Source organism: Dermochelys coriacea, chromosome 9, assembly GCF_009764565.3.
Source record: "Dermochelys coriacea isolate rDerCor1 chromosome 9, rDerCor1.pri.v4, whole genome shotgun sequence".
In the NCBI taxonomy this organism is placed as follows: Eukaryota; Metazoa; Chordata; order Testudines; family Dermochelyidae; genus Dermochelys; species Dermochelys coriacea.
Window position 1 is genome coordinate 88,363,222 of NC_050076.1, and position 1,047,894 is coordinate 89,411,115.

General features: G+C 40.0%; 2 protein-coding genes and 1 long non-coding RNA gene across 12 annotated transcripts; 2 read left to right on the plus strand and 1 right to left on the minus strand.

Annotated features, from left to right (window-relative positions):
• Positions 1-20,618: 20,618 nt before the first annotated feature.
• Positions 20,619-163,973, plus strand: LOC122455958. Its single transcript, XR_006274501.1, has 4 exons — positions 20,619-20,800; positions 156,461-156,565; positions 157,980-158,085; positions 163,720-163,973. It is a non-coding gene; the product is annotated as an uncharacterized LOC122455958 (long non-coding RNA).
• Positions 163,974-451,227: 287,254 nt separating this feature from the next.
• TENM1 (teneurin transmembrane protein 1) lies at positions 451,228-941,418 on the plus strand. 10 transcript variants are annotated; one of them, XM_043493115.1, is made up of 34 exons: positions 451,228-451,589; positions 452,111-452,384; positions 589,721-589,999; positions 620,366-620,626; positions 713,057-713,297; positions 728,315-728,407; positions 730,565-730,803; positions 746,352-746,504; positions 752,670-752,869; positions 754,336-754,546; positions 760,554-760,655; positions 761,945-762,139; positions 767,103-767,303; positions 792,946-793,131; positions 794,362-794,385; positions 798,823-798,969; positions 812,592-812,808; positions 820,273-820,392; positions 823,364-823,625; positions 827,102-827,369; positions 831,018-831,161; positions 838,852-839,101; positions 840,676-840,696; positions 847,352-847,584; positions 876,339-876,493; positions 900,744-901,110; positions 903,100-903,610; positions 911,101-911,273; positions 914,063-914,298; positions 924,236-924,532; positions 930,716-931,103; positions 931,766-932,986; positions 933,604-933,746; positions 936,170-941,418. In XM_043493115.1, the coding sequence occupies exons 3-34, from the start codon at positions 589,783-589,785 to the stop codon at positions 936,926-936,928; spliced, it is 8,235 nt and encodes a 2,744-aa protein (XP_043349050.1). In that variant the 5' UTR covers positions 451,228-451,589; positions 452,111-452,384; positions 589,721-589,782; the 3' UTR covers positions 936,929-941,418. The 10 variants fall into 10 exon arrangements, with proteins under 10 accessions (XP_043349050.1, XP_043349055.1, XP_043349048.1 ...); XM_043493113.1 differs by having other exon boundaries at positions 451,234-451,589; positions 760,551-760,655; XM_043493117.1 differs by having other exon boundaries at positions 451,250-451,589; positions 746,355-746,504; positions 760,551-760,655.
• A 5,521-nt stretch (positions 941,419-946,939) lies between these two features.
• On the minus strand, positions 946,940-1,032,065 carry SH2D1A (SH2 domain containing 1A). The gene is made up of 5 exons (XM_043493121.1): positions 1,032,045-1,032,065; positions 1,023,479-1,023,582; positions 952,244-952,307; positions 948,539-948,674; positions 946,940-947,863 (listed from the first exon to the last, which is right to left on the minus strand). Exons 1-5 carry the CDS (start codon positions 1,032,048-1,032,050, stop codon positions 947,823-947,825), a joined length of 351 nt encoding a protein of 116 aa, XP_043349056.1. The 5' UTR covers positions 1,032,051-1,032,065; the 3' UTR covers positions 946,940-947,822.
• Between the last annotated feature and the right edge of the window lie 15,829 nt (positions 1,032,066-1,047,894).

The window sequence follows — 1,047,894 nt, forward strand, 5'->3', positions numbered from 1 at the left end:
TACTTGTCAAGGGTTTACATACAATAACCCTGACATTTCACTCGCTGTAAATGCTTTCTGAAAAGTCCTGAAAAGACAGCTCTTCGGTGTGTGCTTCAGCCAAGAGTTGAGCTGAGGTGCAGGAAGAAGGTGTGACGGGTTGGACCCAGACATGCCAAACCCACGAAAAAAATGCAGAAATTGTTTTTGTCTTAATGGCTTGTGGGTTGCTTGTTGGCTAGTTATTGACTTGTAGCTTGTTGCAGCTTGTTCTTCTTTTTTTATCAGCTCCTGGCAAGCAGGGGGAATGGGGGACAAGGAGGGGCAAGCAGCAAGAAGGAGCAAGGTGAGGGAGAGAGTCAGAGTGCACAGTGGGCCCACCACAGTCCCAGACTGCAAGCTGGGAGAATCTAGTCACATAGAGTGTTGGGGTTCTGAGGGATTGGCTTGTTTTTACCTTGTTTTGAAATGGGATTAGCTTGATTTTGGGGCTTATTGTGAAAGTTGGGGTGCATGAAAGTTGGCAACTAGAGTGTACCCCTTGGGAAGCCACCTGATGTGCTGAGATACCATTGAGTCTACCTGTTCTGCCAGCATGGGCCCCCTTTAACCTGTCTTGCTGAGCCAGGCTATTAAAGCCTCCTATAACACACATGCGCACAGGCAGGGCCACACCCAGCTGTAGATCAGCCCTGGGAAGACTCACCTTGTTCCAGCACTCAGATAGCCACCTCCCTTGGAGTGCAGACCCAAAGATATATTATGAAATTTGCCCCCACCCTCAATGTGGAAAGAGGTGTGCACACTCCTTGTTCCTCCCACACCCAAGTTAGAAATTACAGAAATTGGATTATACTATAAACAAAAGAAATTTTCTTAACTAAAAGAGGCAGATTTTAAGTGGCAAAAGGGTTAGCAAACAGAACAAAGCTGATCGCTAAGCAAATGAAATCAAACACACAAACTAAGCTAGTTTCACTAAAGAAATTGGTTACAAATAGTATTTCTCATCCTAGATATTGTTGCAGGCAGGTTGCAAAGTTCCTGTGGTTCAGTGTTCCAGTTATATTCCTTTTCAGATTGGACCCCGTCTCAGTCTGGACTCTTCCCCTGCCCTCCCTTCTAGTGGCTTTTGCAGTCTTTCTTCTTGGGAAGACAGGTCACGGACAGGAAGAGTCCCCTTTGCCTTCATCCCCACCCTTAAATAGGATTTACATAAGGCAGGAATCCTCTGTTTCCCAAATTTGACATCCCCCTTCCCTTCAGTGGAAACAAGAAGTTGCAGGAAACGTTTAGTATCAGGTCACAAAGACCACCTGACCTAGTAGTGTCACAGATACATCCCCAGATGCCTCCCAGGAGAGAGAGAGGTTAGTATTTTCATGTTTTGCTGTTCCTTCCTGATGGCTCATCAAATGTGATGGCCTGTCCTCTAGTGGGTGTCTTCCCAATACACACCCAGTTGTAATTGTTATAGTCCATATTTCTAACTTCAGATACAGAGAGGATAAAGGCATACAAATTGGATAATTGCATTCAGTAAATCATAACCTTTCCAATGATATCTCACATGAGCCATCTTGCATAAAGTATATCAAAGTTATGTCATATTCATATAGTAAGCATATTTTCATAAAGAATATGGAATGACATGTCATAGAAGGGAAGTGTAACAGAGTTATGCATAAATGAGACAGCCTACCACTACCCATTACACATGCACATCCTGTTGGATAAGATGTCTTTTTCCCTCATGAGATTTTGAAAGTATTTCCATCTACTAATATTCATCTTTCACCACAACTTTACTCTATTATACTCCAAGCTTTCTGAATGAATCTTTTTTATAAGATCAAGCAGTCTCAACGCTAAAAAGACTAAGGGTCAGATCCTGCTCCCAGCGACTTCAGTAGGAACAGTCAGGCCTGGGAAATGTCTTTTGGCAAGCTAACTTTTCCTTTTGTGTAGTGTAGTGGCATGTTGGAGATTTAGAGTGCCCTACATCTACAATGTGTATGTAGTACATGCTCCTGGGAATGTAATGAAGAAGCTGAACAAGTGCTTCTACCTCAGCTTCATTCCCATTGTGTACTCTGTCTTGCCCTAGGCACTGTTGCATTCTAAACATGTGATACTCTTTTTATAATTATGCTGAGAAAATTTTCCTCCCAATACCCAAAGTGTCAATGTGTTTAAAGCCAAAGCATTTAAGCAATCAAAATAAACAGATATACAAAAACTCAGATAGACATAGTAGGTAGGGTAATATGTTTTATTGGACCAACTTATGTTGATGAGAGAGAAAAGTTTATACAGAGCTTGAATACTTTTCTCTCTCACCAACAGAAGTTGGTCCAGTAAAAGATATTACCTCCGCTACATTGTCTTTCTACTATCCTGGCACCGACACAGACGCAACAACACTGCTTGTACTGTATCTCAGTTATTCATCTGAAATGTACAAGGAATTGCCAGATATAAACATCCAAGACAATTCTTTTTATACACAACTATGTTTAACTGCTCTTGTGCCTTACAGATAAATGAGCTACATGCAGTAAAATTATGTAAGTGATATATTCAGTCATTTGGCTATATAGCTAGAGTGTACACAATTACCAACTTTCATTAATCCTCTCTATCTTGCATATAATGCACACAGCAATATACTGTTATGCATGTTCAAAAGTTTTTTTTTTTTTTCCAAAATTCAATGTAGGGTTAAATGTTTGTCAGTTTCCTTCAAACATACTGAAATGCCACAACAGGAAATTAGGCATTTTGCTGAACTTCTGCCAGAGTGAAATTTTGCCATTTTCCTGATATTTCATTATTATTGAATATCAGCAGCTTTTTTCATGGACAAAATGTTTTTACAGCCATGGTATTGCCTATTGTTTTTGTAAACCCAGACAAGATGCGTGAGCAATACACATGCATGCACGCGCACACACACACACACACACAATATTACACAGTACATTGTGAAACACTCAGATGCGTGGAATGTGTTCTCTTGGTGTGACATGGCAGTTCTATTAATATTGATTATCCAAAACAAAATGTGTCCCGAACTCTCTGCATTTTAAAGACAAATGAAATAAATACAACTCGTGACAATTCATGACATTGTGCTTCCAAGTTCAACCTGAGAGTTTTAGTGTATCTGGTAAACATTTCCATTTTACTATTGACCTTATAACAGGAAACAGTTGCCTTGGCTATGTTATGATTCACCACACATAAACTTACAGGGCTGCTGTAAAATCTTTAAATCACAATTCTTCATGGATAAAAATGAATAGTAGAGCAAAAATGCATGGAAATAAAAAATACTATCCCAAGTAAAAGTCATAAAAATATAAATTATTCTTTACTAAGCAGGGCATGAACTTAAACATGTAATAAATAACTTGTTGTGATAAATTCTTTATAATAAAAGAATTCCTTGAAAACTTGTGATAAAATGTTTAGTAAAAATGTTCATAAATATTCTTTTCAGCACTATTTAAAAGTGCCTTTTTTATTTGATAATAATAATGCTGTAAATCAGTCACCTCCAGTGATCTATATTCTGAAGAACAGTGGCTGATAGATGGATATTTTTCACACTTTCTCACTTCTTATTTAGAGGATTGAGAGGCATATTAAAGTACCTTACAGAAATTTTGATTTCAAAACAAATCGTGCAAAGTTTTAAAATGGACATATATTTAAAGAAATTTATTCACTAACTATTCTTTCTTGAACTTTTGTAGCACATTTTTCAGGATTTTGTTGATAAAGGACTTCAGAATTGCTCTGGGTCCCATCCTGAATTTCATACATAGGCAAAAACTACCTTTAGTATTTTTTCTTGAATAAAAAGTTCAGCAATTGATCTCTGAGAGCTGAAAATTTATTTAAATAAATGTTCAAGAGAGAAAAATATTCTGCTATTGATGTTATTGGCCAAAACCCTTTTCAAGTGGGTATGTTAAAGGTATGTTGAATATGAGCTTTTATTACTGAATCTGGAAATTAATACCACTGGCCTGATTGTGCATGCCATATATAGTTAAATGCCATATACTTTTCTTAACTTCATTTGGGGTTCTGGGTGCAGCAGTTTTGTGCATCTACTACCCATTGATTGTCTGGAAGGTTTGAACCCCATGACTCTCTCTATAATCAGCGAGCATCTCTGAATGATCTACTTTACAATGAATGGAGCTATGGACTGTGGGGACATATTGGATTAGCTTCTGGTACATATATTTTAGGTCAGGAGAAGATACATTTGATTCTCTTTAGTCCAGACTTGAACCTTTTGTTGCATAGAATGATGGGGAAGGGCACAAGGAAGTGCACTATCTTTGTGCACCTCTTCAGCAAGGGAGCCCAACTGCACACATTCAAGCCTACGGACTGCTCCTTCCTTACTATGCAAGTTATCCTAAAGGGGGTGAGAAGGAGGTAGGGCCATGAAATGTTATGATGTTCTAGCAGTGCTCTCATGTATCCCCCAAAGGGATGAAGTAGAAGGTGCTGATGCAGAACTCCTTTCATAACTCCCTCTGGCAATGTGCTTCCACACCACCCATAATGTCGGAATGAGTTTAAAGCCACAATTGAACCCTCACCTCAATCCTAACTGATGTTCTTCTTTAGCACTAATTATTAGCTCCTTCACAGAAAATGATAGCTCCTCACAATAGCCTGACAATTATGAATACATTGGGACACTTTTGTTCACCTACTTGTTTGCTTTATGTTCTTGAGTTAACAGCTAGACTAATAAAAAATTTTAATCAGAATGTCCCACAATTACAGCTGACAAATAAATGATTTTTTTCCCTTTGCTTTTCAAAAAAATTGAAAAAAATTGCTTTGGGCTGACTTAAAACAATTTTTTTTCAAAAATTTGAAAAACTGAAAAGAATATAAATTGGTTTTGGTTAAACTAAATGGCTTGTTTCTGAGCTTGTTATAACAGTTTTTAGTGAAACTTGAATGAAAAGTTATTATAAATAGAAACTTTTTTTAGAAACAAACAAAATATTTAGTCTATTGTGCTTCTTTTTTTTTAATTGAAACAATTTGACAAATTCTACACAAATTTGTTAAATGTTTGGGACAACCCAGATCTGCATTTTTCAATTAAAAAAGTTTTAGCCAATTTTTTTTGCCCAGCTCTATTCACAATAAAACTGTTGTGTGTATTACACACACAACTTGATATTAATAATTTCAAATATGGAGGCATCCAGAGGCCAAAGAGATATTTTCAACAATGGCAATAGATTTATGTCATGTTTAAGTCTATCTCTACTGACCCTATTTTTCCTTGCCAATATTATTTAGCCCTAGACTTTTTCAGAGAAATTTTTCCATTTCTAGGCTATTTAACCTATTTCTTAGGCACAGAAAATTACTACAAAATATCTAGTCCAAAGCTCTTTATTAAACTATTTTAAAGCGGAAAAAAGGGGATACTAATGAAAGTTTCCTGAACGTAATATGCTACTACATGCTTTGTACCATAGATGACACACTAAAATTAAATTAGTGCAAGAGAGGGATTTGGTTTCAAGAGATCTTCATTTTTACTTGAATATAAAATGTTTCTTCCTTATGCTCAGAGCATAAAGGGAAAATATGGAGAAAATAAAAGCAAAGCAGACCCACATTTAGAGTGCATTAGAAAATCATAAAGAGGTATTGTTATAACCTTATTGGAGTCTGTGGTTCTACAGTAATATTCAATCATATGTCATCTACAGTAACTACACCAGTTTTAGACATCTTTAATCTTCTATATCACCAACTAAATCACTGCAAATTACTGGTTGCATCAGTTCTTTAATTAGGAACCTGACAATAGTAAATGTTCTACTCTTCCAATAGAATTACACTTCTCAGAACATGGTAGGGAGAAGTTCTTGAGTGTGGTTTTTCTCTGAAAATTGAGTGTAAAAATTACACCTTACTGAACATATTTGCTCCCTTTTTGTGTTTTCAGTGTCATAGCTGTTCATTTTTGTGACAAAAAAGTAGTCCTTATTTGTTTTTAATCCTAAAGCAGCACTCCAGAGACAACAGAACAAGAGGAGATTGATCTGACTTCTATTGTGGAATCCACACTAATAAAAGTTTCAAATTTCAGGGCCAAATTCTGCCTTGCGTTCAACAGAGGTGAAAGGCAGAATCCTGGAATTTATAGACAAGCTAGAAAGAACCCATATGAACTTTCAGATCCCCAGCTGAGATTGCAGGTCTGGCATTTTTAGAATAAAAAGAACACCACCACTTTACTTGTAAACTGAACAAAGGTGATCTAGAAATCATTGAGCAATGACAGATGGAACCCACAGTGACACCTTTACAGTCACTTCTACAGACACTTAACTGTGCCAAGCATTGCACAGAGAAAGTAACTGTAGGGTCATCATTTAATTTGAATTAAATTCTCCCCATGAAATCTAGCCTATTAAAATGTATTTCCAGTGGGCCCCTCTAACTCTTTTGAGAAGCCTACAGTAACGTTCAGATTGTCTGGTTTATTTGTTTTTTATGCATCTGCTTGTTGCTCTTCTGTGCCAAAATTCAATCTGCTGGTATTAAGATATACTGTTGAAGTTTTGACAACTTTACATATTGAAAGCTACTGATTCTTTCTCTTAAATCATTATTCTGAATGGAATCGACCTCTTCATTGTAAAAGAGATGATAAATCTTGCTGTTGTCAAGCAGGATTATTAAGTAATTTTCAAATAGAGGGATCCCATTTCGGCCCTGATCCTGCACTATTAAAGTGAATGAGAGCTTTGACATTGACTTCAATGACCCTACGATCAAGCCCTTAGTAATTTGCCCAGTGACCTTAATTAAATTAAATTTCTGTAATTTAAGCAGAAATTAACAATGAGGGGGAATATACAGTTAGGCCATGATCCAGCACATTTCTATCTACAGGTAGACTCATACACTTGCACAAAGCCCTATTCACTTCAGCAGGGCTTAGTGCAGATGGAGGGATCCACCTACACAGAGCCCATTTCAGGATCAGGGTATTGTTTTGGTGAATGAGGGTTATTTGAAAGGTTTACCACTGTGAGTTATACGAATGAATATAATTTTACCCCCTAAATTCAAAATGATCAACAAGATCAATACTACAGTCACAAAAATAAATATAAAAATGAAAAATCAACACAACAAAATAAAACCAAAACATATTTTCAGGTATTTTTCACAGCTTATGTTGTAATTAATACAAATTGTTTATTTTCAGCTAATTAAGGTTTTTACTGTCCACTTCTTTAAAATGTTGAAATAACCGGGACAGGGTAGGGGGGACTGCTGGAAGCAGAACAAAGTCAATGCAGGGATTGTGGGCTGGAAGGATTGCTCTGGTGGTTTGGCTGCATCCGCAACTGATTGTCTTATCAGTTTGTCTTGCAATTGGTTCACTAGCATGGGCAAACTATGCTATGCAAAAATATCAGAGTCTCTCAAACTGATTTTCCTAATGTTATTTAGTTTCTACAGTACATGTAAGGTATGTAGTTTTCATAGAATCCTTTTCTGCAATTATGCACACTTGCATCTAATTTAGGACACTAAGGTTCTTCCCTGTTCAGCAAGGTGCTTCAGTATGTGCCTCTCTTTAGTCATGTGCTTCACAATCTTACTGAACCATGGTCTATTTGCAAATACATAGCATGTGGATATTCCTCTTGAAGTCAATGAGATTTAGGGTTTCCAGCCTTCCAAGATTGTCTTGGAGTCTCTATGTTATGTTATGATGAAACCTCCAGGAATATGTCCAACCAAAACTGGCAACCCTAGTGAGACTACTCATGATTAAATTTGTGCACATTTAAGGATTTACAGGACCATGTCTTTAGACTTTTAGTTTCTTGGTACTCCTTGCATGTTGTTGTTAAGCAAATTCACTGATAAATGCAATGGTCTTGTTTCCTTTATCTGTTTGGTGAAACAGATGAAACAGATGAAAACATGTTTGGTCAATATGCAAGTTGCCCACAGCTTACATGAGATTTTTTATATGCAGTTGTCTACCATTAGCTATTATACTGAAAATACACTGTTCACAGGATACCAGCACTGTTATGTACAACAAATGTGTCCTATCATTTACATTTCTGGAATTTTATGGATTTAGGTAATTAATCCCCATGGATATTGGTTATCTTCAGATGAGATGACTTGGAATAGATAATTACACTAAATAATGTTAAAAATGATATGTTCCAGCACTGATGTACCTCCAGGACAACAGTTTTAGCTTACAGTTTATCCAGCCTTCCACTCTTAAACTCACATACACCTTTTTGATTTGATGGATATATAAGACTAACTGAGCTTGATAGCCTTAAGAGGTGCTAATTGAAGACATATGGTAGTGATTCTGTAAAACTACCTATACTATTAATTTTTGCCAGCTACCATTCCACATACACATATATAGGTTCTACTATATTTTCTATTATAGAAAAGCTTCTTCAATATAAATGCAATTCAGTTGTTTAAAATGTTTTTGGAAATACAGCATAGTTAAACCAAGATGGTTCTGTTTAGAAAATTAGAACAGAAGAGTGTAATATAACTCTTCTGCCCATCAGAGTTGGCAGCAACAAGGGCCGGGTTCAGTATCTAGGGGTTCCATTCCAATAACACCATACAAAACCAGCTCGAGCCCCCACCCAGTGACCTGGGACAAATGTATACCACCCCCACTGGGTGCCTCTAAGAGGCAATACTTCCCCTCTCGCAAGCACAGAGTCTGAGTGTAGCAAAAGCCTTTTAATAACAGAGAGAAACAATGTGGCATTATGTTGGGGGAAACAACACCAACAGGATTAATAACACAACCCATGAGCAAAATCCCACCCCAACCAAATTGGACCATGTCCTTTCCCTTTGATTCTTGAGTCCAGCAACCCAAAAGTCACCCAAAGTCCCAAAAGTCCAACAACCCAAAAATCTCTGGTCAGTCCCTGGTCAGTGAAAGTTTATCTGCAGAGTATTACCTCCCAACCTGGGTGGAGATGGGGCGCTAAGGGGCACCTTATGTGGTCTGAAGCCGATTGCCCCACCTCTCTGGGGGGCTCCGCTACACTCCACTCTACCAGCCATCCCACAAATCGCTCTGCTCTGCCAAACGTCCCACAAACTGCTCTGCAATATATCTTCAGCCCCCCCACAACTACTTAACACAACACTCAGTGATTTCAGCTCTTAATAATTTTAGCTCTTTTGTGATTTCAGCTTGTAGTAGGGGAGCCTCAGTGCTGGTGCACCATTGGCCCAAAGTGAATTCAGGTCAGCAGCCTGTAACTAAATTCCTAATGGAATCAAAATTAGGTCTGATATTCTAAGGTGGAGAGAGGAGGAGGTGCAACTAGCATGTAGGACCCTCAGCAGGGGCCATACCACCAGGTATAATTTAGATAATTTTTTCATTTCAAGGTCTAAGAGACACAGACAAGGTTTTCATTTCAAGGCCAAAAGACCAAAAACATCAAGACACTTGATCACAGCCTTAGATAAGCCAAAAGCCTACTTACACTTGATCTTAGCCAACACATATGTCCCTATGACAGGTTTCAGAGTAGCAGCCGTGTTAGTCTGAATTCGCAAAAAGAAAAGGAGTACTTGTGGCACCTTAGAGACTAACAAATTTATTAGAGCATAAGCTTTCGTGAGCTACAGCTCACTTCATCGGATGCATCCAATGAAGTGAGCTGTAGCTCACAAAAGCTTATGCTCTAATAAATTTGTTAGTCTCTAAGGTGCCACAAGTACTCCTTTTCTTTTTACATATGTCCCTAGCCTCTCTAAATACACAGAGTTTTGAACCCATGTCCCTTGCCTAGCAAGTGCTACTTAGATGATGGCGAGTCCCTCCATCGTAACAAAAGGCCAAGTACAGTTCCACTGGCCTTGATTCACATAATCAGGATAAAAACAATGTATTCTTCCTGCCCCAATAACAGAGAAACTGGGGATCCCACATCAGCCAAAGTGACCATTTGGGTAGCTATGGACTCATGCTAGATGGGGTGGGTGTGCCTGTGCAAATGAGATCAGCCCCTAAGTTCTTTTCCACAACTTGCCACAATTCACCACCAGATCTCAGGGTGGAGCTCATCCTGACTCTGCTTACATCATATGAACTGTATTTAACTATAAGTGGTCTAGCGTAATAAAATAGTACTGCTGGGAGTACTGTGGAGAAAACATAAGTAAACCTTCTCTATTTTTTCCCAAGTACTGATCTTGCACTGGGATTTGCTAAAGTGGACTCCTGCACTTGTATGTATTCTCACTTAAATGAGTCTTTGCAGGAGTCTGCACCAGCATATCTTAATTGAATAACAGGGTCATAGGTTATAAACTTCTTGGAGCAAAATCCATATTTTTTTGTCTATAACATGCCATGCATATCTATAGCAACGTTCACTCTGGGTCTACAAATGTTACCAGTTTTAGTGATATAGAAAATCCCTACAACCAAAAATTTGGGGTGATTTTTTTAGTGCATAGAATCCTAGTATATCATGGTTGCAAGGGACCTCAGGAGATCATCTAGTCCAACCCCCTGCTAAAAGCAGGAACAATCCCCAACTAAATCATCCCAGCCAGGGCTTTGTCAAGCCTAACCTTAAAAACCTCTAAGGAAGGAGATTCCACCACCTCCCTAGGTAACCCATTCCAGTGCTTCACCACCCTCCTAGTGAAAAAGATTTCCTAATATCCAAGCTAAACCTCCTCCACCGCAACTTGAGACAATTACTCCTTGTTCTGTCATCTGCTACCACTGAGAACAGTCTAGATCAATCCTCTTTGGAACCCCCTTTCAGGTAGTTCAAAGCAGCTATCAAATTCCCCCTCATTATTCTCTTCTGCAGACTAAATAATCCCAGGTCCCTCAGCCTCTCCTCATAAGTCATGTGCTCCAGCCCTCTAATCATTGTTGTTGCCCTCCGCTGGACTTTTTCCAATTTTTCCACATCCTTCTTGTAGTGTGGGGTCCGAAACTGGACACAGTACTTCAGATGTGGCCTCACCAATGCCGAATAGAGGGGAATGATCAGTGGTTCCCAAACTACGGGCGCCGCTTGTTCAGGGAAAACCCCTGGCGGGCCGAGCCAGTTCGCTGTTCTCGGCCAATGGGGGCTGTGGGAAACGGCGCGGGCTGAGGGACATACCGGTCACCATTGGCCTGCAGCAGCGAACCGCGGCCAATGAGAGCCGCAATCGGCCAAACCTGCAGATGCAGTAGGTAAACAAACTGGCCCAGCCCGCCAGGGGCTTTCCCTGAACAAGCAGCATCCCAAGTTGGGGAAGCATAATGATAGATCTAATGAAACATAATGAATGATCTAATGAAACATAATGATAGATCAGATCTATATTACATATCTTTAATTACATGTAGGGTTGCCAGGTGTCCGGTTTTTGACTGGAATGCCCAGTTGAAATGGGACCCTGGCACCTCCGATCAGCTTCGCTGACTGGGCTGTTAAAAGTCTGGTCGGCAGAACACTACAGTTAAAGCAGACTCCCTGCCTGCCTTGGCTTTGCGCGGCTCCTGGAAGCAGCGGTATGTCCCCGCTCTGGCTCCTAGGTGAAGGGGCAGCCAAAGGACTCTCTGCGCTGCCCCCGCCCCAAGCACTGGTTCTGCAGCTCCCATTGGCCAGGAACTGTGACTAATGAGAGCTGTAGGGGTGGTATTTGTAAACAGGGCAGCAGGCAGAGCTGCCTGGCTGTGCCTCCATGTAGGAGCCGGAGAAGGGACACGATGCTGCTTCTGGGAGCTGTCTGAGGTAAGCACTGCTTGGAGCCTTCACCCCTCACCCTTCACGCCCCACCAACCTCCTGCCCCAGCCCTGATCCCCTTCTGCCCTCCAAACCCCTTGATCTCAGCCTGGAGCACCTCCTGCACACCAAACCACACATTCCCAGCTCCACCCCAGAGTCTGCACCCCAACCAGAAGCCTCACATCCCCCTGCATCCACCCCTCTGCTGCAGCCCTGATCCCCCTCCCACCCTCTGAACCCCTCGGTCCCAGCCTGGAGCACCCTCCTACACCCCAAGCCCCCCCAGAGTCTGCATCCCCAGTTGGAGCCTCACACCCCCCTATACCCCAACCATCTGCCCCTGCCCTGATCCCCCCTCTGGCTTTCTGAACCCCTCTGTCCCAGCCCAGAACACCATCCTGGCCCCCACCCCAGAGCCCACATCCCCAGCCAAAACCCTCACCCCCTCCTGAATCCCAACCTACTGCCACAGTCCGGAGTCTCCTCCCACACCCTGAACTCCTCATTTATGGCCCCACCCCAGAACCTGCAGCCCCTGCTGGAGCCTGCACCCCAACCCCGAGCCAACCTGGTGAAAATGAGTGAGTGAGGGTTGGGAGAGCAAGCAACGTGGATGGTGAGGGGGAATGGAGTAAGCGGGGGGGGGCTTTGGGGGGGGCTGGGAAAGGGTGTTCGTTTTGTGCAAGTAGAAAGTTGGCAACTCTAATTACATGTTTAACAAAGGTTGAAATATTTTGGAGCTGTTAGAAGCCATTTTATTTGGACATCACCAGGTGAAGATGATTACCTGCTTGAGCTTTTGAGCTAATTTTGCTTACTGAATGCTTGAGTCAGTACTTTGATGTTTTATTGTAACAGCCTTAGCAATGCTAACAATTCCATAATTACAAGACAACATCTAGCATCTGTTCCAAAGCCTATTGAAGTCAATTGGGAATCTATTTCCATTTACTTCAGTGAGCTTTGGATCAACCCTTTACTTCAGTACTTCCTGTTTCCACTGAAATCAATGACAGAAATTCCACTGAGTTCAATGGATATAGCATCAAGCCCTGAAGTAGACATATTTTATACAAGAGATAAAAATGTCCATTTAACAATTCTGTAAAAAATTGCTTACATTATATTTTTACTTTTCAAGTATGCTACTTATATTAAGCAGATCAGTTTTAAAAAATGGATGAAGGGTGTAAGACGGGGTAGGCAACCTATGGTACGCGTGCCAAAGGCGGCATGTGAGCTGATTTTCAATGGCACTCACACTGCCTGGTCCTGGCCACTGGTCCTGGGGGCTCTGTTGCTGGCCTGAAGTACTGGCTGATGGCCCCCTGCCAGCCGGGGTTCCATCCACCAGCCCCGCTCAGCCCGCTGCCCGCCCTGGGTCCCGGCCACCAGTCCGGGGAGGCCCTGCTGCCAGCTCCGTCCCAGGGCTCTGCAGCTGCCCCCGCTCTGGCCCACTGGCCCCAGCCTGGGGCAGTGAGGGGTTCAGACAAGGACAAGAGGGGGCACAGTTCAGCACCCCCACCTTAAAATTGTTCTAGCGTCACTTTGCTGCGATATTTTTAAGTCCTGATTTGCTCCTTACATCACTATCACACCACGTGGAACAGCGCACTGTGTTTGATGTTGAGATTAGAATGTACATGCAAGAACTGGAATCAGAATTTTCTGACAGATTTCAAGATTTCCAGCGATTTGTCCCAATGCTTTCTTTTCTAATTAAACCTGAAAAGTTCAACCAAAGCGACTTGGATTTGTCTGTATTTCAGTGGATGGGTGTTGAAGATGTCGAAATGCAGCTGCCAGTCCCTGGCAGTGAAATTTAACTGTTTGAAGAAAATTGTTTTTGCAATGCTTTCAGCATTTGGATCCACATACCTGTGTGTAGTATTTTCACACATTAAATCTGTCCCTCTTGGAACAGGTTAACAACTGATCACTCAGAAACCTGTGTGCAGCTTAGAAGCCTGTGTGCAGCTTACAGTATCCAAAAATGTGCAGACATTGGAAGATTCAGAAGGAAAAGCAAGGGCAAGGATCACACTAAACTGATAAGATCTGCTTTTTAATTTAATTTTAAATGAAGCTTCTTAAACATTTTAAAAACCTTATATACTTTACATACAACAATAGTTTAGTTATATATTATAGACTTACATAAAGAGACCTTCTAAAAACATTAAAATTTATTACTGGCACACAAAACCTTAAATTAGAGTGAATAAATGAAGACTCGGCACATCATTTCTGAAAGGTTGCCGACCCCGATGCAAGGTCATACTCCAGAGTGCTACCTACATGGACCTGGGATATAAAATTATTTTGAGCTCTTGGAAAACAGATATTTTCCATTGCAGATGATAAATGTAAAAGTTCATAGCAGTGTGTAAAATCCCTTGTCCTGCTCCTATAATTTAACACTTCAGCTTCCATAGCACGGAGATTCTAACTTTATTAAACTATTTAATTATCTGAGGGTGAAATTCACACCAGTGCAGAGGCCCTAGGTGCCATCTTTATTACCTAGAATTTCACCTAAACTGTGATAAGAGAAAACAGTAACAGAACAATGGAAACAAATGAAAATAATGTTGTTGCTGTGAGAAAAATGAGGTTGACAAATTGGAAAGTTTTAAGTTATAAGGTTTGGAAAGTACATTTGTTACAATTGTACTAAGCTATCATAATCACTTTAGAACAAAAATATACCACATTGTATTGTATTGTTCTGATCACTTTCAGTAAGCTTATAAACATTTAAGAAATATTTCCTGGAGACCTGATACTACTTAAAATGTTGTTACCACTTCTGTTTCTCATTCCAGGTCCATTATATTCCCATTAATTCTTTATAGCTTACATCCTACATTGTATTTTTTACAAAAATAGTAACATAAAAACAAAACAAAACTTTAATATATTTCTGATACAAAGCTCTATTGTCATCTCTCTGAATGTATCTCCTTTTGCCATATGCATTTAAATTCTTAATTTTGTTTCTTTTTTTAAAATTTAATGACGATGTTCTTTAGAGGTGATATTTCCACAGTTAAATTAAATTATTTCTGTAGCTTAGGATGGTGTGAAATGAATAATAACTTTGATGATTAACCCAGTGTTTGGCAGATTATATTAAGTGTGTTGGTTAAAGAGCTGATCCTTATTACAGGAAAACCATGTAGTTAATAATTCAGTTGCTTTTTATTATATTCTTCATTTGTGACCTTCCATCCATTAGGAATTTTTGTAATTAGAGGTCTTTAAGACTTAATTCTTCACAATTGATCATCAACGATACTACAGTATATTTATGTTTTGGAAATAGTTATAAGAGCGCATGGTGATAATATAAAATAAAAATTCAGCACCAGCAACAGATGGGAGCACATTAAAATATCAAGTCTGCCCACCTAGATGATGTAGATACCACCCAAGTTATTTTATACAATATATAAAAGTAGTAAAAATAAATGATGAGTATTAGATGGCTACCAGAGTCCTTTCCTCAAATCTAGCTGGGGAAGTAGGGAGATGAATTATCTGAGGCAGTCCACGTTGTTATAAACTAAGTTGTTAACAGGACTGGCTGGAAAATAACAATTCATTTTTGTGAAAACTAGACCATTCCAATTTTTTTAATGAAAAACAAAAAAGAGAACAAAATTGACAAGAACTTGTGTTTAGGGCATTCACTCCCTTGGGATATGGGAGCCCCATGTTCAAGTACTTTTCTGCCTGATATTGTCATGACCCATGGATCTCAGAACCCAAGTCTGCAGGGTTCGTGGGAGCAGCCACCCTTCACCTGGCAGCCTGCTGACAACTGCTTACCTGGGATCCACAAAACTCAGCCCCGGTGTGAGACTCTGCCCCTGAGATTTAATTGGTGGAGTCCCAGAGCAGCTGATTGGCCTGCTGGACCTACTTAAACCAGCAGCAGGAATAGGAAGTTATCTGAACAATTGGTCTCCCCCTTGCTCTGGACTGTGTGCTTCCTGCTCCCCCAGCTTGATTTCCTGGCATCTGACTCATGATTTTGATCTCCAGTTTGTCTCCTTCTGATTTCCTGGTATCCTGACCTAGTCAACTCTTGTCTCATGCCTGTGGACTCTGGCTCTGACTACTAGATCTGGCCACCTATTACAGATACTGAGCAGGGACTTGGATTGTAAATCCCTTGGGACAAAGGCTGTCTTTTTCGTACACCACCTAGCATAATGGGGCCCTGGGCTATGACTAGGGCTCCTCACTGCTATGATAATATTAATAATAATCTGGTTATCCCACATCCTAGATCATAACCCCCAAATCCTAATCCCCAGGCTAGAGAGTCAGTCTCACTCTCCCTTTCTCCTTCAGTCTCTCCTGTTGAAGCTGTTCTCTTTGTGTAAATAAATAATCATTTGGCCAAAGAGAGAGAGAGAGCCAGAGAGAGAGACTGACTCTATAGCTGGTGGCTAAAGTCCCTAGAATGTTGGAGATCGAAGTTCAAAAGTCCCTCTTCCAAATCAGGCAGAATCAGTTATGATGAAATGGCATTTTTCAACACAAGAGTTTAAGTACATTTTTTAACATGCTCTATTGTTAACTAGCCTTACCCAGATTAAATTGAGCAAAGTTAAATTTCAGCTAAATATTAGGATGAATGTTTTGTAACAGTGTGTTCTATTGGGTCATGGAAATTAGGGAAATTTTGAAGCCTTCGTCTTATGAATAGGGAGCAATCCACATCAATTGGGGGAATAGAAAAGGTGATTTAATACTTCCTTTTCATCTATCAATCTGTGGCAGTCTTAAGGGACAAGGTCAGTGCTTTGTTGCTCAAATTTTCAAACTCTGAATGTTGACCAGTCACTGAAACACTAGTTGCCAATGTCGCTTTTGATGGAGCCAAGAAAACTCACAGATGAGTGTCTGGGTTTAATGGCCTCTGGCTGTAACTTAATTGAATCCATGCAAAATCAATGAACCTGGCACCTCCTAAATAGTCCTTTAATCACAATATAAACCAACTGTAGATGCCCTGGAGGCCCCAAACCCATGCCCAACTAATGAGGTTATAGCCCACTTCAAGCCAAATTTCCTTTCAAGGAAATAAGTTCCACTAAGGAGGTGTCTCATAAATGTATCCAAAGAAGCCCATTTTCTTGTTTTCCCTTCAAACCCATTTGTGCCTTATCGCTGTCTGTTCCCAAAGATTTGGGAACAACACTGCTCCCTTCTTCAAAGTTACAACAATAAAACCCTGATTCATTGACATAAACAAGCCAAAGTTAAGTAACACCCATCAATAACAGGGATGGACAACAAAAGTAACTTATGGCCCATTCTAAAGAACCATTTTAACATTTATTTAACATTTTACATTTATTTTTCTTGGCATTAAGTTAGACACTATTTTTCCTGATATTTGGTTGTCCAACTAAGAGCTGATATATATCAAATATAGATTAGCTGTCCTATCCAATGAAATCAGCATTTGTTTTTTATTTTAATTATTTATTTGTGTAATATGGGAGAGAATTAGAAAGACACAGATGGCTTAGCTGACTTGTGCCATAGTGAATTCAAATTCCTTTAGCATTTACATTTCAATGTGTTTGAGAAGGAGAGATCTAAAGTTTTTCATTCTGCTGACTTGCTTATGACATATGCACTTAGAGATATTGCATATGGTGTCCATCTGCCCCAACACAGGAGCTGGGAACATTTTCACTAGCGATGTCCAGCAGAGGTAGTACATGCTACCTATTCCATGGTACCCACAATACTGCACCACTGCTGTAAGCTAGCACAGAAACCTTCCTCCTCTTCCGCATCTAAAAGATCTCAAGGAAAGAAGAGCTCACAGAGAGCATCTGTTTTCCTCCTCTTCGGCACTGGCTTCAACGGCACTGGCTTCAACAGCACTGTCCCTCTCAGCATCACAATGCTCAGGCAGTCGTCAGCCCTTCCCCCATCAGCACTGGCAGCTTTGATCAAAGCCTGCTCTGAACCAACAGTTTCAGCTTTGGAGGAAACTTCAAAGCAGAGACAGGCATCTACAGTATCCTCACTGCAGAGACCTTTTACAATTCATTTTACAGCACCTAACGCTTCTTTCATGTCTTCAGACTTCAGGTTCACCCCAGATCCTGAATCACCAATCCCAGAGGTTTCCCCAATCTCAGTACCAGACAGATCCTCCTCCTCAAAAAGAAGTGAGTGAATCCTTCAATTTCCTATCATGGCTTCTGTATTAGTGGTTTCTTTATCCAAAGACTCTGACTTCTCTGCAGACTCTGATGGGACTCCTCTACCAAAAACTGTCTAGAGAGGCAATTAGAAAAGAGCCTCCCAATAGACCTGAAGATGCTAATCTCACTACGATCCTTGGTTCCCTCAAAACTGGCCAGATATTCCTTCCCATATGGTCCACAACTTTGATTGTATAGGCCCTCATGGCCTTGATATTTCAGGGAGAAGTTCTTCCGCAGTATATGGGTTCTATTTGATGGAGGTGGATGCTAGAGGAAAATGTACGTGAAGGAACTCTGTTTGCCCTTCTGATTGCATCCAAAATTTTGATAACAGATAGATCCAAGATGGGCTGTGTAGCACATATAGATCATATTCAGACTCATGGCCTCTAGTCTTATCTAGAATCCATGATCCAGATAAGTGAACTAGTACTAGGCAGTGAGATTAGCTTTGAAAAGCATTTCTATCTGCCATAAAGCGTTCTTCAATCTAAATTCTAAGAGATAGATGGCTATGGAATTATTACATAGACAGGAAGGCAAGAGATCAGTCCCTCTTTCCTAAGAAGCCATAAAGCTTTGAATCACATCAACCGAACAGCTCTTCGCCTCCCAAGAGAGAAAAGTGGTCTAGCAGATTTACTAATCAGGAAAATGTACTCGTCCCATGAATGGGAATTAAAAAATTCAGCACTAAAGCAAATTTTCCAGGAGTGAGTATTTCCCCAGTTCAACTTATTTGTATCGGTTCAACACAGGAAATGTCAGATACTTTTGCTCACAAGTAGGAAAGAGTCCAGGATCTCTAACAAATGCATTCATGATTTCTTGGTCACACGATTTGATGTACGCTTTCCTTCCATTTCCACTGATAGCAAGAGTGTTGTGGAAAATAAGGTAAGCAAAGGTTCAAGTTATGCTGGTGGCTTCCCCTTGGCTTCACCAATTTTGGTTCTCAGATCTAATGCTACTGTCAAATCATTAATTTATCAAGCTCCCAGTGCAGAAAGGCATTTTATCACAGAGTCAGGGTCTGATTCTCCATTCAAACCCAGACTGTCTATATCTCTTGGTTTGGATCAGTGGTTCCTAAAGTAGGGGCGCTGCTTGTTTAGAGAAAGCCCCTGGTGGGCTGGGCCGGTTTGTTTACCTACTGCGTCTGCAGATTCGACCAATCACAGCCCCTACTGGCTTGCAGTTCGCCGCTCCAGACCAATGTGGGCTACGGGAAGCGGTGGCCAGCACGTCCCTCGGCCCGCGCCGCTTCCCGCAGCCCCCATTGGCTGAAAAAAGCGAACCGCGGCCAGTGGGACCTGCAATCAGCCAAACCTGCGAACACGGCAGGTAAACAAACTGGCCTGGCCCGCCAGGGGCTTTCCCTGAACAAGTGGCGCCTGTAGTTTGGGAACCACTGGTCTGTGTGATATCTGGATGTTCCTAGTAGATAGAATGTTCTACAGAGGTGCAGAGTATTCTTCAGAGTAGAAAATATTCCCCTAGGACTATGTACACTGCCAAATTGAAACATTTTTCTTTATGGGACAAGTCTAAAGATTAACTCCATGTCAGTGTTCTAGCCTAATAATATAATTATCTCTTATCTTTAAAGCACTTGGGACTGTCTATTTCTTCAATCAAAGTCAATTTGGTTGTGATATCTGCAATCCATCCTCCAGTATAGGTAGGCACAATTTTTCTATTATCAATCAGTTAATGCATTTATGAAAGGGTTTGTCCATGTTTCTTCTCCTGTGAGAGTGGTTCTTCCAACATGGGACTTAAAGTCAGAGCTTTCTTCACTTAGGATGCCCTTCCCCCCAACTTTTGAACCTTTATCAAATTATTCAGTTCATCTGCCATCATTGAAGGTAGCATTCCTGATAGCAATTACATAAGCTGATTGAATAAGTGAATTATAAACCCTCCATATGCACTTTGTCACCTGGCTAGAGTACCTGATACACATGCATTTTTTTTTTATTTCTAAAGCACTGTGAAAATTTTTTATCAATCAATTAATCCATTTATGAGTTTTTTCAAAAACCTCATTCTTCAGCTGCTGAATCTAAATTACTTACTTTAGATGAGAGAAAGTCACTGATAGATAGAGCTATTTCATCACAAAGATTTTCTAAATGGACATCGGATCATATTAGAACTGTGTATGATATTAATAAGCAAGTCCTCTGTCAACATCCATACTCACTCCACCAGACAGTAAGATGCATTGATAGCTTGCTTAAGCCAGGTTGTAATACTGGAAATATAGAGAGCATACGTGCATGGTCTTCAGCGCATACATTTTTGAAACATTATTCGTTAGCTACTGTTTCAAGATCTGACACTTTTTCAGATAACTCCTAGCTTCCATCCCTTTAAAGATGACTGCTAGCTAATCACTGTAAGTGGGATCCACATGTTCAGTAATTCGAAGAAGAAAGAATGGTAATTTACCTGATACTAGCTGTAATTCTTCAAGATGTTCTGCACATCTGAGTCCCATCCACCACCCTCCATCCCCACAGCTTGGTAGCTTATAAATGAGAGTTCTGGATGCAAAGGAACTGAGTGGCATTTGGGGCTGCTGTGCACTTCGTGTCTTTGGGGTGGGATAGAGGCATGCAGGGCATATGCACCAACCCCTGTTGGACTCTGCTAGTGAAAATGTTCTGAACTTCTGTGCTGAGGCACATGGACACTGTTAGTGGGATCCACATGTGCAGAACTTCTCGAAGAACCATAGTTACTATCAGGTAAGTATCCGTTTTCTAATAGTCAAAGAAAAATCTTTCTTTATCATTATGGCTATTAATATCTTATTTTAAATATTCATTTTCAACTCATATAAATGTTTGAAAATGCCAAATTTCTAGCATAAAAAGACCACTTTCTATATTTCATTGACCTCTGAACCTTCATAAAGTTCTTTCAGTAAAACATTTAGAATATTCTTTATCTTTCTTATGGAATTAACAAGATATCAAGCCAATTCTGAATGAGGCACTTGTGAGCAGAAAGCATTTAGGTATTTACTGTGGTTTAGCATTAGATAACTCCAGTTTTTGTTCAGATGAACGGACATGCTCCTATTTTATTATAGAATGAGTATTGTCACTCAGCTGAAAATTATAGAACAGTCATTCATAGATAACACATCCTCTTCAGTGATAGAAAACCAATCATAATTAAGAAGTATCTTATAAGCATACAGAGGGTCAGGATGATAACTTTGTTTGTGTTTGTCAAGTGGTATGCTGCCATATTAGTTTTTGGCTGTCAAGTCATTTCTTATCTGCATTACTCCAGAATAATAGGGGTTTTTTAAATATAAATTGCAGGGGTGGGGGTTTGTTCTGTTTTCCCCCCACTTTCTATAAGGATTAACAACATGAGGAAAATTGGTAAATTGACTTTCTCAAGTTTTGGCCAGTTTATAGGGTTTAATAAAACAAGATTCCCCTCATTGGTACATTTAATAATAAGTAATATGTCTATGTAATTATATGGAAAATTTTTCAAAAGGACCTAAGACTTAGGGGACTAAGTCCCATTCACTTTCAATAAGACAGCCTTCTATGAGCCTAAGTCATGTTTGAAAATGGAAGAAAGCCATATAAATCACTGAGCTTACAACTCTGGATGGAGCAACACCTAAATACCTTTTTAAAATCTGTCCCTTAAACACATTTGAAAATTCTGCTTGTCATTTTATTAAATGTATCTTTAAATATAGAGGAGTTTTTCCTGTCGGTTAAAGAAGTAGCTGAATGTTACAGTGTGTTACCATCCTCCTTGCCACAGAATCTATATTTGCTCTTTCTTTCTTTTTATTCAATCTGAAATAAGTCATCAGTATGTGGAGGTGGTGGAGGCAGAAATAAATTTGGCTCTGAGGATGGAATTCTAAGAATTTGGGGAAAGTTAAGAGATTTCTTACTTAAAATAAAAAAGAACCCCCCCCAAAAAAATAAGCAGAAATAAGGATAAATTTAAAGTATATAATCAGAGATTTGAACAGTCTTTTTATGCAAATATTTTTGTGCAAAGAAAGTGGCATTTGCTGCTCACAAACAATAACAATATCGCCATCTGCTTAGCCACATAAATTGCATTCCCCTATTATCCTTAATCTGAAATAAAGCAGCAATACATTTTGCTCTGTTTATAGGGAAACCACAATAAATAATAATCACAGGAACTTGCATTTCTGTAGCCTTTTCATTCAAGAATGTCAAAACACTTTACAATCATTAGACCTGTTTCTGCCAGGCACATAGTCATATGCCCATCTTCAAGCACATGAGTAACTTTATAGAAGGCTCATGCTTAAGAACTCCCTGAATAAGGACCTTAATGAATTAGGCCTCACAACATCCTTGTGAGACAGATGTTGTGTTATCCTAATTTTATAACTGGGGAAACTAAAGAACGGAGAGATTAAGTAACTTGCCTCAAAACAATATACAGCAAATAAGTGGCATAGCCATTAAAGTCAATGGGAGCTTTGCCATTAATTGATTGGAGTCAGGATTTCACACCAGGAGTCCTGAATCCTGGTTCCTTCTATGTCCATTGGGCCAGGAAGCTGTTTGGGAGACAAATTGCCCTTGTGACTTATGAGAAAAGTGTGATTTCATTGTTATTCAGGTAGTGTTTGTCAAAGGAACTTGCATTTGCCTTTGTCAAAATGAAGGCAATTACCCCAGCTCTGTAATGGAATGGGCAAGGGATAGTTGAAATCTGCCAGTTACAGGCAATATATTAGTGCTAGCTAAAAACTCCCTTTTTTAAAACTTGATTCTTTCTTCTACATAAACCCATAACCTATGCAGATTCAAACTTTCGTGCAATTCAAGTAAGTTCTACAAAGGAAGAATAAGCCTCTTAACAAGATTGAATTTGCTATTGTGCATGTTACAAGCTGAACAAACAGAGATTGGGCAAGTTTCTGTTCATTCATGTGCCTCCTTTAAAAACAAATACCAGTTTAATATAAATGGAAATGAGGGCAACATTAGTGTGAACATAAATCTTGATCTATTGTACCCTAATAATGAAAGCAATACTTTTTAGAGTCTGGATAAATGGATAAAGCTATACATTTTAGAGTTAGGATCATCACTATTTTAGCTAAGATTTTCTTTTCTTTGCTTGCTGGGATTTCAGTAAATGCCAGCATTTATGGAAAAGCACTTACTTGTCTCAAAATCATTGAAAACCAGATTGCCCTATTGTATGATGCACAACTATTTATGTATAGTTCAAGGGGCATTTAGAAATATAATGCTGCAAAGTATTTATAAGGAAAAAAGATCTTTCATGGTTGACTTCATGAAATTTCATATTTTTATAACCTTTAAATAGTCAAGAGACTAAGGTTAATGATAGTCCTCTAACCACTTGACCTTTACTGAATGGAGAACTGGTAGAGCACTTACAGAAGTTTCAACAGTGACCTCAAATTTCATTGAGCTATTAATGTCTAAATAAGTGTTGATTAGAAACAAAAGTGTGAGAACATATGGTTTGGAAAGCTATCATCTTGGGATTTGTGAATGCTTATTTAAAAACTGACTTGTATCCAAACAACTCCAGAAACATGTCAGCTTTTTTTTTTAAATGGGATGGGGGTGTAAATCATTTTCATCTGCAAAAGCTATTCATTTTCAGTGTGTATGAAAAGCTCAGGTGCCATGCCACCCTGACTGCCTTTTAGAGACAAACAAATTGTGGCTTTATGTCAACTTGGAAATATTTATTTTAAAAAATCAAATTAAGATAATAGAGGGTTGTAAGTGGATCTTTGGAAGTAAAAAGTGCTTAAACTAAATATATTGGTGGATCTGTGAAGCACACAGAAGGACAATAGCATTTCTATCACACTCTGCCCTTTCATAAATTCAGATACCACTGTTCCTATTTGGCTGTAGGCAGGGTAAAACAGATTCATTATGAATCAAATCACTATTTCCAAGTATAGGGCCAGATTTAAGCAGTTTTTGTGAGTTCAAGTTGACTCATTCTGTGTAAAAGAAGACAATATGCTCTCTAGAAATGTACTTACCTGATCAGAGAGTGAAGAGACCAGTACTGGAGGGATGAGGAGAAAGATATAGACATGCTTTCCGTTTATTTTTAGAAAATATAAGTGTCTCCATAACCATTGTGATTAGTATGATTTAAGTGCCTGGATGGTAGATTACATAAACAGTTCTGGTTTAATTCTGGGATGGGAGTGTTGTTATTGATTGAATGGGTCCAGGATTTCACCCTTTCTCTTTATAAAATAATATAATATTATCTGAAACACAATATTCTTGGGGTTGGAAGGCCAGAGCGTTAGCTAATAATTTGAAGGATTGTTCCATGATAGATTACATCCAAGAGTATTTAGGAAAAATAGCATGCATCGTATCACAGGGTATGTAATTGGAGGATTATCTGTAGCACTGTACTGTAATATTGGGAGCAGAACTGTGCTGGGTGCCTAAGGCTGTAATGTTCACCATCAGATAACTAGGTTGCATCCACACACTGAACTAGATATCCCAGCAACAAAATACACATGGCTGTCATATATGTTTTATTTGGACATATTATTATACCCCAAAGAAATATTCCTCAAAAGACTTAAATAATTCATGTAAATACTTAAACTTTAGAAAAAAATGTTTAGTTAATTAAGGAGGAGGGGAAACACAGTATTTAATTGAGACCCAAAAAGATTTCCCCCGCTGCATTCTTTCCCCCCACAAAAAAAAAATCAAAACAATTAAATGGCAAAATATTGTTTACTCTGGGAGCCATTTTGCTCTTTGGAGGAAGCATATAACTTGGCAGAGCTATGATGGTTATGTAGATACAATTCATGTAATATTCATTAAAAAAACATGCTCTATAAGCAAACAATTTTTAAGCAAGAGTAGGCCACCTAACATGAAAACTTCTGGACAGCCACAAACTTCAGAAATAATCTTAACTTAAAGTTAAATAGAAATACCCCAAATCCAACTCTGTCCTGTTGTACTTCACAGAAGTTGTCTGTCTATCACATTATACTCATTTAGTATATCTACCTGTAGTTATTGAACATTATAGCTCATTAAGCTCAGAGATGAAAGCCAATGCAAGTGCATCATGTAACTTGGCTGTTTATGTATCTGGGGTCCCAGAAGACCCCTTGACTTCCTCAGGATTTCCTACATCTGATTGTCATTGAATTATTTAAAACATGTCACCTGCACTCCTGGTGACTTGGGTCTCCTTCTTGTATTCTTACGCTTCTCCCCTTGTACATGCCTGCTGTAAATTAAGCTCTGGTAATATCCTGGGTAACTCAATGCCACAGAATAAGGGTCCTGAATCACTTCATCTTCCATAACTCCAGGATTCCCAGTTAAAGGAGGAAGCCGTTTACATGAGCTCAGAACTCCTAGAGATTCCATGTGATACCAGTTTCTTTTGTAAGGTTTACCCACAGCTCCCAGAGGCAGACAGAATTATTGGCTCTGACAGTACTAGATCTGGAAGAGCCAAGTAAGCTGCTTAAATATTCCATTTGGAGTTCACAATACTACAGTGTCTGCCTGACTTCCTTGAGCCACTGTTCTTGTTTTTAAAGAAAAAGGGAACAAGACAATGGAACTGGGAAGATTACCTAGGTGGCTGTAGGTTGGAACATGGGATGACTTGATCTTAGTATATATTCTGCTTCCCCAGAATGCATTTAATCTCTGTCCAGATCCTCACTATACTTTCCAGGGGGCAGTTTGAACAACCCCTAAGGAAGAAAACACTCACAGTTCCAGAAATGGGTCACATTCGATTTCCATGTCTTCTAGAATGAAAGTCAATAGCATTGCCTATAACAACCAGCATCTGTTCTTCTCTGTCCTCTTATTTTAAAATGTGAAATAAAAGTAAATTGGAAGCCCAAAAGAAAATATTACACATTGATCTTTCAACTGAACTTTCACAGCCATATGGCCTGCACCTGCGATCCTCCTCTGTATAGACAAGGGGAGTAGTTGTGACAATAAGGACTACTTTTAAAAGTAAGTGGCAGGTAAGTGGGATCAGGTGCAAAGCCCTTGTACTCCTATAATCCCTTCCTTACTATTTGTTTATGATACCTTAATGTGTTATATTTAATTTTGGTTGTGATCCTCCATTTAGATTTCTCCATGCTAATCCTGTGCAGACCTTCACTACCCTCAGTGGAACTATGGAAGGGTATAGGAGTCCACTTGCATGGATCATACTGCAAAAGCAGGGCCAAATTTTTAAGGTATTCATGTGCCCAAAAAATGCAGATAGGTGTCTAGTGGGATTTTCAAAAGCACCTAGGCACCTACCTCCCACTGATTTCAATGCTTTTGAAAATTCTACCTGGCACCTATCAGCATCTTTAGGCCTAAATACTTTTAAAATCCTGGCCCTTAGATTACAAACTCCTTAGAACAGGAAGCTATCAATTGTATGTGTTTGTAAAGTGCCACACACACTCATCCTGATGCACAAACAACAATAACAGGAGAAAATAAATGATGAATGTACTGGTCAACTAGAATTCTTCAAAGCTGACTTCACTTTAACACACACACACACAGTTGAAAAACACAAGACTTCTGTTCATGCCAAATAGACCACAGATCACTATAAGAACCAAAGAACGTTAATGTCTATTGTTTTTCATTTTTTTTTCCACTTGAAAACTCTTGTGCACAGTTAGTGGCTGTTCTGCTGGAAACCGAATCTATCCTAACAGTTCTCATCAAAAATTATGTGCTGGCTTTTTGTCCATTAGTACAAGCAAGGTGTGATTTCATTTACAGTTTGTATAATAAATGTGATTATTAATACTTACAGTATTTTCTTATTGTACATTAAGGGAATTTTACCCACTGATGCAACTGAAGTCAGAGGAAATGGGGATGTTCTCTTCTGGAAAAAGACAACTGGGGCTCTTCAAACTCATTTCACTGCCTTTACATGTCCAGAGGAAAATCAATCACACCTTTGTACCACAATTTTTTCATGTTTATGGCTCCTGCCACATCTATTGCCAGTAATGGTCTTAATTGCAATGGGGAAATCTGACTTCCAGTATCCAGGAGTTAGCTTTAAATTCTGCTTTGCTATACTTATTAAAATGAACTAGAGGTTAGGTCTGAAGAAAGATTATTAAGGAGCTGATTAAGTCAATTAGGCTGTTTGGGGATTCCTTTCTGCTCTGTTGTTGTTAGCTGGAAACCCTAATAGGACAATTAGGATTAATTAAAATCACTCTGATTGATTAGGATATATAAATCTGCATATGAGTCATGCTAGTGAGGCTGGATATTGGTGTTGTGCAAAGGTTATGTCTTCTCACAGAGAAGTGAGGGGATGTGGAACACTGATACTCATCTCATGCAGCTGCAAATTGGCGACAGCTCCACTGAAGTCACTGGAGTTATTCTGACATAAAACCAAAGCAGGGGACATTAGTATCTGGCTTACTCTTACTTCAAACCTCAAACAAAGATTTAATCAGAGTTCTCTATGGAAATGTTCTAGAGATAGGTCTGGTTTCCTAAAATTCTTTTCTAAACTACATGTTAGGAGCGTTTGGCTTTTGTTAGTGATACTGAAGCTGGGTTTGGGTGAGTTCCCCTCGGTTAGCTAAGGGGGAAAATGACTACATTGCTAGAAAGATTTTTCCGAGGAAGCTATTGGAGTTGGCAGGACACAATGAGTACAACTCAACCTAATATAAAACTGGTGACTGAAGCTAAGCTCCTAAAATTAAATCCACCTCTTACATTGCAAAAAGTGCTGAGCTTCTAGAAGCTCGGCCATAGAAGACAGAGGTGCTTGAAAGTCGCTACTTGAGCATGGATGAAGGAGATTCTAGGTCTCCTCATGTGTCTCCTAAAGCCTCACTTTCCAGAAGTGGCTTTACATAGCAGCAGGTCCTTCCCAGTCTTCCTGCTCACCCGTATCTGCATATATACCTGCCCGTTGTTGTGCAGAGACATTTCATAGAGCTGCGCTTTCTGCACAGCCTGCATGTTCTCTCCCTTGCAGCGGTTTTGCTGTTGGTGTATATTAGCACACCTTATATACATTGTCTAACCAAAATAACTTACGCAAGGCCACTTTTCAAAATGTAGCTTCCTAGCTATGTAGGATTGCCCGTCTCTGTAAGTGAATAACAGAGTCCCTGTGGAAAAAAATAAAAATAAAACCCCAATCCGTTCTTGCAGAATGAGAGAATTTTAAAGGGCCAGGGCTGTATCTGTATTATAACTATAAATAGAGACACCAAATATTAAAAGAATAGAAACCATAGAGAACTTTTCATTTTTGAAGAACTTTTGGTGTTTCTTTTGGAGTGCAGTTTCATGAACAATGTGCTAATTAATGTTCAATATTCTTCTGTGTTCAAAGTAGAGATTGTGTTCTCTAGATGCAGAAGTGAAGGTAGAATTAGCCCCAAGTGGTGAAAAGAAAGATTCCCTTTTCATTCTGGGTTCCCAGTTTTGATTAATAAACTAGATTTACCGAAAATAGTCATTATCCTTAGTAAAATGCCCTAGGGCTCAAATTTACAATGAGCTCTGTGCTGGTGGAATCCATTGACTTCAGTTCAGAACTAATTGTGGGTTTATGGGCTCGGTCTTTTCACAACTCTAAGGTCTTTGGAACCTGAAAACGATAAGAGAAGGCATCTGAAGCAGAATATTGCTACACAACACAGTTTTAATCAATAAAACACCTGAATATTCACTCAGGTGATTCCATGTACTTCACCCACCTGTCAGACTGCAAATTGTGTTATTTGTTAAAGCTTCATTAGATACATGCCAGGTGGAAAGCTGAGGGTTTACCTCACATTGCATCTGTTTTTTAAAGTAAAATTAACTAGATGTCAACTTTATAAAGTAATAAAAACTTAAGAAAATACCAATTTAGTTTATTTGTTAACCATCTGCTTTTTGTAGTATGTATGAACTCTGTATTGAAAATAGCCAAATACAACATGTCTTATTTCTGAAAGAGCTAGGGGTTTTTTACTAAAGGAAAAATGTCACGTATGTGGAAAACACATTGTTGTCAAGACTTTTCTGAGCTCGGTTTATCTATAGTAGGTAGCTACATATTCCCCATGACCATGCTATCTTTATCCCAAGTTTTTATAGGTTTATTCAGTAAACTCCTGGTAACGTAGGGAATTACTATTATATGAACTTTAAAACTGGGGAACAAAGACACAGATAAGAGTGGCTTTTCATGAACACCTGGGAAGTCTGCAGAAATGCTGGTAATTGAACCCACATGTCACAGTTCCTAATCTAGTACCATAACAAGAAGACCATTCTCCCACCCAGTTGTCAGAAAAGGACCTGAAACCAAAACTTTGATTGGAACAACCAGGATTTTGAAGTTCCAAATCAGGATGCAAATATTGCAGCTTGGGCTCATCCTTAATTCCATATGATTAAACCACACCCATAGCACTGTCTCATAGACATGTCAAAAAAATTAGTCTTACATTTAATTGCGGAACAAAATCTGCCTTTCAAAGCATTGTGGATTTAATTCCCTTCTCCCTCACTCCTGTGGTCATTGACTGCATTCACTCCTGTGACACTGCTGGTTATTTAGTTTTTTTAAATCATCCTTACAAATGCTTTAAGGTTTGTGGTTTTTGCAGAACCATGAAACTATGTAGAGTTTGAGTATATTGATACATAGCTCCCAATTTCCCCATCATGTCTGACTCTCTCAACTGGTTTTAACACTTCCATTCCCCTTGGTAAGCAAGTAATGCAAATGGTACTGGTTCTCAAAACTATACAGGTTCTCTATTCTGTGCCAATCAAGGGGAAAACTACTATCCTTCATGTATAGCCCAATGCTAAGAAACAACTATTAAAAGAGCACCATGAGGTTCCATGGGTTTGCCTCATGATTTCCATTTAAAATGTGCTTATTTACAAGATGAAGGATCCTGTTTGTTTTTAATTATCTTTCAATCCTGCAAACTCAGCCTGCAATCTGAAAATCAAGCTGGGTTCTTTCTGGCATGCACATCACCAGTGATAAACCCCTGAGCAATCAATTTAGTTAAGAATTAGTTAGAAGATAATCCATCGCTTTCTTTCTGAATTGTGCCGACCCCATAGGGCTAAAGAGATTAAAAAGAAAGGAAAAGCATATTTTGCTCAGTAGTGTAAATAAAAATGACTCAACATAGGCATGGGGAGAAGATCTGCTAAGCAATAAGACACAGTTTTACCTAGCCACCTGTCTGAACATAACTTTACTTTGAAAAAGGCTTTACTGAACAATCTAAATGTCTTTTAGATATTACTGCAGAGGAATGCCCATCCCTAGGAGGCTTTTGGTGTAAAGGTTTGCCTGTTCACTAGGGGCGCAATCATCTCCCCCTTTTGTGTATTGAAGGGAGCTAGATAGCATGCAAGGTAGAAGGGAGTGCAGGCCCCACAGTATGTCTTCTCTCTTCCACTTGCACCCCCCCACACACACACATACACGCACACACATATACCTTGCCTTGCACCTTGCAGAAAGCCTTGTGATAAAACTCTGTAGTGTTGTGACTATGTGCTGATTTGGAGGTGAGCCAATGAATGAAGGTAGGTAATGTGTAGCGCAACTTCACTCTACAGCATGCTTCTCTCTAGAGATAGGTGCAGACATCTGCTAAGTTAAACAAAAATAAATAAATAGACTTTTAATGTCAGAGGGCTGGGGCTATTTTTCTGCAAAATATTTATAATTTTCTTTTTTGTCATTTTCGCACAGTATTTCAAGTTTTGGTTAAAAAGCAAACAAACTCTTCAACTCTGAATACTGATTTTTTTCCAGGTGGTTATTTTTAATAAAACCCCTAAAATCCCACAATCTTCATTAAAAAAAAAACCCTTCTCTTTAAAAAAACAAATAAGCAAACAAGAAAGCTTTTTGACCAGAGTAAGTATTTGAGTAGTGGTAGCATGGTTCCTGCTGGAGCTATTCACAGTGGTGGAAAACGGTCTCGGTAGTGACGTAGAGTGACACAGCATGCTTTGGTGTTCCCTCCTCCTTGCAGATTTCAGGCTGTATGATAGCTTAGAGGGCCACGCACTCCTTCCCTTTCACAGGATGGCAAACCTCGCTCCTAACAGAACAATTAGGAAGAAACACCCCAGAATCTGTGTTTTGCTCTCCCACACCTCCAATGTAAGAAAAAAGACCTTAGTTGAGTCCCCTCGCGCATACACACACACTAAAAATATGTTGTCCCTGCTTTGTACATGCTTTGATTTGTACATGCTTCATGTGGACTTCCTTTAAATATTTGCTTGAAAGTGTTGTGCATACTTGTTCCTTTTTTGCTTAGGGATATTACGCATCTTTGGGGGCTTCAAATTATTTTGTCTGCTCTTAGAAATAGAATCTTTCTTCTCAGTCTCTCCTGTGTCCTTTCAAACTTTTCCCCTTCAAAGAAAAATTTTCTGCTACACACACAGTTATTCCTAGAACATGCTTCAAACTTTCCTTTATCCCATTGACAGAGATAAAAATTAGGGGTTCCAATGTTTCATTTCTTAGTGGAATGGGTCTAGATTTTTTTTAAAAACACTGTCCAGGTGAGAATATACACTTGTTCATATGAAAGAAACCAGAAGCTTGTTCGAGAACCAAGTCATCTCAGCTGTCAGCAACTGGGTCACAGATGAATGTCACCATTCGGTATTTCTTTTCAGATGTATTTAAAAAGTAAGAATCAGTTTGCTAATAGGGAAGTAAATTAAGAAGTCTCTTAAAGTATTTACACAGAAATCTCTTAATTTACCACTCAGCTGGGGTAGTGCATGTTTAGTAAATCAAGGGGTATCACATGTCTAAAGGGACCTATCACTAGCTTCTGGTCGCACTTTAATAAGGGACATTCACAAATGCAGCACTTCTCAGGTCCCCGCCCTTATTATTTCCAACAGTCACCCAGTACTTCCAGTAATCACCGATCTTCCTCTGAATTCCAGTGCACATTTACTGCACAAAAGTGTTTAGATTCCCTATTCATAACTCATGCTGTTAAGGATTCCTCCAGGATGGCTCATTTTCAGTAGGTGTTTAACTGAATAGCATTTTATCCTCTGGAGTATATTCTCAAAGAACAGCTAAATCTCTGGGGTATCTGCCTGGAGAACGCTTGAAGAGCAGGAACTCCCCAAAATTAAGATTTACATTATGTATAGATGAGAGGAAATAAAGCAGGGGATTATAGTGTCACTGACAGCATCTCATTCTCAATCTCAAAAAGAGTTTGTATGCCAGTGGCTAATATTGTGCCACATGCCAGGTTTAAGACTCCTTAGATTGAGATAAGACAGTTGTATGAATTACAAAGTAATCAGACACAGGATTTTTTTTAAAAAAAATTATAATATTTATGGGGGCGGTGATCTTAGTAGAATCCTTACAATTGCAAGATGTTAAATAAATACTATGAATTCTTTTGCTTTGTTTATTTGACCTCTTTATCTTGACAAATTCCTATAAACTGTCATAAAATAGCTAAAAAGTCAAATCCTTTTCATGGAATGGTAATAGTAATCTCAGGAAATAACAAAACGTTTCAAAGTCTTTTTTAAAATTCAAGCAAATGAAGAAAAAAATCTAGCCTCAGAAAAACACATACAGTCTTATGCTCCCCACTTTTTTCAGTATTGCCCAAAAGGATTAAATATGTAGTTTTAGCACGTATCTATTTCCTCTTAAAGCTTAACTTAATTTTTATTACATTCTATTCCTGTCTCTTTCCAGGACATTGTGTGTAATGCTGACCAATTTTGAAGTGAACACATTTATCCAAAGTACAGAATAAAATAAAAGTCCAACATAAAAGCTTCCTAATTTATGACTTGAAACAATAAAAAGCATGTAAAACATCATAATATGCTTTAAGTTGTATAATATCAAATAGCAATTATCATTTGGAGTTCCCCACTTTCACCAATAGATGGTGGTGCGAGCTATTTCCATTATTGTTTAAAATACATTTCTTCAGGTTTGATTGGAACTCACCATGAGGGTATCCAGGAGTTCACAGCATGGAAATGTTCAAGCAGCTTAGGGTCACATGGTGCCTGGCCCTTTCAGGGATGCATGTCGTTAGGAGAAGCCACAAAGAGCCTGCCCTATTCTGTGTACTTCTTCATGTGGGTACTGTCCAAAGCAACCACAACTATCGAAGTTCCAGCCAATAGCAGCACGATTTCTGCTAGAACAGCCTAGAAAGATGTGTAAGTTGGGATAAGGTAGGAGAGGTCCATTCTGATTTTCAGGGGGGGAAAGCGGGGGCAATGCAGTACCCTTCCTGCTCAGAATGCACAGGAGTTGGTGGCTTGGTTCCTTTCCCTTGAGGAGATAATTTTCAGGAACCCTGCCAGGTTTTCTGGCCCTTATGATGTCTCTTCCCAGCATTTGTCTGTATACAAAATTGTCCTAAACTTGTGAAGGACCAAAAACAGACTAATTCACTTGGGAAGTGGACTTCGTGGTGTTTTCTGTTACTGAGAGAAGCTGATTTGGTGGTCAGGACATTGCAATATAAATTTACTGTTCAGAACCATAGGATCACTTAACAGAGGAGGGAGGGGCCTTTGACCACCTTGGTTTCCCATCCCAACAGTCCCTTGCTCTCCATGGTTTGACTTAAGGAATGGATAGATTTTTTTATTTGGTTTGAACTAGTTCTTATATTCCTAAAATCACAGCAAGTAGACTGACAACTGGCATTTTGGCCTAGCTGTGGGGCTAAAGCTAAAAAAAATTGTTTGTCAGACATCTCACTAAGTGAACAATTAAAAGTTGAAACACTTCAAATGAACTGAAGAACAAATTAAACATGCCCATGGCAAGGAACATGTTTTTAATTTTGTCTAACCTCCATTTCTCTGGTGTGTGTGATGATATGACACTGGAGCTCTGAATGCTAAATGAAGCAGTAAGAGCCCAAGTGCCACTGCATTCAGTCTGATGTTGTCATTTCTTCCCCTTATCTATGGCTTCCTTACTTTCCTGCTCTTCTGTGTTTCTCCCTCACCGCAAGGAATAAGATAATACGTGACTGGCAGCCAGCAGCTTGGAGTGAGAATTCCCATTTGTCACATTCTGCTCTTGGCTGCCAAACAAAATATATGAGACCCAGTGTCAGATAGTTCCAAAAACTGTAAGATTCTTTTGGCTTCTAAAGTCTTTAATACTAAAATTTTAGAGACAAATATCTTAGGTCAGATATTTCAGCTAGATTATTTTTTATTATCATCTGTTGTCTAATTTAAAAAATAGCTGCTGAAAAACAAGGGTAAAAAGGAGGAAAATGATACTGCATTTCAGATTTCTTGAATTGATAAATTATAGAGATTATAGTAATCGAGGCTCAAACCTTGCATTTTCAGCATCAAAGTCTCTATAATTTGAGCTGAAGGGGGTCCCTCTTTAACTAAGCCATAGTAGCAGAATGTATAGTTACTGGGACCAACCACTAGAGGGAGACATGCTCAAATTCTATGGCCCAGTATATTGCATATAGTTTAGTTATTCCAGCAAGCTGGTCACTAAGCTCTTATGTTTTTCATGTTATATTGACATGGTTTTATTTTGAAATTAATTCATTGTACAAATGTAAATAAATTTCATTTAAAATGCTTAAGTATAATTGCACTTTAAAACAACTTGTTTTTTGGAAGAAATTTCTTTTTTATAAAAATAAGTTTAATAAAATGTTATGCTGATAAAATAGAGTCTGATCCCACAAATTGCTCAGCTTTCTCATTTCCAGTTATGGTCACAGCATTAGTTCATGTTTCTAACAAAACAAAACCCTCCATTAAAAAAGGGAGGCTCTCCAGGGACGATGCGGGGACGGGGGAACTGTACAAAAAACGCAGTTTCCACCGTGCATCCACTGAAGGTATAAAAGAGATAGGAGAGTTTCAGCAAATGTTTGCAGAGTTTTGTATATTTCTTTACAGTGGATGACTATCTATCTGTTACTGTATGCCTGCCCTTGAACTCCTTCATGTTATTTATAATACACAAATGCCATCCCTCTTTCCATGCTTGCCTATTGGAGAGAACACTGCACATGACTCCTGTAATGCCCTTTTGAAGGGCTTGATTCAATGCCTTATGCAGTCTGTGAAAGACTCTGATTTCAGATCAGTCTTTGGATCAGGTCCTTGTAGATCAAAATTTTGTTAATGAAGGCTATCTGCTTCAGAAAACACAGCAACAAATAGAGAGGGCTATCCTGAAAGTGAGATCTCATCTCTTAAATCAAAAATAGCATTCCCTTTAGGCTGATTTTCATGCAGTTGAACTCAACATTAAAAGCTGTCAAAGATTTCCATTAGTTGTTAAATCAGAATGACCTCTGAGCGCAATCTGACTAAACCTCTATAAAATAACTTTCTGACGGACCACTAATCTCCAAAATTGTTAAAACAACTACATTGAACTAATCTGTTACCAGCCCTGTCTCTCACCCTTGTAATACAATGTGATGCATTATTTACAAGTACTGGGGGCTGGTAGTGGCAGAATGAATTTGACAAATTTGAAAGGTAGACTTAAGCAATGATTGAGAACACAGGACATTTCCTGGGTTTTAATGACTGCCGGGGAGGAGATGATGGCCTGATGCACATGAATCCTTAGGATGTGTCCTGCTAATGTTGTTGCTAATATAAACTGAAGTGAAACAGAACACTGGGTATGATTTTATATAGTTTTCATAAATATATGCATATAAAGAATGAATGTACTGTATATTATCCAAATAGATTGCTTCAATAGAATCCAAACTCTATGCTGATATAAAATATACTACAGGTCAACATATCATGAGTTAATCTGTTATATGGGGCTGAGAAGGGAAAGGCAATTGTTTCAAAATTAATTTTTTTAAAAAAGTAGAGAGATAAGTAGGAGTCTGTGTCTAAATTAAAAATGTACATACCTGGACACGCGTACCAGCTAGGAGTACCAAGAAGCTGGACTAAGATGTGGCCGTGCACTCAGATTTAGGAAAATAATCAATCTCACCTCCCAATTCCCCACACCCAAAAAGGGGAGAAGGGGTTGTTTAGTTGTTGGAGTGCTGAAAGGAAAGAAAACAGAAAGTATCCTTTTGTATTATATGGGGGTTTTGTTGTGTTTTTTTTTTGGCAGAGGTCTGGTTACAGTATTTCAGTTAGGGGACACCCCCCGCCCCCAGATTGGGAGTTCTTCTTTTCAATTTCAGGAGTTAACTACAGAAGATTTTTGAGCTAGATTCTGCCAAAAATACATGTTTAGTACCTTATTTCTAAAGTACTCACATTGAAATACTAAAACTGAAACATGAAATTCATGGGTTTAGCTGTGGCATATGGTACTTCATGACATAAGTATGGAGTGACTAATTTGGTCCAGTATGTATTGTATACTTTTTTCAATAGTACTAAACAATGGAAGAAGTTGATATCCTTCTGTTTTATGAGGAATTCTCTATTAATTCTTTTAAGCATATGTAAGTTTTTGTAGCATTCTCATAGAGTGAAATGAAAGTCAAGTAATTTCTCCTTATGACTTTAATAACCAATGACCATTGAAACTTTCACATTGAAATTATGTCAACCTAATATAAGAGGATCTATTGTATACTGAAAATAAAATATAAAATGCATAGTGGCAAGATGCATTCTTCCTGCATGTAAGGAAAAGTGTAAGTCACATAGCCTTTGAAGGGGAGAAATACATATTGAAAATACATTGCTTAAATCCTAGGCTAAGTTTGTTTGAGGGTATGCTATACTGAATTAAACATAGTGGTGAATCACTGAGGATTGGAAAAAAAGAAGAGGAGTACTTGTGGCACCTTAGAGACTAACAAATTTATTTGAGCATAAGCTTTCGTGAGCTACAGCTCACTTCATCGGATGCCTCGGATCAGAGTGATATCTGTTTACTAACTACATAGATGTACTATTCCCTCTGCTTCATTCAAAGTTATCTGTTTCATATTGTCTCAGATTTAATATCCAAGGTCATTAAACTGTATTTATCTATTATACAAGTAATAGATAGTCGTCTTGACAGAATCCAGAATGACATTTGGAAGAAGGTAGTGTTTGCAATTGTATATTTAAAGAGTGAAGTTAGTGTGCACAAAAGAGAATATTAATATTGACTTGAGTCAATGTAGCTAGAATATGTAAGCTTCCCTACACCTCAATCCTGACCGGGAATGGCCTTGCTATTCCAGTACTTGGAATCTCCTGCGTAAAGACTGCCTACCAATTATAAAGAATTGTCCCTGGGCACTGGATTTGCTGCAGATGTGTATATGTCACCCATCCCCTGCTTTCTCTTGCATGTTCCATTCCTGAGGAGTCAATAGGGGATTTAAACTGAGAAGTATCTTACTGTGTGAATGCCTCAAAGAGCAAGTTACTTTTCAGTAACAAATATTGGTTGGTCACCAGTCTTATTTTTAAGTGATACAGCTCTTCAACTGGAGTGGAGGGATAATAATCATTTCAATCCTGAGTGAATCTGATTTTTTTTTAAATGCCAACAAACAGGTAGCCTTATATGATCACTTCAGCATACCACTCTTTCAGCCTTATGGAAGGAATTATACCTTTCATGTGCAGTTACTGCTAATCTGTATCAAAACAATCTGTTGGTGTATCCCTTTAAATATGAGTTATTTCTACATAAAGCATTGACTGAGAGCAGACATCCAAATTCATGGAATAATATTCACTTTTCTTATGGTCCCAATGGGGGTATAGAATCTATTGGGTGTGGCATATTTCTTGGTCAGATCACTTCTAAATCTTAAGTCTGTAACATCCATTCAAATTAACACATTTTTCCTCACATATCCTGACTTTCCCATTTTATAGGTTAACTTGCTGAGTAATATAACCTCCAGACTGACTCTGAAATCAGTATTCAAGAGGATGTGTAAGGTTAAATCACCTCATGAAGACACCTTCCACAAGGCCACTGCATCACTCAAGTCCCACTATAGGTCTTTTAAAAAAAAGGCTTAACTTGTACTTCAATACCTCAAAGGCTTTGTATGCACTGATTGCACCTGAGTGAATTTTGCCTACAGGGATCACCTTTAAGCATATTTCTGTTGCCTTTGCATTCAAATAATGTGAAGTAGTAACAAAACTCCTTGAATGACAACCCTTGAGAAATCTACTTGCTTATACATCTGTGGCAAGTAAGATTCCTCCCCCATACACACACCTTTTGGAGGTTTAAGGAGGGTCAAAAGTGGCAGAGACATTCCACTGCTTCGTCACAGAGGGAGAGCTGCTGTCACATTCTAGGGTGCAATTCAGACCAGTGAGATGTAGTGTCACCACTTGCATTTTGGGGGCACTCAGGGTTATAATACTGCTACATGTGGCTCCCTGCCTGCAACATACACATAGCCAGCATGCACTTCATGTTCTCCATGCAGTAGAGCTCTGATTCAACCATTTTGAATCCAGCTGCCTGCCAGGAGTTATCACAAACACTCTGGTCTTACCAGACTTTGGTTAACGTTAGCAGGTGATCCTATGACACCCTAGTCCTGAATTTTCCCAAACCCATGTGCTCTGCAAAGTCCAGCCCTCTTCTACAATATTCAGAGGAATAATAACATCTTTTTGCTTTTTTAAACAGAAAATCCATCAGCTTGCCAAATTAACTGGTGTTATCACTTTAATTCAAATGCAGCACTAGTGGTTTAGGTTAATAATAAAAACAAATGTATTAACCAACGAAGATTGAATTTCAGGTGAGCTCAAGTATAAGAGAGACTTACAAATGGTTAAAAGCAAATAGAGGCACATTTTCAACAGTCTAAAACTTAATCTAGCAGGGTACAGTTTAGAAGATGGCCTTTCTCACCTAGCAAGTTGATGGCTGACCCCTTAGACAGGATCTCTTCTAGAATTCCAAAGTACTGATTACTTTGTCATCTTAGGTGAAAGAGAGAACTTGGAGTTCTCTGCCTCTTTCTTTTACAGTCCAATGAATATTTGAAATAGATTCTTCTGAAGGTTACCCCTGAAAGTAAAGGTCATTCAAGCTGTGAGTAAGGTCACATGGAGTCTGATGAAGGGAGCCCATACTCTTTCTTCCTCCGCTGGTCTTTGCTAAAAGGCAAATTGTTCTGTTTCCTGCAATTTCCGCCCTTGTTAGTTTGATGGCCCTGTATACTGTTTATGTAAATTGAGGTACCCACATTGTTTAGGATAGACCTGTTTAACAACTCACCCAGCATGCCTTATTTAAACATACTTTAGTCATAGTTCCATCATATTTCCATGATTCTTAATATGCGCCATCTATATACATCACACAAAAATATTAATGATCAGTGAGTTATTAGTTTTCAAATGATACCTCACAAGGCATATTTTTGTATGAAGATTATTACTTTGTGTAGGGTGTAAATATATTGGTGCTTGCGGTCACAGCTGACCAATCAATTTTATGAGGAGTTTTCAGGTCCCTGAAAGCCCTGCTTACTGCAGTCATGTGACCATCAAAATCTTTCACTTTTAAATACATTTGTATCCTTGTGGACAAAGTCTTGAAAATATGAACTATAAAGTCTCAAGTCAGATGGGAAATAAATGGAACTCAAATCCTTTTGTGACCCGATTTCATGAGTTTTGAATGATTGGGATTGGCAATACTGCAGTAGCCTGGAAGGTGGAGGATGAGTAGAATAGGGGACCCTCTCTCCTCTTTGCAGCTGCCAGGAGGCTCTGGAGTAGGAGAAAGGAACAGGGAAATGCACTTTCTCTTTTCCATCAGCCAAACAGATTTTGGTTGAGCAGCTTCAGATTTTTTAGACACCTACTACTCAAAGGCTCATACAAAAAAGACCCCCAGAGCCCCATCTTGGAGCTGCACTCTAGTAGAAATGCCAGCACCCATCATCCCTTTCCCAGCAGTTTGTGGAGTAAGGCACTGGGATGTTGCCTCTTGGACAGTCCCTGTCCATCCTTTTAGATTGCTCTCTGATTATTAGATTTAGTCTTCCAGTTAGTCTGTGTCTAGGACAATTGTCATGCTCTGTCTCATAGTAGAGGACAAGCAAAACCATAGAAATCAAGTTGGAAAGTCAGAATGTGTATAAGGGCAGCCACAATATGCACTTGCAGTATCTTTGAATGCCAAAGGAATGAAAATTATCCTGTCTTTAAAAAGTTGTCCCCATTATCCCTATCTATTGGGATGAACAAGGAATGGTTTTAAACTATCTGCTGAGGTACAGTTGGGGAGCCCCTTAATGTCTGTGAGGTTAATAGGCTCAGCTCTGCTGTTCAATAATCCTGCATTTTAAAAGTTGACCCTCTGCAGGGCATGAGTTGTTAAGCACTTTTGTACCCTTAAATGTCAAAGATCTGTGTTCACTCTTCAGTTTTTGTTCAGTTTCCTTATGAAACCTATCTAGGTCTGACTGTTCTGCTGGATGACTTATAGAGCTGTAATGTCATTCCATACAGCTGGTGTTCTGCTTAATTGTTATAAAGCTATGGATCCAACAAGACCCTTGCAGGGCTGTTCTTGGTAGTGGCTTGAAAAATATGTAGCCTTGAAATCTGAAAGGGAGTGTTGCTAAAAAATATGCATTACAATGAAAATTACTTCTATGTTTTCAGTGGCATAGGAAAAAAGTTAAGGATTTAACTGCCCAGCATCATCACAAGAGATAAAAATTGCTTTACTGGCAAAAATCATATTGGACTATGGGCATGATTCTTCTTTCTGTTATCATGGAAATCAAGAATAACTCCATTAAGGTCAATGGAGTTAAACTAGTGTAAAGTGGTATAAGTGAGAAGTGAATCAGGCCCTATTTCTTCTAGTTTTCTTTCCAACACTTCTCAGGAGCAGGTGGGGCATAGCTAATTACTAGAGACTCAAGAAGGATTGTTATAAATGTTTCCTTTCTGTTGATGGACTGAACGCAAAGAGGAAGAAGCATGGAGGAGATGGTCTCTATGGAGCTCCATTACCGTTTACTTCATTCTTGAAAAGAATCACACTTCTCCAGTAACCCAAGAGCTCTTCAGAGGAATGAGACCAGAGTGATGTGTTTAATTTACCCAGTTAAGTCTCCTTCCTTTCTGAGAAGGGATCTAATTTTCCCTTAGCAGGATAGAAATTACTCCTTTTGAAGTCAAAGAGGAGAAAACTGAAATGCAAGCAGTCTAGATACTTGGGAAAGGGGAAGATTGCTGCTATCTGTCTTTTGGTCCTGTGCCTTGTAGACCCGATTCCTTACTGCTTTGCACCTTGTGCAGTAATTTACATGTGTGTAAAATGGGTGAGTCTTGAATTCTGATGTGGGATCTTTGTACATCTATTCTGCAAAGGTCTAAATACTAGGCAAGGTGCAAGACGCTGGAAAATCAGACCTATATTCTAAAAATTGGTTCTAAAAGGAGGTGGTCATTCTAAGCTAACCTAATACAGTTAATGGCCAGTCTTCCTGAATATGCTCTATCTGGGGGAAGTATTTCCCAGAATATTTTTTAAGAAAAAGGCAGCTGCCTCTTCAGAATTAAGTGATTATGGGTGGACCGCATTTCTCAGAGGTACAAAAATCTGATGTGGCTTTCATAAACTTGTTCACATATGCCTGCAACAGAATTAATTCTGTAGACAGACATTTTCATAATGGGGTAATTGCAGTATTATGGTCACTCATTAACTTGTGTTCCATGGTCGTGAGTAGTTGTTTTGGGGGTTTTTTTTAAACTTTCTTATGCCTGTTACTCAAATGTATTCAGTAATGATATTTCTGCTGAAATTAAACTTCACTTTACTATATCACCTCTGTAGAATTTAAATTCTAATTTTCAACAGCTTTCAAATTGATAATTCAAGACCCCAATTTTTAAGAATAAGGCACAGATTCTAAATTATAAATCATATTTGCTGATAGAAGATGTGGCTAAGTATAAAATATGAATGCCTTACATGTTACGTAGACATGCAATCATCATTTGAAATGCCTTTGCAGGTCTTTACATTTCTATTCATTTAACTTGCTCAGAATGGACATGCTTTATATATTATTAAAGGTATAAAAATTGGAATTCATGTAGTAAATGTTGATGTGTTTTATGGTTCAACAGAAACTGGTGTAGTAGTTAACTTGAGGTATTTGCCAGTTCACAAGTAAAATGCTCATACTATTTCTCTTTGCATATGTGGAAGATGATACGATTGATTGGATATAGTTTTGATGCAGCAGAAGGCTTCTAATAATTTTTAAAGGGGAAGATTCAAAGTAGGCAGTAATAATCATTCAGGTAACACATGCACATCCTAAATTCTTGTTAGCAATTAATAGCATAGGTCAAGTGTCAAGAGTTTAGATAGAAATCTATAATAACATTATCTGAGAACTTATACTATTTTTATTTAAAAGCAGGAACATCAGTGGTTCTAATGAATGGGTTCAAGTGATGCCAAAGCTGCACTTTTCTTTCTTAACTAAGGGCTTGTCTATATTGGTAAGTTTCTGCACAATAAAACAACTTTTTGTGCTCAAACTGCAGCTATATACACATTGCCAAGCCACTTTGTGCACAGAAACTCCTCAGTTGCAAAAAACCCACTTCGACGAGAGTCGTAAGACTATTTGCACAGAGGCTCCAGTGCCAGTGTAGACACTTGATTGCTTTCTGCGCTATAATTGGCCTCCGGAACTGTCCCATAATGCCTCAAGTGACCGCTCTGCTTAGAACTCAGCTGCCTTGGAGACATGCGCCCCTCTCCTTGCAAAGCACCATTTCTGACAGTCATTGAGTGCTGTGCTGATCTGCTCCTGGACACAAAGCAAACCATTAATGTGGAATGCTTCTGCTGTTGAACACAGAGGCAGGGGTGCATGCATGAGAGAGAGAGAGAGAGAGCGCGTGCGCCCAGGGAGGGAGACGGGGTGGGCTGATGTCGGGGTTTCCCCGGCCTCAGGATTGGTTACTTCCTGCTGCTGTCTGAATTTACAAGACAGCATGCTGACACACTCTCCGTCCCCCAAAACGCACACTCTCTACACACACACACACACACACACACACTCCTTGTCTCACACACTTCCCCCCACCCCACTTGAGTTGAAAAGCAGCTGGCAATGTAGTAGGATGCCCATGGAACAATGGATTTGGAAACCTGCATCACCTGACACTGTGCCTGCCCCATGAAGCATTGCAAACCCTTCCCCAAGCACCCTGCAGCCAGTTGCACAGTGGGATAGCTACCACAATGCACTGCTGTCTTTGCCTTGCAAAAGCTGCTAATGCGCTCCAGCGTCACAAGGAGCACAGTGTAGATACACAACAGTAGTTTAATTCTAGCATTTTAATAAAAGTAGTATAACTTGTGGCACAGGAACTTGCCAGTGGAGACATACCCTCAGTTTGATCCTATGGAGTTGTCTGACTTGTCAGTTACTCTTCTCCTTTTAAACTCTTTAATTGAGTGGGTTTACTACTTGTCCAAATGAGTGACTAATCACTTTGGCTTGGGGAAAGACTGGTATGTGCAGAGTTTATGTAACTACCCTGACACAGCTTTGCCTACATTTGGTCCTGACCTGACCATCTAATATTTTAGTCCAAAATCCCTCAGGCAGAGATCGCAGTCCTGCTATATTGCATGGAGGTGGTGGGATAATTCAAGTTTTAACATATTGCTGTTTCAGTGTAAATATAAAACCATGTGATCAAAGAGGTGACCATAAGTTAATCTCTGAAGAAATTTTAAAATGTAACCAGAAAAAAGAAATGTAACTGAAAAGTCTTTTGATTAGCCATGTTTTTTTCAATAAACATGTAGTTCTGAAGTCCCATTATTGCTATATAGGTAGCAGGGGTATCATTATAACTTCTTCCAAAAACAAAACAAAAATGACACATCCTGAAGTCATAACAAGATAATTGCATGTAGACAAACCTTGGAAACAGCTTTGCAAAATTATACCAAGCCAAGGAAAGGCCTCTCTGTTTAATATATAACTAATACCTTTTTATACCTAATAACATAATGACTAGCTTCATAATAGATTTGCCCTCCTGCCCACAAATGTGGCGGCATAATCTCCTCTGGTACAATGTGCAACTACTCCTGCAGGAGTAAAAGGATAAGTTATTGTAGTATTGCCGAGTCTCTAAAATACAAAAGTGAAATCCTGACCCTATTAAGTCAATCAGAACTTTGCCATTGACTTCCGTAGGGCTAGGGTTTTACACAAACATCTTCTCATTGGCTATGGACTTCTGTGATTTCTTGGATGAACATATATAATATATATTCTAGTGCTCTTACTAAGGGAAGAATTTCCTTTTTCCAACCAAAGGAGCGTCATACTCTATAACAACCTGGGTCAATTTATTACTGGTCTGCAAATATATATTTTTGTCTATGCCAACATAATTTTAGTTTAAAAAAGATGTAAAAGGGGAGAACCCAGTTTATGGTGATTCATGCTCAAAACAGACTGAGGACTGAAGGTCACTGAGCTAAAATTCCATCTCTGCTACATGTATCTGACTAAGTATGAGCTCTGCCTTTATCCAACAAAGCAGTTAAGTGCTTAACATTTAAGCATGTGAGGAGTCCTGTTGACCTCAAGTTAAGCATATGCTTAGTGCTCTGCTGGGTCAGGGCCAGGGTGCTCAGCAACTTGTATGACCAATCCCTACAGCTGGTTTTTAGATCTTTAATGTTCAAACAACTGTCCAGTATCTCACCAATAATTAGCCCAGTATCTCAAGATATATTCAAGCATGAACTGTTAAACCGAGGTCCTTTGTTCTGGATGAGAAATACAAAATAGATTCCTCAGTTATTGTTTATATAGCCTAGACATACACAAAATATTCTTACTGGAATTGTATTGAGTATATGCTGGAAGGCCATTATAAGAAATGGATATACAATAACATGCAATCAGATTATTCCAAAATCTGAGAAGGTTGTTCAATATTTATTGTCTAAAGGCTGGAATAGCTTTGCATCTCAATTTTAAGTTCCGATCAAGATGGACAACTCTCACTTGGTGATGCATTGCACTTAAAAATGTCCTCTTTTACATGTGGTCCATTAGCACCAACAGGAATGAGGTGCAGCTGACATTAATATTATTATAGTATTGGAGAATCCTGTGGCTCATAAGGTGGTACTTTCAGCCAAAAATATATTTTAGTAAAGCAGTTTTATCTGTGTCAGGGACAGGCTGGTAACATTTGGCCCTATATGTGTATATATACTGTTATCATAGTGTAATCTATGCAGAGAAAAATTTTCAAAAGGCTGTATCTGTGTTAATAGATAGATAGTTTGGACTTGTTCAAAGCAAACAACATTTGATATGGATGATTTGTAATCTCTAAGTGACATTCCCCAAATCTCCAGTCACTGTAGAATTTATTTTCTGAATGTTTCTCCATACACAGAGAAGGGAAATCAATACTGAGCTGCTGTCTGCCGTCGTTGGCTAAGATTGTTTTCAGTGTGGACAATGGGAATAGCAATGAGCCACCTCACTTACTCTCTAATTCATGTCTTATTTTTTTCACTATGTACAAATAAGTAGAGCAAATGATTAGAAGTCAAGTGAAAATGCCCCAAAGAACTCAGGGGACCAATTTTGCTGCAATTGAACTAATTTTTCAACTCTCTGAAACTGCCTCAAGTCTCAGATTTGAGTCTGACAATACCCAAAGTGGGTTACAAATAGATCAGAGACATAGGACTTGACCTTTTATTAAATTGAGGGTCTGATGTGAGATGCAGTGACCAAAATAATGAAACACACAATAAAATTAAATTCAGATCAATGGTGCTATGATACCCACAGACAGAAAGCTCTTGTAGTTTCTAGTAAGTGTGCATAAAGTTTGTCATTTTCTGGGACTGAACAAAAATACTTTAACTCAAATTTATTAAGATTGAAGGGTTACTGTTAAATTTGTCTCTGAATGTAGTTTGAGTCTTTTTACGCTTTTACAATCTCTAATTAAAAATTTCCATGATTTAAAAAAAATCCACAAGAAACAGTTTAGGTAAATATTTCACTGCAGTTTTTGCACGCCAAACTTTTTTCAAAGATGAGAATCTGAAAGTTAAATCAACTTCACTGTAAATCACTATATTGTTTTTTTAGACAATGAACAATATAAATAGTGAAAAATAAATTGGATTGATTAGAAAACCTTTCCTTTTATAGTTTCTAAGGTGTTAGTGGTAACATAACTTAAAATGCATACAATGTAAAGAACTGGCTCCCTTTACTTATGTTCCTTCAAAATCGTTATATACAAATATTCTGTTGGTGTGTGTGTGTGTATAACATCTTAAAGAGACAGTATCCTTTTCACTCCCTCATATTTTTAAGCCCCACTACATCTCTGTACTTTAAAAAGATAAATAAATAAAAAAATCAATAGCCAGGTGATCCAAAAATCTGTCAGAGTCTACAAGCTCTAGAGAGAGTAAGGGAAGATTATGCAGACAAGGCAATGCCAATTTTTTTCCTCTTAGCTGACTCCAAACATTTGCAGGCTCCTACCCGAGGGGGAAACTACCATTTTCTCCTTCTCCAGCTCCTTCCTTTATCATTGTCCCACCTCCCTCTCCTTCCACATTTTTCCACAGAGTCTCATGTCTCCTCATATTTGCCAACCCTTTCTTCTCTGAGTCCTTGCCCCTCAGATTCTCTTCCTGTCCCTTCAGTTTCCCGCCTGTATCCCTCCCCTACTTCATTTCCTTCTTGCACTTCCACATCTAGTTTCCCTGCTGCTCTTCACTGTATATACTCAATATCAAATCAGCTACCTTCTACTGAGGACTGGGTGTGTAATTTTCAATGAATTCCCATCTTTTTGTCTTGATGGATTATCTGTTGTGATTCATCTGAACATATCATGATCATATTTCTTGATTAGGCAAAACTATTTGCATAGATAACTTCTGCAAATAAATCTCTGCCCGGATCTTGTTCATAAGCAATGCATTACGAAGTAAGCGATGATCAAAATTTGGTCTGTTTCCACTGCATGGAAAGATGATAGATATGTTTCTTTCCCAGGACTGGATAAGCTTGACAGTTGGAATAGGTTTCCTGGTGCAAATAATTTTGTAAGTGGACTCCCACAAACATTCTGGTCCTGCTGATAAATTCATTTGCCAGAGTATTTGTAAGGTAAAAATAAAACAGGAGTATGAACATAATAGAAGCATATTATTTAAAAATCAAGGGCCACTTCCTTGGCTGGTGTGAATCAGTGTCGCGCCAATGAAGTCAATGGACCTACACTTATTTACACCAGCTATGGAACTTGCCCTGAATGAATATGCTCTGAAATCTTTTTGGTAGCTGCCAAGCTTTAATCATCTCTACAATTAACCTTCCTTTGAGAAGTGACATAAATGGTTACTGTACAGAGCAATTTCCTGTATGGCGTAATTAAAAATAAACAGGGAATGGAAGATTTCTCTTGCTCAGTTACTGGCTAGTATTGTAGCCCTTAATGATGCATTTTCATACAGAGAAGACTTTGTCACTTTACCCTGAGATTCTATTAAGTGCTTTTTTTTTTGCCAGATTGTTTCTAAATGGAAGAAGAAATGATATGTAGTCTATTGTTCACTGATCACTAATGTCAGGTCACCAGGCTATCTCATTTGTGACCTGAAATTTCTGAAAAGGTCATTCCAGTTGAAAGGAAAAGCCTTACTTTAAAAGAAGGTGTTTTTCATTTCAATGGTGACAGATTAGAGTGATTAAAAACTGGAATCCTCCATGTACCAAAATGAAGATACAGAACATATTTTTCCCCAAAGTTGCTGCATAAGTAGCATTGTATAATGGGCTCTTGTGATTGCAACAGTGCTAATAAATCTAAGGAATGGGTCTGTGTTTGAATGCAGGGTAAGCTAGAGTTTGCCACTAAACTGGCCTCCTTTAAAACTGATTATGAGCCATTTGTATTGAAAAGCAATTATTAGAACTTAATTTTTCAGCCACAACTAGATTAATCACCTACTGAAAATTATATTACTATGATTAAATTACTTATTATTACTGATTATTACTATGATTAAATTACTATGAGAGTGCTGAAAAATATATGGCTTTTCTTCTCATACATTCCATATCCTGATTTATTATTTTACTCAAGAGTCCCACTGGTAGTTGTGCTTAGAGTCTTTAAACAAAATTCATTATTATATGTAATCCAATTAATTAAGGGGATATTTTGTAGAGAACTGAAGTAAAATACTTTCCTTTTTTCCAAACCAGTCAAAATTTCATCAAACATACTTGAAAATAGAATGCCTACTGAAAATATTTTTTGTTATTAGAGGCTAATACTGTATCTCTCTGGCATCTGCTTTTATGACCTAATTAGAATATGAAAGAACTGAAGATGCTGAGAACATTGACCATCTGAGGATGGAATTGTAAGAGGACCCACACATAAAAAATAGTAGAGTGCACTTTTTTTCTTTTTGCTGCTGTCTCTTCTCAGTGATGTGTACCAACAGTCATAATAAGTAGCTTCAAAAAAAAACCCAACAACAACAAACCCACACACCCGAGAGGCTCTTGCATTACTTTTATACCGAGAAAAAAAAATTGTTATTAAGCAGTGGTTTGAAGTGCAGTAGAGCAGCACATTGCTGTGACTGTCAGTTGTCTTGCAGAATGACTAGTCACTGAAGAAGATGATCTTCATGCAGTGCATACTTCATGATTATTAAAGATAAATAAAGTAGAACCTTACTTCTCTCTAAGTAAAGCCTTCCAAATTACCATAACAGCTTTTTCAACTCACAAGTGAATCTTGTCCTATGCTTGAAATGTGCTTTATTTCTATGAGAGAGAAGCTGGAGGTGGGAGAACATATATGCAGAAAAGAAGAATCATCCTAGCTATAGATCAGCTCAAGTTGTAAGTTTGTCTCTTACTAAGGGTTAGGCAGTGATACTCTTACTTATGTTCACTAGTCACTTACACAAGATCTGCACTGAAACTAAAGGGACTTCTAATGGGAGTTAAGGTATCTTTGCTCAAGAGGCAAGGAATCGGCCTCTGAACTAATTTTGCATTATTTGCAAATAGATTTCCATGCTCTTGATATAATTTTAAGGGTTTCTGAGTCTTGGAAGGAATAGCCTTTAGAAAGCATTTGAAACAAATAAAGAATTTTTGTTTGTTTCAGTAGAAACCTTTGACATTGAGAATTTGTTGCACTGCCTTTTGAGAAGTAGTCAGATAGAATCACTTGCAATAAGTCAGTATTAAATGTACCAAGTATTCAGGGGTGCCTGAACAATTTATATAAAGTTTGTATATTGTTTGTATAGTGAGGGTGCTGAGAGTCATTTAACCAAACTGTAAACCCTGCATTAGATACACTTCGAGCAGCATTCCCAGCACCCCTAGTTCTAGCACCTATGCAAGTACTTAAAAGCTTCATGTCATCTTAATGTCCTTTTTAAAAGCTTTTCAATGTCAATTGAAAAGCTTCAACTTTTACAGAAGAAGCAGAACAGTTTGTGAAATCCTTCATGAGCAGCAATACTATTCAGACTCATATGTTAAGGCTAAAACTTGAAAATTTCAATGCCTAAAGTCATAACTCCATAGATAGGGTTAAATTCCATTTTTGCGCTTAAAGCAGAGACATAATAGAAGTTGAAGATATGTTTACTATTTGAGAGTACTGAATGCATTTTCTGAGAATTTACAAGTTAATCTCTTAACTCCTGAAAAGGCTTAGAGTTATACCTAAAAGAAATCCATACGTGTTAAGGTATGGAAATGCACAGTGAATGCACCCAATCAACCTTAACTCTTCTATGTAGTGACACCATGTTGCGGGGGAGGGAGGGGAGAAGGAAATCTGGAAACACTAAAATATCATAATCTTAACTGCCTGATTATTGCATGGCATCACTGCATGGCAGAGTGAAGTTTGTTTGGGAGCCTTAATTATGGACTTGTCTACAGGGCTGTATACTGAGCAGCAAGGCAGGGTATGGTTGGATGGTTGTATTGCACACTAAGCTTGCAGCACACTAATCGGCTATGTGGACTCTGCTAACTGCTACTAAAAGTACCAGAGTGCACTTTGACATAGCAACAAGCTAGTGTGCTGTAGATTCACACATTGTCGCTTTCCTATGAAATATCTTTCACACTGGGGCAACCTTCTTTTTTAAAGAGTCCCAAGAAGTCAGATCAAGTGATGATTAAGCTAACTGTTTGAGATCTAGTCTACAGCACTAAGGATTCTGAATGTGTGTACAGATGACCCTGTACCTTTGATGGATTCTACCAAGATCTGTGAGATAGGCCTGGAATCCAGTTTTTCCATGGGCAGGAAACGGGGCAAATCACACCTTCCTGAAAGAAGAATTTTGAAGGGACACTGTGTCGCCATTCTGAAGTAGAACATTGTGGGTAGGAAAGTATAACTGGGTCCTATACTTTCAGTTTCAAGATTCATCATGTGTGGGGTTGATAAGTTACAGTAACAAACAATGCAGATTTGCATTAAGCTGGTGGAAAATTTGAGTGTAAAACTGCTGATTTAGCTAATAATTGGATATAGTTCACTGTTGGCTTAGTTAATCAGTTGTTTTTCTTATAGCATTTTAAAGGCAATGCCACAAAATACCTGGGGGAATAGATCATTACAGTGCCTAGTTCCCTGTACTCCACACTGCATCAGGTCTGAATTTATTTTACATAACAAAACCAGAGTGATTATAGCAATGTCCTTGTACTCCAGCTTGTTTTTTAATTGGATTCTATCTTTTTTCTAACAGTATTGTAGAACACCAATTTAAATCCTTTTGGATTAAATGTATGTGACAGTCTGCCATTCTCACTAAAGCAGTGTATCATTGTCCAGCTATACCGAAAGAAGGACGGGAAACATTTGATGTGGTTTTAATCAGGCCGCAACTTTATTATTAGATGTCTGAGACTCCCTGTCAGATAAGTGTATAGTGCAGGTAACCCCATGTTAATTTCATAATTACCCAGGGGCCTTCTGCCAGCTCCCCATCTTTTTCCATCCAGGTGCCCCAGCCAATCCATTGAGGGGACCTTACCATCCACCCTCCTCCTCTTGTAGGAGGGTTAAGGATGGCTATAAGAAAGGGGGGGGGGTTGGCTCCTGCTGTACCTATCATAGGAGCTACAACACACACACCCCATTCTGATGCTCTAACTAACACCTTTTTATGTCCTTTTCCAAGCCATTTATCCTGTCACTGTATGCTTTCCCTATGGAGAATCTGCACTGAACATCTGCCCCACACTTATGTAATGAGATGTGATCTATCGCTTACTGCCCTTCATGCTGTTACCTGGGGTTCTTTCAACCCAAAGCTCTTGGTAACTTTTACTCTGTGTGAGGTGGTGTCAGGAAATAAATCAAGGGAGACATGCCTGCCTCAGCCTGCTTCATGTAAAAGGGGGTTTCATGCATAGGGCTGCCCCTTCTAAACCATGCTGCCCATTGGGTTCCCAGGGGATGAGTTAGTGTCTCCATGCTGGCTCCTTGTCCCCTTTTTCAGCAGTTTGCCTCTGTGCTCCAGCCCCCAAGCCACAAAGCACTGTTCCCTTAATTCGGTCACCCAGACAAATCCCTCTCCCCACATACACACTTAAAGGTGCAGTGTGGTCATTTTAATTTATTTTGATATTTCCTGACAAGTAATAAAGAAGCAGGTCCTTCCTTCTGAAGGTCTTGTTGCCATTTTCTTCCACAGACTCCTTACATCTCAGTAACCCTTTTGCTGACAGTCAACAAAGTGCAACTATATTCCTTTTAAACAAAGAGGTCAAACGTTCTCAAGCTCAGCAAAAATTCTAGTGTGATACAATTTAAGATAAGCTTTGTTTATGTGATAAAAATCACCTGATAAATGAAGGTCCTAATGCATTATGTCTTGTAGACTTAGATCTTCAATTAGACCCATAATTATACTGAATATCTTGCGTGCAAAAATAAACTGATCTTCAACTAGATACTCCTTCCAATATACCTACAGATGAAAAACTCCAAAAACTGTGAATTAGAAAATTGGATGCTGATTGCTTAACTATAACAAACAAACAATGTTATGGAGCTGCAGATAAAAGTATAATTTGAGAAGCGTGATAAGAAATTAAAATCCTAGAAAATGAGTGTGACCAGACTTTGAAAATAAACTCATATTTTTCTTGACCGTATTTTGTACTGCCTGTACCAATCACCATCATTGACATGGGCAATGAAAGGATAAAGATGAAAGTAATTCATCCCTAAGTTAATGAGCATGTTATTAAAAATGATGGACACCTTCAGAGATATAAGAAACTGTATATTAAATTTAAAAATCTCATTAGCTGGGGAGAATTAGCTTTTTAAAATGTTATGTTTGAGCCCTTCTGTTTCAGGCAGTGAGCCTTCTTTTAATATCCAGCATGCAAGGCTCCTTCCCAAAGGAATGCATTAACTATTATGATTGTTTAAATTGATTTTACTGTTGATCAGCTACTATTGAGCAAATGGCAAGGATGCTGATAAAGTACTGTACTGTAGACAAGTCCACACAGATTCTATCAGCTCTCTCATTCAGTGCAGCTCTCCAAGATATCCCAGTGTTAAGGACTTAATACAGCACTGAAGAAAACTTAGAAATGGTCTTGTGTATTTATAGACCCTAGAAAGAAATGAATAAAAACAAGTAATTGCTGGCAAATGCTGACTTTTAAATGATTGTTTCCATACATAGAGCCTGATATTGCCCACAAGAATAGCCCTATAGTTAGGTGCTAACTTGCTATGTGATACACCTAGGTTCAGTTCCCTGCTCTGACACAGACTTTGTGACCTTGGTCATTCAGCCTTTTTGCACTTCAGTTTCCCATCTGTAAAATAAGATAGTAGAGATAAGTCCTACCTGAGAAGGGGTATTGTGAGAATAATACACTGAACATTGTGAAGCACTCAGGGGGGATCATATGAGTACTCTAGATAGTTTTTTCTGTTTACTTAGAATAGGAAATAACTAGTTGCCAAATGCTGACTTTTTAAGGTGGTGAACAGTGGGATGCAAATCATCTAATTTTAGAAATTTAAAAATGTAGAGGTGGACTTGCCAGTAGAGGTGGTAATTGAGACAATATGATGTGAGAAAAATAATCACAGTAAGTGAAATCCTGACCCTACTAAGTCAAAGGGAGTTTTTCCATTGATTTTCAATAGGGGCAGGATTTCATCCATTTAAAACAAAATTTTGAAAGCATGGTCCAATATCTTAAATATGTTTAACTTAGCTGTGACAGTGTGATTCCAATATAACTCCATTAACTTGAGAATAACTGGCCAAATGCACTTATGGCCAGGTTCAGCAAATATTTTCTAGTGTCCTTAGCATGGCAAGAAATGAGCTAGGTGCAAAGCCAAAGAAAGTGAGACGAGACCTAAGTTGGAAGGGAAAATTCTGTTTGCTGAACTTGGTCTAAACCTACAAAAACACTTGATATGAACTTCCCACTAAGATTGTAGGTATCTTAGGTGTGTGGTTGCCCCATTACAGAGCGAGAGGCCAGCCAGAAAGTTCATATCCAAACTTTCCCAGAGTGGGAGGCAGGTAAAACTCATATGCCCAAGTCACACTGACTAGACAAACTATGTTACAATTGTGTTCAGATGAACCAGTTTAGTACATAGGGACTTCATAGTGCTGATCTGGAGGTGGAATTCTTATTCAAAGAGTTGTCTTCCTCCCAAGGCCCAAAATGCAAATTTCCGTAGCCACTTAAAAATCCTGATTTAATTGTACATGTTCCAAATTGACTTGAGCTATTGGCCTAAAGTATCTATTTAAGGAACATATGCAGGGAGGCCAGCTTAGTGACCATTTTCTAAAGTTCTTGTATGAGGACATCTTTCACTGCCCAGTGGTCTGTTTCTCCTGCAACTCCCCCCCACCCCCAACTTTCCCAAACATTCTGTGATGCATGGACATTGAATTGATCTGTACCTTCTCTTTCAAATCTTGCATCATTTCTATTGAGACTGCTACAAGAAAGCAAATGATAGCTGATATTTATACAGAACTTTGTGAAGAACATATGATATATGAAATAGGCGAGAGCAAATCAATTAGAGCTAACTTTCAGATATCACTTAGCCTAGTTGTCAGCCCTTTTAATTGGGGTTCATATATCTTGTCTACAGGGCTGTATACTGAGCAGCAAGGCAGGGTATGGTTGGATGGTTGTATTGCACACTAAGCTTGCAGCACACTAATCGGCTATGTGGACTCTGCTACCTGCTACTAAAAGTACCAGAGTGCACTTTGACATAGCAACAAGCTAGTGTGCTGTATATTCATACATTGTCGCTTTCCTATGAAATATCTTTCACACTGGGCAACCTTCTTTTTTAAAGAGTCCCAAGAAGTCAGATCAAGTGATGATTAAGCTAACTGTTTGGGATCTAGTCTACAGCACTAGGGATTCTGAATGTGCTGTACAGCCACACAACATAATTGAGCCCATTCCAGTTTTTGTTGTTGGATGGAAGGGGGGTTGGGTGCTACTGAAAAACATAAATATTAATGAGTTGATCACTTGTAAATTATACAATTCACCAAGGTTTGTAGAGGAGGTATGGAAAAAGAGGAAAAAATATGCAGAGAGCTTCAAATCCTCGGTTGTATAAAGTCCTAAAGGCAGAATATTAGGTAGGATTAAAGAGCTCTACTGAGAATTTCAAAGTCGTGCAGGAGATTTAGTCACCTATCTTCCATCAGTTTTGCAGAAAAATACATGGCTAAATCCTTTGTACTGCTTTGAACATCTCAGCCCTTATGTGTTTATTAATAATATTTATCTTGATGATCATGTATGGATAATTATGGGGGGAATACTACCTGTAGACATTTAACAAGAGATACTTGTATATCTTTTCATTTAATTCATTCCCAAGATTTCTTACTTCCAATTTCTTTGCCTTTTTAAAAATATAATATGGGAACCTATCTTTAAAGCTGTTAATGGAAATCATGACATTTTGGTTTACAAATCATTATTTTAAATATTAGATTAGCTTAAAACATTCAGCTGTTTGTAAAGACCAGATTCAATTCTGACTTCTGACCTGTGTTACCACAGATGCATAATTTTAAATGTCTCATTACATAGTATTGTCATTTAAGCTATGTGAAGTCAGTATAAATCAAGACTCTGAAGCCCAGCATTATAATCAGATTCATATTTTAATTGAGTTCCTATTTATAAAGTCTCTGATTTTTTCTCTCTCCATATTAGTCTGTGTGATGGGATATCTGCATTAGCCTTGGAGGGGTTAATGTAGGCAATAGAAGCCAATTAGCCTTAGGCTGCACCTGTAGGGAAGGTAGGATGCAATGATTCTTAATTGGGGATGAAGCTCACCTGGGAAGAAACTGGAGGGGCTTCTGTAAAACCAGGGAGCTGGTAACAGGGAAGGGGTAGGGCCTGTGGGTGAGGAAGCTTGCAGGATCCCTTCCTGCTACAGGGGAGAAGAGTAGGAAGCAGTCTAGGGAAGGAGTAGTAAGGACTGGAAGAGTAAAGACCTGAGCTGCTGGGTCAAGGGTCCCTGGATTGGAACCTGGTATAGAGAGTGGGGCCACATTCCTCTACAAGCCACTGTGGTAGTGGTAAGTAGGGACAGCCTATTAAGGAACAGGTGGGGATGGTTTGGAAGGAGACTTTGATAATACTGTGGAAGTGGGGGAACTTCAATGTGAGTTGGCCAGAGGGCTAAGCCACAAAGAGGAAAGCCCTGCAGCTTCAGGAGCATGAGAGTAGAATGATGGGCTAAACAACTGCAGGAAGGGGTATCAGGCTATGTGTGAGCTAATCCCTGGGGGGGGGGGTCTATAGGAGGTGCTGGAGTAATAAGAGAGTATGCCCCTGTTAAACACTAGTTGTTGCCTTATGTTTAAAAGGGAATCTCCAGGAAGGGCTTTGCAACTTTATTTTACAGGCAGTTAGATGATATTTATAGGATGGCTTTGCATGGGTAATGAAATGAGTGCTATCAGCTGGACTGCTGTATACTCTGTACGTTGTATGACCTTTACTGATGCTTAAGAGTTCTTCCTGAAGATCCCTTTATTTGAGTCTCACTGTACAAGAAATGTGAAGAAATGCTGTTGAGGAGCAAGTTTATTTTTAAAAGGCTTGCTAGCCAAAGAAGAGCTCAGTCTTTGAAATATTCCCATTTCAGCCAGTCACTGAAGTGGGAGAGAGAGCATGTTTTAAAACAGTAGGGCAAACATAGCTTTGTGAGGTCTGGCAATGCAATATAGGGATCTAAGTTCAAGTCTAATGGCTTCTCTCTCACTCCTTAGCTATCTGGGCCTAATGAGCCCTTTGGAGGCAGCTTATTCATTTCCTGCACTCCAATGAATCTCAGCTGGAAGGGCTATTGAGGGCTGTAGAGAGAACTGTATTTTCACCCTAAAAAGGAGGGCTGGAAAATCAGGGCCTGTGGTGCCTCTTAATGAGAAGTAATATGGTAGAAGAAATAGGGACTATTTCAGGATCAAGTATGAATGCACATATTACACCATTGTTCATTTTCCTTCTCACTTAAAACTGCAAAATACTCTTCCCCTACAATCCTCCTTTCTCCCCAGTTTCCTTAGACAGCTCATTTAAAGAGTAGCTTCTTCATACCAATTTCCACTGAGTCCTTTGTGGAAGTCCTAGTCCAAGTCATTCTATGATGGCTAGGTCAGCTGCAATTTGTGCTTTAAACATGGACCTATCAGGAAGATGGCAGTGAGATGAAGCCCAAAAGTTTGGAGGAACTTGGCATATTCACCAGAGCTCAAAACACTGTTGAATGGCTCACAGCATTGTTAATCATCACTTGGTTGGGCCTTCCACTGTATCAAGTCTCTTCCTTCCTGAGAAAATAGGCCATTACTTTGATTCATAATGGAAATAGCTGTTCATACAACACCAAAGAATCAATACAGCACCACAATACACAGGACTTCTGATTCAATGGACCTTTGATTTTTGACCGGTACAAATGATTTCTTTACAACTGTGTTGAAATTTCAACATCTTTTTCTGCAGATTGTTGATAATTAGGGTCTAACTACTTCCACTTTACTCTCCACTAGCCAAATTCACACTTGGTCTCTGCGGTGAAATTATTAAACCATACAATAAAGCCACTTGCTGTGCTTCGAAATCTGATAGCACAATCTGTATCCGTTGTGAATGCTGTGGCTGTTGCCTTTTGTGGTCGGTCTGTCCAAAATTGATTTGTGTCTAGATTAAAAATATAGCCATTGAAGTGAGTGTAATATCTGACATTAGAAAACAGACTTTTCACTTTCCTAAAACTTTGGATAGCTATAAATAACTGTATTTTTGAGGTCTAAAACAAGGTGGAGGTGAAGTTTCCAAAAATAAATAGCTGGCATTATTTTACAAATATGCAGCATATTAATAAAAGAACATGTAGGTATCTCTTTGTACACACAACCAAAATGAAACTTGTTAAACTGTTATCACTCTCTGAACTGGCTTCTCAACAGATCACACAGACTTTAAACCACCTTTTGAGTCCTTCTGATCCTGGGCTGCCCCATGATCTGGAGACTCCTGCAGCATAATTTAGAGAGATCTGGGGAGCTGTTGAAGTTGTAGAAATGTCAGGGCTTCTATAGAGACTACTGTACTATTCAAAATCTTCACAGTGCTGCGATCCCTGGCCCTGGTACCCCCATCAGCTCTGGCATGCTCCCATACCAGGGCTTGAAAGAGGATTCTTGGAAGATAGCCTTATGGCTTTTCTACATGTCTGCATGGAGGAATTCTGCCTCTCCAGCACTAGAATTTTTAGGTTTTTAGAATTTTTAAACCAGATAAAAGGGCCAGAGTGATAAATCTGCTTTGAATGGACAATAAAAAAGGAGCTTCCAGTCTCCTAAACCACCTAGTCTCCCCAGTTGCTTAACGTGCTGGTGATCCCATCCTCTAACTTTAAACCTAACTAAACATACCTTTTGGTTAGAAATCAGTGGCCTAAACTTCAAGGATTACTTTGCCCAAAACAATTTTGGAACCTCAAGGAGCTCTTTCCTTTCATTCTTGAATTGAGTACTATATGCTACAAGGACTTCTTGAAGAACCTTTAAAAAGAAAACCAACTGTCCAGGTCTCTTGTAAATAACTCTAGTGTAGAATGGACTAACTGAAACAATGATTTTCGTAAGTTGTCTGACACAGCCTGAGGATATGGTTTGATCATTCATGCAGCTGAAGATTGATCCTAGTCCTTGTGAACAGTCCCTCAATTTGTACTTGTTTGTTGCATTTATTGCATTCCTGCTAAACACTGATGAACTTGGTAAAGGTCTCAAATATCTGACAAAGATGAGTTCAGAATAAGTGTACTGAAAGAATACTCTTAACCATGTCAATCAAAGCTATTTTTCAAAAATTGCATTACAAAACAAAGGTTTTTCTTTTTTACTCTGAGAGGTTGTAACCTGTATTTGAAAGTGGGAACAGCAGAGTGGAATTTAAAAAGAATGAGCCATATAAGCTGAAGGCTATATTTGTATGACTCCCCTTTGTATAACATGTTTGTTTGTATTTGGAGCTACTGGACACATTTCATTTTTACCATTTAAAAAAAAGTATAGAGAGTTTATAGGAAGAGTGAGCCATTTTAGCTAAAATGACAATCATATTTCCCCCTTCCCCCCAACACAGACTGAAACTTGCATTTTCCATTTGGGTATCTGCTTCTTTTAGAACTGATCCCTCTATGAATTTCCTGCATGCCTCTCTCTGGCTCTGTGACTGCATGGATAGTGCCTTCTGAGCCGCCAATACCTGGACAGGGAGTCTCCATTTCCTCTGAGAATTATTCCTGGATAAACAGTCACATTATCTAGTCATGCACTGCTCATGCCTCTTCGTTGCTGAGACAACGGAAACCTTGTTAATGTCATTTTAAAAAAAAAAAAAAAGTTTAGGAACTATTCTTACTTCTCAGCTGTACCAATGTGTCTGGGTTCTGAGAATGGAAAGCAAAAGTGCAAACATACCATGTAGGTGATTGTTGCTGGTAGAAAAGAAAGCTGAAGCAAAGCTGAAAATGACAGTTTAAGCCACCCCTTGCTATTTTGAAGTCGGAGGAAGGAAATATTTGGATCCACTCCCTCTAATCCATCTATGCAGTGAAATTAGAGGGTGGAATGTCTGTCACCTTCATGATAAGAACTCCCCCGCTACTTGAGTTCCAAAGTGGTGGATCCTTGAGTTTCTCCCCTGATACTGTAGATCTTCATAGGAGGCAGTATTTTTTTTTCCCCTCTGGGGAATCTTTATTTAAGGAACCCCCAAGAACATCTCCGATCAGGTTGGCACTTGGGACTTAGTGCCAGCACAGAGGTATATGGCCTTCATGTGGATGGTGCTGGATACATTTATAGGGATTCTGCAGGGACTAACAAGGTTTGAGGGTTTGTGGCCTATACTAGTATAAATGAGAGTAGATCGAATCAATAATAGAGAATTGCAAGATTTATGTAACTCCCATACATACACACCTTGTGATGTTTATTAATAGGTTTGGCAGGACTTGACTTTAAACTGATGTTGGTAAAATCTATTTTGGCTGACACACCGAAATTGCCAGTGCAGCCAATGGACTAAGTCATTCAACAGTGAGCTGGCCTCCTCCATAGCTGGGGGCTCATCCTCCTCCTTGCAGCCTCTGCTACACCAGTGCAGGACTGCAGTCTGCCCCAACCACGCAGGGAGTCTGCCCCAACCACTTGAAGCTGATGTCAGAGATTGGTGTAAAGATGATGTTTATCTAACAGATGTTAGATTGGTGTAAAGTGGGGGGGAGGTTGCTGGGTGAATTATTAAATGTCTTAAATGGTTTTGATTATACATTAATCTGAATCAACAACCAATACACAGAAACAAAAATTTCTATATTTCCTCAATAGCCTTTGTGTGAATCAGAACATCTCAAGGGAACATTTTATAAACATTCTTTGTCATTCCTTCATAAAAATAAAATTTCTTTTTAAGAATGTAACCACAGTAATTGCATGCAATCTCAGTAGTACGCAATGTTTTACTAACATGAATCAGAATAGGCTGATGATTTTATGGGGTAAAATACTATTCCTTTAAAATACCATTAAAGGAATTGAACTGAACTGACCATTTGAGGGGGAAAAATGGATTTTAAGCTATTTTTGGAATCATTTTGCACACGTATTACTTAATTTTCACAAACAAGTAGTTATCAGTAAATAGTAACTGCACTGAAGAGACAATAGGAACATTACACTACAAATTTGGATTTAAAGACTGTCTTGATGCCTCCGGGCTCCAGTTAGGAAGAAACTGTGGGAGCATGATGTATTTTTGGCTGTGCTCAGACAATGGCTCGTAATTCTTTTCAGTGTTGCAAAACCATGTTGAGAAATGAGGTGTGCATTTCATATCATGTGGCAAATTAACTAAAAAGAAAGTGACCGTGTACTTCTAGTTCCCAACTCGTAATATACTGCTGGTAGGTAGTATGACCTGTGCAGGTGGTGGTAATTTCTCAATAGGTGCAGTTATAGTTCTTATGCTTAGAAAAGGCAAAATAGCCTATTTGTATGCTCAGGTAATGCAAAGAGGCCAAATCCTTCTATTTATACTGGCATTACTATTCCATGAAAGCAAATGGAATTAGATTGTATTTGCAGTGATGTGACCGAGCAGAATTTGACCCTAAATTGCTTTTACCTGTAAGTAAACAATCATCTACAAAGGTCAAGTATTTTGATATGAAGGTTTCTTGAGTTTATTTTTTAGCAAACTCTTCAGACTGAACTTGTCTCCATGGTTGCAAAGTCAAAAGCTATAAAAGCCTCCCAGTGCATTTGTAGATGCTCCTCCCAGTCATTAGATGATTCTTCTTCATAGGTGGCTGTGTAATGCTGACTTTAATGACTGTCCAAGCACATTTTATCCAATGACCTTGTATCTGATAGTCCAGCATAGGAATGACACGTGGGAGGTGCTTCCTATGATGTTTTAGTATTGGATGGTTTCTTCTTTGTAAGTCTTGCTGCCAGCCACCTAAGAAAAATTCTTAAAGGAGCTGAAAAACCTCCTTTGCCTGAATTATGAGACTGTAAGCATTCTGCTGTATTAGTAGGACCCTTTCATTATTTAAAGGAATGTACTTTGTTCTTTTGATTCAGTGAAATATTTCATGGCCAAATACAACATTAAGTGATGGGTTTCAGAGTAGCAGACATGTTAGTCTGTATTCGCAAAAAGAAAAGGAGGACTTGTGGCACCTTAGACTAACAAATTTATTTGAGCATAAGCTTTTGTGAGCTACAGCTCACTTCATCGGATGCATTCGATGAAGTGAGCTGTAGCTCACGAAAGCTTATGCTTAAATTTGTTAGTCTCTAAGGTGCCACAAGTACTCCTTTTCATTAAGTGATGTAACTAAGGGAAGAACTGGGCCTAATTTATATGGGTTAAACTGGCATGACTGAGCAGTGTTGTGCACTTTTTGTTAGACGTCTGCATAATCAATGAATGGCAGATCAGTGGGATGGACTGGAAGTTCACATGAACAATAGTGAATCCAAAGCATTTAGGTTCCCACCCCCTTTTGTTAAATCATCATGGTACAAAATTTAACAACTCTTGGTATATTTTCTGGTGACATCAATGGACATTATTGATGAAAGAAGAAACACTTCATTCCTTTAAAACAAATGACATGATACACCAGCCTTGAATTGTGGAAACTTCAAAAATAAACAGCTGTTAAGGTTTCACACATAACACCCAGCTGCTGTTGGGCTTTTATAAATCTATTTATTCTAATTGTAAAGCTAGGAAGGTGTAGAAGTTAAAATGACTTAAGGCGGGAGGGGTTACAACTGCTTTAGAGGACAGGATTAAAATTCAAAATGATCTGGATAAACTGGAGAAATGGTCTGAAGTATATAGGATGAAATTCAATAATTACAAATGCAAAGTAGTCCACTTTAGAAGGAACAATCAGCTGTGCACATACAAAATGGAAAATGACTGCTGAGGCAGGAGTACTGCAGAAAGGTACAAGCTAAATAAGTCAACCGTGTAACACTATTGCAAAAAAAGCAAACATCATTCTGGGATGTATTAGCAGGAGTGTTGTAAATAAGACAAGAGAAGTAATTTTTCCACTCTACTGTGTTGATTACACCTCAACTGGAGGATTGTGTCCGGTTCTGGATGTCACATTTTAGGAAAGACATGGACAAATGGGAGAAAGTCCAGAGAAGAGCAACAAAACTGATTAAAGATCTAGAAAACATGACCTATGAGGGAAGATTGAAGGGAAAAAAATAGGTTGTTTTTTTCTTTTCCAGACTAGATTATTGGATGTGGGGGAACATAAAAAGTTGTTACAAGGAGGAGGGAGAAATATTGTCTTTAACCTCTGGGAATAGGACAAGAAGCAATGGGCTTAAATTGCAGCAAGGGTGGTTAAAGTTGGACATTAGGGAAAAAACTTCCTGTCAGGGTGGATAAACACTGGAATAAATTGCTTAGAGAATTTGTGGAATCTCCATCACTAGAGATTTTTTAAGAGCAGGTTACACAAACACCTGTGAGAGATGGTCTAGAATAGGTAATGCTTAGTCCTGCCTTGAGTGCAGGGGACTGTACTAGATGACCTTGAGGTCCCTTTCAGTCTTCTGATTCTATGTTAACAATGTTTACAGTGCTGCTTTGTGCATGGTATTTCAGAGAATATGGCTTCATTTAAAAAATGTATATTCATGTTTTACACTGGGCACTCAGCTCTGTGAAATGTCTATGAGCTATTTTGGTGGGGCCAGGCGATCAGGACTGATTACATTAAAGTATTTTTCTACTTGCCTTAATTTTTTAATTCTCTGCTTACATCATAAACTAGTATGTAAAGGTTGTTTGGATAAACTCATCTGAAAATACTGCCATACCTGTGCATATTCTTTGGTACCTGCAGGCTCTTGGGCATTTCCTAGAAAAACTATTTATTCTAAGTATTAAAACAAACTTCTTTTTTGTTTTGTTTTGTTTTTTGTTTTTGCCCCACTGGCCGGCAAAGAGAGTGTACACGAAGCCCTTTTTTGCAAGCAAACAAAGCAAATATATATAATTTTTCTTAGTTTTATAGCCAGGTGGAGTTAATGGGCTTCTGTCAAACTAGGGTGCAGTGTCCTTAGATTTAAGTAGTTTCTTCATGAGGAAGCACTGTTTGTTTTATTTTATTCAGAGTTGAAGAAGTTTGAAAGAAACACACAACGTCTTATTGGCTGGCTCTAGTAATTATCCAGCTATCAAAGCTGGATAGTTAACTAGATACATTCTGTTTTTTCCTTTTTTAGGGAAAATAGTATCTTCACTTTGATGGAATTATTTAATATTGGCAACAAAATACAGAACAGTAAACATGCTTCACAATGAAATTAATGTGTTGTAACTTGTGACATACAGAGTAACTCTGCATGAACCCATTGTCTGCCTTTATACTGGCATTAACAAAAAACTACTTCACAGATGCTCTATTGCTGCTCCTAGTCTCATGGGTTTATTGTTTTTACACTTTTTAAGACTTTAGAATACTCCAGGCTGAATCTCTTTTAAAATTAAAGCTATTTCTGAAATGAACAGCTATTAATCTAGTAGTTAACACCTCTTGGACATGTACATATGTTTGACTGAACTGTCAATTTGTATTTTGAAATTAGCAAAATAACTTGCATGTGATTGGAAGATACACATGCTGAGATCAATAATGGTTCTCCTTATGTAGTTTGTGTATCAGTGCTGCAAGAAGATTTTTATTAGATTAAAAACTGATTATTCATACTGAATAGGCATTCTATTAGAAATGCTCTGTATAATTAGGATTTTTAAAAAAATCCTTAAATAAGGGATTGTAGGGTTTTTTGGTTTTGATTACAAATGTCAACTGTGCCATTGTTTCATTAAAACAATAATTCCTATGTTATCTGTTAAAAGTGAAATATTTTATACACTATATTTGATCCTTAATCTCCCTCCTTCAGGATAGTAGATTTTTTAGCTCTATCATAAATGAGGCGATAATGTACAATCAAAATAGTACTCTGCATATAGAAAACTTTGAATTTTTTTCTCTGTAAAAAGTGATCTTGAATAGCTTTGTATATAGAGATACTGTCAAGATTTGAGGCCCAAACTTTGCACTGCTTCTCTCACTTGTTGGCAAATTTATGTCAATTGCTTTCTTCAAAACTTGCTTTCACCTGTGTTTTTGGTTATCAATGATAAAGATACTTAATAGTATTGTGGGAATTCTGGATGAAAATCCTATGAATCCAAGTAAGATTAAACACCTAGAACTCGAGAGATGGGATGCTGTTTTGTTTTTGTCTTCTCACCTCACAAAGTCTCTCATTTTTTCTAACAAATCATAAATCCATTGTCCTGAATCAGCACTCCCCCAAAGCAAATTAAAATAGTTTTCAACTGTTAAGTATTTGAATCCATGCCACTTTAAGATTTGACCAACATCTGGCAATCTGGTATACTAAGTATATGAATTCTTTAGTGGATATACTTCAGACTATAGGCTTTGATGCAAGGACACTATCTTCTGAATTTTCCTGTACAGAATAAATGGATATTTACAAATCACTGCTATAGTCATTGCAAAGTGATCTTATAGGTGCGGCCAGTTAACAGGCAAGCACAGGGCTATTCAACCAAACCCCAATCCTAATTGTGTTTACACTTGGGGAACACCCACCAGACAGCATTCAATCAGCCTGAATGGGCCATTATGTAGAAAAATAGGTCTCTGAGGATGCTAATCTCCCACCTTCCTGGGAAGCTTCCTCAGATGCTGCTTTGATTCTGTAGGGTAATGTGATCATGTCACCTGGTCCTGGACTCCATCTTGGACTGCTAGTATTTTTCCACTAGTAGGGGGTGGGGATCAAACTGGGAAACAAAGAATTCCCACTGTATGTAAATCCTATTTAAGGGAGTGAGCTGATCTAGGTTCATTCTTCAGTGAATCACCACCCTGGATGACTGCTGGAAACATCTAAGAAACAAAGGCAAAAGGGCTGGGGGGAGGATTGAGCCCAGGATGGAAATGGTGTCTGGCCTGTGAAGGAATACCTGGAGTTTTAAGCTTCAGGCAGGAGCAGTTTGTCTTCAAGGAACTCTGCAACCTACTTAAAACACATAGGGTGAGAAATCACTACTTGTAGCCAAAAAGAAAAGGAGTACTTGTGGCACCTTAGAGACTGACAAATTTATTAGAGCATAAGCTTTCGTGAGCTACAGCTCAGCTCACGAAAGCTTATGCTCTAATAAATTTATTAGTCTCTAAGGTGCCACAAGTACTCCTTTTCTTTTTGCGAATACAGACTAACACGGCTGCTACTCTGATACTTGTAGCCAGTTTCTTCATGTATTAAGCTTAGTTTGCGTGTTTTATTTGCTCAGTAATCTGCTTTGATCTGTTTGCTATCCTTTAAAATCTATCTTTTGTAGCCTTCCCATGAAGTACTGATTTCAGTGTCTGTCTTTATGCAGCTGGGTGAGTCCCTATCTATGTGTTTGCTAGAGAAGGCTTGAGGGCCTGGCTCAGCAGGACCTACGCTGGTGGAATAGGCAGGCTCAGTGGTATCCTAGTATATCAGGTGGTACCCCAAAAGGGGAGGAGGGGGCAACCCATCACAGTTAGTTTTATAACATTGTTAAGAAAGAGTGAATTTATATTCCTCTTTGCTAGACACTGATGTATGTGATACAGGATATTTAGTGTGAAGATGCATAATGCCTGACTCACAACATGGGTGATTTACATGAGCAGAATGAAGAACCTCAATGACAGACAGTATAACTTGCCTGCTTATATCCAGATCCTGCAACATTTATGCTTGTAATATTATTCACATGTATAAGTAGTTAAGTCACATGTTAAGTTTAATTGGACTACTGACATGAGTAAAGTTAAGCACATGGACAGATGTTTGTAGCATCAGGTCCTTATTCTGTATATTCCTTAACGGGCAGCTCTTTCAGTAGTCTAAATGGCATATGAATACAAGATAGGTACTATCCCAATGAAGTTAATGTTAACCTATGTATATTAAACTTAAAGCTGGAGAAAAATGTTGTTGTGAGTGGTTATGAAATAATAAAATGAAAATTAGTGCATTGTAAAGACTGAGATTTTAAATTTCCATCCTAAAAAGGATAGGCACTTAGAGATGGGCCTGAGCTGCAAAAACCAATCCTGGACCCAAATTTTAGACATGCTAAAGCTACTAGGTAATCACATCTCAAGTTTGGGTCCATGGTTATAATCTAGCAGGTTGTTTGTCGCCCTCCCCCCCACCTGTATTTGTAACTCTGACTGCAAATAAACACATTTTACATAGTGGAGGTGGCATGTATTCTATCCAATCCCATTCACCTATGTTTTAAATGAAACTGAAATAGACATGGCTATTTCAAGAGCTGTATAGTGAAAGAATCTTCTCCCACTATTCAGAAGATATTTTCATGCTGGCACATCCCACTGGCATTTTGGCACATTCTTCGAATGACTGTCCAGGTCCATTCCACTTCAGATGTGTGCATGCCCAATGCATCAGAGACAGGAGTGAAGGGACTTAAGAGCCTGCCTCAGACTCTGAGGAAAACCCTGAGTCAGCCAACCATAGTGGCACTATACCAGGTGATGCAGGGATCCATCTGCACTGCTCCAGAGGTACCAGTACCAGGGATATCAAAGTAGGTTTGCCCCTAGACTGCACTGGTTGAGGAAAACCCTGGTCAGTCCAATACTTTATTTCCCATGTGCTGAGCCTGTGGTGAATCTGTAGTGTGGCCGAAGGATGCTTTGGACTGGGTGAGCCATCTCCTGCAGCATCAGGGACTCTAGAATCAAAAGGCAGAATAAGTATTGCACTGCAACATATGCCTCCAGCATCAGTTGGTAGCAAGATAATGTCCTGCTGCTGTGGCGTGGAACCAATTGGTATTGGGTCAGTCGCAACAGCCTGGGTACCGGTGCTGGAATAGACAACCTTGAATGAAGAGGTCAGTACTGGGGAGTTGCTTTTGCCAAAGGATGCCTTCCTCTGTCCTCCTGAATGCTTGCTGGGTATGTGGAATAGGGGACCTAGATCCTCTAGCAGAGCTACATGTTGGCTCCTCAGACAAATTCAACCTTTTTATGCTTCTTCCTTGGTATCAGGAAAGGGGATAGGTGCCGTCATTCAGAGGTAGTGTTTGAAAGACAGTTGGCACCAATGCCAAAGTACTTGGTGCACATCCTTTATTGAGGCTTCAAGTCCCTGAATATTTGGCAGCAGTCCCAACATGATTCTTGCTGTGAGATACTTTAGAGTGGAATGAGGGTCACTCCCTGGCCAAGACCTTTTGCATCTGGACAGGTTTAAGCCCTTCAGAGTGAGGCAGACCCTGGTTCCAGAGATCAGCACCCTGTAACAAAAGGAAACCAACTCTCCAGTAAAACAAAAATAATAAATGAAACTCGCACTCCTCTAACAATGACATAACTAACGAATACCAACTATTTACAGCTGAAGACCAGGTAAAGTCTCCGTAGTGGGAGTGGGGAGGGAAACTTGCAGAAGAAAGCCAACACGCTCTTCAGCGGTGGTAAGAAGTAACCAAGGGTGGATCTGAGGTGGATCTGTCCTTTGTACATTTGTGCAGTAGCAAGAGGCAGCAGGGGGCACCTCAAAGAGAACCTTTAAGAGAGAAGTCCGTGACTGCGCACACACTTGGAATGGATATGTGCGAAACATCTCTGTATTTTCCACCAAATGCATCCGATGAAGTGAGCTATAGCTCACGAAAGCTTATGCTCTAATAAATTTGTTAGTCTCTAAGGTGCCACAAGTACTCCTTTTCTTTTTGCGAATACAGACTAACACGGCTGCTACTCTGAAACCTGTCAATAACAGGATAGTAACTGTTTATTTTGTAGCTTCATGAGTGTGTTTATAGTAGTGATGGAAAGGTTGCATGCTTTCCATGTCTTTGAGCTTCTTTTCAGTACTTCATCGGTGAAGCAAGTCAGTGAATGATTAATTAGTGGCTGAATTCACACACCTCTACGGTGTCCCTATCATCAACTAAAGTCCTTCCCCATTAGGTACTGCATTTCTGATCTGCCCTTGCCTAGAATGTAAGTTTTTGGTTGGTTTTTTTTTTTTCCCCCTGAAGTGCTGTTAGCCCTTTCTGTATCATAGAATACCAGGGTTGGAAGGGACCTCCCTGGTAGTCTATGACCTTTATGTTGACATACAGAATACCAGAATCTGCCCTGTAGTAATAGTGGGGGAGACTTCCAAATTCACAAATGGCAGTTAAGCTCCTGTCTCCCATTGAGGTTAGAGTAAACTATACACACTTGAATAAGTGACCTAATTATCAGAGGTCAAACATCCATATCATCATTCACTTAAACATGTGTAAGGGTGGCAGAATTGGGGCCTAAGTCTGTAAAGTAACTAAAAAGTTAACATGGTGCCTTTTTTATTAAGTGTGACTGATATTTTACCTTTTTGCTTATTGTCAAGATGATACCTAAGCTGTAGCACTCTGAAAGTTTAGCTAAAAATATATCTGATGCACAAATGCATCTTAACATTAGAGTAGAACTGTCACTAATGCCTTTTTCAGTTATAAACTCATCAGCTCAAAAACTTAGATCTGAGGGTTCTGCTATGTGAGAAAAAGGCTAGGGTAATACATCCAGCTATTGATATTCATGCATGCTCATTTTCCTCTAGTGAAAAATGACATGTGACTGGTTGGCTTGACAAATGTTACGCATCTTCTCAAAGAGCTGACGTTCTTTAAGTAGGCCTTCTACTAATTAAAAATGCACTTTTGATTATTCCATGCTAAGATAGTGTATTTCAGGTAGTTTTGATTTATTATGCTCACTCTGTTCACTGGATTCACTGCTTTTCTTTGCTGTTTATGTGTGACAAATAAAACATTAATAAATGAATTCCTTTGATTTATCCTACAGTGTATATAGATGGTATCATAAAATCATCCAAATTCAATTTTATCCACTGTGCCTCTGTGCTGAGAAGCTCATTAGTACTATAATTCATGCAGAAAAGGTTAGAATATACTGAAAAGCAACAATTCCTGAACCAGCAGCCATAAGGTGTTTGATTCAGTTTGAACTACAGTAAATACTGAGGTTTGGAAAGTGGGGGTGGAAATGTGTACTGTATAAAGCTAGGTAAAGAGGCAGGTTTGTTTAACAGAAAAGGAACTTTTTCATGAAAAAAAATGTTTATTTACCAAATGGGAAAATAATTTTCAGAACAGCAACTTCTTATGTGAAGTCTCATTAGACATATCCTTGGTTCCAGTGCATGTTAAGCTCACAGCAGAAAATCTGCATAAAAATTCATTGTATTCCTGCATTGCCTGCAAATACTGTACTATAGCAACAGATCACTTCCAATAGTCCCTTTTTGTACTGCAGCTGAGGTCATTTATAATTCACCCTAGCATTCCACAGGCAATACTGTTTGCCTCTCCCCCACACAAACCTGAACTCTAAGGCAAAGCTCTTTGACAGATTATGCTACAGAAGTGCACAGATGTTCATCTTAAAATACGACGTTGATTCACGCAACACATATTGCTACGTTAGGGACATGCCCCATAAAGTAAATGTTGTGATCTCTTAAGTATTTAGTAATTTGCTGATTTAAGCAGTCCCTCATATTGCTGATTTTGTTTGACAAGCTTTAAAATTATTTTGCTTTTAAAAATAGGTATACATCTTTGAGGTCATTTATGGCCACAGGTTATGAAGATAGCTTTTTCAAATGGTTAGATCAAGCTTCAATTTGTAACTATAGCTACTGACTTATTGTATGGCCCTGGAATAGTTACTTAGGCCTACATTTTCAATTGCTTCTCTTTGTGCCCAACTTGAGGTACCTGGTACCAGACTTCTAAAAGTGCTGAGCACCTGCTGCTCCTTTCAAGACAACTGGTGGTATGGGTGGTCAGGGCCCCTGGATTTCAAGTTGGCCACCCAAAATTTAAACACCACTTCTGATCATTTAGGCCTTAACCTCTTATCCACCACTTTTTCAGTCTATCTAAAATATTAGTGTACTGATGGTAACTAGATGTCTTCATTACCCAACTCAACTCTCAGTGGTCTTGTATGGCCTCTTTTGTCAAGAGCTCTGAGATTAATGATTTGGAAATGCCAAGTATAATTTTTGTGTCTGCACCTAAAAACTGCTTCATTAATATCTGTGATCATAGAAATACATGCAAGTTCTCTACTGAAAGCTTTGCTGCTTTTAAAAATATACATCTGAAATACCTTTAAATATAGCATTGAATTCCATGGGATTGGGAATGACAGAAAATCCAGTTTCTGTGGCCTTCCTTAATAAGGAACTATCTTTATAAATGAACAAATTAACACCCCAGTCTTTAATACATATCTTTAACTGGGATAGAAGTAATTAGCTTTTGAAAACGTGGTCTTTGCAGACCTATGAAACTCCTATATTTGATTTGTAGTAACTGAGATAAATGCATTGAAATTGTTGGAAACTTCATCCCATTTTTATTGAATTTTATTCATTTGCCCAAATGATTGTATGAACATTTTGCTTTTATGTGGAGAATAGTCTAGGACTTAAGTTAAATGATACTTCATATTTTGTTTTTACTTTAACTGCCCTTTGCCGATATTAAATACTGTATTTTGCTTTGCTTTCTTTTTAACTCCAGTCTTGCTTTTGGTATTTAATCTTTTTTTCATGCTGTACCATAGCTTCAAAATCTGTGAATAGAAAATTTGACAAAATGGGTTCTGTACCAATAATGTCTTCAGAACTAGATGTGCATTTCCTTAATAGTGCAACATTGCACAACCTTGTTATGAATGTTTGTCATCAAGAAGAAACATTGATTTTCTTAGGTTTTTCAAGTCTTTATTTTGCAGAGCATAAAAATGCTGGCAGACGAGGAGTAAAGTGCATACTGAATAGTTAAATTGCAGTATTATTCACTGTACAAAATTGTATTCAGAAATGCTTTGGGGTTTGTGTCAATATCTACAATTTTGCTAAGGTCTAGACTACAAGCGAATCCACACTTTAAGCACAAGCCTGAAGAAAATGGTTTTAATCTTGGACATCCTGTTCCTTTTTCTAATTCCATTCACTTGGGGAGGGGGTGGTTGTTTGTAACGTTTAACATTCATGAACATATGCAACCATACCTGCATGTCATTAAACCAGGTTATATATTGGAAATAGAACCACAGTACAGGAATGATCAATTTCTTGATGTGCACCTCAGCAGACATTTACAATAAATAACATGCAGGATGCCCTTTATATAAAGTTTAATTATCTGTAAAAATCTTGTTGAATCAGCTTTCCTGAGAGATACACTAGAGTTTTAATAATGGTCAAATAATACTTCACATTTGTATAGTTCCTCACATACTTCAATATCCTTGTATTTTCCAAATGGTAATTGATTACGCCTCCTAGCACCCCTGTGTTAGAGATTCCCACCCCATCTGGATTACCATCTCTCTATTCACAGTGCCCAAGACTTTGGCAGTGCTATGGTAAGACATTAGCATGCCACAGTGTACTTCCTCCTTCTACACTGCCTGGCCAGGTTTCACAGCTTTGGACTCTTCTCTGTTGGCAAAAATTGGAAGGGAACAAGGAATAATTAATACAGGAGAGTTATGAATTGACCAGTAAACCACAAACCCCACTCCCTTTGGAACCAGATGTATGTATCAGGCAGCAGCAGCAGCAGAGAGAGAAACACGTATACAGAGCAAATACAGTAAAATACTGTGTTAAACATAAACTACTAAAAAAGGTAAAGCAGCATTTTCTTGTGCATACTAAAGTTTCAAAGCTGTATTAAGTCAATGGTGGTTCTTTCAAAAGTTTACAACTGAACATGTATTGTTCAGAGTTATAAACAACCTTCATTCCTGAGGTGTGTGTAACTCTCAGGTTCTACTGTACCACTAAAATTGTCAACCCTAGACATTCAAAGATCATGAGTTAGGCTGAAAATTTTCCCCTCATTCTTTATATTTTTTTTAAAGTAAATACATTTATTTGCCCTTCAGGGTTTTGAGCCTTTAGGATTCACATATTTAACCTCTTATCTGTAACTGAGGGCTAGAAATATACAGTTTTGAGTGAAATGTGATTCTCAAATCTCTTGAATCAAGGATAGGGGCTTCAAAACTACCCCTAAACATTGTGACCCTTGTCACAAAATCATGAAAGTTGGCATCACTATGTCCACGTTGTCTTCTCTAGCCCTAGGCAAGAGAAACAGTGCGAATCATTCCATTGGGAGCATGGCATTTCCCCTGGGAATAAGTGGGGGGTCTAGCCCCCAAATACTATGGATATGGAAGAGGAAAAATGATTCCTGCCAGCTACAGCTCTTCTATGAGGCCACACTTCCAGCTACTACTCTTATCCCTCCGCAACAATGAGGAGAGGTTCTACAATGCTAGAATTTCTGCACAAAAAAGTAAGAACCTGGGTTTCCATTACCCAGCCTGGTCAGTATTGGCTTACAGCCTTTGTGCAAATACCCCAAAAAAGCTGTTGGGAGAAACCAACCCATTGTTTCTATGCACATGGCTATTGAGTCAGTGCACAGGATGCAACTGAAACCCTGTTCCTTTCTCACGTGGGATGATGTGTTCAATGTGGCCTGTGAGAGTCTGAACTTAATTTACCATCTTGTATGTATCCTTGTCTCACATCAGTCAAAGGCTTCATATCATAATTGCCCTGGAGTTTTTTGAAAGTAAAAGAGAAAAGGGGTTTAGCTGTGCACATTGTAATTTTTGGAATGTAAAGCTTATGAAATCCACACAAGTAGGTCTCATAACTTACCAAGATGAAGAAAAGCAAAATTGCAACATGAATCTCTCATTTAAATGCTTCCAGTTTTCAGCTTCTACTTTTGCTCATTTTGAATGTTTATCTTTGGCTGCTTGTTACTGCCTGGAGCGTGGGTTGGGGATAGGGTTACTAGACAGCAAGTGTGAAAAATCAGGATGGGGGAGTGGGGAGGAGGTTATAGGCACCTATATAAGCAAAGCCCCAAATGTCAGGACTGTCCCTAAATTGGGACATCTGGACACCCTAATTAAGGAAGAACAGCGGCTGAGGCTTGTGAGCTGATAATTTTCACATCAACCAACCCATTTCTTCTCAATTTAAGAAAACAGAAGTTTTTACGTATCTCATTTTAGCACTTGCATTTTTACAGTCTGCCCCAAACATGAAAGGTTGGTTATCACAATGCTGCTATGCATGATCAAGAAGTGGAGTTGAAAAGAGGAAGAGGAAGTTATACTGTACATCATGAGCAGGCCACAAATTCTATTCAATGTGCCTTTTTAAAAAAGGAATCTGCCTTTTTTTTTTTAAAAAAAAAAAAAACCTACAAACACAACTTGCAAGATTAATAAATCTGCTACTTTCATTAGTTGTTTCTAGAATACTTGTTTGGAATTGCTGTTCAGCTCACAAAACCTAAAATTTCGTGGGAGAGACTGTTACTGGAATATTTCTAAATTGAAAAAATGATCTTAAGTGCTTAAAACACTTCATGCCCTGTTGCCAACACAGGAATCTATGGAGCCCACAAGCACTGAAGTTCTCTAATGCCATAACATTTTCTACTTAGAAAGCTTTATGCCCTAGATTTGTTAAGGCTGCATTGAAATCTGTGCAGAAAGTCATCCCCGATTATATTAGTTATGATGCTGTGTTAGTCCAGAGGTAGAACTTCTCTTTGGTAGCATAGCTCTGAATGTGTGACAGATAATAGGAAGTTATGGAAGAAGGACAATGGTAGTAATTGGGTTTCCACAGGTTGATAATTGCCCATATCTAGCAGAACACTTAAGCACATATGCATATCTTCCTATATGTGAATAATCCCATTGAAGTCAACTTAACTTTAATAATATTTTAAATGCACTGCTGGATTGGGGTCTCTTTGCACAATATAATGGTACTGAACAACGTTAAAGGTGGGCTGGGGAGGGCTAATACATGACAGCAATCCCCACTGGCCTTTTCCCTCACCATTATCCTTGAGTAATTCCTATCTGCACATTGTAAAGTTTGAACTATAGTTATAAGGCTGATATACACAAACACCTTTAAAATTGAGTATAAAAGGTGTAAATTTTAGCCTTGCATTATCCAAAAAAGGTTGAATGGATTTTTTCCTAAAACTTTGAGGTGGGGGAGATGTACCTGAACTCAAGCATGGAAGTTCTAGTTAAAGAGAATCCTTATTCAGAAAGTCTATGATCATTTTGGAAATAGATCATAAACTAGAAGCTCCAACATAACCTTAACTATTTTAATTTTTTAAGGCAGTTACTCGTACAGGACCCACCTCTTGTTCAGAGAACTCTACAAGAGAATTATCACTGTTTATTAATGACTCTTCAGCAATAGCCATCTAAAATATTACCCCGAGACCTAGAAAAGCTTCCGAGTTTGTTGTATCACAATTAGCGTAAATTCTAATTTGCTTGGGAACGATTTAATCACTTTTGCATTAAACTCCTTCTCTAAGTCAAACCTAACAAATATGGTAAAATTATAGTACATTGGTCATTACCTTTACCAGATTTCTGCTCAGTTAATGAGTCAAAGTACAATTAATTGCAAATGCTGCATCTACTACCAGTGGGGTACTTGTCATTAAAATGTCATCTGCATATGCATAACATTATCTGTGCTGCTCACTGTCTTAAAAATACAATCAAAACCAACTTAAATGGACTTGCTGTAGGGTTCATTCTTGTTCCTTCTGCCCAAGTAGACACATCTCTAATTACTTTCTGTTTAGTAATTTACTCTTTGTGAAATTCCTATTGGAGAGAGAGAGACTACCAAATCCCCATCAGAGTTGGCAACAACAGCAGAGTCCAAGAAGTTGATTGGCATAAAAACTGAATTATTCCTAGAGGTGTTGTCTCAATAGGTGAGGGTAACACTTTACCAGGATAATACAGAGAGAACCTTCCTCTTCCACTTCTTATTTTGCACGTTTGCTGTGCTTAGAACACTTAAATCTTCACTTATCTCTGTGCACACAAATATTTTTATTACTAGAGTACCCAAATGACTCAACAAGGGTTGAGATTTATTGTGCTGAGTGTCATGTGAACACACGAGGTAATGATGCCTGACCCAAAGAATTTACTTGAAAAATAATTCACAACAAGCAGGCATAATAGGAGGGAAAGAGAGAGTAGGGAAACGACTACATCAGGCCTGAATTTGTTAAAATTAAAAATAGGCTTTCAAAATGAAAGGCCTGCTGTTGTAGAATTAAGAAACACGTAATTTGCAAGTTTACAGATGAGAGCACCAAGTACAATAATTAGGATCATCCAATTTTTGGGAAATAGATATTTTTCATCTTGTTTTGGAAAAGCCAGGGGATGTGATAGTTGCTCCGCATTAGGGGAAAGTAAGCATCGGAGTTAAATCTAATGACACAGTATTAGGAGCTGACCATAGGTACTTCTATAAAAGCACTACTGGCTAGATAAAAGGTGTTTACAAAGGACAAGAAAAAGTCTAGAGAAATAGAATCTGACTTTAATATTAAACTCCATAAACTGTCAGTCTCATTTATTTTCATGCAGTAACACTTAGCTTGACACAGTTGTGTTTATCAGTCTTTTCAACCACAATGCTCCCCAAGTAGTCAGCAGTTTAGCTTTTTCCCCCTTTACATGTATCAGTTTCTTATTTATCAAGCAAGTGTTCTTTCTTGAAGAAATCCTTGCTTTCTCCCCCACTCTCCCAACACACACACGCGCGAAATAGAAGAACCTTAATGGGAAGAGAGAACAGGTACAGTTTGGGTCAGGTTTGAGAGCTGGGGAATCATCCATATTTTCTCCTTGACCACGAGTCATTCTTCATATTCTTGGAGAACTCTTGAAAAAGGAAAATGTTGTTGAAGAAACATCATGACCAGATTCTTGAGTAGCACTGTTGACTGGTCAAAGTGACTTTGCATGAAACAGTACCTAACCCTAGAGCAATTCAATGAGAATATTGCCAGTTCATTGGGGTACACAAGCCTACTCTGCATTATGTTTGTTCTTAAATATGTTCTCAAAGTTGTTTTTTCAGGATCTACACAAACCATATCCCTTCCCACTTTGAAAAATTTCCACTGATAGCTATTCTTTCTACTGCTTATTTTCAGCCAGTTGGTGTCTCACTCCATTAATTTTAGATATAAGAACTTGTTGTTGACCTTGGTTCTGTTCCTGCAGTGAGATCTACATGGGCAAAACCCTCTGGAGTTGCAAGGGTTTGCCCACACTGATCTTGCAGTTTCAGGGGGTTTTATCTATAGCAGTATTTCTACTGTATTCTCCTATTTAAAACTCTTTTAAAATTTTGTTTATCCAGCTTCCCCTCTCCCCTACCCAGTATTTTGAACGATGGTTTTACATGGATTTCTTCAACCAATCTTACAGGTTTCTAGGTTTGTCTCTTGATCCTGCTACCCAGTAGCTTCTCAGTCTCATGTACTACTTCTCAATAAGATTTCTGGTTTTTAAGGCCACAAGACCACCCTGATCATCTAGTGTAGTTTTCTGTATAACACAGACCATCTAGTAACTCCTGCATCAAGCCCATAGCCTCTAGTTGAACTAGAGCATATATTTTCAAAAGGTCTCCAGTCCTGATGAAAGATGTCAAGTGACAAAGAATCCATTTCCTTGTGTTCCAATGGTTAATTACCCTCATGTTAAAATCCTGTGCCTTATTTGTAGTCTGAATTTGTCTAGCTTCTGCTTGCATCCACTAGTTTGTATTTTGCCTGTTAAATAGAATTTTGGTAATTACTTACAACTTTGTATGGGGGGGGTGGGGTTCCAAGATAAAAGGTCTACAGATATCAGGAAGGGGTTTTACAGTACTTGGAAAGGAGACCTAATCTGTGATGAGAGATGTTGCTATTTTCTTTGGGTGATATTCACTCCATCTACCTAAAACCTAAATATCTGGGCACTTAATGGAATGTAGGGAGGTGAAATGAACCTTTCCAGTGTAAAGCCAGGATGTGGGACTGCCATATAATTCAAGGATGTTGCATGGTACTGGGGATACTGAATCCATATAATGTGTGTCTTTCTCCAACCCATCCCCAAGGTGGCCAGCTGTTGGGTCAGCATGGAGACCAGTTCTTCTGCATGCAGAGATTGCATAAAGACCCCTATGTGGATGCTCAGTGGGTAGATCCCCATGCAGCTTTAATAGGTTTGTAGGGGCTTGCAATGGAGATAAATCTGACCTTTTGTGAATTGCTCGCTGCCCAGCGTGTACTCCAGACTACTTTTGAAATATCCCTAAGGCTTTACTGCAGAAAGAAGGGACCCTAGTGAGTACAGACAGGCTTAAGCATCTCTTATTTGTAAAGACTAATGTAGGCATGTTTGATCTAGCAACAAACTGTGTCTCATGTGAGTCGCTTAACTAATGGAGAACCCATAAGGGAGGAATCTTATCCTTCTCATACCATGCAAGTGCTGTTATGATAATATTTGGTGCAGCATGCATTCTCGCATTCACTGGCTATTGTGTATTTCATTTGTACTGAAAACTGCTGCTGCTGGGGGAAAAAAAGAAAACTAAGCTGTTGCTATGGGTCATACTTTGCAGAATCCAATTTTATCAACAGAAGGCTGTAATTCACAAACTCTAATCTGATATTTTTAAAGTGCTGAAGGTCAGCAGTGAAACAATTCAATAAGAGGTGTTTAAAAACCTTAAATCCATATAGAATTTGCCTCTAAAAATTGCAAAAAAAATACAATATACCATTAGTTTACCCAATTAAAGGTTTCACTAATTGTTATGGTGGGGGAGTGGGACTTGTACAGTTTTCTATAAAAGCTTAAAAGTATTTAAATAAAAGGCAAATAATATAAATTAGGCATTTTATTGAAACAAACATAAATGGAGGCAGCTTAAGCACAGTGTTTTCTGCAGATTGATTTATCTGTCATGCATTTTATTTTGTGGTTAGCCATAATTAATTATATAGTATTATGGCCAGTTAAAAAAAAATCTTCATGCTGATAAAGAAGTTTGTCAATAATGTGATAGCATAATCACATTTTACATCACAGGTTTGATATTAAAAGCCATGGATTTTTTTTAAATGAACATTCTTACATCTTGAGAGATGTTTGTAAGCCCTGAAATATGTAGATTATTATAATCTCTTCCATTCTTTATAGTTTTCAGAGTAGCAGCCGTGTTAGTCTGTATTCGCAAAAAGAAAAGGAGTACTTGTGGCACCTTAGAGACTAACAAATTTATTAGAGCATAAGCTTTCGTGAGCTACAGCTCACTTCATCGGATGCACCTTTATAGTCCGATTTATATTTCTTCCACTTATGTGTATTTCTGGCATTAGTAGGCAAAATATTATACTGAGAATAGCTTCAGAACAAGAAGTTATTTTTACAATCAATATCCTTCTGAAAAGACCCTAATTATGATTTCAGATGCTACTTTAAATTAACCTTTGTTTAAATTATGCATAATTTACACACTATTTTTCAAGTTAGGATTCTGAAGACTAATTAGAAATGGGTATAAAATACAATCGAGCAAAATTAATATGTTGCCCTTTCCATAGTACCTTTTTCTCTGAGGAGCTCCATGCGTTTAACAAATATTAATAAAGTCATAACATCTGTACATCATTTTAAATAATTGATAAACTGATACACTCAAGTTCTGATCCAACAAGGTGCCTGAACTTGTACACCTGTAAGCAGGAGAGTAGATCCAGTGTCTTCAGTGGATTTACTCATCCACTTAAGGTTATACACATCCCAAAACAGTGTCTAATGGGCTCAGTTGTGCCTGTTCGACACAGCCCTGCATTGGCAGTGGTGCAGATTATTCTGTATTCGTATCTTACTACCCCTAAACTTTGGCGTCTCAGTTGCACCACTTGTGGATTAAGGTAGACCAATCAACGTCAGAATGGCAGATTAGATGCTAAGTGACTCGCTCTGTATATGACATGAATGATACTAAAATGAGTCTTCAATTTAGATAAAGTAGAAGAACCAACATCTTCCTGTTTTGACTGAAATCATTTAACAAACAAATGTATGGGGTTTTTTTTATTCAAAATAACTTAAATCGGTAGTTTGCAACATTCATCAGCTTTATGGTCAGACTGTTCCTGGCATTTTGACATGGGTACAGTAGGCAAGGATGATGAAAGGAGGCTTATTCCCTCCCCTTTTGCAGTCCCTCACCAATTCTGTAGAGCAAGACCATTATGAAGAACGCAGTGTGCTGCACCCCATAGAAGTCCCAAAGAATGCCTCCTGGTGCTCCCTGTGGGGCAGTTTGTCCCTTCACCTCTTTTGTTATGACCTTGGCCTAAAGGCATAACATAGTCATAAGTCACTGTATAGATAAAGCATGTAGCAAAATCATGTTTCAAGGAAATTTTGGATTACGGTCTCGTACCATGACACACATACCCTTTTCTCTTTATAAAAATATAAAGTATGTAGTTGCCTACATTAAAATAATGTTGGGCAACTAGCCAAGCTCAGAATAGTAGAACACCAAATCAGGTGTTTAACAATTAACTGATTATCATCCTTAAAGGGTTTGGAAAATATGCTTTTATCGATAATATTCACCAAGACTTATCAAATCAATGCAAGCAATCATGAACCAAATTTTGTATTTATATATTGTGCAGCATATTATTTCTTTCTTTAAAAGGTAAGCTTTGCATTAAGCTTTCATCTTTGTGTAAAGAATTGAAATAGGATGGAAATTTATACAGGCAATAATTTTTAGGAATAATTTCTTAGGCATTAACCTGGACAAAAATGCTAAATCCCGCCAATGTAATCCATTCTAGCATTATGATTTGATACAATTTTGCACAAAAGGCTATACCCCATTCAAATAAATGTCTTGATCACTCATAACAGCAATCCGGTTTTTAAACTAATGAACACGTTAATCATAAAACAGCTCTCACCCTAGATACACTAGTGCTGTCACCAAGTTCACAAAGAAACAGTGGGTGGTTATAACAGAGGCCTTTCAAATTAAAAGGACCTCTGTTGCTGGGGGCAGAGGGGAAGGAGGTTAGTTTAGCCATAAAACTTAACAAGGCTTGTCCATAAATTATTAGCTTACTGATCAATCATGAAGTTAAAGAAATGTGACTCTGGTGTTTCACGTACATCGATATTACATTTTCAATACAACTTTCTTTTTATGTACAATAGACTTTTTTTCTTCGCAGGATTCCCCATTCTGCTTTTTGCTAGGTCCTAGTTACTATGGACTCTGTTCTCATATCCAGGCACAAGGATTTAGATGTACGTGCATGACTACCACTGATCCTTATAGGAGCCATGCATATCATTCCCAACATACACAGTGTACTTTAATCTTTGTAGTTTTTCCACAGCAAGCTTTAATTTTATTCCTATGTTATGTTTAATCTGTTTTGCAAATAAAACACAAATCTGTACTATCTCCACCACAATAAGTTAACCTCTGAAAAGAGATGCTATGTCACACCTTTTAACTGAAGTTGTTAAATTTTATTGCAGCGGTGCTTTAAGTGATGGCACGTTTTATGAAAGTTGTGTGGAGGAGAGAGCTTTTGTTCACCTCTTCACATCTTTCATTTTCCCTCTCTCCCTCCTAGCTCTAGTTCACTGAGTTCATTTAAAATGAAAGATAAAAATCCCCAGCATTACTTGTAATTGTGTGCTGGGATGCTGATGTAATTGACTTAAAGTTGTTAAAATTCACAGGATCATCAACATGCACCTCACTTAATCAATTTTTTAGAAACATGGAATTGACAGTTTAATGAGAAGCTTTTGCTGGATCACAATCCCCTCCTCCTCATTAGGCGATTCAGTCTTACATTAAAGAAATGGTAAATCCTATTTGATTTTCCTTTCATGAAAGATTGAACTGTCCCCATGTGTAATCTTTCTTTATGGGGAGTACAGACACTAGAACACTGAGGTAACTGATCAGTATTGTGTATATGGTTTATAGTTTTTCATACATACACACACTAGGATATATTTTTCTTGGTTCAGGATCATCTGCTAGCATAGCCTATGGCTGGCAGAACTTGAATACAACTGAAACCTATTCAAGGCTAGACAATTCCTTGGTTTCAGACTTCGCTTTGACCATTCTCCCATTGTCTTTTGAATTAACTCATCAACATAGCTTTAAAAATTGCTACTAACATCATGGTTTAATGAACTGGGAAATGACTCTGACCTTACCGTTCTAAAGGGATCTCTAGTATGGCTTCATTGCTGAACTTATTGGTCTTATTCAGGTGTAAGAACAACTTTCAGGAGAGGTACATTTCCACAGTCCCACTCTCAGAACTAAAAACTTTCTCTTTTGAGAGATCAAATCTCTTATTTATAGTAGGCTCCCTGACTACAGTCATTTATTGGAAATATTTTCTCATTTCATTGAATAGTCAAGTTATACAATTTTCAGTATATTATAAACTCAAGACAAACTAAAATAATTTTGTACACATATATTGCCTATATCTGAGGATTTCACATCTCCTTTACTAATAGATCTTTGAGTAATCACACCTCTGATACAGATAAGGATAATTGTTTTTACAGATGGCTTCATTGCTGAACTTATTGGTCTTATTCAGGTGTAAGAACAACTTTCAGGAGAGGTACATTTCCACAGTCCCACTCTCAGAACTAAAAACTTTCTCTTTTGAGAGATCAAATCTCTTATTTATAGTAGGCTCCCTGACTACAGTCATTTATTGGAAATATTTTCTCATTTCATTGAATAGTCAAGTTATACAATTTTCAGTATATTATAAACTCAAGACAAACTAAAATAATTTTGTACACATATATTGCCTATATCTGAGGATTTCACATCTCCTTTACTAATAGATCTTTGAGTAATCACACCTCTGATACAGATAAGGATAATTGTTTTTACAGATGGGAAAAACAAACCTCAGAAAAGGTAAACAAGGTCACAGAGCAAGCCAGTGAAGTTGTCACAAGTAAAACCCAGAAATCTTATCTCCCAGCTCTTGCAGTAACTATTAGACACGCATTCTTTCCTTTGAATTCATTTAACATGAAACCTTTTGTTAAAGGGTCATTAGAGCTGGGATGCCCTAACTCTGTCCTTAACTGACCTTGTTTCATGTAGTCATTTTGCTCAAATTGTTTTTCCTTAGAATCCTCAAACTATCGCTTGTCTTTTCAAAATTTTATGGGAGGGAATTACAATGGTAGAATTAGGTCAATGTACTACTATATCATGTACACTTTCCATCCTATGTCTATAATCTGTTATAACTGAAAACAATAAATGCTTTGTTTAAAAAGTAAGGATAAAAATATGGCTAAGTTTCTTCAGCCATTTTGGTTTAAATTTTAAGGGGTAAATTTCAATGGAATCTATGCATGCCCTCTATCTGCACCATGTGCAGACTGCACACTTATACCCCAAACACAGGCAAGCAAATCAAGCTTACTGTGTTTCAATTGTAGAAGAGGAAATGGTTTTCAATAGCATGTGCTCACTTTGGAATGATGTTCAGAGGCATTGTTTGTTTGACTGATGTGCAAACCTTTATTTTTCCCTCCCCCTGCCCATTCATGGTGTGATTTACATAATTAATTTCTAGGCTGTAAATATCTCTAACATGATTACCTAATTTATAGTTTTGTGAATTACAATAGACAAGTAACAATAGTCTCAGTTTAATATCACTTTTCATTCTCTGCTCTGTGATCATAATAAACAGATTAAAAATGTGGCTTTCAAAAGGAGGGATTATTCAAGTAGGGAAAAGATAAAGCATCATGAAATTCAGAGTTTATATTCCAGCATTCTTCTCAGCACCTTCCTTTACCACCTACCTACAATACTTTGGTTATTATAGCTCATATGGCATATAAGATCAAGCACTGTACAGCCTCCTAATCAGAGACTAGATTGTATTTGGGCACCATAGGGTGAGTTAAGTACTAATGTAATCCTAGCTTCTCTGAGCTAAAACCAGACTTTTGCAGGACTTCACTCCCTGCAGAGACCCCTGGTATTCAGAACATGTAATCCATGCTGGGGCTTGGGGAGAGAATCTGTACCTATATTAATGAAAGTAATTTTTAATTAAAGATGTAAGGTTGTATCTTAAACACATAAGCACATGAGTTACTATATTGATGTGAGCAGTCCCAGAGAATCCAAGGAGACTGCTGATGTGAGTGAAGTTATTCATGTGATTACACGATTGGGCCGCTACAAGGATAAGGTTTCAGAGTAGCAGCCGTGTTAGTCTGTATTCGCAAAAAGAAAAGGAGTACTTGTGGCACCTTAGAGACTAACAAATTTATTTGAGCATAAGCTTTCGTGAGCTACAGCTCACTTCATCGGATGCATTTGGTGGAAAATACAGAGGGGAGATTGATATATACACAAATAGAGAACATGAAACAATGGGTTTATCATACACACTGTAAGGAGAGTGATCACTTAAGATAAGCCATCACCAGCAGCAGGAGGGGGAAAGGAGGAAAACCTTTCATGGTGACAAGCAAGGTAGGCTATTTCCAGCAGTTAACAAGAATATCTGAGGAACAGTGGGGGGTGGGGTGGGGGGGAGAAATAACATGGGGAAATAGTTTTACTTCGTGTAATGACTCATCCATTCCCAGTCTCTATTCAAGCCTAAGTTAACTGTATCCAGTTTGCAAATTAATTCCAATTCAGCAGTGTCTCGTTGGAGTCTGTTTTTGAAGCTTTTTTGTTGAAGGATAGCCACTCTCAGGTCTGTAATCGAGTGACCAGAGAGATTGAAGTGTTCTCCAACTGGTTTTTGAATGTTATAATTCTTGACGTCTGATTTGTGTCCATTCATTCTTTTATGTTGAGACTGTCCAGTTTGACCAATGTACGTGGCAGAGGGGCATTGCTGGCACATGATGGCATATATCACATTGGTAGGTGTGCAGGTGAACGACCCTCTGATAGTGTGGCTGATGTGATTAGGCCCTATGATGGTGTCCCCTGAATAGATATGTGGACAGAGTTGGCAACGGGCTTTGTTGCAAGGATAGGTTCCTGGGTTAGTGGTTCTGTTGTGTGGTGTGTGGTTGCTGGTGAGTATTTGCTTCAGATTGGGGGGCTGTCTGTAAGCAAGGACTGGCCTGTCTCCCAAGATCTATATGAGTGAGGGGTCATCCTTCAGGATAGGTTGTAGCTCCTTGATGCGTTGGAGAGGTTTTAGTTGGGGGCTGAAGGTGATGGCTAGTGGCGTTCTGTTATTTTCTTTGTTGGGCCTGTCCTGTAGTAGGTGACTTCTGGGTACTCTTCTGGCTCTGTCAATCTGTTTCTTCACTTCAGCAGGTGGGTATTGTAGTTGTAGGAATGCATGATAGAGATCTTGTAGGTGTTTGTCTCTGTCTGAGGGGTTGGAGCAAATGCGGTTATATCGTAGAGCTTGGCTGTAGACAATGGATCGTGTGGTATGATCTGGATGAAAGCTAGAAGCATGTATGTAGGAATAGCAGTCAGTAGGTTTCCGATATAGGGTGGTGTTTATGTGACCATCGCTTATTAGCACCGTAGTGTCCAGGAAGTGGATCTCTTGTGTGGACGGGTCCAGGCTGAGGTTGATGGTGGGATGGAAATTGTTGAAATCATGGTGGATTTCCTCAAGGGCTTCTTTTCCATGGGTCTAGATGAAGATGTTCTCAATGTAGCGCAAGTAGAGTAGGGGCATTAGGGGACGAGAGCTGAGGAAGCGTTGTTCTAAGTCAGCCATAAAAATGTTGGCATACTGTGGGGCCATGCGGGTACCCATCGCAGTGCCGCTGATTTGAAGGTATACATTGTCCCCAAATGTGAAATAGTTATGGGTGAGGACAAAGTCACAAAGTTCAGCCACCAGGTTAGCCGTGACATTATCGGGGATACTGTTCCTGACGGCTTGTAGTCCATCTTTGTGTGGAATGTTGGTGTAGAGGGCTTCTACATCCATAGTGGCTAGGATGGTGTTTTTAGGAAGATCACCAATGGATTGTAGTTTCCTCAGGAAGTCAGTGGTGTCTCAAAGATAGTTGGGAGTGCTGGTAACATAGGGCCTGAGGAGGGAGTCTACATAGCCAGACAATCCTGCTGTCAGGGTGCCAATGCCTGACATTCAAAACATTCAAAAACCAGTTGGAGAACACTTCAATCTCTCTGGTCACTCGATTACAGACCTGAGAGTGGCTATCCTTCAACAAAAAAGCTTCAAAAACAGACTGCTGAATTGGAATTAATTTGCAAAGTGGATACAATTAATTTAGACTTGAATAGAGACTGGGAATGGATGAGTCATTACACAAAGTAAAACTATTTCCCCATGTTATTTCTCCCTACCCCTCACTGTTCCTCAGCTATTCTTGTTAACTGCTGGAAATAGCCTACCTTGCTTGTCACCATGAAAGGTTTTCCTCCTTCCCCCCTTCCCCCCCCCCCGCTGCTGGTGATGGCTTATCTTAAGTTATCACTCTCCTTACAGTGTGTATGATAAACCCATTGTTTCATGTTCTCTGTGTGTGTATACCAATCTCCCCTCTGTATTTTCCACCAAATGCATCCGATGAAGTGAGCTGTAGCTCACGAAAGCTTATGCTCAAATAAATTTTAGTCTCTAAGGTGCCACAAGTACTCCTTTTCTTTTTACAAGGATAAGAACTCCTTTAGAGAAATCAGGATCTGTTGTAATTAGGGACTTCTATAAAATGTCATTCACCCCATTATTATTTTCAATGTATTAAAGTTGGTCATACTAATGTTTAACCAGTAAACCAAAGAATATAGTTTACAATAAAAAACTTTATTTTGACTTCTGTAAAAACTGAGTCCCAAAATGTTCTATAGATTTAAATTATTATTGCATAAATCTGTATCAAGGACTTTACAAGGCCTTAAAAACCTTAGTCTGTCAAATTCCAGTGAATACTTAAGCCTAAATAGGCAACCTTTTCAGCATTTGTATGTGGTTTGATAACCATATCAAATAGGAAAAAGATACCTTTTTCCTTAGGGTCACTCATATAAGTGACTGCAAGTGGGAGTTATTATTCTATACCCTTTCCACCAGAAGCTTTCAAAGTTCTGTACTAACCACATCCAGAGGCCCCAGATTTTACCACTATAAAGTGGTCCAGAATATTATCATTATAGTAGCAAGTAGTTGTAAGGTGCTCATCACCATGGTGTCTGGAAAGATCATGCAGTCACCATATTTTGTTAACATTGTTGGTTTATTTATGCTATTTAATTCTAAGTGAAGTGACCAGAAACACTTAAAAGGGGTGAGGTGTAGGAGGCAAGGGGAGGGAGAAGAGAACTTTCTGCAGTTTTGTTTCTTGCCAAACTTCTGCTTGTGTCAATTAAAAGTAACTTATCAAATGAACAAAAATATGTTCAGAAAGCAAACCAAGCTGAGACATGTTCTTAGTAATGGTCTTCTGCATGTAGCTATTCAATCTGTATGTGAAAGAAAAGGCAGGGATTCATGGCTGCCTGTTTCTGCCTTCTATGATCGGAACAGGAAGCGGGTATTTCAGATGGAACCAAGTCTCATAGCAACAAGTGCTTAGTCTGTTGCAATGAAGAGTTATAACCAGAAATATTTGATCTATATAACGAATGTCACATAGGAAGTTGCCACAGGAAAAGAGACCTGATTAATAATAGCTATCTTGTTGTATTGCTGGAACTTAAAGGTTAAACAGATTTTGCTCCAAATAGTGCTTCAAACCACACTTTTCTAAGCTTATGTTTCTCACATACTTTGCTGCAAAGCACGTTCAAACATTTGTCATAAACACCTTTAAAATGGGTTTATAAAAACAAAAATGACACACTCCTAACTGTACAGGAAATACTAGAATTTACTTTGTCTAATTGCTAATGGAACTTGTGTATATCAAATCTATAGCACCCTTGAGGCTTATTCATTTCTGAGAGGGTCCACGTAACTCAGTGTAGTCTGTTGAGTATCCTCTAAGTACATGTCACATGCTTGTTCCCCTTCTCTGTAGCTGGAGAGAGTCTTTAGAAGGAGAAAAAAAACACCCTTGTTTGACAGTGTCTTAGATGGTAATAAGTGTTGTTTGGGAGCGGGTGGGGGAGAAAAAGAAGCTGGTTGAGGTGGGCGGGAGCTGCTGTTAAAGCCTGATCCTGTTTCCTAGAAGACAAAAGACGATCATAAGAAAATAAGAACTGCCATATTGGGTCAGACCAAAGATCCATGTAGCCCAGTGTCCTGTCTTCTGACTGTAGCCAGTGCCAGAGGGAATGAATAGAACAGGTAATCATCAAGTGATCCATGCCCTGTTTCCCATTCCAAGCTTCTGGCAGAGGTTACGGACACCATCCCTGCCCATTATGGCTAATAGCCATTGATGGACCTATCCTCCATTAATTTATCTAGATCTTTTTTGAACCTGTTATAGTCTTGGCTTTCACAGCATCCTTTGGCAAAGGCTGATTGTGTTGTGTTTGAAGAAATACTTCCTTTGGTTTGTTTTAAACCTGCTGCCTATTAATTTCATTTGGTGACCCCTAGTTCTTATGTTATGAGAAGGAGTAAATAACACTTCCTTATTAATTTTCTCCACACCAGTCATGATTTTATAGACCTCTATCATATCCCCCTTTAGTCATCTCTTTTTCCAAGATGAAAAGTCCCAGTCTTATTAATCTCTCCTCATATGAAAGCTGTTCCATACCCCTAATTATTTTTGTTGCCCTTTTCTGAATCTTTTCCAATTCCAACACATCTTTTTTGAAGTAGGTTGACCACATCTGCACACAGTATTCAAGATGTGGGCGTATCATAGATTTATATGCTATGCCCATATCTGATATTTTCTGTCTTATTATCTATCCCTTTCTTCATGATTCCCAACATTCTGTTTGCTTGACTACCACTCCACATTGAGTGGATGGAGTCGTTGTGGATAGTTCTCTGAAAATGAGATCTCTTAAGTGGTAACAGCTAATTTTAGACCCTATCATTTTATATGTATAATTGGGATTGTGTTTTCCAATGTACATTACTTTGCATTTATCAACATTGAATTTCATCTGCTATTTTGTTCCCAGTTTTGAGATCCTTTTGTAGCTCTTTGCAGTTTGCCTGGGACTTAACTATCTTGAGTATTTTTGTATCATTTGCAAATTTTGCCACCTCACTGTTTAGCCTTTTTTCCAGATTTATGAATATGTTGAATAGGACTGGTCCCAGTACAGCCCCTTGGGGAACACCACTATTTACCTCTCCCCATTCTGAAAACTGACCATTTATTCCTACCTTTTGTTTCCTATCTTTTAACCAGTTACCAGTCCATAAGAGAACCTTCCCTCTTATCCCATGACAGCTTACTTTGCTTAAGAGCCTTTGGTTAGGGACCTTGTCAAAGGCTTTCTGAAAATCTAAGTACAGTATATCGACTGGTTTTCTCCCTTGTCCACATGCTTGTTGACCCCTTCAAAGAGTTCTAGTAGATTGGTGAGGTATGATTTCCCTTTACAAAAAACATGTTGACTCTTCCCCAACAAATTATGTTCATCTAGGTGTCTGACAATTCACATTAAAATATATTTTGGGAAAAATAAGCAGCACCTCTGCTGGAGATATTTATATTAGTCAGTCTGGGCAGACTTCTCCATGGTCATTTCCAGATTATAAGTGGTAACTTAGTATCGTGCTTCTAGTCTCTGAAGGAAAGGCACTTAACCCCACTCTTGCTTACCAAACTAGACCAACCTCAGCAAACATAAACCCTCAATTATGGGAGGGAAAATCAGGTGCAGACTCTAAACTATCCTGGATGCATACATTTAATAGAAAATGCACATAATCAGGAAAACCTTCCTTACTCTAGTACTCTTTGAATGAAAAATTCTCCAAAAAATGGGCTTCAATGAGTACATTGTAACAATTCCAGTCTGACTATAAGGGAGACCTGAATAAAACTTTCTATAATCTCTGGTTTTTGTTTTGCGATTTGGTTTTTTTTTTCCAGTAATGATTTGGAGATTAGGCTTTTCCAGAGGATTTTTAATTAGGCATTTATCTAAGACAAGATGTGCATAACTTTACAAACCTATTAGCTAATATGCATTTGAATGTGATCAACTTGAAATGCTGCCAGTTCTTTGGGCTCCAATTAAATGGTCATAAATATATGCACAATAATAATTCATAATATTTTTAATAACTCTTCCTTGAAGTTAAATTGTTCCTACTCACCAATGCTATAAATAGACCAGCATTATCCATTCTTCCTGTCATTTCAGATGACAATTATTCCCTTGCTTCTCTCTACAGGCCAAAAGAAGCTAAATAATGGAGCCCACAGAAATCACTTTATAGCTTTTGTCAGAGTTCCTGGGTGAACTGCACCTGCTAAGTCTCAGGCCTCTAGTCATCACCTGTCTCTCGTGATGGAATCACGCAATTATCTCATTCTCAGATCAGGCCCTGAGTTGCTTTCCCCTGGTACTCATTGTGATTACCTCAGTAAATCTGATGTAAGCTCAGACCCTGCTCCCCCTGGGGCAATGACCCTGGCAATCAGTGTCCAAACAGCTAAGGCTAGTTGGAGAATATTTCCCTTTCATGAAAAAAATCAAGTTTTAAATGAGACCTTTCAAAATATGTTGTGGAATAAACAAGAGGAGAGAGAGAGAGACCAATTAACTAGTCACTTAGCCAGGGGTCTAGAGCATGGTTTCTCAACCTATGGGTCACAACCCAAAACTGGGACACCAGAATGTTTCAGAGGATCACTGGGAGGTTTCCACAAGGTTAGTTAATCTCAGCTCCCCATTCTGGACACTGAAACTTCCAGGGTCAAAGGCCTACTCAGGTTTGGCCCATCCGCCCCTCTGTCACAATCATGTGAGGGCTGGCTGGGCCAAACTTGACTGGATGGCACTATGACCCCATGAACCAGGTCACAGTGCCACTCTCACATATTTAGCCCAGCTAGCCCTCCACCAGGGACAGGACCAAACCTGAGCAGCACGGTGTGTTGCAAACCTGCAGGTCACAATGCCCAGAGCATGGGGCCAATCCCAGCCAGTTGCAGGACCTGACGACATGGAGTTAGTGGGGAGAAAGCTCTCAACATCTCCCCCACCCCAAGGTCTTCCACATACATCCCCAGTGTCCCAGGCGGGGGGAGAAGGGGGCAGGACCTAACATGTGGTCTATTTACTGCGTCACAACAGGCTATCAATATTTACAAAGGGGTCCTGAGCCCAAGAAAGGTTGAGAACTGCTGGCTATGGTGCTCACCTGGGACATGGTAGACCTAAAATTCAAAGCCCTTTTCTCTGATTCAAAGGGTTTGATCTGTATCCCCCACCCCACCATGCTATTGAGTCAGTCTCTCTCCTTGGCTCACTGAGTATTTAATTATTTAATCAAGTGGAACAGCTCCACCAGGAAAGATTTTGAGAGAGAGACAGAGACTGTGGTTGAGGAACTTACCTGGGATGGGATGCGGGGGGAAATTGGGGCCAAGCCTCCTCTCTGAATCAGAGAGAAAGAGACTTGAATTTGGATCTCTCGCATCCCTTGAAAGTGCCCAACCACCAAGCTGTTGGCTATTCTGGGACAGATCTCCTTTCTCACCAACTTTAACCTGAGGAAAGTTTCAACAGAAAGTTTTTCTTGAAATTTTTTTGACCAACTCTACATACAGCTTTTTCAAAGCAAAGTGTCCTTGATTGAGACCAAAGGAATTTCCAAGCAAACATATCTTAAAAACAATAACCCAGACTGCATGCATATATAGCTTTTCCCTGAGGCTGACTATTCCCTGGGTCTGGGAAGGCCCAATTCCTTTAGACTCCCTCCACAGATTATCTCTCTGTGTGTCACCTTGTTTCTTAGAGAAGGCTTTTTTAACACCAGAGTATTCTTTTCAGGCTTCCAGCATGGGAAAACAAGGGTATTGCTTCCACCTGAAGTGCATCAGGGTGTTGTAATTGCACTCTAATTTTTTGCTGGGAAGTTTTATTGATCCATTGGGTTGCCTTCCTGAACAGTCCTCATTTAACTTGCGTATTAGACACCCTATAATAAATGGATCCAAGTATTTGTACAGGAAATTGTAATAACCTACCACATTGATATGTTTCAGAGTAGCAGCCATGTTAGTCTGTATTCGCAAAAAGAAAAAGAGTACTTCTGGCACCTTAGAGACTAACAAATTTATTTGAGCATAAGCATCCGATGAAGTGAGCTGTAGCTCACGAAAGCTTATGCTCAAATAAATTTGTTAGTCTCTAAGGTGCCACAAGTACTCCTTCACATTGATATGGTGACTTTACTAACCTGCTTACTTACCCTGTTCATACCATTATTAAAGTTCAGTATTCATATATTAATACACATCAACTCCACATTTGTCACACCTTTTTCCTTAACGTAAAACTAAGGTTTTCAATATCTCATTTCATAAGATTGCTACTGTCATAAAATAACTGTAAATCACACATAATGGTGAAATGCCAAAGCTTTTTTAAATCTGCCAAAAAACACTAATAAAATATACATTTGTTTTATTTATATCTTATAAAAGGAGTAGGGAAAATGGGGCTTCATGTCTATCTCTAAACTGTGTATAAGACTTGCTCAGTTCAAACTGATGTGGTTTGGCTATGTTTGTCTTTAACTCCCTCCTTTACAAAACCAGATTTTGATTTTCAAGTCAAAATATGGTCAGTCTGGTTCACTTTTCTCCAGTAATGATTGTACAACTAGAACTTGGTGAAATCTATTAATGATGCACAAACCAGATTAGAATCCAGTTAACTTTCATAAGTTTGTTTGTCTCTGCGGGTCTACTGGGAGTAAATGGTGAAAACATATTTGCCTTTGGGAGCAGATCTATTCAGCAAGAATGTGACTTTTTATTGTCACTTTTGGGCCATAAGGTGTTTTTGTTTTTGTTTTTTAAATGGTTTGTTGGTTTTTTAAAGTGTTGCCAAACATATTCTGTCATTTAGATTCTAGGTTCTATTGGGAATAGGCTGTCCTTTCTTGAATGTCTGGAATATATTTAGCACAATATTGATGCTTACCATAACAAAACAAGAAATAAAAAATAATTAACCTATAATAACCTCAAAATTCCCACAAATCTGCAAAAAGGTAAATGTTAGGATTGCTCAGGACACTCGTGAATGAAAGGAAGATACGGGAATGGATTTTAAGCAGCAGGCTGCAACTTGATTAAGTTAATACTGGCTAGGAGCAGTACATGCCCAGCTATCTTGCATAACAGCCATTGGGTTCCAGGATGGGATTTTAGGGCTTCTTCCATATAGCCTGGAAGTCAGCCAACCCTAGGTGTCGACTCATTCTGCATCCTTTAACCCTCCCCCAACCCATGAGGGGAACTGAGTCTACAAAGATTCAGGCTTTCCCTTCTCCTTAGAGACACAGGGTCCACCAGCAAAGTACTCCTGCATCTCTCTTGCTTCTGAGAGCTAGCCCTGTTAGCTTTTACCCATTCTGGACAACAGTTGCAATGAGTTCCGCATTTCTGTGTTCTCTTAATATTAGGCTTCTAATTCCTATTTCTTCCCCCCCCCCCCCCCCCGCCCCATCCCCTCAACTATGCCTCCACAATACTGCAAGGAGAGTGAGATAAACAATGGACGTCTGTCAATTTGGCCAAAAAAGAGAAAAATTCTTTCAGATCTCCTGACACAAGAACAGTCTGATCCATAGTCCCCTAGCTACACAATGGGGAGGGAAGGGCAGCTGGAGACGTGAGACACTCCTGTAGTCCAGGAAAACGCTTAAATCATTTGGCTTCACCACCACCTCTTCCAGCCAGCCAATTGGATGCAGCAAAACCAAAACAGGATGGGGTGGGGTCATGAGGCAGCTCCAGTGTGTGGTTTCATCCTTCACCCTACTTTCCATGAGCAGCAAATTCTTTTTTTTTTTTTTTTTTTTGGTTTGGTCTGATCAGCAACATTCCTCCGCAATCTGTTGAGACTGTAGGCAGTGGGAGTCTTTTTTGTTTTTCCCTTTTAGTTTAGGCTCTTACCTCCTCCACTTCCATTCTCGGGACAGTGCATTCTCACCACCATCTGACCAAACATCCTCTTCTCCTCCCAACTCAGATGGGAGATATTGATGACTTGGAATCAGTGAGTCAGTTTCCAGTGATGCATTGTTTCTGGAATCATAATTTAGATGGGAGCTAATTCAGGCCTGAGAAACAATAGCATAACCACAAGGTACGGTAGGCAGCAGCATAAAACCCTTGGGCCTGAATAACCCCTTTCCTACATATTCAAGACAGCTGACCCCCTTCTTTCTTTTCCAACTAGAATAATCCATTTTACTTCACTGTAGTCCTCTATTTACAGTGTTCTGTTTTGAAGGTGGTTTGAATTATTTCACCATTGTGTTTGAGTCCCTGAACTTCTGAGCCAACACTTGGTGTCTATTCACATAATTTTTTGAGTAACATTATTAGTTATGTTTTGCTGATGATAAAAAAGCTCAATTTTTAATATCACTCCACTGTCTTCAGCCCTAGAATTAATTTGTATTAAGCACGAATAAGCAACCTAAACAATAACTCATCACATAATCAGAGCATTCAAAATGCTACAAGCTGCAAGCCTTTTTTCTTTTTCTAATAAAAATATCAAGGTTCCATACCTAGACAAGATTTTACTTTAAATGTTTATTACTAAAAAAATTGCTTGATTTTTACCAATGCCACTTTGATACTGAGAGTCTTTTTCAATTGCTGCTGAAATGTAGCAGTAAAGTCAAGCAGTAATAAAAGTTTTTTTGAAAGCTGCTCCTCTCTATTTGCACCTTTTTCTCAGAGGTGGCATGCCCATATTTGGCCAAGGATAAATAAATAGCTTCAAAATAACAATCCTCTTTTCCTTTTGCCCACGTGTAAATTCCTGCCTCTGAGCCCCATTTTGAGTCTTGATTAGAGGTTCACTGTGCACATCAAATTTGCTTTTTGCCTTCCCTCTCCAAGGTAGAGGCTAACCACCTCTCCCCCTCATTCTCAGTCAAAATTATGTTTGTATCTATAAATTCTTCCACTGCCACTCTTTCATTTAGATACTAATTCCCACATCATCCGTTTTAGAAGTTCCACAATTTACAAATATTTTAAACATCTCCAAGTGTAACTGCCACTTCTGATATTTAATAATTTAACCCATAGGCTGACCCAAACCAGAGCCCTACAGTTTAACACCTGTAACGATGGATGGTAGTTTTATCAAAATTTAAATTCTGTATCTTGAACAATCTCCAGTTTCTTTTGGTTGGTTGGCTTTTTGGGGAGATCAGAGTGGAGGGGGAATGAGGCCAGGCTGCAACTCTTACTTGTGTGAAATAAGCAAACTCTGGGTTCGTTTCAGCTGTTGCAGCATCCATAGAAAAAGAGATAGTGGCAAACAGATAAATGAAGGGTTATGCCTTCACTTTATGGTATGGCTACAAGGCATTGTTCATGAGATTTTTTTTTTAATCTCTAGGATCAGCTAAAGTGACTACAGCTGTACATAAAAACTCTGGTAAGCAAGATACTCCACATCTATGAAATTGTAACACCTCTTCACAACTTCATGCAATCCGTTAGACTTTTACCAGGTAGAGGGTTACTGCTAATCAGCAAACGTTTTTTGGTGAAGCCGATATGGAGTGGCAGTGATCCTGGACAAAGCACTAGGAGATGTTTAAACATTTTGCCATGAATTATTTCTGGGATCAAGACAGCAAATTGAGATAGGGGTCCAATTGTGTCATTGAGGGGTGGAAGAAAGAGGAAGATTAACAAATGGTTGCATTTAAACTCAAAATGGTAATCAGGTATTTTTCAGATGGGTGGAGAAAGACAGGGGAAGAGAAATTTCTACTTTTTATTTTAAACACCTGATTGGCACATAGGGCTCACAGCTGGTAGGAAAAGGGCAAAGGTTAAACCACTATTTTTTATTTTATGTGATGAATATATTTGTTCGGGATTAGCAGGGAAGGTATTTGGAATCGCGGGGATATGGCAGAGAGGAGTATTTTTGTAAATCTAAATCATGTGGAGATCTTTATATTTTTAAGTATTAGCAAATAGTTTTAACCTGTGTTCAGGAATTTAGTGAGGACTATTTTGTTTGGTTTAAATGGAAGATTTTATTTTGTAATACTAGCATAGTTGTTTTTTATTGCAGCAGGATTGTTGCCTGGACATCTGACATATGAACTTCAGCACTGGGAATGTAAACTCAACAAGGGTGCCTCCTTCAGCATGGCATCTGAGGTGGGATCAAAAAAATTGGTCTAAAAAATGCCAGAAGAGGAACCAAGCTTGTAGCATTTTCCTTCTTTATTTATTTCTGCCACTAGTGTGAATACACATTGATTTGTCTGTACTCTGAGAAATGGGGGAGGGATAGCTCAGTGATTTGTGTATTGGCCTGCTAAACCCAGGATGAGTTCAATCCCTGAGGGGGCCATTTAGGGATCTGGGCCAAAAATTGGGGATTGGTCCTGCTTTGAGTAGGGTGTTGGACTAGATGATCTCCTGAGGTCCCTTCCAATCCTGATATTCTATGATTCATGCTGTCATTTTCTGCATTTGTTCTTCCTTATAAGAACAACACAGCAGAATTCTGATGGCCAACAGGGCCTGTGAATGAAGTAATATACTGCACTACAGTTTACTAGTTTTAACCTATAAGCATTCTATAATTAACTAGCTATAATCTTTAAATAATGGATCAAAATGTTAAGTTCGCACAGTAGATCTCTCTCATGCCCTCATGTAAGAGAGTCCGCTGATAAAGATTGCAACAATAACAAAAGCAAGCCCCTTTTGTTGCGGGGTCTCCAGGGAGAGGAAGGGGTTGAAACACAGAGTTGGCTACCTTAACCACCATGCCATCAGGAAAACCACTGTCTGAGGGGCATTCTCAAGTGAGACAATAATTCCCTTTAGAGAGCAGCCTAAAGTAGGCTATATAAAAGTAGGCTTTCTCTTGAGCTTTTAACATGAGTTCTGGCAGTATTTTAGAAGGTGTGCCAAAGTTAGCCTACAAAAAGAAGAGGTTGAATTGCCACTTGTGCCTCACTTGCTAGGTCATGAGGAAGGTGTTTAGATGCCAAAACAAGTTGACCTGGTTGCTACTTGTTTGCCAGTAAAAAGTAATGAGACTGTGTAACTGATTTGAGATGCATAAACTTTCCCATTTTTGCTGAGATTGCAAGACTGTTTCTTCTTTGCTATTATCTCTCCACTGGGAGCAGCTGCACCAGCAGTATCTAGAAGTGTGAGATTTTCCATATGTATTTATTCATGAAGTGAGTCGTGTGTTTTAATACCTTCGCCTTGTAATCATCACTGTTTTTTGTCCCTTCTATTTAACCTCATCTGTCTTAGAGGAATTTATAGATTAGATTTATTTAGTGATTTACTTAGTGACAGACACCAAGAGAAAGTACCTTACCATTTTAGCTTTTGATAGTGTTGTGTATATATTATCTAATAAATCTACCTGTTATCTGTAACATAAAGCTGTCATGGTTCAAATCTTCTCTTTCCAGTTGCAAACCAAATCTGAGATAGCAATTTTTTTCTGCTTACTAAAGATGGTCTTTTCCTGGATTTTGTTTTGTCAATTTTATTACATCTACAGTACTCAAAGAACATGACTGAATAAAATCAAGGATTTATTGAAGAGTCAACTCTTGTCTGTGTGTGTAGTAGGAACAGCACTGAAGTAAACACAGTCTTACCATGGCGATAATAAAGGAGATCCTCACAAGGCTTTACAAATGGCTTATGGCAAACCTTGCACCTCTCTGACAGCAAAAGAACCCTTATTTGCTGAAACTAGAATTTAAATCTGAGTGAGTGGATACTGGAGATTTTGATAGCGTTGGTTTTCTAGATCTCCAGTTAGTAGTGGGTGATTCTCCAAATCCACATACATTTGATTTAGTTCAGACAAGTATCCAGCAGTCTGAATATTTCTCAATATCTCTTTGATCAGCCTGGAAATCTTGTGTAGATTCTTGCAAGATATCTGATTGTGGCAGGAAGACATAAGGGATGAAAAATAATGGGTTTATTTATCTTTTCTTTTTTCCTGCACATTGACTTTGAGTGTGCAGAGTGTATAGGCATGAATCTTTGAACCTTTTGCAAAGGTTCATGTGTGAAGAAGCCTTCTCTTACCCTCTTAGCAAATCCCTGTGTAACTCTTGAAAGAATTACTGTATCCAGGTGATCCCTAATCTGGGATTTCTTTGACCTTATTCAGGTGCCTAACACAAAGTCTGGGGAGGGTCTATTAGAGACTGATGGTCATTTTTGTGGTGGGCCTGACAGACTTGACTGAATCAGGAGGACCTGAGGACACTGACCAAAGGGTTGACAAGGTTGCTGAGGGCTGCATGTCCAGAAGGAAACTGTAATATAGAATGAATTTGTTACTGTGTCTGTGTATTATGTGAATATAAATGTTAATGAAAAATATTTTCAGTCTGGCCAATTGATATCGTGTCTTACCTCATTTATTGGTCTAAGTTAATGTAAGGCTGAAGACTGTCTGTTCAGAGAGAGTGACTTATCTCCTCCAAATCCAGGAGTTAGAGACACGACCCTGTGTCAAGGAAAGCAGATAGGTCAGGGACTTAGTAGCTTGATCAGCTCTAAAAGTGTGGTGGCACATGCTGCAGAGATAACTGTACTCACAGTACTGCATTGCTTCCAGTCACCGCTAAAATAAATAAAGAAAGCTTACTCATGCTGTTTTGATGATCACAAAAAGTTGGGTAGAGTTTTGTTCTCATTATTACCAAATCTGTCTGCTCAGTCTTAACTTGAGTTCTCTCTATATCTGCCACGTTACCTTGATCTGAAGCCGCTCAGAGTCTTTCTGTTAATCTCAGTAGGTATGGAACAGGCCATATGAGAGAACATTATCAGATACAGTAGCAGATTTGGTACCAAAATATGTCTGTGTGTTTAGTCTGGCAGATTTGGAATAGATTTTTAGATTTTCCAAGCACACTGTATTTTAGTGGGTTAGAGAAGTGCTATTTCTGCTTGACCTTGTGATCTGATCCATGTGAGCTACTCCTGAACCCTAATAGACCCCAAAAGAAGGGAGCAGCCTGCATGGATCAGATTGCAGGGTTGTGACCTTGTACTATAATTAGAAAACGTCACGATGAACTGAAAAATAAAATGCTCTACACCTACTATAAGATCAAAGTAGACTTCATAAACACACTGGAGTAATAGAGGCTCTACCTTCATAGCTAAATAAATGTTAGTGTGAAAATGCTTATTCTGCAGTTCTTGACACCTCCTGTGTTCCAAAAGTTAAATCAATATGAGTATTCCTTTTGTTGTCAGGTTTCCGTTAGGCTAATTTAATTATTTCAATCTCATCCTGCTGAAATCCAATTGCAATAACAATAATACCAATCAATATTTCCTTCAAAAAGGGGGGCCAAATATTACTCTCATTTATACCCTCCTAAATTCATGACAGCGAAGATCCATGGGATTTACACTGGTATAACTGAGAGCAGAATCCAACCTAATTCTCATGGGTTTAGCTATTCATTATTTAAATATGAGTCTTCTGCCTGTACTTGTAGTATTTTCTTTTCTTGATAAATCATGCATTGTATGATTTATCTGATACATTTATATGATTGTAGTTAAAATATTTCTGTAACTCAGTGCATGCTGTCTAAATTGAATTTATGCTCGAATTAGAGATGGACTTTAAATGACTGATAGGTCATTAGGCTTTAGGCCACATGTTTGTGGACAAACAACCAAATATTAGTATTTTTATGCAATATGATCTTTAAAATGCGTGGGGTATGTGTGCATTTTACTGTGTGTACATTCTGCTCAGTAGGTTAAGCAATCAAGCTTGTAATTAGATTGAGACTGATCCTGTTTCCTTCTATGCTGCTGATTATTAAAGGACCACTAGATCTAATGTAATTACTAGATGTAATGATGTACTTCAAATGATTTGGATATTCAAATAAGTATTCAACACTTCAGATGCTTATTTGAACCTTCTGGCTGGAAAGCTCTTAAGATCAGGGTTTGGACATTTCTGGCACCTCTGGAAATGTCCTTGGATCCCCTCAGAATCCAGAAATGTGGAGAAATGGAAAATAATTGGGGTAAACTGTTAAAGAAATGTGTTGAGACAAAAGTGAAGCTGGAATTTAATCAAACTCTCTGATATTTGAAGACATTTATGAATGGGTTGGCATAATAATGCAGCCCCATTTGCCCATTGTATGGTGCTTTCTTAACCTGGAATCACTCCACAGCAATCAATTACTGAGCAGTAATGCAAGGAACCTACAGGCCTGCATCCTGTAAGACACTGGCGTGAGCAAGTTAGCATAAGTGAAGCATAGACTTATGACCTTTAGCATGGATAAAGTGGCCCAACATTTTCCCTAGATTTGTGGGACTGGGAATCACTTGCTTAAGAGAAAAGTGGATATAAAATGAGACTAGGCAACTGCAGGAATACTGAACTAAGTTTGAATATCTTAGGATAGGATCATTGGTAGATGTCTAACCACAAACTTGCTTTAGCAATATGGTAATGAGTCAATAGGAATTAATATGCTAGTCTATCGGGGGGAAAGCACCTGAATATTATGAGGGTGAGTCAGTTGGATATGGACAGAGGAGGCTGGGTGTTTGTATGAATATTCATGGTGATTCCCAGGCTGCATATAAGCAAGAACCCACAATAAAAGTGTAGTTAGCACTCCATCCGTCAATATTTCAGTGCTATAATCTGTCGTCTGTCTTATAGCATTGGGGATCTGGACCCCAATCAGGACCCATTTTGTATGCAGGAGACAGGCTGGTCCTTTGTCTCTTTGTCTCTTACCACAAGATCTCCAAGGAAAGAGTGTGAGGTATGTAAGTCTGTCAACATATGCTATGCAAGGAATAACCATTAAGATTTGCCTAATATTCTATTATTGCTATTGGATTATGTGGTTTAGAGTTTTTCTGTTTCTATTAATTGTATTAATAAAGGTGGTTAAGGTTCTGTTTTGCTTTCTGTGTGAGTGTCCTTGCCTTACATCCCAGGAGTCCCTACGAGATATTGAACTTATCAATTTTGATTCTGTTGTGTCTGCTTCTGGGACAAGACCCTTAGTACACCCCTCTCATTAGTTGAGTACCAACTGGCATTCATGATTGGATCTGGCTACACCATAGTATTCTCAATGATTTTTGAATCTGTATAACAAGGTACAAATTAAAAGTGTTTTACTTTACCAGTTGGATGCTGTGACATAGTACAGAAAAAAATCATTTTGACTCTCTGGTTTCATATTTTCCTGTATTGTATTTCAAAGCCTAATCTAGGGTTAGGTATAACCAGGTGTAAATTTAGGAATTCAGGTTGACAGGCAAATATAGTACATTTTAATTGTGCAGATGTATACTAGGTATTTCCAGTGATTACAGAGTGAAAGTACAAAAAAGAGTGACATACCAGTTTGTACACAAGATGGAAGCATTTTAGGTGCGTCTATGCTGTGTCCTGGATTTAAAATGCAGTATTATGTATTGATTGATATTCAGTAGCTGGGCCTTTGTGTTCAACCAGATTATATATATTTGTGATTTAGGATACATAACCATAATTGCCTACGAGGACTTGAGTAATAAATTTTGTGTTTACTAGGAAAATGATAGGTTCACCAGAGCATGAAATGTAAATATCATATATGAAGCAAATGTGTCCTAGTGAGATTGTGGTGGAATTGTGTGAGTGTTTTAGTTTAGTGTTCTCACAAGCAGTAAATAATAGGTCTTCAAGGACCTATTTGTTCTTGAAATAATCCTGAGATTTTCTGATCCAACCTATGATTTGTTCTATACCTTGTATTTCTTACAACATATTAGCTGTATCTTAAATGTATTTTTTTATATGAGCCATACTGTGTGGCTCATTTTCCCCCTTAGTAGCTGTTAATAATTTGGATAAATATCACCTGGGAAAGATAACAGTAAAGACAGGTGCAGTTGCATAAGTTAGTAGCAACGGTGATCTCGGTAGTTTAGGAGGAGATGGTTAGTTTTAAAAATGCTGTAGGCTGTTGTCATATAGGGATCTTATTTCTGGGTGTATTACCATTACCTGTCATCAGAAAACATCTCTATTGCATTTATATGACCCAAGGTGCTGGATTTCTAAGGATGGATTTGCTCTTACTGCCATGACCTCAGACTTTAATTTGTTACTGGAAATAAAGCTAAACCCTCGTAATATGCTACAGTCTAACAATACCCAGGTGTTTTTGTTGTGTGATGCAGTATAGCAGAATGTCATCTGTGCGTATAGGGACATTTTGTTCCCCTGTATATCTGTGGTGTTGTGCATTCTGGTGCCATTGCTAAGGCAGAGTAACAGTGGTAAATGGGGCTTGTTTTTTTAAATTCAGTTTAAGCCTAAAGAGTTCTGAATTTAGGCCTTTCACCTGGGCAGTATAGGGGAGATAGCTTAGTACAAGACTTTGATTCATAAAACAAGTTAATCTTTGAATCCCATGTCTAATAATATCACAAATGGATGTGCTTTTTTATCTATTACCTCATAAAAAAGGAGGAACAAAAACAGGATAAAGCCCATAGCAACACAATTATTTTTACCATCTGTTTGATTTATGTCTACCTTAAACTGTTTGTATTTTAGAAAGAAATCTGTTTTCTATCTTCAAAAGGATGAGATCCAATATCCCTCAGTTGCTAATTTTTAGCACTTAGAGGCTCCCTTGGGCTGCTGTCAGACACAACTTATTGTATAGGTACTTTTCACTAAACTCATTATAAAGTGATTAGCCTCAAGGAAGAGGCCCTCCAATGCTTCAGCCTGCTCACATTATATGCAGCTTTGCAGCTGAATTCTGCACTGTCAAAACTTATCAGATGGTGAGCATAGAAAGGTTGTTAATAGTGATGCTGTCACTTCTAAGATATAACTGTTTATAAATTTCAGAGACAAGGTGGGTGAGGTAATATCTTTTACTGGACCAACTTCCGTTGGTGAAAAAAACAAGCTTACACAGAGCTCTTCAGATGAAGAGGAAGAGCTATATGTAAGCTTGAAAGCTTGTCCCTCTCACCAACAGAAGTTTGTCCAATAAAAGATATTTCCTTACCCACCTTGTCTCTCTTGGATAATAAAATGTACCTTAGTGGTGGCTAAGAATAAACATCTGAATTCTATCATACAGAATAGGGAGGAAGAGTTCAAGCAAGGTTAGTTCTTAGCTATCAGGACAAGGGGTAGTCTTTTTTTATTGTTTGTTTTAATCTAACCACTTAGGCAAGGGGGCAAGTTAAACTTGGCAGGGTGAACCTTTTTTTCTTTTTTTGCATTCAGGGCTTGTAAGCGACAAAACAGCACTTATAAGCTTCTGAAGAGTGTTGTACCTCTTTGCGATACAGAACTTCCCATACTCTAAGATTTTTTTAAAAAAAATATCCTTTGGAGAAAAGATCTTCCTGTTTCTATGTGGTCATGTACTCAAAGGTAAATACCTGCATGACAGTAAATCAATGAGGGTCAGACTTAGTTATTTGCCTGAAGAATAAGGGTGCAGAGGGTAAGCTAGTGTGGCTTGGTGAAAGACAAGAGCTTCCCTAGTTCATTTCCTCACTTGTCATTGCTTTATTTGCTTTCACATTGTACATCTCAACTTCCTTCCCCTATATTTGTTTCAAAAAGTCACTAATGCCATTGGGTTAGCTAGTCTTTAAATATTTGTAGGAGTTTAGATCAAGCTGTGATGTTGCACTTGACTCAGTGTCAGTGTTCCTTAGCACTATTAAATGTCTCAGTGCAGGAAATGCCACCCACCCATATTAACAGTGAGGGAACTTGATCGGACCAGTGGTGAAAGGGGGACAGTCCCCGTAACAAGTGAAGAAGACACTCGCCAAAGGACAATAGGTAGCTCTTCCCCCTGGGAGTCTCTGCCACACATTGGCCAGTTGTGGGAGAGGGGTGCAGATTGGACAGCATTCCCAAACTCCCAGGAGTTAGCCCAATGTAGGGTTCATGTGGAGCCTCTTTGGGCTCCATTCCAGCAGCTCACCCTACCCACCTGAGCTAAGTGTGGGAACCTGGCCTCACAGATGCCGCAGGTCCTGTTGCTTGCCTGTTTAGGGGGTCAGGAAGGAATTTTTTCCTCCGTGGGCTAATTGGTGTGTTTCCCTTCCTCGCAGCAGCTGCAAGCCACAATGGGTTGAGTAGGAACATGGTTAGTATCTAACTGAGTTACTGGAGTGGAGTTTTTGTCACAGGTTGCGGGCAGTTTCCATGACCAGTTACCAGAGTAAAAGACATGGGATTTTGGTGTTGGGGCTTTGTCTCATGTGATGGGGTCAGACTTTGTGACCTTCATGGGCCAAGGTCAGACCTTGTGGCCCTTGCAAGCTGAAGCTCCCATGCTGTTGCACCCTCTGTCCCCCTCGTCAAGGTGGTGGGTACTAGGGGTCAGGGAGAGTTGAGTCCTGGGGGGTAGGCTGAGGAGAGTCTACCCTGCATTATGGGTTATGCCCCTCCCCGTGTTAAAATTTAATAAAAGTTGCAGCCTGCCATTTAATTCCATGCATGTGTCTGTTCTCATTTTGCTGCTGTGTTCACATCAAAAGTTCCTGCACCCAGACAGACTCTTCACGGTTCCTAATAAGATGCTCATTTTGCAGAGCAGAAGAGAAACTGAAATGTCAGGGCTGGCAGCTGAAAGGATACAGTTAGTCTGGGATTTTCTGATAATGAGACTTTATACGGGGGCAGCTGTTTCAATAAAAAAGCTAAAAGTAAAACATCCCTTTGTGCCTCAAAATCCCTAATTAATTACAATGGAGTTATTGGAGCTTGGTGGTACTTTTAGGCTTGCCACCCAACAACCTTGGAGCTGAATAAACTGTAATTGACTGCTGTGGAGCGATTCCAGGTAGAGAAAGCACCATACCTAAGAGCTTTGTAAGGAGCAAGAAGATGTGTAAAGCAGAGGAACAGAAAGTCACCACATACATTTCATGCTTTATCATATAGTATTGATATGGACACCTTAACCTGTACAAATAACAAAGGTCACTATTTGAAGCTACATCATATGTCTTAGGAGGCAAAGCTAAATATAAAATGAAGAATGTGAATCATGAGATTTCATTTTCTTATTCAGATATATGACCAGTGACCACTGATTTGTTCTCTATTAGAAAGAAAAGGTGGGGGAGGGGTAGCAGGTGAAGATGTGGGTATAAGGAGAGGAGGGATATGGATCTTTTTAAGTGACTCAAGCTGATTTATCTGGAAACACTCTTGATGTAAATCAGATCACCTTTCCTGGCTTGACATCTTGTAGAGTATGAGTATTAACTTGTTTGAATTTCAATGGTCATTTGCTATTCCTTCACTATTTCGTATGTACAAAACACTGTACTTCTGTCTATTTCAAACATCCTTAAAAAGAGCTGAAGTATATATTGACTAGATCAGGTTAGAACCAGACTTGCTCTCGTGTGTCCTTTGGAAGGAAGAGGATGTGGCTTGTTTGGAGACTTTTGTTGCTTCAGCGGTGGCCTAGTATAATGCAGCTGGAAACAAGTGGATATGCTTGATTGTGCTGATTTGGTCAATATTTGTCTTGACAACCAAAGAAATTGTACCTGAGATTTACTTTAAGGGTGCTTTAAGTGGTATCAGAGGGGTAAAGTAGCAAAGCACCAGACAGAGAAGTTTAAGGAGCTAGTCTGTAAAACAAATCACTGCAGGTTTTTCAAACTTTACCTGGATATGAGAATTGACCTGCAAGGTCTGTTCTCCACTTTTATGCTAACTATATAGCAGGAGAAAATAGCCAGTGTTCATGTCCATCACCCGGGGTCTCCTAAATCACCTTTTTTCTTAGTATAATACTTGCTCACATTTATCTCTGAAATGATGAAAATTAAAGCTTCGTGGGGATTTTATTTACTGCAATTTTCTTGAGATAAAAATGTTTTTTTTTAATTTAATGCAGCTGTAATATATCAGTCAAAAATGTTTAAGAATAAATCTCATGTTCTGAATGTATTTGTAAGCAGAGTCAGGTTGAGCTCTACCCTGACATCTGGTGGTGAGTTGGGGAAAAGGACTTCAAGGGCTGATCTCATTTGCATGAGCACACCCACCCTACCTAGCATGATGGGACTGCTTGCCAAAATGGTCACTTTGGCTGCTGTGGGATCCCCAGTCTCTTTATCGGGACAGGAGTAATAAAGTGTTGTTATCCTGGTTATATGAATCAAGGACAGTAGAACTGTACCTGGCATTTTATGATGGAGGGACTTGCCCTCAACTAAGTAGCACTCATTAGGCAAGGGACATGGGTTCTAGAACTCAGGGAGTTGACAGAGGCTGGGGACAGGGATGTGTACCTGCTGGTGTGGGCACCTTCTGAGGGCCCTAAACACCAATTTCATCCCCTTCTCCCTCAACTGTGTAATATCAGAGCTAATTTTGATTCCATTAGGAGTCTGGTTACAGGTAGCTGAGCTGTATTCACTTTAGGCCATTGTTGCACCAGTACTGATGTTCCCCCTACTACAAGCTGAAATCACTAAAGAGCTAAAATTACTAAGAGCTGAAATCACTGAGTGCTGTTAAGTAGTGGTGGGGGGCTGAAGATATATTGGTGAGTGGTTAGCGGGACGTCTGCTGGAGATGAGTGGCTCTCAGGATGACTGGCAGAGCGGCTGATGGTGAAGGCTGCAGCAGACCCCTGCGGAAAGGCAGGGCTGTTGGCCATCGACACAAGCAGCGAAGCACATAAAGTGCCCCCCATACCTCCCTGATTTTCCACCCAGGCTGGGAGGTAAACTCTGTAGATGAACTTTCGAACTCTGGGGCTGCGCTGGACTTTTGGGACTTTGGGTGACTTTTGGGTTGCTGGACTCAAGAACCAAAAGGAAAGGACATAGCCCAATCTGCTTGGGGGTGGGTCTTCTGGTTCGTGCTTTGTGTTTATGAGCCCTAGTTGTGGTGTTTCCCCAACATAATGCCACATTGTTTCCCTCCTTTATTAAAAGGTTGGGGTTTTTTGCTATACTCATACTCTGTACTTGCGAGAGGGGAAGTATTGCCTCTTAGAGGCACCCAGGGGGGTGGTATGTAATTGTTCCAGGTCACTGGGTGGGGGCTCGAGCCAGTTTTGCATTGTGTTATTGAAACAGAATCCCCAGATACTAAACCCGGCCCTTGTTGCTGCCAACTCTGACGGGCAGAAGAGTTACAGATTTAATAATTTTATTAAGATGTTAAAATAAAAAGAAAATGGTACAGAGTTTAAGCATAGAAGTTTCTGGTTATCAGGGAATAATGTACAGATTATCAAGGGGTGCAAAATTTGGTTTAGGATCGGGTGGTGTAAGGAATACATAATCTGCAATATCCCTGATTGGGGGTAAAAGGTTAACAGGTCAAAGTACAGACATTGAGATATGGGGGTATGTTGTTCATATAATGGCTATGTTCAGGTGTGGAGTATAATGAGTGGATACGATGATGAGGATGGATTTACCCTCATTTGGTGCGATTTAATGTTCAGTGAGTTTATGGTTCCAGTTCATATGGCCCAATGGAAAAAGTCTCTCAGTCCCTTTATCATAGTTGATGCACGATGGTCCCAAACAAATACTTTTAATCTTGCATTGAAATCTTATTCTTTGTATTTTTGACTAAAACTAACATGGCACCATTTCTGTGACTCAGTGGCACTAGCCCTGCAGAAAAATAAAAGCATTAAAATGCTAAGTAATGTATGACACATACTAGTGCAAGAACCAGGTCTAGTATTCAAAAATGAATAATAGTGTTGTAATAACTTATTCAGTTCGCGAGGGGAGGGGTTCTGGTTTTACACTTTCTACGAAAATACATTCTTGATTCATTTCCAAGGGCAGCAGTGACAGCTTCTCCATAGAGTCGGACGTTCATTACCTATATAACCTTACATTGGTAACACTCTCTGAGATGGTTTTTTATAAATACTAACTACTTGGACAAATAGACCAGGTGACAGATTTTCATATGACAACGTTTCCTAATGTTCAAGAGAAACTTTCCATTTAACAGCCAAAATGAGTCAATACATCACCTTACTTTTTCTACCCATCAGTGTCAAGTGATCTTTTGCAATCTCCTGATTGGATACATTATTCTGTATTGCTTGTACAATGACTTACTACCCTGACAGGGCCCACTTTGTAGAGCTTTGTTTCTTTTACCGCATGTCGTTATATTTGATTGTGGAAGCAAATTTCCACATGCAACCTGTGGTTGTTTACACACTATTAACCATACTTTTGTCACACATGGATATTGCCATCTATTTCATATGTGCCAGAATCAAGGGAAAATGGATTTAAAAATCAAACTTAAAAAATCAAAATTAAAGTAGTTCTTACTAAACATTTTTTTGAGAACATAATGTAGTCCCATAGTTAGAAAAATACAATAAATGTGATATCTCAAATACCATGGATACATTTTAACTTTTTATTGATAAATACCATGTGTCATCTTCAGTTTTAACTGTTCCAACTTCAACACACTTGTAGGTCATGACATGATTAGAGTTCGCGGCAAATTTTTAACAAATAGGAAATTCTCAGAATACAACATTTTGAGAGTCGTTAAAACTCTAGGTCAAATTCAGCAAATAATTTCAGCTCCAAAAAAACCTGAAACTTTTTCAGAAATGTCAAAACAGTTCACTTCAACATTTTCGGAATAAAAATATTGATTCAAAACAACATTTTTGTTTCAAAATATGGACTCATCAGTTTTTTTCATTTTGAAATGTTTTTGAATCAACATTTTAAATTTTAAAATGTTTTAATTTTTTTTTCATTTTGGGGAATCAATTTAGGTTTAAAATGAATGAATTGCCTTCTGGCATTTTTTGATTTGGCCTCTGACCAAAAAAGCCACAATTATTTGTTCATCTTTATACACGCTACCATTTTCAAAATTGGGGATTGGTTTCACTTTCCATTAACCTGTTTGCATGTAATGTATTAATAGACTTTGCTAACATTTAATATTGGTGAAGATTTTGAAGAGTACAAAGTTCGGAACTAGCTTTTTGTTTCACTTTTATATATAGTTTTACTAATATTTAAAAAATAAAAACACAAGATAAAGGCCCTTCCTGGTTAAGATCAAATGATGTGATCTTTATTTGGGATTGTTTTCAGTCAGATGATAGTCAGATAATTTAGATATCTTCATAAAATTTGACTAGGTTTGCAGTTACTCATGTAAAACTCATATCACCTTGTGAGAGGATATAATGGTGCACTCATAGCAGAAAAGCACGATTTTTCTAGTGAATTTTGAATTTAGTGGTCTTTGTGGGAGGAAAGTCTTCATCCTTGAACAGCTTTTTAAGGAAGGAACTTGAATACAGTGTCATTGAAAATTAGCCCTGTGTTGTGTTTGAATCCCCCATCTGGGAGGCCACCTGATGTGCTAGGGTTCCACTGGTTCTGCCCATTCCACCAACTTGGGTTTCCTCACTCTATCCTAGCTGTGCCAGGCCCTCAAGCCATCTCTAGCATACACACAGGTAAGTCCATACCTAACTGCAGACCCAGACTGAAATCAGCTCTGTGTGGGAAGATTCAGCTCGTTGATGGACTTAACTCTCATCTGCACACCTCCTTTGCAGTGTAAACCCAAAATAATATTGTCTTGTGCTGTATAGAGAGCTGCACAGCGCAAATTCATAAAAATCACCCCCTCCCTCAATGTGGAAAGAGATGTGCACAGCTTCCCCTGCCGCCCCCCCCCACAGATATGAATTGTACAAACTGGTATTTGTAATAAACAAAAAATAAATTTTAAGTGATTAAAGGGATAGCAACCAGAACAAAGCAGATTACTGAGCAAATAATTCAAAACACGCAAACTAAGCTTAATAAACTCAAGGATCAGATTACAAAATGTGATTTCTCACCCTAAATGTTGTTTTAGGCAGGTTTCAGAGTTTCTGTAGCTTAGAGTTCCAGTTATTTCTCTTTGCAGACTAGACCCCTGTCTCAGCCTGGACTCAGCCCTTTGGTATCCCTCATCTTAGTTCTTTTTCCTTCAGGTTTTTTTTAGCAATGGAGAAGAGTCTTGATTGACTTACTTCCCAGCCTTAAATAGAATTTACATAAGGTGGGAATCTTTTGTTTCCCAGTCTGACCTCTCAGCCCCTCTTAATGGAAAAACAATGAAAACCCAAGATGGGAGTCTATTACCAGGTTACACAATCACCCGACTCTGTAGTGTCAAAGCAGCAACCCTAGGAGTTTCTCAAGAAGGCAGGAGATTAGTATCTTCCAAGTCTTATTTTTCTTCCTAATGGCCCATTGAGGCTGACTTCATGCTGTCTGGTGTGCGTTTCCCCAAATACACACACAGTTGTAATTGTTACATAGTCAATATTCCTAACATCAGATACAGAAATGATACATGTATACAGATTGGATAATCACTTTAAGCAAATCATAACCTTTCCAATGATACCTAACATGACCCATCTTGCGTAAAACATATCTTAGTTATGCCATATTCATATCACAACAATATTTCTATGAAGAATATGGTGTGTAACATCACAAGCCCACAGCCTAAATTTAAACCTTAAGTTCATTTTTTTTTCCATTTAATCATTTGTAGTCTGTTGGCTTGCTGATTCCAATATTTAAGGCTCAATCCTTCAGTCTTCACTCATTGGAGTAGTGGTTCAAGGGTTATACCCTTGGATATACCATAGCCTCAGAGTTTTAGTATTTTCTGGCATCTCCCCATTTTATTGGTCTTGAATAAAAGTGTTAAAATGACAGAAATTAATCTAAGAATGTGCGAGAGATTTATAAAGAAAATATTGCCAAAACACTTTAAACAAATGCAAATAGCTTACCAAATGCACCATTCTACCAGTCCAGCAGTTAAAAGAGCTGCTGGTTTTCATCCTACTTTTCAAACTAGCATGTGAAGTGTGGCCATCTGTCTTCTCAACTCTGTATCATGAGTCACTTATTTATATTCTATGATATCGAGCAGCTCTTTTTTTTTTCAACCCCCCCCCCCAGCTTTGTTAGCATAGGTTGTAATTTTTTTTAAAACATGTGTAGCTACCAAGCAAAATTCAATATAATTTTAAGTCTGAATAGTCTAAACAGTCTAATAGTCTAAACAGTTTATATTTTCATTGAATCCCCTGCATGTTCCAGTTACTATGAACACAGTTGTAAATATCTGTAGGGCTTCAGAATGCAATTGTTTACTTCCCAGTGGTTTTCACCTTATATCAGTGTAGAGGATGATGTCAGCATTGTTTGTGATTTTTGCTAAGAGAAATATTGCAAAAGGGAAGTGTAGCGGGGTGGTTACCCGCTCCGGCCCTGTCAGGGCTAAGGCCAGCCCTGGGAGAGGGCTGGGGCTGTGGAGAAGTCCAGGCTGATGAAGGGATCAGGCCCAGCTGGCCCCTATGAGGCTGTGAGCCAGGAGCCCAGTCAGTCTACCTCTGCCTGGAGAGGGAGAAGGGCCCAGCTGCAAGGTGCTGAGCCGGACACCAAGATTAGAGCAGGGCTGGGGAAGGGCCAGAGGAGCTGGGAGCTCTGGCCTGGAAAGCCTCAGGCTGCAGGCCTGACTACAGGCCGAATAGGTGCAGGGTTGCAGGGGGGCAGCCCATGGGTAGGCAGAGGCAGCAGGTCCAAAACCCCCTTGCCTGTGATGAGTGGTGTAGACACTGCAGTCTGTCCCCAATATAAGGGGCTAAGGGGGACTGGCAGTAGCCCAGACTGAGCAGAATGGGATTAGAGGGTGGGGGTTCCCCTGGGTGGGGAGACTCAGAATCTGAGAGTGTGGGGGTAGTGCCGGGGGGCAGCACTCCAGAGAAAGGGGCACCGGCTCCTGGGAGGGACATGGGGGCCAGTGGTAAGGCGGATCACCGGCCTTCAGCGGGTGGTCCGGTGGCTGGACGAGCTAATTCCTGACTACTACCAGCAGGAGGCGCCACAGGGGTGAGTCTGAACCTTTACAGGAAGATATTCTGTTTGAAGATTAGGATAATCTTTCCTCCCTCCCCTCCTTTGGAAAGCTTCAATGAAGGGGAGAAGGGAAAACCAATTTTTTTTTAAAAGAAAAATGGAAAACCAAATCCTTTGGTTGAAAAGTGGAAAAGTAGCAACACAAAGCTTTCAGCTGAAAATTTTGATTCAGAAATGGGACCATGATGCCTCATACTCGCATTCTGCTTTGTGTATAGACTATATCTCCCATGATGCATCATGGTCACTCCTCTGAACCAAAACACTATATTATGGGAGGCCCTAGCCACATTACTTCCTGGGAGAGAAATAATCCAGTGGAGGAACTCTGCCCATTGAGGAGAATAGCAGTAGAAGGCACTGGGGCAGCATTTTTCAAACAACACTTTTTGGCTTTCTGCGCCAAAACCTGAAAACATTTTAGTTTGGGAGTGTTCAGTTTTTCAGCAAAAAGCTGAAAATTTCTATGAAACTAGAAACTTTTTTTAGAAAAAAAAAATTTAAGAAGTTTAATCAAAAAAACAAATTTTCTTTTGAAAAACAGATTATATAAAAGTTGTCCACCAGTCCTGCTAAATAGACACACAAAAAAGGGCTGTAGCTAACCAAAGTGTACAAACCTTCACAGGGTGTTTTTGCAATTTTTTTCCTTAGTTTTGATTCATGTTAAGAATTCAGAAAGACAGACTTGTTGAAAGCCAAAATGAAACTCAATTTGAAACAATCCTCCTTTCAAATACAATCCAGACTCATCCCCTTCCTGGTGTTCAGGTTATTAACACAGAAACTAACAATCCACTCAGTCCTTTCTTTAGGCTGTTCAGCCCACATCCTAGATCTGATTTCTAGAAAGCCATGCCTATCTCTCTTATATCCTGCTGAGTTAATGAACAACCTGCCTCAATAAGTCATTTAACCCTTTCCCAGAAGGATCAACATTTGTTATCACGGTGGGATGTTTCAGGCAAATATTGACAGCTTATTGTACCGAGTTTTTCTGCTTTTGATTAGAAACTAAATGAAACTGCACCTTTCACATGGGTTTGCACCTTAGGAAACCTTTCAATGAAGTTGATTTAGTATTGCAGTTAAACCTGAGCCTCACATAGTACGGGCTGTCTTTTGTCCATGTTTCACACTGCTCCAATGACAGATTTTCCTGCCACTTTCCACAGTGCTAAGACTATGTCTACACACTGGGTGCCTCAGCAATATAGCTACAGCACTGCAGCAATGCCACTGTAGCAGCGTAGTGTAGATGCTTCCTGCAGCGATGGAAGGGGTTTTGCTGCTGTTATAGATAATCAGTGGTGGCTAAGTCATCTAAACTATTCTTCCATCATGAGTTAGCTCAGCATAGCTATGATGCTCAGGAATGTAATTTTTTCACATCCCTAAGTGCCAAAATAATGTTGACCTAACTTGTAACTGTAGGCCAGGTGAATATTAAATGCTATTCATTAATTTCCTACAGTCATTGGGTAACATACTTGCTTAAATTATAGATTCTATTGAAAGTATAATTCAAGTGTTTGAACCAAATATTTCCCAAAACCCCAAGCTTCCTTTGGGATACACTAGTATGGATGTCTGCCCCACTATTAAAGTCTATAATGTGGCTTGACTAGCAAATGAGATCCTAAAACATGGTATAATCTCCCATCTCTCTCGAACTGTAGGATGAGAAATTCACCTAACAAACAATTTCTGTTCTTCCACAAAGGAAATTAAAGTACATGCAAAGATTGTGGTTATGTGCTTTTATTTAATTCTATTTTTTCCAGTGTACATTTATAGGTACATTAGCTGTAGCCCTCAGGCAGCTGGCAAATTTTGAGTATCCTGACCTAAATGGGTCAGATATTACTCAACTAGTGTTATGAAGCACACTTAGGGATGTTTTCTCTCCTAGAGGGAATGCTTTACTATTTCTGTTCATAATTTACTCCACAGATTTGTTTATTAAGTATTCTTGACATTTCTTTTTCTTACCATGAGATTCTGCTTGGGAGCAGGGATGTACATCTTTATTCTTAGGAAAGAAAAGTTGCTCTGATTTTTACTTTGAAGCACCCAGTGATAAAACTGAAATGTCACGAATAATTTAACCAAACATTGATGCAAAAACCCCTAGAAATAATCCAGTAATTTCAGATTTTCTAAATAAAAACAATTTAGAAGAGTACATTTATGCATTTTCAAATATAAATTTTGTATATTCACTAAAGTAGGCTGGAATGTTGTTCTGGTGCATATGGGACACTCCATATAGGACTGGAATGAAGAGCATATACCCTAATACAGGTTCCTCATTTGGGAGTAAGAGTATGAAAACTGATATCCCACAGTAGCTGGTCCTTGGCAGCAACAGGAGCATTGGATGCAAAAAGCCCAAGCCTTTCAGCTCATAGAGAGATTTTGAAGTGTCTATATGACTTTGACTTTCAGTGGTTTTCACAATCTCCCTCTTACTTCAATCAATTTAGATAGGGACACAGTAGTAGTAGTATATAGATCCCTTTCTCTGTTTGCAAACAGTTAATAGATTAATGAAAATCAAATTATTTGTAATTATTAAATGAACAATATGAGAGAAAATTTAAGCATAAAAGGTTTTGTGAACTGTTCACTCAGCTGTTGCTGTTGTTTTTGATGTGCAATTGGTCACATGTTGCTGTTCCCCAGTTGGTAAATGAAACTTTAATCTGGAGACTAGCAAATATAAATACTTTTGTTCATGCATGAATGCACTTTTTGTTTTTGAATATAGGTATTCATATGAAGAATATTCACTCCCTAAAGTTCATGTTGACAAAAACCCATTTGTGAATAACCGATGATAAGGTGCACAGACATTTGCTAATAATCGGCTATTTTGAATTCATATTTGAATCCTTCCTGTGCCATCAAACATTGCTTAGGGGACCAGAAAGGCTCCACCATCCCTGTCTATTCTGGGCTGTTCTTTGCATGTCTTCCTTGTTAAGTCCCATAAGTTTTCCTTTTTCACTTTTGTTCAACAAAGGGATTTATTCAGCAACCTTTTACCTGTTCTTGCAGCTGCCCAGTGGCACACCTGCCATGGCAGACTCTCTGGCTTCTTTCTTAACACACAGCTCCGATATTTCCATCTTCTGTTCTGTACAATTTAGAAAGAAGGGGTTATTGAACTATGACAAATTTCTGCATTAGTTGTAAATTTCATTCCATGTAATATTTAGTATTTTCCTGCAGCATTTGCTTTCAAAAGCATTTAAACATCTGTTTGTACATTTTGTAGATTCCAGCCTTGGCATCCATACGGTAAGATGGAAATAACATTTGAGTTGAAAATTTAGTTTGGTCTTTAAATTTGTAGATTTTTCTATGATCAAATTTTTTTAAGTTGGTGAATGCAGCTTTCATCTTGCCATTATGAAATAATGTCACTAATGTGTACTTTTTTAATGGTGAGAGTAATTAACCATTGGAACAGTCCACCAAGAGTTGTGGTGGATTCTTCAGCACTGACCATTTTTAAATCAAGATTGTATTTTCTAAAAGATGTGCTCTAGGAATTATTTTTATGAAGTTCGATGGTTTATACAGAAGGTCAGGCTAGATGATTACAATGGTCCCTACTTCCCTTGGAATCTATGGACATCCCTACTGGCTTGCACGTTATTGCTAGATTTGTGAATTAACTCATCTTTTGTATTTCTGTGCTTTCTAATGAAATGCTTGAGTTCGGTTTTGCTGTGGTTTTCCTTAGATTTGATTTTTCATGACTAATTATTAACCCCATTAGTTCTGTGATGCTGGACTTTTGGTCTTTGCTTGCATATTAGTTGAGTGGTTACTGAGGAGCAATATCAGAAAAATCTGAACCTTCTAATGTACTATTATTATTCCATATGATGCCTGTGTTGCATCTGTCTAGGCTTTTTCTTGTAACAAAGAGGCAATGCCTAACGAGAAGTGAGAGAGAGCATTCTTGTTTGGTTTAACACAGACATTGGTATCATTTACTCATGTCTGCACTTACTTTGACTGTGCAAGCTGAACTGTTATATCAAGCCCTGGTGGTGATTTTCATTGATATGCTATCAAATGCTTTCTGAAAACCTATGAAGTTTACAATGTATGGTATTTGCCTTTGATGCTCTCTGCAATGATTATTCTTAGGGTGAAAATTTGGTCGAAGAATGATCTTATGAGTCAAAATCCAGCTGGCTCTTTTCTTAGCTTTGCCTCTGACTTTCTTTATTCTGCCTAAGATGACATTGCAGAAGACTTTGTCTATCACTGAAATGAGTGTAAAACCTCATGAGTTTTTATAGTTCCTTAGGTCACCTTTCTTTAGTATTTTAACCCCAATGCCATTTTTACACTTTTTAAGGCTTTTTCCTGGTCCCATGCTTTGTAGAAAAATTTGGTATTTTTTTATCAGTGGTTTCCTCGCTGCAAGCTTTCAACAGTTGCCTAGTGACTCAGTCTTCACCGGCAGCTTTCCTAGGATTTAACATTTTTATTGCATCTTTCACTTCTTTGTATGTGAGATGTTAAAATGTCTACTTCTGGACACTTTGACAAATAAATAAAGTCCACAGTTTCTTGTGGGCTTGGTCTGTTCGCACCTTTTGAATGTGATTTTTCCCATTGCTCTTTGTTCTTCTTCTGTTGTAAAGGTCTTTCCTTATTTACCCATTGCAGGCTTTCCAGTTGACGTAAACTTGATAGTTAAAACCTTGTTGAGCTGATAATGTTTTAACTCTCATCTCTTTCAACAGCTGCTTCAGCTTCTTTGATGATGATGATCATGTATTTTTTTCTTCTCTCTTTCTTGCACAATTTTTTATTGCTTTGTCCTCTGTTGTATATAGATTCTTTTCTGCTTCTTTTTTCCAGAGGGGATTGCTTTGGCTTGGTTTTTCTTTTTTCTTCATACAGTTCCAAATATCCACAGATCTTTAGGTTTGCTTGTCTGGATACCAACTATGGTTATTGCGGCATCTATGATACTGTCATACAAGAGGGATCATGAAATTTCAATGTTGACTATTTGTGGTGGATCTAAGTTTTGTAGCACTTAAAATTATTTCAATTTGAAGTTGCTGCTGTTAGCCTTTTAATGTTAACATTCTTGGTGCTTTTCTTAATTTTGTTCTTCAGTCTTGCCACACAGAAATTGTTTACTTCCTCTGTGTGCTCTGATGGCCTGAAGAGCTGATCTTATTTTCCTTCCAATATATAGATGATCAGTCTGCTTCCTGATGACTCCATCTGGGGGATTTAAATTTAATTTGTGTGGGAATAGTATTCCACGAATTATGAGCCTTGATACCAGTCATGGTTCTACTAGTCTTTCACCATTCTATTTTTGGGAACCAAGTTTGTGCTTGCCCTGTGATTCCTCCACTCTGTTTGCCCCAGCCTTGGCACTGAAGTTCCTTTTACTAAGCATATGTCATGCCTGGGAATATTATCAGTGTTTGTAGGCAATTGTAGAACTGATCTATGGTTCTATCATAGTTGTCTATGGGTGTATAATATTGTCATTTTCATACATCTTGTTTGAAACCTAGTACGGAGCAATCTGTTAAATGACTCACAGTCTGGTAAGCGATTTTTCTGCTTTGGAAGTAATAATTAATGCTAATTTCTCTGAGAACTAACTATCTTGCCTTCCCAAATACATTATCACTTTATTTTCATTTTTGAATTGCTTTTTATCAACTCCTGACCATCAACATTTTTGAATTCCAAGGATTTTGAGATTATATTATTCCATTTCTTTAATTACCTGCATGGTTTTTATTGCTGCAGCCAGTTCTAGTATTCCTGAAACCTACTTTCAGAGTTGTCTTTACCTTTAGTAAAGAGCTTCTTAAGTCTTGACAACTTAATGACTTTCATCAAGACTCATAATTTCTACTGAGACAGTCCATTACTTTGTCAGGAATGGCTGGAATGGCTACCTTGTTGTGTTTCTATAACTCTTTTATGATGATAGATCATTGATCTATCACTAATCCTGGATGACTGCTTTTCATCTGATCCCTATCCTTCGACCTGTCCCTCTCCAGGTGACTGTATGAGAAGTTAAAACTCCCACCATCATAGCTCTTAGGGTCGTTGAAGCACACAAGCCTTCCCACCATGCCAAGGTGCAGTCCCGAGGAAAGGATTTTGAATTCATATTAATGCTTGCCATTTTGCAGTATTTGTCCATTTTTAAGTCACAATGAGGAAATCTCAAACTGAAGACATTTTTTCCATTATATTCCACTTAAGTGTAAATGCATTTGTGCTCCTTTGAGTCTGATGTCTAAGAGATCTTTGTTACAGTGAAATTGGGTGGACATAGCAGACCTCTTAAAATTGCCAAGGAATAACTGGCAGAAGACAGTGACAGAGGATATTTAAGTGCTCCTGAAAGGAAAGTAATGAAATACCCTGCTCCACCAAACATACATTCTCAGCTGCACCTCTTATGCTCTCTCCTTAGCTTATTGACTGCCAAGGGGCCATTGTGCAAACAAGGTATCCTCCAGTTTAGCTCTGTCAGTGTACCTATACTGGGGGATATGAGGGATGACGCAGTCCCAACTTTTGTCAACCACGATCATCGGCTAAGTCTCTGTTTTGTACAGTAACATACTCAAGACGATTTCATGGTGTAGCCTGACTTTCAGTTTGGGATGAAGGTCCTGTGCCACCATAGAGTCTCCTAAGCCAGGGCAATCAACAGACAAGTCATTCTGCAACTAAACTGAGGGGGAGGGGGGTCTAGTCCTGTAATGTTGTGACTATTATGAACTATAAATGCATTCATTCTAGTGTTTGAATGCCATCTCTGATGGCCCGTGAGAGTGCAGAGAGCAGTGTGTACCAAGCAAAGAAGCAATCTTTTGTCTACCACCACCACCACCACCACCCTGGATCCTTAACAAAAAATGTTTAAAACAAAATAAACCCCACCACCATCCCAAGATTATCACAGTAGTAAACTGGATAGCAGATGCAAAGGTGCATGTGGATGGAAAATAAATCATACAGGTAGAAGTTCTGCTATCTGAGGAGTATGGTGATATTTTAAGATGGCTGCAATAAAGCTATTAATCTAAAATTTGGAAAAGCAAACACCACTTTTCAAAGGATGAACTGGTCAAATGACCATTTGCATCCCAAACTGAAGGTCAGGCTATACCATGAAATCGTCTTGTGAATGCCACTATATAAAACAGAGACTTAGCTGATGACAGTGGCTGACAAAAAGAGATTGGAAGCTGCCCATCACAGATGGCTGAGGAGGATATTGCACATTTCATGGGAAGGAAGCTGACTAAGCAGAAACCTTAGAAAATATCAAAGAAGGAAGGATCAGGTAGTTGGGTCCCATATACTGTATGGAAGATAGGAGACATGCTAGGCAAGCATCAAATTGGGTACCCAAGCAAGGTCAAGGAATAAGTGGTAGAAGACAGTGATGGAGGATATTGAATTACCTAGAAAGAAGTTCCACAACTAATTAGCAGCTATAATCAATAGAGGAACTGGACTGCCCAATATGTCAGTGGCAAGGAGGAATTAAAGTCTAGTGTAAGTTAAACACTTCTGTTATCTTTAGGTCACAAGATAGAGACATCACAATATGAGGCTAAAATAGATGTCTTAAAGAATCAAAAGGGCATATAATCTATTGAAGAAGAAAAATTAGAACATATGTAAAGTGTTCTAAAATTGAAGGATTAAACAGAATATAGTGTAACTATAGTTTTATTTTAACAAAAACTGTTTACCATTTTTCATAATTATGAAAAACATTATGCTATAAATCAGAGCATACTCAATGATGAATGTTTGAAAAACACATCAGTTATTGATTCAGAAATCTTAAGCAGTAAAACAAGTATTGAGATTAAAATTAATTGTGTGGTCACAAAAAGCAAATTAGAAAATGAGTATAAACCTTTGGAGTACTGAGGACTGTTTTTTGTTCTCATAAAATGTCAGTTAGTGAAGAATAATGTGCTTACGTGGGTTTTCCCCATGATCCTGAGAAGCACTACTGGATTAAGACCGCTTCCACGGGAAGGGTTAGTGTTTGCAGGAGGCCTACCTAGTCACAAGCTACACGAGCACCTTCAGCTGAGGCCTGCTTCCAGATGCAAACTTCTAGTATGCATGAGGCGCAAGAATTCCTACCACCTTGGCTAAAAGACAGTGTTTAGGAGGGCCAGCAAGCAGGAAGACCTGGCCACTTCCTTCTCCCTGGCTCATATTTACTGCTTCTGTCTTTGGATCTGTAGCCTGCCTTGAAATAAGGAGGCCACTTCTTACCACAACCCAATCCTACCAGCCCTTGTAGAGGGCATCTGAAAGGAGACTTCTCCTCCCACACCAGCTGAAGACTGTTTGTTTGTATAGCACTTTCCACCTGGGTAGAGGGCCAGAGTGAGGGCATGTAAGCATGGAAATTTTGTGGTTAATACAGCCCTGCCCAGAATTGCCCAGTCTAACACCCCATCTACCTCAGATCGAATAAATGGAATGCAGGTACAGATCAGACCATGTCACAGATCATAGGTCCTATTTAAAAAAAAAACAACTCCATTTTTTGATCAAATGAACACACAACTGATTATTTGATTTTTAAAATGAATTAGCCTTGCAGCTTTAGCTTTGTTTGCATTACCGGAGTATTATTTTTAGCAGTCTGTATCTATGGCAAAGGATGCATTGTTGTTGATGTGGAAACGGACAGAGTCCTTACAGTGACATGACACTGGTATTCATCCATCTCTGAAAAAGAGGAAAATAGTCCTCCTAAGTGTGTTGAGTATTCAGTAGGTAACATAGGGATCACAGTTCACACTGAACAGTATTCCTGGAATATATTAGAAAGCGTATTATCAGCAGATGGTTGAGAAAAATGTAAATAAGCTATGGAGAGAAAGCAGACAACCTTTCAGTCTGTTCAGCTTTGTGCTAATCATTCCCATTTCAAGACTAGTAAAAACAAAAATAAATGAAGAGAAAAGAAGGTTCATCTGTATCCAGATAATTTTAATAAATAAAAAGTAAATGGTAAATCCATGCAAAGCTATTGGCTCTCTTTGTATCAGTAACCTTGCTCTTTTATCAGTACATCAGATTCAGGTATAATTGTATTTGTCATTTACTCCTGAATACAAGAGATTGTAAAAAAGAAAAAATACTTAAATTATAATTAAAATCTATTCTTTCACATTTAATACTGCCTAATGCTTTTAATTAATCTGACTGTTCTTAATTACTTCTGTAATTTTTACCATGCGTAAATGGCTAATTAAAGTATTAAAACATCCTCGGATGCAGTCTGGAATTAAATATATAAATGTTTTGTGGCTGATTAAAAGGATTACATGAAAAGATAGTAGAGGTTCAGGTATGAATAGTTTCTGAATGTAAATTCAGACATACATCTATCCACACTAGATTGGCCACAGCAGGAAGGGGTTAGTGTGAGAGAGAGGGTTACGGTACTTAGATGGTCAGGGCAGTTTTTATGACTGCCAGAGCCCCAACAGAGTTTAGAGCAGAGATGCTAAACCCACGAAAAAAAAAATGCAGAAATTGGGCTTGTTTTTGGCTTAATTGGCTTGTGAGTTACTTGTTTGGCTTGTAGCTTGTTGCTTCTATTTTTTGATCGGCTCCCGGAAAGCGGGGGCAAGGGCGGAAGAGAGTCAGGGGTGCACAGCAGGCCCATCACAGACTGCATGTTGGGGGGAATCTAGTAACGTAGAGTGTTGGGTTTCTTGGGGATTGGCTTGTTTTGGCCTTGTTTTGAAATGGGATTAGCTTGATTTTTTGGCTTATTGTGAAAGTCGGGGTGCTTACTGACCGCATGAAAATTGGCAACTGTGGTTTAGAGCAGCTAGTCGGATTGTCATGAATTGCTAGACTGCTATGTGTTCTGGACACTTCTCCAGCCTAAACACGAGAGGGACAAGATGGAAAAGGAGCCAGTCAGAATCTACAGCCACTGAAGGAATCCCTTAGTGGGGAAATACAGACAGTTTCCGTTTCCATCTGCAGTGAGTACTTTGAAGAGAGCAGCAGGGGACAGAGAATCTGGCCCAGTGGTGCAAGTACATTTTAATTTTTACCAGTACACATAGGTGACTCATGGGAGGGACACGTAGGGAGGCACCAGCTGAAGGGGAGGCACATGATCTCTCTACATGACTCCTCCTCTCCCCCGCCCGCCCCGCTCCCCCCCGCACTCTCCCTGTCCCTTCCCCATCCCATGTTGCCTGGAGAGGCAGGGCTCTGTCCGGCTCTGCCGGATAACGATTTCTAAACGGCAGGGCTCTCCCGGGAACCACAGGGGCAAAAGGAGCAGAATGTGGCGCCATGCCAGCAGCTTCTTCAGCAGGCAGGGTTGTACAGACCCAAGACAGGAGATGGAGCTGTGTGGAAGGGCTGGGGATGGGACAGCCACGCTGGAGGAGCTGCCAGGGTGGGCCTACCTGACATCCCCATGTTCTGCTCCTTTCGCTGCTGTGGTTCCTGAGAGAGCCCTGCCATTCTGAAAATGAGTATTGGCAATAAATACCTTAATCATACGGTGTGCCCAACTGTACCTGCTTACTTGCACCGCTGATCTGGCCCCATGTTTGGTAGGAAAGGAGAAGGCTGACATTTCTATTAGTCCCAGAATACCATGGTGGTGAGCATAGTATAAATATAAAAATAGAATAACTTGATGTCCTTCCCAAGGACACCATCGGTCCAGGAAAAGCCTCAATTCAAATTATCCACAGTATCATAGAAAAGAACACTGAGTTTCTTGAGCAGGTTTTCATTCAGGTTTTTAACTGTGATAGCCACAGCTGTTGATTGAGAGATTCAAGAAATATGTAGTGAAGAAATCCAAAACATCAACTTTATCCCAGTTTTCAACTGGCCAGGAAATAACTTCATTTGAAAGACCCCAGAACCTATGAACCAGGGGCTATCAACTGATGTATTTTGGTGCACAGAACCATCATTGTTATTACTTAGATAGTGCCAAATGTGTGCTAGGTCCTTTAAAAGTAGGTTAAAATAATTAGATTTCTGTCCTGAAGAGTTTACAGCCAGACATTGCTCCAGGCTGGCATTCCAGAACAGAATCTTGCAGACAAGGAGCAGCAACTCTTCTGAGTTGGCAGAGCCATTAGCCATTCATGAAAGGCTTAAATTCTTTTCTCTTCCTGGACTATCTCCATTTCAGATAAATGGGGCTTAATTCACTAAATATATAGAAACCCTCATCACTTTTTTTGTCCTTCTTTCTCAGCATGCATCAAAAGACAAGACATCTCATCAGTAATTTAACAATCTTCTAGACAGTTATTGTGCGTCCTGCAAGCATATTCTAAGGGCTTTATCCCAGGTTCTTTGTTGATAATGAAAGGACTCAGACACAGACCTTCCATTGCTAACTCTGTTAGTATGTAAAACTAGAGTGAGCATAGAAAACATGCCACTTCTCATTTAAGCAATCGCCCCTTGATATTGTCTCTGTGCCACTAACCAGGAAACAGTTATCTCCATTTCCTACCAGCAATGTTCCCTAAGAATGGTGGCTCCTGGAAACCACTCTGTAGGCATGCTCTGTGGCCAGTGGCTAGTATCAGCTAAGAGTGGATTATTTAGCTCCAAGTGGTAGAGATCAGTGTTTGTTTTTTGTTTGTTGGGGGGGGGGGGGAAGGGTTGGATCTGGAAGACCAGTTGCTAGTGCCAGGGGTGTGCACAATTCTGCAAGTGTTTGTCTTCTGTCTGCAGTATATGGATTTATTATAGCTTGTACCAGCTGCCTTTAGTCACAAAACTGTTCCAACAGCCTATAATTGCTGTAACCCAGAGGGTTCCCAGCCATACCCTCTCTTTCCTGTCACTCCACCTGTACCAGGAGATCAGGAGGAGGGTGGTGAATACCAGCTCCTTGCCCCCAGGGTTTTCCTCCTACTTTGGAGAATGCCCATTTGACTAGGTAAGCTAACTTTACAGCTCCTTTCTGCCAGTGGAGTGGTGCAATGGGTCGATATTGTTAGTGAGAATCAAGGCCTTGTTTTTATGGTTTTTTCATAATGTAAATCATGAGCAGTGGCATTAGAAGGTACCACTGGGCTCATTACATGGTTTTTATTGCTGCTTAACTATTAGACATATTTTACGGCTTTGTACTTTAATTGATTTTTACCTGAAGTTAGGTTACAAACAGAAAATGTGCATCTTTAATATTTTTCATAAACCAGCTTCTTACAAAAAATTATCTACTTTGAGTATTAGCAGTTCTGTCCTTCACACCATACTGTACATTTTACTGATATTGCATTTCAGTTTTTGAGAAGTATCCCCAGAGATCCTGAAAATCTTACAGACAAAGTTCAATTTTCTTTGTCTTCATTGACATTTTGACTTAATTAGCTAAAATGATAATATCTCCCTAAAGTATGGGTAATTATCATTGGCACCATTTTTGCTGAGATAGGTGGCATATTCAGAATCTTCTTACAGCTTTATTATGAACTTATTTTAAACTGATAGTATGTCTTACAGAATCTTCATATTCACTTACTCTAAGTTATAAAATTGTTCCTTCAGAATTATCTGACATCCTTCAGACTATCCCTATCCCATGCCAACTAGATGGACCAGTGGCAACAATCCAGTATGCAGTCTCTCTCTTCACCTTAGCCCCAGAGCATGTGCGTGGGGACATTATAGGTGGGACTGGTACAGCCATCTATTAAGGTTGATTGAATGAATCTGCTCTGGGGATGAATTAGAGTTATGTAATGAAGTAAGTTGTTAACTGTAGGACCCCTGCTTCCGCAGTTTGATGCGGAAGTTGGAATGTGTATAGTGGATGAGGCAGGGGATTGCAGGGATAGAAAAGGGAGTGGGGGCATGTCTCGGGGTAATGCAGTTGAATTCTTCCCTGGAAAATTGGAATCTATATTTGTACCTCTGCAACAGAGATCCTGTGTGAAGTTAGGCAAGTCACTTAAACCAGACTTTTCGCAGCTGGTCACTACTGGTGTGTTTGGCATTATTTGCATGCCTAACTTCATACCCTGGGGTCTGATTTGAAGAACTGCTAAGCACTCACATTGAAAGGTGAAATCAGTGAAAGCTGTGCTTGAATAGATAAGGTGCTAAGTACTCTGAAAAATCAGGTCTCGGGTGTCTCAGATGGGGCACCCAAAATAACTGGATACATCTCTCTGTATTTCAGTTCCCTCATCTGTAAAATGGGGATAATACTACTTCATGTCACAGGAGTGCTGTGAAAATAGTCATTTATGTCTGTGAAACACTCAGATACTATAGCGATAAGCACCATAGAAAAGCCCATGAGCAAATTCATAATTCTGTCTTCAGAGCAGGGTTTGAATTATATGTGGAAACTGAGGCCTGGGGCCTCACACTAAATAGTGAGAAGAAAACAAAATATTGAATAGCTGCTTAAGTGTTCATTTCTATTCACTGAATGAGACGGGGATCCTGTGTGTGATCATGTAATTAAAGAGTGTGTCATAATGGGGATGAATTAAGGAAGCATAAGGAACTTTAATTCTGGCATTTCCTAACTTCTGAGTGCTTGACTTTTCAACCTTGTAACATAGCTTTTTGAGTTGATAGTGCATGCACAGTCTGGTCAGCATTAGTAGTCATGAGAGGCTCAAGCATGCTTATTGAGGATGGACTCCTCAGAGATTTTGGCATCTAAAATCTGAGCAGTCTCTACTGAGCATGTGTGAACTGCAAGTTTGCAAAAGCTTATAACTTGGACAAAGCTGGACAGACTTTCGGGGCATGGCAAAAGGCACAATCCTGATAGAACAGTCACCCTTGCCAAAATTCAAATTTTAACATTTTTTCCCTACCCTCATTCTTGGAAATGGCTCAATAGTGGTAGCTGAAATTTTCCAGTAAAAGTCTGCCTGATGCAGACAGTCAGCATATAAAATGGCAGCCCAAATGGTTAAAATTTGGCAAATTTATAAGGAACTGAAAACAGGGTTTTACAATGGACATATCAGACAACCTTAACCTTGGGGTGCATACAAGCCCCACTTATAGTATGTATGTTATAGCAACTCATGTCGAGCATAACTGCTATCATTCAGGTTGGAATTTGGTTACATTCTATAGCTTGTTCTCAGATTCATTGTTTCCTAAAACATGCTCTTGGGGCCAAAATTTTCTATTCTCAAGTTTATTTCCAATTTTTTTTTTCTGGAGTTTCAGCAAAATTTGTTTTGTAGCTTTGGTAGAGGGTAGAAAAAATACATTTTTCCTATCGTCTTTTTTAAAAAAGTCAGGATTCTTTTTCTCTTCAAAAGGATCAAAAATGGCTGAATGTTGCAATTTGAATCTGTCTCTAATTATGTCTTAATGAGCGATTATATGCTCTCTAAGTTTTTTGAAAAATAAATTTGCTTTTAAATAAAGTTTTATAAATGTTTGCATGTTCAGTAATTTCAAAGTGCAAAATTTAATTAAACTCTTAGCTGCATGTTGAAAGCTTGATCCTTTGAGATGCAGAGCACTTTTGAGGTGCTCCATACATCCAACTCTCAGGGAAGTTGCTAGTTGTTCAGGGTATCAAACTCCTTTCCCAGGAAGCACTCCACATCTTGTGGGATCACTCTTTTAAAGATGGGTGCATTTCTCACCTTTATATGTGAACTGAGTAGCTATTTGATTACAGGATTCCCTAACCCCAGTTGATGAATCTGGATATTTTAAAAGGCCAAATTATTTTCCAGAGAGATGAATTTACAAGCTGTACTAATGAAGCCCAGAGATCTTGTAAACTGCAAAAGCTTGAGGAGCTCTTGATTTCCCCCCCCCCCGTTTTTTTTATTGGCAGGAAGTGAGGGATTAAATGCAAAAATCTCATGTTAAAGGATTTTTAACTGTGAGAACACGCATTCTGTATTGCTCAAGAATACTTATAATTTAGGAATTATATAACAGAAAATTTGATTTAACACCCTTAATATTATATTAATGCTAATTCATAGTTTAAATCACTTGTGATGCTGATACCCATGTGAAAAATTGTATTTATTATGTACTTTTCACTGCCTCACATGCACTCTGCCCACCTATCTATTCCCCTAGGACATATTCTAGGATTACAAGCCCAATACAGCTTCAAACTGCTGTCATTTTTCTTTACGTCCCATTTGAGTATGCCATTCTGAAATCTGCTTGCAAAGCCACAATAATTTGTGTGTGCAAATTAGATGTGCAATTGCATCAGGTCACTTAGAAAATTAGGCCCTGTGTTTTTATGTTTGCATGCTTATCTACATCAACACATTATTAAAGGAGCATATTTAAAATTGAAATAAGGAGATTCAGCAGTTCTCTTAGCAATATTAACTTACCTGCATTGTCAGGAAAACATTGCAGAGTGATGATATATCCTTAAAAGTGACCGAGAGCTCCAACTTTTCTCATCAACTTTTTTTTTCACCATCTGGTTATCATGTAAAGTGCTAGTTTGGTATACCTGTCTGTAAATAACCCCAATAATTCAGGTCCTATAGGCTAACAGGTAATCCAAAATACAAATTATGTATTATAGAACCTTAGCTTTTCTTGTTGTTGTTTTATTCAACTCTATAAACTGTAGCATTCTGCTAGGTACTCACAAAGCTTACCTCCAGAACTTTGGAGACGAGTGATTTTTCTGCATCGTTACAATTCTAAACCATATACCTCTGTAGAGATGAACCTATGAAATTCTGCAGAACCACAGTATATAGCATATATAGCCTATAATACAGCAACACGCTACTCAAAAGCAATTGTATCGCTTCTACCTACATTATTTTGATGAAAATATAATCAAGCTCACTAAGTGACTGTTCCTCATTGAGCTGGTAACCACTATGGAGTTTAAAGGTCAGACATTTGAGTTATTTGTAGGTAAAACAATCTTATGGATTTTATTGTAAAATGGGAAAAGCTACTCATCTCATTCAAAAAGGGCTGAATAGATTCAGCTCAAACTTTCACACACACAAATCTGCTTTGTAAAACCAAATACATCAATTTTTAGGAGAAAAATTGAATGATTTAGAAAGTGAACAGGAGAACATAAGGATTATAAGAAAAGGTGAGCTGCAGTATTATTTTTAATAAGTAGGTACAAATGTCCAGATTACAACACATTCTCCACAGCATATCGGAATTTATCAGGGAAATTCTGCTTGCATATTATTAGTTGAAGAGGCAATGGTCAATAAACAGGTACTTGCTGTGTTCAGCTTTCCCACTGAGTTATGACAGATTGTATGTATGCAATGTTGGAGATAAAATAATTGAAACTAGATTAAAAACACAGCCACTTGCCCTGTGTGTGTGTGTGAGTATATACATTTTTATCTGTAAATTTATATTCAGTGGGTGGTATGACAGTTGCTTTTGGAGAAAGCAGCTTGGCGGGTTCTGAACTTGAGGTGACATTGAATATGGTTGCATCACATGCTCCACTGCAGTGCCAGAAAATGCCATCAGAAAATGATGAACATCTGCCCAGAAGCACTCTTTTGGAAGATTCTAGCAAAATTTGGAAAACAGCTCAAGCACTGGAAGAAATTTATGCTTATTTTAGCTATCAACACCACAGAGTGTGGTGTTTGCGCAAAATGAACAATTGGGAACAAATAAGAGAGACAAATTCCTCCTGCTAGAGCACAGCAAGGCTTGCAGCTGCAACCTCCTAGTGATTTAGATAATGAGAAACAAGCACCGCCATCTTCTGTTATGCATCCGACAAAGTGAGCTGTAGCTCACGAAAGCTTATGCTCAAATAAAGTTGTTAGTCTCTAAGGTGCCACAAGTACTCCTTTTCTTTTTGCGAATACAGACTAACATGGCTGCGACTCTGAAATCTTCTGTTGAGTATCCATTTATGCTATTTTGCAAATATCTGGTGTGTTCTCTGATGCAGCAGATACGCTTGTGGCTCCAATTATAAATTTCAAAAGTTGTTCTTCTGTGCTGCCCATCAAGAACTTTTTCTATCAGTCAGTGGCAGTGCAGCATTCACTCAAACTGGAAATAAGAGAGAGAAAAGTTCTGCCTTTCATGATTCTTCTGTACCTCCAAAGTTAAAGGTAGCTGCAGTGGATTAAACAACATTATTATCAAAGAAACCACAATTTGAACACTGAGTTCTGGTGTCACAAAGAATGCAATATTAATATTAAACTACTGTAACATGAATTCTTAGTTTTAAATTTTTAGTATATTTACAGCACTGGAATGTCTGAAATCCTAAAACATAGCCTACTTGTTTGTTTTTCTTTTAATTACCTACAAGGTCATAAATAAAAAGAAGTTGCTAGTTACATTAAAAGGAATTTAAACCTTGATCCTGCAATGAGATCTATGTAGACAGACCCCTGAGTCCACATGGACTGACGTTGCCTTCAGTCAGGCTCATTGCAGGTGCAGGAGTGCACCTGGCACCTGCGTGTATCTTATTGCAGGACCCGTGCCAAAAGATACATAGCTCAAGAAACTAAATATGCAGAGAGAATATTGTTCTCCTGATGGGCCCAATCCACAATGCTTTTCGAAATACCCTTTACCCTAGGAAATTTTGGATTCCAACCACAGAATTACATTTTATAGTTTGGGCCAATCTTCTATATTCTCCTGTTTAAAATACTGCTGCTGTCCTCTTCAAAATGAAAGCCGTTGTTGCAAAAGTCTAACTGGAATTTTAAAAATTCATAGGGAAAATGGCTGCTAAATCGGTGGAAATTTATAGCACATTGTTCTCCTCCTTTCCTATATTCTGAAATAGGTATGATCATGTTAAAGGTACAATATGCACATTTTTTTTTGAAAAGAGTAATAACATCAGTAGTCATTTTCATGATGTTCTAATACTGCGAATATATAAAGGAGGCTCTGACAGGTACACGTGGGTTTGCAACAAGGTGTTCTACTGCATTATATGTATTGCTTGTGCTAAGACAAGAAACAGGAACTTGAAAACAATCATGAATAGAGGTTTCCTTGACTTCACCATAATTAATATTTTGATGGTGAAACATGAGCTGCTTGATGAGAGATTTACATTAGATAAAATATGCCAGAATAACTCATCCTAGATATACTAAGTCGTCCAGTATTTCTGTACAAATAGTTTGTTTTATGTGAATGACAATAGCACAGGTGAGATTTGCTGGAAGCCTCCTCTAACTTGCATGTCTGACTTTTCCGTTACATATGGTTTTTCATTATAGAAATAATACTTATTTTTAGTGTATCTCAGTTCTAGTCATTAAACCCTGTTTTACCCTCATATTCTTTTTTGCCCTCTTCCCAGCATGGTATATGGTAAAACTATACAGCTGTATCACATAAGCAGTTACAAAATTTGGTGTCAAGTAACACAAATGCAAATTGAGGAAGCAGACCACCTGAGCAGAGAGAAACTTTGAATCTTGTAACCACTTCAGGCATCTCTTCTTTTATATATATATATATGATTTCTCCACAGGTTAACTGATTACTCTTACAATAATTTAAAATGCTGTATATTATCAAATTTAGGACAGATACAGTTGGAAAAGATAGGTTTATATTCTTAAATGCTTCAGGTGACCCAGAGGGAAACATTGTTTCATTTACACCCAAGCCACGCTGTTGAAATCAAGCCACCCCTTTGGTGAAGTCATTGGGATAGCATAGATTAAGGTAAGGCAGAATCTGCTAAACACTGCACTATGACAAAGCACACTATTAATTTATGAAATGTGTGCGTACACAGTGCTATTTACAAATATTCGTATGTTGTTGTTACCACAGCTATTTGTGCATTATGATCAAAATTCGAATCTGATTCCTCCAATCTTTATAAACTGTTTTTTTCAGACCTGTTAAGTATGCTGCTTAAAATGGAAAAATTTGGAGTCTCTGTGCTCAGTTCATTTGAAGTTTCACATCTAAAACCCAGCAAACCCAGCCCCACTTTAAATACTGATACATTTTGAATTTTAATAGACTTTATTACAGGCCTTCAAATTAAAAACTGTCAGGAGAGATAAAAGGTTGGGGATTTGGATTCAAAGGAACTTTTGATTAAACATAAAGGTCAACAATGGTGGCAAAAAGTCAATGCATCTAAATTGAGCATAAACCTCTGTAAGAATATGCTAATCTTTCGTGTAAAGTACTTGTCAGGCTGATCTTGGCTTATATCCATAACAGTTAAACTATTTTCTGTGATGAAATTTTTACAAATGGTAATCCATGCGTAATTTGCCTGTCAAGGGTCTGCAATTTTTTTTACAAATATTGGATTTTAACTGGTAAAGGAGCATGCTATGCTGTGTAATGTGTTCCTGATGTCTAAACTTTTGTGTTTAGAATCTTTAGTTCAGTTTTCAGCTGCAGCATTTTTCTTTAAATAAAATGTTGTTAAAAACATTCCAAATATCATTGGTATTTGTAAAACCTAGGCATAAATGTATAAATTACACTTTAATAAGGCTGCTACTTGATACGCTTGGAGTTATAATATCTGTTAATATTTCCAAAAGTAAAATTAAGGTTCTGCGCTGTTTGTGAGCAAACTCATTAAAGACATAAAAGGATGACAGGATGAAAAAGGATTTACATTTGTAGAATCTCCTGTAAAATTATGAGAAGTGACAGGCTCCATTTTTTTGGATGCTGGAATCAAGGTTGCATGTCTAAATCATAGTGACAGTATGGCTGGATTCTGCATAGCTGAGAACTAATGGGAAATTAATAGAGTGTAATACAGGCCTATTGAATTCAGTCTAACTTTGCAGGTTTGATATGTAAGAACAGAAGACATAATTTCAATCTTTGTTTAGTGTCCTGGACAGCCAACTTCACTAGCATCTCAGTATGGTCAGGATTAAAAATGTGATGAATAGCACCACAGTACCTTCTTGACAGCTTTTCTGTTCAAATACACATTTCTGTCACTGCTCCAGAATGTTTGAAGAAGCATTCAGAGATGAAATATCATAGCTGCAACAACCCCAGTGTGAAGCTATTATGTTTGGAAAGGAAAAATAATTACAAACTGTACATCTCATAGGCACATACCTGTATTAATAATGCATAGTAATAAATACACTGGAGTATACTAATGAAATGTTATTGAACATTAAAGTTTGGGAACCAGAGGGTTATGAATCTGTCAAGAAAAATGTCAATGCATCTGTCTAATTTTAGATGCATCTACCTGTTTTAGGCAAATAAATATTTGGGAGCATTATGATATATTATGATTTATACTAGCTTTCATATTCTCTCTCTAGGATATTTTTTCAAAGTTGAGATTTTTGAAACATCCATCCATCTCTGTATTTTCACCTCACCCCCAAAAGAATATTTTCTTTCACCTAAAAAGAATCTCATTATTAACTCAAAAAACCCTTTAAATTGTTTCTGGTAAAAATGCATGGTTTTTTGTTTTTTATAGGAATGCCATACAGAAGGAATACTGTGGTTCTCAGTACAACAAAGTAGGTCAGAACTTCAGAGTCTGGCAGATGTGATTTCAAAAAACCCCTACCCTGAGCTACTCATGAATAAAAATGAAGGGGGAAGGCCGATTAGTATAATGAAATGCTTGAAGCTGAAGACCTAATACCTGTAGTAATATTCCCCTTTGTACCTGATCGTTAATGGGAAAGAGGGATATCCCTTATTTCATTTTAATGCATTTCCACCCCATTGCAAAGAATCCGGCAGACAAACTGCAAGATAGTACCTTAAGCCATTCCTTTATGGAGTCCTACTTACTGTGTCCCCTTGCATTACAGTGACAATGGAGCAAATGATGGCTGAATCTCAGTCATGGTTGACATTTAATCTCATGTTCGTTGGTTTTCCTTCAGATTTGGTCTATTATCACTAGTAAAAATCTTTAATTACCCACTAGCAATTACCTCAGTTATCTCATACCACTATATATCAATAGGCATCTCCTATTCTAAGTAAAAACAAACACTGGTATTTCAAATACCTTTTTTGTGGGTGTTGAGTTTTTCATAATGGAAATCATGTTGATATAAGGGTGCAAACAACTTACCTGCTCAATAGAAATGTCTACAACTTTTGCGTGAAAGTGTTTCATGTTGCAATCTACCATACCTTTTAGTGAGAATGCTAACAAACATTAGATTGTTATAATACAATTTGCTGGACAAGTAAAATTGTATCAAAGACAAAACACACACACACACACACACACACACACACACACACACACACACACAAACCCCCAAGAAAATAAGAATGAGAAAATTCAACTGTAGCAAAGCCTCAGTCTTATTGGGATTTATTTATGTATTTCTAAAATTTGGTGTTAACTGGGCCATGACCATGCTGCAAAGAATCTCTGCATGTTTCCCCATCTTCTGAACCAATTCAGAGTAAAGAGACCACCTCATTTCACAGAACATTGATTGCATCCCTGCTGAAATAATGTACTAGTTTTATTTGTTCTTGGCTTAATCTGTCAACCTTATGAAGCTCACCATTTCAACATTTGGGATCCTTCCCATAAAATTGATAAATTTACTTAGGAAGTCTGAACAGCTAAACTATTTGAAGAGTTTATGCTAGTGAAAGCTTACAGATATTTATGTAAAGAAGGGAAAATAGCCCCCCTTCTGTGAGCAACGGCCATTCTCAAAGCCAGACTGATTTGTGTGACAGGAAAATTTTGTTTTAATGACTTCATTTCAATAAAATGAGTGGCATCATTGGAACCTAAAAGTTCCTCAGATGTTCTCCTCACAGCTGGATGGATGTTTGGAATACAGAAGGCGAGGAACAAGAGAAGGGAGAATGAATGGGTTACTTATCCCAGAGCAGCAGCTAAGCAGAGGAAAAATTACCTTCACTGCCCAGATAATTTTGGAATTTTTCTGTCTTGCCTACATATTTTGCTGGATTTATATACAGATGTGCCTTTCCAAAGCTGTAGGTAGTTACAAATTAAAATTTAAAATATCTCATTCAAGCATTTAAAAAGACAAATTCAACCTCAAATAAACTACTAATCAAGTAATATCCTTACCCACTCTCCTCGACAAATCCAGCCAATTCCCAACTCTCATAATTTCCCAAATTCCTAGAAAATATAGGTGGGAATTATCGTGTGGCCTAAACATCCACAAACTTGGGTTGTTTTGGAATGAAGGTGGGGCAGGGATTGAATTCCAGTATGAAAGTATATCTTGGGTAAGTCTTGCCAGCAGCCTCTTCCTTTTTAAACTGAGACGGCTTCCAGGTTGGTGCTGCATCTCGTTGCAATTTTACTGTAACCATTTAGGGAGAAAGGTGATCTCCCAGATAGGCAGGACCTTAGGCATTAGGATTTTAAGTTCTACATGAAAGAAGGCAGAGAGATAAGATTAGGAGATGAATATAAGAGGGACAATGAGCTGCAGCATGTGGTACTGTAGGCCAGTAAAATTAGAGCCAGTCAGTTAAGAAATATGGGTGAAACCCTCACCAGTGAGTTTTTCCATTGACTTCAGCAGAGCCAGGATTTTGCCCTGAATGTTCATACCTGATTTCAGTCTGCCCTGAGGTGTTTCTAGCTACGCATATTGCATTCTGGCTTGCTTTTTCTATATCATCAACCCCATAAGACAAGGTCTTAGTATCTCTAATCAATTGTGAAAGCAGCATATTATAAGCCAGTCCTGGAGGTCTTACAGTCATTCACACTTTTTTCTTCAGTCCTTGAACTCTCCGTAAAAGGTACATGGTACTTTTTTAACTGTTGTTTTTTAGTGTCAGGTAAAGTATCCGAACATTTATGGAGTAATTCTGGAGCTAGATGATTGTAATAATAAATTTCTGTGTATCAGCTTCTGAAACCGAGCTGTACAATGATGCCCTTTGTGAAGCAAAGGCCCCAAATTAAAGATGGGAGGCCTTCAGGGTTCAGAATAGTTGTCTTTATTGGATTTTAAATTCCTGTCCTGTAAATCCTATTCTCCTGTCCAAGACCTGGTGCCAAGGCAATATTGTGCAAAAGAATATGCATTTAATTTTTGCTGAAATGGAATGTTTAATCTTTCTACCAAAGAGAAGTTATTTTTTCCATAGTTGAAGCATAACAGACCAAATTTTAAAGGGTGGCCTCTCTCTTTCAGGGAAATCATATGGAGGCTCAAAAGGTGTAACTTATGGCCCTGATATTTAGCTAGGTGTTAACTTGACCTCTCATAGGTAAATGACACCCATTTCAGTTAGTGATTTAGTGCAGTAGGATAGATTGTCTTCTATAGGGGAGAAGGGAGGGTTAAGCAATATTGGACATTTTCCCCTAGAAGGAGATTTTTGTGGTTTGGAGAGGAGAGTTATCAGTATATTATGGAACATACCTTGCAAAGACACTTGCATGAAACTAATTTGACATGTAATCCTATTTGCAACTCTTGTCTGCTCATCCTCTTTCCTCCTCCACTCATTTGCTTGGCTCTCCCTTGTGTTATGTCTGGGACAGATTTTCTCTTCTGATGTATTCAGAACTACCTAAAAACAAAAGGAGTACTTGTGGCACCTTAGAGACTAACAAATTTATTAGATTAGTAATTGATTAGATTTATTAAATTTATAAGCTTTCGTGAGCTACAGCTCACTTCATCGGATGCATTTGGTGGAAAATACAGAGGGGAGATTGATATACGCACACAGAGAACATGAAACAATGGGTTTTATCATACACACTGTAAGGAGAGTGATCACTTAAGATAAGCCATCACCAGCAGCGGCGGGGGGGGAGGGGGAGGAGGAAAACCTTTCATGGTGACAAGCAAGGTAGGCTATTTCCAGCAGTTAACAAGAACATCTGAGGAACAGTGGGGGGTGGGGTGGGGGGAGAAATAACATGGGGAAATAGTTTTACTTTGTGTAATGACTCATCCATTCCCAGTCTCTATTCAAGCCTAAGGTAATTGTATCCAGTTTGCAAACTAATTCCAATTCAGCAGTCTCTCATTGGAGTCAGTTTTTGAAGGTTTTTTATCGAAGAATAGCCACTCTCAGGTCTGTAATCGAGTGACCAGAGAGATTGAAGTGTTCTCCAACTGGTTTTTGAATGTTATAATTCTTGACGTCTGATTTGTGTCCATTCATTCTTTTACGTAGAGACTGTCCAGTTTGACCAATGTACATGGCAGAGAGCCATTGCTGGCACGTGATGGCATATATCACATTGGTAGATGCGCAGGTGAACGAGCCTCTGATAGTGTGGCTGATGTGATTAGGCCCTATGATGGTGTCCCCTGAAAAGAGATGTGGACAGAGTTGGCAATGGGCTTTGTTGCAAGGATAGGTTCCTGGGTTAGTGGTTCTGTTGTGTGGTGTGTGGTTGCTGGTGAGTATTTGCTTCAGATTGGGGGGCTGTCTGTAAGCAAGGACTGGCCTGTCTCCCAAGATCTGTGAGAGTGATGGGTCGTCCTTCAGGATAGATTGTAGATCCTTGATGATGCGTTGGAGAGGTTTTATTTGGGGGCTGAAGGTGATGGCCAGTGGCATTTTGTTGGGCCTGTCCTGTAGTAGGTGACTTCTGGGTACTCTTCTGGCTCTGTCAATCTGTTTCTTCACTTCAGCAGGTGGGTATTGTAGTTGTAGGAATGCATGATAGAGATCTTGTAGGTGTTTGTCTCTGTCTGAGGGGTTGGAGCAAATGCGGTTATATCGTAGAGCTTGGCTGTAGACAATGGATCGTGTGGTATGATCTGGATGAAAGCTAGAGGCAGGTAGGTAGGAATAGCGGTCAGTAAGTTTCCGATATAGGGTGGTGTTTATGTGACCGTCGCTTATTAGCACCGTAGTGTCCAGGAAGTGGATCTCTTGTGTGGACTGGTCCAGGCTGAGGTTGATGGTGGGATGGAAATTGTTGAAATCATGGTGGAATTCCTCAAGGGCTTCTTTTCCATGGGTCCAAATGATGAAGATGTCATCAATGTAGCGCAAGTAGAGTAGGGGCATTAGGAGATGAGAGCTGAGGAAGCGTTGTTCTAAGTCAGCCATAAAAATGTTGCCATACTGTGGGGCCATGCGGGTACCCATCGCAGTGCTGCTGATTTGAAGGTATACATTGTCCCCAAATGTGAAATAGTTATGGGTGAGGACAAAGTCACAAAGTTCAGCCACCAGGTTAGCTGTGACATTATCGGGGATACTGTTCCTGACGGCTTGTAGCCCATCTTTGTGTGGAATGTTGGTGTAGAGGGCTTCTACATCCATAGTGGCTAGGATGGTGTTTTTAGGAAGATCACCAATGGATTGTAGTTTCCTCAGGAAGTCAGTGGTGTCTCGAAGATAGCTGCGAGTGCTGGTAACGAAGGGCCTGAGGAGGGAGTCTACATAGCCAGACTATCCTGCTGTCAGGGTGCCAATGCCTGAGATGATGGGGCGTCCAGGATTTTCAGGTTTATGGATCTTGGGTAGCAGATAGAATACCCCAGGTCGGGGCTCCAGGGGTGTGTCTGTGCGGATTTGTTCTCGTGCTTTTTCAGGGAGTTTCTTGAGCAAATGCTGTAGTTTCTTTTGATAACTCTCAGTGGGATCAGAGGGTAATGGCTTGTAGAAAGTGGTGTTGGAGAGCTGCCTAGTAGCCTCTTGTTCATACTCCGACCTATTTGTGATGACGACAGCACCTCCTTTGTCAGCCTTTCTGATTATGATGTCAGAGTTGTTTCTGAGGCTGTGGATGGCATTGTGTTCTGCATGGCTGAGGTTATGGGGCAAGCGATTCTGCTTTTCCACAATTTCAGCTCGTGCACATCGGCGGAAGCACTCTATGTAGAAGTCCAGGCTGCTGTTTCGACCTTCAGGAGGAGTCCACCCAGAATCCTTCTTTTTGTAGTGTTGGTAGGAAGGTCTCTGTGGGTTAATATGTTGGTCAGAGGTGTGTTGGAAATATTCCTTGAGTCGGAGACGTCGAAAATAGGATTCCAGGTCACCACAGAACTGTATCATGTTCGTGGGGGTGGAGGGGCAAAAGGAGAGGCCCCGAGATAGGACAGTTTCTTCTGCTGGGCTAAGAGTATAATTGGATAGATTAACAATATTGCTGGGTGGGTTATGGGAATCACTGTTGTGGCCCCTGTGGCATGTAGTAGTTTAGATAGCTTAGTGTCCTTTTTCTTTTGTAGAGAAGCAAAGTGTGTGTTTTAAATGGCTTGTCTAGTTTTTGTAAAGTCCAGCCACAAGAAAGTTTGTGTGGAAGGTTCTTTATGAGTATCCAGTTTTGAGAGCTCATTCTTAATCTTTCCCTGTTTGCTGTAGAGGATGTTGATCAGGTGGTTCCGCAGTTTCTTTGAGAGTGTGTGGCACAAGCTGTCAGCATAGTCTGTGTGGTATGTAGATTGTGATGGATTTTTTACCTTCAGTCCTTTTGGTATGATGTCCATCTGTTTGCATTTGGAGAGGAAGATGTCTGTCTGTATCTGTACTATTTCACATTAGGGGACAATGTATACCTTCAAATCAGCGGCACTGTGATGGGTACCCACATGGCCCCACAGTATGCCAACATTTTTATGGCTGACTTAGAACAACGCTTCCTCAGCTCTCGTCTCCTAATGCCCCTACTCTACTTGCGCTACATTGATGACATCATCATCTGAACCCATGGAAAAGAAGCCCTTGAGGAATTCCACCATGATTTCAAAAATTTCCATCCCACCATCAACCTCAGCCTGGACCAGTCCACAAAAGAGATCCACTTCCTGGACACTACGGTGCTAATAAGCGACGGTCACATAAACACCACCCTATATTGGAAACCTACTGACCGCTATTCCTACCTAAACCTATTCCTACCTATCTGTCTCTAGCTTTCATCCAGATCATACCACACGATCCATTGTCTACAGCCAAGCTCTATGATATAACCGCATTTGCTCCAACCCCTCAGACAGAGACAAACACCTACAAGATCTCTATCATGCATTCCTACAACTACAATACCCACCTGCTGAAGTGAAGAAACAGACTGACAGAGCCAGAAGGGTACCCAGAAGTCACCTACTACAGGACAGGCCCAACAAAGAAAATAACAGAACGCCACTAGCCATCACCTTCAGCCCCCAACTAAAACCTCTCCAATGCATCATCAAGGATCTACAACCTATCCTAAAGGACGACCCCTCACTCTCACAGATCTTGGGAGACAGGCCAGTCCTTGCTTACAGACAGCCCCCCAATCTGAAGCAAATACTCACCAGCAACCACACACCACACAACAGAACCACTAACCCAGGAACCTATCCTTGCAACAAAGCCCGTTGCCAACTCTGCCCACATATCTATTCAGGGGACACCATCATAGGGCCTAATCACATCAGCCACACTATCAGAGGCTCGTTCACCTGCGCATCTACCAATGTGATATATGCCATCATGTGCCAGCAATGCCCCTCTGCCATGTACATTGGTCAAACTGGACAGTCTCTACGTAAAAGAATGAATGGACACAAATCAGATGTCAAGAATTATAACATTCAAAAACCAGTTGGAGAACTCTTCAATCTCTCTGGTCACTTGATTCAAACCTGAGAGTGGCTATTCTTCGACAAAAAACCTTCAAAAACAGACTCCAACGAGAGAGTGCTGAATTGGAATTAATTTGCCAACTGGATACAATTAACTTAGGCTTGAATAGAGACTGGGAATGGATGAGTCATTACACAAAGTAAAACTATTTCCCCATGTTATTTCTCCCCCCACCCCACCCCCCACTGTTCCTCAGATGTTCTTGTTAACTGCTGGAAATAGCCTACCTTGCTTGTCACCATGAAAGGTTTTCCTCCTCCCCCTCCCCCCCCGCCGCTGCTGGTGATGGCTTATCTTAAGTGATCACTCTCCTTACAGCGTGTATGATAAAACCCATTGTTTCATGTTCTCTGTGTGTGCATATCAATCTCCCCTCTGTATTTTCCACCAAATGCATCCGATGAAGTGAGCTGTAGCTCACGAAACCTTATGCTCAAATAAATTTGTTAGTCTCTAAGGTGCCACAAGAACTCCTTTTCTTTTTGCGAATACAGACTAACATGGCTGCTACTCTGAAACTTGTCAAAACTACCTAGTGCACTATGTTCACTACTGCAATATACATACTAATAAATTGGTATTATTGCAGGCAGAATATTATGGTGGCAAAACTGTGCCTGCCATATTATTGGCTATTTTTAATAATGCAGGCTTGTACTTCTAACTCCCTTGTTGTGCCCCAAAAACAAGCAATTGGATGACTGAATCTTAGCAGTTGTGCTAGAAGGGACCAGAGCATAGGCAGTCTTGCCTAGTGGTTGCAGTTCGGCTGAGGTCTTCCCACCAGGGATGGGAGTTGCCGCATCAGAGTTAAAGTAATCGTGAGACCAGATTCCATAAATGAGTCAGTATCAGTCAGTCCAGGGTCACAGATTGGAGATCAAAGACAGTATTGGGTTAGTATCATGAGGCAGGAGTCAGGGTCAAAGTCAGGCATCAAAGTCAGGAGTCGAGAAAGACTAGAAATCTGGAGATGAGGCAAAGTCTGGCAAATAGCAGGCCAAGGTCTGTATGGTTGCCCAGATAACTTCCTGGGGCAACTTTTGGGATTAAGTAGGGGCACTTGTCCAGCCAGAAGGCTGCAGGGTACAGTCGCTCTGGATGTCATTGGTGGTACTTCCTGCGGCAACAGCTCTCCACAGTTCTCCTTTGCAGTGGCTCTGCAGGGCCTTCCAGGGCACTGTGGGAAAATCAGTTTCCCCAGAGTCTGCAAACCCCAGGTTCTAGTCCCCAGATCCTTTATTGTACCAGCAAAAATGGTAGCAAAGCCAAGAGCCCATTGCAGTCATGAACACCTGAATTTAATGTCTTGAAAACCTCAGTTACTCTGATGTGCTTTCTTGTACATTTATTTCCTCAGAAAAGAACATGCAGCCCTTCTTTGATAGCATGTACAAATGGAACAATATCCTTCCATTCACATGATATACGCATTGGGAATTTTCAAGGGTTAAGAGTTTACAAAAAACCTTGAGGTTTTTGATAGAAAGCAGCCTTTTTGAGTGACCTAAACATGTCAGGTTAATGCTGGAATTTTTTTTAAACTAGTCAGTTTCTGAAATACTGGGTTGAATTAGGCCAGACCTACATGAAAAAGTTAAGCCTGCACAGCTGTGTTACTCAAGGGGGTGAAAAATCTACGCCCTGGAACGACGTTGATAAACCAAGCTAAACCCCAGTGTAGACGGTGCTAGGCCAATGGAACAATTTTTCCATTGCTGTAACTACTGCCTCTCAGGAGGGGGATTAACTACACCAATGGGTAGGGTTCTCCCATTGCTGTAGAGTGGCTACAAGCTGTGCTGCTGTAGCGGTTTAAGTGTAGACAACATTGGATTGCCCATTAAGGGGTAATTTGTATATTTAAGTAGGACACCATTGGTGCATATATTAAAATATCCAAATCCTACTACCACTGCCTTCTCTTTGGAGTGGAGTGAGTGGACTATAGCAAGCTCTTTTCCAAGCACGGTTTTCTTAGCTATATATAAAAAATTCAAATTTACAGGATAAATTTGTGGCTTAAGCTTAGGTAACCCATAGCATCTCCCAAAAAGGTTTCAAAACTATACATGGATGATTGACATGTAGAATGAATTTGCTCAATTATTGATGTTTTTAAAAACCGCCCTAACACCATTTTCAGCCATTAAAAAGGCCTAAGTTTGGGGAAAAGAGTATTCTATTGCTCTCAAAGGTACCTGTGTAATGTAAATGAACTTCCTCTGATAGAAAAAGGGTCTTTAGAATCTCAAAGCAGCTTATTGGTATAGAATTTGGGCTATTGGACTGTGCTGTCATGGTACCTCTTCCCTAGACAGGCTGAAGAGCATATTTGATCTCCAGCAGCTTAATGTTTTGATACCAAGCTGCTGTCAACTTACCATTTCATATTTCTCTCACATTTTGGGATTCACTTATGTCACTTCCCCCCTCCCCCCAGTAATTCACCTGTCATCTCAGGATCAGCTTCAAAAGGGTAAGCAAAAAGCTAGTCTCCAAAACTGAAAATGACATAAAGCAAATGGCAAACTTATTACAGAGAATTCTGAGCAATGATAGTGAAAATTTCATTTAATCTAGATTGTTTTACTTTCATTTCTTCCTGGGTGGGTGGGTGAAAGGGAAACCAAAGATCTTTTTGACTGTATAAAATTAAGTCTTTAGCTAGGCTACTGAAAGGGTTTTAAGTGAGAGATTCACTTCAAGTGAGCGCTATTAACCTTGTAAGATCTGGGAGTAGCTTTTTTTTTTTTTTTTTTAAAAAACCTCACTAAATCTCGCTTTAGATAGTTCAACCAAGATGCACAAACCTGCTGGGGAAAAAAAATTGAACTAATCAAGAATACAAAGCATAGAATGTCACAGGGCCCTCCTGTGTGTCCCCCCGACCCTAAACTGTGTAAGATTAAGTTTGAGGAGTCTAGTAGAGAAATAGTGAGATGAAAGCACAATATTAGAAAATGATGTACTGTGTAAATGGATTTTTAATTCAGCGTTTCAAATTTTTTAGATATAGTAATGATTTAGTAAAATGTTAGTAGCCTTTTCAGTCTTATCCCTGTAATGACAAACTTCTTTTCTAATGTTTAGTGCCTGCTGGGCAAGTGGTACTTTTAACAAAATACATTTGCTGCAGGCTTTTTGACATGGCATCACACTGAGATAAACACAATTAATGAGCCATTTACATTTTTTTCTTTTGCACTTATTTATTAATGGATTTTGAGATTTATTTTTTTTAAAATACATATGTACCAATTTTGGTGGCAACACTGATGCAGTTTTTAGTTGAAGTGTTCCATTATTGAGAAATACCTGTGATCATACGTACAGTGCTTGAGATGGCCATATCGGTGCTTGTACAAAGCTCACCTTTCAAAAGGAAGCATAATAGTGTTGGAACAAACTGAGGACAAAACAACTGATAGAAGGCATGACTGAGTAGCTAACTTTGTATAAACATTTCAATACAAATTAAAAGTATACAGTGAATCCCGTTTTACAAAAAGCGCTTAATCTCCCCTCGATTTGACATCAAAATCATGTTTTTGTTTTTTAAACAAAAAACAGTTTGGGGGCTGACCATCTAGCTGTCATTAAAGTCAAATGAAAGGCCTTAATGGAAGTCAGACCATGTCCTTAAGGCATGCTTTTGAATGGGGAGCAATGTGGAAACAGGAAGCGTGTGCCCCAGAAAGACACAATACTTGCTGGAGCCACAATATAATACCCTAATGAAAGGATGATTTTAGTACCAGTATTTGTATACTACAAGCGTAAGCCTAAATTTGCAGAATTGACCTGTAATTTTGGGTGCCCAACATGAGACACCAGGTATTTGGTTACTAGAAGTGCTAAGCACTTTCAGCTGTGGATAAGGATGAACTAAACTAATTGGGGTCCCAAGCATGCTCCACATGGGCACTTCGTTCCCCCCTTCCCCACAATAGTTTCACCCTCATGCTGCAGTCCCACGCTGCCAGAGTGTCAGAGTTAAGGCATTTGACTCTACTTTTTTCAGGCTTCCTATAGACACAAGCATTCTTTATACTTGATTAATGTTTTCAAGCTTTTGTAAGTATCCATGACTACTAGAATTTTTTTATTTTTAAAAATGAAAGCTGATATTCTGATATCTTGTAACTCCAGGAACTTGGACACTAGTCATGAGCCTAGAGCGTCTATGCCTTAAACCTACCGTGGCTGCAGAGACTTAATGCCTCTGAAAATCAGGCTCCGTATGTCTACACTGCAATTAGACACTGGCCTGTGCCAGTAGACTCAGGCTTGCAGGGCTAGTGCTAAGGGGCTGTTTAATAGACATTCCCTCCCAAAGTGGGAGGATCCCAGACTTTGAGCTGAAGCCCAAGTCCAAACATCTACACCACAATTAAACAGGCCTTTAGCCCAAGCTCCGTGAGCCCAAGTCAGCGGGCATGTGCCAGCTGCTGGTTTTTATTTGCAGTGTAGACATACCCGCAGTCTCTGAAGCTAGGCACCCAAAACTGAGGCCACTGGAAATTAGTAGATGCGTCTGAAACTTTTGGCCTTAACTCATTGATGTAATGAGTATACTAGCAGTGAATTTGTAATGCCTATTCATTTTCCATGTAGAATGTATATGCTCTGACATTTTTCTGAAATAGAGAATTTGTAAAATAAAACAAAAAATTTTAGAAGAATATTAATGAGGTAGATCCTCCTGTAAATAGCTCAATTGACGCAACTTCAATGGTTCACACCAGCTGAGGATTTGCCCCAATAATTTTAAACTATGTATCGTGTGCTTCCATCTCCGATAATGGTACAAGAATTCTAATAAAACTATGGCATTTATCCAAAGGCTATGCCCTCCTAAGTTAGGAAGAACATCGGTATTTAACCAGAAAAGCCTTATTAAAGTATGGTTGAAAATGGGTTACATCACTATACCATAATCGTTGTTTTGGACTCGCATGTGATCATTGAGTCTTGGGTTTCATTTAAGACATCTGGATTTGCTATTGTCAGATTACTGACATCCTTTCTTTCTTTTTCTTTTTTTTTAATTTATGCCTCCGATGTCTGTAATATTTAAATATTTATAACTTAGGTTCACCAAGTTCATAAGCACAAGGGAAAATAAATCCATTATGCAAAAGGTGATTAGCTTTATCACAGTCTTCTACAGGGAAGCTGTTTATTTTCAGTGTTCATTTTCTTGGATCAGTCAGGCAGACAGCTGTTCTTTTAGGGCATTTCTGTTAATTTAGGTAACTTCTTTGAATTGTAAATCTACCACCACATTTCAAAAAAATTCAGCCTGGAGCTCATAATTCTATCCTCAAAAATATCTTTATGATCACAAATTCAAAAAATGTCTACATATCATAGGCATTTCAAACAAATGTAAAGTATATACACTATAAATCACCTAATACATAAATGCCTATACAAAACTTGAATGTAAAATGTCCAGGTCTGTGAGGTTTCTCAAATAAAAAAAATAATGTAGTATACACTGTGTACTTTCCCACAGGACCATGTTCCAGTTGAAATACCAAATTACTATTTGTTTGACTCTATAAACTCCTATTTTTATCAATATGGCACTGCAAAAGTAGAAATGTGATGAGTAGACTACCCATAATTTTTCAAATTTTCTAAAATTGCATTGGATTTGTGGCCAAGTCCAAGGATCTAAGCAGTCACAGAAGAGGTAAAGGAAGACAAACGTGCTACTGGAGAGTGATTTGGGAGCATGTGTGTGCAGGCTTATAAACAACAAATCATGGGAACCATGTCTTACTCTCAAAAGTATCAAGAATGTTATGTAAGGGCCCAGTCCCTTCATTTTAGCCATACAACTAGGCCTTAGTCATGCATGTAGTCCCTATTTGGGTGACAAGGACTATTGGCTTGAAGCTACAGAATTGTTCCATAAATGTTTAATTATAATAGAATTGCAGCTTAAAGTGCTGGTGGAAAAACTACTTATTCTCAGCTCCCATAGTATGTGGTGATATCCAAACCTGTCCCTGAAATGTTGTTTTTTTTCCCCAATTGTAAATGTGCTTATCTACATGATGTTACATAGTTGCTCTATTAGATAGAAATATGAATCTTGCTCCGTGAATGTCAGTATTCATATTGAAATTGTCAAATGTTTAATGGCTGTCAGCAACATCTTGGAGATTGTGGGCCTAATTCTACTCTGTTACTCTGATTCAAATGCAGAGTAACTCCAGTGACTTCAGAGGGAGTTCTGTGAGGGCAGAATTTGGATGCTCAAATGAAGTTACTCCAAGTATACACTGTGAGCAGAACTTGGTCCCATGTATTACCTTGTTAATGGGCCAAATTATATGTGCAGTGCTCATTGACTTGTGTACATTCAGAGGATAGCATTGGGTGCTCTTGCCAGAGAGAGGGTACAGAGGTGTAGAAGGCCTCTGATCCCCACTAGAGAGCATGAATAAGGGCCTATGCTGTCAAAGTGGGAGTTATGACCTTAGGGATCTCAGGATATAGGAACTTGCTGTTAATATAACTTGTCTTTAGCAAATAAATAAAATAAAACATTTGTGCATGCAGGCCTGTTAGTCAGGGTTTGACTTAGTACTGAAAGCTATTTTTTTTACAAAATCAAAGCTAAAATGTGGTTAGTAACTGTGGTTTTATTCTCATTTTTAAATACCTTGCAGTAGACTATAATCCCCTTGGGACAGGAACTGAGCTCTTCGAAAGAGCACTGAGCATACTGTTGTCACTCAGCAAATAATAATGGATAAACCATGGATAACACCTGTTTGTTCCCTTTGGAATGATTACTTTTCAGGTGCAGGTGTGAGTACAGCTAAATTTATATTACAATTAATATTTAAAATATAGAATGTTAGTGCTGAGATTGTAGGGAAAAATCTTTATAGAATAAAGACAGTAGAATGTTTAGAGGGAAGCAGGCACTGTGTGTGTGTGTGTGTGTGTGTGTGTGTGTGTGTGTGTGTGTGTGTATAAAAATAATAATAAAAAAGGCTAAGGGATAGAACAGAGGTACAGCAAAAATAAGAGCCCTGATAAAGCACCAAAGCAGACAGAAAACAAAATGCTTTGCAGTAACAGCAAAGCACCGTGTATTCATAAGTGAAAATTGGCAAATCATTTAGGGTCTCATTTTCCTACCTCTGCCTCCAATGAAGTCAAGGGGAGTTTTCAGTGGGTGCAGTGTTAGGCCAATGTTGACCACTGCTGAACATTGCACCTTCAGTGTTTTATCAAATAGTGTGGCATAGACCAGGCTTCTGTGGCTGCTAGTGTCAACTGGAAGAATATTTTGAAGAATTTAAAAAACACTCTGAGTCAATTTTCATGTGACCTGTAAGCATGAAAGAAGGTCAATTTATGAATTTGCCAGGGTTGCAGTTCTATTTTTAAAGCTGAACTCTAACAAACTTGATTTGCCAATACATACTAGAGTCCCATACAATAACCCCTCTTTCTTGAGTCCAGCGATTGTTAACATACTAGTTTAATGCTGGGTTCTTTTCAGGTCAACTTGAAGAGTATTTCTGAAATCAGGACTTTGCTTATTCTTTACCAACCAACAGTGTATTAATTCACCACATTAATATATTACCAATAGTTTTCCACTCAAGTGCAGACACAACCAGTTTTGTGTACTACACACACTATATAGATTTGCCAGCAATTGTCACAGACTAGAGTTGAAGCTCAGTATCTATATCAAAGAAAAATGCAAATTGCCAAGATTTTTTTATCACATTTACTTATGATCAACAATTCTGAATTCTTTAGTACCCAACACATTTGCCACACTTCCAAGGGTGCACTTTTCTTTAAGAAATGAGGCTTAAGAAAGAGTATGATTAGTCCAAAAGGAAGAAGTTTAGAATATTAAAAGCAATTGCTTAAAATTCTTTTCAATCTCTCTTAGGCTTGGACTTATAAAGGCAATAAAATCTAAAATGTAGTTACTTGAGATCCTAATAGGAGTGTAGATTCAACAAGATAACCTACAGTTATTTATATTAAAGATGAGTTTGAGGAAATGCAATATTGTAAATGAATTCTCACCACGCTTAACCCTGGGATGGGGGAAGAGTCCTTTTCACACAGCTGGTCTAAGTGTCAGTCACACTTAGGATTCTGCAGCTGCTTGTGTTGGGTTCAGTCAACTCTCCTCAGCACTGGGTGACGTGACTTTTTTTTATATACTCCCATTTCAATTTCTTTGCCTGCTTCCATTGGTATCTAGTCGATGGTGATGGTGTGTAACAAATTACTTCAATCCTTTTATTATCAGAGGCTTTTTGAGTGTGATTCATTTCAAGAATGGTATTTCTATATTAGCCCCAATTATCAACTGGGATTCTCCCTCTCTTTTAAGCAATATCTTAAAGTTATACCTTGGTTTATATTTTCTAACATTTCTCATTGCTGTTGCCAGAAAATTCCTATTATTTCTAGAGTGCAACAATTTAGTTACAATGAAAGCCAACAAAATCCTTATCTTCTAGATCTGGAGGACATATATAATACATTCTTTGGTTATATAGAAACATTTCACATTATTTAGGACTTTCAAGCTTATACAGAGTTCTTTTATAAGCTTGTCTCTGTCACCAACAGAATGTTTTCCAATAAAAGATATTACCTCACCCATCTTGTCTCTCTAATAGAACAGCCATATTTTCCACATATAGAAAGATGTAGATCTGACTCACAGGCAAATATACAGATTCTGATTTGACGTGACCAAGACAATTAATGATATATTTGATTTACAAGGAATACAATATATAGTTCATAATTTGGGGTGAAAACATTTGACTTAGATTTTGGGGGGTAACAGTTTGCCCAATTTGATCTTCCAGCCACATTTCAAGTTTGTTTAACTTGCAGCTTCCCCACCCATCTCTTTTCTAGATACTACTTGTGCAATGGGCAATTTACGTAGCAAAGCAGGGTGTGACACCTGATTGGTAACTTGAAGTCCTTTTTTAGCTAGGTTGGAATTGAGAAAAAGGATTTATCCATATGCATATTACAAGAGATCCTTGCTTAAGTGATTAGCAGTACCAGTACTCGCCCATTTTAGTTTCTATTCTTAGGGATGGGAAGGTCCAATCTTGGCTGATTGTGGGTCCTTAGGCAAAATTTCTCATGTGATGTGAAGCATTTTCTTACTGTCTTTATAGGTAGATCCTATTTTGGAAAAAAACAGAGGGGGATAGATTTTCACTTTTTTTTTTTTTTTTTGGGAAAGCCAGAAGGAATCATTAGTTATTAATAATGCAAGGCATACCCCTGGCAGACCTCATAAATTCCAATTAATATCAGATTTATGTGACTAGTGCACTGCTAGAGGGGAAGGTGAAAAAACTGTTCACAATCCCAGACAGTAGTATGGCTGTTGGAAAAAGTGGACCTGTAAAAAATCCATTTAGTGTGAAACAGATGGAGAAGAGTGAGAAATCCTAGAGCAGAAAGAGCTGAGGCCTGGAATCTGAGAGAGGTGATCTCGGCTGGAGTGAAAGAGAGTGCCTGAGTATTGGATAATCAGACCAGGTGTACAGAAGTACATTGAAGAGAACACATTACTAGAGCTGAGGAAGCCGGAGAGGAGAGGAAACCTACAGAGAACAGCGAGACTCTTAAGGCAGAAAAATGCTTTTAGAGGGGATAATTGCTTTGTTAGTATTTACTTTTTCTGTCTCTGAAGAGCTTTTCTTTGTTGAGGGGAAAAAAGCATGATTCAAAGCTTTCATTTCTGTCAGGAAGAGATGCATATTTAAGCTTTTCAAAATGATACTTTCAACACTACAGAATGTAATCTGAACCATTCTAAATAGTCTCACTTGACAGTCATGCTTGATAAAGACAAAGAGACCATCTCTAATTGCTTTAGTCTTTTACTAATTATCTTATTATTAATATAAAAGCACCGTTATAGTTAATTTCAAAGATAAGCATAAAAAAGAGAGTCCAACAAGTCTTTTTTTTTCTTTATTTTTCCTGAGTTTTTTTTTAAACAAATCTATTTTTTTTTAATCCAGCAATTGCTAAATGGAAATTAGAACTTGGCTGATAGGAACTGTAAACATCAGCCAGAGAATGAGTAGTAAAAAAATATTCTGTTGTAATATTTCTTATCCAGTGAGATTATTTTTTTAGTGATAAAGTAAAACAGCTGGGACCTTTTAATCCAAATCAAAACCTTATCACATTATTACTACTGAGAAGCCTCAGGGAATCATCCATTCTCACTATCTTGATATTGGGGATCCAGAGCTCTTGATACCAACTGTATTTGCATTAACACTTAGCACTGGAATAATCCAGACTCCATAGACCAAGGATTTAAAGATTCATGCCTGCTGCGCATGAAGTCAATTGCAAAACTTATAGTGACTTCAGTGAGAACAAGTTTGGATCCTAAAGGCTGGGATTTTCAAGAATCTAAATGACTTAGAGCACAATTTCCACTGACACTTAGAAGGACATTGTATTCTATAATCATAGGACTGTAGAGCTGGAAGGGACCTCAAGAGGTCCTGTAGTCCATCCCCCTGCACTGAGGCACATCACCCCTGGCAGGTGTTTGTTTAACCTGTTCTTAACAGCTTCCTGTGATGGGCATTCCACAACCTCCCATGATAACCAAGTTTTGGGCTTAACTATCCTTTATAGTTAAAAAGTTTCTCCTAATATGTAACCTAAATCTCCTTTGTTGCAAACTAAGTCAATTTCTTCTTGTCCAGCATGGAGCGGGCATGGGGAAGAATTGATCACTGTCCTTTTTATAGCAGCCTTTTACACATTTGAAGACTGTTATCAAGTCCTCCCCTTAGTCTTTCCTTCACTAAATATGCCCAGTTCTTCCAACCTTTTCCTAGGTCAAGTTTTCTAAACGTTTTTTGTTGCTCTCCTCTAGAGTCTTTCCAATTTGTCTACATTTTTTCTGAAAGTGTGGTGCCCAGAACTAGACACAATACTCCAGCTGAGGGTTTACCAGTGCCAGATAGAGTGAAACAACTACCTCCTATGTTTTGCATACAATACTTCGGTTAATGCCTCCCAAAATATTTGCCTTTTTTCCAGCAGCATCACATTGTTGACTCGTATTCAATTTGTGATCAACTTTATCCCGCAGGTGCTGTTCTGCAGTACTTCTGCCTAGCCAGTTGTTCCCCATTTTATATGGATTTTTTTCATTCCTGAGTGCAATACTTTGCACTTATCTTTTAGTTTCATGTTGTTGATTTCACACCAATTCTGCAATTTATCAAGATCATTTTTAACTCTAGTCCTGTCCTCCGAAGTGCTAGCAACCCCTCCCAGCTTGGAGTTATCAGCAAATTTTATATGTCTTATTTAGGAGGTTTTGAAAATACTACCATAAGTATATTCAGTTAAGAAAACTATGAAATCCTGACTCCAATGATCTCTTGGTATTAGAAGAACACTTTGTTTGATTAAATTGGTTTTAAATAATCACTTACCATAAAGTCTAGTGTTTGGGTGGTGAAACCAGGGCTGGGATGCCTAAGGAGACTGCCGTTAGGACTTCTTGTTAACCAGTGGGGTAAGACAGAAGTTTACTTTTGTTACTGGCTTGGTATATTTTATGGAAGAATAACCAGCAGTCTTGGGTGTGTCTGCCTTATTTCTCAGCAATTCATCCTGAATTTGAGCATCCTCATTGGTGACCCACTGAGGCATGGTGACAAAGATGAAGAAACCTAAACTATTCCCTTTTCTCAAGGAGACCTTGATGTGCAGCACTCTTCCCTGGATCCTGGCTCCAGCCAGCCTTCTTTCCTACACAGATCTGAAGGTCTGCACGCCCTCCCAGCCAGTCCGCAGCTGAGCTGGGCTCTCCCTTTTCAGCCCTCCCTCAAAGCTTGACACCTCCTTCTGCTGTTGCAGGGTGCAACTGATTGGATTCTCAGCAGCCCATTCCCACTCATGTGGGGTTTGTACACTCCATCAAACACACCCCACCCAACCAAATTAACTGACACTGTACAACACCAAGTAGTGTTCCAGTTTGATGGCACATTTATTTCATTCTGAAAATTGTTCCACATTTATTTAGATATATGTTGGTTGCCTGCTTTGGGCCAAACTCTGCTGTCATATACCTGTGTGGAGCAACTATTGAAGACCTCTCTGGATGAGATGAGAGCTTGTGTTGGTTGTTACATTTAGATATATTTTTCATACTATGGGACACAGTCTCCCTTGATGCATCTGAATAACTGTTATAAATAGTTATGCCGGAGTATCAAAGGGACACTGGAATCCTTACATTTGGCCTACTGTAATGTAGCTGAAAGCTTTTAATTAACAGTATATACTGGACCAAATTTGATTAACAGCTAGTATAACTTATTTTTAAAACCCCGACAGGATTGTGCGTTCTGATGCAAATGCCCTAGAATGGTAGGATCATGATGATGGTTATAACAACCATAAGAACGGGCTGAATGGTGTGGTATTTGTTTAAACTGAAAAGTTCTGCACATACATTACTCTACAAAAAGGTTGTAAGACACAGCAATACTATGTTGTTGGGTTTTTTTTCAGAGATCTTTTTAAAATATTTTTAATTCATATTTGAAGTGATCTCTGAGCAGATGGAGAGTCTGTAAATGAGTTTATGACAAGACTCGGGTTTCATCTAATTAAAAATGAAAGGTGAATATTATATGTAGCTGACTTTTTTTTTTTTATTTTTTGGTGAGCTGTTTTAATTTACTGTCTGAACATATCAGGGAAAGGAATGAGACTATCTGAATGTTTGGTACCTGCCTCCATAAAAGTAGAGTGATTATTTCAGGATAATCTTGATATAGCTGCCCAACTGACTTAACTAATGAAGTCAGTTAGTTAACATTATAACCCTGTGGGAGCAGCACAGTGCCTCATGAGACCACACATTCCCTTCAAATATGTTGTGAAATCACACAGTTCTTGAGTTTAAAGGAATTGGAAGCTGTATGATGTCAACTGTGAATTTTTGGCTGAGAAATAGTTAGGCAAAGTCAATGTTATACCACTGACCATGGCTGCCATTGCCTAGTTGACCTCTTGGTAAAACTACAATGCCTTGTTTCCACTAGGATAGTGCACTTGTGTTACTTAGATCATGGTAGAAACGCACCTTTTTTTGGCTTTGAAGACAAAGCCATGGGGTGATTGTTTTGTTTTGTTTTTTTTTCCCTGAGCCAGCCTGTCCTCTCCCAGAAGGACTTCTGCTCAAAGTCCCTCCTCTGCCCCCACAGTCCTATAAAGCTCAGTATTCTGTGGAGAGGATTTTCACCCTTTGGATGATGCATGATTGTTCCCTCACTTCCCAGTGTGACCAGTAGTCTGTTCATTTCATGTGTGATAAGAAACATTTCTTGTTGTTCATTCTGTTTGTGTTATAAGCCACCACCAGCACACACTGTGTATGTGTAGTCTATTTAGATTGTAATCTTTTCAGGGCAGGGACTAGTAATCTGTGTATGTATAGGGCCTCACAAAATAGGCCCCATTTTTGGGTGGTCCTTAGGCACTACAGTAATTAACAACTTATTCTGGCATAGGTGAAAAGAACCCATAAATCTAAACAGACAACCTTTTAAAACAACAACATCGTATGAAAAGTGATGCCATTTCTGCTATTCTAATGAAATTCCAAATTTACATCCTAGTAGGGGAAATTTTATGAGAAATGTAATCTGGTAGTAACTCATAGTTGGGTGAGGTATGACTGTATAGATCAAACACTGTTAGCAAGAAAGATTGATTACTGTATAATTAGTGCCAATCGATTATGTGATATTAAAAAAACAACTATGGAAGAACCCAAGTAAGCATGCTGGCTGCAGCTGTAACATAATGTCAGAAAATAAAATTCTTCCCTAAATAGATATTAAGATTATCCCTATGTCACATGGAATATGGACTTTGGCGTTCCCATTCCCATGTCTGAAACCACAACCATAGTGATATGATAGCTATCTTATATGACCATTGTCTTTCAAACCAATGGATGCCATTTCCTTACATCATACATCTTACCCTTATGGTTTTCAGTCATGACCTTACCATCATGGATTCCTCAATTTCAGTATCCTGCTCAGTAAAATGGTAGACATCCCAGACCCAGAGGTAAATCTTCTCCACCAGTAACTTCAAAGGGTGATGCATTCATCTCAGATGGAAGAGGTTGAATCAGAAGATCAAAAGTTGCAGAGTGATAGGCATGATATTTTGTTCAGCAGGAGAATCCTTTGGCCTTTTGTTCATCTTCACCAGATGAAAAAGTCATCCCATCAATTTCATATATGGTGGATGATTTCAAGGCATTTCAGAACCTCAACAGAATGGCTGAAACCCTAGGAATACCAGTAGGAAAAGTTGTGTAAACTGTTTGACATTTTATACCCTGTCACGCAGGAGCATTTAATAATGCTGATTAATAAAGATATGTTAGACCCAGACACAAATCTTCAGCAGACCCCTGCTTCCATTGCAATGTCCAAATGAACAGATCAGATACCAAGTCCCATCAGAGTAATTTTATACTCACCCTAACTTGGGGTCAGTGGTTGTGATGGATACAAATGAAAAATCAAGGCAATCTGGTCCCAGGCAAAGTATGCCCCAAGGAATAAAAAAAATAGATATTTCTATGGCGAGGAAAAATATTATTTAGCTAGTTTACAAGTCAGAATAGCTAACTATTGGGCTTTGCTAGCTAAGTATGACTATCTTACAATGGGATAGTTTCCTAGTTCTTGGATAAACTTATGGGGAACTTAAGTAACAGATCAAATCTGCGTGTGCTGAGGGGAAATTAATTGCTAAAGTAACTTTTTCAGGCAGCTCTATATCCTGCTGATACAGCTACAAGATCAAGGGCTACTTGTGTCACAATGAGGAGAGATTCTTCATTGGCTTTGTCTGGTATCCCAAAAGAAGTACAGATGACAATAAAGGGCTTACCTTTTAAAGGACATAATTTGTAGCTCCAAGACTACTGAGGCATTATAGGCACTGAAGGAATCAAGATCAATCCTTCAGTGTTTATGGTAGTATAAAATATCATATAGGAGGAAACAATTACAACTTCAAACAGTTAAGACAAAGATTATCCTCTTATTTTTACCATCAAAAATCTAACTCGTTCAAGAAGAAATCACATATTGAAAAGTGTACTTCTTTAACCATGATATTGCAGTCTGGACCTAGCCAGAGACAGTAAATTTGATCCCCTGTATGAGGGTTCTGGACTAATCAGCAAGGATTACTCTACTTTGCCTTCCCCTCCTTTTGGTGGGTACCGTCTTGCTTTTCAAGCCTGCTTGGGCTCAAACAGTGGCTGGCCAGTGAGTCCTAGAAGTCATTCAAGAAGGTTGTCACCCAATTTCAGGGTTTGCCTCCTCCCTACATTTAACCCTTTCCCTCTTCTGTGATGATTCTCTGCTTCATCTGGCTCTATTAGAGATGGTGCTGGTTGCTTTCAGGGGAAAGGGTTCTATTTGCTATACTTCCTAATACCAAAGAAGGGAGGTTGGGGGTGCTTAGAACTAGGCTATCTCTTGCTTTTCTCTTATTTTTTTTTTGTCTGCTATGCTAAGTCCCAAAGGCATGACAGCAATTCTCTCTGCTTTCAGCCAGTACAAAGTGTGTCTTGCCAATAAAGAGATGGATGTGTCACAATTAGAGGTTTGAATAGCATATTGCCAAGTAGGAAGCATTTTCTAGAAAAATATGTGGGAGGATAGTGAGGACATCGCATATAAGGTTAAGAAAAGTGTAGTACCTATCTGAGGGTGGACAAAGCATCTTATCTTTATCACCATCTGTCACTTACTTTTTGATTTATTTAAATTAAATAAAATAGACCTATCCAAAAAACTCTGCAATCAATTACAATCATGTAGATTACCTTGGGAGGATCAGGTTAGCCTGCATCCCTTCACATCAGCTGGCAGTCCTCAAATGACAGACAATAAAAAATAAAAGCATTACCCACTATAACTATTAAAAGAGAGCTTTTATAAATGTATTGTCTTCTAGCAATTTAAATGCCACCTTTGATATGAGCCTTTGTATACATACAATTCACTGAAGGGCACCACACACACAATGATAACCAGAATGGTTTTTTTGGATACCAATGGCCTAACATGTCTCAGGCTAGCAGTACAAAAAATGGGTTTTTAATCCCAAACCAGCTGCTTTTGTAATGTGTATATTTACTGTGCAATAATAGCAAACATACTAGGGGGAAAAAACATTTCCCCCCTCAATATCTTGAGCTCCAAGGAAAGGAAAACTTCTGTTCTACAGGCCCGATCCTTTGAAGTCAGTGGAACTGAGCCAATGTACACTGTATGCTGAGAAGGGTTTACAATCTCTTAAAAATGAAGTACAGTGTTCAGAGAGGGTTTATAGACACACTGTTCTATTAGATATCTGGTCATTACTGTAGAGAATATGTCAGAATAAAATCATAATTCCAAGAATATCTGTTGTTGGACAGTTTAGAAACAAGCAAAAATGTGATACATCATATTGGGTCTGGGTTATTTTGTTGGTTGTGGTGTTGCCATCTGCCCAACACTACAACTTATAACCTCTGACTCACTGAAAGATAGTTTTTATAGCTTTCCTTCATGGAGGTGTTTGTGTTTAGAGTCTTCACTGGCCTCCCGAAAAATGAAATTTCTTTCCTGTGTTCTGTCCTGCAGAAACTGAGTTGTTTAGCATTTTATCTTGGTTTAATTTGGGTCATATTGCAACACAATGGCTGGACTCTATGAAGAATTCATTAGTCCAGGAATGTATTGTAACAACAACAAAAAAGAATTAATATTAGATAATAGTGCTAAGATATTTAGTTTTTTTTACTAAAGAAAAGATACTAAAGGGTCTTAAGGCACAATCAGGTAGACTCTTACACAAAACTAGTTCTTCTGATATCAAGACTGCACACATGAGTAAGGGCATGTAAGACCAGGCTCATGGTTTGCTTCAGTGAAATCTCACAATATGAAGTCCAGAATTTTATTTATTGTGATTTGGCTAATGGGATTTACAACACACCATCCTACCTGCAAGAATTTGATATAAAGAAATATAGTAAGAGCTGTCTGAGACATATGAAACGACCTGTGGCTGCTGGTAAAATCATATTATTAATGGTTTAATTTCTTATATTTTGCACAGGATTCAAGGTTCCAATTAAAACCCTGTTTGGGCCATTGCTTTGCCTTCCAGTTCTTAATCTTTCCCGAAAGCCTCATCACTTATCTAAAACAAAAGAAGAATGAGGTAAGGCGAGAAAGTAATGAAATGCAGCATAACACATCTGTCAAAGGAGCAGAGAGTAGCTTTAAAAAAAATCCAGGATCAGTGACATTCAGAAATTATTTGTTGAGCACTAAATGCTTTCATGTGAGGCATCTTAATTCCAAGGGGTCCATGTCTAAATTATGAGTCTAACATACACTGGGGGTTTGGTTGCTTGTGTTAGAGAGTTTTACAGTTGAAGTAGCCACGGGGTATAAATAACTGATGCCAGTACTGTGAGTGATGATCTGTATTGCTAAACAATCTCCTACTTGGTAGAATGCAACTCTTTAAGAGATTCTTTGACATTTTGGTGCTGAAATTATGAATACAATTAACATATTTAAAAGTTCTTTAACATACATTTTTTAAAATGTTAGATTTATATTCTCCAGATACAGGCAATCCTCGGACTTATGACACAATTGGTTCCTGAAAATTGCGTTGTAAGTTGCAACATCGTAACACGGAACCACAGTACGCTCCATTTTGGGACCGATAGTCGTAAAGTCTAAACCAATTGTCATAAGTCGAATCAGGGTGTCAATTCAGAAACCTTGTAAGTGCCGTTCATCATAAGCTGAACATCGTAAAGTCGATGTACCCCGAAGACAACAGTGGGCAATGTATTAAAAGACCTAACCTAATTCATCATGCAGAGGTCTGATGCTCTTTAATTCTTTATTGTTGATAATACATCTTTTTGAAATTCTTGTGCTTGACACTTCATTGCTATGTTGTGTCACTGTATTGCATTACTACATTTGATGGCAGATGGAACTAGGGGTGACATAGACAGAGGAAACACCAGTCCATGAATTTAAGGCATATGCGGAAAATTCGTCTGGACAGTCAATTGAAATGATCCTAATTTGTTTTCACTCCGTAATATCTGGAGAGTTTAGGGAGGGAAGGTTCAGGGAGGGTTGAGGAAAAAGTTAAATTTCTTCCTTTGCTCCTACAAGACTTTTATTGTATATGAGTATATTTAAAGGCTTATGCGCTTCTTTTAATGATAAGAAAAAGGAGAGGTATAGCCACGGGTACTTAGTTCACGTCTTATAGGCATCAGTTATTCCATTTCTGACCTTTCAGCCATCGCATCTTCACTTTATATAAGGGCCAAATTCTTCTGTTACTGCAATGTAAATCAAGACTATCTTCAAACTTCCATTGAATTCAATAGAGATGTTCTGGAACTAAACTGGTACAAATAACAAAGTTTGGCTCTAAATGGGAGAGTTGCTTCCATTTCAATATCAGATATTACAAAATTCTGCTCCCAGTTATACTCCTGGAACCCCAGTGGTGTCACTAAGGGCAGTATTTGGCTCATACTACTTACAGTTTCCCTTTTTGATATTCCTCTTTATTTCCCTGCCTATACATCATCCAGCATTAACGTTATTCATATTAATACATGGGACATCAGAGGAAGTTTTCAGGGCCATTTGCTAGGAGCAGCTTTGAGCCATCTCCTCTGATGGTTATGTGCTGCAGTGGTAAGTATTGTTTGTTTGCCTTGGTATTCACTTAATTGTCGTGATGTTGACTTGTCTGTCTGATGATATTTACAATAGATTATGATTATCCTTTGATGATGGCGATAATGCATTATGTTTACTTAACAACTAAAGTCTAATATTTATCTGTAGAATAGGAGCTGCATAGATAACCACAATTTTTTTCAAATATCGGTTTGATAATTACCATGCAGATGCAAAATATGGCTGTTTGTGTAAATTTTTGAAACAATAACTTGATATTTGTGATGCTGCTGTAATGGTCCTAATAATTTCATTAAGTGTCAACAATGCTTTTCGTAAACCTCCATTTTTTTAGTGTTTTCCTAATTCATCCCCAAAAGAACAAGGCCTCGCTCTGGGCTGAAATTTGACATACAATACATCATCCGTGACTAAGTTAACTTTTCCTTTTCAGGAAAAGTGTAAAATATCTTCAGCTCTAGGAGAAAAAATACTAACTATCTTCTCATGCGGTATAAAGGAGGAATAATTGCGATGAAGTCAGTGGAGTTATACCTCTGATAAATCAGTGGAAGTGAGATGAGAAAAAGGCCTAGTAAGCAGAAGTTTGTTTTCAGAAGCAACCATTGCTGTAACTAGGGTGACCATATATCCTGTTTTAGCCAGGACAGTCCCTTTTTTAAGCCCTGTGCTGGCCATCCTTAATTTATTTTATTTATTTTTTTTTTCAAAACTGGGCTTTTGTCTCATTTGCTCTTGCCAAACAAGAGCCAGCAAGATCAAACGGGACAAATGCACTGTTTTGCCAAGAAAACTGCGGTGCAACCCCTCAAGTTGGATGGACAGCGATGGGGGTTGGGCCAGGCCTATGAATGAGGGGAACTGAGGGACCTTGGGCTGGCCCCACACAGGCGGGGAAGAGAGGAGGGCCTTGGCCTGGCCCTGCACAGTGGGGGGAGGGGGCTTGGGCCAGCCCTGTGCGGTGTCCAGTTTTCCCTTGGGGAAAATATGATCACCCTAGCTATAACTCTCCTGTGATGGGTTGAACCCCTCTTTTTCAGGGTGCCACTGGATGCTCTGGGATCCCACTGAGCCAATGAACTGAGCTGTAGCTCACGAAAGCTTATGCTCAAATAAATTTGTTAGTCTCTAAGGTGCCACAAGTCCTCCTTTTCTTTCTACCAGGGTGGGTTTCCTTTATTCTGTTCCGCTGTGACAAGCTCTCAAGCCCCTTTCCAGTATACACAGAGGCAGGGACACGCCCAGCTGTAGAATCACAGAAGGTCTGCAATTAGCTTTTTGTGGGAGGGTCCAGGTAGGGGAATGCCCAGCTCTCCCGTGCACATACCCTCTGGAGTGTAAACCCAAAATAATAATGTTTTGCACTATATAGAGATCTATATTGCATAAGCTCATAAAAACTGCCCCCTCCCTCAATCTGGAGTGAGATATGCACAGCTCTTTGCTCCCCTCCCCCCCAGTTATGAATGGCACAAACTGGGTTTTGGTATAAACAAGAAATAAGTTTAACTACAAAAGATAAATGTTAAGTGATAATAAGGGATAGCAAACAGAACAAAGCAGATTACTGAGCAAATAAAACAAAACACACAACCTAAGCTTAATTCTAAATGTAGGCAAGTTACAAAGTTTCTGCAGCTTATAGTTCGTTATTGCTCTTTACAAACTTGTCTCAGCCTGGACTCAGCCCTTGCCTTTCCCCAATGTAGTTCCTTTGTCTCTTCAGGTGCTTTCAGCAGTCTTCCTCCTTGGGCGGGGAGGCAATGGAGAATAGTACTCATTGACTCTCTTCCCCAGCCTTAAGTAGGATTCACATAAGGCAGGAATCCTTTGTTTCCAGTGGAAAAATACCAGCAGTATCCAAGGTGGTACTCTGTACCAGTGAAATCAGGAGATGTCCTTGCAGTGTCAAAGCAACATCCCAGGAAGCTTCTCAGGATGGTGGGAGATTAGTATCTAAGTTCTAGTGTCCTTCTTAAATGGCTCATTCATGCTAATTGCCTACAGTCTGATGGGCGTTCCCCCAAGTCAAGTGGAGTGCCCCAGGGGTCGGTCCTGGGGCCCGTTTTGTTCAATATCTTCATAAATGATCTGGAGGATGGTGTGGATTGCACTCTCAGCAAATTTGCGGATGATACTAAACTGGGAGGAGTGGTAGATACGCTGGAGGGGAGGGATAGGATACAGAAGGACCTAGACAAATTGGAGGATTGGGCCAAAAGAAATCTAATGAGGTTCAATAAGGATAAATGCAGGGTCCTGCACTTAGGATGGAAGAATCCAATGCACCGCTACAGACTAGGGACCGAATGGCTCGGCAGCAGTTCTGCGGAAAAGGACCTAGGGGTGACAGTGGACGAGAAGCTGGATATGAGTCAGCAGTGTGCCCTTGTTGCCAAGAAGGCCAATGGCATTTTGGGTTGTATAAGTAGGGGCATAGCGAGCAGATCGAGGGACGTGATCGTTCCCCTCTATTCGACACTGGTGAGGCCTCATCTGGAGTACTGTGTCCAGTTTTGGGCCCCACACTACAGGAAGGATGTGGATAAATTGGAAAGAGTACAACGAAGGGCAACAAAAATGATTAGGGGTCTAGAGCACATGACTTATGAGGAGAGGCTGAGGGAGCTGGGATTGTTTAGTCTGCAGAAGAGAAGAATGAGGGGGGATTTGATAGCTGCTTTCAACTACCTGAAAGGGGGTTTCAAAGAGGATGGCTCTAGACTGTTCTCAATGGTAGCAGATGACGGAACGAGGAGTAATGGTCTCAAGTTGCAATGGGGGAGGTTTAGATTGGATATTAGGAAAAACTTTTTCACTAAGAGGGTGGTGAAACACTGGAATGCGTTACCTAGGGAGGTGGTAGAATCTCCTTCCTTAGAGGTTTTTAAGGTCAGGCTTGACAAAGCCCTGGCTGGGATGATTTAACTGGGACTTGGTCCTGCTTTGAGCAGGGGGTTGGACTAGATGACCTTCTGGGGTCCCTTCCAACCCTGATATTCTATGATTCTATGATTCTAAGTATACACAGTTGTACATAGTCAAACTTCCAAACTTCAGATACAGAAATGATACATGTATACAGTGGTGAGCTGGAGCCGGTTCACTGGAACCAATTGTTAAATTTAGAAGCCCTTTTAGAACTGCGCGGACAGTTGGTTCTAAAAGGGCTTCTAAATTTAACAACCGGCCAAAAGTGGCGCCTTAGGCGCCACCTCCGTGGGTGCTCTGGGGCAAATTTGGTGGGTGCACCCACCGGCAGTTCCTCGCCCGGCCCCAGCTCACCTAGCCTCCGCCTCCTCCCCTGAACGCGCTGCCATGCTCTGCTTCTCCGCCCCCCTGGCTTCCCGTGAAACAGCTGTTATGGTTCTTAGGGGCGGGGTGCAGTGGGCACCCACTACGGTGGCCCATGAGACCCTCCTTCCCGGTTCTGGGGGCAGTCAGAGGACAGGGGAGGGGGGTGGATGGGGCAGGGGTCCCAGCGGGGGGGCATCAAGGAACATGGGAGGTTGGATGGGACAGGAGTCCCGGGGGTCAGGGGCGGTATATGACCCCCTCATGGGATGAGGAGGGAACTGGTGGTTAAGATTTTGGCAGCTCATCACTGTATATAAATTGGATAATCATGTTCAGCAAATCATAACCTTTCCAATGATACCTTACATGACCCATCTTGCGTAAAATAGATCTTAGTTATGCCATATTTATATCATAATATTTTTATGAAGAATACGGGGTGTCACAACCCCCAAATCATTGTTTCTTGTAATGAATGCTTGCACGTGAATACTACATGATGGTGGTGGTGTTTATTTGTATTACCGTTATAACTTGGAGCCCTACTCATGGACGACAGATCAGTAACACATAATATATGTACCCTTATACACTCCAGACAGATTTTTAATGATGACCACGGGGTATCTACACACGTGGTCTCCCTTAAAAATTTGCGTTGTATAACAGATTTACCTGAATATTAGAAGTACTCTAGGACTATCCTATGATTGGTATAGAAAATTTGAGTAATGTATGAAAATGCTATTTTGGGTGTATTTGAAGGTTGCTAAAATATAAGCATTATCATCTAGCACATCCTCTGTGACCTACACAGAGGCCTCATGGTACCTGATTCTAGTCCCACCTCTTAAATTAAGAGTGACTCAGTATAGGTCTAAGAAGTTATGCTGGTAGCATTTCAGAGCCTTTCCCTTAATTGATGACAGCCATAAAAATTTGAGATAAACTAATTCTTTTGGTTTTTTATCATTACAAATTTTAATATCAAAACCTGCCAGTTACTGTAATGTCTTCACTTCAAAATTGTTTTTCTGAGGTATTCCAATAATTTAACAAATATAATTCTAGAAATTAACTGTTTGGGAGCATAACTTCCTTCTCATGAATAGTGTGGATCACTTATTGATACTCAGTAAAACCACTTTTTGTTTCAGTGCAAACATTTCTATTGTGCTTCTGTAAGTAAATATATCCATGTTTTTGTAAAGTTTCTTTCTGTGAAGGATGAGAAGATATTTTCTCCCATCTGTCTGATTTTTTGTAAGTTGATATCAAAATCAGAGACAAAGACCTTAGAACAATAGGAAAGATTGTTTTCTTTAACAGGCTAAAAGATTCATGTTTAAAATCTTTTGGGCATTGACGGGTCATTTATTTGATGGGCAGATATGTTTCATGGTTTGTTATAATTGCAGTAGTGTGTTTAAGATATAGATAGATAAATATTCATTTTACTTATGAGATAGCTTATTGTCCTTAGTGTACAGCAACAAGCTATTATGTCATGGATGAGAGATCTTGATTCGAGTGTTCAGTGTACAATTTCTGCAGGGCTGAAGGCTTTCAGTGATTCTCGTCTTTTCAATGTACAAATCCTTTGTTTGAATATAAACTTTGATTATGCTAGATTAATCTTTATCTATTAATTGTTAGGTGTACTAATTGCATGATTATACAACACCATTATGAGTAATGTTTTCTGCTGCTTTTTTATTTCCTCCCTTTATTTGGTGCAATCAGAAAAAATGTTCTGTCGTCCAAGTCCTTTAGAAGATACATGCATTCACTGGACGTGGCCAATACCTAATGCAAAAGAGCTTTAATGGGGTTACAGCCCTTCAAAATGAAGTGTGGTTTGTTTGATAATCATTTTAAGATATTTATTTTTTCAAAAGATTCATGCAGGTTTGCCAACAAAAAAATCTAGTGTGTGGTGAACTTTTCCCATTTTAGATACAGTACTATTTTAAAATGCTTGAGGGTTCTCAATACAGTCAGAGGTTCGCTCTAAGGATTTTATACATTCATTTCTGGCTGGGGCTCACATCAGATTTTCTATTAATATTTCCATGATGAAGTAGGAGTCAGGCTGCTGGAAATGGCTATGCAATCAATGAAAAATACTTTGTAACAATAGTGTTCTTTGTGCTTTTATTTGAGGATTTAAAAGCAATTTACAAATATTAATAAAGTCGTATAAAAATCTTGTGAAACTAGATCAGTATTAATATTCCATTTTAAAGGCTAGTAAAATAAGGAACAATTTAGTTACCAATACGGTCTGAAAACTACCTACTAATTTTGCATGCTTCCATTTCTGTGTGCCAGCACACCTGGAGAGATCTACAGTTTTATCTTCAAACGTGCTGAACTGCAGTTCCTGCTGAAGTCCATAATTACAGTCCAGTTTTTGAGTATTTGGAGAAGCTTGACTCCTGAATCTAAACTTAAGGGCTGTGGTCTCTGTCTAATTTTTGATTAAACTCAACCTAAAAATCAAACTCCAAGGAATAAGAATATTATGCGGACAGTAATTGTAAAGAAGAAATAGGGTTCACTGGCTCTCGTGTGGCCCAAATCAACTTTCCAACAGCTATATCCACCTTACTTCACAGGTATACATGAAATATATTCATTAAAACATACTATGTTCAATATAAAGTCTGTTTTTGTGCTAGAGAAAAGCCAGATCACCAACTATGTATTTAAGGGCAAAGAAAGAACAGCCATCTAATCAAAATCCAGGAGGCAAAGCATTTGGTAGAGGTTTTCAGCAAGCTCTTTTTTATTCAGAATCAAATACAATGTACTAAGTGTATCTCATTAAAACTTCATAAAGTAATTGTTCAAATTTTACAATCAGTTCTGTACCTTATTATAAAACTTCCTTGCTGTGTTTACAGTACATTTAAACACTTTCAGCTATGAATGGTGTTTGAGACATGGAAAGAGGTTACAGTATTAAGTTATCTACAAATTATTTTTCTCATGTCTCAACTAATTTGTCACAGTGTAATTTGGTACCAACTTTTAGAAGCAATAGTTTCACAAATGCTAACAATGGATTTGGTTTCAATTCCAAAATATGAGATTGCCAGGACCTTAAAGTAGATAACTATGAGCTTGATACTGTACTCTTTACTCAGACAAAACTCCAGTTATGAATAGGAGTGCCATGCTATAGAGAGATCTTTTAAAAAAATGTTCAGTAATATGAACATCAAGCTAATACGGCTTAACTCTTGAATCTGCTCTCAGATATTTTTGATTTAATTTCTTAAACAAAATGCTCTGTTTTTAAAGGGGAGTAAAGAGCATTTCTTGGCAATAACTTGTACCATCAATCAGTGAAGTGTCATTTCTTTAATTATGTACACAAAATATAAAACTGGGAGTTACTGTATAATTCCAACTGTGTGTGTTTTTTCAGTCAGTCACCATGGAGACAGCTTCTTGCAATTTTCCAAAGTTCTGTCCCTTCAGATAAATGCACCTTTAAACAATTCAAATGATTTCATGATATTTAAAGTCTCTTTTAGAAATCGGATGTCTTAGCTTAATTTAATAATCTATTTGTGTTTAGTGTAGCAAAATCATATACTTAGTAGCGCTGTTGCTTCCCTCTTCCAATATGTTTTGTAAATCAGCGACTCAGTAACACACAGGAGACAAAACTAATCCACCAGAAAAGCTCAAAGTTAAAAATACCAATAGATGTTTCCTATATATCTTTTTATTGTGTTGACCTTAACTTATTATATAATGATGATAAAGTCTTAGCAATCTTCTGAGACTAGATCAGTATTAACAACCCACCTCAAAGACTAGTAAAATGAGGAACAAATTAGTTACAGCCACATTGTGAAAACTACCCACTAATCTTGTTACATAATACTGATTGTTATATACCATGGCTAATGCATGCTTTTACTAGCATTAGATGCTTAGGACACCATAAGTAACCAGCATCACATTGTGTCTTCTCTTTGCCATTGCTGGCACCAGGAAGTCAATACCTTATGAAATGTGTAACTCCTTTCTGAACACTTATAAAATGACACAGATCTCAGTTAAGTGTTTGAATTTTTTTTTTGCAAGCAAGCTTGCAGAGCTTTCAACACCAGCATTCAAATCTCTGGTGAACAGCTGGTTGCTGCCCTAGTCACTATTCATCTCCTGCATATGTAAAATATTGATGCTCAGAGAGGAAAATATATTTTTTAAAGTGTAAGTAAAACGTATGTATGATATTAGAACCATGTTGGTTGCAGAATATTAGAAAGACAAGGTGGGTGAGGTAATATCTATTATTTGACCAACTTTTGCTGGCAAGAGTGTCAAGCTTTTAAATTCAATACCTTATGAAATGTGTAACTCCCTTCTGAATCTAGAACACTTATAAAATGACACAGAGCTCTTCTTCAGGGCTGTGTAAATTTAAAAGCTTGTCTCTCTCGCCAGCAGAAGTTGGTCCAATAATAGATATTACCTCACCTTGTATCTCTAATATCCTGCAACCAACATGGCTCTAATATCATGCATACATTTTACTTACACTTTTAAAAATATACATTTTCCTCTCTGAACATCAATATTTTCATATGCAGGAGATGAATAGTGACTAGGGCAGCAACCAACTGTTCACCAGAGATTTGAACGCTGGGGTTGAAAGCTCTGCAAGCTTGCTTGGAAAAAAAATTCAACACTTAACTACAGGTTTCAGAGTAGCAGCCGTGTTAGTCTGTATTCGCAAAAAGAAAAGGAGTACTTGTGGCACCTTAGAGACTAACAAATTTATTAGAGCATAAGCTTTCGTGAGCTACAGCTCACTTCATCTGTAGCTCACGAAAGCTTATGCTCTAATAAATTTGTTAGTCTCTAAGGTGCCACAAGTACTCCTTTTCTTCTTTCAACACTTAACTGTCATCCTTTTGGGCTCACAATGAAGAAGAAGGCTGGAAATATCAAGTCACTAGAGGAATTCAAGTCTCTGTAAGCACGAGGTCTGAACAAGACACTAGTGTCAAGAAATTGCTCAAAAATCATGGAGGTGGGGTGCATGCACCAATTGCATGCCAGAGTGAGGGGTGTGAAATGGTATCATGGAATAAGAATAGATGCTAACTATATATCAGTATTACATGCTCTTATCAAAAGACTTTAGCAAGTTTCATTTTACTTAAGACTGTCTACAAGTAATATTTTAATACCTTTTTATTGCCTGGTTATTTGATTTTTTGCTAGCAGCCATGGAGGAAGGTAATTGGAAACCTAATGGTAAATAGAAGATCTGAGAGTAGAACTGGGGAAAGGTTAACTAAAAGCTGATTTCTTTTTTTCGGTCTCTCTCTTTGACATCTACTTGGACACATTTCTTCAGTTTTAGCAATCTCTACTCCCCCCCACCCCAGTATATAAATAAATCTGGAGATTGTTTGATAATAGTCATTGACTTTGGTTTCAGGATTAACTTTCTACCTCTGGAGAGCTAGGATAAAATCCCATATAAGTATGCTGTTCTCATCATAATCCCTAGTAGACATTTGTCCACATCTTAAAATCACCAACAAAGAAATCTCAGTATAATAATCTTTTTCTACTCAAGAGAAGCTCCGGACTGAAATAGTAACGGGTACGGCAGATCAGGATTGAGCTGCTCGGGAAAGTGTGAACGGTGGGAAAGTAGTAGTATCCTTCATGATATACTCGTCTCGTGTACATTAGGGCTAAATTCACATACAAATATACAAATACAAAGGCATGACATATGCAAAACAAATCTTTGTAAACACAGATAAAAACAGCATGTTTAAGCTCTTAATTTAATTACTGGACATTTGATTTGTATCTGAAACACAGCAGGAAGAGGAGAGAGAGATTGCATGCACTGGAATAAAAATAGCTCATTTAAATGCACAATATTTTCCATTAAACTGTCCCTTAGACTTACAAGCCTAGAGGATTGTTTTCCCTCCCCCTCACTGACTTTTTTTTTTTTACTTAATTTCAGTATGAAACAATAGGAACTTGGATCAAGATCATAACACACGATATTTCCAACTATTTAAATACATTGCATTTATAGGTATTATTGCATCTTATTACATCATCACTAGCAAAATAAAGTGCTATGTTAACTAGGCATGACACAGACACAGTATCAAACCCCAGGGACCTTCCCCCCACCTTGTCATTTAACTGGGGTGTATGAGTCCACCCACATCCCCCCCCACCTAGTTGCCTGGGCCAGTTTTAATCTCCTGTTTGAACTCCTACAACTGGAGAGTTCTGCTGATTTTCATTTCTGAATGATCAGTGATTTGGAAACTGAATATACACTCAGCAAAAAAAGAGATTGTAAAACAAATGTGCCAGCATTGTGTGTTGTGTTTGAGAGGTCATCAAGGTTTTCTACAATGAAAATTCTTTGATGATTATGCAGTTAGGAATCATGTTTTGTTTAATTTGTTTTTCCTTGAAATAATTTTATTGATTGCTATTTTCATAGCATGTGGATCAAATTGCCATTTTTTTCTTTCTCCAGGTTTAGTATTTTGTTGTTTTGCACACATTTCTATATTTCTACATTTCATGCAGGAGAGAGTCCAAAAGGTTACATAAATGTATTGAATAAATTTCAGTTTTAAGTCTGTGAGTGATTTATTATACCACTGCACACTTTGTTGCATCTCTTTTCATTAATGTGAAAGGGGAATGTTATCTATTTATATATTATCCAGTATCTTCAACACTTTACAATGGGATGTATTAGTTCTTAATAATTCATGAAGAATTCAGTCTGGGTAATTTATTAATAATATGGCATCAGTTATTTCTCCATTAAACTTATCATTCTGTTTTATGGTTGTATTTGAAAGTAGTGGTGAAATCTTGTTGTACCCCTTGGCATTTGAAGTACTATATAGAGATGTATATGCAGTATAAAAACTTCAGTTTGAGATTCAGAGTAGAGCTGTTTTTCACTGGAAAATGCTGGTTTTTCAAAACTTTGCAGGGATGCATCGGATTCAACAAAACTTTTGTCAATAAAGGTATTTCATGTCATGGATGTGTGGGTGAGACAAACTCGCCCTAGAAATAGCCTGGTGATCAAGTCACTCCACTGAGGTGTGAGAGACGTAGGTTCAAATCTCTGCTCTACCTGATCCATATCGGGGATCCACATCCCAGATGAGTGCCATAATCAGTGGGTTTATAGAGTCAGTCTCTAGCCCAATGAATATATAACAATTTGTACAAAGTGGGACACCTCTAACAGGAGAGACTAAGCCTTTCTCCCCACCCCCCTCACAGAATGTTGAATAGCCTGTTCGTTAGGGCAGTCATGTGGGAGTCCCAGCTTCAAGTCCCTGGTCTGAATCAGGCAGAATAGGAATTTGAATTTGCATCTCCCACATCCCAGGTGAGAGTCCTGACCACAGGCTATTGGGATGGGGGTTTCTCTTCTTACTTTTTGTTGAAAAACTTAAAGGTTTCAGGTTTGTCCAAGTGTGAAATGGGAAACTGTTAGAAATCACAAAACTTCTCATGGAACAGGAAAACCACTTCCTGCCCAGCTCTAATGTGAAGTAACTCCCTATGGGTTTAGGGTTGCCAACTCTCCAGGATTGTCCTGGAGTCTTCAGAATTAAAGATTAATCTTTAATTACAAATGTCATGTAACAAAACCTACAAGAATTCATCCAATCAAAGTTGATAACCCTATATGAGCTTGTCTACTCAGGAAGTTAGTGGAAAGTAAATTAGGGTGCAAATTTAAAGTGCAATAGCTATTCCTCACGAATTCTCTATGTGGACACTCCTACTGAACATTAAAAGTGCTTTTTATAGTCAAATGTCAGCTTACTCTGTGTTAACTATGGGCTTGTCTATACAGGAAATTATGATCTGTCTACAAATTTTTCATATCCCATCACTGATCTTTAGTTCTGTTTCCTAATCCCTGTGTATCTATTTCATATTTTCTGTGCATCTATCCCAATAACTTGTATATCGATTCTGAGTTCAACTCAGTAATAGAGTCACCTTATGCTGAATATCTGGTACCTGGAATAAGTTTATACAGTATCCAAATCTAAATGTATCAGGATATAGAACACTAAAGGTAGTTCCATCCTAAACTATCTAGCATTTTGGCCTTTAGTGTAGTGTTGCTATAATCTGGTCACTTGACCATTTTTGTATTGATAAAATCAATAAAAAGTTTGATTTGCTTTTAATCCTTCATGATTTTGATGTAAATCTTTAAAATGACAGCATTAAAATGGTCATCATTAAAAATGACAGCATTTGCTAACAGGATATCTGTTTTACCACTTTTTACCCCAGACTTGCACAGGACATAACTATGATAAAGCTGTGGTATCAGTTCCTGAATGCTGACATTTTAATGGTGACCTCTGTTGTATCTCTGGTGAAATGGGTCTAATAGCATCCTAGTATTTTACAGTTAATTTCAAGTGATTTTTATTGGGGTTTATTTGTTTTTGTTCCTTCTTGCAGTAGGTTTTGTGGGCTGTCATAGTCTGATAGTGACCTTTGAAGCCACTTGCTATGGAACAACAAATCTTGATGTTCCCAGCAAAAAGTCAATATCTGCTTATTGTTGTTGCTAAGGGGGGTTAGAATTGCTGTTCATACGAAACTTGAACTTTATTTCTCAAAATCCATAGTATAGTGACACTTTACCAATTTTGTCATTTCGTTTAAACGTGCTGTAGTTAGTGAATTTAAAAAGCATATAAAAATAGAAGTGCTATAAAGCCACAACCCCACACTGTGCCACTACGGTTTGGATTTCATTAACCATGTGCTGCCTAATGTCACCTACAGATCCAGGGAGTGAAGTGGAGTATGACCAGAACAGGATCTGCTCTTTTATTGCCCTTCCTTGCATTCTTAGGAGAAGCTAGTACAAGGACTTCCATTGCATTCCCTTACTCAAAGCCTAAAGCACAATGAGGCCACTGAATAAACCAACCAAACTCTTTTTCTGGTGAGGTTTTCCTCCTGTCTGTCTGTGTATTTGTCGTTGGCAAAAATGCACCATTTTTGCAAGCTTCTAGGTGGGTTAAGAACTAGGAAACTAACCTGATCCAACACTTGCTCTGGAGCTTCTTAAGGACTCAGTCCCGTAATCTGATAAATGAGTGTGTGTTGCCAGGAGTCCTTTTAAAATTAGATATGTGCTTTAATGTAAAAGTTTAATGCTGTCAATTTGAAATTGTCTTGAACTCCTAGGTTACAAAAGACCTCACATTGCATGCCCGTGGTCTGATCCTTCTCACATTCAAATCAATTGGACTTTAACATTGACTTGAATAAGGAGCAAGACCAGATGTGAACTTAGAGTCTGTGGTCTTCTACACTCTGTTACCATCTTGATCTCATTCACTTAAGTGATCTCTTGTTGCTGCATTTGAAGCTTTCAAAGTTTTGTTTCTGATTTAACATTTTCTGACATGCTAATAATTCTCAGTCATATGACCCCTAAGGGATTTCAATATAAAGCCACAATGAAGACGGAAAATTCTTAAGGCCTTTATCTTGCAAAAATTTAATCCATGAAAAGTCCCACCAAGGCAATGGAACTACTCACATGCATATGTGATAATGGTGGTAATGCATAAGTGTTTTCAGGATGGGGGCCTTAGTTTGTTGTCTGAGATCTATCACACCTAATAAAGTGATGGCACTATAACTTATTTTGTAAGATGTGTGATGCCTGCATGCTACCACTGGTACAATTATTGTTAATCAAGTTTGGAAACTCTCTCATACTCCTACTCCAATAGCCAGAGATGCTTTTTAAGGTATGAAAAAATCATTTTCTGTGTCCTTGAGTCATCCAACTTAGCACTGACGCACAGTGTGCTCTTACTTAAAGGTTTCTGAATGAAATCTTGTGCTTCAGGCATGAAGATTAGTCTTTCCTGGGTAATTGTACCTGGAGAAATATTATAAACACATTCTGTGATGTTTTGTTCTTACAAAACAAAAACCATTATGAACAAGGTATGCGAAAACAATGCTGCAGCATTTCATTCTGATGAAATTTATTCCAGTGAAGGGCACTAATATTACATCCAGATTGTATTTCATTGTGTTACTTTTTGCAAACAGAATATTCTTAAGGGAGTTTATTATTTATAGTTTTATTTTAAAAGAAAAATAGAGGAAAATAACATTTTTATAAATAGTAACTGAAAGGGAACAGAGCATTTGGATTGTTGACTTTTCTTAATATCCTTGTGAGAACATAATCTTTTGCTCTTTTCAGTGCTTCCCTTTTAGGGGGGATAGTTATTTTTTCAGAGTGTTACAGTAGCTAGGATATCACACAAAACACTGGTTATATTTGTACCATTTTTTTCCTGTGTTCTCTGGGGAGAATAAGAGGCAGTGAGAGTAAGGCTTCTCTGTCGAAGACAAAGTATGAAAATAAATGTTATACAAGCCTTTTCTTAAACTATAAGTTTATGTGATGGAGTGAAATTGATTGTGACAGATTTTCACTCTGTTACTCAACAGTGTGTCAATTTTCTGGTTTAGACCTGATCCTGTGAGGTGCCAAAGAGTCTCTCTTTTGAAGGGGCTAAGCGTCTTTAGCTACTGTTGACTTCAGCAGTAGTTGAAGACAAACACTACTCAGCATAGGACTTGCAGCCAGATATTGCCTAGAAAATAAAGTAGGAAGCTAAGTTTTGACTCTTTGCTTGCTTGGGCTGGGGATTTCACTCTCAGATCGAATGTATTCAGATAAGTGAATATCAGTGCTGACAAGATAGGGAAGGAGGTTACTGTTGAGGGGACAACAAGGTGGATGACTCAACTGATAAAATCGTCATCAAGGTTCCCCTGAAAAGTTATTCTATTTTTGTCTTAAATATTATATTTATAGTCCAAAATGTCTGTCAAGGAAGGCATTGTTAAAGAAAAATGTCAACTATCCCTGAAAGAGAAGCTGGAGTCAAAATGTCCACATTGCATGCAGTATGGAGCTTTACAATGTTAGAGTATGCCATGGTGGTGGCCTTTTGGATCAAGTCTTTGGCTTACTGAGTAAGGACCCTGTATCTTTGAACAGGAAAAGCCTGAACTGGAATGACGACAATGCCTCTTCCTGATGTTCTTGCACAGCTGAAGTGTTTGGAAATGTTTATGTTCAAAATGCAATTGCTGACTTTTCACACAGTTTTTGCTTGGATGCAAAATGTCTGATATCAGACCAAAAAGTCTTTTTTCTCTCTTACCCATCAAATTTATGTAATTAAAAAAAATGCTTTCTCCAACCATGAAACCTTTTTTTTTTTTTTGCCCTGTGAATAAACTAAGCAAGGACACTGAACAAGACTGTCCAAGGAAATTGCATGTGCATGCATGCTATATTAAGCACACATAACATATATGTAAATTTATTTAATTTATAGAAATATTAAATAGGTCACCCATCCATATAGTCAGTGCACTGTGGACATAACTTATAAATATATATTAAATGCAGCACTGTAAGGTAAACTATCACAAATCCCCTGGATACTTATATACACATAAAATAGGGGTTATTCATAACAATATTTATAGTTAAGGATGCAGAAAAATTTCCATTCTAATGGGCGATTTTAAGACTATATTGTAATGCATATGCACACTGAGACTAGAAGGGGATAGAAAAAAGTAAATATTTTAAATTCTTGATAGCAAAGCAGCTATAGAGCTGCTGGCATTTTATATTCTCATTCTGTCTTAACAACACTTAGCCAATGGGCAAAGACATATTGTATTGCTACCTTCTGTGTGATTCATTCCTCCCATAAAGCAATCTGTTCTTTTAGTGGCAGTTGTTATTAATCAAGCTTTCTACCTCTATTAGAGTAGTTGTTGGCTCAGTCACTTTGGTGTACATAATCACTAACTTTCTCAATTACACTAGTGAGTAGGTGTTACTTATATGCCTGTCAAGGGGATGCTAGTGCATTTACTGTGGTGCTTTGCAGTTTTAGTGAGAACACGAATTTCTGAAGGGTGATTGCCTCTTCTTAACATCATATATTCCTCTCAGAAACCATAGAGAAAAAGAATTGGATGTTCCAATCTCGATTTATTTTTGGAACATTAAAATGTTCCAAAGTGCAAAGGAATGTTTCTCTAGAAGCAATCATTTCCTAATGTATCCGCAGAAACACTAGACCTGCACTATCCAAAAAAGAGTGCTGAAAAAGCTACAGTAGAAATTTTGTACAATACTGTGTATATTTGGAGACTGAGCACAAAAATTATCTCTTGCAAAATTTAATGTGAGAGAGGAGGAGGCATTTTCAAGTGAGAACTTTATTTTTTTATATGGTAACTATTTTCCCTGACAAAGTGGCACATTTCTGTCAGGGACAAATACAAAGACAGACAGGAGGAGGAAAATATTTATAATTAATGGGATATAAAGTCACTCTTATTTTAATGCAGAAAGCTGATTGCTGACATAATAGGAAAATTTTGCCCCAGAAGTACCAAGAAAACAAAAATAGTTTCATGTAGGCAGTGTGGTCTCTCTCTCTGTCTTTTATGTTCCTAAAATCTCATGTTTCATGGCTCCAGCTGGTCACTTGCAGAAGTCAGGAAGTGATTCCTCTCTCCCCCATGTGTTCTTGGGGATTTTTTGGTCTCCTTCCTCCGAAGCATCAGAGAGATGGTGGCGACACTAGATGGGGTAGGCCAGTGCTCTGAGGTGACACCATGCATTCTCTCTCACACATTCTTTGCTGACTAGTTCTTGCTCACATGCTCAGGATCTAACTGATTGCCATATGTGGAGTTAGGAAGGATTTTCCTCCAGGTCAGATTGGCAGTGACCTTTTTTCCCCCTTACTCTGCAGCATGCGGTGAGAGTCACTTGCCGGGATCATCTGGTTATATCTTTCTTAATTCATTGGAGGGGCCTTGGGCATTGGTGCACCTCGGTCCCTCCTGTTCTCTGCCTGTGGCACATAATAGTTCATTCTGCTGTGGGCTTCCACACTTCCATCTAATTATTGTGGTTGAGTTCAGTGTGTGGGTTCTGGATGGTGAGGTCAAACCAGATCAGCTGATGGTCCCTGCTGGCCTTAAACTCTTGACTCATTTCTATGACTTTCTGTGCAGCATTTGGAGAGCATTCTGATTGGCTGATTTCAAATAAAGACAAAAAGTGTTTGCCAACAAACATAGAGGCCACAGGGGTATACATGTCTGTGCATCTCTGTTTCCAAAATGGGGTTTCTTATCTTTTCTCCAAATCCATCTTCACCTCCTTTCTTCTATATCACCACTGACTTCTGCACTTCCCCCCCCCCCAATCACAGGCTTCAATTAATCTTTCCCTTCTAAGTACGTTCTTTGCTTCTTGACCCCAACACATAGTTTTCTTTCTAATATCAAAATCTAGCCTTTGCTCACTCTTCCTGGTTTTTTTCATTAAAAAAACAAACTTGTCACCATCCTGGAAATCCTTTTTATCTTGATTACAGTAGTCTTCTCCTTTCTTGTTTGTCCCTTGTCAAATCTTTACAAAACATTGTTGCTAAATTAATCTTCCTCTTCTGCCACTCTGCAAACATTCTTTTCTATTTAAACCTCTCCACAGCGTTCCTGACTTCTACTGCATTAAAATCCAGCTCTTAGCTCATCATCCCTTCAAGCCCCTACATAGTCCTGCCTATATTTCACATCTTATTCCCAACTCTTCTTTTTCTGTCTTATATTTCCCCCATCCCAGTAGTCTTTCTGCATCTTTCAACTTTGTCCCTTTTTTCATACTATCCTGTGCTCTTATATCAGCCTCCTACTTCCTGTCTACCAAAGGCTGTCCCCTTATCCCTCAAGTGCTTCCCTCATATCCCCCTCTAATACATCATACATTTCCACACACTCCTTTTCCTCAGCCATTGTTCTGCTTTTTTAGACGAACACCACTTTGGGATGGGACAATGCCTTAATCTCTGGTCTGAAAATCTCATGCACATTTACCATGTTATATAAGGAATAAAACCTGGAGCTCCAGCTGGTGCCGCTTCTATTTGATTTTGAATTCTGCATTTTAAAATAAAGCATTTTTGCAAATGATTTCGTAATAAGAAATATGTCAGATGATAGTGCGCATCCCAGGGTCCCAAACCTGATTTAAGAAGACTTTTTATTCATTTATCCTTGATACTGCCCAACACATTCAAAACTCTGAGGTTTCTTCCTCTTGGTATGAACCTCTCTAAATAGGAAGCAATTTGGTGTCTGATTCTGCTCTCATTTTCCATCACCTAAAGCGGGGCAGCGTCATTGAATTATGTGGAGTTACTGATGTAAAACCAGAATGACTGAGAGGAGCATCAATCCCAGGTGTTCTTTAACACTGACTCCATGTACTTAACGTATATTAATATACCAGTGTAGAGAGGTGCTCCTTATTAAAACTTGAATTTTCGTATGTTTCTCTTTAGGTGAATCACCCTATCTCCAAAATAAAAAACACTAGTCAACCTAGTGGCAAAGCACTGTAGACATTGCAGAATCCATTCCTGTAGCTCTTTATTTGCCTTTGCCGGCTTGTGTTCTGGATGTCGTGATTATTTTGTGTTTTTCTATTTGAAAAGAACATTAAACTGTTCCCCCACCCGCCCCCGCATCAGACCTGCATAACAACAGTTGGACAGCAGTTGCTTCATTTGCACATATATATTTTTGAGTTATTGCTCTGAGGGTAGCAATTAGCTGTGCAGTTACAAGTGTATTTAACTGTCAAGATATACATTGGTTATTGTAACTGTGGATTTTTTTAATGTCATAATGTCATATGTTCCCAGGGGGAACATAGTGATTTCCTTGCAAGGACACTCATATTAAACAGATCTTAGTTTTCATGTGTTGTTTTCCTGTTAAATATACAAGAAATCACATGGAGTATTTGAGTATACGTTGAACTCTGAGACACTGAAGATCAGTATAATATATGACAATGAGCAAGTGAATGAGTAGAACTATATAAAATGAAACAGATTTTTGCCTTGGAAGGACTTAAGAAAGCATTTTCTTCCTTTTTGATACTTGTTTTGCTTTCAGAATTGTATTTGAAACCTTAGGCCATAAAAGGAGTTCTCTGCACTGCCCCTAGTAGGCCAGTTTGTAAATGTTTGATTAGTGTTGATTAGCAGGGTCATATAATACATTATTAGATTCAAAGACCCAGTGTCTCAAAAACCCTACGTATGGGTTGTAGAGCTGGACTAATGGAACATCATTGATATGGGTTACGTTAATACTTCACCTCATGGGTTTGAATTGCAGTAATTTAGTGTTGTAGCTCTTCAGCTCAAAGAGTTGGGGGTTAAATAACACCATTGCCACCACTCCCAGGTGTCATGGAGATCCTTACCCAAAACTTGATATTTAGAGTTTGTGCAGGTGTTGCACAGATCAGCTTTACTTTAAAGCTGAAGAGCCAAGAAATAGGGACCCATGTATTGTGTTAGCTCTACTACAAACGATGTGTCGTTTCACACATTGAGGTTTTTATTGTGCAGGGTCCTAGTTGAGACTACTATGAAGGTATAGCATGGCACATGAGGATCAATGCTGTGCTACTACTTAGCAAAGATGTAGCTCTCAGAACATGCCATTCAGTTCAATGGAAGGGTTGTTGGAAAAAGCAAAGCAGGGCAAAAAGCCAAATGCTGAGGGGCAGAAAGGGGAGTGTGTGCAACCTATAGCTCAGACTTCCACTGTCTTTCCTAAAGGAATAAGTTTTCATACTAGCAATTCATAATTGCATCTATACTTGCCCTATGTTTGACTTTAGCCAATTCTAATTTCCTCTTCTTTCATATTAAATTTTATAGTATCTTCAGTGTTATCACAATTGGCCATCTATCTGCTTATTTCGTAAATTAAACTATAGCTAAAAATATGTGATATTACACTAATAACTAGAGAAACACTTCTGGAAAAATAACAGATGCTACAAATGAATGGTATTTTTCTCTGTGATCACACAATAGACAATTACAGCATGTACAGACATTGGAATATGTACAGTAGTTGCTATTAAAATCTTTACAATTGTAAAGATTGTAATGGCTACCACTGTGCCCTGGGCGTATGTCTGCAGCACAGTGCATCTGGAAGAACTTGTACATTTCTCTGAGCCAGATTTAGGTGCATTAGTGCCTTAGGTGCAATTGGTCAACTTGCCAAAATAGCTCTGTGTCCTTCACACATAGCTCAGCAACCCATTCAGTCCTTTGTTTGCCACATCCCCTCCTCCATACAGCTGGTCCTGCTTCTGCTCTGCTGTGTGAGGTAATGGCTAGGCATTGGATAGATGAAAAGCCCACAGATGGAGAATAGTGACCCAGGACTGACCTATTGCTGAATGGCACTGATAGTTTCTACATTTGCAACATTCCTCTAACATGTGAATCCCAAGACTCGGAACTGGGGCAGGCAATGTTGCCAAACCTGCAGTCTTGAGGAGCCTGATTATTGCCACATACAGGTCAAAATATCTTTTTTTTTTCCCTTGCACTTGTGCCATGTCGCTCTCTGTTCCTATATTCTGGTCACATTTTCTGTCTTCCTTGTAAAACTGATCCCCTGATTCTCTGGCAGGTGTGCCAGGAGGGTTTGGTGTGCTTGAGTGGAAGAAGGTGGCAAACGGATGCTGAGGTTTGGTGCCACTAGAAGATTCAAATGAAGAGTCCTTGCAGAGAACTCCAGATTTCCTTGCTCCAGCTGTGCCTAGACTGCCACTTAACTTTTTTTGCCTACAACTGCCCCTGACTTCCATTACAGAATAAATCTACACACGTTGAATCTGTGATTTGCAATCTTTCCACATCTTTCCAGTATTTATAAAAATACTGAGCTGAATTTAGCATTCAGTTTAAAAATGCTATTTCAGTCATTGTTTAAAGACCAAATGGAGATGCACTCAACACAAGCTAACATGTCTGTAAAACAAAAAGCATTAGCTGCAGCAGTTTCTTGCTACTTTGTGGAGGAAAGAAGCATTTTGATGGCTGGTCTGTGATTCATTCCCAGCATTCAATGTTACCTAAACGTGAATATTATTGTTAAATAATGATATATCCTTCTGTGTCTTAGAGTTTTCAGAGTACTAAAAAGTCATTATTTACTTTCTTCCAGTCTATTAGTGAAGAACAATTGTTAAGCAAACTCTGCAGTGTCAAGGTTGATAGCTTCTCAGTGAACTAGTCTTGTAATAGGGAGCAAAGAGGCTCTTGCTGGTATTTCCGCTCCCGTATGGAAAAAGGCTCTTCGAACAGCTAATTGTATTGCATTTGAACTGCCTCCCTCGCGCAACAAAGGCTGTATCCCTAGACCTTTGCATTGACATATGTGAGGAACATGCATTTAATGGTAGCTTCAGTATTCTGGCAAACAGCAAGTTTATTTATTAAGATTTGTCATCTTCCTATATCTCAAGAAAACACCAACATCATAAAGCAAGGATACCTCTGATCTAGACAAAGGCACATGCTTTTGAAAAGATCTAGAGGAAACTGGTGGCTTTTCCTATATACATTTCTTGCATATTCTATCAGAGTTGCTAAATAGTTATACCAGTGGGACAGGACCACTTCATTTTCTAAACCAATAAATACTTTTGAGTAGTCTTTTTGGGCTTATACATTAAACTCCATCAACCTTTTTTATTCAGGGCCGCTCCATTGGCCTTCACAGGACAGTTACATTCTCCAGTACATTTGGAGAACCGTTTTAAATCTGAAAACCTTGCTGAAGTAGCCATAGCTATGTATGGGTATCTAGGAATGAGTTGGCATCAAGTGGATTGGTGAAGCTGTCCTGTTTACATCCAGCTCCTGGTGGCCAGATTCTTGCCCTTAGATGCACATACAACTCCTTCCTGAAGTTGGTACTTCCTCAAATGGCAACTCAGCATTAATCGACCTATGGACAACAGAGCCTTTCTTAGTTTAGAGCATAAAACATGCTTCCAAAACTGTTAAACTATGGCCTCTCCTAGGATAACCAAAATCAAAACATCTACAAAAGAGAAATTTTTTGCTAACCTACATCCATATATCAAAAAGGTTAGGTGTTTTAAGTTACTACATACCTGAGGTAGAGAGATCTATTGTGCTGCCCTTTTTTGAGAAGGCTCAAAAAAAATGATAGATGGACCACCAATCAATTGCAGAGCATCCCCGACTCATTAGTTGACAAGTGTAACTGGGAAGGAAATTAATCAGATTCCAGCACTACCCTTTTATAAGTCTCTTGTTCTTGATATCAAGTGTCTTAAAACAAAACCACTCTTGAATTTGGAGGTGCATATAAGCTGCCCCTGAAATCCGACTTTGCATGTTTAAAAGGGCTTTTCACATACTCCTGTTCATTAAACTTGTAGGATGAAACCATTCTGTCCTTCAGGAGAGGGGCAGGAAATGTTTGTATGTTTTTTTTTGTTTGGGCTTTTTTTTTAAACAGGAACATGGCAGAATACATCTTGGAGGGGAAAGAAATGCCCTCAGTGCAGGTGGAATTTTAAGGCTACTGGAAGGTACTGACCCAAAGCACCAAAGTGCATAAAGACTGAAATTGTGCTGTGCTTCTACAGATATATATCATCACTTTTTGAATCTGGTAGTAGAATAAATAACTTGCTTGTGTAAAAATATAGAAGAAACAGTGTATTTCAAACACCTGAGTAACTTTTAAATGAACAGAACCCAAAGGTAGCAGTACAATGTTGGGTTTAACTATGTAAAACAAGCATTTGAGCCTAAGCTGCTCTGCAAGATTTGAAATCTGGATGAAAAATGGAGCATTGTTTAGTCCAATTTCTCATAGTCTGAGCTAGAGTTATATGGTTAAAATTATTTCAACGTACAATGTAAATTTTCGTGGTGGCCATTTCATAATATGAACTGCTAACAATTGAATAATATCTAGTTTCTTTTCTCGAGGGTACAGTATCTCAGTTTATGAATGTACTTGTACTTCATAAATCATTCTCAAGAGCATAAGGGAGAAAAATGGAAAATCCATTTTCCTTCAACCCCTGGGGGCTTTATTTAATTTTTAATGAAATATAGAGGATATTTGGTCAATGGCAACAATACAATAGTTCCAACGCTCATCCTTGCGCACACAAAAAAGCTTTACTGGGAACACAAAATAGTTTTCAAGTGTAATGTTTTTGTTTGTTTTTAAAGTAGGAAATGCTTTGACAGTTTAAGTGAGAGACATGGTACATCTAACAAAACAATTCAGGGAAGTATGAGTGTGAATACAGCAAGTTAGCCCATCATGTAGAGACGAGGATATCAAGTGCTTTGCAAGTGAGGGGTGTTAGGTAACAAAGTACTTACCCAGGGCACAAATCTGTCAACCCACACTGTTCTGTTTACATGATGATATTGTCAAGGATCACAACCTAACTGCACCTTGCACTTGGTGTATGGTTTTTGGATGAATCCCTTCATGAATCATTGTGTTAAGTGTTGAAGATAGCTGTGTCCATGTTACTCGAGAGCATCATTAAAACATTCTTCATTTGTGTGTGTGTGTGTGTGTGTGTGTGTGTGTGTGTGTGTGTGTGTGTGTGATCTTATGTCCCTTATTAAACTTTTTTGTGACTGAAGGTAGAAGTTCCCTAAAAGTTACAATCTTCACAGGTTGTAATTGGAACTGTCACATTCTCAATTTTATCATGTTAGAGTCTCACTTTATTAGGCTTGTAAAGTTCTTTTAATACTTTAGCTGGACTAACAGTATTTTAACTGGAAGTAGTCTAGGCTGTAGGCATAAAAAATTGATCTGCTTTGAAAGTACTGGTTTCAGAGTAGCAGCCGTGTTAGTCTGTATTTGCAAAAAGAAAAGGAGTATTTGTGGCACCTGACAGACTAACAAATTTATTTGAGCATAAGCTTTCGTGAGCTACAGCTCACTTCATCGATGCAGCTGATGAAGTGAACAGTAGCTCACAAAAGCTTATGCTCAAATAAATTTGTTAGTTTCTAAGGTGCCACAAGTACTCCTTTTCTTTTTGAAAGTACTGTTGCCTCACTTGCCAGATTCCAGCAAAGTGTTGTCACCTGGTGGTAGTAGTTAGTGTTGCCTGATTTTTTTTTTTTAATTATTCTTATAGAGTCCCCCTTAGGTAAGAAATGAGTGTTTCCTTTCAGATTTTGCTGTGGAACAAAGTTTCCATACTTTTGCATTCTGACATACAGTGGACCTGCTGCTTGCATGTGTCCATAAGAATGCAAGGAGACTACACCCTCTGTACCCCAGCATAGGGGCTGGGCCAATTCTGCTTCTGTGCAAGCTGCTTATGGAAGAGAGATACCTCTAGTTCACTCCTCCATATAGGCTAGGGCATAGAGCTGGGCAAACACAGTGTGGGGAGCAAACACATAAGGAGTGGCACAGTAGGTATATGCCCTCTGTGCACCAGGGAGTTCAGAGAGCCATTCTGTGCCTCTGACCCTGAAATGTCACAGTTTTAGACCGTGCTATATACCATGTATAAATGTCTCACTCATAAACTTGTTTTGTTAACATAGTTCAATTAAGTCTCCTTGATCCAATTTTTGCACTGGTCTTACGAGTGATCTTTGCTCAGAGGGGATTGGAAAAGTAAGAGTGGCTTTCCTGGCAGAAAACATCTGTTTAAATTTTTAACAGAAAAACTGCATGTGCCATTTAGTCATCACATCATTATTTTGTTTTACAGTGATGTTGGCCTGCTGCCAAAAATATGTCATCTCTCATTTTAACGAGCAAAGTTCTGTCTATATGGTGATATGGAATGTCTTCTGTAAAAAGCCAGCAAGAAAAACACACTAATTCTGAGATTGTCTAAGGGAATTTATTTTGTGACTAAATATTGCAGCCAGAGTAGTCATTAACATGATTTTTGGAGTCATCCTGCTTACACGTATCTGCTACATTTCAAAAATCCAAACTGAGTAGAACACAGATAAAGAAAGTGATGGAGGAAAAACACCCAAAGGGAAATGGGTCAAGAACCTAGACTCTTTGTACATGAATCTTACTTATAATTTTATCCTATTAGATTTTAAACACCATTTTAAAAATAAATGCCCGGGTTTATCTTAAATTAATGAACATCAGGAAATTCAATCAAGGCTAAAATTCACTGTCATACTTAGGTATTTTGGTGGATAATTTGGCATACCATGTGCACTGTAATACCTACACACTGCTGTGGAGTTTAGAACATTGTCATGGTCATAAATGATAATACTGCTGCTGGTTCCTTGCCAGAGGCACAGGTTTTAGATTTACTACTGCTTACCCCAATGACATGAGTCTTGCTCCTTGCTTTCTTTCCCTGTTGTTGTTGTAACATATTATAAACGATTTTAATTCCCTTTCCCTCCATGCTCACTGTGACAGATGTGGCAATTTCCTGCAATATATTTGAGAGATCTTACTGTATTAAATTTATGTATCATTATAGGTCAGGGATTGTATGTATTTTCATGGGGGAAGGTGACCACAGCCCTCCAGGAACTAAGGTCAGTGGGGCATCATTAGGTAACTTCACTCAGGTTATAACACCTCCAAGGAGGTACCACCACTTGGAGAAGCTCATATGTAATGGATTAAATTGGATTCTCTAGAGACCAGCAGACAAAGAAAGGACTTTTAAATTCAGGCTACTTATCTAAAGTAACTCAGTCTTCTTTCTGATCCAACAAACAGAATCTTCTGGCCAAGGGAGGCCCCAATCCTTCCCGGGAGTGGCTGGAAGGATTGTGACCTACTGAGGCCCCAGTAGACTGATAGGCAACCTCTGGTAAACTTTTAGCATGCAGATAGGAACTTTCATTGCTTTAATTTGCAAACACCTAAAAGATAATAAAGCGATAAGTAACGGTCGACATTGATTTGTCAAGAACAAGTCATGTAAAACCAGCCTAAGCTTTATTTGACAGGGTAACAAGCCTCCTGGCTGGGGAAAGCAGTAGATGTGGTACATCTTTATGTGAGTAAGGCTTTTGATACTGTCTCGCATGACCTCCTCATAAATAAACTAGGGAAATGCATAGAATGGAGCTACTATCAAGTGGGTGCATAACTGGTTGGAAAACTGTTCCAAGAGAATAGTTATCAGTGGTTCGCAGTAAAGCTGGAAGGGCATATTGAGTGGTCAGTTCCGCAGTGATCAGTTCTAGGTTCAGTTCTGTTCAATATCTTCTTCAATGGTTTGGATAATGGCATAGAGAGTACACTTACAAAGTTTGCAGATGTTATCAAACTGGGAGGGGTTGCAAGTGGTTTGTAGGAGAGGATTAAAATTCAGAATGATCTGGACAAATGGTCTGGTATGGTAAATAGAATGATAAATAGAATTAAATTCAATAAGGACAAATGCAGAGTACTCCACTTAGGAAGGAACAATCAGTTGCACGCATACAAAATGGGAAATGACTGCCTAGGAAGGAGTACTGCAGGAAGGGATTGGTGGGTCATAGTGGATTACAAGCTAAATATGAGTCAGCAGTGTAACACTGTTGCACCAAAAAAAAGCAATCATTCTGGGATGTATTAGCAGGAATGTTGTACGCTAGACACAAGAAGTAATTCTTCCACTCTACTCCATGCTGATTAGGCTGCAGCTGGAGTATTGTGTCTAGTTCTGGATGCCCCATTTCAGGAAAGATGTGGGAAAACTGGAGAAAGTTTAGAGAAGAGCAACAAAACTGATTAAAGATCTAGAAAACATGACCTATGAGGGAAGATTGACAAAATTAGGGTTGTTCAGTCTGGAGAAGAGAAGACTGAGAAGGGACTGATAGCAGTTTTCAAGTACATTCAATTTTGTTCCAAGGCCGAGGGAGAAAAATTATTCTCCTTAACTTCTAAGGATGGGATAAGAAGCAATGGGCTTAAATTGCAGCAAGGACGGTTTAGGTTGGACATTAGGAAAAACTTCCTAACTGTCAGGGTGGTTAAGCATTGGAAAAAATTGCCCAGGGAGGTTGTGGAATCTCCATCATTGGAGATTTTTAAGAGCAGGTTAGACAAACACCTGTCAGGGATGGTCTAGATAATACTTAGCCCTGCCATGGGTGCAGGGGACTGGACTAGACGACCTCTCGAGGTCCCTTCCAATCCTATGTTTCTATGATTCTTATATGTTTTATCTCTAATGCTTTCACCTTCAGACTGTAAGTGTGTGTGCTTAGAAGGAGCTGTGTGGGGACTTGTAACTGTGGGCACTTATAGCCTCTGATGAGAAAACAAAGCACAGACGCAGGCCTGTTTAGGCAGTTTGGCTTTCTGGGGAATTCATAGACCGAGAACTGCACAGCTTGGAAATATCTCAATAAGGAGGAAAGGGAGAGGCATGGTCTTCTGTCTGAGAGGTGACAGCTGAGGAGCTGGAGACTAGCGTGTGGTCCCTTGATGGACCACAGAGAGGAATACAGGTGCAGTGCCTGAATTGTGAAACTTGCCATACAGCTAGGTTTAGCATTTTATTTTGCTTAGCAGTAACACAGACCTCCGGTTTCGATGGTTTCCACGTCCGCAGGAGGAAGTTTTTATTATGCGTTATGCAGGTTCCGGGGTGGCTGAGCAGCCTCCTCAACCGCCCCAGAATCTGCATGGTGCATATGAAGCTGAGAGGCAGCTTCAACTTGCCCACCAGTGCCTGGCTGCCCCATCTCCTCCCCTGTGGCCTTGCCAGTGACGGTCCCCCTTCCTCAGGATCTGGACACCTTTCTATCCCCAAAAGGGTAAATTGGCCTCTATGCACTATGCGGGCTTAATGTGAGGAAATGAAGCTGCCCTTGCCCAGAGGATGTGGAGCCCCTGAGGGGCAGGTTCCAGGGCAGGGGGGCTGCAGTGCAATGGGATTAGCATCTCTCTAGGAACCGGGAGAAGCTGGCTGGGAAGAATGGCTGGACTTCCTGCCTCCGGGCGGCGGCAGCAGCAGCAGAAAGGGATTGTGAATCGCATTCCCCACTGTGTGCAGTGACTCGGGATCACACACTCCTTGCAAGGTCCCGGAGTCCTGGGGCTCTGCTGCTGGGGGACAACTTTCACGTGGGTACATAAGCACCCCGACTTTCACAATAAGCCAAAAATCAAGCCAATTCCATTTCAAAACAAGGCCAAAACAAGCCAATCCCTAAGAACCCCAAACCTCTGTCAGAGGTGGGCAAACTATGGCCCGCAGGACCGTCCTGCCCAGCCCGGGAGGCTAGCCTCTGGCCCCTCCTCTGCTGTCCCCTGTCCCCCACAGCCTGAGCGTGCTGCACCGCCAGTGCTCTGGCCCGCCGCTCTTGCCTGGTGCCGTGGCTGGCTCCAGCATGGTAAAGGGGTGGGGAGTAGGGGATCCTGGGGTGGCAGTCAGGGGACAGAGATTGGTTGCATGGGTCGGGGCTTTTGGGGGGGCAGTCAGGGAGCAGGGGCTTGGATGGGTCAGGGGTTCTGGGGGGGCAGTCAGGGGACAGGGAACGGGGTGGTTGGATAGGCATGGGAGTCTCGGGGGGGCCTGTCAGGGGTTGGGGATGTGGATAGGGGTTGGGGCAGTCAGGGGATGGGGTGGGATATCATAGAATCATAGAATCATAGAATATCAGGGTTGGAAGGGACCCCAGAAGGTCATCTAGTCCAACCCCCTGCTCAAAGCAGGACCAAGTCCCAGTTAAATCATCCCAGCCAGGGCTTTGTCGAGCCTGACCTTAAAAACCTCTAAGGAAGGAGATTCTACCACCTCCCTAGGTAACGCATTCCAGTGTTTCACCACCCTCTTAGTGAAAAAGTTTTTCCTAATATCCAATCTAAACCTCCCCCATTGCAACTTGAGACCATTACTCCTCGTTCTGTCATCTGCTACCATTGAGAACAGTCTAGAGCCATCCTCTTTGAAACCCCCTTTCAGGTAGATATGGGGTGGGGCCCTGGGGAGCAGTTAGGGGCAGGGGTCCAGGGAGGAGGTGATCAGGGGACAAGGAGTGGGGGAGTTGGATGAGTCAGGGATTCTGAGGGGGAGCAGTGAGGGGGTGGGGCCAGGCTGTTTCGGGAGGCACAGCCTTCCCTACCCAGCCTTCCCTACCCGGCCTTCGATATAGTTTTGCAACCCCGATGTGGCCCTCGGGCCAAAACGTTTGCCCACCCCTGCTCTATGTGACGTGATTCCCCCCCAGTGTGCAGTCTGGGACTGTGGCGGACCCCCTGTGAACCCCTAATTCTCTGTCCCCTGCTTGCCGGGAGCTGATCAAAAAAATAGAAGCAACAAGCTACAAGCCAAAAACTAAGCTACAAGCCACTTAATGTCTGCATTGTTTTTTTGTGCATTTGGCATGTCTGCCCCTGAGCCCTGGCTGCAGCTGGGGGAGGTGAAGCTTGAGCAGTAACATTCCTGCTACCCACAAGCCTCTCCCAGTGCACAGACCTCAGCCTAGCTAAGGCACCCTTTCGTTGGACCCAGCTCCAGCCCCTGCTCCCAGGGAAGGCACCGCTTGGACGGAAGGTAAAAGAGACCTTCCCGTCTCTCTCTCTCTCGCGCACACACACACCCCCCGTAGTGCCTCCCTGTTCTAACCTGGCTGCAGGGAGAGGGTTTGGCCCCAGGCTGCTCCCAGCTGGGCAGGCTGCGATTCCCTCCCCTGTGGCCAGGAAAGCTGCCGCCCGCTCCCATTCTTTGCAGGGTGCGTGAAGCCAGCCTGCGGTGTGCTAAGGGCTGGGACAGTGACATGCGTGGGGACAGAGAAGGGAGAGCTGTGCTCCTTGCTCCTGTGCACACATGCCCCTCGCCTTGCAGCCTCAGCTATACTTGCTGACATGCATGCTGCTCCTCTGTACAGTCAGTGCATTCTTCTACATGCCTGCCCACCTCCCTGAGCGTTACTCATTACTTCTTATGAGATCAGTGCACTAATGGCTTGGACAGTGAAGTATAGCATTTGTGCACAATTACCCTTCCTGTGCCGTTTAAAACAAGAAACCGATAATGTTCCTTTCTCACAGTTTTACTGTCCCGCCCAACACCCCCCATGTCTATTAGGAGAATGGCTTTATTGGGTTAGGGGAAGGAGGAGACTCTAATTAAAGAGATTACTCCTAGGTATCAGAGTTTTCCTGGGGAGCCTTTAATTTCCTCCCCCAAACCCTCTTGTTCTGAATCTAAATGAGAAGTTGCTGCTGCTTTTCAAAGTGGTATTCCTGAGCCTTCTCCTTTTATGGGGCTTATATTTCACTCTGGCCTTGGCTACACTTGCGTGTTACTGTGCAATAAAGCAGCCCCGGATGCCCTAGCTCGCTCCCCGTCCACACTGGTAAGGCACGTAGAGCACTTTGACTCCACACCTACAGTGCTGCTGGTAGTCCACCTCGGCAAGTGGAATAACTTGCTGCACCCCCACTGGAGCACTGCGGCACCAGTATGGATGAGGTGTTGCTTTACTGCGCTCTGATTGACGTCCGGAAACATCCCATAATCCTCTTAAGTCAAGTGGCCACTCTTGTCATTGTTGTGAAATCGGCTACAGGAATGTGGAAATGCCCGAGAAGCCGGCTGCTTATCAGCTCCAAGAAATAGTAAACATTTAGTGTTTCCTTTGAGTGAGTGAGAGAGAGAGGTGGGGGGCGGGGGTCTGAACTTGCAAGACAGCATGCTGACACACTCTCAGCACCCCAAAACCCCACTCTCTCTCCCCCCACATACACAACACACTCCCTGTCACACTCCACCCCCCCATGTGAAAAGCACGTTGCGGTCCCTTGCATACTGGGAGAGCTGCCCATAATGCACCGCTCCCAATGCCACTACAAGTGCTGCAAATGTGGCCACACCAGTGTGCTGTCAGCTGTCAGTGTGGACAGACTGTAGCACTTTCCCTACTGCATGCTACGAAGGCAGGTTTAACTCACAGCACTGTACATCTGCAAGTATAGTCATGCCCTCTGTGTGCTCTGAAGCAGGGCACCCCAGTGTATCTCTTGCAAGGACTATCCGCAGAGCAGCTGTTCTGGGGTGTGGGCAAGAGGGGATTGAAGGGGAAACAGGGATGTGTGAAGGGGCAGGAGGCAGGTGAAGGGAGATGCAGGGGGCAGGATGGAATGGGGGGTGGGGGCAATGGGTGTTCTGCATGGAGGATGGGGTAATACAGGGGAATCGGGGCAGGAGGAGAATTGTGAAGCTCTGGGGGGGCGAGCAGAGAGAGGAGAAAGAGAGGAGGGATGGCGAGTGGGGAGGGGGTGGGGCCTGGGGCAGAGCAAGGGTGGAGTGTGGGTGGGACCCTGGGTGGAAGAGGCGGGAGGGGGAGCTAGCCTCCCCAAGGGAAAGCATCACCTGCCACCCATGCTTTCAAGTATGTTGTTCATTTTTCTCCCTTAGGATAGATGATTTCCAAGGTTTTCAGGCTCCAAGGAATTCCATGCCCAAAGCAGATGCTCTTTGCAAAAGTCTAGAGCGGTGGTTCTCAAACTTTTTTTTTCTGCAGATCATTGGAAATTGCTGAGAGTCTTGGCGGACCACTTAATCTTTCCAAATGTTGTTTGTACCATTAGCTAACTATTGTAAAGCACTTTGGATAAAAGCGCTATATAAAAAAATACTTTGTTATTAATACAGTACTTTGTTAAAAAATCAGGTTTATTTACATGCATCAAATAGGGCACCCAAAATGGAGACATCCAAAATAACTCTTAAAAATGAGGCTGTGAAGATTAAAAAAATGATGCATCATCTTCTCAACTCCCCTTTGCTAGTGACTCAACAGCCATCTTAACCTCTAGAAAACAAATCTGGATATCTCCTGAGCCAATTGGCTTCGTAAGACCCTACTAATATTTAGACTTATGCACTGTGGTTGGTTATATTGTTCCCCCCAGATGGTAATTTTAAACTTTTATTGCTTCCTGTGCTCATGACTTATTCATTGTTTTATTTTCTTCTCTGATTGTTTGTTGAATAGATTTATTACCTCTCCATGAGATAGTTCTGTTAAAATTACTATTTACTCCCACAATAGCTTCTTAAAATTTAGATGATTACTTAGCTTTGGATTACATTTTCTAGTGTGAGGGGGACAAACTCTATCAATCTTAATAATCACTTTCGAAAATTTCTTTGAAGTATCCTGTTTTCCAGTGAGAATACATCCAATTTATTTATCAATTCTTGTTTGTTTCTTCAGACTTAGCATAATCTTTGTCCTAAAATGAAACCTGTCCAAAGCAGTGATTTTTGAGGTACAGTTTGCAAAACTGCACACATTTAATCTTCAGAGCCAAAATTGGCTCAGGATCCACAACTGGCTCTAGATTTTTCAAGGGTTCAGCTCCCACTTAAGACACCTAAATAAATGGACAGATTTTCAAAAGGGCTGAGCACCCTCCATTATTGACAATGGAGAAAAATCTGGCTCATCAACTCAACTTTTTTCTTTGTATTCTGTCTTTTCTAGCTGCGCGGTATTGTTGTTTGTTGTTACTGGTGCATCAATCTTTCAAAGACTTTCAAACACCCATGTTGATTTAAAAACAAATTTCTAAAAAGGAGAAGCTCCCAAGATGAGACTTTGGATGCTAAATGAAACTCTGGAGTGGAGGAAAATGATTTATTATGAAAACATTCACAGTACAACCAGGCATTACCATGATTACCAACAAGTGGGTTTACATGTTTACATTAGGGAGAGAGGGAGATGAGAAAGAAAGACATCATTTTCCTTGGAGTGTTCTGAAATTCAGACCAAACTAATATGTTTAAATTATTGTAATTTTAACTTGAGTTGACACAAGCCTTTCTATGAGATGAATATAAATGCTAAAGCAAAGAATAAACTTACTTTTAAAAAAATGGAAGTACACAACGGCCCAGCTATCCAAATTAATCCTGACCTTGGCCTGGTGGAAAACAGGTCATGTATTTGTTGAGTATGTTCTCTAGTGAACATGCTGATGTTGAGTTAGAAAAGCAATCAGATACCAGCCTAGTCATTGATATTACATTTCTCTATTTCACTGAGCCTCAGCTAATTTAAAAAAAAGTGTATTTAGCCAAAGGAAGCATTTTTATGAATACTCAGATAGATGTGCTTCAAGCAAACAAGAAGAAAAAGTAATAAAGACTAATTTAGTTATGAGCACTTACTCCATCTGCTACATACACATCATATATCAGCATCAATATTATCCAGTATTATTATAGTATATATTATTCTTTTATCAAGTAAGTAGACTCATTAAAATACAGCATTAAATCATTATCTTCCTGGAAATGTGACTATGAGAAACCTATTTGAATGGTGATTAAAATAATCATTTTGTTTCATTCTGAAATTAAAGTACTCCATTGGACAGTGCCTGGCCCACGCATGGGTGGAGCAAAGGGAGTCTCCTTCATCTTCCACTACCACACAAAATGGCATCCCTGAGCACAAGCTTTGCTCGAGATGATGCGTGCACTAGCTTCCCCAGAGGAGGCAGCATGAGACAGGGCCATGCCCATTTCTCTCCCTTGCGTTTGCTAGCAAATCTAAGCTCATGAGGGACCTTAAATGCTTACTACATCCTCTGTAATGGCACAGCTGCCACACCGCCCTACATTCCTGGAGGCATTCTACCTGCTTGAGACACAATGTCCCCAGGAGGACCTGCTGGGGCACTTTGCCTCTGTGGCACTACCTACAACTGTCTCTAGCTCTAATATGGATACTCAGTCAGTATGTACACCTGAACCCTTTCAGGCTGATGCAAAATGACAGGGCGAGCTGATTGTATAGACAGATTCCTGCTGAGTGTTGTTTCTCAACAGGAAGCCTACTGAATCATTTTATTCTATTTTATCTCAGCTTCAGTGTGTGATATTCAAAAAACACAGAAGAGTTGCTACTTGTATTCCGATTAATGGATATATTTTGTCCAGTTGTCTTTACATTTGTGAAACTACTGTATGCTAGTCTAATTAGCGATCTACCTTTCCCAGTTAGTAATGGATTAAAAATTAAGGGTGTTTAAATTGCAAAACACTACAAAACCTGTTATAATAAATCTGTGCACTATTCTACCAGTGCCATACATAATTCATTAGTGGATATAAGGGAGAAACCATTTGCTAAGGAAATAATCTATTCCCTGCATAAATGGAAATAATCTTTCATGTGGGATGAACTACCCAATCAAAATGGATATTTGTTTAATGTGATCAATATTGTTAGAACTCTTCTCTGACGTTGGCAAGTAGAGAGTTTAAACCCTCTCTTTGAGCAGGTTGTCTATAACATGCACTTGCCTCCAATTGTCAGGGAATGCAGCTATGATTGCATTATGACTGAGTTCACTGTTAGGTGATGGAAGAGAGTTCTAGTGTCTCTGAGATTGCATAGTTGCTGGTGGTGATCAGCCACCCTTGACTTAAGATGCAGAGAAAAAGCTAACTTTGTTTATTCTGCTCGTTTGGCTTCAGGAAACCCATCAGCTTTTTCTTATATGAGAAAATCCTCTGAACTCCAAATATGGGAGTGGTTTCTTCTTCACATATGCTTGATTTCCTTGACCACCACAATACTGTAGTTGTAGTGTAAATCTGGGGGCAGGTCCTCAGCAGGTGTTCATTGTCACAGCTTCATTCAAGTTGAGGTATGACAATATATACCAGTTGTGGATCTTCCCCTTGATGCTTATGGTGCTTCATTTTATATCATGGATTGTGTTAGCCAATACAAGGATAAATTAGAGATGATTAATTGTACTTATTTATGTCACTGTTATAACCTTATACACACCTCTTCAGCTGCTCTTTCACTTTTTTTTAACTCCATACAACAATTCAAATGCCATTTTCCCATGCCATGCCGGATATGACTTCAGCCCTTAATTTTTATCTAATATTGACAGTTGTTCCCCTTACTGTTGCTGTATTGCTGCAATGTGATTAGAAGAGCATAAACCTTCTATGTGCATTTACCACTAAAATCAGCCTCTCCTTCTTTATTGGTCTGCATTTTTGTATAAGTAGCTATTTTCTTAGTTGGTAAAGGTAACAATTTTTGGCAGATTATGTCCACTAACCACAGACAGAACAAAGTGAATTACCAAGTAAAATAAAATAAAATAAAACCCGCAAGTCTATGCCTAATACAGTAAGAAAACTGAATACAGATAAAACGTCACCCTCAGAGGAGTTCCAGTAAGCTTCCTTTCACAGACTAGTCTTCCTCTAGTCTGGGGCCAGCAATCACTCACACCCCTGTAGTTAGTGTTCTTTGTTCCAGTTTCTTTCAGGTATCCTTGGGGGTGGAAAGGCTACCTCTTGAGCTAGCTGAAGACAAAATCAAGGGATCTCCCGGAGGGTAAATAGACTTTCTCTTGTGGGTGGATACCCCTCCTTCCCCCTGTGTAGAATTCCAGCTACAAGATGGAGTTTTGGAGTCACATGGGAAAGTCACATGTCTATGCATGACTATATGCTACCTTGAACGTCTTCATGTAGACTTCTTATGTGGATTGGAGCCTTCCAAGATCCATTGTCCATTAAGTGCTTCTTGACTGGGCACTTAACTTGCAAATTCCTTTCTAAAGAAGCTGACCAATGCCTTACTAAGGCTATTTAAAATCAAACAAGTATACAGCCAATAGTCATAACTTAGAATACAACAAGGACACATGCATACAAATAGGATGAATAGATTCAGTAGATCATAACCTTTACAGAGATATGTTACATGACATATGTAGCATAAAACATATTCCAGTTATGTCATATACCTTTATAAGCATATTTTCATAAAGCCTTATGGGGTGCAACGTCACATACAGTATTCCCTTTTTATTAATATTAGCCAGATTCACTTGAATTGTGGTGTTTTGTGAGCATTCTTGCCAGTAAACTGAGTCAGCACAGGGTATTCAGAGATCAAAACCAAAAAGGAATTCAAATGCAATCAAACTGAGTTTGTTTTAAAATTTTCAATGAATATTCACACAGTATTTTGTGGTATTTGCCCAACTGTAGAGATTAATAATTACCATGAAGTTAAAACAAGAGGCCACCCTTCTTTTGCAATTTATTGTTTTAAAATACCATCCCAAATTACCATCCCAAATGTACAAAGTACAGTTTCTTTATTTTTATGAGAAAACTACTTGTGTTAAGGAGTTAATTGTTTCTGGTCCCTTGAATAGTTACTTAAGATAAATTTCCTATTTAAAATTTTATATTCCACTTGGAGAATTTATTTAAGAAACAGTCTAAGTCTATATTCAAGTATTTACCCTTTCTATTTTTGACTATTTGATGAGTCAAAAAATTGGAATGTTTCATGCAAGAACCAAGGCAACACTGAGCTATCTCCAACTACAATGGAATTTATATTTTTGAAAATATCAATTTTGAGTCACTCTTTATTTTTTTAAAGAAGGTGAGACAGCGGGCAGCATTTTGAAACCCCAGAGACTGCTAATATGGCATCCAGATGAGGACGAATGATAGGTCAATGTCTAACAGATGGCATTGTGAGTTGGAGAGGCTGCTGGCAGATGAATTTGACAATTTCGGCAAGGCTCAGCTTTTGACTAGTGCTCAACAACATTGGAAAGATACTGAAGAACTCATCTTCTTTCTAGTGGTGCTGCCAGTTTGGACACTGCAGATGTTTTGCTCAGTGAGACATATGGTAGAGAAGCAATTATTCTCCCTTCATAGAGGGCAAGGCAAGGGAAAGGATGCCTTAAGGGGTTGGGTTGGGTTCTCTGCAGCCAGGGTTTTTTATATTAAGGTGCAGTATTAAACTATGAACTCTAAATGACTGTAAACAATTCTGGTATAATAGTCTTACTCTGCTTCTAATAGCCTACTCATATTATCTTCTGTATAGACTAGACCATTCTTGATCAGGGAAAAATGAATCTTCCTCTCCCTTGCTCCGTGTCAAGAAGGGTTGTTGCATCCAAGCGATTGCATCATCTTTTTTCACCTGTTGCCTTCTCTTTTCCCCCTTTCTTCCACAATATCTTTTTCATCTCCAACAATGTTGGGGTCTTTCTTAGAATCATTGTGGACACCAATAGTAACAGAGAAAAGTTACAACTGAAATTGCCAAGATTCATTTTGAAGAATGCTGCTTACACAGCAGTGAAAGGGCTAAGTAGAATTTTGAAAGCATAGGTCCCCAAATGCTCAGTATATTCAGAGTAAAATTTTACAGTATCATCTGCAATTTTATGAAGAGGCAAAACCCGTAAAGTACTTATACATCCCTTGGGAGCTTAACAGATTTCATAGTTAGGAAACATTTTTATGATATTCAGCATAATTTTTCCTTTCTCAGCTTATCCCATTTCTCCTGGTGCTACCTTCAATAATTTTTCTCCTTCCTTTGTGTTTACACCCTCAAGTATTTATAGATTCCATTACCACAGAAGCAATATTGTTGCAGTAGTCATGTTTTATCTTAATGTTACTAAAAAGCCTTTATGTGTTTTCCCTGAAGTGGGGGACAACAACATCGTGGGAGAATAGCCAAACAGGTTCTTACTTTTTGGTACTGGTAAACTGGGACAGAAAAAGGGGAAATTGAACTTTTGAACATACAGTGCTATAGATGGAAAAAAACTACTTGTATTATTGCTGCATAGTGAAAAACATGTCAGGAACATGCTATTGGAATTGAAAAGCTTCTGTAGCATTTGTTGCTACACTTTATAAGAAGCAGAGGTGGAAACGAGTTTATTCAATAATACTGGTTACCAACTGTCTTGGGTTGGAACTTTTGTGAAGAAGGACTTCACTAGTACAAGAACTACTCTCATGAGTCACCGGAGGGGCAGGCTGAAATCTGAAAGAGTTGCTTATTTTTACCAGATTATTGTGTTAGTCCCATTATTCACACTAATACCAGCAGATTCTTATGTCATTGTCTGCAGTGTCATCACTTTAAAAGTATGCTGAGAGCTTCACATAATAAAAAGCAGTCGGAGTGGGAATGATAAAGCAGATTAATTTAAACATAGGGTAGGTACATATTTTAAGCATGATTAGTGTAGAATAACAGTACCAGACTGATACAGTTTGAAGTCTTCTGTTTAATTATACAATATGACATTATGGGAAGCTAAAGAGTAAGATTCCCCCACTCATGTGGCTTAACTTTGGCCTGCAGGGAGAACTTCAAGGGAACATGTGATAATTCAGTAGGAATGTCTCAAAGGATTGCTTCTTCCTTATGATGTGCTTTGTTAGGCAAATAGTTATTTCCAGGAAGGGTATGAGAGTGCATTTGAATTAGTCAGAGTTTTTTGCCTAGACACTGAAAATCCCAGTAGTTATCTGTCTACATCTGTAGGTGCCTACATACCTTTTAAAAATCTGGCCCTAACTGACTTGTTGAAGACCACAGAAGGAAATCTGACAGAAAACTCCTGGCTCCCAATGTACTGCTCAGACCACTAAACCATTTTTCAGTCCAACAGGTACATTTCTAATTGCTGGGATGAAGGCTTGAAGAAGAAAGAGGTATAATAGCGAGCACAGCAAAAGTAAATATGGTAGAACAAAGACTTCTGTGAAACGGATAATTTTAAGATACCAAATCATAATAAACCTGTGTTATACCTGCAGTTAGGATATCATTATTTTCTTCTACCTTTCATTTCTGTTACATATGTCTTCAGTCGCTTATTTATAACCAGCAGGTTTCTTCCTCTACCGCTGAAGTTTTCAACAGTATCATAGTTCAGAGTGTCCCTTGTTAACTAAGGTTAGCAGCAATGGAATAATTTGCTGCAAATCTGTCTTGTAATGTATTACCTGTTCCCCAGAACTATTGCTTGAACCACTGAAATTCAACTGAACTCAACTTTTTCTTTTCACCCAGCCGAAACTTCATGTTTAGTCAGCTTCCCAAGAAAGGAATCAGGAAATCATAATTGACCTTATACACTGTCATCAAGTAATGGGGATATTCAAATGGGGAGGCAGCTGCCTCTGTCCTTCATTCACACATTGGCCTTTAGCTCTCTTCACTAATAGCTTTGGACATTTTAATAATCTATTTTACAGCAAGGTCAGGTTAACAGGGGTTTTTATAGGCCAATATTTTACAGAGAATCGGTGAACCAAAAATTGTAATTATGCATGTGAAATAATCCCTTGAATAATTAGTGATGATTAACTGACTATTATCATTTAGACAGGTTTCAGGAATTTGATATAAGAGGAGGCAGAAAGGAGATAGGCGCCAATTTAATGATAAGTAAATGTTTATATTTGTCATAAACCCAGATATTTTTTTAAACTGAACAGTAGGATCAGCTGTAGCACTGATTACCATTTTATCAGTTGATGTCTATCACTTTTTTTGAACTTCATGAAAATGTATGTCTACACACGGAGTATTCCTGGTAGCCCACTAATGAGTTTCAAACAGCTTGTTATCATACCAGTAAACCTATTGACAGTATGCTAGCATAGATAATGAATGTTATCAGTGTTAAACAAAGAGGTTATTATCTCACAGCTAAACATTCCACATAACATATACAAACATTTTTCTTCTTTCAAGGTAATTTAGTACTTTAGAAGATAACACAGTACTGCAATTTATAATTCCCCCAACATCTCCATGTAGCTTCCATAAACATTATTCAGACCCATGTGCAAACATAGGGGCAAATTCTAGCATCACAAAGTCAATGGCAACATTCCCACTGACTTCTTAAGGAACTAGATGCAGCCAAACGGAGAGGGACATACCCTATAATCTTTATAAGGAGAGGAAATAAGAACTCTATCATGTCCACACAATGTGGCTACTCTTTACTGATTGTGCCAAAGATACATGCTCCAGATCTCCCCTCTTCTCCCTATATTCATGCAGGGAAGGGCCCTTCCACATATTGGTCTTCCCCATCCTGCATGGACCCAGCCTCCCTTCTCCCGCCCCAAATCCTCTCTTCCTTTTTTCAGAAACTGCAGGACCCCTCCTTGTATCCTTGTGTCCAGGTTTCCATATGAGAGAGGTGGTGGAAACTGGGCAGGCAATGGGGAGGAGCCCACGGCCTGGGGGATACATATTGTCATCTCTCTGGCCCACATTGATGTTAGGTTAAAAAAAATAATATAGCCCAATGCTTCCTGCCCACCCATCTGGCTAAGGATAGGATAGGATCTGGGTAGTTCACCACTTCTAAAAGTTTATAAGCAGCAACTGCCACTTCATTCGCTAATTGTCAGATCTACATAATTTGAGAAGCATATTGTGTGAGAGTAGTAAGATATAGAGAAATGAACAAGCTATTTATTACTAAAAAATCAATTGCCATCAGAATCCAAATGCATCTGGTACAAATTCTTTAAGAAAAAATAAAATTAATAAATGTTGCACCTTTAATTAGAATAAAAGTCAAAATTGTTCTGTTCCATTTATTCCAGATATATCCATTACTTTTTGCAGTGCAGAAGAATAACTATTTTGTATAGCTGGAGCTGATTAAAAGGAATTCACCTCATTCAGTTTAATAAAACTAGCCAATTTACAGAGAGTCAGGGTATTAAAATTTAGTGTACATGACAACTGTTCTCATTTTCAGAATGCAGCCTACCTCCTCCATTTGATTGGATTTCTTATTATAAGCTCTGAAAAGGTTAATGAATACCTTAACAAAGCAGCTCAGGTTCTATAATTGGGACTAGTAAGCAGATATGGTGATGGGCTTCTTTTTTAATGTGATTGTAATACAGTTTTGCAATGTGTTATAAAAACAGCATAGTAAGAAGTGTAAAGAAAAATAGGGTCTCATAAATTCATAGTTTGCAAATATGCTATACAATTTGTTTCATTTATATGATGCAAACAACCAATAAATAAACGTGTGTTGTTACTTACACAACTGCAAAGATATACTTCAGAAGCAATTGTTTCTTTCCTATAAACAACGGTAGAAAATTTCTGTAAACAGAAGACAAACCATATAAAATATAAAAAGATGTTCACTAAAATCCTGTTATATGAAGCCCAATTTTGTTTCATGTTTGTTCTGTGGAATTTCAAACTGCCTTCAAAGTCACTATTGAGCCTCAGATAGAGATAGATATTGGGGTTGGGTTTTTTTTGAGAACAAAATGTATTAGATAATTGCCAAGAATATTCTAAATAATACCCAGAGACTGCAATTCTGAGTCTGATTTTGCAAGCATATAGACAGGTTTGAGATGCACATTTTATAAATCTGAAAAATAGGTAAATCAGTGAACTGGTAGTATGACCTCCCCCGCCCCCAGAGCATAGTACCATTGCATAAATGGAATGAAATGAGGGGCAATATTCTGACCTACTGAAAGAGGATGCAATATCCCTGCCATCAGTGAAATTTCAGTTGGGTATACCAGATCTGAATCTGGCCACCTGAACATCTAAGGCCCCAATGCCTGCAAAGAGAACCATTCAGGAGCATCTCTCCCTCCTCCCCCCATCCACACAAGCAGAGAGGCTGACCCATGTGGAATGTGTTGCAGGATTGCGGCCTAACTGTCATGGTATGAATGTGTAATTCCAAACCAAAAATTATTTTCATAGAAGTCAGACAGGAAATGTGCATTACTCCTCTTTATTCCACGTGACTCATATGAAATCAGTTTTTTGACATATAATAGAATACTTGTCCAATATGTGGCAACCAGAAATGGGGGTCATGGAGGGAGAGGGGTAATGATGAAAGAAAATATGCAGTGCAGGCAGGTACAGATGGAGCATGGGCTTTTGATTGAACAAAATGGCAACAATGAAGACAAAGTGAAAGCTGAGCCTATTTTCTCAAACTTGGACACCTATGTTGGGTACTCAGTTGTACATTTGTGTGCTCAGGTTGGCATTAAGGTGACTAAATGTGTGTGTCGGACAAAAATGTGAAATCAGTTTCCCCCTAACGTAGACGTCCCAATTTGACGACTGGGCCTAGGAGCCTTAGTATCAGAACAGTCATATAGGGGCTAAAAATGGCTGTAGTAATGGACAGTATTCCTCAGTGATGATCTGCTGTTGAAGTTCTTTCCCATCTGACTCTCATGTTCTTATTTATTTCTTGAACAAATAAGGACAAACCTGCCCCCTTTTTATGTTGCTGATCCTCTCACTGTTCCTCAATGTTAGAATTTAAATGGCATGTCAAATGTTTTCTGTGTAGGCCTTGTTATGTTAGTGATACCCGCATAATTGGCAATAAGTAAAGTCAGTGGCTTCTAAAAGGTTGTTAGGTAGAGCTGGTTGCTAATAAGAATTTCTGTTCAGCAGGAAATTCCAACATAAAAAAATATCTTTTCTGTTTTGGAACAAAAAGCCAAAATTTCCCACAAAATAAAAATTTCAAAAAATCAATTTTGTACCATCAAAATGTTTTGGTTTTGATGGTGGTGATTCAATTAATTCAATGTAAACGTGTGTGTGTATAAAATTACATAAGTACAAATAATCAATAGAATATGTATTTTAATATGCAAGTCTACACGATATGAATCAAAATACTATCAAAACAAAATATTTTGACACTATTGAAATTAAACATTTTGACTTTCTCATGTTGAAAAATGTTGTTCAAATTAACATGTAAAATGTTTGTTTTGATGTAACTGCATTTTTCCATGGCAAATTGTTCCTTTTAATTGTTTTTGACCAGCACTATTGTTAGGTAACTGTGCCCGATGGTATGATTAGCCATAAAAGTGTGAGATTGTGTGTGTGTGTTTGGTAAGGTAATGTTTGTCTTTTGTTTCATTGGCTAAGTGTGCCACACACTCGTCTATAGAGCCATGTGTAGAATTCTGGAATAAAGCAGAAATTTTCTGTCTTTCCTGCTTAGATTCAGTTCAGATCTTAATAAAGTTAGTTGTCTCTTTTTTTATCCAAAGTCTTTTAAAAATAGTTACTTTAGAGTAAACAGCAACACTTCAAGCATTCAGTTCTTACAATGAGCTGATAGTGTTAATGGCATTTACACTTGTAGGTTTAACTGTTGACCATTACCCTTTATTGTCTTTTCCACAGCATTTGGAAATGCAATGTTTTACTGCAATTTCCCAGATATGAACAAGGCAGCAATAGCAGAGAATAAAGAAGGAGAAAGTACTCACATATCAGAAATGAATATACCAAAAGTATCAAATTGCCTTTTTAAAGCAGCTGTCTCATCCTGCATTAAGAAACCAACCACACACGTTGATGATCTGTTTCTTTCTCACTGAATACAATAGTTTGAAGTATCTAGGTTGCATTAAAACTTTTCCAATTATCTTGTGTGGCCAAAAGAATTTATAAATCTCCCTCAGCCTGTGAATTTTTCCCTAAAGGATCTGTTCAACTGAACCCTGCACATATAAAAAACATGTTTTCCAGCAATATAGTTGGATCCAAATGTATGATGAGTTAGTGATGGACAAACTTCAAAGATTTTAATATTTGTGTTGAATTTAAAAAAGAATTCAGAACTCTAGTAATTGCTCTACAGTGTATGCAAACCAATATGACCAAATTTTCAGTGGATCTCTTTAATTGTATGTGTCAGTTGCAGACGCATCTATTTGTGTACATGCAAACAGATACTTGTGCAAGCTAATCAGGTAATTTTGTGCCTAAGTACCTGATTTATGCACAAACACATGTTCTTATACCCATAAATATTGTGAGCATGTAAAAAAGAGCAAAAACAATTGGCCTCTTAAGTCTTCAAAATTGGGCTTGAAAGCAGGCATTCTCTTAAGACTTTTAAGAACTTTTGCTCCTGTTCATGGCTAACAGGCTGCTTTGGCAGTATTTTTCCAACATTAATTTGGCATTTATGTCTGTGTTGCAGATGGGGAAAATTAAAACTTACCTGAATGTTCCAGGAGAAAAAAATTAGTTCCACTCATTTGTAAATAGGGGAATATATACAGCAGGCCCTTGTTTCTCCCATACATGCTTGCCCACAGCAATTCAGTAACTATAAAGGGAATTTTTCAAAGTCAAAAGGACATTTAGGTGCCATATTCCCTTTTGTACCTTAAGCAACTTCCCATGATGTATATTATTCTTACTAACCCGTTCAATTTTAACTTCTCTCAATGGAAATTTTATATCCTTCGTTATTTGTTTCCACTGGTGCCCACAAAGTGCCAAGGCTGTGCAAAGAGGAAGGAAGGCATGGTCTCTGCCTGAAGGAACTTACAATCTTAGAAACAAAAGCAGAAGATACCACCTGAGAACTATGTTTTTCAAAGAGCTCTGTAGTGCACAGTAAATTTGAATGCTAACCAAATCATATGATTTCAAATATAAGAGAACTCAATCTTTTACGGTGAGGTAGATTGGACCCAATAAAAGTGACACAGGTCCTTCAGCTCATTCATATCTTGTATTTGCTCACTCTCCCCCATTCCCCAAACAATTTCTAGACAGTTCAGTACAGTACATAGATGTGTGTGTGTGTATCTATATGTGTGTATATATATATATATATATATATATATATATATATATATATATATATATTTATTTCCAAAGGCAGATCTTGTGCTGGTGTTATAGCTCTATTATAGTCAATGGAGTTATAACAATTTACATCAGCTGAGGACTTCATTCCCTATGTCTTTGCTTAGTCTAGCCACATAGAGAAACTGCAAAAAGCAAGATGAGCAAAGTGTAAGTCAAACATTCTTGAATGGATCCCTTAGGTTACAAAATATAAATCTGCTTGAATCCAAATAATTTTGCATTCCTGTTCTACAGTCTTTTTTTTTATCATTCCAAACAACAATGCAAGCACTTCATATTAACAAGATATATGGCAGGAATATGCAGAATGAAGAAACAACAAGCTGTTTCAATTGCCTTGCACCAGTTTTAGGATTATAATGGGAACTACCAGTTTATGATGATGAAAACACATCACAGAAGGAGCTAAATTTCTTGTATTCCCTCTTAAAAAGCAGTGCTCTATTTTTTTCCTGACAGTATAATCTCACAGTCAACACAATGAACCCTGCCATTTGGTAGAATAATTGTTCATCTCAAAATTATGTTTAGCCTTCTCTTTTTTTTATTCAGCATTGTGTTATTGTAAAAATATAAATATTCTTTGCAGTAAACAGATTCTCAAATAAACAACCATCTATTCCTCAAAACTTTTAAGTTACAAGCCACAAATTTGAATATGAATTTTATATATATGCTGCACTTCTGAACTGCACTCATTAAATCACCAGCAGTAAGAATGCCTTGTTTTTGTCAAGGTGGGTGTAAGTCAAGTAACGTGTAGAATGATTGACTTTATTAGCCCATCTATTGATGTGCAGATTCACTTAAGATAATAATGGAGATGTCTTCCTATAATAATGAAAGCACCCAGTAGAAGGATGTATTTTATTAATTACTTTACATTTCTTGGTCTCTATTTCCCAAAAGAAAACTCACTGTAGATTGAGCATCTGTTTTTGAGGAGACCTTTTGCTTAGTTATTTGTTAAGTTCGTTGATTAAAATGCAAAAAGTCAGTCAAGTGACTGACTTGCATGAGGTTTCGCACATCATATCAGGGTCTTCTTCCTAATTAGACAAGCCCAAGACCCTAGTGATCCCATTAAACCATCCTGGCCCAAAACATCTCTGCTAACATAAGATAACAGCACCCCACCCTGCCACACACACAAATATTTCTGTTCATAAGGAGAATTTAACAATACTGCATACAATAGGTGTCCCTTTTTTTTATTAGACATTTAGCTAACCTTTTACCATATAATCCAGTTTTTATTTTTTGCACCCATGCCTACTAGAGGTAATATAGCACAGCAGTAGCAAAAAAAGATAATTAAATGTAATGGAAAGTTAATGGTAAGAGACTCTTGGTAGTACTACGCAGGTTTATGTCAGAGTGATTACAATAACCAATATTTCTATTAGAGTTCTGTTAGGACCTCTTTCTGAGCACAACTGTGCTCTAAAAGTGGGGATGGGGCGCAATATTGAAAAATTACTACAATAGAGAAGCAGTGTAATTTTGAATTATTACAGTAATGTTTCTATACTTCTTAAAATAATGGTCCTGCAACTTTCAAGGTGCCTCTGCTTTGTATTTAGAGTAGAAGAGTATATATCAATTGTTTTCTAAAATAGCAGATAAACAAAATCTGATGTTTGCTGTTATTTACAGCTGCCCTAAAAGTTGGGGGGCAATTGAAAAGTAGCATTAAAATGGTGGCATTTGGGAATAAGATAACATAGTATACATATTCCACCAATGTCTGTACACATGCTGTCTGTAGACAAAATGTGGTGGTTTGATCTCCTACAACCAGTTTCTGGTCTGTTCATTTACTGGTACCTCATTCACTTTTACCTGTACCTCAATCTCCCATCTGAGTAATAAATAAATAAGTACACGTCTTAACTTTCAGTGCATTCTTCTTCAGGAACATTAAGTAACCTCTGATTTAAACCTTTCATGCTAGATTGGCCTTGTCTATGAAATAAGGATTAACAATCTAGGAGCGCTTCCCTAACTGACCAGGGTAGAGAACTGAAAGCCATGGCACTTTCAATCTATTGCATTTAGGGATGAATGAAGTCATTTTGTTTAGTATCAGAGCCACTTGAACACTGTGGGTTGGAACATGCATCCCAAACATTATCAGGTTTGTATTCTGGTTTAGAGAGGCTGTGGATGGGAAAACCACAGTGGTACCAGAGAAGGGAAAAAATCTTTTAGAATATAGGGTTAAAAGAGAAAGAGGCAGAATGGTAAACAAATATAAAGAGATTTCTATGCAGCAAGAGGAAAATTCTTGTGAAAAAATAGACTCTTTGTATACAGACTTTCTTTTGTGCTAACCTTTTTAGTGAATTCTTCTTTTGCTTAGGTCACTGACACAATGCAAGCCAAGTCTAGCTTTAATGACATTCTTCCATTCCTAATGTATTACAAAAGTCAATCTACTAGTTTTGTGGGGGAGAAGAATTACTAGCCCTAATACATAGCACAAGCTTCCCTCCAGATAGAATGATGTTTAAACTGCACAAGTATCGGGGTAGCCGTGTTAATCTGTATCCACAGAAACAACAAGGAGTCCAGTGGTACCTTAAAGACTAACAGATTTATTTGGGCATAAGCTTTCGTGGGTAAAGGTACCACCAGACTCCTGGTTAAACTGCACAGTTGCTCTTGAGGGGCAAAATATGTCTAAATGGCAGGGGCCAAAAGTTTGTGAACTCAAACCCAAAGGTTCATAACCCCTTTCCACTCCTCCCAAAAAAGTGAAAGCCACCAAGTTTGGGGTGGGGAAGGGAGGACCTAGCAGTGAGCAAACCTTTGAAGGTTTGGTTCAGGTAAACACAAGTCTAGATGCTTGTCTAAAGATGCTGTAACTCTTTGACTGCAAAATTGAACTAGAAGCTGTGTGGGGTCCTGGAGCAGAGGCACCTGAAGACAAAAATTTTGGTGCTAGTGACATGCCTGAAAGAAAATATTTATAGTTTAACATGCTTTAACTCAAGAAATTTAAGTGACCTACAGACCTGTATGGACGCAACTGCATGAGAAGCAATTTGTAGAGAAGGTTGTGATGAAGTAACTCCAGGCATCTAGAAACTGACTTCTGGATTCATCTCAACTTATGTTTTAGTCCTGGATGTGATGGAAACTCTGTCTGTTAGTATCTTTGGTCTGTGATCATTGGGAAATTGAGATTTTATTAGCTGTCTCAGCAGCCTGTGATGCTAGTGACCACAAGATGTTGCTTATCGGCCAGTTCTCAAACATCCTTGGAATTTCTAATCATTATAGATGACATTTTTTTCTAATTCAAAAAGTGCTGCAGCCAACATGGGGGGATTCTTTATTAGACTTTGCTGTAACAGATAAAGAGGAACTGATAACAGAACTAAAAATGAATTGTAGTTTAGGTACAAGTGATCATGATTTGATCACATTTTATAACGTGCAAGCACAATAATGTCCAGACCAGTATTATATATACTTAGTGCTATAATAGGGCCAATTTCACAAACTGAAGACAATTAGCTGGGAAAAAGAACTTAATCAGAAAAAATGTGAATGATGAATGGTAATAATTTAAGAACACTTTATTAGATGCCCAAAAAGCCACAATCAAGAAAGAAAGCTGTGCTAGTTAAAAAACTGACCTGGTTTAGAAGGGAAGTGAAGGTAGTTGTAAAAAATTATGTGTAACAAATGGAAGAAAGGGGAAGTTGATAATGAATAGAAATTGGAATCTAGAAATTGTATAAAATTAATGAGAATCAAATGGACACAAGGAGAATCTATTGCCAGCAATGTTAAGGACAATAAGGAATTATTTAAATAGATTAGGAACAAAAAGAATCCTGACAATGGTATAGGTCATTACTAGATGAAAATGGTAGAATTATCAATGATAATGCAGAAAAGGCAGAAGTGTTCAATAAATATTTCTGTTCTGTATTTGAGGAAAAGCAGATTCCACTTGTATCTCTGGCAAATGTTAAATGGAAGCTACTAAAATTAGATATTTTTAAATCAGCAGGTCCAGATAACTTGCATCTAGGAGCTTTAAAAGAGATGCCTGAGGAAGTCACTGGATCATTAATGTTGATTTTCAATAAGTCTTGGAATACAGGGGAAGTTCCAGAAGACTGAAATAAAGCTAATGTTTATAATAAAGCTTATACGGTACTTGATTAATAAAAGAAACAGGAGAATAATGTAATTACTGCAAATCAACATGGGTTTATGGAAGATAGATCCTGTCAAACTAACTAACTTTTTTATGAGATGATAAGTTTGGTTGATAAAGATAATAGTATTGACATAATATACTTCGACTTCTGTAAGGTGTTTGACTTGCTGCTGCATGAAATTTTGATTAAAAAAACTACAACAATATAAAATTAATGTGGTGCACATTAAATGGATTAAAAACTCGCTAACTGATAAGTCTCAAAATATAATTGTAAATGGGGATTCATCATTGAACGAGTGTGTTCTCAGTGCAGCCCATAGGAATAGATTCTTGGCCCTATGGTATTTATTTATTTATTTTATTAAAGACCTGGAAGAAAACACAAAATCATCACTGGTAAAGTCTGTAGATTACACAAAAATTGGAGTAATAAGTAATGAAGAGGATAGGTCACTGATTCAGAGTGATCTGGATCGCTTGGTAAACTGGGCACAAATAAACAACATGTATTTTACTATGGATAAATGTAAATGTATACCTCTGGGAACAAAGAATGTAGGCCATAATTACAGGGTGGGGCATTCTATCCTGGGAAACAATGACTCTGAAAAAGATTTTGGGGGGGAGGGGTAGACAAATAGCTGAACATAAGCAGTCAATATGATGCTGTGGTTAAAAGAGCTAATGCGATCCTGGAATGCATAAACGGGATTCTCAGGTAGGAGTAGAGTGGTTATTTTACTTCTGTATTTGGCACTGGTTCAGCAAAGAGCTACGAGAACAGTTAAGGGTTTAGAAAACATGCCTTATAGTGATAGTCAAGGAGCCCACTTTGTTTATCTTAACGATGAAAATTTTAAAGGGTGACCAGACTACATCCTATAAGTACTTACATGGGGAAGAAATATTTTATAAGAGAGGGCTCAAATCTAGCAGACAAAGATATAACAAGAGCTAGTGCCTAGAAGCTGATGCTTTATAAACTTAGACTAGTGCTGGGTGAAATTTTTTTTCCTGAAATTATTTTTGGTGAAAAATGCAGTTTTGACAAAACTGACATGTTTTATAAATTCATGTCATTTTCACTGAATTGTTTTCATTTGGAAAACAAGAAACCTGAAAAAAAAATTGAAACATTTTGTTCCAACTCTTTCTAAATGAAACACTTCATTTTTTAGGTTCAAAATGAATTTTTTGTTTCAAAAATTCATTAAATTTTATTTAGAAAAAAACAATAAACCATTTTAAATGTTCAAAATTGAAACAAACCATTTTGATGCCAAAATGAAATGGGTTTTTTTGGACTGAAATCAATTATTTCTTTACTTACCTTTTCAATTTTCTGCAAATTTGGAGGTAAAATCATTTTCTGTTTGACTGAAACAATTTTTTTTTGCTTTTTATTAAATTGCCAGTGAACTGAAAAATTAGTTATTAATACAGGTGTACTTTTAACAGTAAGAGTAATTAATCTTTTGGGCAGCTTACTGAGTATTGTATTAGATTCTCCACTACTGGAAGCCTTAAATTAAGATTGGATTGGGGGGTGGTAGGTTATGTTTATTTATACTGTGATTCAAATAGGTATTAATTCATGCAGGAAGTAAGACTCTGTTAGCACAACACAGTCCTTTTTGGTTTATAATCTATTAATCTATGAGGTGTCCTTTTCATCAGACTTTTGCTCTCTAGTTGCCTTGCATTACCAGTGCTTAAATATGAGATATAGACTTTTAGAGTTAGATGGCTGAGGGCTCACTGGATAAAACAGAAGTGATACTGGTTGGAAGAGTGAAGGAATTAGAAAGAGATAAAACAGTCACAATCCATGTATCTATTGCTGGAGTTCTCAAGCTCCTTGAAAAGAATATTCATAGTCTTGGGCTTTATTTTGGAGCAATGTCTGTTCTTGGATTTCCAGGTAGCAAGTGTTGTTTATGCTTCTGTTTGCGGTATTCTGAGAGGTTGCACTTTTCCTTGCTATTGCAAATCACACTAGTCATCCATGCCTTTGTCACCTCCAGCTTGAGCTGCTGTAATGTATTTCACTGTTTAGCCACTCGAAAGCTTTAGATATGGTAGAATGCAGAAGACCTTGCTTAGTGGATGGTTCACAGGAAGACATTATACCAGACATCAGTGAACTCTACTGGCTTTTCATCTGATTTGGGGTACAATTCAAATGGTTTACACTCTGAAGTTCTGGAACAGGTCCTGGCTTATGGATTGTCTACGTATCCCATGTACCAATGTTTTTTTGTTTTTGATTTGCTGAGATCCTTTAGATACAGCCTCCAATGGACAATAAATCAGTGAAGGGTTCTCAGCTGTGAAAAGTGTCCCCTTTGTCAGTTCATTTGAGCATGAATGTACAGGCTGCCAGAAGATCATACAATATCATACAGCATTTTAGTCAAGCATCTGTTTGACAGCTGATTATCTCTGGATATGTTTTTCTTATTCTGGTTTGGGGCCAAACAGGAAGTGAGCATGTTTGTGCTGTCAGTTGTGGGAATTCATCTTTGCACACACACACACTTATTTTCAAGGAAAGAAATAGGGTGTATATGTGAGTGAGATTTAACTGCCTTTTCCAAATTTCAAAAACATTACTTTTACCATAACACTTGTCAGCATTACTGGAAGACATTGATTCTCAAATCAGAATTAAAATATTCTATTATGCATTGTTCTACCAGGTTTGATGGTCATATTTCTTCCACAGGTACAGATTAGTGTCTGTCAGGACCCATATGGTGAAATGTGTTCTCTAGAGACGATCAGAATAGAATTGAGTTCCCTAAAACCATTGTTTAGATAACTATATTCCATTCTGATTGTTTTTCTTAAGGTGTAATAATATGATTGATGTTTCATACTATTTACACTGGCATCAAAAAAAAGGAGTCAGGTCACTATATTATTTATTGATTGTATTTATATTTTGCTAGCACCCAAAATCTATGACAGATATTCACACCATCTTGTGTTAGATGCTGTACAAATATAGAGGCAGACATGGTCCCTGCCATGAAGAACATATTGTAAGGGATCACAGGTCCCCAGGCAGCAATCAAGCCACAACTGCCACCAGCAGCTCACCTGAATAACTAGGGAAGGGTGAAGGGAACTAGCTAGCAGAGGGCCTTGCCCCCAAAGCTCCTGATGGTGAGGGGGAGGGGGGGTAACATCCCCCCCCCACACACACACACACACCCAATTGGCTAAGGAATACTGTATAAACCAGGAAGTAACAACAGCAAGTTGTCTGAACGAGTAGAGGAATCTTTGATTAGCTACAACTATGGATCCCTCCTGGTTTACCTAACTCCTGAGCCCTGCATTCCTGCCTGCTCCTCATTCCTGTCCTCACATTCCAGACCCCCATCTACTCCCAGTTCCTGCTGTCCTGCCCTACTCCAGGCCCCTGCTCCTTCACCTTACCTCTGGTGCTGGCTCTGGCTCTGGTATCTGACTTTGTCTCCAGCTCTGATCTTTGGCTTGGTATCTGGCATCTCCGGCTCAGACCCCGGCTTGGCACCTGATTCTGTCTCTGTCTCTGACCTTCAGCATGGTACCTGATCCTGTCTTTGGTTTTGACCCTGTGCTCCAGCCATTAGGCCTGACCGCCCACACACTGGTCATTGCGCATTGTCTATAGACAACACACACCACTTTTTAGTATAGCAATCATTAATCATTAGGCAGGGACCAGAGAGGGAGGACAAGCATAACTAAAGATAACAATTACAGCCTTCTGAAAAGTCCAATTTAATTTCTGCCATAAGAATCCCTGAATGATACAATTTTGTGGATACTATGGATGTTTGGTAAGAAGATGAGCAGTTGGAAGTTGGGTGAAAAAAGATAGATCAGTATAAGGACAAGTTATTTCAGTAGAGTGATCTGCATTACTTAGTAAGATGGGCTCATTTGAACAACATTTTGCATTTTAACAAAGTCAAAAGCAGAATTATACATCAAGGAATAAAGAAGGTAGGTCACACTTACAGGATGGGGGACAACATTCACTGACTCTGAAAAGGACTTAAGGATCATGATGGAAAACACCTGAACATGATCTCTCAGCATGGCATGGTGGCTAAAAGAGCTCACTCAATCTTTGGACATGTAAGTGAGGAACTACTGAGTAGAAGTAAGGAGGTGGTATCACTTCTGTCTATGATATCAGTAACATAATTACTGTGTGCAGTTGTGGTGTCCAGATTTTCAAAAGGATGCAGAAGAATTGGAAGAAGTTCATAAAAGTTGAATGACCAGAGGTCTAGAGTGCCTTATGACCTGCCTTATGGTGAAAGACTGGGGAAGCTCAATCTCTTCAGTTTATCCAAGGGAAGGTTGAGAGGTAACTTGATCATGGTCTATAACTACCTACATGGGGAGAAGATCTGTTACTAGAAGAACAAACTACCAAACAAAAGCATAGCAAGATCCAGTGGCTGGAAGGTGTAGCTAGACAAATTCAGACTAGAAAACTGATGTAAGCAGAGTCGGAATGAGCTCTACCCTGACATCTGGTGGTGAGTTGTGGAAAAGGTCTTCAGGGGCTGATCTCGTTTGCATGGGCACACCCACCCTGCCTAGCATGATGGACTGCTTGCCCAAATGGTCACTTTGGCTGCTGTAGGGTCCCCAGTATCTCTGTTATTGGGGCAGGAGTAAAAAAGGGTTGTTAGCCTGGTTATGTGAATCAAGGACAGTAGAACTGTAGTTGGCATTTTATGACAGAGGGACTCACCCTCAACTAAGTAGCACTCGCTAGGCAAGGGACATGGGTTCCAAAACCCAGGGAAGGGAGAGAGGCTGGGGACAGGTATGTGTACCTGAAGTGTGGGCTCCCTCTGAGGGCCCTAAACACTATTTTTACCCCTTCTTTCTCCATGATATAATAACAGAGCTAATTTTGGCTCCATTAGGAGTCTTGTGATATGTTGCAGAGCTGAAATCACTGACACCTAGGTCTAAGCATTAGACCTACTTTGGGCTAGTCATGCACCAGCACTGAGGCTCCCCCTACTACCAGCTAAAAATCACTGAGAGCTGAAATCACTAAAGAGCTGAAGTTGCTGAGAGCTGTGTTAAATAGGGGGGGCCTGAAGACAAGAAATAAGTTGCAAATTTTAACAGAGAGGGTAATTAATCATTAGAACAATTTACCTAGGTATGCGGTAGATTCTGTGTCACTTGATGTCTTTAAATCAAGTATAAATGTCTTTCTAAAAGATTCTGTGGCTCACCGAAAGTTATAGTATGGATGCATGAATTACTGGCACATGTTGTTAAGTAGCAGGTCAGATTAGATGGGCATAATGGACCCTTCTCCTCCTAAAATTTTGTACCTATGAAGTAAATGGTTAATATAGTGAGCTGTATAAGATCCCAAAGAAAAAGATTGTAGAACACATTAAAAATACAGTGTTGCCATAATCCAGGATATTCTTAAGGAAACCAGAATGATATAAGAGACAGCAAACAGTGCATCTCTTCCAGAAGGATACACATGATAGCACAGTAATGATAGACTGATATGGCATCTTGAGCAGAGCAGAAGAATTTCTCTGACAGGTCCATAAGAATGCACAACCAGTACTGAACACCTTTGTAACATCAAAATCAAAACAGAAAATGTTTCTCCATGTAAATTATTCCCAAGGCATTCTGAAATATTTCAAGAGTTCTAAATATCAGTAGCTCGAGTACCTTGTCATTCTCATTATATCTTCTTCTAAACAGTGTCTGAAAAGTGGTATAATCACAATTATTTTGACTACTTACGTCGCAATTATGTTTGCAATATTGACAAATCATGCTACTTTGTCATAAGTACTTTAAATAATTATAGTGCTTGTTGGATATCTCTAAATCAGATTATTCCATGCAAAAAAAAACTTTTTATCTATATCTGAATCACATTATATGCTGTCCTTGAAGTGACATCACATCACTTTTGTTGACAGATGATAACATTACAAATAAAGAAGCCTATTTTACCAGAGGATTACAGCTGCCATGGTATGGGAGATTTAGTGTCATTCAGCAACTGATCACAATATTCTTTGTGTAAGTTTGGGGAGCTAGGGATAAGGTTGGATGACAGGGCTATCACAAAGAGTTTACATCTTGTAGCCGTTTAATACAAATGGACACACAGGTTTTTCTCATTTTAAAATTCTGTATTTGAGATTCTGAGCTACCACTTAAATCATGAGACTCATGTCTGTGATAGACACATTGCATTTTGTCCCCTTCTGGTTCTTAAACAAGCTTATAAGATGGAGCAAACATTTGTCACTTCTTGTCAGCTCCATGATAGTAATGTGATGCTTCTTCTCAAACTTGAAATATGTCTTTCTTGCTGATAAGTGCACTGCTTTCCTGTCTAAATCAAGGTTATTCAAAGTTTATAACCCCCCACTGCCATTTTGATGGATAGAATATTTAAAACTTTTTTTTAAATGGAATCTCAAGACAGAAGAAAATATTTGTTTTGAGACCTTTTTGAAACTTTGTGAGGCAATGTATGTACTCTTATGTAGTTAAGGTAATCAAACCATGGTCTTTGGGGACATTAGGACCAATGAGTAAAATCTATAAAAATCTGTTTGCACTTTCTAATGCAGAAATACTTGGATATTTTACATTCACACTTTATTTCAGTGGGAAAAAGAGACATAATTTATTGAGGAAATTTTGTCTGCAGCTCTCGATTGCTCCTGTTTATAGTTATCACACTACAAACCAAGTGTGTCATGGCATTATTAAAATGAAGCCTAGAAATAATTTAAGGGAAATTATTTACAAAATATGCAGCATAATAAGCAAAATGTGCAAATCTTGTCAGAAAATATGGCTGCAGTGTCAGCCTGAGGAAAAGGTTTTCCATTCATTCTACTAAAGCTCATTTAAAGAAATCAGAATTCTCCAAATAGTGTAGCTGTTATTCTTGATAATAGTTTAAGAAGATATAAAAAATCATAGAAAACACAATATACATAAAAATAATTGTTTAATGCCTTACTTGTATGCTGTATTTTTCTTCCCTTGGTAATTATCATTAAATATACTTCCATGAGAAGATAAGCATTGTTCCTTAAGAGTATATATACATTTCTGCCACGTATTCCCAACCTTAAATCATAATCCCTTGGTGATATCATAGCTGGTTACTATAGATAATTATGAGATCAGATGGTAAATAAGCAGCTGGTGAACTTCTAATTCAATCTTAAAGTAAATTTCCCTGGTAAAAGAGAAAAAAACAGATTACATGAGCATAATTATTTAAAAACAGGACATTACAATGACAGCTACCAACCCGTGCAGTTGATCCTTGTTAAAAAATACTTGATTTAGAGCCAGATTTTACCACTCTTACTATTAGTATTACACTATTAATACACTCTTAGTATTTTACTGTGGAAGTAATCCCATAGATATCAAAGGGACTACTCAGCATGGGTAAGGAAACAGAATCGGATCATTAGTGACATATAATTTACAGTTTCAACTGTATATTAACAAATAAAAAATTATACTGTGATATAAAGTCCTGGCATTTTGGGTAGCATATCATGAAAGGATGTCATAAACGTCTGTGGGCTAGATTGTACTTTAGCCAATAGCTTTGTATAAGGGGGACCGTGTAGTTGTACTGCCCTAGAAGGAGCCTGGGAAATCATTTATAACCTTCACTGCTCTCTCTTGCTTCCAGGGAAAAGCAGTCTGCTACTGACCTTTTTTATCAATAGCAGATGACTGCCTCTCAAGACATCTCAACTCTTCTCTGATGGAAGTGGATATACCTTGAAATACTACTACAGCTATCATGTTGAAGTCACACAGAAGAGTCCTCACATAGCCATGGAGTCTGGCCTCTATTGATTACAGCAACATCAACAAAGGGGAGGTGGGGGTGTTACCTCCATTGTGTTGCATGTTTACAAAAGGGAACAAAGCACATGTAATCATCAAAAATATCAACTAGGGTGTGTTTTTTCCTGTTTTAGGTAAGGTAAATGGGTTTGGTTTTGTTTGGGGTTTTTTGTTTGTTTGTTTTTTGTCTTGTATTGTTTTTGTTTTGTTTGATGATCATCTCAAACAGTACCAAAGTCATCAACGAGCAGGAATAGTAGTATTCTGGGCAAGGATTATTTCTGAAGTATTAAAAAAAAATTACAAACATATCTCCTTTAACCCAAGAATTGATTTTATAAAGAAAAGCTATGTGAAGCAAAATTTCTGCTTTTTTCCTTAATAAATCCCACTGAATTCTTATGGAATTCTGCTGGATTACCATCATGGAAAATGATGGTAATAGTAATCATCAGAGATATAATATATTACCTATAACTCACTCCAGGAGTGGCCGACTGTGGCCAATTGCTTGGCATGTTGCTACAAATCTTTATTTTCTTCTCTTTTACCTCAAAGAGTTTTGTGCAACATTTGTTAGACTGTCAAATCACTCTCAATGGTTTCAAATAGTATGTGGTGCAGGTTCATATTGTATGTCTGCGTGGGGGTGATGTGGATGATAATTGATGTTAAAAACAATGACGATATTAGTGGAGACTAAGCAATATATCATAGCTAGTACAGTGAGGAATACGGAACCTTTTTAAATAAATCTCTTAAAAATGTGCATCAATATTACTAGAGATCTACTGTTTCAGGTTAAATATTAGATATAATTTAGGGTTCTTTAGTGAATGAAAGGATAATATTAAATATGTTATCTTTTTGTCCACAATTAAGGTGTAATTGATAGATGAACAATGGCTGCTTTATATAACACTGCATTATCAAATTATAGTGTCTTTTTAGGTAATTAATGAACTCAGAATAAATATTTGTATTGCATTGATTAATGTTCTAAAGGATGGGTTTTGATAATGACTGATAATTTTTGTTTATGTTAAAACAAGAAAATCTTCTAAACTAGCTTGCTGAAACCTTCTGTGAGTAATGAGTTTATATCACAAGCTTCATTTTCTCCAAAAAGGACTATTAACATTGTCCCAAAGTGCTGTCTCCTCTGAAATTTGGAAGAATGGTCTTTCCCGGCAGTATAAAAGCATGTGATGGATGTAATTTATTACTGTGCGTTCATGGGCTACATCTACAATACTATGCTTTCCACCACATGTAGTGTACCTGTAGCTACACGCTGCCTCCACCCTGCTGGATGTGTCAGTGAAAGGCTCTGGAAGAGGGGAGGCCACAGCAAAAGGCTGAGTCATTTTCCTGTTGCCGCCCCACCTTCCCAAAGCCTTACCCTACTGCCAGCATCTCTTCCCAGTGGAGAAGGGCTCCAGCAGCAGAGAACTGTGATCATCTTTCCCTGCTTTCCCTGTGGTGAGGAGCTGGTGGCCTTTCTCTGCAGAAGAGAACGGCTCCCTCAGCGGGATACCACATTATTAAAAGTAGAGCGGCACAGCTTGGGCCAGTAGAGAACATGTAGGGTATGTACTCTGGGTACATACAATGTGACAGGGTTGGGCCAGATGGCTACAGGAGAGTGATAGAAAACAGATACATTAGCCCTAGGTTAAGTAGGTCCCTTTCCCCTGGGTAAGGTAACAGGGAAGGTTCCAGAACAATCAGGAACTTTCTAGAAACAATTAAGGCAGACAGGATGATTAGAACACCTGCAGCCAATCAAGAAGCTGCTAGAATCAATTAAGGCAGGCTGATCAGGGCACCTGGGTTTAAAAAGGAGCTCACTTCAGTTCGTGGTGCACATGTGAGGAGCTGGGAGCAAGAGGAGCTGAGTGAGAAGGTGTACTGCTGGAGAACTGAGGAGTACAAGAATTATCAGACACCAGGAGGAAGGTCCTAGGGTGAGGATAAAGAAGGTGTTGGGAGGAGGCCATGGGGGAAGTAGCCCAGGGAGTTGTAGCTGTTGCATAGCTGTTCCAGAAGGCACTCTAGATAGCTGCATTCCACAGGGCCCTGGGCTGGAACCCAGAATAGAGGGTGGGCCCAGGTTCCCCCCAAACCTCCCAACTCCTGATCAGACACAGGAGGAGTTGACCTGGACTGTGGGTTCACAAAAATGGCCAAACTGAGGGCTGCCATGAATCTCCAAGGCGAGCAAATCCTCCAATAAGTGCAAGACCCACCAAGGTAGAGGAGGAACTTTGTCACAATCCACATCCTTTAGGTGCATCTTCACTTTACTGGCTTAATCCGAGCCCCATCCTCTACACTGATATTCATAGCTGTGCTATGTGTGTATGTACACTGCATGCCACAGAAAGAATCTTGCAGGGTAGGCACACTCATAGGGTTACCTTATAATGAGTTACAAGTTTGTTAAACTACTTTGTTTATCTATAAAACTATATATGTATTGCACATATACTGAATGAGATGATTCCGTTCCTACTAGGAATAGCTACTAACTGTGTACTAGTTCATTATTTCAGCAGTCTTGTGCTGAATAGTCTATCTTTTTTTGAAGGTGCATTGGTCCTCATTTAGCAAGGGTGAAATTCCCTTCAGTCACAACCAGAGTCATCAAACTTACAGAGATGAAGTGGGAATGGGTGGGGTAAAATCAAATACCCAAAATGGTGCAGGGCTGCAACCCACACACTCCCATGACCCCTGTTGTTATAACAACATACACAGCTATGCCCCTGTGGCTGAGGTTCCATCCAATGGAATATAACAGACACAGCTGCCAATAATTCTGAACCCTCTCCTTGGCCTTGCGTTTGGTGAAAGGTCAGCTGTGTGTGTGAGATGCCCACAGACACTCTAACTGTGGACTAAAGTGCTCAAGAGAAACTAATGTAGGCCTTCTGCACAGGATGAATTTCACCCCATTTGGCACAAGTAATAGATATTTTAACTTGATGTTAATGTCATTGTTCTTTGTTGTTGCCCTACTTGACAGCGTTTATCTATAGAATTTAAGAATAGCCATATAGATAAAACAAATGTCTATACCATTAGGAAATTAGCAAGCGTGTGACAATCAAGGATGTGCATGCTATAAAAAATCTAAATTAACTAGAATAAAACATCCATTGATTTATAGTAGTTTATTATCTGCTTTTGTGTGTACATCATTGTCTGATTTGTGAATGGGTATCTGAAATGTTTAGCTTTCTTTTGTAAGCCACACATTGATAATAACACTAAGATGCAGCTCAATAATGTGCAATAATTTAGGGAAATGATGCATTTTTCAAGTGCTTCAGATTAACATTTTAAACAAATTTTTAAAAAGTTAAGAGGAAAGAATGTTGTCCAAAATGTCATAACTACCTTTATATACAATGTAGAGGAAATAAATGTGTTGATAAACGCCATCAGTTTTCTAAGCTGGTTTTCCTAAAACAATATGAAAAAGATTATGGGAAAGTTTATAAGCTGCTCTTACCTTTAAAATACCTTCTTTAGACAACACTTCCATCACCATATTGAGCAACACATAAATAAAGTGACCTCAGAAGTTTTCACTCTTGGATTAGGGTCACCTGGCCACTAGAGAGATTAGAATTGTTCTTAACCTGATCCGTTTAGCCTGTAGTGTTGTTTTAATTGTAACAAAGTCCTTTTGGTGTTCTCTTGCAAAATCTATTTAAGAGCTACAAGTAGTTCTTTTTTTAACAGTAAGATAACAATGTGTAAGGGAAGTTCAGGAGCACTGAGGATTTTATTTCTGCCAAATACCTCACCTTCTAAAGAAGTGGTAGCATAAACTCTGAGCTGGCCTGAGAATAAATGGAAGATTATTATTTTTCCAAAATGTCAGGTAACATGTTTAGAGAGAACTAAAACCTTTGAGAAAGAGTTAGATTGCTTACTTTCTAAAAGTTTGGTTCAAGTCTGAAAGATATTTGGTTTCATTAATCCACAGTCTGTATTAAATAGGGTTTATGGGGAGTTGGAACACTTAATTTAATTGTAAATTTACAGTGCTTGCAGATGTCCTCTCAAGGTCACTTTCAGTCCTATGATTCTATGATGTGTGAACTCACTGTAACTGAACTTGATAAATGAGCATTAATGGCAAAGGTATCTTTTATTCATTAGAAGATGCCACTGAATTCTTGGATCTGAGTTGCCTAGATGAAATGAGAAGGTTGTGGTCATTTAACAGCAGTAGTGTTAGCACAGGTACTGGTTAGCACAGTTCTGATAACTATCCTTCAGCTCAGTCACGATGTTTCGCACATGGGTGTTCAAGTTTTAAATTTGCTTTCTGAGAGCATTCATGAGAATAAAACATGATATAGTGAATGTTTTCAGAAAGCAAGTGTAAAATGGGTGTGAGAATGCCAAGGCAAATTCATCTTGAAATTGGAACAGATCCTTATGGGATAGTTTTCTGTTTTATTTTTCTTTTCGTTTTGGTGGTATTCATAGGTGCAGGAGCTAGGGGTGTGAGGGGTGCTGCAGGTTTTGTGCGGGATCCCGGCCACCAACCCTATGCCCAGGGTCCTGGGGCTGCCGCTCCGCACCTAGGGCTTAGTTCCCACCTCCGCACCCAGGGTCCTGGATGTCGCTGGCCATGCACCTGGGACTCTGCTCCTGTCCCCACTCCTGGGGTCCTGGCTGCAGGAGCTGCTCCCAAGGCTCTGCTCCCAGGCCCACACACGGGGTCCTGGCTGCAGGACCTGCACCTGGGGCTCTGCTCCTGGCCCCAGCTGTGGTCTCAACCTCAGCCCCCTTACCCCTGTCCATCCCCCTACCCTCCAGGAGCCACGGCCCGGTCCTGGCTACAGCTTTGGGGAGTGGGGACATGGACAGAAGTAAGGGGGGGTGCAAAGTAAAAAGTCTGGGGACCATTGGCTTTCAGCCCCCGCTCCCTCCCCCCGTAAAAAGTGTTACAGTGCCACTGGAGGGTGTTCAGCACCTCACAGATGTGCACGGCATGATAGATCTCTTGCCTTTGCTACCACATTTGCTGTTTCTTATGAAATCAGGCCTTCCTTCACTGAATACAACTGGTTACCAAAGGGATGTCTAAATGAGGGATGTGGTAATCGGCTGCAAAAAATGGTATCAAGCATATTTGCTGAGTACTTTATGTAGAGGAGAGATACCTTGGGGCACCACAATCTTACTTGTCAATTAAATGCCTGTTTATAGTTCCAAGCATGAAAACATTTTGTTACCTTAGCAACATGTTTATGTTATCTTTGAGTATCTGAGCCACACTGTCAAGAAGACACACTCTTTGTTTAGTGAACTTTGATTATTGCATGAACTTGATTTGTTCTGTTGCTGGCTGTTATGATGATAATCTATTTAATCTACCTAAAGTCTTACTACACTGATGGCTTCAGTTTATCTCCAATTTTGTGGCTGCTCTTCCAAAAATGAGTTGATGTGAATAGTGATTGTAAATTAATTTTAAAATAATTATTATAAATTGTAAGTGTTTGGAGTTAGTTAATTAAAAAATAGTATCTTAAAACCTTTGTATGGATGTCATATTATAGGGGGGGCAAACTCGTTCTGGAAAGGAAAAGCGTGCCTTCCTTATCTATTATCATTCTTTGCGTGTATCAACAAAACATGGGATTATGGGGAGTAGAAGCATAATTTCCAAAAGCCTTTGGAAAAAGTTTCTTACAAGATGCTATTAAATAGTCCTGGGTGAAAAGTAAAGTTCTATGCTGGAGTAGAAACTGGCTAAAAACGGGGAGGGGGAGAGTAGAAATAAATTTTTTTTTCAACATGGCAAAAGAATAATTGTAGATGGCCCTAATCATCCATACAGGAACCAGTTTTTAATATATGTATTAATTAACAGGAAAAGGTGAGGTGTCACAGTCTTCAGGCAACAATTTGTTGAGGTTGAATAACATTAGAGAAGACTGTGAAAAACTGAAGAGGGACTTGCCAAAGGGGAATAGGTACTATGGCAGCTGGTGATATTTAGTTTGGGAAAATATTTTCAACTACTTGTATGCATTACTGAGCTCTAAATTAATTCTAATTTCTTACGGAAAAGATCTGAGCATCAAAGAGGACAGTTCAGTGAAAACTTCTGTTCAATGTGCAGCAGGTGTCAAAAAATGTTAGGTTGTGTACAGTATGGGAGAGAAAGTAACATTGAAAATATGATGATGTTATACAAATCCATGTCCTCTTCTGGAATACTCTGTTCAGTTCTGGTCACACTATCTTAAAAAAGATACTGAAGAAGTAGATGGGAGTGAGAGACAAGAAAAGAAAATGATTAGAGGCACAGGCAAACTTCCAAGAGAGGTTGAAAAGTCTGGGACTGTTTAGTTTAGAGATGAGATTAATTACTTGGGCATATAAGAGAGGCATAAAGATTAACAAATCATGTGATGAAGTGAGCTGTAGCTCACGAAAGCTTATGCTCTAATAAATTTGTTAGTCTCTAAGGTGCCACAAGTACTCCTTTTCTTTTTGCGAATACAGACTAACACAGCTGCTACTCTGAAAGATGATTTATGCATTTCTATTTACCCTTTCTCATAATACAACAAAAGGGGACACTGGATGAAACTGAAAAACAATATATTTAAAACTGATAAGAGGAAATACTTTTTTGACACAACATACAGTTAAGATGTGGAACTCGTGACAAGTGAATGAGCCCTAGAGCTACTAGAATTTTAAAAAGGATTAGAGTTATATCTGGATAAAGAGAACACAATTATATTAGATAGAGATATAACTCCTCAAGCTTTGGAGCATAACCCAACCACCAACTGACAGGGATTAGGAAGAAACTTCTCCTATGTGCAGGTTGTTCTATCCAATCAGGAGGTTTTTCACCTTTGGGTGTATCTACACAGAGACTGGGAGGTGTGATCCCCAGCTCACGTAGACACATACCATTAAAAAGAGCAGTGTGGCCATCATGGCACAGGAGGTGGCTTAGACCAGCCACCCAAGTACATACCTAGGACCTCAGATGGGATTGAACTTGGCTGGCTCAAGCAGAGCTTGTGTGTGTGCCTGTGTTTCTATATAAGCTGAGAGTGACACTTCCCAGCTACGCTGTAGAGATAATCTTTGCCAAAAACAACAGTTACAGGCCACTATAAGAACAGGATATTGGACTGGATTGACCTCTGGTCTGACCTGTATGACCTTAGAATCATAGAAGATTAAAGTTGGAAGAGATCTCAGGAGGTCATCTAGTCCAACCCCCTGCTCAAAGCAGGACCAACCCCAGCTAAATCATCCCAGCCTGGGCTCCATCACCTCCCAAGGTAACCCATTCCAGTGCTTCACCACCCTCCTAGTGAAAAAGTTTTTCCTAATATCCAACCTAGACCTCCCCCACTGCAACTTAAGAGCATTTTTTCTTGTTTTGTCATCTGCCACCACTTAGAACAGCCTAGCTCCATCCTCTTTGGACCCCCCCCCTTTTCAGGTAGTTGAAGGCTGCTATCAAATCCCCCCTCACTCTTCTCTTCTGCAGACTAAATAAGCCCAGTTCCCTCAGCTTCTCCTTGTAAGTTATGTGCCCCAACCCCCTAATCACTTTTGTTGCACTCTGCTGGACTCTCTCCAATTTGTCCACATCCATTCTGTAGTAGGGGGCCCAAAACTGGATGCAGTACTCCAGATGTGGCCTCATCAGCGCTGAATAGAGGGGAATAGTCACTTCCCTTGATCTACTGGCAATGCTCCTACTAATGCAGCCCAATATGCCATTAGCCTTCTTGGCAGCAAGGGCACACTGACTCATATCCAGCTTCTCGTCCACTGTAATCCCCAAGTCCTTTTCTGTAGAACTGCTGCTTAACCAGTCAGTCCCCAGCCTGTAGCAGTGCATGGGATTCTTCCATCCTAAGTGCAGGACTCTGCACTTGTCCTTGTTGAACCTCATCAGATTTCTTTTCGCCCAATCCTCCAATTTGTCTAGGTCACTTTGGACCCTATCCCTACCCTCCAGCGTATCTACCTCCCGTCCCCCTCGCTTAGTGTCATCCGTGAACTTGCTGAGGGTGCAATCCATCCCATCATCACGATCATTAATGAAGATGTGGAATAAAACCGTCCCCAGGACCAACCCCTGGGGCACCAACTGGACATTGAGTTGTTGATCACTACCCATTGAGCCTGATGATCTAGCCAGCTTTCTATCCACCTTATAGTCCATTAATCCAATCCATACTTCTTTAACTTGCTGGCAAGAATACTGTGGGAGACCATATCGAAAGCTTTGCTAAAATCAAGGTATATCATGTCCACCACTTTCCCCATATTCACAGAGCCAGTTATCACATCATAGAAGGCAATCAGGTTGGTCAGGCATGTCTTGCCCTTTGTGAAGCCTTGTTGACTGTTCCTGATCACCTTCCTCTCCTCCACATGCTTCAAAATGGATTCCTTGAGGACCTGGTCCATGATTTTTCCAGGGACTGAAGTGAGGCTGACCAGTCTGTAGTTCCCAGGATTCTCCTTCTTCCCTTTTTTAAAGATGGGCACTATATTTGCCTTTTTCCAGTCATCGGGGACCTCCCCCGATCACCATGAGTTTTCAAAGATAATGGCCAATGGCTCCGCAATCACATCAGCCAACTCCCTCAGCACCCTCAGATGCATTAGATCTGGACCCAGGGACTTGTGCATGTCCAGCTTTTCTAAATAGTCCTTAACCTGTTCTTTCACCACTGAGGGCTGCTCACTTCCTCCCCATACTGTGCTGACCAGTGCAGCAGCCTGGGAACTAACCTTGTCTGTGAAGACCGAAGCAAAAAAAGCATTGAGTACTTCAGCTTTTTCTACATCTTCTATCACTAGGTTCCACACTTTCCCTGACCACCTTCTTGTTGCTAACATACGTGTAGAAACCTTCTTGTTACCCTTCACATCCCTTGTTAGCTGCAACTCCAATTGTGCCTTGGCTTTCCTGATTATACCTCTGCATGCTTGAGCAATATTTTTATGCTTCTCCCTAGTCATCTGTCCAAGGTTCCACTTCTTGTAAGCTTCCTTTTTGTGTTTAAGCCTACCAAAGATTTCTCTGTTAAGCCAAGCTGATTGCCTGCCTTATTTGCTATCCTTTCTGCACATCAGGATAGTTTGTTTCTGCACCCTCAATAAGGCTTCTTTTAAAATACAGCAAGCTCTCCAGGACTCCTTTTCCCCTCATATTAGCCTCCCGGGGATCCTGCCCATCAGTTCCCTGAGGAAGTCAAAGTCTGCTCCTCTGAAGTACAGGGTCTGTATTCTGGCTGCTCTCATTTCTTCCCTTTGTCAGGATCCTGAACTCGACCATCTAATGGTTGCTGCTGCCCAGGTTGCCACCCACTTCTACTTTCCCTACCAATTCTTTCCTGTTTGTGAGCAGCAGGTCAAGAGGAGCACAGCCCCTAGTTGGTTCCTCCAGCACTTGCACCAGGAAGTTGTCCCCAACACTCTCCAAAAACTTCCTGGATTGTCTGTGCACAGCTATATTGCTCTCCAGCAGATGTCAGGGTGACTGAAGTCTCCCATGAGAACCAGGGCCTGTGATCTGGAAACTTCTGTTAGTTATCCAAAGAAAGCCTCGTCTATCTCATCCTCCTGGTCTGGTGGTCTATAGCAGACACCCGCCATGAAATCACTCTTGTTGCTCTCGCCTCTAAACTTAACCCAAAGACTCTCAACAGGCTTTTCTCCAGTTTCATACTGGAGCTCTGAACAATCATACTGCTCTCTTACATGCAGTGCAACCCCTCCACCTTTTCTCCCTCACCAGTCCTTCCTCAACAGTTTGTACCCATCCATGACAGAGCTCCAGTCATGTGAGTTACTCCACCAAGTCTCTGTTATTCTAATCGCATCATAGTTCCTTGACTGTGCCAGGACTTCCAATTCTTCCTGCTTGTTTCCCAGGCTTCTTGCGTAATGACCATTGCTATATATCCGTGGAGAAGATAGTAAACAATCTACTAATTGAGTTGATTGTGATGTTGGGGCAATTATCTTCTAATGATATCTCTGGGAGAACAAAGAAGGGATCACTACAAAAATGTTGTAAACAATATTTCATTAAAATTTCATAAGTTTATCTTGGGAGCATTAATAATATGGACAAGGGGGGGGAGGATTCCGTTGCTCATTTCTCTTTTCAGAGTAGCAGCCGTGTTAGTCTGTATTTGCAAAAAAGAAAAGGAGTACTTGTGGCACCTTAGAGACTAACACATTTATTTATATAAATAAATTATTTATATAATAAATAATAAATTACACATTATTTTTATAGCTACAGCTAGCTCACGAAAGCTTATGCTCAAATAAATGTGTTAGTCTCTAAGGTGCCACAAGTACTCCTTTTCATTTCTCTTTGTTCCACTGAGGATGGTCTTAAATAGCAAACACAAATATTAGGCGCCTAACTTTTATGTAACTCTTATTGACTATTACCTTAAGTGCTGTCTGATGGCAGCATGTCTACATGGTAAATATGATACTGTAACTACAAAGTAACTATATGGCTTTTTCTGCCTTCTGAAACCAAGTACAATTTCCATTAATTTTGCACATATATATAACTAGCAAAGAGTCTGTGAAATATGTGTAGTTTGTGACATTTTACTAAAGAACTCATATAGTTACCATAGACCCAATTGTACAAGGTGCTGACGCTTTCCAATTCCCATTACCTGAAATAGGTGTTGGGCAGCAAACACTTCACCTTGCAGGATCAGGCCCCATATCTAAAGGGAGTGAATAGGAATTGTTTATGCAAACAATTTTGCAGAAGATGCATTCAAATGTTATTGAAAATTTTATCTAAACTAAATATATTTGTGATTAGAAACCACAATGCAATTTGCATACAAAACTAATACCAACCAAGTGTTTCCATGACTAGGGCTTAAGCCAAGCCCCTCAATACTTTTTTCTTCATATATGTTTGCAGTATTTTGGGATGGATAATATACTTGAAGAGGACTGGCTTATTCATTTCCAAATGTTTTCGTGGTTGTCTATTAGGTTTTAGTTTTTCATCAGCAAAAGGTAAATGTTTTGGGTATTAAAGCCCCGTTAAATGTCCTTTATTTATTTCACATGTATGGGGGATAAATGAAGCGATTTAATAATCAAACATTATTTTTCTTTTACTGTGCTCCCTATAGTTCTGAAATGTTATAGTGAACATACAGTTTTATTCAGTAGCAATGACAAAAAAAAGTTGTGTGATTGCTTTTGCCCTTCACAAATCACAAATATGTATTTCATAGCACTCCATGCCATCAAAATGCAGCTATGCGGTACTGAACATAAACCAATTTAACTTGGTTTGGGGCAGGATGCCTACAATCTCACATTAAAGAGCTCATCTTCTCTCTTTACATCACCTGAATCAGTTGGCCAAAAATAGGGGACTTTCAAAAACAAGTGAGTTTGGAAGGCTATGAAGGTTTCTGGATATGTTTTATATTCATTCTGGTTGTAAAACATAATAGGGACTGGTGCCATTTTCTGTCATTTCTAGAGACACGTCACTCCTACAGGCAGGAGGTTGTCCCAGCACCCACCCTGTACTTTAGAGTGTAGTACCATAGTAAGACGATGCCACTTATTGGATGACAATGTGAGAGTTTTAGGAGAGAGCCTATGGTATAGGTGGTAATTTTGAGAATGACATTGCAGTGTATATAGGATTAGCAATCAGAAATGTCTCTAATACATCAGATATTTTGTGAGTTTCATTAGTAATAGAATTTATTTGTGATTGTCTTCTATGATTCAGAGTGATATAAGATCCACCTTTTCTATGATGGCTTGCATTTCATTTTGAATATACAATATCTGGGTGCTAAAGTCAGGAAATGAAAATTCTGTTCTTCCCTCCATCTGCCTTCATAAAAATAAAGCTGTATAAAACTTTGATGTGCTAAATGTGTTATGTTGTGTCACATAATGTGTCCCTGGCCTGATGTTATTCAGTGATTTACAAATTGGGAATTAATTACCCATTCTGCACAAAATTATTGTTAAATTAATACATTTTAATATTTCCATATATGGGATAGCTACAGCCAATCTCCTGTGTTCTGTATTTTATATCATTTAAGAGTTATATTTCCACAATTGTATGTGGTCATCAATTCCAAGGCCAGACCACTGTGATCATCTAGTCTGACCTCCTGTATAACACAGGCTATAGACGGGGCCGGCTCTAGGCACCAGCAAAACAAGCAGGTGCTTGGGGCAGCACATTTCTAGGGGCAGCATTCAGGCACCAGCCATGCCACACCTAGAAACATGCCCCTGCTGCCCCAGCTCGCCTCCGCTCCACCTCTGCCTGCTCCCCTGAGAGCGCCACTGTCGCTGCTCCGCTTCTCCCCCCCACCCAGGCTTGCTGATGTGAAACAGCTGTTTTGTGCAGCAAGCCTGGGAGGGAGGGAGGAGAAGCTGAGTGGCGGTGTGCTCGGGGGAGGCGGCGGTAGTGGTGAAGCAGAAGCGAGCTGGGTCGGGGAGCGGTTCCTCTACCCCCTCCTTGTTACTTCCTGTGCTCCCCTCCCACCCTCGCTCACCTCCGCTCCGCCTGCTGTCCTGAACGTGCTGCCTCTCCCTCACCTGAGAGGGAAGGGGGAGAAGCAGAGCGGTGGCATGTTCAGAGGAGCAGGTGGAGTGGAGGTGAGCTAGAGCGGAGGGGTTGCGGGAGGGGAGCCGCAGGAAGCAATGGGGGGGGGATGTGGCATGCTGGGGGAGGAGGCAGGGCTGAGGATTTGGGGAATTTGTGGAGTTGGGACGGGGCGGGGGAGGGCATGGGAAAAAAAGCAGGGGTGGCCAAAAAATTTTTTGCTTGGGGCGGCTAAAATCCTAAAGCCGGCCCTGGCCATTTAACTTCCCCACAATAATTCTTAGAGAAGATCTTTTAGAGAAACATCCAATCTTGATTTAAAAATTGTCAGGGGTGAAGACTCTACCCCAACCAATTGTTGGTAAATTGTTCCAGTGGTTAATTACCCTCGCTATTAAAAAGTTATGCCTTATTTCTAGTCTGAATTAGTCTAGCTTCAACTTGCAGCCATTGGAGTGTGTTTATACTTTTCTCTTTTAGGCTGAAGAGCCCATTACCAAATATCTGTTCCCCGTGTACAGACTGTAAACAAGTCACCCTTAGCTATCGCTTTTTGTTAAGATAGACCCAAGGAGTTCAATCTATTTATCACTATAAGGCATATTTTCTAATGCTTTATTCAGTCTCATGCCTCATCTCTGAATACCCTCTTCAATTTCTACAAGCTTTAGTTCCTATTACATTGAGAAGTCTGACTGCAGCGAGCCGTTTGTGTGTTTGGACAAAAAGTTTCAGCATAAGTCACTTTATGTAGATGCATTGCTTTATTTATAATATCCTATATATTTTTAAACAATAGTCCATGTAAAATGACCAAAATGAATCTTTGTCACTTTGTAGAACTCTTATCACAATGATATCTAAATATTAAATGCAAGAATTAGAATTTAAGGGTAGGGTTTTAAAAGCTCTTGGCATTGGCCTAACTCTGCTCCCACTGAAATCAATGGTAAAAGTCCCAGTGGAAAGAGATTTAGGTCAGTATGAGTACAGCTGGATGAATAATTGATTTTTTTCAGTTTGGCCAGGAACCAGAAAAATCAGAAGAAATATTGGGTTTGTGTGATTGGGTGTTCACCCCACTCCAACCCTGAAAGGGTTAAGGAAGCTGAGAAAGGCATGAGAGGCTTAGGCTGGAAAAGCAACCCTGACTGGAATATGAAGCTCAGATGAGCAGGTGTGGACTGGGCTAATATAAGGCCAAGAAGCTGATAACAGAAATGTTTGCTGTGAGGAAGTTTGCAGCCACCCACTGTGAAATAAAGAGGGAAGGAGGGCACCCAGAGAAAGAGTAGGACTCTGGAAGCCTGGCTCTGGTGGAAGGGCATACTCAGAAGAGAGAAGGGTAGAGAAAAGAGCCTGTGGGAAGCGGAGTAGCAAGCAACCCAGGGTGAGAGCAGGGGACTAAGCAGGCCTTGGCTTGTCGGCCCCTGGGCTGGAATCTGGAGTAGTGGGTGGGCCTAAGTTTCCCTACTAGCCACTGTGGCATTGCCCCAACTATAGGTCCAGTAAGACCAGGTTTGAATCCCCACTCTTGAGCAGGGACGCTTGAACTCAGATCTCCTCTCTCCCAAGTGAGTGCCCTAATCACCAGGCTATGGGCTATTCTGAGGTGAGTTATTCTTAGTCTCTCCTGGTGAAGCTGTTCTAAGGTTATTTGTGGGGTGGAGTGCTGGGGATAGACACATTTCTGAAGATGATGCTACAATTTTTTTCCCAGACAAAACTATTTTTTGCCAAATGAAAAAAATTGTGCACATTTAAATGGGGGTCATAGTGGATCACAAGCTAAATACAAGTCAACAGTGTAACACTGTTGCAAAAAAGGCAAACGTAATGTTGGGATGTATTAGCAGTAGTATTGTAAACAAGACACGAGAAATAATTCTTCTGCTCTATTCTGTGCTGATTAGGCCTCAACTGGAGTATTGTGTTCAGTTCTGGGCGCCACATTTCAGGAAAGATGTGGACAAATTGGAGAAAGTCAGAGAAAAGCAACAAAAATAATTAAAGATCTAGAAAACATGACCTATGAGGGAAGATTGAAAAAACTGTTTGTTTTTTTTTAGTCTGGAGAAGCGAAGACTGAGAGGGACATAACAGTTTTCAAGTACATAAAAGATTGTTACAAGGAGGAGGGATAAAAATTATTGTTCTTAACCTCTGAGGATAGGACAAGAAGCAATGGTCTTAACTTGCAGCAAGGGCGGTTGGACATTAGGAAAAACTTCCTAACTGTCAGAGTGGCTAAGCACTGGAATAAATTGCCTAGGGAGGTGGTGGAATCTCCATCACTGGAGATTTTTAAAAGCAGGTTGGACAAACACCTGTTGGGGTGGTCTAGATAATACTTAGTCCTGCCTTGAATGCAGGGGACTGGACTAGATGAACTCTTGAGATCCCTTCCAGTTCTATGATTCTATGTGAGCACTTTTGAAAATCTCATCTTAAAAGTCTCACTGTTGTCCGTTTTCTGTGCCCTTTCCTTGTTGATATCTCGTGTAATTGGTCATACTAAGACAGAAATCTAGGGTTAGGAATAATCTCACTAGTCTTTTCATTGCTACATTTGCTAAGGGAATGCAGAGGTATTTTGTTCATTATGCTCTCAAAAACCAGCAAGGTAGTAATATTGTGCACAGTTCTTGGTGAATTCTGAAAAGAGAAGTCTCCTTAAAGTAACAAGGTCCTGTGTCACTCAGACCTTTAAAGATGTGAAGTTCAAGTTCTTGAAGTGAATCTAGTATTACCTTCAAAGCCATTGAAGAACAATAAGTACTGGTGTGATGTGCAGTCACTTCCCTGTTCCACTCAGGAGACAGGTGGCTATGATTTGGATCAGCTGAAGTCCATGTGACTTTTGTAGTCATGTTCTGGCTACAGTAGGTGGTAGTGGTCAACCATAGATGTGACAAAGGTTATAGTCACACTGCAGAGGAGTGGGTTTGGAATGAGACATTCCTGGGCACCGCTGAAATTTGAATGCAGATGAAGAGATGCATGGAGTGTGTCTCAGCCACTGGATGTACTCAATAGAAGGCATGCATATTTCATACACCTTAGGTGTTACTAATAGAAAAATATAACAATATTGTATATATTTTTCTGTTATACTGAATGCCTCATTTTTTACAAAAGGCTGTAAGTTTGAAAATGTTCCATTCCTTATTTTAAAACCCTGATAGAAACTGTAGATAAAAGCTTTATTGCATGAGTTAAATATTCTGTGGGATTAAAGACATTTTTTTTGTTTATAGCACTTTTTCCATTTAGTACTATGGCAATGTGAAAAATGCATTTAAGGCAAAATAAATAGCATATCTTGGCACTGTGGCTTAAGTAGATTTCCTATTCATTGAACAGATAAATGAAGCCAGTACAATGTGTTACAGAAAGTGTTGTTTTGACTGCTACTCTATTACCTTATGATATCCTCCACATGAAATAGTCTGTCACTGGTACTCTCTGTCAAATCCACTTTCCAGCTGGGAAGCTGTACCCCTACATATATTTAAATGCAGCCATTTTTTTCAGTTTTCTCTTTTATATGTAAAAATGTAATGGAAATATACAACTCCCGGAAACAGTCATTTCTTTCACAGCTAGTGACTAATAATGCCCATAACACAGCAAAGATAACACCACAATAATATGCAAACATTTTAAAATGTGACGGAAAATATCCCTAAGCAAAAAGAACAGGATAGCTTTAATTTCATTGTGTGTGAAGATTGTACATCTTATCTATTGGCCAATAGTCCCTGTTCAATGTGCAAGTCAGCTCAAAGCAATGGAACATACTCGGATTGCCTGAATTTTAGTCTTTCAAGAATGTTTTATTCCATTAGAGAAGCATGAATCAAAATAAGGTTCTGGCCTACCTCTCAAGAAGTTAAGCATATGATATATATTTAGTATATTATTGTACTGAATAACAGGTCAACAGAAAATTGCTTGATTCCTGTAGAAACAAAAATAAAAAGATGTCCATATTTCCTCCTCTCATCTAAATTGTAGGTTGGCCAGTTTTAGCAGTATGGATTCCAAAGGGTAAAGGAACAAGGATGGTTTGCCAGTTTGAAATTAATTTCCATTTTGTTTCAGGAGAATGGGCTGTGAGGTTACAATCTAGGGACTTCTTTATTATTTGCAATATGAATTGGTTGTCTTGGTCCACAGTGGAGTATTTGGATGGAGTTTGTTTGTTTGGCTTTCATTTTATTTAAATCTTAAGGATCTGCTACACTCTTATGGATTTCAGAATAGCAGCCGTGTTAGTCTGTATTCGCAAAAAGAAAAGGAGTACTTGTGGCACTTTAGAGACTAACAAATTTATTAGAGCATAAGCTTTCGTGATCTACAGCTCACTTCATCGGATGCATTTGGTGGAAAAAACAGAGGGGAGATTGATATACACATACAGAGAACATGAAACAATGGGGTTTATCATACATACTGTAAGGAGAGTGATCCAAAGCTCACTGCAATCTGTGAAAAGACTCCTATTGAGTTGAGCAGGACTTGGATTCGGCCCTTGGAAAAGAGTGAATAGTTATGCAGGTTCCTCTCCCCCCTCCAACGATTTCTACAGTTTCTCTTATTAACTTTTAGAACCACTTTTGGTCTAGAATGTTTCATGTGGTCCCTAAGTTTTGAATCATACAGGTTCAAATCATTTATCTTTTTAAAAAGAAATGTTTGACTGTTCCTACTACAATTGGAGCTGATTTGAAAATCTGGGGCTACATTACATTAAACTAAAATTGGATACCTGTAGACAACAAAATGTAATAATGCTATAGACACTAGTTGGGTTTGTTATGAAAAAATGCTGAAGATTAGTAAATAAAACAGGATGATTTTCTAGTGTTTGAATTTTTACCAGATAACTCAGGTATGATTTCGAATATCCTTTTTTCCCAGTGGATGTCTATCATTTGTATTAAATTTTGTTATAACAATATATGTGACTATTTTTTAAATCTATCTCTTTTAATATTGCTCATGTTCAGAATTCTTATTACTCTTATTCCAAAATTGTCATTTCTGTTTTCTCTTCCCTTGTATTCTGGGCTTGAGTACAGCTGCCAGAAGTGGGATCTTCTAGACTTATACCAGCATACCGGATTTCATTTGCAGAGGTTAGGATATTATGTTGCCATCATTTAGGTCATTGGTATTCTACTGGTAACCATCTTTATCCCTAGTCTTTCTCTCTTGTTTTGGCTACTAACCAGAAGGCAAAAGGCAGTAATAGCCAATTGCTAAATTGGGACCATTCCTGCAAACCTTACTCTTGTAAAGCATGCCTATTAACTTGAGTAAAGATGATTCAAGTGCATAAAATTGTGGAGTAGTGCTTTTGTTGAACATAATAGTGTAAAACAAACCAAGCCCTCCTTCAAAAAGTAACAAGAAGTATTAACTTAGGGAAAGTCAAAAATATATCCTACCATATACCATATGGGAGCAAAAGTCTCTGACACTTTGCTGTCCAAGTTGATTATTTACTTATATAATATAAAGGTGCTCTGACCATATTAACTGGGGAAATATAATGACTTATCTGTTAAGGGCTTCTAATTTATAGAATAAAATATTTAATCTGTTTCATTGCAATCCAGCTTTCCTGTTAATTTTCCAAAGTAGGAATGACCATTAGTGGCAACTGACAAAACAAACAAACAAAACAAAAAACAACCCACCTAACAGGCAAATCCCTAGAGACATTCTTTACAGGCCATGAAATGGGCTTTAAGGGGCTAGTTACAGAATTACTGTAATATTGCTGCAAGCTTACATACTTGTAATATTCTTGGTTACACCAACTGAATAATGCATTTTGGGCCGGTTTCTGCTCCATTCTTGTTAATAGCAGGACTCCCATTGACTTCAGTGAAAACACGATTGAGTCCTTAATGAACATTTCCCCGCCCCCCCAGGTGTACATTAATCTTTCCAGTTTGTTTTTTAACTACAGGGAGCTGTAAGAGGAATATTTTGAACTTTCAACTTGAGAATAGGTGTTTTTTAAGATTTGACTGAGTTCTTTAAAACCTGAATACAGGACTTTTTGTTACAGCTCATTGTCTGTTCATTTCGTCCTTTAAAGGAAGAATATTTCATCAACTGGTGTGTCTTTATATGTTTTGAAATAAATCAACCTTATACATATTTCTAATGTTCTGGCTCATGGAGGGATCTATTCAACTTCAGAGAGAGTAAGGAATTTGAAATAAGTCCAAGAAGGTAGGGCTTTTTATTATGTAATACTGAAGGCCTCTTTCTCATTTACTTTATCATAAGTGCAAAAAAGATATCTCAGAGAGTATCCAAAATAATGTACAACTTTACCATGGAAAAACATTAAACAGTACTTGTCTTACATCACTTTTACTAATGCTTAGTTCTTCTGGTACAGTTCATCCACAGAGTTCAAATTACATTACAAAATAAATATTAATTTTATTCCCATTTTACAGATTGAGAAACAAAGGCTCAGGGACTTGTCCACAGTCACATATCAAGTTAGTGGGAGAGCCAGGAGTAGAACTGATGTCTAATGATTCCTTGTCCTGTGACCTGGACAGCTGTCTTCTGGTTAAAATGCCATCATAATGGGTGCAGAAGCATTTTATGTTTTTCACCAGTTGGATATGCCTTTGAAAATGTGGGCCCTTTTCACAGTATTCTTATTATAAATGTACCCAAATGGCAAAATCCAGATCTGGCTCTGGAGCTAGTTTCCAAATGCCACAAAGCTTACTGGTGTTTGGATCCATAGTTCTGGTACAGCTTGTAAAAAAGAGAGCAGCTATTTGTGAAATTTGGTTCCAGCTGTGCTTAAACACCCCCAAAGTTCAGGGTGTTCAGATCCAGAATTTTGATTTGGTCCAATCTCCAGTTTCTGTGGTGATTTGGTTTCCACCAAATGCATCCGATGAAGTGAGCTGTAGCTCATGAAAGCTTATGCTCTAATAAATTTCTTAGTCTCTAAGGTGCCACAAGTACTCCTTTTCTTTTTGCGAATACAGACGAACACGGCTGCTACTGTGAAACCTGTGGTGATCTGTAGTTTGCTTAAATGTAAAACATAAAAATATGACTTTTTATTGAGTCTGAATATAAATTTGTAAACAAAGATGAGCAGTAATCCAGATTCTGATATGAAAATCAGTACCCAGATTTAAGATAGCATATTGGATCCAGTTTACAGAGCTTGTAAAATGGTGGTTTTGTGACAAGCCAGTCTATCCTGAGGAAAGTCAATGCAGTGCTGAAGGGGTGAAGGAGGAGACTTGTATGTTATCCCAAGGCAAGAGCTGGGGAGAGAGGAAATTTGCTTAAATCTTCACTCCTCATTCTGAAACATGGAGGATATGAAAACTCTTAACACTAGAGCTGCAGTAACCCTCGTGCAGATGTAGCAGAGGGGAGAAGGCAGAACTGTGAACTTGTTCAAGTCTTTTTTTGAGAGAGATTATGTAATAATGTACCTGAAGTGGAATAGGCATGGAGGTAGAGAGGCTTCCCTAGCCTCCTCTCCTTTTAAATAACCAAGGGATGGTAGTAGTCACATGCAGTCCAGTCAGTCCCTCTGATATCTTGCTGATCTCCATTTCACAACTGCCAGCAAGAAGTGCAGTTATAGGTCGTATGACCCAATTATGTCTGTCGGGGGGAATCCCATGTCCCCTCATCTGTTGGGACATCAAGAAGGGACTGCATGTTTAATGCTTTTCCAGAAGTAATTCCTTAGCCCTTGATGACCATAAATGAGACAGGCTAAGCAGAGTCTGTGACCCAGTCCCTGGGAAGGATGAAGAGTGAAGCAGCCATATAAATATTAAGCTTTCTCTATCAAGGAATGTTTGTTCAGTGTAAGCTAAGGTTATGCTGGAGGGGTTTTCCCTGGGATCTGAATGCAAATACAGGGAACTAGGTATTGTTGAATGGAGCTCTGTGTGAGAGAGTGACAAGCAGGAGGAAACATCACAGAAGCAGCCTGAGAATCTGAGAGAATGCTTTTGGGCAGAATGGTAGCTGGAAAAAGGCTTGGAACTGTGAGCAAAGAACCTGTCTCCTGCTGTTTGATTCTTCCTGTGTCAGGGAAACAAGACTTTGTACATTCTTTGTAAGTAAACAGGACTACATCAGAGAAATACCTGACTCCATCGTCAATTTCTCCTCCTAGTAGAAACGGTCTGCAAGACCTCAAATATTGGCTAACTGCACAGGTCAAAAGGATCAACATTTATGCTGGTATAACTCCTCTGTGTGGACACTTATTCTGGTGGTGAGGGCCATTTTCTATTAACTTGTGTCTCTTGGGAGTGTGTTTTAAGCTAAACTGAAAAAGCCACTCATTCTGGAGTGGTTGTCGAAATGTGTGGTTGACCAGTATAACCAAGTTGATATAACTGGTCAACATTTTCCTATGCAGACAAGCCCTTACTCAGCCACCTCAGGCAAGAGCTTTCATCTCTCAGGGTGCATGACTTACCTTTTGTGGAATCTGTGGTACTTGCAGGCTTTAAGGCACAGGCACTATTGGGCCCAGGGCTGGATCCATACACTTCAGACAAGTTTTAAAATTCTAGCAAGATTTTTTTTTATTTTTTAACAAGTAAGACAACAGAAGAGCTAACTGTGTTGCTTAATAAATGAACAAGTGTGTCTATCAAGTAAGTAATCGGTTTATGAAAAGAGGTCATAGGTGTAAATACAATTTCTATCTTGTCCAGTCATGCTCAGTCAGTGGAATTAGAAGTTTAGTTTCAGTATACTGTACTTACTAACAGAACAACTGTCTGAAAATTCTCTGAATCTATTTTGCACTTGGACAAGAGAGCTCTCTTTTATTAATTGACATGTGTGCCTATTTTAATGAGGAATATGGTAGCTTTTAATAGTGCCTGTGGGCATGGAAAATATCACCCTGCACATGGTCTCAGTCTTTGTCCTTCCATGGACTGTAAATTTGACTTATGCTGGAGGGAATGTGGATAATATTTTAAAAAGTTACCTTGGCTTGAGCTAGTGATGTTGCTTTTGTAACTGCATTGGCAGATTATTTGCCTGAAAGTGCTAAACCTGCTTCCAATTTGCCCCTGCAGTGTAATGTATTGCTGAGCATGGATGCCTATTTATTTAATGAAGTGTGTAAGTCTTTACTGGTGCATGTACACAGAGAAATCATTACCAGGGGTATAAGGAATATGGAAATAAAACAATGTCCAGTATTTTTCCCTAAATAAACTGCCGCAGATGTGTTTCTTTATATTTATTTTAGGTTGCATGTGGGATATGTTGCACTGCAAAATCTGAGAACAAGCTCCAATTTTTCTGTCCAGTGGAAATCTCTACATTTCTCTCTCTCTCTCTCCGGAAAGAGAGACCCAGCATGTAGAAATGTATAAACAGAGAGAAACATATGATTAATCATATTGGACCAGAACGCATGTGCATCTACTCTGGCATCCCGCCTCATGCTTCTGATAAAAGGTGGAAAAGTCACATAATGCATCTAACCAACTAATGCTGCACAGAAGGGGGAAATGTTCTTCTGGAAGCTTCAATTGTCATTTACCTTATAGTTTTATCTTGTGTAGCTGCACAGGTTGTTAGATCAAGAAACTATTTAGTCCTCTAAAAACTTAACCAGATGGTCTCTTGTGACATAGAATTGCATAGGTTCACAATATGAATTTCCTTTCATTTGTTCTGAATTTGTTTATACTGATTGCCCATGTATACTTGTATTATGTTATAGGGTAAAAAGTAAAGACTAAACAGTTTTCCCTAAGCCTTTTATAATTCAGGATATAGTACAATCATGATTATATGAATGTCCTGTGTGATGCTGACTAAATATGGATAGTTGAGAGAATCTTTCAATTATTAATAGATATTAGTGATCATATTCCAGTTTTGGAGAATTAAGGTTTGGGTAAGCAAGGTTGTACTATATCTCAGTCAATTCACTTTTCCCCTTTAAGGGCTTTACAATCCTAGTGTTTCTTTATATAACAATATAAATGTATTTATGTGTGTATAGGTATCTACCAAATCCACAGCCATGAAAATCACATCAGACCATGAAATCCAGTCTCCCCCATGAACTCTGGTCTCCAGCCACCCAGCTCTGAAGGCAGAGAGGAAAGTCGTGGCTTCTGGCCAGGTGTCCAGCTCTAAATGCAGCCCTGCCACCAGCAGCAGTGCAGAAACTAAGGGTGGCATAGTATGGTGTTACCATACTTTCTTCTTCACTGCTGCTGGCAGTGGCACTACCTTCAAAGCTGGTACCTAGCCAGTAGCCGCTACTTTCCGGCCTCCAAGCATTGAAGGCAGCACAGAGTAAGGGTGGATATACCATGTCCCCCCCACAATAGGCTTGCAACCCCATTTTGGGTTAGGACCCCCTGTTTGAGAAATGCTGCAGAGAAATCACACATTTTTCATGGGTTGGTCATCTGCAAAATTTGCTACTTATGCCATAACCAACCTCTGAAAAATGTGTGATTTCCCCATGATTTAAGTAGATCCCTTATGTATATATGTATCTCCATGCCACTCAGCCCTAAATCTCATTGGTTTATCTTAATTGTCCATTAATATGTGCATTTATACATTCATGTGAAGCATCTGGTCCTAGCCATTGTCAGGAACAAGCTTTTGGGCTAGATGAACCATGGTTCTAATCTGATATGGTAATCACTGTGTTCTTAATGTTTGTTTTTCCATCAGTTTCTTAAAATGAATGATTATCTTAAACTACAAAGATGATAAATTAAAGGCTGAATCCCAGTACAGTTCGGTTATAAGAATCCAAACTTATCTTTATTTATGATAATTTTAATAGTATATTACAGGTTTATATAAAACTAAATTCCGCCTGCTAAGCAAATTCAGATATGAAACTGCTTATTCCTAACATTTATATTTCGACTGTCAATGTTAGACTATGTAGCAGTAATTTAAGACAGCTCTTAGTAGAAGTGGACTTGAACTTTTAGTATTCTAGTGGATAACTCACAATATTTGTCTGCGTATTACAAAGTGAGCACATAACTCAAATACCAGCAATATTGTATTTCAAATGTCAGATTAACATTCAGCATGCAGAACATTTGCATAGGATATTTTGATTTTTAATCAACCTAAATAATTGCCTATCATTGGAAGATTTGGAATTTAAAAAATGAATGAGTCTTCTTAAGGCAAACAGGATGTCAGTTTCTTCATTCACATCTTTTAGTTATAGATGGGCCAGCACTTTAAATATCTAACCTGCCTAGGGACCACTGAGATACCCAAGGGAAGATGGTTTACTCAAATCATTTGCTATCCGAAAAAGCAGGTGTTTTTTAATATCTGAATATATTATCTGAAAATAACGGCCTGTGTTTGGGCCAAGCTATTGTCTCCTTAATCCTGTAGGATACATATTTCAAGTGTTTCAATATGTCTGATAGGTAGCCACTAAGGGCTAGTTTCACCAAGAAACTTAGGCGTGGTAATGCTGAGCATTGCCACACATAATGTTTAAGGGCACAGAATCACTGGGATACACAAAACCTGAGTTAGAGACCTAGACTCCCTATACACCGAATGAGGAAATGGGATTCACGTTGGGCCCTCTGCTTAAGCTAGCCAATGGGAGATGCCAAGCTGACGGATGTGTGCTAAGCCCCACTCCTCTCTGAGCTAGGCACCTATGTCAGGGTTGCAGGGGGGCTTCTTCCCCTAAGTGGAGTTTTCAGCTGGAAACCCTCTTGTGGGGTGGTGAGGAGGAGGAGAGGAAGCAGCTCTCTCGTAACTTTTAGTCCAGTGGCTAGTGTACTCACTTGAGAAGTGGCAGGCCCCTGGTTCATGTTCCCGCTTCATCTGAAGGGGGAGAAGGGATCTGTACATTCCACTTCTCAGGGGAGTGCTGTAACCACTGGGCCATGGTGTAGTCTGATGTGGGACTTCCTGAGTCTCATCTGTTGAAGCTGTTCCACTGTGACTGGGGAGGGGAGGAAAGAGTCAGTAGCTTGGTGGTTAGAGCACTCGCCTGGGAAGTAGGAGACCAACCCAGGATCCTGTTCCAATGATTTTTTAAAATTATTTTTATATAGTGGAACAGCTTCAACAGGAGACACTGAGAGAGCCTCTCATCAGAGTGTTCTATAGGGCAGTGGTTACAGCACTCACCTGAGAAGTGACAGAGCTCAAATCTGTTCTGCCCCTCGCGGGGAGGGCACTTGAACCTGGCATGTCCCAGGTGAGTGCCCTATGACTGAGCTAAAAGTTATGAGGGAGATAGTCGTTATCTCCACCTCCTATCCCCTGGTTTGTGCAAGCTTGCCTCTGGGGGTCCGATCTGGTAGGGGAGTTCTGAGTATGCCTACTGGATCAGGTCCTGCAGGTGAGTTAGGTGGAAGAACTCCCATGTTCCTCCAGTTCATGCAGCACTCTGGGGCTTAGGTGTCCAGACGCATGGCATGGGGCTGCAGTGTGCATGCTCAGAGGCAGAAACATAGACACATTTACTGCAGAAATGTCAGTGATGAGGCGTTTAGGCTCCTATGAGGTTCAGGGGCAACTGAGCAAGGATCTTGTTAATCCCAGTGATGTCTGATTCCAGGATTTAGGTGCTTAAAAGTCTTTTTGTAACTCTAGCATTAAGAAGCTAAGTTTAAGCACTGTAGTCAAAAATACAACATCTGAAAGCCAGAAAATTCTAAATATTCAAAGATTTTGCTTGTTTTTGTGTGTTGTTTTTAAAGTGTGACATTCTTGAAATTTGTAGTTAAGGTTCACAGACGACCTTAACTCTGATCACAATCTCCTATTACCATATCACAATTTTTTTTACCCATTCACTGACCCTAATCTCTTGTACTATAAATTCAGATGTTGAGACTTCCTCCCACCCATTTACCTCGTACACAAATATTCCTCTACTTCAACTGCCCACTGGCAGCAAGAAATACAGAGCAAGTTTTCTTCTCTTGTCCTTCATACGCATTTTAGAAACAACACTATCTCAGGATCCATAATTACAATATAAGATAGACTGTCCAGTCTTCCTGAAACACCTTTCAAAATACAGTATGTGGTCATAATGTTTTCCATATTCACCTCTTGGTATGGCTAATATACTGCACCAAGGAACTTCAGCTCCTCTTGAAAATATGCAGAAAACATATCAGAAGATACTTCATGTGTACCTCTAAATCAGAAGTAGATGACTTCACCTGTGGGATATGAGATCGAAAACTTTCAGAATACTTAGAGCTCAGTCTTGTGCTTTTATCTCAGGAAATGTACCAATTGGTTTTTGACACTGACTTTCGTGGGGACGTGACCCAAATAAGAGGGTTAGGATCCAGCCACTTTTTTGTATTTAATAATACAAGTTCAAATGTTTTATGTAGCTTTAATGGCACTTATTTTCCCCAGCCAAACCTATGACTATGAAGTTGCCTTTCAGAGACATGGGAAATGGCTGTTGGAAAGGCATAAAAAGATCATATTGCAGGGGAAATATGTTTAAGAAGCCTGAGAAAAATCCATACTTTAGGGAAACTCCTCTGTAGATTGTTGTGTTGAAGAGTCTTAGCTATTTGAGTCATCTGTAGTGAATATGTAATATACGCCTAAATGGATTATCCAAGGTTCAGATTCAGAGATACCCAAACTTCTTTTCAGTGGTTCAACCCATCTCTACTTGTAATTAGTTTTATGATGGAAAAACAGATATTAAAATGGTTGCTGCAGGAGAAAATCCACCGTTATACTTGAATGGCTAGCTCTAATGATTGTGCAAACAAAATATACATACACTTCCTTTTTATTGCTCTGAATGCAGCACGTACATACAATATGTACATCCACCTACCAAGTACACTTTTCTTTCATTCTCCATTAATTTGTGAAAAGGGAAGTGCGGTATTGTACTGTTAGAAATTGGTTCATTTTCCTCTTCATTGTTCTAGTTGGTTGATTGTATTTTGTCATTCCATAAGATTTCCTAAATTCTTTTTATTTTAATTTTTTCATACCATATCTGCTGCAGATATTCATTAGATAAAGAGAGGAAATGTATACCTAGACCTGAAGGCTTTTGCTGTCCTCTAGGTTATTTATAAAAGTAAGTGTTTAGGTTGCTTGCACGAGAAGCAGTTACATGTTAAATGAGGGTGGAAACTGATAATCGTGCCCTCATTACAGATCTGATGGGTGGTTAACTATGCTAGGCAATCCATTCTAGGAGCATGCAAGCTAATCTTGGAAAAATCTTGGTCTTAAGACCCTCATCCCCATCCAGTAGAACTCCCATTCAAGTAAAACAACACATTTAATGTAGAAAGAAATTGAGAACCTTTGTGGTTCAGGTCTGATTACTACAGCTGCATACTGCAAACTGACTCTCTGAAACCTCTTAGAATGAAAATGAGTGAGCGACAGAATGAAACTGAGCATGAGGATAAAAGCACTAGGGTGTAGCCAAAGTATGGCACGAAAATTAACAAATTAGTTGGGAACACTGGCTGAGCTCAGTTGCTGTCATTTTCATTTTTGCTGAATCTTTGTGGTAAACTGACTGATCACAGACTGGATTCCAGCAAGATGGGCGGTCAGAAAAATAACACTTCTTAAACTATTCGGGGAGTGTGGGTGGGGGAGTCAGTCCATAACTGAAATTAAAGTGGGCTCAAGTTACCAATTTCAGAGTTAAATTCAGGATTAGATTTTAAGCCCCACAAAATGCAGGGGTGGTTATTTGGATTAAGGTTTCAGACTAATCTTTGCTAGAGTGAAACTGACAATAAAATTATTTAGTGCTTGATCAATAAATAAAGGGGAGAGGGGAAGCAATAAACAGACTGCCTCCCTGTGTCACTAGAGTTGGGATCAAGCTCTAAGCATTATTATTTTTATTTGTATTACAATGTGCTAGTCATTGTCCATAGGTGAATCCAGTCTCTGCCCCAAAGAGCTTGCTATAGAAATGAGTTACATCCTGGCAGACTGACAGCATCTGTGTCTCCTTGATTGTGTGCTACAAAACTTGCACATCTTGGATGTGGCCTGTTTTTGGTTTGTGAGTTTATAACAAGAAAATACTTCCTGAAGTTGGATTGAGACCCACTAACTTTTGATGCTTTCAGCTGGATAGTGATTTGGTCTTATTGTATTTGCTTCTCTTCTTATAAGCTCTGGTACTTCTGGAAGTAGGCACAGGTGTCACCATATGGATCTTTCCATATCTCTTTGATTATATGGCGATTTCCAATGTCATGTCTGTCTTCACTTTGTAAAGTAGTTTTGTTGCTTCAGTCAACACAGTCCTTTTAAACAATATTGAAATTGAATGAGACACACACTTCTTAGGATTAGAAGATAAGCTGGTTTGAATTTTTCAGCAGTAATTTGTGGAAAATTGTAATGGAGGGGAAAAATATTTTCAAAAGAGACATATAGAACTGCAAAGTTATTAATTATCCTAGATTTTCAAGAATTAAGGGTACCATCAGATGCCACAGTACAATTAGGTGTTTCAAATGATATGTTACATGGATAACAAAGGAGCTATTTTTATGACTTGCACTTTTTTTGTTTATTTCTGAAGCTGTCAGTCAATGGAATTGAATTCTTTTCAAACTATTAAGCTGATACATACAAATATCTGACTGTGACGTTCTCATTCTTCTTATCTGTATTTTCCCTGATATGTCCCAATAAATTAAATACAAGTCTAGTTAATTAGGTTAAACTTCTTCTGCAGGTCTTTTTTTTTTTCAGTGATGATAATTTAGAATCTAATCAGTAATAAATATGTCTGGTTTCTACACCCTGAGACAAGAAAAGTCCATTGCTGGTGGGCCTTTGTAATGCTGAAACTGGGGCTATTGTCTTCTAGCTGAATAGATCCATCAAGTCTCATTTTCAAGGGTAACATTTTTCTAGTTATTCCTGCATAAATTACATTAATACTTGTTGGGTGAGAATCTTATATTATTATATCAGCTTTGCATATGGATGAACAGTTGCAAAAGTGGGTTAACCAGCTTGTGTAAAATCACCTAGCAAGGACCTGATCCTGAACACTTACCAATAATTGGAGTCCTATGAATATGACTTCTGCAAGTTCACACTGCCCAACATGCCCTTCTCATCTATTCACACCTTTTTGGGAGGTTGGATTTGTTGGCTGCTGCACCATTCTTCTCCAGTGGTTAACATACTTTAGAATGGTTCCATGTTTGTGAGGCACAGCACTCAGACATTGGACAAAATCAGTATTCTCGATTTTTATTTTGATTTTTTTCATCATATAAGGCTGGAAAGAAAAATATAATTTGTTGGGATTCTGGACTTCTGAGTTTTGCAGGAAGCCTAGGTATGTGGTGAAAGGCTCTATTAAAAAACATCAATATTTTCTCTTGCAAAGGCATCATCTCCATTTTATTGGGACAACAACAAAATAATAAATACATAACCATTAGACTGGCATTTTCCTACAGCAGGAAGCTGTAATTCAAAGGTGTTGGTCATTAGCAAGTATTCTACTGTCCTCGATTTCAAAGCATAGGTTTGATGGCATTATTAGGCAAACCACACTTGTCCTAATGGGGCAAAAGAGCTTATCATATTTGAAAGGGAAAATAAATATTGACTGAGCCAAAAGGAATTAGATGCCCAACTTCCACTGAAATTCAGTGGATGTTGGGTAACCAGTTCCTGTGGGCTCCTTAGGCAACCTTTGGCTAAGATCATATTTTCAGTTATCTCTTTATACTAACTTCTAATTATTCACCCTATTTACTACACACCCATCTCTTGACTTTCCCATATAAAAATAGTTATTGTAACAATTCCTTAGGAGTTCTGCTGCATGAAGAGGCCTCTAAATGTTCTCTGCTTGGTTGTAAATTGTAGTATGTGCCACTGGATTTTCCACAAGTCAAAGTTTTCATTTCTATGCTAAGTAGTATCCCTTGCAACTGCATTGATAGTCATATAGCGGGCGGTAGCCTCTCACTGTTAGACATTTAGGATAACACCAGAAAAATGAATGTCGTTATCACATGTAATCAAAGTACAAAGTGGAGGCCTCTGTGAGAAGTTTGCTCAGAAGTGCTAGATAAACTCACAGAAGAATTAGACAATTCGATCCTAAATATGTTTGGCATCTGGTGTGTGAGTACACTGTGGAGTTGGTTTTTGTTGTTGCTTTTATAAAAATAATTGAGAAAACAGATTGGTAATTTAAATGCATTCATTATTAGAACTCCCTCTCTCTCTTTGGCGAAGAAAAGCAACAACATGGCAGAAGTGCAGGGTATTTAGCTCTAAGTATAATACATAGAGATCAGTGTTCAAAGAAACCAGTCCAGAACTCTTTTTTCCCTGCTAGTTCTTTAGGAATTCACCCATGTTTAGGTAGGAGGTTGGGACATATTGCTTGGATAGAGTTGTGCCATCACCTGGCCATTGCTTGTCATTTTGCAAGTAAATTTAAATCAGACATGCTTAAAGATAAAACTGTTCTGTCATTTTTAGTGTATAAAACCCTCTAGGCAGCATTACGAAACAGCCTCCAGCAACATCTTGAACACAAACATGGCAGCAGGTTTTTTTTATGTGACGACAGTAGACCACTTTTGTGAAAAGGGGGAAAGAAAGTAGAGGTGTAATAGGAGAAAATGAGAGGGAGGAAGATGTATGTGGAATGATAAGGGAGAGAGAATAGTGAAGACAAAAAATATTGGGTTAGCCCACTTAAACATATAAAGGAATAGATTAAATGATAATAACAAGGCTATTATGCCATTAAAGGGTTTCTGATATGTGTGATTCATGCTGCAGGCATTGATTACCCCTTATCTTACAAGCAGCCAAAGCTCCAAATAATCAGTCACATTTATAATGGTTACTAGTAAATTAAAAAATCAAGCAAAACCTCACTATGCTTCTGCTTAGTGCTCCAAGTTACTGCAACATCATGGAATCGGTATCAGATTGGGCTCTGCAGCATGAAATTTCCCTAACTTGTGCTGTTGTGATAAATCTGACCCACTCATTCAAACAGAAATGGAGCACTTCTCTGGAAACTTCTGAGTTTTCCTGGAACTGAGCTTTGATTTTTATCTGTTTATTCGGACCCTCCCACGATGGAGGTAAGGATTCTTCTGAGAGCCTACTACCCATGGTCCAACATAAGTTTTTCACTGATAACAATACACTACTGAAGACTAGAATTTGAATTGATAGTATTCAAAATGTGGTTATACCAGTACTTCAGGCAGTTGACATTCAAATAACGGAGCAAAAATGCTGCCCCTCTACTGACCTCTTTGCAATAGAATCATAGACTTACTGTCAGTATCGAGTCTGCAAGTCTGTGAAAATGAGAGAGTGAATGGCATGGCAAGGACTGAGTATAACATGATGAGAAGCAACAAAACTTGAAGAATGCATAATTTCACTTAGAATTATATTCTAAACCAAAGATCAAACGATAATCCTTTTAATGAGACCCTGTTGGGCTGTTATATTAGAAAGGTAAGGGCAGTTTCTCTAGACATAGTTTTCCCCGTCTTGCTCTCCCATCTATTTAAGTCACTTCTTGCTACTAGATACCAGTTACAGCTTTCCTCTGGTTGTTGACACCAATGTGTTGCTTCTGGAAGGGATCAGGGCTAAATGAGGGAAACGGGGCAGAAACACCACTCCTCCTCCTCTGCTAAACACTGGAATAATTCTCTCTCCTGTGCCTCTCCAGCTTCCCCAGAGCTGCTCCTCCAGAGATAAGGCAAGGAAATGTGAAGTGGGAGCAGCCAGAGAAGCTGGTGTCTTGTTAAGATTTTCTGGTGCTCCCAGACTTCCTATGAATTACTAGAGCCTGACAGGAGAAATGCTTCAGCTAAGAGTCTCCTAATAACCTTGACTAAAGGAAGATTTATCCTCCTGCTGGCTCCTTCTGGGGAAAGACAGATAAATACTATGTAATACTTATTCTTTTATATAATCTCTTTTTTTGTAGTATCTTAACATTTTCTAAAATGCAAGAGATTGCCATTTCAACATTTTCTAAGGAAGTACCCCCCCGGTCTGCTCATTTTGATTTGGTTTTGCAACAATACAGATTCTCCATCTTGGTAAAGTCTAAATGGTGGCATTTATGGGAATAGAAATAATACTTTGCACATGTGCACATACTCCCTTCTATTTGGCTGGCTATAGGCTAGCTGATTCAATTTAACCCTCTGTAGGCCCTCAACATACATGGATATAATCTCTTATTCATGTATTTGGCAGACTGGAAAATGTAAGTGTCTTAAGGGTTGGCGTGCAAACCTTTTTATTTAGAGGTTGGCAGACATTTAACAGAAATTAACTGAATTCAAACTGAGCAACAACGTTCCAAAAGACTGCCAGTTGCACACCATGTAACATGAGGTCCTTCAAGTTCAAAGCCACAGACGTTTTTTGAACTGCAGTGCTCATAGGAATATACTATCCAGTATAACATAACCCAGGGCCTGATTCAAAGTCCATTGAAGTTAGTGAGGTCTGTTCACAGATCTTAGTGCCCTTTCCATCAGGCCTCAAGGAAATTGATCAAGAACTTATTTCTCTGAATAAGTCCAAAGACCAAACAGTTATAGGAAGAAAATGATCAAGTGAAATTTCATGACAAGGAATCCTCAATGTTTTGATAAGGTTTAGCCTTCAGCAGAGAAATGGAACAGCTGAGTTGAAGACTTAACTTGGGAGTTCCTTGGAAAGAGCAATAATGAACCAAAGGAGTAGGTTTGTGATTAGCTGTGTGACCGTAAATTTGCACGTGTAATCTTATTTGTGTGCATATTAGACTTTGCTGGTTAGTTGTTGTTTTTGTACTAAGCAGGAGAGTGTGTTGCAGGGGATGCTGATATTTTGTCTTGACACCAACACGAGCTGTGGAACGGTCACTGCTTTTGTTCCAGTTTAGGAATTGCAAGAGTCCTTTCTGCTTGCAATACCTTTGGCCTTGTGACCTATCCCAAAGCTGAACACACGACTCAGAGCTGATTGTGACCATGGGATATGGTCAGTGTTGGGATATAGGAAGGGCTTGAGGGTACACCTCACCTAGTATCCAGTTCTGCTCATTCAGGGAGGGCTCAATGAGGGTTTCACTTTGTGGATTTTTAAGATGGTTTTATTTTGTATGTGGTCAGAGGACCATTGAGCAGTGATTCCTCTGCACTGTTTTTCCCCCCGGTAATGGGTGAACCATATTCCTCTCTTTAGTTTTCTAATCTTTTTAATAAAATTGCAGCCAGCATTTAAACCAAAGTTACCCATGCTGAGTTGCTATTCAGCCACATCAATGCACCTTTTATACTGCTTAAAAAGAAATCAGAAAAAAAAAGACACTGAGCTAGATTCAGGACTCAGTTTAGACCAGGGTAAATTGAAGATACTGCTGATTTATATCAGTCTAACACATCAGAATCTGACCTACTGTTAATTTTTTAAAAAAAATCAATATGGCACTCTAAAAATATACTTCTAGTATCTGTTAAACCAGTTAGTCTTTTCCACTTTAAATTGAGTTTTCTTCATTTTACTGTAGAAACCAGATTTTCTTTGTATGATATTTTTTAAAGAGGCTAGCAAAACAATTTAATCTCTTTTATTAAGAATTTAGTGGTAATTTACCATCCTCCATATATTAATTGGGCTTGCTTAACTTCAAAGTTGATTCCTGCAACATCTCCTGATAAACAATTTTTAGAGATTTATTACTTCACATATGTTCAGAAGTCCAAGCAAATATGGGTTGCAAAGAAATATGAAGGATACTGGAGTTCATGCAATTTGCATTTTTATGGATGTCATTTTCTTAGATCAATTAATCAGAGTAATAAGAATATGACAAGATGTAGAGTTGATTGAATAGTGATGAGCTGAAAAGTTAGGAAAGTTGCAAGCCCACTGAGACTTGTTTGATAAAATCAATCATTTTGGAGAACATTATTTTTGAATTATATTAATTTCCATGGCACAGTAAAGTTAAACATTTTTAGAGAATTCTGAGATTATTCACACTTTTTGATTCTGCTGTACTGAAATTGTCAAGTTTCACTACACAATAATGAGTTTGGGTATAAGCAGAACAATAAAATCAGTAGCCGCAGAAGAAGAAGAAAGGGAATTTTCTTATGTGGTTAAAAAATGCTGAAGTCTTTAATACCCCTCTCTAGGAGTGTTGTTGAGACTACGTATGTCATGAGAGCTCCTTGATAAATGTCCATATCTTTCAGGCAACTGTTCTGCAGCTGTTTTGGTTTTCCAGCTAATGCAGAATGATGCATCTTCAACTAGAATCTTCTTAATGGACAGGAAATATTCTAGTACAGAACTAAAACACTTTCAGTTTACTTGGAAAATAAATTGTCATTGCACTACAGCCTTTTATTTTTGATTGAAAACACAGAGTAAACGTTTATGGTTTAAGTTTATATTGATCATAAAGTTCTTTTTTCAGTCAAGCAAATTGTGGTAAAGTTAGTGACCCAGCATTTCATTGATGCCTCTAATAGCAATCTGAAGATTAGGGTTTTCACCTCATTTAAGGGTCTTACATTTTAAAATGCCCATGGACTAATTCACAATCCGCAGAGGTAGTTTTGAATGTTGTGGTCCATTTCTCAGATGGCTTTGTATATTGTACAAAAACATTTTATAATTCTGCATGGAACTGAAGAAAATGTGAATGCTAATAAAACACATGGTGCCACATTCTGCCAATTATGAGGTCATTGGTTGCCATTGGTTACAGAGGTGCTGGTTGGATGGATGTAAATGAGCAGAGCCAGCTTTAGGGACCAGTGAAGGTCCTGGCTGTGAGCCTTCTGACATAGAGAACCTAGAAAAGGAAACGTAAGTGCTGGAGGTTAAAGCTTGTGACTTATTTCTCCACAGATTATTCATAGTCCCCATCCTTACAGTTTACTCGAGACCTCTAGAAACTGTAAAAATCATTTGTGGAGGAACTTCTGTTTTATGGAGGGCTCCAGATCAACTCATGCTTTGTGGGGTTGGCAGTACTACCCAGGCAGTCAACGATTACACTACTGCTCCTGTAAACTGGTTCTCAGCTGGCTGCCTGCACCTGAATTTTCTTGTCTTCTGAGCAGTCGGTGTGACTTCTGACAACATCTGCAGCATACCTAGGGACAAGAAGAGGCATAAAGATTCCCAACTTTCCCTCCCAACACATTTCAGTTTTTGTGTGAAATGAGCCAGCTGAGTTTTGGGGTGTATCCCAAAGAAAGATCTCGCTAAGATTTTCAATCCTCAGCTCATGTTAGTACTTAGTGATGCAATCAGTGTGGACAGGTTGTGGTTATGTGTGGGGGACATGAAAAGCAGTTATATAGGCCTACCAAAAAGCATCAAAGTCAGTTATGTAAAGCCTGACGCAGCCAAGCATTGAAACATGTGCATAACTTCAAGCATCTAGTAATGCCATATTCAGAGGCACTTTTGCCCTGTTCTCATTTACATTGTATCTGATACCTTAGCTCTACTTCTATGTTTTTCTTTAAAAATATTCCTTTCCATATTGTCTGTTTTCAAAAACAGTCATAATTGGAGTCTCATAGCTTAATAAGGTGGCTAGTTTTTAAAGTGGAAATGTGAGTGATTTCACACTTTCTTTATGGTAAATGATTATTTTCATTTCTTTTAAAACCAAAACCCCAAGTCAGAAAAGTACATTTGCCATCATGTCTACTTTACCAGATATTTTCAGGATTATCCTTAAACTTGAAGGAGAACTATATACTCATGTACAAGAGGTTCATAGAAACAGCAATAGTAAATGAGAAGAGTCAAAAAGATACTACAATTTTACATCACAAAGTCTATTGAAATAAATTGTACTGTATCAACTTTAGTATTTTTTCTTCCCAACTATTTTATGCCAAAGGCCATCTCTAAACAGGATTACTTTTAACTCAATTGGTTTCTGTTTTTTGTGCTTAACTGCACAATAATTTTGACTAGAAGTGATTAAGCCTAGCGGAGATGTAAACCGTGATATTTTTTTCTACCTCTGTTATGTACTAGGCTTTTGGCTCATGCAAAATATTTATTGTCATTTTATGCTACTAAAAATCAAATAGTAAGATAGAGTTTACCATGTAATTAAGTTTGGTCTAATTCTGCAACTCTTGTTCACATTCAATAGCACTTACTCATGTAAGTTTTAAGCAGTACTTTGTTGGGACTACTCTCATGAGTTAAGGCAACTGACCCTGAGTGAGGGCTGCAGAATCAGGCCCAGTGTTGCATGTTGGAAATTTTAAGTTCAATCTGTATCTGTTCATCTTCAGTTAGCTAAAGTTTCACAGTTAGAAAGTTATTGCAAGTTGCAAACGGAAAGATAAGTTTTATGTTGCAGAAACAATTTGACAGTATTGGTTAATGATAAACAGCATACATTTAAAGTTGCTTAGACACTATGCTGATATTTTTCTCGGTTAAAAGGGAAACATTAGTTACATTTGCATCTGGTTATTAAATGGGATAGGATAAGTTCTATAAATTTATTTTCATGACATCATCATAGAGTTACAGTTCTCCAAATAGCAAGACTTCTTATTAGACACATACAATTTTTAAATTAATTATATACATTGTAATGAAGGGGGGGATACTATTGTTGCACTGCCGTTCTGTCCCTGGATGTGTCTATATAATCCGTTTCCTAATATCTTCTTTCTGAACCAAATAATCTTTTGTGATTGTAGAATACATGTTGTTGTAGTAACTCGAACCTTCATCTTTATTAAATGAAGAATAAAATGACCATCATTACCAACTAAATGGAACACTGGCAAAATGTAATACAAAATGTTATTGATATTTAAATAAAATGCCTAATTTGTGAAACTTGTCTTCAAGTTGATTGTTGGCCAAATGGTATATCTGTTGTTTATTCCGAATCACTTTCTAGCAATGTTTCTTTTACAGAGCTTAAATCCTTGAAAAAGGAACTAAAATCAAAAGGTAACATTTTATTATAATTTTCTCTTTTGCTGGGGAAATTTCTGCAGATGTCCCACTGTCTCCGTGAGGGGCAGGTTTGGCTGTTCTGGTCATCTTTTCCACATTGCTCCAATCCAGAACACATATGGAGATTTGTGTCTGTGTGATGGAAGGAAGGGATTGGTTTCTCTGTCTCTCCCTGATGCCTTTGGCTGGGAGAGAGGAGGCGAAAGGAGGGTTGATTCTCTTGTACTTTTTCCCTCCCTGGACATAGAACCCTCAGGGCATGCAGTTGCCATTCTGCTGCTGTTACCCTGCATTCCCTGCCTATAGGAGGTACAGTTTGAACTACATTTCCAAGATGCTGTGGAGCTGACCCAATCATCAGTGTTTGGGATCAGAGAGGAATTTTTCCTTCAGGGAAAGGTGTTTGGTGGGATTTATTTTCCTTCCTCACAGTATATTGGAGGCCCCGTTTCAGGTTAATAAGACCTAAGGGCAGAACTTTGAAGTTGTAAGTTTAATAAACTAAGTTTGTAATTTTGTCACAACTTGTGGCGGGTGTCCAATGTGGATGAGAGGCTCACAGAGGTAAACATGAGACCCGTGATTAGCCCATGCCAACGTCCATAGCTGGAAACCAGTCTGGCTCGTTTGTGTGTTAGTACAGTTCAAATAGTATAAGATTTATAGAGAAGCGTTTGGACTTTATGAAATGCTTGGGAGTTGCTGCATGCATTAATCTCGGTTGTAATATCTGTGCCCCATGTTATAAGGTAATATTAATATGTTTGCTACGTAACTATAAAAGTGTTCGCTATGAAACTGGACCTCCCCTCCCCCAGGAGAGAAGCATTACCAAATGTGAAATACTAGTTTAGCACAAGAGATGTCATCCCCTGCCCAACAAAAGGCCTATTGACTCAAGACAAAACATTGTGGAACATCAGTGGACAAAAGACTTTGTTGTTTGTTTTTCCCACACCCTCAAAAAGGCGATGTGCACAAACACTTCTCCTATCACAGCTTGTGTATATATTTACCTGCGTTAGCCTTTTAAAAAAACTCTCATTTCCTTTTTTAAGTTAGTTTATCTTTAGTTTATTATAGGATTGTCTTTGGTGGGAGATCTGAGGTCCAACTGACCTGGGGCAAGTGACCAGTCCTTTGGGACTGGAAGTAACCTGAATATTGCTGTGTTCTTTGGTGGAAGGGATCATCTGTCACAAAGGCAGCCTTCCCTGTGTAGCAAGATAGACCTGAGTGCCCAAGATGACTGTCTGTGACTCCATGTTAAGACTGTTACAGTGCTTGAGGAGTTCACACTTGGTACTTGGTTGGTGAAATCTAATTATAGAAAATGCAATCAATTTGGGGTTTGTGCCCTGGGGTTGGCACCCACGTTCATGAGCCACTCCAGACAGCGTGACACCTGGATAAAGAAAACACTGTATGTTTCCACAGCCTAAGTTACATCTGAACTGTCATTCTCCCTCACTGAGGAGAGCAGGGGTATTCAGAAGTGGACTGAATCATAGGGGTTAGGTTGAAGGGTGACCAACGGGGAATTTGTCATGAAGGCTGTTTAATACTGCACTGGACCCAAATAAATGCTTGCTATTTCAGGAGTGGGAGAGTGTGTATGTTTGGGTCCCCTCCCTCAGTTAAAGTTGTAGGTTAATAAAGGTGCAGTCTTGCACTTTAAAATCCATCTCTGTGTCTGTTATCACACGTGTCCTGATCAAACAGGAAAATATCATAGAATTATACCAATAACACATTTTCCTTAGAAGCTTGGCTCTTGTGGATCTTTTAGGGCCAAAACTATAAGATCGTCCTTCTCCGTCTTCATTGCTTCCTTTTTCAAATGATCAAATCATTCTAATATATGGCTGGACTCTTTCACTTCACTGATGACAGCATTCTAACATTTCTAATGGACACAAATACCTTGACACAGTGGTTCCCAAACTGGGGTTCATAGAACGTTACAGGGGGTTCACCAGAAAAATTTCACTAATGGCGGCAGAGGACCCCGGGCATTGGAAGCAGCAGGTGGGACCTGGTTGCAGGGCAGATAGCCCAAGCTCCAGGGAGAGCAGGGCTGGGCAGTTTGGGCTGGCAGCCCGAGCCCTGTCCCCATCAGCGGGGAAGCTGGCCACCCGAACCCCAGCGCTCTGTGCGGGGCCGGCAGCCTGAGCCCCGGCGGTCAGCGGGACCTGCAGCCTGAGCTCAGTTGACCGAGGTGGTCAACGGGGTCCAGCAGCAGGAGCCCCCACCGAGAGTGGAGCTGGCAGCCCCGACCCCAGTGTAGGACCAGCAGTCTGAGCCCCGTGGTGGGCAGGGAGGCAGCTGAGACCCGGGCGCGAAGGTGGCAGCTCAGACCCCATCCTTGTCAAACAGGAATTTAGGGTAGAGTGAGCAGGGGCCATGGTGTATGTGGGGGGTGAGGGTGGTCCAAACTAATTTGTCCGTCACAGGGCACCCTCCTAGGGACTGATCTCATGGTGGAAGTGAAGCTGTTTGCGAGCCAAACCAGCCGGAAGCGTGTTGTAGCCACTATAGCAGTGTTAAGGTGCCTCAGTAATTGTCATTTTCTCCGGAGTGCTGTTTTGCTTTAGTGAGACTTGAGTGAATCTTCTCATTTTCTAGTTTATTGGTTGTTAGCAGTCTCTCTGTGTTGTTTTTGTTAGAACTTTGTACACAAGTTCAATGGATAAGTGGCTGAAAAAGAAAAGTGTAAAGGTGCAAGAATCAGCTCATGTTTCCTCAAGTCCACACTTTGGAAAATCTAAGTCTAATGATCATGATGGTCCTGGAAAGTCACTGACAAAGGAAAAAAAATATGACTATGATTATATAAAATATGGCTTTACATGCATTGGTGATCAAGAATGTCCAAAACCACTGTGTGAGATTTGTGGTGGTGATCTAGCAAACAGCAGCCTCAAACCGTCTCTACTTTGGCGCCATTTAGAAACCAGGCATTCTGCACAACTCGACAAGCCTGTTGATTTTTTTTTTTTTTGAAGCGAAAATTAGCTGAGCAGAAAAGCCATTACCAGTTTTATATCCAAAGCAAGTACTGATAATGAAAATGCACTTGAAGTGTCATACTGTATGAGCTACTGAGTAGCAAAAGCATCAGAAGCCCATATCATAGCAGAGAGCTTGATTGGTCCATGTATAAAAGACATAGTTCATTGCATGCTCAGAGAAAAGACTGCAAAAAGGATTGACATGGTACCTTTGTCCAATAATATGTTGTCGCGAAGAATTAATGACATGTCAAATAATAGAGTGAAAAATAGTCCATATTATGCTATTGGATGAATCAACTGATATCGCTAATCTAGCTATTTTGCTACTGTTCGTACATTATATGAATGAAGGTATGGTTGAAGAAGCCTTGTTGTTTTACAGACCATTGGAAGAATGTACAACTGGAGTCTTCAATCTGACTAATGCATATTTTCAAGTAAAGGGAATAGATAGGTCTCATTGCCTAGGCATTTGCACTGATGGGGCCACGTCAATGACAGGGAAGTATACTGGATTTGTAGCTCGAACAAAAATGGTTGTATCAAAAGTCTCTTGGACTTATTGCAGCATCAATAGGCAAGCCCTCGCAACAAAACACATGCCTGAGGGACTGAAGGAAGTGCTGGACAATGCAGTGAAAATGGTGAATTTCATAAAATCATGGCCAACAAAGAATATTTCACGTACTTCGTGAAGAAATGGGTAGTGTACATAATTGTCTGTTGACCCATACTGAAGTTAGATGGCTCTCACGGGGCAAAATCCTTGTGCGCTTGTTTGAGCTTAGAACAGAAATCCTAGTTTTTTTTTCAACAGCCACCCTTTCCACCTTGCCAACTGTATGGAAAATAATGTCTGGCTCCAGAGACTAGCATATTTAGCAGATATTTTCTCAAGAATTAATGATCTAAATTTATCTCTTCAAGGCCTCAGTATAACAGTTTTCAGTGTGCAAGAGTGAGTTGAATCCATGATAAAGAAGTTGCAGTTCTGGGACAGTTGTTTGGAATACAATCAAACGGAGTGTTTCAGTAATCTTCATGACTTCCTGGCAGAACATAAACTTCAGTTGGATCAGTGCACTAAAACCAATATAATTGCAAACCTAAAAGGACTTTGCACAACTTTCAGGGAATACTTTCCAGCTATGTCAGGTGATAATGACTGGATTCTCAAACCCTTTGATAGTACCACTTTATCAACACAGATATAGAACACTGAGGAAAAAGAGAAATTGATTGAGATCTCCTGTGATTACGAACTGAAAAGGAGTTTCAGAAATCTGTCATTGGTCAACTTTTGGCTGAGTTTAAGAAACAAGTACCCCCTTCTGGTAGAAAAAGCTGCTGCAGTTTTGTTACCTTTTTCAACAACATACTTATGCGAGAAAGCGTTTTCCTCGTATGCACATCAGAAACCAAATACAGAAACAGACTTGATGCTGAACCAGACCTGAGACTGTCTTTCTCCAGTGGTTCCGGACTTCCAAGAGCTATGCAGAGCAAAGCACGCTCACCCATCACACTGAGGAATTTTAAACTTAAATCCCTGGAAATATTCATTTTTAGGAGGGGGTTCATGAGATTTCACAATTTAGTGAAAGGGGTTCGTAGGCTGTTTAAAGTTTGGGAACCACTGCCTGGACACAATATTCTTACTACTTATGTATCTGTCCAGGATACAGGCCACCAGAATATCTGAAAACAAGGTCAAGATATTCTTAATACCTTTTGCATGCACTATTTCCAATATAACAGGTTTCAGAGTAGCAGCCGTGTTAGTCTGTATTCGCAAAAAGAAAAGGAGTACCCGTGGCACCTTAGAGACTAACAAATTTATTAGAGCATAAGCTTTCGTGAGCTACAGCTCACTTCATCGGATGCATTTGGTGGAAAAAGCAGAGGAGAGATTTATACACACACACACACACACACACACACACACACACACACACACACACACACACACACACACACACACACACACACACACAGAGAACATGAAACAATGCTTGTAAATGGCTTGTCTAGTTTTTGTAAAGTCCAGCCACGAGGAAGTTTGTGTGGAAGGTTGGTTCTTTATGAGAGTATCCAGTTTTGAGAGCTCATTCTTAATCTTTCCCTGTTTGCTGTAGAGGATGTTGATCAGGTGGTTCCGCAGTTTCTTTGAGAGTGTGTGGCACAAGCTGTCAGCATAGTCTGTGTGGTATGTGTGTGTGTGTGTGTGTATATATAAATCTCTCCTCTGCTTTTTCCACCAAATGCATCCGATGAAGTGAGCTGTAGCTCACGAAAGCTTATGCTCTAATAAATTTGTTAGTCTCTAAGGTGCCACGGGTACTCCTTTTCTATTTCCAATATAGTGCTCTGTGTTCAGCTTCAATAGAAAACAATACTCATTAAAATAAATAAATGTAATGTTTAAGGAATGCTTCACTGATCTTGGTTCACTTTTAGAGTGTACCTTCTTTTCTGTGTTTGGGAAACCTGACACACTAGCACACTACTGCAATGTAAATAACAAATAATAATTTGCTTGACCTACAAAATAAAGTAGTCTAGTTGACTACAAAGTTCAGATAGGAAACCAATTTCCTTATAGATCACAAATCTGCTGTCCTAGGCCTCAATTCAGGAAAACATCCCTAATAAGAACAGCACTTAGGCAATTCCATAGCTTTAAGCATCAGAATAGTCCCACTGAATTCAGTGGAACTTAAGCGCATGTGTTTAAGTATCTGAGTTCCATGAATAGGGATGGACTTAAGTACATGCTCAATTGCTTTGCTGTAGCAAGGTACATACCCTAACTTCTGCAATGCTAATCAAACTTCTGTCTGATATTCCCTAATGTATGATCACTTGAGTTGTTCTGACAAGGGTTTCCATAAAGGATGTTTAAATTTAGAACAAATTTAATTAAGAGTTTGACTAGATTAGCCCCATAAGACTTTGATTAGCCCCATAAGCTTGACTAGAAGCCTATCTAAAAGCAGAGTCTTTGTTGGTAATATTGATACCAAGGTTAAATCTTTTAGGAGCTACAATTTTCCATGCCACTAGAAAAATGCTGAGCAAGCTACTACAGGCACAAGGAGAAGTGGCTTGACTAATTCCTGTAATATTAAGGCCTAGATTTTCTAAAGTATCCACTAACTTTGAGTGCCCCAATTTTTCGGTTCTCAGCTTGAGACATACAGGGTCTAATTTTCAAAGGTTCTAATTTAATTAGATTTGTAAATCATACTGTAGCTATTTCAAGAGGGTGTACTATACTAGGCCTTTGTCTGTTTAAATTGTGGTCAAACACCAAACACATGTTGATACACTCTATTCTGATACAAAGAGCCAAACGGAGCTGCCTGGGGAGAGGGAGGAGGCTCCTTGCTGGAGTAACTGTACTTGAGTGCTTGCCCTTCCTCTCTCCCCCTCCTGTGTTGTGCCCCCCTCCCCCGCCACCCCTATGACATCCAGGCTACATGGGCCATAACTTTCATGAGAACTCTTTACATTGTTTTAGCGTATAAAAGCCTTGTCAAAATGTAGTTGTTATTACTCATCAAAAGCAAACTTTTAAAAACATGTAACCACCAAATTTCCCTAGTTATTCTGTTAACCTGAGGGGTATGTATCTGTCGTAGGAAGAACAGATTAAACTTTGTGGATATTTTTGTCAGCTTCCCCTACCACCACCAAAGAAACAAAGCAGTGAATTCCACGCGTGCATTATTCCTGTAGAATCAGGAGTGGTTCTTCCAGTATACCCTTTACAGCTCTTTGACCTTGCTGCTTTTTACACATAAAAGCCTCTATTCTCTATTGAACTGCTAGCTGTATGAGAAACAATCAGTCAATTTTACAGATGCTACAAACACTTCAATTCACTACAAAGTTAATAGTATCACAGTAAATCTCGCATTATAGGTTCAATTTTCAAATAATTGACTTGGGAACAGGCATTATTTTGACCCACATCTTGTACACAGTAGTAACTTGGCTATACACAGCTCATCAAAGGGAACATCCGAGTGATATCATAATAAATGTCATGGTTGGCACTCTGGAATTACAGGTTTCAGAATAGCAGCCGTGTTAGACTGTATTCGCAAAAAAGAAAAGGAGTACTTGTGGCACCTTAGAGACTAACAAATTTATCTAAAATAAATAATTTTTATTTAAAATAAATTTGTTAGTCTCTAAGGTGCCACAAGTACTCTGGAATTAGGGGTCCTTAGGAGTCTTCGTTTGTGAGACTGTGGCTCTCAGTCAAATCAAGGGACGGCGTGCTAGGGCTGATGCTGACTGCCATCTGTTCTACTAGTGCCCCCAGCAGCCAGTTCTCAGAGCAGCATTCATGTCTGAGAAATAAACTTCTCACATGTCCTCTCAGGGCATGCTGGTTATGCATTCCTCAGCAAGTTGGATTGCTGTGCTACAGGAGCTATACGACGCAAACATCATATGGGAATATTCTCAGACTCGTAGACTGAGTTTTTTCTCCTTCAGATTTCTAATTTTGCTTTATATTTTGCATATAGAACTGGACTTACTTCCCCCTCTTTTTTAAGTCTCCTGCAGTGTGCATGGGGGAACCTGGCAGGTGTAGAATCAATTCTTTGGTCCAGAGCAGATAAGTACATTAAAAGACTGAGGCACTCCAATACTAGGTAATGGGAGAAAATAAGTTGCCAGATGTGCCAAAGGATCATCCAGACTGGGACAGCTATGATCCCTTTGCCTTACAAAAATGAGAATCCAGTGAGTGCCAATGTCCGGGTGGGGAGCCTGTGGGAGAAGTCCCTTAGTGGGGAAGCTCTGAGAACTGAGCAATCCTAGAAGCAGAAAACAGCAATTAAGGCAGGGGACACCTCAATGTGAAGCAAGACAATCTCAGGGTGGGTACAGACAGCAGGCAACTAGTTAGGTGTTAGGTACGAAACTAAAAGCTCAGTCACTCAGGCAGCAGCAAGATATCTTCTTTCTCCATATCCCAACTGTTGCTTTTCCTGCTCTGGTTGCTGCTCTGGGTGCAATGTTGTCTTCTCCTGCCCAGCTGCCATTGTGGCTTCCAGCCACCAGGAAGCTGAAGAGAGAAACAGCAGCCATAGGCACCGGCTCTGTAGGTACTCTAGGGCTCAATCCCCCACCAAAAAAAATAGGAGTGCTCAGCACCCACAGGGCCAGATTACTCTTTTGTGGGCCTGGCGCCCAGACTGTGGACCTGCCCCTGCTCAGCCTCTTCATCCTGAGGCCCCGCCCACCACTCTGCGCTGAAGCTGGGCCCCCACTTGGCCTGCCCACCACTTGCACAGGGGGAGGGAGCAGAGAGGAGTACCCACTGGCAAAAACAAAAGTGAGCACCTGTGGCCGCAACAGTAGGTATTGCTGCCGTAGACTGGGTCAACAGGGAACCCTGTGTGGTAGCTGTACCCTTGGATTCCCTGTCTTCTGCCTGGGGCAGTAGGAGGTAGAATCACAGAAATGTAGGGCTGTAAGTGACCTCAAGAGGTCATCTAGCCCAGCGCACAATGCTGGGACAGGACCAAGCAAACTAGACTGTCCCTGGCTGGTAGTGGTCTGAGAATTGCTCTCCACTGTCTCTGCTCCCTGAACGCGACAGTGAAGGAAGAAGAGCTGCAGCTCTAGGAGCTATGCGCAGACCATGATATCAGTGGAGGCAGGTCAGGAGAATGGGGAGAAATCCAGGGGCTGGAGTGGCAGGGAGGGAATTTCTGGCAGGAGTAAAGAGAGAGATTTTTGGACCACTAGGGGAGGGAGAGATGTAGGGAGTTTGGTGGGTGTGGGAAGGAAGGAGGCAGTAATATTGGAGGAGACAATTCCTAGCAGCAAAGAAGGGAGGGAGGGTGTTGTGTAAGAGGCAGAGCTATGGGGGTGGGAAATCTGATTCTATGACATTACGACTGAAATAGGGGGTGAGAGAGGGTGGAAGCTGACTTCTAGACATAAGCAGAGATGGAATGGATCCCTGGGGATTTTGTGGACGGAAAGAGAACTGGGAGCATTTCTGAGGCTCTGGGGACGGTATCAGAGATGGTCTCTTGAAGGATTGGTACGAAGTGGTCAGAGAAGTTCGGAGGAATTCATAGGGTAGGATCAGGGGAAAAAGGGCTGGGTTAGGGCACCAACACCAGGACTTTAAAAAGAAGCTGCCACTTCCCCCTGCCAGTGCTGCTACCATGCTAATAAAGCAATTGTGTAGCTTTAAGCCTCCAGGCTACTTTAGTAGTTCAAATTTGTCACTAGTTTTAGGCTCCCAGTTGAGTTTAAGAAGGATGGAGAGGGCCAACAGAGTGGGGATGAGAGGAGAAGGAAGGGAAATAGAAAGTGAGAACTGAATGTTGTTGTTGAGTCACAAACTATTTTTGACATGGGCAGCTGGGCTAATGGGAACCTGATGTTGGGAGGGGAAATTATATTTGTGTGTGAGTATACACACAAAATAAGAGGGAAAGTATATATACCTTTTTTCTCTGTCCTTATACTTCTAGTGGGAGCCACTCTGCATAGTGGAAAGATGTAAAGCATAATCTCCTACCAAACTTGTTTCTAAAAAGTTCCTTGTAAATAAAAATATAAATGAATGAGACATACTCGCATATCAGAGCTTGTTGCTATGGATTAGTCAGTTATCGGTACACTTATAGGTTATCTAAAACACAAGATCAAGCTATGCATCTGAGGCGAGCCAATGTCCGAGTAATGTTCAACATGGGGTAGTTTATTGCTATTTTTTGTGTGTCTGACAGGAAATATATAAGCATGCTTAGGACTATGTGTTCAGTGGGTACATTTGTGTTTTCTCTAGTTGACGTTAACATGCCACTGTCAAGATATTTTCATAGAAAATTCAATATAAAAAGTCTGACTCGTAGGGCACAAAATATTTATCTTGAAACACCTTAAAATATTCTAAAGCTAAGAAAATTGCCATCTTCCATTTTAAACATTTCTTCTAAGAGATGATTCCCAGTTAATTTGTTCCTCATGGTCACACCACCCTTCTCCCTGCATTTTTTTAACATGTAGCTGCAACCCTTTGCATTCCCACTCCCTTCATCCTGAATGAAAAATATAACTAAAGAGGCTTTGAGAATGAAATTCCAAGGTTAAATAATCTGGAGCAGAAACAGACACTCAGGAGCTGTTGGTTGCTCTGTCTGTGTATCTCCGAGGTCCACATCACGATTGTATTTGAGGTTTTATTTATCTGCTTCATCTGTTTCCATACAGTAATATTCTGCAAGAGGGTCAAGGGAACTTCAAATACAGATGGAAGGATTTTTCTTTGTGAATATCTTTATATTTTCAAAAGTAAGTGAGACAAGAAGACATGCATGGTTGATGGTGAAGAAAAGCATGTTGGATCCTATTACAGTACATTAAATAAATTGTTCTTCGGCAATTTATTTTTTATTTAAAGATTAACCCTCAAATGCTGACAGTGTCAGGATCTGCAAGAGTAACCTGCCAAGGGCTGACTTGACTTGTTCATTTGTTTTTTCTGAAAAATGTTTAAGGTTAACCTTCTTGTTGAAGTACTCATTGCTCAGTGAGATGAGTGATGCATCTTTTGCTTTGTTCTCAATCTTCTTTCAGTTTTATACAAATCTAAAGTAGTTCACCACACTCACATTGAGGTCCTGATCTGACAGGTGTTAAAATCTCATAATTCCCACAGACTTCAATGGGAGTCACAAGCATTTAGAACCTCTCAGGATCAAACCATAATTTGCTGATTAAAACTGTTCTGTATAAATTAAATAGGAGATTTGTGTCCTGACTATTTACTTAGACCTTTCAGACAACAGTCTAAGAGTTTGTCTATGCAGGGTAATATTCTGACAGAACTATAATTGTATAATTATAGTGCTATAGTTATTCTGGGATAATTCCCCATGTGGACACTCTTATGATGGTAAAGATTCTGTCCTTACATACATGCAATTTATTAAGTTTAACACTCAGACCCCAATCCTGCAAAGATATAAATTGATACTTATCTATATGGACATGAATAGCCTCATTGACTTCAATGGGACTACTTGTGCGTAAAGTTCTGCAGTTTCACTAGGGGTTGATGGGGGGGAATACTGTTCACTATTAATATTTCACCCATTTCTAGTGATTGCACACTTGGTGCCAGTAGGCAAATCACCACTGTGTTCAATTTCCCTTTACAGACCTGTCTTTATTAGGATGCCCCTATGGAAGTTAAAATATACTCGTTTCAGGATGTGTCTTATATCAAAACCTCATGGTAGAAATAGATTTATAATCCTTGTATGTACTCTAATTTGCTATATTTATAGCTAAATGTTGAGAATTTAATTGCCTCAAATTACATAATCCCAGAGAACTCTGATATTAACAAACTATCGTTATAAGCAGGGAAAAAGAAAAATTTTATCTGGCTGCTTTGACATTCATCAGTTATTCTCAATGTTTTGACATCAAAAAGTAAACCATTTTTGCAGCATTGACTTTACCAATTAGATAATGTAAGAAATTCAGTATGTCATATTATACCATGTACTTACAAATATAATGTTATCTAATGCTCTAGTGTTCAGGAAAAAAATTGCAGTGAATAATTTATTCAGTGATATTTTCATGTGTGCTGTAAGCAACTCATAATTTTCTTAAAAGTAATTTATTTGAGATTGTTCACTGAAGTATTTTGATATTACTTTGCCTGTTGATTTAAGTCCAAGCAGTCGGTTGGTTTTCACTAAGGATATTTCTCATGTTAGGTGTCAGTTCCTGTGGCTGCATAAACAAGGCCTAGAACTAGGCTTCTGATGTGAATCATGTTTTACAAAAAATAGTGTCCATTGTTCACTGAAAATTCAGTTTTCATTAATATCATTGCCAGTAAAACTGTTTGCTAGAATATTAGTGGAAAGCAAACACAAAAAATGATGCAACCACAGTGAAATTATTTTATTTAAAAATTGCAATGAATGTTTCTTGAAAATGTTTTGCTGTAATATCCAAGCTGTAAAGTACACTGATATTTGCTGATCTGGACAGAATAACATGAATGAATAAGGTGTTCTAAAAGGCAAATGTTGGTTTAGGCCAAGCATTGTATGCATGGGTAACGTGCTTTTTTTCCCCCCACATAGCTCTCCCAATACAATGAAAAATTGATCAATAATAAATTTAAAAATTCATTCCATTGCATCTCATGAGCAGACACTAAAAAATTAGTTATGCAGGTTTTTATAATGTGAGCATAACTAATGACTAGGAAAACACCACACTTACCTTTCCTTGTACCATAAACCAGAATTTGAACTCGGGTCTGCAGTGGCAAAAGTCACTGCATTAACTCACTTTACTACCTAGCCATACATATGAAGGTTAATGCTGAAACACACACTCCACTACCCACATCTGTTGTGTTATTTTTCATAATGGCATAAATTAAAGCTGAACACTTCAACTTTACTTTTAAATACCTTGGCTTTCATAGGTTAAAGCTCCCTTTACCCCTCCCCCTATTTTACTTTGTTTTAAATATACTGGATTTATCCAAATATAAAAAACTTAAGTTAAATCAATGTTTAGTCTTTTATATATCATTATTTAAATTAACCAACTGTTGAGTCTGCAAGGCTAGCTTTCACAATTAACCTTTGCCTGTGATGATGTTCTGTGTGTGTGTATTTTGTATAAGCAGCTTCTCTGCATCATATTTTCTGCACATTCTGATACATTTTTGGAATGATTTAAATAGCTAGAGAACCTTATCTCCAAGCAATTGTACGGCCACCAAAACAAATCTCTCACCTTGAGGTTGGTGGTAAATTGTCATATCACCTGGTTTAAGTATAGGCAGCTATTGAAATAGTTTACTTAAGATGCAGCCAATTTTCAGGGTCTTTTAATAGTGTCTTAGCTAAATATGTCTTCCCAGATAAGAAAGGAAAATATTACAAATTACCATCCTAAACCATCCAGAGACAATTCCTGGACACTTAGATGGGTTGAGCCTGTACATCACATTGCTGATAAGCTTGCTGAACTTTGTATAGAAAAATGACATTTCCTGTGGATTTAGTAATAGCTGATTTCTATAGCTTCCAAATGCAATTTAAAATATCCTGAAGTGCTTTGGCAAGTGCAGAAACCACCTGGCACTGGTGATGTCGATACTACATGGATCTTTTATACGTGGACTATGATACAATTCTGAAAGTATTTAGGATTCACAAGTCAAGTATTTCTAATTAGCTTCATTCTGACCCAAGACATTAGAGTTTCCAATCCTAAATCTTTCAGTGATGCATCTGTCATGCTTCAGAGGGCAATTCAGACAAGTGAAGGATTGTTACCTCTTACCTTTTAACCCTGAGTGCCTCATAATGCCCTGCTACTGTAGCTTATAGCCTGGGATGCTCACAGCCAGCAGTAGGCATGCAGGTCACGCTCTGAGTATCTGTGTATAACTGCAGCCCTGGTATAGCAACTCTGACCCCCAGCAGCCTGCAAGCAACACCAGTCACAACCTGCAAGGTGACCCCAACACACTCCCAGTCCTGAATTTTCCCCAAATGACATGCTCTGCAGTGTCCAGTTCTCTTCTGGACAGCTCAGAGAAATAATAATGTTTGTTTGTTCCTTTAAAGAGACAAAAGCGCATCACAGCTTATTAACTTAACTGGGATAAATACACCCTTCCCTTTAAAGACAGCACTGAGTTGTTTCATAATAAAAAATAAAACAAGTTTATTGACAAAATATACATAGGATTAAGTGAGTTCAGGGAATGAAGGTCAATGTGCTTCTAAAAGCCTAAAACTTAATCAAACAAGGTATAGGCTTTGTTCATGATAGTTTTTCTCACCAAGCTTCCTTTTTCATAGACATGGTTGACTTCTCCTCAGGCAGTTCCTTCCTCAGAAATACAAGACGCTGGCTTCCCTTGTCTTTGTATGTGACAGATCTTTGCCTAAGCAGGTTTCTCACCTATATTCAATTTCCAGGGATTCCAAGCTCCTTTTGGTTTCTCAGATTGCAATAGTTCTGTTCCCTTTTGTCAGTCTAGTGGTGGATTCCAAACATGGCTTCTGTCTTTACTTATATCTTCTGAAGTTCAATCACTTTGTCTGAAGAGGCAGGATGACCTTATTGTGTTCTTCTAGTCCTATGGACTTCCCATCACCTTGCTGATTTCTGTGTAACAGGGCTTCCATTTGCTTTTGTTCACATCTTGCTTAATCTCATTAGAGACAGGTAGATACCTGCATTCTCTTTATTCTGGGAGGGATTAGCCACAGAATAAATTTAGCCACAGACTAAAAGGCATAATATTATGAGAATATCAATAATTCCTTATGTAGTGTTAGTAGGTACAATTCACAGTATTAATCACTAGGGTGTCATAGGCTTTCAAAAATTACCTCACTCAAACTTTTATAATACAGTATTATTGCATGCAATCAGTTAATTCAATTGCTTATCACTTTAGGTTCAGACACCCATATTTATTGCTCAGATAAAGTCTTTCTTTCCTACTTTTGTTTATCTAATATGTAAATAGACCTTCATTATCTCTGGATGATGAATGGGCTGGTCAGAGAAGCAAACACTTTCCTTTGTCTAGGGCAGATCTGCTTACCAACTCTCCTGAAGTGCCTGGTTTAAACACACTTCAGTCATAATTTCAGCTTATATCCATAACTCTCAATATACTCCATGTACATGCATCATGCAAGAATATCATTACTATGATCAGTGTTATTAGTTTTCAAGTGAAACCTCACAAGGCATATTATATATGAAAGATTATTACAATAGTACGTAGAGAAGTAATAAAGGGGAATTGAAGGCTTGCCTACACTGGCAATTTACAGCCCTGCAACTTTCTCGCTCAAGGGTGTGAAAAAACACCCCCCTGAGTGCAGCAAGTTTCAGCGCTGTAAAGCACCAGTGTAGACAGTGCACTGGCACTGGAAGCCGCGCTCCCAGCACTGGTAGCTACGCCCCTCAGGAAGGTGGTTTTTTAAGAGCCAAGCGCTCTGCTACGACTACACAAGCCACGTTAAAGCACTGCCACAGCAGCGCTTTAGCATTACCAGTGTAGACTAGCCCTAAGTGTCACAGCATCCCACCACCCTTCTTGGTTTATCAGCCAGGCTAAACATCATCTAATAACACCATATTTCACATGTGGCCAGTGCTTTCATTTTAAAGAACAATGTACACTCAATTACTTTGATCTAGATTTTGCTTCCTGCTTTTCACCTAAAATTAAGCTTTCTCTTGTATTTTGGGAAAGTTTTTAGTCATGCATGGCACAGAAGATTATTGTGAAACATATTTTAGTTTCCACTATATTACACTTTGTATGGTAGCTTCTGAAATGAACTAAGAATACTCTAGGTTGCAGTCGTTTCTGCCATTACTGTAGGCGATGCATTAAAGGGAAACAGATTTCTTCACATCTCAACCTAATGCAGGTCTTTTCACAAAGTGTCCTGGATATGACCTTATATTTGAGTTCTTTTTTCCATCATGGGACCGAAATATGGTGCTGAACACTCTGATAGACTCTTCATGTCAGCCACTGGTTCCATTCCTCTTAGTCTTTTGACCTTTAATTCTACCTTCCAGCTTGCTATATGTTTGGCTTGATGGGTTAGTGAGCTTCATGCTCTCCTGCTCCTATCCTCTTACACGTTTTTTCCAACAAAGCAATAATAAGAGTAGTTCTGGGATCTCTGCCAAAAGTGGCTTCCAACTCTGATAAATCATGAAGTATTTCTACCTTTGTTATACCCTAAGCCTCCAAGCTTCTCTGAGTACAAATTGCATTTCTGAATATCCACAGGGCACTTCAAACTTCAAAACTTTCCTTCACAGTACTAAGGAGGTTTTCAAATGAGGCTTCTTGTTCACTCAGAATAAATATGGTAGCTATACTTCCTAGATTACTAGAACAAGTGGCTTACCTGCATCTGATGTCTTCAAAAGAAAAAAAATCTCTTCCATATTTCACGATTGTATGTTCAACAAGGGCAGTAGACACTATTTCTTTGGGAAAAGTGGAAAGATCTCCTTTAGAAATATGTGAAACTTCTTCTTTGTCTTCTCTACCTATTTTTTTAAGATATGATAGGCTGTACAATTGGGCAACATTTGAAGATCATGCCAGTAGCTGAATTTATCAGACTATTGATTTACAAAAAAAACCCTAAAATCCATACTTACATAAGCTTCACAGAGAATTTTTTCCTTAACTTCTAACTTTTCTTTCAGTTGCTTTTCACCAAGTTTATGCATGCTCTGCAATTTCTCAACTTGAACTTTCATGTAAAATGTAATATTTTTCAGCACCTGATTCTAAAAGTGTCCCATAACTGTACCATATAAAATGTAAGCTACAAATTTTTTGAAGTAGTAAGCATCAACTCTCCACTTCTACCCTTAAATCAGCATTTGTTAAATCACATTTACTAAAAAAAAATTTCTCTTTGGAAGCACGAAATAGCAGGCAAGCTTTGTCAGTTTCCTTACATAAAATTCTTGCATTGTTTCCACATGTTAATGGATGTTAGCTTCCAAAAATTTGTGGAGATATTTTTGTGAAATTTCAGGGAAACTTTTCAGAATTCTCAGAGGAACAGATGATATTTTTTAGAGCTTTCCACCATTAAGATGGCAGAAGTCTAACAAGATTTCCACCATTTAGATTCTGTCAAATCTAAGGTCAAGGCCTAACCGAAACCTAGTCCATTTCTTAATAACAATTAAGAAATGTTGTTTCTGACCCATCTGTTGTAATAATGAAGAAAACTATGAACAACATTGATATGAACTATTTATAACTTCCTTTCTTCCAAATATTTTTACAGAACAGAGATAACAGAGATTTTTATACAGATAAACTTACTACAGTGAGCAATGTAAATTAGTATAGTAAATTCCTCTAGAAATAACTAAAATAAAATGCCTTTAAAAGTTGTAACTTGATCGCTTTTACTCCTGTTTTGGTATATCTTTATGTGGATGGATAATGGTAAGTTAGTTATTTATGCACTGGAGTAAAGGGAATAGCAGCAGAGATATGGAGTTTACTTATTTATGAAAAAAGAAAAGGAGTACTTGTGGCACCTTAGAGACTAACAAATTTACTAGAGCATAAGCTTTCGTGAGCTACAGCTCACTTCATTGGATGCATTTGGTGGAAAAAACAGAGGAGAGATTTATATACACACACACACAGAACATGAAACAATGGGTTTATCATACACACTGTAAGGAGAGTGATCACTTAAGATAAGCCATCACCAGCAGCGGGGGGGGGGGGAGAAGGAGGAACACCTTTCATGGTGACAAGCAAGGTAGGCTAATTCTAGCAGTTAACAAGAATATCTGAGGAACAGTGGGGGGTGGGGTGGGGGGGAGAAATAACATGGGGAAATAGTTTTACTTTGTGTAATGACTCATCCATTCCCAGTCTCTATTCAAGCCTAAATTAATTGTATCCACTTTGCAAATTAATTCCAATTCAGCAGTCTCTCCTTGGAGTCTGTTTTTGAAGCTTTTTTGTTGCATGATAGCCACTCTTAGGTCTGTAATCGAGTGACCAGAGAGATTGAAGTGTTCTCCAACTGGTTTTTGAATGTTATAATTCTTGACGTCTGATTTGTGTCCATTCATTCTTTTATGTAGAGACTGTCCAGTTTGGCCAATGTACATGGCAGAGGGGCATTGCTGGCACATGATGGCATATATCACATTGGTAGATACGCAGGTGAACGAGCCTGGATTTCTACATAGAGTGCTTCCGCCGACATGCACGAGCTGAAATTGTGGAAAAGCAGCATCGCTTACCCCATGACCTCAGCCATGCAGAACACAGTGCCATCCACAGCCTCAGAAACAACTCTGACATCATAATCAAAAAGGCTGACAAAGGAGGTGCTGTCGTCATCATGAATAGGTCGGAGTATGAACAAGAGGCTACTAGGCAGCTCTCCAACACCGCTTTCTACAAGCCATTACCCTCTGATCCCACTGAGAGTTACCAAAAGAAACTACAGCATTTGCTCAAGAAACTCCCTGAAAAAGCACAAGAACAAATCTGCACAGACACACCCCTAGAACCCCGACCTGGGGTATTCTATCTGCTACCCAAGATCCATAAACCTGGAAATCCTGGACACCCCATCATCTCAGGCATTGGCACCTTGACAGCAGGATTGTCTGGCTATGTAGACTCTCTCCTCAGGCCCTTTGTTACCAGCACTCCCAGCTATCTTCGAGACACCACTGACTTCCTGAGGAAACTACAGTCCATTGGTGATCTTCCTAAAAACACCATCCTAGCCACTATGGATGTAGAAGCCCTCTACACCAACATTCCACACAAAGATGGGCTACAAGCCGTCAGGAACAGTATCCCCGATACTGTCACGGCTAACCTGGTGGCTGAACTTTGTGACTTTGTCCTCACCCATAACTATTTCACATTTGGGGACAATGTATACCTTCAAATCAGCGGCACTGTGATGGGTACCCGCCTGGCCCCACAGTATGCCAACATTTTTATGGCTGACTTAGAACAACGCTTCCTCAGCTCTCGTCTCCTAATGCCCCTACTCTACTTGCGCTACATTGATGACATCTTCATCATTTGGACCCATGGAAAAGAAGCCCTTGAGGAATTCCACCATGATTTCAACAATTTCCATCCCACCATCAACATCAGCCTGGACCAGTCCACACAAGAGATCCACTTCCTGGACACTACGGTGCTAATAAGCGATGGTCACATAAACACCACCCTATATCGGAAACCTACTGACCGCTATTCCTACCTACATGCCTCTAGCTTTCATCCAGATCATACCACTCGATCCATTATCTACAGCCAAGCTCTACGATATAACCGCATTTGCTCCAACCCCTCAGACAGAGACAAACACCTACAAGATCTCTATCATGCATTCCTACAACTACAATACCCACCTGCTGAAGTGAAGAAACAGATTGACAGAGCCAGAAGAGTACCCAGAAGTCACCTACTACAGGACAGGCCCAACAAAGAAAATAACTGAACGCCACTAGCCATCACCTTCAGCTCCCAACTAAAACCTCTCCAACGCATCATCAAGGATCTACAACCTATCCTGAAGGACGACCCATCACTCTCACAGATCTTGGGAGACAGACCAGTCCTTGCTTACAGACAGCCTCCCAATCTGAAGCAAATACTCACCAGCAACCACACACCACACAACAGAACCACTAACCCAGGAACCTATCCTTGCAACAAAGCCCGTTGCCAACTCTGTCCACATATCTATTCAGGGGATACCATCATAGGGCCTAATCACATCAGCCACACTATCAGAGGCTCATTCACCTGCACATCTACCAATGTGATATATTCCATCATGTACCAGCAATGCCCCTCTGCCATGTACATTGGCCAAACTGGACAGTCTCTACGTAAAAGAATGAATGGACGCAAATCAGATGTCAAGAATTATAACATTCAAAAACCAGTTGGAGAACACTTCAATCTCTCTGGTCACTCGATCACAGACCTAAGAGTGGCTATACTTCAACAAAAAAGCTTCAAAAACAGACTCCAACGAGAGACTGCTGAATTGGAATTCATTTGCAAACTGGATACAATTAACTTAGGCTTTAATAGAGACTGGGAATGGATGAGTCATTACACAAAGTAAAACTATTTCCCCATGTTATTTCTTCCCCCACTCCACCCCACCCCCCACAGTTCCTCAGATATTCTTGTTAACTGCTAGAATTAGCCTACCTTGCTTGTCACCATGAAAGGTTTTCCTCCTTCCCCCACCCCCGCACCCCCCTCCGCTGCTGGTGATGGCTTATCTTTAGTGATCACTCTCCTTACAGTATGTATGATAAACCCATTGTTTCATGTTCTCTGTGTGTGTATATAAATCTCCCCTCTGTTTTTTCCACCAAATGCATCCGATGAAGTGAGCTGTAGCTCACGAAAGCTTATGCTCTAATAAATTTGTTAGTCTCTAAGGTGCCACAAGTAATCCTTTTCTTTTTGCGAATACAAACTAACAAGGCTGCTACTCTGAAACCTGATACTTATTTATGGTCAGTTCTGCATTCTTTACCATTATTGAGACTTTCATTGAAAACCTCTGTTACTGGTGCATAATTCAATGACTCAGTGAGTTTCCATCTTTAGTTTATTTTCTGTTTACAAGAGGCACTGAATTTTAGCTCTGTTTTTAATAATACCTTTTGCAAATTTAATAATAACTAATACAGTAGTTTGCCACAATATAGATGGTATCATATTGCTATACTGAAGAAATAGACTGTATAAAAATCCATTTAATGGTCTCTTTTGTCATCTGAAATAATAGTTTGTTTACCAATATAATAATGCCTTTTTATGTAGAAATGAATGTCAGCACAGTTTTAATGTGTCCTCAAATTTATTGTAATTAATCTTTCTAAGTGTTTCATAATAAATATGAGAGCATATTCACAATGAATATTATATTGATGCAGTTTAGGCAAGTTTGGATTTAAACTGGGTTTTGACAAGAGTAGTATCATTTATTTCAACGTTCAGTGCTGTCACATATGTGAAAAGAATCTGTTATCTGTAAATCTTGTTGAAAAAGCTAAAGCAAACTCTCTCTCTCCACCCTCACCCCCACACAGTGTTATAGATTAAGATATTGGGCTGACATGCAGCATTTTAAGACAATATTCATTTGGGCAGCTAATATACTGGAAGCTGAAATTAAACAATGAATAGGGTTGCAAGTTTATCGTACAGTGCAGTGAGTGCTCTTACGACAGAAGGCCAGCAAAACAAGAAAATGGACGCTTGCCACTTGCATCCTGCATCATTTCCTTTGACCTTTAGTTAATGGCAAGCTACATTAAATAATAATTCTGCCTTGAAATTCATAGGTATGTATACCAGTTTTATGAAATGATAGGCTGTTCATGGTGCTGTTGCCGTCTTCATCTTTTCCTAAGACTTACTGATGATGGTGTGAAACTTAAATTCTATTTAATTCTTGTTGAAATCTGTCTTGTAGATCTCAGGGAGGTGGAGAAGGAGGAGGTAGTAATCAGCAGGTCCTGGTCCTTTGCGGGGAGCCCTGAGAAGAGAATTTGTTTTTTAGGGAATGTTTTAGTCTTGGGTTACTTGTTTAGTTTTCTCACTTGGGGTTTAGGTCTTTAGTTTGCTCAGTTCTGCAACTGTTTTAGAGGCAGAACTCCCGTGGAAGTGAATGAACACTTCTTGGTATACTTTGCAAATGTATTTCAATCTAGACCACTTTTTCTGAAAATGCATTAGGAAATGTTTGATTTTTACAACCTATTTTGACATGTCCCAGCTACTGTATTCAAAGTGTTTCAGTTAATCGGAAGCGCACCTAGCCAGTGCACTGTACCTTCATCCAATTTATTATATAGTTTTTAATACTATACTTTGTACAATATCCAAATTAAAACCATTCAGTATTGTCTTCAAAACCACGTCTCCTATTGTTCCTTCTGTCTTACATGCAATCCTCCCCACCAAAAAGAGGCCAGGATAAGAGAGAGCCTGTGTTGTGTGACTTGAAAATAAGGAAATTCAGGTAGACCTGCAGAGAGAGCAAATTTCAAAGTCAGGATCCCTCAACTGAAAATACACGGCTTCCAGTTCTCTCAAATTGAAATCAAGGGGTTGTTTTATTGAGTGCAATGTCTGCTTTCACCTGGTGTGGTAACACCAGGACAGAGGTGGTCACTGAGCTGCAGAAGATCCAAAAAATTTGTCTTTAGGAGTTAAAAACAACAACTTATATTGCTCTTGGAAACAGACTGGAAGTTAGTGCAGAGCACAGAACAGAGGTGTAGTATGTTTCCAGTTAAAAACAACATTTACTAAGCAGGCTGCCATATTCTGCAATACATTCAGTTTTCATATTCTCTTAAGATGTACCCATTACCAGAATCAAGTCTCAAGGTAAATGTAGCGATTTGGGATACTGTAAACAGTCTAAGAACCATGTTATCCAGTGCACAAGAGAACTGTGCTCTTTTTTTTAAGTTTCTGTTATTCTACAGAAACAAACAAGTGCATTTCTATTGTACTTATTTGTAAGACCCAGAAGGGGAGCATGACTAGTTTGCCAAATGTCTGATTGGGATCAGTGTTTGGATGAAAGTAAGATAGCTGAGGTTTAATCCTGGATGAACAAAGATGAAGTGAGCTGTAGCTCACGAAAGCTTATGCTCTAATAAATGTGTTAGTCTCTAAGGTGCCACAAGTACTCCTTTTCTTTTTGCGAATACAGACTAACACGGCTGCTACTCTGAGACCAAAGATAATAGTAAAATTCTACTTCTTCTAATGAGTCAGCTTACTTATTTTTTTCTTATTCATGTTTGTCACTGGAGGATATTATTAGATTCTAGTTTTCTTTTGTATGGGCAGCCTAAAATGTCTTTTACCATCTTCCCTTGATCAAGAGGTAGTGACCCTTTCTTTCAGATGTGGACTTGCCTCTCATTGTCATTGTGTCAGTGTACTCGCTTGCGCAAGAAAAGAGCCCAAAGAAAAACTTTGTTCCTTCAGCAGTGAAAATTCTTGGTCCACCAGTGGACTTCAGTTATAAAAGCCTCAGTTTCCATCTGGACTTTAATTTTTATTCAATCTCTCTTACACTGGGGTACTATATTCTCTATTCATGCACGGCATATGGTATCTTTACATGAAAATACATTGTAGAGGTAAAGAATTTGAATTAATGTTGTCTTCTCTATGTTCTGTCTGCCTTACAAATTTGTACAACCACCCCTCACTGCAGTGTGTGCATGTTTTCACATAACTATTGGAGTATACACGTTATTGCTTCTGTAATCTACATGCATTGCACACATCTGTGGCTCCTACTTAGGGTGACCAGATAGCAAGTGTGACAAATCATGACGGGGGGTGGGGGGGTAGGTCCCTATATAAAACAAAGCCCTGAATATCAGGACTGTTCATATAAAATCGGGACATCTGGTCACCATAGGCTTATTGCATTCTTCCATTCTCCTCCACGAGCTCCCATTCCCACCTATTTCAAAGACTCGTTGCCTCCCACCCCAAATGCCAAGGACTCTAGCTGACCCCCAGACAGGGGTTCCCATTCTCCACCTCCATGCTATGTGTTCTTTGTGCTCCCCTATCCCCACCTCCACCATATGCCATGGGGTCTGTATGTCCCCATGTCCGCCTCCCTCATACCATTGTCCCCCATTCTTCCCCTGTGCCAGGAGCTTTTTATATCCCCAGTTCACCTCATACCAGGGTTCCCCATTCTTCTCCCCAGCCCCCACCGGTGAGTCTGTGTATACCCTCATTCTCCCCTCCCTGCCGGGGACTCTGTGCGCATTCCCTCTCCCTCCTCCCCCCCCCCGCCCCAGGCCTTTCATCCTACCATTCTTATATTTTGTTTCTGGGAGAGAAGTCATTCAGAATGTCATCATTTTTAAAGTGCATGGGGATGATTGGCAGAGCTAAGGTGAGGGGTGGTGTTGTGCCAGCATGCATTAATGGCTGCCTTCAATGAGTTCTTGGATCTGTAAACAATTTACTGAGGTGGTTAAAGCTGTTGGATCTGCTAATCAGATGCCTGGAGTTTCTTCTTTTCTGTTTTTTATTTAAACCAGAATCAATAGGGTTCTGGAGACTGATGCCTAAAACACTCTGGATTTTTGGAATTGAGCAGACATAGTGTTACCATCAAACAGAGAAATCAAGCTAAGTGTAAGGCCTTGCTTTGCTCAACCAAAACAATTGTCAACGGTGAAGTCCCTGGCTCTTATCAAGTAATAAAAAGCTCTGCTTGGGTAGGAGTTTGTTTGGGTTGTTTTTGTTTCTTTTGGGGGAGGTGTTTCAGAGTGGAGGGGGAGATGAACAGTGGCTAATGTGAATGTTTTTGTGCTAGAAAAGCTTTGCTAAATAAGGTTTCGCAATGGTTCATAAAAGTAGGCAGATTCTGGGTTTGTCTAATCTCCTCTAGAAGTTAATTCCGCAGCCAGACTGCATGATCTGGTTTCTCACAGAGGAGTGCAACTGTCATGGAATGGGGCACCCAAATACCCTGCTTCAGAAACTTTGATTGTTTCCTAGTGTGTTGTGCAGTAATTGATAGGGTGTCTTATTTACGACAACCAGTTGAAAGGAAAGAAAATGAATTCATCTTATAAGAAATATTAGAAAACCTTATTTTAAATAGCTTGTCCAAAAAAACATACCCATTATGTCATAGCTGTATGCATTTAATTCTGTATGTTGAGCGTGTCTCCAGGATAACGTACAGATTTCCCCTTAGCGATTTAATTCAATGTGGCCCTGAGGTAAAACCCAGTGAAGTTAATGAAAAGATTCCCAATGTCCTTGATGGGCTTTGGATAAGGCCTTCTAAGAACTAAGCAGTAGCATTGATCTGTTTCCAGTATTGCCCATAACATGCTAGCTGCTGTTCAAACCTACAGATACACTCCTATCAGCCTTTGAATTACTTTGCAGTCATTGTTTTGTGTCAAAGCATAATGTCTTTTAACATGTCATTTTCAGTGTTAATTACCATGCAAACAACCAACTGGCTGCTAAATTACACCTTTGTAGAATGAAAAATTCTCAGCCATGCACTATTTAGAATGCATCCGTAATTCATTCATCAAGGCCTGGTAGTGCAGTACTAGTGAGCAGTTCTGAACAAAATTCCACTGTTTCGCTTCTAACTTTACATTATTTTTTTAAAAAGAAAGTAAATACAGTATCAATTAGGTCTGATCCACACAGCAACTGTTCCCAGCCTTTAAAATCAAAACTTTAAATAGTGGAATACAAAAAAACAATAGCAGCTTAGAGACTCCAACTACTTCTTCCAATTTCCCTTTTTATTATCCTCTAAAGAAATGCATGGTAATAAAAAAGTCTAACTTAAGCACTTTATTTAGTGCATTTTATGTGTCTAGTCACTTGAGTCTGTACTAGGGGAACATAATGACTATACAGTATTTGAACAAAAAAAGAAACATTGCACCCCTCTCATCCCAGTTGTTGTTGTGATTATGAATAAGAGGGAGAGTCTGAATATGTTGTAGAATTTAGGGGAGTTTTGTTTTAGGATTTTGTTGTGTATTACAGTCTACCACTTTTAGATCTATTGGTAATGCCAGAGGACTCTAGAAGAAGAAGGTAAAACTTTTATATGAAGGAGGAAGGAACAAGCAAGAAGATTATATGGGAACAAATGTGCTTTTTCTAATTGGTCCAGTGCCAACAACTTATAACAAAGACTTTGTCTTTTAAATAAGTTTAATTTATGATACCTGGAAGAATAAGCAACATGCTATTTTAAAGTGCATTCAATAAGACTTGAGGGTCATAAGTGGAAATTAATGTTGAACACCCATGAGAAAGCATTTGTTCATGGTGAAAATAACTGTTTGAAACAGCCCATTGAGAGAGGTTACTGAGAAACATTAGGGTTAATCAAGAAAAACAAGTTGCTATTAAAAAAAATACAGTCCTAATGGAATCAGATATCTTTTTAATTTTTACTTTACTCTCAGCTGTTTGTTTACTTTTTAGAAGTCTAAATAACCAGCTTTTACTGTTGTGGTTCTAATATACTGTCCATATATATATGTCCATATAATATACAGGGCATCTTAATGTTGATCTCCTGGGACCCATGATCCTCTGACAATGGGCTTTAGTATCCCAAGGAAGGTGAATTCAACTGTCTGTGTAACACTGTTCCCATTCCCCCTAGCCCTTGTGAAGATCTCTCCATAGCTCTAGGATTCTTGTGGAAGAGGGGGCAAATTCTATATTCTCCATCATTACTTTGAAGAATGGCACTAAAAGCCATTTCTCTCTAAAAGAAATAAGGCAAGAGGGAAACATGTTGTCAAAGTCACGTATGTAACAGAGAACCCTGTTACAAAGTACTTTGGATAATTTTTATATTGCATTTAGGTGCAGGAACTTTTTATTTGATCTTGTACAACAGTGGGCACAATTTCTTACCAAATAATAGTTTAACATGTATGCTCAAGTTTTGCAAAGCAATATAGCTAATGCATGGTAGCAAAGATAAACATTGTTCAGCAGTAACAACCAATTTTTCAAAAAAAGGGAGCAATGGAAACAAAATGTGAATTTTCAACTGTCTTCTTAATGGCTAAGAGCCTGATCCAGCAAACTCTCATGCCTGTAAGTAACATTACTCATGTGACTAGTCCCATTAATTTCTTCCTGCTTTGAGCCAGTTATACTGACACATCTTGTCATCCTTAGATGTACATTAGTTTGCACGGTTTTACATTTTTAATCTGTTCAGCGTTCATGCATGTCTGATAGTATTTTCAAGAAATTCTTCTTAAAATGACTAACAAACTGGATTAAGAACAATGGGGCAGAACTGAGGAAAATTGACAAACTGTGTTCATCTGAATTAAAAAATGCCATCAGAAAATTATCTCTGTCCTTTGATAAAGACACCTGTCATAGTATTGAAAAGACATTAACTTCATACTCCTTTTCATATACATAGTTACAAATTGTGTAGCCTTAATGTCAGCAGTATTACTAGCACATTTGAAATGAATTTAAATAATCAATGGGAGCCGTCAAAATGCAGCCTATTTTTAATGTATAGAAAACATAAAACTAATTACTCAGACCTTTAAATCACTTCCACAAAATTAAAAAAAACCCCCACAATTTATTTGCTTTCTTTGTCTTAGTGCCAATAATATCTTGCAAATATTAAGTAATTTTTAAAATCCTAGCTATAGCAATCTGGTTATTCAAGTGAAAAATTAGCACTTTAAGGGACTTCTAAGCTTACAGTGAAATGTTTCTTGTAACAATCTCCTTACCGTTAAATTGGATTCACTTTCAAGTCGGTCTTCTTCCACACAAAATTACCACATGTAATTAGCTTACACAGAGGCTTGCTTTAGCCAAATTAGGCTGTCAATTTATACACTTATTATATTGCAATGTGAAGGGTCAGAGACCCTCATCGTTACAACTCTAACAGATTTCTATAATGATAATACCACCTTTGATTTTAAAAGTACAGAAGTTCACTTCCAGATAATCTCTAACAAACTTGCCAAAAAAAAACCATAGATTTTTTTAAACAGCCCTTCAATCTCTAAGTTAAAGGCTTTTATCTTAAATTAGATGCTTCCACAGAAAATATCAAATGAAAAGAACATTTCTGAAGGACATTTGATAACCCTTTCCTTGTGTGAGGAATAAGGGTCCAAATCAGGGACGCCATGTCTTGTGAAAGGTATTGAAGCATTGCCTCACCCTGTGAAGCACATCACATTTTAACCAGAAGCTGCCTTGCTAAATGCAACCATGCCAAATTTCCTCTGTGCTGAAAGGATGTTGAGAGAACCTGTGTGCTCACCAATCTGCAGTGTGGGAAAAGTCTCATGGCACTATATAAAGGGCAAGGATGAGAGGGTCAGTAAAAGATACTACAATGGTGATAACTTCTCCAGAAGGAGAATAAAATGCCCCAAGACCCCTGAAGTGGCCAGTTTGTTTAATTTGAAGGGAATAAATATACTTAATTTTTTTGAAATTAAAATCATCCCATACGTTTTGAGGTGAAAGAGCCCCCATCAGATGCCACCTTACAAGATATCCCAGCACGCTGCAGGGCAGGGAGCTCCACTAGAGCAGGGTTTCACCCTGTGGGCTGGGGGTGGGGAGGATGTGTATGCCATGCCGAACCTCACTATTCAGCCCCGTTTCCAGTAGACCAGTACCAGAAGTAAGAGATGGTGTCATGACAAAACTCAGAGAATTCAGGAAGCCCATCCTGCAGACTACAGGGAGAAAGACTTGAATGTCTTAGTTGATTGTCACTGATACTTTCACAGCACAATCTTTGTATGAAATAAACTGGGGACATAAAACATATGTAAAAAATATTCTAGCATTGAGTAAAGCTAGGCCATAATGAGACTGGTGTGCCCAGGTTTGGGTGCAACTTGTGGAGAAGTCCAAAAACAAAGCACTGAGAATGACATTAGCAAATAGGAGAGATAAATTACTAAACCACAACAGCAGAAAAACACACACTAGTAAAGCTTATTGAGAATGGATCAAATTGAAATTTTCTGGCAGTATAAGGAGATGCTGAAGAAAGAGGTAGATTAAAATATAAACCCGAGGACTTGGGGAAAGTGTGTTACATAGTGTGCTGAATAAAAAGCTTACTGGAGAAATAATTTTTAAGCTAGCCTGCAGTGTCTCAACGAAAATGAGCAGCATGCAAAAATTGTGCACGTTGATGACATGTATCCCCCATAAAAAATTTAGGTATTTTCAAAATGCCCCATACTTGGCCTGTCGTAATGCCCATTCCCACTGAGTGAGGTATATGGAGAAAAATGCTAGTTTAAATTTTATCTTCATTTGTATTCCTTGACATATGATCCCCAAATCCAAAGCCGCTTGAGGAAATTCAAACAATTTTAAACAATCTACAAAAGAAACACGTAGTTGTGCTGGATACAATAAAGAAAATCTAATATTCTGTTGAATCAACCCCTTGCATATTAGATTAAAGGCACATCTCTTCTGAGCAGTCCTACTGAGAATCTTGGAAAATAAGAATGATTTTTCCATCTATCATGCAATTTTCCCGTGCATAGAAAGCAACCACGACCTGCATTCTGTGCAGGGAAAATTAAAATAAATAGGCCAAAGTGCAGAATCACAGAGTGATTACCTCTAGAATTATGGGCACATTCTAATTTATTTTTCTCTGTTTACTCTGCTATCACAAATTTAGCAAGAAACCAAATCTTCACAAACAAATAAAATGTAATCTGTCTTCCATTGTCTTAAGATATTTTCAAAATATGTTTGCCTCACATTTTTCTTTTGTTTCGCATTTTTTTTCTTTTTAAGGTGGAATATACACTGGGGCAGAATCTTGAGGTCTTTGCACAAATTTTAAGGAAATCTTATTTAGGCAAATCTCCCAATTAAAGCAATGGGCATTTGTCTGTGTAAAGCTGATTTAGAAGTTGGTCCAGTATTGTTTTGGGGATTTAATATTATTTATATTATCTGCTGTCAGAGTATCTGGATGAATGTTTCAGTCTTCCATTCTTCGTGCAGCTGTTCAAACCTATACTGATGCAAGTTTTACTGAGTAGGAAACTAGATGTCAGGATTCCTACTTTCAGCGCAGTCATTTACAGTGTGACCTTGAACAACTCTGTCTCTGTCTGAGTTTAGCTTGTTGAGGGTGGTTCAATTAATTCGTGTTTGGAAAACCCTTTGAAATCCTCAGATGAAAAATACTGTACAAATCCAGCTATGTTTTTGTAAGCATATCCATTATGGATGGGACTTGTTACTTGATTTCCAATAGGGGAATACCCTCAAATATTCATCTTACTATCAAATCATTATAGGCAAGACAAGTATTTCAAACTTTTCAGACAGAAGATTTCTATGTAATTTCCTTAAGATTTATTCATTCACTGGATTTCTAATAAACATCTAGATATATTATGTTTGTTATATTTGCCCATTTTCTTTGGTCCATTGTTTTTTCTTTTTTTTCTTTGTTTGGGCTTCATTGAGTGGCAGTCACCTGTTCCAGATTTCCTCAGCATAACACATCCTAAACAAGAATTGTAAAATCTCATTCAGTTGGCAAATGAACAAAATGGGGGTAGGAGGGAAGAGGAAGCCAGATGAGAACACAAGGAACCATGCCCTGCTGCATGCACATCCTTATGAGATGTCCTCCTCTCATGGAAGCCAGTATACGAACTGGGTAGCTGAATTTGACCGAGGTCCTCTTTTCTTTTCCAGTCTTATTTTTCATATATTCTATTTCTAATATTTAAAATGTACATAATTTAGATTGCCTAGGAGGCTTGTTGTCTGAAAGTAAGTAACGTAAGCATCCTGCCTATAGGGAGTGGAGATTTACCGTTCATTGACTCTTATTATGGTCCATACACTCTGAAAGAACATTTTAATTATTAGTAAAACAGCAATAAAATTAATCACAATTAGACCTTGATGCTGCTGAAGCAAATAAAATAAAAGCAAAATTATGTTCCAATATCCTTGAATCCTTTGTTTAGTAGTAAAACTGGATTGTTTCTTTAGCTTTGTTTTAAAGAGCAGATGTATATTTGCATAATGTCAAGATTTAGTTAGAGTTGTGAAAGGAAAATTACATCTCTGCTTTACAATGGGGCAAATATATGCATGAAGGATTAGATAAAGCAATCCAGAAACAAGCATCTGATTTATACGTTAGTTCTAAACCATCCTTTGTATTTCAAGAGGTACAAGATGTATCATGAAGATATAACACTATGGCTAATTTTGAATGAAGTACATAAAGGTGTACCTCATCTGTAGCAAAATATTTCCATAGCGTTCTTGGGAAATAAGATGAAATTTTATGGATTTTATTCTGACTAGCCAATCTGTATGCGGTTGAGCTCCCTTCCAAATGTTAACTCAGAATCTGAGATAATAACAATAACCAATCAAGCTAGCATACAACTACAACTTCAGTATGAAACCAAATTTCAAATGAGTGATCCTATTTCTAAATCCTGTTACAAAAACTATCACTACTACATTTCTTTGATCACAGATTCTTCAGACATCTATCTGCTCTAAACCCTTATGGCAAATTACCCTAAGAGCTGATTTTTGTTTATAATTTTCCTTTTTTTATATGTATAGCACAGAGTATGTTCAGCACCATACAAAACAAAATAGAAACAGGAACTGTTTCTAAGAACAAGTCAATAGGAGCTGCAGATGCTCTGTTTTCTGAAAATTGGGCCACTTCATTAGCTGCCTAAAATGGATTGTGGCCCATAATCTTTGATACAGAAATCTGAAAATTTTGGCCATATAATATATTATTGTAAACTCATTTTATGGACATTACGGAAAGAAGGGATGTTCAGGAGGACACTGAATGGAGAAATGTTGACTTTGTGAACTGGGGGAGGGACACTGTGACATTACCCCGGGTACATTCTGGACTGATGAACAGCTTTCCCCTCAGTTCTCCAACCTGGGGTGCCTTTTACACTGTTTCACTGTAAGAATCATGACTCCTGGTCTGCTCACACGCAGCCACTAACAGGTAAACTTTACTCCCTGTTATACCGCAAAAGTGCTATGGCCAGCTACCCTTGAATTACACTTCAGAGCAACATTAGCAAATTCTCAGTCTCAGACTTTCCCCAGGAAATGTATATCTTGTACTGTCCAGCACTCTCCTGGTCAATACAAGCTCATATAAAATCCATCATTTTATTAATAGAAATAATGTGCACAAATCCTATTATCCCAAATGGAGCTTTTCAAACACTTCAATCCAAACACACTGGTCTAGATAAAATAATTAAAATAGGTTTATTAACTACTCAGCAATGAGGCATAACAGTCAGAATTGGTTACAAGAAAACTAAATCGCAACTAATGCCTAATTAACAAGCCAGAGTGAATTCAAAGCAAAGGTCTCTCTCACCACATGTTTTAGCAGTGTTACTGGCTGAATTTTTCAGTCAGGACCCCTGCCCCTGTCCAGAGATCTTTTCTTTGTTCTTCAGGTGTTGTGGATGCTGTGGGTAGAGAGAATGGAGTAATAATTTGGGGCATCTTCCCTTTTATAGTCATTTCTCTTCTTTGAGCATCATCTCCAGTTGAGGGTCAGGGAATATAAATCTGTGTGGATGGAAAACCTCAGCTGTTTCTTTGTCAAGATGTAGATTTTCCTCTTTCGTGCCAAAGAATGGCCACTTAACCAGATGATAGTCCATTTGATTTTGTTGACAGCTGGCTGAGGCGTCTGCTAACCTTTTGTCTCTGGGGAACTGGTTTGTGACTCTTCCCCAAACTTAGAACATGTCTTTAGTAATACCATACAGTAGAATCCTATAATTTTACATACAATGTTGCCATACATATTTTACCAGGACAATAATGATCAGTAAATTGAGTTTTCAAATGATAGCTCACAAGGTATACTATGTACAACATTTATTGTAGTCTTGAAAACAGGGTGAACATAGGGATACAAGCTGTCACAGAGGCCATTATATTAGCATCATATTAATATTGCATCTTATTAATGAAGATGGTCATGCCAGGCCATGTTTGTGTTAAAGTGTATGTGCTATGAAAAAAATGTTTCTTCATTTTCCTGGACATGGAAACAAATATCAAAGGGCCTTATTTGCCTTTCACTACCATTGCTGTAATCAGGAGTAACACCATTGACTGTAGCTGAAGTTACAACAATATAAAACAAGCCAGAGATGTGAATTGGAGCCAAAATCTCTTGTAACAGGGTGAGACTGAAGTACAGCTTATAGATGTGTGGGGGCATAGGCAGTGGGTATAATAGGTCAAGGCAGGTTAAGCCTCCCCGGCGCAGCTGGGGATGCTGGTTGCGGGGTTTACATCGGGAAGTTTTTGCTTATTATTGTGCTCCATGCAGGTTCTGGGGTGGCTGAGGAGGCGGTATGTGTTACTCAGCTTCCTGGGTTCATCAGTAATCTTCCTGGAGTTCAGGGAAATTACTGATGAACCCAGGAAGCTGAGTAGCACATACCGCCTCCTCAGCTGTCCCGGAACCTGCATGGTGCATAATAAAAGCTCAGGTTTTTCGGAAAGAGAGGAGCTTTTTCTGTGGGGTGCTGGGGGCTCCAGATGGCCCAGGGCTCCTCTGGCTGAAGGGGATGGGGGCTCGGGGCTTCTCTAGGAGGGGAGCCTCAGGTGGAAAGGGTCGGGTCATGGGGGCTAGCCTCCCCAAAGGGGGGCTTTACCTGCCGCCCATGTGTGGATGTAAAAACAATAACAGTAGATATAGCTGAAAACAGTTTGAGTGTATTGATTTGATCTCAGGTTCATCACACTAGATAAGGAGTCTATGGAGGCTGACATGCACAGAAGGCAGCAATATATTCCTCCTTTGTCTGGTGAACAGTTCATTGTAAGATGACTCTTAGTACCTAGTAATGTCTGACCTTCAGCACAGACACACACACACTCCAACATTGTTTTAACTGATCCAGCATAATAGAAAAGCGAAGCAAAAAGAAGAATACAGTGAACCATGTCAGGAAAGCAACACAAAAATAAACACGCTCAACCATGTCACCATTTTGACCTGCTCTAAATGCAACATTGTAACAACTTTCTTATTTGCAGTTTTAGCTCTCCGTGGGTCAGAAACACTGACTCACTTCATATTATTCTTTGATTTATCATAAAGAACCACATGGAAGATGGGGGTGGAGGAGAAGAGATTTTGTTAAAGAAGAAATGAGGTCATATAGTAAGAGTAAGCTAGCTTCAGGCTTTTAAATGCCATATAGAAATAAGTTTCAGAGTAGCAGCCATGTTAGTCTGTATCCACAAAAAGAACAGGAGGGCTTGTGGCACCTTAGAGACTAACAAATTTATTTGAGCATAAGCTTTCATGAGCTACAGCTCACTTCATCGGAGTGAAGTCTCTAAGGTGCCACAAGCCCTTCTTTCTTTTTTCATATATAAATAGAACATCTTCAAAAAAATAAAAAGCCTTCTCCACTCTTTTCATTTTATTGTTCAATACCACTTAAGAAATGTCAAATGTTTATAATTTGACAAGCATACCAAAACAGTTTCTAAGTTATCCCACTGGTTTAGATGAAGAAAAAAACATTTTTGGTTTTGACCTTCCTGTGTTGTAACACAAGGTTGGTATTGAGCAGATTTCTGTTCTCAGGGGATCTCCTGGTCCTTTAGGAACCTGACTCTTCTCTCTTGGCAGGTGCAGAGAGAGTTTGTCTGCTTGTATCATTAGCTGTTCAGTTGATGCCTTCATACGCTTTGTGCGCACGTGCCCGCGCACACACATAAACACACACACACACACTACAGGCTCTACCACCAGCTCTGGAATGACCGCCAGTACAGATGTAACTTCCAGTACCCTTACAACTAGCCTCCCCACTAGAAACAGGGTGGGGATTATATTTCCTAAGAATCTGAAGTCTCTGTGGCCCAAGAACCCCTTAATGCCAACTGGCAAGGGCTTACAAAATGGCCTGGTTCTGGTATATACATTCTGGTTCACCAAAGAATGTCTTAAATAAAAGCCAGGGTCACGCAGGTCATTACTATTATTGTGAAATGCGAGGACAGGCTAAGTAAGGAGTTGTGTATATATAATGAAAATATGTTCCTAGATTGCATCAAGGTAAGAGTCACGAGCACAGGTGAAAAAACAGAATTTTTTTTATCATACAAGAGATGTTTATTCATCTGTCTCTGTCACGATAGTAAACATTGTAAGCTAACGCAGTGGATGTCCATTTACATAGGCAGACAGCGAAGACATGTGAAGTCAAAACGGAAGCAGCATACAGGAAAAACAAGCCACAGAACAGTTATTGTCTACTCAGACAGGATGAACTTTGGCATAAAGGGGTATAAGTAGAATGCAAAGAAGATGCCTTCTTACGCACACCTAGGAAGTAAACGGGCAGTGTGTTTGCATTCATAAAAACATGATTTCAGCAAACTTTAATTGAAAATGCTATAGAGGATTTTGAGGAGTGATAGAAACTCCTTTAGACAGGAGGTTAAGCTGTTAGGTAACGTTAGACTCTAAGAGTATGTTTATGATTTTAATATGCAACCTTTTGTTTCCAATATCCTTATTCACTGTCACTTGAATCTTTGATAATAAACTGATTCTTGTCTTCACTATAAATATATGGAAGTGCTGTGATATTAAGCAAAGTGCTGTATCAGAGCTGAATCTTACAAGCTGCTGTGTATACTGTTCCTTTGGGGACAGCAGGCCTGGTGTTTCCGTGAGTAGCCAGGGGTTGGATATCGCAGGGGAACACTTCAAAGGGACTCAGGAACTGGGCAAAGCAAGGTAAAGTAAGGGCCAACATGGCCCACAGAAGAAAGCTTGAGTGGCTAGAAAACTGGTGGTGTTAGGATGCTGATTCCCATCTAAGCGTAGGCAAGGCGGTTACTCAGTCCCTGATACCCCAAGAACACAGTCTCTACTCCAGGTTCTTCCCCCACTTCCCATTGAGGCTTCCCTCCCCTGAAATCTACTCCAAATACCTCCCAGGAACAGTCAGTGATGAACTTGCCAAACACCGTGGCAGAAGCACCCTTGGAGTCCACAACCATACTCCAGGCTCCACCACAGTGGGCCTTTTGGAACTTTTGGGCCCCATACAGAGACCAGTATTCTAGGTCATCTTCCAGTAAGAAAACTTGCTTGGATGGGTATCCTCCAAAACACCTTGAACCTGACCCCTTCACCTCTCTTTGTGACAGCCTTCCTGAAGAACACAATCTGGGAGTTGAGGAAGAGATGGCAATCAAGTTGTCATCCTCCTCCCCAGAAAAGGCAATCATGCCCCCCTCCCTCATCCTGTGCAGCTGACTTCAAGATCTTTCAGGCCCTTATGAAGAGGATAATTGAGTCCTCACAAATCCCTTTGAATGGAGTACAAGAACCACAACAGAGTTTAGTGCATATCCTCCACACTTTTCCTCAAAGCAGGGCTGCCTTTCAGATAAATTGTCCCATTGATGGCCAAGACAATAGGGTAAGCCCCAGGCATTATCCCTTGCATATGCAAAAAGGCTGACAAAATTACTCTCTCTCTTTGAAGGACTCAGAAGACTACTTCTCCCATCCCACTCCAAACTCTTAGTGATGGATGCAACAAATGAGAGAACCAGACTCCATTGCTTCAGGTCCATGCCACATGAAAAGGAGCTCAAATGTCTAGACGTCCTTTGTTGCAAAAGTGACTCTTCAGTTGCACGTCAGTTTAGCATAGCTAACTGTCATATTGTAACGGCTAACTAGGACTATATGAACTACATCAAATTCACTCATCTTATTGATTATTTGCCACAAGATCAGAAGGACCAGTTCTAGGCCCTCATCACAGAAGGCCAGATTTTTGGCAAGCATCCTTGAAAACCTTGTTAGATGCAGCTGATGCAGCCTCTCACTCAATGTAATGTGCCATACTTTATGTCTGTAATTCTCTGGGCTTCCTAGATAGTCCAGAACATGGTTGAAGATCTCCCTTTTTGAAGTAATGACACAGATGAACAAAATGGCATCCTCCATGCTGCCTGGAGTCCCAAGAGGAACTAGTTCATTAAGATAGGGGCATGCTGGCATAGTGGACACACTGAGGAGACATTTTTGTCAGGATCGCAAATAGAACTGGGTTGCTCAGGAATTTTCCTGAGCTGGGGCTTCCTCCGGAGATGGACAGGGTTGCAAAAAAAAAAAAAAAAAGCTTAACACAAAATGCTGCAAATTTTGCCCCTGAGGAGATCAGGGCTGTGATTCACTGGAGGATGCTCTCACCGCCCTTTGGCTATGAGTGCTGCTTGATGCTTTTTCAACTGATAGCTACTTCTTAAACTCCTGAACACAGTAAAATGAGAATGTGTCAAAATTGTCATCTTATTGCCAGCTTGGTCAAGGCAGATATGGTTCTCAGGCCCACTTCACCTATCCCGGCAGCCATATCTTCATCCGCCTCTGACTCGGATCTTCTGATGCAGTACTCAAGGAAACTGAAGCATTCTGACCTCTTCCAGCTACACCTCAATGCTGGGCTCTTGGATGGCTCTCGGGCTTCAAGATGGACTACTTCTCCAAAGTACGCAACATAGGGCTGAATAGTAGGAAACAACCCACAAGAAAGACTTACCTGCAAAAAAAAATGGTGGTCATTCTACTCCTGGTGCACCCAAAGAGGATTGTTCCCTCTGGATTCCTGTCTCATTCGCATATTTATCTATCTGAGCTTAAAAACATCTGGTATTTTGCTGGGTTTCATCAAGTTCCACCTTGCAGCTATTACAGATTTTCACTCACCTGTAGACGGGGTTTCTGTATTTGCACATCCTACTATTCAACTGAACATTCAGCTTCATCTAGGGGTTGACCAATCTCTTCTCCCATGTCAGAGAGACTACACTACCTTGGGAACTCAGTCTTGTTCTTAAATACCTTACAGAAATGACCCTTTGAGTACCTAGTGAGCTGCTGTCTCTTCCATTTATCTTTCAAGACCTTCTTACCAGACATCACTTCAGGTGGAGAGTAGGGGAATTGGGCACCCTTGTGCCAGACCCATCCTACATAGTATTCTACTGGGACAAAGTGACTCTTTGCCCATATCCTCATTTCCTACCCAACATCTCCTCTGACTTCCACATTAACCAGGGCATTCAACTGCCAGACTTCTACTCTAAACCTCATAACTCCAGAGAGATAGTCTTCAGACCCTGGATGTTAGAAGAGCTCTAGCTTTCTACTTTAAAAGAACCAGGCCCTTCAGAGCTTCCCCTAGACTATTTGGGTATGTCTACACTGCCAAAAAAGAACACCACAACCCTGGCAGCTAATCTCAGAGCCGGGATCAACTCACTCGGACTCACACTAGAGGGCTAATAGTAGTGTAGATGTTCCTACTTGGACTGGATGCTGGGATCTGAAACCTGGCAAAGGGATTGGGTCTTAGTGCTCAGACTCGCTGGCGTGGTGTTCTGGGTTTTCTTTCCCTTTGCAGTGTAGATGCACCCTTTTCAGAGTAGCAGCCGTGTTAGTCTGTATTCACAAAAAGAAAAGGAGTACTTGTGGCACCTTAGAGACTAACAAACTTATTAGAGCGTAAGCTTTCGTGAGCTACAGCTCACTTCATCAGATGCATTTGGTGGAAAATACAGTGGGGAGATTTATATACACACAGAGAACATGAAACAATGGGTTTTATCATACACATTGTAAGGAGAGTGATCACTTAAGATGAACCATCACCAGCAGCAGGGGGGGGGAAAGGAGGAAAACCTTTCATGGTGACAAGCAAGGTAGGCCATTTCCAGCAGTTAACAAGAACATCTGAGGAACAGTGGGGGGTGGGGTGGGGGGAAGAAATAACATGGGGAAATAGTTTTACTTTGTGTAATGACTCATCCATTCCCAGTCTCTATTCAAGCCTAAGTTAGTTGTATCCAGTTTGTAAATTAATTCCAATTCAGCAGTCTCTCGTTGGAATCCGTTTTTGAAGTTTTTTTGTTGAAGGATAGCCACCCTCAGGTCTGTAATCGAGTGACCGGAGAGATTGAAGTGTTCTCCGACTGGTTTTTGAATGTTATAATTCTTGACGTCTGATTTGTTTCCATTTATTCTTTTACGTAGAGACTGTCCAGTTTGACCAATGTACATGGCAGAGGGGCATTGCTGGCATATGATGGCATATATCACATTGGTAGATGCGCAGGGGAACGAGCCTCTGATAGTGTGGCTGATGTGATTAGGCTCTATGGTGGTGTCCCCTAAATAGATATGTGGACAGAGTTGGCAACGGGCTTTGTTGCAAGGATAGGTTCCTGGGTTAGTGGTTCTGTTGTGTGGTGTGTGGATGCTGGTGAGTATTTGCTTCAGATTGGGGGGCTGTCTGTAAGCAAGGACTGGCCTGTCTCCCAAGATCTGTGAGAGTGATGGGTCGTCCTTCAGGATAGGTTGTAGATCCTTGATGATGCGTTGGAGAGGTTTTAGTTGGGGGCTGATGGCTAGTGGCGTTCTGTTATTTTCTTTGTTGGGCCTGTCCTGTAGTAGGTGACTTCTGGGTACTCTTCTGGCTCTGTCAATCTGTTTCTTCACTTCAGAAGGTGGGTATTGTAGTTGTAAGACCACTTGATAGAGATCTTGTAGGTGTTTGTCTCTGTCTGAGGGGTTGGAGCAAATGTGGTTATATTGTAAAGCTTGGCTGTAGACAATGGATCATGTGGTATGATCTGGATGAAAGCTAGAGGCATGTATGTAGGAATAACAGTCAGTAGGTTTCCGGTATAGGGTGGTGTTTATGTGACCATCGCTTATTAGCACCGTAGTATCCAGGAAGTGGATCTCTTGTGTGGACTGGTCTAGGCTGAGGTTGATGGTGGGATGGAAATTGTTGAAATCATGGTGGAATTCCTCAAGGGCTTCTTTTCCATGGGTCCAGACGATGATGTCCTCTATGTAGCGCAAGTAGAGTAGGGGCATTAGGGGACGAGAGCTGAGGAAGCATTGTTCTAAGTCAGCCATAAAAATGTTGGTATACTGTGGGACATTTGCAAACTGGATACAATTAACTTAGGTTTGAATAGAGACTGGGAATGGATAAGTCATTACACAAAGTAAAACTATTTCCCCATGTTATTTCTCCCCACCACCTCACCCCCCACTGTTCCTCAGATGTTCTTGTTAACTGCTGGAAATGGCCTACCTTGCTTGTCACCATGAAAGGTTTTCCTCCTTTCCCCCCCTGCTGCTGGTGATGGCTCATCTTAAGTGATCACTCTCCTTACAGTGTGTATGATAAAACCCATTGTTTCATGTTCTCTCTGTATGTATATAAATCTCCCCACTGTATTTTCCACCAAACGCATCCGATGAAGTGAGCTGTAGCTCACGAAAGCTTATGCTCAAATAAATTTATTAGTCTCTAAGGTCCCACAAGTACTCCTTTTCTTTATGCACCTTTTTGTCTTTTTTGTGAACGGAATATAAGGAGACCCTATTTCCACCCACAGACTGTTAAATGGGTCTCAGGCTGCATTCTGTCATGCTATGAAGCTTCTGGATCCCCGTAAACTGACTTGCTTATTTCACTGGGGCACAGTTCACATCTGTGACTTTTCCTATGATTATTCCCATTACAGACATTTGTAGAACCACCGCCTGGTGGTCTGTTCACATCTTCTCCCAGGAGTACGCTAATTTACACACTCTAAGAGCAGCTGCAGCTTTTGGAACAGCTGCCCTTCAATTCCTGCTAGATCCTGAGACTCCTGTGTACTTGTTCGGTAGCTGGAGTTCTTTTAGGTATTTTGTCGTAATGGGTGCTCCAGTGATAGCCCTCCTTCCTCTCTGCTTTAGAATCATGGTCTCTGGCCAGATTTTTCAGGGGAGAAAGAACTGGAGCAGCAGCAGGCCCACCCTTCACTGTATGCCTTTAGATCAGAGCACGAGGATATGCAGGGCTCAGGCGCAGACCCACAGACACAGCTATCAAAAATCTCTATTCGAAGGCATAGTGGCACACATGCACCTGAAGTGGAGCATCAATAGAAACAAAGCATCTCCAAGAACTCCAGCTACTATACAAGTGAGTAACCTGTAAATCCTAACCTGACTAAATCTGTTATTTCACTTTTATATTATTCAATGTCACTGTTTTCCATGATAACAGATCATCTGGAAAAATAATACTCCAATTGATTTGTTTAATATAACTGATTTTAACTGTTTAACAAATCTGATCCTCATCACTGTACCTTTGAAAGTCCACATACATGAACTGAAGTCAGTGCTGTTCCTTGTGGATGCAAGGCTCTGCTGATGTGAATCCAATTGTGGATTCACAGTTGTTATAGATTATTCCAGTAATAACCAATTAAATTCTATAATTAAAAGTTATAGGCAATATTTCCATTTTGTATTACATCATGCTAATTGTAGTTATTATTCGAGCTGGTAAAATGGTGGGGGGGAGGACAGATGCTCAAAAATTGATGCCCAAATATTTTTGGTTTTAAAAAAACCTGAGGGTGGTTTGCTATGATTCATGGGGTCATATTTTTCATTGTTTCAGAGTACTTGAACAACATTCAAGCTCTAATGAAAATGTCTAGGGATCCCCCAAAAAAATCATAATTTAACATGCAGTATTTATTGTTCATCTTTGCTATTAACTATTGGTGAAATTCAGTACTGTGCAGAGAGACCGTATGTACCACCTAAATTTAGTGTGAGTCCTTAAAACAGTGCAAATGTGAACTTTAGTGTGTGAATGGAAGACAGTACCATAATTGTTCCTGAACTCATATCCAACACTGGAAATCCTCAAAAAATGCCTTACAATTAGAGACTTAAAGTGCTCAATCTGTTTTGCTTATCAAAAAGAAAGTGACTTGATTATGGTGTTCAGGTACCTCCACACGGAGAAAGTACTGGGATCTAAAAGTCTCTTTAATCTAATAAAGAGAGGCTAAACAAGAACTAATAGCTGAAAGTTAAAGCCAGACAAATTTATATTAGAAATAAGGCATGATTATTTTTAATTGGTAGGGTGATACTACCTATGGAAGTCTTCAAGTCTACCTCTTGATGTCTTCAAATCATATTACCTATACCTATATGGAAGGTGGGCTTTACTCAAACATAAATTATTGGACTCCATAGATCACTGGGTGAAATTGGGGCCTGTGTTATACAGGAGGACAGACTAGATGATCTGATGGTCTCTCCTGGCCTTAAAAAATAAAAATAAAAAAATCTATGAATCTGTGCATTTCTTCCTTTAAAAATACTGCAAATAAACCTTTCAGTGGGCATGATGGTTCTTTTGTAACAAACAGAATCCATTTGAATTCCACAATCTGATCACTTTTATGCATATTCATAGAATATACTTCAGTTAGGCTTATTTGTGATATATTTTTCTAAGAATTGATCCCCTTTTGAGGGGAGCCATTAGTGAAGGGAAGAGTGAGAGCATACTCATGTTCTCTGTGCTGATATAATTGTGAACCACCCAGATCACCAGTGTCTAAAAGCAATTCTGTTGGCTTTGTGGAGTTTTCTTAACGTTATTGTGTGGATTGCATTGTTGGAAGTGTAGTAGTAAGCAATATGATCCCACAAGGGAATGTACTAATGTATTTGTCAATACGTTAGCATCCTTTAATTCTTCTGAGTAGCAGCCGTGTTAGTCTGTATTCGCAAAAAGAAAAGGAGTACTTGTGGCACCTTAGAGACTAACAAATTTATTAGAGCATAAGCTTTCGTGAGCTACAGCTCACTTCATCGGATGCATTTGGTGAAAAAAAATTTGTTGGTCTCTAAGGTGCCACAAGTACTCCTTTTCTTTTTAATTCTTCTGTGACAGATAATGAAGAAAAAAGGTGGTACCGTGCATGATAACATATCAGGATTGGTCATATCCATTTCCACCTGATGATAGTATTTCCATCTGGTTCTTTATAACCGGTTATGTCTTTTTTCTATATCAGATATAGAATTCTACTCACATAATAGACAGCGGCATTAATACAGTATTCTCAAATGTGTATTACATAGGTTCAGTCCATTGCCATTTGCTTGAACTTCCTGACTAAGAATGGTTTTTACATCTGTGTGTTCTGTTGTCATTACCATATATTAAATTTCTTTCTCTGTCTCAGCTAGTATTACTGGCAAGTGTTCCCTTTGGTCGAAATATTCTGAATGCTCTACTGCCACTTGCATATATTAACATTGTGCTAGTCATCTTCTAAATCTTTTGCTTTTGTCTCCTAAATCACATTCCTGAAAATCAGGTAGCTTCAGTCTCTGATTACCTGAGCAGTTTACATTTTGATGCCTATTCTGCACAAAATATATTTTGCATACAAATGTCTGGCATTGCCACCCTTAGTTCTCTGCTGCTGCTGATGGCGGTACTGCCTTTAGAGCTGGGTGGCTGGAGAGTGGCAGCTGTTGGCCAGATAGCACAGCCCCCCAATTTTCTGTCTAGACCTCCTCAGTGCCACACACACACACACACACACACACACACACACACACACACACACACACACACACCAGGAAGAAGCTGGCACCGCCCCTGCCAAGGGGAAAAACAGAGTTGTTGGGGCTGAAAGATTGTCATCTAGCAGAGCCCCATGTTGAAGTTGGTGGTGATTTTGGGGAAGCTTGTAGCATGCATGTAGGTTCTTTTTATTGTTTTCATGTGTTATCTGTAAAGCTTTTGACCCAAGAATGAATGCAATTTGCTTTGTGAAGGCTGGTTGGTAACTGGTGTACACTGTCCCTGGAGAAAGATATTGGAACAAATGATTAAACAACCATGAGCACCTACAAGATAATTGGGTGATTAGGGTGGTGAGAAATAGCCAGAATCGGTTTGTCAAGAACAGATCATGCCAAATGAACTTTTGACAGGGTTATTAGGCTAATGGATCGGGGGAATCAATAGATGTCATATATTTTGATTTTACTAAAGCTTTTAACATAGTCCCACACAACATTCTCATAAGCAAGCTAAGGAAATGTGGTTTAGATGAAATTATTGTAAGGTGGAAGCACAACTGGGTGAAAAACCATACTCAAAGAGTAGTTATTAATGGTTTGCTGACAGGCTGGAAGGGCATTTTTAATGGGGTCCCATAGGAATCAGTCCTAAGTCTGGTGCCGTTAAATATTTTCATTAGTAACTTAGAAAATGGAGTGGAGAGCATGCTGATAAAATTTGTGGATGACACCATGCTGGGAAGGGTTGCAAACACTTTGCAGGACAGTATTAGAATTCAAAACAAGCTTGACAAATTAAAGAAAAAATTTGAAATTGACAAGATGAATTCAAGAAAGTAAAGTGCAAAGTACTTCATTTAGGAAGGAAAAAATCAAATGCACAGCTATAAAATAGGGAATAATTGTCTAAGCGATAGTACTGCAAAAAAGATCGGGGGTTTAGTGGATCACAAATTGAAAATGAGCCAACAGTGTGCTGCAGTTGCAGAAAAGATGATCATTCTCGGATACAGTTACAGGTATATCTTATGTAAGACACAGGAGGTAACTGTTCTGCTCTACTGGGTATTGATGAGGCCTCAGCTGGAGTACTGTGTCCAGTTTGGGACCTGCACATTAGGCAAGATTAGATAAATTGGAGAGAGTCCGGAAGAGAGCACAAAAATGATAAAAGGTTTAGAAAACCTGACCTCTGAGCAAAGGTTAAAAAAACTGGGTATGTTTAGTAATGAGAAAAGAAGACTGAGGGGGGACCTGGTAGTCTTCAAATATATTAGGGGTTGTTGTAAACAGAATAGAGATGAATTGTTCTTGATTGGTGTCCATTGAAGGTAGGACAAGAAGTAATGGGCCTTATCTGCAGCAAGGGAGATTTAGATTAAATATTAGGAAAAGCTTTCCAACTATGAATAGTTAAGTTCTGGAATAGGCTTCCAAGGGAGGTTGTGGAATCCCCATCATTAAATGTTTTTAAAAACAGGTGAGGGAAAAATCTCTCAGGGATGGTCCATGTTCACTCAGTCCTGCCTCAGTGCAGGGGGCTGGACTTGTTGACCTCTAAAAAGCCCCTTCAGCCCTATGTTTCTATGATACAATTATTCTAAAAGTACACTGTCTTGTAGAGAACATCCTCAAATAAACACGGTGCATAATTTAATTACAAGTGGTAGGTAGGCTGCACTTTTGTTGAAATGATCACAGTAGTAGCTATTGTACTATTTGAAACAAGCACACCCAGTTAGGAATTGGTTGATAATCTTGTAATTTTCAGTTGCTATGTGATGCTGCCCCTCATTCATTATGCATGACCTATACCACACTTGACACTCTGAAGTAAAACCGCAGATCTGAACATCCCAATCATTAGGGAAGATCACATCTGGACACAAAGTTTGAAGCTTGGACTTAGCTCTCATTTGGTCCTTAAAAATAACTTGACAGTGAAGACATCCATGGTTGATACTGGGTTAGTGAGAGAACTAGGTTGTACATCAAGTAAGGCCCCATCTACACTGGCAAGTTTGTGCTAAAGCAGCTTTGAGCACTGTAACTCCCGAGTGCACACACTGCCAAGACACTTAGTGCACAGAAACCTCACAGTTGCAGAGCTCTTAAAAAACCATCCCAACGAGAGGCGTACAGCTTTCTGCACCGAGGCTACAGTACTGCGGAGCCAATGTAGACACTGTGGCAATTACAGCGCTGCTATTGACTTCCGGGAGGTGTCCCACAATGCCTGTTCTCACCTCTCTGGTCATTGGTTTGAATTGTACTATCCTGCCCTTAGGTGACCAACCGTCAGCCCGACCCCATACGTTCCTTGGCAAATTTGAAAGGCCCCTTCCTGTTTGCTCGTTGATGTGTGCAGTAGTCTCCGTGCATCTTTCCAGATGGTCCATGCCTGCTCCACGCACCAGGCGATCCCCTGCTTGGAGCAATGCCGAGCTGCTGGAACTCATCAGCATTTGGGGAGAGGAAGCTATGCAGTCCCAGCTATGCTCCAGCATAGGAATTATGATTCCTAGGACAGATTTCACAATGCATGATAGAAAGGGGCCATGACCAGAACATATTGCAGTTTAGGGTAAAAGTGAAGGAGCTGCAGAACCCCTACCATGAGGCGCAGGAGGTAAACCGCTGCTTCGGTGCTGCGCCCACGAGCTGACGGCTCTACAAAGAGCTGGCCGCAATACTCGGTGGAGACCCCACCATCACTGCGAAGCACCTGTGGATATTTCATTGTCTCACATGCCAGTTGAGAGCAGACTGAGTCAGGAGAAGGAAATCTTGGACAAAGAGGGTGAGGGGACCCCGAGGCAGAGGATGACTCAGAGGCCAGAGATGCATGGAGTCAGGAGCTCTTTTCTACCCCGAGGAGCCTAGCCAGTCACAGCACTTGGAGCTTGGCATTCCTGCAGCCTGAAAGAGTCAGGGCACACAGTACACAAACCATTGAAAAATGGTGCCAAATGCGGACGGAAGCACAGGTATTGATGGGATGCAAAGCAATGCATTACGGAGCTTTGGGACTGACCCCAGGAGGCCCCATGGCCCCCTCTGCCTTCCCACAAGTCTTAGTAGCAAAAGAGAAAGAGGTGCTCTGTGGGATAGCTACCCAGAGTGCACCACTCTGAATAGCGCTGCAACTTCCGCAAGTGTGAGCTATTGTGCAGGCAGCTGTCAGTGTGAACATACAACAGTGGTTTTCCTTCTGTGCCCTCTGAGAGGCACTGTAACTGCCAGCGCTGTAACTTTGCAAGTGTAGACGTGCCCTAAATGTACTTGCATTCCAACTCTGAGGACCTGTCCTCAAATGACACAATCCAAACATTAACTAGTAGCTTTCATTTCAGCTATCTCTTCAAAAACCACTTACAAAAAAATTCATTAGTGTAGAGCTAAGGTAGTCCAGTGGTATCTCATGCCCTTCCAGAACATCAAATTCAGCAAAACACAGACATCTAAAAACCAGGAAATTAAAAGTTAAGCGACACATCTACCCTACCTTTAACTCTGCCCTCTCAGCGATGTTCCAATATGTCCATAACACACACACTCTGTACTGAACTGAAACTACCTATACCTGCTGTATAACTAAACACTTATCCTACTCCTCTGAAAGGACACCAGATGTGCTAAATTTTACAATCCTTTCAACTCTTTTTATCTCTCCCTCATCCTTAGGCACAAAATGCCATCTAACACTCTACTTTTACTTACGCTTCTTTAAACCCTGTGCCCTGCTAGTGACACAACCTACACAATGCTCAAATGAGGCATGTTGGATTTCTCAAGGTACACATGCAAGTCTTACCTTTGATCATAGAGGTGTCAGGAAAAGGGACTCTCAGACATCCCCCAGATGACCTTATATTGCAATCACAGCTCTGCTAAGGTGGTCCAACTAATCCATCCACCATTCGATAGAGCTACATCTTACACAGTGAATGCAGCTGAAATGCATGTCAATAATTCCCAGTGGCTATTGCCAGCTCCAGAGGGGCAGAGTTAAGGTTTTGTGTGTGCCTGGACTCTGTATTTCTTGTTTTGCTAAACTTGATCTTCTGGAAGAGCATGATATACCACGAAGCAACCTTAATTCTTTGGTATGAAGATTTTCATCAACACATTGACTTCAAAGTGAGCTTTAATCAATGGAAGTTTTCTTTGAATAAGGATAGAATGCATACGGCAGTAATGAACTCTTAGGATAGAAATGGAAACAAGCAATCCCATCATTGCTGGTATAATAAAACAGCACAAAGTTTTTAGCCTAATTGAGAACAATTACGAGTCTCTGTTCCAGGCAGTCCCTGCTACAGAATAGCCAGGGTGTTGCAGGTCAGGGATCAGGTGCATTGACAGATGTGTTATGGAAGTGGCCACTCTTTCACTGTCTTAAGAATCAAACTGATCCACATAATTGTAGGAAAAAATAGACATGGGATGAAGTTTTCCAAAGCCCTTAAGTGAATTAGCCTAAGTCCCATTTTTCAGTCAATCAAAAGCCGAAGTCTCCTTGAAAGGCAGGGAACTTAGGCTCCTAAGTGCCTAAGTAATTTCTGAAAATCGGTCTTAGGAGTGAAAGTCACTTGTGTGGGGGAAGAGGTGGTTAAAATATTACCTCTGATGTTCAAAGGAAGTCTTTATGTCCATACTGTAGTGAAGAAATTAATTCTTCAAGCACAATTTATTCTTGAATTTATTATTATTCTTGAATTTATTCTTGAAACTATTGCCTTTTCCCCTCTACTCCACAAGTGTGCACACTCTCACACTGCCCAGATTATGACTGTGATGGATTGTGTCACAGAGACCCCCTTGGGACTGCCACCTGGTGTGCTGAGACTACCTCTGAGCCTTTTTTTCCTGCCAGTTTGGGACTTCAGTACCCTGTGTTGTTGAGCCAGACACGCTAACCTGTTGCAAACAGAGACCCAGGTCTGAACCATGTCCTCCAGAAGCTGCAGACTTAACTGAAAACCTCTTAAGAAGTGTTCCTGTCTCTAGCATCCAGACACCCAGCTCCCAATGGTATCCAAACCCCAAATAAATCTGTATAAAGTTATATGGGGTAAACTCAGAAATTGTCCGCCCTCTATAACACTGATAGAGAAATATGCACAGCTGTTTGCTCCCCTAGGAATTAATTACTAACTCTGGGTTCAATAATAAGCAAAAATGATTTTATTAAGTATCAAAAGAAGGATTTAAGTGGTTCCAAGTAATAACAGACAGAACAGAACTGCACCGCTACAGACTAGGGACCGAATGGCTCGGCAGCAGTTCTGCGGAAAAGGACCTAGGGGTGACAGTGGACGAGAAGCTGGATATGAGTCAGCAGTGTGCCCTTGTTGCCAAGAAGGCCAATGGCATTTTGGGATGTATAAGTAGGGGCATAGCGAGCAGATCGAGGGACGTGATCGTTCCCCTCTATTCGACACTGGTGAGGCCTCATCTGGAGTACTGTGTCCAGTTTTGGGCCCCACACTACAGGAAGGATGTGGATAAATTGGAAAGAGTACAGCGAAGGGCAACAAAAATGATTAGGGGTCTAGAGCACATGACTTATGAGGAGAGGCTGAGGGAGCTGGGATTGTTTAGTCTGCAGAAGAGAAGAATGAGGGGGGATTTGATAGCTGCTTTCAACTACCTGAAAGGGGGTTTCAAAGAGGATGGCTCTAGACTGTTCTCAATGGTAGCAGATGACAGAACGAGGAGTAATGGTCTCAAGTTGCAATGGGGGAGGTTTAGATTGGATATTAGGAAAAACTTTTTCACTAAGAGGGTGGTGAAACACTGGAATGCGTTACCTAGGGAGGTGGTAGAATCTCCTTCCTTAGAGGTTTTTAAGGTCAGGCTTGACAAAGCCCTGGCTGGGATGATTTAACTGGGACTTGGTCCTGCTTTGAGCAGGGGGTTGGACTAGATGACCTTCTGGGGTCCCTTCCAACCCTGATATTCTATGATTCTATGAAAGTATCCCTTTGTTCTGTTCCACCCCCTTATATAGCTTTGGCACAAGGCGGGAATCTTTTGTCTCTCTGGGTCCCCATCCCTCCTTCTAAATGGAAAGCACCAGGTTTCAGATGGTCACATGTCCTGGGAGAACCCAAGCCTTCATTCTTCCTGGCCTCACTCACAGGAAGGATTGCAAGTAAACAGAGCCATTTACAACCAATTGTCCCAGTTGATGGGAGCCATTAAGATTCCAAACCACCATTAATGGCCCACACTTTGCATAATTATAATAAGACCTCAGAGTTATATTTCATATTTCTAGTTTCAGTTACAAGAATGATATATTTATACAAACTGGATGACCACACTCAGTAGATTATAAGCTTGGTAATGATACTTTACAAGAGACCATGTGCATGAAGCATATTCCAGTTACACTATATTCACACTCATTAGCATATTTTCATAAAAGCATATGGAGTGCAACATCACAAGGATACCGGCTGCCTACCATCAGTTGCCCAAGTTAAAGATGCACCATTTGTATTAGCTATGTCACCTGGAAGGATGTGTCATTGTGTGACAAGTTATCCATCTTTATAAACACTATTCATTTATAAACACTATTCCATGCATTATGATGGACAATCAAGTTGTATGAATTTACTATGTAAAATACATAAAAATAGCTTTATGTATACACCATAAATCAATTCTGAAAACAGCCTGTCAAGGATATCTGCATCACATAGTGAAACGGTTTCTCAAAAGAGAGCTGTCATAAAAATAAAGGGAAGGGTTTAAAGAAGCTTTAAAATCCCTCCTGGCCAGAGGAAAAACCCTTTCACCTCTAAAGGGTTAAGAAGGTAGGTAACCTCGCTGGCACCTGACAAAAATGACCAATGAGGAGACAAGATACTTTCAAAGCTGGAGGGAGGGAGAAACAAAGGGTCTGTCTGTCTGTGTGATGCTTTTGCCGGGGACAGAACAGAAATGGAGTCTTAGAGCTTAGTATGTAATCTAGCAACATATGCGTGGAGTCAAATGCTACCCAACTTGAGTAAAAGTATCAGCCTTGTATTTGAGACAGTTTCCTACCAAGTAGCCAGGGATCCCCCAACCCCACATTTTACAATAAAAGGTCGTCTTTTTTCAAATCTATAAAAAAGAATTTTCACAGACGCAATAGAGATGTAATTATACTGCGATAAGATATATTTATTGCATACTCAAATGAAGTATGATTTGGTTAATGGTGACAATACAGTAAATAATAAAAAAAAAATAGTGTTACCTATGTGTGGGAGTGAAGAGGATACATTTACAAATTAGGCAGTTTCAATTTGAGCTCCTTACCACAGAGTGAAAGATTAACCGAGGACGCTACTAAAAAGGATGGCAGAAATACAATAGTACTTGAAGTTTATTTACAAGTAGGCCCTGGTTCTGCAAACATATATACATGTGAAAAGAAAAGGAGTACTTGTGGCACCTTAGAGACTAATAAATTTATTAGAGCATAAGCTTTCGTGAGCTACAGCTCACTTCATCGGATGCATCCGATGAAGTGAGCTGTAGCTCACGAAAGCTTATGCTCTAATAAATTTGTTAGTCTCTAAGGTGCCACAAGTACTCCTTTTCTTTTTGCAAATACAGACTAACACGGCTGCTACTCTGAAACCTGTCATATATACATGTGCTTAACTTTAAATGTGTGAATAGTCTCTCAGATTTCATTGGTGTTACTCTTGTGTTTTAAGATAAGTGTAAGTGTTTGCAAGGTCATGGTCTTGGAGTTAGTATAATTCTTTTCATTTTGAAACCCAACATATGTCTCAAGCTTTGATCTTACAGGTGGCATTTCTTAACAAGGAGAAGGCCAGTGTCACTGGAATTAAATTGCCATCATTTATATGATATTGCAGATGACCTGGCAAAGTGAGTAATAATTATGAGCATCTCCTGCTTTCAAGTGTAAGCGGACCAAAATGTAGTTTAGAAACATCCCAAATCTCATAAAGAAATATTACTTTTCAGCAGACTAATAATAAGTTTAAAATCTAGACATTTCAAAGTGAAGAGTAATGAATGGCTCTAAGATAGCTATCCAGTCAACACGCCCAATACCAAAGATAATCACCAGAATGCTAAAAAAGAAAACATTGCCTGAGTTCTGACTGGATGTGGAGATGGCACAAAGAGCAACTCCAGCATAATTTTAATATGAGGTGATAAATATCTGAGCATTTTGTTCCCAGGTTTAGGATTGTAAACTAAATTGTAATTTATAACTCAGTCTGCACTTTAGATATTGGGATTTCTTCATGAATACTGAGCAGCAACTTAGCCGATAGAGTTTCTTAAATGTCTGATTTACTGAAAGTTAGGGTGAAAATTATTAGGCACATTGAGTTTTCTCATGTGTACAGCCTTCCAATACACTTTGTGCATTATTCAAATTATTTTACTATTTATAATCAGATTACTAAGAATATGGTTGAAGGAGGAAAATTGAAATTTTGGATCCAGTTTTGTGCACATGAAATCATCAGCATATAGAGTAGGGGAATATTAATTGGCAACTCAAGACCTTTCAATCTTTTCAAATTGGGTTAGAGAACAAAGGAGAAAAGTTTAAATCCCTCTTTTGCTGAGTCTCTGTGTAAATAGTTTAGATATACTGTATTTGCAAAAAATAATAGCATCCAATCTTATTTTCCTCTAAACAAAAGTAACAGAATTATTGAAGTAAATAAAAAAGAAAATTAGCTGAGGAACAGTTTTAAAATCTGTAATTGTGATAATAGCTGGCTAGTTATTATATAGTTGATTTTCAAAGTGCTTTGTGGAGAAAGTACGCATCATTATCCTATTTTACAGATGGTGAAACTGAGGCACAGAGGGGTAAAGAGACATGCCCAATGTCACTCATCAAGATAGTGGCTAAGTCAGAAATAGAGCCCTGATCTCCTGAGTCCCAGTCTAGTGTTCTATTCACTAGGCCATACTAATAATGCTGAATAATATTGAGATAATTTAAGAGGGGCATGCTCCCCTTTGTAGTTTAATTCCCTTCCCCGGAAGTAGAAACTCCACAATATTCAAATAGTAGTTTCTTCTGTATTCTGGGGTCAGATTTACCCCCACTCCATCTCCCCAAAAAAGTTCTGAGTATCAACAGTTTAAAATGCCACTAAATCTGCCACAGGCAAGGAACATCTGTGTGTAGGCCACCTCACCTCTGCACTGCCAGCTGCCTTCCAGTCCTCACTACTTCCCTTTACACGAATGTGACTCCCAGAGTCTCCCTCGAGAAAAGGAATGGGGAATCCAACAGTGTGGAGGGGAAATCCATGCTAGTTACTGGAGGCTCTGAGCTCGGTCCCCCGCCGTACCTAAATCTCCAAAGGCGCAAAATGGATTTAAAATTGTCTGTCTGACACCTGAGAAATCCTTGGCTGGAGTAAAGCCTTCATAGGCAGTTTACACCATCTGCTTCCCTCTTCCTCTGACACAGATGTTATTGCATGGGAAGGGTGGGGTGAGTTGCCCTCTGGTGAGAGAAGAATACAGGAGAGTGCTCTCTGTGCTTCCAGGCTATATTCTAGCTAAAAGTTAGTAGATTCCAGTTACAGACTTTGCGGCTATGTATCTACTATGTACTTCAATCAATACTGAAATACAGGTACCTGTGGCAGACATTTTGAGGGAGTGACACTGCCCAACACATTTGGGAAGAGCAGTGTAGGAGCAGGCTGAAAGTGTACATTGAAGACAGCACTGATATATTCAGATTTATAAAGAGAATCATGTTTCTCATGTTCATCATGTTTCTTATCAGACATATCTCTCTGTAGAAGCTATTCAACAGTATTGTGACACTATGAATACACTTGCAATGAATGACCTATCTATAGTACAAGGACAATGGGTTCACATCCTGACTAGGGTATGAACAGATAATTATATGGTATGTTCTGAGAGAGTCAATTATATAAATAAAAATAAATACTGTGCAATTTTACCATTAGATCTTTCAACCAAGACAGAGTATAACAACACAGTCAGCTCTTTAATGGTTTGAAAAAACATCATACTCTAATTAATATGCTACAGTAACATCAACCAAGTATAATAAAATAAGTAGACCCAAGTATCGTATCCGGAAGTTATTTAGACAGACAATAGTTTCAACATACTGCCATATGAACTAAGAAAGCAATTGACTGTATGTCTGATATCCTTAGCATAGTATTTAAATTTACTTATGAGTGAATTACTATAAAGTTATGAGGATATTTTGGGTTTGCTGTTGTGAATCGAGACCCAGACACTTTATTATTAACATCTTTTTTTTAAATGTGTATCTGCATTTATATTACTTTGGCAAGTGTAATGAGTGCACAATATATAACATTTCTATTCTTCCAGTCTTGGGCCATTTCTGAGTATAGAGTATAAACAAATGATACCATAATGAGTGATTGTTTTTGTAATGTGGCCAAACATCATTTAAGGGAATGTTTCATAAATTCAGAGGTAAGCCCTTTCATTTTCAGTTTAAACCAATTTTTACCAAAAAAATCCTGGGTTTTACACAAAGTATTATTCATTTTTTCCCGATTTTCACCATACTTTTGTATCATTTAAATATATAAAAAATAACTTATTTTATTAGGCAAATACAGTACATTGCATGAGACGTAAGTATTACAATAATACATTAGTCTGTGTGTATATGCAAAGCTGCCTGATAAAGTAAGGCTATGTATTAGTCTAGAAAATACACAAAATAAACAAACAAGCATACATGCAAGCTCTGAAGTGCATGCACATCTGAACATATTGATGAATCTCCTGCCCACAAAATACACATTACAAACTGTTAGCAGATAATGGTTTAAAGATCTGACACAATAAAATGGGAAGAAGATGAAAATCTGTTTCAGAATATGTTTCAGAACACAAGGAAGTGTTCATCCTTTTCTCCTGTTTTTTTTTATTTTGAAGTTGATTGTATGTGCTGCAGTTGGTGTGACCCAATTATTAAATATAAATATTTATAGGCTAATAGTTCTAAGTCTACAACAGTAAACTGTTTATTCAAATGAAAAGTTTTTGGGGGGATTAGAGATATATTGTGGCATTGTGTTTTGACTTCCATTTTAGTTCTTCAGCAAACTACATTGAATTCTATTTCTGAGAGCATTAATCTACTGAATACTTTTCCCCCTGTCCCGCCCACCAAAATAAGCCCTGATATTTACCCAGAAAAATTATTAATAGTTTTTTCCACTGATTTTCCTTGTTGCAGTAATAAACACCGATAAATTCCCAGGAAAATTTAAATATAATAAAACCTGAAAATGAAGGGCCTTAAAGGCATAGGGGCCATTGTGATCATCTAGTCTGACCTGTATAAGAGCTTGTCTATATGAGATGTTACTGTGTGGTAAGCCAGGGCATGAATCTACGGAGCACTAGCTTGCTAACATGAACTAAAAGTCCCAGAGTGCACTTTGGGTATTACTACCTGTAAAGTATTTTAGAGCACCATGGAAGTGTCCACATGGGTTGTCACTGTGTGACCAGCCAGCATGCTGTAGATTCACACACTAGCTTGCCATACAAAATTGTTCCATGTAGACAAGCCCTAACACAAGCCATAATTCCTGTTCGAAATAAAGTATATATTTTAGAAAAACATCCAGTCTTGATTTTAAAATTTCCAGAATTTAATTCCTGTTTGAACTAGAGTGTATTTTTTTAGATTCGAGCCATTGGATCATGTTTATACTGTTTTTACTATATTGAAAAGCCCCCAATTAGCCAATATTTGTTCCTCAGAAATGAATTATTTTGATTTTCCATTCCAAAATGATGGTTCATTGAGAAATGCCCTTCAGTTGTATTGCAATAAAAAAAAAGTAAAATCCTAAAAGTGAAACAAAATCTTTTAGTTCAGCCCAAAACATTTTTTTTTATTTATTCACACTACTCTGGTCATGTTTACTTGTATTTAATTATTAATTCAGTGATCAATTCCCTTCTGTCTCTCAAGATGAGTTGTAATAGAGAATTCCCATGTGTTTGAGTTAGGAAATTTTCATCTTTGATTGTTAGCAATTCCAAACATGTTAGTTAGTAATAGCAGCATGAGACCTCCAGCATATGTCATTGAGATTGAAGTCCCCATAATGCAGGGTTTTTTCCCTACACATTATAGGAAGGTGCTCATTGAATCAGTCAGGTGATTTGGTGGTCTGCAGCAGACACCAACTAGTATCCCATCTCTTGCTTTATCTATTAGAATAGTGATCCACAAGCATTCAAGATCATTTGCTAATGAGATGTCAAAAGTGGGAAGGCCAAAATCTGAAAAAGTCTGTACTAGTGCAAGTGTCCTGTCGAATGTCCTGAAAGGGTCTCATTGTTTGTTTGGTCACTTGGGAGAGTCTCAGGACAGGTATTTAGTTATGCTGCATTCCCCTGAGCTCTCTGGGTACTAATCACTCCAAGAGGGCAGTTCCAGGGCTGAATACTCCATCAGCAATTTTCAATTGTGCTAAGAGACCCTAGAGAGAGATTTCGCTTCTCAAAATAAAGTTCAAATGTTTGCACCAGACTGGTGGCATATGCCCCTAGGAAGATTAACAGGATATTCCTTGCATGTTGCACAATAAAAACAATACATGGTTAAAATTTAGAAAGACTTGGACAAATGTAAAATAAAGGCAGGTTTTAAAAATGCCATTATAAAAAGTGGAAGGGGGTTTTAAGCTTTTAAAAAAATCTTATCTGCACCCTGAAATCTGTACTGATAGGGACATCTAATATTTCAGTCTGGCAGCATTTCCAAGGTGATGTGAAATGTTGAGAAGATGAAGCATGAGGGAGTTGTTAATTACAGGTAGGTGTGTGATCAGAGTTAGTGTGACTTAAAATAATGGAGTTCATAAAGCAGTAATGAGCACAATAGTAATAGTAATGAGTTTGTGATCCATGTCCAATGGACTTTAGATATGGTTAATAACAGATCCTAAATTAGTTTTTTAATTAATTGTTCGGAAACAAAATATTTTAGTTTTCCCTTTCTCCTCCTTTTGCTTCACTGCCATTTTTTCATCTCATCAGTATATTCCCACTTTCCTGCAGTATTTCTGCTTTGCAATAATTGCTTCTGCTTCTTTTCCTTTAGCTTCCTTTCTATAATCTTTACATCATTACACTGTGGCATCTGGTCGCTAGCCGGCAATACATCCCATGTATCCACTGCCATAAAACATGCCACAAGTCCCTTGCATTGTCAATCATTAGGCAGCGGCATCTGTTTATTAGCTGGTTTGTGTCTCAAAGATCTATTACTAGTGTTTTCATTAACATTCCTTATCGTTGACGTTTTGGCTTTCTCCAATTATACTTCAAATTGGCTTAGGAGATGTATTGTATGAGCAGCTGGGCTATGCTCTACTTTTAGCAGGAGACAGAGAGTGAGCTAAATATTTTCCCTACCTCTTATTTTAGTATTTTAAATAGTCCAATACGTTTGTGAATTCTCCTCCTCCCCTAAATGATTTTGTTGTTCCTCCCTACAATCCTTGGGCTGGCATAGCACACTGAATAGCAGTGTCATCAAAGGGCACAGATACAGGTGCTTTCGGTGGGAGGGCACAACACAACATTTTTTGCAGGCTCACTCAAAAATGCTATATCTAGTCCATCTGTCTGTCTGCCTATTTTATATACTTTCTGCATCTCTCTCCAAGTATTACCATACACAAAAAATAAGATGTATGTGTTCTCTCTCATGGCAGCGATGGTGTTCCTCAGATGGAGAACCTAATAGCGGCTCCCTCACTCCCCCCATACCCCAATCTAATACATCTAATATATCCATCTAGATAGCTTTATATACTATTCTTGCTACCATGGTCTCAGACCACCTGTAGAAGTTCTGGGAGATGGTAGTCTTTTATCCATAATGATGCAAACTCTTTAATTCTTGGCTACCGATTGCATCTGAACATGGCACAGAAATGAGCCTGGAGGTGTCACAGAGCTGTGGGAACCTTATGATTTTAAACAATAAGGTCTCCACTAGCATAAACATACTATGGGAAATGGTCTATTGGCTTCCAGTAAATAGAGAGAGTAATTTTGCCAAGTTGAAGAATAAGAGAATTATGCTTGATAGCTGAATTTTACAATATCTTCAATTATTTCTGTCCTTGTAATTTGTCCTCACTGGCTGTTAAGAAGTCTGTCCTCTGTCAGCCATGAAAATGGTGGCATAATAAGATATATTTATAGCCGCACTGTGCTTTAGTAGTAGAATCCCTTGAGAATTTCAGTCTCTACCCTGTGGAACACAAAAATAACTTCCTCTCTTCCTCCTCAGAAGCATAGTTCACTCGGGTGGTATAATGTCATCAGTCTCCTTGACAGGTCTGAGTCCTACACACCCTACAACCCATGCTGTATCTCCACCAAGCAGTGTTACAAACCAGAGAAGAAGTTAATGCTTCTCTGGCAGTCATTCTGCTGGCATGAGGTCATTTCCAAGGTGTTTGCTTAAAAAAAGTCATGGACTCCTGGGGAAGGAGAGTACACTACGCAACTCCTCAAACCAGACACTTGACCCAAACCCATAAAGCTCCCATCAGCCAGTGCTTGTATTGAAGGGCTTTGATGGGCTTGTGGGGACTGTATAAGACTCCAGTCTACTCTTCAGCCATTATTTAGGCATTCCTACTCCTTTTTGTGCTTCCCTGCTCCCCTCCATTCTGCACAAGGCAAAAGGAAAAATAATAGTCAACAATGCAGACTATCTACTGAAAGGCAATAATGTTCTTTTAATTGCTCCAGACTAAACATCTGAATTATACATATCAGAAATAAATCTGGTATTCTGCATATGACTATAAAAAGAAAAGGAGTACTTGTGGCACCTTAGAGACTAACAAATTTAGTTGAGCATAAGTTTTCGTGAGCTACAGCTCACTTCATGCATCTGAAGAAGTGAGCTGTAGCTCACGAAAGCTTATGCTCAACTAAATTTGTTAGTCTCTAAGGTGCGACAAGTACTCCTTTTCTTTTTGCGAATATAGACTAACACGGCTGCTACTCTGAAATCTGCATATGACTGTGTAGTCAAAAATATTTAACTCATATGAGACACTATTCCGCAAATTTAAATGTGATAAACAATTATAAATCAAACTGAGTTTTGAACACTTGTGATGATGTAAACTGCCTGAGTGGAGCATGATTGGATTGCTTATAATTAAAATTCATAATGCAGTTAAAATAATTAAAATTTTAATGTTTCATGCAACTGTGTCAATTTCAATTGAATTTCATTTTGAAAAAAATCAAATCAAAACATTTTCATAACCAAGAAAAGGAATTATTCTATTTTGTGTTTGCAAATGACTTTTTAAAAATTATAAATATAATATAAATTTTAAAATGTACTTAAAATGTTATGCATTTAATTCTAAGTTCAATAAAAGATAAAAATTAAATTAAAGAAATAAAATTTAAATCAAACTCAAAACAAAAAACATTTTAATATTATCAAAACAAAACTTCAATAGATCTGAAATGACATTTTGAAAAAAGTATGTTTCTCAGGAAATATAGAGGGCTTTTCCAGTTTTCTTTTCCAATTTGTAACAGAAATTCTAGTTCCTGACCAGCTAGAGTGGTAGACATTTAGTAACTTTCCCATTTAAAAAAAAAAAAAAAAAGTTTGTTCCTAACCCAAGACAGTTAATGGTCAGCTAATTCTAAAGAGAAAGCCTATTGTATATCTGCCTATAAATTCAGGTAATTTTTTTAAAGTAACTTATAAAACATTATTTCCCCCTCACAAGATTGAAAAATCTTAAAAGCAATTAAGGCAAGCTCTGTGTTCACTTTTCACCTAGTAAAACTGATACAGCTGCATTTGATATATCATAATAAATGGCTTATAAGCACGTGCTTGTATAATGTCACGATAAATGGTTCAATTAGATGGTTTTGAATCTCTGACCTTCCTGTCGCTTTCCTTTATTTTGTAAAAGAACAATCAATTGAATGAAGACATGATGTTCTTTTTGAGTAATGCCTGGAAATAACAACCATGCTAGTGCAGTATAGAAACAGAAAATTGTTCTAAAATGGGCAATTATGTCTCATTTGTTTTCTATTACACAACAGAGTGAAACATCCTCAAATTATCTGAAGGTGTGTGTCTGTATATCTACACACAGACACACACTTTTCTTTGTTTTTAATGCTAGGAGTTGGGCAAAACATCACTGAAGATGATGGTGTAACAGCTACCCTTCATTTAGGATAAATATAAAAAGCAACCAAGTTCCTCTTTGAAATACATAGCAGAAACAATGGGAGCCTCTGCCCAAAACACAGGCCACATACGAAGTTGGAGTAGGAGTTGAGCCATGTGGCTCAAGGGATTTCCTAGAAGTCTGATAACAAAGACGAGGTGGGGATTGATTGGATTGCAACTGGATGTCTGTATGCACATGAGGGAGAAATACCAAAGAAAGACATACAGAAAGCCAAGGGGAAAGCCAGAGAAAGACTTGTAGCATGACCCTGAGAAATAACAAATGGTTTTGGGAAAAGAAGCTAGAACTGTGAGCAAAGTAACTATCTCCTACGGTGTTCAGGGAAACAGAACTTCATGTACATTCTTTAGAAACAAAGAGGATTGCATCAGTGGAATACCTGACTCCATCATCAATTTCTCCTCCTAATAGAAACAAGCCACATGACCAAAATTTTGGTTAACCACACAGGACAAAAGGGGTGTATGTGTGTATATATATATAAACAAAAATTAAAACTAACATAAACTATACGTATAAACTAAGTAAGCTTCAGTAATAACCACAGCAATATTCCATGGACTACATCCTCAGAAACACAACTGAGGGTAGGGCTGATGTGATCTTATGCCATGTTTCAGTCTCCCTTCCAATCTGGAGCCAGCCTGGCACTTAGTATGGGTTACAGCAGCCAGTTGTCCACCTCCCACAGATTTCCCTTTGGTAGCAGATTAAGGTTGTGTGGCTGCACACTGCCACCAGAGAATTTCTCCTCTGTAGACCACAAAGTGCTGCCTCCTGCCCCAGAAATAGATCTGGTTAGGAAATGTAACTGTAGATTTTTCTCGGATTTTGAGGCCCAATATGATGAAGAGCTTTAACGTTACTTGAATTGAGTTGGTCTGGATGCTGGCTGACGAGTAGATTTTACATCCAAATAGGTCCAACTTTTTAAGGTCTTTTTCCATAGGTGTTGATTTAGGAGAGGCTTAATAAGTGGACTCCAGCAGGGGTCAGTTCTGGGTCCAGTTCTGTTCAATATCTACATCAATTATGTAGATAATGGCATACAGAGTACACTTATAAAGTTTGTGGACGATATCAAGCTGGGAGGGGTTGCAAGTGTTTTGGAGGATAGGATTAAAATTCAAAATGATCTGAACAAACTGGAGAAATGGTCTGAAGTAAATAGGATGAAATTCAATAAGGACAAATGCAAAGTACTACAGTTAGGAAGGAGCAATCAATTGCACACATACAAAATGGGAAATGACTGCCTAGAAAGGAGTACTGCAGAAAGGGATCTGGGGGTCACAGTGGATCACAAGAAAAATATAAATCAACAGTGTAACACTGTTGCAAAAACAGCAAACACCATTCTGGGATCTATTAGCAGGAGTGTTGTAAGCAAGACACGAGAAATAATTCTTCCGGTCTACTCCATTCTGATTAGGCCTCAACTGGAGTATTGTGTCCAGTTCTGTGTGCCACATTTCACAAAAGATTTGGACAAATTGGAGACAGTCCAGAGAAGAGCAACAAAAATGATTAAAGTTCTAGAAAACATGACATATGAGGGAAGATTGAAAAAATTGGGTTTCTTTTGTCTGGAAAAGAGAAGACTGAGAGGGGACATAACAGTTTTCAAGTATGTCAAAGGTTGTTAGAAGAAGGATGAAGAAAAATTGTTTTTCTTAACCTCTGAGGATAGGAATAAGCATTCCTAAGCATTGGAATAAATTGCCCGGGGAGGTTGTAGAATCTCCATCATTGGAGATTTTTAAGAGCAGGTTAGACAAACACCTGTCAGGAATGGTCTAGATAATTAGTCCTGCTCAGAGTGCAGGGGACTGGACTAGGTGACCTCTCAAGGTCTCTCCCAGTTCTATGATTCGCACCTCTGTTACTAGCCAGCATTATTTATTAACCATTTAACTATTCAAACCTCATATGAATCCTGAGGACCTGGTTGTTTTGTTTAATCTGAACGGAATGAGAAATAATGGTATAGAGCTGTAATAGGACCACGTGGCTGGATAGAGTCATAGGTCACTGAAGGGGTTAATTGCACGAATTTAACTTTTTATTTCAAAGATATGTTTAGAATAAACCATTTTACACCATTTAATCCTTCACAATAATGTTACATGTTTTAGTTTCCAAATATACTAGGGTCATCAAATTTCATAGTCTAATAAAATTAAGGTGTCATGCCTAGTATTAGTGGTGGATAAGTCTTATTCTACTTCTCAAATCCATAAATGTATAAAATCAATGTAAACTGCAAAATGTTTCCAAATTAAGTACATTTTTTCTCTTTACATGGCCCTGCAATATGGACGATAGAGGTGTGAGTTGCAATGCGCACTAAACTGTTGCACTGTAACTTCCCTGAATAGATCCTGCTAGCACGAACTAAAACACTAGTTCACGTTAACTTAGTACTGTTTCAAACAGGACTACGTTAATACGAGTTGGTATCTTTTCATTTGTGCTTATCAGGGTGCACACAGGGCAGTTACAGTGCAACACTCTAGTGTCTGCTGCAATTCAGACCTCCTGTAGTCTGCACTGTGAAGCTGCGTAGGCATTCCCCTAGCGATATTTCAAACACAGCCAAGTCAAAATCAAAATGGAGTTAGGGATGGTCTCAAATGGTAATTTTTTCCAACATTAAGCTATCTTATTACCTTTATTACTTCAGTATTTCACTCTTGAGACACCTATAATGCCCTAACCTTGAACTAAACATGAATCTAGCTACTAGCTAAAATCTAAATAAATTCTATTTATAAAAGGTGTTTTGAAGCACAAGTGTGTAAGTGAATATCTTTTACAAAGGGTAGAATGCATACAACTATCCTGGGATTTAGAAAAAGACAAGAATAATCCAAATTAAGAGAATCATAATTTGGAAACAGTCTTCAGTCCATTTTGTCAATCTTTTTAATGAACTAAACTCTAGTAAAAAATCTCCTTTTCTTTCCATTTATTGATTGTATCTCCTGCAAAGTAGTTTGCTTAAACATTACTCACTCAGCTATAGCCATGCTAACTCATCTGACAAAGTACTGAAAAGTAGCATACTTGGAATTAAATATGTTAAATGCAACCTCTACAGAGTCTTCTAATAAACTACATATTACATTTTCTTTGTTTTAAAGGCCATTCTTTAAAACCTAAGATGTTTTGTTCTTTTTAGAAGCGTAACAGGCTTGTCAGTCACAGAGCATCACAAGTTAGGTATATAAAGATAGCGGTAAATGGTTTCCTGACTGTAACAAGTAGAAACCCTCCATGACTTAAATTAACATTCTTAACAGCCAACATTCTGTTATTTAAATAGCTTTCTTAGAATATGTCTATACAGCAAAGAGAAACCTGCTGCTGGCCCATGCCAGTTAACTTGGGCTCACAGGGCTCGGGCTGTGGGCTGTTCCATTGCTGTGTAGACATCTGGACTCGGGCTGGAGCCGGACTCTGGGATCTTCCCACCCCACGATATTCTATGATTCTATGATCCTAGAGCCCGAGCTCCAGCCTGAGCCCACATGTCTACATGGCAATGCAACAGCCCCACAGCCCAAGCCCCAGGAGCCTGAGTTGTCTGGCATGGACCAGCCACAAGTTTCTCTTTGCAGTGTAGACATACCCTTAAAAACAAAAGGGGTTTCAGGGGCTACTCTCCAGTTTTGATCCTGTAGGAGGTAGCATAACCATAACTTTTAAGCTATTACAGTATTATAAGTGCCTATAATTGGCAATATGCAGCCATATTGTTCCAAATTATTCAGAAGACACTAAGTGGTACCTGAGAATTTTGAAAGACCTTTTGGTTTTCTTTGTTGTAAATTTGCAAAAGTAATACAACTATGGGATTGGAAATGAAACTGATATGCTAATATATTATTTACCCTTGTGCTGCTTTATAAAACTTATTATTTGTATCTTTCTCTTTGGCATTGTTTTACTCATTACAGCTCTATTCAGGAAAAAAAAGGTCCCTACATTTTATACATAAAAGCTCTAGGATTTACATGGATGAAAAAAAGTGAGACACACTCCAAAATTAGGTTTTTCATGATTTTATTATTCATTGAATGTAATTATTCTTTCATTCAGTCAATAGACTGTATTGAAACCTCTTGTCCTTTCTCCTTCCCCCAGGAAGGTTATCATTAATTATTATTTATTATTTGAGTGCTTACAGTTTGCTCAGCACTGTATAGACATAGTGTCTGCCTAAGGAACACAGCTAAATTAAGTGGTGAGAGACAGATGCATAAATCGAATTCCAGCCTATGAGTAGTTCTGGATTTAGGGGGGGAAATATATATATGACCAGGTCCTGTGTTGTTCCTGGAAGGAGGCAAGCCAAGAAAGGTACAGTCCAGGAGAAGTAGGGGTAACAGTGGCTTTAAACCATCCTTGTGCCTCCTTATTACTGTCTGTTCCAGGGCCTGATATGGTCCTCAGCTCTAAATCATGACACTTGTGTGTGGCTATCTCTGGGTTCCTTACTCTTTCCCCCTCCCCTTCCCCCCTGCATCCCTGGCCACATTCTAACTCAATAGTTTGTAATTGGAGGCAGCTCTACCCTTCTGTTGCACTCAAGGAATACCCCAGGTGGCTGTTACATTCCCTTTAAGCTACAGGTACCATAGTAAAGGCCAGAAACTCACAACATACTCTTTAAGATAAAAGAAACCTTGGACTATGTGAAATTTGTTCTTTCAGTTTACATATCTCTTAGTCTGCCCTACATTGCCTCTATATAACTTAGGAGGGCTCCTAGAGGCAGGCACTTGTCATTGTCATCTTCATCGATGTGTGATATTATATATCTGTAAAAGCTGCATGTATTTGCATCTTTCTCTTTCCCCCTCCAATGTTATATATATTTCCATCTGTATTGAAATGGATTTTCTCTCCTCCATTAGTTCAGTTGCAAATGGTGGGGTTAGAGAAAAAGTGGGGAAATGGAAAGTGAAAGAGAAATTCTTGGATGTGATTATTTCATGTAGCCATCTCCAAGGGAACGAGGTACTTTGTGTGAGGGGAATGTCTATATTAGATTATTAAACTATTAGATTTAAAGACACTGGTCTCACCATTCAATTATCCCTTATGTTACTGTATATAAAATGGACATTACTTGGCAGGTTAACATTGATAGGCCTCATGAATCATATGTATGAAAGTAGGAGCCCTTTGTGCTGGGTGTTTTATCAAACCATATAGAGACATTCTATGCCCTGAAGTGATTACAATCCAAATAGACAAGGAAGACAAAGAGCATGAAGGGAAACAGGTGCAAAGGGATTAAAGTCCAAGATCACTGGGATACAGCAGGTCAGTGGCAAAGCCAGTGCCGTATCCACAAGATCAAGCTGCATCTTTTGAGTTGAGTGAAATGAACAGATACAGACAAGATTTTTAGTGGTGAGGGGATGGGTGACTCAGATTGAAAGCTATAGAAATTGAAAAAAAGTAGATTAGAATAAGATTTTTTCCCAACCCATAATGCGTTGGCCAAAAAGGTCAGTTGATGCCTTATTTTCATTAACAAATAATATGGTACATTTTTCTAATAGCTGTATTTATGCATTCCTGATTATTTTCAAAGATTTATATCACCAGTATTGTTCATCTTTTAAATCTGTTTTCCCATGAAAAGCAGATATTGCCTTCCATGTTGTATACCATTAATACTTGATGAAAGAAACCCATTGGTACTATATGGTAGGTTTTCAATAAATAGTTAATTCTTCATTCTCCTCTGAAAAAGAGGGGGAAAGTAACAACACCTAGTAAGAGAATAGTCTGGATGTTCCTTTTCCCACCTGATCCCCACTGATTAATAAGAAGGTCTTATTGTAAGTGTGAGCTAAAGATTTCTGGGTATGCAACCATAGTTGCTTGTTTCAATGGTAAATGGGTCAATGTATAAACTGTAAGAAAACAGTTTACACTATCCCATCAGCAGTCCAGGATGGACTTCCTTTTTCCTGGTAGCTACTGAGCAGTTTGAAGAGAAAATCCCTAACCCACAAAACTAGTTAGAATATGTTATTTTCTCGGATGATCTTTTACAGAGTGATCAAGAGGCTTTCATTTAGTGAATACGTTTGCTCGCTCAGTTTTGGAGAGTCGCCCTTCATTTATTCTTTCACTTTAGAAGTACTTTCGAGTGCAAATTACTGCTATCAGAAGCCTTGAACTGAGAGGCTATTATTCTCCATGCTCAGATTAAATTAATTTTGAACAGTTTAATGCAGCATGTCCGAGCTGCAAGTCCAAGTGGTGTCAAATCTATTTCTCTGCTTTTTTAAGCTGCACCTTCAAGGACAGTATGATTCATGGTGAATGTGTTCTTCTAATGTCTTGTGCTAAGCATTATTATTTTCTTTCATTTGCAAGTCATGAGGCTACAAATGTTAACCATTTTCCTCCTAAAATTATATAAAGACTGCATGATTTTAAACCATTCTGATTCTCCAAAGGAAGGTTATTACATTTACTTGATATACAAATGGAATAAAGAAAAAAGTAGTCTCGATCAAAGCAAGAAGTTTTTAAAAAGCTAATGGAGGGGGAAAATAGAGCCACTACAAAAAGTACTGCAACATCATTGTGTTAGAAAGGAATTATTGTGATTGAGGTCTGTGTAATAAAAGAAAGTTTTGTTTTTTTTATAATGATTGGCTATATAATTCTATTTGTGTTTTTGCCGAGTTGCAAAAAAACAAACACACACATAAATCTACTTAACTTTTCTCTTTAAGCTGAAGCAATCTACTGTCTCTCCAGTGTTCTCTCTAGCTAAAGTGTCATTGAAATGCAGTAATGAAGCTTTCTACATGTTTTTGCAGTGCAAATGGTCAGAATAATGCAATCAATTCATGACAGGGTAGAAGATGTGTTTTAAACAGTAAGACGCTTAAGGCTAAAATGCAGTTTCTGTGGAGTGTTTAATGCCAAACATAAACCTTTATAAGGCCAGATTTTCAAACACTGGTCTTTGATTTTATACTTGCAATTTGCGGTTCCAATTTTGCACTTTTTAAATTAAGGTCAGTTAGATATCTCAGTACTTTATTAGATGCCAGAGTGCTCTTACAATAACACTCTGATTCCCTGTTGTCCCAAATTATTCTTATTTTTTGTTCTTAAATTCCTATTGTTGTTTTCATTATCACATGCCTTAAGAAATCCTATTGGTATATATTAACAAATGTCTCTCTGCAGTGTCTTAGTAAATGCTGGTATCACCTGTTCATTTTGGGTTGTTGTGCAGCATCCTCACAAAAGGGAGAGTGTTCTTGGGATTTTCTAAAAAATCAAGCATAGCCTGGGTCAGGAAGGATTGAAAGTGCTATAGTCAGAGTTCATTCAGCATCTGTGGCCAGGGACTGTCGGGTAGAAAAGCAACTCCTCCAGCCAGGGCACGTAAACCTTCTTTGGCTAGATGGATGGTGACTTTCAAATTGAGCAGTGAGACTGGATGATTGAAGCTGAGAGAGATGGAAGAATATGCAGAACTTGAAAGCATGTAGATACTTCCCCTCTCTAATCTAAATCAAGTGTAGGAAGTGTAACATGAATCTGCCCCCATCTCAAGTAGCCATCAAAATAAAGGTGTTTCTTATAACAGATTCCCCTTTCTTCCCCCTGAAGAAATTATTCTCTTCAGTGGTTCAGGTAAAGAGCTGGAGTCCTTGGGTGTGTCTTCAAAGCTGAGTGGCTAGAACTATCTCTCTCTCCAAATACATGCATGTTAAAATTGCACATTGTACATTGGAAAAAAAATTAAAGAAATCTTTTGTGTAATTTGTATGTTATGAATTGCCAGGGCCTCCTCCTGCAGCTCTTACCTGACCTGAGCAATATTTACTCTCACAAATAGTCCCATTGAAGTCAGAATGACATCATTTATTTTAATAAATAACATCAGTGGGATTATTTGTGTGATGAAAGATTATTCACAGAAGTGAACTGGTCCCAAGATTGAGTCTTTTGGGCTAGATCCTGCTCTTATTGTAGGTCAGTAGTTTGTTTATTGAGAATTTTGCCTGGCCTAAGGCCATGTGTGCACTAGGAGTGCTTTGCAGATATAACTGTACAGGTCTACTGTGCCAACAAAGTGTGGATGCAGCTATCCTGCCAAAAACTGCACTTGGAGTTCCTGGATTCCACAGTCAGCTTCCGTAGTGGAACCCTACAGACAATTTATATACAAGAAATCTATGGATCAACACACTTACCTTCTCCAATCCAGTAACCATCCCAAACACACCAAAAAATCTGTTATCTTCAGCCAGGCACTCAGATATCTCAGAATATGCTCCCTGAACACACTTAAAACTGCCTTCACCAAACAAGGACACACCACCACAGAAGTAGATTGCATCATGGAATGGGCCTTCCCTGAGACAACCTGCTTCAATACAGAAACCCACCCACCTCCGGTAGCATGCCTCAAGTTTTTGACAAAACAAGGAGTAATGGTCTCAAGTTGCAGTGGGAGAGATTTAGGTTGGATATTAGGAAACACTATTTCACTAGGAGGGTGCTGAAGCACTGAATGGGTTACCTAAGGAGGTGGTGGAATCTCCATCCTTAGAGGTTTTTAAGGTCAGGCTTGACAAAGCCCTGGCTGGGATGATTTAGTTGGGGATTGGTCCTGCTTTGAGCAGGGGGTTGGACTATATAACCTCCTGAGGTCCCTTCCAACCCTGATATTCTATTATTCTATTTGTCACCTTCCACCCCACACTCATTCCTGAAAGAAACCCATACTCGAAAGAAAGAAAGAAAGAAAGAAAGAAAGAAAGAAAGAAAGAAAGAAAGAAAGAAAGAAAGAAAAATCTTTCCCAAACCCCCTGTTCTGGCCTTCAAACAACCCCCCATCCTCAAGAAACTCATCATCAGAAACAAGCTCCTTATAGACCAGGACTCATCAACTGAAAGCAGTACCAGACTCTGCCAGCATATCCCCACAGCAGTGAGGAATAATGCCCCCCTACACACATACAGCTCACTTTTCAAGTTCCATGGGTCCTACACATGCTTATCATAGCATGGGATGTACCTTATCCAGTGCATAAAATGTCCCAATAACAACTATTGAAACCAGACAATCACTATGCTCACAAATGAACTCTCACAGAAAAAATGATAAAAGACATAACCATGTCACCCATGGCGAACGCTTTTCACAAAACAGTCACTCCATATCTGACCTATCAGTCCTCATCCACAAAGGAAACCTGCACAACACCTTAAAGAGATGAAGACCTTACATTCATAACTTTGCTAGACACCAAAAATCATGGTCCTAATAAAGACACTGGAGTTATGGCTTATTACTACAATCTGTAACCCACTAACTTCCCCCTCCTTTTATTCCCTGTGACTGCAGAGGTTTTAACAGGCCACTTCCCCTTGAATGACCTCTTACCATGTATGTTAATTACTTATGCTTGTCTCTCTCACAAACAGAAGTTGGTCCAATAATAAATATTACTTCACCCACCTTGTCTCTCTAATATCTTGGGACCAACATGACTATAACAACACAGCAAACAGCTTTTAGCAGTGTACCATATTCCAGCCTTCCCTGAGTGAAATAAGCTATATAGGCGAAAGTGCAGTTTGCCAGTGTATCTGCATCCACCATAGGAGCTTTTGCTGGCACAGCTATGATGATCCAGGATCACACCTCTTTACATACCTAATCAGCATAGCTATGTCAGCATGTTAGACCTGGGCTAACTTGGAACTATTGCATGGTGTTCTACATAATTAAATATTTCTGCCAGTGCAATGGTACATGAAGTAATCTCTATCTATAATTTATATTTAAGATTGTGAAATTTGTAAATTGCTTTAGAATCCTCCAGCTGCAAAGCATAATATAAATGTAACATTGTTATGACATCCTGTTGTCTTACCAACCAAATGGTATTTTACAATGAATAATAGCTTCCAGAAGACCACGATCATCGGTGACCTCAGGACATTATTGACATCACTCTTTTAGTCTTTCATTTCTACCCTTACTATGATTTCATTTTTCCGAGACAGCAATTTAGTCACAGCAGCATGACACTTTTATAAATGCTGAACTTACCCAATAACAGGCAAGTGACTCATTATTTTGTTTGCTACTTTTAGATGTAAAGTTAAATTCTTAGATAATTTGGCAGTATCATGGGACATTAATTGTTCAGACAAGGAAAGCTGTAAGGGCACCTTTTCAGTTTCAAGTGGCAGGGAAGAATGATGTTCACAGTCCTTGTATCAAGAAGTTGCTGATTGTGACAGAGTCTATCAATGAGAGATCTGTTGGAGTAAGGTTAACATATAGTACAGAAAGGAGAGTCTGTGGATTGATAGCATCTTTTTAAAGAAATGAAAAGCAGGAAAGGAGTCTACAACAGAAAAAATCAAAGCAGTGCTAATCACAGTGAAAGATAAAGGAGAAGCAACACAAACTATAATGCTGATATAGTAATAAAGGATAATGCAGACATGGACATATCAGGATATTTATTATCCTTATATTTATTACTGTTAAAATGGTGTATGACAACAAAGATTTTTAACAAATACACATGCATTTGTAGAGTGGTTTGAAATACACATAAAATTCACTTTGTTGACTTCTGATTTGACTATGCAGGCACATAATGTAGGATAGGATGGGTAAAAATTAATAGAATCATAGAATTATAGAAGATTAGGGTTGGAAGAGACCTCAGGAGGTCATCTAATCCAACCCTCTGCTCAAAGCTGGACCAACCCCAACTAAATCATCCCAGCCAGGGCTTTGTCAAGATGGATCTTAAAAAAACTAACTAAATAAAAACATCTTAATTGAATTGTTTTATGCAAAATTGGGACTGTGAATTCTTCATATGGCTATTGTACTGCATTCTAAAAGGGGTGTGTGAGTGTATGTGTGTAAATTCTTACTAGGTCCTTGATTAGTGCTTTATGCATCACCCAATTGATATCAGTTGAAAAGTGTTCAAATTCATTAAGAGCAGCAGATTGTCTAAATTACTGGACACAGGTGGTGGCTACTTTTACAGTATAATAGTTCTGTCCCAGATCACCACAGTTCAAAGACAGAAGCATGTGTACATCTAGAACAAATCCAACTAGTGCTCCATCTGTTCAGGTATCCAGTGGTAAATTCAGTAGGTCTAGACATTCTCTTCTTTTGGACATGATTGTACACAGGTAAAACTCTCTCGTCTTGCCATGGGAATTCCCCTTTAAAAGGAGTCTGGAGAGAGGTGTCAGATGGTTAAGCTGTTGCAGAGGAGTTTTTCAGAGCTATGTTGCCAGGAAGAAAGGGGTGCAGGTGTTTCAGGAATGCTGAGCCAGTATTTAGGCATAGGACTCCTTCAAGCACATTTAATTAGTGTTAGGATTAAAGTACCATGGTAATATTCTCTGTTCAAACAATTGCTGTATCGCCAATAATTTGGACCACCAACCACTTACTGAATAAGGGACAGTCAAAGAATAATCTAGTGTATTCAAGAATACTGAAGAGCAAATGGAACATACCCTGTCTTGCTGTCATGGTGAGGTCACCTCTGGAAGGTTCATTTTGCAGTTCCAAAAACCAGATCTAGAGTGAGCTCTTGGAATTGAGAATTGTCCAACCACGTAGCGTGGCAGGGCATGTTATAAAAGAATGTTTAAAATTTGATGGTGGGGGAGTGCCTGTGATGATTAGTTTTCATGACATTATGTAATTCCTGTGCTACTAATATGATATGAGTCTGATTTATAACAGCAATTTTTATAGGCCATTCTGAGCTCTACACCATTTTAAAAGGTTTGGACTCTAGAAACAGCATAATGAAACCACTAATATGATAAGAAAGTCTCTAACAAGATAAAAGGAATTCTCATTCTTCTTCCTGTCGCTGGCAGTGTTGAAAATGTTTTCTTTGCCCTCCTCATCAACCTGCTCTGTTCCCACAGGGTGTGTGTTTTGGCAGCTGCAGTGCCTGGATGCCAAGTTTTGGAATGCATTTTTCATGCATTGGTAACTAGGTCTATTGCAAGCTGTGTGAGAGCCTAGATGCTAGTTTATGTAAATTGTATATGATTTGTGAGGAATTTAGTCATTGTTACATACTCAAGACTAGAGTTTTTCACAAAATCCCTCCGTGTACAAGGTCATACAAGATAACTTAATTATGAAAAGCAGTTATTCCTGATGCTTACTTTTGATGCAGATATAAGTAGCTCAGTCTTTACAGCCACCATTGCTGTTCACTTATAGATTCAGGTTTAGTTTTATCATGAACTTGAAAGAGCCATTTTTGTACTACGCTGTCCAAAAAGTTAAAAAAGCCAAGAGAGCAAAAAGCATAAACATATATTTATATAATTAATATATAAATAAAATAATTATCCCTATAGAAAACACAATAAGCTGCTATAAGATGGCATAACATCACATTAGGAATCTAATTAAACAAGCTGGTCACCAGTATTGTGATCTCTGGCAGAAAAGCTCCCTTTTCACCTCTTAAAAAGAAAACCTAAATAAAAATTGTAATGATTGTTATGCCACCAAGTAGCTGGAATATTTATACTGCCAGAAGACCCTGGGTGGACAGAGGTGTTGAAATGTACAATAACATTCAGGAAAGGTCATGCGCAAAGTCGAAGCACCCTCTGAATTTGCTTTGTTTAGGGTGGTAGGAGGAAACTGCTTGTGGGGATGTGGGAGAGACCAGGGAAATATGTTCTGATTTCTTCTTGCTTCAGTGTGCTGTATAACCATTCAGAAAAGTTACTTGCAAAAACCAATTTCAGAATGTCACTCTCACAAATCTACAATGAAAAATACAGTGCTGAAGTAAAAGTCTGTTCAAACAATCATGGAAATTCAAAGATATGTCTGGTGCCATAGGATCTCTTGTACTTAAGTACACAAAATGAAAGAAAAAAATTAAGGATATGCCGGACTATGTGCGATACCAAAGAACAAGGGATGCTTTCAAAGTTTGGATTTTGAATTTAGATACTAAGGGAATTATAGTCAGATATCTTTTGTTTTTTTAAAAAAAAGCTTTTATAATGGGAATCAGGCACTCAGTTCAGCTTTCATTACTTTTCTAGACTTAAATGTGAACTTAATGTTAGTTTACCATTTTTTGCTGCTTTGTTTATTTTTGAGTTGGGCAGGATTAAAAATTGCAGTAACAAAGAAAAGAGAAGGAAAAGTCTTATGAAGGTGTAAAAGACATCAGTTACATTAAGGTTACCACATTAGGGATATTACTCAATATATAGTCTCAATGGAAGTGAATGAGACAGTTCGTTCCACTCCGTTGAGTCAATCATTTTATTTCAATAGCTCAGTGCCAATGGAATTGTTTCATATCAAGGGTTCCAGGGAAGGTGAACTCAAAGTATAGTAAAATAAATAAGGGCTTGACTACACAAAGCAGCAAGGCATACTTCAAAGGTGTGATTTTTAAAGTGCACTAACATGTTGTACATCGTTGGTTCACGTAGACCCTTTTGGTGCATGCTAAAGGTTCCACAGTGCTTACATGGACCAATTATGCACAACACGTTAGTGCACTTTAGCAATCATACCCCCATCTGGCATATGAGCTTACTGTGTATACAAGCCCTAAATAGTATGTGGTGAAACATATCTACTGCACATTCCCATAGGTCCTTTTAAAACTTCTGTACTTAAAGATTAAATAAACTATACATACTTTGGGTCCACGAGGATCTAGAATCTGTTATCCCATACATATCATGTATCTACAGTTTTTGTTTAAAAAAATTACATTCATCAGTAGCTTGATGAATTATGTAATTAAAATGCACACAAGGGAGGTGCAAGGAAGATGGGGGTTAGAGGATGAGACAAGGGATCTTGTAGGAAAACCCCAAGAAACAGATCTGATCTTCTTCTTAAACTATGTTTTTCAGTTTGTTAGCTGAGATTTTCCTATTAGTATAGATAATTACAGCCACACATTTTCCTTTAATTCTAATGATGAAAGGTGTGTGTCTAAATCCCCTGCATTGCTTTAAAAACCTCAGCAGTGGTTTTGGTAAAAGAACAGAAAGGGATGTGAATTTTGGGCACTAGCTCAGCATGTCCCATGCTGAGAGTTTTAATGGCCTTTTATATTCCATAGGAATTTTCTGCAGTGACATGGGGAAAAGGGGAAATATTCCCTCTTAATATCTGTTCAACTCTGAAAGCCTGCGTAATTTGGATACCAACATCCATGACATACACCTTTGTATCAATGAAAATAGGCCCAAAGTGCTTCTTGTCAACTTTTTTCTTTTCTCTTAAAATGAGAACAAAAGAGAAATTTAAACTACTAACTGTGTTTTTAGTGTTCTTTCCAAAGTACGTGTGTCAATTTTGTCCCCAGTTTTCAAAAATACTTAACCCTTGGTTCTACATTCCAAAATCAAAATACAATACTTTGTTTAAACAAAGGGGAGAAAAACAAACAAAGAAACAAATCCCCACACTTCAAAGCAGCAGTTTATAATGAAAGCATATGGTTGAAGCTAAATAAACCCTGCATAGAGATTTATTTTTTAAAAAACCTGAATAGTTGTTGCTCATCAAAAAGTATAGAGATTATATTGAACACCTACAAAAGATCAAAGAACTTTTCATTTTTATGTCAATGCTTCACTTTTAGCTTAACAAGTACATCAAATAAATTATTCTTTGGCTTTTATTTGAATGTGCAGTACAGTCATCAGTGCTCTAAAGCTAATCTGATTATGAAGGTTATTTTACTGTAGTAGTTCTAGCTCCTTTTCAGTGGAAGCTGTCAAAAATCAGTTTGTCTCATAACTTTAAAATGGAGAAACATAATAAGTGCTAATTTTATATTATTACCAGAGCGTGTTTACTGCACTTCTTTAAAAACATTTAAGACAGGAAAACCAAACAAATGGTACTCTGGCATTTGAAACAGGCAGGCATGTTGCTATTGCTAAATTACTGAAGAATTAGTAAAAGCCTAATCATCACCATGGGCAAAGATTGCAGGAAGCTGCAGGTACAGTAATTTCTTTCATTATTACTCTTTGGGCTTATGGAGTGAGAACAAGTGCCATGAGAATGCGACGTAAATAATACAGTACTTGAAAAATGTATAAGAAGGAAAAATTTACACAGAGGACAATTTCCTTCCCTTCCCCATTGTACTTCAGGTCTGTTTTTGTTCTATATAATTTTTTTAAGGTATGCACAAAACACCTTTTAGGTTTTCTATATCTACTTCAGGACAAAAAATTGGTTTTGTTTTTAGAATTAATTATTAGAAAATCATTTGTGAACATCAGTGAATTCCAAACCACTGACAGTTCTGATACAGTGTCTATGGTTTGGAATTTATTGAAATAAGTAAACATTTGAGGAAACAAGGACTTTCCCATATAGTGTTCATTTTCTCATGGTAACAAATATGGTAAAGTATTAAAAGCAGCATTTTGTTAGTTTGAAAAGCTTCCATTATATTCTTGAAAGAGAAAAGAGTTATCTTCTATCTCTGGAAGACTGCACTGGTTGACAAATTATGTTGTCCAAATTCCTTTTTCCAGTATATTGTGCCATATTAATATTTTATGTAAGCCCATTGAAATCAATGGATTTACATTAGAACTGAATTAAACCCCACTACTTAAAATCATATAAAAATAGCTTGGGTTTATTCCTGCTTCCGTTGAAGTCAGATTTTTTGATTTGTTAAAAATGTTAATCCAACATTGCCACACAACTGTATATAATACAAAATAATACTCAGGTTTTGCCCCATGCATTTTATTAATTATATTACTTAGCATCACATAAATTACAGATGTATCCTTTCTGTTCCTGTCTATCATTGTCCCAATATGACTGTATATTCCTCACAGTATATGTTCCCTTGTTTTCTCCAGTCGAGTTTTACATGATGCAGATCATAAGGTTTCCTTTAGTAAAGTATTATTCACCAGTATATTTGGATATTTTTGTTCAGCCTAAATGTTGATTTGCATAATTATAGCTTAATATTCCTGGCTGTAACGCCTTGCAGCACCCTAAACAATTCCTTTTCTTCCTTGATGTTTAAACCTTTTAAGTATTTGCTTGCATAAGCTTCAAATCTATTGAAAGATGAATTTTGAATTACTGATGTTGCTTTTATATACAGTGGAGTGTTCATTCCTCTGGGTTATGGGGTTTTTTTGGTTGGTTGGTTGGGGTTTTTTTGTGGTTACTCATATCAAAATCAATGACTAGGTTCGTGAAAAAGATAAAACCTGGTGTCTTAAAATGTGAATGCAAGTGCCCATAGTACAGCAAATGGTAAAGGGGCTAAGGTAGTTAGGTCTTTGCAAATTCTGTAAGGTCTATTTACAAATGCTTTGAGATCTGTATTCTGTAGTTTGGTTTGCAAGGGTTGGAAGCAAGCCAATCTGACCCGGTTTATTTGAAGTTTTGAGATTGTTAAACTCAATCTCCAAGAGGAACCTACCAGAAGTGCCCTCCACAACTGCCCTCCACCACTGCAGTCCTCTTGAGAGGTGGGGGAGGCTAGCTATTGAGAGGGAATATTGCTGGCTTCCCAGGAAAGAAAAACTTGCCTGTTTGCACTGAATGTTTGATGCATGAGCTGAGATTTCTAACATACATCAAAATTCCAATCTAACTACAGGAGTCATGGAGGTTCATTACTAATATTTCACATAGCTTCATTGGTAACCCATCTGTCCTCAAGAAAATTAGGAGTAAAAATGTCCTTAAATTGTTTTTAAGTGGGGGTGAGGGGTTTGGGGTACAATAGGGGGCTCTGGGCTGGGGCGGGGGTTGGCAGCACGTGAGGGCTGAGGGCTCTGGCTGGGGGTGTGGGCTCTGGGGTGGAGCCAGGGATGAGAGGTTTGGAGTGCGGGAGGGCACTCTGGGCTGGGGCAGGGGGTTGAGGTGCGGGAGAGGGTTTGGAGTGCGGGGTTCCGGCAGTGATTAACACAGCACTGAGGAAGCAGCTGCCAGGTACCTGCGACCTGTAGGTGGTCAGACAGCTCTGCGTGATGCATGCTGCCTCTGTGCCTGCAGGCATCACCCTCCCTTCCTCCCCACCGGCGCTGTGGGCAGGGGCAGTTTGTGGAGCCTCCCAGTCCCTGGCCACCCCAGCCCTTAAGGGCCACAGGAACCTGGCGGCTACTTCCAGAAGCTGCACGGAGCTAGAGCAGGCAGGGAGCCTGCCTTAGCCCTAGGCCTCTGACTGGAGCCACCAGGGTCCCTTTTCAACCAGACGTTCCAGTCAAAAACCAGACTCCTGGTAACTCTATTGTTAACCCTCTAACAGGGAAGCATAGGGAATGTTAAATATAGCAAGGGGAAATTGGGAGGGAAAAATAATTTCTTCTATTTTAATTGTATGTTTTGAATGTTGTTTTGATTTTAGCCAAACTGTTTTAATTAAGTTGTCCTAACTAGTCTGATTCACCAACTTTTCTTTACATGTAGTAATGGGGAAAGAGTCATTTATATGTTGCTATTCTCAGTTTTGTATTTTCTTGTAACAGGGTTTTTTTTTTTTTAAATCTATACACTTAACTGCATGATTGGTTAATCAGTTAGCCTGCTGGCTAACAGTGATTTCAGCAGAGAAAGAGTCTGCTTGGATTCCAACTGAAGATTCTTACAAGCAAGTGGAGGGAAGATGTTGTTTTAGACTCAGCAGACTGGATAGACTTGGTGATCAAAGACTCTGATTGAGATTTAGGTGAACCCAACCTAAGCTTTTGGGAATTCTCAGTTTCTGCTCACTGTGTTTCTGTGGGGACTGAACTGTTCAGATTTTAATTTCTTTTATTTATTTTTATGTACAACTGTGAAAGTAATGTCCGTGGATTATAAAATAGCCATGTTAGGCTGTATAATTCGATTTTTTTTATCATAAGATTTTATAAAGTTGTTTAATTAAATTCATTTCTTTAGTTCCTGTGGGGATTTGAATGTGGGGAAGTTGACCCAGTACAATCCTTGCTGAAAATCCTTAGAGAATGAACTCTGGGTCTCCAGCTACTTTTCTATGGGAGTTGGGATTTTTTTTGAGGCACTGGAGAAGGGCAATGAAGTGAACTCTAGCTCACCCAAAGATTACAATATTACATGGTAGCTTTGCAGTTTAACAGTATTGGCAATTTCTTCAACAGGATGAGCAGAAGGGTTAATGCAGGCAATGTCTGTGGGATACTGGCAGCGCCCTTCCAGGAAGGATGCCAATATTTGACTGCACTGTGTGACCTCTAGCCGAATATATCATCCTTAATTTTCATAAATATGAAAACTCATTTAAAATGTGGATGAGGAGAGTACGTTTATTATTTTAGTTATTTGTATTTTGTTTACATACAATGAAATATTCCAAGAGCTGTGAAATTAGCTAATTAGATGTAAACATTTTAAAATACCTTAATTTCTAAAGTTTTGTTATTTTCTTCACTTAAAAAAACCAAAATGTAGCAGCCCTGAAGCACATTTTTCTTTTCCTTATTCTGCATACACTTTAGCTCTTGGCATCATTTAAATGAGAGGACAGTTATGCAGCTCTTATTCAGACTGTGTAAACTTGGTATTTTGCCATTCAGCAGTCAGGCACAGTTTTTTGCTTTGTTAAAGTTGTGCCTATGAAAGGTATTCATCCACTAGAAATTACTTGGAAAGAAATAGATGAAAAATTGCAAATAGGAGTACATATTTATCTGTGTAAGCTAGAGCTGCCTGTGTTAATGACTCTTGCTTTTTTCCTACATTTGTTTAAAAGCGTTCTGAAGGCCCTTGCTCAAATATTCATCTAAAACTAATTTTTGGCCTGTGGTTAGAGGTTGAAAACTTGGAAGTAATTCCCATGCCCTGGTGTAAAGCTTATCTTTTGATCTGATGTCAGGGATCATCTTTCCCCACAGTGGAAAGGACCTGGTTTGACTGTCTGCCTTTGGAAACTGATGCAACCAGTTTGTTTTCAAATTACTCTAATAAACCACATTGTGCATCTGAAAAACTACCCTGTCTGTAGCCTGGTGGTGCAACCTGTTAATCATCTTTTTGTCCTTCACTGTCAGTGTAGGGACCCCTAAACGTGCTTTTTCACAGTTTTATCCTGACAAGTAGCCACTTTATTCTGATGACTTGTGACAGGTGAAAGAAGAGGCAAAAGGCTAGAGGACTGGTGGTGAAAATTTAATGACAAATTTGACAGACGGAGGCACAAGCTGTTTTGAATTTTTGAAGATTGGACGTCTTTCTAAAAGATATGCTCTATTTCAAGCAGAAGTTATGAGCTGGTGCAGAAATCACTAGGTGAAATTCTATTGCCTGTGTTATGCAGATGTGTAAAGCCACCTTCCTGGAACTGTGTGCTAAGCTGGCCCCAGACCTGCTGTGAAAGGACACCAGAATGAGAGCTGCCCTCTCAGTAGAGAAGTGTGTGGCAATCGCTGTCTGGAAACTGGTGACTCCAGACTGCTACCGGTTTGTCTCAAAACAATTTGGAGTGGGGAAGTCCACCACTGGGGCTGTATTAATGCAAGTGTGCAGGGCAATAAATCGCATCCTGCTACAAAGGACCTTGACTGTGGGAAATGTGCACAAAATAGTGGATGGCTTTGCAGAGATGGGTTTCCCTAACTGTGGAGGGGCAATAGATGGCATACGCATTCCAAATTTAATACCAGACCACCTTGTAGCAGAGTACATCTATAGGAAGGGGTACTTCTCCATGGTGTTGCAGGCGCTTGTGGATCACCATGGACGTTTCAGACATCAACGTGGGGTGGTCTGGAAAGGTGCATGATGCACACATCTTCAGGAACACTGGCCTGTACAGAAAGCTGCAAGCAGGGACTTTCTTTGCAGACCACAAGATTACAGTGGGGGATGTGGAAATGCCCATAATGATCCTGGGAGATCCAGCTTACCCCTTACAGCCCTGGCTCATGAAACCTTACACAGAACAACTAAACATTATTAAGGAGTGTTTCAACAACTGGCTGAATAGGTGCCAGATGACAGTTGAATGTGCTTTTGGTAGATTAAAGGCACGGTAGTGTTGCCTTTATGGGAAGTTAGACCTTAATGAGGAGAATATTCCCATGGTCATAGCTGTGTGCTGCACTTTGCATAATGTCTGTGAATCTAAGGGTGAAATGTTTTTTTGGGGTGGAGCGCTGAGGCAGAGCGCTTGGCTGCTGAGTTTGAGCAGCCAGATACCAGGGCTGTCGGAGGAGCCCAGAGGGTGGCAATTGAAATCAAGGATGCTTTGAGGAAGCACTTTGACAATGAGCAACAGCAATTTATATCTTTAGAGTAGCCACCATGGTGCATTCCTTGTTTTTTTCCCTAGGAGGCTAACTTGACATTAGGGACTGAATATCTCAGTAAGAAAATTATTAAAATGCCAGTACATGTACTTGTAGTGATTGCAATGTGAATTTGTAGAAACAAAATAAAGATGATTTATCATTATAAAACTTTGCTTTTATTGGTCAAGAAAAAGCACAGTGACACTCACCAAAACACAGATGCTTGCTGGGAAAGGAGGCACCCTCAGAGGACAGACCTTCACAATTGTGTGTACATCCGCTGTCATTGTGAAAGTCGCATTGCAGTGTGTATGCACTCACAGTTTTGTTGCCAAAAGGCAGTTTTTGGAGACAAAACTTGGTAAGGTAGACAAAGCCTAAGTTTGGCTGTCGTTTGCAAGTTTAAGTAGGCACACACTTATTCCTTCTACTCCAAATCTAGGGATCATGCTACAATCTGTTTCTCTTCAGACCCTCTGTTCCTCTTTGAATGCTTCCAATTTTTAAACCCTTTCAAATTCTTCAAATTACCCGTGCAGGTTTCAAGCTGGGATCTTACCCGCAACCCCTCAGCTGGATCCCATATTGCTGGAAGTGCACTTCAAAGGAGTTAATACCCTGCATTGTCTGTTTGGGTACCAGCAATTGTGCCCTATCTAGAGCCATTGTTTTGGTTCCTGCAGGATTTAAATTTGTTAGCTTTTAGCCAATAATGCAATAACCACCAGCCAGATAGATAGATATAGCATTCATAGAAATTAATGCAGATAATTCCCACATTCTTTTTCAGCTATTTTGGATACAATATATACTATATATTGTGGATTATTACCCCTTTTTGTCCACAGTAATGGGTAGTTGCTGATGTCTATCTATGAATAAAGGTTCCCTTTGGCTTTAGCACATACTTGCTCTATATAGTGAGTGTAAGCTTAATTTCCAAAAATTAGTGACACACATTCTGTTCAAAAAGAATGAAAGAAAATAAGGATATTGGAACTGCTAACCAGAATAGAACAATGGCTCATCTTGTTCAGTATTCTTTTCTCTGGCGTCGGCCAATGCCAAATACTGCAGATGAAAGCAATTTTTTCCAGACCCCATCTGGTAATCAGTTTATGCCATGGTGCTTCTAGTTTTGACAAAATGTGTTCTTGGCAATGTTGCACTTGTTTTTCTCTGTGATCTCTCTGAGGCCTGTAAACCTTACTACTTAAAAAGAAATGACTCTATCTCTATAGTTGTTCTTTTGAGCCTCTGTCTTTGAATGTTCTTCAGTTTCCATAATTTGCCTTTCTTTGATAACCTTGAGTAATATATTAGTCACTGTTTAAAAGTGGTTGTTGTTTGAACAGTAATGTTTACAGTGCAACAGTTCAACATGCAGTAGAGATTCCTTACAGCTGTGGACAAGTTCCTGTGAGGAATCTGATCCTCTTCTGTATGTACTAGGACCACACTTCCCTGTGTTCTGAATGAGCCCACAATAAGAACTGGGAGGCTCTTTAATGGGGGTTATGAAAGATTTTCAGGGTAGCAAGATTTTAAATCCATTATACATTACAATACATACTTTTAGCATAGTGCTGATGTAGCAACTGAGATTACTTTCAAGAAATTGCAATTGAAAAGATTGCTTTTATAGTTTTAGCCATACATTTATTTTTAAAATCCATTTGAATATTCTTTAGTAAAAGCAGAGACATTATTATTGCACAGTTAAAATCTCAGGCAAGAAAAGTGAAAGTTAAGGTTTCAACAGCTATGTTAACTCATTCTTTATACTTTATATAACCCCAAAACTGCAAAAGGGGTTTTGTTTCTGTGCTTGTGGCACCTTAGAGACTAACAAATTTATTAGAGCATAAGCTTTCGTGAGCTACAGCTCACTTCATCAGATGCATTTGGTGGAAAAAACAGAGGGGAGATTGATATACGTACACAGAGAACATGAAACAATGGGTTTATCATACACTCTGTAAAGAGAGTGATCACTTAAGATAAGCCATCACCAGCGGGTGGGGGGGAGGGGAAGGAGGAAAACCTTTCATGGTGACAAGCAAGGTAGGCTATTTCCAGCAGTTAACAAGAATATCTGAGGAACAGTGGGGGGTGGGGTGGAGTGGGGGGAGAAATAACATGGGGAAATAGTTTTACTTTGTGTAATGACTCATCCATTCCCAGTCTCTATTCAAGCCTAAGTTAATTGTATCCAGTTTGCAAATTAATTCCAATTCAGCAGTCTCTTGTTGGAGTCTGTTTTTGAAGCTTTTTTGTTGAAGGATAGCCACTCTTAGGTCTGTAATCGAGTGACCAAAGAGATTGAAGTGTTCTCCGACTGGTTTTTGAATGTTATAATTCTTGACATCTGATTTGTTTCCATTTATTCTTTTACGTAGAGACTGTCCAGTTTGACCAATGTACATGGCAGAGGGGCATTACTGGCACATGATGGCATATATCACATTGGTAGATGCGCAGGTGAACGAGCCTCTGATAGTGTGGCTGATGTGATTAGGCCCTATGATGGTGTCCCCTGAATAGATATGTGGACAGAGTTGGCAACGGGCTTTGTTGCAAGGATAGGTTCCTGGGTTAGTGGTTCTGTTGTGTGGCGTGTGGTTGCTGGTGAGTATTAGCTTCAGATTGGGGGGCTGTCTGTAAGCAAGGACTGGCCTGTCTCCCAAGATCTGTGAGAGTGAGGGGTCGTCCTTCAGGATAGGTTGTAGGTCCTTGATGATGCGTTGGAGAGGTTTTAGTTGGGGGCTGAAGGTGATGGCTAGTGGCATTCTCCTATTTTCTTTGTTGGGCCTGTCCTGTAGTAGGTGACTTCTGGGTACTCTTCTGGCTCTGTCAATCTGTTTCTTCACTTCAGCAGGTGGGTATTGTAGTTGTAGGAATGCATGATAGAGATCTTGTAGGTGTTTGTCTCTGTCTGAGGGGTTGGAGCAAATGCGGTTATATCGTAGAGCTTGGCTGTAGACAATGGATCGTGTGGTATGATCTGGATGAAAGCTAGAGGCATGTAGGTAGGAATAGCGGTCAGGAGGTTTCTGATATAGGGTGGTGTTTATGTGACCATCGCTTATTAGCACCGTAGTGTCCAGGAAGTGGATCTCTTGTGTGGACTGGTCCAGGCTGAGGTTGATGGTGGGATGGAAATTGTTGAAATCATGGTGGAATTCCTCAAGGGCTTCTTTTCCATGGGTCCAGATGATGAAGATGTCATCAATGTAGCGCAATAATAAATGATAAATGATAAACGCATTGTTTCATGTTCTCTGTGTGTGTATATCAATCTCCCCTCTGTTTTTTCCACCAAATGCATCCGATGAAGTGAGCTGTAGCTCATGAAAGCTTATGCTCTAATAAATTTGTTAGTCTCTAAGGTGCCACAAGTACTCCTTTTCTTTTTGCGAATACAGACTAACACGGCTGCTACTCTGAAACCTGTTTCTGTGCTTGTGTGCTCTTTAATTTTGCGCCGTGCTTTGACTGCATGGTGGTAGTTTATACACTAAAAAAAACGAACATAACATTTGTTAATACCCACAAGAATTCAATGTCAGAAAGAGACAAAGCTTGACAGATTTCAGGCAAAAGAGTAAAAATTTTGGAAAGTTACAAACATACAAAAGTAGTGTTAAAATGGGGAAAACTAGTTTGCCTTTTTAGCAAGATCTATGAGATGTCCGCTGGAAAATAATATCATGAATAATGTAACTTGCAAAATTAGGACATTTATAATTAATATTTGATTGCTTAAAAATAAAGTTATGGTCAATCCCAGCTGTGCTTACTGGCTAAATTAAAGTAGCTGGTCTGCCTTCTGGAGTGCTATGTTTTTTACATCTATTGAGAGGTTTCCCTGCTTGACCTAAGAGGATATTTTCTCACTAGACTCAATATTGAGAAATAAAAACAAAATATGTAAATAAAATATACCCAAAAGCAAAAAATTAATTTCCAACACAGATGGGTTTCAGGAGGTCTGCTGCCAAAGATTTTAAAATTCTTGTGCCAGGGGGCACTTTGTTTGCAACAGAGAGAAAATGTACCCTATTACTCTCATGAAATTATGAATTTCACTCAGCAAACAATCATCATATGGGCCATTTTAAATGAAGGTACAAGCAATGACGATCTGATTCTTATACCCTTGGGCGAATCATGGATTTAATCTGTGTTGCTTCCTGTCATCCCCACTCCCATGCCCCAAACATGAAGTAGGTAAGTAAAAGGGTCGTAACTTAATAAACATTATACTTCAGATAAACATTAAATGCAATTCTCTCTCTACATAGTAGAAGCATATGTTACTGAAAACTAACCTTTCCAGCCAAGATGATACTCCCACACATATCTCTTTGAACTCATGTCAGTAGTTCCATTTCATTTAGTAAGGATTTCACTCCATCCCAGGTTCTGCCGCTCCCTTTATTCTTCATGGCTTCCTGAGCTAATGCAATCCTGTTCGGTTTGACATCATATTTTCCAACTGTCAATGGCAAGAGTAGAGCAGCAGGGCACCAGTGGAAGTGTGTATGCGCATGTGTGTGTTTAACGGGCTTTGTGAATGAGACTTATAGTGTACGTTGGGTCTTCCCTTGGGTCTGTGGAATGTTTTGCAGAGTTCAGCTGCCCCACTCCCCAGACCTGTCAAACTCATGACCTTTTAATTGTAAATGATTCCCCAGTTTAACCATTAGTTATGCTAAACCAGCCTTTGGGGCCCATGCAGACTGCAGCTCGACTCTCCCTCCTGCACTGAAGTTTCTTTGTACTTTTCAACATTTTAAAGTTATTTTACCAGTCTTTCTGTTGACGACTCTTCAATGTGTGTGTGGATCACTAAGGAAAAAAGTTATTCCTATTGATTTATCTGTGAAGATCACTGGTTACTCACAGTCTGATAAAGCCATCCAAAGCTGGACCTATGAAATCATCAGCCATGTGCTGCACAAGTTCTGAGATTCCTAGGTGGAGTAGGTGCTGGCCAGGCTGCTAATACTGGCACTAGGGATACCACAGGCTCCCCCTGGTTGGTAGCCAACAGCATACAGCTGAGCCATTATTCTGCCGATTAGCTATAAGGAGGACAACTGAATTGCATGAGAAGCATTGTGATCTAGGAGAAAAGCATTGCAGAGAGTGCAAGGGATGCCTTAGCAGCTACTCTGATACTGAATCTTTCTGTGGCCTGGTCAAACCATGTAACTTTTCTTCCTTATTTTTACTTATTAGATGTCAATAATTATCAACGTTCATAGTTGTGTTGTGAGCATCAATTAGTTATAGTTGTGTTGCTATATAAGTCCCTAGGAATAGAGGAGTGGGAAGAGAAAAAAGGAACACAAGTGAGAGCAGGGAACTCAGAAACATGAAAAAGGGGACAGAGCTCACAGGAGAAGGGGGAGCAACATGAAACTAACACCATACAATGGGGAAAAAGCATAGGTGAACAGAGGATGTCATGATTATGAAAAATTTTAAGTTAGAGGACTGGTGATTCTATTATTCAGAGAATAAGGACACAGGCCACACTGGAATGAGAAAAGAAAAATGATATCAAGGGAAAGAAAAGAACTTAAAGGAATGGAATGTATTAAGACTTGCATAATTTATTGTAGTTGTGAGAAATAATTTTGTATCTAATTTGGGGGAAAAAGAAAGGCGGAACGGTTTGGTAGCAAGGCTATTTTGGACAATTTTGGTATATTAATATAATTGGATATTCTGCTTCTTCGTTTAAACAACTGGAGAAAAGACAGAAAAAAACCAGCCTCAAAGTCACCAGAGTGCACATAATATCCACAGGTGCATTGGGGCCTAGAAGGGACCTAGATCTCTCATTTATTTGGAAAATTGTCCTTTGATTTGTTTAAATGTTGCCTATCACCAGTACAAACAGCTGGGATCTGCTTCTCCTGAAAAAGAGAAACCTGGCAGTTGCCTGAAAAATCTCCTTCCCCCACTGCACCAGTGACTTGATAGATTTTATAGGTTTGGGGTTTTTTTAAATAAAATAGAGAGTTAGTCACTGATTCGTATGTAAACTTCTCCAAGCAGAGCTGGCCTTAGCATTTTATAGTGAGATTATGAAACAATTTCTTAAGATCACCTTACTGCTCCCCATGCTCACCTTCCAAAACAAAAACTGGCTTCTGTTCTATGGGATAGCGATGTTATACACAGGTCCAGCCAAAAGATTTTGGACTGTGTCACTGAGATGGCTCTTTTGGTGCCCCCAAATTTCAATCCCACCCTTTTAAAGCAATTTTATCCACAGTCCTATACACTTCCATTGACTCTTTCACACCAAATTCTTACAGTAGTATCTCAGAATCTGCTACCTGATGGTTATTCAGTATTTTTTCTTATAAGAAAGAGAAGTAAATGGCTTTTAAAGTTCAATTGATGCAATTGAATCTATCAAGGAATGATTTAAGAGACTGACAAACTCATATAGATAGATAGATAGATTAGATAGATAGATAGATAGATATAAAACTTTTTAATAACTAATTCCTTGAACTCTTCTCCAAGTACTGCTCCTTCACGGGACTAGACATTGTGAATCTTGTTTTACTTTTGATTTGTTCTATCTAGATCAGAAGTGGGCAAACTAGGCCTGAGGGCCACATCTGGCCCATGGGACCCTCTGGCCTGGCCCCTGAGCTCCTGGCCTGGAAGGCTAGCCCCCAGCCTCTCCCCCACTGCCTCAGCTCTGGGAGGGGGGGCTGCAAGCTCCTGGGGCAGCACAGCTGCAGAGCCTCAGCCTGACCTGAAGCGCTGTGCTGTGCGGCGGCGCAGCTGTAGCTATAGGTAAGGGGGAAGGGAAGTTTGAGGGGGTGGTCAGGGGGCAGGGGTGTGGATATGGGTCAGGGCACTCAGAAGATGGGGAACAGGGGGGTTGAATGGGGCAGGGGTCCCGGGAGGGCAGTCAGGAAGGAGAGGAGGAGTTGGATGGGATGGTGGGGGGGCTGACAGGGAGCAGGGGGGTTGATTGGGGTAGGAGTCCCGGAGGGGGGCTGTCAGGGGTTGAGAAACAAGGGGCAGGTCAGATAGGGGTCGGGGGGCCAGTCCACGTCTGGCAGTTTGGGGAGGCACCTCCATACAATTTTGGAAACCTAACGTGGCCCTCAGGCCAAAAAGTTTGCCCGCCCCTGATCTAGATTCTGCAGCTTCTTTAACCTTGAATTACTTATCTGAATCTCAATCTAAAATAGAAGTCCCCTTTGAGATGAGATTAGGAATGATTATCAAAATGGACAGAGAATTTGTCCTGTGTCACCTGACTGGGGCTTGAGATCAGATAAGGAGAAAGTTGGGAAAAGAAAAGTCCATTGGATTGACAGTTACAAAAGACTCCAAGTTTCTACCTTTTATGATTGTATTAAAAAAACTGGTGGAAAATAGTATTAAATATGTACATATTTTGATAAAATATATTTGAATGTATGCCATCATGTGTTTGTTCCTGGAGGAAGCATTGTAAGAGCTGAATAAAACGAGTGTCATTCTAATATTCTTGCTATAAATCAGGAGAAACTACAGAAATCAATTGTAAACTATAAATTGGTTGTCAACAGCATATTTTCTGCCTAGGTTTATTTAGAGCTATGTGAAAATACAACAAGCTAATTCTGTAATGATAGGCAAAATCCATTATTTATTTCCGGGGTGCCCAACGTGCGACCCCCAAGCTGTACACAGCCCCGCAGAGCATTTCATAAGGCCTGTGGCCTGCTTCAACACAATATACTAACAACCGATTCATTAGAGTTTTGTCATCATGTTTACATCATTTTAGTTTACCCAACTGTGTGTAAGACAATACAGTACATAGAAACAACCTATCTAAATACATATGAAACAAGCTGAACTTAAAATAGAAATCAGTACAGATGACTTTAAGTCTTATTAAAATATGTAGAATCTGTTTGGCCCACAGAAGGTTGTGCTTAGGTTTATGTGGCCCTCCTGTGTAATAAGATTGGACACCACTGATTTTTACTTTATTTATGAGTGTCATTGTGCTTGAAGGGCCCAAATCTGTCCCCATAGAACTTGAGAGAAAATTTAACCTAATTTGGAATGTGAAAATTTAACCTAATTTGGAATATAGGGAGGGATTTAAATTACAGTCATTAAAATCCATGGTGGCTTATTTTTACATTGGCCCATGGCTTTGTAGATTTGTCAACATGGGTGATTATTAAATATCTTATCCAGATACTAGCCTTAATTTAAAGTGAGCAGCCTTGTTGGAGACGAGATATTATATGCTATTTAATTGTTTTATCCATTGTTAGGGTCAGAAATGTATGCTTATTACACCAAACAATGTAGGTTTGGAGATATATCCCCTATGTGCTTGGGCCACACACCAAGTGAGAGCACAGTTATGGTCTTGTGGATAGAGCATTGCCCTGGGACTATAATTAACCATTAGCCACAGACTTCCTGTGTGTCCTTGGACAAGTTAGTTAATGTACCCTGTGCCTTAGTTCTCCATGTGTTAAATGGGGGTAATATTTCTCCATCTTTCTGGAGTGTTGGGTGGATAAAATCTACTAGTGATTTTAAGGTACTAGGGTGATGACCATGTCAGTAACCAAGTAAAGACTCTAATTGATTTAACTGGGCTTTGGATCAGGCCTTAAGCTCACTTTTCCCTGCAAAGGAGAATGTACTCAACCATCTAAACATTTTTCAGATAAGATTCTGAGCTGAACTTGATTTGATTTGAGGCTTCATAGCTGTCTAGTGGTCCATTCTGCAATACGTCCCTTTGTGTATGTAATGTGTACTACAATGACTGGCACTAGTATTAGGATTGTTGGAATCTAATGGTAGTCTTGTGATCTGCCCATTCCAGAGGAAATAGTTAAGAGGTTTATGCACAAGGAAAAGGATTTTAAAATGATTTTGCTCCAAGAAAAAATGGGCAATCTTGCATAGCTCCGTTCTCTAATAAAATGCCCATTGACCTGTGAAAGACTTAAAAGCTGACAAAGCCATCCTTCTTTAGCAGATTTCTAGGAGGGCTTTGTTTTTGCCCTGTGAGGAGTATGCTTTAAGTTGAATAGGAAGAGTTTATTTCTAATCATGACAAAATCATTATATTTGCTTGTAGCATTCAATAACTTACCACGTCTTTTGGGTCAAAAAAAGAAAAAACAATGTAATACTTTCAGTCTGACGTTTAATTCTGCTCCTAGCAATAGCCCCATCTGATTTAATGCCAACTATAATCTAGGAAATGAACTGCTAAAATATCATGGAAGTAAAGCAGATAATTTCAAAAAGAAAAGGAGTACCGGTGGCACCTTAGAGACTAACAAATTTATTAGAGCATAAGCTTTCGTGAGCTACAGCTCACTTCATCGGATGCATTTGGTGGAAAAAACAGAGGAGAGATTTATATACACACACACAGAGAACATGAAACAATGGGTTTATCATACACACTGTAAGGAGATTTCAGAGTAGCAGCCGTGTTAGTCTGTATTCGCAAAAAGAAAAGGAGTACGTGTGGCACCTTAGAGACTAACAAATTTATTAGAGCATAAGCTTTCGTGAGCTACAGCTCACTTCATCGGATGCATTTGGTGGAAAAAGCAGAGGAGAGATTTATATACGCACACACACAGAGAACATGAAACAATGGGTTTATCATACACACTGTAAGGAGAGTGATCACTTAAGATGAGCCATCACCAGCAGCGGGGGGGGAAGGAGGAAAACCTTTCATGGTGACAAGCAGGTAGGCTAATTCCAGCAGTTAACAAGAATATCAGAGGAACAGTGGGGGGTGGGGTGGGAGGGAGAAATACCATGGGGAAATAGTTTTACTTTGTGTAATGACTCATCCATTCCCAGTCTCTATTCAAGCCTAAGTTAATTGTATCCAGTTTGCAAATTAATTCCAATTCAGCAGTCTCTCGTTGGAGTCTGTTTTTGAAGCTTTTTTGTTGAAGTATAGCCACTCTTAGGTCTGTGATCGAGTGACCAGAGAGATTGAAGTGTTCTCCAACTGGTTTTTGAATGTTATAATTCTTGACGTCTGATTTGTGTCCATTCATTCTTTTACGTAGAGACTGTCCAGTTTGGCCAATGTACATGGCAGAGGGGCATTGCTGGCACATGATGGCATATATCACATTGGTAGATGCGCAGGTGAACGAGCCTCTGATGGTGTGGCTGATGTGATTAGGCCCTATGATGGTATCCCCTGAATAGATATGTGGACAGAGTTGGCAACGGGCTTTGTTGCAAGGATAGGTTCCTGGGTTAGTGGTTCTGTTGTGTGGTGTGTGGTTGCTGGTGAGTATTTGCTTCAGATTGGGGGGCTGTCTGTAAGCAAGGACTGGTCTGTCTCCCAAGATCTGAGAGAGCGATGGCTCGTCCTTCAGGATAGGTTGTAGATCCTTGATGATGCGTTGGAGGGGTTTTAGTTGGGGGCTGAAGGTGATGGCTAGTGGCGTTCTGTTGTTTTCTTTGTTGGGCCTGTCCTGTAGTAGGTGACTTCTGGGTACTCTTCTGGCTCTGTCAATCTGTTTCTTCACTTCAGCAGGTGGGTACTGTAGTTGTAGGAATGCATGATAGAGATCTTGTAGGTGTTTGTCTCTGTCTGAGGGGTTGGAGCAAATGCGGTTATATCGTAGCGCTTGGCTGTAGACAATGGATCGAGTGGTATGATCTGGATGAAAGCTAGAGGCCTACAAGATCTCTATCATGCATTCCTACAACTACAGTACCCACCTGCTGAAGTGAAGAAACAGATTGACAGAGCCAGAAGAGTACCCAGAAGTCACCTACTACAGGACAGGCCCAACAAAGAAAACAACAGAACGCCACTAGCCATCACCTTCAGCCCCCAACTAAAACCCCTCCAACGCATCATCAAGGATCTACAACCTATCCTGAAGGACGAGCCATCGCTCTCTCAGATCTTGGGAGACAGACCAGTCCTTGCTTACAGACAGCCCCCCAATCTGAAGCAAATACTCACCAGCAACCACACACCACACAACAGAACCACTAACCCAGGAACCTATCCTTGCAACAAAGCCCGTTGCCAACTCTGTCCACATATCTATTCAGGGGATACCATCATAGGGCCTAATCACATCAGCCACACCATCAGAGGCTCGTTCACCTGCGCATCTACCAATGTGATATATGCCATCATGTGCCAGCAATGCCCCTCTGCCATGTACATTGGCCAAACTGGACAGTCTCTACGTAAAAGAATGAATGGACACAAATCAGACGTCAAGAATTATAACATTCAAAAACCAGTTGGAGAACACTTCAATCTCTCTGGTCACTCGATCACAGACCTAAGAGTGGCTATACTTCAACAAAAAAGCTTCAAAAACAGACTCCAACGAGAGACTGCTGAATTGGAATTAATTTGCAAACTGGATACAATTAACTTAGGCTTGAATAGAGACTGGGAATGGATGAGTCATTACACAAAGTAAAACTATTTCCCCATGGTATTTCTCCCTCCCACCCCACCCCCCACTGTTCCTCTGATATTCTTGTTAACTGCTGGAATTAGCCTACCTGCTTGTCACCATGAAAGGTTTTCCTCCTTCCCCCCCCTGCTGCTGGTGATGGCTCATCTTAAGTGATCACTCTCCTTACAGTGTGTATGATAAACCCATTGTTTCATGTTCTCTGTGTGTGTGTGTATATAAATCTCTCCTCTGCTTTTTCCACCAAATGCATCCGATGAAGTGAGCTGTAGCTCACGAAAGCTTATGCTCTAATAAATTTGTTAGTCTCTAAGGTGCCACACGTACTCCTTTTCTTTTTACTGTAAGGAGAGTAGATTGTTTCCCTGAATTCCATTGTTTAGTTATTTTTAAAGGATCCTATTCATTGTAACCCTGTTAATATATGGTGTAGTCCTGAATCAGAATCAGTACTGCCGCGGTAACATGTAACATACTAATTGCTATTGATGACTAAAACCCCTCTATAAATTAATACTACATTAATAAGTCACCATTTGCATCTGAATTACAAAATGTATCTCTCAAGTGTACCATCTTTAGAGCTATGGTATGGGATGAAGATATTTTCCCAAGTTGAGAAACTGAAGTGGTATAACATTCTCACAGAAGTATGACGAGGAATAATTAGCCAATGTTTGAAAAGCACATCAAAAATTAGAAGTCTTATAGAGTGGTTTCCTTTAAAACCTTTTCTAGTTTGACTTTTCAATTGGATTGTTTCTGCAGTTCCCTTTACTAAATATAGGGACTAGCTGGGGAATACTGCAAATCCATGAATACTGCAATGACCCTAATTATTTGCAAATGTAATTATAAAAATTGTAATGTTGACCTCTGAGGTTGATGCAGTACATTCTTACTGGAGTAAATGGAACTTAAGGTTCAAAAATATTATATTTTAGAAAGTGTTTTTACATTTCAGATACAAATTTGGCTCTAGTTTAGTTTTTACAGTTATGATGGGAATGTGACAGACTGACAATCTCCTGTAACATCCTGAATAGACCTTATGGAATTAAGACAAACCTTATAGAATTAGGGTTAATACCTTTGGTATCCATTGTATTAAAAATGCAGTTGTGTATGTGTTGTTGTGGAATTGCATGTATTTCCCTGGAAAGTTTAAATTGGAGAACATAAGGGTCTGATTAGGCAAATTCACTCCGTTTGTAACATCGCCAGAGAAACCACCTCACTGGAAAGGTTTGCATATATTAGTTCAAACTGGATTTCCAACAGACAAAGCTGTTTTAAACAGACCATCTTCCTGATCCAGCAAGTGGACAGGACCCTGATCCTCGGACAGCCCCAGGGTTGAAAGGATTGGACCTGCCAGAATACTTTGTAGTGTTGGGGTTAATTCTGGTAAACCTGTTAGTTCTTTTATTGTTTTTAATATGTTTTCTCTGTAACGTGTTTTACCTTAAGAATAAAGTAGGCTTGCATAGCAGGGTAGCTTTTATATCTGTTCACAGTCACTGTTATCAGTCTCTGAAGAGAAAGCAAGCAGAGATCATCGAGCAAACTGATTGTTCTTGGGAAAATACATGTAAGGCAGGGAACTATGCAGTCTGGAAATACCCCTCAGAAGGGAGAGATTTGTCTTTCATGATGTCATCCCTTTTTTTAACCAGACTCAGTGTCCTGCACCTCATTATACAGTCTTTCAAAGTGAACAAAAACATTCTTTAATCTGAGCCTATTGGTTTTCTCTCTATAGAATCAGAGAACTTAATGTAAAACTGTTGCACATGCACTTTGTGATATGATTCAGGGATGACATAGTGAAAGACAAATTTCCAAGATCCAGATTATCCTCTGTATCTAGTCCAAATAAGAATTTGCTAATTTACAATGTTTCACAGTAATCACATTATAAAATGAAAGACAGACGCCATGAAAATACAGGGTTGCAATATTTCATGGAAGAGGCTCTGCTGACATCATGGAACACAACAGCATAGCTTGGTGGGTTTAGATGTAGAAGGAAATCCAGAAATTCAATGGGTGGCTATCCATTGTTGTTGTTTTTTAAAAAAAAAAATCAATAACTATGGACATTATCTTGAGATTGTCCAGCCTTGCCTGTTCTGAGATTGCAGCATAAGGTCTTATTGTGTTGTGATCCTGAAGTGTCATGTTTTTCACATTGCATGCTGGTTTATTTTCTTTAATTCACTATATGTGAATATATCCTGTTCATGTGATATTATTTCTTTATATTCATCTAGGCACTATCCCATATGCACAGACACCTACACAGGAATTTGTGCAAAATGTGTGCCAGGCTCTTTACACCACAAGCCTTTAAATAGCTTAAGAGTCCACAATAAGGTCAGGATATATTAAGAGTAAAAATGACAAGATTTCTACAAGGCACTGAAAATTGATTGGTGGTTGTCTTGTGATACTGCACATATTATTCATACATTTCTGATGTAAGTAGGGCTTTTGTTGTCTTTATAGCAAAGTATTTAGGGTTTCTTACTAGTACATAATCTCACAAATCTGCAGTCATTTCTGTGTAGAACTCCAGTCTCTTGCAATTTTGCAAGAATGTTTTATTTTTTCACATTTAACACACACACAAAACAAATCAAGCAGACATGTATTGATGCATGTGTGTGCTCAAATATATGTAGACACACAGTTATACAGCTATTACACGATCTATATTGAAGCTAGATTGAAAATCATTATAAATATTATATGGTCTGATTTTTTCAGTCTAGCCTCAAACTAGTCTCCTTTGAACATTTGCAGTGCATATAATTTTTAAGTATAATTTTGTGCCTGCAGTTATTTGTGAGTACAGTTTATCACTTAATTGATGCAAGTGATATTAAAGGGAGGTCTAGGTGGTTGAAAGTGTACAGTATATTAACTACTTCCACAGATAATTGTGCATGTGAACTGGAAATCCAGACTTCAAGAATTCTGCCCATGGTATATGGTGGGAATATCCATATGATAAATTGCATGCATTGTGAACATTTGCCAACCTCATTTGCACTTTGCTGATAATCTGTATCCTGCAGGACTACATTCCACACTTCTAAGTGGCTTCAAATAGCTGCCATTTGTTTAAAAATTACAATCTGCCACAAAAAATGTCTATTCAAAGATGGAATTTTCAGGACTCATTCTCCATCCTCAGCCCCCTCACCCTCCACAAAAGAATTACATGCAGTTGTAGTGCTGAATGGGAAACATTCAATTCTGCACCAAAGACAGGTTGAAAATAGAGTAACTTGCAAACTGTCAGGGATAGAGACAAGTATTTAGTACCATTGGACACGTGGGAATCTCACTCTTCCAGCATCAGCATAACATAAAAAGCCAACATTAACTCACAGTGTAGTCTATAATATCATAGCTATTCCTTTTCTATATATAGGGAAATTTTGTGGTATGCCAGACACCTCTATTCAATAATCATGGGCAATGATGACTTTTCGTAAAAAGTACAAATAGCACAAGGCTTTTGCTTCTCGCTCTCGTAAATTATAAGACATTATATTTCAAAATCACACCCTTATTTGCAGATACCAAAGCTAGTTTGGATACATTTTAGACACCTTTAGTTTTAAAAGTTATTTCACTTTGGCTCCCTCAGAGGTCTGTACATGTGGACTCAAGGCAAATGGAAGGATTAAAAAAAGATCCATACAGTTTAAAAACCATTCTAAACCATTTCTAATATAGACTATCTGTAGAATATGTGGCATATGCTACATAGGGAGGATACATGAAGTTGTAGAGTATCAAGCTTAGTAGCACTTGTTTCAAACAACCAGATAACTAGGGATTACCTAAGTAAAGCAATCTTCTCCAGTACATGCCAGTCATAGTTTTATACCACACATTAAATCAGGGGTGGGTGGGTTGGGGGGAAGTAATATAATAATTTCTCACTAGGAAAATATTCAAATCATGAGCACAAACAAGGCTGGCCAAACTGGGCTGCATGGGCTTGTCCCTTATTGTCATGGTAGCATGTGCTAGTGAAATCATTAGTACATGCAAATTTGTTCCTACCACCACCAAACTGCTCAATATGAAACATGAAGTTGGGAGTGGTGAAACTATCACAAAAGCTATGATAACAGATGGGAGTGTGCAATCCTGATCTATACAGCAGAGAACAGCTCTATAAGAGAGCCCAAAATATGCAAAAAGAAAAGGAGGACTTGTGGCACCTTAGAGACTAACAAATTTATTTGAGCCTAAGCTTTCGTGAGCTACAGCTCACTTCATCAGATGCATTCAGTGGAAAATACAGTGGGGAGATTTATATACATACAGAACATGAAACAATGGGTGTTACCATACACACTGTAATGAGAGTGATCACTTAAGGTGAGCTATTACCAGCTGGAGATCTTCCTGAAAACACCATCCTGGCCACTATGGATGTAGAAGCCCTTTACACCAACATTCCACACAAAGATGGACTACAAACCATCAGGAGCCGTATCCCTGATAATGTCACGGCAAACCTGGTGGCTGAACTTTGTGCCTTTGTCTTCACCCATAACTACTTCACATTTGGGGACAATGTATACCTTCAAATCAGCGGCACGGCAATGGGTACCCACATGGCCCCACAATATGCCAACATTTTTATGGCTGACTTAGAACAACGCTTCCTCAGCTCTCGTCCCCTAATGCCCCTACTCTACTTGCGCTACATTGATGACATCTTCATCATCTGGACCCATGGAAAAGAAGCCCTTGAGGAATTCCACCATGATTTCAACAATTTCCATCCCACCATCAACCTCAGCCTAGACCAGTCCACACAAGAGATCCACTTCCTGGATACTACGGTGCTAGTAAGCGATGGTCACATAAACACCACCCTATATCGGAAACCTACTGACCGCTATTCCTACCTACATGCCTCTAGCTTTCATCCAGATCATACCACTCGATCCATTGTCTACAGCCAAGCGCTACGATATAACCGCATTTGCTCCAACCCCTCAGACAGAGACAAACACCTACAAGATCTCTATCATGCATTCCTACAACTACAATACCCACCTGCTGAAGTGAAGAAACAGATTGACAGAGCCAGAAGAGTACCCAGAAGTCACCTAATACAGGACAGGCCCAACAAAGAAAATAGGAGAATGCCACTAGCCATCACCTTCAGCCCCCAACTAAAACCTCTCCAGCGCATCATCAAGGATCTACAATCTATCCTGAAGGATGACCCCTCAATCTCACAGATCTTGGGAGACAGGCCAGTCCTTGCTTACAGACAGCCCCCCAACCTGAAGCAAATACTCACCAGCAACCACACACCACACAACAGAACCACGAACCCAGGAACCTATCCTTGCAACAAAGCCCGTTGCCAACTCTGTCCACATATCTATTCAGGGGACACCATCATAGGGCCTAATCACATCAGCCACACTATCAGAGGGTCATTCACCTGCACATCTACCAATGTGATATATGCCATCATGTGCCAGCAATGCCCCTCTGCCATGTACATTGGTCAAACTGGACAGTCTCTATGTAAAAGAATAAATGGACACAAATCAGATGTCAAGAATTATAACATTCAAAAACCGGTTGGAGAACACTTCAATCTCTTTGGTCACTCGATTACAGACCTAAAAGTTGCAATTCTTCAACAAAAAAACTTCAAAAACAGACTCCAATGAGAGACTGCTGAATTGGAATTAATTTGCAAATTGGATACAATTAACTTAGGCTTGAATAGAGACTGGGAGTGGATGGGTCATTACACAAAGTAAAACTATTTCCCCATATTATTTCTCCCCCCCCAACCCACCCCCCACTGTTCCTCAGATGTTCTTGTTAACTGCTGGAAATGGCCCACCTTGATTATCACTACAAAAGGTTCCCCCTCCGCCCCCGCTCTCCTGCTGGTAATAGCTCATCTTAAGTGATCACTCTGGTTACAGTGTGTATGGTAACACCCATTGTTTCATGTTCTCTGTGTAAATAAATCTCCCCACTGTATTTTCCACCAAATGCATCCGATGAAGTGAGCTGTAGCTCACGAAAGCTTATGCTCAAATAAATGTGTTAGTCTCTAAGGTGCCACAAGTACTCCTTTTCTTTTTGCGAATACAGACTAACACGGCTGCTACTCTGAAACCAACATATGCAAGTAATTTATCTATCAGTATTCCACAATTTCCTCCTTGGTCCAGTTAGGGATGTTGGTCTGGTCTGTCCTTATAAAAATCAGAACATTAGTTGTGGGCATCAGTCCCCGGGGTAATTGCCACACATTCAGCATTCTCCATGCGCAGCCACTTGCTCTAAACATGCCATATGAAGCCATTTCCTGCTTACACCCTCAATAAATGATCTGGTTGATATTTGTATGCATGTAAGCATTTGAAAATGTGGTCATTGCTGCCTATGAAGTATCTTAATGTTCTGAATAAGCATGTTAGCGAACACAATGGTAGATGCCCAGTTCTCATCTTATGTGGAAAATATAAAAGTATCCACAGTGACCACAGGGCATGTAACCATTAGTAATGTTTATGATGATATTCAATGATACTCTTGGCTTAAGGATTTTGCTGCTTTCTAGGGACAAACTAATAGCATCAGCCATTATTTATTTCTCCATTTCTTTTGTCCAAGACACTTATTAACTGTTAAATGGCAAAGAACACAATTACAACAGGAAATTTTAAAACATTAATTTAACAAAAAAGAGAGTTTGAATACAAATATCTCACTGCCTCTGTCCCCTACTGCTATAGGACCAGTGGATAAAGAGATACTGTGGGTAATGAGTTCAGTATTACACTGTCTTTGGCTGAGGTATAATATGCCATTTTGCAACTGTCCTAAGGGAAATGGAACAATTTCAGGACTAGTTTACAGAAATTTAGGCCGCTGTGTCACACTCTGAAATGCAAGCAGCTGAGAAACCATTTTCAAAGCAGTTTGAGTTGGACTCTGAAGCAGTGGTTATGTTTTCCACACTGATGAACTCTGCAAAAAATTATATTTTACAAACAACTTCAGAGTAGCTCTAATTTTTTTCTGAATTTACTTTACTTTTTTCTTTATTGATTATTTATATATTTATATACAAATAGTTTTTCCTTTAACAATCAGGCCTTTCTTCTTCTTGCCCAATTACTTCCCTCACAATATAGTGTTTGACATCACAATTCAATAGTTCTGACTAGCATGGAAGTGACTGTAGTGTCATGAAAAAAACTGAATTGTGAAATAGCTGAATGAATAAAACACTGAGAGAGGACTGATTGTCAATGCAATTCACCTTTAAGAGAAATAGCAGAAGGAAGCCCACATTCCTTCCTACTTGCAAGCTGATCCAGCCCTTAAAAAAAGAATCTAAAATCCTTTAGCTAACTGCAATACTTATTATTATTATCTCTGCCAGACATCAGCTCATCCATTTTTTATATCCCATGTTTGAAATTATTTGCATTGGTTTCAGGAGTTCCGATGAAGTGTTGTTAGCAAACTAGTTGTCAATTAGTTTTGGGAAGGATGTTGTAGATGAGGCATTGGTCTTAGCAGACCTTGCTGCTATTCCGACACTAACTCTGTGACTTTGGGCAAGACACAATCATTCTGCACTTCAATTTCCCTATCTGTAAAATAGGTATAATGACACCTGCCTTACATTGTAAAGTGTTTTGAGAGATACAGATGAAAAGTTACATAGGGGCTGAGTATTGCTGGTTTCCTGCACCCTTTTTAGAGAGGTCCATAAGCAGACTATCAAATCACTCTCATTGGAAATGTACAACATTTACACTGTTGGCTAACTTCCATACATGACCATCATGTGTGAGAGTTCTAGAATGGTAGTGCTCAATCCAAAGCGTACGAGTCATATGTGGCTTTCAGAAGCCATGAGCCCTGTTAGAGCTGTATTCACTCATCGGTACAGGGAAGGCTGAGCAAATGGACCATTAATGTAGACAGATGGTTTTCTCTATAATCACATGGCAGTAGGAATAGGAGCAGTCATCTGCATCTTCACTTGCCCCTGCAAACATTTGTGAGATTAGGAGGAGAGAAGGACGTTGATGCAGGAAGAGAAGGGAAAGAGTAGAGGAGAGCATATGTGATGAGTCACAAAATTGTTAGATTTATTTAGGATAGATTCTGCAAACCAATGCAACCCCAGTTAAGCAACCCCACTGTCTGAATGTAAATCAGGGCAGATTTTGGCCTGTTGTGCAGTGACATGGTGTTGTGATGATGCATGTACTGATGGTATGTTGTAACTGAAACAATAATGCAATGGCAAGCTGTTGCGCTATAATTATTATTCTAATTCAGTAGCTGGTTGTGGTTCCATTTTATGGATGGACTGCTTCTTCAAGTTCAAATTTCTCTGGTCTGGAATATAATAATATTCAGTACTTCTATAGCACTTTGCATGTTCATGGAATTTTATGAAACTTAACTAATTAGTTAATATGTGTATATAGCAATGAGTGGTGACAACCAGGAACCCAGAGACAGAATATGGTGATCATATGAAAGAAATATTTTGACTTATAAAGCAGGAGTAAATTTCATTGCTGCAAGAGCTGAATCCTTTAGAACTCCCATAATAGCAATCACAAAATCCTAATTTCTGCTGAGACAAGCCTCAAAAAATAGTTTACAAAGAGATTAACTACACGTTTGACATGCATGCAAGCAGATAGAAATTTAACTGAAAACTATAACTGCACATTTCAACCCACTGTGGCTAGCAATATCTAGTAAATACTGGAAGAGGCTATTAAAGTGAGACATGTTACCAAAAACCATGCAACAAGTGTTTTTAGAATAATACACTTGAAAAATACCAGTTTAGCAGCAAAACAAAGTTTGATATTACCCACAGAACTGACACAGGAGAGACAATACAAGTCCCTCACAGTACCCCTCAAATGTACCTTAATGTTCAAGAATAGACTTTCTACATTGTTGTTTAGTCTCCATGCAATTTTATTCTTTGGTCTCTGAAACTACCACCAAGAGTGTGAATTTTGGTGATGTTAGCATTTTGGCAATGTTAGCACTTTTGCGCAATAGAAAATGGACTGAGACCCGCACTTAGGCCTGCAAACAACCTTTGGACAGTATATTTTTTTAGTCACTACTGAGCTGAGCCTGGTTTGAACCATTCAGTTAGAAGTAAAAAGAAAAGGAGTACTTGTGGCACCTTAGACACTAACAAATTTATTAGAGCATAAGCTTTCGTGAGCTACAGCTCACTTCATCGGATGCATTTGGTGGAAAAAACAGAGGAGAGATTTATATACACACACACAGAGAACATGAAACAATGGGTTTATCATACACACTGTAAGGAGAGTGATCACTTAAGATAAGCCATCACCAGCAGCAGGGGGGGAAAGGAGGAAAACCTTTGCAAGGTAGGCTAATTCCAGCAGTTAACAAAAATATCAGAGGAACAGTGGGGGGTGGGGTGGGAGGGAGAAATACCATGGGGAAATAGTTTTACTTTGTGTAATGACTCATCCATTCCCAGTCTCTATTCAAGCCTAAATTAATTGTATCCAGTTTGCAAATTAATTCCAATTCAGCAGTCTCTCGTTGGAGTCTGTTTTTGAAGCTTTTTTGTTGAAGTATAGCCACTCTTAGGTCTGTGATCGAGTGACCAGAGAGATTGAAGTGTTCTCCAACTGGTTTTTGAATGTTATAATTCTTGACGTCTGATTTGTGTCCATTCATTCTTTTACGTAGAGACTGTCCAGTTTGACCAATGTACATGGCAGAGGGGCATTGCTGGCACATGATGGCATATATCACATTGGTAGATGCGCAGGTGAACGAGCCTCTGATAGTGTGGCTGATGTGATTAGGCCCTATGATGGTATCCCCTGAATAGATATGTGGACAGAGTTGGCAACGGGCTTTGTTGCAAGGATAGGTTCCTGGAATCCATTTAATCCATTTAATCAAATGGCAATTGAAAGGATGGGTAAAATACCAAAAAATCCCATGAAATAAAAGGTGATGGTTGTGATAGACAATCAGACTCATCAGAATAAAAAGAAAAATATGTTCAATGACTACACAGCAGAAATATTCAGTCTATCATCCCAGACTGATGTTATGGAAAGTAAGACCCATAGATATAATTTGAGGCTCATTAGGTTTGCTAGAAGTTATTTTAAAAGATCATTCTAAAAAATAATTCTGCTTTGCTCTGCTGAAGATACATGGGTCAGATGAGATGCTTCTGTAGGGAAGAAATGGGAAGAGAGCTAGGAAGACTGCAGCAAGCAGTTCAGTTGAGTTTCTGTTAGCCAATTACTTAAGACTTCATTTGCTTCACTAGATTTGACCAATCACTTACGTGAACACGTTGCATCCTCTGAATGTTTTTGCATTGTAACACTCCATCTAGTATTTGCTGTTCATGATTCACTGTTCCTGCATTGTAACTGGTCACATAAATATGGTATGGTACATAGTATGTTTCTTCCCCATGACTGGATGGCTTCTAACTCACTAAATGTTTAGAGATGGCCACATGGACATGCTAATGTAAATACTCATGCAAATATCTAAAATGTATAAAAACATTGAGTATTCACATGTACACACATTTGCATGAGTATTTATTATGCTTTCCCACAAAGAATATTCTTGGAATGAAAGAGATTGTGATTTACTCTGAGAATGAATTTGTGGTTTTTATTCAAGCAGATATTCATGAATACTTACTTTTCAGTATTCATACTGGTCTAATTTAGCTGACTGAGACTTGTTAATGTGCTGATTCTGGGAATAAGGAAGACAGACTGGTACGAACTAATGTGTTTTAAAGGGTTTATACAGAAGGATATAATCTTATGGAAGCAGAATGATAACAGAAATTCAGTAAAGAGGCACAGAGAGAAATGTAGGCAGGAGAGGTCAATATCAGGTTAATAATATATCTTTGTTTATAATCTTTCTGTGACATCTGTAAAATTATTGTAATACTCTGATGTGTAACTCCTGAAAAGGCCAGAAATCCTAAACTGAGGGGAGCAGAACTCCCACAGACTTGAAGAGAGGTTAAGATCACATCAGTGACGTATTGTAAAAACAGGAGAGGAGCCAGACTGGATGGTACAGTTGAGAGCATTGTGGTGAAGTGACAGATTGAGCTGATGTTGTTACTGAAGAAAAATTTTTTATCACAGGCAGGAAAATCGTTACAACACAAAATAATGTGGAGGCAAAGGGGGAAAACAATGCTGTACTGAGTCAAGAACAATGGGAAACATGCAAGAAAATGCATGGAATTATAGCACTAAGATAATATAAAAGAATGAGTAGCAGCCGTGTTAGTCTGTATTCGCAAAAAGAAAAGGAGTACTTGTGGCACCTTAGAGACTAACAAATTTATTAGAGCATAAGCTTTCGTGAGCTACAGCTCACTTCATCGGATGCATTTGGTGGAAAAAACAGAGGAGAGATTTATATACACACACACAGAGAACATGAAACAATGGGTTTATCATACACACTGTAAGGAGAGTGATCACTTAAGATAAGCCATCACCAACAGCAGGGGGGGGAAGGAGGAAAACCTTTCATGGTGACAAGCAGGTAGGCTAATTCCAGCAGTTAACAAGAATATCAGAGGAACAGTGGGGGGTGGGGTGGGAGGGAGAAATACCATGGGGAAATAGTTTTACTTTGTGTAATGACTCATCCATTCCCAGTCTCTATTCAAGCCTAAGTTAATTGTATCCAGTTTGCAAATTAATTCCAATTCAGCAGTCTCTCGTTGGAGTCTGTTTTTGAAGCTTTTTTGTTGAAGTATAGCCACTCTTAGGTCTGTGATCGAGTGACCAGAGAGATTGAAGTGTTCTCCAACTGGTTTTTGAATGTTATAATTCTTGACGTCTGATTTGTGTCCATTCATTCTTTTACGTAGAGACTGTTTCCCCCCCCTGCTGTTGGTGATGGCTTATCTTAAGTGATCACTCTCCTTACAGTGTGTATGATAAACCCATTGTTTCATGTTCTCTGTGTGTGTGTATATAAATCTCTCCTCTGTTTTTTCCACCAAATGCATCCGATGAAGTGAGCTGTAGCTCACGAAAGCTTATGCTCTAATAAATTTGTTAGTCTCTAAGGTGCCACAAGTACTCCTTTTCTTTTTTTTATAAAAGAATGAGTGTTGTGTTTGCTCCATCACCCCCTTCTCTTTGTATAAATTCTTGCAGATAGTTTTTGTCCAGAGACATTTTTGTGGGAATACTGTACTTGGACATATGATGCTTGATCATTTTAGATCACAGTCCTTCAAACATTTACTACCAAGGCCTACTGCTCACTACCATAGTAATGATCTGTGCAGTGGAAATACTCTTAGTATTTGCAGGTTTGAACCCCTAGATTTACTTTTATTGAACATTCATTTTTTAAGTATTATTTTTGTCTTTTATGTAATAAGGATGATCTTGTAGCAGGATTACAGAGGACAAAACCTTGCAATGCTGCTCCTTGCTACAAGGAGGCACACTGGCTGGTGAGTCACCGCCAGAGACGTTTCAGCCTTACAAAGCAGAAATATTTCCATCCCATGGTCATCATTTATAAATGGCACACATTGAAGTGGTCAGCATTTCATTGTAACTAGAATTCTACATTTTGTCAAGATTCTAACAGTAGTGTCTCAGGGTACCACAGCTTTATCTATGGATTGGGCTTTCAAAAAAGACAATGGACTCAATTATTTTTAAATTTGACATTTCCTAACATTTGAGGGCTTGACTTTGCAACTTTAATAATTTTCTTTTGCTATAAAGGGGTTGAGGTGTGGGTGCATAGTTCATTTCTAGCTGAGGGAATTTCTTTGATAGCTCAGACATTGTGTAAAGAGAAATTGTTTTTGTAAATTTTGAAATATCCCTATTTTTGTTAATGGCCCATACGCAATTATTACTTTTGGCAACTATAGAGACAGCATGTGAGAAATGTTAGAGAAGAGTGTTGGGCTAAGGCAGGGAGATGTGAGGCAAGGTGTGACATTATGAGGTAGTATAGCATTTTTCAAATCTTCATCTGTATTAGCCAACAATATTTCTTCCTAGCAGTGTGGAAAAAACAACTGACATGAGAAAGGGAATAATTATGAACCAAGTGATCCAAATTAGTCTCTGGTGTGACTATTCAAGTCATGGAGTAATACCAGGGACAATTTGACCAATCTGCTGAAAAGTGGACTTACTTATGAATCATGTCTGGAAAGAGAGCCTACCTTAGTGATGTTGTCAGTAAAGTAGTGTTTTATTAAGTGGCTCAGTTAGCTCTTTCTACATGTGGAACAGTTTGAATTTCCCAAAGGCCTAGTGGCATGATTCAGAAGGTGCTTTTTAGATTTACTCTTTGATCATTACTTTAGACTTACTCTTCCTATCATGCAGTCAGGCTCACAGTAAAATGTGAGTCTTCAGTGGGAACAGCAGGAAGTCGATGAGTTTGAAGAGCTTATTTGCCGAAATACTCAGCTCTGGTGAAGAAGTCCCTGGAGCTCCAGTATTAATTTTTATGAAGCAAGAGGAAGAAGGGGACTGGAAACAATAGAATAGACTAGACATTGGTTTTATTTAGCTACCTTCAAACTCTAGTTATATCAGGATATTTAGAATGAAATCCTGGTCATATTGAATTCCATATGGCTATGATTTCACTCTAGGGTCCGTTTCTACCCTCAGTTACCCCTCTGGGGTTGTATAGAAGTAATTGGGAACAAAATGTGTCCCTTTACATAATAATATATATATGGTATGTGAACAGCACAGCTATTATGAACTCATCAGCCAGTTATTCCTACACAGTTGTGGACATTTTATTTGGGCCACGTCTAAATTAGGAATCTAGATTTTGTTTTAAATTACATTACCTTATACTTTTTTTACTAAAATGATTATAAACCAGGTAAAATAGACCGGGTAAGTTGCACTTAAAAACTTTACTTGGTTGTAGACAACCCTAAAGGGGCATCTATTTTTGTAGTCTGGATAAAAACCTTGGAGAAAGAATGCTGGTAAGGTCAAAGGAGTTAGTCAGATATTTCTGAAAGCAGTCATCTGAGCTTTCACTTCCACCTAGATTGCCACACGAAACTAGCAACAGGGACCTCATCTCAACATCTTATCTGAAAGACTGCACTTTTAATAATGTAACTTTCCCTGCCCTCTTGTTGTTGAACTATAATCTCTGCATTTGGATAAAGCCCAATTCGTGATGTGAAATGTTTTAGTTGAGAGTCATTGGGACCTGATACAAAGCCCTTTGTAGTCAATTATGGTCTCTCTGCTGCCCTCATTGGTCTTTGGATCAGGCCCTTGATTATGCTTGAGAAATCCAAAACTTAAAAAGAATGTTCTGGGCTATAGATCCCTGTGACTTGGCCACTGTAAAGCCTAATCATAATTTCTGAGCTGAAAGTACTTCGTTTCCAAGGACTGAAGGTAAAAAATCCATTACAATCTACATACCACACAGACTACGCTGACAGCTTGTGCCACACACTCTCAAGGAAACTGCGGAACCACCTGATCAACATCCTCTACAGCAAACAGGGAAAGATTAAGAATGAGCTCTCAAAACTGGATACTCTCATAAAGAACCAACCTTCCACACAAACTTCCTCGTGGCTGGACTTTACAAAAACTAGACAAGCCATTTACAAAAACACACTTTGATTCTCTACAAAAGAAAAAGGACACTAAGCTATCTAAACTACTATATGCCACAAGGGGCCACAACAAGGGTTCCCGTAACCCACCCAGCAATATTGTTAATCTATCCAACTATACTCTTAGCCCAGCGGAAGAATCTGTCCTATCTCGTGGCCTCTCCTTTTGCCCCTCCACCCCCACGAACATGATACAGTTCTGTGGTGACCTAGAATCCTATTTTCGACGTCTCAGACTCAAGGAATATTTCCAACACACCTCTGACCAACATATTAACCCAGAGAGACCTTCCTGCCAACACTACAAAAAGAAGGATTCTGGGTGGACTCCTCCTGAAGGTCGAAACAGCAGCCTGGATTTCTACATAGACTGCTTCCGCCGACGTGCACGAGCTGAAATTGTGGAAAAGCAGCATCGCTTACCCCATAACCTCAGCCATGGAGAACACAGTGCCATCCACAGCCTCAGAAACAACTCTGACATCATAATCAAAAAGGCTGTCAAAGGAGGTGCTGTCGTCATCATGAATAGGTCGGAGTATGAACAAGAGGCTACTAGGCAGCTCTCCAACACCACTTTCTACAAGCCATTACCCTCTGATCCCACTGAGAGTTACCAAAAGAAACTACAGCATTTGCTCAAGAAACTCCCTGAAAAAGCACAAGAACAAATCCGCACAGACACACCCCTGGAGCCACGACCTGGGATATTCTATCTGCTACCCAAGATCCATAAACCTGGAAATCCTGGACGCCCCATCATCTCAGGCATTGGCACCCTGACAGCAGGATTGTCTGGCTATGTAGACTCCCTCCTCAGGCCCTTCGTTACCAGCACTCCCAGCTATCTTCGAGACACCACCGATTTCCTGAGGAAACTACAGTCCATTGGTGATCTTCCTAAAAACACCATCCTAGCCACTATAGATGTAGAAGCCCTCTACACCAACATTCCACACAAAGATGGACTACAAGCCGTCAGGAACAGTATCCCCGATACTGTCACGGCTAACCTGGTGGCAGAACTTTGTGACTTTGTCCTGACCCATAACTATTTCACATTTGGTGACAATGTATACCTTCAAATCAGCGGCACTGCGATGGGTACCCACATGGCCCCACAGTATGCCAACATTTTTATGGCTGACTTAGAACAACGCTTCCTCAGCTCTCGTCCCCTAATGCCCCTACTCTACTTGCGCTACATTGATGACATCTTCATCATCTGGACCCATGGAAAAGAAGCTCTTGAGGAATTCCACCATGATTTCAACAATTTCCATCCCACCATCAACCTCAGCCTGGACCAGTCCACACAAGAGATCCACTTCCTGGACACTACGGTGCTAATAAGCGATGGTCACATAAACACCACCCTATATCGGAAACCTACTGACCGCTATTCCTACCTACATGCCTCTAGCTTTCATCCAGATCATACCACTCGATCCATTGTCTATAGCCAAGCGCTACGATATAACCGCATTTGCTCCAACCCCTCAGACAGAGACAAACACCTACAAGATCTCTATCATGCATTCCTACAACTACAGTACCCACCTGCTGAAGTGAAGAAACAGATTGACAGAGCCAGAAGAGTACCCAGAAGTCACCTACTACAGGACAGGCCCAACAAAGAAAACAACAGAACGCCACTAGCCATCACCTTCAGCCCCCAACTAAAACCCCTCCAACGCATCATCAAGGATCTACAACCTATCCTGAAGGACGAGCCATCGCTCTCTCAGATCTTGGGAGACAGACCAGTCCTTGCTTACAGACAGCCCCCCAATCTGAAGCAAATACTCACCAGCAACCACACGCCACACAACAGAACCACTAACCCAGGAACCTATCCTTGCAACAAAGCCCGTTGCCAACTCTGTCCACATATCTATTCAGGGGATACCATCATAGGACCTAATCACATCAGCCACGCTATCAGAGGCTCGTTCACCTGCGCATCTACCAATGTGATATATGCCATCATGTGCCAGCAATGCCCCTCTGCCATGTACATTGGCCAAACTGGACAGTCTCTACGTAAAAGAATGAATGGACACAAATCAGACGTCAAGAATTATAACATTCAAAAACCAGTTGGAGAACACTTCAATCTCTCTGGTCACTCGATCACAAATCTAAGAGTGGCTATACTTCAACAAAAAAGCTTCAAAAACAGACTCCAACGAGAGACTGCTGAATTGGAATTAATTTGCAAACTGGATACAATTAACTTAGGCTTGAATAGAGACTGGGAATGGATGAGTCATTACACAAAGTAAAACTATTTCCCCATGGTATTTCTCCCTCCCACCCCACCCCCCACTGTTCCTCTGATATTCTTTACTTGGAACTGCTTTAGAAGATCTTTTGCTAATCGCTGCAGCTTTGCTTTGTATGGTGTTCTTGTTAACTGCTGGAATTAGCCTACCTGCTTGTCACCATGAAAGGTTTTCCTCCTTCCCCCCCCCCGCTGTTGGTGATGGCTTATCTTAAGTGATCACTCTCCTTACAGTGTGTATGATAAACCCATTGTTTCATGTTCTCTGTGTGTGTGTATATAAATCTCTCCTCTGTTTTTTCCACCAAATGCATCCGATGAAGTGAGCTGTAGCTCATGAAAGCTTATGCTCTAATAAATTTGTTAGTCTCTAAGGTGCCACAAGTACTCCTTTTCTTTTTGCGAATACAGACTAACACGGCTGCTACTCTGAAACACGTAAACACTGTGATTTAAAGTTTGTCACACATTTTCCCTAAAACTCACAAGTAATCGTGGTCTTATCTGCAGTGGCATAGAACTGCTTTTATGTGGGAACTGTAACAAATTATGGCTATAGGGTCCTCAATTTTTGTAAGACCCCAGATTGATTCATGCTAGTTGCTCAAATTGCCTGGGACTGATAGAACAGGGTCACCATAAACTTTCCTAGTCAGCTGATTATAGCTAGAATTGCTCCTCTGCTGAGCAGCCAGTGTAAGTGACTTCTGGCTGCAAAGAGGGAAGCTCAATGGGATAAGAGGCAGTGTGGTCTGATGTACTAAACAGAACTGAGAACAAAGTAACTTGCATTTTAATTCAGTCTCTCACACTGGAAGTCTCTGTTTTGATCAAGTCACCTACAAAAAATTATCCCAACAAGCATGCCACTAAAATTCCATTTTGATCCTGATGAACAAATGTAATATTCAAATTAGGTAACTTTAAAGAAAATTAGTTGTAAACTTCAGTTAGATTGTTTTAATTAACCTTCTTTTTTGTTTATTTCCTTTTTAATATAACAGTTAATTTAATAATCCTATTTAATATAATAGTTCAACAACTGTAATTTGGTCTAATGATTTTATGGCAACTAGCCAAATGGTGCTGATCAGTTCAGTATGTAAAAACGTTTTGACAAAATAGAATACATGTTGAATTCTAATTAAAGACAAATACAAATTGTGTGTGTGTCTGTATGAAAATTTGAAGTAGATTTAGAGAGTATGTTTCTTTAAAAGTTAAAACAAAATAAAATTCTCCATGTGTCTAATAATATTTGCAATTAGTTTTCATGCTGATCGTATTGCTTCATCTTCTTGTCCCCAAACTCCATTACCTAAAGATAAATATATTTTTTCTCACATTGTTTGAAATAAACATGACCTCTGACTCATTAAAGGCCTTACTATTAGGATTTTATAACTAAATAATTTTAATCTATTGTTTAAGTACAGTACTTTCTTTAAGTGGCTGAAATGTTGTTCAGTCAAGATTATAGCACTGTATACATCATATACTATAGTTGTCTTGAAGAGATTTTACATCACTGTGCAATATACTGAAATCTTTTTAGTCCCCTTATCAGTTGTGGTACACATTTTCTTTCCTCTATAAAGTAACTGCTATACAGCAATTTCAGTTATTCACATTCTTTTAGGAATTTTGCAAGGACCCAACCATTTTTAAAACTTACTTTATTGTTTTGACATGTGTAGTTTTAATTATTAAAATACTATTCTAGTAAATATTTTGTAATCTATTTTAAGTAATAAAGACTTTTTAATGAGACCTCATTACAGCATATTTCTATTGTGTCTTTGATAAGAAGGAAAAGATGGGCTTTTTGTTTGTGAATTCAGAGCTTGTATTAACGAAATGTAAGTTAGTGAGGTTCTACTGTACATTTGAAGCTGTAACCAATCCAGCGGGTATCAATTAACCGTGGGTGCTTTGAATAGTATGATTTTATAAATTCTTGGATATATTACCTGTCAGCACATGGTAATGTCAGAAAATGTCAGCAAATGCATCACAGTCTCTTGAAGGTGCTAATTAAGTGCTCATAGCCGGCAGGCAATAGTGTTGTGATATCGCACCCCAAATATGCATGGGGAGGGACTCTGCAAACAAACCTGTCTCAGGTCACAAGACAGGGGAATTGGGTGCCTGTGTAGTGTTGTCTCCCCTTTCTGTAGTTTGTGTAATGCTCCGCAGTGTAGGCTGCAGAACGTGCACTGGAGGAAGGAGGTAGGGAAGGGCAATGCAGGGCAGAGGGGCTGTGCATTGTCCCTATTCCCTTATCTTTCAGGGAAGACTTATCAGAACATCTCAACTGGAGTTGTGCAGACAGAAGCTAGGGGAGATATTGGAGGAAGCAGACTTATGATAGATTCCTGGGATCCACTGGTCAGCCTCCCCGTTTTCCATACAGAACAAAACCTCACCTTTACCACCACTGGAAGAACACACAGCAAACTCTTTGAGGAGAAACAGTTTTCTCTCTGTGTGGAACCGCCAAGTGTTTTTTTCTGCAGGAAGTAGCAATCTGATTCAGGATATGGGAGACTCGATTTTCCTTCAGTTTATATCTGTTAATCTCTGGTAGTTCCATAGATATCACTAGAGTTACTCTAGTTTTACACTGATACTATTCAGAGTAGAATTTAGCCACTGAGACATATGCAGGGGTGAGTACAAGATATGCCTAGTGTTGTCTTGTTTCAACTCGGTTCTTAACTTGAAGTGCTGTTGACAACTAGCAACTTTATTAAATCACCATTCTGCCTTGTCCTGTATCTTAGGCTTTGTCTACACTGCACTTTTGTTGTTAAAACTTGTGTTGCTCAGGGGTGTGAAAAAACACACCCCTGAATGGAAGAAGTTTTAATAACGAAAAGTTCTGGTGTGGATAGCGTTTCCATTGGTGGGAGCCACTCTCCCATCGACAAAGCTACTGCCCCTCGTTGGGGTTTTCTTTTGTCGCCGGGAGAGCTCTCTCTCTCCAAACTTTAACCTATTAACTCCACCAGATCAGAGCTATTCCTATCTGCTTTGCACTGTGGCGTAATAATCATATTTGGTGATTCTGGTACTTCAGCTTTGTTGTTTCCAGCTAGATAGGTGTATCTAAACATTCATAATTTTTGAGTTGTAATGATTATTTGACCTTGAATTTGCCTAAAAATTATGCTTAACCTCAGAATACTATTTTTAGGACAAAAGTAAAAGTTGTAGCAATGATTTTGTTAGCTTCTAAGGTGACACTATATTTGATCATATTATTCTATCCAACCTATTTAGTTCCAGCCTAACTTGTCTTTAGCTTAAAGGTTTTCATATTAAATTGAATTATAATTCTTGCAATCTAGTTCTTTGAGTTTATACTTGGTGACCTGACACTATGTCTTGGTTTATCTAGTTATGCTGCTTAGTTACTAATTAATCTTAAATTAGGGTAGACAACCAGTTAATGCTGTTAGTACCCTAAGTAATGAAGTAAACACCATTGTACTTAATGTTCATTGCTTTCTGAATTTTATATTCAGTTTTATAACACTCGTGCATTCAGTGTAGTTAATCAACCTTGTTTTAGTTTACTTTGTTTTAGGATTTTGTGTTTAGTTAAGAGGTTCTTTTAAGAGTTGCTATTTTGTATCACTAGTTTCATTTACCTTTTTAAATTGTATATATAGTTTGCATAATCCTTGTCAATTTAATTGTTTGTTTGTTTCTTTTATCATTTTTGATTACTTAACTAAACATTTTCTCTATTTCAAAGTCAAGTTCAATTGTTTATATTGGAGTGTATATTGGAGCCCCGCTGAGTGTATAGCAAAAGAATCCTTGGTAATTTTTTAGGTTACCCCCTATGTGTAGTCTCATTAATAACAATAATCAATTATTCCATGTTTTTTAAATTTAGTTTTTCTGAATGAATAATATGAGAAGCAATTAATTAATAATTGCATCTAATTAACTTTCTCCCAATTCTCAATTTTAATGATCAGGGTGGGTGTAATTTTAGTTTGAAAATTGCCTGGTATCCAATACCTTTCTACCCTATATCACTACTTTTCACTGTAAATAGGTTCAACAAGTTTCCACAGGCTCAACAGATTTTGGCAGTCAGCATATGGATTTTGTATTGATTTGCAACTAGTATATTTTTCACATGTCACCTAAATAATCCACAGTTATCTGTGTATATTTAATATGAAAGATGTCTAGTGACTCAGGTTATGTCTGCCAAATATACAATATTGTGGAAAATGGACATTAGGCTTTCATAGGTAATTGAATGGAAAAAGTACCTTCCCATGGACAGCTATTCACTAAATAAAATGCATTATCATTAATTGGGAATTATATGTCTGAGCTCATCTTTTTAAGAAACTAAAATCTAAATGAAAGGGAAAATATATTCTTTCTAATAAATACATTTTGGAGGCCAGGTGTGGTAAAAGTTGTTTAAGTAGTAGTCCTCAACATTATTTAAAATGACATTTTTATTAAGCTGGCATGAAATGTGTTGTTGAGTTGCTTTTAATATGATAATGTTTGCAGTTTACTATACCGTAAGTGCAGGTTGGCCATTTAGTGGATGAAATATTCATGTAAACTCAAGGCAATGAGTCTGTAATTATAAATAGACCTGCTACAACAGAAATAGTCTGATGATTCTGTTGTCAGTAATTTTCCAAGGAAGTGATAGCAGGTTAAAGACTGAGGGAAAAATTTTCAGCTGTAGAGGGACATCTGAAGATAGCTTGAAATAGTTGGGCAATTAGTACTAAAAACATTGACAACTAGTTCTCACTGTGGATTAGCTCAAGTCAGCTATAATGCTCAAACTGGTGCTGTGGCTTCCTCAGCTATGCACTTTTTAATTTAGAAATATCTTCAGTTATTTGTGACTACTGCAACAATACAACTAGATGTTAATAGCATGATGTAAAGATCAATAATCTAAACCCAGGAATGTCTCTCTCCTCTACCTTTATGCCTTTCACCGATCAACTTGTCTGACAAATTGAACATAGACAATAAAGATTTCTCTGAATTTATCTGAGATTATTTATCCTTTCTGTTGAATTTGTTTAGATTTTCATCAAGATAAACTGAGGTATCCAGATGTACAGAAGAGAGCAGGAAGGGATAGATGCCATTTGGCACAATATTACTCAGGCTGAAACCTAATGTCATGAACTACATATGGAAACAATTAGCTGCATCATTGAAATACTGACTGCCAATTAAGGGAAATTCAACCATGTTTAAATTAATGGTCAACAATATTTCAATCCAGTTTCTGTTCTCATCTCCTCTAGTCTTCCCAGAAATTAAGGCATAAAGGATAAAAATTAGACCTAGGTTAAGGCTGCAACATCCTGACCCAGATCAGGATACCCATTCAAAAATAAACTCATGTTTGGGGTGTTTGAAACCGGAGTATTTGGTTTGTGGATATAGGAGATATTTGCAAAATTCCTAGGTTTTAAATTTGAAATCTTCTCTTTGTCCTCCAAGTCCCAAAGTTTGCAGGCATTGGAATCCAAGGTTTTCTTTTGGGGCACATCTCTATTAAAATATATCTTGTATAAAGCTGGATAAATGGCAGCAATATTCAGAGGCATTTAAGGATACTAAAGCAAGCTGTTTACTCCTTTGGTTGAATATTCTAAAACAGATACAGTTGCAGGCCCCCTAAATTATGCAAATTTACTGCATTAATAGTGCTGATGGCTAAGAAGGGATAATTCTGTGTGAGTGCAGCTTTCCATTTCTCCATGTTTAGTTTCTGAGTTGTGCAGGTTGAGATTTAGAGAAGTTAGCCAAGTTCTTTAATGAAGATTCTAACAACATAAAAAACAAATGCATCTGATGAAGTGAGCTGTAGCTCACGAAAGCTTATGCTCAAATAAATTTGTTAGTCTCTAAGGTGCCACAAGAACTCCTTTCCTTTTAGTACTAAAAACATTCTCTTTTTCTATGGTGAACTTAGCTGCTGCTTCCATACCCAGCCTTCTCCAACAACGTCTCTGTTCTAGACTCACTCACTCAGCAGTATTTTAAAGTAGTTGCATGGTTAGATTTCTAACAGCAAATAGAAAAATTGTACTGAAATGCATTTCTAACCTGGGAGCATAAAAACTATGAAAAGTACAAATAAATACAGAGCTGCCAAGCTTGGGGTACACTCTTAGGCCTTACTAGTTTTGCTGGTAAAATCAAACAAGTGTAGTATAATACTCTGTATAATACCTTGTGTGAGCACTCTTATTCCAGATTAAGAGAGTCCACATAGGATATTATACAGATTTAATACACTGGTCATTTCAGAATAAGAGTGCATACATGGTGAGTTATACTGTTATAACTACATTGGTTTGTGCTCACCCTTTACCTTATACTGGTATAATTTTCCTTTTTAGACAAGCTCTTAGTGATAGCTACTGTGGATGATGTAAACACACCATAGACACTTTTTTTTTTGACGGGGGCAGGGAGGGATGGAGAAAAGCTCATTCCTGGCTCCAAACTATCTTGTGTGTGGTTTGCCATCAGCTCTTCCCTGTGTGATTTTGGCCACAATAGATAAGAAGAGAATGGGAGAGGGCAATGCAGCAGGGGTGTGGGAAAGGAAGTGGTACAGATGATGCCCCATTGGGAGAGGAGGAGTGGGAAGTATCAGTGGGTGGAAAGAGCAAGTGATGGGGACAATGATGTGGCTTCTGGACTGCAAGAAGGAACACCGTCTAGAATGCGGGGGTCACAGGGAGGGGGAGAGCAGCACTCCCTGCTACCAGAAAGAGCTAAACCAGCTGAAGTCTGCTAACTTGCCTGAAGTCCACTGCAGTCTGGCTTAGAGTCAGACTCTGCTAATGCTGCAGGCCACATACTCAATGACAATATTTTATCTATGTCTGCAAGAGTGTGATCTAACTGTGTGTAAGATAATGTGATATTGAGGGAAAATACATGATACCATATAAATGACATACAGCAGGCATGAAAGTAGCATCTCTGGGGCTAAGCTGCTTTGGTTACATCAGTTTTTCTTCTATCATTGCCTTACCCTTTGTGACCTGACTTCAGAGACTCTATAGCTCCCAGCAGCTCTGGACACTCAGTCGGTATCAGTTCCCCAAATGGGCAGCAAATTGCAACTGCTTTAAACCATCTGAGGCCTGTTCACATCATGGAACATACAATATTAATGGGCTTACTAGGAATATCTTTTTTTTCCTGTGTCTTTTATTTTTATAACAGGAAAGGAAGTTTGTTTTAATTTGTGCCCAGTGTTTTAGGAATTCCTTAAGGTCTTAGAAACTGAGAAAGATGGGAGTTTTGTTAAAATCCTCACATCACCCACACTCTAAAACTTAGGTACTGCAGCACATACAGTACGATAACCCATTGTTTAGATTTCCCTCTGGTTCCATCGCTCCAGCAATGTATTGAAAAGACAGCTTTTGCTCTTAACTATTTTTGCTTTCCTTGGTGAGCTTTTTGTAAAATCTTCTTCTATACGAATGAGTGATGATTCTATTCACTAGTCAATATTGCTCCTTTGTATGTAATAATTCCACTTGCTAAAATCCTTATCTTCATAGTTGAAAAATGTTTCATGACTAGTACCTGAATTTGCCTTCAATGGCAGCTTGATTTTTTTAAAAAACTAAATACAGCAGCACCACAACTAATCATCTATCAAATTCTAGGCAAAGATACATATGTACAATTTTACACACATGAGAAGTCCCACTGAAGTCAACGGGACTGCTCATGTAAGTACAGTTATTTGTATCTGTAAGTCATCTTTGCAGGATCAGGGCTCATTTTATAAATTCAAGCTAATATTGCATTGTACTGCCAAGCAAGGGTTGTAAATCAGTAAACTTCTGTTTTCTTTAAGCAAATGAATAACTTAAACAGTGTAATCATTTTAATGGTTTTTTAAAGTTGCTGCTCTACCGAGATGCTGAGTCTGTCTATTCAGTTTAAGGCCAAATACATCAAAAATGCACACTGAAGGTTCTTTACTCACATGAGCAGTCCCATTACACTCAGTGCAATGCCATTAATACTACTAATCTTCAAAAGTGGACAAGATTTGGCTATTGTTGTGAACTTCATAATGCTGCTCCTGAATCTGCCCAACTTCTACTTATTCTGGAGTACCTGTTACAGGTTAAGAAATCACAAATAAGAAATCAGGATTGTTCCTTAATTATATCCAAGTTCATCAGGCAGCCCTAACAGCTTTTCATATTACTATTGAGGGGTTTTCTCTATTTGCTCACCCCACACCATGATATTCTGAAAGGTTTGGGGAATTTCTTCCTGTAGATAATGGTCCCTACTGCTGCTTGGGACATGAACTTGGTACTCAAAAGCATCACAAAAACCCCTGTTTGAACCTTAGGTCTGTAATCGGGTGACCAGAGAGATTAAAGTGTTCTCCGACAGTTTGACCAATGGACAGTCTCTACGTAAAAGAATAAATGGATACAAATCAGACGTCAAGAATTATAACATTCAAAAACCAGTCGGAGAACACTTCAATCTCTCTGGTCACTCGATTACAGACCTAAGAGTGGCTATCCTTCAACAAAAAAACTTCAAAAACAGACTCCAGCGAGAGACTGCTGAACTAGAATTAATTTGCAAACTGGATACAATTAACTTAGGCTTGAATAGAGACTGGGAGTGGATGGGTCATTACACAAAGTAAAACTATTTCCCGATGTTATTTCCCTCCCCCACCCCCCACTGTTCCTCAGACGTTCTTGTCAACTACTGGAAATGGCCCACCTTGATTATCACTATAAAAGGTTTTCTTCCTCCCCCCGCCCATGCTGGTAATAGCTCATCTTAAGTGATCACTCTCCTTACAGTGTGTATGATAACACCCATTGTTTCATGTTCTCTGTGTATATACATCTCTCCACTGTATTTTCTACTGAATGCATTCGATGAAGTGAGCTGTAGTAATTCAAATAAATTTGTTAGTCTCTAAGGTACCACAAGTACTCCTTTTCTTTTTGCGGATACAGACTAACATGGCTGCTACTCTGAAACCTAAAATGAGAAACAGTGATGATTTGCTATAATGCTATCTGTTATTAAGATAGATCTGCCATAAACTACTCCACTCTGGCTTCCAGCATCCCTAAAGTCTAAAAGTTTGCCCTCAGTTACACTTGGGCAATTCCCTGGACGTTAATGTAGTTTTACAGTGTCTCAAAGAAATATCCCTCAGTATATAGACATTTAGAGAACTAACAAATGCTGCAGCAGAATGTTTGTTATGGATAACTGTATTTTTGAAAATTATTAATAAGAAATAGAAAATAGGAAAACAGTGTTTAATGGCTTTCTAGTTTGGGGAAAGTATAATTGCATTAAATAGAAGAAAACTTACAAAGGGAAAGGAAAGTGATGGTAAATAAATGGAATAGCTAAGTGAAAAAGGTAAGGAAATAAAAGGTCTAACGTTTGAATTGTATCCCAAAAGAACCAAATGTAACTCAGAAGTTAGGAGCATTGAAAGTAATGGGGATACACCAAGTGGCTTCAATGGGAACAAAATAGGAGTTTGAGGATTGGAATGGAAGATGTGATAATTGTGTGTAGTGAGATAATGCTATATCAGGAGGCTGGCAATAGTGTAAATATGTTTAGATATAGGCAGAACAGGAAAAAAAAGAGAGAAACAATTTTAAAAGATAATTCCCATGACGGAAATGCAGGAGAAGAAGGGACTTTTAGGGAAAGATGTGAAAGGGAAATGGAGGGGGGAGTGAAGCTGTAGTGCAGGTAAGAACAAAGAGCATAGTGGCTCACATGGTTGCCACACATGAAAGTGGTTTATTATTAATAACCTGGAAGTGAAAGAGGAGAGTCAGCATTGCTTCAAGGTGCACTGAGGCTACTTGTATTAACTCCTAAGTGCTTGCTGGAAGAAGAGGACCGTTGGAAGGTGAGAAGCACAATGACCCAGGAGAATGAGAAACAATGTGATCTAGTGGACAGACTACAAGCCTGGGGCTTAAGAATTTTTGAGTTCCATTCCTAACTCCATTCCTGATTTGTTTTTTAGCAAATAACAACCTCTCTGTCTCTTGGTTTCCTTAATAATCCTTGCTTGCTTCTGTCATAGGGGTATAGGAAGGATTGAATATTTAATATTTGTTCAGCACTTTGAAAAATATAAAGTGCTATATAAATACTACTTATTTATTATTTATTGTTTGATCATATTCCCTAACCTATCAGGAGAGTGGACTTTTCTTGATGATGTCTTTCCTATAGCAAAAGACAAAAATAATAATATAAAGTGAAGAGAAAAAGAATTACTTCAGTCAATTTATTGTTCTTTCAGTTAAATAGCTTACATTCATGTGCATTAATATTGGTATTAAAATAATCATAGAAAATAATTTAGCTACTTTGCATGTGAAAATCTCAGATTTTGTCCATTGAATAGAAAAAAAAATACAAGAGATTTTGAAAAATGGCCAGGTGGATACTGGATAGATATGTTGTTTATCTTTTGTCCTTTCAATGGACAAAATTCTTCATCTGTGCAACCCAATGAAGTCAAAGGCTTGTACAAGCATAACTCCCTCATAATATGGTCCCAATTAATTATGCAGTTTTCACAGGAAAGTTTCTTATTTCAGAATTCCTCTTCGGTTGTGTTGATATTTGTGAAATTAATTAATATCTCTTTATGTACATAGAAGTTCTTCTGACAGATTCAACTTTTCATTTACTCAAAAAGCCTTTACAGTAAAGGTAGCTTGCATAAAAGCAGTAAAAGACTTGCATTTACTATTTCTAAATGGTCTTCTCAAAAACATTTGCATTAATGCAGTTGTTTAAAAGAGAGCCTATGCGAACTTTGACAGTTTGCTGCATAAAGGAAAATTTTAAAAGAAAGTTATTCCAGAAACAGCTAGATCTATCCTATGATGTGGAGTAGGATTCTTCAGTAACTCAGAGTCAAGGCTGTTGTGTAAATTCATTCAGTGCTTGAAGACTGAAGGTCTGATTCTGCTTTCATTTACACCGGTGCACATCAGGAATAACTCCACTTTAAATCAGTGCAGTTATGCTGGAATATACCTGGTGTAAGTGAGATCAGAATTGGGCCCTGAATTTCATAAATTATATCTAACTTTAAAACAATTCTAGTAATAGAAATGGAGATGGGCTCAAGCCACAAATTTTAGATGCAAATCCTGGTCTGTATAATGGTTCTTTTGGGGGTCCATTTTGAAAGGCTAGCTCTCATTCTACTTGAAATCAGTAGCAAAACTCCCATTTCAGTACTCAAACAGTAAACAAGGTACAAGATGGAGTGAATGATCTGGAGGATGTTAGTTCCTAAACCTAGTCATCTTTCCCAGGCCACAATCATCCATGACTTTATTTTAGTTCAATCAATGTCACCATGCATTCTCCTCCAATCAGCCAATTCTTAGTCAGAATTCCTCTAGAGGTCTCTCTCCTCCCACTCATTTCCTCCTATACTTCTAGCTCCCCTCCCCCCCCACACACACACTTTAAGGGACATAGGTGCTGTCATGGGGGATGATATCAATCATTTTTCCTCAGGGTTTTTTTTCTGCTTCTTTCAGAAATATAAACAATACACTAATTGTTCTTAGCCAATTTTTAACTTTTTTTAAGCATAAGGCAAGTTGAGTGTTCTGGACTGTCTACGATGTTATTCTCCTCAGTCCATGATGTGACAGGAAGGCATAAATGCAATGTGCCAACCCTGACTGAACTAAAATATTAGTAGAGGGTAACTACGGCTCTGAGAGTGGCCTTGTTTGATTTCCGTTTCTACAGTGAAATTTTTTATCACATTTCTGGATGGTGTCCATAGTACATATTGCTGACATCGTAACACATATATATTCAACATGACTGGATTCAATTCTTCATGGACGATAACTCATTCTACACAGCCTAAGAGTGATATAAGAATGCATATAAGAAATAAAATAAAATTGCATTTGCTCTACCTGTGGTTCTCCTCCCCTACATAAGGTATTGCAAACATTTGGGTGGCATTCCACACCCACTTATACCAATGTAAATCCTCCCTAAACTCTAGTGAAGTCACACCCTGGTTTAAACTGCTGTTTATGAGTGTGAAATTTGGCCCTTCATCTTATGTGGTTATATAAAAGTTAATCTCCATGATCACATTTGGAATACCCTGCCTTTTATGCATCTGTTCAAATCCCATCTGCAAATCAGATTTTGCCTGTGAATTTTTGACATTAAAAGATCAGAATAATGTGTAGAGTACATACTTATTCTAACACAAAGATCCACTGAGAACCAAAGGATATGTATACATAAATACAAATGACAGAACAAAACGCTTAGCTCTGTGTTTTCAAAGACTTTCACCAGGATTTAATCACAGAGCTCCCAGTAACTTCAGTGAGAGTCACACGGCTAAAATCCTAAAGAAGTATGAAAAATAGCGGCTTAGAGTGCATAATGTTATGCTATAATATGCTTTTCATGCATATGAGATGAAATTTTCCATGTGGCAGAAGAGGGGAGATCTGACAAGGAGTCAGGATGTGGGGAGAAAACTGGAACTAGCTGGGCAAAGAGGTTGGGACAAGAAGCTGCAGGGGTTAGTGAGATATTAATGACAGGTTTCAGAGTAGCAGCCGTGTTAGTCTGTATTCGCAAAAAGAAAAGGACTACTTGTGGCACCAGTCTCTAAAGTGCCAAAAGTACTCCTTTTCTTTTTGAGATACTAATATTGGTCAAGGAGCACAGGGAGGGAGATTAGGACTTGGGAACCAATGGGAACATGGGGAAGGTTGACTGGAAGCTGTGGAGGAGATAGATACTGAAGAAGAAGCCCACATGGTGGGGACAAGGATTGGCTGGGCAAGAGGACTGGAAGCAGGGGGAAGACTAAGGCTGGGAATGGTGGGGAGACTAGAGCTGGGACAGAATCTAGAGGCGTGAGACTAGAGGTAATTGAGCAAGGTGACTATGACTGGGATGAGAAATCTGAGGAGTGAAGACTGGGATCAGCTAAGGTGAATGGAACTGTGATAAGGAACCAGAGATGGGTGGGGGGAGGCAGAGGCAGGACTGGGACAGGGGCAAGTTGGAGTGGGATAGGCAAAAGAGATCAAGTTTGTGAGAAAGGAATATAAGAATCTGTACCCAGTAGAGCATACTCCCTTCTAGAACCTGGGATGAACCCAAGATTCCTGAATGAGTTTCACTGTTCCTCTGCTGGTAACAAATATCTGTGAAATCCACTGGCAAAGTATGGGATCCCTGTCTGTTAAATGAAGTGACAGAATTGTGTGGTGGATCTAAACGTTCCAACCCTGCTAATGATCCAAGTGGGTATCAGTATGAGGGTACATGATAGAATTTTTGTTTTCTCAGTTTGATTTTTTAAAAAACAAGGAAATTACACACACAAAAACTACATTAGAAGAACACTAAGGTTGCAGAGTCAAGCATTCAAAAGTTAGGAAATGCCAACATTAAGGGTGCCTGTACAACCTTAATTCAGCCCCCTTGTGCATATGCATTAGGATACCATCTTTAATTACATGAGCACATATTTTTTAAACAGGACCTCTGCTTTATTCATTGCAGAGGCTGTGTAGTGATGAGGTTTCAGAATACCAGCCGTGTTAGTCTGTATCCTCAAAAAGAAAAGGAGGATTTGTGGCACCTTAGAGACTAACAAATTTATTTGAGCATAAGCTTTCGTGAGCTACAGCAGCTCAAGAAAGCTTATGCTTAAATAAATTTGTTAGTCTCTAAGGTGCCACAAGTCCTCCTTTTCTTTTTGTGTAGTGAAGGTGACTGTTGTCTGTAAGATCCTTGCTTCATTTGTTGAAGAAGTTGGGAGGCATGTAGAGAAAGAAGCAGTTCCCCTGTCTCAGCCCATGGTTTAGGCAGTTGAATGATGCCCTAGAGAATAGGATTTTTCACTGCGTATGCCACAGAACTCCTATGTAATGCTACTCAAAACTTTTCACAGGGGGTAACTAACTGTGTGTTCCTCATTTTCTGAGTGCCCAACTTGAGAACCTGGGTTCTCACTAGCAAAAGTGCTGAGCACTCAGAGCTTCAACTGAAGTCACTGATTGCTGTGCTTTGAACATATTAAGTGCTATATAATGCTAAGTACTCAGAAAAATAGTTCCTAGGTGTCTTAAATTTGGTACCAAATGTTATTGGATACTTTTGACCTTAATCTCTCTGTTCCTCAGTTCTCCAACATTTACATGGGGGATAATAATATCACCTTATCTCACATGGCTCTTGTGAAAATAAATTCATGAATACTTGTGAAAGACTCAGATATTATAGTTGACAATGCCATAGAAAAGCCCCTGATAAAATAAGTTATGTCTTCAGAGCAGGGTTTGAAGAGTATTCACTAAAAGGTGTAGCCAATTGTTTGACTACACTTTCAGTTCATTCTTTAAAATGTTCAAGAGCCCAACTAACCAAACTTAACCAAATGTATAGTCTAAAGACAAAACAGTAGAGTGTGAAAAGGAGACATACATACCTTCCTTCAGGGAAGTAATTCTTATCTCACAGCATTTTCACCAGAAGGTGTCCTTCAAAGATGCACCCTCAAACCCATTTCTATTTATATTATGGTTGTTTACAAGCAAAAAATCCCCTATACATCACTTAGTTTAAAGTTTAATCCATTAGCTTGTTCTTGGTACCTCCCTATACTTTCCCATATTTCATTTTGAATACTATATTCCAATGAGGCAGGAAAGTATTCCTTAACTGTACTTCATATAAAATATTCATGCATCTTCGCTTTGATAAGTTTCCTATTTTCTAATGCCAAAGATAACTTCCATCTTGAGAAGTGTTGTTGGATGCTTGACATGAATGAAAAAAATTGTAGGTTAAATATCTTCAGTTAATGTAAATGAATATTATATATAGTTATATATAATCATATATATTATATATCATTAATACCATGCACATAATATCTATGAATGTAGTGTATACTAAGCCTAATATATATGTATTAACTAACAATATTATGCAGTAAATTAGCCATGAGGCCACATTGAGCAGTGAGGATAAAACAAAATACTCATTAAGTGAGCACTGTCCATTATGTGAACTGAATAAATGAGAGGTCCAATGGAAAACCAGGATATGATTCAGTATTTAAAGAGTCTATCAAAGTAGACTAAGAGGCCAAACTAAGACTATTCGGGCAGCATTAATTCTGGCATTTCCTAACTTTTGACTACTTGACTTTGTGACCTTAATAATGTTCTATTAACATAGTTTGTGCTGGTGTAATTATTGTATTACTTAAACCAGAGTATTACTGTATTACTTGGAAAATACAATATATATTGTGTTTTTATATATGGATCTATCAGTATAAATCAGATAATATAGATATGTTATTATAAACATGCTCTTAAATATTCTGGCCATGATCCTGATATGTGCTGTGATGACTTCATGTTGCATTGCCAGTGGAGAGTAGCTCACACATCAGCATTCCTGGCTACAGTAGCATAACCTATTGTAGTGGGATCCAGTGGTGTATTCGTTCTACACCACCACCGACTGGTAGCCAGTATAGGGAAGTGGCTGGAACTTCGCTGCCACTTGGTAATTCCCAACTATCTTATTGGGCTATTGGTAGCCTGCATCTATGGAAGGTCTCTCACATTGCTTTGATTTCAACCAACAGCCTGGCCTAATTCACAGATGGCCCAGGATCAAGGGAGCTTAAGGACGTTATTGTATTCCCCCCTTCTAAGTTGTGCCATGCACTCCTCAACTAGATCCAAGGATCTGAGCCCACTTATACATCCCATGTACTTTTAGGTACATGAACAAAGGTATGATTATACATTCATAATTATCAGGGATGTGTTGTTGCCTGACAACATGACATATTTGCTTAATTATATAAATGTCAAGTTTCGTTCATCCATGTAGATGGATTTTTTGAGAGAGCACACAAAAAAAAAAAAACTCTGCAGGAGAAAAAAATACAGCAAACTAAGGTAGCATCCTTGCATTTTCTTTAGCTATCAAGAACTGTATCTTTGCTTGTTGGATTCAGAAAATGTATCTAAAATAAGAGAATAACAGCATCAGCGAATATATCTTAGAATTCTATAGGATAATAACTCCTAACTCAAACAGAACTTATGGTATATGCATGATATTGGCTAATAAATGTGACTAATAAAAGATTTTTAATTACATGCACTGCAGTACTAAAAAGTTGTTTTGAAACATTATTTATCTGAATTGATGGAGAGTTTCCATCGTCATGGATTTGCTTATGGGAATTGAGGAGGGACAAACATGGGTGGAACTTCCTCTTGGGGAGTAAAAGGAAGATGGGTATATGACCTCCTGGATGATATCACCCTTTTCCTGTAGTCTTACAGAAGCCCCTCGGTAGATGTTCTGCATGGTAGTCCCAGTGGTATTCTGATGAGAGGCAGAGTTAATTCAATCAATGCTGCCAAACATGCAGCCAGATCCTGTGTGAGAGCCACATCCACTAGGGACAGGTTGACATAATTGGATTTTTTACTGCTCATGTATCCTGTACTGCCTCAAGCAGGTACACAAGCTGCCTGATACTGGTTGAAAGCTCTGTATATAACCTGAGCCCTTTAGGAAAATTATGCACAGCAGTCTTGTTCTGGATACATTTACTATTAGTGCCCATTCTGTGGAACCAAGACCTCCCTCCCTCATCTGGTAGAGCAGAGCAGTTTAAGAAGGCTGATTGAGAGAAGACCACATCCCAAATCTTGGACTTTGCAAATGGAAATCCAGGCTAATGATTTTGCTCCAGATTTATTTGAACCAGTCAGGGTGGTGAGGGAAGGGGAGCAGCATCTTGGCGACTCCCATGGCATATTATTCTGCTCAGCCTAGGGATTTCTGTGTAGAAATCCTGTCATGAGTCAATGCCACTTGCAGCAACATTAACTCCTTCAGCATTCTCTCTACTGCTGTTACTGAGTACCTGCAAGTCATTCAAACAATAGCAGCGTGTTTCCAGGGGAGCTGGGGGAGGCAAGCAGGACTGCACTTCTTGTAGAATGATAGCATCATAGAACTGGGAGGGACCTCGAGAGGTCACCTACTCCTGTCCCTTGCACTCATGGCAGTATCCGCTTCCTGTACAGGCTTTATGGCTTTCTTTGATGTGAATCCCCTGGATTTATGGGGTTGGGAGCTTTCACACCCTATCAACCAGTGGAGGAGAGTCTTCCAAAAAAACTCTGCAGTGGAAATCCCCTTGGCACTTTCTTGCCATTTTATGTGTAGAAGGTGTCAACCTGGCCCAGGGTGACTTGCTGTTGAACTGATAAATTATTTGATTTATTTGAATAATATCAACAATTTTATGAAGCTTTTGAGTTATCACCTCTGGAAAAAAGCAATAAAACTTGTCTTTCCAGAGAAACATATTGTTCTTTTTCTAAAGGCATGAACTATAAAAAGCATTTTATCCTTGTTTTCAAGACAAGGATTGTTTTCTTGGTTTTTTTAAGTCTTTTTATCCCCTCTCATCCAGAAGTATAATAGAAACTCACTGGCAGTTCTGTATTTGTGATTGGATTCCACAGAAGACAGTCATAGTTTTAAAACTCAACATGGGCCCAACCCCAGTCACCTGTGAACAATGAAGGGTTAGAAAACTAGACCCAAAAGTTGTAGTTTTGAACCATAATGGTTTACTGGTGTGCACCATATTCACTTGGACAGCAGGCTTTGATACATATTTCTGTAACAGGGTGGCCTGCTGCATTAAGGGCCAGATGCCCCTGGCCAGCCAGCTCTCATCAATTGTCAGACCCAGGTGGCAGAAAAATAAGTGATTATAAAATCCAGCGAATTATTCAAATAGTAACAGTTTCATTCAGTAGTCCCTGAGGAAGGAAGATTCCAGGTCAGAAGCCCTGGATATTTTGGCTGGGAAGAAAACCCCATCTAGGGTTTTCTGTTTATGAGTTTATGTTCATTTGGGCAATAAATGGAGCCCAGAACCAAGGGCCAAAGACTCATTTGCTGTGGCTTTTAATTCCCCAGGCTGGGGAGAAAGCCATTGTCTCACAATTCCCAGGGTAGTATATTCTCAAAAACGGTGAATTAGGAATGGCTTAATAGGGTGATGAGCCAGATTCTATTCTCCTTAGTCATGTGAGAAGTCTTTGCTGGGAAGCTTCCCATGAGTAATTCAAGCAGGAATTAGCCTCGGAACTTCAAAAGTAAAAACATGCTCCTGTTGGGTTCAAGCAGAGGTGCATGATATTCTCACAGCTTCTTCCATCAACATCATGTGCCACATGGTTTGTTCTTCAATAAAAATAACTGTTCAAGGTTTCAAGCTGTCAATTTACACATGACTTTTTGATTGATGCAATTGTTGCCTCCCTCGGTTTCCTTAAGCTTGTTTGACCTAGTCCCTGTTCTAGCTATACTTGGGTTTTTTAAGTCTAGAGGAAGACTTACCAAGTGATTAGGGTGCTAGTTTAGGACATAGGAGATGTGGGTTCAAGTCTCTGCTCAGCCACTGAGGCTAACAAGGTGGGGAGAACAGTTGTGCTAGGTCCTCAAGCTGTAGGGCAGGGCAAAATGTCTGTAACTGGGATGAAATTGGAGTGAACTGGGAAGAAGTGGGGGCCCAGGAAACAATGTACTGGAGCCCCAGATTTCTCTCAAGGGGCTTGTCTGCTACAGACTTGTATGAGCTTAGCCAAGACTTATGGCCAAACTGTGCCTCAGTTCCCCATCCATAAAACAGGGATAATACTTCCTTACTTCACAGGTGCGGAGATGCTGTTCTAATGAGGGCCATATAAGTACCTGTAAATAATTATGGTCCAAATTCTATCCTTATTTGAATTGTATGCATTCCCATTCAAGATAATGAGTATGAATGGGATGTATTTGAGGTCAGAATCTGGCCCTGTAATATATAGACATACAAGCTGAAAACTGTAAGCAATCAATACAGTCTGTTTTACCCGTCAGTAATAATATAGGGCTTGATTCTGATCTTGCCAGTGTAAATTAGGAGTAACTTCACTGACCTCAATGGAGTTACAATGGAGCAAACGAGAACAGAATCAAGCCCCAAAGTGTTTCCTCTGACAACTGGAAAAATATTTATAGTAAATTATTTACCGTCATTTATGTCAGAATCATGTTTGTTTCTCTTATTAAAACAACAAAACAAAATGAACCTTTTTTTCATTTAATTATATGTAACTGAACAGAAATGCATAATTTTCTGCCCTTATTTTAGACTGGAATTTACTATTTTGATCTTTTAGTTTTTCTTGGGTCAGCGGTTATACCTGTCTGATAGAAGCAGAATGTCAAGTTCTATTTTAAATTGTCATGCTAAATATTACAAAGGAAAAATGTCTTCACAGAAGAACCTTGCAATGTTTGGTTCATCCTTATAATTCTGTTATTTGACAGATGTATATAAAATATGTATTACTTCCCTGAAGGAAATATTGGGCCTAAGTTATACCTGGGTTTCAACCACATAGTTCAGAGCCAAAACTTTTTTCTTACAGTAGCACGGTCAGTTCTGAGTGAGATTTTCACAAGTACTCTGCACTCTTTTCCCACTAATATGTCAGTGGAAGAAGAGTAAGGCCAACACTGAGCGCTTTTGAAAATTCTACTGTCCTAAGTGGACAGAATTCTAGTCTGTACTTTTCACCATTGATAAAAATCTCATTGGAGTTGTTCATGCATTGAAGAGGCACTGTTTTTTCTACTAATACCTTTCCAGATTCAACTTTCTTTTTGTTTTTTTGGCCTGACTGTTCATGACTTGTGACTTTACCTGCTATGCAGAGAGAGCTGTTTTTACTCCTGTAAATATACTGATTTTTGTAAGAGCCTTCAAAGTTAGAGCTCAATACTCCTACTTAACTTGAAAATTCTGAATATCTTTAGTTTTTTCTTACAAAACACAAAACCCAGAAATAAAACATTAATTTTCTGGGCCAGGTTGACACCTTCAGTCCTGTATCGTGTTTACATCGTGCCCATGTATCTGAGGGCAGGGCCGAACCCTTCATTCCCTTTCTTTTTATCTATATGGAAACCAAGCTTCCTTCCATCAATCCTCAACAAAGTTACTTCTCTACTGGCTTGTGTATACATGTTTTACCGACTTCTTCTAGAGTGTAGTGGGCCTGTGCTCATGTATAACAGATCCCCCTCACCTAGTGGAGTTTAACCCATTGGGTAGCTAAAACTGAAATTCTTCTTATTTTACCAGCTTCTCTTGTGCATACCAAAGACTGTCTGCCAGAATCTGAAGTATTATATAGATTGTATTTCTAGCCTAAACTCATAAGAGGGATAATAGGTAGATACTCAGTTTGTAGAATTTAAACAAATTAATGACATTCTTTAATCTAGGAAGTACAATTGTACAGTTAAACATTTAAACTAGAGAAAGTGAACACGGATTCCATTGCTTACTTGCATTCCTACTAGAAAATATTCCTACTAGAAAAATCTGTTATTCCTTTCATGACTCTTACGCTGTTCCTTAAAATAGGCTTTCATATTATGCTCAGAGTAGGATACTGAGATGTAGTGCACTCTTCACCATCTCTGTTGTGCTCTCTGTTACACCAACTTAGTTGTATGTAATTATCCTGAAAAAATGGGTCATTTCACACATCCAAAGACTAGAAGTCAATTTCACACACTTCCCTATTTGAAACTCAGTAGAGTACTATCCATAACAAAAGAACAAATAGTCATAAGGAAGATGATTATTGTAAGGAACAAGGTTTCCTGGAGGTTTGTGCTAAAGTTCTTGATTTTAAATTCTGTTTCTGCCTTTTGAACTGTTTCTGTATGTGTAGCTAAAGTTCTTGGCTCCAATTATCTGCTACTTCATTCATCTGTGAAGCGATACAGAAAGGTGGCTTAAAACAGGCTTTATGTTCTTTGTGTTCTCAGACAGTCCAGGCCTCTACACAGATTTAGGGTGCTCTAATTTATGCTCTGGCTGCAATGGCCCTCTTACTGCTTTACGCAGGCAGAGAATAGTCTTAGTGCAGTGCACACCAGCCATGCCCTCTCCATTCTCTGCACCATCTGAGAATTACATGGGATTGTTCCCTGGAGGCCAGTTCTGTACCCTTAGTAGTCCCTTTATGCCACGAATATGTTACAACAGCTATTGGACCCCTTGACTTTAGGTCTTGTTGCTTCTTTTGAGAGAAGGAGAGTCCTGTCTGTCTGTCTCTTGGCATGATCTGGAATCCAGCTGTTGACTTACACTTCTGGTACTTCTAAATAAAGCTTCTTGATTTATGTGGTACATTAACCTGAGCACTGATGTTTATGCTGTAGGATGTGCCTTTGTGTGCTGCTACCTTCTACTGATGTGTGATTAATCTATATCACTTCCCTCTGCTAGTTCCCTTTAGTGGAATTCATTTGTGATTTCATCAGATACAGGCAAGTATGCATCCAGACTTGCCTGTAACAATAATACTTTTTTAGTTTGTCTTATAACACATGAAAGAAATCACAAAGATACTTTGACTCCATCATTACTGGTGAAATCAACAAGTGCTCAATTATAAAATGACATTAAATATATATTAAGGAATAAAACCAATTAAATCCCAAGATCACAAACATAATTATATTATTTGCAGGGTCCCTCAAGAGAGATGCCATTGACTTCCTGAAGATGTTCTGAATGATTGTAAATCATCTTTAAGTGAAGAGAAGTTTCTGAATCGAATACATTGAGGTACCTTTATATTCACCTATACATACCCTAGAGTTGGGTTTTAAACCTTTTCATATAAGGGACACCTTCCTATCTATCTCAGACCCCCATTGCATTTAGCAATATGGGAACTGCAGGGTTGTCCTGGCCCCCATAGGGTCACAAACCATGTGTTGAAATTCCTTGCTTTAATTGATTTTCAAATTGAAATGTATTATATTCATTGATTTTAATATATAGCTTTGTTGGATCCAAGAAAGAGATAGACATAGGAATATTGCCATCTTGTTGAATGTATTAATGCAAGTAACTCCCTTTCATGCCAGTGGGAATTATGTATGAACATCTGTATGAATCAGAATAAGTATATACCTTTTGTACTTGCAATAAGCCTTGACAATGATCCTTGGAGCAGGATAGGGAGAAGTAGTATAGTAGCGGACATATTAATTTGCACTGAATCTTTTCTTGAATTTTACTATTTTGGGTATGAAAAGTAAACATTTTGGACCAAATTATTCCTCATTTACACACTGGCAACCCCACTGACACCAAGAGAGTTGAAAATATGGCACATGTATTTATTGGATTCTGTACAGTCTGTTAGGGTACATATTTAACTAAATGCCCCCAGAGAAAAAAAGGCTTTTTCTGTAGCTATCAGGTCTCAAGTGGTATGAAGAGGACTTGCATTATCAAGAGCTAAACTCTGTCGTAGAGCACTGAATGTGAAAATTGTAAACAAATGGGTAAACACTCCGATTGGACACACCCCAAACTTTAACTTTAGTTTTTTATTGGTGGCATGATTTGCCTAACACATGTTGAAGTCAATTACTGATGCATCATGAAGATGTATACTTGCAAAAAATGGAGGAAGTTTTAAAAAATAAAAAACGTACTGAACAGCCAGAAGGAAGTACAGTCATACTTTCTCTTAGTCCTCCAAACCAAGGGGTGTCAGTAACTCAGTCTGTTACACGTTCACTTACACATATAGACCAATGAGGCTGTCTGTTCATAGGACAGAAGTCAGGCATGATTTCTAAGAATGCATTCGTAAATTTATTAAGTTTGTTTTTATCTTTTTCTGTAGATTATTTGCAATCATCACTTATTCTACCTAGTCTTAAATTGGATTGTAAACTCTTTGGTGTCAGGACCCATGCCTTCCTATGTTTATGTACAATTTCCAGCATGATGGGATCCCGGTCATGATTGTGGTCCCTAGAAGTTACCTTAATATGAAAGATTAATAATACTAATCATAATTATGTATTGAAATTTAGATTTAAATGCATGAAAATATCTTTTATAGAAAGGATGATATACTACTATAATGTGGATTCACAGGGAAAGTGTTTTTGTTTTTTGGTTTTTTTTTAATCATTAATCATGGAACTTCAGAATAACTTCAAGTCACCATTTAAATGTAGTTGGCTCTCAAACCCCAAATACTGTATGTATATTTTTGTTTTAACACTGAAACCGTTAAGTATCTAGTACCCACATGTCTGAGTTTTGGCTTCCATTAAAAATTTTGGACCAAGTTTTTAGACAAATTAGCTGTACACTAAATTAGACTAGTAAATTAGAAAAGCTTTTAACCTTTATCTTCACTTTTTTCCTCCCATGCCCAAAATATTTTTATGAATGATTTTATGAATGATTTTATGACACTCTTACTCTTCCTACTGAAAAGATGAGTGCACCATACGTGGTATCCATTACTTCGAAGAAACTAGCCATAATGGGGAGAGAAAAAATATATATAAACTGCCCTGGTTTCTTTTTCCTGATGAAATGTCTCCCTTTGTATTCATAACAGTAAGAGAGCCATATTGTTTTTTGTTTAGCTATTTGACAGGCAGCGTTGCAGCATGATGTTGAGGGGGAGAAAAACCAAGGAAAATTATTTTTTTAAAAAAAGAAAGAATTCTTTCTAACTTCCAAATATATAAAGACCAGTTCTCCCCTATCTTCATAGTGTGTATGTCAAACTTATTCGCTGTGTAGCTTGACTTTCAGAGGGCCAAATAATTTTGAAAACAGGTAAGTTTTGTAGCAAATCATAAACATGTGAGTTAAATCATGGTTTAAGAATAGAAATTCAGACTTAAACTGATGTTTAGGGAAACATCCAGAAGTAGTTGTGCCAATGGTCAGTTGTAGCTGAAAGTATGCATTAACCTCAACAAACAGTAAACAATTTGTTTTTCCATGTACAGTTCTCAGTGTTAAAAAGGTGTAACTTACCAGCATCTACCATCTTGAGGTATCTGAGTTATTGCCATACTTCCCTACATTTTGTCATGTCTTCACTGCCAGGGAATGGTTTGTAGAATGCAAGATCTTCAGAGCTGGAACTGTATTTTCTTTTATGTTTCTGCAGCATCTAGTACATTGTGGGCTCTACCAAAAACAAAGTAATAGTCATGATAACTATTAATAAATGGTGTTTTCCATGATGATTCCTATAGTGATCAAAGGCAAATCCCAGCATTAATTTTGTACAGCATTGCCAATACAACAGCATATTCATGAGGATATACTGGAGTATTGAAACTCATAAGTATTAAGAATAAAGTTTGTTAAAGCACTGGGCAGGGCTGAGTTACATCTATACTTCATATAGGATATAGAGAATAAAATAGCTGTGCCATTATGATTTTTAAAACATCTTTTGATGCAAGAGTATCAAGTAGCTGAAAATCAGTGAATTTAGTTACAGTTGTTAAAAAGAAAGATTATAAGAAAGAGGTTAAAAATTAGACCTGCAAATATAACATTTTACAGTATGCTAGCAAAAAAGAGAGAAATTATGTTTTTGGATGGCATAAGGATGCTTTCAGAAAATTACAACTTAAAAGGTATGAGTCAGCAAGGATTTGTGAAAGAGTAAATCATGTCATGCAAATGTGATCGCTTGTAAAATAAAACAACATTTGATCTTCATAAAGGAAAAATTTGATATTTAATGTATCCAGATTTTAAGAAAGCTTTTGCTAAAGTTTCACATAACAGATTCTTGTAGAAGTTCTTTCTTCTTTGGAATCCAATGAGTAGTAGAGTCCTTTAGTTATCTGTATTGGAACCATTACTCTTTAACATTTTAATTATTGATTTAGGTAAAGTTACAACATGTAGGATAATAAATATGCAGAAGATACTCAGCTAGGGAGAGTGTTTAGCCTGCAGAAGAATGTAGGGGTTTTACAGTGCAATCTTGATAGACTGGGTGCATGGGCTGAGAAGTAGAATATGAAATCTAATGGATACAGTTGTTAAGTGATGCCCTTGAGTAGGAATATCCCACAAATTAAGCATTGTTTTAAATAAAAATTGAATTGGTTAATAGGGAAGAGAAAGAAGAGCTGTGTGTATTTATTGTTAGAGCCAGCATTAAAATTCCCAGTCTAGCATGTAGCAGCAATAAAGACTAAATTATCCCAATGGATATCTAATATAAGTACAAACCTATTGTATCATCACTGTATAAAGTAACTGTATAAAGGCCAGATTTCCCAGTTTTGGTCCTCTAATTTGAAAGCAAGTATCTAAATTATTGGGAATACATTTAAGCTGATAAAGTAGAAGACCATTGAGAAATGTATATCAAGGTGAAGGGTCACACCCTGGTCTATGATGAAAACCTGGGTAAGCCTAGCTCAGCCTCCAGTTGCATAGGTATTCAGTGGAAGGGCTACATGTTACTGCTTGAGAGACAGAATGTCTTTGGGAGACAATTGGGGAGTTTTTCTATTTATTGTCTGGTCATATTCATTTATTTGATGTTTTTGTTGTAAATGTCTCCCTGAAACCCTCAAAAATGAAACTTGGGAAGAGAACTTGTTGATTAAGGCTCTCATCCTACAAATAATTATGCACATACTTAACTTTATGTATGTGAGTTGTCCCACTAAATTCAGTGGCACAACTCATCTCTAAAGGTAATGGCATGCATAAAGGTATGCAGGATCAGATTCCATTGATCATTTTTGTGTTGGAAATAGCTGATAACCCTTTATGAGGCTCAGGAGGGAATTTCCCCTGCTTATTCCCTAGTTTGGATATGGGGATGGTAGTGGTTAGTTTGTTTCTATAGAAGTGTTTTTATCCTCTTCTAGCTGTTTTTTAACTTACAATTTTTTTTAAAGTAAATAGCATAGGGATGGCAGAGTTACCATCAAACCTTTTCACTCATAGCAGTTTTTATAGACATGTAGGCAGATGGGATTATTTTGCTCACCTAATCTAGCTCTAAGAGCCTGATCTAAATTCCTTTGGGTGGAATAGATGTGTAGTGGGCAAAATACTTATGGGCAGGTAGGCCAAGTATCTTAGTTCCAGGCAAAGTATAGTGACATTTACTTTGGTATATCGCATTTGTTTTGTCTAATTATAGGCATTCAGTAGGGTTGCAGGTGTCGTTCTTGCCAAAATATTTATTCCCCACTAAATTCTATGAATAGATAATCTCTGCATTCTTTAGAAAATATACCTGGAAGTTTTGTTTAATTATTCATCTCTGTTGTCTCATTTTTGCAAAGGAACAGTCAATGTTCTTTCAGTAGATGCTGTAGATGCCCAGGGCATGAGAGCTGGAGAATTTTTTCTTGCAATATCTGTAAGGGGGCAGCACTCATGCCTTGTGGTCATAGCCTTTCTCCTGGCTATATGGGGCAGCACCATCCAAACCTCCTCAGTTTCTTCTTACCGTCTGTGGCTGGAGTCAGAGCTCTGTGTGGTTCTTAACCTCACAATTCCTCAAAATCCTCTAAACTGGTTGTATATAGTTAGTTAATACACTTAGTATTAGTTAGCTTAGTTAACTGTTTTTTCCTGGGGATGCCCTCACCAGGGTTCAAACATTGTCCGTTGTATGGAGGGGGCTATCCCCAACAATGACCTTCACACAAGGTGCTTACTCTTCTTAGGTGAGGCCCACATCAAAGACCAGTGTTTGATTTATAAATCATTCACAAAACAGACTAAGGTGGCTAGAGACCTTCGCCTGAAGCAGCACCTGCTCAAACAGGCCAGGAGGTACCAAGGTCGAATCAGAGGTCACCCTCAACCTCACTGAGTGGTGCTGGCTCATGCTACGCAACTCCAAAGAGACACAGAAGGCGCTTTCTTCTGAGAGCACCAAAAAAAAGTTCTCATAAGACCAATCATGACCACTCCAGGCTTTGTCGAGACTTCCTCTTCAAGAAAAAGTACGGCTGCTGCCATCACGTGGAATGGAGCAGGTCCTTCCAACTGCTCCTCAGTACTGCATAAGGATGCTGAGAGACCCCATACTATCAACTCCTGTTCTTGCCCCAGGGTATCTGTTAAGTCCAGTGCTGACAAGGGCAATTCTGGCACCAACTATGTCCACGTCAGTGGCACATGAGGCAGCAGCAAACCTCCAATGCCTTTCCATCCTAAGCTCTGATTTGATTCAGGTCTTTGCCATCCACAGCCTCACGGCCTGGCCAGGTCGATGAACCTTCGAGTCTACTGGCACCACATCCTGATGTTCCCTTGCCAGAGACTGTGGAAGTCAGCCCAGTGCCAGGACTGGCACAACGGATCTCCTCAGCAGCAGGAAACTCTTGGCACTGCTGCATTCTGTACCACCGATGTTACCGTGGCAGCACTCCTCATCCTCCTCCTCAGCACCAGTGGTGGCTTTGGTACCACTGCTGACTTTGGTACTGACAGAGCATTGAAGTCAATTGAGGAGTACTTGGTGCGGGCTGTACCATTTCCACAGTCTGCAACAGTCCTCCCAAAATTTGTGTCTAAAGTGATCTCTCAGTTTCATTTGAACCAGGCAGGATATTTGCATGTGTTTTTTTTTTTCCTAAGATGCTTTCACCCCTTGAGGAGCAGTGCCTTCACACATTAGACACTGGATGATGTCTAACCTTCTACCTGACAGGACTAAGCCCTTTTGGGCCTAACTTCATCTGTGTTTTCATATGCAGATCATATGAAGGGACAGGCAATCTTCTCACAGACTCTCTCTAAGTGGTTAATATCCTGCATCAAAACTACATATGAAACAGCTTCACCTATGCCCCCTCAGTGGGTGTGAGTCCATTCTATGAGAGAACAAGCTGTGACAGTGGCAGTTTTAACTGATGTCTCAATATTGGACATTTGCTGGGCTGCCAAATGATTTCTGATACATAGGATTATGAACCATTGTGCTATTACCGAGGTGTCCAGAGAAAATGCAAACTTTGGGAAGATGGTCCTGTAGTTCTTATTTATATAGAGTCTGAGCCCCATCTCCCATCGATACTGCTTGTGAGATACCCAAGTGGCTGAATATATTTGAAGAAGAAGAAATGGTTACTTACTTTAACTATGGTTCTTCGAGATGTGATGCAGACATGTATTCCATGACCCAACTTCTCTGCATTGGAGTCTAGTCTCAAGGCATTCAATGCGAAGGAATTGATGGGGATCAGGGCAGCACTGCCTCATATTGCTGGGTGGGGGGAGGGAATATGGCCATGAGGTGCAAGCACTCCCTCCCTCCTCTTCCTCCCCTGCCCCCCCACCCCTGGCTACTGCTAGGCAAAAATCTCCAGCTCCAGTGCCCTGGGTGCTCACACACTAATGTGGAATACAAGTCTGCATCACATCTCGAAGTACCACTGTTACAGTAAGTAACTGTTTCTTTTATATAGAATACTGTGTTCCGGACTGGCGTATAAGTGAGCTCTCCAGTTAATACCAGTGACAATTCTCAAAAAACAACCAAAATTCTGATATCAAACTGACAGTTTGGGTGTTTTGATTTGTAAAGTTCCAATCACTTTATAGAAAGAAAAGAAAGAAATAGACTGTGTTTTGTAACTTGGTCATAAATATATACATTGAATTATGCAGACCTGCCATCGGTAGCTAGGACTAGGTCCACAGAGTGGGAATGCCCCCATCATATTCCCTTCTGGCTGTGGCCTTACACATTTATGTTATATGTAAACTAAGTCAGATTTTTGCCTCTTGTATCACTTGTACATTATACAAGCATTTAGCTGTAAGCAGAAGGTACATGTGAACATGGGTAAATACTGAGGGCAAGTTTTTTAGAGACACTGAGAAACTACCAAGTCCATTTGAAGTTAACAGGAGCTGTGGATGCTCAGCACATCTGCAAATCAGCCTCTTAATAGCCATTTTCCCCTCTACTAGTCTTAGGGCATGTTTATAGTATTACATAGAAATGTGTGCAGTAAAAGGAGAGTAGGGCCATATAACAGCTTGCGCTAAACTCCTGGCAACGCCAAAGGGAGTTCTGTGTGTAGTCTGGTTTGCCTTATTTAGGCGCCTATGCTATGCCAAGTAACATATACACCCATTAGTGTGCAATGACTTGTGATAGTTGCAGAATAGCAACAAAAGAGCGGCATAAAGTAAACATATTAACACCTTCCGAAAAAACACATGCTCCTCTGTCAAACAAATGTTTTTTAAATAATTTCCCCTCATTTAAATAACTAACATTTGTTTACACACATACACGGCAAAAAAGGAGTGAGGTGTTGGGGGGCAATGAATATTTTAAAACAGAAGTCATTTGGTTGAATAAAATAAAAAAGTTTCCTTTCAGGTGTTTGCAAAAAGAAAAGGAGTACTTGTGGCACCGTAGAGACTAACAAATTTATTAGTCTCTAAGGTGCCACAAGTACTCCTTTTCTTTTTGCGAATACAGACTAACACGGCTGCTACTATGAAACCTTTCAGGTGTTTGTGGACATTATATTGCTTTGCTCATGTTGACAGATTGTTTCTTGATGAGGGTGTCTATCTGAGAGATGGCAGAAGCACAATGTGGTGTGTGGCACATTACAAAGAGAATCGTTTAAAAATATATAGTTGTATTTATTTATTTCCTAATGAACGGTAAATGCTGTAATCATGTAAACCCATTGTCTTGCCTTGACTTTCAACAATGTTTTACTGTCCACTAACATACAAACAAGTAAACTGCAGCCTGCCATGTCTTTATTGCATCACTCTTCAGTAACTTTTATATACTGTTTCCTTTAATAATTTGAGACATAATGATTTTTGTTATAAATTTCTTCATAAATATTCTTACTGATGGCTGATGCATTTATTTAAGCATCAGTGGGCAAATAAAGTTATCCACGGGTGACTAACAACTTTGGATAAATATCATTTCACTCAGCAGCTATCCATAGTACCTTTGCAATGCAATTATATGCTGGGACCTATTATCCCAATTAATGGACTGTTTTATATTCACTGTGCACTATACTTGAAACACTTTAGAGGCCTGGCCTTCACATAGCCACAGGCAAAGAAGAAATTTATAACAAATAACCGAGAAAAGGCTTTAATTTACTTTCCAAGATATGTAGCATGTAATTATACTTTAAGCATAACTAGGCAAGCCTCAGAAATGCCCTTTGATTTAAGTCATAATAATACTATATATTAATACCATGATAAATATAGCTTTCTAAATTCCCAAGCTATTGTGGGTAACTACAGAAGTAGATACTTTGCTATCAGCTCTCTGCATCATCTTTTCTGTAATTATTTTGCGAAAGGTTAACCTTGAATATAATAAATAACCATATCTCTTTCCAGTTTTCTAAGCCTATAAAGTGAATGAGCACCAATTCATGGGGACCTTGCATTTTGCTAGATGGGTGAACAAACAAGACAGTCTGATAAGTAGTACACAACCCCTTGTTGTGTTGCTCCTTTGTACAATGTCAGCCCTGGGCTATGTTTTACAGCTATGGAATTTGACCACTAGAGTTTAACTTTACTCCCTCTGGTGGTTTCCAAAGCTATAAAATAAAACACAGTTGTAATTCTTCTCCTTATTCTAAGAAGCATTGATCGTCTCTGATTGTATATTATAGCAAAGGGGCAGTCTATTAAATAAATTTATTGCATTTTCTTCCTGATAATTACTGGAAGTTATTGAACAAGGCAGGGAGTTATGACCAGTAAGTTCCTGCTATAGCTGAGAAAGCAAATCCACAGACATTTAGCGGATCTAAACAGCTGTAAACAACAATCCTGTTTACAATGTACTAAGAATTTACAACTTACAGTGCATTTGAGGGGGTTTTTAGGAATTACTTCTACAAATTCAGACTTGAAATATGAACTGCAGTAAAATGTCATGCTATGTTGTATCATATAGGTGCTCTCTGTCAAGCAATTTGACAGTAGTAAATATGTCAGATTAGACACTGGATTCACCATTTCTCTTATTCAGAAATAATATTACTGTTTCATGACCGCTTGCTTAGGAAGCCTCATCAACGCTACATTTGTATGTTGATATCTGCTAGGTCTTTTTGAATATCTAACTGCAAATTACCAATGGCAAAAATCAATAACATTTAGTAAATTCCCCAATGTGTCTGTGGGTGCCAATAAAATACAAGAAACTGAGTCCTCTTTAGGAAAACAAGCAGTTGCTCATCACTCAAAACCTATTTATATATTTGTGCCAATCATGTTATAAGTTAAAACATACCTGATGCATGTAACTGTATGAGCCTTTAATATTTCTATTATTGTTTCTTAGTCTGAAGTGGAAATGGGCCTGATCTACAAAATGTGAATGTGGATCCAGATATTCCAGCTCAGGAATGCTTGAAATCCAGTGCTTTGATGTAGCTGAATATAGGGATAAGAGATAACTGGGTAATTCAGATTGGTGTATAGATCCAAGTCCAAATTTGGAACCCTCCAAATTTCATGTATGTTTTAACACAGTGTTTTGGTTAGGACCATACACTATTCTGAAATAGAATTATACATTATGCCAAGCATACCGTATTTGAACAATGTTTTAGTGAGTATTTTTTCTTAAATAAGTGTATAGAAAATCTTTGCGCTGTTTTCAAAAATATCTTTGCAAGTAATAATTGCATTATACCAGAGACAGTCACAACAAAGTGGGAAGTAGAGATTTGTTCTTATATAAAATCCATTGTTGCAAATGCTAATATATTTGTATCTCTTCAATTGCCTAACATTCCCACTGGTGCAATATTGCAGCTGTAATCCCATTGTCCTGTTTCTTTTTCTTTCCAGTAGTTACTTATTTAAAGAAAAGGGATAAAATGTAAAGTGGATTAGAAGCAAAAATGGTAAGCATATAACTGTTTAGCCTCCAGTCCTAAATATACAAAGTAAATTGTGTAATAGAAATAAATTAGGGATTATTTTAGCTCTAGTTATACATAGAAGAGTTTCATAAATGCTACCTTAATAAAAATATAAATGATCTTCATGTAACTCTTTATTTTATTGACACCCCCATGCTATTTTGGAGAAGATTTATCTTCCATAGAAGACTTATTACTATAATATTTCACAAGTGACTGGGTATCCATGTCAGATGTGAAGACAGTGAGGGGGGAAAATCCCTGTTCTAGGGAGAAAATTTCATACCATCATTCATTGTCTCATTTTGATTGCAAATGCAATATTAGAACTGGGATAAGAATGGTTCATAATCATAATTATTTTCTTCTTATCTCTTTTTATCTTTTTCTCTCAAACTATGTTTTCTTGCTTGATGCACAGAAGGTAAAAGCTGGCCTGTCTTGAATTTCCATAGGCGTAAAAGGACCCTTGCTCATGAAAACGTTAGGTAGGAGTCCCTTATTTGAGTGGAAGTAAAACATTTCACAAAGATAAAACTTTATCTCAATTTTATAGATCAATGAGGTTAAATGACTTATACAAAGTCATATAGTGAGCCAGTGGAGAAACTGGATTAGAACCCACATCTTCTAGTCTTGTGCTAACCACTAGTCTGGGACAAAGTACAGAAGATCAGGGCATAATGCCATGAAGTTTATATACCACTTGTCTGCCTTAATTAGTTGCCTCTTTCCGGATAAGTAGCGGGGAGGATTGAAACTTTAAAGTGTTTAAATTCTACAATCCATGCATAGTCATAACTGCTGACTTCATCTGCAAACACTACCGCATCATACAGCCTTATAACCATGAAGGTTGTCTCTCAGGGATTAGTGGCTTTTCATTTTTGTTATGACTAGCCAGAGAAAGCACATGCCATTGCTTCTGTTCTCCGATCACGAGTGGACAAGCACTTTTGACATGAAATTTCTTTGATTAATTCTAATTTCTTTCATTTAAAGTCTTGTTCTCCACAAATAACATGCTTGCACATCAGACACTGAAATTAACTTTTGGTGAACATTTGTGCTGATAAAAGTAGATCACTTAAGGATTCATGCAAACTGAACCCCAAACAGAGTTGCAAATAGTGTCAGCACCCTTCAGTTTTATGCTCTAGTTCTCCAACTAATAAGAAGTGTAACAAAAATACCAATTTTGTCTTGATGATAAAAATATTTATGGGCCTATAAATAAAGGTTCACAATTTTTACAAAGTTACTAGTAAAGGAGCAGTATATAAATGTCCCATTGGAATTTTTACTAGAAGTTTTAAAAGCACTGATTGAATTTTGGTCACACCCTAGTGGTGTAGGGTGATCTTGGTCAGTACACATAAAAATACACTGTATAAGCAGAGAGCATTATTACATTAATGCTGAGTATTATTACTTTAAATAGGTTAGCTGCTTATTATGGAATAAGTTCAAGTTTGAGGGTGTATTACTTTGCTATATTTCAGACTACCAGGAAGGTAGCATATTTTACTTTTGAATCATGCAAAAGATTCTTAATTTGTGGATGAATGCAGTTTTTATCAAACAAAATTAACTTTCATGCCATTTCATTATCACAACAAGACACTTCCAAACATGTGGTGCTGTAAGATGGTACTTTTCTTGGATCATTTAAGGCCACTGGGGCATGCGTTATCTCACTTTAACACACACCTTGTGTCTTTTTGTTTAAGTAAAAGATGGATGCTTCCAATCTACCAGCTTCTTTTGTTTACAGAGCAAACTAAAATAGGTGAATTATATGACCATGGGAATCTTTTAATTTAAAAAGAAATGTTTCTTAATTAGAGATAATCTTAGATCTTGGCAGGAATGCTCATGGTATGAGCAAAAACCACCAGCTGCTGTGCTACTATATAGGGTGTACACTAATTGTATCTAGTTTTTTACTTTGGCTGGTGAGTACCATATCTGCTCTAGTTCTGCCTTTTATTATTTTTATTTATTTGTGCTGTGGTGGTGCCTAGAAACCCGTTTGTGCTAGGTGCTACCGTGACATTTCCCAGGACACTCAGGGAAGTCACCTTGTTGCCCCCTGCCTCCAGTGGGAGGGGATTTGCCCATACCAGTGATTGTTAGCTCCCTAACACAATTAGCCTGTCAGACGCTCTCCTCTGACACTCTCCAGCACTCTCCTCTGGGCTACACCAGCCCTGTTAGTTGGCAGTAGATTCATCCCAGCCTCCAACTCCCTTCAAAGTGTCCCCCTGTGCAATCCAGCCCCTGGTTACTGGATACCCAGAGCAATCCTGGATCCTCTGTACCTAAAGGAACAGTGTATTCCAGTTTACCAGTTTTACCTTAGACCACCACTCTATCTCACACAGCACTCAAATTCAGTTCAAGCAAAACAAACACATTTATTTAAGAAAGAATAGAGATTCAAATAGAAATCAGTGAGAGTGATGGAAACAAATGGTTTCGTACAAAACAAAATAATAAAATGGGCCTATATCTATCAATAGTTACTTTTCCTACCTAATAAAGTAGATTCTCACCCCAAAGTATAGTCTTTTGCAGTGTTTGCTATCCCCAAGCAGCCAGGATCCAATCTTTCATGAAGCACCCTGCTCATCAAGGTAACTCCTCAGTGTATGGATGCAGTCTCTTTCTCCATCCTATGATCTATTAAATCAGTCTTATCTTTATTTACAGACAGAATGGTCTCTTTGCTGTCATATGGTTTATCTTTGATGGTTTACCATTGACGTTGTTATATTGTTACAATGTTGGACAATTGAGCAATACATTATAATCAGCTTGCCAAGGTGGGGTGACAACATTTTCCTGCTTCAGTGGGCCATCACCAGGACACATGATCCCTGGCAAGTCACTTTCACTCCAAGATTCAAGGACGTAATTTTCAATATACAATGTACTCCCATGCATCTGAAACCCTCTTATCCAAACCTCCACCATTATCCAAATCCCTTTCTTGTCCCGCAACTTGAGATACATGCTGTATCTCATGGGGTACAAGGAAGGGATTTGGATAACTGTGGAGGTTAAGGTAATAGAGCAGACCCCTGGCCAGGATTTTGAGGAGGAATAGGAGGAGGACAGCAAGCCCCCCACCTCACGGCTGAATGGTTCCTGTGGCAGCGCAGGGAGCCCTCTGCAGCCCCACTGTTGTGGAAGTGAGTGAGTAGGGCAGTGACAGCAGAGCTGCAGAAGTTTTCCTGCACTGCTACAGGGCTGATGATACCCAATCCCTGCAGGCTCAAGGTGAGATGGTGTGGAGAGGGGAGACTGAAATCCTCGTGGGGCAGAGTAGAGACTCTGCTCTGCCTGGCCAGAACTGCAACCTCCCCTGGCATCTTGCACCTACAAGAATCAGGTGTCACCCTCTGCAGTCCTACTGTCATGGGAGTGAGTGGGGTAGAGCAGAGAGACCCACCCAGGACTCCAAGGAGGGGAAAGAGGAGGACAAGCCACAAGCTGTGTGGGAGGCCACCCCACTGCTGAACGGCTCCTGTATTTCTGATTATCCAAATAAAATTGATGTTCCCTATTTAGATAACTGAGGGTATTATGTAGCTACATTATTGCTTAAATATTACACATACACACATCTCACAATGATTTTGTATTGACAGATTACAAGATTTCATTAAATGCTACTCTGTATGGATAAATATCTTGAATGTACTGTGTTAGATGTAGTGAGTTTGTCAGGTCTGAGGGGGTTTATTTTTAAAGAACAGTGAGCCCTTTGCCAGTTGGCCCCAATGGGCCTCTGTATTTCAGCCACACACAAAAGAGGGTCCATATCCCGAGGAGTTTACCATGGGGCCACAATGTTTTTTTTTTAAAGATTATATATAAACACATTGAGAGTTACCCTGATAAGGAAGTAGCACAGTCTAGTGCTTGCATCAAGGACCAGGACTGGGGCTCACAATACCTGAGTTCTATTCTTAGCTTGTTCTGCAACCTTCAGCAAGTCACTTAACCTCTGCGAACAGTTGTCCCATGCAATAAAATGGAGTGATTAATACTTTTTCAGCTTTATGAAACACTTCAAGATTTCCACTTGAAAGGCTCTATATCAGAACAAAGTACTATTATTGCACAATGGATCTCTGTTATCAAGATGGGGAACAGACTCTTTAAAACAAAAGGCCTTTGTAGGGTTTATATTGGTTATTCTTAATAAGCAGGATGGCTCCCCACTGCATGCTAGCTATGGGAAGGAGAAAATGGCTAGCTTTTTCTTTTTAAGGAGCTCTTGAAATTGCTATTACCAACTGTTGATAGTAATGAATGGTTAGGCATTTTTCCTCTGTCAGGTAGAAAAGCAGAGGGCACTATAGTTTCTATTGATTCTAATATTTTGCTTTAGAGCTCCCCAATGCTGTTCGTGAAGAGCTTACACGGGCTGCCTTTGGTGTTTGTGTCTGAGGTAATGAAAACATCAGAAGTGTCCAAACTAATTATTTCACTTCTCCACTGGAAATAACTCAACCTCCCTTTCTGATCCAAGTAACATTTTGAAGAGCAATATATCATCTTATGTCTCTATTACAGCAACAGCCTTTTCTGTGGCCTTGACAAGTGCAATTTTGCCCCACTTGTGTCCATACAGAATGCTGCTGCAAAGATTATTTCCCTAGCCCTTTTCTTTGACTGTGTCATCCCTCTCTTGAATCCCTCCACTGGCTCCCCCTTCTCTACTGTATCTAACAGAAGCTACTTGTCTTCACTATCAAGGCCCAACCCTCCCCTTCCTATCATCCCTCATTTGCTGCTGAGTTGTCAGCTTCCGCCTCTGATCAGCCCATGATGCCATCCTCCGTCACCTACTTACTAAATTTTCAGACAAGCATTTTCGTACGTTCTTCCATGCTACCCTGTAAAAATCTGCAAAACTGACTTATCCTCTTTCAAATCCCTCCTTAAAACTCTTCTTTGCTATGCAAAAAACTTGACAACAGTTAGGCTGCTGGTGTGCTAAGCTCACAGCCTGTCAGGCTGGCCAATACTTTCTCATTGTTTCCTTGTACTCCCACGTCCAACTGTCTGTAGCCATCTGTTGTCTCTTGTATTGTATTCATATTGTAAGCTCTTTGGGGCAGGGCCCATCTTTTTGGTTTGTGCTTTTAAAGCACCTAGCACAACAGGGTCCTGGCCTGTGACTAGAGCTCCTAGAATGCCATGGTAATACAAACAATAAATAATAATAATTCTCCTTTCCTCACCATCGTGAGAGTATGAATATAAGTAAGACCTGTCATTAATGAAACAGCTTTGCCCAGCACTGGAGGGAAATTGCTGTTTATTATTGGAATTGCCTAATATTGAATGCTTACCTACATTAACTGGAACACCCGAGTCTGTTCAGTCTGGAAAGAGACTGCTTGACTAGATAGTTGAATAGTTTGTGCTGGAGAAAGGCATGCTACTGAAAGAGGGAAAAGTCACCTGGTGCAAGAAATCATAAATGCCTTATAAAATCACTATCAAGTATAATTACATCATAATCTTTAAAATATTCTTTCAGGGACTGGGAAGATTATGAACAGAAGAAAGTGATTCACACTTTTGTTAGGGCTACAATTTTTCAGCTCATGGTATGCCATGTTTGTATGTTGGATAACCTATTACTGTGCCTGGCTAATTATTTGTATAGTGTAAACTGGAAGGTCTTCAAAGTCAGCTGCTTATAAAGACAACAAAACTAGATCCAAACCCCTCAAGCTCTTAGTTGTAATTGTTGCTGTGGCATTCATCCTGAAGTATCATTTTTCTGCTAACAGCATAAGTAATTTCTGCCAATGAGAAACATGCATGGAGTGAAGGTTGCATGTGATTTTAAGTTGCTACAAGATTAGGGGTTATCCATGTACTTACACTGCCCCCATCGCCAGAGTACCTGAGCATTAATAAATGTATCTTCACCTCATTCCACTGAGTGTTTCTGGAATTGGGATAATGAACATTGACCAAAGGCTTCTATCAAGTGATTTGGAGGAATAGGAAACTTCCCACTTGTATAGTGACTCTAAAACTGTGCTGTGTGTACCTGAGTGTTTTTAAGGAGGAGTCACATTTCCTATCAAACAGAACATATAGTAGAGAACAGTGGTCATGCTTAATTTGTGTCCCTTGCCTTAGATACTACTACATTACTTCAGTCTTTGGAGTTTTTATAATACCAGTATTTTCAAACTTTAATATGCTGTGTTCCCATTAGTTCTGTGGTATGGTGTTAAATACACTGAAATAGTTAACAGTGTTACCATTTAAACATCAGACACTAAGTTAACTCCATTGAAATGAATAGTGCAGTTCACATCTGAAAACTATTGTTTCAGGCTCTCTGCAAACTCAGACAGACATTATTGCATAGTTAGGTCAAATTTTCAAGGTATTTTTCACAACCATAACAGTTAGACTTACTTTCTCTTAGAGGCAGAACAGACTCTGGAGAACTATTGACTGGTCCTGTCTGTGCCCCTCAGGTTAGTCCTATGGGCATGCCCCACATTTTAGAAAACACTGCCCTATTAAATATTGGGACCACTGTACTGAAAATACTTCATCTATCAAAGGCAAAATTGGAAAGCCTTTAAATTTGACCATTGTATGTGTATTTTATACCAAACCATACAGAATAACTTATCAGATTTTAGTGAATATTATAGGTTGCTAAAACAGTTTAACCTTAGTCATGCTAATTTTATAGAATAGCATATTCTCTGTCTGTCTGGTTTATTCTTTTATTACTACTATTGGTACAAAGTGTTCCATAAGAAAAAAATGTTGATGACCAGAGAACTGCACTGTGCAACTATCTTGGCACTAATGGATGAGCTTGAATCCAAGGAGCTATTATTTTAGCCACATTTAAATCCTGATTGCATTTTATTCTTCTGTTTTAGCAATACTCACAATGTGATGTTTACTACAATGCATTTTAAGACTTCACATGGTGGCATGTCACTTATTTGTCTTTTGAACTGCAAACTGTAAATCACATGGAAGTTACACTGAGATAAAATCCCAGTTTCATATATGCTGACTTGTTTCTTTTTTGAGATCCTCAAAATGTAGAAAAGGATCAGACTACAAGTAAAATCAGACTAAGGCAGGCTAACATCAGGGTGTTTCAGCTAAGGTGAAACTGGCTTCTGAGTCCTAGTGTCAAGTCATAACAGTCAAAAATCCTAGTATAACGTCAATGCATTTTTACCACCATTGACCTCAATGGAGTTATACCAAGGATGCATTTGGTCACTCTGTTTATGTATTATGTTACTTCCAAAGGGAACATTGAACTCCAGAGAGTGAAACTCTTTTACGATCTCACTCTCTGCCATTAATTGTCTGTAGTGATTTACGACCATCAGCAGCTGCTAATAATGTGGGTCACAACTAGGGAAGAGTCTTTTATCCATGGCTAAATTAAAATGTGATGCTTTGGAGGAGGAGCGACAGGAATGCTGGAAGGGTTACAAATGTAGAAATGTTTGTCTTTTTACAGGCCAAGAGTGATTGGCCACATGTCAAAATAAAAATAGCTCGAACCAAACTAAGGCCCGGTGTACACTACACTCTTAGGCCAATGTTAATGCAGCTTAAGTCGACCTAATTATGTCAGTGTACACTCAGCAGCCTTGTCCTGCCAGTATAAGTGCCCAACATAAGAACTCCACCTCCACAGGAGTAGTGCTTACCTTGGTGTAGTTGGGGTGAGCCTGTTGGCTGTCTTGTCAATTTCATGGCTCCATGCTGGAGCTGGGAAATCGACAAGAAAGCAGGTCAGCCATAGCCTGGCTGTCCCTTGCTCCCCACTCCCAGCCAGGCTGCTGCCCAAGGAGCCAAGAATCCCGGGAGGCTAGCCTCCAGCTCCTGGCCGGGAGCAGGGAGGCGAGAAGCCTGGGTGGTGCCCCCCTGCTCTCAGGGGGAATAGGTTGCCTTAAGGTTCTGGCGTACACATGCCCTAAATCTCATGAACAGCAGATTTATTTGCTAGAAGTGAATTTGCTGCATGTGTCCATATGTTGTTTGCTACTGGCAAACAGCCTAATTAGTCTAAGCCTCATTTAATATAAAACAACTTGTGGCAGGTATAAATAAAAGATAAATATATATATTTTTATCCCTTAGGACTCTGTTTATAATTATAATCATGGCATTTTAAATGACATTAATGCTATATTTCTTTAAAAATTGCATGATTGGACAGAAAGTCTGTCACTTATAACATATATAAATTCCCAGAGTCACTTATTTACAAATTCTAAAAGTACTATGTGTAAATTTCCCAATTTCAACTTTGTGCTTCAGCAGAACAGGAAAGGAGAGATTAGGAATTTGCCTATTCAAAAAATATCCTCTACAATTCATTACTTCGCCTCCTCCTATCATTTTAGGTATAGCATCTTCTGCACAATTCACTTTTGAGCATGTTTTCCCAAGATTCATATTTGGGGGTGAGAGGGAGAGACATGGTGGGACCTACAGTCCCACAGTAGCTGGGTGTTTTTGCTGGGGTGTTTAGCATTGTTGACTGACAGTGTTAAATGGTCCATTGTAGTAACTGAGACACCTCTCAAATGACCGACTGTTGAAATGCTTGTGCAAAGACCAGCTTCTATGCTGTGGCTTTTAGCTAGAGCCCTGCAGTGGGGACAGTGCATACCCATACTACTTCAGCAGGAGCACTGCGAGGCCCTGAGATACATAAGGATCCTCCCTTTGCTATATAAGGAGTGCAATATCTACTGCCTTGCTTGGTTGGGCCATCCAGTTCCACTGTCTGGTGTGCCCTCTTCCACAGGGCCTCCTGGAACACCTGCTTTGAACCCATGAGTGTGCAGGGATTATAACTGTGGCTGGACTGGTGCAAGATAAGGTTTATTGCTAAGCTAAGTTTATTTTTTATGAAAAGAAAAGCAATAATCTACAAGCTGAGACATCTCCTTGTCTTGCACAGTTGAGCAGGCTCGGGCCCATAATGTATATTTTAGAAATTCTCACTGTCTTATATCAGATCATGATACAAAATAAGCATGCAATATATAGACCAAATATTGAGTTAGTCATTTTTAATTTTCTTGACTAGTATAGGAACATCTGATAAGATGATTTTTGAACATTTTGAGCTCTATAGTTAAGTGAGTTAGCTAGAAGCTGATAAAGGGGAATATAAAGGGGGACCAATAGAACAAGGCTTTTTATAAGATAATATAGATTGCCACAACAGATCAGTGCACACTGGTGACTCTATTGGTTTCTAGTAGTAGGTAGTACACCGATACTTCAGAGAACTTCACCATCTCCTCTAGTGCTTTTAGCCAAAAGGATAATACTGGACTGGACAAAAATGCAATTTATAAAGAACAAATATGAGAGGTGATCTCTGTCTAGAAATGGATCCAATTCAACTCTTTTGAAGGATCAGTGAGTGCTTCCAAAATACCATTTGTAATAAGATTTTTGCTTCTCTTCCTCCTCCTGTGAGAAAATAGTTTTGGAAAAAGTACAGCAAAGTTGTGTCAAATTCTTCTAAGGGAGACAGGATATCAGACATAGACTGCTGCTCTGTTTGCCTTTATATTATATTACAATTAATTTAGTTTCTTCAATATATTAAGTATTTTATCAGTGAAACAAATAGTAATTTGATAGAGTGGTAAATTCCAAATATAGAACAGTCTTTTGTTTAAAAATCTTTCCCGTACTATCTTACTTTCAGTAAGCATAATGTTATGGCATATGTGTATTTTCATATGTATAATGAAGAAGAATACTTAGCATTTATATAGAACTTTACAAAGGCTGATTCATTTGCAGCCCCCTTTGTAGTAATCATGTAGTCATTATCCCCTTTCACATGAGAAAAATGGAGACAGACATTGAATAACTTGTCCAAGATTGCACAGCAAGTTAGAACTCAGGACTGCGTAGCTCCCAAATCCTGTGATCATTCCACTAAACCACACTGCCTTTTATCCCCTGGCATGCTTGGGTAGCTACTGCAGAGAGTTTTGAAATGTCCTGAGTGGCACTAATATAATTCACTCACAGCCCAGATGCCTACAAAAAATAATAATCCAAATATATAACTGTTTATCTTTTTTTCAGAACCTGCCTTATTTCCGCTGAGCTATGGCTCAGTGATATACTTGTGTGTATTTGAATTAAGTAAAATTTATAAAATACATTACTGTCTATGTTCTGTAATGCACAGTTTTGTTTAGAACACAAGAGGATGCAAACTCTGTTATCATCTATGACCTGGGAATTAACTTGGTAGAGAATGTTGTCTGTTTTAGTAGTCCTCTAGCTGCATTTTCAGAAGATGTATTCATCACTCCTTCTATGCAAATCAAATATACAGTGAAGTTATTTTTTAAAGCAGAGCTGTTTGGTACTTTGTGCTATACTAAGCCTAAATCTTGTTTTGGTCATGATTGCTCATATTAATGTATGGGGATTTGCTCATATTGTTGTTACACTGAAATCTATTTTCTTACTTTTGACTACTCATCATATATTTAAGACTTGACTATTTTTCCCAGCTAAGTTTATTGCTTTTCCTTTCATAAAAAATAATCTACAAGCTGAGACATCACATTAGAAATGCAAAATACAAAACAGATAGTTCCTTTAGAAAATTGCTTCCCCTTACCCAGGCTCTTGATGGTGAGTCCTAGAAACTGTTGATGAAGCAGTAATGCTGACTCTTATTGGGGAGCATTGTTAATGTAGATGACTAATTACAAAGCTGTTGTGGCCAGGTATAGGCTGTCATCCATGCCTATACCTTAGAAACAATCAGATAATCTGTCTATGTGTACTTGGACTTGGCTATGATTCTTTGGCGTTGTACTGCCAAGAAGCTAGGACGTGTAGGGGGTTCTGGAGCCAGGGCAGAGGTACAGGAAATACACATAGATGGTCCTTCACGTTTAGCAGATCCCTTATCGGAGCTTGAGGCTCAGACCTGGTGTTGCATCTTTGCAATGGAAGAAACTGTACACCTCTCTCTCATGGAACGGTCCAAAGGAAACTCTACACAGAGAAACTTAACATTTTCCTCTCTTGCAACCTCACCTAGTTAGGAGATCATGATCAAGGACATTGTTATCTTTTACTTCTATCCTTTTAACATTACTGTGTTAGATACATCAAGACTATTTATTGGGAAGAAATTAGGGTGAAAATATATTTTGTTCCTTGACTCCCATCATCTATGTTATCAAACAGAATTACAATAATATATAGCTTTTGAGGTGTAGAATGTGACTGTCTTTACCAGCAATTCCATAGCACTGTTATCTCTGGTTATTTTTCTAAACTGAGCCTTACTTAATTGAGATCTTACCCATGATCCAATGTAGGCTGTATTTGGCGTAATAGTTTTTCAATAGTATATTGTTGCTTTAATGCATCACTGTTGTTCAGTGAATATGATTCATGTTGGGAGAGGAGGTCTGTTTGGAAGAGCCTTCCTATGTGGGAGTACTGTAATGCTTAATTCCCTTTGCAATTCAATGAGCTCAGTTAGATTGAAAATAAGTCTGTCAAAACAAAACTGAAGACTGACTGAAAAAAATCATATAAAGGAAACAAGCAAAAAGATACTAATGCCCAGTCAATACTGAGATGACTGCATTGTGGACACAAAACTGCCAGCAGTGCTATTCCATCGGTGTTACATTAACAGTGCAATACAACATTTCTCTGCCTCCTGTCACGGGCATAGTATGATCACAGCAGGAAAAGATACATATGAACAAATAGAATTAAAAGAGGAGGCTGCCCTTTTGAGAAGGGCGCAACATGGAATGGAAGGATTAAATCTGATTAAAAATAGAAAAAAAAAAGGCCGCATCATCCCTTCCATCCATGGGGAGAGGATTCTTGGATCCAGTGGGTCCTGTCTCAGAGTATAGAAGCTTAGAATGCTTTGCTCTCTGACTTAAGCCAGGCCCTAGGAGAGTGCATTTATAAGGCTGAGAGGGAGCCTCTACTACCACAACCACCTTGTTGGAAGCATGCTGTAGGACCTTCAAGAATCTTGAGGGATCCACCAACTTCAGAGAATAAAGCCAGCCCGCTCACTCTGAACGGGCAAAACCCTTCAAGGAGGACCATTGAGAGGATTTCAGTTTCCAGCATGGGTTATTCCCATCAGGATGTGACAATGTAGCCCAAAGTTAGTTATGAGTAAGGCAACGATTTAGTCACAGAGGTTACGGAAGTCATGGAATCTGTGACTTCCAAGGACCTCTGTGACTTTAGCCCTGGTGGCTGGGAGCTGCAGGGTCCCGCAGCTTCCTGCAGCAGCAGGAAGCTATGAGGTACCCCCACCGCCTAAAGCGGCATGCCCCCAAACTCCCAGCCGCTGTGGGTGGGAGGGTATCTCGCAGCTCCCTGGCCACCATGGGCAACAGGGGGGACCCCTGCACCTCCCTAGCTGCCGGGGTGGCCGGGGAGGACCTCCGTGGCTCGCTGGTCTCAGTAGGATCCCTGTGGCTTCCCAGCCACAAGTGGTGGCAGAGGGATCTGCATGGCTCCCCGCCTGCCACCACTGGTCGTAGGGAGAATTCCACGGCTCCCCGCACCGCAGAGGGCAGGGGGACCCCATAGCTCCCAACTGCAGGTGGGGGAGGGGCTGGAGCTCCCAGCCACCCGACATTTTTATCATGGATATTTTTAGTAAAAAAAAAAAAAAAAAAAAAAAAAGTCAGGAACAGATCATGGGCTTCCATGACTTTTTCTTTATTTCCTGTGAGCTGTCCATGACTTTTACTAAAAATATCCACGACAAAAATCTTAGCCTTAGTTATGAGAGGTGTGTGTATGTGTATTATTCTTGAAAAAGCCCGAGTAGGAATATTGCTCACTGCATTTTCTCTTTTCTGATTTTATTTAAAATAATTGTTTGCTTTTAGATAAATATAGAAGCATAGGTGTGCTTTGCAGGCAGTGATTTAAAAACGAAGACCTTTAAGTGTTCTTGACAAGTGTCCCCCACCTGTTGTGCACTGCAGCCCTAATATGCAATCAGCCAACTTCCCTGGCACAGATATGACATGAAAAACATTTGAGGGCTATTGACGACTGAATTTTTACAATACATCACAATTGCAGAAACATCTGTGCACATAATGCATATTAAAAAATCTTTGACAAGATCATAAATCATTGAAATGCTGAAGACTAAAATATCGGTTTTGCAGTCAGTCATTAAACCAAACTCATAATCTATGAAATTATACATTCCAGTGTAAAATGAAATATTTCACTTCACATTTAGAAAACTAGATGATCACTGTTCCTTTCTTCCACCAAAGACAAAGCACATCAACAAAGATATTTCTGCCAGGGTAAATAAAGTGGCCCTATCCATCATTCTCTTGTCAGAAACAGATAAATTCCAAGTTAAACCTTATTTTTCCTATACAGATTGCCAAATCTAAGGGGCATAGTCTATGCTTGTTTTGCCTGTATAGGTCCTAGAGAGATCACTGGTAATTCTGCACATGGACAAAATGTAGACTATTCCCCTAAGGGTGGTCTTAGTATGACTTATGACTACTGTCCACATTTAAAATTGTGTCTATGTAAAACACTCCAGAAACATTTAATGACATTCCACATATCTTTTGCTTGTATTTTCATGAAATACACAATTACTAGATGACAAGAAATGTCCTCCATAAAACGTATTGTAACCGTATCTTGTATTTCAAACCTTCTCAGCTACCTAGTGATGACAAAAGAAAGCTTAACTAGAACACAGAATCTTGAGGAAAATGGTTAACTAGACTGAATTGGTAGCAAAACTTCATTTTGCTGCTGTGATCTAAAGTCTTAGGGATGAATCAATTTCAAATTAAAAAATAAATGATCCATTTTGAAGTAGTGTACTCATGTTATCATTAGTAACATTTTGCTATTTGCAAAACACATAATGGGTATGGAATAGGCGACAGAAGATTTTCTTTTGCAAACAAGGAGCCCAAGTCAACAAATTTGACTAGATAACCTGCACCCTTGCACTCTGGTCTGTGATCTCATCTAATCTCACAAGTTAAGCATACTTGGACTTAGCCGGTGGTATGTGATCCAAGGAAAACCCAACATAATACATGAAGTAGTATTTATGACACAGGGTTCGATGGGTCTTTAAGAGAATTGGGCTTACCTCCTCCTTCCCCCTCCCTCCCTCCCATCTGTAACTGATCAGCAGCCTCCAGGTGATGCTGTGAGGCCAGTGATCAGAAAATAGCTTGATGATCAGCTGTGTTTCATAAAAACCAGCAAGTAGCTCAGTTGCCCTGGATTGTTTCAGGAGGTAAGAAAGACTTTCAGGAATCAGTGGACTCTTTCAGGAATCATATGGAGTCAAGATAGATGGTCTGTGTTGTCAGATGTTTGGCTGCATGTGTGTTCATTTTGTATGCTGCCCTAGCTCTGCACAGATAGTGGAGACAGCAGACTTTGATTGAACTGCCCAATATATCCACAGACTCGGTTCATAGCAAAGGCACTTGGTCAGGTTTATTGTCAACCAAGCATGGTCCTAATGCCCTGGCTTAATGGTTACAGGTACACTAACACATGTATGCCCATTGCAATGGACTAGCTCAGTTAGTGGTGGGACTTTCCAATGTCCCCTAGGCCAGCCAAAGACACCCCCTCTGAGACTTAATTTTGTACAAACGATACAACAAGTTACATATTGTCTCTCTGACATAGTTATTGCCCTCTGACATGCGTTGTTACCACCAATTACCTCATACATGTTGGTTCAATCACAACATCTCTATCCATCATGCTATCCTGAACTTATCTTTAGGATGGGTCAGCATATTCTTATTATCTTTAGGGAATGTGTTCGTATTGAGGTATTCTGGTGCCATCCTTCTGATACGTGTTTGAGTGCTCTGTGCCTAGCACTTCTTAGGAATGTGTGTTTTTGCAATATCAGCCCTGTTGTTGCCAGATTCTGTGAGCAGGGCCTTCCTCCTGCTCACAAACTGACTTTGCTTTATATCATCAAAGCTTTGACCACTACTTTATCTCAGGCCTCATACCAGGCCTACGATATAAGGGTTTATGTTTCAGGCCCTCTTCCTACTACAGTTTAGTCAATAAAGATCCCCTTGAAACTTTTGACAAGAGAAGAGATGTTAGACTAGGTATGTTTGCCAAATTCCAATTTAGTCATTCTACCTGACTAAGTTCCATCTGCATTTTCCATCTTATATAGGAGCATGGCCCATTTTCTTCTCCAAACTGATGTGTAGTAGAGCTGTAAAGTATTGGCTGCTTTTCAGTCCAGATACAATATGCTTTAGCGGTGGGTAAAAGTGGTCCCATTACACTTATGGGGTCATATTTTGAACCTGACGCCCATGTATAGCTCCTATAGGAGCCAGTGGAAACCATACATGTGTTCAAGAGGAGAATTTGGCACATACTTTGACAGCAAACTTTATTCTGTTGCCTATTCCATACCCATTATCTGTTCTTCAATACAGAAATGTATTCTTAATTGTTAGAGCTGATTAAAATAAAAGACATAAACAAATCACATGAGACAGTTGTAGATGAGAATGGGTATTCCCAAAGGCTATTTTCTTTTCCCTCCACTAATAGAAAATGTTGAAATAAAACTAAAATACATGAGGTGATATTAGTAGCTATATAGGAATTACAGAAAGGAATTCCACCTTTTTGTAGATTTAAATAAAAAATCCCCAGTCCCTTTGTTCATAATCCGGGTTACAGAGCTCATTATCTCCACATGCTATTTCTGTGTTATGGAATCTTTGTGCTCCAGTAGCATAGCTTAATCCGAGACCATGGATGTACACTCAAAATGAAATTGTGGAGTGTTTTTTGGATCTCTCCCATCCTGGCATAGATTTCAGAGTCCTGAATTAAAAGGAGATAGTAGCTTCAGATGAAACGGGAAAATAAGTTACCCTGCAACATTCAGAGTGGTAGCACCCTTCTACTCCACAGCATACAACAACAAGTAACAGCCCCAGAATGGACATACATCTGATTCTACAGGTTGGTTATAAATATGAGAGAATGAATATATGTGCCATTCATGCAGTGCTTTTCATCTCAAGCCACTTTACAATCACAAAGTGACAAGAATCCTAGAAATGGGCTGGTAATTAAAGCAAAGCAAGAGGGACTTCAAGGAATATCACAGTTCTATAAACTTCTGATTAGACTATATTTAATGCTCATTTTAATTATTCTCTGTCCTACTAGTTTTTTGTTTAAAATCCTATTTTGTTTTGGGATTTTTTTTTTGCAGGGGGAGGAGTCAGGTTCATATACTGGCAGAAACTGAACAAAACTATTCTTACTCACTCCTTACATTTTTAGACCTTCTATTTAAATTCCAGATAATCCTGTTGACAGCTAGACAAAATTCAGAATTGTAAGTGATGTGACACGGTGAAATCAGTTCTGCTTCAATACATGATAGATTTATATACTGTGCACTGTGACCAAATGGACTTTCTCTGCAAAACATTCTTATAAATGGAGCTGATGACTATTTTCATAAAGAATAAACCCAAGCTGGCAATTTGGATCTAGAGGTTTTTGTTCTTGAGTAAGGACTGCTGTGGGAAGCCCCTGGGAAGATGCAAGAGGCATTTTGCCTCTGAGCACTCAGGAAACTGTTATGGCTGTTAGGAGATGCATCTTGTCTTTCCCTAGTTGTTTTAGATAAGGACTCAGTTGACCCAAAACTTTGAACCTGAACTCCTAGTTCCATCCCATCCATGCAATCTGTCAGGAGTAAGTCCACAGCTAGCCTGCCTACCTGCTAGCTTAAGCCCCATGCCGTCTAATGAACACAGCTGGGCCACAATTGAGTTGCCTGTTTGGCTGAGAAGATCAGCAGCCCTGCTCTTAAGGGCAGCAGCTGGCTGCTCAAAGCATTTGCCTACGGCTGTGTTAGCTTTTGTTCCTGCCATATACCAGTTGCACTCCTGCCTTGTTCCAGTCCTGACCCAGCCTTGCTCCTGCCTTCCCTGACTCTAGTTGATTCAGATCTGATCTTCAGCTCCAATTCCTGACTTCTGAGCTTGGGCTCTGGCATCTGGCCTCTGACATCAAGCGCCTATTTCCGGCTACTGACTCTGCTCCAACCACTAGGCATGACTGCCCATGTCCTGTTCTCTGATAAAATCTGTCACAAAAACCACCTGCTCTTGTTTTGCTCATTCCAGCATCTGTCACTCTATCAAACTGTGGATAACCTCACTAGCTAAAGGGTTTTTGCTAAAATATTCAGGAGTTAACTATTTAACAATATTTTAATTGTTCATTAGGTTTCAGAGGCAATATACATTGGGATGCATAGAGAATTTCACATCTCTGAGTGCTCTTTGTTTCAGGCAGTTTGCAGATTCAAGAAAGCAACACTTTCATTTGGTTCTTGTTTGGTTTTCTCCATTTTAAAAAAAAATTGCTCCTTTGCTAATCAGTGGCAGATTTGGGGGCTTTGGAGGTCCTCTCTGAATCCCTTCTGAGAAGCTTTTAGACTCTGTTTAAGTTCTTTCTGGGCAGCTTTCATTTCTGCAAATGCCTCACCTATGTGTTCTATCACAGTTTAATAGAAACAGCAGCTCATGATTTCTTTCTGTGCGTGCTTCATCCCACTTCCCTGACACAGGTGTTGCACCTTAGCTGGGCAGTATCAGATTTGGGGGTCTTGCATGTCATTTCCCATTGGAGGAGAAATTAGTGACAGAATCAGGTTCTCTTAGGGGAACTTCCCTATTTACAAAATGTACACTACTGCTGTTTCCTTGAACCGAAGGGGATCACAAACTGAACATAGGCCAGTCCTCTTGCAGAAACGTCTGCTAAAGCACCACCATTTCTTCACCAGAAAACAACTGTATTGATCCGTGTTGCTCTTGGACTCTCTCTCCAACCTAACTGCTAACTATATTGTTCACTCTCCCTATGCCTGAGACTAAGAGCTGTACCCTGGAAACTCCCAGAGCCCAAATGTCCTCACCTCAGACCACATGGCCTAGGCAGCAGCCCTTTTTGGTACAGCTGCTTCACCAACAGAGAGTGCTTTAGCGCACACAATCTCCTTCACAAATGTCTGGCTGCTTATAAGTCAATGAACCCTAATTTGCCAGCTATTAGCACCTTTTCCCATAATAATAGCTACAATCTTTTATCTCCACCCATATATTTATTTATTTATTTAAAGGAAAGCTATGATCCAAGAGCACAGTTCTTTGCCAAGGGATGGATACTGCGGCAAATTCTATAGCCAAGGAACCCCAGAGTGCACATCTCTATTATGGAGTGCCAGCATGATGATAAGAGTATCCTATTTTCTTTTATTTGCCATAATCCTACAGTACTATTCAGTAGCATGGATTCCTGCACCCACACAGAGCCCAACTGAAGTAAATAGGATTTCACATGGGCAGTCATACTCAAAATGTGTATTTAAAGAAAAAAGTGTGGTAACCAACTTTTCTGATGCCTTAATACAACCATTAAGGAAAAAGTGCACATACCAATTCTGCAAAGTTCAAAAAGCTCAATATAATACAGCTTAGTGATTATTAGTTTTTTTCCCTTTCCTTTTCATTATTTTCAAATAAGATTTCTGCTAAGCACCCAGTTACAAAACCTCCATGATTTACAGATTGAGGTTTAAAGGGAGAAAATATGCTGACAGGAATAATGCTGAATTGACAGGCACTAATGGCCTAAATAGGTCTTTAATATTGATAAATACATTGATCCTTTGGTTTAAAAATATTGTGACAAAGCTCTGTCCTTGCCTCCATGGGTCCCACATTTCCTGGCAGATTTCACTAGCCTCAGAGGCTCGCTGTGACCCTCCACATAGCCCTTCTCTCTCTAGAGACAAGGGTCACAGTCTACTGAGCCATTTTCATCATAAGCCAGCGAGGGAGGCGAGGAGAAGTTATCCTTCCTTGCACAGTCTCTGTTTTTTCCCAGTCTTTTTTCCCAGGGGAGCCCAGGCCCACCCTCTACTCCAGGCTCCAGCCCAGGGACCCTAATAGTATCAGCTATGGTAGCTGACCTTTTAGAAACATGACATGTACAATTCCCTGGGCTACTTCCCCCACAGCAGCCCTCACTTCCTCAAGCTCCACTTCACCCTTACCTCAGGGCCTCCTTCCTTGTGCCTGATATGGTGTGTACAACCCAGCCTCTCCAACAGCACAACTTCTTCCCATAGCTCCTGACATGCACACCCACCTGACTGACTGGGAGGCTTTTAACTAGTTTCAGCCAGCCCCTGATTGGCTTCAGGTGTCCCAATCAACCTAGCCTTCTCCCTGCCTTCTGGAAAGTTCTTAATTGGCCCCAGGTGTCTTAATTGACCTGGAGCAGCTTCCATTTCACTTATCCTGATACCAGGGATTTGTTTAGCCTGGAGCTAATATATCTATCTCCCACTACTTTTCTATAGCCATCTGGCCTTGCCCTGTCACAATATGTATTATTTTAACGTGTATATGGATGTGCAAGCAACTAATTAAAGAGATTAATGTAACTTTCTTGTTCAATTAGTGACTCTTATTTTGTTGCTCTCTAACTCTCATTAGATTTACAATAAATCTGAAAGGGTTAGACATCAACATTTCTTAACGCTTCCCCAACTCAGGGTCAAAACCAGCACTACTTCTTTGCGGATGGGTGATGATGCCTGCTCACAGAACGGCTGGGGAGGATAGATGTGCTGATGTCAACAGATATTGTGATGAGAACCATATAAGCATGTGGACAGATAGACAAATAGGGATCCATGTGAAGTTAGATGCACCTGCAGAACCCAGGGCAACTTGTGCAGAGATCCAGAACTAGTATAGAGCATCTTGGGTCATCCCCTTCTCTCATGGCCTAACAGCTCCCTCAGCAAATGTGATCACACATTTTCAAATGTTTGCTGATCAAAAAAAAATACAACACCATGTATATGGACTACAACTTTAAAACGTAACTAGATTAAAGCCTCACTATGAATATAAGTAGTTCTTCTTGGGCTCTGCTTGAACTGAATTAAACAAAATCTAGTAATACAAAGGTCCCCCTGCAGGGTTCTTGTACTTAACCTACAGTTTACCAATCATGACTGTCTCGCCCAGACCATGAGTCAGACAGTTCTCCACTCCCATAGAGACAATTAGCCTATCAGCCCCTAGTGTTGGGTATGTATTCCTAAAGTTCTGTTGCATGGAATAATCCTTCATCTGTCAAATTACCAATATGAGACACATGGATTACTTTTTCCCAGTTGAAGTCTGATACTGGATTGGATTTTTATTATGGTGGCATGCTGAAATTACCTTTGATATATTATTTTTTTGCATTAGTGGTTCCAGCCCTGATTTTTTTTAAATCTAATTTATAGTTTGAGGTTGAGATTTTCAAAGCAGTCTAGGAGTTTGTACATTCCGCCATTAATATTAACAGATGACCTGCCTAAAATCCATAGAGAACTTTGAAAATGTCAACCTACATATATAAACATTGCCAATATGAGAGAGTAGACAAACCACTCACAGTTTCTTGCAATCATATTACAATAACCCAGCAGAGAAAGTAGTGCAAATATCAAACAAATTACACTTATCAGAAGAAGCATTACATTTTTTTCAGTCCTTTCAAATAAAACAGTGCTCCAGCTCATGGGTGTGCAGATGAGAATAGTCTCCTAACAGGAACAGGCAGGAGGCTCCCTTAGATAAAGGGCCCAAGTGTGGGCCTGTTCTTTAACAAGGTTAGTAAATAGTAGGCAAATAGGGAAACCAGTTTCATTATCCTCTGCAAATCAGCATGTTTTGACTGGGTATCTTGCTAGGAATCCTGGGAAATTGTCCCTGACTACTTATCAGTGTAAAGGGCACTGGCTGGGGGTGGGAGTTCTGCCAGGGCTGCAGGGCCTTAATGGTTTAGAAATAATGATAATAATCAAATAGCTTAAGTGTCTAATTGAATTTCTGTACATCTTTTTCTTCCAAGAAGGCTTAACCCTGAAAATCTCTATACAAATTATCTGTTCTTTAATTCTACAGTACTGCAATCCTACGTATTCATAATTAATGAAGTCCTTTCATATTTCAGAGTATGTAAACTGGTCAAACTAACCTAGGGTGGGAAAAGAACCTCCCTGAATTTATTCAAGATGTGAACTGAAAGAAAAGCTCATCTATCACTGTCTATGAACACATTTTTTCAGTTCAACAATTGATCCTTTCCCTTCTCTAAAAAGAAAAGATGTCAAATTATTCTATTAGTTACACATATATGCCAACATTTTAAAGTTTTAAAGTCCTGAACACCCATAGTCCCCATTGAATTCAAGTTTGCAAATGTGGGACTTAATACCTGACTTTATGTATTTTCATTCAAAAGATGATAATTTTTCATATATCAAGTATTGGGTACAACCAGCTGTGTATACTTTAAAAGCCAAAATCACCTTATTACTCTATTTTTATGTACTGCCTCATAAATTATGTACTGTCTGTTTCTACCATAAATTCAACCAAGGAAAATTTATAGTGAGATACAATACTAGATAAAATATAATCTTGTCCTTTAACATCTGTTGCAACATTTCTGTTTGAAGACTGCCCTGAGGTGGGGTGTGCTGCAATGCAAAGCAGGTGTGAGAAAATAGGGAAAAAAATTATACTGTCATATCCCAAATTGAATACATTCAGATTTAGTTAGGATTATATAAGAAATACCAGGCACACAGTTGTCTCTCAAAAAAATGAAAAGGAATATTCTTTTACAAAGTGCAAAACTGAACACCCATGGAGCAGACAGAAAATTACTAAAAACTGGTATTATACTCAGACACTTCGTAGAAAAATCAAGTTATTTGATTTTGTGTATAGAATCATAGGGTTAGAAGTGACCAAAAGGGTCATCTAGTCTAACCCCCTGCCACGATGTAAGATTTGTTGTGTCTAACCATCCAAGACAGATGGCTATCTAGCCTCCTTTTAGAAACCTCCTGTGAAGGAGCTTCCACAACCTCCCTAGGCAATCTGTTCCATTTTCCTACTGTTCTTACAGTTAGGAACTTTTCCTGAGATTTAATCTAAATCTGCTATGCTGCAGTTTGAACAGTTGTCTCTGTTTGAACAGAGACAAGAGGCCTCTTGTCCTGCCATTTGTGGCAAGAGAGAATAACTTTTCTCCATCTTTTTTATGGCTGTCTTTCAAGTATCTGAAGACCACTATCATGTCCCTCCTCAAGCTCTTCTTTTCCAAACTAAACATACCCAGTTCCTTCAGCCTGTTTTCATATGGCTTGCATTCCATCTCTATTTCTCATGTTCCTTGTTTTTTGCCCCTTATATACGAGTGACCCGATCCTGAAAACAGTTTGCATGTGCTTAGCTTTAAGCATGGGACTGACTATTCAAGTATATGCTTACCACTAAGCAAGTGCATAAGTGTTTTCAGGATTGGGGTCTTATTATCCAACTTAAAATTCTGTACATGACATTAACCCCCCCCCCCCATCATAACTGGATAGAAGGAGGGGACAGATCCTGCAAACCCTCTCTCACATGAGTAGATTGGACTTCCCTAAAACTGGTCATGTGCTCAATGACTCATGGTTAGTAATCCCTAGTATTGGAACTGTTGACACAACTTTTCAGCAAATGCCACACATGCACTTCCTAGTACCAAAAATAAAGGGGCAGGAGAGTTTTGTATCTGTGCCCAGACATGATCATATTAAATACAAATTTTACTTTCTATAGTTGTAAGGGCTCTATGGCCTATGATGTTGATACCATGAAGTGATTTTGTAGCACTAAATACCAGAAAACACAAAATAAATAATTATTGGAATTGCTTAGTAAGGAAGCATACTGAAGCATACTGTGATGAACTAGAAAATGTGCATGCACACCATTGTCCTCTTGGACAGAAGCAAAATTGCTCAGGTGTATGACCAGCATTCTGTTGTTAACAGCTAACAGAAACTTTCCTTTAGCTTAAGCAATAGAGGTCTGTATTTTTGAATGAGGAGAATCTGCTATGAAGCATAGCAACAGCTATGAATTCCCAAGAGGACCTGGGTTCGCTACAAAATGTAAAAGATACTGGCAGGGAAGTCTTTACAGATAACCAATAAAGCACTAGAACAGGGGATTGGCCCATAATACAGCAAGAAACAAACAATGGCATTGGAGCAATCCACTGAATGTGGTGATGCTCACGACTATATTTCCTCACAGAAAAGAAGTCACTCAGCTAACTGAGTTATGTCTTGGGCTGAACATTCATAGGGCTTTATAATATAATTCACAGTTTATTCATGTTGTAAAGCAAAGCACACACCTTAAGAACTCAGAATTCACTGTCCTGAATACCTGTGTCAGCACAATTACTGAAGAGTGGCAAATGTGGAGGTTTAAATGACACCCACTGTACTTGTCACCATGTGAATTCTAACGCAGCTGGGTAAAAATTCATACGCTTTGCTTTTAAATAGTGATCCTCTGTAATACCTCTCATTTGTTTTTAATTTGATTTTGTTGAATAAATATTTTAGTAACATTGAGTCTAACTTAATAATTAAAGAATGTCATTAATACTTAGTGTTTTACATGGTGTGCCATGGGGGTGTGGAGGGTGGAATCTTCATTTAGACTATGGCTTGTTGATAATATAAACTCACTCTAATTCAAAGACTAAGCAGTATGACTTTTGAAAACTTTAAATTAAGCCTTCCATACTTAGGGATCTCATTAAGAGACGTAGAAAAGTTTCAGGAAATGTGTATTCTCAGCATTTTGCTTAAATTTGGGGAAGTTCCTTAGGTTTAATTTAAGCAATAGCTTTTCTGAGCAGTTTTTTAATCTTATGGAAAGAATTTTAATGTATTGACTTGCAGTTAAAGTTGCTACAGTAAATACAACCCATATGCAAAACACATTACAAGAAAATCGCACTTAAAAAACCAAAACAAACCAACCTAAGCCTTATAGGCATGAAAGTAACAATTAAGAGAATTTAAATAACTGTTCCATAAAGTTTATGGTTCACATATTCAGTTACAGGTATGAGAAAAGGTCCTCTTGTACATTCCAATAACAAACTTGATTCTGACTTGCAAGACATACTTAAGCTCTTTAAACCTATAGCAAATAATTATATAGACTCAAAACCCAAACATAATGACAGGTTTCAGAGTAGCAGCCGTGTTAGTCTGTATTCGCAAAAAGAAAAGGAGTACTTGTGGCACCTTAGAGACTAACAAATTTATTTGAGCATAAGCTTTCGTGAGCTACAGCTCACTTCATCGGATGCATCTGTAGCTCACGAAAGCTTATGCTCAAATAAATTTGTTAGTCTCTAAGGTGCCACAAGTACTCCTTTTCTTTTTGCGAATACCCAAACATATACATATAATATGATGCATATATTGGAAGGGTTTGTTACTCTGTCATCTGCTTAGAGATAAGTGCTCAGCACTGACTCAGCTTTGTTTGCTGGTGTGGATATGGGGAATTTAGAGTTGCTAGGAACACTCAATCGCAATGGTGGCTCTGTGTAAGAGCACAAAGGGAGGTGGAAAATGTTCCTCTTGTCCTCTGTTATACCTGTTATCTTGCCTAGGGAATGAATTGCAGGATTAAAAAAAAAAGTTGACATAGCAGAAGACTTTCTGTACAGGCAGCACACACTTTGTAAATTAGGAAGAAGTGACTAGATCTTGCATATAAAGTGCTTTGATCCTTAAAGTGCTTTTGGCAATAAAAATATTACCTTAATTTTGAAGTATATTTTCAGTAATGTATATTTTTTATTTTTTAAATGACATTGAACACTGGGAATACCATACAGAATGCCACAGGCTATGCGGAAAAGGATTTTACTAAAGAAGTAGTAATAATAACTCCATTTCTACCTTAATTATTTTTTCTCAACTTTTCTTTTTACTGTCTTATCATCCTGGAGTGCCCTTTAAATCAGGACACCGATGACACTTTGTTTCCAATTAACAGTAAAAACCTTCTTTGATCCTTTGACTTCTTTATGAGATGAATTTATATTTTCTAGACTAACATGCATGACAACATAATTCTCTACATCATTGACATGCAACTTCTTTGCTTTAATGAGGGAGAGGAAGAAGAATATAATGCCATTTGCTTATCTGAAGCAGCAAGGACTTTGCTAATATTCACAGACAAGAAAGTATGTTTAAATAATCTTAAAGCTATGACACAGTTGGTCAAAAGCAGGTCATTCAAAGTTAAGCCTGACACTAAATAGGCCTACAGGGTTTTCCAGCACAGCAGGAAGGAAAAATCCGTGCAGTTGGACTCACTGACTTTCTTACTCGATCCTTATAGGTTTAGGATTAAGATTAGTGGAAGGGCATGAGAATACAGCCTTTGAAAACCAGAGATCCTCAGGGATCTGCTAGTGCATATGTGACAATGAGCTGCTGTGCTTCAGCACTGCCTCTTATCTTCTGTGTGTCCAGTGGCCAAAACTTCATGGGCCAAATCTTCAGCTGGTGTAAATCAGCATAGCTCCATGAATTTTATACCAGCTGAGGAGTTGGCCTCATATTTCTCTGCAGTTGAAACCTCAGGAGGATAAGGAGACTTTGGATTCCATTTTGTCCCAATTAACCAGTTGTCTCATTGCAACAAATTGCATCCAAATGTTACTTAACATTTTTCTACATTTCCCAGCAGCTCAATTCAACTACAGTATACATGTACTTTTATGTCCATTTGATACTAGCATAAAATTATTCATTTGCAATTTATAACTGATTTAAAACATTAAAAAAGTAAAAATGAAAGTAAAATAGAATGTCTGCTTGGTCACTTTTTGGGTGAGGCAGAAAAAGGACAAAAATCACAACCAATTTATGATCTTAACAGCCATGTTAGCACCAAAGTTATTGATGTGGCAATTAGCTCTTAAAAACTCCAAATAGGAAGTTTGAACTATTAAGGGCTTTCTATTAAAGTTATAGAACATTCATTCAATGTAATAGGAAGAAAATTTCCCTAAAGCTTGTCCCATTAATGCTGCTATCCACATCCCATTTAAATTCCTTGCACTATATATAGACAACAATAATAAACTCAGCCAATTATAGGATGATTATATCATCCAAGTTAGGAACCCAGATTGGTATTTTTTGTGTGAACTTTCACTGCATGGAATATCATGAAGTTCTACAAATGAACAGAGAGACCTGTACCAGTAATACATTTTACTGCACAATGAACAATTTTAGGTCAGCAACATTACAAATAAAACACAATATACTGCACAAAACTGTCAGAAAAATTCTCCATTAACAGCAAGCTTGAAAGCCTGGAAACAGTCATGACCCTATTATTGTATAGATGGAGTTAAAAGGAATATATAAACCTTGCAGTCAGCTAAGGACGAAATAAGAATAATGTTGAGATGTAATTGAATAAAGAATCACAAAGTTAGGTCACCCTGGCCTATTTGAGAAGATGTTAACATGGAGAATTAATAAAATAAGGTTTAAAAAAGAGTCTATGTCAGAACAATATATAGGGAAGAAGCAATTATTCCTTTTTTGGGAAATAATCCTTTTAGACAGTGCATTTTGCAACGTATTCTATGATATCACATGCTAAAATGAGGTCTCTTCATCCTAGCCAGAGATGTCCTAACAGCATTAAAATTTGACAAACTAAAGGAGACTAGAAAAGTTGTAGCAATTCAAATTAAAGACTTATAGGCCAACTTTCAGAGTAGCAGCCGTGTTAGTCTGTATTCGCAAAAAGAAAAGGAGTACTTGTGGTACCTTAGAGACTAACAAATTTATTTAAGCATTAGCTTTCGTGAGCTACAGCTCACTTCATCGGATGTATTCAGTGGAAAATACAGTGGGGAGATTTATATACACACACAGAGAACATGAAACAATGGGTTTTCTTATACATGTTGTAAGGAGAGGGATCACTTAAGATGAGCTATTACCAGCAGGAAGGGGGGGGAGGAGGAAAACCTTTTATGGTGATAATCGAGGTGGGCCATTTCCAGCAGTTAACAAGAACGTCTGAGGAACAGTGGGGGGTGCGGTGGGGGGGAGAAATAACATGGGGAAATAGTTTTACTTTGTGTAATGACCCATCCACTCCCAGTCTCTATTCAAGCCTAAGTTAATTGTATCCACTTTGCAAATTAATTCCAATTCAGCAGTCTCTCCTTGGAGTCTGTTTTTGAAGTTTTTTTGTTGAAGGATAGCCACTCTTAGGTCTGTAATCGAGTGACCAGAGAGATTGAAGTGTTCTCCGACTGGTTTTTGAATGTTATAATTCTTGACGTCTGATTTGTGTCCATTTATTCTTTTATGTAGAGACTGTCCAGTTTGACCAATGTACATGGCAGAGGGGCATTGCTGGCACATGATGGCATATATCACATTGGTAGATGCGCAGGTGAACGAGCCTCTGATAGTGTGTCTGATGTGATTAGGCCCTCAGATGGTGTCCCCTGAATAGATATGTGGACAGAGTTGGCAACGGGCTTTGTTGCAAGGATAGGTTCCTGGGTTAGTGGTTCTGTTGTGTGGTGTGTGGTTGCTGGTGAGTATTTGCTTCAGGTTGGGGGGCTGTCTGTAAGCAAGGACTGGTCTGTCTCCCAAGATCTGTGAGAGTGAGGGGTCGTCCTTCAGGATAGGTTGTAGATCCTTGATGATGCGTTGGAGAGGTTTTAGTTGGGGGTTGAAGGTGATGGCTAGTGGCGTTCTGTTATTTTCTTTGTTGGGCCTGTCCTGTAGTAGGTGACTTCTGGGTACTCTTCTGGCTCTGTCAATCTGTTTCTTCACTTCAGCAGGTGGGTATTGTAGTTGTAGGAATGCATGATAGAGATCTTGTAGGTGTTTGTCTCTGTCTGAGGGGTTGAAGCAAATGCGGTTATATCGTAGAGCTTGGCTGTAGACAATGGATCGTGTGGTGTGATCTGGATGAAAGCTAGAGGCATGTAAGTAGGAATAGCAGTCAGTAGGTTTCTGATATAAGGTGGTGTTTATGTGACCATCAAGAAGACTGAAGGAGCAGCTATGTAAGTTCATGTATCCTCTTTCTATTTGTTTTCCTATCATCACATCTTCTCATTTATCTGAAATTTCAGTATAGCAAATGTGCCTTTTACAAATCCTGCTCCCACTGGAGTCGTGACAAAAATCCCATTGCTTAAATAGGAGAGAGTTTGTCTTACAAACAACTGGTTGAATTATTCCCTGTGAATATCATCAGTTGTGAATTTACACCTACCCCGCTTTTTTCCCTATTTGCAAATTGTGAATGAACCAAACCTGATTTTTATGCATATATTCCCTGTTTGCCACGTAGCTTGTGAATACATCACAGCCTATGGGTTCACTTTGATTATTCATTATCTGTGTTACTTGCCACCTAAGTCACATGGCATTCTTTCTGTTTACTGGTTGGATGACAAAAAATGTTTACAATAAGACAGTGATTAATAAAAAATAATGTACTTTTGGTACAGATTTTGAAATAATTAATTATTCTAAAATTTATGAAACTTTCAAAATGTGTGGATCTTTTTACCAACACCTGGCACCTCTTCACATTTATTTGTGGGCTAGTATTATGAAAAATTACTGATTCCTTAGGTGTTACTGAGCCCCGGCACCTCTAGGCTTTGTAGTTCATAGCTCTGGCACCTCTGGGCTTGCCCTGTCAGTTCTGAAAGTAAAAAAATTCTTTGAGCCCCAGCACTTATTTCATTACAAATTAAGCACCAACTTCTCTACTTTCTTTGAAAGAGGCAATGCCAGTTTAAACTATATAATGAAACCGCTCGCTATTTAAAAATCTTATAGTAAAAACTAAAAAAAATGCAGTGGAAAATCATATTTAATTTTTTTTAAAATAAAACCAGGCTAATACACTGCTGCAAAACAGCTGTTTCAGTGAGTTTACTCTTCATAACTCAGGTTGCAGTACTCTATCTCTCATGCAGATGGGGAGTTCATGGGACAAGCAATAGATGTAACAAATAGATTTTAAAACAGGAGTTATCAAAAAGCAGTGAAGATTGGAACATGGTAAGGGCAGAAGAGTGTAAGATCTGATTTCTTAGATGCTAAAAGAATGAACTGAGAAATAGGGAATTATATTTATTCCTCAATATTCATTGGCAGCATATCAGGTAGAAGACTTACCTATATTTATAGATTTAGGCATATTTCAATATGGATTTTTATCCATATTTACAATATGGATTTTTTAAAAAATGAATTTTAGTGCTTCTGAAAGGTGCTAGATTTGACAGCACTGGAAACCATGGTTTCCACAGAGAAGGTGCAGCATACATATAGCAGCAGTGCAATGTTCCCCATGCTACCCTGCAGGAGCCATTATTAAGGGCTAGGATATATCTCCAGTTCATCCTTTTTTAATCCCTAGCCTTTTTTTAAGGCTAACAAAGGTGTCATTTCATGAAATTGTTATGGTGTTTGTGATATGGACACGCAGCTACTTAAAATTCACCTAACCCCACCCCCTGGTAAATTTAACATAAATCTGCTGCAGTCAGCAGTGTGTGACTTTAGGCTCTTTTGGTGAGGCCTGGGGACAAATCCCAACAAAAGGTATTTTATTTCCTGTACTGTTGTTCTTGCACCATGGGGTGTAAGGTGAAATGTAAATGCAGCACATGAAAAATTCATAAATGAGAGCCACAAAGGCTGTGTTAAATTTTCTAGTGTAACTGGTGGCAATTGAACTGGTGGGATACCACTGGTGTAAGTACCAGTGATTCATTATGAGCATGCTAGCCCCATTGTTTTAGCTGCAGTTTTGTACCGTGTCTGCACTGTACTGTACCTTTGCATTTATACTCCTCTGCGGGTATACAGCTCTTAGTCCCCAACACAACTACCTGAGACAAGGGCTTTTCCAAAATTTCACAAAGCCTTCTGGTAACCCAGGTGATTTGTACAAGTAGTGTGCTCATACTTGTACAAATACTCTGGGGATTCTCAGACTTCCCAGGTATTGCTGCCAGTTCCTAGTACTTTCCTCAAAATGGAGGTCAGGATGAATGTTCAGCTTTCACTCCTTGCTTGGCAAGAAATGTTTCTGCAGGAACATCTGAAGAGTGTTTCAAGACCTTTCAGATAGCTGGGGTGAGGTAGTGGTAGAGGTTGTTTTAATAGACCTAGAGGCTGAGACCGCAGTTGACAGACTACTTACTGTAACATTTTGTATAGCCCCTAGACCAGAAATAGCTGGCTTTGTGCAGTACTTGAAGGTGATGTTCACCAGGTGAAGCACTGCTTTTAGGCCTGCATTACAACCATAGATTGGGTGGAACCAAGTTGATTTCAAGACTTGGGATGAGCAGCAGCAACTGCTAAGCTTCAGGAGGAAGAAAGACACATTGATTTTGTACCTATGTAAGGGGACCATTGGCCCCTTACTGAAACTTAGTTGGCATTTTCAGTTGGCCATCTCTCAGGACCAAAAGAGAAGGGAAGGGCTGATGAGAATTCCGGACCCTGAGATTGACAATCTCCAGGGCCAAAGGGGAGAGGCCAACGCTCCAGGTCAGCCCGATTGAAAGGATAGGCAAGCCAATGAGGGAGCCAGGATGCCAGGGGTTCTGTCCTCCGTGTGAGCTGGAGCTGCCTGAGCCAGAGCCTGCTGAGCTAAGTAAGAGAAAAAGAGCCTGTGCTGAGCTGCGGAGTGGAGCTGCACAAGCCAGAGTGAAGTAGAGAAGCAGCCTGAGGTGAGCGAGCTGCAGCAGCCAGAACCCAGAGGAGCAGCTCAGGGAGCTGAGCTGGAGGCAGAGCAACAGTAGCACTGAGGTAGAGTGGGACTGGAGCTGGGTTTGGAGCTGTTTGGAGCTGAGTGCAATGAGTTAATGGGGAGACTCAGGGGGATCCTGTGCAGAGGGCCCAGCACAGGGAGATGCCATTGTGATGGGTTGGCCTCCCCTTTCGGGGTGCCACTGGATGTGCTGGGGTCCCACTGAGCCCATCTGTCCCAACAGCCTGGGTTTCCCTTATTCTGTGTTGCTGTGACAGGTTCTCAAGCTCCTTTCCAGCACACACACAGGTAGCAACACGCCCAGCTGTAGAATTACACAGAGCCTGTGATCAGCTCTCTGTTGGAGGACTCAGCTAGGGGATTGCCCAGCACTCACATGGTCACCTGCTTTGGGCTGTAAACCCAAAATAATACTGTCTTGCGCTGTATAGAGAGATCTGCACAGCGTAAGCTCCTAAAAATCATCCCCTCCCTCAATGTGGAGGGAGATATGCACTCTCCTCCCCCCGACAGGAATGGCGCAAATTGGGTTTTGGCATAAACAAGAAATAAGTTTATTAACTACAAAAGGTAAATTTTAAGTGATTATTAGGGATAGCACACAGAACAAAGCAGATTACTGAGCAAATAAAACAAAACACACAGCCTAAGCTTAATTCGCTAAAAAAAACAGCTTAAATATAGAAATTTCTCACCCTAAATGTTGTTTTAGGCAGGTTGCAGAGTTTCTGCAGCTGAATTCCAGTTATTTCATTTCTCAGGCTAGACCCCTGTCTCAGCCTGGACGCAGCCCTTGCCTTTCCCCAGCTTAGTTCCTTTATTTCTTCAGGTGCTTTCAGCAATCTTCCTTCTTGGACAGCGAGGCAATGGAGAAGAGCTCTAATTGACTCACTTCCAAGCCTTACATAGGATTTACACAAGGTGGGAATCCTTTGTGTCCAGTGGGAAAATACCAGCAGAAAAATACCAGGTGGTATTCCATATCGCATGACCCTGCCGTGTCAAAGCAACATCCCAGGAAACTTCTCAGGAAGGTGGGAGATTAGAATCTTCAACAGTCTATTGTCCTTCTTAAATGGCCCACTTAGGCTGCTGATTGCCTACTGTCTGGTTGGTGTTCCCCCAAGTACACGCACAGTTGTAATTGTTACATAGTCAATATTCCTAACTTCAGATACAGAAATGATACATGTATACAAATTGCATAATCATATTCAGCAAATCATAACCTTCTGATGATACCTTACATGATCCATCTTGCGTAAAATATATCTTAGTTATGCCATATTCATATCAGAACAATATTTTTATGAAGAATATGGGGTGTAGTGTCACACCTCTCCCCTTAGATTACTGCTGGAGGGTTGGTCACTGACCAATGCGAAGGCAGTATGCCTAAAATTCTCCTTAGTTTTTGATTATCTAATTTCTTCGTGTTTGCCAAAAGTTGTAGTGATACCCACAGATATTTTTACAAAGTTTGGGGTGCCTTTTTCTAAGTTCCAGGAAAGCCTTTTAAAGTACAGCATTGTTAACACAATGTAGATATTAATATATTTTAGAGTGTAGGTGTCTTGGCATTTAGTTACCAATGCCATGAGATGGTGTGCCTCAGTTTCCCCTTCCACACAGCAGTCTAGATTGATTATGCTTTTTCTGCTTTGCAAAGCTCTAAGCCTGTTTACAGGTACTAGCTGAGAAGCAGTATTCTTGTAGGACTTCCTTGTTACCACTCTTAGCCTATACCAAAGTTTCTTCCAAAAATCATGCAAGTTACACATTTTTTGAAGTATTTGCTATCAGTACCAAATTGTTTATCGTAACCCACAGATTGTGTAGTAAGAGACATAAAATTAGCAGCAAATTCATGAAAGGGAGGTGCTTCCAAGTATGATTATCATACCACTCCTTCTGTTTAGACAATCCAGTTTGTTCATCATTTATTATATTTCTCATCCCATCCCTGTATCATGGTATTTGTTTAGATACATGTTTTCTCCTTCCTTTAGTAAAGGTTCTTAGTTCACATATGTCTTTGGGATTTTGGCAAGAAAAGGGTGTATGGAGACCTCGCATGTTACTGGCCCACCCCCTGCGGAATTGCATTTCCTCTCAGAGTTAAGCCCATGTGAAGAATCCAACCCCCCGCCTGGGATTCCTTTGTGTTGCTCACTCCCATTACTCAGTGTTCCATGCTTAGCTGCTGGGAGGGGTTTATCTGCCCAGGAAATGGCTGTCTCCTCCCCTTTGTCAGATGGGTCATTAGCATTCTCACTGACAGCGGAGCTATTGGAAAGATTCTCATCATGCCTTAAAGAGACAGAGTTAGTTTTCACAAATATAGCAGGAATAACATTTTTCAAAAGTGAGACCTGGTTTGGGGTACCCTCTGTCAACCCTCCTCTCTCTATTCCCAAGAGGTCAGCTGTATGGCTGCTCCCCTCCAGGAGGACAGCTACACAGTTCCCTCTTAAAACCTGAGTCACAGGTTGGGTGCCTGGGAGCCCAGATGCCACTCCAGCAAAATCCGCCTGGGCAACCCCTTCCCTGTAATTAGTGGGGAGATATTCCTGTACTCCCCCATATTCCTTCTTAACTTCCTTCTGGGGCCACCCTCTGAGGCACACACCTCTGTGCTCTCTAGAGTGGGATCTATCCCCTGTTCAGCTGTGGGCTCACAGCTAACATCCAGAGCAGACCTTGCACTGGTAAGCACTGTACCCTCCTCCCTCTTTGAATTGGGTTTGCCTCCAGGTACACAGCCCATGGAATCTGCACCCACTGCAGAGGTCTCTAGGATTCCACCAGCCTCCTCTGGGCTTCCTTCCAGGACACATTTCCCTATTCATTCTAGAGCAAGATTTGTGGTTACTGAGGAATTTAAAAATTGGATTTTTCTTACCTTTCAGGAACTATTAATGAACCTATGTGCCCATTCTGTGATCCCCCAACATGTCCACAATTATACTCACAGAAATGAATACTACTCAATGGTGATGCAGCCTTAGTGGATCATCACATCTAGTTTCTGGATATGTGCATAGATTGCCAGGCAAAGTGCATGTTGCCAGAATTTTCAAATTTGGGCTTTTCAGGAGCTGGCAAAGGAATACTCTTTCCCACTGAACAACACTCACATTGATGTTAGTTTCTCTATCCCCACGGTAATTCTGGGTGCTCCTTCTGTCACAGACCCTAGTGGCCCTAGGTTTGCTGTGAAGGGAATCCAAACCCCGTGCTCTGGATTCCCTGGGGTGTTTTAAGCTCCTGCAGCCTGAATAGATCCAGCCACTATTCTCAATGTCCGCATCCTTAAGCCTAGAGCGCAGACCTTCTATCTGGCACCCCACTCTGAGCACTGAAACCCACTTGCCAGATGCCTTGTCCAAGATTCCTCATTACTTGCATAGATCCTTTCCCAGAACTCCACTCAGAAGGTGTGAAGCTTCCGGTTTACAGTTTAACACTCTCACAGGGATGCAGCAGGTGTGAAGCAGTGAACCCAGATACAAACTTTGTACAGTCTAATATCTTTATGCTCTTTACTTAACAAATAAAGAACAGGAGAGTACAGATCATCCAAAAAAAAAAAACAAAAAAACCCCAATGAAACATTCTAATTGCAACATCCCTTGCTAGCTCACCCTTCCCTTAGAGCAGGGGTTCTCAAACTTTTTCTGTCTGAGAAAATGGAACAACATGCTAGAAAAACTCTGGGGCCCAGCAAGGGGAAGCCCCTCCAGGCCAGGGGTGGGGCCCTAGGGCATAGATGTAATGTGACTTCTTTTTTGGGGGGGGGGAGAGAGCAAGGACCCGCAGGGCTCCGGCCAACTCTGGATAGTGGGGCCCAGGGAGGGAGTGCCATCTCCTGCCCCTGACTCACCTCATCAGGCCACCCACCCCTCTGGGGCTGTGTGATGGTGGCTACTCCCCCAGGGCTCTGCTCGGCCCAGAGCTGCCTGGGCAGTTCTGACTGGCTGTGTGAGCAGTCAAAGGAGGCTGGGAGCTGAGGAGCAGACTTAACCTCAGGCACCATCAGCAGATGGGGGAATGCCATGGCTGCCCACTCCATGGCACCACCAGCCAGAGAAGCAACTGCCCCTCACTGCCTGCCTCTGTATTCCTGCTTAGGATCTGGCCAGAGGGTGGGGCCTGAGGGGGGCTGAGGGAGAGGAGGAGGTGAGGGGTGGAGCTTCCACCAGGGCTACACCACTCTGGGTAAGGCACTGTAGTTGGGGGGGCAATATGCTGTGCCCCTTCAACTCTGCCCATGGGCTCAAGGTTTCTGCCTGTGGTGGTGGGGCTTCAGCCCCGCCTCTCCTGGCTTCAAGGGGACGGGGGCTTGGGGTTTCCCCACTTCAGCCCTGCTGGAGGGGCTATGCCTGGGCTCATAGCTTCAGCGCTGCATGGCTTCCTGCATTAATCCTGTGGGGGGCACTGAGTTTCAGCAGCGGGGTTCCATGCCCCCCCGTGAAAGGGCTCATGGACCACCAAGGGCTCCGAGACCCCCGGCTGAGTACCACTGCCTTAGGGGATCTTCTGTGTTTCAGCAGGCAGGTCAAGTCTTCCCTTCCCTTTGCCTACTCTGTCTCTGAAGCAACCTTCCTCAACTTAATCTGATGCAAAACAGCTCTAGGTTCTCAGGGTATGTCTCCATTGCAATTTAAAAACTCACAGCACTGAGTCTGAGCCCCAAGCCCCAACATCTATACTGCAATTTTATAGCCCTGTGAGCCCGAGTCATCAGACCTGGGCCAGCTGCAGTCACTGTGCACATCTTTTATTGCAGTGTAGATGTACCCATAATTTCTCCACAGTTCCCTTCTCAGAGTCCTTTGATAGACTGCTGGTGTCACCTGCTTCTTTGTTCTCCTCCTGGTAACTTTCCATTACTTCCAAACCCACCTCCCTTCTGACAAGAGGAGAAAGTGTTTTCTCCCATTTAGAGCAAACCCATTGTCCCAAGGTGTTTTACTCTGACTAGAGGAACATTGAGTGTGAGTGAGACACTCACCGTTGTCTCTGGCCTGGAAGAGACATGACATGATCCTGCTAACTTAGGGTGGATCCATATACATACAGTCTTTTCTTGCCACAGTAATTTAATAAAATCATTCACAATCCAGAAGTGGTACAGAGAGAACCCCAATTCATCACACCTGCATTCCCACAATGAGTTTAGTGACAAATGTACCGATTATGTTATCAGCCTGCTGTATCTTGCCTAAGGTATGTGAAAGCAAAGTGATACAGACTTTTTTTTTAAATTATTAGCTCTTTGGGATAGGGTTTCTCAGTAACTTTTGTGTTTTGTACAGTACACATTGTTGACATTTACCATATATTAGTGGTAAGACTTTAAACAAAGTTTACTCACTGTAGCAATCTTCTGCTATTCTCAAAAATCCTTCTTATACCATCTGTGGCTCCCACATACTCTAACCACACATCTCAGGGCAAAACAAAGAGCATGCTATTTAAATGTTCCCCATTCATATATCAGTGGGGAATCTAAAGTACATGCCAGATTTTCTTCAGGCATGTTATACTGTTAAGAGCTGACATTCAAAATCATACACCTGTTTCAAAAGGGTAGTCTCCCTTTTTACCTCCACTGCATGCCAGCAGTCTTCAGTAGCTCTTCCCAGTCACAACAGGGATACCAAGTAACAAAGCCAAGACTTGCTCCCTTTCCAAAGAGCCAGGGCTATTATGAAAATGTCTCCGCAGTGTAGACTCTGGGTGAAAGAAGAGCCATGGAGAAGTGCGCATGCAGCTCTTGGTGTCTCTCCAACACTGCCCAGCTACAAAACAGTGGGAGAAAAATGACTTGCCCTCCTAGGCAACCATTTAACTCCTGATAATTACTCTCCCTTTTCTATTTTTTTCCCCTTTGATTCCCTCAGCAACTGTTTGTTTCACTATGAAGTCACTTCACAGCCATCAGTGATGTTCCATCACTACCAGACTTGTCCACATTTGAAACCATGACCTAGAGGTTCTGTATCCCATTTGCTGTCCCATCTGAACATCCCTATAGGACGAAACCTGGAGGTATGTTTTTGTGGCTGCCCACTTGTGTAGTGGTTTTGCACTAGGTCCAGGATCACTGCTACAGAAAGCAACAACTTTGTTTCCTCGCTTTTAAACGAAGGGAAGTATTAACATGTTTATTATTTGTAAGTAATACAGAAAATAGGCCAAATGTTGTTTTAAAGGAAAATCTGTAGATAGCTAGGAGGGAAAAGATTGTAGGACATTAAAGTAGATGAAAGTGTGTATCGTCTCTAAAATATTATAAACTGTTCATCTTCTGGAATAAATCACAGGGAGAGCCCAGATTATTCCATCTTGATGATGGGGTTTGTTCCCACCACACATGGATCTTCCATGAACCACTTGAAGGACATGCCCAATGGCGGTACACTGCCAAGAACTCTCCTGTCCTCCACTACCAGCGTAAACTCCTCAGGGGACTCTGTGGATAAATTAACAGCCTCGGGCCTCATGCACATCCTCCCTTCTCATTCATTCTCCATATGTGGATCCCAGAGCTTATAGAGAGTCATGCATGATAACTAGGGAAGAACTGGTGGGAGATCGTGTCAGGGAAATGACTCCTAATATACAGGTAAAGATCTGTGTGTAGAGAAAATAATACCTGGTATTTTTGTCAAGAGTTTGCTTTCAAAGGCATTTAGAAATCTGTCTGTACCTTTGGTTGCTTTTCACTTTCATATCTGTATGTTAAGAAGGAAATAAAATTTGAATTGAAAATTTTCTGTTTTTACTTTTTTACCTGTTTTACTTTTAGTATGTTGCAATGGTCATTGTGACTTGCCATCTCTTCACATTGTCTTTTTGCAACATCCTTTTTTTTACAGACTTTATTGTAGCCATTTTTTACTTCTAATTTCTCTACCTAGTGTTTGCATTATCATCTGTCTCTCAGCTCTTTTGCGTGATGGGGTGAAGAGAAAAGCAAGGGTTGAGGTATTGCCCACGCTTTGCCTTTCTATTGTTCTGCTCATTACACAAAAGATGCAAAAAATGTTTAATTAATTAATTATTTTTTTCTTACTCATCTTTAAACTTGATTGGACACATCACTATTCTAAAATGCACATCAAGATTACATCTCTGCAATATAGACTCATAGACAAAATACTGTTATCATCCAAATAATTTCTATTTAAACCGCATAGATTCTTCCCTGTCAGCTTTATCGACTCTTTCTTCTCTACAAAACTTTTCTGAATAGCTTCATATAACTTGCTTGGGCAGTCTGGGGCAGAAGAATATTTTGCACTAGGAACTGAAGGAAGATACCTTTTTGAATTGCATGCCTTCAGTGCAAAATTGGAGTTCAGTCATCTTACTGCAAGGATTTATTTTCCTATTTATTTATATGTTTTTAAATGTAGGAAATGCATGTATCACGTGTCTCTAAGCAGGCACAATACATTCCAGATTATAGATTAAAAATGCATATTAAAAATGAGCCACTATTGATTAAAGGGTGTGGTAAAAATCCCACCCAAAAAACCACAAACAACAAAATAAAAACAAAAAAAAACCCCTTTTCTACCCAACTTCATCAGACAAAAGCCTGAGCCTTGCACTGGGGCCTGAAAATGTATTGTGCTGTCATGTTTTGAAACGAGCAAATGAGTACATCTTTCTGTATAAGTCTCTGGTAACTCTGGACTGTAAGGGTATGACTACACTGCAATAAAAGACCTGTGGCATGGCTGTGGCTGGCCCAGGTCAACTGACTCAGGTTTGTTGTGCTCAAACTATGAGAATAAAAATTGCAGTGTAGACGTTCAGGCTCGGGCTGGAACCTTGGCTCTGAAACTTGGCGATGGGGGTGGGTGTCAGAACCCAGGCTCCGTGCCCAGCCCTTGCCCCAGCATGAACATCTACACTGCAATTTTTAGCCCCACAGCCTGAGCCCTGTAAGCCGAAGTCAACTGACCCGGTTTCTCAGACATGGTGCTGGGAAGGGGTAGGTGTGATTATTCCAGTGTAGACATACATACCTGAGGAGAGGAAAGACGGTTTTGTGATTAGTATCCTAGGCTGGGTTGTGGGAAACCTGGGTTTAAATCCTGGTCCACTACAACCATCTTGGGCAAGTCACTTGGTCTTTCCATGCTTCAGTTCCCCATCTATAAATGGGGGTAACAGTGCTTCCCTACCTCATAGGGGTGTCATCAGGAAATGAGGAGAAAGGATGTTGCAACTATATGGCTTGTGGCATCTATGTCAGTGAAGGAAGAGGATAGCTGGGAAAACAGAATCTGACAGACATTGTTATATTTGTCTAATTTCTACAACTGTAAATTCTTCTGAAAAGATTTTTGGGACACAAGCAGAAATCACTATGCTGTTAATATGAAAGTTACTCATTCAGTTATGTTTCAATCGAGACTAAGTTAAATATTTCCCCATGTTAAATGAATTAGTAAAAGGAACCAGAGAGACAGAAGTAAATGAAACTCTACCCTGTGCAAAGCAAAAACTCTTGATGAAACGACAGATTAAATCCCTGTCTCAGAATGACTATCTGAACAGAAGAAGCACTTCAATAAGATTAAAAAGAATACCCCAGGCAGAACAGCAAAAATGTCCACTGGAAAGCACATACTCCCCAAAGAAGAAAACTCTCCAGAAATCAAGAACTAAGATAAGGACCACAAAGAATCAAAGCATATATTAAGGATATTAAAATCAACTAACTGAACAAAGATCCTAATCCACAATTAAGCACACTTGTCACTTATCAAAGTATTCTACGAATAAAACATATTCCTCAATGGAAACATTAGCACTTCAAGAGGACACACATACAGCAGATAGACATATACCAATTCCTCATGAGAATATCACATTTTCAGTTAGAAAACACAGGCAAAATACAAAAGTGCACCTCAAATCATTTTTTCACAAATGGCAATTTTGAGTAAAATATTGACATGCCTTAGAAAAGCCTCCATATAGCAATCACAGATAAAGTTCTAGTTTTCTTTTTATATATTTTCACTAAAATCCATTCAAGTCCTGTGAAATGATGAATTTAAGAACAGTGGCTGGTCAGGACCTTATAAAAGTACAGGTAAGTTATACTTACGTATAGTAAGATGTACTTTTACCCACATAGAGCAAATGCTCACTTTCATTTCCATTCATTCCATTAATACCTCCATAACTTTCTAGCACACTTCCTATTGTCAATTTTAAAGGAATGCGTTTAACTTAAAAATCACATGTTGCAAACACATTTCTTTACCCATTATTAACACTTGAATTTAATCTCAATATCCAGATCCACCCCTACCTTACTCTGCTTTGAATCCCAGGTAACTCCAGTGAAGTCAATGGAATCAGAGCTTTGTAAAGCCAAAGTAATGCAGACATGACAAAATTATAATATAATTTCAGAATTTTTTGTTTATTGTCTTCAACATTTGATGTATTTTTACATTACAAAACTCTCATTTACTGTCATGGCATCAGGACTGAACCCTGTATAAATGAGCTCGACTTTTAAAGGATTTGTCATTTTTAAGTGAAAATAAAATATATTAAATACATAATGTAACGAGCCAAATTCATCCTTGATGTAACTCCATTGACTTCAATCTCTCTCCATTAATTCCTAGTCTATCTAGCTGCATACAGAATAGGTACTAATCCTTTTTAATTGGAGCCCAGTCCTCCAAGTGTGGTGTCTCCTATGAGTTTTGGGTGCTCTCAGCTCCCAATACAATAAGAGTACAAGTGGCTCTCAGCACTTTGTAGGATCAGGGCCTGGAAAAGAAAACTTTAACTTTATTCAGTAAGTAAAATTATAGTTTAGAAATGTACTCATTTTTCACCTGAAGAAAGGGAATCTTATGAAAGTCTACAAGGTGATAATAACAAGGAGTCCAGTGGCATCTTAAAGACTAACAGATTTATTTGGGCATAAGTTTTTGTGGGTAAAAAAACCACTTCCTCAGATGCATGGAGTGAAAATTAGAGATGCAGGCATTATATAATGACACATGAAGGGAAGGGAAGTACCTCACAAGTGGAGAACCAGTGTTGACAGGGCCAATTCGATCAGGGTGGATATAGTTCACTCCCAGTAATTGATGAGGAGGTGTCAATTCCAGGAGAGGCAAAGCTGCTTTTGTAATGAGCCAGCCGCTCCCAGTCCCTATTCAAGCCCAAATTAATGGTGTTAAATTTGCAAATGAATTTTAATTCAGCTGTTTCTCTTTGAAGTCTGTTTCTGAAGTTTTTTTGTACAAGTATAGCTACTTTTAAATCTGTTATAGAATATCCAGGAAAATTGAAGTGTTCTCCTACTGACTTTTGTATGTTTCCATTCCTGATGCCCGATTTGTGTCCATTTATTCTTTTACATAGGGACTGTCCAATTTGGCCAATGTTCATGGCAGAGGGGCATTGCTGGCACATGATGGCATATATAACATTAGTAGATGTGCCGGTGAATGAGCCCTTGATAGTGTGGCTGATGTGGTTGGGTCCTCTGATGGTGTCGTTAGAGTAGATATGGGGACAAAGTAGGCAGTGAGCTTTGCTACAGGGATTGGTTCCTGGGTTAGTGTTTCTGTGGTGTGGTGTATAGTTGCTGGTGAGTATTTTCTTCAGGTTGGAGGGGCTGTCCATAAACGAGGACTGGCCTGCCTCCCAAGGTCTATGAGAGTGATGGATCGTTTTCCAGGATAGATCGTTGATAATATGCTGGAGAAGTTTTAGCTGGGGGCTGTATGTGATGGCCAGTGGTGTTCTGTTATTTTCCTTATTGGCCTGTTCTGTAGCAGATGATTTCTGGGTACCCGTCTCACTCTGTCAATCTGTTTCCTCACTTCCCCAAGTGGGTACTGTAGTTTTAAGAATGCTTGATAAAGATCTTGTAGGTGTTTGTCTCTGTATGAGGGATTGGAACAAATTCAGTTGTATCATAGAGCTTGGCTGTAGACAATGGATTGTGTGATGTATGTCCTGGATGGAAGCTGGAGGCATGCAGGTAAGTATAGCAGTCAGTAGGTTTCCTGTATAGGGTGGTGTTTATGTGACCATCGCTTATTAGCACCGTAGTGTACAGGAAGTGGATCTCTTGTGTGGACTGGTCCAAGCTGAGGTTGATGGTGCGGTGGAAATTGTTGAAAACCAGGTGGAATTCATCAAGGGCCTCCTTCCCATGGGTCTATATGATGAAGATGTCATCAGTGTAGCGCAAGTAGAGGAGGGGTGCTAGGGGACAAAAGCTGAGGAAGTGTCGTTCTAAGTCAGCCATAAAAATGTTGGCATACTGAGGGGCCATGCTGGTACCCAGAGCTGTGCCACTAACCTGAAGGTATAAGTTGTCCGCAAATCTGAAATGGTTGTGGGTGAGGACAAAGTCACAAAGCTCAGCCACCAGGTGTCATGGCCTCATCAGAGATACTGTTCCTGACAGCTTGTAGTCCATCCTCATGTGGAATATTGGTGTAAAGAGCTTCTGCATCCATTGTGGCTGGGATGGTGTTTTCAGGAAGATCACCAGTGCACTGTAGTTTCCTCAGGAAGTCGGTAGTATCTCAAAGATAGCTAGGAGTTCTGGTAGTGTAAGGTCTGAAGAGAGAGTCCAAATAGCCAGATAATGCTGCTATAAGAGTGCCGATGTCTGAGATGATGGGGTGTCCAGGGTTTTCAGTTTATGGATCTTGGGTAGCAGATAGAATACCCCTGGCCGGGCTCTGGGGATGTGTCTGTGTAGATTTGTTCCTGTCCTGTAGCAGGGAGTTTCTTGAGCAGATGGTGTAGTTTCTTTTGGTACTTCTCAGTGGGATCAGAGGATAGTGGCCTCTAGAATGTGGTGTTGGAGAGTTGCCTGATCATAATCCGACCTGTTCATTATGACTTCAGCACCTCCTTTATCAGCCCCTTTGATTATAATGTCAGAGTTTTTTCTGAGACTGTGGATGGCATCGCATTCTGTACGGCTGAGATTATGGGGAAAGTGATGCTGTTTGTTCACAATTTCAGCCTGTGCACGTCTGCGAAAGCACTCTGTGTAGAAGTCCAGTTTGTCATTTCAACCATCAGGAAGTTTCCATGCAGAATGTGGTAATGTGGTGGTAAAGTGCCTTAAAAATCACTCTACTGAAATTAATTACTTTGTGACTGAGTAAGTTCAGAAGGTATGCACATCGGTATAGTTTATAACGATTTTGGAAAGGAAGATTGACAAGATATCTGCAAAATAGAAGCACTACTCCCTTACTACCTGATAAACTCTGAAATACACATCTCTTTATTTAAAGATGAGTGAAGGGCCAGATAATTTCCAAGCATTCCCTTTTGAAAGGGATCAATCGTACTGAAAACCATGGAGATGCAAAGATATTAAATGTGAAAGGAAAGGATATAGCTGAATCTGGCATTCACTGTAACAAATATTTAGTGACACATTAGGACTAGTTCTTTGACAGATCACTTTTAGTAGGTGTCCTTTGCAGGAGATTGCTTAACTCAGCCCATTTAACAACCCCATTCCTTGCCTTTGCTTTTGAAAGAGCATTGACATTTGCCCTTCTTATTTCTTTAAGCAGCCACACAAATCCAATAGACTGGGTCCAACTATGGAAAACAGCAGTGTCATAAAGCTTAATTTCAATAACAAGCTTCAGCAGCTCAGAAAATGCATAGCCTTCATTCCTCTTACAATGGAAAGAAGTATAATTTAGCCTCTAACAAGGAAAGGGGTAATGAGGTAAAGATTTAGTGTTCATATTTATAGGAGGCTTGTGTGAGGTTAACCAATACAGTGAGACCTAAAAAAAGGAAAAAATAAAAAATATTTCCAGCCACATTTTGAAGTTAAAAGATACTTATCTGAAATAATTTAATTCCAATTTACTCTTTTAAAGAATGCATAAATTAATAACTATAGTGATTAAATTAATCCTCCCAGCAAATATTACAGACATTTTATAAAAGTAACTAAATAGCTGAACATAAAACTGTAAAAAATGGTTATTCTATTACTTTGTTCACCTGTTATTACTTCAGATATAATAAAATCTAGCTCTTATATTGTGCTTTTCATTAGTAGACCTCAAAGCACTTTTTACAAAGGAGGTAAGTATTATCCCCATTTTATAGAAGGGAAAACTGAGGCACAGAAAGATGACGTGACATGTTCAAGATGAACTGGGAAGACCAGTGGCAGTGCTGTGAATACAACCAAGTTCTCCTGAGTCCCACTTCAGTGCTCTATCCACTAGGATCTACTACCTCCTTTCACAGAGCTTCCAAGACTTGGCTCATTGACATTTGACTAGATTTTAAAAAAATAAATAAATGTCCCCTTGTGACCCTTCACACTTTGTTCTTGTCCATGGTCATTAGGCATTCTGAGGCCCTCTTCCTTGAGTGCAAGCGCTCATTATGGGAGAGGAGCTCTTAGTCCATGTACTATTGACCAATAATTCCACATGCGGGAGGTCCTAGGAATCCTTTCTCTTCTTAGAGTTGGAAGATCTTTATCAGCTGTCTAGGACAGAATGTGTGAAATTCTCAAACAATTTAGCAGAAAGAATGAGGAATACTTGTAGAACCTTAGAGACTAACAAATTTATTTGAGCATAATCTTTCGTCAGCTAAAACCCACTTCATCAGATGCATGTAGTGGAAAATACAGTAGGAAGATATATATATATATATATAGATAGATAGATAGATATAAGATATCTCTCTATATATGCAGAGAACATGAAAAAATGGGGGTTACCATACCAGCTCTAATGAGACCTATCGATTAAGGTGGGCTATTATTAGCAGGAGAAAAAAAACTTTTGTAGAGATAATTAGGATGGTCCATTTCAAATAGCTGACAAGAAGGTGTGAGTAATAGTAGGGGGGGAAATTAGCATGGGGAAATAGTTTTTAGTTTTATTCAAGCCTAATTTAATGGTGTCCAGTTTGCAGATTAATTCCAGTTCACGCAAAAGAATAAATGGACACAAATCAGATGTCAAGAATTATAACATTCAAAAACCAGTTAGAGAACACTTCATCCTCCCTGGACACTCAATTACAGACCTAAATGTTTGCAATTATTCAACAAAAATACTTCAAAAACAGACTCCAATGAGAAACAGCAGAACTGGAATTAATCTGCAAACTGGACACCATTAAATTAGGCTTGAATAAAACTAAAAACTATTTCCCCATGCTAATTTTTCCTCCTACTGTTACTCACATCTTCTTGTCAACTGTTTGAAATAGCCTACCTTAATCGATTGGTCTCGTTAGAGCTGGTATGGCAACCCCCATTTTTCATGTTCTCTGTGTATATATATATATCTTCCTACTGTATATTCTACTACATGTATCTGATGAAGTGGGCTTTTGTCCACGAAAGCTTATGCTCAAATAAATTTGTTAGTCTCTAAGGTGCCACAAGTACTCCTCGTTCTTTCTGCTATTACAGACTAACACGACTACCACTCTGAAACCTGTCAAACAATTTAGGACTCTGACAAGGTTATATTAAAAAAAGGTTTATTAAAAGAGAAAATTTGTAATAAAACCACAGAAATGGCGCTACACATATAGACTTAACCTCTGCAAAATCTTCTCTAGATATATACAAATTAGGGTAATTACAGTGCAAAAGGAGGTACATTTCCAAAGGAGGTATCCTCTTTTCTCCTTTACCCTGGGCTGGGTAATGGGTCTCTCATTATACTTCCATCAACTCCCAGTATTGCTAAACATATCTAGTTAATTTGATGTACCTGTTATAGTCTCACTAAGGTGTATTCCCAAGTGTTTCTACAAAGAAAGATGTTACTCTGTCTCAAATAGTAAACAGGTTTAAATTCTTGTAAAGTGAGGGGTTTTTTTGGTACCTTTTTTATTTCAAATAAGCATCTCCTGTTCGTAGAGGTATTGTGCTTTGTTCTAACATAATGACCATGCCTTTGCAAGTAAATATTCCTGAATCAAGCTCCCTCAGCTTGCCTTGAACCTGAGTTAAGAGACAGCTTTCATATATTCTTATAACTCTCTCAACATTAATTGTATTTATATCAAAAATGAATTAGTGACAGACTCTACAGTTGGTCTGTCACAGTCACGTCTGAGCATTTTAGGACATCCTGGAGTAGAAAATGCAATCTTGCAGCCTCCACAATACCTAGAAGGCTGTGGCAGGGCCCAACCTATTCTTTGGGAAGATAAAAGCAAAACAAAACAAAAACTACATACTGAAACTGTGCTTCATAGAGGAATATAGCTATGCAGGGGAGGAGAGCATATATAAATAATATGGTCATCAAATGAAAAAATTGCCCCTCATCTCCCCTCCTTCCCCCACACACTCCCATGAGCCTGATTATGCAGTATAAGTACCAAAGGGGGCACCTTCACTGAATATCAAATTGTCACAAAGCAATTCTGAGTTGAATAGTACCCTAAGAACAGCAGTTATTCATGTATTTTCTATCAGACATCTGAGAATTTAATTATATTAGGCATAATACTCCATATACTATATAACTGGGGGAAAGGAGTACTTGTGGCACCTTAGAGACTAACAAATTTATTAGAGCATAAGCTTTCGTGAGCTACAGCTCACTTCATCGGATGCATCCGATGAAGTGAGCTGTAGCTCACGAAAGCTTATGCTCTAATAAATTTGTTAGTCTCTAAGGTGCCACAAGTACTCCTTTTCTTTTTGCGAATACAGACTAACACGGCTGCTACTCTGAAACCAATATAACTGGGGGGTTTGTTTGTTTTTTGGAATTTTTTTTAAATAAAATGCTTGAACATTTAGCTCTTTTTTGTTACTGTTTCCTAGTACAAGGGAACAAAATGGTTTCACTTTCAATGCTATATTCTTTTGGAAAGTGATAACTGCAAATATTGCACATTACAGATGGTTTCTTTTTCTTTTCTTTTTTCCCCCCTTCATACCTGCTTTGTTATTTAGCAGCTAATTGTTTAATGCATGATATTTGAGTGGTGAAACTGAAGTAATGTATGAACTATAGTGGGACCAAAAGGAGTGACAACTCTAACTTTCACTGTGTATGAAAGGTTAGATTAACATTCACGTGAATAATATGAATAGTGAATATGAATAATAAGAAATTACTAGGTTTTACTTATTTGCAGTGGTAGCGTAGCCTTGTTGGTTCCAGGATATTAGGGAGACAAGCTGGGTGAGATAATATCTTTTATTGGACTAGCTTTAGATCTACCCAGAGATCTTCTTTGGTTATACTTAGAGTAGATTCAACTGCTTTGAATCTCTGGCAGTTTGACTTAGTTATGGCAGTTCAAATTCTAGACTGCTAGCAAGCTTTCCTAATGTATATAAATTAAGGTTGTAGCCCACAGAATGTCAGCTATTAGTTCTGCAATACATTGCAGCTGTCCATTTTTTAAAATTATGTAAAATCTCAAAAACCTGTATTGAACTGGTGACCTGAGTTTATAAACATTCCTCCCAATGACAGTTCATTATCTCTTACATTGCACACTATGGTCCTGATTCTCATTTACACTAAGGCCTCTTCACACTTCTCTGACACCTTTACACTACCAGAATGGTATAAAGCAATGTAAAGGGGCCTTAGGGGAGAAGAGAATAAATTCTAGAACTATAGGGCATTTAAATTATATATATATATATATATATATATATATACACACACACACACACACACGTGAATATTATTGCAGCATTTGTTCACTGCTGCCTTGGAAAAAATTGGAATCAACAAGAATTTGAGTTTGAAAGGGAAAAATGCCAAACCGGTTTATAAATTACCTTAGCTAACCCAAAATTTAAAGTTTAATGCAGTGCCCATATTGTTACACATTACTTTTTCAGTTTCATACACTTATCACATTTCCCCAGAGGCTATTGCAGGTTAGGTGGTGGTCTGCTTTGTGGTAGTAATTGCTTGTATACAGACAAAGTACTGCTGATAAAAAATTATATATCAAACAAATTAGATGTATGTCAGAAACCTATAAATAATTAATTAAATACTGGAATACTCATAAATATTACAGAAAAGAGCAATAGGTTCCAAAAGAGAAATTCCCTTACCACTTCTTGTTTAAACCATCAGGGCATGTTGCTGTTTAGAGACTGAATTAAATATTTCTGGGTATATAATTAGTCCAACTAGTAACCTTTGCTCTACTTTCTGTCTTTGTGATACACAATAATCTAAATCTGATCATGGATAACCATTCCTGGAATCATTATGGTTTTAAATAAATGCCACATACATATTTTATAATTATTTTTTATTAATTTACACAAGGCCTGATTCTCTATTGCCTTGCACCTTGTGTAGGCATCTATACTTGTGCAAGGTGGATGTAAAACTTTACCAAATCAGCACTTTCCAGTCACTCTCAGTGATCATGTTTTATATACATTGTGCACAGATGTAAATGAGTGCACAAGGGGTGAGGTAGTAGATAGTCCAGCTTTTGTGTCAGCATGCCTGTCTTAAACTGTAGGCACACTTACAACTAATTCTTACAACAAAACTATAATGTTCTCTTCATTATGGAACAAGCATGGCCTAGCATCACAAATACGCAAACAACAGAAACCAGAAGCAAGAGAATAGGATGCAGCCACTGTTGGCTCTTCTGTAAGATCCTAGGGTCTAATTCTGCTTTCATGAATACTGAAATCATAGTATTGTAATTCCATTGGCTTGGATCATGCCTTCCCCAGTTCCACTAGTAGAAGAGACTTCCTGTGCATCGATCTCCAGATTCTCCAGGTGGAGGTGGATCAGCCACCTCCATGGCACCATTTCCATGCTCTCCTCTGAACATCTTGGGTCCAGGACTGAAACTTGGGGAAGGGAAGAAACTGGTGTGAGTGAAGATGCACTTATAGTTCCACCTGCTGATCTGTGGACATTCTCCAGAAAAGATAATACAGTCTGGATTTGGGGTGAGGAAAATTGCCAGGGCCTGTATGAAAGCACGGGAATTTGCTAGGTGTAAAGAAGGCCTTTGAAGTCTGTTTAGTGAGAGGACCAAAAACCCCCATGTTCGTTTTCACCACAACTCCTCCAGAAAAAATAAGGGAGCAACTCATCAAGGCAATCCTCCTTAAACTCCACACTGATAGGTTTTATCATGGGAGGGGATCAGAGCCAGGGGCTTTCAAATAGAAGACAAGAAACAATAGATGGATACAGACGGAAGATGGAGTACCTGGAAACAATGAGACAATATTGGTCAGCCTGACAGGCAGTGGTTTCAGCACACCAGAAGCTTAAGCTTTGTCAAGTTTTTGGAGGCATCACGGGAAAGGAAAGTTTTGGGGAGGGATCTGAAGGTGGATAATGAGGTTGTTTTCCAGATGTTTATGGCAGGCACCTCCAAAGCATGTGGGGCAGCATGGGAGAAAGCACAAAGATATTTGTATGAGAATTTAACAAGTAGGCAGTGGAGGCTAGCATCATGGGCCAAACTGAGGCAAGCACTAACAACATAGTGGTGGTGAAAGATGATAGATAAGGTGGGCAATGATTTCACAGGCTTTGAAAGTTAAAACAGGCAGCTTATGTTTGATGTGATGGAATAAGGGGGAGCCAGAGGTGGGATTCAGAAAGAGCGATTGCATGGTTAAAGTGACAGGCTAGGAAAATGATCTTATCAGCAGCATTTTTATGGATGTACACAGCTCTGGCTCCAGTCTGGTTTCTACTCTGACCCCTGCACAGATTATTTCTATTATTAGAAAAAATAAGTTATGTGCAAAAGCCTCTGCATATGGTTGACAAAAATCAATAAATGGGTACACATCAATGCTGCATTGTAAAACTGTATCTTTTCAGAAAAGCCTACCAGAACACAGCCCAACTGTACAATTAAAGTAGCTTCATGTGCATTTGTAATTTGCAATCCATTCAAAAGCAAAGAGGGAGAATTAGACAGCAGTTCAAAAGAAATTTTTCTTTAAAAGACAAATGTGGTGTTATAACTGAACAGTTTAAAAACTGTTCACAAACAAGTCCGATTCTAAAATATTTCTATATTAAAGATCTTTTAATTCATCACTGTGTTAGTCTCATTTTTAATTTTAGTACTTTGGCTTTGTCTATAAGGATTTCAAAAGTCTAAACTGACTACATATTTAACTATTAGGGCTGTCAATCGCAGTTAACTCAAGTGATTAACTCAAAACAAATAAACTCAATTTAAAAAATGAATTGTGATTAATCACAGTTTTAATTGCACTGTTAAACAATAATAGAATACCAATTGCAATTTATTACAAATATTTTTTATTTCTTCTACATTTTCAAATATATAGATGTCAGTTACAACACAGAATACAAAGTATACAGTGCTCACTTTATATTATTTTTATTACAAATATTTGCACTGTAATAAAGATAAGCAAAAGAAATGGTATTTTTCAATTCATCTCATACAAGTACTGTAGTACAATCTCTTTATCGTGAAAGTGCAACTTACAAATAATTATTTTTGTTACATAATTTCACTCAAAAACAAAACAGTGTAAAACTTTAGAGCCTACAAGTCCGCACAGTCCTACTTCTTTTTCAGCCAATCACTAAGACAAACAAAAAGAAAAGGAGTACTTGTGGCACATTAGAGACTAACAAATTTATTTGAGTATAAGCTTTTGTGAGCTACAGCTCACTTCATCTGATGCATGCAGTGGATGAAGTGAGCTATAGCTCACGAAAGCTTATGCTCAAATGAATTTGTTAGTCTCTAAGGTGCCACAAGTATTCTTTTTCTTTTTGCAGATACAGACTAACGCGGCTGCTACTCTGAAATAAGACAAACAAGTTTGTTTACATTTACAGGAGATAATGCCCGCTTCTTATTTACAATGTCACCTAAAAGTAAGAACAGGCGTTCGCATGGCACTTTTGTAGCTGGCGTTGCAAGGTATTTATGTGCCAGATATGCTAAACATTCATATGCCCCTTCATGCTTCGGTCTCCATTCCAGAGGACATGCTTCCATGATGATGACATTTGTTAAAAAAAGAAAAGAAAAAGGGTTAGTTAAATTTTTGACTGAACTCATTGGGGGGAGAATTCTGCTCTGTGGTTTTATCTACATTCTGCCATATATTTTGTGTTATGGCAGTCTCAGATGATGACCCAGCATATGTTGTTTGATTTAAGAACTCTTTCATTGCAGATTTGACAAAACTCCAATAATACATTTCTAAAGATAGCTACAGCACTTGACCCAAGGTTTAAAAAGTCTGAAGTGCCTTCCAAAATCTGAGAGGGATGAGGTGTGGAATATGCTGTCAGAAATTTGGAAACTATGGAACTTGAACCACCTAAAAAGAAAATCAACCTTCTATTGGTGGCATCTGACTCAGATGATGAAAATGAATGTACATCAGTCCACACTGCTTTTGGATCATTATTGAGCAGAACCCATCATCAGAATGGAAGCATGTCCTCTGGAATGGTGGCAGAAACATGAAGGGGCATATGAATGTTTAGCATATCTGGCACATAAGTTCCTTGCAATGCTGACTACAACAATGCCATGAGAACACCTGCTCTCACTTTCAGGTGACATTGTAAATAAGAAGTGGGCAGCATTATCTCCCGTAAATGTAAACAAATTTGTAAACAATTGGCTGAAAAAGAAGTAGGACTGAGTGGACTTGTAGGCTTTAAAGTTTTATACTGTTTTGTTTTTGAGTGCACCTATGCAATAAAAATACTTCTAAATTTGTAACTTGCACTTTCACGATAAAGAGATTGCATTATAGTACTTGTATGAGGTGAATTGAAAATGCTTATGTCTTTTGTTTATCTTTTTTACAGTGCAAGCAGTTGTGTTCAAAAATAATGATATAAAGTGAGCACTGTACATTTTGTAATCTGTGTTTTAATTGAAGTCAATATATTTAAAAAGGTAGAAAACATCAAAAATATTTAAATAAATGGTATTCTGTTGTTGTTTAACAGTACGATTAAAACTGCGATTAATCGCGATTTTTTTTAATCTCGTGATTAATGTTTTTACTTGCTTGACAGCCCTATTATAACCACCCACCAATTATGCTTAGCTGCTGCATTCTCATCAAGAAGCCTTGCAATCTAGGAACTTCGGTGCATATTGGGATTTCTATGGAAGTTAGCATTAATGAAATAGACTGTTAAATTTCCCTAGGCTCAACCTAGGCATTAAGAATATAAATGTAAATTAGCAGAGAAGAACTAGGAGCCTTGAATACTAACAGATCAGATTCCTTTTCATTGAACGTGTATGCAGAAATTGGGGAAACAATCTTCCCTACCTTCCAAAATTACATTAACAGCTTTGGCAATGTTCCTTTAGAGAAACATTGTGCTACATCATCATAATATTCAGAAAAACTACACATTGAAGACCAACATCCCTGAGCCCAATAAATCTTGCTCATATGCATCTGTTCAATTTTGGAGACTTGCTTACAACACGTTAAGAGATTCTTCCCTGTATTCTAATTCAAAGATACTGAATTATAGTTTAAACAAATATGGTCTTGATATTCCTCTCCAGTATATCAGCATAAATTCAATGTAATTCCATTGAATGTACGAGATCAAAATGGTATCCATGTGGCTCTAATTTAATTAAAAACTAGCTTCTAATCAACCAATGTTGCATTTTTTTTGTTTGAAATATTTAAAGTAACAGTTGGGAAAATCACAGGGTAAATAATGGTTTCTGAATTCAAGGCAATCATAGGTACTATATAGTATTTTGTCTGTAATGGTATAACAAATCTCACTTATAGCTTTGCCCTATAAGATTTATGTTTCCCCCAATATTCATTTTTATCACAGATTGTTTCCTATATTTTTATGTGTTCACACTGTTGAAGAGAAATGTTTCACTATTCACTTCAGTTGACTCTCTGCTGCCCTCTTCCCAGCCAATGATTGTTGCTGGTAATGAAGTGAAAATAAGGTCTTAAGAGTTAGAAGGATATGTACAAGGATTAGTCTTGTACATATATTACCTGCTTAGTGTACACAGACTTTGAAGAAATTACTAGCTTTTACTAAATACAGAAACTCACACCTCTTTTTGATACACTGAACAATAATAATTACTGTACTAAATCTAGTTATTATCTAGCTCTGCATCCTTCAAGAAACATTCCATTTTAAATATTTGGTGGCAGTAATTAAGGGTATGCTATTGTTAAATCTTTATAATGGCCCATGTATATCTTAATTTTAGAAACACACAAAACCTTTTTTTATTTAAATATAAATTGATACTTCTGACTTAATTACATGGCAATAATTCACTCAAAAGTTTATGGTAATACCATAAACAGAAAGTTTTGAAGTTCAAGTAATTGTTAAATGCCAGAAGTAGTTGTTTCCTATTTAGGAATATAATCACATTGGGAACATAGGTTGGAATACGAAAAAAAAATCTTTTATGTTACAGCCTGTTACGACTATAGCTGTTATGGCAGATTTTGGAAGCAGGTTTGTTTACATTGTTCCATTTTGATTTCACGATTTAGGATGAGAAATCAAAATTTAACAATAACAGAATCCTTTACCCTATAAGATTGATGGATAGATTTTGCCTTTTTTTTCTATTTTAAATCTCTCTAAAGCAAATGATTTGTATAGACAGTGTTTTAAACTGTGGTTTAAAAAAAACCAGCAAGCCCCCTCCATAAATTTCAGAGAACTAAATAGGTAAGATTTTACCATAATTTGCATTAATTATTTTAATGGGCACCTGAATATTTTTAATTTGTATTAGGTATTATGGAGAATTCAAATAATAGCTCCCAAAAGAGTATATTACTCTGTTTCACTGGATACTGTTGCTGTTAGACTTTTTGAAGGGTGGAACTTAGTACTTTCTGATGCAGAACTGAAAACTCCAAAGAAAAATAGAAAACCATTGCATGTATTAACAACTAGAAAATCTGACAAGCTCATCTCTGAAAGGGCTTCTACTCTTAAGTGCCAAATTATTTGCCAGCTTGACTCCATTGGACCTGTTGAGGATTTCAACCTAATATTTTAGGAAAGTGTTTTAGGATATCCACAATTGAGGATGAAGATACTCTCACATTTCTACTGAGCTGTAAGCAAAAGACTGAGCTCAAGCTGTTAGCTTATCAAAGAGGATGCTAAGGGGTGGCTAACCTTGATGACACTCTATGAGTACCTACATGGGGAACAGAAATTTGATAGTAGAAGGCTCTTCAGTCTAACAGACAAATGAATAAAAGATCCAATGGTTAGAGTTTGAAAGTAAATAAATTTAGACTCAAAATTAGGTGCACATTTTTTTAACAGAGGGTAAATGACAACGTAGTGTGGTTTATTCTTCCTCAATGCAAATCTTAAAATCAAGACTGGATTTTTTGAAGTGTGTGTCTACACTACTGCTGAAAGTATGCTTCCCATCTTGAGTAGACAGATGTGCTAGCTCTCACTGAGCTAGTATGCTAAAAATAACTGTGTGGCCAGGGGTAACACAGGAGGTAACTTGGGCTAGCCACCTGAGTGCAAACTCACCCAGACTCCCTGGGTACATATTTGGGTGGTTAGCCAACCTATTGCCCACACTAGCCTTAGCTACACTGCTTTTTTCGCATGATAGCTCAATCAGAGCTAGTGTAAGTCTCTTTACTAGAGCTGGGGAGCATGCTCCCAGTTGCAGTGTAGATGAACCCTGAAAGAGACACTCCAGTTGAAACAGGAATTAATTTAGGGAAGTCCTATGGCCTGTGTTAGGCAAGAGGTCAGACAAGATGATCAGTGTTCCCTTCTCACTTTATAATCTAGTAATCTGAGCCAATGAAGAGATTTTGATCTTGTGTCTGTATATTTGCAAAGGTAGGAGAAGTAGATGTGTGAAAAGAAGAGAAGAGAAAAGACTGAAACTGAGGCAATAAGGAAGAAAAGCAGCAGAAACACAAGAAAGGAGAATATGAAATAAGAAGAAGAAAAAAGAAGCACGTTGGACAAGTGGTCCTTCCTAAAGCATATTCACCTCCAAATGTCATGTCACTGTCACATTATTTTTTTTGGAGCAGTACATGATATTGTGGTAATGTTTTAATAAAGGAAAGGAGAGAAATACAGAGGAAATGGAGGAAGAGGCACCAATTTTTTAAATTTAAAATTTTGACATCATACCTGTAAAAGAAAGCTAAATGATCTTCATAATAGAATTGTTCTCTGTGAGAGAAATTATTTTTCTAGACTAAAAATGTGTGACCAAATGATGGATCCAAAATACCCGGCAAATTACTGCTTCATTCTTCTCTTCATTGTAATGCTTCATTCTCCTCATATTCGCTTCCAAGCTGGAGGATACAATGAACAGCCTTTTCAAGTTCCAGTTTCAGAATTTAACTTATAAAATTAAAAAAATAATTCAGGTATTTAGAAGTTTGAGCTCCCTTTAAAACTCCTTTCCTTTACCACCCAACTGATGGAAAGGTGTATAGAGAGGCAGCTCTTATCTTCTGAAGCTGTTCAACGTATAGCTCAAATATTCAAGAATGAAATTGATTCAATATTTTTTCAATAATGATTTTTAAAAGTTACAATATTCACTTTTCTCAGCAGAAAGTTTTTTTTTTGTCTTCTACAATGCCTAGTCTAGATATGCCTTTCTCTAGTGCAAAGTAATCTCCCCCCCCCTCAAGGAAAGGGAAGTGAGAGAACTGATGTTTTCCTCCTTCCATCCCCAGCTTTCCCTTACAGTCAGAGAGAGCACTATGTGCTTCACATTTTTACTGTAGGTGATTTTAAACATCTTACTTTGTGGGAACTGAAAAACATTACAAAGCCCTTTCTGCTGATCATAATCATCTTTTCTTTTCTTGCCATACACTCTGTTGGATCATGCTAACTAGTGACCAATCCAGTGGTGAGTTTGGAACTTTGGTAAACTTGAGCTAATAAGGCAAAAGGTGACAACTGGAAGCTATTGGCCAGTATCTTGAACAACCTTCCAGGTAATTATTGGAATTACTGCTGGACCATATGCATGCTCCACTCCTTCCTATGGCACCCACTCTGGCAGCTTTTGTCATACTGCCTGTATTCACAGTGTGACTTTGGTTGCTTCATGGAAAATCATTAGCAATCTTTCATACTCATACTCCTGCACCACCCATCCTCAAATACATACCACATGACCTCGGTAATAATCCCTCCCAAACTCACAAATGTAGAAGAGTCAACATGGTATGTTGTTTTTCCACAGCCTGTGCACGAGTGTCTTCTGCCAGTCATCCTTTCTGGGTGTAGGAAAGGCTTCTGCATCTTTACGTGCAGCTGTTTTTCATAGTGGAAGAAAATGCATCACTGCTAGATTTTGCACCCAGATACAAATTATGACATTACATTAATATCAGTTTTTTTCTTCTTTAAAAAAACTGCAACTTGTCTTTAGTCCTTGACCTTGGGGATTCAATTTCTGAAGAATGATAGGGAACTGTGCCAGATTTTGCAACTCCTCACTTGTCCCCAGCTCTGATCCATGGGATGCAGTTTCTGATGGAAAGTCTAGGTCAGAAAGTGCTAGTCCTGGCCCAGAGCTCTGATTAACCTGGTGATAAAATTTCTTATACAGTGTGTCATCCATCAGAAATTATGTCCCTGATCTGTCTCCATCCTAGGTTTAAGAAATAGTTTGTAATCAATGAAAGGAAAACACCTTAGAAATAGCTTCTCCCACCTACTCTTTGCTCTTGTCTGATGGATAACAATTTTTGCCAGATGTTCCCCCAAGAAGTTCAAACCCTTCTTAAGCGAGGGTGAGTTTTAAAGCAACAGTTTCATTTTAAATGTTGTAAGAATATCATTATCTTCATTTAGTTTTAAGTAAACATTAAAGTAAACGTTGTCTTTTACTTAGAACATTTAATGGAGTCTAAATATATTTGAAATATCTTTTAAATTGATACTGTAAAATGGTGTAATTTATTAACATTCTGTTTGGGAAGGATACCAGAATCAAAGCTAAATAAACATACACATGATAATCTTCATTCTTCACTACTTTTCACCTTGTGTAGCCGTTTATACCTCTTCAAAGTGAGGGGGAGTGCACAGCAGCTGTAAAATGCTGCCATTCTATTGTGGTAATGTTTTACATCCACTTGTCATTTGCACCTATGCAAAGTGGATATAAAACATTATAAAAAGGTAGTATTTTATACTCACTTTGCACACAGAGGTGTGAATGATTGCACTTGGTACAAAGTAATGGAGATTCAAGCTCATTAGTTTTATCAAGTGCAAAGAAATGAATATTCTGTCACAACACGCCATCCTTAAGTCTGACCCATGGTGGATTAATTTGCCTAATGCGTTTTGAAATCTTGACTTATTTTCTTACAAGGGATACCAGCATATGATAAATATAAGTTTATATGTCAATTGGCAATAGAATTTCAGGTAACACGGGTATTACTGTTTCTTAATAATGTTGTATATGTACTTTAATAGGAAGCTTTTATAGGAAATATAATATTTTTGACTTATGGCAAATTTAAATATATATGTGGAATATTTTTGAGGAGGTTCAGTGAATTGATATATAATTTTGGAGTTTTTTTCAGAAAGTATTTTGTAATATGTTCATGAGAATAATATTTATTTTGGGTCAGAGTTAAAGCGGTTGTGCTGTGGAATATGCATGTTTGTGCTGTTGATAGGAATAACACATCCAGGCTTATTTAGTCTGATTTTCAGAGGTCCTGACCACTCACAGTGCTTTTTGTCTTCAATGCCTGCTCTATGCCAGCTGGGAATCTTCCATGCCTGTTAGCTGGAATCCTCAGGTAGCTGGAAGAACTGGGTTTCCAGATGCTTTGTGCTGAGTAGTACAAAACAGCAGGAGGGAGGCAAGGATTTGGCACACAGTTTTGTAAAATGTTAAATAAACTAAACTGATTGTGAAAACTCTGACTTCAGTGTGCCCAGGATTTCACCCAGGTCTTTTCATAGGGTTGTACAGCACTTAGCACAATGAAGCTAAATAATGGCTGGAAAGCAACATGCATATTGGCCTAGTAAATTTGAAATTGTTGTGGAAATAATCTGTCAGCAAAACAAAACTGTTTACAGGCAACAGGTCATCCCTGGTTTTAACTGTTATAGAAAACTCTAGTCCATGAAAGTGCACTGTATTGCACAATGAACTGTCTCGCTATTTTTGCTTTGGCCATTGAAATAATTCAGCAATAACCAAGCTATATTCTCCATCCACATTTAGTTTTCCCCGTAAGTTTAAATGGCATAATAATGTGTAAATGTTAAAGTGGCAAATTTCTTAAAGATGGCCTGAAGAGGAAATTTGAGTTTGTACCCACGTTTGCTGCTGCTTCAAACAGAGAAGGGCTGAAAGGTTGTTCGGGTTTTCTCTTTATTTCTTTCCGATTGTATTTTACTTCAAAAATATCAGGAATGTTAAGTTGTGCCTTCCCTGTTTTTTGCTGGAGAACTGGACTGAAGACTCAAGTGGGCATTGGGAGCCTTCTCATCTTTTAACTGAAGAGGGGATGTTGATTCTTGAAGCTACAGATCTTTTCTAACAAGCATTTTGAGATAAATAGGTGTCACAAAAACAAAACTGTTTAAACTGTCTGAATAAAATCACTTCTCTGAATCAAGTGCTTAATTGCAAAGGTAAGGATTTAGGCCTTAATCCTTCAAACACACATACACATACCTAATTTTAAGCACACAGGTAGCCTCACTGAAGTCAATGAGCTCTTACTACGTGCACTAGCTCCGTATACACATTGGGGAGACACGATGAATGTGCACATACACAGTGTAAAAAGGATGTTTTTCATGAAGAAGGGTCTGTGCTTTAGGCCAGCATGTCCACGCAGCCAGGGCAGTTTTCTTGTTTAATTTTAATTGTTGCTTATTACAAACTGACAACACTGTTATGAAATTATTTTCCAACATCAAAGCCACTTCTGAAGTGTTTCATGTTCTCAAATGTTTGGGAAGGCATGTTGAATCAAATGCCAGTGGGCATGTTTCTGTTTTACAGGCAGAGCAGATACTGACCTGAGTTATGTGGGCAACATGTGTACTTCATGTTTGAGTGAATGAATAATATGATGAGAAGGTGAGAGGGCTAACTTTAGTTCAACCCTTAAGATTAGGCACTTCCCCTAACATGTAACTTACAGACCCTCATGTAACCAAAAAGAGCAATCTGCTTGAGATATATGCTAACAGCAAGGTATACATTATGAAGAGGGTTAGATTAGAGACTGGTCTACACACACATTTGCACTGAAATAAAACCCCAAAACAGTGAATTAAAACTGACTTAGTTATTTGGTGCAAGTGGTTTATTTTAAAATAAAATGTATTTATTTTTTGAAGAGAGTATCCCGCACATAGACTTCCACTGAAAGGTTTTCAGAAAGTGATTGATTTATAAAATCAATGCAAGGTTGAATGAAGACTAGATCTGTGATCGCCAGAACCCCCAGAAATATCACCTACAGGAAGCCGATCATTTCCAGCTCTTCTCATTCCTCTGTGCAAAAACAATCTTAAGCGTAATTGCTGGGACTCAATTTAAACCACCCCTGCAAAAGCTGTTTTGGAATCCCCATTATCTGTGTATTGTTTCTCAAGATTGCTGAATCCTGAAATTACAGAGGAGCTCATCTGAAGATGAATAGAACCACAGTCTATGGACAAAAAGAAAAGGAGGACTTGTGGCACCTTAGAGACTAACAAATGTATTAGAGCATAAGCTTTCGTGAGCTACAGCTCACTTCATCGGATGCACTCACGAAAGCTTCTGCTCAAATAAATTTGTTAGTCTCTAAGGTGCCACAAGTCCTCCTTTTCTTTTTGCGCATACAGACTAACACAGCTGCTACTCTGAACCCTGTCATTAGTCTATGGACAGACGGCTTGAAGTGATGAAGCATAGGTCAGCCTTCAGGTAGTGACATTTCCTACAAGGTGTAGTAGCGCCCTTTAGGACTTTCAGGCTTTGGGGGCTTATTTAATTAAACTAAGCGTTAAGAAACCGCTATGGGGTTTCCCCACCACCTACTCGCTCCTTAATACTGTCCTCAAATTAAACTTGTTCATGTCACCCCCCCCCCTCTGTGGTTGGCAAGGGGAAGGGGGTGGTACAGGCGTGGGAGGGGAAGGGAGGTGGCCGCTACCCTCGGAAACTCTGTGAATGAGCTGCAAAGGTTTGAACATCCAGATCAGTGGCTCTCCCTGCGCTGGTTGATTTGGCTCGCTCAGCCATCTCTCCTGTGCCCTGCAGTGCGTTGCAGAGCGGGGATGCTTCCCCTTCTCTCCACCTGCGGGCGGGGGCGGGAGCGTTCCCACAGCTGGGGGAGCTGCTCTGGGCGGGAGCAGGCAGGGTCCCCTTCAGCAGTGGGGGGGCGAGGTGCCCGTGGGCCTGGGGTGACCCCGGGGGCGGGGAGCGAATGGAGGGCAAAGCCCGCGAGCTGCCCTGGCGGCGGGGATCGCCGCTGCCCGCGGCTCTGAGTGAGTCCCCTCCCTGGCCGCTGCCGCCCGCACCGGAGAGCCCGCCGGGGCCCCTCTGCCGCCGCCCTGCCCGCGGCCGCGGCTCGCGCTGAGGGTGGCGGTTAACGCGCATGCTCGGATCGCTCGGGCATGCTCGTTAACAGCCGGGGAAGCAAAATGTAACCGTGCGGAGCGAGCGGCTTCTCTGGCACTCGCCCAGCGGAGAGGACCGGCACCGGCACCGGCGGCGGGGCTGAGCGCCGAGCCGCGGCTCGCCTCGGGCTGGCTTCCCGCTGCCCTCTCGCCCCCTGACCCGCCGCCGCCGCCGCCGCGGTCGCTCGCGAGCGGGGAGCCGCGCGGGGATGCGGGGCGGCAGCGGCAATGTGGATTTACCTTCGCCTGCGCCGTAGCCGCCGGGGAGCGCCGCGAGGGCACCAGACCTAGAGACCGTGGCTCGCGGCTCCCGCCGGGCTGAGCCGGGGCGCTGCTGAAAGTTCCTGCCCGACCCCTCCGGCGAGGTGCGTTCGCCTGGGAGGCTGGGATCCGAGCCGAACTTTGCCTCTGCTCTTGGGGCTGCCCGGGGAGCGGGCTGTGTGTGTGTGTGTGTGTGTGTGTGTGTGTTGGGGGGGGGGGCTGCCGCTGCGCGAGTGTCTCGTGCCCCCGGGCTGCTCGCCCAGCCTCGACCGCTCCATGCCTCCGACGGGTGACAGCTGCGGGCTTTTCCGAGCCAGGGAGAAACGCACCCGCACCGAACAGCTGTGCGTGGAGACGGGAGCCGACCAGCTGCCTTGGGCGCGTGTGTGCACATCTGTCAGCGGCTGGGTCATGTCCCCCCCCCCGCCCCCCCGTATGTGATAAGCGGGGAAACGCGTATTCTATCCATAGCTGTGTTGAGAGCGAGTGGGGGCGTGTAATCTCGCTCCCGCACATGAAATATATGTTGTGTGTGTCTTTAGCTCTGTGTAGGATGGAGAAATAAACTCTCTCTCTCTCTCTCTCTCTCTCCTTTTTTTTTTTTTTTTTTTTTTTTTGCCTCTAGGGGGTCTCCTCTGCTCACGGTTGCTGTTCTGCCAGAGCGCTGCGCTCTAACAAGTGACTGGGTGGCTGTGCAGGGTGGCGGGGCTCGCGCGCGCTCTCTCTCTGCTGGCTGGGCTACTCGCGCGCCCAGAATGATGCTGCCATTGCCCCTCGGTAGGAATCATGCTACTGCTTAATTGGACTACATCCGCGCCAGACGGGGGTTTGGGTGCGCGGCTTCCCGTAACCGTGCTGGAAGCGTAACCTGGGATCTTAGTAAACTTAGCAGAGGTACAGTAAGTCTGCAGTATTTCTTCTCGTACTTAAAATTGTGGGGGAGTAGGCAGTACTGGATGCATAGCTTCTAAGGGAAGTTTTTCTTGAGACACTTGAATTGCAGTTGTATTATTTTTATTAGTGCTGTTTATTTATTTATTTAAAGGGAGATGATAGTACATTTCACATCAAGACCCAAATCCTTGGTGAAGTCAGAGGCTGACAGAATGAAATGGCTTTCTTTCTGGGTCAGCAACACAATGATCTCTCTCTCCCCTAGTGAACAGGGGATGCGTCTATCTTATTTCTGATTGATCCTTAGAGGTAATCACAATTAAGAATATATTTAAACATTACTGTCTGCCCACCCTTATGTGCTCTGGTCTTTGGACAGTTACAGGGGCAATAGATACAAGTAAGAGTTGTAATGATCTCCGCTCCTAATGCTTTCAGCTATTTGTGTTTTTGTTTTTTCTTTTGTTTTAATGGCTTTCAGCTATAGTTTAAAGTCAAACACTTTAGGCTTTGAAGATGAATGCTAACACTGTCATGATAATTGTATGTAGCCAGAAAGCTCTTTCTAACTGTATGTCACTACAGTGTTGTATGTCAGCCTATGTCGGTTTTTGTTAGTAGAGACTAGTAAGTGTGTTTTTAATTGCTCTGATCAAATACAGAAATTTCCTTTTTATCTTTGGCTTTAAATTAAAGGTACCCATTCACATTGTGAGAATTAAGAATCTATGGGTTACTGTTTCATTGATCATGTTCATAGTAACCAAAGCTTGTAGATATGCGTCTAGACTGTGTGCTGTTTCTCTCTCTAGTTGTAATTAACAAGTCAGATGTAGTGTATTGTGAAAACAAACAGCAATGACCAATGTTGTTGTGCAGACGCATCACAAATGTCTACTTTATCTCCAAATGTTTTCATATTAACAATTCCTAACTATATTTGTGTATTCATGTTCTTTTGGCTATTAATTGTCAAGCTTAACTACAAAGTGTAAATGATTTCATATTTAGAGCACAAACATTCCTGGTACTGTCAAAAAGAGCAGTTTATGAATCATAACTAGTGAGGTACACTATAACAGGAAAAGAGCTATACATCAAAATGAAAGCCACATCCTTCACTTACCTATTTTCCTTCTGCTCTGTCTGTGGTTTCTTTCTCTTTACATCCTGTTTTGTGTCTAATTTCCAATGTTCTGGGTTACTTTATATATTTCCCTCAATAAAATATAGGAATAAAAATATAACTAATGATCATTTTTCCTGCTTGAGCCATATCTGTAATACAAAACCTTTATAACATGTTGAAGTATTCATAATCTTTGTGGTGGTTTTAAATTAAGAGCTCTTAAAGTTCTTGAGAGTTGAGAGCTCTTAAAACAAGTAATGTGGGAATCTTTCAGTGTTTTTGAATATCACAAATGCATTTTAAATATTATTCATTTTTCTCCCTAAAATTAGTATATACTAAGCAGTAGTTACAAGTTTTCAAGTTGATCTCAAAAGGATATTTTTTTAAATATGTGTTCCTTGAAAATACTTTGTCAAAGAAATAACTGAATGCCTTTTTAAAAGAAAAGATAAACATACCCACATTTCATTTCCTGATTTTGGACTAGGTAAACTTGTTATATAATAAACTAGAAATTAGGAAAGTGATTTTCAGAGGTAAATTAATTATATGGAAAACAAATTACCAGCCTGAAACTTCAAGTGTTAAGATGGGGATGGGGAAGTGTTCAAAGTGGCCTACATAATCAAAGTGGCCTACATAAAAATAGCATCTAAATATACAAATGTAAAGATGTTCTATTACAGGTATATGTAGAAGCTGTAATACAATGAAGCCATGGTTATTCATTTGAATGGTTGCTGTACTTTTTATTGTAACAAAAGCTTGTGCCAGGAAATGATGAACACACACACATACCAGCATAATTTGCTTTAGCGTATTTTTAAAAATAGGCTGTGTAACCTCCTCTTTAAGTTCATGATACTGCTTCCACTGAAGTTGGGATTCTGAGTATTGGCATTGATGTTAACTGGAACTGTCAGTATATGATGATGCTATATGTAGTTCATGATGTTTAAATACTAGGAGTTTAATTTAAAAAATGATTTTAAACTGAAAGGACTTAAAAATGTTTATGGAATAATACTTTTTAGGGTGCTTTAATTAACATTTGTACAGTACTCTGATCACTCTGTTAGAGGAGGTGCAGTCCCCATTTTACAGATGGGGAGAATGAGGCACAGATTTTTAAGGTCCCAATCTTGCATCTTTGAAGTTCATGGCCAACTTTCAGTGACTTTAGTGGGAGTAGGATTGAACACTAACTTCCCAAAGATCTACACAGTGAATCAGTGACGGCTATGATTAAAGTATAAGAGTCCCTGACTCCTAATCTGGTACTTGTATATGTAGATTCACCTGTGTCTAAAATGCATATCCATCATTCAACAAAAGGAGTTAGTTAACATTAGTGCTTTATGGCAGTGAGAAGCATCAACACAAGGAGATTTAAGTAGAGCTAGGTATGTCTAGCTAATCCAAACTTTTATCAGGTCCTTTGTGCATAGTTTAGTAGTGAGTTAAAATTAGGAGTATATAGTCGTCCTGATCTTGCATAGCCTCACTTGCATGATCAGGCAAGAGATTTTCAGGATTGGGCTCACTATGACTGTCCTCTAAGACCTGTAGTAACACACAGTCATGCTTTCATCCCAAGATGATCAGGTTTTTCTCTTGTGATCCCTTTCCTTTTATACTTTTTAAATATTTTCATAACTGAAATTGTTAATGATACGGAAAAATTCTAATCCATAGAAACTTTACTATCAAGTAGCCAAAATATTAAAATATGTTGAAAAAATAAGTTTGTCATTCTATCATTGTTTGTTTTTTTTAAAAAAAAATCATATGTATATATTTTTTCCAGAACATAGCCAACAGATACTTGATAGTGATGGTTTGTTTTTGTTTTGTTTTGCTGTTGCATACATTTACTATGTTTACTTAAACTTCCAACTTCTGGTTTAATCTGCTGTTAATTTATTTCTTATTTGCCTTCATTTCTATGACAATATGATCTGTTATGAATTTGGATTTAAAATACTATAAAAGATACATTTTTAAAAATAAATAGACCAAATATATGTTGGGTGACTAAAGCTGTAATATAGAAACTAACCAGTTTCAAATCAGTTTGCACTAGATGCGGAAACTTGCCATTAGTTTGTATTTAATTTTTCTAGCATTTTAAGTTGCTGTTCAGATAATAATAAAAATTTAAATTGAAAAAAATGACTATTTTCTAAAAGTGAGAAATGAAGAGACTTGAACTATTCCCAGCATAATATTACCTTCTCATTTAAGTATATTTTTGAGTAAACATGCTCCTTATGAGTGTCAGACTGAAATCACTAAGTGCTAGCTTGTTGCTTTGGAAGCTTTCACTGAGCACTACTAATTTCTTTAGTCCTAATCGGCAATAGCTTCCATTTTCTAGTTCATGGCCTCTTACCAGTAGTTACTTCTGCTTATGCCAGGCTATGTATAGAGTGTTTGTTTTTACAAATGTAGACTACTATTTTCTAGGGATTACACAGACACTATAAAGCTTACATTTTTGGACCTAACATTTTGGTTCAGCCACCTTAACATTTTTTTCCACTCTTTGGCCAATATTTTATGATGCAAAGTTTTGTTCATGTGAATGTACATGGAGAAAATTTTAGGCAAGTAGCAGAGAATTGTTTAATTAAGAAGCAGAATTTTGGGGGGATGAAAAGAAATTTTTTTTCATATGGGAGTATATAACGGAGCATCATCCAATAGTTGAAAAGGAAAAATACCATGTGGATTGCATGACAATTCACATAATGACTTACGAATATCAAATGTGGGAATACTGACTACAAATAGGCTAAAAGTCACAAATATTGTCAAATAAATAAAAAATAAATAAAAACATTGATCTAGTTGTAGACAATTTGAAGAGGAAAAAGGGTTAAGGGTCAGATCCTTAGCTGGTTTAAATAAGCACGGATGGATTGACTTAATAAATCATTAGAAGTGATAAATTTGGCCTGCTCTATTAAGAACATTGCATCCAAACGTTTAAATTAAAAAACTTTATGTTTTCCAAATTTGAAGTATTACAAACTAGGCTCATTCTTGCAGAAATGGAAACATGTAGAGCTCCAACTCTCATCTATTTCCTTCAGTTTCTGTGGTAACTGGTAGTGAACTGTTGAGATTAAGATGAAGACTCCACAAAAATAATGAGTTTAAAACTTCGTTTTACCTTATTTTCTCCTATCAGACCTCTGTTTCCATGGAAGTAGTACTGAAAGGCAGTAAGCAGCCAGCAGCTGAGTCAGAAGTTACACTTAGTAGTTTCAGATTCTTGCTGGGAAGTGAGACTGCAAGGTGGCAAAAGTCTGTAGTCCTTTAAATTGTCATAAAGGTAGATTTGTAAAAGTAGTAGGGAAAATGCTGGCCCCTTCTGCTTCTTTCGATAGTTACAGTCTGAATTCATTTTATTAATAATTTTCCTGAGTTCACAATGCCCATTTTACCACAGTCAATTACTTTATTGATCATACGTACTCTCTGTAGTATAAATATGTGGGGACAACGACAACCAGAGCAGTGAGTTTTTGTGGGAAAGCCCCATGAACAGGAGCCACTTGCTTGAACATGGCAATGGGAAGGGAGGCTCTCTGAGCTATACTTGTTTACGGGACACATGCCATATAAAAATAAGACACACATGGCATTGTCTGCCTTAGATACAGTTTTCAAAAAAACGGGAATAAATAATATGAGCCTAAAGCTGATATCAAACACTGCACATCAAACACTGGTCAGGTGTTCTATGGTATATCTTAGCTATCAGTGCTTAGAGGCAGAGAATGAGTGGGATAACAGGGATGGGGAATCGGGGTGGTGAAGTCCAAAGCTTAGGGATCTGTTTATGGCTTTAGAAGCCACTGCCATGTTAAGAGGGGAATCACACCAGTGGCAGTTGCTTGAAGTATTCTGCCTAGGGAGGGAATGGGCAGGCAAAATGTTTATAGAAGTGCTGAGTGAGTGAGTGAGTGCACTCTGAAGTGGCAATTACTGTATCCTTTAAAAGAATTGTACATAACCTGCCTCCTCACTACAGGCAGTTTATTTTTTTTAAAGTGTTTTTACTAGTTACCTTACAAAATCAGCCTAATGGGTGTGATGCCAATTTCTACAACCTTGTTCTAGTTTGTGCTACAGAGCAGAAAACGCTTTCCACAAAATGTAACTTCAAGTGATTTTTTTTTTGTAATGCATTCTTCTGAAAGCTTCTAACCCACTTAATATTTGACATAACACAGCATGAAAACTTGTTCAGGACTTTTACTATGAATGCCATTTCAAATGATGGAAAATTTGTATTAGTCAATTAGATATGTCTAATCAAGGACACAGTAAAACTTCCATACAAAATAAATGATTTATATATGGTATATCATGTTGCATAAATTATGGGGACACCATTAGAAGCACTGTAATATACTGATATCAGTGATATAATCTCAATACAGTTTTACTACAAAAAGCAATTTAGATGTTGGCCTTCTGTTTGAGGCAGGCTGTAGGCTTTATCCTTTTACTTAAATCACTACATTAAATGTCAATGGTAATATCTCCTTGTACTTTTAATATATTTTGCACCTATTTTTGCTAAAATATTGCCAAAAATGTAGAGCTGTTGGAAATTGAGGTATTAATTAATCAGTGACACAAGGTAAATTAAAATGCCAGGGAAGAAAAACACTCAGAAGGTGGAAATGTTCAATTTTTTTGGGGGGGGGGGAGTTGTAATTTACCCACTTGTTTTATGCAATTTCAGAGTGCTTCAGTAACTGAAAAGAGTTATGAAAGCTTTATTTTAAATGCGTGCTATCCCAGTATTCAGAAAGTTTCTCATGCATCTTGTGCTCAGTTTTACTGGTAAAATACATGACTGGAATAAGGGTAGGTGCAGAATTACAGTACCCTTGGGGAAGCTGAGGGAGGCGGGAAGGACTGGTACAATCCTTCCTAGAGTACTCTGGCATGCAGAAGAAGAAAGCATTATATGCCATCCCACAGGATGATGCAGTGTTAGGCCAATAGAGTGAAGGAATGAGTAGTGCGTGTCTTGTGGCTGGTATTCCTCTTCCTTGTCCTCTCTGGGTATCTAAAAGGGAGTAGTCACTGTGATCTCCACAGAAGAGAGCATATGATTGTGTCTTCTCCTTGGAAGGAGAGGAATGATCCATTAGTTTAGTGTTGTGCTTTCTAAGCTAGCTAGATCATGCTGATGTGTCTTACTGGTACATGCAAGATACCTTAGCTCAAAATAGACTGAAATGAATGAGAACAGGAGTATTTTCCCTGTCTATTGCTGTGCCACTCACCCACCAATACTACCAAAGCCATTTTGTGCTGTGATCTGGTTTGAATCCTGATTTCAAGGGTTCCAGGATGATGATATACAGAAGGTGTTGGGATGAAGTTGCTGCCATTTTCCATAATAATATGGAATAAACTCTCATAGAGGAAAGCAGTGGAGGAAAACAAATAATGAACGAGTTCCAGAGGTTATTAGATTCATCTCCTAATGAAGAGAGGATTGGAGGCTGTGGTGAAAATCAAGACATGAGATTTAAATTGCAATAAATCCAGGAAGATTGAATGTCCTTTTCATGTTCCTAATGTCTTATATTAATTTGGATGTTGAATGAAATGATTTCTGGAATCTAACTGGCTAAAATACAATAATTGTGTGGCTAAAATACAAAAAAAATGTTTTATCTAGAAGTGTCTGATGTGGGGAAAGTAACTGATATATTACTAGAGTCGTTGATTTCATGTACACATTCTGTTACAGAAATGCCACATGCTCAGATTAAGAAAACTGCCAGGACCCCAGAAAATATTATTTCATATTACGTTAGATGACACAGAAGATTGGTAATGGAAGATGTACCTCTAAATCACTGGTTCAAATCTGGAAGTTGATTGGCGGCAGGCTTTGGTCACTAGCTTATGGCTGTTCCCTGGCCTATACAGAATAATTACGTATTCTTTGTGTAGTGTCATAGTTCACCAGGCCAATATAAAAGGCTGGCCCTTGAAGTAAGTTATTGCAGCCTAGTTCTTCGTGAGCAAGTGTTGCCTCTCAAAAATCATTATTGTGTTTGGCACTCAATGACCTCTTTGTGTCATTCTCAGAATTGAGACAAGCTACTTTCTTATGCCTGAAGGGTGGTCCTTCAACGTCAACTCAAGATAAGTACATTGGGAGAAAAAAAGAAATTGAGTGCTACAATCCAACGTGAACCTAGTCTGTTGATAAATGGATGTTACATCTATGTACTATTAGAGCACTAGGTTAATTTAAAAAGATTTATTTACACACTTATCTCAAGACAGCAGTTACAACCTGGGTGCAAGATAGTTGCTGGAGACAAGTCACCAGAGTTAATGGTCTGAGGCATAGCAACTCCTCTCAGCCATCCTGCAGTCCCTTAGAAATGCCCTGCATCTCAGCTGTTACTGCTTAAATATTTGCACCTTTTAATTTCAGATAATACAGCAGCCTAATGGCATAAGTAATGGAGCATTAATATATAATAATAATAATAATTAATAAGGTGCTAATAAAATAAAATATAAACAATTCCAGTATGATATGAAGGTGAGTTTCACACTAGAACATGAGAAGCAGCAGCAAATCAAAGTAATTACTTTTCATATTTGGAAGTGCAATACAAATAAGAGTCAGATGTTTAGGGGAGTGGTTCCCTTTCTTTGCTCATCATCTCACTGATCAATGGCCCAATTTAGAAATAATAAATTATGCCTCTGACATATTTTTAAAATGGATTGCTTAAATAGTGTGTGTTCAGCCTTTTTTTTTTTTTTTTGCTTTGCCGTTTTAGTACTGGAGTATACAACATATCTAAGGGATAAGCATGGAGCTGTAGATTAAATCACAAATGTAATATAAAAGCATCAAAACGTTCTGCCAGCATAAGCATCATATCAGTTAAAAATACCACATTAGAAGTGTATTAAGGCCTTGGCTTCTGCTCACAAAGATTTAATCTTTAATATCTTGTCACAACAGGGCACAGTAAGGGAAACATTAGGGATTTTGTTCCTTTGTAACTAGAAACTGAACATCTCTTCTGTAGATGTCTATATTTTTGCAAAAATTTTGAATTCTGAATGTATTAAAACATTGTTTTCTGCACATGCTTAGTAACAATTCCTACAGATTCACTAAGTAAAAATACAAGACAGTCCCTTCCCTGTGTTTACAATATAATCAAGATAAGAGAGTAGACATAACATAGTGGGAAGGCCAGAGAGAAACAAAATGCTAGTTTTTTGGGGAGGTTTTTTTGATTGCTTATGTTTCTCATGTGCTGTTTATTTATAAAGTACAGTATTTATTGCTGTACAGTAAAAAAGGTCCCTGCTCTGAGGAGTTCATAATCTAAATTAGATTAAAAGGATAAACTGACAACAGAAAATAAATGGAAGGAGAGGAGACAATGAGAAAGGGAAAATGCTCTTGGGACAGTAGTATTAGGAAAAACTTGTAGATCACTTTTTATTTTGTGTTTACTGAAATGGCTTTGTTTCTGTTAGTTTGTTAGCTGGTATGATCAGGTGCAAGAGAAGGAGCAGAGAATTCCAGAACTGAGATTAGTCACAGAAGGCTAATCAATGGAAGAGAAGCTATGAGGAGAGGGAAGCACTTGGGCCCAGAGTCTGCCTGATCATTGCAGAGGTGTGAAGTAAAGAAGTCTTCCTTTCTCTCCCTATGTAGCTTCATAAACACTAGGTAGAATTACAGCCCACATGCTCTCAGGATTGAATGGGCTTCTCCATCCTTACAATCCTGGAGAAGAATAGTGCCCCAAAGAGGCAAGAAGAAGGTACGTGAGGTAGCGCCTTGGCCCCATCAACACATTATCCAACCATGTTAAGGTGGGGGGAATAAACTACATCCACAAAGGGAATGTGATGGAAGATGCATCCATCCGTTTGTCTTCTGATGCTGGTACTGTGGGCTGTGTCTTAATGCACAGGAGCAGACTGTTTCAGGCATATGAGGTAGAATGGAAAAGCTGTTGAGTTTGTGATTGAATAAGAGATGATTAGGTGTGTGTTTAAAGTGAGAAGAGTGAGCAGAGTGCAAAAGGGGTGAAGGAGGAAATGAGCTCTGATACAGGACAAGGTAGAATGATTAAGAACTTTGAAGGTGAGGACAATGCATTTGAATTTGGTGCAGAATGACAGGGGAACAGAGATGACTGCAGGGAAAAGTGACATGGTTGGAGCAGTGGGAGAAGAAGATGACTTTAGTGGTAGTGTTTTGGATAGAGTGGGTAGATGTGTGCTGTTTCCTGATGTCACTTTATTGGAAAGTGGTGTTGGCAGATTCGAACAATGCCAGTTTGGCTGTGACTGAAATATAATAAAATACAGAACCATTTATCTAGATATTGGTAGTGATGTGAACATGGTCTTCCACCTGCTCTTAGCTTGCTTTAGATCATAGAATGATGTTCTGTACTCGGCTTGTTGTAGACTGCCTATTTGTGTGAGAGTTTATGGGAAAAATCATGGTAATGGGGTCATTTTCAACCATACACCTGACTACTTTTATTGGAACGGACATTGAATTGCAATATTCAGCAAGATCAGCTGTGCCTTGTTCCAGTTTGAAGCTGTACTTGTCTTTTATGGCCTCCACTTTAGATAGTCTTATTTTGTATTGGATTTTCCACTTGTATGCAGCTGCAGAAGATGCCGTTACTTTCCATTTTAGTTTCAGAACAGTGTTTTCACTCTAAGAAATTAACCCTTCCACCCCACCCTGGAAACTGTAGTATTTTTGCGATGGGGTCTGGTAAGTATTTCAAATTTGGAAAACTTAGAGGATATCCAAAAGGCAATGAAAAATCTTTTTTAGTCACCAATCAGGAGGGAAAGGACTCATCTTGTGTTGATGAAAGCTAAATCTATAGACAAATAGCTGGCCCCATACCTTAGGTGAGCCATATAGACTCAGAGGCTTGTGACAATGCGCAAACATACTATTCATTAGGAAGTCTGGATTCACAGCTTTCTAATGGAATTTTGATGGTGTTTCTACCTTTTAGGTTGTAAGATGTGAGACCTTAAAACTGTCCTATATTGTTTGTCCTCGATCTTGGACCACTGTAATTTCTAAGGAGAATTTTGTCCACTGGAGGAAACGCATACATTTTTGTGGCATGTTTGGGTGTTTTTTAATGTGCTGCCTGTTTGAAAGCTGTTCAGAGGTAAATAATGTTAAAAGTAGAAAGGAGCTTGAACCAGTACAAAAAATTCATCACTACCACCCTTGAATCTAGTTCTGGATTCAAACTCCCTGGGTTGGGCCCATCTCTAGCTGGAAATAGTCCTGGACAAAGTGCATTAGTGGGCAGATTGCAGATGTATAAAATTAATTAATGTATTTTACACTATATTTACTATACTTTAATTAATTTTTATATTTTAATATTAAAGTACAAAAATTAATTGTTTATCACTTGGAAGCATAAATAAGGTAATTTTTATATGGCTACCATCGCTCCATTTCAGCCACCTATCCCAAACTGATGTCAAGTAAACCTTTATAAATTGGTATGCACCATTAAGTTATATATGTGTAGCCTGGCTCCCAGCCTGTAGGCCATATTGTACCATGCCATGAATTTTCAAGCAGCTGTCCTCATTGGGCTTAAGGGACAGTTCTGCTTAAAAATGATGGCATGGTAAGTCTATCTTTGGTAGACTTAACCTTGTGCTTTGACTAGGGAGCAGGAGTGAGCATGAAAGTCATGGTATAGACAGGTTTATTCAGTTAATGTGCATCTCATTAGCACAAATATTATTTGGTATGCTTACAGTGAGAACTCCAGAGCTGAAATATTTAGGATTAAGCACAGAAGAGCTGAGGAATTATAAAACCATTAAAAGGTCAGAAGAGGACCATATGTGCCATCAAGAAAATTATGACCCCGGGAAGTCCACATTAAAATAGCTCTAGGATAGGATCTTACAGTATGCAAACTTTTGAAAGGTTATTTCCATAAAGTCTTAGCAAAACTTGGCCTCCATTAAGATTTTTGTCCCTGGGAGCTGAAACCATAAGTACAATATCTGGTTTGTCTGCAGAATAAAACAGGAGAAATTCTCCTAATCATTATCCTGGGAGTTGAACATCAGGCACCCTCAGTTCCAAGTGCAGAGAATATGTCCAACCTCCACCAACTTTGTCCTTCCTGGATGAGGTGGTGATGGGCCCATCAATAGCCCCAGCCTTAGAAAACAGCAGGGTCTTGCAGCAGTTGCTGCAATCGGTGGCTCAGAACCTGGGGGATCCAGGTGGAGGAAGTGGTGGAGGACACTGACCCCATGGAGGACATACTCGTCCCCTCCGGACCTGCTCGTATTGCCCTGGTGCTGATAAAGACTATCAGTGAGACCACGAAAACTTTGTGGTAAATCTGGGCCTCTTTGCCTCCTATGGCAAAGAGGATCGAGAGGTGCTATTTCGTTCCCTCCAAGGGGTATGAACATTTGTATACCTACCCTGCACCAGATTCCCTGGTTGTGGGCGCAGCTAACCAGCGAGAACATCAGGGTTACCAGGGATCCTCCCCAAAAAATCGGTAGGCCAAGAAACTCGACAAGTTTGGGAGAAAGGTCTATTTGACCGGTGGTTTGTAAGCTCCACATCTCGAACCAACAGGTCATCGTGAGCAGGTACTGTTACAACACCTGAGGCGCGATGGCCAAGTTTGCAGAGCTGCTGCCACAGGACTCTTGCACAGAATTCTCTGCGCTGGTAGAAGAGGGCAAACTCATTAACCAGGCCTCCCTGCAAGTGGCACTGGGTGGGGCGGACGACCGCACTATGGCTACAGGGCTAGCCATGAGGAGGAGCTCCTGGCTGCAGGTCTCTGGTCTCTCCTACGAGGTCCAGCAGACCATACAGGACCTTTCCCTTCAGGTTCATCCCTCTTTTCGGAGAAGACCGACAAGACATCAAGGTTTGAAGGATTTGAGGACCATTGGGCCTCCATACCCCCACTACTCAGCAGAAGCATTTCAGGCCACAACCTCCTCCCAGGTTCTATCAGCTGCAGAACTGACAGGATTTCTCCTGAAGGAGGAATAGGAGAGGCAGGAGGAGACTATACCCTTCCTTGGGCTAGCGCTCTGACCATTCCAAGCTGTCTTCGGGTCAGAAGCAGGCCTTTTGAAGGTGTGCTCAATGATGATACTCTAGCACCACCATTGGATCCACCCCACCTTACCTTCTCGTGCTGACTATCCCCTTTCTAGCATTCATGGGCCTGTATTACATCAGACTGCTGGGTACTCTGCATGGTAGAAAGGGGATACTCCCTCCAAATCTTGGCCGTCCCATCCTTCCATCCCTCTTCCCTATCCCTCTTCAGGGATCCTTCTCATGAGCAATTCCTCATACAGGAATTCCTCATTCGCTCCTATCTCTGGGGGCAGTAGAAGAGGTTCCTCAGCAGCTGACGGGCAAGGTGTTCTGTTCCCCTTATTTCCTAATACCGAAAGCCAAAGGTGGCCTCAAGCCCATCCTAGACCTATGAGATCTCAATAGGTTCATGAAAATGCTGAAGTTTCGCATGGTCTGATTTGGCCTCCATCATCTCTTCCTTGGATCCAGGGTACTGGTATGCTGCCCTCGACTTGAAGGACGCTTACTTTTACATTGCAGTCACACCAGAAAATACCTCAGGTTTGTGGTGAACCACAGTCACTACCGATTCAGTCTTCCCTTTCAGCCTCTCAGGGACCCCTTGAATATTTACCAAGTGTATGGCAGCCGTGGCTGCATTCCTGCACAGGTGGCAGGTAGAGGTGTTTCCGTACTTCGATGACTGGCTGATTAAGGGCTGCTCCAGGTGCAAGTGGAGGTGCAAGTCAGCTTCTTAAGAGCATCATTCGACGAACTGGGCCTCCTCCTGAACTTGGGGAAATCGACTCTGTCACCTGTTCAGCAGATAGAGTTTATAGGGGTGGTACTGGACTCCACGCAGGCCAGGCCTTACGTCCCGGAAGCATGTTTTCAGGCCCTAGGCAATATTGTTCGAAGTCTCAGGCAGTTCCCTACCACCACAGCAAGGAATTGCCTGAAGCTTCTGGGGCATATGGCCGCTTGTACATAAGTAGTGCAGCATGCCAGGCTGAGACTCTGGCCGCTCCAGGCATGGCTGGCCTCAGTGTATCGGCTGGTTTGGGACAATTTGGAAAGGGTCATCACGCTGTCTCGCCAGGTCCTTGACTCCCTCCTGTGGTGGCTCGACCCACAAGTAGTGTATGCGGGGGTTCCATTCACCAGATCGCAGCCATCCCTCTTGCTGGTGACGGATGCGTCAGCCTTGGACTGGGGTGCGCATCTGGGAGACCTCAAGTCACAGGGTCTCTGGTCTCGGGCGAAACTTGCTCTCCACATCAATGTCAGAGAGCTGAGAGCGGTCCGCCTAGCATGCTCGACCTTCCGAGACCACCTGGCAGGGAAATGTGTATGGTTGTATGTGTAAGGTGTATGGAAATGTTATGATGGACAACACCACAGCAAGTGAGCTGTAGCTCACGAAAGCTTATGCTCTAATAAATTTGTTAGTCTCTAAGGTGCCACAAGTACTCCTTTTCTTTTTGCGAACACCACAGCGATGTTTTTTTATAAACAAACGGGGTACATGCTCCTCTTTCCTTTGCCTGGAAGCCCTCATGCTGTGGGACTTCTGTGTAGCTCATTTGATACACCTGGAAGCATCATACCTCCCCGGAGTACAGAACGAGTTGGCAGATTTTCTCAGCAGGTTGTTCCACGGCCACGAGTGGTTCCTGTGATCGAACATCGCAAACTTCATCTTCCAACTTTGGGGGTTTCCCCAGACAGACCTGTTTGCCACATGACAAATCAGGAAGTGCCAGCAGCTTTGCTCCTCTTTGAATCACAGCCCGGGTTCCATCGCGGATACATTTCCCCCTTCCTTGGGAGGGTCACCTCCTCTATGCGTTCCCTCCCATCCCTCTCGTTTACAAGGTGCTCCTCAAAATTCGGAGAGACGAGGCCTCAGTGATATTGATTGCTTCAGCCTGGCCCCGTATACACGGGTACACATCTCTCCTCGACATGTCTGTGGAAGCCCCACTCACCTTGCCTGTAGGCGCCAACTCCTTGGGTGCTCTGGGGCTGGAACACCCATGGGGGGAAAACATGGTAGATGCTGAACACCTACCGGCAGCCCCCCATCAGCTCCCCAGCACATCCCACCTGCCAGCAAGCCCCATGGATCTGCGCGTCCCCCACCCCCAGTGCTTCCTGCCCGCTGCAATCAGCTGTTTCATGGTGTGCAGGCAGGAGGCTCTGAGGGGAGCGGAAAGGAGTGAGAACACGGTGCACTTCGGGGAGGGGGCAGGAACAGATGGGGTGGGGATGGAGTGGAGGCGGGAAGAGGTGGGGTGAGGGTGGGGTCCTGGAGGAAGGAATGAAGTGGGGGCAGAGACTGGGCAGAGCCAGGGGTTGAGCACACCTGACATTTTGGAAAGTTGTGCCTGTGACCTTGCCACTCTTCCCAGACTTATTAACTCAGAATCATGGCTGTCTCCCAACCTCGAGTCTTTACACCTTACGGAATGGAAGCTCCATGGCTAAACCTGACGGAGCTTTCTTGTTCGGACCCAGTCAGACAAGTCCTCCTTGGCAGTAGGAAACCTTCCATTAGGGCTACATACCTGGCCAAGTAGAAGAGATTTTCAATCTGGTTGCCGCAACACGTCCGTCTCCAACGTTCGTGTCCATACCCTTATACTGGACTACCTTTTCCACCTTAAGCAGCAGGGGCTGTCCATGTCATCAGTAAAGGTTCACTTGGCTGTCATTTCTGCCTTCCATCCAGGAACAGAGGGATGGTCGGTCTTTGCCAACCCTATGGTGAGCAGTTTCCTGAAAGGTCTTGACAGGCTATATCTGCACATCTGACAGCTGGTCCCAGCCTGGGACCTCAATCTGGCCCTTTCCAGACTAATGGGGCCACCTTTTGAACTACTGGCGACATGTTCTCTGTTGTACTCTAATACAACTGGCTTTTCTGGTAGCAATAACATCAGCCAGGAGGGTATCTGAGCTCAAGGCCTTAACCTCAGAGCCTCCTTACATCATGTTCTAGAAGGACAAGGTTCAGCTCAGACCGCATCCAGCTTTCTTCCCTAAGGTCATCTCCAGTTTCACGTCAACAAGGACCTATTTCTCCCAGTTTTCTACCCTAAGTTGCACTCAAGCAGCAGGGAGCAGAAATGTCACTTGTTGGACATTTACTGGACATTGGCTTTTTACATTGAGTGAAAACCATTCCGGCAGTCCATCAAGCTGTTTGTTGCCGTAGCAGACAGGATGAAAGGGCTTCCAGTCTCCTCCCAAAGGATTTTGTCATGGATCACATCCTGTATCCGGGAATGCTACAGCCTGGCGAAGGAACCTGCCCCTCCGCTCAGAATGCACTCCACCAGGGCACAGGCTTCAGCAGCAGCGTTCCTGGCGCATGTTCCGACCCAGGAAATATGCAGAGCAGCGACATGGCCCTCCATTCATACTTTCAACTCGCATTATGTGATTACCCAGCAGGCCAGAGGTGATGCAGCCTTTGGTAGACCAGTGCTTCAATCAGTGGAATTTAGACTCCGACCCCAGCTCCAAAACGTAGGCTTGGGAATCACCTAATTGGAATTGGCATGAACAATCACTCAAAGAGAAAAAATTATTACTAACCTTCTCGTAATTGTTGTTCTTCGAGATGTGTTGCTCATGTCCATTCCAATACCCACCCTCCTACCCTCTGTTGGGTAGCCGTCTAAAAGGAACTGAGGGGGTTCAGTAGGACCCTATATTGAGTGCCATGATTGTGTGACCCCAGGGAGTGCTCAGGGGAAAAATCTTCCGGCTGCCATGCACACGGCATGCACATACCTAATTGGAGTAGACGTGAGCAACATATCTTGAAGAATAAGTGTTACAAGAAGGTTAGTAAGTGTTTTACTCCCTGGGAGTATGGGAGTTTGGACTGGTAAAACCAAGAGGTGGCAGGGGAGAGCCAGAAGGTAGAGCTGAGAAGCAGGAGGGAGTTCAGAAGAAGAGCAACATGGTCTGGGAGAAAGCAGGCCACTATTGCTAGAGATAGGGCACCTAGACTGGAACTCAGAGTGGAGAGTGGGTCTGGGTTCCCCTACCAGCCACAGGAGGAGTGGCACAGCCAGGGCAGTGAATGGAAGACTGCCATTTTTGTGGCAGTGAGGGACTTTGATACCTTGGAAAGGGTGGACTACAGTGACCTGGCCAGAAGACTGAGTCCTGAAGAAGGAGCACCCCAAGACCAAGAGGAAGACCAAGACCCCAAGACCAAGACTGACCATGGGGCAAGGAACTGATGTAAGGGGTCATCAGACTTGGAACCAGCTAACCCCCAGAGCAACTAGGAGGAGGCTTTCAGCAGTGAATGCACCCCGTAACATGCACCAAAAGCTAAAATGGGGTGCTAGATGTGTTGTATAATAAACAACAGTGACTGAATATGAGGAAGCTCTTTCAAATTATTTAGGATCTGTTGGAAGAATTTCTTCAAGCAGGCAGTGCATTTATCCCTAGTATGTTGGAATGTATGCTTCCCCAAAATGTAACTTAATTACATCTAGCCTCCAGTTTGTTTAATCTCATCTCCACCCACTTTGTCTTTTCTCCTCCTGGTTGTGTGGATAGATGAAAGGAACTGTCATTCCCATAGGCACCGACTCCGTGGGTGCTCCTTGGAAAAAAATATTGGGTGCTTAGCACCCACCAGCCACCCACCAATCAGCTGTTTGGCGGTCCCTGCCAATCAGCTCCTTCCCCTCGCCTGCCTGCTGCCAATCAGCTGTTTAATGGGCGGGAGGTGCTGGAGGAAGGGGGAGGAGCGGGAAGAGGCAGAGCGAGGGTAGGGTATACTTGGGGGAGGGGGCAGAGCAGGGGCGGGAAGAAGCAGGGCATGGCACATCCCCAGAGAAAGCTTAAAGTCGGAGCCTGTGGTCATTCCTGTTACCTCTCCTTGGCCCTGCCTCCCAACACCTGAGGAATTTTCAGGAGTGCTAGCTGGGAGACGACGACTCTCCCTTGCCTTTCACGTTGTATGACTTCTCTCTGACTCTACAAGAGGAGGGATACAATAGCTGCTTTGGATTGGGTGCCCCACAATGGTAGTTTTCCCTCTCCCCACCTGACAGAGCAAATTCAGCTCAGATAAAGCATCAATCAAAAGGCTTTTTCAGTAGAGCAGGAGTACCAGACTGTAAGAAGTATCACTGTAGCAGACTGCAGACAGCCTTATGCTGCTCAGGATTAGGGTTGAGCTTTTTAAGGCTTTATACTTGCTCAGTGGAATTTCTCTGTTTGTCTATATGTCAGAATGCCACATCTGATTAATTCCAAAATTTCAGGGAATGTTCTAGATATCAATGGCCAGAGCCCTATTGACTTTGAGGAAAAATCCGAAAACCAGAAGGAGAAAAATAGGGAACATCTGGGATCCCTGCCGTCTAAGATACAACCACGTTTGCTCCAATCCTCAGACAGAGACAAACACCTACAAGATCTCTATCAAGCATTCTTAAAACTACAATGCCCGCCTGCTAAAGTGAAAAAAACAGATTGACAGAGCCAGAAGAGTACCCAGAAGTCACCTACAGACAGGCCCAACAAAGAAAATAACAGAACGCCACTAGCCATCACCTTCAGCCCCCAACTAAAACCTCTCCAACGCATCATCAAGGATCTACAACCTATCCTGAAAAATGATCCCTCACTCTTACAGATCTTGGAAGACAGGCCATTCCTTGCTTACAGACAGGCCCCCAACCTGAAGCAAATATTCACTACGCAACAAAAACACTAACCCAGGAACCTATCCTTGCAACAAAGAATGATTCCAACTCTGTCCACATATTTTATTCAAGTGACACCATAATGGGACCTAATCACATTAGCCACGCCATCAGGGGCTTGTTCACCTGCACATCTACCAATGTGATATATGCCATCATGTGCCAGCAATGCCCCTCTGCCATGTACATTGGCCAAACTGGACAGTCTCTACGCAAAAGAATAAATGAACACCAATCTGACATCAGGAATCATAATATTCAAAAACCGGTAGGAGAACACTTCAGCCTCTCTGCCCACTCATTAAAAGATTTAAGGGTGGCAATTTAGCAACAGAAAAGCTTCAAAAACAGACTCCAAGGAGAAACTGCTGAGCTTGAATTAATATGCAAACTAGATACCATTAACTTGGGTTTGAATAGAGACTGGGAGTGCCTGGATCATTACACACATTGAATCTCTTTCCTTATGTTAAGTATCCTTCTTGTCAACTGTCTAAATGGGCCATCTTGATTATCACTACAGAAGTTTTTTTCTCCTGCTGATAATAGCTCATCTTAACTAATTTATCCTCTCACAGTTTGTATGGTAACTTTCAACTTATGTATGTATATGTATATAATCTTTTTACTATATGGGCTGTAGCTTATGCTCTAATAAATTTGTTAGTCTCTAAGGTGTGTGACGGGGTCCAGATGGCTGCAGGAGAGTAATAGCAGGCAGCGAGGATGCCAGACCACTGTTCTTGGGGCCAAGCCTTCTGCAGGGCTGTCTTCTCAAAGGCCAGGAGGTATGCCACTACATCATCCTCCTGCATCATTTTCTGCAGGCAATTGCTGGCCCGTATGATCTGTGTCCCATCATGGCCGTGGTTCAGCTCTGTAAGGGCCTTTATCTGGTTTACCAGTTCCTGCAACATAGCCCGGTCTTGAGCAGCCTGGTCCATCAGCAGGCTATTAGTCTCTTGCTGCAACCGCACTGCCTCCTGTTGGGTGGATGCATGGACACGGGTAGCCTCCTGCTGGGCAGCCGTGGCTTGTATCAGTGCCCGCACTACCTCCTCCATTATGGTGAAAAAAAATAAAAATAGACCCTCTCCCCCTTTTAGTCTTTCTACGCTGTCTGGGAGTGGAGAACAAATCTGGGGATATTTCAGAGAAGGTTGGAGGTTTACAGTCTACTGTGGACGCCTCCCTACTTTCAGGGCTTCCCCCTTTCTGCACTTCCCCTACCGGGAGTAAGTCTCCAAACCCTGGAAAGTCCCTTCCTATGAGCACCGGGTATGGGAGTTTAGGGACTACACCAGCTGCTACCTCAGTAGTGTTCCCCTGAATCTCGATTTTTACTGGGATGGTGGGGTACTACCAATGATTTATTCCCCATTTTGCTATCAGAGCGAGTCCCCTGACAGACCTGATAAAAGCCCAGGGTCTAGACTTGGTGAAGTGGACAGATGCCGCAGAGAAAGCATTCATGGATTTACGGACAGCCCTCTGCAATAACCCTGTGCTTATAGCCCCAGACTTCAAGAAAGAATTCATTTTACAAACGGATGCATCTGAAGTAGATTGGGAGTTGTCCTATCGCAGATGGTCGGAGATGAAGAACACCCAATCCTCTACCTCAGCAGGAAACTCCTCCCGAGAGAGCAGAAGTATGCCGTGGTTGAAAGAGAGTGCTTTGCTGTGAAATGGGCCATGGAAACACTATGTTATTACCTTCTGGGATGACAGTTTACCCTTGTGACCGACCATGCATCCCTCCAGTTGATGCAGTGAAATAAAGAGAAGAACGCAAGAGTGACCAGATGGTTCCTGTCCCTACAACCTTTCCAATTCACCATACAACACCGGGCTGGAAACCACCATGGCAATGCAGATGGCTTGTCACGAGTATACTGCCTGACGTCCCAAGTTGCCCAACCCCGTAGTGTTGAGCGGGGTGGGATATGTGATGGGGTCGGGCCAGATGGCTACAGGAGAGTAACAAAAGGCAGATATATTCGCCCCAGGTTAAGTAGGTCCCTTTTCCCTGGGTAAGGTAACAGGGAAGGTTCCAGAACAATCAGGAACCTTCTGGAGACAATTAAGACAGACAAGCTGATTGGAACACCTACAGCCAATCAAGAAGCTGCTAGAATCAATTAAGGTAGGCTAATCAGGGCACCTAGGTTTAAAAAGGAGTTCACTTCAGTTTGTGGCGTGTATGTGAGGAGCTGAGAGCAAGAGGCCCTAGGAGCTGAGAATGAGAACACGGACTGTTGGAGGACTGAGGAGTTCAAGCATTATCAGACACCAGGAGGAAGGTCCTATGGTGAGGATAAGGAAGGTGTTGGGAGGAGGCCATGGGGAAGTAGCCCAGGGAATTTTAGCTGTCGCACAGCTGTTCCAGGAGGCACTCTAGACAGCTGCATTCCACAGGGCCCTGGGCTGGAACCTGGAGTAGAAGGCGGGCCTGGGTTCCCCCCAAACCTCCCAACTCCTGGCCAGACACAGGAGGAGTTGACTTGGTTCACAAAAAGGGCAAAACTGAGGGCTGCCGTGAAGCTCTAAGGTGAGCAAATCCGCCAATAAGCCCAAGACCCACCAAGGTAGAGGAGGAACTTTGTCACAGGTGCCACAAGTACTCCTTTTCTTTTTGCTTATATAGATAAAGTACTGTACATATCTATGGTGGTTTAATAGTAATAATACTAAGGATTTCTATAGCAACTTCCATCTGGTAATCTCAGAATTCTTTATAAATATTAATGAATCAAGCTTCCCAATATTCTAATCATGAGAAATCAATAAACACTACCATGTCCATATTACATAAGGAAAAAATTGAGGCACAGATAGGTTAAGTGACTTGCTCAAGGTTTCTCATGCAATTTGTGATAGAGCCAGGAACATAACCCAGATTTTCTTACACAGGGAGAGAAAAGAGCCTCTCCGGTTGGGAAGGGTTCACAGAGGTGACCTGTGGTGTTTATAGACATGTTATTGTTCTCCAATTTCTTTTTAATAAGATTTATATTTCCAATATTCAAATAGCATATCAATGAGCACTGACTTCAGGCCAATGGGGGCTGCGGGAAGGGTGGCCAGCACGTTCCTTGGCCCATGCCACTTCCCACAGCCCTGATTGGCCGAGAACGGCGAACCGTGGCCACAGGGAGCTGTGATCGGCCGAACCTGCGGACATGGCAGGTAAACAAACCTGCCCGACCCACCAGGGTCTTTCCCTGAACAAGCGACGCCTCTAGTTTGGGAACCTCTGGTGTAGATAATGTGGCTGAGAAACATTTTCTCATTCAAAATAATCTGTAGTGCCAGATTCTCACAGTCATATATGTTGCTCCTTGGTAATACTGCTTTTGCCATTGCTGGGGTTTGCCTTCAAAGCTTCAATTATCTCATGGGACCCCCGTACTTGCTACTAGAAGCAGAACATAATTGTATCTACCGTAGAACCTAAGAGTTATGAACACCAGAGTTACGAACTGACCAGTCAACTGCACACCTAATATTGAACGGAAGTATGCAATCAGGTAGCAGCATAGACGCCCCCCCCCCAAAGCCAATATAGTACAGTACTGTGTTAAACATCACCTGTTAAAAAAATAGTAAGGGGAAAATTTAAGAAAAGATTTGACAAAGTAATGAAACTTTCTGTGCTTGTTTCATTTCAGTTAAGATGTTAAAAGCAGCATATTTCTTCTGCATAGTAATGTTTCAAAGATGCATAAAGTCAATGTTCAGTTATAAAATTTTGAAAGAACCACACAACATTTTGTTCAGAGTTAAAAACAACCTCCATTCCTGAAGTGTTCGTATCTCTGAGGTTCTACTGTATCGTGTTGACTCTGACTAAAGCTCCAGGACTGAACTTAGGTGTGGCTAAGGTACTCCAGTATTCTGTTGTTATTGGACCATTATAAGACGGACTTGTGATGGTGCTGCTTCTAATGTTTCTAGCCCTGCCCCAAAAGAAGTCATACGGGTCCTGGAAAGTCACAGAATCCGTGATCTCCGTGACAGAATTGTAGCCTTAATTGTTACACAGTGCTGCCTGTTGGCTTTCATTGTGTATTACACAGGTGATAATGGGCCACATTTTATGTTTCTTGTTTGTTGTCTAAGCTAAACTCTCTAGGCATTTATACTAGGCTTAACACCATTATATTTGAGTTATGCCCTTTTGCAGATGCGTCTTTCTTCTGCGAAAAATGTGTGCCCATTTTTCCCCAGCTTGCATTTGTTTTTTCCTCTTTTTCCAGAATTCTTGTGTTAAATTAAATGATCTTCACAATGACTCTTCTTTGTCATCCCCTTGCTCTCCTCCTAACTTTATTTTTCTTCCTCTTCTCCCTCCCTCCCCCCCCCGTTTTTGTGGTTTGAGGAGAAATTCATACAATGAATCATAGATTTAAATCTTGGCATTTATACATGTAGCTCCTTGATTGTGGGTTCAAATCAGTTAGCTGAGTAATTGCTAAGATGTGCACCTGGGCCTTTGCCTGGATCAGAATTTTATTCCCAAATATCTTGGATTCCGGGGAGATTTTGAGGAATGCCGGTCTTCTGAAAATAAACACTTCTCCCCAGGTCTTCCTGTTTAGCTGCTCCTTACCTCCAGTTCCCACTAATAACTGCAGTTTCTTACTTTGTGGCATTGGTTACCCATGTGGAAGGGCAAGCTAGAGAAATCTTCCCTTTTTCTAATTCAAAATTCCCACAGTGGCTTGGAGGATGGATGCTGCAATTGACTATCATAAGTGGAAACTGATGGATAATTATTTTTAAAATCCACTTCTGGTTGAACGTTTTTCCCCTTTATGAGAAAAGGAGTGATATATTTTTTTTAAAACTATTTTATTTCAACTCTACAATTTGAATAAAATACAAATAACTGGACTAAATTCCAACACCATTTCCTGGCAATTGTGTAGAACTCTGGAGAATTAATGAAAATCTGAAAGTGACATTATGAAGGTTCCTCAGATAGACTTTTAGCACTTCATCTCTAAGCAGTAGTAAAATGTAATAATTATTCAGACTAGATCGTGAATTGCTGATCTGCATTGTGCCGTATGATGCATGTTTTAAAACAGGAAATTGTTGAAAAGTTGTAAAAAAAAAAACCCCAAAAAACACAAACAAAAACCCCCAACATACTATTTGAGAGGGAGAGACTTCTTTAATTAAATAATTTTTATTTTATTTTGGAGAAATCACAATACTACTTTTTCCATAAAGTAGTAAATCAGATTTTCCTCACACTAAGCTTTGCAACATGTTAGGGTGGCAGAATAAAGTAGTTGAGTGCCACTCTGCATAATGAGCAGACCCATCATTTGGGCCCAGTTCCACCATTCTTACTCCTGTTGAGTAGTACCATACTTGGAGTAGTTACATTGAAATCTGCGGGGTTAATTGGTAAGTAAAGATGTGGGGCTCTGGCCATTTGTTTTTCTAATAGCATACTGAATACTTTGGCTTTGTACTGACTTGTCCCACAAATCTTTCTTCATTGGCATTGGCAACCCTTTTGTGTCTTTCTGTTATGTCATAAGCCACTGTGGTGACATTACCAAATCAGAGGTACTCATTTGGATAGAATTTGGATAGACAATTTCTACATTTTCAATTTGCAAGCCAAGGGAGTGGAAGAGTTTAAGGGCTTGATCCTGTAGCAGTTCCTCACATGGATAATATCCTTCCAGTGGCTAGGTGAGTGGGCATGATTGTAGCCATAGAAATCAGTGAGACTACTTATATAAGGAAGGGCTGCAGTGTTAGAGCTGTGTGTTACTGTGGACTCCAGGTGTATGTTTGTGGAATTTGTGTTTTTTCTCTTTGAATTAAAAAAAAAACTTTTTTTCCTGAAGTCCAGCTTCCTCAAAATCTTTTTTTCCTGATATTTTAATTTCATCAGGTCCTTAAGCAATTAAAGAAATATAGCTACATCTTTTTTGTTTATTAAACAAATATGTGTGCAGTACATGGTGGAATCAATGTGATTTGTATATACATACCAAATTGCAAAATTATGCTCACTTTCTGCAAAATATATTTGAAATAACGCAAAAGGCTACAAGCAACCTTTTGAAAATATTCTAAAATGTGAGTCAGCAATCCAGTATGATAGATGACTAAGAGCAAGTATAAAATATACTGTGATATGAATCAGTATTCTGTACAGTATGCAGTACATTATTAGAATCGGTACCCTAGCAAGCTGCTCAATACGTCCATATCCAATTACAATAAAGCATTGGGTAGTTTCAGTATTTGTAAATGAAATCTTTTGACAAGGAATCCCAATTTTATTTCAGTTAAAAATCATCCAGAAGTGGGTTGGATGCTACTTTTTAAAATATTTTTCATTTTTACACTATGGGAAGTTCACACTGATTCTTAATTTAGTTGTATGTTCACATAATAAGGCACATCATTTTCATATATATGCATCCAGAACTCCAATTTCTGTGGCTTTGGACCTAAATCTCTGTGGATTTTCCATAAATAGAGTCTGAACCCGAGGGACAAAAGAGCAAAAGTTTTGTTAGATTGCTCTCTCTTGGGGCTCTAGCATTCTGACCCTTCCACATGTGCCAATAAACAATGTAAGACTGACTCAGCTGGGCATGGTCAGAGACAGCAAGGTCACACTGACCTAGATGAGAACTCTGAGAATCATGCAATTTCCAATGCTGTTTGCTGCTTTTGTGGAGCCATGCTTTCTTGGAGCCATGTTCTGCCCAGCCCGTTCTGAGTAAAGAGGGAGGGGCCAGGCCTAACTGACCTTTTAAACTCCACATTCCTATGTGGTGAGTCATTTACCAGGCTGACTGCTCTTTCCAGCAGATTTAGGTCTTCCCTCCCACCCCAAGCCAGAAAGCATTGCCTTCTTCTCCCGCCAGCCAGCCAAATTCCTCCCTGCTTAAGTGCAGGGTGACAAACCTAGATGAGAACTCTGAGGATCAGGCTGACAACACTACACAGTCCATCTCCTTTTTGGAAACTCTAAGTGTATATGGGATTTGGTGCTCCAAAGAGAATTTATGACATGGCACAACTAAATTTTTGCCTATTTTATCATCTTTTTCTAAGAAAAGCAAGAAGATGGATTGTTTGTATTATGTTTTACTATAAAGAATTGGTATTTGCATACCTTTATATCTATTCAAAATGCATAGCAAGCATTAACTAATTCTCAAAACAGCAGTGTAAAATAGGTGAGCAAGCATTATTTGCTTCATTTTGCTGATGGGAGAACTGAGGGCCTGAGTTTGTAAATATTGAACACCCACCACTGCCATTGAAATCGATGGAAAATGCACATGCTCAGCTTCATTTTGGATCAGGCCTTGAATTAGAGAAGCTAAGTGACAAGTAATTAAAAAATATTTGGACCTATCAAGTAATACTTATCCAAAGTAATGTTCACTCTGAAATATGAACTCTAAAATCCCACAATACAGATGCTATTATAAACACTGGAAAGAAAAGGTAATTTACATTAGAAAAACTGAGTATTTGAATTATAGTTCCACTAAGGCTGGGCCTTAATTTCCAGTGTCAAACATAATCAATAACTGCATGTTTGTTCAAAGTACTAACAATAATAAATACCCATCCCAGTGATAATGAGGTATAAAATCCTCAGGGTTAATGGTTTGTGTATAAACATTGAGAAGAGGATACCATCTTCCTCTTACAAATAACATTTCATTTGCACTCATCAGCATTACATCCTTCCCAACTAAACAAATGAACAATAGTGGTGGGTGCCCCATTTCAGGGTTCTAATTTTAATTACTGCATTGAAGTTGTGCTTTGGTGTCTAATGCCCCTGCACAACCCTTCCCCCCGCCCCCTTTCCTTCCCCCCCACACTCTAAGCTGCTTTATCCTGCAACTTCAAGTGGTGCCGCCCCTCTGCCAACTTAGCAATCAAGACAGAGTCTGACCTTGTCTTCCGTGGTTGCTCAGGCCATTCTCTATTTTGTAGCTTCCTCTCCCCCTTCCTGTCATTCAGCTAAATCATTTACTGTTTATATTAATTTGTATATCATCATATTTGGAATGTTAAAAGACATTGTTCAAATTTATTGTTCAAGAAATGCATCCGATGAAGTGAGCTGTAGCTCACAAAAGCTTATGCTCTAATAAATTTGTTAGTCTCTAAGGTGCCAAAAGTACTCCTTTTCTTTTTGCGAATACAGACTAACACGGCTGCTACTCTGAAACCTGTTCAAGTTTAGTTCATGCAGCTGCATCTAGGGCATCTGCACTTAAATTGCTCTTGCTTTGAGAGCTACATCCGTTTTTTTACTTCTTGGTGAGTTGACAGCTTTCTGGTGTTATTTCCACAGAAAAGTAATCTTTGCCTCAGGCTCTTAGCCCTCCTACTTTTAATTATGAAGTCCTCAATTTTAGTTCAATATTTAGTTCAATATAGAAACATGAATGCAGTCTCCCTGTGTACTGTCAAAATTTTGCCCCAGTTCCATACTGATGTTGTAGTAGACAAATGTACAGAAGTCCTGAAAGTGATATGATTACATTGATGATTAGCTGGGCCTATAATAAACCTAGTTAAGCAAAGCATTTAACCGGTATTTCATGTCATTCGTTCTGTTTGCAGATGAGATTAATTGTGTAAAGCAATTTAAAAAAATCCTGTGCTCTTTTGCAAATGGTGCATTGTTTCCTCACAAATATAATAAAAATATAATTAAAAGGACAGTTCAAGTTTCACTGGTGTAGATTTGAAAGTACCAGGAAAACTATGTTGGGAGGGGGGATTTCGATGACTTTTCTAAATTCAAAACTCTGTTTGCAGTGTTAAAATACCAATTCCCTTTGTTTCATGTACCACATACAGGAGTATTGTATTTATTTTCAGCCATGGGCATGTATGTGCATCTTGTATTTGTCCTTTGATATCCCTTAGAATAGCAATGAGGATCTTGTAAATAAGCTCACTGTTTGTTGGATTGCCTATGGAGATCAGCACACAGAGGGACTCAGGAGTCCATATTGTGCAGTTACCCCTAAACTGCATGGAAAAGGGGCTCATCCTAGTTTCTCACGGATGACTCCCTTTTGGGGTCAGGGAACGATAGGCTAGTGGGTCCAGGCCTGCCCAGTCCCTATTTCTCAAAACCTGTGCAATGGGGAAACATCCTACAAATGGGGTTTCTGGGGACTCCATGATCAGGTAACTACACTGCCAGGAAGCAGGCTTGGATGGTGGTAATGGGAGAGCCAGGGTCCCTAGAACTTAAGCACAGAACCCATGCCTATTTTCCCAAGGATTCATGGGATTTGGGGCACCCATGGCTCATTCCATCAGGGAGTAAACCATGCCCCCCACAGAATAAAGTTGCACAAAGAGGATCATCACAGATCTTTCTTTTGTATTCCCTTCTGCAGGTATTTTTACAGGAGGTGGTGATCTGTGCTTTTGAGATTAACCTTAAACTGTACTTTGACATTTGTATTCAGATCATTCCGACTTGCACTGATTCTGTTTTTATTTTATGCTGTGATGTGTTTGGGTCTGTCTTTGTCACATGCTGTACTTGGACTCTGTACTTCCTTTATCCTGCAAGTTCTGCTTACCTATTTATTTATTATTTGTGTTTCGATAGTACCGGAAGGTTCCATTTAGGAGTGTGGCTCCATTGTTCAATGAACTGTACAAACGCATAAGAACATGGTCTCTTCCCCAAAGCATTTACAGTCTACAGATATGTTCTCATTCTTAGTTCCATAATTTTGGAGACACTGATTCCATGTGTTATGCTGAATATGTATTATTTTAAGACTAGCATGATGACGTATTTGGTCAACACTTTCATTGTTTTGCTTCATAGATGTAACCAGCATGGTTGGTTTATTCTGAATTTCCAGGGGAATTTTATGCTGTAGACATTTAGCCAATGTAGCTTTTTTAAGTTATCAGTTTTAGTGATTTTATTTTTTAAGCTTAGCCTTTCAGTACAACTGCGATTTAAAACTGTGAAAAACTTGAAAAAAAAATACTCTAGAAATGTATCTGTCCACCAACATGCATTTTTCTGACATTCAGAGCTATTTTATATAGACATGGTTTCCTATTTAGAGAGAGGTTAGATTTTGTTTAAACTTCTTTGTGCCATTTAAGTAATAAATATCTGTATATGAGCCTGTTTGACTTTCTGCTGAGAACTAATAAAAGCATTTTAATAGAAAACAATGGGGAGTGTTAAACACTGAATCAGTATCTTACTGAAGCAGTTTTTCTTGGAAAGACCTTCATTGCACAAATGTTTTAGCTTCCTTGCTAAAAATCTTGCTAGAAATGACAGCTAGTTAAAATGTATAGAGCCAGTTTTGTACAAATGCCAAAGAGTAGCCAATTTTGAAATGCAAGGAGGATAAAATATCTAGAAATTTAAATACATTATTTTTTATTCTTCATGTTACTCTTTCATTCTACACATTTATATTTAAAGTTCTCTAACTCCTTTGCTGTTACAGAAGATCACTTTTCTTGTCTTAATTCTAAAATCCTCATCTGTTATGCAGTAGTGAACTGGGGGAATATGTAAATGCGTAAGTTGCCAAGTGTTTACTTCTCTATTTCTTGCTCTTCAGATAAAGTTGCAGCTCCCCCTGAGCACAGTCATGCAAACATGTACTACTGGGCATAATCCTATTGAAGTCAATGGTAGTAACCACTGTGGCCTCTTACCAAGTGCTTGCAAGGTCAGGCCATATGGAGGGGAAGGAAGCGTTACTCTCTTTAGGGTGCTATCTAGTACAGCAGGAGTTGGCAACCTTTGGCACATGGCCCATCAGGGTAATCTGCTGGCGGGTCACGAGACATTTTGTTTACATTGACTGTCCGCAGGCACAGCCTCCTGCAGCTCCCATTGGCCAGGAATGGTGAACCGCGGACACTGGGAGCTGCGAGGGCCGTGCATGCGGACAGTCAACGTAAACAAAATGTCTCGCGGCTCACTAGCAGATTGTCCTGATATGCCGTGTGCCGAAGGTTGCCGACCCCTGTAGTACAGTATAGTTGAAAGCTAGTGGAGGCAGCAGGTATTATTTCTGCGGTATATCAGGGCTTGTCTACACTTACTGGGGGATCGACATGCGGCGATCGATGCATCAGCGGTTGATTTAGCAGGTCTACTGAAGATCCGCTAAATCGACTGTAGATCGCTTTCCCATCAACTCCTGTACTCCACCTGAATGAGAAATGCAAGGGGAGTCAACAGGAGAGTGTCTCTTGTTGACATAGTGTAGTGTGGACCCCACAGTAAGTAGATCTAAGCATGTCGACTTCAGCTACGTTATTCAAGTACCTGAAGCTGTGTAACTTAGATCGATCTCCCCCCTTAGTGTAGACAAGGCCAGCCTGTTTTCAGAAAACAGGTTGGTCTTCTGCAAAATGAAAAAAGAAAGAAATGCATGTTGAGTACTGAGGAACTCAGGATGAGGGGAGATCCTGTACAAAAAAAGTGATATAGATATAGATTTGATGTGTCTATATGATAGCAATAATGTAGATGTCTTAACGCTTTCTAAAATGTTTTGTAGAAAAGCGTTTTTTCAAGCAAGTTTAATTTCTTTATCTGTGACTCATAATTCTGGCCTATCAAGAAGGTTCCAGTTGGCAAAAACAAATAGACCAACATCCCTCCCTGATAATTTTCCTTAAACATCAATATGATTAGGCTTTTTAATTCCTTGATAAGGAGTGGTAAATGAAAAATGCAAATGCATCATTTTGAGCTTGAATTTTAAGTGAGGATTTCTTTGAGAGGAAAGAGATGCAGACTTCAGTTCAGATGATGCTTGTAAAGACTAATGTTAACTAATTGAGATCTGCATGGCTCTGTAGTAAAGGAAAAAACAAAATAAAACTTAATAGTGGGTTGGGTTTTTTTAAATTTCCCACAGGAACTTCATTCACTTCATTACTGATATAGAAACTGGCTGCAAATTCAGATAGGAGTTGGATTTGAATGCATTTAAATTTGTATGCTGTGCTTCAGTGCCAGTTTTACATTTTGTCTTCAGAAAGTGTGATTAGTTTAGTCCTCAAGAAAGGCAAAAGACTGCCAGCTGAACCCCCTCTGTTGCCTGCAAGCTGTGTAGAGCAGCAATTTTTATTCAGTCTTCGGGCATCACATTTTTAATGTAATCACCTACTCTGTAATGAGTGACTACGCTTTAAAGCTTGCTTTGAGTCGAAAGTGAATGTAGTATGTAAAGTTTGTATGTGTATTCCAGTGGAGGCTTATTAGGAACATTTGTATTACTCTGATATGTTTTTAACCTATTGTATTTTTTTGAAAAGAATGTTTCCTCAAACCTCCCTCCACACAAATCTCTCCATAAGAATTATGTTTTTTTGGGAGGAGAATTCTAGTTTAATCTTGCTCTGGTGATTACAAGAGCACGTGTGATGATCTTCTCTATCATCTGTATCGAGTATCAAGTGTAAGTGTTACAATAAAGTAAGGGAGGCAAGATTTAAACCAAAAGTAGACTCCTCTCTCGTATTCCTAGGGTTCAGCCACTTTTTCAAAATCAACTTATCTTCTATTATTTTGGGTAGGCTATTTGAAAAGATGAGGTTTACACTGGCCTTTGACAGTGGATAAACTAGAGTGTATTCTGATATCCTTCAGTATGCCTTGCTTCCAGCTTCCATGAGCCTTCTTTTGGGCTTTACTAGTATCTGTGCCTTTCATAAGCAAAACAATATTGGGCTGTGTCTGTTATAGGCTTTTGTCCTGCCATTGTGGTTTCAGTTTTAGTGGTGGTAGTAATGATTGGAGTTTAGTATGGTAAAGGCTCCAGTACCTGCTAGATATTTTTATCAAGATTTGTTTAATTCTGCCCAGAACAGAGGTTAGAATACTGATGAAACCCAGTGCTTTGTCTTTACTGGGGATCTCACTATTGTTGCAATGGTAATCTTGCAACACTGGGGGTAGAGCAAATGGGAAGCTGCTCAAAAAGGCCTAATTTAAACAAAACTTTGGAGGTCACAAATGGAGGCAGTCCCCAAAGTAGCTGGGTGTGTGCATGTCAAGGACTTAAAAGACTAAGGGCGTGACTACACTTGCAGAGGCAGAGCGCTTTGAGTTAAAACAGCCTTCGGAGCGTGCAGCAGGGAAACTCTGCAGTCTGTCCACACTGACAGCTTCAAGTGCACTGGCTAGGCCACATTTGCGGCACTTGTAGCGGCATTGGGAGTGGTGCAATATGGGCAGCTATCCCAGATGCAAGTGACTGCAACATGCTTTTCAAATGTGGGGGGTGGGGTGGAGTGTGACAGGGAGAGTGTTGTGTGTATGTGGGGGGAGAGAGAGTGGATTTTTGGGGGGCTGAGAGCATGTCAGCATGCTGTCTTGTAAGTTCAGAAAGCAGTAGACCCCACCCCTGCCTCTCTCTCTCTCACACACACAGCATTCCACACTAATAGCTTGCTTTGTCTCAGAGCAGATAAGCAGCTGGCTGTCAGAAACGGAGCTTTCAACGGGCATATCCACATTCCTGCAGCAATTCAAAAACAATGACGAGTGGCCACTTGACTTATGGGGATTATGGCACATTTCTGATCAGAGCACAGTAATGAAACACATCATTCACACTGGTGCCGTGGCACTCCAGCCAGGGCGCAGCAAACGTTATTCCGCTCACCGAGGTGGAGTACCAGCAGCGCTGTAGCTGTGGAGTCAGAACGCTCTACGTGTCTTGCCAGTGTGGAGGGGTAGTGAGCTAGGGCACCGGGGCTGCTTTATTTTTCTGTAACTCGCAAGTGTAGCCAAGCCCTAACATTAACACGTTGAATTAAACCTTGTGCTAAGTGAAAAACAAGTGGAAGGTGCAGAACATAGTATATGTTTTCTGTGGCTAATCCCACTCAGGAGGTGAGCTGTGGTATGTTGGACTAACAGGATTTTCTTGTTCTTTGTGATTTTACAATCCAAGGTAGATGGAGTTGCAGTAATCCAGTCTTTTTAAAGAACAAATTTCTGTACAAGAAATGCTCAGCCTACTTTTTAAATGAATGGGATTGGTGTTCTGCCTATCCATAGGTGAAGGTGGTTTCTGGTTACCATAGTTCTCTGATTCTCAGGAACTAGGTGGGGTGGAAAAGTCAGGTAATGCTCCAAGGATTCATACTATTTTGACAATTGTGGGGTGGATTGTCATGCTGTCTGGAATGGTTCATGACTGTGAGTGCCAAGCAGGGCAGACTGTCAAGAAGCAGGGCAGAAACCCAAACTGGTTTTGCATTCTGTAATCAGATTTCACCAACCCAGTAACAAATGTAAACTCCTAAGGCACTATAACAGTCTTTACATGGAGTTTCAGACATTCCAGTCTATCTTGCCACTGGACTTAGTGATACTTGGGGCATGGTTACACTGGAAACTTCAAAGCAAAGTTGTGGGAACACTCCTGCGGCAGCGCTTTGAAGTGTGAGTGTGGTCGTGCACGAGCGCTGGAGAGAGCTCTCCCAGTGCTTCTGGTAATCCACCTCCACGAGGGGATTAGCTCCGAGCGCTGGAAGTCTGTCTACACTAGCGCTTTAAAACGCTCAAACTTGCTGTGCTCAGGGGGGTGATTTTTCACCCCCCCGAGCCAGCAAGTTAGAGTGCTATAAAATGTAAGTGTGGTTGCTGTACCAGGAAGATCACAAAGTATTCAGGTTTCAGAGTAGCAGCTGTGTTAGTCTGTATCCACAAAAAGAAAAGGAGTACTTGTGGCACCTTTAGAGACTAACAAATTTATTTGAGCATAAGCTTTCATGAGCTACAGCTCACTTCATCGGATGCATACAGTGGAAAATACAGTGGGGAGATTTTATATACACAGAGAACATGAAACAATGGGTGTTACCATACACACTGTAAGGAGATTGATCAGGTAAGGTGAGCTATTAGCAGCGGGGGTGACAATCAAGGTGGGCCATTTCCAGCAGTTGACAAGAATGTGTGAGGAACCGTTGGGGGGGGGGAATAAACAAGGGGAAATAGTTTTACTTTGTGTAATGACACATCCACTCCGTCTTTATTCAAGCATAAGTTAATGGTGTCCAGTTTGCAAATTAATTCCAATTCAGCAGTCTCCCGTTGGAGTCTGGTTTTGAAGTTTCTTTGTTGAAGAATTGCAACTTTTAGGTCTGTAATCAAGTGACCGGAGAGATTGAAGTGTTCTCCGACTGGTTTTTGAATGTTATGATTCCTGATGTCTGATTTGTGTCCATTTATTCTTTTACGTAGAGACTGTCCAGTTTGGCCAATGTATATGGCAGAGGGGCATTGCTGGCACATGATGGCATATATCACATTGGTAGATGTGCAGGTGAATGAGCCTCTGATAGTGTGGTTGATGTGATTAGGCCCTATGATGGTATCCCCTGAATAGATATGTGGACAGAGTTGGCAACGGGCTTTGTTGCAAGGATAGGTTCCTGGGTTAGTGTTTTTGTTGTGTGGTGTGTGGTTGCTGGCGAGTATTTATTTCAGGTGGGGGGCTGTCTGTAAGCAAGGACTGGCCTGTCTCCCAAGATCTGTGAGAATGATGGGTCGTCCTTCAGGATAGGTTGTAGATCCTTGATAATGCACTGGAGAGGTTTTAGTTGGGGGCTGAAGGTGATGGCTAGTGACGTTCTGTTGTTTTCTTTGTTGGGCCTGTCCTATAGTAGGTGACTTCTGGGTACTGTTCTGGCTCTGTCAATCTGGGTGGTGGGGCTCGGCCTTCGGCTTCAACCCCAGGCTGTGGGGCTTAGGTTTGGGCTTGGCCCTGAGCCCCAGCAAGTCTAACACCAATCTTGGTGACCCCATTAAAATGGGGTTGCGACCCACTTGGGGGTTCCAACCCACAGTTTGAGAACCTCTGATCTACATAGAAGTGATGGAGTCTGAATCTGCAAACAGTATGGGGCAGGGATTGGCAACCTTTGGCCAATCAGCGAAATCCACTGGCGGGCCAGAACGATTTGTTTACCTTCAGCATCCGCAGGTTCAGCTGATTGCAGCTGTTAGGATATAGATATTCAGGCCTGTCTGTAAAGGCCTGTACTCTAAGAATTTAGGTGTATTCTTATCACTTGTCTAGTTATAGAGGTATAAAAGAGAGAATCAAAATCACTGTCTGCCAGTGTAAGGTCCTTCTCTTACTTTGACAGTCTGAGGCCCCGTTCTTAGGCTATGGCCTTTGGCTAAGCAGCCATAAGCTGGGAAGCGACCGGTCACCTCCTCCCATTCCAAACTAGTCACATTGAAATAAGGTGCTATTGGGCTGTTAGGAATCCTGTCCTGATAATGCCTATCGCCTCCAGAGAAAAGGAAGTGCTAGAAAATGTAAAAGTTTGATAGCATCCTGTCTTAAGAACTCACTTATCAATAGCTGGGATGTGAAATCCTCATTTCTGTGTTTGTTCTATCACTGTAGTCCCCATTTCTCCATTGTTTGTCTGTATAATCTCTGTCTGGTTCTGTGATTGTTTCTGTCTGCTGTATAATTAATTTTGCTGGGTGTAAACTAATTAAGGTGGTGGGATATAATTGGTTAAATAATGTTACAATATGTTAGGATTGGTTAGTTAAATTTCAGGAAAATGATTGTTTAAGGTTTAGCTAAGCAGAACTCAAGTTTTACTATATAGTCTGCAGTCAATTAGGAAGTGAGGGGTGTGTGGGTAGGAAATGGGAACAGGGAATGGGGGTGGGGAAATTGGAATCATCTTTGGCTAAGGGCAGGAATGGGAACAGGAACACAGGTGTAAGGCTCTGTGGTGTCAGAGCTGGGAAGGGGGACATTAAGGAAGGAAACTGGAATCATGCTTTCTGGAAGTTCACCCCAATAAACATCGAATTGTTTGCACCTTTGGACTTCGTGTATTGTTGGTCTCTGATCATGCGAGAAGGACTAGGGAAGTAAGTGGGTGAAGGAATAAACCCCCTAACAGCAGCTCCCATGGTCTGCGGTTCATGGGGGAAGTGGCATGGGCCGAGGGATGTGCTGGCCACCACTTCCGGCAGCCCCCATTGGCCTGGAACTGTGAACCATGGCCAATGGGAGCTGCGATCGGCCGAACCTGCGGATGCTGCAGGTAAACAAACCTTCCTGGCCCGCCAGCGGATTTCTCTGACAGGCTGTGTGCCAAAGGTTGCCAATCCCTGGTATAGGGCACAGTGCTTACTGCTGTAAGCAATCTCATTAAAGACGTTCCAAAAAAATTACTAAGGATCAGGCTATAATTATTGAGACTACTTCATGTTGGTAAGTGTTTGCAGCATCAGGCCCATATTTTGTGTCTAGAATGAAAAGTAATGGTCATTCTTTTGGATCTTTTAGGTATTATATTCAGTTTGGGAATCGCTGAAAAATCTCAGGAACTGAAAGATTCTACATAGTTCAGAAACTGATATATATGAAATAATACTTTTTAGTTTGCATATAGTCGATATATATATACACACGCCCAGAAAGCAAGCGAGAGAGAGAGAGTCTGTGTAGTACTTAACAGAATTTTAATGCATTAAGATGTGTAAGCCACTGCCAGTGTAGGCTTCCCAAAAGCAACTCGTCTTTCAAAACAGTTTACAGTTAAGCTAATAATATTAGTCTAATGTCACAGCTGAGCCTGTACGAGGAAATATTTCATGCTCTGATATCATTTGTTACAATAACAACCTCCCCTTTAAATAAAATTACAGGGAGTCAGATCCAAGATTGGGGGTGGGGGGAAGAAATTGGGAAAACTCTGTATAGTGGAGACATGTATTGTTGCTCTTTTAGGAACATATTTATCTCTGACTCTAAGACTAATCATATTATTAATAGAAATACATGCTGCAGGCAACTTGAAAAACAATCAATTTCTTCAGTTCCAGAAGGATCCACAGAGATAACTTCTTTTGCTTGAAAAGTCCCCAGACTGACTCTAACTTTTTATATTATAAAGAATTTTTCTATTCTCTGTCCCTCCCAGCCCCCAGATTCTTATCCATCCCATGCTGATTCTTCAAACTTGGGTTGTTTTTACTGTTGTTTGTTCATGGTCTTTAGGTGTATGGGAGGCTTATCTGAACAAAGTACATTGTCATCAGTTGACTGTGCATTGGTCAGTTCAGTAATATAGTTTTGTTTTTCAAGGGATAGAATGTAATTGTACTAATTAATCCAGGTGCTAATTAATCCAAGTATACATTATTGTTTGCTGTTGACAGAGATCTATAATTGAATATTTCTTTAGCATTAACAAAAACATTTTGAGATAATTCAGACTGTTGTTCAATACTGATTGATTGTAGAATAATGTGACAGTTATCATGGAAAACTACAACTATGTCTATATAAACTGATATATGTTGTAGACATTCACAGTGGAAGTATTTCAACCTTATTGCCAAAAATGAGAGCTTGGTTTTGGAGAGTAGGAAGGCCTTGTTGGTTCTGGTATATCTCTAAATATCTGCTATATAGTGACTGTACATGTGGTCTATTCTGTAGATCTCAAATAGTAATGATATATGAAATTTCTCCTAAAGCAACTTTGTTCATATTTTACCTCCTCGCCCCTCCCTAAAATGCACTAATATTGTACAATTTGTTGCATTTAGTTCTTATAGAATCCTATAGTCAAAGTTTAGAAGGCTTATGAATGTCTGTATTTTATCATAAGTGGATTGAAGTTTTGGAGCAGAGGATTTAGTGTGAAGCTGAGTATCTCTAATGTAATATTAGACATTTTAAAGAGAAAAATAGATAACATAATTTATATTTTTTATTCTGGGTCAACAGTTGCTTATAAGCTGTGTTGATTCCTGTATTTGGAAGAAAAGGCAGGCTGGCAAATTGTTAGAATTAAGAGGATTAAAGTTCTGTACTATATGGCCATGTCTGTTGCTTTCCTGTGGTTCCAAACCACTGGTAAATTGCAGTGGCACTGAAAGTACATTTTAACGCTGTTATATTCATCACACTATGAAAAAATATCCCCTGAGAATAACTATATTATGCAGGTGAAGATTGAGCTTTTACTTTGATATTCTTCAAAGTCTTCAGTAAATACTTCCTCCTCAACTGAGAGTGCCTAATGGGGAGAAATCAGTGCCCATTTCTCTTCCTTCTATTTGGTATGAGCAGTCCTCTTAAGAAAGACTAAAATATGGCTAGCTTTCTCTGCTTTTCAAAACAACAGATAGTGAATTTCAGGGTATCATGTGGTTTTAAAATTGTCCAGGAACAGGCTACAGTACAAAGCAATCTTTTATTTTAAATTTTAGTCTTGCGTTATATTGTGCTTTGTCACTGTGAGAAGAGGATGTAATTAAACACACTTTAATGACCTTTTTAACAAAATACCTTTTAAAATAAAGGTGTTATGAAATAGTCTCCAGAAGATGTTATAAAGTAAGTAACACAGCAGAATACATTAACCCTAAATGAGGAGTTTCATTGTGAAAAGACACTGGTTTCCTTAATTTTTCAATTTGAGAATCTTTATATGTTTTCAGTAAGATTTCGCTTTTGCTAAGGCTTAGGTAGAAGTATTTTTTGGGAGGATACAGCATTTTCATGGAACTGAATTATGTTCCCAGCAAATGTTCTTTTGTAAATAAATTGCTTTAATGAAGAGTGATGTATTAGTAAATAATTCTGAGTATGCATTATGTAATTAAGAAAGGGCTAGATAATAAGACAGAAAATACCTATATAAATCCATGGTACACCCACATCTTGAATACTGAGTGCAGATGTGGTTGTCCCATCTCAAAAAGAGATATATGGGAATTGGAAAAGGTTCCCAAAAGGGCAACAAAAATGATTAGGGGTATGGAACGGCTGCGATATGAGGAGAGATTAATAACACTGCGACTTTTCAGCTTGGAAAAGAGATGGCTAAGGGGGATATGATAGAGGTCTATAAAATCAGGACTAGGGTGGAGAAAGTAAATAAGGAAGTGTTATTTATTCCTTATAACACAAGAACTAGGGGTCACCAAATGAAATTATTAGGTAGCAGATTTAAAACAAACAAAAGGAAGTATTATTTTCACACAACGCCCAGTCAACCTGTGGAACTCAGTGCCAGAGGATGTTGTGAAGGCCCAGACTGTAACAGGGTTCAAAAAAGAACTAGATAAGTTCATGGAGAATAGGTCCATCAGTGGCTATTAGCCAGGATGGGTAGGGATGGTGTCCCTAACCTCTGTTTGCCAGAAGCTGGAAATGGGCGACAAGGGATGGATCACATGGGGATGATTACTTATTTTGTTCACCTGGCATTGGCCACTGTCTGAAGACAGGATACTGGGCTAGATGGACTTTTGGTCTGACCCAGAATGGCCATTTTTATGTCACTTATGTAGGATCTCTAAAAGATAATTAAATTAAGTTTTACTATGTTTTTTGTCTTGGTAAAGATGTGTGGAAAATCCACTGGTTGATTGTAGAGCAACTGCTAACTAAGGGTGAAGAAATAGAAGCAAGCTGTGTGTAATTAATGATGTTTGCATTTTTATGTCATCATACTCTGCCCTGAAAACATGAGATTATTTTTTTCTCAAGAGCCCAAGGCAAGAATTTTGATAGAGGTCCTACTAAATCAAATCTAGAAACCAAGCACAAGTAGACTCGCTACTCTTCTGACCAGAAGGTGAAATTCTATATACTCGCTGTCCTGCATCATTGCTGTACGTACTGAAACAGAATCATATAGTCACATATTGTAAAAGGGAAGGATGCTGTGAGCAGGACCGAATAAATAATTACATCGTGACAGAGGCAGTGGAAATCTTACCCAGAATACTTCACTTTCATCCAGACAGCAGTAATGATTTAGTAGAAGACACATATCACTTGTTAGAAAGGAACAAGCGTGTACTATATTACATGTATGTTTGCTATTAAGTGTTAAGCATATAAGGCAAGGATACATGGACAAGTGGATGAGGTTTTTTTTTTTTTTAAGGACTTGAGATAAATTCAGTCCTCATGCAAGTAGGTTCAAATCCAGTGAGTTATTTTTCTTTACTAAATTACTGCAGTTAAATTATGTGCATGTGAAATTTGAATTTACTGTAGTTTTTAAATTTGGGTTTGTGTTTAAAAATAAGACAGCATCGCTGTATGAAATAAAATTTCATGCTACTACTTGATATCTTCAGTGATTAATTTTTGCTGAATTTTCTGGCTGTTCTCTTGTCATTAATCAAGATAATGACCTTTAAGTCAGCTATACCATTGTCCCTGCTGTTTCACTGTGTTCTGAGTTCTGTGTTCATTTCTGATTTGAGCTATCAGGTTTTAGAAAATATCAAAAGGGTTAAAATAGTGCAGTGTTTATTTTAATAGTTGGATGTAATGCCTTCTGTATTTTACATCTATAAGAGAACTTTACAAAGTGAAGAGTTACTCTGATATTATGCCTTCAGTAATAACTCCTATGCAGCCTCCTGGATGTTGGAACATGTTCCATTGCAAAAAATGAATGTTAGCCACTTAGCCAGAACAGAAAGTTATCCTTTTCCTCTTAAATAATGCCATGGGATTTTTAACTTCCATCTGGATAGCCAGTGGAGACTATCAGAACTGATTCCAGTTTAACCTCTCTTCTGAAGGATAGCACATTTCTAACAGTGCAGCACATTTGTATCCCCCCATTGGAGTAATTCATTGTGCATAAACCCTAGATTTGGCAATGTATTTGATTGCATGTCCTCCTGATCCAGAGGTCAGAGTATTACCCCTTGCTCAGACTGATACTATAATAAACCCCTTTTATTAGTATTTAGCTATAAAGAAATTAGAAGTAAGAAAATAAGGATTTTGTTGTACATTCAGATTTTAGTCAGAAATTTATTTTTTTAATGGTGATACAATAGAGCTCTGAGTATTCAGGAAGGTATATTAAAGAGATACGGTGGCTGTATGGATGTGTTAATGAAATAGCCAATGTTTAAAGCAAAACAACAAAAAAGTGGGGGTGGTTAACTCCGTATACTTTATTATTTACAGAAGTGAAGGACTAACAACCATTAGCAAAGCCTGACATATTGTATATTGGCAGAATCTTTACAAGCTTCTTGACTCAATTCTGCATATGCACTTCAGTCCTAACTGATATTCCATGTCCCAGTTGTAAGCCTCTCCTTGAGCTCAGATTGCCAGTCATATTGCATTGAGCCACATTTAAATGGTGTGTCTTTTAACCAGGAAAAAAGAGAGTTTGGAATCTTATCCATATGCTGTATCTGATGTTGATTCTACTTTAAATGGATGCTGACCTCTTTATCACCAACTCATAAGAGTCAATTATTCTGAAGCCAAATTCCGAATTTTGAATAGCTGTACTTACCTGGTCTTACGTTGCCAAGACACTAGCTCTGTTTTGTTGGAGCAATATGACTCTTGCAAACATATTTATGTAATTAAGCAGTATCTGTAAAGCTTGCAAGTATGATATTAGTGATAAGGTCCTACCTAGGATGTGTCATGCTGAAATATTGTGGAGCCTTGAGCACATTGTATTGAGCAGAAAATGAAATCAAGTGTCTTTGGAGAATTTAAGTCTGAAGTTTCTTTACCATGTCACCTTTCTATCAGTGATTGTCATGAAGATAGAATCTGAAAAGCAAATGTAGATGCTGGTGTCTTTATACCTAGGACCTCCATCAGTTAGCCCTTAGGCTTTAGTTCTGCAAGCAAAAGTTACAATAGATTTGTTGTAGTCTGTATCTACACAAGAGTGAAATTACACATATGGCCAAATTCGCTTCACTTTACTTACCCAAGTGATCCCACTGAAGTCAAAATGTGTCTGAGTAAATTTTATGAGGTTTGGATTATTCTCTGGAATGCCTGGGAGCAGCTCTCGATTAACATCCAATAGAAATTGGAGGTGTTTATAAAATATTAAAATTATAGGTTTAAAAAGTGTTTTTGAACATATGCATATAATTTAGTGCTTTTTCTATGAAGTATTGCAGCCAGTGATAAAGCTATTTGGGCCTTAATCTCCACTTTCCATCCATCCATCCATACATCCATAGCCTTTTACACCTCTGCAAAGTCGATATAAAATGTTACCATTCTGATAGAGAGTGGACAGTAAAAAGGTGGATAAGGAATTGGTTAAAGGGGAGACTGCAACGGGTCCTACTGAAAGGCAAACTGTCAGGTTGGAGGGAGATTACCAGTGGAGTTCCTCAGGGATCGGTTTTGGGACCAATCTTATTTAATCTTTTTATTACTGACCTTGGCACAAAAAGTGGGAGTGTGCTAATAAAGTTTGCAGATGATACAAAGCTGGGAGGTATTGCTAATTTGGAGAAGGATCGGGATATTATACAGGAGGATCTGGATGACCTTGTAAACTGGAGTAATAGTAATAGGATGAAATTTAATAGTGAGAAGTGTAAGGTTATGCATTTAGGGATTAATAACAAGAATTTTAGTTATAAGTTGGGGACGCCTCAATTAGAAGTAACAGAAGAGGAGAAGGACCTTGGAGTATTGGTTGATCATAGGATGACTATGAGCTGCCAATGTGATATGGCTGTGAAAAAAGCTAATGCGGTTTTGGGATGCATCAGGAGAGGCATTTCCAGTAGGGATAAGGAGGTTTTAGTACCATTATACAAGGCACTGGTGAGTCTGGTGGTCACCTAGAATACTGTGTGCAGTTCTGGTCTCCCATGTTTAAAAAGGATGAATTCAAACTGGAGCAGGTACAGAGAAGGGCTACTAGGATGATCCGAGGAATGTAAAACTTGTCTTATGAAAGGAGACTTAAGGAGCTTGGCTTGTTTAGCCTAACTAAAAGAAGGTTGAGGGGAGATATGATTGCTCTCTATAAATATATCAGAGGGATAAATACAGGAGAGGGAGAGGAATTATTTCAGCTCAGCACCAATGTGGACACAAGAACAAATGGGTATAAACTGGCCACCAGGAAGTTTAGACTTGAAATCAGACAAAGGTTTCTAACTATCAGAGGAGAGAAGTTTTGGAATAGCCTTCCAAGGGAAGCAGTGGGGGCAAAAGATCTATCTGGTTTTAAGATTCTACTCGATAAGTTTATGGAGGAGATGGTATGATGGGATAATGGGATTTTGGTAAGTAATTGATCTTTAAATATTCAGGGTAAATAGGACTAATCCCCTGAGATGGGATATTAGATGGATGGGATCTGAGTTACCCAGGAAAAAATTTTCTGTAGTATCTGGCTGGTGAATCTTGCCCGTATGCTCAGGGTTTAGCTGATCGCCATATTTGGGGTCGGGAAGGAATTTTCCTCCAGGGCAGATTGGAGAGGCCCTGGAGGTTTTTCGCCTTCCTCTGTAGCATGGGGCATGGTTGACTTGAGGGAGGCTTCTCTGCTCCTTGAAGTCTTTAAACCATGATTTAAGGACTTCAATAGCTCAGACCATAGGTGAGGTTTTTTGTAGGAGTGGGTGGGTGAGATTCTGTGGCCTGCGCTGTGCAGGAGGTCGGACTAGATGATCAGAATGGTCCCTTCTGACCTTAGTATCTATGAATCTATGATACGAAAGCCGTTTGCACTCAGTTTGTGCAATTCGACCGTGTGTGGTGTATAAGGGACTGTGTATGCTGCATATCGGGTCTGTAAGGAAGATGATTTGACTTGACTTTTAAAAAAATGTTGGTATATGGTTTAGTTTTTTAAACCCAAGTCTGCTCTTCTAGAAATGCACATATGATTGAGATAGAGTTTACAGATAAAGATAGTACAACATTAGGGTTTTAGCTGGAAGTGCTGGTAGTAACAATAATGTGGATAAAGCCTGTCATACATATTCTGTAACACTCTGTAATCTGAGAAACATTGAAATCAAACTTGTAGAACTGAATTAGAGATGCGTGGGTATTAAAATACTCTGTTCCCTCCCTTTTAAAAGCAGACCATCTGTTGTTTCCAGATGTACTGTTTCCTAAAGCAGTATTCTGGGAATGACATTACAGCACCAACAAATAATTGTTTCTGGTTCTGTAGCATCATTCCCAGAAGTACAGAACTACCTGTCATTGATACTACTTTTCTAGTTGATTTTACATTGTGATAGGAGACATAACATAGTATGGATTACTAGAAGCAGAAGTGGCAAATATACCTACTCGGTTTAAAAGTCAGCAAGAAACACCATGACTGCTGCTATGCAAATATTTTCTGAGCTTTTGCATCAGCTTTACATTGAATAACAATATTCTTTTCCTTAAATATAGTTAGGTATATATATAATGTATCCCCAAAAAATTAAAGACATTGGGCTAGCTCCCTTAATCTTAATTTTAATAAAAAAAAGTTATATAATGTTTTGAAGGCTCAAGTAGTATGCTTAAAACCATGTATATCACAACACCTTACTCTGCTGCTGTCTTTAAAGCAACGGGCTGTCACCTCCCTCAAGACCAATGCTTGCCTCATTAATACCACTAGAACAAATTATCACTTCATAGCCCAGAAATCTTCTATAGCAGTTGTGGTGATTGATGTAACAAGGCTAAAAACTAATGATGAAACGCATGTTCCAGAAGACAGATTCAAATGGCAGGATTTTTAAAGGCAATTAAATGTGACACAGAAGGAATCATCCTAGAATAATGTATTTTCAAATAAATGGCAAGATGAGTATGATAATCTGCTCTACTCTTGTTATACTTAAATTAGTTTTGTGTGCAATAATTACAAAAAAAATATTTTTAATACATTTAAAAATATTGACAAAAGAAATAGAATGGAACTGATAACTGTCCACTCTCTATACTAAGTTATCCTGCGAATTACACTTTTTTTAGAGTTGAAACAAATCATGTCAGTGCTTGAGTCCATACAATATTAGCAGTAAATATGATGTTGTAGTAATCTAATATAGTATTTCTAAATCTTATTTAGAGTTGAAGTGACAACTTCAAATTTTGTATTCTGTGTAGATTTAGGAGTAGCCCTAAAATACCTGATGTAACAGTAGATTCTGAGTCAAAATATATTTATTTATGGTAGGTCCTTGTATGTCAAAGGATATGGAAGTACTTTACAAAATAGGCTCTGGTCATGAGAACACTGATACACATAGGTAAGTTCACACTTGAGTAGTCCCATCAATTTCAGTGGGACTACTTACATGTTTAAGTAATTGCAGAATTGGGGTCTGTGAGCCCATTCTTGCAAGTTTGTCTAATGTGAGTTATCCCATTGACATAAATGGGACTGACCATATGAGGAAGGGCTACAGGACTGATCCCTGTACTTGTCTGTATGCAGGAATTGCTTCATCTACTACTGAAATGGAGCCTCCTTTATGGAGGAAAGTAGCAGCTATTTAATCTCACAGTAAAACTTAACCCCCCCCCCCCCAAAAAAAAACCAAAAAAAACCCAAGAAGAAATCTGACCATCACACATAGGAAAAGTGGAAGTACAGGGTAACAGTTTGGTCAAGATACCAGCACTAATACCGCTACTATTCTACAATGTGTCATGTAATCTGTAATGATCACAGGTGGTCAGCCTCTTAATTTTATACCTCATATGTAGGATCTCACTTCTGACAGCACAGTACCTCTAATACTAGTTATAACTCAGAGGGAAGACATAACCTATTGGACTACCAGTGTCAGTTTACAGTACTTAAGCTTTCCTTGGAGGTCTGATATCCAATTATTACTCTAGCCTGAACCTACTTAACTTGTGAGATCTTTTAAGGTTATCGGGGGCACACAGTATTTTATTTCATTCTTGGATATGTGTACCTCCTATAGAATATGATGACTGACACTCTCTGGGACATCAGTCTAGTTTAGAAGTACTGCTTACAGAAACTTTTGGGAATAACCCAAACCGAGTAGCTTCATTACTAGTGTGGTAATGAAAATATTTTTTAGAGAGGACTTCAGCTATTCCTCTGATTACCCTGGCTTTTTCTACAATCTAATAACACAGGAAAATTCTGACTAAATTAGTCTTTTGCTAACCAAAAAAACCTTTTCAGACCTGCTTAACCTATTTTAAATTTTGCTTTCGGAGTTCCTGCATTGAAAAGCTGCCTCAGATAATCTTGACTCCTCCCCCTAGAAGGCCTGTACAGTGTTTGAAATAATATTCAAACACTCATTTTATGCCACATGCTGCAATTTTATTTAAAGCAATACTATGGTGTTTGCGAGGGACAAAATCAGCAAAATAGACAATTTAAATAAAGCTGTAGCTCTTGCTGTATTTTTGAGGGATAACTCAGAATGCAAGCTAAATGTCTGGCCTGACATTCCTATTGTCTCATCCTCTTGTGAGTATTACAGTGACTTTCAGAAGTTTAAAAACTACATTCTTTCGCCTTGGTCTACACTGAGTTGAGGTCGAATTTAGCAGCGTTAAATCGATTTAACCCTGCACCCGTCCACATGATGAAGCCCTTTTTTCAACTTAAAGGGCTCTTAAAATTGATTTCCTTACTCCACCCCCGACAAGAGGATTAGCACTGAAATCGGCCTTGCCCGAGTCGAATTTGGGGTACTGTGGACACAATTAGACGGTATTGGCCTCCAGGAGCTATCCCAGAGTGCTCCATTGTGACCGCTTTGGACAGCACTCTCAACTCGGATGCACTGGCCAGCTAGATAGGAAAAGGCCCACAAATTTTTGAATTTCAATTTCCTGTTTGACCAGCATGGCAAGCTGCAGGTGAGTGCAGAGCTCATCTGCAGAGGTGACCATGATGGAGTCCCAGAATCGCAAAAGAGCTCCAGCATGGATCGAATGGGAGGTACGAGATCTGATCGCTGTATGGGGAGAGGAATCCATGCTATCAGAACTCCGTTCCAGTTTTTGAAATGCCAAAACATTTGTCAAAATCTCCCAGGGCATGAAGGACAGAGGCCATAACAGGGACCTGAAGCAGTGCTGCGTGAAACTTAAGGAGCTGAGGCAAGCCTATCAGAAAACCAGAGAGGCAAACAGCCGCTCCGGGTCAGAGCCCCAAACATGCCGCTTCTATGATGAGCTGCGTGCCATTTTAGGGGTTCAGTCACCACTACCCCAGCCATGTTGTTTGACTTCTTCAATGGAGATGGAGGCAACACGGAAGCAGGTTTTGGGGATGAGGAAGAAGATGATGAGGAGGTTGTAGATAGCTCACAGCAAGCAAGTGGAGGAACCAGTTTTCCCGACAGCCAGGAACTGTTTCTCACCCTGGACCTGGAGCCAGTACCCCCTGAACCCACCCAAGGCTGCCTCACGGACCCACCAGGTAGAGAAGGGACCTCTGGTGAGTGTACCTTTTTAAAATACTATACATGGTTTAAAAGCAAGCATGTTCAATGATTAATTTGCCCTGGCATTCTAGTCTCTCCTGGATGTACTCCCAAAGCCTTTGCTAAAGGTTTCTGGGGAGGACAGCCTTATTCTGTCCACCGTGGTAGGACACTTTACCACTCCAGGCCAGTAGCATGTACTCAGGAATCATTGTAGAACAAAGCATTGCAGTGAATGTTTGCTGGCATTCAAACAACATCCGTTCTTTATCTCTCTGTGTTATCCTCAGGAGAGTGATATCATTCATGGTCACCTGGTTGAAATAGGGTGCTTTTCTTAAGGGCACATTCAGAGGTGCCCGTTCCTGCTGGGGTGTTTGCCTGTAGCTGAACAGAAATGTTCCCCGCTGTTAGTCACAGGGAGGGATGAGGGGCGAGCCACGTGGTCGGGGGAGGCAAAATGCGACCTTGTAACGAAAGCACATGTGCTATGTACGTAATGTAACAGCAAGGTTTACCTTGAAAGAGTGTACCCATTGTTCTATAAACTGTGTCTTTTTAAATACCACCAGCTGCATGTGTTTCAAGGATCACAGGATCTTCTCCTTCCTAGAGGCTAGTGAAGATTAGAAGGCAAAAAACCCCACAATTGCGATGAAATGTTCTCTGAGCTCATGCTGTCCTCCCACACTGATGGAGCACTGACGAATGCGTGGAGGCAAACAATGTCAGAGTGCAGGAAAGCACAAAATGACCAGGAGGAGAGGTGGCGGGCTGAAGCTGAAAGGTGGCGGCAGCGTGATGAGAGGAGGCAGGATTCAATGCTGAAGCTGCTGGAGGATCAAATGAATATGCTCCAGTGTATGGTTGAGCTACAGGAAAGGCAGCTGGACCACAGACCGCCGCTACAGCCCCTGTGTAACCAACCATCCTCCTCCCCAAGTTCCATTGCCTCCTCACCCAGATGTCCAAGAATGTGGTGGTGGGGGGCCTCCCACCACCCAGCCACTCCACCGCAGAGGATTGCCCAACCAACAGAAGGCTGACATTCAATAAGTTTTTTAAATTTTTTAAGTTTTTAAGTTTTAAAATGCTGTGTGGCCTTGTCCTTCCCTCCTCCACCACCCCTCCTGGTGCTTCTCTCCTCCACCACCCCTCCTGGGCTACCTTCATAGTTATTCCCCTATTTGTGTGATGAATTAATAAAGAATGCATGAATGTGAAGCACTAATGACTTTAGCGCCTCTGGAAGCGGTGATTGAAGGGTGGAGGGGTTAGCTTACAGGGAAGTAGAGTGAACCAAGGGGTGGGGGGTTTCATCAAGGAGAAACAAACAGAACTTGCACACTGTTGCCTGGCCAGTCATAAAACTGGTTTTCAAAGCTTCTCTGTTGCGCACCGCACCCTCCTGTGCTCTTCTAACTGCCCTGCTGTCTGGCTGTGCGTAACCGGTGGCCAGGCAATTTGCTTCAACCTCCCACCCCGCCATAAACGTCTCCTCCTTACTCTCACAGATATTGTGGAGCGCACAGCAAGCAGTAATAACAGTGGGAATATTGGTTTCGCTGAGGTCTAACCGAGTCAGTAAACTGCGCCAGCCCGCTTTTAAATGTCCAAATGCACATTCTACCACCATTCTGCACTTGCTCAACTTGTAGTTGAACAGCTCCTGACTACTGTCCAGGCTGCCTGTGTATGACTTCATGAGCCATGGCATTAAGGGGTAGACTGGGTCCCCAAGGATAATTATATGCATTTCAACATCCCCAATGGTTATTTTCTGGTCTGGGAAGAAAGTCCCTTCCTGCAGCTTTTGAAACAGACCAGAGTTCCTGAAGATGCGAGTGTCATGTACCTTTCCCGGCCATCCCACGTTGATGTTGGTGAAATGTCCCTTGTGATCCACCATTGCTTGCAGCACTATTGAAAAGTACCCCTTGCGGTTTATGTACTCGCCGGCTTGATGCTCTGATGCCAAGATAGGGATATGGGTTCTGTCTATGGCCCCACTACAGTTAGGGAATCCCATTGCAGCAAAGCCATCCACTATGACCTGCACATTTCCCAGAGTCACTACCCTTGATATCAGCAGATCTTTGATTGCATTGGCTACTTGCATCACAGCAGCCCCCACAGTAGATTTGCCCACTCCAAATTGATTCCCGACTGACCCGTAGCTGTCTGGCATTTCAAGCTTCAACAGGGCTATTGCCACTCACTTCTCAACTGTGAGGGCTGCTCTTATCTTGGTATTCTTGCGCCTCAGGGCAGGGGAAAGCAAGTCACAAAGTTCCATGAAAGTGCCCTTACGCATGTGAAAGTTTTGCAGCCACTGGGAATCGTCCCAGACCTGCAACACTATGCAGTCCCACCAGTCTGTGCTTGTTTCCCAAACCCAGAATTGGCATTCAACCGCATGAACCTGCCCCATTAGCACCATGATACTCACATTGCCAGGGCCCGTGCTTTGAGGGAAGTCTGTGTCCATGTCCTCATCACTCTCGTCATCACGCTGACGTTGCCTACTCGCCCGGTTTCGCTTTGCCAGGTTCTGGTGCTGCATATACTGCTGGATAATGCGTGTGGTGTTTAATGAGCTCCTAATTGCCAAAGTGATCTGAGCGGGCTCCATGCTTGCCGTGGTATGGCGTCTGCACAGAAAAAAGGTGCAGAACGATTGTCTGCTATTGCTCTGACGGAGGGAGGGGCGACTGACGACATGGCTTACAGGGTTGGCTTACAGGGAATTAAAATCACCAAAAGGGGTGGCTTTGCAAGAAACAGAATGGCCCCCTCAAGGATAGAACTCAAAACTGGATTTAGCAGGCCATTGATTTCACGGAGGGAAGGAGGAGAAAATGAATACAAAACAAATCTGGTCTATTTCTTGTTTTGATCCACTTCATCTATCTTTATACATCTTGCTGGCAGCAGACTGTGCAGTTGACCGCTAGCTATTGTCATCTCCTGGGTGCTCGGCAGAAGGTGGTGCAGTATGACTGCTGGCCATTGTCTTCTGCTGGCTGCAGATTAAAAGACAGTGCACTGCCAGTAGGACTGAATCACCATGAAACAAAACTTAAAAGGTAAATGATCTGGCTGAGTCACTCCCATGTTTGCCCAGGCACCCCTGACCTCATCGAGGTCGGTTAAAAGAGCACCCTGGACTATGTCGACGATGGCTACCAGTCATATTGCACTGTCTGCTGCCAAAAGGCAATAAACTGTTGCTGTTTAGCAATGCAGTACTGTGTCTGCCAGCACCCAGGAGACATACAGTGGCGGGCTCCATGCTTGCCGTGGTATGGTGTCTGCTCAGGTAACTCAAGAAAAAAGGCGCAAAACGATTGTCTGCCCTTGCTTTCATGGAGGGAGGGAGGGAAGGGGGGGCCTGACGATATATACCCACAACCACCCGCGACAGTGTTTTAGCCCCATCAGGCACTGGGATTTCTACCCAGAATTCAAATGGGCAGTGGAGTGGAGTCAAGTGGAGACTGTGGGAATTGTGGGATAGCTACCCACAGTGCAACGGTCCAGAAGTCGATGGTTGCCTCGGTACTGTGGACACACTCCATCGACTACATGCACTTAGAGCATTTGGGTGGGGGGGACACACAATCGACTGTATAAAAACGCTTTCTACAAAACCGACTTCTATAAATTCGACCTAATTTTGTAGTGTAGACAAGGCCTTACACAAGCCACAGGTTATAAAATAATGTGAAATTGTGTTGCAGATTCTAAATACAGACTATCACAAGTTCTGTGAAACAGAAACCTAGGAAAAGTAGACGTTTAGCTGAATTTCAACCTCAAAGTCTTCCACTTTTTTCTTGTGAAAGCTCAGAAGGAACTAGTTCATATTAAAGACCTGCAAATTTTAAACTTGAAAAATACTGCTGTAACTAATTAGAAGAGCATAAAGTAATGAACCTGGTGAGTGTGTTTTAGGCTTTATATACAATATGTTCCACAGAGAGCTGAAATACAAGGTCTAACCTTAGAGTGATTTTTGCTCCACTCTTTCTGTTTTCAGTTCGTTGGCCAGTTTTTAATCTACAGTTGAGTAACACTTTCCTCCTCCTCCTACCCCGTGAAAAGCAGAACTTGTATTGAGAGTAACAGTAACACAAATGTTGATGAGTTCTCTGCTGCATCTCATTTTGGGGAGAACCAGAAAAAAGTAACATACGTTCAAAAAGGCTGAATGTTGTCAATTAATGAAACTCTCAAGTCCATTACTTATAATTTCAAATAGTGGAAATATACAGCATATGGAAAATTAGTGTAAGATAAGATAACAGATAAGATATTCTTTGTTCTAGAAAGGAAAGAATGAAGAAAAAAGTTATTTTTGGAGTGAATCTCCTTTTTTAAAAGTTATTAGGATGGGGTATACAAATAATGCGCTAGTAATGAAAGGGGAAAGCAACTACTCTGTACCCAGGCAGACTGACCTTGCCACACCTTCAAAACATTCATGGCTTGGAGGAGGATCTTAAAAGGAGAGTAGGCAAGCTCAGTAGGGCAGCAGATAGTGGAGGTGAACTGACCTACACTCTGAGCTCCTGAGAAGGAGTTCCTGCTGCCTGAGGCCTGACTGTAGCAATGTGGCTAAACCCACATGGAAGAGACTTGGGATTCTTAGAAGGCCTGAGATTTCCATTGATTTCTAGTTATTTAATGTCTTTAGCTATGGTGAAAGAAGAGTCTGGTGGGAAGTGGACTGGTGAGGCAGTAATATAACATTTTGGTGGTGCAGGACTTAGTTGCTTACACTGGGATCTGGATTGGAACCTGGTGGAGATGGTGGGCCCAGGTCCCCCAACAAACCCTTAGAGGGTGCAAAAGGCAAAAGCTGACCCCCTGATACAGGGAGTCCTTGTGACTGAAGGGTCACAACCTCAACCAGAGGAACTTGGAGACTCTTGCATACCTCAGAGGCTATCATTGCTAGACTCTTTACATACTACAAAAGGAAGGATATAAAACATGTGACCTGGCCAGAGGGCTGAGTCCTGGAAGGGACAGACATCACAAGACCAGAGCAGCTGTCAACGAAGGCACCAGGAAAGAAGAGGACCTGCAACACCCTGCCTGACCATTGGGTGATGCCCTAGAATGAGTAGTGAGTAATCCCTTTCACAGTAATACAATACTTTAAAATATTCTGTCCATGAATGTTGTGTAATAAATTCAAAATTAATTTTTCAATAAAAAATCAATACGACAGATATCAGCGTTATGCCAAAAATCCAGATAACTAAGCCATATTTTGTTTACACCTAAAGTTGGGTGTGTGCTATGTTACATGATACAGAATTTAGGTTTTATGATTTTACAGATCAGTGTAATTTGATACAGAAAAAGTCACAAGTTTTCCTACAATTTGAAATACAGTATAATTTGTCCACTTTGCAATCCAGTTATGGCCAAATCCTAAGCCACTGTGAAAGTTATCCTGATCATACAAAGAAATCTGCATGCAGCCCTTCGGTGGATCTTTTGGCACGATTAGGACCAGAGGACCTCATGCATTTCTTGATGAAGTCAGTGGAAAGACTGACTGACACTACCATGAGCATTAGATCATGTTGTAATCGAGGTATCAGGAAATGAAGTGATGAATTGTTAAAAGCTTCTGCTGTACAGGTGATATCCTCCATGGCGCATGCTCTGAGCAGGTCACCCATTTCATGAATGGCAATACAAAAATCAGACTCTTTCTGCAAAGGAAAAGAGTCTTTTGGAAGCCTAGTGGGAGGAATTATGAAGGGAAACAGCTACGGATGTTGGAGCTGAAAATGTGGGAGTATGTATTTATTTCCTTTAAAGGCAAAGAATGTGTAAGGGTTTTGAAGAGGAGAGTGACTGATTTAGTTAGTTAGTTAGTTATTTGCCTAATGGTTTCAGATCCTTTGTCAGATTTTTGTTGGTATGCTTATAGAATATTTTTCTCATGTGAGTCAGAATGTACTATTTCCAGGAACCTACAAATAGCCCTTTAAAATCACAGATAATTGTAACAATGAAACATTCATCTATCCATTGCTGTTTTTGATACTTTAAAAAACCTCATTGGTAGTTTATGATGGTAACATAGGAAGTCTGATTAAATTTAGGCTATTGAAGCATAAGGAGTTCTGGACTTTTTTAATTTTGGAAAAACTTAAGCCATCTGTTGCCTTGAAGCAGAGAGATTTAGTAATCAGGCACATCAGTAAGAAGGAATTTATCTGGGGAGGCTATTAATTAACAAGCTTGGATAGGGTTCATATCTTCTTGCCTTAAAGTCAAGGCATCCCTAACAAGTGTGTTGGACAATCAGAATATTGAAATAAGTCTTTGGTCAGATATTCTTTATTTTCATCTTACTCTAGAGAATAGTAACTGCATGAGAAATATATCTAACTGTTATATTATTATTATTACTGACTTTCCTTCTGGGGGATGGGAGGGCAAAGAGCACACCCAGAAAATAAACTGGGATAACACATTCCTTTTAGGAAAGACTTGCATCAGATACACAGAAACTAAATAAGAGACTTGAGTGTACAGTGGATATTCTTTAGTGTACTACAGCCATGTTGTAACTTTCCATCTGTTCTACAGGAGAGCAATATCTTTTGCTACTGGAACTTAATGTTGTTCAACAGAATTCACCCTGCAGGTCAGGAAATCCCCAATAGGAGAAGTGTAATTTTAAGGCTCAAGGGCTGTATGTGTCTGCAGATCTTTTTTGTACATGAGCATTTTCTCACAAATTCATTGTAAACTGATTTTCAGAAAATCCAAGAAAAGTGGAATGGAATGCTCATCCCCCTGCATTAAAACTTAGATCCTCAGTTGATGTAAATTGGCAGTAATGAAAGTCAATGGAGCTATGCTGACTTACATCAGTTGGGCATCTGATCTGGTGGATTCTCCATCACTGGAAACTCAAATCATGATTGGACTTTTTTCTAAAAGAGATGCTTTAGTTCTAAAAGGAATTAATTCTTGGAAGTCCTTTAGTTTGTGTTTTACAGGAAGTCAAATTAAATTATCACAATGGTCCCTTCTGGTCTTAATTGCTGAATAGATACAAGTACACAAATGTACAAAAGTACTATTTTTTGTAGCATAACTTCATCATAACCTCACATTCACTATTCACTCAACAAAGCCAGTTCAGTCTCTAAAGCCTGGCTGTTGTTTTCTTTGAAGTTTGGTGTCTGATGTCCACTAACATAAAACCATGTTCTGGTCGCCTATATTATGGTACCAAAATATGCAAAAATATACACTGAAAAATCACTTTTTTAAAAATTGTATGCTCATATTTTAATCAGCAGTGCCCCGAGCCCTCACTTATTTATTCCACCTTGTATATGAATAATCTGAGTGGGTGAATGTAGAGCTGTCATTGCTGAGTCAGGTGCCTCATGGGCTCTTCTGTTCACAGGACAGTAAAGCCAAAGCCAGTTCAAAGAAAACAGCCAGGCTTTAGAGACTGAAGTTTGGTGTCTGATGTCCACTAACATAAAACCATGTTCTGGTCGCCTATATTATGGTACCAAAATATGCAAAAATATACACTGAAAAATCACTTTTTTAAAAATTGTATGCTCATATTTTAATCAGCAGTGCCCCGAGCCCTCACTTATTTATTCCACCTTGTATATGAATAATCTGAGTGGGTGAATGTAGAGCTGTCATTGCTGAGTCAGGTGCCTCATGGGCTCTTCTGTTCACAGGACAGTAAAGCAGCCTCACCTTAGGGCTTGGGGTGGGGGATCAGAATCTTGATGGAAGTTTTCCACATCATGTTCACTCTTGGTGGTTTTTTGCACCTCGATTCACATAGTTAACCTAGCTTTGTAGTTTTAGGGAGTTGCTGAAGTCTATAATTACCCTTTCATAGAATGAAGTATAAGAAGAAATTTCAATGATTATGTTACTAATGTGACATCAGTGTGGGGGTGTTGATTGGTTTGCTCATGAAAAATTACGCTATAGAAGAAAAAGTTAGAACCAGTACTCCATCCTCTTGAATTGTTGGCTTCTTTTAGTACCACTGACCATTCTCTTCTTGAAATCTTGTCCTCCCTTGGTCTTCATGACTCAGCACTCTACTGGATCTCCTTCCTCTCTAGTTACTCCTTCAGCCTTCTCATTCTCCCACACCGAACTTTCTGTAGGGGTTTATCAAGGCTCTACCTTTGGCCCCGTGCACTTCTTCCTCTATACTTTGTCTCTGGGCAATCTCATTTTCAAACACAAGTTCATCTGTTATCTCTATGCTTATAACTCAGATCTATTTCTCTATTCTGGATCTGTCTCTGCATGTACTAAAATCTTGGATTGCCTGACATACCATGGATGTCCAGTCCTCAACTTAAACTCAACATAGCCAAAATGGAGCTCTTACCCTCCTCTAATGCTCCAAGCCATCTTTTTGTCCCCCACCCCACTTCGTTCTCAATCACTATGGACAATACCACCATTATCCCTGTTACTCTGGCTTGTAACATAAGGATTTTTTTCAATATGTCCCTGTCTCTAGTTTCTCACTTCCAAGCGGTGTCTAAATCTTGACCCTTTTTTTACTGAATAACACTAATATCCAGCCTTTCTTCTAGATCCACACAGCTAAAACTCTCACTCTGTCCTTCACCCACTCACATCTTGACTACTTGAACCATCTCCTTTTCAATGTTGACAAATCCTTAATCTACTTAGAGCCATTTAAAAACACTGCTTCAAAGATCATTTTCCTTGCTCCTCACTTCAATCATATTGAATCCCTCCACTGATTTCCTCCTTCTCAACCTCATCAAACACAAACAGCTTGTCTTCTCTTTTAAAATCTTTCATGCCTGTCTATGCCTTATCTCTTATATTCTCCTTATCCACATCTATTTATATGACTCCCAAATCTGCTCCATCACTGATGCTAGTATTCGTCACCCATGTATTAAACTTTTGGAAAAGCACGTTAGGGCTTTCTCTCATGTCATCTAATGTATATAGAAGAGAAACTCTGGATGTATCTACATTGCAGTTAGATACTTACGGCTGGTCTGTGCCAGCAGACTTGAGCTTCCAGGGCTCAGTCTAAGGAGCTGTTTAATTGCGGTGTAGACATTTTGGGTCTGGCTGCAGTCCCTTAGCCCGAGGCCCTTATCTTGAATCAACTGGCTTGGGTCAGCCATGGGTTTTTAATTGTAGAATAGACATACCCTCTGTAATCAACCTCTAATGTACCTCCTTTAAAGCTCTCCTCCGTCAAAATGCCTATGAAAACCTGATCATTATTAGGCAGCTGGTATGCCATGCCTGCTAATTATCATGCTGACCAGTATTATCTCATTGTTTCCTTTTGTTCCTCCCTCTGTTTGTATCTCTTGTTATCTCTTATCTCATCCTTAGATTGTAAGCTCTCTCATGCAGAAACTATCTCTTTGTTAGAGGTTTGTACAGTGCCTAGCACAGTGCAGCTCTGCAATCCCTCTCTCTGAAAGAGAGTGAATGTTCACAGCGGGAATCAGTGCTGTTTGAAGCAATATTAACTTCCGTGTAGTTAAGATGGCTCCCCAGCATTAGCCCCTTAAATTCTCAGCATTCTCCCCCCACCCACCCACAGAATTCAGACCTTGCAGGATTTTGCTTGAAAGGGCTTTAAGAGCTGAGAGACCAGTGGGAGAAGGCTGCAGATATGGTACTCTTCTTCCCCTCTCCCACTTTTTCTTAGCTCCTGCTCCAGTAACACCTGCCTCTATTCCTTCTTATCTATCAGCAGAGCTGGAATGGAACATCTGGCCCAGAGCAATATTTAGTAATCTTGAGTTAAGCCATCATATCATGCAGATACTTAAACCAAATTTGCTAAATGTAAAGATGTTGCCCAGCGTATGAGAGTAACATTTAGAATTATCTCATGATCGGCAAACTTCCAAGTGTTGTAGCACAGAGTTTAAGGTTGCTGTCCAAGGTAGTCTTCTTAATATCACCACATATCTATTTCAGCTGCAAATTCAGTGTTTTAACAGACATATAAGATTTACATACTAACTGATTAGTGTTTTTCATTAATTCAAAGGATTTACTGTCTCCTAATATATTAAACAGTAGCTAAAATTGGTCAAGTTCTAACTTTAGCTTTACATGAAGAAATAATAGTCAGGTTGACCTTTTTAATTCTGTTAATAAACTGTTTGGTACCTGACAGAGTTAGGCAAACTATTCTGCCTTCAAGTGAGCTCAGGTAAACAATCTTCTTTGAGTTCATTGCTGTTGGGTTACCCAGCTTGCTCTTTGATGAAAGCCTGAATATCTCTATTATACTTAGAGTGAAGATGGGACTTTTTAAAAATTGTGACAAATCACACCACCAAGCAAAGGAGAAATTCAAACACTTGCAAGTATGGGAACCAACAGAGCTGATGAAACACAAAGGTAACATTAAGAATAAGATCTCTGTGTCACTATGAAAGCAAAATAGAACTATAAATATGCCCAGCCTGCATGATGAATGTGCAATAGGGAAAAAAAATAACTTAAGGAAACACCATGCAATTAATATGTGTGTCAAGAAAACATAAGAAAATAAGAAGAGCCATAGGGTGTCAGAACAATGGTTCACCTAGCTTGTTTTCCAACAGTGGCCTTTGCTAGGTGCTTCAGAGGAAATGAACAAAACAGGCAGTAATAGAGTGATCCATCCTCTGTTGTCCAGTCTCAACTTGAAACTTGACAAGAGAGGTGTTTGGTTTTTTTAACCACCAATTCATTTTTAGAACTAAAGCTATACAAATTTAGGATTAAAAATATGGTGGTATTTACGTAAGAAAAGATGATATTCTGATTTCCAAAAATTAAACCAAATATTTGCAGTTTTGAGTACCATTAAGGTACAGGCAAATGTGAATGTGATTGGCATCTCTAAGAGGTGTGCCTGCTGCACCATACTGAATTGCTGACTCTTAAGGGGGGACAGGGGAGGGAGTAAATAGGTTCCTGCTATGTTTGAGGAAAGCACAGGGAGGACTACAATTGTGCCTTGCCGCTGTCCAGGCACAAAAGGAAAGTGAAAGTTCTTTGTATCCTCCCCTTCCTCCAACCTTTGTGTCTGTACTGTATTTGTAAATCACATTATAAAAGAAATTCTCTTGTATGGAGTAACGTCCTGCAGCATTTAATAATTATCATGTTTCTGACAATTTTGTGCAAGTCTTGGCCCATAATTTGTTGACATAACACTGTCTTTTCAGTGTTTTTGTAAGGCTACTGATGAGGTCATAGAGAATTAACAAATGTGCCCTAAAAGCACAAAATAGAAAATATTCTTAATAAAAACTGAGTGTAAAACATGATAGATTACAGGCATTGCTGTAATCTGGTCTCTCTTCTCTTCTCCTATGGAATGAGTGGGTGGGTGAGATTGACAGGAGGCTTTCCGGCACTGGGGGTGATGTAATTAGTCCTAGATTTCAGTCAAGTCAGAAACAGTATGGGAGTAGATTCACCTAGTGTATTTCAGTATTGCTGCTCTGACCTGAATTGACACTAGAAAGTGCATAGTCAAGTAAAAATGTAACCTCTCTGTTAGATTTTTTTTTTTTTTTTTAGTTACAATCTGTACTTTCTCAAGTGGCCAGTGATTATGGGTGCCTCACTTTTGGGGTACTCAGTTTTCAAGCTGGAATTTCAGGTGTGCTGAGCATACACAGGCTGCACTAAACTGTACTGAAGATGGACCGATCCGGAACAGGCCTAGGACTCAGAGACTGAAAACAGCTCTTTGTAACCTCTTGCTTACACTCATGCAACATCTTCAAGAATATTAGGCACAACTATGTTGAACTGGTCATGTTTCCTCTTAAACTGTCAGGCTGCTTTGCTGAGCAAAATTTAGTACAGTGTTTGTTTCTTTAAAGCCAATGAGACACTGTCAGTTAGGAAATGTTAAGGAGACAGTCCTATTTTGAGTAGCTCATAGTGCCTTGATTCTTAACAGTGAATTTCCTTCCTTGTGTGGATTTAAGCCAGATATTTAACTTGTTTCAATTTTTTAAAATCTCTTATTAAACATGACATTACAGAAACCACTTGTGATGGGGCTACATTACATCATATGATACCCCAGTTTTTATTATTCCAGTGATCCTCTCAGCTAGTCAGATTCACCATGTGAAATAAAGTCAATAAAGGAATCATTTTAGTACATTTCAGTTTGGGGTAGGATACCTAAAGGGTATGGGGAGTTTGAGGTATTGAGTGCACAAGTTTTTTTTATCCTGTGATGAGAGTTACAATGCAAACTATTAAAGTCGTGTCTTATCTTTGATATACTACACAGCAGTTGACACAGGATTTACACTCCTTAGTCTATGCAGTCTGATCTTCCTTCTTCAGTCTTGCTAATGTCTATTCATCATGGAAATAACTGATGTGGTATCTGAAAAGAACTCTTAGCTACCTTTGTAAATGTTTGACAATTCAAGCTTGTGATTCACTTTTGCCATAGTGCAAGGAAAAGCTTACACAATAAACCAGAATATGGCAATATGTTCTCGAGGAAAAAGGGTAATTGGCAGACTAACTTGAGCTTGAAAACAAATTTCATCATGTTCCAACGATAACAAATGCTTCTTTTCTCTCTCTAAATAATTACACAATGGTGGATAGAGGAAATGAGGTAGAATATATTTTGAATTCAGTGTTCTTAATCTGTCATTAGTTATCATAGATACTATTCTGCAGTACACTGTTCTAGCAAATGTATTAACTGTAATTTTTAAAGTTAGTAGTAGTTTAATCATTCAAGTTTTTAACCATTCCTAGCCGTATAATTTGTTTTTCCTGGTGTGACTAGAATCAGAATTTAGTTTTTTTTTTATAACATTGGTATTATTTTCTGCCAGAATTCATTAACCTTTTAAAAGTTCTGAGATAAGGCAGCATTGTCACCTCCAGTTTTGCAGATGCTCATACTGCATCCTAAAAAGAAGAGGCAGATCTGATAGCATTCAGTGCCTATGACAGCTGCTTTCTTTGGACACTTGGTCTCTTGAGGTATAGTGGAGATATGCAGCAGAAGTGGAGCTGCCTGTGATCTGATAACGTTTCAGTTCTTTTGTTGCAGCAACACATTACAAGCCCTGTTCTGTGATAAATGTGATTTATTAAAGGGTCTGTATCAATCTTTTTATTGTTTAAAAAAATCTTTTTAGGGGCAGGATTCAGTACAAAAAATATGGCAGCTGCCATACATTGGAAGAACACTAACACCCTGAAATACCAGTTTTTCAGGGTTTTCGCTGCTTCCCAATTATATACTCAATATAGTGTCTGGATGTATTTTGATTATTCCTTGAATATTGTTAGTGGCTATGGGTTTTGGTGGGTTTTTTTGTTTGTTTTGCAAACGTTAGTTCATTATTTTCTTTACGTAAAAGCAGAGTCGCCGTTCATCACGTTCAAGTTGCTAGATAAGATAATTGGTTTCTTTTTTTAAATAAAAAGTATAGCTTTCATTTTGACATACAACCTTAACAATAAATTTAATTAAAATGGTGTTGCAGTAACCACAGCCCCTAACTAGCAGTTGCTGTTAACCACTGAATACTAAGCATACATTAAATTCTTTAGCTCAACTTTACCATTTAAATGTCTAATAACAATACATTGTTACCAAGTATCAAAGATAATTGTCTGAATATAGTAATATATGACAGGCTCCTGATGAGACATGTAGATATTTGAGCATAGCTGTATAGTAATTCTGCATTAGTCCTTCTCAAGAAAAGAGTAAATTCATGTTTAGTTCTGATTGACATGCAAGCTGTGCATGATGACTTGCATTGTTTCTTTGTTCCACTGGATTTATATATAGACTAACTGATAGTTTAAACTATTACTGATGAAGAGAGATCGATATATGGTCAAGATGGTAATGACATTTAAACTATTGATTATATTTGGCTACCTGGTGTGTCCCATGTTCAGGTAATTGTTAATATACAAAAATAGGAGAAAATATTCTTAATCTTAAGTGCTTGAACAATTTCCATTTTCAGTTTTAAATGAATGGGTATTCAACCTCAATTATAATGTGAACTCAATATACACACTATTTTGTAATTGTGACCTTCTCTTCAGAGAAGACACATTGTCAATTTTCTGTGTCACAAGTAAGGAAAAATACTTGAATGCCCCACTCCAAAGCTCATTTAGATGTCCTAAAAATATCTGCTAGGAGTTACAAAACAAGTAAACTACAATCTTTTCCCCCTGCAATTCCTGCATTGTAGGAAGTTGTAGGAGTGATTTTCCTATATGTCACTGGTTTATTAATAGCGCTAAGCTCTTGTAGTGTGTGATTTATTTATTTTTTTTCAAAAATGCTTAAACATTAGTCTAAATCTGTTCCCACTGAAGTCAGTGGTAAAACTCCTATTGACTTAGCAAAGTGAATTAAGCCAATGCTATATGGTTTTGAAAATCCTACATTGTGTCTTTTCATTCAAAGATCTCAAAGCACTTCAGAAATATTATTTAGTTCTCAACAGGAAGTCTTTCCAATATTTTTTTTTAGATTTTACTTCCCTTTTTTAAAAATTAAAATAGGAAATTATTTTGATAAATGTAATGGCTTATCAGTCTCCAAAACTGAAGTCTTCTATGTCTGTGGACTTTTTGTTTGCTTTTTTGGGTAAAAAACCTAACATTGAGTTGTACATGCTTTTGTAACTAAGCAGTTAGCACCCAATGCAACTGTTTTGAGTAGATTTTTATATTTAGTATGTAGTGTTCTATATTTGTATTGCAAAATGTTATCTGGAGGAGTCATTTTAAAAATAAACTACATACGCTAGTTAATGTGTTTTCTTTTTAAATAATAGATTTCATTCAATGTGGAAGGTGAAACGACCAAAAGCAGCTTTTAGATTTGCTATTTTAACAAAATTATCTTAATAATAATGCATTGATTCATTCATTGTGTGTGTGTGTGCGTGTGCGCGCGTGTGTGTTGGGGGGGGGGGGGGAAGCAGTGTCCAATGTTGTGTTCAAAAGGGAAAAAAAAATTGTCCAAAGTTCAGTCCCAATAATAAAATGAAAATTTCTTAAGTTCTTTTCGATTTATTTTCAAATGTCTGTTTAGAAATTATTTTTACTGTGTTTTTAACACAGAATACATTAAGATTCTGATTCTGCAGTTTTTAGTCAGGCAAAACTTCTGTTGAGTTTAGTGGTTTTGCCTATGAATGGACTGTAAAACCAAGGCCTATAGATAACAATTCTTAGCAAGCATTTCAAGCTGTGCTGGTAGTGTTTTTCAAATTTTGGTACCAGATTCACTTCTGAAATCTTGCTTAAGATGTAAGTTATCAGTAAAGAAATTTAAGCATTTAACACCTGTGTGCATTCTAGAGTACCTTAGAGCTATTTGTATGAAATGAGAAACAATACACAACACACACGCAGAAAAAATTCAGTACAATACTTTTCCACAAGAGCTATTAGTCTCAGGAAATCAGCCTTGTAAGACTGAAACTTAATCCCAGTGCATATACTTAATAGGCTAGAGTGATGACTTCCACAGGGTGCCACCATGCCCTAGTTGTGGGACTTCACTGTAGCCATTACTGCAGCCTCTGGCCTGTAATAGCTCTCTCACCTTCTGTGACCTATGTTATGGAGAGAAATTGCTGCTGTATCCACCTCTTTGTTCTACCTCACTCAATTTGTTGCAATAATTGGGCCTAAAAGTTTGCCCTAATAGTGAGCTCAACTATAAAAAGTATGTGAAAGTTCATAATTTATTACAATAACCTATATTAACAAATGTTGGTGTAGAGGTCAAGTTGTTTTCAATAATGAATGTTATAAACAGGTGAAAGGAAAAACAGACTAAATTAGTCTAAACAAAAATGGCCTACTGATGTGGTAGAAGAACTATGTCAATTATGCTTGATAAAAACAGAAAATGTTGAACTGGAAGTTAACGAACCAAAATTGGTGTATTGGTTTGTAAGCCTAACTGGTGGACAAAATAAAGAGGGGATGAACTATGTCACCCTTTCTTTTCCCCTTATTGGAGTTCTTAAAAAAAGACTTTGAAAAATCAAGCTCTCATCTTGTCCCATCTCATCTTCTTCAACCACAAGATAGAGGGAGCAGATCAGACCATAGGATTTTCTTCCTGAGAGGAAGGCCATCAGGCCTTGCTTTTGTTTAAGGAACTTTGTTTTTCACCTATGAGTCCTGCAAATCATGTTATGATGTCCTGTCTTCAGCCCATCCGTGGAGATACATGCTTCTGTGATGTAGGCAATTAGGTAAGATCCTGTTCTGTCTCCCTTTCCTCTTGTTACTTTCTGTCCCATTATTTAGTTCCGTCCTATTGCTCCATCTCTTGGCTTTTCATCAAATGCACTGCATCAGTACAGTGAGATGAGATGGCCACAACCCTGCTCTGTATAAAGAGAAAGGACCCAACCATACTACATCCCTGAGTAGAATGTGAACCAGGGTCCCAGCAATAAGTGTCATGGTCAACTTGCCAGCCAAGTATCCATTTTGTAACTGACCAACCATCCAGTGTTCCAGAACATCAACCACAGCAGTATTTTCCCCCATAATTTCTGTTCAGTTTCTTCTCCACTTGTGTGTCTGATTTCAAAAATAGGGGAAGCAAATACCCTTCACACATCACGATTGAGCATAAAATTAACCCTTTCCTCTTCATCAAAGAGAGGTTATTTGGTGAAAATAAGAGAGTGATATTTTGCCTCCAAAAGGAGACAGACTTTAATAGTTTTTCATTAAGTTTGATTTACATGTTTTGCATAATGACTTATTTTTTGTTTCCATATAAATGCTTGTTTTGATTTCTCGTTCTTTCTTGTGTTTGATCAATAAACTTGCAACTTCAGAATTAATGCTTTTGAGTGTTTCTGAAAAAAACGAGTAAACCAGGGCCTCTGTGGAATCTCCAACAAACGTTTGTGTGGCTGTTTTAATGTTGGGCAGTGAGTTTATAACACCTTTAACTCTTTTGGCCTTTGAGATCAGTACAACAGTCTCATCTTCAACCTCTCGCCCCCAATGTTTGTAGAGTGCGTGGAGCCCTGGCAGAGCACAACAACATGGGATGTAGAATGTAAAGCACCTCTATTCAGGATATTAGATTTCTACACCCTCCTCTCATTCACTAAAGCCATGCCAGTTTTAATGTAGTCATACAGTTCTGTGGATGTGATCAGTAATAAAGCAGGGTTTGCTACATACTGAATAATGACACATTACAGGACATAAACTCATCTCAGTGTTATGCACCTACTTCCTGCAAATCAAAATAAGACTAAAGTCTATTACAGAATGTGTGTGTGTGTGTGTGTGTGTGTATGGTGTTTCCACATTTGAAAGTACATCATTTTATATATGGAATAACACCACTAAGTCAATAGTAACTCCAGATTTACATCAGTATAACTCAGATCAGAATCTGGCCCAAGGAAATTGTTCAGAGCCACAGAATTATTTTAAATCTACTGTATTATATCATGAGAGATTGGGTGAATCATTGTTGATTTGATATACTACTTGGAGCCTTAGTTTGTTTGTTCTAATCCAGCTCAGGTAATTTGTGTCTAAAATACTTATCTGATATCTTTCCATTGGCAAATTGTATTGCAAAGGAGTTTGTGGTATCATTTTACTGAACTAGGAACAAATCACCAAAGTTAGCCTTCGAAGCTGGTCATTGACTGACTAAATTCCCTTTACTACCTCAGAACAAATATAACATGAGCAGTGGCACTGCAAGCTTTTCTGCAGATCCAGAATATCTATATTCTGAACTGAAGAGACTGTCATTAGGGATGAGCCTCCAAGGGTGGTAACTATTATGGTAGGTCTTGATGTGGGCAAAGCTGTTCAGTCAGAACAGTGACTTTCTGAAGGCCACACAACTGGTCAGGGACAGAGCTGGGAATGGAAGTGAGGTCTCCTAAGTCCTACACAGTGTCTTTCCACTGCTCTGCATTTCCTCTCAGTACTGAATTCAGCTGCATTTGAGCCAGTGGAGTAGTGTTGAAAGGTGGTATAGCCTGTTACCAGGGCCCTTAGCCAATCAGCACCTGATGTTACAGTTTTCAATTATTCCATGGACAAAATGATTTTTATTCTGCCTCTTTATAAGTGTGGAGGGAAAAAAATGTTGTGTATTTGAAGTCAAATACTGTATTGGAATGTGCATTTAGCTATTCTGTAGTATTTTAGCCATATATATAACTTCAAATTATATTGCTTTTTTTCTTGCCTCAGGAATATATTCCATGTGAAAGTCTTCTGAAAATCAGAATAGAAAAACAGTATTGAGTGTGACTTTGGTCTCTTTGTTTCTAACCGCTGTCAGTGATGCAGAGTAGAAAATGGAGTCAGAGAATTAAGAATCATTCATCTAATAAAGAACAAGATGATGAGTTCAGTACACAGTCTGTTTGGGAAGGTGAGGTTAAATAGAAGTCATATTAAACAGTTGCTAAAGATATGGAAGGAACCAGTGGCAAGAGATAGATGGGGAGGAATTTTAGACCAAAGAAAAATAATTGGATGGACACACTATTTCTTTTTCCTACTTGAGCAAAACATCGTGGATGCTTATATGCTGGGCCACATAAGTTTCAGAAAAGAGAGGCAAGGTAAGTGAATGAGGACAGTAGTACTCAAATGTCACTTATCTGAAGTGAGCTAAAGGAAAATGGATTTATTTTGATATTCATCTTGGATTAGCAATTCAGTTTCTCATAATAAAGAATAATGAATCACTGCTTTTCTTAGTAGTTTTAAACAGATGGGCATTGCCATAGCAATGAAAGAGCTAAGATGAGTCATTCTGAAATTAATTCTATCAAGTTCTTCCCCTCTTCCCTTTACTTTCCAGCTTCATTGATTTTTAAATGACACTAGTCTGTGTGGAAACTAACATCCAATTAAGATATTTGGAGTTGATAGAGCTCTTTCTTTCTCTGTCATAGTTAGATTTCTGGAGAGAAGTCCTATTGCCAGAGACTACAGATATATAAGTATAATAAATTATTTGATCAATTCTTACTAAAGGCCTTGGGCATGTCAGTTGTTGTTTTCTACGCTTCAATTCTCCTCCCAGAAATGAGAATAATGGCACTTTCCCCTGCCCTTTGTCTGTTTTTTCTATTTGAATTACAAGGTATTTTGGTCAGGGACTGTCTCTTGCTGTGTTTGTGTTCATCTTCTAGCTTGGTGGGGGTCTTTTCTCTGTTGTGTGTTGCTCTAATACAAATATGTAATAATGTGTACCAACTGCTGAAAAATGACTTATTGCTCCTGTTCAGACTCCATGCACTGGGGCAGCACCATATCAATGTGGCACAGAACCGCGAGCAGCCTTCTTCCAAGTTTCCTGCTGACTTGGGAGGAAGAGTGATCAGCATGTCCAGAAACTGCTGCAGGTGGCAGGAGAGAGGAGTCTGCCAGGTCCGTTCCCTGAACCCAGGCATAATGGAGACAGCCACAGGTAAATGATAGGGTATTATGGATAGAATTAATAATCTAAGAAATACATGGCTAGGAAGGGGAGAAGAGTATTTATCTTGGGTAGTTATATTACTGAATAGTATCTCAGTCTTTAGTACGTTTATTCTTATAATAGCACTGTGAGGTAGGGAATTACTTTTAGCCCCATTTTAGGGATCGGTAATTAAGGCAGAGAGGCACTAAAGCCTGATCTATATACGGTATTTGTACTATTGAAATATTTCTCTTTAAGTCTGTTTTATTTATGTATTTATTTAACCAAAATAGCTAAATTGGTACAGCCCCTAATGTGGTCACAGTTGTAACGATATATAGGTGCCTCATACTGGTAAAGGTTGTTCCCCTAAATTTATTTGATACTGGAAAGTTGTACTATTTTAACTATATAAGATTCAAACTGATATAGGTTAAGCAACGCACACACAAAAATGTGTATAGCAAACCCTAAATCACTTGCTCAGTGTCACACAGGAAGATTGTGGTGGAGAGGGCGTTGAACCCAGGCTAGTGTCCCAACATACGATCATCTTCCTCTCAAATGGAATCAATAGAAATCAGTCTATTTTAGATGTAAGCTCACTATGTAGGGACCTTACATGTTTGTAAACCAGTTAGTATACTTTTGAGGAGATGCAACATAAATAAATAGTTTGCATGTAACTGTTTTTGCTAGCATCTGATACTAATGTGATGTAGACAACAGTATCTGCATGTTGGACATCCTACTCCCATTTTAATGTATGGAATAATTTTATCAAGTTTTTGTTGTTCAGGTATTCACATTTCTTGAAAGTATATCTACCCTCTCTGTTTTCCATCCCTGGAATGTGGATTGCTTTGTGTGCATTGGTAATTTAATTATCCGGGTTGATCTAGTACCCTCTTTATTTAAATAAGCAACCACTCTCTGGTTCTCTGTAAATACTTGCACATGAGCAGATTGGGGAATCTGAATGCATGATAGACAATTCCAGGTATCAGCGATTTGAAGCTATTTTGTCTTGTTCTCAGACTAAACTGCTCTCCTAAGTTTTGCTTTCATGTAAGCACTCAAAACTACTTCTGATACATCTGCTAATGGAAGAAACAGTAGAAAGTATTGGGGTTGTATGAACTTCCGCAAAGAAACATCCTTCCATATCTCTATTCCTCTCTATTTCTCCAGTCTATCTGACTTACCTTTCTGAATTCAGAAATTCTCTGCTTAATGTTCTTCTCTTGTTTTGAGGAAGACCATGGAGCATAGATCATCAAAGAGACTGATAAAGAAGTGCAGGGTGATGTGCAGAAATGATTTGTTCTGATCTTTGCAGCAGTTCGTTCTCCAAATGGATTATTGTGGATGCTGCTTATTTTCTTTAAATACCCCACCCTGAGATAATGTGGTACCTTTTTATAAATGTCTTCACAATTACACTAATACCTTCCAACACCTTTTCAGAGGAAACTGATGATACCCATGAAATTGATGATGGAGGGTTATTCAGTTCTGATAGGGGCATTATATTAAGGTACAAAACATTCACTGGAAATTAGCTGGGTTTTTTTTTTGTGTGTGCCTGCTGGTAGATATACATTAAGTAGCATGTGTTTTATTACTTACACATCCCTAATTAGTACATGCAGCTGTTAAAAATTGGAGCAGAATGAGAATAAAAGACTTCATTTTTGTCTGTGCACAAAAATAAAAATTACAAGTTATTTGTAATATTAAAATAATTACAGCTTTTTGTGCCTATCTGGAGGAATAATTCAATAGGGGGATGAGGGAGACTGAATACGAAAATGTTTTTTTTCCAGTAATGAATTTTATATTTTATAATTTTTTCCAGTAATGACACAAATGGTGCAGAACACCTTTTATCGGTATTTTTATATCAACATATATAATGCATTAGTCATGGTATTTGAAGTTGGTAGGAGTTGAGGATGCAGAAATTGCTCAGCTTCTTACAGGAATGTGACCTTATCAATAAGTGTCTAAGGCATATTGTAGTGTTTCAGGTGTCATGTTACAGGTTAATATCTCAACATTTTCATTGTAAATCTTTTTTTTAAGTGTTTTTATAATGTTTACTTTAAAGTTTCACTTGGTACTTTAAACTTGACAGATATTTTCTTTGAGGCAAAGAGTATATTATCTTTAAAAAGGTGATCAAAGTTGTAGTTTGGCCCAGTGTCTCTGGCTTCAGGACCTTGTTTTCTTCCAGTGTTTTGGTTTGTGTTATAATAATTGAAGGAGAACAAATCCATATCTCCCTGTAGCCCATTGGTTATACTGTGGGGGGAAGGGAGAGCTGATTGGCTCTTGTGATCCACCCCCTTTTACTGTCTATAACGCTCTCATGGGTATGCAGCAGCCGTCCTGCTGCTGTTCCCTTCCAGCCCTGTAATAGAAGAATAGTTTAAACTGTGTACTCAAGATGCTGTGGATCTGACTAATTTGTTAGTTTGGAGGATCAGGAAGGAATTTTTCCTTCTGGGCAAGACTGGCAAGTTGTCCAGCATTGTTGTGGGGTTTTTTTTTTTTTGCTTTCTTTGTGATGTTTGGGGGCCTGGATTCAGGTTAATGAGTAAGGACCGATATTTAAAGGTCAATCTGTATAAAAGCCTCAGAATATAAATGGTGGGCCCTGTTAGCCTGGAGGAAGAAGGAGACAACATTATGCCTTCAAAGAGTGAAAAACCCTTGGTGTGTACCCTCACTCCTCTTTGTGAAGGGTCAGGGGGTCAGAGGATTCAAAGATGGTCTGACTCCTAGGGGTTAAGCTGAAGGAGGTGAACCCTGGATATTGGTTTACTTGGCAAGCAGGCCATTTAATAATGCACAGAACTCAAGCAAATGCCAGGTATTGGCTTTCCAGTCTTCAATATGAGACTCTATTCCCAAGGTCCTTTCTCAGCCAAAACCACAGAAAAGCAACAAGATTTATATTCATAAGTAGGTCAGCACAGAGTGGTAGTTGTTTGTTTGTGTTCTGTCTCTAAGCTCTGGAGAACAAATTCTCATTTACAGCCTGACAACTGTCCCTGACTTAGAAATTGAAAAGTAGCAAATTAAAAACAGATTAAAAAGAAATGCCACTTTTCACATCACATAATTAGGTTGTGGAACTCATTGCCACAGGATGTCATTGAAGCCAGGAATTTACTAACATTAAATGATGGATTGGACATTTATGTGGATAACGGTATCTAGGGGAGTTGTAGTACATAGTTGAAAATGCAGCATTTTAGAAGGGACAAAATATAATGCTTCAAATATTACACAATCTAGTTATTAGAGTGAGAATTCTCCAGGGGACAGATTAACTCACATCTGCCTAATGGCGGGGTGCACTTTCTTCTGAGAGTTCTGGTGCGGCCACTGTCAGACATGATATACTGGACTGATTCTATGTGGCAACTCCTGTATTCTAGTGACTTTACTGGGAGGTGTACAGGTGTGATTAGTAGCAGAATTTTAGCCTGGGTATGTGATTTTTCTTCCTATTGAATGAGATAGGATTCACAACCGTCTTTGGAATTAGTACACCTATTTTGCCAAGTTGGATGCAGTTGACTACAGCTGGTTGAAAATTTTCAGTCAAAACTATTTCTGACATAAAATAGGGGTTTTGAAAAATATTTTCTCAGAATGTCTGCTTTTCACAGAAAATGTTGGTTATCAGGTTTTCACTTTTGATGAAAAAATAGAAAATTTTCAAGTCAGATATGCTGCTGCAGAGTCTCGTGTGCCATTCTTCTCTATGGTCTAGAGTCCCCAGCTGGACTTCATCTCCTGTGATGCAACATGGCTTTGGAACTTCCCCTCCTTTCACCAAGAGGGAGTCTGTTATTCATAATGGAAGATATGGTCCTGGTCAGTGACCTGGCTTTTAGCGCAGAATGAGAGTATGAGGGACTGAACTACTCCCATGAAACACCATCACAGAATTTCTGAATGAATTTTGCTTGAAATATTTTTTTCTTGAGTTTTTTTCAACAAAAAGTCAATATTCGTCAGAAGAGGAGTACATTTGACAATCACCTCATAGTTATACTCTGTCAAAGGGAGTTCTGCATAAATGATGCATGTGTTGGTGAATATGGTACTAGATTACCGGTGTTCTATTCCTGGCTAAATTCCTGATCTGCTGGGTGATCCTGAGCAAATCATATAAACTCTTTCTGCTTCTCAATCTGTAAAATTAGGATCTTATCTTTTGTGACATGCTTTTGAAGTCTACAGATAGAGTGCTATATAGGAGTTTGTTCTACCCAGCAAGCCACATAAAGGATATATTTGTAGGAAAAAACAAAATCATCTATGTAAGTAAAATGTGATAAACATTAACTACTTGTTTTCAGAGAACTGTGTAGGATTTTGAAGGTTGATGTCTTCAGAGCTATATCTTGAAAAAACACTTTATCTTGGTCAAGCAGTAAACATACATGCAGTAAGATTTCTTTTATACTGTAGCATTGTAGAAAGTTCAAGTTCAACTATTTATTAAATTTAGTTCAACTTATGACTTTTGTCTCATCTTTTCTTTTTAGCAGAAAGCAGCATTTTCTTGTATCATTAATTGTCAAAAACAAGTGAATCTATGAGAGAATACTAGTGTGTGTTTAATGAAAGCAATTGATCTACTTTTTCAGGTATCCTTTGTTATATGTTTATTTGAAGTCTAGCTCTTTGAACAGGTCTCCTATAGTAACCTACTAATCAGAAGTTCATCTGATATTTATACTGTCAGCATAATAAAAACACCTTTTAGTTATGCTGAACTGTATCCAGCCATGCCCAGGATTTTCTACTTATCTGAATAAAACTTTTTATGTGGTGATAGCATTACTGGATAATTTCTGTTTTGTAATGTCTTCTGATGTATGTGATTAATGAATAGATCATAAAAGACCAGAAGCTGATATCCTTATTCAAATTGATTCAGAAAATAAGTAGGACTTCTTGCAAAGTCAAATTAAGAAATAATGGCAAAATCTAGCCCCAGTAAGGACCATCAGTGTTATTTGTTATGGGATTTGTACTTTGAAATTGTGTATATTTTTCTCTCTCTAGGTAGTAGATCCAAGAAATGGTTACCATTAAGAAAGATGATGATGTATTGGTGGGGGAGGAGGGTGAATTTGCAAGATAAGATCTTATATTTCATATCTTACTTGAAAGACAGCACTAGTAGAGAAATATTACCCCCTATTAGCATGGCTTATTTATTTATTACTGTTCAGCTAGGATTAGTATATGAATTTCCAGTCATAATCCAGGATTCTTTAACATCAATTTTATTGTCTCTAATTCAGTCCTGACAATCTAAGTGGGAGCTTTTAAGGTGTGCTATGTAAAGATTCCTTGTAATCTGTTATGACAATCTGTTTTAATTTAGTTATATGCATATTACACAATTGCTCTGAATTGTATTGTTTTGAGATAGTGATTGCTGAACTCAAGATTAAGTAGGCCTTTACACAATAGACTATAGCAGATCCTTTGGAACTACTAGCATACTTTGTCAAAAATCCATGTTATGCACTTTGAAAAACTGGTATATTTATCCAGTTTTCCAAAATAGTTTCAAAGAGTTGTCAGGGACTTTCAGGAAACTTATAAATGAGGAGGATTTTTTTTAAAAGAAATAGGTTATGTTCCTTAGCCATTTTAATTACTACTGCAAAGAAAACAAAGGAAATCTCTTCACACAAGTAATATAGAATGTGAAAGTTTATTGCTTCTGAAATTGTCATTTAATTATGTAAAATAAAACCTGAAATATTTTGAGCTCATTAAAATTAGAGATTAATGGCGTAGAAAGTAATGTTCATTTTTTTAGATATTTATCCATTCACTTTCAGAATACTTTTCCATCTGTTCCCCAAGCATATATTTATTCGTGTATCCTATTTCCTTTTAAAATCACAGATCTGAAGGATTTGCAACTGAACAACTGTGATATTTTCCTTTGTAACTTCACTTAATGTTTAATAAGGTCTTATCAGTTCATTAAAATTCAGCACAAAATTAAAATGTATTGTTCTGCTGTGTTCTGAGGATCAATGTCACAAAGATTTAGCAGTTTTCCTCTTTAGGCTCTCCAATGTAATCTTGTTCTTTTATTACAAATGAATTTGGATGTGATATTTTCTTTCCAGTAAGCTACGTCTTTACATGCCTTTACCCCTTCCACACACCCCTCCCCCCCACCTTCCACTAGACTTTTCCGTCTGTCCAAGTTGGCTCACTCTCATAGCCTAGACTTCTTTCAGGCTATATCAAGGGATCAATCCATTGCCCTTAGCAGCGGGGCTCCAGGCAGCTGGCCAACAAAACTAAAAACAACAACCCTCTATAACTTGGGGGCATAATATGTAGGAACTGTGGAGCCATGTCAGACAGGCCATATGATATCAAAATCATGCTTTTATTTTTCTCCCCATTTCTTCCCAGATTTCACTTTTATCTTGACCGAACAATTCAGTGATTATGACTTACTGCTTTTATTGCTAAACAGATGAGTTATTATTAGTTTGATCACATAATATGGATATTTGAATCTTGGCACTCAAGATGTATCCTGATAAATTACTGATGAATTACAGTAGGTTGCAGTTGCTACACTATTGACACAAATAAAAGAGACTGTGTCATATTGTCCTCCAAGGCATCAAAAGATTGATTTTAAGATAGTGGCAAAATAAAATAAGCACATGGGATACCTTGTCAATAAAGAGAACAAAAACTAATAGCCAAAAAAAAGCATTATCAATTGATTCTTTAACTCTGATTGATAATTATATTTCTCCTAATTTTGGTGATGGATTATTGTGCACAGGAGGCAGAAGAGTAAAGGAACTTGACCAAACTGTAAACATTTTGATTGTTAATGGAAATATTATTTTTATCTGTTTGTGTGTGTGTGCAGTAAAATCAACATTTACTAATAAAAATCAAATCCTTTCACGCCTAGTCACAAGTTAAATTTGAGCCTAGTACTTTGAAACAGGTTAACATTGACAAATGACATGATATGGTGTTGTATCTGGGAAAATCATCATGTGCAGATTATTTCAGACCTATTGTTTAACACCAGACTTTAGACAAATCCTTTCATAACAAAAAATGAATGGAGGCTAATGGCTTTGGTCTCTTTATACATAATTATATGTTTCTCGGAGGATAGTTCTAATTGAATTACAGGGTGCCTTATGAGTATTCTAACTGGTGGTTAGAGGATGGTGAAGGGAAGCTAAGAGATTTTTCACTAGCCATAATGTGAATGACACCCTATAATTCAATTATAAGTAGTCCCCAGGAACCATGTATTTATATTACAAAGTGGTTTGGGGGAAATGAAAAGTGGGCATTTTTGAAAGAGATACACTTTTAAAATTTACATATGATTGATTTTCTTTTTTTTAAATTTACATACACAGAGTCACTGCAAACCAACACATCTAGAGTGTGCATATCCATCAGTGGAATTCTTCCATGCTTGTCCCTTTCCGGGGCTGTTACATCCACTCAGAGGTCAGTTAATATAAACCTATAACCACTAAAATGATGGAAGGAGCTTGTCTTCTGCGCTTCTTAGACCATCTTCTTAAAATTTTAGCACCAAACTGAAGGAAGGCTGACCGATTTTAGTCTTTCCCTTGCTAACTTAACTCTTCCAGCAACAATATTTCTGAAGAACATTTTTTCCTTTCCAATGGATCAGATTGTACCAATTTGTATTAAAAAAAAATAGAAAAGAAAAAGAAAACATGGAAGATAAATCACTGTGAATGCATGTATCCCAGGTAACATAGGTTCTTCAAATGATGTCCCTGTGGGTGCTCCACTTCAGATGTTGGTTCGCTCCTGCGCCCATAGCCGGAGATTGAAGGAAGCAGTGCCCGTTTGGGTCACACATGCATAGTCCCTGTCTTGTGCTGCTTCAGGCGGTTAGCTGGCTCTGTGCCACCAAACCCTCCCCCCCAGTTCCTTCTCTACTGCCTTTGACTCAAGTTGGAGCACTTAGCAGCGCCTTGCAGCTTACGAATAGCTTAGCTTTCCCTTAGTTTTTAGTTTTCAATTAAAATAATTAGCCTTCCTATTTTATTACCATTTTTTTTCTTAGGGCTGTAGGTTTCCGTTTCTACCGCAGCAATGCGATTATCGTACCTTCCTCCTTTGTTTTTTTTATGGGGCGAGTACGCTCCCTGAGGGGGATCCCTGGCTCCCCGAGGTTCAAATGCTGCACTACCTGCAGGCTTTCTATACCTCTTCAGACAGACACTCTCAGTGTATCCGGTGTCTCAGCGAGACACATATACTGCAGAAGTGTTCACACTGCCACAATCTGAAAGCTCGCACTGGAAAGGCAAGAGATCTCCAACTGAAACTTCTCTCCACCCAGCATCTAAGCCTAAGTATGCACCTCACCCGGCCAAAAATTGCCATCGGCAGCCTCTGATAAGGGCCTTTCCTCCACAGCATGGGCTCCTGATCAACCCACCAAGAAGGTGGCAAAAAATGGGGTACCATGTCCCCAACTTTGGGGTTGACCAAGAAAAGGCGCTCTGATCACAAGCTAACGCTCCTGGTACTGACTGCACTGGCCATGTCAACGGCCAACACAATGGACCCCTCCGGCACTGTTGGTACCAAGAAACAAAAAGCTCCCAAACAGCCAAGCTCAGTCACAAGCAGCAAGGGAATATGAAACCCCTTGCCGCGGTACCAGTAGACGCTAAAAAGCAATTGGTACCTAGCACCTCAATAACTCTGATGCTAATGCTGCCACCTAATGTGGTGATCACACACACCAGTCATATACCAGTGCCAACAAGCAGTTTCCAACATGTGGTACCGTTTCCTTCCATGCCAATGGTACCGATACCAGGCACGTTGCATCCATTCCTCTACCACAAAGACCTCTCTGTTTTGTCAGTACCGGAGTTTCCCATCCGTGGCATCGATGGTACCTCGGTACCCTGAGCACTTAGCCAACCCAGTTCTCCATCTCTGTCTGCCCCACAATTCTCCAATAGGATGGAGAGGGAAATGAGGATGCTGAGTGCTTTTATCACATTTCTTCCCTGTGGCTGCTTCTACCATGCACGCCTTTCCGTGCACAGGCTACCCAACAAATGTTCCGAACCAACCCTGGTTTGGGCAACCCTGGATGCTCACTATGCCCTTCCAACTAAATGGCCTTTTTGGAGCCCATGGACTACATACCAACAAAAACAGGGCATACATGTTGGCCTTCCCACAGCTGACACACATCAAGCACCTTTATTGACATCACAGGGCCCACCTGGCACCTTTGTATAGGGGGCTCAAGAGGAGGAGGAGGAGGAATTCTCTGATCAAGACAGTCCACCTGAAGTCCACTTCTCCTCATCTTCACTGGACGACACTATTATGCCCCCACCTCCCACCCCAGGTGATGATTTTAAACAATTTCAAGACCTCTACAAGACAGTTGCCACTTCACTGGACATCTCCTCCCTAGAAGAGGTCCAGGAATTGCGACACATGTTAGTTGACATACTGCACCCATTGACCTAATCTAAAATTGCCCTTCCCATGAATGATGCAATTATGGATCCTGTGGAGTTGCTCTGGCAAACCCCTGCAATGATTCCACCTACCTGTAAGAGGTCTGATTAAAAAATACTATGTGCCTACAAAGGTCTCTGCTTTTCTTTTGTTGAATCCCACACTGAATTCATTGGTGATCGATGCTGTCAATGAACAGGGTAGGTAACAATATTACAGAAATACTCCATATGACAGACTGGAAACGCCTTGACCATTTCGGCCACAAAGCACATTGTACTGCAACCTTACAATTGAGAATTGCCAACCACGAGGCTTCATTGACAAAGTATGACCACAATAACTATGTGAGTCACTCTGAATTTACTGCCTTTATTCCAGATGACAAACAAGAAAAATACAAATTGCTCATCACAGAAGGTCAACTCATAACCAGAGCAGCATTACAAGCTGCCCTTGATTCAACAGATTCAGCTATGAGATACATAGCAATCACAATTGTTATGAGACGAGCCTCCTGGCTCCATCTATCAGGATTCCCAAAGCTGATACAGTCAACTGTGGAGGTCTTACCGTTCAAGGGATCCAGATTTTTCATGGATAAAGCAGACGAGTCATTGTACACTCTTACAACTCAGGGACTCGAGAGCGACATTGCGATCTCTGGGCATCCAGACACCTAAGATCAAAAGAAGAAAGGGCAGTTATCAAGCCGCTCAATGATTCTGACCCCCTCTGTATACACAACACAATAGGTACTACAACCATCAGGGTCGGAAACAGAAAACTTTGAGGAGACTGCAGTCTGCTCCCAAAATACTACTTCTCAACCATCATCTTCCAGATGATAACATATTTCAGGCCTTGATCGAGGGCCTGAGAACCCCACCTCTTTCAGTGCTGGAACCATCTACAACTTTCAAGACCTTCGGAGATTGCCTGACTCTATTTTACCTGATCTGGCAGAGTATTACAACAGACAGATGGGTATTAGAAATCAAAACTGGTTTCTTCATCCCCCTCACCTCCAAACCCCCTACCAATCCATCATCCCCATCCCTCTTCAGGGACCCCTCTCACGAGTGTCTACTGCAAGAAGAGAGAATCCACCTCATGTCTCTAGGAGCAATAGAACATGCACCATTCAAGTACAGAGGGAAGTGATTCTATTCCCACTATTTTCTCACACAGAAAAAAACAGGATGTTGGAGGGTCATCCTTGACTTATGGTGTCTCAACAAATTTGTGAAAACACAGCAATTCAAAATGGTCACACTCAGCACCATAATCCCAGCATTAAAGACAGGACTGGTTCTCAGCCCTCAACCTCCAGGATGCATATTTTCATATATCCATCCATCCCTCACATCAAAAATTCCTATGATTTGCAATAGGACAAGACCATTTCCAATATAAAGTGCTACATTTTAACCTTTCCACTGCGCCTCTGGTGTTCTCAAAGGTACTAGCCGTAGTAGCTATCTATTTACGCAGAGAGGGAATTGTGATTTTTCCCTACCTGGACGACTGTCTGTTGAAAGCACCAACAAGACAAGCAGCTATAATGTCCACTGAAAACACAATAACTCTGTTTACCAGGTTAGGCCTTCAGATAAACATGCAAAAATCTACTCTAACACCAGTTCAACACCTGGAATTTATTGGAACGGACCTCAGCTCCCTCGAAGCAACAGCTTCCCTATCAACAAAAAGATTTCTAACTCTGACCAATTTGATTTTTCACAGGAAAAAGCAGCCCACAAGCGTCTACCAGAACCTGTCTACAAATTTTAGGCCACATGGCCGCCATGACCTTCTTTGTCCGGCACACAAGATTACATATCTGGTGCCTACAAGCCTGGCTCCAAACAAATTATGTCCCACATAAGCGTAGTATAAACAAGTGCCTAACCTTGCCAGAGACAATCAAAGATTCTCTTTTGTGGTGGACCAACCCGGACAACATCTGCAGGGGAGAGCCTTTCCTACAGAACCCTCTGTCAATCACCATCACCATGCATGCTTCCCTCTTAAGGTGGGGAGCACATCTGCAACCACACTCAATACAGGGCCGATGGTCCACGACAGACCATATAAATCTTCATATAAATCTACTAGAACTGTGAGTGGTTCTGAATGCTTGTTCCCACTTCCTACAGCTAATTAGAGACACAAATACAGATTGTCACAGACAATGTAGTTTGCATGTTCTACATAAACAGACAAGGGGAGAGCGATCACGCTCCCTCTGTGTGGAAACCATGTGCCTTTGGCAATGGTGCATCAAGCACAATGTCCATATTACGGCTTAATAGAATCAGACTATCAGGGTTGGAAGGGACCTCAGGAGGTCATCTAGTCCAATGCCCTGGTCAAAGCAGGACCAATCCCCTACTAAATCATCCTAGCCAGGGCTTTGTCAAGCCTGACCTTTAAAAACTTCTAAGGAAGGAGATTCCACCACCTCCCTAGGTAACGCATTCCAGTGTTTCACCACCCTCCTTGTGAAAAAGTTTTCCTAATATCCAACCTAAACCTCCCCCACTGCAACTTGAGACCATTACTCATTGTTCTGTCATCTGCAACCACTAAGAACAGACTAGATCCATCTTCTTTGGAACCCCCTTTCAGGTAGTTGAAAGCAGCTATCAAATCCCCCCTCATTCTTTTCTTCTGCAGACTAAATAATCCCAGTTCCCTCCCTCTCCTCATAAGTCATGTGTTCCAGTCCCCTAATAATTTGTTGTCCTCCGCTTGATGTTTTCCAATTTTTCCACATCCTTCTTGTAGTGTGGGGACCAAAACTAGACCCAGTACTCCAGATGAGGCCTCACTAATGTCGAATAGAGGGGAATGATCACGTCCCTCGATCTGCTGGCAATGCCTCTACTTATACATCCCAAAATGCCATTGGTCTTCTTGGCAACAAGGGCACACTGTTGACTCATATCCAGCTTCTCGTCCACTGTAACCACTAGGTCCTTTTCTGCAGAACTGCTGCCTAGCCATTCGGTCCCTAGTCTGTAGCGGTGCATGGGATTCTTCAGTCCTAAGTGCCGGACTCTGCACTTGTCCTGTTGAACCTCATCAGATTTCTTTTGGCCCAATCCTCTAATTTGTCTAGGGCCCTCTGTATCCTATCCCTACCCTCCAGCGTATCTACCTCTCCTCCCAGTTTAGTGTCATCTGCAAACTTGCTGAGGGTGCAATCCACACCATCCTCCAGATCATTAATGAAGATCATTCATACCTACTTGGCTGCCTGAATACCATGGCAGATAAACTAAGCAGGAAGTTTTATCAGGACTATGGGGGGTGGGGGCTGAACACATCAGTAATCCTAGACATTTTCTGATTGTGGGGGTTTCCAACAATAGATCTTTTTTGCAAATTCATAAAACACCAAATGCCCCCGTTCTGCTCCAGAGCAGGACTCAGTCCACACTTTCTGGGTGACACCTTTCTCATCAAGTGGAATGCTGCCCTACTATATGCCTTCCTTTCCACCCCACTCCTAGCCGGGTGCTTCACAAGATCAATGGAGACAAATCTAGAGTGATTCTAATAGCCCCTCATGGTCATGACAAACAGGGTACCCTTACCTTCTCCACATGGCGGTCTGCCCACCATGCACGCTGCCGCTTCTACCTTGGCTGCTATTGCAGGATGCAGGTTGCATCATCTATCCGGGTCCTCAAAGACTCCATCTCAAAGCTTGGTTACTGCATGGCTCTCAGACTCTGAAATGACATGTTCCACAGACGTACAAAACATCTTGTTAAACAGTTGTAGGACAACTATTTGACTAACATACATACATAAGTGAAGGCAATTCAACTCATGGTTCCAACACAAACAGTCTACACCTCTCTCAGCCACTTTACCTCTCATTCTAGACTACTTGCTGGAACTCAAACAGATGGGCATTTCCATGAATTTCATGTGTGCGCATCTATCAGCCATCACAACATTCTATCATATAGTAGACAGATTCTCTACTTTTATGCATCCACTCACTAAATGCTTTCTTAAGAGCCTCTCCAATTCCTACCCGGAAGTTTGGATTCCCACCCCTCCATGGGACCTCAACTTAGTCATCTACGCCCTCACTGGCCCTCCCTTTGAGCCCATGGCTACCAGCTCCTTGCTACACCTTTCCATGAAGGTTGCATTCCTAGTGGGCATTATGTCTGCCAGAAGGGTGGGAGAACTGGCAGCTCTCATGGCCGATCCATCTTACACAATCTTTTTCAAAGATAAAGGTCACATCCCAAGTTCCTACCTAAAATTGTCATATCCTTTCACCTCAACCAACCAATACACTTACGACATTTTTTCCTAAACCACATGTGGATAAACGACAGTCCATATTACACCCCATTGATGTCCATGAGGCTATAGCCTTCTACATTGATTGATAGAACAAAATATTTCCTCAAGTCTCCAAAATTGTTTGTTTCAATCACTGAATGATCAAAAGGTAATGCCTTTTCCAAATGTCTATCTAAGTGGATATCAGACTGCATAAAACTGTGTTACCTCCAGCATGAATGACAACTCCCTTCTGGGATCTGCAAACATTTTACCAGGCCTTTCAGTCTCCATAGTGTTTCTTAATAATGTTCCCATCACGGACATCTGTAGGGCCGCAACCTGGGCCTCTCCACACACATTTACTGAGCATTATGCTTTGCAACAACATGCATCTTCCAGTACTCTGTTCGGATATACTGTACTTTCATCTGCTATGACTTCAACTCTGAAATTCCCTTCTTCCATCGGAGGGCACTGCTCTGAATTCACCTAAAGTGGAGCACCCAGAGGGACATCATTCAAAGAAGAAGAGAATGTTACACACCTCTTGCAGTAATGGAGATTCTTCGAGATGTGTGTCCCTGTGGGTGCTCCACTACCCTCCCATCTCTCCTCTTCTTCAGAGTTTTATTACTTCACTCTGCAGTAGAGAAGGAACAGAGGGGAGGTTAGTTGCACAACGTCAGTTAACCACCTGAAGCGGCACAAGACAGGGACTGCACCTGTGCGAACCACCCAGGGACTGCTACCTTAAATCTTTGGCAATGGGCTCAGGGGTGCACTGATACCTAAAGTGGAGCACCCACAGGGTCACGCATCTCGAAGAACCTCCGTTAATGTTCATTTATTGCAGTTCAAAGAGAAATTTTTTTTGGGAGCCCCCTTTTAAAATATTAAAACTACTTCACATTCCCAGTGAGGTTGTCTATTACAAGGGATCATCACAAACCATTTATCCTCATAAATGAGCATAGCACAAATAACTCTTGACCTGCAGATGTGCTAGGAAGGTAAGACAGGAAGATAAACTAACTGTATTTGGCACCTAGGTACCAAGGTGATTAGTAAGCTAAAACTAAGTACATCAGTAGGTAGGTAGGGAGTAAAAATAAATTTAATTAATGTTAGGCTCAGGCAGTTTTCGGATCCAGATATGCTATATGGGTTTGAAGCCAGTTTGAGAGCCAGCATTTAGGTCTTGGTGCAGTTTTCTTATTACCAATGTATCTTGAGCTATTATAATGAGATTTTTCCTATAATAACAAATTTTTCTCAGGAATGGCTGCTCTCGTGAGATTTTTAGCCACCTGTAAATGGAATAAAAAAAACAGACCTGTTCCAGTTTTGTATCAGACCTAAAGTTATAATGAGAAGTGAAAATTTGTATCCCATGATTCAGATCCATAATATTCTTTAAAGAATTGAAAGAGGTTTGGATTTTACATTCCAGGATGGGCTGATTTCTGATAAAGACTCGTATGATTTTATAGGTATTATTAGACACTGCAGTCATGAGCATCATGAGAAAGTCATAATAAACAATGTATGAAGATTTGTAATACCTCATTTGAGATTGAGAATTATTTCCTCCTTTTTATAGATGGGGGGGGGGACTCTGAGGTACAGAGAAGGCAGATGACTTGCCTAAGGTCACATAGGAAGTTTGTGGTGGAGTTGAAAATAGAAGCATGATCCCTTGACTCCCAAATCTTTCAACCAGAAAATACTCCTTTATCTATTCTGTAAATTTGCTCAATACCTAGCAAGTAGAGGATATTTCTATAAGAGTCCAGGATTGTAGTTTTCAATTTTAATAGAATCCTAGTGAGGGGGTGGTTGTGGAAGAAAATATAGAGCTTGTTTTCACTCTAGTGTTAGCTTCAGGTATAACTTGAGTCTTGCTCCTAACCCAACTCTCGCTCACAAACACTATCTCTAGCTCAAATTAAGTGGTGCTTTAAATGGGAGCTATGTCACTTGTCGAGAGATGGGTGGAGGGGTTGAACCTTGCGTGTTGCTGATAGTGGAGGCAGTAGTGTAGTGTAGACTCAGTTTGGGTCTGAACTTGAAGTTTGGCTTTCTGATTTTGTTTGTTGACATTCTTTTAGGAGATTTCAGTTTACATATTGACTTCCTCATTTTGACACTGATATTTTGCCCATTCTGTTTTGATCTGAGACTTTGGTTCCTTGAAGCTGTTTCGGGGAGGCAGAGATTTGGGCATGAGCTGAGTTATGAAGTGTCTTGAAGGAGGAAGCTTGAGTTTTATAGAACAGCAGAAGGAAAGATCATGTAAGATTTGTGGTAGACAGGGGTAAGTGATCCAAGTGGTGAGAAGGGAAATAAATTTGGTGGTAGTGTTTTGGATGTAGTGTGAGCAATAGGAAAATGAAAAGATTGAATTTTTATGGAATAAGAACAGGAGATAGGGAAGAAGATTAGAGGGGAGTTAAAAGTTGCTAGTAAAAGGCCCTATTTTTCTTCAAAGTAGAGAAAATCCCATTTATTGATCTGGAGATGGTTAAGGATACTTTTGTTGTTTTAAGTTACAAAGCACTGGCTTCATGTTTCGCTTCAATTTGAAAAAAAACCAGCAACATTCCTGGCATCTCTTTAGTATTTTTGTTTCTCTTTTAAAGTGTTCAATCTTCCTACATTTTAGTAGTGACTATCTAGTGCCAATCAAAGGATGTTGCCATGGCATGAGCCTCTGTGTAATATACACATGCTATATACCTTGTCAGTTTGGAGTAATAATGAATAGGAATAGGGAGATGCTAGCCAAGTGAAAGCCTGCTTTTTAACATAGATATGATATTCTAACTCCTTGATAGTTCTTTGCTTTGCTTTTACTGGTGGCTATTTTTTTGTCAATGATAGAAGGTTGACCTGTGCTTTTCACTTACTGTGGACGCTTCTGTAGCATCTTTTCCTTAGATCTCCATTCATTTGTTAAACTTCACAATATTCCTGTGAGTGTAGGTAAATTCAAAAAAATTGCCCCAAATGGCTTCCATACATGAATTAAAGTAAGGCTATGTTTTAGCCATAGCATTTTTAGTAAAAGTCAGGACAGGTCACAGGCAGTAAACAAAAATTCACCACCCATGACCTGTCCATGACTTTCACTAAAAATACCAGTAAATAAAATGGGGGGGGGGGGCTTCCAAGGCCCCCACAGGTGCTGGGGGAAGGCAGTCTGGCTGCTTGGGGTGGGGCAGGCGGTGGTGTGCAGCCCAGGACCCCTGCTGTTGCTGGGGGGTGGGATTGGCAGGGGCTGGCAGGCTCCCTACCTGGCTCCGTGCCTTTGCACCCCAGCAGCAGCAGAGTTTGGGTGTGTGGGGGGGGTAGGGGTTTGGGGCATGGGACGGGGTGAGGTGGGCTCTGGGCAGCGCTTACCTGGTGGGCTCTCCAGAAGCAGTGACATCCCCCTCACTCAGCTGCTAGGCGGAGATGTGGCTAAGCAGGTCTGCGTGCTGCCCCCACCTGCAGGCACCACCCCTGGAGCTCCCATTGGCTATGGTTCCCAGCCAATGGGAGCTGCGAAGCCAGTGCTCTGGGTGGAAGTAGCCTGCAGAGTTGCCTGGCCATACCTCCGCCTAGCAGCTGACCAAGGAGGATGTCGATGCTTCCGGGGAGCTCCCCAGGTAAGTGCCGCCTGGAGCCCGCTTCACCCCATCTGGTCCCATTGCCACCTCCCACACTCAAACTCTGCTGGGGCTGGGGAGGTGCTGGGGTGTAGTGGCCCGAGACTGCCACAGCAGCGGCCGGCGTGCCTGATGCAGGGGCTGCCTGAGGTGCTCCTGAGACAGGCGTACTGGCTGCTGCAGCAGTCACGGAGGTCATGGAAAGTCATGGAATCCGTGACTTCTGTGATCTCCGTGACAAACTAGCTGCCTTAATTATGAGTAGTTCAGCCAGGGACTATGGGAGGGACAAACAGACAGAGACAGAAACAACTGAAAGCACTGTTTGAGGGAGTCATTTTTTGTGTGTGTCCAACCGAACAACATGTCTATCCAGATAATTCAATGAATAAAGGTTTTTACTCATAGGTAGTTGAGAGTTATGAGGCAAAGCTAAGCTTGGTACTGAATTATTTTAAACTTTTTCATTATGTTTATTTGAGCTATTGATACAGTATTCTAGTTTTCTCATTTTTCTTTGTTTTTAACCTTAACTCTCTCTATTTCCTAACCTTTGAGATTTTTTAATATCTAAATCTTTCTAATTATGCTCTTTTAAAGCAATAGATATTTATTTACAACCTAAACTATGTCTTATCAAAGGTTCTTTTGTCTGGGATATATTACAGTTCAGTGGAAATCAGTAGTTAACATAAAGTGATGAGACACAATGCTCTTCGCTACGGGCTATTGTCTTCCAGGCTTTCTTGCCTGCTTTTTTCCAATTTGGTTTCAATCACCTTCAGCCTCTAAAATAAGCTAATCTATATTATATTATTTGAATCCTAGAGTTAACTTTTTTTTCTCATTTAACTTGCTGAGCAATTTTGTAAGTTTATATTTCACAAAGGAGAATGCATGCTGTGGGATATATAGAGCTACCGGAATAAAAACAAGAAATCATTTTTGTTAGTGTCCGAATGATTCATTACAGTTTTGTAAAGGCTGAAGCCATATACATTATTAGATCTCTTTGGTCTGTAAATAATGCAAGTTAAAAATGGACATCGTACAGCGAAAAAAAGGTTTGTTTATTTTAGGGAATGTTTCAAATAATGCAGGCTCCAAATCTAACAGGATCTAAATCTAAAGCTGTCAGTTTTCTTTAATCAAAGGTGCTTAGTGCAGTCTCCATGAGCTGAAATGTGTGATTAACATTTCATCAAAATCTGTATAATGTCATTTCTGTGCTTTCATTTGCCCCTTAGAAGCCTTCATCTTTCTCTAATTGTATAATTTTATCAAACTTTCCACCACCATTAAATGCCTAAAAGCTATTTGGCTTGGTCACTCTTCTGCAGATTGTTCCCTCCATGGCTACTAAACCTTCCCTTTTTGATTTAAACAATGTATTGAACTTTTCTCATTTGACACCTGGACAGAGAAGGTGACTGTTGGTCTCCTTGGCTTTCCCTTCCCAACTAGTAGCATTTCCAGTCTTTTGCACTCTCATGTACTACATCTTGGGCTATTATTTAAGAAGTAAAACTGTTAGCTGATTTTTGGTTGTGAAGTGCCTAGAGCTAGAGTATGTGGCTAATACAATAGAGATTATATAGGAAGGGGCCGCACAACTTCATTTTATGCTTAATGACTGAGATTTAATACCAGAATTTTAAGGCACATTTGTTTTCTTCTGAATAGACTGTCTGCAAGTGCACATATACCAAAGTTCTTTTAGATGATAATTAAAGGTAAGTAATGGCTGAGGTTGCAAATACATTCAGCTATATTCCCATAGATTTTTGACAGGTTGCAGTGAAAAATTTCTGTCATGATGAATGCATGGACAAGTTAAACTTTTTTTCCCCTAATGTTATGCCTACATAGGAAGAAGTATCTATTCTAACAAAGGCATGTTTATGCCTACCATGATTTTTTTTTCCCCTCGACATTCAATTTCCATGGTAAAGGAGAGATTCAGTAGTCTAGTGACTCTACTCAGAATTCTGTTCACTTGGAACTCTGGTAATTGGATTTGAAATTTTGGTGTTTGTTTTAAACTGTTCACTCCCAATCCGGTCAATGCTCATGCATATTGTTAGCTATAACCATGTGAGTCGCCATGCTTTGGTTGGTAAATGTGTAAGTGTTTGCAGATTGGACCTTCCACCACAGTTATTTTCGGACATTTATTTCTCTTGCATTCAGGCCAATTTGTGTTGAGACTTAAACTGCTAGAGAGCAGACGGTTCTTCAGCAGAAAAAAAATGTAAGTCTAGTCAGTTACAATATACTAAAAATAGAATGAACATTTCAGATGTTTTAGGTTGTCCAACTTGTTATGCAGTAATCAAACTTAGTCACTGACATGATTAAAACATGGTTCTCTTTCTAAAATTATTGTGTAAATAATTAATTGTCTTTACTGCTGGAGATGACAGATTATCTCTTACCTACACCAAAGTCATGAAGGATTCTGAATTAATGATGGCCAGGATTTCCATTGTAGAGTTTCCCCAGCTGGCATAATGATAAGGGTAGCTCTTCTTTCCTACTCTGGAGATGCAGATTTTAATTCTCAGTAGCAATTAATACAGATCAACCATAACCACACCAGGTAGAGGATCAGTGAAAAAGGGATGGCTCATAGTTTTCCTTGTGGTAATCACACACACAAACACACAACAAAAAAGATATGAATCTTAATAAAGATTTATGTTTGTGGTAGATCAGAGATGCTTCTTGACAAAGATTCACAAATGAGAGAACAGAAAACATTTGGCATTGTTGTTGAGTAGTTACCAGTAGGCAAATTGTTGACTTGAGATAAAACAAACTGCTGTCATGGTCAGAAACAGTAAGGTAACTAATATAAAGCTGAATTTGACATTTACATCATCTGGCAGGCTCTGAATGATTTATCGGTGTGTTGGACTGCCCCACCCAGGAAAAGAATGGTCCATGCATAATTCACTGTAGAAAGATGACTCAGGCTATGTAACAGGGTATTCGGCCCCTTAAATGAAATTGGGCTCAGCTCTTCTTTTCCAGTCCAGGCGTACCATAGTGTGATGTAATGAGGAGGGTGGGGCTGCCCCTGAGAGTTATGAGTTCAGAATCTTGAGCGGGGAATTCAGAACCAGAGTCCTAAGAGAGAGAGCTTAGAGGGAGAGTTTTAGAAACAAGAGTTAAGAAAAGAGAGTCCAGATTTCTGAGAGCTCAGAGGAAGAGCAGAGTTGGGTCAGGCACTTCAAGGAGGAGATACCCCGAAGGAGGGAGCAGTTAGTTCCCAGATTGAGCAGTGGTGCCAAATCAGGTTGGAGAAAGCAGAGAAACAATGATGGGATCACCTATAAACTTCCCTCGGCCAGAAAGGGCTGAAGGCTAAGAGCAACAGAGGGAGATAGCCCTCTGGCTCTGCTGGCTCTCTGAGTTAGAAAGTTGATGCAGGAGAACATAGAGGGCTGCACGCTGGTGAATGATGGAGTGAGCCCAAGGATGTCTCCAGGCAAGATCTGAAATCCTATGTGGGCAGGAAACAGGTGTAGTGAGAAATACTGGAGCTGAACTTGGGAGGTGAGGTGAGGAGGGGGTGTGGTGAGAGATACCAGAGCCATAGTTGGTGTTGGACAGAAGTACTGTTTGGGCTATGCTGGGGTTATTCTGATTTATGGTAGTGGAACTGTTGGTAACAGTCTTTAAAAAAAGGACGGGTAGAATTAGTGGGGGAAGCAAAAGTGGATGGGAATCTGGGAGGCAGTGACCATGAGTTGGTTGAGTTCAGGATCCTGACGCAGGGAAGAAAGGTAAGCAGCAGGATACGGACCCTGGACTTCAGGAAAGCAGACTTTGACTCCCTCAGGGAACAGATGGCCAGGATCCCCTGGGGGACTAACATGAAAGGGAAGGGAGTCCAGGAGAGCTGGCTGTATTTCAAGGAATCCCTGTTGAGGTTACAGGGACAAACCATCCCGATGAGTCGAAAGAATAGTAAATATGGCAGGCGACCAGCTTGGCTTAATGGTGAAATCCTAGCGGATCTTAAACATAAAAAAGAAGCTTACAAGAAGTGGAAGGTTGGACATATGACCAGGGAAGAGTATAAAAATATTGCTCGGGCATGTAGGAAAGATATCAGGAGGGCCAAATCGCACCTGGAGCTGCAGCTAGCAAGAGATGTCAAGAGTAACAAGAAGGGTTTCTTCAGGTATGTTGGCAACAAGAAGAAAGCCAAGGAAAGTGTGGGCCCCTTACTGAATGAGGGAGGCAAGCTAGTGACAGAGGATGTGGAAAAAGCTAATGTACTCAATGCTTTTTTTGCCTCTGTTTTCACTAACAAGGTCAGCTCCCAGACTGCTGTGCTGGGCATCACAAAATGGGGAAGAGATGGCCAGCCCTCTGTAGAGATAGAGGTGGTTAGGGACTATTTAGAAAAGCTGGACGTGCACAAGTCCATGGGGCCGGACGAATTGCATCCGAGAGTGCTGAGGGAATTGGCGGCTGTGATTGCAGAGCCCTTGGCCATTATCTTTGAAAACTCGTGGCGAACGGGGGAAGTCCCGGATGACTGGAAAAAGGCTAATGTAGTGCCCATCTTTAAAAAAGGGAAGAAGGAGGATCCTGGGAACTACAGGCCGGTCAGCCTCACCTCAGTCCCTGGAAAAATCATGGAGCAGGTCCTCAAAGAATCAATCCTGAAGCACTTAGAGGAGAGGAAAGTGATCAGGAACAGTCAGCATGGATTCACCAAGGGAAGGTCATGCCTGACTAATCTAATCGCCTTTTATGATGAGATTACTGGTTCTGTGGATGAAGGGAAAGCAGTGGATGTATTGTTTCTTGACTTTAGCAAAGCTTTTGACACAGTCTCCCACAGCATTCTTGTCAGCAAGTTAAGGAAGTATGGGCTGGATGAATGCACTATAAGGTGGGTAGAAAGCTGGCTAGATTGTCGGGCTCAACGGGTAGTGATCAATGGCTCCATGTCTAGTTGGCAGCCGGTGTCAAGTGGAGTGCCCCAGGGGTCGGTCCTGGGGCCCGTTTTGTTCAATATCTTCATAAATGATCTGGAGGATGGTGTGGATTGCACTCTCAGCAAATTTGCGGATGATACTAAACTGGGAGGAGTGGTAGATACGCTGGAGGGGAGGGATAGGATACAGAAGGACCTAGACAAATTGGAAGATTGGGCCAAAAGAAATCTAATGAGGTTCAATAAGGATAAGTGCAGGGTCCTGCACTTAGGATGGAAGAATCCAATGCACCGCTACAGACTAGGGACCGAATGGCTCGGCAGCAGTTCTGCGGAAAAGGACCTAGGGGTGACAGTGGACGAGAAGCTGGATATGAGTCAGCAGTGTGCCCTTGTTGCCAAGAAGGCCAATGGCATTTTGGGATGTATAAGTAGGGGCATAGCGAGCAGATCGAGGGACGTGATCGTTCCCCTCTATTCGACACTGGTGAGGCCTCATCTGGAGTACTGTGTCCAGTTTTGGGCCCCACACTACAAGAAGGATGTGGATAAATTGGAAAGAGTACAGCGAAGGGCAACAAAAATGATTAGGGGTCTAGAGCACATGACTTATGAGGAGAGGCTGAGGGAGCTGGGATTGTTTAGTCTGCAGAAGAGAAGAAAGAGGGGGGATTTGATAGCTGCTTTCAACTACCTGAAAGGGGGTTTCAAAGAGGATGGCTCTAGACTGTTCTCAATGGTAGCAGATGACAGAACGAGGAGTAATGGTCTCAAGTTGCAATGGGGGAGGTTTAGATTGGATATTAGGAAAAACTTTTTCACTAAGAGGGTGGTGAAACACTGGAATGCGTTACCTAGGGAGGTGGTAGAATCTCCTTCCTTAGAGGTTTTTAAGGTCAGGCTTGACAAAGCCCTGGCTAGGATGATTTAACTGGGACTTGGTCCTGCTTTGAGCAGGGGGTTGGACTAGATGACCTTCTGGGGTCCCTTCCAACCCTGATATTCTATGATTCTATGATTCTATGACTATTTATATACTTAGAAGAATGAAGAAGGGAATTGAGGCAAAGATTGCCCTGCAGCCATGAAGGGGATCCTGAGAGGAGGCAATGCATTCACAGGCTGAGTATCCACTGTTTATATATTATATAAGATATACTATATCAGTGGTTTTCAAACTGGGCAAGTTCATTTTAATAGGGTTGCCAATGCCCGTGTTAAACTGGCTGGAGCCTAGGGTAGAAAGCTGAAGCCCGAGCCCAGCTGCGTGGGGCTGGGGTTGAAGCCAAGGCCCAAGTTTTTAAGTGATGTGAAACTTGGGGTACACAAGACAAATCAGACTCCTGAAAGGGGTACTGTAGTAGTCTGGAAAGGTTGAGAGCCACTGAGTAATGCATACATGTGACAGTCTTTCAAGCTTAAACTGAACTTTTAAACCTCCTTTTGCTTAACTTCCCGGGAGGGGTTTTAGTCAGTGTACACTTTTTAAAAGTAATTAAAATGAGCTAGCTCAAACACATAGATTTCTTTTTCATGCATAATACCAACCATAAATCTCAATTTCCAGTTCAGATTGATCTCTTTTGCAAAGTAGATTGGAATTCATCAAAGCCTGGGGGAGGAGATTGTGTTTCTGAGGGGGGATTTTTTGGAGTGTGGCGAGATATCCAGTTTCAGAGTTTGGGTTTGAACCCATCTCTGCTTTATAGCACAATTGAAAACAGAAGTAGTTCATGCTGGTTGTACGAATCAGGAGGCTCAGAAGATTTATACGAATTGCCATACCTCATCAGACCAGCTAGTCTAGAGTCCTGTCTCAAACAGTGGTCGGTAACGAATGCTTCAGAGCTGAAGGCTATCCTTTCCTCATTCTGTCTCTGTATTCCTACTATATCTGCTTTAACTTTTTTGAGCTAGGGTGACCAGAACTAAACATAGTATTCCAGGGGAAGGTTAATGTTGACTTATGGCATAACATTTACAGTTTTACTTTCTCTCCATCTTTTAATGTGTCCTAACATTTTGTTTGTTCTTCTATTCAGCACATGTCAAGAAGTTTTAATTAAGCAAGGTCTTTATCCTCAATATATATAATTAATGTAGAACCCAATAATGTGCATTATCTTTCATTTTGAGAGAGAAGGTGGGTGAGGCAATATCTTTTATTGGGCCAACTTCTGTTGGTGACAGAGACAAGCTTTCAGTTACATTTGCATTTGTCAACAGTAATCTGTACCTATTAGTAGCTTTGTTCTCCTCCAAAATGTAATACTTTGCTAATCTATAAAAATAGATCCATTGCCATAAACAAATAATCTTGCAACATGAGACATTAAATGCTCTGATTTTTCTTTTCTTAGATTAAACTAGAGTAAGAATAAAAAATAGCTGTGAATCAATGCGAGAGTTTGTTGTTTTTTAAAACACACACATACACACCCACACACACCCCTTATAAATACTGAACTGCATTCTATTTTTGATAACCCTGATGTAAATCCAAAATAATTCCATGGATACTGTGAGTTAATATGATGTGAAAATGCAGTGGACCAGATTCTGGGCTCATACTCATAAAAACCTGTACTAACTAGATTGAAGACAATGGAGTGACATAAGTGTAAATCTAGTAAGTGAGCAAATGAGAACAGTCCTGAGCTGAGTCCTCTCTGTTCAAAAACCTTGCTATGATAGGTTGGATGTACCATTGTGGCTGAAACAAAATTAGTCATATTAGCCTGATTCTTTCAAAGGACGCTGTTTTATTTAGTTTTACACTGTGCTCTTGTCAAATTAAAAAGCACAAATTAAATTAGTACTTTAAACTTTTTAAAAGAGGGTACAACATTAAGTGATTTTCCCTTATTTGATATGTGTAATTTTATTTATATGTGGGTAAGGCTTTCTATTCTGGTGAAAGAAAGAAAAATATTTTAAATGGGCAGCAATCAAGAAAATGGACATGGTGGTTTCAGATATATAATGGATAGGAGAAGAACTGAATAATTTTTGTTTAATCTTGAAATCTTAAAGATTTCTGGAAATGGTATTTTTAGTTATTTTGCAGTAAAAACAAGGAAGTATATATGTTTTTATGTTGCTCAATAGCTGCAAGAATATCTCTGTGTGTGAATGCATGTATTAGGATCATAAGCCTTGAAAGTTGCTTTCTGATATCAATTAAGAAGATAAGAGGGAAACTAATTTATTTGGAGCCTGATCCTCAAGGTGCTGAGTTCTTTAATTGCTGTTAAATGTAGGTAGTGCCTTGCAAGAATGGGCCCTGAAGTCCTTATTTTGTAGTAAAGATCAGAACTTACAGCACCAGTAAATAGTAAATAATAAACTTACAGCACCTTAACAATGACAGAATAAACATGTTCTGTGAATGGTCTGAAACCAGACTGATTTTGTTTACTAGACTATTCTGTACCAAGTACAGACACTGTTATCTTCTATATAGATTCTTATACTATCTTTATCACCATAGCATGTAAGCATCTTCCAATAATGCACTAAGTGATGAGGTAGAAAACATTTTCTTGCATCTATCACTATGTGGTAGCTCAGCATCAACAAGGAATCCAGGAGGACTCCTAAACTATGGATTGAACTGATCAGTTGTGGATGTGTACCTTCAACAAAACAAGAGTGCACTTTAGCTGCAAACTCTGTATAGGCTCTGTCTTCTACCAGCATAGGCTCTTCCACCAGCATAGGCTGTCTTCCATTGGTTCAGCTTTAACCACCTTCTTGTTCATCCATGAGTTGATCTCATTCAAACACTGGTCCATCTTGGTGGTAGTGACATAGTTGTATGAGGCTAGGCAGAGCTATGTGTCATCTGCATATTGCTGACACTGAGTTCATGTTACCCTGAATAGGACTGGAGAGAGAATTGATCTTGGTGGGATTCCAAAAGTGAGTGGTCTAATGGTGGAGGTGCAGTTTCTCATCATTGCTGTTTATGTACATCCCTCTAGGAACGACTTAAACCATGTTAGTGCATTCCCCTGGATTCCTGCCACCACTCTCATGTGAAACAGCAGTATCTCATGGCTGATAGTATCAAATGCTGCAGAGAGGTCCAGAATGATGAGAATAGAACAGCAGGAGATGATCCATTAGTAGCTATTCGAGCTGTTTCTGTCGCATGCTCTGAATCCAGATTGTGCTGGTTCTAGGATAGTAGCTTTAATTAAACCAGTTTGTAATTGGGGTTTGCCTACCTTCCCTATGAACTTGCTCAGGAACAGAAGATTTGATTCTAGAAAGTAGTTTTCTGTAACCCATGTATCCAGGATGGGTTTCTTCAGTGTTGGTTGAACTACTGAGTTTTTTGAAAGAGGAAGGGAAAATTGATTCGTTGATTGAGGCAGTGGATATTTCGGTCATGAGTGGCATCAGTTGCTTATGACTCTTTCACCAACCAGGAAAGACATGGGTCAAATTCACAGCTCTTGGGTTGTGATTCCTTTAGGGTGTCCAATGCTTCTTGAAGAGTGAATGTATTATATTCTAGGAATGCAGGAGGGCTGTTGTTAATTGGTGTACACGGAGCAGATCAATGCTGTTTGAGAAGACTTCCCAAAAGTGACTGATCTTTTCATTGAAGTAGGATGATAGTTCTTTGCAGCACTTGGTGCTGGGTTTGTTGGCAGCGACTGATAATGGGTAACGCATACAGATAAAATTGGTGGAGATAGCTGTTCATATTCGATACTCAAGTGGATGTGTACAATAAATAGTCTTGCAATTTACTAATTTAAAAGAACCAAAATCAGAATTGAAGGCTAAGATCATATTTCAGCAGAATATTTAGATACCTGGTGTCTGGAAAGTCCAAAATTGTTTAGTTTCTGGCAGTTTTTTTTTCATTTTTTCTGAAGAATTAACAAATTAATTTCCTTGAGTTGTGAGAGAATATGGGCCAAATTTAGGCAGGCATGGCTAAGTATAGAATTGAGAGGGCACAAATACCTCAGCCCCTCTCTCCCCTTGACTTAGGGCACTGCAAGTCACTATCCTATTAAGGAAAACCAGGTGGTGGTGATAGTACTACTGCTGGTACTCTGCTTCCCAAAGGAGCCGGTTTGTAGTGGAAGCAGAAGTGGGACTTTGGCTCTTCCACCACCCAGAGGACCTCATTGTAGCCCTTCCAACATGACTTGTGGAATAAAAGTTTGGGTGCGTCAGATTGCCACTGGAACTAGACAACTATTTAGTCTTAACATCCACAATATAGTCCTGCATTTGCGAGGACATTTCACTTTATGATAAATTAGTGGGGAGGAAATTAAAGAAAAACATGTAGAATCTTCAACTATGCATTTTGTATATGGTGACCATCGTGTTACAGACAGACAAAAGGAGAAATGCCATTGAGTTGAGCATTAAGCCTCACTTTGCTCAGCCAGCTAAAGTCCTCACCAAGTCTATTCATTAGAAGGTCACAAGCCACTTTATGTAAAAGAAGAGATGCCAATCTCAGGGCCAGGTCTAATTCCTTTTTGGGTAATTTAATTTTGTCTCCCATCTTCTGGGTTTTCTGTACGATTGCAAATAGCAGTCATATTCCACTCCAGAAGAAACTGTAAGTAGAGAGGTAAGTGATCCCTATGTATCAGAGGGATAAATACAGGAGAGGGAGAGGAATTATTTAAGCTCAGCACCAATGTGGACACAAGAACAAATGGGTATAAACTGGCCACCAGGAAGTTTAGACTTGAAATTAGATGAAGGTTTCTAACCATCAGAGGAGTGAAGTTTTGGAATAGCCTTCCAAGGGAAGCAGTGGGGGCAAAAGATCTATCTGGTTTTAAGATTCTACTCGATAAGTTTATGGAGGAGATGGTATGATGGGATAATGGGATTTTGGTAAGTAATTGATCTTTAAATATTCAGGGTAAATAGGACTAATCCCCTGAGATGGGATATTAGATGGATGGGATCTGAGTTACCCAGGAAAGAATTTTCTGTAGTATCTGGCTGGTGAATCTTGCCCTTATGCTCAGGGTTTAGCTGATTGCCATATTTGGGGTCGGGAAGGAATTTTCCTCCAGGGCAGATTGGAGAGACCCTGGAGGTTTTTCGCCTTCCTCTGTAGCATGGGGCATGGTTGACTTGAGGGAGGCTCTCTGCTCCTTGAAGTCTTTAAACCATGATTTAAGGACTTCAATAGCTCAGACATAGGTGAGGTTTTTCATAGGAGTGGGTGGGTGAGATTTTGTGGCCTGCGCTGTGCAGGAGGTCGGACTAGATCATCAGAATGGTCCCTTCTGACCTTAGTATCTATGAATCTATGTAACTATTTAGAGATCTGCAATACTGGCCTCCTGGCAGGATCAGTACAAAGAGGGCATCTTCAATGTTTCAAAATGGTAGAGACAGATGGGAGAACCCTGACTTGTGGAGAAACTAATGATCACCATCTGAGGTTCTTAAAATGGAATCTCAAAAAGCCTCCTACATTATACAATACCTCTTTCTTTTGTACTTCATAAAATGCACTTCTGAAAAGTGAAGTACAGGAAATACAATAGTAGTTAACTTCTCTGTATCTAATGGGTAAGAAGGTATATTAATGCCTTTCCTTAAGAAGGATTCCCAAGCACTTTACAAATGAGATATGGTATGCTGATTCACTTCACCCTTCTATGAAATATAACCTCCTCTAGAAGGAAAAATAGCAGCTCTTAACAATGTGTAAAAATACTTCCCAACCGTTTAAATTGAGAAGTGAGATTATTCAACAGAACCTGTAAGTGAATTTAGGTATGAAACATGTAATTATTCAGCCCACACCAGAATTGCAGGTGATGGTGTTCTTTGGATACCGGTAACAACACAGACCACTGCATACAACACTGATGTAAAAAATACAAGAGAGTGAAAAAAACTATAATTCTTACGTACAAAGAAGAGGAAGGAATGAAGAGAGGAGCTGAAGAAATAGCAACTGTATTAAATCTAGTCCTCCCTGCTACCAGTGCAAAGTGTAATCCCCATATAAAGAATTTATTAAATATTAAAGTGTAACATATTCTTGAAAAACTGAATTACATTAGTAGAAACTAATTTCTCAGCTATAGGAGAGAGTGCAAACATCGAGCCTGCAGTGCTAATATAAGCAAAATTTCCCTTTTTTAAAAAAATGCCATAGACTATCCTGTTAAAATATTTCCCTGGGGGTAAAGGGGGGAGTGTACAGGTATGCCAGTTCACTCAACTTCTTTGATGTTTATCAGATTTTACAAGACAGATACGGGACTTTTGAAAAAATGACCGTTTATCCACCCAGATTTTAATACGTTAGAGTGATTTTTGTTTCCCCATTGGTCTCAGTTGTCCTCGCATTCCTTTTCAACGTGACTGATATAATACAAGCTGCTTTTATATAGTATTTAGAAATAGTCACAGCTAAATTTCAGCTGATGTGTCATGTAAACTCAGATGCCAGATTGTCAGAGCACTAAAGTTTAATTGATAATAAAAATTATACCATGTTACGTTTATCTTGCATCTTTCATAGAAGGATCCCCAACCTCCGAAAAATGTGGCTCAGTGGCATATGGCATCTCTATTTGTGATGGCAGTCCTATGAAAATGGACACATTTAGCAAATCAGTTGGTTTATTACTGTGCTACCATCTGAAATAGGTAGATCAATTTATTGATTATAAATTACTGTTAATTTTTTTTCTAGAATAACTCTTAAGCCTCTTCCGATGTAGCGTCAATAAAGAATTGTCCATGGCATGATATTTTAAACTTGTTTCAGCTAAATTAAAGATAAAAATTGAAGACTAGTTTTCAGGGCCATTATGTAGATTTGTAGCATACCTTAGAGAGGTTTGGATCTTTGGGTAAACCAATAACTAGTTTACAGTCATCTGATAAATGTAGTTCATCTGTGGCAGTTTATATACAATATCTTTATTTTGTTCTACTGCTACAGATTAGCATGATTGTCTGAAAAGTGCTTATAAAAATGCAGTGCCCATTGGATAAGTAAATTGCATTGCTGGGCATTATATTGTCATTGATACAGTCAAGAAACAGAATTTGGAAAATGGAGATAAATGATATGTATTTGTTGTATTTATTGGTTATTCATAAGTGGTAAATCTATTCAGACCCCACAGTTTCAGTAGCCCAGATGACTAATTATATAACATAAATGAAAACTGCTATAGTGGTCTGCATTTTCTAGTAAAGAAATGACTAGACAGTTTGAACTGGTTATACAGTGAGAATGAGATACACTATAGACACACAAATATGCCTATGGAGGTAGATGTATACTGTTGATTTAAATACTAGCGAGCAATGGTAGTGGGCCAAATTCTTTAATGGCCTAATTCTGTTGAAGTCAGTGGAACTATTGCAGCAGGGAATTTGGCTTTCTATTTTGCCTGAAACTCAAATGAAGTAGCCCCATGAAGAGATAGATACCTGATTATCGCATCAGTTTCAAGTATTGAATTCACATCCACAAACATCAAAGGTCTGCTTGTTCTATACATTTCATTTGCTGCAATCATATGCGTAGATGCCAGAAAAAAATCTGTTATGTACTTTTATTTCAAAAGTAGAAAAGGGAATAAGTGGTAAAGAGGAAAAAAAATTCTATCTGGTAATATTTTTAAAATGGTAGTTCCTTCCCACCAGATGAAAAAGTAGCTCAGGATATATGTGGTGATCCTAATGAACCAACACATTTTCAAGAGACATCATATACAATCACTATTTCAATATTGCATCATCAACTTGCCAGGTCCTCCACTCCATGGTGATAGAGAGCAATATTGCTGGAGATGAAGTCTTTAGGAGGATTTGAAAATTGACTCTCCTAGCCACCTGTTCTCATTAATGATCCCATGTACTTTCTGAAAGTGTGGGAATGTTAATCCCAGTTTCGTGGCCTAATTCCAAATCACCTAATTACCTTCTGACTGTCTTTATTTCCCCTTCGGTTTTGACAGGATGCTTGTCCTAAAACTGATTCATTGTGTTACTATAAGTATGTGTGCTTTAAGAGCTTCTGTGTTTCAGGAGGTGGTGGCATTCCAGTAGCAGTTCAAACAGTCACCCAAGGTATGTCTACATTATAATTAGCATCTGCCGCTGGCCCATGTCAGCTGACTTGGGCTCATGCGACTTGGTTTGCGGGGATGTAAAATACAATGTAGACGTTTGGGTTAGAGCCCGGGATCTGGGACCGTCCCCCCTTGTGGGGTCCCAGAGCCTGGACTCCTGCAGGAGCCCTAACATCTACACTGCAGTTTTGCAGCCTCAACCTGAATTAGCTGATGTGGGCTAGCCATGGGTGTTTGTAGACATACCCTCAGTGTAGTTGCCATATCAGTTTAAGTTTATAAAGTGCTTTAGGATGAAAGATGCTATATCAATATGAGATATCGTATATACTTGATCATAAGCTTGTTCGTTTATAAGCCCCTCCCCCCCCGCAAGATGGATATGTAAAAATGGCAAATTTTTATGACCCATTCATAAGCTTACCCTATAATTCAGGTGTCAGCAAACTCTGGCTCCCAGCCCATCAGGGTAAGCTGCTGGTGGGCCGAGACAGTTTGTTTACCTCGAGTGTCCGGAGGCATGGAGGTAAACCTAAGTAAACAAAATCTCCTGGCCTGCCAGCAGCTTACCCTGACAGGCCGGGGCAGCAACTGGTGGGAAAATTTTGGGGTGGGGAGAAGCTGGGGGTCAGGGCAGTAACCCCTGTGACCACCCCTCACATGACCCCACCCCTAACCCAGGACCTCCCCACGTGATCCCTAGCCCGGGACCCCTCCACTCTCCCCATCCTATCCCTTCCAACCTTACCTGAGGCGAGCCAGGGGAGGATGTCTTTGGCCTGGCTGGAGCTGCTCCAGCAGGCTGGGTGGCTCAGTGGCAGCCTGCCAGCCCTGGAGCTGCAGCTGCTTCAGAGGATGTGGGGAGAGCAGCGTGACCAGAAGAGGAGAGACTCTGGCCCTGCCTCTTCCCTTCTGGCTCTGCTGGCTGTGCTGTCTCTCCTTGCCCCCTCTGTTGGGGAAGGTGGGGACTGTGTCCCACCTCTCCCCCTCTCTATATCTGTTCATAAGCTGATCCCCTTCTCTGATGCTTCCCTTTTTTACTAAAAAAAATTCAGCTTATGAATGAGTATATACGGTAATTAACATTAAAATTAAGTAAATGAAAATTGACATTACTGTCTGTGCCTCCTTTTTATTATGATTGAACTTTAGCCAATGTTCAGTATTGCAGTTAAACGAGAGATTAATGGGGTTCCCACAGTTAAGCAGGTTGGGAAACTGTCTATGAATCCTTCTTTGGTGGGTTGTAGCTATGATGTTTGAAACACAGTTCCATGCTACCTCTCTTTGATATCGTCTTTTCATAAAGGAATTTTTAAAAAATCCCTACAGCTCTCCTTGTTACACTGACACCCAAATACATTTCTTATCAGTTGAGAATGCACAGTTTGATTCTCTTTCAATTGTTACTAATACAGCCTAAAAGGAAGATGAATCTGGTTAAGCAATATTCTTTTGTTATTTTCTGATGTTTGAATCCCTATCTCATTGTGCAATCCTTGTACAATCCTTTCTCTTTGAAGGTTTTGCTTTGCTTTATAGATATATACTGTATAGATATATAGGCTTAGTAGTGTTAGGCCTTTACTCTGTCATTCTTACTAGGTAGGATATGAGAATAAAAAATGTACTTGGGAAGGTGATTTGGTATGTTTTGCTGTTTTAGGTGAGCTTTATTTGAGCATTTTAGCTACATGAGAACAATTAACATATTGACTACTGACAGTATAATCTACAGGGAGGCAGCTGCCTTCTTCTTAGAGTACAATACAGAGATGAGCATCAGGAGATGCAGGGTATTTTCCTCATTATTGCTGTTGGTTTGCGCTGTGACCTTGAGTAAATCATGTAATCTTTGTGTCTCGGTTTCTCTATTAGTGAAATGGAGATAATGATTTCTCCCACCCCCACCCCCTTTGTAAAGCATTTTGGGATCTGTGGAGAAAAAGTGTAATTTAAGTACAAAGTGTTGTTATTAGAGGGTTGCCTCTTCATTGCCATACACCCATTGAGAGAGCAGCATATTAAGTGGCTCCTTGTGATATATGTAGGCAGCATCAAGGAATGTCCAAGAGATTGCTCTGCTTGCAGCACCAAATGGTCATGTTCTGGACCTGGTTTTCTTCTCACTTACACCAGTAACCTGATTCTCTGATTTTCACCAAAATCAATAGGAGTCTGTCCACTGATGCCTAAAACATTCCCTTACGTTTTGAGATTGATTGGCTCAGTGTCCAAAAGTTATCATGTTGTAGCTGACAAATAGAGAAATGCTATCAAGTTGAAAGTTGCAATAGTAGTCTAAGCTAAAATTGCTTATTTGATTTGACTGGCTCTAGCATTTCCAATGCCGATCAGAAATGTCAGAATATAAATAAATCACTTCAAAGGGCCATAATATTGAAAGATGTAAAATATTTTGATGCTGTAGTGCTGTTTCATGGGCATACTGTATCTACAGTGTCTATTGGGAGAGTCATTCTGAGCACTACATTAATTCCTAGTACTGCATGTCTAGTTTATAAAAATGTTATTCCATCGGAGGTTGGAATTTACTTGTGAAATGAGCAGGAGGTTTGACCTCCAAACTCGTATGTGTCCAGCTATCCACAGCAATCCCACATTGACCAGGATCATCTGAGCAGACACCAAGGACTTCCTTAAAGTGCTTTAGGCTGCCCCATGGCATCTCAAAGGGGTGGGGGTGGGGGGTGGATATTGCATAGGACCCCATGTTGGCAGCTGCACCAATCTCCCGATCTCTATTTGCCATCCTCAACTGATGTTGCTTGCAGTCTGGATAGACTGAATTATACTTCTCCTTTCAATGTAGATGTTATCTTAAAGTGTCCTGTAAAAGCACGCAGGTTGGATATATCTGAAATGTGTATAGGTCACAAATTCTGCCATGTGAAATTTGGAAACAAGAAAACTAAGCAAAATGAAAAATACTGATGTATTGTACATTTTACACAATCTAAATTTCTGTCACCTTCATCACCTTTGAGATTTTATATGTGTGTATATAATGTGTGTGTCTGTATACAGTCATGTTTTAGATATTCCATATAACACTATTGCCACCTGTTGGTGGAAATGAATATTGCCAATAATTAATGGGAAAATAAAAGTACTGCAGAAAAAACTAATGCCTCCTACTGGTAAGGCTATTATAGCAAATGATTATGCATATTTATTAATTGTGTTTTTTAATAGCTTTTAGAGGCACCAAACAGTGATTTAGGATACCATTGTGCCAGGTGCTATACAGAATTCATGCAAAAAGACAATCCTTATGCCAAAGAGATTACTATCATGGACCACAATCTTGCAAAGACATAAGCAGATACATAACTTCACACATGTGAGAAGTCCCATTCATATAGTGGGGCTACTTACGTCAAACCTTAAGCGCATATTTAATTTGTGGAATCCATGCTTTTTTTGGTTATTTGCATGAAGCTATAACAAAGAAATAACTAATAATTATTAGTCTGTTGTTTAAGTAACATGAGTCACAATATTTATGAATATCTAACTATTGACTCTGTACTTAGGATAAAAGTGTTCAGATTTAAAATCCTACACCAAAAATGCACTGGAAAATGATATGGTAATGTAGAAAAATACTTCAGCTTAGAGGGATACAGAGCAGGTATTAAACTTGATGCTTTTAATAAAAAATGAGTATTATTTTGGGAATTAGAAGCTAGCTATTTTACATCTATATTCGATTGGGATTTTTTGTTTCCACAGTTTAGGAGAAAAGGAAGTTCCTGCCTATTTTTAATGTATAAGAAACCAGAGATATTGAGGGCTAGTGCGGACTAATCAGATGTTTTCCAATAGCTACTCACACACAAACTTGTAGTATATAATTTACCTGACCAAAGATTTATAGCTAGAGGGAGAGTATTTGACCAAAGCATTACTTGTATCTCCCGTAGGCTACACACATTTTGAGTGTGTCTATGTTCCATCTAATGGAGGTGTAAACTTCAGGATGTGAAATGAATTGCACAATTACTTCCATCTTTCAGGGAAAATTCAGTTGATTTTCCATAAGACTATTTTACCATAAATTAATTCCAGGGAGGCATCTCTAATGTGCAGGTGATCTGTTCTGGGAGTGTGCATTGGCCAGGTGAGGAGTGGGTGTGTTGTGCTGGGTGCACATCATCCCTTCGCCACTTGAGCCCAGCTGGGTTTCTGTGGAATCCTTCTTAGCTGGAGATCTCCCTTTAAGGAGAATTCCTGGCGCACTGCTGGCTAAGAGGCATCCCTGATAGCAAAGCATTAGTAGTTCTTGTCTTCTTTGAGTCTGCAGGGTTTAAGGGTGGATCCTGTGCCCTGTTCATTGGAACAGGGCAAAAACCTACCTCCATGGAAAAACAAAGGGTAATCTAGCAGAGACTTCCTCCCCCTCCTCCTCCTGAGATTTACTAGGGGAGGGGTGGGCTATCCGAGCAATTATATATAGTTCTTTCCATAGGAATACCTTTTGGAATAATATACTTTACAAGCTAGAGAGAGACCCAAACTGAAAAGTCCAAAGATCCATCAGCGATCTATGAGAACTGCAAGGTCTTACTTACCTTTCATTTGTCAAGACTTGATAAGAAACATCTATCTTGCTTGTTTAATCTGCTAATTGTATGTTTTCATCCAAGCTGAACTGACAAGTTGAAAGGCACCCGCTAATATTAGTCTATGAGGATATTGTCAGTAAGGCAATGTAAACTACCGCACACGTAATCTGTATGGTGAGCCATTTCTAATTAAATGGTATTTTGAAAAGTTGTTATACTATCATGTCTAATTTCTGGCAATATAAATGAGGGAGAGATGGTATATTCATGGCAAAGTGGTTTTCTTGGTTTTATAATTCAGTTAATAGATTGAAACTTTGTGGAAGAAGTTAGTATATGGGCACAACTTTAATTTAAAATGTAACTTTGATTGTGGGCTCCCTCCCTGTCCCCTTGCTCATCCACAGCAGTCCTACAGATTTTTGTGAGAGTTTGGGATTCTTTGAAATCTTTTTTAACTATAAAATATGCTTAACTTTAAAAGCTGAGACTGTGCAAGTATTTATCGTTCAGCTTTCTAGGGCCGGTAAAATACTGTAATGTAATAGTTACGAGTAAAATAAGGACTTGCATATGATCAATAAAACAAGATACACTGTTGTATGCAGTGTAATTGTAGCCGTGTCAGTCCCACGATATTAGAGACACAAGATGGGTGAGGTAATATCTTTAATTTGACCAACTTCTGTTGGTGAGAGAGACAAGCTTTTGAGCGTACGCAGACCTGAAGAAGAGCTGTATGGCTTGAAAGCTTCTCGCTCTCTCTCTCTCTCCAACAGAAGTTGGTCGAATAAATATTACCTCACCCACCTTATCTCTCTAAGGTACACTGTTAAACAAAACAAAAACAATCTAATATAAAGAGAACATGTAAAATAAATGTAGAGCTTTGTCTTAACACCAAAGAAACAATGTCATTTAGCGATAATGTTGCCACCTAGTCCTTTATTCTCTCTGTTTTGCATAAAGGCTAAATTCAAGTCCTAAGCATTTGTACCTTCATGACCATGTTAATACGTTAAAGCTGAAAAAGACACAATAATGTGAACTTGTATTGAGATTCACCATGGGTTTATGTACTGCCCCTCTCCCCATCTCAGTTATTCCTGCAGGGACATGAATAAATCTGTTATAAGGGTACCCATGGCAATCAAGGTATGCATGCACTAAAATGCATGTGCCACAACCCCAGAGCCTTGCTGCAGAAAATAAATATTGTATCCTATGGTGGTTCTACTGTTTGCCTATTCAGATGTGCATCTGTGCCTATCCTAAGGACTGAACTTGTCAGTGTATGTTGAAAATCAACAAGGGGTGAAATTTCAGTTATATGAGCTTTGATTTTAATGAGTGTCCGACTGTTTTATTCACACAACCACTTTACATATTTAAGAAAGAATGTGCTTGCTCACTCTCTTCTGAGACTTGCCATACCTAGCCAAGAGGAGAAGTGAGTTGAGAATGTCAAGGTAGCTTGGATCTGAACTTTGTTCCTTTAAGTTAATATTGGTATGTAAAAAGCTACTCTAAATGAAAATGACTTTAAGATATTACTGTGGCAATAGATATTTAAGTGTTAGCTGCAATCTCCTTGCTTCAAATGCTCATGGGGGTACACTGTTGGCATTAGAGAGGGATGTTTATTATGAGAGAGCAGATTAGCATCTCAGTTGTTCCAGCCTTAGGAAAGTAGCTCAAAGGTCCTTGTTAATTCTCCACAGATATTTGTTTCCTTTCCCAGGTTTAGTGTCTTGCAAAGGAATATTTAATAGAAGTGCTTTGTATTGTATTATCCACTTGTGGATTAAGCTTGCTGAGCTGCTGGAAAACCCTGCAGTAGTCCAGGGTTCACAAACTTAATCTGATTAGGTTGTTTCTGCCGATTTAACTTGGATTTATTTATTTATTTTAAATCTGAGAGACCTTACCTTCTTAGGAATCTGCACATCTCTGCTCAGATCAACCTAATCCTGCTAATAGAACCATGAAATTCAAAATCTTAAAATGACTTTTGAGTTTAATACCAAATGTGACTCAGTCAATAATACATTTTTCATCATTTTGGCATATGTAGAACTATATGCGGTAAATATGAGAAAATTGACAGTTGGGCCACAAAGCACAGGAATGCATTGCAATGGACCCTTCCTCACTAATGTACCTTTATCCTAATCTGTGGAGACTAGCTCCAGACACACAGCAGTGATTTTTATTCTACATATCTATTCATCAGTACTTGGGCTCTCTTGTCAGTCTGTACTGCTCTCAGCACCAGGACATCCGAATGCCCATTGAAACTGTCCAAAAAGATGCCAATTAGTAAAAGTGATTTTTGTATTGGGCATCTGTCCACTAGATACTGGACTGAGACCATCAGTGCATTTCACATAGACCAAATATACAGATATCGGATGGATTATAACTTTCTAATCACTGTCAACTTGGGTGATGTATGAACTGGTAACCTATGCTGAAAAACTATGTCTACTATTAACTATATCCTGAGCTGGTCACCCTTTTATATGGATCGAGGTGGGTTAGTATAGTGTATTAGATTCAAATTATGATGGGCTGGTGTACTGAATGTCTCATTTCTTAGAACAAAACATTTTAATGGCCACTGCCCAAATCCTTGTAGTTTCACTTTGAAGAACAAGTAGTTCAAGATCAGCAGAATGAAGTTTGATTGACAAAACCAGTGTATTTATCAATTTATTTAAAATCTTATAACATTCAATATACTTGATAACATTGCTTACTCTCGTAACTGAAGTGTAAGTATTTTTATAACCATAATATTTATGGCATAAGAATTCTGTTGTCTTTAGATTAGACTTATCATGGAGATAAATTTCTGACTGTTTTGGTCAAGTAAGTAATTTAGGAATGGTCTGCTACAACATTTGGATTCTATCCAAAGGATGGAGATAAATCCCTAAGCCTGCATTTGTTTTACATTTTAGTAAAAGAGAATTTTACATGTAAAATGTACGCTTGTCCTTTCCCTTTTTTTAAGGACCTGGTGGAGAGAGATTTTTCTTTCCAAACTCGTTTGAGATCCCTTGTTATCCAGACTGTGGTTGGATTGAAATAAGGTTTTGTATACTTTAAGGAGAAGCTTTTGATTCAGTTGGACCGCCAAACATTTGGAAAGGTGGAATAGAAGGAGATCTGCCAAGCTTCTGCTAAGCCAATAGCTTTAATGTTCATGCCATTGTCTAGTTAAAGGGGTTCTGTCCTGACTCATGATTCTGTTGTTTCAGCCTCTTGCTAGTAGTGCCTTTGGAAATTAAGTCATAGTCCTTGACACTGATTGTATTCCAGTAATTCCAATGTTAGATCAGAATAGTGCATTTTTCTCTTTTAAAACACATCATATTGTAATCTTAAAATTAGCATAGGGGACTGCTGGGGGCTTCTGCTATGTTCATTAATAAGGTAAGGTGAACTTCCACATTCCAACATTTTCACAGGTTCAGGTCAGATTTTTTTTCAATTATTAAAATGGTATTATTGAAGACAAGCACAATTTTTGTAGCTTACTTTAAATTTGTAATTTTAATGCCTTAATTTGTGCTGGACATGAATAATAAAGCCACCACTTATTAAACCTGAAGAGCAAGAGATGTTACTAATATAATTTACAATATGCTGTGGAATGGGATTCATCATTGTCTTGCCTTTCTATAGCATAAACTATATAAACATTTTCTTTAGGGAACTAGCAAAGATTTTCTGATTATATTTTATAAATACAATAATTGACTAGTTGCTAAAAAGTTCCTATTAGAAGAAATATGAATTAACTGAACTGTTTAAAAATGGTTTATCCTTTTGGAAACTGATTAGGTGAGTAGAGAACCTCATAGGAATTGGTCACTTTCAAGCACTACTTTTTCTCACTGGAATAATAATTACTGAGCATTAATAGACAAATTATATTTTTAAAACAAAGTGAACTCTTAAGAAACATAATGATTAAAAATCCTTTTATGCCTTTGATTCTACAGCATCTTAAATGCAAAAAAAATAATTTCTACTGGATTCATGATGTATCAGGACATCAGAGTCACCAAAATGGTAGAATTCATATCTTCCTGCCCCAAAAGTATAGTGAAGTAAAGGAGAATAGGTACTTTTGAAAAATTTACCCCAAGTCCCATTTTCAAAAGTGACTTAGGCTCATAAGTCCCATTGACTTTCAATGAGGTGGTATGTCTACACTGCAATTAAAAAACTGTGTCTGGCTCTTGCCAGCCAATGCTGGCTATGGGACTGTTTAAGTGTGGTATATATGTTTGGGCTTGGGCTGGAGCTCAGGTTCTGGGACATTGGTTTTTCCACCAAATGCATCCGATGAAGTGAGCTGTAGCTCACGAAAGCTTATGCTCTAATAAAATTGTTAGTCTCTAAGGTGCCACGGGTACTCCTTTTCTTTTTGCATCTACACTGCAATTAAACAGCCCTGCAAGCCTGAATCAGCTGGCATGGGCCAGCTGTGGATGTTTTCTTGCAGTATAGACATACTCTTAGGTTCCTAATTACCTAAGTCACTTTTGAAAATGGGACATAGGCTATTAAGTCACTTCTGCACTTTTGAAAATTTTACCCAATACCTTTCAGCAGTAAATGTAGTAGGGCTTCTGTATGATTAGAACTAGATGAAGCTGGTGTGTTTTTTGCACAGCATTTTGGATATGTTCCAGTTTAATTTCAGGTGACTTCCTGCAGATCCTGACCCCAATATTATTTTCCCCTGAAATTTGACTGAAGTGTTCTGTCCAATTCAAAACCATGCAAACATTCATATTTCAAACTTTGAATTTACAGTATCTGACTGTTCAGAAATGAAAAGGAGTACTTGTGGCACCTTAGAGACTAACAAATTTATTAGAGCATAAGCTTTCGTGAGCTACAGCTCACTTCATCGGATGCATTTGGTGGAAAAAGCAGAGGAGAGATTTATATACACACACACACAGAGAACATGAAACAATGGGTTTATCATACATACTGTAAGGAGAGTGATCACTTAAGATAAGCCATCACCAGCAGCAGGGGGGGGAAAGGAGGAAAACCTTTCATGGTGACAAGCAAGGTAGGCTAATTCCAGCAGTTAACAAGAATATCAGAGGAACAGTGGGGGGGGGAGGGAGAAATACCATGGGGAAATAAGAAAAGGAGTACTTATGGCACCTTAGAGACTAACAAATTTATTAGAGCATAAGCTTTCGTGAGCTACAGCTCACTTCATCGGATGCATTTGGTGGAAAAAACAGAGGAGAGATTTATATACACACACACAGAGAACATGAAACAATGGGTTTATCATACACACTGTAAGGAGAGTGATCACTTAAGATAAGCCATCACCAACAGCAGGGGGGGGGAAGGAGGAAAACCTTTCATGGTGACAAGCAGGTAGGCTAATTCCAGCAGTTAACAAGAATATCAGAGGAACAGTGGGGGGTGGGGTGGGAGGGAGAAATACCATGGGGAAATAGTTTTACTTTGTGTAATGACTCATCCATTCCCAGTCTCTATTCAAGCCTAAGTTAATTGTATCCAGTTTGCAAATTAATTCCAATTCAGCAGTCTCTCGTTGGAGTCTGTTTTTGAAGCTTTTTTGTTGAAGTATAGCCACTCTTAGGTCTGTGATCGAGTGACCAGAGAGATTGAAGTGTTCTCCAACTGGTTTTTGAATGTTATAATTCTTGACGTCTGATTTGTGTCCATTCATTCTTTTACGTAGAGACTGTCCAGTTTGGCCAATGTACATGGCAGAGGGGCATTGCTGGCACATGATGGCATATATCACATTGGTAGATGCGCAGGTGAACGAGCCTCTGATAGTGTGGCTGATGTGATTAGGCCCTATGATGGTATCCCCTGAATAGATATGTGGACAGAGTTGGCAACGGGCTTTGTTGCAAGGATAGGTTCCTGGGTTAGTGGTTCTGTTGTGTGGTGTGTGGCTTACAGACAGCCCCCCAATCTGAAGCAAATACTCACCAGCAACCGCACACCACACAACAGAACCACTAACCCAGGAACCTATCCTTGCAACAAAGCCCGTTGCCAACTCTGTCCACATATCTATTCAGGGGATACCATCATAGGGCCTAATCACATCAGCCACACTATCAGAGGCTCGTTCACCTGCGCATCTACCAATGTGATATATGCCATCATGTGCCAGCAATGCCCCTCTGCCATGTACATTGGCCAAACTGGACAGTCTCTACGTAAAAGAATGAATGGACACAAATCAGATGTCAAGAATTATAACATTCAAAAACCAGTTGGAGAACACTTCAATCTCTCTGGTCACTCGATCACAGACCTAAGAGTGGCTATACTTCAACAAAAAAGCTTCAAAACAGACTCCAACGAGAGACTGCTGAATTGGAATTAATTTGCAAACTGGATACAATTAACTTAGGCTTGAATAGAGACTGGGAATGGATGAGTCATTACACAAAGTAAAACTATTTCCCCATGGTATTTCTCCCCCCCACCCCACCCCCCACTGTTCCTCTGATATTCTTGTTAACTGCTGGAATTAGCCTACCTTGCTTGTCACCATGAAAGGTTTTCCTCCTTTCCCCCCCCACTGCTGGTGATGGCTTATCTTAAGTGATCACTCTCCTTACAGTGTGTATGATAAACCCATTGTTTCATGTTCTCTGTGTGTGTGTATATAAATCTCTCCTCTGCTTTTTCCACCAAATGCATCCGATGAAGTGAGCTGTAGCTCACGAAAGCTTATGCTCTAATAAATTTGTTAGTCTCTAAGGTGCCACAAGTACTCCTTTTCTTTTTGCGAATACAGACTAACACGGCTGCTACTCTGAAACCTGTTCAGAAATGGGTTCCTTTTCACTGGAAAAGGAGTCTATTTTCCAAAAACAAATTTGCAAAAGTCATTCCCCTCCCCGCCACCCCCAAATAGGCATGTTTTCAAGTTTGTAATGAAATATGAGAGCACCTCAAAACTTTAGTACCTCCATCTTTGTCTCACAAATACTTTGCACATCTGTCATGTTACATGCTTAAGTATGACCATCATTGAAACACGTAGAATTCAATGGTACAGCAGCCAGGACATTACAAGATTTCACAGGACTCAGCCATAAAATCTTACTTATTGGAAAATTAGACAAAAGCTGGAAGGAAATCCTACATTAACCGCAACTGTTCTCTCCCTTAAACAATGAGACAGTTCTGTAGAACATAAAATAGTAAGTCAAGCAACTGAAACCACAAAATTCAGACACAGACCCAACAAATGATTACAGTAATAAATATTCTCTAGGATTGCTGCATTGACCTTGAAAATAGATAGAGACATAGCAGTGTCTGAATAACATGCTTTCCAGAAGGAGCTAAAGGCAAAATCATCATGTACTGTAGCTTTTCATTAATAAACAGCCCTAGTCCTTGCCTGCACTACAAACTTTGGTGAATGCAGATTATGTGGGCATACAGCCGCCAAAGTTTGTGCATCACTTGGGCATGTGCATACTTGGCTGCTTGTGTTGGTATTGCACATACTCACCAAGAGTGCGTGTTATGATGCAAAGTGAGGTTCACCTTGCGTAGATATCCAAGTGTGCCAAGCACAGTGCCTTTCAAGAAATTTTCACTATGTGTTGTGGGATAGAAATGATTTGCCCAGGGATCTCTGGGAACTAGAGGTCAAGTTCCCAGTGTGCAACCTTCTCCATCCCATAGTGCCATCCATAGCACATAATTTTGTTCCTTTTTAAAAAAAAATCCCACAAACCTGCATGGCACTTTTCGGTGTCCACTATCTCTGACAGAAGCATGGAGCCTGCAGAGCTCTGTGCTAGTGTTGTGAATGTTGTGAATATGGAATGCACGATTTCCCTGTATTTGCAGACCTATGAGAAGTACTGCAACAATGGGGGATGTGATGGACAGTTTGCAAAGGGAAATAGTGAAATATCAGGGTCATTGCTGGCATTCATGGAGCAGCTGCAGACAGTGCTCTTCTAGGCCAAGAAATGAGCACTGACTGGTGGGACTGCATGACAGTGTAAGTTTGGGATGATGAGTAGTGGTTGCATAAGTTTTGGATGTGAAAGGTCATATTCTTGTATGTGTGCTGAGCTCACCCCAACCCTACACTGCAGGGACATCAGAATGAGAGCTGCACTGACAGTGGAGAAGCGAGTGGTAATAGCACCCTGGAAGCTTGCAAAGCTGGATTGTAACTGGTCAGAGGGTAATCATTTTGGAGTTGGAAAATCCACAGAAGGAGCCATTGTCATGCAAGTATGTAGGGTCGTTAATCGTCTCTTGCTCCACAGGACTGTGACTCTCGGCAGTGTGCAGCATATAGTGGATGGATTTGCAGCAGTGGGGCAATAGATGGCACACTGTCGCATATTCCATAGTTTGGCACCAGCCCGCCTTGCCACTGAGTAAATCAACAGAAAAGGTTGTTGGTTTATTGTTATGCAAGCTTTGGTGGATCACCAAGGATGCTTCACTGGTATCTACATGGACTGGTCAGGAAAGGTATATGACACTCACATGCGGCTGAGAAAGCTGCAAGTAGGGACATTCTTTCCTGACTAGTGGATTACCACTGACAATATGAAAATGCCAGCAATGATTTTGGGATACCCAGCCTACCATTTTGCCCCATCTCATGAAGACATACATTGGCCACCTTGGCAGCGCCAATGAAAGAGTCAACTACCAGTTCAGCAGGTGCGGAATGACTGTTGAATGTGCTTTTGTTAGTTTGAACGGATGCAGGTTGGAGGGCAGAGTTGGAGTGTCTGTCTGTTGATTTTGAACTGCCCAACACAAGAGCCATAACAACAGCCCAACCTGGAGCTATGTGGTTGAGAGAGGCTCTGAAAGAGCACTTTAATGGTCAGCCACAGTCATTTTTGTGCTGTAGTGTTTTCTGAGCCTGGACTTTTTGGTGCTGCTAAGAATTGTGTAGTGCTTGCAGTTAATTTACAAATATGACTGGGTGTTAGCTTGAAGCTATGAATTACATTGTGCTTGTACATTTACAAGTACTGTTTGCTTTGAGTATGACTGCACATTCTGCAGTATGTATTGTAAACAGATGCAGTCCGTGATGTCACATGGTATGTGGAGGGTGTAGAAAGCAGTGATAATGGAGTTCTCCAAGGGTTGCAAAAGCTGAGGACTCTGGGATTTTTTGAATCAGTAGATCAGCCAGCATCTGCAGTGTGTGGGTTTGCTGCCTAAGACGACGCATTATGTCCTGGTGTATTTCCCTCTCCTTGACCCGCTAGGACTCCTGATCTTTTCTCCTGTCCTCTTTCTTTCTCAATGCTGTCCATCATCTTGGCCCTCCGGGCTCTTTGTTCACTGTCCGATGCAACACTGGCTTGTAGGATCTTGTTTGATTGTGGTCCTCTACCATCTTCTTCTTTCTCCTCTTCATCAGGGTCAGGTGTTCTGCAGGTGTGGAGGAGACACCCCTCAAGGTCATCATGCCAAAAGCTGCTTATAAAAACAGATAGATGTACCATTGGATTTACAGTCACAATGAAAAGGGAATGATAAGTTTGAAAACTCTCTTCCCTTATTTCTTATTTTTTAATAAGAAATATTATTGACACTTCAGCTTTGGAGCACCTCTGCACAGTATCCTCTCCAGCCCCAGCCGTCGTGAGTATGGCAATGCCAGTGGCGCAGGGGGGCAGCGAGTAGAGGGAAGGATATTCTATTTTGTGAAGCAGTGAAATTTCTTTCTAGTCTCTATTCCGTAGACATGAATACAGGGCAATGGCACTGAATATTGGCACTATTTTCAGCCGGCAGTGGTGATTTTAGCAGATATCGCACTTTTGAAGGTAACAAAGGCACAAAAAGCACAGCTGCTCCTGGTATCCCAAAGCTGCATGGGCCCTTTGCTGCAAGCCTGATTTCCGCAATGGCACCCATTGCACAGTGGCAAGGGAAAGTATCCTACTGCAGAGGAAAAAAATAACATGGACATCCCTAGAAATATCAGAAGAGGATTGTAGAGTATCTCTATAAAAGTTGCATTGAGATCTCTCAGGACAATACAAGTGACATCCTATGTACATAAACATTCCCCCACTCCCTGACTCCTCACCTAACCCAAAAGGGGAATGAAAAGCAGATGTCACTTCTATCTCTATTTGTTGTACCTCTACCTCTTCTCCTATGAGTGAAACAATGAAAAGTTGAAATCTCTGTCGTATTACTTGCGGCTGGGATGCATGCCATCTTTAAATTTAAATGTTGTAAGGAAAAATGCATGCACACACTTAACCAGGTTCCATTCCCCTTCATCAGGCTCATAAGTGGTCACCTAAAGGGACTGGCTAGACTGGGCAGAGTCTTGAACAAGTCCTGGATAGCAACATGGCTGGAGCCCTCCTCCATGTTTCTCCCTCCCTCACTGTTCATGGCAGGAGTCTCTGTGTCGGGCTCCTCCAGGGTATTCATAGTTGTCCACGGGGTGCTAGTGGGGTCTCCAGTGAATATGGCATTCAGCTTGTAAAAGCAGCAGGTCTCTGCAGAATCCTTCACTTTCATGCAGCACCGCTGCTGCTCCCTGTCCTCCTCCTTTTTCTGTATGCTCCATAAAATCTATTTATATATATATTTACAGATTTCTACACCTGGTCTGAGGTTGTGCTTGAACAGCCTCTCTCCCCATGGACTCAGGAGGTCCAGTATCACTTCTCCAGGTAGGAGTGTGTCTAATTCATGGAGCCGGCAGGGTCGGTTGGGCAGCGTCACACAAAAAGGGTGCAATCAACAAGGTAGGCAATCAGGAAAAGGCATTTCAAAAACATGTGGGGAGGTCTGACAGAGCTTCCGGGTTTTGTGACCCCGGACAGTTGAGTTTACAGTTGTGACAGCTGCTGGAGTGTTACACTAATAAAAATGATACCAACAGGATCTTGTAAGAGGGACAAGGCAAATTGCCATGTTTATTGTAAATACAACAAAATATTCCTAGATGCAATTTCTATATAGATCCATTCACACACACAGACATTCACACACAGGTTCTACATAAAGGTTGTTATAGTTACCAGCCTAGATGTTGCTCATGCCAAGTCACTGGCCAGGTGGCCTGGACACAAGAGTGGAGCCGAGTTGTTGTCAGATGCACATCTCATGCTCCTAGAGGGTGGTCGTAGAACCAGACTCAAAGAACACAGTCCCTGGATCCAATTTTTATAAGTCTCTGGTCAATACAAGTCTGTGGAAGTTGCTGCTTCATGCTGAATTTACAATTGAGATGACCATCAATCAGCTCAATCAGCAGGTGGTACATTCATGAGGGCTCCATGATGGCTAGGTGTTACCTTCTTGTTCTTCCTTGATTCGTTTTGGGTGGATTCCAGTTCGCCCTCCAGGAGTCATCCGGTTATCTCTACTTTGCATATTCTTCGGCCCATCGATATCAAGGTTGAAATTCTTAGGATTAGGCTGGCACCATTTACTAACCAATTATTTCCCTGCTTCAGGCTCTTAATTCCATGCACTCATCATTCATTCTTTTACTTAACACCACAATCTATGACTCTTGATTCACTTAAGTTTTATCCCACTATCTATTTTTCCCTCTTTGGATACCAAGATTTACATAGGCATGACAAGGGGCCCCCGCGGGGGAAGAGCATCAGGGTGTTGTTTTAAAGAACAGCATTGTTTCCTCAAAGTTCTTATCACTTTCCAGCACAGACTCTTTGTCCTGTACCGGCCTGAAATAATTAGCACTTTGGCCTTGCATTTGTTACAGAGTGAAATTCAACACCATGGAACTGATGTTCATACCTTTTTATAATACCTATATACTCTTGTCTATCTTTATTTCTACGACTACATAATTATAATTCTATCACACTTATATAACTTTGAGGGTGACCCAACAGGAGGACTTGATGCAGATCACAGAGTGTCTACACTCACACTGTGTTGACCTCAATAGGTTGACCATAGCTCCATTCCATTCAGGGAGGTGGTTTTACTGCATTGCTGTAATGAGATGCTTACATCAGCCAGAGACAAATTTGAGTGTAGAGACATTCTCAAATAGGTCAATGCAATTCAGTTTACGTCAATCAAAGTTTGTAGTGCAGACAAGGTGTAAGTGTTAAAACAATGTGTCACCTGTGTTAGATGAGCATGGTTCTATTTCAACATTCAGTGTCAGCTATACCTTAACTAAGAGTACTAGATACTATGTAGCAGCCATAATTTGAACCTAAATGTTTGTTTTTTACACAAAAGTCAGTTGTAGAAGGAACACTATTCAGTGCCTGTCCCTATTTCCTCACTGTCACTTAACACACATCTTCGTTAATAACAGGTTTCAGAGTAGCAGCCATGTTAGTCTGTATTCGCAAAAAGAAAAGGAGTACTTGTGGCACCTTAGAGACTAACAAATTTATTAGAGCATAAGCTTTTGTGAGCTACAGCTCACTTCATCGGATGCATCCGATGAAGTGAGCTGTAGCTCACGAAAGCTTATGCTCTAATAAATTTGTTAGTCTCTAAGGTGCCACAAGTACTCCTTTTCATCTTCCTTAATAGTTAGTCTTGCTTGAGCTGTTGAAAAATAATTATTCAGATCTCCAGCTCATTGAAAGTCTCCATTCAAAATGGTAGTTTGGAACATCCCCAGCCTGAATGTTGACTCTGTTACCAGATTCTGCTATTTTCAGGAGTGTGCCTGGTAGCACACAGTACAGTCAGTTATGTTCATTTTCTCTTAGTTGCTAGGAGCAAGGTTTCCTCAATGTATGTAACATAGAGTTGACTGCTGCAGAAATGTATGTTATTTTATAAGCAAGAGTTTGTCAGTTGCATGTATTTTAACTATGACTAGGTCTCTGAACCCCATTTTGTTTTGATGGAAGATCTACACATTTGGGGGTTTCTTAGTTTTAAGTGTCATTTTAAATGTCTGTGTTTCACATGATAGACTGAGTCATGCTTGCATTTTACAACAGGGCCAAAATATAAAAAATTGTAACAGGTTCACTTCTATGGACAGAATCCGTCTAAAACTTGTATGATTTTCTGCTGCAAGTTTGTGCAGAGGAAGGAGCATGTAATGTTGTTTTAATGCTAATGTGTAATTCTGATAACTTATCCTGGCATATGCAAAACTCTGTATAGATTTATTTAAAAGTGTGTGTGTGTAACTAAATAAAGCGTAAAGCATTTACACTCAAATGTCCCAGCAACATTTGGAAAAAACACATAATGAGAACATTATGCTCATCGGTATAATACAAAGAGACTGATACTGCTCTCCAGTAGAACATTCATACTATCATGTAGTTTAGACAGTGACGTACTCTATTTGCATATCAAACACAGGAATTGATTTTCCTGGACACAGGACAATGTGCATTCCACATCAGTAGGATTGGGATAAGCACCAAGAGTAGATGGGCTACAGAACAAGGCCTGGACTTGACTGAAAATGTCTAAAAAACTGTTCAGGAAAATATAAACCTTGCATTTTAATCACTCTCTTTAACTGTTATAGTGCAAATTATTTTTCATCTTTTTAATTATAAGTAAGCTAGTTCTTTGATCTTCAGTCATAGTAAATGCTAAGGCCCATGTCAACTTTCAAAAAACTGTTTCTTCGTGACAGGCAAATAGCTTAAAGTATCAGCTGTTTATTTAACAGGCATTTGTTTTTTTTCGTAATACAAAAAAAAAATCCTGTTTATTATCCAGACTTTCTTTGAAAGGATTTTAAACACTTTCAATGTTGCATCTTATAGGTTACCTTTATGTTTAAATATTTTAATGACTTTAAGAAAATCCATCTATTATCTCTCATGCCTGAGGAGTTGTCTTCAAATGTTTTGGGTATCTTCAAATATTCTACAAATTAACAGGGCAATCTGACATATATTTTAAGATATTTATATAAATCTCATTCTACCTAATATACTATAAAACAGATTCCTTATTTTTAAAAAGGATGTTGTGAAAAATAGGAAAGGTTTCAAAATGTGTTAATAACTTGACCGTTTATTTGTATGAGTGTAGCACGTCATTTGTTTTTAGTATAACATAAGATCTGCATACCTCTAGTAAATATCAAAAGTCTTCAATCTTTAAAACAGGATAGAATTCTTCCCCAAGAGAGAAATTTTGAAATATTTTATCAACCCTGTCTCCATTGGCATTTATAATCATTCTCTATCTCAACATTAATAAAGCCTTCAGCATTAATTTAACAAGCAACGTGTTGTGTTGCAGCATTTCTGAAGGCATCCTTAAGGTACAATAATTTCTTTCTAAGACACAGGAGATATTAATCCGTGACTTCTCTAATAAGAGCTGTCACAAGCCTTGCTGTCATACAGTGTATTGCCAAACCGTAACTCTCCCTGAATATATAGTAGGATTAAAATTAATATTTATAGTCCATGTGATTTGGGATTCTGTCCAGATGACGGTACTATAAAATGTTTTCTATGTTAATTTATTTGTGGCTACTATACTTATGAAATGAGCCATACTTAACTGAATGTTTAGTGTGCTGCCACTTTTGCTGTAGACTTTCTTAAATTTAAGCAGTTACACTACTTACTATGTATGTTTTTATTAGAAGTAAATAACAGTTTTCTACCACTAAAAAGGCTGGTGAAATTCTCTCTGTCATTCAGCATCCTGTCCACCAGCCTCCCACTACTGACTTGTCCTCTCACAAGAGGCAACAGTGTGTGGAGTTTAGAGATGTCAGTCAAAAATGTCTCCCTCCATTAAAACACAACTATGTTCACTGCTTTGGGAAATTTCTGTATCCAGACACTAAATGGCAGTTTGAGCGCCTCTGCTCTACAGAATATTTCTCTGTTCCTTTGTTGAAAGATGAAGAATGAGCATTTTGATCTACCTTATGATGTGACAGAATTTGGGGGATCATTGACATCTTTTTGTGTAGAAGTTTCTACCTGAGCAAAACGATGTGATTTTGAGAAGACCTTAATATGGAGTGATTCTGCTAGGCTTTTTACATCATGTCACACTGGGCAAAATGCTGCAGTAAGTCACCAAAATGGAGTCTCCTGAGGGGGTCCCCACTTTCATAAATGAACATGGTTTACAACATCCCTGCTTCGCTCCAAGTTGAGTTAGAATTAACATTAGCTGAGTTTTTTCATCCACACAACATCCCTGAGGACAAATGATTCACCAAGCAGACAGCCAAGCCTATCAGTACAAGAATAATGACTCTGATTTTTGTAATGGGGCTAATGTAAGTAAGAGAATAGAAATATTAAAGGAATGCAGCAAACAAGAGTCACGTTTCACCTGCATCCTTGTCTCTCTCTCTTTCTCTCACTCCTCCGCTGAAGAAAGGGAATTAAGAGTCAGAATTGCAATCATTCCAATGAGGTACAGAGGCTAAATAGAATATATTTCCTCAGTTTGCTTTGACATGATGGCCAAAGGACATAAAATACTGGCTATACAAACTAATAACCCTGAAGAAGTTGAGAGGTTTGTAAATATTTTCCATCTATTTCAAAAAGTGAACTCCATTTCATTTTGAACTAAAAGAGGTTATTACAGAAGAGTGTGAGTTTCCAAATAAGTTGCCTGATCCAAAGTCAGTGAAAAGACTCCCATGTAGCGTAGTGGGGTCAGGAGAAAGGGTATATAGCATATAAAGCACGACAAGAAAGATTGGCTTATGGGATTGTATTGAAAAAGGATGTGGCCAAAAAATAAGGGAAGTAGCTAGTTACATAGTTACTCCTCCTGAAAGAAAGTTTCTCCCATGGAGTTATGTAAGATGTGTGAATGAGAAGGAACTTTGTGATATCTGATGTCAGAACCTGGGTGTCTCCCATCCCAGCTGAGTGTCCTAACTAGCAGCCTATACAGTCATTCTCTTGCTGTATCCTAATGAATATTTAATTATTTATATAAAGTGCAACAACTTCAATGGGGGCACTTGAAAGAGACCCATGCCTAGAATATCCCATAGTCTAATAGTTAGGGCAGGCACTTGGGAGGTGAGAGAACTAGGGTATAAATCCCTGCTCCACATCAGGCAGACTGTGAATATAAACCCAGATCTCCCACATCCTGGGAGTGCTATTGTGTCTGTTGGTCACCACCACTTCTTCGTTCTCCTCCTCCATTTTGTGAATGGTGCCTAAGTCCCTTTGTGAATCCAGCCCTTTATTTCCAATTTTATTTGTATTATAAAGTTAGACACCTGAAATTGAGGTAAAATGTTTCATTTCAGGTTGAATACATTTTCTGATTCACTGAAAATTCTGAAAAAAAAATCATTTTTGGTGATCCAAAATGCACAGCTCTCCTAGTGAGTTAAAATTATTGATTTTTAAAAAGGGTACTGTAATAAATACTTCAAATATCAACTGTAGTAGATGTGCCAATGAAATGTGTAAGGTCTTTTTACTGAAACTCTGGGAAAGCAAGGCCCCACAGGGTTTTATCATTGGTAAATACTTACATGTAAGATTCTGTAGCAAAATCTTTGATAAAGCCATAAGAAGTGTTGCAGGAAAAGCAAAACAATCCTTTCCAACGTATGTAATGACAAATGTAAGCGGGGGAATGGTCCTGCTATTGTGGGGAACTTTCCTGGATTATATACTACCCCGGTTAAATGGGCTAGCGAAAGGATCTGAGTCCTCGCTCCCACTTCCTTTTCCCAGAGGCCTGGCTGACCTCAAGGGTTCCCCTTCAACTCTCCTGTGCGACAGAGTCCTTGTAACCCCAACAAGGCTGGGCCCAGGATTCTGGGGGGTTCAACCTCCAATCTTATCATGGTCCCTTAGGGCAGGGGCTAGAGTGTCCGCACTCTGGGGTGCTCACTCTGCACTGGATGCTTCCCTGACCCACTGATCATTACATACAGTTTAAAGCAAATACAATTTATTAAACAGCAATCAATTTAAAAAAAAAACAAAAAATGGGAAAGGTTAAAAGAAAACACATAACCCTGCTCCGGGGCACAGGGACATCACAACCAGCCATCTCTGGAATGTAAGGGAAGTTCAGTCTGTTTCTTACAAGTCCCAGGCCTCCTTCTCCGGCCCTGGCTGTGCTGCCGGGATGCTGTGGGTCGGACACTTGCTCTGGCGGTGACCACATGCCCTCAGGCTTTAGGCAGCAGGACCTTTCTTTCCAGCGTTGCCCCTGCCCCGTCAGGGTTACGATCCCCCTCCAAGTCTGGCCGGCAAGGCCTGTTGGTTGAGGGCATCTCCCTGTGCTGGGCCTGCTGCCCAGGGTCCCCCCTCGCTCTTCCCAACTGCTCACTGCACCCGGCTCCGGATTGCTCCAGCCCCAGCTCCACCACTCTGCTTCAGCACTGCCGCTTCTCTGCCTCCAGCTCCCTGGGCTGCTTCTCTGGCCCCTCTGGTTGGCATGGCTCTGCTCCCCAGCTCAGCATAGGCCCCTGCTCTCTCCTTAGCTTAGCCCCACTCTCTGACCCAGGCAATTTCAGCTCACATGGAGCTTGGGACCCACCCTGGCAGCCTGACTCCCTGATTAGCCTGCCCCCTCTGTCAATCAGGCTGACCTGGAGCATTGGCCTCTCCCCATTGCCCCTAGGGACTGTCAGTCTCAGGGTCCTGATTTCCCATTGACCCTTCTTCTTACGTTTAGTACTGGGAGCTAGCCAACCAAAAATCTCCCACTGAGTTTTAGTAAGGGTTCAACAGTCCCCTTACACAAAGTATAGGTAAGGGAAAAATAGGTTGGGTTAAATTACCTGGCTATTTTTTTTGGCCTTATCAACAGAAAGGAAAAAAACAACTTACAACAGGGGTGGCCAACCTGTGTCTCCAGAGCCACATGCAGCTCTTCAGAAGTTAATATGCGCCTCCTTGTATAGGCACCAACTCCGGGGCTGGAGCTACAGGCTCCAACTTTCCAATGTGCTGGGGGGTGCTCACTGCTCAACTGCTGGCTCTGTCACAGGTGTTACCCCCACTCCACCCCTTCCTGCCCCCTTCTCATAGCCTGCTGTGCCCTCGCTCCTTCCCCCTGAGTCTCCTGCATGCCATGAAACAGCTGATCAGGAGGTTTGGGGAGGGAGGATGATGAGGGGCTGCTGACGTGTTACTGTAGCTCTCTGGCAATGTACATTGGTAAATTCGTGCTCCTTCTCAGGCTCAGGTTGGCCACCCCTGACTTACAAGGAGAGATCAGCATATTTTAGGATCAATTATTAAGGCAAAACAGAGGAGAAGGTTTCAGGCAACAATCACCAGGTCAAAATTCCCTGGCTATAAATCATATGTCTAACCATGGCAAGCCACCAGATTAAAAAAAATATATGGAAAATGATCATAATGATTACTAGCAAATACAGAAAATACAGAGACTGTAAGAGATGAAAGCACTCAAAAGAAATTTTCAGGAACATTAATATTCAAAAATTTGCAATCACTAAGAATTTGAGCAATCATCAAAATATGCAGATAATGACTTCCAATTTCCATGGGCTTATCTACGACAGTAAATTCACAGATACAATTGTACTGCTGTAGTTATACCCATATAATTCCTCATGTTGGACATTTCTGCTCTGGAATAAGTGTATCCACGTGGAGAGTTATCCTGATGTAACTATAGTGGTATAATTATACTAATATAATTAGGCCAGTAAATTTCCCCATGTACACAAGCCCTTAGAGAGGAGGCTAAAGAACAGTTATGCTACATAGCGTTTACTCTTTTTTCTTTGTAGTGCCAAAGAAAAATAGTTCACATGGTGTTAGACTTAAGGAGACTGAATGAGCATAGCAAACGAGCGAGATTCTGGATGGCAACCCTCTCTTAAATTTACTTGTGACAGGAAGTCTTTTATGGATATGGCTGATAGAAATGAATAGGTTCATATATTGTACCATCTTGTTTTGGTCAGAAACAGCCACAGATGGCTCCAGCAATTTGCCTATAACTGAGGAATTTCTGGTAAACATTTTTTTACACTGGAATCTCCACTGCAGTGAGAATAAAGATTCCACTCTTGAGATCTCTAAGGGTTCTACCTCTGAGATCTACCTTTTTGTAGGTGACATACTGATAGAAGCCAGTTCTCTAGGGCTGGCATCAAGACATAAATCACTTGTAATTTCAGCCTTGCAAGATCACAGCTTCAATTTGAACAGAAAGAAAATCAGTCTGACACCAGCTCAAATACTACTACTACTGGGAGTTGTAGTATGTGGTACGAGTCCATTGGGAGGGTCTCCATTTCAGAATAATGGCACTTGAAGATTCAGCATACTTTGACAGCCATCAAAGCAAGAAGAAAGGGAACAGTAAGATCACTTCTCAGGCATAATGGTGTCATGCACACAAATAGCAGCATGAGTGATTCTTCAAGAGAAGGTGATGCAGATGTCTCTCATCTATCACAGATGTGGTCAAGCAATCCCTTGAGTATGAACTAACAGTCAAGTCTTCTGTCAGACAGTACTTCAAACACCTGAAAATCTTTTAAAGTTTTATGTTAGATGGTGGCAAAACTGTATAATAATTTATAAATTTTCTTCCTCAGTAATAGGGCCAAGTCAGGACAATTTTGAAAGTGTGCTGGTGAGGGATGATGTGCTCATAGCAGGTGCTCAAGGGGGAATGAAAAGTCCATTTTCCTTGAGCTGTGCAAAATGGTGGCATCATAGGAAGAAAAACCTTGCACATCAGTGCTACACCTTGTCTGAGCATTCACAGCATTGCTAGAGACTGAAGTGGATGCAGTGGGCTTGATATATCCTTGATGTAATGCTGACTTTCACTGAACATACACCAGGAATGAGTGCATTCCTCAGTCAGCAGCAGCAGTATTACTGCTTTATTATATGTATTACAGAAGCCTCAGCGTGCTGGGTATTGTCAAAAAACAAATTATGATGATACTGACCCCCAAAGAGTTTCCAGTCTAAATATGGACAAGACACAATATAGAGATAAAGGGGAATAAGTGGGGTAACTGATTGGAATGCAAGGTTCCATGTACTAATAGCTAAGTGTATAGTTTGGAGGCTTCTCATTTAAAAAAAAAGAAAAAAGAACAAGGAGTACTTATGGCACCTTAGAGACTAACAAATTTATTTGGGCATAAGCTTTCCTGGGCCAAAGCCCACTTCTTCAGATGCAAACAGTGGAAAATACAGTAGGAAGATGTATGTGTGTGTATATATAGAGAACATGAAAAAATGGGTGTGGCCATACCAACTCTAACGAGACTAATCAATGAGTGTTGCCATACCAACTCTAACGAGACTAATCAACTATTATCAGCAGGAGAAAAAAACTTTTGTAGTGAAAATCAGGATGGCCCATTTCAAACAGTTGACAAGAAGGTGTGAGTAAGAGTAGGGGAAAAATTAGCATGGGGAAATTGTTTTTACTTTGTGTAATGACCCATCCACTCCTAGTCTTTATTCAAGCCTAATTTAATGGTGTCCAGTTTGCAAATTAATTCCAGTTCTGCAGTTTCTCATTGGAGTCTGTTTTTGAAGGTTTTCTTGTTGAAAAATTGCGACTTTTAGGTCTGTAATTGAGTGATCAGGGAGGTTGAAGTGTTCTCCAACTGGTTTTTGAATGTTATAATTCTTGAAATCTGATTTGTGTCCCTTTATTCTTTTACGTAGAGACTGTCCGTTTTGGCCAGTGTACATGGCAGAGGGGCATTGCTGGCACATGATGACATATATCACATTGGTGGATGTGCAGGTGAACGAGCCTCTGATGGTGTGGCTGATGTGATTAGGTCTATGATGCTGTCCCTTGAATAGATATGTGGACAGAGTTGGCAACGGGCTTTGTTGCAAGGGTAGGTTCGTGGGTTAGTGTTTTTGTTCTGTGATGTGTGGTTGTTGGTGCGTATTTTCTTCAGGTTGGGGGTCTGTCTGTAAGCGAGGACAAGAGAATCCCTAACAAGTGGACTAGAGAATCACCTGGGAAGCCATTCATCAACCTCTCTTGTGCACTTTTTTTAAAAAGGAGCAGTAATGAAAATGTGATCAAGGAATTTCTGGGTGCCAACTGGCAAGGGTGCAGAGCAGACTGCCAAACCTGTGAAAAAATGCAGAAATTTGGCTTTTTTGGCTTAATTGGCTTGTGAGTTGCTTGTTGGCTAGTTTTTGGCTTGTAGCTTGTTGCTTGTTTGGCTTTTAGCTTTTTGCTTGTTGTAGCTTGTTGCTTCTTTTTTTTTATTTGCTCCTGGCAAACACGGGAAAGGTGGGGGGAGAGAGTCAGGGGTGCACAACAGTCCCATACTGCACACCGGGGGGGGGGGGGGATCTAGTCACGTAGAGTGTTGTAGGGATTGGCTTGTTTTGGCCTTGTTTTGAAATGGGATTACCTTGATTTTTGGCTTATTGTGAAAGTCAGAGTGCTTACTTACCGTGTGAAAGTTGGCAACTGTGGGCAGAGAGGTTACAGAAATCTCCCAAGTCTGATATGTACATTCCTGATCACAAAAGAATGTCATGTGAGGTCTTAAATAAAAGTTGGTATCACACTGGTCATTAGTATCATTGCAATACAAACGTACAGATGTGTTGTAAGGAGTGATGCATATATACCAGCAAAGATGAGAAGCAGGTTTCATGTCTGACAACAAATGTTTATCTAGTTCGCTGTTTACATTTAAATTTAAATATTGTACAGTTCACAGTGGGTCTTCTGTCAACTTTCTGAGCTGAATATCAACATTTGAAAAAACTTCAAAGGGATAAAAGTAACAGGAAAAGGGGAATGGTGTAGGGGTAGAACCTTGTCTTGAGGTGCACATCAAAGGTTCGTGCAACTGTATTTGGGAGATGAAGAAGTTACCTTGTCATTCATCACCCAGAAAGTAAATGGACAGCGTGTTTGCCTCATGAAAGAGGGGTCTCAACCATCTTGATTGAAAACACTGCAGAGCTTTGGGTGAGAGATGCTTTTTTTAGACAGGAGGATAACTTGTTAGTTAAGCGTAATCTCTAGAAAGTGTGTGATGATTTTGTTTTATATGTAATCATTTGTTTTCAATATTCTTATTCACTGGGACTTGAATCTTCCATAATGAACTTGTTCTTGTTATCACTACAAACATATTTGAGTGCTGTGGTATTAAGTGAAGTGGTGATCCTGGGTTGAATTTTACAAGCTCGTATGTACTGTTCCTTTCAGAATAGCAGGCCTGGAAATTCTGTGAGTGTACAGGGGATACAGGGTTAGACACTACAGGGAACACTCCAAGCACTTGGGGGTTGGTGTGTGCCTGTCTCTACCTGTAAAGGGAGAGCCAGGCCTGTGGATGCCTGGAAGGTAGAGCTTATGCTTCCAGAGGCTGTTTTTTTCAGGGAGCTGATCCACAGCAGGCGCAGACAAGTTTTCCTCATGGAGAAAACTACTCATGGAGTAGAATTCCTAAGGGCAGGTGGTGATAGTGAGGTGCCTCACAACCCTGGGGAGTGTCACAGAGAGTCAGACGTAAATCACACTTTGTAGCTGAACTTCCTTTTTGTGCTTCTGTTCACTCTGGTACCAATTCGATAAAACTTTTAAGCACATACTTAAGTGCTCTTAAAGTTAATTAGACTTAAGCACATTCTTAAAGTTAAGTATGTGCTTATGCACTTTGATGGATAGTGATGGTTTGCTGAATCAAGGCCTCTCCCCTCTATCTTACAACCAATAAGTGGGCAGATGAAAATAAAGGTAAGACATTTTCAGCTAAATTGATTAACCATTGCATTTGTCTAAACACCACATCTTAGCATAAATAGCACTAAGTAGTGTGTTCAGTTTTCACTGTTTTCCTCGACATTCTGTGGGAACTAGTGCTTTATAAATTATTGTCGTGTGCTAACCTTGTTATGCTGCAAAATTTAAAAGCCACTAAAATGATTTTAAAAATTAATAACCTCTAAAATGGAACGCATATATTCCATTTTTCTTAACCTCTGAACTTTTAAATTGCATTAAATTACCATTGTTGCTAAATAGTGTTTATTAGGTCCTCTTAATTAAGCACACAGTTGGAGAAGAGACTGCACAACAATTGTGTATTACAGTTTGATGGTCATACAATTTGCATTAACGAGAAATAGCCAAAACAATTCATTTTTCTTGACATCTACACATGATTACAATTCTTGCCATATCTGTCAGCTTGTGATTTCTTTTTGTTAGCATGTCTTAGAAAAGCAAATGCTTCCTAGTGCTAAACACAGTGGATTATACTATTTGTTCCCCACACCTGCATATGAATAAGCACCTATATGTCTCCCTTTTTTTGTATCAGTTGCACAAATATGAGATAATGTCTATATAGAATTTAATAGTAGTTGAACAATGTTTATATTTCATGTGTAAGTTACACATTTATTTAGACAGGTAATTTGTATGTTATACAAGAAAGGTGTCATTCAAATAATAGATTCTGGATTGAGGGGAAGGAAAATAGTTTTCTGATGGCAAAATGAATTATGAGAACATTATATAAGTGGTTAGTTATATGATATTAGTCCCATACAATAAGATTACCGTGTGGCTCCATAATATTCACAGTTGAGGTGTGTTTAATTTTATATAATAGTATTTTATATCGTAGTATATAATAGTATTTTGAAACCAAGAAAAGATGCAGCCAGAACCAGATTTTCCAAAGTTATTTCTATAATTACACCCTTACTTCTGTAGCTCCATGTCTTTGCACACTCAATTCAATTCCCCATTAGGCTCTATGCATGTGCAAATTGTGTAGCTAAACACAGTGTTCCCAAGTCTAGGTCTTTTCAAATGCAAAGTCTTGGATGAAAACATTGTACCTGCAGAAACTTAAGACACCAAAAAATGTAGTCAAAATTTTACACTCCAGATTAAGTTGCCCTTTGGAAATATGGCCCCTACCTTTAACATTTTGTCTAAAAAAATATTTTACTATCTTTCTTAGGACTAAACCATGACTCACAAGGCAGAGCCACAATGACGAACTTTTGTGCTAGTTTAAAACATAACAATGGTGAAGTGCATAGGGAGGTGTGGACGGACACCTGTGGTCTCATCCCAGCACAACTATTGTAGTGTTGCCTGTTGCAAAGCAGGGTGAAACCATGCCTACGCACCCCACCTGCAGAGAGATTCTCACTCTGGGCCATTTCACACTGCAGTAATGCTATCCAGTATCTCTTGTGCACCAGAGAGTTGAGACGTGTGTGTCTGCCTCCTGCCAGTGGTGTGCTAGAAGGGAAAATGTTCCCTGTACCCTCCCACTCTAGATCACTACATAGCAAATAAGTTAGACATTTGTACCTATGTTTCATCTTCTACAACTGGTGCTTCATTTTTCTGATAAAATATGAAATCTGGGTTATATTCGAGGAAAATCTTGCTTCAGTATCAGAATGAAAATAATTCTTTTTAAAGTCTGAGGGGAAATACTGCTCTTGAGTAACAAACTGCAAAATAAGAACATTGTGGAATATTTCTGTGAATGATTCACAGAAATCTTGTACCAAATCCATTCTGAAACAGATTCCTTGTGGCTTGTTAATTGTTTTCATTACTGTAACATCTAGAAGTTGGAATCCCTTTGTGCTAGACACTGTACAAACTGAGTAAGAGAGAATCTGTGCCCAAAAGACTTTACAGTCTAAGCAGAAAAGGCATTTAAAGGATAGCAGAGATAAAGTATTATCCATGTTGTACAGATGGGAACAGAGACATCAAGGGGAATTAAGATACAGTGAGATTAAGTGACTTGCCCAGGATCACACATTAAGTCTTGCCCAAGATCACATATTTAACACAGCTAAGTGTTAAAACCAGATCTTTTGAATCAGAGTCTACCAGCTTAACCATGCAATTTGGCAAATATCAAATTCATGGTCAACATTATTTCAGTCTCAGTCTAAAGCTTTTCTTTTTCTGCAGTGTACCTTATTTGGGCTTCCAAATACTTGATTTTTTTTTTAACTACTTCACTCAGATTTTCATTATCTGAAATTACAAGATCACTTATCCAACTGTGAATCACATTGTCTGAAGTCCAGTTATTTTTTCTCCAGAAAACCAGGGTCCCATGACTATCTGAAATAATTATCCACGAAATGTATTACACTACTGGACCACATATATTAAAAATACCTCATCCCACAAATTAGCTTAATCTTCTGTGCTAGGACGTCTTTCTGAGTCATGCTTAATGACATCGAGCAAGCAGCTACTAAATAAAAGCATTAGGCGGTTGTGGAATTTTATATCCAGTGGCAAGCCTCCAAGTGAACTGAAAGGTAATGCTGGCCAGGAGTAAAGTGCCACAGCCAAACAGCTGACATATAACATGTCTGACAGTTCATATGCAGCAAAATTCTGGAATTGTCTAATGCGTTTTGCCTGAGCAGTTTTTGTTCTGTTGTGTTCTGTCTAAAACCACTGGACAAAATGAATGATATTTTAATGTCTATTTGCTAAAATTAAAATGATTAATTTTAGATGAAGAAGCATATTAAATGTTGAAATTGAGAGTATCCATCTTGCATCTGTCATGATGAAAAATATACATATATGTAATTCATTCATTGGTTTAGAAACCTGAAATTCTCTATAAAATCTCTGAATGCTAGGTTGTATTTGCATATCTGATGTAGCTGAAATATGTGTAAAAACTCATGTACTCATCCAGATTCCTTTTATCTATCATCTATTCTCCTTAATGTGTTACTGGATAATCCACCTCCAGCCAGGAATAATTTACACTCATGAAAAGAAATTGATAATTCAGCCTTTTCAGATAACAGTATATGAAAATGCTTAGCTTTTAGTTGAAACATCAACATTACTTTAGGTCTTAGACTGACCTTTTCCGGGGGTTAATCTCACTTTTCTGCCTTGACAGAGTAAACTTGTGATGACCTCTCAGATTCCTTCAGCAAAATGTCTTAAAAAATGGAGACCTAAAGTGGCGGAGGTAATATCTTTTGTTGGACCAACTTCTGTTGGTGAGAGAGATGAGCTTTCGAGCTGCACAGGGCTCTGTGAAGAAGCTCGCCTTATGTCTCTAATATCCTGGAACCAACATGGGTACAACCATACTGCATTGAAAAATGGAAGCATTTCTCTTTGGCATGAGGAACATGTATAATACTAGGTTTCAGAGTATCAGCTGTGTTAGTCTGTATCCTCAAAAAGAAAAGGAGGACTTGTGGCACCTTAGAGACTAACAAATTTATTTGAGCATAAACTTTTCGTGAGTTTATGCTCAAATAAATTTGTTAATCTCTCAGGTGCCACAAGTCCTCCTTTTCTTTTTATGTATAATACAGTCTCTTCCCTCTACTTCCTCACATCAGGCCTTATGCAGAGTTTGCCTCTTATGCTTCATGCTGGACTCAGTATCCCCACCTTTGTGGGGCAATATTCATATCACCCTTGTCTGAAATATTACCCATGTATACCAGTGTCTTGACTCCATCTCTCCTGAAATCTTCAACCATGACATCATTTCTCTTACTTTGACTGTTAGAAGTCCCAGTATTCTGTATTCCAATTCATGCAGGGTAAAAGTTACTTTTTCATACAAAAGAAAATGCAACCACATCACATCATCTTGAAAGAACTGTTGATTCAGCATTCATTTCAGGATCGAATTCAAAATGTCTTCCTTGTTTTTAAAATTTCCAATGAATGGACTCATAGACTTTGATCACCTCCTCATTTTTATGTTTCTCTGGCACTGGCCTTCTTAGCACTCTCATTGCAAGAACCTTCTTCTATGCAGTTCCTATGAACTTGAGCAGCCTTTCGATATCTCTTAATTTCACCTATTATATGTTTCCAAATCTCATCTGGAAGCATACCTTTCCTCATGCCTGGTATCTCTTAAATTCTCTTGCTGTTATTTTTTTATTATTATTTTTATTATTATTATTATTATTATTTCTTTAATTGTATTATCTGATAACCTGGGTCTGTATTCACTTTTTTTCTTTCTCAGTAAAGTAACAGCCTATTCCAAAAGTCCAAAACCACCATAAATGCTTGGAAAGTGGGACAGTATTGCTTATTGTATTATTGTAGCATGTAACCATGCTGTAAAATACAGAACTGTAAGGGCTATATCAATAACCCTTGTATTTATTATATATAAACCAATGTTTTCATTAAGTGGTAATCTGTACCATAGTTTCTTGTCCTGGTATCACCTTCTTCATAGGTTTAAATTCACAGTATTTGATTTTTTTTTTAGCTTTTTTCTTTTTACATTTCACATTTTATATTTCAGAAAAAAGAATTAGAATAAAGGTACTTTTCCTTTTTGATTACAGCAAATCGGATGCTGATATTGCTCTTTATTAGTTCTTTTTCAGGAGAGAGTGAGCTGAAACATATAATAAAAAAAAAACATGCAACAGAGCTATACAACTGCATTCTTTAAAGCAATTAAAGCCTTTGGTCAGTTGTCATGAGATACCAGCAAAATTTGACTGAACTTCAACTCACCATCGAATAGAATTGGGTGTGTTTAATATACTCTCTCACCTGCCATCAGGGAGAGAGAAATAGAGAAGCAGCAGGCTGTCTTATGAATTTGTTATATAAATATGTGCAAATGATAATTTTTGATTATTGTGTTGGCATCAAACTGCATTTACATTTTAATTCTATTTAATTTTATCAATCATAATAGCAATGCTCAAATTAGTACAAAAATGTTGCAATACTCTCCCTTGCCTCTGTGTTAGTTCTCCTCACCCATAAAGTGTCATGTTCAGCCAGAAGAATATCCTGCCTGTGCATACGTGTCCAATATAAGTTCTATATCTGTGGGTTTAGCAGAATTCAGTTTTTATTTATATTTAATAATTTTGTTGTGTAATATCAACGTTTATTTTCAAGCTGTTTTTATTTTTATTTATTTAAATTTTCACAGTTGCACAAAATTATGGGCTTAAGCTTTTCCCCCCATTTACATTTTCACAGTTGTGGGAAATTTTTTGGTGGATCAGACTATGGGGAGAGTCAGACAATAATCAGTTAATGTCAGGAAATGCTGAGATACAAAAAAGGTTAATGCTTTTTAGCTGTTAAAACACAAACTTTCAACATCAAAAGTTAAAATATATAAATATTCTTAAACCAAATTTTAATAAGTTCTCAAGCAGCATTTTTCTTACTTTGCCTACTTGTGAATGTTGATTATCAATGGGAATATATTTTCATCAGTTTCCATGTGTATGGAGGAGGTAGAAGCAAAACTGAAACAGCTTAATGGGACTAAATTGGGGGGCCCAGATAATCTTCATCCAAGAATATTAAAGGAATTGGCACCTGAAATTGCAAGCCCATTAGCAAGAATTTTTAATGAATCTGTAAACTCAGGAATAGTACAGAATGATTGGAGAATTGCTAATATAGTTCCTATTTTTAAGAAAGGAAAAAAAAGTGATCCAGGTAGCTACAGGCCAGTTAGTTTGACATCTGTAGTATGCAAGGTCCTGGAAAAAATTTTGAAGGAGAAATTAGTTAAGGACATTGAAGTCAATGGTAAATGGGACAAAATACAACATGGTTTTACAAAAGGTAGATCGTGCCAAACCAACCTAATCTCCTTTTTTGAAAAAGTAACAGATTTTTTAGATAAAGGAAATGCAGTGGATCTAATTTACCTAGATTTCAGTAAGGCATTTGATACCGTGCCACATGGGGAATTATTAGTTAAATTGGAGAAGATGGGGATCAATATGAACATCAAAAGGTGGATAAGGAATTGGTTAAAGGGGAGACTGCAACGGGTCCTACTGAAAGGCGAACTGTCAGGTTGGAGGGAGGTTACCAGTGGAGTTCCTCAGGGATCGGTTTTGGGACCAATCTTATTTAATCTTTTTATTACTGACCTTGGCACAAAAAGTGGGAGTGTGCTAATAAAGTTTGCAGATGATACAAAGCTGGGAGGTATTGCTAATTCAGAGAAGGATCGGGATATTATACAGGAGGATCTGGATTACCTTGTAAACTGGAGTAATAGTAATAGGATGAAATTTAATAGTGAGAAGTGTAAGGTTATGCATTTAGGGATTAATAACAAGAATTTTAGCTATAAGTTGGGGACGCATCAATTAGAAGTAACGGAAGAGGAGAAGGACCTTGGAGTATTGGTTGATCATAGGATGAGCTGCCAATGTGATATGGCTATGAAAAAAGCTAATGTGGTTTTGGGATGCATCAGGAGAGGCATTTCCAGTAGGGATAAGGAGGTTTTAGTACCGTTATACAAGGCACTGGTGAGACCTCACCTAGAATACTGTGTGCAGTTCTGGTCTCCCATGTTTAAAAAGGATGAATTCAAACTGGAGCAGGTACAGAGAAGGGCTACTAGGATGATCCGAGGAATGTAAAACTTGTCTTATGAAAGGAAACTTAAGGAGCTCGGCTTGTTTAGCCTAACTAAAAGAAGGTTGAGGGGAGATATGATTGCTCTCTATAAATATATCAGAGGGATAAATACAGGAGAGGGAGAGGAATTATTTAAGCTCAGCACCAATGTGGACACAAGAACAAATGGGTATAAACTGGCCACCAGGAAGTTTAGACTTGAAATCAGACGAAGATTTTTAACCATCAGAGGAATGAAGTTTTGGAATAGCCTTCCAAGGGAAGCAGTGGGGGCAAAAGATCTATCTGGCTTTAAGATTCTACTCGATAAGTTTATGGAGGAGATGGTATGATGGGATAATGGGATTTTGGTAAGTAATTGATCTTTAAATATTCAGGGTAAATATGCCAAATCCCCTGAGATGGGATATTAGATGGATGGGATCTGAGTTACTATAGAAAATTCTTTCCTGGGTATCTGGCTGGTGAATCTTGCCCATATGCTCAGGGTTTAGCTGATCGCCATATTTGGGGTCGGGAAGGAATTTTCCTCCAGGGCAGATTGGGGAGGCCCTGGAGGTTTTTCGCCTTCCTCTGTAGCATGGGGCATGGTTGACTTGAGGGAGGCTTCTCTGCTCCTTGAAGTCTTTGAACCATGATTTAAGGACTTCAATAGCTCAGACATGGGTGAGGTTTTTCATAGGAGTGGGTGGGTGAGATTTTGTGGCCTGCGCTGTGCAGGAGGTCGGACTAGATGATCAGAATGGTCCCTTCTGACCTTAGTATCTATGAATCTATGAGGAATAGGCATTTACCTATAAAAATGTAATTCTTCCAAGCCTATGTATAGGAGGTGGACATTAAGAGTAGCAAACTGGATGTGCCACTGTGATAATCGCAGCTCTTGGGGTTAATGATAGTAATTTTCCTCTGAAATGAATGAACCGTGATGCTGGCCTGACTATCATCTATCCGAAGCATTGTTAAAGTGAATATGAATTATGGTTACTTGATGTGCACTCGAACAACTCCATGGTAGACTAAATTTCACATAAACCACAGTTATGCTATGAATATTTTGTTTCAGAAGTAGTGGAGTTTTGATAGAAGTGCAACAAGAAAATGTAGTTTCTAATTTCAAATTTCAAATAAATTAATGTATAAAATATGCATTAAATATGCAAATCTGTTGCAGTTTTTAAAGGGCTCTGTCCCCTTGCCATAGTTCCTTTTTTAAGTACTAAGAAAACTCTAAGGACTATTAAATGTTTCACTGGTAAATTTAAATGATTAGCTGTGTGTGCTTTCTGTTCTAGGAATTTGACTTTAAATTATGTATGGTTTCTATTTTTAAAATATTGCTGAGAGTTCTCTCTACAAGTGCCTACAAATGTATTTAAAAAAAACAAAACAAAAAAAACTTTCCTGTGACAGCATACAGATTGGTTCTTTTCTGACCTTTCTTTCTCTGTGGGAAGAAAAGCATTAAGTCACTCATGCAAAGGTCATTTACGGTAGCTGTATGCTTTCATGAGCCTTTATCATTTCACTGACAAGGGCAACTTGATATTGATCAGTTAGATATTTCCTTTAGCCACTAGGAGGCCAGTTACTTGAAGAAACTTGTATAGACACTCAGGCATTATTTGTTTTAAATCACACTTAACACAGTGTTGTTTTCCAGTGCAAGGTAGGAAATAAGATACAGACTACAAGTGGCAGGGTTTAGATTCATATGATCTTAACACATCACCATTGAATGTATTTGACTCAAACTCTAACACTAAGATGGATTGAAGAATTGTTTGGTTGTTTTTTTTCATATTTTTTTTATCATAAAAATGTTATATGCTGAAAAATGTTATCAAATCTTTTGCCAGTTCTTACAAATAACAATTTATTACCTGCCTTCAGATAAGAGTAGATAGTTTGGTTTTCAGGACACCTAAACAAAAGTAGAGGAAAAACGAACTTAACCCATGTGTTGGGGATTTTTGGAGGGAACTGAAATCTTCTAAGAAAAGACTGTCCAGTTTTCTATGAAGCTTTAAGGCCAGTGTAACTCTATTGAAGTCAATGGAACGACTCCAGCAAAAAGCTGGTGTAATAGAGCAAAGAATCAGGCACATTGAGTTTCCTGGTCCTCATCCCTGTAGGCAGTGCAGGATTTTTCCCGAGACCTGGTGTCTCTGCATTGCATTCCGGTTGGTTAGCCTTCTGCCTGAAGAATCATGATGCCATTGCGGATTCTCCCTGATCCTATGTGGTATGGAGTGAATTCCACCGGTGTTCTAGGACTTGGAGGGGAATATTGTGTGAAAAGAGGCTGAACTTTGGCTCTCTCCAGACCCCACCTCCTGCTCCTATACCTTCATAGGAATGAAGGGATGTCCATGTCTACCCATGGCAGAAAAGTCTACTGGAGTCCAAGGAAAGGAATGGAGCTGTCCCCCAAACCAGTTTTTGACATTGTTTCTTCCCCTCTATTTAAAGAACAGAAGGGGGCAGTGTAGCTACCATCTTTCAGAAAATGCTTCATAGAGTTTTCATCTGTCTTTACATGTCCTTTCGTATTTAAATGGGGAAAAAATCCATGTCATTGCACGGATGGAAAATCATGTGTTTGCAGGACAGTGAAGCAGAAGTCATGAAAGAATAGTGAATATACAAACAATAGTACTGTATACGAATCAAAATCTTTTGCAGTTAAAACTAAATATTGAGGCCTTACGTTTTCCATTATTGCACCAGTTAAAGCTGTTAAATGCGTATCTTTGCAGCACTTGCACCATTTTCAAAATCAGTGATGAGTTTTTATTTTAAAAAAGTAAGATAGATAGATATATACTTGTAAAATTGGAGGGAGAAACACATTTCAGAAGTGACTCAGAGTAGTAGGTGTTCAAAACCTTGAATTTTGCAGTATTGTATATAATCCCAAGTTTTTCAGTTGCTCACAAAAGATTTGTGCAATCAGAATTCACCTTGTGCAGACCGCCTGCAAAATAGATCAGCCACACGGCTCTTTTTCCATAGGAACCTTTGTACATTTTTAAAAGGTTCAAGGTGCAGAGGGAGTAGTAACTGGCTTTTGTAAGTCTCTTTGTGATTCAGCCTAGTATGCAATAGGTGAACATAGAAATGTAGGGGTTTTTACACAGTTATATGGTAAAAAACAAAACATATTAAATTAGGTGCATGATTGGTTTTACAGCTGAATTGATCTAAATGTGAGATTTATATATACTAGTATACTTTGTTGCTTCTGTAGGCAGAGCACATTGCACATACCAGTGGTATCTTGCATTCCTTCATCACCCCTTATAAACTCCCTTTGCCACTCTCACATTCCCATCTATTTCAAGGACATCCTGCAACCCCATACCTTTATGCTGGGTGCTCTGAGTATCCCCCTATTCTCCCCATCCCTGTATGCCAGGGCTCTGTTCCCCATATTGACACCTCCATGACAAGCTACAGGCTTTCTCTCCATACTGTTTCTGCACCATACTGTTGTCCCACATTCTCTCCCCATGTGTGCGCCCCCATCTATCTTTCTCCCATGCACCACTTTCCCCAAACACCATAACCCCTCCCTTCTCTGACTAAGGCTCTGTATGTGCCCACTTTCATGCATGCCAGCAGTCTGTGTTTCCCCCTGTTCACCCTGGCATCCTGTGCTAGGGTCCTCTTCTCCTATCCTCCCCAGTGCCAGGGGCTCTATGTGCATCCCTGTTTCCCTTTTCCCCCCCACCACTCGTGTGTGTATATGTATATATACTGTATATAATATATATATGGGCTGCCAAGCGATTAAAAAAAATAATCATAATTAATTGTGCTGTTAATAATAGAATACCATTTATTTAAATATTTTTGGATGTTTTCTACATTTTCAAATATATTGATTTCAATTACAACACAGAATACAAACTGTACAGTGCTCACTTTATATTATTACTTTTATTTAAAATATTTGCACTGTAAAAAATAAAAGAAATAGTCTTTTTCAATTCACCTAATACAAGTACTGTAGTGCAATCTCTTTTATCATGGAAGTTGAACTTACAAATGTAGAATTATGTACAAAATTAAAACAATGCAAAACTTTAGAGCCTACAAGTCCACTCAGTCCTACTTCAGTCAATCGCTCAGACAAAACAAGTTTGGTTAAAATTTGCAGGAGATAATGCTGCCTGCTTCTTGTTTACAATGTCACCTGAAAGTGAGAACAGGCATTTGCATGGCACTGTTGTAGCAGATGTCACAAGATATTTATGTGCCAGATGACCTAATGATTCAAATGTCCTTTCACGCTTCTGTCACCTTTCCAGACGACATGCGTCCATGCTGATGATGGGTTCTGCTCGATAATGGTCCAAAGCAGAGCGGACCGACGCATGCTCATTTTCATCATCTGAGTCAGATGCCACCAGCAGAAGGTTGATTTTCTTTTTTGGTGGTTCGGGTTCTGTAGTTTCCACATCGGAGTGTTGCTCTTTTAAGACTTCTGAAAGCATGCTCCATACCTCGTCCCTCACAGATTTTGGAGGGCACTTCAGATTCTTAAACCTTGGTTCGAGTGCTGTAGCTATTTTTAGAAATCACACATTGGTACCTTCTTTGCATTTTGTCAAATCTGCTATGAAAGTGTTCTTAAAATGAACAAAATGGGCCATCATCCAAGCCTGCAATAACATGAAATATATGGCAGAATGCGGGTAAAACAGAGAAGGGGGACATACAATTCTCCCCCAAGGAGTTCACTCACAAATTTAATTAATTCATTATTTTTTAACGAGCATCATCTGCATGGAAGCATGTCCTCTGGAATGGTAGCCGAAGCATGAAGGGGCATACAAATGTTTAGCATATCTGGCACGTAAATACTTCGCAACGTCAGCTACAAAAGTGCCATGCAAATGCCTGTTCTCACTTTCTCACATTAAAAATAAGAAGCAGGCAGCAGTATCTCCCGTAGACATAAACAAACTTGTTTGTCTTAGTGATTGGCTGAACAAGAAGTAGGATCGAGTGGACTTGTAGTCTCTGAAGTTTTACATTGTTTTGTCTCTATATGAACAAATTATTGGTCTTGGAACTAACTGTTGCTGCTGTATGAATGCAGTGGTAAAGGATGTTCCACAATTCCCATTGTTTCACTATATAATTTCCATAAACATTAATAGGTAAAAACTTCCATGAAAATGAGACTATAGGCCAAATTCACCAGTTAGTCAGGTGAAACTTCATTGCCATTAATGGTATTGGAACTGCTTGAGCTAATAGTGACTGTTGCCTATCTCTAAAGGTTTCATTGCAGTACTTTCTGTATGGACTCGCGTTGCTTTGAGCTAGAGATTTTTTTTTAAATTCGCATTATTTAAAAGGAAAATGTCATTTTTTCCTGAATTAATTATGATACAGTATTCTGAGACTGTCATAAGCTATCAATTTTAATTTTAAACATGCCTGATTGTTTTATAGTGTGTCAAATGTCTTACTAGTTGACTGGACATTTTAATTTATATAACCAAATGTCAGAGGAGTAGAACTCTCTTTGATTTCTTGATCTTAATGTTAAAATGTTATATTTGAGGACACACACAGATTTTTAGAGAAATAAATTCAATTATTATATCCAATAATTTCCAGTAACCTACTGGAAATTCAGGTTTTCTACCCAAATGGTATTATAAGGTACTCCGTGTATGAAGTACAAGACAACATAAGCACTCTGACTTACTTTACGTCATTTGGTTTAGGTTTTTCTTAAAGCTATTTTGAAAACTTGTGGGCCAGATTCTTATCTCAATCACATTGATGTAAATCCAGATAAATTTAATTGATTTTCTTTTGGCCTGAGAGTAACATCTGGCCCTAAATAGCTAATATTTATATGTAATATCTGAGATGGAATTTTGTCTTTTCCAGGACCATTTCTTTAGGGAGTTCCTATTCCTTATTTTCATGACTCTGAGCATACTTAATCAGAAATGGAGCAGATGGACTGCAAACCCTACCAGCCACTGTCAAAAGTTAAGCATGAAATGGATCTAGCTTATACAAGTTCTTCGGATGAGAGTGAAGATGGGAGAAAACCAAGACAATCCTATGACTCCAGAGAAACTCTAAATGAATATAGCCAAGAACTAAGACTGAACTATAACAGCCATAGCAGAAAAAGAAAAGCTGATGACAAATCCACTCAAGGTACATAATTTATTTTCATTTTCACTAATTATGAAAAGTATCCTACAAGGGTGTTTGTATGTCAGCGTGTAAATTTATAATCCTATTACTTTCAAAGGCAGATAGTGATTGCCATTTAAAAGTCACCATTTGGCACCTGTTACCATACTACAGTATCTGAGTTACTGCAATTATTTCCCTAAGTATTTTTCAGCTATCACCTTCCGGAAATATGGACTTCCTATGTTGTGTCTCAGACCACAACATGGCAACCGTTGATAAATGTTGTTGTTAGGTGGCGGCTACTCTTCTTACCAGAACTAACTGGGTAATAGTTTACAACTCTTACGTATGCATATGGATTTGCTCCAGTACCAAATTAGCTTTGAGGCTGTAGGTTATCTGTCCATGTGTTTGTAAAGCTTACTGGTAAATTCAAATGCAACAATCCTCTTAAACAAAATGTATGTAATCCTACAAGTAGCCAAGTCATTTACAAACTGAAGGAGAAATAGTTGGTTGTAAGGACAAAAGCAAACAATTAACTGTTTTCTTTCTTTCTTTCTTTCTTTCTTTCTTTAAGCATAGATGTAACTCAGGGAAGAACTTGTTCCTATCCTAGAAATCTTTTCAGTACATATACACAAATGGTGCATACAGCTACAAAGCAGCAGTGTGGGGGAATACAAAGCTATAATTTATTATATATTTGAATACAGAACCTATTCAAATTATTCTGGCCAAGATCTCAGCCAACTATGTTTGACCTGCCAGGAATTACCTTGTCCTGCAAGAATTAAATGAGTTTGCTTAACTAAGAAATTAGCCCATTTGTTATGCTTTGAGTTTATCCTCCCTAAAGTTATATAGGTTTATTCCTCCGAGAATTGTGTCTATAAGAAAATTCCACCAATAATCTTGTAAGATTAACTCCTTATGATTTCCTTGCTAGAAATGGTAAAGTTTGTATGCATTTCTGGGGCAAGTCATCATACAGCAGATTGTCCTGCTCGCACATGTTCAGTATTGGCCTGTTAGGAATCAGATTTATTATTTGCAAAAACTGATATATTTCTTGAAGACTCCTGGAGGCATTATGGCTTATTAAGAATGTGTTCTCCATGTTTTTCTTGCCTAGATTAATGTTCAGTTCATTTCTTACTAGATATCGTAGGCGTCTGTCCTGTTTGTCTTATAAGCACCTAACTTTTTCTCCTTGAAATTCATACAGTCTTGTCCTGCTGCATATTACCATAAGACCCCAAGCACATGCTTTACAACATCACGATTAAGGTTGGCCTGTTAGCACTTGCTTAATTGACATCCTAAATAGAGATGCTTTCCTAAAATGGAGTCTGTCAATATATTATTATTCAGTGCATATTGGTTCTTATGTAATACTTGTTAATACTTCTGGTATACCTGATAATATATGCTAGTATATTGAGTTGTCTGGATGGAGATAAAATTTTCTTGTCTTACTGGAAATCCTATAATAAAATTTTCTCTTGTGAGAAATTTAATGCAACATACTTGTCCTAATCAGTAATTGTATAGGTTTGTTCTGCCAAGAATTACACTGTATATGGGTTTTCAAAGCCAGGAATTCATCCCCATATCTTTGTGCTGGCGTAAATCATATTGATTTGTTCTGCCATAAATTCAGCCCCTATGTTTGACATGCCAGCTGTCATACAGATTTGAAATATGTAAGTGGTTGGGCAAAGAATTTGTTCAACAAACAAAAGTTAGGCTAAGGAGGCAGAGTTCACATCTGGCTACAGAGTTGGGTTAGATAAGCTTCTGTTGATTGAAATCTAACAAGCTTTCAAAAGGCCATATCTTTAATGGTAGAAGTGCTGTGAGATCTAGTGTTCTTAGGGATTTCTGCTTTCTTTGCTTGCATTCAAACAAGAACAGAAAAAAAAACAGGCTTCTTTTGAGTTATGAGTCTGACCTACTCCGAAGTCCTAAGGGTGTATTTGGAATTTGGAACCTACCAAAATTTTGCTGACATTCTGCATTAGGCATATCTTTAATTTTGCAGCTTTTATTTGTGAAATGTATTTTTTTTTTGGTAATCACTGTCAAAAGAGGATTGTGAATGTTGTTAGCTTATATTAGTGGAAACCTGGGAAGAGGGTAATAATATCCTGCACTGATATATAGCACTATTTTCTTAGGATCTCAATGTACTTTACAAAAATGGATAAGTATTATTATCTCTATTTTAGAAATAAGGAAATTGAGGCAAAAAGACTGTTAAGTAATATATTCATTGTCGCTTATTGAGTTAATGGCAGAGTCAGAAGAAAAGCTCTTGTCTCTTGACTTTGTCTCCTGCTCCAACCATTAACCAGCACTGAAGCAAAATGCAATCTTGAAAAAGTGATGATTAGTGGATTGAAGTGGAGGTAAATTCAGAAGGCCTGTGAATTCCACCCAAGTAATGTGTGTTAATAGATAAGGAAACAGACACATCACAACAGTCATGAATAAAGAGATAATGATCCAAGTTAAAGAGATGGAGCAGAATTGGCTGGACACACTAGATGTATTGAGGATTCCTGGTAGGATGCATCTTGATGATTCTGGCATGGAAATTTTTTTCCTTGCAGGATGTATAGTCTATGGATCTTATTCTCATTTCACTTATAACATTTTTATGGCAGCAAAACCAGGAGTTTTTCTTCAAGGAGTTACTCTTTATTTAGATGAATGTAAATAAGAGAAAACTCTAGTCGTACAGTTTTTGGAGATGCAAAGAAAGAAGCTGTATTCCTTTTAGACTGATGTATACTATTATGAAAAATTTTACTTTAGAGGAATGAATTCTAGACAGGACAAGCATCTGGGATTGAGTCACTGGAATGATGAATTGATCCTTAACAGGATGAACATATGGGGATAAATTTCTAGTTCAAACTTTCATATATTTCCTGGCAAGAGAAATATATTGAGATTCATTATGGGCCAAGCAAACTGATGATATTCCATGGTGCAGGAAGAAAAAGAAGCATGTATTTGCTGGTAAATTTGTGTGAAAAAATTAGCATAGCTAGCCATACTGGAAAACAAAGGTTTTAGAATGCTTCATAAAAGATTTGGCATTTTCTATTCCTAACCAGAGGGTCACATAAGATTTCTTATTTGTAGGACAAAAACTAGAGTATGAGAACACTAGCAGGGCAAATAAAATGAAGAAACTTGTATAAATGCCCTTTTGAACAGCTGAACTGGGCTAAATGTGTGTAATAAAGCCCTAATTCTTATTCAAGCAAAACCCCCATTGACCTCAGTAAGTGTTGCCAAAGTAAGGACTTTAGATTTTGGCCCTCTAGTTTCCAGATCAGTTTTATTCTAAGCCCTAATTTTTTCCTGTTTCTGATTCTCTGTCAGATTCCCACTATAGCAGTTTTATGACTGATATACTGTGTATTCATTCAGAAGTGTTCTAATTCTATAGAGTTTAGAGAGGAATCCTAGATATGGAGAATGCAGTTTCAGTTACGCTTTGAGTTCAAATTTATATGTACCAAGAACAAAGATTTAAACATATGGAACTTGGATTTCATGTGACTAATCAGAAATACGGGTTTCAGAGTAGCAGCCGTGTTAGTCTGTATTCGCAAAAAGAAAAGGAGTACTTGTGGCACCTTAGAGACTAACAAATTTATTAGAGCATAAGCTTTCGTGAGCTACAGCTCACTTCATCGGATGCATCCGATGAAGTGAGCTGTAGCTCACGAAAGCTTATGCTCTAATAAATTTGTTAGTCTCTAAGGTGCCACAAATACTCCTTTTCTTTAATCAGAAATAGTTTTACTTATCTGCAAAGACATGAATATAAGGCATGTTGACAAGTCTTGGCAAGAAATCGTCGTGTCAGGAAAATGTCATTGTGCCTTTTTGTCATCTGTAAACTGGAACTAGCTTGACTCTCACAATGGACCAAATTCTGCTCTCATACTGGTATAAATCCACAATAAGTTCATTAAGGTCAATAGATTTGCTCTGTATTCTTCTAGGGAGCATTTGGCCCATGTATAGTATGCACTGTTTGTTTTGAATGCTTTATTTTTCACTGTGCTTCTGAGGGACCTGTAAAAGTAAAGAGGCTAATTTTTAGTCAGCTTTTCCTCTAAATACATCACATATGTAACACTAGAATATATTCTCACTTACTTGAAATGTAAGATTACAGCCCTAATTCATGAGCCTTATATCATCCTGTCCCACAGAAACTTGCATGAAAGGCCAAAGAAGAAGAAGAAAATAGTACAGTTGTAAAGCCTAGGCTTCCAGCTACATTATTTCTTTTAATGAGTGTGTTGCTGCACGGTAGCTTTACTTCTTTTGGCTACCTGTTTGCACCTACCTACCATTTAGTGCAATGGTTCTCAACCAGGAGTACATGTACCCTCGGGGGTACGCAGAGATCTTCCGGTGGGTACATCAACCCATTTAGATATTTGCCTAGTTTTACAATAGGCTACATAAAAAGCATTAGTGAAGTCAGTACAAACTAAAATTTCATAGACAATGACTTGTTTATACTGCTCTATTTACTATATACTGAAATGTAAGTATGATATTTATATTCCGATTGATTTATTTTATAATTGTATGGTAAAAATAAGAAAGCGAGCAACTGTTCAGTAATAGTGTGCTGTGACAATTTTGTATTTTTATGTCTGATTTTGTAAGCAAGTAGTTTAAGTGAGGTGAAACTTGGAGGTATGCAAGACAGATCGCACTTCTGAAAGGGGTACAGTAGTCTGGAAAAGTTGAGAGCCACTGCTCTAATTTATGATGGACTTAATTCCTCCAACAGAAGTTCAATGTGATGAGTAGCTCCCTCCCTTATCTGAGAGTTTCTGGATCACTGTTTTCATATAGAGGGGAGTATCTGCAGACTCTGAAGAAGACAAATGATACCACTTAGGCTTGGTCAACACTACAGAGTTAGGTCAACATAAGCCAGTTTATGTCATCCTAACTATGTCAGTGTCTACATTACAGCCTTGTCTACACTAACAAGATAATTTGATCTAAGTTATGCTTATTAAGTTACATAAGTTACATAACTTAAGTTGACGTAGCTTAGATCAATTTACAGCGGTGTCTGCATTGTGCTAGGCTGACAGGAGATGCTCTCCCATCAACATAGCTTCCACATCTCATTGAGATGGAGTACTGAAATTGACAGGAGAGCATTCTCCCATGGACTTATTACGTCTTCACCAGACTTGCTAAATCGATTTAGCTCAGAGAGAGTACAAGCCCTAATCGCCCTACTACACCGACATAATAACTCCATTTCCCTCAGGGTGACAGTTAGTTAGGTGACAGTGTCTATATAGACATTGTGTTACTTACATCTGCTGTTGGCTTTCATTCTTGTCCACTGGAGCTCCCCAGCCAGGCTGTTGCCGGGTCTCATCTCCAAGCTGGGCTGCCACCCAGGGCTTGGATTGGGCTGCTATCGAGGCTCCCCACTCCCCACTAGCAGCATGGCAGCTGACCAGACTCTGGGCTTGGATCTTCCTGCTGGAGGAGATAACTTCCTGGACAGCTTCCCCCCAGCTCCTGTTGGGGATGGGAAGGCAAGAAGCCCCAGGCGGCTGCCTGCCTCCACTCCCGGTGGGGAACAGGGAAGAAAGAAGCCCCCCACTCCCAGTGGGGAACAGGGAGGTGAGAAGCCACGGGGGACAGCGGGGCTCCCAGTGGGGAGCTGCGCAGAACTGAGTGTCCTGGCTCTCAGCTGCCCACGCTGCCCCTCTTCAGTTGGTGGAAGCGCTCCTGGTGAGGATGTGTACCACCAACAGAAGGATGCTAGTGTCGACTTAAGATTGTAGTATAGACATGACAAGATTTGGCTAATAATTGTGCAGTTTTCATTCCTTCTGTGTGTAAAAATTGTGGTAGGGAAACTTGTAGGTTTTTTGTGGCTTGATTTTAAAAAATGTTTTAGCAATGCTTTTCTTCACCAGAATGAAAATAAGAATATAAGGAATAAATAGTCCTCTCTTTTCCCCGAGCCTGAAATTGGTTCTTACTTTCTAGGATCACAGCATCCCACAAGGGTTTCATAAAATATCTCTCAGCAATTCTGTCATCCTGCACTTTTAATGATACCTATAAACTCACTAAAATTGCCAGTTACTTATCAGAAATACTATACCCTCCTTTATAAGTATTGTTTTAATCAAACAAGGGAGTATACAAGGGAGAGAATAAAACCCAGGAAAATCCACAAGACATATGAGCACATTTAAGTCATTTAACAAAGTATCACTGATCACAGTGCATTTTCCATCCTATGCTAATAAATCAAACAGAAGGCATAAAACATATGTTCTGCCTCCCAAATAAATAAAGAATAACATAAACCCATTTTGCAGTGTGCTAATGTAAAGAGAAATCTAATTTGCATTCTCTTCTCAGATACACTAATTTTTAGCAGAATAAAAATGCCAGAAAGCATACCAGTCAAAAACAGAGTGGCAGAGTAACCTAGTCTCAGTCACCAATTTCGGTGTACATCAGTTCTTTCAGGAACGCTCAACCAACTTCAAAAGTCTCTTCAACAATCTTAGGATCTGATGGTTTTCCAGCCTCCCTAGTAAGTGACACATCTTGGTTTAGAATTCTGTTTTTCAGAGTATGCCAATGATCTCAGAAAATCTATAACATGCCATTACTAAACCAGGAGAGGCGCAGCCTCTCTGACACTTCTAAGTGTTCTGGGAAGATCAGAAATGGATGCAGAAGTCTGAACTAATGACAAGGAAGAATACTGAAAAAATGACCGGAATATAGTATGTATGACATAGAATGAAGTAAACAACTATGCAATTGTCCCTGAGGCCAACTTCTTATACATATATTCTTGCTAATTGCCTTTTCTGTCAGTTCTTTTGACAAAAGAAGAGAGCTGTCTTATTTTCTGTAATTGGGAATAAAATCAAATTTGCTTTTCTTCTTGTTTCACCAGACACTGGAGCCAGATAACCTTTCTCCCTGAGTCCCTGTTTCTCGATCATATATTTTGTACCCCCCAAATACAGAAATATCAGGAACCAGCTCTGCCAGAAAAAGACATTACCTGAATTAAATATTGTTCCACAGCGTGGTGGGTATATCATAGGTCAATTAGAGATTACATTTCATATTAAGATTCAAATACTTCAGAATTTAAAAGTAGAGATTTATTTGAAGTAAATCACACACATTAATTAAAATCCCAGGATCTGATTTTCAGAGATGCTCCATTCTTTGTAGCTCATGTAAACTTTGGTTTCAATTGCAAGTGCTCAGCAAATCCATTTCCCATTGTCTGTGTGATTTATTAAAAATGCTTTGCAAGTCAGTGGAAACGCCTTAGCAAACCAAAAGAAAGGGATGAAAGGAGTATGACTGAAGAATTTATGCCAACTGTTCAACATCTTAGTATTGACTTTTTTTCTGGAATTCAACAATGTGAGGGGGGTGAATAGCAAAGACTGCTGCTACAATCAATTAATGCTGTTAGGAATTTGCTCAGTTGTAAGAATACTGAGTCAAATCACATTGGTATATATTGTTGTGAGCTGCAAACCTGAGCCACTTACAGTAGAGTATGGCTACATTCTCAGTATGCATCATTCTTTACATTACAGTATCCAAGTGACTTGTGTACAGTAGCTAGCTAGTCAGATGTCTTGAGTTAAACGTTGTCTTTATGAACATGCTGTTAACTATTTCCCGCTCTATTTAAGATTTTCATACCTGTAACCTTTAGAGAAAGGGCAGGTTCCATAAGTTCTCTCTGGAGATGAAATCAAAGTTCACTTAAAGTTTGAGACTGAAAAAAAAATAGGTGAAAATATAAATAGTTTTGTGAAAGTCACCAGTACACAATGTAAGCAATAATTAAAATGGTAATATGAACAATGTAGCTAGTGGATCATGGAAAGCTGTGGAGAAGAATTCCCTTTTTATGTGAAAGAAGATATATAAGATAATGTTGTCCCTACCCATTGCAAAGAGTAGTGACAACATATATGCATGAACTAGGGACAATCCCAATTCCTTAGCTGAAGGGAGTAAAAAAAATTGCTGTCTACTTGCACCCTTGAGAGTGAAGGGGAGGCAGGGTCATGCTGCTGATTCCTCTCTCCCCTAACCCATCACTTGCATATCAGACTACAGAGTTATCTTGGCAAACTGGGCTAATGCAGCATTTGTATTCCCCCATATGCTGGGGAGCAATTATTGTGCCTCCTAAAGCACATTCTTTCTCAGAGCTTTCCTTGGGGCAGACTGAGAACTCCACACCTCCAGCCACATGTGCTATTGGCTGAATGGTTTAATGTGGACCTTGATAAATGGCTTTAGTAGAATTGTTCTCTTTATCAAAAGGACCTGATCCTATGGCCTGCTCCAGTTTCTTCATACTGTTCCAACAACTCCCATGGGGCCAGAAAGCTGACTTAAACAGCCAGCTGTGAAATCTCGGTGTGAGAGAGTCCCTAGGTGGCATGAAGTCAGCCATACCTTCACAGCCTCCATAGCTTAGAGGGTGAGCTGGGGATGGGAGGAAATGTGGGCAGAACACCTTGTGCTCCAAAGACTATTTAAAGGATTGGTGCATAGAAAGAAAAGGAGAACCTCTGTCATATCCTAGCATCAGGGCCAAGTTCCTTGATTCCATGAAGATGGGGTACTCTTACAAAATTTAATCTACATGCTGATTTATGTCTCATGTAATATTAAAATACAGTCAAATCATACAAAACAATTACTTCTTGCTAAAGTCCTTTAAAGCAAATCAACTTCATGCACTTAATACAAGGGAAATATCAAAGAGAAAAACTAACAATGGCTATTGAATAAGCAAAATAAATACAGGCATGCACATTTCATAATAAAGAAGTTCTTATAACTTATTTTTCAAGCATTAAAGTTGCTGAAGTTCTTAGGTTGCTGCACAACAATAGAATAAAACAAACAGCTTCACAAAACTAAGAAGGGCCAATCTAAGGTCATTCCACTACCTTGTAGGATGTATATCTAATCACGATGAGTTAGGTATAATGTGATCACAATCACTCAAGCTAGCGAACAAACATGTTGCTGCATTTTGAACGATCTGCAGTGGAAGTGTCTTGCTGTAGGGAATAAACGTAATCAAACCTCATTCTTTCAAAAGCACGTACTGCTGTTGAAAGGTCATGATGAAATAAAAAAGGGATGCAGCCCTTAAAAACCTGAGATACAAGAATTTGACGATGTACCCCATGTCCCTGTAGGCACAGGCGTCTGTGTCTTGACATCTAATCTAAGCTTAGACACATACAGTATCAATGGGACTATGGCAGTTGAAATCCATCATGTGACCAAAGGCTTCTGTGCTGCTTTGAAAGACTTTTATGGTCTTATACATACATACCATTACTGTGCCTTTGAAGAGTGTGGACAGCCTAACACTTATCACTGACAAAGGAGAAATCCTTTGGAGCATTTCAGTTACCTTTAGAACACACTGTCCAACATGACAGACAAGACACTAATAAGTGATTAGTACTCACTAATAAGAGTAGTGGATCAGCCAACACCGTAATTACAGCATTGGTGAAGTCCTGCTCCTTGACAAAGTCAGTGCTGATAATCAGTGCCGGGAATCACTGCAGAGTTTCTGGATCTGAGGCAGTTTCATGAACTGCTGTTGGCCAGTGATGGTGCTCTAGAGGCACATGCTCTAGAAGATATACAGTTGATTAAAGACGGATTCACAGAGTCTGCAGAAATGTATAGGCTGACAATCTGAAAAAGAGAGCAGTCATATATCAACCTGCACCAGGGAAACCCTACACAAAAGCAAAAGTCACCATCAGAAACACATAGCTAACTGCTGCTACAGACTTATCTTGGTAGTATTTGTCGAATGATGTTTCTTTAGACAAGAAGCTCACAAGTGGTGTCAACAAAATGAGTTCATCATTTGCTATAATATCAGACAGAGTTTGGCAACAACATGGTATTAAGCTTCAAACCAAGTTAAAAGTCTATAAAGCAGTTGTGCTGTCCAACTTGTTCTATGGGTCAGAGAGCTGAACCTGCTATAAGCATCACATCAAGCTTCTACATAAGTTCCATTTATGACATCTGCGTGCCATGCTCTGTATTTAATGGAAGGATAAAAAGTTACCAGTAATTGACTGTATCAGTTACTTCATAGGGCAGGGTTCTCAAACTGGGGGTCAGGAGGTTATTACATGGGGGGTCGCAAGCTGCCAGCCTGCACCCCAAGCCCTGCTTTGCCTCCAGCATTTAATCCCATTCTTAAGTGCTTTACTTAATCAGACCTGAATGCTCAGCATTTTACAGGATTGAGCCTTCAGGCTGGTCTAACTCCCATCTAAGTCAGTGGGAGTCTTGCGATTACTTTAAAGATAATTTATTCAGGCCCTTAAAAACAAATGTTTTGTGACCTCATAGCCACATCTGGATTTGTTGCTTGAATCCTCTGCCAGCATCTCTGTTCAGCTGCTCTGTTACTTCCCATCTGCTTTGGCACCCCTGTATCTAATATCAGACACTTTAGGAGATGAGGCACCTCAGGAATTGTTGAAGCGGCTGGTAAAGGAATGAAATGCCAGATATTAGATACTGTGAAAAAAAGGCAAAATCTACAGGTGACTTGTGCTCTATGTGGAAACTGCCTCACGTGAACACTCTGAACTTGGCAGGTTTGCACAAAACAAATTCAATAGGGCGAAAAAACAGAAATGAGCTTTGAGTTTTAAACATAAAACTGTCCTTTAGATAGAAAAAGCTTTGATAAAAGGATGTTTAAACAGCTACTTCTAAAATAGTTGCTAGTTTGAAAACAATTCATTACCTAAATTGTATAGCAACTTGTATCTATTTGGTTGTTGCTATCTGCTTTCTGTATAATAGTTAAAACTGAAAAAAAATAAGAGCCAAATCCTGCAGACCTCATCACTTAAGCCCTTCAAAGACTGTGGGGTTTGGCACTAAAGAAATATTGTGGGTACCTGTTAGATCAAGGTTGTTTGCAGGATTTATTGTTACTCTTTTTTAAATAAAATGTAAGATATTCCAACAATATGTGAAGTATTTGCTTCAGTGATTCACAAGCAAACTAATATAAGGATAGTGCCATGTGTGTTTTTGCAGCAGAAATACTAAAAGAATTCAAACACAATTATTAGTCCAATTCTGCAACAGTCACTTGTCGCTAATAATCATGTTCTACTGGGACTTCTGCTGTGAGTAAGAATGAATCAAGTAAGTAAGTATTGCAGGATTCAGCCCTGTATTTTCCTGCTCCTCCTTCCTAAAACTCCTATTAATGTATTTTAAAGTTAGAGATACAAAAAGTGAACCTGCCGACTTATCCTTCTGTCTTTTGGTGGAGAGTAGCTTTAATATCTGTACTGATGACTACATGGACTCTTTTAACAGTGTTTGTAGTGTCTTTGAATCTAGTTTAGTATGTACTTGCTCGCACTCTTATTAAAGGTCATACTTTGGATCTGGCATTTCCCTGGGGCCCTTTGGAGTTATAAGTGCTCTTTCTTCTGTGTTTCTTTTCTGATCACTTTTTAATTACATTTAGAATTCTGTTTATGTCACTGTCTCCTTCACCTCAATTAGTTCACTTCCTACTCTGTCAATTTTTTATAAAGTGGGACAAAATACTGCAAGTGATACACAACTCAAGTTCTTATCTGCTCAAGCCAGACTTTTCTGCAGTATGGAAGAGTTTCCAGGGTTAGTATAGGCTAATTTGTTACTGAGCTATGTTACCTTTTTGATTGATTTATTTTCTTTGGGTTAGAGTACTCTCTGCTGCTGTGGAGGCTCAGAACTTGATTCTTGCAAGTATCATTGATCAGGCAGTTCCTTGGCAGAACCAGGAATTATGGCAAGTTCACAGTTCTCTGTGATGCACAGCTGAACATTGGGACATAAGAACAGAAAGTAAAGGATGCAGCAATAATGGAAGGCCACTAGGCTGCACGTTTTCTCTCCTACCTCAAAATCTCATGCTACTCAGTATCGGAAACTTTTAAATGATATATGGGTACCTACTAATACAGAGGTGGGATGTGGCCCACCCCTGAGCTGGCCTGGGAGGCTAGCCCCGGCCCCTCCCGCGCAGCCTCAGCTCACTGCGCCACCAGCGCAATGCTCTGGGCGGGGGGGCTGCGAGCACCTGGGGCAGCGCAGCTGCAGAGCCCGGCCTGACACAGTGCTCTGTGCTGCGCGGTGGTGCAGCTGTAGCACCGCCAGCCACCGGTGCTCCAGGCACCGCAGTGAGGGAGCATGGTGGGTTGGATAGAGGGCAGGAGAGTTTGAGGGGGTGGTCAGGGGCCGGGGGTATGGATAGTGTTCAGGGTGGTCAGAGCGTGGGAAATAGGGGCGGTTGAATAGGGGCAGGGGTCCCGGGGGGCAGTCAGGAATGAGAGGACGGGTTGGATGGGGCGGTAGGGGGCAGTCAGGGGACAGGGAGTGGGGGTGGTGGATGGGGCAGGAGTCCCCGAGGGGGCTGTCAGGGGGTGAGAAGCAAGGGGGGTCAGATAGGGGTCGGGGGCCGGGCCACGTCTGGCTGTTTGGGGAGGCACAGCCTCCCCTAACCGGCCCTCCATACAATTTTGGAAACCCGATGTGGCCCTCGGGCCAAAAAGTTTGCCCGCCCCGTACTAATACATCATCCATTCATCTTATATTTCTTATGGCCTAGTATGTTTCGGACAAGTTACTTCACTTTCTAATTCTTTGAATTGTCGTGATTTCTCTAGCTAATTTATTCAAACGTTTATAGTTTCCGCTACCAAGGTATCTCTCAAGCTGGTGATCTACCTGCTATGGTTATTATCAGTACTTTTGAGTTTCCTGACTTAAAACTAACCACTCTTGAAGAATCAACTAAAATTATTTTGGACTATGGTAAATACTTCATGTTATTGGTGGCCTTTTTCCTTCTCATGTATCTGTTGTAGTCATTGTAAAGAGCAGGTATCTATGTTCTCCTTTTCAAATGGCAGCAGGCAACATCCTGAGTGAATGTGTTTACTAGGCAGTGATCTGTTGTCTGTTATTTGGTAAACATTGGCTATGAGGTTGTCTTTGTTCAAGATAAAAAATATGAAGGTCAAACAATAGATCTATACCAGAATTTTCCAATTTAAATATCCTAAAGCTAGATACCAAAATACATATTGATAAATCTAAATCAGTGATGCTCAGACTGAGGCTCACAAGCCACATGTGGCTCTTTTATGCATCTCTTGCAACTCTTTGCAGCACAGGATATTAAAACATTGTGTGATTTAATTATTAACCAATCAGGATGCTTTAACTATGTTATTAACCAACTATAGTTGATAAAATGACTGACCAAGTATTATTATTTTGCTATGAGAAATATATATATATATTAAAATAAATAAAAATATATATAATATTAAAGTTGATTGCTAATTTGGCTCCTGAGCCATTGAGGTCTAAGTATTACTGATTTAAATAAATGGTTCAATCTTCAGAGTGCTGACAGCTCCCATTGAAGTCAATGGGAAGGTAATGGGAGCTGAGGGTGTTTGGCATTTCTGAAAATCAATCCACTTATTTAAACTTGCCTACGTTTAAACACTCACGTTTAAAAATGTGAGCCTGGTTTCTTAGGATATGTCCAAACAGCAACTGGCAGTATGCTTCCCCGCATGGGTACACAGACATGTGCTAGCTTTGCTCTAGCTAGCGTGCTAAAAGTATCAGTGCAGCCACGGTGGTGTGGGCAGTGGCTTGTTCTGGCTGCCTGAGTATGTACCCAGGCGATCAGATGGGGTAGTACTTGGACAGCTAGCCAGTGCCACTGCCCCTACCACAATGGCCACACTACTATTTATAGCACACTAGCTCAAGCAGAACTAAGTGGTGTCTGTCAACCTGAAAGGATGCACCCTTCCAGCTGCTCTGTAGACATACTCTTAGTATTATGTCAAGCTATATTCCATTTGTGTCCTAACTTTTGATAAATTCCAGTTTTGCTTCAGGTGCACTCACAGCACAGGTGCCAACTTTGTTAAGGTCTGGAGAGACTTCTTGATTTTGTTTATTTGAGTCCTTTTGATATTTATCCTCTGGAAGTATCACAGGAACCTTATTGCTGTAATTCCTCTTCAAGGGCTTGCTCCAATGTAGGTATTTGCTCGCCCAGAGCACTGCTGCTGGAAAATTTTTGCATCAGTGGTATTGGCTCTGGTGCCCCCTGGAATCACGCACTCATAGCAGTGGTATAAAGAGTCCAGCTGCTCCCTCAGTTCCTTCTTACTGCCTGTGACGGTTGCTGGAACTAACTTAGCCTTGTTTCTGCAAGTACTCCTCAGTGGTCTTTTACCTGTCTTATTGTCCAGAATTTAGTAGTTAAGTTTCACTTATTAGTTAAATAGTTAGTTAGGAGTTAGCGAACCCCTCTAAGTGGACTGGGGTATGCCTTGGTCTCTGGGGTTTAAGCCTTGTGAGTCTTGATGACAAGCTTATGTCTGTGAGTGACCCCCATTCCAGTTGCCTCAAGTGTGTGGGGGAAGCTCACCTGCAGGAGCAGTGCAAGGTTTGTAAGGACTTCAAGCTCCACACCAAAAGGATAGAGATGCTAGACTCCAGTCTGTCCTCATGTCACTTGGATTTGGCACCAAGTACTTTGGCCTTGGTAAGGAGCTCCCTGGTTTGGGACAATTTGGGACACTCAGTGTCGTTCCCCATCTCTGGCACCAAGATGAGATGCTCCGTCTGAGTCTAAGGAGCTGTGGCACTGTCAAACATCTGCAGTAGCAAAGAAAGCAGCGCTGGTGAGACAACCTCAGCACTGTTCCCTGTCGCCGGTGCTTAGGAAGAAACAAAGAAAGACTGACAGAGGTCAATTGCCAACCCCGAGGTTTGTGGGGCAGAGGTACGCTGGCAGGGTGTGACCCACGTCGAATCACTCTGTAGCATTGACAATCTACGATGCATTGTTGACTCCGGTCCTGAAGTGGGAGCCATTGAGTCTGGTGCCGATAGACTCACCACCAAGGGAGAGCTTCCAGAGAGCCTCCAGAGCCCCACTACTCTGCTGGTACCATCAATGCCAGAGGTGTTTACGGTACAGCTCACTGTAACTACCGCCGTCCCCAGCCATACAAGAGCTGTCAGCAGTGGCATTGACAGGAAAGACTTCTGGAGGCTCAAGGCCTCAGATTGGTTTCCCCTTTGAAACTGCCATGAGGGTGCAACCCTAGTCTCCTCCCTCCTGGTACCAGTCACTGGTACGGGTTAGCACTGCTCCACCCTGGTCTCTGAAGGAATCCTCAGAGATGGACTTGGAGGTGGCGTCTTACATTTCTCTTAGGGGCCGGCACCACCATTCCACCTGGCGCTATCTTGTTATGGACCCGAGCCAAGGAGTGCCACCTGTGGTGTGGCTTCCGGGACAGTGCCAGTTCCCCATATAGTGGCCTTTCTGGAACCCCTGGGGTTTCTCATCGCAGCCAGGGTCACACTTCAGAAGGTCATATTTGGTGGTTTTTGGAGCCCAGACCGCTCCCACTACCCACATATCAAGAGATGTCATCCCGGGACCCGTCCGGTGCCGAGGGCAAAGAGCAGGGCCTGATGCTAGTTTAGGCATCGTCCTCCTCTTCCCCGTGTGAGGCAGTAACGGGAACTGATATTGCTTTCCTCCCTTCCCGCCCCCCTGGAGGATTATAAGGTGTTTCAAGAGCTCCCAAGGAAGGTAGCTCAGAACCTATGGATCCAGGTGGAGGAAATCAGAGAGTCCTCTCATTCTCTGGTGGACATCTTGGTGGCAATGAGAATGGCATTGCCCCTGAATGATGCCATAATGGACTCCATTTGTGTTATGGCAAACCCCAGCATTCCTTCAGCCGACAGCAAAGAAAACTGAAAAGAAATACTTTGTCCCAGCTAAAGAGTTTGAGTTCCTGTACACTCATCCACCATTGGGCTTTTTAGTGGGGTTCACAGCCAATTAACGGGAAATGCAGGGTTAGTGGGCCAAAACCCAAGGTCAAGGATGCCAAAAAGTTAGATCTTTTTGGGAGGATGGTCTATTCAACAGGGGAGCTCTAGCTCAGGATTGCTAATCAGCAAGTGCTCCTGAACAGGTACTATTTCAACTCCTGGGATTCTATGCAAAAATGTAAGGAGTTGCTACTACAGGACTCCAGATGGGATTTTGTGGCTTGTGCCTTTTAGAGGAAGGCAAATCCGTAGCAAAGGCATCCCTACAAGCAGCCCTCGATGGGTGTACTCGGCAGCCGATCCATGGCCTCGGCTGTGACTGTGCATAGAAGCTCATGGCTTCAATCCTTGGACTTGCTGCATGAGATCCAACACGCATTATAGGACCTTTTGGGGGGGAATATGTCGCTCTTTTCTGAGCAGAAAGACTCCATATTGCACAGTTTGAAGGACTCAAGGGTTACACTTGAAGTCCTTAGGCCTTCATACACTGGCCCCCTTGAGGAAGCACTATAGGCCCCAATTGACGGCTCACTTCTTCCTGCCGCCTGCTCGACAAGACTATAGCAGGAGGAGGAGAAGGGGCTAAAGGAGGAGGCCTCTGCCACAATCTTCATCTGCATCCGTGCCTGCACCCCCTAGACACTCGGTGGTGTCAAAGCAGGCTTTTTGATGGGATGCTCAGGGATTACGGGGCAGGACAATTTGTGAATCCAAACTTCCCAGTTTTTGTGGACTGGTTGTCTCACTTCTTTTGGGTGTGGGCCTGTTTTAATTCAGACCTCCGGGTGCTATGCATGACAGCACTGGGATACACGATTCAGTTCTGTTATTCCCCCCTTCCCACCCCTCTTCCCTGTCCCTCTTCAGGGATCCTTCTCACAAGCAACTTCTAGCCCAAGTGTGCAGCTGCTCCTAAGGGTGGGAACAGTGGAGGTGGTTCTACCAGAGCTAAAAGGCTGGGGGTTCTACTCCCACTATTTCCTAATCCTGAAAGCGAACAGAGGTCTCAGACTGATTCTGGGCCTGTGAAATCTCAACAAATTCATGAAGCTGAAGTTCTGCATGGTCTCCTTGGCCTCCATCATCCCCTCCCTGGATTCAGGGGACTGGTACACTGCCCTTGATTTGAGGAATGCTTATTTCCACATTGCAGTCTTTCAGGGACACAAAACGTTCCTCAGATTCATCGTGAACCATGTGCAATACCAATTTATAGTGCTTCTGTTTGGCCTGTCAGTGGCCCCTCGCATGTTCACGAAATGGCAGTCGTTGTGGACTTCCTGAGGAGACAAGGGGTTCAGGTTTATCCATAACTTGACGACTGGTTGGTCAGAGGTCGGTCCCAACTTCAGATATAGGGAGATGTGAGGCTAATACAGTTGACCTTTCAAGACTTAGGTCTGCTCATAGAAATCACTTTCTCCCCAGTTCAGAGGATAGAATTCATCAAGGAAATACTAGACTCAGTACAGGCCAGAGCTGCTTCTCTCAGAAGCAGGGTTCCAAGCAATAACGAGGCCTATAGAAAGCCTCTGTAATGAATCACCCTGTCACCATTGCAAGAAATTGCTTTCAGCTCCTGGGCCACATGGCATCATGTACCTATGTGGTTCACCGTGCAAGACTTTGTCTCAGGCCACTTCAGGCATGGCTGGTGTCGGTATACTTTCGAAGCTGCCACCAGCTAGACTCAATCATTACCTTCTCCCTGTCTGTGACCACTTCCCTCGAATAGTGGCTAGACCTGCTAGCGGTGTGCACAGGAGTCCCTTTCTCAAGGCCCCAACCTTCAGTGTCCCTCGTCACAGATGCGTCAGCAATGGGGTGGGAAGCTCATTTGGGGCCCCTCAGAACTCAGGGCCTCTGGTCTCCAGAAGAGCTCTTGCTACACATGAACCTCAAAGAGCTCAGGGCAGTTTGCCTAGCCTGCCAGGTGTTTCAACTCCTTGTAGTGGGCAAGTGTGTGTCGGTCCTTCCAGACAACACAACATCCATGTTCTATATCAACAGGCAGCGCAGAGTGTGCTCCTCTCACTTGTGCCTGTAGGCACTTTGGTTATGGGAATTTTGCATAGCCAACTCGATTCACCTCAAGGCCTCCTATGTGCCAGGTTCTCAGAATGAACTAGCAAATCACCTCAGCAGGGTCTTCTACAACCACCACAAGTGGTGCATTCACCCAGAGGTCCTAAAAGTCATCTTCCAGAAGTGAGGAACTCCCCTAATAGTTTCCAATGAAGTACATCAGGAAGTGTCTCTAATTCTGCTCTTTCCTGGGCCACAGTCCAGGATCTCTTACAAATGCCTTCCTCTTACCTTGGGCGGGTCATCTCTTCTATGTGTTTCCACTCATTCCTCTCATACACAGGGTCTTCCTGAGGATCAGATGGGACACAGCATTAGTCATCCTAATAGCCCCAGCCTGGCTAAGGCAGCAGTGATTCACCACGTTTCTGAACCTGTAGATGGAACCACCAATCTGATTACCTCAGGTTCCGGACCAGATATCCCAGGACCATGATCACTTGCATCATCTGAATCTTGATTCCCTTCATCTCACGGCCTGGAAGCACCATGGCTGAACCTCTTGGAGCTAGCATGCTCGGGACAGGTTCGTTAAGTTCTTCTTTTAGGAAGCAGTCTTCTAGAGCTTTGTACCTGGCAAAGTGGAAAAGGTTCTAGATCTGGTCATTGCAGAATGGCGTCTCACCCACAATGTCATCAATGCCAATGCCATTCATTATGAGCTATGTGCTACATCTGAGGTAGCAAGGGCTATCTGTGTCATCGATTAGTCCACCTGACTGCAAGTTCCGCATTTCACCCATGGGTAAACGGCCAGTCTGTCTTCTCAAACGCTATCTGTAGTTGTTTTCTCAATGACAGATTGTAGCCTCGGGTACGACAACCAATCCCACCCTGGGATTTCAACCTGATATTGTCAAGGCTCATGGGTCCCCCATTCAAGCCACTGGCAATGTGCTCTCCATTCTTCTTGTCTTGGAAGATGGCATTCCTAAACACCATTACTTTGGCAAGAAGGGTCATGGAGATGAGAGCCCTTATTTCAGAACCTCCATACATGATATTATTCAAGGACAAGGTCCAGCTGCATCCTCACCCAGCCTTCCTCTTGAAGGCGGTTTCACAATTCCATAGTAACCAGGATATTTTCCTTCCAATCTGTCTGAAACCACATGCTAATAAACAAGGAGCAGAGACTTCACTCACTAGACGTCAGATGTGCATTTGCCTTCTACATAGAAAGGACTAAATTGTTTCAGGAAAACTATTCAACTTTTTATGGCTGTTGCAGACGGGATGAAAGGTTTTCCAGTCTCAGCCAGAGAATTTCATAGTGGATTACTTCCTGTATCCACATAGGCTATGACCTGGCAAAGGTCCCTGCTCCTGTCCTGATGGCACATTCCACAAGGGCACAAGCATCTTCAGCTGCATTCATAGCACAGGTTCCTATCCAGGGCATCTGTAGAGCGGCAGCTTGGTCATCAGGCCAATGGCCTGTGATGGGATGTTAGATGGGGTGGGATCTGAGTTACTACAGAGAATTCTTTCCTGGGTATCTGGCTGGTGAATCTTGCCCATATGCTCAGGGTTTAGCTGATCACCATATTTGGGGTCGGGAAGGAATTTTCCTCCAGGGCAGATTGGAAGAGGCCCTGGAGGTTTTTTGCCTTCCTCTGCAGCATGGGGCACGGGTCACCTGCTGGAGGATTCTCTGCTCCTTGAAGTCTTTAAACCAGGATTTGAGGACTTCAGTAGCTCAGACATATGTGAGAGGTTTTTCACAGGAGTGGGTGGGTGAGATTCTGTGGCCTGCATTGTGCAGGAGGTCAGACTAGATGATCATAATGGTCCCTTCTGACCTTAATATCTATGAGTCAGTCCACACTTTTGTGTCTCGCTATGCCAGGAGGCTAGTGACGATGCTGGATTTGGCAGAGCAGTGTTACAATCTGCTTGTCCATGAACTCTGAACCCTCCTCCTACATCTGCTTGGGAGTCACCTACATTGAAATGGACATGAGTAAGCACTCAAAGAAGAAAAAAAATAACATTCTGTAACTGTTGTTCTTCAAGATTATTGCTCATGCCCATTCCATTACCTGCCCTCCTGCCCCTCTGTCGGAGTTAGCCAGCAAGAAGGAACTGAGAGAGCAGCAGGGCCCTTTATACAGGGGCTATGAGCATGCGATGCCAGGGGGCACCAGAGCCCACCCAACAGATACCACTGAGGGAAAAACTTTCCAGAGGCTGTGACTGGGGTGAGCACACACCTACATGGAAATGGATGTGAGCAACACATCACAAATAACAACAGTTACAGAAGGCTGGTAACTGTTTTTTTCTGGTTTCAGAGTAGCAGCCGTGTTAGTCTGTATTCGCAAAAAGAAAAAGAGTACTTGTGGCACCTTAGCGACTAACAAATTTATTTGAGCATAAGCTTTCGTGAGCAACAGCTCACTTCATCGGATGCATTCAGTGGAAAATACAGTGGGGAGATTTATATACATAGAGAACATGAAACAATGCGTGTTACCATACACACTGTAATGAGTGATCACTGAAGATGAGCTATTACCAGCAGGAGAGCGGGGGGGTGTGGGAACCTTTTGTAGTGATAATCAAGGTGGGCCATTTCCAGCAGTTGATAAAAACCTTTGAAGAACTGTTGGGAGGGTGTGGGGGGAATAAACATAAGGAAATAGTTTTACTTTGTATAATGACCCATCCACTTCCAGTCTCTATTCAAGCCTAAGTTAATTGTATCCAGTTTGCAAATTAATTCCAATTCAGCAGACTCTCGTTGGAGTCTGTTTTTGAAGTTTTTTTGTTGAAGAATTGCAACTTTTAGGTCTGTAATCAAGTGACCGAAGAGATTGAAGTAGCTCACGAAAGCTTATGCTCAAATAAATTTGTTAGTCTCTAAGGTGCAACAAGTACTCCTTTTGTTTTTTTCTGCATTGTCACTTCAAATCTCTGGAGAGAAAAAGACATGAAAATTGTACTCAGCACTTTTTTGTTAACTCCAAGTATTCTAAATATATGTCCCTAACAATATATAGGGAAGCTAGTGAGCTTGTAGCATCTGTTGGAATGGATTTTCATCATAAAGACAGATTCCACTAGATGAATTCTAAATTGTTTGTTACATTACAACCATTGTTCTCTTCTGCACTCTCTCTAACGAGAGTTTCTGCACCCTAACTAGCTTACATTCCATAGTCATGGTTCCATCTATGATTTGTCAAGGAATCTCAATTGATTATTTATTAACCAGACACAGAAGACTCAAACCTTTTCATGATAGATAAATTGAGTATTATATTATATAGTCTGCATGGCATCTTTTGGATGAGATTTATAAAAGAAAAGTGTTTGCTTATCTTGAACAAAAAAGGTCATGCATAGCCTTTTTTTAAGAATAGGGTTTTTCCTGGTTGCAATACTGAGTGTTCATCTGGAATATATCAATTGTTTTCAGCTGACTTATTTAGATTTTCCTTATGTAACTGAAACCAAACTATGACCACATTTTATAGCTACTGTACAGGCATAATTTAATAGTCTCTATAATTCAAGTAGCTTATTAATAAAATGTATTTTAGAAGAAATTGTTGTATCCAAAAATGGAAAATCCAGTAGTGATGCTGCAAGGGAATAAGGAATATAGGTAGATTTTTCCCCCTACTAGGATAATTCAAGCTATAATAATTACAAAGCACAATAATTTTAAAATGGATTTCACTGATATTCAATATATTGCATTATAATTTGGAAATGTTAAGTGACATGCAATATGTTTATATATATTCTCTCCCTATTTAAAATGTTTATGTTGTGATATTTGTTACAAACAAGAAATGCAAAAACATACATTTCCATCAAACTGAATTAACATACTTAAGCTGCAGTATGGATGACCTTCAGGTGTGAACTACTGTTGTTAAATCCTGTGGTAAATTGAGTATTTGTACAGAAGCTATAGGGTAAAAGTGGTTAGAATTATTCTGAGGGCATTTTAGTCTCCCATTTTATGATCAAATTGAACCTTCTGATGGCTGACCCCTAAAAACTAGTTTGAGGGGAAAAAATTGAGTGACAATCCTTATCCCCAGCTGGCTAATCAAATGTAGCAGATGTGCCAAGATGTCTTTCATATTCTTTCATTGAGGTTGGATTGACATGTGGATGTAATTTGATGTGAATGGAAGATCTGAATTTATTTAGCTTTTGGATACTCTTGTTTTGTTATAAAATGAGTGGAAAAGACCTTTTTAGATCAGGGTTTCACATTGACCTGACTCAGGCTGGATTGGTGTCACCTGAATGAAGAAATTGTATAGTACCCAACGTGGATGTCCTTGAATTAGAATCCCTTCATTCACTAGAAGTAATCCTTGAAAAGGTGGAATGCTAGAGAAAGATTAGAACAACAGAAAAATACAAATATATGCACCTTACAAATCCCAAGTATCAGTGAAATGGTCTGTCCAGTTTTCTCATCTCAGTCCAGAAAAGGAGGAAGGTCTGTCTAATTTTGTTTATCTAACTATCCCACACTGAATTCTAAGTAGAGTTTGACAGGAATATTTTCAGTGAACCTTTTTTAAAAAAAAATGTTAATTAGTTTCCTATATGCAGGATGGAATTTTGAAAGGGAGATCCACTCCAGAATAGCTAATGACCAGTGGTTAGGCCAGATTCAACAAGTCCCTGCTCTGCCTGATTCAGAGAAGGAACATGAACTGGGTCTTCCATGTCTCAGGTGAGTACCTGAATCCCTCACCAGGCTATAGAGTCAATCTCTCAGTCTGGCCCAGAGAATATTTAATTCTTAATACAATGCAGCACAGCTCCAGCAGAAGAGATTGAGAGAGAGAAACAGACTGACTCAATAGCCCTGTGATACAGCACTCAATGAAAGCAGGGACTTGATCGTGGGTTTCCTACAGTCCCAGTGAGTGCCCTACCCACTACGCTATTGGCTGTTCTGAGGTAGGTCTCTTTGTTTCTTTTTATTTTATTTTTTGAAAAAAAATGTGAAAGGTCCTTGGTTTTGTTCCGAGTCAGAACGAAAACAGGTTTCTAAACCTAAAAATACTGCACAAAACCAAATTCTTGTTTTGTGGTCAGCTCTAATTCTAAAACAGCAGAATGCTCTAGCCGATATTAAATGTGTAACAGGAAAGGCACATTATTCCCCCAAAAGTAATGTGAGATTTTATGTGAAAACCATTTATGGAATATTTCAACAATCAAAACTTGAATATTGTGCACAGAATTTTCAAAAGCATCTAAGCAAGTTGGGTACCAGCTGCCATATTGGGTGTCTAACTCATGTGGGCTCTTTTGAAAATTCCTCCCTGTTAGATGATCTTGAACTACTGTTTAATTTTGTGTCAGTATTTCCATACTGTATTCCAGTATTTCATATTTTTTAACATTCTTAACCTGTGCACTTGGAAACTGTAACTGTTTATTGTTAAATTTTTATAGAAATTCTGTCTGTGTGCATACGCACCTCCGTTTTATGGGTTTTTTTTAAATTATATAAGAAAGAAATACAAAATGGAGACAGATGCACTCCACAACCAATAGAATTTCGACCAGCAGGAGGTAAGCTGTAAATTCTGGCTTTGGCTTCCTTGGAGCTCTCTTGGCAGAGACTGCTTGGGATAGCTGCTCAGTCTCCCACAAGCTTCCCCACCATTTGGCTTTACTGGCCAACTGAAATGAGATTTTCAGGCAGCCTGTAGTTCTTCTCTTTGGTCCAGGGAGACACATTACCACTGGGTGCTTGTAGGATGGGATTCCTCTAGTTTATGCTAGAGAAACATTGGATTGTGAAAAACAGTGTTTATATACAAAGAAATATATAGTCCTTGGACTATATTGATCCTCTGTTCTCTAATTTTCAGACCCCATGAAAAAATAAAATGTGGAATTCATCCTGCAAAGACTCTGTACCTTAACACTGGATCCTGTCTCTCACCTACTCTCTCTTCTCCTCAGCTTCATGATAGCAAAATTTCTACTACAGATTCACTAACAGCCCCTTTATTTCACAGTAGAGGGAGAAACTGGTAAATTAATCCTGTAACCGGTCCTTTGATTTGTAGGGAGGATGAGTGCACGGACAGAAGCTTTTCTTCCTGCCCTGCCCTTTCTCACCCAAGACCACCCCATATGTAACAAGTCGTGGGAATAATATAGCAGAAGAGACATTCTTTCCTCACTTCATTTGCCCATATTTTCTTGTTTCTTGTCCTTATTGCTCCAAAAAATGGAGGGGACAATAGAGCCTTATTAGTTACTCACTTTTGTAGCACGTATCATTGTTACAGCAGTTGCAAAGAATAAAACTCAAATTAGATTTGTTTTTCACACACAACCTTCCCTCAGAGCCCCATTGTCAAAACAAAAACAGTCAAAAGCTATATAAAATAAATGTCTTGCATTGTGCCTTGAAGATTGGTACACTTTGGCTCTGATAGGCTGTCAAGGGGAATGAATTCCAAGGCAGGGGGTCCCAAACTGAGAGGGAGCCCTGCCACTGCTCTTGGAGGGTTCAGTAGCTGTGGCAGTTGAGAGCCTCCCAGCTGATCTTAACTGCTGTGACAGGATATTGGGTGAGAGTCCATTGCTCCAGTATTTTTCTAGTCAATTATAGTTTCTACCATGACAATATAATGATTTCAATAGTTTTCGTCTGTATTCTAACAAAAGAAGAATTATGTCTCTCTAAAAAGAAAAGGAGTACTTGTGGCACCTTAGAGACTAACAAATTTATTAGAGCATAAGCTTTCGTGAGCTACAGCTCACTTCATCGGATGCATTAGGTGGAAAAAACAGAGGAGAGATTTATATACACACACACACACAGAACATGAAACAATGGGTTTATCATACACACTGTAAGGAGAGTGATCACTCTCTTACGTGATCACTCTCCTTATAGTGTGTATGATAAACCCATTGTTTCATGTTCTCTGTGTGTGTGTATATAAATCTCTCTGTTTTTTCCACCTAATGCATCCGATAAATATGAAAAATATAAATATGGGCATATGAATGTTTGGCATATCTGGCATGTAAATACCCAACACATAATTTCTCCTGAGACTATAGCTTTTTGGTAAAAAGAGACCTATCATAAATCCACTTAAACTTTATCTCCCTTAGGGAATATTGGAGTATTTTAGGTAACAAGATTAGATGTGCAAAGCTAAAAAAACCAAACACTGACGGCACTATAAGTGCTTTGCAGAAAATGCATCCTATGGGAGTTAAAACCCTACAAAAGCTTGTATATTTAAGGAAATATTCTGTGTATCGAAGGAAAGTGTTACAATTCAATTGAATATCAATTGTTGTACACAAAAGTAAATTTGTTTTGCTCCATCTCAACAAAAAATATCTAAAATAGTGAATTCATTAGCTGCTACTTTCTGAATTAATATATAGACTGAGGGGTAAATTCTGCCCTTTGTAAACTTGTGTAATCTAATTAGCATTAATGAGACTTCCTGGGCTGAATTCATCGCTTAGTTTCTGCCAGTGCAAACTGACGGAACCTGGGCTGCAGGCTGCAAGTGGCAAACAAGCTCCCTGGAGTCGGACACAGCAGAATAAGCTGCCTGTAGACCAAGCTCCACTGGGGCCATGGACCCAGCTAGCACAGCCCACAGAGTTACTAAAGTGTTAGCACTTACTAAGGATGCTTTTTGACTGATGAGAGAAAGTCACAGCTGCTCTGAAAGAGAAGCAGGGTATGAAAAATGTTTCAGCTCCTTGTCTGAGCTACCTGATAGTTGATAGAGGGAAGAGTAGCTTGGTAGAGAACCTTGCAGAAATGCAGGATTCAAGATAGGAACAAAGGTACCTTGTCTATCCACCCTCTGCCAAACATAGAGAATGAAAAATGCTGCAAGATTACCAAATTTAAAACAAACAAACAAACATGAAAAACAACCAAAGAGCCTCAGCACATGCCTGCAGTCCTGATACAGGCAAAACTGACATTGACTTCAGTGGGGATTCTGTGTGCATAGAGATTGCCACAGTATCCTATAATCTCATTAAAATATTGGCAAGATTCTGATCTCAGTTACACTGATGAAAGCCCAGAATCAGTGGACTTACTCTGTAGTTATGGAATAATTGAGATTGGAATCTAGCCCTGTAGTTAATTCTCTTGGAAAGATATTATTACATCGAGGAATAAGTAAAGAAAAATATTTTACATCTTTAAATAAAAATTGTACTTCATGTAGTAAATTATTTATTTTTCAAAAGTATCTTCTCATGGCAGTTCTAACATACAGTCTTGAGAGAGACTACAACTGACCAAATGTCTGAGGTTAATCTGACCGCTTCTGAGGCCTTTTCTACACTACGGGGGGAGAGTGATCTAAATTATGCAACTTCAGCTATGTGAATAACATAGCTGAAGTCAGCATACTTGCATCTACTTATTCCAGGGTCCACACTATGCTATGTCAGCGGGAGACACTCTCCTGTCGACTCCCCTTGCGCTTCTCTTTCAAGTGGAGTACAGGAGTCGACGGGAGAGTGATCTGTGGTTGATGTAGTGGGTCTTCACTAGACCCACTAAGTAGACTGCTGATGCATCTATCACCGCGCATCAATCCCCTGGTAAATGCAGACAAGCCCTGAGTCTTTTGCATCTTTAATAAACAAATCTCTTCCTTTCCTTTGATAATTATGGATTTTATATAAATAGAGGATATTCATTTCTTCCACTTTTCTGATACTACCTGCTGAAACTCTGACTAACTGTTGTAATACGTTGATTCAGTAGAAACTATCCATGGGTTTCTCCACAGATTTGACAAAGATTGTTTCCACTGCTGACTGTGAGCTCATCATCAGTGACTTTTTGCCCTTTAACATTTTTTAGATGTTTAACTCAGAGCCAAAGCATGTCAACTTCAACTTCTTAGGCCATTTAATCAGAATTTTAAATTCGCTGTTACACTCATTTTTTGGTAATAGATGATTGTGTCCGCAAAGAATTGGATGAAAGCCTAGCATCTGCAATCCACATTTAAACAAGTAGCCTGGTTTCCTTATCTCATTTAGTTGTCATGTCATTGATACCTCGTTATAGCTGTGTAGCACTTTAGTTGCCTAATTATTAGCCCTGTTTTGAACTCAGTCAGGAAGAACCATAAATACTGGTATATAGCTCTTGGTCCTCCATATTTGTACAACACTGGGCAATAAAGTATTTTTATTAACTTACTGTGTTGTAAGTAGATGAAAATAAATCCAATGATAATTTGCAGTAAGTTAATGGTAGATGATTATTTGTCAAGAAAAAAACATCTGAAATGTCCATCTTGTGCACAGAGAAGGTGGTTGGGACCGTAGTGCATTACATATGGCTTTCTTAACCCAACACTAGACTCAGATGTCCAAAACCTGGCCCTGCTAAAGTTCATTCTGGCCCTGCTGAAGCAAAACTCTCCTGAACCTCAAAGGGACCAAGATTTAGCCCATATTGTCTAATTTGACTATAAAGAGCTCAAAGTTTGTCTCTCAGATGCATGGTACACATAATTAAAATTAAAGACTAAAATTGAACAGTGCTCCATAGCAGAAGCCATTCTCAGGCAGAGAGATATAAAATATATTGTAAATGTACCCAATGATTTTTCATCAAGGTGGAACTCTGAGTATTCCAGATGAAATTTGGGAACCTCATAGAAAAATAGGGCGTCTTGGGACCACACAGCATCTGCTCACAGTATTTGAGCTTTCGCAGTGGAGGTTATAAAGGTGCATGCAGTCTAATGTGCATCAGGGAAGACCATTCCCAGACTGGTCTTTAGAATTACTTCTCTTTTATGTCTTGGGCTCAAAAAGACAAGCACAGTGGGAGGTACAGAAGCTTGGCACCTTTTGAAATCAGGCAACTTATCAATACAGGAGCCTAACTTTAGGTGACTAGGTTTGTAAATTTTGGCCAAGACCTTCAGGGAAGTCACCAAAGTTTTTATAGCCTTTGAGGGAGTGCCCTTTCCACTCAGTGCCTGTCTTTAGGCTGGACACTGAGGCTTTAAGCTAGGGTGAGCATTAAGCCTCTCTCCACATGAATGGCCTGCCTCTAATGTAGGGGTTCTCAGACTTCATTGCACTGTGACCCCCCTTCTTGGTGCGGGGAGAGAGGGCTGCAGCCTGAGCCCCATTGCCTCAGATGGAGGTGGAGCTCAGGCTTCAGCTTCAGCCCTGGGTCCCAGCAGGTCTAATGCTGACCCTGGTGACCCAATAATAATGGGGTTGCGACCCACTTAGGGGTTCCGACCTACATTCCCCGTAAGCTGAGTGTCCATGCAGCTGCCTATTTAGTACCACACAGGTGCTCAGGGAACCTGCCTGGGGACCTGCCATGGCCAGGGAGAGCGCCCCTCCCCCGGCTCTAACCTAGCTCAGCCCTCAACCTGCAATGCCCGGGGTGGCCCCCTGCCCCCAATTATGTCACGGCCCAGACCCAGGCACCTCGGCCTGGCCCCAGAGCCAGCCACAGTGGCCTGGCCCAAACCTAGCTATGGCAGCCCAGAGTGGCATGGTCCGACTCAGCCTGCACCCAGCCATGGGTGGGGCAGCCTGGCCCCAGCCAACGCAGCGTGTCGCAGCCCAGACCCGACCAGGGCGGCTTGGTCCAAACCTGGGCAGCCATGCCTGGACCCAGCCATGGGTGGGGCACCTCTTCTCGAACCCAACTCCAGTCCCGGAGCTTCCGCAGCCGGGGGAGAGGCGCCTATCCACCCCAGCCCAGGTGCTGCTGCGGGGAGAGAGAGCTGGGGGAAGTAGTCTCTCCCTGCCATAGCTCCGGAGCACCTTCTCCACCCCAAACCCCTCATCCCAGCCCGACCTCAGAGCCTGCACCCCCAGCCAGAGCCCTCCCTCCCACACCATGGCCCTACCCCTGCCCCAGCCCTGAGCCCCTCATCTCTGGCCCCACCCCAGAGCCCACACCCCCAGCTAGAGCCCTCACACTCCTGCACCGCAACCCTCTGCCCCAGCCTTGAGCCCCCTCCCACACTCTAAACCCCTCACCCCCACCACATGAATTTTGTTATGTGCACCAATATGGAGGTGATGTGTCAAATAATCATCTTCCATTAACTTGCACACATTGGTGCACATAACAAAATTCATTCCACACATGGGTGGGAAAAATTAGAGGGAACACTGGTCCCAACCCACAGTTTGAGAACCGCTGCTCTAATGTTTCCATCATAGAAATCTAACAGGGCAGCTAACAGGAATTTTCTGTACTTCTGTACACAGCACAACTTTCTCAACTGGGAGTAGGGGTCTGATATTCAATTTCGGAGGTCAATTCTCCAATCCTTTAATGAAAACTCCTCAACTTGCGTTCCTGAGAGTCTGTTTTTCCCAGGTGAGGATATGCAGAGGCTATCTCAAAGAAGAAAGATAGGTTACTTACCTGTGGTTCTTTGAGAGTCTCACCTCTGCATATTCAGCCCTGCCCACCTTGCACTCTTCTCCAAAGTTCTACTGGTATACAGCTATGTTGTGTGTGGAGTGACTGAAATGGTTGGGGATTGTACAGCCCATTAAAATTGTGGCTCTGATTATTCAGTCCCATAAAGGGGCACTTGTGCTGTCCTAATAGTCACTGGTTTTCTAGAAAGTTTCTGAAGTTCAGTGGCACTGGAGAGCCACATTCTGTAAGTGTGAATATGCAGGGACAGTACACCCAAAGAGCCATAGTAACTGGTAAGTAAACATTCTTTGTCTCCTGTGGATTTACCAGAGAATTTCAAACAAAGTTTTGTGAATTCCTCATCTTTTACAGACACTGAATTCACCAAACATTTTCCATGACAAAACATATTAAGTAGGATTCTATTTTGTGGGACTGAATTAATTTTAGAAAAATTAAGGGGGAAAAAATCATGTTGGTGAAATCATTGACTTGACATTACCAGTTGCATACATTATTTGGTGTTCATTCAGCTCTGTGGTAAACAAATGTTGCAAAATTTTACTAATTCTTAAATTTGTGTGTTTCGATACTTTAATAATATATATTCCTACCAGAATAGAAGGAATAAAATTAAAATACATTAATACACAATTTACAGCATACATTTAAAAAATTCATTACATTGAGGAACCTCAAAAGGCAGGATCAGGTCCAGAGTCATTGAATCAAAAGACTTTTCTTTATCTGTTGTATTTATAATGCTAAAATAGATTTCCCAAAATGGAGTATGTTACAGAGAATATTGCTTCTAATCTCAAAATTTTTCTCTGAACATTTGTTTTTTTCAGAGATGGAATTCTGTGAAAATCCACGCATCGTGTGCTCTGGCTACCAGACAGACTTGCATGGTGTATCTCAACATGATTACCCATTGGAGATGGGTTCAGATGTGGATACTGAGCCTGAAGGTGGTGCTTCACCAGATCATACTCTGAGGATGTGGATGACGGGGATGAAATCAGAACACAGTTCCTGTTTGTCAAGCCAGGCAAACTCAGCTTTGTCCCTCACTGACACTGACCATGAAAGGAAGTCTGATGGAGAGAATGGTAATAAAGCAATCGTATAGTATACTAAAATATAAAGAGCGGCTTATTTGAACCTTTTCTTTTCTTTTTATTTTTCTTCTCTTTTTATAGGTCCTCATTCTATAGACAAATCAAAAGGCTTAAATTATGCTTATGTTATGTTCATAGTATATATTGAAAATATGAAAGTGAGAAGATGTTTTGGGTTAATTTGTATATTTCCTTTTAACAGTGGAAGCAATGTTAGCTTCCCCTTTGCATACATTAGGAACATAGGGACTGATCTGAAACCCATTGATGTTAACTTTAGTGGTCTTTGGATCAGGCCCTTAATCCTGTAAATACAGTTGTAGTGGATGTACTTCAAGTATGAGCTCATTCTTCAAACACTGTCTTCTGGTCATAGTACTTCAGACTGACTAGTTCCAGTTGACTCCAATGGTACTACCCTCAGTTAAAAGTGCTATGCCCAATATTAAGTGTTTTCAAGATCAGACTCTTTTTTGTACACTGTACAATAGTCTCCTGTGGAGGTGGGATAAACCCTTTACTTCAGACTCCTGTCATACTGGGCAAAATGCTAAAAAAAATACTGTGGACACAGCCCTGCTTTTTCTGCCAAATGGATTGGATAGGTCTTTTTCATCACTCGTGTCTGTGGTATGTGAGGCTTTATCCCTATTGTTGAAAAAGTTTGTGTTCTCTTCCAGGCTTTATGCTTATGTAGTATTTGAATGTTCCCAGAAGGTAGAATTTTTTTTAAAAAAGTTAGTGAGTAAGAAAATCAAAACATTATTCACCTCATTGTATCAAGCAACAAATAGAAATATTTTCTAATAATTTCCCCACTATTTCAGAAAATAGATAAATAAATATTATAATATATTTCCACTAAGTATGAGTATGCCTATCCCATGTTCTAGTTTTGTATTTATACATGTATGCTACAGTATAGAAATTGTGAACGAATTCATATTAAAGAGATATATGCACACACACACACCTATTTTACTGGCTAAGAAAATATCAGAAGGGGGCAATGAAAATAACTGATACCATTGTAGTATTCAGAGTAGTGCTGTTTTAGTAGAGATAGAGTGGTCCTGTGATTAATGTTGATTTTGTAGATGTAGTATATGTTTTGATGGAACTTGAGTTCAGATCATATGTAAAGTTGATAGTGTAATTATAATTAGTCCTGTGGGTGATCGTCATACAATTCCCCTTGTACACCAGTGAAAATGTCCCATATATCTTCAAAGTTACAAGAGCATGACTTCCCTCATGTGCTTTATCCATCTGAGGATCAATCTGAGGATTAAGTCTTCTGCGCCAATGTTCTTTGTTATTTTGCTAGCATCTAAGTCATGTGAGTACTGCCACTTGCTTGTACAGAGAGCAAGTGTTGCCTTCTTTCCTCTCTCACCTGAATTTTGCCTGTTGGGTATGGACCTCCTTCCTTCCACTCACAATACTGTTTAGGAATTCTGGTTCTTAAATAAGGATTAGCAGGCTTGAATATGGCCTGCCCTGGGATTGTCTGCCTGCTCAGCACTGGAATGTTTAAAGGGAAGGCTGATTGCAAAGGGAGCACACTTACTTGTATTACGGAGAGAAGGGGATCTTTCCAGCCCATTATTTTAAGGTTTTTGGAGTTGACACCTTGAGAGGTGTTTGGCTGTTTGGCAAAGATGTCAAATTTTGACTTGCAACACTTTTTTATGGCTGGGTCGTTGTGATAGTCAGCTGGTCATAGTGTTACACTAAATGTCTTATTTGGGGTCAGTAACAAATTTTCTCCAACAGCAGATTGGGTAGATGTGGATGGAGGGGGAAGCTGGTATTACTTTACTCCCTATGCATTGAAAGAATCAGGGACTGCATGATATTAGGGGAAGGAGGCCTAGCTATAGGGTTTTGAGGATTGAGTAACTTCTTGTAGATTCATAGATTTTTAAAGCTAGAAAGGGCTATTAGGAATATTTATTAGGAGTCTTACCTCCTGCATAGTCCAGGCCATAGCATTTCACTCAGTGATTGCTGCATTAAGTCCATAACTCCTAGTCCTCCATAAATCTTTTGTCACTACTTTTTAATCAAGGTACCTGTTTTAGGTTACATTCTTAGCCTTGGGTCCCAAATCCTCTCCTCTGATTGGGAATAGGAGGTTGAGGGAAAATTGAGGTGTTGCACTGCTGTTGGGAAGGGCACTGGAACTAAGAATACTGGTAAGAGGCATTATCTATCTGAATTCCCAGTTCTCACTTGACAGGGTTGGGGTTGATATCATAGGCTTCATTGTACTTCTCCGCTTATGGATGGGACACAGCAATACTTGTAGGTTTGTAAAAAGCATATGGATAAACTCTGAGACTACAGGGATTTAGGCCACTACTGGTTAGTTAATAGTTTTCATTCACAGGTTAAGTTTATAAATAAATTCATGGTCAGAGGACTTGAAGCAAGAGATGTGCATGTGCCTGTGCACTATGTACTGTGATAGGTTGACTTGCATACAGTGTAAGAAAAAAAAAAAAAGCACTCTCTGAACACTGTTCCTTTTCAAGTCTTAAATAATTGTAGTAATAAAGAACAAGTCTTAATGAATTGCCCAGCCCTTTACACTTAGGACTCTCTCCCTGAACCAGATGTGCTAAGTTTATCCTTGAATGTCATGTGATGTGCACAGAGACCAGTATTTTCTCAATTACTGTGAAAATAGACTTCTTCACCATCAGCAAATTTCTTAGTAGGTCACCTCAATGAACGTTTGTGGTATGAAATTGGGTGACTGAATTATCGGTTGAAAGGGGAAAAAAATGTTGTGAAATATTGTTTCTTCTTCCCCAAAGCCTGTCTTACCTGACCTGTAAATTGAGACCTGGAGAAGAAGAGACCTGCAGAAATCCTGGGTTCAGAGAGTTTGTCCAAATGGTCTATGAAAATGACTTCTTGCAACTAGAATAAAATTAAGGGAAAATCGCTTTTCTACTAGTTCCATAATTTAGTTTCTTAAAACTTATATTCATTACTTGTAGTATGAAAAAGTCTCATTTTCCTTTCCTTTAGTGTCCAAAAGTGTAGTATCGTAACAACAGATAGATAACCACGTTTAAATGGCAGCATTAGAAGGATCCAAAGATGTGGACTGTGGTAGAATGCTTCTTTTACGTTGATCTCAAGCAAATCCACTCTTGCATGCTACACACTACTGGATGGTATTTTCAGTGGGCCAGATCTTGAAGTGCTTTCTCAGTTTTCATTCAAGCAAAACTCTCATTAATGCCAGTGTGAGTTTTTTCCTGGCTGAGGGCTGAATAAATTAAGAATAAGGACTTCAGAAGACCATATATTAAATTATATGTGTATAGTAAAAAAGTGAGCTAAACAGTTTGGACAGTTCTGATCTATTTGAGGTGGTTAAATACATTTTTTCTTATCCCATGCCCACATGCGAGTATTGTATAGTTAATTGGTTCTTGTGGATAAATACCTTTCATTCTGTACAAGAAGTCATCCAACCACATGAAGAATATGGGTCAAAATGTATCCTAGTTACACCTGAAAAAAGAAAAGGAGTACTTGTGGTACCTTAGAGACTAACAAATTTATTTGAGCATAAGCTTTCATGAGCTACAGCTCACTTCATCAGATGAGTTACCCTGGAGACTTTTGGGTGTAACTGAGAGTAAAATTGGCCCTACATATGTAAAAATAATGATCACACTGCACATTGAGTGAGGTGCAGGGGGCCACTTTTAGGATTGTGAGAGGAAGGTGTGTATCTCTTTAAGGGGTTAGAGAGGTATGAGGTGACTTATATGGCAGTACAAAACAGGCTAGCATGTGGATGTTGACCCATCCCTCCCCTTCTTTCAACTGACTGGAAGAGAGGGGGCACTATATAGGTCCCTCCTGGGAAGGAAAAGCCATCTTTTACCTGGGACAGGTGGAGCGACTCCCACCCATAGAAGTGGTGAAATATCAGGTTGTCAGGATCCTCTGTGGGTGTTGTGCTACTTGCTCCTTTCTTTGGGGGCTGGGATGGAATTTCTCCCTCACCACCAGATTGGCTAAGGCAAAATGGGGGGGTTTTGCCTTCTCCAGGCAGATTTAGAGGGTGCTTAATTGGAGCAAACATGGAATGGGAGTTAGAGTTCAGTGTAGGTACTCTGTAGGGATGGGATACAGTGATCAGATAAAATGGATTGGTGAAAGATTCAAAGGAGGCATTTGTTAAAGGAGTGGAAACATGGGGAGTTCGGAACTGCTTTGACTGGCATGAGGGGACCCCTCCCTTATAGCCTTCCCCCTCCCTTCATTTCAGTGGGGAGTCAGGTTTCATCAGTGGGTTAGCTGGAGTCCAGGATGGGTAAGGGGGAGAGCTGATGAAAGCCTCTGGATATATATATGAAAATGATCATGGAATTACTTGCACTCTTCACTTTTGTCTGCCAGGTGCTCCCAAATAGGAATAAAGCTGAGGCCTAATCAAATCACATCCAGTATCTCTGGTCCTTCTTCAAGTATAGCTGGAAAAAGATATGATCACAAGAGAGTCTTAATTTTTTTGTCTCTAGATTACAGTATTTTTGACGGACAATATTTAATTTGGCTACCTGGGTGACATGATTCTGAGTTAACACCGCATCTGTTGCTTGCTATTCTGAAAATAATCTAATATGGGGAAAGAGATGAGACATCTGGTTATATAAAAATGCTTACTATGTTTACATGGTGTACTTAAATCCAACTGAACAACATAGCCTGCAAATTTAATTGGATACTTTAAGAATACTAGATCCATATTTAACATCTTTAGGGAATATTAAGTCTTGAATGTAACAATTTGAATATCCCTGGGTTGTACTATTTATAGTTACTAATTTCTTACTTAAAGTAGCTGGTGGAAGACTTACACTTTCTCTTGAATTTCTTTATGAACCTAATCAACATTCTTTATTATATATATTGAGTAATTCCATTTGATAGGAAAATAAGTTATCTAGTAAACTATCAGACACCCCAACTCTGTCATAATCGTTACTTAAACACACTCTTGTTTAGGAAGCATTGAACAAATTGTTTGAGTACAAATATTCTGATTTAAATTAGTTGTTCTCTGTGTTAATAACAATTAATAATAGCCTCTTAGTGCACAAACTGCCTTCAGCTGTGCCTGAGGCTAAGCAAAATATATATTAACTACTAGTAATGAATGACCAATTTCTTGGGAATTGTTACTTAACTCAGCAATGATATAAATAGCCTGTTATAACATGTACACTGTTACAGTATAATGTGTGACAGTAGACCTGCAGCAGCAAAGTTACACAATGACATCCTTAACTGTATTTATAAAAATAGAGTAAAATTTATTGCATTGAAAAGGTCAGCAATTACCCTCAACCCATTAAAATCATATTTTCTATTACATCGTATCATAAAATAATTTTAATTGGCTTCAATAGTTAAATCTATCAGCATACTATTCTTAGTAATTTATGTAAAAAAATCCTATGTACCTGTATGTTTGTAACAAAATTACAATATCTCATAGTCAGAGAGTGATAATGTTTATTTTTGCTGTTTAGAATGCTGTTAAAATGTATTTACATCTGTTGTGTACTTGATTTTTCAAGTTCTGTACTCATCCAAGGAAGTACAGGATCTGGTCTTTTTTGCATTGCTATTTCTGACTTAGAGCTCTTGAGATTTGGTTAGTGGATTTCTTTCATAACATAATTACCTTTACCTGAAAACAACAACAGAAAACAAAACAAACAAAAAACCCACTGAAGTAAATGGAAACACTGCTTTTCACTTTATTGGGCTTAGGATCAGGCACGATGTGCGGTCATAAGTGTTTTAATAATATTAACAATACCTAGCAAAACTGGGAAAGTATTATTATCCTACTTTGACACATGGAGTAAGTGAAGCACAGATAGGATAAGTGATTTGTACAAGGTCATACACTGAATCGGTGGCAATATTAGGGTCTCCATCTCCTAGCCCTGTGCTATCAATCTGATTTAACATGCACCAGTGTAAACCAGACATAACTCTATTAAAATTAATGTACACTACTTTAGGTGAGATCAGAATTTGCTTTCAGTGTTCTAACCTCAACACTGTTGTCTCCCTACAATAAACCCTTACTGTATTTAGGTTACAGATAAAATTTGGGTTTAATTGTGTGAAAAAATGTTGAATTAATTGTATAATCTATATAAATTTATTAATTTAATACATTTAAATGGGAGCAGTGACCTGTGCATACAGCACTGGACTGGGTCTTGAGGGACCTGGGTTCTATTTCCTGCTCAGCCACTGGCCTGCTTGGTATGTCCATCTGTAAAATAGGGATAATGATGTTCATCTAATTTATAAAGCACTTTAAGATCTACTGTTGAAAAGTGCAGCAGCAGTCAGTTTCCAGTTTCATTTACTCTGGGTGTCAATAGATTTACTCTGAATTTAGTAAGATTAGAATACCACTCTCAGGAAGAAGTAGAAAGTTTCACATTTTAATGCAAGATGAGAGTATTGGAATTAATTCTGATATTATTTACTGTTCTTTTGGAAACAAACAAAATCATGAGACTCGTCTCTCCGTTCTTCCCTCCCTTCAAATACCCCATCTTCACACAGGAAATGACTACCAACAACTACGTCATAATAACAGTACATTTCCTGAACAGTTTATCCATATGAATCATTAGGCAAGATTTTTGTTTAAAATTACTGTTGCTAAATATGGAGTCAGCCAGTGCTTAATTTATGCCAGGGCTGAATCCTGGCACCTAGGCTTGGCCATTCATGGCCCTGGCGTCTCTGGACTTGCTGTGTCAGTTATGAAAGTAAAAAAACTGCTTGAGCCCAAGCACCTCTTTCATTACAAATTAAACACTGGGTCAGCCCCTTAACTTCAGTGTTATTACTCTGGATTTACACTAGTCCAACTGAGATAAGAACTTGGCCCACCAATTTTCAGATCGAATAATGCAGCTAAATCTCAGCAAACTGCCTTGACAATGTAAGGGATAAAGAGCCAACTTAATCCCACACCATCCAGGTAATTTAGAATATAATGTTACTCTTTCCATTTCTAATCTATATTGTTGTGTCATGATATTGTAGCATATATTGTGTATAAAATCATGGATGTGCACTATCAGACACAAACTCCAGACACTCATAAGAGAAAGTCAAACCATATGAGTTGTGCATACTCTGCAAAGCCTTATGGCTGAATCTCCTGAATATTGTGGAGTTTATCTAGGCCCTTAAAACCTGATCTTCCCTTAGATCAGTGGTTCTCAAAGCCGGTCCGCCGCTTGTTCAGGGAAAGCCCCTGGCGGGCCGGACCGGTTTGTTTACCTGCCATGTCCGCAGGTTCGGCCGATTGCGGCTCCCACTGGCCACGGTTCGTGGCTCTAGGCCAATGGGGGCTGCAGGAAGGATGGCCAGCACATCCCTTGGGCCGCGCTGCTTCCCGCCGCCCCCATTGGCCTGGAGCCGTGATCGGCTGAACCTGCGCACGCGGCACGTAAACAAACCTGTTCAGCCTGCCAGGGGCTTTCCCTGAACAAGCGGCGGACCAGCTTTGAGAACCACTGCCTTAGATAATTTGGAACATGAGGCCATTAATGTTGTTTATATAAATGGATTTTCCAGTTGCTGTTGGATTGCTTTTTGGATTTTTTTTTAACATTTGCATCGTTTTGTTTTTAACAATAGTTCAACTTATATTGCATACTTTATCTACAATTAAACAGCTCCAAAGAATGTCACAGGAAGTATGCAAGGCCCTGCAATGACATGGTAATGATTTTGCCAGGAATATTAGAGTATAACTTGACATTGTAATGGCTCTGTAGGAGCCTCTAGTAGGGTATAAGACACTGCCATGGACTTTGTAACAGCTCCTGTGGAAATGTTAGTATTTCAATGGAAGCATGTCATTTGAATTGCTTTGGATATGTATGAGACACATCTGTGGATGTAACTTTGATTCAGTTGTAATGTCTTGAGAGCATTGATTCTGTTGCTGACATTTCAAACATTTATGAAACATAGTTATTTTTCATGGCCAGTTATTTTTCAATATTATGGGCCAAATTCTGTCCTTTAAATGCACGCATTTGTTACTTTGACTTCACTGGGAGCTGAATCAATGTATCAATGTAAGATGGCCCTATTTATTGTTTTTATTCTTATGGTTGAATTGTGATATTTTAAAATCAGTAAATAGTGTTTTTAAACTTTGCTGTTCACAATATTTATTTCTACAGCAGCAGACACTACACTGAGGGCAAAATGCTGGCAATATTTAATACTCTACACTAGAGCTCATTGAAACAATGTTTGGAACTGGGGTAAATATTTGTGGTGTTCTATAGTCCAAGTGACCTTTGCCTACAGCATGGCAAATGCAGCAGTATATTTACACAAGATTGTGATATTTTTAGCCTTACCATTTTGTTTTCCTTCATTGCAAAGTTGAGGGGTGGAAGGAGAGAGAGAACTTGAAGAGAACAGCCAGGTTTAATTGTTATACCAGAGCGGGCTAAACTGGACAATAGAGTTAAAAAAAAATCACACTGACAAATATTCTTCCCTCCTCTGTGCTACGTGGGGATGGGGATAATGCACATGGGTAGGGGTTGGTGAGGAAAGAAAAGATAGCCACATGGACTATTATTCCTCTTTCTGCTTAGCCTTCTGTCTTTTTTGGATGGAAGAGAATGAGCAGGAAAATACGTTTCCACATAGTCAATACAAATGATGTTGCTGTGTTTATACTCGCTCTTGGGAGCATAATTTACGGGTACCTTCATTGGAAAACCCTCCATAGTGATGGGTCTAAATATTTTTTTCGTGTTTTTCATGAATCTTTTGTCGTCACATTATAAGGATAACAGTAGGACAAATCCAGCCATTAGATACACAGGTGCAGTTTCACACAAACCAATGGTCACCTCTATACCAGCATGCTTTATTGGTAAAACTATATTTATGAATAATTATAGTAGACACAAAATAATTTTCTCTTTTCTCTCAGTTAAACTTTACATTTAAAATTATAAACTAGACTAGAATCTATTTTATGGAGAAACTTTTGTGATAACTTATTTATATTTCCCCTTGCCATGAATCTTTAATATTTGCAGTTTCTTTATAGACTTCCTTTGGAATATAAATAGTTAAATTAAAAAAACTAGTAGAAATTGAAATTATCCATCTTGTAGATATTGGTGTGGAACTTTATTGTTTAGGTGACTTCATATAGTTAACAATCAAGATTTCCTTAATATGGAGGACATATGATTTTCAGTTATCTGAAAACTTTGCATTTGAAAAGCAGTTTCTCTGTGTGATGTTGCACTCCATAATGTTTTATGGAAATATGCATATGAGGGTGAATATGATGTAACTGAAATATGCTTTAGGCAAAAGGCCTCTTGTAAGGTATCATTACAAAGCTTTTAATCTACTGAGTGTGTTCATCCAATTTGTATGCATGTATCATTCTTGTATCTGAAACTAGGAATATGAAGTATAACTTGATGTCCTATAGTAATTATTCAAAGTCTGGGCCATTAATGGTGGTTTGGAGGCTTGATGGCTCCCATTGACTTGGACAATTGGTTATAAATGGTCTGTTTACTTGCAAGCCTTCTTGGGTGCATGCAGGCCAGCCCTGGAAGAATGGAGGCTGAGGTCTCACAGGACATGTGACCATGTCACCTGATACTGGAATCCACCTTAAATCTGGTGCTTTTCCTTTTAGAAGGGGGGTGGGGACTCAGAGAGATAAAAGATTCCCTTTGTGCCAAAGCTATAAAAGGGCGTGGAACAGAACAAAGGGGGCTTCCAGTTATCTAGTTAACACCTAAGATGTCTGCTGGAGCTAACAAGGACTATACTAGGGAAAGGTTTGGGCCCAGACTAGGAAGAAGCCTAGTCTGTGAAAGAAGCTTATTGGCACATCTCTGAGGGTGAAATATTATTTGTAATCAGTTTCTTAATGTATTCAGCTTAGACTTGCGTGTTTTTGCTTTATTTTGCTTGGTGACTTACTTTGTTCTGTCTGTCATTACTTGAAACCACTTGAATCCTACTTTTTATACTTAATAAAATCATTTTTGTTTATTAATTAACCCAGAGTAAGTGATTAATACCTGGGGGGGGGGGCAAACAGCTGTGCATATCTCTCTGTCAGTGTTATAGAGGGCGGACAATTTATGAATTTACCCTGTACAAGCTTTATACAAAGTAAAACGGATTTATTTGGGGTTTGGATCCCATTGGGAACTGGGTGTCTGTATGTTGGAGATAGGTGACCTGCTAAGCAGTTTTTGATTAAAGTCTGCAGCTCTGGGGACATGGATAAGACCTGGGTCTGTGTTGCAGCAGGCTAGCATGTCTGGCTCAATAAGGCAGGGTTCTGGAGTCCCAAGCTGGCCGGGAAAACGGGCTCAGAGGTAATTCCAGCACATCAGGTGACAGTCCCAAGGGGGTCTCTGTGACTCAACCCGTCACACGCTGTTTGCAGAATACTGTGATATGCTGGAGCATTGATATCTAGTAGGCAAGTGGTTTTACATTTCAAAGTGGCTTGCCAGGATTAGCAGTTTTTGAAACAAACCCCACAGATGTGAAACTTTCATGTAATACATACTGTTTTCTGTCAACTAACAATTTTGGCACTATACACATTGTGTTTAAGGGCTCTATCCTACTCCTGTTGAAATAAATGGAGAAGATTTGACCCTAAGTGAACAAATTATGTGTACAAAACGGTGTGTTAATGGATGGTATCCATTATTTTCTGGTTCATCCAGAACTCAAAATTCTTCGCTATTATTTTTCACTTCTATAATTCTTCACAACTCCAAAGTTCTCCAACCTTGTGTATTTTGGCCCTGTCACTTCATTCCTTTTGACATTGTACTTCAATACAGTATCCTTTTTTGTCTGTCTTAGTAATATTTTCAGTATTTTAGATAATAATTACGAAACAATTGATTTAATTAAATAACATGAAAAAATAGTTCAAAAGCTCTTTGAAGGGATACTTAGGCCCCAGCCCTGCATAGACAGTTATGCAAGTCCTTGGTATTAGAATTGAATGTACGGTGGGCATCTTTCCTATTCTTGATTTAGAAAGGATGCACAGTAAATATCTCTAGAAGCATATGGAGTTAATACGAAAGTATGTGAAGGGGTTGCAGGAAAAGGAGGGAACTTATAAAAATATAGCATATTTTATCATGGAAATTCAGGAAGTAAATTTATCATCTACCTGAGATAGTATAACAATTTTTCTTCCATTGCTTAACATTTTCCGACATCAAACTGTCACTTTGTAATGTTAACAAACTTAAATCATTGTAAAGATTTTCAAAAATCTTTCTATTTTATTTCTGAGTTCTAAGCATCTTTCTAGGGTTAGAATCAGTCTTGCTAAATTGATCTGATGGTTGGAAGCTGTTTTTCATCATGTTACAAGATGGTCTTCTGAAAACTGTAAGTAAAGCACTTTTTGTCCAAATCAAGACTTGCCAGAAAAGTTGTTAACTTTGACTATCTTAACTAACTAACTTAACTTTCTAACTAAAGATATTTCCTTAGGCCACCGGAAAGACTAATTTGATCTTGTTTTACTGGTTCTTTGTACCCTTGACCTGAGACTTTAAATAAAAGAAATATCTAGAGATTATTTTCAACAAGTTGCTTTTCAGTTGCTTCAAATTGAATTAGTGTAAGTAAAATAGAAAGAGGGGATCTAGTAAATCGATACTGCATTGGTAGTAAACGGGAAAATACTAACAAATTATCCTTTTAAGATTTAGCGAGATTTAATCTAAACATCATTTTCTCTTGACCGTATGAGAGCTCCTAGGGTAATTTAATACATAGTCCTATATTGCTCTTTCCTGGTCCTTTTTGCCTTCTTTTTACCTGTTTAATTCACTGTGTGCACAATATAACAAGTATCAGAGGGGTTTCCGTGTTAGTCTGTATCCTCAAAAACAACGAGGAGTGTGGTGGCACTTTAAAGACTAACTGATTTATTTGGGCATAAGCTTTTCTGAGTAAAAAAACCACTTCTTCAGATGCTTGGAGTGAAAATTACAGATACAAGCATAAATATACTGGCACATGAAGAGAAGGAAGTTACTTTACAAGTGAAGAACCAGTGATGACTAAGCCAATTCAATCAGGGTGGATGTGGTCCACTCCCTATAATTGATGAGAAGGTGTCAATACCAAGAGAGGGGAAATTGCTTTTTTAGTGAGCCAGCCACTCCCAGTCCCTATTCATTAATGGTGTTAAGTCTGCAAATGAATTGTAACTCTGCAGTTTCTCTCTGGAGTCTGTTTTTGAATTTTTTTTGTTGCAGGGTGGCTACTTTTCAATCTGTTATTGAATGTCCAGGGAGATTCTCCTACTGGCTTTTGTACGTTACCCTTCCTGATGTCCAAGCTGGACACAAATCAGATATATGTCCAGAAAGGTGTCACCTCCTAGAGAGGCTTGTCTCTGCTAGTTCAAACTGGGTTTTCCAAAGACCAACAAACAAAGAAGGGGGTTTGGGATAAATAGCCTGAGTTTAAAGTGACTCAGAGTAATCTTTCTGATCCAGTGAATGGACAGGACCTTCTGTCCAAGAGAAGGGTTCCAGTCCTTAGAGAAGGGTTGGATGGATTGACACTGACCAGAGCCCCTGTTGGAGATGGGGTGGGAGGTTGATCTCTGATAAGCTTATTAGCATGTGTCTATTTATCATGTTTAATGCTTTTACCTTTAGAATAAATGTGCTTGCTTGGAATGAGTTGAGTGGCCACTTAAAACTGTATGCAATTACAACCATTCATAGCTTTTGAAGAGAAAGCAAAGTGCAGATGCTGGCCTTTTAGACGCTCTGACTTGCTGGGGATTACAGAGTACACAGGGAACTGTGCAGCCTGGAAAAACCCAGGTCAGGAAGGAGAGACACATTAGTCTCTGCCCAAGAGAGATGACGGCTGGGACCACAGAGAATAAAGTTGGAGTTGGCTTGAACTGTGACAAACACTTTTCAATATTTGTTAATCTTTTGTTTCAAATTGCAATAGTGAATATTCTGAAGATCATCACAAATGCAAATTATTTAGAATAATCAATATTACCAGATGACAGAACATTGTAAACTGGAATATTTGCACCTGTAAATAGGTTTAGTTGGAGAATTTAAATGAAACAGGCATGTTGGAATAATATGTAACTGACAGATTCTTTTACCTGTAACCTTGATAATTTAAAAGGAGTACTTTTGGCACCTTAGAGACTAACAAATTTATTAGAGCATAAGCTTTCGTGAGCTACAGCTCACTTCATCGGGTGCATTTGGTTTTTTCCACCAAATGCATCCGATGAAGTGAGCTGTAGCTCACGAAAGCTTATGCTCTAATAAATTTGTTAGTCTCTAAGGTGCCACAAGTACTCCTTTTCTTTTTGCGAATATAGACTAACACGGCTGCTACTCTGAAACTTGATAATTTACTAACAGTGAAAGAGAAATAAAAATAAAAAACCCTCCACACTTTTTTTGCCATAGACAATAGAGCTGTGATCAGAGGCCATGTCTGAAATCATACTAGTTTAAATTAAAACTATCAAAACACATTGAATGATGTTCAAATGAATGCACTTTGTTTCATCTTGCTTACATATACCTTATCTTCTGAAATAAAATGAAATGTTTCACATATAAATTTTGTCACCTTTAATAGCTTTTATATGCCTCTATATTTAAATCCAATTTTATCTTTTGTAACAAAATCTTAAGAGATATCACCTATAAATACCTAGGAGCACTGAATACTTCCTGCAGGCTGCTTCCTTTGTCTTAACAGATGTTTTGAGTAATATTTAAATTAGATTCACATTTCATGTTTATATTTGTCCTAATTATGTTGAATACTTACCTTATTTATCTGAAGTTTGTCCCTCAGCTGCCATATAATGAAGATTTCATGTAATGACTTCAGATTACACAGCTAACTTTTGACGTAGAATACTACGTCGGCATCTGCCCATAATATATTCTTCCCAAGGTGCATTGGTGATGTATTTAGGGAGTAATCCTACAGGCTGCAAAGCAGCCACAAAAGCCCCAAATCAGTGGAATAACTGTGTTTCTACTCTCTGGAAAGTTAGGCAGCAAAGAAAAAGGCAAAGGGACTCCACAAATTCCTCTGCATCATAAAGCCAAATTTAATAGCAGCCCAGTCCTTGGGAGTGTGCAACTGGAACTGTGAATGGGCCAGTCATGGCCAGTAAATAGATCAACAGACTTCACAGATCCTGTGACAACATACCCTGCTCACAGATACCAAAAGGAATATAAAAAATCATGGAGATTAAGAAGAGCTAGGGGCACAATGAGCTTTATATAGTTAATTATACCCATCCCCCACTCCCATAAATTTTGTGCATTAATTTTTTTTTGTTTTCTGATAGTCACCATTAGCTTCTGAAAGTAAGGGCAGTATGACATGTTGAAGTATTTTCAAGCTGATGAGAGAAAGGCAATGAACTATTTAAATTTAAATATTTAAAGTAGATCAAGTTTTAAGAGCTAAATTCCATAACAGTTTACATTTGTGGACCTTCATCCCCAAATACTAGAGTCATTTTCTGCATTTGAACTTATTTATAAGATTAGTGCTGCAGTGTATAAACTGTCCCTACTTTTCTTGTCATAAGTTTTTATTTTTCTTCTTTTTCAGTTTCCCATTTGGTTTCAGTATTGATCAGACTAATAAATACTGCCAAGAGCATGTCTTTATTTGACATAGACAATTTTGTCTCTTTTTGGGGTATATTTGTGGAAAGCAGTTTTATATCCTGCTATTGATGAGATATTAATTTTCTTTTGGCTTTTGAACCTAATGATTGTGATGAGCAACTCTTGAACGTTGCTTTGGGCTTGTTTTACATGGATGTACTTATCATGCGGTTTGTTTCAAAGTTGATGTTGAAACTACCCCTTTAAATTGGATTGAAAGTATTTTATGGTGGTTTATTCCAAGACTTGTTCTCTATTTTCTCTTTATTTTTGCTTTTTTTTTTTTGTCATGCAAGTACTGTGCGGTCTGAATATTTTCAGGATACTGGTATTTTCAGCGAGATACTTTCTTGAAAGATTTTCCTTCCATTAACTGGATCGTTCTTTGAATAAACTTTCTTTAAACAGTAAATTATATTCTCGAGTGAGGACTGAATAGATACAAACAGACATTTTTCATCATCATATCTTGCTTTTTCACTGGCTATAATGTTTGCTCATCTTCTGTCATTGGGGTATTTCTTTTCCCTGCTCTTTATACTGGTGTTTCTGATATTTTCTTCTGGTATCTTTTAGCAAGGAGCTATCTTCTGGGTAGTTCCTTTCTGCTTTCATGTGTGTATAGGTTAGTGCAATAACATTAAAGTCTCTTATCTTCAGCAAAACTCTCTACATTCATCCTGGAACTTCTTTAGATGTTGATACAAATTCCATGTGCGGAATAGGCACTGGAGATCTACTGGATATTCCAAAAAGGAGAATTGTACCTGTAGTTTCTAGTAGAACACATATCTATCTATTGTAAAAAGAACAGGAGTACTTGTGTCACCTTAGAGACTAACAAATTTATTTGAGCATAAACTTTGGTGGGCTTATGCTCAAATAAATTTGTTAGTCTCTAAGGTGCCACAAGTACTCCTGTTCTTTTTGCAGGTACAGACTAACATGGCTGCTACTCTGAAACCTATCTATTTTAAGTAGCACACATTATTATAATAGCTTAGCGCATACTATCTTTAATTTATCTAACTTTACAAGGCCGCTGTGAGAGAAGAAAATACTATAATGCCCATATTACAGATGGGAGGGATTCTCCCGTCTGCATAGGTAATGCAACTCCTTTAGAGACGGTAGCTAGGTTGACAGAAGAATTCTTCCATTGACCTAATGCTGTCTACACAGGGATTAGGTCGTTTAATCCAGAGGTGTGGATTTTTCATGCCCGTGACCGATATAGTTAAACCAACCTAATTTTCTTATGTAAACCAACCCTAAGTGACTCACCTAGGATCTCACAGTAATAGAGTAGGGAATTGAACCAAGGTCTTCAGAGACCTATGCTAGCACCATAACCATTGAACCATCCTTCTCTCCATGTAGGGCTCTGCTAAGGGCAGTATAACCTGTGCCACATTGGAGGAGTTGGACAAGAGAGTAATCTGCCTGAAGTGTCTGGAGGCATATTGCCTGAGTGAGTCATGATGTTTCTGGAGGAACTGCAGGGAGCATACAGAGCAGCATACTTAATACACTTATTGATAATGATGTAGTATACTTTCATCCTAGGTGCCTGCCTGGGACCTTGGCCATGTTCTTCTTCCACCTTGCTACACAACCAGTCTCAGTTAAGTGCTGAAAACAGCACCAGTTGGCTTCCCATTGCACACTGGAAAAATGCCTGCATCCTATGTGGAAGTACCAGGTAGAGGAGGGTCTTTGTACCCTATCTATACATGTTATGAGTCTGATGTAATTAGGTCAGTAAATAGAACACATTTACTCAATAGGGAGTTGTTTACATTTTCTGATGTAGATTTCAAACTCTGTTTACTATTTTTTCTTCTTCAGCACTTATCTTTCATTAAATGTATATGTACTTTGTATAAAAATAATAATTGCAGCTACAGTTTTGTCCTTGGTAACAGTTATTGAGTTATTGTCTTTCTTGTTACTCTAAATTGCTGTTGGGCAAAGTATCCCCTTGGTTTCAGTATTGTCCTCACATTTGATGCATTTCTCCCCAAACAGTGCTGCTAGAGTTTATACTTTCTGTTGCTCCATTGCACTAAGCTCTTTACAGCTGGTATTTTAATGTCTACTGAAGCATGGGAATCATGCTGCATGCACTGAATTTGTGCTTTTCAGTATAATTTTGTTTGGACTGATAAATTTAGTTGCCTGATAAAGTTTCCTAGTTAATAGTTTCCAGCTGATATATGAATTTCACATTAGTTTTGGATTTGCTTATATTTGTAATGATATATTGCGATCTTGTGTATCATTTGGTTGCATAGTTTTTCAGAAAGTGTAAGATATAGGTGCTGCTGGCTACTGGTGCCTTGTGAGCACATATTGACAAGTTGCAGTATGACATACATGGATGAGACCTGAAGGAAACATTTAAATTTGCTTTCCAAATATTTGTGACAATCCATATTGTGATTCCCACAAAAATCCAACAAAAGCACACATCTGAGTTGTAGGTCCCCAAATTCCTTGAAAAGGTAAATGGTGTGTCTTGTGATGTCTTCCAACCAGTGATCTGCACAAGATGGAGATAACTGTCTCTGTAATAACATTGGCTTCTGGGATTGGTAATGCATTACGCTACAGAGTTTTCCTGTAATAATCGGCATGAGGAAGAAAAGATACCGTGGAATATTGTACTAATCACTAGTAGGGATTCAAGGATCTGTTATAAAGAGCAAAATAGCATCTGGGGTTGCCAAAAAACCCTGGGCATTATGTAACTTTTCTTCTTGGGGCAGGATCACAGTAATAAAACATGATTTCCTTTCACAAAACTGATTTTGGGAACAGGGGATGGGTGGGGACCATTAACTGCTGAGCTTCTTTTTTGCCTTTCAAGCAATAACTGCTGAGCTTCTTTTTTGCCTTTCAGGTATACTCATGAAGGCCTTAGTCATAAGTTTGCCACAAGCCCAGAGTGAGCCCTTCTTCTGGCAAGCAAAAAGAAAGTGTTTTTTATTTGTATGAGCTCAATCAAATTAGCTAAATATGATTGAAAAGCACCTGTAGAGTGCAGGCTAACATGTTTAAAGACGTGTTAGTTCATTATGCTGTAACCTAGGCTCCTACACGGGTTTTACACAGCCAACTAATACAGTTTCAGATGGGTTAGCCTGCATCCTTTTCAACTGTAGTAACCTAACACAATTGAAAACCCAGCTTTTTTGCTCTGTGAATCAGGGACTGTCGTGCCGTGAACTGGTAGTGTCTGGGGAGGGAATAAATTGCCTCAGGTCTACTATACCTGACATAGTGTACGTTCTCTGGTTGAGTGGCACATCTCCGCTAGCCAGTGCTTTGAGAGATAGAGCCAGAGCTCTGCCAAGTCCCTTCCCAATTCTGCTGTTTCCTGCCCACCAGTGAAAGGAAGAGACATGGCAACTCTGTGGATCCTAACCATCTCTCCTGTGATACTTTCTGTGATTGTGACATAAGTGCATAAGGGGGCCTTTGCACCCCTGCCTTACCACACTAACTGGGCTACAATTTGGCCTGAAACTATATAAAGGAGAGAAGTCAAACATCGTCTCTCTCCCCTTCATTCTGTGGACAAAGGCCAGGCTCAGAGCTCAGCAGGTACGGGGCTGCTGCAGTGCTAGAACTGTGCCTAGGGGAGCAACAAAATGGTGAAGCTGTGCCCCTACTTTCCATTCTGCCCCAGCAAATGGAGCTTACTGGGCATAGAGGGGAACAGATGATGCATCTTTGTAAAGACTGGTACAATAGCCACACTCCTTCAGCATTTTTAACATGAAACAGTGCTTTAAAAGTACAATTGAACACATAGTGTTTTTCTCCACTAGTGTTTGTAATTATTAACCAGTGTTCTCTTTACTTTCTAATGTGGGGCATTGTTCATATGCTTTTTTGTGGAGTGTTTAATTTCTTCATGGTGACTTTCTGTTTGCTTTTGCCCATGGAAAAAATAAAAATTGAGTTGTTCTTCCTCAGGCCTGCATGGTAGTGTATTCCATCAATGTTTAACTCAACATTCCTACTGATGATTGCATTGATTTTTTTTATTCTAGTCTGTGCTTCTGTCTCCATTCTGGCTTTTTACTTTTTATAGTTCACTTCCTTTTGAGCAGCAAATTCAACTGAATTTGATTGGGTGCATATTTTGTTAAAAATGTCATCTCTTCCTGAATACAGATTTCTCCATAACAGCTAATAACCTGCAGTACTTGAAAGCTCCTTTTTCTTTTTATAACCTGTATTTTTTCCGGAATGTTGTCTGATTACTGCAGTGTGGTTTCAATTTTTTATTGGATCATTTTAGGATATAATAATTTATTTCTGATCTTCAGTGCCTCTCATTCATGTCTGAAGTGGCCTGCGTTATTTCAGTTATTCATTTTTGTTTACATCTTTTCTTTCAGTCAATCTCTTTGCATTTTGTCTCCAAGTATCTTCCTAGCTTGCATCTTCTTTTTAGTTTTTTGGTATCTAATTTCCTTTTAATGGAAAAGTCAATTGGAAGGACATCTTCAATACTTTACTTATCTACCACAGCTAAATTTTTCTTATAAATCTGATTATGGTTAATAATTATATAAAGCTTAAAAATAAAGTTTTATGAGGAAAAAGAGAGGGACAATTTTATATTGAAGATTTTTTTTTAAAATGGCAAATTGTAAGTACATTGAAGTAATTTTAACAGTACATGTATCACATAGTAGTGGTATTTAAAAGGATAAATAAACCCATACGATCTAAATTAACACATTCTTTATCCCCTCTGTAATATTTTCTTCAAAGCCATTACACTAATCTATAAATAAGTCTAATTCATAAAACAGTACAGAACTGGCAGTACAGAACCCTCCTGCCAAACCTGAAACTTGACATAGTTTATCTGAAAGGTTTGCTAAGTTTTGTTAAACTTTTAACAAACTTGAGCTGTGGATCAAGCAAACCTAGGACAAGTCTGAGGCAAACAGTCTTCAGAGGGAAGAATCTATATGGTTTTGAGTAGATACTTAGTATTTTCAAATGACTTGTGTTTAAATCCAGACAAAAGCAGGTGGCTTTAGTTGACTTACTCTTTGAATTTTAGGGTTTTTTTTCAAACACAAAACAAAATGTGCCTCAGGGTGGAGAGCTGCGAACCTGTGTAAATTTACACCCAAAAGTTCTGATGAATCCTTTGTGAACAGAAACCATAGGCGCCGGCTTTTTCCTTTGCTTGGGGGTGCTCCACTCCGACTCAGCCCCCGCCCTGTCTCTTTCCACGCTCTCCCCTGAGTGAGCCCCATCCTCTCTCCTCCCCTTCTCCCTCCCTCTCCCAGTGCCTCCTGCACGCCATGGAACAGCTAATCGTGGTGGGCAGGAGAAGCTGGGAGGGAGGGGAAGAAGTTGATTGGCGGGACTGAAAGTGGATGGGAGGCTCTGGGGGTATGGGGAGAGCAGGCTGCCAGTGGGTGCTAAGCATGGAGTTGATACCTATGACAGAATCTGTTTAGTTTTGCACAGAATTGACCCAGCCTCCTCAAACATCTGGCTGAACCCAGATTGCAGATTTCAAATAAAGAAATATCATTCAGGAGTGGGAATGAAACACAAACAACCAGCATCCCCTGCTCTGTTAGTGACATCTGAAGCCAGCCAGGGCAGTCAGCAAAGTGGGCAGGTGAGGCTGTTACCTAGGTTAAGAATCAATGGGTTTGAATTGCAGCAAGGGAGGCTTAGGTTGGACATTAGGAAAAACTTCCTAACTGTCAGGGTGGTTAAGCACTGAAATAAATTGCCTAAGGAGGTTGTGGAATCTGCATCATTTGGAGATTTTTAAGAGCAGGTTAGACAAACACCTGTCAGGATGGTCTAGATAATACTTAGTCCTGCCATGAGTGCAGGAGACTGGACTAGATGACCTCTTGAGTTCCTTCCAGTTCTGTGATTCTAAGCCAGTTGAGCACATTTCAAGGATAGCCTTTGACAGTAGGTTCCTATGGAATCTCGGCCACAATTTAAAATGTGCTCTCTCCTGCCCTACCGCCTCCCACACTGTGGCCCCTATGGGCACAGAGGGTTGTAACTGACATTGCCCAATTCCTTCACAAGTGAATCTAATCTATAGGTGTAGCTGAGACCTCCAAAATATGCAGTGAGTTAGTTCAGGTCTATAATGTGAATATACCTGCCACAGGACTATCACAGATCTACCTTGCTGCTTTCCCCAGTCTCTTCTCCCCGTCTGTCACAGCCTCCCTGATTGGCTGCTTCTCCCAGCATCTCCTTACATCCCTTATTCCACCCTCCACTCTTCTTTTCTGAACTGCTTCCTTTGGGCAGCAAGGTTGGAGTCACAACCATGGAGGGAACGCATGACCATGAGTGAGTTAGGAGAGGGGTTACTTGTTGAAGTCCAGGTATATTATATCCATTGCATTTCCCCTATCCATCAAACCAGTTACCCTGTCAAAGAAGGAAATCAAACTGGTATGGCATGATTTGTTCTTGATAAATCCAGGCTGGCTGCTAGTGATTACATGCTGGCTGCTAGTGAGCTACAGCTCACGAAAGCTTATGCTCAAATAAATTTGTTAGTCTCTAAGGTACCACAAGTACTCCTTTTCTTTTTGCGGATACAGACTAACATGGCTGCTACTCTGAAATGCCAGATACTACACTAAGGGAAGAAAAACCAAATGCACAAATACAGAATGGGGAAAAACTGGCTTGGCAGCAGCACTGCTGAGAAGGATCTGGGAGTTGTGGTGCATCACAACCTCAACATGAGTCAGCAATGCAATGCTGTTGCAAAAAAAGCAAATGCAATTTTAGGTTACATTAACAGAGGCGTAGCATGCAAGTCACGGGAGGTGATAGTACCATTCTACTTGGCGCTGGTTAGGCCTCAGCTGGAGTACTGTGTCTAATTTTGGTAACCAATGTACTGAAAGGATGTAGAGAAACTGGAAAGGATCCAGAGGCAGGTGACAAAGATGATCAAAGGGATGAAGTGCAAGCCATATGAGCAAAGGCTATAGGAATTGGGTATGTTTAGTTTGGAAAAGAGGAGATTAAGAGGGGATATGATAGTGGTCTTCAGACACTTGAAGGCTGTCATCAAAAAGATGGAGAAAAGTTGTTCTCTTTTGCCATACAGGGCAGGACAAGAGGCAATGGGTTCAAACTACAGCATAGCAGAATTAGATTAAATCTCAGGAAAAACTTCCTAACTGTAAGAACAGTAGGACAGTGGAACAAACTGCCTTGGAAGGTTCTGGAAGCTTCTTCACTGTAGGTTTTCAAAAGGAGGCTGGATAGCCATCTGTCTTGGATGGTTTAGACACAACAAATCCTGCATCTTGGCAGGGGGTTAGACTAGGTGACCCTCGCGGTGACTTCTAACCCTAGGGTGACTAGACAGCAAATGTAACAATTGGAGGGGATGGGAGGTAATAGGAGCCTCTATAAGAAAAAGACCCAAAAATCGGGACTGTCTTTATAAAATTGGCACATCTGGTCACCCTATTTAACCCTATGATTCTGTGATTAATTTAGATCAATAACATTCAAATTACTGAATACCAAAATGAGCATAATGCACTGATGATGTTGAAAAATAAAGCACACAGAAGCTAGGAGGAGGTAATGTGAGGTGTTTAATTGGATAAATGATTGTATTAGTTTCCGAAATAATTTTCAATGAACAGCCAGTGGGCCTACTAATCCACACACACAGGAGACTTTTTCCATGTGTGAATAAAACTGGCCTTCTGGAATATGTGGGTCTTGGAGTCAGCACCACTGCCTGCTTTGCTTGGTAATAAACACACACATATGGTTCATGTCTTGTGAGAACAAACTTAGATCCTGATCATGCAAACATGTATAGCATTAACTATATGACTAGTCCCATGGAGGTCAGTAAGACTGCTCATATGCAAAAGTTAAGCATGTGGGAAAATATTTATAGGATCAGCATATTACAGGAATTTGCTCCCCTTGGGCAACAAGGTAGGGAGTGTTGTCTTTGCCTCTGATTTTCAGAGTTATCTTCTGTCAAAATTTAAGTTGGTTTGAAAAGTCAAAATGTGACTTGGACAAGCAGAACTTGTACTTTATAAGACTAGGCCCCTTATTGTTGTCCACATGTAAATACAAGAAAGAAATCTGCAGTCAAGACAGTGGCTGATGTTGGGCCTGATCCTTTAAACACTCATGAATATGACTAACTTTACTCATGTGAATATTCCCACTGATTTCAGTGTGATGACGCATGTGAAGTTACTCATGTGAATAAGTTTTTCAAGTATTGGGGACTTTCTAGCAAAGTGATGTTTCCTAGGAGGTAGTATTGCAGTGATGCTAAGGAGGAGAGGCACACATGAGCAGTGGTGTCTAAAGTGATGATATTTCCATGTAAAGGAGAGAAGTGCATGATAAGCTTATGAAAAAAGTATAGCTACTGATACCCCTGTGCATAAGATATTGGGGGTGGAGGTGGGAGAGAAGGGTTGGGGAGATTAGCTACCCTTCCTGTTTGATGCCCAGTGTCCTGTACAAATAATTAATATTTAGAACAGTTAGGTGTTCTTTAGTGACTGACTACATTCGTTGATTTAATTCCCTTAAAAATATTTTTCTTTCGATTTAATTTAAAATAATGTAGACATTTTACCTCTGTGAAAACAGGTGACAGCAGATCTTTAAATGTCTAATTAAATGGCAAGTAACTTGTTCTTATCCTTATTCATACTTTCTTTGCAATAGCCAAAAACAAGTAAAAGATAACCAGGAACCACCGCCTACTAAATTAATTTGATAAATGTTTAATATTAAATGCATACCACATATGATGGTATTTGATAAATCCACATCTTAGAATTCATTTCTTGACTTTTATCTCAGGCGTTTATTGTGGCTTTTCACTACTAATCTAAAGGCACCTAGGGGATTAGCTTGAGACGAGTCTCTGGGTCACCTTCAGTAGTGTGATAAACTGATGACTGTGATTGAAATTTGTAGTAATCTTAAAACAAAATAAAAAAGGAAATTACAGTCTCATTGAACTGTCACTTCAGAGGTTTAGACCTGACAAATTGTAAGGACAAGGAAGCTGGACCTGAGCTGTGGTGAATCACATTCTGTTAAAGTGAGTTTAAAGCATTTGGAAATACCCTTTTTCATTTATTTTTGCTTATTGCACAGACTTTTTGCTTGCTAATGATACAGAAGCTAAAATTGAATGAAAAATAAGCATTTCTTGCCCCTGTTTTAAAAGGACATTGTCACAGTCCTGGTCAAGCTTCCCCTGCCTGACCCTCACCAGGCTGCTGTGTTTGGACCCACACATTGTTTCCCTTTGTCTGGGAAGGCTTCAGTCACCATCTCAACACTCCTTGGCATTTCAGTGCAAGATGGAAGTACAAAGACAACAGAGAAGGCACAAAGCAGCCTTATAATCAAAATGGAGTTTATAGTTTGATACATAGATACACATAGAGAGTTTAGAATATGAAACAGAATTCATAAGTTGTACATAGATTCCCCAAATTGACATAATCGACTTAAGAATAGCAATTCTCTCTGAAACGTTTGTTTATTGTTGTTACAAGTAATTAAGATTACTGTAAGAGAGAGTAGAAGGAAAAATATTTTTAAGTTCTTTTGTTTTTGTGCATTTGACACCACTTTGACCCAGAGCCCTGATTCCTACTTAAGCATTCCATGTTCAGAGGGACCTTAAATAAACCTAAAAGGAGTGCTGAGGATTCTTTCAATAGGAGAGAGTGGGCATGTCAGCTGTAGGAAGAGATAGGGCTAGAGTACCTAGTGCTCTGGCCAGTCTTTTGTTTATGAACAGTCCCTATGGACAATTCCAGCTAGCATAACTCAGAAAAGCCCTTAGTTAATTCTCAGTTACACTAGGATTGTTTTGGACCCTTGTGGCCACAGGATCAGGGGAGTATAAAGATACCTTAAAGCTATCTTCCCTCCCTCCTCATGCTTTCTCAGCTGTGCCACACAATGAGGATCTGTTCCTTTTTGTCTAGTCACATGTATAGTTAGGGTCTGATGCTGCAAACACTTGTGTGTGCAGGAAAGCTATAGTATGAGTAATAAACTGAATGTTTTCATAAACAAAATGATAGGCAGATTAGCTTTGAAAGGCAAATCACAAAATGAATGGATGGAGGGAAACTGATTTATAGGTAGACCATAGTAAAACATTCCTTTGATCCTGTGCATCATGAAATCTTACTTGAAAAATATATGCAAGTTGACATATATATGAGCACTCTCACATGGAAAGAAAACTAGCTAAAGGACAAAAAAGGGTAATCCTACAGACATATCACTTTGTGATGTGATTCTTTCAGATTCCACAAGCCACGTTAATTAGTAAAAGGATGGTCTTGTTGCTGAAACATTAGATAAAGAATGGGGACTGGGTTCTAATCCTGACAATGACATATTTATTATATGACCTGGGGAAAGAGATTAGCCTTGCCAGGCCTCATAAGCAAAGAGTAATAATACATCCTTACCTCATAAACTTAAAATGTTAATGCTCTCAAAGAGCTCGGAAATCATTGGCAGAACACTTGATAAAAGTATAACTGCTATCATGGCCCAAGTCACCTGTCCCATGGAAACACCTATGATAGGACCTTTAGGGAGAGGAAATTGCAAATGCATTCCCTCTCTACTGGCTTTTATGCTAGTATCACATTACACATTCCCTATCATGTGTTACATCACAGGATACAATACAGCCTTTCCCTCCCTATCTGTAGCTGAGGCAGATGACACTCCCGCTCTTCCCCCATGCAGAAATCTATATGGAGAGGCCTTTCCCCATGGATATTCTGACAGGAATAATCTGGTCCATTAGAATTATTTGAGACGCTTTCAGAAAACATCTGTTTGCTTCAGGAAATGGTATTAGTGACTCAGTTGGTGGCACTTTTCCCTCTGAGTCACTACAGAATAAGTGTTGCAACATAGTGCTAAGGAACACTATACAGATGAGAGAAAACCAAGGTGCTGCCAAACTTGAGATCATTAAGAATTTCATGGCACTTTATGTAAGTCCCATGTACCGTTGCCAAATTCTGACTGGCGTTTGCAATCTTCCAACCAAAAATCCTCTTTGCAATTTTAATTGGCTAAGGTAGCATTTTTCATTTCCTGTCATAAATTGTTTTGTAGAATTGCTGCGTAGTCTTCCAGATGCATTTCTTAGCTATGATTTTTAATACATATATTACATAAGGCCCCAATCAGGGTCAGGGCCCCATTGTGCTTGGTGCTTTACTGACCTACATAAAAGTCTCTACTCTGAAGAGCTTACCACCTAAATAGCAGTATATTAATGTGAGTTGTGTGTGAGTTGTACCTCACAGGTTCAGCCCAAATTAATGTGTAAAGCACTTTGATAAGAAAGTTTCTATTTAACAGTAAAATGTTTATCATCATTATCATTTTATTTATTATTAGGACACTAATAACTCAAAATGTGCTCCAAAATTTAGATTTTGGATAAGCAAGCTTTTATAATATCACAGACGGGAAAAAAAGTCTCCATGATTTTTCTAAAAAATTCCAACAAAAACAGTAGTTTTGCCTGCAGCGTTTACAACCCAGTTACAACACTGAAAACCTGAAAGTGAAACAGACTATAAAAAAGTGGTACTGACTACATTGAATTCGTTGTTCATGCTGAGAGAAATTTTTAAAAAATCAGAAGTAGTTAGAATTTTAAAATTCAGAATTATATCTTTCTGTTTTACTAAGGTGACATTTTAGCAAGATATGTTAAGAAATTTGTTTCTTACAATATGAATATTTTTAGCTTGCTGTCCCTTTAATATCAATAGCAATGTATGGAGGTGGAAGAGATGTAATTAATGGGGTGCCCCAGGGATCTATTAGTAATCTGGAAGAAAGTTCTAAATTAAATTAATAAATGATATTCAGGTAGAATGTGTTATCATTTCTGACACAGAAATAATACCAAAGGATTCAGAGAGGCAGAAATCTGGACAGGAAATGTGGTGAGATTTAGTCTGGGGAATAATAACCTAAAACAAAAAAATATTTAATATAAGTAAGGTACTTGAAAAGCAGTAATGCTGAAAGAGAACTGGAAGGGATACTAGACAGCAAATCAGATAATGAACTTGTATGGAGGCAAAAAAAAGCCAGTATGATTTTTGGCTGCCTGTACATATGCATTTTGTCAAGGAGCCATGAGGTATAGTCCCTATCTGTTTGACTTTGCTAAGACCATACGTAGGCTACTGTGTACAGTCTTCTGGGTATTTCAATATCAGAATTCTGTTAACAAACTGAAGAGAATTCAGAGAACAGCAACAAAATATGATTAACTGCCCACAGGTTTTGATTTCTGATGAAAGATTAAAAGAACTAAATATAAGTGTAGCTTGACCAAATAATGGGGAGATATGATAACTATCATACAAGTATATGGAAGTTGTAAACACGAGGAATGGAGAAGAATTTTAAGGGGTTGCCCAAAGGGATATAAAGCGTACAAAGAAAAATGCACAGGTACCTACATAGGGTGGTGATATCCACTATCAGAGGAGTGTTTAGTCTAGCAGAAAATGGTATAACAAATTCAGTAGCTGGAAGCTGAAGTTAGAAAAATTCAGACTTGAAATAAGATGCATTTTTAATGATTTAATAGTAACTATTGGAGCAGTTCACCAAGGGAGCTGGTAAATTCTCTATCATATGGAATCCTTAAATCAAGAATGAATGTTCTTCAAAAACATGTGCTCTAGTTCAAAAACAAGTGATTGAGTATGATGCGAGAATCGCTGAGTGAAATTCTATGGCTTGTGTTATCAGACTATATGATCTGAATGGTCCTTTTTGGCTTTAAAATGGATTAAATCTAGATTGAATATTACATTTTTCCTAATATTGTAGCTGCCACTGTGCCACTGTAGTGCTCGTAGTATAGCCCTACTATTTTGGGTAGACCTTTAACATCATCTGGTAGGACTGAAGAGGAACATAATTGGTTACATTTTCCTAAAGGGAAGCTCTCCTTTCAGAAGTTTGGGAAACAGTGAATTAAGGTGTGCAACTGCAAATGCTTTGCAATGACTTGAAAAATCTAACACTTCAGTGAATATGTTACAGAAGCTATAGCAAGCTTCTTGCTATGTTTATCATCTTCAATAAGGGGGGAAATATGTTGTTAATGTTGAGAAGTATGTCTGTATTCATTTGCCCTTCAGGAGTACTTTTTCTATTCAATATTAGATTCAGCCCCCCCTAGCTAGCTATTTGTTTTCTCTTTTGAGTAGTTTTTGCTTTAGGTTCTATAAAGTTGGCTGTTCTTCTTGTATTTCTAGTTTTTCTTATGTGCTACATTATTGAACAATAACAGTAGACCTCTCACAGCATGCACTTGCTCTAACCTCCTTTTTTCTCTTCTAGAACAAAGAAGTTTTGATGAATGTGAGGTTTCCATAATTTCTCCTATGTTTTTAGAAAATTCCAATCTTTAACAAATCTAAAAATATCCATGTATTTCCACCAAAAATATTGACATTGGCCAGGAATTCTTCCCATCGTGATTTCCCACCTTTACTTAAAGCATTTTGACCCTGTCTTCATTGGAGGGGGAAAAAAGTGCTTTCTTAACTTAGGTCTGGTCTGCACTACAAACTTACATCAGTATATCTATGTTGATCAGGAGTATGAAAAATTTACCCCCACCGCGATGTAGTTATACTGACCTAACCTCCCCTGTAGACAGCACGATGTCAACTGGATAGCTTCTCCTATTGACATAGCTACCATCTCTCGGGGAGGTGGATTAACTACACCTGAAATCTTTTTTTGGAGTTTATGATGATGATACATGCAAAAAGCTATGCTTAAAAGAACATTATTAAGTTTTAAAGGCAAGCTCTCAGAAGTTAGGAAATGTCACAGTTAATGTAGTTTCTCCCACCTCACAGCTCTTCATACAATCTTAGTTCTTCTCCTCCCAGCCATCTGGCTGCCAGTCCCAGTCTTATTGGCTAAGGAGTCTCAGCTTTCCTTTCTCATTCCCCCTGGCTCCCAGCCCCAGCCTCCCCATCCAACCAACCCCATTTTGCCATACCCCAGCTGCCAGTCTCCTTGTCCAGCCAGTCCCAGTCTTCACCCCTTCCAACTCCCAATCATGGTTTCTTCCTATCCCCCTAATCTCAGTCTCACCAGACTCCTTGTCCCTCTGGTCTGGCTTTTGCCCCCTCCATATTCAAATCAGAAGGCTTCCTCCTCCTCCAAACTGCTGTGGTGGAGGAGGGGAGGGTAGAGGAGAGGTCATTAAAAACGTAGGAGACACAGACAGATCTTGGTGATCCCCACCCCAGCCTAGATCATCTGGGAGCAGGAACTAAAGTAAAAGTCTTTCTGAGTATTAGTATCCTTGGGCTTAAAAATGCTCATTCACTGTTTGGGGATGGTGCATGAGCAGGCTGATCAACACTAGAGGCAGTAAGAGGCTGGAACATCATTGGTGAGGATGGAATTTTTGGAGATTTTAGCTGTTAAAGTCTAAGATGTCTCTAATGAGCATGCATGAACTGTGATTTTTTTGTGTCACCAAATTTGGATGGATTTTCATGGCAACAGCAAAAGGAATATCCTTGACACCAAGGCCACACTTCTGCCAAATTTCAAGGCCCTGCTTTAAAGCATGGGGGTGCTAGAGCATTTAATAGAAAAAAATTCAATAAATTTTTACCATGAGCAAAACAATGTATTTTTCCCTAGCCTCGTTCTCAGAAATGACTGAATAATTTTGGCTGGAATTTTCAAAAAAACTGAAGCTTAAGGAAGACTTCTGGTATGGAAAGTTCAACCCAAATGGCTAAAGTTTCACAAAGTTATACGTACCTGAAAATAGAGTGTTTTAATAAGAAGTGTCAATCCACTTTACTGATAGGTGTTACTACCAATCCCACATATGATTTTATATTGAAAAGAATGCCATTAAAAATACTCTAGATCTTGTTGCTATGAAACACGCTATTAACACTGATGTAGTCGAATTTTACCAATGATCCAAATTTTGTAAATAAAAATATGGACAAAACAAACACAGGAATATTTCCTTCAAGACCTTTCACCTATGAGGAGGAATATATTTAAATCTTAAATATATTATTTCAGCTTTAAAAGAGCACTAAACTGTGAACTAAACTGTTAGATTTTGCATTTAGGGACATACAAAAGACAGATGCCCCTGGCAACCTGCCTTTCCCTACAAGGTTCTTTTTATGTAATTTATAAGCTTTCTCATCATTCCCAAACACATTGCCATATGTATACAATTTACAGTACTAACTTAGCATTTTTCTATGATGCTAGTGATGAGGAGCAAGCTTTCTTTTTATTTAGTCTTCTACTTGGTTCAGCATGAGAACTCTAATTGCTTGTGCATTTATAGACCCCAAAAGCCCAGCTCTGGGATGAATCTCCCCAATAGCAGCTGGGAAACTGCTCTTTTTCCTAGGATTTACAAGCAGACTTTCCCTTTGGGAGTGGTGTGATCTGCCTGTTGCTGTTTTGTCCTGCTTGACATTTCTTTTTGATTGTGAGGAATGCGTGTGCACTGATTGAGTCAGTTCAAGAAGTAGATATCCTGACATATACTTGAAGAATATTGCTTGAAAAAAACCTCCATGTGTTTATTATGCAAATTTAAGTATTCGCTTGGAACCACCTGAAGGTTATTATGTATTGCATTTAGATACTACAGTGATGGGTACCAGTGTAAGAACCTAGATAGACTGTATGAAAACCTGAGTCTTATTTCTGAATTTTTCTTCAGGTGTTTGCAGTTACCCTATTAGCATATGCTATAATTTCAGTTTTAAAAACTAGACAATGGACTAATAACAGACATCATTTATATTACAATATCTGATGTTAGTATGTTTCATTGTTGTTCCATGTCCTGAAAGCATTTACTAAGTAGAGTCGCTTCAGTTGTAAACAGCATGCTTTAATATATTCTGCTAGAATGTTAGCAGAGCTGTGGCGCACAAGAGAATGTGGCCCAATATCTCCCTTTTTCTTAACCAGAGACATGATCTAATGCCCAATGAAGATTCCCATTAACTTCAGTGGGCTTTGAATCAAGCCCTAGGTCCCACTGGGAGATAATGAACCCTACATTTACTGTATGACAAAACTATCATAAATACTAATTCCTTCTTTAAGGACTGTCCACCTCTGGATTCTTAACATTCAACATCCATAATGTTGTCTTAATGTGTAGTATTTGCTTTCAAAAATGTGTGACAGGGTCGGGCCAGATGGCTATAGGAGAGCAATAGAAGGCAGATATATTAGCCTCAGGCTGAGTAGGTTCCTTTTCCCTGGGTAAGGTAACAGGGAAGGTTCCAGAACAATCAGGAACCTTCTGGAGACAATTAAGACAGGCTGATTAGAACACCTGCAGCCAATCAAGAAGCTGCTAGAATCAATTAAGGCAGGCTAATCAGGGCACCTGGGTTTTAAAAAGGAGCTCACTTCAGTTTGTGGTGTGCGTGTGAGGAGCTGGGAGCAAGAGGCACTAGGAGCTGAGAGTGAGAATGTGGACTGTTGGAGGACTGAGGTGTATAACCATTATCAGACACCAGGAGGAAGGTCCTATGGTGAGGATAAAGAAGGTGTTGGGAGAAGGCCATGGAGAAGTAGCCCAGGGAGTTGTAGCTGTCACACAGCTGTAGCTGTTCCAGGAGGCACTCGAGACAGCTGCATTCCACAGGGTCCTGGGCTGGAACCCAGAGTAGAGGGCGGGCCCAGGTTCCCCCCAAATCCTCCCAACTCCTGGTCAGACACAGGAGGAGTCGACCAGGACTGTGAATTCAGAAAAACGGCCAAGCTGAGGGCTGCCGTGAAGCTCCAAGGCAAGCAAATCCGCCAATAAGCGCAAGACCCACCAAGGTAGCGCAGGAACTTTGTCACAAATGTAATATATCTAGAACCTACATTGAATGCTCTCAAAATTTTTACCATTTGAATAGATACTTTTGTCTGTAGAAGAATCCATATTATGTAGATAGGAAATATCACTGAAAATAGTACCCTTCTTTCACAGAAGTAGAACTTTCTAAGTGTACTCAATCTAGGTGTTTCATTAATTTATATTGCAAGTTCATCTGGACATACCTATAGGCTGGCATGGTTCCACACTGAATTTATTTGTGATTCAGCCAAGGATATTTTTTCTTTGCAGAATCATGCATAAACTGTGAGGAATGATACAGTATGTTCCACTTTTTTAATTAATTTGAATAAAAAAATACAGTTTTTAATTAATAGAAATGTAATTATTCCTATGAGAAATGATATGATATATACAGCTGATCACGCCTCCTAGACAAAATACTATTTTGCTAATAATTTCTTTGAAGTTTATTCTTCTCATTAGCTTGAATTATTTATGCAAGTAAGCATGTGCTTTCACTTAGTGACCAGATAAATAAAGAACAAATCATTGACCCTTGGAGTTAGTGCTTGAAATGTGTCCCATTGCACACAATGGGTTTTGAGACTGAAAAATCAGTATTACAAGCTATTAAGTAATATTGTAGTGAAAGAATTCATATTGCTAGCAAATAAAATCACACTTTACTCCTCTTGTAATCTAGGGATTACATATTGCAAATAGGAAATCACTGGTGGGATTCATGGCAATGTCTTTGTATTGTGACAAGCACTCAGATTCAACTGTGCAGAATTTTACCAGTGGGATTGCAGCAGTACATAAAGTAACTAAAGGCCTGAACCTGCAAAGCATTTGTCATGTGAAGAGGATGTTTTTATGTGAATATTCAGTGGGACTATTAACATCCGTGAGATACATTCATGTAACTGCATTAAAAATAAGCAAAGGTAAACTACAATTTTAAAAAACAGATAACTGTTCTCTTGCTTTTCCAACAAATCTTACCAAAAACAATAATAACAAAAAGCAATGGTTTACTTCACACAAATATATACAGACAAATGAGCACTATCACATACAATAGTTTATTATAACACCACACGTGTGGTGGTGATACCCATATGCTAAATTACATAGTGTATGACAAATGGCAAAATCTTGTGATACATTATGGAACCATATGGTTAATTGATCATGTACCTTAGACAGTCACTTTGCACACTAATCCATTTCCCCCAGGATTTAGTCTAGCTTTTCAAAACTCTGAGATAGTTCAAAAAGCAACCTAAAAAAACAACAAAACACTTCCAGAAACTGAAGAACATAAGAATGTCCATACTGGGTCAGACCAAAGGTCCATCTAGCCCAGTATCCTGTCTTCTGACAGTGGCCAATGCCAGGTCCCACAGAGGGAATGAACAGAATAGATAATCATCAAGTGATCCATCCCCTGTTGCCCATTTCCAGCTTCTGGCAAATAGAGGCAGAATCCATTGTGCTATTTAGGCATAGACATGGTGTGAAGTTACCTCTCTTCTGGAACATCTTGGAGAGGAGCTACACACGTTCATAGACTGCAGCTTACTCTCCCCAAAGTGCCAGTCCCTCCACAAGCTGGTGCTGCAGGAGGGTGGGACCACAACACCATCTCTTACCCTCCCTTCCCTCCCCCCTTAAAGTGCTGTTTGCCACAAAAGGAAGCAGGAAGAGGGACTATCTGTAATCTCAGTTGCTCTGTTTTTAGTAGTAAATTGGGAGGAGGTTATTTAGGATGAAAGGTCATCAATACACTTTATTCTGTATAAAATAAATCATAACATAGACACTTGACTTCAAAACTCAACCCAAGCAAATTCCAAGAACCACACCAAAATTGAGGCTACCGTCCCTCACCGATTCACCTTCTGTGAATCTGTATGCAATTCAAGCTGGGTGTGCAATTCCCAGCTAGAGGAGACATACCTGTGCTTGCTGTGATGGAACTAGCCTGCTCAAGATAGTGTAGCCACAGTGGCATGAGCCATGAAAGGGGCTGGCCTCCCCGAGTATGTGCCAGTCCTATGCATATACATGGAGAGGCTAGCCCCTTCCACCACTCATGCTGTTGGAGCTGCCCTTCTATTTTGAGTGCACTGCCTTGATCAGAGCTAGTGTAGGTATGTCTCCTCTAGTTGGGAGTTACACTCCTCAGCTTGAAGTGTAGACCTACTCTGTGAGTACAGGGATCTGTGCATGGAGCAGGTTGGGCTGGAGGTAGGGGTTGGGAGGTATCTATGTCCTTTAGCTACATCATTCCCCCCCACACCACCACCAATTCCTCTTCAGGTACCTGTGACACTATTGAGCCTACATGAATATTTCCACTGCTTGCCTCCTCAGTACTGTGAACCTTGTGGCGAGAGTCCTCGTGGTGCTCTCTGAGCCCAGAACACACACACACACATGCTACATTGGTGTCCTCCCTTGGGGTAGCCTTTGTAGTTATCTTAAAGAACAAAACATAATGTTTAGCCTAAAGCTTCTCTTGTTTCTGGGGTTTCTCTCTGTAATGCACTACTGTCTCCATTGTTACCCTTGTTTCCTTTTTCCCTTTTTCACTTACAGAAAGGAACAGACTTTATTATGCTTTGAGCTACAGTTATTGAGCTCCACATGGGCTAACAGAAATCAACAGAATAATGCTGTCTTTCCCTTTAGGGTCCCAACCCCAGTATTGCCAGCCTCATGGATTCAAACATCATGAGTCAAACCCCCCCAAAATTGAGGTGGTTGAAAATATTATAATTTAGGTTCTTTTTATTTGCCTTCTGGCTCTGATTGTTTAGAGTGCACTCACTTCACATTTTCAAGTTTTTATCTGCAATTGTGAAAACTAGAAACCTACTTTTAAAAAATGAAACTGAGATTCTCATGCAGACTTTGGATTCCAGCAGCTGGAGCTTCCAGTAAAAGACTCCTTATAAAATTGCAAGAGTTGGCAATACTGTCTTAAAACCCTGATACACAGTCACAAATTCCTGGGAGCAGCAGCAGGCAAAGGAATCTAATGGAGTTGCCATAGCAGGGTGGGGAAGCGGTCTCCATGCCCAGTATGGAGGCACGGATAGCCTGGACCTACAATGGATCCTCAAGATCCGTGATTACTAGGTGTTCAAGAACTGAAGATTTTCTAAAATTTCACAAGAATTTATAAAGTTAATCCAGGGTGAGTGTCATCAGTTTTACAGTAGAAGACCCAACATTTTACAGTGAAATGGTGTAACTTGGAAGAAATTTTTGCCATTTGAACAGGGATATTCATTGCAGAAAATTGGATGTTTTTCCCTTGTTAAATTTTCATTTTCAAGGGGAAAAAAATCATAAGATGTTGATACATAACAGTAAAATGTTTTTCTTTTTGAAAATATTGTGTGCTGAGTTGGCTATTTTCACTCACAACAAGTTTGTCCCCCCCCCACTCCAATACAGTTTCTTGTATTGTATCTGGCTAAAACATAGATATGTTGGGTTAGCATTATTTTGAACATTGTTATTCCTAAATGATGTGTGTTTAATGTTCATTAAATACAAATTGATTTTTCTTTATAAGAAAAATCAATACATATATAATTACTATAATTATAATGCTTCGATGTTACAAAGAAAAACAATTTTAAAAATTCATAATAGTATCTTGCATTTTTTATTATGCATAGTGAATAAACATTTTATTGTTTTGATAGTAAGTGCAAAGCGCTATGGCAACAGATACGTGTAATGGAGCATTTAGAACATTTAATATTGTAGTGAGGAATAGGCAGTCTGTTATGTTCTATGAAGGGAAGAGTTTTAGGCAAGAAATAGGGAATAGTGAGTGAGGCAGTGGATTCAAAAATAAGGATCAGGAAAACATACTCTGCTACTGCATGTTAATTTCATATTTTAAATGGATTTTATTTTTCTTTATCTGATATTTTAATTTTCCTCTCTTCCCTCCCCACACCCAGACACATTTATATCTGAAGGCTTCAGACATCTTCATTCTTGCACCATTAATTAGTATTGCAAGGATTGAGAAAAGTTGAGGGGAATTGTTGCAATTTTTGTGTGACTTCTCCTCTGAAAACTTAACATTTCTGGAGAAAGATCTCCAGGGATTCAGCAATTTCAACACAGTATATTTCTATTTTCTATTCTATTTGTTCTTTCTGTTGTGTTTTCACACCAATCAACATCATAGCTTTTCAGTATATGGTATAGTAAGTGTGTCTACTATGTGCAAAGAGAAATGCGGTGAAGGACAGAGAGAGCTAAATGAGGTAAAGATAGACCCTCAAATCAACAAAGCATTTAAGCATATGCTTAAATACATCCCTATTTCACAAGCATGTACACATGCTTAGAATATGCTTATGTGCTTTGCACAAGGGGGATGGACTGCTGCGTCAGGGCTTGAATAAAGGAGAGGACAAAATAAGCAAGGGGATTAAAGGGAGGAAGAATATAGAAGGAAAGTATATTAGAATCAAGGAAAAAAGAGAGTGGGAAAGCCAGGAAAAGATGGGAAGCTTTTTAAAAATTATGTTAATAGCAAATTTTAATGATAAAATAACTAAGTAAACAACAAATATTTGTATTTGGTTGTGGAAATAAGGAAAATATAATTCCAAGAAGAGAGATCTTATGGAGAAAGAGCCAGTAAAAAGGGGACATGTTCCTGGAAAAATGCTGCATGAGACACTTCTGAATCTGGTCCAGGCTTTATATATGCTGACTGCGGCCTTGATGAAGACCCTAATTTTTAAAGATTATAGCAAATGTCTTCATTATTATCCCAATTCAAAACTCCATTCTTAATAAGCAAAACACTTAAAGAGGTGCTTAATTGTATGCTTATGCTTATTTCCCATTGACTTTAAATTTGCACGAAGTTGTGCATGTGTTTGGGTGCTTTGCTGGCTAGGAAGGGGCTTAAACACATGCTAACTGCTGTGCTGAACTGGGGCCTATTTGAATAATCAAAAACAATATTTTATAGTGTATGTAGCTCTTCTAATCTCCAGCATTTATAACTTTATTTCCATAGAGCATCAGAGACAGTGCATTAACTAGATGTTTCGCCTCTGTAGTTCTGCACTGAAATGGTTAATAAGGGAGCATGGTATTTAAGTGCTCATAATTAGGCATCAAGATTTCTTATTTCAAAACCACAGCTGGCACTAATGGGCGCCCTAATTGGCAGTTTCTGCAGAAAGGCAAAGGATTGAAGTAAAGATGGAGAGAGAATGAACTCCACTCTGGCCAGAGAGGAACTCTGCTTGTTCTGTGAGAAGCAGATTTCATAAGCACTAAATCCATTTTGAGAAGAAGATGACAAAATGAGTCAAAAGCCAGTTTTTTAATAGGAAATAGGTCTGCAACCTATAACCAGACATTAAAAGGAAAAATCTAATTTCCTCTGCTACATATGGCAGAAAATAAAACTTGTTTCCAAAATAAAATGTAATGTGGTGGTTTGTATTTGAAGACTAAGGAATCGCAGTATTACCAGTTTTCAGACTTTTTCTTATAGGTGCACAGGATTGCACCTATAATGCAAATTCCATCATCTATTCCTGGCTGTTCACCCAGGATGACAAAAATACACAGCAAGATGATTAAATAAAAAGAAACATGCACTTAAAATATTTTTCATGTAATGATTTCTACATCAGAGCTCCAGTCCTACAAGCGCATGCACAGAAAACACCCATTGACTTTTAAGTGGCAGTTCTGCTTACACAGAACACTTTCAAGATGAAACCATCAGTTTGCTTGTATAAGGAATGGAGGAGGAATCTCATGGGGAGGAAAAAAACATCCATAGCTTCTCACTCAGCAAGTTATAATGGTCCAGATTCTGCCAGCCTTACCTACATTTGGTACTTTACTCCATGGGTAGTCAATAGCCCCATGAAATGAAATTGCCATTTTTTTAGGTCTTGGGTTGAAAATATGCTTTAATTATGAGTACATTTTTCAAACAACCAGGTATGTAACTTCCATGCATTATACATTTTCTATAATTCTGTTTTTTTAATTACTATGAACATTTTCAGAATTTGGTCCCAAGATTTCTCTAATTCACTGCAGATTAACTATATGGGTTTTTTATGGTGCTGTTTGTTATGACACTCTGCAGTTGTTCTCTGATGGCACTTAAATATCGAGGTTGGGGAATGCTAAGAGAACCTAAACAGAATTGACTTCCCTTATTCACTGTTACACCTGCAACAACCAGTTTTTAGGTCTGCTAATTGACCTGTGTTGTGGCTGATGTCACACTGAAGTCATGTTGACATGGTATAAGAGGTTGGTAAGGAAGCAAATAAAACCAGTTATAAGTGTCAGAATTAAGTTGTAGCAACACAAACTCTTTATCTAACATTGATTAAAGGGCAGTTGAGAGACGCACCAGATTCTGTTGTCTACCAGATTTTGACTTAGAGTGAAATATTCACCAAAACAATTCAGTTTGTTTCTACTGGATAACAGCTAATGGCTATAAAATAATAGACACTGCATTATATGTATGCTGAGCTCTCAATATATATTCAGAATATTGTATGCCATGGACTCAATCTGCAACCTTTACTTTGAGTAGAGCTTACTCACACAAGTAGTCCAATTTATGTTAATGGTACTACTCACGTGAATAATGCTCAGCATGAGAAATGGTTGCAGAATTGGGTTCCATTTGAATTTGAAGAAGTACGAAATCTGTTTGTTTGGTCCCGATTGAGATCTCTTGACCCCATAAGAGTCTGGGGGAGGAGGAAACAATAACAAACACATCTTTTTTTAAATGGAGCAATATTCTCACAATAGAGAGAAGATACTAAGTGGATATCAGCCCATATACATGGGGCAGGGGACCAGGAAGTGGCTGGCTTAGACCCAGCTAAGCATAGATTCCCCCAGACCATAAGGCTGTCTCTAGTTTTTTTGTGCCACTGGAGCACCCATTAGCTTGGCAATGTACTTGAAACAGTTTCTGTTTTAGTTTTTACTTAACACTTTCTCTCTGTCATTTCAATACAAGATTCAGCACTTTAGTTGTCAGCTGGGGTGTAAACTCATCCCTAAGGACTTTACTGTTCTGGAAAAAAAAATTGCAGCTTTCCATATCAAACACGCCTCTGCATGTTGTGAAGGTCACGAGTTTTGGCTATAAATCCTATGGTGCGCATCCGAGTAAAATCCTCCAGGCTACAGAAGCTTCTTCTTCTCCCCACCCCCCGGCCCCTTAATGAAAAGATTCACACAATGGACATGGATGACTGTTATGGAAGCAAAATTTAATGAAAACAAACTTGTCCACAAGAAAGCATAGACATCTCTTTCTCCTTGGATGACTCTTGGCAGCATTAATTGCCATGAGGTTTCTGTTGACCAGTCATATGGAAAAAGTCAATTGGAAAAAAAAATCCATCCTATTGTCCTGATCCTGGTCCCAGTAGAATAAACAATGAAAATTCCACTGCCTTTGGGAGTAGGGTCAGTCCCACTGGCCATATTCTGCACTCAGGTGTAAACTTGGAGAAATTTCATCCAGTGACACTGTTGTATGTGAAAGCATAGTTTGGCCCACTGTATCTAATGTTGTGGTGATGGCATTTTTGGTCCAACTGATCATGGATATCATGCCCTCAATACTTTTTGTTCTGACTGCTTTGTTTTCTAAAGCTCACCAAATGTTATGGCTAATGTGTGGTGTTATCAGCAACCTGAGAAAAGTCTATCCCTAGCCAATAATGTTGTCATTGGAATCTATTAACCTCATTGCCAAGTCAGTAAACTTAGAGGTCCACAGACCGATGTGCCTGTATTTTTTGTTATGTATACCCAAGTATTTCCAGTTTTCTGAAAACTTAATACTTATAATGGGCAGTACACAATTAAAATCTGCTGCTAAATTCTGTAATTGTATTCCTATACTGTGAAATCTCATTCATTCTTGTAGTAACAAATAGAAAAACGCAATTAAATAGACTTCTAAGATCTTGTTGGATTAATATTTTCTTACTCAATCTGCTAAATATAAATGTATTTGGTGAACTCATTAAGCACAAAAAAAGAGAAGCTCTTCATTCCCCTCTGGAAGAGCACAAATTCAGCATGTAGAAATAATCTCCTCACCTCCCCAAGTTTGATCATAAAACTGTTTTTCTTCCACCAGATTGTCTTTTTTTCATTAGAAGTAGCACATTTGGATGAGTAGTTGCAGCACTGCAGTTTACTTTAAACTTAAAAAAAAAAAAAAAAAACAGTTCTCATGAAAAGTACCAGATTGACAGCCCTGGAATATGAAATCCTCTGCTTAATCACACATGCAGTTTTGGCAGTGGTAGGGCAAGCTTCCCAGTGCTGTTCCACTAGTGTGCTGTAACAATGATTGAAAAGATTTCCTACTCTATCTGTGGAGCACCTTTTTGTATTTCCTTGTTGCTCTGTCGGAGAAAGGATACCTGAATGGCTGCCACACTACTGGTCTGTTTTGCAGATGTTGATCAGATGCCTGTCTTGTGAAAGCTACATGTGGGACTCTGAAGAAAACCATGTGATTTTTTGATTCAGGCTACATATCACTGCAGTGTATAAAACAGATGTTGAGAGGTTCTTCCAAAATTCCAAAATGGCTAATTAAATCATTGACGAATTACTGCTGTACCAATATTTTTTTTCTCAGAACTTAAAGCACAGCCTACCCCTCCTCCTCAACCATGTAGAGCCGAGATGATGATGAAATTCCCAGGTAGAAGCCAGACTCACTTCCAGATACTAGCCCCAACATATTCCAGCAACATTTTCTAAGGCATGGGTGGGCAATCTGTGGCCCGTGGGGCATGTCCAGCCCATCAGACCTTTTAATCCGGGCCTCGAGCTCCCACCGGGGAGAAGGGTCAGCTTGCCCCACTCTGCGTGGCTCCCGGAAGCAGCAGCATGTCCCCCCTGCAACTCCTACATGTAGGGGCAGGCAGGGGACTCCACACTCTGCCCCTACCCCCAAGTGCCAGCTCTGCAGCTCCCATTGGCCAGAAACCACTTGAGATAAGTGTTGCCTGGAGCCTCCACCCCGACCTCCTCCCGTGCCCCAACCGCCTGCCCCAGCCCTGCTCCCCCTCCTGCACTTCGAACCCCTTGGTCCCAGCCCGGAGCACCTCCTGCACCCCAGAGCCCACACCCCCAACTGGAGTCCTCCCCCTACCTCCCACAGCTCTGCCCTAGCCCAGAGCCCCCTCTGACACTCCAAACCCCTCAGCCCCAGCCTAGAGCCCTTGCAACCAATCCCCTGCCCCAGCCTAGAGCCCCCTCCCACACCCTGAATCCCTCATTTCTGGCCCCACCCTGGAACCCCCACCCCCAGGCCAGAGCCTGTACTCCCCTACACTCCCCAGCCCCCTGCCTCAGTCCACAGCTCCTTCCCATATGCCAAACCTTTGCTCCACCCCCAGCCCATAGCCTCCTCCCCTCCAAACCCCTCATCCATGGACCCACCCCAGAGCCCACACCACCAGCTGGAGCCCTCAGCCCTTCCCACATCCCAACCCCTCGCCCCAGCCCAGAGCCCCCTCCTGCACCCTGAACTTCTCATTTCTGGCCACACCCCAGAGCTCACACCCCCAGCTAGCACCCTCACCCCTCCTGGACCGCAACTCCCAATTTTGTGAGCATTCATGGCCCTCCATAAAATTTCCATACCCAGATGTGGCCCTCAGGCCAAAAAGTTTACCCACCCCCTGTTCTAAGGCATGTGTTTGGTGAGGGGTGGCAACCCCCAGTCCTGGTAACCCTTCCTTTACCACCCCCTCATGCATTCAGATCCTCTGGACACTGATTAAGTCATCAAACTCCCCATTCTTAAATGGATTTAAACCGTCTGCTGATTGGTGTTTGCTTCAGACCCTCCTACTTCCTCTCTAAATAAGCTCTTCTGCACTAGGTACAATCTCCCTGATCTCTATGCATCTTTCCATGCTCAGTATGCATGCAATTTTATCACAAGTTTTGAGATATTTGGTGTTTTTCTTAAAACACCAGTACCTGGCGTCATTTATAGGTGATTTAGAGAAGAATCTGAGCTTTCATTTTAAAAAAATGTATCGGGTCCTTGTGGTTCCAGAGAAAATCATGAAAATGTAATCCTCTAAAGGTTCATAAACAAGGAGGCAAATACAAAGAATAGCAATTTTTTTAAAAAAAATATTTTTTTAAATCCAGTTTTATGTTTTGTGTGGGTGACCAGACTCATTCATTTTGAATCATTAGATTTGGCAATATTTCAGTCTTCTTTTCCCCTGCTCCTCTCTTTGTTCTCTCCTACCTCCCAATCCAGCTGTCCCTTCCCATCTTTGGTGTTTCCTATGAACTACTCCCGTCTCTTCTCCTTACCCCACATCTGCACTTTGTGTATGTGCCTTCTCACCCCAAAAATACATGTGGAGCTAACATAGCATTTATTAAGTCATTCAGATAGCAATGTTTACACATCACATCCTGTTAACAGAAAAGACAAATGAGCCACCCTATGTTTTATATATTTAGATTATTGTGTCAGAGCTTTCTCTCCGCCTCGGTGGGTCTCGTGCTTCTGTTTAGCGGCAGGCTGGGGTACTCATCTTTTCCCTCAGGATTTTTCCCATGCCCCTGGGTTTACTGTCCACACCCTGTTGGAGCAAGGTTTCTCCCGACCTTTCTGACGTAGGGGAGGGGCAGGGGAGCCTCTCAGTCTCTGGTGGTCTCTCCAGGCATAGTGGCAACAGACCAGACACCTGGTTCAGTCTCTCCCCTCTGGTGGGGTCTCAGACCTCCAGGGCCCGGAAGGGCTTTCCACCCTGTTGGGCAGGGATTCTCCTGCCCTTCACCTCTATACCTGCATGGCTTCTCTCTTAATGCTTGTCAGCATCTGTACTGCCCAGCTGTCCAGTAGCTAGCCTTCCTCCCTTAGCTCCTATCGCATGCCCCTATCTGGCTAGAGGGGAGGCTTTTAACTGGTTCTGGCAGGCCCTTGACTGGCCCCAGGTGTCCTAATTAACTTAGAGTAACCCCTGTTCAGGTACCAAGGAAAAAGGGACCTGCTTATCCTGGTACTCTCCTGTAGCCATCTGGCATGACCCTGTCACATTATAAATTATTTAGGACAGGGACCATCTCTTGTACGTATAGCATGCAGCATATTAGTAATGTGCTACAGCAATACAAATCTTGTTATAAAATAATACAACAATATTATTGAAAAGTTTATTAATAGTAATAATACATTTAGTAACTCATAAAAGATTTGATGCCATGTTCATTCCAGGATTTTGTACAGTATTTTTAGATGTGAGCCTTACTTCAGTATCAAGTAAACTGGTTGAAATTATAATTACTAATTTGATGCTATACGAAAGGGGGAAAAACTAACACTACTTCAGAAAATGAAAATCATGACCTACCAGTGTACTACAATTCTTAGAAAGTGCCAAAATATAGTGGATAAAAAGAGAAACTGTGGATATCATTTATTTGGATTTTCTGAAAGCCTTTCACAACGTCCCTCTCAAGGGGTTCAGGAAACTAGGTAGTCATGGTAAACATGAGGTGAGAGGTGAAGTACTGTCCTGGATTAGAAACTGGCTAAGCACCGGAAAACAGGTCAGTGGTCAACTTTTAACATAGCAAAAAAAGATTATTTTTTAAAAAATTTAATTTTAAACTCTGTGAGATCCTTGAGGAAAAAGGGAGCTAAATCAATGTCAAATATATTAGTGGCAAGTGTATAAGTTGCACTATAACATAACAAATAGTAATAGGACTACGCATAGTGAATGAACATGCTATGTAGTAACATATATATTCAGCAAAATCCTGCAGTCACTACTCAGATAAAATCTCTAATTACTGTCAAAGTAAGTTTTCCCTGCGTAAGGACTTCAGGATTTTGGTTCATATATATAATATTATTGTGACCCAGGGAGCCCCTCAGTGACAACTGAGAGAGGGCATACCATACCATAACTTTCATCAGGTCTGCCACACTCATTGCCCCAACTCACTGTTGTTACCATCTGTATCTAAAAGGTGTTGTGTAAAATGTCATATGCAAACTAGTAACATGCTGATAGTTAATATTATTAAATTATGTATGTATGAGTGATGTATAAAGACTTATAGATGTGTCCTGGAAACATATTCCACAATGCGTAAGCACAGCCTGTCCTAGACAAAGGGTTGTTTTTTTCACAGGCTTGATTGTGTATCCAGTGTAAATTAAGCAAGTTGTTACCTAGGTCAATGAAAAGCACATATATATGCAAAGTAAACAAAGCCATCAGGCAAGCAAGTGAGGGAAGATGACCACTTAACAATCTCCAGAGGGATGGAGATTGTACCCCAGAAAACCACCTTGCCTCTTGAAACCATATCAAAGAACTTTGGAAAGATATAAGCAGAGGCAAAAAATCATTTTCTCCTCCTCACCCTAGGAGACAAAGAAACCAAGTGCTTTGGGCTCTGTGTTGGATCCTGGCTAAAGACTTCAATGCTGAAAGAATGACTGTGGTTAGAAAACTACTTTGAACGGAAGATTCTAGGTTGTTAGGTTAGATTTTAGTCTTAGAAGTGCAATTGTACTTTTTTTTTTGCTGTTTCAACCATTTCTATCCCTATTCCTTCAACTTGATATCACTTAAATCTAGGTTCTATTAATAATCTTGTTTTACTTTTACAAAACCATTTCAGTGCTGTATATTATATGAGAGGATAGATTCCTTAGCTTATCTAGTAGGCTGGTATGTATTCTATCTCTTTGGAGGCAGCAAATGTGATAACTTTTATGAGGGTCTAATGACAGGGTTTTGACAAAACAGGGGAGATGGTTTGGGGGATATTCAGGACTGGAGGGACTGATGGGGGTCACCCTGCAAACTTGGATGACCAGGTGTCCGGTTTTTGACCAGAACACCTGGTCAAAAAGGGACCCTGGCAGCTCCAGTCAGCACTGCCGACCAGGCCGTTAAGAGTCCGGTCTTCGGTGCTGCGGATCTAAGGCAGGTTAGTCCCTACCTTTCCTGGCTCTGCGCTGCGCCCTGGAAGTGGCCAGCAGATCCAGCTCCTAGGTGGGGGGTGGGGCATGGGGCTCTGCACTCTGCCCCCACCCCGAGCACTGGCTTCACACTTCCATTGGCTGGGAACCATGGCCAATAGGAGCTGCGGGGGTGGTGCCTGGCCCTGCGGGTGAGAGAAGTGCACAGAGCTGCCTGCCATGCCTCCACCTCGGAGCTAGACCTGCTGGCCACTTCTGGGGTGAAGCACAGAGTCAGGACAGGCAGGAAGGCTGTCTTAGCTCCCCCACTGTGCTGCTGACTGGGAGCCACCGAAGGTAAGACCACGCCTCAACCCTCTGTCCCAGCCCTGACCTCCCCCAACCCATATACCCCTCCTGTACCCCAAAACCCTCATATCTGGCCCCAGAGCCTGCACCCTTAGATGGAGCCCCCCCTGCACCCAACCCCCATCCCAGCCCAGAGCCCCGTCCCGCACCCTGAACCCCTCTGCCCCATCTCCAGCCTGGAACCCCCCTCCTGCAGTCCCAAAGCCCTCATCTCCGGCCCCACCCCAGAGCCCACACCCCCAGCCGGAGCCCTCACCCCCTCCCAAACCCCTGCCCCAGGCCAGTGACACAACCCCTTACTGGTCTCGGTGAACCCCCAAGGCATCACAATTATTTATTAAAAGTTATCTTCATAAGTTGTGGTAGAAGTTAGAAAAAAGGGTTAACCCAACATGGCATTCTCAACTACAAATTAGATCAGTAATAATCTCTATGAATTAACAGTCTTATGAAGAGCCATCTGAGCTTCTTGAAAAGCCTCCCCAGTATGACCCTCTAAATACAATTTCTTAGATGTCATCTTGTTCATTTATCTATTATTTCTCCCCATGTGGGATCCTTTCTCCTATTCCTTGAGATATTGTATAGTGAAGCATACACATTTGATATACTGTAATTGAGCGATGGTTTCTTTTTATATTCTAGGTTTATAACCTAGCAGAAAATATTCACTGAGCTAAAACTTGATGTGCAGAGTCTCAGATGAGGAATGTTGTTTTCTTCTGCAAGTTTATATCTATTTAAAATAATATGAGTGGAAAAAATTGAACTTAATCAGTTTATGAGCATATGTTTTAGAAAAATAAGTTGTATTTCTAAAACAGCTGTGGGGAACCAGTGGTTCATAATGTTTTTAGATCACTTTGGCAGCTGAAATATCAGTATTAAAAATATCAAAACATTGAAAGCAAACGATTTCAGTATATGAGGGCATTGTTATAAAAATTGCTTATAAGGGCTGAATCCTGCCTTACCTTCTTCCCTCTCATGGGTACAGAGAGACCGACAAGAAACAGGACTGTGATGATTCCACTGATGAGAGTAGAAACAGTCTGAAGATGCCACGCAGAGAAACTTTGTATACACTACTAAGTGTTGCTCTGTGTCTCAGTAAGGGGTTTGGCCAGTGAAAATGAAGTTAAATGGATCATTTTGTTAACCTTCCACAAAGATAATGTGGGCCTTACTACATCCTAATGTAGTGCCCATCTTTAAAAAAAGGGAAGGAGGAGGATCCTGGGAACCTGAGGTGAGGTCAGTCAGCCTCACCTCAGTCCCTGGAAAAATCATGAAGCAGATCCTCAAGGAATCAATTCTGAAGCACTTAGAGGAGAGGAAAGTGATCAGGAACAGTCAGCATGGATTCACCAAGGGCAAGTCATGCCTGACTAATCTAATTGCCTTCTATGACAAGATAACTGGCTATGTGGATAAGGGAAAAGCAGTGGACGTGTTATTCCTTGACTTTAGCAAAGCTTTTGACACGGCCTCCCACAGTATTCTTGCGAGCAAGTTAAAGAAGTATGGGCTGGATGAATGGACTATAAGGTGGATAGAAAATTGACTAGATTGTCGGGCTCAACGGGTAGTGATCAATGGCTCCATGTCTGGTTGGCAGCCAGTATCAAGTGGAGTGCCCCAAGGGTCGGTCCTCGGGCCGGTTTTGTTCGATATCTTCATAAATGATCTGGAGGATGGTGTGGATTGCACCCTCAGCAAGTTTGCAGATGACACTAAACTGGGAGGAGAGGTAGATACGCTGGAGGGTAGAGATAGGATACAGAGGGCCCTAAACAAATTAGAGGATTGGGCCAAAAGAAATCTGATGAGGTTCAACAAGGACAAGTGCAGAGTCCGGCACTTAGGACTGAAGAATCCCATGCACCGCTACAGACTAGGGACCGAATGGCTAGGCAGAAGTTCTGCAGAAAAGGACCTAGGGGTTACAGTGGATGAGAAGCTGGATATGAGTCAACAGTGTGCCCTTGTTGCCAAGAAGGCCAATGGCATTTTGGGATGTATAAGTAGGGGCCTTGCCAGCAGATCGAGGGACGTGATCGTTCCCCTCTATTCGGCATTGGTGAGGCCTCATCTGGAGTACTGTGTCCAGTTTTGGGCCCCACACTACAAGAAGAATGTGGAAAAATTGGAAAACGTCCAGCGGAGGGCAACAAAAATGATTAGGGGACTGGAACACATGACTTATGAGGAGAGGCTGAGGGAACTGGGATTGTTTAGTCTGCGGAAGAGAAAAATGCGGGGGGGATTTGATAGCTGCTTTCAACTACCTGAAAGGGGGTTCCAAAGAGGATGGATCTAGACTGTTCTCAGTGGTAGCAGATGACAGAACAAGGAGTAATAGTCTCAAGTTTCAGTGGGGGAGGTTTAGGTTGGATATTAGGAAAAACTTTTTCACTAGGAGAGTGTTGAAACACTTGAATGCATTACCTAGGGAGGTGGTAGAATCTCCTTCCTTAGAAGTTTTTAAGGTCAGGCTTGACAAAGTTCTGGCTGGGATGATTTAGTTGGGGATTGGTCCTGCTTTGAGCAGGGGGTTGGACTAGATGACCTCCTGAGGTCCCTTCCAACCCTGATATTCTATGATTCTATGATCCTATTAGCTCTAATAGGAGCCATGGCACATCTTTTTGCTTGGGAATGGAAGGAGGGATTGATCTTCCCCACATATGCCCACATGGATCCCATTTGCAAAGCCTGTTATGGATCCAGGACTTAGTACTTAAATAATTAAGCAGTGGTGATAATTCACAGAGGTTTTTGTAACTATTCTTTTCAGCCTTGCTTTGCTGGAGTTCTCACTCTGAATTTTAATTTGAAGTTTGAGGGTTAGAATGAACCCAAAAGACTGAAAATAAAATTCTGCTTAATCCTCATCTCACCTTACCTTTTACTAGCTCTTGGGGAGGTTGTATGACCTGAAACCCTTTCATGACCATATCTCTTTCCCAGTTCTCTTTGTTTCCCAATTAACACCCTTTTTCATCATCCCTGGGTAGCAAAGACTCCTGTATCTTCTATGGCTGCCACTGCACATCTTTGTGTGGGACCTTTCCCAACTTTGCAGCCATTGGGAGCCCTAGACAGCCTGCTGGCTGCCGACACCATTCTAAGCTCCATGTCTGCTAGATTTGCTGCCAGCAGGGTTAGATGGCACAGTACTGAAAATGGTGTTGGCAGCCAGCAAGCTGTCTACACTAGGGCTTCTAATGTTGCTAATGACATTGTGAAAATTATAGGTAAGGCTACAGAATGGACAATGCAGCAACTAGGGAAACCTTAGGCAGGTGCTTCCTGAAGTCAGAGAAGCTATGGGATGAAGGGACCCATATTCTTCCCCCTGAAAGTACAAGCAGGAAAAAGGGATTTAGCTGGCCACCCCCTGAAACATCAGTAAGTGAGGGAAATGGGTAGAGGCACTGAAAGGCACAAGCAAGTGGGAGATCTTGTAGGCCTTCTTGTTGTGAAGTGGGATCCCGTGAAGAGGAGCCCAGGGCCTTGAACCTGTGCCCAGTTAGCATGAAATTTGGCTCAGGTTCTGCAAAGGTTGTCAGACCTCACAAATGGGATGACCATAGTCTGCTTTGTGTTCCTTTCTGGAGTATGCTAGCTCAGCTCTTGTATTTGCCAGGAGATGACTAAACTTAGGAAATCAATATTTCAGTGACTGTAAATAAAACACAATTTTAACTTTCTACAAAATATGTTAAAGGAAATTACATTTTTAAAATATAATTTACATAGTATGATTGTGATGTAAATTGACAAAAAGCAAGACATTCAGATGTTTGGGATGGAAGTATTTCCTTAATTCGTCCCATTCAGTCTGTGTTAGGTCCTAAAGTTGTCAGGTGTGAGTTACAATGAGATAAGTTGTACAGTGTCAGCCTTCACTGAATTTCCTGCCTTTTGCCAGTTTGTTTCATAGCCTTAAATATATATTTTTCTACTGACAATCAAATTTGTCATTTTCACCCGACTGGCTCTTCACAACCTTGAGTCATCTTTTCTGTCAGTTAGACTTGAAAATGTTGCTCCTCATCCCTCATAATGTATTTGTCTCTTTCCAAATCTGGAATGCAATGGAAAACAGCCCACATTTTGGAAAGCCTTAGGTTTCTTCTCCATCCCCTCAGTAAAAATTGTCTGGTTGACTATGAAGGAGGTAGTTCAAATCCTCTGACACATAAATGAATGCTAAAGCAAATTATTTTAAACCCTCCATTTCATTTTTGCTCTTGTCTTGTCCATCTTCTCTACCCAAATTAGTTCTTTTTCATATAGGAACATAAAAAATAGCGTATATACCAGGTCAAATGAATGATTTATCTAATTCAGTATCCTCTCTCTGCCAATCGCCAGGGGAAAGTACAAGAAATCACATAAAGGACAATTGTAGAATGACCTGCCTGTAGGGAAAGTTTCTTTTAAAGACTGCCACTACCTGATGGGGCTACGTTCTGAAGCATGAGGATTTATATCCCTTATATTTTTTATCTTTTTATTTTCTATAACTAAAGTTTGTGTGTGTACAGATGCATTGTTTTTCATTGTATTAACTTTCTGATGTGTTAAGGTATTTCACTTACTGATATCCTACAGAGAAACTTAAAAAAAATGAAAAAAGAAAAAAAGGATGTGTACACAGAATACATGATGAGATAAAATTTTGAGCTGCGTGTGTTGGGGGTGGACATATTTACTTGTGAGAAGGACGGGGAGAAAACAAGGGCTGACATGTAAGTGAGGAAACTGTTCATTATCATTTTAAAGGCAAGTAGGAGGAGTTTCATATTGAAGCAGAAAAGACAAGAGGGTGCCACTAAAATATACATACACTATATGGGCCATCAGAACTGAGTATTTTTGTCATTGCAGTTCTGGTCCTGCAATAATTGTACTTGCATTTTTGCATCTGCTATGAATTGCACTACAAAGTCTATCATTCATTTGCCTATGTATGTGATATATGAACTGGGGTTGGTTTGTCACCCTGTTGATGCTCCTTAAATTTTTTGCTGCACAGTTGGTGGGAGATGTGTTTCCTTGGTCCTGCCCTTTTCTTCTTCTCCACACAAGAAATATTCTGGACCCAGTAGAAGATTTTTCACAAATTCCTGGGGCAAGGGGACAATACCCTCCATTGGGGCCACAATTCAGGTGATTAGGCCCCAAGCAGATTTTACTAACCTTAGGTGAAATTCAGGAGTGGGGGGTGCTGGCAGAGTACATGTGCAGCTGTGTCTCTGTATCACCGGTGCATTGTGTAAAGCAGTGATCCCCAAACTTTTTACCTCATGCGCCCCCTTTCCCATGTCCATGCCTTCCTGTCCCGTGGAGCCGGGGCTAGGATCAGGGCCCCAGCACTGGGAGGGGGGATGCGGACAGGGATAAGGGGCCGAGGCTGGGGGCGGAGCCTACAGCCAGATCCCTGGTGCAGGGCCAGGAGTGGGGCTGGCAGCTGGGACCAGGACCGGAGCCATGTGGCTCTCCCTTCCCATCCCTGTGGGGGCTGGCCTGGGCCCCAGCTGCAAACCCCCCAAATGTTCCTCCGTACCCCTTAGGGTGGCCCACCCCCCATTGGGGACATCTGGTATAGAGTCTCTGCATAAGCTTCAAATAATTCTGTGTATATGGGTGCTTGAGGCAGGCTGGGTGTACAACATCCAGCTGGTTCAAAATCACTGAATAGAGAATGTGAAGCAGCACCTGCTGCTCTTCTGTCATGTGGATTCTGGACCATTAGCCTAAGAGGATCTGAGTGGTGGCCTGTTGCCTTGCAGATTGGGAAAGTGAATTCCAGTTTCTATGGAAGTCCCCACAGAAAGCCTGATTACTTTGGTTGTGCAACAGCGGAGTGAATTTCACTCACATTGTATGTGAGGTATGTCTATGACCTGCTTGTCAACTTCATACCTCTTCATTCTTTAAAATGAAGTTGATAGCTTCTATAACCGCTTCACCTATTCCAGTTGATTTTACACACTTCTCTCCCTCTAACATCTGTGGCTTATTTTTTATCTTGTTATTGGACCTTAAAACCAATTTGCAGATATCACCATCTCCTAGTAATTCAGTACAAGAAATAAATGAGCCCTTTTTATTTCTAAATGCTGTACCTTTTGCTTTCACATGTATCATGATTTGCAGGCCTGCTTATCCTTAAAATATGCCTTTAAGCACAGATTAAACTATGTTTTCATTAAAATGGTATTTTTATTTGAAATAAATCTCTTCTATTTTAAACATGGCAATCCTTCCTCCAGCTGTTATGTTTGTCTCTTTTTTTTAAACAAATCCTCCTCTTCTGTCCTTTGTTTGAAGAGCTATCATAGCAAGTCCCTCTACATTGTATTTTATTGTTATACTTAGCATGTCATATATATTTGCTTTTATTTTGAGTATACTAGGGTTAGATAAAATTCTCTATAGTCACACTAAGCATGTTCTTTTTAAATTAATATGGACTGTGTTCTTCTTTGAGCAATATCCCTGTAAATGTCCACTTCAGGTGCACCTCCACCCTGCATCTTTGATTGGAGATTTTTATTCGTGGGGTCCATTCATCCTGTGCATGCATCCTCATGCCCCTCTCCTAGGTTATGTGGGCTACATAGGCAAACCACCTTCGGCCTGAGACAGAGTCTACAACATGTGCCTCTTCACTAATATTTAGCATTTACTTAGATATTTTATTGTTACTTCCCCTTCTTGGGGTTGTTTTCTTCAATATTTTGGTTGAAAACACCAGGCTTCCTGGGATTTGGTTGGGAATGCTGGCTCTCCTGTCATGGGGTTTTTCCAGTCAGTGACGGGCTTTCCTAGTGTCTCTACTGTTTGGGTGATACACAGATCCCCAGGAAGTGCAAGTTCTGTACATCCTTCAAGGGTACATCCCAGAAGTACAGAGAAATCAAATTTAAACTCACGGAACAAGCTTTAAATTCAGGGGCAGAGAACCCCCTCTGTACATAGACCTCCCAGTACCACTAGTGCTTCATCCACATTAAGATCTCGGTCACTGGAGATTCCTAGAGAGGTAGGTAGTATTAGCACTGATTACATCTGTGGTACCTAAGTTCTCATCTGCTTCTGTCTCTAAATATAAGGAGATGTAAGGAATAAATCTCCAACAAGATCTTAGTCACCAGCACACAAGAAGGCCTTGGAGATCTCAGGTCCCAGGAGAGTTCAATGCAGTCTGCAAGTAATGCCAGTACTTCAAAGACAAAGAAGAAATGTTAGTGTAAGACAGACTGAGCTCCAAGTTCAGGTATCCAGACCCAGACTGGCAGACACATGGTTGAAAAGAGTTATAAGCCCATCCCTGAACAACACTCAGTACTGATATTACAAAAGTCACCAGTACCAAAGACAGCTAGACCTTCTGTGGTATCAAGGGAATCAGAGCTGACTCAACCCCACGTCAGATGATAGGTTTCAGTCAGCACCATCCTCCACAGGTCCTCTCCTGGCACAGTCTTTGTTACTATGCATACCCTCAAGAGTTCAGGTACTCTAAGGATCTGACAGTCTCTTTGAAGCCAGAGTCTTCCCCTATTAATGAGTGCTGGGAGTTTGTCAGCATCAATATCCTTTCTGTAACCAAGCACTTTGTCATCTAGAGAACCATATTCGCGCTCGTACTTTGAAAGCTGAACAGCTTTACTCTCCCAAGAATATGTGGAAGAGGACTCTTCAGATTCTCAGATTTTGGGGCAGCATTCCTCTGTCTATTCTAGGCACACAGTTCTCCCTCTTACACTCGTGTTTTATAGGAAGAAATTTCAAAGTGTTACCCACATGGCAGGAACACAGGTTGATGCCTCCATGTATGCCTTCCCCTCTCTCCTCCCCCAGTGGCCTTGCTGGGATCTTTGAGCATTTTATTGCCAATAATTTGCTAAGAGGTCTTCACACCACCAGAGGGAACAGAGAAGGGCCTATTCTCCACAACCCCTTTTACCACTACTTATGCCAGAGGAAGAGACATTTGAGGAACAAGAAGCAAGGGCAGATAAGGAGGTGACACCTCTTATGAATTAATCTGTCATGCATCCAACACCTTCTATGGCAGATGACTTCAGATAGTTTCAGGTACTGGTGATGTGAATTCCTGACATGCTTCAGATTCCCTTAGAGGAGGTTCAAAAGACTTATGGAGTCCTCTAAGATTGTTTGGCAAACCCCAGCTACAATCCCGCGTACTGCGAAACAGTGGATAAAAAGTATGGTGTTCTGGCCAGGAAACTGGAATTTCTATTCTCACCAAGCCCTGAACTCCCTAGTAATGGTGGCCATTAATGAATGAGATAGGCAACATTGCTCAAAGTCCACCCCATACACTAAGAACCATAAGAGGCTCTATCTTCTTGGCCACAAATCCTATGCTTCAGCTATACTTCAGTTTAGCATAGTGAACCATCAGGCACTCATGGCCAAACATAACTATTTATATTATAACAAATTTAATTCCTTTCTTGAGCACCTGCCAGAGGAACATTGTCACTAGTTTAAAGCCACTATTCAAGAGGGTCACCTTCTAGCAAAGACATCACTCCAGGCCTCCTTAGATGTGTCAGATATTGCAGGAGAGACTATATCCACTATTTCCATGAGACTGTATCCTTGAGAAAGGCATCTTGGCTGCAGATGTCAGCCTTTCCAAGAGAGGTTCAGAGTACCACTGAAGACCTCCCCTTTGGCATTCACAAGCTCTTTGAGGACTTGGTGGATGCCTTTCTAAACACTTTAAAGGACTTGAGAGCCACACTGAGATCCCTTGGAATTTATACTCCTGTAAATAAGTGGAGATATAGTAGGTCTCAGACAGCACAAAGAGCATACCCAGCTCCGTATTCAACTTATTATAGACCCGCTGAACCCCCAGCCAAGAGACCAAGATATTCAAAAAAGAAATCTCCATCAGCTACAACTATATCTTTCCAACCATCCAGGTTCTTCAAGCTACAATTTTAATGACTTAGTGGAGAATCTCAACTATCCATTCAATCGGATATAACAGCTGCAGCATCTTACCCCCTGCCCTCTTTTTAGATACTACCTCTTTCATTTTCAGGTTGCATGGGAGCATATAACATTGAAAAAATAGGTTTTAGAAGCCATAACATCTGGTTACACTATCCATTTCAAAGCTATCTCTCCTACCCATTCTCTCTTCTCATTCCTCTTTTTATGTACACTTCTCATGATCAATTAGTAGAACAATAATTTGCCTCACTTCAGTGTTTAGGAGCAAGAGAACCAGTTTCTGTGCAACATAGAGGAAGGGGATTCTATTCAAAGTACTTCCTGATCCCCAAAAAGAATGGAGAATAAAGACCAATTTTAGATCTCATATCTCAGGTATGTTAAACAGCACAAATTCAGGATGGTGACCCTTGCAGCAATAATTCCTTCATTAGAATTAGGAAATTGGTTTGCAACTCTTTACCTGCAAGACACACACACTTTTCATGTCGCTATTCACCTATCACATACGAGGTTTCTTTTGTTTCCGAATCAATAATGAACACAATCAATACAGGGTGCTTCCTTTGGCACCAAGTGTGTTCTCAAAGATGCTTACAGAAGCTGCTGCCCACCTATGTCATTTGGGTGTAATAATTTTCCTCTGTCTAGGTGATAGACTGGTAAAGAGCAGGTCATATCAGGAAGTGTTGGATCAGTAAAGATCACATGTTCTCTGTTTCACATGCTCAAGCTTCAAATAAACCTCAGATCCATTTTGACTCTACTACACCATTTAGACTTCAGAGGAGCTCCCCTATATACGGGGATAAGCACAGTGTACCTCTTTTTCCCCAAAAGGTTTCTTGCACTAGTGAATCTCATCTCAAGGCAGTCCTCAAATTACAGAAAGAGATTGCTTTCAACTTCTAGGACACGTCATTTTGAATCTTTGTAGTGCAGCATACCAGGTTACATCTCTGAGGTCTATAGTCATGGCTTTGAGTGGTTTACAACCCAAGCAAATACAGTCTAGGCAAGTTACTATGTGGTGGAATACAACTGGTGAAAGGACCTGACCAAGATATATGCAGGTGTTCCGTTCATTCAGATTCCCCCTACCATAGTGATAACATCAGACACTTTACTTCTGGGTTGAGGGTCACATCTGGGACCTCACAAAATGCAAGTCAAATGGTTGCTACAAGAGCAGCTTCTCCACATAAACCTTTTGTAATTGAGAGTGGTCAAAATACTTGCCTATACTTACATACAATGTGGCATGCATATATTATAACTGTCAGAGAGGAGCTGGTTCCCCATCTCTCTGTGCCAAAGTGATAAAACTCTGGAATTGGTGCATAACCAGCCACATCGTCATTTCAGCTTCTTATCTTCCAGGTATTCAAAACACCATGGCAGAAGATCTCAGCAGACTTTTCTTTCTAAATTACAAATGAGAACTAAACTCCAGAATCCTCCACATGATATTCTTAGTTTAGGGTACACAGAAGTTGATCTGTGTGCCACAGCAGCAAATGCAAAAGGTATTGCTTCAGAGGGGGTCTCGATCCCCTATCTCTAGGACACAGATTTCTCATCTCTTGGATGAAGGGCCTTCTCTGTGCGTATCCACTGATATGGTTACTATTAAAGGGTCTCAGCAAACTTGGATCAGAGTCATACTGATGGCACCAACATGGCCAAGACAGGTCTGGTATCCATATCTAATCAGACTTAGCTGTTGTCCTTCATGGAAGCTTCTAATCAGTCCTCATCTACTGACTCAAGGTGTCAGTTAAACACTTCACCCCTGCTTGCGGATTCTGAGGCTCCAAACATAGGTACTCAGTGGCTTTCAGAAATAGAGAGATCATGTTCCTCAGAGGTACAACAAATTTTATTTAATAGTAGAAAACCATATTATTAACATTAACCAAAAAACAATATTATCTTTGGTGTAACAGTCATCAGATTTTGCCAACTGACTCTTCTTTTCCTACAGTATTGGATTACCTTTTGGAATTGAAGACATCAGGTCTTTCTGTAAATTCCATTAGGGTTCATTTAGTGGCAATTACAGCCTTTCACACACCCATAGGGTGTTTATCTCTCTTCACTTACCCAACTACAGCAAGATTCCTAAGAGGTTTGTTGAATATCTGCCCAGAAATCAGAGACCCTATTTGTAGCTGGGACTTGAATTGCCTTATGAAGGATCTGTTTGAGCCACTAGGTATGTGCTCATTATTTGATTTATCCATGAAGACAGCCTTTCTGGTAGTGATCTCTTTTGCCCAAAGAGTAAGAGAATTTGGGGCCATAATGGCAGACACCCCCATTTATGGTATTCATCAGAGAGAAAGTTTGGTACAAGCTTATCAAGATTCTTACCTAAAGTGTCCTCAGAATTCCACATTAATCAAACCATTCATCTCCTGAAAGCTTATGCTCAAATAAATTTGTGAGTCTCTAAGGTGCCACAAGTACTCCTTTTCTTTTTGATTCATCTCCTGTTTATCTTCCCAAAACCTCATTGAACTACTCAAAAAAACAAATTCTGTACTCAAGATGTTAGGAGGGCATTAGCCTTCTACCTAGACAGGAACAAATCATTTAGAAAATCTACTAGAGTATTTGTGTCCATTTTGGACGGAAACAAGGGTTTGATCATTTCAAAACAGAGATTGTCAAAGTGGATCTCTAGTTGTATTAAGACTTGTTACAACAGAGCTCACATCCAACCCCCTTCAAGAGCAACAGAATTTTCCACAAGAGCACTGTCTACATCTATAGCCTTATTTAAGGACCTACCGATTACGGATGCCAGTAGAGAGGCAACTTCGTCCTCTGTTGATACCATTTCTAATTCTTATGCCCTGGTGCCTATGGCAAGATCAGATGCAGCTGTAGGCAATGCAGTTATCTCTTCTGCATTGGATGTTGCTACAAACCTCCCACCTCCTTAGGGAGGTACTGCTTGGGAGTCACCTGAAGTGGAAAACCCCCAGGGACAATACATGAAGAAGGAAAGGTTACTTACCTGGTGCACCTTTGGATGTCCCCTCGTTGGGTGCTCCACTACTCATTCTCCTTCTCCCCTGCTTCAGAGGTGCCGTTGTGGGACTTTGCAGTGGAGAAGGAACTGAAGTTGTTTGACCACACAGCTCCATATAGCCTTGGTGTGGGGCATGAGGAAGTGTGGGGTGCATGGTCTGGCTGAATGACTACAACTTACAAAAATTTCTGATCAAAAATGTAGGGCACAGGCGCATCTGAAGTGGAGCACCCACAAGGGGAAACATGTCAAAGAATTCTAGTTATTGCACAAAGTGAGTAACCTCTTCTTATGTGAAAATATCTCTCAAGTATTAAATGTTATGTACTCTTAATGATATTGTATTCCAAAAATTGGTATTGGAATAATTAAGCTTTTGTGCATAATTTTTCTGACAACTATTTTATAGGACAATAATCATTTAAAATGTAATAATATCTAGTCTTTTTTGGAAAAATCTAATTAGAACGTTATAAAAATATTCAGCAATTTAAGAAACACTTATAAAAATTAGCTAAGGATACCAGTATATTAAAACTATGTTTTGTTTGTATTTATCATCCAGAACGGATACTTTTAAAGGTTTTAAGCAGTACAAAAGTGAACCTTAAACCTCAGTGGGTTTTTTTTCTGTTCGTGTTCGCTGTATAAATCTGGGTAGAATGAGCGTGGAATGTGGCTCAGAAGAGTGAGTCAAATAGTGCCTTGAATCAAATACAGAAGATTTTATTTTCTCTGATCCTCAGGAGGCTGCCGTTATCTTTCAGGCTTGGATTAATAATGCAAATCTTAACTGGAATGGATTTTATATTCATTACAAGTTGGCAACGTGTATTACTTATGCATTTCTGAAGACACTAGATGATTGATAGAAAGACTAGATTCAAAAGTTCAGCAATAGGTACCAGAGATGTGTAGTCATTAGTAATCATTAGTGAACTTGTTTGAGTGCACTGCTTGTATGCCATCTATACTTTTGATGAAGAAATACATCTTCAAATGAGTTAGATGAAGTAAACAAATGGGGAAATTTGGAAATGGATGACTGGTTAAGCAAATTGAAGAACTGAAGTCTATTTTAACTGGTCAGGCCAATCCAAAAGAAAAGTTGTTTTTCAATGGGAAACCAGTTGTATCTAAATTTTGGGCTTGATCCTTACTCCTTCACTCCCACTACTGAAGTATTATGTGAGTTTTTCATGGTAGAAACTACAGGATCAAGTCATTTATTATAAGAATAAATCATATTTTATCTATTCACTCAGGATTATTTTCTACTTTCTATTTCATCCCAAAGGTATCTGACATTTTTAAAGTCAAGAGACAAGTAGTTATTTGAGCGTTGTCACGCCTATTTACTACTTTCTACCTTGTATCTATATTTTGACAATACTTCAGTTTAAGGCTAGCTCTGTATTAATCTACAGCCAGTTATATCAACCAGGAAAGTTTGTATTTGTTTGGAAATTGTGAAACAACATAAATTACTTTCACATTGTCCTGCTAATTATCAGTGCCTTATTTTTGGCAAACCCATCTCTATAAAACTGCACATGTTCAATTCCTTGTCAATGAGGTGAGAGAAAAGCATTATAAGGCTCTTTATATCCAGCTGATGCCAGGTGTTGTTCATTAACATGTAAATAGTGCAATTAGTGCCAATTATGATTTAAAAACCCATTAAAATCTATGGAAACACAGTTGTATCACCCATGCTTTCTTCTCTCCTTCCTCATCCCGTTTTACTACTATAGCTTCTTTCTAGGCATCTGGTATAACTTTCAGCCTTAATTACAATAGGGCTTTGAGCTGCTATTTTCTTTTGAGATGTTACATACACGAAGATAAATAGCTGCAAATGATCTGGATAAGTTTGTCATAAAAGGAGTTGAAGTTAAATTTTCATCATAGTATGTGAATTAAACTGTGAAAAATACTTATCTAAAGGCTATAGGGCCTGTCCCCAAACATCATGGATCCCCTTCACACCCAAGGTGAACTTCACAGAGCCTTGTACCTTTACACTAGCTTTGGCACCCATCAAGGGGCTCAAACTCTCTGGTAGCTCACCTCCATTGGAAACACAGTATCACAGTACCAGTACCCCATTCTCCCAACTGTTGTTGGCCTTGAGACAACTGAAGGGGGCTACATAGCCCCACACTGTACTATCTTTTTCAACTAATTTAGGTGGGGCCAGAGAGGAGAACCAATATGCAGTCTCACTATCCCCTACCCGCTCCTGTCCCCAAATCACCTGGTCTGCAGCCGACATGGGAGGCCTCTGCATTATCTGAGAGGGAAATGTGCTATGGAGACAACTGTAACCACCTTGTGCATAGAAGAGCCCCTGCACCTATGGAATACAATCTGTCCCATTTCAAGGACTTGAAAGCATGATCTGACCAAGTCTCATTGGATTTTAGAAGAAAGATACTCCTAGATTTTTCCTTGTGCATCATCGTAGTAGTTCACGGTTTGGGAAACACTTGTCAAATGCTGTATAAATTGTTGAAAAGAACATTTGTAGGAAAAGGTGAGAGATAGCAAATTCTGGCACATGTACCCCATCTGTCATAATTTTCTACCCCTGGCCTAGAGAGATGGCGAAGATGAGAGGCAGCAAACTGTGACAGGCAACCTCCCCCGCCCCATCATATTTGGTATAGCTGTACCAGGCAGGAGCAGCACATTGTCACCCATAGCAGAACCCATAGCAAATTGTGATGGTAGCAGTCAGTAAAGTTATCCGCCCCCCCAATCTGAGCAAGAGCTCTTTTGAGACAACAGCTAATGAATCCCCTTCCTGCACACACACTTCTCTCTGCCCTCTCAACCAGGTTCCAGGAGGGCCAGGGCCAGAATTGCTTCTCTTTGCCCTTTATAGGAACTTGCATAGCAAATCCCACCCAGAGTCAATGTCACCAAGAACCATGCCCCCTGTAGCTCAGGGCTGCAGCCTTTCCTGGGCCCATCACCCCCTTTAATTTTGGGGACCCTCTGAAACAATCCCAACTCCCCATAGAAATCCCCCTTCTCTTCCCTTGTGGGGATCTTGCAGTCTCCTCCTTTCCATCCCCCACTGACAAGCTTCTATGCAAGAATAGTTGTAAATGTCTAGTTATTACATTACTCCTGCCTTGAGTACAGGGGATTGGACAAGATGACCTCTGGAGGGCCCTTCCAGTCCGACACTTCTGTGATTTCTGATCCTTTTATTGTCCATTACCATTTTGCCAGATACCACCATCATGTGTGACACCAACAGTATTGGGAGCCCACTGTCACAGAGGGTGAGTTAGTCTCATCCAGCAGTACTCTGATATTATTGTAGCTCTTTCAAAAGAAAAAAATTCCGATTAAGATAGTACAACATCAGGATGGGATGGAAACGTATTTGTTATCTTAGGTACTAGGCTCTTTCCTTTATACTGCTGGTCTCACAAATCACATCTTACCTTCTGCACAACAAGAAGCCCTTATCATCATGCAAACTTTCAGGACTCTGCTGTGAAGAAAGTTGTTTTAAGTAGCTGAGAAATTGGTAGCTCATAGTTTCATATCCCCACAAGGAAAAAGGCAATGAAGTCTAACTCAAGCAGATTTGTTAGAATTTGTAGTGGTATGCAACAGTCAGTTAAGATCTGTATGTTTCATAATAATTGTATTCTCCCTTGTATAATGCATCTTGAACTCGAGAATTTTTCTGCTTGCCTTTTGGCTCAGCTAGTAGGCTCAGATACACACAAAATCATTTTAACTGGTTTCTTCGGGTGCTCTGTATTTAATGTAAAAGCAAGTGTTAGCCAATAAAGCACGTTATATTCATTTTTCATTGCTTTTTGCATCTCATCCTGTTCTGAAAATCCTGGTGCTCAAGAAAATTTTGTATCATGACTGCTAAAGGAGAACTTTTTTTAAGGATAAGATAAATTGACTTTAAAGAAAAGCTAACTAAATTTAATACTGAGGTCATATGTTCTTCCATCTACTTGAGTATGTGATCCCATGTGGAAAAGTAGTGCAGTATATACTTAGAAATGAAAAAGTGTTAGACCACAGTTCATAAGCAGGGACTCGCGGTAGCTGAGTTGCACAGCTGTACTTCAAATTAATATTTAATCTGATACCAAAATCACTGAAAGGAACTAGGGATATGAGTTCCCTGTTAGAAATGGCTTCTTAGTCTCAGCAAGCAATTACCACCCAGATAGATAACACAAATAAGTTTGTTCTACTATCTGTAGGTTTGAGCAGTGGTTCTACAGGGTAGGGTATTGTGCTGCTTATTTTCTGTTTTTAGGGGTTATCTCTTCAAACAAACAAAAATCACAACCTTGATGTTAGATACCACAGGGCAAATTAAGACCAATAAACTGGTTTTAAGTGAGTCAATGAAATGAGCCTAAATATTCAAGAGCACTCCTTGAATTTCTTAGCTAAAGAAAAAGATTCTAAATATGTAACAAAACAAACCAACTCAATGCTTATTATTTGTTATCTGTATTTCAAGAAAATTGACTGTGGTTGAAAGAGAATCAAGCTGTCAGTCCAGTCCCAAGGAGCAACACAGAACCGCCTCAAGGTTATTCTCAATTATTCAAGATTGTTGCACTTTTCTGAGGAGGGTGGAGTGGGAGAGAGCAAGACTCTGAACCCCCAGTTCACCACTGAGGTACACAGGAAGAAACCTTGCATATTTCTATAGGCAGTCCATATGTGCAATGTTTCATGTTTTCCTGCAAAGGAGTAAATGCTAGTCCCCAATCAACACCTACACAGATAAGGTAAACAGATGTCCCGACTTTATAGGGACTGTACCTATTTTGGGGGCTTTTTCTTATATAGGCACCTATTACCCCCATCCCCTGTCTGATTTTTTACACTTGCTAGCTGGTCACCCTACACAGAGACAATTAGTAATTCTTGGTTGTGAAAATAGGCAAAAGGGCCAAGAAAAGGCATGTCCTGGCTCCAGACCCATTACTCCAAACTCATTACTGTACCATATCTATACTTTAGGTAATTTAGAAAATGACCTAAACAGGTGTTATACATCCCCAACTCCCAATTTTAACCATGCGTGTGAGGGTTCCAGTAAAGATGGCAGTTATAACAGCTGTGCCCTTCACTGAATTGCACAAGGTGTTATTGCAAGTGTTGCAGGACAGAGTAGTTGGTTACTGGATCCATCAAACCACCTTAGGCAAATTGCAGTGAATGTGAAAGTGCAATCATCCCCAATTTCATTATGTTTGTCCAAGCAGTAGTTGCTGCATGGTTGTGTAACCCTTCTGCCAGGTGTAGCCAGCAGCAACCAGGGCCGGGTTCATTATCAAGGGATTCCTTTCCATTGATACAACACAGAACTGGCTCGAACCCACACCCAGTACCTTGGGAAATTTACATACCACACCTTGGCTCCTCTGAGAGGCAATATTTTCCCACTTGCAAGCACAGAGTCTGAATGTAGAAAAGAAACTTTTAATTAAATGAGAGAAATAACTCGGTGTTCATTTGTGAAAGCACCGCAACCAGGGTTCATAAACATAAATCATGAGTAAAAGACTCACCCCCAAGTAGGTTGGGTAGTCTCCTTTTCCCTTTAAGTCCAGCAACCCAGAAGTCCCTTTCACATGCCCGACCCTTCTCTGCATGCCACTCACAGTTGCTCTCCTTGGTCAATGCAGACCCAGAGTTCAGAGGTGCATCTGCAGAATTCATTTCTCCCCTCCCCTCCCACCACACTCCAATCCAGGTGAGGTAAAGAGGTACCTTACTTGCGCCGCTGCTCGGGCACTTGCTCACTGCCCCTCTGTGCTGATCACCTGCTCGCTGCTTCTGCCAATGCCTGCTCACCACTCTCGCTGTGCCTCTTCACCAGCTGCCCTGCTGGCCGCTCATCGTGCCTGACCGCCACACCAGTCACTAGTTCACCAGCTGACTGTCAGTCACTTGCCTCTCTGCTGTGACCTTTGCACATCAGTGTCTTAGTAATTTTCAGCTCTTTGCAGGCTGGGCAGAAACACTTCCCCATCTCAAGTGGTTTCAGATCTGTGATTTTTAGCTCTTAACAGGCAGGGCAGAAACACAGTCCTATCACTACAGATTTCAGCTCTGGTTGGGTATTTAACATAACAAAGAGGCTCCTAATGAAGCCTATTTAGCTCTATTCTTGAACAGTGGGGAAGAACAGGTGAAACCAGTCTAGGGAAGACCCTTTAGGATAGGCAGCCTCCTGGCTGGGGATACCTGTCCCCACTCCTCTGACATTCAGAGGTCTCTGACATTCAAGCCCCTTGCTTAACGAGGTTCTTTCAACTGAGGGTGGCACCCTCATTTGGGACAGGTTAAGCACAATCTTGCTTTCCTATATTCTTACAATAATTACAACATTCGTAACCATATTTCACTACCGCTGCATTCAGTACTGAGGTGATTTGTACCCAGCAGCAGCCAAAGTTGATCACTTTGATACTGTTGTATCTGCTGAATACATAAGCAGACCAATAGCAAACTGTGTTTACATAAACACACCCAAGTCTCTCCCCCGCCCAGCTAGCTGTCATTCAGACCCTGCTTACAATTGTAATAAGAGAGATATTTTTTCCACTGAAAAGAAAAGGAGTACTTGTGGCACCTTAGAGACTAACAAATTTATTAGAGCATAAGCTTTCGTGAGCTACGGCTCACTTCATCGGATGACACTTACAGTGTTGTGAGTCTCATCATATTTTGTGTTTTCCTAGTTTCTAGAGGCCCTAGTTTCTAGAGGCATGTGATTAGCTGAAAATCTCAGCTTGCATATAAATAAAAAGTTTCTAGTTCTGCTTGTTGTGGAGAAAAGCGTGGAAACGTGTCCCCTAAAGGCTCATCTACCACAGGGCAAATTAAAAAAAATGTGATTAAAAACCTCATGATTTTTAAGCCACTCTCATGATTTTTGGGGAGTTTATGCATTATTTTTGAACACTTGGGGTTGGCAATGCTGAGTATTCCTGCACTGTGTTCCGTGCCTCACAGCTTTAGACCACTTGAGTTGTCAATGAATGGCCATTCAGAGTGGCAGCATTTCGGGCCTATATGTGGACTTGGCTGCTGTTTGTCCTTATTCTTGTTTAAGCAGCACTATTGCCAATGTCTGGAGTTTGTATAGGAATCAGTTGCCCAGAGATTGATGTATTTTGCATGTGTAGAGGTAGCTGGCTATTCACATTTGCAGCAATCCTTCCCCCATTCTGCTATACACAGCTGGGTATCTCACTTGTGATTGTGTCTCTGAAAGTTGAGAGGTTGAGTAGGGAAGCTTGCAGTATGAGATACCTTTCTCGCAGAATTACTCCGTGCTATGTGGAACATCTCCATGCATCAATGCAACAACTTAACTATTTGGGCCCTTTCTTGTATTCTAGAAGTTTACTGCCTGGAGTCTTTTAAATCACTTTGGCCTCAAAATTGTTGAATATTTTAAACCAAGAGCTTCAAATGATTTTTCTATTTGAAACAAACCAATTGCCCACACTTAAATGGATTCTTCACAGCTTCCCTAAAGTTGCAGTTTCTCATTTCTTGTGTATATGTATTCCATATACTACTGTAGGTCTTAATGCTAACTGAAAACCATAGGTGAAATGGTTTAGGATCTACACGGATAAATTAGAGTACTCCAGTCAAAGTCCATGGAGGTGTTGATTTACTACAGCTGAGAATTCAGATTCTAATTCCTAGGCAGACAGTCAGTCTTCTGTATGGTTGGAGCAACATTTCTTGGTAACTATCTGTGTTTGCTTGAATTCCAGGATAGGTTTTTTCTATTCTGTTTCCTATTGCATTTAAATGTATTTTTATTACCTTGTACAAAACCCCATGTGCCTTAATGATTCAGGTTCTTTATAAAATATATTTATTTCATTAGTACTAGTTATTATTCATTTATTCTTTGTAGCTCAAAAGTCTAGTCCTATTTTTGATTAGCATTCCATTAATTTTAAATATGGATAAGAATCAGAGTGGATATTTTAATACATCATTTGAGCTGTCTTTTTTTAATGCTGGAAAGAACTAAACTATTACCCTCAACCACAATATTTATGGATAATATCCTTCAGCTTTAGAATTAAAAATAATTTGCTGTTGTCATAGAACTAATTACTGTACATACAATATCCACAGGGTTACAATCTCTCTGTCCAAGGTGTATTCTGCTCTAATTGTACTAAACTTAAATATTAGCAAATTATTCTGCAAAGCAATAGTGATTCTTATGTCTAGAAATAATGAAGATGTAAATCACTTTTACACATCATCACATAATGTTCATCTGATATGAAACTGCTGCGTTCATTTTTATACTAATATTCATGATACTTTTTCTTTGAGATGGTAGCATAGTGTGGTGCTTTGCTTTCTCTCTAATTATGCAGTAGTTTGTCACAATCAATGTGACTACCCGTGAAGCCAAATTCTCTGTTATCTTAGATTTAGAGTGTATTGTACCAATGTAATTCCATTGACCTCAGTCATGTTGCTCTATATTTATATGGGCATGAGAGTAGAATTTGGTTTATGAAGTTAGTCCTGTATAGTATAGCAACAATGATGACAGAAAGGGTATTGGATATTAAAGTAACTTGAACCATGTCTTGAGTTGGTATAAATTGATATAGTTCTACTTTAATGGAGCTACAACAGTTTACACCAGCTGTGTGTCTGGCTCCAGGCCTTTTATTTTTACATTAGTTTATTGTTTCATGTTTTGTGCAGTTTGTTTGATTCTGATTTTGCTTTCCTTGGTTTCAGCCCTTTATCCGTTTACTTGTGACTAATACCAATTGCAATATGTTCTGGATAACATAGAAATAAACAGTCTTGCAAGCTTTTATCCTTGTAAAATTGATCATAATTTATTGATAAGGACCACCAGCTCGAAGCTTCCATCCATATTTTTCCCCACTGGGAAATGCCATAAAATTATGTTCTCACCGGGCACATTTGATCTGAGAAACTCACTTCTAGCAATCACCGTGGTGGTCAACCTAAGCAGCTGTGCCAAGAATTGAGTCACGTTACCCATGTGGATAGAGAAGAGGAAGTGAAACAAGCTAGCTTGCTTAACTCTAATGCTCTAATCTTCTAGAATGGAATTTACCAGTGTATTCTAATGCACATTCTAAATTTCATTCAAATTATGGAAATAAACATATTCCAGAAAGTGATTACTTTCCTATAGGGAAATTAAAGTAAGCATATGTAGATTAAAGTTTTCAAGGTCTGCTGATGGGATTTGCGTGTTGTTTTCAGTAAGCTTTTGGTATTTTCTGGAGGTAGGTAATACTGGGGGAGATTATTATTATTTGTTTATATTATAGTAGCACCGAGGAGTCCTAGTCATGGACCAGGATCCCATTGTGCTTTTTGCTTTGTAAACACAGAACAAATAAAAATGGTCCTTGCCCCAAGGAGTTTACAATCTCAGTGTAAGAAAAAAGACAACAGGTGGCTACAGACAGAGAGAGGAAAACAAGGAAATAGAGACAATAGTGGTCAGTGTGACAGGCAGTGGTCTCTGTACACCAGCAGCTTAATTGTTGTCAAGTCTTTTGTAAGCATCATGACATAGGAGGGTTTTGAAGTTGGATAATGAGGTAGCTTTGCAGATGTTTGGGGGAAGCATGGGAGAAGGCACAAAGATGCTTGTTTGAAAATTGAGACTTTGTCCATCAGTTGCAAAGAGTCCTGTGGCACCTTATAGACTAACAGACATATTGGAGAATAAGCTTTCATGGGTGAATACCCACTTCGTCAGATGCATGTAGTGGCATCGTGATAGCCCCAGTACATGCATCCAATGAAGTGGGTATTCACCAACGAAAGCTTATTGTCCAGAAGGTCTGTTAGTCTACAAGGTGCCACAGGACTCTTTGCCGCTTTTACAGATCCAGACTAACACGGCTACCCCTCTGATACTGTCCATGAGTTGTCCTTCATCACAAAATTGTTAGCCATTTGATGACTATCATTGTGTTCAAGTATCTCGGGGCGGGAAGAAGTTTAAAAAAGTGTTTTATAAATAAAGTGAATAAAACTAAGACAGAGTAATAATGAAGGTCTGTGTTTGTCAGGTGCTTGCTGAAGTGTGCCATTCTTGTTGCTATGATAATGGAGAAAATTAATATATCCTGTCAGGACCATATGACAAGAACAGTGTAAAGCTGTGAAGTGGCTGTACAAAGCGGAATAAAGGAAATCCACTTTGATCTACCATTTTTGATGTTGTATAATTGCACTTATTATCAGGTGCTTTATTCTCGTCTTCTTTGACACAAGATCCATTATCACTGACAGCATGAGTGTGAACATGGACTTGATTTGAAAAACTACTTAGGATGAGGTAACAGGAGAAAGCGTTTGTCCCTAAATGTTGGGAAAAGAGAAAAAAATATTAAAATAATTTACCTTAGCACTATCATCTAGTACCTTCCTAGAAATATTTCTTTCATTTGTAGAGCTGCATTTGAGTGCAGCTTGTTTAATTAGTTCCTTAATGAAATATTGTATAACAAAATCAAGCTTTATCATTTGCTTTCATGCTTTTGTTCTGCTACAAACTAGGGCAGGTCACTGTGCCCAACCTGAACGAGACACCATTCTCTTTTGTACTGTATTTGAATACAACCCATTAAATTTTAAGAAAAATACTCTCTCTTGAAAAGTTAGTGTTATTCTTCAGTCTTCCATGCTGCCTTTCTCTCTAATGTATTGTATGAGGTAAGAAAACAATACTGCTTGACAAGAAGGCAGGTTACCAAGTCTCCAGCTTTTATTGATTACATGGTAGAATTAGTCCATCTTTGTAACATCACCACCAGTACAACTGGATGGATAGAATGGTAATAGCATGGAGTGTTCATGCCTTATATGGTCTTAAGAAGGTTAATTAACGTGTTGACAAGTTACGACTCCTTTATGTAAAACTGAATTTTAAATTATGTCCTCAGTTACTCATATACAACTTCCAGTGAAGTCAGTGCAAGTTCTTCTTGGCAGTATCTAACCTATATTTCCCTCACCTTATTTCTGGTCAGATGAGGAGAGGATGGTGTTCCCATAAATACATAGTTTGACAAATAGATGTCAAAAGCAGTGGAAGTTGGTGACATCTTAAAATACCTAGGCAAATTGACATGCAAAGTTGTAAATGTGATTCAAACAAGGCAGTGCTTCCCCCTCCTTAATTTAAGGCTACTGCCAAGATATTGGTGAGGAAGAATTTTCCTCTGTGATTCATATCTTGCTTTCAAATTTCTGTATATTTTTTTCTATGGTTTTAAGTGTTCTCTGACTAGCCTAATTATTTCTTTATGCATTGAAATATTTTGGAGAATAATGGTTGCAAGGCTAGGGAAAGTGTCACCTTGCATTCTCTACAGCCAAACTTAATAAGACTTAGCAGTTCTATAGTGCTTTCTCATGTTCAAAGCACTCTAGAAACATTAAACCAAATTCTACTCTCAGCTAAACTGTGCAGCCTCTTTCAGTTTTGCCTGACACATCCCAGGGAAACATTGCACTACTGCATTACACCAGAAGAGTTTATGAGAAGAGGAATGTGCCTGCTGTTATACACCTTAAATGGTTGCAATTTACCCCCAGTCAACCTCCCTTGCCAGTGTGGAGGGAGACACTGCCATAGTCCCACCTTCTCCCTGCTTCTCTTCTCCGCTTTTAGGGTAGCTACCATCCCAAGGAGCTCTTTGCACTCGGGAGATAACAATGGGCAGGTGCACCTGGCTGTTGCAAAGTCTTGGGAAGCATCTTGTTCCCTTCCCCTGCATAGCAGCAACCCTGTATGAGGTTGACAGTGTAAATGAAGACAGACAAGGTAAGTAAGGTAATATCTTTTATTGGACCAACTTCAAGCTTACATAGAGTTCTATGTCCTGGGACCAACACAGCTCCAGCAACACTGCAAACAAGCATAAATGAAGGCAGCATTAAGCTCATTGTTTACTTCATCTTAGCCAGAAATGTTCCAGATGATTTTACATTGTCAGTGCTGGCATGGACAAAGATAATTTATTTTAACGCTAGACTGGCCCGTTCATTGGTGTTATACTAGGAGCCCGTAGTCCTCCTTGACTAACATCTTAAGAAATGTGCATCCATAAGGCCTGATCTTTTAAAGAAAACTATATGCCTTTGTAGGAAAACTATAACTTGTTTAATTTTGTAAATGAAAACTACAGAAATTTAAGACTGTCTATGTTTAGACTTCGCTGCTGTTGTGCCGCTGTAGTGCAGCAGTGTAGATAGAGGTATTCATTATAGCAGTGGGAGGGGTTCTCCCATCACTGTATCAAGTCCACCTCCCTGAGTGGCAGTCAACCTAGTGCTATCTACACTGGGCGTTATGTTAGCTTAACTATGTTTCTTGTGGGGGGAGGAGGGATTTTTCACAACCCTGAGAGATGAAGCTATGCCAATGTAACTTTTTGGTGTAGACCAACTCTGAGTTCCGTCTTCACCAAGCTTTGGAAAAATCAAACAAAAAAGAAATTGTGCTTCATAATGAAGATGAAAGCAATATATACTGTGCTGTCACACTCAAAAGATCATCTGAAGAGAGATTAATTGGTAAATGGATAAACTTCCCAGACCTTTTTACTCTGTGTTAATTCTTGAAGCCTGATCAATTTCAGTGGTTTCTTAGCTTGGTGCCTCATGCACTAAAAAGCTACCTTTGCAGAAACGGTGCACAGCACTGTTTCCATGCAAAATGATGCAGTAGTATAATCACATTTGTGCTACCAAATTGCAGGTATTTCTACACTGAATGAATTTTGCCCTGTGCAGATGTCCCAAACAATGATACCAGTCTTTCCTCCACAGACATAGTGGGATTAATGTGGTTCCTTTGCATGAGAAGGATGGCAATCAAGGGATGTGTACATCCTTGTTTTCTGTCTGGCTTCCTGTTCACCAGCCTGCAGAAGCAGAGGTGGTATCAGAGATTCCTCCCCTCTTCTTCCATCACCTAATGTAATGGGCTGAATTAGGGCTGCAGTGGTTGTCACACAATGCTTTGCAGGCATTCCATGAGCTGGGGGTTTAGAAGAATTCCTTCCTCCTTGACTCCCCCCAAAAACCTATCCAGTGACTGGGATTTTACCCCAAGAGTCTAGATTTGGACCTAAAGATTTCCTGTAAGTGAATCTTGATACAATTCTGGGCAACTGCACCCATATTCCCCTTCGACAGTCCACCAAGAGCACCTACTCTCAGACTTCTGTCTTCCCAGCCATCACTTCTTTTGGACAGATCCTTGTCTCAGTCCCTCCTGACTGGGTTTTTTCCAGGCTGTACAGTTCTCTGCCTACACTGTGAGTTACCCAGCAAGAAAGACTGCCTAAACAGGCCTGTGTCTGTGTGGCTTTATTTTTCTCCTCAGAGGTTATGAACAGTTTAAAACCCACAGTTAAAATTTACCACACATCCCTTTCTAAACGAGCACATTTATTCTTCAGGTAGAAGCATTACATAGAAAACATTAAAAACAATAAATCTACATACATACTAATAAGCTTTCCAGAGATCGCCCCCCAACTCCAACAATAGCTAGGTAGGAAACAGTCCTTCAAATCCCACACAGGGATTTTTTGTGGTTATAAGTTCATAACCGCTTTTGCTTCAAACAATAAGAGACGTGAATAAGTCAGTCTCCTTTATACACCAGGGGCCTTTTATCTTCAGATTCCAGGAATGGGTAATCAGCAGACAATGGTTCTCTCCTCAGGGCATAAGAATATAAGAATAGCCACACTGGGTCAGACCAATGGTCTGTCTAGGCCAGTATACTGTATCTGACAGTGGCCAGCGCCAAATGTTTCAGGGAACAGACAGAACAGAGTAATTTTAAGTGAGCCATCCCGTCATCCAATCCCAGTTTCTGGCAGTTAGAGGTTTAGGGACACCTAGAACATGGGGTTGCATCCCTGACCATATTGGCTAATAGCCGTTTATGGACTTATCCTCAATGGACTTACTAATTCTTTTTTGAACCCAGTTATACATAGATTCAAAAGATTGTGTCCGTCTGGAGGAGGGAACTTGCATTCTCTTTCCCCAGGTATTTCCTTGGAAACCCACTTAATTTTGTTTGTCCCAAAAGTTCCTTCTTGTCTGGCATACTGTTGAAAATAGTCCTTTGAAGCTCATAACACTTCATAGGGTTTACATTAGCCATGTCTCCCCCTTAGAGTCTAAGCCTCCTTGAGTGCTCCTTTAGCACCATGATTGTCCAGTGGCCTCACTGATTGTTTGGCAGGCTTCCTGCTTCTTTTGTAATTAAAAAAAAATTGCTGTTAGTTTTTGTGTCTTTTGCTAGTTGCTGTTCAAATTCTTTTTTTGGCCTACCTAATTAAACTTTTACATTTGACTTTCCAGAGTTTATGCTCCTTTCTATTTTCCTCAGTAGAATTTGACTTCCAGTTTTTAAAGGATGTCTTTTTGTCTCTAACCGCTTCTATATTCTGTTGTCTAGCCATGGTGGCAGTTTTTTTGGGCCTCTTACTGTTTCTTTTATTTAAGATATTTATTTATTCAGGCCTCTATTATGATGTTTAAAAAAGGTTTTATGCAGCTTGTAGGCTTTTCACTCGTTACTGTTCTTTTTAATTTCTGTTTAACTAGCTTCCTCGTTTTTGTATAATTCCCCTTTTTAAGTTAAATGCTATTGTGGTGGGGGTTTTAGTATTTTCCTCTCCCCGCCCCGATGTTAAATTTAATTACATTATGGTCATTAGTACTGAGCCACACATCCCCTTGAATCACATGAGAAAAAGATAGTTCAAGGCCCAAGAAAGAGTCCCTCTGGCATTCAGGCACTGATCACCGGGCCTCCAGACCAGCAGTACTTCAAAAGTCATCCAGCACCAACCTGTTGGCACTGAGGCCTCTAGTACCAATATCTCTGGTACAGACTACCCTGAAGCTGATGGCATCCAGTCCAGTTTGGAAACTAGCTTACTTGCTACCAAAATCCTATGAAGTAGCGGTTCTCAAACTGTGGGTCGGGACCCCAAAGTGAGTTGGAACCACTGTTCCCTCTAAGCTGTGCGCATGTGCGCACATGCACAGATCCTAAACCCCGCGCACAAAAAGAAACACCGCGCGCACAAAAAATGAAATACTACACCGGAGCCAGGCCGAAATATAATTTACGGGCAACTTTTGACATTGTTCTCCCACCATCTATCAACACAGTCAGATTCTACTAGCTGGCAAGGTGGGGAAAGGGATAATGTATAAGCATTTTACTTGCTTGGGTGCATTTGCCTCATGGCACACAAATTTGAACTTTGCTTCAAAAATTTGCACAGAAGACATTTTTTGGGCACATGGCCTGTCAAAAATTAAAGGGAACATTGGTTGGGACCCCATTTTAATGGGGTCACCATGGCTGGCGTTAGACTTGCTCAGGCCCAGGGTGGAAGCTGAAGCCTGAGCCCCACCTCCAGGGGTGGAAGCTGAAGCCCAACCCCATAGCCTGAAAGCTTCAGCCCTGAGTGGTGGGGCTCAGGCTTTTGCATCAGCCATGGGTGGTGGGGCTCAGGTTACAGCCCCTGCCATCCATGGCAGAATCCCTCAGGCTTTGGCTTTGCTCCCCATCCCTCCTGGGCCAGTGAGGCTTGGCTCCGGCTCAGGCATCGGTCCCACTTCTCAGGATTGTATAGTAATTTTTGATGTCAGAAGGAGGTTGTGGTGCAATGAAGTTTGAGAACCACTGATATCAGGCATCAAAGGATCTTCAGGTCTCTTCATTACTGGAATTCTTGCTATTAGTGGTAATGAAGTGACATCTTCCAGAACTGAAGACTGCCCCTATACCAGTACCGAGCATATCAGTGGTTCCAATCAGAACACAGATCATATCAAAGGGTGTTCCCAGCACTCCAGCTGGAACTGCTCCAGGAGAACTACTCCTTTCTATGCCCAAGCTTTGATGGGAGGTGTCACCAGTTTATTCCCTGAGGTCTACTTATTCAGACCAGAATATGTCAGAAAGAGTTGAGAATTTATTTTTATTACCCCAGAGATAAGAGCTCTAAGAGGGGAACTACCGCCAGGTAACCTCCTCTGTGGTTACCTGCTCTGTATGTCTATCAACATTCTTGATCATATTGGGCACTGTCGTGGCTTCATCAGGCTAGATCGGTTCAGGGTTAAATCTCCTTCCCTACCACCTCACAAAGGGTATTACAGCTAGCCAAATCTGCACCAACTGAAAACAGTCAAGGTTCTGATGAAGAGGTAAAGACAACCACCCCATCCCAGTAGCCCCACATGATTACCAGACATTCCAGGACTTGCTGCACAGGATGATTGATACACTGGAGAATCCAGTGGAAGTTGTCCAAAAGAAGTCGGACAAGCTCCAGGACATCCTTTATACCTCTGGGCCATGACATTTTGCAGTGCCCATTAATGAAGGGCTTTTCAAACCAGCAAAGTTACTCTGGCAGACTCCCGCTTCTTTGGTGCCAACATCAAAAAGAGCAAATTGCTACCACCAAGTGCCATCGCCGGGTTTCAAGCAGCTTTACACATGCCTTACACCTGGGTCTCTGGTTATTGCAGTTGATAATGAAAGGACAAGACACAGCTACACCTTAAGACAAGGAGCCCAAGAAAGTAGACTTATTTGGCTAGAAAAATTATTCAATATCAAGTCTCCAGATGAGTCTGTGTGCAGGAGGTCAGACTAGATGATAATGGCGGACCCTTCTGACCTTAAAGTCTATGAAACATGCCAATTAGCACAGTATGATTATTTAAATTGGGACTCCATCTCCAAATTCACTGACAGACTTCCTCAGTAAAGAGGAGCTATAGATTTCACAAGGTCAGCTTGTATGCATAGATCTCTCCAAGTCCTTCTTCTTGATATTGGAGTCTTTCTGGTTAGAAGGAACTGAGGGAGATCAGAAGAGGCTCCACCCTTTATACCATCACGCAATACAGGGTGCATGCGCCACCACCACGGGTACCACTAAGGGAAATATCTCTGATGCTAGTGCACTGGGTTTGCACACACCTGAAGTGGCATGGGCATGTGCAACACATTTTGAAGACCAACAGTTATAAAATAGGAACAAAATAGAAACTTCTTTTCAGAGAAGTCATTGGACACATTTCTCTTTGATATTAAGCATTCAGAAATGAAGTTTCAAGCAAGGTATTATTTTTATTGGCCATACAAGCAATTTGGTCCAGTCTCAAAGCAAAAAATTCATCTGAGCATGAGTTCTGAATAATTCTGTGTCAATTTAAGGAAGGTAAACAAAGGCTGACTATGAAATATTTTCTGCAATCCAAAGAGGTCATTCACTAAGGAAAACTGTCTTTTTTGCAGAGCTCAATTTGGATAAGGTGCAGTGTAGATTTTGTTTTCTTTAATACCAATGCAAATAAACTGGTATTATTTGAACTCAAAACATTAATTATTTTAAATTAATAATAAGTATCTTGATAAGCCTCCACTGTTTATTAAAGATGTGTTCCTGGTTGATGTTCCATTCTGTTTAGGCTTCAATTATTTAATTACAGGTCTTGATATGAAACTAATCATGCATATATCCATATGAAGCTGGCAAACTGACAGGATAAAATCATTAAACAGTCATTACTATAAACTGACATTGGCCTGTAATTTTTGCAGTTAACGGGGGAGTTGATGCTTGGTGAACAATCCAATTAAAACTGGCAACAAAAGACCTAAAATGTCAGCCAAATTGCTTTTTAATAGTCAACGCAGCCGTCACAAAACATAAACATCGAAGTCCCCATAGAAGCATAAAGCTTCATGGTGAAACAATTCTAGAAAATGAATAATAATTACAGCATCTTGAGAATTCTTTTAATAGACGTATACTCATTAAAATAGTTTGTTGGTTAGATTCATATGAAAAAGTATGTTTCCCTGGTTGCTTCTTTATGTATTTGTTACAAAGAAGGTTTTATTCAATATTTTATAAATATATTTTCTGTTATTATTCAAAAATGCATCTCTTATTTACAAACGGTTTTAAATAATTACATATGATAAGCCTTGGGTGAAAAAAGCCAAAGAGGAGAAATGCTTTCTATTGGAAGTGGTCACAGAACTTTTCTGATCTCTTAATTCTTTAAAATATTGATTCACTTATTAATCTCGAATTGCAGCTGAATTCCTGTACACGTGCAGATGGCATTCGTCCTGTGAGTTGAATAATTAATAATTGGGCTAACATTTTCAAATACTGGTGCCTTAAATTAAGTCTCTAAATCCACCTCTGAAAAAGTGGCCTGATTTCATAGATGCTGAGTGCTCAGGTCCCATTGGCTTCAGTAGGATTTTGTGGGTGTTCAGCAAGTCTGAAAAATTAGCCCACCTGTTTTTAGGTGAAGATATATGCATTTAGGAACCTCACTTTTGGCACCCATGTTGGGATACTATGACCTTGAGCCATTTATAATGCCTAGGCATTTGTGTTCATTTTCAGATGTAATACTAGCTATTATTTCCTGTTTTCTCAGTCCCAGCATACGTTTTCCTTTTAAAAGGTAATCAAGTTCCTTTTTTGCTTTAAATTACATATATAATATTGTCTTTCCTCTAAGGAGGTTTAATACTGCAGAAAAAATGGTAAGAATCCTCAGCAAAAATGTTGACAAACGTTCGTCGAAAGCTGTCCCTCTCTCCAACAGAAGCTGGTCCAGTAAAAACTATTGCCTCCCCCACCTTGTCTTTCTAATAGATACAAATGGTGGCAATAGATCTTTTCTTAGAAGCACTTCCACATTATTTGCAGGGAAAAACTTGATAGCTACCAATAACTGGGGAAGCAGAAAAAATGTCCACACACAAAGCGGAAATCAACTTGACCAATGCTGAGATATCTTTACATTTACTTTTTTTTAATAGTTTGTCACTTAGATCCACAATTGATGCTCAAACAGATGGTGACGTTGGGAAAATCCATTAGCTTCCTCTATTATATTTATACATTCAGTTATCAGGGAATTAAATGTTACCTCCTCTGGAATCATGCAGCATACTTCTATGTGTTACTAGGGCTAAATTTTTTTGGGCATAAGCCCACAAAAGCTTATGCCCAAATAAATGTGTTAGTGTATAAGGTGCCTCAAGTACTCCTCATTTTTTTTGCTGATACAGACTAACATGGCTACCACTCTGAAACCTAAAGGGATAAATTGACAGTCACTATCCTATAGCTGTGATCTCCATGCTTGTTATATTTTAAAGCAAGGTAGCTATTCAAAGGAGTGCTATGCTGATTTTGAAATTTCAATAATTTTTGTCGAAGAATAATTAGAAGCTAAAGCAAAATTTGAATTTTATGTATACTGTATAATGTAAATGAAGCTCGAGAATATAAACCTGCAGCCTGATGCTCTTCCTGTTGAAGTCAATGGGCATTTTGTCATTGCTTTCATTGGGAACACAATCAGGAGGAGCACTAAACAGTATAATGGACTACAAAGATAATCAGTATTACTGTGATATGTATTTCTCTCATATTTCTTCTTCTGTATTTTTTTACTTTTCTTTAGTAATCCGCATTACCACAGTGTGATTCTTACAAATCCTAATTTTTCAACCCTATATAAACTAAGTACTTTACTCTGAGTAATCTGATTGAAGAAAATGATAATATCCGCAGAGTAAGGTTGGTGCAGTCCTGCCGCGTAGGTAGTCTGTACTCATGCAAACAGTCTCATTTATTCACTGGAGTAAAGGTTTGCAGGATCACACGTTTTGATTTCTGAATATAAGAAGCAGAGGAAATTCGATAACCAGAATTAATAAATTAGCAAAATTAGTTAGCAAAACTCACCAATAAATATTTAAGATTTAATCCTGCACTCATTAAGGTCAATGGCAAATCTCTATGAGAAGTGGATCATGCCTTTAATTTATGTACCTAATAACATACAGTCAACATACTGTCTTTCAGTAACAAGTCAAGTCTAAACATCATTGCAGCCTGCAAAAGTAGTTCAGTACAGCTTTTATTATTGTGCTTCTTCATAAGGTCCCTATTCCCATCCTCCAAAACAGGAACAATGAAAAAGAAAAAAAAATAACAAAAAATCAACCCTGCAGTTTGCAGAGGAGGAGGAATCAAGTTGAAAAGTACTTTTAGAAAGGAAACAAATGGGTTATGATTAGCAACTGCACAGACAGGGCAGGGGGCATGGCTTTATAGTGACTCATAGAATTTAAGACCAGAAGAGATCATCTAGTCTAACCGCCTGCACATTGCAGGCCCCTGAAACTTACCCACCCCATCCTTTAAAAGACCTATAACCTCTGGCTGAGTTACTGAATTCCCCAAACCATGATTTAAAGACTTCAAGTTACAGAGAATCCAGCATTTACACCATTTAAACTTGCAAATGACGAAAAATGATCAGGGTCTCTGCCAATCTGACCAGGCGCGGTCAGTAATTCCTTCCCAACCCCAAATATGGTGATCAGCTAGATCCTGAATATGTGGGCAAGAGCCACCAGCCAGACACATAGGAAAGAATTCTCTGTAGTAACTCAGAGCCCTCCCCATCTAGTATCCCATCACCAGCTGCTGGAGATATTTACTACTAGCAGTTGCAGATCATCTACATTCCATTGTAGGCAGTATCATCATACCATCCCCTCCATAAACTTATCAAGCTCAGCCTTGAAGCCAGTTAGGTTTTTTTGCCCCACTCCTTCCGTTGGATGGCTATTCCAGAACTGCACTCCTCTAATGGTTAGAAACCTTCATCTAATTTTAAGCCTTAATTTTTGATTGACTATTTATATCCACGTGTTCTTGTGTCAACATTGGTGCTTAATTTAAATAACTCCTCCCTGGTATTTATCCCTTTGTATTCATAGAGAGCACTTATATCTCCCATCAGTCTTCTTTTGGTTAGTCTAAACAAGCCAAGCTCTTTGAGTCTCCTCTGATAAGGTAGGTTTTCCATTCCTCTGATCATCATAGTAGACCTTCTCTGTATCTGTTCCAATTTGAATTCATTTTTCTTAAACATGGCAGACCAGAATTGCATACAGTATTCCAGATGAGGTCTTATCAGTGCCTTGTATAATGGTACTAACACTTCCCTGTCTCTATTGGAAATACCACACCTGATGCATTTTAGGACTGCATTGGCCTTTTTCATGTCGGCATCACATTGGCAGATTTAGAGTGAATCCTGGCCCAACTTTGGAGATCATGTGGCACCTGCATGGAACTCCTGACTCTTTGTACACTATCCTGTAGTCCCGTACGCCTGGGCCGTGACTGCACCTCTAACCTCCTACACCCAGAAAGGCAGAGAAGCCTTGGTTTGGAAGTAAACATTTTTTTAGACAGTACATAAATCTGATTTAAAAAGAGTGGCATGATATGGTCCACTGTTATTTTTCAGCCCTCTTGCAATGTGATTACCATACATTTGTCCTCATCTACATCCTGTGACTGATTGTCTCTGACTTTATGTAACACTCTTTCTGATATGTATAATCTATTTAACTGCCTGTACTATTTACACAGAACCTAGTTACTAACTCTTTGAATGAATAAATAAATATTCCTGCATTAGTAGTAATGATTAAAACATTTCTTCATTCATATTATTTTTATTTTATTTTTAGGTAGTTATGTATATTGCTGACGTACATACCCATAATTAAATTCCATATATATGTATATATATATACATATATATGTATTCTGGAGATGTTTGACAGATCTTTTCACTGGTAATCAAATATAGTAATTGCTTGGTGCTATCTATAGTCAAGTTATAGTTGCAGGAGATGCACTTAAAGATATTCAAATCAAGCAATGATTTCTATGGGGAAATTCCTAAGAAAAGCAAATGGCAATTTAAAAAAAAAAAGTAGTAAGGAAACTAGGGCCTTTTATTTTTTATCTACATAAGTTGTAAACACTTCCATTAGAATAAAGCAAGAAGTAGTTTAAACATTATGAACATACAATAATATATTTTTCCATTGATGTTACATCAGAGAGATCTACTTACAAGGATTGTCAGAAAAATGAGTTAAATACATTAAAAAGGTTATTGAAGGGTCTGAAAAAGCTGTATATTCCTGTCCCTGTAAATTTTATTGATCGTAAAAATGATGGGTTTAGTCCTTTAAATTATACTGTGCACAGTAACATCACTCATTCCTTTCATAGTTTGAATGCATTCTCTTACAAAAAGCTTCCTTAAAGGTATCCAGCCAGACAGAATACTTATATAACTATAAATTGACAAATTGTTCTCTGTACTCATTGGTACAGATAAGCTTTACAAGTTCAGCAAGGTACAACAACCGTGGAAAGTAGGGCTAATACAAATCACTAACCCTAAATCCCAGAAGACGCATGATAAAATGGAAGGGAGCATCATACAGTCCATTGTTATATAATGTACTCAAGTGGCACACTTCTGTTTGGCTTGGTATCCAGCAGACTTGTATCATAAAAATTTTGAAAGCTAACAAGAACAAATATATAACAGCTAATAGGCAAGCAGGGAAGGTCATGCATTGTGGAAAGATCTATTAACAAAGTGACTTAATACATTCATATTTACATTATTTCTCCTGAACTACTGAGCTGAGAACAGTAAATTATTCAGGATGATTCATAGTGCCCTGTTCCATTACCCATGGAACCCCTTAAAAAACCCTCACAGATAATGAATTTAGTGGCACGAAGGCCAAAACTTGAATAAATATCATTCAGCACAAACTCATCAGCAACAGGGGAAATGTTTATTTTTATAGCAAAGGGTAGCTTTTACCTATTGCTTCAATAATAAACTACCTTCCGATCAAATTTTTGTGACCTCTAAAGTAATCAGAAGTGTCTGCCATGCTACTTGTAAGTGTCTGGTCCTTGCAGATCTGGACAACACACTTAAATCATAAGCTGCAACCTATTAAGAGGGTTAGAGCATCCAGTCTGCCAGCGGTTCTCAACCTTTTTCTTTCTTTCTATTAAAACTCCACAGCCCATCTGTGCCACAGGAACTGTTTTTCTGCATACCCAATAGATTAAAAGCTGTATTGAATGGATACTTATACAGTTAAATGCACAAACATATATAAAATATATAAAAAGGACAATATAGGTACAAAAATAAACTGATTTTTTTTTATTTACTCAACATGAAACTTGTTGCTGGTGCTGATCAACAGTTCTGTCAAGATGTGGGGGTTATCTTTGACAAGCACCATGCATGTCATGGTCAGTGTTCATCCTGGTTTGATACTTGTTTTCATTGATATCATGGCTGAAAATCCAGCTTCGCATAAGTAGATGATACTAAAGGGAATCAAAACTTTCAATGCTGCAGAAGAAGCAGTGAGGTGTTCATCCAAACACTCACACCAAAATCTCTCCAGTAGCATTTCTCTGAACCTGATTCTGGGGGAGCTGTCTGATGAAATGTCAGTGAGCTATTCTAACAGTTTTGATAGGACATTGGATGGAAGTTTAGCTTCAGTGTTCTCACTAAAGAGGTTTGTAGTTCATGTGTGTGTAGGGGCTTGTTCTGTTATGAGTTTGGGAAAATAAGCATTACATTTGTTAAGCAGACCAGACAGATGCACTGCTAGCTGAGGTTTAATTACGTCAAAGTCAATATTTTGTTCCTGAATGAAAGAGTGTAAGAGCTCAGATATGTTAGTAGTACCCCCACAGACATGAGCTTTCCAGAGTTGTTGTTTTGTTTTGAATGCCTCAGTTCTTTCATACAGGGCACTAAAATTAGTGTTCCTACCTTGCATAGTTTTATTCAGCTTATTCATTTCACTGAATATGTCTGCAAGGTAACTCAGGTTTGCCAGCCACACATCATCCTCCAGAATTTAGGCAAGTTCAGGTTTCTTATCAGCTAAGAAAGTACATAACTCTTCCTTGAGATTAAACATATGCGCAAGCATTCTGCCTCATGATAGCCATCTCACCTCAGTATGAATGAGCAAGGAATGGTGCTCTGCACCCACTTCCTCACAGAACGCAGCAAAACACCTGGAGTTTGTTGCTCTGGATTTAGTAAAATTAAGGAGTGTTACTGCTGTGTTCAGAACATTGTGAAGACTTGGTTCAATATCTTTCACAGCAAGCACCTCTTGGTATAAAAAGCAGTGTCTCCAAATAGCATGAGGTGCAAAGGCTTTTATTTTTTGCACAACACCAGTCTACTTTCCAGTCATTGCTTTGGCTCCATCAGTGCAGATCCCGATGCAATTAATCCAACTGATTTCTGCTGAAATCATAAAATCATTTAAAAGTTTGAATACATCATCTGACTTTGTTGTTGTCTTGGGCTCTTTGCAAAATAAAATGTCTTCCTTTATTTCCTTATTCCACACATACTGAACATAGGCAAGAAAATAGGACATTTTCAAAATGTCTGTGGATTCATCTATTTGCACAGCAAATCATTGTCATAGAGCTGATGAATGCTCTGCAAAACTATATCTTCTGACATAGAAGTCATCCGTTGTTTGACAGTGTCATTTGACATTGGTATTTTTGTCAGTACCTTGGCCTTCTTCTCTCCAAACACTTCCTTTGTTGTTTCAATAACACAGGGCATTATCAAACTCTCGGCAATCATATGCAATTTTTTTGTTTTAGCAATTTTCTGCACTACTATGTAGGGTGACCTTAAAGCTTTATATCCACAGTAGTATTTGTGTATTTCATGACTGCGTTAGTACCAAACCGTTCTTTGGCCTTTCGCTCAAAAAATGAACATTTCCTATACTTATAGATGCCATGCTTTGTAACTAAATATCTCTGTAATTTGGAAGGTTTCAAACATTCTTTGGACAGTATCTGTGCACAAATTACACACTGTGGTTGAAGTATATCTCCACTTCCAGAACAAATAAAATCGAAATTCAAATACCTATCTTTGTATTTCCTAAATTTTGCAAGGTTAATAATGGCTTTATGTTTCTTATTCACCTCACCTCCTCAGTGTTCTTCAGCCATTATGGTGGTTGAATTTGTGGAAAGAACTTCGGTATCATCGCTCTGTGGGTTTTGTGGTTTTGAAGCTGCTGGTTGAATTAAAAATGTATCCACATCTGATATTTATTATTTATGTTTACAACAATTTTCCCTGTGCTGTGTAACTTGTCCTGCTCCCACTGAAATAGCTCCTTTACACCAGGTAAATGAAGATACATTACCTGCAAGGCTGCCATTAGACTCACTGGTGTCTAACCAAGGAGAGAGCCCTCACATGTAGGTCTCTGGGGGTGGAGCGGATGCTAAAACCAGGGTTTGGGCTTGGGCTTCAGCTCCCTGGTGGGGGGTCATAGGGGCTGGAATTAGGGATGATGAGGGTGTGGCAGCACCCCCTGGCTTGAAGGGGTTTCTATTATATACAAGGTTTACAGTTTGGTTCAATGGCTCTCAGCACCCCCACTATAAAATCTGTTCCAGCACCCCTGGTGACGGGGCTTGAGACATCAGGGCCGCGGCTCACAGCTTCAGCCCTGCAGAGGCACCGGGGCTCAGGGCTCCAGGGTTTAGCCCTGCAGCTCCCAGCTGTAGCCCGTTGGAGACACTGGGGCTCAGGGCTCCAGGCTTCAGTCTGCAGCTTCCAGCTTTAGCCCCATAGAGATTGCTGAGGCTTGGGCTTTCATCCCATAAGGGATGCTGGGGCTCAGGGCTCCAGGCTTCAGTCCCACAGCTCCCAGTTTTAGCCCCTCATGGGGGTGTAGCCCCATGCGGGTCACTGTGGACCCCCGAAACCAACTCGCGGCCCCTCAGGGAGCCTCAGCGCAGATCCTCAGTTGAGAACCACTGCATTACGCTAGCAGTCACCACTGGTGGAAGTCTATGTCTATGACATAGTCTATGTCTATGACAATGACTGACCCCATCACCCACAATTAATCTTGCGAGTTAATAGTCCCTCCTCTGAAATCTCAGTCAGAAACTGACCAAAATTACCCTTCCCTTTCTTTCCCACACCCTATAAATACTAAATCAGGCCAACAGATACAACAAGCAGCTGCTTGGCCTGCCAAGTAAACCTTTGATAGCCACCCATCAAACCAGTGTTGGATGTCCAGATTAAACATATAACCAATGTCTGACAAAATCACTTTTTCAGAGCAGAACCTCCCTAGCAATTATATGTACCTCCTGAATGGCTCCCAGATATCTCCACCATGATTATAATGCCTTTTCATTTCTCAATTTACATTTTTCCTTGACCTGTCTGCCACAATCACCAAGGCGGATCCCTTTTGTATCTGCTGTAGCAGCATATTGAACCACACTATTTTGGTCTCCAAGGGCTTAAACTGGTTTGGGAGAAGTTGGTATGTGCGCCTATTTCTGCCATCACTCTGCCCACAAGTTTGAGGCTGAAAAGGCCAAGTAGGGGAACTCTATTTTTAATTGCTATCTAATTAAATTAGACAGATGTGAGCTTTTCAATATCTTATAAAATAGAAATTTAAAGTCAATATCATATAAAGAGTGAATTAATATTTAGAAAATGTAGATACAAATTGTACAAAGCAAAGCTATAATTCTAATGATAATACAGCAGAAGTTTAAAAAGAAGTATTATAGATCACCCAAACAAAAATTCTGCATGTGCTCTAGTTATTCACTCCCCTTTTCAAGTGTTTATTTTATGTAAACAAGCACTGATGTAATTGTGTCTTTGAGTGTTACCATATGGTAAAATTAAAACTTTCATGGTATCATACATGGTGTTATTTTTAGGTCCCTAACAAATTCACGGCCATGAAAAACACGTCACAGACCGGGAAATCTGGTCTCCCCACGTGAAATCTGGTCTTTTTTGTGCTTTTAGACTATACTATACAGATTTCACTGTTTAGACAAGCATTTCTCAAGGTTGCAAGGTTATTTTAAGGGAGGGTCACAGTATTGCCACCCTTACTTCTACACTGCCTTCAGAGCTGGGCGCCTGGAGAGCGGTGGCTGCTGACTGGGAGCCCAGCTCTGCAGGCAGCACTGCAGAAGTAAGGGTGGCAATCCCATACCATGCTATCCTTACTTCTGCGCTGCTGACAGCAACAGCTCTGCCAACAAGGAGTCAAAGCACAACCTGCACAACCTTCTATGAGATCTAGGTCTTACTGCCTGAAAGATTCCATGTAGTCTCTCCCTGGTTGATGTAAAGGAACGTTTTGAAGTATAAGACTGTTAGAGATGTCTTCTGATAAAGATCTTTGTTTAACATCTATCCAACCATCATTAGTAGCAACTACCGCAGGAATGTCTCAGCATAAAGTCATATGCATGCTTAAGTGTTGGAAAGATTCGGGCCCAAGAACACCACTCATTTTTTTTAAAATGACACAAAGTTGAAAATCATTATAGTGTTGTATTCTTTCAAGTGAAAATAATGGGTCAAATTCTGCGCTCAGGTTATCCACTGAAGTAGTTACTCCAAAAGGAAATTTAGCCAATATACTCTGAAATTTAAAATAGTCTGATCTTGAGTCTCTGAGTACTGTTCCCAGTTGGCATTGAAGTCAATGGGAAACAAAGGCAGTTAGTATTTCAGAGGAGGTATACAGTAACAAACAGGATTGAGCCCATACTCACAAAGCATTTCCTTCAGAAAAAAATATTTTTTGACTGAAGTCTTGTTATGGTGCTGTAACTTCTACCCCACCATTCTGTTTTAGACTGGTATTCTGTATGAAATTGATATACTTTTATACAAGCCAATTGGTGAACCTTACACATCTCAGTCATATAGAGATTATGGTATGCAGTTTAGCATTTAATACTGTAAAGGTCCGGAAGAAAGGGAGGCATTGTACAGTATTTATAATTTAGAAATCCTTAACGTCTTAATAGGTTGTACACGGGACACATTCTTCACATTACATAGATAAAGCAATGGTCATCATAAAAGCCGGTTATGCTTTAAAATGAGAATTAAACTGCAACCTGCATTTTACAACCATCATATTTCATTTGTAAATATGGTTAGACTTTAATATTTTGAAGAAAAACAGCATGAATGAATCTTTCAGTAATATTAGGAAAGGGTTACCATTCTTATTTTTCCAAATCTACTTATGTTAAAATGGTGCACAAATTAAATTAGAAGCTGTTAAGATGTGCCCTCTAGCTTGTAAGGGATACAAGTGAATACTTGTAGTACACTTGCCACTAAGAATTAAAAGAAAACATTTATTGGGGTATGTATGAACATAGTGAACTGAATTTATAATTGAAGTAGATCATTACTTTGATGATATATTATTACAATATTTCTCAATATTTTATATTCATTGATACTGTTGAGAATAACAGAGGTCTTGTCCCATGTTATTCAATTGTAATGCAATTGTAAAGTATTGCATTTGTAGGACACACTAAATAATGACATTTGTAGGATTCATCCTTCTTTCATAAAGAAATGGGTATGAAATTATATATGTGAGTCTTTAGATGCTGCACGTTTGTGAGATATCTTTTAATTAAGAGTTTACAAACTTCCAATTGTCTTATAAATTTGTTTTAATTTTGCATAGAACTGCATATACTTTTGTAGACATCCTTTGAGATGGAGTTCTGTGTTTCATACTCAAAAAGCTTGACATTGTAGTAGGACTAGGAAAAGACAAAAAAAACCCTACAAAAGCAAGGTATTTCATGTTTAAGACGGAAAGCAAAAAATGTTAAGAGGTATAAGAAAAGAAATAGAAAATGATATTGAAAATATTATGTCAATATATAAATCAATTGTATGACCCCATTTGGAGTACTAGGTTTTGTTCTGCTCATCCTATCCCAAAAATAATATAGCAGAAATAGAAGGGGTTCAGATATGAGCAACATATAATTAAGGGCTTTTAGGGTCACAGGGCATATACACATAAACATGCAGACCACGTCTTGTAAAATCTACTCTCATAGAATGGCAGAACTTCAGTGGAAATTAAGATTATGAGAATTTAATAAAATCAGGCCTAAATACAGCAACAAGCAGTGCTACAATACTGTTTGTCTCCAGCACATGTGTTTAATTGTTATTTTGTCATCTTAGGCCCTGATCCTGAATGAGATGCCTCCATCTTATTGTAGGTTCAGGGACTTGAACTATAAGCTTCTCCTAGCCTTCCACTTTGATATTCATCTTTGTTGTCCTTGCTATACCTGATCTTTTTCAATTCTTCATTACATGCCTTTCTGAGCAGTGTGCAGTGCACTGGTTGTGGTCTTTCTAGCCAAGTACGCAATGCCTTCAACATCTCTTCTCATTGTACTTTTTCATATTTATCCATTCCAGTGTTTTTGTTTTCATAAATAAGATTTCGATGATGCTCATTTATCTACACTTGGTAAACTATTGCAGCTCTGATTCTAACTGAGCAGTTTTACTACCCAGGGAACTTTTAAATAGAAAACTAAATTCTCAGAACATATGTTACTATTTAATTAAATAATGGATTCCAAGTTAATTCAAATTCAACCAGTACATATTTGGTGAAGAAATATAGCAATAAATAATGAATTTAGGTTCTGGAAAGAATTAAAATACTTACAAAGCACTACAGATTAAATGCAAAACTTTTAAGGTTCATTACTTTTAATATATTCTCTTTGACATACTTCAGTGGGTAGCAGTACAGGCTACTGTTTCCTTGTCACTAAATGATACAACAACTCAATTTATAGACTAGAATCATAGAAGATTAGGGTTAGAAGAGACGTCAGGAGGTCAACTAGTCAAACCTCAATTAAATCATCCCAGCCAGGGCTTTGTCAAGCTGGGCCTTAAAAACCTCTAAGGATAGAGATTCCACCATCTCCCTAGGTAACCCATTCCAGTGCTTCACCACCCGCCTAGTGAAATAGTTTTTCCTCATATCTAACCTAGACCTCCCCAACTGCAACTTGAGACCATTGCTCCTTGTTCTATCATCTGCCACCACTGAGAACAGCCAAGCTCTATCCTCTTTGGAACTCCCCCTTCAGACAGTTGAAGGCTGCTATCAAATCTCCCCTCACTCTTCTCTTCTGAAGACTAAATAAGCCCAGTTCCCTTAGTCTCGCCTCATAAGTCATAAGGTTTTATGGATAGAAAATGGATAACGAAATATCCATCAAAAGTGCCATGAAAATAGTTCTGCTAAAGTCCTAGTGTAACACCAATAGACCCTGGTCGTCGTTGGGCAGGATCAAACCTGAGACCTCTGGAGCTAAATGCATGAGCCTCTGCAGCATGAGCTAAAAGCCATATGGTTGTTAGCTAATGCTGTAGCGCAAACTCATTAATCTCTCTCTCTAAGTAGTCTCGGTGCCACTAGATAGGACAGAGCACCACACCCAGGAGGTGTGTGGGTTACATTAGCTATGCTCAAAAATAATTTTCAATCAGTAATGAACTATGTATGGAATAGCTTTCTATGATGTTCTTGAGGGGAGGAGGAGTAGTCTCTTGAGCTTACTGGATCATCTTTATACAAACCCTTTTACAAATTGAAAAAAGATCACGGTGCTTTCTCTTTTTGTTGACTTTTACCCCAATCTCAGTACTTATGCATCTTCCCTTTCAGAGACTACTTTTAATTTTAAGGCTTCGGAAGAGGAAATATTTTGCTTTTAGAATATACCAGATTTTACCAAGGGTCAGGTGATTTCAGGGAATTTCCCCAGGGGGTATACTCCCTCTGATATACTCTACAGGATTTTGTGTAAACAAGTAAACAAATAAATGCTATGGTCCCTCATCCCTCCTCTCTGCAAGCACATGTAATCCTGGTATGTGAGATTTATCAGAAAATAAGGAGGAATTCTTTATAGAGCTTCTTGATTAAATATTGAGAGCTCATCACTGTTACAATTTTACAATGTTCAACCATTATAATAGGAGGAAATTGAGGCTGGCAACCAGGTTGTTCAGAATATTACTCCATTCACAGTCCAAACGTATCATAAAAATGACAGCATATTATGAAAATCTATACTACTAAAACAATGCCATGTTTGAAAACCTTTTCCCTGTAAAAACTACAAACTCTACAACCAACTTACAACCCAAGTGAAGGACAGTGATATTTTAAAAGGGGATCTACTACCCCTGAAACAAGATAAAACATCAGTAACATCCTCTATGATCTTCTCCATCATTTCTTTGGATTTGCTTTACAACATCAATATCAACTACCTGAATCACTAGACAGAAGTTAAGAATCCATGCTTTTAAAGGCTCTTATTCCTCCCTCCCCTTTCTCCATAACAAATTAACTATATGGCCTTGATTATAGGTATATTTTCATGTGATATTAACCAAGTGCCATCCAATAGGATTGATCCAAACCAAAGTAAAAACATCCACCCCAACCCAGATCCCAAACTCTGTTTTAAAAAAAAGAATCCTATGAGATGTTATCTTCAAAGAAGCAGAATTATGAGGAAATATTTTTTCCTTCTTTAACATACTATCATCACAGGATTCTTACTTTTGGAGAGTAAGTAGCTCAATGGATATCTCCAAATAAAATCTGAATGAATTACCACTGCAGTAAGCAAAGCAAGAATGCCTAACACAAAGCAACATGAAAATGTTTTTTTTTTTTGTATAGCAAGAAGGGATAAGATACAGTACCTCTAAAAGACAACAAAGAGGTGTTAAAACAAGCATAGCCTCAAAGGAACATTCTCAGAAAACAGATTTCTTTTCCTGAAGTTGTCCTCCTGAAATGAGAGAAATTCTGAGAAATGAAACTTTTTGGGGATATAGAGCTTGGACACCCAATATCTGAAATGGGTTTTTCCATCACTAGTCACCCTACAGGGGCAGGGCTGGATTTGCTGGCAGATTTGAAATACCTCTTTCTGTATCACATGGTGCTGCACAATTGAGGCCACACACCATTTTCCTGAACTTGGACACTACTTTAGGTTTTTTACAAGGAACATGATCTGAGCCTAAGTATTGTAACCGAGAATTTTGGGCTGAGGACATATTTTGTAGTTATGTTTTTAGGTGAACAGTAACTTCTATGAGGCTAATAAATATATTGAAAACTAATTATATACCATATTTGCATTTCATAGATAGACTTTTTGATTTCCTAAGAAATTAAAATATCTGAACAGTAGTCCATCAGTAACAATTAAAGAACGAAGACAGTTATTGCAATGAATAGATAGCATTATGTGAACAATAAAAGGAGGATACAGCTTCACAACTAAGCTAATTCCCATATCAGACCCACAAACTTTAGGTGCTTGTTGGTTTTAGACAAATTTCTATTCATATTTTTACTTCTGAGGTATTTAAATGATTTTGTATAAAGTTAGTTTTCACAGTCTACTGTGTATTTAGAGCTGTAAGGAATCATTGTTATGCAGATTTAGACACAAACATTTTTTATCACAAGCAACATTTTTCTGTGATACAAAAATAAAGTTAATGAGATGTAGACTTAGTCTCAAAGTAAGTAAAATAAAAATAACCTCAGCAAATTAGAAACAGTCTGTAAAAAACTAATTAGAAATTCAAGGCCAGATTTTTAGCTCAAGTCAATGAAGTTGCAGCAGTTACACCAGCTGAGGCTCTATTCCTAAATCTCTCTCTCTCACACACACACACTTCCTCCCCCACCTACCACTTAGATTGTGAATCAGGGTTTTATATGATATAGTCACACAAAAGGCTGACAAGTATAGTGTTTAATCTCCTTCTACCCACAGCAGTAAAGTGGAATCCCCCAGGGAATATGGTGCACATGTAAATTTTGAGTACTAATATTGTTGGGGCAAATTCTTCCCATCCTCCATAGGTGCAAACGCATCATGTTAGCAGAAATGGGCAGTACCATTGCACAAGCATAGACAGGATTCGGGGTCTACATAGCATAAAATTTACATGTGGCATAGAACAAACTGAGCTCTATGACAGATATCTATGTACCAGTACAGGAAGTATGTAGTAGTGAGGCAAAGGAGAAGTAGTAGGGCTGGAGGATGCATTGCTATGTGGATCAATATTCCCTCTAATTTTGTACATCCATGTGCAGAATGAATTCTGTTACGTGCACCGATATGGAGGTGAATTCTGGGAATCATCAGAATTCCACCCCAAGTAGCCTTGCTAGAATTAGATACTGGTAAATTAAAAACAAACAAACAAACAAAAAACCTTGGAAACAACAACCAAAAGAAGTTACTGTATAACAAACACATACAACATACATTTCATACTCACAGGCAATGCCACAAGCATTGAGCCTGCAGAAGAATGGCATATTGAAACAGAGAATTTAAATTGGGCTGTCTGGGGAGAGTGAAAGCAGCTGTGGGATTGGGTTAGCACAGGGAGGGGATAGAGCAGCAGAAGCAGTTGGGGCAGTTGAAGAGAGGTGCTTGTTTGGGCTCCACTGCAAGTCAGTGACTGTTATTTTTCTGTTGGCAATGGAGGTTTCTCAGTCAGTATGAGGTAATCCCCTCAAAGCCAATTTCTGGCCTGTTCCCCACCATCTGAGAAACCTTACACTAGAAGTGACTGGAAGTTGGCCGTGAGAAAGAAGAGACAGTAGACTGCAGAACTTCCCACTGCAGGAGAAAGTTAAACTGGTTGGATCACTGCTGCCTGATGACTATTCCTAGGGTCATTATAACTGCTTCATACCAGCTCCTGCCACATTTCCAGTCCTAATCTGTTTACGATCATGCAAACTGAAATTTGCAAAAGATTCTGTCTTGTGGGTGGGAATGTGTGACATGGAGGTAAAATGTTTGCCATAGAAGGTGCATTGCCCTTGGCACATGTGTGTATAAGACAGGCTCCTAGAATGGGACATTTGAGGGTCTAAAAGCCCTGAGAGCTCTTCCCTTCCCTTTCCTTTCCTTTCTGAAGAACACTTGGAAACTCTCCATACCAGTCAGCATGACTGTGCGTGTACAAGTGTGTATGAAAATAGGATGCAAAAGCTGGCAGGTTTCATTGTGGTAAATATGATGCAAACACAAAGACTTAAGTCCTCAAAGCTTAAGGGTTAGTAATGTATTACTTAAAGTTAGTTACACTCTGTGGAAGGGTGAGAAGTTTCCTGGCAGCAGAAATACTAGCAAATGTGAGCTACCAGTTTAGGGGCTGGCGGTCTTTTTTGTCAATAGCACCACAGTTCATTGCCAGCAACATATTCGGATTTTGTCAGCTATTTGTTAGTAAAGCAATAGCTACAGCAATCCTTAAAAAGTAATGGTAGCCTCTTCACATTGTCTCTGAGGGATTTCCTTGCTCGGCTGCTCATAATTTTTCCCCTGGCTCTCTTGCTCCTGCATAATAGATTTTGGAGTCTTAGTGTCTCCAGATGCTTAATGTCTTCAAGGTAGCAGCAGCAGGAGGACACTCCTAAGTTGTCTTGGGCAACAACAGTACTAGCAAGTAACAGAACAGTGATTATGCAAACCAACAGCCTTTCTTAAAGCTCCTACTAAGAGCTTCATTCACTTTACAGTCTGGTCTGATGATGACTGCCAGCTCCTCTGCTTTTAAATACCACAGAACCTTCTCTCCAGATGTGTATCATTATTGCCTCGCTGATAGTCTCTGCTAGAACTTTTTCTCAGGCCTAACTGACAAATACATTAACATAGTAGTGTAAATCTGTTAACCTTATTTCATGGGAGATGTTTATTACTTAGTGGTTTTGAAGAGGGCTGATTGAATTATTTTCTGTTTTGATTTGAAGTGCAGGATGTTTATTCTTGTAACCTGTCTGTTTCTTTCACAGGTATTTTCCTAAATGGGATTTACAGCTGATGAAATCAGATGCTTTCTGTGCTGTAACTCAATGTCATTCTGATTTACCTGTTAAAAAAAATGCTATGACAAATTACGTGAGTGCTGCTTCATTTATTTTAACCACTGCAGCACTGAAGAATTTACATACAAATTCAAATCTGTGAATATTCTTTATTTCATAAGAGGATTTTAAATGAATTCATATGTACAATAACATTTTACAGACAGACTGAGATTAAACCTCTACTACACTATATTGTAATCCTGTTAAATATAATACCATGCTTTTCTGATTGCTGTTTAAAATAGTAACTCTATGGATTTGTTTGTCTTGTCTTTCTGCTTTGCTTTTTTTTTTTAGATATACCGGGCAGCCCACGTAACCAGTTCACATTCAGACCACTCCCACCCCCTCCGCCACCACCACATGCATGCACCTGCAGCAGAAAAACCACCTCCAACAGCAGATTCTCTCCAGAAAAGATCAATGACAACCCGCAGTCAGCCCAGTCCAGCTGCTCAAACCCTCCAACCAGTATGCAAGATTCCGTACATCTCCATAACAGCTGGGTCTTGAATAGTAATATACCATTGGAGACAAGGTATATATAAAAGGAGTCTACCATTCTTAAGAGTTTAAAAAAAGGGGGGTGGGTCTGAGGATGAGATGAGAAAATAATAGGAGTGAGAGAAAGAATGGCTGTGTCGTTCAGGACATACAAAGCTTTTTGATGTGAAGCATTATTATCATCATGTTATTAGTTAACCTATATTATTAATGCTCAGAAAAGCACATTTTGAAAAGTGTTACGGAAGGGATAATTGAACTCCAAAGATGTGTTCAAGAAGTGTGCATTCTGTGCTTATTAGTTGTAAATTTGCATACACACATCTGTGCAACTATGCAGCCTCATCTTATGTGGCAGGAGACATTTTGCCTTAGAAGCATCAAAGAAACTCCGCATGAAGGCCATGCCTCAGGGAATCTCTGCACTCCATAGGATCTGAAAGCATTCAGCCTGCAGTCTTTGGCCTCCTGATAAACCTCCAAGAAATTATCATTGTACAGAAACATCCAGGATGTCTTCAGATACATATAAGCAAAAGAAGGCCAAAATGGCTTGAGGTTTCAGAAATGATTATAGAATCAACATTACATTCAGTTGATGATCTGAGGCCTGATTATGAAAGCCTTACTGCCTCAAAATAAATAATGAAGTCAAGGATTGAGTTTTGGATAATTTACTTGAATAATAGTCTGCAAAATGATAATCTGAATAAAATACCTTTCCAATTCGGAAAGAATCTGTAATGTAGAGAGACAAATTCTGTCTCCTGAGGTAACTATCCTTGATTTTTTCGGTTGAGGGCTGTTATTGTAATCTGAACAGCTAATTTTATAGGCCATTAATCATAGCTGTGCCATTCAAGTTTTTCCAATTTTCAACCATTCAAGTCCTGTCTAGTTATCAACCTGAAACTTGGGCCATTTTACAGAACTTTTGAGTAAATCAGTTACTGAGTTTTGCACAAGCTTCTCCTTCCCCACATGGAACATTCTGGGTCTGAACCTGAGTAGTCTTGGCTGGTGCTTGCATTTGGTTTTCAGGTTTGTTCAAAAACACCAAGTGTTCAGTTTTCCCCACATGTCCTGAAATTGATGAATTTCATACAAATGTAACACTAACTATTTTAATATAACGGGTACTTTCACAAAAGCATTTTCCTTTTAAACATACATGTGCACTTATTTAACTATTATCCGAGGGAAAAATTTGGTGGTCTTGCAATGAGATGAAATTGTTTTGGCTTGACTCAGAACAAAATATGAAACATACTTCTTTATATAATTTGGCTGCTACAATATACCAGTGTCACTTTGAATAAGTTACTCCCTTCTGAAAGGGTGTAAATTTGACATGAAGGAGAGGCTGATTTAATTGTGATCATTATTATTTTCTGAGTTAAGACTTCAGTATGTTATTTGCTTGAAAAATGAATCCCAGCCAAGGAATAAAGAGGTATGTCAACTCCATCAGATGAATGCACAACTTAAATTTTGGTCAGAAAATGACTATTTTAAAATTAATACATAATATGGTCCTTGTGATATATTTCTGATGCTTCCATTTGAAATTTACATTTAACCATGTTTGCCCAGATTTCACCCTCCTATAACCAGACAAGATATCATCTTTAAATTATATATGAAGTCCTTACCAGAATTTAATAATGTAGGGTCTTATATAAAAGCTGAGGCCAGAAAAGCATATTTGGTTTACTCTGAAGTAATTCAAATTAAGAAGTCGAGGAAAAACTGCAGAAAATAATTGGAGCACATACCTCCAAAATATGTATATTTCAAGTACTCAGAACATGTACCAGTAACTTTCCAATCTTATTCCAATACTGTGTAGATAATAATTTTTAAAATTCAAAATACAATAGATGGTTGGGATCAGAATTTCTGATTATATTATTTCAGGATGAAAGATCTCGAGTGGTTTCTATGATGCAAGGACTGGTATTTAACTAATATTTCGCTGATATTATATTGCCTATTGACCTGAACCAGTGCCCCATGAACACAATGAGAACTCTTTCATTGACTTCACAGGCACTGATCAGGTTTAGGTAGCCTTCCTACATCGTAATAGCTCATTGTTTCCTCTCCAGACTTCCCTATTTAGGGGCAGATCTTTGGTAATTTAACTGTGCTCCCTTTTCAATCCCCTTCATTTTCAGTGATTTTCATTAATTTTACAAACTTAAATTGGCTATGAAATATTCCCATCAGCGATATTATACAGTCTAAGTGTAAGTGATTGATTGGTTTGTTGATGACCATGCCATGCTCTGTGTTAGAGATCATGATGGAGAACAACCTGTGGACTCTTTTTCCTTGAGTGGCAGAGTCTGGGGGCTTTCCACATTCAACACTCCCAGCCCAAAGGTGTTGGTTGTGGCTGTCTTCATTGATTTCCAGTGTCCTCTGATAGCTGCAACCTCTTAGGAACCTCTTGGTGGCTGCACAGCTATTTCTAGGATTAATCTGGACTTATTTGGGGACAAAAATATGTCCTTGAATAAGTTGTAAGTTATAACTCCATGGTCACCAGACAGAAAAGGCCTAGAGCACACAACACAGCATTAGAGAAAAGAGATCCTTGCTTTTTCCCCTTCACCATGGCGTGATCAGATGGGACAAGAAAATGAAATGGTTAAAATCTCCAGGTTCTCCCACCACTCACACATACACTACAATTAAAAATAGTCTTAAAAAATACAAGAAATATGGCAATGGGGGCTGTATTTCAGTGCTGAATCTTTCTTGTATAATAGTACTCAAATCTACCTAATATGCATAAGCAGATTTTTTTAGAACATTTGCAATTGAAGAGTAGATTTAGAGACATAATTTATGCCCTACCTTAATAACTGGAAAAAATCAGAATGTACATGTTCAGTGCTTACATCCAATAATATCTAATGTTAATCCTTAAACCTCACCAGGGTTTCACAATCTAGCTATAGCCACATAGATTTAGAGATATTTTTTTCGTACAGGAAAAGACTTCCGAGAACTAATCATGTGCCTATAAATCCTGTTTACTACAGATAATCAGAAATGGAGCAAGCTTCTCAGCCTACCCATAGTGGCAGATATGTAATATTTCATATTTACATGAAGGAAATTCCATAATTCTAAAAATATATTTACTGTATTGAGATTAGAAACATACTCTTGTGTAATTAGACTTTGAAGATCCATATTGAATTGAAAGGTCAGACCTAAAAGAGTGGGTAATGAAACAGTATATTTTAGAATTGTTTCTATATTGTAACACATTGTATTTATTATATCTTATATAACAAGGTAAAACAGAAATTCTACTAATACTTCTTGCTTCTGACTAAGGATTAACAAAATTAATTAATCCTCACTACATCCCATGCATGGATGAGTTGTTATCTCAGTTTCCTGGATGGATAGATTCACAGACAGGTGAAGTGACTTCCCCAGGTTCACACAAGATGTCTTTGGCAGAGCCAGAAATGGAGTTCAGAACTGCCAGTCCCATTCCTTAATAACAAGACAATTCCTTCTCCTGTATTAATTAATATGATAGGGAACTATTTTCCCCAACCATGAGCCATTTTGGTTTAAAATAAACTCAAAGAAAAAAAAGTCAGGTACACATAGGACATTTTAGTGGAGGAGGAATGAGAGAAGCTGCTGACAAAGAAATAGGAGGAAAGTGAATCTGCAAAGGGTCCAGCAGGTTGGACTGACAATTGACTAAGTTATAGCCATCCAAGAGAGTGATATATGTACATATATACAATTGCATAATATGTGTTCACATACAGTACTGAGAACAACTTATTTACAATTAAAATGACTATGACATGCATTAATTTCATTGCAACACAGATCATAATCTGTAAATATTTTCAACAAAAGTCTGCAAAGATCTCACATAACATAAAACACAGGTACCATTAATTCTCTTTTTTAGCACCATAATATTTTTGGCCTCTTACATAACTGATTTTTCTCCCCCAGGATAAAGTAAGCACAATCTGTTGCCTATGTCCTTTTCCTTCCCTCTAAATTATGTTTTCAGGATTCATAGATACTTTGTCTAATCTTTCAAATCTTCTGATTTACAGTGCCAAAAAATTTCATTAACTTTGACAGCCCCATCTGAGTGGTGGCTTACTGCTTTTTATAGGGTACATTTTAAACTCAGACAATTCAGTAAAGCATTTTCCCCTTTCTTCTGCGCCCTCTTATTCAATATTATTGTAAGTATTCCACTTCTTGCTGTTTCAGAGTAGCAGCCGTGTTAGTCTGTATTCACAAAAAGAAAAGGAGTACTTGTGGCACCTTAGAGACTAACAAATGTATTTGAGCATAAGCTTTTGTGAGCTACAGCTCACTTCATTGGATGCATCTTCTTGCTGTGCATCCGATGAAGTGAGCTGTAGCTCACGAAAGCTTATGCTCTAATAAATTTGTTAGTCTCTAAGGTGCCACAAGTACTCCTTTTCTCTTGCTGTGTTTTCCTTGTACTTCACTATTCCTTTATTTCAGTCAGCTCCAATGTAAGATGGAAAATGGCATTTTAAAATGTTGTTTCTAACTGTAATACTAATCTTATTTCTTTTTGTGTTACGCTATGGTGCCCTTTTCATGGATAAGTCAGATCAAGCTTTGGATGTGCTTATTTTGAGTACAACTTTGCACATGTTTTCTAAGAGACTAGATTCACAATAAGAAAAGGAGTACCCGTGGCACCTTAGAGACTAACAAATTTATTAGAGCATAAGCTTTCGTGAGCTAAAGCTTATGCTCTAATAAATTTGTTAGTCTCTAAGGTGCCACGGGTACTCCTTTTCTTTTTGCGAATACAGACTAACACGGCTGCTACTCTGAAACCTAGATTCACAATAACTTTCATTAATTTGCTGTTAAAAGCAACAAACCTTTTTTAACTTTGATTTCCCCCCCAAAGTGTTTGTTTTCATTTCTGTATTTTGGACTAAAGTGTTTTACATGTTTGCTTATTCCTTCATTTTTATTAACTTTCATTCTAGTTCCTCTAATCCATTTAGCATGTTAGCAATAAGATGCTGAGTGGACTAAAATCTACTTCAGTGTACTGTCTATGCCCAAGGTACTGTGGCAAAGAAAACTTAATTTAAGTAGCCTGGGCATCCTAGTAATAACCCCTCTAAAGAGGGCATTGAGGTATCAGGCCATGAACCTGAGATTCAATTTTCATTAATTCATATACTTAACTTAAAAATGTTAGAAAAATAGGGGAGGCACTTCGGGTTCAACCCACCTATGATTTTTAGCTATTGTCTAATTAGCAATACATCTAAGCAATAAAGTTTGGATTTGGTTCTAAACTCTCCAAATGTGGGGATTCTTTGAGGAGAGGGTTGGACTAGATGACCTCCTGAGGTCTCTTTCAACCCTAATCATCTATGATTCTATGTTAGGCTCTAATGCTTGTCTACATGGAGAGACCTAGTGCATAGCAACTAGGATGTGAATCTGCAGCGAACTGGTCTGCCATGCACTAAGTCACCATGTGGACCCTGCTACTGTGCACTAAAAGTTTTCAAGCAAGGTTCACATGGTGATTTAGTGTGCGGCAAGCTGGTGCACTGTAGATTACACTCTTAACTTGCTGTGCTCTAACTAACTATGTAGTCATGCCCCATCTCTATACGGAACCAATGCTCAGAAACATTGTAGGATCCATAAACTTCTGTTTTTCTAAGGATACCATCTTGTTTATGATGTAGTCTAATTATGCTGGAAATCTTATGACTATCACTTACCAGGATGTTTTTTAATTATGATTATACTGCCACCTTCTTATTTAAGCATATACATAAACAAACAGAATTTGCCGTAACCAGAGGAGCACGTATGTGGCCGCCTAAACCTAGAAAGCTGTCTGTGGTCTCGGTGGCCAGGTTAAGCTGGACTAGTGTTCAAGGCTGAAATCAAGAAATTTCTGCTCCATACTTGAAAATTGCAGAATTGTTGGGGAGATGAAAACCTAGTGTGCTTTTTATCTTTGATCACTGGATGTGAGCAGGGTATGGATCCTGCCTCTGATAGCCAGTGAGATGGTCCCAAAATAAAAGGGTTGCTTTTATCATCTCCCCAGTGTACACTGATTGTTGCTTCAGGAGGAAAGAATCTAGCTTGTTGAAGTCCCATTACTACTGTTTGCCTGAGTTCTGTTCTTTAGTTCAGCCAAGATAGTAACAATTTTAAAAACTCTGCTGTGGTTGACTGGCTGTCATGCAGACAGGGTAGAATCACTTCTTTCAAACACTTGGGAATCCACTGTTGACTGAGTTCTTCATCATCGTTGCTATGAATCTTATTGGGTGGAACCACCACTGACCCTGTAAGTAAAGGAACACGTTTGGATGGTTGCATAAAGTGAAAATAAAAATCACACAGCCTTCTCCAGGGCAAGTGGAGTAGCCTATGGGGGCTGTAGAGTTCTCATGAATCAACAGATAGGGAAACAACTAACATCTAGACAATAGCCTTAGTTAATAAATTATTTGTAAAAGAAGCCTACTCTTGAGTTAATTTTAACTTGTTCTTTATATTCTGAAAATAATGTAGAGTGATTTCATTTCTTATGAGCTTTCTTTTAAACCACATTGTTCAATATCTGTTACTGTGATATGTCTCTTGTATTTTGTCATTTTCTGTCTAATTAAACAATAAATCTAACCTCCCTAGAGATTGTATTTAAAAGAAAAGTCATGACAAGGGTTAGAAACTCATTCTGAAAGTCCCATGTATTGTCACTGTGCAGAAGAGAGGATCTGAAAAATTCAAATTTCTGAATTGTTAAAAAAAATGTAAGGCTGTAAATTTGACCCTGAATTTAAAATAAAATAGCTTTAAATACAATCCTCAATTTAGCAAGGCAGGAACAAACCTTGTATTATGGAAATAAAAATATAAAAATTTGTCATCTACAATGAGATACAATTTTAATGTCTCCCACTGTGGCACTTGAGGTTCCTTCTTCTCTTGAATAATTTAGAACACAGTCACTATGGATGAAAACATTTTAAATTGTTCATATACTCCACAGCAATTTTTCTTTGGGAGAGGGTCAAGTTGCAGCTCCACTGGAACACCATGATAAATATTTTGGATGTATAGGTATTTTAATCCGTTCTGAATCTAACATCATATTCTAGGTTATGTCCCCTCATTAATTCATTTAATGTAATGCATATAAAGTAAGAAACCAGGGTAAAAATATGCAGTTTTTGTATAAGAGCTAGTGGCCCAGTAGGCCTTGCAGCCTTCCATAAAGCATGTCAATTTCATTTGTTAAACTAGAAACAAACAAAATGAATGTTATTTTAGACGGAAAAAGAGTGATGCCAGATTAAATGCAGAGGGTTTAAATTGGTTTGGAGAACAAGAGTATCACATGTAGAGGCTCACAGTATAGATAGGCAAAATTTCCTTTTCCTATGTCTACACTGTTTGATATAGCTTGGGACAGTAGGATGTTTTAGAAGTCATTCCCAGAAAATATGTAGCCCCTTGAAATATTTAGAAAGTAAAATGCTATTTAGCTACATGCTGCAGTGTATCCCTTGCAAGCATATTTATCTGAAAGTGATATTTGCAACAGTTACGTTACAGCATGGCTGTTGGCTGTACCTTTGAGTAGGTGGATATTTGGGGGCCTATCTAGGAGTATTTTGGACCTGGCCCCTCTCAAGTATTAGTGGATTCTAACTAAGATAAACTGTTAAAATGTTCATTTATTTACAAACTGAACTACAACAGTTGTATAGTTTATGAGGCAGAGATTTTAATGGCCTATTCCAGCTCTTGGTGATGTCAATAGAAAGACTGCCATTGACTTCAGAGTGAGGGGACAGCAAGTGTGTCAACATGCTGTCTTGTAAGTTCAGTCAGTGGCAGGAAGCAACTAGTCCTGAGGCAGGGGGAGAGGGAAACCCAACATCAGCCCCCATCTCCCTCCCCAGCTCTCTGCACAGCAATCTCTCTCTCTCTCTCTCACACACACACACACACACACACACACCTGCCTCTGTGTTCAATTGCATGAGCATTCCACATTAATGGTTTGCTTTGTGTCCCAGAGCACATCAGCACAGCATACAAGGGCTGTCAGAAACAGAGCTTTGAAAGGGAAGGGGCACTTGTCTCCAGGGCAGCCGCGTTCAAAACAATGAGCAGAGTGGCCACTTGAGGGATTATGGGACACTTCCGGAGCCCAATTGATTGCTTTCTGTGCTGTAATGTGTTTATTCTGCCAATACTGACTCTCGTTGAGGTGGGTTTTTTGCAGCGCTGCAACTGAGGAGTTTCTGCGCACTACGTGGCTTGGCAGTGTCTACACCTCGGGAGTTACACTGCAGAAAGCTGCTTTACTGCGCAGTAACTTGTCAGCATAGACAAGGCCTAAGTTATCAAGGCTACTCAGGAATGGCCGACTCCAGCTACTTTTGAAGCCAAAAGACTAATTTTCATTAACTTTAATGATAATTGGATCGGTCCCTTGGTCAGTGACAGACCTGGAATTAGAACTCAGAAGTTCTTGACCCCCAGTCTCATGCTGACTTTACTATGTCGTATAGGCAAATGCAGTCTGTTGATGTAAGCGGGCAAAGCAATAAGTTAATCTCTCTAGAGGTGAAGATTAAAAATGGAATATGAAAAAATTTGAAATTCCAGCTTCTAGATAGATATGATTTTCTCACTGCTTACCAGTTATTGATCAATCTAACACAGTATAAGTATTACAATATACTCAATTAGAAGCATAACACAAAGGCCTTACTAAACTGAAAATCTTCACACCCTGCTAAAATGTTACAATAGTTTTACTCAATATATAGATACACTATGCAAATTTTCAAAGTGGCCTTTGCCTCAACTCTGCTTATTTAAACTACATTTTTGGGCAGCAAACTTTAGATTCTTACATTTTGGCATGATCTAAACATCAAAGTAATGCAGACATGGAAACAGTGAGATACATACATCATAGTATGGTTGAATTTGGAGGCTGAAACTTTATTAAAACTATTAACCATTGGGGAATCACTTACTAGACCACCTTCAGGGCTTTCTAGTGCAGATTTCAACTGGGCAGCAATCGCTCTGGGTTCTACAAACCTGAGCGGTGGTAGGAGGACAATACCCCCTCTGTATTATCAAACCAAACCAGGGACCCTGGCTGGAAGCCCAAATCCCAGCCCATTCCTCTCTTCCACACAGGAAGTAGGAGAGATGAGGTATGGGAAGCCACATGGTATGTGACACATGGGGGCATACTCCCACAGCTCAGGGCCTGTGCCAAGCAGCCCATAGGTTACTTGGAACTCCCACTGGATTCTTTTTTAAACCATCCACTGCACTGAAACCTGGCAATATTATGATGAATGTAATGTATAAACCTCAGAAAATCATTTTAGAATAGAAACACATAAATTGCTTTAACAGTAGTAATCTATTGTCAAATACTATTATAATAACACATACTGATATTTTCAAGACTGACTTCAACTGTCTCCTATGTGGCTTTTTTATTGGCTGCTTTTTCACTATATGGCCAATGAAGGCTATAAAAAGACTTTGACTTAATATTGTATTTCTGACACTGCCCTTATTAGAGCCTATTCTTGATTGATTTTGGCTCTTTGTCCTGCATTTATATAATTGTCCCAGATTTCTGTGTCAGAGTCTTGAGGTGCGGTCGCAGGGTTAACAGAAAAAGCTTGCATAGGCTGTCAGAAATTCAAACACATGAATCAGAAGCACATTGCTCTTTGTTGTATTTTATAATACAGCAATAAATGGGTAACACAAAAGACTCTTTACACATTCTATCATATCCACAGGTTTACAGGGCAAAATTTTAAAAGAATATGTAAAGATAAATATAAAATGAAACATTTTAATAAGAGCAATTTAAGAGACCAGTCCAATTTGAAATACCTATGATTTGCATGAAGGTGTGTTCCTAACAGATTATACAATTGCATCATGGACATTTAAAAATTATCTCACTTGTGTATATAAAAATAATATCAGATTAAGTGACAAATTAGAGAAAACTTTGCATGACCACTTGTTCGCTTTCCCTTCATCTATATGCATTCTTGCTCCAGCAATATTTGCACATAATAAGACAGAATGGGGAACAATGCTGCAATGGATATAATTCAGGGTAGCATCTGGTCCTGTGCTTTTAAAAATTAGTCATATCCCATTTTTCACTTGTATTTGTTTTTTTGTAAGAGAGTGGGTTTCATTATGTTTTGCTATAGTTTAGGGTTTGTTGTTGGTACATAGTATAGCACCACTGGTATCCCCTTGTAGGGGGCAGAGAAGTGCTTTCCAAGCCAAGAGCTGTATTCTGGGTAGCCTCTCTACAAGGACTGGCCAGACTGTTATTGAAGAGTGCAATCCATGCTTCTTCTTTGTGCCCCTGCAGGGGAGGCTGTCTGAAAAGAGGCAGGTAACTATATCTACATCTATACTTGGCCCCCTGGGAGTGATTCCCAGCTCACATAGACATAGTCATGATTTCTGTCATCAAGTTAGCATGCTAAAAATAGCATGGCCACAGTATATTTGTGCCAAAATACAAGGTCTTTTGTGATATAGGCAAATGTCTGTTAGGAGCTAATATGGCAGCAAATCCATTTTTACTGGTGATTTATTGTAAAGCCAGGTGTATTTCAACTATATTCTGTTTAGGTTCTTGTGCTGCTCCTATAACAGTGATATCTAGAAACCACTATGGAAATCTAAATTCAGGTTTCTAACCTCAAAGTTTATGTCTGCACTACAAGCTAGGTGTGAGATTCCCAGCTTATGTAGACTTACATTTATCAAGTTAGCATGATAAAATAGAAGTATAGCCATGGTAGCACAGGCTAACCCCTTCACCCAAGTACGTACCCACAGGATTCAGGTAGGTTTGCCCATGGCTCTGCTCACAGCTGCCTGTGCTACAGCAGCTACACTGTTAGTTGAGTGTGGTAGCTCGATGAGACCTAGCATGAGTATGTCTACATGAGCTGGGAATCAGATCCCTACCTGCAAGTACACACGGAACCAGTGAGTCCATAGCTCTGCCTTTAATCCATTCTAACCAGAACAGAAGGGCAAGTATACTGGGACCTCTCCAAATCTGCTGTAGCTGCCACTCTAACATGTGCTTTAGGGGAACCTCAAGAAGGTATTCTGACAGTGTCAGAGAGAATTCGAGCTTGTAAGCTCAGCAGCTGTGTACCCCCACATCTCCTTCACCATTGTCAGTGGCACCTAGCTCAGAATTACTATGACAACCACAATTACATATGGAGATACGATTAGATGAATGAGTTGAAAATGAATTGAAATGCTTAGATGACCAAAACCAGGACTTCCCAGATGTGTTATTATTCAGACATTCAGTAATTTGTTTTGCTATTTTGCACTGCTTCTTGAAATTGAAAGTATGGGCAAGTGCAGTTGTGTGCCCACTTAATTATTTAGTTGACTTTTATTTTCATATGTGCAACGCAGATTAATCTTATGGACATTTTAGTGTTTCTCTTGCATTCCTATTTTCTCCAGCTTTACCAGTGGAATGTTTTCAACGTTGCCCTTTACCTTATTTTTTCTCTTACACAAATTAGTCCTTTTAATGGAAATGAGAGAGAGAATGTTTTAAATAGAAAATGAACATAGAGACTTTAAAACCTGGAGATTTCAACCTAGGACTCGGGGTAAGTAACTAACTGCCAGACCCACTGTTTACATCTGGAAGTGATTCAGTGTCCTTTACTGAATCCAGGCCATTGCTGGGAAAACAAGGTCAGAAAAAAAGGATACTTGTGACACCTTAGAGACTAACAAATTTATTTGAGCATAAGCTTTCGTGAGCTACAGCTCACTCTCAGATAAATTTGTTAGTCTCTAAGGTTCCACAAATACTCCTTTTCTTTTTGCGGATACAGACTAACGCAGCTACTACTCTGAACGGTCAGAAAGAAATCTTGTCAGCAGGTTAGATATAAAAAAAAAGGTGGTTATGTGTTGTTAATCTGGTTACTGTAGCAATATTTTATTACTATCATAAGGGTAATTATTATTGGATTACTCTGTATGGGTCTCCAAAAACATTGCCAAAATATAATATGATACTATTGTTTGCTTTGTTTTGAATTTTCACTGGTATTTTTGTTTCAAGAGCATGAAGTGAAAATTGCATGCAAAAGGATGGTGGCCACATTTTCTAAAGTAAATCAGAAATGGACAAAATATCCCTGAAATCCAAACACATTCAAATTATAGTTGTTATAATTACTGATAATTATTGATGCTAGCACACAGAATCCTTAATGTTGATCAGGGCCTCATTGTGCAGGATGCTGTAATGCTTAGGGGCAGACATGGTCCTATCCCAAAGAGCTAAAATGAGTTACATAAAATTAGTGGAAGAGGGAGATAATCATATATTTATGTGTATCTGATTTTAATATTCATATAAATATGTTTGCTTCTTTAGGGTTGCAATTGCATAAATGTAGCCTTTCCCTAACTTTCTTTGAGATTGGTTCAGATTCAAAACCAGAAGGGTATTAAAACCTCTCAAGAGTTTGCCAGATTATTGGCAATGTCAAATCAGATACCAAACCCAACCCTTGATTTTCTACACATCCAGACTCTGATCCCTAACCTGAAGCTAATTCAGATCTAGATCCTAACAGTCATCTCTAAAGTAATCGAGGAATATTTTCATTCATTGAAAATTTCTACTATGTCCCGTAAGAGACAACCTTTAAAACAGAACTCCTACCCAATGTCTCTTCCAATATTATAAAATATCATTTTAAGGAAAGGAGTGTCCTTCATTATGGTCCTCTGAAATGAATTATTGATATCAGGGCCATCTTAGGTTTTGCAAGCCCCTATAAGAATAATACCTGGACTACCTAGCTACCTCCTCCTTTATATCCACATACTCCATTCATCTCTGTATACTCACAACATTCCATTACCCACCTCTAGCCTCATGCATCACCCCTCATGCTGTGGCAAATCTCCCCACCACATTTATGAAGCCTAGTAACTCCTTAAATGCAGCATGCATTCAAGAGGTAGAGTAAAAGTGTACATTTCAGGGCAGCGATTGGCAGTTACAAAATTCTGTCTGTTGTGGGCCACTGGCACAAGAGTCAGGTAGGACCAGGAAGGAAATCAAGCATTGTGCTTTGCCTGGCAGTCACATTTGTACATCAGGTACAGCAACATATAGAGGTTGCACAGGACTTAGGCATGTAAGCATGTAAAAGAACATCACAATAAATAGATGTGTAAATCCCATTAACTGCTTTTCCTTATCATTTTTCATTAACTTATAGTGCATTTTTTGTTCGAGCTTCACCCTCCTGGATTTATGTGCAGTACCTCTGTGATGTGAACCTGAGGTTGAGAAATTTTAGTTGAGTGCAAGAAAAGTTAGATAGGCCACAGGAAATTGTTTAATTTGCTAGAAGGGAAAAAGGGTTTTGAAGTTCATGTTTTATACAGTGAAATAATTACTGAGCAGTGACTATCTTCCTTTGTTTCTTGGAATCAGCGTAATGTTATTGATTTATATTTGACAAACAGATTGTCTTATATTCCATTTTTAAGTGAGAGAATATTATCTCCGTTTTACAGATTTTTGACACTTTTGCATGAACATTTGAAACTTTCCTGTTTACTATCAGATGGTTCCATCAGTCATGTTTATAATTTTTCTCAATTTCCTTGCATTCTGGAGTCTTTTAAAAATGTCTTGCCTTTACTATTAGAAGGCAATAAATCAAGCTGTAGTTACATATAAAACCTTGAACTACAGTCGTTAACATTTTGCTGTGTACATAGAGCCCAATTTTACAGAATTAATAGCAACATTTTAGTATGTCTAAAGTCCTTTGAGGAGAAGCAGTGTACTGAGACAGATGAGTAGTCATCTAAGTTTATGAGAACATACAGCCCAGCATTGCAAATTTGTCTTTAGGCTTCCGCTGTTTCTCAGATACTATGAAAACGTGTTTATGCACTCGTTATACTCCCCTGAAAATGGAATGCATAAACTGTTACCATTCGTAACATTGTCTTGATGGTACATCATTGGCAGATCACCTTTAAGGTAGCATTACATCCTAATCTAAGTCGCCGCGGTGTATTAACGCCTAGGCCGACAAATTGGCAGGGCGGCAAATTTATAACACCAGCCAGAGGCTGCTTCCCCCGGCGCCGGCTCGCGCCCTCCGCCCCCGGCCCCCCCAAAACCCCGCCTCCTCTCCTGAGCGCGCCGTGTGCCCCCCTCGTCCTCCCTCCTTCGCGAAGCTGCTTCGCGCGCAGGCACTGGCAGGAGCGGGGAGAAGCGTGGCCCGGCGGCGCGCTCAGGGGCGGGGGCGGAGCGGAGGCGAGCAGCTGCTGCTGCTGCTCCTGCTGGGGGGAGGCAATGAAACCAGGGTCTAGGGCAGCAAATCATTCATCCGCCACGGCTAAGTTGTATAATAATAAACGACAGCTACATAAACTCTCCTAACTGCATATCTAGACCTCTGTCTATCTTAAGGGATGTGAATTGAATTTAGCTCCAATGTAGTTTAATTCAAATACTGTACTGGTATGAATACAAAATATGTTTTGTACTTTGAAGTATTTTGCCATCAAGCTGTGAACCAACATTTTAAAATCCTTTTAAAGAGAATGACATTATGCTGGCTGTTGATTACTAGACCATTACAGCCTTAAGAATAGCTTTCAGTTCAGCATTTTCTTGCCTTTTCCTTTGATCTTTTGAAGGATGTACCATATAGAACAATCAATATTGCATATATTGGACCATTTACATTAACTCTCAATATCCAATAGGTCTCCATTTTTAAAGGAAATAACAATTTCGTCTCATTGTGTCCAAAAATTGTAAACCAATTAAAGAAATATTGACTTGGGAAAACAAACAAGAATTTATTATATCCTTTTTCCTTATTACACATTGTGGTCCCGATCCTGCTCCCATAGAAGTGAGTGGGAGTTTTGCTGGCCCTCGACTGTGGAATTCCCTTCCACCAGAAATCAGGATGACCACGTATCTTGCCACCTACCAAGCGAAAAGTAAGACCCACATCTTTGCAAAAGCCTTTTCACCATAACAACTCAAAGAGTGACCTGGTATCATTACCCTTAAGATAAGTGAAAGAAATATTCCACCCAAAATAATTATGCACAGTCTAATTTGAGGGAAGGAGAAGAATATAGTGCTACAGGTGGTTTGATGTTTTATGTAATGTTATTGGTACCCAGAGACTGCAGTGGTGTGATGCGTGAGAGATAGATTATGTAGGCAGATGCAGGATCCTATAACTAAGGCTCCTACTGTAGACCAAACAATTTCCTGATATATTGCTGAGGTGTCCAATCCAAAGCCAGATGAAATCTTTTCATTGACTTCAGTGGGCCTTGGATGAGACCCTTGATAAAACTAAATCTTAATTTGAACTTGAAATCCCAAAACAGACCATTAAAAATAGTATACTAAACATAGTAATGGAGCTATTTGATTTTTTTCTGATGCGACAAGCAAAGTGTTAAGTCTTAAAATGCATGTGCTGTTTTCTATGCAATATAATGGTAGAATATGGATAAATTCTCTTTAGATGATATACAACATTCTTTAATCTACACAAATCAAATCTTTTATATAGCATTATTGTATTCAGTGAATTACTATCAATTAAGTAATGTGGTGCATAAAGGTCAAACTCAAAATATTTGTGGTGAAATTATATGCACATATTGTGAAATGTGAGTGCATAATAAAGAAATTCTAAATGTGTACGAATAGGCTGAGCAGAAAAGTAATATGAGATGCTCATATGTAAGCACCAATTCTGTAATCCTTATTCATGTTAAACAGTCCCTATGCATGTGAGTAATCCCATTGAAGACTTGGATGAGTAAGTGCTACTCAATATAAGCAAGGGTTTCAGAATCTGGCTTTGTGGATCATCAAAAGATCCCCTAATGTGGATGACAAAAAATGTAATGTGAGAATTTATATTCTGATTTACTCTTCTATAGAAGAGATTTGAGCACAAAGGCCTTTAAAAGGTTAAACTGTTCTACCCTTTATTTGTACGATTAGCATCTTTGAGAATTTAACCTTTCCTTTAAAATCCTACAATAGAAATGTTGAATATTATACTCGTTGCCCCATTGTACATTTAATTGTACCTTTGTCATGAACATATATTTAAGGTCAAATGGGCTTGTTGCAGTATAATCATTTCTTAACATTCTTGATTTGAGCTACTGAGAGTACAGTTTGGAATGCATTTCCTCTGTCTTCTTTACTAATAAATAGGGCTTCTGATTTTTGGGTTTCGACAATAAACATCAATAGAGCACCCTAATACACAAGAAATAAATAAATAAATTTAAATTGGTGTTTATCCAGTAATCACTAGAAAAATACTTTAAATGGTTACTTGTATCTAAAGGCTTGTCTACACGGACCAGTAATGCGGACTACAGGGGTTGGTTTTTCTAAGCACATCAACATGTTGCACTGTGTAGAACCCTGCTGGTAAGCACTAAAGCTTTCCTAGTGAGCTTTAATGTAGTGCTCTTTGAAACAGAACTACATTAAAGTGCACTAGGGAAAATTACAAAGAGATCGCTCGTTACAATATCTACTTCTGTAATGAGTAATATATATCATAGACATTACTCATTACAATATATACAAAAAGAAAAGGAGTACTTGTGGCACCTTAGAGACTAACAAATTTATTAGAGCATAAGCTTTCGTGAGCTACAGCTCACTTCATCGGATGCATTTTAGCTTATGCTCTAATAAATTTGTTAGTCTCTAAGGTGCCACAAGTACTCCTTTTCTTTTTGAGAATACAGACTAACACGGCTGCTACTCTGAAACCTGTGAATATATACAAAGAAAGAGCCCTGAACCCCTCTCCACCCTGATTTTTGGACATGTACGTAAAACTGAAAATAAACCTCAAAAAATGAAATTAATAAACCCCCCAAAACAGAAGCCCTACTAATAAATGACTGAGAAAGTCCGAATGTGGAAAAAGACTATACTTCAGACTCAGAAAACAGAGACTACTCCCGTGCATGCACCTTCTGTCTTTGTGGTATATCTTTGTAGGAACCCACAGTATTTATCACATAATGTTTATGCAGTTGATTTCTCTATTTTAGAGAATGAATTTGGTTTTTACAACATGATTCTTTGTCTTCTTTTCATAGGCATTTCCTATTTAAACATGGATCTGGTTCTTCAGCTATCTTCAGTGCAGCCAGTCAGAACTATCCTTTAACATCCAATACCGTTTACTCTCCACCTCCTAGGCCACTTCCTAGAAGTACGTTTTCTAGACCTGCCTTCACTTTTAACAAACCTCACAGGTGCTGCAACTGGAAGTGCACTGCTTTGAGTGCTACAGCTATTACAGTTACTCTGGCACTGTTGCTAGCCTATGTTATTGGTAAGCCTTTTGTTTCCTTTCTTTACCCTTTCTGGTCAATTACCATACTTGTTTTCAACTTAATATAAATATCATGTTTTACTAATAACATTTGCAGGGGAGTGCTTCATAAATCCCAGAGAGCAAAATACAACCTAGGCCAGAGATTGAAAATAACATGGAATTCTAATTAACTCATCTTCTGTTAACCACAAATACTACCTATTAAAAATAAGAAATATTGTTCAAGACAACATGTTTACACTAGTTGAGGACTCCCACTGGTTTTAATTGCTGTCATTGACCATTTTCCCTTAAATTAAAAGTTTGTCTGATTTATAACTGAGTTATAAGTGATTTATAACTGAGTTATAACATTTGCTGCTACTTCTATTCCTTTTAAATAATGTTGATAAATAACTTCCAATTGGATTTGCCTTGCTAGCAACATTTAGTTTCTTTGATGTGATCACAAATTAGAACACTGATATTGTCTCCTTAATCTCAGTTTCTTTGACTAGATTTGCAGCTATCTTTAAATATACTTAATATTTGTGCCATATCTTCTTTATAAGATATATTTTGCTGTTGCTATATTGAATTTATGTTTGATTTAAAAAAATGTTGCACAGATTGAAATGCACTCTTAATTCATTTCAGGCTCATTTTTGCTTAGTAAATAACTCTGCAGTTTTGTTATTACAGTGCACTGACAGAATTAATCAAAATGGCTAAACACTCCTTCTTCCTTTCAGAAGAAAAATATTGTAGGTGGGCTTAGAGTCACTGTGATTAAAAATCATACTCAGCTGACAGCAAATCTTACTGACTTTCTAGATGACATTTTAGTTTCATTGAACATTAGTTTCCACATTTGGATGGTTTTGTAGTCTAAAATTTGAGTTTTATAAAATATATGTGTGTCTTGAATTCTAAAACATATGACTGTAATATTCTTCAAACAAATGGAATTGTTTTCTAGATTTGTGTATACACTCACACACACGCATACTCTATTTCTTAGTTTATATAGTGATCACTTCATAAGCAAGCAAGAGTTGAAGTATCCAATACATATTTGTGCCTTGAGTATGAATACTAAAAATGGGGTCATCTGAAAGAGAGGGCACCCACTTAGCAAAAAGTATTCAGAGATTTTATATACCAGATATCTGAAATACCGCCAAGCATGCAGCGTCTACATATAGTTTTGAATAGTCATTGGACATACTCCCTTCAGAATCAATAATTACAGGAATTATACAGCAGTACTAGAAGATACAGATTGGCATTATCTCTTAAAGTACTACCACCCAAAAAAAATCAAGTGACTTAGCCCTGGTCTACACTACAAAATTAGGTTAACATAATGCAGCTTATGTCAGCCTAACTATGTCAGTGTATATATTACAGCCTTGCTCCTGCCAATCTGAGTGCCCTACTACACTGACATAATAACTTCACCTCCACAAGATGGTTAGGGCTCATATCAGTGTAGTTAGGGCAATGCAGTGTCCATGTAGACACTGTATTACTTATATCCGCTGTTGGCCGCCATTCTTGTCAATTTCAGGGCTTTCTTGTCCGTGAAACTGACAAGAAAGCACTCCCCACTCCCAGCCGGGCTACTGGCGCTGCCCAGCTCTCCACTCGGAGTCGGACTGCCCCTCTGGTTCCAGCTCCCTGCTCCAAGCCAGGCTGCTGCCCAGGCTCCCCACAAGGTGCCCAGCTGCTCCAAGGCTCCCGGCTCCCCACTCCCAGCAGAAAGGTGAGAGCCGGGTGGCTTCCCAGCGGAGTGGGATGGCAAGCCCGGCTGCTCTGCTCCCGGCGGAGAGCAGGGAGCAGAGGTTGGGGGCAGCCAGGCTCCTGGTGGGGAGCTGCAAGCAGACCTGAGAGCATGGGCTCTCAGCTCCCAACACTGCCCCTCTTAGCTCAGTGGACGCACTCCTGATGAGGACATGCACCATCGACCGAAAGAGGATAGTGTGACATGAACCACGGCTCCAGTAATTACTGGAGTGGCTGTGAGTCTACCTAATATAGTCAACTTAAGTTTTTAGTGAAAACATGCCCTCAGGGGTTATGGGATAAGAAGCCTTTTTGCTTCTCATCTGTATTTCAAATTTAGTCTAAGTTAATAATGACAGTCATTAACATTTGGTTGGTGCTCAGTGGCCTACGTGATGAGTTTGTTTTCAGTTCTGTTTCTAGCAAACAGATTCTATTTTACAAAAGCTCTATCACCAATGATATTGTCTTCGTCTCTGCATCAAATTCTTTCAGTGAAGGGACACACAGGTTGAACTGCCCTCTCATATGTACCAAAAGGGGTACATTAGTGGGACAATGTGGTTTGCATTGCTGTTGTTTTGCCTTGTACTGTTTCCTATGATCCGTAGCTGTTTTGTGGCTAAATAGTGGACTTCAGTTTCCGGTATCAAAAATATATCCCAAGAATTCTTTTTTGTGTCTTTTCCCTCATTTTTGTTGTTTTTTGCATTTGATTGATTAAATATTTTCAATTAAAAAATGTAAGTAATATATTTTTCTTACTGGACCCTGAGAAAGATGAAAAACATCACATTGGTGTATAGAGTGAGAGCATACATGGTAATTAAAACAATGCTGCCATGTAAGTTTGATATTGATGAACACTTGCTTTGTTCTGCAATGCTAATTTTGTCTCAGGAACATTGAAGATCCCCAGATCCCCAGAGAGGAGCCTACCTTCAACACAAACACTGTTTTTACAGTTTTACAAAATAGTGTTTTGAATATAAAACCTGTCTGTACAATAATAATATCAGGGAATATATCTAAAGATGTGCCAGAAACTTCACTGCTGTTGAATCTATTGAAAAGATATGGGAAAACCCATGTTTATGAAAAATAAATGTTGCTTAGAATTTTCAAAGTGCATTATGAGATTTCGATCCCCGAATCCCATTGAATTTCAAAGTGATTTGGGTGCCTAACTCCCTTAAGTGTCATTGAAAATCCTACGCATTGTGTTTTCCACTTAGTGTTTTTCACTCTGTAAAAAAACTGTCTTTCCACCAAACACAAAACTCTCTTAAGTTATTTTATGCCACCACTACCTGAATCCTATCTTGCTCTTTCGTATTTGGCTGAGTGAAGTGTCCTGCTGCAGCTATCTGGCCAGCGTCTCCCAAGGCAGAGTTGTATCATAACTAAACAGCCATTGGAACTGCTTTTCCAATTGAAAATTACACGTACAAGACTCATTTATATGTATTGGAGAGCAGTAGCCTAACATCTTGTATGCACAAAGCTTGAATAAGCATTTTTTGTGTGGAAAACTAAGTGGGAGTTGGCACAATCACTGTTCCAGCCTGAGAATAATGTATACAAATAGGGGTCATGATCCAGAGGCAAGACGCAAAAGTGTGGCTGGAGGAGACATGGAAAAGAGACTAAAATGGCTAATGGCTGCTAGGACCCAGAAGGAGCAAGCTAAGGAGAAGGAAGGAGGAGTAGTTCTTCCTCCTTTCTCCTGTTTCTGCCTCCCTATTGCTGCTGCAGTTTGTCACTCTTCAAACCCTCCTTGCCAGCTTTTAAAGATAATGAGGTGTCTCCTCCTCACAGCTTCTCACTATTGTTAAGCAGTGCTTCCCTGAAACAGAGAACACTGCAAGTGGATTGATAGGAAGAGGAGGAAGGAGACACAGTAAATCCGATGAAGTGAGCTGTAGCTCACGAAAGCTTATGCTCTAATAAATTTGTTAGTCTCTAAGGTGCCACAGGTACTCCTTTTCTTTTACAGTACCTTCCCTAACTGTCCCTCGGGACCCTTCCTCAGTAACACACAGCATCAGTTCCCACTCAGAAGAAGATGCACCATCAGCCCTCAACCAAAACCAGCAGTGTTATCTTCTTGTGATCCAGTTCCCACATCCCACATATATGTCTCTCAAGAAGCTCTGTTTAACAAATGCAGCTGAATTCTGTATTAACCAAAGTTTCTGACACCTGATTCAATGTGTAGCCCCATTAATTGCTCATTGAAGTAATCTAGCCAACAGGTGACAAAGATCTAGATGCTATTAACGACAGAAGGAAGGTTTTGACTTTCTAGTCTAAGCCGATGGGAAAGTGGGCTTGGCCGCTGCTGGTATGGGATTGTTTAAAAGCAGATGAGTGTGTAATCAACTGCCCTTATTGTGAACTTGTGTAACAGTTGGAGGGCATATGCCCTCAATTAGGATAGTCCGTAGATTTTCTTTCAACCTCATCTGGTTGCTTTCCTTATCCCACCAATACAATCTCACTTCATCCTTCATCCTGCCACTGGGCAAAATGCCTAACCACCCTTTACTGGAGATTAGAGCTGGATACCATCAGGACGCTGATGGTACCATAAGTCCTGCCTCCGTATTAGCCTTTCTAATGTACTGAACAAAGGGTGGGATAAGCCCCACAGAACCCCACGAGTCCCTTAAGTGCACATAAGGTGACTAGCAAGTGTGAAAAATTGGGACGGGGGTGGGGGGCAATAGGCGCCTATAGAAGAAAATGCCCCATGGGGAAATAGTTTTACTTTGTGTAATGACCCATCCACTCCCAGTTTTTATAATTTATTTGAGCATAAGCTTTCTTCCCCATGTTTATTCCCCCCCCCCCCTGTTCCTCAGACATTCTTGTCAACTGCTGGAAATCGCCCACCTTGATTATCACTACAAAAGGTTCCCCCCCCCCCCGCTGATAATAGCTCACCTTACCTGATCACTCTTCTTACAGTGTGTATGGTAACACCCATTGTTTCATGTTCTCTGTGTATATAAATCTCCCCCCCCTGTATTTTCCACTGAATGCATCCGATGAAGTGAGCTGTAGCTCATGAAAGCTTATGCTCAAATAAATTTGTTAGTCTCTAAGGTGCCACAAGTACTCCTTTTCTTTTGCGGATACAGACTAACACAGCTGCTACTCTGAAACCTGAAAATCTATAGTCACTGTGTTCAGTATTAGACTTCATCAAATCTCCTGAACTACAGAATGTATATTTTAGCTTTAGCAGGGGGAGCTCCTATGAATATGTTGCAAACTCATTATAATTGTTGCAGAGAGCACAGAAAATGCTGATTGCATACAGAGGGTATTTGGTGTGTTGTTTCCAACTGAATCAAAGCATATGTATGTTTGTTTTTCTTCCATCCTCTCATATATGTTTTGGCAATCAATGATGCATTGGTGTCCGTCTTTGTAGCAAGGCCCTGCAGGGCCCTCTTGGTTACTGTGAAAAAATCACACCCCTGAGCGCTGCAAGTTTCAGCACTGGAAAGTAGCAATGTAGACAGTGCACCAGTGCTGGGAGCCACACTGGTAGCTACTCCCCTCATGGAGGTGGGGTTTTTTTTGTAGCACTGGGAGAGGTCTCTCCCAGCGCTGGTGCTGCAACTACATGGCAGCACTTAATATTGCTGTAAAGACATGCCCTAACTTTCATTCTGGATCTGAGATGGTTATGAACTTGTAACCCTGGGGAAAACCCAGCTGTGGGTTTTGAAGGACTAAAACCTTCCAGAGCCATAGGTTGGCACTGAGGTGACCTCTAGTAAGCTTTTTAGCATGCATATAAGTTTTTATTTTCTAATATTTTTCTCTGTAATGTTTTACCTTAAGAAGAAGTGGGCCCTTGAGGGATATTGGAGGGGGAATACAGGTACAGTTACCCCAAAATTGTGACAAATACATTTATAAACCTCTAGAAATTATTGAAAGATCTTAACCATGTATATCAATAATAATAACGTTATTTTAAGGACTTCTGTCTTGAGTTGTCATACAGAAAAGGGTGAGTCCTAGTTTTCCCTTAATGTGTATGTCCTGATTTGTAAATTTGTCACTGGTCTATATAGAATAAAGCTGCACCTCTCACCAGCGTAATTTGGGGTGTAGGAAAGAAACAGATCTCTTGACAGGTTTGGGGGACTTTAAATGGCAGACCGTTGTTTGAAAACACATTTGTGACATGTTAGAAGTAGTTCTGATGGACTTGTTTCAGAGTAGCAGCCGTGTTAGTCTGTATTCGCAAAAAGAAAAGGAGTACTTGTGGCACCTTAGAGACTAACAAATTTATTTGAGCATAAGCTTTCGTGAGCTACATGCATCTGATGAAGTGAGCTGTAGCTCATGAAAGCTTATGCTCAAATAAATTTGTTAGTCTCTAAGGTTCCACAAGTACTCCTTTTCTTTTTCTGATGGACTTGGTTAGTGGATATAATACAGATACAGAGTTGTAACTAGGCATTTTAGCACCCGGGTGAGTAGCATATTTGCGTCCCTACTGGGGTTTTTTTTTAGATTAACTAAATTATCGTATTATAGAGTAATGAAAGTGCATTTATTTTTGCATCTCAGTACAGTATGTAAATGATTAAAGTTACTGTCTGATTCTTTTAGGTGTCGTATTAATTTTCAACACAATCCTTTAAATCCTTATAGTATCCTCCTATATAACCTTTAAACTCATAGACAGGTACTGAAAAAAATGGACTAAAACTAATGTACCATAACTATGGCTACTGCAATGACTTAATGTATAAACCTATTCAGAAAGACATAAAATTGCATTTCTGTTTATAAAAAAAGTAATATGGTTTTCCATCACCCCCACAGTGAGACTGTAGCTGGAAATAAATAGACACCTTCTCTCAATGACACATCGGAGAATAAAAGGGATCAAGAGTAAACAAAGAATGAATTTACCAGGGAGGTGCATTATCTAGCAATTGAATTACCAACTAGCATCTGACACCGTATAAGCAGAAGTCACCCTTTCTCTGGCCTTTTTATATGAGGGAGACAGCTATTTTTGCAGGGGTTGGGGGGGGGTGTAAGATTTCTGTTTTTTACCTTTTTGCATTGTGATTTTATTTTTCTAAGAAGAATATTGATTATTGTTTGCTTCCTGGTACATATTATGGTGGCTTATACCTGATAATTTTTCCTTGCGGCATCCTGCGAAGCATATTGTGATAATACCCCACAAAGGGAAGGATTATATAAGCCATGGCTTGTTGTATAAGGCCAGTGTGGGAAGCATCATTCAGTGGGGGAAGCTATGTTGTGACAGCTGATAAGAGGCATGATGCATGCTGCATCTTGGCAGGGGTTAGACTAGATGCCATCCCTTCTAACTATATGGCTCTGTGACATTTGATTTCTGACCAGGCGAGGCCCCTCGCACTTAAATGTGGAGACAGAAGAACGTATATGGCTGTGATTGTGAAATCAGATTATGGTGTGCTTCAGTGTGAGACAATGCCAATGTCATGGTTGTAATGGCTAGATGGACTTATCACCAAGTTCTAGTAGAGAAGGGTGGCCTGGTCTCATAGAGAAGATTCAGGAACAGACTGACTAGGTCACAGCGCAGAATGCTACAAGCACAGATCACAGTAGACATGCTTCTCCATCTCACCAGCAGCCCCACTCCAGATTTGCACCCAGTGCCGATTTCTATATGGTCCTCTTCACCTGTACAATAAATGGCCTGTATTTTTATGTCTGGGCACAACTGAAAATTGTCCCTAGTCCAAAATTAGAGGCCTTTTAAGAGAAAAGCCAAGGTGTGTTCAGCATCCTGGGCCAGTTGGCCCTGACAGAGTCAATTCCCTGATATGTCAGTGGAGCATTATAACAGTGGATCAGAGGGAGGTTCCTTATTCTGTTTTCTGTAATACTGATTGAATCAGGGTGGGGCAGCAACAAGTAAGGATGGGTTACAGTAACAGGAAAACGCAGCTAAAGGAGGGAGCAGGGGTGGTATTTTACTATTACAGAGTGTTGACTAAAAAGACATGTTTTACTTTGCTTTCTTTGTTTCTACTGTTGCTTCCCCTACTGTAAATCACAAGCAGCCCAGGACTACTACTGCTTCTTTTTCTTTCTTGTCTGAACCCTTCCTCCTAAGCATGGAAGCCCCTCTGCCCCTCCCTGCTATTTTGTAAACAAGGCAAGTTGCGCATCCCATTAGGGTAACTGTGCCCCTGCCCCTCCCTGAGCCGGAGCTTTGCCCTCTGCCACCATCTGGCAGTCTCTCACCCCCTTGGGCTGAACCCCGGCTCCTACCACGCCCCCACCCAATTTGCTCTTAGGCCCGTCTCCTGTCCCTGCCTCCAGCTGTTTGACCCCACCCCCAGGCAGTCAGTTTCTGCCCCCTCCTCAGACCTTGCCAACCCACTCTCAATTTGCCCCCTTAACCCTTTTAATTTCCAGGGAGAGCAGCAGCTTTAGCAGATGTTACTAAGCAATGAGCATGCTTAGTAGGAGCCAAGCAACACTCAGCTCCATGCATGCCTGTTGCCCCGCCAAGATCCTAGTGCTTGGGATACTGTTCCGGATGGGGTAATTGGGCGTGATTGGGGGAGGGAGGGGAAGAGGAATGCTGAGCACCCTGGGCTCTGGTTGGATGCTGCTGGGCCCAATCCTGCAGGGGAGTTGGTGCTGACACGGCTGGGCCGAATCCTGTGCACTGCCCCTTTTTGCACCCCTGGCTGCTCTGCCCCCGGGTGGCTTCCCCATTCACCCTGCCCTCATTATGGCCTGGAGATGAGGAGCTAAAGGTGAATAAGTGCAGTTACATCAACTTGCTTTAGCACATGGAAGTCATCAGCACATAAGTATGGTTCAATATCTTGAGTGTGTTTTGCTGTCTTTATCTCTGGCTCTGTATTGATATAGATTATATTAAATACATTACGATTCTGTAGTGTTGTCTCTAAATACTCTGTTTTTATGATGCAGCATCTGTTGCTTAGATGAGTCTTATCATAAAACTAAGAAGTCAAGCAACAATCAGCAGTTGTGGAGGAAATTCAAATCAGATGTTAAAAATAGGGTGACACAAATCTACAAAATAATTTTTATTAGTATAAGAACATATGGTATTAGTTTCTGTAGTTTTCCACTAAATCATTGTTTTCTTAAAGTATGATACAATAGTTTGTTCTTAGTGATGATTGACTGTTTAATTAGGTATCCTTGGATTTGACCAAAGAACAACCTATAGCACTTTGCTTTCATAATGCCTGAGCCTTTTATTAGCATATTATCTGAACGTGCAAAGTCGCTGGGCTTAGTTTTCAAAGGTGCTGAACCCATGTGGTTCTAAGGTGCCACAAGTACTCCTTTTCTTTTTTGTGAATACAGACTAACATGGCTGTTACTCTGAAACATGTGGTTCCAGTGACTTCTGTGGGTGCTGCAAGTGCTCAGCTCCTCTGAAAATCAGACCTATTGTCCCCAATGTAAGATGCATCACTTATTTCAGACACATTTACAACTCTCCCATGAAAAGTACATTTGATGTTATCCGATTATTTATTACTCTAAGTAGCAGACATCAGAGATGGGTGTTGGGTCATAACATTAATATTATAGAAAATGTTGCACAAGTTCAAACACTTTGCTATTTTCCATTGTATCCTGTCCTTTATTTCAGTCCCTTCTCGCACACTGTAAAGGGCAGTATAGCAAGTTTGGGTCTTAGCAGGTTGTAAGGTTGGGCCATGTTTTGAGAAACATCTACCTCAATAACATGTTGATCTATAATATCAATTATGTAGTTTCTACATCATTCAGAAAGCTCAGAGAATACAGTAGAATATACATTGTTAAACTCTTCAGATTGGGGACACAGCTGTGCAACCTTAAATCACATTAGTGAATACTTCAGTGGGATTACTTGGGTCCAGAAATGCTTATCTAGGTGAGTAAGCATTTCACAGCTGGATGTCTTAGTTTCTATTCTGTATGATTCCAGGTCAGACTAATAGATACTAGCAGAGGCTTGTCTTAGAAATTTTGGACATTTCCAGTATAGTTACAAATCCTTGGTTCTACTAAAAGAAAGAGTTGACAAAGGCCAATCAATCATACAATTGGGCTGTTTGCCAAGATTGTTTATTTGTCTGTCTCTAACTCTAACAGAGGTTTCAGTTTGAAATGTGAAACCAAGTTAGTCCTTATATGACTGAATATAAGAAATGATCCTTCTTTTTAATTGTCCAAGGTTTCTATTCCTGAAGTATAAAATGTGTTACTTATAGAGAGGAAAATGCTTAAGAGTCAAGAGAGACATAATAGCCAGGTGGTACAAATCTTCATTTCAGGAAATGTTACCAGACCAGAAACCACTATCCCTTTCTTCACCTTGATAAATCATAACCAAATGAAGAATGTAGCAGTTGTAAGGCACAGAATCTCATAACTTGGTCATCGCACAATATTACTAGCATATTACTTAGACGATCTTAATGATTTTAATGGAGGATAAGCTGTCCTCCTCTAAACAGTGCAGCTTTGGGCCTGATTCTCATTTACACGGTATCCATTTTACATCACTGGCAGTGTATGAATTACATTTATACTCACTTTGTCTCCTTTATACTGACAAAGTAGTGTAAAGAGCCTTAGGATAACTGAAAATCAGACTTGTAATTTTAACTTTCATCTGAACTCTGTCACGGATCCACAGGATCTGTGCTATGCTTCAGTTTTTGAACAGTCTCTTGGAGGAACCCCTTTCGTGTGCCAGATTTCCCAAGTGTCTAACTGCTCCTTCTGGGCAGGTCCCGCAGCCTTAGTGCCTCCTAGACAGAGCTATTGGGCTCTAGCACGCCTGCTTCACACTGTGAGCTCTGCTCAGTGAGTCCAATCTAAAGAGACTGCTGGTACAGAATAGACTAGTACACTCTTCAGGGACTAATCACGCCAGCCAGTATTTGCAGCAAAACCCCACACAGTGTTTTTCAAAACAAAGTAGAATTTATTACTCAAGTGGTACACAGCACTGAAAGTCCTTAGGTCAGCACAGAGAATAATGGTCAAACCACAGTTTACTAGCCAAGCTGTAGTGAACTCCATTTTCGGGCTCTGTTTCTCTCTGAATTCTTTCCTTAGTCAGTTCCCAGGTGAAAGAGCTCAGCTTCTTTCAGAGCCTACACTTAGCGCTGATTTCCGCTACAGGGAGTGACGTTGCTGCAATCGATGAAGCAGGGATCGATTTAGCGGGTCTAGTGAAGACCCGCTAAATCGACCCTGGTATTCCAGCTCTCTGAGAAGAGTAAGGTAAGTCAACCGGAGAGCATCTCCTGTAGATTCAGCGCAGTGAAGATAGGGGGTAAATCAACCTAAGCTACGTCGACTTCCACTACATTATTCACGTAGTTGGAGTAGCGTAACTTAAGTCGACCTTCACTCTGTCCTTTTTTTCCAAACAGGGCCATGCTGAGTTTACAACACCCCTGGCCAGAGCTTCCCACTGAGTGTCAATAACATGAGTCATTAGAGCTTGCATTGTCAACCTGGGTCAGTTTCAGCCAGTCCCTTAATAACTCTACTCATTCCATCCAAACAGGGAGGTGACACAGAAACTTACATCTTTTAGCATAGCCTGAGAGCAAAATTAATCTTCTTCCCCATACTTAGCAATGCAAAGTATAGGCAGAAACTGTGGATTCATAAACACATTTCAGAAAATTCCCATATCATCACAAACACCAATGCACATCATAACTTTACAGCATGGATGAAATCCAACATTGTAAACAGGACCTGCATGCAATTGCAGAAAATAAATACTTTTCAAGTAGCTGGAGATTGTCTGACGAGGGACAGAAACAGTGGTCAGCTGATGAAGTCCATTCTGTCAAAGCTACTGTAATTCCTAGACCTGATAGAGGAAGCTCTAATAAGATTTTCTAAATAAATGGAAATAGCATGGAAAGCAAACAAAAGCATTTTGTGCAGGTCGGTGATTTGGAGAGACTACACACATTTGTGGGATTTTGTCCCCTAAAATTCGTCACATGGGATAGATAAACATATTGCAAGGGCTTTTTTTGTTTTGTTTTTTGGTCATCTCTTCGCTGTTGAGAGTCTATTTTGCATTTGAGCCAAACCACACATTTCATATACTGCCAGACTTGCAGCACAAAAGTTGACAAGCTGTGCTTACACAGAAGGTAGATACAAATACATTAAATTAGATCATTGGCTTTATAAGGAGAAGGTGTGGAATAATCCGGTTTATAAAATGAATCTGAAAATCCCACTTTTGTATATTTCTGAGTCTTTGCCTGAGTATGCTGCAAACTTACAAGACATGAGTTACTTATCTAGAAATGTCAATTTCCTCTTGATTAAAAGTTGAGCAAAGTAGGTCATTCCAATTCTTTATTTGCAGATGAAGGGCCAGAGCCTTGGCCCTGGCTGTTTGGAGTTACCTCATTGGTGCAAAACAGCCAGAAAGTTACCCTAAAGGGGCAACCAAGGATTCGCTGTGATGGAGATGCCAGAGAGCCAGCATTGCCACTGCTCTCTGGCTTCATGTAGGTGGTGTGCTGGGACAAAGCAGAGTGTACAATGCTCCATTGTATCATCAGCCAGCACAGCAGTCCTATGGGACCAAATGCAGCTGACAAAATTTCGAGCAGCCATAATAGGCTCCGGATTGAGGGAGTAGAAAGCTAGTTTAAATCCACCTTTGCCACACAGCATCCTACACTCTCATCAGCTCTGCTGACTGTAAACTCTGTCAAACTTAGTATCTGGATCAAGGTCTTTAATTTAACCATATATCGTATTATTGTAAAAAAATATATTTACATTTATCTTTTGCAAGGAGGATCTCAAATTTAGAATGACTTAACATGTGATATATAAATGCAATAGAATTTCAATTGTACATGTGATGTCTGTGGTGTACCCCCAAAACATTAAATAAAGAGAGGATCACATTTTTACCTCAAATGTGTTTCCTGCCTCCAAATCACCTCTATAGGAGCTATGTATAAGTCTTTGGGGGCAGAATGTAGTCATACAGTGACAAAGCTACATAATAAAATAATAGTGGAGGACTGGATAAATTGGGGTTTGGGTACACCAAGAAAAGATATGTTTTCAGATGAGATCTGTAATAAGGTAAAAAGTCAAGGAGACAGAGAAATCAGGCTGGTTGTTTCAGAGAGCAAGAGAGAAACACAAGAAGGTGCTTGCATTAACAGCAATGAGAATGTTCAGAGAGGAAGCTAGTATTGTGCTGGCAAATGAGAAAGGAGAGTGCTTCAAATGGTAACATCCTTTGCTGTGTTTTAATAAAATCAAGTACACATTTTCTGCATGGATCTTCATGGTCTTCTAGAGATTTTTGAAAGAGATTTAAAAGTAAACTTTCTTGATTCCTACTTGGTAAAATTTATGTATATTTAAAATAAAAATTAGTTTTTATCATGCATGCTGCACCTCTATTATAGGTCTAACTGAAATGTAGAAATTATATTTAACTGAGAAAAGAAAATATTAGTGTGATGAAAAATATTAATGAAAATGATAAATAAATATGTGCTACTTCCTTTAGTGAGCTCCTGAAATAGTCTTCTCCAAGACTTAGTGGCTTCCAGTGCTGTATGTAATCTGGTTATTACCAGAGTAATACTGTACCTAGATTTGAAGGTAATTTGTCAAAGAACTATAGTTTATATACACGAACTTGATGGTTAATATAATGAAAATTGAATTTATTTTAAGATTGCAAGATAACCAGTTTCTGTAATGGTAGAAGCCATTTAATTTAATTCAAGTAGAACTTATTTTCTGTTCAAACATCCAGCCTTATACGTTGTTCAACATGAAACCTACCTAGTGGTAATCACATGTAATTTCCCATAGGCTACAAGTAGGAGTCCAAGGCTGGCAAAGGCCATCATCTCTATAATGCAGTTGGTATTTTTCGGGAAGGAAACAGACTGTCAAACATACAAACAGTTCAGCTAGCTTGCCAAGCTTTGGCACGTACTTCAGAAACTATAGTACTTCCCCAGCCAGAAGGGAAGACAAAGCAAACTAGGTTAATTGGTGAGAATAGCTGACAAAATGCATAATGTAGCCAAACTAAAAAAGAAGTGGAACAAGGAAAATCATACATTGCACATTCAGCCCCCTGCCTTGTGACATACACCATATAGCACCGTATAACATGGAAATGCAATTCATGAATATAGACTTGCTACAGAACCTCACTTTATATTTATTTGTATATATTATTACAATTAATTGCCAACTCTTTGTTAATATATAATAGAACCCACAGCTCTTGGTAGGATCAGGGCCCCATTATGCTGCATGCTACAGAAACACAGAAGTACAGCAAACATGGTGATCCCTGCTGCTTCCATTATATGTACTAGTGATCCATGTTGGGTTAATACATTCCAAGGCCAGAACACAGGGTATGGTTAGTATCAATGAGGTCTTCTAGACCATAAGACGCAAATTATTATTATTCTATAGGTATGTATACTGATTACATATTTTTGAGATGTGGAGCCAGATGCTGATCTCTGTTATACCAGTATAAATCCAGAGTAAGACCATTGAGGCCAATGAACTTACTCTGAATTTATGTTAATGTAAATGAGAAGTGAATAATTTTCACAATTACACACTGAGATCAGAATCTAGCCCGTAAATCAGTTAAGTTTTCTTGCCCTGTCAGGGAAATGAAACGAGAATTTGGGGCATCATGTTTGCTGTGGATATATTGATGGTGAGTCTTAAAAACATGGTGCAGGCATTTATAATACTTGTGCAGTTAGTGTAAACTACTGTACCTCACATTTTATTAGCTGTGCAGTATTCTTGTGGCCTTGCTGGCCATCCCCAATTTTTTTTGCCCCAGATCCCTAACTGACCTGCTCAAGGATTGAACTCACAACTCTGGGTTTAGCAGGCTAATGCTCAAACCACTGAGCTATTCCTCCCCCCATCCATCACATCAGAAACATCAACAATGTCATTTATATACAGCCCAGGGGTGCACCATCCCATGGGGAGCAATGGAAGTGACTGTGACAGAGAGGGCGCTTGCCTGCTAACTACCCTTTTGTGGGGTACAGCTTGTTTCCCCTGTAGGTCAGTCCTATTTTACTATGGCTGTGTTCCCCCCACCTTTTCACACTCACTTTGGGGTGTGCCTCCCGGGAATTAGGAAGGGAGACGTCCCTGCTCTCCCTTGGCTCCAGGACTAATTGTGCCTGACCTTTTTGTGGGATGCGTGGGAATCAGGGAGGTGCGCGCACACACACTCATGTTCGTGTTCAATGATTAGGCAGACACTGGCTGAAAATGATTTGGAACATAATAGGAAGAATATCACTCAGAACTGGGCAGCAAAAGGTGAACAGCTTTACTTTGTGGCACTATATTAATGCAGCAAAGGAGAGAGCTCTTGGTCAGTTGAAACAGATAGCACCTGTCATAGAGTACCATATTCACACAACCATTATTCTTTTTATTGCAAGAATTTCCATTAATTGCTGAAGAAATTCATCACCTATCTCATTGGTCTGTGTCCAAAAGAAAATGTGGAAATTAAGAAGACATTTAGTTTTAGAGTAAAGTTAGAAACTTGGAATTCTGGTTTTTTTCCACACAGAGACAAATAGTACCTGATGTTTGCAGAATCAGGTTTGCTGCATTCTTTCTTAGTCTAATCAAAGTGCTGTAATTTAGGAATAAATTAATTGGTCTTCATTTTTTTACAGCAGTACATTTATTTGGCTTAACATGGCAATTGCAGCCTGTAGAAGGGCAGCTCTATGAAAACGGAGTCAGCAAAGGAAACAGGGCCACGGAGTCCATGGATACCACTTACTCGCCAATTGGAGGGAAAGTGTCTGATAAATCAGAGAAGAAAGGTAGGTGTAAGTATAGGGCAGGAAGGGAGGTTGGGAGTATTTAAATTTTAATGCAATTCAGATTACATATTTGTCACAATTTGAACCTTAATTAAAAATAGCCAATCTCCTCTGTTATAACTTTAAACCAATCAATGGGTCATATTGTGCCACTAACTTTTTTTTTTCAAGCAGGGCCCCACTACAATCAATGGATGGCTCAAGGTTATGCAGAAAGTGATGTTCATGGAACAAAATATGGGCTTTCATTTTGCAAAAGCAGTGATCCGATGAAAGCCAGCTTTGGTACCTTCAGTGCCCATAGCTGAGCAGGTCCCCTGTTGGTAACAACCCCCAGTGTGTGGGGTTGAGGGACTTGCTGCTATGCAAATATCTTAGGCAGAATGAAGAGAGTCAAGCTGTCCACTGGGAAAAAGACCAAGCTTCCACATCTTTCTCTTCTCCAAAACACGGTCTGAGTAGTGAAAAGGAAAAGAAAACGTGACGATTCCACTCTCACTTGCTCGCCCTCCCATCTCCCTTCATGTGGAAAGATAGAATTTCTGTGTTCTTCTGACCATGGGTGGGGAGAAAAGAAATCAAGATGAAGACAAAGACCAGCCTTTAGGTGGGGGAGAAGGGCAGAATCAAACTGAGGTCTTGTCTACACTATCCTACAGTTTGGGCTATGGCGATGTTAATAGCACTGTGCACCAAAGTGCTGTGCTGAATTTTCCCCATGTGAATGCTGCGATGTGAGCCAAAAGGTTCCTAGTTTTCGTTAATGTAGACCTGTTTGAAGAGAACTACATTAAGGTGAATTAGGAACCTTTAGTTCACCCCTACAGTGTCCATGCAGCAGAGTTAAGGTACAGCACTTTGATGCATGCAGCTATTCCCATCCTTGTAATCCAAACCGTAGGGCAGTGTAAACATGCTCTTGCAATGATAGGGAATTCTCTGCCTTTTGTACAGATAGAATAAGTGCCACTGTCTCCTAAATATGAAACAAGATAGGCCACTGTTGCAGCAATCCTTACAAAAGGATATTACATTCCAGAACAACAGGCTTACAAATCAATGTGGCCCAAGTAGAAAGAGATCATAGAAGAAAAATAAGCAATTGCAGTAACACACGAGGAGGTGACAGTATTGTCATTTCCATTTTTCTTCAGAATGGATTGATGGTGAATTGCAATACTGTATTTGTGCCCTGATTCCATGTGGGAAAGGGCCAAGTTACATCATACACTTTGTACTTGACTTTCTTAAATCACTTTATCAGTATACTTCAGATTTAACAAAAGCTTTCTGAAACATTTGACTTCTCAAAGGGGATTTATAGAAAGGGTTCACCGTGCAAACAGCTAAATTACAGTATTACCAATCAGTTAGATGTGTGAGATGATTTATGTATGTGTGGGGCCTCTCTGTGGTAGGTCATAACTGTTCTGAGTATCCTGGAACACACTATTCCACAGAAGCTGCAAAGCTTAGAAGTGTGCAGCATCTGCACCGCTTCACAGGAGGGTGCATCAGCTAGCTCCACAGCTCAGTGCTGAGGGGATTTAGACTGTTCTGCCACCTCTTCCCCCGCTTCTTGTTGGGATGGAGCACTGACGGGGAGTATTCCCTACATGCATGTAGACACATGGAAAAAGGCTCCTTGAGCCCAGCTCTACAACTTTTGTGCACTCATGGGTGTGCATTCCAGCCTGAATATTTTCCACTTCTCACTTCCATTTCCCATCTTTTATTTAAATAGCCATCCGACACCTTATTCACAATACAGGGCCAAATCCTGCTTGTGCTTGTGCTAAGGAGAGGAGGGGGAAGTTGGCAGCCCCTTACACTTCAGCAGCATAACAGCTTCTCTACTTAGTGCCCATGAGTTTGCTAGAATGAGGACCTCCCTTTCAGGCTGTTTGGCGCACCAAAGTCCTAAATTAAGAGTCACAGCCGGGGCCTCAGCCAGCAAGCAGGTATAGTGGGAGTGGCAGCATGCATTAACAAGAGAGACACAACCTTCTTCATAAGAGAGTGGTAAAGTATCCCAGGCTGCCATCCCTCCCTCCCGTTGTTTGGATGTATGAGCAGCAGAGTTTGTCCTCCCTAATCTCAAACACCTCTAGCAGAAAAGGGTAGTATTTTGTCTGTCAACTTCAATCCTATAGAGATTTCACAGGAGTAGCTAAAAACTGCCAGATATTTACAATCTCACAATTTCCCATCCCTGATAGACATTGTGAGATGGTTTGCCAGCCTTTGAGAACATATATTTTAATTAATCTTTTAATGAAAATCAAATTTGCAAACTGGCAAAGCAGGCTTCTTTAAGGAGGCATTTTGTAACACACTGACCTATGGCTAGAATTTAACATTTTGCTTTGGAGCAATGTGATTAAAAACCCAGGCATTCGATTGATGCTGGTACTTGGAGATTGTCTGTTCAGGAATCCGTTATAATCAGCATACGGGTACTTTTGTGTGATAATTGGCATCTTGCTGTTCAGATTTTACTTTCTTGAAGACAGAAGAGACTTGCAATTTAAGAATCGATCTTTTACTATTCTTGTTATGGAACAGTGAAGGATTAAAGCCAATCAGTAAATTTGGCAGCTATTGCAGAAACTCTAAAATATTTAATAAATAAATTAAAATAATTTAAGAATACATTTTTTTCATAGACAAAATATATTAAGGTAAAAAAATGTCACTCAGGACAAATTCAGCAACTAGTATTGACACTTGGAAAGTTTATTTCATTGCATACTTCTAGAAGAAGCAAGAAACCTTAAGACAATAATAATTTCTGCATACTTTACAGTCAGATACTTACTTACAATTGAATGCCTGCTTGGTTCAAAGAGCTTAGAAAACAATGCTGAAAGATCAGTGGTTATATGTCTTCCTGTGAAGTAGTAATGATGGTTCAATAAGTAAGAAAACATGCGCTTCTTCAGGCATGAGTAAGGCTACGATTTAGTCATGGAAGTAACGGAATCAGCGACTTCCATGATTTCAGCCTGAGGTGGTTGGGAGCTGCAGAGTACCCCGCCGCCTGCTGGGGTAGGGAGCTGCGGGGTATTCCCGCTGCCTCTGGCAGTATCCGGAGTTCCAAGCTGCTGCGGGCGGTGGGGGACCCTCCCCTGGCTGCCACGGGCTGCGGGATACCTCCCAGCTGCCGGCGCCAGTGGGAGAACCCCTGGGTGGCAGAGGAACTCCCAGGTGGTGGGGGCCCACGGAGCTGCTGGTGGCAGGGGAACCCCCAGGGTCCTGGTCACTACAGATGGTGGGGGATCCCCCAAAGTTCTGGCCCACCGCCAGAACAGATGGAGGGGAATCTCACAGCTCCCGGCCGCCACGGGTGGTAGGGAACCCCCAGAGCTCCCAGCTGCCGTGGGCATTGGGAGCCCCTGGAGCTGCCAGTGGTGGGGGAACCCCAGAGCTCTGAGCCCCAGGTGCTGCGGGCGGCAGGGGTACCTTGCAGCTCTTGGCCCCTGCAGGCGGGGGAGGCACCCCACAGCTCCCAACTGCCGTGGCCACGGAGGAACCCCCAAGTTCCCGGCCGCTGTGGGCCCCTGGAGCTGCAGGCAGCGGGGGTACCCCGCAGCTCCTGGATGATACGGGAAGTGGGGGAACCCCATAGCTCTCACGGGCAGCGGGGGACCCCCAGAGATGTAGGTGGCTCCTAGCCCCTGCTCAGCTGCCCCACTTCAAGTTGTGTGGGGACCCGCAGATCCCATTTTGTCAGGGATATTTTAGTCAAAGTCACAGACAGGTCACGGCTTCCGTGAATTTTTTTTTTTTGCCTGTGACCTATCCGGGACCGTGACTAAAAATATCTGTGACAAAATCTTAGCCTTAGGCATGAGGCTTGAAAGCGTTGGATTCTACAATAGCTATTTTGTGCTGTAATGATTAGATGAGAAATGTAATATTTGCAAGATATGGATACTGCCACTAAATACCATTAATGGACAATGTATTTTATTTCACGTATGTTGCCACTGCATATGCCGACATGCATTTCTTTCATGTATAGTCATATAAAACTAACCGTAATAATATATTTTTGTAAAGGATCCATATTTATATAATCTAAACTGAGACCTCTTCAGCTGAAAGACAATGAGATCTTTTGAGATGTATTGTTTCAAGACCGTTGCACTGACACACAATTCAACCAAATCTAGTTACATCAAAAATTTTCTGTGTCTAAATCATAACATGTAGACATATTTAAAACCATGATATTGTATACCTGCAACAAAGAAATAAGCATTTTGGCTTTGGGGAGAGGTAAGGTAGTTGCAATATTTTTTAAAGACCATCAACTCTGACCAACAATCCCATTAATTTACAAAACAGTATTGTGTCCTTGACCTTATAGTTATTGCTCTAAAACCTTGTAATTGAATCATTTTAAATGATCACATATCAATATCACCAAAATGTTCCTTAGTGCTTTACTTAGCCTAAGGTAACTGCTTGCAAAGAGACATTCAGATATAATCTTTCAAGTCCTTGAAATGAGTGAGAAGTCTTCTTTTATTATACATTAGCCAAAGAGAGACATTTTCTTTTATTATACAGTAGCCAAAGAGAGACTTGTATATGTTTTTCTCCTCATTTGATTCCTGATCACAGTAGAAAGTTTGAGTTCATTTTCAAAACTCAAAATTCAAGAATTTGTTTGCTAGAGGAAATTGAAACAAAAATTAGGGTGAACTCTCCCCCCCCCCTCCAAAAAATTGTTGAAGAACCAGTTTGAAATCATTATAATTTAAAGTAACATATTTACTTGTGAATTCTTAGAGAACTCATTCTGTACCCTAAGAATAGGTGCTCTACATTTGGGGGGCTACATGTGTTATTCATTCCTTACACAAATGGATCCTACTTCCCATTGCGGTGACTCAAAGTAGCCATAAAGCCAGTAGATCCAGCACTCTGAGAATTTCCCCTGCCTATCAAGTTATGGCTCTGTTCATTCAGAATGTTGTGTACCGCTACACTTGTCAAAGTCTATGTATGATCTCACCAAGGATCTTTATACTATTAATGTATTCTGGAAATAGCTGGCACAGTTTTACTAGTCCCGTTTTCTTTTTTTAGGAAGCCATTTACAGTATTCCATATGCATTATAAAGGGTGAGATTCCTATTTCATTCTAGTTGTTCATCCTTTTCCCTCATGTTGATGCTTCATTGGGTGAGGTGATACAGAAAAAAAAATGGGCTACTGAGTTCAATGGCATGCTGTTAAATCCTCCTAATAACATAGGACCCTCTCTACTTCTGCTGAGGTATGAGTTTTGCAATTTTTGCAATTCACTTTGATGGTTGCAGGATTGGGTCCATGGTTTTGCAACCTGTCAGGATGCTAACTGTTGGCAAGCTAAAAAGAACATAAAGGAGTGATACAAGCCAACAAAGCATGTCAATTCATACTCAGTTTGAAATTGCCTCTTTTGTTCCTCCCCTAATATTTCAGCTCACCAGTTCAATAGGTTATGTACTATGATGTCTGAAAACGTACTGCCAGCATAATTACAAGATGCCAAACATCGCTTTAGATATACTGCTTGTCTCTATCCTCCTGCCCTCCTATGTTGTATACATCAACTACAAACCATTACCTTTAGCAACAACAATGTTCTTCTTTATTTTTCAGACTGGATTAGCAATATCATAGTAAATTTGTTAGGAATAATGATTAGGAGAGATCCTGATTTATACTTCAGCTTTCACTGACCAGTCCTGATAGTCTACGCACTGTCCAATACTGTCCATTTGAATACCTTATATTGTACTTACCAGGCTGTGGTCTGGAATAATGGTCAGAGGGAGATACCCCAAGTGTATTCTGTCAGTGCCTATTCAGTTGAAAGGGTTTTGTTTGTGTGGCCTAATTTCTGTATGCAAGGACTTTCATTTTTTCCCAGTTACAGAGAGACTCCTCTGCAATCATTAAAATCTACTGAAGTTTTCTGGAGAAAAGTACTCATACAGCATAGCTGTAAATCTTGCAAATTAATTCATTTGTGGATTACTGAATAATAATTAGCTAATTCCAACATATTAATACATACTTAATAATTACCTATTATTACCTACCTAGCTTATTATTTTCACTCTTTGTGAATATGACAAATGATTGGTTTTTTTGTTTCTGGAAAATCAGTGTTTCAGAAAGGACGGGCTATAGACACAGGAGAAGTTGACATTGGAGCACAAGTTATGCAGACCATCCCACCAGGTTTATTCTGGCGTTTTCAGATTACTATCCATCACCCAATGTACCTGAAGTTTAACATTTCACTTGCAAAGGACTCTCTGCTGGGAATTTACGGTAGAAGAAACATTCCCCCCACTCATACTCAGGTAATTAATAATAATACCAGCAATTCTATTGTGCTTTACACTTTCAAAGAGCTGTATCAGCATTAATATTCACAATGCTCTTATAAAGGAGGGAGAGAGAGTTGTAATATTAACCTTTCCCCATCCTTCTCGGTGATACCTCTTCTGGGTTCTTCTAAGCAAAAGAACGATGTAGGGGTGTTAGCAGTGCTTATTACCCTAAAGTTAGTGAGGAGGGGACAAGGCATAATCCTATTCTCCCTCTGCACCAACCAGCAGAGAGAAGAACATATTGTAAAACACCTCCTTGATCCACCACTGGGGCAGTATGTTAAGTAAAATCTATATAGCTTCAATCTTGTTCAAAATTGAGCTCCTAGTATTTAGTTAACTTCCTTATGCACATCCAACAAAGCAAACTGCTCATGTGGTTAATGTAAAAGAGATAAGGCAAAAAGGTATTCTAACTTCTAATAATAACGTTATTTCTAATGTTTTCTGTTAGCTAGGACTTTGCAAGAGGAAACTTAGCCACACCGGCAGAACCTGATTCATCACTGTTCATACTGAAATATTATGTTGTCTTAATATATTTGGAATATTCAGTTAACATTTCTGAAGTATAATTAAATCATATCTCATCTATGATGTAGCAGGATTACAGTTTATGGTACACATTTCAAATACATGTATTTTATGCCCAAATATATTTAATGCTAGCATTTCCTTAAATTAAATGTTGTTAGTAGATAATTAAGGGATTTGATCTGAGGTGCTGAACACCCACAATGCTGCTTGTCTAACTGGAGTTGTGACTGAAAATCAGGCCCCTGAATACCTACAAATATTGAAACTATTTTATATTTCCATTAAACGGGAATTTTTAGAAGGTTTTCATCTTTTCAGATGTACTGAAGGCCTTACCAGCGCCCATTGAAGTCAACTGGATTTGATCCTAAAGCTGTCAATGACTACTCCAATAAATGTTACCAATTTTTCTATAGCAAGAGATAGATTTCACATGTATTAACAAAACTAACTACAAAGAAAAAGAAATATAGAGACATCTAGATATGTTATTTTTAAAGGCCAATCATTTTCACACCTGAGTGCCAAAAGTTAGGCTTCAAAATCCATATTTTGGTTCCTAAATCATACAGGTGCCTAACTTAAGCAATAAAGTTTGAAAATGTCAGCTCTACCCCATTACACAGGTGTAATTCTGGAGTTAATTTATTGGCTTCATTGAGAGAGTCTGTATTTACATTGATATAACAGAGATCAGGATTTATCTCTAATAACACTTTCTATTTAGAATGGAATCTTAACAGAGTAGGTTGTGCAACCCCTACTCACATTAGTGAACACTTAATAAAGCAGTCCCTTTGAAAGTAACCCTATCTGACTGAGACATTCACAGTAGAATTGTCTGGTTTAAAACACTATAAAATTCTCTAGTTGATTAATTTTTGCCATTATTATTTCAGTTTGATTTTGTAAAACTGATGGACGGAAAACAGTTAATTAAACAGGAACCAAGGAACTCAGAGGAGGCTCAGCACGCTCCTAGGAATTTGATCTTAACATCCCTGCAAGAGACAGGTTTCATTGAATATATGGATCAAGGAGCTTGGCACATGGCATTTTACAATGACGGAAAGAAAATGGAGCAAATATTTTTATTAACTACAGCAATTGGTAAGAACAGTTACGCTGCCATTCCTATTCTGGATGTTATGTTAAAAAGCTGCATTTTGAAAAGGAATTATTGAGCCTGATTTCCAATCTGATTTCAACAGATTTTCCTTTGTTTTGATTACCTTGACTTCAGTGTATTTACTTCTCATTTACACCGGAGTAAGAGGAGAATCATGCCTCTCGTTAAAAATGGACATTATGAATTAATTAACCTAAATCTTTGGTGTAACCTTAAAATCCTTAGATACTAGTGTTGATGTCTACATATTTTTAGGTGTTTTAATCTATTGCAAGAAATTACAGGGGAAAACTATGCTCCCTGTGTATGTGGCACCCACACACTCTTTTTTTAAAAAAAAAAGTTGTTGTATGTTCTTCTTCTTCCTCTCTAGTAGGCAACAGTTAAATTAGGAAACTGCCCAGCAATGTGCGACATTATTGATAAGGATGGGGTGGGTACATAACAAAGAACCAGAGGAAGCCATTTGGCTTGGTTCCATTGAAAACATAAGAAGACAAGGAGGTGGGCTGCAGGAAGTGTTTGCTGAATAGAAAAAAGCAATAGAAAAAGAATGCTAATATTGAGGGGTTATTAGAAATAATGGAGAGTAAAGAGAGAAAGCAGTGTTTTAATAGTTTAAAAAACTAAACTGCTTTTCTGCTTAGAGTACTATGTACTGTTGTTATTCAGCTAATTAAAAAGGTTCAAAAGTACAAGATTTGCTCAGTAAGAAAAAACATTAAAAACAGTTTTTGCACCTTTTTGTCAACCATGCAGTGCCACTCTTTGGTACACAAATATTACCTGCAGTAGGCAACTATCTGAAGATACTCTGTGTTGTCTTTTAGGAATCTACCTGCAGTTAATATTTTTTAATTAATAAAAGTGAGGAGATTATACAAATAGGTTTGTTACTCGTAAAGTTTAATTTAAGGTACGATACTTTAGTATTTCCAGCAGTTCTTGGTTTTGCTATAAGACTTTAACCACTTTGCCCTTTAGTTAACCTGTTCAACCGTATGTTTAGCAAGATACTTACCAGTAATGGACATTTCATCTGCTCTCTATAACAGTTAGGTTCTATTTTTACTTGATGCTAAAGACCCTGATGTATGGGCCGCAGAGAGTGCCATTCAAACGCACAGATATCATAGACTTCGCTCAAAATAATCAGAAAGGCAACAAGGAATTGTAAAGGTGAATTTAGTCTGAAAGAAGACAAAATTTGCTGTGTTTAGAGTGGAAAGTGAGCCTCTTACAAGCAAAAGAGACATGATTATTTAATCCCTTGTGTGTGTTAGCCTGTGATTAGCGTTGCAAGAGTTTTCCTTTGCATTTTTCCATCCCAGGAAGGCAAAGATAAAGTTTGCCTCCACACTGAAATGTCATAGGCTTTACACCATGGCACTTAGGGATTTCCACCAAAGTCTAATGAGAACATCTCAGAACATAAGAATGTCCATTCTGAGTCATGCCATTGGCCCATCTAGACTAGTGTCCTGTCTTCCAACAGTGGCCGGTGCAGATGTTTCACAGGAAATGAGCACAACAGGGCCAATTTATCAAGTCATCCATCTGTTGTCGTCCAGTCCCAGCTTCTGGCAGTCAGAGGTTTAGGGACACACAGAAACATGGCAATTGTGTCCTGACCATCTTGGCTAATAGCTATTGATGTCTATCCTTCAGGAACTTAGCTAATTCTTTTTTAAACCGCCTTCACAACATCCTCTGATGATGAGTTCCACAGGTTGACTGTGTTGTGTGAAGAAGTACTTCATTGTTTGTTTTAAACCTGCTGCCTATTAATTTCATTGGGTGACCCCTGGTTCTTGTGCTATGTAAAAGGCTAAATAACACTTCTTTATTCATTTTCTCCAACTATCATGATTTTATAGACCTCTATTGTATCCCCCCGCCTTAGTTGTCTCTTTTCTAAGATGAAGAGTTCCAGTCATTTATCTCTCCTTATAGGAACCTATTCAATCCGCTAATCATTTTTGTTGCCTTTCTCTTTACTATTTCCAATTGTAATATATCCTTTTTGAGATGGGGCAACAACTGCGCACAGATTCAAGGTTGTGGGTATACCATAGATTTATATAGTAGCATTGTGATACTTTCTGTCTTATTATCTATCCCTTTCCTAATGGTTGCTGACTGCTGCTGTACATTGAGCAGATGTTTTCAGAGAACTACTCACAATGATTCCTGAGCTCTTCTTGAGTAGTACAGCTAATTTAGACCCCTATCATTCTGTATGTATAATTGAGATTATGTTTTCCAATGTGCATTACTTTGCATTTATCAACACTGAATTTCAATCTGCCCATTTTCTTGCCCAGTCATTCAGTTTTGTGAAATCCCTTTGTAACTCTTCACAGTCAGCTTTGAACTTAGCTAACCTGAGTAATTTTGTATCATCTGCAAACTTTGCCACCTCATTGTATACCCCTTTTTCCAGATCTTTATGAATATGTTGAACAGCACTGGTCCCAGTACAGATCTTTGGGGGACCCCTCTATTTACTCTCTCCGCTGTGAAAACTGTCCATTTATCTTGCACTTTTGTTCATATCTTGTAGACAGTTACTGATCCATGACAGGACCTTCCCTCTTATTCCATGACTGTCTATTATGCTTAAGAGTCTTTGGTAAGGGACTTTGTCAAAGCCTTCCAAAAGTCCAAGAACACTATATCAACTGGATCACCCTTGTCCACATGTTTGTTGACACCTCAAAGAATGCAATACTTGGTGAGGCATGATTTCCCTTTACAAAAGTCATTTTGACTCTTCGCCAACATAGGTTCATCTGTGTGCCTGATCTCTTGAGATTAGTGTCTCTGCACCAAACAGGAGTAATTGCACAGAGGTGTCTGAACAGTACTCCACTATTTGCTAACATACTTCCTTCAAATAGTATAGCCTTTTCACTGAGAAAACAGAAGAAGAATTAGAAATATGACTTACTTTTTGCTACTACTGAGGAGTTAGAGCTTTGGACTCGGCTATTGAAAAACATCACATCAGTTGGCAAACTCTCCTTTCCTGAAGAATTTGGTAAACGAGCAAACTGAGCTACTATAACTAACAGGTTTCAGAAGTAGCAGCCGTGTTAGTCTATATTTGCAAAGAAAGGAGTACTTGTGGCACCTTAGAGACTAACAAATGTATTTGAGCATAAGCATTCATGAGCTACAACATCTGATTAAGTGAGCTGTAGCTCACGAAAGCTTATGCTCAAATAAATTTGTTAGTCTCTAAGGTGCCACAAGTCCTCCTTTTCTTTTTATAAACTCACAAGAACTTGTAAGCAGCAACAGTTTCCAGATTGTGTATCAGATGAGCAATGTGATTCTGGAAAGAAGTTGCTCAAAGATGATGCAAATGAAGATTACCCAGTTATATTTTTCCATGCAAGTTTGTGGAGAGAGAGTCTGCTGCTGGCCTATTTGAACTGAAAGAATTTTCACCATTTCACATTTTTGGCCCATCTATGTACCTTTTGCTCCTTCACTTCTCTGTCCACAGTTACTTATGCCTCAACTGCTAGTGTCCAGTGAAGTTGGCAGCACCTATCATCTTTTAGAAATGTTTATTAATCAGAAACCGTCTTCCCTCAAACTTTCCTCAAGTTTGGATCTCGATTCCAAAGCTAGTTCCTGTCCCTACAAGGAATGAATCAAAAAGCCCCAAATTCACACACTCCAACCTGGGGAAAGTTTGGATCCTGATCCCAGCTTTGCATGTTGGATCCATCTCTGGTTTCTGTTACTGTCTCCTTCAAGATAGCAGTAGGGTCTTCCTAGGCAGTGCTAATAGAATAGTTGTCAAGAGTCAATAAAATCTGGCTTATTTTTATTCATGTACTAAACTAAATTTACTAACACTATGGAGACTACACTGGTGTAGCAAAGCTGGCAAAACCCTGTAGAGTAGATGTAGGCTATGCAGCCTATGCTGACAGAAGGGTTTTTTCCATCAGTGTAGGAACACCACCTCCCTAATCATGGTAGCTATGTCAGTGTAGCTATCTCAGCCTCACTTTTAAATGTAGGCCAGCCTAAAACTTTTGCCAGAGTTGTACACCTGCAGGGCTTGTTCCTTTTACTGAACCAATAAAGCCTACTGTCAGTTTAAATATGACACTTCTAAAAGCAGCCTTATAGGCTGCATAAAGGCCTAGACCCTACTGTTATGCTGCAGAGCAGTGGAGTCCAAGGGAATTAACTTTCTAAAATATTTTATAAACTTAACATTTAAATTAATTTTTAACAGGTTGATGTAGGGACTGTCACCATTATCTAACTCTGGAAGACTAAGAAGACAGTCAGGTAGATATGGAGTATAGAAAGAAGTGTACTAACAAACAGGTTTCAGAGTAGAAGCCATGTTAGTCTGTATTCGCAAAAAAGAAAAGGAGTCTTGTGCACCTTAGAGACTAACAAATTTATTTGATGCATCTGATGAAGGTGAGCTGTAGCTCATGAAAGCTTATGCTCAAATAAATTTGTTAGTCTCTACGGTGTCACAAGTACTCCTTTTCTTTCTACTAACAAACAGTGATTCTATCTGTGAAGAAAGTTTTAACCTTGAAGGACGCTGGGTTTTTTACCTTTGAACAGACAGCTGTATGTAGGATATGGACAGCTGTGTGCGTGCCAGTGAATATCCATCTACATGGTGTAAGCTCATTGGGTGATTCAGCCCAATCAAAACACAGTACATCAGCAAGAGCCAACATAAATCAAACCAAGTCACCATAAGCAATAAATAAATAAATAAAGATGCTTATGTTAGTTATGTATGCAGTTATGTCACTTATTGACTAGTTAAGGCTGAATTTCAAAAGGGTATTGAAACATTTCCGTATATTCCAAACATTTGAGGACTCTTCCCTGAGGTAAGGCTCTCCTTCCTGTCCCAGCGATGGTGGGCAGATACTCTATTTCTCACAAAAGATCTTTTTCATGCAAAAGGATGTTCCAGGTCCTACTCCCCATCTTCAGAGTCCTTCTTGTTGTGAAGTCAAATGCTTCTTTCCTCTTCTACTATGAATGTCTAGCACTACCCAATAGTCTTTCTGCTAGGCTCTGCTCCTTACTCAAATTACGCCAGTTTGGGGGCCACCTGATACTCTGCAACAATTGCTGTTCTGAATGGGTCTTGCATCCAAGACTGACCTGGTTCCAACCTGCTTGTTTTGTGAGAGCTAACATAATTGAAGCCTTATGTTTGTGTGGCTGCATGGTCTTGATAGATAGTTATGTATTGATCTAAGCTACTGTACACATTGAAAGGACTATGGGAAATGTGAATTTAGATAAAGAATTATTAACAATTGTATAGATGCAGGTTTTAAGGACCTGTAATCTATAATGGTTTCTTCTCCAGAGCTGGAAGTTGGATGATCTCCAAGTTTAGCATAAGATTTAAAGAGATTTACTTCTGGAGACCTGAACCTCAGCACTGATTTACTGAAGTGAGCTTAATCATCATCACCATCTTGCCCATCAGATTACTAACCTACATAAAACTACCTTTATTCATCTCTTTTATAAAAGTGGGAACCCTTTTCTCCAAAAATAGTTAACTTATAGTCTTAAATGAACTTGCCCCAATGCCTTTCTTCTGTAAACAGACTTAAATTAATGGAAAAAAAAAAGAAAGCATTTAAAGTAAACTGAAAATTTCTCAAAAATTACTTAAATTCTTCTAAGGCTTTTAATGGTGGTGAATTACACAAACACTTACTTTAAAAGCTTTCCATTGTAGCATATTACAAATTAAATATTACTTGTTACATCTAAGCTGTCAAGACAAATCTAATATTTGTAAGTTGCTTGAACAAAAAAACTTTGCTTGATGCTGCCTACGAATAAAAATGAACAGTTTGTCTCAGCACCTTGTTTGGATCTTGAGAAATGTATTGCAGACGATTGTGTAGCTGACACTCATTTCAGAAGTCAGTTCATTCCTTTTTTGCTTACAATTTTCTTTATAAGTAGAAATCATGGATGACTGCTCCACTAATTGCAATGGAAATGGAGAGTGTATCTCAGGTCACTGCCACTGTTTCCCAGGATTCCTCGGGCCTGACTGTGCAAGAGGTAATCTCCTATTAACTGAGTTAAAATATAAGATGATGAGCATGATTTTTAATATGAATCTAGTGCTTGCGAAGAATGTCAGACTGATGGTCCAGAGACTAAAGACTTACTAATGTGCCTTTAACCCTCAGGTGGATGGCCCCTTCAGGTGATGCTTAGGGTAGCTCCTGCCCATTCAGTCTTTGGCCAAGGGGGTGCTAATTAAGGCCAGAGATAGTTTTATTCCAGTTTGACTACGTGACAAAACTATCAAAAACCCATTCACATAGGCCACAAACCAGCTATCGGATACTAATAACTTTAAGTTACTACTAACGTGGATTTGAACCAGCAACCCACAGGTGAAAGTTTCTTTTTCGCCTTAGCAATCTCTCCCTCTGGCCATTCTGTAATTTTAAAATTCAAAAAGAAGTATATTTAGTATTTAGTTTATGATTTTTTAAAAAATTACTAACAAAAATGTCTTGTTAGAAAAGCAATAGAAGTAAAACCACCTGTTCTATGCCCTAAGACTGAGGATCAGGAGTGACAGAAATTCAAAAGAGGGAAGTATTTTTTTTTCCAAAATCAAAAATATCACTTTCCTGATATTTTAAGGTGTCAGAGATAAAGAAGAAAATAATCCCGATTCACTGTAAAGATCAAGAGTGAACTCAAGATGCACTGGTATTTCATATAAATGGCTGTAATAATTGGTAGATACAGTCTTCTGAATATCTGTGTATATGGAGGTTCTCAAATCTAAGATCAATTTTACCTCAACATTGTACTCTGGCTCAGAGATTGGTTGTAGAACTTTTCACCTCCAGGTTTCTGTTTTACATTTGAATCAGTAATGACCAAAACTACAATAATCTTCAAGTTGTTCAGTGGCATAAAGAAAATAAGTGGGTTGTGTCTTAGTTCACAGTTAACAGGCATTAACATCACAAAAACCATCCCCACAGTTAGCACTAAGAAGCATCATTGTGGGAAGTCTCACTAAAGAGATCAAAAAGTGGGCAGAGAGACTGAACTATGGTACCATCTTCTTTATCTCCAGAACTGCCCATTTTAGGTGAGTTAAGGTACATTAATGGAGCAGAATGGCGACTCTGGCACTGTAGCGGAACATGTTTGTTGATAAAAAATAATTCATATTCCAAAGCTTTCAATCTGGCCCCTTTTGCAAGAACTAAAATCACATTGCCAGTATATGCAATACTATAATTAAATGATAAATGCAATAAATGTTAATACCCTTAAGAATTTAAATATATCTCGGAAATCTAATTCTTTGCCTTCTTCAGACTCATGTCCAATACTGTGCAATGGAAATGGAGAATATGAGAAAGGTCACTGTGTATGTCGCAATGGATGGAAAGGCCCAGAGTGTGATGTTCCGGAAGAACAATGTATTGATCCAACCTGCTTTGGCCATGGTACTTGCATTATGGGAGTATGTATTTGTATCCCAGGATACAAAGGAGAAATTTGTGAGGAAGGTTTGTGCCTTTTCTCTTATTTCTACCGTTTTAGTGTGTTTTGTTTAAATTGATGCCATCTTTGGCATTTAAGTCCTTAGGAAACCATGTCAATTTTAATTACTCTTGAGAAATATTAGGATGCTTCCTGGTAGGTCATGGGAAGCATGTTAGGCTTCCAAATCCTAATGAAAATCAATGGGAATTAGGCACCTACTTCTCATTTGTCAAGGGACACAGAAAACTTTTTTATGTTGGGGGCTCGAGTTACAAAAAATAACAGTTCACCTTGCTGTTGAATAACAACAGCTGTTGAATATTGTTTTTCACACCATCTAATTATTATTGCAGGGACAATCCTCTGCCAACTCAGTTTGTTCTCTACAATCCAGGAGTTCTCTGATAGATTTCAAGCAGCTGAGACTTTCTCTTTCCCTGGAGTATCAGCTGACTCTTGGTTGCCAGATTGAAGGTCTCTCCTTAGCAGGCTCTGGCTCCTTTCTTCCCTGGCTGGGAAATGTCTCAGCAAGATTGGGCTCTTATTCTTGTGAAAAGGAATATTCTGTATGCCTGAGTGAGGGTTACCTGCCTGTACTTCTCCCAATATTTCTGCAGCCAGGCAAACTGTTTTCCTCTCCAAGGTAGTGCACTAACCACCTGTCACACCCCTTGTGTCAGGGTACAATGTTGCAAAGAGTTTTCTCTGGTTCCTCCTACTGGCCATCTTCTCGATAGGTCTTTGGTGGCTGAGTCCTCTGGCCACATCACATAAAGTTCAGTCCCCCTTTGCGGTAACAAAAGGTCCAATTGAAAGTCCAAGCAATAATTCTTCCGCCCTCCCTCCAAAAGCCTAACTTGCTCCTGCAGAGTTACTCCTCTGTTGCTTGCTAAAGTATCCTTACTGGCTCTCCGTCAGGGCCTCCTTCCCCAGAGCCTAGTCTGCTCCTGCATTTGGGCTCAGGGGTTGGTAAGAAAATCCAAGCTCACCTTGTGCTGCTTCCCACAGCCTATGCTCAACACAGCCTCTCTTTGGTTCTCAGGCCTCTTGTTTCTCAATTCTTTGCTGAACTTATAAGTCTTCAACCGTCTCGGGCTCCACGGAAGTACTTTTACTGATCCTGTCTCAGGGCCTCCCCCACAGTAGCCCAACCTGCTCCTTCAGAATTCTCCCTTTGTTGCTTCTTGTCTTAGCAGGTTTTCCCTCACTGCTTCGCTTCCCCAGGGTCTCTGGCAGCTTCCTCTAGGGATCCCCCTGGTCCTTGTAGGCCCTAGTTCTGCAGTCTCTCTCCCAAACTGAGTTCTCCATTCTGTTTGTATAGTCTTTTCCTAACCTTTTCACAGCTGATGTTGCTAATTATCATTAAGTTGTCATATCACCATCAGCTGGGGGCTAACTGCTTGGTCACAAGAAAGGCTGAGCCTGACTTTCCTTAATGCACCAGCTAGCCTGTCACACCCTCTTTCCACAGAGGCTTTTGATCTTCCTGCTCTTTCTTTGCAGGAGGAGCGCTGATCCCCTCTCTAGGGAAAACAGAGATAGGTTTCAGCTAGCTGCCACTCCTCTGCGGCTGATTCCCAGAGCATCCTGAATGGCTCTTTACGTCCGCCTCCTCCCAACCCCACATGACTATCAAATGCTCTTTTAACAAGGGAAGTGGGAGGCCAAACGTCATGGTGGAACCATGCTTTGATTTTTTGGCGTCCTTTAGCTGCCTCTGACCCCAGTCCTATTATGCATAGGAAATAAACAGCTTCCAACTGCCATCTAGTTTATAGTCTTTTCCTTGTCAGTCTGTGGCTGAAAGGAATCCAGAAGGTTACAAAGCAAAATATAAAGCAGATGTTTTCAGTGTAATCAATAGATCCAGTGGTAGGCTGTTTCTTCATTCTGTCACCTAGACTGGTTCTGCAAAGAACACACTGACTATATAAAACCAAGAGGCCATCTAAGTGCTCCCATTTGCCAGAGGCTAACGTGTGTTTTTTAATTAGGCAATCTATGCCATTCTTTTTAAGTTAATAGTGACTGAGTGAAATACAAAACAAAGTGTATATTTTCAAGGTGCTAAAATGAAAAGCCTTAAAACATTGCTGAAATAAAAAGAAAGAAGTTATGCTTCTAATAACAGGTGGATCAACTCTTCTGCTGGTTGTAGTATTCACCTGTTTCTACATCATATAGAACAGAAACCAAAAGTCAGTTGCCCGATACTGATAGCATTGTGAGAGACGTCATCAATCACAATGTAAATCTTTCTCTGTGCATAACTTTGGAAAACAAGACCATTCCTTCTGTCATCCTGATTGATGATTTTCAATGTCTCCATTATTATTAAGCTAGTGGCGCATACTTTGTTTCCACTAGTGATACAGCTTTTAGATGCAAACTACTTTTGACTAAGTACACAGATGAAACTTTCAACACAGTCCAGATTCTCTAATTGGAAAAAGACATGAGACAAATACGAGAGGAAAATATCTATCATGAAACAGTTGATATTTCTTAAAAAAGGCCACAAAGAATGTGGATACATGTATTCAGTATCTAGAGGGAAGATTAAATAGGAAAGCTGAATGAACATACTAAGTGTTTGTCTTATACAAAAGACTTGCACTGCGAGGTCATCATACTGAACAAACTAAACTGCACTTTTAAGTGCGTAGTAGGTTGGCTGCAACTTTTTTTAACTGCTTTGTTTGATCCTGATGTTTCGAAGTGGCTGAAAAAGAGTCAAAACAATTCACAAGTTCAGTTATTCAGAATCAGATACTGGAAATCTTACAATCTCTTACAATCTTAAGAGTTTCTGGAAAGTTGTATGCACTATGGTAGATGAGAAACAATAGACACCAACCCAGAGCAAGTGATTTTATGGCTGCAGTATGAATGATGACATGACATGAACGTACATGAAGAGTTTATTGGATTGCACAATGTAGCCCATATATTGGTGGAGGTAATCGTACCAATAATAAAGATATATACTTGTGTCTAAATCTGAGGATCAGCAACTGTTGCAGAAAATGCTATGATGGTGCCACTAACATGGCAGGCTTAGTATCAATTGTAGCAACCAGAGTGAAATAGGTGAGAAACTATACAAGAGCTAAGTAGTAGTATTTATTATGTACTCACTGTTGTGGCACGATTTGCATGAAATGATCTATATCAGGACATTAAATATGAAGTGTTAAGTGTATCACCATGGATCAGTATCTTCTCCCCAACAAATTGCACTCTATGCGGAAGCACTGGCTTCACTTTCTGAAAACTACCTTGGACTGTGTGCAGATTGGAAGGTTGTGAAGAACGCAACAAAAGATCCTGAAACAAAACTTCAAATTGGTTTCATCATAGCTCACATAGAAAAGTTTAACTTCCTCGCTGATATTGAATTAGGTCAGGAAGATGGTAGACAGTCCATGCAAAACTCTGCAAGTGTTAAATATTTCAGCAATAGAAGGCCATCTGTTGTGAAGATGACACTCAGTTCATCTGATTGGATGGTCTTAAGTAAAAGCTATAACTTTATTCGGGTATTTAACTTTCACATCCATCAAAAAGTTTAAAGTCAGAGATAGTTGGGAATGCCTAAACTTCCAAAGAAGAGAGAAATTGTCGAGGAAATTCAAATAGGGACAGGAGAATCCAGCTATACAAATTCAGCAAAGGAATTTAAAAGTACAACATACTTCAAAGAAATTATCTTAAAAAGTCCACTATTTAATATTGATTTGTACAGAAAGGCTACAAAATTATTCAAAATCTTCAGACTCCATAACAGCTACTGTATTTTCCACAGCATGCAGCCGATGAAGTGGGTTTTAGCCACAAAAGCTTATGCCAAATAAATTTGTTAGTCCTCTAAGGTGCCACAAGTACACCTAAATTAAAATTATTCACTAGAGCTTGCTCAGGTATTTAAGGAACAATTTAGTCCAAATTTAGAACAAATTTAGCCCTTTTATCTGTTTGCAAATTGTTCATCAGTGATTATGATTTGTATGAGTCTGGTCATTATCTGTAATTGCCCATTGTATATATTTTGTGAACATTGGAGTTCTTCGTAGTGAAGTATTTAGTCAAGGATTCATTATTTGAGATTGGTGGATGGCCAGGTTGATATTGTTTCAGGTACAGATTTTTGGTTCCAAAGCCAAAATTTAACTTTCCACAGATATTGTAAGATAAAACTTTTTCTTTTCCAATAGGAGAAACAAAATATGGTGCCAAAACATACCTAATGAGAAATACTAAGCAGTATTCCAAACATGTTAGGTAGTATCTCTCCCCACTGTTCCCAGGCCTATTACTGAAATACCAGTATGGCTGGGCTGGGTCATTACCTGATAGATGTATAATAATGTAAAATAATCTGCATTTTAGCAAATTGGTTCATATAAAAATGGACGACAGGTGAAGCCGTTATGATCTCTAGAGGTCCTCTATTGTTGCATGAAGATTGCATTGGCATCTCATTTTAGAGATTGAAAAAAAATGTCTATGCATATTTCTGGCTGTGACTTAAAGGAAATGTGGACAAGGGCTGTCAGTTGGTTATATGCACACAACTGTTGTGCCTGACAGGTTGCCTGAGTATCATAAAAAGATTCACTGTTGTTCATCATCTTGCGTAACATACATAGAGTAGTTTAAACTACAAATGTAATTAATTGAGTTAAATAAAGGTGAAGTGGTAACCTTATTTCTTAATTCCTGCATATTCAAGTCTAATGGAGCCTGAGTAAAGAGTACTAAAGTGAGTAGTTTAAAATACTAATGTGAGTAAGGTTCCAGGATTATAGCACTTTAGTATAGTTTTGTTTCCTCTGTATCTGTTAATATTGCTCTGCTTGAACAAAATGTTTGCACAAGAGCCATTTTTATTGCCTATTTAAAAACATCCATTTTTGTTGTATATTAGAAAATCAATGTAAAAAGTTTCAGTGGTATTCACTAAATATTTTATTTATTTTTCTCCAGAGGATTGTTTAGATCCTATGTGCTCTGGCCGTGGTGTCTGTGTTCAAGGGGAATGTCACTGCTCTGCAGGCTGGGGAGGAGTAAACTGTGAGACTCTCTTCCTGTATGTCAAGAGCAATGCTCAGGCCATGGGACTTTTCCTTGTGGATACTGGCATCTGTAGCTGTGAGCCTAAATGGACAGGTTCAGACTGCTCAACAGGTATAGTTAAAAAATTTTTCTTTTTAAATAAAGACTATGAAATTCTTGTGTTTTCTATTCAGTTTCTGTTAGGAAATACTATACTACAGTACATCAGTGTTAATAAAAAAACAGTTAATATAATCCAATATCAGACTTTGTGTGACGTGAATATGGAAATTATTTTGGCAGCTCCTGTTTCATGTTGTTGTGTTGCAAAGATAAATTAGGGTTTTTTTTCCTATGACAAGCATTGTGATTACATGACAATATAACAGCTAGGGCACTATGCCTGTGAGGGTCTGAATGCCTTTGCCTTCAGTTGGCGTTAAGAGTGCTCAGCACCTTTCAGGATCAGGTCTTCAGGTATGGTAATAATCCACAGCAGCAAAGGAGACCACGGGAAACATCAACAGTCCTGGATGAATGGAAGAACATTGCCTACACCCAGTAAATCATGGGCAACAGAAGCCTCTGGCAAAAATAATTCTAAAGAAAAATGAATTCCATCCGCTGTGCTGGGGATAAAAACTAACTTCTTACTTAAAGGACAATCGAGGTTTAATCCATTCAATTTGTTTAAGTGTAGAGATGATCTCACTATGTACTTTTAAAAGAACTGACTGTGCTCGGGACAAGAAACTATTTAACATTTTATTCCTGTAATAGATCATGTCATTTCCAAGGTGCATGTCTCTGTCATTTTTTTATTTTTGCTCATAGCTTATGAGGCTCAGCCAATGATTATAGCATTAGCTGCCCTCTCTCTCTCTCTCGCCACAACACAAACTAGATTCGAATGATAGATTTTCTGAATACTTTGCCAGTACATCTAATGCTCCAAGCTTGCAAGGTTCTGAGCATCTCCAGGGAGTTGCTGTAGACCTTTCAATCCCACTGGAGCCAAGCATGCATAATTGGACCCCTTTCTTCCTTCCAAATGCACAGACTAACATTAATGACAGTTAAGTACAGGTACATATGGGAAAAGTCTTCCTAGTGTTTTCTCTGTAATGTATCACTAGCTAGAAACCTCAGTTCAGCAAAGCAATTAAGCATATGCTTAAGTCACATTGAATTCATTAGTTAAGCACATGCTTAAGTGTTCTGATGAACTGGGACTATAGTGCCCAAAATGTGGGAACATTTATAAGCAGCAATATACTGAACTGCCAATAATCTGAACAGTCAGTGAATGGTGGTTCTAAAGAATTTTCAGCATTCAGTCCACGCCATGGGATTAATAATACATTTCATCTCATTATGAGCCCGTCGGATATGATACTTCCGTTGATAAGAGTTCCGTCTATTGGCTTTCAATAATATGAAACCCTAATGCTCACATTTTCATTATAAGTGTCTCATTTTATGCTGAAAATGTTCCCTCAAGTAATATACTAGTATGTCCATTAATAAAAACAGATAATAAGACGAGGTGGTTCTGTGACTGCATGTGATTATTGTTGCCAGGAAACTGGTTCCTTGTCAGTAGAGAGAGTGGGCAGATCCTGAGTCCAACTGAACTGCACACAGGTCAGGGTGCAAAGGTCATGTAAGCTCACTATTGTGTCCCTGATGCTGGGGCTACTGTATGCAGGACCAAGTCCCTTGTGTAAGTTTGACCAGCCTGGGTATGCTGAGTTTTCCCTCTATAAAGGTATCACACAAAGGAGTCAGACAAAGAAAAAACAAACCCAAAACAAAACAGAGTTTAAAGTTCACAAGTTAAAAATAATTGGTGCAAAAACTTTTAGCTCCTGCTAAAAGAGCTGGCCATTATTTCACATTGAGAAAGTAGAGATTTGGCAAGTATTTGAGGGGAAAATTCACTGTTGTGTATATACTGAATTTGTTTCCCACAAATGTGCAAAATAATTCTGGTTCGGTATGTGGGCTCACTGTCGCACCTTTGCACAGAATCTCCAAAATAATTAATGTCTATTGTGGTCAATGGGACTTATGGTTTGGGCAACTGGGCACTTAGCAAAGGATAGATAGATAGACCCTATTGAATAGTTGTAGGGAAGACTACTGCAGGTTTGTATGTTGGGGATCCTTATTTTCTTCTTTGTTTCTTGCTTCCAAAAACTATTTCAATGCATTTTTGCAGCTAATCTATTTTTCTTCTTACTTGTGTCCATTAATCATAAGGAAATACCTCTTTCCCTTTCTACCTTCTCCTGACTTGTCAAGAAGAATACTTGTATGATCACCCATGTGAATCTCTCTTTATAGCTAAGCATTACTGATCTCTCCTCTTAGATGCACTCTCTCTTTATAGCCATTAAACCAGAACCTGCATTGATGTGACAGCACAATGAACATAAATTGAAGGGTAGACATTGGCTCACTGGTGGAGACTTTCTTCCTGGGATCAATACTATTGTGCTACTGAGATCAAAGCTTGACTTTAGTGAGAAAGGAAAACATCAGAAGAGGAAATTAATAGGGTCAGAGTAAAAGAGCCTTTACATGAGGCTAGTGGTTAGAAAAAATCATGAATTTCTTTAGAATGGTGGGTTGGAAAGGGTAAACCACATACCATTCATCTACATTCAGGAAGCAATGAAGCCTGGTACGTCCTTACTAGCAATATTCAGGCAGCTTCGGACACTTTCATTTTTCATTTTGTTTCATTTCAGTTCACTTTCACTTTCATCTTTTTTGTATTTCAAGTCAGAGGAGCAAGATAATCTCTACCAGTAGTGTGGAAATTATATTTGTAATTTGACTACAAGAATATGGGGACGTGCAGTGAGACGTTTTAGCAATTCCTGTGTTCCATAGCAATATCAAACATTTGCAAATGCTGTAAGCAATTACTTTTCAGTTGTCATACTTTTCTTCTGATAGAAAATTAAAACCCTTTGTTGTACCATAACTGACACCAGTAGCAAACTAAATTGCTTCCCTAATATTGGCTCTCCCTGTCCCATCATAAGTGGGGCTCAGCCAACTATGCAGCTCCCCCTACCAATCCTCCTCTGGATCTTGCACAGGTCCATGAGTTTGGGGTCTACCAAGGGAGGGAGCACTAGGGGGACATAGTCGGCCCCTCAAGCTCTAAAGAGCTTCTTCAGAAGAGATGATACAGAACCATCCCTCTGGGCACCATGGAGGCAGCGATCAGCAAGGATGAAGGGGATTGGAGACACAAGTGTGAAGCCCCTGAGACCTCTTGCACATCCCTCAGGATCTGCCAAATTTGGAGGCAAGATCTGAGATCTAATGGAATAATTCACAGAGTAATAGATTTTAAGGCCAGGAGGGATCATTGTGATCATGTAGTCTGAACTCCTGCATAACTCAGGCCAAAGAACCTAACTTAGGCTATGTACACACTACCAGTTACTACGGTGTGACTACATTGCTCAGGGGTGTGAATAAGCCACACCCTGAGCAACGTAAGTTACTCCAACCTAAGCCCCAAGTGGACAGCAGTATGTCAGCGGAAGAATTTCTCCCCCAACATAGCTACTGCTGCATGCGGGGGAGACTGGAGTGATTAGTGGATGGGAGAGCTCTCTCCCATTAGAGCGTCTGCATTACCAGTGCTACAGCTGCGCCACGGTAAGCTCTGTAGTGTAGCCATAGCCTCAGTAATTTCTGCATCAGGCCTGTAATTTCTGTTTGAGCTTTTAGAAAGTTATCCTGTCTTGACTTAGACTACAAATGATGGATAAACTACCACATTTGTTGGTAAGTAGCTCCCATCGTTAATTATTATTATTAAATAGCTCCCTGTTAAAAATGTGCCCCTTATTTCTATTGTGAATTGTCTAGGCTAAGCCTCCAACCATTGGATTTCATTATGCTTTTTCCTGATAGATGAAAGATCTCCCTTCCCTGAGCCCTCCTCCATAGGTTTAGGTGGGAGATGATCTGGCCCTGTAAGCTAGCATTTGAAAGCTTTCCATTATTTGCAAATCAGGGATATATATTATATAGAACCAGTGGTATGTGTTAGGATGGAAAGTGCTTTCAATCACAGTACTGAAAGGTATACTTTACTGCTAAAGGTACATTTACTTATCTCTAGCTGGAATGCCGTAAAGGCAGAATCCATCTTTACTAAAAGTTGAGTGTGGTCATACTTTAAAAGTTTCTGCTGGTTTGAGAGAGAGTGGAAAGTACCACTTGAGCCAGTAGTTTCTCTCAAAATGGAAGAAACTTGTTAAGTGTTGCCAGTGTAAATTTATAAAAACAAAACAATCAAACCAAATATACTCCCTCACATACTCAAACTCCACCCCCACCCTGCAGAACTGGGACATATTTTTGGTAGACTTTTTTCCATCATTGCTGAAAATAACTGTAAAAAGTTATTCTTTCTCTAATCAACCTGATTCTCCTGATTGATTTATATAGCAATGCCACAAACCAGTGTTTACAGGAACAGAATCCCTTCCAGTTATTCTTGTTTGGCCAGACCTTTTGAAAGCATAACTACCGTAAAAGTGCTATGGTTATATACAGCTTTTACTTCATCCAAAAAAATACTTTGAGAGGACTGAAATTGTAAGCTTCACATTCAAAAGTCAAGAAAAGACAAAATAGGGATTGCACATACGACCTTAACCTGTCACCTTCGGGGTGTTCTTTACAACATAGTCTTTGCTATTTCTCACTTAATTTTGTTCTACGTTTGTTTGGTCCAGTCATGTAGATAGTTAATCAGAGGTGTATGATTGCTCCCTGGTGGCAGTCACACTGAAGACAGTGTCCTTTTGTCTTCAGCAGGACATTGTTCAGGAGTAAGGTGACTCCCGGGAGTAAACGTTTGCTGAAATAAGCCAATGGATATAACCAACACTTAACTTTGGCATGACTGAATGAATAGAGTGAGAAGAGGAGGCTGGTAATAAAGAGGGAAATGTATATTTATATAGTAATGATGGAGAGCAAATGCATAGAAATACATAAAAGTTGAATAAAAGAAAAGAAGTACTTTTGGCACGTTAGAGACTAACAAATTTATTATTTGAGCGTAAAGCTTATGCTCAAATAAATTTGTTAGTCTCTAAGGTGCCACAAGTACTCTTTTTCTTTTTTGCGAATATAGACTAACACGGCTGCTACTCTAAAACCTATAAAAGTTGAATGAGTATTTGGTCAATTATATGTTTTTAAAGTTTACTGGGTGAGGATTTGTTTCTACTAGCTGGGGGTAAGGGATCTTCAAATCAAAAGGGATGGGGCCATTGCCCTAGGCCCCTTTACCAGATCTTGGTGCAGCGTACACATTGCTCCTGAACTCAGCTTGGGGAGGCATTCTACACAAGATCTCCCAGAGCTCTCCTTGAGGCATTGTGATTCCATCCTGATACCTCTTTGGGCTAGTGTCTAAATGTCTCTAATTCAACTACTAATTTTCAAAAAGCTTTTTCTGAACTTCATCCTTTGCTTCTTTGTCCCACATTCCCTATGAGGGACTCTACTTTCCATAATTTTAAAAGATGGGAAGTTTCAGAGTAACACTGGGTTAAAATGAGCAACCGTAGAAATGGTAGAGAAACTTGCATTTATTTTGGTTCAGTACACTGGGGTGAGATTTTTAATGGTACATGCTGTATACAATGATTCTGGATTACAGTGCAGGTGCTTACAGCTAATTTGAGATCAAACAGTGCAGTGGTATGCATTTCCAAGCTCATTTTACTGTCTGGGGAGCATTGAGTTAGTCCATGAAAAAATGGGGTGTTTTTACATTTACTCATATAAATTGTTATGTTGAACCTTTGCTCACTGTGGGTCCAGAAAATCCTGATATATACCAGGGTAATATATGTACCAGAAGAATGTATTCATCTAAATGGAATACGTTCTTGACATGGTGGCCCAACATCGTCTGCTCCCAACCCAAGTCTCAGTCGTGAAGATCCTTGACTACTTTATTGCACTTAATACAGGCCAGCCTGTCATTCAGCTCTGTTAAAGTCCAGTTTATGGTGATCTCAGCTTGTCATCTGCCTTTACAGTTGTGCTTGGTCTTTTCTCAGCCCACATTATCGAATTTCTCACAGTATTATTACCACCTTACCCACCTGTCAGAGAATCTACTCCTGCATGGGACCTTAATTTAGCCCTCCAGAGGTTTACGCATCATCTGTTCAAACCTCTTCAGAATGCTCCCTGCATTTCCTCACTGTATAGATAGTCTTACAAGTGACTGTCACTTAAGCCAGGAAGATGAGTGATCATCAGTATTAATGGCTGAACCCGTGTGACATTTCATAGGGACAAGGTGGTGCAATAACCTCGCTCAAGTTCATGGCTAAAGTGTCTCAGATTTTCATTTAAACTGGTTGGTCAATTTGCCTATCTACTTTCTGGAGCCACACTTAGCACCAGCATGTAGCCAGGATTTTTCTTTATTATATTTGAATGACTAAACCATTCAGACTATTGCCACATCTATTTCTAGCAATAGCCTGGTGTTTTAAAGGTCCAGACATCTCTTCACAAAGAATATTCAAATGGATAACAAAATGTATCTCACTATGTTGACAGCTGGCTGGCATATCCTTCCCACTGAACATCCACACCCTCCCACCGCAGCTCAAGCAACTTCCACAATCTGCTTCAGGAAAGTGCCAGTATCAGAAATCAGTAAGGTGTCAACATGGTGTAACCAAGTGAGCTTTGTCATACACTATGCATTGGACTTAGCTGCTAAGTCAGATGCCAAGTGTGAGAGAGCAGTACTTCAATCATTGTTTAACTGATGCAGCTGAAACTCCTCACTCCCATCATCCCAAGACCATACTCCTTGGTAGTCGCCTACAGTGGGACCCACACTGACACATACTCAGAGAATAAAGAATGATTACTTACCTCTTAGTACTGTGGCTCCTCCAGAACCACATGTTGTTAGTCAGTGTGGATTCCACAGCCTGCTCTCCATCCCCACTTTTCAAATCTTCAGCTGCCAGGGGCTTTAAAGAATTGCAAGGGAAATGGGATTGGGTCATGGTCACTCCACCTTTTATGCCCTCACACAGGAGCAGGAGGAAGCACAGGTGCATGTGTGGACATAGCAGACACTGTTATTTAAAAAAATCCGTCTCACACACATGAGATGTATGAGCACCTACAGTGTATCTGCACTGATCACAATATCTCGAAGCGCCACAGTTATTGTAAGGTAAGTAACTGTTCCTTTCAGCATCCTAATGACCTTATCCAGTGGTCATAAAAAAGCTAATATTTTTTCTCATCAGTCTTGTAAGCTAATTTTTGAAAAACAGATAATTCTTTGATGTAAAACGATAATTAAGCCCTGTAATATTACTCAGAATATAAATTTGAGTGTTTTATGTTCATAATTCTCTCCACACTATGAGTTTTATTCCTTTGTTCTTTCATTTTTGTCCCTGGGTTTTCTCTTTGTTCATTGGTCATTTGGCACCTCAAGAGTGGAGATCTCTGAAGAAGTCAGAGATACAGGCTTACCTTCCTTGTAGTCATAATTTACTTATCCATCTGACAGGTGATATGCACCAGAGACTTCCATTTCCCATTTAATCTTCTCCTTATCCTAAGGGATGTGGACATAAAGCAGAAAAGTGATATTCTCTTTATGGTCAAAGTCATTATAAACTGTTTTTTGTGAAAAACTCCTTTCCTGAAAAGAGTCATTCTTGGCCCTTTCAAGACTCAGCAGCTGTACACTATATTGAATCCTTATCCAGTTGTGGATATGTGTTAAAATCCATTGTGTTCAGCTCCCCACCATATGGCTCACCTGACCTGTGTGGCATAGAGGTGCTAAACTGCACACTTGACAAAATAATAATTATTATTAAAAATAATAATTAATAACAACTAGCTCTTATATAGTACACCTGCAGACTGATTCTAGTCCTATTACTGGATTATTTTTAATGCCACCAACAAACTCCACAATAACTGACTTTTTTCTCTTTCATTATTTTAACTACAGTTTTAGGTCTGCATGTACAGAGTTTGAGCCAAAGTTCTTTGAAGTCAATGGGAATCTTTCTGTTGAGTGCTTTGGGACCAGATGCTTATACCCAGATAGAGGCAGTTCTTCACATCACTCAGCAGTGACCCTTCTGGCTGAATGAAGTAGCAGCATCAACAGTCTAGGAAGGAAAAAAACCGAGAAGTACATGTGGCACCTTAGAGACTAACAAATTTATTAACAAAGCTTATGCCCAAAAGCTTATGCCCAAATAAATTTGTTAGTCTCTAGGGTGCCACAAATACTCCTCAGTTTTTTGCTGATACAGACTAACACGGCTACCACTCTGAAGTCTGGGAAGAGATACTCATCTAGTTCTGTGTCTGGGGAAATGAAGATGTAACATGGGATCTTGAGACTAAGGGGCCTGTAACATGGGACCTTGAAACTAGGGGATAGAAAATGAGGACATGGGGAGAAAATGGAAGATAGAATACATTTTGTGCATTCACAAATCCCCAGTTCCATATTTATTCCTCTAGCTCACACTCATGAGTGTAAACAGGCCAGATACTCCAATACACCTGCTGTAATTCCACTGAATCCATTGGAGTTACTCCAGATTTACACCAATGGGTATGGCCCAGTATGATTGGTAAGATGATAATGACTGTTCTTTTTATAAGTGCATATGTCCCAAAATGATTATAAGTAGATGTTATATATTTAGCATATCTATTTTGGTTCAGCTCTGCACCAGCAAAATAAGTGACAATTTCACAAAGGGTAAAAATAGATTGACACCATTTCTTCTCTATCTTTTGAAACACAACATCTTTAAAACTGAAGTTCTTTGAAAAAATACAAAATGTTGTAAATTGTAATGTGCAAAGTAGAATAATTTAAAAATAATTAGAAATACACATTTTTAAAGTAAGTGCTTCAAGAAAAATGAGTGAAGGCATAATACAGCATATTAATATAGCTCAAGACATCTCAAATTGATTTCAAAATTAAACAGCAAAAATTGCAACTTGAAAAAAATTACTTAGGTAAAACCATTAGAGAGCAATCAAAAAACTCTTCAAATTTAGGAAATTGCAAATTATGAGTGTCAGTCATTCTGATTTGCCAGGGACAAGGGTATTCACTCAAAACAACACTCAGTAATGAAAATACCTTTGAAACATCTTTCAGTACATGAGGTAAACTGTCACATATTTTCTATAGCCTTTCTCTTTTGCTCTTTTTCATTCAGCATTTTATAGTATTTCTATTTTAGCAAATCTAAGGATCTTTTTAATTATGTTATGATCATTGCTCATTGCTTTGTTCTGAAGGGAAGATTGGCATTCTTAATTTTGTCTAACTGTCCTCTTTAATTTGTGGGGAAGTGGTCTATTGCTGCACTGCAAATTAAAAGGATGATTGAAGTTTCCCCTGTTGTGCGTGTTTGACATTGTAGAAAAGCTCTTCTTACCCCTGTATATTTCATTGAAAAGTGCAAACTATGTGACTAGCTTGATCTGTAGTTCCTGTAGAATTGTAAGAGTTTGCAAAAAGCCATCTTGTGAATGAGATTCCTTTTAAATAATTAGTAGCAGTAAAAGAATGGAATGCTTAATTCAATCACTGGAGAATATAAATGTGAGAAATTAGGGCAACAAGAAACACTGTAATAAATAATATAATAATAATTAATAATCCACTAAATGCTGAAACCAGACCAGGAGGAACCAAAAAGACCGATGCAGTCATTTATTGGTAAGAAGAGGTCCGGGGTGTGAAAGAGGCAATGAAGCAAACTGGGAGATAGTCTTACATGCCAACCCATGCTTGATCCCTTGATCCCTGGTAGTACTTGAAGGAATGTCAAAAAATATTGCCTCTTCTCCTCCCTTTCCTGTCTGAATCTTAAACTTTCCCTCCATTCCCCCAGTCCTCTTTCAACCATAATTGAAAATATCTACCTTTCCAAAACAACTAATAATTTTGATGTGCTTAGTAGTGGCACTTTGTCTGCTTCTATAGCCCTTACCCCTAGATGGTGCTAGATCTAATATAAAAGAAATCAAGGACAATATTGAAGCATCTGAAGGATTTTGTTTGGAGATGATAAGTCTTTTCACTTTCTCTTACATATAGTAAACAGAGAGGCCAAGCAATGAATGTATATGGAGTCTGAGCTCTGCAGTAATAGTGATCTCTCTAGAGCAGGTGAGGCATCTGGCAGGGAACTGTGGAGAAGCTTGCATTGTCCCTGACCATGCCATGGTACATAAGTAGATGGAGAGAGGGCTTGGGTCTCCAGGGGTGTCACTTTGGTGCCTTTTCCCAACATTAAAATACTTCATAAAATGTAAAGAAAAACAATCTCCAAAGAGCCTAGATGCTGAGGGAATTAGTAATGAGATACAAAACCTTTCACCTCTCAGTTCACAGGATCAATTCCAATTCAACTTTGAAGGATGAAAGTCCTTACTCTCAGACTGCTGCTGAGTATATATGAGGTGAGATGTTGGATTCAGTTTATTATGTAATAGCCTGGTATCTGTTTTACAGTTACCAGTAATTTCCATCCTTATTGGCAGGCCAAGCTGACAGGACCAAGAGTGAATAGCTACGGAGGCTCAATTAACTTCTTGTCACCTGGAGAATGATCTTTCCAGATCATGGAGGAGGTCTATTGGCAGGACAGTGCAGGGAAGTAGCATTGCCACTTCATATTATTCTGTACCTGTTCTAGTTGTGATCCTGTGTGCAGGTCTGATAAGGGCACTGTAATACACAGCATAGGCTAGGTATGATAAGGGCTCTGTATACTTACAGTTCAGTGTGAATTAATAGGTGGCCCTCTGACCCCTGGCATTTGGACAGGCCTGGGGGTTGGTTCACCCTCATACCGCACAACACCAAAGAGGTGATGAGCATCTTCCTGAAAACTGCAACTGGGACTTATGAGCACGTGCATCCTAATACCAGGAGTAGGGCTCGTATCCTGAGCAGCTCAGGAAGCCTTCATGGAAGCAGCTGTAAATCATGCTATGGCAGCATTACCAAGAAATAGACTCAGGCCTAAAGTTATAACCCCCAATCCAGTTGTCAGTTATTAAAATGTCCTGACTTGCTTTTCATCATGACCTCAACAGAGTGCAAAGTAATATCTCAGCACAAAATGATTTATTGCAACTACTCTTCCCCCGCCCCCCTACCCCCAAGCCAGCCCCTTCAAATTCACACAGGGCCTAAGCATTTAAGCAAAAACCTATGAGTTTGGAGGGGCTTGTTCACTTAGTTTAGATCTCTGGCAGGAGCTTGCTGTTTCAGTAGTGTCCAGACAATGCAGCATTCTTTTCAATCAGGCCTTCCTAGTCATTGTCATTTTAAGCCTCATCTGACCTCGACAACAACCACACACTTTGTCCTGGCGGAAAATGTCCTTCATAAAAGCTAGTGACACCAAATGATGTCCCTTGCATTCAAAGGGTTTTTTCTCCTAGTCAGAATCCAAAAAGGGAATTTTTGTTTTATGACAAAAAGCATTAAAATTTGTTAGGCTAAGGAAGTACAAGCACATTTTATTGAAACGTTTACTTTACAATTGAGTGCCAGTTGATTGAACTATAAACTTGCCTCTTATAAACAATCAGCATGCTTAAATTTTGTATTTCCTTTGGAAATTAGTTTCTAAACCATGCTGTGCACTTGAAGGCATAAAGTCCCTTTTATGCTATGTTTTAATTTTCCTTAACGCATTGTGGTATTAAAGTTATGATATTCTCCTTTAGGATCTGCTAACCAAAATTGTGTTGCACAAATCCCTCTAGAATAGTACTTTACAGATATTTTATTGTAGTGGCATGATACATTTAAAAAGCTATCATGATAATATAGGCTACACGGGAAAATATTCCACAAAGGTTAATTTTTCTCTGAAAATAGAAAATTAGTGTCTATCAGAAGGTTACATGATGAAAGCTTCATACACGTTTCTCCTGCATATTGCTTTATCTGGCTTGTTGATTACTTAGATAATCTCAGGAGTGACAATACAAACAGTCGAATTCCTGGGTCTAGTCCACAATAAAGATTTCTGCTTAAAAATGTAGACCTAGTAATTCTTTTAAAAATGCAAAACAAAATCAGTGAAATATTACAGTAATTGAAAATACATTTTACTGGAGATGGAGCAAAGATTCCATGTACATTATCCCATTGTGCAACATACATTCATGCAGTCCAGAGGTGGGCAAACTAAGGCCCGTGGGCCACATCCGGCCCACAGGACCATTCTTCCCGGCCCTTGAGCCCCTGGCTGGGGATGCTAGTCCCCTGCCCCTCCCCTGCTGTCCTCCCTCTGCTGTCCCTCCCCTGCTGTCCTCCCTGCTGCGAGCTCCTGCCACTGTGCACAGCATGGTAAGGGGGTGGGGGTGGCGACGCGCATGTGGCAGTGAAAAGATTGGGTAGAGGGTCCCAGGGGGCAGTCAGGGGACAGGGAGTGATTGGATGGGACAGAGGTTCTGGGCAGTCGGGGTCAGGGAATGGGGGTGGGATGGATAGGGGTTGGGGCAGTCAGGGAGCAGGGGGGGTTGGATCCGGGGTGGGATCCCGGGGCGGGCGGTTTGGGGCAGGGGGTCCAGGGAGGGGGCGGTAGGGGACAAGGAGCAGGGGGGTATTGCATGGGTCGAGGGCTCTGAGGGGGGCAGTCGGGGGTGGGAACTGGGAGGGGGCAGATAGGAGGTGCGGGCGGATGCCAGGCTGTTTTGGGGGCAAAGCCTTCCTTACCCGGTCCTCCATACAGTTGCGCAACCCCGATGTGGCCCTCGGGCCAAAAAGTTTGCCCATTTCTGCCCTAGTCCCATGGCTTTGGAAGTCTTGGATATTTAAATGAACAGATCATCATGGTGTAAAGCAGAAGTTCCCACACTGTGATCCAAGGACTGCATTCTGATGGTCTGCAGAAAGCTGTCAGTCCACACAGTGCTTGGCTCATCCTTGTTTCCAGCTATTTCTACAGGAACTCAGCCTCTTGATTGCAGCAACTACTGCTAAGAGGAAACAGAGAGGAGAGACAAGCTGCCTTTAGGTATCGTGGTTGGTCAGTATGTCCAGGAGAGAAAGAAATTCAACAAAACAATGCCTGCAGAGAAGAGTATCAGGAAGCAGGGGGGACTGAGAAGAATGGAGTGGGTGGCAGAGAAGCACGTGCAAGGGAGAAGGGAGACACAGGAACTAAATGGGACACACGGTTTCAAAATCTGCAAACTACATATCTTACAGACAACAGTTAAATACTTTCCTAAAGTTATTTGTTCTATGTAAACAATTGTTCTAGTAGCTAAAGGAATGTGTGACAAAAGGGATGGTGACATGTGACAGTCACTGCGGTTCTTGCTATGAAAAGTACAAAACCTATGAAGCATGTGCTGTGATGGGTGGTGTTGTCAGAAGAATGGTACAGTGTTGTGTGCTAGAAGCGAAGGGTTCAAGTTTTTAATCAGGTGGGAGACTGATGGAGCATTGTACCCAGTCATAAGCTTTTGCTGTTTCAGGAGTGTGTTCACATATACTGTATGTCTTTGCTGAGATACAAATAATACATTTCAGGAGATCATAGGGTTGCTAGCTTGTTAAAGCAAAGTGTAGTTCTTCCCTGAAAAATGACTCTAACATAGCAATGTGGATATCTTAGACATCATCCCTTTGTTTCCGTATTAAATTAGCTCAGTTTACAAGTAAAACAAGAGACTTTTTTTTTTTAAACTGCCAGCCCAGATCCCTCAACTTAGGCTGTGAAAGTCATACTGGGTATGTCTACACTGCACACTAAGCCCAGGTCTATGGGACCCAGGCTTGTGGACTCTGTTTTCAAGCCTGTGCTTGAGTGTCCACTCTACATTGTAAACCTGGGTTTACAGTTCCTGAACCCATCTCACAGTGTGTTAATACGTCTATGCGGCACTACACAGACCTTCTGGCATGAATCTGCAGCATCAGTTGCATCCTTGCTGCAAAATGACAGGGCTTTCACCTGAGTCATGGCAAGATTTGGGCTCTGACAAACCCCGCACCAGGATCCTAGAACCCACGTCCTGAGTACTTGCTGGCCTGACTCAGACTGATTTGTTGGGTTTTTCTTCAGCCAGAGTCCAGGCTTAGAGTGCAATGTAGATATACCCACTGTGCCCTTTACTTCTCAGCATCATCTCCCATCCAAACTTAGCCATCAGTTGCACATATGCAGGTCTGGGGCTGCCTTTGGGTTTGCACAGTTGCATTTGAATTTAAGTTAGTAGATAATTATCTCGATTATGTATGATAAGGAATAGTGCCCTCCCTCTCAGCAGCGTTGGCTTTGCAGGGGTAGCAGAAGTAAACAGCAGTAGAAATGTATTTTTGTTTCTACAGTCAGATAAATCTCTGAAAGTTGCACACAGAGAGCACATCCACTGGGTCAGTTAATTGTTTACATAGTCATTTTTCTTAGTAGGCCATATTCTAAGGTTAATTGAGTGAATTGCAGTTATTGTCTACTGTGTATAAACAGCACTTTAAAATCGTGTTTCTTCTTAATTTAGTATTAAGGATAGAACTAATTAAATAATTCATTGGGAATCATGTAGTCTCTGAATTTAGCCTTTTTCAATAATAATAATTAATAATTGTCCTATTCTCAAATTATCCATGACCCATTTTGTGCTTAACTGCGGAAAATTCCTGATCCAGTCACACAGGCTTCTATTCCCAGAAATGGCAGTTCTCAGGCTTTAAAGAAGCAATTAAGCCTATCTCTGTCAGCTTTACCAAACTTAGCTAATGGATGAGCTCTTTGCCTATTTTCTCTTTTTCTAATGGTCAACTTCCAAGGCCTCCTTGGACGCATTTCTCACTAACTTTACTATCTATAATGTCTTTCACTGATTCCCATTTGCATTTCATGATACAGCACTGACTCAGTGGTTTCACTTCTTTCCCCAACCCTCATGTCTACCTGGCTTCTGGCTTCAATCTTGCATCTGTGGGCCTCACGCCTGAGGAACCCTGTATTGCATTTTCCTTCTACCAGTGGATTCCTCCATGCAGCCCTTGTCTTTGTGTTTCTATAACAGTTCTTCTATCCCACTCATTACTGGCTCAAAATTCACTTTTTTGCACTGTTCCCTCGCTAGTACTCTGATTGAACGAGCTATACATAGAAAATGATATGCACTGAAAGAAATTCCCTTCTGTTGTTCCCAGATTATTGGGAAGCAGTTTACAGAGCTTGTTAGCCAGAGCATGAATCTCTAGTGACCACTCTGTAGCTGCTCTGCTTACAGTCTGTAAGGCTGAAACAAAGTAATTGAGATAACTATGAAAAAGGACAGTATTTGACACAAAAACCTCACATAATTTACTTGAGAAACCCAATATAAAACAGTCTGGATAGAGCACGTTGGGGTTTCCCCCCCTCACCCAATGTCAGTGTAATCTTCCTTGCTATTAGATTATACTTCTGTTCATTTATTTTAAAACATTTCCCACAAGTCTTATCTGACCTGTCAACCTGTATCATTTCTAGATCTAAAAAAGAAGAAAGACAAATTCTGCTGGTAGAATCCCTTGTGAGTCAGACACAGCATAATTGTATTTCTGTTTTACACCAATATCATAGCTTAGTATACAAAGCTATGCCCACTGGTGAATGTGTTAATCCTTCTCAGTAGTATCAATTTCCAGAGCTTTGGTTCCATGAAATGAAATATCTATTGGTGTGTTTACCATTGCCAGTCCAGATTCATAAAGTTGCATTGATTAGATTTTTGAACTGTAAAAAATCAATGCGGGTTGGGGTTTTTATATACAAATTGGATTTGGATCAGGAAGAAAATATTCCCAGATGAGAAATAAAACTGGACAGAAAAATGTGATTAAAAACATCAAATGGTGGGGGGGGTTCCTCTAACTATTGTATCAGTCTCTGCTGACTTCTTTGTCTGTCCAGTGATTATTTTCTTACACAAATTGATCGTCAAGAAAATTAAGGCACCAAGTTTGTGAAAGATATTTTCCAAATTAGTCTAGCATTATGAGTAACTGTATTAAAATTTTAAAAATCCACTTACATGCAGATATTTTATAAACTGTGCAGACTATATCCTATAATACCCTACACTAGCCAGTGAGATTGTTGATGGCAGCATTGCTACTGGAAATCATGAAAGCTTTTTTTTTTAGTACTTAATGCATCAGAAATGTATCCATTGAGATGGGGCAGGATTATTTCCAGAAAGCAATTAATACAGTTACTCCAGTGATGGGGAGACATTATTATGAGTAACGTACAAAAAGATACAGCAACTTAGTTCCAATGTTGTTTTTATTTTATGTGGTTTGGGCTGTGGCACTGTGATGGGGTAGTCTGCCTCCTTTCAGGATAGTGGTGTCTAGTGGTCAGCCCAACCCCAACATGTGGAGTGGCCCATTAAGCTTGTGAAAGGTCTGATACGGATATAGATACACACACACACACACACGGATGTAGAAGATACTGATAAAGAGGAAGTGTCCCAGAAATAAGTAGTGCTTGGGAGGAAATCTCATCCCTGTGTCTTTAAGGGCCTGAGGCCAGGAGCCATGCAGAGAAGGTGAAGTAATGCTCCCCTCTTACCCAACAAATTGGGGATAAACAGGGGATTGGGGTCAGCATAAATGCTGCTCCCTCCCTTATAGCAGGGCAGACACCAGCAGGAGAACACTGGACTGCTGAACCCTTTGAGGGCTAATTGCGGGGAAAGAAGCCAGCTGAGGCAGAAGTGGGCTAAAATCCTGCAGCTGGCTAATTTAAAACTAGGATTGGTAGAATTAGATTTTTATATAATTTTGATGGATAATATTGATGTTTACTTTTCAGCATGTTTTTATTTGTATCAATAGAAATTTTCATAGTTGTGGGAAAGTTATGAGAGGCTCAGACAACGGGAGGCAGACAATACTTATTTTATGACAGTAGACATTGGGATTCAAAATGTTAAAACTTTATAACCATTAAACACAAATTGCTAGTATCACATGTCAAAGTACACAGAGTAAATCAAACTTTAATAAGTTCTCTAGAAGGATTTTTCTTACTTTGCTTATTTGTAAATTTCAATTAGTATTGATGGAAATATTCTTTCATTCTTTGTGCATTTGGTGAAATTAATGTTTACCCGTTGTGACAGGGTCGGGCCAGATGGCTATAGGAGAGTAATAGAAGGCAGATATATTAGCCCCAGGCTAAGTAGGTCCCTTTTCCCTGGATAAGGTAACAGGGAAGGTTCCAGAACAATCAGGAACCTTCTGGAGACAATTAAGACAGGCTGATTAGAACACCTGCAGCCAATCAAGAAGCTGCTAGAATCAATTAAGGCAGGCTAATCAGAGCACCTGGGTTTTAAAAAGGAACTCACTTCAGTTTGTGGTGTGCGTGTGAGGAGCTGGGAGCAAGAGGCGCTAGGAGCTGAGAGTGAGAACACATATTGTTGGAGGACTGAGGAGTACAAGCATTATCCAGACACCAGGAGGAAGGTCCTATGGTGAGGATAAAGAAGGTGTTGGGAGGAGGACATGGGGAAGTAGCCTAGGGAGTTGTAGCTGTCGTACGGCTGTTCCAGGAGGCACTCTAGACAGCTGCATTCCACAGGCCCCTGGGCTGGAACCCAGAGTAGAGGGCAGGCCTGGGTTCCCCCCCAAACCTCCCAACTCCTTGTCAGACACAGGAGGAGTTGACCTGGACTGTGGGTTCCCGAAAACAGCCAAACTGAGGGCTGCCGTGAAGCTCCAAGGTGAGCAAATCCACCAATAAGCGCAAGACCCACCAAGGTAGAGGAGGAACTTTGTCACACTGTTTTTCAAAATCAAATCCTTCCAAACCTACTTACAACCCAGCTCCAAGAAGGAGAGCTGGGGACTCCTGGCTTAAGATGAGACAGAGGGACTTGCTAATTTACAGCCCAGCTTCAAGGAGAAGAGCTGAGGACACCTGTTTTGAATGAGGTGACTAGGACTCTTCTGTGCACCCAGACTGGAGTGATCTAGGGGCAACTAACCAAAGTGAGTTACACTAGATGGAAGGAGTTATTAAATCAGACCTCATGAGGGATACATGTCTTGAACCAATTTAGTCTGAGTAATTGACTGAAAGAACCTGAGGGGTCCCTGACTGCAATACACCTACAGAGCCATGACTGGCTGCAAGGGGGCATGCTGGATGGTAATGCCTCATGGCAGGTAAAACATAAGAAATGTAACTTGGAAATGATACATCACAAATATTTTCTCTGCATTAAGTTTAAAAGCGAAGAGCTAACAGTTAAATTTAAAGTGAAACTGATTGTTTGGGGTAGTGTTGGCTCTGCTATATGGGCAGGATAGGTGGTCATGTTGTGCTGATGGGCTATATTGTACTGAATAAGTATCTGAATAATGGTTTTCAGTGCATGTAACCCAAACACAGCATACTTTGAGGTTAAGACCTTGATTCTTTGCCAGCCTTACCTCACTGACGAGTATCCTACGCCATGAGTAACCCTTTAGAAACCAGCGAGTAAGGCATTCTTTAACATGAGCAATGACATGAAAATCGTCTGTATTCACTAGGCACAATTAAAAGCAGAAGCTTCCAACATTTTGCAGTTTCCAGTAAATCCACCATTAATCACAGTTGCAGTAATTATTTTTGAGACAAATCTAACAAACAGACAATACAGAAGAGAGAGAGGAAACTGGGTATTAGTCAGGTTCCTTGATTCTCATTCCTCTTCCTCTTGGCCATCCATTCAGGCAGTTGCTCTCATGAGTGTTAACGATCCAATTAGAGTCTTGGGTCTACTTATACCCATTTGACCTTCAGCAGCAATGCTGGACTATTATATATTATATTTTTAATTCATAAAACATTTCACATACAGGGCTAGCTCCTCACCTCATGTTAAATCAGCACAGCTGCAATGAAGACAATGATTCAAAAAAAAACCTGGCCTAAAAACAGTTTAAGTCTAATCTTTCATCCCATGATAAACACCATAGCAGGGTGTTTCCTAGCTATAAGACAATATTTTAAGACAATTGTAGGCCATGGGGGAATAAGAAAAATTAAATTCAGCCCAAATAATGAGAATAAATCAAGAAAATGAAGCGACAGAAAGAAAATGATGGGGGAGAAAGAGAGAGAAGATCTGTAAAAACATTGGATGATTTATGAATTATAAAAGGAAGTCCATGTGTTTCCATCACAATCCTAACTGACACAATTATTCCAGCAAAAGCCCCAGTGTAGACATAGTTATACCAGCAAAAAGTCCTTTTGCCAATATAACTTATTTCATTTGGGGAACTGGAACCTTTTCTAGTGTAGACAATGCCACCATTTGGTGTCATTCAGAAATAGCTCCATCACTTTTGAAACTTGCAATTTAAGTTTTTAAACTTTTGTGGGAGAAAAAATTATATTAATAAAATCAGTTGCTGAAAAATGAAAGATAGAACAGGGTTGTCTCCAGGACACAGCAGGTAGGTAATTTTAAAAGCTCAGGAATATTGTTGAAATTATTATGCAAGCTTATTAAATGCAATGTATATTTAAATTGAAAAAAAACCTTTCTTTATTAGGCCTAGATAGGTGAATTTTCATAGCCTCCAGCAGTTAAGCATATTGGGTAAAAGTCGGGTTAGATTAATTTCTAATCTTTATGGAAATCCATTTTTTAATAAATGGATTTCCAAGTTATGAATATGACACTTAAGGATTTAGAATATCTGTAGCGCAAGGTTCATCATTTAAATATGTGGGGAAAGTAAAATGAAAGAGTTTTTTATTTTAAGATTATTTGAAAACTTTTGTTTACATATATTTTTATATTTTAACATAATATTCTAGCTGAGTTATTCCTGAAGTGTGTTGAAATAACATAGAAATCATATCATTAGAATCTATAAAATATTTAGCTTTAATTTTCTTTTTCCTATTATGCAATTAGAAACTTATTATAAATGAGAGAGAGAACTCAAATGTAAGAGAACTCATTGTTGACTTAGATAATTAAAATAAAGAATATGAAGTGAATTTTTAATGCTTTTTAGATTAGCCCCAGAATGATCAACAGATTTGTCTCCTTTTCAAGAATATCTACCAATAATGCTTCAGACTGTATATGATGTCTTCTAACAAAATTACTGAACATTCAGAATTAAGGACATGTCAGTAAAGATTCCTAACTATCATAGAATATCAGGGTTGGAAGGGACCTCAGGAGGTCATCTAGTCCAACCCCCTGCTCAAAGCAGGACCAATCCCCAATTTTTTTTTTGCCCCAGATCCCTAACTGGCCCCCCTCAAGAATTGAACTCACAATCCTGGGTTTAGCAGGCCAATGCTCAAACCACTGCATAAAAGCCTAAAGAAAAGAAGTACTTGTGGCACCTTAGAGACTAATACATTTATTTGAGCGTAAGCTTAGCTCATGAAAGTTTATGCTCATAAATTTGTTAGTCTCTAAGGTGCCACAAATCCTCCTTTTCTTTTTGCGGATACAGACTAACACGGCTGCTACTCTGAAACCTGCATAAAAGCTGTAAGCAGGGGTCATTTTAAGCCAGGGGCACTCGTCAGCTGAGGGAAGTGAGGCACAACTTAACCAAGAATGCCCAACAGCTTCAAAATACATTTTGCCTATTCTATTTTATTTAATTGCTGAATAGATACAGATTTGAGAACAAACTGTGATTGGATTTAAATGTCACAACTCTCTCTCTCCAGTAGCGAAATGCAATGTAAGAAAGTTCAAAGAATGTAGTGCTTGATGCTTGATATAGCTAATTGTGCCTCAAGAAGTTGTCTTGCTACCATGGCAATTTATCTTGCCTAGGAGTCACTGTATAAGGGTATTACTGTGGTAACCAGTGTTTGGTGAGGCCATGGAAGGATTGTAGCAGTCTGGGCTGCAGGGGGTGGGAATGGGGCCTGCATCTTCCGGGCCTCACCCCGTGGGTGGGCCCTGTGCATGTGGACAATGAACCACCACCAAGCCCTGGGACCGCTTTGAGCTTTGTCCCCATGTTGGCCTGGGTAGTAGAGGAGTAGGAGCTCTGTTCCCATATCCGCCTGCTCCTTATCACTAGAAATAAGCAAACCTTTTAATAACTACTAAATTATACACTGCGTGGCAGTAGAAATAACTCTTTTGTGATGTGTGCCTCACCTGTCAAAAAATTCACAAACAGTTACTGGTTTGAGCCAGTTCCCAGCACTCTTCCAACACTTTGCTAGCAGTCCTGTCCGTTTCTGCAGAACCTAAGGTTTTATTTAATAACAAAATGAAGTCCCTAGCCCTCATGGTTGCAAAGATCTTGTTTCAGTTGTAAACTGGTGCAGTGCAGGTAAAAACCCTGGGCCAGATCCTCAGTTTGTGTGATTGGAGTGGCTCAGTTAACTGCAGTGGAGATCAGAAAATTTACACCAGCTGAGGATCTGGCCTGTTACCTCTCTGGCCAAATTGCAGTGCCCCGCACACCTGCATAGGTCCAGAGAGTCCAAGTGCAGCTGAATTATTTCTCTTCTGTGCAGTAAGGCAACCCAGGCAGAAGAACACCACACAGAGAAGATTTAGAGATGTGACAAGGAGGTGCAGGAAATTGCACTTGTGGATCCATTACGTAAAGTGACAAGCCTAAACTCTTCTGTGTAGAGAAGGAGCTTCACAAATATAGTGTGTTGCCCTATAGGTTGTATAACTGATTGACAATAGAATATAATACACAAAGCCTCAGGCTGGTGCAATATTGCCCAATAGAATTCACTTTTTGAATCCAAAGAGGATTTTTTTTAATTATAGTAGTTTATTATGCATTTTATGGTGCAATGGCATGGAAGGAAATGCAGTTTTTTTCCTACTTTTTCCCCTTCCCTACTGCTTTACCTCTCTGGTTGGCTTCTTCTCATTTCAATTTATAATCTTGTCTTCACTGAGCCATAGTAGTTGACACTTGCCTATCAGGCTCAGTCAAATCCAGGATATTTCGCATGTCTGCTCTGGTTCCTGGAGCACTGCTCATCCGGGATGGTTCTGAGCTCTTAGAGCATCTGGTGTTGTGGAAGGAAGAACAGACATAATTTAACAAAGGGTCCAGTATAGCAATTACATGATCTTTGAGCTTTTTTATGATGTGACATTTATGGACAGAATTGTTTGGGACCATCTACCTATTTTGGGGTGTTATATTCTGCTCATCACTATAGTATCTCAGTACCATCCACTGTGGAGTATTCTTTTGTTTAACTTCCTATGCGAACATGGTCTACCAGGACAAACAGAAATGTAGTCAGCTATTGTTTCTCCCAGTTTGGGGGATTTTATGCATATGTTTTTCTCCAAGAACTAAAGAGTTTGTTGTGTGTTTGGATATTCAAAACACGGTAGCTTGAACTGAAAGCACATGCTTATTAGGTGAGCTCCTGGTTTTAAACTGAAACCTTCTGTGTGCTTGTGCTATTTTGCTGTAGTTAGGATGGTCATTAGATTTGATTTCTCGTGCCTTGCCTGTGAACAGAAATCTGTGAACAGTTGTGCAAACTGTGCTTCGATCTCCCAGCCTGAAGAATCCATCTCCAGTGTCTTCTTAAACAGCATTTTTAGGAGCTTAATAGTAAATAATTGAAACAATGATGGAAACCTGAGAGTTCAGACTCTGCCCACAGAGTGCTGATGTGTCAAGTGGTTAAGGAAGAGGAGGCAACTGAACAAAGTATCTTCTCCGCTTTGCAGCCTTATTATCAGAGAAATGTTTTTGAAGTTCACCATTAGCTTTCAAAGGAAAACAGTGTCCGTCCTCCAGCGCAGCCACAGGTTCATTAATTCATGGCAGGAATTGTTTTCAAATTTTCCTTTGACTTCGGAAGGTATATGAAGAGATCACTGGTCTAGAACTGTTGTCCTTTTGACTGAGCAAAGTGAGGCCCTACACTCAATTTGATGGCATTTCTCTGTCTCAGTGCAATGCAATAACTTTTGAACTCTGCACCTGATCTGTTCCAAAATTTCAGGAAATATTCTAAGCATCAGTGGCCAGAACCCTATTGAATTTGGTGAAAATCTGAAAACTTGAAATGGATATGGGGGACATATGGTGCCACTGGCATCTGATTAGGGGCACAAGGATTAGAGGAGAATGAGGGGGCACACAGAACCCCTGGCATGGGGGGCAGAATGTGGGATGCTGGAATGGAGGGAGGCCGGCAATGGGAGTACACAGAGCTGCTTGTATGGGAGAAGAGGGAAACAGAGAGAGCTCACAGAGCCTGGGCTTTTTATCCAGGTTATTTCACAGCATTTGGAATGAAGAACATGACTTAGTATTTTTTAAGTTTTTCGCAAGTATGCGTGTTTGTTTCCATTTTCAATCTGCTCTGCTCATTTCATCCAAGCCATTAAATGGCAGTCATTTTATTTGATGAGCTAGATTTAGATTGGTAATGTTGAGATAAAACAATAACAATATTCTGGGCCATCCAGACCACATCTTTTACTCACAAGGCTGATTTTACTCACTGCAATTTGTTACATGAGATTAGATAAGGGGAAACTAGTTTTGCCATATTTCTAGTCTACTTGAACAGTGTGGATTCTCCAACCCTGTTGCATCTGCTATGCTGACAATGGCTGGAGGTGATGTAGGTGTCACCACACTGGCACTATATTATCAGACCATCTCTCTACACCTGGCTGATCCTTCTGTGCCTGGCTATGTTAATATGTGAAAAGCAGCAACAGTGCAGGATTTGGGCCTGTCTGATTACAGATATCCTCATCTGGTGTATATTAACCTGAGCCAGATCCTTGACTGGTATAAATTTGCATAGTTCTATTGAAGTAAATGCAGCTATGCTAATTTATACCAGCTAAGGAGCTGGCCTGTACTCTCGAATTAAGTGGATGGGTGTAATTTGCGGCACTGGAAGAATTTATCCAAAATAGTAAATTTTGTGGACATAACACTTTCTTGGAGACAACTGCAGGGTCTGTTGAATAAAATTGTTCTTCTTTAGGTAAGCAAAGGAAAAATGCTGAACTTTATCCAGATTTAATTTATACAAGTGTTGTGCATTGCAACATGCTAAAGGCACTCAGTAATACTAAATTATTTCAACAAAACTTTAAAGTCTGTCTGTATTTTTTCCATGCTCCCTTGGAATATATTCCCCAAGGAAATATGTTTGTATTTTAGCATAATTTTGTCATTTTTGTAGCCTATAAGGTTTATATATATATATCTACATAGAATGTTTTTAAAAGGGATTGCTGAATAAAATTGTTCATGACCCTAAAATGTTAAAAATGACATTCATATACATATGTTGTAAATCACTCAGCTGTCAACATCTGTAATGTTATTGTATGGGGGTTTGGTTTTTATTACTACTTTCTTTCTGTTGAAAGATTGAAATTAATAAAGAATTTAAATATGTACTTTTTTAAAAAAAATTCATATCGAGTGTCACTTTTTGCTATTACAGACATTCAAGGGGGAGTGTTTATATATAATAGTTCAGAGTAAGAAATTATCATTCTTTAAAACCTGTCAGTGGAAAATATTTCCACCATTTGGTATGTTACACATTTTAAATCCCGTTTTAAATCAGAACAGACATGGTTATTCTGGCTTATACTTATAGCGCTATCAACTAGCTTCTGAGAAGGAGGAGGAAATATTCCTCTGGCAGGTTAATTGCAGAATAACAAGCAAATTCTGTCTGCTGACACTAATTATTTTAAATAAATTTAAACTATATTGAGCTCTCTTATAATGAAACCATTCTTTTCACAGAACAACTTCACTCTAAGTGGAGGTAGAATTGCAACTGGCATATTGTGATTTATTGAAACAATTCAGGACTTGTAATTCTCCTTCACTATGAATGGAGTTTCACTAGTGCCCCATCCATGCAGAAAAATTTACTGCAAATAGAAATGACTTGTAAGAACTGTCACCATGAAATAGTTTTTATTGTCACCATGAAATAGTTTTTATAGTTTGATCAGCCAGCCATTGATGGGCAAGAGCAAAGCTTTTTAAATACAGACCTTGAAAACCATTGCAGAATTTGGGACATATTCCTGTGACGAGGGGCCTATATGTGGATAATACTGTATTTTTCCATGGCTGTGGGTTGCTTGCTGTTTGACATGTGTTTTTTCCTTTCTATGTATTAGCTCATTGGCTTTTATTGCCATAAGTGAATGCCATTACCATCGGTACAAACTGATTCATATCTCAGTAATCACTTTGCTGTAATAAATTAGTCACACTTTGTCTTTTAAATCAATCCACCTGGACACTGTACTTTCCAAACTGTTTAAATAAAAACTGTGTCCTAGATTTCTGGAAACACCTATCAGAATCAGGAATGGATGTGTGATTCACTGGCTTAGGGCTTGATCCAAAATGCACCCAAGTAAATAGGAGCCTTATCACTGGTTTCAGTGGGCTTTGGATCAGGGCTCTATGGCATGCAATTAGTGGCTGGCCCTAACAAATATAAGGCTTGCTACTTACTTGCTGCTAACGAAGGAGTAGTTCATGTGGTTGCAGCCTGTATTTCATGATAAAAGTCCTTCATTTAATCACTCTTGATGACCGGTGTCTGAATGCATTATCATACATAGCCTATAACAAAACATGATATTACCATCTAAAAGTATGTATACTTTGAATCCTATATAGAATTATGCACTATGGACTGTGGCAGCCATGGCGTTTGTTCAAGAGGAATATGCCAATGTGAAGAAGGCTGGGTAGGACCAAGCTGTGAGGAACGTACATGCCACTCTCACTGCGCTGAACATGGCCAGTGCAAAGATGGGAAGTGTGAGTGCAGCCCTGGATGGGAAGGGGATCATTGCACCATTGGTAAGATTTTATATGTTGTTGGTTTTTTTTAAAGGCTGACTAGCTAATAGGAAGATGTGCTGCAGCCATCAACTTGAAGATCTTTTGGAAAAATTAGAGAGCCAGATTCAGGCCTGGAGTACAGAGATGCCTCTCCACTGACTTTGATGGATTGGCACACTCTTACACCATATCCATATTTGTCCCACAGACTGGTCAATGCAGCTTTTGCTTTACATGCAGCAATACTGATGTAATAGTTGGACGTATCCAATCAAAGTTCTGTAGGTTACATTCTAATGCACAGCTGAGCTACATTCCTATAGGTACTGAGAATCATAAAAAAATACTTAAAAATTATTAATAAAAGTTGTGAGAGGCTGAAACTAGCAGGCAGCTTAAATAATTCTAAATCTGCTGCCTTCTCATCATAGGATTTAAATATTTTGCTTGTCACAAGAGATGGTTTTACAGCAGTCGACAACTACAATATTGTTAATAAGAAGCTAAAAGTTTATGGATCTTTTCAGAAGTCATTACTCAGCTGTACAAATGTTAATTGTTATATTTTAATAAAATGTGACACATTTTTACAAAGCTTAATGGTGTTTCTTGCCAAAATGTCAATACTGTTTTCCCAGAGCATTCTTATTCTTAAACATTTTAATTGCATGTCAGAGACCAGGATACCTAATTTTGAGAGGTAGGTAGTCCAAATTTTCAGGCTTTGCAAATACTGTGCTTATCTTCTTTCTTTTCTGTATTTTGAAAATTTGGCCCTTCCTCATTTAATTAAATGGCTAATTCTGTAGCCAGTGATTCAATTACCTTATAATACCTGCTTATAGGGAGTAAAATTGATAAAAAATAAAGGTAATTTTCTTTATTGTTAGTAAAAAAATGATTTTGTTCAAGAGATTTAGTTTTGGTTTTAAAAGGAAGATAACTAAGCAATGAGTGAATTAAGTAGAAGGCACAGCTTGCATTACACATGGTAGTGCCCATAATATTAAAAAACAATAACTGAAGAACACACACACGTAGCTGCAATTATTGTTTGTTGCTATATGAGTCCTTTCTGACATCCTGGATAACAAAATCAGCTATTTGTTTTATTCAAAGTGGTAGAAATAGACCTGATTGCAATAAAAGAGAGGCACTTTATCTTAACCAAAGTATGGTAAACTATTAGCAAATGGTTTCTGTGTTTGAAATTCAATCTATCACAGTTTTGTTTTTTTCTTTTTTAAGCTCACTACTTGGATGCTGTGCGAGGTAAGCTTTTCATATCAGCATTGCAAAGGAATAATGGAAGGGTATAAAAGTGTTGGGAATGGGGGTATTTGGGTGACTTGTTCCCTTTTGAGCCTCCCCCTTCCTGTATTGTTAAGATACAATATTTATCCAGGATAGATCAACTGGATGACTGGATAGGTAGGTATCTATTTACAGAGAAGTCTCGTTTGTCTAACAAAATATCAGTACATTCTGCATTCTTAGCTCTTTATATTGTCTGAATATTTCATCAGAAGCAGAGGTGTCTAAAGTAAGCATGACTGGAATGTGGTTTTCGCATTTGGTTACCAATTTCCATATATATGTAATATGCTACGTGAGGCGAGTCAGATTTCTGTTCATGGTTTCCATTCACGGAGTGATGACAGCACTCAGGACTTGGTATTACCAGAATAATTTGTGTCAATCCTTCCTTCTATTAGAACAACATTTCCATATTTTTATCATCTGCAGCTAGAGAGTAGGTTTAATTTGTGCTTATGCTTCATATGCTTCTCTAAGACTTTGGAGGTGGGGGAGAAATGTAAAACAACACATGTTTTAAAACCTGGCATTGTACAGTACCGTGTGAGGTTTTGAGATTCAGAGGGATTTATAGATATTTGCTCTACCTCACACCCCGCTGCTTTGAGCAATTTGTGTGTTTGCCCTTTGGCAGAAAACGCTATCTGGGCTACAGATGATATACTTGATTAAACCATTCCAGACCCAAAGAGCCAAATTCTGTGTAGATTTGCACCCTGTGCATGTGCTTTGACATTAATTTGCTCTGCAGGGCCTATGGCTTGTTTCTGGCCCTTCATGTCTCTGTTTTTCATGGTTTGGAAGCAATCTCTCAGTCCTAGCACACTGTTGTGTAAGAAATCACACTGTCCCAAAGAGAAACTGCAGAACTGGAATTAATTTGCAAACTGGACACCATCAAATTAGTCCTGAATAAAGACTGGAAGTGGATGAGTCACTACAATAACTAAACAATTTCCCCCTACTGTTACTCACACCTTCTTGTCAACTATTTGAAATGAGCCACCCTGATTACTACTACAAAAGTGATTTTTCATCCTGTTGATAATAGCCCACTTTAATTGAACTGTTTCGACCCCTCACTTGGTAAGGCAACTCCCATCTTCTCATGTTCTGTTATACATATCTTCCTACTGTATTTTCCACTCCATGCATCTGATGACGTGGGTTTTATCCCATGAAAGCTTATGCCCAAATAAATTTGTTAGTCTCTAAGGTGCCACTAGTATTCCTTGTTGTTTTTGTTTCTACTGTCCCCTGGGAAGATGGCTCTCAGCAGAGATATCAGACAAAGCAGGATTCCAAAAAGGATTGGGCACTTATTTATGTATTTATTATTTTATCTCTTCAGAATTAAATAACAATAAAAAATGTCCATACAAAAAGCCCTAGGTTACCTGAGAATTATTAGACTTACACAGTGATGAGCTGCCAAAATCTTAACAACCGGTTCCCTCCTCACCCCACAAGGGGGTCGTGGCCCACCCCAGCCCCCTGGGGACTCCTGCCCCATCCACCCCCCTCCCCAGTCCCCTGACTGGCCCCAGAACTGGGCAGGAGGGTCTCGTGGGCCACCATAGTGGGTGCCCACCCCGCCCCTAAGAGCCAGAGGGACCTGCCGGGGGGCGAGGTGGGGAGTCCTGGCAGTGCTTACCTGGGGCAGCTCCCAGGAAACATCTGGCAGGTCCCTCTGGCTCCTAGGGGTAGGGTAGCATAGCTAGGGGGAAGCAGGGGGAGTGATCGCTCCCTCCAAGCGGCTGCTCCCCCCACTGATCACATCAAAAGTGGCGCCTTAGATGCTGACTCCATGGGTGCTCCAGAGCTGGAGCACCCATGGGGAAAATTTAGTGGGTGCAGAGCACCCACCGGCAGCTCCCCGCCCCGTGCCCGGCCACAGCTCATCTCACCTCCACTCCGCCTCCTCCCCTGAATGCACCGCCCCGCTCTGCTTCCCCGAATCAGCTGTTCGCACGGGAAGCCTGGGAGGGCTAAGAAGCAGGAGGCGGCTTCGCGCTCAGGCCTAGGGAGGCGGAGGTGAGCTGGGGCGGGGAGCGGTTCCCCTGTGCCCCCCCCAGGTTACCTGCTGTGGCACGGGCGGCCCTCCTTGTGCTCCCCCCCCGCCCCAGCTCCTCTCCGCTGCACTTCTGCCTCCCTGGGCCTGAGCGCTTCTCAGTCCCCCGGCTTCCCACACGAACAGCTGATTCGCAGGAAGCCGGGGGGGCAGAGAAGCAGAACAGGGTGGTGCATTCAGGGGAGGAGGTGGAGCGGAGGGGAGCTGGGGCCAGGCGCGGGGCAGGGAGCTGCCGGTGGCTGCTCTGCACCCATCAAATTTTCCTCATGGGTGCTCCAGCCCCGGAGCACCCACGGAGTCAGCGCCTAAGGCGCCACTTTGGGCCGGTTGTTGAGTTTAGAAGCCCTTTTAGAACCGGTTGTCCGCTTCTAAGAGGGCTTCAAAATTTAACAACCAGTTCTAGCGAACCGGTGCAAACCGGCTCCAGCTCACCACTGGACTTACATTCATAAAGGACAACCACCCACAGCAAAATATAATCATAAAATATACCAATAATGAATTAACCAATAAATCTAAACAGGAAAACAGCCCCTTTAATCTCCTCAGGAACATACCCTCAACTTTCCAAAAAAAAATCTATGAAATAAATGGCTTTGACAGTGTACTGGAAGATAGTCAAGATCAAGCTATTTCAGACCAATGAGGGACCTAGAGTCCCAAGGCCCCACACCTTACCAGCAGACCCTCTCTTATTTTCTGATGATGGGGGGATATAGCTTAAGTCTCCCTGCTGATGGCAACTATGGCAGCATGTCTTGCAGGGGAGAGGTGATACTTCAGGTAGGCAAATGCTAGGAAATTAAAGGCCTATAAGTTGTAAGTAACAATTTAAACTCTACCAGGAGACCAGTAGGCAACTGATGCAGATCTTGGAGCCATGGTGTCATGTATAATTTATGTGGATAAAGAACTATCCAGAGCTATACAAGTAAAGATTAAAAAAGCAAAACACAAGGATCCTTGAAAGAAACCACCCTCTGACTTTTGGGAGTTAGGAAAAAACATTCTCTGTGTGCAGGCTGTTCTGTAATGCATCTTTCTCTGAAGCACATGCTACTGGCCACTCTGAGCCAGAGCACTGGACTAGAAGGACCAGTACAGAAGTTGGACCAATAAAAGGTATTATCTCATCCATTTTGTATCTCTAGGTGGACCACTGGTAGTTAGGCTCTGTCTCTTTGGCTGGTAGTTCCAAACACCTTTTGCAATATCTCCTTTAGTGGCTGCCAGAAACCCCTGCAGACTAAGTTTTCCTTCCTCTTGAAATCAAATCTTTTGCTTTTGATAGTGCAGAAGTGTCAACACACACTTTCAGATAAAGAGCATTGAATTCCTGAGAGTCCATTCTGGCAAAGAGAAAGCACACGTTTAGAAAGGGATGCCACTTGTAGTGTTAAATTGTTTGCTAAGCGCCATCCATTGTCCTTTGGCTCCCTGTGTGGTAAGGTAAAAATCTGACAAAAATCTGTACTGGCACCAAACTATACACGCAGATGGACATTAGTGGGCACATCCAAGATACTATCTATCTGTCACACCAAGCAAGGAACCTAGTTGAAAATGCTGAAATTATTGTTAATTCAGAGTTTACAAACCTGGGGATGATTCAATTGATCCATTTTAGATCTAGTTTCGTAATTTACAGAAAGAAACCAAAACATTTCCCACAGCCACCAAAGGGCAAGTGTTTGTCTTATTTGAACTGGAAAGAGAGTTTTAAGGAAGTGGGAGGGGGCATTACAATGAAAACTCCCATTTTCCTTCCCTAGGAAAGTACTTCAGAATGAATCAAAACAGGCTTCCCTAGCCCTGCTGGGTTCATGTGGGTTTCCACTCCTACAATATCTAGAAGTACATTTTCAGCTGCTGCTTCCAGATTTGCTCACCTAAAATTACTTACCTACATGTTGTAAACTCATCTTTTGTGTCAAGGTTTCATATAAAAACTCTGTCATGAGCACACAATTGATACTAGGTATGAAAACCAAGATAGACAGAAGTTCTTTGTATGTGCAAAGCAGATAGTTAGACTTCTGATTACTCAATACACATACTATTAGTGCACCCGCATCTGAGTTTTTGCATCCACAGGATTTTAGGCACCAAAAAAATAAGTCTTTTTAACTTTGGCATGATTTTCTAGGCAAGCAGAGTTGAATATTTGTCCAAGAATGTGACTGGAGTCCAAAGTAGACCAACTGTGATATCATTTGAAAGTAGCAAATATTGTTATATAATTTTAAAGAATGTTGTATAACAATTTATAATTTTAAAGAAACTCCTGCATGAAGCCTTGTTCTTTACATTTTCTTCTCTAGATGGCTGCCCGGGTCTGTGTTATGGAAATGGGAGATGCACTCTTGATCAGAATGGTTGGCACTGTGTGTGTCAAGTGGGATGGAGTGGCACAGGATGTAACATTGTCATGGAAATGGTGTGTGGGGATAATACGGATAATGATGGAGGTACTGTACATGCCCCTTTATTTACTTTTTAGTTCTTATGCAGTTCATTTTCCTGAACAGCTGTCCTATAGCTTGTCTATATGTGAGTTTGTCTTTTCTATCATAGAGGCTCAATGCTATACCCCTTTCTCATGTTAATAGTCCTGTTGACTTCAGTTGGATTACTCCCATGAATGAGTAGTTGCAGGGTCTGACTTTTATATTGTAAGCTCTGGAAGAAATCTATCTCCCTGCTTATATGGTCTCCATCATCATAGTACCATGATGTGTCTTGAAAAAATCCATGTTTTTTATAATAATTATGTTATTCTTTTATTTCCTTTCAAAACACCTAAAATAACTCATTGCCTATAAACATGCCTTATGAGAACTGTAATTGTCAGACTGACAATAGACACACAAATGAAATTTAAAATTCTGTCCTAACATTCTTGTGTGACTAACAGAATATACATTGATACATTATCATAATATCAATATTATGAAAGAAATTCTTCAGAAAACATAAAATCCTACATTGAGACATGCTCTTATTAAGCAAATTAGTTTCTTAATTTTAACAGAGAGTCACAGTTATAACAGAAAATTGTGGCACATAATTTTGAGATGGTGCTGAACAAACCAGCAGCAAGTATGCTGAGGATCTGTAAGCCAGAGGTAATTTTTAAATATAGCATGTGACCTAAACATAAAAACATAACAATGTATAGTTAAAGCAGCCTCTTTCTTGCTCTATTTTCCCCTGTTGGATCAGTGTATTTGCAATTAAGTATTCCCAGCAACTGCGGTCCTTGTTTCACTCCAAGGATGCATAGATTTTTAAGGCTAGAAGGGACCATTGGGATCATCTGTTCTGTGTAACACTGGCCATAGGACAATTCATGTTTAAGTCCAATAGCTGCTTAAACTAGAATATATCTTTTAGAAAAATATCCAATCTTGATATAAGTGTTTTCCACACCACAACCCAAGCTAAACCTAGAAGATTAGCTTCTTCCAGTCATTAATTACCCTCATTGTTAAAAACATATACCTTATTTCTAGTCTGAATTTATCCAGCTTCAACTTGCAGCCATTGGTGCTTGTTATTTCTTTATCTAATAGATTGAAGACCCCTCTGTTATCTCCTGTATTCGGTTCTGCATGTGGGTACTTATAGACAGTGATCACGTCACCCTTAACCTTATTTTTTATAACTTAAACAGAGAGAGCTCCTTGAGTCTTTCACTAAAGTCATGTTTTCCGATACTTTATTCATGGCTCTTCTCTGAACCATCTCCAATTTTTCAGCATCCTTTTTGAATTGTGGACACCAAAAATGGACACACTATTCCAGTAGCAGTCACACCAGTGCCAAATTCAGAGGTAATATAACCTCCGTACTCCTACTCAGTATTCCCCTGTTTATCCAAGAATCACATTAGCTTTTTTTGGCCACAGTATCACACTCCGAGCTCATATTCAGCTGATTACCCACCATGACCCAAAAGCTTTCTCTCTAGAGTCCCCTGTCCTGGAAGGGATGGCCTTCATTCTTTGTTCCTAGATATATGCCCTTAAATTTGGAAATATTGAAATCCACATTATTTGCTTATGTCCAGCTTACGAAGTCATCCAGATTGCTTTGCATCAGTGACCTGTCCTCTATATCATTTACCTCTCCTCCAACCTTGTATCATCTGCAGATGTATCAGTAAGGATTGTATGTTTTCCAGGTCGTTGATAAAAATATTAAATAAGTTAGGGCCAAGAACCGATTACTAGAAACGCCCACTAGAAACAGACCTACTCAGTGATGTTTCCCCATTCACAGTTACACTTTGAGATCTATCAGCCAGTTTTTAATTCATTTAATGTGTTCATTTTGATTGTGTACCATATGGCCCCCATGACCTTTTGGCACTGCCCTCTTAATGTCTGAATCCAATTCAGAATTGTGCTCCTGTTATTCCAATTTGCCCTCCTTCATCCTTCCTTTTTCACTTTATTTCCCCTTTAAGAGTACTGGTGTCTAGGGATCAACCCACCCCATCACATGACATGGCCTTTAAGACTTGGAAAAATCTGATAGAGCAAAAGACCTACAAGGTATGGGTAAAGAGAAAATGGTCCTGGGATAAGAAGTGTTTGGCAGAAACTCCCATCACTGTTTCTTTAAAGACCTGAGATCAGGAGCCTTATAGAGTGGGCAGGGCAAGATTCCACTCTCACCCAACAAACAAGGATGAGCTTTAGCAGGGGGACCATGTGTATGTTGCCTTCTCCCTCATAGCACAGCAGACAGCAGCAGAGGAAAGTCTGCCTGGAAAAACATCCCAGCCTAAGGGTGAAGGACTGATTGGGAAAAGGGCCAGCTGGAGTAGAAGCTGTTTGAGGCTCTACAGCTTGCCTAATGTACAACTCCAGCTCCAAAGAGGAGAGGTAGGGGACTTCAGTCTTAAGGAGAGGGACAGAGGGATTGTCCAAAATACAGCCTAATTCCCAGAGGACTGGGGCCTTCTGAACACAGGGAGGAAACTGACTAGGACTTTTACATGGACCCATATTCGGCATGAACTTGAGCTGCTAAATAAGTGAGTGGCCCTCTAGAGAGAAAATAAACCAGACCCCCCAAAAGGTTCATTATGTGAAAGGACCTAGGGAATGCTGAGTGCAACACACCTGCAGGATCATTGGAGGGCCCATAAGGGAGTGTGTTGGAGAGGCTCACCCCATGACGCTCCTTCATCCATACCCATAAGATCACTATTCTTCCAATCTGTGTAGTCTAATCTGTATCCCTTCACGCAGCATTCCACTGTGGGGGTCACTGTCGCCTGTGTACTTTCCCATCTGTCTGGTACTCTCCCCTGCTCTTCAAACCACTGACTCACTCACACTCTTTCCTTTTAAATGTGTCTATAAAACCCTGTTCACCCTGCAAAATATGTAAAGCATTTTCTGATACACTCTGTGAACTGGTTCTATATAAATTGCCTCATACTGTGGTTTTTGCCTGCTTTATATTCTGCAGTAACAGTGAGTTATTGAGAGTTGGCAGTATTAACTCTAAATCTCCTTGAATTTGTCAGTTTAAGGCAGATACTTAACATCATTTCACTGTAAATTTTAAAATTATTTTTATGGTAGCGTAACGTATGGGGACAGCTCCATTGAAATTAAAATTAGAGATAAGTGGGGAGAGAAATACTTAATTTGCCTGGTTGCTACAGCTGGGCTAACTGCCATTAGTTTCACTTCACAATCAGTTGATTTTACAAAAAAATTGGAGTTTTTTTCACGTTAAAATCACTTCTTTTTCCATCCTAAATTCATAGGGCCTGATTCTGCTGTCACTTACACAAGTATAAATCAGAAGGAGTTTCATTGAAGTCAATAGTATTACACTGGTGTTAAATTGGTATGAGATCAGAAACAGGGTTCCAGGCCTTGTATACATAAAACCACAGAAATTAGATCTGGAAAAGATCTGTTACATTATCCACTCCAACCCCTCAGCCACTGTAGGATTGTTCCTTAGAGCGCACTTTCTAACTCTTGGTCTCGTCTAGTTGTATGTGTACATTATCATTAGGTTTCCACATGGGAAAGGTCCCATTAAGGCTGATTGTGTTTAAATTAAATATTTGTGTCTTTATGCAGAGATCTTGGGAAGTGTTCTGAGCTTTGAGATCCTTAGGAGAAAGACACTACTGAAGCACAAAAGGGTAGCAGTAGCCAATTAGTAGTATTAAATCAAACAATCAACAACATTAAGGGTCAGGAACCTGAAAATTTAGTCTGAATTCTGGGTTGAGACTCAGGTTTGACATAGATGAAAGGTATTTTTGACTGAAAAAAATCAATTTTCTCCTTACAAAAATTAATACAAATACACTGTAGAGTAAAAGCCAATTTTTAATTATAATGAAAGTATAAAAACACATTTCCTTAGTTCTAACTGTGAGTATCTAATGACATGACCTATCTAGAACTGAAAAGTCTTGGCTCACGTATTGGATATGTCGTACTCACACAAAACCCTCCCACTTCTAGAGAGACAATATCTTAAATTCTTTTGTAAACAATTACTATAGTATGCAATGACAGGTTTCAGAGTAGCAGCCGTGTTAGTCTGTATTCGCAAAAAGAAAAGGAGTACTTGTGGCACCTTAGAGACTAACAAATTTATTAGAGCATAAGCTTTCGTGAGCTACAGCTCACTTCATCGGATGCATTTGGTGGAAAAAAAAAACCATTTTTTTCCACCAAATGCATCCAATGAAGTGAGCTGTAGCTCACGAAAGCTTATGCTCTAATAAATTTGTTAGTCTCTAAGGTGCCACAAGTACTCCTTTTCTTTTATAGTATGCAATGTATACATTCATATGTGCCCTGTTCCCACAAACACTTAGGCACGTAGATCTGTGTCAGTGGAATTACTCATGGCAGTAGAGATAAATGTGCGTCTGTATTTACCGGTTTGGAGCACAGTGCTTAATACTTATTCTTTTGGGGCCAAAACCCACCATGTATACTCATCCAAAACTCCCACCCTACTGGATAATGAGTGTACCATAACCACCCTTGTCATTCCCTTCATCAGCTTTTTCCCCACTTGTGGTCTGCAAGGTATGTTCATCTACTTAATTATCTCTAAAAATACAGATAAAAACTGACAGCATATAAAAGGTGCACAACCAAGTGGTTTTCATTAGCTTTTGTGGAGTACATCTGTGGCATTTGGCAGTCTTAATGATATAAGTTATATAATGCTGGGATCTCCAACGGATGTCCTCTTCAGTGTGGAATATTGCTTTCTGTGGGATTTCAACAAGATTTCCTGTTCTCATTTCCTCTCTCATCTTTCAGTGTCATGGCTGACCTAATTTCAGTTTTATTTTAGAAGATGATCACTCAGCTCATCTGAATAGGTTGTTTCCTCTGTCTTGCCATTATTTTGAGAGTTCTTTTGGAAGCATCTAGCACTGTGAAATTGCTTGAAACTCTCTGCTGAATTCTGTTAATTAAGGTTATCTCTGAATAAGGCCCAAGTAGCTAGAACTGCAGCAGCAGTACTGGGGACAAGGAGGTTTGTACACTCCTCCACATGTAAAACATCCATCCCTCCTGCCCAGCCACACTCCATGCTATTCTTTTTACCATTAGGTTATTTTTCCTCTTAAATCTTATTACATGATGGTGCAGACTGTCATTTGCACTCATTTATTTGATGCTGAGCCCCTGTTTTAAGTGTATCTGGTTCTGTCTTTTCAGCTATTTGCTTTCTTTAAATGAATTCCTATACTTTGTTTTTGAAATAAAAATACTGTTTACAACAAGCATTGAGTTAAACACCTAAAGCTCCCTTCCGTCACTTTTCAGCCAGTAGTTGTATCTGACCCAAGTACAAGAAAAATATATGACTCAGTTTAGCTTTTGGTTGGTGGCCAGTGCTGTAAAAATATTGACAAGTGTATCAGACCTATCTATTAGCATTTTAATAGCATATCAGTCAGAGACATTGAGTCCTTATACAAGTAACATACTATTATTATATAATGGAAGTAGTTTTCATTGTTACTGACACTTCTGAAAATCAGGCTTGATACATTTTCTATTCATTGTGTGTTCAAGGCCAAAGACCACTGCGGGTCTGAACAAATATATCTAAAAGTAAATGGTATTTCTCAAACAAAATACTATGAAGATTTCCTTCTATACATGGACTTTGGCTGGTTTTAAGTATACTCCTGCAAAGCGCAGAATTTTCAATTAATGACTTCAGGTAGCTGTTGTCTTATTGCTATGTGTTGTAGCTGAAACTTAAGGAACAGTTGAGATTTTTGCATGCAGCATTGGAAACTCTAGCATTTTTGCTGCTTAGTTTCTTCTGTTCACAGTGATTCCTAGCGATTGTAATTGAACTTAACTGAACTTGTGGAGAAACAAACTATCACAGGAGTTATATAGGAGCTATTTGAAATAAAAGAAGGCAAAATTAGTTTGAGCACTACTGAGGATATTTTAATCTGGTAAGGAAAAGACAAAAATATTGAGCAATCTGTGCAGCAATATGAAATGCTCAAATACCACAAAAAGCTCATGCAGTTGAGCTTTATCTGGCTGTTCTGCATGGGGCGGATAGGGGGAGAATGAGATCCACCTGCCCACCTGAAAAAAACCATGGCCCTCCACACTGTCCGTGAAGGGTCCTGGCCACATGATTAGGTGGCCCCATCCCTGGCTTACCTCTAATACTTTCCTTTGCATTTCTGTGGTACTGAGACCTCTGAAATACCTTTGGTTCTCTGAGTCCTCAGCCAATAGGTGACTATCATTTCATCACAGACCCATTTTGGATGTTTCAAGTCCCTCTCATTTCTTGCTATGTTTATCTTATAGATTCTCTGCCCTGTTTCAGTGTTTTGGACTGCACTTTACCCCAACCATTCTATTGGCCTTTGCTAGTGCCCCATGGTGCTGTGGCCATGGAATTTGTCACATGTCTGCCTGTCTGTCTATATGTAAAATTAAAACTGAGATTCCAAAATACAATTCTTCAATGAGGGGATGATTTTGTAGCAAGTCCCATGGCCACAAAACCATGTATTACATAGTGTAAACACAGGAAGTATATTTCTAGCTTTTGTGAAGTTAACCTTGAGAATGTAAATGGAGTATAAGCAATGAAATGACATCTCCCTGAGTCTGCAGAGAGCCAGAAACAATACTTCTGAGAGGTGTGAACTGCCCCTTCATCTCAGTTAAATACAAAACTTACTGATGACAATTTAAACAATAACATTGTTAGCTATTTCACTGTTGATCATCTTAGCAGAAACATCTACCAAATGTGCTTATCCTAAAACACCCAAACTCAACACCTCCTCAGGTGGGGAGTTTCATATCAAAATAAGTAAGGGTATGTTTACACTTGCAGAGTTTTTGCCCTGTAAGTTTCACCAGTGATAGGGAACCGGTGAAAGAAAAGTACTGGTTTGTGTACTCACTTAATTCCTTAGGCGTCAGAGAGTGTTTACACTAGCAGCACTTCCATCACCGATGAGAGCAGCCCTGTAGGGCAGCTATCCCCTGCAGCTCTCTCAATAGGTGTTGTGGGAAGGTGGGAGGTGAGCAGAAGGCATTCTGGGTCCCTGCTCAGTGCCCTGTACTGCACTGCTTCATGTTCCAGCAGCCCCATTACTTCCTTGTTTCTTTCATGGCATTTTTTTAAAAACTCCCTGCCACATCTACAAGCAAAGAGAAAGAGAGTTTCAAACTTCCTGGGGCTTACACGGGGAGGAGCAGACGTCTGTTTACCTAGCGTCAGAGCAGCAGAGATGCTTGCCAGACTGGTCACTTTTGGAACTATGGGATCTCCTTTGGAGGCCAAAAGGTGTTTACACTGATAGAACATGTCTTCACTTTCACAACAGCGCAAAAAGAACAGCGGTAAGAGCTGTACGCCTTTTGTGAAAGTGGTTTTCTTTTGCAGTGAAACTTCTGAGTTTCACTGCAAAAAAGCCATTAATAAGTGTAGACGCTCCCATGGTTTTAGCGCAAAAAAGGGACATTTTGCACTTTAAATGCCAAGAGTGGACATAGTCTAACATAGGAGGTACTATAATGATTGAATTAGTCACTTTCACAGTTAGTTAATAAAAACTGTGAATTTTCCAGTCCACTTCACTAAAGAGCTGGAGAATCTACCCTGCTGTGTCACATAGAACACCTTGTTATTTCCTCCCCCATTCAGCTGTTCCATACTCTATTCCTGTGACCTCCTCAGTTATGCTCTTGGTATTTTACTAGTTATATTTATAGACTGGAAGAAATAGATCAAATTTACAAGAATATTAGTTTGTGACACTCCCATAACTGCCAAGATGAAATGTAAGAAACTCAGGGATAGATGTGAACACTAGAAGAGCTGGAATTTGATAAGTGGTTGGGCCGATAGCTGCTCATGTTGGGGCTTATACATTTCACTCAATTTATATTCTTTTTATTAACTTTTGTGGTTAGTAAATAATATGAACCTACAGTTAACAAAATGCCTTTGTTTTCCAAATGACATTTTATTTTCTGGAGGCTGTAATAGAAATATTAATGTTACTCAGTACACAGGAAACCCAAGTGTGATAAATATGACATACATTTACTACACAGTGCTTACCTCAAATGTAGTATAATGTGATACTCTTTTATAGTAAACAAAATAGACACTAGGTTAATAGAAGTATTTAAATTTGCTTACTGTGCATTTATGTCGGGATCATAGTCATAAGTTACATAAGGAGTTCCCCTGAAGGGCCTGTGTAATTACAGAATTACAGACCCTATACTCCGCTGACACCAGGATGTTCCTGCCAGAAACACCTTGCCAGAAAGCGAACAGTGAAATAACCATGCTCACCCTTAATGTGTCAGGCCAGCAGAGATAGCCAGCAATGCTTGAGGGAGCATGCTTAATTCACTATAGGTATGTCTACACAGCAATTAAAAGCCCATGGCTGGCCTGTGCCAGCTGACACAGGACTACAGGGTTCAGGCTAATGAACTGTTTAATTGTATTTGTAGACATTTGGGCTTCAGATGGAGCCTGGACTTTTGGGGTGGATTCTAGGACTCTGCAAGGTGGGAGGGTCCCAGGTCTCAGGCTGCAGCCCGAGCCCAAATATCTATACCTCAGTTAAATAGCCCCTTACCCTGAGTGCCCAAGTCAGCTGGCACAGGCCAGCTGTGAGTTTTTAACTGATGTGTAGACAGACCCTAAGTGTGCATGCTCCCCTCAATCACTTATTGAGCCTTTAATGACCACTGTAGAAGCACCTCTACAGCAAGACACAGATGCCCTGAAAGGGAGTTAATTTGTATCAGGGCTAGTGAATCCTGATGATGCCTCATAAAGAAAATGGTAACACTATTTCAATAATATTAAACGAGTACTATGAACTTTGTGTGATATTTTGGTGCAAAGATGTAAACGGTGTAAAAGATGTAAAATAAATAGTTATTCTGTTGCCTTTAGAAATGTGCTTGAAAGGTTCACTTCCCCATCAAGGCAATGCAAAAAATTTATCCCAAATTCTCTTAGTTACAGTGGAGCAGTCTGGCTGAGAGTATAATATGGCCTTTTGCGTTTGCATGCTGCACCTTTTCATTAAGGTCATTTAAAGTTGGGGGAGCTAAAGATATTCCTTGTCTGACAACACCCTCCCTATGCTTGGCAGACCAGTATGCTGAAACCCAGGTCAGCTACTTATTAACATCTTGAATTGCTATAACAAGCAATCAAGTTGCTCTTCGTGAACTCTATTTTAGGAGTAATGTGAGGAGTACTTTGGGAACTTTTACATTTTAAGTAAAGCAGATAATCAGTTGTTACTGATCAGTTTTCCCACATGAAACTAATGTCATTTGAAAGTTGTATAAGCATGATGCTAGCCAACCTGTGATTGTTTCTTTCAGGATTAGATTACACAAACTTTAATCACTCCTATTATAGTGAACTGATGGTACTATATTGCCAATTGTACCTCACCGCTTCTTATATAAAACAACAGTAGAACTGCTAATATCAAATGCAAGTAGTTTACACTTCAGTGCTACATTTTAGTCTAGCCGTTTGCTGTTTTATCCAGTGTGATAATTGATGGTTGAGTCTTCCGTATACTGGATCACTCCCAGTATGAATAACAGTTTATGCTGTATGTAGCTGTTGATTTTCCTGTGTTTTGTCTCTTGAAATTTAATAGAAACTTTAACACACACAGGGTCTGTTCTGTCATTTTTTACACTGCCTGCTTACCAAAATGAAGACTGATTGTTGAGAATTGAAAATAATTTTGAGGTATTTTCAGAGTCTGGAGTTTATAAATCAGATTTCTGGGGTTTTCTTCTTATACTTGAAATCACATTATTATTGGAATTTGGGGGTTGGCATATTGAAACTGATATCCTTACTGTATTTATGAATGGAAATTGTGTTACGAAAGCTTCTGTCATGTAACTTGAGATACTGCATCTCTCGTTCTCCTCTATAAAAGTTGGGTGACCATTAAGACCATTTAAAAATCTTGCTGTCCAATCTATATATCAGCTTCCAGTCATCAAAATAGTCTTTCAGCCAGCCTGTTGAGGATTTTTTACAGATTTCTTTTAGTGCATATAAATGTTCAATTAGAAAAGTAAAATGCAATCTGATGAAGAAACAATTTTAGGAAAGTTTACTGAAAGGAGAGAGATGTAAATTTTAAGAGAACCTGGAAATATAGGGCCAAATCTTGAGAGACTGCCCATGCTTTCCTTTCCAATGTGTTAGTGGGCCCAGCTGAAGAGAGCACGGCACAGTCCTGAGGGGACATAAAGGGGAGTGTGGAAGACATGATGTAAGGAAGTGGTAGTCAAACACAGTAAGAATCCACAAGTCCCAAAACCCATGTAGGAGGTTATGGCAGGCTGTGTCTATAATTCCCACAAACATACAGAAATAGCCTGAGTCAGCTGGACCTGAGTCATCTATGTGGGTTTGACGGACTCCAATCACATGTTGTTTCTAAAGCTTCCTTCCATCATCAGTCCTTGTCTTTCAGAGTATTTTTCTCAAAACATTGCCCGTCTACTCTGCTTTGCTCCAGCTGTGACTGAAAAGAAAATTCTTAAAGGCAGAATAAAATGTCACCTATCTAACCAAATGGTAAAAATGGTCAGATGGGAAAAGTGAGAGAGAGAGAGAGAGAGAGAGAGAGAGAGAGAGAGGACATTAGTGTTAATTTATCAGCTGTAAAACACAGAGTGACAGTTGCAGTTCCCAGTTTATCAGTGCTTTCTCTGCCTGCATAGTTGTTTCTTGTTTGTCTTTTTATTTTCAGCTTTTCAGGGAAGGTCATATTTCCTCCCTGTATAGTAACCGCTAAATATCTTGTTTGTGCTTACAGTAACAATAATATTGACAGTGCTCTTTCAAATATGGTTTTGGAGTTTCCCCACTGTTAATAATGGGAGCCCCACACAGACACCCTGCCTTTCACAATCCTCACAAAAATACTTGAGAGGTAATAAAGAAGATGAGCAAATGAAACCAGGTGCAGACAAAACAAACATGAGAAATTGCACTAATATAGTTTGAGAGTGGAAATTCCATACAAAATGGATCCTGCTAAAGATATAGTAATTCTCATTCTGCAGAGAGGTGAACTGCAGAGGAAAGGTGAAAACTGAGTCTGCTTTGAGAACCGGGAAACCATTTCACTTTAAGCTTGATTTATTCTTGTGTGCAGTGGGAATTCAAGCCACTGTTGCAAGACACATGAAATGCTAACCAAAATAACAGAGTGGGGAGGGCAACTTGTTTTGGGAGTCCGATTCTTCCTTATTTACTCAGGCAAAACTCCTGTAGGAACCAATGGGAATTTTGCAAGAAAAAGGATTTGCAGATTATTTAAACAGCAATTTCTCTGTGGTAATGTGTTTTTAAAATAATACAGAGAATAATTATTTTTAAACACATTTTCAATTTAAATCTTTCAGGGAATTTTCTCTGTTTTTTCTTACACAAATAGAAGAATCATGTCTGTTCAAATTTGGTGTCTCAAGGCTTGCTTACAGGGGAAATTAACTGGAATAATTATTGCAAAATAAGCTGTTTTGGAATATCTCCCTATGTGGACACTCTTGAATAAGAGTGGGGTTTTTTCCAATTTAGCTTAATTCACTTCCAAAGTTTATCCTGTAATAGCTGTTCCCATCAGTTTCCTCAAGAAGCCAAGTTCTTAGCTCTCAAGGAAATGGCTTCTTTTAGAAAGTAACTTGACGTTTTTGTCAAGATCCCTACCCTGCTTAGTTTACTTTTAGGGCATTCCACCATCATAAATCTGCTTTACCCAAACAAAGAATTCGCCCTGCCAAGAGGATCTTCAAGTGGTATAGATCCACCTTTGACTCCTCCATTCCTTGATGATGCAAACTGACTCCAAGAATGCAAAAATATCTTAAAGCTGCTTTTGAGTACCCACTCACTGACTGAGCTGTGACCATCTCAGCACCTGAGGTCTTGTTGCTAACTATTTACAGTTGCCCTTTGTTATTGACCCAACAACAAGACTACTCAGTTTGTTTTTCCAGCTGCTCTAGAAGAGATTTTTTAATATTTTTTGCTTAACCAAATAAGTAATTACCTTGCCCAAGGGCAGGCAACATTAGTGCAAGGAGTTTCATGTTCCAGATATGTCTATTTCATTATAGACTCTTCGGTTTTATAAACAGGGTCTGTGCTTCCCTTCCTCAGTGCATCATTATTTACTGAGTGTTTACAGTTCTCTGTTTGCTGTATCGAACAAAGAGGAGGTACCTGCACAGAAGGAGTTTATAATCTAAGGGCCCCCATTAAAGTCTATGGCAAAAATCTGACATTAAAAATAGAAAGAAAAGATGTCACTTTGGGAGGGTCAAGGATTTGATAGCTTGATCTTATTTCCTATGTATTAGCATACCTCTCAATCTAAGAGTGTTAGTAAATATGAACTATAAAATGAAGGAATTGAAGAAGATATTTGAAGATTTTTAGTGTACCTTATTATATTTGACTTCTCTATGCAGAATTTACTACATTTATATTTATTGGGCTGGATTTTCAGCCTTCCTTCTTGATATGCCAATAATTGTGTGTGCAATTTAGGTAATTTAGATGTCCAGGTAACTGATTAGTGGGAGTAGTCAGGCATTTAGATATTTAAGTGATCTAACCTGTGTTTACAAATCAGTATAGGTGCAAAACAATATACAAAAATAGAGACTCTTTTTAAGAAACTTAGCCCCATTTGTCCTACTTCACCTATGTGTAAGTTCCGAAGGGTGGAATAGTTTGCATTTAGTTCACAAGTTTGCTTCACTTGAATATGATGAGAGTTGCAAACAAGCACCAAGTAGAGAAGGCTTAGATTTTAAGCACTTTAAGTCAGGGACTGCATCTAGCTTTGTATTGGTGCACTGCCTAGCATAAAAGGAGCCACAGTCACGATCATAATCCTCATGAATTCATTTTAGTGTAACTATTAAATATAAGAATAATAAAGCATCTGAAAACATTAACACTAATAAAATGTATAGGATTCAAAAGCTGAAGAACTTTTACCAGAGGCCTTTTTACTATTGTAATAAAGAGGGTTATTAAAATTGGATAACGTTTCAGATTGTACAGGTCATTTCATACACTTTAGCAAGCACATATCTTCATAGGTATTAACAGACTATTCATTATAACAATATTGAGCTACTAGAAATTTAAACTACATATTTGTGAATCATACCTACTGGACTGACACATATTGGTTAGTGTTTTTCTTCTCCGATCTGTATTGGGATGGCGATAAGTCAAACCCTTATCGCTTAGTTTATGGGTTCTGTTCCCTCATGAAGATTGTGTGAGATACCATTCAGTATTAATAACTGGAGAGAAATGCCCATCCCCACTTAAGCATGTGCTTGAGTGCATTGCTCAATCTGGGCCTATACAGCCTTAAAATCAGCATTCCTTCCAGTTGATTAGACATTGTTCTCCCATGCTTTCTAGTAGCAAACCCTTTGGTTTCTTCTAAACATCATTCTATTTCCTGAATTTTTGTTTTATCCATTTTCAGATGGTTTGACAGACTGTGTAGACCCTGATTGCTGTCAGCAAAGCAATTGCTACGCAAGCCCTCTCTGCCAAGGATCACCTGATCCCCTTGACCTCATTCAGCACAGCCAGCCTCCTCTCTCTCAGCATCCTCCAAGGCTCTTTTATGATAGAATCAAGTTTCTTATTGGCAAGGAGAGCACTCATGTAATCCCAAGAGATGTCTTATTTGACAGCAGGTAAGTTTCATTTTTAATTAAAGTGGTCGGGACAGTGAAAACTGTATTGATAAATTATTTTAATAGAAAAAACATTGGTATCAAGGTTTTCTTGGAAATCTTTATTGACTTTTTCACATTAATAGTAATCTGAAAATAGTGGAACTGAAAACACATTCTTTGTTTGAGATTCCAGCAGTTTAAGACTTGCCCTCCAACATTACTGGCCCAGACCCCTAGAGTTACTCCATCTAGCGTATAAGACTATTTGCTATAGTAAACTATAATACCCTTTTTATAAGGGTGTAACTATCCTGGGAGGTAAACTGCTCTGCTGTATGTTTCCCTGAGAAACAATTTCGGGTGCAATTCTTGCTGGAATGTTGGAGATATACTGGAGAGCAGTGCTGGAGTCATATGAGCTCTCTTGAGTCAGCTTCATGTCCCAGTGGAGCTGTGACATAACATAGTGAACATCTTTTCTTTATTTAGGTGCTGAATTCTCCTTAGTCTCATTAGCAGTCATAGTCAGCAAATAGTAGTAGTAGAACATGCAGTTTGTCATTTTGCTCTGCAGGTTACCCTTTAATTGACCTATAAGTGGTGTGTGATCTCAAAATCAGAGTCATTTCTGTGTACTTGTGGGGTTATGCTGTTCTTTAAAGGAGAGGAATGTGTGAATAAGGAAGGGCAGACACTTGCTCAAAAGACACAATTACCTATACTTTCCTCTTAAAAAAGTCAGTAAATTTGAAATATAGAGGCACATAATTTTTTTTTATACTGCAGTTCATCCTGGGAAGCAGTAATTTATACACTGACAAAAACATCCACAAATCATCCCTATCATCTAACCACTACTCTTGGGCCTGCACATTAGATAATCCAAGTTGCATTAATAAACACACTAGTATTTTTTATTTTCACAAATGCAATAAATGGCACTTATGTTGTAGCCTAGATTTCATTCCTATCTTCACTTCAAACACATCCACAGAGGGAACAAATTCAGTGTGTTTTCTTTGACTTATTAATTTTTATTAATGTAAATATGTAAACAATCTTTATTGATCTAACATACTGTGACAGAGTCGGGCCGGATAACTACAGGAGAGTAATTTTTTTTTAATCCTATTGGGATCCGGGAAGTAGGCGGGCAAAGACCACAGGAGAGTAATAGAAGGCAGATATATTAGCCCCAGGTTAAGTAGGTCCCTTTTCCCTGAGTAAGGTAACAGGGAAGGTTCCAGATCAGGAACCTTCTGGAGACAATTAAGACAGACAGGCTGATTAGTACACCTGCAGCCAATCAAGAAGCTACTAGAATCAATTAAGGCAGGCTAATCAGGGCACCTGGGTTTAAAAATGAGCTCACTTAAGTTTGTGGTGTGCCTGTGAAGAGCTGGGAGCAAGAGGTGCTAGGAGCTGAGAGTGAGAACACATACTGTTGGAGGACTGAGGAGTACAAGCATTATCCAGACACCAGGAGGAAGGTCCTATTGTGAAGATAAAAAAGGTGTTGGGAGGAGGTCATGGGGAAGTAGCCCAGGGATTTGTAGCTGTCGCACAGCTGTTCCAGAAGGCACTCTAGACAGCTGCATTCCACAGGCCCCTGGGCTGGAACCCAGAGTAGAGGTCAGGCCTGGGTTCCCCCCCAAACCTCCCAACTCCTTGCAGACATAGGAGGAGTTGACCTGGACTGTGGGTTCCCGAAAACAGCCAAACTGAGGGCTGCCGTGAAGCTCCAAGGCGAGCAAATCCACCAATAAGCACAAGACCCACCAAGGTAGAGGAGGAACTTTGTCACAATACCTAAACATTTAATCACTATTAATAATGTGACAGGATGTTATAAATATGTAGAACAAAATACATGAAACTGCATAAAACCAATAACTGGCAGCACCAAGCCTTAAAGTGTAAATCACTAGTGAAACAGTGCAATTAGCTTATTATTTTATCTGAGTGCATAAGATGCACCAAATACATCATCTTTGGCTGCATGTATATTTAATACAGCATATTGCTGTTTAAAAGAAAAATCATAAATAATAATAACAACTAGCTCTTACATGTTACTCTTTTATCACCAGAGCTCAAAACTTCCTTCAGCAACATAAACCAGACACCTACCCATTTAATATCACCTGGAAGGCAAGTAGTCAAGTAACCTATACAGCATTCTGTGACATTGCAACTACTATCGGGAGGATTTTACAGAATCCTTTCAATATATTTTCATAGATTAAAAGGAACGGATCTTTTGGGGCTATCATTGATAGGATTTGACTTGGTCTTAAAAGCCTTTTTTGAGTATTTCAATTTTTGCCTTACTACCCAAAGTGCCTTTGGAGTTTGGAGAATAAAGATGTTTGACCTGTTTAGTTGGTCTGTCCTTGGAAGCTGATGGAATTAGAAAGGTTGCAGAGGTCTCTGAAGGACAGAATTGTTCCTCTGACAGACCACTGTATTGCTTGGTTGGCTTTTATAAATCTTTTGTCCTCTACTATCAAGATAGTGGCCCCTGGCATCTTCTACCCCAGATTCATCCTCAAAAGTCACCATGGTTTATGATGATCTGCAATAGTTGAAGCAGAAGAGGAAACTAACGGCAGAAGTGTTGAGATGAAGGTGATCAATTTGGCGTAAAGATTTTTTAAAATTCTTATGCTTTGAAGAGCTTCCACTGTAGCATCTGTAAAATCTCACCCAGTAGATGTGTTTTGGGTGGTGAATAACTTGGTCATGGCTAGCTCAGCTCAGTGGTTCCTACTGTTGTGAAGAAATTACTAGATTTCAGAGGATAGTGTTGAGCAATAGTGCTCTTATGTGGGATTCTGTAGAGTTCTATCTTGCCACCTTCCCCATTCAACAAGTATATGAGGACATTAAGAGGTTAGTGCAGAATCATGGTTTGCAGCATATTTAGTATGCACATGACCAGTATTACCTCTAATTTTTTCACACATGAATTTTGTTATGGGCACGAATATGGTGGGGGTGGGGCCAGGGCTGGGTTGGGGCCGGGGGAAGAGCGCCTCTCCCCAGCCACGGTAGGTCTGGGGCTGGGCTGGGGCCAGAGGGGAGAGGCATCTTTCCCCAAGGCAGCCTGAGCACCTGCGCAGCTCTTAATAAGCTGCTGTGTGGCACATGGCCGTGCAGTTTAGAGGGAACTTAGCTCATGACAACGGCTCAATGTTTTCATCTCTTCTGACTCAGATAGTGCAGTTTGATGCCTTACCCAGCCTCTGGTTGGGACTGGGGTGTGGACGAGAGCTGCCTCAATCCAGATAAAACCAAAGTTATGATGGTAGGCTGGGGAAAGCAACCAGAAAATATTGTCAAGATTATATCTACCCCTCAGACTGAAGTTGGTTGCCTGCTCTTTGTTATTCATGCAGGCGACTTTGGAGTCTTCGTAAATACCCAGTTAGTATTATATTATCCTGTTTCAGAAAGAGTCAGGACATGTTTTCTTTTCTATTTGCATCCAACTGGGAGGTGGGGTGTGTGGATCTTACCGCTATTTCATGCCTTTATCATTTCAATATTAGGCTGCTGCAATGCACTCAATTTGGGGTTAAGGGCTTGTCCACATGATGGGTTTATGTATTTTATGGGGTGTGATTTTTAAAGCGCACTAATGTGTTGTGCATTAATTACTTCATGCAGACCCTGCTGGTGTGCACTAAAGGTTCAGTAGTGCACTTAAAAGTAGTCGTTTCAAATAGAAATATGTTAAAGTGCATTGGCATGCTTTAGATCCCCCCCACCCCCATACAGCACATCACCCCACAGTCTAGACAACCTCTAAGTCAGAAATCCATTCAGAATCCAAAGTTTGTGTACAGTGTAGGAGCCTGCAGAACACCTTGCCGTATGTTACACCAAAGCTTTGAATTTCGTGTTGGCTGCCTTTAAATTTGAACATGTAGCTGCTACATATAAAAAGATGGGTCAAATTAATTCCTTGTCAATGGAATTGCATCTGCTGATACCAGAAATCGATTTGGCCTGTGATATTTAAAGAGTGTAGCATATGACAATATTTTATCAACCTCTACCCACAGGAGTTTAAAAAAATGCATACTGCTGGCAAGTTGCATACAAATTGCAAATTGCATACAAAAGAAGGTCCAATGCTTGGTCTTGAATTAATTACCCTCCAAAGGCTGCTTACAGTGACATTGTCAGCAGGAGGAAATTAATGTACCTTAGTGGCCTGTAGCTTAATTTCTGGGATTGAGGATTTTAATCAGAAATATAATACAATAAATTACATATTTTGGTAAAGTGACAAATGTGAATTCACTCAAGTTTTCCTGACAGAGTTCCACATCAGAGATTAATGTCACAGCCTGAGGTGCTCAGTTTAACACGGAAAACAAAAGACAAAATAACAAATCAGGGAGTGTGGAGTTGGGTGAAATGGTGATAGAATGGTAGAAATGTTTTTGTAAAACAGTCAAAGAATGCAGCTGGAATCATAAATACAGAAAGACCTAGAAATTTTAAATTAGAGATGTCAAATAAACTGCCTGATGGCCAAATGAGATCATCAGTTAAAAGTGGACTGATCCATGAAGAATTTACAAAGAAAGTCTACTTCTTGAAGGCTACCTGCAACCCATGGAATCTGTGCTTCCTCTCAAAAAAAGCAACTACTCCCTCTGGAGCTGGAGATTGACCAGTCTGCCAGAGGCCTAAAAACATTTTAAATGTATTTGAAAAAAACAAAAGCTGCAGCTTATCTGAAACATTTTTCTCCCTCGGTGCATGATGCAAAACAATGGACAGATTCTCCAGCTCCTCTCAAATAGCTAAGAAGTTGCTGTACTTGCCTTATAGTTAAAGTAACTGTGACACATTAGTTTAAAAGACTTAGTTCAAGATGTCATAATTGAAAATAAACAGTGGTATTAGAAAGACAGGCCTTACACAATTGGTTGTTATCTAACATAAGGAATAAAAAAATGTAGCCGAGATGTGTCTACAATAAAGTTAGACAGTGAGAGTAGACGAAGAAGGTGCAGCACACTCAGGGAGAATGGCGGGGGGGCAGGGGTAAGACTACTGTGTAATGGGGGAAGTAGTCAGAAGTAACCAGATCTCAGTCCAGCAGAAGGAGAGCAAATCAGGTGAATGGAAAGTGATATCACTTCAGGAAAGAGCTCCTGAAAGCTCTAAAAAAATAGAGGATAAGTGAGGCCCACTGCAAGTAGCAAGACCACTGGGGATCCAAGAACAAGTATTCCCTGCAAGCTTTCTGGGACGACCAGGCATTTTGAAAGGGGAGACAATCTGCCTGCTCAGTAGTTTTTCTCCAGAGCTCTCAAGTGTCAGTCAAAAGTAGTGTAAATGAACATGCTTGAATACGTGTGCTAAATGCAGAAATTAAAATTGATTTTGGACAGTTGCTGTTGGTTGAAGATTTACTGTAGATCTTGAGAATCCAAGAGACAGCTGAAGACTGCTCTCGACAGAAATGGATGTTAGAAAGACAGTAAATAATGAGGACAAATGTAGCAGTATACAGAAAAGCTTAGAACATTTAAAGTCTAATAGATTACAAAGAGAGTTCAATACAGATAAATGTAGAATAATGAGTTTTATGAGTCTTTATCACATACTGTAAATGTGTGTGGGTTATGAAATATGAGGAATAAAAAAAGTAAGAGCTGAAAGATAAGTATGAACATTATTTATGGATAATGAGGAGCAAAATAAATGAGCAGAGGAAAAGGAAGACAATGTATGGAATAATAAAGACTTTGATGAGTTGTTATCATGCAAATCTGTGTGCTCCATAAAATAAGAGGAGTAGAGTCAAAAGACAAGTCTGTGCAGATTGAAAAACAGAATGAACAAACAAACAGAGGAATATAAGAATAATGCACAGAATAATGATGACTCTTATGAGACTTTCTCAAGTTAACATGCTTAGTAAATAAAAGGATTGGAAAGGGAAAAGACAGTTCTATAGATGCCATAAAATATGAGAAAACAATAGAAACTAGTGGTTGCTATTTGAACAAAACCAAAATAATTGAGACTGGCATAGTCTGGTTAAATACACAGAAGGCCTGATTGTGATCTTTTATACCAGTGTAACAATTGACTTTAATGGTGCTACTCATGACTTTTGCCAGTGTGTGATCACAATCAGGCCCAGATTAATATATAAAACAAAAGAAAGGTGAAGTAAAATTCTGTTATGTATATTGAAAGAAAAACAAATTAATCTCTCTAACTGCGGATATTGCAACAACTTTCAAATCACTCTACACATTGACAAAGTAGAATCCATATTAGCTACTGTGGTGCGACACCATGAAAGGGTTAATTTGTAAAGCCACAGTCTCTCAGGTAACAACTTTATGCCCTCAGGATGTTGTCATCCCTGTGACCTCCTGCAGTGTGGAAGACTTCACATTCAAATCTTTTCTCCACATGAGGCAGAAGGGGAAATTGAACCAGGGTCTATAGCACCCTCAAAGAGTACCCTAACTACTTTGCTTTTCTCAAAATACCTGAAATCAAAAAAAAAGTCAGATCAAAATGCAACATTTAGTTACAATCCAACTCAGAAAATCTTGATTCGCTAAAATAATCAAAAAATTCTGCTTTCAATTCGACCCAAAATCCTTTTTTTTTTGGCCAGCAAAATATCCATTATTTGCCCAGCTCTACTCTACTCTATAGGGAATCTAAAACTCTACGTGTGGGGTTTAAAAGAGTGTATATTATGCTGACCTCTGTCCCTCGCTCCTACCCCAAAAAGTGATTCTGTGAAAGTGCCTTTCTGGGGTTCAATATTAGCTGTGTCTTCATATTAGTCCAGTTTACAGATAAACGGATTTTTTCCTCCAAACTGCCTGTTCTGTACTGGAATGTGAGAGTCACATTATATTCTTTCTTTTTACCAGCATCACTAGCAGTAAACTTGCTGCAGGCCAGTAGTAATAGCTACATACTATCAGCTAATTCTGTGTAACTCCATGCAGTGGCTAGTCAGGTTGATGCTGAAAAGTTACATATTCTAATGATATACTAGGAATTCATGGGAAAGTACAAAAAAAACGAGGAGTACTTGTGGCACCTTAGAGACTAACAAATTTATTTGGGCATAAGCTTTCGTGGGCTAAAACCCACTTCATCAGATGCATGCAATGGAAAATACAGTAGGAAGATATGCCACAACTACCCCTCATTTTTTTTTGCTGATACAGACTAACACAGCTACCACTCTGAAACCTGGCATCACGGGGAAGTATGTAAGTTCTGTACAGCAGTGCTATTTCAAATATCTGGGTAGTCATGCTGTGGGTCTATCCACATTTCTATTATAAATCCATAGTCACCACTTCTTAGCTGTTCAGTCTTTAACCTGCACTGAAGTGTTGCACAGTGTATGAAGTATGAACACTTTTTCATGTCCTCCACACCTGGTTTTTTTCATGTTAAATTCTACTTTTCTTATTGCAGATGTGCCTGTGTAATTCGAGGCCAGGTGATAGCATTCGATGGAACAGCGTTGGTAGGAGTGAATGTCAGTTTCCTACACCACAGTGATTATGGATACACCATCAGCCGACAGGATGGAAGGTGGGACATTTTCATCCCTGGCCTCTCATTAATTGAGATTGTTAGTCTAAGGACCACATGCCACCTTGCGTCTATGCACAAAATTTCCATTGACATCACTTTTTACTTTGTAGATTAAGGGCAGTATCTGGTCCTCCATTCAGGCAGCACATGCGATTAGAGTTTTCTGTGATAGGGTGTCCAGTTGAAGGAAAGGAAGCATGAAGACAGTGAAAACCCATGAACCCTAAATAATAACAAAAATATTTTGGAGACCTTCAAACACATAGGACAATAAGAATGGCCATAGAAGCCAATGGTCCATCTGGCCCAATATCCTGTCTCTGATAGTGGCCAATGCTATATGCTTCAGAGGGAATGAACAGAGCAAGGCAATTTGAGTGATCTGTCCCCATTCATCCAGTCCCAACTTCTGGCAGTAAGAGGTTGGGTGAACCTGGAGCATGGGGTTCCATCCCTGATCATCTTGGCTAATAGCCATTGAGAGACCTGTTCTCCAGGAACTTAGCTAATTCTTGTTTGAACCCAGTTCTACTTTTGGCCTTCACAGCATCCCATGGCAGTGAGTTCCCCAGGTTGACTTCATTCCATGAAAAGTACTTCCTCGTGTTTGTTTTAAACCTGTTGACTATTAATTTAATCAGGTGACCCCTAGTTCTTGTGTTGTATGAAGAGATAAAAACCACTTCTCTTCTCACTTTCTCCATACTATTCACAGTTTTATAGACCTCTATCATATCTCCCCTTAGTCATCTCTTTTCTAAGGTGAACAGTCCCAATTTTTTTAATCTGTCCTCATATGGAAACTATTCCATACTCCAATCATTTTTGTTGCCCTTCTCTGCATCTTTACTGAGATGGGGTGAATAGTACTGCACATGGTATCAAAGTGTGGACAGACCAGGGATTTATATACTGGCATTATTATATTTCTATCTTATTATTTATCCCTTTCCTAGTAGTCCCTAACATTAGTTTTTTTGACTGTTGCTGCACACTGGGCAGAGGTTTTCAGCTAACTCTCCCTAGTGACTCCAAGGTATCCTTCTTGAGTGGTAACAGCTAATTTAGCCCCCATCGTTTTGTGTGTATAGTTGAGATTGTTTTTCTAGTGTGCATTATTTTGCATTCGTCAGCATTGAATTTCATCTGCTATTTTGTCACCCACCCTCCAAATTTAGTGAGTTTTTTTGTAACTCTGCAATCAGCTTTGGACTTAACTATCTTGAGTAATTTTGTATCGTATGCAAATTTTGCCACCTAATTGTTCACCCCCTTTTCTTGATTAGATCCGGAACGCATGGGATCAGAATGTGACAGTATTAATGTTAGATTTCAGTACTTCTATATTTTGAAGCTGTGCATATTACCAAGCTCCTTGATATCTCTGACCTGGGGTTTTCCATAGTTGAAATTACACAGGATCCCACTAGTTTTGCCTCCTTCACTCCTATCTTATGGTGAGGAGGTCAGAGAATGGCTTCTTCTGAAGCCTTAAAGATCACTCCTTTAGCTGACTGATGGTAGCACAGCAACACAAATTTAAAATAGGGATCTTCCCCAAGGCTAGAGAATGGCAAAACAGCTACTCTGCAGCCATTATTGCAACATTATGGCTCCAACAGTATCCGCTTGTCCCTGTGCCCACTTGTGCAGGTCAAACTCCTCCTGCCTCATGTCTTCCACATGGTATACAGAGAACCCCTGGTAGAATGAGCTGAGTTCAGTATTGCACAAGAGATATGTTCCCTGTATCCTGCCCTAAGGACAAGGCCAGTTCCATTGCATTTAGGGACCTCCACTTGCAGGTGTGGAGCCATGATTTCCCCCAGAATTTTTGGCTAAATTCGGGAGTTTGGCTGTTTGAAGACTTTATGGTCATTGACCACATTGTAAAACTTATCTTCTAAAAGGGTAAAGAAGTAACCCTTTGCTGTTTCCAAGATTTGTATGTAACATAGCTTATTTACAATAGTGAAGAGAGTAATTTTATTTACCTTATTTTCTTGATTTTAAAATTGCAGTGTTGTAAGTTACTAATTATCATTTTTTATTTACACTACTCCTGACAGAGTTGTTGCATTAAAATATGTTACCTATGTTTTACTCTGAGGATAATCTGTGTCATTTGGGATATGTGATGAGATATGCATAATTAAGTCTGACTTCTTATCACAGTTTGTTACCATCAAAGGCCTCCATAATATATGCATTCAATAATACAGTGAGTGAAATATCTATTTACATTACCTTATATTACCTGGCTGTAGATGTCAGAATCTTGGAAAACTGAGATACTATGTACCTTGCTTTCTGTCTCTCACTGTCTTCGGGTGCAAATCTGCACAGGGTTATTCACAGTTGCTCCTTGAGTATATCCTGTAGTAGCCTGCCGTTGTACCACATCCAGGAGCTGATTCAGTTCTTACTGAAATTAATGGGAAGCTTTCCCAAAATGTCCACACATTGAATAGTAGGGCTGCAATCCCATGTTTCTTGAGCATACCCCACCTCTTCATCTTACTACTCGCAGAACAGGAAAAAAGGGTATGTTGGAGAATGAGGTGATTGTGAGGCCCCAAGTCAGCTACTTCACATGCTGGACACACATAATCTGAGTAGCAGTCATTTTGTGGTTCAGGAGTTTCTTCACATACAGGCCAGGAGTAATTGGTTCCACACAGTTGTTAAATGTGAGTGCTTTTAGTAGGTAAACACTGGAGGAAGAGTGAACAAATTGTAGTGAAGTATCTCACCTTGCATGTGATGAATGCTTGGAGTAGGGATATAGAGCGAAAGCACCACCTGGCCTCCCAGTTGGAATTAGAAAGATAATATTGGAGTTGTTTCACATAGCAAATTAATAGTTAGAGTGGGGTTCCATATGGGATTTTTGGTAGTCATTTGCTGCAAGCTTTGTTAATGTTGTAAAGGAAACTATAAGACAATGTGTTTTGTTTTGTCTCTTCAGTTTTGACCTTGTGGCTATTGGAGGTATCTCTATCACCCTGGTCTTTGACAGATCTCCTTTCATTTCTGAGAAAAGGACACTTTGGTTGCCTTGGAATAGGTTTATTGTAGTAGAAAAAGTTGTCATGCAAAGAACAGAGTTGGACCCACCATCTTGTGACATCACTAGCTTTATCAGCCCAAATCCAATTGTACTCCCTTCACCTCTGACAACATTTGGAGGATCCTGTCCAGAGAGGGGAACAGTCATTCCAGAGCTGCAGGTAAAAAAGAGATTTTCAAATTAACAGAATGTGTTATTGTAGAAAAAAATGCTATTTGAAGACAGTAAGAATTTTTTTCTGATCTCTATTTATACCCTTTGTTAATGAAACCTACATTGTTATTTGATAATATTAAGTATACATTTCTAGCATAAAAACATATATTTTATTACAAAATGTAAATTATGTTGATTTTAATTACCGTCCACTACATTTTCAAAATGATCTGAACCTGGCCATTAAATATACATTCACAATTTTTCACATCCACATATTGGTATGCAAAGGTTTTAGTCCAAGCAATAGCTTATGCAAAATATAAAATTTGGGTGCACAAATAGCATAGTAAATTAGATTCCTGATCTGCCTGCATAAACATGATTGCACATGCAAATCAGAGATTTTATGTATAAAACTGTTAGATATGAAATGTTTCTGGTGCAGTTTTAGTAGTGGAAGTAGTAATACTTAACATTTAACACATGCAGTAATATTCCAGTCAGGTTGAAGTCAATGGGAGTTTTGCCGTTGATTTCAGTGGAGCCAGGATTTCAACCTACTATTTAGAAAGCTTCATACAGGTTTGGAAAAATCTAGATCCCACTGAAGTGAATGATCATTTTATAAGTTTAATGGTTACATGTTCAGACCCAGAAGTTCAGAGGCACAGGATAGGGTTAGTATTTGATGGACATCAGTAAATGCCTGATTGTCTTCCTCTCATTCCTGGAAGTCCTGAAAGTGCTGCTGTAAAAAGGACACTGGAATACACTGATTACTTACTGCTGTGATGATGTTCCCTTCCCAGGGCTGTACTTCTGGGAATGACATCAACGCAAGGTTATTCAGTGCTATAGATATTTTGGAGGTTATCTGTGGGTATAAATATTTTCCATCCAACTTTTTCTGTATTAAAAAATTGCATTGCTCCCTAAAAAGGACCTCATTAATTTCTTTATTAGATAGAAAACCCTTCTAGTTGAATTCTGTCACTTTCGCCTATAAATAACAATAAAACATCATACTATCTCAGCCTTCTAGTGGCTGTGCTGTGGCTGTATAGTTACATTCCTGTCTCCACTGAATAGAATGGGATAAACTAATGGGCACAGGTTAAAAAGAATTGATACAAGGTAGTAAAAGAACTGTGTCACACCCTTCCACATGAGAGATTCCAGTGCTTTTTTTACTAACCAAGTACCTGAATTGCTAGATACAGTTGTCACATGTCAGGGTGCAACCCAAATAAGTGAGAAGTTGTGTTATCACTTGTCCTCTAACCCTGAGTGCCTTAAAATGCTCTACTGCTGCAGCTTCCTGTCTGGACGCTCCCAGCCAGCATACAAGCTTGCTCTGGGTAACTGTATGATAAGCGGCCCTGGTTCTGACTCCAGCAGCCTGCTTGTTACATCATAGCCACACTTAGGTCTCCACCAGACTTAGTTACTACCAGCCAAGTGACCCCAACATACCCCCAGACCTGAATTTCCCCAAAACCATCTGCCTTGAAATGTCCAGCCCTCTACTGGAACATTTAGGGAACTAATATGGTCTGTTGCTCTTTAAAGAGACAAAAACACAGCAGTGTGTTGCTTTAACTGGAGTTAACAATCCCTTCAATTCAGACACAGTACTGGGATGGTTTAGATTAAAAGTAAAACAAGTTTATTAACAAAGAGAGAGGTCAAATGTAAGGGATAAAGTCAGAAATAGTTACGTGCAAACAAAAGTGAAAAACTCTTTATAGGGACTAAAACTTAGTAAAACTACAATCTTGGTCCAAGGTCAGATTCTTAACACTTCTCCTACCAGCAAAATAGCTGACCACTCTCTTGGTCAGGATCTTCCACAAAGTCCAAACTTCTTGGTTTCTTTGTAAACTTAGGTAGAAGATCACTTGGGGTTCTTTGCGCCTCTCTTCTATAGTCCAGAGAACTTTTGAAATACATTCTTCTCAAAGTCCAATGCCCCAGCTGTGAGGAAAGATGCTATTGAGTCTGATGGAGAAGGTTCCATGCTGGTTTTTTCCTCGCTAGTGCTTTCTACAATTCAAGTTAATCTATCCCTTCAGTCTCTGATATGCCAATGAATGGCCACTTGACTGCGATTACCAGTTGTCTGTGATTGCGTTTTCTGGATGGAGGCATCAGTCTTTCCTTTGTCTGGAAAAACCTGTTTACCCACTCTCCAGATTTTAGTCCCATATTTCTTTCCAATTTTTATGGTCTTTTGGGTGTTTGCCATACATATACCACACAAGAATATTAATGATCAGTGTGTTGTTGGTTTTCCAATGATACCTTACTCAATACCTATTAGATAGAGATTCTGACAAAAGTGAATTGGGCTACCCTGAACTGGTCAGACCAGCAGAAACTCACTACCTGATACCAATAAGCCTCTTGCCCCTGGGCATTGGGATGCTGTTAGGGTCACAACAGTATATTCACTGAGTAACTGCTCCTAATCCCCTCGTTTGGGATAGAAGAAAGCGAAATACTAAAATGTACTTTATATGAATATCTATTACTAGTCCCCTGTTTTAGAGGAAGGAAAGTTTAGAACCTACTGATGTCAGATGCATGACAGAAGAGGCAGCTGGGATGTCAGCAGGAAGGACAGGGAATAATCAAGGGATCAGGAATTCCCTGCCAACAGCACATTTCATATATTGAAACTACAAGTGCTGGCAGACCTCCAATGTACTGCAGTATTTCTGTGACAGTGTTGTTATAGCTGTACAATAATAGAAGGTGTTTGAAACTGAAACAATTTGTTATTAAAGAAACAAAAAGTGAACTGGAATAACCGGGAATAATAAACAAAGCACCATTTGTATTTTTCCAGATTGTGTTGATTTAATATTGTGGCAGACTGGCTCATTAGTAAGGATTGTGATGCTGAGGAAGGCATGGCTCCTTCCTGAGGTCCCTCTAAGATGGATCAGCCAACCCAGGGTAGTGCCTTAAAGACACAATATGGTCCAAGATGAGTTTAAAATATGTATTTATTTAATTATCATTAGGTCCAAAAATTAATTAACCAAATGAGATATCCTCTCCAAAGCAACCTGCAATTCTAGGACAACTGAGTTTAGTGGATTTAGACGAGATTAGTACTCAAGGGAATAACTGTCATCACAAATTTGACCAAAAACTTAAGGCAAAAGTAATATTGTGTGCAAACGTTAGAGACAAAGAAGAATTAGAAAAGAGATGGGGCCTCCTTAACAAAGTATAGACAAATTACCTGTTTTCCACCTGTGTGATCTTTCAGATACTGTGCAGCTTTTGATGATGCTGAAGATCTTGCATTATTCCTGACCACAATATGCCTGGCAGAGGCAGGGCACGGGTCTAGGAAGTCAGTTTTCAGTGGTGCCTAGGTTTCTTAGAAAACATCATGATTTGGCTTTGCCCTTTTCCTAGGCATGAATATCATTAATAACAGTGTGTACAACTGTTGGGTTCTTCTAGGTGGTCCAGGAGGAAATCCCAATTCCTTCTAGCTTTGTGAAGCTCAATTACCTCAGCAGTCGAACCCCTGGATATAAAACCTTGCTCCGCATTATTTTGACACATGCAGCCATCCCTCCTGGAATGATGAAAGTACATCTTTCAGTTGCTGTTGAAGGGCGGCTAGTTCAGAAATGGTTTCCTGCTGCTACAAACCTGGTCTACACTTTTGCCTGGAACAAGACAGACATTTATGGACAAAAGGTGTCTGGTCTGGTAGAGGCAACAGGTATGTTGAGATATGTTCAGTGTAATTAGTAGTAGTAATACATTTGAAAGTAAAATACTGTTTATGCTTCTGATATATAGTGTATCTAAATTAATTGCAGCTTTAGCCAATTAGAATGTGATTATCTAGGAAGCATTTGTTTTCTAATTCCTCACGTTTCTCTTTTTAAAGCCACATTTTTGGGGTTTTTTGGGGGGCATCTCTAATTCAAAAGTCTCTTTCTCCTGTCTCATAATGGTTACATACTAGTGGTTACCTATTTAGCTATCCCTGTGTTTGGAATGTACTTTCTCACTGTGACCTTCAGTGTGTCATTGCCTCTGTCATTTTTTTTTTGGCAGTGACTTTTAAAATGTCATTTCCAGTTAGAATTTACTAAATGCTAACTTTTAGGTATATTTGCTTATTATATTTGATGTCTGAAGCTGTTAACTTCTTGACTTGTTATTTCAAAAGGTGTACATAGAAATCATCCATACTTTTTGGGGTCCTTTTAGTTTTTTAGATTTTAAAGTAGTGGTCCCTGATTTGTGACTGAATGCTTATATGTGAAAATACTATAATTGAAGTAAAATGCATTTAATGTATCCAAAATATTTTCACATGAATTTTGCTATTTGATCTTGAATGTTTTTTATTATTTTTAATCAAGGATGGTGTATTGTGTTTAATGACTTGCTATTGCAAACACCTCCTATCAGTGTATTTACTATTCCGTTAGTGCTTACTCTTGTGAGTAGTCCCATTGAATTCAGCGGGATTTCAGTAGGTTTTGAAGTCTGTGGAGCTACTCACAATGATAAGTGTTTGCAGGATCAGACTCTAAAATATTAAAATAATTAGGGGCCATATTCTGCCACTTACAGTGAGTAATATCTTGCTCCATAAGTAGTCTCATTGACATCTGTAAAGGATAATACTATGACTATCCACTCTTTCAAATGTGTGTTCAAAAGTGGACAAATACTATCTTAGGGAAACATTATTCACACTGTACAGCCGATGTAGAAATCTACCATAGAGTAAAGTCTTATTCAATGTGAGTAGAAGTGGCAGAATCTGTCCCCAACTGCTTATACAATATAGATTCCTATATCAACTTGTATAACAAAGAATGGAATTAAGTGAGTTGAGATTTCTCTTCTGAGTTATAACCTATTTGTTCATTTTTCCATATGTACATATAATATAATAGACAGCAACAATATTATGGAATTTTGTTGTTATAAAATGTAGGATGTCTGAAAATGACATGAAATAGCAGTAAATATGTTAATACTATAAATATAGTACAGAACAGTTAAATCCCTTCCAGATTATTTGAAATCCAGTAATCATGAAGTCCACCCTTGTCCAACATATTTCTAGACTTTAAATCAAATAACTATGTTAGAGATTTCAGAAAAAGGTACATTGAGTTGCTAAATCCTAAAATGAATTCTAGCAAGGCATTTATCAAGGGAAATGAGAATAAAACCAGTCCATGAAACACTATAAAATAATGCCTATTTATTTATTTATTTGCAGTTCAATGTCTGATTTCATTTAAAGTTTATTTTAATTATGCTTCTTGCAACACAGAAGCAAGAATCTTTATATGTAAGTGCATTGTTAACTTGGTTTGTAAGATTCCGCTAAAGCCTTATTTAATTTGACAGATCGGAGTAGTCTGGGACCCTCATCTGCATTCATTATGTGAATTTTGTCAAAATAATTCCCTGTGTTGGTGTATTACCAATATTTAATAATACATTCTGCTCAGACTTCATTTTAATTACATTAAATTACAGCAGATTGAAGTCCTATAAGCTCAAGAATATAACCATCTGCATTTAATATTATAAACCCTATAAACACTTTCATTTTTCTTCAAGATTATTGGCAACAATTACATAATGATTTACTACAGTAGTCTATCCAGAAAAAGTGGTCTCTTAGGGAAAAAAACAGACTTTCTGAAGGTACTCGCATGCATGGAAGGACCTGGAGTTTTTTTGGGTTTTTTTAGAGAAATATTTGGTGGCATTTCCCTACTCTCCAAGTCTTGCACATTGAGGAAAGTTCCTGATCTTACATCTGCAGCAGAAATTATAACAACAAAGTTTCTTCTTAAAATCGAAGGGTTAGAAAAAGATATATAACAGTGTTCCTCTCTGGAAAAACTGGTTCTAAGAGATTCTTTAACAATGGAAATAAAACAAAGTTTAAGCATGTGGCTCATTCTTAGATATATAAAGTTAGCGTATAAAAGAGGGTATCCAAATGCTACTAACCAGAAGAGCCAAAGAGAAGAAGACAATGAAGTTGTGACTAAGCGGATAATGAGCTTTAGGAACATTTGGCAATCCGGAATTTCAGATGTGGGCAGAGAATAGTAAAAGTATTACATTGTCACCCGTGATCCTACCATGGTGTTCCATTATGGACATCCAGGAGCAGATCTTCAGCTGGTATAAACTGCCATAGCTCCATTAAAGTGAGTTAAACTCCCATTGAGTTCAATGGAACTATAGCAGTTTACACCAGTTGAGAATCTGCCCCAGAGGGTGTTGGCAACTCTGAACTATCTCTTAGCGTTGTGGACAGTATGTATGCCTGACCTGGGCTGAACTTGTGAAGTGTATGACTGAAGAAAAGACCCTATAATATAGGTGATAAGTCATCAGCAAAGTTGCTTCATACTAAAATCTTCTCCTTTCTCTTCCTTCTTACATTAACACCTAGAAAAGCACTTGTTCTGATATTGACACTTGATGAATAATCCCAGTAACAGAATGGCAGAGGCAGTTTTGGGAGAAATAATCAGTACTGTGGCCAAATCTGTAGATTCAGAATGAGCAGTTTTATATCAGCAGTGTTGTTTTAGCTTCTGGGGCCTCTTTAAATCGCAAAGGATGGACAAGGCAGCTGCTGGGTACATAGCGTAATGATCTGATGCCTGTAAAGCTTTAAACATACAGCAATGTTAACAGGAGGCAAGGGAATGTGAATTCAGGAGTCAGAAAGTTTCGTAGCAAAAAGAGAGGCTTCTTTTTGAGATACTGATGAGAAGCTCCAGAGAGTAGTGGGAAAAGTCTGTTATGTTCCGATTAAAACATTTGCCTTACAAACAAGCCAAAGTGTCACTTTCTCCCTACAATTATGACACAAGACCTCAGGTTTGAAGTGGAGCACCTAAGGTTCACTGGAGTTCTAGAAACAGAGGGTAATTGGTGACAAATCACTGCCAACATTCTTACATGTATCAAAGGAAAAAGATGAGTCAAGCGGAATTGAATTTCTACCTCCCCTCTTTGAACAAAACAGGACTCTTTTAATTTAGCAATAGTTCATTTAGTTAAGGGAGATGCTATTGAGCAAGTTGGACAAATTCCACTGGGGAAAAGAAGATACACACATGCAAAAGCCAGTACATAATTGATACTATCAGGATAGACTTAGAAGAAACTGTACTTTGAAACTAAGGTAACTATGACTATCAAAGCAACTGATAATCTCTCAGACTTTTTTTATAATCTCAAACAATAAAAATCAAAATCAAATGCAGGAGCCAGCATAGGACTGACAGGTAGATATAAAAACTGGTATGGAAAAAATAGATAATACATGAAAGAAAAACAATCTTAACATATCATCATTTGTTTGCAGTGTCAGTAGGATATGAATACGAAACATGCCATGATTTTATTCTGTGGGAGAAAAGAACAGCTATCCTGCAGGGTTTTGAGATGGATGCTTCGAATCTGGGGGGTTGGTCCATAAACAAACACCACATATTGAATCCACAAAGTGGTAAGTCATTCAGTTATCAATCAAATATGTTGGACAGGAATATATTTTCAAGATGGTGATGAAGAATTTAGATGTTTAACTTTTCATTGTTAATGTTTTATCCTTGGAGTGTGCAACTTTCTTTTTTGGGAACTGCACACTTATCCACCAGCTGAAAATATTTTTGTGTGTGGCTTAGCTATCAGGCATAAATAAAAATCTTGTAAATGTATTTTTTCATTAGACTGGATAAGAGAATACTAATATAGGATATAGAACTTTATACCTCTAGGTTGTTGTTTTGAATCCAATCTAAGATAGTAGGGATTGAATGTTGCTCCTGTTTGCTGGTTTGTGTGAAAAGAATTGATGGTGTGTTGTCTTCTCAGTGGACAAGTATCTATGTCCCAAACTCACCGCTACAACTAGCTTTAATTAGCATAATTATTGGCAGTCTCAGTGGAACTAAGGATCAAATATGCATAGAAATTGAGCTAAAAACTGATCTTCTGGAGGTGGTGCTTCCATTCGGTATTGACTTATCTGGCCAGGACAGTGTGCAAGCTTGCACTGCTGCTCACTCGGTATCCGAGCTGTGGCTTAATAAAATACTTTACTCTCCTGAGCAGCAGTCTAGCACCTTTCACAAGTGTGCGCGCGCACACACGCACACACACACACTCAAGCAAAGAATCTCCATTTATTTTGCCCTCCTGATTTATTCCCTCAGACTGTGAGACTTTAATCTGTTTTCTCATTACCTATTATTTTATGGTTTCCACCCAAACAGCTATAATTAGGAACTACTCTTAGTGGATTTAAATTATCAAATTAATACAGTTATAGTGAGTTACAGTATTGAGAATGAATATGAATTTGCAAATAAATGGACATGTTACATTCCTTGGGAGAGAAAAATCTAGGCTCACCGTCTCAGCTGGTGCAAATCTGCTTAGCACTAGCTTCAGTAGAGCTCTGCCAATTTTCCAGCTAAGAATCTATCCACTAAAATCTGTTTCCAACTGCAAATAACTGTAACCCAGATTTATGCACAGATGTAAAGCTGTCAGGATTTCATAAATTCTGATGTCAGATGTACAACTGTAGTGTAAATATTCCAAATGCAAAAGGTCAGGTTTAGTTTGTAAATTATCAAGATTTTGATTTGAAATAGTTTGATATTTTAAATAGTGGTTCTTTCATACCCACCTTACTGGTTTGTATAGATTGACTTTTTTTAAATGCCGGGTGTTGACATTTAACACAAAGAGAAATCTGATCTCAGTCAGTCCAGCCCCCCCAGCTGTGAGCCCCATTGTCCACATCCTAGTGCCAGTTTGCCACTTAAATAGTTTAGTTTCAAAACTGAGTTCTTGGGAATACTTTCTTTTATAGCTCCAGTTTATATGAATGTCTGACCTTAGCATTTACTGTAATGCCTCCCCTTCTAATTCATCACACAGGCACTAAAATATTTATGAGACTTTATACAATACACAATTATGAGTAGTAAACATTTGAGGTTAAATTGTGGCTTTTCAGCCACTCCCCAGAGCACAGGGCACATAGGGATGAACTGTCCATTGGTCGCTCCCACAGATACTGTTCATGACACACAGTTTCTGCAAATGCTGGGCTGCGTGGTCCCAGCAAGCCTTCTACGTCTTTTGAAAGGATGCAACCTCTTCTGCCTGTTAGCACTAGCCTCAAGCAATCCTTGTGCTTTGTTACTGCAAGAATTCTGGGTGACTAACCCTTGTACCTAGATTTTAAGTGGGGATGGGAGGCTTCTTCTGCCTTCCCTCCCACCTTACACATCTGCACAGAGCTAGGCAAGATCGAGACTTAAACTAGAGGAAATTGTCTTTCTTTACAAAGGCACTGATCCAAGAATGTATATAAGCACATGTTTAACTTTAAGCACAACTAGTGCCAGTGAAGTCAATGGACCTACTTATATGTGTAAAGTTAGGGCATAGGCTTAAGTACATACCTGAATCAGGGCATAAGGTCTGATCCAAAGCCTACTGAAATCACAGGAAAGACTTCCGTGCAGTTGATCTTGATCATGCCCATAAAGCTCCTGCATGTGAATTGTCAGAGAAACTGCTTTAGGGTCATACTAGTCAAATATGGGGAATTAATTATTAAATCCTAGAATTCATATTCCTACCAAAGTAAAATATAGTCCCACAAATAGATGACAAACTGGATATTTAAGTTCTTTAGCCAAAAGCTCCAAAATAAATAATATATCACTTGATCTCAGCCAAAAGGTCAAGAAAAGCTCTTTGGTTTCAGCCATGCAAAACATAGATTTTAAACAAGGGTAAGGTTGTGATTCAAACCTAAAACAGTCACTGTAAAATTCAAGTTTATGCTCCATGTCAGTAAGAGAGAAATGAAAGGCGTAAGTGTGGAGTAGCCTTCTCAGGAATTAATTCCTTGAGATCTTTTTGTATTTAATTAAAATAAAACATTCACTCTGCAGGGATGTAAGTGTGAACCTTTCACGGGTATGGAATTTACTTTCTCTTTTTGAAATGCTGTCACAATCCAGTTAATCCAAACTACAGGAATAGCATTGGGAACACAATTAAAATGTAAAAAGTTATGGTACTTTACTGCAAATAGTCCTTATGTAACTTTCATTTCACCTTAACATTAAAAACACTTGATTTGATCAACTATACACATATATTTCAGTTGATTGGGGCTGCTGTTGACTGAATAATATTGTATTCATATTAGCAGACTGAGTTGTTTGATTCTTCAGTTTGATGTTTTTGTCATGATTGCAAGTGGCAGAAATAACTAAAAAAAATAGCCTAACCTTTTTTTGCTTATCACTGACAGAAAAATAGCATGCATATAATATGACCTGAACCTATTAGCAATAATGGGGTTTTTTGTTGTTGAATGGAGTTTGCTGAGGCAATCTGATGAGGCATCCACTAGCCATTCTAGCCATCCCTTCTTTTCAGCCAGTGCCACACACTGATGGAGAGGAATTTGCAGTCAAGTTCTGCCACTACTGCCTTCTCCCTCAGCAGACTTTCTGCCATTAGGACCCTTCTACGGCGTCTTTAGAGCTGCAACAGTTAGCTTGAGTTACTATATTTGAGTTAATCCACTCAAACTAGCCTAACTCAAGGGCCTAGCTTGAATGAAAGGGTATGTCTATACTGTGATAAAAAACCCACATCATCGAGTCAGAGCCCAGGTCAGCTGACTCAGGCTCCTGGGTCTCAGGCTGTGGGGCTAAAAATAGCAGTGTGGCTGTTCAGACTTGGGATGAAGCCCAGGCTCTGATACCTTCCCTCGTCATAGTCCCAGAGCCCAGGCTCGAGCCTGAGCCCGAATATCTACACTGCTATTTTATAGCCCTGCAGACTAAGCTCCATAAGCATGACTCAGCTGACACAGGCCAGCCACTGGTCTTTTATTGCAGAGTATATCTTCCCAAAGTGACCATGTTGTGAAACAACTTTAAAGTTACACAGCGTGATTGGATTAGCAGTTGATGAGTTGCTTTAACGCAAGCTGCTGCATCCCCACTACTTTACCAGCTAGAGCATCAGCAGCACTGGAGGTTCAAACCACTTCCAACCCCACTCCTGAAGGGCTAGCTAGCTTGAACTTAAAGTGCCATTTAACTCAAGTTAAAGATTTGTGTGTGTGGACAGGAGTTGGGTGAGGGACAAAACTCAAGGTGTATCTCAAGCTAACACTATGATGCATACCCTATGATGCAGTGAATCCCCCATATGTGTTACTTAGTGAGATTCAGATATGGATATTTACAAGAGCAAGTTTAAATTTCATAATAGAAAAACAGTGAAAATAGATATCTTTATGCAGAAATACATTTCATGAATCTGTTCCCAGCTCTAAATCTTACTGATACAAACATTGCTTTAGGCAAACCATAAAACATACAAGGCATCTTACTATTCTAGGAAGTAAGGGCCTCTTTTCTTTCTTTAAAGATATTTCATGATTGATTGTGGCATCCCTGAAGTGAAAAGCCTGTCCATCAGTCCCAATTGTCCCCCCACATTCTCCCCTTGAAACCCTGACTTTTAAACACATACTCTTTTTGAGCCAATAAGTATGTTGTATTAACATAGATAACTGATAATATTTTGCTCTCAGTTACACTAAGGCCATGTTTATTGTCACCTAGTTTTCTTTTTCTGATTCAGAAAACAAGATTTGATCATTTTGGATTCCTGATTATTCTATTCTGAAATGTTTTTCATCGAAGTTTTTTGCCAATTTTTCCAACATGCAGAATCTTCAGACTATTTGTCATAATGAGTTAACAAATACACATATACATGCTAGCTCCTGAAGGCATAAAGTCCTTTTGAAGTACCCCGAGAATTCACAAATGCAAATGAATACCCCAATAACCAATATTTTCAGTGTATCCTTTGAAGTGGATTTTTCTTCAGATGGGAGAGTGTGTTGAATGAGTATTTGTCCCTTTTAAAGGGACTTTATACTTTGAAGTTACAGATACAGTAACTCTGGCTCTGGTCTAGCAAAGCACTGATTGAAGCCAGAAAGACTACTCATGTGGCTAAAGTTATGTACATGCTTAAATTGAATAAAAGCAAAACAAACTCTCCAGAGCCCTAATTATATATTATTTGTCTGAAACATATCAAAGATTGTCTTTATATTTTTAGCCTCAAACAAAGGCCAGCATTTCCTGTGAGCTTAGTGATTTTTACTGGTGGGAGGGAGGAGATATAAATTTCCATTGATTATGCTTGCATATTTCCAAGCTCCTTTTATATACCAACCCTAAACTCCAAGCACAGAGATGTATTCCGACCTTTGTTGTTCATAAATAAGTTTGAAAAATGGATTCTGCTTTGAAATCAGCATAAAGCACCACCCATTGGCTTCCAAGGGGAATTTTCACTTCAAACTTATTTGCAAGCCACAAAACAACTTCTAAACAAGGGGAACTGTGAGCACTAGATTTGGACCACCGTCGTACTTTAAGGACAATCTAGAGTAGCCAATGTATCCCTTATCCGCCATCCAGCACAAGCAAGTTTCCCCTGTTTATGTCTAAAGGTATGTCGATGCTGCAATTGGAAGTTTGATTGCAGCATGTGTAGAATAATCGCGCTGGCTTTAATCTAACCAGTATGAGTGCCAAGAGCCGTGAAGCCACAGCAGCATGAGCTTCAGAGCACACACTGACTTTCATACTGCCATTGTTTTAGTGATGTTAGTACTTGTGCTAGTTAGGTTTAAACAATTTGGGTATGTCACACTTCTAATTGCAGAGGAGACATACCCTAAAATTCCTTAATGCTTAGCACCCTTTTGGCTTCATGCATGCATAATACTCATTGGGTTTGATTCTGATCTAAATTGCACTGGTATAAATAAGGAGTAACTCCACTGAAATAAATGGAGTTGCATGGGTGTTAAACTGGTATTCTTCAATTTAGAATCAGGCCCATTGATGTGATTCTTGGATCATTTTACATAGCAAGCAGATTCAGGTGGGCTATGGAATGAGGTAGAAGAGATCTATAAGAAGAATAATGCATTCTTTTGAACTAAAATTTGATGAGAAATTGGTGTTAATAGCTGGAGTAAGGTTGAATGGTGTGGTGTCATGCATAGGCAGGTGAAACCTATTCTTGGAACAACAACAATTAAAGAAGTCTTCAACGTGATCTATATTTTCAAAAGCTGAAAATAGCACAACACAAAGTGTTTTTGCACATTTTTTTGTTTCAGCTTTACCCAGAAAAGGTAATATCATACACTGCTACTGCAATGCCACATAGGAAGGCAAGCCATCAATTGTGCCAATGTAATCAGAAACTACATTCATTTGTGTTTTATTTCCTTTAATCACTCTTCTTATTTGATGGCATACTGGGCTTTCTAATAGAAACAGGGAATTTTGGAATTGCTGTATCAAAAGATTACCTATCTTCAGTTTGAAAATTACTATAAGTCTAGTAATAACATGTCATTTTGAGGGTAATTGTTAACTGTATTGCTATATTGTTATAAAAAATGATGTCTACCTGAGAAAATGATGTTAGTATTGGATCTGGTATTACCAACCTAATAATTGGAAAGATTTTTGAATGATATATCCTGTAGTGCAGTGCTGAAATACTGACATCTTAGAAAGCTGTTTTCCTCTTTATGGCAAGGAATATTACATTCTCACTGGTAAAAAGTTCACTCGCTGGAATTACTCTTCCACTTTTAACACAGTTGTGCTGCAGTCACCAACATTTTTATACATTATTATCAAGCATCTCTTATTTAAATTTGAAAGGTGATTGTATACTGCAGTTTGATGTCCTTTCTGAAAAATACAGAGCAGTCCTGCTATTAATTTCCCTTAATTAAATATTCAAAGTGTTTAAGAAATTCATCTGCTACCCAATAAAATGTATGAATAAAATGAATATTTACATAGTAATCCCTACAAAATCAGATAGTACTTCAATTAATAGTTGATTTGTTAGAGTTTTTAAAGATTTTAAAATAGCTCAGAGAGTGGAGATGTTTAGAATTGGGGAAGGTTCTTAGAATCTTGTAATATACTGGTGGAAAGATCTGGCCATGCTTTACTGAACATGTTATGTGCTTTTCTCCTGTATTGTCAAATTCAAAGATAAGGTGCAGAATATTTTAGCTGCTGCCTTTTTTTTTCTGCCAGATCATTTTATTTCAGTTTTGGTGGGTCAAAGGTTCTTAAGACTATATCCAACATTTTCAGACTCTGTATAAAATTTGACACCTAAGTGCTCCGTGGAAGCATGTAACTCCAGTGTTCTGGGATCTGCCCTGGCTGCCTATTGGTCTCCAGGTGGAGTGCAAGGTATTGATTATGACCTGTGAAGCCCTAATGGTCTGGGACCAGCCTGTTTGAGGGACTGCCTCTCTCCCTGGGCCATACTACTACAGACTCAGTCACAAGGGTGCTTGAGCTGGATCCCCCTCTTTTTAAAAAAAAAGTAGGGTAGCTAAGAGAGTGTTCTCTGCAAGGGCTTCAAGACTCTGGAACTTACTATTTAACCCCCCACCACCACCACCCTTGGTCTAAAATAGTTTGAATTTTTAGTGATTTTCCAGGTATGCTACACAAGACACCTTTTTGACTGGCTTTTTGGAGAAGGCTAAGGGTGTGCTATCATTTTAATAATGCTTAGATTTAATTGTATTGTCAGTGATGTATTAGGTTGCCTACAGCCTTGGATAGGCATCTTTTAGTTATTTAAACAGAAATAAGTAGAGTAAATAAGTTATTTAAGTAAATATAAATGGCCTGATTTTCAGAAAAGCTGAGCACCTGAAGCTCCAATTGAAGTCAATGGTGGCATCTCTGAAAACCAGGCCATTTATTCAGATGACAAAATACCAGATTTAGACACACAACTTTAGGCACCCACACTTGAAAATGTTGGCATGGTAAGAGTGTATCCAGATTGTGTACAGCTCAGAGATATTTTCTGAGACTCTTAAAACTAATTTTAACAAGCTTTTATAGGTAATGATCCTTCCATGTGGAACAGAAGGTTGAATGAATGAAAACTAAAATGGAAGCCCTACATATGTTTGCTGCATGGTGAAAGCAGAACAGGATTGAGCACAACTTAGTTTGTAATAAGTAATATGCCCTTTTTTGTTGCCTTCATTTTTCTTCTCTCATGTTTAGGGATTGTACACAAAGGAAATGGAGAAAACATGTTCATTTCCCAGCAGCCACCAGTCATCTCAACCGTCATGGGTAATGGACACCAAAGAAGTGTCTCCTGCTCCAACTGCAATGGCCTTGCTCTCAGCAGCAAACTCTTTGCCCCAGTTGCCTTGGCTTCTGGTCCCGATGGCAGTGTGTATATTGGAGACTTCAATTTTGTCAGACGCATCTTTCCCTCAGGAAATTCCATTAGCATTTTAGAATTAAGGTAGGAAATCTTGAAGTTTATTGATTGGTGGTCAGATCTTTTTATGTGAGCTATGAGAAATATGGTGAAATGTTTTTAAGGGACCTAAGGGACTGACCAAATGTGACTATTTATTAGAAACATGACTTTCTCACTAAGCATCAAATTTTCCCTGAAAAACCTTGGGGTTACCTTAAAGTGGCCACTTACAAGGGTGCAGTGGGGAGGGTTGCCTATGTTAGGGTGTTTCACATAATTAATCAAGAAAGTTGAATAGTCTAAGTCTTCCCTCCCCTATTTTTTCCTATTTAGATTTTCAAAATAGACTAAGATTTTAAAATATTTTTTCTTAAAATCAACATAACTCCTGGTGGAATATTTGAGTTGAGGAGCAAGTATGTACATCAGCTCAGAGATAGCAATAGCCACTTTGCCTGCATGTAATGTAGATGTACAGATCAAGTTCAGAAGTACCCAAATTGTTCCCCATCTCTTTTGGAAAGCACAGCAATGTAGAGCTGGACTGAACTTGAGACAGGCACAGGCCATGAGCATTCCAAACTAGTATCTGTCAAACCAGATGTTGCTATGCCTCCAAAAAGCTACCCTGCCACAACTAACTCCCTAGAATTGACACTTTACCCAGTTTCACTCTAAGGCACACTATAGGTCAGTGGTTCTCAAAGCCGATCCACCGCTTGTTCAGAGAAAGCCCCTGGTGCACCAGACCGGTTTGTTTACTTGCCGTGTCCGCAGGTTCGGCTTATCGCAGCTCCCACTGGCCACGGTTCGCCGCTCCAGGCCAATGGGGGCTGCGGGAAGGGCGGCCAGCACATTCCTTGGCCCACACCGCTTCCGGCAGCTCCCATTGGCCTGCAGCGGTGAACCGCAGCCAGTGGGAGCCGCAATCGGCCGAACCTGCGGACGCGGCAAGTAAACAAACCAGTCCGGTGCGCCAGGGGCTTTCCCTGAACAAGCGGTGGATCAGCTTTGAGAACCACTGCTATAGGTAACACTATAAAATTGTTCTCATCCCTAAACATTACCATAAAGCATGTCTCTCATTCACCATTGGCACGCTGGAGCCTGCCTCACTTAGGGCTTTATCCTACACGGTGCTGGGTGCCCTCAATTTGTGTTGAGGTCAGTGGAAGCACTCAGCACTTTTCGGGATCAAGCCCTTACTTACACCAGTACTGAAACACACAGAACTGTGTTCCATGTAATGTATAGAGGCCACACTAAACCTATATTACTCATCAAAACATGTGGTCATGTAACCAGCTAGCATGGTTAGAGTATGGTTGCACATTAATTGCTCAAGATGAGGTTGGAGATATGTGTACTGTGAGTGGTGGAAATTGAAATCGAGAGGGAAAAATTAGTGGAATAGAGATGAGATGTTGAACAATTTAACTGCTTATGTCTTTATGGTCTACAATTTACATTGAGGGGATATACAAAGTTAACTATGTTTTTGTATGGCTATGTGAGGTAGGGTAAAGGTTATTATTATGTTGGTTTGGTTTGTTCATTGTTACTGACATTTGTTGTTTTGCTTTTCTTGTGACTCCTGGATTGATTTGTCATATTAGGAACAGAGATACAAGACATAGGTAAGTAAATCATGGTGCAGTTATGCATGCATCCAACTGATTTAAGGGATCATTCATGAACAAGCAACAAGGCATATTCCTAAACAAAGGAATTTTTTAAATATAGGCTTACAGAAACATTGTGTGGTTAAATATGAATGTAAATCAAATTCAGTTTTGTTTGCTTTATAGAAGCATAGGTATGTTCACTTTACATGGATCACCTCCCCCACTAAACTGAAACAATCTGAGCTTAATCAGCAAGGCACAATGTAAAGCTTTCTGACTGAAGAGTGACTAAGGTTATTGTTAAAGGTAACTCAGTTATTTTATAAACTTTTGTTATATTAATTTTGTATTATATCATAGATACGCTTGCCTAGGGAAATTGGAATGGGTACATTTTAGAAATGGAAAAATAAATAAAAGTCTCTATAGGAAGACTAGAGAGGTCTGTAGTTTATTAACTTACGGCTATCTTGTAATTGTGGACACTTCCCTGAGTAAGGGGCAATGCATAGCTGAATTGCTCCATGAGCAGCCCTGAGGGTATGACTACACTGCAATCAGCAGTGTGACTGCAGCACATATAGAGATACCCGAGTTAGCTTTAATCTGGCTAGCTCAGATAGCAGTGAAGCCACAGCAACATGGATGGCAGCACAGGCTAGCAGCTTGAACTTTTACACCAGGTACATGCTCTCCCATCCTCCCATGGCTTCACTGCTGCTGTTGTGTGAGCTAGCTAGATCAAAGCTAGCTCAGTATGGCTACACGTGCTGCAGTCACATCTCTTACTGCAGTGTAGACCTGCCCTTAGTGAGTCACACTCTTTCCCCTGCTTCTCCTTTGCTCTGCAGAGGAAGCAAGTTACTTCCCTCTTTCTCATGGAGCATCTCAGTCCCCACTGCGCCCAGTATTCTATACCAGCCAGCAAGTAGTTGAGGGGGAGAAGGGAAGGGCAGACAAGGGCTCTTCCCATTTCTGCCATCCACTTGCTTGCAGCAAGGCGCACTTGACAAGTAGGCCTTGCTCTCCTCACCGCAGGTAAGGTCTTGGTTGAGTATTGGAGTAATGAGCATGTGTGGCCCTTACTTCCCCTGTGTGGCTAAGGCAACTGTGACAATTTCTAAGGGTCTTAGAAATGACCTAAGAAAGATTAGAAAGATCAGAGAGCTGCTGAGTATCAAGTTGCTCATGCTTTCCCTAGAAACAAGCTCTTCAGCCTCCTGATATATTATTTTAAAAAGCAGGTAAGTAAATCAGGACTGATGCATCCCATTTTGATGATTGCATGGCATAGTAAGGAAAGTACTGTAGTAGACTGAACCAAATCCAGAAAATGTATTTTAAAATGGTATGTTTTAAGGGCTGACATGACAATCGTTGTTAGGTTTTAGCCACAATCTTATTATTGAATATGATAGTTTGTTTGCTACCTTCCTTATCAAAGATATCATCTTTCAGGCATTTTACAACAAAAGCTTAATAGAAAAATATTAAAGTGACAATTCCTGGCTAATAGCATGCATCTCCACAGTTTGTTTTAATGATTGTTTCCATTTGTTATGTATTAAATCTGTCAAAGTCCTTCAAATTTTATGAAGTTGAAAAGAGGAAAATTGAATTTGTTCACTCTGGAATGACAATTGTCAGCAAAATGGCATTAATCGGGGTTTTAATTTTTGTTTCTCTTTCTGAACTGATTTTTTCTAAATACCAGTGCACTAGAACCTTAGTTAAATTAAGTCACGTGTCAAACTGCTTCCCACTAAAGTGCTGTTGAGTATTAATTGCCTATTTGCAAAGCTATATTATTCTGACTAGCTTAAGTGAAGTGATTTGTGGTAAACTGGAGGGCATCACTTGGAGATAATATAGGCAATGAGGTTATGGAAAGTCTGTTTACTGTCCTTACTGTACACAGCTTTATTGTTGCTTTAAAAGCCACAGCCAATTTACGTTAAGAAAGGGTGTGGGTGGACACTAGGCTTTCTTCCTGGGGGGGGCACAGGAACGCAGAATGCTTCCAGACTGCTAGAGAGCACAAGCAGGAGCAACCACTAACTATCCCCTTTGGGACAGCCTGAGTAAACTGCATTGTGGAGTCAGTCCACCACAGAGTGAGCTCCTGGAATTCCCCGAAGCACTGGGGAAGGTCTCATGCTACACCCTGCCTGAGGATGTTCAGCCAGCTCTTCAAATTCATGCAGAGGCAGAGCAGGACTGTGGCCCTGCCTCCTTCTCACCCATTTTGAGGTGGGTTTGTATATCCAAGGTATTTAGGAAAGTTGTCCCTGTACTTCCCTAACAGAAGGACTGCAACTGTAGCCCCTCCCTGCATAAGTATGATGTCCACCCTTTCAAGGCTCATTCTTTCCTCCCCACACATCCCTCCTCCCCTCATAAGGAAAGGCAATAATCTAGCCCGACGATTATCAAACTTTAGCAACCCCATTTTGATTTATATTTTTTGTGGACCCCCTAAGCCTCCTACTCAGCCCCAGACTCCGCCCCCCATTGCACCCCTTCCACCAAAGCCCCATCCCCACTCCACCTCTTCCCGCTTCACCCTTGCCCCTCCTCTTCTCCACCTCTTTCCGCCCTCTCCCCCAAGACATTGACACAGCTGTTCCCTGGCATGCAGGAGGCACTGGGATGGAAGAGGAGGAGTTGATTAGCAGGGCCAGCGGACCCCCCTGGAGTACCCTCGCAGACCCCAGTTTGAGAAACGCTGATCTAGCCCCTTAACAGTTGCAACATGCTCTCGTCCTGATGCCAGCCCATACTGCTGACTGGTGCAAAGGGGAGGCAAGGCCACCACTCCCTCCACCTATGCCCAAGCTGCTGTGTTTAGTACATGTTTCCTTATAACTTGAACTCAGGAAGCAGAAGCACCAGAATTTTGGCTGCTGACAGCATAGGTATGCAAGGGGGAAAGGGCTTCCGTATTCCAGCCTCAACACTGTCCTCCCTCTCAAAAAGTAGCTAAAAGAGATGAACTTCAGAACGTTCCTTGAAGTAAAAGATTCAGGCGATTTGAGACCTGATGTGGGAGAGAATTCCAAACTCTAGGGCTACACACAAAAACTGTCTTATAGAAACTCCCCTATTTTATTTATACCATGGGGGCCCCCTCTGTAGCAATATCACATGAGGAGAGAGGCAATTTCTCATACAGACAAGTTCCAATTTCATTTAAGTGGTGGCAGAAGGGGAGGGGTTTGTGGGTAAAACTAGTAATTTGGAGGCTTGGTATATTCATGTGATGGATTTTGTGTCCTGTCCTTGACATGCTTTTTTTGGGGGGTGCTCAGCTGCCTCCTTTTGATGACCACTTTATAGACACTATTCTGTTTTTTCAGATTCTTTATACAGTGCCTATGTACATAGTCTCTGAGCACCCGCCCATTAAACAACGTGACTGGCATCTGTCACATGCCATCTTTTCCTTCTTTCTTCTTTCCTCTCCTTAACGGGAAATTACATGTAGATTGGGTTTATTTTAAAAGGTCGAACAACACTGTGGGGTGCATGGCATGTACATGGAGTGTGATTCCATGGGTAACTTCGATTTTTGGAAATATTTTGTTTATTTCACTTGAAAACATTTCAGTTAAAAAAGATTGATATTCTTGGGTGAAAGTTTTTTGACTCTGTGAGGTCAGGATGGTCCTGTTTGTTTTCTCAGAATTCTGTAATCGAGATCTAACATGGGGTAATAAAGCTGTTTATTCTCACTCCACTTCACCAGTTGCCAAAGATAAAGAACTAAGGGAAGGGAATAATTTGTTCTGAAATGAATCACTGTTAATTTTGCTTTATTAATTGACTTGGTACAGTTTTTAACATTGCTAATTAAAAATTGTCCCAGGTTTGGATATGATTCCAAACTTCCCATATAATCAGAAGTGTTTGGTTCTGCCCCGTCTCTGGTAGTAATATTTAAATTCAAACATTTTAGCATTTAAGATTTTAAGCATAGATAACATCGAGGTTTCTAATAACCAGTGTATTAAACCTAATCACATGGATAACAGAAAACATATCTAAAAGGAGAGTACATAATGACCTCTAGTACTTCGTGGTTTTTACAGGATGAATAGAGTACATTTATTTAACATCTTGAATTCTACTAGCAAATTTTTCCATACTGGTATTTTATGGAAAATCTTTTGTTTGGTCAGACCGAGTCACTTTTGAACTTCAGCTGCAAATACCAGAAATGGCCTTTCTTACAAAATTTTAATTAACTTCAGAAAAATGACAAACTTTAATTCAGCAATTAATCGCATTTACTCATCCTTCTTCTCCCACCCCAATCCCTTCTCTCAACACCCCTTCCTTTCTCCATATCTCACATCCTTCTTTTCAGTCTGTCAGTATCTCTCTCTCTCTCTCCAGGCCTTCTTCTCCTTTTCATAAAAGTTTATGATTAGGATTATACTAGCCGAGTTTATGTCCTGATCCTTTGAGGTGCTGAGTACTCGGTTCCTTTGGATATCAGTGGGAGTTGAGGGTTCTAAGCACCTTGCAGGATCAGGCTATAACTATCAAATTTATGTCACAGGCTTTTTATAATCTTTCACCAGTGGAAATAAGATATTCTAACTGATCCTCTACTAGAGGAGTTGCAGCAATGTACAAAGTTACATAGAGCACCAAATAGACTAATAAACTAGAAGAAATGAAGCAAAGAATATATATATATGTTCATACCCATTACCAATATAGTTCATAACGTACTTTTCCATTGATCTGTAACATTGCCCAGTGATGTAGGACCATCTAATAAATGGTCAATAAAACCTAGTTATCTCCCTCAGTCAAAGGTTTCATATTTAAAGTGACTCCTTCAACTTAAAATCTAATCAGTATACAAAAAAAAGTGGGGGGGACGACACTTTAAAAGTACTTTCAGGCACTACACTTGCCCTGGAATCCCTGCCAAACATGGTGATTTTAAATTACATTTTCTTTATATTGTTTTTTTCTCTTCCCTGTTTTGTGAAAGACCCACACAGACAGAAGAAACTGGTTGTACACAAAGCATTGTCAAATGCACCGAATAAACAGACTGACAAAGTAGAGTAACACATCTTTTCTCTCACCTCTATCCATTACATTAATCTCAAGTGTTCACTGTAACAATAGTACTAAAACATTTTTCTGAAAGAAGGGGTTTTTTTTCACAGTGTTTCTTTAAACTACATGACAGTTGAATATTTTAACAAAGAGTGCATTTCATTAAGAAATTTAAATACAGTGTATTGAAACAGAAAATCACAGACTGGCCTTGAGGCATGTTCCAGAAACATTGGAAGCAGTAGAGAAAATTGACTGGTGGGTCTTGCTACATGCTCAGGGTCAGGAAGGAATTTTCCCCCAGGTCAGATTATCATGACCTTGTGGCGAGTTTTGCCTTCCTCTGCAGTATGGGACATGGATTGCTTGCTAAAATCATCTGGCTATATGTCAACAAATCAATTCCCTGCCATTGTGGGGACCTCATTCCTTCCTGTTCTGTGCCTGTGGAACACAATAGTTTACTCTCCTGAGAGCTATAATATTTTAGTCCAACTGTTTTCAACTGTGGTCTGCAGATTCCTGGAGGTCTGCAGACCATGTCTAAGGTTTCCAAAGGGGTCCACACCTCCATCTGCAATTTTTTAGGGGTCCGCAAATGAAAAAAGGTTGAAAACTACTGCTTTAGTCTGATGCAGCATATTGGTCTCAATACAGGTAACTAGGTGGGGTTCTGTGACCTGTGATGTGCAGGAGATCAGACTATGATCTGATGGTCCCTTCCAACCTTAAACTCTGTGACTCTGTAAAGATTCTAGTATAGCTGATGGCCAGAAATTACCTTCTCCCTCCAAAGAGAGCATTGCTGTGTTATAAGTCAGTCTGTTTCCCAGAAGTACATTAGGAAACCGTTTCTGGTGGTAATAAATCCATAATGTGTCTCTGGCAGTTCTTGGAACTTCTACAGATGTTGGCTAATGATGGTCCTAATCATGCTTGCACTGAGTTGCCTTGATTTCAGTGACCCTCTGCCTAGGCTTCAGAGCCTGTCTACACTGATCCCTTCTTTTGACCAGGACCAGTGTTTCCAGGATGCCTGCAACCTTAGCAGGATTAGGCCCATTGTCTGCGCTTCTTGCCATCTTCTTCCCCAAACTGACATGGATCACAAAGCAGTCAGAGAGAAACAAACAATCTGATTGGCTAATGAGATGCAGCCCAGTTCACCAATTAGAATTTGAGCCTCATTGCTTAATTAGCATATATAAATATTTTAAAATAATGTTTCATAATTGAAATAAGGCAATCCAGTGCATGAATTATGGTTCATTAAATCATGCCTAGTTGCATTAATGGTACTTGGCCTTCTGCCTTGCTCCTGAAAATGTACTAGGAATGAATTAATGTACCGCATTTCACATCATGATCTTTCTTAATGATTAAATAAGGTTAAAAATAATCTGAAGTGGATATTTGTACTCATCCGGAATAGTCTATTGTGCACCCTGCTGCTTTATGCAAGTTGTACATTTGTTTTTGAATGCTGAAAGTAATGATACGTATCACACACATGAAAGTAAAGCTTATGCCACTGAAAGATGGGAGAAAGATGAACAAATTAATTTTGTGACTTTGCTCTTCTTTATCTTAGCACAAGTCCAGCTCACAAGTACTACCTGGCTGTGGACCCAGTGTCAGAATCCCTTTACTTGTCAGATACCAACACCAGGAGAGTCTACAAAGTGAAATTTCTCAGCGAAACAAAGGATTTGGCAAAGAACTATGATGTGCTGGCAGGGACAGGTGATCAGTGCCTTCCATTTGATCAGAGTCACTGTGGAGATGGTGGTAAGGCACCAGAGGCTTCACTCAACAGTCCTAGAGGTAGGGAAACGATATCTTTAGTGTTTATCTTAATTGTGATGAGCTATTTTTTTTATTTTCTTAATTACAGTGAAACTCAGATGAAGTTGGCTATATGAAATTGGATTTAAAGTGACATATAATCCTCCCACCATGCATCATGATTGAAGGAACTTAACTTTTCCTTTGTCAGTATCACAATCAATCTAAATAATCAGTTCACAAAGTTTAATTCTAGTTGTGTTTGACATAGCTGAAATATTCTCTTTCCTCGTTTGGTAATGTTTTTATTTAACTATAATTCAGCCATACAGTAGAATAACATAATTTAAATTTAAACTTTCAGGCAAACATTGTGGGTGGAAGGGCCAATTTGTCACTTGATGCATACAAGTAAATTCTAATAATGTTAATGAAGTTTAGGCATATGCATTAAGGAAGACACAAGGCATCAATGTACTTCAAACTGAGATCCATCACAGTTAGTGCTTATTTGGAAATCACTAATTTACCCAATCTCATTAACTACACCTTATCAATGTTTCACTTGTTCTGAGTAAAATAATAACTTTGATGTAGCTTTTTGTCCAAAGTAAATATTGTATTGCCAGGAACTGGATGTGCATGAAGCCTTGAACCATCAATAGCACTAAAATCCAATCTACTTGCATGTGCCTTAAAACTACAGTAAAACACAGCATAAGGGCTTGATCCTGCAACTCTATTCCAACTTTTACTGAAGTCAGTTGGAATGAAGGGTACTCAGCTCCCCACATGACAGAGCCCTAAGTGAGCTGCTATTTGTTCATTCCTCTTGGCACCCTGCGAACTTCTAATGAATAGCTCTAATAAGGAAAAATTGGGTTTTTTTGTCTGAGGTAATAAGGGAAAGCTGTAGATCAGTAGAAAATTAAAACGTATTTCCAAGGCAAGCAATGAACCCTGTTTTAAGACTTATTTAGTAACATATTGTAGCTATAGCCAGAGTGACTTGAACATGTCTTCAATGATGGAAGGTAAGTGCGAGGTACATACAAATAAATGTTAATCTTCAGGCAGCTAATGTATATGCTGAATCAACTCTAAAAATAGAAGGAAACATACCAGTCAATGTATTATTGCTGGTCACGATTGATTATATCTAATTAGAATACAATTTGCTGTTCTGTGGTGTTTACTTACAGAGGAAATATGTTGTTGGAAATTTCTTGCATGGCAGTTATATATTTGGCTTTCTAAATACAAGGTTAAAGTTATAAGGGAAGATGAATTTTGTTGTTGTTAACACCTGATTTATAAGCTGCTGATTGACACTGAAAAGGCTGTTCATGAGTCATAAAGCAGCCAGCAAAAAAAATGAACAAAATGCATAGAGTAAACTGCAACCTGATAATGGCAAGGCAAGTGGTGAATTCTGATTACAGTTCCTGATTGGCTCTGAATTAGGTGCATGCTATTATTTTTATAACCTTGGTTCCCCCACCCAACTTGTTTTTTTGTCTCAACCACCTGTTATGTCTTGTATTTCAGTTTGTAAATTCTTTGAGGTATGGACTGTCATTTTCCATGTAAAAGTACAGTGCCTAGCATGATGGAGCCTCAGCCGTCAGCCATTACTGCAATATGCATGTTTAATAATAAATAATAATAATAATATAAAAAATAATTAATAATGCTATATTAAACTCATTAAAACATCAGCTACCATAATCTCTCCAAGAATGTAAATTCCATCTTGAGAGTAGAATCATAGAAATGTAGCGCTGGAAGGGACCTCAAGAAGTCATCAAAGCCAGCCCCGCCATGCTGAAGCAGGACCAAGTAAACCTAGACCACCCCTGACAAGTGTTTGTCCAACCTGTTCTTAAAAACCTCGAATGATGAAGATTGCACCACTGTCCTCGGAAGCCTATTCCAGAGCTTAATTACTCTTATTGTTAGAAAGTTTTCCCTAATATCTAATCTAAACCTCCTTTGCTGCAGATCAAGCCCATTACTTCTTGTTCTACCTTCAATAAACATGGAGAACAATTGATCACAATCCTCTTCATAACAGCCCTGAACATATTTGAAGACTGTTCTCAGAACTGCTGTCAGTCTTCTTTTCTCAAGACTAAACATGCCCATTTTTTTCATCATAGGTCAGATTTTCTAAACCTTTTATCATTTTTGTTGTGCTCCTCTAGACTCTCTCCAGTGTGTCCCCATTTTTCCTAAAGTGTGGCGCCCGGAATTGTACACAGTTCTCTAGCTGAGGCCTCACCTGTGCCAAATAGAGTGGGACATTTATCTCCCATGTCTTGCATACAACACTCCTGTTAACACACCCTAGAACAGTGGTTCCCAAACTAGGAGCGCCAATTGTTCAGGGAAAGCCCCTGGTGAGTTGGGCCGGTTTGTTTACCTGCCACGTCCGCAGGTTCGGCCGATCATGGCTCCCACTGGCCAATGGGGGCTATGGGAAGGACAGCCAGCACATCCCTCAGCCTGCGCCACTTCCCACAGTCCCCATTGGCCGAGAACGGGGACTGGGAGCTGCGATTGGCCGAACGTGCGGACGCAGCTGGTAAACAAACCGGCCCAGCCCGCCAGGGGCTTTCCCTGAAAAAAGCGGCTCCCCTAGTTTGGGTACCGCTGCCCTAGAATATTAGCCTTTTTTATATCTGCATAACACGGTTGACTTATATTCAATTTGTGATCCACTGTAACCCGCAGATCCTTTTCAACAGTACTACACCTATCCAGTTATTCCCCATTTTGTAGTTGTGCATTTGATTTTTCCTTCTTAAGTGTCGTACTTTGCACTTGTCTTTATTGAATTTAATTTTGTTGAATTCAGACCAATTCTCTTATTTGTAAAGGTCATTTTGAATTTTGATCCTGTCCTCCAGAGTGCTTGCATGCCCTCCCAGCTCGGTGTCCTCTTCAAATTTTATAAGCAAACTCTCCACTCCATTAACCAAGTCAATAATGAAAATATTGACTAATAATGGAACCAAGACTGACCTCTGTGGGATACCTAGATACGCCTTCCCAGTCTGACAGCAAACCATTTATAACTGCTTTTTGAGTACCATCTTTCAACCAGTTGTGCACCCACCTTATAGTAATTTCATCTAAACTGCATTTCTGTAGTTTGCTTATGAGCATGTCATGTGGGACTGGATCAAAAGTGTTAGTAAAATAAAGAAATATCACCAACTATTCTATTTCATTTTCCTCAGCATCATTATCTGAAGGTGATTACATTTAGATGTCTAAAAAAATAGAATGCCAATAGTGAAATTTCAGAGTGATGCTCCTTGGCGTGTCACTACAATCAATTCTTTGGTTTGATCTAGTTTTCCCAATTTTTATTTTACAGCTAATAGGAAACATTTTCAGCTTTGTTCATCAAAATTTCAATATAATAGTACTACTTACTTACTACTTCTCCCCTATCCATTAGGCTAATAACCTTGTCAAAGAAAGATATTAGGTTGTTTTGGCATGATTTGTTTTTGACAAATCCATGCTATTATTTCTTATTACCCTGTTATCCTCTAAATGTTTACAAGATGATTTTTTAATAATTCGTTCCAGTATCTTTCCAGGTATTGAAGTTAGGCTGACTGGTCTATAATTCCCTGGCATCTGCATTCCCCTTTTTAAAGATAGGTACTATGTTTGCCCTTCTCCAGTCTTCTGAGATCTCATCCATCCTCCATGAATTTTCAAAGATAATCACTAATGGTTCTCAGAGTAGCAGCCGTGTTAGTCTGTATTCGCAAAAAGAAAAGGAGTACTTGTGGCACCTTAGAGACTAACAAATTTATTAGAGCATAAGCTTTCGTGAGCTACAGCTCACTTCATCGGATGCATTTGGTGGAAAAAACAGAGGAGAGATTTATATACACACACACAGAGAACATGAAACAATGGGTTTATCATACACACTGTAAGGAGAGTGATCACTTAAGATAAGCCATCACCCACCGCGGGGGGGGGAGGGAAGGAGGAAACCTTCCATGGTGACAAGCAGGTAGGCTAATTCCAGCAGTTAACAAGAATATCAGAGGAACAGTGGGGGGTGGGGTGGGGGGGAGAAATACCATGGGGAAATAGTTTTACTTTGTGTAATGACTCATCCATTCCCAGTCTCTATTCAAGCCTAAGTTAATTGTATCCAGTTTGCAAATTAATTCCAATTCAGCAGTCTCTCGTTGGAGTCTGTTTTTGAAGCTTTTTTGTTGAAGTATAGCCACTCTTAGGTCTGTGATCGAGTGACCAGAGAGATTGAAGTGTTCTCCAACTGGTTTTTGAATGTTATAATTCTTGACGTCTGATTTGTGTCCATTCATTCTTTTACGTAGAGACTGTCCAGTTTGGCCAATGTACATGGCAGAGGGGCATTGCTGGCACATGATGGCATATATCACATTGGTAGATGCGCAGGTGAACGAGCCTCTGATAGTGTGGCTGATGTGATTAGGCCCTATGATGGTATCCCCTGAATAGATATGTGGACAGAGTTGGCAACGGGCTTTGTTGCAAGGATAGGTTCCTGGGTTAGTGGTTCTGTTGTGTGGTGTGTGGTTGCTGGTAAGTATTTGCTTCAGATTGGGGGGCTGTCTGTAAGCAAGGACTGGTCTGTCTCCCAAGATCTGAGAGAGCGATGGCTCGTCCTTCAGGATAGGTTGTAGATCCTTGATGATGCGTTGGAGAGGTTTTAGTTGGGGGCTGAAGGTGATGGCTAGTGGCGTTCTGTTGTTTTCTTTGTTGGGCCTGTCCTGTAGTAGGTGACTTCTGGGTACTCTTCTGGCTCTGTCAATCTGTTTCTTCACTTCAGCAGGTGGGTATTGTAGTTGTAGGAATGCATGATAGAGATCTTGTAGGTGTTTGTCTCTGTCTGAGGGGTTGGAGCAAATGCGGTTATATCGTAGCGCTTGGCTGTAGACAATGGATCGAGTGGTATGATCTGGATGAAAGCTAGAGGCAAATACTTACCAGCAACCACACACCACACAACAGAACCACTAACCCAGGAACCTATCCTTGCAACAAAGCCCGTTGCCAACTCTGTCCACATATCTATAAGCTCACGAAAGCTTATGCTCTAATAAATGTGTTAGTCTCTAAGGTGCCACAAGTACTCCTTTTCTTTTTGTGAATACAGACTAACACGGCTGCTACTCTGAAAGAAGCATTTAAGCGACCTGAAAATCAAAAAGGAATCCTACAAAAAGTGGAAACATGGACAAATTGCTATGGAGGAATACAAAAGAAAAATATAAGCATGTGGGGACAAAATCAGACAAGCTAAGGCAAAAAATAAGTTACTCGTGATATAAAAGGGACATAAAAGGCCACAAGAAGAGTTTATTTAAATATATTAGGAGCAAGAGAAAGATTAAAGATAGTGGAAGAAGATGGAAGAGCTAAAAGCTGACAACATCAAGAAGGCTGAGATGTTTAATACCTATTTTGCTCCAGCCCTCACTAAAAAGATGAATTGTGACCAGATATCCAACACAATTAACATTAGCAACAAGAGGGAAGGAACAAAATCTAACATAGGGAAAGAACAAGTTATTTAAATAGGTTACTTGTATTCAAGTCAGCAGGGCCTGATGAAGTTCACACTTAAGGTACTTAACGAATTAGCTGAAGCAATCTCAGAACCATTAGTTCTGATGCATCCGATGAAGTGAGCTGTAGCTCACGAAAGCTTATGCTCTAATAAATTTGTTAGTCTCTAAGGTGCCACAAGTACTCCTTTTCTTAAATGCTTCTGATAGAGACAAATTGGCCTCTTACTCTTCTTCCTGATGTTCCTTCACATCAGGATAGTTTGCAGTTGTGCTTTTAATATTGTCTCCTTGTGAAACTGCCAGGTCTCCTTAACTCCTGTTTCCCTTAGATTTTCTTCCCGTGGGACCTTACCTATCAGTTCTCTGAGTTTGTTGAAGTCTTCTTTTTTGAAGTCCTTTGTCCTTATCCTGCTGCTCTCACTTCTTCCTGTCTTTAGCATTATGAAATAAACCTTTACACCCAAATTGCTTCCGCCATCAGATTTGCTACCAACTCCTCCCTGTTGGTCAGAATCAAGTTGAAAATGGCAGTCCTGGTTACTTCCTCCACTTTTTGAAACAAAAAGTTGTTCCCAGTACATTCCAAGAACTTACTGGAAATTTTGTGTTTTGCTGTATTACTTTTCCAACAGATGTCTGGGTGGTTAAAGACCCCGCTACTATCCCATCTTGTGTTTGGATATTTCTGTTGTTTATTCTAGAAATGCCTCATCACCCCTCTTTGTGATTTGGTGATCTGTAGTACACCCATACCACGATGTCACCCTTATTTTTTACCCCTTTTATGTTTACCCTTAATTGGTCTGCCGCTCACCTCCTTCTGGACATCAGAACAAGGGTATATATTCTTGATGTACGATGCAACACCTCCTCCCTTTTTTATCCTGCCTGTCTTTCCTATACCCCTCTTTACCAATATTCCAGTCATGAGACTTACTCCACCAGGTGTCTATCACACTAATTAAGTCATAATTTACTTGATGTACTCATACTTCTAGTTCTTTCTGTTTGTTCCCCATGCTCCTTGCATCTGTGTATAGACCTCTTAAGATGCTGAGCAGGTTATTCCACTAACATCCCTCTTGTTATTCCTATGAACCTATTGTAACTTTCCATGTCATCTCCAACATCTAGCCCTCTGGTTAAAGTCACCTTCTTGTGCTTACCTGTGGGCTTTTGTCACCTCCCCCCTTTGAACTTCGTTTCATATCTAGATACATATCTGTGTTAGCTGTGATTGAGATAATGTGCTAAAAACAGTATAGCTGCAGTGGCTCGAGGCGGCAGGGGAGCGGGGGGACGATTGCCCTGAGTATGTGCCGAGTGCAGAGATTGGCAACTTTTGGCACACGGCCTGTCAGAGGAATCCGCTGGCAGGCCGGGCCAGTTTGTTTACCTGCAGCATCCGCAGGTTCAGCCAATCACAGCTCCCACTGGCCATGGTTCACCGTTCCAGGCCAATGGGGGCTCTGGGAAGTGGCGTGGGCCAAGGGATTTCCCTGATGAACTGTGTGCCAAAGATTGCCGATCCCTGACCTAGTGTCTTGGCTTGCCCCACTATAGCCACACTGTTTTTAGCTTGCTATGTCCCCTCAAGCTGGAATTTACAGTTTCCACCTCTAGTGTCAACATACCCTTTAAAACCCTGGAATGTGTAGGAATGTAAAAGCACAAATGTACATTCATTTGTTGTTGTGTGTTTATTTATTTATCTGCACTGGGTGAAAGCTATTTCAGAGATTATTTTACTTTTTGTTTTTTTAATATTTGTATTGACTTTTCTAATATAGTGCTTCTGACAAGCAAGCACTTACAAAGTATTTGATGATAATTGTTCAAATAAACAAAAAGAAAGAAAGAAAAGCCTGTGAAAGTATTCACCACTCTTCCCAAACCTTTAGAAAATATGATTACGGTAGCTATAGGAATCTTAGCTCTTTCACAGCAGAGCTCCCCAAGGAGAAACAGTCACAATTTCAGGCCATCATCAATGAGGGTCAACTCATAGCTAAAACAGCCCTCCAAGCATTTCTAGACATCGCAGCCATGGCAGCCAGAACCACAGCCACGGCCGTAGTGATGCACCGGGCATCCTGCCTGCAGGCCTCAGGCATCCCTAGAGAACTGCAAACAAAGGTAGAAGATCTACCCTTTGACCGAGAAAAGCTTTTCTTGAAGAAAATGACAAGGTGCTCCACTCAACGAAGGACTTTCAGGCAACCCTGTGCACCGTGGGGATTTATACCCCACCTGCAAAGAGAAGAAGGTACCAGCCTTACCAGAGACCCAGAGACCACTCAAACAATCGACAGCAACAATGGCCTTATGACAGTCAACGGCATGGCAATGCTCACAGCGTCAGAGAACACCTCAATCTCCAGCGCCGACTTCCCAATTGGCTCCTTCTAAACCACAATTTTAAAGATTTGGTCGAGGGTTTGAACGACCTCCTTCACCAGGCAGTGCCTATGCCCAATCCATTCCCATGTTTTGGTCATTGCCTTCACCCATTCTATCACACCTGGGCCTCAGTAACATCGGACCAATGGGTTTTAGAAATAATCTGTTCAGGATATACTGTCCCCTTCACCTCCCAACCACCTACCCATTCCTCCTCCCTGTCCCTCTTCAGGGACCCTTCTCATGAGCACTTGTTACAAAAAGAAATCAACCGTCTTCTATAACTAGGTGCCGTGGAACGAGTGCCTTCTCAATACAGTGGGGAGGGATTTTACTCCCATTATTTCTTGACCCAGAAGAAGAATGGGGGCTGGAGACCTCAGGAAGCTCAACAAGTTCATACACCCCCAAAAGTTCAAAGTGGTCACACTGGGCATGACTCTTCCAGCGCTGCAACAGGGGGCCTGGTTTTCAGCCCTTGACCTCCAAGATGCTTATTTATATATCACCATTCATCCCACTCACAGAAAATACCTGCGATTTCACAGTAGGACACGAACACTCTCTCAGTACAGAGTACTACCGTTCAGCCTATCTACTGCTCCAAGAGTTTTCTCCAAAACCCTAGCAGTAGTTGTGGCACATTTACGGAAACAGGGAATAATGATCTTCCCTTACCTGGACGATTGGCTTATCAAAGGACAAACTCAGCCAAAAACAATGGATCACCTGGATCGATCGGTCTTCAGCTGTCGTTAAGACTGTGCTGATCACAACACATCCGCCATTTTTCTTGCACTCTTGCCTTTCTTCTCCATGTTCGTCGGAAACGTTTAACAATGTCATCTTTCCATCTTCTTGGAGGCTGACCGGGTGGTCTTTTCTGTTCTCGTGGGTACCACTCAGCAATGATTGCGGTCCACCTATTGTCCGTGAGCCGTGCTGTGTGGCCCGCCCATTGCATCTTGTTATGTCTGCTTTCCACAACAATATCTTTCACACCGTTGCGTTCTCTGATATTTCATTTAGGATGCAATCCAGAAGGGAAATTCCCAATAGCTCGTTCCATTGCCCTTTCAGCTACCGACAGCTGCTGTTCTTCTCTCTTTGTCAGTGCCCACATTTCACTGCCATACAGCATGGCTGACAGCACTATTGAATTGAAGATATTTGTACATGTGGTCTCGTCAATTTTTCCTTTGAGGGCATCCTTGATGGAATTAAACGCATACCATCCTGCCCGAATCCTTCGCGAGAGTTTTCTGTTCAGGTCTTGGCACATATTAACTTCTTGGCCCAAATATATGTACTGTTCCACTTATTTGATTTCTTCTCCTGTTACCGTTATTCGGGCTTTTCATAAGACGTCTGATCGCATGTATTTCGTTTGGCAGTGGTTCATTTTCAGGCTGACCTGACTGCTTTTCTTGTCGAGTCTTCGTAGCATGCTCTGCAGTTGTTTGGTGTTTTTGGCAATTAGTATAGTGTCGTCTGTGAATCTGAGATGGGATAATCGTTCTCCATTTATGTTGACACCATTCCTCCAATTGATCTTGTTCATAACCATTTCGAGGCAGGAGGTGAATAGTTTCAGTGAAATCGTATCTCCTTGCTTTACACCTTTCTCGATTGGGATGCAGAGGGGAGTTTTGAGGAGAGTAATGTCTGTTGTACATCCAGTATTCGCTTCCTTCAACAAACTGATGTACTGTGTGTTAATGCCCTGCTCTGCGAGTGCCTTTAATATTACATTAAACTCGATAAAAGAAAAGGAGTACTTGTGGCACCTTAGAGACTAACAAATTTATTAGAGCATAAGCTTTCGTGAGCTACAGCTCACTTCATCGGATGCATTTGGTGGAAAAAACAGAGGAGAGATTTATATATACACACACACACACACACACACACACACACACACACACACACACACAGAACATGAAACAATGGGTTTATCATACACACTGTAAGGAGAGTGATCACTTAAGATAAGCCATCACCAGCAGTGGGGGGGGGGAAAGGAGGAAAACCTTTCATGGTGACAAGCAAGGTAGGCTAATTCCAGCAGTTAACAAGAATATCAGAGGAACAGTGGGGGGTGGGGTGGGAGGGAGAAATACCATGGGGAAATAGTTTTACTTTGTGTAATGACTCATCCATTCCCAGTCTCTATTCAAGCCTAAGTTAATTGTATCCAGTTTGCAAATTAATTCCAATTCAGCAGTCTCTCGTTGGAGTCTGTTTTTGAAGCTTTTTTGTTGAAGTATAGCCACTCTTAGGTCTGTGATCGAATGACCAGAGAGATTGAAGTGTTCTCCAACTGGTTTTTGAATGTTATAATTCTTGACGTCTGATTTGTGTCCATTCATGAAGGCTTTTTCATAGTCAACGAAAGCAGTGCACAGCAGGAGTTTGTATTTCCTCTGTCTTTTTATGGCTGGCTAAGGGTAAATATTTGGTCGATCATGCTGAAATCTCTTCAAAACCCTGCTTGCTTTCTCAGCTGTTGTTCATCCAGACTCTGCAAGAGTCGGTTCATTATCACCTTTGTAAAGAGCTTGTAGATGTGAGAGAGCAGACATATGCGGCGGTAGGTCTTAAGATTTTCTTGATCGCCCTTCTTGTGCAGCAAGATGGTATTTGACTCCTTCCAGCTTGATAGTATTTTTTCTTCTTCAAGATTATCAACTAAATCGTAAAACGAGGGCCTTCCAAAATTTTTCTCCTCCTGCAGAAATAATTACTGACATTATTCCATCTTTGCCTGGAGCTTTTCCCTTCTTCATTTGGTGTAGTGCGCTTCGGACTTCGCTGCCGATTATTGGGGGGGACATGTTCTTCTGACTCTTGGAGCGTTGGGAGAGGGATGTTGATTCTTGATTTGAATAGTTCTGTATAGAAGTCCTTGAAGATCTCCTCCATCCCTGCTCTGTCGATTACTGTCTCTCCATCATTGTTCTTCAATGCTGTTATGCTCAATCTGTACCGCATCAATTCCCGCTTGCATGTCCTGAGGCTCTTGCGTGATTCAGCTGTTTTGAGCAGCTTTTCTTTCCTGAAGTTCTCAAAATCTTCCTTCAGTTTTTGCCATATAAGTTTGCACAGAATGGAGTACTCGAGGTTGTTATCCGAGCTCCTTTTCGTGTTTCTCCGCTTCTCCAACAAGCTTTTTGTTTCATTCGAGATTCTTCTCTTCGCCTTCTTCAGCTTTTCAATTTCAGCTGTTTTATGCAACGTCTCAGCATGTCAGCAAAGATACTATAGTCCTCATCACACTTTTCCGTCTGGCTCCAGTCAAACCCAGAAATCGCTTTCTTCAGCTTTGCTTCATCAAATTTCTTCAGCCGCTGTTTCCTGTTTGCCATCTGTAACACTTTCTTTTCCACCGCTTCATCAAAAATCAACTTCACTCTAAGCAGGCAATGGTCACTGCCGGTGTTGAAAGGCTGCACCACAGAGACGTCTTGAATGATGCGCCTTTTATTGACTAAAATATAGTTGATTTCCTTCTTGCTCTTCGCGTTTGGCACGATCCACATCCACCTTCTTGCGGTCTTCTTTTTGTATCAGGTGTTTGCCACGTACAGTTCTTTCATTTCTTCCATCACTAACAACCTTTCTCCTCTTTCATTCCTTTCGCTGCTGCCGTATCTCCCTATGGACTTTTCGCCAGCTTTTCCTTGCCCAACCTTGGTGTTGAAATCTCCCATCGTGACAGTGTAAGTGGACTTTTGCGCGAGGGCTCTTTCGAGCTCTCAGAAGAATTCTTCCACTTCTTCGTCCTCACTTTCACTTGTGGGAGTGTAGGCCTGGATGATCTTGAGGGTAGCTTTTGACTCCAGCTGAAGATGGAGCACACCAATACGTGATGATATTAGCTGGCATGATATGACTTTCGAAGACCAATCCTTATTGATGATAAAGCCGACTCCTCCAACATTTCTAGCACCATCTCCCTTTCCAAGCATCACAGCACTTCCATCCTTCCAGTTGACTTCCAACTCCTTCTTTCGCCGGGTTTCGCAGACAGTGAGGATATCGCATCTTATCCTTTTCTTCTCCTCCATCGGATGGTTTAATGTTTCCTCCCTCGCCAGCAACCTACAATTGTAAGTACACACAGCGAGGGTTGTCCTTTTCCATGTTGACCTAGCACCTGATATTTTTAACAACCTCTTGTCACTCAATTTCTGCTCCGCCACCATAGAACGGTTCCATGATGTGCAGGGAACTAAGACCCATTAACTCTTGTTGTTTTAGCCATTAACTTCAAGCCATCCCACTGGCTAGGCAGGCAGGCATGTGTACCTCCTCAAACTTAGCTAGCCTTCAACCTCTAAGGAGAAGGAAAAGCGTTCTTTCCTCTGAGAGAGCAATCCCCATCCCTGGATTGGATAGTCCAACACCTTTGTAGCATGGTTAGACCTACCAGGGCATTCGCCCCACTACCATAGCTGTCAGATGGCCAGGGTCACCACTGCACCATGATGTGGCTCTGAGGTAGGATTTTGCAGCAGAAAATGGTCACAGTCCAAACCACTTTTGCACTATTCAGGGATCTAGAACTACTGGACTTTATTGGGACACATCTCGATGCCACAGAAGCCAAGGCATCCCTATCACTGATCAGATTCACAACCCTAACAAACCTTATCTTGAAGGTATAAGTCAGCCCCCAAATACCGACTCGTACTATCCTACAACTTCTAGGATATATGGCAGCCACGACGTTCGTTGTGCGACACACAAGACTACATATGCGCTGCCTACAGGGCTGGCTGAGCACAGTATACATACCCAGCAAGCACCGCCTGCACAAGCGACTCACAGTACCACCTCATGTCCTGGACTCGCTACACTGGTGGACAAAACCAGAAAATGTTTGCATGGGCATCCTGTTTCAACATGAACCCCCATCAATAGTAATCACCACAGATGCCTCACGGATAGCCTGGGGTGCCCATATGCATCAGCACACTGTTCAAGGCAGATGGTCTCATGTGGAGACTCTGTTACACATCAATCTATTAGAGCTACGTGCGATCCGTAATGCTCACAGACACTTCCTATCTCATATAAATAACGAATCAATTCGCATCATGACCAACAACATTGCATGCATATTTTACATCAATCGCCAAGGAGGCACCCATTCACACTCATATGCACCGAAGCCATGAAACTATGGAATTGGTGCATACATCACAACATCGATGTTTCAGCCTCCTACCTGCCCAGCTGTCAGAATGCGACGGCGGACCCGCTCAGCAGGTATTTTTCTCTAGACCACGAATGGGAGATGAACGGAGGAGTTTTGCTATCCATTTTCCACTGGTGGGACACTCTCCTCATCAACTTGTTCGCATCCCCAAAGAACCGCAAATGCGCAAAGTTTTACTTGAGAGAGGGACTGGGATTGGGAGACACATTTCTTATCAAATGATGCACAACTCATGTACGCATTCCCACCCATTCCACGGATATCACACATGATACACAAGATACGAACAGACAGGGCCAAGTTTATCCTCATAGTCCTGACTTGGCCCAGACCAGCATGGTACCCTTACCTGATGCACATGGCGAGATGCACACCGCGAGCTCTCCCTTGTCATCTGGATCTGCTGTCTCAGCATAACGGTCGTACTCTTCACCTGAATCCGTAAATACTCCACCTACAAGCTTGGTTTCTGTATGATTCCATCATGATGAACTGGCCTGCTCGGAACAAGTTAAACACATCTTACTAAACAGTAGGAAGGTGGCCATGTACAATACTTACTTTCAAAAATGTAAGAGATTCTCCTCCTGGTGTCAAGAAAAACACTTGATGGCCTCCACAGCACCACTACTATTAGTGCTGGAATACCTGCTGGAGCTGAAATGCTCAGGTTTAGCAATGAGCTCGATCAAAAGCCATCTTGCAACCATTACTGCATTCCATCATGAGATCGACAGGATCTCTATCTTCGCACATCCAACTACTAAATGCTTCCTTACGGGTCTCAAGAACATTTTACCCAGAAGTTCACAAACCTACCCTGGCCTGGGACCTCAATCTGGTGTTGAAATGCCTCACCCAGACCAACCTTAAAATCGTTAGCTACCTGTTTCCTGCTGAATTTATGCATAAAAGTGGCCTTTCTGGTCGCAATTACTTCTGCCAGGTGGGTGAGTGAGATGGGGCGCTCATTGCTGATCCTCCATATACAATATTCTTCAAAAACAAGGTCACACTATGTCTGCACCCAAAATTCCTACCGAAAGTAACATCAGCCTTTCATATGAATCAACCAATCCATCTTTTTACATTCTATCTTAAGCCTCACAGTACTTCAACAGAAGCCGACTTGCATTCATTGGACATTAGGCGTATGCTAGCATTTTACCTTAAAAAGACCAAACTTTTCCGGAAATCTCCTAGACTTTTCATTTCTACTTCAAGCATTGGAAAGGCTGCGCAATATCCACTCAAAGATTGTCTAAATGGATCTTCACCTGCATACAACAGTGTTACGGTACATTAGAGCGGATTCTATACGATCTGTTTCAACCTTAATAGCGTTTCTACATAATGTTCCAATACTAGATATTTGTAAGGCGGCCACCTGGGCCTCCGTCCACACATTTACTGAGCACTATGCAATCACTCATGACTCCAGGGCTGATACCATAGTGAGTCTAACCGTACTCACCTCCATGACTCAAATGAACTCGAAGTCCCTCCTGCCTTCTGAGGGACACTGCTCTACAATCACCTGAAGTGGAGCACCCACAGGGACAGTACTCGAAGAAGAGAAGGTTACTCACCTTGTTCAGTAACTGAGGTTCTTCGAGCTGGGTGTCCTTGTGGGTACACCCCTACTTGCCCTCCTTCCCTCTACTTCAGAGTTCACAGTGGGGACTCTGCGGTAGAGAAGGAACTGGAGGATTCAGATCGTGCATGCGCTAGAAGCGGCACCAACGGCAGTATGAGACGCATACTGCCCATGCATGCCCTGCGCAGACACTGCTACCATAAATCTCCAACGGCACTGGGATGCACTGACACCTGAAGTGAAGCAACCATAGGGGACACACATTTTGAAGAACCTCAGTTACTGCACAAGGTGAGTAACCTTCTCTTATTTCATTCAATATCCTTGAGTCCCAATATAGCATTCTTAAGTTACATTTTTCTTCTGCAATCATTTTCCAATATCTCCATTTCAGGAACGTGGCGAACATGTGGAGTTTTTTTATTTGATCTTACTTGAAAAGCAAGTTTTCCCAAGTCTAATTCTTTCCCAATTTCAGTGCAAGAGAAATAGATACTCGTTTTTTCTGATAGCCAGAGTAAATCTGAGTATGATTATTACAGCTCAAGTTGGAGATAAGACATTTTCGTTACTTCCAGAATTGGCACTTCACATTTTGTTCTTTCATCTCTTCCTTTAAATGCATCTGTTGAAAGAGCAACAACATTCATGTCCAAGGACTGAAATAAGTGTTCCAGCTAATAAAGAATAGTTGAGCACTTTGCTTCTAACACTTTAAAAGTGAAAAGATGACAGAGATCACAAAGCAAGAGACTGCAAATCACTTGAATCATATTTTGAGTGGAGTATTATGGTAACCTATAAATAACTAATTGCATAAAATTGCTTTAGTAGTTTCTAGATGGCAGCTTTAATTAACAGCACCAGAGACATTTAGAAGTTTAGAAATGGATGGCATGTAATTTGCCCTTTTACCAACCATAAAATGGTAATTAACCAATTTGATTCACTTCTTCCTATTAAAAGTTTTATGAGAATAGCAAGTTCCTTCTAAATTTAGTCTCTCTTCAAAAAAACATACTTTGTTTTATCAGTCCTCTCCAGTACTTCAAGATGTTTTAATGTACAAATTCTTCAGAAGTTTAATTAGAAATTTTTATTCAAAGTAAAATGCTTATTTGCAAAGTTCTAAAATGTGCAAAAAGCATAAAGTAAATGCTCTGGAAGGGTGTACCATATTGTTCTCACCACCATTACTCGTTCTAGTTCTAGTCGACCAGAAATAATGTATTTACCAAAATAACAATATATGTAGAGTAGCTGGCTAGAGCGTGACAGAAACAAGAAAATGGCTTCATAGTGGAATTAATTTGCTGCATTGAATTTTCACTATTACATGGGAAAATGTGGATTAAATAAATGTTAGCTCGATTTCCAGAGGCTGCAAAGCCTCATTCTTAGAACTGTATGCATGAAAATGCATATGCATAATATTCACATGCAATTTCCATAGTTGAAATCACATCTCTGGTAATTGTGCTTGCATGTGACCAATTATCTGTCTAATCAGTGCATTCATGTGCAGAACAGAGTAACTGGACAAGGTAGATAGATATCTTCTGTTAGAAACATTTAAGTTATAATTGGGCAACCTTATTCTGTGTAGGAAAACTTTTTAAAAGTATACCATCTGTAGCTTATATATTGTGTAATAGTAGCAGTAAATCCATATTTATTTTCATTTCACACAATGACTGATTAAAATGATTAAACAGATCTTTACTTTGGGTCAGATTTGGCACTCAGATGCATGTGCCTGAGTCCACCGGAAGTGAAAGTCAACAAGAGTTACTTGTGCGTGTTCACGTGCAAAATTTGGTCCTAAATATGGTTGCTTAAAACAGTTGCTCTTATTTCTTTTTTCACTAAAAGCTAACATTTCAATAAAGTTAGGCAGGTTGCTTATGAAAGTAGACTTGAAGATTGAACGCATTCAAGACATAGGGCCAAATCCTTAACCAGGTCTTACCTGCTCCGTACTCCGGCAGACTTCTATGAACTCCCCTGGGAATTTGTCTGAGTAAGGACCTCAGGACACTTCCTAGTAAACTAAAATTGGAGAAGATAGGATTTAAACTTTTATAAGATTGACTATTCTTGTTATCCAATTCAGTCTTAAAGACACAGAGCCCTGATTCCTGTTTCACTTAAACTGTGATAACTGATTTCAGAGTAGCAGCCGTGTTAGTCTGTATTCGCAAAAAGAAAAGGAGTACTTGTGGCACCTTAGAGACTAACAAGTTTATTAGAGCATAAGCTTTCGTGAGCTACAGCTCACTTCATCGGATGCATACAGTGGAAAAAACAGAGGAGAGATTTATATACACACACACAGAGAACATGAAACAATGGGTTTATCACACACACTGTAAGGAGAGTGATCACTTAAGATAAGCCATCACCAACAGCGGGGGGGGGGGAAGGAGGAAAACCTTTCATGGTGACAAGCAGGTAGGCTAATTCCAGCAGTTAACAAGAATATCAGAGGAACAGTGGGGGGTGGGGTGGGAGGGAGAAATACCATGGGGAAATAGTTTTACTTTGTGTAATGACTCATCCATTCCCAGTCTCTATTCAAGCCTAAGTTAATTGTATCCAGTTTGCAAATTAATTCCAATTCAGCAGTCTCTCGTTGGAGTCTGTTTTTGAAGCTTTTTTGTTGAAGTATAGCCACTCTTAGGTCTGTGATCGAGTGACCAGAGAGATTGAAGTGTTCTCCAACTGGTTTTTGAATGTTATAATTCTTGACGTCTGATTTGTGTCCATTCATTCTTTTACGTAGAGACTGTCCAGTTTGGCCAATGTACATGGCAGAAGGGCATTGCTGGCACATGATGGCATATATCACATTGGTAGATGTGCAGGTGAACGAGCCTCTGATAGTGTGGCTGATGTGATTAGGCCCTATGATGGTATCCCCTGAATAGATATGTGGACAGAGTTGGCAACGGGCTTTGTTGCAAGGATAGGTTCCTGGGTTAGTGGTTCTGTTGTGTGGTGTGTGGTTGCTGGTGAGTATTTGCTTCAGATTGGGGGGCTGTCTGTAAGCAAGGACTGGTCTGTCTCCCAAGATCTGAGAGAGCGATGGCTCGTCCTTCAGGATAGATCCTTGATGATGCGTTGGAGAGGTTTTAGTTGGGGGCTGAAGGTGATGGCTAGTGGCGTTCTGTTGTTTTCTTTGTTGGGCCTGTCCTGTAGTAGGTGACTTCTGGGTACTCTTCTGGCTCTGTCAATCTGTTTCTTCACTTCAGCAGGTGGGTATTGTAGTTGTAGGAATGCATGATAGAGATCTTGTAGGTGTTTGTCTCTGTCTGAGGGGTTGGAGCAAATGCGGTTATATCGTAGCGCTTGGCTGTAGACAATGGATCGAGTGGTATGATCTGGATGAAAGCTAGAGGCATGTAGGTAGGAATAGCGGTCAGTAGGTTTCCGATATAGGGTGGTGTTTATGTGACCATCGCTTATGAGCACCGTAGTGTCCAGGAAGTGGATCTCTTGTGTGGACTGGTCCAGGCTGAGGTTGATGGTGGGATGGAAATTGTTGAAATCATGGTGAAATTCCTCAAGAGCTTCTTTTCCATGGGTCCAGATGATGAAGATGTCATCAATGTAGCGCAAGTAGAGTATTCCTACAACTACAATACCCACCTGCTGAAGTGAAGAAACAGATTGACAGAGCCAGAAGAGTACCCAGAAGTCACCTACTACAGGACAGGCCCAACAAAGAAAACAACAGAACGCCACTAGCCATCACCTTCAGCCCCCAACTAAAACATCTCCAACGCATCATCAAGGATCTATCCTGAAGGACGAGCCATCGCTCTCTCAGATCTTGGGAGACAGACCAGTCCTTGCTTACAGACAGCCCCCCAATCTGAAGCAAATACTCACCAGCAACCACACACCACACAACAACCACTAACCCAGGAACCTATCCTTGCAACAAAGCCCATTGCCAACTCTGTCCACATATCTATTCAGGGGATACCATCATAGGGCCTAATCACATCAGCCACACTATCAGAGGCTCGTTCACCTGCGCATCTACCAATGTGATATATGCCATCATGTGCCAGCAATGCCCTTCTGCCATGTACATTGGCCAAACTGGACAGTCTCTACGTAAAAGAATGAATGGACACAAATCAGACGTCAAGAATTATAACATTCAAAAACCAGTTGGAGAACACTTCAATCTCTCTGGTCACTCGATCACAGACCTAAGAGTGGCTATACTTCAACAAAAAAGCTTCAAAAACAGACTCCAACGAGAGACTGCTGAATTGGAATTAATTTGCAAACTGGATACAATTAACTTAGGCTTGAATAGAGACTGGGAATGGATGAGTCATTACACAAAGTAAAACTATTTCCCCATGGTATTTCTCCCTCCCACCCCACCCCCCACTGTTCCTCTGATATTCTTGTTAACTGCTGGAATTAGCCTACCTGCTTGTCACCATGAAAGGTTTTCCTCCTTCCCCCCCCTGCTGCTGGTGATGGCTTATCTTAAGTGATCACTCTCCTTACAGTGTGTATGATAAACCCATTGTTTCATGTTCTCTGTGTGTGTGTATATAAATCTCTCCTCTGTTTTTTCCACCAAATGCATCCGATGAAGTGAGCTGTAGCTCACGAAAGCTTATGCTCTAATAAACTTGTTAGTCTCTAAGGTGCCACAAGTACTCCTTTTCTTTTTGTGATAACTGAGAATAACTCCATTGAAGACAATGGGATTACACTGGTGTAATAACAGTCTGAGAGGAGAGTCAGATCCAATATTGCTTTGATATTTCTAGTAGGCAATTTGACTATTTCTATAAACTTTACATTCACAATACAATGGTATACCTTACTTTTTTGTTTACCTTCTTGCCATTACTACTCATGTCACTTTAGCAATGAACAGTGCAAGAAGTTAAGCATTAGCTAGGATCTGATGAAGCAACTAATAGACTTTACAAGAAGTTCAAACAACATTCCCTAAAATACTTAGTTGTTTTTCTGTAGGAATAAAAACATTGTGGGGGAAGAAGTTTTTTTTAAAAATACCTAATAGTTGTGCAAGATGCTCTGCATGGGGTGACTTCTGCTGCCTTTTCGAGCCAGCCTCACTGACTTACATGGGGTTCCATGCCAGTGAAGAGGTCCAACTTTGCAGAGTAACTTTCAAGATCTTCCACAGTGGTAAAAGTTTTGCTGGGCGGTCAGGGGGGTGGGGAATGGGGGGGGTTGGATAGGCGTGAGAGTCCCAGGGGGCCTGTCAGGGGACAGGGATGTGGATAGGAGTCTGGGCAGTCAGGGGACAGAGAGCAGGGGGGTTGGGTTAGGGGTGGGAGGTCCCAGGAGGGGGCAGTCAGAGGACAAGGAGCAGGGGTGTGTGTGGACGGGTCAGGAGTTCTGAGGGGAGCAGTCGGGGGCGGGAAGTGGCTGGGGGCCAGGTTGTTTGGGGAGGCACAGCATTCCCTACCTGGTCCTTCATACAGATTCACAACCCTGATGTGGCCCTCAGGCCAAAAAGTTTGCCCACCCTTCGCCTATAAGTTAAGCAGAGACTTACGAAAGTCCTTAAATCTTCTCTTCCATTCTTCCTACAAAGGCTGGTGTTTCTCAAAATGTCTGGAGCCCCAATGTGAGCAAACGTATTAGGGAGACAATTGCTATGGTGGCCCCTTTTCCCAGCTACACATTGTCACACATGCAAAAAACCAAATTTTACACATAAGCACTTAGGCCTTGATTCAGAAAAGGCTTGCATCAGCTAAGATTGTCCTACCCTGTCTCCACCCTGGCATGACCCCTGCATTGCAGCTTGTGAGGTAACCAGTGTAGGGCCACCTACAGCAGCCAAGTGCAGTCCCTAGGTTCAGGGAATTCTTTCAGCCATTTGCAAGCTGTTTACAACCCCTGTGTATGGCTGCAGCTGCACTGGAGAGCAGAGCGGACGTGAGTATGTCTTCCACAGACTTAAGGGTTATACAGATAAAATGTTACTTTTGCTGTGAAATGAAATGCCTGAAATTAGCCTTTTTTCACTCTGAACTTGGATGTGGGAAAGATTTCTGTTTGCAGTTAGAGCATTTTAACACATCAGTTCCTTCTCTCACTTCCTCTCTGAACAACAGTTAATGGTACTTAGTCCTGTGTTGCATCACACGCTATCTCATAAAAGGATTAGAGGTATCTTTTTGTAGTGCAGATAAATCAAATGTCATGCAAAAGGCAGCTACTGGAGTTTCCAGTGAATCCAGTATCTAATAATGAATGCACTGGAAATATTTAGATATTCATCTTTATTTTCCTGTTTCCTATTTTTCCATTATCTATTGCACCTTGTCAATGGATGCAGTATCTACCAGGTATTTATCAACAAGAAATAAAAGAAAATTGGTCTATCATATCAGCATCTGGGCAGGATTTGGCTTATGTGAATAACGTAACTGAAGTCGAAGTAGCTTAGGTCGACTTACCACGGTATCTACACTGCACTGTGTCGACGGGAGGTGCTTTCCCGCTGACTTACCTTCCTCTTATCAGGGAGCTGGAGTACCGGAGTCAATGGGAGAGCGCTCTGCCATTGACTTAGTGGGTCTTCACCAGACCCACTAAATCAACACGGCTGCATTGAGCACAGCAGTGCTGATCTACTGGTAAATGTAGACATGGCCTTATATGTTACCTTAGTATAAATTACAACTGAGATAAGGAATTGGTTCTTTTTGCTGTGTAAAGGAATAAACCTGGACTGAGTACATTATATGTATTGTCAATTACACTAAACCTCTGTTGAAAATGAAGCTGGGACTTGTGGAAGAGTTGGCTAGCTTGATGTTAGGGAGGAAAATACGAAAGAAATATGGATTATTGCAGATAAGGATATGCACAGAGATTCCTGAATGAAAAGGTGCAGATGATATCAGAAAAGTCAGGTATGCAAATTGGACTCCACCTGTGAGTGGTCTGAGTTACAGGATAGGGATTTGTGTGCTGTGCAGTTTTGACCTTGGTAGGAGTATTATGACCTTGAACAACATTTCCCATATTTTGAGATACTTTCCTCTCATATTCAGTACTCACATTTTTTTTTCCATCTCAGTATTACTGCCTAGGTCTTGGACTGGATCTTCCCTTGGTATAAATTGGTATACCTAAACTGAAGTCCACATTTGTGCATCAGTTCATGCCAGCTGAGGATCTGGCACATTGACTTTAACAAATACACCCAAAATTACCATCCTCCACTTATGCCTTCTATTTTCCATGTTACTGTATTCTAGGCTGATGATGCAGTATGTTGCAAATCTATTTCTAAAGCCTTCCTAAGCCAATTGGTTTATCTTTGAGGGATAACAGATGAATTTTCCTTATTTTAAGATACTCACTGTATCATCACTAAAGAGTGTGAAGTGTGCTAATTGGAGAGAGTACCAATGGAGTAACTTTTTCAGCAGTATTAGGAATTCACAGAGTATGAGTGAAGTACTGGAGACATTGTCCAGATATATGCTATGTCCACTTACTCCATGCAGACAGAGACCACATTTCTGTTGACAACTGTAGATGGGAGTGTATTCCCAGCATTAAGAGACTGGGAATGGATGAGTCATTACACAAAGTAAAACTATTTCCCCATGGTATTTCTCCCTCCCACCCCACCCCCCACTGTTCCTCTGATATTCTTGTTAACTGCTGGAATTAGCCTACCTTGCTTGTCACCATGAAAGGTTTTCCTCCTTCCCCCCCCCCCCGCTGCTGGTGATGGCTTATCTTAAGTGATCACTCTCCTTACAGTGTGTATGATAAACCCATTGTTTCATGTTCTCTGTGTGTGTGTGTATATAAATCTCTCCTCTGTTTTTTCCACCAAATGCATCCGATGAAGTGAGCTGTAGCTCACGAAAGCTTATGCTCTAATAAATTTGTTAGTCTCTAAGGTGCCACAAGTACTCCTTTTCTTTTTGCGAATACAGACTAACACGGCTGCTACTCTGAAACCCAGCATTAAGGGTTCTGTGGTTTTCTTATTCAGCCCATATTTGAAATCCACTCTCAGCTACACAGTTGACAAGTTCTATTCTTTCACTGATGTATAATTTTGGACTGTTATCTAATGCATACCACGTAGCCAATACAACCAGCTGGTCTCATGGAAAAATAGCACATAACTGAAAATGCACCTATCCTACTGCTAGATACTGGCATTGCATTATCTATGGCATGGAGCCTGCCCAGAGCTGTCCAACCCAGATGAGCTAATAATCCAGCATATCCCTCTACCGTGTTATGAAGCTGCATAATTCCTCTTGCAAAGGTCAGAGTCCAAGACACTTGAACTTCTAGAAATAAGATCAAGGAGGTGATACACATGTGCAGAGCCGACCTGACTCCACAGAGGCAGTTCCTTTCACCTGACTATTAGCAGGGGACAAATACCCAAAATCTCACTTACAACTGATGGCTCTGAAATGGAGCATAGATAGGGACTGAAAAAAACTTCCTGCATGCAGAATCATCCTTAAGGGCATGTAAAAATGTCTGCTTGTGATACTCCTTATGCCCTCTTGATAGCCCAAGTTCTAGCCCTGGTGGCAGTAACAGTGCAGTATGTATTTTTAAAGTAAAAAGAACATGGGATCCTCATGGAAAGGGGGTGAGTGGGATAATCTCCCTAGTAGATGCAGGGGTTAGAGAAACTATTGTCCTCACCCTTCACCAGCAGTCCCTTCTCACTCCTGGAAAAAAACAAAAACCACACACATACACAGAACAGCCTCCTTGTGGTACTCCCCTAGCCCTCTAGACTAGGGTTTTATGTGATTTTTATGTGATTTAAACTCCAGTTTGCCTCTCTCCAGGCAGATGCCCCTTATGACAACAGTCAAAATATGGGACCTGCAAAGTGTGGGAATGGAAGAGGAGAACTTCATTTCCTGCCCCAAAGCTGTTCTACTGGTCCTTATTATGGAGTGACCTCAAAACAACTTTCCATTTCCTCTCCATACCCAGCTAATCTATCCTCAGAATTGGTTGAGCTGTTGCAAAGCTAGTTTATGGAGGAATAAATACCAATCAAACTCTCCCAACACATAATTAGGGTCAGAATTTGGCCCTTAGTGGATTTTGGTTGGAAAACCCAATCAAAAAATGTTATTACTTTGTCACCGAAGATAGGAACTTACCAGTTTGTAATTTTTTGTTTGTTTGTTTGTTTGCATCTGTATTCTCTTGGGAATGATATGTGGAGAAAGGCTGTCAAATTTGCATGTTAATTACTTTGTTATATAGTCATTAATATCCAGACTGGGAGGGGTGGGAGGGAGAGCTGCAGCTCATTGTTACAGATCAAAAGAGATTTTGCAATTTACTTTGCATATCCTGCCTTTGGTTTGTATAGTTTGTAATGCACTCCCACAGGAAACACACTTTAATTGTGACTAGATTTCTTTCTTGTTTGAAAGAGGTTGTTAAAACTCAAGGCTGTTAAGCTGGGGAAGCATGGCTCATGCTGTAGTGGCCTTTCCATTTTTCTCAATATCTTAAAAAAATATATCCATAGGCTGAATAAGTTGGGTGTCAACCTTCACCCTGATGCTTCATGGTAATGATAATTGCAAGGCCCAGATTACGAGGATTGTTATAAGAAAAGGAGTACTTGTGGCACCTTAGAGACTAACAAATTTATTTGAGCATAAGCTTTCGTGAGCTACAGCTCACTTCATCGGATGCTGTAGCTCACAAAAGCTTATGCTCAAATAAATTTCTTAGTCTCTAAGGTGCCACAAGCACTCCTTTTCTTTTTGCGAATATAGACTAACACAGCTGTGGATTGTTATAACTCAGATGGTAACATTCAGTCAAGGCGAGATTCATCCCAGTGCAAAGGGCTGGCACAAGATCTATCCACCACTTATGTCCTACTTCATCAGTGTTTTGAAGGCTTATGTGGCGCTAAGTGGTGCAGCAGGGTGAATTCATTCTCAGACAACCCTGGGGATTTGCCCTGATTACAGTCTTTGGTGGCCCAAAGCATAAGGGGCCCAAAACTGAACTCACTGCAGTTTTACACTAAAGTAAATTTTCGTTTAAAAGAACCTAATGTTCAATTCTGCTTTGAAAAGTGGCTCTCTTATTGTCTTCAGTGATTCCACAGCAGAACCAGTCAGCTAGCTCATAAAAACATGCTTTAACTACCAGATTTGAATATCCTTCTTGTGCATTTTCATTAATAAAAAAGCTTATGAAGGCTTAAGTCTTCCCTCATTGCCACCAAGTGCAACCCTCTTGTCTTCAATGTATGCCCTCAGTCCTGAATCCAGTTTTAGGTGTCTCTTGTGATGCACCAAATTCCCCCTCAGCTGCTGCTGAACCTTGTAGGCATCTAAAGTTAGCGCCTAAGATTTTGCAGTAAAAGTTCTGTAGGCAACTTTGTTCCTGCTCTGGCCATGAGCTCTACTGTCTCACTCTAGGTGTCCTGCCTACCTCCAATGTTTGTCTGCCTAAGTCACATACAGGGCCCGATCTGGTAGGCATGCTTCACCTGACTCAATGTGCAGGAGGAGGACCTCCTTTATAACCTTTATTCCAGTGTTAGGCTTCTCATCCTTTCTCTGGACCAATTACTATTTCATTACTCAATTATTTAATTAAAGTGGAACAACTTCAATAGGAGAGAATGAGGGCTCAGACCCACATCAATATACTCCATAACCTAGTGGCTAGAGCATTCCCAAGGAGACTTGAATTGCTGGCCTGCTACATTCCCAGGTGAGTATGCTAACCACTGTGCTAAAGGTTAAAAGGGAGAGCCACTTTCCCTGCTGTGTGGTATTAGGTGGTCTCTGAGCACACTTACTGGATTGGGCCCCACAGGGGAATTAGGCAGAGGAACACCTGTCTTGCCCTAGTTCCATGGATCACTAGCAGAGACCAGTGCCTCCCTGCAGCCCAGACTCTGCGCCTAAATTTTCAGGGTAAAATTTCCATAGGTGCCTATGTTTCTGCCTCTGAGCATGTGCTCTACTGCCTCCCTCTAGGTGCCCAGATGCCTCTGTCCCCTGCCACTCTTAGCTCCAGAGTGAATCACAAACTGGGGTAAGAAAGGCATTTTGCTGTCTAAATCACGTACGGGGCCTGATCTTTTAGGCATGCTCAGAGGCCACCTACCAAATTGGATTGCATAAAAATCCAGCTGGAGGAAGTGGTTGCCCACTTTATCATTTTTAACCCAGTGGCTAGAGCACTTTCTTGGGATGTGGGAAATCCAGGTTCAGTTCCCCCCCACTCCCCTTCTGTCAGAGGAGGAGAAAGAATTTGAAAAGGGGTCTCCCATCTCTCAGGGGGGTGCTTTAATCCTTGAACCTGGGATATTTTGTTATGTGGCTCCCTCAGTCTCTCCTGTTGAAGTTGTTCCATGGTGGCTAAATAATGAAGGCTCAATTGCAGCAGAGAGACTGGACCCAAGTCTCCCATCCCCCTACATTGCTGACCTATAGAGTCTCTCTCTCTCTGGCCCAATGTCTTGTTAAGTATTTATTCACAATGAAACAGTCATTGGGTCAGAGAGAGAGAGAGAGAGTTGGGATGCCCCAGGTTCAGTTCCCCTGCGCCAATCACTCTTTCATTACTTAATCCGCATTAGCAGAGCTTCAGCAGGAGAGACTGAGGAGTCCCACATCAGAATATCCCATAGCTCAGTGGTTAGAGCACCCTGAGAGGTAGGAGACCCCTGTTTAAATCCTTTCTCCCCCTGGGGAGGGGGCAGAACCTGGGGCTCCCAAATGAGTGCTCTAACCATTGGGCTAAAAGCACCAGCTCCTGCTGCCACGTTTTGTGTGGAGTGAGGCAGGCACCTAACTCATTCCCACAAGAAATGCCTTAGATACCTACAGCTGCCTGACTTCAGGTGGTGGATTTCTGTTCCTGGGTCACCAGCAGACCTATGTGTCTCCCTGAGTCCCAAATTTAGGTACACCCCTCTTATCAGCATCTCTCATGGGTTGCTTAGACAACTCTTTGCCCAATATGCTGGCCTTTGCGGATAGCTTTCTTAGGTGCCCATGTCAAGGTTCCTTCCCCACTTTGAACTCTAGGGTACAGATGTGGGGACCTCCATGAAAGACCCCCTAAGCTTATTTTTACCAGCTTAGGTTAAAACTTCCCCAAGGTGCAAACTGTTTTACCTTTTGTCCTTGGACCTTATGCTGCCACCTCCAAAGTGTCTAACAAAAATAACAGGGGATGTGCCCACTTGGAAACATCTCCCCCCCAAAAATATCCCCCCAAGCAATACATCCCCTTTCCTGCTTGATAAAAATCCTCACCAATTTGCATAGGTGAACGTAGACCTAAGCCCTTGGAACTTAAGAACAATGAAAAAGCAATCAGGTTCTTAAAAGAGAATTTTAATTAAAGAAAAAGTAAAAGGAAAACCTCTGTACAATCAGGATGGTAAATACCTTACAGAATAGTCAGATTCAAAACATAGAGAATCCCTCTAGGCAAAACCTTAAGTTACAAAAAGACACAAAAACAGGAATATACATCCCATTCAGCACAACTTATTTTATCAGCCATTTAAACAGAATAGAATCTAACGCATATCTAACTAGATTGCTTACGAACTCTTTACAGGAGTTCTGACCTGCATTCCTGCTCTCGTCCGGGCAAAAGCATGACACAGACAAAGAGGACCCTTTGTTCCCCCCCGCCCTCCAGCTTTGAAAGTATCTTGTCTCCTTATTGGTCATTTTGGTCAGGTGCCAGCGAGGTTATGTTAGCTTCTTAACCCTTTACAGGTGAAGGGGTTTTTCCTCTGGCCAGGAGGGATTTAAAGGTGTTTACCCTTCCCTTTATATTTATGACAGCCCATCTCTTCTCATTCCATGTATAGAGAGCCTAGACACCTAACTAGTCTTTGTGGATTGCAGTGTTGTTCCTGTGATTTTTTTTTTTAAGCACCTAAAAGTTAGGCAATGTGACGCTCAGCCTAAGTCCCTTAGTGGATCCCACCCAGACAACCTTGAGTCATGCAAAATTCAGAGGACAAAATCATGAGGTATGTAAACCACTGTCTGACTCATCTGTTCAAATCTTCAGACTTTCCTTCCCATGTAGCATGAAATAAATTTGTTGTTAAAAATGTCTTAAATGTATAAATAGATGCAAAAAGTTATAGTAAGGTTAAAAATAAGAAATTGTTTAAACAAAATATTGAGATTTTCAGGAGAAAGGGATTTCCCAACTCATAAGATTAGAAGTGATATGATTAGAAGTGCTTTTTGTGACCATTTTAACATTTTCAATAAAAAAACAGCTTATATTTCTTGCCGTGTTGGAAATCCTGAGACATTGCCATTGAAGAAAGGATGGTTGTGTGAAAAATGTGATGGATTAGGACTGAGTACATCTGGGCTCAATTCCCAGCTCTGCCACAGACTTTCTGTGATCTTGTGAAAGAATCTCTATGCCTCAGGTCCCCATCTGTTAAATGGGGCTAATAATGCTGCTTTTCTCTCACCCTTTGTCTGTCTTGTCTGTTTAGATTGTAAGATTTCAAGGCAGGAATTGTCTCCTACTTTGTGTATATACCGCACCTGGAACAACTGGGGTCATGACCTTGACTGGCGCTGCCAAGTGCCCCTATAATACATACAGTAAATTCTAATTGCCCAAAGTGAGTGAATTAAAGGCAAATGATAAAGATCATAAATCTAGGTATATGTGTGGTAGGAAGAAGTGCTGCTGTTTTGGTCTATTTCTATTCTGTATCCTCTGTTTTTTAATGTAGATCAAGGACACTCGGAGCTCTGTATGGGGACCCTTTGGTGTGGGGTTTGTGTAAGGAAGGCTGACATCTGGAATAAAAATGTTATATTATTTTGTGGAAAGTAAAATTTATTTTTTCAAAATCATAAACTGAGGAATTGGAATTAACACAGATGGTTTAAGTAGAGTACCAGTATTAATGCTTTCTTTACTCTACCAACAGGTATCACTGTGGATAAGTATGGATTCATTTACTTTGTTGATGGTACCATGATTCGGAAGATTGATGAAAGTGGTGTGATTACAACTATAATAGGTTCAAATGGTCTTACATCAACGCAGCCACTGAGCTGTGACTCTGGAATGGACATCACTCAGGTAGACACCACTGATTTTAATGCATTGTTACCATTCAACACATTGTGGAAATAGGTAACTATTTAAGGATGCCCAGTTAATCAGTTAACACTGGGTGGCACAAGATTTCTGACATGTTTTTAGAGCAGTAATGATATTTGATAAATATGTGTATAAAGCTTTCATTTAAATCATTAATATAAATCTAATATAAATAGAAAAAGTATGCATGCGACTTTACCGAGTGGTCCATGTATGTATTATGTGTGTGTACAGGTGCTTATACTAATATATATGGTATGTCTACACTGATTGCTTTAAAAAGTTACAAGCTACTTTTAGGTGTGTCCTTTAAAAGCAGGTGATATTAGTATCTGTATAGAAGGTTTGAGAACCTTCCTTTAGCCCAGCTTTCTGACACTAATGTGCTTGCATCACTTAACGGAGAAGAAAAATGAGATATTGTTGCTATCCAGGTCTCTGCTATGGAGCACTATGGAAGAACTAACAAAATAGCAGCTAAAGGATACAGAAGCTACAGCTTTTCAATACATTTTTAAAGTGCTTTCCAATTCTTAATTCAAAGACAATGTAAGAGAAATTGAACAAAAAGGTACTTTCCCCGTCTGGTTTATATTAAAAACCAGACAGACATTTATACACAAAACAGCCAGCCTTTCAAAGTTAATGGGTAGCAACTCTAAAAGGCAGATGGTGTAGGCCAGGTTCTGCTTATTCAATTCTGGCTCCAAAATAAAATAAAATTTGTCTGCTTCAAACAACTAAAGGGAGTCAAGGACTCAAAACAGTTACATTATGGGATGTGTGTGATTGTACCTAGAGCCAAATTGGTTGGTTTTGGTTTTGGTTTCGGTTTCGGTTTTTAGTTTTTTCCTGTGTATTTTAATATTTCGCCACTGGAAACCACAACTGATACTTAGAGAACTCACCTGATCTGAGCTGTGTCTAATTTCTATCGAGGATTTTAATGGTAGCAGTTTACCATGAGGACCTGATCCTGCGTTTCTTGAAGTCAAGGGAGATTCAGGCATACAAGGAATGCAGGAATAATGTCCTTGTTTGTATATAACAAGCTTCACTGTGAAGCCACGATGGTGGTCATGGGCCAGATTCGGCCTTATGGGGGAAAAACCTGCATAGAGTGGCAAACTCAGACATCCAAATCAGAGTTCCATTCCTGTCCTGTCAGAGAGAAGACTTTGTTCTCATCTCCCACAGAAAGTGCCAGGGGTTCATATTGCCAAACTAGTGAATGTCCTGGGAAACACATGGACTTCATGTAATCTCTGATCACCCATGCCTTCCCCACAGCTGCCTATGCCCCTAGTCATGCCGCTATTATCTGCCATCTCCGACGCTACACAGTAGCAGCCAAGAATGAGACCTTGGGGGAGTTGTTAATGCATGGAGCATATTTTAACTACTTCTTGGATATACATATAGCTACTGCCTGCAGCGTATGTGTAGCATTAGCTACCAAATCAGATATCTCTAAGGTCTATAAGGAATCACATCATGTGGAACATCTGCTCCCTGGCTGCCTCATTTCCTAGCTCTGGATCTGCATGGAGTCCCACTCCATGGAGCTCAGGCAGAAGGAACATCTCCAGTATCATGGGTAAAGAAAAGCATACCACTGAGCTAGCTCTTTTACTATTCAATGTCATTTCCCCCACTGCCATTCTGTCAGGTTTAGTGCCTTTCATTTGTGAAAACAGAAATGAAAATGAGTTCTGTTGAATAAATCCAACTGGTTCATTGCTGGTATACTATAGATTGTACTATCAGTGGAAATGGTTTTCACTGCATGTTTATCATCACATAGTGGTGCAAAAGCTACAACAAACTGAGTGATCTAGATGTATCCTTACTGCGTAGACCAGGATAGTTCTGAGATGAATCCAGAATGCATAGCAATAAATATTCAAGATATTGGTATTAAATGATAGCTTTATAAAGGATACCTAAAAGTATTTGGTTTTAAAAAGGTATCCAAAGGATCTAATTCATTTTTTAAAAATCAAAATAAGGTATTAAATCCATCCTGAATACATTTTGTCAGTGATGTCAACTCATCCTTCATATATTGAATCTTTCCAGATACAAGCCCCGGAATTTGTATCTGCAATTTATAGAAGCATCTCTTGCTTTTTATTATTATCCCATTGATTTTCTCAAGGTACATAGTAAAGTAGTCCCTAAATAAATGTCCCAGATTAAATGTCCTGTGGAATTATTGAACCGAACTCTGCTTTCAGTCATGCTGGTGTAAATCAACATGTCAATTAAATTACTCTTGAATTAAGTTGATGATGATTAATTTATTCTTGAACTACATGCCTGTAAATGAGAGAATAATTTGGTCTATTTGGTCAAAATCTGCTCTCAGATATACTCTTATATCACTATTGACTGTTAAGACGTGACATAGATGTAACTGAAACCAGAATTTGCCTCATCACTACATTAAATTGTATTTGGCTAAGTCTCAAATCACATTTACATCAGGAATATGTGGTTTATTCACAAATTGTGTTTAGAGGAACTTGTGAAATAGTTAATAAAATCAACTCTAAAAACTTAATTTGCTCTGACAATAAAATGAATGACTTGTTCAAAATCAATATTTTTTTATTTACGGAAATACAAAAGTACTTTTGGAGTAAGCACACAGTATAATTGCCCATTGCAAATACTGTAATAAATAAATAGAGCTTTCACTTTAATAGGTGAGTTGATTATGAAAGGGTTTAGTCACATATTTCAATATCAGTTTTGACCAGAAATATGTCTTAGAAATCGCTAAGCACGTGTCACTTACTTCCATCTCAGACTTGACTAAAGCATTGTTATTCCTGGTTTGTAAGAAAAAGGAGATTGGGTTGAGGTAGCTGCATGGTAAAGTGATGAATTTGCTCCTCTTTTACCTGTACAGAACATAGCTGACCTCTGTTTTGGTCACAACACAAGTCAAATGAATTTAGTGTTTTCAGCCAGATTTTCAAAAAAGTTCAGGGCCAGATATTCAAGTACTCAGTACCTGCATTTGAAGACAGAGTTTCAAAAGCCCTCAGTTCCCTTTTCGGTACCAGAATAAGGCCAGATTCTCAAAAGGACTCAGCATCCATCACTTCTCTTTGAGACAATAGTGGCCAGATTTTCAAGAGCCCAATGTGCTAGGTTATTTTTAAAATCTGGACACTTGTTTTGGTGCATAAGTGAGAGCTGAACTCTTCTGAAAATCTGGCCCCAAATGTGGGTCCTGAGCATTGTTGAAAATCTAGCTATAATAATCACTTGCCTAATTGACCAAACTGGCAGGAAAAAATGGCACAATTAATACACTCTGCTTATGAGAAGCCCATTTCTGAAGCATCACAATTATTACTGATTACAATTGAAATGAATCAGAAGGGTTGTTGGGGAAGCTTAATAGGATCTGATTCTGCTCTCACTTACACCTATTTTACACTGCTATAGTTCAGTGGAGTTTCTTTGGATTTATAACTGTAAATGAGAGGTGAATCAGGTCCTACATTATGTTTGGTTCTAGCAAATCCTAACAGTATTTAACTCTGTAGTGGGCTAAAATTCACATGTAAAAGAGGAAAAGTCTAGAACAACGATATAAGCCTTATTTGTTTCTGTCTTCACTGCTGTGGAGAAAGCTGAAGAGGGAATGTTGGTAGAAATGTCCGCTTCCTAATCCATCATGTTCCTTCTTCCCATGATAAATATGTGGCCTGATTCTTTACTGCCATGCACTTTGTTTTGTCATTTCCTCTTTGTAAAGTGTAAAATGCTATAGGTCTGTATTTGATAGCATTGATAGCATTCTATACCCAATCGGGACTCAGTCCATACAAATACAAATAACTGCAAAGGTGCAAGGCAGTGGAGAATCAAGCCCAAGATCTCTTTCTTAGCCTGTAAACTGTGGCCTTGTCCCTTCACTAATGACAATTCCACTAGTGATGACTCTTTGCCAAAGCAATAGTTGCTCACTGATTGATAGTGTTCGTAACTGTCACCAATGTGTTCTAAAATGAAAGTTCTTATTTGACGATTTTCTGTCTTGACATTTGCACTTCATCAACCTTTGTTCAGCAGTTCTCCACTTGATGGATTCCATATATATTCTGTTGCTTCACCTAAAATTCAAAGCAACACTGCAAAATATTTTTCTCCTTCACAAAAATGTGACAAGATTTACTTATGGTGACAGTGTGTTCATACAGGTTAAGTTAAGGGATATGTGTTTAGAATGATGAGTAAGAGGGAAAAGCCCAAGATATAGAGACATTTTTGAGAACATTTCACGCACTGGACACCCCTCTTTTTTTAATTAATTGTAAATTGCCAGAGGGAACTCTACTGTTAAAGTGCTGAAGGTGAGAGAGAGAATGCTGCAGACTGAAAGTAAAGATAAGTGGACTGATTTAAAACGTGACTTAAGATGTCACAAATGCAAACACTGACAAATCTCTTGCAGTCAGAAGGACAGCAGGCAATACCACCACCAATGTCTGCAGAGGGACAATTTGATGAAATACATGCTTGAAGACCTATTGAATGGAACAGAAAGCTTACAGAACGCTCTGACCTCCCTTGAAGGAAAATGTGAGAACCTGTTTTACAAAATAAACAAAGCAGATAAATACATGACTTCTGCTGAGGTGCAGTTAGATGCAATAGAAGATTATGTGGAAGACAGAAAAAAGAGCCAGTGAATATAAGACAGATGCATATACACACAGCTGCCAATGTAAAAATTAATTTGATTCTGGAGTGAAGCACTTTTGAACAATATTGAGCGTGGAACATAAGAAAGGGATTGCAGGATCACATTCATTTCTTTGAGCAGAATAATAGATCTATTTGCAGACTGAAGGAAGACGCAATATCTCCAGAGAAGTTTCACTATATTTGTGCTATTGGTGAAGCTAAAACCTTTTTACTTAAACTCAGCGGAACCACTTTGACTGATCAGCTGTGCATCTTCCCTATTATGTGTTTAGACATTTTCATCCTTTATTAACTAACAAAGCTAAGCCACTTGTACCACTGGAAATCATACTTCTTCTGGGACACAATTCTGGCTCTCCTTCACATGATAAAGAAAAGATCAGAGACGAAAACCCAGCCACTAGTAATATCTATGAGGAGGAAGAGTCTGTGTGATAAAAGAGTAAAGTGGTCCAGAGACAAGTCCCCTTTTTCACCATGTTTAACTTCAGTGTTTACTTTGTGTCTCTGTTTAAACTCAGCAATAATTCCATTTGGATATTAATGGCTTGGTCATTTTACAAGAGAGAGAAATAAAACAAAAGCTCATGAGTAGTGTTTTAGGTGGTATGATAATACAAATAATAATGTCTCTTAAAAAGGTAATTTAGGAAACACCCTTTAACATACGTGGTATTCCTGTAAATACAGGAGCTATAGAAGCTTTCTAATCGTGCTGTAGGAATTCTATATTTGAATTGTGCTGGAGACCCTTCTGTCTAACAGGGAGAGATAGCCACTTTGTTTTCATTTGAGCAGATCAGTACAAAAATAGACTTGCCTTTTATTTTTTGTCCTCCCTCTCTGAGGCTTATGATGATCTGTTAGTCTAGTCATGTTGAGTGGATGATACCATAAACATTCCAAGTCTCTGAGCACCATTAAGAGGGATTTTGCAGAAAGACAATTGCTGCTCTTATATTTGAAATCAATAAACAAAGCAAAAACCCCACCACAGAGTACAAAAATGATGCCTTATTTCTAGACCTTCAACTCTCACTGAGGTCCCTTCTTTAAAGAAATAAAGTAAAAAAGCTCTTTATTGTCCATGGATGATATAAACCTGCTATTTCTCCAGCTAGTTTTTAGGAAAAACAGTAATCAGGACCCACATTTTGAATGCAAAAACAATCAAGGGAGGAGGACCCTTTTTTAAGAGTTGGGAAAGGGAGGGAAGAACCCTTTACTGACCTCCTCTATACATCATAAGGAAGATTATACAGGACATAACCCTTTTTAGTTTTTTGGTAATTCCAGTTTCATTAATGGGAGCTGAGGGAATTCAGCACCTCACAGGGTCAAACTTTTAAATAGAAATAATGGCTCTGGGGTCTGTGCAATCAGACCCCTAAATAACAATAATCTTGTCTTTATGGATGTGATTTTAGAATATCAAATGGAATGAATGAACAATTCATCGGAGCCAATCAAATTACCCTGTCAATGAATGTGAAATACCATTCACACAGACATGTCACATGTGGTTTGGGGGTCTCACGAAAGAACAGCAAAAAAATACTACAATTTTTCTTCAAAAAAGCCCCAAGTGACTGTTTGTATTAGTCAACTTCAAATTAGCAATTTATTTTACATTTCTTCTGTAAATACAGTACCACTGAATTTTAATCAAATCCTGAATTTTAATCGAATCTTTTAAAAATTGCATTCCTCTTTTTCCATGTTGTTTATCTGTGCTATCTCAGAGGTATTTAACTTAGGGAATATTAGATGCTTCATCTGCTCTGTGCTGAAACGAAAGATCCTTGGCAGACCTAAATTTATGAAAGACACATTATAAAGTGGATTTTTTTCTATATTTAGAATAAAATAATCGGTAAATCTGTTGTTCCTAGTGGCAATAAGCACTGATAATTGCCAGCATAGATACTGCATATGCTGCTGTTACATGAAAAGTGGGGGGGACTATTTTTTGCCATTGACTTCTACAAAGGATTTCATAAATCTACTCTATTTTTATATGGTAGATGTCATATTTCATCTCTCTCACACTCTGTCACATATGACATTGTCTAGCTAGACAAAATGATAATGCACAGGCATGTATACATATAATCACAGCCGGATCCAAAGTCCACTGAAGTGAATGGATCCATTGACTTCAATAGGCTTTGGATCACCATCAGAGCTGCCAAGTGTTTTGAATCCTGTGTGACTTGCATCTGGCAGCCTTGCAACCCATTCCCGTAGCCCATGTGAAGTCTCATGCATCCACTGGGCTGCAAAGTGAGCCTGTATTTGCTCTTCTAGGCCACCAGATGGCTGCTGCTTGTTCTCAGCCTCTCATCTTTCTTCTACTCCTGGGTCTGAGCAGGGAAGGAGTAGGTCGGGGTGGCCAACCTGTGGCTCCGGAGCCACATGCGGCCTGTGATGAGCTGCCAAAATATTAACAACCGATTCCCTCCTCACCCCACGTGGGGGTCGTGGCCCGCCCCCGCACCCCAGGACTCCTGCCCCATCCAACCCCCTGTGTTCCTTGACGCCCCGCCCTGCCCCATCCACCCCCATCCCCATCCCCTAACTGCCCCTGAAACTGGGCAGGAGGGTCTCGTGGGTCACCGTAGTGGGTGCCCACCCCGCCCCTAAGAGCCAGAGGCACCTGCCAGGGGGGCGAGATGGGGAGTCCCGGTGGGGCTTACCTGGGGCGGCTCCTGGGAAGCATCTGGCAGGTCCCTCTGGCTCCTGGGGCAGGGTAGCAAAGCTAGGGGGGAAGCAGGGGGAGCATCCGACTCCGTGGGTGCTCCAGGGCTGGCAGCGGCTTTGCGCTCAGACCCAGGGTGGCGGAGGTGAGCTGGGGCAGGGAGCGGGTCCCCTGCGTGCCCTCAGGGTTACCTGCTGCGGTGCGGGTGGCCCTCCTCCCGCCCCAGCTCACCTCCGCTCCCCCTCCACCTCCCTGGGCCTGAGCGCGAAGCCTCCACCTACTTCTCAGCCCTCCTAGGCTTCCCGCGCAAACAGCTGATCCGCGGGAAGCCAGGGGCGGCAAAGCAGAGCAGGGCGGCGCCTTCAGGGGAGGAGGCGGAGATGGAGTGGAGGTGAGCTGGGGCGGGGCACGGGGCAGGGAGCTGCTGGTGGGTGCTCTGCACTCACCAAGTTTTCCCCTTGGGTGCTCCAGCCCTGGAGCACTCACGGAGTCGGCGCCTGAGGCACCACTTTTGGCCAGTTGTTAAATTTAGAAACTCTTTTAGAACCACTTGTCCCTTGCGGCACAACCGGTTATAAAAGGGCTTCTAAATTTAACAACCGGTTCCAGCGAACCGGCTCCAGCTCACCACTGCATGCGGCTCTTCAGAAGTGAATATGCAGCTCCTTGTATAGGCACCAACTCCAGGGCTGGAGCTACGGGCACCAACTTTCCAGTGTGCCAGGGGGGAGGGGAGGGTTGCCCACTGCTCAACCCTGACTCTGCCACAGGCCCTGCCCCTACTTCACCCCTTCCCCCAAGGCCCCTGCTCCTTCCTGCCCCCTTTCCTGAGCCTGCCACGCCCTCGTTCCTTCCCCTCCCCCCAGAGCCTCCTGCATGCCACTGATCAGCAGGGCTGCTGGCAGGCGGGGGGGAACTGATGGGGGGCTGCTGAGGTATTACTGTGGCTCTTGGCAATGTACATAGGTAAATTCCAGCTCCTTCTCAGGCGCAGGTTGGCCACCCTGGAATAGGGGCTGGAAGAGGCAGGTGGCTGGCAGGGAAAGAAGAGGGAGATGGGTTCAGCCCTATTCCTGCCCCCATGGCACCTGGAGAGCCACTCAGCCTCAGCTAGCTTCCCATCTAGCACCCAGCACTCCCTCTACCACATCCAGCCCACTGTCCACCCGACAGCACCCCATGTACCCCAGCATCCACCCACGTATCATCCCATGACATCCTCCTCCCCAGCCCCATCCATGCTACCCTTTGCTTACCAAGCAAGACCCCCCCTGAATTTGGATATCCCTGTGGCTCTTTGGGGAATGAATCCCAGGTGTAGACAGCTGCCCCTTTTCGAGGCTTCACTACCCTTCTCCCCCATCCCTAATGGCACAGTGTGATATTCTTGGCTGGTGCTAGCCTGTCCCTGCCTACTATCTGTTTCATTGCAGACTCAGTGTGATTTAATGTAGCTTCAAATTGCATTAACTCCTCGCCAGATTTCCACATGTAAATCTGGCAGATTGGCAGGGGTCAATAAGGGGAACAGATAAATCCATGCTCTGCCCACGGGGCCTCCTCCACCCAGTGCCCAACCCCGTGAGGTACAGTGGAGGATCTTGAGAGAAAGGAGCTATGGAGATGGTATTTCACAGGAGGGAGGTTCCCCAGTGCAGCGTCCCCTCTGTGTGTGCAGGCAGAAAGAATGATTGGTTTTTTGCAATTTATCTTCCATCCTGTATAGTTCCTGAACTGCCTGAATGAAATCTCAATTAGCTGCTTACTTTACTTTTCATTCCTTAAGCATGAGTAATCTTTGACTGCATCTCTCAGTTAAAAAGTGTTTCATTATGACAGAATCTAGTTGATGAGTTATATGTGCTAGGGGCCTTGTATCCATGGTACTGAATTACATTGCCAAAAAATTTTGATATTGCTTTGCCAGTTTGGTGAAATCTGAACATATTGATGACTAAGTCCAATTTTTTTCTTCCATTAAGATGAAATATTGGGCAGACGTTATAAATAAAAAGTAAGTATGGGATACTTGCAAAAACTGCCAAACTACTCACAGGTAATTGGATAACTAGACCTAATGCCTGACACCATGCTGACCAAACCCAGAAATGTCTGTAAGTGATACAGCATATAGACATTATATGAAAACAAATTTTCAAATAGTCTTGTGAGGACACAACATACAACAAAGTTTGCTTTAAACCTGTTTGTCTTCCCATATGCCACCAAGTGGCTGGATGAGGACCCTGACTACAGTAGAATTGGTGCCCAGCTGGAGAGTGGGATATTCTGACCCCATGAAGGCCCCCATCATAGAATGAAAGTTCACCTGTGTGAACATTCAGCAGTAGGCCTGAGCACTGCTCAAGTGCCACTTAAGTTTTATATTGAGAGCTTAAGAATTACATTAGTGGTGAGTAGGCCTTGTGTTGGCTCCCTGCGCAGGAGAGAATTTCAACCCATACTGCATCTTGTCAAGGGGGCTCACTTCATCGCAGCTAGCAGAAGTGACCTGAGGGAGGGCCAGTGGAGCTAGAAAGACTCATTCCCATCCTGGCACCTGTGAAACTCCCTTGCAGACATCTTTGTTACTTGGGTTGTATACAAAGGCAAGATTTTGGCTCTTCAAAAATATTTGCTAGATGAACCTCTATCCCCAGAAGACCTGAATGGGATGGGAATATTAACAAAGCTTAGGTGACAGAACAGCAATAAGAAGCACTGACCAAGAATTAAAAGGGTGAGATTTGATGGAGGTATAATAAATATATTGGATTTAAAAAAAAAAAGATTAGAAAGCCTGACACACTTGTGCATGCTGTCTCTCATGAGTGACCTGTATTCCTGCCAGTGGGTTTGTGAATATTATTAAATCAGACCAATCTGTATATATTTAGTCAAAGATCATCCAGGATGTAGCTTCTTTCATTTGTTTTAAGTGAATTAAAAATCTGAAGATTTCCTGGGAGCTGGCTTTACTGTCTGTGTAGTCCAAACCTTTCAAGATATCTACTGTTGGCTTTCGGATCTAAGTTTGGCTTTCGGAAGTACGCAAAGTTAAGATGAGAGAAGCTATGTGGACTGGCACAATCTTAGGGTTCTAAACTGAGAATATGATAATCCTCAACTTCTGAGCACAGCAATCACCAGAGCTGGCATTTCCCTTTTTGCAGAGCTCCATCATATATTTGGATTAAAATCCTGGCTCCACTGAAGTCAATGGGGAAGTTTTGTCATAGATTTCAATGGGGCCAGGATTTCACTCTTGGGTGTCAGAGTCTCCTCTCACGTGGTATACATCAGGAGTAACTTGACTGAAATCAGTGGTGTAAAGCCAGTGTAAGTGCAGAGGATAATTAGGCTTATAATTTTATAATCAGCACAGTGAATTTTTAAATTGTTTCCAACTGAAGAGTTGCATTTCAAAGCCAATTAAATAAAGGTTAGACCTAGTTGCTTAATTGAAAACATAACAATAGGGTAGGCGATCAATGAAATAAGGTTTCAGAGTAGCAGCCGTGTTAGTCTGTATTCTCAAAAAGAAAAGGAGTACTTGTGGCACCTTAGAGACTAACAAATTTATTAGAGCATAAGCTAAGTGAGCTGTAGCTCACGAAAGCTTATGCTCTAATAAATTTGTTAGTCTCTAAGGTGCCACAAGTACTCCTTTTCTTAATGAAATAAGGGTGTTTTTAAAAAAAATAGTACAGCAATACTTCTGACCTGCAAATTGCTTTAAGTGCCAGGGGAAATCTAGAGCTCTGTAGATCTCGTCAAAACAATACAGTAATATTTACAAGTTCCAAAGAGCACAACTTTGTAGCTCGTCAGCAAGAAAGAACTCTACAGAGTATTGACTCCCTTGTTGCCTTCATAGTTCTTGGATCTCAAGACCTAAGCTTGTACAAAATGAGATAAGACCGAAGAGAGTTCAATACTGAAAAGATTTGCTTTTTACTAGACATAGGACTAAACTTTTGCCCTAAGTTACCTTTGCCACCTGGTTGAAGTCAACAGAGAGAGAGAGAGAGAGAAAAGCCACATAAAGGATGGAGGTCACAGAGAGCAGCCACAACATGGCAAGTGCGGGAGCAGACGTAAGAACAAAATAATGTGAAAGGGAAGAGAAGCTCCTTCTATATTAAGAGTCGAGAGAGTGGGGTTGCAAGAGGTAAGTATCAACGAAGAATTTGGCCAATGCCCTACTATTGAATACCATTAAGAAGTTAAGTTTTTAGGCATGCATCATAAAATTCGAGACATAGAGAAATGCAAATAGAACAATAGTGAGCAACATCTTGTACAATATGTTCTATTGACAATAACCATCACATTTACAAGCAAATTAGCTGAAACATCTGAAGGACATTTTGCTTTTTCAAACTGCGCCTTCATCTCCTGCTATAGATTCCTTTGGGACAGGTAGGGTATGCAAAACGATAGGCCACTTTGGAGAATTAATTTAAGAAGTTTAGTAATGTAGGTTGAATTGCAGGAAAATCATAAACAGCTGAACATCATTCAGTATCCATTCAATCAAACCCTCGAAGTAAAATGAGAAACTGAATAGCTGCTGCAAGTTCTTCCCTCATTCCTTGTACAGATACCTGTGTAATGAGAAGTGAGGAAAATCATGACACTGTTAGGTTTTCCATCTGTATGTACCCGCCATGTCCAAACAAATCTTTGAATAGATACTATTATATTTCTTCATGACTCTTCAGTGCTAGATTTATGAATCCATATCACTGGCTTCAAGAGACCAAACCTTCTCACCAAACCTTTTCAATTCTACCATAAACTGTAATAAACATTTAGGAAGGTTTAATAAAAGGTCTCTCCAAAATTTTGCATGGCAGGATATGTCCCAATCCTGTAAACCCTGTATGATTCGTGAGCAGTTCCTCTGTTTTGCTACAGCACATTTCAACTTAACAGCTAGAACGAAGATATGGCTCTTGCCATTTGCTTCGGCAAGGTAAGGAAAACTCTTTAGATTTGCTGGAAAGGAAGGAAAGAAAAGTGGAAGGTGAGAAGAGAGAAAAACAGGGGGACAGGAAGAGAAACAGGAGGAGTAGAAAAAATAGGGAAAGAAGAGAAAAATGGGAAGGGGAAAAACATGCTGGGAAATATGCTAGAATTATAGTTCCAGTGCTCTGAAGTGTGTTTAGGTCGCAATCTTGCAGAGACTGAATGTACATTCATTACATTAACTTCATGCCTTGGGAGTAGTTCCTTTGTTGTCAGTAACTTTACTCATAATGTGTAAAGTTTTTTGCATGTGGTTAAGTCTTCGCAGGATCAGCGTCTTACTTTGTTGATTCTGTTTAATAATAATGAGGATGAATGTTAACTGCTCTTGTAATCAGCTGAAGTTTTTAAGTACTCATTACACTCTAGCCTAGACTTTGGGGTCAAGATTTACCAAGTCATGGTGAGCTGCTAGCTGCTTAGCTATTTAGAAAATCATACCACTTATTTAAATGTCTAACTATGGGCTTAGGAACTGAATTTTAGGCTGCCATTTTTAAAAGTCTTGGCCCTAAAGTGTCTGGAGTTTGTATGGAGGAAACTGGGCATGTCTTGATCTTATCTTGAACCCTGTGCTTTCTGATTATAGGCTGGATATTGGCACAATTGGCAAATTGACTGTCATAGACTGGTCTGTGTCACATCAGCACCATATCTGCTCCAGGCTTGCCTCTATAACCGATCCTTTTAATGGCTGTCCAAACATATACCACAGCAGTAACAAACACCCTGGCTTGATATCAACTTAAAACAAGGGAACTCCTCAATAGCTGGGCTGTGATTCCAACATTTTCCAGTGTGTTTTCTTAAAAGCTCCTAATAATGTGAATATTAATCATCTTTGAATGTTTCTACATGGAGTACAGTCTCTTGTTTCTGCTGAATAATACAACCAGCCTAATTATTATTGACTGTTTAGAGAGTAAGCAGCAGCACTTGTTTACTTTCAACATTGGATGACACCTATTTAAATGCCATTGATTTTGTACAGTTAAAATATTTATTATGTATATGTATGAAAAATTAGATTCCAGAATATCTACAAGATTTAGTGGATAAAATGAACCTTGAGGCTTTTTTCTGTGGAGGTTTTAATCTTGTCAATGTAATCTCAGTAATCTTGTAGGAACTATGTTTTCCTTGATTTTACATGATCATATTTTTACATCTGGGCACATCTTCTGGAGCCAGCACCTGACCCAAGTGTAATGGGAATGAGTATTAGGAATCACCTTTAGTCAGCTGGTCTGTTTAGCTTTTTTTATACTCTTTTGGAAAAGTGCTATAGAATTTAATAGAAAAATGCAAACTTTTCTATACGTTCTCTTGAACCATTCTATTCATATTATTAGAGGATTCCATCCCAGCTCTAGAATGTTATAGGATGATTTAAAAAAAACCTGTAAAAAGGAACATATTTGCTATTAAATTCTGCACGGTTATAGAATAATTTCTATGGAGCTATTTCTACAGAAACCTATTGGTTTCATCCCTATTAAATTCTATAGGAATTTTCCATATGAGCATCCTGCCATAACCAAAAAATGCAAAACACCTAATTCTTTCCTCCTCCTCACTTTCTCCTTGCATGGGTGGAGTTTTTGTTTGCTTGGGCTTGCTTGTTTCACAATATAGTTCTTGTGGGAAAACTATGTCACAGTAATGAACCTTTCTTTTTGTTCTGAAAGCAGTGATGTTATTCATTCGAGTCCCTTGTGGGGGTGAGTTCTACAGCTTTAATCTAGCTGCTGAGAAAATTCTGTCTGGCACTCCCAAATCTCATGCTTATGATCAACAGACCCATGAGTCCAGATTATGCTTTGAAAGTTCTGTCCTGTGATGGGATCAGTTCAGAATCAGACTGGAGAATGTAGCTGTTGTGAGAGGTTGTGGTTACTCTGACACATGCAAACTCTTGGGCAGCCTGGACCAAGCCTATGGGAAGCTTTGACTTTGACTTTGACCTTGAGTTTGACTCTGTATTCAGCAGGAACTCACTGGTATAAGCAGAGCATTAGAATAACATGCTCACAATGGCTTGAGTTGTTCCGGAGGAAAATTGATGCTTTCTCTACCAGGTGTTTGGGGATATTTTTAGGTTTGGTGGCTTCACTCCTAGATATCCTCTCTTCCCCCACCATCGCCCCCTCACCCCCCGATTCCCAGACACTCCAGGAGTGGAGCTTCTCTAAAGCAGAAGTTCACCACAGTATTTGTACAGTGGTACATCCTTCCACTCCACCCTTTGCCCATCCCTGTCCTGTTTCAGCTATGCAGCTTCTGCTTCTGCTTCCCAAAAACTTCCACCACTTTTTGTAGTGGAACTGCACTGGCCCTCCACACTCATAACTTCCTGGGGTCCAAATGGAAATATATGATTTCAAGAAAACTTTGAGCCAAACAACTAGACTTAGGAACTTGTAGGTAGCCTTCTTAGAATCATGGCTTTCTCACCTCACAGAAGTGCTGTCTGGCTGCACAGCATGTGGCCCAAAGGCGACAGTGTAAAGCAAAATGGAAAGCTTCCATTTATTCTTCTTCAAGTGGTTACACATATCCATTCCACTGTAGAGAATTGCACATCCAGCATACAGTTGTCAGAGAATTTTTCCCTCTGCAGTACCTACCTGGGCAGCTCGAGCACCCTCTGCTGCTACACATCACTTTGTGCAGTATAAAGGCCGGAGCCAGCACTGACCACCCTCTCAGTTCCTTCTTACCACCCGTGGTGGTTTTTGCAGTGATTACAGTCTTACTCCTGCAAGTTCTTCCCTCATTCCTTGTACAGATACCTATTTTTACATAAAGCAGTTTCATATTTAGTTAGATAGTCTATAGTTAAGGTAGTGATTAGTTAGATATACGTTATTGGCGAGTAGAGTTTTTTAGGCCTGAAGGCTGACCAGTTCAGTTTTTGGTACCAGTGCTGGAATCATGCCTCAATCTGTGGGGTTTAAATCATGTTGCTCATGCAGCAAACCAATGCCAGTGAGCAACCCACAACCCAGCTGCCTTAAATACTTGGAGGAGTCTCATGTGAGGGACAGCTGTCACATTTGTAGAGGATTTAAGCCTCACTCTAAAAAGGATAGAGCAGCTAGGCTGGTATATTCTTATGGAGGGGGCACTCTGTCCACTCTCAGAGCTGTCCAGTTCGCAGTGGCACAGGGTACACCAGCATCCGTCCAGACTACTCCCACTGACTTATCAGGGTCAAGAGCTTGATCACTGTCACTGGTGCCAAGTAAGAGGCACAAGACCTCCAGGGACTCAGTACTTCACTCAACATGACCCATTGTACTGAAGCTTTCTAAAAGCAAGGGTTCTGGAAGGGACGCTGAAAGGAGGCACTCCTTAAAACACTCTTCAACTAAGAAATGGTTGTCAGCTCCAGGGTTTGTATCAGGTCTGTCAAGATTGACCCCCTGAAGCACCCAATGAAGCTTCTTCAGGCTATCTGTTGGTATCTCAGATCCAAGAGGCATTACCAGTACCATTGACACCAGAGGCATATGCGGCTGCTAGAGACCTACTTAATGTTTTGGTACCAATTTTCTCAGTGGTGCAGGAAGGTCTTCAGTCAATATCAATGCCTAAGGACCCTACTTCAGCTCCTCTGAAGCATGTGAGGCCAATGCCACCTGCACTTTACTTACCTCGGAAGATGGTACCGAGGGAGAAGTCCGCTATAATTTCTCTGGTACCACCATCTCTGGTTTCTGGCTGTCTCTCTTCAGTACTGACTTGTTCTGCTCCCCCATTACTGGAAGACTCAGGTTCTTCGTCGTCTTCAGATTCAGAGGTTGGGTCCTATGAATCCCAAGCTAGAAAGGAGAGGCATCCTATGTCACAGACATATGTCCCATGGTTTCCACAGCAACCTCAGCAATGACCATCAGACAAGGAGCAATGGCTTGGTCAAGGATGGGTCCCAGGAACATGTCAGTGGACTTTCTGGTCCCCCTGGGTTCCAGCTGCCAGGTCATCCCCTCAGTTTCTTTCATCAGACACATGTCGAGAGCTGGGGTCCAGCTGCCAGGTCATCCACCTCAGTCTCTTTCCTTGGACACATGTTGAGAGCATCAGCACTGGAGACAACATCTTTCTGTTGTCAGGACCAGGACTGTTACCGAACCAGTGGAAGCCACCCCAGTGGCTCCTCCAGCAGAGGAGATAGAGCATCCCCTGTTTCAACATCTGTGTATTTCCTCTTCCTCATCACCAGCTGAGGTAGAGGCAGTGAGCAATTCTTGCTCACCAAATCATTATAGAGCTCACCAGGGAAATCCCACAACCTGCTGGATATTTTGGCTTTGACAGAACTCACTAGGGTGGCTCTGTCAATCAATGAGGCTGTTACGGAGCCAGTCGAGGTGTTGTGGCATACCCCATCTTTCCTCACCCCACAATGAAAAGGGCAGAGAGGAGATACTATGGCCCCTCTAGGAGATCTGAGCACCTGTACACACATCCCTAGATAATGAAAGTTAACTGACAGCATGACCTTGAAAGTTACTGGTGGTTATTTGACAAATAGTTATTTATCACAAACTACAAAGTATGGGTCCAATGTGTAAAAGCACCTACATGACTTAAGAGTCTAAGTTCCATTGATTTTTTTAAAGTCAGTGAAACCTGGCTGCTTTTGAAAATTTTACGCTAAAGTCAACGGGAATTTTGCTGTTGATTTCAACAGGGCCAGGATTTCACTTGTGGTCTTGAAAACTGTGTGAGCAGGAGCGATCATCAGAATAAAGGGTGTAAAGCAAGATGAGGAGCAGGACAGAGACAGAGCCTAGTAAGGCCCATGGAAAGTGGAGAGATAAGACACAGGCATGGCCAAAGCAGGAGGAAGACTGGGGGAAGGCAGTATTGTGAAGGTCCAAAGAGGTTAAGATATTGAGAAGGAGAGAATGGCTGACAGTGTCAAAGGCAGCAGAGGAGTGAAGGAAAATGAAGATGGAATATAGGCCCTGCGATTTCCCTAGGAAGGGGTCACTAGAAATGTTGGTGAGAGCAGTTTAATGGACTGAAAGGAGCAGAAACCGAATTGGAGGATGGAGTTAGAGAGGAGGAACTCAAGGCAGAGGTTGTAAATGTGTTCAATTAGTTTAGAATAAGGGGGCATGGTAAGACATTTAACTGAGTCATTTAGAGTTCATGTCATAGGGAATGGCCTTCTCTCTAAAAGGTTTTTGTTCCATGAATATAAAAATAAAAATGGTGATTGCTTTGCAATAAACATAAAAACTGCAATTGATTTGTGTTATCTCTTCTGTCTAATTGCCTCATATATCAGTTTGGAATTTAGGGAACTAAATTCATCCAGTAGCAAAGCATGGTTTATGGGTTTGCTTCCTTTTTTCATTTTCCTTGATGGACAGTTCATATATAATAAAATGTATTCCCTTGAAGAGGGCACTCACAAGTCCTCCTCTGCCTTAAAACTCCAATAATACCTTTGTGCAGAGGTTGTGTAGGCTGCATGGCTGTGCACAGGTCTATATGCTAGAATGGTGGGTTCCTTCTCAATTCTGAGTAAGTCAGCATGGAAGGTGGGTGGGCAGGCCAGGAGACTATTAGATCTATGTTTACATGGAGCTAATGAGCACAAACCTCTGACCAAGGGATGTGAAGGTGCCACAGCAGCTATTCCAGCTAATAGACTGGCATAGTAGCTGCCTAGAGGCTGTCAGGCTACTCTCCTAATTACAAAGGTAGATTTCATTCTGCATTCCCCACCTAGTTCCCCACACAAAGCCCATTTACTTGGGCTTTATGTAGGAGAGTGATGAATGTGTATGTTTTAAATGCAATAACTGCTGTAATTGAGTTGTATAATCCTGCAATAGCAAGGGCACCAAAAGCAAAGACTTCTTATTAAACAAGTAGAGGGATGTAGTCGTACCATAAGGAAGAGTCCTCCAAGTGTCTGACTGCAGTGAGCTAAATTCTCTCTCCAGATATCATTTTTTAAAAATCTAGGCTTCTGAGAGAAACTAGCAATGTCAATGTCAACAAAGGAAAGGTCCTGGAAGAGAGAGCAAACTGTCAGAAAATGATGAAAAATATCTGCAGATGTCAACTCTGAGAAAATGGAAGGAAATGTAGCAAGGCATCCAGTAGAAAGTTTAGGGAAGCAGGGCTGTCTTGCCTCCAGCAATTGACCAATAATGGACTTCATGAAAATCTGATGTTACATGAAAGAAATCAAACAAATGGTTTTAATGGGCAAAGGTTCTGAACACAAGAAGAGAAGAGCAGACTATATAAAAGGACAGTCTATTGAGTGAAAATGGTTTGGCCTCTGTTGAAAGAGTAGCTGTAGGTCTCTTTGTAGGAGGAGATAAAAAACTAAATTAGTGGAAACAGTAAAATGGAGGAGTCTGTGATCAAGTTTGAAGATGCCTATCCAAAACGGAATAAGAAACTGATTTAGCATAAATGGAAGCGCTCAGGGCTGAGCAGTATAGATATGAAGTAATCCATCATGCTGTGCCATGAGAAAAACATCTTTTTGGCAGGAATGTCATGCTGCTACACGAAATTGACTTAAAATATATCAACCAGGCATAGCTAGAAAACAAAGAAACAGTGCATCCTATGCTGTGGATTTGATGTGGCCTGCCTTAATCACTGATGAATGAAATGTATCCAAGTGCTAAAAAATCCTGTGCCCTAACACTTAAACCAGGGGTGGGCAAACTACAGCCCGTGGGCCACATCCAGCCCGGCCCCTGAGCTCCTGCCCGGGGAGGCGAGTCCCCAGCCCCTCCCCCCGCTGTCCCCCCTGCTCTGTAGTTATGCTACTGCGTGGACAGCGCAGCTTGTGGCCACCCACCTCCCAGGCTTTCAAATAAGCCTGTCCTGCTGCTCTGAGTGACATGGTAAAGGGCGGGCGGCGGTCCCAGGGAGCAGTCAGGGGACGGGGGCGGTTGGATGAGGCGGAGGTTGGGGGGGAGGTCAGGAGACAGGAAGCGGGTGGGGTCCGGCAGTTAGGGACGGGGGTCCTGGGAGGGGGGCGATCAGGGGACTAGGAGTGGGGGAGGGATAGATGGATCAGAGTCCCGGGGGCTTGTCAGCGGCCAGGGGTGTGGATAAGGGTCAGGGCAGTCAGGGGACAGGGAGCGGGGGGGGGTTGGGTAGGGTGTGGGATCCCGGGGGGGTGGTTAGGGGCGGGGGGGTCCTGGGAGGGGGTAGTCGGGACAAGGAGTGGGGGAGGAATGGATGGATCAGGGTCCCAGGGGGCCTGTCGGGGCCAGGGGTGTGGCTAAGGGTAGGGGTAGTCAGGGGACAGGGAACGGGGGGGTTGGATAGGGTGTGGGGTCCCGGGGGGGCCATTAGGGGCTGGGGGTCCTGGGAGGGGGCGGTCAGGGGACAAGGAGCGTTGGACGGGTCAGGGGTTCTGAGGGGGGCAGTCAGGGGGCAGGAAGTGGGAGGAGGCAGATAGGGGGCGGGGGCCAGGCTGTTCGGGGAGGCACAGCCTTCCCTACCCGGCCCTCCATACTGTTTTGCAGCCCTGATATGGCCCTCGGGCCAAAAAGTTTGCCCATCCCTGACTTAAACCTTTGGTGCCCTCTGATAACTCCAGTTAGGTTCAATGGATTGTTTTTTTCTTCGAATAAAACTAAATAAAGAGCACAAACGGCTTGTTAAACACATACAAAATACTGACATTAGCAATATTTAGTAACCAACTTGAGCTCTTTATTTAGTTGTAATGCTTGTCGTTTTGAAGAAGCCAACTTATTTGAAGAAAAAAAACACAGTGAGGGTTCAGAAGCAAACACCCTAAAGTTAGCATGAAAGAGATGTTTTACGCCCAAAAAATTACCACTGAATTCAGTGGGAATTATCTACCCTATCAAAGATTGCTGTGCCAGACCAAAAATGTGCTGAAGTCCAAATTAAGGTTGCAGGTACATATCTGTGATTTAAGTTCATATCGCCTTTCTAAAACGTTTGAATTAAAAATGTTTAGAAGGCCAGGCATGTAGGAGTTAATTTTGCACTTCACCAACAAGGCATTGACACTAACTCTCAGCAACAGTAGAGGCAACACAAAAAGTTGACATCTAAATGCAGAATCCCACGAAAACTGCATGTTAAAATAAATATGCAAAAAGCATGACTGTCGGAGCTATCATTTCACCTTGCATCCATTTCCATTGCACAAGGTTGTTAGTCCCCAATGAACTAAAACTAGACTGTTGCCCAACAATTTGGGTATGTGAGGAATGCAGGATTGGACCTTAACTGTTACCTTAACAACTTACATTTACTTCAGGATAATTCACAGTGCCACATTCATTCAGTTACATTGTTTGAAAGGCAACAGCCCTTCAAATAATAAAAATACCATTTACAGTTGTCTTAATTTTAAGGAGTAAGAAAAATAAATATAAAAGGGGGAAAGCCTGTTTATACAGGGTTTTGAAGTACCGCTTCCGATTAAAGAGCATAATATCATGCCTAAACCTCTAACTCTAACTGAAGGGCTTTTATATGAACAGATTTTAATAGCCACAAGGCACAGTCAAATCAAATGAGAATTGGAGTGGTCCTCTGTAATTTGTGTATTAGACTTGGATGAAGCACCAACTGACTGTTTAGTCATAGAGAACTGCCAGAGGGTAATTTGATTTCATGGAAAAGAATATAAAGAGGTAGAATAACCAGTGCATTTTCAAGGTGGTATTGAATCTAACAAACATGGTGCAGTATTTGCTCAGATGTATATGAATTCCCCTGATCATGTTAGGAAAAATGAAGATCTTATTAGCTTATTAGGCCAAATTCTGCTGTGATACACGAATGTGATTCTACAATAACTCCATTAGCTTCAGTAGATATTTCAGATTTACACTAAGGTAACAGAGAACAGACATTGACCCTTTGTAACCATAACTGTACAGGTCTCCCCAACTAATATTTCATCTGTTTATTTTGGATATACACATAAAAGCATCCATCAACGTATGCCAAATCCTCAACTGATCTAAATCAACAAACCTCTGTTGAAGTCAATGCAGCTATACTGATTTCCTTCAATTGAAGATCTGGCTCCCTAGATTTTCGGTGCCTTTGACTTAAATAAAAAATACAGTCACATAAAAACCTATTATTAGCCTAAATCAGAGAAGCTGATAGCTTGGCCTGAATTTACTAAATTATGTCTGCAAAGTCACAGATACTTTCTCACAGTTGGAGGAACTCAGATTAGCCAATGAGCAAAGGCAATGTGATTCACCCAAGGTGTCCACTCGTAAAATAAAACCAGCTTCAAGACTTTGCAGATGTTATGGTGGAGCGTCTCCTTTGTCTCACATAAACAAATATAATTATGGTGGAAATAGTTGTTTCAGCTTGAGATTTCCACAACCAGCACATGATCTAGCATAGCCGTGGTTTATCACAGATCATCTCTACACCAAAGTGACCTATGAGGAAGAAGCAGGGAAGTAGGTGTTTCTTTCCTTCTACCTTTAATGTGCTCTTTGCTTTTAAAATTGTCCAACATCTCTGCAATATGAGTACATTGAAGGCATATTTTATTGGGCCCTTTAAGTCTTTTTTTTAGGCATTATTTTCTGTTCCTACATAGTTTTGTTCAATTTCACAGTGATCCCTCACTTGAAAAGAGCAAACCAGAAGGAATGCTGAAGCCATATATAAATCCAGCCCTAGTTCCTGCTGTAGAAAGCAGAAAGTCATAAAGAAAATGAAATCAGCACCTCTACAACTGGAATCTGTTTCCAACTGTCTCACCCCATCTATCATCATTTGGAATGACTCAGCCTCCTGCTGCAGTAGAACTCTTGAACCCAGCAACGTCAGTCTTAATGCCAGTTATTATGCTATCTAGCAAAATGGAGTAAAAGAAGGAATCTGATCATTCAGTGAGCTTCCCTAATTCTGTGATGTAGCCAGTACAACCACCCAGGGAGAGACATATTAGTCACATTGCCCTCACTTTATTAAAACATCAATTATCAAACCAGCAACATGCTTCTTGGAATGAGCTTATTCAGGAAATATTGAAGCTTGAGTAACTGACCAGACTTTTCCTTCAGCCTGGTACCTCAGCAGATCTCAGACAGGCAGATATCCTGGGATACCCATACTCTTCACCATATGTCATTCCTTAATGCTGATTCTTACGTTAGCATCTGCAGTCTCTGAATTCATAGAGGTTTTATTTAGCACAGTTAAAAAATGAACAACAGCATCAGCAGCAACAAGAACAAAGTAATAGTTGCCACAAAATCTTCTGCATGGAATATGTTACATTTTATTGATTTATTTACTTATTATGTATTAAATATTTAGCCTCGAAAGTCCTCTTCAGATGAAATCACTTCTTTTCTCAGAAACACCAACAGTCAAAAATAGGCTATCATTTAACCTTCATGGCTTTATTGTTATTTGACCCTTCAGTAGCAAAACTATGGTTCAAATGCTCCCCTGGCCAGCACTGGGACGAGGAGTGGGTCTTCTAAAAGGCCAAGATTCCTGGGAAGAAGCCCAGTCGGGGACATGTTGCTGTGTTCTTTAGAAACAGCAGAATGCAGCCCCAGCTAACATGCAGCAGATAGCAGCATGTGAGCTAAATTAATGGGAAAGTTACTGGCCATACCCACTGGCGGGCAGGCAATGTTCCCCGGGGGTCATGATGCATCAGAAACAATGGCACTGGGGTCATGCCTCTAGCACTATTTTGAGCACTATGTTGGAAATCTTTCTTTTGCTACTGCACTCAAGTAAGATGTTCCCACTGATCCTTACCACTCCCTCCCACATAGTATAGGGCAAAATCTAACCATAAACATATAGGAATTACTTAATCCACCACTGAAATATGGTATTCATAAAACAAATACAATCATTACAAGCACTTATGATTAATTAGATACTGTATTGTGTTATGAAGAATTAACTAGCTAATACTTGGAATGGTAGATAAGGCTTATTAACATTCCTCTCTTAGTAAATAAGCATTGAAAAAATATCCTACTCCTCTGCTCTGTAGATTTTCCTCTTGGACTAGCAAGTAGTTAGTGTTATAACACTGACAGTCCCTTGCTAGTTTTTCACTCTGCCAAAGCTCGCTGCAACCTTGAAACAATAACATTCAAACTTGGAAAATTTTCTGGCTGATGTTGCATGAATTGTGTGTATTTTTATTTGCATGAATGCATATGTATTATTATGTTCCTGCCTAAATGGGCTTGTGCAAGTAGTACATTTAAACTTCAGGTGATGCTAAATTATAATAGAAATAAGAATTTCTTCCACAAAAATACTAGAAATGATCCAACCATTTGAAAATGCTTTGCAGAAACTTTTTCAACTGCCAGACAAACATGCTTGAAGTTGTAATATAATGGCACACCAATGACATCCAAAGACCACTGGATGCCCAGATACCATGGTGATGAGCACAGTTTAAAAGCATGTGTATAAATGGGTCCCCTATAGTTATTTAAATAGCGTATATTCCCTAATACTATTTTGAGGTTGTACCCATCACTTGTTTCTTCTTTTTTAAAAGCAGTAATTACAAGTTTTATGGATGTTAAATACCACACGAGTTAATCACAATGAATGTTATAATAAAAATGTATAAAGATCAGCCACTCATCATAATGCAGAAAACATTGCCAATTCGTTTTCTTTCTTTCTTTTCTTTTCCTTCATCCATCATAAGACTTCTATGGAAAGTGATATTGGGGGGAGAAAAAAGCCACTTAATCAAATCTAGCCTTCTTTTTGCAGGTGCGGTTAGAGTGGCCAACAGACCTCGCAGTCAACCCTATAGACAACTCATTGTATGTATTGGACAATAACATTGTGCTACAGATTTCTGAGACTAAGCGTGTGCGAATTATTGCGGGTCGCCCTATTCACTGCCAGGTACCAGGCATGGATCATTTCTTGGTCAGCAAGGTGGCAACCCATTCAACCCTGGAATCAGCTCGAGCAATCAGCGTATCTCACAGTGGGACACTGTACATTGCTGAGACAGATGAAAGAAAGATAAACCGCATACAGCAGGTTACAACCAATGGTGAGATCTCCATAATTGCTGGAGCCCCGACAGATTGTGACTGCAAGATTGACCCAAATTGTGACTGTTTCTCAGGTGAGCAGAGGCTAATCATGTCCCTTCCCTATTTTGTTAAGAGCCCATATTCTTGGTTTGGGTTACAGTATCTGCAAGAAAAAAAAACTATAAAATGGTTCTTTTTCCTTGAGAAGCTGAAAAATTCTGTAACAATTTGGCAAATCTTTTTGAATTCATTTAATTAAGCAGAAAAGAAATGTGTATCTTTCCACAGTAGGCACTGAAGGAGCCTCCGGGTGGGCTTTGTCTATCCTGTTTTGAAGCAGATCATTACACACAAATCTAAATTTTCTCTGAGTCTACCTTATATGTCAGTTTTGCCTACCCATTTTCAGATATCACTATCCTCCCTCAGAGCTTGGAATTTACCTTTCAGTGCCAATTACTTGGATTCCACAAAGCCCTTTTTATCGAGTGTCCCAAAGTGCTTCACACAGAATGTAAAACCCAATTTTGTGCCTCCTCTAAACCTGAACCACAGAGGATGTTCAAAAGTTGCCTCTTGCTGCACATTTTAAGTGGTATAACCAGCACCCCTCTGGCACAACACACACAGTGTGTGCCAGTCAACACTTCTGGCAACACAAGCTGCTCCCTCTTTCACACACCAGAATACTGGGAGCCAAATTATGACTACCTCCTTCATAAATGCTCTGGGAGAGGAGAATGCAATCATTTATTTCACAGTCTTCGTCTACCACTCCAGTGCAGTCACCTCTGGCAGGAAACATGGTAGCAGTTTAACAGGAACAGCAACACAGCACAACATCTTAGATAAAAAAGCGGAGTTACCATATCTAATTACAGTACTACAGGGGGGAATTGTCGATAGGCTGGCTGTAATTACACAGATGGGAATTTGGCCAAGACACTGGAATTAACACCCCTCCTTGGTGCCAGAGGATCATTAATGACCAAAAAGCGTTGTTTGCATCTGATATGAAGAGAGGATAAAATCAAACAACTGTGATCCAAAGGGTTTGGTTCACTGACATGTCACACTGCAGTAGTAATGAAAGCACCAAGTACACCTCTAAGTGACATCAGGTTCAAACATAGGTGAGATTGACCTCTAAAGTTTCCACTCAGTGTGACCTTATTCAACTAGTAAAGGACTACAATGGAGATTCTGCCAGCGCTCCTTAAGGGTGCAGTGACCCCCTGGCTGAAAAGTCTGGAGGACGAGATGTGCAATAGAGTCCAGTCCAGTCCCGATAGTTGCCAGTGCTGGCTGGGAAAGGGACATGGCCAAAAGATGTGCCAATTCAATGCATTTCCAGGACAGTGAGGTTTTTGTGAAGCAACAAGTGCAATTTAAAACTCTCCTCCTCACGGGCAACCTCAAGAGAGCGCCATAATGCAAACACTGTCTCCCCTTCCCTGGAAGGTGAAGCTCCTGCTCATGCAAGGAGGTCTGATTGCACTAGTGGAGGCAAATGGAGCCCAGGATCACCCAAAACCCCCCTTTGATCATTTCAGTTTATCTGGGCCACATATATTATCATGAGTTTTTTGTTGATATTTCTCATTTGTTCTATACTACAGTTTATTACATGATGGTTGGTGGGTTGGGATTTTTTTGTTTTAGTATGAACTAATCTCCACTTGCAATTGTATCCAAATTACTGCTATTTATTTTATGAGTGGATATTTTATTTATGGAATTATTGTACTTTGACTATATGACAGTGGGAAAGAAGCGAGGAGAGACTCTTCAGTTGTCATTATTTTGTTCTTTTGCATCTTACAATGCAATAGTTTTCCCAGCAGTAGGCTTTTGGATTTAGTAAAATTGGTGTAACTGAGATAATTGCATCTTTTTGTTAATCTTCAGTGATGCTGATTCAGAATTACACCATTTTAGATAATGGGTTTTAAATTCATTGAAAAAAAAATTGGTTTACTAACTCTTATCAAAGATTCTGGAGGCAGAGTGTGGTGTCTCACACTGTGAAAGGGTAAATACAGAGATTACGGATTACTACAGTAATTATGTTTCTTTTCCAGGTGATGGTGGATATGCCAAAGATGCAAAGCTGAAAGCACCTTCTTCTCTAGCAGTCTCTCCTGATGATACACTGTACATAGCAGATCTTGGCAATATTCGCATCCGTGCAGTCAGTCGAAACGTGGCTCATCTCAGTGACATGAATATTTATGAGATTGCATCCCCAGCAGACCAGGAACTGTATCAGTTTACCACCAATGGGACCCATCTTCACACACTTAATCTGATAACAAGGGACTATATTTACAATTTCACATACAATGGAGAAGGAGACATTGCCACAATCACTAACAGCAATGGGAATTCAGTTCATATTCGCAGAGATGCTAGTGGGTTGCCTCTGTGGCTAGTGGTGCCTGGAGGTCAGGTGTATTGGCTAACAATAAGCAGCAATGGTGTTCTGAAAAGAGTATATGCTCAAGGCTACAACTTAGCCCTGATGACATATCCTGGCAACACAGGTCTTCTAGCAACCAAAAGCGATGAGAATGGATGGACAACAGTTTATGAGTAAGTTCCTAAGTTAAAACATCTTTTTCTTTACTCTGAAGTCTCATAAAGCATACTATTTGGAATGAAAATTGTATTTTTTCAAGCCAGTTCTATTAATAACAGTTCTAATAACTGGGTACAATACAAGATAAGTAGATCTGTCGCTTAAGCTTATGCAATACACAGCAGTATTAATTCTTAAGTGTCAAAGCCTGCTGTATGTGAAAACACTATACTTAGTATGTATTAAGTGTTACAAAAAATATTTGAAATTATACTTCATTTGACCTTTGTTACTTAAAACCCCTGCTATCTGTAAGGTATGTCTGTGACTTTGGTTAGACAGCAGCTGCAGGAGCAGAGAGAGAGCGCTCAAGTCTAGAAACAACTGAAGGAATGAGGAGGGTCCATAAAAAAACTTTGTTTGGAGGGGGACCTTTTTGTATCTTGGATTGCATTTAACTGAGTTGATTAGTGTGGTTGAGACTACAAATGAGAATAGAGGCTGTGGCAGTATCTTTGTTACTCAGGAAATTAGCAGAAGGTGGTTGAACAGGTGAAGATGCAAGTGATGAAATGGAGCAGGGAATTTACCTTGGGGAGGAAGGTAAGAAAGGAGAAATAGTATTAGCAGAACACTTGACTTAAACTTGGAGAGAGTTCTGCAAGAGGAAATTAAGTTGGGGATCTTAAAGGAATGAAAGTACAGAGATAGAGGAAAATGGAAAAGTTTCCAACAGTAGGAAAAGAGGATATATAATAACTAGCAAGCGAGTCCAGGAGAAAGGCCGGAGGAGTGGTGGATGCTAAATATAAACTTGAAAGGACTTCCAAAGAGCAAGAAATGATGGTTAAAGGTGTTAGTCAAGCAGTGGAGATACAGGAGCTATGGAACATTCACACTAACTGGATGGCATCCCAGAGGGAGGTTGCACCTAAGAAAAGGTTCATGTTTGCTTCAAGGGATGTGTGACACTTCAGGATTCCTTATTTTTTACCAATTTATTTTAGCGTTGCTGGTTAAGCATACGAAGAGTGATTGATTAACTTACGCATGTTAACACTGATATTTCAGAGGTGCTAATAGGAAGGAAGGTTAAGGAATGTTTTCTTTATTGGACAGTGTGAAAAGAATGAATTATGGTCCAAGACTAAAAATGGAAATAATCAGGTTAGATATGAGCAGAAAATACAGTGAGAATTAGGTTTCTGAGTAGCAGCCATGTTAGTCTGTATTCGCAAAAAGAAAAGGAGTACTTGTGACACCTTACAGACTAACAAATTTATTTGAGCATAAGCTTTCGTGAGCTACAGCTCACTTCATCGGATGCATCCGAAAGCTCACGGAAGCTTATGCTCAAATAAATTCGTTAGTCTCTAAGGTGCCACAGGTACTCCTTTTCTTAGTGAGAATTAGGTAATAGCCAAAACTGCCTAGCAAGATAGTTGAGTCACGATCATTAGAGGGCTCCAGAAATATGTTATATAAAGTCTGAGTGGGATTGATGTCGAGAAAAACTGCTGCTCATTGCATAGGCTGGGATTGGATATCTAAGATCTTTTCCCATCCTGACCTCTATAATTCTGTCATAGACAGATTAAAAGGGTTGGCATAAGCCCACTAAAATGGAGATGTGTACATTTTTGATGATGTGCTGGAAAAAAATACCATATATGTTCTTCCTAGTTCAACTTTTGATCTCAGGAATTTTACTGATAGAAATTTCAACTATAATGGACCAAAATAATGCTCTCCAAATTAATCCAGAGTATTCACTGTATCCCTGATGCTGTTGTGACAGTGATCTGACAATGTTTCCCCTATTCTAAGAGCTTTAGATGTAGATTTAGCATATATATATGTGTTTCATGAATAATTGAATTCAGTGATCTACAACAATGTGTATTATATTTCATTTTTCACTTCTTTGCCACAACTCCAACAGTATGGACATGTCCCATTTCAATACATTTAAGTCTATGGGATCCGTATCTAAGCCATTGGTCAATCACTTTTTCAAAAAGATTTCATAATAGATCCAGGTCATGTCTATTATTTCTTAAAATAATTAGCCGCATTTTGTCTTTCATTTGAGTCATGGATAACCTTTCAAGAGCAGATTATTTTTAAGTATGTCTCTCTTGGCAGGTTTCATTGGCTATTTTTACCCCATCCCACTGAAATATACACAGGACATTCGGTTCAAAATACTTTAATGGAATTATTGCTTGAGTCTGTTGCTCTCTGGCAAGTCATTTGCTCAAGCATAACTCAAGCTTTATGGTAACATTATTTTTGAAGAGCTCAGTCTTCTCATAAGTGCTCCCTGTTGGATGTAAGACAGTCTTCGTCACTTGGAGACACCTGTGTCTTGAATGGGTATAACATTGTCTGACAACAAGAAATTCAAAAGAGCACATTCTAAATGAATATGACAATTATGTATGATTAGCATTAGGAAGTTTTGCTAAACTTAACATTTCTTCAAACTTTCATTGTTTCAACTCCAGGTGATGTAATTTATTGTCATCACTCATGCTAGAATATGATTTCACTGTGGTGGAAAGGGAAAGAGTGGAGAGGCTATCTGTTATTCTCTCGCTCTGTTTTTTTTTTCTATACAATCATTCAGTAGAATTTACTTATTCCCATTACAAAATAAGAAGAAGATAAAAAATTAAAAATGCAATACTGCCATAAATATTTTTGTCAAATATTTTAAGTCATCCTTCTAAGTATGATGATTGTTTCTATCCAGAATTCACCTGTAATAATTATATATGTTCCAGGTGAAGCATTAAACCACTTATAATTTGTTTCCAATGGGGTACAGTATTAGGGTCCTACCCTGCAAACTCTTATGGCCAGGAGTAAAAGTAAAAATACCAAACAGGCCCATTGATTTTTCAGTGACTACTTGTAACTTCCAGTGGTGTTTACATTAGGGCCCAAATGCTTTTCTTACAAGGAAATTACTACTGCTGTGAATAATCCCATGACAGATGAAATATAACACACACATTTACAGTCAGTGGGACAATGCACAGTAATTAGCACTATGGTTGATAGCACAGATTTTCAGGATGGAATCGAGCCCTTCTTCTCTGAGGGGTTTACAAGAAAAGATAGACCCTGTTTATTGTTTACCCAGACAGTATTTTACAGATAGGTCAGGATACTTTCCACATTCAAAGCACCTTGATTTTCACTTTGAAAATGAGATGTTTTGAAAGGGTTAGATGCATCTGAATTGCTGCTGGATCCTGCATAAAGATAGGGTTGGAGCCAGGAGAATTAATATATGAACAACTTTCAAATGAAATTGCTTGAAATCGTGTTTCCTCTTTAAACCAGATTTGCATTCAAATCTAAAAGTTTAAACCACAACACTGTCAAGCTGAAATAGGGATGAGTTTGTTTAACAACATGTATCATCCATACATTGGAATACGAGCAAAGATAATGAATAGTTCAGAGCATCTACCTGTATGTCAATTTCCCTCTCTGAGAGAAATTATGAAGAGGGAGGAAAACCACCTACAAAAGCACTTGTCACCCATCTACTATTATCTGATTAAATGAAAGTGCTGAAAGAACGCTTGCATAAAATTGCAGCTAATGTACAATTTTCAGTCATCTTTTTTTTAATATTGTATCATTAAAGTCATGAAAGGGGAGATATTTTTGTTAGAGGCCTCAGTTAAAAACTAGGACAAAAAAACACATATCAGAAAAGGTTCCTTTTAAATCATTTTTTTTTATGTTTGAAATCATTCTTATCCTTAACTATATACAGTATATAGAAATGAAAATAAGCTTTGAATGTACGTGCTCCATTGTGCATCTCATTAATTGGTGAGCACTTCCTCATGTGAGTAGTTCCACTGAAATCAGTGGGATTACTTGCAGGATTAAATGGTCACTGACCTGAGTGAGGGTTGTGTAACTGAGCCCTAAATTAACGTTAATAGGTCCTGATTCTAACACTCTCACCGTGTGGTGAATAGTACCTTGCTCTGCAATGATTCCCATTGATCCCAAGTATGGTACTCATAGTACCATACTACTACTCATCATGAATAATGGTGGCAGAATCTGGTTATGACGGGTTGGATCACAGAAACTCCCTTGGGGCTGCCACTCGATGTGCCAAGACTACTACTTCCCCTGCTTTCCCTGCCAACTTGGGACTCCAGCACCCTGTCTTGCTGAGCCAAACACACCAGTCTGCTCCAACACAGGGTCTGAACCACGTGCCCCAAAGCTGCAGACTTAATTGAAAGCAGTTTATGAAGTGTTCCTGTCTTTAACACTCAGATGCTCAACTCCCAATGGGGTCCAAACCCCAAATAAATCCTTTTTACCCTGAATAAAGCTTATACAGGGTAAACTCATAAATTGTTCACCCTCTATAACACTGATAGAGAGATATGCACAGCTGTTTCCCTCCACCCCCAAGTATTAATACATACTCTGGGTTAATTAATAAATAAAAAGTGATTTTATTAAATACAGAAAGTAGGATTTAAGTGGTTCCATGTAGTAACAGACAGAACAAAGTGAATTACCAAGCAAAATAAAATAAAACATGCAAGTCTAAGTCTAGTACAGTAATAAACCTGAATACAGATAAAATCTCACCCTCAGAGATGTTTCAATAAGTTTCTTTCACAGACTGGACGCCTTCCTAGTCTGGGCACAATCCTGTCCCCTGGTACAGCCCTTGTTCCAGCTCAGGTGGTAGCTAGGGGAATTCTCATGATGGCCCTCCCCCTTTGTTCTGTTCCAGCCCTTTATATGGCTTTGGCACAAGGCTGGAATCTTTTGTCTCTCTGGATCTAAATGAAAAAGCACCAGGTTTAAGATGGATTTCAGTACCAGGTGACATGGTCACATTTCCTGTGAGACTCCAAGCCTTCATTCCTCCCAGCCAGGAAGGCCTGCCTGCAAACAGAGCCATCCACAGTCAATTGTCCTGGCTGATGGGAGCCATCAAGATTCCAAACCAGTCTTAATGGCCCCAGGGCCTATTGTAATTGTGCAGAGTTATATTTCATATTTCTAGTTTCAGATACAAGAGTGATACATTTATACAAATAGGATGACCACACTCAGTAGATTTTAAACTTTGTAATGATACCTTACAAGAGACATTTTGCATGAAGCATATTCCAGTTACATTATATTTATACTATTAGCATATTTTCATAAAATCATATAGAGTGCAATGTCACACTGGTCTTCAGGAGTTTTTTTTGGAGGGGACTGAAAAAGATTTTATGGCCAGATTGTGGAATCTTTACTCAGATTGGTGAACTCTCACTTATGTGAGTAGTTCCATTAACTTCAGTGAGATTACTCATTTGAATACATGTTCATCAGTGCAAGAGTTCTGCAATCTGGCCCTTATTGTTAAATGTATAATCATTCATGTCTACATCTACAGTGACCCTGAGTAGCATATTTTCCTGTAGTCCCATTTTCATCAACACAACTGCGTAGGGAGTTATGTATACTATCATATGCCATCATTAGGGTGGCAGAATCAGACCCTACATTTTATTCTCAAATGAGTTCCAGTAAAGGGGCAATAAAAAATATGCAATCTGAATGTTCCAGCTAGCCTCTTACGTCTGTTCAATCAGGCAGCAAATGAAATATGATTGACCAACTTTCATGGAGAGTTTTCTAATGATGAACAATAGTGATTTGAATTAGTCAGGTTAACCAGCAGCTGTGTAGCTGGTCGATTTCCATACAACCAATATGGGGGATGGAACATATACAAGTGTTCATAATATATATGAGTGTAGTAGAAAAAGAGAGAGAGAGATAACTATAATATTTCTAGCATTTGATGAATTAATTTGGCAAAAAAGCAAATTGTTCAGCAGTTATGTCTGAAACATGTTTTCATCTGAAAAGAACATCTGCTGTATTTTTCTCTTCTTTCTTTTTATGGGGAATCCAAACTTCTTCCCTCATTTTATGCACAAATACTTCTAAGGCCACATGGACATTGTCTGGCTAATTTAGTCTTTTATACTACAGCAATGCTGCCAGCACATTAAACAAAGACCATGGTCAGATCGCATTTGTAAAATGGAATGGCTCCATTGAAGTCAATGGAACTACACCACTTGATACACTATCAGAGATCTGTCCTCATAGTGTTTTGTAGATATGGGGAGAAAGACTTTAAAATATTATAATCTAACTATTCAGAAATACTCTTCATGCCCTTACTCACATGACTAGTCCTAACTCAAGTAAGTAGACCTGTAATTTCAGTGTGTCCACTTGGATGGGTCAGAAGTATTCACATCAGTGGGAGCTATAGGACTGGGGCCTTATTACGTAGCAATGCCAGGCACAGAGTGGTGTTCTGCATATTTTTTTTCAGAGAGAGGTTAGTCAATCACCTGCATCAAGCAGCTGGTTATAAGTCAAAAGTATATTATTGTATATCATTGAAATTCCAAATAGTACTGCTTAAATATTTGTTAACAACTTGCAGTGATGAGATATGAATTTGTTTTAATTCTGAAAAAAAATCACATTATCTTAAGTAGTAACAATATTAATAAAACCACAAAATCAAATGAGAACCTTGAAAGAGACCAGTTTGACTGAGATTTCGGGTCAGTCTATGACCAGGCTTTCATTCTACTTTACTACTGTCCAGAAGATCACCTCAGTTAAAAGAGTACAAACATATTTGCAGAAGTGAAAATCCATTTGAGATGTTGTTCCAGGTCTGTGTATTATTCACTTTTTCATAATGTGGGCTGATACATAATGTTCCCTGAAATAAAATAATTCACTCAGCACTGATGAAATATGGGTTATCTAAAATGTTTAGGTCCAGTTACTGCTGCCCTGTGTAATGCTGAGCAGTTCTTACTCGAGTAATTCCATGGGAAATACTCATATAAGTAAGTACCAAGCAGGCAACATAACCATTATGAATTGGATCCTATGTATTTACTTTTAACTGTAGGGTTTTTTTTAATTTTTCATCATGCATTTTAAATATTTAAACTTCAGCAACAAAATATTATGTTTATATTTGGCAGTATCTAAGAACTAGGATTTATTTTGATTCAAATATTAGAAAATGTCATTGTTAGTTATCTGAATGCAGAGTGACCTCTCGTGGCAGCTTTCCTATATCACATCAAAGTAAGTTTAAATCACCACGGATTGTACATATTGCAACTTAACATGATAGAGGTGATTCAGACAGTAGTTTTACACTACAGTGACCTATTTTACCTATTTTATCCAGCAGTAATAAAAAATATAGCTCAAATCAGAGATAAAGAATTCAAAAGTAGAAGAATTAACACAATATTTAACATTAATTAAAGTCAACAATTTACATTTTTATTTATTGTGCAGTGTTGGCATTATTTAAACTTGTACCATATTTGCTCGTAGGAGCACATACAAATTTATAGTGACCCTCTCCAAAGTTCTGTAACATTTGAATCTTCTGTTTTCTGAGGTATGACCTTGAAGGCCACCTGACTAATGCAACGTTTCCAACGGGTGAGGTCAGCAGTTTCCACAGTGATGTTGAAAAACTAACAAGAGTAGAACTTGAATCGTCAAACAGAGAAAATGTGATCACAGCTACAAACTTCTCAGCTACCTCTACTATATACACTTTAAAACAAGGTAATTAAAGCACCTCTGTTTCTTTCACCATAATTATTAAATTTGAAACTATAGCCGCTTGCATTTTTATCAGTTTGCCAAAAAAAATCACCTTATTTTATCTGATTGTTTCCTCCCAACTTCAACACAAATTTCTAGTTCCTGTTTTATTTTTCTACCAAAGTAACTACTAGAAATGGACTATTGGTGGGTGCACTTCCAACTATGAGTGTATTCAGAGCTCAGTGGGTACACTCTGTTTTTTTAAATCTCTGCTACTTCTAGACTTTGAGTAACACCATTTAATATCTCAATATCAAAGTGGTAAGAATTGCCTTTAATGCAGTTAGTTTGCCATTCTAAGAAATACAACGCAAAAAATTGACTTGCCATATTGACACTGTAATATGGAAATGCCATCAGTGGCTGATACGGGGAATTCATTCCTGGCAATGCCACCTTCTAGCAGTAATTCTGATAGGAATAACAACAAAACATGACCCATATCAGCTGCTGAGTGCATGTAGGTCATGAACACCAAGATTCTGAGTAAACACCTGTAGTTACCATGGGAATTCCCTGGGAGCGCTAATCTAGTGAGATATCCCTTCTGATAGGAGTCACTCTCTTGCTGAAGAGTAGCAGCCGTGTTAGTCTGTATTCGCAAAAAAGAAAAGGAGTATTTGTGGCACCTTAGAGACTAACAAATTTTATTTGAGCATAAGCTTTCGTGAGCTATAGCTCACTTCATTGGATGCATTCGATGGAAAATACAGTGGGGAGATTTATATACACACACAGAGAACATGAAACAATGGGTTTTATCATACACACTGTAAGGAAAGTGATCACTTAAGATGAGCTATTACCAGCAGGAAGGAAGGGGGGAAGGAGGAAAACCTTTTGTGGTGATTAATCAAGGTGGGCCATTTCCAGCAGTTAACAAGAACGTCTGAGGAACAGGGGGGGTTGGGGTGCCAGCAATGCCCCTCTGCCATGTACATTGGTTAAACTGGACAGTCTCTACGTAAAAGAATAAATGGATACAAATCAGACGTCAAGAATTATAACATTCAAAAACCAGTTGGAGAACACTTCAGTCTCTCCGGTCACATGATTACAGACCTGAGAGTGGCTATCCTTCAACAAAAAAAACTTCAAAAACAGACTCCAACGAGAGACTGCTGAATTGGAATTAATTTGCAAACTGGATACAATTAACTTGGGCTTGAATAGAGACTGGGAGTGGATGGGTCATTACATAAAGTAAAACTATTTTCCCATGTTATTTCTCCCTCCCACCCCACCCCACCCCCACTGTTCCTCAGACATTCTTGTGAACTGCTGGAAATGGCCCACCTTGATTATCACCGCAAAAGGTTTTCCTCCTTCCCCCCTTCCTTCCTGCTGGTAATAGCTCATCTTAAGTGATCACTCTCCTTACAGTGTGTATGATAAAACCCATTGTTTCATGTTCTCTGTGTGTGTATATAAATCTCCCCACTGTATTTTCCACCTAATGCATCTGATGAAGTGAGCTGTAGCTCACGAAAGCTTATGCTCAAATAAATTTGTTAGTCTCTAAGGTGCCAAAAGTACTCCTTCTCTCTTGCTGAAATATGACTAAATGCCCTGCCTCAGATTCCTGAGGTGAATAAACAAAATCTCTTCTAAAAATGTTCAGTCTACTAATAGTTTTTCTTCCTCCTTGAATTTTTTTGTTGGTGGTGAGAGGTTTTTTTTATAGGAGGTGGGAGGTGATTGAGCTAGCAAGCAAAAAATAGAAGTGTAGCCATCATAGTCCAAGTGGTGGGCAAAGCTTACCACCTGACTACAATCCCATCCCAGATCCTACGTCCATAGTCAGGTGGCTAGCTGCTGTCTCTGCTCAAGCTATTGCAGCTACACTCTATTTTTAGTGCACAAGCTCAATAAAAGCTAGTGTATGTATGTCTCATTGAGCTGGAAATTACACCTTCCAGCTCCAGGGTAGATGTACCCTGAGAGGTGCAGCACAGAATTCACAGTCTGGGGGAGAAGACTTAAGGTGCCTTTAAACCACCTGAGCACTCTTCCAATCCAGGACAGCTCCGAGGTCTTCAGCGTAATTTAGACTATACTTGAAGCCTATCTAAGCTTATGGCAGCTTCAAGTGGGTGCCCTATGGGCTGCAGCACTGCCTAGATTCTTCACAGCACTTCATGTTCTGGTCTCACCACTGACACATCCCCTCCTGCTGCCAGCTGCACCCCTGACATGCTCCCTATGCCAGGGCTTGTGGAGGGGGTCCTCAGAAGGCAGCCTTATCACTGATTTCCACAGCACCTGTGCCAGGGAAATCCTCCCACAACCAGAAATAGGGCTTTTCAGATCTTTTATGTGGCTTAAAAAGGACAGAGTTGGGGGAGAGGTTCTTATCCTAGACAGTTGAAAAAATAACCTTCAGACTCAACCTCAATTCTTCGTTAAGTTCATTTAAGGGTTATGCTTTACTATGTAAGTGGCATATTGATCCCAACTGTCAAATTGGCAAAAATCCAAACTGATGAATTTACTTTTTAAAAGCCTATGATCTGAAGGCAGAAGCCCTTTATTCAGGATGTCTCTAATATGAAAACAATAAGGCCTAAATCTACTGAAAATTTGTTTACATGTCTGAAGACCTGCAGCCTCCAGGTTACAAACGTATACAGAAGTTGGTATATATACAGCTGCCTATAAACCATGGACAAATATATCTTTGCACATCTAACATTTGTTTCATAAAGCTGGAGAACTGAACTTTCCCCATTTTCTTGTTTTATTGACAGACAACACGCAGAATATCTATCGGGTCAGCCCAGATGGTTCGCTGAGGGTCACCTTTGCCAGCGGAATGGAGATCACTCTAAACACAGAGCCCCACATTCTAGCAGGCGTTGTTAACCCCACTTTGGGAAAGTGCAATATCTCGTTACCTGGAGAGCATAATTCAAACCTCATAGAATGGAGGCAAAGGAAGGAGCAGACCAAAGGCAATATCTCAGCATTTGAGAGAAGGTTACGGGTAAGGATTCCTCTTATGTAAAGTGCAGCATTTCTTTTGAAGACAACTGAATTTAGTCATGTTGAAATTTATTTCTTTATAAAAATTGTAAGGAAGAGTATATTTTAGAATTAGTCCTTAGCCACAGATTTCAAATGCAAATGGTTTCTCCAAAGTTCACGGGGATTCTGATCCATTGTTGTTTGATTTTAGTTGTTAAACTTGACCTCCCGATATATTTGCTTTTTTTTCTTTTCAACAAGGGCTAAATTGTGATTTGTGGCAAAAGCCCAGGGCGAGGGGCAACATGTAGTTACTCTGCCCCAGTAGCAGATTGTGAGTCTTTGCGTCCTGACTTCTCTTGTTCTGGGTGGAAGTAATATCTGCCAGCTGCCCAGTGCTGTACTTGGGGCAGATTACTTCCGCTGGTGCGCTACTGAACTGCACTTGCCAGTACATCCGGCAGAAGGGGGAGATTAAGGCAAGTCAAAGCTACGCCTCCGTGATGCTGTTCTCTCTCTCTCCTTATGGTACCTACGACACAACTTGCATCTGTTATTCCCCTGTATGAGTGCATTAGCCAGGTCACAATTTGGTCCTAATAAACAATCATTTTTAACATTGCATCTTTGGTTTGTATTTTCCTTCCTGAGAATTCACAGATTATAATGACAGATGGTCACATTCAGCGTTTGATTAACAGTAAGACCCAAAGCAACTGTTTTCTTAAAAAAAAAAGTGCTTTAAGAAATCAGTTATATTTTTGACACAAACACTGCTTGAAACACCTGTAAAATGAGTGGGAATATTTAATATTCAAAGTAATGATTAGCAACAATGGGGTGCATAGATATGTATTATCTTACCTTATGCCAAATTCAATTGTGAATGTATGCAATCAAATATTTCAAGGATTTATCTTGGTTGTCAGTCCTACATGATTTTTTTCTCAGCAAAATGTGTGAAGTTATTCAGTTTAATCTCCATTTTTAAACTTGGATAATGTATGCACACATTCACTTCTTTGTTAAGTATTTAATTGTTGTTATATTATTACTGCTTGTTATTTGTATGACTGTAGCATCTAGGATCCATAGCCGTGGACCATTAGGCTTAGGGCTGTACAAATACAGAACTAAAAGACAGTGAATCTATTAGTGAATCATGAACCCAACCTTAGTGATCAGAGTGTGGTTATCATGACATAGCACCCGTCTGTTATTAAACAAACTGTTAGACCGAATGCCTTTCAGATCACTGGATCATAATTTCCTCATAAATATCTTGCATATGGGACAAAGCCACATTTGGTTTCCCTTGCATTTCCTCAGATTGTCCAGATTCCTCTTCTTTGTCACAGTTTGAATCCCCATTTTAGTTATGACCGGGAAAGTGGTTGAACAGTTCTCTAATGTACTGTATTGGCAAATGTGCATGTTGTAGGAATGAATGGGTGGTTCAAACGGCCTTCAAGGTGCAATTCAACAGTTGGTTCATTTCTGTGTAAATCTTTCAGACTGCGCTTAAATAACTGCAAAACTGCATATTTAAGTGCATTGAATCATAAATGTGATCAATGTAAAAGGTGCATCTGATTATCTATTCTGCCTCATGTTGTGATATGTTCAAATGCTTCATTATGACTAATATTTTTCTGATATTCCCCTTAAATTTTCCATTGGCTAATTTCATTCCATGTTCTTTTAACTCATTTTCATCTGCACCTTTGTTTTCCTCAAGAGCACATGCCAAAAAAGGAGAAGGTTCACAAGTGGGTTGGGCCTAGAGGAGTGAAATATGCTTAAGAAGTGAAATGTGTCCATTTATTGAAAAATTATAAACAAACTAAAGCACCCGTAGATCAAGTGCTGAGTTGAAACTGCATGAAATTGCTAGTCCATTTGTTGTTCCGTTCAGTAAGAGAATCTACAGTGTATTACTCATTTGACATAATGTCATGGAAGCTCCACCCCTCCAAAAAAATCAAGCCACGTCACAATAGTATCATCTTGTATCGTTATTGTGGTAAATTAAAAAGAGCTTGATTGTACTCTTGAGATCTGCACACCACAGAGACCATCCACACATGGATCCCCTCGCTGGCTCAGAAAGGCATCTCAGCTGCCTATATGGAAGAGTCTTCTTCTCCCCTAGACACCACCGATAGCTACATGTAGATGGAGGGCAAACAAATAGCATGCTGGGATTAGACTGGATGAGGTAAAGACAGGATTTGGCAAAGAATATTATTCTACCTATATTATTTCTTCATATCCATGTCCACCCCCATTCCCGCTCCACAATGAAATTCCCCTTTGAGGGATGGTTCTTTGGGAAGCCCAAGTTAGAGGCGTTCCTCTCTATTGGAACACCACTGCCATAGAGCAAAGCCAGAGATGCGGTTAAGGCGCAGATCTCAAGGTGTCACCTGTGGGGGACCACATTCCTCCACTCTTACCAGAATGCTAGTCTTTTTATGTATTTGTATTCTTTTTCTGATTCTGAAAATGTAAGTGCTGGATTGAAACCTTTTACGAGATTCTCTCTCTAACCACACCTCATTGCAATCAGGGGAGAAATCTCCGTGAGGATATTCCCAGGGAAGGGAGCAATTTGAACTTAATTATTCTAGATTATATGATAATTTTAAATACAAATGGGAGAAGCGTATTTTTGCTCTGTCTTCTAAAGTATAAGGTAAAAATCGTTTTTCTCCTTTAAAGTTGAATCCTTTCATGCCAAGTTATCTGAGATTTTGTATCTTGAACAAGGGAGCTCACATGGTCACTGAGCATAGGTGCCAGTACATTTTGGGCTTGGGTTAGGATTTTTGGTTGGTTATTTTCCTCTCTCCCACCTTTTATAAACAAAAAATAATAAAGGTATGAGAGTGGCTAGCAATGAGTCACTTCTTGTGAGCATCCTGGAAGGAGGTGAGCTTTCTGGAGGGACTTGAATGAGGACCGTGTGATGGCTTGGTGGGCAAGAGAAGAGAAGGCATTCCATGCATGTGAATAGGATCAGGGATACTTCTAAGAGAAAGGACAAACTGTGTATCTAAGCTGTTATTGTTGATAAAGTGGGCATAGGGTCACAAATCAAATATATAGCATAGCGGGCTTGTGTTGGGCTTTGACACTGAAGACAAAAGTTTTAATTTGGTTGTGATAGAGAAGGAGGAGTCAGGGAGATGTAGGGAATTGTGAGGTACAATGCAGTTAGACACAGAGTCAGAGTATCAGTGTAGATTAGATTTTCACAGAGAGAGCTGCATCCCGCAAGGTAACTTAGCCCTTTGAAAAGGAAAAGCAGTATCGCGTCAACAACAAAAATCAAATAAAAAGCATGAGGCCAATAGACTACATAAACTAGAGTATTTAGGGCTTATTATTGATAAATCTTTGAAAACTATTATGTGGGTACAATTACAAAAAAGTTATGTCAATTGAGGGCTAGAATACAAATCAAAACAAGTGGCACCTTGGCCTTAGTTCATATTGGGTCACATTTTGAAAATAAAGTTACTAAGCACTTGATAATATGGGGATAGGCACCATATAAAGCCATACAATAGCTAGATCATGCCTTGGAAAACCAGTGATGTGGGAATATGATTCTGAATTTTGAGAATATGTGTAAGAGGAGGCCCCAGGGCTTAGGCTGATTCTCACTGGAGATGAATAGACTTGCCGTGGTCCTCAAAATTCAATAAAAAAGCAGGTGGCACAATCCAAAAGTTTTGAGAATGAAGGGCAGAATTCAGGTCAAATTATTTCACTTAAAATTTAGCACTGATGTGGTTAAAGTAGCCAAGTAATTCAGTCCGTTGAAGCAACCAATACAAATGCGTTTGAGTGTTAGGGAAATAAATTTAAAAGCAGACAACTAGGGAGTAGGATAAAAAGAGGCCCAGTTACAAAAGTAGAAGACTTCTTCCTCCCTAGGACTCTCTAATGCTCTTAATTCCCAGTCCCCATTAATAGGCAGCACAAAAACATGTGACCCCCCCACCCCCAGAGGATTGTTAATTCATCCTTGGAGGAGAGACAGCTTACCCATGCTAGTAGCAGGCCTTGAAGAAAGGTATAAAAGTTATGTTTTTTAAAAGTAGCAAGACTGCATGGTAAGAATTTTTCTTCCCAAAATGGAACAGAGAAGAGGATCTAGCACAGTGGTTCTCAAACTTTTGTACTGGTGACCTCTTTCACATAGCAAGTCCCTGAGTGCAACCCTCCTTATAAATTAAAAACACTTTAAAATATATTTAACACCATTATAAATGCTGGAGGCAAGCGGGGTTTGGGGTGGAGGCTGACAGCTCACAACCCCCTGTTAATAACCCTGCGACCCCCTTAGGGGTCTCAACCCCCAGTTTGAGAACCCCTGATCTAGCACATTATTAACTAGAATGCTGTAGTAGGGGCCAAACAGGCTCCCAAAACACCAATCAGGTGGATAAATCTGAAATTAAACATAACTTTTTTAAGTGTAGAATCCTCTGACCTAGTGCCTTCACCAAATGTGCAAAACAGTCCGTATGTGTGTGTACAGTCTTTATATTAATAATAAATCTACATACAAACAGGCATTTTAACATGAATTTTAATCTAGCAAGCCTTCTTTTTTTAATCATTTGAACTTCTGTTTTAATTGACTTCTGAAAATGAACCAAAGGCTGCTGTTAAAACCAATGAGCATGATGCATAATAATATATCAATTAGAATTCGGTGCTGTTTACTCCTTTTTTTGCATAACTTAGGGAACTCAAAACTGAATACAATCCATTTTTTACAAGTGATTCTCTACAAAATTGAGAATTAGATGCCTGGCTAGTCCCACTTATTTGCACTTAAAAAAAAACAACCTTGCTGTGTAAAACTCAAGTCAGAAGTTTTGAGGATATGGGCTTGAACAGATATGTTTGTTATGCTGGTTAACAAATATTTTTTCCATAATATTATCAGTCCTCTAACTAGTTACTTTACAGTTATTGGGTGAGATCCTCAGGTGTTGTTAATTGGTTTGGCTTCATTGAACATACAAGAATGTACACATATCTGCAGACTTGTTTACATGTTTTTGGTACGCATTAGGTCTGAAAATTGAAGTCAGTGGAACTACACCAATTTGCATCCTCTGAGGATCTCGTTCTTTGATAGCCAGTTCCTCCTTATTGGCATGGGAAAATCACAATGTAGGCAAAGTTTGTAAGCACACATTTGACTTGTGCTGGATATTGGAATATCCTAATTCACTTTCTTCACATTAGTTCATTACTCAGTTGTGCAGAGACTTCAGAAACCATCTTTAAGCAAAACCACTGCAATTTCAAATCAACATTTTTGTGTTGGCTTAGAAATGAGGGTTCATAATTCGGCAGTCACTTCAAAAAACCCAGTTCTGCCTTGCACTTCTGAAAAGTGAATTATAAAATAAAAAACAAAAACAGAAATAACACACTGAATTTTACAAAACCAGCAAGATGTGAATATGCCTCATCCCTTTCTGGTCTGTTTTTGATTCTTATTCATTGGGTCATGTCTGTATTTAGATTGTCCTACAATCATAATATTAATAATGAGAACATTAAATTTATACATAGATGGTAAAAGAATATTAGTCAAGATTTATCCTCTACTTTCTTTTCAATGTGTTTTATTACCAATCCTGGTTTCAGAAAAAGTAAATTTACTAAGAAATACCCGTCACACAAATATACCAACAAATGTAGTTGAACTGAAAATCACTTTTTACTTAGGCTTTTTAACTATCATTAGAACATAAAATGTAATAGTTACAGCCATCTACTGAAGTATGTAGGTATTTTACAACTGTAGTAAAGGAACACTGTTAAATTTAGAGATGTATATATATAAAACCACAGGAAAGATAGTTGAAGAATCAACACCTGCTTCTTCTAGGTTTTCAAACAATTTGTATCTAAAGACAGAAAAAATGTTCTTTTTAATCATTCACACTATGTGTGAACCACAGCGTGGGCTAGTACTATTTAACATTTATTTTAGAGCTGTACCCACAGGCCACAATTAGGACCAAGGCTCCGTTGTGCTGGGCATTGTATAAACACACAATGTGACAGCATCCCTGCTGTGAGAAGTTATATCACAATTTATTGTTCAAAATAAATTAATGCAAGCATTGAGCACTGGTAGTTTGAAGAAACAAGTCAATAAACAATCTATTTTATGCTTCCCTAGATGATAGTTGATAATTGCACATCTCTAATTAAAACTGAGCATAATGGTAATAATGATTGTCTTTGGTGACTGAAAAATTTAAGGAGATATGTGAGGGAAGAAAGGGGTAGATGCATTTCATTGCCAGAGATCTGGGTTCAAATTTTCACTTGGACCTCACAGGATTGGAATTGCCTTCTTAATTTAACCTATTTGTCCACAAATTTTGACACAACATAGTATGATTAGTCTATTCTCTGCTCAGAAGACACTTGAAGCTGGAGTAACAGGAGTGTTGCAGGCCATGGATACCGTGCATCAAGACAGCTGGTATACAGAAAAATGCTAGCACTATTAATTGCTATTGTTGACTTCTGTGAACTAATGAGGAGCAGACTATGCAACCCACAATCTGCCCTCCTCATCCAATATGTGATGTTGTGGTAATTGGGTCTACAAATTTACCATCATTGGTAAAAAGAGAGTGTAGATTCATACAATGCCACAAGAACCTAGAACAAAAATGTTGATGGGAAAAGGTACAAAAGGGAGATAAAAAGGCCTCCTGATATAATGCAAGAATTATGTTAAGATCATTCTTGGTAAACAAGAAAAGTATGGAACTAAAATTGGTGTGTCAAAAACTAGGTCTAATTTTTGGACAAAATAATGAGAGGATGGGCTTGTCCACCCTTCACTCCCCCTTGCGGTTCTTAAAGAAAGAGACTTTGTGGTGGGGGGAATGGCTATTGGAGTGAGCTTCACCATCATGGCTGCCACCACTACTATCTCCTGGGACAAAGGTCCTTCATCATCCTAATCCTGAAAGATGTCCTGACCAAACTGGGCCAGAAAGAGGGAGCCAGATGACATCACCACCTCTGCCAATTTTGGCTAAATCTCAAACTCCATCTGGGATGTAAGACTTTGTCTCCTCCCTCCATGTGTCCTTTTCCTTCCCTACTTTAGTATCTTCTCTTTTCTATCTCTCTCTCTCTCTCCTTTTTCCTTCTGTCTAATAAGAGTCTGGGTTAGCTGACCATGACTGTGTATTTCTGAAACACTGCTGTAAGTCTGTGACCAGAAAGAGGTAATTAAAAGCAACGCCCTAAACAGCCCGATGCTGAGACAATTTTGCCAGGTCTTGAAGTGGCTTATAAGGCCATGTTTTGTGCCTGTGTTTTTCCAGCTGCAAGTGAAAGTCAACACCAGAGACAGAAGCTGCTTTTTCTTTCTTTGCTGTTCTTTTCTCTCCCCTTCTGTGTGTGTTTGTCTTGTTTTCTCTTCTTGGGAAATGGGATCTGACTTTAACAACAACAGCAATAACAACCTCTCCCGCCCATCGTGGCTAATAATGTCTCTTTTCCACAAAAGGAACAGTTATTACCGACTTGAAATACCATCTAAGAGACTGTCAGACAAGTGGGTTTTTCCTTCTAAAACTCTCTCAAGCTAAAGGGAAAAGGGAACAAAGAATGTGATTAAAATGAAAACCTTCTTCAATACTTTACATTTTAAATGCTTTAACTGTTTTCCTTCTTTTTCTGTACCTTTAAGAAAAGGTTCAACAGAATTTTAATGGTGTATTAAGCCAGCTAAGGTATACCAAGCTATACAGAGGTATACCAAACCCTGAACCTTGTCTAACATTGTTTAATGGTGGACAGCAACTGGATTATGTTAACATTTTTTACTTTTTAGGCCTATATATTCCATCTAACAGTGCCCACTGCAACTTTATGCAGTGAGTCCTTGCCTTGCTGACTGGAAGAAAAGGGGTTGTTGCTCCTTTAAGGGCTCCCCCTGCAACTGCTAGCAAATGTGGCAGAAGGGGGAAAGTTCACCAGTATGGAATGGGAAGAAGCAGGAAACAGCTGGATGGGAGAAGGGGTGTCAGGGAGGGGTATCACTGCCCCAGCAGCTGACCAGAAGGATGCGGGGTATTAATATCCCATGCAGTCCTGGAGAATGGGCTGGCAAACTCTGACCGTCCCACTGATAGAATCTGAAAAAGCACCAGGTTCCTTCATGATCCACTGTGGTCATTACACTAGTTTCCACTTTTCCCAGTGGGGCTGGGAAGGATTTTTTCCCTCAACGCCAGATTGGCTGAGGTGGGCTGGGATTTTTCACCTTGCCCCCAGCAGGTTTGGGACCCCTGCTGGGACAGGGGATTTAGGTTATAATGTCATATCTTAGTTCGTAAAACGTGTGGTAGATGGCCAGTGCAGGTACTCAGTATGAAAGGGATATTGTTATTGGATAAAATGGATTGGAAAAGGATGTAAAAGAAAGCATCCCTTAAGGGTGCTGAGCAAGGGTGGTTTGGAGCTCCTATGTCTAGTACAAAGGGGAGCCTTTTCTAGCCCCCTTAATCCTTTTAGGGGGGAGGATGGTTCGGTCCCAGAAACAGGATGTCTGGGGTCACGTTGGGGATTACATGGAAATGATTAAAAAAAGCATGATGACCTGCACTGTATAATTTAATGCTGTGTACCTCCAGATATTTTAAGTGAATAAAACTGCAGCCTAATTAAACCCCATCCATTGCCTCCTGTCTTTCTTCCGGTGTGGCCAGACAATGGAACTGTTTGATTCTTCTGGATCAATTGCCACTATCGGTCAGTTTTTTCTGCCTTCACTCCCTCATGGTCCACTTCCCTGATCCCATGTGACGAAGTTTATGGATATGAGTGGAGAGTGTGTGTCTGCTAACATATCTGTTCCATTTTCTGTACTACTTTCATGTGTACCTTAACATCGACAGCCACGGAATAGTAACTATGCTATCAATATTAATGGAGATTAGGAAAAGCAGAATGTCTGTGTTAATATATAAAGCCAGCTCAGCTTCACATCTTTCCTTGCATGGAGTCAGGAAGTCAACACATAGGAAGAAGAAAGATGAAGAAAGGACGACAACTTGGGACAAGATAAGAACAGAGATGAAAGGAAATGTTAGGGTGTTAGAATTGGAGGTTTTGCATAAAGCAAATCCTAATGTGTTGAAATGTGAAACATGATAGGTGTAAGAGATTTAGTTGTGTCAAGGGAAGCTAATAGTACGTGCTAATTCTAAATTCCAAAGCAATTGCTAATAACCTCACAAAAGTTCTCCTGGGAAGATTTTCTGTTTGTATACATTTCATTTAGTGTATCAGCTGTTGCAGTTGCCCTGGGTAACATCAGTCTGTCACAACCAAAGTGGCTGTTCAGCTGTAGCATGCTTGGGTCTTGCCTTGCAGGTGGCAGATTGCTTATTACAAGGCAAGCCATATTGCAATACACCTATGGAAGTGTTTTGGTGGGGACAAGTTGGTGTTACACAAAGCCACCGCTATTTCGACAAAGAATCAGTAAGACTAACTGTGAACAATACAGCCCTGAACATTCTGACTAGCATACACTTTAAACTGAAAGGTCTCACTCGCTTCACTTTCTGGATTCACTTTCCTTAAAACCTTGTAAGTAAAATAACATTTTTAAATGCACTTTTATAAATACAGGGAGAGGGCAAATGCAAATATCTCCCTCCCTGTCTAAATCAGAGTGCCAAAATTGGGGAGCAAAATTCACGTTTTACTTTTAGGTAAGTTTCATATTCCAACTATTTGTAATGGGCTGAAACTTTGGATTTTCTCATCCTTAATAATTACCATATATTCATAGACTATTAAATACATAGTATATTTGATCATTTAGTTGTCATAGAAATGCTGCAATTGTATATAGACACATTATTCTTCATATTTATCTTTAGGCCCACAACAGAAACCTGTTATCCATTGATTTTGACCATGTAACCAGAACAGGAAAGATCTATGATGACCATCGAAAATTCACTCTTCGGATTCTGTATGACCAGACGGGACGTCCAATTCTGTGGTCACCCATCAGCAAATATAATGAAGTCAACATCACTTACTCACATTCAGGATTAGTGACCTACATTCAGAGAGGAACATGGACTGAGAAAATGGAGTATGACCCAAGTGGGAAGATAATTTCTAGAACATGGGCAGATGGTAAAATATGGAGCTACACATACTTAGAAAAGGTAAATCAATTTAAAAATGGATTATTATAGGCAGGAAATTTATATCAATATAAAGACTAAATTGTAAATATATTCACTGTCATGGTAAGTCTCCAGCAAAAGTAACTAAGAACCCTTTTTAACTGTAAATCAGAACAATTATATATTTAGATAAAATGTCTTTGGACTGTCATCACTTAGAAAATTGTCGTTGGGCATGTATTAAAACTAAATTTGGTGGAATGTTGCCCTTGGTTTCATTTTGACAAGTTTATTCACTTTTTTGAAAGAGACTTTCCCAAAGGACAAATTTATGCAGAACTATAAAATTGAGTGGTAACACGTTTATGCTAGAATAAGAGGCATGTGGAATTAAACTAGTTTTGATTTTTGTTTCAGTTCATAGAATTATCAGGTTTGGAAGGGCCTCAGAAGGTCATCTAGTCCAACCCCCTTCTCAAAGCAGGACCAATCCCCAACAAAATCATCTCAGCCAGGGCTTTGTCAAGCCTGACCTTAAAAACTGCTAAGAAAGGAGATTTCACCACCTCCTTAGGTAACCCATTCCAGTGCTTCACCACCCTCCTAGTCAAAACGTTTTTCCTAATATCCAACCTAAACCTCCTCCACTGCAACTTGAGACGATTACTCCTTGTTCTGTCATCTGTTACCTCTGAGAACAGTCTAGATCCATCCTCTTTGGAACCCCCCAATTCCCTCAGCCTCTCCTCATAAATCATGTGCTTTATCCCCCTAATCCTTTTTGTTGCCCTCCGCTGGACTCTTTGCAAATTTTACACATCCTTCTTGTAGTGTGGGGCCCAAAACTGGACACAGTACTCCAGATGAAGACTCACCAATGTCGAATAGAGGGGAATGATCACGTCCCTCGATCTGCTGGCAGTGCTCCTACTTATACAGCCCAAAATGCTGTTAGCATTCTTGGCAACAAGGGCACACTGTTGACTCATATCCAGCTTCTCATCCACTGTAACCCCTAGATCCTTTTCTGCAGAACTGCTACCTAGCCACTTGGTCCCTAGTCTGTAACAGTGCATGGGATTCTTCCGTCCTCGTTGCAGGACTCTGCACTTGTCCTTGTTGGACCTCATCAGATTTTGTTTGGCCCAATCCTCTAATTTGTCTAACGTCCCTCTGTATCCTATCCCTACCCTCAAGCGTATCTACCACTCCTCTCAGTTTAGTGTCATCTGCAAACTTGCTGAAGGTGCAATCCACGCCATCCTCCAGATCATTAATGAAGATATTGGACAAAACCAGCCCCAGGACCGACCTTTGGAGCACTCCACTTGATACCAGCTGCCAACTAGAGCTGGAGCCATTAATCATTACCCATTGAGCCCGATGATCTATCCAGCTTTCTATCCACCTTATAATCCATTCATTCAGCCCATACTTCTTTAACTTGCTGGCAAGAATACTGTGGGAGACAGTGTCAAAAGCTTTGCTAAAGTCAAGGAATAACACGTCCACTGCTTTCCTCTAATCCACAGAGTCAGTTATCTCATCATAGAAGGCAATTAGGTTAGTCAGTCATGACTTGCCCTTGGTGAATCCATGCTGACTGTTCCTGATCACTTTCCTCTCCTCTAAGTGCTTCAGAATTGACTCCTTGAGGACCTGCTCCATGATTTTTACAGGGCCTGAGGTGAGGCTGACTGGCCTGTAGTTCCCTAGATCCTCAGTTAATGTGGTTCATTAGAATAATGTATTTAAAAATATATATATAAGTGATTTTCAAGTGTAAAGGAAGATGAGGTTTGGATTGCATTAAAAGTGGGAAGGAAAGTTGCAGGTCTCTAAGGTCATTGATTCATATCTGCCATAGATCAGCAGTGAGCTAAGGTCATTAGCATCTGAGAGTTGTTAATGACTAATATAAAATGTGTTGATGGGCTCAGTCCAGTTCCAAGTGGACGGGATCCACAAAACCCACCCTCACGTTTGACATGTGTTGTCATTCTGTGTTGAGATGTGTTGAAGTCAACTACTTAAAGGATATTGAAACTGAATTATCCTCTTACTTACAGAGGTGGCCCTTCCAGGTCAGGATTATGGAACAGTGTAAAAAAGCTTATAGTACCACTGCCTGTATTGTATCCTGTGCATAAAGATATTGGTTTCCAAGGCTGTCTAGCCAGCATTTTTCAGGAACACTGTATTCACTTTTTTGAAAAAGAATGAAAGGAGATGGAAACAAGTATTCCACTTTGGTAAAGGCTTCATGACTGAGTTTCCTCAACAACCATTATCTGCAATTCTCTTTAGAGATACAGGTCACATAACAAGGGTACCAAAGTTGCATACTCCAAGGTGGAACATCATATTCTCTATGTGCCATTTCTTCAAGAGCATTTCAGTACACATTGGAAGTGTATCTCCAAACAGCGTCCTCTACAACTGAAAAAAGATAATGGCAACCATTGAAAATATCCAAGATACCATGAGTTTCCAAACATTTTCCAAGCTGTTAACCACAGGAATCTGGAGAAATGACTCTAGCAAGACAAGCAATAAAGCTGATAGGTGATATTATATGCTAGAAAATCCAATTACTTTTAAGTTATTTATACATTTTAAAGTTGTAAATGTGTACTTTTAAGATAGCCTCTGCTGTACATATTTTAAGGTATTTATGTCTAATCCTCCAAAAATTTGGAATCTAACCCAGAGAGAACCCTCATATAGCTTGGAAACCACATAAAAATATGAGTCCTCCCTTATCTGCACACATTGTGGCATCTCCATTTGTTAATAAGATCGACAAATCATAAAGGTTTCTGAAGTTTGGTTCAGATGAATTTGTCAGGAACTCCTTTGTCTGCATATTGAGCTGAAACTCTGAAGTAAACAGGTTTTCGGTACTGCTTGGTTTCATATTCGGGCAGTGCCATGAGAATAGCTTGTCAAGGTACCATATTTTTTCTTTGGCCCTGAAATTTTAAAAGGGTTTGTGTATTTCAACTTTTCCAAGCCCGTTTGTCTTTTCCTACTCTGTGTTGAGCTCACAAACATAGATGAATAAGCTAATGTGCTGCAGTTTTTACACATATGGCCAAATCCTGGTCCCCCAGAAATAAATGGCAAAACTTCCACTGGCTCAAGTGGAACCCGGATTTGGTCTATACTGTAATTCCCATGGGAGTTAATGAGACAAGGGAGGTGAGATATCTTTTTTTGGACCAACTTCTGTATAAACTCAAGAGCTTGTGTCTCTCACCAACAGAAGTTGGTCCAATAAAAGATACTATCTCACTCACCTTGTCTCTCTCATATCCTGGGACCAACACAGCTACAATAACACTGCATATAACTATGGGAGTTAATGAAAGTCAAACATGATGGACTTGATCCTCCATACATGCAATTGACATTGTCACCAATGAGTGTTCCAAACACAAATTTGCAAATTCAGGATTGGTCTGACAAAGCCCTGTACATCAAGTAAAAGGCTTGTGGGGTCGCACTGAGAAATAATTTTTTATTGTATACATTTTGTAATGATTTTTAAAGCTGTAATTGTCTCAATCCTCATGTGGCCACAATTATTTAGTTTTATTAAAAAATCAATAAGGTAGTTCACTTTGCTTTCTTAAAATTACAGTTTATAGGTATACATTTTTCCTCGGATAGATTAGCATTCTTTATGGCTTAATTATGGTATTCTGGAGCCTTAATAGTGGACAAATATCCCTCCTTTCTTAGTAATTTAATTTTAAAAAGCACTTGGAGCTAGGGTTAGGGTTCCTATGGGTAGGCTCTCTGCCCTAGAGTTAGGGTTCCTATGGGTAGGGCTCTCTGCCCTTGGGGGGGGGGATCGTATGTGTAGGGTACTTACGGCTAGGGTCAGGGTTCCTGTGGCTCCCTGCACTAGGGTTAGGGTTCCTATGGGTAGGGGTCCCCACCCTACTGTTAGGGTTCCTATGGGCAATGTACTTGAAGCTAAGGTTAGGGTTCCTGTGGGTTGGGCTTCCCGCCCTAGGGTTAGGGCACTATGGGTAGGGTACCATGAGGATAGTACAGGAAAGATTTTTTGACTTAATTTGGTCACACTGATTTACTTTTTATTATAAAACCCACTGACTACCCAAAGCTCACTTCTAAAATCCTGCTCTATTTGCAGCCTGACAAAATATTTGGGCAACTGCATGTTTATGTTGAGCAGATGTGACATCTAGTGGCCATTTTTAGCAATGTATCTGTTTTGTGTGTTCTCAGTGTAGATTCCAAGTTATAACTTCTAGTTGCTTATCTGAAACATCATGAAGGGCTCAACCCATGTGAGTTTCAACATATATTGGCTGCGTTTATAAAATGAGAGCTTTTTTGATGGTTTATGAGCTAGGCCATGAAATCCTTTTAAATCAATTAGGACTCACTTGCATAGATAGTTTAAAATCTGACTTTTTTAGAATAGATAGGAAGTTGCCTTTTATTCTCTTTATAATACACACTAATAATACTGGATAGGATACTATGTCTCCAATCCTTGTACTGTCCTGGACAAAAAACAAAGTGCTGTGAAAATGGCACAAAAGGGCACTAAAGTTATATTAGAGATGTTTCTGAACTTGTTATTCATACTATGTTAATGTCAGAGCAGGGAGCATTATAGCAAGAGAGTCATCACATCAGTACAGGGAGAGTTCAGGCAGTGGTTTATTGCAGACGGGGGACTGGAAAGTGAGAATAAAATAAACACTGTGAATATGTTATAAATGTTTGACAAACCAGCAATTAGGTGATCAGGAAAAGCTTGGTGAAAAGTCTGTCTTCACCAGCTGGCATTGGATAACTGCAAATGTTGATGGTCTTTGGCCTAAGTACAGGTGACTGATGTCTTTCACCAAAGGTAGGTTGAAATAAATAGTGAGGGTGGAAGAATGAGAAATGTAAAGAGGACTTAGTCTATCTTCATTCTTTTGGGCAGACATTTATGTATTTGTTAGAGTCAACTGACTTAGGGCCAAAGCATTCAGCACCCTGCAAGATTGAGCTCTTACTGTCTTCCATCCTGGCAGGGTTTGTGCTCAGAAACAAGTTGTTTTTCTTAATTTGTTTCCAGGGTTCAAGTGTCCTAGAAGGATGGTCACAATGTTGCTCTTTAGCGCTCTATCCTGCAAGTTTCTGAGCATCAGTCATACAAAACACTTAGATCAGTGTGACTATTCATGTGCTTAAGTGCTTCATAGAACTGGGGTCAGAATGTAAGTACTTTGCTATAACGAGCCTATACTGCAATTCAAGCTATGTGGCCAGGATATCTAATATCCAAGAACAGTCATGGCACTTACTAGAGCTGGGCAAATATTGCAAAGACTTTTACGAATAATCATGCTAAACTTTGTTTGGGTTTGTTTCAGCAATGATAGCTCCCCACAGGGAGAACAAAAGTTTACAGAGACTCGGTTTTAAATTAGCATGCAGGAATATTTCTGCCAGAAGTGTTGGCTCAGTCATCTAGTCAGGAAACAGAAAGCAGACCTTGTGATTTCTCTGACCAGTCACAACTAATCAACACAACAAATATCAGTTATTCACAGAAATTAGTTTACAGGTTAAACACCACAGATAAAAATACTTAACTAAAAAATAGCCCTCAATAATTTTGACTCCTGAATACATCTGGGGAAATTCAGGTTTGTTTGTGGCTATGCCATGAGCAGAGAAGAGTACACTGGAATGGAGCAAGTGCCATGCTTGTTCTGTGGAGAGCCAGGCTGTTCAGCTGGTCTAAGCATCATGCTAGGGATGCCAATAAGAGCTAAACAAATCATCAGCAACAGTGAATGTTGCCTCTTTTCTCATCAACATTTGCTGGTACATTATTTGTGTTAGTGAGGGAAGTTCTATCTCAATTTGCTTCCTACGTAGATGCCCTACATGTTTCAAAGTGGCTTACTGAGTTACAATGAGGCTGCAGTGCAGTACACTGAGAGCTACATCTCCCTTAACAATTTTGTGTCCTCACAGCCAGTTTCATTTCAGTCCTCCTCCCATAAGCAGCCTCTTTGGCCACATGTTTTCCAAAGCTCGGAATTTTATTTTGTATTATACAGAGAATAAGAACAAGCAATAGAAATGGGAATCTGTTTCAATGGTTCTTTAATTTTCTTGCATCTACTTGGTTAGTAATCATGTGTTTTGTAAGTTATTTACACTCTCATTTCTATTTCATTGCAGTCTGTGATGCTCCTCTTGCACAGCCAACGCCGCTACATTTTTGAATATGACCAATCAGATTATCTGCTCTCAGTCACCATGCCAAGTATGGTGCGCCATGGTTTGCAAACCATGCTTTCAGTTGGCTACTATCGTAATATCTACACCCCACCAGACAGCACTGCTGCTTTCATACAGGATTTTACCAGAGATGGACGACTTCTGCAAATACTATATCCTGCAACAGGTCGCAGGGTCCTTTATAAATATACCAAACAGTCCCGACTATCAGAGATTCTTTATGATACTACTCAAGTCACATTTACATATGAAGACTCTTCCGGGGTTATTAAAACAATACACTTAATGCATGATGGGTTCATCTGCACCATCAGATACAGGCAAACAGGTTGGTTATAACTATCAATATTTTTAAAGGATGATACTGTCACCTCTGGTAACACTTTGGCCCCTGCAAACACTATCTTATCTGGTATACAGCTTGAAATCAAGCCTACCATTGAAATCAGGGTTTTATGTTGAAGTAGAAAAATGTGTTTGTTTGTCTGTCCCACAGACATCTATCCCATTTGAAATATGAAACATTCTTATTATCGTTTGCTATGAAATGGCTCTCATAATATTTGATTATTTGTTATTCCAATCTGAGGACATTTGCTAAATAATAAATCAAATTGCTTTATTGTTTACATTTTCAAGTTTCTCTGTTCTAACAAATTCAAAGGAATTATTTATATCAGGAATATGTTAGCCGTGTTAAAATTAAATTCAAGCTAATATTAGCCTCTAAGTAAGTATATGGAAATCATAATTATATGTAAACTATCATTAGTTTAAAAGAATTGTAATAAGTTTTTAAGGAGTGTCTGTGCACTAAATAAATCCATGAGAGAACAATTTAACATTTTTCTCACTTAAAGATGTAGTCAAATAGCAATAAGACTCAGGGATACATTCAGATTAACATCTTTTCTTTCTTTGTTATGTATATTAGATATACTATGGGCCTGATTCGTTTTTTCTTGTTTTTCTATTATTTGCTATATATAGGCCCTCTTATTGGTCGTCAGATCTTCAGATTTAGTGAAGAAGGCCTTGTAAATGCCAGATTTGACTACAGTTACAACAATTTCCGGGTCACCAGTATGCAGGCCATGATAAATGAGACTCCTCTTCCTATAGATCTGTACCGATATGTTGATGTATCTGGAAGGACTGAACAATTTGGAAAATTCAGTGTAATCAATTATGACTTAAACCAAGTTATAACTACCACAGTGATGAAACACACCAAGATTTTTAGTGCCAATGGTCAGGTGATTGAAGTGCAATATGAAATTCTTAAGTCCATAGCCTATTGGATGACCATTCAGTATGATAATATGGGCCGAATGGTGATATGTGATATACGAGTAGGAGTAGATGCCAACATAACAAGGTATTTTTATGAGTATGATGCTGATGGTCAACTTCAAACTGTGTCTGTGAATGACAAAACCCAGTGGCGTTATAGTTATGACCTTAATGGAAACATCAACTTGCTTAGTCATGGCAACAGTGCCCGTCTCACTCCTCTGAGATATGATCTTAGAGATCGAATCACTAGACTCGGAGAAATTCAGTACAAAATGGATGAAGATGGTTTTCTTAGACAAAGAGGCAACGAAATATTTGAATATAACTCCAATGGTCTCCTGAACAAAGCTTACAACAAAGTATCTGGTTGGACTGTGCATTACTCTTATGATGGGCTTGGACGACGAGTTGCTAGTAAATCGAGTCTAGGACAACACTTACAGTTCTTTTATGCTGATCTCTCCAATCCAATAAGAATTACTCATTTATACAATCATACTAGCTCAGAAATAACATCCCTATATTATGATCTTCAAGGCCATCTCATTGCTATGGAGTTAAGCAGTGGAGAAGAATATTACGTTGCTTGTGACAACACCGGCACGCCCCTAGCTATCTTTAGCAGCCGGGGCCAAGTAATAAAAGAAATTCTCTACACACCATATGGAGATATCTACCAGGACACTTATCCAGATTTTCAGGTTATCATTGGTTTTCATGGAGGACTCTATGATTCTCTTACTAAATTAGTGCATTTGGGTCAAAGGGATTATGACGTCATTGCTGGACGTTGGACAACACCGAATCATCATGTGTGGAAAGATCTAAACACCATTCCCAAGCCATTTAACCTCTACTCATTTGAAAATAACTATCCAGTTGGCAGAATCCAAGATGACGCTAAGTATACGACAGGTAAAAAAAAAATCCTATTAAAAATACTTCTGGGTCAAATCCTTATATGGATCCAAGTCCATGGAATTTGCACACTTCAGAGAAGAGAAGTAGACTTTCAATTTTAGTTGAATGTATTTAACCTCCTTCTACCCACATAGCTTTGTCTATTTTCTGTGACCTTTCAGCCAGTCAATAAAGCAAGCAAATAGCTGCATCTGCTGTCTTTGCTAAGTACTAGAATTTGAAAAAGAGTTGAGGCAGCATTATCTGAATTCCTTTCCATGATATGTAGAAGGAAGTACAATACAGAATTCAGAATAGCTATGCTCTGTGATAAAATAATTTATTTTCTTCTGGTAACCAATTCTGAAAATGTAAGATTATGTCAAATCAGTATTGCAATTTAGTTATTTATATTTTGGGGTTTGGTTAGGCCGTGGTAAAGGATGTCTAGTCGCACTGGTAGCTGCAGTATTCTAATTTCAGTTCTATCAGAATAAAGAAGTGTGGGCACCTTTGCTTCTCCTTACGTTATCTTCTGGATCACTTTTCCTAGAAATGGAAAGTACAAAATACATTCAGCTTCCCAAGAATTAAGAGTATTGTTGCTAAGAATGCTTTGATTTGTTTTGTAGACATTGGAAGTTGGCTAGAGCTATTCGGTTTCCAGCTACACAATGTGCTTCCTGGATTTCCAAAACCAGAGATAGAAACTGTGGAGACAACATATGAACTTTTACAGCTTCAAACAAAAACCCAAGAGTGGGATCCCGGAAAGGTTAGCAAAAGTCTGCCTACAAAAGCAGACAGTCTGCTTGCTAGTTAATTGGACTATTTCTAAACCTAAATTAAAGAATACAATTAGAAAATACATAGAAAAATATTCAATCAGATCTTAATAAAAAGCCCAGTCCACTGTGATCTGAGGGATGATTTTCAGGAGAAGAACAATTCAGTTAATTGAGGACATTTTTGTCCATCACTTCTACGTTATTTTTATTGTATTACCATAGCATCTAAGATCCCTACTTTCCATAATTTCAATACCTCTTTGTGCTATGTGCTATATTCAAAAACAGAACAAAGATTTTCCCTACACCAAATAGTTTACAATCTAAATAGAAGACAAAAGAGTACAGATGGGCGCAGACACACTGACGTGGAGTACAAAGAAACAGTGGAACCGTATGGGTCAAGCATGCTAGGCAGTGGCTTCAGTACACCAATGGCCTAATGATTGGGAAGTTTTTTTGCAGATCTCATGGCAGAGGAGAGTTTTTGGAAGGAGGACAATGCATTAGTTTTGCAGGTGTTTACAGGGCGCGCCTCCCAAGCAGAGGGGTAAAAAGCAATAAGGTGCCTGTTTGAAAATATAACAAGCTACATGCTACAGGTGTCATGTAATAAATTTATACTTACTCAAATATTAGTGCAAATTAAATCAACAGATCTTCAGCTTTTATTGGAATGATGCCACAATGAGGAGTGCAAAAACACCAAAATATTAAATCTTTAAAAGTCTTTTCCTCCCTAAAAATGTTCTGTGGTAGACCAGATTTTTTTTTAGCATAGTAGGGTGGTGGTGATGGTGGTATTTTTGTTTTAGTTTTTTAGTTCTAAGTCTCAAACCTGCCTTGGGCCTTGACTATACTCAGAACTAGCCACATTTCAGCAATTGATGGCTAGCAATCAATGTAATTGCACCAATACAGATCTAAGCTATTCTCCGGCAGACACTCATATTCAAAATTTGATCCTTATTGAATATCTATTAACAAAACATTGCAGTTTTACAAAATAAGGTAGAACAGGAGGGATTGATTCTCTATTGCCTCTCACCTTGTGCAGTCATGTAAAGTCATGCTACCTGATCGAAGTAACAGCATTTTAAACTCACTTGGCCCAGGTGTGAATAACTATGGAATGTCCAAAGAGGTGAGGACTCAGACCCACTAATTTTAGGGCCTTTCACATGCAAAACTCCCACTGAAGTCACTCAGATTTTATGGTGATGGAGAAATAGTATAGGGATGGCCACAATAAAAGAACATGGATGGATGGATGGATGAATGTCAGTGGGAGTTTGCCTGAGTAAGGACTCAGGGATTGGGCACTAAATCTATCTATAGCTCTTAGGTACCTATATGGTCTCCATTACTGTAGTATTTTGTGCCTCATGATCTTAAGTGTATCCTTAAGGGATGGGATTATGCTAGCCCAGATGTTCCCATGCTTTCTTTTGCTGAACTCTGCTTCAGAAATTCATGTCTCATGCACACACCCCTCTCAGGGGAGGGGAACCTGGTACCTGCTGAGGGAACCCTTCCATTGAAGATAGGGGAGCTGTGGGGACCTGGCTTCCACTCCTACCCCCCATGCTCAAGGGTAGGGTCAGAAGGCTGCACCCTGTGGGTATTGCCCCCCGGCCTGACACAGCCCCCTCCTTACCACAATTCTTCAGCACAGCCCCGTCTGCTTCCCTTGCACAGGCTTTGTCCTGCAAGGGAAGCAGATGGGACTCTGGCACAGTCAAGAGGGGGCTGGGTGGGTCTTCGGTTGTCCTTTTGTAGTGTCCGTGCCAGCCACCCCAGCAGAGGAGGGTAACTGCCAGCTGATGGCTACTGCAATTGTGGCAGCGAGACAGGAAGAGAGTCAGGTTCCAGCATCTAAGACGGCCCTGATAGTTCCACCCCCAATTGGAGTTCATGCCCCACCATGTGAAAACCTCTCTTCTATACTATTATTCCCATTTTACAGATAGAGAATTGAGTCACAGTGACTTATCCAAGGTCACCCAGGGTGTTTATGGTAGAGCAGGGAACTGCACTCTGGTCTCCCCCATCCCAAGATGACATATTCATATTCAAATAGCAATTTCTGGGAGACTATAAGGAATTTTCACCAAGGTTTCTTTCTGTGTAGGAAGATACAAATATGTGATTCTTCTTTTGATGGTTGGAAACTAAAGGGTCCAAGAGACCATAAGCAGTACAAACAGGCCACTGTAAAGTTTATTACTATAATTTTTTGTTGTTGCTACACCACCACAGATGTGCATGACAAATTTTACAGACAAATTTAAAGGATCAGTACCTAGTCCAAAGAGCTATAGATATCAGTAGAAACTTGATATCATATGGTACTATAATGAACTGTATAAAAATCTTTTACTTCAATCTTTGTTAATGTTTGTGTTTCCAGACTATCCTTGGCATTCAGTGTGAGCTGCAAAAACAACTTAGGAACTTTATATCCTTGGACCAACTTCCTATGACCCCCAGGTACAGCAACGGGAGGTGTCTTGAAGGAGGAAAACAACCCAGGTTTGCAGCCATTCCTTCTGTTTTTGGAAAAGGTATCAAATTTGCCATTAAAGATGGGATAGTGACTGCTGATATTATAGGAGTAGCAAATGAGGATAGCCGGCGCATTGCCGCTATCCTCAACAATGCTCACTATCTTGAGAACCTGCATTTTACCATAGAAGGGCGAGATACACACTACTTCATCAAGCTGGGGTCTTTGGAAGAAGACTTGGCTCTAATAGGCAACACAGGAGGCCGGCGCATTTTGGAAAATGGCGTCAATGTCACTGTGTCTCAGATGACTTCTGTGATAAATGGGAGGACTAGACGCTTTGCTGATATACAGCTCCAACATGGTGCTTTGTGCTTTAATGTTCGATATGGAACAACCATTGAAGAAGAAAAGAACCATGTCTTAGAAATAGCCAGGCAGAGGGCAGTAGCTCAGGCCTGGACTAAGGAACAAAGACGGCTGCAAGAAGGGGAAGAAGGCATTAGGGCATGGACAGAGGGAGAAAAACAGCAGCTCTTAAGCACTGGAAGGGTACAAGGCTACGATGGATATTTTGTTTTATCTGTGGAGCAGTATCTAGAACTTTCTGACAGTGCCAACAATATTCACTTTATGAGACAGAGTGAAATAGGCAGGAGGTAACAAAGAAAACCTCCGCCTTTGCGTCACCAAAGACTGCCTGTTTTTAAACATAAAATGGTTTATTGTATTGGTTTTTCTAGAGCAGAACTCTGTATATATAAATATAGAGGAAAACACATATCCAACTGCCTTTAAATGTGACAGAAGATGGTATTTTAATATTGTTTGTTTAACTCTGAGAGATGACAGTGAAGGTTTTTAGTTCTTGTGTGGCAGTATTCAAAATTTCAGAAGCAGAGTTCAAATAGTTCAACAACACAACTTAGAAAGGCACCGCTCTCATTTAAAATCGCAGCTACATGCAGAATATTTAAGAATTCATGTGCTCTGCTTTCTTCTTGAAGATACATCTCTTCTTAGTTCATTAATTTAATAACTCACAGATGATTAAAAAGGTTATAGAGCTTGATTCTGCTACCCTTACTCACCTGGGTAGTCCTTACTCCCATGAGTTCCTCCATTGACTTTAATGGATGGCTCACAAGAGCAAGTGCTACAGGACTGTATTTAGAACCTTGTATCAGCACATTTCATTTTTCACAACTATGATCTAAAGAAGTTCCAGACCTGAAAAACAGGGGTAGCACAGAATGGCTGTCCCATATTACATTTATCTTCAGGCATCAGTAGCCTCCTCCTGTTCTCTCAGAGATAAATGTCATGTTGTGTCGAGTTTTGCATGTGGCAGTGTTCTATAATTCTCTTCCTGAGGGCTTCAGTCAGACCTGGGTACACTGGATTGTGCTGGCATAACCCCAAGCACAGAAGCCTGATGGCTGAAAGTCCACCTGACCGAGTGTTGCACAAGGTGCCACAGCTAGCCATCACCACTCTAAATGTGGACAGAAATGTGCACAAGGGTCTGATCCAAAGCCCCTGAAGTCAATAAGAGTCTTTCCATTGACTTCAATGAGCTTTAAATCAGGTCCTGATTCAGTGCATCCCAAGCAATCTCTGCCAGTAGTACTTCTGTGGACCCCCGACAAACTTAAAGTCACTCTACTGGAAGGATTCGCACACGCAATCTGTGCCAGTGAGGGTGAAAAAAACCCTGTCTCACTATAGAAAATAGTATCCTTTGTGTTCAGTGGATAGGGATTCTTCAATTCATGATTCATTTGTAAATTGAAGTGGTATTGGTTTTTCGTCATCACCTTAGCCTCTTCTCACATTAATAATTATGCTGTATGACTCAATTTTTGTGTGTGAAAAAGACTGGTGGGTCAGAATTCGGTGAACCTAAGTGTGGATAGTAAGTGTAGGACATTTTGGGAATGATTCTTCACCCTTTGGCTCAGTCTGCAGAGCACATAGCAAAGTGTTGTAGGGCGGGAATTTAATTTTGCAGGATATTGGGAGCTGTCAATATAGTGATTTCATAGCAAAGTGTGTGATCCTTCTTTTAACCTGTCATTTTTAAAGGACCTAATTGTCTTGTGGGGGATTGTGTGCAAATTTTCTTTGTTAATTTCAGACGGGATTAGAATTTTCTTTTAGAACCTATGTATCTTTAATGGCGACATTATTGCACATTTTTACCAAAATAGACATAGTAAATATAGTCTAATCATCTCAACTCATATTTAGTTTTGCCAAAAGCAGGGTTTGTTTGTTTTTTTCCTTTCCTGTTTTCTTTTGTTTTTGGGCAAGTGGAACAAACTGTACTGAACTTAGAGATGAGCCTGAATTGGAACGTCAGGTCTGAACCTCCTTCAAACTTTGGGGAAGTTTGGATCCAGCACTCAACTTCACAACTTGGGCCTCCCTTTATGGATTCAATCCTGCTTCTATTGAAGTCAGCGACCGGTTTCACTGGTGCAAGATCAGGCCCAGTGATGAACTGATCCCGAAGAATGCCATCCAACACCACCCCAAACTCTGGGGAAATTTGGATTGAAATCCAGATCCAAATATTATGATTGGGCTCATCACTCACTAACGTACAGTACTGGGAGCTGACCAAGTCTGGTATTGATAGCTCTGATCTCTGTAATTTCCCATAAAAACATGGAGAATTTGAATACCTCCACACCAGCCTAAAAATGGACCTTCAGATCCTTGAGCCTCTGATGTTCTTTTAATCAATGAAAAAATAATTTATGAACTGTATATAGAGAGTGCATTCATAAATGTGATGATGTATTTTATCACTGATCCAAGATGTCAATATTAGAGTCTATTTTACTTATATTTTAACCAATTATACTTTTTTGCAATTCACTAATGATGTATAATTTTCAAACTGCTTTAAATATCCATTATAAACAAACATTTGAAGCGCTTAATAGTAAATTACCTTGAACTGTGCATTTCTAGTATGTAATACATATTTAGTTAGCTTGTGCCTTTAGTTTCTTAAAGTTATATTTGTATTATATGCAGGAAATGCACTTTGTATTACCTACACCTCTGGTTTTTAATACTGCCTTGATTATTATTATTCTCATTATTATGCCAAAAGGTCATAGAGTGAAATGTATTACAAGTTTGTCTCTGAAAGCAGATTTGGCATTTTTCCAGTTCATGCACAAAAAATTTAAGATACATTTTTGGACAGTGTTTCTTATGAATATATGGATGTATAAGAATCAAATGACATTACATGGCCCTGTATTCTGGTGGCATAAGAAAATGTCTTCATCATGTTTGGTTATAAAATTGAGAAAAATAAAAATTCAATGTCATTTTTAGATGAATACAATAGCATTTCTAAAGAGAATGACATGTATTTATTAATACAAGAGCACTGAAGGCCAAAGTTATACTTACACACACAGGCACCATTCAAGAGCGCTCCAGTAAAGGAATAGATCTAAACTATCTTGTTCAAGAACAATTTCAGATGGAGGCAGGGAATATTTCAGTCTCCATGTTTGTTTATTTTTTAGTGACTAAGCCAATTTTCTTAGTTGTTTTTTAATTTTGCACTATAGCCTAGAGACCCAAATGACAAAAACATAAAACAAAAAAAAATCACATGCAACTTTTTTATGGTCATTCAGATCCAATAAATTGATGATTGCATTCTGCGTTTGGAACCCGGTTCTAAAAGTGAAAAAAACACACACACACTAATGCACGCTATCTTGTAGCAAAACACCTACCATGAGAAGATACATGTTATATTTTTATCACAGCAAAACAACAGTGTGTAAAAATAATGTTTTCTTTGTTTTCATGTTTATTTAGAAAACTAGAACATTTCAAAGGTTATATAGATATAGATATATATAGGTAGAACATAGCCAAATATATACAGACTGGACAACGTGCAACTCAGTGTACACATTCTAGCTGTTTAGTTTGAGATCTTTAATGTCCTCTCAGTTGTATGCTAGTTAGTAGCTGTCTTTTTTTTTTAAAAAAAAAAATCATCTTTTCATGCACTTTCAGAAGTTTTATTTTTTCAAAGATCTGCAATTATTCCTGTTCACCAAGCCCTCTTTATATCACCATCCTGGGAAGGGGAGGGCAAACCATGCAAGTGTTATAAAGATACAAGGATAACTAACAGAGATTAATGTTATTGGAAGCCAACGTACAGTAGCCTAAGATGAGAATGTTATAAACAGAGGCATCTATAGAAAGGTTGGAGTATATAAGGGGGAAAAAAATCTACAGCTTCCTTTCAACATGCTTGTCTGCTCTGCGGAATTCATATCAGCATAATTGATCAGTCTAACATTTCAAAATTCAGATCAGACTGCCACAATGTTTTTTTCCCATCAAATAGAGACAAATAAAATGCTGACTGTTATTTAAGCCTGTCCTTTATACAAAGCATTGTCAGGTCAAAAGCTTACTGTGTGTAAGAGGAATTACTTCTCAACAGAAACTGATAGTTACTCAAGTTCAACTTACTGTGGATTTGTCTTGGCATTTGTCATCTTACATTATTTGTCCAAGAAAATGTGTTTGCCAGTTACAATATTTCCTTAGACTTAGTGGTGGACTTTAACCTCTTAATAAATGTTAGTATGTCAGATTGTGTCCTTGATGATATTTTACTTGTATGAACCATGGTAAAACACTGAAATCTTAATATTCTTCTGGCAAAAGTGTCAAAGAGAAACATAGCACACAGTATATGTCAAAAACATATTTCTCTTTAGCTTTCTCATTAAAAGTAAAAATGTTTACAGTGTATGCCAGTTTCTACCTAACAGTTAGAGGTTCTAATCTTACAGAAATTGTGTTATAATGGCCTGAGCCTTGTTGCTAGGAAACACTAGATTCAAATTTTTTATTCCTGCTCTAACGCCTGTGGCTGAATAGTGACTGGATACTGTACAGGTTTATGTTCTATGGCTGCAGTTAATGGTCTGTTGCATTTTGCTCTGGTTTTCAGCCCAGAAGCATGCATTTTCTACAACAGCATCATAACAACATGTTGTAAATAGTAAAAGTGAATATATTATGTGTTGATATTTGAAAGAGAGGAAAGAAGTACTTTGAATATTTCATTTTTAAAAAATAAAATTGCAAACTAATCGCCGGTGTGACGTTTTCTTTGCTTACACCAAGTACTCTCAAGCCATTCTAATTATTTCATGCATGAAAACATTTTTTTATTTTTCAGTAAAGAGCCATTTAATGGAAAGGGAGGAGGGGGTTCAAAAATATTTGTGGATGAAAGTAAGTGCTAAATTTTGGTATTGAAATGTAATTGTATTTCTGACTCACAGAGGTACACTGACAGTTAAAACCTGGTTGTGAACCCACACCATACAGTTCCTGGACACATGCACCAGTTCATCAGTGAGAGAGCAAAATGCTTGTTAATGGCACTCCAAGACCTGAACTGGCAGGGGGAACACTGGAGCAGTTTAAGTATTCACTGATCGAAATATAGCAGCTCTTATTTCCTGGACTCCTCAACCAAAACACATGAGCATAGTGGGGGAAAAACTATGCTAGATGTGGTAACAAGTGAGGGGGAAGGGACCGGATGTGTCATCACAGAGAGAGGTGGGTAAAGAAAGATTTCCTGAAGCGATGAGGTGATTAAGAAAAGGTAAACGGAGGGAATGGTAGAGGTAGAAAGTGTCTGCCTCTGGGCAGGTGCAGTGCAGCCTCAATTTCACAAAGAAACAGAGGCAGACAGGGTGATGCTTACCACACCTAACTTTGAGGCACCTAGAAAAGCAATGAGAGCCACAGAGTTCAGTGCCTATGCTCAGAGGCAACAAATGTAGGGGGGCCTTGCATATGCCCCCGTCTCAATTTCTAGCCAGGCATCCACCAGCACTGGGCGGGGGGGGGGGACGACTTGCAAGGTTGAGCCATCACAGTCCCAAGAGCTCAGCAGGAATGGCTCAGTCCCAGGACTCTTGATGGAGGGACTGTCCAGGTGGCCAGCACACTGGGGGCCAGGCAGGGCCATGGATCAGGGCTTTTGCTGGCACCACATGAACCAGCAGATCCACACCCACCTTCTCTGAAACAGTCACGAGTGCTGGGCTCTGCACCAGCTTCAGCAGCCATGAAGTCCATCCAGGGGTGGCTCAACTGGGGGGGGAAACACCCCCCCAACAGGAGGAGCTGTTGCCTCAGGCACAAAGCCTAGGGGAAGGCACAGCCCCATGCTCCCAGAGTCTGATGGGGCAGCAGAGGGGCAAGCCCATGTCTTGCAGGGGGGACTGCTGCAAAGCCTGCGTGTTCGGAATGGAAAAGGGCTGGAAAGCACTTTCCCCATTCCATGGCTAGCGGAGGGGACAGAGATGCTCCCTGTGCGGGGTTCCAGGCAGCTGGCACATACATGGCGCAGTGCCACATGGGTCTTGGGCTTTCCCAGGGCCCCAGCACAAGCAGAGGCAGTGGGGGAGGAAGGAACATGCTGGTCAGGTTGCAGGTATGTTGAGTGCTCCTGCCAGGGACTGGTGTGGGAAGCACCCATGCCGTGGGTTTATGGTGGAGCAGCAGGGCTGGGCAGAGGAAGGTGAAGGGGAAAAGGGCCAGCTAGGGGAGCATGCAAAGGGCTGATGGGAGGGGCACCTGACTACCCCACATCACCTCTGCTGGCCCCCCCCAACTTTTAAATTGTTTCCCCCCAAATTAGCAATTACGCAGCATCTCTGCTTCCCCTGACTATACAACAGACTCATCAGAATGGAAGCAGCCAAGCTGACTGGTTGTGCTAAGCCCCATCCTGCTCACCACGTGGCATTCTCAGTTGTAACTCCCCTTTGGGTCCAATCCTCTTTTACCAAGAGACCTTGATTGGGGAGGTGGGAGAGACGCCCTCATAATTGTGGTTAGGGCCTCACCTGGGAGCCCACGGCTACTGGGGGAGAAGCGGGGGGATCGTTCATCACTGAGGTATGTGCCCTGGCCCCTGAGGTATAGGCTACCCTGATGTGCGCCCTCAAGCCCACTTGTTGATGTGCTACTTTGGAGGGGAGGGCGTGTGCCTGGGTGAATGCTAGAACCACTAAGTTATCACTTGATGAACATGCACACTCTCTGGCCTAATTACTTTTAGTCACAGAGGGATCAGTTCAACAAGTGGGGATAGCAAGAACTCCCTCCCCTTTCCCCCCCCCCCCGAGGCACCTGCAGGTCAGGGACTGTGGGGGACAGGGAGAGGAGGCAGCTCCATGAGTTTTGTGAGACACCCAGTGGGAGTGAAGGGAGCCTGGTTCTTGGTTTTACGTGCCTGCAGTTAGGTACCTAAATCCTTTATTGACTGTTGCCCTAGTTGTCAAGACACCCTGCAGACCTGAAGTAGGTGATGCTCAGACGCCGCCACTGAACTCACCTGCAGGGAGGGGGCATAACCTGACTAAGGAGCATGTTGAGGGCACCAAGACAGTTGGCATGCTTAATAGTCATGGGGAGATGCAGCAAAAGACTATGTTTAGCGAGCTGGGCCTGAGGAAGGAACGGTCAGTGAGACAGCAAAGTGATGGTGGGTATATTGCTAGAAAACAAAGAAAGTAGTGGTGAGGAACAGGTACAAGGCTCTGGGTTTAGACACGTCACAAAATGCAGAAAGCAAGAACTGCGACAGTAAATACAGTTATTTGGCAAATTAATTGTCATAGAGTGTAAAATATGGCCCGGTTGTTCCATATATAACCTGAAGCCTCAGTCCATATTTCCATCTAATGCTATTGGGGCAGGCAGTGACAACAGCACCAACTATTAATCTCTTAACAGGTCACAGCAGCACTTGAACTAGCACCTGCAGCTTGACCAAAGAGTGCTGCTTCTCTCCTATTTTATGCAGCTTTTAAAAGAACTAGACAATTCTAGCATCAGCCATAGCCATACTAGTTTTCAGTCCATTGCACATCACAGAAGCATGTCTCACACTGCTCTTATGACAAAGGGTTTGCTCAGCTCCACATGCTACCATCGAAGTCATCAGCTGTTTTGCATAGACAGCAGTAGCTGGCTGGGGCCCTTGGCCAATGTATCTCCCTAATTTAGCATCAAGCTTGAAGCTGCCAGGGATTGTTGCTAAGATTATGTTTTCAAGTAAGTTGCCCCTGCATTTGACTGTCCTGGCCTGTGAAAGACTAGCTGAAAATACGATGTTGCATTGAGAGAATGTGACTAAAATTACATCACATTGCCACTTTTGTAACAGGGCAGCTGCTCAGGGGGCACGTTACTGAGGCAAGAATTTGACATTTTACTCTGACTTCTATATTGGCACAAGCTGTTACATGTTGGGCACTGCAGGCGGCTTTGTAGCCGAAAAGGAAAGAAAGAGCTAATGAGAAAGAGCGGTGAAAGCCAAAAAACAGCAGCCTACATCCTGGAGTTAAGCAGCAAGCAGTAAAATCTTTAAGGCACAGACAGACTGAAAGGATCAATCAACAGAAATAACAAAAATACAATTTCATCCATTGATGTTCTTGTTTAATGGGCACCTCATCTGCTGCGTGCCTGATGTCTTTGATGAATTATGTAACAATGAAAGAGCAACTTTAAATATTTTATTGAAAAGTATATCAGTCCAGATCTGCCACAATATAAAACAATTAAGTCAGAAAAACTTTTCAGCCAAGCATTGATATAATGAGTAGCTACAGAACAACACACACAAGCATTCTATAAAATATTACATTAAAAGTAGGAATTTGTAGGTGGCTCAACTTAAATGAGAGTTGGGAATAATTTAGAGACAAAATAAACAAGTACTGTAAATGTTAATGGATTTGTGATACCTGCTCTAGGTCTTGGAGGTGTAGGTGGCACATTTTGTCACTTTTATAAGGAAAATTTTGAGCTTTAACATAAATATTTTCTTATATTTTAGGCTGTTATAGAACAACTTATCAAATGCTAATATGATAGGAATGAAGTTTATGCCAATGATGGCTCTTCTGATGCTGCTTATCTGATGTCTATGTCCACTCCCTAGAATCTATTTTGTCTTGATTGAAAACAAAGGCATTTAGCCATGTGTGTAAATGAAGCTTTCAACAAGCTGGCAACTGTGGCTCCTTGGTCTAATTATCAGACATGCCCATACAAGTGTGGTGTATACCAGCTCTCTCACAGAGGGGAATTCATTCCAGTGCAAGGTCCACCCACCACCTCAGCCCTGCGCCATGACCTTGGCAAAGCCCCGCTGTGTATACAAAGCAGTGGGTCCCCACTGGCTGCATATGGATCAGGCATAGAGGTTATGGCAGAACTGGCAGAGAGGCCTCTGAATCCACGATTGTCGGAGCTGGCGATCAGGCACCAGTGCACTGGAGACAGAGAGACTGCAGCCAATTTCCCCCAGCCCATAGATAAAGGCAATGGTGGCACATACACTTAACTACAGCCTCTTCCCCAGTGTCCACACAGCATGGCCAAGTGAAGGTTGATTACTCAGTCATTTTAGGGCATTCAGGAAGTTCATGCATGTGAGAGTACATCATACAGTGGTGTTGTAAACCATGGTAGAGCTAACTAGACAGGACCCGTGTATCAGCCAGTGCCCACCAGCAGAGGGCAGTGCTGGCAGCCAAAAAGCCCTGCATAGCATGACTGCAGCCATCTATTGCATGTAGACTAAAAGGACCGACAGAGAGAAGGGGACAAATTATGGTGGGGGAAGGGAGGTGCAGGGTCTTCCGTCCCCCAATCACTTCAGTCCTCCCCTGGGCCTAAACTGTGACTGCAGTAAGAAGTTCAAACTCTCTTAAGCACTATACTTAGGCTCAGCTAGCACTTCAGAAGTTTGCCACGGCCCAAAGGGCGGCAGTGCGCCAGTTGGACTGGGTAGGCCCTTCCACCTTCACTTGCAGCCAAATGTTTTCTCACAATGTTGTTTTTGTCCAAACGAGTAGCTGAAAATCCTAATCATTCAGCAGCTAGTGAAAACTCCCTAGTTAGCCAGTGCTGCCATCTTTGGGGATTTTTATCAAAAGTCTCACAATGTGCATTACCCCAGCTTTAATTTAAGAAAAAGTAAGTTTCTAGCTCTCGAAGTTGTGGATTAAAAATCATGACCCCCTAAAGGCTCAAACACAAGAAGGCAAAGAGAGACCCAAATATACTATTATTTTAAAAAACGCTGATGATTTTTAAGTCAGTCACAATGTTTTGGGGGGTGAGGGGTGGGGAAAAGGACACAGAATCATGGTTTTTTGGCCACTTGGTATTGGCAATGCTGCAAAACAAAAATTATTATTGCCCAGTATGATAAAAGTTTAAATATATTCAAAATAGTTTCCCATTCTTTGTTAATTATAGGTGGGCAGTGCCCTCCCTATAGTTAAGGTTGAGATGAGCTTGCTATTTAACAGACACGTTTTCTAGTTGTTCTAAAATCCACATGCACACTCGGATTGTCTTGAAAATTACTGGTTTCAGAGTAGCAGCCGTGTTAGTCTGTATTCGCAAAAAGAAAAGGAGTACTTGTGGCGCCTTAGAGACTAACAAATTTATTTGAGCATAAGCTTTCGTGAGCTACAGCTCACAAAATGCATCCGATGAAGTGAGCTGTAGCTCATGAAAGCTTAGTCTCTAAGGTGCCACAAGTACTCCTTTTCTTTTTGAAAATTACTGTGTGACATCAGAGGCTGGAGTAAGGGTAGTTGCTTAGATTTGGAGTCACTATAATGGAGGACAGTTTGGCATCTAGATGCCACCCTCATAGGCACCCAGAAATAAAAGGAAGAGCAGTGCAAATCCTAGGGAAAGGATAATTTTTTGGACAAAGTTAGCCACCTTTCTCCAGCTCACAGAATATCTGTAAACAATTTCCTCAGATTCATTTGTTGTTCAGAAAGATTCAACACATTTTTTTGACTGGCTCACAGACTGAATTTGCTACATTGCTGGTCAGTTCTAATTGTTCAGATTGGGCAGATAGTACAGGTTATTTTCCCTGATTGGACAAGCATGCCAGCACACCCAGCAAGAAGTGGATGATGCATATGAAACCAACCTAAAATTCGACTCCTGGGAATACACAGGCCTTCACCTTTGAAATTCGCTTCTGGGGTGAAATTTATCCTTGAGCAGAGAGCCAGCACAAGGCATCTGCAATATAAAAGCCACTATTCTGCAGTCATACGTGGGTCTTAACTGATACTTAGGACTTGTGCTGGGCTGAATTTCAATTAGAAATCAAACACTAAAGTAACTTTATGTAAAAAGACTAACTAATATTCAAATAGAAAACTCGCAAGCACTAACAGAAAATGAAAGTATTAAGTCATCCAATTGCTGGTTATTTTTCTCCCATATCTTTATAAAAAAAAACAGATTCATGCCAATCTTTTAAACGTCAGACTAAAAGTTGCATTAAACATACATTTCTGAAACTATTACAGGAAAACTCACAGAGTTGTAATGTCTATAATCTACAGCATATTGTGCTGGAGTGTATACAAAAAAGAGACGTATAAAAGCCTATTTAAATTACTTCAAACTCTGGGACGTGTCTTCATGAAGGATGCAAATAAAAGTCACGATTGCCTTTTTTTCCTACAAAAAAAAAAACATAAACATATTAAAAAGATGAACCCTGCAAGAAGGCAAAAGCTCATAGTCTTTGTATTTACCAGGAGGCATGGGGGTTAACTACATCTTGTCTACCATTGATGCAACTGGCTGTAAAAGAAATATATTCACATACAACGCTGCAGTTGGATATAAATTCCCTAGCTAGCACCACAAGGCATCTATCCAGACCCCCACAATCTAGACTAGGTGCTAGGAAGATACCAATTTTTCAGCCCTTAGGAGGTGTATGTATGCTGTTGTAGTGAATGCCATGGGTTAATAGAAGCAAACAAGCCAGAATTCTCTCTGCCCAAAGGCCTGGGGTGTCCAGGATGGAGGGAAGCTGGAGCATACCCGCCCAGCCATTGTGTAACTGTTGCTTCAGCTCCTCACAATCTTTTAAGGGAAGCAGGTCAACAGAGTCTCACCCTTGCCCCACCCTTTTCTGCTATCATGGATGTAGCTCTGCAGTGTGCATGTGGTGCGGACGGCCTGTCCCTTGCTGCTTAGTAGCACTGAACTAGTGCTACACAGCCTTTTATACCATGCATGCCTGTGGGTTGGGGACGATCAGAGACTGGATCTTGCCCCTTAGCACATATGATGGTAATCTCCACAGGCCCGTGCCATTCTGATCCCAAGTGCTCCTCGCAGTACCTTGTGGGTGCTTGGCTTTCGCATCGTTCACTACAGGATGCTGCAAAGGAGTTATAATGCCTTGTTCTGGCTTCTGGAATGCTGTAATTAGGTTGTGTACTTTCCGGAACAATCGTCTGTTAACCCCAGGTGCAGTCTGTAAAGTGAGAGATCAACAAATTACCCAAACAACAGGCTACAGGGGAACACCACTACCCAGCTGCCCAGGAGGTGTTATATAACAGCATTGTTTCCACAAATGTAAAAACATCAGCAAGAAGAGAAGTCCATTCTCAGAGCCAACTTAGATTTGTTGGAGCTGTCCTCTCTCCTCTCCCTTTCCCAGGAGCATAGCCAGCCATTTGAAAGGTGTGATTTGGTACTAGCTAAGCTTGTTCTCTGCACTGCATGCCCACTGGCTCTGCCTACTGCCACAATCTCACAGGGCAGCCATGCAGATCAGCTGCATCCCTAACGTACCTCCAGTCATTTCAGGGGGGGTACAACAGGGAGGGCATTGACCCATTACCGTTCACTAAAATGGCCGCTGCAGTTGGACAGAGCTATCTGTTAATAACCATCCTGAAGAATAAAGCCTTGTCAGTCAAGACAGATGAGATCCTGCGGTGCTTACTGGGCAAATCTCTCACTGATGTCAATTAAAATTTTGCTGAAATAAAAACTTCAGGAACAGACTAAGAAATGTTGATTTTTAAAAAATCCTAGGAGTATTAGAGTGATTCCTGATACATCTGTGAGGTCTTCTATTGTACAGGAAGACTGAAAGGAAATAGCTAGATGTGATGACGCTAGACAAGAACAGCAAGTAAGCATAGCCCTCAGTCTAGCAAGGTCGTTGTGATCCTGGTTTCACACTGTGAAAGTGAAGGGACTTCAGCACCATCAGGCTCTCTTCTGATGGTTCCTGGAATTGGCCATGAGGTGGTAGAGGAAGGGCAAGAGTTTGACAGGGTCTGTTCGTCACTCAAGATAAGTACACAACTGCCATTGAAGTATTGCTACAGTCAGGACAATGACTCTAAAAAGACACTATACGGGGAATTCCATATTTATCCTCCATCCAGGACCTCCTTGTCAGATTTGCTCACTTTACAAAGCAAAAGGCCACGAAAAAAATTTACCTCCAGCTGTAATACGAGCTCCACCTGGGGTCAGAAAAAACAAGCTCCCCTTTTGTGTCTTCAGCAGTAATAACAATTACACAGCCAATTCTCCAGTGCTACTCATAGAAGTTTCATCACACTGAGAGCTCACATCAGCCCTCCAATCTGCCACCTCTGAGTCCTGCTAGTGATCCTATTTTAGTCTCCAGCTCATTAATCTCATTTCCCAGGCTCTTAAAAGCATCACCATGGGCAGTCAGCATACCATGATGTTCATTAAGTCATTGATAGAGAATGCCTATGCTATGGTTCCAGCTCACTGGTAAGGTGCTCCAGAGGAAGACCTAGCACCCATGATGGTGTTCCTCTGACTGTAAATATTAACATGGATCCAGCCCATTTATAAAAGTTTTCTGGAATGTTTGGTTCCTTTTTGCGCATCTGTGAACTAGTCACATCTCTCATTTCTTTGTATCAAGGGGCTCTGTAAACTGTTACCTGGTTTTATTCAAATCATTTTGTCTATCCTTCTCAATTAATCTTTGCAGATGCCCATCACAGCTTATCTCTATCTTCAAGGGCTTTTACTAGACATCTAAAGCAACTTTTAAATGATTCATCACATCACACCCTTCTGCAACTCTGGCTGGGCCTGAACACTCTCCTCACCCAGCCTTTTGGGGGAAGGTATACTTGTGGTATTCGCCACTTATACTCCCATGGAGGTGGGGTGGAAGTTACTCTCAGCATCAGCAAGAGTAAACTGAACATAATGGAAGGTTTGCTATTGACTTCGTGGGGGCCCAGATTTGAGTGTCAGTATTTTGAAATTGTCTCGTGTGAGGCTTTGCTCTTGGTTCTTTCAAAAATAAACCAACCTCAGCAAGAGAGAAGAGAACGGAGGCAGCTGATGCGGGGGGGGGGGGGGGGAAATGCTGTAGTGAGTAAGACAAATTCAATGAGGTGTGACTGAGGGCAGAATTTAGGCATCCATTTCCCTAATGATTTGAGGGGGCACCCAGGATCTCCAGTTGCCAGAGGGGAGGATCCAACACCACGAGCGTTCCTCCTCATTGCTGCTGCTGGAGGAGCATGCTGTCTGGTGCTGCCTTGATATCTCCCTTTCTACTACCACAGGGAGAGATGAAGCTAGCTAGTGAATTGCTTAATCCCATTCCCAAACGAAGGCTTTGCTTTGCCTGTGCTCCAGCCTGACCCTGCCAAAAATGTATTGGTGCTGTCCATCCTACTGCGGTGTGCACTGCACCACCATGTCCCTCAGCAATTTCTGGGCTTTCACCCATGAGTTCCAACAGCTCATGAAAGTACCAGTTTCCCTTCAGGAAAAGGAACAGAATGAGGAAAAAGAAAAGGAGTACTTGTGGCACCTTAGAGACTAACAAATTTATTATATTTATATATATTTATTATAAATTTAATGCTCTAATAAATTTGTTAGTCTCTAAGGTGCCACAAGTACTCCTTTTCTTTTTGTGACTACAGACTAACACGGCTGCTACTCTGAAACAGAATGAGGTAAATTCTGCCTTGGCCTAGATCCCATACACCCGCTTCCCCTGAGGCCAGTGGATTTGTACAGGAGGTAAGCCAGGCCAGCATCTGGTTTATTGAATTAACTCTTATCAACTCAGTTTTGGGGCTTAGCAAGTCTCCCTGTTTTGGAACAAATAACTGTTTGCTCATGGTCTGTATTTCAGGTCCAATACTAGGGCCTTCCCCTATGCCCCACCACAGGCAAAACATCCACTGAAGCCAATGCAAGCATGTAGAGTCAAGTCCCTGTATTTAAACACAGGTGGAGCATGGGGCTCATTTTAGCTCTTTGCACAGTGATGCGAAAGTAATTTTTTAAAAAAAAAAAAGAAAAATCAGGATTGGGTGTGAAGCACATTCAGCTCCAGGGTTTGATCCTAACTGACATCAGAATCTGGTCCAGGTGTTTTCAGTGCAGTACAACAATTCTGCTCTAATTTTGCCAGCAGAATTAAACCTGTTAAATTATATTTTAATGTTTGTAAATCAGTGTTCATTTATGTGCAAACTGAAAGCTAATTATGAATTAATATGCTGACTACATCCAAAGAACAAGAAGTTCTGAAAATAAATAAGGATTAGTATTCACATGAACCTAAATTATGCCATGAACTTAAATCACTGTTGTTATTGCACCTACTGCTACACCAGTCCTTGTACTATTGATAAACACAATCTGTCAAGAAATTAAGTTAAAAACATTGTAAATCATAAGGAATTGCTTTGAATATTCTGGTATTAATGGCATGTTTGGCAGAGGAGAAATTAATATTGACTGTGCCTGTCAAAATATGAAAACACAGTATTTCTGCCATTTGAAATGCTGAAAAATAGTGTACTGATGCATTCTGTAACAGCTGAACTGCAACAGAATGAATTTGTGCATTCAAAATTGTCAGACCTGGCACCAGTGATGGGCTCGCTTGAGACCGATTAAATTACATGAGAATCAGATATTGCAGAAAGGTGAATAATCCAGATATATTTTCTGAAATCAATACCTACGCTCAAATGTGGGAACTTTTAGAAGAGAAGGAGCAATACATACCTCGGCACTCCAGGAACCTGTATCTGTCTTGGACACTCTGTAGGTATAAACATAACCCTTATATCTGTGAAAGAATCAACATGTATTTATTAGTCATGTCTATTGTCCGGTTTAGTATACAGTTGCTCTGTAATGCTGGAATTAGTTCATTTGATAAGATTCTTTCCTTAGCAATAAATTAGTCGATGTAGCCTATATTTAGAAATGAAAAATTTGGACCCAGATCAGTAAGCTATGTTTGAATCCCAAGAATTGCACTGTATTATGACCTGGAGGAGGGGGGCGTTGTTTGATCCATCTCTGCCTGTGAAATCTACAGTTGCTCCATATTAGACAATGAAACCTGCGTAAATGTTTTAACTTTCCATCAGTGACCTTTTACATGCTTATTTATGTATCGGACACACTTCCTGTGGAATTAGAACAGAATAGGAAATAGAACATCATTAGTAGATGATGATGCTGCTAAGTAATTTTTTTTAAACTGCAAATGTTCCCAGGTGCTATGCAATAGATGTATTTTATTTAGAAATCTAAACCCACAATATCAAGGCAATTTGGAGTTTGTCTAGCTAATACATTCCTAACCCTCAGATCTCTGCCTTTGCACTTCCATCCTGGACTGTTCCACGGTCAGTGTCTCCTGGAAACACTGATCACTTTATGAGATCATGAAATCTTCCATCTCTTTTAAACACATAGTTTCCATTCAGGGACCTCTGAAAATAGACATCAACTGATGTCTGGAGTCAATCTTGCTAGAAGGAGCCCAGTACTTTACATGATCTTGTATATATAACCCAAGGTTCAAAGATGTGACTTAAAAGCAAAGTGACAGATGTCAGTGACATGCTACATGTGTAAACTACTTGCTGTGCAAAGTTAAAGTAAATGGTAACAGATCAGACCAGTGGTGTTTTACACCCATGTTGCAAAGGTGGAAATGACTGCACAAGATGCAGGGCAATGGAGAATCAGGCCCAATGCATTCAGAAAATGAAATAAATTTACAATAATCTGGCATTTCCACCAAGACGTTATGCATTATTAAATATTTCAGCATTAGCCATTTTTCAGCGAGACGGTACATATTACATCTCTTTCAAATTATACATAATATCACAGTAGTTATTACCAAATAGAAGTCATAAATGACACAGCTACATGAACATATTTGCTTATGCACCATATCATGTGTCACTGCAACTCAATCACTTATTTCTGAAAATTCATTTTGATAACTTCAGAAATGTTTCTAGTTATCGGAAGTAATTTACCAAAATAGGAAGTCATTAATAACTGTTTTGATTTGTCCACATTAATACCCCTTGGACTGTCACATTGCACAGCTGTGAATGCATACACACGGTGCAAAGCAGTGGCAAATCAGGTTTATTGGGCCAGATCATTTGCTGGTGCAGACTAGTGAAGCTACACTGACGTCAGTGGCATTGAAGATGAGGCTTTGGCCCATTGTTTCTATGCTGAATTGCACGTTGAACAGCACCTTTCTCTAGATCGTCCCAGAAAACAACTATTATTCAAGGTCTTTGTCTCAGCTAAATGAATTATAGCACTTTTGATACCTGTTTTCTTAACTAATATGATCTTATCGTAAAACTTTCTGTTAAACAGCAGGAACTTCATTACCACTTTAAAGCACATTCTACCTTCAGTTTGCCCACAACCTGATTCTGAGCTGAGTTCCCCCTCACCGTTGCATGGCCGCAGCCCCCAGATGTTTTAAACAAAGGTTCACGATTTAACCTGTCTCACATTAATGTTTAGGGTCAGGCAGACAGGCTGCTTGTTTTTAAAGTTGTGAGTGTGTAGCGCAGCTCCCATCCACTCTCTCCTTTCCCCTCCCACGGACCTAGGTACCCTATGCCAGTAAAACCAGATATAAGGTACATGTAGGCAGTCTTTTAGCACACTGAATGAGGTATTTCCCCAGTAGCTGTCAGCTCAATTTTCTCTCACTAAATCAGCTCAGGCTGGAACTATTCTTAGTTTGACAGGCTCAGGCATATCCTGTTTCTTACACAGTGTATCCTTGTAGGTAAATGAACTACATGTCATCAGATCAAAACCTGCACTCGTCTCAGGGCTAGGGCAAGTCCCTGATACAGAAAAACTCCTGGCGGGAGGACACAGGTGAGGGAGAGAGCCAGCTCTTGGGGTTCTCTCATGGAGCTTCCTCCCAATTTTTCCCTTTGGGATGGTGTTTGACCCTAAGTCCCATGGAAGAATCAGGAGAAGGGCACTCCACATGGGGTTCCTATGCACTGGCCATGCTCTGGGGACCTCTGCAACTCTGCCCCAGCTCCCTGACGGGACAGCACCAACAGAACTGAGCAGTCAGGGATGCCTCAGCCAGCAGGTGGTTCCCCTGTGCAAAAAGCATTTTCTGCAGGGTTGGTGAAGACCCTGTGAACCCTCCTAGTTATCCAACCCCCCAGGGCCTCAGTCTGCCCCGCTCCTGTCTCTAAAATGGCCCAAGTGAAAAGCCGAGGTCTGAACATCCCTGAAATTTAGGCAATGTGAAATCTGGATCCACATTGCAACACTCTCAACAAAGTGATGACTGGAGCATTGACTGTTGTACTCAGTGGGCCTGATTCACCCCTGCAATTCCCCAGTTTTACGCTGGTGAAACTCCATAGAATGAAGTATGGAGCAACACTATGGTAAACCAAGGCCTACACAAAGTCACTTGCCCAGCTTCTTGATCAGAGAAAAAAAAGACGTTATAACTCCTAATTGCTCATGAAATGGCTTAGAAAATAATTTTGGCAAAAAGTACCGTGCTGGATATTGCTTGTAGAAAAGGATATAGCTAGTTAACATCCCATCTCACATTAGATAGATCGATAGATTTAAAATCTGTCGAACAAAGGGTCGCTTTGATTCCTGCTGAGAACAGTTTCTACTTTGATACCATAACTAGGAAAACTCTGTCAAGGGGAAAGCGTAGTAAAGTTTCTACTACAGAAACTATACTTTGCGTTATATGATAGGTTTTTTCCTTTATAGAGTATGCCCCCCAAAGAGCTACAAATGGCTTTCGCGCAGACGATACACCGAGACAGCATATGCCTACCTAGCCTCCCCCCTCCTCCCTTTTCAGCTGTGTTCAAACGTGTTACAGCCACATTTACTTTAACAGGTGAATAATTACAATCTTCTGCACTGTTGAAATAGCTGGAGGATATTAGCCATTTGCTGCAATTTATAATTTAACCATGACATTTTAACAGTATGGTATGTTTTGAAATAATTGCCAAATGTTTTGTACCTTGATTGGGAAATTTTATTCAACTAAAGTTTATTCATTTTTAGGCCCAAAACTCAACTGAAAAAAGCAAACTCAGCAATAAATTACATTAAATGCTGTCTCCTTAAATATAGCTCTGTCCAGAATTATTTGAGTTTGCAGTATCAGTTCCTATGAACTGGCAGGCTATTTAGACATTAACACATCACCTTGGAATTTAATCCATAACCTATGATTTAGGCCAAGCTGGTAGTGCTGCATGTAGCTAAGCTTGCCCACCCTTCCCACAGTATATCCCTGTTTTCAGTTGTTTATGACTTCGCCAGATTTTGACCATTCAAACTGATGTTCCATGTTGGGTATCTGCCTCAAGCTAAATTTTTTTGGGAAGTTTTGCCAAAAAAAGCACTCTCAGAAACAGCTGAACCTATCAGGGAAAAATACATTGTTTGGGCCAGGTTAAAAAAAAAAAAAATCTTATAACCATTTTGTTAAAAGACTCGAGTGCCTCCACACATTGAATTTGATGGGAGCATTGGCTTTGTTTCAAGAATGTGTCTTTTGCTGTCCCCAGGGGAAACCACCTAAATTTGGCCAGGTTATAAGCTTTTGAAAAATTGCAGTTCATACGTGCTCAGTCGAGACTTGTTTGTTTGGCTGCTAAATTCTCACAATTCCATATACATTGAGTATGCTCTATCTTGGGGATACAGGGCTGAGCAGGCTTTTCACTCCATTTGCTGCTCTCAGCTGCTGTGGTCCATGTGATGCTGGACACCGAAACTAAGAAGCGGGAGACTATCTCTGCTGTAACCTCTGTGCTGCCCATTAGGACCCCGGCAGCGGGAAGAGGATGTTGTCTGATTGTAATGAGGAGGGAACAAGAGCCAGATGGGGAAGATGGTGGAGGAGTAGGCAGACAAGGAGCCTGTGGGAGGGGAGACTAAGACTGGGGGTAGCCTGGACCTGGGAGTTGATAGGGGTTAGGGGACAACCAGGCGTAGGAGCAGATGAAGGTGTAGGGAGGCAAGATAGATTGGTTAGGCAAGGAAACTGAGGTCAGAGGAAACAGGGGTAAGGGAAGACTGGGATGAGGTGACAGGGGAAAGAGACATGACTGGGATAGGAACAGAAAGGGTCAGGCTTGTGGGGAAACTAGGCAGAAGGAGCTGTGACCTCTAGGTCATACTCCCTCCAGAACAGACTGGAACCCAAGATTTCTCTGGTCTTGGCAAATATCTGTGAAACTCTTTGGCAAAGAGTGTGCCTATAGTGCTGGTCCATATAGACAATAACCACCTACTACGGCTACCAGCTATTCCATTCGCTCAGGTGCCAGAAGTCTGTGAGGTGGATCTAAGGATTTCCTCCTCCTGATGACCCATGTGAGTGTCCGTATAGTGATGGATTTTTTTTTCAGTTTGCTTTTTTAAAAACCTAAACAATTTACACACAAAAAAACCTTTGTGAAACGAACATTGAAGTTGCAAAGTCAAGCACTCAAATGTTAGGCAATGCCAGAATTAAGGCTGTTTGTGCGATGGTGTTCACAATCACTGAGAATTTTAATAAAATCTGCAGCTATCGCAGCAGTGGCTCCTGTGGGCCCAGCTCCTCACTCCAGGCATTGCAACCTGGCCCACATGGTTGCAATGCCGCTTAGGTTTAGAGATGGAGGGGACAGATGCACTGAACACACTCAGCTGCAAAAGAAGTCAATGGAAGCTGTGCTATAAACATATGAAGTCCTATATAATGCTAAATACCTCAGTTCAGATTTTTTAGGGTATCTCAAATTGGGCACCAAAAGCTGGTGGATACTTTTGGCCTTAATGTTTTTGTGCCTCAAATCCCCATTTACAAAAAAAGGATAATATCATCCCCTCATTTCACTTGTGTGTGCTGAAGATGAATTAATGCATGCATGTGATGGACTCAGATAATATAATGATGAGCGTCATTGAAAAGCCCATGTTCAAATTAATAAGTCTATCTTCAGAGCAGAGTTTGAATAGCATGCAATAAATAACGCCTGGGGCCACACCTTGAACCATGAAGAGAAAATAAAATATTGAAGAGCTGCTGATTCAATGAGCATTGCCTGCCCTGTGCAATGAATTAGGCAGGGATACTGTGTAAAAATATGTGAGCATGTAATTAAAGACCATGTCATAATGCATATGCACAAGGTTGTATGGACAAACTCATGAGTTCTTGACGTTGCATCCTTAGCATTGTTTAAGGATGTAATAAGGTGTATGTCTGTAAGGTTAACTGGGAGTAATTTACTCATGGAGAGGCCAGAATGAGGTGTAAGTTAAATTAGGGGGGAAGACCTACATTAGCTTACACTTCCTTCGTGGAAGTTGCTTTTGCTGGTTGACCATTCTCTCTTCTGGCTCCTTGACTTATACGTTACAGCAGTTTAGACTCTCTAACCCAGTCTGATTGACATGTAATTTACACCACCTTGCACATAACCTTTAACTTGATTACGTACCTTCAACTCAGTAACATATAGCATTGCCAGACGTCCGGTTTTCGACTGGAATGCCCAGTTGAAAAGGGACCCTGGTGGCACCAGTTGGCACTGCCAACTGGGCCATTAAAAGTCCAGTTGTCAGCACAAAGGGGAGCCGGGGCTATGGCAGGGTTCCTGCCTGACTGAGATCCACAAGGCTCCAGGAAGTGGCCACCAGGTCCATGCAGCCCTGAGGCACATGGGTGGCCAGGGGCTCTGTGCACTGCCCTCACCCCCAGCGCTGGCTCCACAGCTCCCATTGGCCGGGAACTGTGATCTACAGGAGCTGCGGGAGCAGCACCTGCAGGCACAGGGGCAGCACGCGGAGCTTCCTGCAGGGACCTGGCAAACACTTCCTGGAAGCCTCAATTAACTCAAAAATATTAATCATGCTTTAAAAAATTAATTGCGATTCATTTCACTATTAACATATAGAGTACCATGCTGTTCACGCTTATTTAAAAAATGCATTAATTAAAATTGTGACTGAACTCCTTGGAGGAGAATTGTATGTCTCCTGCTCCATTTTACCTGCATTCTGCCATATATTTCATGTTATAGCAGTCTGGGATGATGACCCAGCACTGTACACTGTGTATTCTGTGTTGTAATTGAAATCAATATATTTGAAAATGTAGAAAACATCCACAAATATTTAAATAAATGGTATTCTTTTATTGTTTAACAGTGCAATTAATCGTGATTAATTTTTTTTAAATCGCTTTACAGCCCTAGCTCAACTTAACTGTATGCTCTCCTTTTCTGGTCTGTAACCAGCTTAGGTCTGAGCATGTCACATCTTGGCAAAAAAAATTGGAGATCCTCTGACTTTACAGTTTTCTCCTCGGGATCTTGAGCCCCTCACAACATCTGAAGGCAGCATCCCTGTGACCATTGGCTTGTCATACTTTTTTCTGAGTCCAGAGCATGCATCCTAAACCTATCTGGCTCAGCCTCTGCTGCACCATTAACTAGAAAGTAGAGATTGGCCCAAACCAAAACCTTGAATATGAACTTCTTCAAATTTGGGAAATAGAGTCAGATACAAATCTATGGATTTGGTTTAGAGTCAGATCGAAAAATTAAAAGGGACCTAACTTTCTGATTCTGGCTCATGAGCAGCCAAAATCTCACAAACCAGCATTTCTCTTGAGATTTTATCCCAAGAAGGCAGAAATCTCGCAACAATGGATGATTCAGTGGATTTATTTTAGTGTGGGCCAGACTTACGAGAATTGTGATGGACGCCTTTGTGTTAGTGTCACTACTATTATAACACCATCTTTACATGTCTAGGTGGCTGTTGTTCTGCTTGATGCAGCTGCGTTTTTAATGTTCTATTCAGATGTAGCCTGTTACAGAGGAGAGATTATCCATGTTGTCTCAAGTACTCTTCACTTTTGCTGTTTCTCAGTGAAGAAAATAGAAAATTCTTACAAAGTAATCCCAAACCCTACCAGTGATTCTGCCTCAATCATGAGCCTCCAAAGTCTAGACTAGACCTAATCTGGATTTTAACTTCACTTTCTCAGCTTCTCTCTCTTCTGCTGACTTGTATTGCATGGAGATCGTTAGAGTTGAGCAGGAACTGGAATTTCCATTTCCCATGAATTCTGCCATTCTGAAATTTATTTTTGTTACAAATGAGAAAAAAGTGTCTAATTTTTCTGCAAAATAAAATTTTTGAAAAAAAATTCATTTTGGGTCAATTGAAATATTTTGTTTCAATGAAATTATTGTTTTGTATTTTAAATATTAAAATAAAATACATTTATTAATGGAAATGTGTTTTGCAATTAAAAATGTAAACATTCCATAACAAAAGTGAGAGAATGGAATGTTTGGACAATATCAAACTGTTTCATCTCAATGTTTTTAGTGAAATTTAATTAAGATCAACAGATTCCCAAGAAAAATTTCAGTGAAACAACATTTTCTAATAGAACTGCTGTCGAAAAATTTTCTACCAGCTCTCATAATTATCCAGGGCTCAGAACGCCTGTGTCTTATTGGAATGGTCCCAAAAATATTTTAATTATATAAAATCCATCAAAAAATTATTCTTGACAATGATCTTCATTCCAATGAGTTGGGAAGGTTGAAATATTCACTTCAGTAGAATTTACCAAGGTACTGTGAAGAATTTTCTTACACAAGAAAATGGTGAAAGCTATTTACAATAAAGAAAAGGAGTACTTTTTTTTTGCGAATACAGATTAACATGGCTGCTACTCTGAAACCTGCTATTTACAATGCTAACCTTGAATGGAAGAAGTTTCATTGCCAAGACATTTTTGTTCTGTGACATTTTAAAATATGATGATTATGTGCCTTGCTATAATAAATGCAATTGCTATGCAATTTCCATCAAGAATATTAAATGGAAAATAAAAGAAATGCAACGTTAAGGCTGACTCATGATCCTGAATCCACCCTCACCATGCATAGCTGATGTGCTTACTGTACTGGAAAGTTTTGGCACAGTGACTGAACTTAAAAACTCCAAGAAACTAAGATACTATGGTTATGATGATGGAACAAATAGAGAAAATTAAAGCTGATTAGACGGGAGTCAGTCTTGTCACCATTATCAGTGCTTCAAGAGCTCCAAACAGTTTTATACTCTAGCTGCTAATTATTCCCTAAAGGTTTAATGCAGTATGGTACATAAATGGTTGTCAAAAAAAATCATTTGAAAGCACAGCATAAAAGTGATGTTCTATTTAGCTTAAGCTGCCATTCTAATCGATATTTAGAGGACTGAAACAACTACTCACATTCATTTGAGACATCCTCCTACAAACGTTGAGCCCCCAAATATAAATACGGTAGAAGTATAATTAGCATTGGCTTTACCAATTTGCACATGCAGCTACTTGTCTTTGTACAGGCATACACTTATCTGTAAGGGTGAAGGGACCATCTGCACCCATGGATATAGTCACAAATTTTGCAGGCCCGGTTTAAAAAATAAGCCCATTCTTGTGTCCTGCATTCCCCATTGACTTCATTAGGAGCAACGTGTGCAGACAGTCTCTGTTTCTGTTAAAAATGTCAAACAGGATACTTATACAGGAATCCAAGATGTCTGTGAACAGAACATATTGCTCGCAAAGAAAGATCTTCATAAGAAAGATCTAATAATAAAATCTTGTAGCGGTATATGCAGTATCCAACTGGTTTACCCAATGGAACCCTTTCTTTAAAAAATTCATTCATAAACATCCTAATTTTGAAGAACAGCAAGAAACATTTCAGTTTTCAACATGATCAAAAGATCATTAATTGAAATAATTGCGCTCCTGGGCTAACGTATTTGAAACATGCAGCCGTACACCTATTCTTGCAGTAATCAACTTTATTTGTTGATTTATAAATATTTATAAATAAATATTTATTTATTATTTGCTTAATAATGTTAATAAAGAAGTCACACTGTAGGCAGGCCCAGGAGGAGCACTTCATTTTAAAATGTTGCAGAAAATTGCAGGGAGCATCGTTATTTACAAGAGCTATGGGAGACCCTAATGCAAACCAAAACCTTATTGCCGTATGAACAGTTTCCCTTCATCATTGTGGTCTTAAAATATCAATGAAAGAAAGTGTGTCTTTGTGATTTGCCACAGCCACACAAAAATAATTCTCTCTTTGAAGGCTTGTGGGCTCTCGTCAGCATACAGTGACTTAGGGCACTTCAGTCTGGGCTTGAACTGAACGGGAACTGGAAGAAAGCAGCTCTCTAGCAAAACAGACCACTAGTACTTTTGGGGAACAGAGCAGCGGAAAAGAAAAGCTTCCTTCATAAATGTTTATCAAACAGGATCCCAATTATCAAAGCCGCTTCAGTTATCTAAGGGTTTTAGCCTGCCACCAATAACCATAGTATCTGAGCACCTTCCATGTCAATTCAATGGCAATAGCAAAATCCCTTATGAATTGTGTGGAGTCTGATTCGTCCCCCTTTCCAAGGTCATTAATCTGCTTAGGGTCAGGTTTTTATTTTAATTAGGAGACAGCTGAGACTGACCACAGCTGTTGCTGCCTTTCTTATATTCAAAGTCAGCGAAAATGTTTAGGGAGGAAAAGGGGCATAAAGAACGTTTGAAACTTTTTGGAAAGACTCTAAAGCCTTTGAGGTCAAGCTTCTGTCATTACACACCCAAAACTGACTTCACATTGGCAGCAGTGTGCACAGGATCGGCCATCCATGTTTATTGGCGTTAGCTACGATATTTTCATCAAAACATTTTTCAGTGACAAATGGCTTTTTGAGGAAATTTTTTGTTTGGATCAAAATTTTCTGTTTTTTCAACACCACTCCTCTTCCCCCCCAATTTTTCCCCCTCCATACTGTAATTAGTGGAAGGGGGGAAGAGAGAGAAAGGGAAAGACTGAAAATTTTGCAAATCAATTTTGTGGTTTTCATTTAATCAAAAAAATTTGTCACTACAAAAACTTTTCAGTTCATTTCAAATTCCTCACAAAAATATATACTTTGGGGGGGGGGGGGTTGGCTCCAGTATGTATGATGACATCTCTTCATTTACTTACAGGCTTTGCTTCACCATTTCAGAAATCATTTCATAGTGACTGAATCTCCAGTAAGCGGTATGCATTCTACCTAAATGCTCTCTAGGTATTCCTAGAGTAACCATCATCAGGGTTTCTGAGTGCCGATTAAAAGTTTTTTGTTAAAAACCATTATTATTCATAATTATTAATTGCATAGTGAAAACGCTGTTCTATGTGCTTTACAAGCAGGTATGAAGACACGATCACAGCCCCAAAATTTAATACAGAAATACATTCTATAGTTTACTAATGGTTTGGGAGTGTTTTGGGGGTTTTTTTTGTAGTGATGAACCCCAAAGTCTACACACACCTCTTTTTGGTTTTGCCAAGGCTTTATAGCATGTACTGTTGTCATTCTGGTCCTACATGCGCTATCTCCATCTACTTGCCAGTATAGGATTTGTTCTTTTTTTGCTACAGCAAGCATCTACATCCGACAATGCGGTAGTCTCTGGTTCATTGTCTGCTTTCTCTCCCCTTTGTGCAGAGCAGCTCTGCTATTTTATGGTTTTTGCCTGCTATAGTGGTCTATTGCATGCACTTATCTAGATTACCATCACATTGCTAGATCATTCTGTAATTTCTTTGTATCATCCACTCTGAGAGCACTGTTTCCTAGTTTATCCTCTGAGACACTAATTACTGTACAATCTACTTCTTGCACTATATTCATTATTGAAATACTGTATTAAATCATTCTGAACCTAGTGCTCATCTCTGTGATTCTGCCACCAGATTTCCATCCATGTCAGATCATAGTTAACTAGACAATATTGTTCTCGCTACTCAGGTAGATATCTCCACTAGACGGTATCAAAAGTTTTCCTAAGTACTTATATTATTGATTATAAAAGCTTTACTTATCTATAGTTTACAAGTAACTAATTTTTCATCTCACCCTTTGCTCATGCAGATGTATCCCTAAATGCAAACATGTACTTGTGGTTCGCAAATTTTGCAGACACAATTAGGAGGCTCCTTTATAGTTTATTGCATTCCCGTTTGTCTTCAGAACCTGTGAGCATCATATTAACTGTCCTAATCTATTCCTTAAAAACCTGACCTTCCTATCATTCATATAAACAAACTGCAACAGAAACTCCGACTGATTATTTGCAGCTCTATGTCCTTGTTATGTGTTCAAATATTGAATGTAGGCTATCTAGACTGATTTCCTGGATTCCCGCTTTATTGTTCATAAAGCTGGATAATATTGTACATGACTCTCCAATTACCTGCTATCCCTGACCTGTTCTGGATGACCCTACAAATGATAAGTAGCTCTTTCACCATTTCCTCTGATAGCTCTTTAAGAAAGCTGGGGTTTTTATTATTTGTTAGCTGGCTCCTTTCACTAGAGTCTTATCACCGCTTTTCATATCTACCCCAAATCTGCATTAGATTTTAACTCAATACACTTCTTACTCCCCTAATTTTTTGTTGTCTTGTTAAAGACTGAGGTAAAGTAGATATTAGGTGTGTCATCCCACTTGGAATTCTTTAATCTTTGTTTTCCCTTCTCATTTAGTAGGGCAAGGCAGGACGATTCTTTGTGATTAAGGCACGACAGGAGAGATAAAAAGGGGTTGTATCTACAGTTCTGCTACAGCCTTTTTGTGTGGCCTGGGGCACTTCTTAATTGGCTCTAAGCCTCGGTTTGCCCATCTGTAAAATGATAATAATACGCACATCCTTCACAGTTTAAAAGTCTATGCTAAATCAAGTGATGCTGAAAAGTACATTCAGACCTTTGGTGGAAAGTGTGATATAAATATTATTTTAGACATAGTAATACCCTCACTATCTTATCCTTTCTACATGGACAAAAGCCTCTTCTTAGTTCTTCTAGCTAATAATCATTTGCTTTGTCTAGATAATTTCTGATATTAACATATCTTGTTGCTACCCCTTCTCCCCCTTCAATTTCTTTAAAGTAGCTCTCAGTACAGACCTGTTGGCCATGCTTTATTCGTTTAGTGGCATGCACAACGCTAATGCTTAGGATTCTTCATCCTTTCTGTCCTCCTTTGCTAAAAGAGCTCACACTTCTAACATTCAAATACCCTATGAATATTAAGTCCTTTGTCAACTCATACCCATTTCAGAAGCAACTTCTCTCCAAGTTGGTGACCTATGACAGACACTTCATAGGAATTCCTCCCTTTGCCCCAACTCTATTATCCTAACTGATCAATTGTCTCCATTTATTTGTATTTCATGCACTTTAGAAGTAGTTTATTCAGAAATCAGCAGTAATACTCCCAGTGTGTAGGGCTATATTCAACTGTAGTAAGGCTGTCAGAATCAGGCCCTGAAATGTTGGCAACCACTCACTTTTAATATATGAATGAAAAGCATCAATATTCCTCCATATCAGCCCCCAGGGGAAAGGAGGCTTTGGGCCATACTGCTATTGAGTGTATTAAAAAGGAAGACAGACAACAGGCAAAACTAAAGGAATTATTCAGCATGAACAAGAAGCACGTGCAATTTACAATCCAAACAACATGGCTTAAGCTGTTATAGCCTCCTTTTTGCTCTTCACCCATCATCGCAATCTATTTGTCTTTGCTCACTGGTTTGTGTCCCATTTTAGAGTAAGTGCTCCATGGCAGGAACCTGTGCTTTCCTATTTCTGCAAAGGGCCAAGAACCCCTTATCCACTCCCATGCCTGAAGTCAGCGTTAAAAAGCTAAGTCCCCACAACGCTTTGGACACAGGAGTATTTGCACGTTCTGCCAGAAGACAACCATTCTAACTGGCAAATGTAATATGAGGCAGAACACATGCTGTGAACCCAGAAGTTGGAGGTCGACATCCCTGTGGAAAGCCACAGGATCACCGAATTGGCTGCCCACTAGAAGGTCTCCATGCTGCTGATCCTTCACCAAATGGAGACCCATAAGACCACTTGCAGCTGCATTCTAAGTGGCAGCTTGGCTCCCCAAGACTTAGACAAACACCAGGTAAGGGGTGTTGCTGCAGACCCTAGACTCCCGTGGTTCTCTGTACTCACAGCACACACAGACAATACGCTCCTGGGACGCTCTCACTGTCTCGCAGTAAATAGCTGCCATCCATCCCTTTAGCCAGCAGCAGCTTCTCCCCAGTCTCCCGGCTGATGTTCCCATGATAAATATCCATAGAATCCATTTTCTGAAGGTGAACTGAGTGGAGCCTGATAGAACTCAGCTAGACAGAGGTGCTGGTGACTGTTACACAGCTCACTGCTGTCACTCGGCTGCTATCCAGCTGCTCACTCAATGGTTGATGTAAACAGGATGTGTTCCCACCTAGAGCTTCTCTAAAGACTTTTCATACCAACAGCCAGAGCTGCTATCATCTATAAGGCATACGTGACATTTGACAGCATTCATACGGCTCGCAGCTTTCAGGATAGATGTTAATAACAGGTACATGAAGCCCACAATCTCCTTAAAAAAAAGCAGTGCTCCCTTCCCCATAACCCAGAATGCACAAGCTCTGGTTAGGCTGAGAGTCATAAGGGTCTGTTAGTATTTTCAGTAAAATTTGTGTCTTTTAAGGGTTTAAAATGTTGGAAAATTGGAAAAAGTAAGGGTCAGACCTGTCCTCAATTGTCTAATCTAGGGCCCCATGGTGCAAGCATAGAAATGTGTTATCAAATGAGCAGAAACCTGAAGTTATGGTAAGGCAATCTAGCAACAAAGGACACTGTATGTTTTGCATACGGTAGCAAAGATTTTAAGGATAAAGAAGTTAAAACGAAGTATATGAATCACAAAGAGAAGAGATTGAACTTCTAAATACATGTATTTCCATAGGGTTGAGCAGAAATGCTGAGTGATTTGCAAGTCACTGTAAGAACTAAAGCTTATCACCTGACTCTTAAACCCACTCCGAATCTATCAGTCACCAATGCCTCTCGGGCAAGTAACTTCAGTTCTCCATGGCCCCTTTACTCTAGCTCAGCCTCCATAAAGGGATTGCAAAGGTAAATTAAGTGACTCCCATGTGGAATACTCCCAGCATAGAGTGGTTCCCTGGGTGATATAGTACTAACAGAACGGCTCTACACCCCCTCTCTATGCAGCTCTCAGCATAGGGACATGCCCAGGGGAGGTATATGTGGAAGGAAATGGATATGACCAGAGCGCTCCACATTCCAGCTCTCTGGGACCATACAGCAGCATACTTTTAGCCTATTAACAAACATGCAGATAGACCATTCAAAGGCCTGGGGCCAAGCAATATCCCTAGCTCGGCCCAGAAGTCAGGATGTGCTAAGGTGGCTTAAAGCTACTCTGAGCCTTCCCAGAGCTGCACCTTCTGCAAGGAGCAGCTCAGAAGCAGGGCTGCTGTCTCGCTTTGTACAGCTCTTACTGAAAGTGTTGTGAACCTCTTCAACTGGAGCCTGTCTATAATAGATAAATATTAGTTGGGAGCAAGACACTGTTGTGATGGGAGCACTAGAAATGGAGATAGGAATGGTAGGAAAAGGGACTAACCTGTTTTTCATCCTTACTCACTGTGGATAATTCTGGGGGTGCAAAATCAGGGGCACCCAATTGTCAAAAATGTCTGTGAGCATTTTTTTCATCAAAGGCACCTGCCTCTAGCTCATTGCAGCAAAGGTGTGCAGCTTTTCATCTGCTTTTCTTTCTTTCAAAACTAATGTTGAAAACATAATTCACCAAATGCCACTTTTAAAGAGAGTTCCCATGAAGAGCTGAGTGCCTCCTCCCTTAACAGGCTTTGGTAGATTGATGGCACTCAGCACCTTGCAGGATCAAACCTGAAAAGAGTATTATAGCTCGCTTTAAACCCATGGAAATCAAGCATTTGAGCACTAAGGCTGAAAATGTGTCATTTCAAGCCACGGCACGTCAGTATTGCAGGTGATTATTTTCATGAAGTTGTATGGTATGTGAATGCTCTTAATGTCAGAGGTGCTAATTATTTCCACTTCAAGGCAGATGATACATTATTCCGAACGCTTCGATAGATTAAGCTGGTGGAGATGAGTAGTATATTTTAGAAACTGCATTTGACATTTGGAAACATTTTTCCCTTCAGCTGTTCAAAAACAAGGTTGTCCTTCTTGTAGTTGTGAACTTCAATGCAGTGCTGATGTAACATTGTCACATGCAGCAAGTTCCCACACATCCTTCCTGACACTATTAGCAAAGCAGACATTTCAGTGTTGTAGAGAAGTGGGTAAAACAAAAGGTAGAACAAACGAAGAGACACATGCCCAGCATGTATGAAAAAATCAATTTCCTTCAGCTCCTGTGGGCTGACATGGCTTTCCTAGGTGTGTTTGCTGTTTGAAATCACTAGTATATCATCTGGTCAAATGATCTACCTGCACGTTTGCTAATAGGCTAAAAATTTACTCCCCCACATCCCTCCCACACATACACGTAAGACATTTCCATGTAGGACAAATATCCACATATGGAAAAATTGCATTTTTGTTTCCTGAAGCTGGATGATACCACGTGGCAGTACATGGGATTGCCTCATATTCCTTCATCAGCATTACTCAGCACAACCAGCTTCTGCCCGGGGCCCACTGATGCATTCAGGGCTAAATTCATCCCAAGTTCAATGCTACCTGGGTCATCACCCTCTGATCCCTCAGGTAGTTCTTCACAGGGGCAGAAGCAATATACCTAGCATAGGGGAGCGGAGCATTCTGCTTTGCTCACATATTAGACCTATTGGGTCAGTAACTGGAGGCCTGATTCATCACTTCCCTGCTCCTGGTGCAGTCAGTCAGTAAAGAACTTTACAATGTTTGGGTGGCCAACATGTGGCTCCGGAGCCACATGCAGCTCTTCAGAAGTTAACATGCGGCTCCTTGTATAGGCACCAACTCCAGGGCTGGAGCTACAGGCGCCAACTTTCCAATGTGCCGAGGGTGCTCACTACTCAACTCTTGGCTCTGCCACAGGCTCTGCTCCCACTCCACCCCTTCCCGCCCCCCTCCACCCCTCCGAGCCTCCTACACGCCACAAAACAGCTGATCAGGAGGTGCAGGCAGGGAGGGAGGGGGAGGCACTGATCGACTGAGCTGCCCATGGGTGGGAGGTGCTTTGAGCTGGGGGGGGGGAGTTGGGGAGGGGCTGCTGATGTGTTACTGTGGCTCTTTGGCAATGTACACTGGTAAATTCTGGCTCCTTCTCAGGCTCTGGTTGGCCACTCCTGGACTAGAGATAGGCCTAAGCCACAACATCTGCATCTGGATCCAAATGTCCCCAGCCATGTTGAGAGAATCTAGTGGGGGGAGGGAACTGGGACTTTCTGAGAACCTATGTTCCATATCTAATGCTCTAGGTCAGAGGTGGCCAACCTGAGCCTGAGAAGGAGCCCGAATTTACCAATGTACATTGCCAAAGAGCCACAGCAATACGTCAGCAGCCCCTCATCAGCTCCACCCCCTGCTCCCAGCACCTCCTGCCCACCGTCAGCCCCACCGATCAGCGTCTCCCCCTCCCTCCCGATCAGCTGTTTTGTGGCATACAGGAGGCGCTGGGGGGGAGGAGCAAGGGCATGGCAGGCTCAGGGAGGGAGCGGGAAGGGGTGGAGTAGGGGCAGGGCCTGTGGCAGAGCCAGGGGTTAAGCCTGGCCTATTGGCAAGTTGGTGCCTGTAGCTCCAGCCCGGGAGTCAGTGCCTATATAAGGAGCCGCATGTTAACTTCTGAAGAGCCACATGTAGCTCCGGAGCCAGAGGTTGGCCACCCCTGCCGTAGGTATCTAGCTGTGGCATAGCCACAGCCTCAGTCAAGCCACCAATAGACAGCCCTGGAACCCATTCACTGGTTTTCACAACTACTACCAAGGCAGAAGGAGCTCTGAGCCTGCTTACTCTCAGAGGCTTAGCAGTTTCCGAGGCAAATTTGGACGTGATAGAGCCTGAAAATTTCAACAGCAGTATTTACAGCAGGTCTATAATCTAGTGACAGAGATGGCAGGGTGCTTACTGCCTCACTTATCAAACTGTTGGGATTCAGCTTCCCTGTTTGCTTTTTTTTATAAATCAGTTGTGAAAATATTTGCACAACAAAGTAGAACTACATGTACTGAAAATACGAGTTGTGTGTGTGGTGGCAGGCATTCAGCTAAGCACCTTTCCCACATAAAGCTTATGTAGATTTTTTTTTTCACACTACTCTCACTCTAAGGTTGTTTTGGGGATTTCATCCAACTTTCCTCTTTCTTGACCCATTTTCACTTTTAATAGGTGATTTTAAAAGAAGTCCGTGTGGTAAGTGGGAAGGGAAAAAACAAAATCAGAATGAGCCAGCTTTGCAAATGTCATTTGACCACTTTTAGGATTTCACTGAAATGTTTGCAGGAAATCTCTACACTTTTTGAGCATGAAAAGCTTTCTTAGAAACAGATCCATAGGTTTATAAGCTGTCTGATCTGCTTTGATGTTTGAGCATGCAATATTTAGTACCGAAAAGGGAAAGACAATTGTTGCAAACATTGCATTTTTATAACTGAAAAACAAAAACAAAACAAAAAAACCTCAATGACTTCCACACAAATTCTTTCTACAAAGGGGATTGACTGGAGAGAGGCAAAGGTGAATTGTAAGCAACTGTTGCTACCCTGATCCAGGAAGGTTTAGTACCAGGCAAGCCTCAAGGCCCATTTTAGAGTAAGGGCTGCTCCAAACTGAATGGGTTGCCCATAGTTCCCAGGAGCCACTATGGTGGCTCTTACACCACCCAGGCTGAAGAAATCCGCTGCGGTATCTCAGCTAAGCTTTTGTTTGTGCACCGCCAGAACAGCTCCCCAGCTGCCAGCTGCCACAGCCCAAATCAGGATCAGAGTCAATCTCTCTAATTTTGATCCAGCTCAGAGTTGGAGCATAAGATAGAGCCTTACCTTGAGCAGTACATTTTTGGATGCCTCAGTAGTTCATTATGCTGTTCTATTTTCTATGACTGTGCCAGCAAGGAATGGTAAACTGTAAACTGCAGCATTTCTGCCATGCGAGTGAGTGGGGAATGGCCTAGTAACACAGAACTGAGCCGTGGGAGCAGGACTGGTCCCGCAGGATGTCTTCTTTCTAACACTCTGAGCCTGATTCTGCATGGTGCGGAGCTCTCTCCTCTCCCACTGACATGGCTTGGAGAGCACTCAGCACCTTGCTGGGTAAGCTCAGCAATTGCAGGATCAGGCCAGCCTCAAAATGGTTCAGCGAGCAGCTGTGTAAACTTGCCCACAAGCCAATACGAAAGGTTTCTCTAAAACACATAAAGGAAAGGCAGAACCTGCTGTGCTCTGAAGTATTTCGTCATGAAAGACAGTCTGATGCTTTGCTGCTTTTATTGGTTATTTCTAAAAGCCAAAGGTTGGCGTGGATGTATAGGATCTCACCTTAATGCAGAACGGGGACGGCATCTTATCACCCCAGGGTACACAGCAATACTGAGACCAAATGCCCTATAAACAGATGGGCAGTTAAAGCCCTTTTCACTGTTTTGGTATGTTCAAAAAGAAAGCTGTGCTTAAAGCAGTGAGTGGATTACGCTTCAGGAGACCTAGGTTCATGTGCCAGCTGTGACAAAGACTTTGTGTGAATTTGGGCAAATCCCTTAATCTCTCTGGGCCTAAATTACCTGTCTCTAGAATGGGAATAATAATGCTTCCTTTGGCTGTTTTGCCTATTGGCCTATGAGCTCTTCAGGGCAGAGGCAATCTCTTGCTTTGTGTATGCAGAGCATTGATCTCAAAGGGAACCTGATTTTGTCTAGAGTGTTACTGTAATACATACAATGTAATTTATAAAGATTAATTAATCACAGCATCCCTGTGAGGTTGGTGTGACGCTGACAGACCAAGTGCCAGCTCATGCCAAGGCCCTGGGCCTTACTGAACAGACAAACACATAGCCTGAATCAGTCTGGTTCATAGAATATCAGAGTTGGAAGGGACCTCAGGAGGTCATCTAGTCCAACCCCCTGCTCAAAGCAGGACCAATCCCCAACAAAATCATCCCAGCCAGGGCTTTGTCAAGCCTGACCTTAAAAACTTCTAAGGAAGGAGATTCCACCACCTCCCTAGGTAACGTATTCCAGTGCTTCACCACCCTCCTAGTGAAAATTTTTTTCCTAATATCCAACCTAAACCTCCCGCACTGCAACTTGAGACCATTACTCCTCGTTCTGTCATCTGCTACCACCGAGAACAGTCTAGATCCATCCTCTTTGGAACCCCCTCTCAGGTAGTTGAAAGCAGCTATCAAACCCCCACTCACTCTTCTCTTCCGCAGACTAAACAATCCCAGTTCCCTCAGCCTCTCCTCATAAGTCATGTGTTCCAGTCCCCTAATCATTTTTGTTGCCCTCCACTGGACGTTTTCCAATTTTTCCACATCCTTCTTGTAGCGTGGGGCCCAAAACTGGACACAGTACTCCAGATGAGGCCTCACCAATGTCGAATAGAGGGGAACGATCACGTCCCTCGATCTGCTGGCAGTGCCCCTACTTATACATCCCAAAATGCCATTGGCCTTCTTGGCAACAAGGGCACACTGTTGACTCATATCCAGTTTCTCGTCCACTGTAACCACTAGGGCCTTTTCTGCAGAACTGCTGCCTAGCCATTTGATCCCTAGTCTGTAGCGGTGCATGGGATTCTTCCGTCCTAAGTGCAGGACTCTGCACTTGTCCTTCTTGAACCTCATCAGATTTCATTTGGCCCAATCCTCTAATTTGTCTAGGGCCCTCTGTATCCTATCCCTACACTCCATCTGCAAACTTGCTGAGGGTGCAATCCACACCATCCTCCAGATCATTTATGAAGATATTGAACAAAACCGGCCCGAGGACCGACCCTTGGGGCACGCCACTTGAAACCGGCTGCCAACTAGACATGGAGCCATTGATCACTACCCATTGAGCCTGACAATCTAGCCAGCTTTCTATCCACCTTATAGTCCATTCATCCAGCCCATACTACTTTAACTTGCTAGCAAGAATACTGTGGGAGACAGGTTTCAGAGTAGCAGCCGTGTTAGTCTGTATTCGCAAAAAGAAAAGGAGTACTTGTGGCACCTTAGAGACTAACAAATTTATTAGAGCATAAGCTTTCGTGAGCTACAGCTCACTTCATCGGATGCATTTGGTGGAAAAAACAGAGGAGAGATTTATATACACACACACAGAGAACATGAAACAATGGGTTTATCATACACACTGTAAGGAGAGTGATCACTTAAGATAAGCCATCACCAACAGCAGGGGGGGGAAGGAGGAAAACCTTTCATGGTGACAAGCAGGTAGGCTAATTCCAGCAGTTAACAAGAATATCAGAGGAACAGTGGGGGGTGGGGTGGGAGGGAGAAATACCATGGGGAAATAGTTTTACTTTGTGTAATGACTCATCCATTCCCAGTCTCTATTCAAGCCTAAGTTAATTGTATCCAGTTTGCAAATTAATTCCAATTCAGCAGTCTCTCGTTGGAGTCTGTTTTTGAAGCTTTTTTGTTGAAGTATAGCCACTCTTAGGTCTGTGATCGAGTGACCAGAGAGATTGAAGTGTTCTCCAACTGGTTTTTGAATGTTATAATTCTTGACGTCTGATTTGTGTCCATTCATTCTTTTACGTAGAGACTGTCCAGTTTGGCCAATGTACATGGCAGAGGGGCATTGCTGGCACATGATGGCATATATCACATTGGTAGATGCGCAGGTGAACGAGCCTCTGATAGTGTGGCTGATGTGATTAGGCCCTATGATGGTATCCCCTGAATAGATATGTGGACAGAGTTGGCAACGGGCTTTGTTGCAAGGATAGGTTCCTGGGTTAGTGGTTCTGTTGTGTGGTGTGTGGTTGCTGGTGAGTATTTGCTTCAGATTGGGGGGCTGTCTGTAAGCAAGGACTGGTCTGTCTCCCAAGATCTGAGAGAGCGATGGCTCGTCCTTCAGGATAGGTTGTAGATCCTTTATGGCTGACTTAGAACAACGCTTCCTCAGCTCTCGTTCCCTAATGCCCCTACTCTACTTGCGCTACATTGATGACATCTTCATCATCTGGACCCATGGAAAAGAAGCTCTTGAGGAATTCCACCATGATTTCAACAATTTCCATCCCACCATCAACCTCAGCCTGGACCAGTCCACACAAGAGATCCACTTCCTGGACACTACGGTGCTAATAAGCGATGGTCACATAAACACCACCCTATATCGGAAACCTACTGACCGCTATTCCTACCTACATGCCTCTAGCTTTCATCCAGATCATACCACTCGATCCATTGTCTACAGCCAAGCGCTACGATATAACCGCATTTGCTCCAACCCCTCAGACAGAGACAAACACCTACAAGATCTCTATCATGCATTCCTACAACTACAGTACCCACCTGCTGAAGTGAAGAAACAGATTGACAGAGCCAGAAGAGTACCCAGAAGTCACCTACTACAGGACAGGCCCAACAAAGAAAACAACAGAACGCCACTAGCCATCACCTTCAGCCCCCAACTAAAACCCCTCCAACGCATCATCAAGGATCTACAACCTATCCTGAAGGACGAGCCATCGCTCTCTCAGATCTTGGGAGACAGACCAGTCCTTGCTTACAGACAGCCCCCCAATCTGAAGCAAATACTCACCAGCAACCACACACCACACAACAGAACCACTAACCCAGGAACCTATCCTTGCAACAAAGCCCGTTGCCAACTCTGTCCACATATCTATTCAGGGGATACCATCATAGGGCCTAATCACATCAGCCACACTATCAGAGGCTCGTTCACCTGCGCATCTACCAATGTGATATATGCCATCATGTGCCAGCAATGCCCCTCTGCCATGTACATTGGCCAAACTGGACAGTCTCTACGTAAAAGAATGAATGGACACAAATCAGACATCAAGAATTATAACATTCAAAAACCAGTTGGAGAACACTTCAATCTCTCTGGTCACTCGATCACAGACCTAAGAGTGGCTATACTTCAACAAAAAAGCTTCAAAAACAGACTCCAACGAGAGACTGCTGAATTGGAATTAATTTGCAAACTGGATACAATTAACTTAGGCTTGAATAGAGACTGGGAATGGATGAGTCATTACACAAAGTAAAACTATTTCCCCATGGTATTTCTCCCTCCCACCCCACCCCCCACTGTTCCTCTGATATTCTTGTTAACTGCTGGAATTAGCCTACCTGCTTGTCACCATGAAAGGTTTTCCTCCTTCCCCCCCCTGCTGTTGGTGATGGCTTATCTTAAGTGATCACTCTCCTTACAGTGTGTATGATAAACCCATTGTTTCATGTTCTCTGTGTGTGTGTATATAAATCTCTCCTCTGTTTTTTCCACCAAATGCATCCGATGAAGTGAGCTGTAGCTCACGAAAGCTTATGCTCTAATAAATTTGTTAGTCTCTAAGGTGCCACAAGTACTCCTTTTCTTTTTGTGGGAGACAGTGTCAAAAGCTTTGCTAAAGTCAAGAAACAACACATCCACTACTTTCCCCTCATCCACAGAGCCAGTTATCTCGTCATAGAAGGCAATTAGATTAGTCAGGCATGACTTGCCCTTGGTGAATCCATGCTGACTGTTCCTGATCACTTTCCTCTCCTCTAAGTGCTTCAGAATTGATTCCTTGAGGACCTGCTCCATGATTTTTCCAGGGACTGAACTGAGGCTGACTGGTCTGTAGTTCCCAGGATCCTCCTCCTTCCCTTTTTTAAAGATGGGCACTACATTAGCCTTTTTCCAGTCGTCCGGGACCTCCCCTGATCGCTATGAGTTTTCAAAGATAATGGCCAATGGCTCTGCAATTATATCCGTCAACTCCTTTAGCACTCTCGGATGCAGTGCATCTGGCCCCATGGACTTTTGCTCATCCAGCTTTTCTAAATAGTCCCGCACCACTTCTTTCTCCACAGAGGGCTGGTCACCTCCTCCCCATGCTGTGCTGCCCAGTGCAGCAGTCTGGGAGCTGACTTTGTTTGTGAAGACAGAGGCAAAAAAAGCATTGAGTACATTAGCTTTTTCCACATGCTCTGTCACTAGGTTGCCTCCCTCATTCAGTAAGGGGCCCACACTTTCCTTGACTTTCTTCTTGTTGCTAACATACCTAAAGAAACCCTTCTTGTTACTCTTAACATCTCTTGCTAGCTGCAACTCCAAGTGTGATTTGGCCTTCCTGATTTCACTCCTGCATGCCCAAGCAATATGTTTATACCCTTCCCTGGTCATTTGTCCAATCTTCCACTTCTTGTAAGCTTCTTTTTTGTGTTTAAGATCAGCAAGGATTTCACTGTTAAGCCAGCTGGTCGCCTGCCATATTTACTATTCTTTCTACACATCAGGATGGTTTGTCCCTGTAACCTCAATAAGGATTCTTTAACATACAGTCAGTTCTCCTGTACTCCTTTCCCCCTCATGTTATTTTCCCAGGGGATTCTGCCCATCAGTTCCTTGAGGGAGTCAAAGTCTGCTTTTCTGAAGTCCAGGGTCCGTATTCTGCTGCTCTCCTTTCTTCCTTGTGTCAGGATCCTGAACTCATGGTCACTGCCTCCCAGGTTCCCATCCACTTTTGCTTCCCTACTAATTCTTCCCGGTTTGTGAGCAGCAGGACAAGAAGAGCTCTGCCCCTAGTTGGTTCCTCCAGCACTGGCACCAGGAAATTGTCCCCTACACTTTCAAAAACTTCCTGGTTCATCTATGTGCTATTATTGCCTAAATAGATATTAGCGTTATAAAAATGTTTTGACTTTATGGTATATATGTAGGATGTCGCATATATTAATCCTACTTATATTATCTGTATCCCATATTTTAAGGTGCTGTTTAAATATTTGCTCTGTAACTATAAAAATGTTTGCTAAGACTGTAAACTTTCCCCTTCCTCCCCCACCCGCAATCGGGGAGAAGCCTATTACTAAGTGCTAAATACTAGTTTACCACAAGAGGTGTTATCTCCTCCTCAACAAAAGATCTAGCGATATCAGATATACCATTGTGGATGAAAAACTTTGTTGATTGCAAACCCTCCCACCCCCACATGCCTGGGAAGAGGATATGTGACAAACCCTTCTCTCACCACAGCTTGAACACTGGGAGCAGGGATGCTGGAACAGTTTATACAGTGGGGAGTGCTGAGAGCCACTGAACCAAACTGTAAACCCTGTCAATGATGCAAACCACTTCAGGCCAGGGGTGTGTGGCAGCACCCCTAGTTCCAGTGCCTATGGAAGGGAGGGAAGAGAATAAAAATGACTGTTTAGGAGAAATTGTTATCTTTATGCTTTCTGGACTCCCAGGGGCAGAAATTCCTAAACACAAGCAAGAGGTCTGCATGCTGCTTGGCTTGGGTTAGCCAAAAAGGACATAAAGGGTTGCTTTATGATTTAATTTTTGATTATTACCTTTTGAACTTCAGATTGTACCTCAATGGTGTATGTATGTTTACTTGCTTTAAACCTTGTAAATAACTCCCATTTATTTTTCCCAGTTAAGAAATCTTTAGTTAGTTTGTTACAGGATTTGCTACAAGCATTGTCTTTGGTTTGAGATCTGAGGTACAATTGGCCTGGAGTAAGTGACTGGTCCATTGGGACTGGAAGTAACCTGAATATTGTACTCTCACTCTCCCCAGTTCTACTTGAACCACACAGCCAGGGTTTCTTTTACCAGTCTATGAAATGAGCACTGCTGGGGAGTGGCGGGGGGTGGGGGAGGGCTGCACAACAGGTAATACAACCTGGAATTCTATTACCTCCTCCTGGGTACCACACTGTACTGAGAAAATAGATTGCTAATTAGTGATGGATGATCTGTGTCCAGTTCAATTCAAATATGCAGCAGACACTTAGCTAAACCTCTCTGGCCTAAAGGATTTCAAGGGTTCCAGCACTCCCTGGTTTTCTTTAACATTTATTATGATGTAATAGTTGTATTGCAGAAGTGTCAAAGGGCCCCAGTCAGGATCAAAGCCCATTGTTCTAGGCACTATACACAAAAATAAATAAAGGGCAGTCCCTGCCCTCAAGAGCTTAATATTACAGCAGCTCCTATGGGCTCCAAACAGGATTGGGACCCCATTGTGCTCAGAGCTGCACATGCCCTTATAATGAAAAGGCAGTCCCTGTTCCAGAGAGTTTAGTATTCCATTAGCACCTACAAGTTCTAATCAGGATCAGGGCCACATTGTGCTAGATGCTGTACAAACGAATAGCTCTGGGGCAAGGACTCTGTCTAGGAGAGCTGTAAATATTGCAAGAATGGCATTTCTCACAATATTTCAGAAGCCAGTACTTGTCGAAGCGCATGAGAATGGGGAGGGGGAACTTTTGGCAAACCTCTGCAAAGATTTGGTTCTTATTTTAACCAAGCCACTTCAATCATCGTAGTGATGATACTGCCATACTTTGTTGGATTTTATAGCAATTGTGGCTATTACAAAACTAATGCAAGTGCGTCATTAAAATGCCCAGATAATTTTATTTGGCTGAAAATAGCTATAACCTTCCAGACCTTTCTGAAATTATGCCATCGCTGAACTGTTATGGGAAGACATTGTATAAAGGGCAATAAAGCAAGATTAAAAAATAACCTCTCGAATTTCTATTTTTGATGATGCAGGTATATTATCACATATGCCATCTCTGTTTTGGTACAGTGTATGCAACTGCAAAATAGCCGGCTCTTGCAATGCTTCTGACATAAAAAGGTAGAAAAACAATTAAGCGATATGAGAAACCGCATTAAAACACTGCTAACTTTTTATATGATTTTCGGTATATTAGGTAACTTTCAATTTTAGTGTAACCTCTCACACAAAACAACTGTGCAAGATATTAATTGGAGATAAAGTCAGCAAGTCTACATGAGGGAAATAATATTGTTAAAGTTCAGTAAAACATCAGCGTCATATATGGTATCTGTGTGCGCAGGGCATTAATCTGAGCTCTGTGATAGGGACAGCAGGCAAACACTTCAGAGAAGGTCATTTAAAAGAAAAACAGAACAAGACAGTTTCCAGATTACTGAGGACCTTCACAATTTAAAGTCCTATGAATCCAGTCCTTTCCTTACTCAGGAAAGTCTTCCATTTCAAGTGTTAATATATTGAAGTCAATAGGATTGTTGCCCTGAATGACAACTGGCCCCTATATACGTATTTAATTAGAAGGAGCCAAAAAGCTCGAATCTGGGCACCCCTCAAAAATTTGGGAAGTTCAGGACACATCCTAGTTATAATATATGTAGGTGACTAGGTGACTTAGAGGCCCAGATTCTCAGAGGACCCATAGACACCTAAATACCTTTGGTTACCTCTAGACTCTGAGTTAATGGGGTGATTCCCAGTGCATGTTGATACACTCACGCTAGCTCTCATCAACAGTGGTGTAGCTGCAGTAGCAGTGGCGTGGGATAGCTTCCCTGAATACAAACCTGTCCGAATCCCATTGGTATGTTGGAATGGCTAGGCTTCTGCCCATGCTACCACAGCTACACTGCTATTTTTAAAATGGTGGCTTGATGAAACCTAGCACAAGTATGTCTATGCAAGCTGGGAATCACTCCCCAGTTCACAGAGTAGACACAGTCTTCAAAAGATCTGGGCCTGAGCTGAATAGTTGAAGTCTAGAAACATGGATTTTAGCATGTATACACCATGGTATACAGACACCACAGTAGTGAGAGCAGTACAAGAACCTAAATAGAATACAGTTTAAATACACCTCCATCCTAGTTCGTAACAGATATTTGCCTATAATCACAAAAATACCTTGCAATTTGGGACAAATATCAGTTAGGAACTAGGATGGAGGTGTATTTAAACTGTATTCTATTTAGGTTCTTCCAGAGGGATGGAAAACTTATTAGCCCAGGACCACATGCAATTGCATGTCTAATCTTTGCCTGCAATTATCTCAAATGCACACCCAGATGATACCATTTACATTCAGTCATAGATTCAAAGCATCTTAAGGCCAGAAGAGACCATTATATAATCTAGTCTGACTTCTGTGTAACAGGCCATTACATTTCACCCACTTCACTCTATACTGAGCCCAATAATGTGTGTTACTAAAGCACAACTTGTGTTTGGCTAAAGAATATCTTCTCGAAAGACACCAGTCTTGATTTAAAGACATCAAGAGATGGAGAATCCATCACTTCCCTTGGTAGTTTGTTTCAACGGTTAACCACCCTCCTTGTCAAAACTTTGTGCCTTATTTCCTGTTTGAATTTACCAGGCTTCAGTTTCCAGCCTTTGGTTCTCGTTCTGCCTTTCTCCACTAGATTAAAGAGCCCATTACGGTACCCAGAATTTTCACCCAGGGAAGGTATTTATACACCTCGATCAAGTCACCTCTCAAATCTTCTTTTTGATAAGCTTTCTCTAAGTTTCTCACAACAAGGTAATTTCTCCACCCCTCAAATCATTTTTGTGACTCTTTTCTGTGCCTTCTCCAATTTTTCAACATCTTTTTTTTTTTTTAAATGTGGACTCCAGAATTGTACACAAAATTCAAGGAGTAGTCTCATCCATACAGAGGTAAAGTCACCTCCCTACTCCTACTCACTACTACCCTGTTTATACATCCAAGGATCTCATTAGCCCATATTGTCACAGCATCAAATTGAGAACTCTTGTTGTGATGCCTAAATCCAGAGCAATTGCTTTCCAGGGTTCAGTCCCCCATTCTGTAGGCATGGCCGGCATTCCTTGTTCCTAAATATATAACTTTGCATTTGTCTGTATCAAAACATATTTTGTTTGGCTGGTCCTCCCTTACCAAGCAATTCAGAGCATTCGGCATGACTTCCCGTAATGGGGTTCCACTCACCACAGGCTTGCCTCTTCATGGCTTGGTTTAGCAATTAGATCTCATTCCATCTGGCACCCCCTTCTGTTGGCTGCTCGTGCTGTGGCTTCTCTTTTTCCAGGACTTGGGTGCTCCCTCTTCATGACTCAGCCCTCCAACCAGGTCACTCTTCAATCCTACTCTTCCAGGATAACAAAGTCCTGCTGGGCAAGCTGTCCTTATGCCACTTCAGGCAGCCTTCCTTTCCCACTCCAGGTGCTGTGTCCTTTACCAGTGGCAGATGGGCGAACCCAGGCCCTCCCAGTACTCTGGGTTCTAATCCAGGGATCCCTCTCCCTAGCAACCTTGATCTGCTCAGTCTCAGGTGTTGTTACTGGTTCCCTGGGCTACTACCCCACCTCTCTATCTCCTTGCCTATCTTGAGGCTTACCACCAGAACTTCTTCCACTCCCCACGGCTACTTCACTTCTCTTGTCTCTTGTCAAATTCCCTAGTCCAGGATAGGACCCAGGGCCCTTCTTGACCCTGACCAACTCCTTTTCCCTCTAGGAAGTGACTGCAGCCCCTCTCTGACTTCCTGTTTTATAATCCTCTCCCATTTAGGCTCCTTCAGTCCCTGGTTCTCCTCCAAGTATGGCATATAAGTTTGATTGGCCCCCTTCTGGCACACATTAACCTGCTCGCGACTTGTGTGGGGGTGCACACCGCATTCCACTGCCCTGTCCTCATTATTATTTACCATTCTGCCAATCATTGTGTCATTTGCAAACTCTCTCTGCAGCGCTGTACATATCTGTGGCCTGAAACAAACACCTAACTTACGTCTGTAGTCATGGTAAATAGGCATACAGTTGTGTGCACATTCTTGTTTGTAACCTGTTTTTCTAATATTTTCAAATACAGGTCATTAGAATATCTATAAAAATACCAAGAGAAAAAAACGTAGAAAAAAAAAGCCTCTGAAGCTTGTAGGTTTGGTAGTTTTTACTGGCTATATTTAAACAGACTATTATAGCAAATAGCACAGTACAGCCCTGGATTTACTCTTTCTTTGCACTGCCGGGGGGGGGGGGGTTTGGGGTTCGCGATTTTTTTTTTATTCCATAAATCGTTCAAAATGTGCTCTGGTGGTGCTACATCAACAGCGCACCCTAACGCAGACACATATCGAGATATATTTTCCACTGTAAAGCATCTGTAGATAGAAAACATTGGAGGCGGATTTGGTTGCATGTCCACATCACAAGATATGCTGACAGCAAAGCATAATATTTCTTAATATAGAAGAAATAAAATATTTGAGTGGTACTGATTGCTCTTTTGAGGTTTTATGGAAGCACATTGGGCACAGATTGCTTTGCTGGCTCCTATCATGAGCTGCACCCACAAGAAAATCATTTATGTGCTGAAAAAAGTGAAGCGACGGGAACAGAAGAAACATTTTTTAAAGAAAAATAATGCTTTTCTTCTGACAGTTCTTGCTCAATGCACTGGGAAGGGCTTTGCTTTCTCTACCAAATCAAAGACTGCACCACCAGCCATAGAGTTGACTCCTTTTAACTGTCGAGAGAAAATGTTATAACATATTAGACTCAGCAAATGACATTTCACTCTTGTACCATAAACTGCACTGATAGAAAAAAATAATAGTGCACCTAACCCTGCTCCCTTCAAAGTGTGTGGTAGAATCCTTATTGATTTCAGTGGGAGCAGGGGCAGGCTGAAACCTTTTAACACTAAACAAGAAGCATATGTTTTTTGGAGAGCAGAAAATTTAGGTATTTATGTGTGGGCTTTTTCTGGCTGGATCTTTCTACGCACTGCCTAAGAGTGATTCTCGTAGCATAGCAAAGGAGCCCGACAGTCACTGGTAGTATAGCGAGTCAATGGGTACATTTTGTTTCCCTTTCACTACTAAGCACAAGCTAAACTGAATTCAAAGAGAGGTGAGAAAAATTGTCAGGGGAGAGAACAATGTGTCGGTTACGAGGCTCCCATTCTTCAAAGCTTCTTCCCAGTCCAGTGTAGTTCCCTACATTTCTACAATGTGCCTTGGGGCTTCTCCAAGATCAGAAGTGAAGCAGATGGAGACTGGACTGTTCAGGAGATTGGTAATGGGGTACATATACCTCTAGGTCAGGGGTTCTCAAACTGGAGGTCAGGGGGTTGCAAGGTTATTACATGGAAGCTGTCAACCTCCACCTCCAAACCCCACTTTACCTCCAGCATTTATAATGGTATTAAATATATAAAAAAGTGTTTTTAATTGATAATTGGGGGGGTTGCACTCAGAGGGTTGCTATGTGAAAGGGGTCACCAGTACAAAAGTTTGAGAACCACTGCTGTAGGTCAATGTTTTCAATCCAAATCAGACTGATCCCATCTGACAGCTGTTTGGTGATCTGATGGAAGTCAGCTGGTATTCTGAGTCAAGTTCCAAATGTCCACAACAGAAATAGTTCTTTCACAACTGGCATTAGATAGCAGCCCTGTTGGCTGATTCAGCAGCTTGGACAAGGATTTAAAGCTTTGGGCCAAAGGCACAAAATGTTGCCACTGGATTCCAAGGAGGTCCTTCCACAGCAGGGTTGAGACACGTTGGCAGGGCAGCATGGAGAAGCTGGTCTACAGTTGCCAATGTTGGACTATTTTATGGATAAATAAAAGTCTTCAGCCACCAGGGTTGTCAGTCTACAAGGTCCGCCCATTCCCCTTGCATGGCTCTCTGGACCAATGGAACATACTCCATGGGGACCAGCGGAAGGGGAGACAGTGCCACCAATATGACTGAACCCCCAGTGCCACATCAGGAAGGAGAGCGGCACCCAAACATCTGAGAGGCACCATCTGCCCAACAACTCAAAGGGAATACAGAGGAGGATGTTGTCTTGGTGCTTCTCTTTACTGCCATGTTAGCTCCCGCTATAACTCAAGTGTTGCCTTTAACTCAACTCTTGTCTACACACACAAATCTCTAGCTAGCATTAAGAGGTCCTTTAAGCTATAGCTAGCTGGCCCATCGGGGAAGATGCAGCACTCTGAGTTAACACAATTCATCAGGAGCTAATGCAATCACTCTGCGTTGCTAATCAAATCACTCTGTGGTGCACTAGTGATGTTTTGCAGCTGCTCTCACTCATGTCTATACTTAAAATGCTACCGCTGCACTGCTATAGTGCTTCAGTTGTGACAGGGTCGGGCCAGATGGCTACAGGAGACTGATAGAAGGCAGATATATTAGCCCCAGGTTAAGTAGGTCCCTTTTCCCTGGGTAAGGTAACAGGGAAGGTTCCAGAACAATCAGGAACTTTCTGGAAACAATTAAGGCAGACAGGCTGATTAGAACACCTGCAGCCAATCAGAAGCAGCTAGAATCAATTAAGGCAGGCTAATCAGGGCACCTGGGTTTAAAAAGGAGCTCACTTCAGTTTGTGGTGCGTGCAAGGAGCTAGGAGCAAGAGGTGCAAGAAGCTGAGAGTAAGAAGGCATACTACTGGAAGACTGAGAAGTATAAGCATTATCAGCCATCGGGGGAAGGTCCTGTGGTGAGAATAAAGAAGGTGTTGGGAGGAGGCCATGGGGAAGTAGCCGAGGGAGTTGTAGCTCTCACACAGCTATTACAGAAGCCATTGTAGACAACTGCAATCCACAGGGCCCTGGGCTGGAACCCGGAATAGAGGGTGGGCCCAGGTTTCCTCTATCCCCCCAACTCCCTACTTGATACCAGAGGAGTTGAACTGGACTGTGGGTTCCACCAGAGGGGAAAGTCTCTGGCCTGTTCCCCAAGCCACTAGGTGGATCAGCAGAGGCTGAGGGGATTGTTGTTCTTCCTTTCCCCCATGCTGGCCCGTGATGAGGCTAACTGAGTGAACGGCAGATTTGAGCCACAAAAGTGGCCATACTGAGGGCTGCCGTGAACCTCTCAGGTGAGCAAATCTGCCAATAAGCGCAGGACCCACCAAGGCAGAGGAGGAACTTTGTCACACAATATAGAGACTGCCTACGGACACAGGTAATCCATCTCCCTGAGAGGAGGTAGCTAGATCGATGGTAGGATTCCAGCTACACCTAGTGCTGTCTACACTGGGAGCTATGTCTTTCACACCCCTGAGAAACGAAGTTATACTGACCTTAAAGTTTCTAGGCCTTTGGTTAGGATTGGCTATCTTGAGTGAACTACCTCAAGTGTATTAAGTAGAGCTAACTGTTGTAGTGAATTTGGCCCTGTTATGCCAAGCTACAACAGAAACCTGTTTCCAAGAGGATGGTCCCAGAAAATGTATTTTAAATCCTTCAGTATTTAAAGTTTACAGGGAAAAATCATAAGAAACATTTATGCTGTGGCCTCTTTGGATTCATTTTGTTCACTCCTTTTGATTGTTCACTTATAATAGACACCTTAGCTGGGGCTAAACACTTTGCACACAAGCTTCCCAGCCTGTAGTTTAAAATGTAAACCCAATAACATTAAGATTTAATGGATGTTTATATTCACTGTGGGAGCATTTATTATGAACTATTCATAAGAGTGCTCAGTGCTGTTGAAACATGAAATAGGGCCAACTTTCCAGTGAAATTTCTTCACATAGAGAAACTGCACAGGAGCAGCATTATGTTAATAGACACACCCAAGAGACCATGATCATTTTGATCAGCTCTGGTAGCTAAGACATATTTAAGTCATGGACCCCTCCCACAGCATCCAGACTCCAGACGGGGTGGGGGACTCTCTTTTAGAACACACTCACTCTAGGGGCAGCAGCAGGTCCAATAGGGGGTGGGCTCCAGCATCCAGAAATAGGCACAGCAAGAGACAGGAGCAGCAATAGCAGGACAGGGAGGTACCCTGCTTGGGCTCCCTGCTTCTCTCCCTCAAGGACCTTCATGGCCCTGCAGTCAGCAGACTGGTTTTTACCTTTCAACTTGAGACATTATTTCTTGTCTGCTGATTGGTTATTTGCATCAACTTCTCTCTCTTCCCCCCCCCCCATCCCACTCCCCATTGAGAGTGGGTTCAGATTTTGACTGAAAAATTATCCTGTCAAAAATAGGATTGAATTGGAAACATTTTTCACAAGAAAATGTTTTTAACCACACACACACACACACCCTGGTGACAGGAAGTTTTGAATTGAAACAAAACAAAATTGTCATTTTCATTCCATTTTTAAAATGCTTTTTTTTTTTTTTAAATGTTGACATTTTGGATTTTTCTAATGTTTTGCCTTCCCCATCTTTTCCTGCCACTAAATGCAACAGAATGAATGAAATCTCGGGGCAGGGGAGGGGTGGAAGTAGGATGGGTTTGGAGAACTTTTATTATTATTTTTTCCCTCCTTTTTTCCTTTTTCCATTCTAATTTTTCAAAATTTGGCAGCTACAGTGAGGCATAAAGAAAAATGAAATCCAGTAGCTTTGACACACTGTAACTTTTCCAAAGTTGGAGAAATTTTGAAAAGTTAGAGTAGAAAAAGGAAATAAAAAAAATCAGTGGAAAGACTCCCCTGGACTTTGGCTCAGATATTTTCCTTGTATGTTGTATCCCTTTCCCACACTCATTTATTTATTTGCCTTCTTAACTTGCAAGCTCTTCAGAGCAGGGATTGTGTCATCATATATTTATAGCACATCTAGAACTCTGGTTCCCCACCCCAAATTAGGGACACTGGACATTAGGGCAATGTAATAATAATGCCACCTTATTAATACATTTATGCTTTTGACAATGAAACAACTGAAACTGTCCCTGTCTGGCACAAACCCATATATCTTACTCCTGAATGAGAAAGGTGTGTTCTAGCATCTGGCTGGATCCCAGATTGGGATGGAGTTTTTATGAAAATATCCAGTGTAAACCATGGGGTATGTACTCCTCTTGGAGTCACAAGAAGATAAAAATCACACTTCCATAGATGAGATTAAGCTCCCTCTTTACGTGTACTTAAATGTCATCCTTCACTTTTACTGGAACAGTTACATAGGAATGAAGTATTTATAGCACTTCTATAAAAAGTCTTATAATAGTCCATTTGTGCTACCCTATTACTTTTCCATTACAATAGTGTATAAATTGCAGTCTTGATCAGAGAAATATCAAGCTACATGAAACTAGATCACCTCTTAATCTCCATCTTCCTTCAAGTGGGGAAAAGTTGTTCTCATGAAAACTCAGCATTACAGTTGCTGTAATTTATACACAAAAACTTGTCAGAAAAAGATCTCCATTCATAAGAAAATATGCAGTTAAAGCCCGTAGCAGTGGTAAGTGAAGTTCAATCAGCCTGTAGCACAGCAATCTAGAACTCCTGTTATTAGCTGTCACAATTTTTCCAAAAAATAGCACATGCTAGAACATAATGTGCATCCAGATTTTATTGCTTACAGGTAAGATTTGTTTCCCTCAATGCAGCTCATTTTCTCTTGTAGTCTAAAACTCTTCTTTTTCTCTCCATCTCTCTTCCCATTACTCTCCTCTGAATGGTTTATCTCTAGGGCTGAATTAATGTTGGTTTCGACAAATTGGTTAGCCAGCAACACAAAAAGGATATTTGCAGAAGTAGCCAATGCCCACTTAGCACTGTCTCCATCCCTTACCGTATCATGCTCAGCTTTGTCTACACTACACAGATTTTAGCTGTTTGTCAGCACTTTTGAAGACAAAATACTTCCACCCCCTATGAGCGGGGTTTGCGTTGTTGACAGGAGCGCACTCCTGCTGACAATGAGCCGTTTACACTGCCACTTGCCGCAGCAAAACTTTTGTCTTTCGCCGGGGGCGGGGGGGAAGTTAAGCACCTGTGAACAACAAAAGTTTTGTCATTCAATTAGCAGTGTAGACAAAGCCTCAGTCTCTGAAGAAACACAAATCTCTGAACTATAAGAAATAAAGCAAATTCTCCAGTAAGAGTTTTTGGTATGCTGGAGATTGTGCACAGTGGGAAAACTACAATAACGACAGTTTTCCTTGTCCTCTCCTGCAGGACATGTAGCGACCCCAAAAGCAGTGCACGCACACATGGTACTCCAGACCATTACACACTGCAGAGAGAATCATAAGGAAAACTTCAGGCACAAGTGCAATTTGCTAGAAAGCAGAGCAGAGGTATTGGTTTCTTCTATAAACTATGCCAGGTGGGAATTCCTATGTATTTGTTATAGTCCCCATCATATTAGTATATAAACACCATGTAGGCCAGTGGTGGGCAACCTGCAGCCTACAGGCCGCATGCGGCCTAACAGGGTAATCTGATTGCGGGCCATGAGACATTTTGCTGATGTTGACCATCCACAGGCACGGCCAATGGGAGCTGCAGGAAGTGGCATCCAGCACGTCCCTGATGCCCACCACTGGCTAACGGTGAGTGGGATAAAATTCTGATGGAAGACACGTGATAAAGTAGCCAACTTTTTGCTGATTAAAAAAAAATGGATGTTGGGCAAATCACTCATCTCTTCAGGCATCGCTTTCCCCATCCCAACAAAACTGGTTGAAAAGTGGGTTTGAGATCTACGTAAGAACTAGTTAGGTAATAGTGTTATCTCACAGGGTACTTTGAAAATATTAATCTTTGTAAGATGCTTTGAGATCTTCTCATGAATGATGCTATCCAAGTTCCCCTGTATATATTTATAAAGAAAAGAACATACACCTCACATACATATATGTTACGATTCCTCATTTCCAGCTGCTCACGTATTTGTATATGTGAGATTTTGGTCCTTGTCAATTTGCAGCAAGTGCTCAGCACCTTATAGAAGTAGCCCCTGACTTTCCACAAAACATCTACATTTACTCATAGGTGCTGGAACTAAGGGTGCGGATGGTGCTGCAACATCCCCTGGCTTGAATGGTTTCCATTATATACGGGTTTACAGTTTGGGTCAATGGCTCTCAGCATCCTACTATAAAAAAATTATTCCAGCACCCCTGTATTTACTCAATGAGCCACTTCATTTTATCAAGTAAATGATTTTGGCTATTAAACAGAAAGATATAAGCTCCCAAGGCACTGTTTATCTTACTCTTTTGCTTTATGTCTCCATCTTCCTATGCAAAGATGTTATTTTTTTCCTTTTCTTTTCCAAAAAGAAAATTAAATGCAAAAAAATTACAATTAAAAAATATTAACCCTTGCCTTCTGTTGTTGCCTAGAGCTGCTGTTCTACTATGTTCTCTTGCTTGATCACATGGGGAGGACAATGCTAGGAACTTTGAAATTAAGATTCTTAGCTCTGGTCTACACTAGGAGTTGAGGTTGAATTTAGCAGCATTAAATCAATTTAACCCTGCACCCATGCACACGATGAAGCCCTTTTTTTCCAACTTAAAGGGTTCTTAAAATCAATTTCTTTACTCCACCCCCAGCAAGGAGATTAGCGCTGAAATCGGCCTTGCCAGGTCGAATTTGGGGTACTGTGGACACAATTAGACTGTATTGCTACCCAGAGTGCTCCATTGTGACTGCTCTGGACAGCACTCTCAATTCAGATGCACTGGCCAGGTAGACAGGAAAAGGCCTGCGAACTTTTGAATCTCATTTCCTGTTTGGCCAGCGTGGCAAGCTGCAGGTGAGTGCAGAGCTCATCAGCAGAGGTGACCATGATGGAGTCCCAGAATCGCAAAAAGAGCTCCAACATGAACCGAACAGGAGATATGGGATCTGATCGCTGTATGGGGAGAGGAATCGGTGCTATCAGAACTCCGTTCCAGTTTTCGAAATGACAAAACATTTGTCAAAATCTCCCAGGGCATGAAGGACAGAGGCCATAACAGGGACCTGAAGCAGTGCCGCATGAAACTTAAGGAGCTGAGGCAAGCCTACCAGAAAACCAGAGAGGCAAACGGCCGCTCCGGGTCAGAGCCCTAAACATGCCGCTTCTATGATGAGCTGCATGCCATTTTAGGGGGTTCAGCCACCACTACTCCAACCCTGTGCTTTGACTCCTTCAGTGGAGAGGGAGGCAACACAGAAGTAGGTTTGGGGAATGAGGAAGATGATGATGATGAGGTTGTAGATAGCTCACAGCAAGCAAGCAGAGAAACTGGTTTTCCCAACAGCCAGGAACTGTTTCTCACCCTGGACCTGGATCCAGTACCCTCCCGAACCACCCAGGCTGCCTCCCAGACCCGCCAGGCAGAGAAGGGACCTCTGGTGAGTGTACCTTTTTAAATAGCATACATGGTTTAAAAGCAAGCGTGTTTAACGATTAATTTGCCCTGGCATTCGCGGCCAGTACAGCTACTGGAAAAGTCTGTTAACATGTCTGGGGATGGAGTGGAAATCCTCCAGGGACATCTCCATAAAGCTCTCCTAGATGTACTGTCAAAGCCTTTGCAAAAGGTTTCTGGGGAGGGCAGCCTTATTCCATCCACCATGGTAGGACAGTTTACCACACCAGGCCAGTAGCACAGTCGGGAATCACTGCAGAAAAAAGAATTGCAGCGTATGTTTCCTGGCATTCAAACAACATCCGTTTTTTCTCTCTCTGTGATATCCTCAGGAGTGTGATATCATTCAAGGCCACCTGGTTGAAATAGGGTACTTTTCTTAAGGGGACTTTCAGAGGTGGGCATTCCTGCTGGGCTGTTTGCCTGTGGCTGAACAGAAATGTTCCTCACTGTTAACCACGTGTTGTGGGGAGGGGTGAGGGCTGAGGGATTAGCCACATGGTGGGGGGAGGCAAAATGTGACCTTGTAACAAAAGCACATGTGCTATGTATGTAATGTTAACAGCAAGGTTTACTGTGCAAGAGTGTACCCATTGTTCTATAAAATATGTCTTTAAATACCACTGTCCCTTTTTTTTCCTCCACCAGCTGCATGTGTTTCAAGGATCACAGTATCTTCTCCTTCCCAGAGGCTAGCAAAGATTAGAAGGCGAAAAAACACACTCGCAATGAAATGCTTTCTGAGCTCATGTTGTCCTCCCACACTGACAGAGCACAGACAAATGCATGGAGGCAGACAATGTCAGAGTACAGGAAATCACAAAATGACTGGGAGGAGAGGTGGCGGGCTGAAGAGAGGGCTGAAGCTGAAAGGTGGCAGCAGCGTGATGAAAGGAGGCAGGATTCAATGCTGAGGCTGCTGGAGGATCAAACGAATATGCTCCAGCGTATGGTTGAGCTGCAGGAAAGGCAACTGGAGCACAGACCGCCGCTACAGCCCCTATGTAACCAACCGCCCTCCTCCCCAAGTTCCATTGCCTCCTCACCCGGATGCCCAAGAATGTGGTGGGGAGGCCTCCGGCCACCCAGCCACTCCACCCTAGAGGATTGCCCAACCAACAGAAGGCTGGCATTCAATAAGTTTTAAACTTTAAGTTTTTAAATTTTAAAGTGCTGTGTGACCTTGTCCTTCCCTCCTCCACCACCCCTCCTGGTGCTTCCCTCCTCCACCACCCCTTCTGGGCTACCTTGGCAGTTATCCCCCTATTTGTGTGATGAATTAATAAAGAACGCATGAATGTGAAGCAACAATCACTTTATTGCCTCTGGAAGCAGTGATCAAAGGGGGGAGGAGAGGGTGGTTAGCTTACAGGGAAGTAGAGTGAACCTGGGGGAGGAGGGGCATTTCATCAAGGAGAAACAAAGAGAACTTTCACACCGTAGCCTGGCCAGTCATGAAACTGGTTTTCAAAGCTTCTCTGATGCGCACCGCGCCCTCCTGTGCTCTTCTAACTGCCCTGGTGTCTGGCTGTGCGTAACCGGTGGCCAGGCAATTTGCCTCAACCTCCCATCCTGCCATAAATGTCTCCCCCTTACTCTCACAGATATTGTAGAGCATACAGCAAGCAGTAATAACAGTGAGAATATTGGTTTCGCTGAGGTCTAACCGAGTCAGTAAAACTGTGCCAGCGCACTTTTAAATGTCCAAATGCACATTCTACTACCATTCTGCACTTGCGCAGCCTGTAATTGAAGAGCTCCTGATTAATGTCCAGGCTGCCTGTGTATGGCTTCATGAGCCATGGCATTAAGGGGTAGGCTGGGTCCCCAAGGATAACTATAGGCATTTCAACATCTCCAACGGTTATTTTCTGGTCTGGGAATAAAGTCTCTTCCTGCAGCTTTTGAAACAGACCAGGGTTCCTGAAGATGCGAGCGACATGTACCTTTCCCGGCCATCCCACATTGATGTTGGTGAAACGTCCCTTGTGATCCACCAGTGCTTGCAGCACTATTGAAAAGTACCCCTTGAGGTTTATGTACTCTCCAGCTTGGTGCTCCGGTGCCAAGATAGGGATATGGATTCCATCTATCACCCCACCACAATTAGGGAATCCCATTGCAGCAAAGCCATCCACTATGACCTGCACATTTCCCAGATTCACTAGCCTTGATATCAGCAGATCTTTGATTGCATTGGCTACTTGATCACAGCAGCCCCCACAGTAGATTTGCCCACTCCAAATTGATTCCCGACTGACCGGTAGCTGTCTGGCGTTGAGAGCTTCCATAGGGCTATTGCCACTCGCTTCTCAACTGTGAGGACTGCTCTCATCTTGGTATTCTTGCACCTCAGGGCAGGGGAAAGCAAGTCACAAAGTTCCATGAAAGTGCCCTTACGCATGCAAAAGTTTTGCAGCCACTGGGAATCATCCCAGACCTGCAACACTATGTGGGCCCACCAGTCTGTGCTTGTTTCCCAGGCCCAGAATCGGCATTCCACGGCAGAAACCTGCCCCATTAGCACCATGATACTCACGTTGCCAGGGCCCGTGCTTTGAGAGCAGTCTGTGTCCATGTTCTCATCACTCTCGTCACTGTGCTGACATCGCCTACTTGCCCAGTTTCGCTTTGCCAGATTCCGGTGCTGCATATACTGCTGGATAATGTGCATAGTGTTTAATTCCAAGCAGGCTCCATGCATGCCATGGTATGGCGTCTGCACAGAAAAAAGGTGCAGAATGATTGTCTGCCATTGCTCTGATGGAGGAAGGGGCGATTGACAACATGGCTTATAGAGTTGGCTTACAGGGAATTAAAATCAACTAAGAGGGTGGCTTTACATCAAGGAGAAATAAAAACAATTGTTACACAGAATGGCCCCTTCAAGGATTGAACTCAAAACCCTGGGTTTAGCAGGCCAATGCACAACCCACTAAGCTATCCCTCCCTCTGGTATCTCAGGCAGGTCTGAATCTCCATTAAACTTTTCAAGGTGCCCCTGACAGACCTCACCAAAACGATTGCCGGCCATTGATTTCACAGAGGGAGTGAGGGAGGAGCAAATGAATACAAAACAAATCTGGTCTATTTTTTGTTTTGATCCACTCCATCTATCTTTTACATCTTTGAATGGCAGCAGACAGTGCAGTAGGAGTGCTAGCCATCCTCATCTCCTGGTTGCTCGGCAGAAGACGGTGCAGTAGGACTGCCAGCAGGACTAAAGAGAATGATCTGGTTGAGTCATTCCTATTTTAGTCCCTGCACCCATGTCTGCCCAGGTGCTCCTGACCAACCTTACCAAGGTGGCCAGGAGCACCTCGGACATGATGACGATGGTTATCAGGCCTATTGCACCATCTGCTTCCACAAGGCAATGAGCTGCTGCTGTGTAGCAAAGCAGTACTGCGTCTGCCAGCACCCAGGAGACGTACGGTGACAGTGAGCTGAGCGGGCTCCATGCTTGTCGTGGTATGGCATCTGCACAGATAACTCAGGAAAAAAGGCACGAAACAATTGTCTGCCTTTGCTTTCACGGAGGGAGGGCCTGATGACATGTACCCAGAACCACCCGCGACAATGTTTTTGCCCCATTAGGTACTGGGATCTCAACCCAGAATTCCAATGGGCGGCGCACTGTGGGTAGCTATCCCACAGTCCCTGCAGTGTCCAACGCTCTAGAAGTCGACGCTAGCCTCGGTATTGTGGAAGTACTCAGCCGAGTTAATGCACTTAGAGCATTTTGTATGGGAACACACACAATCGACTATATAAAAACGATTTCTAAAAAACAGACTTCTATAAATTCGACCTAATTTTGTAGTGTAGACATACTTACACAAATGAACTAACAAATCAAGAAACATAGAGATGAGTTTGACAGGCCCATGCTTAACTTGCTGCTTTGTCCTTTGTCCCTTTTTCTTCAGTCTGGATGTATATATTTAGGTTTTGAATTTCCTGACTTTTGTCATTCTGTGTCATAACTTTAATGTTATTTAAATGCAATTTCTTCTTAATTTAAATTTACTACCAAAGTTTGAGTTTATTTTAACACCATTATGAGAGATTAGAAAATTAATATTTTAACTATTTTTATAACGGTATGTTCGTACGTTTCATTCTTATTGTTCTAGTGAATGTCACTGAGCAAAACCTGGCAGTGAACAACAATGGTATTTATGATATAAAGGTCATGTAGCCTACTTTTGCTTCAAGAGCTCAGCCCTTGGTCTTACCTTGAAAACTGGCTAGGAATACATCTTGTTGTTGACATTAATTTAAATACAAAGACCCAAACTTGCAAGCCTTGCACACAACTCCAATTACACTAAAGAAGAGTCCCACATGACGAGGGGTTGCAGGACTGCCTTGTTTGTTTTTGTTTTGTTTTCTTTAATTTTCATGATGCCCTCATGCCTATTTGCCAAACCAGCAAACCCTCATCATTCAAATCCTTCCATAAAACTCACTTCTGCTGCATTGCCCATGTGGTGTGAGGTAATTCACCATAGTCAAAACATTCCATGGCACAGCTAATTGAGTGTACATGCCTAAGCTACAAAAATTTATTACAAGGTTGATTTTATTAAAAAATTACAATATTTCCTAGGCCCCCAACCATGGATCAGGGCACAATTTTGCTAGTTGCTGTACAAACAAAGAACAGTCCCTGCCCTGGAGAGCCTACAATCCAAGTATAAGATGACAAAATAAACATGTGATCCTATCACTGTAACCCTCAGCCCATCCCTTTCCCATCATTTGTTAATTTCATCTGTCATGTTCCTTCTAAAATTTGATGGTAAATTCTTCAGGACAAAGAATGTGTCTTTGTATTTGTATTCTGCAGCGTGCCCAACATGATTTGGGGGAATGTAGAAATACCAAATTAATAATAAAATTAAATATTAGCAATAATGATAAATGACAACCCATTAATACTGGAGAATTGAGCCTGCTGTATTGCGGCCCATAATACAGGTTATGCATCTATTTTGTATCTTGGTACCAATATATCTTGGTGAAGTCATTTTAAAATTAAATTCAAATGTGCATCATGAGTCAAATTTTTTTTTGCTTTGAAAGAGCACATTTGTTATGGCAGACATTAAGCAGAGTAAAGAAAAGAAATGTTTGATTAAAAGAATGCTTTTTGTTTATTTCAGATGGGTATCACTATTATGCCATTTTAATCTTTGAACTCTTTTAGAAAAAGTTCTGTACTGTACTTTGGGACATAATTAAACATACCAAAGGGATCCACAATCACCCAAGCCACCCCAAAACATAGGATTCAGATGAAGGATCTGAAATGTCTCCGGGCATTCCCGGAATATCATGTGAAAGCCCGGCAATGAAAACGTTCATAAACTTGAGTGAAATACTGTCAGACCTAGCAATCAAACTTCTGATCTTCAAAACAAAGTTGAGCTGCTTATGGTTCAGAGCCCAGGATGTTTCTCTTCATGGATCTAGTTCACAGGCCTTTTCTCTGATATCCCTTATCTCTCTGTGCATGTGCAATTGCATAAATATGAATAATACTTACCTTATTAATCAGTTACAAGTGTGGGAACAGTACAGTCACTATATGTGTACAGACTTGTACAGTCACTATATGTGTAATTGTGACTGCAGGCTCCATAAAAAGAAGGAGGTTATCTTAGATAAGAAATTTGTGATGTGCAAAACTGTGGGAGAGAATTTTATGCTATTGAATTAGAATTAACCTGAGCAAGACTAAGACAGACCCCACAGCAATTATATATGACATGTGGTTATTGACTCTAACTGTAGACAATAAGGTGCTTTAAAAACACCCAAAACAACCATGACCCTTAGTTAGCTATTCACAAGTGCTATACATGATGCCAATGAAGTACCTCTGATAGAAAAACAAACAAACCACAACCTACAGAAGCAAGAACAATTTGCACTTGGTGTGGTTTAACACACGTCAAGCAAGATGGAATATGATTCTAGGTGACCAACTGAAAAATCAAGTGTTATATACAACCAATTGTACATGTACGGACTTAAAGATCCTGTGAAAACCATTGTGATAAACCTTTTAGCACCCAGTGCAGAAGATGACTTGCAACACCTTGTAAATGATATGAAATCCTGCTTCAGTTAGAGGGGAAAAAAACATCATAATTAGCTTGTATATTCAAAATGCATTGGGGAAAGCTTGTAAAATTATCTTTTTCTATAAATTCTTTTTTCTTTTCTGATCTCTTTTGTGTCACTATCTTGTCCTACTTCCGTCATTTTTTATAAATCCTGCATGCCAGCTCTCTTGGGCAGGGACTTTGATCCTTGTTCCTTGTTTTTTAATTAAATCAGTCACGAAACAGATTAAGCTTTTTTTTTTTTAAATGCAGGATTTTATTCACCATTTGACAGTATAAATCAAAGTAACTTCATTACACAGATCAATCTTCCTCTTGACTCTTAAAATATACAATGATCCTCCCCCAGAATGCTCAAAATGAGGAAGATTTCATTTTACCTGGGTGCTTTTTCTGGCATACATTTTACCCTCCATTCACAAAAATGCAAAAGACTGAAAATAAAAATAAGCCATAAAAACTAGAATCTGGAGAAGCAATGTAATCCCATCACCTATTCTGATTCCTGATTATTCTTCCATATGCTGCTTACTGAATCAATACTGATGGCAGGGGGAAATCACTTTCGCCTTAGGCTCGTAATGGGATATAACACAACATTCTTTTCCATTTAGGTATCTCGCCAAAAAAGTCAGTCTGTGAAATTTCAAGTTCTAATGGAACTACAATGGTTTGTAATGAGGCCAACCTGATAAAACTTAAGCAGTAACCAGGAAGTTAGGTTGGATATTGGCAGTCAGCATCATTAGATTGTAGGAGCAGCAATCCCCAGCAAATATATGCTTGTAAGTGGTAAATTCAGTGGGGAAATGGAATTTCATGTGGGAGCTGCCCACCAACCTAACATTGTGCATTGGCCAGATGTGCTGAGTTTCCAACCAGACTTCAGAATAGCAAGGCGGTTCTCAAACTGTGGGTCAGGACCCCAAAGAGGGTCTCAACCTAAGTTCCCACTAAGCTGTGCAGCTGCACAGCTGCCTATTAAGCCCCGCGCAGAGGCTCAGGACTGCAGCGGGGAGAGATGCCTCTCTCCCAGTGCAGATCTGACGCAGATCTAACAAGGACCTGCCTGGACTTGCTGCAGCCAGGGGAAAGGAGCCCCTCCCTCAGCCCAGCCCAGGCCCACGGAGTTGCTGCAACTGGGGAGAGGTGCTGCTCCCTGTGCCCTGAGCTACTGCGGCGAGAGAGGGCTGTGGGGGAGTCCTCTCTCCTCACCGCAGCCCCGGGGCAGCCTGCACCCCAAAAACCTCATCCCCAGCCCCACCCCAGAGCCCACACCCCAACCCCTCCCTAGAGCCCTCCGCCCCCCGCACCACAAGCCTCTGCTCCAGTTCTGAGCCCCCCCACACACTCCGAACCCCTCGACTCCACCCTCACCACACGAATTTTGCTATGTGCACCAATATGAAGGTGATGTGTCACACGTCACCTCCATATTGGTGCACATAACAAAATTCATTCCACACATGCGTGTAAAAAAAATTAGAGGGAACACTGATCGCATCCCCATTTTAATGGGGTCATCCGGGCTGTTGTTATTGCTGGGATCTGAGGTCGGAAGCCTTAGCCCGAAGCTAAAACCCCAGGGCTTCAGCCCTGAGCAGTAATGCTTGTGTTTCAGCTTCAGCTTTGGGTGGCGGGTCTCAGATTACAGGCCCCCTGCCCAGGGGTGAAATCATTGCCCTTCCCCCTCCCCAACCTGGGGCGGTGGGACTCGGGCTTTGGTCTTAGCCCCCTGCCCAAGGCAGCATGGCAAAGGCAGGCTCAGGCATTGATTCCCCCTTGTGGGGTCAGGTAGAAATTTTTCTTGTCAGAAAGGAGTCACAGAGCAATGAAGTTTGAGAACCGCTGTGCAGGCTTAGCCTTCTCCCTGCTGCCAGCCAACAGTGTGTACCTTCATATTCAATGTATATGAAGTAGATCATTGTCTGCTGGGATCATGGGAGCCTTTGGTGCCTAGAAACAAACAAAAAAATGATCATTAATAAAACACAATATATGGAAAATGTATCATACTTAGAGACTCTGCAGTGCCTTATGGTACAGATAATAGTGTCCACCTGGAATAAAATCTTCATATTGTATCTCAAGACACACATCTTCTCTCTGTCCTATGACTTCTCTCTCTACCAAAAAACAAACAAACAAACAAAAAAACCTGTTTGTTCTCAGTTATTCTCTTTGAAACATATTCATTCCACCCCTTTTATCCTGCCCTGTCATGTCTACAAACGTTACTCATTTGATATACTGTACCCTCCGTAGTGCACTTATTTGTGTGTATAGATTGTAATCAGCAGCAAAATACTTTAGAATACATTTGCTTGAAAGATACAAGACCTGAATTGCATTATATTGCATGGTAATTAATTCACAGAAAGGATCCTGTACAATTTAAGAATAGCTATAAAATTGCTTCCTCTACACTGCGCAGAGAATAAATAAATGTTAGAATCTGAACACTCTTGACTTCCACTCTGCAAAATCCTGTAACATCCTTCATAAACTCCTCTTTTCTTTTTCAAGATGACTTCTTGGAAGAAAAGGTTACCAACAGCTCTAAATGGAGTAGCATTTAATCTCTGTACAAGTCAAGGTCATCCATTTTGTTTTAAGTGTAAAAAACTGTTGACCACTCAACAGTACATAGTGAAAAGCTAGCTATCTGAAATCTTAGCAGATTGCTTGGGGGTGGGGGGAAGGGTAAATGCAGCACAGTAACAAAGAAATTAAATGATCTCATGTTTGGGGGGAAAAATCAAGTTTAATTAAGGCTCAATTCTTACAAGTTGCACTGAAAGAATCTTAATATTGCAACAGCAGAATATCATTATACAGCTACAAATCTTGGTGTGATGCTTCAACAGGAATTGCTGGTTTGTGTCCTTTGACTATGAGCCAATTCATATCATTATGAATGCATCCTTGCCCAATCAACATAATGATATGTTCTTTCCTTGTGGTAAAATCATGTGTCTAAACAATTAATTGCAGTGATCTACTATGTGAGAAAGGTTGCCTTTAGTGCACTATGTGACAATTTTTGCGAAAGGCCTAAAACTACGATCAACCAAATGTCCTCCTTACATTAACAGTACCCTTTGTAAAAGAAAAAGAACTTAGCCAACATGAGAAATAAAAGCAGACTTTTCTAAGGGCTTAATTCTACAAATTGTTTAAATCCCCCTTCAACTCCCACTGAATTGAATCATGCCTTAAAAAAAGTTACAATTTTCACATATTTTGGGATCAACATATTTTAAGATGACTAATCTTCTTAAAAGGGATCATAAAAGACAGTTTTATTAAAATATACTGCTACATCTCTGCTAACAGAACCCCCTGTGTTAAAGTTTGATCTGGTGCCATTGAAAGCAATGGGAGTTTTGCGATCGAGTTTCTCAGGAGTAGGGTCCAGACCCTTTGCTACTAATTGTTACATGCTGTTTGTAGTAGCACATATATGTTGGGAGAGATTAGGGATACTGAGGCCATGGGTTGAGGGACTAACACATTAGTCAGTGTGTGAACAAAATTACAAAATGCTAGCTATTGTCACTTCTCTCTCTTTTCCCAGTGAGCATGAGAGCAAATTATTAAAATTGAGAGAGCAAGACAGAAGAAAAAGAGATGGGGCTCACAAGCAAAGGAAAAGGAACTCAAGTATTTTTTGGATTTGGTCATAATTCTCTAGGGCCCTTTCTCTTCTCCTCCTGCACAGCCTTGTCTCTTAGTTCAGATCCGTTATGTTCTCTATAAAATGGCCAGTGAGAGAAGCATCTTTTTATAGGCTTCCACTCCCCCTTGCTAGGTGGTCAGGTTTCCGCTCCCAGGATCAGCCTCAAAATCCCCATCGGGTAGTCTGTTACTTGATCACCACCCATTTAGAATCTAGACTTGAAAAATAGGTTTTTCTGATAGCCAGGTCTCTGTCTAAGAGTGCTTGAATGGATGATCATCAAGGTTAATGACTCTCCATTGTTAGCTCTCTGCGAGGTGCAAGGATTTTGTTTGATATAGATACATACAGAAAGTATATAACATCAAACAGAATTCATAAGTCATATGTAGATAAGTCCTCCCCAAAGTGTCAGAGTATGGACCAAATTCAGCCTTGTGCAAGTGGATGCAATTCCTGTTAAAGTCAGTTGGTGTTGTGGAGTGAATTTAGCCCCATATACTTATCTGAAAATTAGCTGCTGTACTCTAATCTTCTCATAATATGGACAGGTGCTAAACATCTATTCCAACATTCCTCTTCCTTGTTTATCACCAGTGGCAAAGTATCCATTCAGCCTTCCTCACACCTTTTTATAGGTCATCATGTATCAGAAACCTGCCTGGATTACGTTACTTTTTTCCTGATATTATTGTTAAAAAGCTGTCCTCCTACCAGTCAATTGCTTCAATAAATTGTATTCAAAATGGCAAAGACTGGTCAACATTCCCCTGATAGTTTGAAATGTCATCTTTCATAGCCTGACAATAAACACTGATTGCCATATGGCTGATGCCTATACAACCCATTCAGTTAGGATTACACCTTGTGTATTACCAAAATGAGTCACTTTTACCATCTCTCACATACAGTCTCAAAGCCACGTCTTAGTCTGTAACAGTAGCATGTGACATTTCTCACTATAGTCTAAAATGTATTCTCCCTAACCTCTAAATATTGCTTTACGGAAAACCCATTTAAAAATAAAAGTTAGTTATAATGCTAAACTTCCAATGAATCTAATCTGAAAACATGCTTGTATAACAACAGAATATCCACACTCAATATTAAAAGGCTAAATTTTCAACAAACATTTTACTGGTTACACATAAGTTCTTCATTTCCACCTAACAAAGACACTCTCTAGAGTAAGTGAAAGATTAATTTCAATCAAGCATGTCTTTCACTATGATTACAGCCTGCTGCTAACACACCTTAGCAGAAAGAGAGAAGACTGTCAAATCCATTTCTCACTTTGCAAACCTGCCATCTTGTCCCAGTTTTACCAAATTGTGTACAGTACCTTATATTAAAGAGGATGTAAGGATTAGAATCACATTTGTCTATTGGGCTAGAAACAAAATTAAAGCAGAACTGAAGGTGTGGCTGATAAATTGATGAGTTAATGTGTTGAGTTAGAGTGATTTGAAACTGGAAGCATTATCGGCCCAAACATGCCACCATCACTCACTTTGAGTAGCAACTTTCTAAATTCACAGATCAACTGATTTCAGTGGGATGACTGTGCATTCTTAACTCTGAGCCCTACTTAAGTGCCGAAATGCGTTGTTATAGAACCTCTTCTGGAAAAACTAAAAATTAAAAGAAAATTGAAAGGAATGAAGTAGAAATAGAAGTATCTGGTCAGAAATGCTAAGACTCTCTGGAACCACAATCCTAACAGATGTAGCCCTTCAAGCCCTCCCAGATAGATAAACTCAGTACCATGTGATTTACTATGTCTAAGGGTCTTTTGGATGGGACCTTAACATGCGTTTATGGTCAGAAAACTGGCTATTTTTAACATGGCATTACTTAATACTGCCAGTCCCAAGCATTCAGAAATCATGAGTTAGCCTCACCAAAAATCACGACTGGGTTAAAAATCATGAGATTCTTAAAAAATAATACATTGAGGGTTCTTTTTCTTTTGCCTTTTGATCAATGAGCCTTTCGGTGGTCCTCAGGTCACGTTTCGAAGCATTTTTCTGCAACCATCAGAGCAAGAAACATACTTTTTAAAAATAAAAGCTAAAATTCTTACTTAAACACAGGACTCGAGGAGCTGGAGTTTAAGGAACATTTCAAGAGTCGGCAACATGGATTACTCCACAATTGTGGCCCGTGGGTGTATTGAGAATCATATCTTTTTATTTTACTGTCTGAAATAAGTTAGCAGTTAGCTAGTTAAATAAGTTAGCCTGGCTAGCACTGCGGACCCAACACAGTCATGGCAGGATGAGCTGGATTCTATTCTGCCTCTCACATTGTTAGCACAATAATACACTAATTCCTTATGCAGAACCTTTATATTTGGTGACATCCAGCTGGGCTTTTACTGGATCCTGAGGCTCAGGATCCAGTAAGAGTTTGTGAAGCACACAGCAGACCCCCATCTGAGTTCACTCTTCTCCAGTATTTAACAGTGAGTGGGATTTTAATAGTTTTGAGCAAGACTCAATTGCAGAAGTGAGTACCTGGGAGCAAGAGCTGAGCATTGCTGAGCTGAGTTGACCTCAAAGTCCCTCTGGTCCTGCTGCAGTTGACAAGTTTAAAGACATTAAATGTTGTGATTCTACAGAAATGGGTTTCAAATAGGGAGGTTCACATCAGAGAGGTGACCCTAAAATGTCAACTTCATCAGAGCACAAATCAACCAAGCACCCAAAATAATAGAAACAAAGCAGAGGGAAAAGGAACCACCTAACAAAATCCACTTGTCATCCTGTCCAAATGAAAAGGAAAGCATGGGTTTAGAAAAGCAATGCCCATGAGAGTCATATAATTCATCTCTGCCCTGTGCTGGCTGACAGTACCTCTTCCAAAGCTCAAATCTAGCCTCAAAACTAAACTTTAGTTAGTTAATTAAATTGCCTCAAATGAATTCTGCTTGCAGTGGTCAACCCTTCCTGGACAAATTAATACAACTGAGGGCCAGACACACTAAAAAAAAAAAAAAAAAATTCCCCACATAAAACACCCACCGTACCAATGAGCCTACACTGGATTAGTCCAGTCTTCTCATAAACAATCCCAGGAAATCCTTTGCTCCCATGAATTTTCTCCCAGCAAAGCCCCAGAAATGAAAATACTATGTTATTACAACACACTGCAGGCAAGATATACCCCCCTGCCGATATTTCTCCTTGTTCTTCCCTTTATCGTTACAATAGGAAACCTCATTCTGTTCCATTTCCAGTGGTTTTTAGGACCCTCGTTCTGCAAAGCCAAAATTTAGTAGTACCACGGGATTACCCATGTGCTTAAAGCACTTACATACCTTGCTTAATGTGGGTTCATTAGCAGAAGGTAAAGACAAATCTCTGTGCTTCCTATTGTTGCACGAATATGGGGAAAGTACCAGTTCCCAAGTGATTGTGTATTTGCTTTCCAAAAATAGCGGCAAGTATCCCCCTCCACAGAGCCCTTTGATAAGCCCCAGAAGTCATTTTGGTCTCCTAGCCTCATTTGCAAGATTATTTATTTTGGATAAAAGTAAAGACACTTCCATTTCCATAGCTGACATTCTTTGCTGCAGGGCATGCATTTTATTTTCCATGTCATTGATCTGTTCCTCCATGTATCAGGTTTATTAATCAGATTAATAAAGGATTATTTAATTTCCTGTAAGGTATTATTGATCTCACAGAGAGGCCTGGCAATTTTTTTCCATTCCTGCACCACCACCCACGGGGATGGTGTCTAAATATTTGTGATGTTGAAAAGTATCCAGTGGGCTTTTCTTGAGGCATGACACTGCAGGTAGAGAAGAAGGCAGAGAGCAGGGTGGAAATATAAAACATACCCTTACATTGTGTTACTTCACAGTCCCTTTTTGCCTGATTCTTATTTTGTCAAGCACATGTAAAACGCATACAGGGAAGTAGGAGTGAATGATCTTCACTGTAACAGGAGATTTAATAGAGATTCCTGACAACTGCTAGATGGAGAGCTTGGAGTTGTGATTAAATGCATTTGTAGTGTGGGTTATTCAAATTCAATTGTTTTTAAAATCCATGGCCTCATATTAATTACTGGATAATTTGGGATCAGTATTGGATCATGGTTCACACCAAGAGTGTGGATTTCAGCCAGTTCTTTCCCCCTTAACTGTATTGAAGCTGTCTGTGTGTAAGATTCAGAGATTTACCTCATTATTTTCCTTTGTAACTCATCCCAGCCACCTGAGAGTCTCAGTTCCATGGTGACTAAGAGTGAGACAAAAAAGAACTGGATGGAATTTCCTTCCTATCTCCTGTGCCCTTTGAGACCTGGTAGGCATCTATCTTGAATGATGTGATCAGCTCTGTGCTGATTGCGTTACCACCACAGTTGTCCTATCCCTCGGTTAGATGAGAAACCAAGAGGATGAGTTTCACAAGCTGCATTCGTGCTTCCGTGCAGCACTATTATTAGATCGCTGGGGCTCAGGCCACAGCTGTAGCAGGTCTGTGAGGTTAAAATGCTTAGAGCCATCGTCATCTTTGACTGATTTAGCTTCTAACTAACCTTGATCAGGGTTTAATTTTAGACATATTTTGATGCCTCCACTTCAGTTTAACCACGATGTCTCTGCAATTATTGTGCTTTACAATCTATGAGCATCTGATACACTTGTTAGGGTTTATGTACTGAGATTTGGTACAACTTCATTTTATCTCTCATGCCAAAAGCCAGATAAATAAACACAACCTTATTAAGGAGCTCACTTTGCAAAGAGAATAAAGTGTCTTAAAACTGATGTGAAAACAGCTGTGAACTTCTATGTCATCCTTATCTAAGTGGGTTACTATTGCACCCATGAATTCAAAATGATGTACTAACATTTTTACCACTGCTGAGGCTGGTTCTATCTGTAATTTTCCTTGTCTGCCCCCATGGCCGCTACTTTGGAATAGCCCAGGAACAGATCTAGTTCAAGAGATGTACTTTTCCTTCATACGAGAGCCAGAGAGGAAGAAGACAATGTCATGGAGTGCAGACTTTTATGACAATCTTCCTTTATGTCTGCAAAATGTGGAAGCATGGCTTCATTTCTGCCCTTGAAATATCCATCAAGCAACACTATCAGCACATCTTCTTCTCTGACAAACATTTAACTAGTTTTTGGAATGTATAAACAACTTAATAACTAGGTCTTCTGCCCGTGTCACAGCTGAAGTGACTTCTTTGCTTTCATAGTTAGTTTGTATTTGCACTAGCAAGCAATGCAAATACCTGATAAGTAGAAGCACCTGCTTAACTAGAGAGTGTCTCACTGACTTCTCAAATGGGCAGATCCAGGCAAATAATCACAAAATAACAGTGTTTTCTGTTAAAGGAAGCAGCAACATGTGTCTCTACAGTTCTGTACTTTCCAATATACCTGGAATAAGTTTGTGATTTTTTTAAAACACCTCCAGCATAGTAAGAGAGATTTTGAATGAGTTGGAACTCAGTCTTTGAGTTTGTTTTGTACTTCGATATGGGTCAAAAATATTTATACTTAATGGCAGACCAGAATAGGCTTAGTTCACGTCTGAGAACTCAGTCATGCAAGATCCTGATCTACTTCTGAGAGATCCTCAACTTTCTTTGACTTTGAGATTGAGGATGCTCACCCTCCTTTCAATATTGGTCAAGCATATGCTGCCTTCCAGCAATACATTAATTCCCCTGCAGGAAGTTACTGTTGCACCTAATTACATAGCATGCATACATTCCTCTTTTTCCATCTGTACGTGGTGAGTTACCAACCCGGCTGCACATGCATAAGTCCTCTGCTGTGTTAGTTAGCTTTTATGCAAGATCCTTAATGGGGCTTGGATGTAGCAAAGCAGGTGTGTTTTTAAAAGTAATCAAGTACTTTAAACCCATTGTGAAGTAGGAGAGTTAAGACAAACGTTCAAGGGGAACTGGCCAGTAAAGCATAAAAGAGATAAACAAAGCTTTAAAAGGCTGGATATGAACGTAGAAAGATGATGAATTTAAGAAACAAAAAATAAAAGTTATTTTAAGACAGTTTGTGAGGCACATCCATAATGCTGGACTTCTGACTCTTTAGGCAGTAGCTTCACAGTTTGACACTGCTTTCTGCTTTTTTTTCAGCTGAGTTTTAATGCAGTGTCAAATTATAAAGCCATGGCTAGAAATATTGAACATTTCCACAGGCTCTTAGAATCATAGAATCATAGAATATCAGGGTTGGAAGGGACCCCAGAAGGTCATCTAGTCCAACCCCCTGCTCAAAGCAGGACCAAGTCCCAGTTAAATCATCCCAGCCAGGGCTTTGTCAAGCCTGACCTTAAAAACCTCTAAGGAAGGAGATTCTACCACCTCCCTAGGTAACGCATTCCAGTGTTTCACCACCCTCTTAGTGAAAAAGTTTTTCCTAATATCCAATCTAAACCTCCCCCATTGCAACTTGAGACCATTACTCCTCGTTCTGTCATCTGCTACCATTGAGAACAGTCTAGAGCCATCCTCTTTGAAACCCCCTTTCAGGTAGTTGAAAGCAGCTATCAAATCCCCCCTCATTCTTCTCTTCTGCAGACTAAACAATCCCAGCTCCCTCAGCCTCTCCTCATAAGTCATGTGCTCTAGACCCCTAATCATTTTCGTTGCCCTTCGTTGTACTCTTTCCAATTTATCCACATCCTTCCTGTAGTGTGGGGCCCAAAACTGGACACAGTACTCCAGATGAGGCCTCACCAGTGTCGAATAGAGGGGAACGATCACGTCCCTCGATCTGCTCGCTATGCCCCTACTTATACATCCCAAAATGCCATTGGCCTTCTTGGCAACAAGGGCACACTGCTGACTCATATCCAGCTTCTCGTCCACTGTCACCCCTAGGTCCTTTTCCGCAGAACTGCTGCCGAGCCATTCGGTCCCTAGTCTGTAGCGGTGCATTGGATTCTTCCATCCTAAGTGCAGGACCCTGCACTTATCCTTATTGAACCTCATTAGATTTCTTTTGGCCCAATCCTCCAATTTGTCTAGGTCCTTCTGTATCCTATCCCTCCCCTCCAGCGTATCTACCACTCCTCCCAGTTTAGTATCATCCGCAAATTTGCTGAGAGTGCAATCCACACCATCCTCCAGATCATTTATGAAGATATTGAACAAAACATAGAGCCCCCTGGCTGCCCCTACACACAGGAGCCAGAGAGGGGACATGCCGCTGCCTCTGGGAGCCAAGCGGAGCCACAGCATACGCAGAGCGGGGCAAGCCCTGGACCCTGCTCCCTGGCGGGAGCTCGAGGGCCGGATTAAAACATCTGAAGGGCCAAATGTGGCCCCCGGATTGTAGTTTGCTCACCCCTGCCCTACAAAAACAACCAATTCCCACCAGGGCATCTCTGGCAGGGGATGTGGTGCTGGTGGGTCAAAGCAGGGCAGAGGCTGGGAACCAGGACTCTGGGGGTCTCTTGGAGGGGTGGGAGGGCCTAGTGGTTAGACGGGAAGGTTGAGACCCAGGGGCAGGGCTAGGAGCCAGGACTCCTGGGTTCTATGCACGAGCTGCTCCTCCCGTCCACCGATGTCTGGGTGAGCCAGGGGTGCTCGGCTAGTCCATGACTCGGGCTCCGGCAAGGGGGCTCCCAAACTGGAGGTGTCCAGAATCAGAGGGGAACTCAGGCCGGGGCTCGTTGCCCCCCCACCCCACCCCTCCAGCCCTGAATAATTTGTGTGGCTTGTCCCCAGAGCCCCTCGGTGGGGCCAACGTCCTTCCGGGGATGAGGTGCCAGGCGCCGGTATCACAAACCGAAGGCACTGGGGGCGGGGGGGTGGCCCGTTCTAAGAACACACGCTCCAGTCCCAGCCCCCGGTTCCTCAGACCAATTCCTCTTTCTGTGCCAATGGCTCGGGGGGAGGGGACCGGACAAAGCAACGCAGGCCACAGGCAGGGCCTGGCATTCAACCAGTGAAGGTGATTGCATTCTGTGCCCCGCCCCAGAGGAAGCCGCATCTCAGCACTGGGCAGGGGGGGCTGTTTATTTGGGGACCTGTGCCCCACCCCAGAGCTGGGGACAGAACCCACAAGTCCTAGCTCCCAGACACCCCTGCTCGAACCACTAGCCCCTACACCCCACCCAGAGCTGGGGACAGAACCCAGGAGTCCTGACACCCAGACACCCCCCTCCGTTCTCACCACTAGCCCCTACACCCCTCCCAGAGCTGGGGACAGAACCCAGGAGTCCTGACACCCAGACACCCCCCTCCGTTCTCACCACTAGCCCCTACACCCTGCCCAGAGCTGGGGACAGAACCCAGGAGTCCTGACTCCCAGACACCCCCCCCCGCTCTAACCACTAGCCCCCCCTCCCCTCCAGAGCTGGGGACAGAACCCAGGAGTCCTGGCTCCCAATTCTATTCTTGGATCATCCCCCATCCCCAAGGTCTTCTTCCCCAAAATGATGTGGAGCTGAACTGGCCACAGCTCCAGGGCTTTGTCCTCCCCGACCCCCCGTGGGTTTCTTCCACAGCAGGCGGGGGTTTTTGCAGGGGGGGTGTCTCTCCCTGCTGCTGTGTGGACACCCCGCCTCTAGAGCTGTACAAAGTCAGTTTCTGGGGGCTGCCAAGCTGGCTCCTTCCACTTGCGCTGACCCCACATAAACACATAGAGCCCTTGTGGCTGTGGGGCTGGATGGGGGGCTGAATTCTGGGGTCCCTGTGGGCTACCCAGCAGATACCTTGCAGTAGCTGAGCCCTGGGAGCCCGGCCGGGGGCGGAAATGCAGCTGCCGCTGGGGTGGGGCACGGGGGCTGTTTATACAGGTTCCCCTGGCCCGGCGCGGAGATGCAGCCGCCTCTGGGGTGGGTGTGGGGCCGCTGGCCGGGGCTAGGAGCTGGAGGGGGCCCAGCCCAGCTGCGGTGGGGCTTGTTCTGGGGCTGCCCGGCCGGGGCCGGGGTTTACCTGACCCGGAGGAGAGCCACGTCGCGGGAGCGCCCGTACCTGCCCTCTGCCTACCTTGAACAGCTTCTAAGTATATTTATATAATATAGCATCAAAGAAGTCAAGGCTTTAAGACAGGCTGGAACTACTGAAATTTTGGACAGTCTCTCCTCAATAGAATCCTGGATCTGCTCTGTTAAAATAATTATTAATACATCAATAGACTGATGTATGACAGCAAAGTGAATGTACTATACATGATCGCAACAATGGATTATAGCAACGTACAATAAGAAAGTTAAAAACTTTTCTTGAGTTCTTCAGGTTCATGCCCCACCTAGCACATTCCATTGTCATGGTGACATGCTTAGTTCCAAGCTCTTGACAGGTTTCAGAGTAGCAGCCGTGTTAGTCTGTATTCGCAAAAAGAAAAGGAGTACTTGTGGCACCTTAGAGACTAACAAATTTATTAGAGCATGAAGTGAGCTGTAGCTCACGAAAGCTTATGCTCTAATAAATTTGTTAGTCTCTAAGGTGCCACAAGTACTCCTTTTCTTTTTCCAAGCTCTTGATACTTTCATAAAAGCCTGAGATGGGCCTGAGCCACGAAGTTTGGACTTGGAAACGAACATTTCCAAAGTTTGGGTGCAAGGATGGGTTGGATTCAGAAGGTGGGTCCATTCCATTGTGGAGAGTTGGACCACGCACAGAATTCAGCTATGTGGTGAAATCCTGTCACCACTGATTTCAATGGGAGCTTTGCCACTGAATTCAATGGGGCCAGGATTTACAATTTCATGGTTTCCATAGTGACATTCTCTATATCAGACAGCTTTCTGTTATTACCAGTGAAATGATATTCATGGGGTGATTTATAGAACACTCCCAGTTTCTCCATCAAGAGCAATGGCCACCATGTCTGACAATCAGTATCTGGCTGACAAGTGCCAAAACGGGTTTATCACTTATCATGAAGAATAAAGAATATAATGCCCATTTATTGGAGGTCAGAGGGTACACTGAAAGCAGCCTTCAATTGCCCAAGTGTGATATTTTCCTAAAATACGACTACTAACTGACTAGATTCTCCTTGGTTCTGATTTTGAGAAGTGAATTTGAAAGTAAAGGAGAAATTTCCTCTCAAAAATTAAAAGCATCAAGGTGCAAGTGATCCATTTTATAGATTTCAGAGTAGCAGCCGTGTTAGTCTGTATTCGCAAAAAGAAAAGGAGTACTTGTGGCACCTTAGAGACTAACAAATTTATTAGAGCATAAGCTTTCGTGAGCTACAGCTCACTTCATCGGATGCATTTGGTGGAAAAAACAGAGGAGAGATTTATATACACACACATAGAGAACATGAAACAATGGGTTTATCATACACACTGTAAGGAGAGTGATCACTTAAGATAAGCCATCACCAACAGCAGGGGGGGGAAAGGAGGAAAACCTTCCATGGTGACAAGCAGGTAGGCTAATTCCAGCAGTTAACAAGAATATCAGAGGAACAGTGGGGAGTGGGGTGGGGGGGAGAAATACCATGGGGAAATAGTTTTACTTTGTGTAATGACTCATCCATTCCCAGTCTCTATTCAAGCCTAAGTTAATTGTATCCAGTTGGAAAATTAATTCCAATTCAGCAGTCTCTCGTTGGAGTCTGTTTTTGAAGCTTTTTAGTTGAAGTATAGCCACTCTTAGGTCTGTGATCGAGTGACCAGAGAGATTGAAGTGTTCTCCAACTGGTTTTTGAATGTTACAATTCTTGACGTCTGATTTGTGTCCATTCATTCTTTTACGTAGAGACTGTCCAGTTTGGCCAATGTACATGGCAGAGGGGCATTGCTGGCACATGATGGCATATATCACATTGGTAGATGCGCAGGTGAACGAGCCTCTGATAGTGTGGCTGATGTGATTAGGCCCTATGATGGTATCCCCTGAATAGATATGTGGACAGAGTTGGCAACGGGCTTTGTTGCAAGGATAGGTTCCTGGGATAGTGGTTCTGTTGTGTGGTGTGTGGTTGCTGGTGAGTATTTGCTTCAGATTGGGGGGCTGTCTGTAAGCAAGGACTGGTCTATCTCCCAAGATCTGAGAGAGCGATGGCTCATCCTTCAGGATAGGTTGTAGATCCTTGATGATGCGTTGGAGAGGTTTTAGTTGGGGGCTGAAGGTGATGGCTAGTGGTGTTCTGTTGTTTTCTTTGTTGGGCCTGTCCTGTAGTAGGTGACTTCTGGGTACTCTTCTGGCTCTGTCAATCCTTCAAATCAGTGGCACTGCGATGGGTACCCGCATGTCCCCAGAGTATGCCAACATTTTTATGGCTGGCTTAGAACAACGCTTGTCTGGCTATGTAGACTCCCTCCTCAGGCCCTTCGTTACCAGCACTCCCAGCTATCTTCGAGACACCACCGATTTCCTGAGGAAACTACAGTCCATTGGTGATCTTCCTAAAAACACCATCCTAGCCACTATGGATGTAGAAGCCCTCTACACCAACATTCCACACAAAGATAGGCTACAAGCCGTCAGGAACAGTATCCCCGATACTGTCACGGCTAACCTGGTGGCTGAACTTTGTGACTTTGTCCTGACCCATAACTATTTCACATTTGGTGACAATGTATACCTTCAAATCAGCGGCACTGCGATGGGTACCCGCATGGCTCCACAGTATGCCAACATTTTTATGGCTGACTTAGAACAACGCTTCCTCAGCTCTCGTCCCCTAATGCCCCTACTCTACTTGCGCTACATTGATGACATCTTCATCATCTGGACCCATGGAAAAGAAGCTCTTGAGGAATTCCACCATGATTTCAACAATTTCCATCCCACCATCAACCTCAGCCTGGACCAGTCCACACAAGAGATCCACTTCCTGGACACTACGGTGCTAATAAGCGATGGTCACATAAACACCACCCTATATCGGAAACCTACTGACCGCTATTCCTACCTACATGCCTCTAGCTTTCATCCAGATCATACCACTCGATCCATTGTCTACAGCCAAGTGCTACGATATAACCGCATTTGCTCCAACCCCTCAGACAGAGACAAACACCTACAAGATCTCTATCATGCATTCCTACAACTACAATACCCACCTGCTGAAGTGAAGAAACAGATTGACAGAGCCAGAAGAGTACCCAGAAGTCACCTACTCCAGGACAGGCCCAACAAAGAAAACAACAGAACGCCACTAGCCATCACCTTCAGCCCCCAACTAAAACCTCTCCAACGCATCATCAAGGATCTACAACCTATCCTGAAGGATGAGCCATCGCTCTCTCAGATCTTGGGAGACAGACCAGTCCTTGCTTACAGACAGCCCCCCAATCTGAAGCTAATACTCACCAGCAACCACACACCACACAACAGAACCACTAACCCAGGAACCTATCCTTGCAACAAAGCCCGTTGCCAACTCTGTCCACATATCTATTCAGGGGATACCATCATAGGGCCTAATCACATCAGCCACACTATCAGAGGCTCGTTCACCTGCGCATCTACCAATGTGATATATGCCATCATGTGCCAGCAATGCCCCTCTGCCATGTACATTGGCCAAACTGGACAGTCTCTACGTAAAAGAATGAATGGACACAAATCAGACGTCAAGAATTATAACATTCAAAAACCAGTTGGAGAACACTTCAATCTCTCTGGTCACTCGATCACAGACCTAAGAGTGGCTATCCTTCAACAAAAAAGCTTCAAAAACAGACTCCAACGAGAGACTGCTGAATTGGAATTAATTTTCCAACTGGATACAATTAATTTAGGCTTGAATAGAGACTGGGAATGGATGAGTCATTACACAAAGTAAAACTATTTCCCCATGGTATTTCTCCCTCCCACCCCACCCCCCACTGTTCCTCTGATATTCTTGTTAACTGCTGGAATTAGCCTACCTGCTTGTCACCATGAAAGGTTTTCCTCCTTTCCCCCCCCTGCTGTTGGTGATGGCTTATCTTAAGTGATCACTCTCCTTACAGTGTGTATGATAAACCCATTGTTTCATGTTCTCTGTGTGTGTGTATATAAATCTCTCCTCTGTTTTTTCCACCAAATGCATCCGATGAAGTGAGCTGTAGCTCACGAAAGCTTATGCTCTAATAAATTTGTTAGTCTCTAAGGTGCCACAAGTATTCCTTTACATTTTATAGATTAACTTTCTCCTTCCAAATAAAAGAGGCAAAGGTGTGAGCACAAAGTTACCCAATAAAATCTTAAATTAAGACAGCATTTTATAGTCTCCTATCAAACCCGCAGACATCAGTTCACTCTCTACTCAACTGCCGTCCACCTATCTCTGAAGTGGAAGGCAATGGCCAAGAAAATTAACTTGCAGCAGGAGGAGAATGGAGATTTGGAACCAGGACACTGGAGGCAGCCTGGCTTTCTGCAGCAGCAAAGGGTACTGGGTGGATCAAAAGAGGGCCATCGCTGCTGCTGTTGTTCATTTGTAGGTGGGCCACTTATCAGCTAGCCAATCCTAGTACTTGAAATAAACAAAGAGGGATGCGATTGGCTGCTGTGACCTACCCATCGGTAGGACTCACCTCCCCTGGCCTCATCCCATGGTTGAGCCTTGCTGCGAACAGCCAGCTCTAGTTCACACAAAGCAAATAGGACCTTGGGTTTTAGAGTGCAGCTTAACTCTGAAGAGTGACTCTAAAAATGCTTTCTGTATAAACCGTAATAGAATGGGATTCATGCAGAATCAGGCTTCAAATAATCTTGCTGAAGATATAATATTTCAGTATAAAGGAATAAATCACATTGAGTAACCTGATAAACTCATCAGAATTCTGAGCAGAAAAATTAACCCAGTGTAATTCCAATTTCAGAACTTTTACTCTCATCACCAATATATACTATTTTTAAATAACATTTTGTTCTAAAACATTAGATTCAGAATAAGACATTTCTATGTATTAATTATGAAGTATTAATTCATGTTAATTGCTTTGATTGGCACTGAGAGTTTTAAACATCTGTCTGATAACTATTCAAACTAATTTATCATACAGAATACAATAAAATATTATCTGTTAGTGTTTAGACTAGAGGATTCTCCTGCCATCAAAGGAACTGAAGTAATAAATTTTCTCAAGTGGAGAAATTTCTACATATTTCTCAACAACCTATCAGAAGACTGGTTTCTTCTAACCCCAGCTCTGCCACTGTAACTTTGAGCAGCACTTTTCATCTCTCTGTGCCTCCATTTCCCCGCAAATCTTTTCTCTGTCTTGCCTATGCAGACTGTAAGCTCTTCAGGGCAGTGACAGTCTCCCATTATATATCTGTACAGTACGCAACATGCTGGGCCCCCCAGTCTCAGTTGGGGTCAATGGGACCTAATATCATGAATACGTAAAACACAAAAGACTAAAATATTGAGTACCAGGCTGATTAGTTCCAGTTTCTTTTGTGCCTCTAAATGAACGTCTTTTAAAAAACCTGCTGGGACTATCAGGATCCTCCATATTCACTTCTTTCGGCTCTACCTGTCATTTTCTACCGCTGAAGTTTATGGTGTTGCCAGCAGTTAAAATTTAACAATAATGTGTCATGTACTGCTGTACTGGCTACCTACCTGTGCATTCCAGGTGGAACACAACTAAAATGAGATGTGCACATCCACCCCATTTCAAAGAATGAGCATTCTCTTATCCTGCAGTTAGCTAAACCGAAACTAGAATGGAGGCTTAAGAAAGGGAAGAAACCAAGTGCTGATCAATCCATCTATTCTCCCACTTCAAGGAGTGTGTTAATTACACTTCATTCAACTCTTCTGTAGACTGATTTACTGAATCTTTCTTGGGGGAAGGGTCTAATTCTTGTATGTTTGCACAGCTGCAAGCACAATCAGCCATTGACCCATTTATAATATGTTCATTCTGTTCACCTTAAAATAACCATATCACGGCAGTCCATTGTGATTTATTCTGATGAACATTCTATGGGCCAAGATTATCAATTTATGGGTGTCCCACTACACACTCCTTAAAGGGGCCTGATTTTCAGAGGATGGGTGCTCAGGACTTTCTGAAAATTGGAAACACACACACACACACACACACCCCCACCCCCCTTCCCAACTTGGGCTCCAAAAATCACTAGTCACTTCTGAAAATCTTAGCCTAATTTTTCAGCAGTAAAAGGGCGCTATCGTCGTTACTACATCACCAATACAATTAAATATCTGCTCTGAAACTAGATAGGCAATTGAGATAAATGTTCATATCAAGGTGAAGTAGCTCAGTCTTTGGTTTTTGTTTGCATCTGAATTGGGTGGTCACTTCTAAATATCATCAGGAGAGTAGCATTGGATGCAACTTACACTTACACACACACTCTACTCAACAGTTAAGAAAGGCCAGAATCGGGGTTGCTTATTCAACCTTCATTTGTCCCCCTTTTGCATATGTATTAAAATAATGGACAGTGCTCACTGAATGAGCAACTATTCATTCTGTTGCTTTCTCCTCATGTTTCAGTGTATGGTCCTAGGCCCGATTTACTGCATATTATTCAAACCCTGCTCTGAAGGCAGAATTATTCGTTTCTTCATGGATTACTTTATGGAACCCTTCACTACAGTATCTGAGGCCTTCACAAACATTCATGAATTTATTTTTACCACATCCCTGTGAGATGTGGGGGTGGTATTATCCCCATTTTACAGATGGGTAACTGTGGCACAGAGACACTAAGGACAAAAGAATCCAATAATTTTACCAATTACCAAACATGATACATCTAGTATCTGATTTTTCAGAGTACACATCTTAAAGCATGTTTCAGAGTAGCAGCCGTGTTAGTCTGTATTCGCAAAAAGAAAAGGAGTACTTGTGGCACCTTAGAGACTAACAAATTTATTAGAGCATAAGCTTTCGTGAGCTACAGCTCACTTCATCGGATGCATTTGGTGGAAAAAACAGAGGAGAGATTTATATACACACACACAGAGAACATGAAACAATGGGTTTATCATACACACTATAAGGAGAAAGAAAAGGAGTACCCGTGGCACCTTAGAGACTAACAAATTTATTAGAGCATAAAGCTTTCCTGAGCTACAGCTCACTTGATCACTTAAGATAAGCCATCACCAACAGCAGGGGGGGGAAAGGAGGAAAACCTTTCATGGTGACAAGCAGGTAGGCTAATTCCAGCAGTTAACAAGAATATCAGAGGAACAGTGGGGGGTGGGGTGGGAGGGAGAAATACCATGGGGAAATAGTTTTACTTTGTGTAATGACTCATCCATTCCCAGTCTCTATTCAAGCCTAAATTAATTGTATCCAGTTGGAAAATTAATTCCAATTCAGCAGTCTCTCGTTGGAGTCTGTTTTTGAAGCTTTTTTGTTGAAGGATAGCCACTCTTAGGTCTGTGATCGAGTGACCAGAGAGATTGAAGTGTTCTCCAACTGGTTTTTGAATGTTATAATTCTTGACGTCTGATTTGTGTCCATTCATTCTTTTACGTAGAGACTGTCCAGTTTGGCCAATGTACATGGCAGAGGGGCATTGCTGGCACATGATGGCATATATCACATTGGTAGATGCGCAGGTGAACGAGCCTCTGATAGTGTGGCTGATGTGATTAGGCCCTATGATGGTATCCCCTGAATAGATATGTGGACAGAGTTGGCAACGGGCTTTGTTGCAAGGATAGGTTCCTGGGATAGTGGTTCTGTTGTGTGGTGTGTGGTTGCTGGTGAGTATTTGCTTCAGATTGGGGGGCTGTCTGTAAGCAAGGACTGGTCTATCTCCCAAGATCTGAGAGAGCGATGGCTCATCCTTCAGGATAGGTTGTAGATCCTTGATGATGCGTTGGAGAGGTTTTAGTTGGGGGCTGAAGGTGATGGCTAGTGGCGTTCTGTTGTTTTCTTTGTTGGGCCTGTCCTGGAGTAGGTGACTTCTGGGTACTCCTCTGGCTCTGTCAATCTGTTTCTTCACTTCAGCAGGTGGGTATTGTAGTTGTAGGAATGCATGATAGAGATCTTGTAGGTGTTTGTCTCTGTCTGAGGGGTTGGAGCAAATGCGGTTATATCGTAGCACTTGGCTGTAGACAATGGATCGAGTGGTATGATCTGGATGAAAGCTAGAGGCATGTAGGTAGGAATAGCGGTCAGTAGGTTTCCGATATAGGGTGGTGTTTATGTGACCATCGCTTATTAGCACCGTAGTGTCCAGGAAGTGGATCTCTTGTGTGGACTGGTCCAGGCTGAGGTTGATGGTGGGATGGAAATTGTTGAAATCATGGTGGCCATGCAGAACACAGTGCCATCCACAGCCTCAGAAACAACTCTGACATCATAATCAAAAAGGCTGACAAAGGAGGTGCTGTCGTCATCATGAATAGGTCGGAGTATGAACAAGAGGCTACTAGGCAGCTCTCCAACACCACTTTCTACAAGCCATTACCCTCTGATCCCACTGAGAGTTACCAAAAGAAACTACAGCATTTGCTCAAGAAACTCCCTGAAAAAGCACAAGAACAAATCCGCACAGACACACCCCTGGAGCCCCGACCTGGGGTATTCTATCTGCTACCCAAGATCCATAAACCTGGAAATCCTGGACGCCCCATCATCTCAGGCATTAGCACCCTGACAGCAGGATTGTCTGGCTATGTAGACTCCCTCCTCAGGCCCTTCGTTACCAGCACTCCCAGCTATCTTCGAGACACCACCGATTTCCTGAGGAAACTACAGTCCATTGGTGATCTTCCTAAAAACACCATCCTAGCCACTATGGATGTAGAAGCCCTCTACATCAACATTCCACACAAAGATGGACTACAAGCCGTCAGGAACAGTATCCCCGATACTGTCACGGCTAACCTGGTGGCAGAACTTTGTGACTTTGTCCTGACCCATAACTATTTCACAATTGGTGACAATGTATACCTTCAAATCAGCGGCACCGCGATGGGTACCCGCATGGCCCCACAGTATGCCAACATTTTTATGGCTGACTTAGAACAACGCTTCCTCAGCTCTCGTCCCCTAATGCCCCTACTCTACTTGCGCTACATTGATGACATCTTCATAATCTGGACCCATGGAAAAGAAGCTCTTGAGGAATTCCACCATGATTTCAACAATTTCCATCCCACCATCAACCTCAGCCTGGACCAGTCCACACAAGAGATCCACTTCCTGGACACTACGGTGCTAATAAGCGATGGTCACATAAACACCACCCTATATCGGAAACCTACTGACCGCTATTCCTACCTACATGCCTCTAGCTTTCATCTAGATCATACCACTCGATCCATTGTCTACAGCCAAGCGCTACGATATAACCGCATTTGCTCCAACCCCTCAGACAGAGGCAAACACCTACAAGATCTCTATCATGCATTCCTACAATACCCACCTGCTGAAGTGAAGAAACAGATTGACAGACAAATTGCCAAATTAGGGCATATTTTCCCAAGAAAGCACAAAGGCCTACACAAGGCCACTCCCATAGCAAATTTCAATAGCCCCAAAGCATAGGGCCCGTTGAGTGGGGAGGAGTTTGTTTTTAAGAAAAACATCAAGAATTTTTTTTATTTATTAACAGGAACAAAACAGTGTATTTTCCCCTAGCCACATTCCTGGAAACAGCTGAACTATTTTCGCTATAATTGTCCCCAATGAACCAGCCTGAGACAGGCACCTGGCATGGAAAAATTCAACCCAAATAGTTAAAGTTTGGCAAAGTTATCGGCAACTGAAAACAGGGTCTTGTAATGGGCATAATAATAGATGCTGGTACCAGCCTTCCCTGTAACCACCCATCAGTTTCATGAAGCAAAAGGAAAGCTTGTGGAGAAGAGGAGAAAATGCTGTGTGTGTGGCAGCTTTTTCTTCGGAAGCTCAGAAATATCTGGAAGAGCAAAGAAAGAAGCAAGGGGGAGATATAACAGGATTTGAATATTTCAAATTCCTCTGACAGCAACGCACTGAAGTGCATTTTATCTTTGTGAGATCTTGCAGCAACTGAGAAGCTTTATAGCTAGAAGCCCAAAGAGCGAACATTATAACACGCTTCGCTCGCAGCATCTTACTGAATTTTACAACCACTGCGAAACTTCCCTTCCTGCTTTCAACCAGGGATTCAGCATGATGGTCTTTATTTTGCAAGAGTGGTTTTAAAACAAGCCTAGTGGTTTTAGGGACAGAATGAAAGAACGCTCTAACTCAAAGGAGATGTTCTCGAGCAACATTTCACGGGCAGCCTGGCTAATTAGATTGAGGATCGGAATGATATCTCCTGTATTCAAGAACCTTTCACCAGTCACATGACCCTCCCTCCCTTACTCCCTCACCATCTCCTGCACAACGATCCCCCCACACCGCCCCCTGGTGCTCCCCACATAATCATTCCATTGGGAGGTAGGAATGACTCTGTCCACACCCCCAGCAGAGCCCAGGTGATTTGCAGAAGGAAAGGTCCACCAGTGCAGAAGCCCCATGTCTCTTTGCTGCAACTCCATTCCCCTGGCCCCCAGTAGCACAGCTCCAGTCATCTAAAGAGGAAGCAAATTTTACTTAACCAAATGCCACACCTGCAACTTGCCGGGAACTTAAGGGCCACATGTTTGTACACACTAGAGCAAGTTGCAATCACCCTGAACTTTAATACATTGGCACAGCCTGCAGTGCTAGGCCCCTGGAAATCAGTGATATTGTATATTGGGACCATGGGCTCCTCTCCCCATTAAAGTTTGGGGCTAATTGTAGAGCTGTATGGACAACACTCACATTTGGCCTAGCGACTGCACTTTGAACTTCCAGGGGGAACCACACCCTAATCACAGGGGACCTTGCAATAAATCTTGCATAATCCAGTCTCTTTTCCAGGTCCAGGTCCAGTGATAACAGATGTCATCTTTCAAACAGTACTTGTCTCTCACATTAGAAGACCTCACCCCACACATTAAGAAACATGAATTGATTTGTGTACGGTCTGCTACGTTTTCTTTTTTTCTTTATCTGTGCAATTGTATTATTTAAAGCTGTAAAACATGCAGGGATACAATTTGGATGAAAGGCGCTCTGCAAAAAGAAATTGCGTTCCATTAACTGGTAGAAAGGCAGGGAATGTATGTCATCAGCACACAGAGAATATGAGAGGGACTCATGCATTTAATGCAACCACATTAATTTCAATCTAGTTTTTTTCATACACAGTATCATCAAATAATTTTCAGTAGATTTCAGATGTAAACTACAGCCAAAGAGAGGTTTTATTTATGATAACATGTGGATTATTATACAACATCCTGATGTATTATTTCTATCTGATAATTTACAGATCCTGCAGAAGTGTGGCTAAATTTGGATTAATTAAGATTAAATTCAACCTGGATTGGGGTTCTTCCCAGCCTCAGGAATCTACAGAATTTTTAAAAATAGGAAACTTTAGACAAAAACAGGATCTTAGCTTTTGTGGTTTCCAACAGGCATCTAGAGTGCTTTTTCCATCAATCACCTGTGATATATGGGAACAGAAGTCCAAGTTACTTCATTAAAAGCACTCAGACATAACTGGATACATTTACATATTAAGCAGGCAACTGAGACTCTAATCTTTCTATTTTATGTACCACTGTAATCATGAGTTAGAGTCAGAATGCCTGTTAAATACTCTGAATACCACAGAGTACTCTAAAAATCAAGATAAGTGCAGGTGACAAGAAAGGGCTTATATTTACAATGCTGATTTACAGTGCTGTACTTTTATCTCTGTAAATAATTTTTGAGCTTTAGAAGCATTAACTCAGCACTAGTAAAATGATTTTAAAAATGTATTTTGTACCAGGAAATGTTTTCCTATTACACTAAAGAACTTCACAATTGTCTGGGAAATGGTGCATTCCGTTAAATGTTTTTTTAGTCTCTTTCCTGGAGTCTGAGCAGCAAAGGACAGTCAAGTACTACATGGTCAATTTTACCAATCTTCACAGTACACAATAAGTCATGCAATTCCCTTCTACTGGACAGCAAGGTAAACCTGAGTTATGCTACTACTTCATGCAGGCCGTGACAAAACAGGGCTCAGATCGTAGGGACATTCTTCAGAAAGACAACCTCTAAAGTGATGCCTCTTGAAGAAACAGGAAGGGCAAAAACTGTACATCCTTTCATGGATAGAACTGGACTTGACTTTTTTTTTGACATCCAAAGGGTTGAATCCTCAGCTGAGGCTGGGCTCCATTCAGAGAAGCTTCAAAGTTAAATCAAATATGGATTTATATCACTTTTATATCCCATCCCTCTGCTGTCACTCTCAGAACTGTTGGATATCATCTTCAGGGCTTCTCTAAGTTGCATTGGTTGAGAACTCAAGGGGCTACTCCATCAGCGAGAGATCACCAGAGCACAGCAGTATTCCATCTATGAGCCCTTCCCCAGACTCTCTGCTAGACCCATGTAAGTGAAAAGGTTGGGAAATAAAGTATTTCAAACAGGGCAGATCAATGAGGCAAAGGTGTGTGGTTTTATGCACTGTAGATTGCGCATCTCGAATCTCCATTGCCACTGTGTCCTCAGAACTGTCTGCTCACATTGTCTCCCCTTCTTGCATATGAAACATTTCCAAGATAAGAATCTGTTTGCTTAGCAGGTATATAATTCTAACCAAGCTCATTCTTTTCCAGTGCAGTTTTAATGCTATCTTTTGAAATCTATGTCGAGTGTCTTAAACCTCTTGCAAATGTTGACCATATTCCCAGTTAAAGTTAGGACCCTAAATAACTGAGGCATTGACCCAGCTATGTGCTTTATAATCACATGGAAACAGCTAGAAATGCGAAGATGTTTGTGAACACAAAGAGCGAGAGCCCTCATCCAAACACTGTTGAAGTAAACTGAAAGACTCCTTTTCACCGCAACAAGCTTTCGATCAGTCCCCAAATTCAGAGCTGTTCTGAAGATGGTGTATTATTCATCAGGAAGTGGATTTAAGCAGCTCCGACCCAGCAGCCACAGATCACGGAGTGTAACATGGTGTAACTTACAAAGTGAGGCGTTAAAAAGAGGTGAGAGATAATGTGGTTACTTTAGCATGCATCTCAAACACTCCAGTTAGTTGCTTTTTCTGCTTCATTCTTCTATTCCTGCCCCATCCACTTATATTTGCAGCTCTCAGAGCCTCTTACACCCATTTACTGACACAACATCAACAGCCTTGCACATCATAACAGAATTTGGCCTGCATTTTATCAGCCTTTGGAGTTGCTAAAGAAGTTCTGATCATCATATGGCAGCAGATGTCTAGCGATTCAAACTTTAACCATGTAAGAAGAATTCTGTGGATTCCTTACTATAACCTGCCCTGCATGCTCCTGAGTCACTAAAGTATGCCCTATGTCTGTGTCCCAGCTATGTCCCAAGCTACAACCTGCCTTTTAAGAACATTCAGGAAGCATTGGCCCACGTTATCTTGGTCGTCAGTTACACACCCACAGCATTTCTCACAGCCACAGGAAAAAAAAAAAGAGGGGAGCATGAAATTACAATGACTTTTGTCATGTAAGTGGCCCATGGTAACATTTTCTTTTGCAGAGCATGTTTTCTGTACTTTAAACAAAAAGGAAAGAGAAATGTGGCAGTTTATAGTGACAGTGTCACTCCTCTGGAGAGCATTGACTGTGCCTGGATTGCTTGGGGAGGGGGATTTTTTGTCTATTTTTAAAACAGATTCTCTCTCAGTTAAAAGTCTGAACATTCAGAAGTTAAAGCATGGGTGTCGACAGGGATACTCAAGTCACTGTGCCCCAAGGCATTTGCTGTTTTACTTCCAGGAAGCAGCATTTGGCCAGTTCTTTTTGTCCGGCATCTGATCTTAAAATGTAACTAGCTGCACCCTCTGTGTTCATCTTTGGCATTAGAAACTGTCCCGTTCCCCCACCCCCTCCGCAATTACACACAATATGATCAATATCACAGGAAATCATGGAGATACTACAGCCACAAGTAAGGGGCACAAGTATTGACCAGTGGGTACGCACATTTCAAATTGCTAGCTATGCACATGTTTAAATAGAATCAGCTAAATGCCCAGAGCTTTTTATTTAGTTAGTTTGCAGTAATCTGTATGTAGGGTGACCAGACAGCAAGTGTGAAAAATTGGGACGGGCGTAGGGGGTAATAAGGGCCTATATAAGAAAAAGCCCCAAATATTGGGACTGTCCCTATAAAATCGGGGCATCTGGTCACCCTATCTGTATCTGGTCCTGATTTAATTTCTCATTCTAAAACAGGGAACTTCTTTCATCCAAGCAGAATCACTCAGCTTCAGCAAAGTGTGTAAGTCATGCACAAAAAACAAAGTAACCAGGATACATAAGGCAACATGATGGGTGTCAAAAATACTGCATTAATCAATGGTGGTGAAACCTCCAGTTTCTCATGTCATTACCATAAGCAGCTCTCGAAAAGCCACTACTATAATTTTGAAGTATCAACTTTTTTTTTTTTTTTAAAGTGTCTGCAGGGAGGGAAGGGGAGGATGGAGAATTAAAACCTAGAGAAAACAATTCACTCCTGAAGGCCAAGTTTGAGAATTAAATTAAAATGTAATGACCATGTTGTAAAATCCCCAAAATCTGGGGTCAGTGGCAGCATCACTGATAGACAAGGGTGTGCTACCAAGAACCAGGCTAATAAAACAAGTTACTTTTAGTTAAAGACATCAGGAGAGATCATTACTCCTTTCATTTTACATGTGCCTGGGCAGTACTATTTCAGCGCAGACACCTGTCAATTACACAGCTGTCATATTTAATTCCTGTAAATCTGTTTCACAATTAGAAAAAGAAATTAAAGTGTTTATTGGTGTCTCCGGAGTAGTTGTATGAAAAGCAGCCCAGCTGGCACATAAACAGCGACAGTCTGTTCTTTCCCTTAAAAATATTCATTTTAATAATCATTTTACTTAGAAGACACACATCAAACAGTGATAGAACAACAATCCTCCAGGCCTTCCCTTTCCCCCACTCACACATTTACGGTCTTTAAGAGTGAAATGTCTTCCATAGACTTAAACCTGAAAGCCAAGGATACCCAATAGCAGATGCACAATTGCATCCTGAAGTGTATAAACAGTGGACTCAGAACTCTCAGCAGGCCTGTGCCAGTAATTATTTTTATACTCACTCTTGTGTTATGTTGGCAACGGGGTTTGTTGGTGGTTCAGGAAACTTCTCAGCAAAATCCACTTTGCTTTTTTTTCTTTTCCAATCAATGTAGAAACAAAGATGCTGGAAGGATAAGAGAATCATAGAATCATAGAATATCAGGGCTGGAAGGGACCTCAGGAGGTCATCTAGTCCAACCCCCTGCTCAATGAGTACTGCCTGTTAACCAAAGTGTTAGGCAATGCTATATGTTGTGCAATGTTAAATTTTAGTCCAGTAACGATGGCGTTAAATATCTCTGAGTGTCTGGCACATGCACTAAGCTATAGTCCTGATGAACTACAGTACTTAATACTGAAACATCTCAACACAGTAGAATTAAACTTTAGGGACCTACCCCCTTCACTGTAAACATATTTCCTCAGACAGATATGCAAGCAGCCTTTCAGTGGGCCTGAGTAAATGTTGCAGGATGGGATGCATATTTTTCATACGCTTTTTTACATACAGAGTATCCCAAAGTGCCTTACAGAATTAAATAATCGAGTCACAATTCAAAGTAAAATAAAACAGAACAGGAAAGGAACAAAGAGTTATGGCCAGAGGAAGAGAGAAATGTGGTCAGATGAGAATTGATCAAAGAAGCTGAGGAGCAGAAACAGAAGATGCTGGCTACGGTTAAGGGGGCAGAAAGGACATTTGTATCAGTGTCAGATGAGCCATGAGAGCAGGAGACCATACAAAGAGAGGAGAACTCATTGATAAGATGGAGCAAGCCCATAGACAGTTTAGAACAAGGTAAGCAGTTTTGATCTGGATTTTATTTCAGTTTGCAGGAATTTATGCAAATAACTCTCATTACCACTAGTGGGGGTTACATGTGCAAATCCCCATCTTCAGAAGGAAGACTAAAATTCCACAGATTTCCTATTGAATTAGAATGACAGAAACACACAGTTCTGCTAAATTAGTTCTTGCTGATCTACTGTACACAAATGTGCGAAGTCCAACAGCCTTCAGAAATTTTCTAGGGCTGAATTTACATAGTTCTCCTGTGGTTTAGAACAGAAAAGGACCCGTTCTATTGTTTTTAATTATTGTATTAGGAAAAGGTCTCCGATCTCTAAAGGCTGGATGTAATTAATACACAGAAAACAAGGCAAGACAACAGAGTACAAACCCAGAATTTCCCACTGGAACCCTCAGCCCAGAATACCCCAATGTAAGCTGAACTCTTCCCCCATGAATTTGGTTCTGAGAGAAATCTCTTGTCCAGATCCAGCTTGGATGAAATCCATTCCTGAAGGATTTCAGCCCAGTGTGGGGGAAATCTGATGAGACCAGCTAATATCTCAATATTCCCACTTCATTGGGGAAGAAATCTCACAAGCAAAGCTCACAAGATTTTTGGTACTGCTGAGTTCAAACCTGAGATAACCCAGACTTATCTCCTAAACCCACACCCTAATCCAGATCCAATCAGTGACAACTCCCCCCCTGCCCCCCCAGTGCATAGCTAACACACACATAATAGCCAAGACTTAAAAAAATTGGGTGACCTAAAACTATGTCCTGTAGATGTCCTTTACATTCTGCATTTATAATCCTCCTATTATTAAAGGCACAGCTGTTCTAAATATAACAGGCAGAGGCTACTGGTATGTACAAATGGCAATGCAAACATTAAAAATCTCACATGAATTAAACAAATTGCTTTGACTTTAAAAGCATGTGGGACTCACACTAACATACATGCTCATGGGCACCACTGCCCTCTGATGGCTAGAGAAACAAAACGTTCTTGGGAATTCATGATCATCTTATATTTTAGTGGCTGGCCTACAGAGGGGTGATAAAATAATGGATTATAGTCTTTAGATTGTGTGTTCTGGGATCGGGATTTAATTCACACATGCATGAACGCTGCCCAGCTGACAACACTGGAGCCATGTATGCAGGCAGCCATGGATCATTAGAATGGTTCCATGAGATCTTCGTTCCTATGGGGGGGGGGGGAAATCAGGCATGAAGTTCATGCACAAAAATTGCTGTGCAATTGTGAGCCAAAACTTTGCACATGCAGTTGCAGTAATTACGTGTGAGAAAGCTGACATTTGCACACACCCAAATGGCATCTTAATACCCAAGAGGTTAAAATAGTCAGGTGGGCCTCTAAATATCCCTTGCATGCCGAATAATCTAGGCACACAATTGCACAAATCTTTCTGCATGTGGGCTTTGTTCCTAATTTTTTCCAAAAATTTGGCCTTTAGCATCTGGTACACACTGATTGCAGCCTCTAATTTGGGCTCATTTCCCCCATGCATCTCCTTTCAAAACGTTTAAAGAGCTTTGTTTCCCTTGGAAGCTGACTCTAAATTAAAGCTTCCAAAGAGTCTAAAGCAGTGTCAGGGATTTGTGTCTCAGAGAAGGGCACATAAATGACAGCTGCAATGTGGTGGTCCCCAAAGGGGACCCTGCAAATTCTGGTAGTTTGCCCTGAAAGATTGCTATGTTTTTCAAAGGATGGTAATGCACAAGGCCAGCCAGATTCCTCATGTGGAATGGAACACAGAGGACATTATCAGAAGGGCATGTAATATGCAACATGCAATAATGGGATTCAGCTTACCTGAGATACAACAGGTAACTTTTTAGGGATGCATAAATAGTGGAATCAGCTCTGATGAGAAAGGTTTCAACTAGCCTCTGATGCTGCCTCCGTTTTGTGCTCCTCCCTGTACATCAAGAGGCAAAACAAGTCAAAAAGTAAATATTTGTTCATGATGTTTGTTTTCTGGTGGATGGTGATGGAGGGGAGCAGAGCAGTGAAAGAAAGAATAGGAGGCACAGAGAGATTCTCTCAGCACCTCTGAACATAAGAGTCTCCCACTATGAATCCAAATGCAGTGCCAGTAAGACCACAGGTGTACTCAACTGGAGCACGGGGAAATGTGATTGGGAGGCATATGGTGATTGTTATGCATTGGCAATATATTCATCCCATGGCCCCTTTTTACATCTGTTATCTGTTTACATATTTTTCCATGGTATTTGCTTTAGCTATGCTACAGCAGCCAAGCATCCGCACCTAAGAGAAAGGGAAAGGTAAGCAAAGAGCCAGAGCTTGCATCAGTGAGGGACATTCCCTGCCCACAAAAAGCTGAGCCCTTGAGGAGGCAAATGACGAGCAGCCTTTTCAAGTGTCAGAAATGAGAACTAAAACTCCTGTCCCTGGTTAGCAAAGCTCATCCCCACCCACTCTCAAACTCTTCAAGGAAGGTTTATTTGGAGTGGAGAAAGAGTTAATTTGGAAATAAAGAGTTAATTTAGAAATAGAATCCTGACATAAGGGTGTATCAGCCAAAGAAAGCTGGGCTGGTGGCAGTTTATGGGTTTAGGCTGTGATTTTAATGAGAGTGGGGTGCTCATTCCCTTAGGTTCCTTTGAAACTCCCAGCCTGGGAACTGTGTTAAATGATATTACACTGAGGGCAGCTTTTGATACAGGACTTTTGAAGAGAGTGAAATATGAATTTTCCCACAATGGTGTCATTCACCACTCCCTCAAACTCTTACTAAATCCAGTTATTTTATCTAATTTATCTTTGAACTCTTCATCGTAGTTTCATTTCTAATTGCATTATTCTTATTGTTCATTTTCACTGCAATGGCATCCAAAGTCACCATTCAGGATCAAGGCATTAGAGGGTAGGTGCTGCACAAACACATCACAGCAGTATCCAAACCAGTCCAGAGGTTCTCTAGGGATATGCCAAGTCCAGGCTGCCGAAGAATAGAATCAAGATTAAATTTCAGAGGTGACTATCAGTCACTGAAGCTTAGGCAATTTCCAAAGGAAGAGTAGTATAGTGTGATATCATTGCACTCAGGCCCAGGGGTGCCAGAACAATTTGTATAGTGGGGTGCTCAGAGCCACTGAACCAATCTATAAACGCTGTATATGATGGAAACCACTTCAAGCCAGTGGGTGCAGCAGCACCTCCAGCACCAGCATCTAGGCCTCTTAATTTGGGAAGTCAAATCTAGCAATTTCTAAAGGCCAAGAATGACAAAAATTGTTTTCTATTACAATGTGATTCTTACCATAACCCATATTTAGCATGTGGCATTACTTCCACTCCGGATCCCATCGTCTTACGAAGGAGGATGCCTATCTTGAGGTCATTATCTGTCAATGTTTTCCAGCTTAACCTGCTACAATAACTTGTTCAAAAATTGCAAATGAAGCTAAATTTTATGTCTAAAATATCACTCTGTGATTGGACTGAAACTTGGGAGCAAGATGTCACCTCCTTCCTTTACTGCCTCTGCTGTCACTTACAGAGAACTAAATTTCAATCTTATTTAAGCCAAACAGGGAAATGCGCTTACAGTGACTTCCATCATAATCACTTATGGGGTGGTTTACCCAATTCACTAAACCTCCATCCAATTAGTCACCACTATCAGTCACTGCCTGCCCACACTTAGCCTGAATAATTCCTTTTAAATAATTTTATAGAAGAGGTGAGATCGATATGTTTGTTCCATATTTGATTATTTTTTGTCAAATTTTTTATTCTCTTTTTCCCTGTGTTGTTTTTTCTTTATGTCCTTGGCATTTTATGCTTAAGGATCTCAATATAATCAGGTTCTTTGACACTCATGCTGGCATAAAATTTTACACAAATCAAACATACCATGGTTTCAATGCCATTAATGGACACACTCAACTTGAAATTTAGTAAATTGTTTAAAAGTGACTCCAAAGTAGTTTCAAATACTGCTGCGGTCCTTCTGCCAATATTTAATGGTTCTACAATCATACTTTCATATTTTTTAAAATGTTTTTCTTCCTTCCCGTGGTTGCATGAAAGACCAACAATGGATGGAGACTGATCAAGGCCCTGGATCCCACTAATACTTATGCATATGTCTGAATACTTGCAGGAATTGGACAAACTGACTATAAAACAAAAGGTCATCACTTTCACCAAATAAACAAATTAAATAAAAACCATTATTTCTACTCTCCTTTATTTATAACCACATAGAAATGTTCAGCTAGAAGTGTGGTTTTTAAGATCTTAGTGACCATTTGACATGAAATAGAACCTTTAAACAAATACGATCACATCATGAAGATTAACTACTATGTAATGTCATCATATAGATATAACTTCACCACCACCACCAAATAGCTGTAACAGAACTTTCTTGAAATTAAAATGTGAATATCTAAACTCTTTTTAAAAACAGAATTTTGCATTGTTTGTGTTCATTAATTTTAATTTAAAAATTGTTCTAAATGACGTATATATGCCAAATATAAAAATAAAATCCAAACCCTAAATAGTAAATGACGCTCCACTGTGCACTGCAAACATCCCAGCCTATATGCTTGTAGCTTATCCTCTGTTGCGGACTTAGTCATTTGGCTTGAGCTGAGGAAACAATTTTAATGTCCAAAAGATGACCTCCACCTATGAAAGGCATTGTCTTCATTGCCAAAAAAAAGATGATGTTTTTACCATGCGATAACTAACACACATTAGCTATCCTGCTATAAGATCCTAGTGGAGACCAGGCACCTGTAGTTTTACCATGAGCTAAACTAGATGAGATGAACCACAGGTGGGAGTACAGTGATGACCTCGCCTAGCTACATCAAGGTAAAAACTACAGGTGCCTGGTCTCCACTAGGATTCTAGAGCAGGATAGCTCCCCACACATTAGTTAGCCGGCTGTAAAAAACAAAAACACACATGCTTTTCCTGCAGTGAAGACAACCTGAGACTCACCATACGCAGGCAGATGAGAGCTCACTAGCCAAATACCAACTCTTCTCTCAACTGTAGCAGTACCCATGTCTGTCCCAGGATATTAAAGGGACGAGGTGGGTGAGGTAATATCTTTGAATGGACTGGTGAGAGAGACAAGCTTTTGAGCCACACAGAGCTCTTTTTCAGGTGCTGTGTGTGGCTTGAAAGTTTGCCTCTCCCACCAACAGAAGTGGATCCAATACACATTACCACCCCACCCACCCAGTCTCATTTAGGCCCTTTTCAAATTCCCAGGCCAAAATGCTAACCGAAGTTGAGAGAACAAAGGCTGAGTGTCTCTCCTTACTTTAAAAAAAATGCAATTTACATTATTTCATTTTATCAGCTCTGCCTAGCCCTAGGAGTCAGCACTCCCCGAAACATTTTATCTACCCACAGAGCTACAGCAATGAGCTTTTAAAATGAAAGGGAGAAAGAAAAGACCCAACTCTTATCTATGGCACGGCAATGAAATTACTTTTTAATCAGTGCTAAGCAGAGTTATTAAATGGCATATACACTTTCAGAAATCACTTTGAAAAGTCCCAAACTGTAATCTTCCTGCTGTCTCCATGTCCCTCTTCCCTCTCTCTCCCATTATGCGTATCATATTAAACGTATGCCAGCTAATCAGTTAGCTGGGTGGCTGACATATTTTCTGATAAAAGGGGGAAAAATTAAACTTTCAGCCACTGAATAATTTATTCATGGAACTACAGTACCCTTTGTAAGACTCATTTCAAGGTAAGCTACTCTCTGATTGGCTGAAGCACAGTATAAGGCCAATCCCATAATCAGATCCTCCTGCAGAGCCCCACTGGTAGGGGTGTTGTAAGGCAATCAAAAGGAAGATTAATAATGTTACACTGAACAATTGTCTGTGCAACCTTAATTCAGTCCCCCTTATGCACATGCATTATGATATAGCTTTCAAGTATACTATCTCGTACTATTTTTTCCATGAAATCCCTTATTCAGTACACAGGATGGATCTGCTCTGCGGAGGAATCAGTTTCTTAGTGGAGGCTGTTTGTAGGAAGCCTTGCCTCATTTGTTGCAGAAGTTGAAAGGTGAGTACCTATTGTGGTGCTAGGAGACAGTGAACCTAAGCCCGTCTATAACTAAAGGCCATCCCCACAACTGAGGGGGTTGAAAAGCGGGTAGTGAAAGGCAGAGGATTGCAGGAAGCAGGAGGCGGCCAGGGGGAGGGAGTATGATTATAGCCCCAGAGAACTCGATTCTATCTCTGCCTCAGCTACTGTGTGATGCTAAGAAAGTCACTTAAACCTACTTTTTCCATTGGGGGTCACTAAAATTGTGCACTCCTCATTCTCTGATTGCCAAATCCTGGGGCCTAAGATGCAGAAGTGCTGAGCGCTCAGAAGTCGGTGGGAGTTTAAATTTATAAAATTCTGTATAATGCTAAGTACTCATAGTGGGAAATGTTGGACAATTTTAATTATACACAGTGCTACCAGCCCCACCAGTAATAATGCCATTTTAAAAAGACCTCACAACAGAAAGTGTTTATTAAAAGACCCTCCCAAGCTTATAGAAACTTGTAAATGAAGTGTCATTTATGTGACCGTAATTTTAAAGCCAAGAAAATTGTGTATTGGTTTCTGTTTTGCTGATTTAAACAATGTGCCAAATTAGTTAATTTGTAACGGGATTAGAAAATTTGATATCAATGGGCATTGGGATTTTCCAAAGTGTTTAAGGAAGTTAGACACTCAATTCCCACTGCAAGTGAAGGAGAGTTGGGAAGCAAAAGCAGTTTAGGTTTTAGGAAGTCCCACCCTGGGACTCGAGGACTTTGAAGTAGCAGCACTGCAGCAATAAAAGAAATTGGATCTCTAGGCCAGGGCTTTCTGCCCTGATAGTACCAAACAGAATCACAAAGATTTCATACTAGTTTTTAATCATTTCCCACCTCTGGCACATTGGTCCCCTGTTTAAATGAAACTATCAGGAACCTTTCCCTCCCCTTCCTCACCCCCAAAGAGAGACTGTAAGCTACGTGGAGATGTCATGAACTTGACGGGATATAATAATCACAGTCGTTCTTGTGAAAATCAGCAGCGTTCTCTTGTGCTGGCAAAGGTTTTGCCTCATGTTTGTGGTAAGAGAATGAATACAATGGTTATCTTCATGAGAACTAGCGAGAAGCTCTCTGTAGTTTGCCAGTTTTCCTGTCATACGGGGGGGCTCTTTTGCCCAGCTCCCTTACTAAATCTCTTTGAAACTGGACTTTGAGCATGTGCTCTCAGGGAAGTAAGGGACTGGTGAGCAAAGTGAAAGGATTAAGAATTTTTTCTCCTTGACACTTATATTCTGAAAACTTTGGGAAGGCTAATAACAGACTTCAAACCTTGGAAATAACTTCAAAAAGTAAACCATTTGTTGTAAGAATTTCACAACTAATTTGATGTCCTAGGCATATGGCTAAAAATTAATTCCTGCTGTAGTCCTGAAAGAATTTTGGTTCGTACATTTCAGTGTTGAAAACAAGCTTTGGTTGCAATTAAAATTTCAGCATGCATAGGATATTTGACTGAGCGCAACTGTCACAAGTCTCTTGGCAGAAAACATGCTGCCCTCAACAATACAACTATGCCGCTCTGCTATCTCTAGGCTGTCCTGCAAACGCACACTTCTCCTGTGATGCAGACGCTTAGTACTGGTAGTTTGGCCCTGTTGGGCACACATGAAGTATCCTTCTATGAAGTTACTGTACAGCTTGGTGGGGAGTACACTTTACCTTCATTCGGGAGTGCGCTGGCTTCCAGTTTATTTCTGGATGAAATTCGAAGAGCTTGTTTAAAAAAATCTATCAAATCTTCCTTGTTTGTTTCCTGGCTGCCAGACACACCAGCTCTCCACTATCATCAGAAGACAGGGAGATCTCAGTGATGTTTACGATGGAAGGTACCTTAATCCAAGACTGTCAAACGCGTTGACCTTTAGGGCTGCTGCCTTTTCTCTCAATCCTTTCCAGAAGGAGACTGTTGAAGAAGAAAGAGGTAGCATTTAGGTTTGGTGAGCTGGGAGTCTTGTATAGACCAATAGTGCATCAATCTGCCAAATGCTGAATAAATCTTTAAAGCACCTGGGGCTTAGCACATAGGAAGGGCACTTAATAAACATCAAGGGGTTCTCCTACTCATCCAGCAGGAGCTATGCTGGTGGGCTAATTTAGAATGACACTGTGGCACTCATGTAAGTGCAGCTGTCTTGTAGCGAAAGGTGGGGAAACAAACCTGCACTTCTTTTAAGGGTTTTTTTTAAAAACAGGAAATATTCCATTTGTTTCCCTCAAAACACCCCTGATGGTTTTCACAACAGTTTGATCTGGGGCTTGCATGCCTCACCTTGCTCTACTAAGCAATCCCTCTCTAGTCTTTCAGATCCTAGTAAAATGAGTTTCTGTCTTCTGCCCCACAGCTACCTGGTGTGCTTTGTGCAGTAACATGGTGCTGGACTGAGCTGAATTACTCCTGCTATAATAGCATCAGGTGTGCAGCTACGTCAGCAATGCAACAACAGACACAGCCATGTTCTTTGGTATGTATTACAGAAGCCCATTTCTTCTTTTCATGTAACTAGATGAGTCAACTAGCCTGTGTGTGCCATTTCATACCAGGGTTACACTGGCCATTCTAAGCCCAGACAGGTGGCATACTTTTGGACTGTGCTCTTGCACATCTAGATATGCAAATAATGTGTTTACTTTGCCAAGTTACAACAATTCTTTGCGCTTATATTGCACCTTAAATATGAGCCTTTCTGAACCCTTAAACATGGAGTTAAATTGCACAACAGCTTTGAGACAGGTAAATGCAGTATTATCATCTCTAATAAAGACAGGAAAACAGTCAGAGAATGGTTAAGTGACTCCCAGTCATGTGTGCTCACCACAGGACTGTCCTCCTTGCTAACTAAAACACATGAATGAAATCCCATTCAAACTACATCTTCTGGGAAACTTTGCTTCTGAGCGTCACATAAGTGGAGTGAATAGTGGGATTGAATAGTCAGAGATGGTGTTGGAAATAAAACCATAAATATTTAAACTCTCACTAAACAGATTTGTTATCATCTCACTTCCTGTCTTGCTGGTTTTCTCACAGCTGTGCAGTAGTTATTCTCAAGCCAGCCCAGACAAGAATTTCTGACTTCGTTGCTCTCTTTTTGTCTGGGGCACAGAATATTCAAATCACTAACAGCTCTCTGTGTAGCGTCAGATTAATATTTCCGGAACGCTTATTTACACTTCAATTTTTTCTCTACTTAAACACACACAAATGAAAGTTTCTTTTATATTATAGTCTGAGCTAAAAAAGAAAGGTTATTTACCTTATAGTAACAGTTCTTAGAGATGTGTGGTCCCTGGGGGCCTTAGGGGTGGTACTGCCCTATGGGTCTGTGATCTGATGATTCTTAAGTTGCAATGTCCATTGGTCCATGCCTGCACCTCCTTGTGCTCTGACCCAAGGGCATAAGGACGGTGTGGACTTATCACCTCTCCACTTCCTACTCTACTGCAAATCATACTAAGGATCTGAAACAGAGGAGAAGGAGGGCACATAGTGGAACACAGATAGGAAGAACTCCAATTACTGTACAAGGTGAACACCTTTCCTTCTTCTTCGAATGACGGCGCCTATAAGATTCACTGTGGGTGACTCACAAGCAGAACTCACTGAGAAGGAGGAGGAGGTGAGGAACTATGTTGCACCACAGAGGGCAGGACCACTGTTCCAAAGGAAGCATCCAGAGACGAGGCTTGTATGAGGGCATGATGCTTTGTAAAAGTAGGGGGGCTCAGGGCTGGGGATTGGGGTGTGGGGCAGTACTTACCTAGGGGGGACTCCCCAGAAGGGCCACAGGAACTCCCCTTCCTCAGCTCCTAGCTCCACATGCTGCTTCTGCCCGCAGGCACCGCCCTCGCAGCTCCCATTGGCTGTGGTTCTCAGCCAATGGGTGCTGAAGAACCGGGACTTGGGGCGGAGCGGAGGCAGCACATGGAGCTAGGAGCTGGAGATCACCGTTTCCCAGGAGCTGGGTAAGGAACCTGCCCCAACCCCTGCCCCCTCTGAACACCCACAGTGCTCCTCCCAGGTGGAGCCCCCACAAGCACCCGGGCCACGCCCTTCCACAACACCCCCCAGGCCGCCACACCAGCCCTCCACCCCCCCCGAGTATCCATGGCGACCCCAGGGCCACCCTTCCAAAGCACCCTCCCACCAAATTTTAATCAGAGGCAAAAGTATTAGAGGTCATGGACAGGTCATGGGCCGTGAATTTTTGTTTACTGCCTGCGTCCTGTCCCTGACTTTTACTAAAAATACCAGTGACTAAAACATAGCCTTAATAATGGGACATTAAGAACATAAGAACAGCCATATTGGGTCAGACCAAAGGTCCATCTAACTCAGTATCCTGACCTGTGCCATTGGCCACTGTCAGGTGCCCCAAAGGGAATGAACAGACAGGTCATCATCAAATGATCCATGCCCTGTCACCCAATCCCAGCTTCTGGCAAACAGAGATGAGGGACACCATTCCTGCCCATCCTGGCTAATAGCCATTGATGGACATTAATGCCTGATAATTCGTTATATGAAATTGCAGACTTACAGGTGGGAAACACTTTCTGCCAAACAGGTCTTCAGACAAGAACACCAAGAAGCTAGGAGTGGATCTAAGTGGGCGCAACCTGCTACTTTCCATGACAGCCTGGACCAGCAGGGAGTTCGAGTGGAGAAGAGAAAACAAATATTCCACCCCCCTTCATGGGACGAAATACTTTGCTCAGTCCTTTTTTGAGTCAGAGCCTTAGGTGGCTGGGATAAGCCAAACATCAAAAGTGGGTTCTAATATGGCCTCACTCATTTCAAGCGCCACCTCACTAGAGCCTGTAGTCTGGAGGATGTCCAGGAGTTTGGGTGTAAGAGCCTGCACTTCCTCTAGAGGAATTCTGGAAAATCTTCGCAATCCTGCTCAGGAAATCCTCAAATCATCTATCATCTGGTGGCAACAGTGAGACTGCTGAAAGCTGAACAGGTGGGACCAGATGATGCAGCTGTTCTTGTTCTTCACAACACTCTTGAAGGGGTAGGGGTGAGGCTCTTCCCTGAAAGGCAATCTCTGTCTAAACTCCCAGAATCCTTGTATCCAAGGCAACAGAAGGAACTGGAGAGGCGGTTAGCCCAAGCCACCCCTTGTGCCCTTAGTTTGGAGCACAAGGACGAGCAGGGTGCAGGCATGGACCAGCATACACTGCATGGAACACATGTTCACCCACAATGAACATCCATGGGAATCATCACTAGCAGAGACAATATTGTATTCTCTTATTTCTATAAATGAGACATAGTCCAGATATACTAAGGGCCAGATATTCAAGAGTTCAGCTCCCAACAGTTGCAATTTCGGCAACTAAATAAGTAGCCACTCCCATTTAAGCACCAAAATTAAGTTGCCAGATTTTCAGAAATGCTCAAGTCCCAGCAACTCTTTGTTCAGATTTAGGCCCGGCTCTTCTGAAAATTTGGCCATAGAAGCATGCTAACGATACAGTTCCGTTTCCTAAGAAATTCTTAACGATGAAAAACAATATTCACTCAAATGAGTTAATGTCTCTACTGTGTAGGGCTTCAAACATGGACAGTGAAATAAAAAAATTAGCATTTCTGTATTATTACTTATCAAAATCAAGATGCAACTTCAAGATACTGCAACAAAATCACGCCATGATTATTTTATCATAAATCAATACTTAATGCTTCTATAGCTCCTTACACCCAAGAAGTTCAAAGTACCTCACAAACATTAATGAATTAGGACTTCCAACTCCCCTCCACATTTTATAGATGGGGAAACTGAGGCACTGACTAAATGACTTGCCACGATCATTCAGAAAAACAATAAATGGAAAAGTCAAGAACAGAAACCAGATCTCTTGAGTTCCAGTCCATCTTTTAGCCACAAGACCATCTTTATCACTGAATGGAAAAGCAGAGAGCTACAGGGGAGAAAGTTGCTCTCCAGTGCCCCACAATAGAATCTCACTGCTTCCAAGGGAACATCAAAATAATTTATCACACTTCCATAGATATTCAGCTATGAAATCAAAGGCATCAATTTCACATAGTAATTCCCCCTCACAATCATCTCCTTTGTCAGTAAGATAATTAAATGGGAGAATCCACCAGATCAGGAGAGATTTCCCAGAATCTGCATATTCTGGAATACTGACAAACATTTGACTATGCTATAGGCAGGTGTGGGGGGGGGGGGCGCCACCCAATAAAAGCAGATTAGACCTAGCTCCTGGGTTGAAGTGATTAATCAATAAATCCAAAAAGAAGCTTAGAGTTTATACAGAAGATGAAGCTCATTTTTTAAAACTAACTTGCACCTAAGGGAAGCTTTAATATGGCAGCAGGAGCATCAATACAGCTCTGCTGTTGCTACAGGTTCAGATGAGGGAAGAAAGAATGATCAGAGTGCTACTGCATAACTAAGACCCATAGGCTGGAAAAGAATACCCCTACAGTGCTGTCTACCCCAATTATTTGAAAGGGTCTGATTAACCTTACCACAGAAAGAGCAGATATTAAAATATCTGCCTTATTATATTTAATCCAGGAGTTTAAAACCTCTCATTTGGCTATTAAGATCAATTTCTTATTTGATGTTTTGAAATCAGACAGCTGGAATTCAGCATTTGATCTGTATTAAACTATGATCTGTGTTAGTCAGTGACAGTACCACCATTCCTGTTCCTTTTCTGTGTGTCTTTTTATTCCCTTATTCACCAGCATATTAATCAGGCTAAAAAAAATTGCAGATCCTACAGTGCTAGGGTCTCCTTGCAAGTTCTGGTTTCAGAGTAGCAGCCGTGTTAGTCTGTGTTCGCAAAAAGAAAAGGAGTACTTGTGGCACCTTAGAGACTAACAAATTTTGTTAGTCTCTAAGGTGCCACAGGTACTCCTTTTCTTCTTGCAATTTCTGCTGCTCTTTACAGACTCCAAGGTTCTCTCTTTTTGTAAGTGAAGTTTTTAATCCCTTTTCCATTATAAACCCTGCAGGTGCACTTGGGGATCTTATCCTGCTACTGGATCCCATGTGGAGCTCTGCTGACTGCAATAGTGCTTGGCATGGACATAATTTCAGAATCATGGACATTGACTGTTAAACCAGATTTCTAATAATGATTATTTCTAGCCGCACTTTCAAACTGACAGGTTTCAGAGTAGCAGCCTTGTTAGTCTGTATTCGCAAAAAGAAAAAGGAGTACTTGTGGCACCTTAGAGACTAACAAATTTATTAGAGCATAAGCTTTCGTGAGCTACAGCTCACTTCATCGGATGCATTTGGTGGAAAATACAGTGGGGAGATTTATATACACACACAGAGAACATGAAACAATGGGTTTTATCATACACACTGTAAGGAGAGTGATCACTTAAGATAAGCCATCACCAGCAGCGGGGGGGGGGGGGGGGGGGAAGGAGGAAAACCTTTCATGGTGACAAGCAAGGTAGGCTAATTCTAGCAGTTAACAAGAATGTCTGAGGAACAGTGGGGGGTGGGGTGGAGGGGAGAAACAACATGGGGAAATAGAAAAGGAGTACTTGTGGCACCTTAGAGACTAACAAATTTATTAGAGCATAAGCTTTCGTGAGCTACAGCTCACTTCATCGGATGCATTTGGTGGAAAAAGCCAAAAGCAGAGGCTTTTTCCACCAAATGCATCCGATGAAGTGAGCTGTAGCTCACGAAAGCTTATGCTCTAATAAATTTGTTAGTCTCTAAGGTGCCACAAGTACTCCTTTTCTTTTTGCGAATACAGACTAACACGGCTGCTACTCTGAAAACTGTAAGGAGAATGATCACTTAAGATAAGCCTCACCAGCAGCAGGGGGGGGGGGGAGGAGGAAAACCTTTCATGGTGACAAGCAAGGTAGGCTAATTCCAGCAGTTAACAACAATATCAGAGGAACAGTGGGGGGTGGGGTGGGGGGGAGAAATACCATGGGGAAATAGTTTTACTTTGTGTAATGACTCATCCATTCCCGGTCTCTATTCAAGCCTAAGTTAATTGTATCCAGTTTGCAAATTAATTCCAATTCAGCAGTCTCTCGTTGGAGTCTGTTTTTGAAGCTTTTTTGTTGAAGGATAGCCACTCTTAGGTCTGTGATCGAGTGACCAGAGAGATTGAAGTGTTCTCCAACTGGTTTTTGAATGTTATAATTCTTGACGTCTGATTTGTGTCCATTCATTTTTTTACGTAGAGACTGTCCAGTTTGGCCAATGTACAGGGCAGAGGGGCATTGCTGGCACATGACGGCATATATCACATTGGTAGATGCGCAGGTGAACGAGCCTCTGATAGTGTGGCTGATGTGATTAGGCCCTATGATGGTATCCCCTGAATAGATATGTGGACAGAGTTGGCAACGGGCTTTGTTGCAAGGATAGGTTCCTGGGTTAGTGGTTCTGTTGTGTGGTGTGTGGTTGCTGGTGAGTATTTGCTTCAGATTGGGGGGGGCTGTCTGTAAGCAAGGACTGGCTTGTCTCCCAAGGTCTGTGAGAGTGATGGGTCATCCTTCAGGATAGGTTGTAGATCCTTGATGATGCGTTGGAGAGGTTTTAGTTGGGGGCTGAAGGTGATGGCTAGTGGCGTTCTGTTGTTTTCTTTGTTGGGCCTGTCCTGTAGTAGGTGACTTCTGGGTACTCTTCTGGCTCTGTCAATCTGTTTCTTCACTTCAGCAGGTGGGTATTGTAGTTGTAGGAATGCATGATAGAGATCTTGTAGGTGTTTGTCTCTGTCTGAGGGGTTGGAGCAAATGCGGTTATATCGTAGAGCTTGGCTGTAGATAATGGATCGTGTGGTATGATCTGGATGAAAGCTAGAGGCATGTAGGTAGGAATAGCGGTCAGTAGGTTTCCGATATAGGGTGGTGTTTATGTGACCATCGCTTATTAGCACCGTAGTGTCCAGGAAGTGGATCTCTTGTGTGGACTGGGAATGGATGAGTCAAAGTAAAGTAAAACTATTTCCCCATGGTATTTCTCCCCCCCACCCCACCCCCCACTGTTCCTCAGACATTCTTGTTAACTGCTGGAAATAGCCTACCTTGCTTGTCACCATGAAAGGTTTTCCTCCTCCCCCCCCGCTGGTGATAGCTCATCTTAAGTGATCACTCTCCTTACAGTGTGTATGATAAAACCCATTGTTTCATGTTCTGTGTGTGTATATAAATCTCCCCACTGTATTTTCCACCGAATGCATCCGATGAAGTGAGCTGTAGCTCACGAAAGCTTATGCTCTAATAAATTTGTTAGTCTCTAAGGTGCCACAAGTACTCCTTTACTTTTCAAACTGTGTTCCATGGACCCCTGTGGGTCCACACACTATGTCTAAGATTTCCAAAGGGGTCTGCACCTCCATTCAAAAATGTTTAAGGAAAAAAGGTTGAAAACCCCTGGCTTATGGGGTGCACATCCCGAAGACTTCTGAAGAAAACTGTCGCCAGTCAGAGAAGTTACGAAGTCCAAATCAGCAGCTCTTACTCATGTGACTGGTTCAGCTGAAAAGCATGGCTTAATACTAGCAAATGGGACCACTCAAAGGAGTAAGGACTACAGGACTGGATCTGAGCCCAAGCCCACTGAATTCAATAGGGAAGCATCCATTGACTTCATAGAATCATTGACTTCAAGGTCAGAAGGGACCATTATGATACTCTAGTCTGACCTCCTGCATAACACAGGCCACAGAGTTTCACCCACCCACTCCTGTAACAAATCCCTAACCTATGTCTGAGCTATTGAAGTTGTCAAATCATGGTTTAAAGACTTCAAGGTGCATAGAATCCTTCAGCAAGTGACCCGTGCTCCACCCTGCAGAGGAAGGTGAAAACCCCCCAGGGCCTCTGCCAATCTGCCCTGGAGGAAAATTCCTTCCCGACCCCAAATATGGTGATCAGCTAAACCCTGAGCATGTGGGCAAGACTCACCAGCCAGACACCCAGGAAAGAATTCTCTGTAGTAACTCAGATCCCATCCCATCTAACATCCCATTGCAGACCATCAAGCATATCTATCGCTAATAGTTGATCAATTAATTGCCAAAATCAGGCTATCCCATCATATCATCCCTTCCATATATTTATCAAGCTTAGTCTTTTGCCAGATGTCTTTTGCCCCCACTGCTTCCCTGGGAAGGCTGTTCCAGAACTTCACTCCTCTGACTTCATTGTGTTTTGGACAAAGCCCTATAACAGTGGCAAAGATATCCTCTCTTTCATAGCAATGTGGCGCATTTAAACTTCTGATGGGCAAACTTCAAAAGGCTTTAACTCTAATTTGGATAAGCATTAAAAAAAAATGTACTAACAGAAATTCCACCACTGAAGGTTGATCTCTCATCATCCTAGCAGTGAGCTGCATTTCCTATCTTCCCCATACAAGTAATGTCAGCACAGCATTTCCTACCTTATTAATCATTAGATTTTTTTTATATTTAAGTCAGTTTTATGGTTTATAGTTTGCTTCCTAATGTTATTTACTCTATTCCATATTACAGTAGGGCTTCTGGTGTGTTGATTATGGGGCTCTTAAGTTTTGTTGTGTGTAGAATCATTTTATTTATTGGATTAGGTTTGGTCTTATTATATGGTTTGATTCTTTCGACAACTGTCAAAACATGTCTGGACTCTCCTCCTCAAATCCCCAATCAAATGACAACTATGAAATCCTCCTTCCCCAAACCCAGATGCACCTCAGGCCAAGTCAAAATCTGGGCAACAGCCACCCTCTGCATTCATTGCCAAGCATGAGGCACTCTTTCATAGTCTCAATGGATTTCTGACCTCAGTCCAGTCAAAACCATATTATACACTTCTTAGATTGACATTCCTTCCTACGACAAAAGCACAAGCAAAAATGGCAACCAGGCACCCCAACCCACCTCCAAGATCCTCACCAAAGCAGATTTTCCCATCTCATGTCAAAAAACTGTGATATCCCAAATACCAGCTCAACCGCAGTGAAATTGTGTAATCTCTTTTCTCACCCTCCTCAATATCAGTTAAAATCATGTAAACACCTCCCAGCATTTCCCCTTCCCCAAGTGAAAATCTTTCTGCTCTGTACCTTCCACTAGGCCCCTTCCTAAAGATGGCAAAGTTTTAATGAAGAAATCTAGAAGTTGGTGTATTTTAACCTACAATTGATTACTTTTCTAAAAGGTAATAGGGATTGCCTTTTTTGTTCATTCAATGAAGGTAACATTCCGTTAGCTGAAAGGCCAAAAGGGTTTAGAATTATAGCTTTGTAATACTTCCCGTTAAACACTGCTTATACAGAGAAAATTAAAAAAACAGCTCTGACTGAACAGTTTGCGGCTAAATGTGTCTATAGATAGAGGGAGAAATTTGCAAATGCACCCTTTCTTTCTCAGCCCTGAAAAGGTCTCTGCTTGTAAGCCACTATCAGAACTATCTAGGCTAAAGTAAAAATGAAAAAAAATTTACATTCACTGTCTGTACAATACACATAGTAAAAGAGCCTCAGAGATGCTCCTACTGTACAAAACAAAGCTCTGGAACCTGCTTTAAGGAATATATTTTCTTCACTTATATTATTATTCTGCATTAACACAGTAATAATCTTCTTAACTAATTTTATCTTTTTCCATAAGTGGCTGATCCTGACCTTTTGAGGATTTTCTCTGGGGGAAAAAAAAAAAGAAGCAATGCATTTAAAAGAAAATATTACTTTATGCAAAAAAAAACCCCACCTCTCTCTTTGTGCTTACTCTGTATCTTGTTCTTATGATGTGGCTAATTATGTGCGAAGACCTGCAGGTGCAATGTGACAAAAATGGAAGAAAGGCTGAAAGAGTTATACATACAGGTCACTCTGTGCAGAGTTTTATAGTAGATGACAAAACAGCTTTTTTTCTGCCTGTAGCTGTAGTTAAAAAAAGGCAGATCCTCAATGGAGCTATGACAACTTACACCAGCCGAGGATGGGCCTCTAGTACTTTCCAACATCCAATTAAACTATCTTAACCTGATAAACTACCTTGCAAAATGCTCAAGTTATTTGGGAAGTCCTTACAGTACTCAACTGGAGCCTTTGTCCTATCTGGTTTTGAGGCAAGTAGAGAGTAAGACCATTGCCCTTTGCTGTAAATTGTCTCAAAACCACAGATTTACGCCAGTGTTAATCACCTACATTAAGATGTCACCAAACTCCATTGGGATCAGAATCAACAGCAACATTACACAGCTGTCTGGTGTCAGATTAAAGTGTCTTACTTTAGTATCAAGTTTATAAACAATTTGCTAGCGTGGGCATACACATTTATAGAAAACAAGGATCTTTGGCTATCCCTCAATGCAAGGATGATGTCTGCCAAGGGGGTTCATTAGTGGGTTTTTAAGTGGCTGAGGAGCCCAATTAGTGCCCCGCAGATTTTCCCACAGAAGTGATGGGTGTAATCTTGGAGGAGACATAGTTTTTGGCTGGACTGTCATGCCCTTTCTTTCTTCCTTTGTCATGTCTCTGTTTCATGAGCACATCTGTTCTCCTCAAAGCGAGCTGTAGTTTGGTGTATGGTGTTGCGTCACTGTGTTCTGTTCAGCACTGTGTCCTCCCAATTTGTTGGGTTGATGCCTCCCTTTTTAAGGAGTATTTTCAGTACGTCTTTGAAGCACTTCCGCTACCTTATGGTGAGCCCTTCTTCCCCGACTTAACAGATAGAAGAGTACTTGCTTCGGAGGTGAGCGGCAGACACATGTACACAGTGGCCAGCCCAGCAGAGTTGGTGTTTCATGACCTGCGCTTCTATACTGCTGACATTGGCTACAGAGAGAATGCTGATGTTAGTACGCTGATCTGCCTAGCTGATCCTGAGAATCCTCCTGAGGCAGTGCTATTGGAACCACTCCAGCCATTTCAGATGTTGTCTATAGGTTACCCAGGTCTCATATCCATAGAGAAAGGTGGGGATGACAACTGCCTCGTAAACTGAGATCTTGGTGCCTGTTTGCAGATCCCCATCATTGAAAACTCGTTTGAGTAGTCTTCCAAAGGATGTGCGGGCACAGCGGATCCCATATTCAATTTCTATGTCAGCATTGGCTGTTTGGGAGAGGTGGCTGCCAAGGTATGGAAAATGGTCCACATTTTCCAGGTGTTCGCCGCTGATGGTGATTTGTAGAGTACGAAGAAGAGTAGTTTGTGCAGGTGAGAGCTGACAGAATACCTTGATTTTCCCGACGTTGAGAGAGAGAGAGACACGCTCAAACTGTGACAAGCATCTGCAAAAAGATTTAGGGAACTTTGCAGGTTGGCCTCTGTGTGTGCGAGAATGACACAGTCATCTGAATACTGAAGGTCAGTGATGTCAAATTCTCATGATCTTAGATTTTGTTTGGAGATGTCTGAGATGGTGGAGTTGACCATCCATACAATACTCAATCCCAATTCCATCAGGAAGGCAGTCACAGATGAGAATCAGGATCACAGCAAGGTAAACAGAGAAGAGCATTGGAGCAATGACACAGCCCTGCCCTTCATCCAGTGCGAAGGATGAATGGTGACAAGTCATCCCATCATGGAATAGTCTGATGATGAAAATGAATTTCTGTGGACAGGCAAACCTACACAGTATATTCCATAGGGCATCACTATTGATAGAGTTAAAGGCCTTAGAGTCAAATGCCATGAACAGTTCCTGGTGTTGTTCTTTGCACTTCTCTTGAATCTGTTGTGCCATGAACATCATGTCAATTATGCCTCGGGGTGATCTGAAGTCACACTGTGATTTGGGGAGGAGTTCCTTGGCGAGAGGGAAAAAGCGGTTTAGTACGATCCGGGCAAGGATCTTCCCTGCGATGGAGAAGCGGGCAATATCTCTGTAGTTTCTGCACAATGATTTGTCCCATTTCTTGAATATTTTAACAATAGGGGCATACTTAAAGTCATGTAGAATAAGGATAAGAAAACAAGGATAAGCTAATATAAGACAAGCTGAAGAAAAGTCTGGGAAAGAAACCAAGAAGATGAACAATAAAGTAGCCACAAATGTCAAATTTCTTTTAAAGGGACGCTGGGTAGAAGAGAATTGTGTTTTGGTTTTTAGAAGAGAATTTTTGGGAATATCCGTGTAGTCAAGATGTCTGAAACTTACTGTACACCCTAAAAGAGACATCCTTCTACAAGAGCAAGGAAATTCTCCAAAGCCAAAAACTTTATTGAAGTAGCATTGAGACTGAGAACATATTATCCCTTAAATAATATAGCTATAAAATCTAGTTAGGAAATTCTCATTTGAGATAAGCACTAATGTAAATCTCTGATTTATGCTCCCAATAAGACAATTCTACAAGGTTAGAAACGTCTTCACTTCTGCTGACCTTTCCCGTCTATCTTTCCAGATGTGGCCAGACATTATACCCTTCATAAGGAAATATCCTACATGTGCCCATTGAAGAACACCATCTTTGAAACAGTCATATTTTATTTGTAACTACCATAAAGTATTTTGCTTTGGTGTTTTTGTGTAGATATGCATAGTACAATTAAAATGAAATTTAAAAGAAAAAAATACGCAATTCAATGTGCCAACTTGTGTCTAAGTACATAGCATATAGTGAAAAGTACACCATACAAGTTTGCACTCCCTAGGGTCAGGGAACAGCACTGCAGCTTTCCAAAATAATTCCTGCTCAGAATGAGTGTTGCATTTTAACAGCACATCTAGGCTAGGAAAAGTTGTCTAGTTAACACGTAGCTAACCTTGACCCTTTTCCTAGCCTAGATGCTGGATAAACTCCTTATAGCTCAAATTTAGCCAATTTCCCTAGGGTCAACCTTGACCAGCTAAATCGAGATGTTTATCTTGCAGTTGGACTGAGAAAAAGGTAGTTTAGCTACAGTACGTTAGTTAACCTCAACCATTTTTTCTAGTCTCCACATATTCTAAGTGTCTGCTGCTGGTCAGAGCTAGGAGAAAATTGGGGGGAGGAAGCCTCCCAAGAATATTCTTTAAATTTTTAAACAAATTTACTTTGACTACAGTCACAATCCTTTTGTATTTCCTTACTTAAAATATTCTAGCAGATGCCAGTAAAAACTCACTCAAACAACCATTTAAAAGTAGATATTAAAGAATATTAATGGAAAGTGAATTCTGAATCCATAATCATGAGTCTAAAGAAAGTATTCTCAATCAAGGAGCAAAACCAGACATTTGTTTTATATGCCCAATCAAAATATAAAAAACTGAGAATGGAATACTCACTAAGAACTGTTTATGAACATGCTATAGAGCAATTTAGAAGAAAACTAAGAAGGAAGAAGTGGGGCCGCTTAACACTGAGGATGGAGCGGAGGTTAAAGATAATCTAGGCATGGCCCAATATCTAAACAAATACTTTGCCTCAGTCTTTAATAAGGCTAAAGAGGATCTTGGGGATAATGGTAGCATGACAAATGGGAAGGAGGATATAGAGGTATTACCATATCAGAGGTAGAAGCGAAACTGAAACAGCTTAATGGGACTAAATCGGGGGGCCCAGATAATCTTCATCCAAGAATATTAAAGGAATTGGCACCTGAAATTGCAAGCCCATTAGCAAGAATTTTTAATGCATCTGTAAACTCAGGAATAGTACCGAATGATTGGAGAATTGCTAATATAGTTCCTGTTTTTAAGAAAGGAAAAAAAAGTGATCCAGGTAACTACAGGCCAGTTAGTTTGACATCTGTAGTATGCAAGGTCCTGGAAAAAAGTTTGAAGGAGAAATTAGTTAAGGACATTGAAGTCAATGGTAAATGGGACAAAATACAACATGGTTTTACAAAAGGTAGATCGTGCCAAACCAACCTAATCTCCTTTTTTGAAAAAGAAACAGATTTTTTAGATAAAGGAAATACAGTGGATCTAATTTACCTAGATTTCAGTAAGGCGTTTGATACCGTGCCACATGGGGAATTATTAGTTAAATTGGAGAAGATGGGGATCAATATGAACATCAAAAGGTGGATAAGGAATTGGTTAAAGGTGAGACTGCCACGGGTCCTACTGAAAGGCAAACTGTCAGGTTGGAGGGAGGTTACCAGTGGAGTTCCTCAGGGATCGGTTTTGGGACCAATCTTATTTAATCTTTTTATTACTGACCTTGGCACAAGAAGTGGGAGTGTGCTAATAAAGTTTGCAGATGATACAAAGCTGGGAGGTATTGCCAATTCGGAGAAGGATCGGGATATTATACAGGAGGATCTGGATGACCTTGTAAACTGGAGTAATAGTAATAAGATGAAATTTAATAGTGAGAAGTGTAAGGTTATGCATTTAGGGATTAATAACAAGAATTTTAGTTATAAGTTGGGGACGCATCAATTAGAAGTAACGGAAGAGGAGAAGGACCTTGGAGTATTGGTTGATCATAGGATGACTATGAGCTGCCAATGTGATATGGCTGTGAAAAAGCTAATGCGGTTTTGGGATGCATCAGGAGAGGCATTTCCAGTAGGGATAAGGAGGTTTTAGTACCATTATACAAGGCACTGGTGAGACCTCACCTAGAATACTGTGTGCAGTTCTGGTCTCCCATGTTTAAAAAGGATGAATTCAAACTGGAGCAGGTACAGAGAAGGGCTACTAGGATGATCCGAGGAATGGAAAACTTGTCTTATGAAAGGAGACTCAAGGAGCTTGGCTTGTTTAGCCTAACTAAAAGAAGGTTGAGGGGAGATATGATTGCTCTCTATAAATGTATCAGAGGGATAAATATAGGAGAGGTAGAGGAATTATTTAAGCTCAGCACCAATGTGGACACAAGAACAAATGGGTATAAACTGGCCACCAGGAAGTTTAGACTTGAAATCAGACGAAGGTTTTTAACCATCAGAGGAGTGAAGTTTTGGAATAACCTTCCAAGGGAAGCAGTGGGGGCAAAAGATCTATCTGGTTTTAAGATTCTACTCGATAAGTTTATGGAGGACATGGTATGATGGGATAATGGGATTTTGGTAAGTAATTGATCTTTAAATATTCAGGGCAAATAGGCCAAATCCCCTGAGATGGGATATTAGATGGATGGGATCTGAGTTACTATAGAAAATTCTTTCCTGGGTATCTGGCTAGTGAATCTTGCCCATGTGCTCAGGGTTTAGCTGATTGCCATATTTGGGGTCGGGAAGGAATTTTCCTCCAGGGCAGATTGGAGAGGCCCTGGAGGTTTTTTTGCCTTCCTCTGTAGCATGGGGCATGGTTGACTGGAGGGAGGCTTCTCTGCTCCTTGAAGTTTTGAACCATGATTTAAGGACTTCAATAGCTCAGACATGGGTGAGGTTTTTCATAGGAGTGGGTGGGTGACGTTCTGTGGCCTGCGCTGTGCAAGACGTCGGACTAGATGATCAGAATGGTCCCTTCTGACCTTAGTATCTATGAATCTATGAATTTCCCTGATAATTTTTAACAAGTATGTTTGAGAAATTCCTGATCTGTCTGGACAGAGAGGCCAAAATCAATTATTTGCCCAGCTCTGCTGCTGGTATAGTGAGAAGGGGATGAGATTAGA

What these genes read in the sequence shown, in the direction of transcription:
- TENM1 (XM_043493113.1), top strand. Translation starts at nt 589,783, where the DNA reads ATGGAGCAGATGGACTGCAAACCCTACCAGCCACTGTCAAAAGTTAAG. An exon ending in CGGGCCTGACTGTGCAAGAG is followed by an intron (nt 760,656 to 761,944) that starts GTAATCTCCTAT and finishes TGCCTTCTTCAG; the next exon opens with ACTCATGTCCAATACTGTGC. An exon ending in AACAGAGATACAAGACATAG is followed by an intron (nt 840,697 to 847,351) that starts GTAAGTAAATCA and finishes TCTTTATCTTAG; the next exon opens with CACAAGTCCAGCTCACAAGT.
- SH2D1A (XM_043493121.1), bottom strand. An exon ending in GTTGCCAACATAACACAAGA is followed by an intron (nt 952,308 to 1,023,478) that starts GTGAGTATAAAA and finishes ATTCTTTCACAG; the next exon opens with ATATAAGGGTTATGTTTATA. An exon ending in CAGGTTCCTGGAGTGCCGAG is followed by an intron (nt 948,675 to 952,243) that starts GTATGTATTGCT and finishes CTCACTTTACAG; the next exon opens with ACTGCACCTGGGGTTAACAG.